Source organism: Prionailurus bengalensis, chromosome A2, assembly GCF_016509475.1.
Source record: "Prionailurus bengalensis isolate Pbe53 chromosome A2, Fcat_Pben_1.1_paternal_pri, whole genome shotgun sequence".
Taxonomy (NCBI): domain Eukaryota; kingdom Metazoa; phylum Chordata; class Mammalia; order Carnivora; family Felidae; genus Prionailurus; species Prionailurus bengalensis.
Window position 1 is genome coordinate 129,020,564 of NC_057348.1, and position 1,042,505 is coordinate 130,063,068.

The window sequence follows — 1,042,505 nt, forward strand, 5'->3', positions numbered from 1 at the left end:
GGTACATTTATCATGATCATAAATACAGAAGGAGCAAATTTAGACTGGCTGAGGATGGAGGAAATTATTATAAATTTAGTTTTAAACATGTTGATATTGGGTTATGTATAGGACATAGCAAAATGTTAAATAGTAAGGTGCAAAAATCTAGTTTGGGGAAGTGGGCTGGACTAGAAATGAAGCTGTCAGAGTCATCACTACATAGGTGATGATAGAATTCCTGGCAAGGAATGAGACAACTGAGGAAGGAGAAGGGCAGAGAGAAGCCAAGGAGAAAACTCGGGATGAACAATGGTTAAAGTGTGAGTATTTTAATCAATCAATGATCATTTCCATGAGCAAACAGCATGTTAACATAATACTAGCCATAATAAGGGTGGAGGAAAAATAATAAAGTAATAAAAGATATAGCTGTGGTCATGAACTGTCTTGGTATATACTTTTATGTTAGATACTGTGTCCTATAAGAAAAGAAGTGTTATCATGGAAGCCAAGAGAGCAATGATATTAAGAAGGACTGTGAGCAATGTCAAAGAGAGATGACAAGAGAAAAGCCTCATTGGAATACACCTTAGGTATTTGTGGGGAAAACTTAGTTCTAATTACTTTTAGAAGGTGCAGGGAATGTTCAGTAAGTGATTAAAGCCACTGTGTTGTAAGGTAGTTCTATTTTTAAGTTTTAAATTTTTGAGAACTTCCACACTGTTTTCCAGAGTGATTGTACCAGTTTGCATTCCCACCAACAGTGTAAGAGGGTTCCCCTTTCTCCACATCCTCACCACGATGTGTTGTTTCCTGTGTTATTTTTAGCCATTCTGACAGGGGTGTGAGGTGGCTGCTCATCATGGTTTTGATTTGTATTTCCCTGATGATGAGTTATGTTGACCATGTTTTCACACGTCTGTTAGCCATCTGGATGTTTTCTTTGGAAAAATGTCTATTCATGTCTTCTGCCCATTTCTTAACAGGATTATTTGTTTTTCAGGTATTGAGTTTGATGAGTTTTTTATAGATTTCGGATACTATTCCTTTATCAGTTATGTAATTTGCAAATATCTTCCCCCATTCTGAAGATTGCCTTTTAGTTTTGTTGGTTGTTTACTTCACTGTGCAGAACTTTTTTATCTTGATGAAGTCCTAATAGTTTATTTTTGCTTTTGTTTTCCTTGCCTCTGGAGATGTGTCTAGTAAGAATTTAGTACAATTGATGTCAAAGAAGTTGCTGCCTGTGTTCTCCTCTAGGATTTTGAGGATTGTAGGTCTCACATTTAGGTTTTTCATACATTTCGAATTTATTTTTGTGGATGGTGTAAGAAAGTGGTTCGGTTTTATTTAGCTATCCAGTTTTCCCAACACCATTTTTTGAAGACAATTTTTCCATTGATATCCTTTCCTGTGTTGTCAAAAAAGAGTTGACCATATACTTGTGGGTTCATTTCTGGGTTTTCTAGTGAGTTCCACTATGTGTCTGTTTTTGTGCCAGTAACATACTGTCTTGATCACTCCAGCTTTGTAATAAAACTTGAACGCTGCAATCGTGGAATTCCTGGAAGCTGGAATCCAGCTTTGCTTTTCTTTTTCAAGATTGCTTTGGGTATTCGGGGTCTTTTGTAGTTTCATATAAATTTTAGGATTGTTTGTTCTAGCTCTGTGAAAAATGCTGGTGATATTTTGATAAACGTGTAGATTGCTTTGGGGCTCATGGGTGGCTCAGTTGGTTAAGTATCTGACTCCTGATTTCGGCTTAGGTTATGCTCTCATGATTTTTAAGTTTGATCCCCGCATGGGCTCTGTACTGATAGTGTGAAGCCTGGTTGGGATTCTCTCTCCCTCTCTCTCTGCCCCTCCCTGGCTTGCTCACTCTCTTGCACGTGTGTTCTCACTCTCCCTCTCTCTCTCAAAATAAATAAACTTTAAAAAACCCATGTAGATTGTTTTGGGTATTATAGACATTTTAACAATGTTTGTTCTTCCAATTCATGATCATAGGATATTTTTCCATTTCTTTGTGTCATCTTCAATTCCTTTCATCAGTATTTTATAGTGTTCAGAGTATAGGTCTTTCACCTTTTTGATTAAGATTACTCCTAGATATCTTCTGAGTTTTGGTGCAGTTGAAAATGGGATCGATTCTTGATTTCTCTTTCTGCTACTTCATTATTGGTATATAGAAATGCAGCAGATTTCTGTACACTGATTTTGTATCCTGCAACTTTACTGAATTCATGTATCAGTTCTCACAATTTGGGGTCGGAGTCTTCAGGTTTTCTACATAGAGTATCATGTCATCTTCAATTAGTTAAAGTTTGACTCCCTCCTTGCTGATTTGGGTGACTTTTATTTCTTTTTGTTGCCTGATTGTTGAACTAGGACTTCTAGCACTATGTTAAATAACAATGATGAGAGTGGGCATCCTTGTCTTGTTTCTGACCAGAGAGGGAAAGCTCTCAGTTGTTCCCCATTGAGGTTGATATTAGATGTGGGTGTTTTTTTATATGGCCTTTATGATGTTGAAGTATGTTCCCTCTATCCCTACTTCATTGAGGGTTTTTATCAAAAATCGATGCTGTACTTTCTCAAATGCTTTTTCTGCATCTATTGAGAGGATCATATGGTTCCTATCCTTTCTTTTATTAATGTGGTATATTAAATTGATTGATTTGAAAATATTGAACCACCCTTACTGCCCAGGAATAAATCCCACTTGACTGTGGTGGACAATTCTTTTAATATACCATTGGATTCCATTTGCCAGTATTTCATAGAGAATTTTTGCATCCATATTCATCAGTGATATCAGACTATAACTCTCTTTTTTAGTGTAGTCTATGTCTGGTTTTGGAATCAAGGTAATCCTGGCCTCATAGAATGAGTGTGTAAGTTTTCCTTCCATTTTTATTTTTTGGAATAGCTTGAAAAGAATAGGCATTAACTCTCCTTTAAATATTTGGTAGAATTCCCTGGGAATCCATCTGGCCCTGGACTTTTGTTACTTAAGAGTTTTTTTTTTTTAAGTTTATTTATTTATCTTTTGAGAGAAAGAGAGAGAAAGAGTTCAGTGGAGGGCCAGAGAGAGAGAATTCCAAGCAGGCTTCACACTAGCAGTGCAGAGCCCAATGCAGGGCTCAAACCCATGAACCATGAGATCATGACCTGAGACAAAATCAACAATCAAACACTTAACTGACTAAGTCATCCGCTCGCCCCTTGTTTGGAGATTTTTCATTACTGATTCAATTTCTTTGCTGGTTATTGCTCTGTTCAAATTTTTATTTCTACCTGTTTCAGTTTTGGTAGATTATGTTTCTAGGAATTTATCCATTTCCTTCAGATTTCCCAGTTTGTTGGCATATAATTTTTCATAATATTCTGTTATAATTATTTGAATTTCTCTGGTGTTGGTGGTGATCTCTCTCATTTGTAATTTTATTTCTTTGTATCCTTTCTCTTTTCAATACATCTGGCTATTGCTTAGGGGTTTATCATTTTATTAATTCTTTCAAAGAACCAGCTCCTGGTTTCATTGATCTGTTCTACTATTTGTTTGTTTGTTTCTGTATCATTTATTTTTGCTCTAATCTTTATTATTTCCATTCTTCTGCTGGCTTTAGGCTTAATTTGTTGTTCTTTTTCTATTTCCTTCATGTGTAATGTTAGGTTGCATATTTGAGGGTTTTTGTTTTTTTTTTTTTTTTGCTACTTGAGTAGGCCTGTATTGCTATGTATTTCCCTCTTATGACCTCTTGTTGTGTGAGAATGGAAAATCTTGAGGCTCTTATATGATGTAGTACCATAAGACATCTCCCTCATTAAGGCATCCTGTCCTGATTATTCACTGTTTAAACAAACCTGACTCTTCCCTTTGGGGAGTTTAAATGGAAAACATCAAGATAGAAAGTCATTTGTTGTTTTTTTTTTTTTAATTTGGATGTTTGGGTTTTTTTGTTTGTTTTGTTTTTGCCTATAGAATCTAAAGAAAGGCAAAAGGAACCTTTCTGAAAACATTTCTATCAAAGTAAAGAGGCACAGAAACAGACCTAAGAGAGAAGAAAGAAGGCTTTCCATTTGATATGGCAAACCTGTCAGTAAGATATGTGATTTATCCTATGGGAGGGGCACTATGGAAAGTATTAAGAAGATTGAAAGAAGAGTCCTTAAGCCTGGAATAATCACATCAGTGCTAGGGACCTGAGAAAGGAGGAGAACCTAGGGAAAAACAAATGTGGTGTCTTGCTAAAATGTCATTTGAAGAAATGAGGTTTTGAAACTAAAAAAATGGAAAATGTCTATGTATTGTATAGATCATGCTTTGAAAAAAATAGAGATCAAATGTCTAGAAAGTACATGATAAGTTTTTAGTCTGGCCTATATAAATAACAGTAAGGCTATTGAGATGAACAAACTATGACATACTAAGCTTAGGTAACTATCACCAAACTAGGCCAAACTCTCTTCACCAAATTTGATGTCTTTGTAAACTACATGGCTAGAGACCAACTTTATTTAAGTTTTAGCTCTATAATTTAAACATAATGTTTTGTATCTCACCTACAGTGACCGTATATGAGAGATATGGGTTCTCAGAGTATAGTCCTCACAGAATTTGAATGCTACTCTTTAAAAAATACCACAAAAATTATTAATTTAAGAGACTCATGACAATAATGATTTTTCTTTGAATATCTTCAAACAGAAGCTGCTTAAAATAATGCTATAGAGGTTATTAATCAAACATTAGTTAGAAGTTAGATTAATTGACCTCTTAGATTCTTCCTGCTCTTTAACTCTACATTTCTTTGAAACAAGTAGGGTAAAAACAGAAAAGAAGGCAAATTATTTTACTGTCTATCCTACACTAAAACTGTGGCATACTAAACATGAGTAGATCAAGACCCAGTCTTTTTCTGATACTTTATTTACAATGAGTAGAGAAAATAATAAGTAAATAGTTGGTTCTATTTTATTTCTGAAAATTAGTTAATTTCACTCTTTTGGAAACATTTCTAAGGTGATTCCATTAAAAGGATTTTTATCAAATAGTTTTGAGACACTGAAAAGCACTGGTGTTTTGGAAATCAACCATTATTTAAAGATCATTTGCTGAATTAAATGTGCTATAAAAATTGCAAAAAAATATTGATAAAACTTATTTTTTGTATTTAATGTTTGCATTTTAATGTTTTACAGGAATACTTGCATCAGATATTTAGTTTCTTAAGAGAAAGCATAATACCCATTCTATTATTAAGGTGTACTTTAGAAAGTCTTTGAATCTATCTGTCTGATGTCTTTCATCTCTGTATTCTTGTGAGTGAAAAAAATCATTGGGAAACATTAAAATATTCAAAAAGCATACATGCTGGAAAACATTAAGCTAAAAATTGTTGGTGAAATACAAAAACACAAAGACTGATATGATGATGTATTCAAATTTGGAGCAAAATGACTAGTGCACTTATGGGTCATGTTTAGAGATAGTTAATATTTTGTTTGATGGGGCAAAGAAAGAGATTGATAGTGAAATTAGAAAGATATTAATCTTGGCCATTAAGGAATTAAAACCATGCATAAGTATAATGAGTGCTATTGAACATTATATGGGTTAGACTTAAATAATAGATTGAACACAGATTTTAGAAGTTGCTTCCTTCTTCGTGTCACTCTCTTTTCTCTCATTCTGTTACATATATGCCTATAACACACACCAGAAACACACAGAGACAAAACTACATACTTTGAGCATACACCCACACCCACAAATGAAAAACAGAAGTGTGTGTGTGTGTGTGTGTGTGTGTGTAAGAGAGAGATAGTTAGCTGTACACTTTGTACACTCCCCTAACTTTGGCAGAAGAGATTGAAGAAAGCTTAGAATAAATAGAAAACTTAGGATAAGAAGAAAGTATAAAAGTGCATTAGTAGCCCAGGTAACAGAAATACTAGATTGCCTAGGGGCTGATAGACAAACTCACTTGTAAGGAGGAGTTGTTGTCTGATGTGAAATAGACAAGAAAAATGGAGGAGAAGCTGATCATTGAATTGGGCTTCTAGCAGGTTATATGCACATCTTGTGTCCTGTCACTCTAGAACAACTGAAATAATGTCTTATCCACTATTTCACCAGAGTAGCTAAGTTTCCTTCCTTGAGGGAAAGCCTCCTGTGTACTTATAAGGATGCAAAATTATCCTACCAGCAATAAATGCTACAAATTTAATATATATCTGTGACAAACTCAAAACTGAGGTGGAAATAACCTTATATGGATTCGTTTTAAATACCTAAAACAACTACCAAACAGCCCAACTCATGTTTTGTTACTGTGGAACTGAATCTATTAACTGGATCAAATTTGTGAGGCAAAATAGCTGGAACAAGTTCCATCTACCTTAGAGGGAGGAATAGAATTATAAATGGAAAGAGATTATGAAATTTGTCTACCTGGAAATCTTTTAGGAAATCACATCCACTGCCAATCCTTTTAGGGGAAATCTACCTGTAAGGCAGAGGGAGAGAAAAACAAATCAGGGATTAATGTTTATCTTTATAAAGCCCATGGCTAACAGGAATCACTCACTTTCTTTCCCCTCCCAACCCCTAACTTCACTGAGATATAACTGACAAATAAAAATGAAAAATGTATATGTTTAAGGTATACAATATGATATTTGAATATACATACACATTGTGAAATAACAACCACAGTCAAGCTAACTAGCATATCTATCACCTAACATAGGTACCATTTCTTCTCTTCTTTCCTCCCATCCTTCCTTTCTTTTTTAGTGGTAAAAACACTTAAGACCTACCTTTCAGCAAATTTTGAGGATACAATCCTGTGTTGTTAACTGTTGTCACATTGCTGACATTATATCTCCAGAACTGTTTTATGTAACTGAAACTGTCAAAAGGCCAGAATGTAGAATACCTAAAGGAAGTAGGATTTCAGGCTGAGTTTAGTGAGACATGAGGTAATATAGTGTCGCTTGCACAGTGTTCTCCCAAGCCACATGGACATTGGCATGAGGTAGTCTAATTTGTGAGGATTAGATCAGGAGATGCATGTTTAGCTCTTAAGTGCAGAGTATGTTGGCCACATAGTAAATGTTTGGTATGAACTGGAGGTGCCAGTAGTGAGAGAGATAATGGTGATGGTGTCATGCATAAAGGGAGGTACTGCCAGCCAAGGGACTAAGGTGCTAAAGAACTGCTTGATCCAGGGCAGGATTCCCCTGTGGACTAAACCCTTGTATAACTTGTGTATGGCCTAAGTGATTGTTGCTCACCTTCCTGCAAGTGACGTATTAGCAAATGCCCTGGAAGTGCAAAATAAAATGTATTTAGGAGAAACAGGATGAGGTTTTTGTTGGCTAATAATCCTCCTAAGTTTGTTGGCTTTCTTCATTTCAAGCATTATACTCCATTACAACATTTAATACCTCATTTTAGTATGGTCCTTAATTATTTTTTTTTTGGTATGGTCCTTTAAACACCTGTTCAAATCCACTTTTCTGATTTTTAAGTCACTTTATTCACTCAGAAGGATTCACAAGAATTGCTGGACAACCCACTTGATCAAATAGTAATTCAAATACTTGTAGTCATTCATAAGGTGACCCCTTGACATCTATTCAGGATAATGACTTGTTTACTTCTAATGTTTCTGTATAGATTTTATTTTATAAAAAAATCTTTGATCAATTTTTCTGGTTCTTCCATTGATCTCTAAATAGTTTCCTCAAAAATGGTCTTCCCACTGTAAGATACCTTTTATCTATAGCATCCAACACAATGCCATGCACATAGCAGATCTTCCATAAATAATAGTTGAAAGAAGGCAGAAAAGAATAAAGAAAGAAGGAAGAAAGGTGACAGCAGGGTGTAGGTGTTTGCTTGTGTTGTGTAGTTTAAAGGATTTTGAGACAGACCTCTTAAAATACTTCTCTAAGGAGAGAATAAGTGAATTAGAAGATAAAATTATTGAAAAAGAGGAAGCTGAGAAAAAGATTAAAAAATCCAAGAGTATGAGGGGAGAATTGGAGAACTAGGTGATGCAACCAAATGTAATAATATCCATATCATAGGAATTCCAGAAGAAGAAGAGAGAGAGAAAGGGCCTGAAGGTGGACTTGAACAAATCATAGCTGAGAACTTCCCTGATCTGGGGAAGAAAAGGCATTGAAATCCAAGAGGCACAGAGAACTCATTTCAGACATAACGAATCCAACTTCTGCATGATATATCATTGTGAAACTGGCAAAATACAAGGATAAAGAGAGAATTGTGAAAGCAGCTAGGGATAAACAGGCCATGACTACAAAGGTAGACACATAAGGGTAGTAGCAGACCTATGTGCTGAAACTTGGCAGGCCAGAAAGGAATGGCAGGAAATCTTCAATGTGATGAACAGGAAAAATATGCAGCCAAGAATCCTTTACCCAGCAAGTCTGTCATTCAAAATAGAAGGAGAAATAAAGGTTTTCCCAAACAAAAACTGAAGGATTCATCATCACTAAATGAGCCCTACAAGAGATCCTAAGTGGGACTCTATGAATGAAATGTTGCAAGGACCACAAAGTACCAGAGACATCACTACAAACATGAAACCTACAGACATCACAATGACTCTAAACCCATATCTTTCAATAATAACAGTGAAGGTAAATGGACTAAATACGCCAACCAAAAGACATAGGGTAACAGAATGGATAAAAAAAACAAGACCCATCTATTTGCTGTCCACAAGAGACTCATTTTAGACTCGGGGACACCTACAGATTGAAAGTAAGGAGATGGAGAACTGTCTGTCATGCTACTGGAAGTCAAAAGAAAGCTGGAGTAGCCATTCTTATATCAGACAAACTAGACTTTAAAGGTTGTAACAAGAGATGAAAAAAGGCATTATGTAATAATTACAGGGTCTATCCATCAGGAAGACCTAACAGTTACAAATGTCTATGCACCGAATACGGGAGACCCCAAATACATGAAACAATCACAAACATAAGCAACCTTATTGATAAGAATGTGGTAATTGCAGGGGATTTAACACCCCACTTACAACAATGGATAGATCATCTAGACACAGGATCAATAAGGAAACAAGGGCCCAGAATGATACATTGGATTCAGATGGACTTGACAGATATATTTAGAACTCTGCATCCCAAAGCAACAGATTATACTTTCTTGAGTGCACATGGAACATTCTCCAAGATAGATCACATACTGGGTCACAAAACAGCCCTTCATAGGTATAAACGAATGCAGATCATACCATGCACACTTTCAGACCATAATGCTATGAAACTTGAAAACAACCACAGGAAAAAGACTGGAAAACCTCCAAAAGCATGGAGGTTAAAGAATACCCTACTAAAGAATGAATGGGTCAACCAGGCAGTTAGAGAAGAAATTAAAAGATATATGGAAACAAATGAAAACAAAAATACAAAAATACAAATGCTTTGGGATGCAGCAAGGGCAGTCCTGAGAGGAACATACATTGCAATGCAGGCCTATCTCAAGAAACAAGAAAAATCCCAAATACAATATCTAACAGCACACTGAAAGGAATGAGAAGAAGAACAGCAAAGATACCCCAAACCCAGCAGAAGAAGAGAAATAATAAAGAACAGAGCAGAAATAAACAATATAGAATCTTAAAAAAACTGTAGAGCAGATCAATGAAACCAAGAGTTGGTTTTTTGAGGAACAAACTGGACAAACCTCGAGCCAGGCTTCTCAAAAAGAAAAGGGAATGACCCAAATAGATAAAATCATGGATGAAAATGGAATGATTACAACCAATCCCTCAGAAATACAAGCAATTATCAGGGAATACTATGAAAAAATATATGCCAACAAACCGGACAACCCGGAAGAAATGGACAAATTCCTTAGCACGTACCCACTTCCAAAACTCAAACAGGAAGAAATAGAAAATTTGAACAGACACATAAGCAGCGAAGAAATTGAATCAGTTATCAAAAATATCCCAACAAAGAAGAGTCCAGGACCAGATGGCTTCCCTGGGGAATTCTACCAGACATTTAAAGCAGAGATAATACCTATCCTCAAGCTGTTTCAAACAATAGGAAGGGTAGGAAAACTTCCAGACTCATTCTATGAAGCCCGCATTACTTTGATTCCTAAACCAGAGACCCAGCAAAAAAAGAGAACTATAGGCCAATATCCCTAATGAATATGGATGCAAAAATTCTCAACAGATACTAGCAAATCGAATTCAACAGCATATAAAAAGAATTATTCACCAAGATCAAGTGGGATTCATTCCTGGGCTGCAGGGCTGGTTCAACATTCGCAAATCAATTTATGTGATACATCACAGTAATAAAAGAAAAGATAAGAACCATATGATCCTGTCAATTGATGCAGAAAAAGCATTTGACAAAATTCAGCTTCCTTTCTGAACAAAAACCCTCAAGAGTGTTGGGATAGAAGGAACATACTTAAACATAATAAAAGCCATTTATGAAAAGCCCACAGCTAACATCATCCTCAACGGGGAAAAACTGAACTCTTCCCCCCCTGAGATCAGGAACACGACAGATGTCCACTCTCACTGCTGTTGTTTAACATAGTGTTGGAAGTTCTAGCATCAGCAATCAGACAACAAAAGGAAATCAAAGGCATCAAAATTGGCCAAGATGAAGTCAAGCTTTCACTTTTTGCAGATAACAGGATACCGTACACGGAAAACCCGATAGACTCCACCAAAAGTCTGCTAGAACTGGTAGATGAATTCAGCAAAGCCACAGGATACAAAATTAATGTCCAGAAATCAGTTGCATTCTTATCCACTAATAATGAAGCAACAGAAAGACAAATAAACTGATCCCATTCACAATTGCACCCAGAATCATAAAATACCTAGGAATAAACCTAATCAAAGATGTAAAACATCCGTATGCTGAAAAGTATAGAAGGCTTATGAAGGCAATTGAAAAAGATACAAAGAAATGGGAAAACATTCCATGCTCATGGATTCAAAGCATAAATATTGTTAAAATGTCAATACTACCCAAAGCTATCTACACATTCAATGCAATACCAATCAAAATTGCACCAGCATTCTTCTCGAAACTAGAACAAGCAATCCTAAAATTTGTAGGGAACCACAAAAGACCCCGAATAGCCAAAGTAATATTGAAGAAGAAGACCAAAGCGGGAGGCATCACAACCCCAGACTTTAGCCTCTACTACAAAGCTGTAATCATCAAGACAGCATGGTATTGGCACAAAAACAGACACATAGACCAAAGGAATAGAATAGAGACTCCAGAATTGGACCCACAAAAGTATGGCCAACTAATCCTTGACAAAGCAGAAAAGAATATCCAATGGAAAAAAGACAGTCTCTTTAACAAATGGTGTTGGGAAAACTGGACAGCAACATGCAGAAGAATGAAGCTAGACCACTTTCTTATTCACAAAAATAAACTCAAAATGGATGACGGACCTGAATGTGAGACAGTAAACCATCAAAACCCTAGAGGAGAAAGCAGGAAAAACCTCTCTGACCTCAGCCGCAGCAATTTCTTACTTGACACATCTCCAAAGGCAAGAGAATTAAAAGCAAACATGAACTATTGGGACCTCATCAAGATAAAAAGTTTCTGCACTGCAAAGGAAACAATCAGCAAAACTAAAAGGCAACCAACGGAATGGGAAAAGATATTTGCAAATGGCATATTGGACAAAGGCTAGTATCCAAAATCTATAAAGAGCTCACCAAACTCCACACCCGAAAAGCAAATAATCCAGTGAAGAAATGGGCAGAAGACATGAATAGACACTTCTCTAAAGAAGACATCCAGATGGCCAACAGACACATGAAAAGATGCTCAACGTCGCTCCTCATCAGGGAAATACAAATCAAAACCACACCCAGATACCACCTCACACCAGTCAGAGTGGCTAAAATGAAATCAGGAGACTATAGATGCTGGAGAGGATGTGGAGAAATGGGAACTGTCTTGCACTGTTGGTGGGAATGCAAAGTGGTGCAGCCACTCTGGAAAACAGTGTGGACGTTCCTCAAAAAATTAAAAATAGATCTACCTTATGACCCAGCAATAGCACTGCTAGGAATTTACCCAAGGGATACAGGAGTGCTGATGCATAGGGGCACTTGTACCCCAATGTTTATAGCAGCACTCTCAACAATAGCCAAATTATGGAGAGAGCCTACATGTCCATCAACTGATGAATGGGTAAAGAAGTTGTGGTTTATATACACAATGGAATACTACTTGGCAATGAGAACGAATGAAATATGGCCTTTTGTAGCAATGTGGAGGGAACTGGAGAGTGTTATGCTAAGTGAAATAAGTCATACAGAGAAAGACAGATACCGTATGTTTTCACTCTTATGTGGATCCTGAGAAACTTAACAGAAGACCATGGCGGAGGAGAAGGGGAAAAAAAGTTAGGGAGGGAGGCAAACCATAAGAGACTCTTAAAATACTGAGAATAAACTGAGGGTTGATGGTAGGGTGGAGGGCGGGGAAAGTGGTGATGGGCATTGAGGAGGGCACCTGTTGGGATGAACACTGGGTGTTGTATGGAATCCAATTTGACAATAAATTTCATATTAAAAAAATAAAATACTCCTCTAAATATCTGAAATTCCAACAGTGAAATTTATTTCTGAATATTATACATTTCCATTCTCAAATACACCTCTAATGAGTCCTTAACACTTTAGTGAGAATTAGTTCATGGACACATTGTCTTTCCTCTTATAGAAAAGTTTATAATAGTGTCAGAATATCTGTTCTATAACAGCTATGATCTTGATGTCTTTTATAAATATCGGAATGATGTCAACATAAAAGTGAAGTCATCCTGATTGATATGTGACTAATTCTAGGCAGAGTAGCAATAATTAGAAACTTCTGCAGGAAAAGAAAAATCCATTAGTTTGAATGCTGCACAGATTAGAGTCCTTTTGGGTATATTTTAAGACAATGGAGAATGAGCGCTTACACTTTGTGATGCATATCCAGAAAGCCAAACCCCTACTTTACCCAGCTTTTCATTTCTGGTAGTTCATTCATCCTCTTGTGTTCCATCCGCAGTGTCTCTGCACCTGTAAGCCAGCATTCCTACTATATTGTTTTTTGTAAATGTTTAATGTCTTCAGAGCAGCCTGTAGTCATGCTGAGTGCCTGTGTAGCTGTCCAAATTATCTCCGGAGGTATCAGTTATGGTTTGGGTTAGTGCCTCTGCTTCCCAAGTAGCCTAGAATGTGAGTGGTCTTCTCAATTCTGTTTTTCCCACCAACCCTGACCCTGTTACTTGAGTATGATTTTGAAGAACTTGCATCTTGGGGGAATACATAAATTGGGTTATGGTAGAAATTTTCTTAAACATTACCAGGGTGTTAGTAGAGGAGTCTGAGATGCTGTTTCGAGTAGGGTAGACATAAAGCAGAGCTTCTCAAAATTTCAGTGTGTTGGAATCAGCCCAAGATCTTGTTAAAATGCAGATTCTGAATAGTAACTCTGGATGGGATCCAAGATCTTGCCTCTCTAACAAGCTCCAGGTGATGCTTGCTGCTGGTCCAGGGATGACACTTTAAGAAGCAAGGAACTGGAGAGTGTTATGCTAAGCGAAATTAGTCAGTCAGAGAAAGACAAATATCATATGACTTCACTCATATGAGGACTTTAAGAGACAAAACAGATGAACATAAGGGAAGGGAAACAAAAATAATATAAAAAGGGGGCGGGCAAAACATAAGAGACTCTTAAATGTGGAGAACAAACAGAGGGATACTGGCGGGGTTGTGGGAGGGGGGGATGGGCTAAATGGGTAAGGAGCACTAAGAAATCTACTCCTGAAATCATTGTTGCATTATATGCTAACTGACTTGGATGTAAATAAATAAATAAATAAATAAATAAATAAATAAATAAGTAAATAAATAAGTAAGTAAGTAAGTAAGTAAGTACCTGAAGGACAGGTAGCAATTTGAAGAGGCATCATCTTGGACTGAGCCAAGATGGAACATATTTTAAGGGACTATGATATGTTTTTCTGATTCACAAACCAGGATCATTACTGAAAGCTTCAGTTTAAAACTAATCAAGAAAATTTTGGCCAATGTCCATATTCCCTTCATTTTTCTCACACATACACTTAGAAAGCCATGTTTATCAACTGGTTGTTAAAATATTAATACTCAGAGATCTGTTCTTTTATCTTGTATTAGAAACAACTTAAGTTATAACCTCCAAATGTCTCCTGGGCAAATAAAAGAGGCAGGGAAGATAACCAGGTCCAATCACTTTTATTGACTAAACAAAGTGAGTTCTCTGACTTACTTTTAGTACTTGACATTTCACTTTTACTTGTCTGGTTTCACAATAACTATGATGTGTTTTCGGTGACCTTCAACACTATGAAAGGATGCCAAGATACATTGTAAGTTTGGGCTAGTGTTTTAAAAACAAAGTAGGGGCTATAGAAGCATAAAAATAAATTCCTTCTGTGAATTAGAAATTTTGAAGCCATTTGACATACATATAGATAGATGTTGCATGGATATATGATTGCACTAAATGAGATCCACTCTTGATGACAGGCATAATGAAAATATTTTTTAAATGGCTTTTAGTTATTTGTTGTGTTGTTTTGCCTATGTTATCTTATTCAGCTTTCATGAAAACTGAGATAGTATTAGCCTCATTTCACAGAAGAAGGAACCACGGTTTGGAGAAGGGAACTAACTCAATGTCACACAGCTAGTGAGTGACACACCAAGATTCAAATCTAGATTTGTTTGAGCCCAAAATCTATGATCTTTATCACTAAGCTTTCAATCCATTTGGAGCCACTAAAATTTAGGTGGAAATTATGTCTGATTTATATGTTATGACAAACAAAAAGAGCATGAAATTCCCTTTGGCATGTGGCCCTTTCTCTCTGGCAGTTACCTAAAGTCGTTTTTGGAAGTAAGTGGTGTGTAAATTTCAAATAAATAAAATTTTAAGATGCCTTCTGCTCAATTCAAAGACATCTTTAGTACATTCTCTCTCTCTCTCTCTCTCTCTTTTTTTTTTTTTTTTTTTTTTTTTGGAGGAGTGAGTGAGTGAGTGCCATTAGCCCATAATGCCCGGCTCAAGAATCAATGTGTCCTTGAGGGTCTCTGTCCTGTGACTATAGAAAAGCACCTGAAGAAATAAGATCCCCAGGGTCTGAGATTCACAATAACTATAGTCTGTTCTACTACAATCTATTTCTTTGATTTGAATCGCCTCATGTACTACTGGTAAATTAGGTTAATGGCATGACTATAATGTGGAGTTATGTCGGTTCACGCACAATTATACCCAGCCTGTTAGTGTTTTGAAGCAATCAGGGGCAAGCCTCTCAAAATTAAAAAGACCACCTTTGCAATACATGAATACATTCATTTAGAGGAAGAACTGCTTATTTACTTGCTTCAAGAACTGCTAGGCTTTCCACAGTGTTCAACTGTCGGGGGGGAGTGCAGATGAAGCAGATGTGGAGACATTTCACCCTTAATTAAAATAATGTGGCAAAGGAGAATTCTGATGAAAAGTCTCTATCAAAAGTGAATGCCTTCCATAATCTGAATCTGGAAGCAGGAAGCACAGATATAACATTGTAAAGGAATTTTTGGCAATGATGCTAGTAGCGATTTTTTTACTAGGCTCTTTCATTAGGGTTATTGTTTTCGTTAGAGCTCTGGTCACAAAGTTCTACGATAGCCCCAATGCTGTTTTTCCATAGGTCCTATTACTTTTAGTGCTCAATTTTGCAGAATATGAGATTGTTCATGATGATCCTGTATTATCTCTAGCTTGGTTGAAATAAAGAATGAACAATTCTCAGAACTACATCATTTTTCTTTCTTTAGAAGGTACCTGAAAAATTCATTGTGTATATGACCTATAGCTGCTTTTCTATGCAGCCATCAATGCCTTATCCATTTCTTTGGACATGTTGTAGGCTAAGACTAGGAAAAATACTTTGAAGCATGATTTCATAATAGGGGACATATGGAATTAATAAACCTGTGATTTTTAACAAAGAACATTCCTGACACAATTACTTTGACATAAAATTAAAATAGGTATTTATATTGGATTACTCCAGAAGGCATTACTAAGACCGGATACGTAGAAGTAATAAAAAGGCAGATCCATGTAAGAAGGGATCTGCACAAGAAAAAAAAAAAATACTGTAAAAATTAGGACTGTCCATGAATGGATTGAGCCACCTTGGAAGCTTAGTTTCTTGTCAATGGAAATATTCTAATAGAGATTAGATATATCTCAGTCAGAAAGATCATAGCAGTGACAGCTACACTGTTTGAGATGTTGGATGAGACAACAACAAAAATTTACTCCCTAAAATAATAGTAGCTATAATTTCTTGAATGTTAAACAGGTATCAGGTCCTGCACTAAATTTGTACACACATTTTCTACATAAGGAGTTGATATTATCCTCAGTATACAGATGAGGAAAAGTTTCACTGGTTAGCCTAGAGTGATAAGTATCAGCCAGGATTGGAATTAGTATCAGGAAGACTTCAACTATACTGTCATGCTTCTCAAGTAAAAGGATATATGCCCTATGCCCTAGTAATTAAGATGATCCTGGAATGCAATATCTCATCATAAACAACCACTCCAGATTCCAAAATGGGATATGAATGTTCTATATTTGTTCGTCCGTTATAAGAAATGTATTTAGCACACATAGTATGGCTGGTACTTTCTTTATTTTAAAAGATGTGAAGAATAAGTAAAAATACAAATTAATGAACAAATTAATGATATGAAAGAAAGTAGGCAATGGCTTTAAAATTCCTCATAGCTCAAATAAGAATAAATATTCTGTTGAGTGAATGAATGAATTTGATATTTTGTGCTAGCTCTTTAAAAATATACTCAAATCATTCTTAGGATTTCATATTCTAAATAAAGTTGTACTGATCTACAATTTTTGCTCAGATCCCCATTCCTTTGAATGTCATCATCTTATCCTTTACTTTGGTTTCTGGCCATGACACAGATTCTAAAGGATCTTAGATTCCCACATTCGCATACATAATAATGGATCTTCTTTCATTGTTAAACTTGGCTCTTGCCCCTGTGTGTTATTTAAAGTTTACCTGCTCATCCGTGGTACTGTGTTGCGGCCAATGTGTGACACGTAAGGGCTCTGTTAGCTTCAGGAAAAAAAATACTGAGCCATAAGAGTAGCTTTGAATAAAAATGATCATTGATGTCGAGTTTATTGCCTGAGGACTTTAATTGATTTTACTACAGTTTGTTCAAAGAATGTGAAGTGTATAAACGATCCAGGAACTTCTTGGGGTATGTAAATATTGTGTCACATATACATCAATTTTGATCCTGAACATCAATATTTATGATGAAAAAGGAGCTAAGTGGAACTGGAATTTTTCCTAGAACATCTGAAACGAGCACATAGATTAATCAAATTTACTGCATCATTTGGTATGAAGCAGTTACATTACCTATTCATATTAACAAAAATGGAAAAGATAAATTTATAATTGATATGGAAAAATGAATAGCCTTCACATTCAGGACTCTGAAAGTTTTCACTCATAATCATTTAAAAAATCAATCTAAGATATTGAAGCTGTGTAGAGGCAGTGATGCTCATCAAATAGACCACGTGTTCACCTATATTCTCCAGCTTCCTTGCAGTTAGAGGGAGCCAAGTATATCTCATTCTAATCGATGGGTTTGGAAGGGAAGTGATTTTGCCACTTCTGGGCTGAGGCAATGAAATACCCATGTTAGGTTTTGCATCTCCCGTCCCCTGGCATAGGGACCAAGGCATGTCTTCTAGTCTGCTGTTCTCAAATTTTAATGTGTATATAGATTATCTGGGATTCTCGTTAAAATGTGAATTCTGACTTGTGTCTGTGACTGCATTTCTAACAAAGCTCCTATGGATACTAAGGATGCTAATCTATAGACCACACTTTGAGCAGCAAGTTTCTAAATGAAGCACCTTCAAGATAATGGAACTTCCCTGCCAGGGTCCTTGAATGACTGTGTGGAGTACACTGGGCACCTATGTGAGTGTGAAATAAATGTTGTATTGGACAAATTTCTCTAGAAATAGACTTTATGAGTACGTTAGAAGCCAATTACAGATATACAAGTGGAAATTAAATGATTCTAGTTCATGGGTTCATAAATTCTAACAAACATACAACACTAATGTAAGATGTCCGTAACAGAGGACACTGTATGTGGCAATGAGGGGTATATGGGAAATCTACTTTCCTTGATTTTCCTATGAACCTAAAAAAGTCTATTTTTAAAAATGTAAACAAATTCATAACACCTTTTCCATCTTTTTTCCACTCCAAAGAATAAATAAGTAAATAAGTGAAAGTCAAGTGCTAATTTGATAATGGAAGTGAAGAAAAAGAGACAAATTCTAATATTGTGGTTTTCTTAGTAAGGCAGTAAATTCAATTTAAAGAGTTAAGTTCAAATTCTGTAGATTAGATTCATTATTTCTCTTAGCTCAATTATGTACTTCATATATGAAATAAGAGATTTGTAGAATGATCCTTTTATAAGGGTATCTTCCCTCAAAACATTACAAAAATTAATCATGAAAGATAAAATTTCAGTTAGAGTTGAAGGGAGGTCAATTTTTTTTGTGTAAGAATATTAAGAAAATATGACTATGGGAACAATTTGGAAATACTTTCAGAATTCTAAAAATACATTTTTCAAAAGTTAAGAGCTTTATACTATAGCAGTAGTATACATTCAGGGTATTATGAAATATGGAAAAAAACCTTTCTTTTCTGAAAGGTATTATAAAAGTAATAGATATAGTTAGAAAAAAATTATGAAAATGTAGAAAAATATACATTGGAAAGTAAAAGCCTCCTCTACACTCACACTAACTCCTGTTCCCAATTTCACTCTGCAGTTTTGAAGATTATATTTCTAACACTTACAGAAAATAATACACTTATATCTGCATTGATTATCAAAATTCGGGATGAGGAATTTATTAGATTTATATTACCTCTCTCTTCCCTTTATCCTCATTTTGTCATTTATATTATTATTTTATTTCTGATTGAATATTAGGAATTTCATCTAGTTCGTTCTGTTCATGAAGGTTCAGGTCTCATTTATGTATAAACAGATAAATTTGTATATGTTACTTTTTTAAGCTTCAAATTGAGTATGGACTATAAACCATCTAAGTTATAGTCTAAACTTTGACAATGTATCTTGGTCCCCTCTATGTAAAATTAGGAGATTTGTGTCCCTCATATGCTTCAGCTCTCTTCTCTGATTTTCTTAGCCATGACATTATTTTAACATGGTCCAGATGGATGGCATTACCAGTCTAATTCTATGACTATAACTAAATCTATGATATAACTTAAGATAGTCTATAGTTCAAGTCTAGAACTTAAAGTAATAATTTTTTTAAGAAAAATAAGTGCTACGTTCACTCTACAATGTTGTTATTCCTGTAAAATACTTTACAGCATGTTTTAAATATCCAGGTATAGGTGTAGTAATTATCTCAGCATTGAAATGTAGAATCTGAGATTCAGAAACATTAAGGAACTTTCGATGTTACACAGTTCCATACCTGGTGGAGCAGGATAAACACCAAAGTCTGTCTACCTCTGAACTGAATGCTCTTAACTACACTATGCTCTTAACCATTTACTTCAAGAATATGCCTTCTGATACTTTGGTTTGCTTCACTTCTCAACCAGTACTGTTAGTAAAGTGTTCATAATCTCTGAATCCTCTTTTAGCTCCAACTGTGTGGTTTTCACCCATTACTTATTGTGGTTAAGAAATAGTTATTCTAGGAGGCATCTGGGTGGCTCAGTTGGTTGAGCGTCCAACTTTGGCTCAGGTCATGATCTCAAGGTTAGTGAGTTCGAGACCTGTGTCAGGCTCTGTGCTGACAGCTCAGAGCCTGGAGCCTGCTTTCGATTCTGTGTCTCCCTCTCTCTGCCCCTCCCCCAACTTTTGCTCTGTCTCTGTCTCTCAAAAATAAACAAACATTAAAAAAAGTTAAAAAAAAAAAAAAGAAATAGTTATTGCTTTAAACTGTTGTAGACCAGTCTTGATGCCATGGGACTGAATAGCTCCTTGAAAAATATATCACCACTGTAGGATTTCTTTTTCCTGATGAAAAACATACATAAAGTGTATCATACTTTTTATAGGTTATATTTATAGCACTAATATAGCTACAAAGTAATTTTTCTTGTATCTACTTAACTGCCAGTTATAAAATTATTAATAGTTTCTCCCAAATGAAGGGTCAGCAATAGATTATATATTAAACTTTATAAAAGGGACACATTAAATGAATGGTCGAGTTTTGGGCATATGGAAGAGTGGAACTTTTTGATATTTTCCTATTAAAAAAAATCACTCCTTGATACTTTTCCCATATCATTGAAACTTCAGTGTGTGTTTCCATTTCAAGATGGAATATTGATGAAATGGCAGTAATAATATATGACATAAAGTTCTGGCAATAGAAGTTGGGGGCATAACACTAGTGAGTTGGGGACTTTGATTCCTATAAAAATGACAGCAAATAAAACCCCACCAAATTGTTTTTCAACTTAAAAATATATGTGGGTTTTGTTTTCTACTTGGTAATATAGCTTTGCTGTTTTTAATATAAATACACATTAAAAATTTTTTTAACGCTCATTTATTTTTGAGAGAGACAGAGCACAAGGCAGGAAGGGGCAGAGAGGGAAATACAGAATCAGAAGCAGGTTCCAGGTGCTGAGCTGTCAGCACAGAGCCCAACATGGGGCTCAAACCCAGGAACCATGAGGTCATGACCTGAGCTGAAGTTGGACTCTTAACCAACTGAGCCACCCAGGTGCCCCTAGATAAATATACATTTTAACTACTTACCATCAGATAAAACCGATACTCCAAAAGTTTCTCATCCCAGCATACCATAGGTGTGTTCCAGTTTGAGAAATAGAGAACTAAGGTCACTAAGGTCAAGAGCAGTTATTTCTCATATACAATGAATGTTTAATACAGGTTTGCTAAATACTTTTTTAAATAGTCCATCTCTCTGCTTGCTCCTCAGGACTACATAGCCTGGCTTTCCTTTCCCTTTCACACTCTTGAAGAATTCTTTGGCAATAGCCTGCTCTTTCTCCATGTACTTTGTCTATTGCTTTTATAATTTACTTGCCTGATATCCCATGTTCAAGGATCTGTTTCCTCTACTGTTATGCCCAGAATTCGTGATCCCCAAACATCACCAGGGAGCCAAGTCCAATGCAAAAGCAAAAGAGCCTTTATTCGAGCTAGCTCGAGCTCAGTCCCCTACCTGCACCAACGCAGCGGTGAGATACCGGGGAGAGAGAGCGAATTTCAAAAGCACAAAGGTTTTATAGGGGTCTAGGGGCTGCTGATTGGCTGGGGAAGGGTCGTGGCCTCGGCCGATTGGCTGGGGAAGGGTCAGAGTCCTGTTACGCAGGTCGCTGGGAGTGTTTTGATCAGGAAGTTTGAACGGGTGAGCGGGAGGTTACTCAAGGGGAGGAGGCGCGGTCTGAGGTTTCTGCGATTTTCCCAGAAAAGGGGTCATGTCGGGGACATAGTCACTCAAGGTGGAGAACACAGAACAAGATGGAGTCGGCCGGCGTAGGCCCGCCCTTTCACTACTATATGGGGGTGGGGGGTGTTGTCCTACACCTGCTCCGTCTTTGGTCTCTGCTGGAGCTAGTTTCTCCATTCTTGTCTAGTTCCTATTGGTAACTATGAGCTCCCCTGGTTTGTTGCTCATCAGTCGCTGGAACTCTGGGCTAGCTGTCTATCCTCCAGTAGCATCATGATGCCCTTGGTGGATGCTTTTTCCTTCACTGCAGTATCCCCACACTTAACTAACACAGAGAAATAAAGAGTATAATGGAGTATGATGATGGTAGGGAAATTCCTGGAAGAGATTACAATGTAGTAAAAAGAACACTCTGTAAACTGGAAACTAAATACAACCTTTCATCTGGTCTGAAGGGAATAAATGAAATCCATCAAAGGGTTTCCTCATTGGAGCATTTGTGTTTCTCTCTGGTTCTACGTAGGACCCTACCTACCTAGTTGTCTGTGCCAAAGCAAGAAAAAAAAGTTGTGAGAAGAGTGACAGTATTGTACATTTTTTCCCTATCTGCTCTTTTGTCTGGCTTAATAGAAGACAGCTAGATTCTCATATTTACTTCTACTTTCAACCTATTGCAATACCCTACATCATGTGGTCTCTGGACAACTCAGCTTATTGTAAGACAATAAGGAGTGAAAATGTCAAATAATGTATTACTATTATCATGGAAATAGATTGGAACTTGGGGATCCATCAAGGCTCCCTTGATCACATTTTGAGGACTACTGATACAGAGTATTTAAAGCTACCTAACACAGAGTGAATCTAATTGAAATGATTAGCTATTATTAACTTATTTCTAAAGCTAATAGGAATATCTTAGCTAATACCCATTCACATTTTCAGTATCCCCTACCTATATCAATTCTCATATCTCCTTTACCTTCCTGGTTTCTCTGTCTTAACTTCTTTCTCTAGCTCTCCTTTTTAGTCTATCTTTTCAAAATGACAGATTTTCTTTTGAGCTATTCTTGGTTGGACTTTTGTTTTCCTTTGAACACACTCTTAACAGATTATGTGTAGAAGCCCCTGGACTTTCTACTCCATTATCCTACCCTGGGTATCCAAATAAACCTACCTTTTACCTTCCAGCTAGGGAAGGAAACCCTGACCATGAAATGGGTCTGAACAGGCCACCAAAATGAAAGGATCAAAGCACAGATTAGGAGCTACAGTAAACCCATGTTGATACATCTATGACTGGGACCCATATGAAGACAAGTACTTTGACCAAGGCTGATACACTGACTCTGTGGTCTGATGCAAAGGCTGAGATAGGACCAGGTGATTATGAAATGAAGGCAGGGAATGATGAAAAAGAAAGTAGGTAAGAAATGGAAATGCTAAATATATGGTAATTTATATTATAAATTACATTATATATAAATTACATCATATGTGATGTAATATATATTACATTAATTATTTGTGACCTAGAATTAAGCAAAGATTTTTTAGACATAACACCAAATGCATGACCCATAAAATTTTAAAAAATACATTAGACTTAAAACAACCAAAACACCATTGCTCTGCAAAAGATCTTGTTAAGAAGGTGAAAAGGCAAAGAGGATACAAAGTTTCAAAGCACTATGAGGAAATATTTGTAAGTCACATATCAGGCAAATTGCTTGCATACAGAAAGTATAATGAGCCCTATAAACTGAATAGTAAGAAACCAAAGAACCCAATTAAAAAATGGGTAAAATAATTAAACAGACACTTGACCAAAGATGAAATATGGATGGCAAATAAACATATGGAAAGATAGTTTTACATTGCTTGCCTTTAGGGAAATGAAAATGAAAATCACTATATGATATTACTCCACACCTCAAAGAATGGACAAAATAAAAAAAAATATTGATAGTAGCAAATGCTGATAAGAATGCAGAAAAACTCTCTCTCATACATTGCTAGTTTAAGTATAAACTACTACAGCCACTATGGAAAAGAGTAAGTTCGTTTCTTAAAAACGTTTAATGTGTACTTACCACATGACCTGGCACGTTACTCCTTTTCTCTTTCCCTCCCTCCCTCATTCCTTTCCCCAACCTCCCTTTCTTTCTTTCATTCTTCTCCCCTCTTTTCCCTTCTTTCCTAAGCAAGATTTATCCATCGGTTTTTGTTAATCTGGCTTAGGAAGATAGTTATCAACTCGAATACATACTTAAGTTATTTTACATAAGCGTCTGTTCACCATGCATTAGAAAGATACTGGCTTCAAGTAACAGAATTGCTTACTCACATAAATATGTCTAAACAGCAGACAAAGTTTAGGATCAGCAGAAATTGGAGAAATGCAGAAATTTAGCTCCATTTCTTTGTGGTCCTTTGGTTGTACACTATGTTTCCCTATGGCTTTACAACCATACACCACAGTAGTGAGAGGAAGAGAGAGAGTTGCCTAAATAAACTCTCACAACAGTGAGAAAATATTCTTTCTAGTAGAACCCAGGAAACCTCTTCTTGGGTCTCAATGTTTTGGAATGAGTCACAACTGATTTCTCAAGCAATGCCTGTGTAGAGGAAAATTCCAAGTCTGTGCATCCTTAAACCAAATACTCTAGCAAGACCCATGAGATTTTCTTGGCTACCTTAGGTTTATCAGAGCTTACCTCTGGAGGTGGGGGGGGAGGTCAGTCCCCCGAGCTGCATATTACAAAGAGTGGGCAAACTTGAAGTAGATGTAGGGATGTAAATCACAAGGTCAACTGCACAATATGTAAATCTTTTCTTGGGCACGTTTTTGCAGGAGAAAAAGCATTTTATACCAATCATGTAAGCTATATTTTAGAAGATGACAAAAACACTTAAGCTTGCCCTGCAAGCTGATACAACATTAGTTCTATTAAAATACTACATTTGCTTATATCAAGCCAAAAAAAGTCATATTAGAGAACAAATGTGAAACATTCACCTATTTGAGAATTCTGTAGGATCTATGCTATCCACCTAGATAGCACTTAATGTTTTTGACAATGAGATGTCACCTTTATGATAATACATATAATATAATTTTCTGCAGTGAGAGCAATATTTTGGCTGAGATATCTATCTACAGTCATTATTAAATGATGAGAAAAAAAAGATTGCTTTGTAATAATAAGACTCATTGCCAATTCATTGGTTTCTCTTTTCCTCAAGTCATAATAAATGTGCTTAGAGACATTTATACATGGGGCCAAATTTTGCCTAGAGTTCAGTTCTGGCATAAAGTTTGACTAAAGGCTTTTTCTGTTTCATTGACTAACCTTATTTAGTGACCCAGGCCTTCCTTGCTTTGTGATTCAATGTCAAGGCATAGATTTCCCACTGGGTAAGATAACAAATCAAACAAAAGTAGACTTAAGACAGAGAGCTGGGTGAACAAACCTGTCTTCTCTTGCAGTACCTTCCAGAAGATTAACTACCTGCCTTATCTTTTCAGTCTGTCTACTCTCCCTGGATTTTGGCCAGTTTGAGTCTTTTAATATTCTGTTTGTCATGGTGCCTTGGAACTAGTGACAAAAGCCCAGTTCTCTAAAGATCCTTGCAGTGATTTTGCACACACACATACCTACACAGTAAATTTAGAGTGAGACTTTCTATAGGGATACATTTAAAAGCCGAAGTCTTGGTGATCTTGGAGTTCTCCAAGGGAATCATGGAAATGAAATGAGATCTTTCTCCTTGTGACTATCAACATTTTCAGCATGGTCGCCTCACCTCCCTGTTACCATCTATGCCTCACCTCATTTCCTGATTGTTTCATTTTCCCCTTTGTCATTATTTCTTCAATCTCTCAAATCTGAAAAAAAAAAGACCATAAATCTAAGTGAATAACATTATTTACAAATTCTAGTATTACCTTCCATATTAGTGACTCATCCTATCAATATTTACGGGTACTTCAGTATGCAAGGCTCTGGTATGGTGTTCTAAAAGATACAGAAATGAGACATAAAACTCTGCAAAGCTTTGCTAGGGAAGGCTTACTTCAGGCTTAAAGAAAAATGCCATGTGAAAGAGTAGATAAAGCACTATGGCCACTCAGAGGAGTGAGAGTGAATGTATAAATGGGGAGATAATGGTATCAGAATTGATCCTAGGTGTTTTGGGGTCAGTGTGGGGAGACAGCTTCTTGCCTCCAAATACTTTTTCCATCTACTGTGTGATACTTAACGTCTGTTGTGCCACACAATGATCACTCTTTCATTATAGGTTTACTGAAATATTCATTAATGCTTATCATTTCTATCTCCAGGCAAACAACTGGGTAAGTATTATTTTAGCCCACCTGTTTTATTCCTTCCCTCTGGCTATCACCAAATAAAGAAAGCCTTGACACTGCACTGCTCTCATGTTACCCTCTCTGCTTTATAGAAATATCTTCAGTGGCATAGCTGCTTCGTCCTTTATGCTCTCCATGGCGTTCTACATGTTCCTCTATCATAGATTCTAGGGCATTTTACTGTAATTACCTACTTCTGCATTTATCTTCCTCATTATGTGGTGAGTCCTTAAGGACAGGGACTGGGTCCTAAGTATGTCTATTTTCTCAGCATTTTTACACTGCCTGAAAAATCATAGGTACTCAGTAAATGTTGGTTAAATGAATGGATAAATAAACAAACTAATAAATGAGCCTAGACCGTGGTTTATACTTCCTGGAACCCATGACCTGGAACTTCATGATACGGAGATCAAATGAATAATGCTTTTCAACCACTCCTTACCAGTTGTATGGAGCTGGCTGGTGGGAGGGGCTTCCTACCGCTGTCACTCTGAGGGGAGCTGTAAGAAAAAAAGGAGCATCATGATCCTATCTCCGCAGAACTCCTTCAAGTTTGAGAGCACACACTGTTTTCATCTTCTTTGCAAAGACAGTGTGCCGCCCACTCAACACTCCCCACTTATGTTAATTTATTGACGCTTCAGAACCTTTTTGTCCTGAGACCTGCCTACACATAAATTTATTATGACAGAATCTCAAACAGGCACAAAAGTGAAGAGAATATTACACTGAGTCTCCATAAACCTATCACCTAGATTTGATAATTAGCGAGATTTTGCCCCCCTAAAAGGCATATATGATTGTCTTTCTGAAACCTCACACCCCAAAAGTAGACAAGTATAAGAGAGACTTCACATCATTCCAACTTCACATTTAGCATAATTTTCCTGTGTTTTGGTGACAGTTTCATGACCTTAATCTATTCAGAATTTTTTTAAATGGTGTCTGGATACCTATAATTTGTACAGAATCACCTCAAAATCTTGAGATCCTCAGTCTAACTTGGATTGAAATAGGCTCAGAACTATTTGGAAGTTTAGGCTTTCCCCAGGGCAGAAATGGTTCCTGAGCTCTAAAGTGCTGGGAAATCATGTAGTGACTCTAAACTTTGAATGCTGGAGGTTGATTCAGGAGAGATTTGTATACTCAGAATTTCAGTTTAAGACAAATTTGGGCAGAATCCCTAGCCTTTTATTCCAGGGTATGGTCCTTTGGTTGTAGGATGTACCACAGAAAATGTCTTCATAATTGTATAGACCAAGCGTGTATTACCTAATAGTAATACCCTTGAGACCTCTGTAAAATAAGCTAGTACCCCTAAAGTGGTTTCACCCAAGGACACCAGGGAAAGGGGTCACCGTGGCCTGAGTGTATCTACACTGTGTAGATACAAAGTGTATTAGCTCTTCTCTGCAGCTCTCTGGGCTTGGCATCTTGTTTTTATCTCACCGATATGTTATAAAGCTGGGCTTCTTTTCTCCTTATTATTCTCAGTTCCAAGTCAACCTCTTATTAGATGAAGTAAAAGTACTAAAAGGATTTAAAAATAATAAAATAATCTCTGCTGGAACTAAAAAGCACAGTAGTGAGAAAGAAAAGAAGAATGGTCAATAGCATACATGCTTATTTACCTAATGTGAGAATTCTGTTTACAAGTGAGTGAAAAGGAAAAAAATGTCATACTTGGTGCAGAATAGGAAACAGAAAACAAAACCAGTCATGGAAATACAATATGTTATATCTAGTTGACTAAAACTTAATTTATAATCAGTAATAAATGATTTTGGAGCTCAATTTTAAAAGAATTAAATGAACTAGAAGGTGAAATCCTTCTATCAGATGCCATAAAACCTTAGTCCACTGCAGTTCATGAAATGGTGATCCCTGATAAAAATTTGATATATATTCTTCCATACCCATTCTTTTTATGTGTGTGCACACACACACATGCACACACACATGCATATACATGTTTTGATCTGAACTTTGTACGTATTTGAGGAAAAAAATACAAAGAAAAAGAATATAAAATTATGGGCACAAAATTAAGTACTTACGATAAAAAATTTTAGAATGAGAAAAATAAATACAACAAATGAAAAAAATAGATCTAACAAATAACACAAAAATTATAAAATCTCCGAAAAAAATGTTTTTATTAACTACCTGACACATCTCTGTAATACTTATTCCTACATTTTTTTGGGAAATAAACAGGCGACTTTATTATGAAGGAGGTACAAATGTGTGTGATCTCATGGACCTGATACATTAGAATACTAGAGCTTTTGTTAAAAAAAAAAATAGGTATTTATTCCTGGCCTTTGAAATTTATATCAAAAAGCCAATCAGTAAACTACATAGGTGCCTTTCCCTAGCTTGTCTTTTTATTTTTTCTTAATTGCAGTATAGTTGACACACAATGTTACGTTAGTTTCAGGTGTACAACATAGTGATTTGGCAACTTTATATGTTATGCTGTGCTCACAAGTGTAGCTACCATCTGTCATCTTACACTGCTATCATAATACCATTGACTCCATTCTCTGTGCTGTGTCTTTTATTCCCATGATTTATTCATTCCATAATTGGAAGCCTATATGTCCCATTTCGCTTCACCTATTTTGCCCATCTCCCACCCCACACCCCTCTGGAAGCCATCAGTTTTGCTCTCTGTATTTTTGGGTATGTTTCTGCTTTTCATTTTTTTGTTTGCTTTGTTTTTTAGATTCCAGGTATAAATGAAACCATACAGTATTTTTCTTTCTCTGTCTGACTTACTTCACTTAGCATAATACCCTCTCAGTCTACCCATGCCGTCACAAATGGCAAGATCTCATTCTTTTTAATGGCTAAATAATAGTCTATCTTCTTTATCCATTCATCTATCTGTGGACACTTGAGTTGCTTCCATATCTTGGCTATTGTAAATAATACTGCAATAAACATAGGGGTACATATATATGTTTTTAAATTAGTGCTTTCATTTTCTTTGGGTAAATAGTAGTGGAATTACTGAATCATATGGTATTTCTGTTTTTAATTTTTTGAGGCACCTCCATAGTATACCTAGGGCTATACCAATTTACATTCACACTATGGCTATACCACAATAGATATAAGAATTTACATTCCCACTAACAGGGCATGAGGGTTCGTTTCCTCCATGTTTTTGCCAACACTTGTTAGTTCTTGTCCTTTTTATTCTAGCCATTCTGACATACATATGTGATATCACACTGTGATTTTTATTTGCATTTCCCTGATGAGTAGATGTTGAGCATCTTTTCATGTGTCTGTTAGCCATCTGTATGTCTTCTTTAGAAAAAATATCTATTCAGGTCCTCTGCCCATTTTTAAAATCTGATTATTTAGGTTTTTTGCTGTTGAGTTGTATAAGTTGTCTATATATTTTTAGATATTAATCCCTTATTGGATATATAACTTGCAAATATCTCCTCCAATTCAGTAGACTGCTTTTTCATTTTGTTGTTGGCTTCCTTCTCTGTGCAAAAGCTTTTTATTTTGATATAGTCTCAACAGTTTATTTTGGCTTTTGTTTCCCTTGCCTTAGGAGACATATCTAGAAAAATGTTGCTACAGTCAATGTCAAAGAATTTACTGCCTATGTTTGCTTCTCTGAGTTTCATGGTTTCAGGTTGCACATTTGGGTCTTTAATCCATTTTGAGTTTATTTTTGTGTATCATATAAGAAAGTGGTCCAGTTTTCCTTGTCCCATTTATTGAGGACACTTTTTTCCCTATTATATATTTCTGCTTCCTTTATCATAGACTGATTGATCATATAAGCGTGGGTTTATTTTGGGGCCACATATTCTGTTCCTTTGATATGTGTCTGTTTGTGCCAGTACCATACTGTTTTGATTACTGTCACTTTGTAGTGTATATTGAAATCTGGGATTGTGATACCTCCAGCTTTATTGTTCTCTCTCAAGATTGCTTTGGCTATCCTGGGCCTTCGTGGTTCCATACCAAATTTAGAATTATTTGTTGTATTTCTGTCAAAATGCTATTGCTATTCTGATAGAGATTGCATCGAATCTGCAGATTGCTTTGTGAAGTATGGACATTTTAATGATGTTTATCCTTTTAATCCATGAGCATGTGATATTTTTCCATTTGTTTGTGTCATCCTTGTATCTCCATTTTATAAAACCCTGACGAGTTCTTCATATGGTAACAGTTATTAAAATTATTTTCTGTGGAGACAAAGATAATTCAGTCATCAGTAGGTTTAATTGAAAAAACAATGTAATTCTAATTAATAGCTTTAAAAAGTTTATTTCAGCTTTATAAGATTTGTCATAATGTGAAAATTTAGCACTTTAGTCAAATTAGATTAAAAAAATCTATCATGTTTTTCTTTTTTTTTTTAATGTGCTGTAAAATTTGAACAAATTTTCTACAAACTAGATTCTGGCTCCATAAATTGCAAATTTTGTTTCTCCATCATTATTACCATACTTCCAGAACAGGTGCCATAGAACAACTCCTATCACAGGATGACTTCTGTCCCTGTACCATTGTGTTTCAACCCTGAAGGCTTTTCCTACACAGACTACTATCAGTAATTAGGTTACGCATGGAAGCGGTCATACAGCACATAAATATATTTCACCAAACCCAAATCAAATGCATTTCCAACTTGACCTTCAAATAGCTAAGTTCCCAAAACACCTTTATCAATTCTAGGTATCATGGAGGGGAAGTAGGTCTGAGTAGAAAAAGAAAACAGTAAAATGATGACAGAATATCTTCCTTTAAAAAAAATCTTAGGAGTGTCACCTTCTAGGCCCTTGAGTTTCATACAAGTGTGTGGCTACGAAGCTTATGCCTCATTAACTCTATAGTAATTCTCTGCATACAAATCATCAAAATGGGATGGTTAGGGAAGATAGGTAGGCAGATAGGTGTTAATATAGGAATCGTGATGTAGATAGATAAGGATATATAGTAATCTTTGGCTGCAAGTCAAACTAACCAAATCAACAGAGAAATATTAGAAAAAGATGGTCATTTACAATCATGATGAGCTAGATACTAAAAAATACTATGTACACTATATAATATAGTAATTACTCATAAAATCAGAAAAACATTTCATTCTTTATAATATATATTGCATATATGTGATTATAACATTAATGGATTTTTATGCCAAAACATGTTGCAAATATAGAAAGAAAAAGGAAGTAAATAAAAATCACCAATAATTATATAGCACAGGTAATTATAGTTTACATAATGATATATCTATATTTAAATTTGTATATGTACTTGCTTGCACACACTCCTGTGGTCATGCTGTATATATACTGTAGTAGTCTTATTTGTTTTGCTTGAAGCTTCATTGTGATCCTTTTCCAAAGCCACTCTTTTTAAAAGAAAAAAGAATTCTAATGAGTGCATAGTGTCCAACCTCATAGATGTGCCATGATCTGTTTAGACATTTAAATGGTTTCCAATTTTTCAAAATATTCAAAATCATGTTGATCATTTATTCAGTTAAAATGTGCTAGAACTACTGTGAGCTAGGTACTCTTCTAGATACTGAAATTTGTGTGCATAGAATTTTGCCCACATTTTGAATATTTTTATAGATAAATTAGTAGAAATAAAATTATGGGCCAAAGATCATGCGGAAATCTTAGGGGCTTGATACCCCTCCAGAAATGTAATAGCTGATGCTTTCATGGTGCTGCATAAGCAACTCCCTTTCTTTGACAATTTTGTAAAGTAAAAATACCATTTATATTGATACTCATTTGTTGTGCGGGAGATAGTAATAAAGATAAGGATTAGAAAAGAATAGAATGAAAGTTGGAAAAATGGGATTTTGTGGAGGATTTTACTTCAGGCCAGTCTTTTTGTTTCTTTAAATATTTATTTACTTTGAAAGAGAGAGAGAGACAGAGGATGAGTGGGGGAGGGGTAGAGAGAGAGGGACCACAGAATCTGAATCAGGCTCCAGGCTCTGAGCTGTCAGCACAGAGCCTGTCCTGGGCCTTGAAAATATGAACTGTGAGATCATGGCCTGAGCCGAAGTCAGATGCTTAACTGACTAAGCCACCCAGGTGCCCCTGGGTGGGCACAGTTTTATTTGCTTAACCAAAAGTATCAGTGCTTTTCTTGAGTTACTTTTGTTTCTTTAATTTTCTTAGATTTTTTATCACTGTTTTGTTTAACTGCAGTATAGTTGATGCGAAATGTTACATTAGTTTTAGGTGGAAGACAGTGATTCAACAAGTCTGTATGCTATGCAATGCTCAACACAAGTATAGCTACCATTTGTCACCATGCAAGACACTATTACAATGTCATTGACTATATTCCGTATGCTGTACCTTTTATCCCTGTGACTTAATCATTCCATAACTGAAAGCCTATATCTCCCACTCCTCTTCACCCCTTTTTCCTATTCCCCTACCCCTGTAGTTATATCCCCTTCTCATTACATTTCTCCCAGCATGAAGTGTGCCGTTAATAATCGTGTATAATCCTAATATTATTTGGAAGGAATTTTTGAGTTCAGAAAGTTTCTCCTTTATCTACTTCTCCAAGGTGTTTCTAGGTTCTACCCCAGAGTATAGTTCAATAGTTAAAAATAGAAACACTTCCAAATGAGATAAAAGATGAAAGTAACTTGGTGCTTAAAAACACAAAGGCACGTTTGTCATTAAATCAAATTGGATTCGAAGACTACACCTTTTTTCCTCATTTTTTTTTTCCTCTCAGTATTGGGAGAGGAACTTGGGAAGCAACACATAGGGAATAAAGGTTATATGAAAGCCTCTTCTTTAGGGAAGGCTTGAAAGAAACTTTCCTTGACATTTTTCTCTCCCTCTTCCAGTATTTTGAGTTACTCCAAGGGCTCTAAACTGGGATCAAGGCCTAGGGATTCATTCGTGGCTATGATCATGTTTGTCAGATGTCTCTGTCTTATGTCACTCACTTCAAAGAACTAGGGCATGAATTTGTTTATTCACAGTATTGCTTTAAAATAATTTTTTTGTACATTTATTTAAGCTGCCAACCTCTCAAAAGACCACTAGAGAAACCTGATTAAACAAAGCCACACCTGTAGATGTACTGTGGTAAGGGAGAATACAACTTTCCCAAAATTTTACTATTGAGATCTCAAAATTGGAAATTACGAAAGGGTATTTAAGGGATTTGGGACCTGGGATGAATCACTTTAAGATGGATCTGACAAGAAGGAGAACTAGTCTTGATACTAGACAACATGACATATGACATAATAGCTTTGGATTAGTGGACAAAGCAAAGTGAGAGTGTTGAAGTCAGTCTTGATGAGTAAGCTGTGTCTGGTCAGTTCACAGTCTTCATTTCCAGAACAGTTACTGCAGCTAGGTTAATTTTTGCTCAGTTTCAATATTGTTTAACACAGGTATGGGGAATTAGGCTGGTTTAAGTTCACATTGGTCAATGTTTAAAATGTCCCACCAACTTTCTTTCCATTACTGTCATCTCTTTTCCCTACCAACTTCTAATTTTACTTCACTCTCAAGATTTTTTCAACTCCTCTTTATCTTCACAACCATTTATATCCTTTTCCCTCAGAAACACAGAAACAATTTAGGACAGAAAGAACTCTTATGACTGAGGGGACTATATTTCATCTCAGGAAGACTTAATAGGCTTACAAATTGTAAAAATCATTAACTTTCCCTCTGACTATACTTGTTACTCTTTTAGTCTTTTCCCACATCCTTTTCCCCTCCTTCCCTGCCTGTGATATTCTTTACATGTGAATTCCACTGCACTCAACTCCACCTGCTCCAAACCACCCACAAAACAAATGAATGGAAATCAGGCAAGAAGGGAGAGTAGAACATAGATTGAAAATAGAGCCATGAATAGTAAGCACTCCTGGAAGCTTTTTTAAAGAATGTGTTTTTTCTTGATGGATTCCCGTTTCCCAGTTTTCTATCTTGGTTTTTCTTGCATATGATATATGAAAGTAATTAGGAAGGCTTTCTTGTTATATAAGGAGAAGAAAGAGCCAAAATACAAACTAATCCCTAAAAGAGCAGCACAGAGATTATACTGAAACAGATTGCAGTATCATTGTCATGGTGTTATTTATACATTTTCCAGGAAGGTGTGGATGGGGAGCAGGAAACAGAAAGCTATTGCTTTATCCTTGTTTCTTATATCCTCCTCCTCACTTTCATTTTTAAAAATTTGGAAACTCTCAAGTCTATTGAAAAATTGAAAGAATGAGGTGATGGGCACCTATATGGCCCTCACTTATATTCAACAATGTAAATATTTTTGTAGTATACCTAACCCCAGTAGTATTTAACTCCAAATACTTCCACATATATTTCCCAAGAATAATCACATCTTCCTATAGAGCCACAATACCTCTGTCACCATTGTCAATAGATTGATGATTGTTGGCATTGGTATAGAATTAGACTCATTTCTCTATTGCACATGCAAGATATCCCACTAAAAAAGGGTTTGGCTCTTTACACTTAATTTTAAAATATAATGGGAATGTCAAATTTCTTCAAAGAATATTTTGTAATGATCTAATCTCTGGAAATAAGGTTTGATAATATTTTCCAGGTGATTTTAATATACCTGTCTAGTTTTGAAAAGTAAAAGCCATATTTTCCTCTCCAGTCTTTTGTTTTCCAGCTTTATTGAGGTATGATTGACAAATAAAATATATCTACTTAAGGCATACAACATGAGGATTCACTATACATATACACTGTGAAATAATTACCACAATCAAGCTAAAAACATGGGATGATATCAAACTGAAAAAAAAATTTTGTATAGCAAAGGAAACAACACAATGCAAAAGCAGCCAATGAAATGGAAGAAAATGTTTGCAATGAATTATTTTTCTATTGTAATTTTTAAGTGGCTCCAGGGCTCAAAGCATCCTGGGCAAAGCTCAGGGATCACCAGTGGGATGACTGCACATAGAAAAGAAGTTGAAAGATCCCTAGAGGATGCTAATAGTAAGAAGTTGAGAAGATGGAAGTAACCTACCAAGGCTACTGAATAGGAAATGTTAGAGAAGTATAGGGACACCAAGAAATAATCACTTCACAGGAGGCAATAAAGGGAGGCAATAATAAAATTATAAGGGAGTGAGTGAAAAGCAGTATCAAATTGTTGAGAAGTCAAATAAAATGAGGGGTGAGAATTGACTTTGGTATATTGGAGTTTTTAGTGACCTTGATATGCAAGATTGTATGTGAATGGTGGGAGTCAAAGCTAGAATGGCTTTAGTTTCAAAGGAAATAACAGGGAAGGAACTAGAGACCAAATATGTGGGTAACTCTTGAGATGTTTTGTAAAGGGAGAATAGATCTAAAACAATGACTAGATTACAAGGGGGCATGTGTCAAGGGAAAGAGCTGTTAGGTGGGAGAAACTATAGCATATTTACATGCTAATGGGTATGATTAGGAGAAAAGGAAAATTGAGGATATAAGGGAGATGAGTTAGTTACTGTAGAATTTCCTTGACTACATTAGAAGACTTGGATCTCGTACACATTGGACATAAGATAATTCTTATGTCTACTTTTTTTTTTCTAAGTAATTGGTACTGTAGTCTGGGTGTATTTTCAAATTTACCTTCCTAGTCATGAATTTAATTTTCTGAGATGGAAAAGTGCATTTTAATTAGTTTATCCATAAAAACAGGAAAGAAGCAGAGTATATGGATTCCTCTTACTTCTTATATATTCTCATTATATTGAAAGCAAAGTCAGTGGTAGAGGGTGAGCATTAGGAGAGGGTATAAAAGATTTGTGAGAGGAAAAGATACAAACTCCTCTTTTAAGAAGGTGAATAGATGAATTGGATAAATAAAGCAGGAGAGGAATGGACACGTGCTATGGTTTGGGGCTGGACGGCATTTTTATCTATGACCTGTCTCCACAAAAGAGTAATGCTCTGTATTATGAATGCAGAAACTGTGGCAATATGAGAAAATGGACGAGAAGAATTTTGTTCTTGCAGAGAGGAGTGGGGTTGGGATGATCTAAGGGGAAATAGGCATGCTTAACATTCCCATTCTCCTCTGTGATCTTGGAGAAATAATGTTTCACCAGAAATACAGGATATAAGTTTTGTGAGATATTGAAAAGAGAAGAACTAGAGATATGTGTTGGAGAATGTCAGTTGGACCTTAGTTATTATCAGCCCTTGGATGTTGTGTTTGGAGATGAACTCTCTTGTTATGGTCCTTAGGTTTTCTGTGTGTACTTCCAGCTCTCTGTGGTTGAATCTAGAATCTTTGCAGCTGGGGATTGGATCTTCCCCTCCTTTAAAGGTCTTAATAGGACTTAAAGACTTGCTAATTTTGTGATTAAAGGTGTATAATGCAATAATAAGATTTCTATAACTTCAACATAAATGTGAGATCAAATTAATATTAAAAAAACAACAGTAGAAGCTCTGTGATCATGTAAACTATTCAGCATATATGATATTTCTCCTGAGTTTCATATATTTTCCCAGATGAGTTTGCTACTCTTCCCATTTTGTCCTGCTAACTGAAAGTTCCCATCCTATAATCTGTCCAACTGCCTGTATATCAACATGGTTCAGAATGGTATCTTGCATATTTGAAAATCAAAAATTGAGTAATGAGCTGATTTTGAGATTGAAATGTGTGTAAGGTTAACAAATTTGGCCAATAGTGACCTTAACCTCCTAGAAATGGATATGACAGTTTTGGCCCAAAGCAGAGCTGACTCAAAGATAGTTCTTTTAAAAATTATACTAAGAATTCTTTTCTACAGAAACCTCTATTAATTAACCTACATTATTAGGGTAGATTTCGTTGTGCTAATAGACTTTGCCATTTCAGTGACTTTACACAATAGAAAGTGGTCTCTTGCTTACTCTCTGGTCCTGTGAGGAAGTTCAAGTGGGTTTTTTCTATGTCAGATGATCATTCAAGGACCCATATATTTTTCCATAGTGTGTTTCTGTTACTGTTAGGGCCTTATAATCATGAATATCTCACTGCAAGAAATGGGAAGAGCCCAGAGGAGCCCTTCAGAGGCTCTATGTGCCAGGCACATTACAGTCACTTTTAATCATAATCTGAGTTGGCAAGAACTTAGGAACATGGTCATAACATGGAAAACAACTCACTAGTATTTAGGAAAAAGAAGATTATGATTTTTGTGAACTGTTTAAAGTCTCTGAAATAACAATGAATGAGATAGTGACTATGTGAAAAGGACATTAGTGAGGATTTTGTTTTTGAGAGACTTTCTCAAGAGATTTAACTTTTAAGATATAAATTTTGGGGGTGCCTGGTGGCTCAGTTGGTTAAGTGTCTGACTTCAGCTCAGGTCATGATCTCACAGGTGGTGGGTTCAAGTCCTGCATTGGTCTCTGTGCTGACAGCTCAGATCCTGGAGTCTGCTTTGGATTCTGTGTCTCCCTCTCTGCCCCTCCCCACTCACACTCTGTCTGTCTCTCTCAAATATAGATAAACATTAAAAAAAATAAAAGTAAAAATTACATTTTTAACAAAGGTTTATTATGGCTTTAAGGAGGAAAATGTGGGGTGTGTGAGGGTGGCTTTTGCTGAAAAATTTGTGGTTTGGCTCACTTATATAACTTGGATTTAATGGAAGAGGAGAGAATTTATAGGACTTCAAAAATGAAGACCCAAACTGGTGACAGAGAGGTCTCCAAGTTCTTTTTTTTAATTGAGGTATAGTTGGCAATTAACAATATTAGTTTCAGATAGACAATATAACTCAGTATTTATATAGGTTGTGAAATGGTGACTACAATAAATCTAGTTAATGTCCATAATCACACAGTTAAAAACTTTCCTCCCCCCCCATAAGAACTTTTAAGATCTATTCTGTGAAGCAACATACCATACAGAATTATTTTTCTTTTTGCCCCTTTTCACCATTACTTTTTTAAATTTTTTTCATTTATTTTTATTATGAAATTTATTGTCAAATTGGTTTCCATACAACACCCTGTGCTCATCCCAACAGGTGCCCTCCTCAATGCCCATCACCCACTTTCCCCTCCTTCCCACCCCCATCAACCCTCAGTTTATTCTCAGTATTTTAAGAGTCTCTTATGGTTTGCCTCCCTCCCTCTCTTTTTTTTTTTCCTTCCCCTCACCCGTGGTCTTCTGTTAAGTTTCTCAGGATCCACATAGGAGTGAAAACATATGGTATCTGTCTTTTTCTCTATGACTTATTTCACTTAGCATAACACTCTCCAGTTCTCTCCACGTTGCTACAAAAGGCCATATTTCATTCTTTCTCATTGCCAAGTAGTATTCCATTGCATATATAAACCACAACTTCTTTATCCATTCATCAGTTGATGGACAGGTATGCTCTCTCCATAATTTAGCTATTGTTGAAAGTGCTACTATAAACATTGAGGTACAAGTGCCCCTATGCATCAGCACTCCTGTATCCCTTGGGTAAATTCCTAGCTGTGCTATTGCTGGGTCATAGGGTAGGTCTATTTTTAATTTTTTGACAAACCTGCACACTGTTTTCCAGAGCGGCTGCACCAGTTTGCATTCCCACCAATAGTGCAAGAGGGTTCCCGTTTCTCCACATCCTCGCCAGCGTCTATAGTCTCCTGATTTGTTCATTTTAGCCACTCTGACTGGGGTGAGGTGGTATCTGAGTGTGGTTTTGATTTGTATTTCCCTGATGAGGAGCGACATTGAGATCTTTTCATGTGTCTGTTGGCCATCTGGATGTCTTCTTTAGAGAAGTGTCTATTCATCTTTTCTGCCCATTTCTTCACTGGATTATTTGCTTTTCAGGTGCGGGGTTGGGCGAGCTCTTTATAGATTTTGGATACTAGCTCTTTGTCTGATATGTCATTTGCAAATATCTTTTCCCAATCCATTGGTTGCCTTTTAGTTTTGTTGATTGTTTCCTTTGCAGTGCAGAAGCTTTTTATCTTGATGAGGTCCCAATAGTTCATGTTTGCTTTTAATTCTCTTGCCTTTGGAGATGTGTCAAGTAAGAAATTGCTGCGGCTGAGGTCAGAGAGGTTTTTCCTGCTTTCCCCTCTAGAGTTTTTTTTTTTTTTTTTAAAGAGCATCTAACTTTTATTTTTTTTTCAACGTTTATTTATTTTTGGGACAGAGAGAGACAGAGCATGAACGGGGGAGGGGCAGAGAGAGAGGGAGACACAGAATCAGAAACAGGCTCCAGGCTCTGAGCCATCAGCCCAGAGCCTGACGCGGGGCTCGAACTCCCGGACCGCGAGATCGTGACGTGGCTGAAGTCGGACGCTTAACCGACTGCGCCACCCAGGCGCCCCTCCCCTCTAGAGTTTTGATGGTTTCCTGTCTCAAATTCAGGTCCGTCATCCATTTTGAGTTTATTTTTGTGAATGGTGTAAGAAAGTGATCTATTTTCATTCTTCTGCATGTTGCTGTCCAGTTTTCCCAACACCATTTGTTAAAGAGACTTTTTTCCATTGGATATTCTTTCCTTCTTTGTCAAGGATTAGTTGGCCACACTTTTGTGGGTCCAATTCTGGAGTCTCTATTCTATTCCTTTGGTCTGTGTGTCTGTTTTTGTGCCAATACCATGCTGTCTTGATGATTACAGCTTTGTAGTAGAGGCTAAAGTCTGGGGTTGTGATGCCTCCCGCTTTGGTCTTCTTCTTCAATATTACTTTGGCTATTCGGGGTCTTTTGTGGTTCCCTACAAATTTTAGGATTGCTTGTTCTAGTTTTGAGAAGAATGCTGGTGCAATTTTGATTGGTATTGCATTGAATGTGTAGATAGCTTTGGGTAGTATTGACATTTTAACAATATTTATGCTTTGAATCCATGAGCATGGAATGTTTTCCCATTTCTTTGTATCTTTTTCAATTGCCTTCATAAGCCTTCTATACTTTTTGGCATACAGATGTTTTATATCTTTGATTAGGTTTATTCCTAGGTATTTTATGATTCTGGGTGCAATTGTGAATGGGATCAGTTTATTTGTCTTTCTGTTGCTTCATTATTAGTGGATAAGAATGCAACTGATTTCTGGACATTAATTTTGTATCCTGTGTCTTTGCTGAATTCATCTACCAGTTCTAGCAGACTTTTGGTGGAGTCTATCGGGTTTTCCATGTACGGTATCCTGTTATCTGCAAAAAGTGAAAGCTTGACTTCATCTTGGCCAATTTTGATGCCTTTGATTTCCTTTTGTTGTCTGATTGCTGATGCTAGAACTTCCAACACTATGTTAAACAACAGCAGTGAGAGTGGACATCTGTCATGTTCCTGATCTCAGGGGGGGAAGAGTTCAGTTTTTCCCCGTTGAGGATGATGTTAGCTGTGGGCTTTTCATAAATGGCTTTTATTATGTTTAAGTATGTTCCTTCTATCCCAACACTCTTGAGGGTTTTTGTTCAGAAAGGAAGCTGAATTTTGTCAAATGCTTTTTCTGCATCAATTGACAGGATCATATGGTTCTTATCTTTTCTTTTATTACTGTGATGTATCACATCAAATGATTTGCGAATGTTGAACCAGCCCTGCAGCCCAGGAATGAATCCCACTTGATCTTGGTGAATAATTCTTTTTATATGCTGTTGAATTCAATTTGCTAGTATCTTGTTGAGAATTTTTGCATCCATATTCATCAGGGATATTGGCCTGTAGTTCTCTTTTTTTTGCTGGGTCTCTGTCTGCTTTAGGAATCAAAGTAATGCGGACTTCATAGAATGAGTCTGGAAGTTTTCCTATCCTTCCTATTGTTTGGAACAGCTTGAGAAGGATAGGTATTATCTCTGCTTTAAATGTCTGGTAGAATTCCCCAGGGAAGCCATCTGGTCCTGGACTCTTCTTTGTTGGGATATTTTTGATAACTGATTCAATTTCTTCGCTGCTTATGTGTCTGTTCAAATTTTCTATTTCTTCCTGTTTGAGTTTTGGAAGTGGGTACGTGCTAAGGAATTTGTCCATTTCTTCCGGGTTGTCCGGTTTGTTGGCATATATTTTTTCATAGTATTCCCTGATAATTGCTTGTATTTCTGAGGGATTGGTTGTAATCATTCCATTTTCATCCATGATTTTATCTATTTGGGTCATTCCCTTTTCTTTTTGAGAAGCCTGGCTAGAGGTTTGTCAAGTTTGTTTTTCAAAAAACCAACTCTGGTTTCATTGATCTGCTCTACAGTTTTTTTTAAGATTCTATATTGTTTATTTCTGTTCTGATATTTATCATTTCTCTTCTTCTGCTGGGTTTGGGGTATCTTTGCTGTTCTTCTTCTAGGTCCTTTCAGTGTGCTGTTAGATTTTGTATTTGGGATTTTTCTTGTTTCTTGAGATAGGCCTGCATTGCAATGTATGTTCCTCTCAGGACTGCCCTTGCTGCATCCCAAAGCATTTGTATTTTTGTATTTTCATTTTCATTTGTTTCCATATATCTTTTAATTTCTTCTCTAACTGCCTGGTTGACCCATTCATTCTTTAGTAGGGTGTTCTTTAACCTCCATGCTTTTGGAGGTTTTCCAGACTTTTTCCTGTGGTTGATTTCAAGTTTCACAGCATTGTGGTCTGAAAGTATGCATGGTATGATTTCAATTCTTATATACTTATGAAGGGCTGTTTTGTGACCCAGTGTATGATCTATCTTCGAGAATGTTCCATGCACACTCAAGAAGAAAGTATAATCTGTTGCTTTGGGATGCAGAGTTCTAAATATATTTGTCAAGTCCATCTGATCCAATGTATCATTCAGGGCCCTTGTTTCCTTATTGATCCTGTGTCTAGATGATCTATCCATTGTTGTAAGTGGGGTGTAAAAGTCCCCTGCAATTACCACATTCTTATCAATAAGGTTGCTTATGTTTGTGATTGTTTCATGTATTTGGGGTCTCCCGTATTCGGTGCATAGACATTTTTAATTGTTAGCTCTTCCTGATGGATAGAACCTGTAATTATACAATGCCCTTCTTCATCTCTTGTTACAGTGTTTAATTTAAAGTCTAGTTGTCTGATATAAGAATGGCTACTCCAGCTTTCTTTTGACTTCCAGTTGCATGACAGACAGTTTCCATCCCCTCACTTTCAATCTGAAGGTGTCCTCAGGTCTAAGATGAGTCTCTTGTAGACAGCAAATGGGTGGGTCTTGTTTTTTTATCCATTCTGCTACCCTGTGTCTTTTGGTTGGAGCATTTAGTCCATTTACATTCAGTGTTATTATTGAAAGATATGGGTTTAGAGTCATTGTGATGTCTGTAGGTTTCATGCTTGTAGTGATGTCTCTGGTACTTTGTGGTCCTTGCAACATTTCACTCACAGAATCCCCCTTAGGATCTCTGTAGGGCTCATTTAGTGGTGATGAATCCCTTCAGTTTTTGTTTGTTTGGGAAAACCTTAATCTCTCCTTCTATTCTGAATGACACATTTGCTGGATAAGGGATTCTTGGCTTCATATTTTTCCTGTTCTTCACATTGAAGATTTCCTGCCATTCCTTTCTGGCCTGCCAAGTTTCAGTAGATAGGTCTACTACTACCCTTATGTGTCTACTTTGTAGTTATGGCCTGTTTATCCCTAGCTGCTTTCCGAATTCCCTCTTTATCCTTTATTTTTCCAGTTTCACAATGATATGTTATGCAGAAGATTGATTCAAGTTATGTCTGAAGTGAGTTCTCTGTGCCTCTTGGGTTTCAATGCCTTTTTCCTTCCCCAGTCAGGAAATTCTCAGCTATGATTTGTTCAAGTACACCTTCAGCTGCTTCCTCTCTCTCTTCTTCTTCTGGAACTCCCATGATACGGGTATTGTTCTGTGTGATTGCATCACTTAGTTTTCTATTTCTTCCCTCATACTCCTGGATGTTTTTATCTTTTTCTCAGCTTCCTCTTTTTCCATAATTTTATCTTCTAAATCATGTATTCTCTTCTCTGCCTCTTCAATCTGTGCTATGGCCGCCTCCATTTTATTTTGCACCTCATTTATAGCATTTTTTAGCTCCTCATGACTATTTCTTCATCCCTTGATCTCTGTAGCAGTAGATTCTCTGCTGTCCTCTATGGTTTTTTTCAAGCCCAGCGATTAATTTTATGACTATTATTCTAAATTCTTGTTTTGTTATATTGCTTAAATCGTTTTTGATCAATTCGTTAGCCGTTGCTACTTCCTGGAGTTTCTTTTGAAGAGAATTCTTTCCTTTCGTCATTTTTGGTAGTCCTTGCGGTGGCTCCAAACTGCAGGACACTTCCCTTGTGCTGTCCCGAGTAACTTGTGATGGTGGGCGGGGCTCCAGTCAAACCCAATGTCTGCCCCCCAGCCCACCGGTGGGGCCACAGTCAGACTGGTGTGTACCTTATTTTCCCCTCTCCCAGGGGCAGGATTCACTGTGGAGTGGTGTGACCCCTGTCTGCGCTGCTTGCACTGTCAGGCTTGTGGTGTTGCTTCAATAGGATCTGGCATATTAGCCCTGGGGGGATCCACAAGGTGCTTAGGGGCGGGAGGGGCAGGCTGAGCTCCCTTTGCCATGGGTGGTCCCCTGCAGGAGGGGCCTTGCAGCACTGGGAGGGAGGCAGACCCATCCACTGGGAGGGAGGAATGGATCCACAATAGCACAGCATTGGGCGTTTGTGTGGTGCAAGCAAGTTCTGTGACAGGAACTGGTTCCCTTTGTAATTTTGACTGGGGGGTGGGAGAGGGAAATGGTGTTGGCCAGTGCCTTTGTTCCCCCACGGAGCTGAACTCTGTCTTCTGGGCTCAACCATTGTCCCTCCCAATGTCCTCTCGCCCTAGTCACAAGAGCAGAGCTGTTGAGTTTTAACTTTCCAGATGTTAAGGCCTGTTGGCTGTCAGAACTCACAGAGTACGGCCCCTCCGTTTTTGCAAACCAGACTTTGGGGGCTCTGCCTTGCTGGGCGGGCTGCCCCTCCACCTCCCTGGCTCCCTCCTGCCAGTTTGTGTAGCACGCACTGCCTCTTTACCCTTCTTACCTTCTTCCGTGGGCCTCTTGTCTAAGCTTGGCTCTGGAGAGTCCATTCTGCTAGTCTTGCAGCAGTTTTCTGGGTTATTTAGGAAGATGTGGGTGGAATCTAAGTGATCAGCAGGACAAAGTGAGTTCAGCATCCTCCTATGCTGCCATCTTCCCAGGTCTCCGGTGTTATTAAATATAGTCACCATGCTATGCATTACGTCCCTATGACTTATTAACTGGAAGTTTGTACTTTTGACCCCCCTTTATCCATTTTGCCCACCCCCATGCCATACCAACCCACCAATCTGTTCTCTGTATCTATGAGCTAATTTTGTTTTTTAGATTCCACATGTAAGTGAGATGATGAAGTATTTGTTATTCTCTGATGTATTTCACTTAGCATAATGTGGTCAAGGTCCATCCATGTTGTCAAAGACAGCGAAATTTCCTTCTTTTTATGACTGAATAATATTCCATTGGATATATACAACATTTTCTTTATTCATTCATCTATCAATGAATATTTAGTCTGTATGCATGTCTTGGCAGTTATAAACAGTGCTGTAATGAACATGGAGGTGCTTACATCTTTTCAAATCAATGCTTTTTCTTCCAATAAATTCCCAAAACTGGAATTGCTAAATCATGTGGTAGTTCTATTTTTAATTTTTTGAAAAACCTCCATACTGTTTTCATAGTTGCTGCACCAATCTACAATCCTGCCATTAGTGCAGTGTTTCCTTTCTCCACATCCTCATCAACATTCGTTTTCTCTTGTCTTTTTGATTCTACCCGTCCTAACAGCTGTGAGGTGATATCTCATTCTACTTTCAATTTGCACTTCCCTAATAATTAGTGATGTTGAACATCTTACCATGTGTCTGTCATCTGTATGTTCATTTTGGAAAAATGTCTGCTAAGATCCTCTGCCCATTTTGCGGGGGGAGGGTAGATTTTGCTTTCTTGTGCTATTAAGGTATATGAGTTCTTTATATATTTTGGGTATTAATCCCTTATCATATATATGGTTTGCAAATGTATTCTCTCATTCAGTAGTTTGCCTTTTAATTTTGTTGACTTTTCTTTGCTGTGAAGTATGTTTACATTAATGGGTTCCTCCCCCCCCCCCACCCCGCCCCGCTTTTGCTGCCTTTGCTGCCTTTGCTTTTGGTGCCAATTCCAAAATACATCACCAACACTGAATCATAGAGCTTATTGCCTATGTTTTCCTCTAGTTTTACAATTTCAGGTCAATTCTTTAATTTATTTTGAGTTAATTTTTGTGTATGGTATAAGATAGTGGTCCAGTTTACTTCTCTTGCATGTGGCTATCTGGTTTTTCCAACACCATTTTTTGAAGAGTCTGTCCTTTCCTTGTTTTATGTTCTTGATTCCTCTGTCATAAAGTAATTGTATAGGTGTATGTCTATTTCTGGGCTCTCTGTTCTGTTCCAGAAATCTATGTGTCTCTTTTTATGCCAGTACTATACTAGTTATGAAATACAAGTTGGGGAATAGAAATAGAATTGATCAGGACAATGAAGATACAACAAAAGATTTTAAGCAGATCTACTTTTAAAAACATTAATTTGGGGGCTTATGGGTTCAGTCGGTTAAACCTCTGACTCTTGATTTCTGCTGGGCTCATGATCTCATAGTGGGAGAGAGCAAGCCCCTTGTTGGGCTCTGTCTGCACTGACAGTGTGGAGCCTGCTTGGGATGCTCTTTCTCCCTCTCTCTCTATCCTTCTCCTTCTTGCATGTTCTCTCTCTCCCTCAAAAAAAAAAAAAGTTTTTACCAACCTTGGTACATAAGTACTCATTGATGTTTGCTGAATGAGCTATTAAAATGCTAATGAAGTATTATTAGTAACATACACTGTTACTATGTGTATGGTTTTCTGCTGTTTCTCTTTGCATTCCAAACCAAGGAAGTTTGCATCTACATTTGCAAGAGTAAATATAGACTTGTATATAGGAATTTACTTCCTTATCTATGCAATTTATAGCATCTATTATGCTAATATTACTCCATGCTGCAATTGGTGATTTCAGTATCATAAAGTCTGAAAATCACTGGGGGACTAATAAAACTTGGTTGACCTGGAGTAACCACTTTCAATTTCACTCAGAAAATTTTACCAAATAGTGACTAAATACTGCTAAACAGGTTTATTCATCAATGTGAAGGGGCATGAGATCACTCAGCAGTTTTGGATTTAAAAGGGCCAATAAGAGAGGTTTACTTGTATTGACAGAATTAGTTCTCCATTACTTTAATTCCTTGCTTCCAAGAAAAAGATAATACATTCCTCATTAATGGAGGTATAGGTTAAATGATAAATACCCAAAACAGTACCTGAGCAAATCAGTATTTTATTTTTACATTACAGTTTACTGTTCTTCCTAACTGGTGGTCAGTGTATTGTAAATACTGTCAATCATGATATAATTCCCATCAGTACATGTTTCATCTTAAGAGTAAATGACATTACTCAATTACTTTCATCCAATATTAATTTTCATATTCTTTCACCAGCAAGCACCAAAATTAAAACTCAGCAATCGATGGGATAAGTATACATAACAAAGATTCTCAAATTTATCCCCAAATTAAGACATGGGAATGAGATTTTCATATTCCCAAAGGTCTGCATTTTTTTGGCATTAAACAATAGGGTATTACAATTAAACACAAAATCAGTTGCTATTTAATACTGTTTAAAACTCTTTAATAATATGGATCATCTCATTTGAAACAAGCTTTGCCCTTTTGAAGGCTCATCCATTACTTTTCCTGTGATTGGTGGTGTTGGCCTCCCAATGTCAGCAGCTGAGGGAGACCCATGCCATCATTCTGCTTCGCTCTGAACTAGTAAACGCTCTGGAGGAAGAACAGATTCCAGTTTCTGCCAGCGCTCTGGAGGCCACAAGATATGTGTAGCATGGGCATGCAGAAGTCCTAGGGAAACCTGAACCCATGAGAGACACAAAGAACATAAGAAAAAAATTACTTAGATGATTAAAAATAGTAAACATTTAGATGGTACTTTTCTAGGTGTAATGTACGGAAGTATTGATAGAATGCCTTTAATCCTCACGAATCATTTTAGGTAGGTATTACCCCCATTTTGCACATGAGAAAACAAAATTAAGGTTGGTTAAAGAGCTTACCAAAAGTGCTATAGCTACCACGGGGTGGAGGCTGGCTTCTTGGCTGAGCCATCCAACTCCAGAGTCTGCATGCAACCTTAAACACACTCCTCCCTAACCACCTTGCATACACCCAGGAAACATAAATCTGGTTTGCATTCTCAGAATCTCCTATATAATTGCCACTATTTCAGAGGGACTGGACTTTGTGGAAAAGTCAGAGACATGAAAAAATATTTTCCCACCTACTGGCTGAGCAGCAGAAATTAGATCTTGGAAACTACAGGGATCAAGATGGAACTAGTGCTCCCAGAGGGAGGTGGAAAACCAAGGGAAAGCCAGCAATGGAGGATAGGAAGCAGGAAAAAGAACCAAGTATAAAGATCATGACAGAGGGCAAAGAACCCCCATCAGCAGAGATGTGCCAGGATTAAAGTGGAGGTAACTAGAGGGAAGTCGTCTTGGAGGACTGAAGGCTGAGCCCTTAAAGACAGCTTAGGTTTCCATAGGGACATGAGCTTCAGTGAGCGGAAGAGTGGGGCAAACCTGTCTAAAATGCAGATCCAGGTTCTATTTTCACAGATCACCCTTCAACAAAGCAGAAGCAGGGTCTAGAAATCTGTATCTTTTGTTGTGGATGCTATTTTTGTTATTAGATTTTTTTTTTTAATTTTAACGTTTTTTATTTATTTTTGGGACATAGAGAGACAGAGCATGAACGGGGGAGGGGCAGAGAGAGAGGGAGACACAGAATCGGAAACAGGCTCCAGGCTCTGAGCCATCAGCCCAGAGCCCGACGCGGGGCTCGAACTCATGGACCGTGAGATCGTGACCTGGCTGAAGTCGGACGCTTAACCGACTGCAACACCCAGGCGCCCCGAGATAATATTTAATAGCATTTAAAAGTTTACAAAATACTTACATTCAGCACATTATCTATTTAGTGCTAGCTGCAAACCAAATACTATGGGCCCACTTTTTATTTTCAAATGTTTTCCTATAAATTGAAGCTCCATAGAGATTAGCATACAAGACTGCTTTCATTGAAGTTCTATTTCCTAGCATCTGCATTCAGGAAAACATGTTGCACAGAGACTCAAAGAACTGGATGTCAAGTGAGAGATTCTAAAAAGGTAACTAGAAATACATTTTTTGTTAAAAAGAAGAAAAAAAAACCCTTCACAACAACTTGGAATACAAACAAAATAAGCCCAAAGTCTATCAAGAAGCCCTGAGAGCCCAATAAAGGAATATTACTCTGAAAATCAAACCTGCAGAAAATTTAAAAATGTGGTAGAAAAAAAAAATTCACCCAAATTCACCATTTACATTTTGTTGCATTTGTTCCCTTCTCTTTGTATGTGTACCTGTGTACATATTTTTTGAACCATTTGAAAGTTGCTGACATTCTGAATTTATTCCTAATTTTCCACATGTATCTCCTCAGAACTAAGACTCTTTACTACATAAACATAATACATTCTATGTACTATATTAATGATCAATATTGCTTACAACAATCAAAATTTTCCAACTGTTCCAATAATGTCTTTTATAGCTATTTTTTAAGTTCTTAATCAAGGGTCCAGAATTACATCATAATTGTCATGATTTTTGTTTGGGGCTGTTGCCTTGTAAAATATCCTACATTTAGAATTGCTCAACTTTTCCCTTCCTGAATAGATTCAAGTTAAATGTTCTTGGCAAGAACACAATGTACTTGATAGTGTATTCTTCCCATTCTGTCATGTCAGAAGGCACAAAATATCTGTTTGTCCTATTGTTGTGACATGAATGAAGTTGGATAATTTGATTAATGTGATATTGACCAGCTTTCTCCACTATAAACAAACTGTTTTCCTTTTGTCATGAATAACTAAGCTGTGGATGATATTTTGAAATATTTCACTATCTTGCATCAAAATTTTATCCAATTATTTCACTGTCTCTGAAAGAAGCTGGTTTTTCAATCATCTGATAGTTTTAACATCCATGGATGATCCTCCCTGAATCAGTTATTACATTGATGATTACACTAGTGAGTTTCCTAATTTATTATTCCTTTTATATTTAATAGCTTTCATTTTTCTCTTAAGTGCTTCTCCTTCTAATCCTAAATTCTTTTAATATCAAATATTTTTAATTTCAAAATATGAGATTTTGGTTTAATGCTCCAATGTCCTCAGAGCAGTGGGGAGGTTCTTGATCAATGATGGACATATCTCCATCAGTCTCTGAGCACTTCCTTTTTGGTACCACTGAATGCTGTAGGCTTACTCGTACTTGATAGTGGTTCAGCCTGATATTTGACATCTCATTAAAGAGGCTTGGTTTTACCAACGAATACTATTTAGAAACCAAAACCTGCTACTATAGGTACTTATTGCTCTGAGGGTGTCAACATTCAAAGCCATTTCATAGGATAAACATTAAAAAAATACAAAACCCTAGGGCTTTCCCTCAACTTTCCCCATTCTATATTTCTATCTCCTTTCTTCCAGAGTGAGCACTCAGATTTCCAACAACTACCAGTTTAGTAAAATCAAGGTTTCTTTGAAATGGTTTTAATCCTTGGGGCGCCTGGGTGGCGCAGTCGGTTAAGCGTCCGACTTCAGCCAGGTCACGATCTCGCGGTCCGTGAGTTCGAGCCCCGCGTCGGGCTCTGGGCTGATGGCTCAGAGCCTGGAGCCTGTTTCCGATTCTGTGTCTCCCTCACTCTCTGCCCCTCCCCCGTTCATGCTCTGTCTCTCTCTGTCCCAAAAATAAATAAACGTTGAAATGATTTTAATCCTTAAAATACATCTCATGTTAAGGGTGTATTTATTGGAATTTGTCCTTTTTTTCCTCCACAGTGTAGATTTGCTTCTATTTGTATTCAATTTTAGTGTGATTTTGATATCCTTTTGGACTCAGTATTTTTTTTTGAATATTTAAACGTTTGCATGGTTCAGAAGTCAAAAGGCGAGGTAGGCAGAATGCCCCCCAACACACAGTTACTCTGTAAGGATTACCATATCCTAATGGACTTAAAGTTGCTGATCAGTTGACCTTAAGATAACAAGACTATTCTATAACATGATTATATTTGGGTTCTTGGGATAAGAATCCTTAAATGTAGGTAAGCTAGGCAGAAGGGTCGGATTTAGACAGAGATGTTGTACTGCTTGATTTTGAAGATGGAGAAAAGGGCCATGAGCCAAGGAATGCAGGTGGCCTCTAGAAACTAGCAAGGAAACAGATTATCCCCTATAGCTGTCACAATAAATGTAGCCATGCTGATACCTTGATTTTAGCCCAGTGAGATCCATATTGGACTCATGACCTCCAGAACTGTGAAATAGATTTGTTTTAAGCTACTGTTTTTGTGGTAATCTATTGTATTAGCAATGGGAAACTGATACAAAAAACAATATACACAAATTAAATTCTCATCCACCACTGCACCTCTATAGATTATTTTCATCAGTTTTTGTTGTTGTTTCTTTTTTGGAAAAAAGAAACATTCTCTTATTTCCCCCTTTTTTTCTCATACCAAAGGTAGGACACTACACATTCCCTTTTGTAACATCCTAGAAACCATTTCCTAACATTTCATAGAAAGGGAGCATATGGTTTTTACAACCCTACCCCATCCTCTTAGTGATTCTGATTAACCTCATTGGGAACCTAGGATCTGCATTTTCCACTTAGCATCACACCCAGAAAAAGTGAACTTGACCAATTTTAAAGAATCCCTTGAATATATTCTGAAACATGCTAAGTAACCATTCCAAACATGTTAACTGCCAGGAACCTCTATCTAAATGGTCTGTCATAGTAAAGTTTTTATCTATTTTTGTTCATGTCTGGGCTCAGTGGAGCTATAGGACAGCTGGTCTCCATCCTCTGCACAATAACCCTTTTTAGATTTGATAGCTGCTACTCAGTTGTTCCTCAAGCCTTTATTTGCGGTTCCAAGTTGTTTTAACTTTTTTTTTCCTATGGTTGAGTTGCCAGTCTTTTAACTTTGCAGAACCCTTGCCAATATATTTGCTTGCTTTCTTGGTGACTGGATTTTTTTAAATCAACATTCATTTTACTAAAACCTAGAATTCTTTTATTCTAAACATTTATTAGGTATACTACTCACTTTCTGAAAAAAATTTCATCTTTAGAATTATGAATGTGAAAATTCTCATAGATGTAGAATATTAGTATGGTTTAAAAGTATTGGATGGAATGCAATATTTAAGTGTTTAAGAAAGACTAAGGTACAGAGAATGCCAATATACTCTCTTAGCAGTCTTATCACAGATCTTTATTTTTTTATTGATATGCATACAGACATGCAAAGGGTACAGTGAATGAAGGACAGAAAAAATCCAGAAATAAAGGAACTATTTAAAAATTAAAAGCTATACTTGAAATAAACCAGCTTTCGTTTCCATACATACCATACTACGCAGGGTCCTCCAGAGAAACAGAACTAATAGGATTTGTGTGTATATAGAGAAATGTTTATTTTAAGGATTTAACTCATGTAATTGTGGAGGCTTGGTGCTTTGAAAATCTAATGTGGAAAGGCCAGAAGGCAGAAGATTTAGGAAAGAGCTGCAGTTTAAGCTCAAAGGCAGTAGTCTCCAGGCAAATCCCTTATTGCTTGGGGGTAGTCAGGCTTTTGTTCTAAGCAGGCCTTCAGCTGATTGAACAAAGCCCACCCATCTATTGGAGAACAATCAGCTTTACTCAAAGTCCTCTAATCTAAATGTAAAACTCATCCCAAAAAACACTCTTACAGAAACAACTAAAGAGCTGGGCACCTTGGCCCAGCTAAAGTGACACACAAAGTTAACCATCACACCTAACAAATATAATCCTCCTCCCTGTCGCTTACTCACTGTTACCCTCAGTTCTTACTACACACAGGTCAGTGTTCTGAATGACTCAGTCATTCTGATGCATTTAATCCTCACAATAACTGTGTGATGCAGGTTCTATGATGGTCTCCATAGTAGAGAAAACCTAGGCACAGCAATAGGTTCTTTTGAACCAAGACTGAAGTGCATGCCCCCTGGCTCTTGAACCTATCAAGATCTACCATGTAATTTATTTTCCAAATGAGACACTTTGACTGTCAAAGGGAGCCCTTTTAAATTAAGTCAGGATAATAGTAAAATGGGGCTGTCCTGGACAAATCAAGATTGGGTCAACTTAATTATACTGCTTTTGAGTTTTGTTAGGTCCCACATACTTTCCCAAAACACCTAGATTGATCATAATGGAAATGTTTGTTACAAACTGAATTATTTTTCTCAAAACTCAGGTTGAAACCCTAATCCCCAGCACCTCAGAATATGAGTATTTGGCAGTAGTTACCTCTTTAAAGGTTCTAAGTTAAAATGAGGCCATTAAGGTGACCTTAATCCAATTGGGCTGGAATGGTTGTTAGATGAGGACATTAAGACACACAATCAATAGGGTTGCATGTGGGGACACAGCAAAAAGTTGGCCATTTGCAAGACAATGAGAGAAGCCTCCCAACACCAAAACTTTCTGACACTTGCCCTTGGACTTCTTGTCTCCAGAACTGTGAGAAATTTTCTGTTGTTCAAGCCATGGAGTCTATGATATTTGATTATGGCAGCCCAACACTAATATAGACATGAATAAACAGGAATACTGTGCTCGAAGCTAGTTCCATAACATGTGCCAATAATCACTCAAAATAGGGAAACAGGTTGAAGACAGAAAAAAAGTTTTTTTTTTCTGTTATTAAAAAGAGAGATGCTTAAGCATGCAAAGGCATACCTAGTTTTATTAAGCTTTGCAGCAACCCTGTGGTGAGCAAGTCTATCAGTGCCATTTTCCAACAGGATTTGCTCATTTGTGTCCATGTCATATTTTGATAATGCGTACATTATTTCATAATTTTTTTATATTTGTTATGGTGATCTGTGATATTTAATGTTACTACTCTAATTGCTTTGGGGCTCCACAAGTTGCGCCTTTTTAAGACAGCAAACAATTGATAAATGTGTGTTGTGACTGCTTCACTGGCTGGCTGTTCCCCCATCACTTTACCTCTCCTCAAACCTCTCTGTTCCCTGAGGCACAACACTATCAAAATTAGGCCAATTAATAACCCCAAATGGCTTCTAAGTGTACAAGTAAAATGAAGAGTCACAGGTCTCTTATTTGGAATCAAAACTATAAATAATTACACTTAGTGAGGAAGCATGTCAAAAGCCAAAATAGGCCAAAGCTAAGCCTCTTGTGCCAAACAGCCAAGTTGTGAATGAAAAAAGAAAGTTCTCCAAAGAAATTAAAAAGCTACTCCAGTGAACACACAAATGATAAATAAGTGGTAGCCTTACTGCTGATGTGGAGGAAGTTTTAGTGGTCTGGATAAAAGATCAAACCAGCCACAACATTCTGTTAAACAAACACCTAATCCAGAGTAAGGCCCTAACTCTTCTCAATTCTATGAAGGCAGAGAGGAAAGAAAGCTGCCGAAGATAAGTTTGATCTAGCAGAAATTGGTTTATGAGGTTTAAGGATAGAAGCCATGTCCATAACAAAAAAGAACAAGGTAAACCAGCAAGTTATCCAGAATATCTAAGATAATTAATGAAGGTGCCTATATTAGTGAACAGATTTTTAACGTAGATTCAATAGCCTTTTATTGGAAGGAGATGCTAACTAGGGTTTTCATAGCTAGAGAGGAGAAGTCAATGTCTGGCCCCAAAGAAAAGGCTCTCTCTCTTGTCAGGGGATAATGCAGCTAGTGACTTTAAGTTGAAGCCAATGTTCATTTACTATTCCAAAAATGCTAGAACCTTTCAAGATTATGCTAAATTTATTCTGGCTGTGCTCTATAAATGGAACAACAAAGCCAGGATGACAGCACATCTGTTTACAATGTGGTTTGCTGAATATTATAAGCCCTCTATTGAGACCTACTGCTTAAAGAAGAAAGTCCTTTTCAAAATATTGCTGACAATGCACCTGGTCATCAAAGAGCTCTGATGGAAACGTACAATGAGATTAATGTTTTCATGCCTGCTAACACAACAACTATTCTGCAGCCCATGCATCAAGGACACGTTTGGACTGTCAAGGCTTATTCTTTAATAAGTCTTATTCTTGAAGACAATAGCTGCCACAAACACTGGTATCACTGATGTATATGAGCAAAGTCAACTGAAAACCTTCTGGAAAGTATTCACCATCCTAGATGTCATTAGGAACACTTAGGATTCATGGAAAGGGGCCAAAATATCAACATTCACAGGAATTTGGAAGAAGTTGATTCTAACCCTCATGGATGACTTTGAGGGGCTGAAGACTTCAGTGGAGAAAGTAGCTACAGATGTAGAGGAAATAGCAAGAAAACTTGAATTTGAAGTGGAACATGAAAAAGTGACTGCATTGTTGCTATCTCATGATAAAACCTTAATGGATGAGGAGGTGCTCATCATTTTATGAATGAGAACGAAACATGATTTCTTGAAATAGACTGCACTCCTGGTGGAGATTCTGTGAAAACTGTTGAAATGACAACAAAGGACTTAGAATATTACAGAAGCTTAGTTGATAAAGCAGCAGCAGGGTTGGAGAGGATTGACTCCAGTTTTGAAAATGCATCAAATAGTATCACATGCTACAGAGAAATTGTTCATGAAAAGCAAATTTATGCAACAACTTTCACTGTTGTCTTATTTTAAGAAATTGTCACAGCCATCCCCTCCTCCAGCAACTATCAACACTGAGGCAAGACTGTCTACCCCCCCCCACACACACACAAAGACTTTTTGAAAGTTCAGTGGATTAGTCTTCTTTAGAATATATTTTTTAATTAAGGCATGTAAACTTTTTAGGCAACATTGTTACAAATTTAATGGACTACAGTATAGTATAAATATAACCTTTATATGCACTGAAAAACTAAAAAATTCATTTACCATGCCTTGGTGTAGTATTCATTTTATTGTAATGATCTAGAACAGACCCTATAATACTCCAAGGTATGACTAAAATTTTTTCAATAGGTTTTGTTACTTTGACCAACCAACCTAATATTTTACTGGGACTTAACTCTACCCTATGCTCTTTTGTGTCCCATGTATAGCTATGTCTCCTTTTCAATGGATTCACAACATTTTTAGGCATAAGAAATCCACTTTTACAGTAAATTTTTGAACACAACAGCAACTTATTAAATTATTAGAAACCCTAAGCAGATAATTGTTTTTTTACTGTCTGCTTAATAAGAAATTTGCCCATCCACATATATTAATAGGCCTCTTACAATAACTGTTGCCCATAGATTTAGAATCAATGATCTAGAATGATCTATTTTAATTGTGCATCCTACCAGTAAAAAATATTGGAGAACTGACCTCCATATTTACATTTAAAAATTATATATAATAAAAATTATTACAATTAGTACTAACAGTCCATAAAACCAAATGTTAGTAAAGCTCCAACTCTTGTTTTTTAGTTCAGGAGTACTAATTTTTTGTTTTTGTATCCAGGGGATCATTATACACACCCCTTGTTTATTCTTGCTCCCCTCTTTAGAGATCTCTGCTCTAGGAAACACCAAAAATACTAGCTGAAAATTGATCAGCACTATCAGTCAACTAGTTTGTTTTGTCCACACAATGCCAAAGAAGCACATGGACTGAATTGCCTGCCTTTGATTGAATTGGCTCCACAGAGAAGTTATGTTGGCATGTCATAGACACAACCTTCACGAGCCCAGCCTTTTCTTCAGGTGCCAAAGGCACAGGTGTGCATTATTTTGGTTCTCTCCACCCCCTATTCATAGACCATCAGTCTACAGAGCACTCTTCCAATTCCTGGCTTCAGGATACCCTCTTCTCTTGAAGGAAGAGCTTGAAAGGTTAAGATAAGGACAAGCAAAAGCCTAAGAGTCCACAGGTAAGATAGAAAGGGAAACATAGGAGTGGAAGAAGATGATGACTGTTAATGGAAGCAAAGACTTTTTAAAAAAGCCATTCAGAACTAGAGCCAGGGTCAGAAATGGACCAGGATGAAAAATGAGATGAAGCACAAAATTTCATTTGATTAAAATATTTTCTTAAGAAAAAAAAAACACATTTTATATAATCACTACTAGCAAATAGTCTTTGATGAATTTAGCAGTATAAGAGAGAAAAATCACATAAACAAGTCAGCTGATATTCATTCTGCATTATTAAATTACCTACAATTCTGAAGGTCAAATCAAACTGAAACAACACTGGAACTTGGAAGAACACTGTTTAAATGAATTGTCGATTTCCCAGAGCTTAAAGAAGTCAGTCAGCTTTCCACTCTGTCGTCCAACATCCTTTATACCCACATCTTTCCAAACTTACCTACAAGATTTCTCAGTATGCAAGTTCTACTCTAAGGGCCTCCATGGTATACCCAACTCCACATATCATGCCCACCTTCCTGCTTCTGATGGCTTCTGTACTCAGTTTTTAATCCTCTTCCTCATATCCCTGGGACCTTCCTATAAAACCCAGTGTAGCCTAACTTTTCCATGGAGCCCTTCCAGCCACCGCAATTCTCAACCATTTGTTCCTTTTTAAGGAACTGAGGCCTGGTGATGGTCTACCCAATATCAGGTTCTTAAAAAGAAGGTTCTTAGGGGCGCCTGGGTGGCGCAGTCGGTTAAGCATCCGACTTCAGCCAGGTCACGATCTCGTGGTCCGTGAGTTCGAGCCCCGCGTCAGGCTCTGGGCTGATGGCTCGGAGCCTGGAGCCTGTTTCCGATTCTGTGTCTCCCTCTCTCTCTGCCCCTCCCCCGTTCATGCTCTGTCTCTCTCTGTCCCAAATAAATAAATAAACGTTGAAAAAAAATTTAAAAAAAAAAAAAAAAAAAAAAAAAAAAAAAAAAAAAAAAAAAGAAGGTTCTTAAAAAAGAAAAGAAAGGGACTTTGGGGGAAAATGGCAGAGTAGAAGGAGCCTAAGATCACCTCCTCCTACCGATGCAACTAGATAACACCCGTATCAGTGTAAATTACCCAGGCAAAGACCTGAGGCTGGCAGAAAAGACTCTCCACAGCAAAATGTGGAGAAGAGGCCATATCAAAGAGGGTAGGAAGAGCAGGGATATGGTTGGGATCTAAATGGACTTGCAGGGACTGTTACCAGGAGGGAGGGACACCTCAGACATGGAGGGAGGAAAGAAAGAGACCCTCACAACAGGCATGGGAAACCTCACCCAGAAGATGAATTCCCGTAACATTTGGCTTTGAAAACCAGAAGGGTCAAATTTCATGTGTTCTTACATAAGTGAGGCTTAACACCCAGAACTTTCAAACTCAGCAGGCTGTGCTCTGGGAGAGCAGGGAAGGCTAGAGGAAACTGAGTCCATGCCTTTAAAGAGCACAACAAAGTGCTCTGCAGAGATACAGCATAGAAAGAGCAGTTTGAAAAATGGCTGGGGTATAAAAGAGGGAAATTTGTTTACTTATCTTAGGGCATGTGCTGGAAGGGGAGGATCCTTGGGAGATTTCTCAGTAAAGAAAAGTGCGGGCAGAAGCCATTTCATTCCCCCACCCCCAGCTTAGACATGCAGCCTATAGAAACCAGGGCCAACACTTACTACCTAGCTTGCTAACAGTGTACCCACACACCTCCATCCTCATGCTTCAACTACTCCACCCCTCCAACCCTTCCTGCCTTGGTTTGGGGCAGCTGTAGGTTCCCTCTTGCAGAATGCAAACTGTAAGAGAAGAGAGCAAGAGAAGAAAGGAACAGAGAACTACCGCAACAACCGTAAACCAAGTAACAAAATGGGAGTAAGTACATACCTGTCAATAATTAGTTTGAATGTAAGTGGACTAAACACTCAATTCAAAAGACACAGGTTGATGGAATAGAAAAACAAAACAAAAAACAAGATCCATCTATACACAGGAAACTCATTTCAGACCTGAAGAAGCATGCAAATTCAGGGGCACCTGTGCGGCTCAGTCAGTTGAGCAGCCAACTTTGGCTCAAGTCATGATCTCACACTTCAACAGTTCATGAGTTGAAGCCCTGGCATCGGGGTCTCTGCTGGCACCACAAGCCCGCTTCAGATCCTCTCTCTGCCCCTCCCCACTTGTGCGCATGCTCTGTCTCAAAAATAAACATTTAAAACAAAAAAGAAACACACAAACTCAAAGTGAAGGAATGGAAAAGCATTTATCATGCAAATGGAAGTGAAATAAAATGGGAGTAGCAATACTTACATCATACAAAATAGACTTTAAAAGACTGTAATGAGACTAAGGACACTATATAATCATAAAAGGAGCAATCCAGTAAGAAGTTATAACAATTGTAAATATTTATGCACCCAACATGAAAGAAACAAAATATATAAAGTAGCTAACAACAAACATAAAGCACCTAATAATAGTAATACAATAATAGGGGACTTTAACACCCCACTTACATCAATGGATAGATCATCCAAAAGGAAAACTAACAAGGGAACAGTGGCTTTGAATGGCATACTCAACCAGATGGATCTAACAGATATATTCAGAATATTCCATCCTGAAAGAGAATAAACATTTTTTTTCTGGAGACCGTTCCCTGTGCACTTGAATAGATCACATATTAGGCCACAAAACAAGTCTCAACAAATTTAAAAAGAGTAACGTCATACCATGAGTCTTTTCTGACCAAAATGCTATGAAATTAGACATCAAACAAAAGAAAAAATCTATTTAGACTATAGATACAAGAAGGTTAAATAATATGCTACTAAACAATGAATAGGTCAACCAAGAAATCAAAGAGGAAATAAAAAAGTACATGGAGATAGGTGAAAATGAAAACAAGATTCTAAAATCTTTGGATTGTAGCAAAAGCTGTTCTCACAGGGAAGTTTATACCAATTCAGACCTACCTCAAGAAGTAAGAAAAATCTCAGAAAACAACCTTACACCTGAAGGAGCTAGAAAAGAAAAAACTAATCCCAAACCAGCAGAAGAAAATAATAAAGATGAGAGCATATATTAAAAGAAAATAGAGAAAGGACTCAAACAAAATCACAAATTAAAGAGGAGAAATAACAACCAAAATATGAAAGATTATAAAAGATTATTAAAAATTATATGCCAACAAATTGGACAATCTAAAAGAAATGGATATATTCTTCAAAACATAAACTCCAAAAACTGGAGCAGGAAGAAATAAAAAATTTGAACAGACTGACTACCAGTAATGAAATTAAATCAGTAATCAAAAAACTGCCAGGAAACAAATCCAGGACAAGAGAGCTTCACAGGTGAATTCTACCAAACATTTAAAGAAGAGTTAATACCTATTCTTCTTAAACTATTCCAAATAATAGAAGAGAAAGGAAACCTTCCACATTCATTCTAGGAGGCCAGCTTTCTCCCTGATACCAAAACTAGATAATGATACTACAAGAAAGGACAACGATAGGCCATTATCTATGATGAACATAGATGCAAAAATCCTCAACAAAATACTGACAAACTGAATCCAACATACATTTCAAAAGTCATTCACCACAATCAACTGGGATTTATATCTGGGATACAAGGGTGGTTCAGTATTTGCAAATCAGTCAACATGATACATGTGTCAACAAGAGAAAGGATAAAAAAATATGATTGTTTTCATAGGTAAAGAATTTGACAAAGTACATTGATTCATTATTAAAACCCTCAACAAAGTAGGTATACAGGGAATATATATCTCAATATAATAAGGGACATATATGAAAAACCCACAGTGAACACCATACTCAGTGGTAAAAAAAAACTTAGAACTTTTCCCCTAAGATCAGGAATAAGACAAGGTCAACTCCCACCATTTTTATTTATTTAATACAACACTAGAAGTAGTAGCCACAATAATCAGACAAGAAAAAGAAATAGAAGGCATCCAAATGGCCAAAAAAGAAGTAAAACTGTCACTGTTTGCAGATGATATGAAACTAGATACAGGAAACCCAAAAGAATCCACCCAAAAACTACTAGAACTGATAAATGAATTCAGTAAAGAATTCAAAATCAATATACAGAAGTCAGTTACATTCCTTCCTATACAGTAATAATGAAGCAGCAGAAAGATAAAACAATCTCCTCTACAATTGTACCAAAAATAATAAAATACCTAGGAATAAGCATAACCAAGGAGATGAAAGACCTGTACTCTGAAAACTATAAAACACAGAGGAAAGAAAGTGAAAACAAAACAAAAAAATGGAAAGATATTCCATGCTCATGGAATGAAAGAATACTGTTAAAATGTCAGTAATACCCAAAACAATCTACAGATTTAATACAATTCCTATCAAAATACCAAAACAATTTTTTCAGAACTAGAACTAAAGACCTTGAATAGCCAAAGCAATCTTTAAAGACACAACCAAAACTGGAGGTATTACAATCCCAGATTTCAAGATACACTACAAGGGTCTAATAAGCAAAACAGTATGATACTGGCACAAAAATAGACACACAGATCAACAGAAGAGGAAAGAGAGCCTAGAAATTAACCCATGATTATATGGTCAATTAATCTTTGACAAAGGAGGCAAGAACATGCAATAGGAAAAAGTCCCTTCAACAAATGGTGCTGGGAAAAGTGGACAGCTAAGTGCAAATGATTGAAACTTGATCACTTTCTTACACCATAGACAAAAACAGAATCAAAATGGATTAAGGACCTGAATGTGAGACCTGAGACCATAAAAATCCTGAAGAGAGCACAGGCTCTAATTTCTTTGGCATTGGCTGTAGTAACATTTTTCTAGATATATCTCCTGAGTCAAGGGAAACAAAAAACAAACTATTGGGGTTACATTAAAATTAAAAGCTTTTGGGGCACCTAGGTGGCTCAGTCAGTTGGGTATCTGACTTCAGCTCAGGTTATGATCTCACGGTTTGTGGGTTCAAGCCCCGCTTGGGCTCTGTGCCAACAGCTCAGAGCCTGGAGCCTACTTTGGATTCTGTGTTTCCTTCTGTCTGCCCTTTCCCCACTTGTGCTCTCTCAAAAACAAACACTTAAAAAAATTTTGTTTAAATAAAAGCTTCTGCACAGCAAAGAAAACAATCAACAAAACCAAGACAATCTACTGAATGGGAGAAGATACTTATTAATGGCATAGACCATAAAGGTTAGTATCCAGAGTATATAAAAAACTTATACAAGTCAACACCCCCAAAACAAATAGTCCAATTAAAAAATGGGCAGAAGAAATATCCATTTGTCCAGAGAACATAACAGATTGCTAACAGACACATAAACATCACTAATCATCAGGTACATACAAATTAAAACCACAGTAAGCTATCACCTCACACCTGTCAGAATCAAATCAAAACCACCAGAAACAAGTGTTGGTGAGGATGTGAAGAAAAAATGAATTCTTGTGCATTGTCCATGGAAATGAAAACTAGTGCAGCCACTGTGGAAAACAGCATGGATATTTCTTAAAAGATCAAAAGTAGATCTACCCTATGGTCCATGAATTTCATTACTGGGTATTACCCAAAGAGTATAAAAACACTATTTCAAAAAGATATATGCACCCCTATGTTTATTGCAGCCTTATTTACAATAGCCAAATTATGGAGGCAGCCCAAGTGTCCATTGATAGATGAATTGATAAAGACATTTATATGTATGTGTGTATATATATATATATATATATATATATATATATATATATGGAATATTACTCAGCCATAAAAAAGAATGATATCTTGCCATTTGCAACCACATGGATGAATCTGGAAAGTATAATGCTAAGTGAAATAAGTCAGAGAAAGACAAATATATCATTTCACTCATATATGGAATTTAAGAAACAAAACAAAAAAAGAGGGAAACAAAAAAAACACTCAAATTGAGAATAAACTGATGGTTAACAGAGGGGGGGTTGGGGGGATGGGTGAAATATGTGAAAGGGATTAAGAGTACACTTATAGTGATGAACACTGAGTAATGTATACAACTGTTGAATCACTATATTGTACACCTGAAACTAATGTAATGCTGTCAAGTATATTTGAATTGAAATTCTAAAAAATCTCTAGGCATAGTGTTGGCCATGTAATATATTATACGCCTTGGGAAACTTTAGAGTGAAGAAGGCTATTAATAATTATGGTTGGTCAAGAGGCATACATATGTCTCCAGGACACATGGTCATCCCCGTCTTTTGAGACAGGGAACACTTAATGACTATAGTTATATCCGAAATGTTTCAGATAGACATTCTCTTATTCCTTATATTAAACTTGTGGAATAGACGTTATTTTCATTTGCAGAAAAAAATACTTGGGCTTAGAAATAGTAAGCCTTATGCTGAAAGTTATGAGTCTAGTATATGATAGAACCAGGATTTGAAAAAGGTGTGGTTAAAAATTCATGCTGCTCCTCCCTGTAATGTCCTGCTTCTCTTATGATATTATTTAATAATTATGTTTCCATGTCTATACCAATAGTTGGCCAACTTTTTCTATAATAGCCAGAGGTAACTTATTTAGGCTTACAGACTATACAGTATTTGTTCCAAGTATTCAACTGTCATTGGTTTGTAGCACAGAGCAGCTACAGGCAATATATAAGTGACTATAAGATTTGTTATAACAAAATTTTATTTACAAAAATAAAAAACAAAAAAGCACCAAGCTGAATTTCATCCAAAGGCCATAGTTTGCCAGTTCCTGGTCTATAATCTAGATTCTATAATATTTATGACAGCAGAGCCTATATCTTACCTTTTCTATATTAGAAATTAGCATAATATATTGGACAAGATCATGAAATACTTGTCAGCAGTAAATATCTGTTGAATGAGTGAATGTTGAGTAAAGAAAGCTTAAATCTGGAAATGCTATATTTTATTATCTGGACATCAAGGAAATTCCCTAACCTACCTAAAGAGAGACATCCAAAGTTTTTCAGAAAATAGTAGTAAGTGACAGGAAAGCTTCATAGATGATGTGCCACAACAGACTGACCATAAACTAGTGCTACCAAAAAACTGGGGTATGGTTCTTTCAGTCTCAAAAAATTATTTTCAAGATACAGTATGTAATTTAAAACACATATATGTAATTCCTAGACTTAAATTTTACAACCTATTTACTGCATTGTAAGAATTTTTTGAATATATTATACAGGCAAAGAAAATTGGTTTGGATTGCCTCTGGTGACCACCATTTACTTCCAAACCAAGTTAATGATATTAGGGAGGAGAGAAACTTATAAATGATTCCCAAACCCCTGGGATGAGTCCCACAGGTTATTTGGGTAATAGACCACCATTCTTGCTATTTGTCCTCCTCCACACATAAAAATTTTCTTGAATACAACATCACCATCAATCTTCTCACGGTGGTATCCAGGTGACACTTCTTCGTGCTGCACTGACAGAGGTGGTCAACTCTTTCTGGATTTGGGTAACACAAAGAAAGATGTTGTCTTACTATGGAGACAACTTACTGTCTTGCTATGGAGACCAGGGATGTGAGTGGCACATAAAGAGCAGGTGACTGCAGAGAAACACGGGACTTCACTCACAGCCTCTGCTTTGGTACTGTGCACTCAACACGATGCTGCAAATGGAGAGTGTAGACCAGAGTACCATGCCCTAGTTATCAATCCCAAAGGAATAGGGCACCATGAACCAGTTAATTAATCCCATGGAGGGACTCCAATTGCATGATAGCTTAAATTATCACAATACTAATCACTAGGAGTATAAGTCCATCACTTCACCGACTGTTTCTTGGTATCAGAGTCACCAAAGAAAACTCACTGCAGTCAGGTACTGGATGTAACAATCCTTTACTCAGAGAAGAAACAGAGTGAGATCAATAGTGGGTGTCCATAGTACTCTGCTCCATAGAAAGGGATGTCCTGACATTGCAGAGATTTGCCTTTTTGACCCCACTCTCTGTAGTCACCATTTTTGTGAATGTCAACACTGGACATCAACAGCAACATTACTAAAGGCATGTCTTTAAAACAACCTAAAAGACAAAGGTGGGGGTGGAGAAGGGCATGGTGTGAAAAGAGCAGAATATAATTCCTTTACCAGGTAGCATAGAAGTGACCTTTCTTGTAAATACACACAAAAGCAAGTATCATATTCAAAGATAAGCCATTGCAGTTTAAAAAAATGTTATGAAATGGCTATTTTTAAAGACTGAAAGATAGAAATGACACTACCTACTCTATTTTTAAACACATATTAACAAATACGGATTTGTCAAGGGTCATAAAGAGAATAGTACTGGCCCGTCATCCACATACATTTCTAAGATTCTTATCCGTGCCATATTGAATAGGTAAACATAAGCCCTCTAAACAAAACATGTGTATAGACTGCTCCCTTTCTAAAGTAATCACTGACTTGGATCTACTCAAAGACAAATAACAGCAAAGCTTTGGTTGTTTAAGTGAATAAAGAACATGCGGGTCTGCCCAAGAATTGTGCAGAACACAAAAGGAGGCTCTAGAAAAGAGAAGAAATAGGTTAAAGCTGAGGAGAAACAGCAAAGGCACAGAGGCAGTGGTGGCACACTTGCTTCACCCCTTCTTGTAGGGACTCTGGTAGCAATGCCAGTTATGAGAACATGTAACCATTCAGAAAAACCCAGCACTATTCTCTCCCTCCTCCCTGAACTGACAAGAGTAAGGGTTCTTGTACCCAGGAATACTTCCCTGAGATGAGAAGGCCTTCCTTCCTGAAGATGTAACACTGGACTACAATATCTTACCGCAATTCCAAAAGTCAAAGAGCTCCCCCTAAAATCATGTTTTATTTATCTATTTATTTTTGTAACTCTCTGGTAGCAAAACCTGACCTGACCTAACAGTTATAAAATTCTAGTCTTTATTTCATGCTGTGTGCCTATTCATAATTTTTAAGTGGCCATTTTAATTGAAAAAAAAATTGTTTCAATATAGTTAACACACAGCCTTACACTAGTTTCAGGTATACAACACAGTGATTCAAGTTCTCTCTATATTATGCTATGCTCACAAGTGTAGCTACCATCTGTTACCATACAATGCTACTACAGTATCATTGACTATATTCCCTATGCTGTACCTGTTATTCCCATGACTTATTCATTCCATAACTGGAAACTTGTATCTCCCACTCCCTTTCACCCATTTTGCCTACCCCTCACTTGCCTCCCCTCTGGCAACCATCAGTTTGTTCTCTGTCTTTATAGGGATGCTTCTGTTATTTGTTTGTATTCAATTATTTTGTTTTACAGAGTCCACATATGAGTGAATTCCTATGGTATTTGTCTTTCTCAGTGTGACATATTTCACTTAGCTTAATACCCTATAGGTCTATCCAGTTTTTACAGATGTCAAGATCTCACTCATCCTTTTTATGGCTGCATAAACTTCTGTATGTATGTATGTGTGTACACACACACACACACACACACACACACACTACATCCTCTTTACCAATGGACACTTGGGTTGCTTTCTTGTTTTGGCTATTTTAAATAATTCTGCAGTCCAGAAATAAACCCACACTCATATCATCAATTAATCTATGATAAAGCAGTAAAGAATATACAATGGGGATAAAACAAGTCTCTTCAACAAATGATGGGAAAATGGTACAGTTACATGCAAAAGAGTAAAACTGGACCACTTTCTAGCACCATACACAAAAATAAAGTCAAAAAGGATTAAAGACGTAAATGTGAGACCTGAAACCATAAAAATGCTAGAAGAGAACACAGTAGTAATTTCTTTTTGTTCATGGCCTGTAGCAACATTTTTCTAGGTATGTCTCCTAAGACAAGGGAAAACAAGCAAAAATAAACTGTTGGGACTACATCAGAATAAAAGGCTTTTGTACAGTGAAGGAAACCATCAACAAAACTAAAAAGCAACCTATTGATTGGGAGTTGATATTTACACAGGATATATCTGATAAGGGCTTAATATCCAAAGTATATAAAGAACTTGTACAACTCAACACACACACAAACAATTTGATTTAAAAATGGGCAGACGACCTGAATACATATTTTTCCAAAAAACATACAGACAGCAAACAGACCCATGAAAAGATGTTCAACATCACGCATCATCAGGGAAAGGCAAATCAAAACCACAATGAGATATTGCCTTATACCTATCAGAATGACTAAAATCAAAAAGAGAAGAAACAAATGTTGTTGAGAATGTGGAGAAAAAGGAACTCTCATACACTGTTGGTGGCAATGTAAATTGGTATAGTCACTGTGGAAAACAGTATGGAGGTGCCTTAAAAAATTCAAAATAGAGGGGCGCCTGGGTGGCTCAGTCAGTTAAGCATCCGACTTCAGCTCAGGTCATGATCTCACAGTCTGTGAATTCGAGCCCCGCGTCGGGCTCTGTGCTGACAGTTCAGAGCCTGGAGCCTGCTTCAGATTCTGTGTCTCCCTCTCTCTTTGACCCTCCCCCATTCATGCTCTGTCTCAAAAATAAATAAACATTAAAAAAATAAAAAAAAATTAAAAATAGAAACACTGTATGATCCCACAATTCCACTCTTGGTATGTACCCAAAGAAAATTAAAACACGAATTCAGAAAGATATATGCACCCTATGCCTATTACAACTTTACAATAGCCTCTTCGTTTTTGCTGCACAATTAATGTGTTTGATTATAGAAACTTCCCAGACTATGCTGCAAGTATTGTTACATATGGCATAGACATTGTTTATAGACACTGTTTATAGACACTGATACCACCTTTCCAACATCTGAAAAGTCTGAATTCTGAAATACATCTGCCTTTCAAGATTTGAGATACAATACTAATATCTTTAAATATCTCCAAAGGTGAATATTTGCCAAGGAGAATAAAGGTAATCAGAGTTATGGGCTTAGTTCTTAGCAGGACAGGCACCCTGATAGATGTTGGAAATACACACAATAAAGATGATTTCTGTCCCCTAGGATCTCATGACCTGGTGGGAAGGATGGATGTTTCAATAAACCATACCTGACATGGTAGACATACAAAGGAGCCAACTACCCCAAGCAGAGTACTCTGGCCAACCCTTAGGAAAGCTCCACTGAGTGGGTGCATTTGGACTGATTCTAAAAGATACTAAACTTCCCTCTCCTGAGGGAAGATTTTCACTTAAGACAATCCTTTGTCATATTTTTATCTAGAACATTCTCCAAGTCCTCCTTGCCCTCCACTGAACTTCAAATTGAGACAACCCAATATTTTTCAATGAAAAAGTAAAAGCCATATGCCTTACAAAAGATTCAAAACGAGATTCTCTCATTTAAACTCCTCATTCTAGGACAAGTGTTTTCCCTCATTACCAACAATTTTAACTTTAATCATTTCAAAGCAATTTTCCTGTTCAAGCCTTAGCTTTAATCAGAATGCATTTTCAGGTCACTTCATGGCCTCTTCATGATTCTCTCTAGATAACTACAGAATCATGCATAATCATTCTAGTTCCCCCAAGACCCCTTCAGTAAGTAGTTAGTTCAACATTTTATGCAAAAATAGATACAAAACAGGCCTCTAGGGATATGTTCAGCTAATTTTCATGAATTAATTTCCCAAGATTAATGTTTATGCACTACTCTCTTTACCACATAATCAAATCACTGGAGTTGAAGTGGTCTAACTCCTTATTTTGCAGCTTGATTAAGCAGGTGATGAAATACTTGAATATCATTTGGATAGTTAGCAACTCATAGTATCCACAATAATCCACAGGAGATGGATGGCATTACTGATATTTCATTGTTTACTTGTGCACTCTCTAGTAGCTGATGTCCCACCCACATGCTAGTTTTATGTAGGAGATAAAACAGTTCATATAAATACATGAGGGAAGAGGTGTGGAAGTCTTTATTGTTGTTGACATTGTCTTAAACCATATTTGTATCAAGTGGGAAGGCAGCCAAAGGGATAGACTAGTTTGCCATGGGTAAGAGGATTTGGAACAACAAGGTAAACAGATACCCATTCCCAGGCCTGCTCCTATGGTGGATGCAGCCACTTTACCACCATGGTTATCTCTGTTCACTGGTGGCTAGTATCCATCTCTCCCCATTTCCTACCTCTCTTTTATTCTCTCTTTCAAAGAGAATGTGAGGAGCTTTACAAAATAAACCAGGAACAAAAGAAGATAAATAAAAGTGACTGCTATTAGGGGGAAGGCAGTTGCTGTGGAAAGCCCCACACTTGGTTCTTGGCTATCTGAGAGTCAATGTGAAGAGGAGAACAAGCTAACTCACACAGCTCTTGTAGGACAAGAGGAAAGTTTTTCTCTGATTAAATTTCTGCAAACTTTTCTCACATCAGGTCTGTGACAGGACACTCTAAGTATCATAATGGACAGTGTCACTGCAGTAGCTTCCCCCAGGGACCTTACAGGATTCACCTTACAGGAAACTGGGTGAATGTTATTCTGCAAGGGACTAAGGCAATGCAATCTTGTATGTCATCTCAGGATCTAATTTATTCCAATGATAGGAACTTCTATTATCTAGAAGCCTCGATACATAGCATGCCTTTTAAATAATCTTTTCTAAATATTATGTCCTCAATTGTGTTTTTTTTCTACAGGATCTATTCTGGGCTCAGCCAATTGGATGCCCTCATGTGGAACTCTGAAGTGATGGAGGGAGTGATGCAGAGACACAGAAACATCAGAGTTACTGGCAGAGGGATGAATGCCAGGAAGTATCCAGTGACAGCAACTGCCAAACTCATCACCCTGCTCCTGTGTAAACATAGGGACAGCTTATGTTGAAAACTAGTTTTCATCCCATACATTCAGTGGACTATTCAATATCCTTCCAATAACATCTTTTTTGCTTAAATGAGGATGAAAAGAAGGAAGTCAGGATGGCTTTGTGATTTTTGTATTTAAGATAACTGGTAAGCTACCATGATAATACTGGTGAAGGAATGTTGATAAGGATATTTGGAATTAAAGTCTAATTACTAATTCCACAGGTGAGGAAATAAAGGCTCAGAAATATTGCCTACAGGTACCCAGTTAGTTAGGGTGGGATGCAAATCCTAGCCCTGACTCCTAGTTCCAAGCCCTTTTCAACACACCTGTCAGTGAAATGAGGTGTAGAGTCCTGGAAATTGTAAAGGTTGGCAAGGGGCCCTGCATCAGTGCTTCCTAAAACTGCTTTTACCCCAGGGAAAAGTGAGACCTTTCATTTTCTGCAGAGAAAAGCAAACATTGCCCATTAAGGTTTGTACACATCCATGCCACTCTGGGAACTGTTGCTGATATGTAGCAGCAGGACATGTTAGGAGCCACTGGGCTGTAAGGAACACTTGTTGACAGTGACAAGAAAGCTGGTGCTTATTACAGCAATGCAGTTATGTCATTGTGCATAAAAGAGCTTGAAAAATGAAGAAATGTGGCAAGATTCTAAAGTATATTCCTATTACTCAATACAACAGATATATAAAAGCCTACTGTGTACAAAGCATAGGACATGGAATTTAAATCTACCAAGATGGGTGAGCCACAGACTCTGGCCTTGAGGAGTTTATAACTTAAGAGGAAAAGGCAGTTGTCACAAGCTTGATCCATGGGATGTGTCTGGCAGAAGTGGAGGTTGCAGAAGATGAGTGTAATCTGGAAATATAGGCCAGTGAAGGATTAGGAAAGAGACTGTTCAAAAATCGAACAGGGGTGCCACCTCTGACTGCAATCTAACAAAAGAAAAGGCAAGAGTAGAGAGCAAGAGAACAGTCAGGAGATTTTTTACAAGAGGGCTGACAAGAGATATGATCGTGTCAAGAGGAAGAGGAAAGAAAGGCTACTTTGAGAATGAAATTGCAATTTCATGGCACAGTAGACACAGCCCTTCATAAATGTACCTCTGCTTTATCTCTTGGCACTTAATGTGTACCTGGATCTTTCTTAACACCTCTTTAAAAAGGCCTTCCTCTCTCACATCTCTGTACCTTTGCACATACTACTTTTTCCTACTTTCTGAAAGGCTTTCTTCTGCTCTTTACCTACATCAATCTCCTTCATCTAACTTTCATGTCACTTTCTCCAGGATGTGGAAGGCTTCCACTTTTTCCTCCCAGCCTTGGCAACCGGTACTTGGCAACTAATAATTATCATACTGTCCATTGATAATCTATTTTGTTATGTTTCTTTTACTAGGTATGAGCTTTTTGAAGTGGCACTGTCTCGTGTTCTAAATCCATGGCATGAAAACAGAAATAAGCTTAATATATACAGATTATAGAAGTGAAACGAGACACAATGTGGATTCAGATCGGATATGATTTGGCAACTGATTGGACATGGGGGCTGAGAAAAGAAGGGATCGTGGAGCTGACTGCTTTCTCCCCTGCCTGGAAAGATAGTAATTCCTTTAATAGCAGAGGGATCATGGCAGAAGGAGCAGATTTGAGAAACAATGAGTTCACTTTTGTATTATTCAATCTGAGATTGCTATTGAATGTCACAGGGACACATCCTGCGTGCAATTGACAAGTCTCTGTGAGAGTTCAGCCAAGTGTGTGAAGCACAACATAGAGATCTAGGAATCATCATCAGGCTGTACTTGTGGGAATTAAAGTGCTCTCTTAGAGAAGAATTAGAAAGTAAAAGTGCTCAGGACAGACACCTGAGGGAATGCAGCAATTCAAAGATAATGCTAGAAGGCTATCAGCTGATATGTAAAAATAAACTTCCTTGAGCAGTAACACATGTACCCCTAGACCAGAGCTTGTGAGATTTCGGTGCAGTTAGAGTCCTATGCTCAGCTGTAAAAAGGTGAGCATTGCTATTAGGCATGAGAGAACAGAGCAAAGCTTAGGAGAGGAAATAGTTGTAAATCACCTTTAAAACTGCAGCTCTTAGTTCTCCTTCCTGAGCCTAGAGAACCTATAGAGATACAGACAAAACCTATTACAATTTCTATATTCCAAATTGATATTTGCTCAATTAAGTAATTCTAAATTGTATCTTTCTTCTTTACATTTATGCATCTATGCCTGGGAAAAGGTTGATAAGTTCAACAGCCTAAGGAAAATTTAACAGAGACAAATTAATTTTTTCCAAGGCAAAGTTACAAATTATCTAGAGATTATCCACTGCTATGGATTATACATGACTTGACTCCACTGACTCAGATAATTGAACGCTGATGCTAATTAGCAAAATTTTTTTATAAAACAATTTTGATAGTGCAGTAAGCTGATATTTACTACTAAAACTCCTGATGCTTTATAAATCCATGGATAATATTAAATTGTCAGGACTTCAACCTGAAGAGTGAGGAGGGCTTAGGCCTTATGGTCACACTGCTGGGTAGAACACTTATTGCCCTATGGAGAGGAAGAGAGGCTTGGCTAATGATGAATGTTCAACAGATTTGGCACTCTTGTCCTCATGCATGCCATGTGCCACCCTCCCACTGTTAGGAAACTGTCATCAGTCATTTCCTCTAACAAACTGGAGAGGAATAAGGTATGCACAAAGCACCAGAAGTAGATACTGCCCTTGGATGAAATCTCTTCATGAAAATTCCTGGCCATATTTAGCCCACTGCATCTAGTACTAACTGACATTGGAAACTATGGTTCCAATTAGCTTTCCGTTTCCTTTAAGTGTTTTTCTTTTCCTGTTGGCTTTTCTGTGTCTTCTGTAACCTGAAAAGACAACTGCTTCATTACTTCAAAGAAATTTTAACTCAAGGGGGTGGGGGACTGATCAACCCAAACTTATTCTTTAGTCTGAGACTCACAAGAGATGGTCTCTAATCATCAATAACACTGATAATTCAGCATCACACTGCCCCTGTTCCTGGAATATCATGATGTACATATGGTCCAAGGAAGAAGAGTGGGGAGCCATCAGTAAGCAGCGTGTAGAGAGCGAAGCTTTGGGGTCAGAAAACCATATAGGGATTTAGACTCAGAAAAATTAATAGCTATATCATCTCTGGTAAGTTGACTTCTTTCAGTCTTTTCTCATTGTCGAAATGGGAACAAGAGTATCAGCTCTGCAAGGTTGCCATGAGAATTAAGGGGTGTAAAGTCTGCACTAATATAGCACAGAGCCCTGCTGCACATTAACTGCTATGATAGCCCCATAGTAAGTCAGGTACAGATGATGCCTGAGGTGTAATACATTAATAACAGGAGTTAAGAAAATGAGGTATTGAAAATAGCTACGATACATTATATCCCATTGTTAACTGTTAATGGTGTCCAATTAGGAGTAATGCCTTTGAGAAAAAAATCTGTTCAGTTAGCTTGTGATACTGATTTATAAGCATAGAAATGATTGTAAGAAGTCTTGTCCTAATAAATTTTCTGCCTAGGAATTCTATCTCCAACAGCAATAAAACATGGCTGTTGTTACGTTTCATTTTTGATGCAGAGCTGAACTTTGAAGGAGTTTTTCTATGTACCAAGATGAGCTCAATAAAAACGAAATCCTTTGGATTAAGGTAACATCCCTAAGAGACCTCTGCCTCTGGTAAAGGCATTTGCAGTAATGAACAACAACAACAAAAAGAATGGAGGACTCTGTGTTGTTTTAAATTACATATCTGACAGATCACAAAGAAATTGCTTTTAGGTAAATGAGCATTATTTTCTTGACTTTCTCCCAGCTCCACAATACCAGTTAAAAGGTCCATTGGAAGTATGAATTTTCTTAGCAAACTAAAGCATTATAAATGGTTCCAGTTCCTGACCACTAACTCATTCCTTAAACCCTGATGGCATCTGTTTTCACTGTTCAACAGAATTGTGTTTTTAAAGATCACTAAAATTTCCAGGGAAGGTCTTCAGTCTCCGTCTTCCCCTGCAATATTCAACCCTGCTGACCACCCTCTGCTAGAAAGGCACCCTAATGACCACCTTACTTCTCTTCTTAGTGCTCCGAAGAAAGTGTAAAGTTCTGCTCACTCATCATCGCCCATCTGTTTCCTGAATGTAGGTATTCCCTCAGATTTTTTAATCCTCTCTTTGTATGCTTTCCCTTGGTGAACTCATCCACTGCCATTTCTTCAACTCACACTCTGCCCCAAATCCCTCAAATCTCTATTTATAGCTTGACCATTTACCTCCAGATCTGATTCTCAGTGGTCTGCTACACATCCTCAGGCAGGTATCCTCCTTATCACACAAAGATGAAGTAGGCAACATCCAGCTTTTCATCTATTCTCCCAAATGAGGATCTTACCCTGGCTTCTCAATTGGGGGGTCTCCCTCGTGCCCAGCTTTAACTGCAACCTTCAGCCCATAGTTGGAGTTCTGTCCGTGCTTCACCATCTTCTTATCAAATTTGTTGCCAGGTTCTTCTTTGTTTGAATACCTATGTTGATTTCCATTCACACTGCCATCATCAAGGGACAGGTTAAGATTTCTTCTTCCCTGGATGAACTCAGTAACCTTTATGCCAAATTCCCTAATTCCAACCTTGTTTTGCCTCAACTGCTATACTCACTGGTACCAGATTAATTTTCTAAAGCTTGGCTTCAATCAAGTCATTCTCTTAAATAACACATTTTAATAGTTCTCACTTCCTACTAAAATAAAAGATATGCAGCCTGGTATTCAAGATCCATCACAATATTATGCCCACTACCGATCTTTCTATTCTTTTTGCTCATGATTCTTTTACCATGTACACTATACAAGTTCCATACAAGTTCTCCAAGTGATTTGAATGCCCACCAAAGCCTGAGCACTACTGCTCTAAGCTACAATCAAACTGAAATGACCATAATTATTGTTTGGTTACTCTGTATTTATGTCTCTACTCCTGCTGTTCCTTTAAGTATTCATCATCATCTCTGTATCCCCATCCCTTGACATCCAGTGACATTTTCCATAAGCCTTAATAAAATTACTCCCTTACATTCCCAAATCTACATGTTTCTCATTACTTTATTTATAATTATATATTATGCCCCATCTGCTCCAGATTACTATAAAGTCCTCCAAGGCAGAATCATGTCTAATTTATCTTTTATTCTTTAAAGAACTCAATGTAACATTTTATCCAAATAGTAGAATGTCAAAAAATGGCATTCCCTTAGGTAAGACTAGGTTAAGAAGGAGCTACCAGGTGTGTATGGCTGACAAAGGAACCTGTTATTAATTTTTGGCATATATTTCATAATATTATTTAAAATTTAGGTTTTTTTTTTAACTTTTTTTTTCAACATTTATTTATTTTTGGGACAGAGCGAGACAGAGCATGAACAGGGGAGGGGCAGAGAGAGAGGGAGACACAGAATCAGAAACAGGCTCCAGGCTCTGAGCCATCAGCCCAGAGCCTGACGCGGGGCTCGAACTCCCAGACCGCGAGATCGTGACCCGGCTGAAGTCGGACGCTTAACCGACTGCGCCACCCAGGCGCCCCAAAATTTAGGTATTTTTAAGATTTTGCACTTTTTGATGTATTTAATGCATATATACATAAATAGTTCTACTTATTTATTTATATAAACAACCAACTTGTGGCACACTGTATTTTTCAAAGATGACCACAAAAATACCTCCCAATTCAAATGCTCTTCTGCAATGTAATCTTTCCACCCCTCTGCTCCTTCAAGAAGTAGAGTCTATTTCTTCATCTGCTTCAATCTGGTTGGGGTGGGTACCTGTGAATGCTTTAATTAATTCTGGGCATAGGACTCAAGTGGCCTGGAAGCTTTTTTTTCTCGCCTCTTGGAAACCAACCATCATGTCACAAGTGTAACTCTGTGAGATCACCATGCCGTGAGAAGCCCAAGCCACACTGAGACACCTGGATCATGAAATGCCATTTGGAAAGAGAAAGAAAGGCCAAAGGACACTGTAGCTCTGTTGGAATTGGATCATCCAGCACTGGCTGTTCCACTGGATACCAAATGAGTCAGATACAAACCATCCAGCTGAGTCCTTCCCAATTTCCTAATACATACAATTGTGAGCAAAATAAAATGGCTGTTTTATATTACTAAATTTTAGTGTGTCATGTTAAACAGCAATTTATAATAGAAACTACTCATTGCCACTTACGAAATGTACAGCTGTGGTCACAGAAGAACAAAATGAAAATGGTATGCTTACAAAGAAGACAGTTATTTTACAAAGAAAACTGGTATGTTTGCCATCTAAGTGCTGCAGAATAAAACCTAATATTGACCAATTTACTAACTTTAATTCTGTCCTTAGCAAAAAGTCAATCAATAAAAAAATATTAAAGATATTTAGTCATATTTTTCAAAGTCAAGCCTCCATTACAGAAGTTACAGTAAAGGGTAAATTATACAGTAACCCAAAGACTATTTGAGACACACAGGTTATAAGTAAATGATAGGGAAAGTTTGCAAAAATATATTCTGGTATGTCTGTTATTAGTTTATATAAATTATGATGTATCCTAATATTGAAATTCTACATAGCCATTAAAAATAATGATATAGCTACAATCATAATAAAAATGTACACAATACATTAAATGAAAGGAGCCAATTATAAAACTGGATGAACAGTATAATCTCATTTTGGGTTATTAAAGACAAGATAGTTATTGGTCCTCTCCTCTCACCCTCCACCCCTACACCGCACCCCCCCCCCCCACACCACAGTGTTTTTTCCTACAGGACACAAAGTCTGAAAGGATGCACATCAATATGTCATTATCCTTAGTGGTGGCATTATAGGTCATCTCTAAGTGCTTTTAAGGCAGTGGTTCTCAAAGTATGCTCCCCAACTAACAGAATCAGCAACACTTGGGAACTTGTTAGAAATGCAAATTTATAGGCTGGACCTTGGGCTTCCTAATCAGAAACTATGGTGTAGGGTTCAGCATTCTGTCTCCACAGCGCTACCAGACAACTGGGATACAAGCTAAAGCTTGAGAACTACAGTCTTACTGTATTTTTTGATTTTTAAATAAGTGAGTATGTTTCCTGCATGGCCTAATTTTTTTTTTTCAACTTTTATTTATTTTTGGGACAGAGAGAGACAGAGCATGAACGGGGGAGGGGCAGAGAGAGAGGGAGACACAGAATCAGAAACAGGCTCCAGGCTCTGAGCCATGAGCCCAGAGCCTGACGCGGGGCTCGAACCCACGGACCGCGAGATCGTGACCTGGCTGAAGTCGGACACTTAACCGACTGCGCCACCCAGGCGCCCCATGCATGGCCTAATTTTTAAAAAGTGAGCTTTCTGGACTTCAGTGGAAGATGGCAGAATGGGAGAATCCCAAGCTCACCACATCCCTCTGATACACACAGATAACACCTACATCAGTGTAGATAATCCAGAAAACAACCCAGAGACTGGCAGAACAGACTTCCCACAGCTAAATTCAGAGAAGCCACATCGCAGAGGGTAGGTAGGGCTGAGATGCAGCTGGGGGCCAAATGGACCCATGAAACTATACAAAGGAGGGAAGGATACCACAAGCATGGAGAAGGGAGAGGAACAGATCCCACAGAGGAACCCCAGATATAGAGGACCTGTAATGGGAAGAAGAATCCCCATAACATCTGACTTTGAAGCCCAGAGGGACTTAAACTTTTGAGTTCTTACAATTAGCGGGGCTTATGACCTAGAACTTTAAAAATCAGTGGCTTGACTCTGGGGGAGCAGGAGGTCAATAGGAAAATGAATCCCTGACCTTAAAGAGACAGCATAACAAACAGCCACTATGAGATACACCATAGAAATATCAGTTTGAAAAATGCGTGGAGTATACAGGAGGGAGATTTGTTTACTATTCTCAGAGCATGTGATAGAGGTACAGGGATCTTTGGGAGATTTCTCCAAGAACAAAAGAGTTCATGGGCACCATTTCCCTCTCCTGAGCCCCAGCCTAGAAACACTAACACCTGTAGGAACCACCACAGCACAAGCAATTTCCAGATGGCATGCTAACAGCGTGCCCTGTGACTGCAGTCTCTTGTAGGACTACCCCTTCCAACATGCCTTGGGCGAGTGTCCATCCAAAGCAGCACAAGCCTGGTGGCAGTGTGCAAGCAGCATGGACAGTGGTCCCCACCATCTCAAAGACACTCCTACCCCAGGGAGAGGGGAAAAAAAACCACATACACCAGTTCAACTCTGGCATCAGCAGTGGATTGGGGGCAGACATCTGGTCTGATTGCAGGCCCCAAACATCAACAAAAGCTTCTCAGGGACAACACAGGGAGAGTAGTTTGGAGGTAATGCAACTCTGGGAAACTGCTGGTTTGATTCAATTCAAGCCCAAGGAAGCCCCAGAATGGCCCACTAACAACAAGAGACCCACAACAAGCAAATAGAGCTATTGCAGATAACTGGACTGAAGGCAAATGGAGAGCAGCCACATAAGTAGGATGTACACAACACAACAGGAGACCTCCCTGAAGAGCCAGATTCTGCTTAACAGCGGATACTGCATGCAGGGCACTACAGGACATCTTCATAATGCCCTTACTTTCAAGAGAAGTACTTTCCTAATACACAGAAACAGACACAGGGAGTTAGACAAAATGAGGATACAGAGGAATACATACCAAATGAAAGAACAGGACAAAATTTCAGTAAAAGAGCTAAATGAAATAGAGATAAGATTCGATATCAAGCATATTACTTTAGTAATGGTCATAAAGATACTCACTGGACTTGAGGAAAGAGTGTAGGACCTCAATGAAACCCTTAATAAAGACGTAGAAAACAGAATAAAGAGAGTAAAGAATGAGCTCAAACTTAATTGACCATCAACATAATATACACTGTATGCAAAAAATGTTACATATAATGCCTAAGGTAACCAAAAGTAAAAAAACAAAACAAAACAAAACAGTAATAGACATACAAAAAACAAGCAGAAAGGAATCTAATTATATCACTCAAAAAAGCTAGCAAACCATGAAAGAGAACAAGGGAAGAAAGGATAAGAACTGTAAAAACAGCCACAAAACCAGTAACAAAATGACAGTAAGTACACATCAGTAATTACTTTGAATGTAAATAGACTAAACACTCCAATCAAAAGACACAGGGTAATGGAATGGATTCAAAAAACAAGACATCTATATGCTGTGTACAAGAAACCAATTTCATACCTAAAGACACATACAGACTAAAAGTGAGGGGATGGAGAAACATTTATCATGTAAATGGATGTGAAAAGAAAGAGCAGAAATACTCAAATCACATAAAATAGGCTATAAAACAAAGACTGTAACAATAGATATAGAAGGACACTATATAATAATAATAGGGACAATCCCACAAGAAGTTATTAGAATCATAAATATTCACACAATCAGTATGGGAGTATCCTAATGTATAAAACAGTTAATAACATATATAAAGGAAATAATTGGCCTTGATGCAATAAAGTAGGGGACACTAACACCCCACTTACATCAATGGAGATATCACCTGAACAGAAAATCAACAAGGAAACAGTGACTTTGATGACACACTGGACCAGATGGATTTAACAGATATATTTACAACATTCCATCCTAAAACAACAGATTACACATCATTTTCAACTGCACCTGGAACATTCTCCAGAATAGACCACATATTAGGACACAAAACAAGTCTCAACAAATTTAAAAAGATCGAAGTCATACCATGTATCTTTTTGGATTACAACACTATGAAACTAGACATCAACCACAAGAAAAAATCTGGAAAAAGCACAAATACATGGAGGTTAAATAACATGCTAGTAAACAGTAAGTGGGTCAACCAAGAAGTCAAAGAAGAAATAAAAAATTACATGGAAAAAAATGAAAATGAAACACAATTGTACAAAATCTCTGGGATGCAGCAAAGAGATAAAATTATAGCAATACAGGTTTACCTCAAGAATGAAGAAAAATCTCACAACCTAACCTGACACCTAATGGAGCTAGAAAAAGAAGAGCAAACAAAACTCCAAACCAGCATGATAAAGGAAATAATAAAGATTAGACTAGGAATACATTATATAGAAAAACAATAGAACAGATCAAAGAAACCAGGAACAATTTCTTTGAAAAGATCAAAAGAATTGAGAAACATTTAGCTAGACTCATTAAAAAAAGAAAAAAAAAGGAGAGCAAGGACTCAAAATCACAAATGAAAGAAATAACAACTGACACCACAGAAATACAAACGATTGTAATATGAAAAATTTTATGCCAAAAAAACTGGGCAATGAAAAGAAATGGATAAATTGCTAGAAACATATAACCTTCCTGCTTCCAAAAGTGAAGCAGGAATAGAAAACTTGAATAGACCAACTATCAGCAGTGCAATTTAATCAGTAATCAAAAAACTCCCAGCAAACAAAATCCAGGACCAGCTGGCTTCACAGGTGAATTCTACCAAACATTTAAATAGTTAAAATTTATTCTTCTAGGGGCGCCTGGGTGGCGCAGTCGGTTAAGCGTCCGATCAGCCAGGTCACCATCTCGCGGTCTGTGAGTTCGAGCCCCGCGTCAGGCTCTGGGCTGATGGCTCAGAGCCTGGAGCCTGTTTCCGATTCTGTGTCTCCCTCTCTCTCTGCCCCTCCCCCGTTCATGCTCTGTCTCTCTCTGTCCCAAAAATAAATAAACGTTGAAAAAAAATTTAAAAAAATTTATTCTTCTAAAATTTTTCCAGAAAATAAAAGAGGAAGGAAGACTTCTAGTTTCATTTTATGAGGCCAGAATTACTGTTATACCAAACCAGATAAATAAAGATTCCACAAAAAAAAGAGAACTAAAGACTAGTATTTCTGATGGACATAGATGCATAAATCCTCAACAAAATATTGGCAAACCAAATCCAACAAACAATACATTAAAAAAATTATTCATCATGATCAAGTGGGATTAATTCCTGGGATGTACAGGACTCTTGATGCACAGGAGCCTGCTTGAGATAATCTGTCTCCCTCTCTCTCTCTCTCAAAAATAAATAAACAGAGAAAAAAGAAACTCAGAGAAAAAAGCTAACATCATACTCAGTGGGGAAAAAAATGAGAGCTTTTCCCATAAGATCAGGAACAACACACTATACCCACTGTCATCACTTTTATTCAACACAGTACTGGAAATCATAGCCATAGTCCTGGAAGTCACACAACAAAAATAAATAAAAGACATTCAAATTGGTAAGGAAAAAGTAAAACTGTCACTATTTGCAAATGATATGATATTAGATACAGAAAATCCTAAAGATGCCACCAAAAAACTATTAGAACTGATCAATGAATTCAGTAAAGCCACAGGATACAAAATCAATCTACAGGAATCTGTAGCACTTTTACACACTAATAATGAAGGAGCAAAAAGAGAAATTAAGAAAACAATCCCATTTACAACTAACCAAAAAGAATAAAATACCTTGGAATTAACTTAACCAAAGAGGTTAAAGACATGTACTTTGTAAACTATAAAACACTGATGAAAGAAATGGAGGATAACAAAGAAATGGAAAAGTATTCCACGCCCATGGATTGGAAGAACAAATATTGTTAAAGTGTTTATATTACCCAAAGCAATATACACATTTAATGCAATCCCTATCAAAATACCACCAACACTTTTTAGAGAGATAGAACAAACAATCCTAAAATTTGCCAAAGAAACCTTGAAAAAGAAAAGCAAAGTTGGAAGCATCACAATTCTGGACTTCAAGTTATATTACAAAGCTGTAGTGATCAAAACAGTATGGTTTAGGCACAAAGAGAGACACATTGGAGAGATCGATGGAACAGAATAGGAAACCCAGAAATGAACCCACAACTATATGGTCCATTAATGTTCGAAAAAGCAGGAAGAATATCACATGAGAAAAGACAGTTACTTCAACCAATGCTGTTGGGAAAACTGGAGAGCAACATGTAAAAGAATGAAACCAGACCACTTTCTTACACCATATGCAAAAATAAACTCAAAGTAGATTAAGGATTTAAATGTGAGATCTGAAACCATAACAATCCTAGAAGAGAGCACAGGCAGTAATTTTTCTGACATTGGCCATAGCAACATCTGTCTGGGTTTGTCATCTAGGGCAAGCGGTAAAAATACAAAATTAAATTATCAGGACTACATCAAAATAAAAAGCTTCTGGTACAGCAAAATAAACCACCAACAAAACTAAATGACAACCTAATGGGAGAAAATATTTCCAAATGACATAGCTGATAAATGGTTAGTATCCAAAATACATAAAGAGTTTATACAACTCAATACCAAAACAACAAATAATCCAATTAAAAAATAATGGGCAGAAGACATGTACAGACATTTTTCCAAAGAAGACATACGTATGCCCAACAGACACATGAAAAGATACATAACAGAGAAATGCAAATCAAAACCACAGTGAGATATTTCATACCTGTCAGGATGGTTCAAATAAAAAAACACAAGAAACAATAAGTACAACGATGTGGAGAAGGCAAAGATGTGGAGAAAAAGGAACCCCCTTGCACTGTTGGCGAGAAAGAAAACTGGTGCAGCTACTGTGGAAAACAGTATGAAGCTTCCTCAAAAAATTAAAAATAGAATTCCTATATGATCTAATAATTTCACTACTGAATATTTACCCAAATAATACAAAAAACTACTTTGAAAAGATAGATCTACCCCTATGTTTATTGCAGTAGCCAAATTGTGGAAACAACTCAAGGGTTCATCAGTAGATGAATGGATAAAGAGGATATATCTATCTATCTATCTATCTATATATAGATATGTATAGGTATGTATATCTATGTGTATATCTATACATATCTATATATATGGTGTCTATATATATGTATACCATAAATATATGTGTATATATAACATGAATATATATTTATATATACATATAAGTACATATACATACACACACACACACATACACACGCATACAAAAGAATATTACTCAGCCATAAAAAGAATGCAATCTTGTCATTTAGAACAACATGGGTGAATCTAAAGAGTATAATGCTAAGTGAAATAAATCACGAGGACAAGTAACATGATTTTACTCATATTGAGTTTTCGAAAGTAAACAAGTAAAGAAAGAAGACACAATAAAAAACCCAGATTCTTATATATAGAGCACTTATGGTTACCAGAGGGGAGGTGGGTAGGGAGATGGGTGAAATAGGTGAAGGGGATTAAGAGTACACTAACCATGATGAACATTGAGTAATGTATAGAATTATTCAATCATTATATTATGTATCTGAAACTAATATAGCTCTGTATGTTAATTATACTGTAATTAAATTTTTAAGTGAATGTTTCTGTTATAAAAAGTTTAAATAGCTACTTAAAACAAAATCAAAGTAAAAGAAGATTAAGGTGGTTTGCACCTTTTGTTTTTCCTTTCTTTTCTTCTATCATTCACACATTTTAGCTTTGTTATGTTGTAATCTTTCTTCTCTCTGTACTTAGTCCCAGGTCACTTATTTTTTTTCTTTTACCTCTAATTTGCCTGTTTAACCTGTCCATTAAGTTCTATCACAAACTGCTTTATCACTTCTTAAAGATTTTGTTTTTTTTCAAATCTATCTATTTTTTTCCACAGTGGCCTCCTTTTCCCTTTGGGTGTATCCCTTTTCTTCATTCCTTTCATCATTGTAAGTACACATTATGTTAGTCTCTTTGAAATCAATCTTGTATTTTAAGGGCTTTTTTTTTGTATGCTAATTGTCATGTTTGTTTTACCTGCTAACCCCTCCTTCATGGTGGATGTTTTCTTTCTTTTTTTTTTTTTTTTTACTTATGTATTTACTTATTTTGAGAGAGAGTGAGAGCACATCTGCACAAGCGGGAGTGGGGGTGGGGGCAGAGTGACAGAGAGAGAATCCCAAGCAGGCTCCACAAGGTCAGCGTAGGAGCCCAATGTAGGGCTGGAACCCACAAACTGTGAGATCATGACCTGAATAGAAATCAAGAGTCAGATGCTAAACCAACTGAGCCACCCAGAAGCCCTGGATGTTTTCATTTTATGATTTGTAATTTTATATCTGAACTGATATTTATTTTTTTATTTTTAGAGTGAGCAAGCGAGTGCATGCCCCGCAAGCAGGGGTGGGAGTGGGGGCAGAGAGAGAGGAGCAGAAAGAGAGAGAGAATCTTAAGCAGGCTCTATGCCCATGCTCCATGATTCCAGAACCCTGGGATCATGACCTGAGCTGAAATCAAGAGTCAGATGCTTAACCAACTGAGCCATCCAGGCACCCATAAACTGATTTTTAGATTACAGGGTAAGAGCCTAGGGTCTGTTTCTCATGGGAGCCCTTTTTATTATCATTGTTCAGAGTCTCAAGTCAAAACAGTTAGTTAGTTGTTTCCTTACACCTTGGGTAATTTTTCTGGTTGGCCTTTGATTGAGGGGTCAGACCTTTCAGAGTCCAGGTCTGATGGGGGTCTTTGTCTCAGGTCTCACTTACCCTTTCACACCATGCCACATCTCCCACCCTATGATGCTAGGACCTGATCATCTTTCAAACTGTGACAGCTTCACATCTTGAGTTTCCCTCTCATGGTTTTGTGTCTTCTCTTTCTTTTCTCTACAAAATTTCCCCCTCAAAGTCAAAATTAGCATTTTTAAAATGCTCAGGGCAGGGGGAAATTTCTTATTAGTTTAGTCTGCCATATTGATGGACCTTCCACATTTTCTTTAATGTTATATTGCTCTTGCAATTTATTTTTTAAAATTCAGTTATTAAAAATGGGCTTAGTATAGTATCTCAATTTCAAATCTATGGATTGTTAATTAGAATAGTTGCATTTGATTTTAGGAGCTGAAGTCTTATTAAAGTAAATAATAAGATGATTATTTAAGATTTTGTTTTATTTTTGGTAGACTATTGCTAAGGGTATAAATAGCTCTTTATAGGAAGAGTTACAACTCAGAGCAATTTGAACCAGTGTGAAAACAGAAGCAGAAAATTAATTATCACTTATTCAGATGAAAGGCAAGAGATTGCATCAGATATGTTCAATACAACTTATGTGATCTCTTTGTTAGTTGCTAGCAATATTAGAATTCATTAGTTTAGCAATATGGCAGAGAGTAACTAGCACTCTTTTTAAGAAGTAGGACAGAGTAGGCTTCAACACTAGATCTGCCTGTTATTAGCTGTGTGAACTTAGATAAAACTTAACCTAATATTAAAATATCTTCTTTTAGAGTTGTGACAATTAGAAGACAGATATTGCTTAGTAACCATTAGTTACTTTTATTGATTTTGTTATTAATAGCAGATTGGGACTTAGAATAGGGCTAAGAGCAGCATTTCTCAAAATGCAGTCCCTTCACATCAGCATAAGAATCTCCCAGGGTGCTTATTTCAATCTCCATTTTAAACAACCTACTGATGATGCTTCTTCACTTTTGAGCTTGAGATTAAGTGGTTAAGTGTGTAAAAATAAAAAATTTTATGAGAAAATATAGGTCACATCAAAAAGAATTGAAGTTCATTTGAGACAAAGAGGAATGAAAAACAGAGACACCCTATATAAACTATAGGATATATACCAAATTGTCTACTTCTCAAAAGGACAGTTTTGTGGGCTTTAATGTTGAATGATATCCCAGCTCTAAAAAGACACAACAGAAGAAAATCACATCTTTCCAACCACTCTAGTTTGAGACACTATCATCTTTTACCAGCGCTATTGCATTAGCCCCAATTGGTTTCAAATGTCACCTTCTTAGAAAAGCCTTCTATGGCCTCCATATTTAAAATAGCATCATATGGTTTCTCACTCTCTGTTTTGCTAAACCTGTGCTGCTTTTCTCCATAGTACTTATCAATTATCACATATATTCATATGTAAATATTATATATTATAAAATTAATTTCTTCTATATCTATATCCACATGCCAGGCTGTAAAATCATAAAACATGGACTTTGCTTTGTTAACTGTTGTATCCCTAGTGCCTAGAAGACTGCCTAGAACACATGGAGACCTGACAAGTATTAACTGAATAAATAAATGAAAGGGCTTAAAGAAGGCCTTTATTCCTTCCTGGTTTATTAGAGCAGATAGAGGATTCCTGGAGAGAAAAGGAAAATAATCCTGAGAGTGACCAGAGAAGAAGATGCCTCGTGCCTGTCACACAAATCAAACCAATGTCATGAATTTGATGTGGGAAAGAATATCACAGCAAAGGAGAAAAAAAAGGAAGAATTTCTGAGCCTCTGGAACTCTTTGGGAGAAATCAGTTTCTTTTCATAAAAGGTCTAGTCCTTCTGGAATAATAGTAGCAGAGACACAGGAGAAGCTATAGAGACCCTAGCAAGTAGGAGGTCATGTGCTGGTGATGGATGCTTCTCTTCTGGGTGGACCATTATCTCAATCAGGTGCTAGGTTTCCTACCTGGGGTAAGTGTCCCTAATAGAGGAGAATACTGATGCCACAATTTCTTTTGACTGACCCTGGAAGAAAGACACATTGGTAAAAATATAAAACTATTTCCCTACAGACCTGTGAAACTCAGGAATACACAAGGGTTTCTTCCTTTTTTCCAGTTAAAGTTCTTGCCTTTGAAAAAAGAAAAGATCACATACCAATGAATAGCTAGCTAAAAAAAAAAGAGGAATAGACTAGAATTTGTTTTTCTGGATGATGACTAATTTTAAAATAATTGGCTCCTGGCAGGGACAGAGCACCATCTCAAGGAGACCAGGAAGAAAGTATTAGGTAGCCTCACCCACTGGATGAAGATGTTGTAAAAGCAGATAAAATGAAATATAGGAGAACAACAGATGTGATGCAGAAGAAAGAACCATAGTGGAAGATAGAGTTCAGCAAGTCCCCAGGAAAATTAAGGGAAAGGGAAATTAAGTCTACTATTTAGATCCTCAGCTGTCTGTGAATCAGAGCATACGTTCTGACACAAAAGAGTAAATATGATCTCTTGGATATTATTAAGGCTTTGCAAGAAGGTACTCAGGATTGAAAACAGACTGATTGGTGGTTCCTCAAAAAGCCAAAGATAGGATTACCTTGTGATCCAGCTATCATACTCCTAGGTATTTATCCTAAAGAATTGAAAATAGGTATGCATTTGAACAAAGACTTGTTCAGGGATGCTCATTAGAAGCACTATTTGCAATAGCCAAAAATGGAAGCAACCTCAAATCCATCAACGGATGAACAAATAACCAAAATGTGATATATGCATATAATTGAATATTATTCAGATACAAAAAAGGAATGAAGTACTGATACATGAATATGGATGAACCTTAAAAGAGAAGCCAAAAAGCACTGTTCTAAGTGAAAAAAAGTCAGACACAAAAAAGTTATATATTGTTTGGTTTCATTTCTATGAAATATCCAGAATACGTAAATCTAGAAAGACAGAAAGCAGATTCGTCAGTGCCAGGCGCTAGAGGGAGGGAAAAATGGGGAGCAAGTGCTTAAATGAGTATAGGGTTTCCTTCTGGGGTGATGAGAAGGTTTTGGAACTAGATAGAGGCACAGCACTATAAATGTACAAAATGCCACAGAATTGTTCACTTTAAAGGCATGTGAATTTCCTCTCAATAAATAAAAGAATACATACAGTCTCAAAGGTTAAAAAAATTCTTAAAATTTTTAAAGGACAGGGAGGGGAAGGGTGGAGAGAGCAGCAATATGTGATAGAAAAAGATATGCTTACAGGAAAGGCTAAACCTCAGAGTAGCAGCATGATGTAGGGTACTTCACAAGGCCAACCATGTGGAGACACATTGAAGGAACAGAATTATGAAAGGAAGACACAGACAACCTAGTCAGACAGACCATTAAGATCAATGCTTCCCAATAAAGGAAGCAAAACATAAACAAGATGTATGATGTCTTGCAAAAAGGACACATACTGTGGACACTTCAAAGGTTAATAAGGGGAGGTCATTGTCTCCAAAAGCTAACACTAATATGGCTGTGACTTTCTGAAGGCCTTGTGCCACGATGAAGGTGAATATAGGTGTCAGGATCATTTGGAGAAAGAAGAACTTGTTTTTCAAAATTGGGAAGAGCAATAAACATCATCAACATTTGCATTGTCCTTTATTGAATGATCAAAGATGAGGGTGGGGGAAAGATGGGTGAACAAGCACGTGGAAACAAGAGAGGCTCTATAAGTAACAAGACTGGCAAGGAAAGCTGTGTCCCAACTAGTGCCTGAGTGTCAGGCTAAGCAGTTTGGATCTTATTCATTAGTTAATGAGGAGCCATGCAGATTGCTAAGTAGCGAATGACATAAACTGTGCTTTGGGAAAATTAATCTGGCAGGCATGTGTAGGGTTGATAAGAGGGTACAGGAGCAGTAAGAAATTGACTCTAGTTGTCAGGTAAGAGAATATTACACCTGCATTGAGATAATGGCCATGGGATGAGAGAAAAGGGACAGATAAAACATCTATTAGAAAGGTGATTGAAGTAGAGGACAAAGGGGCTACTCCAAGAATTTGATATTGGAAGACTGGGAGGGTGACTGGGTCATTAGCTAAAAGAGGTAGTAGCATAGGTAGACAGAAAGTGGAAATGGCACTGACATGAGTTCCATTTTACATGTATTACATTTGAAATACTGGAGAAACATGCAAGGGAAGATGCCTAATAGCAATAGAGCTTGAGGGAGATCAGAAGACCAGTAGACATCGAAAAAGGTTTACGGGTTGAAATTTGATTGAAGTTTGTTATGCAGATAGTCAGTGAGCTCTTGGGGAAATGAAATCAGCCAGAAGCAAGTACAAGTTTGCTGCCAGCTAGTTATGCCAAATCAACTTCAATTTCTTTGTGACAAGGTTTCTAGATTATAAATCAGACAAGTGTTCTAGACATAGTATATCTTGATTTTAGCTAAATATTTCACAAGTATTTTGTGATTATGGCCAAAATGGAAACATGTCAGGGGCAACAACAAATAGAGATGGAATCATAATGGACTGAGTAATAATACCTGAAGTACACTGATTATGGCATCAGTACCAACTTAATCAGGGAGCCTAAAAAATATTAACTTTATACTAAAATGCTATTACTTTAGAGAAACAGTATATTTATCTCATTGGATGCTTGAAAGGAAACTCCAAGAGAATTTTAACAAAATGTTTTGTTGGTTTAAAGTACAAAATTATCTCACAAGAATAAGATGGACTTCTTTGTAGTATTTGGAAGGAAACTGCTAAACAAAGCAGGTTATCTTTGTACAGTGTTTTCACATAAATTTTCTATTTAATACACCATGGCTATTTGTACATGTCACTATATGTTAACCTCTGTTAAAATACTCATTATAAAAAGTGCCTTTCAATATTTTAAGTCATTAGCTATTTCCATTTGAAGAATTTGTTGTTCAGATTCCATGAGAAGGCAGTAGGACCTGGCAATTAAACACAAGGGAAGATGCAGAAATGAAGTTCCTATCTGAACTCTCCAAAGTAGAGTCACTGGCTCTATGTACTGGCAGGAAAAGTCAATTTATAATTGCAAAATACACTGCAAATAAGGTGTTAGGAAAGTGCCTAACAAAGACAACATGTTCTCTGCAAAGGAAATCCATCATCTCTAACTGCTGCCCAATAAAATAAATAGGTTTAATCATTATGTAGTCTTGAGATATTAATATTATGTCCCCATATAAAACATAAGCTAATATGGTCTCTTACTAATAGTGCTTACAAAGTAGTTACCCTTAAATAGATAAATTGTATTATTTCATTGTAACTCAAACCTTTAAAATACAGAATTGTAAGAGGATGGAGGGAAGGAGGGAGGGAGGGATAATCCTTTCTCCAGTTTAGACACCACTACAAGATCATAGTTTGTAGTATGTGGGAGAGACTGCTACTTGCTCAACCAACATTTTTTAATCTCCTTGTTACAATAACCCTGATTTTCTTCCAATGGCCATATACCAGTAAAGATTGCATTTCTCAGCCTCCCTTGTTACCAAGGTTGACCAGTGATATGAAAATGGAAGTTAATGGGTGGAACTTCCACAAAGGATCTTTAAGAGAGGACTGAGAAGGATACCCCTTCCCCTTCCTCCTGCTGCCTTCCCCTTTCATCCTTTCTAGAATTCAGAAGTGGTGACTAGCATCAGAAGCTTAGCAGCCACAGAAACTGACATAGAAACTTCAGTTGCCTTTAAAAGCTGTGGTCTAAGAAGGCAGGGATGAAAGATAGAAGGTATTCTGGATTTTTTAAGAGTGGGAGAAAGCCAAATGGATCTTCTGTTATATATAGTTAAATTTAACCACAACTAATTCACACCGTATCCAGTATTCAGTTCTTAACTTTCCACTACACCATTCTAGCCTTAAGACACTGGCTAATTCAAACTATAATGTTTGCAATTCATTCAAAGGTTTTCACAAACCTCAAAGCAGAGAAAGATGCCATCACGTGCCTGGATAGTCTGTGGCCTTGTGTCCATCTGAGCTACTTTGAGAAATATTCTGAAATTTTTTAAAGTAAATTTTAATGACATGTTAACTGTTTTTATGGATGTCCAGTTAAGGCTGAGATGGTGTGACAGCTGTAAGCAAAGTGTCCAAAGGTGAGAAGATTTAAAAGCCCTTATTCATGGTGGCCTTAATTTGGCCTGATACTAAGCTGCTAAAAATTGGTATCCACCAAAGAAATCATGTTTACACATCCCCACAACCCGTCCACCCCCTATTGTTTTCCCTGCCCTCAGCTTTCCCAAGCTTCTTTCAGTTATATTCAGAGATAACACCAGTTGCAGAATGATTCTGCCCTAGACTATGTGCCTGCCCCAACTGAGTCTTGAAGTACCTATCATTTCAAAATATGCCATTTAATGGGGCCTAAACTATTAAGTTACATATTAAGACCTAGTGCCTCTTACTCCTGGGAACATCATTGGGCTCACTCTTTGTGGTAGAAGAGATTCTGAGATGACCTCTATAATCCCCACTCAGGGAGTATGACCTGCCTCCCCTTGAGTGCAGGTGGAGCCTGTGACTTGATTCTAATCTAGGAAATGTAGCAACAGTGATGGGATGTCATTTCTATGATAAGACTCTGTCTTGCTGGAGTGTGGGGAATTTTCCTGTTGGTTTCAAAGTAGCAAACAGCCATACTGTGCACTGTGAACAGAGAGGGGCACATGGTGGGGAACTGAAAGCAACCTCTATGACATAATGAGGGCCAACAGTTGATACCCAGTAAGAAGCCAGAAGCCTCAGTTTTACAACCACAAAGAAATGAATTCTGTCAACAACCTGAACTAGCTTGGAAACGGATTCTTCCCCAGTCAAACCTCCAGATTATACCACAGCCCAGAGAACACTTTGATTACAGCCTTGAGAGGCCTTGAACAGAGGATCTAAGTCAGTCATGATTCCTGACCCACAGAACTGTGAGATAATAAATTTGCCTTGTTTTAAGTCACTAAGCTTGTGGCAATTTGTTAAACATCATAGAAAACTAATGCACTCCCAAGTCTCTTTTGCTTCCAGCTTGACCTGGGACCAAGCACCTCAGGATTTCTAGAAATCAATCAATCAGGATTGATTTTCTACTGTTCTCCTAATTGAAGCCCTTTCAATCCAAGAGTTCTAGTCCACAGCATTAAAGCTTCAGCTTTGGTCACTTTTCTAAGAACCATTCTTCTCTCCATCCCTACACACACACACACACACACACACACACACACACACACACACCTCCACATACTTGTTAACCTATAGACTTGTTGAGCCTTGTAGACTCTACCTTAATTTAGTTAATCCCATATTTCTAAATATACAGGTTTTAAGTACTGCAATTCTCATACCTGTCACCAAGATTGGCACAAAGATCATGCAGTATTCAGACATTACCCATGGATGGGTCTCCTGGTAAATAGCCATCTGTGAACCCGGATTTCTAAAAGTATTTTGTCCCATCCTCCCATCTTCAATTCCTTGTATCACTACTTCTTAGCTTATGTTTTCCCTTATTGTCGACTCTCAGTGTTGATGGGTTTACTTTAACTTGAGATTACAATATTTATTGGATACTAGACTTTCTTACTTGATCATTTATTTCAACCTCTACTTCCTTCTACATCTAAAACAAAACAAAACAAACCACCAAAGCAAAAATAAACAAAGGCCCACTCATCAATTCTAAGAATAAAGCAAATTCAGTATTAAACATTTAGTATGGCCAGCATATTAGTACTTCCATACACTGGTAGAGGTGTATAATTTAATTTTATGTATGTTCAATCTTGGGGAAACAAGAAGAGTTGTAACGCCAAAGGAATATTTGCAAAATGTTTGCATCCATTTTATAGGCCTTGAAACATAGTTTGTTTTTTTTTAAAGCAAATCTGTTATTTTTAACAGATCTAAATTATTATGAGGTATTATAATTAATAAATCTGTTTTATGATGTATATAGCTTTTATGATAAACTTGAGACCATCTTGAGGCTATCTTGAATAGCCTCAAAGAAATAGCATCAAAGAAATGATGATTTATTACCAAATTCATGTGAGAAAGTTACTATGCACTTTAACCTATCATATTATAGTTTTTATAAATTTCAGTGAACATTGGGTATTTTCTGTATATAATGTAGTATATAGTATTTACTGACTGTAATAGATTATTACCATTATCAATAATAAAAGCTACCAATTATTTAGTGCTTACTAAAAGTAAGGTATTATTTACAATGCTCTATGTACATTATCTCATTAAATCTGGGCAAAACATGATGTCAGAGGAGTGATTAATCCCATTTTATAGGTGAGAAACTAAAAGATTAAAGACACCAAATAAATTTCAAAAGATAAGAGAAATGTAAATCAGGATTTAAATCCAGGTTTTTCTGACATGTTCTATTGTGGTGTGCTGGTCTAATTCTGTTCCTTTATCTACACAGTAAAATAAACTGTGTTGCTGTTAGATTCCTAAGTTTTAAAGTTTCATTGAAAGATATCAATTGTGAGGGCTGCTTGGGTGGCTCAGTTGGTTAAATGTCTGACTTCAGCTCAGGTCATGATCACACGGTTCATGGGTTGGAGCCCCGCATCAGTCTCTGTGCTGACAACTCGAAGCCTAGAGCCTGCTTTGGATTCTTTATCTCCCTCTCTCTCTGCCCCTACCCCATTTGCTCTCTGTGTCTCTCTGTCTAAAAAATAAAAATTAAAAAAAAGATAGTAATTGTGATGAGCTTAAAACACAAATTTGGATTATTTTTGGCTCACATTTTATTTGGATTTAATACCCACAACCATATATATACACGTGTGTACTAACAGAAATTTTTGATTCAGCAATGACTTATAAATAAAAAGTGCCAAATATATAATAGATAACACTTTCAAGAAAACAGACAAAGCTAATATTAAATATTAAAACCAGAGTGGCTGGGATTTCATTGAGTTTGTAAATTAAATTATGGATAACTGACATCTTAACAAAAGTGACTTTCCAAGAACATCATATATTTTTCTATTTATGAAGGTATTCTTTAATTTATTTCACTGGTGGTTTGTAGTTTCCAGAGTGTAAGTGTTATACATATTTTACTAAATTTATTGCTAAGTATCTGCTGGTTTAGATGGTTTAGAAATTTTTAATTTCTAATTGTTTATTCTTGCATACAGAAACACAGCTGCTTTTTAAATATTTTATTTTTTTTTTAAGAGAGAGAGGGCACAAGTGAGTGAGGGGCAGAGAGAGAGGGAAAAACAGAGAAGTGGGGCTCACCCAAAGTGGGGCTGTGCTCACCCAAAGTGGGGGTCAAGCTCACGAACTGTGAGATCATGACCTGTGCGGAAGTCAGGTGCTTAACAGACTGATTGCAAAGCTGATTTTTTAAAAATATTGACCTTATATTCTTCAACCATATTAAACTTGCATATTAGTTCTAGTAGTGTTTTTGTAAATACCTTAATATTTTACATGTATACAATCATGTTATTTTAATAACTTTTACTTTTTTACTAATCTGTGTGCCTTTTATTTTTTTATAGTGTTATATGATCTAGGATCTCCATTACAGCACTGAAAAAGGGGTGAGATCAGATATCCACGCTTTGTTTCTCATCTCAAAAAAGAAGCATTTTGATGCTTTATGATTATAAAATTCTTCATGATTTAGGAAAACATTGGGGTTAAATATGTTGTTACTGTAGGTTTTTATAGATACCTTTTATCAGAATAATGAAGTCCACTTAAATTCCTACTTTTCTCAGAATTTTTATTATGGATGTTGAATTTTGTAAAATGCCTTTTCTGCATCACTTAAGATAATCGGTTTTGCTCCTTCATTATGTTAGTATGATAATTTACATTGACTTTTGAAAGTTAATCACTACTTTTCTGAAATAATCCCCACTTGGTTATGATGTATTATCCTTTTAAAAATACACTGTTGGATTCAATCTGCTAACATTTTGGTGAAGAATTTGTTTGTAGGAATATTGGTCTGTAGTTTTCTTTCCTTTTAAGGTCTTTGTCTAGTTTTGATCTCAAGTCACTACTGCCTTCTGAAATGAGTTAGGAAGTGTTTCCCCTCCTCCTCTTTTTTATATATTGTTATATTTAGAAATAAATGTCCAGAATTCAGTAGAGTTTTACCAGCATAATTTCCACTTCACTTCCTCACACATCCATCCCCCAGAGATAATTCCTTTTACTCAGGTGTTTCAAAACCTCAGTGTGTACCTCATTCATATTTTAAAACAGATCGATATAAAATCAGTTGGGCTTGTAGAAATAATTTTGTAGAAGCATGAGTTATGAGAAGCAATGAGGTGCAAACAAATTCAACATATTGTCAGAATACCGTATTCAGAAAATAACTGATGTTTTCAAATAAGTCTTTCTGTGATGAAGACTACTGATCATATAATGACTGGGTTTCAAAATAAAACATGTAATATAGTCAAAATCTTATTGAATTTTAATTATATAGGATAGTTTTCTAATTGCTCTCAAAAGTTGTTAAGGTTTTAAGAGTCACCTCCTCAAATTCCTAATATTCTCAATTGTTGTATTATTTCTAAGGAAAGAGTCAAAGTAACTGTTAAATGTGTGTAGTGGGGAAATCACCAATTTAATGTGTTAATAACAACCTTCAGATTACTGAAAAAGAAAAACCAAGACTAAGTTACTTCAGGTTGATTAGTTTCCCTTAGGAATATCACTCCTTTCTAACATTTCTGTTTCTCTTACAGTATTATCACACCTATTAAATAGTGCACGTTTTCAATGCAATGTGTAATTGTAAATTATTCTCAGAAACATAGCTCTCTTGTCTTAATTGCTGACAGACTTTACCCTCACCATTTGTTATGCGGTGAATTCAGCGTCATGGAGAACCACTACTGTGGCAATGCTCCCTCACACTGTCCCTACAGGAACTCAGGTGACAACATGGCACATTAGACCACACGGTTAGCCATTTATTAAGCTATTAACTTTGTCTGACCCTGTTTGTCTAGTTTTTTGTGTTTTAAATGTCAATTTCTATTCACTTGATTTCTTTCCACTTGGCTTTGCTAGACTAAGAATAAATTGCCTTCTTCAAGGAAAAGCAAAGGAAGTAAAACTATCAGGAAAAGTCAACTCAGAGGACTCTTGGGGAAAAAATTAAGTACTGGTGAGAATCATCTTTAAGTTAATTAACCAGTTTGGGAGGTAATTGAGATTCTCGCTTCATCTTCTTTGCCTGACACTGTCCCTCTGCCCCGCATTTTACACTTGGGTACTTATCACTGTTTACCCTGATTCCACAGCACATGCCAAATCCAAGAAAACTTCCAGTAAAGCATTTGCTTAGACCAGAGCCAATTTCTTCTACTTGAAAAAAAGTCAACTTACTTTGTAATCTAGCGATAAAAAGTCATTAGTCATTTCTTATATATAATCAGTTCATTATTATTATTTCTATCAGAAATAATAGAGAACTGAAAGGAGATTAAACTAGACACACACTTCCTGCTCTTTATTAGCATTAATCATGAGGGATTTAGTGATCAAGGAATTTATAGCTACTGGCTAACTAGACAGTTTAAAATGATCTGTGAATGTCTTTCATCCATGTTGATCCATTACCAAGGATCATCAAAAGTTGGCTAAAAAACCTCCAACCTCAAATACATTATTTTCAATGGTTGGTTGGGTTAGAGGAAAGAGACTGTTAAATGGTTTCCAGTAATGTTTCAGGTGAACAGAAAGTAAACATCTGATTGTATCTTGGAGAGGAGGAAAAAAAGCACACATTTAAACTTACTTCATGGTACTTTTATTATTTACTAAGAAACACTTATCTGCTTATTGTGAGCCGATTTGTCCAAGCCCTAAAGATATTCTCCTGATAAAAGGTTACAAAATGTCTTGAAACAAATGTAAAGGACTGAAAAGGATAAAAATAATTTATTTCATAAGTTTTCAATGTTATGCTAATGCAGTAATTGTTTAAAATCCCAGTGTTTCTGGTGTTAATATTATCAAGGGAAGGAATGATCAATTCTGGAAAAAGAAACTGGTTGTTAGAAGTGTTAAGGATATGGGTGCCTGGGTGGTTCAGTTGGTTGAGTGTCCAACTCTAGATTTCAGATCAGTCATGATTCCAGAGTTGTGGGATTGAGCCCCACATCAGGCTTGGTGCTGAGCATGGAGCCTGCTTGGGATTTTCTCTCTCCCTCTCTTTCTCAAAAAAAGAAAAATAAATGTTAAGGATAAAAGTATGTAATATGTAGAATTTTTTGACTGATGAGATGTGATTTAAAATGAAAGGGAGTGGGTCAAGACCCAATGATAACTCCCAAGTTTCTAGGATAAAATGGGGATTCCAGTCATTGAAAATGGAAACTCTGGATAAGTAGTAAGCATTTAGAAATATGGAATTAAAGCTGATGATAGATGTCTGGAATGAAGAAATATTTCAGAGTGAGACAATGAGAAATACAAGTCGCTGAAGATTTGAGAAAATATTTTAGGAGACCACTTGGAATGTAAAAGAAGACAGAAGACAGAATCCTAATGGCCAGCAACATTGAAGTGTTTATTTTAAAGGGGAGGACACATCTAAATAGACTATAGGGGGCTCAGCTGGTTAAGCATCCAACACTTGATTTTGGCTCAGGTCATGATCTCACAGTTCATGGGATCGAGTTCCATGTTGGACTCTGTGATGATAGCATGGAGCCTGCTTGGGATTCTCTCTCTCCTTCTCTCTCTGCCCCTCCTCTACTCTGTCTCTCAAAAATAAATAAATAAACATTAAAAAAAACTTAAAAAAATAAATAGACCATAGAAAGGCACAGTCTAAAATATAAAAAATGCATAGGTACACTCTCAAAGGGCAGGCACTGTATCTATATTGCTTGTCATTTTACTTCACAAACATCCAGGAGAGTGAGGTCATGCCCAAGTAAATGCATAGAGCATGTCAAGGAGGAAATAATCTACAGTAGTGATTACTGGATTTGGCAATTAGAAAGTCATTAAAGATCTTATCAAGAACAACTTCTGCAGAGGGGCACTTGGCTGGCTCAGTGGTAAGGCATGTGACTCTTGATCTCAGGGTTGTGAGTTTGAGCACCACACTGGGTGTAGAGATTACTTAAAAATAAAATCTTAAAGTAAAAAAAAAAAGAACAACTTCTGTGGAGTTTTGGTAGTAAAACCCAAATTGGAATGCACTGAGGGGCAAATGCATAATGAAGCAGTGCAGATGTTGCAGACTGATTTTTTTTTCCAAAAAGAATGGCAGAGAAGAGCAGGAATTCATAATAAATAGAGATAAAGAAATATTATTGATTACTTTTTTCATAAACTGGGAGACATCTGAGCAGGTTTATGTGGTGGGGAAAAAAGCCAAAAGGAAGAAGAAAATGAAAAGGCAAAAAAAACCCAAAAATGGGTGGGGTGGGGCAGGTGCATAGTTGATAAAGTGGGACAAGTGGATGAGTTCTAAATTAGAGATGGGGAAATCAGTCTAAGACCAGAGGAAAGTCCTCTCTATCTATAGAGGGAGGAAACGTGAGGAACAAGTGTAAAAAAAAAGAGTCAAAAGTAACACCAAGATGTCTGATATAAGGTGGTACCTTGTATCTGTACCTTTTACCTCTATATCCACATAAATAGGTGAGGAGAAGGGCAAATGCAGGCATGCACATTAGTATAGTAACAGAAGTCTGAGGACTCTTACACTTCACATTTCTCAGTGAAATAGCAATGATGCCATCTTTTTAGAAGGGTTAGGGGTAAAGTAGGGATTGTGAAAAGAATGGTAGCTATGTGGGGCAAAATCTGGCACCAGATTAAGGAATTTAAATAGGGATACATGGAAATGGCTGCCACTGTCCAAGTGAAGAGGAGATGATAGGTTTTGATTAATTGTACCAATCTGCTTCAGAGGTTTAGCTTTCTCCAATGGCACTCAGCAGTCCTGGTATAGGAACCAAGAGGTGGATGGCAGGTTTAACCCAAGGCTAGAAGTTGGCAGAGAAGTATGATAGAATGGATAAGGACCAGGGAAGTGACCATGCTAAAATCAATGCAGTTGGAAGTTAGACTGTGTGCAGAGGGAAGAGGGTGGTAATATTTTAAGGTTACAAGGAAGGGGTGGCAGTGATTGAAATGTCTCAAGAGTGTGAGGGGGCAATAGAGGAGTAAGGAAATGTGGGAGCCTCACAGCTAGGAGATTAGGGTCCTGAATCCCTCCATCAGGGTGGGAGAGAAAGGACCCAAGACACAAGGGCAGTGAAAAATCCAGAAGCAATAGGAGCACGAGGTCAGGTAATAAGCACCCTAGGGCAGTAGGGCACATGTTAAAAAAGCTCATATTTGTGTGGCACACTGGAATAAAGAAATGAGGCTTCCTAAAGGTGTAAGGATCAAAGGATCACCTTCTGCCTGACACACATCCCAGACACACTTATCACTGATTCCACCCCATTCATTGCCTGTACACCAGAACATGCTGATTTAGGAAAACTTTACCTTAGAAAACATTGAAGGAACAACAACAACAAAAAATCAAATGACTTATGACCTAGGTCAGAAAGTTAAGGATGACAGGCCCAAAAGAAAGATAGTAGGATCTGAATCCAGGCAAACACTGAACTGGATATGAGAGGAAAAAAAGCAAGGATAGGTCAACAGAGAAGTGGGTGAACATGAAGGTGACATTTGGAGTTCATAACTTCAGGAATGGGTATTTCAAGGTGATAAGAAGTAAGGCTTACTTCCACTATTTTTAATTACTCATATAACATAAAACCAAGTATCATGGGCAATTAATCAGGAAATTAAAAAAAATAGGTAACTGATAACTGTAGAGTTTTTACAAATGACATAGTAGTGTTCTGGGGGGGAAAAATCCAGCCCACTGTTTAAATACAAAATTTTACTTCTAAAAGTATATCCTAATATTTTTCTGTTTGGCAACTACACAAACTAACAGGAAATTCTTTTAAGTCTGGGATGCTTATAAGTATAACCTTTTCTGTGTGTCAGTGGGGTACAAGATGCTTTACTGTGCTTGAACATCTTTGAAGCAATGATCAAACAAGCAGAATGTCATTTGCATTGTCAAATGACCTTCGTCTGTGATCTTATAGAAAACAAACAGCTTTAAATGAGAAGAAGCTGTTAATTTGGCCATGTTACAATAACAAGAGTTCATCACATGCTCTATCCTATAGTTCTGAATTATGGCACTCTTTTATGTAGTTACACTGTAAATCACTATTTATGGCATTTCTGCACTTCTAGCCAAAATATCCAGTAAATCAAATTGGAGATGAAATATTTTCGGCTTAAACCGATTCAGTATGTTCTCACTTCTGACAGCGGTAAAACTCAAGAGTTATTTTACATCTCAGTGTTTGAAGTCAAAACATCACAATTTTGTATGACCAGATGCACTCCAACTAAAATCCTGGAAATCTCATGATGTCTGGGAAATTAGCTGAGAGGGGCATGAGCAGATCATCGATGCTGGAGGAAACTCATAGGGGAATCATAATAAGGGACCATTAACTAAGAACTTACAAGCAAGAGATGATAAAAGACAAAATTTTAAGAGATACCTAAATTGGAATTAAGGTGTGCCTGTTAACGGGATGATAAAACAGACCTATATTCCGTTTTAATCTAGAAAGTCAGCTAACAGTAGTCAGAACCCCAGTTGAGTCTGGTCGTTATTCTAACAAAACATTTATGTAGATGGTAGTCGCTCTTCTTCAAAGCTGTTGTAACAATTAGTAAAAGAAATAAAAGAGGATTGAAGGGATAAGTTAAAGCAAGAATATAAACAATAAGGGAACAGTTCACCACCAAAGGGGAATATAGTCATCATTGTCTGAGGTTTTCCAAGTCAAAATCACTATGTCAGTATTATTATTTTAAAACAATTTAGTAAAGTCACAGAATCATTTATGCACATGTGCTAGAACAATTTAAGTCTTGAAAAATAAGATGTAATCTAGTCTCTGCTCTACTATTAATGGTTGAGATTATGACACTGGGTGTAACCACAAGTGTGGACCTGAGCCTGTGGTCTTTCTGTGCTTATGTGAACTATCTTATATTCATTGGAATAGGACTCTTGGAAATGCAGTATTCATACTGAATATTTTTGAAATCTTTTAAATGCATTTCGCTTAGTGGCTATGACCACTACTTTAAAATAGCAAACAAATATTTTTGGATTCTTGACACTCTGTTTTTCCAAGAGAGGTAGAATTCAAAATGATTTTTCATTCACAGATATGTAAACACAGATTCCTTTCCCTTTGTGATTGTAGACTGGTAACAACTATAGAACCAAGTAATGCTTTGGGAGGGTTTAGCCCTAGCTCTCTCAGCTGCTGCTGACCCCTAGTCATCATCATAGTTAATACACAACATGTAGTAATAGTGTTTGTTATACCAAATCAGCTTCAGAGGACTTCTTTCGCTTCTCTTCCAAAGGAATCACCACCCTACACCCATTCTATCCCTAGTGTCATCGCTGAGTGGCAGCATAGTTAGTATATGAGTCAAATACATGGATTTGAGAATCAGACAGACTCTGACCCATACAAGCTGAAAAGGACAGACAGGATCTCTTTCTATGTGTTTGACATTGGGGAGACTTAATCTCCCTGGGTCTCAGATTTTTTAGAGTGGGTACAATGACTAAATAAAATTACACATTGTGAAGTGCTCGGGTAGTATTTGACAGATATTAAGTATTCAGGTAAAGCCAGCCATTTTCAATATTATTGTTACTAGCATTATTACTGTTTATTGCAATTTTTCCTTGCAGATAGTTTATCCAATGAAAAAAAATCCACAATAGTAACCATAAAAAATAATAGGAATTGAAGAATCTAATTTTTTTTGCTTCCTAATAATTAATACAAAGTACTCTACTTGCTTTGAAGATTTAATTTATGAAGAATTATATATAGGATCATAGGTTATGTTATTTTGAGGGGGACTAATTATCAGGAAACGAGTTTTTCTTGTTAATCAAAAAACCTGGTTAAAAAATGAGCTGTCATTTGTTATGGAATGGACTGTGTTCCCTCAAAATTCACATGTTGAAGTGTTAACACCGAGTGCCTCAGAATGTGGCCGTATTTGGATACTGGGGCTTTAAAGAGATGATTAACTCAAAATAAGGGTCTTAGGATGGGCCCTCAATCCACCTGACTGGGGTCCGTGTAAGAGGAGGAGAGTAGGACAGACAGATGCCAGGGGTACAAGTGCATGCATGGATAACCACGTGACGGAGCAAGACTGCAGCCATCTGCAAGCCAAGGAGAGAAGCTTCAGAGGAAACCACCCTGCTGTCACCTTTTTCTTGGACTTCTAGCCTCCCAAAGTAGGAGAAGTTACGTTTCGGTTTAAGCCACCCAGACTGGGTATTTTGTTAAGGCAGTCCTAGCAAACTAATATACTATCTACGGGTGACCAACTAGCAAAAGAACAGAATATGACAAAACAATTCTAAAACATGTTGAATGTGCTTTATTCAGAGAACATTTCAGTCTCTTAATTGCCTCAGTGTTATCTATATGACCATCAGTTTTCATTTTACTAGCAAAGAAATGCTATTAGAGAACTCTGTATAACAGTTTAATTGAACAAATATTGATTGAATTGTGACCATGTGGAGAAGCCTTGTGCTCACTGGTGAAGACTGTATGCTGTGGGAGAAGATAAAGATAAGCAAGAAAGTATTTCAAATACCTTACAATACAAGGGGAGGGAGACAGAGTCGTAAACAGTCATAAGATAAGAATGAATTAATGTGTTATAATAAAGATGAAAACCAAGGGATTTGAGAGCAGAGCTGTGTGAAGGACTGACTTTAACTCGGTAGACTGATAAAGATTTAGTGTGAAAACAGATTTGGGCCGGCATTTTCAAGATAAATAGGATTTTAATAGGTGATGAGGAGAAAATTCTAGGATAAACGTGAATACATAAATATTTTGGAATATTTGGGGAAAGATAGGTAAAAGGCCGATAGTCAAGTAAGGGGGATGGGGTGAGAATAGAGCAGCAGAAAGCCTGAAGGGCTCTGAGTAGTGGAGCAGACTAAAAACAAGTATTAATAGAATAGCAGTAGGAGCGACATCAGGAATTACATTAGCAATAGTAGGACTCATTAAATAGGTAGTGCTTATTTACTACCCACTAAGTGCTCACAAGCACTTCATGTTCATGAACTCATTTAATTCTCCAAAACTAAAGACGTGTACACCACCTGTTTTGAAAAGTGAGAAACCAAACGCAAGGAAGGGAAGGAATCTGCCGAAAGTCAGACAGGTAATAAGTGGTAAATTACTTAACTCACATGAATATTTTCTCTATAAAATGACAGCTAAGAAATAAAGAAATCATGTAATCCATCCTCTCCCCATGGTTGGATCCATTTCTGTTTGTTTGGGAAATAGATTCCATACTTTGTAATCAATGTGAAAATATATTCCGACTTTTGTTTCTATGGAAAATGTGAAGAGTTTAAAAGGCAAACTGAAAACACGTATCATTCTTTCTGGCAGAAAATCAAAGCCTGTCTTCTAGGCCTTTCCTGTAATGACAACGGAAGATATCCTAACTCAGCTAGCTTTTCCTATGAATTACCAGCTGGGATGGTTTTGAAGATAAATGTCAAAATTCTCTCCTGTTCTGTGTCCTAATCACCAAGTCTTCATTAAAAGAAAGATTCCATTAAAAGAAAAGGATATTAACTAACTATAAGCTAAAAAGAAATAGTCTTGTAAAGTAATAAAAATAATAAAATGACCAATACATGATAGTCTGAAACCTTGGTCATTGGACCACAAATGGGGATGTCAAGCCGCATTAAGGTATGGACTCTTATTCACCAATAAGGACAGAAACTATGCATGTGTGTAAACATTCTTCTCCAAGCAAAGAAGATGGTTAGAAGTCACTGTCATACCAGCTAATGGAATAAACTACCACCAGTCTGATACAAAGCCCAGACCCAAGCTTTTGATCCTACAGTTACCTGCCACAGGGCAATCCTACTCGCAGGCAAACTTAAATCCATGTGTGTATGTGTGTCTGGTTTATAATTTGAGATCAGTATCATTTTCATTGGCCAAAAAGAATAAAAGGCAATTTTTTGGCAATTCACTAGAGTGTTACTTTTTTTTTTTTTTTTTTAAGTTTTTTAATGAATCTTTGCTGAGTAGCAATCGAAACAGTTCTAAAAAGCAACTGGTGGAGAAAGACACAGTCCATATGTCTGGTGATATGTTTTAATAAAATGCTTTTTGTGAAAAAAATTAAAACACCCACAGTATTGAGGGATACTTACTGGAACCTTTATTTTATAGCCTCTGGTTATAGTCCTGGAGACAAATGAGTTAGAAAGCAGAAGTAATTATAGAGATATCCCAAGTAACTCTCAGCTAGCTACGATCTCAAATATTCCGACACCTGAGAACAGATATTTTGGATTATAACAACAAGGAACTTAGGAGGGAAACACTACTTAGAAAAATTTAGCAGACACATTTGCAAATGCTGAAAATAAACGGTTTATAAATAGTTTATATGAATAATACTCAAGTGTTTATGCTATACTTTGACTAATATTTTTTCTAGTTATTTTCTGTTCTTTACCTAATTCTTATCAACAAATCCTTAAAATAATGTAGAACACTGAGGATACTGAAACCAATTTATGACTGTGTCAAAATATCACTTCCTATTTTAAACATGAATACTGTTGTGAGATTAGTAACTGTAAACCAGACATCAAAGGATCACCATTTACTTGGTTTAACATTTTAGTTGGTGTGGTTTGCAAAGTGAAATAGAACTATGCTTCAGTAGAGTTAAGGGGAACTGTTCGGGAGACCCTGCCCCATATCCAACTCTTGCAAACTAAGCTCAGATGGGGAAAATACTACTGTCAGAGTTAATGCTTTAATTTCTAAACTGGATCCCTTCCATGACATCTTTTATAAACTCTTCCCATCGAGAAATGTTACTGTGCTTTATTCAGGAATCATCTGGAACCCAAGTGTCTATTTGTTATAGTGTAGGAAAGCAATAGTCAGATACACTGGGATTACCGTTTTGAGAGTGATGCCGCATGTTCCTGGTGAGTGTTGGGTGGGCAATTGCTAAATATTGGGGGACAAGTCCTTAGCCTCTTTTTGTGTCAGATAAGAGGTATTTTAAAAATTAGATTCAGAGAAGAAAAAATAAAGATATTTAATCATTCCGATAGTTTTGTAAATATGTTTCATAAATATGGTCTTTAGCCTTCAGGGTCTTTGTTTGCTTGTTTTTAAATAACTATCAAAATTCACCAGAACTAAGCTAAGCCTCCTCCCATCAAGAATCACCTGACTCCTCCTCTTCACCCAAGAATCATTAACCATAAAGGCACCATATACCTGTGAGCGGCTTATCAAGACTTGGCTGTGAGATGTTAAAACCTTCACGACCTTCACTAAAGTGAAAGCATTTCCAAGTACAATTCATTTAACTACACCATTATGCTGGATGACAGGTCTGAGACTGAGGGAGTATGAGAATAGTAAAGCTCCCATTCCCCTGGGGTAGACAGATAAAATGAGGCAGAACCTGTCTAAACAACACATTTGTTATAACTAGTTGTGGTGTTTTTAAAGTCCTTGCTCTAGAAACTACAGTCATTGTGCCAGAGTTCACCTTATCACTATTGCCACAAAAGCATTTCAGACACAGATCAGACCTGTTCATCTCTATCAAACCGGAAAAGACAATATATATAAACCACTGAATCCAGATTCACATTTTTCATTAATATGTACTCAAGTTACTAAAGAAATTCTTATTCTAAATATTTTGCTGTCCTACTTCTTTTAAGAAGCCAGTATTGTGCTAAATTTTGGCTTTTGTTACTATAAATACAAAACAATGTTTTCTTGACCTAATATCAATTGCAACTATATGGCAGATTTAATTAATAATTACAAAAACAGTTTTAGTTTACACGGTATTTACCTTCTACACACTCATTCTTAAAAGAATATTCTTATTTTATAATATTCTTTAAATATTATAAATTAATTTAGATCTTAAAAGTTAGATTTAACCATTCAACAAAAATGGTGGGGGTGGGGCAGAAACTAATATTGCTGACCAGGTCTATGTTTAAGTACCATACCCAGCAAGAAATACAATGACCTTGAAATGATCACTGGCTAGTGGTGAAGGTGATATAATAAAACTGACCTTGTTACCCTGTGACAGGGTGGTAGTAAAGCAAAGAAAGTGTTGTAAGACAACAGATTAAAAGTAGGCTTATTCTGATTGGGACAATCAGTATCATTTCCAGTGCTAAAAGACTTCATAAAGTAGGTGATATTAAACTGAACATTAGGAGATAAATAGTAGTAGTAATAATAATGATAATTACCACTCCTGCTGCTGCTCACATAGCACTTGCTATATGGCATGCATTGTTCTATGAGCCATACATATGTTAATTCATTTAATTCTCACAATAACTCTGTAAGGCAAGTACTATTATCCCTATTCTACACATGAGAAAACTGAGGTTCATAATGATTAAATGACTTTCCCAAGAACACACAATCAAGAGGTGGTGGAGCTGAGATTTGATCCAGAGGGTCTAGCCCCAGAGTCTGCACTCGACTACTATAACAGGCTATCCCTCATATAGAAATTCATCAAGAAGGAAGGCTAACAGACCAACCCAAACAGAGGGTAGAAGAACATAGCATGAATTTAGGAGGTAAATGATTATGCTGTCTTGGTTCACTGGGCTCCTTGAACATCTTCCTCATGATCCGAGTAGATATGTTAAATACACAGAACTCCCTTATGCCTCTCACCATATGCTTCCCTTTCAGTTGTTCTGATAGAAAAGACAAAAAGGAAGAAAGTGAATGAAGAAAGCATAGAAAGCATGGAAATCCATTTTATCTAGAAGTTATTATATACATAATAGAATATTAAAATGGAAGTCCTGGCTGAAGCACCAAGACAATAATTAACACATTCCAAAGGAGGTGTTAGACCATATGCTGAATTTCCAAAGGAGGATTCTGAGAACCAGTTACACAATTCTTAAATGCCACATCCACACCAATGTTCTGAAATTGGAAATGAGGGAGAAGGATTTATGTGGACTGATAAGCTGTGGATTAAACTCTGAGGTGTAAGAGATGTCTGCCTGGGGAGAAGGATTTCATCAGGACCTTTTTGAGACCTTAATATGTGTCCCCTGCAATCTGATGGGCATGTGGACTAGTGTCTAACTTATGCATGAGAAACCTAAATGCCAAACGATTGGTTAGTTCCACTTCATGGTGGAACAAAGGGGAGGTTGCCATATTGGGAATCACCCAATTCCTAGTGTACACTGGGGTTCGTAGGTGTGTGTTTTTTTGTGGATCAGAGGGCATTTTGTATGAGGGAATCAGAATAAGGTCACCTACCATCATATCTAAGGAGGCTACCTGGATGGGGTCAACAGATCTCAAAAACTAGAGGAACCATTTGCTTTCTTAGCCAGAATAGGGATTCTTTGCCCCATTAAAATAACTGCAGAGGGACAAGTCTACAAATAACCAAAGAAACCATTTAAAAGAAAGTCAGCTTTTATACAGTCAATTCATCTCTGACAAAGAAGACACGAATACGTAATGGGGGAAAAGACAGTTACTTCAATAAGTGGTGCTTTGCAAACAGGATAACTACGTGCCAAAGAATGAAACTGGACCACTTTATACACAAAAATGAACTCAAAATGGATTAAAGACCTAAATGTGAGACTTGAAACCATAAAAAACCTAGGAGAACAAAGGTGGGTAATTTCTCTGACATTGGATGTAGCAATATTTTTCTAGGTAGAGCTCCTAAGGCAAGGGAAAACAAAGCAAAAATAAACTATTGGAACTACATCATAATAAAAATCTTTTGCACATCAAAGGAAACCACCAACAACCTACTGGATAGGAGAAGATATTTGAAAATGACATATCTGATGAGAGGTTAATATCCAAAATATATAACTTTATATATAACTCAACACCAAAAAAAACCCTCAAAACAATCTGATTGAAAAATAGGCAGAGGAACTAAAGAGACATGTTTTCCAAAGATGGCTGACAGACACATGAAAATATGCTTAACACTAATCATCAGGAAAATGAGAATCAAAACCATAATGAAAGATCTTCTTACACCTGTCAGAATGGCTAAAACAAAAAGACAAGAAACAAGTGTTGGTGAGGATGTGGAGAAAAAAAACCTTATTCACTTATGCACTGTTGATGAGAATGTAAATTGGTACAGCCACTGTGGAGAAAACGATATGGAGGTTCCTCAAAAAATTAAAAATAGAAATACCCTATGATCCAATAATTCCACCACTGGGTATTTAATCAAAGAAACTGAAAACACTGGGGCAGCCGGGTGGCTCAGTTTGTCAAGCATCTGACTTCAGCTCAGGTCATGATCATGGTTTGTGAATTCAAGTTCCACATCAGGCTCTGTGCTGACAGCTCAGGGCCTGGAGCCTGCTTCAGATTCTGTGTGTGTGTCTCTCTCTGCCCCTCCCCAGCTCACACTCTGTCTCTGTCTCTATCTCTCTCTGTAAAATAAACATTAATTTTTTTTTTAAAAATGAAAACACTAATTTGAAAAGATACATATACTCCTATGTTCATTACACTATTGCTCACAATAGCCAAGATATGGAAGCAACCTAAGTGTCCATCAATAGATGAATGGATAAGGAAGATGTGTTATGTATGTGTAGATCTATCTACCCACAAAGAGAGACAGACAGACAGACAGACACACACACACACACACACACACACACACACACTGAACTAACCAGTCATAAAAGAAAGCATAGGTGTGCCTGAGTGGCTCAGTTGGTTAGGCATCCAACTTGAGCTCAGGTCATGATCTTGTGGTTGGTGAGTTTGAGCCCTGCATTGGGCTCCATGCCAACAGCTCGGAGCCTGGAACCTGCTTCAGATTCTGTGTTTCCCTCTCTCTCTGCCCTTCCCCTACTCATGTTCTCTCTCTCCCTCAAAAGTAAACATTAAAAAAAATTTTTTTAAAGCATGAGATAGTGCCATTTGTGACAACATGGATGGATGTAGAGGGTACTGTGCTAAGTGAAATAAGATTGAGAAAGACAAATACCATATGATTTTTTCCTATGTGGAATAAAAACACCCAAATGAATAAACCAACAAAAAGCAGAATCAGACCTATAAAAACAGACAACTGATGGTGCCAGAGGAGAGGGAGGGTGGGAGGAAGAGCGAAATAGGTGAAAGGGAGTGGGAGATAAAGGCTTCTAGTTATATAATGAATAAGTTATGGGAATAACAGGCACAGCATAAGGAATACAGTCAATGATACTCAATAGGATTGTATGGTGACAGATGGTAGCTACACTTGTGGTGAGCAGAGTACAATGTGCAAACTTATCAAATCACTATGTTGTACACCTGAAACTAATGTAACATTGTGTATCATACTCAAAATTTTTTTTTTTTTTAAATTTTTTTTTTTTCAACGTTTATTTATTTTTGGGACAGAGAGAGACAGAGCACGAACGGGGGAGGGGCAGAAAGAGAGGGAGACACAGAATCGGAAACAGGCTCCAGGCTCTGAGCCATCAGCCCAGAGCCCGACGCGGGGCTCGAACTCCCGGACCGTGAGATCGTGACCTGGCTGAAGTCGGACGCTCAACCGACTGCGCCACCCAGGCGCCCCTCAAAATTTTTTTAAAGTCAACTTATGTACATATTTTTGCAGCAGATAAATATGATCAATAAAAAAAATTCAAGCATTAAAGTAAAAAGAAAATAACAAAAACCTTTAACACCCCAAATCCAGAAAGTAGCAATGTTAAAACCAATACTCTAGTATATAAGAGAGACAGTTTTTATCTCTTCTCCTTCCCTTTCCATCCATCAAACCCAGAGGAGTCAGGAGCTGTGTCAGCAAACAGGATGGAGAAGCTGAAGGCCAGGTAGGGAAAGACCAGAGAGCAATTACCCTTTCTCCATGGCAGGCTTCCGGCCTCCAGGAGGTCTCCGCTTGGAGGTCAAGGGGAGAAACTTTCTTTTTAATGTTTACTTATTTATTTTGGGGAGGGGAGGGGAGGGGAGGGAGAGGGAGAGGGAGAGGGAGAGGGAGAGGGAGAGGGAGAGGGAGAGGGAGAGGGAGAGGGAGAGAACAAGTGAGGGAGGGGCAGAGAGAGAGGCAGACACAGAATCCAAAGCAGGCTCCAGTCTGTCAGCACGGAGCCCAACACGGGGCTGAAAGTCACAAACTATGAGATCATGACCTGAGCCAAAGTTGGATGCTCAATTGACTGAGCCACCCAGGCACCCCAAGGGGAGAAGCTTTATATGAAGTTAAGAATATTAAATATTACACAGCCTGAATCTTTAAATGATTAAATTGGATCTGTGTTTTTGCCCAGTAAGTGCTATAGGACATTTTATTATCCAAGAGTGTCCAGAAAAGTCATGGGTCTGCCTGAATTTCTATCAAAGGGCAAGGAAAGAACCTGCTTCACAGAGTGGATTGAAAGGGATTTAAAGTAAATTTAATCTATAATTATATTCAACAAACTGCACTCAGTCAACGTAACAGCTATGTATATGACAATCTCTACATGGAGCACCTGCACATGTATAAATCTGCCCACTTCCCTTCAAAGTGTAAAGGCAGCAAAGGAGCTTCAGAGGCTGAGATCTTGAGCCAGCATGCCTGAGTGTGTCTCAGCATCTTCATCTGTGAAACAGGAGTAATGACCCCATGTACTTCACAGTGTTGTCCAAAGGATTAAATGAAACAATATGCGAAAGCTTTTAATACAGTGCTACATCCACAGTACACACTCTGTAAGTTATATTTGCCATGCTAGTGGTTGTTATTATTGGTAACATTAAAAGGTTCTTTCTCATCCACCTTGACTACAAAGAACAACTGGAGCAGGAAGCTCACCACTATTACATCTCATGTAATCACATTTTTGCTACTTTCAAATCAAAAGATCCAAATAATGCCACCAGAGCTCCTCCCACCCAACAGACAGTAAGTCCAGCTTCAAAAACAAAACCAAAAACAAAACAAACAACCCCCCTCCCCCCCACACACACAATAACAAAAGTAACAACTGATGTTTATTGTGATCCTGCTTTGGCCATGCACTGAGCTCTGAGCCCATGATCTCACTCATTCCTCACCACCCTCCAGAAAGTACCTATTCTTGTAACCCCCACCTTATTGATGAGAAGCTAGGACTTGGAAATGTTAAGGGCTTTGCCCATGCTAACACAACTAGTACGTGAGAGAGCTAGGATAAACAGTTACTGTCAACATTTTGCAAACTGAGGATAATCATTTGGTTAATCAAAATTGGTCTCATGTTGGTATCAAATATTTCATATGCTACATGTCACAGACCACTAATAACTCAAAGCAATGCATCTTTTAGGAAGAAGCAATCTTTCTTTAGTCATGTTTTTGAAATGTTTTAGAATTCAGTCAACATTGCAAAGTTAAATCAAATTAATTGTCTTTTAATTCCAAGTTAAAGAATTTCATGTCGGAACACATATAAAACCGAGTAATAAACATATTGCAACTGATGGGTTCACTATTTAATGGGTTTGAATAGAAAGAGGTGGCAATTTAAATGAACTTAAAGCACACTATCCAATCAGGTGAACTCTTCCAAATAGTCATATTTTATCTCATGTCTTCTCTGACTTTCTGTTAGCCTGTTTCCTGATATCTAAAATGAGGATTTGTTTTCAGAATCAAAGGAAATTATACAGACACATGTAAAAATGATCTTTTTTACTGGAAAAGGCTATAAAATGTTATTACCATATTTGTTATGAGATATAACAAATATGCAAAAATGTCATCAAAAATCTAAATATTTAGCTGCCCAAATGCATATGGTACTTGACATATGGAGGGTGCACAATAAATGTTAAATAAATGTACATGTTCTGAGTTCCTTAATAACAGCAAGAATGTATCTAGCATTCAGAAATAAGGTGAACTGCCATAACAAATTCTACCTGCAGCCTCTGTAATTTGGGGAAGACATGATGGGGAGCTTGCAAACACACACAGTACATGTGAGGGTCCTGACCTGGAATTTAAGATCATGCCAGAGTTCTCGGAGATTCCCCCCCTTAAGTGCATAGGCAAACACACAAATATAACCATAAAAAGTGACATTAAAAATAATACCTTCTAATAATTAAGTGAAGAATTCTTGACATGCTCAAATTTTATGGTGTTTATGTCATGAGTAGGAGATCAATAAATCTGTTTTCTTCACTGATATCAGAATGAGACAGGTAAAATAGCCACAACTAATTATATATCACGTAGTCCTCATTCCATCTTTATTAAGCACCTGCTTTGTGCCAGGTACTCATTAGGTGTTGGGTAAAAAACAGTGGCCTTTTTGAGGAGTTCTGAGACTAGTTAGGGACACATACAATTAACTAGCACTTTGGAAAGAACAGGAGATTTTCTAGGAATGGTGAAGTGCTGGAGGCTATGAGAACCCACAAGACAGACATTTTACAGCGGAGTTCCCTGTGCATAGTGATACCAAAGCTGAAACTTAAGGGGGAGGGGATGGTGGTGCATGGGTGATTGTACTAGATGAACAGGTATAATGGTGATGCTCAGAGGACTGAGAGCACAAAGAATTCAGTGGCTCAGGGAATGGGGTCAGGAGACAGAGGGCTCAAGAGGTCACCAGGGACAGATCATAAAAAGTCTTATGAGCTAGGACTCTTCAGGAGAAATGTTAAGAGTAATAACAATGCATAAAAATATTTCCTTGTCTTGCAAGCATATTCATTTCTTTCTATTATTATTAATAGCTAGTTACGTATGAAGAAGCTTCAAATTTTAATAAAAAAGAAAGTGCAAAGATCTAAGAAAAAGCTACTCTAAATCTTTTTTAAATTAACAATAAAGAGATCTTTGGAATGGCCTCTCCCTCCTCTGGCAGTGTGCATTATGAGAGCTTGCAAAAGGGTAATGATTCACCTTCTCCGAGAAAGAACGGACACAGAATACAGGAAGGGGATTTTTTCCTTTGGCCTTATACCAGTTTGCTTTCATAACGGTTTTATACTTTGTCCATTAACACCAGAAACTCATGGGAAAATTAGGGTCCCCTAAGCTAAATAACTAACTTTTAAATACATGTCAACATGTTCAATTTGCTAATAGACAGTGATTACTCCTTGCCTACTAAATGACCAAGGCATCTGATCTAAGAGTTGCTAAATGCAAAGGATGAACAGTCAAGTACAGTGGACTCCAACTTTGATACCTTCTCAGTTAAGACTGGACTTGGCTGCAAGAAATAGAGGTCCCCCAAAGAGTGGCTGAAACAAGACACTTGTAGTTATGCTGTCTGATGCCAGTTTTAGCTACTCTACAGGGTTATTACAGACTAGTCCACTTGTATCTCAACTTTCTACCATAGTAGCTGCTATTTCCCAGATGACTTCAGAGTCCAAGCTAGCTGCTGAAGTGCCAGTCATCACGTTAGGGGTGTAAGAAGTAAGATGGAGGAAAAAGGTGAAGAACACTTTTCACCTTGTAATGTGTAAGAAAATGCTTTCTCCTTTGCAAGGCATCCTCTAAGAAGTGTACACAGTTCTGTTTAAATCTTACTGGCCAAATTTTAGTCATGAGGCTCTGGCAAACTACAGAGAGCGAGGCCAAGGAATATAATTTTCAAGATAGGTGGTAAAGTGCACAGCTGAAAAAGTGTGGTTTTTGAAGGGAGAAGGAAGAAACCACGATAGGATGGATGGATTTTGAAAGGCAATTCTCAATCTCTGCCATAAATATACACTTACAGATGAAGATGTGAACTCATAACCATAATATATGTTGATTTATAAATTTTATAATATGCTATTGCACTATTATTTTATGTAAATTATAAAATATGGACAAATAATTTAAAGAATAAGATAAAAATAAATATAAATAAAATTTTCTGTATTAATCTTTCAAACCTCAGTGAAATAAAGATCCATTTTGAAAATCACTGCTCTAGGAGACAATTATGTAAGATGCTACTTCTATGGATTGGCAAGAAAGCAGTCACAGAATCTACAGTGTATATTGATATGAAGTATTCCTTAGTTTGTTAAAGAAAAAAAAACTATTTCACCTAGGCAAGTTACTAACTCAGACAGCTGGACTAATTCTGAGTATTTCCAAGACTAGAAGCTTTAATATAGCCTCAAGAATTATTACTTCAACATATTCAAATGCCAGTACTTTATTACAGAGCAAAAATGTAAAAAATAGTAATAATACAAATTAATAGGTGTTAGTATATGAAGACTTTGGGGTTTTTTTTGTGGTATATTTCTTCTAAACTGGGACTTTTTTTTCTAAAACTGTAATTAGACTAATGTTTTTGGAAAGTACAATGGCAATATGTATACAAAAGCATTAAAAATGTATTTCGTGAGTAAACTTGTAAGGACTAATCTTAGGGAGATGATCTGAGATGTGGTGATACATTTACAGGTTTATAAATAAAGGTGTTCACTGCAAAATAATTTGTATTAAAATATAATTAGAAACAGCTTATATATCTAAACATGATTAAGTGAATTATGACATAGCCATATGATGAAGCACTACATAACTACTAAAAATTATATTTTCAAAAACTGTTTTATGACATAGAAAAAATTTCCGTAACAGTGAGAAAAGCAACATAAGAAATTAATTCACACACACACACCTTTCTCCCCCTTGTACACACATGTTCCTATATAGATTACATAGATGAGAGCCTGAAAGGAAGAACATTCAAATTTTAATGTTGTCTGGGGAGTTGTATCAGTGATGATTGTTACTATTTTTTATAGTTTTCCTTAGTTTCCTAATTTCCTAGCACAAACACATTATATTTATATAATCAGAACTCAATGTTACTGAAAATCAATCTTTTTGAAAGTTATCTTGATAGAAAATGTAAGTATGTAGATTCTCAAAATTAATAAATATTAAAACAAGTGCTACAGGTGTATGTGCTACGCAAGAGAGAGACACAGAGTCCTCAGATCTCAGAAAGGGTACTCTGAAGGACATTCAGGTAGTCAATTTTATTTCATGTGACAGGAAACATCTAAATTATAATTAAGACAGCAATTATTCATATTATAGTGATAACACATTATCAAATGATTCATGTGGATTTGGATATGCAGAATTCATATCTGTATTCATTAGAAATAACTTTCAGAGTGTTAAAAGTTAATCAAAATAAAGTACGCTATTTATTTAAACCGTTATATTAAACAACTGTCATTACCTTAAACTTCAGATCAATGTAAACCTTTGCAGCTAACATTCAGCTCACAGAAAGTCGTGGTTTTACTGGAAAACCTTCCAGGACCAAACTTTAATAGCAAAAATAAGTCTTTAATATTAAAAATTTCCAATAAACACTACAAGGATTACCTGGTTTAAGTTTCCAAGTACAAATTCAACCTGAAATGATATTGCCAAAAATCTCTGTGGTGTAAAAGGATTTTTTTTTAAACATCTACAAAAAGAGTGTATGGTTAGAGCATCTCCTCACTGATCTGGGCCTTCAGAAACACATCAATACATGCAGTACATAAGAAACAGCTGTAAGAGATTTTTCTGTCAATACAAAGCAAGGTCACTGCATTATAGGAAGACTCAGCACTGTTTATTTCACTTCTAAAAAGGGATTGTTCAAGGGCAAATTCTAAGAGAATGATTCTGAGGAGCACTGAAACCCCTAGAAAGACATACAAATTTGGGAAAACTCTGAATATCTTTTGGAGTATTTTGGGTACGTTGCCAACAGAAACAAAGAAATAATATACATTATATTGCATTTATCTTTATGTATTTTCACTATATGTCATTAGTCCTTATTTTACAGCAATAAAAAGGAACATAAATACTGAGAAAATAATAAATTGACGGCAACTATGGTAATTCATTAAAATTTACAATAACAAGAAAAACTTGCAACAACTAAATGCTGACCAAAATTTTAATCGAATTTAAAGAGGGTCTGCCCATGCTAGACAACATGCTGTTTGCTGACATCTACTGTTAATGCCTCCTAATACTGTACTTTCTTACCACATAGCATATTAATAATAGGGAATAGGGCCAGTCTAATGTGAGACCACTTACACATTTACTTCAGGCATCACATTTAAGGAGGCACCAAAAACCCTCTTTCATCAAGATAAACAACACTTTAATGAAATGTTTTAAAAAATAAAATTAATGCAAAAAGAACCACGATCAAAGTAGCAAAATTTTAACCTAGATAAGATCTGTCAGAAAGCATGTATCAGGGGTACCTGGGTGTCCCAGGTAAGCACCCGACCCTTAATTTTGGCTTAGGTCATGATCTCATGGTTCATGAGTTTGAACCCCATGAGTCAGGCTCCATACTAATAGCATGCTAATAGCATGGAGCCTGCTTGGGATTCTCTCTCCATCTCTGCCCCTCCCTGGCTCATTTTAGTGTATAAGCATACACGCACACTTTCTCTCTCAAAATAAATACATAAACCTAAAAAAAACAATGTATAAAATACTACTTTGAGTGGAAATAATTTAAAAATTCCATATTAAAAATGTTTTTAGGTACAAACTTCCAGTTATCAAATAAATAATTCATAGGGATATAATGTACAGCATGGTGACTATAGCCAATAAAACCATATCGAATATTGGAAAGTTGATGACAACAGATCTTAAAGGTTCTGATTACAAGAAAAACAAAGTCGTGACTACGTATGGTGACAGATGTTAACTAGACTTATAGTGGTGCTTACTTTGCAATATATACAAATATCAAGTCAGTATATTGTATACCTGAAGCTAACATAATGTTCTATGTCTTTATAACTCAATTTATAAAAAGAGAATTTAACAGTGTAGGGAAAAGTGTTTTAGAATGAAAATAAAAAATGTTTTTTTGTAGAATAAGTTTTTTTATTTATTTATTTGAGACAGAGACAGAGACAGAGTGAGAGAGAGAGAAAGAGAGAGAGAGACAGAGGGAAAGAAAGTGCAAGTTGAGGAGGGGCAGAGAGAAGGGGGAAGAGAGAGAATCCCAAGCAGGCTCTGCCCTGACAGCACAGAGCCTGACATGGAGCTCGAACCCACAAACCATGAGATCATGACCTGAGCTAAAGTCAGACGTTTAACTGACTGAGCCACCCAGGTGTTGGAACATCTTTATTTTTAATACTTTAGGGTCTCTACACAGTTTCCTCTTGAGAACATCATCACAAAACACCAGCCAAAATACTTCCACTTTGTCCCTCACTAAGTCACAAAAAAAAAAAAAAAAAAAAAAAAAAAAAAAAAAATTGTGTGAGACACAGATCTTCAGAAGAAAGCCATTATGGAAAAATAATGCATTGGTATTTAAAAAGCAAATCTCATTATATGTGATGGATGGTTACAACAGAAAAAAATTTTAAGTCATATGATACTCCTTTAGTATTTAATATTTGGCTAACCTCTTTTTTCATTGTCTAGACATTTCAATTTATTTCCCCAAGCCTTTTACAAACAATCTTTTCAAAAGCCAACATTCAAACAACTCTAAGAGGCCTTGAGGAAATAAGATGAAACATTCACAAAAACAAAAGCAAGAACACTGCAGAGAAAAAAGAGTAGCCGTGATCACCAGTCAGGGCTCCAGGAAAATTTTCTTTAGAACATTGAAACACGATTTAGCTGTAAAATAACAAATGGCAATAAGATAAAGAAGGTAACCTCCTAACTGTGGCACAGAAACTTGATAACCAGGAAACTCTGATATTTAATGAACTAAAGACTAGTTTATTTAATCCTGTGCTCTATGAATAAAAACAGTTAATATCAAATTAATAATTCAGTGATTACGTGTAACATTAAAATATTTTATATTCATTTATATTATCATATACCTATTATGTTAATTATGTTATATGATCATTTTATTTATGCCTGAAGAATTTAAAAAGTAAATTAGTACTATTTTATTAGTACTATTTTAAAATAAAAGACTATATGGGTACGACTTCAGAAAATTTAGAAAATTTGGTTAACTTCTGAGTGGCTTTGTTCCAACTCTAGATTCTCATCTCATAAATCCTCATTTTCTTGGTGGGGGAAGATTATTGAAATTTGTGATTCCTAAGTCCCACATTAGGTTTTCTAAATCACTATCTTTAGGCTTAGGATCCCAGAAATTGCATTTTTAATAAGTGTCTTTGGTAATGCTTTTATGTCCAAGTTGAGAACCAATGATGAGTGTAGAGGTTTAATTTGGGATTTCAAAAAACAGCTCATGGGATAGATTTTGAGGTTCAGTATCACAGAAATGATCAGCTACAAAATATAAGATATAAGATCTCTTCTTCTCATTTAGTTGAACTGTGGTTTACTCATGATAATTGCCACAGCTTGTTTGAGGTTCATGATTGGCCATTACCACGGGAGGAAAAACAAAATAAAACAAAAACAGAAAGCAACAAAAAAGCATGCTTCAATGCCTGTCTTAGAATGTCTAAAAATTAGTGTTTTTCTGACTTTTTGTAATGTGGCAGTGTCCCATATTATAAAAGCCTATATTTTAAAAGTAACCAATATATGGTTATTATATCTTATTGCATATAAGTGAACTGTATTTTAAAATCTTGGTTTCAATTCCATTGAACAACAAAATGACTGGGACACTCGCTATTGTTAATAATGCTACTGTTTTCAAGTCCAGCAACCCAGCATTTTTGGATTCTCCACCCTCCACTGTCATGGCAGCATGGTTGTTCTGGCATCATGAAGATCCTTCTGGTACATATTTCTCTACCACTTCAGGGAGGGAGCAGACCTACCTTCAACCACTCAAGGAGGAAACCTCCACACCATGAAGGGATGTGGGGAAGAGAAGGAACAGCTTGCCTAAAGAACTTGAGAATAGATTTTAATCCATCAGCGGGGAACAAGAACTGAATCTGTAGTAAACCAAGTATCATAGATTACAGAAGGTTAAAGCTAGAACAATTTTAATGGAAAAAAAAAGAGCTTTGATTTTATCAGTGAGGAAGTAAAAAGCACAGAGAAGTTACAACTTATTATAACAGTTATAACTTACTATAACAGTTATACTACTATGGTTTCCATGAAGTCTCTTTAACCCCTACTGGAATAAATAAGCTTTTTATCCATAGTAGTTAGGCTCTAAAGAAATGCTTGACTGTGGGGAAGTTGAAGGTAAAGAAAATGGAAGAAAAGACTGCAAATATTCCTTAAAACCACACTTTATTGTAAATCAATGGTTACTTTTTAAATTCTCTCCAATCTTTCTCTCTCAAATTATCTAGTTACAGAGTCTATAGCTTTCAAACCACCTACTCAAATAGAAGACTCTACTCAAAAAGATCCTAGATATTAGAAAAGGGAATAGAGGAAAGTAGGAATGCCCCATGGTGGTTTCCTATGATTACAACACTTCTTTTTATTTGCTAATTCATAACCCAGAGGTTGACATCCATTTTATTTTTATTACTGACTCCTGTAAATGGGCAACTACCTTCTGATACTTAACTCTTATGACAAAATCCCATGCAATGTTATAATGGAATTATATATAAAGAATTGCCTGTTCCAGTGAAATGTTGAACCATAACCAACAGAGTAATGACAAGATACCTCCATTTTCTAATCACCCATACAAATTGCAACTTCTTCGTGACTCTTAATGGATGGCTCTTAAATGGACATTCATACTGGTATATATGAATGACATGTGATAGCACATTATGTCTGATTTTCCAAAGAAAAATAACCAAAGGGATGTGGCAAAAGAGGTAAGAAACTTTTATTTGAAAGTTTGTGTACTTGTGGGTTTGTATGTCCGTGCGTGTGTGTAGCTATTGATAGAGGAAGAGAATATAGACAGTGGGACGAAACTGCATCTAAACATCACTGTAATAAACATCCCATTCAAATCTTGAGTTACTTTACAAAGGATGTGGATGTACAGATGGAGGCCCAGCTCTCCTTACTTCCTGTCGCAAATGTTTTGGGGTACCACACAAGCTTCCCAGTAGACTGGTCTTGAATTTCTTTCTACAAAATCTGGTGTATAGTATAAAACCACCATCATACGTGTTTCAATATGAGGGAAATTCTTCTGGCTGACATTTTTCCAATCCTCTCTCTCCAGGCTTACACATCCCCATCAAATTATGTATCTCTTTTTGAAGCCTGTCCTTAAAAATGGGGTCAAAGGGTGGAAGATATCAACATTCAATTCACAGTCCTAAAAGAAAATATAATGGTTTTCCAGTCCTTTTTCTGTATTTTACTTCTATTTAAAAAATAATCCTATTCTAGTTAATATAATCAGTAGATGCTGATATTACTCCAAGATGAATAATAATCTTACTTCAGAGATGATGAGGGTTAGCTGAATTGTCTTTCTTCAGAAAGTCCAGATTTAATAGCCTGTAGATGTACAGTTTTTCTATCTATGAACTGTACTTTTTGTAGAAATCTGTCAGCTTTACTCAGCAGCTATCTCTACCCAAAGGCTTATCTATTCTAGATTAAATGTCAGTCCTCTCTCCTCTTCTTCCTGCTTTTCTATGGGCACAGAAATAGTTTCTAGAAAGTGAAAAGTTATTTTGGGGTCTAGTGATATTAACTTGGATTTTGATTTTGGAAACTCAATTTAGGATGTTTTAAGTGTACACATCTGCTTACTGCTTAGTATAAAGCTAATAATCAAGCTCATTAAATAATATGTAATAAAAACTAATATACAAAAGGAAATTTTCATGTTACTGTAACATATTTGCAATAAGAGCCTTTTGCTGGTAATTGGAAGATTCGGCTTCACTTCTCTGTTTAATCACCCACAAAACTGTTTATTGCCCTATATATTCCTCCAACAAGAACATTATCCTTTTAATGTGCCCCACAGAAAACCAGGGAACACTGCACAGTTACAGCACATGGTACTCTTTTCAAACATTATAGCCAAATTTTAATCTGACCATCAGGCTGTGATAATGCATTCTAATATTAGTATATATTTTAACAGAATGCAGTTATTATTTGATGCCAAATGACATAAGAATGGGGTTAAGACATATATAACAATAACTTCAACATTAGCTGTGTGTATAAAATATTAACTTTCAATTAGATATGGTTGACCCTCAGTTTAGACCATATGACTATAATTAAAAAAAAACTCCTGAAATAGTTTATTCACAAGTGTGATTAAGTATCAAGTACTTGCGTGTATCCAGAGAAATATATTTCATTATCTTTCTAAAGCTTTTATATAAATTTAACAATTATAAAATACTAATTTTTTATCAATAAAGCAATTTTTCATAATCATTAGAAAAAAATAAAACTAATTTCCTTTAATGCTTTGTAGACAAAAATCATTGGTTAACAGATTATTTAGAATATTGTTTAAAAGACTTTAAAGTTAAATATTTAAAAGTATGCTTGTATAGTTCTAGCCTGCGGTTTAAGTTGATGCACAAATATGAACATTATCATTACGTAGCATCTCTTCATCTCATATTTATTGAGCACCTACAAGGTACCAGGCACAGGGATACAAGGATAAAAAAATGTCTCTTTTCCAAAGGAGTTTAGAGTCTGGTAAAGAGCAAGGTATCTCCAGACCATTACAATGTGCTATGCACGGCTACAATGGAGTTGTTACAAGTTGCAGCAGCAATAGAGGGGAGGGAGGTGAGTCTTCTAGGGCAGCAGAGGTTTGTTGAGTTGATAAGGGCGGGGAAAGCGTTCTCCACAGGATGAACACCATTAAGTGGAATGGAAAAGACTTGGTTGAATAAGTACAGTTGCTTGGTAAAGTAGCATAAATTGAAAAGACTTTAAGAGAATACCTTGGAGGATTTTATTTGCCTTCTGAAGGAGCTCAGTGTTCATGCTGTGAGGAGGAGCTACTGAATGAACTTTACCAGCCAGAGACATGGTAAGATTTTCATGTGAGAAGGCCACTTTAGCAGCACTGTGAATGTCAGAATTAACAACATGTTAAAGGCAAGAAGACCACTTAAGAAATCACTGTCAAAATGGATTAGGACCAGACATGCGAAGGTGAGAAGGAAGACAAAGATAGGAGAGATATTTAAGAGGTGAAGAGCAATGAGCTGTGGGATCCATTTGATAGTGCATGAGGAAGAGAGAGAAGCCACTAATGAGTCCCAGATTTCTGACATGGCTCATGGGGGATAAAGATGCTGTCCTCAGATACAAAGCAGGGAGAGCAGGCTGGTGGCTAAAGTGGGACAAAGGATATGCAATTTCATGCATTCTGAACGAGTTTGAGGTCCCTATGAGATCTACAGGTAATGATATGTGGTAGGCACGTAGACTGTAGCACATACACTTTGAAGTTCGTGTGGAAGATACAGGGTGGAGACAGTGTTAGTGCCCCATTTGCTTAAAGTGCTAATTTGATCCCATGGCTATAGGGGAGTTTGTGGCAGACAATGCAAAGGGGCACCTGGCTGACTAGAGTATGTGGCTCCCCGTCTTCAGGTTCTGAGTTCAAGCCCCACACTGGGTGTAGAGATTACTTAAACATAAAATCTTAAAAAAAAAAAAAAAAAAAAACACGAAAAACGGTGCATAGTGAGAACAGAAGTAGGCCAGGTACTGAACTCTGACAAACACTGCTTGTGGAGTGAGTGGGAAAACCACAATGAATATTAGCTAAATTCATATCAGGGAAATAATCCTTAGAAAACTTAAAAATTATGTTCATGCACACATTTTTATTCTAAACATCAAACATTAATTTGTTAGAGGCCTTGTTTTGATTGCTACCTTTTTATAGGAAATTGTTAAGACAGATAACCTTAAATACTGACAGTTTAAAAAATTACCCTTTCCAAAGGGAGACACAGGCCTGCACTTAGCTTTGAGTTATGGTTAGTGAAGAGAAAGAGCAGGGCTACTTACCAATATGACTCATTAGATGATCCCTTTTTGTGGTCTTTCTTACTTTTTCAGGAGAATGGCTTATTCATGTAAATTACACATTGCATTTACTATGTATCAGGGAGTGTTCCAGGCATTATACGCACAATGTAACAAATAAACTAAATAAGCTCTACAGCATTAAGATCAAGACAGGTGTATTGGAGAAACATAAAGTAGGGAAGAGGAGTAGGAAATTCTGTGCCGGGGACAAGGACAGACACCAAAGCTGGTCTCATGGATATGCAGCCTCTACTGTCACATAGGGCCTCACACTCATAAGGGCTCCATATTGGCTCTGATGCTCCACTGTCATCATCTCGAACTTCCTAGTAATTTTTTTTAACAAGTGGCCCCTTAAATGATGTAGCTGGACCTGGTTGCAATTTTACATATGGTGGGTGAAAAAGCCCTTTTTGTGTGACATCTTTCATTTGGCTCACCAGATATACTCTCCACCTTTCTCTCAACTCTTCTGTTCCAAGAGACTGATCATATAGATTGTATCAGTGAACTCCTTTGCCCTCTGGCTTCAGATTTGGTTCGAATAATAAGGAACTTAAACAGAAGTTCAAAAGGTTGCTGCTTCTCTCAAGGGGCCTTGTCTACCCACCTCTGTTCTAGGTTCTACAACTGTCCCCACTCCTTGTCCATCTAAGGCCCATCTAAGTCTCTGCATTAGCAGGCCTGGCATATACTTATACCTCCTGGCCTCCCTACTCCCTGCCCCTATGATTGATTGTTAAACTTTTCTTCAACTTTTCTCATTTGAGTATGCTATCTGTGTTCTACCAGTATTCTGAGTGAAAAAAAAAAACCTCATTAAGAAGGTGACATTTGAGTAGATTCCAGTAAGAGATGAAGGGGAAGCCAGGCAGCTATCTGGAGGAAGAGGATTCCAAGCATTTGAAATCGCTAGGGTTCTGAGGTAGGGGTTTACTTCATGAATCAGAAAGGCTATTTAAACCACAGTGATGGGGCGCCTGGGTGGCTCAGTCGGTTAAGCGGCCCACTTTGGCTCAGGTCATGATCTCGCAGTCTGTGAGTTCGAGTTCCGCGTTGGGCTCTGTGCTGACAGCTCAGAGCCTGGAACCTGTTTCAGATTCTGTGTCTCCCTCTCTCTGACCCTCCCCTGTTCATGCTTTGTCTCTCTCTGTCTCAAAAATAAATAAAAGTTAAAAAAAAATTAAAAAAATAAACCACAGTGACAGAAATCCCACCTGTTGTCTTTTATTGTAAATAAAGTTTAATTGGACATGGCCACATCTATTCATGGGATTATCTATGGCACTTTTTATATGATACAACTTCAGAGTTCAGTAGTCATATGCACACAAAGCCTCAATTATTTACCATCTTTCCCTTTAGAGAAAAGATTTGCCGACCTTTGAAATAGAGGAATAGTAAGGAGACGAGAGAGTCTATGGCTTCATGGATTAGAGGGAGAATAAGAGAAGACAATGTTACAGGGGTAACAGGAGGGTGGATGAATTAGAGCCTTATGAGCCACTGTAAAGGGAAAGTGGAAAGTTTTGAGGAGAAGACTTCTATTTAACCAGAACAACTAAGACTGTTGCTTTAAGAATAGTCTGAAGCAAGAATACAATCAGAGGGACAATAAGGGACTACTGTGAACAGCTAGGAGAACGAAATGATGATATAGCTTAGACCAGGGTGGCCGCAGTGGAGCTGGTGAGAAGTGGTCAGAGTCTAGATGGATTGTGAGGGTAAAGTTTGCCAATGGACTGAATGTGAAGTGTGAAAGAAAGAGAGACTGAGTACAAGTTGTCCTGCACAACCAAGTATGGAGTTGCCATTACCTGAGTTGGGGAAGCTGGTGGGAGGGAATGGAGATGTAGGGGTAGGAGTGGCATAACTCATGAGCTCAGTTTCAGGCATTATAAGCTTTAATTTTGATTAGAAATTCAAATAGTTATGACATGGGTGGAAAGCATGTTATCCTGGGAGTTAAAGAAGACAATGTTTCAAGGAGGCAGGAAGGAGGGATCTACTGTGTCAATGCAGCTGGAGGTCAATTAAGATGAGATTGGAAAAAGACCACTGAAGTCAACCACTTGGAGTACACGAGTAACCTTTTTAACAGCAGTTGCTGTGGCGTGGTGGGGGTGAATGCCTGACTAGAGGGGGGCCTTAGGAGAGAATAAGAGGAGAGGAAATACACACTGTGTGTGTGTAGACAACTCTTTGAAAGAGTTTCACAGTGTAAAGGAGAGAAGTAGGAAGTTGCTACCTGTAGAAGCTGAGTAGAGAAAAAAAATTAACACTGGACTAAAGAACAGCATGTTAGTATGCTGTTAGGAAAGACCTTATAGACAGAAAAATATTGATGATGCAGAAGAGAGGTTAAGAATTACCAGAGTGATGTCCTTGTAGGAGAAAAGGAATAGGTTCTGGTAAGTAAGTACCAGTCTTAAATACAAGCAGAGAGAGTTCTCAGGGCATGTGACACTGAGCTATTTAGTAAATAATCAATCAATCAATATCGACTTTCAGTCTTCCCACAACAAAACCACCTAATACTTTGTGAACAGTTAGGACATTAGTGCATAATTAAGATCTTAAAGTTCAATTTATTATTTTGTCACTTGTGAGTTCCAAGACCCCCAAACAACCTTTCTATGACTTAGTTTGCCTTTGATTATGAAATATCTACTGGTCATTGCGGTACCTGGAAAAATTAACCGGATTAGGTAAACCTTCCCAGGCTTCAACTCTCTCTGATGTTTTCTGCTATAGAACTTCATATAGAGAGAAAAATGAAAGGTACATATAGACTCAGATGTCTACCTAGCAAAAGTCATGTGGAGGTCTTTTCACAGTGCATTGTTCCCATTTGGTGATCTTTTTAAATTTCCTCCAAATGAAAAATATTTACTATGACTTAAAACTCTAAAATTAAGTTTTTATTTCTAAATATAGAGAACAAACTGAGGGTTGCTGGAGGGGTTGTGGGTGGGAAGAATGGGCTAAATGGGTAAGGGGCATTAAGGAAGACACTTGCTCAGATGAGCACTGGGTGTTATACATAGGAGATGAAACACTGGATTCTACTCCTGAAATCATTATTGCACTATATGTTAACTTGGATGTAAATTAAAAAATAAATTAAAAATAAATAAATAAAATTAATTTTCATTCCTGAGAAGACTTATCTTTTATATAAACAGCATACGTCTTATCTAGGTGCCATTATTTCTACAAAAATCTTGCCTATTAATCTTAACTAGAGATTCTAAACACACCCTTTGAATTCTTAGGCAGCTCAAATGTCACTGCCACTGAGGGATATTCCTGGGTCCCCCTGGGGAGAATGTATCTTACTATGTCCCCATTTTGTTCTGATCATACCTGTGTTGCAATACAGATCAGACTGCCTTGGACTGATCTGTTGACATTTCTGTCTCCTCCTCCAGACTGTGAGCCCCTTATCTTATTCTCCCTGGAGTGACTTCCATAGAATAGATATAGAATAAATATTTGCTGAATGAATTCCAGTGTATAAATTTCAGAATGGAGGCTGATCATATAAAATGGTATGATATGGAAGTCAAGAAATGGAGTAAGTGGGTACTAAGAAGGTGTATGTAAGTATTCATGAAAGATATTCATAGTATATACATACCTATTATGAGTATTTTATAAAACAAAAAAGCTCTAGTTTTCAAAGATTGGTTTGGTGAACAGAGTCAGGGAACACTTTCTTGACTAGGATTTTCAATATTAAGAATGTATTTCTGAGTTGTTCTGTTTCCTCTCTTTGTGAACATATGTTATACACACACACACACACACACACACACACACACACACACACACTGAGGGGGTTACATGTTTCCTGAAGACAGTACACAAACGCCTTTATCCAACTTTTATTTTAGGGAAATATTGACAGCAACGAACTATTGAAGCCATAGCTCTAATATTCTGAAATAACAGAGCGTATAAATGGATTGAGTTTACATTATGTCAATCTTTAGAACTGAACTTCCTGGCAGAAGAACTAAAGTTGCTTATTGCTATTAGATTCACTCTTTCCCAACCTAGTGACCTCTTTCCCCTACTGTGAAGGTCTCTGTTTTTGAATTCTCTATTAAGTTTTTTAATAGACAATCTGCTTTAGCAGTTTGAGAAAAAAAGCTTAGCTTCCTTCCCCCACCCCTACCCTACAATGGCAGTTAAGCCTTCAACTTAATATGAAATCTAGTGGACACATCTGTGCTTTTTCAGAATAAGAGAAAAGAAAAGAGAAAAAAAGAGAAAAGAAAAAAAGTTTTATTTTTCTAATTATTATCTACTTATCAGTTTTGGGTTAAGAATTCACTGGCCTTTGACATCAATGACTTTACTCATAAGAGGACTCTAAGACACACAACAGATGAACATAAGAGAAGTGAAGCAAAAATAATGTAAAAACAGGGAGGGAGACAAAACATAAGAGACTCTTAAATATGGAGAGCAAACACAGGGTTACTGGAGGGGTTGTGGGAGGGGGGATGGGCTAAGAGGGTAAGGGGCATTAAGGAATCTATTCCTGAAATCATTATTGCACTATCTGCTAACCAATTTAAAAAATAAAAAAAAATAATAAAATAAAAATAAATTAAAAAATAATAATTCACTAGCCTTTGTGTCACCGTGAAAATTCAGTCTTAATTTTCCACATCCAGGCCTAAGATACAATCATTCCTTTTCAGTTAGCATTTATCTGCATCCACCTCAGATAAGTTGTTTACATCCAGTGTTGGACCACCCTTCACATTAAGTTTAAATAGGAAACATTTTTTTCTAATAAAGTAATCTGTATCCCATTTGTCTTCAGGAAACTGTAATAATTCAGCAATAGATGAAAATGTTTCAGAGCTGTGAAGGGCTTTGAAGCTGATGTTTTCCATTATCAGTTGCTTGTACTGGTAAATACATTAAAGGTCAGAAATGAAATGCCCACATCAACCACTAAGAAGTTGAAGGCTCTTGTCTATTATGAACGAACTGCTTTCAGCTTCTTTAAAAAAAAAAGAAAATAGAGTTTTTGTTGTCCCCAACTCTCAGGAGGGCAACTATTGCGATGGATGAAGTGCCTAGAAGATACCAGATTATATGAAAGGGAGGAAAGAAAGTGTTGGTTTTGTTTTCCTCCAAATACACCACAGAAATGAATTTTTTGTGTGTGCTCTATTTTTGTTCTCTGTGTTTATTTGAAAGTCTCTCGTAGCCCTCAATACTTAGAAAATCTCAAAGGCTTGTCATCTATTATAACATTTACGATTGAACACTCATTTCTTACTACATGTGTAGAACATCACATATGGTCACTGCCACTGTCACCTCACAAGCATTTTGAAGACCCCAGAGAATATCAGGGCCCAACTAACTACAGAAGCCAGACCCTAAGTCAAACCAGATTTCTGATTTGCAAAAATGGGCCTACTGAGGTGGAGGAAAAGAGAGAGCAAATGCTGCAATGCACCAATGGCAAGGAAAATTAGTGAATTAAGAGCAGTCTGCTGCCAAATACAGGACTTGCTGTGAGTCAGGGAGAACAGGAGCTGTTGGTTGAATCAGAGTAGCTGTCTCCCTGGACAGCTGAAATTCCAAGACAGTCCAACATTCAGCCAATCACCTGTTAAATATCTGGACTCTGCGAACCTAACATGGTGGAATCCCAGACGGGACTGCTAGTGATTTCTCAGGCTTTGGAATACCTAGCACTCCACCAGGACAACAATGGACTATATTAAAGAAATCAGGACATCTTTAGGATGGAGGTGGTAAGAAAGAGAAAAGTATAGTAATTCCTTTTTATTCTCCTTACATCAAGCCCTGCTGATTAGAGAATAAAACTTTCTAATGATCAATGATGTCATTTCCATGACAGAAACATCTTGAACTCTTCACCTAAATTGAGATACACTATTAAGGCAGACTTAGACTCACCTACACTGGTTATAAGAAATCAAGAACAATATACTCGAGCCCTTCCTCATGATCTCCAAAACTCAACATAATGAAGAACCATAATGCCACAGAATTGAAGCATATATGCATCTATCAGGTAGATTTTAAATTTCTACAGGAATATTATACTTACCAGATGCTTACTCTATGCTCAGAATTATGTATAAATGGCCAACCGAATTTACACACATCATCTAATTTAATCACTACAGCTATCTTATGAGGTAAATAAAATTATGAATCCAATTTCACAGATGAAAAACTTGAGGCTTAAAGAGTTTAAACAAACACACCTACCTGTTAATTGGAAGCCTGAGCTCTTAACCTCTATGCCATGCTAAGCACAAGTCACAACCTGTTAATTTCTCTAGCTTTTGACCCCTGGTGTCATAATGACAATTGCCAGGACTATGTGGCATACCTCAAGTGTCCAGTTTGTTCCAAACCTAAATACTGCCAGTAGTCCATCTGGCCACTATTGGGTCCACACACCAGCAGCCCCCACATTTATGGAGCTTCTGCTTCTGTCTAGACCAATGTCCTCTAAGCAGAGAATGCCTTGAATTCTTTCTGCAACAAAGCCATCACCCTTCACCCTCCAAAGAATCATGGAGTTTGAAAATATCTTAACAGCTATATGAAAGTAATCCATAAAATTTAATTATGACTCGTTTCATTTGCCTCAATGTATTTCTAAACTTTATTTCCCCTAAAAGTTGTAAAAAATAATCAGTTTCTATCAGGAAAAAAAAAGCTTTGGTAAACACACCACTTTTATTTTCATCATTAATATAATTCAAAGTGGTATAAAATATTTGAGCTATAGTACGATGGAAAAATTCTAATTTGCTAAAATTGTGAGTGGGCCCACAAGAACTATAAGGGCTGACCTCTTGATCCATGGAAGAAAAACCGGTTACAACTCACACGGTAGGATCATTACTGGCTGTAAAGTGGCAGGTTCTGTACATGATACAGACCTTCATTTGGAGACTTTATCACAATGCCTCAACATGCCCTCTGGATTTGTTTTAGTGTCAGGGTAACCTTCATTCTCTAAGTCACCTTTGCTTCAAGATCTTGTATTTATCCTTCATTCTTTTTTTTTTGTCCATCTTAACCTTCATACAAGCACCAAATCTTATTATTTTTCTTTAAGTAGTTTTGTCTGGCAGGGCACAGGTCAGAGGCAGGTTGGTTGAAATGGACTAGTGAAGTCTTCTGGAGGTCTCTAAGGAAATCTTATCTGCTGAATTGAGTTAATGTCCACTTGTATTTTGGACATTTTCCCAGAAGCGAGTGGACAGCAGGGACTTTTAGAAGCAATACAATTCCCAAAAACATAAAGCAAAAAATAGAAGGCAATGTTTGGAGAACAAGGGCAACCATAAAAATGTATTGTGCTCTACCTAATACTTTGGAAAATATTTTCCCCATGTCTATTATTAATCAGCATTTTTTAAGGTTTAATTTTGATCATTCTTTTTTGCTGTAACACTGTATGCAATGAAACCATCCTTTGAGCTGGGGAATAGCTCCATGGTAACAGATTCTCAAACATCAGTACAGGATGAAGCTTTCAGTGTGTGATCACAGTTCAGAAGATGAGGAGGAGAAAATGAAATTCCATATTGGGTCTCTTTCCTTCCTTGGGATAACATCCTGAGAAAGAAGTCCACAATCTTATGAGGTAATTGGGAGTGGGGGAAAGGGAAATGATATCAAGTGACAGACCAAGCTTAAACTGTTAGTAAGCTCGTTATGGAATTTCAAGGTATGAAATAAATCGTTTATTTTAGTTCCCTAAAGAGATGAAGAATTCATTTCCTATTCAACAGAGCAGAAAAGAATTCTCTACCTTGATGCCACACTTTCTAGCACATACTGAAGTAGATCCATTCATGCATTCATTCAAAATTCACTGGGTTCTTGCTATTCATAAGCAGGGCTCTGTGGTAGGCAGTGTGCTAGGGTCCATGGCCATGGGCATTCGCATGGTCAATTTCTATGAAAAACTAATGTATAGCATATCCAGACAATTGATTATTTGGATTGTTATTCAATGCTAAAAATAAATGAGCCATCAAGCCATGAAAAGACATGGAAAAGCTTTACTCAAATGAATATTGCTGAGTGTAAGAAGCCAATCTGAAAATGCTACACACCATATGATTCCAACTCCATGACATTCTGGAAAAGGCAAAACTATGGAGACAATAAAAATATCAAGGTTTCTGGGTGAGGGGGAAGATATGAATACATAGATCCGGAAGTATTTTCAGGGCAGTAAAAATACTCTGTATGATATTATAATGAGAAATATAGGCCATTATACATTTGTCCAAACCCACAGAATGCACAACACCAAGGGTGAGCCGTAAGGTAAACTATGGACTGTGGGTATTGACGATATGACAATGTAGGTGCATCCTTAGTAAAAATGTACCATTTTGGTGAGTAATGTTGATAACGGGGAGGCTAGACTAATGTGGGGACAGGGAGTAAATGGAAAATCTCTCTGTCAATTTTGCCGTAAACCTAAAAACTGCTCTGAAAAAAATTAAGTTCTTCAAAAAAATCAAAACATTTAAAAATGAGTATTAAAACATATTAAAAATGAGACACAGAATGAATTAAACATTCCCATTTAAAATAGCTGGCTGCTCTAGAAGCTGGACACCAAAGCTGTACCTGAACACTACTGATCAGGAAGGACATTCTCACTTCTCTGGTCATTGTTATGTAAACCTGACAAGCAACCCAGTCTTTATAAAACTTCATAATTTGCCTGCCGAGCTCAGCTAAGCAGGCAATGGATTTGGAGTAAATGGATTTGGAGTCAATGGATTTAAAGCAGGGGAATAGCAAAGTAAGGAAGTATCTTAAACAAGGGCCATTTTAAACTCTCATCATTGCTGCTGGACAGAAATCCTGCTTTTAAAAAAGCTAGGAATATTTTGTATTTTGAGTTTAGATAGTTTTTAGGTATATGGGTGCTTCCAAAGTGCTTCAGGGTGTTTAAAACCATTTGTTCTTCCAATCTTGTTTGCACTATTAATTTGGTTAATGGGTTAGTAATCCTTTCTTTATGGAAAGCAGGAAAGTAAACTTCAGCCCAGCACTTTTCTAAATTATTACATCCTCTCAACAAATGGGGTACAGATTAATGAGGTTTTACTCAAAGCTTTGAATTCACAGGAGCCTTAAATGAAGCGACACATCCTTGTTTCCATTTAATGAAAACAACAATTGAGAAATGTAAATCTGACCTGAATGCAGGGTAAAAGAACTCGATAACCATCTGCCAAGATTGAAATCACCTTCCAAGTGTATCTCCTGGCAAAATGAGAGGACTCTGACCACTCACTGACAACGCCAAATAGAAAATCATTTAGAGACAGGAAAAAAGTCACATACCCTCGCTTCCTGGTGCAACGAGGCTCATGATATCACATAAAAATGCATAACCTTTTTGCATATGAACAATAATCAGAGTCTGATTTTGAGGTTTTTAGTTCATTTAATCATAAAACAACTCAAGGGCCTCTCCTCCTTCAAAATGCCAAATATTCCTATTTATTTCATCAAAAAGAAAATGAGTAGATGAGACGAAAAGTTGCACAAAATATTTCTATCATATCAGCGGAACATGTTCAAGCTTTTACATAACTCATTGGTATTGGGAATTTTCCAGATAAGCCATAATTAATTTCAACAAAACTTGTGTAAAAATAATTGTGAACTTGCCAAATCAACAAACGTGTATTTTGAAATGATTGTTCATAAAGTAGCACTTAATTACAATAATAAAAAATTCAAACGTAGGAGAAATGAGTATGTCAGTGAAAGAGAGTTATGACCCCAAAGAGGGAAAATAAGCATCTAGCTTTTGTGTGTGTATATTGCTAAATTACTTGAGAAGAAAATGTTAGTATTTAAATAGAGCATCACTACCCTTGAACACAGTACTCGTAAATCTATCAAACTGAAAATAAATGCTACTATTCTTTTACTTCTAATCTTCTAGGCAACCAAGCTGTTATTAAAAATATTATAGGGGTGCCTGGGTGGATCAGTCAGTTAGGTATCAGATCATGATCTCACAGTCTGTGTGTTTGGGCTCCGCGTTGGGCTCTGTGCCGACAGCTCAGAGCCTGGAGCCTGCTTCAGGCTCTGTGTCTCCCACTGTCTCTGCCCCTCCCCTGCTCATGCTCTGTCTCTGTCTCTCTGAAAAATAAATAAACATTAAAAAATTAAATGTGTTACAAACTGGTTAATTACTTTGTAGTTTCTTATGTTGATCCAAGGTGACAAAGGGAGGTGCTACTGAAATCCTTACCACTCTAGAAAAAGGCTCAAACTGCAATTTTTTCATCTGTCAAGTGAAGAAATATTGCTAACCTAGATATTATTTATATTGGTTTATTCTTAGCAACTGGAAAGAAAAAAAGTTTAGCGTTTGTATTACAACACGATGTCAAGGTACAAGATAGTTCCTATACTTGACGGTCCATAATTACAATGCAAAACTATGTAAAATAAGAGGAATGGTTTTCTTTTCCCTTCATAAAGTGTTATATGCCCATAGTAAATCAGATTGCTAAGGTTAATGATGAATAGAAGTTTCTAACCATAAACATTATCATAGGAAATTAAGTATCTATAGATGAGAATGATAGGCATATTTATAACCCTGAAGAGAAGGCAAGATTACTAATGAGAACCCAGGTTTGCAAAAATTGTGGGTAGGCTGCAGCAGTTATTATGACTCTAAGTATATGCCCATTAAAAATGAGGTGGGGGGGGTCAGTATGGATGGAGAAGAATGTTCAATATTTTTCAAATGATTTCCTCAACATGACATTACCATAATCACTTTATATTTAAGATTTTAAATTCAGCACATACTACTTTGCCTATAATCAGGGTATGTTGCCACTGGATGGAAGTAATGGTTAGGTCATAACAACTAGGGATAAAATTCATTCAAGAAATCTTTAAAGTACCAACTAACATTATATACATTATACTTGTATATATAAATGTCCTTACACTATTGAAAGTTTAGTTGTTGTTTTTTTTAATGTTTTATTTATTTTTGACACAGAGAGAGACAGAGCATGAGCGGGGGAGGGGAAGAGAGAGAGAGAGAGAGACACACACACAGAATCCAACGCAGGCTCCAGGCTCTGAGCTGTCAGCACAGAGCCAGAAGTGGGGCTTGAACCCATGAACCATGAGATCATGACTTGAGCCGAAGTTGGCTGCTTAACCAATTGAGCCACCCAGGGGCCCCTGGAATGTTCAGTTTTTAAATAAATCCTACATGACAGCTAAACTTTATTAAGATAACAAATTACATAGAACTAGAGAACATTTTTTTTTAATCCAAATACTGAGATTTGCCCGTATTGTTACTGAATTAATCAATCTCTCCTAATTTTTATGCATTAATCCGATCTCTAAACATTTTTATACATTAATGAGAACATCTGGGACTCCAGGGTATTTTGGGGTCAGAGCTATTTTTGTCAATAATATTCTATTTATTTGAACTATTTTCCATTTTACATACAGGATACTTGTGTTGCCAAAATTGCTACCATTAATTGCTAGCATTAAGCCCCTTAAAAGGGGGGGCTTTAGTTTATAGTTTAAGTCTGTTTAGGAAATTTAAATGTTTATTTTTAAAATTTTGTGATATTTGTGGCACCTGGGTGGCTCAGTCAGTGAGCATCAGACTTCAGCTCAGGTCATGATCTCATGGTTTGTGGATTCAAGTCCTGCATCAGGCTCTGTGCTGACAGCTTCAGATTCTGTGTCTCCCTCTCTCTCTGCCCCTTTCCGGCTCACTCTCTCTCAAAAATAAACATTAAAAGAATTTTAAAAAAATTTGTGATATTTGATAGATCACGTAATTGTATATTTAATACGGAGAGCAATAAAAAGATACCCAAGGCCTCATCATTCTATATCAGAATTAGGTAATGGCAAATATCATTTAGGCTTCATCCTGATTCCATTCTCTGTGGTACTTCCAGGAGATAACCCCATCTCCAGCCTTTTGTGTTTATAATTTTCTTGATTTATTTTTAAAAATCTATTTTATTTTAATATTATTTGAGAGAAAGAGTGTGAGCAAGCAGGGGAGAGGCGCACAGAGAGAGAGAGAGAGAAAGTGAGAGACAGAGAGAGAATTTCAAGCTGGCTCCACAATAAGTGAGCTGCCCAACAACTCTGGCTCCATTCCATGACCCTGGGATCATGATCTGAACCAAAATCAAGAGTTGGGTTCTCAACCAACCAAGCCACCCAAGTGCCCATAATTTATTTTAATTGCTGATAGATTCAGATTCCTTTCCAGTATCTTTGCGTGTATGTGCCTGTGGGCAGACAACAGGGATATGGATGCACTTTAAATCTATTCCACCTTTTCTTTTTCTCCTTCACTTTAAATTTCACTTTTTGCTTGACTAGTTTGACAGTTCCCATTCTATATATTATCCTTTAGTGACTTTCCTAGAAATTTCAATGATTTTATTAATATCTTCCTTCCCAATTATTTTTTATTGTTTAGTCTAATACTTCTACTACTATGTGATCCGAAGTGATGGCAACAGATATCCTGATCTTCTTTCTGATTGTAAAAGGAAAGTTTTCTAACTTTTTACCTTAAAATGGGATTTGCGGTTGGCTTTTAGTAGATACATTTTATTAGGACAGCTGAGTCCCCTTCTATTCTTAGTTTGCTTGGGGATTTTTACAATAATAAATGAAGGTCAAATATTATCAAACATTTTCTTCATCTAGTGAGATGATCATATCCTTTTCTCCCTTAATCTGTTAATAAGAGTGAACTAGATTTTATGTTTTCTAATATTCAACCCTGCACATATGTAAAATAAACCCTCTTGGTCATATAGATTATTTTTTATATGTTGTTGGACTAGGTTTACTCATATTTATAGAATCTCCCAATATGTTTATGAATTTTTTAACTGCTGGAAATTTTTCATTTTCTTCTAAGTCTAGAAGGCATTAAAAATAACTTTTGGTGCACTTTTTCTGTATCTAGTTATACTGCTATAGATGCCTTTTAGAACTTAAAGGGTTTCCTATATTTCTAGAAGCAAAACTCAGGGAGGTCCCTCCCCTTCCTTTTATTTCCCTTCCCTCTCCTCCCCTCCCCTCCCGTTCAGGGAGGGTGTGGTTTAACTTCTGGCTTTTCAGCTCTTCCTAGAAAATTTATACAGCAATTATAGTCATAAGATTGTAAAGTAAAACTCCATCATTATTATTTGGTAAAAAGAAATACTCCATTCAGTGTAGCATCCTTTCAGAAGTGTAGACAAAAATGTCAATGGTCATTTCCCCAAGTTCTTTTCTTTATTTTTGGGGAGGGGTGTTGGAGAAGTGATTATGTTATAACAACGTCAAAACAGCTAAATTTACTACAAAAGGCAAAGTTAATTAAATCTAGACCTTTCTTCCTCCTAATTACTCTAATTCACTGTGAAGGAAGGCCACAAGGGGACCCATCATTTTGGGGCAGAACTAGGACTTATCTGGATGTCTTTAAAAGACCTAACCTGTTCCTTTGAGAAGAGCCTTTGGTGCAAAGTTGACTAGGATGACATCTGGCTGAAAAGGTGGAACTTTTCCAAGAAAAGGCCTTATTTAAGGTAAGTTTAGAAGTAATACAGACAGTTTATAGAGGGCTGAATGTCACAAAGAATCTTTATTTAACCTTAACAACGTACTTTAGGGAGCACTTTCCGTGTGTCCGTTACTTTGGAAAGCTCTCCTCCCGTATTATCTTCTGTAATCTTCACAACAACATAGGAGGCAGCTGATGTTATCAGACCCATTTTTAAGGACAAGCAACAGAGGGTTGGAAGTCATGCAACTTGCCCCCAACAACCGAGATTGAAGGTAGAAGACCCTAGACTTGAAATCAAGCATTTTGTGTCTAAAGGTCATGTTCATTCCTCTTAAGTCAGCACTTGTGAACTGGGAATCATTGTGATTTTCTAATATTTTCCCCAGCAAGAAATAGCAGCTAAACACGTGTGAATACAGGGCTGTGCACCATGTCTAATCATCTCACTCAATCTTTCCTGCATCAGGTGGTCTATCCTACCTGTCATGAGACGAGCTTAACATGCAGTTCTCCCATACACTTGTTCACTTCATCTTGGTCTTGTTTTTATAACAGCCTCAAACCTTCCTTTTGCATCTTCCATCAAGCTACTTTCAGTTTTCCTTCAACACTAAATCCTGTATTTACTCTAACATTCACCTACCTATCAAATAGGAATTTAAACATGTCTTTTCAAAGAAGCTAGTATTTTTATTAGTTTTTTTTCACAATTGTTTTTGCAAGTGCTCTGGTTGCAAAGTTGTGTGAGTTTTCATTGGTCTTCCTCAAGCCTATTCCCCCCCCCCCCCAAAACTTGGGTACTTTCAGAGTATAGTTTTGCAGATTGTGAGTATTTTCAGGACCACATGTATCAGGTTAAAGCAGAAATTCTATGTTATTGCACTATAGTTTATCTGCCATATTATTCTTGGTTCTTATGACTTTATTAAATACTAGAATTTGTTGTGACTATATTTCCAATTGAGTTATCCACAAATAGAATAAATTAGACATTTCCAAATAACATAGAGATTACATAAATGGATTAGTTAAACACAAGCTAAATATAGGCTATTTCCAATTATTTTCTGGCTCTTAATAAACTTATATTTGACTCAAACTCTTAAGGGCTTTTAACTTGTCAAGTATTAGTGAAACAATATAAATGTATGTGACCTAGAAAAATAGTTTTTCATTTCCTATTAGAGAATAAGAGATTTTCATGGTGGGGATGAGGATAGGGAATGAAATCACATTAACTTATCATTTTTTAATCCCTTTTGAACTATGTTTCCCTTATGAAAAGTGATAATTTACATTTGTCCAAACTTTTTATTTCTTCAAGAGAACATGCTTAATTCTTGGCTTTTGAGTCTTCTATAAAGAAGACAGAATCATAACTAATTAGAAATTCTGATGAATTCAGAGAAATTATAATCAGAAACTTCAGGCAATAAGTATTCAGAGGGTAGGACCTGGTGTTTGAGTTCCCGGTGCTTCTGATGAAGCTTCTAGCAGTTTTCATGCTTAATTGGGCCATTGGATCCTGTCTATGTGAGGGGAGGAAAACAAGGTCCTGCTTGTTTGGCATTTAAAATTACTTGATTAATGATTACCTGGAAGCATTAACTTAGCGTCATTATAATGCTATCAGTATTTCCTGTTTGTGTGTGTGTGCTAATATTTATTTTCCAAGATGCAAAACTGACCTTTAAGTCTGTCATATAATTTATTTATCCTATTAAGCCATATTGTTGTTGCTTCTCAGTCAGGCAGAATTACCCTCAATATAACCTTACCTACTACAGAACTAGTTTACCTGTTTTATTTAGCAAAGCCAAAAATATAAACCAGAGACACAAGTAGACAGAAACAGAAAGAGGCTTCACACAAGGGAGGAATTACATCCTCATACCCAAATTTTCTAATTACTTTATCTTCAGTATGGGTTTAAACATTTAAAAAAACAACAACTTGATTTTAAATTCCTATGTGTAACTCAGGATTTCAGCCCTAACCCTTCCTGGTCTCATTTTTTCAACCTTCTCCCCCAGGAGTATTTCACCCAGGTTCACGGCTTCATTTACCATCCATCTGCTGAGGATTATCATTTCCAGATCTTCTATGCATACTTCTCCCTTTACTCAGATACACAAGAAAAACACCTGGATATCACCTTGACTTCCTTTTCTCCTTCGTATGTGTATACCATTTATCATCAAGTTCAGTGTATTCTGTTTCTATCTCACTCTTTCCAATGTCATTCCCTGCTCCAGGTCAACATTTGGGGTGGGGATAGAGACAGCATCACCTCAACAGTTTCCTAACTAGTCTTTCTGCTTCCACCAAGCCCCAAACTCATGCTTTATGATACTGCAAGGATGATTTTCCTTAAGCACAAACTTCTGATAATATCCCTACTGTGCTTAAAACTCAGCGCTTTCTGTGCAAAGCCTAAGCATCCTATTTAAGATATTTTATGGAGGTGATCACTTTTTCTTTTTTTAGCATGTGCCTAGAACTGTTTGAGATACTGAGAATACATCAATAATTGGTGTACAGGGTCCCTGCCCACCAGGCCTTACCATTAGGGGAGAGAGGTAGAAAACAAACAGATGAGCACATATTTACCAATTTCAGGACTGATAGGTGCTATGAATAAGAAGAAATGATACAGAGCGACTTGAAATGCTCCTTTAATTAACAGTGGTTGGAGAAGTCCTCAAGGAAGGGATGGCATGTGAGTGGAACCTTGACTAATAAGCAGAAATGTGTAAAAACCAGAGGAAACCTGAATCTAAACACTCTGGGCCTTGAAGGAGCTTAATATGTTTAAGGCACAGGACGAAGAAGAATAAAAGACCAGAGCAAAGAAGATGAGGCCAGTGTTGAAAGGGGACCAGTTACAAAGGGCTCTGCAGGCCATTAAACAGAATTTCAGCTATGTTCTGCTCACAGTGGGAAGACACTACAGGTATTTAAGTAGAAAGAGGAGTAACATGACTTACAACATTAAAGGCTCTCCTCATCTACACACCAACTTATAAGACATTGGTGAAAGACATTGAAGAAAACACAAATAAATGGAAAGATACCTTGTGTTCATGGATTAGAAGTTAACATTGTTACAGTATACATACTACTCAAAGGCATACATAGATTCAATGAAATATTTATCAATATGCTAAGGGCTTTTTTCACAGAAATAGAAAGAACAATCCTAAAATTTGTCTCGAATCATAAAAGACTCCGAACAGCCAAAGCAATCTTGGAAAGAACAAAGCTGGAGGTAACACTGTCTTTCATCTGCCTCTTACAGTTTTCAGTGTATAGATCTTTCACCTGCTTGATTTATTTATTCCTAGATGTTTTATTCTTTCTGATGCACCTGTAAATTGGATTTTTTCTTAATTTCTCTGACAGCCTCTTCAATAAATGGTAATGAGAAAACTGGTCAGTTACAAGAAAAAGACTAAAACTAGATCACTATCTTATACCATACACAAAAACTAACTCAAACAGATTAAAGACATGATTGCAAGAACTCAAACTGTAAAATTCCTAGAAGAAAACATAGATGGTAGGGTCCCTGGCATCAGTCTTAGGGTTGTTTTTGTGTCAAAGTCCAAAGGGGAGGAAGGGGGAAACAAAACAAGTGGGACTCCATCAAACTTAAAAGTTTTGACACAAAAAAAGAAATCATCATCAAGACAAAAAGGCACTGTATTGAATGGGAAACGGTATTTGCAAACCATATATCTGATAAGGGGTTAATATCCAAAACATATAAAGAATTTATGGAACTCAACAACAACAAAAAACAACCTGATTAAAATTGGCAGAGGATCTGAATATACACTTTTCCAAAGACATGCAGATGACCAACAGGCACATGAGAAGATAGTCAACATCAATAGTCATTAGGGAAATGCAAATCAAAATCACCACGTGTTATCATGTAACACCTATTAGGCTATTATCAAATACACAAGAAATAACAAGTATAGGAGAGGATGTGTTGAAAAAGTAACACTCATACATTGTTGGTGAGAATGCAAATTGTAGCAGCTATTATGGAAAACAGCATGGAGATTCCTCAAAAAATTAGGAATGGAACTACCATATGATCCAGCAATTCCACTACTGGGTATTTATGCAAAAAAACCAAAAATACTAATTTGAAAAGATGAACGCACCCCTATGTTCACTGATGCATTATTTACAACAACCAAGATATGGAAACAAACTAAATGTGTACAAAAGAATGAATAAAGATGTGGTGTGTACACACACACACACACACACACACAGAATACTACTCAACCATTAAAAAGAATGAAATCTTGCTATTTGCAAAACACAGATGGACCTTGAGGGTATTATCCTAAGTGAAGTAAGTCAGAAGGAGAAAGACAAAGACCATGGGATTGCAAGCATATATAGAATCTTTAAAAAAAAAATGAACAAAGTGAAATAAAACCACACCTTCAGACACAGAAAACAGATCCCAGAGGGGAAAAAGGAGGCGGAGTGAGCAAAAGGGGCAAAGGAAGTAAATTGGAGGATAAGGGAAGATAACTACACTTCTGGGGGGCAATCACTTTGTATTATATATAGATGTTGAATTATAATGTTGTACACTTGAATCTTACATATATGAAAAAAAAACCTGGGGAAAATCAATATCTTGATTTCAATTTATATTACAAAGCTATAGTAATCAAAACAGTATATTGGTTTAAAAACAGACATACAGACCAATGGAACAGAATTGAGAGCCCAGAAATAAACCCATGCATACATGGTCAGCATGATAGGGGAGCCAAGAATACTCAATAGGGAAAGAATTTTCTTTTCAATAAGTAGTGTTGGGAAAATTGGATGTCCACATGCAAAAGAATGAAACTGGACCCCCGTCTTACACAACGCACAAAAATAGATCAAAGTGGATTAAAGACTTAAATATAAGACCTGAAACTATGAAAGTCCTAGACGAAAACATAGGGGAAAAGCTCCTTGCATTGGCACGATGTTTTGGATATGACATCCAAGGCACAAGCAACAGAAACAAATATCAGTAAGTGGGAGTACATCCAACTAAAAAGTTTCTGCATAAAGAAGCAGTCAAGAACACTGAAAAGGCAATCAATGGGAGAAAATATTTGCAAACCATAAATATGATAAAGGATTACTATACAAAATATATAAGGAACTCAGACAATTTAATAGCAAAAAAAAAATCTGATTATAAAATGAGCAGAGGACTTGACCAGACATTTTCCAAAGAAGACAAACAAATGGCCAACAGGTACATGTTAAGACACTCAACATCAGTAACCATCAGGGAAATGCAAATCACAACCACAGCTGAGATATCATCTCACATCTGATAGAATGACTATTATTTAGGGAAAAAAAACAAAACCAAACCAAAAAACACTAAGATTTGTGCAGGCAAAGATGTAGAGAAAATAAAACACTGCACAGTTGATAGGAATGTAGAGTGGTAAAGTCACAATGGAAAACAGTTTGGAGGTTCCTAGAAAAATTAAAAGTAGAATGATCCAGCAATCCTACTTCTGGATGTATACCTGAAAAACATGAAATCACTATCTCAAAGACGTATCTACACTCCCATGTTCACTGCAGCATTATTCTTAATAGCCAAAACATGGATACAACCTAAGTGTTCATCGATGGATGAACGGATAAAGAAAATGTGGTATTTATACCCAATGGAATAAAAAAAGTCATAAAAAGGAGGAAACCTATCACTTGTAATTACATGGATGGACTTTGAGGGCATTATGTTAAGTGAACTATGTCAGAGAAAGAAAAATGCTGTATGCTATTACTCGTGGCATCTAAAAAGATTGAACTTACAAAAATGATATTGTGAATGTTAAGAGGCAGGAGAATTGGGGAAATGTTGGTAAAAGGATACAAACTTTCCATTATAAAGTTCTGAGAATCTAATGCACATAGTTAACCATACTGTCTCATATGCATTAAAGTTTCTATGAGAGTAGATCTTAAGTATTTTCCACAGCAACAACAAAATGGTAGCTTTGTGAGGTAAAGGCTATATTATACAACCTCATTGTAGTAAATATTTCACAATATATACATGTACCAAATCATCACATTATATACTTTACTCTTACACAATGTCCAGCATATCTCGATAAACTTGGAAAAATAGGGATGCCTGGGTGGCTTAGTTGGTTAAGCATTCTGCTGAGGTTCAGGTCATGATCTCATGGGTTCATGAGTTTGAGTCCTGCATTGGGCTCTGTGCTGACAGATCAGAGCCTGAAGCCTGTTTCTGATTCTGTCTATCCCAATCTCTGTGCCCCTCCCCTACTCACACTGTCTAAAATTTAAAAAAAAACAAAAACTTGGAAAAATATAGATTAAAAAAACCTCCCTTGTGTCCTCTTCACTTTCTTCTCTCTCACGCTATGCTATAGCCATACTGAACTACTACCTTTGGCCCCTGAGAGATGCATACTGTCTCTCTGGGCTTGTGCACATGTTTTTTCTTCTGCCTGGAATATTTTCAGTGACATATCCTTCCCTCCCTTCTAGCTTCCACTTACCCTTTGGATCTCTCAATCAGGTAATATTGTCTGGAGGAAGGCTTTTCTCCCTTCCAAACTAAGATAGGTATCCCTCCTTCGGTTTTCCAGCTGTAGCACCCTACCAGTTACTGCAACATTATGAGTTGTCTATGTCCCTCACCAGATCATCAGCTTTTTGAAAACATGCATGGCTGAGTTGATTCCTGTTCATCTGGTGTGAGCATAGAGCCCCAATGTAGAGCAGACATTTGAAATACATTTTCTGAATAAAGTAAGTATTCAGTAATCCCTAAAAAAATTCCCTAACAGTAGAGATAGATGGCTTTATGGAAACAAACAGAGAAGTAAGTATGATGAAAGTTTTTCAAAGAAAATAAACAGAGTATGTTCCTAAAATCCATATAAATGTCTTAGTACCTCTTTGTCTGATATCAGAAGTTCCTAAGTACTTTGATCCCTCTGGTCCAATCTTTTGAACGCATTTTCTTTTTCTCAGCAAGCACTTCTAAAGAACAACTGAATTCTTCTACTCTTTTCTGCTATTTTTCTAATTATTTTTTCATTGCAGGTGCTCTTTGTTATTTTCTTTACCTTCTTAGACTACTACCCACTCTTCCCTGGTTGCATTTCATATTTCATGCCCAGACTCTTTGGCTCATCAATTTCCACATTCACTTCTGGGCCATTTTGTATTCATCTAGCATAACAGAAATTACTTCTTGCACAGAAAAGACACACACTGCTCTATACCACCACCTATTTGCATATAGGCTTGTAAGTTAGGAGTTGGATAATTCCTAATTATTCTGGGATTAATTTCCCAATTGATAGATTACCTAGGTCTCCCCCTTCATTCTCCTACTCTCCTTCTCTTGGCCACAGTGTTATTTTCACTGGATTATATGCAGAGATGAAGGGCAGCAATGAAATGCAAATTAATCAATTATGGTCATTGTGAGCAGCTCTCATAAAAAGAGTTGATGGAAGACAAGGTTGAAATTATTGGCTCAATTGAGAATTATAAACTGTCCATGAATGTCACTTATCCATGCTATTTCTAGTTACCATTTAGTATGGATAATTGGAAAGAAAATAGAATGAGAGAAAAAACAAAAGATAGTGATAAATGAAAAGTAGGAAAAAACAGAATTAAGAGATAGAAGTTATCCTACAATATGGCTTATCCAAACACTGAGTGCAGGCTACCCTGGATTTGAAGCAGTTTCCACTGACTGTGTCTCCTGGTGGGGAAACACTTTCAATCTGCAGATAAACATGCATATGATTGACTATTAAGAACACCATAGACTAAAAAACCAAGTGGTTGACTATCTGAACTGTTCTGCTTTACAATGGTCTTCTTGATTCAAGTAGGTATGAGTCACTGCAGAGTTCCCAGCCCCCATACACTCACACATACAGACCCACAGACATACACACACGACTCGATGGCATAAAGTTAGTTCTTTCCTAATCTCATAGGGACCTAGAGGGTCAAATTTTTAAGAAAACAAGCTCAATAAAAAACTACTAGTGCTCTGAAATCTAAGGCACTTAAGTAAACCAATTACTAACCTTTTTCTGTGAAGAACTCAGGGGAGGGAGGTTCTCATCCTTAATTCCCTGATAGTGACTGTGAAGCCATCTGCATTTATGCAGGGTCATTCCTGCAAAAATGCAGTCCTCTGTGGGCAATGTGCCCCTCAATATAATGGCACTCATTAGTGAATGTACAAACATTTCCGTGAATATATTAAAAGGTTTAAGAGAAATTAGCCTTTGTTTATAATTAGAAAACATCAGTGAAAATGTATTTTATTTCATCAACTTTCCTGAATACATTAAAACTAACAATGAAATAACCTCTATCCCACCTCCCAAACTTCTTCATAGAGATACAAATCCTTGCATTGTCATGCACTGTCTTGTTCCTGTCAATATCCTTTTGATATCTGGTGGTGGTAGATTTTTTTTTGTTTTTTTTATATATACAATATGTCAAATGTTCCTTTGGAGCTGTTCTGCACCTTCATAGGAAAATATTAAAGGTTGTACTATTGTTCATATTTGTGTAATTATTACATTAGCGATAAACAGAAAAAAGACAACTGTTTGGTGAAAGAGGTTACCGGAATGTTGTGTTATCAGGTAGTTGTAGCATTATTGGAATATCTGATTGTCTATAAGACATTCTAGGAAGATCGGGGACTCCTGTGCAGTACATAGCACTTTATGGTAAAAAGAGTATCCCTCTGGCCAATTCACCATGTAATTAATATGTCTCCCACAGAACCAATTTGTTCCGGTGGCACTTAAATGGCACTCGCTCCATGGGCCTGTGCTGTACTCATAGGGTTCATACCCAGAATTGGATTAACCATCAAGGCCTGAGCAGGAGACTGAATGTGGATGTTAAGAAGGAAAAGAAAACATGTGACAATGGACAGTGAAATTTAATCTTTGAAGGATCCTAATAGTAAATACCTGGAATTCTGCAAAGAAGGAATAGTGGTTTTTTAATTTTTGTGGCAAAATTACCTCAAGTTAGGAGGTGAGACTAGGTCAAGAAAGCCACTTGGGATTGAGATACTGTAGGAAAATCTCACTAAGTAAGATCTGGCAAAGCATTAGTTTAATGTTAGGAAGGAGGATGAAGAAGTTGCCCAGGGCCTTCTTGCTATACCTTTGAGAAGTACTGAGAAAAAAACAAGGTATCTTAACGGGAGAAGACCAGGCTACTGTAAATGGAAAGGCCTTGGAAAGGAAGAATTAGTACAGCAGAATGGTGAAAAGCAGGGCCACCAGACTGCCTGACACCAGCTCAGCCACTTATTAGCTATGTGGCCTTCAGACAAATTATTTAACCTAATAGGGTTTCAGTTTCCTTGTGGTTGATGATCAGGCTTTAATCATCAGTGTTAAGGGGGAAGACAGTGGTTCTGGTTCACTGAGGTGATACAAAATGAAACAAATCCTGCCTAGTGCTCCTGAGATGTTCTGCCTTGAGACTTGGCTCAGCCTACCAACTGAGAATGGTGACTCCTACATGCTGCAGGAATTTGCGTAGTATTTATAGGGCACATGGATTCATGTCTGAGAGTGATGCCAGAGTACTGCCTTCTCTCTTATAATCCTACCCACTCTGGCATTTGGTCATATGATTTGGCTCCTGCCTTCTGGATCCCTGAGGACAGTTTCATTCAAACACAGACAGCCACCCACTTCTCTTGACCCACAGCTGCTGCACAGCTCATAGTTCCATAATCTTACCTCCACGGTGGCCACGGACAGCTTGGATGGGGGCTGGGAGCCCCTCAATGAATGTGATGCTGCAAAATCTGCAGATTCTCTCTCAAAGGGAATGATGCTGTTCTATCACTTGTGAGTGTCACTGGAGGGGGTATTTTTTCCCCAGAATTCTTGACTTTGGACAAAGGTCACCAAGGCCCATTTCTATTCAACAGCCAGGGCCTCCTGACTGCTGCAAGATGGGACCAAGTTAGTGTTGACTCCCTTTCAAGTCATGTGGAAGCACATGCAAACCCTGGAGTACAGAACATCAGGAAGGAAAAACTTGGACTTCCGGTCTGCACACTGTTACTAGAAGAAGGCCTCAAGCACTGCATTCCATGGACTACCTGCAGTAACTTACTTGTACTCTGAATTGTGTAGAGCAAAACCTCAGTCAAAACAGGAAGCACTCTCTGCCATCCTCATTTCTTTTTCCCTTTGTCCTTTCAAATGTGTGCCACTCTTTGAAAATATTTTTTTAATGTTTATTTTTGAGAGAGAGAGAGACAGAGTGACAGAGACAGAGAGAGGCAGAGAGAGGGAGAGAGAGAATGAATGAATGGGGAAAGGGCAGAGAGAAAGAGGGAGAGAGGATGTGAAGCAAGCTCCACATTGTCACCAGAGAGCCCAAAGCAGGGCTTGAACTCAAACCATGAGATCATTACCTGAGCTGAAGCTGGATGCTTAACTGAGCCAACCAGGCACCCCAAAATATGTGCAACTCTTAAAGTAACTACAAACATGGAATTTAAGAAAGTAATTAATGTAACATTTATGTATGTGCATACATACATATACACACATAGAGGTATACACATATATGTACACACATATACATGTACATATGAACAGGTATGCATGTGTATACATATTCCCAAGGTGATATAGAAATTCCAAATAACAATACCTAAAAAGGTTCCTGGTCATCTTGGAGCAAGGTCTTATAAGAGTCTATCAAAGCAGAAAAATTGGTATTATTAGTTTAGTCAGTATATGCTAGAAAACCAAGGATTTTCAACTGTATAAACAAATGAAATACTGAACTTTTCAATATTGCAGGGTCTCTATACTGACAAAATGTTCACAACCTGCCTAGGGCTATAATCTTGCAACTGCTTTAAGCAAAGAGCACTAAATCTACCTCATAATTGGCTGAAACACAGAGCAAATTCAGGTGTTTCAGGAAACAGTAAAAATGATTCATTAGATCACTCTTATCTGAAGACATTGTGAACCAGCATCTCAACCTAATATTATGAAACACTTTACATTAGGGGTCCTGTCTATGAGGTTAGAAAATCACTCATTAAGTGTCAGATGTAGAAATACATTTGGAAATTTGTCCAAATGCTGCTTTATAACATATATCTGTAAGAACAATTTTTGTTAGACTGTATTTCCCGAAGAGCTACAAATATAAAAACAATAACCACAACAAAACAGCTATGCTAATGTTATTATACCAGCTGACCAGATTGTTCAGAAGCATTTCTATCTAGCAAGTTGGCCATCTGAACTAGAAATCATAGGTTAGACTGAACGGCATAACCAAATCACTCATTTCACTTGGGGGATTAGATGGTCCTGGAGGGCAATCAAACTCAAAGGCAATTGAACAGCCTGCTTTCAAATGTATAGATATTTTTTTAAAGTTTCTGCCCTAGTATCCTTTAAGCTCTTTTGCACTAGTTCCAAACCGTAACATTGGGGGAAAGAATTTGAAAAAATAATTATGGAATTAGCCATTTCAAAAGGATAGTATTGAAAATGGACCCATTTACTTTTCTATAGAAATGAAATTACTTCCTTCTTGTCTTTGCTGTTACTGTTTGAAATGCTAATATTCAGCAATGCGTTGGGAAGGGAGCAGGATGAAAAACTGTATGTGTGCCATATGAAGATATGATCTAGTGTTTTTGTAGGTTCATCAAATTTGCAAACAACTAGTCCACATAATTGTGGAAAACATTTTACAAAGGGAAAGAAAATAAACTCAGCGATTTATCAATCTCAGTTACACAAAGTTTGATCATGCTTCATGGTTGGATGGTAGTTGAAATTGTTCTGCAGAACTACTACCCTCACCAAACAAGGATGGGAAGGGCAAAATTCACACCTGAACATGTCACTAAGTGAATATCACCACCTACTGCACTCAGCCTTAGTGCAAATGGTCATCAATAAAAATATTACTTTATCTCTAAAGATAATTACTTTTATCTAGATAACAAACCAAAATCCATTTACTATATCAAAATAATTTAAATCTTATTTTAAAACTATTATATTCAACTTAAATATATGCATATATGCATATACATACATATTTCAAAAATACATTTTATCCTTTTTAAAAAAAAAAATTACTTATTTTGAGAGAGGGCACAAGTGGAGGAGGGGCAAAGAGAGACAGGGAGAGAGAATCCCCAACAGGCAGGGTTCAATCCTACAAACCATGGTGATAATGACCTGAGCTAAAATCAAGAGTCAGATGCTTTACTGGCAGCCATCCAGGTACCCCAGAAAGCACATTTAACATTTTTTTAATGTTATTTTTGAGAGAAAGAGAGAGACAGACAGACAAAGTGTGATCAGGTGATGGGGCAGAGAGAGGGAAACAGAATCTGAAGCAGGCTCTAGGCTCAGAGCTGTCAGCACAGAGCCCAATGAGGGGCCCAAACCCACGAACCCCAAGATCAAGACCTGAGCAGAAGTTGGACGCTTAACTGACTGAGCCACCCAGGTGCCCCTACATTTTAAATTATAAACCAAAACCTCTAAGTGTCAAAAAGAATAGCAAAATGGTTAAACAAATCAACATAAAGTCATAGGATAGAATATTATGCAGCCAAAAAAATCATACCTTTAATGATTATTTAGTGATATAGGAAGATGTTCACAGCAGGTGAAATGGAAGATATCAAACTTCATATACTGTACTGAAATTTTAATATTTATTTATTCATTTATTTTTGAGAGAGAGAGAGAGAGAGAGCACAATGGGGGAGGGACAGCGAGAAAGTGGGAGACACAGAATCTGAAACAAGCTCCAGGCTTTGACCTGTTAGTTCAGAGCCTGACATCGGGCTTGAACCCACAAACCATGAGATCATGACCTGAGCCAAAACTGTACACTTAACTCACTGAGTCACCCAGTCTGTCCTATACCTTATTGTAATTTTTAAGTAACAAAATGTGTATACAGCAATACTAGCAGGCAACATTAACATCAAGCATTAATCATCTCTGTAGTGAGAGATCTCTTGTAATTTTCTTACAAGAAAATGTGTGTGTGTGTGTGTGTGTGTGTGTGTGTGTGTATGTGTGGTTCTCATCTAACATTAGCTGATATTTGTAGCTAACAGTGCAATCAGTTTCAAAAATAGAACTGACTGTAGGTTGAATTCATTGCTAAAAGTAATGTCACCTGAAATTCAAACATTCTATTTAAATTCCAAGTAAACACTTCATAGCAGTTGGAAACCTAAAGAAGAGGGCAATGGCATGAAGTCTGTTCTAGACCTAAACTGGTAGAGAAAATCATTACTGAAAAAAAGGCCATGTGGATTTCATTCTGATATTCCAAGATATAAAAATGTATGTTGAATGTTTTAAAGTTTCAAACAAACGCACTTATCTTTAGTTCAAAGCCATTTGTAAAGAAATTCTCAACTACTTTCATCTTGTTCAAGTACTATTCTTTTGTAATGGAAAGCTATGGATGAAGAAAAATATATTTTGTTTTTGTTGCATCTAATGTTATTCTTCTTTACTTGGAAAACAAAATACTAAATGTGAAGTAAATGTAGACTAAAAGTAAAGCAGCCACCAGAGACAAAAGGATCTCAGTTTCTCCTACAGAAACACAACAAAAACCCCATGGGATTTTCCCAAACAGAAAAGCTCCTTCTCCTTGTTAACATATCCTGCCCACACATAACCCTAGTTCTGTGCAAGCCCAGAGGTAACAAAGTCAACTTGCCGTTATGAAAACAAAACCCAAAACACACATAACACGCAAAATCTGTGAAAAAAATAACTTCTTGAGAAAATAACTTACAAACCTCAAAACAGAGTTAAAACAGCATACTCTGACCAATAATAAATTGTAATGTATAAAAATATTTCATAATAAACTATCTGAGTATACATAAATTACCTTTAATCTACACCTTGTGTAGGTTTAATGAACAATTAAGTAGTCTAATCAGGAATTCACACTTCAGGGTTTAGCATCTGAAAATCATTATCGACAGTCCACACCGTAGAGATGACTATGCCATACACTTACTTAAAGTATCACCAGTGTATGTGTACCATAGGGTAAGTTAAGCGGCTTAATAGTTAAAATAAATATTCTTTAGTAAAGTAAGTGGTATTTATGAGAGGTGGTTTCTTAGAAAGATTGCACAGGCATCTTTGTCCTTCCATATGCAAAATATGAAAACCCAATAGGTCCAATAGCCCAACAGCACTCAATGCCTAGAATTTCTTTCAGCTGTGTGCTCCTTTAATGGAGGACACCATCATCTGAAAAAACTAGAGGGCTTTCTGATCCCCGCACATATCCTTGCATCTTCTTTGGAAGGAAGCTTTCATTAAATACCTCTTGGGAGTTTCTAAATGGTCAAAGAGTAGACGGTATTTGTGCTTTCATGCTCATAAAAGTATGGCAGGATTCAGACTAAGACTTGCTTTCTTTTAATAAGCAGTGAGGGGACTCTCCATCTCCCACTTACCCTCAATTCCTGGTAGTTACTGGTATTTAACAAATAAGCCTGACAGCTATACTGTAACCCAAATCAAGGGTCACCTTCTTTGGCAAGCTTTTTATTTTCTCCTTCATGCTTTCCATTGTATATGGTAGCGTGTTTGTTCTACCATATTGACAAGTACTGACTTTTTTTTTTTAATTTTTGTCTTCCCCACTGATTATGTGTTTCTTTACACTTCAAAATTTAGAGAAGGAACTATTTTACCTTCATCCCTCTGACTTCCTAGGATGGTGTTTATTAGTGTCTATAGCTCTAAATTTGACAGAGGCACCATGTTAAACTTGGATTAAAAACAAGTAGTGAGAAAAGTCCTGGGAATGTCTCAGATTCTCTTCCATGGGACTTCTTTTCATCAGCCATCAGCACACTATTCTAGACTGTGGTCTTCTTGAATAGGATTCTGGCTCCCTGTGCATCTGTCACAGGAGCTGATCTCAGTAGTTGTGCCTGACAATCACTGGGGCAGGCCACATTTAGGAAACACAGGCAATAAATAAATATATGAATGTAATTCTTCTGAGCTATGACAGCCCCAGATGCCCTTGTTTCCTATGAGGGAAAAATGGGTGTGTAACAATATTAATAAGCAAGATGCAATTATTTGGGACAATTTGGGAGCAATCAAATCTGCCACTCATACACATTTCTCATGCTACATTTTTCCCAAGAAAAAAAAATAGTTTTAAACTTGCTTCTCCAAAAGACCCCATGAATTCAAGTTTCTTAAGCCCATTAATTTAATATGAACATTTTATACCAAAAATAATATTGAGGAATACTGCTGAGAAAGCTGCCGAGATAGAGAACGAACACTGCTTCTAGAATAGGATGTCTTACGTTATATAAGCTTCATCCTATAAATACGCCTGGCAGAAGTGTCATTCTGCATTATTTTTGCTACAATATGTGTTATTCTGAGGATCTGTTATAGTGGTGGCTTGCAGATCTACTATACTAAAACTTCCATATTGACAGTTACAAGAGAGAAAATAATCCTAATACCAAATAAACTGTCAAAAAAGATATAGCTTGGTGGTTAGAGATGTAAAATCATTTTAAAACTAAGTGAAATTATTTTAATTTTAAGATCCTGAAAATAAGTCTTTCCTGTTCTAAGAATCTGACTTGTTTTTCATTTATTGTTCTGGCAGTCTAAAAAGGGAAACCTAACATTTTCTAGCTGATGGACAGCAGTGAATTTTTTTTTTTTTAACTGAAACACCCACACTTAAAACTTCTTGGCAGTTTTTAAGGCAGCCCTGGGTTAGGAAGAAGAAGAAAAGAATATGTCACCTTTACTAAGATGAACATCTGGCTTCTAGAGACACCAAATGAAGGCAAAAATGTAGGATTTGAAAATATTTTGTCATATAAAAGTTTTCCAGTGAGAAATTTAATGGACACAGGGTCTGGAAGCTTTTGCAAATAAAAAAGAAAAATAGAATTGAAATTTGGTAGGTGTTTTCACATGTGTGAGTAAATATGGATCTTAAAGGAAATAGTGTTTTAAACAAAATATAGCAAATAGAGAATATCTAATTCAGAATGTTGTGTTTAATTCCAGAAACATTTATTTAGCATATGCCAAAAATTGGAAGAAGAAAATATCTTAGGATATAGATATTCATCGCTATTTACTTCTGTTTAAGTTAGTGAATGATTTTATTCTTACTGCTTTCGCACTAGTGTTATCTGAGTTAGCCTTCTTTTTCAATGTAAAAATGAACTAAATAGAGCAAAGCAAAACTATTATGATTTCTACCATAATTTAGAAAGCTCTATGACAGTCCTCAAATTTTAGTGTATAAAATAATTTACTTGGACAAAAAAAACTGAAACATTCAGGGGTAGAACCAAAGAAACTACAGTCTTAAATAAGCCCTTGAGGGGACTGGAACATAGGGGCTTGTAAGAACTGTCATTTGAGATATGGGGCCCTAAGAACTGTAATAGCACCTGTATATTCTTTTCCAAAACTCAGCTATAAGAAGTGGTGGGTTGGAAAATGTGCAACAACTTACTTTCGGGGGGGGGGGGGGCTGAGGTTAATTTGTAGTGCCTATTTCCATGGTATAAATATTCCCAGTGTGGCCATGTTCAGGCTACCAACATGAAATCACTAAACATGCAAGTGGGAAGACATGCTCAGTGGCACACCATTATGTCCACCATATGTAACAGTAAAATGTGGTCAAATAGTTAGAAAATGAGGTTTTGAGGACTTATTACCCTTATTTTTTTTGGTTCGGTTGATTTCTAAGTTTATAAAATGTAACTTTTAAAGATGGTTGTTTTAAGAACCATTAACAAAATTCCAAAAAAAATTAATAATTGGCTCCCATAAACCAGTTGAAGTCAGCTCCAGCACATATTAGCTGTAAGAGTCCTTATTTTATCTGCTTAACATTAGTTTGATACATAAGTAATAAATGAAGAGTAAGATTCCACTAATCTTTAGCTATTAGTTATAGTTGTCACTATAGGCCAATACAATTGAATACAACATATATATGTGACTATACCAAATTTTCTTTGTATTCAAAATTCTTCCACATCTAAAAGATACAGTGTTACCACAAATACATCATGGTGAAGGCAAAGCAAATCTGGGTTACCAGGAAATATCTTAGAACTTGAACATAGGAGGTTTGGTTACTGAGAAGGGCACGACTTACAGTGAGGTATGGCAGGGGTAATATGGTACTAACTCATGGACATTTTTGGTCAAATGGTGAAGTATACAGCTGGTTTTTAAACTCTCAACAGTTTATGCAGTAAAATAGTCTATAATTTCACACAGTGCCATTTCTAGGAATAGCCTATTGGCTTATCTAAGACTTCCCAACTTCTACTTGTAAGGAAACACTGCTTAACAGGTATATTATCACCTCTCAAGGCCACAGAACACCTTAAAATGTTATTGAATAAATGTTACTCAAGTTATCTACAAGAGTTGAAGTTTCCTCTTTTCCTAGAAAGATGCTATTCATTAGTTGTCCATGCTCTGTGGTAACAGCAGTAATTACTATTATTCTTTCTACAGTAAGAGAAACAGAAAAATAAAGTTCCTAGGTAACTTTCTACCCAGGACATTAATAGCAGACAGAGATTTAGAAGTTCATTTTTTCCCCCTTTAAATCACAGGGTGGCTATAAAACAAATACATGAAATGACCATTTTACACATGCTTTTTGCCTTGAGTACTATCAAGAACATATCCTCTAATGCTAATTAAATAAAATCAGTAGGTCATGTTTTTGTACTTTTTGTACTGTCCTCAAAGTCATCTTTATCATGTGAGCTATTTATCTGGCTGGCTTAGGTAAGAATTTCCTGACCAAGTGCTAAGATCCCCTTGTTCCTTTTTCTGCTTTATTGCAATAGAGTGTTTTATACCAAAGCTCAAGAAACAAGGCTGCTCCAAATCAGTATTCAGAAAATTAAGTGTACTGTTCAATTCCTGTAACTGAATTAGAAGCTGACTCTCTGGATTATTTTCCTGTACATTAGGTGGAAAAAAAAAGGGTATCATGTTTTTTTGTTTTTTTTTTTAAGTCAAATATTATGGTTTACAGTGGTGTTGAAAAGAGAATTGAAGGGGTGCCTGGGTGGCTCAGTGGGTTAAGCATCTGACTCTTGACTTCACCTCAGGTCATGGTCTCATGGTTTATGGGTTCGAGCCCCATGTTGGGCTGTGCATTGGCAGCAAGGAGCCTGTTTGGGATTCTGTCCCCCTCTCTCTGTGCCTTTTCCCTGCTTGCTCTCTTTCCAAAAAAAAAAAAAAAAAACTTAAAACTTTTTTTTTAAAAAAGGAGAGAACTGAGAATTAACCGTTGGCAAAATTAAGAGAAATACTACTTACGAAAATCATTTTCCAATGTCTCTATATTTCTGCAAATGCTGTAGAACTAACTACCATGTAGACATCAGGAGTATATTCATGGGTGAACTTTCAGACTCCCGTTGATTCAGACTTGTACCACAACTCTTCAAGCTCACAACCCTGCCTACCCAGATGGTGTCTTCCCATTGCCACCACCCCTTCCTTGCTGCCAATTCTACTCAATGTCCATTCTCAATGAGGTGTTTTTCTTAACCTGTTATTAATTAATTCTTGAGAAAGGTGTCAGCTGATTTTAAAAACTCTAGAAGTCTTATCTTAAAATTTCTCTGCAGTTGAATCAGTGACTCTTACTTACTTAAATTCAAAAGTCTATGGTTTTAACCCACAACTATATGATCAACTATTGCACAATAAAGCAGGAAGGTATATCCAATGGAAAAAAGAATGTCTCTTCAACAAATGGTGTTGGCAAAACCAGATAGCAGCAAAAGAATGAAACGAGACCACTTTCTGACATCATACACAAAAGTAAGTTACAAATGGATGAAAGACCTAAGTATGAGACAGGAAACCATGAAAAGCCTAGAATACAAAATAGGCAGCAACCTCTTTGACACTGGCTGTAAGAACTTCTTACTAGACATGTCTCTGGAGCCAAGCAAAACAAAAGCAAAAATGAACTACTGGGATCTCCTCAAGATAAAAATCTTTTGCACAGTAAAGGCAACAATCAACAAAACTAAAAGGTATCTGATGGAACGGGAGAAGATATTTGCAAATGACATATCAAATAAAGGTTTAGTATCAAATATCTATAATGAACTTATCAAAATTGACACCCCAAAAAACAAATGATCCGGTTAAGAAATGGGCAGAAGATATAAATAGACATTTTTCCACAGAGGACAGACAGATAGCCAACAGACACATGAAAAGATGCTCAACATCACTCATCATTAGGGAAATAAAAATCAAAATCACAATAAGATGCCACCTCACACACTTTTCAGGATGCTAAAATTAACAACACAGTAAATAATAGATGTTGGTGAGGATGTAGAGAAAGGAGAATCCACTTACACTGTCGGTAGCAATGCAAACCAGTGCAGCCACTCTGGAAAAAGTACGGAGGTTCCTCAGAAATTTAAAAATGGAATTCCTCTATAACCCAGCAATTGCACTACTAGCTATTTACCAAAGGAAATAAAAATTACTGATTCGAAGGGGCACACACACCCTGATGTTATTAGTAGCATTATCAACTATAGTCAAATTATGGAAAGAGCCCAAATGTCTATCAACTGATAGATGGATAAAGAAGATGTGGTATATATACACAAAGTAATGTTACTCAGCCATCGAAAAGAATGAAATCTTGCCATTTGCACTGAAGTGGATGGGGCTAGAGTGTATTATACTAAGTGAAATAAGTCAGTCAGATAAAGATAAATGTCACATAATTTCGCTAATATGTGAAATTTAAACAGGGGCGCCTGGATGGCTCAGTTAAGTGTGGGACTGACTCTTGATTTCAGCTCTAGCCGTGAGTCAGGCTCTGCACTGGCAGCATGGAGCCTGCTTGGGATTCTCTCTCTCTCCTCTCTCTCTTTCAGTTCTTCCCGAACGTGTGCACATTCTCCCTCCCTCTTTCTAAATACATACATACATACATACATACATACATAAATGTAATAAAAAAAAGAAACCAAACATGAACATGGGGAAGGGGGGAAAAGATAGGAGGCAAACCATAAGAGACTCTTAATGACAGAAAACAAACTGAGGGCTGCTGGAGGTGAAGTGGGCGGAGGATGGGCCACATGGGTGACAGGGATTAAGTAGGACACTTATGATGAGCACTGGGTGTTGTATGTAAGTGATGAACACTAAATTCTACTCCCAAAACAAATGTTAACCAACTAGAATTTAAATAAAAAACTTGTGGGGCACCTGAGTGGCTCAGTTGGTTTAGTGTCCAACTTCGGCTCAGGTCATGATCTTGCAGTTAGTGAGTTAGAGCCCTGTGTGGGGTTCTGTGCCGACACCTTAGAGTCTGGAGCCTGCTTCACATTCTGTGTCTCCCTCTCTCTCTCTGCCCCTCCCCTGCTCATGCTCTGTCTCAAAAATAAATAAACATTAAAAAAATTAAATAAAAACTTAAAAATAAAATAAGTTGTTAATGGTTTTTTTAAAAAGTGTCAAGCATTTCAATTAGGGAAGAGTGTGCTTTCATCAAAACCCTAGGTCCTCACAGTACAGAGTGCCAGCCTTATTCCTCTGAGTCTCTGCCTCTCTTGTTATTTCATTCACTGTCTCTGGAGTTTAGAAGCTGCCTAAGACAGTAGTTATACCAGTGTGGGCTTATTATCTGCTAATGTTGGCTTTTCATTAGGAGAATAAGAAGTTTAAAATTAAGGTTTTATATATATGGACCACTTGTTAACCTTGCAAAATATAAGGACACTTATTGATTATAATTCTATGAGGACTCACGGATCACTGAAGAGGCTTTAAGTTATATATACCATGTTTGACATTAATAGGGGGCGAAAGAAAAGTACGTACATTTTCCTAGTAATGTATTTGATCTCATGCTATAGAAAATCATCCATTTATGAAATAAATAGTTGACAAACTATGCCCCATTCTCTTTTCCAATAATGTAGAACATCTATAGTCACTATACTAAGTAAAAATTATCAGCATAATACATGTCTTATTCTATATATTATAAATATACATATTGATTTTTAAAAATAATTTTTAAATGAGTTAAATGCATTACTTTGCCCTTAAGTATATTAAAATGTATTTTCCAACTTCAAAATGTCACAAAAAATAAATGTCAAAATGTCACTGATTTTTAATTTGCCACTATGGTATTATTAGTTATCAATAGTACCAAATACCTACTCAATTCAATATATTATTTCTAAGATAAAGATAATTTATAATTTATTCCAAGAAAACCAGGCATAGAGTATGTTCCTAAAATGAACTAATAATATTCATTTTCCACATTCAAATATAATTTAGGCAAGATATAAATGGAACTTATCTGACAACATGTTATGAATTGTCAAAAATCTTCATCCCAAATAAAACAGACCCATATAAAATATTAACAATAGCCTATGCCTGAAATAAAACTTTAAAGAGATAATTATAAGGGAAGTCAGCCTATCTAATTATACTTATTTTAATAACAAAAAGTACACATAAAGTTTCACTGTAATTATATACTAAGGTGATACGCTATATAGCCCTTAAACTTCTTAGAAAAATAGGCAATAGAAATCAAATTCTCTCTTCCAATACAGGAAAATAATCACTTTATTCAATTAATTTAAAGCCTTCTCCTTGAATATAAGGTAGACAAGATTAGCTTGTTATTCCAGTTTCTTCCTAACCTGGTTGCACATAAACGAAATGAGACTTGAAGATTAACTTAGCCACTGGCTGAGTCAGCCCTATTAGCACTGGAATGGGGTAGGATCCGGTCCAGGGCAGTAAAGTTTCAGCTCCCATTAGACTTGCTTCAATGGGATTCCTTGGCCATCTTCAGCTTTTAAATCCAGACGTACATGACAAAGGGATTCGGAGACATTCACTGACTTACAATTTATGACTGCAAACATATTTTAAGCTTAAAGTGGACAAGGTATAATTTCAATCCTCAGGAAGATTATATTTTCAAAGAAGACAATACACATGACTACCTTAAATTAGAATTAACAGTAGGGGGGGAAAAATCAAACAGGGTAGGAGTCTAACCTGCCATGTGATTCTGACAGTTTTAGGAGGTTTTACATTAGCATTTCCAACTTGACAGCTTCCTTTTCTGACAATATGTTGTTTGCTTAAATGTGTTAATGCAACCTAGCTGGGAAGGGAGAACAGATGGAAAGGCACCTGTATGAACCATGTAAGCCCTTTTCAAAACTTTATTTTTTTGTACTGTGTTGATTGTCTTTAAGGAAATTGGACACAGTATTCTCTTTAAAGCATGTTTATTTGCACATATTCAGTCCCTTCAATTAAAAAGAATCTATGTAAGAAAATTGTGTTTATATCCACAAAACCACAAAACTTAAACTAGGTAATTACTATGTGCTAGGCACTGGGCTAGAAATCAGCATATGACTTTGTTTTAGAGCAGTGAATCTTCTAGAAATGCCTGGTTTAGACTTGCACTAAATCTTCAGGTTATGCACAAAACTATCACCTGCCCTGGATAAAGAACATGGCTAGGTGGTATTTTCAGGAGTGTGAGAAGTTATTGCTTCCTTGGACTAACAGAAGAGATTCAAAGAACAGGGATATAGAAAAAATAGGAAAGACTCTAAAAACAAAGCGTGAGAAAGGAACAGGAGCCCTAGTGAAGATAAATAAATCTTAGTGTGTAGTTTCTAGTTATGAGTCATAAATAGGGATAATGGTAACTTTTCCTGGGAGGATATGGGAACTCTTGAGTACACTGGGACCAGAGCAGGAACAGGGAATATGACAGGGATATATGGGGCCAAGTTCCCTTGTTCTCTCTCTCAGGTCTCTTACCTTAAACCCAGCTACTAGGGAACATGCAAAACAGAGATCTAGAACATGCTATAACTCTGGAACAAATAAATATTTTCCTCCCAAAGATCTCAATGAGTACTGAGTGCAACAATCAAGGAATGACTCTCCAACGTGCCTCTCCCTTGGATGACTTATCTTCTAGGTAACAAGAGTAAAACAAGTAATATTCCTCTCCAGTGATACAATTCTTAAATGCCATCAGAGTTGCAGTTAATGAATTAAGTACTTCATTAGCAAAACCTCTGGATGTCTTCAGCAAAGGAAAGCTCTTTTTCCACCTTTTAAAGTTTCTGAATGCACTGGCTTAAAACTCATGACACGCAAAAACTGGTGTTTAAAAATCACATAACTTTTCCATCTTCTTGCAGTGTCCACCGTCACATTGAACAGCACTTCCCCATCCTGCTCCACATTCAATCTGTAATTATGACCTTTCATTTTTTAAATGATTCTTGATTCCACCTCCATCTACCAGGAAGCCATCGTTTCTGACATGGGCTATTGCCAAAGCTACCTAAAGGATGCATTAGCATTTCCAAGTGCTTTATATCCCTCTAATCTGTCCTCTCTGATTTCACCAGAGTAAGCTTTTAAAAATGTAAATCTGCGTATGCCATATCCCTGTTTAAGACTCTTTCAAGGTTTGTCATTGTTTCTAAAATAAAAGCACAACCCGGGGTACCTGGGTGGCTCAGTTAGACTCTTGGTTTCAGCTCAAGTCATGATCACACGGTTTCATGAGTTCAAGCCCAGCATCAGGCTCTGCGTGGACAGGGCAGACCCTGCTTGGGATTCTGTGTCTCCCTCTCTCTCTGCCCCTCCCCCACTCATGAGGTCTCTGTTTCTCTCAAAATAAATAAATAAACTTAAAAAAAAGAAAAAAAAGAAAAACCCCTCAACAAGGTCCTTAATCCACACATTGGTCTTCATATTGGGCTGCACATTGAAATCACTTGCTAAGTAAAAAAAAAAAAAAAAAAAAAGCTGACACCTGGGCTCCACTCTCAGAGATTATGATGTAATTGGTGTGGGGTAGGGCTGGGGAGCTGCATTTTTTTATTTTATTTTTTTTTACTTTTATTTTTGAGAGACAGAGCTTGAGCATGGGAGGGGCAGAGAAAGGGAGATATAGAATATGAAGCAGGCTCCAGGGTCTGAGCTGTCAGCACAGAGCCTGACGTGGGGCTCAAACCCACAAACCATGAGATCATGACTTGAGCCGAAGTTGGACACTCAACCAACTGAGCCACCCAGTCCCTTAACATTCAACCCAGAGAAAACCTGTGCCACCAGGGGCTGAGAACTGGTGTTTCCAAGCTGCATCATCCAATATGAAAGCCATTTAGCACATGTGGCTATTATGCACTTGAAGTGTGGCTAGTCTGAACACAGACATGCTGCTACTGTAAAACGCACACTAGATTTTAAAGACTTAGTATGAAGAAGAGCAAAATATCTCAGTATCTTTTAACACATCACAATGACAATATTTTGGAAATATGTGTTAATTAAAACAATATGAAAATTAATTTTGCTTAACTTTCTTTTTAAATGTTTTATTTTTGAGAGAGACAGACTGCAAGAGGGGGAAGGGAGGGGAGAGAGAGAGAGAGAGAGAGAGAGAGAGAGAGAGGAGAGAGAGAGAGAGAGAGAGGAGAGAGAGAGAGAGAGAGAGAGAGAGAGAGAGAGAGAGAGAGAGAGAGAGAATCTGAAGCAGGCTCCAGGTTCTGAGCTGATAGCACAGAGCCTGACACAGGGCTCGAAATCATGAACCGTGAGATCATGACCTGAGCCGAAGTCGATGCTTAACCGACTGAACCACCCAGGTGCCCCAATTTTGCTTAACTTCTTAATGTGGCTAATGGAAACTTTTAAGGTTCATATTTGGCTCTCATGACATTTCCATCAGACAGCATTACTGTAGAGCTTTATCCAGCATCACATTCCTGCTTCTCCCTCTGCTTTGCCCTGGACTTCTCTTAATTTCTGATACTCATTTTGTTTCTTTCACCACAAGGTCTTCATTTGTGCTCTGCCCGGACTGCATTTTTTCCCTTCTTTTTTTCTCATTAACTCCAAGTTATCCTTTAGATCTCATGTCAAGAAGTAATAGGCCACATCTGTCTCCAATGGCCAAACACACACACACACACACACACACACACACAATTTATGAGACCACATAATGTCCATTTCTCCTATAGTAAGCCCTGTGAAAACTGAGGTTAATACCTGCTTTTGCATGATGGCTTGATTTATATATCTGCTAAAAATGACCAGGGGCCCTGGGGTGGCTCAGTCGGTTGAGCATCCAACTTTGGCTCAGGTCATGATCTCACAGTTCGTGGGTTCAAGCCCCACGTCAGGCTCTGTGCTGACAGCTCAGGGCCTGGAACCTACTTCAGATTGTATGTCTCCCTCTCTCTGCCCCTCCCCTGCTCATGCTCTGTCTCTCAAAAATAAATGTTAAAAAAATATTTTTAAATGACCTAACACCAGAATCAAAAATATAGAAAGAGTCATATTAGAAATACTAAATCTATAAAACATTTGTCCACACACCAGAAAGTCCTTTTCTAATATGTACAAACTTCAGATGACTTTCTGATCTGGGAAACACACAGACACACACACATGCATATATGTGTGTATATATTCTCTACCTCCTCCTACAGTGATACTCTGAGAGTGTAAGCTAATTTTATATTTACATACATATTTATATATATATACATATATACTTATATGTAGGTTTGTGTTCTTAATGCTATTTTGCCTATTTTAATATTTTATTGCTAAAATCTAACCATGGGGATAAAAATAAGCTTTTAGTGTGGCAAAAGGAACCATATTATTTATAAAGGTGCTAAAGAAAAACATTACTTTCTATATGAAGAGAAGGAAATATCTCAAAGAATGCTACTTGATTCTTCAGAACATCTGTAACCATTTTTAAGTGGGAAGCACATAGTTCTTCAACATTTTAGTAAATAATTCCTTTTTCTTTGAGTTAACTATGCTCAGGAATAATCTCAGTCTACATTCTTTTTTTAATATAGCCATTATTTGGCCTATATATATGTATATATATTATATATGATGGTCATAAATAATGGATGTGAATGTTAACAGTTACAACACAAATATAAAGCAAAATAAATAAAATCACTATCCTTGTACTTTTATGAGATATGCTACATCATGGAAGAGTTACTGTGGTTAATACTTTTCATGGTTAATTCAAATCACCTTGATACAATCTATCTTTTAGAAAAAGAGAAAGGGTCTTTTAGAAAGAGTCTCATTTTATTATAAAGACATAATGATGAAATTTAATGGGGAAAAAAAGCCTTTAACAAAAGTTAACATGACCCTCATCCACCAGCCTTATTCTATAAACCAAGCTGAGCCCCAGTCAACTCATTATTGAATCCTTACCATTGCAAAGTGGTCTCCATGAGGGAGGCCAATGAGGTGTGAGGTTTCCTACTGATTTGTCCATTTGGTAAGATCCAACTTTTCCTATTTTAAAATACATAACTCCCAAGAGAGTGATCAAGGCAATTATTAAACTAAAGCACATGGTTCATTGACCTAGTTGGAGACACACTTTGTCCCATGTAATCTCAAATAACTGATTTAAAATTTTCATTAATTTCATTAATTTTCATTAACAATTCTCATTAAACATGATTCAACTCAATATGATGACTTAGATCAGAGGTCAGACAACTTTTTCTGTCACTATGGCATGAAAACAACCATAGGCAATGCATAAATGAATGAGCATGTCTGTGTTTTCAATATAACTTTACTTCAAAATAGGTGTTGGGCCAGATTTGGTCTGTCAGCTGTTGATGACTCACCTGTTAGATGAAGAAAAGTAAATAGCTCTAAAAAGTTGACCATAGACTTACCGAAAGAAAACTACAAAAATAATTCCCCAGCTGAAATTTTATTGTAATACTTTTTTTCTTAGGAGTCGCTATTTTTTCTTTCTGTAATTGAGTGTTGCTTTGCAGTTTACATCATTGCCTACGACCTGATGACTTCTTACAAGAACCATGCAAAGTAGCTCTTACTGCTTCCTACTTAATAAATGAGGACATTGAGGTCAGCCATATGAAATTATTCTCCTAAGATCATACAGGTATAAAAAGCAGAGGTCACACAGTTCTTCATTCAAGCTAGTGCGTGCATGTGTGTGTGTGTGTGTGTGTGTGTGTGTGTGTATGTGCGCACATGCATGCATGTGTATTTCCCTACTGGAAATCACTGATAGGTTTTAAAACTGTAATTACATTTCCCTGTTAGATAAAATCGTAATACTTTTTCAATAGGATACTAGTAATATATTTTCTGAACCATGACATCAGAAGTTATATTGAGGTAGAAATAAATCAATCATAATTTGCAATCTATCTCATAATACATTCCTGTCAGAGGAACAGATCCAGATATAAATAGTCATGTTAAGTAGGTTATAAGTTAGCAAGGTTATAAGTAAAAACATTTAATAATGAAAAATAGTGCAACAAAACTACTTGACTCTGACCTATAACACTTATTGTTTGTTCCACATAATTTGTCAGCTGTACATTAATACCTCTTTTTTCCTATGTTTATATCTAGTTTTTCAAAACACTTTAGGTTCCGTGAGAGAGAACAGAGGCTATCTTAAGTTTCTTTCACATTTTCCACAAGGCAGCCCCGAACTTGGCATGTAATAGATGTATCTTAAGTCCATCCATAAACATAAATAAGAAATTCAGAAAAATAATACTTATGAGATTGCCATATTTTTGTATACTAAGTACAAATACATCCTTGTAAACTAATGTAAGTTTCTATATTTGCTCAAATATTCTATGATGGAACTAGGCACATTAAGGGAAAGTAATTATTTCAGTATAATGTTCCTAGAATTGTTAGAATTTATTCTAATAAACCATATCAAATATAATACATGGTTACTTGAATCTAAATATATCTCTTGTTGTAGAAAACACATCAGATAGAATTTTCAGATATTTAAATGCTAGGCAACATTATAATTTACGGAGTATTATGCCTCTGGAGACACAGGAGAGTTCAAATAAGATGTGTTCTATCTTTTTACAGAGTAAAGATGCTAAAAATAGCATGGGTTTAAGACTGGGCCAGTTTTGTGAAATTGCTATCACTTCACTGGAAAATGTTGGAAATGAAACCAGTCTGTTCTGGGGGGCCTCCTGTAGATGATGGATTGGCACTCACACACCAGCCCTTTAGTGCCGTTACAACAAAGGCCTTTTACTGTTCATGGTTAAACTTAACACTAAGTATAATCTAAATATATGACACCTCATTGTACTTGTAGTACAGTATGCAAATATAAATAAAGTTACCACAAATTGGTGAACAATTAATGAGATTCATTGCAGGGATATTTCATCACTGAATGCTGTTTTCCTGCCAACTGAGACATAATGTATTTAATTCTAAATGACACCACCTGCTCCCACCTCTAAGTGAAATGAAAAAGCTGCCAAAGGGCATGTTGGGAATTAACTTGCAGGCTTCCTTTTAATCAGGCATATCTCCATAATACTGAAAGCCAAAAACATAACATAATGAAAACTAACACAGCTTTGTAAGTCGATAGTTGAATTTGGAGTGCTTGTTCAATAAAAGAAAGAGGATATACAGCATGATATTCCACGACAATAGTATTCTTCTCTTGCTGTGAAATTACTTTCTTACTCTAACACAGAAAAAGGAAAAAGATGTGTAATAAAATACAATATTATCTGACACGACATCAATAAGAGGTGACTTGTGTAAGAGAGAAAAGTGAAGTGAATGTTTTCATTTGTCATAGTTACCATGACAATGACAACTGTGAACTTACAGCGAGTCTTTTATCTGAGGATTTGAAAGTGCTTCCCTAGCATTAATTGATAGTATTTCAATATATACGCCCAGGGAAGAATCAATGGGTTATCACACTCATTTTCCTAACATGTAAGAGGAGTTAGAATATGGACAGGTACTTTTTCAAGGAGTTTCCTTATGACTTTTCTCTTGATTTTTAGTCCTTTCTGCTGAGCAACAGCACTCTGTTCAGTGTGAACACTGGAGGATGGCAGAAGAGCACATACACTGGTTATACCAATTTCTTACCTAGGAAGACTGAGAAATGAGAATTTGATTTCAGAACTCAAGTTGCGAAGGATGAACTTAGTACTGGGCAGTATAAATTCTGCCAAATTATTTTCCCATGAAGACCTGTTTTCATCCTCAGAAGTCTCAAAGCGATGCTCTAATGAAAAATGATGTCAAAATCACATTTGAACTGCTTATGTTTGTAAAATAAATTTGAAAGTTGCTAAGCCCAAACAATATGATTCATATAGAAATATGCACGTGCTAGGGGCACGTGGTGGCTCAGTTTAGTGTCCTACTCATGGCTTTGGCTCCAGTCATGATCTCACAGTTTCTAAGTTCAAGCCCCACATCAGGCTCTGCACTCCTTGGGATTCTCTCTCTGCCCCTCCCTTGCTTACTCTCTTTCTCTGTCTCACAATAAACTTTTTAAAAAAGTTTAAAAATTTTTTAAAGAAAGAAATACGCACTCTCCCACTCATTCAGCAGTCATTTACTCGAAACGTATTCCTAAATTTCATCTATATGCCAGAATCTAGGCGCTAGGAATAGGGCAATGAACAAGATGGGCAAAATCCTTGCCCTCATGGAGGTTACAAGCTGATGAGAATGGGATAGGAGCTTTTACAGAGTAGTTACAGTGTGTTTCTCTGAAGAGAGAACAATTGAACAGGAATCTGGATAAGGTGAAGAAAGGAACCAAGCAAATACTGATTACGTTGCATGCCTTCCCCTCTTTCCTGCTCACTGTGCTCCTGCAGGTGTCCCATCTCCATCATTATTTATTCCATGTGCTATTTTTCCTCACCAGTATATAAATATGTTCTAACATACTCCATCCTAAAAATAATAAGATGCATAATATTTACTTTATATTTAACCCCATACCTTCCCCAAAAATCATCTCCTTCCATTCATCTTTTTCCCATTATATACAAAGTCCTCAAGATAGTTGTCTGTGGAGTGCCTGGGTGGCTCAGTGAGTTAAATGTCTGATTTCGGCTCAGGTCATGATCTCACAGCTTGTGAGTTCGAGCCCTGCGTTGGGCTCGGTGCTGACAGCTCAGAGCCTGGAGCTTGCTTCGAATTCTGTGTCTCCCTGTTTCTCAGCCTCTCCCATGCTCATGCTCTGTCTCTCAAAAAAAAACATTAAAAATTAAAAAAAATTGTTGTCTGTACTCAAAGTTTTTTTTCCCCTTCCATTTGTTCTTGAACCCACACCAAATTGCCAAAGTCAATTCTCAGCCTAGATCTTCCAGCAGCACTGGACACACTGGATTCTTCTTGTATCCTTTATTCTCTTGGTTTTGAGCACACCACACTCTTAGCAGCACTGGCTACCTGTCTCAGTCTTCTTCTCTGGTTCCTTCTCATCTTACTGAGAACATTGAAGTGCTCCAGGCCTCGGTCTTTGTACCTTCCCTTCACTATCTACACTCACTCTGGCTCATCTAGGCCATCTTTTCAACATATAGAGGACTCCCAAATGTATCTGCAGCACAGAACCTTTCCAGATTCAGATATCAAACTGTTTACTTGACATCTCCACTTAGTTGTCTAATAGCTATCACTAATAAAATGCCTCAATCCAATTCTTAATTTTTTATTCCCACACATGCTTGATACTCCGCCAGTCTTCCTCATTGTGGCAAACATGGCTGCCACAATATCATCACCCTGTGTGCTCTTCTTGCAGTATGACTTTGACATGCTTTCCATTGAGTGGTAATGTGTCTCCCTTTAATCTGGGTGTGCCTTTGTGATTGCTTTGTCTAACAAAGTATGGGGAAATTGATATTATGTGATTTTTAAGACTAGATTATGTGGGGTGCCTGGGTGGCTCAGCTGGTTAAGAGGCTGACTCTTGATTCCAGCTTGGGTCATGATCTCATGGTTTGTGAGTTCAAGCCCTGCATCAGGCCCTGTGCTCACTGTGCAGAGCCTGCTTAAGATCTTTTGTTTTCCTCTTTTGGCTCTCTCCGGCTCACATGCATGCATGTGTGCTCTCTCTCTCTCAAAAATAAAGTAGACTTAAAAAAAAAAAGGTTAGGTCATGAAAATTTCATGAACTTCCATTCAGTTCTCTTGGGTTACTCACTCTCAGAATCTACCTTCTGTGCTATACAGAAGCCTTAACCGGCCCACACGGAAAGATTATCTGGAGAGGTCGTGTGTAGGTATTCTAGCTAACAACAAAACTGAGGTCCTAACCAAAAGACAGTATCAATTTCTAGACAAGCCAATGAAGACCCTTCCAGATAATTCCAGTTTTCCACTACTGAGTCAAACCTAGGCTTTAAATCTTTCCAACCGAGGCTCCAGATATTGTAGAAGACAGACAAGGGCTATCTTGGACCCTGTTTGAAACTAACCCATTGAACTTTAAGCAAAGAATTATGGCAATTTTTGTGCCACTAGGTTTATTACAACAATAGCAACTGGAATGTATTTACCAGTTGCTCAGGACAAAATTTTGGGAATCACCTTTAATTTTCTCCTTTCTCTCATGCCCACAGTCAATCTATCAGGAAACCCTATGAAATCTAGCTCTTCCTTCGTAATACATCCAGGACCTACAACTTCACACCATTCTCTGTCTTATTTGGACTATTATAGTAGCTTCCTAACTAGTCTTGCTTCTACCTTCCCTCTCATACTATCCATTCTTAACACAACATGAAGAGTACTTTTCTAATGTCACTTCAACACTCAAAAGTCTCCAATGGCTTTCTCTGTGATACAGCTTAAAAGCTGAAATCCTTAATGGCCTATAAGACACTTCATGATCTGGGCCTCTAACAACTTGCTGACCTTATTCTTCTCCAGTCTCCCTGCCTTGCTTGTTTCATTCTAGATACAATGGCCAATGGCCTCCCTGTTCTTGCTTAAAATACTTGGCACAGTCCTGCTTCAGGGTCTTTATACTTGCTGTACCTTCTGCCTGGAGTATGCTTCTCCCAGATGGCCATGTGGCCACTTGTTCATTTCCCCCAGGTCTGTAGTCAAAAGTAGCTTGTCAAAGAGGACTTCTCCAAACAACTTACACAAGGTAGCACACCTTATACCCATCATTCTCTATTCTTATGCTGATTTGTCATCATGTGCATTACTATACATTTTATTTTTTGCTTATGGTCTCTCTCCTATAGGATGAAAGCTTCATGCAGAAAAAAAAATTTGTCTTATTGCAAGTTCTAGTCCCCAGAGCTACAGTGATAACAGAACTTAATAAATTTTGCTTCTTGTTAAACACCATCCTAAGCAAAGGGGGGTTCAAGTACAAAGGCCTTGAAATAGGAACCAGCTTGACCTACTTGAGAAACCAAGAGTGACCAAGAGAGATTATACATGGAGGAAAGCAAATCTGGTGAAGCAGCAGCAGAAGTCAAAGACCAGAACACACAGGTCCTTAAATTCAATGGCAAAAACCAAGGGGTGAAAACTGAAGGACAGTTATGTGATCTGATTGGTGTTTTAAAATTTTAACTCTGGATGTCTGTAGAAGATAGCCCATACAAAGATGAAGAAAATAACTATTAGGGACACCAGTTCAGAAGGTTTTACAGTAATTCAGACAAGCAAGAGATGATGGTGGCTTGGACTGTGATAGTAATGACAAAGGGCTCGAAGGTGGTCAGATACAGGATGTATTTTGAAAGCAGAGCTGAAAAGATCTGATAGTTTTGATAGAAGATGATGAAAGCAAGCAGGGATGACTCCTAAAATTCTGGTCATAGCAAATGGCTAAACCATGGTATGGTTTTAGCAGAGATTTTGCTTTAAACAAGAGTCTTATTTTTATATGATAAATTCAGAGTTGGCAAGTCTCAAAGCAATGTTCAATTGTGAGATGGCTTAGATAAAAAAAAAGTCCTCAGAACCAATGGGTAAATACTTTGATTCTCAGAAAGCCTTGGACATAATACCTAAACTTGAATAAAAACACACCAAAAGATTAACAATGACAGCTTCATATAATGAGACCCATATATGCCACTGTCTTGAAGAAGAACACCCAACACCTACATGCATAGATGGCCTAAAACAACCTAAAGACTGACAGATTTTGTATATGTCAGGCAAGCCATCAAGAAAATTCCACAGACCTCTGCCTGAGGAGACATAACTCTTCAGAACATTTACAGATGCATCAGGGAAAAAAAATACACTAAAACCCGAGTATGAAACTACTCATATAAAGAATTAAGTACTTACATGTCTTTCTCCCAACATGCACATAAAAGAAAACAAATTTGTAAGACAGCTGCTGACCAAGGCTAAAAAGGAATGTAAAATATTGAACCATATATAAGAACTACAGCTCTGTAGGGAGCAGCCATTAAAATGGGCTTCAGTGACTTGGTGCTATCAAGCAGAAAAAGTAAGCTTGCCTGAACATCTCTTCTATTTGTCAACTATTAAGTCTTAATGTATTTGTCATTCAGTTTCCTGAACATATTTTGGCAGTCACTTTTCTTCCTCTCTTCTCCAGAAGGAGAAGTGAAAACTATTACTGTACTATCTTCAGCGATAATTATTCTGAAAAATACACAAATATGTATACACAAATATATATCTTTAAATAAAAATATCTTTATATGATATATATCTTTAAAATTGACCATGTGGATTTTCTTTGTCCTGCCTATTCTTACGTTTTTTCAGTGGCCAAAAAAAAAAAAAAATGATTTTCTTCTCGTAGTCTGGAACTCACCGAGAGACAGACAAGTAAGAGAATCAAATGTGAGCTTTATTACTGGTAAAGCTGACCAAAGAATGTGGCTTACAGGTGCAACCACAGTGAACCCTCTAACACCTTCTAATACTCCTGAATTGGACACCTGCCAGACACTCAGGTGAGACCCTGTCCTGGAAGCAGAGAGGAGCAGAGAATGTGTGTCTCAGAGAGAGAAGCCAAAAAGAGCGATCTGGGCACAATCATTTTCTTCTGCCAAACTCAACAATGAAAAGAAGCCACTCCTTCTGCCCTGGAAGGAGCAAATGATGAGGTAGAGAAACAGACCTCTTCCTCCCATGCTTTTCTCTCCTGGAGAATAGAGTAGAAATTACCTTCCCTCCATGAAAACATAAAGAGTTAAGAATAAATGTTCCTCCATCTGACTCTCCTAAATTGGACAAGGGAACTAAATTTCATCTTTAATTGTAGAGTTGGATTTAAAAAAAAATCTACATATATCTTCCCTTTTCATTATTCCTGACATACGTTAATGAGGTAGTTGTGGCTACTAGGCATAGATGCAGAGGAAGAAGTTTGAAACCTCCATCTCTAGCTTATGGGATTAAGCAAAAACCTTTTCTGTGTGCATGTTTTACCTGAAAAGTGACTATACTATCTCCTAGGGTTCTGTTAGAATTAAATAAAAAGAAATTTGAAGGGCTTGGCATGAGCGCTGATTTAATGCCATCTCTTTTTTGATTCAAGACTAGTATAAGAATTAAAATTTATATTGAATAAAACACAACTTTGCCACTTGGTTGATCTTAATAGTCACTGGGACTAATATATATATAGCTATCATATGACATGAATCTTCAAAACGCATACACACACAACGAAACAAACCACCATCATGAAACAAATATCCTCAGCATCCTGACCACAGTGCATGAACGCTGCTAATGTCACTATGGGACAAAGTCCTTTCCAGATTTATTTAGTAGGGCATGTAGAAAGCTTAATATGTTTTGATAATGAGATGAAGATCCTTTAAAATCACATCTATTAAGAGCTAAAAATAATTCTACTATTCTTCCAACCCCTTTATTCAAAAAATGTATCAAAACCAAGATAAATAAAGGTTAAATGACTTGAAGTTACACAATTTGTTGTTATTTATTGTGTTCTGACTCCTGGCTCTCTGCTCCTTCCTCTTCTTCAGCCATATGGAAGGAAACACAGAGGAAGAGATGTAGTGGGGCTGCAGGGTGACTACAGACAACAAGTACTTTGAGTACAGAGAGAATGAGATAAAGGATGAACATGGAAAGCAGCCAGAACATTCTGAACACAAATATTGCTAATTTTGTGATAAGTCCCAAACAAAATACGTATTATGATTACATTATGCTCTTGAGTTCAGTGTTTGCACCTTAGCCCTGCTTCTTGTCATGATCACAGAAGCAAGATTTTATAGTTTTCCTGGCCATTGGCTCACCATTTATCACATTGATTCCATATTTCTACTTAGTGATGATTAAAAATCTAAAGCAAGCACTCTATTTGTAAAAATCAGTATCCTATATATGGTTTAAATATGAAATACTGAGCAAATGGGCCAGAAATGAGCACAGGACTTTCCTGTAGCAGTAATATTGAATATTGTCATACAATTCTCTCGAGGGCAAAAGAGTGTGCTGACAATACTTTTTGCTTAAGAACCCTGACAACCAACTCAAGCATGAGCAGGGTAGCCATAGAGAAATATCTGCTGAACCAAAAATATGGGGACACATCAAATCTGTGACCCAAAGAAAAGATAGCACTGGCAATGTGACCACTCTGGGATTCAAGTCTATATCCTGCATTTTAGCCCTAGATCTGATGCCATGTACATTGAACCAAGGAATCACTCTAGCAATGATCATTTACGTGGGAGATCAATAGTGATCAACCAATATTCAAGAAGCAGCTACTAAATCCCAGGCTCTAGGATACAGTGGATAAAGCACCTTCTTACCCCCCAAGAAGAGGGTACAAAGAATTTGACAAAGCAATGCTTAGCTTTTCAAGGAGACAGACATACAGAGATAGATGTGTTCAGAATTCATCCAGTGCTTCCCCTAGAAGCCACGGCACAGAAAGGTAATGAGTTCAAGGTAGTGGCAGAAATAGGACTCCAGTCTCCTACCTGCTGGCTCAGGGCTGTTTCCCATACACCAGCCAAAAGTGAAAATATTCTCCTTTGACTCCATTTTTTTTCTCTCTTTAGTGTTTAAAATCTTTGTTTCTAACTTTTAGAAGGAGGTTTTCTAGACAAAACTTTCTAATTAAATATCATTGAACCATGTTCCCATCTGATGATAGCTTAAAACACAATCTCAAATTTAGAGATCTGCCTCCCCCACCCCATACAGGAAGTATACACTATATTACAGCCCAGAATATATTTATTTTTAAAAGTAATCTCTACACCCAACATGGGGCTCAAACTCATGACCCCAAGATCACAAGGTCACATGCTCGACCATCTGAGTCAGCCAGGCACCCCAGCATGGAATATATTTAAAAGGAAGAGGAAACCATTTAAGCTACAGAAGGAAGAACCTCAGCAGATTTTGCATACCAACAAGCATTATGGTGTCACAACCCACAGCTCCAGTTACCTCATAAGCCTTATAAAGGTAACAGGTGAAAAGATGGGCTTTCTTCCTTGAATTTTTGATTGACTAAAGACTGACTACTTACAGGGTGTTACCTGAGACCTCCAAAAAATTTTTCATTTAAAATGCACACATGCTATAGCTAAATGCCTTCACCCCCATCAGCTACTCTCTTATGGAGAATTAGAAGCTTACCAAATAATGAGTGGATTCTCTGTAAGCTCCTCCCAAAATAGTTCCTTGACAGGGTCTCATTTTCCTTCCGACCTTTAAGTAAACAACTCCTTTTGGAACTATTAAAAGACAGACATCTAGGGAGCTTCAACTCTCAATGTAAAAGGCAGAGAGCGAGGTGATCTTTCAACATCCTTTTGCTCAGGGAGTAAGTTGTTTCTGTATCAGCATATACAAAAACAAACAAACCCTGCTATGAAACTTAAATTATTACCTTAGTTCAACAAATGGAAAAATCTGAGTGAAGAAAAAACCTTCAATTAAATGGAACATCTCACCTAATTTGAAGCCTCACCAAAATCACATAATATGCCTTATGCAAAATACCAGAGGCAGCTTGAGGGGAGAAATAATGTTGAATTTTAAAAAACTGCCTTTATGTAAGGATAAAAAAAGAAGACAGTTTGAATTTTTAGAATGAATTAAAACATACTCTTCCTGCCTTTCTCGTCCTTGCTGTAATTAACTATTTCAGACAGGTAAAATTTATCTTATTTTGAAATATTCAAATATATTAAGCCTGAAAATTAAGAGGCAACCGTTTACACAACAGATTTCTCTTGAGCCAGAGAAATCTCAGGCTTTTAAGTGTGAACACACTAGGTACAATGTACCTGCCATTGCACACACCTACATTGTTCGTTGGGCCGTAATTTACTCACCTGTTGTTTCTCGGCTATCTACTAGGGGGAAGACACTCTCCTAGGCCAATGGGAGATTCAAGTTATGAAATAATCATTGACCTCCTGGAAGTTAAAATCTAATAGAAGTAAAATATATACATCAACAATTACAGTAAGAGTCATGTCTGCATCAAGAAATGCCAGATAACCTAACACAGCCTATTTGCTTTTAAATAAATTCCTGCATTTTCCTGTGAAAAATTAAATAACAAGGAAGACAAATTTAAAGAATAACTGCCATACCTAAGAATAACAGAAGAACAAAACAGGGGCTATTGAAGATACAAGAAATATCAAAATACAGAATCAGGTACACTTAGCAATTAATCACAAAGTCTTAAGAACACTCTGGAGGTCATAGAGTTTATGGCTAATTTTTACTCAACAAAATATAAAATATTGTTCTTTGTGTAACTAATTACACCAGGACACAATTACAGGGTGAAAATGCAGATATTTTAAAGTTTAAGTGCTGTAATTAATTCAGACAGGTGAAATTTATCTTATTTGAAAACACTCAAACAAATGAAGCCTGAAAAATAATTAAAAGAGGCCATCAGTTAGATAACACCTTTCTGTTGAACATTTACTCTGTGCTTGGCACTATGCAAGGTGCAAAGAACAAGCAGATATTTTCTTGAAACTATATTCTAAGAGCAATTTTTCTTACAGAAAGTTATATATAAAGAATTTATATATGAGGAGCTCTGGGTAACTTAATGTGCAAGGATGTCAACAGTCTCTTGGCAGAAGATGTAGAAAAAGCTCTTCCTGGAGTCCTTTGTTTTAACTGACTTGATAAAATCCAAAAGAATGGGAATAAATTGTGACTCAAATAAGGGATTTTTCTTGTTGCTTTCTGATGACTTTAACATAAATGAAGTTTGGAAAAATGTACAGGAGTGAGTGTTGTACAGGAGTGGTGGTGAATACCACCAATCTCAAGTGCCAGTTGTCTCCCTTTGATGCTATTGGCAGGAGCTGTACAGTCCTCTGTTCAAGGCTAAGGTGTTTGCAGAGAATGCTCAAAGTATAGCCACCTGTGTTTCTTAATTGGATGTTTCCCACATCCATCTGTAAAGCTTAGAATTAGTAAATAAAAGTCCAAATTTGAGGATGTTAAAACCAGTTTTAAAAAGGGGGACTCTCACTAAAACTAAGTCAAAAGGAAACTTGAAGAAAATTCAACAGAGATTAAATAGACAACTTGCTTTGATTTCTGAAAGGTCAGAACATATTTTAAGACTAATTTATTGAGACTATTATAAGACCAATTTCAATTTTAATGTTTTTATTCCTTTTAAGGTTAAAAATAATCTCTTTTTATATCTTTGAACTTGTTTTCAGAAGCAGTTCATGTAAAGTATAGATTATTACCCATTTTGAATTATCTACACAGTTTTTCAAATACTTTAGTAGAGGAACATACTAGAGTCACAGTTACTAAAGAAACTAGAGTATGTAATTTCTAGGAGATCAAAGATTATTATTTACCATTTTTCTTAACCAACAATTTTATTTCTCCAAACTAAACAAAGAAAATGTTCAGCATCAGCATCCACAAGTTAAGTCAAGTCACAATAGGCCAACGAGTTGGGTGACTCCTTGGCAATATGAATAGTTTTACCAGAATTACCAATTTCACTGGTTGAAAATGTGTTCTAGTTCACTCAAGAGTCTCTAACAAGCAGCTTAGGAGTGCTGAACACCAGTCCAAATCCATTATAAATTATCCCATGACAATAGGCTGGATTTTGAAATTCATTTCCATAAAAGTTCCCTGAAGTTGTTCCATAAATTATTTTAACACAAAATTGACCTTAAAGGTCTGCTAAAATATTAAGTGCATATTTAAAATATTAATCATTTCTTTATTGTAAAGTCCTATCTGTTCAAGCAGAATTCAGGCACTTGAAAGAAAAATCTGATCGCTATTCTTCTAATCCCAGTTTTCTTATCACTTTCAAGTTTCTCATTTGTTGTGGTTGTATACTCCACAAAGCACTTAACTAAAAGAAATCAGCAGGAAACTCGAGAAAGTATCAAGCAAGAAGTCTGAGGAATGAAATAGAACTGAGTATTAGAAGCAGTTTGAAAATAAGTAAGACATTACAAAAAGCAAATAACCAAGTTCCCTCCCACCCATGGCCGAATAGCATGGACATCTGATCTAATGATGGGCCTCTTCTGTGTAAGCTAAGGCTTAATGTTTTACCAAGCAATTTTTGAATGATCAAGAAGGGAGATGGAGAACAAAACCAGAAAACATGCAAACACGTATTAAGCAAAATATCAAATCAACGAAAATTCACAAAGTCTCTCCTGTATGTGTGTGCCTGCCAACTCCGTGAGAGGTCATGAAAAGAATGAACAAAAAGATGGGTTATTCCCACAGAGCTCATACTCTTGTTTGAATGATAATGTATAAATCATTGTTTTTTATCTTTTTTTAAAATATAATTTATTGTCAAGTTAGCTAACATACAGTGTATACAGTGTGCTCTTGGTTTCAGGAGTAGATGCCCATGATTCATTGCTTACATACAATAACCAGGGTTTATTCCAACAAGTGCCCTCCTCAATGCCCATCACCCATATTCCCCTCTCTTCTGCCCCTCCCCCCATCAACCTTCAGTTTTTTTCTCTGTATTTAAGAGTCTCTTACAGTTTGCCTCCATCTCTATTTGAAACTATTTTTTCCCCTTTCTCTTCCCCCATGGTCTTCTATTAAGTCTCTCAAATTCCACATATGAGTAAATCATTTTTTCTCGTAGCAAGTTTTCCTGAATACAATAATATAAAAATATGTTATACTATTTTTACTCATTGTTACAGAAGGCATCTGCAAATTTGCTAAGAAACAGTAACAGGTCAGAATCATTTGGCCCTAAGCACATTACCATTTCAAGACTCCTGTACGTGGATTATTAGATGATGGTCAATCATAACTTTTTAACACGGTGCAGTTGGCAAGGGCAGAATGCCAATGATGTACAGTGAAGAAGTGTCTCTAAAGATGAACATGCTCTATTTATTGCCTTAGCCAAATAGCTAACTATCTCAGAAATGGGAGCCACTAGTCAGAAGAGGTACCTTAACAGGGAATGTGGATCAAGTATTTAAAAAACCCTAATCAAATAAAATCAAAGCACATGGCTTACAGGCTGTGATTTAGTAGATTCATTTTTTATATATGGATGATAGCATGCTATTACCTGTGATTCCCTTCAGCTCATTGATTCTGCTCTACATAGTTGAAAATGATGCCAGCCCAAGGTTTTCTGCAGCTTTTTAGGCTGGCTAGAAAATCAAAACCATGCATAGCCTCTGACACAAAGCTCACACATGTTATCTGCCACTTACAGCTGATGTACTTGCCCCTCTAGGAGTGTATTCCTGTTTGAATATACTATTTTGCTTAAAGCCTTCTAATGTATTGTGTGAACTTTATTTGAACTACCCAAATAGAAATGTATGTGTGTTCTGTAGACATTGGTCTCACAAGTGGACTTTCCAACTGTGTTTTTATTTTCTATTTTCTTAGAGACAGAAAGACAGGCACAGAGAGAAAGCACGAGCAGGGGAGAGAGAAACCCAAGTAGGCCCCACATCCAGGACACAGCCTGACATGGGGCTCGATCCCATGACCTGAGCTGAAATCAAGAGTCAGATGCTCAAACAACTGAGCCACCCAGCCCCTCCCAACCATGCTCTTGACTTATACTTTTGTTGTTCTTTTCATGAAGACTAAGTTGGTGGAGATTAGGACTAAGGATTGCCCATAAAACAAACAAGACCATAAAGAGTAATGTCCTTTTTTTAAATTTTTTTTTACATTTATTTATTTTTGAGAAACAGAGTGACACAAAGTGTGAGCGGGGGAGGGGCAGAGAGAGAAGGAGACACAGAATCCAAAGCAGGCTCCAGGCTCTGAGCAAACAGCACAGAGCCTGATGCAGGGCTCAAACCCACAAACTGTGAGATCATGACCTAAGCCGAAGTCGGACACTCAACCAACTGAGCCACCTAGGCGGCCCAAGAGCTACAGGATGGTTAAAAGAATTGACATTCCTATTTATTTATGCCACTTAAAATTTTAAGTAGAGGTAGACATTGAATAGGATGGCAGAATGTAAAGAGAACTTTACTCTTCAATAATTCTAGTTGGAACCATCTCAAACTAATAAAGGAGGCTAGTCATGTCCAAACAAAGTCCCATTTTGTATATAAATGAAAAATACCTAGGCCCTGTACACATGCATTGGTAAAGTACAACTTCCCTGTTGGCACAGCAGGATTGTCAAGGCCTGGGACATTGGATAACAGATACTGGGCTGAGTGACATGGTTTCTTGACCAGCAGAATTACTGCTTTTTATGGGTCTGTCTGGTGCTAACAGGTTAGGTGGGTTTAGAAAGCAGCAAGTCCATAGGTTTAGGATCCTCTGACTTGGCAAAGACATATCATTCTATGTGGCAGCCAAGATCACCAAACTTCAGGTGTGTCTCTGTTAAACACATGAAGCCCTGGACATACACCTTGGAATATATATTTGCTGTGTTAGGAATCGACCAGAGGAAAAGCAAACTTGAACTAACTCCAAGTCAATGATCTTGCCCATCTTTGAATCTAGGTAAGACACCTGGGTCTAGCTTAGCATAAAGTATAATTTAGAATTGAAGTTAAAAGCCAGTTACACAAAATTATCTTCTGAACTTTCATGAAATTGGAAGACTTGAGGTTAACTCAGTGGTAAAATTACATTTAGAAGGAATTTTTATTTTAAAGATAATTTGTGTGTGTGTGTGTGTGTGTGTGTATGTGTGTGTGTGTGTGTGTGGCTTGGTAGGTATAACACTAATTCTTTTATTACATTTTTTCCCCACATTGTTAGGTAGAGTGCTGTAGTTTACTTCAAATTAATATCGTATAGCATTATTTTGTAATTTTATTTATATATGGACTGTAAAATATTTAGATTACGAGGAGCTCATTATCTTGGGACACTATACACATTCAAATACCAAGAAATGTGTAATAAAATTGTAAGACATGGTCTTCTATTCAGGATATATATTATTAGCATGTTCTTTGTTATGGGCCATAAAAACCACTAACTATACAAGGTTCCTTTATTCACTAAGTATTTATGGAACATCTGCTTTCTTCAGAGTACAGCATTCAGAACCATGAGAACATAAAGCTAGGAAACAAAGCCGGTCCCTGAGGAACTTGTAAAGAGAATGAAGTGTGAAGATAGATACGGAAGGCCAGTAGAGAAATTATAAAGCACATGGGCTCATTACTCAGCCCCATCCAACACGGTGCTACCTATTTCTGGGCCAGTTGATCTGTTCAAGGGTAACTAAAGGTACTGCCCTCAGGGAGTTTGGTCTAAAAGGACAGATACAAACATTAAAAATTTTCATTTCTCAATACTACATGAATTCTAGAAATAAGCACAAGTATAGGTTGTAAACATAATTACTACTGGAAGGTTAAGATCAGCTCCACAGTGGTTTCATAGGAAAGACTTCTTGAACTAAGTAAGTCTGGATCTGAGCATTAAAGGCCATGTAGGATTAGGACAGGAAAATGGACAGCATTGTAAAAGCATTTTGAGTGGTAGGAACAAAATGAACCAAATGCATGAGACAGGAATGCACAGAAGATACTGTGGAGAGCTGCTTAAGGGTCAGACAGACAGGAGATGGGGGATAAGAAAGCAGCAGTGAGGTGTGCACTGCAGAGTTCAGGGATGGCCAGTCGAAGTCAACCGTGAATATCAAACTGCAGAGCTTAGACTCAATTTGATGGCCACAGAGACACACTATGAGCTGAACCATTACTGTTGAAGAGTGACCCCTCTAGAAAGGCAGACTTTGAAACAAAGTCTAGTCTTCAGGGTATTTATTAGAGAGGGCCCTTGGGATCAACACCTGAGAAGGAAGGGGGAGAAAGTAGAATAAAGCCCAGGGAGAAGTCTGCTGACTCCATAGGGGGTTCTGCGGTGGAAACAGCCAGGAAGCCAGGCTGAGAATCTGGTGTTGGGTCTTTATACTTCTGTTGCAGGCAGTCATTTCATGTGGGCCATTCTGGGAACAGGTGTGATCTTGGACCAGGTAGCTGTCTGCCACCAAGGCAGTCCCTAAAGGGGCTGACAGGCTGTCCACAGGTAGTGCTTCCAGAAGCTGGGATAAATCATTCCCTGAAAGAGGATCTGGGGAATTACAGTTGCCAGTTTAATTTAACAGTGCAATGCAGTGGTTCTCAAAGTGTGGACCTGTTACCAGCAACATTGCATCAATTGAGGCCTTGTTAGATATGCAAAATTTCTGACATCACACAAGACTTAGTGAAACAAACTCTGGGAACAGGACCATCCAGCAATTTGCTCACCTATATTTCCCTGTGATTAGGATAGAGGATGAAATTTAAGAACTGGTAAAATGAGTATTTGAAAGACGAGTAAGTAAATCAGTGAGTAAATGAGGGTATGGTCTCACTTTCCAAAACTCTATATCTAACTTGTACTACTCTGAATCTACATGTAAACCCTCTTAACAACAAATGAATTATATGGGGTGCCTGGGTGGCTCAGTCGGTTGGGCGTCTGACCAACTTTGGCTTAGGTCATGATCTCACGGTTCATGAGTTTGAGCCCCGCATCAGGCTCTGTGCTGACAGCTCGGAGCCTGGAGCCTGCTTCAGATTCTGCATATCCCTCTCTCTCTGCCCCTCCCCCACTCACATTCTGTCTCTATCAAAAAATGAATAAACGTTAAAAAAAAATAAAAAAAAAACAAATGAATTACAGGATGCCCTATTATGCCCTATTAAGCATGTACTAATAAACTTAAATATCTAAGATCGGTAAACATTCACACCATGATCAGGCTATTAAATATTTAATATTTATTTAAATACTATCCTCCATTCATTCCAATTACTATTTTTAGATTAAAAAACATTCTACATAGTACTCCTAAAAGAACCTTCTGAACACTGAATATGTTCATAGTGAAAGTTCCTATCACCATGAACTATTAATATGAACTATTTGGTTGTAGGGTGTGCTCAGTTTCTGGAGCAAAACCTAACTTCACGGAGTCTGATGTCTAGAAGAGTAATGGTTCACTTATCACCAAACCCTATGAGAAGCCAGGGTACTTTGGAACTCTGGTTTCTAATGTACACTGAGTCATGTGGCACACTAATCCTCCAAATGCATTCTCCTATTTTTTCTGGGCACAAGCTGACTCAAGTAAACACTACATTTCCTAGCTTTCTTTGCAGCATGTGATGCTCACACACATCTGGGTCAGCAGAATGGGAGAAAAATAAAGCACACAATTTCCGGTTATCTTCAACTTAAACGTGATCAGCTTTCACTGCACTTCTTTCCCAACCCACTTCCACCAGGGGTTGGAATGCAGATACATCAAGAATCTAGCTTGGACGAGGCCATTGAGGATAATTTAGAACATGTAAATACAGCATTTAAGAAATTTGTGTGAATATTCAGAGCAACCCTGCCAGTCTAGGGCAGAGAAATAAACCCTCTCTCATTTTTGTTCAAATGCTTAACCCTGACTTGTACATTTATAGCCACTGTGTCACAAGACATCATCTGTAATAAGGAAATGAGGTCACTGATTACATTCATATTCCTGAACAGCTTGAAAAATAAATGTTTCATTTGTAAATATTATCATAGATGGCATACTGATGTGTTTCCTATTCTTGAACTGTAAATAAGTCTCACCAGTTTTAAAAGATAGGAGAGTAATTCAGAAGTCCCACAAAATAAATAACAATGACATCCAGGAAGTGCTTCATCTAACACTAACATAATGTATATTAAAGTTTAACAGAAATCTTAAAATTTTTTAAGACCAAGCCTTACCGGAATGGTATCTGGTAAATTTTGCTCAATTATACAAATCACTACTAGAAGGTAAGCTTCATGAGGGTAATGAATAGTGTGTTAGCAAAATCCACAGAACCCAGAAAAAAATTTCTGGCACAGGATAGGTACAGTGTAAGACCACAGAGTCAATCAATAATTCATTTTATGGTCAAATATCTGAATGATCAGAATAGACAAATACAGAGCTAATGTTAAAAGATTTTTCAAGTGTCCGGACATACATTAAACCTTCTCAAAAATAAAATCCAATTGAATTTTTTTCAATTGCATCAGGAAAAATCCCAAGATCCTATAATTAACAAAACTTTTACCGTTGAACTTACTAATTCAAGATTTATGAACAAACAGTCATGTCAAGGGAATAATGTAGACTAGAAATATTAACAAAAATACAGTAGAATATGAAATTGTATTTGATCACAACCACATAAACACTGTGAGTTCCCTTGTAACAATGGAATACACTGGCCTTACCATCAGGTGTTAGGTTTTAGAGCTAGTATTTTGAAACCTTAGTTCAATCTTTAAATTAATGAAGTTGCATAATGCTAAACTCAGAGCACATACTTTATGCCAAGTAAAAAGGTCAAAAAGACCTTATATTTGGCATTATCTAGTCTATTTTCAAGGTTTCAGTAAACTACTCCAGTTTGATAAGCTGCTAAAGTAGGCAAACCATTAATCCCATAAATCAATTAGTAGACCAGTTATCTTTGTTCCATTTTAAGAAAAAAGACTGCACCCTTTACTAGGAAAGCTTGCTATTGATCACAGAGGGAGTAATAAGATAGATAGGTTAATCCATAAATTCATGTACTAGGAAAACAGTGCAAAACTTTTATATACATTCAAGACAAGGAGATCAAATGTCAGTGTTCAAAAGAGTTGGTTCATGTTCTGGCTCTGAAGTTCATTATTCTGGGTGATTTACTTTAGACTTCACTATACCATAATGTTTCATTATGTCTGATGCACCTGCTGTTTCCCATCCATTTACCTCATGTAAACATTAATAGACTAACATGATAAAATGTGATAAAATATAGACTATGGAAAGAAGATGTGTTATGGATCTAACATAGCATTAAACCTCTTTTACTACTAGCAAGATTTATCCGTAGTTTCAAAAGTATTCCATGTCTCAGCCCTTATTATCTGTGTGCTTTAGAAGATAATTCTCTTCATTCTATGTTAAGCATGAGGAATTTTTAATCTTGGGGGAAAAAAAAGAGAAACGGTTGGCCTCAAAAAACATATCCAATTAAAGGGATACTACACACTAAAATAGCAATTAAGATAATAAGATATTTCTGTGCTCAGATCTATGCCTGCCAAATTTCTGGTTAACTTCCCAATATAGAAATATGATCCAATTCAAATGCTTTTTAAAAAAAAAACCCTCAAATTTTCTGGCATCTTCAGAGAAGGGTGATGTGAAAGATGAGAAAATCTTGCCAGAATTTACAAGGGAATCTGAGAAAGTAAAAAGCAGTAAAAAAGAGTTAAATATTTTCTTAGGATGAATTGCTACCATAATCAAGTAGACAGTATCTATCTCTGTATCACTTGTTGGTCATTACTGATAGGCTTATTATGGCTCTTGGTTTTAACATTTTTCTATGTTCACATTAAAGCCAAAAACATATTCTAATTTTATACATCCTTGACTCATTTACCCTGTTTTTCCCTCGTCAGAGCAGCTTTATTTGGAGCAGATTCTTCTAGTCTTCATGGAGTTCTGTTCCATTTTAAAGCTGATAGAGTTAGCTCCATTTTTTCTAATTCAGTATCCTCTTCCTTATTCTTAACCCAGAAAGACATTTCTCTGTTTGGCCATGGAAAAAAACAACTTAAAGGTGCATCTCAAGTTTGCAACATGTATTATAAAAAACTTTTTTACTCAATTTCCATCTCGAACAAAGCAAAAAGAGGGAACACCCCCTACCTCTTCTTAATGACTTTCCTTTGTTAGTGGCACCTTCCTTCTCATAGTTACTCAGACACCAAGTCTAATGTCTGCCAAGGAAGTACTTGATACTTTGAAATAAATTACTTAGGACTCACATGAAAGTAACTAGTACTCCCAAAACAGTAATCTGAGAAAATCATTTAAATATACATACACACATATATTTTAAAGATGATTAAAATTTAACATTTAGGAATCTTTAAATTCATCCCTTTAATGCTACCTCATTAATTTTATAGTCATTTAAACTGTCAGCCTACCTAGTAAACAACAAATTTTCAATTCCATATGCAAGTCCTGTCATTCTCACAAAACTGACCCCCATCTAGCCAACTGACTTATTCTGGACCTTCCTTCAAACCAGATATAATTCAGAAGAAACCAGTGTAACTTCTGCAATGCAATGATGATATGCATTGGCTTAACATCCATGTGTTATGATTATAATGTTTTCTAAAGTTACACATGGCCTAGAGGTTCTTGCTTAAGAAATAGTTACAAGTGAGTTGGCTGAAATATTTTCAAAGGGTTTTAATTTTACCTTAAAAAATATTGCTAAGGTAAGCACAGGAAGTTGTAAAATAATGATTTTCTTACAATAATTACATTTCACTACATGTTCTTCACTCAGTGTCTGCTTAAAATATGTATTTGGATAGACACATATGCTATCTGTCTTAAGATAAGGACTGTAAGATTCCATTTAAATACATTCTGTTGAGAATAACTTCATTTTTATTTTGTGCCAATATCCTACCATACACCTAGCAATGTGGCATGGCAGCAGTAGGCTATAGAAATCAGAGCATGTGCCACAGTCTGAGGATAGCAGTTAATTCCCTATTATCTAACATTTCAAATCTTTAGTCTGCAATTACAATAGGGGCAGGGAATCAAGAGTTTCTTTATTTTAGGCAGCCCTTTATTAATGAATGCAGTCACTAAAAGGCTAATTGTATCTTCTGAGCTATTAATTGACTTCGCTCCAAGACTACTGTAGAAAACATATGGTGCAAGATCCAAGCAACTGGCCAGGGCTGTGCACAGGGGGCATTTGGCTTCTTTTTGAAAAGAAGAACCAAAGGTAATCCCTTTGCAGCTGCAGTGCAGATGGTTTTCTTTACACCATTTCACTGAATACTAAACAGGAACTGGGAAAAGTTTGAAAACATAATAAACAAACAGCTGAGTGTTAGCTTAAATGCTCTTTGCATCTATCAGGGAGAAGCATTCAGAATCTCTGGATGTTTACCAGATAGCTTAAAAGAAAAACAGAGATGTGAAAACTGAATGAAATTATTTTGAATTGGTACCTAAATATGGTTCTGTGTGGTTTTCTTCAAAGTAACAATATAATTAAATCTCTCTGAAACTTCATTTATGGATGTCATGATTCATAATCTTCGACATCATCAAAAGTTTACATTTCCCTGAAAATATGCTGAGATGAGTAAAGCTGAAATCACCTTTCCCTAAAGGAGTTACATGAAAATCATGGAGACAGCTGTTAACCTTCATTTTTTTTCTCCTTGGTGTGGTAACTAACACACTGCCTTTCCTTTAAGTAAAAAAGTGCCGTTTCAACTTCGCACTCACTTATTCTACTTTGGCAGACAGAAAATATTAAATGGAAGACTGGCTAGTAGGCACGAAAAGAGCAAAGTCCTATCAATGAATCGGTCTGGCCTCTTAATGGCCTCACAGGTAGTAATAGTATATCAAGTCCAATGAAGAACTAAGATATTAATCGTGAACACACATCTGGTTACACAAATATGCATTTGACACTCTTCTAGACATTGGGGTTGTAGCAATAACAGAATACTGTTATGCATATAAACATACACACCTACTATTTCATATAGAATCAGAATAAAGAAGACCAAAATATCACTATTTTTACTTTCTGACTATAGATAAAACTAAGAATAGGATTATGGCCACTATTTATGGATAATTTTTCTTAACTTGTTTTTGGTCAGATGCTACCTGGATTTTCTAAAATCAGGAGCTATTCAAAAGAGTATGGTATATACGTTATTAATAGCAAGCAGTTTCCAACCAAAATATGGTATCACTTTATGCAAATTAAGTAACGCATTAGGTAAATACAATAATTTCTTTCTGTGTTCTCAACCCTCCTAGAAAATCAAGTATTAAAATAAAGACCTTCAAAAACTGAAATAAACCATTCCTGCATATCTCTAACAGGGTAGTCTGGTGCTTCATCACTTAGACAGTTCTTGAGTTGTAAACAGCAAAAACAATTCAGTCAAAATATGTTCTTAAGCCCTACTTACTACCCAATGGCATCACACCCAGAATAACCTCAAAGAAAAGAAAAACTCTACCTCTTCTCCACTGCTCTCCTCTTCCCCATACTTGAGTTCCATAAGCTTTTCACACACTTTGCAAAACAGCAATAGCCTCGCATTATGAAAAAAGCAAAGACAAACCATGCCAACGCCAGCTCTAAGTGGTTGGTCGCTGGTGTGACGTTTTTTCTCCTAAATGCCTGCCATCTGGAGCAGGCGTCCTCACCGCTCTGCCTTGCCAGCATCCCTCTCATTCCTGACTCCCAGCTCAAAGTGTTTTTGCTTATCCCTTGTTTAGGCCTCTTAATTTCTTTCTTCTCACTTGCTTGCCTTTCACTTAACTTGGTAAAACACTACAACGGCTGCATTTAATTCACTTATCAATGTTCAGCTAAAAAGGACTATACAGAATTCACATATGGCTGCAGCTATCATTTCCAGCCCAACGAGTAACAAGACTCCCTTTGAATCCTTCAGGCAGAAAAACTGTGCCGTAACACACTGAGGAAGTAATTGGTTAAAATTTGATAGAGTGTGTTTCCAGAGAAGCTAATTGTTCCCCTCTCCAAAAAATCGTATTTTACTGGGAAGCATATGACCCCTTTCTGGATCTCTTAATTACTAAGCCGCCTATAAAGATATGCTGAATTGTTTTCATGGGAATGACGGTTTAAATCTAAGATACACAGGTGCTTGTCACAACTTGGGCCACGATGAGGGCTTTGATGGGCCTCAAATATCCTTAGGATGCTTCTGCTTCTTAGCAGCAGTGCATGGAGCTGAAGGAGAAAGAGCCTATAGCCTAATTCAGCTGGAGAGCGGATTAGTCATGATGAAAGATACTTGAATTTGTTACATACTACTGGGAAATTATTTGGGTCTCAACTATGTGGTTTTCCTCAAAGTAATAATACAATTAATCTCTCTCATTCAATAATGGGTGCCATGACTCATTATTAGAAGCTTCCGTTTCTCTGATAATGTTCTGAGATGGGTAAAGCCGAAACCACTTTCACTTCTGTTAGGCCTGCAACACAGAATGCCATGTACATTCCCTAGGATGACAAAAGAGGCTGAGGTGGTGACAGGGGACAGAGGCTGGGGTGAATGACGGACTCCCGGACTCACGTCTGAGGATGAGGGTTTCTTCCATATGCTTGGATGTTTTTGACTTGTCAGTTAATAAGACCAGTAAAATTTATTAGTTTTTTTTATTGGATTGCTAGTCCTTTTTCTTAAGGAACATTATTACTTCTAAGCAATTTTCTCTATTCCTACAATATTGCAAAATGCTTTAATTTCCGCATGGAATCCAAAAGCACCATAAGATTTAATGAAAAAACTTTTACTTTGCAATTCTAGAATAACCATAGTGACTACACAAGAACAAGTCACAGAAAATCCTAAAATTCACATCTGCAAGACCTTAATGTCAAGCATTAGTCTAGTGAGAAATGTGATAAAGGGTAATATATTCACAAACAAATAAGAGTGGCAATTTATTAGAAATACTATACAGGGTTTATTCATCAAAGTGTCTGTACAGGTAAAGGGTGTACACCTTTTCTGTACTGTTTTTATCTTTATGATTTCTGGTATAAATATTCAGCCTCTATGACAATTTAAATACAAGATATTCTGTGTATTTTGTGTTTTATCTTTTAGGATTCACCATATGCAACCTTGATTATTAAAGTAGTACACCTATATTGTAAACAGATCAGGAAATCTGGAACAGTACTATTATGGACTGCTTCTGTATTCACTGTCCAGCATCCAGTATCCCTTCATTTGGGAAAAGCCACCCTTCCCCAGCTATTAATACATGTGGTTTGGGTGGACCTGATGCAAGCTCCTGGCTTTAGGGTGAGCCCACCTCCTCACAGTAAGCTACCCATCTGATCACAGAGATTGGCTCAGAGATGCTCCAGGAACCCAAGCCATTTGGCAGGAGTCATCTTAGAACTTTGCTGCTACGTCAACCTATTTCTATTATCTACAGATAATCACTGATACCAATTTGGTATGTTTCCTTCCAGACTTATTTTTCGGTCACATATAAGCCGACATATACATATATGCACATATGTATACGTACATTTATGTCTACAGATATTTATGTAAATATCTGCATGTATAAAGTTTCTCAATACAGTGATAGACTCTATGAAACTAATTTACTTCTTTAATTCACATTTATATTATTCAAATCTTTCCATTTCAGGGCAACAGAAGTACCTTTATTTGCTTAATTACTGCATAATAATGTACCATATAGAGAAAAACAATTTATCAAATAACCAATAGGATATTTTATCCTATAGTGATATATTAAAAGAGAGAATGACTGGCTAGAAGCAATAGGCTTCTTTCTGGAACATACCCTGCATCATTATTTGCCACGGCAGGAGTGCCATAGACTTAGAAGGAGCCATTGCTAAAGACAGCGAGTCCTGTGGAAGAAGGTGGGTTTGAGGAAAATGAAAATAGAAACTCAGGACAACTCAGGGAAAAAAAAAAGAATGTAATCTGAACCAGATCACTGCTATCTTCCTCAAATTCTCGTCTAGGAGGGTACAATCTAGCATCAGGAGATTTTATTAGCAGGGGGACAACAATCATACATTGGTTCTAGTAAAATCAAGCTCAGGTTAGCCTTGGACCTGAGCTATGACTCCTGGGTTTGCAATGGTGATTTCAGGGGGTTCAGAGGAGATGGAGGCTGGGGGTGAATGAAGGCAGCATCCAGGGAAATTTGAAGTAAGTGAAGACTAAGACGCAGGGACCACTGGCTGTTCACGGGCTCATATTTGACCTCATGAAAGCCCAAAAGTACATAGGTTCATCTAACTGTTCAGTACACAGAAAATGTCCATATATGAATCATAGCAACCAGTCATTTTTAAAGTATCAATTCCTTAGGTCTGGAACCATATTTACTCAATACTCCACACACACAAGTTTCTATAAATACTCAGTGTATTGTATGCAGGGTCATTACTGAAAATTGATATACCTTACACTCCCTAGTTTTGAAAATTTAATTAACTGTAATGATTTGCTTAAAGACCTTTCTTTATTAGAGTTTAAGTTCCTTAGGGACAGGGACCACATCTGTTTTATTCTGTAGCGTATGCCTGGCCCATGTGGCATGTACAATAGCCAATACACTTGTTCAATGTATCTATGAGCAGTGAAGAGTAGGGAAAAGGAGAAAAGAGGGAGAGAGGGAAGGAAGCGATGGAAGAGAAAGAAAGAGCCTAAGAAGAACAAAGCTCATTTCAAAATTACATACCTTCAGCGGTAACAGTATTCCATGAAGAGCTATCTTCTTTGCAAAGTAAAATTAGGACACAGTTTGAAAGGAATGAGATTACAATGGCTCCATTTGGTTTTTTGTTCATTCTTACCTAAAATTATCTATATAGATTCCACTTTCTTACACATTTCTCTCTTCTTAAAAAGGCAATTCAGGCAAATGCCAAGTCTATTTTTATCATATCAAGATATATGTATACTCACATAACTGGCATTTTCAAACGGCATTTTCAAACGGCATTATATCAAGATATATGTATACTCACATAACGGCATTTTCAAACGGCATTGTTTCAAACATGCCAGCTAGTTTGCTTAATAAATCCCTTTAGAAGACTGAAAGCGGCCTAAAATGGAGTAAGAGTTACGAGAAATCACTCTCCAGTTCAAGTGTTTCCCCCTTTATGTTAGGGCTATGCTTTCTTATCAGGATTAAATACATTGTGAAAGCATTGTCATAAAACCAAAGGATATTGAGTGCAAAGAGGTACCTGAAGAGTTTTCCTAAGTTTCTAAATCATCTCCTTTTGCACCTTATTCAATAACTAATTCCGATTCCTAATGAAACTTTCTCATTTGAGCAAAAAATTAGGTCAAACAATTTTTCTTTTTTGATTGGGTCCTTTTAGCAGGAAAAAGTTTTGCAGAATCACTTTGGGTTTGTACCAAATAGGATAATTCCTAATTGTACATTTTGGATTATTTAAAAACATCAAGGTAAAACATGTTTTAATCAAAGTGGAGTTACCAGGGGGAATGGGAGGATGTTTTACTGTAGTTAATTGTAGATCTGACATAAGGAAACCAAGGTTTTAATTCCATATAGAAAGATCAAAAATTCTACGTAAATACTCAAGATTTCTTCATTTCCATATACATACAGCCCTTGGCTAATTTAATATTTATTAAGTCTCTACTAAAATACATTTTTAGTACTTTATCTGAGTTTAAGATAAAAAAAAAGAGAACACTTCAAAATTACACCCAAAGGAAAGTCATTTTACTGTGCTGTTTCTGCAGATAAAATTATTTTCACCTAAGCTAACTTCCTAGACCGAAAAACATTTTCTATACTTAATTTAGAATATAATCTATAGTCAAAAGCATAAAAAAATAGTTTAACTAAAGATCTTAATTCCCAGTGAAGAAAAGAGCACTCTTGCTTTGATTGACAGGACAGGGCTTTCTCTGTTTTGGAAATGAGCCATTAAATTGCTCCATTTCAATTCCACTTTTTTCTTTTCAGGACCAGCTCTAGAGAAAGAGTGAAGCACCATTCCAAAGGCCATTCCTGTTTTTCCTCTCTGGGGAATTTTTCCTCGGTCACAGAAATGGTGTATAATGTTTTTATCTGCAATTGCCATTTTTGGTATCATGAAGTAAGACCCACTTGAATTTTATATTTCAATCACAGTTTTGCATATTTTGGCTTAGAAGTCTATTTTATTATGACTAAACAAAGATTGAACAACAAAATCTGCTCTCAACTTGGTCTCCTCTAAGATTAAAACATCCAGGACCTTGAGCAAACAAAGTAAAACAGTTTTATATAGAAAACAGCAACAACAACCCATCATCAGAGTATATGAATAAAAGATGAATTAAAACAGATAGTGCTTATGTCTAAAAATACCATCACAAACATACAAACTGTTTTGGTTGTTAATATGTTCTACATTTACAAAGACAGTCTGATTTTTTTTTTCAACAAAACTGTCACGTATAGAGCTATATATAAGTAAAATTTATTTTCATGTAAACCGCTAATAATTGATAGCTCAGAAAAAGTAATCCCACTATAAACAAGTAGTGTAAACATAAAATGGACTTTTAAAAGCACAATGCAGTCACAGTACTTAACTTGCTAACAGGCATTTATTATGATGTTTAACCTATTTTCTCCTCACTGAGCTGGGTACCATGTAGGTTACAGAAATGAAGCACATGGTCCTTTTCCTATAGAAGCTTAAAATATAATTGAGACAATAGCAAGCCTCATAAAACCACACTGAACAATAATTGCTCCACTGTGAGGTGCCAAGATTTGGAGAAGGCCATAAAGTGTTCATCAAAGAACGGAGACTGTGTGGGACTCTGATGGAGAAAAAGGGTAGAGAGGCGCCAGAGAAGAGAAGCAGCTTTGTTTGTGTTTGGAGAGGCTATGAGGACTGGGGGAAAGGAGGCCATGACATGGCTGAGAAAGATCTTCAAGCCAAAGCAGTTAGTTTGTGGTGGACATAACTCTACATGAAAATGTGATGCCAATGTTCTGACCAATACGGACAAGTGGGCCCACTAAAAAACAGATGAGGAATGCTCTGAAGGTCAAGTAAGAGCAGAGGCGCCAGAAGTATGTTGGTGAAGGGTTTACTTCAGCCAGTATTTTATCCACTTGGGCAACCCAAGGTGCCAAGATCACAGAACAACAAAAGCAGTGACCACAATACCATGATGGTTGCTAGATATTCACTACTATTGTTTTCAAGTTTTAATTTAAATTCTAGTTAGTTAACACAGTGTTATATTAGTTTCAGGTGTAGAATTTAGTGATTTGTTGCTTACATACAACACCCAGCGCTCATCACAAGTGCCTTCCTTAAAGCCCATCACCCATTTACCCCATCCTCCCACCCACCTCCCCTTGAGTAACCCTCAGTTTGTTCTCTATAGTTGAAAGTCTGTTTTCTGGTTTGCCTTTTTTTTCCATTAAGTCCATCTGTTTGGTTTTGTAAACTCCACATGAGTGAAATCATATGGTATTTGTCTTCTCTGACTTATTTTGTTTAGCATAATACTCTCTAGCTCCATCCACATCATTGCAATTGCACTACTAAAAGGATACAAAAGTACTGATTCAAAGGGACATATGCACCCCAATGTTTATAGTAGCACTATCAAAAATTTCCAAGTTATGGAAAGAGCCCAAATGTCCACCGACTGATGAATGGATAAAGAAGATGTGGTATGTATAGACAGATAGATATAGATATAGATATAGAGAGATATATAGATAGATAAATGTACAATAGAATATTACTCATCCATAAACAAGAATTAAATTTTGCCATTCACTACAAATTACTTAAAACTGCACAGTATGAGCTTTTAGTAAGCTAGGCCCTAATGAGTTTTACTAAATAAAATGTCCCACTGAAAAAAAGTGAATTTTAGAGCTTACGGAACTCAGATTGGAAAAAACAAAATGAGTAATACAAATTAAAAGGAAACAGAGGACAAAACTCCAATTATAAAGCACTTCTAAGCAGACCTAGAACTATTCATTTTCATAGGGTGCTTAAATTGAGGCTGTATAAACGTGTGTTTAGATCAATTCCATGTTTTCTCTTAATTCCTCTATACCATTTAACTAATACTTTTTATTTTCTTTAATTTGCCATTTTTACCTTAGTTTCTCATATTTAATGTCTGACTGTTTGGCTATTGTCAGGTAACACTTGCAAAGGTTTTATTTGGCAGCATTTATTATGGGCAGATGATAAAAGTCTGCACTCATTTTTATCACTTCTACCTAAGTCCTAAAGTCGACTACACAAATTCAATAAGAATCCAAATCTATTTATCTTCAGGGTACAATACAAAAACCATCTATTTATTCAAGTCTTTGATTAACAGCATCTATATTTATGAAATGCTCTGGGCTCTGCAGGTGAAAATATTTTATATGAAACTCAAGTATTATTAAATAATATTCTTTGATGCTATCAGTGTTTTGCGTGCATATGTGCAAGTTCAATAACTTTAGCCTCAAGTCTAATATTTTAAGTTTTAAACTTACAAAACAAGAAAATATCTCTTAAAATAAGAGTTTAACTTACTTAATAAATCAGAAAAATGTATAAAATCAAAGTTACATCATGAAAATGTCTCACGGATCTTGGTATTTTGTTTCCCATTGAATGTTGGGCAGGCTGCAACTATTTTTGAGTAACTATTAAATATTTTTTATATATATGTATTGTTTCTGAATATTATCAGATAGCCACACATACATATCCCCATTACAATCCATGCTCAACATGAAGTAATATCATAAACAAGGAACGTCTGACCATAGGCAAATTTACTAACAAAGCATAACATTTCCAATTCATGAGACATACAAATTATCAACCTCAATTGTATTTTCTTTTAACCTGTTCATGAAGGCACAAGGTCCTACTTTAACAGTAAGTGTATGGAGCTGTAAAGTACTTGAACCTCAATCCTGTGTTTTGCTGAGTGTACATGCTTGAATATACATTAACTATCCTGGGCTTCCTTTTCCTCATTTATACAACTGATAGGATTATCTCCAACATCCTCCCCACTGCACTAAAGTTCTGCTGGTTGATGAGAATGATTATGATGCCACCAATGTCTCTGATAATAGTAAAAACATCTCTTACACAAGGATGCCTTAATTATGAGTTGGCCAGTGTCCTATATACTTTAAATACACTGATTTCATTTTCACAACAACCTATGTGGTAGACGCTGTGATTGTTTTCATTTTAGAAAAGAGGTTAAGTAACTTGCCCAAAGATCAAGATGTAAATGGCTGGTATCCAAATTCAGGCAGTTTGACTCAGAGCTCATATTCCTAACTATCATGCTACTTTATGATAGATGATGAGGTTTTATAATTTAACTATAAAGTGAGCTTTTAATTAATGAGTCTACTAACAGTTCCATTTCTGCTGATATGAATCTAAATCTTGAATTGCTATTTTTGTCATTCTCTGGTTGTGTGTGCAATATTTTAAAGGGATTTGAGTTATCAAAAAATGTGATCCCTAAAACAACCCTATGAAGAATATGGGATAGCTTTTTATTGAATTGCATTTATGAGAAAATTTAGAGCTAAGGCCCTGAGATTGGTGAGACTTCCCAATTACAAAGTTAAGTTACTTTTAAGCTCTCACAGAACAAGGGAGAACATACTAGTCACAAAGCCGATGGACAACACAGCCACGTTAAAAACTTGGGATGCCTAACTTCTACCCTTGTCTGAATGTTTAGGACTCTCAAACCTTCAACCTAGGTTTCTCTCTTGTCTAAGGTCTTGACAAATCAGATTTAATAAAATGAAATAAAGTTTATCATTTTCTCCCAAACCTACTTCTCCTAAATTGCTTCTTCTGACTAATGATACCAACAATTTACTACCCTAAATGAAAAATATGTAACTCTTCTCTCCCACAGTCTCACGTTGTCACTCAATTCCATAAAGTCTACCTTCAAAATACTGCTCAAATCTATGTCATTCCTATTGCAGCAAATTATTTGCAGGATATAAAATGTCCTCTGTGATTAAGGACCATTAAATTTCCATGGTCATTTCAACCCTTCTGTACCTTAGGCTACAACCTCCCCAACAATCCACAGTCCTTACACTTTACCCTAAGTTCCATGCCTCCGTGCAGGCAAAGCCCTCTGGCTGGAATTCTTCCCTCTGTTATGAACACTTCCTTATCCTACCTACTTTCTTCTCTAAGAAATTTCTCCTTACCTGTCCCCATCTTCAAATTAATCTCTTTCTTTCTTGTCTATGCCCATATTATATGACCTTTCATATTGGATTTTAAGGGTAATAAATACATTCCATTTGTCAGATTTAGTTCTAGGCTTTGTTCTTTGAATAGATTTTGTTTAACCCATAAAAAACCCAAGTAATGAAAATATCTCCATTTTATAGATGAAATCCTTGAAGCAAGGATAGAACTTGGAGCCTGCTTTAGATTCTGTCTCTCTCTCTCTCTCCGCCCCTCAACTGTTCACACTCTCTCTCCCTCTCTTTCAAAAGTAAACATTAAAAAAAAATAGGACTATAATTCAAAAGTGGTGAAGCTCATGTTTTATATTTGTTGATTTCTAAAACCCCATACTTTTTTTTTCCCTCCCATAATTTCTTACATGTTTATACGTCTCTCTGCTCCACTGGACATTGAACTTTATTTTTTTTTATTTTTTTTTATTTTTTTTTTCAACGTTTATTCATTTTTGGGACAGAGAGAGACAGAGCATGAACGGGGGAGGGGCAGAGAGAGAGGGAGACACAGAATCGGAAACAGGCTCCAGGCTCTGAGCCATCAGCCCAGAGCCCGACGCGGGGCTCGAACTCACGGACCGCGAGATCGTGACCTGGCTGAAGTCGGACGCTTAACCGACTGCGCCACCCAGGCGCCCCAACATTGAACTTTTAAAATGCAAGAAATTTATCTTATTCAAAACTTAGGCCTTAGGACCTGGCACATGGTCTGGCATGTTACAGATGTCCAGTGAGTAAATGAATGAGCCCATGTATTGTTTGGCTCACTAAAATCCTATTGTTGTTAACTACCATTTAAATAGAAATGCTAGTTTCATGAATATGACTAATAGGGAAAAAAGAGTTAAACAATGTTTATGAGTTTTTAATGTAATTTTTATTGAGTTTTTGTATCATATTTCATTAATATAAGAAATAAAGAATAATACTGGTGTGCTTAATCTCCTAACATTATTCAAATTGGCTTTTTTCTTTCAATAAGATGCTTGGGATAAATTATTAATTTCTGTTCTTCCAGAAAGGTGCATCCATTTCAGGTCCAAACCTCAGTCCCAAATATTCTCTAAGATATATTTGCATACAGTCTGTATACGTTTTTGCAACTATATTTTGACCCTTGAAAAAGCAGGGCTGGCAATTCACTAAGTGATTTTTTAAAAAATACAATAAAATCTGGCATGCTATTTACAAAGGCAAACATTTCTTTTTTCCTTTTTTTTTTTTTTTGGCTAAACATATCTAAAAGATAAGCTTATCCTAAGAACAGAGGCATCCAACTAAATAAATTCTACTGTATGGAATAAGCAATATGAAGCATGTATACTAAATGGCCATCGATTATAAAGAACAGAGAGCTTCCTGACATGGCACAGCGTCAAGTTAAATGCATGTTAGTCTATTTGTCCCAGCAGCCCCTCCAAACTTTGAGTACAAAATTGAAGGGAAAAATGAATGCTATAAAAATTAATGGATGGAAAATAAATTATGAAGATTTGTAAGGTGGCTCAGAGAACCATTTGGTGGAAGACATTTGATATACAACTTTCATTCTCTAAATACTATGGCCATTCTTTCAAAAATATGAAGATCCAGAGAGTATCAGAATTCAACCCGATAAGTCAGTTACATATACTTAGAGGCAGAATTCTTACCTATGACATTTCTGTCAAGCTATCATTTAGCCATTTCTTGGAGAACATTCTACTGGTGGCACCACACAAATACCTGAGGCAGTCATTCACTTGTACAGCCAACACTTACTGAGCATTTACTATAAGCCAAGAGATTAGACATTATCTCAAGTAGTTTTCATTATAAGTATTATCACCTCAATTCTTTAAAGAAGAAAGTGCATATGATCAAGAATACTAAAACAATACGTAAGGGTGTGAAGTGCAAAGTGAATGCCCCCTACTACCTCTTCCTCAATCTTTTTTTAAAAATTTTTAACTTTTATTATTGAGAGACAAAGAGACACAGAGTGTGAGCAGGGAAGGGGCAGAGAGAGGGGAAGCCACAGAATCCGAAGCAGGCTCCAGGCTCTGAGCTGTCAGCAGAGAGACCGACGTGGGGCTCGAACCCACAAACCGCGAGACCATGAGCTGAGCCGAAGTCGGTTGCCCAACCAACTGATCCACCCAGGCGCCCCTCTTCTTCAATCTTTAATCACTGTTTCCCCAATATAACTCTGGTTCCTAGTTTCTGGGCATTTAGCTCTATAAACAGAAAAATGCAAATTATATGTACAATGTAATCTTGCTAAAAATTTTCTGGATCTTTAAAAAATACTTTCATATTTTAGAATCTTGAAAATATTTTCATAGTTCCACATAAATACCTATTTTTAATGCCTGCAAAATATAAGCTACTTCACTTTAGAGATGTACTTATTTAACCTGCCTCTACTGTTTTGTACTTTTAGAGCCATTTTTTTGTTTGGCTATTACAAACAACAGTGTATTATATTGTTGACTCAATGACCACGTGAATTTAAGTTTTGACAGATATTGCCAAATTAATTCCAAAGAGTTAGTACAAATTTATACTCTTACCCGAAATTTAAGAGAATGCTTGTGATCCCCGTCCCCATCTCTGTCTGGCCACTCCCCCACTCATGCTTTCTCTCACAAAAATGAATAAGCCTTTTTTTTTAAGTGAAAAATTAAGTATTTGCCCAAAATGAAAATGAAAACCTGTTTTTATAACTATAATCTGAATTCTCAACTCAGGTTCATAAATTAAGTAACCTAGTCAAAGCAAACAAAAAAATTAGTGCGAACAGCTTTGCTTTACATTTTTTTGTCAGCCTTCATAGAACACATCTGGATTTCCCTATCTGCTCTAGCATTCAGTCTGTTGCAGTATGTTGTTTTGCTTGAAGTACTGGAGAAAAGTGGCCTCACATAGCAAGTATGTAGTTGCAAGGGGTGGGAGTGGGGGGGAAACTCTGCACATGCTCTTCTTTGATACCACACCAAAACGTGACAGCAGTATCTTCTAAAGGATTCTATGCCATGTAAAATCTGAAACCCTATCAAAACCCTTAATATAATGACTCTTACCTTAACTCTATTGGTTGAGGTACATCCATATTGTACTTTCAATGGATCTTGACTCGTGCGGATTTTCTAACATCATGCACTGCTCATTTGGAAAATACCAGTTCCTTAAGTTAGGTAAATCTTCCAAGTATTGTCTTATTATACAATATTCGAAAATCCCATTTACATCACTGCCAATCTCTTAAGAACAGTCTAAATACTGAGAAGCCTCTCAAGCTCATGGTGGAAAATACAAATTTTCCAAAATTCAAAGTATTGCCAAACAGCTTAATTCTCTCATTGGCTACAAGTATTATTAGTTGTTTTCCTTGAAGTAATAAGTTCACTTCATTAACTTTTGAGAAGATAACTGCCAAATACCAAAGCCTGGATTCTTCCAAATGACTCTTCCAAGTAAAAGTGGTATTACATGTAAAACAGAGGCTAGTTCAGCTGGCAACTCAATAGTACAAGACTTTTCAAGACAGCAACTGTACTTCAAAATGTGGCAAAACTGATTTATACATACTTCCCATTTCATCACACAAAATATTTAAAAGGACACTGTACACAAAGGTTGAAACTTCACTACTAATTTTACTCCATCAAGGTCATTCTTAAATGAAATGTCATTTTTTTCTGTAAGTATATGATGAAAAAGAAAGTAATTACTACTATTTTAACTTGCTTTCTTTATTTGTGCTAAGGTACCAGTAGTTTTCCTACAATGGCTTTTGTACTGCCAATGAAGTTCAGTGAAAAAGGCAAACAAGGTCTTACAAAAATAGTTTGGACTTCACAGACTTCTTAAAAGGATCTTGGGAATCCTCAGGATTCTACAGACCATACCTAGAAAACTATTTGTTGCTTCTATCACCACCACTTCAAAGGAGAGAAAACTGAGGTGTAAACCTTAGGGAATCTACCCAAAGACAAACAGTAAACAGCACAGCTAAAATTCAAACCTGGGCATTCTAATCTCAAGTTCTGGTCTCTGAGGACATCTTAGCAGCTTAGGACATCTTTCTATCAGTTTCCAGTACTGTTGCAAAGTTCTTTGTAATAAAATGTCACTCTGGTCTTCACTTTGCCCTCTCAGGTTTTAATATTCATTCATCAAGCATTTTGATCGACTGTGAGCCAGAGACTGAGCCCCATGATGGGCATGCCAAAATGAGTAAGGTATTGTCTTCACTTCCAAGGACTTCACAATCAACTAGGGAGACAAATGGGCTAACTACCTGTAATTCAGTGTGATAAATGTCATAATAGTACTCTGTACAAAGTATTTTGGAGGCACAGAAGAGAGTGATTAATTCTGTCCAAAGAAGGAAGGAGGGGAATCAGGGGTTTACCAGCAAAAGTGCATTTTAGTTGAACTTGAAGGACAAATACATCAAATCCCTTTATTTACAGGATGGTCCTTCACTTACCTGAATACAGCTATCATGTTTCCAGCCTAAGTTGCCACTACTTTGAATTAAATATCTCCATTGTTTTCAAGAATATTATGAGGAGAGGAAACAAATCCCCATATAATGGGAAATGCCTTCTGAACATATGTACCGACTCTTCTTTTGCAAGTATATACTCACATTTGTTAACATTAATCTGTAGTTGTGAGAAAGCTAGACAATTTTGTCTAATAGCCAAATAGCATATTATAAATTACAATTAGAAACAAATGTGTAAACTCAAGAAACTGTTCACAAAGTACCCCAACCAGACTTTTTAGTCATCTTTCTTTTAAGACAGAGATCAGCAAACTTTCATACTGAACCAGATACTCAATATCGTATACTTTACGGGCCAGATGGTTTCTGACCCAACTATTCAGCTCTGCCCTTGTAGTATGAAAACAGCCATAGACAATATGTAAATGAATGGGCAAGGCAGTGTTCCAATAAAACATTACAACATAGGCAGTGGGTCACATATAACCCAATTGTTTGCTGCTTGCTGCTGTAAGCCAGGTTTCTTTTATGTATCCTCCTTGCTGCATACTGGAAGAACATTAGACCCAGAATTGGGAAAACTGGCTTTTAATTATACCTTGCTAAAAACCAGCTATGTGATCTCAAGCAGACTGCTTTACCATTCTGTTACTTATTTCTTGATCAAATCAACTATCTTTAGATTTTATGATCAGTAATAACCCTTACTGAAATCCAAAGAATCACTACAAAGTAACTGTTTACCCAGGTTTTCCTAATTCATTCCATCATGAAATAAAAAGAGTGACACTGATAAAAAATGAAGGTGACCTTAGAGGATACTAGTAGAAAGGTTTACTCAAATGAAGAGGGTGCAGGGCTGCTCCACTCTTCAAAAGTAAATTTCAATTCTGAGTAAAACGCTAAGACTGTCCAGGGGAAAGCAACCCAGGACAATAAATAAATAAATAAACAAATAAATAAATAAAACTGACAATTTTAGCAAAACATATGTTTGAAATAATTGGGCAAAAAGTGCAAAGTAGTGATTCACTGTGCATATTATTACTTTTTAAATGCTTGAAAATAAAGATTAGAACATAATTATAATATTCTGGGTTGGAATCATATTTGATTTCTGGATTCTGATTATAAATTCTGTGCCTTCTGTATCATCAGTCTACAAAGTTATTGCTAATAACAATGTTGAAGTAATATTGTCACTAATCTCTCTTATTTGCATCACTATATACAGTTTATATCCTTGAGTATTATATCATTTGAGTTTCTTGCCCCCATGAGACTGGCAAAGATAAATATTATTGCCCTTTTACAAATAAGAAAGGAGAATTCAAAAGCTTATTCTCTACCTAGAAGATTCTTGACTTCATATCATTAAATGGGAAGGGGTTAGAGCTAAGCTCCCAAATCAGCTTAGAAAATGTAGACTGAACACTAAAAACAGACACCACCAAATATTTTGTACAACACCATCTACTTATATTCTGGTGGGAAGGAGAGCTTGGGGGAGTGGGATTTAACAGCTTAACAGCTTCAAAGCACTTTAAATTTGGAAATAGTTGCCTAGCATTTTGCTTGAGCTGTTCGTGTTCAATTTACCTAGTTTTTCTGTTAAGTGCTTCAACCAAATGTAAACGCTTTATAAATACACCTCATAAAATGTATGAAGGAAGAGGGGGGTGTTCTAACTAAAACAAATTCAACTGGTAAGGACTCTAAAAGCAAAGGAGATTCCTTTCAATTTGATTGGCCACAGAGATAAAAAGCCATATTCTTATAAAAATAAAACATAAGCAGCTGTGAATAATTCAAATCACTAAGTGGCATGAATGGATTAATATTTCACTGTTATACTTGCCTTTTATCCAGACACAACTTTGAACATAATAAATTTGGTCTGAGAACTGAAATCCTCAAAATTTTGAATTTGGTTTCTTCTTTTAATATGTATAATTAAATTCACCTTTGAAGGCTCCAGAAGGTTGTGGAGGGCAGAAGAAATGTATTTTTATTAAAATGAGCCAATCTGTGGGAGGCCTACATAGAAAACTACAAAGAGATTTGAGAAAGCAGCAACACAGAAGCTAGATTATGCAAACACAAAGTCTATAATGGATGAGGAAATTCATCTTTATCAGTTTGTTGTTCCCTGGTGAAGAGGGCACTAGAGGGGAAACTACATGGAAGAAATAAAATCACAGGTGTGTTTGCTGTTCCATCCCCTCCCTCATCCTCTAATTTGAACCTAGATTGAATCAGATTACTTACCACTAACACCTCAGATTACTCTGTGTGAGAAAAAGGTAAAGTAACAACCAGTGGTGTGCCTGGAAAGGAGAAACGTATGGTATACTTTTGTATGGAGAAAGCTGAGAGAATTCATGTGCTGACCGTGTACATGAATCTTGGGTCTTTCTAGCAACAGAGGGCATGGCTGCTTCACTCTCCTTTGGACTGCCTCCTTCTAGAACCTCAAATTCTCCAAAGGCTGTGACTGGGGGAGGCAGCATGTGGGACAACAGTGTATCTTACAGGGGAGTTTGTTTCTACAATCAGCCTGTAAGGCAAAATTAATCTAAACTCAAAAGATTCTCGAAGATCCCTTCTTTTTTCCTTAAAGTAAGCAGGTACAGTTTTCCAAATACAAACCTGTACATAATACACATAAATAGAATGCACTAAATGCAGTTTACAATAAAGAAGGCCATCCTGTATCAACAACAATAAAAGCCAATGAAATATTTAAGTATTAGAATCACACGCAGTCCTGTGAAAAACTAATACCATGAAGCATGTAAATATCTACTTGGGGTTAGTCTCCTTAAAAAGAATGGAGACTAACCTGCTTTCACTGTTCTTAATGTTAAACCTCTCCCCTTTCCTTTGTTTTCACTCTTTCTCTCTTTCCTCCCTTAACAGATCTCTCTTCCTTACCAGTTACAGTCGAAATCAAGTAACTCTGGACACTGGGGTACCCCAAGGCATTTTGTCTTACATGTATGAGTTTTTTACTGCTACCATAACAAGTTACCACAAACTTAAAACAACTCTGATCAAATACAGGCTTGAAACAATGCAGATTTCTACCTTACAGTTCTGTAGATCACAAGGTGGAAGTGACTGCCCCCGCTAGTCTGCTCTGGGTTTTCCAAGGCTGAAGTCAAAGTGTCAGAAGTTCTTAAGGAAATCCGCTTGAAAGCTCATTCACGTTGTTGGCTGAAATCAGTTCCACATAGCTGGATGACTTGGTCTTATATTTCCTTGCTGGCTGAGTGCAAGGGGACCTTCTCAGCATCTAGAGGCTCCTAAGCCCCTCTTTCCCATTTTTTAAAGCCAGCGACATTGAGTTGAGTCATTCTCTCTCTGCCTCCCTCATCAACCACACCTCCCTGTACCCCCCCCCCCTCTGATTTTAAAGACTCGTGTGATTATATTGGACCCACCTGGAAAAACTCAGGCTACTTGCCCTGTTTTCTTTTTTAAGTTCATTTACTTATTCTGAGAGAGAGAGGAAGTGCATGCACGCGTGAGAGGGATAAGGGCAGAGAGACAGAGACTCCCAAGCAGGCTGTCAGCACAAACCCAAGCTTGATCCCAGGAACTGTGAGATCATGACCTGAGCAAAAACCAAGAGTCATATACGTAACTGATGAGCCACCCACATGCCTCTCCCTGTTTTAAAGTCAGGTGATTACTAACCTTCATTTGATATGCAAAGTGCTTCCATAGCAATTGCTGAGCCTTTGATTAAATAACAGGAGAATGGGAATCTTGGAAAGACACCGTTAGTATTTCTCTTCTCACACTGTGAGAATAAATTCTTGGTCTCTCAAACATACTTCCTTATAGTCCCTAAAATATAGCACACATCTAGCCACAAGTCGCAGGCAGCCAAGATGGTAAATAAAATTTTGTTTGCAAAATGAAGAACCTAATGAAAACATAGCAAAGAAAACATTATGAGACACTACAAAGATTTCAATAAAACCATAAAGAGTTGTGACATCAAGTATAAAAATAAGCACACACTAAAGATACAACAAAGAGCCTGCAGAAACTTCATTTGTTCTCTGGACATTTGGGGTCACTGATTTATTGAGAGGAGCCCAGGTGTTACTTCTTCCAGGTGAGGTCTAAAGTGCTTTGAGCTTTGAAATAAACAGCACCCTGAGTCTTATTGAAGGCCTCGGTGAAAGACCCTAATTGAATCTAAAGATCCCAGCTGGATTCTGAGAACCTTGCTTCCAAACTGACTTGATTTCAAAACCACTCTGCCGTGCTTGTTGCAGCCAGTATTTGCACAGTGCTATCTCTACCCTGGCATATTCATGTATTTTGCTAAGTAATATCTGAGCAGAGTAAGCCATCTAAGAATTCAAGGATTCCCAGTAGTTAACACAGTCCTTGTCCTGTTGCCAGTGGTCAGAGGTTTGACCACTCTCTTCAGCAGACAAGCCAGCCTTCTTGAATTGTTTCATTGTCCAAAAGGGGACTACTGGTGACGTTTCGTGGCTTGGTCTTTTTGCCACTGGTCGACTCAGAACCTTGTGAAACCCAAGCCCTGTGCCATGCAACCTCCTTCCCGGTCACCTGGGGCTGAGTCTCTCTCATGTGGCCTGCCAGTGAACCCTGGACGGGGATTTCACAGAAATTTGACACTGAGAATAGTGAAAAGTTTGTTTCTTCATAAGCACCACAACTTAGAATTCTACATAGGGAGTCTGGAAAACAGAAATTATGCAACAGTAAGAGAATGTGGGAAAGGGAGGGAGACTCAAATGACATAACCATACGTAACATGGAGATGACCTTTTTTTTTAATCTGAGACGCTAACTTTAGGTAACCATGACAGTAGGAGAAAGGATTAGAAGAGGCTTTTCTGTTCCTTCCAGTACATTTCCTGATCTATTTTCCCCTAGGAACTTTATAGGTGATGTACAGTGCCCAGCTCCTCCTCAACATTCCCAACCTCAAACACAAGATGTAATCAAAACACCTTGAATGACACTTATTTAACTCAAGGGCTGTAGAAAGTTTTTTGCATTAGTGACTCCCAGGAATGGGAGATATTTACTCCAGCACAAGGAAAACAGGAGCTCTTAGAAGTACTCTAATCACGAAATCCAAGTATTATTAATTAAGTGTGTCCTGCCACCTAGGGGCATTCTTAGGCCACTTTGGGGCATATGCAATTTCTAGAGACTTCATAGTAAATTCACTAAGGAAAATGGTAATATTAAATCCTCAGCTTTTTCAGAAGTTCAACTTTAGAAAGACCCTTTAAAGCAATGGCCATTTCTGTGCTTTTTAAATAAAATAACTTAGGCATTATCCATTGTGTTTTATGTTAGAGAATGTCAAACAGATCCATATGATACATTTCTTCTAGATTTCAACTGTGGCTAGAGTTGCCACTTCATGTCTATCCCTGTCACTGCCTCTGGTTTTATTCGGCCAGCAATGATTTTGTTACAATTTGAATTCCTTTGGATGGGACAAAAAGAAGCTGTACAATTCTCTTTGGTTCACACCCAGACTCTTCTCTCATTCATCCACCAGCTTGGGCCCTGAGGGCCCTTAAATAAATATGAAAGCTCTCTTTAGTTAAACACTGAGGTCAAGATAAAGTAAAATATTTTCTTTTTTGCTTTGGCTGCCAATAACTTCAGAATTCAGCTCAGTGCTCATCTACATTAATAAATCCATTTGAAGTTGCTTCTAACTCCTTTCTCCTTATAATTTCATTGTTCTGAATTTCTTTCAAATTTTCTAGTTTTTTTTACTGCAATTTATTTTTAAAGGTTTCTCAAATCTTCTTTATAAATAATAAATAAATCTTACTTGTAATTTTAAAATAGGGCTTATACAGAAATATACTAGATGTATGTTTCCTGCTTTAGTATAGGTCTCTCCCATTTTAGCACAGCTCTCTACAATTTAAGAAATGGCTGCTTGATATAAATCAGAACTCATCTATCATATTAATACAAAAAGTTAAGTGGGATTTAATCCTACATACACATTACGTACTGAAGGAGATCAGAACATGTCACCCAAAAGACACTGCTTTGGCATATTGATTATTTTGAGCTGAGGGCACTGCAAAGACCACAGATGCAGGAAGGGCTCTCTGACCTCCCTCTTTGTACCCAAAACCAGGTTAAAATTATCTCTTGAGATAAGTGCACTCTGTACCACGCAGAGAACATTCTTATCACTGGAGATTGGGGATCTTTGCCAAAATGGATCTATACAAACAAACCTATTAAAATAGACCTTTTCTTTTTTAGTTTTCCCCATACATTTCCTAGTAATGTTCCCACAATTTACTGTTCGTAACCCAAATCCATGTCTTGTCACTTCTCTACAAATTTATCATCCTTTGATTAAAAAACAAAACAGTGTATAAGCTCTCAGTTCTAACTGCTTCTTTGAATCTTTGTTTTTCTTATTAGGACTCCCCCATGCCTATCAAAGTATTCAATGAAATTTGAAGCTTTTCTCTTGTTGATCTGCCTTATGTTAGTTTAATTCTCAGGCCCAGTGACAGAACCTAAGAGGATGGAAGGAGTATTTTCCTCCTCTATAATACGCATATAAATTAACCCAAATTAGTCCTGCAAGGAAGTGTCTAATCACTGTTCTTGCAACCAATCATAAGAGAGACCGATAACAGAATAGAAGACAACTGTGGAAGGGAAGAAAGCTTTATCTTGCTTCTGTGTCACCAGTATAACATTTGGGAACAAAGAATTACAACATCTGTAGTTTGATGTTTATTATATAGTTGAAAACTTGTGAGTTCCAGCCAGGTTGAGGAAGAGAAAATTGTAGAATGTGACAGCACAGGGCATGAAAGTAGACTATGGTTGTGGTTTCCTCCTGCTACAAAACAAAAACAAAAACAAAAACAAAAAACTGTAGAACTTAATAAAAACTTTACAGAAAGCACTAGAAGAATAAATTAGAGTCAACGATGGTGATTTCAGAGACCCTAATGTTATGGAGCAAAGCAGAACCTGGTTCCATGACATAGGTGCCTTTTGCTACCTGGTAGTAGGCCACACACTTACGAGGTAACCAGTCAGCCTCAAGGAACAGACTAGAGACAATTAGTGAGAGGCATCTGTAGGGATGGGCTTCAGGTGGAAGCACTCACTTGGAAATTTCTTCCTGGATATGGACATGTTATCTGGGCTCATAATGCCACCATCAGAGTACCTTGGGAAGGAATAAGTATTTAAAACAGGCAATGAATCACCTCTAGCACACAGTATTTCCTTCACAAAAGAGAAACGAAACAAATTCTTGTTGCAAGAGGATCAAAAAAAGCTATGGCCCAGGACCCAGTTTAGGGAACATAATGTAAGAATGTGCCTGCACAGTAGTAGTATGACTATCTATCATTGACTGCTGAAGAATAAGGGTGTTTATTTCTGAGACCAAAGGTCTGATCACTACTTAATATGGGGTATGGCAGAGCTTTCTATAGACTGTGAAAATTTTTGTCCTAAGAAGTCTCAGATTATCAAATAAAGACTTTTAGAAAAATGCCAAGGAGTTAAGTACCTCTGGCTCATCAGCCTGTTCTCCCCAAATATGTAGAGAACCCTGGGGCCAAGGACAACCAGAAACCAAAGAAAATGACCAGAGGTAGCAAAGCCAGAAAAATTAAGCTATTCGACTACAAATTTCAAATTATTTCTCCAATGACATTCTTGCCTTTGTTCCTAAAGATAATTTTGTGCTAAACTTAGTAGCTGTTTTTCTTTTCCTAAATCATTTTTCCTTTCTTTGTGAATTCAACTGGGTAAGAATGAGATCTATTATTTTTGCATATATGAAACCATATTGAATAAATGCTAAATAATAGAAGATTAGAAGTCTTTTCATAACCCTACTTGTTATTCTCATGGTCTATTTTCTCTTGTTCTTTTCATGTAACAAATCTTTCTTTAAATGCTTCACATTGGGGGGTTACTATCTACCCTGGTGGGTCATTGACTTTGTAGAGCATGGCATATGCTGAATTGAACACTGTAATTACATTTAGACCTGGGGCAACACCCAATTGTTATTCTCATGTGTATCTGGAAGCACCTACAAATGACATATATTAATGAATTACAGATCCTGTGGTGAGTTAATAGGATAACAAGTCTCAGTCAGTATTGCATAAAGTGGGGTGGGGAGAAGCTGAGCTCTTTGTAAATATATGACCTGGTGGGATGGAAGTCCTCTAGAAGCAGTTAAGAAATGATAAGGTTGAGTTAATATTGGTCCCTGTATTCTCATTGTTCTGTCAACCTACTCAATTCATACGTTCCAGCTGGTTGTTTCTCTGAATTTCTCTCAGGGTAAGGCCTGAATTTACAAGTATTATTATAATTTGGGGAGAGGAGGTACATGCATAAACACACATGGCAAATTCTCTCATGCATCGTAAATTATTGAAAATCCCCTTAAAAACCTCTATGATGCTAGGCCTTCTGTTTATTGTCCTTGTATTTCAGGTTGCTGATATGGTATAATGAAACATAAAGCATTAATGAAATTCTATTTTGTTTTATCCATCAAATTGGAAAAAATGGAAGAGATGGATAACATCCACTACACGTAAAGATACCTAGGGATGCAGGGAAACTCTCATTTAATGCTAATGGCCATGTTCACCATTACAACCTTTCTGGAAAGCAATATGGTAATATACACTACAATTTAAAGGTACATACCTTTTGAATCAGCAATCCCATGTTGGGGGATACTTTTGTACATTTTTAAAGGAGCATACATTAAGGATCCGTGTATAAAATTATTTGCTTCAGTACTGTTAGTAGTGGCACAAAACCAGAAACAACCTGAATGTTCATTGTAGAGGAATGATTAAATAGGATACATCCACATGGAATATTATACAGCTATTAAAAAGAAGGAGGTAGATCTATAGGTATGGGCATCTAGAGAAAGTCTACGATACACTACATTTAAAAAGACAAGTTATAGAATATATTTTATAGTATCATTCCAGTTTAGGAAGTAGAGGGAGAAAGGGTGGAGAGTGAGATGGGGGCAAAGGAAAGAGGTGAGTGCAGGGAAAACACAAAAATCTATTTATATGTGTGTCTAGCTTTATATCAGCACAGAGAAGGAATGCTATGCTGCAGGGAACCACCTAACACTCGTCATTTACAGGAACAACACAGGAGGGGGGATGGTGAAGTTGTAAATGTTTAATACAGCTCTGTAGGGTTTTATTTGGTTACAGAGAACGTGAATAACCTTTGTTGTCTTTGTCTAAAAATAGCAATAACATAATCTGAAAAAGGGTGATTCAGACCACGTAGGGACCCCCAACCACTTGGTAAGATGGAATAAATTTTTAGTTCAATGAAGCTTTAAGATGACTGGGGTGGACTTGAGGGTAGAGACCAAAAGGTGCTTTCCTTTCCAGCAGGCAGTCCAGCATTGTCTAGACATGAAAAGACCTGGAAGGCCTGGCCAATAGAGTCTTCAATTTGTACCTGTGAATTCCAACTTATAGGTTAGGGAAGACTTCTGTTGACAGGCTGCTTCTGGGCCTAGACTAAGGGCACTCAGATTGTTTCTGCATAATAAATCTCTGAAATAATTAAATGCCACTGTTCTTCCAGGACAAGCCTTGGCTTAGGATATATGCTTATTGTCTTAGGTAGAAATGGTGCTTAGAATTTTTAATACACTAGTTCTTAGCCCGTTAAATAATCAGGTTCAGTCAGTAGCTAAGGGGGCCTTTAATCATACACTCCTAGAGAATCCTTGAACATGCATTCCAAATAAATATAAATTTATTTATAAACAATATATATGTTCTCCTGTCAATCAATAATTTAAGTAGGCTCTACACCCAATGTAGGGCTTGACCTCGCAACCCTGAGATCAAGAGTCACCTGTTCCACTGGCTGAGCCAGCCATGCACCCCTGTCAATCAAGAATTTGACTTAATATTTAATGAAGAGAAATAGTATTTTATTGTTTTTTCTTAATGCATCTCCAATGGATTGTTGTTTGTATTTTTGTGAAATGTTTATTCCTCTTTAATATCTATGGTTTTACAGGTCCTAATAATTTATTTATTGACTCCACTTACACGTTCCATTAGAAACATTGAACAGTTAGTTTGAGTCAGAAAAATACATCACAGGGATAAATCTCTGACTGCCATTCAATTGTGGATCTTAAAGTAGCCTTAAATGTTTTGAGAACTAACTACTGATTTTATTTCCCATGAATACTCCACATTTAGATCTATTAAGATGTCCTGATATAACAACACAATCACTATCACTGCATTCTTCAGAGATCAGGTCTACTGTGGTTCAACATTTCTGTCAGTGTTGTTGTTTGGCCTTGAAATCCCTTGATTTAAACCATCTTAATATATGAAAATCCAGACTTAAAAAATAAATTAGGAGATGATGATTCACATTAAAGAGATTTTTTTTCTTCAGTGAAGAAAAGATCTCGGATTTTTCTAAATAACTAACTCCATTAGTTATTTGAAAATTATGCTATTTATATATATTAGTTATGGACAGATATCAGTAGAAACATCATTCATTAGGGCTTAGAAATAAGCTTAGCTAATCAAAACAAAAACAAAAAATCTGTTAGACTAATCCAGCTTATCCTGAAAGATTAATTTATTTTCAATATAGGTGAATACAAATGTCATTCTCTGTTGACCTGGGTACTGATTTATCAGAAATCACATTTATGACAACAAAGATCAGTTCCTACAAGAGTATGTTGGGCATGTCTCCCTGGCGTTCTACCTCTTCCGATGGCTATCTTCTTACTCAAGTACTCAAATATATATATGCCCAAATTAATGGTTTGAGAAAGTACAATAAAATTTATTTAAGCACTTAATGTCCCTGTCCTATCAACCAGAATTAGGCAAATATATTTTAGTTAAGTTGAAACATTGAAAGACTTCACCATTAAATCAACATCCGCTAAGCTAGATATTTTGTTTGCATACATATCTCCCTCCCTTATATCCACATCTTCTCCGCCTTTCTTCATCTTGCCCTGTGCTTGCAGCTGCAGACTTTGATGGATTGTATTGACTGACTTCCTTGTCCCTGGCTTTTGTTTGGGCTTAACCAATAGCCAGCCAATGAAAAGCAGTGGGAAGGTGAGTAGAGGCGAGTAAGTCTCCTCTAAAGGCCACAGCTCTTGCCAGCAGTTCTCTCCTCTAGATACCACCTGAGCTACAACTCTTTCAGATCTCTCCCCACTTTTGCCCCTCAGACCAACGCGTGGTAATATCTCCCTGCTATTGCTGCCCCAGTAATGCTTCACTGTCCTGTTGTTCCCCTTACCTTGCCTCACTGCTTTGTAAATAACCCCCTTATTAAACACTCCACAATTACACCCATTAAGCATGCCATCTATTTCCTTATGGATCCTGACCATACACATATATATATGCAAAAAAAATCGACTAAGGGCTCCATAACCCATAAAAATAAATTAGAAATTGATTCACTCTCAAACAGTTCATAATCTGGTGTAGGAGATAACCGTGGTTCATCTGATATCATTGGCTAAGTTCTGTTTAGATATATTTGATTGAGAAGGTGATAGTACTGTCACATTAATGTAGGTTATAAAAAAGACTGGTAGAACATTCCATGGGATGACTTGTTATCTATAGGCTGCATTGGAATAATTTAAGTTTACATATGACAGGATGAAAGTGTATGTAGAAACACTTTAACCAGACTTCAAAATGTCTTCAGAATGCAATGTGGTTTTGAAAGGGTAATTAAAAGCTATATGCCTTGCCCCAAATAATTTCATACTTATTTTATGAAAAAATTCTTGCTTATTTTCTATACGCAATATTTGTTTTCTTTTAGACTGTTGCATACACACCCACATAAAAGATGCTGCCATAGAATTTTTAAAATCATCTGGAATTTAAAAAATTATACATTTTAGCAGTTTGGTAGGAATGCACTCAATTTTGATACTAATTTAGTTGTAGCAAAGCACTGGCTGTGTTCTAGTAGTAAAAGACAGTAAGCTTTCAAACAAAGAGGACACTACTTAATGGTGTTCATTTAACCCAAGGGTCCATTCCATACACAGGAAAAAGTAGCACATTTACATTTACAGTAAGTGTTAGATTTTAAAGCTGTAGTGGTAAATTAGATGGGTTAACAAGTATATAATACACAACTCTCAAAAGAACATAAAATTTAAAAATTTTAATTGACATTAATATGTTATCAATATATAAACAATAGATGAGATGATTAAAAAAACAGATAGCTCTTATCCTTAACATTTATAAAGGAAAATCCATACATGAAAATTAATGATAGATTACAACAAAGTAGAATAATTTCTGTATAGGTATTTATTTTTAGACTACAAGCAAAGTTAATGTGGAATCATTTAGTTTAATTGGAGTTTAGACAACTACGCCTACATGAAAATGTTCACGCTTGCTTTACAGCTTCCTGCTTGTCTTGTATAGCTTTGTCATTCATGCTGCATTTCAAATCAAATTTTACATGATGTCAATAGATATACTAAGGAATTAACAATATTGAAATACTATCACTTGAACTCTTCTTTTAAAAACTAGGGGTTAGGAGAAAATTAATGTTTAGTTGAGAGCTACTAAGCAAGAGCTGGATTATATCTGGAGCTGGCAAACAAAAGGTGCTTAAGTACTTGCAGAAGTAACTGTAAAAAAAAAAATTAGCATGTTACCAAATTGCCTAAGAACAGATGTAAGATTTTAAAACTTGCCTCTGTCCCAATGGCCTGGTTTTCAAAAGGGCACAAACATAGATATGTCCTAGTTAAAATAAACACTGGGTCAATAAATCTCAAATTCATAAAATACACTCAAAGCTTTGAACTGTTTAGCCTCAAGTGATACATTAGCAGTATAGACATACATTAAAGCACTTAGCATGAAAACCATCCACTATAAAATAGGGCAGAAACACATTAAATATTCTTATCAATCTCAACTCCAAAAGGATTACAATTTAGAACATATGCAGGATCCGTTATGCAAAATGGATTCAACAGCTTCCCCAATAATTTTCTCACTATTTGGGGATTTTTCCCCCTACACTTCTGAATCGGCTGAACAGAAAGAATAGAAAGGAAATATTTCAATAATTTATTTTTGTTTATTTGGCTAGAATAGCAAATCATGAAACACTCACTGAACATAATTAGCTCCTCTACACTGTGATTCCAAATCTCTTTGAATACAGGGCCAGCTGACCAGATGGTGTGCTGTAACATAATGCCTTTGAAAGAGAGGCTTGAGTTCAGGTTCGCAGGCCACAGGACAACAGAGGCAGATTGCGACGTGCAAGTGATATATTCAACTAGGAAGAATTGGGCTTGCCAAGTGCTGCCGTACCCTGCTGCCAAAGGGCAAATCAAATGCCATTTTCCTCATGCCCCTGCTCTATCTTGGTATGTGGCTGCTTACTGTGTTTTTAACCTTTTGGGGGTGTGGGGATGGGGCAACTGTGAGAGGTCAGAGAGACAATGAGGTGAGGAATCAAAGTTTCAAAAAACTGGTTTCCAAACTACTCATATCCTGCTCTGCTGAGAAAAGAATATGTGGACATTTGCACACTGATAGGCCATTCCTCTAAAGTACCTTGTATACAAAGGGATTTTCTTAGAAATCTTATATTGCTCTTAATTAATGAGACTGATTGGTTAGCAGTCTGCCTTATGACTAACTCTGACAGAGCTTAATGGAAGAGAAGCTTAATTGCAGAAAAGCAATGGAAGAAATTCATTAGAGAAGTCTTGAAACCTGAAAATTATGGGCAAAGCAGGCTACGCAAATGGAAATTGAGCAATTTAAGATGTCTTAATTAGATTTAAAACCAGAGCTTAGAAAAACTAAATTAGCTCTATCGAATCAGATAAAAAAAAATCTAAGATAAAATGCATGGTTATTATTGGATTACTCAAGATAGTCTGCATAGCATTGTACTAGTGATTGTACAAGTTAGCCTTTATGAAGACTAATAACAACAACAACAAGACAAAGAAGATAGAAAGCAAGAACTGTAATCAGTATTGCATTTATTCGTAATCTCACAGTATAGATTTTAAGATGTTTTAATAACTGCCTGTGCCAAAGTATCATTAAAAAAAATAGCAAAGAAAAGCTTAACTTCAACTCTGTTGGGCAAAAAAAAAGAAAAAAAAGATAGAAGAAACAAAACAAATATCCCAATTTATTATTCATTTGAGAGTTAAAATCTACACAAAACCATTGTGATTCAAAAGTGGTAACAGTATGGGTATTGAGAGAGCCAGTCAAACAGTCAACAGAACATTACTTTACTAGATAAGTATGGGAGATCAGGATTAAAAATAAAGGGAGAGGAGAAGAAGAGAAAAATATCTACAGTACATACAATCCTAAAGCTTGTCACTCAGTCATTCATATTCTCTGGACAAGAAAGTCTCAGACACCATGCTGAGAATACATTTTACAACAAAATACTGAAGGTCCCTGCTATAATGGAAAATAAAGGCTAGTAAAGAAGATAGGCATTAAACAAAAATAACATAGATAAATACAAATTACACATGGAAATGAGCACCATAAAATGTGTTAAGTCACCAGTTTAAGGTGATACTAAGGAAATGTGATTTGAATGAGGGCCTGGATGTGGAAGTGATGTTCAAGCCAAGACCTGAAGTTGAGGGAGGGAACAACTGATCATTCCCAAGGGAAGAATACCCTTTACAGGGGGCAGCCCTGGTGGAGGCCCCACCTACTTGAGGCAGGAAGGGTGGTCAGTGTGGCTGAGGCATGCTACGTGAGGTGCATGAGGGGAGGGTGAGGAGAGATGAGCCCAAAGAAGAACAAAGGGGCTGTAGGCCAATAAAGATTGTGGATTTCATGCCAAGGTTTAGGGTCTATGGGAAGCATGGAGCCTTTGGATGGGTTTAAGCAGAAAGTTGACATGATTTGATGTACATTTTTAAAAGTTTGCTGTCACTGCTGCTGAGACAACAGTATCACAAGGTAGAGGTCTCTGGATTCCCAGAGCACACTGGTTAGTGGATTCATTTACATTCATTTGAGAAACATTTTTCAACATCAGTTGTTTGCCAGTTCCACTGAAGAAGAGAGAAATGCAAAGATCAATAAGGCTTAAGATTTTGCTTTCAGGAAATGTAACAAATAATTAAATAAATATGATTAGATGTAAACACATATTTAAAGGTATATACAAAAGGCAAAGGGAGACCAGGGAAAAACTTCACAGAAGTGATAAACTTTGAGCTGGGTCTTGTAAGGCCATAAGAGAGGAAAAATACTCCAGGAAATGGCAAAATGATGGAGCCATAAAAGAATATGGAATGGAATAGAAACAAAAAGTTTAGCAATGCTGGATCTAGAGAAAAGTAAAGAAAAAGAGGCTGGGAAACAACTGGATGGGGGTATTTTAGATGCTAAGGGATTTGAACATTATCCCATGGCCAATGAGGAAACTATTCAATGAATTCAAGCCAGATGAGATAATGCGTTTTAGAAAGATAATTCTAGATCCATGTGTAAGCCTGATGGAAGAGGAAGGCATTAGTGGCAAAAGGGATAATTGAGAAATTTTTGCAGAGGTCCAGAGAAGAGATGCTGCTACAGACTGTTTGTGTGCCTCCAAAATTCATGCGAAATCTAATTCCCAATTATGACAAGATGGGTAATAGAAGGTGGGTTCTTTGGGAAGTGATTAGGTCATGAGGGGGGAGCCCTCATGAATGAGGTTAGTGCCCTTATAAGAAGAGGTGGGAGAGACTAGTTCTTTTTCCAGCACATAAGGACACATCAAGAAGTTGGCAGTGTAAAGCCTGAAGTTGGTTCTCACCAGACCCCAAGCATAGCATCACCCTTGGTCTCAGATTTTCAGCCTCCAGAACTGTCAGAAATACAATTGTCTTATTTTTAAGTCACCCAGTCTACATTATCTTGTTATAGCAGCCTAAGCTGACTGAGACAGTGAAGGCATTACCTAAGGGAGAGTATGGAGAAGGCAAGGGTGGACAGAATTGCTCTTCTAATTCCTTCACATTTCTAACTTTCCTTCTCCTACGATGAACCTGTAGCTAGAAATTTTGCAGGAGAGCCACGAGGTTCTGTGACCTGCACACCAAGGGCAACGTAAGAGCGCCTGGAGATGATATGTAATAAGGAGGAGTGGAAGAGGGGTCCCAGAAAAGGAGACGAGGGACCCTGAAGCACGAATTTCCTGCCTTCCTCATTTTGTCTACAAAATTGGATGGCTTCAGCATCTTTTTTTTTTTTTTTTCTGAAATTTATTGACAAATTGGTTTCCATACAACACCCAGTGCTCATCCCAAAAGGTGCCCTCCTCAATACCCATCACCCACCCTCTCCTCCCTCCCACCCCCCATCAACCCTCAGTTTGTTCTCAGTTTTTAACAGTCTCTTATGCTTTGGCTCTCTCCCATTCTAACCTCTTTTTTTTTTTTTTCCTTCCCCTCCCCCATGGGTTCCTGTTAAGTTTCTCAGGATCCACATAAGAGTGAGACCATATGGTATCTGTCTTTCTCTGTATGGCTTATTTCACTTAGCATCACACTCTCCAGTTCCATCCACGTTGCTACAAAAGGCCATATTTCATTTTTTCTCATTGCCATGTAATATTCCATTGTGTATATAAACCACAATTTCTTTATCCATTCATCAGTTGATGGACATTTAGGCTCTTTCCATAATTTGGCTATTGTTGAGAGTGCTGCTATGAACATTGGGGTACAAGTGGCCCTATGCATCAGTGCTCCTGTATCCCTTGGGTAAATTCCTAGCAGTGCTATTGCTGGGTCATAGGGTAGGTCTATTTTTAATTTTCTGAGGAACCTCCACACTGCTTTCCAGAGCGGCTGCACCAATTTGCATTCCCACCAACAGTGCAAGAGGGTTCCCGTTTCTCCACATCCTCTCCAGCATCTATAGTCTCCTGATTTGTTCATTTTGGCCACTCTGACTGGCGTGAGGTGATACCTGAGTGTGGTTTTGATTTGTATTTCCCTGATAAGGAGCGACGCTGAACATCTTTTCATGTGTCTGTTGGCCATCCGGATGTCTTCTTTAGAGAAGTGTCTATTCATGTTTTCTGCCCATTTCTTCACTGGGTTATTTGTTTTTCGGGTGTGGAGTTTGGTGAGCTCTTTATAGATTTTGGATACTAGCCCTTTGTCCGATATGTCATTTGCAAATATCTTTTCCCATTCCATTGGTTGCCTTTTAGTTTTGTTGGTTGTTTCCTTTGCTGTGCAGAAGCTTTTTATCTTCATAAGGTCCCAGTAATTCACTTTTGCTTTTAATTCCCTTGCCTTTGGGGATGTGTCGAGTAAGAGATTGCTACGGCTGAGGTCAGAGAGGTCTTTTCCTGCTTTCTCCTCTAAGGTTTTGATGGTTTCCTGTCTCACATTTAGGTCCTTTATCCATTTTGAGTTTATTTTTGTGAATGGTGTAAGAAAGTGGTCTAGTTTCAACCTTCTGCATGTTGCTGTCCAGTTCTCCCAGCACCATTTGTTAAAGAGACTGTCTTTTTTCCATTGGATGTTCTTTCCTGCTTTGTCAAAGATGAGTTGGCCATACGTTTGTGGGTCTAGTTCTGGGGTTTCTATTCTATTCCATTGGTCTATGTGTCTGTTTTGGTGCCAATACCATGCTGTCTTGATGATGACAGCTTTGTAGTAGAGGCTAAAGTCTGGGATTGTGATGCCTCCTGCTTTGGTCTTCTTCTTCAAAATTCCTTTGGCTATTCGGGGCCTTTTGTGGTTCCATATGAATTTTAGGATTGCTTGTTCTAGTTTCGAGAAGAATGCTGGTGCAATTTTGATTGGGATTGCATTGAATGTGTAGATAGCTTTGGGTAGTATTGACATTTTGACAATATTTATTTTTCCAATCCATGAGCAGGGAATGTCTTTCCATTTCTTTAAATCTTCTTCAATTTCCTTCAGAAGCTTTCTATAGTTTTCAGCATACAGATCCTTTACATCTTTGGTTAGATTTATTCCTAGGTATTTTATGCTTCTTGGTGCAATTGTGAATGGGATCAGTTTCTTTATTTGTCTTTCTGTTGCTTCATTGTTAGTGTATAAGAATGCAACTGATTTCTGTACATTGATTTTGTATCCTGCAACTTTGCTGAATTCCTGTATCAGTTCTAGCAGACTTTTGGTGGAGTCTATCGGATTTTCCATGTATAATATCATGTCATCTGCAAAAAGCGAAAGCTTGACTTCATCTTTGCCAATTTTGATGCCTTTGATTTCCTTTTGTTGTCTGATTGCTGATGCTAGAACTTCCAGCACTATGTTAAACAGCAGCGGTGAGAGTGGGCATCCTTGTCGTGTTCCTGATCTCAGGGAAAAAGCTTTCAGTTTTTCCCCGTTGAGGATGATGTTAGCTGTGGGCTTTTCATAAATGGCTTTTATGATCTGTAAGTATGTTCCTTCTATCCCGACTTTCTCAAGGGTTTTTATTAAGAAAGGGTGCTGGATTTTGTCGAAGGCCTTTTCTGCATCGATTGACAGGATCATATGGTTCTTCTCTCTTTTTTTGTTAATGTGATGTATCACGTTGATTGATTTGCGAATGTTGAACCAGCCCTGCATCCCAGGAATGAATCCCACTTGATCATGGTGAATAATTCTTTTTATATGCCGTTGAATTCGATTTGCTAGTATCTTATCGAGAATTTTTGCATCCATATTCATCAGGGATATTGGCCTGTAGTTCTCTTTTTTTACTGGGTCTCTGTCTGGTTTAGGAATCAAAGTAATACTGGCTTCATAGAATGAGTCTGGAAGTTTTCCTTCCCTTTCTATTTCTTGGAATAGCTTGAGAAGGATAGGTATTATCTCTGCTTTAAACGTCTGGTAGAACTCCCCTGGGAAGCCATCTGGTCCTGGACTCTTATTTGTTGGGAGATTTTTGATAACCGATTCAATTTCTTCGCTGGTTATGGGTCTGTTCAAGCTTTCTATTTCCTCCTGATTGAGTTTTGGAAGCGTGTGGGTGTTCAGGAATTCGTCCATTTCTTCCAGGTTGTCCAATTTGTTGGCATATAAGTTTTCATAGTATTCCCTGATAATTGTTTGTATCTCTGAGGGATTGGTTGTAATCATTCCATTTTCATTCATGATTTTATCTATTTGGGTCATCTCCCTTTTCTTTTTGAGAAGCCTGGCTAGAGGTTTGTCAATTTTGTTTATTTTTTCAAAAAACCAACTCTTGGTTTCGTTGATCTGCTCTACAGTTTTTTTAGTTTCTATATTGTTTATTTCTGCTCTGATCTTTATTATTTCTCTTCTTCTGCTGGGCTTAGGCTGCCTTTGCTGTTCTGCTTCTAGTTCCTTTAGGTGTGCTGTTAGATTTTGTATTTGGGATTTTTCTTGTTTCTTGAGATAGGCCTGGATTGCAATGTATTTTCCTCTCAGGACTGCCTTTGCTGCATCCCAAAGCGTTTGGATTGTTGTATTTTCATTTTCGTTTGTTTCCATATATTTTGTAATTTCTTCTCTAATTGTCTGGTTGACCCACTCATTCGTTAGTAGGGTGTTCTTTAACCTCCATGCTTTTGGAGGTTTTCCAGACTTTTTCCTGTGGTTGATTTCAAGCTTCATGGCATTGTGGTCTGAAAGTAAGCATGGTATAATTTCAATTCTTGTAAACTTATGAAGGGCTGTTTTGTGACCCAGTATATGATCTATCTTGGAGAATGTTCCATGTGCACTCGAGAAGAAAGTATATTCTGTTGCTTTGGGATGCAGAGTTCTAAATATATCTGTCAAGTCCATCTCATCCAATGTCTCATTCAGGGCCCTTGTTTCTTTATTGACCGTGTGTCTAGTTGATCTATCCATTTCTGTAAGTGGTGTATTAAAGTCCCCTGCAATTACCACATTCTTATCAATAAGGTTGCTTATGTTTATGAGTAATTGTTTTATATATTTGGGGGCTCCAGTATTCGGTGCATAGACATTGATAATTGTTAGCTCTTCCTGATGGATAGACCCTGTAACTATTATATAATGTCCTTCTTCATCTCTTGTTACAGCCTTTAATTTAAAGTCTAGTTTGTCTGATATAAGTATGGCTACTCCAGCTTTCTTTTGGCTTCCAGTCGCATGATAAATAGTTCTCCATCCCCTCACTCTCAATCTAAAGGTGTCCTCAGGTCTAAAATGAGTCTCTTGTAGACAGCAAATAGATGGGTCTTGTTTTTTTATCCATTCTGATACCCTATGTCTTTTGGTTGGCGCATTTAATCCATTTACATTCAGTGTTATTATAGAAAGATACGGGTTTAGAGTCATTGTGATGTCTGTATGTTTTATGCTTATAGTGATGTCTCTGGGACTTTGTCTCACAGGGTCCCCCTTAGGATCTCTTGTAGGGCTGGTTTAGTGGTGACAAATTCCTTCAGTTTTTGTTTGTTTGGGAAGACCTTTATCTCTCCTTCTATTCTAAATGACAGACTTGCTGGATAAAGGATTCTTGGCTGCATATTTTTTCTGTCTAGCACCCTGAAAATCTCTTGCCAATTCTTTCTGGCCTGCCAAGTTTCAAAAGAGAGATCAGTCACGAGTCTTATAGGTCTCCCTTTATATGTGAGGGCACGTTTACCCCTTGCTGCTTTCAGAATTTTCTCCTTATCCTTGTATTTTGCCAGTTTCACTATGATATGTCGTGCAGAAGATCGATTCAAGTTACGTCTGAAGGGAGTTCTCTGTGCCTCTTGGATTTCAATGCCTTTTTCCTTCCCCAGTTCAGGGAAGTTCTCAGCTATGATTTCTTCAAGTACCCCTTCAGCACCTTTCCCTCTCTCTTCCTCCTCTGGGATACCAATTATGCGTATATTATTTCTTTTTAGTGTATCACTTAATTCTCTAATTTTCCCCTCATACTCCTGGATTTTTTTATCTCTCTTTTTCTCAGCTTCCTCTTTTTCCATAACTTTATCTTCTAGTTCACCTATTCTCTCCTCTGCCTCTTCAAGCCGAGCTGTGGTGGTTTCCATTTTGTTATGCATTTCGTTTAAAGCGTTTTTCAGCTCCTCGTGACTGTTCCTTAGTCCCTTGATCTCTGTAGCAAGAGATTCTCTGCTGTCCTGTATACTGTTTTCAAGCCCAGCGATTAATTTTATGACTATTATTCTAAATTCACTTTCTGTTATATTATTTAAATCCTTTTTGATCAGCTCATTAGCTGTTGTTATTTCCTGGAGATTCTTCTGAGGGGAGTTCTTCCGCTTGGTCATTTTGGATAGTCCCTGGCGTGGTGAGGACCTGCAGGGCACTTCCCCTGTGCTGTGGTGTATACCTGGAGTTGGTGGGCGGGGCCGCAGTCAGACCTGATGTCTGCCCCCAGCCCACCGCTGGGGCCACAGTCAGACTGGTGTGTGCCTTCTCTTCCCCTCTCCTAGGGGCGGGATTCACTGTGGGGTAGTGTGGCTCGTCTGGGCTACTTGCACCCTGCCAGGCTTGTGATGCTGGGGATCTGGCGTATTAGCTGGGGTGGGTAGGCAAGGTGCTCGGGGGCAGGAGGGGCAGGCTTAGATCGCTTCTCCTTAGGTGATCCACTTCAGGAGGGGCCCTGTGGCAGCGGGAGGGAGTCAGATCCGCTGCCGGAGGTTTGGCTCCGCCAAAGCGCAGAGTTGGGTGTTTGCGTGGAGCGAGCAAGTTCCCTGGCAGGAACCGGTTCCCTTTGGGATTTCAGCTGGGGGATGGGCGGGGGAAATGGTGCTGGCGAGCGCCTTTGTTCCCCACCAAACTGAGCTCTGTTGTCAGGGGGCTCAGCAGCTCTCCCTCCCTTTGTCCTCCAGCCTTCCCGCTTTCCGAGCAGAGCTGTTAATTTCTGACCTCCCAGACGCTAAGTCGCGCTTGCTGTCGGAACACAGTCCGCCCGGCCCCTCCGCTTTTGCAAGCCCGACTCGGGGGCTCTGCTTGGCCGGCGAGCCGCCCCTCCGCCCCGGCTCCCTCCCGCCAGTCCGTGGAGCGCGCACCGCCTCGCCGCCCTTCCTACCCTCTTCCGTGGGCCTCTCGTCTGCGTTTGGCTCCGGCGACTCTGTTCTGCTAATCCTCTGGCGGTTTTCTGGGTTATTTAGGCAGGTGCAGATGGAATCTAAGTGATCAGCAGGACGTGCGGTGAGCCCAGCGTCCTCCTAAGCCGCCATCTTGCCGCAACTCGGATGGCTTCAGCTTCTATCTGCAAACTCTCATCAGCAGAGATTTGAAAGTGGCATGTGTCATAACTTTCTTATTTCAACCTGAAATCCAAGAGAGCAGCTGCTTTTGTGCCACAGTGTGCTCAGACCTCTCTCTCTTTCACCTTCCTTTCCCCTCCCTCCTTCATTCATTTATTATCTACTTGCAGATCTGTCTTCTTCACACCTAGCACAGTACTTAGCAGGTAGTAGACAGTGAATTAATACTGGTTTATGTTTATTTATGAAGATAGTAGTTGATGAATGAATGAATGGAAATACATGTTAGTTGTTCATTTTTCTTTCAGTCCAAGAACTTCTGAAAATTCTGCTCCCCAATCCCCAGATTCTTATTCAATTATCTAGGGTGGGGCCTGGTCATCAGTATTTTTGGAATACTCTCGGGTCATTTTCCTCTGCAGTCAGGTTAAGAACGCCTGTCCTATAAGCTGACTGTTATATCACATTGTCAAGTATTGCGTTTTTATATCTCTCACAACACAGGCACACATATGTTTGGCATACGCACTAAGGAAATGCTGGATGAATGGTACTGATGTTGTTTAAAAATCAAACCATACACATTCTAGTAAATTAAAATTATAGGATTTTTCCAGTAAGGTTTAGAAAAAACTTAGGCTATCATACATTAGAAATATTTGTTGAAAAGCTTTTAAAAATGTACAGCATGGATGTGGGGACATGTAATTTAATATACGGAAAGCAATTGATTTTCTGTTTCTATTTTTGCACTAGCATTTTATATTTTATTTTAAATATATTTCTTTTAGTCTGATTATAATAAATGTAATACATGCTCATTTGAAAAAAGAATTCAGATAATACAGAAAGTATAAAGAGTAAAGTAAAACTCATTCTTTTATTTAATCACTTCGAAATACTTTGCCATATATGTTTTACGATTATGTCCCTTTGTAATAGGGCAATGAATGAGTCTTGGCCCAGAATTAATGAGCAGGGCTGAAATTAATGAAAGAGATGCTAAGCTCCCAAAGGCAGGTCTACCCTGTAGCCAAGGAAAAAGCAAAAATCACAGAAAGGGCTGAAAGAACTATAAGACTCAAAGACTAGAATGGAGGAAACTAAAATGTGTATTACCAAGGGAAAGAAGCCCATTTGAAAAGCTGCAAACTGACTGATGCTAGCTGCATGTGACAAGATGTTCATCCTGACAAAAAAATCAAACAGAAACTAGGAAAACAAAAAAGATTTATTTTTCATTTGCCTATTAGATTGGCAGTAATTGGGATACTAATTAAGTCTAGAGTATGAGATTAAGTTTTCTTTCTGATTCCTTGGTAAAGTATAAATGTCTATACATTTTTTTAGAGGGAAAAGAAGTAATATTTGTCAATTGACAATAGCATTTAAATACATATATGTGTGTGTGTATATATATATGTGTATATACACACATATATACATATATATATACACATATATATGTGTGTATATTTATATATATATATATTCAATGATCTTGAGACTGCAATTGTAGAACTTACTTTAAGTATATAATTTGGGAGGTACATATAAATTTAAGTAGATAGACAATCTTTCCACCAAAATTCATGACAGTAAAAAAATAAAGGTTCAACAACTTCTTATAAAGCCACTTTAGATTTACTAAGTTTAATGCAGAGGAGGAATCACCCAGGTCATGCAAGATGCGTGGAGCAATGAATGTCCAATGAGGACACTTTGACCAATGGGAGATGAGAGTCAACAGATGTATTATCCTTCTTTCCTCCCTTCCTTCCTTCCTTCCTTCTTTCCTTCCTTCCTTCCTTCCTTCCTTCCTTCCTTCCTTCCTTCCTTCTTCCTTCTCCTGAGACAATGTTTTTGTTGTCTCTCAGAATACAGTTCTGCAAGACTGAGCAATCAATTGTGCTGGATACCGAGCAGTGGTCAGCTCAACGAATCATCTTCAATCTGTTCTTCTTGGCATCCTGTCTCACTCCCTTTTTCTCTCTCTCACTTACCCCCTAGTACTGGACTAACTCATAAAGTTATGGAACAAAAGCCTTTGCCTTAAACATTGGTATATAGGAATTTCCAGGATACAAGAACAGTGGAAATTCTAAATGCCCATCATTAGGCATTGAAACTATGTAGAAGTTAAAAAGGATGAGATACTTTCATTTATATTCATATGTGTGGCAGGCTGAATTTTCCAAAAATGGCCTTGCAATATTTCATTTTCACATTCTCTTCCAGAATCTTGCCACTATCCTATTAAGAGTTAGAGTCTACTTCCTCTACCCTTGAACCTAAGCAGGCCTTTGTGAGTGACCGACTGACAAAATCCAGAGAGGCTGACACAGTGTGGCTTCTGAGGCTATTACATTAATGGTCATACAACTTCCACGTGGTTCTGTCTCTCAAGACACTTGCCTTTTGAACACAGCCACCATTTTGTGAAGAAACAATTATGTCAGAAACCATGAAGGGTCTGAGATTTTACCTATTTGCAAGTAAATGATTTAGACTGTCACTGTATGTATGTATGTATGGATGGATGGATGGATGGATGGATATGGAGATATACATATGCACATATATATAATATTATGAATATTATCTGATACACACACACATAGGGACATACAGAAAGCATGAGGCATCTGGATTAAAGGGAAAAACTGTGACTCACAGCAAAAGCCGCAATCAGAGCAACATCTTGCATGAGTTTCTCAAGCCCCAGTCCCACTTGGCAGGGTGACACAATAATGGCCAGATGGTACCTGCATATGCAGTGGGGTGTATTATAGGATAGAAACCCTCAAATTCAGAAACTCTGATCTTATATAGAGCTGCTGGTGATGTGCCAATCCTCCCTCCAGGAGAGATATTGGCCTTCTCTCTATCCTGGAACATAAGCCAATCTTCTGGAGAGAGAAGGACAAGTTTTTATATTTACTACACTGACTATCTCCAGAGAGGGAGATGTCTCCAAGCTTCACCACCTCCTGGAATATCTCTTTATAAAAACAGTTCTAAATTGGCTGTTATTATCTATGTTCAGAGGACCAGGGTCATGTAGAGACATGAGATATTCATGGATAATTGTCTCTCAGGCCATGTGGAGGGCCCAGGTGGAGACATTCCATGGACAGGCAGAGCCAAGAGCCAGTATCAATTGCAAGATACATGAATGAAGAAATTTTTCACTTGTCAGCCTCTAGACTTTGAGCCATTCCAGCTGATATGGGGTGAAGCAGAAATGGGCTGTCCCTGGTGAGGCTTACCCAAGACTAAGGATGCTACTGTTGTTTTAAAGCCACTACATCTTGAGGTGGTTTGTTATGCAGCAAGAGATTACTGGAACAAGGGAGAATGTCCATGACAAATTCAACTACATGACCAGTTGCAGAACGGAATGTATAACTTTGTTTCATTGAAGACATATATCTATGTACAGACACAGAAACGGAAAGAAGACAAAAACAAACACAAAAATATTATGATGATATACCAAAATGGTCATTCTGGTGGGACTTGAGATTTCTATTTTGTACATATATGTGTTAATTAATTTAAAAAAAAAAAGACACGTATTAAGTTTTATCAGAAAAAAAAGATTTTGGCTTTTATAAAACTATATATATATATATATATATATATATATATATATATATACCTTCATCTCTGGATTGTGTGCTCATAAGTTTTTAGTCTTCCTTATATTTTCTTCCCCCCACCCCCAAGTTTCTATAAAGAGTAGGCATTGAGTACATATATAGTGATGTGAGGTAATTAGGATAGCAGTGGGAATGCTTTCAGACAGTAAAAGCTGGTTTCTTTTAAAGTAGAAACGTCAGGCCATTTTTCTAGAGTCTTGGTTACCATGTGAGATGATAGGACCTTTAGAGGACTTTTAAAGAAGAAAGTGCTCTCCCATATATGAAGATAGATAGCACCCGTTCTATTATTATTTTAAAGCTGGATCTTGACTATCATGTTCCTATTTTTCTCTCTAGAAGTACCTGTTGAGAACAGATTTAAGAAATTTTAAAAGTTGAAATTATAATTGTTAAAGATAAAGTGCTAGATACAATAACTTCATATAGCAATTTTTCATAAAATAAAAATTTAATTAAAGAGAATTTAAAGCAAAATAGTCAATAATGACTATTTATGTAGGTTATCCAGCAAACCTGTAGTTTATTAGATAATGTACTTTATTTTTAATGTTTATTTATTTTTGAGAGAGAGACACAGAGAGACAGAGAGAGAGAGAGAGTGTGTGTGCATGTGTGCGCGCACACGAGCAGGAGAGGGACAGAGAGAATCCCAAACAGACTCGCGGTGTCAGCACAGAGAGGGACAGGGGCTCAGTCTCACAAACTGTGAGGTCATGACCTTATCCGAAATCAAGGGTTGGACATTTAACTGACAGTGTCACCTAGGCACCCTGGACAATGTAATTTATTTTGAAACAGCCAAAGAAATGATAACTTCTATAGTAAATAATAACAAAGTCTATCGATTTTACTGTTTAATGGTGTGACTCACTGGGACACCTGGCTGTCTCAGTCAGTAGAACATGTAACTCTTGATCTCTGGGTCATGAGTTTAAGCCACACATGGGCTTAAACGTGTGGCTTAAAAAAAAAATAATAAAATGTATGTAAAAAAGTGTAATATTATTTACTAAGAATATTAGCAAATCAAAATAAAAACAAAATAATATATTTCTTATGATAAGTAGTCCCAAACTCTTTTTTTATTATTTAAAAAAATTTTTTTTTAAATGTTTTTTTATTTATTTTTGAGACAGGGAGAGACAGAGCATGAATAGGGGAGGGTCAGAGAGAGGGATATGCAGAATCCAAAACAGGCTCCAGGCCCTGAGCTGTCAGCACAGAGCCCGACGCAGGGCTCGAACTCACGGACCGTGAGATCATGACCTGAGCTGAAGTTGGCCGCTTAACCAACTGAGCCACCCAGGCGCCCCAAGTAGTCCCAAATTCTTAAAACTAACTAGTGTTACTTATTAATACATGCATATGTATTTTAAACATATGCATTCTAATATTTTACAAGTATATAATACTACCATAAATTTATAAAGAAATAATTAACTACCTACTTTTCTACTTAGCACACTTACATTTTTTTTTAATTTGACAATTGTTATGTGTCAGCAAGAAACAAAGAATAAATTTTTTTTTTCAAAGTTTATTTTATTTTTTGGGACAGAGAGAGACAGAGCATGAATGGGGGAGGGGCAGAGAGAGAGGGAGACACAGAATCGGAAACAGGCTCCAGGCTCCGAGCCATCAGCCCAGAGCCTGACGCGGGGCTCGAACTCACAGACCGCGAGATCGTGACCTGGCTGAAGTCGGACGCTTAACCGACTGCGCCACCCAGGCGCCCCGAAACAAAGAATAAATTTAATATTACACTCACTATGCTTTATTAAATCCCTCTGGAATGAACCCTGGGGAACAGTAACAGTGAACACATATTTACTCTGGATAATTTTAGAAAATCCACAGGAAAGAACTATGTAGTCTTTGTTACTATTAATGTAAAATACTAGTCTTTAAAATTGTTATACATTAAGGTTCATTTTGTCAAAATAATACAAACATGCTGTTTGCTCCTCCATCCTAAATATGTTATAACTTGAAAAGTGCAGAAACTTAAAACATTACTGAATATGACACAAAAGTAGACCTTGAATTCCATGACAAATCATTAGTCTGTTCAAATTAAATAAAAGATGACGCTAAGATTCCAAGATTATCATTACTTTAAAAAATATATCTAAGCCACAGACACTCTACAGACCAATACATAAGGATCGGCTAAAGGGGCTTTTATCAAAAGATCAGACCTCAAACTGCATGCCACATTCTTGAAATAAAGTGGTTTGTCTGAGTCTCTAGAACTGTTAGCTTACTCAGACTGTTCCTATCAGGCTGCAGTGTTCTGGAATCAGTGACTATCCACATACAGCTTTGTATTCCCAGTGTTTAGACCATGCCTGATACATAGCAAGTCTAAAACAAATATCAGCTCTTGAATACAGACCAAAAAATGTAAGGTTTTTGGAGTTGTTGGCTTTTTCCTCTTAAAAAAAAATGTCATATTCCAAAACTCATGTTAATAATGAATCCCATGAAAGGATGGTTACATTTTTTTAAGGCCAGTTCCATCACAATTTAAGAAAACACACCAAGATAAGAAGTCCAAAAATACTCAGCTAATTTAAGAATACACACTAAGAAGGTAACAGGTGAAATACACCACTGTAATAGAGAATCAATCTTATCTTAAAAGATTACTGAAGTTTCTGCCCAAGAAGAAATTGGAACAAAAAAGATTAAATGGGTAATGAAAGTTACACAACCTAAAGCCTTGCATGCTGGACACTTCTATCATCTCTGCAAGACTACAATGCCTAGGGTAATAGAGATCCAATGACTAGGGGATGATTTGGTTGTGCAATGCAGCATAATACCCTGTCTATCAGAAACTGGGCACTCCTGCTCCATCTCCACTGCTGCTGATTGTCTGGCCCGTAGGAAATAAACTCACTGGTCAGACTTTCATTTCATAAGGTGCAACGTGCAGAATAACTTAGTCAATCTTCCAAATGCTTCTGATTCTACACTAAGAACCAATCTGAGCAGAAGCAGACCCTGAAAAAGAAGGAAGGTCATTCCTCATGGTCCTAAAGAGAACACTTACTATCCCTTGTACCCTTAGCCATCTGTCAATTTATTCAACTTGGATGATATTTCTATTTTCCAGTCCAAGTTTATCTCTCCTCTTTCTTTCAAAATCTGTCAAAACTCATCTTCTCGAAGATTCCTTGCCAAACATCTCACCTTTATTTGATCACTATAATCAGTCCCACAATTGTTCAATTAGCTATGCCACTCCTTAAAGTTAAAATTAAACAGGCACTTGTCAATCTGTGTCTTAATTTATATAGGGGCACCTCTCTGGGTAATCTCTTCACAAATTATACTTAATATACGAGCATTAACTAATCAATCAACTCACTGCTCAAAAAATAATGTGATAGGCACAACAATGGAAAACTATGTGCTTATAGTAAAATATGTTTTAGGAAAGGTTTTGAAAATATCTGAAGTCTCAAATTGCCTTTTCCACATACTTCTTATGAGATTTGAGGTGCTCATCCACTACAACAACCATTTTTCTGACTTAACATGTTTTCTTTAAAAATTAACCACATTTATAAAACTTTCAGTAAAAACAAAACTGCATCAAAACTACCACTTGAAAACACTCATAATCAAGTCTTAAAGTAAATTAAAATTGTGGGGGGAAAGGCAGTGTAAGGGACTTTATCTTTTTAAGGCAAGAGTCCTTTTTGTGTCAAAAAAGAATTTTTTTTAAGTCCTCAACTGAAAAGCATGTACAGATTCTGGAAGTTTTATAAGTATACTTAGTTAATTAAGGGCAGAGTGATGTCATTTACCAAGATGGGTATAAAACCCATGTTAATATCTAGAAGAGAAACCAATCACCTAGAGCATGAAGCAAGGCACCTAGAAATTAAGGCAAGACAAAAGCAGCATCCATAAGCCTAGTGATGTGTACTGGAAGTGACATTATTTTATCTAATACAAATTCATGAAAAGGGACAATCAAGCTATTTTCTCATTAGAGATCAAAAATTATAGAAGTGTCTTCTTGAGCAGCTAGCAAGACCTGGCATGTCAACTCAATCTTCCACTTAAGAGAAATTGATTTGAAAAAGGGAATATGTCCATCTCATCATTCTTTCTGGTACAAAAAAAAATAGTGGTGTTTAATGAACATTTATATCTAGATATGCTTTAGAATGTTACCAGTTAGGGGCACCTGGGTGGCTCAGTTGGTTAAGTGTCTGACTTCGGCTCAGGTCATGATCTCGCAGTTTGTGAATTTGAGCCCTACGTTGGGTTCTGTGCTGACAGCTCAGAGCCTGGAGTCTGTTTCAGATTCTGTGACTCCCCCTCTCTCTGCCCCTCCCCCACTCACGCTCTGTCTCTGTCTCTCAAAAAATACATAAATGTTTAAAAAAAAAAAAAAGAATGTTACCAGTTAACCATCAGAGGCTGGGACCAGGGGCCTTTAATTAATAAGAAATAAAACTCAGTATTTTAGGTCTCCTAAATGCTGATGTAATGGCTTGGTGTTCATTAAACAGGAGTGGTCTTAAGAGACAAAGAGCTCTGGGATCCACCAGCTGTTTGGAAGAATGAATTATCATTAACCTTGATGAAACAAAAACCACTGCCTCTGGCAGACGTTTCTTAACATTCATCTGATCGATATTAAATAGCACTGTAAAAGAGGTCAATGTGTTCAGTTGTCTAGGGAACATTTTGCAGTTCACTCATTCCAGCAGACATACCTGGAGACCTGCGCAGGATCATTAAGGCTTTCTGGACAACTATGATGTGACACAGGTAACACTGTCTCCAAAGATTTCCAAACAAAAACTATCTCTGACTGATTCTAACTTGACATTTGAACTAATCAGTGACCTAAGTGCTGGAGCAAACTCAAATTTTTACTTGAAGAAAATCTGGCCTTGACCCGAAGACATCTATGGGTGGCTGGCCTCTTGTCTAGACTAGGGTATGGGCCTGGCTCTATAATTTTTATAGTAGAATAAAAGTCCTATCATCTGCATGATCCATTGTAGACCTGCCCTTACTCAGCACTATACAATATCTGCCATCTAGGCTGTCTTTAGATCCTGTAACACTGAATTATTTATCGAATTCCTATAAAAATTGTTGACTAGCACAAAATAAATTTGAAAAGGAATGTCCAAGAATGTCCAAGTGTTTTTCAAATGCTAGTTGGACTAGTTGAATTACAGTATCACAGAACTGTTAAAAATACAGATAGCTGAATCTTATCTTAAACTGACTAAATCAGATGTTCCAGGAAAAGAGCCCAGGAATCTGTATTTCACACAAGGATTTTATTAGATTTTCATGAACACTCAAAATGAAGACCTAGTCTAAGGAATTTAGAATTCTGTCAGTCCTCAAGGTACCTGAGGCTCTTTTGCCTTTGAGTTGCACTAAACTTCTGCAGAGATTAACAACTACACCAAATGAAAAATTACAACACATAGTGTCTCAATGTTAGAAGATCATCTTTTTTGTTTTGTTCACTATCACAAACAACTATGTGTTTTCTGCTTCTGTCTTTGCCATAAAAATGTTAAGAAGGGCACTGCTAGTATAAGACTTAGTGTTAACTCCCTTTCTAAGAAATAGTTTGAATTCACTTTCCTCATTATAAAAAAAGAAAACAAAACAAAATAAAAAAAATCCTATGTTATTCATAACATCTCCCTTTTCCCCTTCCAGGAAGGCCAGAACCAAACCAATGCCTAACTACAGCAGTCACATTAAACCCTGCAGTAAGCATGTTTGTTTCTTCCCTTCTCTTTGATCTCTTTTCCCTTTCAATGATATTTGTATTAATCTTTTTTTCTGTAAGTTAAAAAAAGAACACACTAAAATTTCTCTTGGAAAGAAGCAGGGTATGGAAAAAATTTTAAATTATAATGATTTTTAAATTTGTAACCTCTTTGATTTACAATATTCATTGGTATCGATTTGAGGATGGGCTTGTTCTATTTTTCTCCATACACTCACCTGGACAGAAATGTGGTAGGTCTAGATTAGTCATAAGGTATCCTTGGCCCCTAAGAAACAGTTCTAGAACAATGTTACTGTTTCCACACTAAAGTTTTCATATCATACTAAAATAAGTTCAATTCCTTGAAATAGCAGAGGGGGTGGAGTAGACTTATGGGAAGCTTGCACCACTTTGAAAGAACTTTTAAATCACTCCTTTCTGCTTTCTGATCAAATCTTTCTGAGATCATTAAATCAACAATTTTGGTATAATAGCCCAAAACAGATAAACTACTGGTTGATGTTCTTTTTATTTATTGTTATTTTCTGTGTCACTGGAAATGACTAATTGATTAGCTCCTTTGATTTGTATAAAAGGTGATTTTAGAGTTCTACAGGCTGAAATGACAATTTCATGACAAAGCTGAGAACACTCATCATAAGTCTGAGGATTCCAAGGTCTCTTTAAAGGCTTTTGGTTGAGGAAACTGTATTAGAGAATTTAGAGCTTTGAAGTCTTTTTTTTTTCAAGTCTTTTTTTTTCAGTCTTTAATGATAGCAGTCTGATATCTGTCACACAGAAAAAACTAAATGCAAAAAATGTGATAAATTCAGATACAGTTCTTAGGAATATTGCAGGGTAAAGTATGAAATTAAAATGTTTAGCCCACAAACTGATTTTGCCAATAGAAATTTGATATTTTAATTCATGGTGCTCAGACAACTGGACATTCACATACAAAAAGGTAATTTAGACAGAGACCTTAGACCCTTTACAAAAACTAACTAAAAATGGATCACAAACTGAATGTAAAACACAAAACTATCAGACTCCTAGAAGATAATACAGGAAAACATCTAGCTGGCATCAGGTACAGTGAGGACATATAGATATAACACTAAAGTCATGATACATGAAACAAATAATTAATAAGCTGGATTTTGTAACTTAAAACTTCTCTGTGAGAGACACTGTCAAAAGAATGAGAAGACAAGTCACAGATTGGGAGAAAATATTTGCAAAATGCCTCTCTTATAAAGAACTGATATTCAAAATATATAAAGAACCCTTAAAACTCAACAATAAGAAAATAATCTGAAAAAAAATAGGCAATAGACTTTAACAGATACTTCTCAGCAAAGATATATAGATGGCAAATAAGCATCTGAATATACGTTCCACATCATAGTCATTAGGAAATTATAAATCAAAACAATGAGATACTACTACATCTATCAGAACAGCCCAGATCTAGAACATTGACCACACCAAATGTTGGAGAGGATGTGGAACAAAAAGAGCTCTCATCTTTTTGCTGGTAGAAATGAAAAATAGTGCAGCTGCTTTGGAAGACAATTTGGCAGTTTTTATAAAATTAAACATACTTTTACCATAGGATCCAGCAATCACACTCCTTGTTTTTTTTTCAATATATGAAATTTATTGTCAAATTGGTTTCCATACAACATCCAGTGCTCATCCCAAAAGGTGCCCTCCTCAATACCTACCACCCACCTTCGCCTCCCTCCCACCCCCCAACAACCCTCAGTTTGTTCTCAGTTTTTAAGAGTCTCTTATGCTTTGGCTCTCTCCCACTCTAACCTCTTTTTTTTTTTTCCTTCCCCTCCCCCATGGGATTCTGTTAAGTTTTTCAGGATCCACATAAGAGTGAACACATATGGTATCTGTCTTTCTCTGTATGGCTTATTTCACTTAGCATCACACTCTCCAGTTCCATCCACGTTGCTACAAAGGGCCATATTTCATTCTTTCTCATTGCCACGTAGTACTCCATTGTGTATATAAACCACAATTTCTTTATCCATTCGTCAGTTGATGGACATTTAGGCTTTTCCCATAATTGTTGAGAGTGCTGCTATAAACATTGGGGTACAAGTGCCCCTGTGCATCAGCACTCCTGTATCCCTTGGGTAAATTCCTAGCAGTGCTACTGCTGGGTCATAGGGTAGTCTATTTTTAATTTTTTTGAGGAACCTCCACACTGTTTTCCAGAGTGGCTGCACCAATTTGCATTCCCACCAACAACACACTCCTTGGTATTTACTCAAATGATATGAAAAGTAGTGCCCCGCACAAAAACCTGCACATGGATGTTTATAACAGCTTTATTCAAAATTACCAAAACTCGAAATCAACCAGGATGCCCTTTATTAAGTAAATGGATAAATAAACCATGACACATCTAGAAAATGGAGTATTCCTCAGCACTGAAAAGAAATGACCTATCAAACCATGAAAAGACATGAAGGAACTTAAAGGCATATTACTAAGAGAAAGAAGCCAATCTGAAAAGGCTGCATAGTATATGATTTAACTATGTGACATTCTGGAAAAGGCAAAACTATGGAGAGAGTAAAAAAAAAATTGTGGTTGCCAAGGATTAGTGGGGAGTGAGAGATGAATAGGTACAGCATAAAAGCTTTTTAGGGCAGTGAAACTATTCTGTATAATACTGTAATGGTGAATATAGTTATTATACATTTGTCAAAACCCATACAATGAATGTACAATACCAAGAGTGAACCTTAACGTAAAGTGTGGCCTTTAGATGATAATGATGTATTTGTACAAGTTCATTGATTATAATAAATGTAACATTCTGGTGTGGGATGTTAATAGTAGGGGAGGCTCTGAGTATGTAGGAACAGAGGTTATAAAGGAAATTTTTATAACTAATGCTCTGTTTTGCTGTGAACCTAAAACTACTCTAAAAAACAAAGTCTATTAAAATATGTCATTTAGGAATAAAATGTCATACAAATACAACCTTAAAAACTATCTTCTTTGTCAGTGGTATAGTTTTTCAGTTTTAAGCTTAGAAGATGAAAAGTATCTAAACTATTAGAGACCATCCTTCATAATCATACTTATATAGAATTCTGAATTAGAAATTTATAACTTGATCTTATCTACAATGGATGTAAATGGCTGTCACATCTTTGGCTTAAAATATTAATATGAGGAATCCATGAACTAATATGCAACCCGCATCATTGTTTATTTTTGCCATTGTTATAAACAACATTAGGTCTATTCTGAATTGAGTAAGCAGAGGTCAGTGTCAATGTTCAGTATGGTCAGAACAAACAAATCAACTGCTGGGCAACATTATGTTCCATTTAGCAGAGTGGGCAAAGTGAACAAAGTGGATTGGGGAAAAAAGGAAACTATTAAAGGATTAAACCACCTAGTTTTTAAATAACACATCTTCCACTTTACCTCATATTTTTAAAATATTTCATTCATTGGAATATGCTACAAATAGAGGGATAAGTTGATAGAAAATATTATCTCCTATAGAGAAGTGTTTGCATATATAGTGTGTTCTTGGATTCCCTAAGAATAGTTAAAAAGCAATGTCGAGGGTAGTATTTTTTACTGGTCAATTTAATGTTGACAGACACATTTACTGAATGGAAAAATGTACTTTGGCTTCCAAGCCAAAGAAAAAGTATCTTCTGCTCTGAAAGCATGTCTGTCACTACTGTGGAGTTAGTACAATAAAAGTATTATCAGAAGCTTAGCTTTAAGATTCATGCAGCTGGATTAGTGCTAGCATCATTTTCTATACAAATGGGAAAAAAAAATGTATCCCTTCATTGATGCTACAACCCTACTGATGGTTTGCTAATATAGAGATTAAACTTATAATAGCAGCCTTTACCTCCATCATCAATACCTCCAAAATCACAATGTGCTCTCTTCCAAACACACTTTGTGAGTGAACTCACCTACTTTCTTTGCATTTCTGAAAGCCATTATGGGAAAAACAACAACAATAACAACACAAACAAAAAACTAGGAAGACTAAAACAGAAGTTAACTAACTTTCTTTGTTCATTTTTAAAGAAATCAAAACCATTTTGAAAGCTCAAATAGCTTACATGGAATTTGTAAGTGTATTTGAAAGCTCAATTCCATAAGTGTATGGAATTGAAAGTGTAAGTGTATTTGAAAGCTCAAATACACTTACATGGAATTAGTCATATTAATAATATTAAGCAATAAAAGTGTATATAAAGGATCCAAGCAACTATACTGAAATACTGACATCAATCCTTCCTGATTACAAAAAATTTACAAACTATTTAAAGATATTTGTTTTATCTCAAAGCCAAAAGCAAAAAGAATGATGGTCATGTTTTGGGCTGTCCCACTGATGGATTTATTGTGTATGAGGAAAGGATCTACTGTTAGAGAAAGAGAAGACAAATGAGCTAAAATCAGTTTGGCTAATTTCGTTTCCATCAAGAGGAGATAATCATCTGTATTTCTTAAATTTTTTTTTTCAACGTTTATTTATTTTTGGGACAGAGAGAGACAGAGCATGAACGGGGGAGGGGCAGAGAGAGAGGGAGACACAGAATCAGAAACAGGCTCCAGGCTCCGAGCCATCAGCCCAGAGCCTGGCGCGGGGCTCGAACTCACGGACCGCGAGATCGTGACCTGGCTGAAGTCGGACGCTTAACCGACTGCGCCACCCAGGCGCCCCAATCATCTGTATTTCTACCAGTGAAATGCTTTTTGGTGGTTTTCACTAAGGAGAAAAATCATTTCTAAAAAAATAGGAATGGCTTTACATACCAAAACTTTGGCAAACCTTTAGAGAGGTGATTTTCTCACTCTAAACAGCTTGAATATTGATAATCTGAAAATACAATTCAAAAGTCCTCAAAGGCCTGTGATTTAACCATAGGCCAGAAAGAAAAAAAGCCCCAGAAATATGTTTCTTATTTCTCAACTAATTCTGAAGAGTTTGACCAATTGTAAGCAGGTTTCTAATAAAAAAATTTAATATTATGATCAGAGTTAATGTCATGTAAACCTTTAAGTATTTATTGTAATACCCAAATGCCTAGATCAGATTCAGAGAACATGGGAAACAAAGTTATTAATTCAAATTAACATTATCATACTACAAAAATTTTAAGTTATGTCCACATGACCAGTATGATTTACTTCTAAAATATGTATATTTTATGTGATATATATATATTAACTTAATATTTTAGGGGTGCCTGGGTGGCTCAGTCAGTTAAGCGTCAGACTTTTGATTTTGGCTCAGGTAATGATCTCACAGTTTGTGAGACTAAGCTCCATACTGGGCTCTGTGCTAGCCTACTTGGGATTCTCTCCTCCCTCTCTCTCTGCCCCTTTACTGCTTGCACATGTAGTCTCTCTGTCTCAAATTCATAAGCTTAAAAAAAACTTATATTTTAGAAATTTTTTACATCTCTAGTGTATCGTGTGTTATCTGAAATTGTGTGTATGTGTATAAACAACATATATTACACATACATACATACATATATGCAGATTTTTATACAGCCACAGTCTCTCAGGAAGGACAGGAATTTCTTTAGAGAAATAGATTTTTTAAATGAAATTCAAAAGAAAAACTTTAATTTGGATTCTCAAAATTATTAAATTTCATCCATTATTCCAATGTGTATAAAGACCACTGTATTTTCTGAACATATGAATTTATTTGAAATGTTTTTTTCAGTAAGGATCAACAATTATGTTTTCAAATGTACCTAATTATAATGCAAAATAATGACAAATACTAAATTTTGTCATGAGAATGTGACAATTTTGAACATATTCTTCTTAATTGACTAATATCATAGTTTGTTCTGCATCACTGCTGAAAAAAAATATATAGAGGATAGTAGTAAAAAATCCTGTTTGCTCTCTGTCTTTTGAAACTGTAAAAGGAAAGAAAACAGTCTTTCTTAATGCCTCTCCTTATAAGGATGGCAAAACTACCATTTATCTACTCACTTCAGTGTGTATACACATTTAATCTATTCTTATTCATCTGTATCATAGTTCCTACCTTCCCAGTAGAATGGAAGTTCCTTCAGGGCTGGAATAGTTCTCAGCACTCAACACGATATTTGTTGACCCAACTATTCAAGAGAATATGACTGTCAACCTTCTGGTTTACCAGTTCAAATTATTCTGCAACTTAAACATGGTAGAAAAAATTTCCCTGCTATTCACTGCATAGAAATTGTGATGATGTTTGTTTAAATTGGTGATTTTCTGGAATACAGATGTGTGTGGAAAAAGGCCATTTATCTATGGCGTATTTGCGTATCCAAACCTCTTTACCTGTGGATAATAATTTTTAAAAAATAGAATCTGATTACCTTCCCCATAGAGACTGCTTCACTTCTTTCTTTTATAAGTTCTCTTGGCATGATACGGGTTTTCTTTTGTAGCATTTGTTATAGCTATTATTTTATACACTATTTATTAATGTCTCTTGCTTTCTGTTGGCTATACAATCTATGGAGGCAGATGACATTTCTGTCTTGCCTCCCTCCAAGCTTAACATTATATATATATATATATATATATATACATATGAAATTATATATATATATTTATATTTATTATATATTTTATATTATATATAAATTATTTTTATATTATATATAAATTATATTTACATTTATATATAATATATTGTATTATACACACACACACACACACACACACACAGATCTATTTATAGATCTTGAGATTGCTAAAGGGCTGTGCTAAATACCTATTCCTTAATTTCTTTTGTTACGAATCCTAAATCGGCAGTAGCACTGTTCCAAGTGGTTCCTAAACTATAAGCAACCTTCAAAAACCCAAATTTGCTTAACAAAGTACACAAGCGTTCTGAAAATGTAGGTCCCAGAAACCATGGGTGCAGATACAACTAGAATGGAAAGCAATGGTTTAAAGAGGCCAACTTGTGTTTAATTAGAAACATACAAGAAAAGACACACAATCTACCTGCTATCCTCTTTTGTGATAGAGTTACTTGACAGCTAGGTTGAGTGGGAGGGCCAAAATCCCATCACAGTATCCTAAGGCAAAATGGAAATGTGAGGGATGGGTGACAATCCAGTTGGGTGGAGTCTGATGAATGAGTAGATCTAAACCACAAAAGGAATTTTTCCTTGGCTCATTTTTTTGCTGATGTTTTCATCAGAAAGACTTGGTAGTGTATTCATCCAATTTAAAATAATACATAAGGGGAAGGAGTAGCTTGAAGGACACATGCTTCGGGGTCCAAAACACCCAAGTCTGAATCTTGGCTCCTCAGATTAGCAATAGTATCACCTTGGACAAACTAACCTCTTTGGCATTTAGTTTTCTTACATACAGAACAGAAATAATAATAATTATTCAGTTACAGACCGAAGTTATACATGTTTTAGTTCCTAGTACAATACAGTGCACATATATAATAAGCACTCAATAAATCAGTTATTTGTATGATAACTCAAACAGTGAAGAGTCCTTGATAGATGTGAAATGGTAAAAGATAAACTTCCAGTACAGTGTATTGATGACTTTTGCTACGTTATACCTTACTAAAAACTGCTGGGGGACCATTCCCCATAGGTCTCCTGCAGTATGGTGCATCTACGGACTGTCTTTGTTCCAGGCTATCTTTTAGGGACAATTGTACAGTAAACACCCTTGGAAGATGAAGATACCTCCCCCTCCAGCAAAGGACAGGTTTGTTTATAGCCTTACAAGTCAGAGATGTCTCCTTGAGAAGCCTTGGACTGGCATACCTCCCTCTCTTCATAGAAGATTTAGACTCCCTACACTCAGGATTCCTCACCTGTAACACAACACACTGTACGTGCGTTTGTCACCTGGCCCTCTTTACCTCGCCCTATGGAAACTGGGGCTCAGGAATCAGCACAAATTTTGATCTTCAAGCTACTGGGATTGCTGTGAGTAGTAAACTACCTTCTGATTCTGGGCCAGGAGTCTGTAATCCTCTGCTAACATCCATGATCCTATTGCAGACTAACTTACTGGCTTGCAAGTAGGGTAAAATTTTAGACCTTCCATAGTTCTTGACAAAAATCTCCAACTCTTGAGAGCTTATCATAACATAGGTTTACTTTTCACTTTCCTTACATTTTACTCACTTTATGTATCGGCCAGGGGTCACTACAGGTCATCTTAGCTCTGCTCCCCATATCTTCTTCCGAGGCTAAAAGAACAGCCCCAGTCTGGGACATGTCTACTCTCAGGGCACAGAGAAAAGATCAATGGAGAAGCCACATTATGGCTTTTAAATGTTTACTTAGTCATGGCATCTACCACTTTCTCTTATACTCTGTTGGCCAAAGCAAGTCACTTTACAAGCCTTACATCATTGGGGTGGGCTAGTACACTGTTCCCACAGGAAGGACTAAAGTATTCTCATCCCCTACAGAAAAAAAGCAGTAATGCATAATCCTCTTACAAGGAAAGAAGGTGAACAGTGGAGGCAATAATACATTCTTCCACATGTAACACAGATTCAGAAACTGATAACTACATTAGGACTAGTTATATTAGGATATGGCATAACATAATGAGTTTTATTAGGACACAATGAACAATTTAAAAGATCGTCTCAATGCTTCAAAACTGTTTCTAATTGTTCTGTATTATACTTATGATAGTAAAGACTATACCAAAATTCAATGATTATTTTTCTAAAACTTGACAGGTTAGAAATGGGCTCAATAAGATGGCATATATACACGTGTTCAAATATGCACAAGGACTCACAAACGTAAAATATATATTAAGAGGGATGAAGAGAAATAAGTTTACCATTAACAGAATATATGCATACTGCAAAGTTTTGACGAAACCATCATTTAATAATTGTAGCCAAAGCTCCTAGCAGAATTCTTTAACCACTGTCCTAAGCCTCTCTCATGTTCCCTTTTGAAACTTTCTGTTGTTTGTCTCAAAGCACAAGCAAGGAGCATAAGGTGCATATTATTTATCACTTTTCCTGTGAATCATTTTAGACATAATCATCCTTTGAGCTATCTTTTCATCAAATAATATCTTTGAACTCGTTACCTATGTGAGTAATTATACACACATATTATACTCCTTGATATGAAATAAACATGCTTTACTTTGAAGCCAATAATCCAATTAAATATTATCTACCTACTCTATATGCCTAATTGCAAATCATAATTTTGGGATTCTAAGAACTGTCCATCAACTCCATTCTACCATTTTAACTTTACAGTCTTTTTATGATTAACTATTTTTTTTCTTCAATTTAACGAATCTGTGTACCTTGATGTACTGATTACATTTATTTTTTTAAGTGGCTATGTTTCATTCAAGGGATAGTTTCTAAATTATCTAATTTTTAAAAAAATTTTTTTTCAACGTTTATTTATTTTTGGGACAGAGAGAGACAGAACGAGACAGAGCATGAACGGGGGAGGGGCAGAGAGAGAGGGAGACACAGAATCGGAAACAGGCTCCAGGCTCTGAGCCATCAGCCCAGAGCCTGACTCGGGGCTCGAACTCAACGAACCGCGAGATCGTGACCTGGCTGAAGTTGGACGCTTAACCGACTGCGCCACCCAGGCGCCCCCTAAGTTATCTAAAATTTTAAATATCTAAATATCTATTATCATGGTATTTATCTAACATTATCAATTATTTAACTATTTCATTCACATTTATCATATGTGTTTTTACTTCAGTATTTGAAATCTACACATTAAAAATAAAATTGAGCTATTTCTGTATTACTTATATGAGGTTTTTGAGCGTCAGGAAGTGCATATATCTCTGTGCACACACACACACACACACACACACACACACACACACACACTTCTTCACTCATTGTTGGGACCAATAAGTATTAATTGAAATGAATGAAAAGACAAATTCAAACAAACACTAAATTTTAACCATCCTTTTAAAGAACTAAGACTGAGATTTTTCTGGGGCGCCTGGGAGGCTTAGTCGGTTAAGTGTCCAACTTTGGCTCAGGCATGATCTTACAGCTTGTGAGATGGAACCCTGTGTAGGGCTCTGTTCTGACAGCTCAGAGCCTGGAGCCTGCTTGGATTCCGTGTGTGTGTCTCTCTCTGCCCCTCCCCCGCTCATCCTCTGTCTCTGTCTCTCTGTCTCTCTCTCAAAAATAAACATTAAACACAATTAAAAAAAAAAGACTGAGATTTTCCAGAAATTTTTCTAAAAAGAAATGTAAACACAATTCCTGTCCTTCACATCCTGTCTCAGCTCTTCAGTGCTATCCTTCATTTCATTCTTATCAACTACATTCAATCAACGTTTACTCTGAGTTCTATTTCTTAATTAGGAACAATTGTTTGAAGCTGTAGCTATAGCTGGTGTATTTTTACCTTACAAATGCTATTCTCTCGAACTTCCTGCTGCAAGAATGTTAGTAACAGATGGTGGAGCTTCTTGAGATATAAAATGAGACTTTGCATATCAATGCAAATCTGACAAGTGACTTAATCACAAAAGACACTCTCCTTCAAAAAACAATCAGCCAGGCAGCATTGATGAACCCAAAGAAAAGAGTCGTCTTAGATATAGACTTTTCTGTATTTTTCTCTTTTCATTAATTGAGCAGGTTAAGAGTTGAGACAGCTTTCCATTTATAGTGTTTAACCAGATTTCAGCTCCATTTTTAACAAGGGATGTTAAGAATCCTGCATTTATTTCTCAAATTAATTTTTTTTCAAAGAGTATGTAGGCATCAGTGCACATAAGTATAGATTAAATTAAACAAAGCAGGGGAGCCTGGGTGGTTCAGTTGGTTGAGCCTCTGTTGATTTCAGCTCAGGTTGTAATCCCAGGTTTATGGGATTGAGCCCCATGTTGGGCTGCACCCTGAACTTGCAACCTGCTTAAGATTTTCTCTCTCTCCATCTGTCCCTCTTGCCTGCTGGCACTCTCTTCCTCAAAAAATGTTTTAAAAATAAAAATAGTTTTAAAATTAATAAAAAGCAGAATTACTTCAAAAATCATCTAAGTATGTAAAGATACAGCTAAACATTGAGAGCTGTGGAAGTAAAGGGATAGAGAGAAGGCAAAATATCTCTGAGAAAAATTAATTCAAGGATTTTGTCTAGCAAAGAGATTTCTATGATTTCTAACCTCTGGATAATATTTTAAGAACATAATTGACATGTTTAAAAATTGCTTTTTTTTTTCAAAAGCAAAACCTGATCACAAATCCTTACCATGAGTATCTATTACATTCGTTGTTTGGTTTGAACTTGAAGCTCTTGCTGTTACTCTTTTTTTGGGTAAGTTCACATTGGGGTAAAGAGAAGATGGAAACCATTAATTTCACCAAGAAACCGAAGTCACAGAAATGGAAATGGGGATTGGGGATAAGCACAAGGCAAGGGTCCCATAAGTACCTGGTACTTGGTTGTAAGAGATGGGATCAAGGATTAAAAAAAACACAGAGGTAGCGGTTTGAGAATACTCAGATTACAGGGTGATGGCAGAGAAAAAGGAGATGGAGCCACAGAGCAGAGAGCACAGAGTACATCCTGCTCCTGGCATATTCCAGGTGCTGAGTGCCTGTCAGTTCTCCCTTTGCCACCTAAGCTCTCCCATGAGGTGTCTTCCCCCCATTCCCCATCTTTGAGGCATGTTGGGTCCCCCACTGTGCACCCTCCCTATTCCAATCTCCTATCCCTCAGTGTCTTAACTCTTCTTTCTAAAATAACAATTTGCCAGGGCACCTGCGTGGCTCAGGTCATGATCCCATCATTCCTGGGTTTAAGGTCTACATCTGCCTCTCTATTATCAGTATAGAGTCTGCTTTGGATCTTCTCTTCCCCTTCTCTCTCTGTCCCTCTCCCACATGGCGGGTGTGCATGCACGTGTGCTCTCTCTCTCTCTCTCTCTCTCTCTTTCTCTCTCTCAAATTAATTAATTAATTAATTAATTAATTAACAATTTGCCAATCTGAAAGATTACTCCATGCTGAGAAAAATAATAGCAAAGTTTTAATTTATTATTCTTTGAGGGATATTTACATTTTACCAAGCATTTCCTAGAGACACAAAGCCTGAGACCTAAAGGAATGAATCTCAAATCTTGGGCATTTCACATCTATTGAGCAGTTCTTAGGAGGTTTCAGGGTTCTCTAAATCAAACCATATACATGCAGCTGCCTCTTCTGCCTTGCTCCAGCCGTGGCAGTATTTCACAAGATGTTCAAAGAATCCAAAATGAACAAATAGAACCTCACACTAGTTACCAACTACTAAACCAATGATACATTTTCATACACACACACACACACACACACACACACACACACACAAATTACACTTCTGTGTACCCTACTGAGTAAAAGAAATTTTATTTAGGTAGATCTTTTTATTCACACCTTCCTCAACCAGTAACCTATTCATATGGTAACTAATTGTTACTATGTGAGTGTATTAGTCTACTCAGGATGGCTTCACAAAACAACATAGACTGGGAGGCTTCAACAAAAGAAATTTGTTTTCTCAGTGCTCTGGAGGCTGGAAGTTCGAGACCAGGGTGCCATGGTGGTCAGTCTCTGATGAGAGCTCTCTTCCTGGCTTGCGGATGGCTCCCTTCTTGCTGGGTCCTCACAGGGCAGAGAGAGCTCTAGAGTCTTTTCCTCTTCTTGAAACGGCACTAGTCCTTTCATAAGGGCCCTACTCTCATGATCTCATTTAAACCTACGTACCTACTAAAGGCCCTAACTCCAAAAATAACCACATTGGAGGCTTAGGCTTCATCATATGAATTATGGAAAGACATAATTCAGTCCACAGAGCACTCCCTAAAACAGGTTTACAAATAAAATATATGAGTAATAAAACAATGTATGCGTATGTGGAGGAGATGAGAGAAATGAGAACATAATTTTTACCAGAAAAAAAAACTGACCATTTTTTTCAAAAGAGGTTTCTGGGAGTTTAACTGTCCCTGAGTTTCTTTTCTTTGCCCTCATCTCTAGATTTCACTTTGGATCAAGTTGAATGGTGATGCTATTTATTCCCTTGCATGTGAAAGCAACCACCAATCCAGATTCCTCCAGGCTGTTGATCTAATGCTCTTTATTTTAGTAGGTGAGCCTCAAGCTCTCATATTTCAAAAATAAGCACGAGCACATTTGAGTGCCATTCTCTGAAGCTGGTTGGCTTCTGAAATGCCTGAACTCATTATCCTCCTGTTGAGGTTTGTGAGGCTGACATTTCCCAGCCCCTTGCAAGCACTGCTCCTTTAAGGCACCCTCAAGTCACCCTAGGAATGCCCCACCAGTTGTTAGGGCTCCAGATGCAAATAATCCACACCCAAAACAACAAAAGAGAGCAATTAGTGAAAGGCAGCTGACCCTCAAAGAGACACAAACTGAAAAGTTTCCATCTGAAGTTCTTTTTATTTTGAATACAAAGTTCTTGGGAGTTAAAAAAAAATGTGTAACCAGCTTTAAAATTCAGTGATAGAGACAAGCATGAGGTATTGGATGAGCAAGACTAACTAAATCAAGCCGAGGAAAAGAACACCTGGTGTATATTATTTTGGCTAAAGATTTGTTTGTTTTTCTTATTCCCCCAGCCCTTTTTTTTTTCCTGTTTGAAACAAGAGGCATGAAATTTGTAGATTCAGTAATTACAGCAAAACAGCAGCTACGCTGCATCAAGACAAGTCTCCGAGCCAGTTTGGCCTCAAGAACCAAAATCAATCACCCGAAGTCTATCAGCAGCCTAGAAGGTTATCTAGTTATAATTTTGATCATCAAATGTGGGCCCAGGGGCTAGGGGGTTTCAAATCACAGCACCCAACTATTGCATGCTGAATTCCTACCTGCTCTGGTCAAATCTAGACATTCATTAAACCTCTGAGTGTTAGGCTTTGGTGTGGGCAAAGAGGGCAGACACGAAGATTACTAGGACATTTCTGTCTTCAGAAAATCTCTAAAAGTAGAATAAATGAAGTGGCTCAGGGCAGGCACTGCTCTGTTTACACAGTCAGCCACCATCTTTAAATGAGTGATTGGAACGCACAGAATATCTCACTAAACACTGTATTTGGTGCTTTTTACACATATAATTTTCCTGGAATCAACCAGCCTATCCCCATTACTCTTTCTACAATCTAATCAATGTCTTATTCTGGAAAATAGCCAAGTTGTAACAGTTCTTGAACTGAATGCAAAGAGAAACTCCTGAAAAAGGAACAACACTTCTGGGAGGGGGGAAAAAGATCATGGAAGACTACAATTATTTTAACACTGTCTAGGAAAAGTAAGCTCTGAGTTTTTCTAAGGCAAGAATGTTTCTTTCTAGGGAATTCTATCATTTTTACCAGTTTTACAGTACAGTTTCTTTCTGCAGTTTTTACTTGGTCATACATGGACTGCGTAAACAAATACCAAATAGTAGAAATTCTGCTCCTAGAATTCAGGAAAATTATGTTTAGTAGAAGTAATTATACGCGAGGCCATTAAAATTTCTAATAAGAGAAAATACATATTTAATTAAAATACCCTCCCATTTGTCCCTTCTAATTTCCTAATTTAAAGTCTGATTCTACAAATTCAAATAATTTATAAATGATCTGAAACTAATTACATTTTACAAAACTCAACCAAAAAAAAAGAGAAAAGGCAGAGTCCACTTACATGTAATAACAATGAGAACGTCTAATCTTTAGAATGAGATGTGTCTGTTGTTCCACCATATACCTACATAAGCAACAATTACACACACACACACACACACACACACGCACGCACGCGCGCGCGCGCGCGAGCCTTCCCAATAGTCCTGAACTCTGTTTAAATGCTATGTGAGAACAGATAACACAATGGGCTTCTATAAGCCAGTGTTTATCAAGGCATGGCCTGAACTTGCATTAGAATGGCATGAGTTTGACTTGGAAAATACTTGATAAAATGCAGCTTCCCAAAACCCACACAAGTCCTACTAAACCAGGATCTTAAGGAAGCCAGAAAATCTGTTAAAGCAAGCACTCCCAGGTGTTTTCGATGCACCCTAAACTTTGGAAAATGGCACTATAAGATTTTAGTGTGGATCACAGGATTCTGTTGAGAGCTTCAGAATGCAATCAGGAGCTTTGGCTCTGTCCTCTTTACCTTCCTAGGAGATTTTGCTAACTCCCAGATTTCAAGTCACCCTGTGCCTTCTTAGCCACTCAGTGATACACTGGTAGCACCAATATCTTATAGTCCTACTACTGATTCTCTAGACGGGGAAGTTAGTGGGAGGTAGTGATTCCTACCACACCCATTTCTACTCTGCCCTTCTTCCAGGTTTCAGTCAACCTTGTTCTACTGACCTATTACAAAAGCCCTGTGTGCCACTTGAAAGAAATCCTTTCCTTGCCCTGTTTTTCCTTGTCCTGTCTGCTTGTGATTGAATCGTTACTATCTGTTTTGTTTTTCCTCTGATCAGCTCTTCTATTGTTAATTTAGAGCATGAGTGTTCTTGACAAATACTTAATTTAGCTTTATTTTTTTCTCCACTCTCTTTTCTTTTTTTTTTCCAATTTTTCAAGCTTTATTGAGTTACAATTGACAAATACAATTGTCAGACAATTAAAGTATACATTGTGATGATTTCATATACATATGCACTATGAAAGTAGTCCTCCCATCTAGTTAGTTAACACATCCATCACCTTACATATTATTTTTATATATAAATTTTATGTATAAATTTATATATTTTATATATAAATTCAAGTATAGTCACCTTGTTTTACACTAGATCCTCAGGACTTAATCATCTTGTAGGTTATAGTTTGTGCCCTTTACCTTTTTTTTTTTAATTTTTATTTATTTTGAGGGAGAGAGAGAGAGTTGGGGAGGGACAAAGAGAGAGGGAGAAAGAGAATCCTAAGCAGGCTCTGTGCTGTCAGCACAGAGTCCCATGCAGGGCTCAATCTCACAAACTTTGAGGTCATGAGCCGAGCTGTAATCAACAGTTGGATGCTTAATGGACCCAGCCACCCAGCTGCCCCTGTACCCTTTATCTTTTACCAACATCTCCCTATTTCCCGAAACCCCATTTCCTGGCAACCACTTTTCTACTCTCTGTTTCTGTGAAGTTTGACTTTTTAGATTTAACATATAAGTGATATCATGCAGTATTTGTCTTTCTCTGTATGGCTTGTTTCACTTAGCATAATGCCCTCAACTTCCATCCGTATTGTCCTAAATAGCAGTATTACCTTCTTTTTCATGGCTGAATTATATTCCACTATGTGTACACATACACATACACGCACATGCATACACACATTAGAGCTAAGCTCATTTATAGAACAAAAATTCACTTATCCATCTAAAAAATATGTATAAAGTGACTATTATAGACCAGGCACTGTTCTATAGTAATGAGCCCAAAAGACAATGTCTTTGATCTCATGAAGTTGAATTTCGACTGGAGGAGCTAAAATTAAAAAAAAAAAAAGTAAATAAATAAAATGTAAGATAGTGATAAGAATTATGAAGAAAATAACACAGTAGTGATAGTGATGGCAGAGGGTTGTGTGTATATGTGTGTTCCATTTTAGACTGGGTACACAGACAAATCTTCTCTGAAATAGGGAAAGTAAGGGGCCAGCTATACAAAAAACCTAAGGGAAGAGAATTCAAGAAATAGGAGTTATTTAGTGCAAAAGACCTTGGCATGCCCAAGGAACCAAAAAAAGACCAGAGTGGTTCAAGAATAGAGAGATATGCAGGGGCCACATAGTGTGAGGCCCCTGAAGGCCACGGTCAAATGAGTCAGAGAAAACTTTGTAGGGAGGTTTTTCATTCCAATAGCAACAGAAAGCCACGGAAGTGTTTCATGTAGGAGAGGGACCTGTTTGAGGGTCCGATGACCCCAACTACAATCTAGACATTGGAGTTGAGAAAATTAAGAAGGAAAGTGTTGTAGGCTGTTGGGGAAGCTATTACAGAGAGATATGCCATATGACTTGAATTAGAGAAGCAGAAATGCAGATGAGTTGGAATTATCTGATGGTGGAAGAGCTAATAGGCCTTGATGGTGGGCTGAAGTTGGGAGTGCTGCAAAGTAAGACATCAAAGATGCCTCCCAACTGCCTGGCTTGTATAACTGGGTCGATGGTGATGCCAATCTACTTAAGTGGGGCAAGTCTGAGGAAATAAGATGACAGCGGGAAGAAAGGGAACAGGGCGTTTCATTTTAGACATGTTAATGAGATGCTTTAAAAAATTTTGTTTTAGGGGCGCCTGGGTGGCGCAGTCGGTTAAACGTCCGACTTCAGCCAGGTCACGATCTCGCGGTCTGTGAGTTCGAGCCCCGTGTCAGGCTCTAGACTGATGGCTCAGAGCCTGGAGCCTGTTTCCGATTCTGTGTCTCCCTCTCTCTCTGCCCCTCCCCCGTTCATGCTCTGTCTCTCTCTGTCCCAAAAATAAACAAAAACTTTGAAAAAAATTTTTGTTTTAATGTTTATTTTTGACAGAGAGAGAGAGAGAGAGAGAGAGAGAGAGAGCATGAGCGGGGGAGGGGCAGAGAGAGAGGGAAACACAATCCGAAGCAGGCTCCAGGCTCTGAGCTGTCAGCACAAAGCCTGATGCGAGGCTTGAACTCACAGACCGTGAGATCATGACCTGAGCCGAAGTCGGTCGCTCAACTGACTGAGCCACCCAGGCGCCCCTTAATGAGATGCTTTTGAACATCCCAGTGTGATAGGACCTAAAGATATAAATCTGAGCAACCATGCATAAAAACATCATTTAAAATGACATGGGATAGGAAAGCCTGGGTGATTCAGTCAGTTAAGCATCTGACTACAGCTCAGGTCATGATCTCACAGTCGGTGAGTTCAAGCCCCACATCAGGCTCTGTGCTGACAGCTCAGAGTCTTGAGCCTGCTTTGGATTCTTTGTCTCCTTCTCTCTCTGTCCCTCCCCGGCTCACACTCTGTCTCTCTCTCAAAAATAAATAAACATTTAAAAAAGTTAAAGACATGGAATCAATTTTCTTAGCCAGAGAGCTTTAAATAGAGATGGAATTTCAGGACAGAGCTCAGAGGCATGCCAAATTTAGAGGCCTGGCAGAGAAGGATAGAAATGCAAAAAAGGCCTAGAAACAATGGCTGGTTTTACAGGTTCAAGGAAGCTAAGGACAGAAAAATTCTCAAAATGGCTTAAAAAGGAAGTGGTCAACCATATCGGATACTGCTGAAAGCCTGAATAAGATGAGTATGTGGAAACCATCACTGGTTTTGGCAACATGAAGGTAACCCTGACAAACCCTGAGCCAAGTGGAAGAATTATCTTTTCAAAGACTGGCATCTAGCTGAGTTGCAAAAGAAAATTATGGAAGAAAGGTAGAATGGTGAAAAGGAAAAAGGAGAGCATATGAAAAACATCTTACCACAGCTTCAGAACTTTAGTAGCTTTTAATCTTAGATAAATTACGGTGAGCCATACATTGCACACAAGAATGACTTACGATAGAATTAAGAAAAAAATACTGTCTGGAACACACACAAAATCAATCTAAATTTGGATCTCAGAATTTATCAGCACAGGATAACCATATTATTGCTCCTAATTCAGGAGACATAAGGAGATTTTTTAAAAAGACCTATAATTATTTAATAAAAAATAGCCAAACAAAATCTACTAATTCATCTCTCCTCTGCAAGTACTCCTGGGAGTACTAACCACTCCTCCCTCTCTCCAGAGGGGAAACTGCCAAAAACCAGATGATTAATACCAATCTCCCATGTGTTAAACAGCCCAAATCACCCTTTGTCATTTAAATTGCACTGAATTTGAATTTGCATAGGTTGCAAGTAGAGAACAGAATCTTGAAGCCACATAAAATAATCACACTTAGTCTTAAAACAGAATACATTAATCTTTTCTGGCACTGCTCCCCCACTGTAACCACAGAACTCAATGCTATTCTTCGGGTGAGTCATACTGTAAAATTTCTAGTTGACTTACCCACAGAGATAGCACCACATGAAACAGAGCCCACGTAAACTTTAGAGAAAAGTGAGACTTCATTCCTTCAACATTCTGCTTGGCTCTGACTTCAGATATATCATACCAAGACCAAAGCTGACTTCCAGAACTCAGAAAGCTCAGCAAGTTGCAAGGGTGAACCAGGGCTCTTTGAGACACAAATAATCATTAAATGGATTCTCCAAATTACTTCTCAAGATCAGCATTTCTCAGAGTGGTTCTTTTGCCACACCTACCTGATCACTGGTGCTAAGAAAGAAAGAAACGATGAAAGAAAGAAAGAAAGAAAGAAAGAAAGAAAGAAAGAAAGAAAGAAAGAAAGAAAGAAAGAAAGAAAGAAAAGAAACCCCCAAAGTCCCATTTCACCAAAATCATCAAGTGGCAGGCCTAGCCATCTGCATTTTTAATAAGTTACCCAAGTTGTTTTCTAAGTACACCGAAGTTTGATCTGTTTACTGTGGAATATACTGCAGGATTCTATAGGTTGAGGATTTTTTACCTTGTGTTTCTTCATTCTCCAACTCATTCTACACAACACTGTCAGATGTTGCTCCTAACTTGCTGCTCTAATCATTCCTCTACCATGCTCAAATGCCTTCTGGGTGCTTCATGGCCCAAAGGATAATGTCCAGACTTCTTTGGGTGACAATGAAGGCCCTTAGTCATGGCTTCAGACTTTGCCCTTTCCACAGCTTAAATTACCCACTACAAATGGTAAGATTGCTTAAATACCCACTACATGTCCTAATGTTGCAGGATTCTTTACCTCAATGTCCACGGTTCATTGTATTGCTGCTTTGAAGAGTGAAGAGGTGGACAACACAGAATAAAATGAGAAGCAGGCAAAAGTTTCTTAGAGTATAAGATCAGAAAATAAGAATAGTATGGAAGCTCTCTTTACAGAAAGGGGGCCTTTGGAAGTGAATGCCCTCAACTAGAGGCAAGGAATTTTGTTCGAGAGCGTTTGGGTCTGCCCCTTTCCTTCCCTCTTGTTCCTTCTCAGGTTCTACCCTTATTGGCTAGGTAACTCTAAATGCTTAGTCATTCCTTTTTGATTGGCTCATTTCCATAGTATTCATTGTTCCATGCAGGTCTTATGTTTTATGGTCCACTTATTTTTACTCAGGTCTTTTGTCTGTCAAATTCCTGAGGGAAACCTGAGGGGGAGTAGGTGGTGTCTGTTATATTCTTCAGAGGAACTATACGCCTGAGGGAGTTTGTTCGGGATCAGAGGTTCCCAGAAGATATGTTTTAAAATACAGTATGTGTTTCTCCCCACCCAGGAACCTTCAAGCCCTAGCCTCTCCCTTTCTGCCTATTGAATCCAGTCTTTCTCTATCATACTAAGCACACCACCTCCCTGCTTCTGCTAATTTGCTTTCTACCTCTGGAAAGTGACTTTCTACTTGTCCACAGGCCCAAATCCTATCTTTTCTTCAAAGTTGAACTCATGGAAGCCTTTCCAATTATTTCCTGCTGGAAATAACCACTTCTGTGAACTTCAGAGTATTTTATGTCTGTCTCTGTTACGACATTTATGCTTTCTAGTTTCTATTATATGATAGTGTGGTCTATTCTTTGGTCTGCCCAGCGCCATGCAGAAGCTGGGAACAATAATTCCTCTATTTCAGTAAGAGCAAAATAGGTTTTCAGGGAACTGCCATATTTTTATATACCCATAACCCCTAGCCACACTAGTTGGTCTAGAGGTAGATATCTGATTCAAATTAGTTACCTTAGTGCTCCTGGCCTTGACAATAATTGTTCTAAGATGCACACCTAACTCAAGCTAGGCCAATCACAGTCTTTTTTCATCTAGATCTTGGTCAACTGGTCACAGTTAATTGGTTCCGGATTGGCATGTAACCCATAATGGCCCTACAGATTGAGAGCCAGAGATCAGATTATCCCCTCTCCTCTGGTTCAAACTGGGAAGCTGTCCAGAGCCATGGCCATGGGATTAGGCTTTTCCACAGCTTCAGAAGGCCTTTAGGTGGTAGAGAGAAGCATTTGGTCAGGGTGAGGCTTTAGCGCTCATGGATCAAAACACTCTTAAAGCCCTATTCACCATTGCCTTCAGAGACAAGCGAGGGGACTTTGTGGTACTTTGAGGGAGTGTCACTGCATAAATAATTCCTTGTGCCCACTAGCTATCTTCTGTTTTATTTATTTATTTTTATTTTTATTTTTTGATTTTATGGTGATGCTTAGTGGAGGAGAAAGGTTCATGCTACATTTGTAAAAAGTAAAAAGTAACTTGCTCTGTGAAGGTATTAGATTTCTTCGAGGGAAGGAAAGAGGAACAGAATTTTCACAGCAGAAGAGATCAGCCTCCTAGGGTAGAAGGAGGCCCTATATTATATTGTGGAGTAAGAGAAATCAAGGGCTGGGAACATGGAATGTATGATGAGCTATGAAGACATAATTTACTCTACGCCCAGTTTACTTACAATTAAGCACGAAGAAAAAAATACAGAGCATATTTTTCATGTATTTGAAAATGATTCTGCTTTGCATGATTCATGATGCTTTTGGCTGATTTATTTTTAAACTGGACTGAGGTTATAGAAAAGCACATTTGAACAGACACATTCATCAAAGGATCATGGTAATAGTCCCTATGGCCATATTGGACACTTTTAGGGATTAAAAACAAAGAGTATAGAAAATAATTTTATAAAGAGGGCTATATTACTAAATCTAAATGATAATAATATATCAATTCAGGGTAATGTCCTCATACACAGGCCTATCCCCTATTTAAACCCCTTCCATAAAAGGATATCTTATTCACAATCTTTCTTAAAACTAAATACCAAATTTCCTTTGGTGCAATTAAAAAAACAAAACAAAACAAAAGACCACAGATAATAAACTCCAAAAGAATGAGGAGTGAGACAGGGTTAATGATAGAGTGTAGAGGCCAATAATAAAATTTCACATTAACATAATATTGTTATATGAAATATATAAGGCTATCGAGAAAATTTCCTGCAATCAAATAGTAGGTTCATCTAAGGGGAAAAATATTGCAGCTAAAGCATGGGGATTTTTTTTTCAAATTCAAATACAGAGAAGTATTATGTGAGTATAAAAAATCAAACAAGAACTTGCTCTTGAAAATTTATTTAAAGCTCTTATAAAGTATACTTGTGTGACTCAACAGTGTCATACTATCTGAAAAGATATTGCAGTTTAACCAGCAATGTCCATCTGGGCAAAAAAGGTTATTTAAATACCATGCACTTTGATGAATGACCTTTTAAATGGTCTTGCCCATTTTGTACTATTAGTTTGCAGTCAGTTCAGCGTAATATATTAAATATGGAAGTAGCAGCCCAGTGAAACCAGGCCTTTAGAAGCAAAGAATTAATTCATTTAATGGCATTACCATTCCCAAATCAGTACTTAATTTTTCTTTGTTTGGAAGACTGAGCAAATACCTGTTTTTTATTTTGGGGGTGTTTTTGGTTTGTTTTCAATGTCAGAAGAAGCACACAATTAAGTCTGTTTTAAAAGCCTCTGAATAAACCATTTTAAGATTAGAATTTTTCCTTGACAAGAATCTACATAATTCCATAATGATCTGAAGAAATGACATAATATATAATCTCATTAGTATTTTTGTAAATGTAATAATTTCTATGAACAACCTAAATAGAATCATGGCTCATTTAAGACTTAGGGATCTTTCATTTGCCTGTAGCTTCCCAGTAGATGGAGTTTAAAGACTCTGTAGGGAATAGGCAAATACAGTTCACAATAAGAGATATTTAAGTAGCTCTGAAAATGGTTTGGTTACAACTCTTTAATTATAAGTAAAGTCATGGAAGTCTATGTGTCAAACTTTGGCCTAATGTGGTTGTTAGTCTAAAGTAGATTCTAATTAATAATTATTATTCTTATGGAAATAAGGTTTAGTATAAACAAACTAAGCACAAGATTCCACAATTCAATGAGGACTTATAATTTCCCCTTTCACAATACCAACATATTTATTTTAAAACTGCTATTTAATTAGTTAATTAATTAATTTATTTATTTATTTAATGTAAATTGAAATTTGTGTGAACGTTCTACATCATTCCATCAGCAAAATTAATGATTTCTCTTTTTAAAAATACTTCCAAATTTTTTAATTAATTTTTTTAATATTTATATTTGAGAGAGAGAGAAAGAGAAAATGAACGAGTGGGGGAGGGGCAGAGAGCGAAGGAGACACAGAATCTGAAGCAGATTCCAGGTTCTGAGCTCTCAGCACAGAGCCCGATGCAGGTCTCAAACTCATGAACCTTGAGATCATGGCCTGAACCGAAGTCAGAATAACAATAATGGACAGGATTTTTTTTTTTAATATTTATTTATTTTTGAGAGAGAGAGAGAGAGGGGGGCAGAGACAGGGAGATACAGAATCCAAACCAAGCTTCAGGCTCCAAGCTGTCAACACAGAGCCCCACCTGGGGCTTGAACTCACAAACCAGGAAATCAGGACCTGAGCCAAAGTCGAACGCTTGACTGACTGAGCCACCCAGGTGCCCCTGGACAGGAAATTTGTTAAAGATATCTTCTTTTTTTTAATGTTTACTTTTTATTTATTTATTTTGAGAGAGCGAGCACAGGCCCTAGGGCCTTTATTTTGAATGAGCAGGGGAGGTGCAAAGAGAAAGGGAGAGACAGCATCCCAAGCAGATTCAAGACTGAGCTCAGAGCCTGAGATGGGGCTTGGTCCCACAAACTATGAGATCATGACCTGAGCCAAAACCAAGAATCAGATGCTTAACCAAAGGAGCCACCCAGGTGCCCTGAAAAGGAATTTTTTTTTTAAACCTACTTCTCTGTTGGCCAGCTCAACAATCAATAGTTGAGCTATTACAAAATACATTTCCTTCTCACTAGCCTCTACATTCTAGGAATCGCTTTCACCTGTTGAAATACGTGAACACTTGAGAAAAAGAGCAGAAAGCCCTGTGAAATGGGTAGGTAGTGCATTGGCTGGCATGGATGCTCAGTGTAAGGGGACAGAATTTTGATGGAATAATACTTGCCTGCATGTTTAAATGAATCATGAGCATGACTCGATTATCCTTCCCACGATTGGGACAGCAAGTGTAATCATCATAAGGCACTACAATTCTCATTAGGTAGCCAAGACTGCTCAATGAAGTATCTCTCCAAGTACTTTGCAAACTAAAGGAGCTTGGAGACATCACATTGTCACTTCCATCTTTTGGTCTTCCACGTAAAAGTAACCACAGATGTATATTTGTTATGTTGTTATTTTTTAATTTATTAAAATTATATATTGTTATAATTTAATATAACTTAATTTTGAGGTTTGATCCCTCAAAATTTGATCATAGGTGAACATGAAGGCAGTTCAGTATTTCAGCTGGTAAACTTCTCTAACAGATATGGTGCATTATTAATTCCCGGCTCTAGAATCTAACACACGTCCAATCAGTTCTTGGTTCCTAAGGACTCTCAAATTAATCCACTTCTTCATATTTTTATTACTGCCACCATGGTCTAGGAATTAATCATCTCCCACTTTAACGGATACTATCATCAAGTAATTGTATTCTCTACCAAGAGCCTGTTTGCAATCTAAGCTTCCATTCATAATTTTCCCAAATCAGTCTTGCTAACATGCCTTTTCTTATTTATTAACCTCCTGTCCAAAAATTTAAATGGATTTAGGTGCCTCTTAAATTGTATGTATGTAGTTAAGGATATAACATGCATAAAGTGTAATACTGACTTTTACATGGACAACTATATAGAAATTAAACCCTCATCCTGTAAGTAGATTTATTTTTATAACAAAATATAATAAAAATTTAATTGATTTTTTAAATATTAAAAATTTCAGTTTTATTCAAATCACTTTGATATTTTTATGTTTGTTAGTAGTCATTTTATCTTGCCTTTTGATTTTAAAATGGAGTTTTGATATTTTTCAAAAAAAAGTTTTTGGAAAAATTCAAAAAAAGTTACTTTTTAATTGTTCATATTTACTTTCACTTACATTTTGATAAACATATATTCATACTTTTGTCACTATAAATGTGATTAAATATTATTTTACTCTTTTTTGTAACTATTAATAATACAATGCAAATTATGTGAAAATCTGTATTATAACAGCATAATGATCTTACTAAAATGGAGAACAGAAAAATTGTATGGAAAACATAATAATTTTTGAAATATATGTATTTTTATCATGTCACTATTCCAAACATCACAGGTCTTTCAGCAGAATATTCAGACTAGTAATAATAATTAAATTCAACCATCCTTGTTATATTTTCTGGGTTTAGCCATATGAAGGTATATTTATCAAGTTAAGACAAAGTAATATATTTCATTTAGCAGTTTGTTAGTTTGATTTATAGCTGTCAAGTATTTAGACACATTGTACGTGAACTTCGGTGACTTAGACCCTGCAGATGTTAGGGGGAAACTGCCATGTGACATGTGGCCACTGACACCAACTTTTAATATTTTTCTTTATGTAGTTATTAAAAATATACTATCATATTTCAGACATAAAAGGCATAAAGTATAATATCACAAACCCCTATATACTCACCCCCTGCTAAAGATATAAGACAGTACCAGTAATTTGGTATCCCTGTTCAACCTTCCCCAATCACATTCACTCCCTCCTCTCCAGAAGAAACCACTATTCTGAATTCTTTTTTCAGTGTTTTTAATGTTTATTGATTTTTGAGAGAGAAATAGGGTATGTGTCCATGTGCACACAGCAGGGGAGGTGCAGAGAGAGGAGGGACAGCAAATCCCAAGCTGAGTCAGCACTATCAGCGCAGAACTTCACATGGGGCTTGAACTCACAGACTGAGATCATGACCTGAGCCAAAATTAAGAGTCACAGACTTAACCACCTGAGCCTCCCAGGAGCTATTGTCCTGACTTCTTTATCACTATTTTAAATGGCAAATTCTTTAAGGGTGTGTTTCTTATTTGTTAATTAAGTCTACACATGGTTGATGATTGTACATGACAGCTCTTATGCTAGTAAACTTACAAGACTGTCTTAATAAGTCTGCAGATTCTTCTTGAGTTTTCTAAGTAGATAATAACATACATTACTTAAGGGGGGGAGAGAGTTAAGAATCTTCCTTTCCAATCTCAATATCTTTTTTTTATTATTTAAAATTTTTTTAATGTTTATTTTTTCTTGAGAGAGAGAGAGAGAGAGAGAGAGAGCAGGGAGGGGCAGAGAGAGAGGGAGACAGAATCCCAAGCAGGCTCCGTGCCATCAGCACAGAGCCTGATGTGGGGCTTGAACCCATGAACCATGAGATCATGACCTGAGCTGAAACCAAGAGTTGGATGCTTAACCAACTGAGCCACCCAGGCGCCCCTCCAATCTCAACATCTTTTATTTCTTTTTCTTACCTTAACCTGTACTGGCAGTGACCTTTAGCACAACATTCAATACAAGTGGTGAGAGTGGACCTTCTTGCTTTGTTTCTGATTTAACAGGGAAGGCTTCTAACATTTCTTCATTAATTACGCTAGATGCTATAGGCTGATTATACTGCTTTAAGAAGTGGCATGATGTGATCAGAGTTTTCAGAAAAATTCTTAGTGACAGGATGGGTTGGAGCAGAAATATCGGGGAGTCACTGGATCAGGAATCACTTACTGATAGTGCAAAAGCCATGGGGCCTCCAAGGCCCCATCAATAGAACATGCCTCATGGCTACGATTCCTACCACTGTATCAAAGAACTGCATTTTTTTTTAATTCACCAAAGTTAGATAAATTTTAATATACCACAAACCATATGGGTCTTCCTATGAATAGTATCTAAAACTGTGGTTACCGTGATTGATTATAGGCTCCATACATGGTTCTATTACACCGGGGGAAAAAAAAACCACTCAAGTCACTGACAATCAAACTGATCTTTTAATTCTCTTTCAAGTCATTTCGATAAATATAACCGATAAGATGCTGACACAAGCAAAGTCATTTTTAAGATTATCTTACAAGCTTTAGGGAAATGTAAAATTTCCAAAGAAAGTTATCTCCCAGAAGCTCAGTCAAAAGACAAAGTCATTTACATAGTTTGTTGTTTGCATATTTAGAGAAGTGGAGAACAAAAAATTACCCAATAAATATTTTATAAGTAGATATCCATTTAAATGAGGAAATTCAATCTCAAGCCTTGAATCACAGTATATTTAATAGCAGATTTTTTTCTCCTTTTGTTATCTAGACTAGGCAATAGCAGATTTTTCTTCTCTTCTGGACCCCTCCTATTTCCCATTTTACTTTCTGGGTAGATGCCAGTTATGTAGACAGACACCAATTATGTCTTATAAACAATAAAACAAAGGTTTCAATTCCACTTAAAAAAATTCTAAGTGCTTATAAAATTGCTAAATTAATAACACTGCATGTATTTTGCCAAATCTTGGCTCCTGACCCCACTGTCAGTAAATATACATTTCTAATAAAATGAACATGCTTAATTCTGTAACTAAACAGCCCAAAGGAATGGTATCTGCCATAGCAATGAAGTCTAACGACAATTCTGCTGACATTTCTCATATCTGAAAATGAAGTCATGTGGAAAATGATTTCTACACTAGCAGAATAATTAAGACAGAAAGCGAAATTTGATTTGGTAGAAATGGAAGCTCAGATTGTCTCTGTTTTCAGTGGGGTGTGTGGGGAGATGATATTATTTACGTCCCAAAGATCTTTAGTTGACATCATCCTTCCATACTCTCTTTTAAAAATCATTTTTTTTCTGATGTCTTAACTGTACAGTAACAAATCTAACTAAAAGCAATGTTAATCCCAAGGGACTTTTGTTTCCTTTTTTTTGCATAGGTATTTCTCGGTTTCTAATATTGTTCCAGAGAATGGGCTCTTTCCTTACTGTTAGCTATCTTTCATTATACAGATATTTTAATTACACTGGCATTTCTTTTCCTTGGTTTTGGACTTTTTATGAAATGCATGTCTTTGTCTACATCAGCCAAATGAAAATTACACCTAAGTAAAACGTGAAGTTATTCGGTTCCAGCACTGTTTAAGGGAACTGGGAGAAACACCAAGGTACAGTTTTATGATTTTAAGAACCATAGGACTGTTGCTACCATTATTTTCCTATAAAATATAGATTATTTTAGTTCCTAACAAAATTTTTTAATGAAAAAAAGCATGCACTACAAGAAAACAAGAAAATATCACCAATTACAGTCTGAGCAACATGTTTTAAAGAAAGTGTGAATAGAACACTTTATTTGGATCCTGTCAGCACAGTCTAATGACCTTCTTCTTTATTTGAAAATGGCTGGTTTTAAATAAAAGTTACTCTAGCTGTTCAAGAGAACTCATACAAGGAAAATGCTATACTTCAACAATAAATAAAATGAAATGTCAATTCATTCTCATCATAAGTCCACAAGATTATTCTGTATTGTATTAGCAGAGTGTTTTCAATGCAGCTGAAACCAATTAAGCACTCAAGGCATAAACCACTTCATTCACAAAACATGCAGCATCTAAAGTGTTTTATGCAATACAAGATTTTACCAAATAGTTATTATTTTCACAGATTTCAGAACACTCTGTTCTACCAAATTCTCCTAGGAAGTTTTCCAGTTTCTTTCTTATGGGTTTTTAGTATATAAAAGTCTGCTCCTCTAAGAGACCCTGTCACACCCCCACGGAGAGTACCTCTTAGGCTGTGTTGTGAATGCCTGATTATCTGCCTCCCGTCTAGGTTGTCCTTCCTTGAAATAGGGATTGTAATTCAGTCATTGTGGTATCTCTTGACCCTCATCCCTGCTCCTCCCAAGCATCAGTGCATCTCTGATGACAGAGACAAAGGTTTGGGAAGACCCACAAATTCAATGCACTCTTCATTATCTAGGACTTGAATCTCTGTCCCTAAAATCTCTGAATGTTTTAAGTATCTCCCAAATCTCCATTTCAATTCCTCCCTTTGTCCTTGGTCTCAAAAATGTAAAGACTGCCCGACCCATTAGCTTTCTTTCAGTCTTCTTGCATTTCCAACAATCTTGTTTTATTGCCTAATCACATGCTGTATTTCTTTTACCAAAAATGTGTAATATAGGGGAAAATTTCAAAACAGGCATGACTAGTAGTAAACCTATTAAAATGTTCATTTCCCACATGTATTAGCTAATCTAGCAACATCTCTGTAGTTAATACAATCCTCATCTCTCCTGACCCATTCCACCTGTCAGAGTCCAGGTCAGAATCAATCTAGACAAATAGTAGATGCTCAAAATGTGCCCTGAAGACATAAACAAAAGGCTTGTATGATATAAAACATAAACTTTGCTCCTTTCCTTTATTTTTCATTAGTTTTTTTATTTTTAAAAATTAACATTTATTCATTTTTGAGAAAGAGAGACAGAGAGACAAAGAGAGAATGAGTGGAGGAGGGGCAGAGGGAGAGGGACACCAAGAATCTGAAGCAGGCTGCAGGCTCTGAACTGTCAGCACAGAGCCCCACGTGCGGCTCAAACTCAAGGACCATGAGATCATGACCTGAGCTGACGTCGGAAGCTCAAGCAACTGAGCCACCCAGAGGCCCCCTCACAGTTTTTTAAAAAGCAAAAAACTTTTTGAACTTCACAAGGTTCTCTTTTGAATTCTATGGCATTTTAATCTTCAACTTCAGTGCTTGCTTATATATCATCACTTATAGACAATTAGCTCATTTAATTAATAAGTAATATTTCTACTACTCATTTATTCTACAACTGTGATTTCCTTCAAGGTATATTTCCTTCAAGAAAACATTCTAGGGGCCTAATATTTTATTTAATTAGGCACCCATGAAATAAGTGATTAGGTTAGCTATTTTCCAAATGACTTGGAACTAAAAAGAATTCATACTTAGTATACCTTGCAGTTTCTACTCTCAGATAAAGGCAGTATATCATGCATAGTTTCTATATTCAAATTGTTCAGTTCTGCTTCATGCTTCCTGCACACAAATTGTTCACAAGGTGACACTATGATCACATACCTAAAAATCAAAACACTTTTATACATTCTTGGAAAGGTTATCTTTGCCCTGAAATGTTTAAGTCAAAAGTTCTTTTTCTAATATTCTTTGATCAATGAAGTAAAAATGAATTACTTGATTTAGACACTAAGTGCCTAGAATTATAACATATATTCTTTACAACAAATCACTACACAGCAAACAGTGAGAGGATTTCAGTGGCTCATGACTTAGTGCTAGATAGAATAAAAGAAAAACTTCAAAGAGAGAAAATATATGAGCTAAATGGAAGCCATGGAAAGATCCTTATTTGTGTTTTTACCACAAAGAATGAATAGCTATGAGAATATCTCAAATTTAAGTACTGAAATGAATATGATAAATGAAAGAATGAAATGCTATATACATTTTTAACTGATGAAAAGTCTGCTAATCTGAAATAACTAAAATTTATTATTTGAAAATGGATGCATACATACAAATACAAAACTTGCTTTTTAATGCACTTTAATTTTGAGGCAAGCAGAAAATTCATCAGTATTGATTATAATCAGTTACTTTTGAGTGCTAGCAAAGAACACCATGGCTACAGGAGAAAATGTCTCAATGTCATTTACATGGAAGTAGGGATGGTAAAGGGAAAGACTAATTTCAGAGAACAAAAGAATTGGTAAGATAAGAGGTTATCAATGTTCTCAGCAATCATCATATATCTTTAATATATAATCTAGTAAGATAAAGTAGTAACATACACTGAAAAACACTTCTAGATAATTATCATAATTTTTTAAAAAATTACAAAAGCTATTACACTAGAAACCTAAGTATAGTCATACATTGGTGAATCCATATTATGAGAAGATAGGACATTTTCTTTTTTCTTTCTTTTTTTTTTTAAATGTTTATTTACTTATTTTGAGTGGGTGAGAGAGAGAGAATGTGTGTGAGTAAGCAGCGGATGGGCAGATGAGAGGGAGAGAGAGAATCTCAAGCAGGCTCTGTTCTGTCAGCACAGAGCCAGACCAGGTACTTGATCTCAGGAACCATGAGGCCTTGACCTGAACCAGTATCAAGAGTTGGACACCTAATCAACTCAGCCACCCAGGTTCCCCAGGACATTTTCTATCATTGTGTTATAATGATATATTTAAGATGTTTACCATGAAAATATTCCACAGAGATATTTTTCATAATTGAAACATTTCCTACCAATGACATCTGTGACATTTTTCTCTCTGGCCACAGAACCATAAAACATATTTATAGAACTTACAGTCAAAATGAAACTCAGAAGTCATTTAAACACCTTTATCCTACTTTTTAAAGAATTAGCTTTGTTTCTAATTATAAAGATAATAAAAATTGTTGCAAATTTTTTAAAATAAAAAGAAATACAAAGGTATGAAAAAGAATCAACTATAACCATAGCAATTAGAGATAACATGATATTGTATATTCCAGTCTTTATTTTTTTACTTAAAACAGTATCATGAACATAATGCCATGTTATGTCACAAATATAATTTTTAATGACTGCATAATATTTAAACCTCTGAATGAATCATACTTTATTTAATTATACTCCTATTTTAGGTTGCTGAGGATGTTCATTAAAATTTTGATGATATATATTTTGATTATATATATCATAGGAGTACAATTACATAGATTTTATCACTCATTGATAAAATATGTACTCATTTTATTATTTATTTATTTAAGATAGATTCAGAGAAGAAAAAATTCTTCCCTTTATACATGATGAAATGTAGACCAGTACAAGTTAACTGATTGATGAGGTCCATAACCAAAATTATCTAATTTTCTGTTTTATAACATACCATCTACGTTCATAAGAGAGTTTACTAGTTTCTTTCCATAAATCATTCTCTATAATTTAAAAGTACAGTTGTTGGATCTTGTTCTGCTGTATGTATTCTATTGCTATATCAATATTGCTATCTTTAAATTCCTAATCTATTATTCATCTTTTACTCATAACTATTTCATTCCCTCTTGAGCCTACATAGAGTGGCAATAAAACAAATCAGTAAAGCAAATTAAAATAGCAAGAAGAAATAAGAAAACAAACTAGGAAAACACCAGAATGAGACATTCTTTCTTATTCTTCTTTAGATTTCAATCAAAAGTCTACTTGAATATAGAAAAAGTCAGCTCCATTATGATCACTAATAGGCCATATTTTAAAATAAGCAAGGGAGAGTCTATTATAAAGTGTCATTACTATTCAAAGAGTTAAAGTATGTAAAACGATTTGGATACATTTCTGAAATTATTTGGAAGGCAAATGAAGGGTAAAAGCTTCAATCAGTTTCACCAAGACAAGATAAGCATCTTAGAAACAATCCTGACTGCCTAAAGATAGATTGTTAACATTAAGAAAAAGTACAATCCCTAGTTCCAAGAAGAGAAATGAATCAACCATCCATAAAACCTGGAGCTTACTGACCTTACACATACAACCTCCAAGTATGCTGATTGATAAGCCAAAAAATGGAACTTAGAATTATTGGAAAAATATAGTAATTTTCAAGTGTATATGAATTTTAAAATTCAAGATTATTTCAGTTTTTTAGAATTACAAAACCTTACTTTTTATTTTTTAGAATTATAAAAACTTTAAAATAATTACCAAAATATTCCAATAAGCATTCATTAATCAAAAATGCAGTAAGAAAATTCTATACTCCAATATCACAGTTTAGCCTTAAATAAGAATTGCAGGGTTTTATTTTACATTTTTCCCCTATTGTCCTTTTAAAATGTGCTTGGGGGAATCAATATTAATAATTCATCCTAATTATAAATGCTATTGGAACACAAAACAGGAGAGTTTATTGTCAAAGTAAAAAAAAAATGTTTACTATAACTCATCAAATACAATTAGCTTTATAAGTGATGTGACAAATGTTTTCCTTCTATAAAGGTTCTTCACCTAATTTTGACAAATAAAAACAAAACTAATTAAGTGAATGGACATTAATAGCTTAGCCTACCCCATGGACTAAGGGCCTCTCTGCTTGTTTGTTAATAACAATTAAGAAGGGAAGAAAACAACCACTAAATTTCAAAATGGTTTGGGGCCTCTGATTCTTATTACTCATAAAAAAACACCGAGGGTTACATGCAATTCTCTGTATTCTAGCTATCAACTCTATATTTTCCTTCCAAAATAAGAATGCATGTAGAATAAACTGATTGAGGATTATATTAATTATATAAGCAATATTGCACTGGCTTTATTTATTTATAAAGGAAAAACAAACCAATCTCACATATTAGTACTTTATTATTCACCACACCCCCACATCTGATAACAAAACACAATAATTTTAACACTTGATTTCAGAGTCACTATCCCAGTGAGTTAAAACCCAAACTAAAGTTAACCAAAATTTTAATGTGGATTTGGCCAACAACATGATGCACTAAATAGATTTAAACTGATTGATGAGAGAGAAATAAAACTGCTTTTAGATTATTTCTTTTTGCCTTCAAGTTGCTACTAAATTTCTTCATAACAGTCACTTCTATGACACTATTAAGTGACCTGTAGGTCACATTTCCAATCTGTTCATTCCATCTTTGATATACCCTAAGAAGATTAAATTGCATTTTTGTAATAATTACTCTTCAAAAGCAAAAAAGACCTTAGAAGGTTTTATTATCATCACTGAAACCCCTCCTCTCAAAAAAGACATAGGAGTGGTCTCATATAAGGTTTTCTTTCACTTCTTACTGTACTTTTGGCCAAAGGTAAGTCAAAGTAGCTGTTCCTCCAGTGACAATAATAGTAATCTCTCATAATATGTCATGGAAATTATTTTATAGAGATGTCCAACACTTAGTTTTACACAAAAGAATGTGGATAATGTTCTTTGCAAACATATCTGAAGGTGCTCAAAATTAATTTATACATACATAACAAGTATAGATATGCCAGTGGTAAGAGAATCTAATTGGCTAAAGATCCAAGTTTTTAAGTAGACGTAGGTACTAGAAATCAGGTCTAGTTTCTATTAACTAAAATATTCTTCACTTTAGTGGTTTCAGGAGTTCAGAGAATTTCTATATGCATTCAAAATGAAAAAAATTACAAAATATCAGTTTAGACGTATATTTCATAGACTATAAACATGGCATAAGGAATGTCTGCATTTCTTCTACAAAATAAATGTGGGCAAAAAAAATGGTACTAACCGATATGATTTCCATTATACTTGCATTTTTAACAAACAATTTAGAAAATTGATGCTTATAGGTCTTTTACACATTTTATCTGTTAAGCACTAACTGAAAACATAAGACAAAGAGCATTTCTGTGGAGAAAAAAACAGACCTTTCTACTGGGATCAGTCAGCCAACTGAAACTATCTTTGGTACTTTACTGAAGGGTCTAATTTCTTTACTATGAAACGCGCGCGTGTGCACACACACACACACACACACACACACACACCTTGACGGCTTATATTATCTATATAATATTTAAAAGGAATTGTCCAAATATAAACTGCTCCACTGTGAAATTCATGATCAGTCGTGCTTGGATTACCTGAGCAATCTACCTGACATAATTTTGTTCTTACATGTGACATCCAATTATATCATGTGACAAATGACTTACCGGCCCAAAAGAATTACTGTCAAAACTGTGTCCATGATGATCACCTTCAACCCAGATGTGACCCCGGGGAACTTTGACATACCGGTTTTTGTGTCCCATAGTTCTAGAAATAAAGAGCATATATAACCATTGAGATGAGAATAGAAAGATCAAATAGTTGAGCATACAAAGAAACAGAGGGCAAAATGCTGTTATAAAGATGCAACAGATAATTACAGGTGAACCATGAAGCTACTCTATATCTTCATTTTTAAGTAACATATGGTTAGGACCTTGTAAACCAATGCACAGTAAAATTTTTTTCACTTTTCGGTAGGAAAGAATTTTGTGCTTAAATAAAATGCACTAGCACCAAATACAAAGTTTTACTACTATATTTAATTCTCAATATCCTAGATATATTTTTATGAAATAAGCTCTAACAAAATATAGATCTATTTATTTTCTGACATTTGCTTTTATGTCAATGTTCAACTTGATCAGCTGTAATCTTTATTTCTTTAGTCAAATAAACTTCTCAAACCAACAGACAGCATTTTTCATAATGTCTTAATACTCTAAAAATAAGCATATATAAGAGACAACAACAAAAACCTGGATGATATCTTGTCAGATTGAAACTGTCAGTATCAGCTAAAATTGTTTTGATCAGTATTATTTTATTTCATAAATTATTCTTTAAAATGAGAAAGTTTTTAACAATTTTGAAGACTGTTTAAAGATTGATGATCAATGATACACATTTAGTGGAACATTCTATATTTTTAAGGCTGACAAGGAAATGGAATAAGGAAAGGCTCTCTCATACACTATTGGTGACAATATAAAATGATACAACATTTTCTCCTATTTTACAATTTGGGACTTATTTTCAGCAAATTTGTTAATAGGCTAAAATGTATATGCCTTTGACTTAAGTTATTATGCTGGCAGAAATCCATTCCAAAGAAATAATCAGAATGTGAATGAATACTTATCAGGAGTATTCAACTCAAGTTTTTTGTTTGTTTGTTTTGTTTTTTAAAAGAAAGGTAGACTGCCACATGCAGTGCCTCATTTGGATGTGTCTGGAATCTTAGAAGCTTGACAAACTTCTGTTCTACAAATGGACCTGGCGAGCTTGTTTGGAGGTTTTAGCAGGGGAGTGCAGCTACTCCCAAACACTCGACGGAAGAACTCTATCTGGGAAGGTCATCCAGTTTGACAGAGGGAGCAGCTTTAGGAGGGACACACAGGGAGCGATGAGGGAAGAAAGGGACATCCACCTAGCCAGATGGGTGGAATCAACCTTGGTGAATAATGGAGTGAGAAATATCACAGCAAAATCACCCTCACATTCTCAACACATGGTTAAAGAAATTATGATACAACCAATTTAATAAAAGGAATGAGATTAGAATAAAATATTACCCAATTCTATAATAATAAATTCTTTTGGGGGAAGAGTCTGTCCTTTTTTTTCTTCTTTTACTCCACAAACATTTTGGGAAATGCCTAACCTAAAGAAGCTTCTCAATAAATGTTGGTTGAATGAATGAATGAGTAACCGTCATCCCCAAGTCTATAGAGTTAAGCACAAAAACTGAGCTTTGTGAGCTATTCTTTAAGGTAGAGTCCCTTTCAGACCATTTCTGTTAGTTAGCAAGTTGTATATGTGCAGAAGAATACATATAAAAGGAAGACTACACATAAATTGGTGCTATAGAAATCGAAACTATTCATTATCTAGAATGGTTTTTAATTTTCAAGATAACTTCAGTGTTGAATTACTTTGCTTGAGCTCAGTAAATCATTCATGCAAGGAAGCATTGTTGTAGCCATTAGAAGCCCACAGTAAGTTAATGACTGTCGTTTATTTTTAATTACTACTAGGAAGAAGAGTTTCAGCTTTTTAAAAGAAAAGCAAAAACAAGTTGAAAACATCTCACCATCATATACTCTGTAATATAAGTGTTCTTCAATTAAAATCTGTCCGTTAGTTCTTGACATCAATACTGCTTTTATCATGAGAATGACTCTAAGAACTAATATCCCACATCAAGTGTTAATGATGGGAGAAGACCCTTTTACTTAATTGTTGGCAAGGCAGACTCTCCTAATAAGTCCAAACATTTGTTCACCTTATTAAGCTGGCTATTTAGAATAGTTAGAAAGAAAACAATTGCCCATTTTGTCTCTTCAAGCAGAATTATGAAATAAAACCAGCATAAAATCATTTCTGCAATGAAATGGTAGATGTTAACAAGCTGAGTCTTCTGGAAACCAGAAGAATGATATAAAAAAAAGTCAGATTGAATTTCAGTATCCTATGAACTGAGGAGTCAAGACACTTGTGATAGAAAGTGACAGTATCATAAAATTACCAGTGACAGTCACAATTTCTTTGCATTTACCATCTTATCTAAAATATGTAAATACATCCATCTTCCATCATTTTCTAGCCTCTTACAATGCAGCTACTAACACTTGACATTCACTTGCTGGTTTCTTTGTTTATTGGCTATCTCCCCCCACCTAGAATGTAAACTTCGGCACGTTGCATTGTTCACTTTCTTTGTATTGCTAGAGCCCAGAAGAAAGCATTGTACAAAACACTCAACAATTATTTGTTGAATAAATTATCAAATGAATAACTGAAGAATGAAGAATACTGCAACAAAAGCAGAATAACAGAATGGAAAGTTCAGAGTCTGGAACCAGACTAAACCAGTTTTAATCTCGCTACCATAACTCATAAGCAATCTTGTGCAAGTTACTAAATTTCTACCTCCATCTGCCTATCTTTAAAACAGGAGGAATAAGACATACTCTAACTGGGTTGAGAGGAAGGTCAGTAGTTAAATGAGACTATAATGGAGAGGTTACTGTAGAGCATAGTTTCTGCAATCAGCCTATTTTGGCTTTTATATCTGGCTTAACTCTTTCAACTTCATGTGACCTTGGGCAAGTTGATACAACTTGTCAGTTTTCTCATTTGGAGAATGGACCAAATAACGGTACCTAACTCAAAAAGTTGTTCTATGAATAAAGTGGAATGTATTAAACACTTGATAAATGGACTCTTATATTTGAGACTTTTTTAAGCACTCAGTATACTTCTGATATACAGTGGGAACCCAATAAGTGGTAGTTATTATTTCTATTGTCTTCCTTTGTCCACTATTTTCTTTCTTTTCAAAATTCAGAATGTGTTCAGCCTCCACTATCTATTAGCATCAGTCTCTTAAAATTACCTGAGCTACACTTCAATAATTTCTTTTCCCCACAGTTTCACTGTGACTATAGACTATTATTTATGGTACGATAAATCTTTTTTTTTTCCTTTTTATTCGTATGCCCTTCTGGGATACTCTAAAATTTATATGTGAAAACATAATCTATCTGTTTGTGCATATTTAAATATGCAGAGAGTAGTAGGTGAAAAAACACTCTATTTGTGTTTTTTCACCAACTAATCACTTGCATTTTTGAATGTCACAGTGCTAATATGAGTGGTTTACCTCAATACCAGACAGGTGTGAAAGAACACTTTGAACTGTAGCACTCTGATAAAATTCACTCCATTTACATAGTGCATATTTCTCAGGTTTCAATCTAACTTTTTAAAAAATAACCCAAAGTATCTTTAAAAAATATGATGTTAAAATATCGAGCTGGTTCCTTTTAGGACTGCCAAAGAAATATAATACTCCTAATAGAATTCCTCTGGAGAAGGAATTTTAAATAGCTTTGTGCTTCTGAATTCACATAAAAGAAAGACAAGATAATCTTTTAGGTGATTTAACAGTTAAGTGAGGTGTCAGCATACAAGGTTGTATGTATCTATGGGTTGCAAATAATTTTGGTTTGACAGTCAAAAATGAGTTCTGTATGGTATTTTAACTACCTGTCTACAAAGAGGCATTTTTAGTACTAGCTTTACCAAGACAAGTTACCTAGGTCTTATAAATGGAATGAAGAATGATTGCCTCCAATTTGATTTGACCTTGAAAACATTTTTTTAAAAAATCTCAGTCTTTTGAGTGTCATCAGTTGAATACAAAATTATCAACATAATCCTTAATACAAGTAGGAAACAAATTCATATTTAAAATATTTCCCAAATACACACATGCACGAAGACACATTCTTAACTTAGGTAATTAATAGTAATAATTCATGATTTATTAAAGTATTTTTATTTCTTTTTTTAAAATTTTTTTTAATGCTTCATTTATTCTTAGAGAGACAGAGCACTAGCGGGGGAGGGGCAGAGCATGAGAGGGACACAGAATCAGAAGCAGGCTCCAAGCTCTGAGCTGTCAGCACAGAGCCCAATGTGGGGCTCAAACTCACAAGCCATGAGATCATGACCAGAGCCGAAGTCAGATGCTTTACCAACTGAGCCACCCAGGCGCCCCAAAGTATTTTTATTTCTATATTTTTCAAATGATTATACTGATTATCCTCATTGTCCAAAGCAGTGCTGCCCAGAGTGTGTATACTACTCTCTGGATCCTAGACACCTGGATTTTTATTGTCCTGAAGGGAGTAGGTGTCACCGGCTCAGGAATCAGCCAGATCAGGAATTGGAACCAGATCCCTTCTATCATCATCATCACTGATAGACTGGACTAGGGGAAAAAAAAAAGGTCTTGATGGTAATTAGGAAAGGAAAACAAGGACAATTGTCTATCTAGGGTTGGCATCTAGAAGAGACAATAATTCTCCCTTGAGAATCCTTGTCCTGCTCTCAGATAAGATAGGAGTTCAAATTCATACTGCTTGTATGGTCTAACAAAGTTAAGAATTAACTTTGAATTATTAGGAATCTGGCAGAAGAAAATTTAAGATTATTCAAGAATAATCCTTCATTTCAGAGTTTGCTATAGATAAGTCCCAGCCAGTAAGAGCTCATAATTCAAAACAACACAACTCACCAGGAAAAAGCCAGTATTAATGAGTCAAGACAAACAACAAACAGCAGAATTAGACCACCAGGGACTTAAAATACTGGATTTATCAAACATAAAATATAAATTATACATATTTAAATATTTTTAAAAATTAAAAAGGGAATTTTAAAAAATGAGCAAGAAACACTACCCTATTTTGAAGGACCTTTGAAAAAGAATCAAATAGCACTTCTATTTATTTAAATATTTTTTGACATTTATTTATTTTTGGGAGAGAGACAAAGTGTGAGTGGGGGAGTGGCAGAGAGAGAGGGAGACACAGGCTCCAGTCTCTGAGCTGTCTGCACAGAGCCTGACGTGGAGCTTGAACTCATGAACCATGAGATCATGACCTGAGCTGAAGTCAGTTGATTAACTGACTGAGCCACCCAGGCTCCCCTAACACTTCTAAATTTTAAAATGCAGTGGCCCTTTTTGGCCACTCTGACTAGGAATTTATCCAAGGGATACAGGAGTACTGATGCTTAGGGGCACTTGTACCCCAATGTTTATAGCAGCACTCTCAACAATAGCCAAATTATGGAAAGAGCCTAAATGTCCATCAACTGATGAATGGATAAAGAAGATATGGTTTATATATACAGTGGAATACTATGTGGCAATGAGAAAGAATGAAATATGGCCTTTTGCAGCAATGTGGATGGAACTGGAGAGTGTGATGCTAAGTGAAATAAGCCATACAGAGAAAGACAGATACCATATGGTTTCACTCTTATGTGGATCCTAAGAAACTTAACAAGAAACCACATGGGGGAAGGGAAGGAAAAAAAAAAGAGGTTAGAGTGGGAGAGAGCCAAAACATAAGAGACTGTTAAAAACTGAGAACAAACTGAGGGTTGATGGGGAGTGGGAGGGAGGGGAGGGTGGGTGATGGGTATTGAGGAGGGCACCTTTTGGGATGAGCACTGGGTGTTGTATGGAAACCAATTTGACAATAAATTTCATATATTTAATAAATAAATAAATAAATAAATAAATAAATAAATAAATAAAACAAAAACAAAACAAAATAAAATAAAAGTTAAAAAAAATAAAATGCAGTGGTCCTTGAACAATGTGGAGGTTGGGCACTGACCCCCAGTGCAGTAGAAAATCCTCATAAAACTTTTGACTCCCCCAAAACTTAACTATTAATAGCCTACTGTTGTCCAGAAACCTTACTGGTAACATAAGCAGTCAACTCACAAAATACATGTATTTTGTATGTTATATGTATTCTTTTTTTTTTAACGTTTATTTATTTTTGAGACAGAGAGAGACAGAGCATGAACGGGGGAGGGGCAGAGAGAGAGGGAGACACAGAACTGGAAGCAGGCTCCAGGCTCTGAGCCATCAGCCCAGAGCCCGACGCGGGGCTCGAACTCACGGACCGCGAGATTGTGACCTGGCTGAAGTCGGACGCCTAACCGACTGCGCCACCCAGGCGCCTGTTATATGTATTCTATACTGAATTTCTACAAGAGTAAGTAGAGAAAAGAAAATGTTATTAAGAAAATCATAATGAAGAGAAAATACATTTATAGTAGTATTATATGTTTATCAAAACAAATCTACATATAAGAGGACCCACCCAGGTCAAATCCATGTTGTTCAAAGGTCAACTGTAGATGATTAAATATGTGGACAGAAAAGCAGATTACTGAAAGCTAAAGAAAGAAGTAATGAACTGGAATATATATCTAAAAAAGTTACTTAGAATTTAGAAATGAGAGGTAAAGAAATATAAGAAAATGTAAGAGATGTTAAGAGACATGGAGGACATTACTAGAATATGTAACGTAAGTGTAATCAAAGTTCCAAAGGAAGAGAATAAAAGAAAACAAGGAAAAACAATATTTGAAGAGACAGTAGTAGAGAACTTTTCATAATTGATGAAAGCATAAATTCACAGATTCTGCCAACAGCAGAACAACAGCAGGACAAGTACAAAGAAACCACACCTCGCTATAACATAATGAATTGGTAGAACCCTAAAGACCCTCTTCCCCCCAACGACAAATTTCTGAGAAGCTTCCAGGGGAAAAAAAGATTATCTTCAAAGGACTAACCATTAAACAGCAGAGTTCCCATATTAGGGTATAATTTACATGAAATATAACACAAACATTTCAAGTATGCAATTCAATGAGTTTTAGCAATCTATATAGTCCTATAATCACTAGATCAAGATCTAAAACACTTGAATTATCCAATAAAGTTTCCTCGGGCCCCTCGGCAGGCAAATCTGCCTGACTCCCATTCTTGGCTCCAGGTACTTGGACTGAGGACTGAGATGCTTTCTATTACTACAGTTTTGCCTTCCTAGACTTTTCTACATATGAAATTATTCAACATGTATTCTTTTATTTCTGGTTTGCTTAAATTAATCTAATGTATTTTAGATTAATTCATGATCTAAATAAACTCTTGGTTTATCAAGCAATAGTTTATGGACACTTGGGTTGTTTCCAATTTGGGACTCTTATCAATGAAGCAACTATGAACATTTCAGTATATGTATTTGTGTGGATGTATGTTTTCATTTCGCTTGGGTACATATCTGTTAGTGAAATGGTTGCATCATATGGTAACTGAAGTCGTGGGTAAGTTCAGGTATTCCACACCTCACCAACACTGGATAATTATCACTCTTTCAACTTTAGCCATTTTAGGGCCATACAATAGTTTTAATATGCTTTTCCCTAATTACTAATGTTTCTGAGTATGTATTTGTCATTTACTTTCTTCGGTGAATGATTTACAGTTTTAAAAATGAAATTCAGTGGTTTGTCTTTTTATTATTGAGTTGTATAACTTTTTTATATATTCTGGATATAACTCTTATCAGATATATGTTTTTGCAAATAATTTCTCCTGACCTGTGGCATGTTTCCTTTTTTAAAAATTTTCTTAACAGTTTTCTTCAAAGAACAGACATTTTTAATTTTAATGAGTCTGTTTAGCAATTTTTTTCTTTTATAATGCATGCTTTTTATGCCATAAGAAATCTTTGCCTAATCAAAGCCACAAATCTTTTCTTCTATTTTTTTCCACTTTTCTAGTTTTAGGACTTTTTTTCTTTTTTAATATAATACAAAAGGAAGCTCAAGTTCTCTTTCTTTCTTTCTTTCTTTCTTTCTTTCTTTCTTTCTTTGGGATATCCAAATTTTCTTGCACCATTTAAAAAAAAAAAGACTATTCTTTTCTTACTTGAATCACCTTGTGCTGTGGATAAGTTATGTACACTCAGAATTCTTATGCTGGAGCCCTATCTCCCAGATGGAGCTGGGACCTTTGGGTGATAATCAGGTTTAGATGAGGGCAAAAGGGTAGGGCCCTCATGAAAGATTAGTGCCCTTATAAGAAGAGAGCAGAGAGAGCTTGTCTGATCTCTCTCTCCTTCCTCCACTCCCCATTCCTACTCTCTCACTCTGTCTACCATGTCACAACTTATACAAATAACATGCAGAAAAGGAAGAAATTGATTTAAAATAAAATTTTCTAAGGATTTTAAATTTTTCTAGTGAAGAATTTATCATCTTTGGACTTTGTTCAGCATGCATTTAAATCATTTTAGGAATTGTAATGGAAATATAGTCTATAACTCCCGAATAAGTAGACAGAAAATAGAATTAAAACACCTCCATTAATGCAAAAGAATTCAATAAATTAAAAAGCAAGTAGAAAAAGCAGGATCAATGGAAAGCACAAATAAGACGGTATTTAAGTACACTGGTAATCATAATTAAAGCAGATGAATTAATAAAGCTAATTAGAAAAAAAACGATTGTCCAATTGTGTAAAAATTCTAGCTACATGCTGCTCATAAGAGACACACATAAAACCAAAGGATAAAGATAATTTGATAAATAATAAAATGATAAATCAGATAAATAATAGCTATATTAGTACCCAAATGAGATCAGGTCTCTGAAATGAGAATGAAGTGTCTACAGGACCTGATCATGAAACCACTGATGTTTATTTTATCCTATGGAAGTATTTGAAGCAGGGTAGTAAGCCTAAAACTCTTTAATAAATAAAGTTAAATTTTGTTTATTAAAATCTATGGTCAGGGTCAATATTCTAAAAAGTCCAAAGATCTCTGCTATAACAACATGATAAACTTTTCTACTGTTCAATATAACCATTCTCTTTTCTAACTTTAAATGCTACCAATTGTTACATTTGCTTTGTATAAAAATGCTGAGGTATGGAGACTCAATACTCGTTTCCTTGGAGTTTGTATTGAATTAGAATTGTATGTAATTTAAGAAAAAAAGAGAAATGTATGCAATTAATAGAGGGTGAATTTAAGCAAATTAGGTGATAATATTTCTAGGAAGTTGAATCACCTAGAGCTACCTGTAAGTGAGGACATTTCTTAAGATCACAGTTGGAAAGACACCAGCAGTGATCTAATAAAACTCCTTTTTGGAGACATAAAATAGAGACAAAAAGCATTTAGGTGAAGTCACCTAGTTAGTTAATGGCAGGGCAAAGACTGTATAACCAGATTCTATAATTTCCTTTCCATTGCACCATGGATCATAACTACTTGAGATTCAAAGAATAGGTCTTAACATCTTTTCACTGGAGAAAAATGAAATGTCATTCTCTAAATAGATTGTAGATTGTTGCTAGGTGATCAGAGCAAATCTATTTAGTTCATTTAAACCAGAACTTAGGTTGATACATTCTCACAATAAAGTTGCAGAATTAATTTTATAAATTTAATATGAATGCTCTTAGTATACCTAAGAATTTTTTTAATGAAATTCCTGATGTACTTTTAAGAAAAATAAATTTGGATTATAAGAGCGTAGATGTGACAATTTCCTTAATATATAGAATGCTTTCTCCTGTTAAACATAATTATTTACAATATCTATGGCTGCCCATAAAAATCAGTGTAATTGTTAGTGAAAATTTGAGAAAGATATCAACATTTATCAAGCACTAGATTCCACCCCTACTAGATCAGGCCATGTATATAATACATATTTAGGCTGTGCGGATCAATCTGGCAATGAGGTGGCAGTTTATCCTGTGTTACCTTGTGAGTAATGGTTAGTTTATGAGGATAAGTTTATGAACCCTATGAGAAACATGACTCTGCTTTTTCATTCCTGTTATAAACACATGTCGAATGACTACTATGTGAAACAGTATAAATAGGGTGGGTGAGGGCACAGAAAAGAATAAGATCTTGTCTCTACTACCAAGTTTATAACTTATACTGTGATTCATAAGCAGATAAAGTCTGTGAAATACATATGACAATCTACCAAAGAGTAAATTTAACACGTTGGAAGCATCTGCAAGAATATAACTGATGAAAGAGGAATTAATAAATGAACAAAGGTCAAATGTTGCTAACTGCATAGGCGTTCAAAGGATGGTATTATTTTAGTCTGGAATAGCCAGGAAAGCCATATTTGAATCAAGATATAAAGAAGGAATAGGTAAAAGGTAACAGGTAAAGACGGCAGTATGGAACTCAAATCCCATTCTCTTATAGAGCATTATTTCCTCAATATATAGCATCATAAATGCTATGATAAAGATTTTATAATGAAGAGTTTTTGTATTATAATAATAGTATACAAAAAATAAACATATTTAAGTCATTTCATTTTAAAGATATCATTAATTTTTCTCTTACTTTCCTTAATTCTTCTTATTTTTCTCATATTCTAAATGCTATTATAATATATCCAATATTAATTTATACTAGATCATATTAAGAGAAGAGTATTTAATTAGGTAAATATATTATTGAGTTATATCATAATTATAAACGTATAAGCTATCTGAATATACAAAAGATAACTCCAAGTAGTAAAGAAGGTATCTAACTTGTATAAAGTTGGTTTTCCTAACATGATAAAAACATGAAATGTCAAAGGTTTAAACACCATAGTCAATTTACCTATGGTTAAACTGGATTTTTTTTAATGCTTATTTATTTATTTTGAGAGAGAGAGAGTGCACACAAGCAGGGGAGGGGCAGAGACAGAGGAAAAGAGAAAATCCCAAGCAGGCTCCGCACTATCAGTGCAGAGTCTCATGGGGCTTGATCTCACATGAGATCACGACCTGAGCCAAATCAAGAGTCAAAGGCTTAACCGACTTAAGCACAATTTACATAAAACGGTGGGCTTATAATGCATAATTTTGTTTTCCAAAACAAATCAGTGTTTATTATAAATGGTATTGTTGCACTTATTCACAAAGTCCTCTCTCAAAGTAATTTCCTGGGTATCTGTATTATTCGTCATTTACTTCAGTAGGTTTTTCCCACATGCTGGTTGTACAGGGGGGAAGAAACACATTTCAGTGCTTTTTAATGTAAGGTCCAATTATGCTTAAATATTGGAGGAAATATGAACAATTTCCCTTCCATTCACTCTAAATATTCTTTTTAACATTAAAAAGAATATATACTATTTTCTTTATTTCCTACAAACAAAATTAATGAGCCTTTGGATTAATTACTAGTAATCAATTTTTAAATTACTAGCAATTAATTTTTAAATCTCTAGTAATTTATTACTAGTAATTAATTTTTAAATCACTATTTTTTAAGTTTTAATTACCCACCAATAACATTTCCAAATATAACTACATCACAAGAAGCAATTGGAATTTGGTTAAATTTGAATTGAGATCTTTCTTTTTACATGACCAATATTGCAAAATAGTAGAGCTACCTAATTAATGTCAGCAGGGATTCATTTAATCATCAATCATTTCTCCCAACTGAATATTCCTTAATACATCTTTATTTAACAGTTTCATTCAAACAAATAGTATTATAGACAGAGAATCTAATGATTTCTTTAAAGTCACCATACTAGATTACACATTTGACAGCTACAGATTACTCTTCATAAAATATAAATATGAATAAAATAGGTTTTAGAAAGTACCAAAAAGGAGGACTTGGTAATTCAAGCCCTACTTGTTTCAGCCTACATGAATCTGTATTATAAACCCATAATATCTAGAATACCAGAGTACCATGTAAACATGTGAGTGAATTGCTTGAAAGTCAGACATGTTTTTCTTTCTCCATACATTGGACTATGATGTGGTGGCACAGTCCTGACCAACGAATACTAGGGGCTACAAAGCATGAGAGGCTATGGGTCAGAATGCCTGCACGCCAAGTTGTTTTGTTGTGAATATAAAGTTTATCTAAAGCTTCTCGGGTATTTTGTTTCATACTTACTTTTCAATATCTGCTATCAACGACCTAAGCCTCAAAGAGCAAAGAGCAATCCTCTCAACTTCCAAGAAAAATGTTCTTGACTGTAAGCCTGTTTTTTCCATTATGGAAAACAGTATTCAGAGAATGTGCGATTCAGATCAGAAGAACAGGAAATCACTTTTAATGAGGTTTATTAAACTTCTAACGTAACCCAGAATAATATTAAACAGCATAAAATAGCTCTCTATATCCACTGAGTTTGGATGGTGAATGTCTGGCTTTTAAGAAAATGGATTCAGGTGGATAAAGTGAATCTTGAAAAGATACGATTTCTCTTTTGTTGCATCATATAAATTGAAGAGTCAGTCCTCCATAGTCACATCTTCTTGATATTCTGCTGTGCAGATAAATTGCTGCCCTTTTAAAGTAAATTTTTAAATAATATAAATCACTGTATGAAACTTAAAACCAGAGGGAAAATTCATAGCTAAAAAGAAAAAAAAATAGGGTTCACTTTTCTTTATACTTGAAGTCCAACAACAACTTCCTTCTTCCTTAACTACCATATTGGTCCAAGCCACTAGCCTCTCCTTCCGGGACTCCTGCAGTCACCTTCTCACTGGTTTTTATGTCTTTATTTTCTACTATTTTTAATCATTCTCCACACAAGTCCAATCCGGTCATACTCCTGCCCTGTTGAAAAAGTTTCCAATGGCTTCCCATCACACAGAATAAAATCCCAATTGTTCATTGTGACCTCCAAGCCATTACATCCAAGAATTCCCAGTTGTGGCACTCTAGATGGGTTAAGTCAGAAAATTCTTAGTCATGAGTAGCTGTCCTCTGTAATTTAGGATGTTTAGTAGCATCCTGGGCTCCCACTCACTAGATGGCAATAGCATCCCCTTCACAGTTTTGACAGCCAAAAATGTCACCAAGCATTGCTAAATATCTCCAGGGTGGGGCTGGGAGGACAAAACCTCCCTGCCTCCAGGAATCACTGTTTTACAGGATCTGTTTGCTCACTACACCTTCAGGCTCAACCCCTCTTGCTCATTCTACCTCATCCACACTAGCCTCTTCAATGTTCCTCCAACACACCAAGAGTCCTCTGGACTTTGGACCTTTTCTGCACTTGCTATTCTCTGCACAGAATGGAATGATCTTTGCATTCTGTGTCCCCGTTTAAATATTCTGTCCAAAATAGCTCTTCTTGTCACCCTTTACTCTTTAGCACACTTTTCTTCATAGCACTATCTGTTCCTGGCTTTATAATCGGTCTTATGGCTTACTTGATTTTTGTCTATCTTCTGGACTTGACTGTAAATTCCATGAAGGCAGAGACTTTAAATGTCTTGTTCAACCCTGGCTTCCTAATTCCTAAAATGGTACCTGTCTGTATTCTCAATAGGTGCTCAATAAATATATATCGACTAAATAGGTGAGTGTGAATTCTGATAATAGTCCTCTTTATAACACTATAAAAAAATCAAGGTTACTCTTTTTCACATTTTTAACAATAGCATCATATAGTATCTTAAATTGAAAAGGATTTGATACCTTCACACAACACAGTTATTTTACAGATAAGAAATTGGAGACCTGGAGAGGTTAGTTTGTCAACAGTGATTGACTTAGTTTGTGTTCATTGACCTTTAAAAATCAAAATGGTAAATACCAAATTTCAAGGCTTCTCTTTATAGTCTTCCTTATGGGCATTTTACCCACATCGATGGAAACTTCATTTACAAATCAAATGTCTACAGAATTTGAATCAAACATAAGTATAGGTATTGAGTATAAGATACTTTAAGAAGGCTATCAGTTGCCATCTTGATAAATGAGGATCATTTTGTCTTAGATTTTTAGATAGGAAATTCCCTCAGGATCATACCAGATAGTAACAAGAGTAAATAGTTTATAGAAATGGTTTAAAGAATAGTTTAAAGAATAGTTTATAGAAATGAAATTAATGTATGGTCATAAACAAAAATAACTCAAAATATATATAATATAGAATTAGATCACTGGCACCAGCACTATCTGAATGGATTCATTTTGTGGACTTTATAGACTAATTTGATCGAAGTGTGCCTAGGTAGATTAAAAAGTTAAGTATGGCAAAGCCTCTGACCTCAAGAACCTTATAATATAGTGCAAAAGATGATGTACATAGAAATTACAACGCAAAGCAGAACATGATAAATGCTGGATGCGAGATATAATGATGACGATAATAAAGAACTATCTACTGAGTACTTATTATGGACCAAGTAGTATAGTAAATGACAGTAATTTAGGCTTTGTCAAACAAAGAAAATAATAAAGGATTTGAACCCAGATACACAAAAGCCTGCGCACTTAATGACTATTCCATCCTCCTTTAAGAAAAAGATTAATTCCAGCTGACCTGAACTTGATCTGGGAAATTAGAAAAATACAAGTATGGGCATGAGCACTACAAAATGCGACAAAAAGTACATAGATGATAAAGTGTATCAAGCATCCATGTTATAAAATCCCTGTATTCTTTGGTTTGGCTAGAATGCAGTTTAGAAGAAGCTAGCAAATGTATGTTACATTTGGGGATGGACTGATGGTAGAGAAACTTAAATATCAATCTAAGAAGTATACACTCTATTTCTGTAGGCAATGGGAGACAGTTGAAAGTTGTTAATAAAAAGTGACAAGTTCACACACAATTATCTTAACAGGACTTGCCCAGGGCAAAATGGACACAGCTGAATGTTCAGCTGCCAGTGAGAACCATTCTTCCAGATACATTCAATTCTACTAATCTCATCCATAATGGAGCCCTTACTTTCTACACATACCAAGATCCTACTGATTACAGGGACAATATTTCAGTGTACATGGTGTGTAACCACTTCATTTTGGGGTGACCATTCTTTTTGAGACCTAAGAGCATTCACCTCACCCCCTTGTTTTAGGGGCTTGCTAGACAGACATATCACCAGGAAAGCCCAACATTGAAGCACTTCAGGTTTACAACTCTAGCACATCTTAGGTTAAATGGCTATTTACCAGTGAAAGTGAGTCCAAGAGAAGCGTATGTTCCCTCATAAGTACCAGAACCACATAATTAACACAATCTTTATACCTTCTGATTAGATTTCTACCCCATTCTAATAAAAGCAATCCTTTTTCACCCTTATCAAAAATCATCCCACTTAGATAATAAATGCTTATAATTATATCCTCTTCATGATTACAAAATATCACTTTGATTAGATGAAATAGGCTTACCATGGAAACCACTACATCTACCTAAACCCCATTTTGCTGTTTACTGCTAGTTAGGTATCATATTTCATAACCTGCTTTACAGTTGTGTATCTATTACTAACAGCTTTCCCTTTTACAAATATTCAGACTGACCACAATACTTAAAAATACTTTAAAAAGTTTTTGGAGCTGTTTATTCTCAAGTCAAAATTTTGCATGATTTCTTTGTCATATGGGTTCTATCCTCAGCACCATAATATCATTGATCATTAAGTCATGATCAAGTCTGTGATTGCCCTGTAGATTTATCTTGGATAGGATACTAGGATTAGACAAGTTTATTACTTATCCTTATATTTATATATCTTAATATTTTTATAAAACTATCCTGTCATGTCTTCCCCATAAGAGAAAAAAAAGTAAAAAGGCTGAATACATTCATTTCCTCCATATTTTTAATTACAATATATGTTTTTTCTGGGTAGTTGTTTTTTTTTTTTTTGAGGTGGGGGGGGGGGTAGTTGTTTCTAACAGACATTTAGAGGAATACACAGCCAGTCTTGAAAGGTCTGGAAAGAAACTGCAGATTAGGTGATGTCTAAAACTAACAGATGAATCAATTTGCAAAAAGAAGGGTAGGAAAAGGCATATCAGACAAAAGAGAAGCACTTTCAAATGCAGAAAATGAGAGGTCATAAAGGGCCACATATGTAAATACTGGAAGAACACTGAATTCTGTGGTTTGGCTAGTGGGTGGGTGTGATGGTAAGTATGGTATCACATTTCAGAGACATTAGAAATCCTCTCATCCAACACAATCCATATTGATATTTGTCAGATAAATATTTTTTAAGTAGGCAAGACATGAAATTATACCAAAAAATTATACATTCTTTTCTAAATCACATCATTGTATTATGAAACATAGAATGCTCAATTAATTCAATCTCTTGAGAGAAGAAGTCATTCTTTTTGGGTAGAAGTCCACAAGCTGAAGCTCCAACAAGGCTTTCTAAACCATACTCTTACTACACTGTATAGAATTCCCAGTTTTATTTTCTTTACCTCAGAGTGAAAACTTTAAGACAATTTGTGACAAAATCTGAATAAAGAATCCTTTGAGACTTTTACAAATTTTTCCCCAGGCTTTCCCAGTTGTCTCACCACACGGGACAGCTATTTAAAAAAGAAAATTCATTGTAAGTTAGTCTTTCAAGACATTCGACTGTTTTTATTTTCTTATTCGTGTTTCATCAAGTCACATAATAATTAAAGTAAATGTATACAGTAACAGGTACAACTGGCAGAAACATGTTTGGAAATAACCACCACTGATTTTTTTAGGCTGTACATTTTAGCTAGTGGGAACAAGAGTACCTAGCATTACTAGAGCGTAACCTTTTAGCTGCGAGTATGCTGGGTCATAACCTCAGACAGATGTTTGACAGAAGGAATGAAGAGCTTGAGTGAATCAAGGTGGTCCAAGAGAAGGATTCATTTGTGAACAGCATCTATTTAGTTCAGCGTGACAGAAAAGAAGACAGGAGAACACAACAGCAAGGAAAACTGCAGTTGGAAAGAAAAACCAGATAGGTGCTGTGATCTAGGCTCTTAAATCAGGGAGCCTATCAGGAAGGCAATACGAGCAGGGTTTCAGAACACAGACTCTGGAGCTAGCCTACCTAGGTGTGAATGCTGTCTCTCCACTTATTAGCCATGCCACCTTGGGCAAGTTACTTAAACCTTATGTAGTGATACAGTTTCCACAATTAAAAAAAAAAGTTGTTATTCATCAGGTGTTGTTAGGATTAGATGAGTTAATATTGTAAAACACGTGCTTAGAATGGTGCCTGCTTAAAACAGGCGCTCAATCAACATCAACTTTATTATTGTACCAAAAGTGATGGCTGGTAACCGTTTCTAGATTTGCTGTCCCAGGCACGGCCACGACAATATATGTAAAGTACTTTGGGCAGTGCTGGCATGTAATCAAGTTTTTATATTAATTTGTGGTTGTTGTTGTTGGCCATTTAAAAGTTTCCAAAGAAAGAGCGATCAGATTTGTATTTCAGAAGGAACCATGCCGACAGTGAGAGGGAGGAACTGAGCGGTAGGTGGGGGCCAAACCCCAAAAAGGGAGAATGTTTAGTAGGTTACTGGTGCTGAACACGGACACTCCCAGGCTGGAATGGTAGAAGACAAGTTAAGAGTCCAGACACTCAGGTGGCAGAACTGACAATAATTGCTACTTGACCAGATGTGGCTCATGACAGAGAGGAGGTAAAGACATCTGCTGTGGAAGCTGTTTTCTATGCAGCTGCATTCACTACCTTTTGGTTTATGGGTAAATTCAGGAAAGTAGTAAGAAAGTCAAAGCAGATATTTCTAAGAAATTCACAAAATCAGATACAAAAGGAGAAAAGGCCTTATCTTTATAAACAGAAACTCTGCATGCAACAACCTCAGTGTTCAGAGTGAACTGACCTCTACCTTATTAAGCCATCAAACTTCTCTCTCCCCTTCAAAATTATTTATAGTTTAGTCTCACTAAACCATGCAGGCGTTCTTTGAAGATCCAGGCATGAGAAGTCTTGTGGAACAATTCTTTGAACATCTTTTCTTTAATATGAACTTGCTGGATAACTGATTTAGTGTTCACTCTACTGAGAAAACTCTGTACAACAAAGTTGGGTAGTAAAAGCCTTATGCTCCTTCTACTGAAACGTAAAAGACTTTGAGGATGTTTCAGATATCTCTGTGTATAGCCTTCTCTGGAATCAGGCAAATACTGATACTTAAAATGCATTTAAGGTTTCCAAAACCAGATTGAGGAACGTACCATATCCTTAAGAAACTGTCAACATGCCCTCTTTTTTGTATGAAAGACAAAAAAAAATATATTGGCTCGATAGATAACTATGAAACTATTGAAGCCTTATTTTCAACTATTTATGCTTAGAAGGCTTTTCATATGCTTTTAGAATCTTCTGTGCTTTAGAGGGTTTAGATAAGGGGGATAACAATGTTATAGAAATATGTGTCTATGGAGTAGTAAAATAACTGGACTCACAAGGGAAATTTAAATTCTCACTATGCTTCATTTAATAAACATTTCTTGAGTACCTTCTAGGTACCATGCCCTGGGAAACAAAATTAAGCAAAAATTAGAGACAGTCCATCTTTTCGAGGAACTTCAAATCTAGTGGGAAAGAGGGACATTAATCAAGTAATCACTCAACAACGTGCTAAGGTCTTAGCTGGGGTAAGAACTATAAAAAAAAGTAACCTGAAGCCACAAATACTTCTAACAGGGAAATCTGACTTAGTCTGGGAGAGTGAAGAGGATATAGAGAAGGAGCATTTCAGGAAGATTGAGAACATATGCAAAAGTGCTGTGTCTGGAGGAAATCTAGGGCAGTTGAGTAACTCAAAGAAAGTCAGAGTGGCAGGAGGGCAAGGAGAGTGGGAGAGTAGTAGAAAATGAGGGAGAAGTCATGAGCAATGTCCAAACTGTGGTGCACTTTGCTGGGAGAATTAAAGATATTAGTGCACCGATTTTGTTTATCCAGTTGGTTAGGTGCCTGAATAAATAGTTTAGTCAAGGTAGATGAGATAATTGCATACTCAGTCACAAGAGAAATGAGTTCATTTAATATAGAAATTCACTTATTGACGGCTCAAAAAGAAGTACCTTATGAGGCATGATAGGGTGTAATGAGGTTATATGACTTTCACCTAAAGGTTCTTGAGAAAACTTCCAATGCATTAACAGCCAGAGTATAACACCATGAAATTACTCTACTTCTGCTACCCAGGAAACAGGCTATATTAAGGCAAAATTTTGAAGAAGGAAACATTCACCTCAAGAGCCTCTGACTTTGGTGAACTTCTTTCTCTTTCAGTGGCTACTCTCTGCATCTAACGTGCCCTCTAGGCACTCTTGAGCTCCCTCTGCCCTGAGACAGACCTACAACAGCAACCTCCCCTCTATCCACCCATCTCCATCTTCTACCTGCAAACACCGAGGGATTGTAAATTCCACCTACCATTCCCACTGTTCAGTAAACTGTATCTGTCTTCACCAGGGAAACAGAAGAGTAGAAAGATTCTTGCTCTCATGAGTTAGGGGAAGAAGCCTAATACTCAAGAAAAGTAGCGGTGTTAAGGAAGCGTGATACATCCTTAGGAGTGCCAAAGAAGGAGATACACATGGCCCATAGCTGACTAAGAGAACTTCGAAGTATGGGAACTTCAGTTAAGCCTCGGGCTGAAGAGGAAAATGGATGGGTTAGGTCATTCTAGAATGAGCAACACTGGCATCTGGCATGAAAACAGAGACCTGGGATGAAGCATGAAATATTAGGACCAATTGAACAACAACAAAAAAAACCCAGAACATTCAGAGGAGAGTAGTGACAAAAATAAAATAAGGATAGCAAGTTCTTAATGGCTCTAAACACTACAGTGAAGAGTTAGGTCCTTCCTCTGTTGCTACCTGAGATCTGCTGGGAATCATGCAGCAGAGTAACTTAACGAGAGTTGTAGTTTAATAAACTGTTGCAATGAATCTTGTGTTATCCACTCTTTCAACATATATTTACTCAATTCCTATAGTACGCCAAACACAGTGTTAGGTACTAGGGAGGGTAGACAATAAGCCAGTGTGTGTGTGTGTGGGGGGGGGGGGATATTCATTATTACAAATGTTGAGAAGTTTGATGCAGATGACAACATTGTGAAAAGAAAGGAAGTATCTCAAAGACTTTGACATTTTTTTCATAGATTAATCACTGAGCTAAAAAAAGGGCATCAGAGCTGACTCCGTAGTTTGGAGCCAATAAGATGAGAAGACTGTTATATCAAGTAGAAGACTGGGTCACATTTGGGGGAAAGATGATGAATCTCATCTATGAATTTTGCTTCAGGTGATGAGTGCCTTCATCAAGGGGAGAGATCCCACTGACAAATGGAGCTCATGATAATCCTCTCTTCTCACTCATTATTTCTGGTTGACAATACATAATTCTAGTAGTTGGGACTCATAATATTATACCTAGTTATTGAAGAAGATATTTTTGATTCAAGAGAAGCTTTGATTTCAACATTCTGCCTTCAGGCTCATGTTAATGAGATTTAATATAGATGGCATCAAATGGGAGGATGGCAGGATGTGTGAAAATCAAAGATATTTAGGAAAAACCACCATAATTTACTTTTAAATGTATGTGAAGTATGTTTATGTATTTATGAATATACATAATCACTTATATTTATATACATAAATAAATGTGTCTGTATATATATACATACACACACACACACACACACACACACACTGATACACATTTATATATATAAATGTGTATCTGTGTGTGTGTTTATCAAGCATTTCTTCAAGATGTCATCCAAATAAATCATCAGTAATTCCACATATATCTTCAAAAGGCATTTTTGAATACTTTTTACTATTTAAGACAAGGCATAAATATGAGCAATTAGAAATTAAAATTCAAATATACACACAGCCATAGAAAAGGAAATTACTCAACCAAGAATTGCACGTTTGCTTGTCACAATTTACCTGAGCTATCTTCTATGGTAAGAAGTTTAAATCTAAAAGACAGAAGTTATAAAAATGCATGAATTCAAATTCAGCTTTAAAAGTAAAATTAAAAATACATTACAAAATGTAAATCAAAAGGCATTAATTTATGCTAAAATTGCCTTTCCCTCCAAGGGTTTTTAAGCACTCGGCAAACTTGATTTTAGCAGTCACGCTCTCATTTCAATTATGTGGAAGTTATTCTATCTTCACGGACACAAAAACAGAAGAATGAAGAATAAATGACTTGTCCTTGTTTAAACAGTACATCAGAAACTGCACAAATAGAGAAATTTTTACGTGTAAATGCTAAGTACCCCTAATACACCAAGTTGGCTAAAAGAAGCTGAAAGAGTTTTGAAAAATCCTCTGGGGCTCAGGAGTTAAATGTATGGCACCGCACAGAACTGTATATGTTTTTATTTCTCCATCTTGATAACAACATCCCTGTTCTCTGTACTGTGAACACATGCAAAAATGTGTGTGTTGCATTTATCAAAGAAGGAAGAGACAATCATTACTGCTATCTACTTTAACCTGTCTAAACCTTCCATTTCTATTCAAAATTTTCTAGAAAATTCATGTATTTATTTCAGGGACTTGATGGGACAGTAAATATGTATCAAAATAATTTCCTCTACTGAAATCACAGTAAATGCATTGAGAAATTTCTCCTCTTGGTTGGTAGAAGGAGTTTCTAGAAGGCTTTCTATGGTATAAGCAATGTTAAAAATAGTGGCTAGGCATCCATACTACAAAACATAGGTCTGGCCTTTACAAATACACTCTCTTCCAGTATCCAGTTAAAATGCAAGAAACAAATATACAGACAAACCAAAGACAAAAACTCTCAAGTATACTGTACATGAAAGAAGGCAAAATAATTTAGCACTCCCCTTCTTTAAAAAAAAAATATGCAATTTGGCTGGACCTGTCGGATTTGAAAAAGTGTGAATATCTGGGCCCAGCAAATTTGAGACTCTATATAGCAAAAGCAACTGCAAAGCTTATATGAACATGAGAGCTGCAACATTGTTTTTAGTAGCCAAAACATAATGAACAATATGTGATCAACAATAAATAAATGGCTGAAAAAATACAAGTATTTAAACTGTGGAATGCTGGGCATCAATGGCAAGTCATGAGTTAGATTTGTAATGATATAATGTTCATGACAGATCTCAGACTGGAAATATCAAGTTAAAAAAATCCAATTTTTGGATTTCAAAAAAAAAATCAGAAACATTCAGATACGTATATATATGCTTTTATGAGCATTAAAAATTATTTAAATGTTAAGATTGCTCACCTCATGAGAGTAGGATACATTTTTTAAGAAGAGGAACTCTTATCTTTATTTTATACAGTTCAGTTTTTGGGTTGTTTTGTTTTGTTTTGTTTTGTTTTAATGTCATGTGAAAACAAGAAGGCAAGCAAAAGGTTGACTAAATGCCAGAGAGTTTCTGGGAAGTAGATGCTATTTGCTCCTGTGTTGATAATCAAGGTTTACAACCGCTCTAAAATTGAGGTAGCCACCTCTTCTCTGCCCTACTGTCCCAACTTATGCCATGAGATCCTGCTAATTTGCACCCACCCAGTGGCTACATATCCTAGTGTCAGCAATGGCAGGGAAGACAGACATGGCTAGAGAGGGAATAGATGATGGCAGATGGCACTTGGGAAGGTTGAGATTATCTCATGATGAAGATATGTAAGTGAAGAACCGTCAGGAAGAACCCTGGGAGCAGTAACGTTGGGCAGCTGTAGTTTTCCATGTGCTGTTGTCAAAGAAAATCTGAAGTCTGGCTTAGCACTGCTAGGACATGTGCAGTCTTCCTTACAGACTGATAAGGAGAAAGTGGGGGGGGGGGGGCAGATGTGTCACTTTGTCCTGGTAGATTAATAACCACTGGGTATTGGACAGTAGGTGAGACCTATGCTTGTATCCTGCCCTCCAGCTCAAGATCTGACAATGAGATTTAAAGAACACTCAAGAATAAACTATTTATCTTGCTGGACAAACCAAACAGGACTAAGTTTCACCATCCTCAAAAATCCACAAAATAAATTTGCATCAGTGAAAATATCCTGTTATGTAAGAGAGGAAAGCATATCTCTGAGTAGGATTTAGAAGAGCTTTAAGAAAAGTTTAATAATATAATGTAAGTTATTTACTAATGAGAAGTCATACCATCTCTTAAAGCATTCCTAACACATAGGCTGAGTAGTGAATTAAAAAGACTGGTAAGGTATTTCTTAGCCAGTGAGAGGTTAATTGTTTAACATGGCCAATACATTTTAAATTCTGCCAACCAAAAAAAAATGTTTATTAAATTTTTGTTAATGTTTTTATTTATTTTTGAGACAGAGAGAGACAGAGCATGAGCAGGGGAGGGGCAGAGAGAGAGGGAGACACAGAATCTGAAGCAGGCTCCAGGCTCTGAGCTGTCAGCACAGAGCCTGATGCGGGGCTCGAACTCACAGATTGTGAGATCATGACATGTGCTGAAGTAGGACGCTTAACCAACTGAGCCACCCAGGCACCCCCCCAAAAAAATGTTTACTAAGAGGCTAACATCACAGACAGCATCTCTAGCACTCAATTACTTTTGTGGATGTGTGGAGTTGCTATGAGTTAATCAACTACAAAAGAGATCAGAATTAGAAATCAGTGTATTGGCCATATGATTTGGTCATACACAGATTATAGGACGTGGCAGTGACTATGATGATACTGGTAGATGAAATGAAGATGTTACAGCATAAGTCACCTCTGTTTGGATGCTTGTACAGCAATCAAGAGTTTTCTCTCTCAGAGATGGTGGGTTTTTTTGTTTGTTTGTTTGTTTTTTCTGAAATTTATTGACAAATTGGTTTCCATACAACACCCAGTGCTCATCCCAAAAGGTGCCCTCCTCAATACCCATCACCCACACTCCCCACCCTCCCACCACCCATCAACCCTCAGTTTGTTCTCAGTTTTTAACAGTCTCTTATGCTTTGGCTCTCTCCCATTCTAACCTCTTTTTTTTTTTTCCTTCCCCTCCCCCATGGGTTCCTGTTAAGTTTCTCAGGATCCACATAAGAGTGAAACCATATGGTATCTGTCTTTCTCTGTATGGCTTATTTCACTTAGCATCACACTCTCCAGTTCCATCCACGTTGCTACAAAAGGCCATATTTCATTTTTTCTCATTGCCACGTAATATTCCATTGTGTATATAAACCACAATTTCTTTATCCATTCATCAGTTGATGGACATTTAGGCTCTTTCCATAATTTGGCTATTGTTGAGAGTGCTGCTATGAACATTGGGGTACAAGTGGCCCTATGCATCAGTGCTCCTGTATCCCTTGGATAAATTCCTAGCAGTGCTATTGCTGGGTCATAGGGTAGGTCTATTTTTAATTTTCTGAGGAACCTCCACACTGCTTTCCAGAGCGGCTGCAGAGATGGTTCTTTGAAGCAGAGTCATGTATGTATCTTAAACAAGAATTTTAATATTCTCTCTACTCTTTTTGTTCTGAAAGATATAGAAAAAATACAACTGGTGCTTCTCTATCCTCCATATCTTCTGCTCCAGGACAGAATGAAAAGGGATTCTATTATTATATAAAGTAGGTGGATCCCCAATGTTACAGGAAATTTACAACAGAGAGTAAAAGTGAATCCTTGAAGATGTGACAAGCCAATTCCAGTTTCTGTTCTCAAGTGGGATTAAAACTCCCATCAGTGTTTTCTTTTTTTTAACTTCTTGACTATTTCGTGCTCTCTTTCCCACACAAACACACGTACAGAACCAAAGGGTGGCAGGAAAACCAAACAGCTGTGTTAGGAAAAAATAATGTATTTTCTTAGCTTGTGCCTATTCTGTTACCATCTATTTGATAATTTTTATATTTCGTAGGCTGCCAGTAAACTTATATTATGTGTGATATTAAAATAAAATGCCAGTGAATGCTTCCTTATTTGCAGTATTACAGTTTGCAGTACATTAATGGTTCTCAAGAGCATATTTTGTATTAAGTTAATCATCGTGAAATAAGTTACCAAAAGATATTTGTAGTGGGTTGATTGGTGTCCCCTGAAAAGATAAGTCCACATTGCAATCCCCATTATCTGTGAATGGGGCCTTATTTGGAAAAAGGAGTCTTTGCAGATGTAATTAAATTAAGGATCTCGATGAGATTATCCTCCATTACCTGGGCTGGTCCTAAATCCAATGACAAGCCCTTATAAGAGACCCACAGAGGAACAACACAGAGAGAAGAGAGTAGACCATGTGAGGAGGGGGGCAGAGATTAAATCAATACAGACAGCCTGGAGCCTAGGAACATGGACAACCACCAGAAGTGGAAGAAACAAAGCACAGAATGTCTCCTAGAGCCTCTGGAAAGAGCACCATCCTGTAAACAGACTTGTGGACTCAGGAAATGGGAGAGAAGACAGTGCTGTTGTGTTAAGCCACCAAGTATGTGATAATTTGTTCTGGCAGCCCTTGGAAAGGAATACATTTTTTTCTTTTCACGCCCCTCCATTCATTCAAAGGTCATGAATAATAATAATCACACTCACTGAGTACCATCTGCATGTCAGAAATAGTGATAAGTTTTTTACATTCTTTTTCTCATTTAACCTTCCTAAGTCTCATGAAGATGACATTATTAACTCCTATTAGGGATGAAGAAACTGAGAGGCCAAGTCAGTCTGATCCTGGGCCTTGTTCCTCCATTAAAAATACTAAGAAGGAAGAGTATAAAGCAAATGAATACTTCCTTGCTTGCATTTGCATAGAGAAAGCCTCCAGAAGGAGGAGAAGGAAGAGGGAGTTGAAGGACAAGGTGAGAGAGTATGTGGCATTCTACCACATTTTTAAAAATATCTGAAGCATGTTAAAGTACTATATATTTAAAAACCAACAGCAAAAGTGCAGTCATCTAACAAAAGAAAAAAATTTTATCTCCAAATGTATAACAATAAATCAGTAAAAATAAAAACTTATAAGCAAAATGAACAGTTCTACGAATATAACTGAAACCATATCCAACTTAGAAATCATGGAAACATGTCAAGAAAGCATTTGGTGACTACTGGAATGCTGCTGTACCTTTTGTTGTTATTACAAAATTTTTTTAATATGAAATTTATTGTCAAAGTGGTTTCCATACAACACCCAGTGCTCATCCCAAAAGGTGCCCTCCTCAATACCCATCATCCACTTTCCCCTCCCTCCCACCCCCATCAACCCTCAGTTTATTCTCAGTTTTTAAGATCTCTTATGGTTTGCCTCCCTCCCTCTCTAACTTTTTTTTTCCCTTCCCCTCCCCCATGGTCTTCTGTTAAGTTTCTCAGGATCCACTTAAGAGTGAAAACATATGGTATCTGTCTTTCTCAGTATGACTTATTTCACTTAGCATAACACTCTCCAGTTCCACCCATGTTGCTACAAAAGGCCATATTTCATTCTTTCTCATTGCCATGTAGCATTCCTTTGTGTATATAAACCACAATTTCTGTATCCATTCATCAGCTGATGGACATTTAGGCTCTTTCCATAATTTGGCTATTGTTGAAAGTGGGTTTTTTTTTAACATTTATTTATTTTCAAGAGACAGAGGGAGACACAGTGAGAGGGGAGAGGAACAGAGAGAGAGGGAGACACAGGCTCCAGTTTCGGAACTGTCAGCGCAGAGCCCCATGCAGGGTTCGAACCCACCCACAGCGAGATCATGACCTGAGCTGAAGTCAGAAGCCTAACCAACTGAGCCACCCAGGGGTCCCCCTTTTGTCGTTATTTAAATGAAAGTCAAGCCTCTTTACCTGTGTCCTACCTCTTCACCTTCTGCCCCACTCTGAAGATTCCACCACATCGCTGCCAAAAGGCCAAGAGGAACAACAGAAAGTGAGTATCCCAGTGTTAAATCTTCAGGTCTCTTCCTCAGGTATTTCTCTTTTCTATCTCCTGTAGTTCTTAAAAGTTTGATAATGTAGCCTAAGAGTCAGGAGAAATTTGGTGTCTCAAAACACAAATTGTGAAATTATTATCAAGGGAGTTAGAAATCTGTATTCTCCGGATGTTATTTAAGAAAATGGAGACTTTCTGTCCTAAGTGATTTGCATTTAGATTTAGAATTCCAAGAAGGAAATATTTATGACCTCTGATAGTTATTCTTGAACCAATGGCTCTAAAATTTTAGTGCCTTTCACCATAATCCTCTAATCTAAGATGTGTGAGCTGCAAAAATACCAAAGAAATAAGATTCTTATTGTTATATCCCTCTTCCTGGGATTCTTTCTTACTAAGCCACTCCTCTTTTCATTAAAAAAGAATTCCCCTAATAATTTTCAAAAGAACAAGAAAATAAGTATTTATCAAAACAGTGACTCAGCTTTTCATTATTATCAATTAGCATTTTATCAAATCTTTACAACTACTCAATATGCCAATCGAAGTCAGTGCTTCATTTTTCCCAGAGACACATGCAAACCCCCAAAGATAATTGAGTAGATTAGAGTGAACACCAATAAAATCTAGGTCAAACTTAATAACCTTCAAACAGCAGGCAGCCACACTGCATACTAAATGCACCAACCATGAACAAGATGCTTCAATGAAGCCAAAGCCAATTCAGGGCCATCCAAGGATGATCCATTTCCATATGCTGACTTTTGCATGACTTTCTCTTTTCAGTATATTTACTTTCAAATGTTATTTTCCCCCCCCCCGGACTTTCAACAGAGTGTTTAAAATGACAAACTGAAAACTGGCAATTAATTTTTGATTGACTTGCCCTATTACGATCCACTGAAATGAGCTGTAAGAGACAGAAACTGGCTGGGATAGAAATTGTGAGATACATTACACTAACCTAAACCTTCGAGTACCCACAATTTCAGTATTAGAAATCACAAATGAACTTTAAAAGAACAAGTCAGCAAATATATTGAGCCTAGGCTACCCAAGGCTTCTGTCATAGAGATGCCACTTGTTTTCAGGATCATTTATATTTAATTCTATAGAGCAGGGAGGGCATATTTTCAAGCACCCTCAAGATGACAAAGGCTTCAGAGAAGTGTTTATCTCATGGTTTGCTCCTCAGTTGAACTCTGGGGAGGACACATGAACCAAAGGTGCACTTACAGAAAAGGTTTTACAATGTACATGTTCTCCCCACCTGCTGACCCTCCACCAATCAAAATCACTGATTCCTTGAAAAAAAAATTCTACAAGTACCTACTGTGAACTAAGACATAAGGGAAGATAAACAATAAGTAGTTATGCGCCTTGAGGGGTAGGCACCCTAGTTAGGGGCACAGCGAGATGCATTAAGTGCTGTGTGGTGGTATGTGAAGCACCAAGGAGAGGTGATGTGGGAAGCACGCAGAGGGTAGAGCTCATTTATTCTAGAGGGTTCAGACACATTTCACAGATATCTTTGAGAGAGAAAAGCCACAGAAGAGCTATTCTTTGAAAGGTTTTGGAAGTAATTTGGCTTTTTGCTTCTTTCAGATCGGGTATCTCGTCATCTACCCTGCATTACTGAGGCGCTTGCCAGGTGTCGGGTAAATGGGAAAGTCTGAATGCTGGAAATTGATCGGATGTGATCCTATAGTTTTGAAATTGCATTTTCATAGTTGATGAAATATGCTTTCCTAAGCTTCTAGCTCTCATTATATCTGTAGGTTTTAAAAGAGAAGTTACCATTATGAGGTATATCCTACTAACGATCTTTAGTTCTAACTCACACCATCCCTCTCCCCCAGGAACTGGTCTGAGGTTTTTCTCAAAAAAAAAATATATATATATATATATTTTCAGACAGTTACAGACTTGCAGAGAGTTACAAAAATAGTAGGGAGAGTGTCCATATACCTTTAATCCAGAGTTCCCTAATGCTAACTTCTTATATAGCCATCAGTGTAATTATAAAAATTAAGAAATTAACTTGGCTTAATACTATTTACTAAATTACAAATCTTATTTAGATGTCAACAGGTCTACTGATGTCTTTTACCTCCTCTGACATCTTGGCTTTTTTTTAAAACTCTTTTTAATATAAATAACTTAGTGAATGACCAGTTATGTGAGCAAGAAAAAAGAAATAGGAATTAGAATTGCCAGCTTCTTAAATGAAACATTAATACTTAAGAACAGTTTTTGTTTTGTGCTTCAAAACATAAGCTTTGTTCAAAGAGATGAGCTTTGTTCAATGTCATTTTATACCCACCCATTGTATAACCTTTGCTGAACTGTGACACATCATAGATGTGGGCTTCTGACACAGAAACACATTTTCACAATTCCATCCTCTACTGACCAGAGGTGGTTCTTTACATGGGGGATGGAAGGCTCGGTCCCATCTGGTGAAGTTTCACAAGAAAGTAGTATTTGTAAGTGCCACGTTCTAGCAGGAAAGTGGCAGGTGCAGACACCCGCATTGAGATTCATCTGCTGGAAGCAAGAGCTCCTTCACTGCTTAACACCAAAGCAAGAGATGATTCATCACCAGAACCTCTGCACATCCCCAATTTTTCCTCTGCATCATTTCTTACCGATTAGCCTAAAGAAACCAAGGTGCTTAACTTCATATTATTCCCCCTTTCAAGGGTTTCATTGTAAACTGCACATGATAATAATGAGAGGAAACCAGGCCAGAGTGAGAAAATGGCCTAGACAACACCCCTCATACTTACTTCTTCTTCCGTTCTCCTTTTCATACTGGTAGCATTTGCTGGGATCACATTATATTTTCATTTGTTCGGTAATGTGAAAGCTTGGATCTTGGAATAACAAATGTGCTTAAGTTCCCATGGCACACCACAAGGAACATTATTTTGACATATATGTGAAAACTGGGAGTAAAAATTGCCCCAGCACAAGGAGGATACTCCATCTCTCCAGAAGTTAACAGTAGACGACTTCGATATAACTGGTCAGGGAGTTGCTTTTTTATTATTCTCCAGAGTCCCTGGCATTACTCAGAAATTGTCTCTTCTTGCAGTGTCATTTCTAGCCTTATAGATTTGTAGCCTTGTAGCTAGAACTTGTAAAACTTGTAGCCTTATAGATTTGGTCCATTAGCTAGAAAAACACGTTAATAGCAACAGTACTTCCTTTGGTTAAATAAGAATAAACTGCAGGCCATTAGTGTTTTCCACCACTCCCATATAGCATTCACAGCACCCAGATGCTATGAAAATAATAATCCCACTCTTCCTTGAAAAGAAAAGCATTTATAAAATTATGGAAATAATTGTTGCTTATTTAAGAACTTTTTGGGAGGCCTAGGGCTTAGGAGAGAATGTATGTGCTAATGTCTGTAAACTGTAAAGAAGTGTGTAAACTTCAGGATTTTTTTTACTGTTTACTTATTTTTGAGAGAGACAGAGACAGAGACAGAGACAGAACGCAGGCAGGGGAGGGGGAGAGAGAAAGAGGGGACACAGAATCCTCTGTGCTGACAGCTCAGAGCCTGACACCGGGCTTGAACTCATAAACCGTGAGATCATGACCTGAGCTGAATTCGGACACTTAACCAGCTGAGCCACCCAGCGCTTAACCAGCTGAGCCACCCAGCGCTTAACCAGCTGAGCCACCCAGGCGCCGCAAACTTCAGTCTGTAATGCAAATATTGTCTTTGTATCTTTCACAGATCCTTGCATATGCAAGTACTGAGATGTTTGTCAATTGTCTGCTATCTTTGATCCAAAGGAGCTTGATAGTGAAAAGAGATGCCAAAGTCATTAATTGTATTTAAGTAGACAGGATAGAAATATATACTGTATACAAGATATAAAACTCCAAACATATGAAGCTTGCAACAGCAAGTTTTGTTGTTGTGGTTGTTTGTTGTTGATGTTGCTTATAAATTTATTTGAACCATTGAAATGATTTGACACATTCATATGGCTAGGAGAGGACTTCAAAAATTAAATGAAGCTTTAAAATGTTATATATATTTTTTCTCTTCTCCACTTACACTGTTGGTTGGTTTTGGCTGAGGGGATCACAGAAATTACATCCTGGGACTATGTCCTGTTTTCTATATCTCAAGCAAGGACTTAGATTTATTTAAAAATTTTCTGCCACGAATATGAGACTGACCTGTTGCTCCAGACGTCTAGCATGAGCAAGCCATTTGCTTTCTTGCTAAATTCTGGCTGTAATGTTTTTCTCATAGATTTATTGTCAGGACTTTCATTTTATGTATAACAAGATAGAAGTTGGAAACCGGTGGAATCTGATTGATTTTCTGATTTGCTCCACTGTATGGTGTAGTCAACAATTACATTAGTTGTTTCAAAGAGTTGCACCATTTCAAATCTCCACCTGGGAAGAAGCAAGCTTGGGGCAGGTGCTGTGGTGACGATGCCCACGCCAGACCCACAGGCACAAACACACTTGCCCCACCAATAACCAGCTCTTGGGAATTTTAGTCCTCGGACTGCAGCAGGGAAAAAGAATAGGGAAACAGTGACTCATTTACTCATCGTAAATCAGTCTTCATTGATGAAGAATCAATGAATATGGTTTTTTCCCTTCAAGAATAAGTAATTCCTTATAATACTGTATTGTAACTATACTGGAATTTAAAATTTAAAAAAAAAAAAGTAATTCTTGTACTATTAGAGAAACTTCTATCTCTTGGCCATAAATACAAGGGAAAAAAGATAATTTCCTGTTAAAAAGCACTGTTTTGAGAATTAATTAAAATAAAGTATTTGATAGGGTAATTAACCCAGCAAATTTCCTTTCCATATAGAGACAGCATGTATGCATTCGGTGTCATGAATATCACAAGAAGATTCTATACAAGATTCTATCACAAGAGATTCTACCCTTATATAACAAAGGCTTTAAAAATAATTCACTAAGACTACTATATTTAAGCATGACTTTTTCATAAAGTCTATCAAATTAACTTTAAACATAAATATTTTGGCCACAGTTAATTATTGCTTAATAATTGAAATATATTGTCAACAAATTGTTAATTTCATCTAACTTGTGACTCAAAAGATCTCATTTTTTAATTAAAACATTGTTTCTTATCACTACCACGTTATAGTCTTTCTGTAAGCACTCCTCTTTTGCAATAGACAGAAACTGATTTCCAAGAACTCAAGTTAATAAGAATGCTATATCTCAAAGTCCTATAGGTTATTTCACATTGTCGCCTTAATCCTACTGATTGACAACAGAAGCCCAGATTTGCACTTGCCCAGGAACAGACCCAGATGACTATATGGGTGGGTTAACAGCCTACTCCTTATAGGCTTTAAGGTGGCATTCAGCTCACCTTGTCATTCAGTGGCGAGTTTCATCTGATTGAGTCTAATGTGTGACAAAGTAAAAGTTCAGAGGATGATTTAAAATTCTGTGTTTTGTCTAAAACTTTTTGTCTCACCCCCTTTGTAATTTTATATGGAATACTGCTTTTTTTTTGAACAGCCAGCTTTTGTCACCATGAAGCCAGGTTTTGACCAATAAGGACATGGATGAACTGTTTCCTTTTCTCCCCAGAGTTTCTTCGATCCACTTTATTAAAGGAAAACTATGAAAAGGCTTCTGGTGAAAACATTTGTAGTTCTGTAGGCACATAAAATGGTGTGGACAGGGATCAGGATTTATTTATTTTTATATCTCCCTCAATATCTTAGAGTCAATATTCATCCTCAGGGAAAGGATCTCCAGATATTAGACGGCTTCCAAAGGTTCCAACCCAGTAGTACCTTGGCCAAAGGAGTCCTGCCAAAGCCTTCCAGGGGCCCCATCTTTCCTGTCAGTCATGGGCCCTCTGGACTGCAAGGCACCAGATTTATCAGATGTTTCTGTCACTGTGGGGACCGTACAGGCAGGTTTTATTTTAAATATTGGATATTCTAATAATATAAATAAAATAACCCGTGGGTAATAAGGTTCTCACTCGGAGAACAGGAATCTCAAGTTAGAGGAAAAGATGTAGAAAGCTGTTGGATGTTTCACTTTTTATCACATCTTTGTGTTGTAATTATTGGTCCGAAGAAGAATTGGTATACAGATGGTTACCGAACTTAGAGGAATGCTCTTGTTTATGCCTCTGCCCTTACATTGCCTTAGAGCCTCCCGTACCTATCATTCTTATCTCTAAGAGAAAGAAAACAAAAGGAACAAGTGAAAACTTTCACTACATCTAACCACTCATGGCTATTCATATAACAAAGGAAGAATAGGTAGCAGTAGGCAGCAGAAAGGTTGTCTCTTAAAATTTGTTTTGCCGAGGTAAACAACTCATGGCACAAGAGGTGGGGAAAAAAAGACAGTAAGAAACACACTAGAGATAAAAAGTAGGAGCAAAGGAAGACCAGCTTTTATTTTCCACACAGAAATTCAAATGTGAACTATGTTATTTTTTAGTAGGTTGAGTGAACTGAAAATAAACAGCTGTGCATACTTCTGGATATCTGGTCTTGAGCTAACCCTAATCTCACACAAGGATATCAGTCTTTCTAGGCATACAGAGTATATGAAGAGCCATCTTTAAAAATGAAAACAAGCCCTCTGAGGGTCCCTTCCCTAAATACTGCCACAGCTCCACTTTGCCATACACTTTTACAGGAGATGCTGCATTCAATTTCCATGGAGATCCACTTACTGTCATTATGTCTGAGGTAAAATGATATGAGACTACTTGACAGGCATTCGGAAGATCTTTGTAATTTCCTGTTTTATTGGGTAGCAGTAGGAAAAAAAAACCAGAGCAATAATCAAGTATGGATACTTAAATGAAAGAACATTAAAAGCTGGTAAACTTAGCTTTCTCTTAAGTATGCCATGTAATTAGCTTTTATTCATTCATTTCCCAGTCTGCATCCTGCATTACCTAATTACAAAGAAAAGAGTAGACTGCTTGCGTGCAAACTAATTGCTAAATGTGTAAGTGACTGAATGATCCTGATCTCAATCCAAAATATATTAATGAAGACAAAATAAAAAAGGCAAAAATAGGAGGACATAATCAGCAAAAGTTTATACTGCCATCTTAGTAAAACATGACTTAAGAACAGATAGCATGAGGATGAATTTTGTTAACTCCTGCACTTGATCTTACTCATTTTATTCATACCCCAAATTAAAGCACAAATATGTCACGTAAGGTTTAAACATCTGCAAGGAAACACTGATGATGAAAATCAATTACTATAATCATTTTATGCACAAGGATGGGAGCTCAAGAGTAACAAATGCATATTTGCTGAAAGGCTGTTACAATGAAACTTGAAAACAACCATTTTTTAAGTTGATATGTTTGTTGTTTTTTTTTTTTAATTTTTTTTTCAACGTTTATTTATTTTTGGGACAGAGAGAGACAGAGCATGAACGGGGGAAGGGCAGAGAGAGAGGGAGACACAGAATCGGAAACAGGCTCCAGGCTCTGAGCCATCAGCCCAGAGCCCGACGTGGGGCTCGAACTCACGGACCGCAAGATCGTGACCTGGTTGAAGTCGGACGCTTAACCGACTGCGCCACCCAGGCGCCCCTAAGTTGATATGTTTTAATACTCCATATATTAAAAAACTGTCTGTGTTTATTTCTGCCTGAAATTCATGACTACACGAGGAAGAGTACAGTTTATTCACTTCATCTAAGAACTAAATGCCAAACTTGTTTAAAAACCAAAAGACCAGCCCTGAAGTAGCCGCGAAGATTATCTTTGCTTCTGGTTCTTGTCAAGGAATATAATCCTGACCTCTGGGATGCCTCCATCTTTTAAAATGTTTTATCTTAAAATATATTCATGAAATATTGGTTGAAGTCCATTAATTTCTCTTCTATAGCCTTGAAATTTCTGCCTGGATTCTCTTAGTCCATTGGAGACCTGTATACTTTGGATAAAGGCTTTTAGTAACTTGTAGAATGTGTTTTTTTTTTTCCTGAAATGTACTTTGATGCTAGCACCTAGAAATACCATAATAAACATCTCTATGAATTTTATTATTGCATTTGGGGGGGGGTACAAATACTGATAAGGCCATCATCTTTTATATCACACCACTGTCCTTTTATGAAACATATGAAAAAAAGTTATTTATTTGTTATCCCCAAGAAAAAGATGTTTAGAGGACATTGTAAAATTTTTAGGTGACTATGGTGGTTTTGAAACATGTCTGTAAATCCTTTGACACTCTTGAATCTAATTCCCCTCCACCGAATATGCCTTGCTATTATGACTTGGTTCTAGTGAATAAAAAGTGATAGAAGTGATGTTGCCTGATTTAGGAGGCTAGGGTATAAAAGGCAACAAAGCTTTCACCCATTCCCTGCCCATTACCAATGCTTTGGAGACCTTACCCAACATATGTAAGAAATTTAGCTTCCTGAGCCACTATGCTAGAGAGACCAAATGGAACAACCATACAGACACAGACAGACATCAAGGAATGCCAACTGCCCCAGTGTCAGCTTTTTGAGTCTTCCCATCATCAACTGCCAAATATTTGAGAAAAACTTCAAATGATTCCAGCCTCAGGGTTCCAGCCAAGCTGGCTGATGCCAGGTGGTAGAGAAATAAGCTGTCTCCATTAAGCTCTGCCCAAATCACAGATTCATGAGCAGAATAAATGTTGTTACTCTTCTGTGATAGGCATAATAATGGCTCCCCAAAGATGCCCATATCCTGCTCCCTGAAGTCTATGAATATGTTAGGCTACATGGCAAGGAAATTAAGATTTGCAGATGGAATTAAATTTGTTAATTAGTTAGTCTCAAGGTAGGGAGTTTATTCTGGATTATTCAAGTGGGCCAAAGTTATCAAAAGGGCTCCTAAAAAGGGAGGAGGGAGACAGAAGAAAGTCAGAAGGAGATATGAGTGCAGCAGCAGGGTCAGAGAGGCAACATCACTGGCTTGAAGATGGAGGGAAGGGACAATGAGCCAAGTAACGTGGGTATGTTACAAGATCACTCAGTTTTTGTACCAGATGCACCAAAGAATTGGGAGATCCAAGACCAGAATAGGGAGGTAGAGTTTATGTGTGGCCAGCACCTGCTTTATCCCTCCTCGCTCATATCTAACTAACCCCCTAACAGGTAACCATTAGAAACTGGAAAAGGCAAGGAACCAGATTCTCTCCTAGAATCTCCAGAAATAAATTCAACTTGATTTCAATTTAAGATCTATGTGGGACTTCTGACATCCACGGTTTTAAGATAATAAATGTTATTTAAATTACTAATCTTGTGATACTTTATCACAGTAGCAAGAGAAAACTCTATACTCTGGTTTAAGTTTCTAAGTTTGGGGGGCTTTCTTACCTGCCATTCTATAGCTGGGACAGTGACCTGGCCTAATTTTCATATATGGCCTATAGAAAGCTCAACCAAATCAATGAACTACCTTTGGCAACTTTGCGGGACCTCCTATCTCCACCCTAATTTAGCCTTTCTCTTGACCCATTTCCTCTCTTTTGTTAGGCCTATTTTTTTTATACTATCTTGAATCCTTTTAAAACAGGACCACTAATAAATAAATAAGATTGATTAAAATGATATATTTACCATGACTTACCATAAATAATGAAGTAGATAGAATGAAAAGTATCTTTTCTTTGTCTCTGTTAAGAACAAGACTGAAACTCTAAAGCAGATCAATAGCTATGGACCACATCAACTGAAGACAAAAGCAAGCCTGTAATTTGGCTGAATATTTTCTAAAACTAGGGAAATGAAGTGTCTAACAGTTTTATTTATCAATTTAAGAACAAGAAATAAAAAGTTGTGGAAAATGTAATAAAAATACATATGTACATATGTGTATGTATATCTATATGCACATTTTATACACATAATATGTATAATATTATAAGCATATACTTTTATATATGTAAATATATAATGAATATTAGTATTATATGTATGTTTCAGTTTTGTTTTCTGCCTGCCTAAAGAAGAATAAAGGAAGAGATAAATGAAAACCAGGAATTAACAGAGAAAGACACAGAAACAGAAGGAAAAGGAGATGATATTAAAAAGTTTGGAATACAGGAGCACCAGGGTGGCTTAGTCGGCTAAGTGTCCGACTTCAGCTCAGGTCACAATCTCACAGTTTGTGAGTTGGAGCCCCGCACCGGGCTCTGTACTGACAGCTCAGAGCCTGAAGCCTGCTTCAGATTCTGTGTCTCCATCTCTCTCTCTCTCTGCCCCACCCCTGCTCACCTTCTGTCTCTTGTCTCAAAAATAAAATAAATAAAATAATAAAATAAAATAAAATAAAATAAAATAAAATAAAATAAAACGTTAAAAAGTTTGGAATACAGAGAAGGAAAGAGAGATAGAGAGAATCTGGGTGTTCCGAGAGACACACAGGAGATAAAGAATCCAACAGTAAGGTAGACAAAATTCATACAAAAAGAGGTAGTCTCAGAAAAAAAGAGAAAAGCTTTCCGGGCAGAAGTAACACTTCTAGCATGTACCTTTTGGAGATAGTCTCACTGAGAATTTCTGATATTACACTGGATTTTAACATTCTAAAACAATAATAGGGATGTTATCTATCTTTTAGCAATTGTTCTACAAACTTGGTGAACCTGACCCTCCCCAGGTCTTCCCAGCTGCAGAAACCAAGTGCCCTGAAGGTAGCTTAACCTCTTCGGTAGCTGGGGCAGAGGTAACCAGGACAAAGAGGGCAGAGCAGAAGCATCGCCTGACACCTGGAATCCTTCCCGTTACTTTAGGTGACTCTTCTGCACTTGCCTGTTCCCTTACCTGCCACCTGCCTGCAATCATCCCGTTATGGACCACATCCAGGTCACTAGGCTTCTGCCTCAGTTCCCTTAGCTGCTCTTACCCCCAGCAGATTGTGGGCTATACAACCTATTAAATGTGCACCTGTCACTCCTATGTGCTTTATACTGCTGGGTGGGGTCTTGCTCTAAAACATACGTACCAAACAAAGCCATAATACGTAGTACCTAGTCATAGATTCCTATTGCTGTTTTCCACCTGGTCACAGTTTTCTACTCCCTTTCAACATTATAATTTGTATGTTTGGACACCTTACTGAGGTCACTAGCCCAGCTCTATCTGTACAGTTTTGCTTATAGAAGAAATGGCAGAAAGGTTCCCTACACTGGGGCAAAAGCAAAGTTACTCTGCATGTCAGTTACAAGCCAGAAGAAAGAAAGAAAAAAAAAAAACAAAACAATGCTGAAGTGTATATATATTCCCATCTCTGCAGAGTCCCTTGACTTAGCAAAATGATTTGTCTATTGGGAGTCAATGTGGAAGGAGAACAAAATCTTGGGAATCTTCTACTTTCTTGTATCTCTACAATGACAGGCATTTAATGCCCACAGGATTTAATGACTATTGAAATTGCTCTCAACATCATAGTCAATACAATAAATAAACCTGTAAAGTAGCATACGTGAATAAAAATACTAAGGTATCTCCCCCTATTTGAGAAAGGTTCCCTTTAATCTTGGGCACCAATATGAACTCCTCATTATCCTTGAGAAAGGGCCACCCATATGCACATAAATGTTGTCTATGAATTCCACTTTATATCAGTAGAGTGTGTCACAGTTTATAAAGCACTTGTGCATTAATCATATAGAAGGTAGTCTCTTTCTGTTCAGGCTGTTTCTATACAAGTACAGAGTATTATTTTCAGATAATGTGCTTCACTGAGCCTGCACTGAATTGTTCAAGCAACAGCTGTAAATCAAGATTGACTTTCTGAACCTAACTTTGCATAATTCAACAAGCTACTGAACATCTTCTGCCTAAGCAGTCTAATGACTTATAAGAACGTGCAAAGCTCAATAACTACCCAATGCTGCCTCAAAATGATTAAATAACAAAAAGGTTTTGCATTAACAAATCAGGAATGAGTCACTTACTGTCTGATTTTTCACTGATCAAGAAGTGACAGAGAAGGTGCCATTTACAAAAAGAAATGTCATAAAATGATTGAATTGTGAATTTCTTCTAGTCCCCAATAACAAGAAAATGACCATAAAAGGAGGTGGTGGATGGGGGAAGATAAGTGCTATTAAATACTAGTCTGTCAAGAGACAAATTTATCAGTCTTGATGGTAAATTTAGTCTTAGCTCAGAAGAAGTAATCAGTTCTACAGCAGATGAGTATACAGCTCTTAATAATTGTATTATATTTAGGACTGAGCAGTAAAAATCAGAAAACCATTAAGTCAATACATAGTTAACAGGTGCTTCAAGATGGAACAATAAAACTTCATCATTGGGCTAAAAGGTTTACTTCCTTTTCTTCTGCAGTATAATTATTTGGAAAGATCGTGACCAGCTCTTCCACCAGCCAGATTCCTTCAGTATCTCTTGTTTCTTTTACCGTCTTTCATCAAAGTCACCTTCCTTCTCTTTTGGCATGGTCCTGGTCAACATTAGAGCTGTTGTTACCGTCTTTTTCCCCAGCACCGCCTGCCCCAGGAATTGACTTATCTTCAGGCAGACTATACCTGGAAACTCCCATTGTTTATACCACTCATGCCAGCAACTGATAATGATGATAGAAAGGAGGAAGACAGCTGAGTTAGTTTTTACCATGTGTCAGACAATTTCTTCATGTATTTGTCACAAACACCACATAGGTAGGTAATACCTATTATTCCCATTCTACTAAGGAGGACAGTGAGATTTGTAAGACTTAAGAAATTTGCCCAGAGTCACAGGAAGTGGCACAGTAAGGGCTTAAACTCTGCTATAAAGCCCAATGCACTTAATCATCACATTAATGCTTGGCATTGCCAAGTAAAGTTTTTAAGTTATAGGAGGAGATCAAAATTACCATGGTATCACTATAACCATACTCAAGTAAGGAAGCAATCCCACGGGGCTGGATGATAAACTCAGCGCTATGGTTTCCACAAGGCTTATTGTCTAGTATTATTATTTCATATGAATGTGTTTTATATCTTCAATTATGCTCTAAGCTCATAAAGAGCAACAGCTATGTTCATATAAGTTAAATTTTCTTTTTAGTGCCAAACACAGTGCTATCCATAAAAATGATCAATATATAAAGATTCAATGAATTATAAATTATGTGATCTCAAAATACCCTCTTAGGGCCTCAAAGGATAAAGTTACCTAAATCTAAAGAACGAAAATGCAATTTTTCTAGGGGCGGGGGAGAAACAAAAAGAAGAGTTATAATGGTCCAGGGAAGGATGGGGTAGGGGATAAGTGGTAGAGTGCTATGCTCAGGGAGAGCTCAGAAAGGCAAGTAGACAATGGAAAGTAGAGGATCAGGACTAGAATTAGAGCCCTGGGTTGGAGGTGCATAAGAGATACACTCTACTTCCTTTTATATGTTTTACAGGAATGTTCCAAATGTTTCCCTGGGGACAAAGAAGAGAGAACATCAAGAATTTCCCTGGGCAAAAACATATCAAAATGCAGGGATGTCACTAACCCTTAAAAAGGGATATCAGCAGCAGCAGCAAAAGTAACCCTTCTTAACTGAGTACAGCATTCAGGTAATGTATCCCTCATTCCCATTGCCCCATATTCCCATTATAAAAATTCCCATGATCAAAAACTGATATTTTTGCCTTAGCAAAGAAAGGAGGACTTGTCACCTACATTTCCCTTATACACATACTTTTAATACTGTGGTTCCCCCTAAGGGAATCTAGCCTCAGAATCTAACCGGTCTAACCTGTTCCCGGCTCCATCGTGTCTACCCCTTCTCAGTGAACATTCCTACCATGGACCTAATTGTTGAGACCAAAACCCAAGCAAGGGGCCACTTTCCTTTGTTCTCTTTCCCTCAGCCCCTATACCTAATGCTGAGCAAGTCTTTTGATTCCATCTTTAAAACACATCCTGTCCCCATCTACTCCAGTTTCTTTCCATTTCCACGTTATCACCCTGGTCAAAATCACCATCATCTCTTGTCTGGATTATTATAACCCGACTCCTGCTACCTAGCTTCCGGCTTCTATTCTTGTCTCCTCCTGTTATAGACTTACACATACCAGCCTCATGATGATTTAAGTGTATTAATCAGATCACATCCTTCTCTTGCTTCAAACACTCTTGAGGCTTCTTATCTCACTGAAATAGTCTAAGCTCTACCACGGCTCACTAGCTTTACATGGCCTAACCGTACCTGTTTCTCCGGCCTCATCTTCTGCTACTGTTCTCTTAGTCTACTCAAGGACCTTTCTTTCCCTTTCTCACATATGCCAAGTTCATTAACACCATAAGGTCTTGCCTTTCCCTCTACCTTGAATTAACTCTTGTGTCTTAACAGGAGTACTCCAGTTACACAGGTCTGGGCCATCTTCTCTGACTACCTAAACCCTCAAACACTGTTACTCCACTGAATCCAGTCAATGGATGTCACCACATCTTTTATTTTCTTCATAGCACTTAACATTGCCATTTATCTATTTACTTATGCATCATCTTTAAGTCCTGTTTCTGGCCCCTACTTCCTTAAACCACAGTTCATAAAGACCCATGAGAGTAGGAAATCTTACTAATTTATCCACATTACCTAGAACAACATTAATTACATAGTAAGGCTCAACAGTGATTCCCAGAATGAATGAATACATGAATGAATTGCATAGTCTTATGTGCTTAAGCTCCTCTTGAAATTGCTGTATAAGAATTTACTTTTGGAGTGTGTGGAATATGCTTTTACATTCTCACATTATTAGAGAAAATATTTGATATTTTTGCTTTAGCAAAGAAAGGAGGATATGTCACCTACATTTCCCTTATACACATACTTTTAATACTGTGGTTCCCCCTATGGGAATCTAACCTCAGAATTATAATGTGAGGATAAAAGAGATAATTGAAAGAACAGTGAAAAAAAAACATGTTGCCTTTCTGGAGAATGCAATAGAATTTTCTAGTATGATATATTACTATACATGCCCTCAGTAATAAGGGGAACCTGTGAAAATGTTATTTCAGAATATTACATCAGGGAAGAGCTCTACTCTCTTCGCTTTGCCACAGGGTTTTTAAGATTGCTGTTACTGTGCATACTTTGAAACATAATCACAAATAAGTGTGTGGAAACGACAGCTATATTAACTTTATCATGTACGGTTAAATATTCGGCACACTTGCAAGCAATGCTCCTTCGTTTTCATAGCATGCGATGTAGAGAAAGAGACTTGGAAGAAGGTCCTGGTGATGACATAGCCGCACTCCACTTAAGCAGTATAGCCAGATGGCCAAAGAGTGGAGGGGAGTAATGGGGCACTCATCAAACACTGGGGCCTCTGGCTCACACCATGTGGAACACAGATGAAATATCTAGAAGTTCTCAAGGCAGATAACCCAAGAGACCATGAAGTTTGTCTTCATATAATTTCCACCTCCTTTAAAGAAATTCTCCACCTACTTCTCTCTATACTCCCAGATACTTTTCTGGAACACAGCAGGTACATAATAGAGAATTAATTAATTAAATTAATTAATTCAGCCTTCTTGTGATATTAGAAGAGAGAAATTATATGATGCTTTTGCAGAAAATATGTGTTTTTAAAAAACAGGACTCATGAAGATTTACAAAGTCTTCGGCGTTTCTCTACACTTTTCAGGTCTGATGCTAATGTTCTAGGCTATGTGACTTTTGGTTCAGGAGATATTTTCAGTCTTTTTTCAAATCCCACTTCAAGGATAAGGCCTTTGGGCTTTAACTACTTATAGGGCTCTCCCTGGGCTCTGGCTCATTTTCAATAAAGAGAAAGTACACATTCTCCCTCTTCTGATTTCTGTTCCTAATTAACGATGAAAATAAGCATGAAAAGCAAAAACAGCAAGAAATGGCATTTTTTATAAAGGTCCCTTCTCAGGCTGTGAGTGTTGTTATTAAGAGGAACAGACCACTGGGTTCATGTGTACCCAATGTGCAGTGTGGGGGTGAAGAGACTCACCCAGTTGAAAGAGCTTACACATCTGAGCACAGGTTCAGAGCACTCTGAATTCTAGGAGTGACTTACGGCTCTGAAACTTAATGGCAAGAGTTTCTGTGGAATGATTCTAGTCAGTCTAACCCAGAGGTCACACGTCTGCTCATATTAGACACAAGCAGTTGACAAGATGTCAGTATCATTTGGTTCAACCTCCTCTCCTACAACTGGGGGCAGAGAATGGGAAGGAGTTCACTTTGCAAAGCCAGTTCAGCTAGGCCCATGCCACCAATTTCTCATTTGTGGAAACAGAAAACCCATTTAGTAGTTTATCCCATGGTCTGGCAGAAGAGAGAAGGGATTTTCTTATGCTCTCATGGAAACCTCGGTCTCTGGATCCTCCTTTGGTGAATCTTGTCGAAGTATCACCTGTGCCAACAAAAATGAGCGAAAAGCCCCTGCTGGTTTCTACAAGAAATCCACAGACACCAAGAATTTGAATTTTAAAACGCTTATTGGAAAAGCTGGGAGTCTACAGAGTGGCCTCTTGTCATGTGAGTAGCCCCCTTTTAACATCTCCAATTCCTGCCCCTCACACCCTCTCCCATACCTCACTCCCAGGTCTGTCTCCTTCACTTGTGCATATCAGTACAGTGCTTTCTGGCTGCTGATTCCCAATTTCCATGTTTTTTTTGTATATTAATTTCTTTTTGTTTTTCTAATGTTTATTTATTTTTGAGAGAGAGAGAGAGAGAGCATGAGTGGGGAAGGGGAAGGGGAAGAAGGAGCTGGAGACACAGAATCTGAAGCAGGCTCCAGGGTCTGAGTTGTCAGCACAGAGCTTGACATGGGGCTCGAACTCATAAGTTGTGAGATCATGACCTAAGCCCAGGTCAAGAATCCCACGCTTAACTGACCAAGCCACCCAGGTACCCCGCCTCCACCCAAATTCCATGTTACCATCCATTAGGCATATGACAAAACAATTTAGTAGGATCTCTTCTGTTTACAGTGCAGTTCAGGTTGTCAATACATGATTCAACACACATTTATGGCCTACCTACCAATTTACTGATCTGTGGTCAGCATCATGCTAGGTGCTAGTAGAGAGGGAGGGGTATAAAACAATGGCTCCAAAATGCCTCTTGGCTGAGGAATTCAGTCTAGCTGGGTGGGCAGACATTTCATAACAAAAACAGTACTGTTTAAGAGATAGAGGATACATGCTATGCAACAGCATTTTCTGAGCCAAACTGACTTGGAAATAAGACAGGAAACATATATTTTACTTAAAAAAATGCTCCTAATAAACACCTTTCTGTAAATGAAACCACAAGAAATTCAAACAGTCCGTCTAAAACTAATTCATATACATACGCCAATTACAGCTTACACATTTGGATGAGGCAAACATTGATGAAGTTTTGATTAAAAAGAAAATTGGTTTTTTTTCTAATGGTCACTTAAGAGGAAGAATATCCTTATAATATTTAGTTCCTACCAGAAGATGAGATAGCAGAAGGTGAGATAAAATGGAGGCTTGAATGTTAGGTCATTTTATATGCAAATCACTTTCCTTGAACCTATCAGGAAGTCTAAATATACCACTCAATTTAAGCTTCCAATAGTACAGATTCTGCAACTGACAGAACGGAGGTCACCAGACCACTTCACTCATAAACATACAAATGACAGGCAGAGTTTCTTTTATTTGCTCCTGAAGACCAAAGCTTACATAATCAGATCCTCTGAAGGACAAGTGCTGAATCCTAGAGGTGGAAGAAAGTTTAGAGAAGTGGTTTTCAACCTTGGTGGTTGAGAGTTACTAGGGAAGTTTCTTAAATGCTGGATTCTGGGGCATCACCTCCATCAGTTCAGATTCAACTAGCCTGGCAAGGGACCCAACCATTGTGGTCTTAAGTGTCCCAGCCAAGCTTTTAAGAGCCTGGGTGGCTCAGTCAGTTGAGCATCCAACTCTTGATTTCAGTTCAGGTCATGATCACAGGGTCCTGGAATCAAGCCCTTTGTCAGGTTCTGCACTGGGTGTGGAGTCTGCTTGAGAAACTCCCTCTCCTTTCTCTCTCTCTCTCTCTCCCTCCCCTCCCCGCCCCCATCTCTCTCCCCTGCTTGCCCATGCATGCACACGCATGCTCTCTCTCTCTCTCTCTAAAATAAAAATAAAAATAAATTAAATAATTTTTTTCAACGTTTATTTATTTATTTTTTTGGGGACAGAGAGAGACAGAGCATGAACGGGGGAGGGGCAGAGAGAGAGGGAGACACAGAATTGGAAAGAGGCTCCAGGCTCTGAGCCATCAGCCCAGAGCCCGACGCGGGGCTGGAACTCACAGACCGCGAGATCCTGACCTGGCTGAAGTCGGACGCTTAACCGACTGCGCCACCCAGGCGCCCCTAAAAATAAAAATAAATTAAATAAATGAAAAGAATTACAGATTCCTGGGCTCCATTCTGAGTTGTTTCCAAGTCAGTGGATTTGAAGTGACTTCTAGAAATCTGTGTTTTTAAAACTGTCCCAAGAACTTCCCTTTCGGCCATGTTTACAAAACCACTGATCTAAAGCAAAATTGCAGAAAGCAGTGTCAGTTGGTTCCAAAATCACAAAGTCAGTGCGTAAGGGTCAGAAAATAATGTATGTCCTGAGACTCCTTGTGCTGTGGGACAGAGGCTATTCTCAGGCTCCAAAGACCTCACAATTTCTGGGTTACCTGGAAAGTAATGTTGACAACACTATAAAGCAGTGATCAAGCCTCCCCTTCTTGAATGCTTACCCTTAAAAGGTAGACCAAATAGTTTCTATGCTGCCCGCATTTAAGGGAAGGCAAATATATCTACCCCTAGAAAAGCATACCCCTATTAAGTAGCCATATAATCAGGCATTAGGGTAGAGCTCAGTATTTAACTTTAAATAAAATGCAGACATCTCACTGTACTCATTATATCAACAATAGAAGGATCTAGTAGGCTATTAGAAAAAGTTGCCATGTGACACCAAATCACAACACAGCAAAAGAGAGCTTACAAAGAAAAGACCATTGAGAGTTTCAACACAGCAACACAATGGGGAAACACTTTGCTGAATTTTGTTGAAAGGAGAAACAGATCCTGACATTATAAACTCATGTGGACAAAACAGTAGTGCTACATTATAAGTCCACCATTAGCCCAAAGTTCCTGCTTCTGGAAATAAAGGAGATCTAATTTCAGAAATATCATAGTCAGGTAACCATTAAGAAAGTTAAAATCAACAAATATATATGTAATAATATAGACAAGTAGAAATAAAATTTCAAATATGCATAGCTGGTGGTTATTCATTAGAAATCATAAAATTGTAGAATCTCAGAGACAAAAGGTCCAATCACTCATCCACCCAATGAAACAAAAGACAGCTGCAATGAAATTTATAGATTTCCAAAGAGTACCATCTGATCAAGCTAGACTAAGGGTTAAAGGAGCTGAGTTTTAGTTCCTTAGCTAGCCAGGTAAACTTGGGCGAGTCACATAACTTTTCAGGGCTCAGTTTCCTTATCTGTGACCCAAGTGAACTGAACTCGAAGTTTGGATCTAGTCACGCAAATGTAATCACTCTATTTTTGTAAATTAGTAATTACATGAAGACAACAAACATCTTTAGATGAGATGCTACACTCAGCAGGCTTCTTGCAGATGACTAACATTCTGGAACAACTTACCAGACTATCAGGAAATGCCTTAAGTGTCATGAGAAACAAAACCACGAGATTATATTTAGATTACTAGATCGCTCGAGGGAAAAAAAATGAAAGAATTCAGTAAGTCTTTATGACTAATACACTTAAAAGTGGTGTTTTAATCATTACCATATCACATGCTGACAGTGTGCTGCATGAAGGAAGCCGGCCTGATAAAATACTTCGGGGACCAATCATCACTGTTGACACTCATCCAGCAATGACAGAAGAAATAGCTACTATGAAGAGTCACATTCAGCATAATCAGTGACAATACTGTCTTTAAAATGGAAATGAGCACCTAGAGTAACACCAGCCTTTTAGGTTGAATGCATCTCTCAGAGGAGTGGTTTGTGCATTTCTCATCTCCAGCATAAGTAAAACATTTCATTTTACCCAGCATCCTACTGGGAGAAACATCCCATCTTCAGGGATATTCTGTTGATGGCACTATTAAGGGCTACCCAGTATATCAATCGAAGCACGACAAGACAACACGCCGTACTATTTACGTTGCTTAGCATAATTTGTTTGTAAATACTCATTCATTTGCAGCTATGGTGACTGTCTAGAGAAACTACTGATGGTCTTGAATACCCTTCTTTTTCTTCCGTGGTCTTTTGAATAAACAGTGCCTGTAAACCTTTTGCTTAACACAAGCAAAAGATCTTTTCAGTTAGGAAGAAGGAATGGTTTGGAATTTTTATAATTACATTGACGTATTTAAGAATATAGTCAATGCTTAACGTACGGTTTACACTCCTAGTTAGACAATAAAGCAGAGCACACCCCTGCCTGGGAAACAACAGGTTTAAACTTGTGCATAATTTAAATAAATCACAATTTGGTTTATTCGCTGCATTCATACCCAGCAGCCTTAATCTAAACACCTTTATGCTTTTAAAGTTTGTCCTGTATGCCTTCCCTATTGAGAAGGTGAAATCTAAATCTTAAATGTGTTCCTTCACGGATTCCATGCATAATAAAACACAAAGGAAAATCATGAACTCAATTCAATAACTGAATGCACCTGCAAGTTTCTTAGGGTCTGACAGTGTGGTAACAAATTCTAATTCATTAGGATTTTTTGTTCCTTCTCCTTCACAGAATTATGGGTGTACTGTTGAGCTCAATTTTGTTAAAATGGCATACATAGCTCTCTTTTCGTATTTTTTTTAAAAGAACTGTAACTTAGTTAAAAGACTTAAGGATAAGTTCAAAGACACCACAACTGAATACTAAATTTGTTTTATCAGTCTTGTTTTGTGATATACAGAATCTATTGGTAATTAAGCAAGTTTTAAACACCAGTGGGTTGCTCTGGATTATTTTTGTGGCTTACATAACAAATGCTATTTCCAAAGTACAAATTCACCATTTACTTTCATCGATGAATTCCATTTCATTCAAGAGTTAAGTTTCTTACAATAAACATTAACACGATGTGGGAAGATCTTATAATTTTCCAACTGACTAGGAATCTTTGACATCCAAACGCTGAACTTAAATTGTAGAATAACTCATTAGGAAACATGCAATGGCAGTGTCAAGATTTACAACAAATACCCTGGAAGCATTTTAAAAATTAATATTAAGCTGCTATGCTTGGCTTAATTAACTTTCTTCTTCATTTACAAAGCATATCTGTCTGGTTTTATGAACTTGGTCTCTAGTCCCCTTTCCTACAAACCTGTTTAATTAAAGTTTAACAGCTGTGTATGCTTTAGAAACAGCAGAATGGTTTTTCTCCCTTGAAATACTTAATCCTTTCTTAAAGTATGATCCTTCTGAATATATATTTAAAAGGCAATGGACAAGGAATAATCTACCAACAGGAAAACACTAGCAGCTTAGGGCATCAGCACTATGTATTCAGGGTATAGACAAAACAGTAATTTCTAAGCTAGGAAATCCAAGGCCACATGGGGAATAAGCAGGTTTTTATTCTCAAAACAACAAAAAAAGCTACATAACACAATAAATAAGTAAATGAAACATAAGCAGAATGCTTTAAAATACAAGATACTGTAGGTTTTGGATCCACTATACACATCCAATATCCAAGGAGTATGACTAATGAGGTAACACCAGATATTTTGATCACGGTTACCACTTTATCATCAACAGGTAAATATTTATTAAATAAACATATGTAAGTATATATGTTTGTGTATGTATGCATATATCCACATACATACATATACACACAACATGACATTTCTGAAATAATGAAAATAATTAAAGGGCAAATGGATGTGATGAATCCTCAAACAGTATACCTTTATATATGAAATTAAAAAAATAGTAACAAGGGGTTCCTGGGTGGCTCAGTCGGTTGAGCATCTGACTTCAGCTCAGGTTATTATCTCCCGGTTGGTGAGTTTGAGACCCGCATTGGGCTCTGTGCTGACATCGTGGAGCCTGCTTCGGATCTTCTGTCTCCCTCTCTCTCTCTCTCTCTCTGCCCCTCCCCAGCCTGCACGCTTTCTCTCAAAAATGAATTAACATTAAAAAAAATTGTAACAGTATAAAATTATTTCAGAAATCAGTAGTTCATGGGGCGCCTGGGTGGCTCAGTCAGTTAAGCATCCGACTTTGGCTCAGGTCATGATCTCACAGTTTGTGGGTTCAAGCCCCACCTCGGGCTCTGTGGTGACAGCTCAGAGCCTGGAGCCTGCTTCAGATTCTGTGTCTCCCCCTTTAACTGCCCCTCCCCTGCTTGTGCTCTGTCTCTCTCTCTCTCATAAATGAATAAACATTAAAAAAAAGAAATCAGTATTTCATGCGTACGATTTCATGCTATGCCAACTTCAGCTGTCTCTCCTCCAGGTTCTCTCTCCACCAGTACCTACCTGACCACTGTGCAGGGAGGTTAATTTTACACCCTTCTGATACACCCGTTTTCTTGAAAAGAGTCTCTGACTTCACCTCACTGCCCTTCCCAACCATCGTTCTCTGCTTGTGGTACACACTCAATTAATGTATGTGAAATAAGCACAATGATGCAAGAACAAAACCAATTTATTTTTCAAGAGAACTCTAAAGAAGCTTCAGTAGACTCTACTATTGTCCAGCATGTGTGCTTCCCATCCCTGAGGGGAGAGTTGTACCTACCCACCCTATTGATAGCAGGTTTAGCCATACGACTGGTTTGGGCCAATGACACACGAATAGAAACGATATGTCCCTCTTCCAAACAGAAGCCTCAAGATCCATCTTATGGTTCTACCATGCTTCCTTTTCCATGTCCCCTGCGACCATTAATGCCCTGTCATCCTGAATCCCCGAGGGAAGAAAACATGGAGCAGCGACTCATACAAGCTGTGGTAAACATGTAACAGCGTGAGGAACAAGCCTCTACTGCAAAGAACCGTTGAGATTTGGGGGTCATTTGTTACCACGGAATAAGTTAGCCTAAACTGACTGACGCAGGGCCCATTTATGCCTTCTCAACAATAAACGAGTGTATTCTCATCCCCCTTGCTATTCAGGGACAATCCCTGCAGCATGTATGCTGCTGGAGAGAGCAAAGAAAAACAGATGGCTGAGACTCATATTCTTTACCACTTGCTTTCCTTAACCTTCAGCAACATGAAAACGTTCAGCAAATTAGAGAGTTTACATTTTTAAAGATAAGGAGTTGGGACTGATACTAATTGGACTAAGTTGAAATATTTCCAGCATAAACAGAATCACTTCAGAGAGTGATATTCAGGAGTGATGTTTTATAAATATTGCACAGAGCTTCCTGCAGTCATTTAATTTGACAAATACTTATTGAGCACACCTTCAATATGCTCAATTTCGCAAGACAGAACTGCGCTAGATGCCGGGATCCAGAAGGGAGCCACTGCCCTTGATTCAAATTGCACACTGGCAGAAGGATGCATGTACGACTGACTCTAATACAATTAGATGCATTTTATACCAGTAGGATCAATACAGTACTGTGGAAACAGAGAAGAGGACAATCATTTCTGTCAGGGTGAGGATACAGGATTTTGTTAGATGGGGGGAGGGAAAGGTGTCTGCCACACACAGGATAAAACATGAACACAGATAGAGAAGTACGGAAGCACTTTTAAAACTGGAACAATATAGCTCTAGCACTGTGTGTGTGTGTGTGTGTGTGTGTTCATGCGTGCGTGTGCACGCACACCCACACAGTCACATGGGTGTAAGAAGAGTGGGTAGAGGAGGAAGATGAAAGGAAAGGCCGCCCACAGTGAGTGGTCAATGTTATGCAAGAGGAAGCTAGTATTCAACAGGAGTCCAAAGGGATGTAGTCCCAATCACAGAGGGTTTTAAAAAGGGCTGCCAGAACAGAATCTCTGTCCTACACACATATATACACATGTGTGTACATACGTATGTGTATATCTATATCCATAATATGTGTGTGTGTGAGAAAGAGAGAGAGAGAGAAAGAGAGAGAGAGATGTTCAAGGTAAAATCCAGTAATTCTAAAGGCTACACAGTAAAATTCCCCTCACACTCCTGCCCTTCCAGCCCTCTAGTTCCCTTCTCTAATGGTGGAAGTTCCACATTTGCTAGTACCTACTGACTAGTTTATACTACAAAGAAAGTTGAGTGTGAAGTCCTAGAAAAATGACTGGTGTGTAAGTGGTATTCAGGATGCAATATCTGATAGTTTACTGGTGTGTGTGTGTGTGTGTGCACATATAGATCTTTTCTTAACTATTCCTCAGTCTCTCTCTTATGAATGCGTTACAATGTCCTTAACTGTGTAGATGCACATCTAGAAGGTTTCAATCTTTTGCTATTATAAACGACCCTGCAAGTAACTCCCTTGTACACACTCCTTTGCCCTCGTGTGTAGGTCTAGCTACCAGATAAATTCCTAGAAATGGAATTGCTGAGAGAGAGTTAGTCAGGCAAAAACAAAACAAAGGAACAGGACAAAAGTAAGGGGGCTTCAGGTAAAGACAAAGGTATTTGAAAAGATGCATAACTGCCAAGAAACTACAAACTATCAGTGTGGCTAGAATGTAGTGGGGAGAATACAGCTGGAGAGACACAGGGCCAGATCATAAGAGATCTTTATTACCAGGCTCATGAATGTGGAAGGCATAAACAAACATTCTTGTGGGAGTGTGGAGGATGGATTGGCAAGGATATGAGAGGAAAATCAGTTAGGAGACAGACACAGTAATCCAAGGAAGAAGTCATAAAGGCCTGGTAACCTGTCTTCTTGGCCAATGTTAGATAAAGTCCTCCCTTGCTTGCCTCTTGAATTTCTCCTTTGGGGAGACTTTCAAGACCAATGTCTAAGATGCCTCATGGAAAAGCAGCAGCCCTAGGGAGTGAACCCGTGACCAGATCCACCCTTCTACCCCAGCATGAGAAAGTATTTTTCCTGGTGCTAATCTTTCTATAAAAATTTGTGGACTGCCTCCCTCTTTTCTACAGAATAAATAACATAGAATTTAAGAGCTGAAAAACATATTCCAAATCATTTAGTCCAAGGGTCTTCAAATCTACTATGAGATGCTTTCGTTTTTCCTAAAAGCATGAGATCACAGGGAGGGCAGAGATTATGAAGACAGTGAGAGTGATCTCTTAAAGGATAAAAAAGATTGGGTGGCAGTCAGGATCTGACAGTTCATTAAAGTTGCAAAGGGAACCGAGAAACACAACACAACTGTGCTTTTTCCTACCCATAATTCTGAACCCAAATCCCAGCAATGCAAGTTTACGTTGAGGCAGGGTGGCAATGGAGCCGATTTGAAGATAGCATCATTTTATGCCTAAGTCGACCAGGATCTGAACAGGCTAAGTAGACCAGGATCTGAACTTGACCAGGATCAAGTTAAAACAGATCGTTAGTGAGACACCTAATACTAGAACGTTTTCTCAAATTTCACCATGCATCAGAGTCGCCTGCTAGACTTACTGAAACATAGAATGCTGGCTCCAGCCTCCGGGTTTCTGATTCAGCATGGGGAAGTGGGAATCAAGAATCTGTGTCTCTAACAAGTTCCTCGGTGATGAAGATGCTACAGTCTGGAGATCAACTTTGAGAAACAAGCTACTAGGACAATGCTGCCCTCCATACGGTAGCTACGTGGCTTGCAGAACATATTTAGATATCTATGTGGTCTTCTACACTAAAGTTTTACTATATTTTTATAACTTTAAAATATTGAGAAAAATATGCTACAACCTTTGGTGGAGTCTCCTTTCTCTTTATTTGTAAAACTCATAGATTAACATTAACACACTAATAGCGTTAACTCACAGCAGACAAATGTATAAACGTTATATCAAAGAATTCAATTTCTAAAGTTCTACCTCACGGACTTTTAACCATCAAAAATAAATGGCTTAAAAAATTTATTTCCTAAAGTAATCTATGAGATGAATACAACTAAAAGGCAATTCACAAACTAGAACTACATCTGATCTAAATATGGACAGAAGGTTAACGCACATAATATATTCAAACTCACAAGAAAACATTTAACATCATTTGAAAATGGGCAATTCTGAAATAGTTCTTAGAGAAGGAAGTAAAAGATTAATAAGTGTATAACATATTCATTCTTATTAGCAATGAAAATAATATAAACGAAAACAATGAGAAACACGTTTTCACCTTTTGGATTAGCAAAGACGAAAACGATGTTAACACTCATTGCTTGCTCGATACTCAGTCCCGTATTCAGACATTGCCAGACATGTGAAAAGTGGAACTTTGATATAAGTTTCCTATGCATATCCTCTTTGATTTCCTTCACTTTATTGGTAAGGATGTTGCAAGTTTTAATTTTAACAAATCATTATTTTTTAAAAGTCATGTGAGAATACGAGAGCTCAGACACATACAGTTAGAAGTCACTTCAATTTCCATCATGCCGTAAACATTCTCTTGATTTTAATGATAGCCATATTAGACTTAGAATTCAGGTTTGATTTACATAATCCCCCAAAGACAGCCCCAGAAATCCATTAAGGGTCACCTTACTTTCCCATACACATAGGAAATTCTAATCTGTTCATTCATTTCCTTTTCTATTATCAGACTCCTTGCTTTTTATAAAGCTTACTGCTTATTATACTTTCATCTCAAATAGAAAATCTTTCAGTTTGGCTTTCCATCCTACTAAACTCCATTCCAGTATGTATTACTTGCTCCTCTTCATGTTATAGTCAGAGATTAAATAGTCATTTACTTTTTGATGTATGTAAAACTGGAATCCAAACTGCAGAAATGTTCCTGGGAAGCATCGATACACCTTGAGGTGTAGCTGCTCCGGGCTGCATATTAAAACTAGGTATCGCATAATGGTCAGGGAGTAGAATTTATTTTTGTAATAAGCAAAGGAGAAAATCTCCTTGGTTCCCAGGTGGCCAGTTGCAGAAGCCCAAAGTTAATGACTTGTTATTTATCATACCCCAAATATACAACTTTCATCATGCAATTGACTCTTCTGAAAGAAAATATCAACGACTGTCAACTCCCCTAATAATGAACAAAAATTTAATTATTTTCACTCAAATTCTCATTTGAGTTGCAACTACCAAGATGATCAATTTCAAAATCTTATTAGTTCTGCTGCTGTGAACCACTCAGATTAATGGTTTCAATGTTACAAACAATGGTTCCAATGTTACAAATGTTCCAATGTCACAAAACTACAAACATAGGCTTTAGTTTCAAAATCAACATTTAAAAAATGGGAATGATTACTGCTTTCGCCAAACTAAGATGCTCTTATTTGTATATAGGTATCCCTCATAATAAATTAGGTAACATTTGAACATTTTCCATAACACACTGAGTAAATGGGGGAACTAAAACAAATTACTTTTAAAGAAAGGATCCCCTAGATTATTAGCTCCTTCCTCTCTTCACTATCAGTTAAGTCCAGCACAGGCAGATTGAGCTAAAATAACAGCCAGAAGATAATTGGAGTTCTAATGCTGGGCTTATAAGAGGAGCTTAAATAGCCTGTAGTAGTACTCTGATACAGAATTTTCCCCTCTGCAGGGCTATTCCTTTTGTATTAGGAAGAAACTATTTGGGCAATGAAATTTATTCTACACTTTTATGAGCACTGTGGCTGCTCGCCAGTGAAGATACTCTCTGCAGTGTTCTTACAGTATAATAGCTCTTCCCCATCCAGCTCGAGACAAATATCTTTACTGTCCAGGTGCACCCATGTGGCTTCTAGCAGTGTAGCAAAAACCTCACTTAGAGTAGCAAAGCTCAGGATTTTCTTTCCTACTGTCCTCTGCCTCAACCAACCTAGAGCCAAAGAACCCATAGTTTTTAGGCTAATTCTTCCCTACTATTTAAACTACTGGCCAGGGGTGGGGTGCCTGGGTGTCTCAGTCAGTTGAGCATCTGACTTTGTCTCAGGTCATGATTTTCCTGTTTGTGAGTTCGAGCCCTGAATCAGAGTTTGTGCTGACAGCTCAGAGCCTGGAGCCTGCTTCAGATTCTGTCTCCCTCTCTCTCTCTCTGCCCCTCCCCTGCTTGCAGTCTGTCTCTCTCTCTCAAAAATAAATAAACATTAAAAAACATAAATAAATAAATAAATAAATAAATAAATAAATAAATAAACAAACAAACAAACTACTGTCCAGGACTAGAAATGTTTAGTATTTTCTACTTATTTCTAAGGTTAAAGGAATAAAAGTAGATAATATAGACCAGGATTAGCAAACTATGGCCCAGGGACCAAATCTAGTCCCATATCTGTCTCTGTAATTAACGTTTTATTGGAACATTCATTTTATGTATCCTTTATAGTTGCTTTCACCCTGCAGTATCAGAATGGAGTAGTTTTGTCAGAGACAGTATAGCCTGCAAAACGAAAAATATTTACGATCTGGATGTTTACAGAAAAAGCATATTGCCCCCTGCTACAGACTGTGCATGAGGAACCAGTTCAAGATCCCAAAGATATAGTAGCCAGCATTTGAGTTCTTGCATGGGAAGTTGTAAACGTGGTTTTCTTCCAACTTCAGAATTTATAAAATATGGAGCCATATCTTGACCTACCAGTACAATAAAAATTTTTTCAACAGTGGCAAAAAAAAAAAAAAAGTCGATCATCTAAAATGGGCAAATGGACAAGGCATTCTTTTCAGCTCTGGGGAAGCCAAACAGAAAATAAGTTCATAATACATTAAATTTTAGTAGTGTGTTAAAGTTTACAAAGTATTGGGAGGTATTTGTTCTTCAAAATAACTCTGAAAATAGATAACAAAAAAAAATCAGAGAGGTCAAAAACTTTTCCAAGGTCACACAGCTTGTAAGGAACAGAGCTGGAATTGAATTTATCATCTTACTTCAACTGTAAAATTCCTTCTACTCTATCATGCTACCCTTCATTGCTCTAAGACATCTAAAAAAAGGTTTTATACAAACAAAAAAGTTACAAAAACTTAATAGCATCCATAACTAATTAAGTTAATACCTAAAACACATCTGCTCTCTGCATGAAATTCTTTCTCCAAACATCTTAAAAGAGAAACAGGGGTCAATGTTAAGTTTAAACAAGGTTAACTGAAACTGCACACAAATAGAAGACCTATCTGTTCCTTAATTATTAAGTAATTATTCAGGATGAAATGTTCTTAAGCCTTTCTGGCATGCATCTTAAGCTTAGTTAAAAAGGTATTTTAAGACAATCTTTTTAGCTTCCTAGTAAGATAATTGTACTTATATGCCTTTTCAAAATATTTGACAGACTTACATTACTGTGAGCAGAGAAAAAAATAAAAATCAATATTTAGTTGCAAGGAATGTACAAAAGTTAGCATTTTTCTATATTTTTACTTGGCGTTCACAACTTCAGAAAGGTCTACTACTAAGAATTGTAATTAAGCCAGAAGTGAAGAGGCTGATAAAACTAATACACCAGCCGGCCCCCCGTGTGACGTGCTTCCTTCTAGGAAACACCAGACTCCACAAAAACACTTGACATAATCTGTCTGTACTGGGGGACGTGAAGGAGGATCATGGCAGAACTGCAGTCCCCAAAGCCAGCCCGAAAAGAGAGAAAAGGAGCTTAGTGAAAAGCTTCAAAGTTAGAAACGGGCTACTATATTTTGGAGAGCAACAAGGAGATGTTGACAAGGATGGAGCCAGATCAGAGCATCCTGCTAGGCTCCTAGTTGCAGAAAACTTTTCTTAAGTTCAGCCAATGGGTTTTCTACCTGAAGCACCACAGTTATTTCAGCCCATGGACAGCCCAGAGAGAACACGACGTTCCTAATACTTCCTTTCAGATATAGTGAGTTTAATATGACGAATATTAAATAATGAGGATATCATTGAATATTAATTTTTATGTTCTTTGTTTAAGTGTATTTATTTTGAGAGGGGAGGGATGATGCAGAGAGAGAGGAAGAGAGAGAGAATCCTTTGCAGGCCCCATGCTGTCAGCATGGAGTTTGACGTGGGGCCCAATCTCACAACCGTGAGATCACGACCTGAGCCAAAACCAAGGGTCTGATGCTGAACCAACCGAGCCACCCAAGCGCCCTTCATTTTCCTGTTCTTACCAGTAATTTTCTATAAATGGTTTTGTCTACTACCCTATGACCCAGCAATAGCACTGCTAGGAATTTACCCAAGGGATACAGGAGTACTGATGCATAGGGGCACTTGTACCCCAATGTTTATAGCAGCACTCTCAACAATAGCCAAATTATGGAAAGAGTCTAAATGTCCATCAACTGATGAATGCATAAAGAAATTGTGGTTTATATACACAATGGAGTACTACAGGGCAATGAGAAAGAACGAAATATGGCCCTTTGTAGCAACATGGATAGAACTGGAGAGTGTTATGCAAAGTGAAATAAGCCATACAGAGAAAGACAGATACCATATGTTTTCACTCTTATGTGGATCCTGAGAAACTTAACAGAAACCCATGGGGGAGGGGAAGAAAAAAAAAAGAGGTTAGAGTGGGAGAGAGCCAAAGCATAAGAGACTCTTAAAAACTGAGAACAAACTGAGGGCTGATGGGGGGTGGGAGGGAGGTGAGGGTGGGTGATGGGTATTGAGGAGGGCACCTTTTGGGATGAGCACTGGGTGTTGTATGGAAACCAATTTGACAATAAACTTCACATATTGAAAAAAAAATAAAATAATACAATAAAATAAAATAAAAATAAATGGTTTTGTCTAGGTCACCAATTATTGTTACCCAATAATATGCTCATAGTACTTTTGTGTGGGCTACTCCTAGGGCTGTTGTTTATAATTTAGGGCTTAATAGATAAGCAGTTCTGGAGTTGCCACGTTTCCAAATACCTACCTAGTAGAGACATAGGAGTATTTATTACCATAATAATATAGGAGAATATTATTACCATAACATCAGTATATCTGTGTAATATACATATTGGTAAATGTAAATTCTTATAGATATATCTGAAGTATATATTTTTTCTTTATGGAATATTCAAGGCAAAATGCTATGACATAAATATTTTTTCTAATCTTTTCAATCTGCTACTAGGATATACACAACACCATACATACCTCTGGAAGCGTGATTAGGAGTACTAGAAAAAAAGGACTTTTTCTTTTTACCCCATATGTTCCAGTATTGTTTCAATTTTCTAGATTATACTAAGCCTGTATTACTTTTGCAGTTAAGGAGGAGACTGTAAGTCTCCTTTTCATCTCAAACTTTAACCAGAAAGGTGAACACAACACAGCTCAGCTCCCAAGGTAAACCAGATACTTTCCCTCCAGGGAGGCTCCGGCAAGCCTTAGGACATTTTCTTGGTGGCAATTCTCTTGTTACATTGTATTTCTGTATTTTGTTGTCTTTCTACCAGAGCATAAGCTTCGGGAAGGCAACAACTATCTACAGTGTTTAATACTTCTAACCTCAGAATCCCAGACAATGATTATCACCTAGTAAATACCCAAGGCACTCAATAAATAATGAGTAAATCAGGACTACTACTAAGAATATCTGATAATTACTGAATGCATCCTTATGTGCCACGCACCGTGCTAACCAAATTACATCCATTACGTTATGTAATCCTGAAGAAAACTCTATGGAGTATGTACTATTATAATTTCCACTTTACAGGTAAGGAAAGTTAAGTTTAGAAAATTAAATAATTTGGCAAAGTAACATAAGAAGCAGCAAAGCTGGGATACAAATCAAGGAAGTCTGAATTGATAGTTTGTGCTCTCCACCTTTACACCACCATGAATGATACATGACTATGCATGAAAGAATAAACAGTGAGAATGTTCATATCGAAGGAAGAATCCTGTTCAAGAGACGGGTAGCCTAAGGTAGAAAATGAAACCAGAGAAACCACTTATGGGGGCAGGGAGAGAATCACACACTATACTAGCTGTCACGATTATGAGAAAAAGTAATTCAATCTAAATAGTCTAGTGACTTCCGGCAACTGTTGCATCCTCCTACATGAAAGTGTGTACACTATGTTTGGGGAAATGCCTCTGGAAACCTCCCTACACTGCTCAATTGATTACAGAAATAATTTTGACTTTAAAAATCAAGACCAACATTTTTACATATAAAATTAAAGTGGCTATTTTTTGATGGTGAGGAAGAAATACCTATTGCTAATGCATATAGTTTTATTAGCCATTCCATTTTTATTCACTGATACAGCAGCAGCATGATAAATAATTACCTGTAACTACATAAAAGAGAGAAAGATTTCCACAGTGTCATGGGTTACCTACAAATCTATAATTCTGCAGTAAAGAAGAATTATCATTCTTTCAAGAAGAAGGAAGGAATGTCCAGAAGATATTAATAATTTCTCAGGTTGACATGAGAGTGAAACTGATGGTTTTTCACAAATGCTTCTAATTTAGCGGTAACTAACCCTTATTGGACAGACCCTGGGACATTTAATTTCATGCCCAAGGCCTTATCTATTAAGTAATAGTGTTGTTCGGACCCTAAGTACTAAATACAAATGTGCCATGCCATTTTGATTTGGGAAAATTCAGAATTCAAACTAAACCAGGCTTATGAGCCTCAGAAATTTGTGAAAGCCTCCTGTTCAGGTTGCTAACAGCTAAGGCCCAGTGTATAAATATCCTCCTGTGTTCAAAAGCCACCACCAACCTGGGTGGTGGGAACTATAAAATAAAACCACTGGCTTCCATGCTCTAAAACATTCTATTTAGCAATATTTATCAGGATCCTGGACATAAGTTTCTTTCCAAATTTCTTTTTCATTCTGTCCTTGCTTTTAGGACAGAATGCAGTCCTAATTCCTAATCTGCCCAAAGTGTCATAAATCAATGCAAGGTCTTCAAAGACTGCTACAGAGACATATTAGGCTTCTATTATTCAGAGCTACTGCACCAAAAAAAAAAAAAAAAAAAAAAAAAAAAAAAGAAAGAAAGAAAAAGAAAAGAAAAAAGTTATTAAACAAGCATCATTTTTAGTTTTACTGGAGAAAACTCAATTTAGTTCTGTTTTTCTTCCTATAAAGCTTCATCATTTCCTGGAACATAATATGATTCAACCATCTGTGATAGGCTAGTATTGATTTCCATATCTTCAACAGCACATTTAAAATCAACAAGCTTTAAAATGTTTAATTTCTAGTGATTCAATTGAATTTTTTTCCTAATACCAGAAAGTTATTTTTAATAAATTAGGGTGTTTTGACACTTTACAATAGAGTATCTAGACTTGAAGAGGAATTATCACTTAAATATTTTTGCAGTGAGAGAAGTCTCATGCCTCTCTACCTCAGAATATTTTGCAATATCAATAATTATTACAGAAAGTCTTGCACTGTACTTTCTAGCATGGAAATGTCTGTGTTGTGAGCAGGATGTGCTTTTCCACAACACCATTGATCCTGCCTGACCTAAGGCCTCCCTGGACAGGAAGTGAAGTGACTCTGTTTTCTATGAACACTTCTTGGACTCCTCCTGAACAAGGAGAGCCACAGACTAAAGGAAATCAAATTATGTAAAGTGAATGAATGATAAAGTAGCTTCTATTTCATTGGCAGGGTGACCATTTGTTCCAGTCAGTCTTGGCCACCACATTATGCTGATTGATCCAACACAGTAACCATCCCCTTTCACTCCCAAATGTGTCCTTCTTCAGGTGATAAATTATACGGTTACCCTCTTCACTGGTGACTCACTTCACTGAGGTTGCTAACTACACAGAATCCCAGATTCCAAGTGTCGTAAAGTGTATTTCAGTAGGTAAGAAGAGAAATGATAATAGACTTCGTTTCTGACAGGGCTGAGAAAATCTGTGAAACAGAAATACAAGTGCCCAACAAAAAATGTTGATGCCTTACAAATTTCAATTGTGGTTGATTCACATTGACTTCCTGCAGTTTGGTGCTTTCTATTCATTTTATCTTTTTCTAAAACAGTCCTTCTATGTGAGTCATAACAAATTAATAAGAAAAAGCAAATAACTATGAAAATATTTTGGTGGAACTAATGGCCTTGTCTAAATATTACTTTCATCAGCTTTTTACTGTTTGTGTTATAGATAAGTAGGCGCATTTGGGTTAACATGAAAATGACTACATTCCTAGCTAAGTTATCCACACAATCGAGAAACTGCTTTGTGATGTTAATTAATGTGGACATCCTGACAGAAAGTTCAGACTTGCCAAGTCACCTCTTTTATGGTCTTAGAGGTATTTGGCTGAATTCGCTGAACAAATACTTCAACTGTACTTTTGCCTTGTCAATATAATCATAATGACTGTGATTACAAATAATGTGACTACTTAAATGAGTCACTCTGAAAATATCAAAGTAGTCACCATTCATGTCATAAACAAGGATACTTAACTACTTTTAGAGGAAGCTACATATTATTTCCTCAAGAGAGAAATACTTGGACCCGTTACTTGGGTCAGACTGTCTCCCTTTAGTCTTCCCTCCATACAGCAGACAAAATGATCCTTTAAAAATGCCAATCATATCCTATCAGTCATGGTTCATAACATTCCACAGGCCTGCCATCTTACTACAATAAAATCCAACATCCTTCCTATGAGCCACAAAGCTCTGCAAACCTCTTACTCCTAGTCTCCTACCTCAGTTTACCTCATTCAGTAGGGTCTGATATGCTGACTTCTTGCAATTCCTTAAACTCACTTTATGCATATACATTTCAGGATTACTTTTGTTATTTCTTTGGTCTGAACTTCCTTTGTCCTAGATACTAACATGGCTCTCTTCCTTTTTCCCTTAATTTAGAAGTTTGCTCAAATATCTTCTCATTAGAGAGGTTGACTATGAACATCCTACCTAAAGTAGCAGTTCCAGACCCCTGCTCTATACTTTTTTTCCTACTTTATTTTTCTTTAGTACTTTGAGCTCATGGCATTGCATTATGTGTTATGTATTTGATGATTATCTGCTTCTAACCACTAGAATGTAACCTCCATGAGGGCAGGGACTTTGTCTCTTCTATTCAATTGTGTCTCTCTAGTGGCTAGACCAGGGCTCATTAAATGAATGTTTCTAAGGTCTATAGGTCAGGGAACTGATTAAAACAAACGTAACCCAATCATCTAAACTAATTTCACAATTTGTGTGGAAATGTTTTGACTTCTGAATCTGAAGTCCACAATTTCCCCATTGCATATGATCTTTAAATCAATTTTTTCTGAAAATCATATTTCATGTATTGTTGGTAAAAGTATAAACATATTGGTAAGAGTGTAAAACTCTTAGGAGGGAAATTTAGCTGTATATTAGAACTAAAAATAACAACAACAACAGCAACAGATGTTGACCCAGTATTTCTACTTCTAGCTCTCTGCTCTACAACAATAAACACACACATGTCCAAAAAAGTATGTGTGCAAGGATGTTCATTATAGCATTTTGAATTTTTCAAATTTGTGTTATTTCTGTAATTTAAATAAGTAAGTAAATAAGTGAGTAGGTAAATCTTCCCCAGAGAGTAATGTCAAAATAACTACCAAGGAGAAGAGATTATAGTTTTCTTGAACATGAGGTTTCAAAGGGTAATTTTGAGCAAAGTGAATGCTAATCACAGTGCTCCAATTTGAGAGGCCTCACACTATATGCCATACCTGCGAGCCCCTTCCAAGAGGTCCCTTATAGCCACAGGGTCTGTACTAGGCAACTGGCCAACACAGCCACACTGGCCAGACCAAGGAAGGGTGCCTACCCCAAAGGCAGCTGGTTTATTGGCCAAACAGTGGCCTGTTAGGTGGGCATATCCTAGATCTACACCTCAAAGGGACACACTCATATTCTCTCAGGTAGTTTAAACAAGAGGCAAACCCAAGGAAGTCAGCAGTTAGCAATGGGGCAGAAGCCAACTGGAACCCAAACAAGATGGGCAAAAGTAACACGCCAGCAGACGGAGGGTACAAATGAACAGAAACCAGTAGTCCTGCTGAACTCCCGTTCTGATTCTTCAGTGAGGCTAGGCTGATCCCTGGCTTCTAACACCCTTCCTTCCCCAGGTAGAAACAGAACATAATTCAATCATCTGCTGAATTACCTTAAAAAAAAAAGTGCTCTTTAAACTATACTTTACTACATATGTTGTTGTTGTTTTTTTTTTAATTTTTTTTTTCAACGTTTTTTATTTATTTTTGGGACAGAGAGAGACAGAGCATGAACGGGCTAGGGGCAGAGAGAGAGGGAGACACAGAATCGGAAACAGGCTCCAGGCTCTGAGCCATCAGCCCAGAGCCCGACGCGGGGCCCGAACTCACGGACCACGAGATCGTGACCTGGCTGAAGTCGGACGCTTAACCGACTGCGCCACCCAGGCGCCCCCATATCTGTTTTTTTTATAACTAACAGAACATTAAATTGAGGATTAAATTAAGACTTTGAAGTGCTTAGCTCTGAAAAGATAATCGTTTCCTCTCTACCCTCTAATTACGTGTAATTCACAATAAAAATACTACAAAACCCACAATAAGGGTAACTTGAGTTGTAATCAGTCAAAACTTTTTTCTTTGATCATTTTATGATATATCAAGTTTTTTCCAAAAAAAAAAAATAGAAAGAATTTGGTGATGTGCATTTATGTTTACCTTGCCTACTAAGAAATCAAGCATTATCCAAGTTAAAAGTGGGAATGGAAAGTCCACATTACAGATCAAAGCACCCTGTCTTCTACATGAAGGACACCAACAGACAAATGATTTCTAGTGGTAGACAGAAAGCAAATTTAAAAAATTTTTTGTATATGTTTTGGCATTGAAAAAATGTGTCATAGAGAAAAAAAGGTAAGCCTAATAGTAAATAATACTTTATTATACTTAAATACCTGTTAATATTTATAAATGCTATTAGAAATATATTATAGGAATTATTCCATTATTTTTTAATGATTTTTAAGTTTATTTATTTATTTTCAGAGAGAGAGAGAGTACAGGGGAGGGGTGGAGAGACAGAAGGAGACACAGAATCCCAAGCAGGCTCTGCACTGTCTGCGCAGAGCCTGATGTGGGGCTCAAACTCACCAACGGTGAGACCATGACCTGAGCTGAAGTCAGACGCTCAATCGACTAAGCCACCCTGGCGCCCCAGGAATATTTTCAACTATTAATTTAAAACCCAGGAAGACTATAATTCTTACGTACCAATATTTCAGAGGAATAAAATTTTAAATTTTCTTTTAAAACACCAAATACAAAAATTATTTTCTCTAATCAATTATCAAATAGTTTTTAGAGGCTACATACTAGGAAAGTCTTGAGCCTTGACACTTCCATTCTGTATGCCATTCATGGGTTCATGGTAGAGGTGTAGTGAAGGGGGACAGAAAGGGACATATGTCCAAAGAGTTAATTTTCAGAATTAGAACAAAGAAGCCAGACTTTGCACATGGGTTGCATCAGTGGAGGGAAAAGGTATAAATCTCTTACATCCCCACCTCCCTTTTCTTCATCTCCCAACCCTGTGCCGATAATCCTCCCTCCAGCTCTGCCTCCCCTCTGTGAACCTAATACAGTATTTACATTTACTGAGGAAAGAACAAGCCAGGTTTTTTTCTCAGGGAGGTCTGTTGTAGGATTTCTAATTGTACAGAGATTTTTATGTCTGACCAAGTTTTATAATCTTGCGTTGACTCTTCAGCTCTAATCAATATTGATACATCTGAATTAAAACTGTCTTCTCTTTGTATTATACTATAAAATGAATCTGTTGGCATTCCTAATCTTGTTAGATTATTTGACATAGATAAAATTTTTGCTTCCTGTGTTGACCAATTCTTTTATTTAAATAACTTCACTGAGATGTAGTTCATATAACACATAATTTGCTCATTTAAAATGTACATTCACCGTTTTTAATATATTCACAGAGCTGTGAGACTATCACAATTTATCTTGGAATGTTTTCATGTCCCCTACCAACCAACCAACCAACCAACCAACAAACAAACAAAAACAAAACACAAAACACAAAAACCTACTACACCCATATCTTTCATTCTCCTTCTTTTTTCTGTCTCTATAAATTTGCCTATTCTGGACATTTCATACACCATAAATAGAATTAAATTGTATATGGTCTCTTGTGATCAGCTTCTTTCATTTAACATAATGTTTTCAAGCTTTGCTAACTCATTCTTTAAATGGGATTTGCATCATATCCACACTGTTTTCCAAATATTAAAAGAATATTTTGTATATTTATGCATGTATGTCAAGTGGTTTTCCAAATTATTGCCCTTCCCAGTTCCCAGAAATCAGAAGGCTAGATAGCCTCTTCAAAATAAAAAAAACACAGTCCTCAGATTCTGCAAATTGAAAATGCAAATCCTCCAGGTAACAAAAACTAAACTCTTTGATATTAACACACTTACACCTAACTAAAATCGCATTATTATACATGCACATTCATCCTCCCCCCAAAATGCCCAATCTATTTAAGGTCTCAAAATCAAAGGACTTCTTATAATTCAAAATATTAAATAACCAGTACAAAACAAGCAAATGCGTTGAACAGACGCTTCACTCAAGAAGATATATAAATGGCACATAAGCACATGGAAACATGCTCAACATCAGTAGCCTTCAGGGAAATGCAAATCAAAACCACAACAAGATTCTATTTTATATCCACGAGGATGGTTATAATAAAAAAATATTCATAGTACCAAGTGTTAACAAGAGTACAAAGAACCTCAACCCCTTTTACACTGACTGTAGAACATAAAATACAATAGCCACTTTCAAAAACAGTTTGGTAGCTACCAAAGTTAAACATATATTTCACCAAAATAGCCAGTATCCCTAGGTATATAGGTGTTTTAACAATGATATATGTGAATACTTCTCGGTAGAAATAAAAACATATTTCTACCCAAAGACACAAATGTCCATAGCAGTGACACAAATGTCCATATCTTTACTCATAATATCCCCAAACTGGAAAAATCCTAATCTTCATTAACTTGTAAGTACACAAACAAAATGTGGGATGTCCATACATAGAATATACTTAATAATAAAAAAGCACAAACTACAGATATTCACACATTGGAGGAGACAGAAAAAAAAAACATTCTGGTATGTGGTGGAAAAAAACACAGATATAAAAGACAACATATTGTATAATACTGTCTAAATAAAATTTCTAGAAAAGGCCAAACTATGGAGACATAAAGCAGATCCATGGTTGTCTGGGATTGGCCACTGGCACTGGAGTAGCTTCAGTTAAGTGCAAATGGGAGGAGGGAACTTTTGAAGGTAATGGAAGCTCTCAAAAACTAGATGTGGTGAGGGTTGCACTATATTTATATATAATATATATATAATAACATATATTATATATTATATACAATAATGTTTATAATAAAGCATTAAACTATATTTAAAATGGGTGATTTATACAGTATATAAATTACACATCAATAAAGATTTTGAAAAAAACACAAATATTCATAAATGTAAAGCATTCAAACAATACCTCAATATCTACATTAATACTGTGCAGACTACCAATGAACAGGAATTCATGACATGTAAGTTTTGCCCATTCATTTCTACATCAACAAGTTCTCAAATTGTTTGGTCCTTTATACTCTAAAAATAATTTGTACTCTTAAAAATAATTGAGGATCTCAAAGAACTGTTGTTTATGTGGATACCATTTGTCAATATTTACCATATTAGCAAATATACTCTGTCAATATTTACCATATGGGGAATTAAAATGGCAAATTAAAAACAATGTTATAGCATCACTTCCAACAATAGCCAAATTATGGAAAGAGCATAAATGTCCATCAACTGATGAATGGACAAAGAAATTGTGGTTTATATACACAATGGAATACTACTTGGCAATGAGAAAGAATGAAATATGGCCATTTGTAGCAACGTGGATGGAACTGGAGAATGTTACGCTAAGTAAAATAAGTCATACAGAGAAAGACAGATACCATATGTTTCCACTCTTATGTGGATCCGGAAAAACTTAACAGAAGACCATGGGGGAAGGGAAGGGAAAAAAAAAGTTAGAGAGGGAGGGAGGCAAACCATAAGAGACTCCTAAAAATTGAAAATAAACTGAGGGTTGATGGGGGGTGGGAGGGAGGGGAAAGTGGGTGATGGTCATTGAGGAAGGCACCTGTTGGGATGAGCACTGGGTATTGTAAGGAAACCAATTTGATAATAAATTTCATATTAAAAAAAGATAAACTAAATAAACATTAAAAAAATTTAAAAAATTAAAAATAAATAAAAACAATGTTATAGATTCAATCTAAAATAATAACAAACCTATATGTTAACACATAAAAACAAATATGTTCAATGAAAAGTATAATTATTTTCCAAAACAAAATAAACAGAGTTGAAATCAGTGGCATTTTTTATGTTTTTGCCAATCCGTTTCGTGTTTGGCTTAATAGAAGACAACCATATTCCCATATCTGCTCTTGCATGCAATCTGAAGCAATGTCTCACATCACACAGCCTCTGGAAAACCCCACTGTATACTCAAGAGAGAATAAGAATGAAAAAGGCGAACAGCATCTTAGTATTATTAGGAAAGTAGTTCTGATCTCACTGACCCCCACAAAGGGTCTGGGGAATGCTTAATACAGTTACTTTAGGATTAAGATTATTGGAAAACAGGATCAGGAAACTTTCTGAAAATAATTTTCAGAGCATTTTGACCCCTACATTGTATAGACCTGACTACAGCTTACTTGAAAGTAAGCAATCAAAATGAGACACGTCATGCCACATCAATACTTACTTGTTGAATCTCAAATGCTGTTCTAGATTCATCAGCAAGTAAAATAAATAAGACAATACTACAGATTGTTAAAATACCTGATTGTAAAAAACTGAGAACAAACTGAGGGTTGATGGGGGGTGGGAGGGAGGAGAGGGTGGGTGATGGGTATTGAGGAGGGCACCTTTTGGGATGAGCACTGGGTGTTGTATGGAAACCAATTTGTCAATAAATTTCATAAAAAAATACCTGATTGTTAGATTGTTATTTTCTTTTTTTTTAAGATTATTTATTCATTTCATGAGAGAGAGAAAGGGAGGGGCAGAGAAAGAGAGGGAGAAAGAGAAACCCAAGCAGGGTCTATGCCATCAATACAGAGTCGGACTCGGGGCTCAATCCCACCAACTGCGAGATCTTGACGTGAGCAGAAATCAAGAGTTGGACTCTCAACCAACTAAGCTATGCAGATAAGTTGCCCCTACATTGTTATTTCCTAAAGCTACTATTTTAGTCATAGATTCAGAAGCTTTTGTTTTATATCCTTTCTCGTTTTCCACCATTGCTATGAGTGCGAAAGCTCTGACCTACTTTCTGTATATGCTTGTAAAATAATAAAACATTTTTGAATTTTTCTAAAATAAACCTTGATACCATAATCTAAAATAATCATGCTAATTTTAATATTTGAAAAATAATTATTTAGTTGTCATTTTAGAAAACATGACTAAATTAAATTGAATTAGTATTTATTTCTCCTGTGCCTCACATTTAAAGAATAATATAATTGGGGCACTTGGGTGGCTCAGTTAGTTAAGCTTCTGACTCTTGGTTTAGGCTTAAGTCATGATCTCACAGTTCATGGGTTCCAGTCCTGCATTAGGCTCTGCAGTGATAGAGCGGAGCCTGCTTGGGATTTTCTCTCTCTCTCTCTCTCTCTCTCTCTCTCTCTCTCTCTCTCTTTATGCCCCCTCCTTTCTTTCTCTCTCAAAGAAACAAACAAACAAACAAACAAACATTAAAAAAAAAAAGGATGATAATGTAATCAAAACTTTCCGTGTGCCTTCTATCCTGAAATAGTTGGAGATGCTCGCTAAAGATGTACCAGTTCATTTGGGATGTCTCCAAAGCTCTGGTCCTCTTTGAACTGAGTTGTACTTCCCAAGGAACATGATTTAAAATTTGACAAAATTCCAGAATTTATAACTTGAACTCAGTGTAAGTACTTACTTGACAATATCTCCTTCAAGAGCAATCACTCTTTTAATGATCTTCTGTTCTGGGTTTTTAGGGGACCTAGAATAAAATAAGATTATACAATCAGTTATGTCTCTATTGTTTTAAGGAAATGAAAAGAAATTCTGCAACAAAATAAGCTATATTAAAATCATTACAGAATCCTTTGCACCCATGACGTGGCCTCAGTCCTACTTAGGTCCCCAAAGTAATATAAAGCTACTATTGAAGTAATTCTCACTTTAAACCTTTGGAGGAGAAGCCATGATGACAGTTTATTAAAATAAAAAGTAGAGAGGGATAAGAATTTTACTATTAAAGCTAAGTACTTGCAAGAGAGAGGATTCATATATAAAGAAAATTAGATGTTTCTTTAAAATCACACACTTAAAGTTTCTTTATTTCATTTAAAATAAACAATGGAATTTTAGTTAAATCCACAAGAAAACAAAGAAGATGAGAGGTGTTTAAAAAGATCAGAAGAGTCTTTTAAACTGCATTCAGGTTTAGCCATTTGAAAACTCTGTAATTCGGAGTGCTAAAACGAGGGTATTGACATCCCACTCTATCCCTAGAATCTCACTCTGCAGAAAGCCATGTCTGCCCTGAGTAGCCCTATGGAGAGACTCATGTGTTGAGGAAATGTCTGCCGACCATGTGAGTGAGCGTAGCAGTAGAACCTTCAAGCCTAGTCAAGTGCTCAGAGACTACAGCTCTGGCCAACAGTGGCACTACCATCTCCTGAGAGACCGCGAGCCAGGCCACCCACCTAAGCTGCCTTTGCCTTCGTGATACTCAGAAAATGTGTGAGATAATAAACATTTGTTCTTTTAAGCTTCTAGATGTTGGGGAAATTTGTTACACAGCAAGGGCCAACTCAGTCTTACTAAGGCCAATTTCCTGCCAATAATGTTTTAAGTCTTTTAACAGACACATTTCAAGGAACATCTCATATATCACATAAATGATCATTTAATATGATTTTGGAAATCAAAGATAAAAATATTTTCAATTCAAGTCACATTTTGAATCGAGTTGCTTTTGAAAAAGGAAGGTAAATGCACAAAACTGAAAAGATTAAATATATTCAAAATGTAACACTTCATCAAAGTAAATATGCAGTTTCAATAAGATTTATATTTCACATTATATGTTGCCGAGAAAATGAAATCATCTAAATCATTTGCATCTACTTGTGAAAATTAGTCTCACATTTTTCACTAAATTATAAGTATTCTTTATTTGAAAGGGAAATTTGGTCAGAGTTTTTCACTGAACTGTCCCTTTCACTGAACTAACTGTTACATCTCTATAATTTTACTGTCATCTGTGTGCAGCTAGAGTGAGGGTTCTTGGAACAGTGAAACTGAATAAATTGTGCAGGACCACTTACAGACATTTAGGAAATTCCCCTCCTTTGTCTCTTTGTTTTAGATAACCAGAAATGTATAAAATGATATTCAGCCTCTGTGATCACCAAAGAATTGCATATTAGAACAATGGAATGCCATTTTCCTATTACACTGACAAATAATAATGATAACAACAACAACAATTGTAATGCTAGTAATACAGTTTGTTGTTGAGGGTCTAGGGACATGGGTACTCTATGTATAAAGCATATGGTAATGTAATCATGCATTTCCATAAAACAGTGACAAGATTTTATATTCTTTTCAACATGACAATTGTAGTTTTAGGAATTAATCCTAATGAAACAATTATGAATATATGCAAAATTTTAGCAGTATGGATGTTATCTATTTCTAAAAAGAGAAAAAAAATTCTGTTAAGAGTAGATTAAGTAAATAGTCCATCCACATAATAAAATATTTACCAGTCATTAAAATATTATAAAAGAATTTTTAATGATGTGAAAATATCAACATAATGCATAGATTGAAATGGAAGCTAGAAAATAGTATGCATACTGTGACCTCACATCTGTAATTAGAGAGAGAAAATGTACATGCAATTGTACAGGGAAAAATCAGGAAGGACATAAAACCAAAGTTGGGGTGTAGGGAGTTCTGTAGCTGATAAAAAAAAAACGTGCCTAGAGTTTTTGGTTCAGATTTGTGGGAAGTCTATTAGCAGAGACAACTGTTGGTATCATACGACATTACCTACGAAGAAATGCCCCAAGAAAGGCGTGAGACCTGAACTAATCGCCAAGTTCCCCCACCTCACACTGATGCGGTATTAATGCCAATGAAATAATATGAAAAGCAATCCTTATCACTGTAAAACAATATTTTATGCCAACAACTTTTAAGCTCTTGAGGTGCTTGAAAAGAATTTTATGTTTTAAAATAATCTATATTTTAAGATCATGAGGCAAAATAGAATATGCAAAGTGAGCTATCTATATAATTAAAGTCTTATGAATTACTATTTCAAATATATCTATAAATTTTAATGTAATATTAAACTCATGAATCTAATCAAAAGATTCAAAATCAAAAAAAGCTATTACTAACATTAATCCCATTACTGCTCAAAATCTATATCTATATTTTAATCATTATGCTGTTGAATATACTACTTTCATGTAAGTAGAAGTGGTATGAGAGTTATTATAGATTTACATTGTGAAAGTCATTGAACTTCCCTTTGTCTAAATTTCCTTGGCCATTTGCCCATCTCCTGGGAAGTGTGAAGAATAACAAGGGAAGGATTATATGCCCTCCTTTAGGGATACGATGTATGGTGTCCAACAAATACTAAAATTTGCATTTAAATTTGTAATTTCAGCATTTTCATAATAAGCATTGTTTTACAATATTTATCTCTGGATCCTGACTTTTAAGCATTCTGTCATATGCTGATGATTTAATTAGGCACGTTTCCTCCAGAGGCTTGGACAGGACGCCTAGAATTATCCGCACAGGGCTCCGCACATGAGTTTGGTGTGGCAGAATGGGTGGGTGTCTAAATGCAAAGGCTGTCGGGAGGAGAACAGGATGCAGCACGGTCAGTGCATTTCTATGACACTTAATGTTCTTGAATTTCACTTCCCATCTTGATAAAAATGCTGTTTTCACCCTGTTACAGGACGGACAGAGCCATGTCTTAGGTCTCATAATCTCTGGAAATGATTTCATGCTCTTGTATGTTCTTTCTGTACACTGTAATTTTGATCCTGTCTGGAGCACTAGGAAGGTACTTTGGAATACTCAGGAGATGCCCTCTTGAGTTTTGTGGGGATGGAAAGATTAGCAAGTGTGCCACGCTCTCTGTTCCTGCTTCCATCACACACATACCTTAATCCTGTGCCTAGGTTCTCACTCTTCTCCCATTTATAGTGAAATCCTAAAACCTCCCTCCAGATTGTAAATATTTTTATGTTTACGTGACTCAGGATTGCCCCAGATTATCACAGAATTAATCTCATTATCAGAAGTCATTTTAACGACAGTCTAATGTAAGCATTGATACCGCAAAAATACCACACTAATTACATATATACAGTGAAGTCTAAATTTTAACTCTTCCTTCATAAGGTAGAAGAACTAATATTCTAGGCATGCCTTGTATTAGACAGGCTGTTTTTTACTGTCCTAAAGAATGGCCATGCATTAAAACACATAACTGCACCATCACAATAAAAATAATGGGAACATTGCTGTTTGAATCATCAAAATAAGATGTAGAATAAAAAGTCCACTCAACACATTTATAAAAAGTCATATAAAAAGAAAGTCATATCAAGTGATAACTTCCCTCTTCCTTTTGCTTTGAGATATAATTAACGTATAACATTTTATTAGTCTCAGGTGTACAATATAATGATTTGATATTTGCATATAATGCAAAATGCTCACCACAATAAGTCTAGTTAACATCCATCACCACACACATTTTTTTTTTAATTTTGGAAAATGTTGCCTGGGTCTGACATGGTTTTCATAGAAGGTTGGAGCTAGAAAGGCCTATGAGTGTATCTAGCCTTTTCCCTGTTGCTTGTGATCTCAACCATGGCCTAAGTGTCACTACTGGGTCGCCTTGTGCCTTGCAAATGCATGAACTGGGGTACAATTTCCATGGGGCACAACCCTGTTACAATGGAGATGGCTGTTGCTCTCTTGCTATAAGTGAGCCACTGACTGCAATCATCCTACAGAACCAATATGGGTCTCATTTTCAGGGACATAAGGCCAGATCAGAGGTCCTGCACAAGAAGTCAATCAAATTTAGCCTGTGGAAAGGTTTTGTTTGGTTCATGCATAACTTTGTTTCAGTCTTGAACTAGCCAATAAAACAGGAGACTTCACACAAAAATTCTAATTTCTCGTTCCTCTTGAAAAAATAGGAAGATCTGGCAGTCCTAGGCCCACATTCTTGCAAGAAAAAATGTCTGTAGGAGCTGAGAAGCAGAGACTACGGGAGTGCCAGAGTTCCAAGGGCTTGTTGAAAAAATCTCTAGTGGCTGAGGACATGTGAGGTTGGGAATCTCTAGAAATCCTGGCGATTTCCTTCACTTCTATCATCACATAACTACTGAGACAACATGTATAAAATCTCTGGCAGGCAGGCCTAGTACCTCGTAAGTAGGTAAGTTTTAGAGCTATCTATCTCGTCTTAAAATAAATTCATAAAGGAGATCAATTAGCTGGGCCCAAGCAAACTGTTACAATCCTTCTTTTAGATTCACAGAATATTTATTTCAAAACCCCTCTTATAATGAAGGGATTTTCACAGACTGTTGAATTAGAAGGCAAGAAAGGCATCTTAACGGTTTGGCCAAACTTTATTATACAATTAACTAAAGAAACATTAAAACTAAATATAATACTATTCACAGTGAAAAGCACAGATTAGTCTTAACTTAAATGGGTATTATCTATAAAATCAAGATAAAAATGAGCAAGTTTCAATGTTGAATTCTGTAGATTTTCTTCACTCTCAGTAATATGAACTTTCACATATAACTGCACTTTTAATGATTTTTTTTTATTCAGTGCAGTTGTGTTAATTAGTACTATCAAAACATTTTACTTTGGTCATCATTTCAGCTACATTGTTGCCCTTACAGACTTTGCTTTGTATCACGTGAATCTTTTAAATCTAAAGAAAACACACTATCTGGACTTTCGTTGCCCTTTGGGTCCGTTCTTGAAATAAACTCACAAATGCAGAGCTTGTAACTTCAGATATACTTTCGGAATTTGAATATTCTATATTTTAATATAATAGTTATATATTCAATATAATATTAATATATTGGCCAATATTTGTATTTATTATTTTGTATTTCAATCCCAAACAATCACATTTGCCCTGAATTCTCAGAAAGTGCTCCAACCCAACAGGCTCCTTATTATTAAGGGGATTGACAGATGAGGTGGCCAAAGCCAGGTTAATGTTTCAAATGAGCTTTCAATAATAACTGAGTTTTTATGAGGACCAGATCTTGTGGAGAGATCGTGGGAAAGGTACCATCAGGCAGGGGCAGAGAGGGTTAGGTGCATAGAAAATCTTGAGATAAAAGGAGTTTTAGAGCACTGGGGCCAATTTTCTTTAGCATGCTCATATGTAGGATAGGGCCAGAACAGGGAAGGGATGATTTATCCACTTTGGCTATCTTCTCACAGCATAGCCTACCTGAATCAGGCTACTGAGCAGCAGCAAGAGAGTTTTTCAGAGAACCTGAGAGACTTCAGCCAGGGTTTCTAAGCAATCAAAGAATGTGGCAGCAGGAGCGACAAGCTTGTGTTTCAGATTTATCTTCTACAGTTCTTTACACAAATGTATTTTAATAGCACTGATGAAATAACAAAAGCATGGGCTTTAAAGAATTAAGCTGTTGTTTACTGATAAAAAATTTTCTTGGTTAAGTCAAAGACTTGTTTCACTGTCACTAATTAGGATTGTAAGAAATTTAATAAGCAAATAGTGACAACTGGCCTGCTCAGTAAATCAGCCTTGATTATGTAAAATCAATTAAGTGTGTATTAAGACTTCAACTTCTCTACTTGAAAAGAGATGAGGTCCATTTCTATGTCACCTAGGAAGGACGTTGGGTTTGCAGTTGGTGTTGAGGAGAATAACTACCATGACTTCCAGTGCTTTGAAAAAACCTTAGATGCTTGGCCTCCTGGCCAAGTCTCTGTGATTTCATATTGTTGGAGCAGTCACTGTATCCCTGGGGGCTGCGGCCCTCTGTAAGTCTGCTGTGGCCAAAGAAAAAAGGCATATGCGGATTTCTACAGAAACTATGATTCCATGAAAGATCTTGAGGAGCTGAAGAAGGCTGGTATCGTTTAGAGTGCAAAGTGATTTTGGAGCGTAAAGAATTTCTTTGGGTTGAGTTCCATGGAAGTTTGTCACTGACTCGTGTTCTTAAACTATGAAACATGAATATTGGGTTATGAAATAGTTTCCCTTGATAAATAAACAATTAACAAATAAAAATAAAAGAGTAGTAATAGTTTTATAATCATGTATTTGATTCTGAAATAAATGTTCTTAACTATGAAAAACTTAAGGCATTCAGTATAATCATAACAATGAGTTCATTTCCATCAGTTTATTAAATTCAAGCATGTCAAAACACAGAACTTTGCAATCTTCAGGTATTGAACATAATTACAGTTATACCTCACAGTCTAGAACAGGTTGCATGTAAATGAATATATTTATATAGCACATATATAAAATACATGGCATATATGTAAAAAATATATATGTATGTGTATGTATGTGTATTCTATCATGCAATATGGCATCTTGCTATTTAAAGAAATTCCTCTGATCTGTAAAGAAACTCCTGGACTGAAAAATACATTCACTGATTTTATTTTGTAAATCTGGGTTTTCACACATTGAATATGCTTAAAGTTGGCATATCTGTGGAACTGGAGGAGATGAATACTTAACATAAATATGTATACTGACTATACTTTTAATTAGACTACCAAAGTATAAACCTTCATATAAAAGTACTACCACTCTGTGCCCAAAGTACAACATGCACTCAGGAGTACCTGAGCTGTTTCTCCTGTAGTCAATTAGATTTTGCCCCTCTACCCACATTCAATGAGTATGTCTTTGTAATAGGGTACCAGTTAAGGCCATGGAAGAAAAATTAACCAGTCTTCAAAGGACTCAAACCTTCAAACTAACTTTATAATCCTAATATTGCAATTAAGCTAATTGGCTTTATATTTTTAGCTTCAACCAGGTTAGCAAATAGTGCCACATTCTTTTAGTAGACTTGAAGAACATACAAACCGTGAAACAGCCTGAAAGTACAAGGTATTGACATTTTCTATATCAAGCCATATCTGTATCCATCAACACATCATGGAAAAGGCAGACCAACTGAGATGCAAAACACACACTAGTACCTAAGAGCTGAAGACAAAACACTTATATCGATGTCCAGGCAAGATATTTGCAATAGGTGCACTCACCTAGAGAATGCTATTGGAAGGATCGCCCAGGGGCCAGGCTGTCTCTAACATCTCACTTGCAGTTTGCCTCAATGTTGTCATATTATGGGGTGTGAGATAACAAGCTTAGGGCATGAGGGATCTTGCTAAAAGCGAAGAGGGAGAACAAAGGCAGTCTTGATCATTTAACCTGGAGCCAGCACTTAAGCCCCACCCATAATTAATTTCTTGTTGGACAAATATCCAAAGGGAAAAAAAAAAAAGAAACAAAATTATTTTCCTTATAAACATGAAATGATTGTCTTATCTATGGTGAATTAAGTTTCTGAAGTCGGCCTGATTGTGTTCCACAGGTGTTTGTGATGAACAGAAGCTGTTAAATTCCATATGCATCCATTAGAGGTGTGCACGCCAAACAACACGGATAGAAGTTCTTCAGTGTGACCTTTTGTGGTCAAATAAAATTGTGAGGTATACACTGATGTGCCAACCTGCTGCCTTTCTGGCTCATGATGATAGTCACCATATGACACTTTGCAAAGTCAGGCAATAGAAAATAAGGAGTTAGACGGGAATGGGGGCATTTCAGTAGCTGCCAACGTGGGGGTGAGGGGTTGGATTTTTACAACCAGACAGGCCAATATACCGTTCAGTGGACAAGAGCATGGACAGCTGTCAACTGAGGTTCAGGTGTCCTTCCCCTGCTGCTGTCACACTCTAAACTCCCCAGAGCCTAATGCTACTCTGACAAGATGAAGAACAAAAGCCAGACTTCATTTGACTTGAATTATCTTTGAACATTCTTGAGTTTACCCTAATTTGAAAAGAATAAGGTTTTGTTTTCAATAAGAAACCTAAATTCCAGTAATGGCAAAATAAAGTTATATATTTTGGCATACATTTTTGTTATGACATGAGAACGTGCACCCATTCTATTTTCTTTATTCCATCACATGTATCAGTAGACTAATATGCTCTCTAGTGACTGTAGTGACATGCACTATTAATGTTGCAAGTATGCTGCTGGATTCAAAATTTCCAGTAAAATTGAGTTAGGTATACGTGTCAGGAGAAGTGAAATTCCACATAATCACTGAGAGTATCGTAATTTCTCTAAAATGCTCAATCTCCTAGAGAATGTTGATAGTATAGAGGTCAAAATATAAGTAGAATATGAAGCATCCTGGCTTGCTTCTGTTCTAACCCTGCTGAAATTATTAATTTTAAAAATACTATATGGTACTATTGCTCTATGGAAGAATTTTAAGTTAGGCTCCAATAACCATACATAATTTGCTCCCTTGAAAATGTCAACTTTATGCCCCCAATAACAAACTGAATAGCATTAGTAAATTGTCTTCAGGGGGAAAAAAAAGGCCATGATATTTTGGGACTTTATAGAATCCACTGCAACTGGTCATCTCTGCAAACAGCAATATCATTTACTTGCTCATCTGGACAGCCACTTACACTGCTCCAGTTTGTAAGCTATCAGAAACTTTTTCTGCATATATATTTTTTCTACTATTTATACTGCAATAACTTATAACTATGACAGTTTATCAATGCTTTAAACTAAAAAAAAATACTAATTTTAAGTTAAATGTCTCTTATTCTTAATGGTTTGCATTTAGTTCTAAGTCTCCTAGCATGTATGACCTTATTCCTTTCTGCTGGATGGAGTATATGGAGCTAGAGGAGAGGGGAAGAATATAATGTCTGAGAAGCTAGAAGGCTTTCAATTTAGAAAGAGTTTTTAGTGGCTGAGAATAAATGTCTGTTAGTGAGAAGAGGAAAGTTGAGCATGACAAATGATTTAATGAAGAATTAAAAGAATTCCAGTTGTTATATATTCTTGGTGGATAGACCCCTTAATTATGATATAATGCCCTTCTTCATCTCTTGATATGGTCTTTATTTTTAAAGTCTAGATTGTCTGATATAAGTATGGCTACTCCGGCTTTCTTTTGTTGACCAGTGGCATGATAGATGGTTCTCCACCCCCTTACTTTCAATCTGAAGGTGTCTTTAGGTCTAAAGTGGGTCTCTTGTAAACAGCATATAGATGGATCTTGTTTTCTTATCCATTCTGTTACCCTATGCCTTCTGATTGGAGTATTGAGTCCATTGACGTTTAGAGTGAGTACTGAAAGATATGAATTTATTGTCATTATGTTGTTTATAGAGTTGGAGTTGAACATTGGTGGTGTTCTCTGGTCCTTTCTAATCTTTGTTGCTTTTGGTATTTATTTAAGAGTATTTAAGAGTCCCCCTTAAAATTTTTTGCTGGGCTGGTTTAGCGGTCACTAACTCTTCGCAGATAACATGATGCTCTATATGGAAAACCCAAAATATTCCACCAAAAACCTGTTAGAACTGATTCGTGAATTCAGCAAAGTTTCAGGATACAAAATTGATGCACAGAAATCGGTTGCATTCCTATTCACAAACAATGAAGCAACAGAAAGAGAAATCAAGGAATCGAACCCATTTACAATTGCACCCAAAACCATAAAATACCTAGGAATAAATCTAACCAAAGAGGTGAAAAATCTATACACTGAAAACTATAGAAAGCTTATGGAAGAAATTGAAGAAGACACAAAAAAATGGAAAAATATTCCATGGTCCTGGATAGGAAGAAGAAATATTGTTAAAATGTGGGTACTACCCAAAGCAATCTACATATTCAATGCAATCCCTATCAAAGCAACACCAGTATTCTTCACAGAGCTAGAACAAATAATCCTAAAATTTGTATGGAACCAGAAAAGACGCCGAATAGCCAAAGCAATCTTGAAAAAGAAAACCAAAGCAGGAGGCATCACAATCCCAGACTTCAAGCTATACTACAAAGCTGTAATCATTAAGACAGTATGGTAACAGCACAAGAACAGACACTCAGATCAATGGAACATAATAGAGAACCCAGAAATGGACCGACAAACATATGGCCAACTAATCTTTGACAAAGCATGAAAGAATATCCAATGGAATAAAGACAGTCTCTTCAGCAAGTGGTGCTGGGAAAACTAGACAGCAACATGCAGAATGAACCTGGACCACTTTCTTACACCATACACAAAAATAAACTCAAAATGGATGAAAGACCTCAATGTAAGACAGGAAGCCATCAAAATCCTCTAGGAGAAAGCAGGCAAAAACCTCTTTGATCTTGGCCGCAGCAACTTCTTACTCAACGTATCTCTGGAGGCAAGGGAAACAAAAGCAAAAATGTACTGGGACCTCATCAAAATAAAAAGCTTCTGCACAGCAAAGGAAACAATCAGCAAAACTAAAAGGCAACCAACAGAATGGGAGAAGATATTTGCCAACAATATATCAGATAAAGGGTTAGTATCCAAAATCTATAAAGAACTGATCGAACTCAACACCCAAAAAACAGATAATCCAATGAAAAAATGGGAAAAGACATGAATACACACTTCTCCAAAGAAGACATCCAGATGGCCAACCGACAATTGAAAAAATGCTCAACATCACTCATCATCAGGAAAATACAAGTCAAAACCACAATGAGATACCACCTTACAACCTGTCAGAATGGCTAACATTAACAAAGGCAACAACAGATGTTGGCGAGGATGCAGAGAAAGAGGATCTTTTTTGCATTGTTGGTGGGAATGCAAGCTGGTGCAGCCACTCTGGAAAACAGTATGGAGGTTCCTCAAAATATTAAAAATAGAACTACCCTATGACCCAGCAACTGAACTACTAGGTATTTATCCAAGGGATACAGGTACGCTGTTTCGAAGGGACACATGTACCCCAATGTTTATAGCAGTACTATCAACAATAGCCAAAGTATGGAAAGAGCCCAAATGTCCATCGGTGGATGAATGGATAAAGAAGAACTGGAGTATTACTTGGCAATCAAAAAGAATGAAATTTTGCCATTTGCAACTACATGGATGGAACTGGAGGATATTATGCTAAGTGAAATTAGTCAGCGAAAGACAAATATCATATGACTTCACTCATATGAGGACTTTAAGAGACAAAACAGATGAATATAAGGGAAGGGAAACAAAAATAATATAAAAACAGGGAGGGGGACAAAACAGAAGAGACTCAAAAATATGGAGAACAAACAAAGGGTTACAGGGGATGTGGGAGGGGGGATGGGCTAAATGGGTAAGGGGCATTAAGGAATCTACTCCTGAAATCATTGTTACACTATATGCTAACTAATTTGGATGTAAATTTAAAAAATAATAATAAAATTAAAAATTCTGAACAGAAAAAAAAGAATTCCAAGTGGTCGTAAGGGAACTTTGGAGACAAGGGAAGAAAAATGGGGAGATTACCAAGAACTAACAGAAGTTACCTTAGTAGGGTAAACCTACAGCATAGGTACAGAGCAGTCACTAGAGAGGAACACAGTCAGGTGAAGTAGAGGGATGTGCCGACAGATTCATCAAAGGGGGCACAGAAGCACTGACATCTCAGTTTGGAGACGGAAGACCCTTGAAGTTGCTAAATTTGCTTTCTAGTAATTTAACAGAGCCTCAGAATCAGAGAAAGTTGGTTACATTGTTATTGCACTCCCATGATCGTCCTTTCCGTTGCTGGGTTATCCTGGAAAGGTTTTATTCTTTGTAAGGACATTCAGCGACCAAAATATTCCTGGTGCCCAGTGTCCTAGATATAGAACATCAAAGGAATCCCTTTCCCAAAGTCGCAACCATATCCTAACTTGTGATGCATCCTTTCTTAAGGCTAAAGCTTGTCCTGCTAGTTTTGGTGGACACAATGAGTAAGAACTAACAAATATGTTCAGGTATGCCTTTGTGTATATATATATATATATATATATATATATATATATATATATATATAAACTGAGTTATGCTGAGGCTACAGTTTGCCAGATTATTTACCCCTTCCTATCATTCTTTAGTATACACATACTGTAATCACTTCTTTTTCTAGTCCATAGAAATTCATTTCGAACAATCGGTACCCACTTAAAATGGAACATATGATGTCTACCCACATGTGTTGTTCCTTACGGAAAGTCACTTTGAGTCTCGGTTGAAAGACAGTGATTAATGTGAGAAGGCTTGCCTGCTTTCTGAGCATCGGTCCCCTAATTCTGTACACACACAAAATGGACTCTAATCTCTACAGCTGTCATGTTGAAGCTCTTCGTGAGCTGTACATTTCACAGGCTCTAAAATCACTCTGCAGCTCAAACATGATCAACAGCTTTCCTCAAACCAGAGCAGCAGTGAGAGACTATTAAATCAAAACGGGAGCAAACCCTCATCTTCACGTGCGCAGGAAATTCATAGGGGGCCTGATTTCCATATGGTTCCCACAGCTGAAGCTTAATGAGTTATCTTCCAGATACAGGTACAACCGTCATAATCCTCAAATACCTCTACAATGGAGTAAAACAAGCCCAAATAGAATTAAGGAAAATAATCTCCAACTGGCCTTACATGCCTGTGGGTTAAATGTATGAAGGAGGCTTTGATTTAAATAAAGGCAAATTCTCAGAAACATATGCTCACCACCCACCATTCTTCATCTGAATGGTAGGAACTAAGGAGTTTCATTTCACTGTAGCACTGGAGCTTTGCCAAGAGGCAGAAGCACAAACATCAGTGATTAAGAAAGATCTCCAGTATAAAATGTGTTTTCAGAGGTCCAATCTACTTTAGAATGGGTTTATAGGCAGTGGCATTATGTTTCGGATTGACCACATGGAGAGATGTTCTGATGTATATAACATTATTAAGGTCTACTTTGGACTTTTAAATAATGTAAGCGTACTCCCTAAAATAAAACATCTTCCTTGAAAAGATACAACAAAATCATATAACCAGTTCCCTCAAAAATCTTCTGACTCAGCTTCATTGAAAAAGGTACAGCCCCAAAGCCTTGCTCATGCATATACCCTGTCTCTCCCACCTTTTCTCAGTTCTTTCTTGCCACTGCCATCTGTTTGCTTTGCTTTTTTCCAGCACGTTGCCCATCCCTCCAGGCTGTTCACTGGCACCTGGATGCCTCCCTCTAATTCTTTATAGCACAGTCCAAGAAATGTCCCGGGTCTTTTCCAATTCTTCTTCCCAAAGATTTTCCTTAACACCACCCCCACGCATATTTTGGATACTTCTCCTCAGATATCATTTTTCAATTAGATAATATGCAAGTTTGCTTTGGGTCCCCTCTTTTAAACACAATTATTTCCTGTTATGTTCCTTTGTGTTATACCTAGGAGGAAAACTTTCTGGCTATCTCATCTTTTACAATTACAATTCAACAAAATCCTTATAATTCCAGGCTTTAAAGACTTAAACACTACATTCAGAGGAGTTGTGTGGTGAAGAAGTAGCTAATACAAATGCTTCTGGAAAAGTCATGCTTCCTTTTCATTTACTTTTAATACATAAACGTCTGTCTACTTTGTGTGATTAGGTACACTGACCTAATCACACAATCAATATCCAACAACAGAATTCTTACAGATTTAAAATATGTAACATGATTTAATAAATGAAAGGCAAGGAAATGGAACTCAAAGGTAGGAACTCTACAGAACCAATGAAAAACAATAAGGTAAATGACCATATTTATCTCTTTTGTAGTATCTTTCATACTATATCACTACCCTTTTAAATTAAAATCTCATTTTATTTAGTTCCCAACAATCCAATCTAATCACTTTCAAGTCAAAGACTCAGCTGTTTAGAATGCAGACTGTATCACTTCTGTGGTTATGTGTACTTGACCTCCTGCCTGTTAACAAAGAGACTCAATTAATTATTTGCTGTTTTGAATGGCTATTTCATTTCACCTCCACCTTTCTTTAAGTGTTAAAAGGCTCAATTGCTTTATCACCTTAACCTTAGCTTTGGAGAATGCACGTAGAATTTCTTAACTGCCAACTAATAAACCAATTTGATCCAGAAAGCTAATTTTCAGGACCACAGCTCTTACATGTCTTATGCTAGAGTCAGCTAAAGCAACGTATTGACCTGGTGGCACATCATCTTCCAAGAGAGCCTCTTCATTTTCAATGGAAGCTTTGGTGCTAAACTATTCCCTTGATACAGGTAAAGACACACACTAGCACTGCAATGGACTGTAGCGTCACAGTAACAGGGAAACACTGGTTTCATTACAAGTGTTACCATACAAAAATGGAATGCTTTCACCATAAACTGAAGGTATGTACATTGATAGTGAATTGTTTTTTCCAATGTACTTTTAACTTCTCCTATAAACTTTTAGTTACAGTAAACTCAGTAGTATAATCTCATACTGAAATCTTGAAACACCAAACCAGAACAAGAAAACAGCTTCAAAGGAAATATGAAAATGTCCTTTGCAGTGTATATGTAAAGTCTTACTGATACCCGTGAAAGTATATATGTGAAAAACTAGCCTCAAAGCCAAAAGAAACCAAAGAATCTTCCTGCTTCTCATGAATTCCATTAATACTGATACCACGTAATATTTCAGAAGTTCCCATTTGATACATATTTATTTATAGATTATTCCTGTCTTCACCTATATACCATAAGATGTGAAAGTAGTGAGTGTCTTAACCTTCTCATTGTATCCAGTCCCAAGTCAGTAACTAGCATTCAAAAGCATAACAAAACAGGGGCACCTGGGTGGCTCAGTCAGTTAAGTGTCTGACTCACGGTTTCGGTTTAGGTCATGATCTCACGGTTGATGTGTTTGAGACCCGTGTAGGGTTCTGGGCTGACAGTGCAGAGCCTGCTTGGGATTCTCTGTCTCCTATTCTCTCTGCCCCTCCCCTGTGCGTGCTCTCTCTCTTGGAAAAAATAAATAAACTTTAAAAAAGAAAACAAAACAAATAATAAGTATTTGATGATAATGATTAGGTCATAATAAGTACACCACAATATTGCCAAAAGGTATCTTTGTGTAAGTAGAATCAGACAATAACTGTCAGTTTGTGCCAGGCTTATCTACTGAGCATAATGTGTTCAAGCTTCATCCACACTGTAGGATGTATCAGAATTTCATTCCTCGCCATTTTTATGACTGATGCTGATTATTGTTTCAAGAATATCCAAAATGATTTATTAACCTAGTAACAATATCTTAGTATCTTTCTTATAATCTAATTTTTTAATGGCACCTAAAGTTTTGAAAAAAAAAAACAAAACTCATAACTACTCAGTTCTTTCCAAAGAGAATTTATGCTGACATGAAAATAAATGATTCTGTCATCTGCATATCTTGGCAGATGGGGATAAGTGGTTCTGAAACTTTAAAATCTAGGATGGAGCCCTGAAAATCTAGAATCCACATTTCAAAAAGCACCTAGGTAAAATATAAATAAGTAAATAATAATAAAAATAAATAAAAAGCACCTAGGTGATTCTGATCCAGATGGTCCTAGGTCCCTTTGATGAATACAGCTGGGAACCCTCACATGAAAATCCTATGAAATTCAGCATACCCTTCCCCCACCAAATGCACACATTCAATAAAAATACTGGTCATGATACTTTCACAATAAACATAACACATAATATAAATATAATAGTAAAGCATGCACATAATTCTAAATCAGTGAGAAAACAACAATTTCCTACTAGGGAAAAAGCACCCTAATAATTCCACATTTCACTTCAGCCTTGAACTGGATCTACAACTACTATGAAACAATGTAACACAAGTAAGAAAGAGCAAGACAGGGGTTCCTAGAATATAAATTTCCAGGGTTTCTTAGAATATGAAAACCCTGCTCAGATCCAACACAATGAAGAGAAACGATAATTAACAGAAAGGCTATATGGTATTAGCTACAGAAGAATTTATTTCTTCGTCATTGGTTCATTCAACAAGTATTTGCAAAATGCCAAACAGGTATCAGGCACTCTGTACGCACTAGTTTACTAAACAGCCTTTATTCCTTTATGGCCCTCATGGCATTTTTAGAATTCAGGCCCAAATGCTACCTGTATCATCTTGAGCAAGTCATTTATTTCTCTTACCATTTATTTTTTCATGAGTAAAAAGAGGTGCTGACAACTGGTACCACTGACTCCCTCCCCCAAATGTTGCTGCAGGGTTCAAACAAGCTCATCAAACACAAGCTTCTAAGCATCTGATTTTTATCGGAGTCTCAGAATGAGATAATAAATTATATTGGTGAGCTCCAATGGTCCAATTCCTAGTTGAAGTAGGAGAGAAGTTATATTCTCTGAAACTGAGATCACGGAATGAATTTCTCACTACCAAGATCACCACGTAACTTTCTGTGATGTGTGTGTGTGTGTTGTAATTTATCATGCCCAGATAGCAAGTGTGCACCAGATAGAAAGTTTGACTCTACTTCCAAAGAAATGTCAATAGTTTCTCTCTCCCACTGTTCTTTCTTTCTTTCTTTCTTTCTTTCTTTCTTTCTTTCTTTCTTTCTTTCTACTCTTCCTCCTTCCCTTTTTCCTTTTGTCTTTCTGCCTTCCTTCCTTCTTAGAAACTTCTTCATAAAATCTTGTTAATAATTGAGATGGTTACATAGATTAAACCATTCTTAGGCCCAGTAATTTGTTGATTTTTTTCATTAGTTTGTGAGCTGTTAAATTTGTAGCTAAATGCATTCTTAGTGGGCAATTTAATTGTTCCAGTGAAATGCAAAAGTTCAATCAACCAATTTTGTGTGGAAAGTGAAGGGAATCCAATTATTCTATCTGTTGTGTATTTTAATTAATTGTTCCTCACTCAAAAATGAGGTAAAAAAATGAAGACAATGATATTGTATTAAAAATGCTTAGGACTGCTCCAGATTCTGTGTCTCCTTCTCTCTCTGCCCCTCCCCAGCTCACACTCTGTCTCTCTCTTTCTCAAAAACAAGTAAAAACATTTTTAAAGATTTTTAACAACGCTCAGGAAATAACAGAAAACAGTTCACAGAACATCCTTAAAAACAAGCACAATTGGAGAAATCCAAGGCCTAAGAGACATTCACCATAAGCCACTAGCAAGTCGACAAATGCTAGACATTTGTCCACTTTTCAGTCCCATATTCACTGTTTCAATGTTTTCTTTCTAGGATAATGGACTATAATATTTATTGGTATATTTCCTAGGCTGTTATTCTGAGTATTTTTAAATGTTCTGACTTAATTATGGTAACATTTTAAAAGAGTGAAATAATGGATACCTATATTTTATAATAAGAAAGGTATGCCATAGACAAATGAGTATTTTCCAAAAAGCACAAATCAGATTCAGACTGAAGCCGGGATTATGGGTATAAGACTCACCCTGTATTACTCAGAACACTATATTATAATTTCTCACAGTGGCTATTATTATTCACAATGAGCTTTCAGTGAAAAAAAAATCAAAATATACATAAAGAAATGTGTAACAACATCACCAAAGAGAAATCAGTGATGGCAACCTAAAATTATTCTCATTCTTCCTAAAAAGTTGTGTATCCAATAGCTAAAAGTGACAAATCCTATTTAAAATAAGATTATCATCTAAGTATTTCATATTTTCATGTGAGAAAAAATAAAAGCATTGAATCCAAGTTTAAATTAGATTATTGATTGATACAAAGTCCCTCTAGAACCCTCCAGTTAATTTTCTGACTCTGTGATCTCTGCAATTCTTTGATAAATCTCTCTTACGTGTACAACAAAACCACAAAGCCCTCTTATACAAAAGGAAAAATCTATAATTTTGCTAAATCCAAAACATTTTGTTTTAAAATTTGTGAGTTCAAAAAAATAATTAGAAATATATAAAGAAAATTTAGATGATAATTCTTACTAGAAATTTAAATTAATTAATGAAAAGATCGATAGAGGAAATTAAGGAGGTTTGGTGTTCTTGATATTTTAAGGCCAACACTTGGCCAAGGTAACATTTGGTATTACACTTACAGAGGATCATGTGTTGCATTAGCTGTTGGTCCGATAAGGTGTTCTTCAAGAGCTTCATAGGATTAAAATACAACTTTCCCATAGTGTATGTACAACATGAATACCCACATAAACCCACATAGATTATGCTAATTTTCTCTGGGGCAGAATGTACTGTGTTGTCTGGCTGTCAAATTGCTCAAAACTTTCCTGCTACTTTTCATTTCTTAATACTTACTTTTTTTTCCTTTTCTTTTCTTTCCTTTTTTTTTTTTCAAAATGACCCTTGTGCCCATCATTCAGAAAGAATTGCTAGTAGAATTTGGTATTTATCATTTCTCTTCTTTTCTGACTCAAGATATACTTTTTTTTCCTCCTGAGGAAGGTTTTTGGTTTTTATTTTTATCGAAGTAGAGCTGACATAGAATGCTACATTAGCTTCAGGTGTACAACATAGTGATTCAACAAGTCTATACAGTTATGCTATGCTCACCACAAGCGTGGCTACTGTCTGCTCATCCGACTGCCATATATACCTATATTTTAAAAAGGGAATCACATATGATGTTTGGCAATCTTCTTTTTTCATAGTTTACTGGTTTAGGGCAAGTTCTTCTTAACTTCTTAACTCCCAGCAGAATGAGAAGTTTCAACTAGGACTAACACAAATTAAAAGTGAAAGATTCGTGATTATCTGATTGATTCTATCAATACTGATGGTCGATAAGATACTAACCCAAATTAGGGCTTTGAGGTAATTGAATCATTGGGTTTGGCAGCAGTCACACTGTTAAAATTATGTGGGTGATTAACAGTTCCTGCCTACAGTTAGGACTGTATTTGGCAATTCAGGCCAATTGGTCATGCTTCCTACAGCATTTAGGAAAACCTTGCTCGACTCACAATTAAGACTGGGACTAACAAAATAAATGATTATAACTACTCTCCTGGGGCACGACAAAATATTTACAATAAATGTGAGAGCTGTCTTACGAAGTCACTCACTTTTCTTTCCCTGCATCTGGTCCTCTCCACTTCTGCTGCCTTCCTTATTTGTGCTCCATGGAGACATGCACCGCACAAAAGCAACACCTGCCACTTTCTCAGTGAGGAGAGTTGAAACAACAGTAGTCAATGTCTGGAATAATAAGTACCTTCTCTTAACCTTTGTTCTCTCATTTCCTGGGAAAAGGAATGGGAGTCTAAATATAGAGGGATTAATTAAAAAACGAATAGTAGGACATGTAGGGTGAAACATACATTGCAAGGCCTTTTTCAAAGACTTTTAAAAACGTTAACTGTGAGGGCTGGCCATGTATTAACTGCAGATATTTATTAATACGTGCATCTAATTTCAGGTTCTATGAGAAAACCCGAGACAACATAGTGATTTTCCCTGGGTAATTCTCATGTTTTCAAAAATAATACAGACACATTTCAGGCACTGTCCTCCAAAAGCTAGTCATTGAGGTCCTGCTGCGTCATTGAGGCAAAGTTACAAAACTGAATCAGGTCACATATCCAAGGACACGCCTCCATGAAGAAGCCATTGATTTGGCACTCCCATTTAGGGCAACATTTTGACCCTGGTTAGATCACTAGTTACTCAAAGTCAAGTAGTTTTAGTTGAGTTCTTACTGCATAAGTGCTCATATTATGGGGGAAAAGGTACACAGAACATCAAAATTTGCACCTCTGTTGGCAGTCTCAGTAGAGAATCCTGGGGCTGAATAGACATGAAGACCTAGCAATTCTCTGATCCCTGGAGGTGGTCCTACTAGGTCAGAAATGAAGCAAATTGGTGGGTATCATGAAGGAGCTAACACAACAGAGTCCATGAACTACCTAAAAAGACTCACTGTGACTGCACAAGCATACTTTGTAAGAACTAATATATATCTGAAATGACATGAACAGTATATACCAACCACATTTATCTTTTCATATAAGTTAAGGGTTTCTTAATTATCATAAATTAAACAATCTAGTTTCAAACCATCAAGTAGCTAAAGGTATATTTTAGATAGGATTTTTGCCAAGTCAAGTCTCTTGCAGAAATGGAACTTTGTGAATTTTAAGTCACATAATTTTTCTCATCTAATTTGAAAACTCATGTGATAGAACCATTAACTATGCTCTCTTAATCCCCCAAACAAAAATCTATATGTTAAAGATCATTAACTATAACCTCTTAACACACACCCCACCTTGATTTAGGAACATATCATTAAAATAATGCTTATAGGGGCGCCTGGGTGGCTCAGTCGGTTAAGTGTCCGACTTCAACTCAGGTCATGATCTCGCGGTCCTTGAGTTTGAGCCCCGCGTAGGGCTCTGGGCTGATGGCTCAGAGCCTGGAGCCTGCTTCCGATTCTGTGTCTCCCTCTCTCTCTGCCCCTCCCCCGTTCATGCTCTGTCTCTCTCTGTCTCAAAATAAAATAAACATTAAAAAAATTTTTTTAAAAGGTTTTTAAAAAAAATAATGCTTATAATCATTAACATCAAACATACATAATTTTTATTCTGTTTATACCCACATGACTATCAACCAATAAATCCTCCTTGAAGTGAAAACATCTGATTAATTCTACATAAGTATTTTTTAATAAAGAAATATAGATAAACTGGCCAGCCTGCCATCAAGTAGAAGTTATTGGAAATTATTCAACATGAAACAAAAAACAACTAAGTATGGAGACAAAGTAAAGTAACCAAGTTATTTGGCAACAGACTTCTAGGAAGCCTAATAGCTTGATTGTTCAAGGGTAATGCATACATGAATATAACAAAAGATATATATGCCATCCTTTCTAAAAATAACAGTTGATACAGTCTTAATGCTATTAATTTGTCAGATTGATAATACATATTGCTTCTTATAATGCCTTCTGAACAACAGGATCTTATCAGTGTTCACTTCGGAAATCACTGCCTCCACATACTGCTTCTCTTCCCATCAGCATTTAGAAATTTAATTACCAGAATTGAGGAGTTGCAACACTATCAACAAGAGTCACATAAGAAATGCTTTTATAATATGTACCACCATTACAATCTCTCTTCGTTCCTACACACAACTTAAATATTGGGCACTACCTGTTGTGCTGAAATTGTACAAAGGACCAAAGACAAAATTCAAAGTACTTATGAAATGTTATGATAAAGCAAAGACCAAGTAGAAGGAAGATAGGCTATATAAGCACATACTGGTGTACAAGTGCATACTGGCTGAGCATCAAGCACTTTGAAGTACCTTCTGTCTACACATACCCAGGCAGTATCAAGGGCAGAAAATGGGGAAGAGAGCTACTCCTCCCTTATAATTTATTTAGCTACTAATATTGTAGTATTTAAACTCTGTATGTTTGGGGCACCTAGCTGGCTCAGTTGGAAGAGCATGAAGCTCTTGATCTTGGGGTTATGAGTTCAAGCCCCGTGCTAAGTATAGTAACCACTTAAATATTAAACGGACTTAAAAAAAATAAACTCTGTATGTTTTCATCTTCCCTGTTCATGACCACTTAACCACCCCCCCCCCCACACACACACACAAAAGTGAAAAATGTATGGGCTCCAGGTGGCACATTTATGCTCTATAATCTTATTCCAGCCAGTCATTCAGGGCTTAATAAAAGACAAGAACCTGACACAGAGTAGTATAAGTAGATTCTCTTCCCCAGGAATTCAGAAATGACTCAATCTCTTAGACTGTTTAACAGAGGACATATAAATGCAGCTCTGTGAACCGCTCATGGATGGTGGCATATACTCTGACACAATGAAACCTAGTTTGTGAGGAAATAGAGAAAGGGGTATTTCAGATCTCAGATTTATTTCAAATATTCACTTTTTGCTTAAGCTGGTTTAAAGGTTTGGTGTTTTATCACATACACACAAAACCTGATTCTTCAAGAAGGAGATCAGTAAAAGCAAACTCCTATCTATCTTTAGATCAAATTCAAGAAAAAAAACCAGGATTATCAAACTAAATCAATGAATGTTTTTAAATGCAATGTTTTAGACTCAATCTCAAAATACTATAATTGAGACTATATCCCAGAAGAGTTAATGGTTTGCACTGTACAAGAGTCAAGACAATCACTTAAGCCTGGTTAAAACCATAGTTGTAATAGTGACTAAACTTGAAAAGATGAGTAATAATTTCACTTAAGCGTTCATGTTTCTTTACGTCATCTTTTAGCGGCATTTTATCCTTTCCAAAAACAATAGTCAAGGTTTATGCTTGGCTATTTTAATAAAAATATTTTTGTTCATAAACAAAAACCACTACTGTTTTCCTCAATTATGATTACTAATTATTAGGGGCTTAGATCCAGTGTATTAAGAAACAAAAATTTATAGTATCTTCAGGGCTGATCTTGCATTTCAAACTTTTGTTTAAAGCCAGTATGGTAGGCAGAAAAATGGCCCCTCCACGATGCTCACATCCAAATCCCCAGAACTTGTGAATATGTCAGTTTATGAGGCAAAAGGAAATTAAGACTGTACATCAGCTGACCTTAATGCCCATATTTTAAAATAGATCATTCTGGATTATTCAGGTGGGCCCAATGCAATCAGTAGGGTAGGTAAAAATGGGGAGGAGGCAGAAAAAAAATCAAAGAAAGAGGTGTGATGACAAAAGGAGGGTCAGAGATCCTATGTTGCTGGCTTTGAAGACAGAGGGAAACCCAGAGCCACTCATACAAGCAGCTTCCCTCCAACTGTTTTCTGAGGTTCACTTGTTAAAAATGCAGATGCTTTGGCCCTCCACCAGGACTCTAGGGCGGTAGAATTTATATTACAACACACTGGATTATTGCTGTGAAATTTAACAACCACTGTTTGAAATGACTAGTAAACCTTAACATTAAAAGTGAAAGGATACTTAATTGGCATCACCCATCAAGTACAAAGACATGTAGATTTTCGCTATCAGCCTCTGTGTTTAATATAGTCAAGGTTGATGATACAACTCTGACATAAATAAATGAATAAATAAATAAATAAATAAATAAATAAATAAATAAATAAAATGTAAGGGACTCGGGGCGCCTGGGTGGCGCAGTTGGTTAAGCGTCCGACTTCAGCCAGGTCGTGATCTCGCCGTCCGTGAGTTCGAGCCCCGCGTCAGGCTCTGGGCTGATGGCTCAGAGCCTGGAGCCTGTTTCCGATTCTGTGTCTCACTCTCTCTCTGCCCCTCCCCCGTTCATGCTCTGTCTCTCTCTGTCCCCCCAAAAATAAATAAACGTTGAAAAAAAAATTTAAAAAGAAAATGTGAGTATGCTTTAATTTTTTTGGAATGTAAACTTACTTGTTAAGCAATGAAATTTTAAAAATATCATGAAATACCATGGTTCTTAAAAGTTTTTTTTTCCTCTCAAGTGAGTTAGAACATCAGAATCAAATTGATGAATGCAGTTCCCCCTAAAGTCAGCAAAATCTATATTTTATTTGATATCCATAGACAGAGATGCTTTTTATTAATGACAAGCATTAATTAAATAATTAATTAATGCTTATCATTAATTAAAAATGAAAACTATACATCCTTAAAAGGATAAAGGTTATTAGAATGCAATGTTTATAAGTGAAAACCTAAACAGCTAGTCACATTTAGTAACTTAATGGTGGTTTAATGATAACACAACTTGTAGGGGCACCTGGATGGCTCAATCAGTCAAGTGTCCAACTCTTGATTTTGGCTCAGGTCTCATGGGTCGTAAGTTTGAGCCTTGCCTCAGGTTCTGCATGGTGTGGAGCTTGCCTAGAATTCTCTCTCCCTCTCTTTCCCTCCCCCATGTGTTCTCTCTCTCTCTCTCTCAAAATAAATAAATAAACTTAAAAATTTTAAAAACTAAATAACACAGCTTGCGAACTTGAACGAGCACATGAAGCTCACTGGAAATGTTTCCTTTGAAAACAAAACCAAAATGGGGCGCCTGGGTGGCTCAGTCGGTTAAGCGTCCGACTTCAGCTCAGGTCACGATCTCGCGGTCCGTGAGTTTGAGCCCTGCATAGGGCTCTGGGCTGATGGCTCAGAGCCTGCAGCCCGCTTTCAATTCTGTGTCTCCCTCTCTCTATGCCCCTCCCCTGTTCATGCTCTGTCTCTCTCTGTCTCAAAAATAAACATTAAAAAAAATTTAAAAAAAAAAAAGAAAAGAAAACCAAAGTACCACAGGTATAACCAGCTATCACACCAAGTGGAAGCCAGAACTTTTAAAAATTAAAACACTTACCAAAAAAAATGTTATTTGTTAATGCTTTGAGGGAAATTAAGCTTTCAGCATAGACTGAGCACTGGCAAACCCATGTTGCCATCTGGCTCCAATTTCTGCCTTGCGGTATCAGTGATTCCATCTATCCAGTCAGAATTTGTTAACTATCCATTTCATTTAAAATACACTGAGTGAAGAAAAGAAAGATACTGAGAGAAAAACAACAATTTATACAGGGGCAGTTATGCTTATAAGGTAGACAAAATTTTAGAACCCTGTTACCTACCTACCTTGACCCCCCCCCCACCCGCACACCAGCCCCCACTCTGAGGTGTAGTGTCCCCTCTCCCCAGGCTGTTGCTGTCAGCCATGTGGTTAGAAAGCAATTTGATCAACTGATCTCGGAGACAAAATTTGAGCCCAGCATGACTTTAGGAGAGATTCTTCCAGGCATAGTTACACTTTACCAAAGAGGCCTTTAAAGACTACAAAGCCCTTAAAGATATGGAAAAGTCTGTCTCTACCATGTCACATAGGACAGGTTGTGGAAGAAGTAATCTAGATTTCAGGGCTTTCCCAGGTCTCTTGCAAATCCTGCCACAGAGACTTTAATCTTACTCTCCCTAGGGTGAAGCCTGTCCCAGCTAAAAGAATTTTTAAAAGATAAATGAGAAACGATATGCTATAGAGGAGAGAACACACATTTCAGATTCAAGAAACTTAGTTTTGACTCCTGGTCAAATCTCATAGCCTCCCAGGTCTCAAAGGGCTTATTTGTAGAATGTGATCTCCACACCCCCCTCAGGTGCTGTGGCGCTATGCCCAGGGCACGTTAGAGCACATCTTCACAGTTGATTAAAAAAAAAAAAATCAAATAATAATATTATCTCCCTCAAGAAAACATCCTAGGACTTGCTATAATGCTCCACATGTTTTGTTTTCTAAATATTTTTCCTCTTGGATTACCTATTTTTTTTAATGAGGAGATAAAGTGCTATATAATGTGATAGTTCAGACCTCCAGTTCACTCCCGCTCAAACAGTCAAAAATTCTTAACCCAAACGACAACAGCAAAATAAGGAAATATACATCAAACTAGTACAGAGAGAGGATAAAAACTTTAAAATATCAAAAATGTTCCTTTCCAAGATTACTCCATCACTTTTATATTCACCAGTAGTGTATAGGCAGGCAACAAGTTAAAATTCGAGAAAGAGACAGGTTAAACAACTCACTTAACTGAATTAAATAATCTATAATATTTATAAAGATGTCAAGGTAGAAAATAAGAGTTGAATTCTCACAAAAACAAGTGTTCTTGTTATTTTTAAACTCTTGACAGAGGAAAGGATAATCAGAGTTGACAGCTATTCACAATGCACTGTATTCCACTCAATAAACCTGGTTTTTGAAAAAACAATTGACAACGCTATTGGAACCAGAATAGTTACCTCTTCAAAACTACATGCAAAACTTTAAATGGTCTTTCCATTTGTTTTTTTTGTTTGTTTGTTTGTTTTTTTGTTCATCATTTCAAAGCTTTCTTTAACTCTAATATCCTGGGATAGCACTTCCCAAATTGTGTGTCACGGAACACTAGCTTCAGGGAAGGCTAGTTTCCCATGATGTTAACGGTAGAGCCTCAAGGCAAGGGATCTACAGGAATTTAAGCTTTGGAAACACTAGGTTAGAGAAGGGAGAGGGGCTTCTTCACTGCAACAGCTCTTAGAGGCTTTCATTTGCTAATATGAACTATACTCTGCTACCAGATGGATAGAGTATGCAGGTGTCCAAAATGTCTTTAAGAATAGAATCTCTTTTTTTGCCTCAAACGTGTTAACATCTCACAGATGGTATGGACGGCACTGCACTACGATTTCGTTGAGAAGCGTTACATTCATTTAAAGACAATAAATAAAAACTATAGTTATCCTGTTAACGAAGGTCCTTAATCTCCCAGAATATTCTACTAAACTAAAAATACCCTTAAGAAAGATGGCCTATTATCCCATTATCAATCTCTAATAGCCTGGTTCTAGATCAGTTTAACACATTAATGCCACAAATTTAAACAGGAGAGAGGAAAAAGAGATATTTAAGTAGCATGAGAGACTGACTGTGGAGGGCGAAGTAGAGACCCACCTCTCAATCTTTGGAGGCTCAAGGAAGGAGATTTAGGTCTACAGCATTGAGGGCAGACCAACTGCTCTGCCAAAGTGATCCCAAAACGCATCAAGGCTCAAACCTAACCAAAATTCACTTGTGGCTCAAACAGCCTGAAGTACACCGTAGACCATATACAGCTCCACACGGCCATGCAGGAGCTATACTGCCACGGCTCTTCCATCTTCAACACACAGCTACCAAGATCATCCTAGGGGTTGCCCCCATTCCAGTCAGTGGGGATCAAATAGAGAATAGAGCTGCAAACATGGGAGATATTTTGGGGCCAGACCCACAGTTGGTGAACATCACTCCTATTCACATTTCTTTGCCTAGAATACAGTCATGTAACTGCAATATCTGCAGAGGAAGTAGTGCAATGTGGTCCAGCTGATGCACAGCAAGAAGAGACAGAGATTTTTGTGGACAGATAGCCTATACTACATATTTATAGAGAAAATGAGGTAAAAATGAGGTTGTACCAATAAGGAAAAGTCACAAAGCACAACAAGGACAACAACAGATGTGGTCTATACAATTGTCTAGTGTTAGAATTGTTTGTATCATCAAAAAACAAACAAACAAACAAACTTATTTTTGAAAAGAAAGATTAAAATTAATCCAAACATAGGGGTGCCTGGGTGGCTCAGTCGTTGAGTGTCTGACTTCAGCTCAGGTCATGATCTCACAGTCAGTAAGTTTGAGCCCCGCATCGGACTCTGTGCTGACAGCTCAGAGCTGGAGCCTGCTTCGGATTCTGAGTCTCCTTCTCCCTCTGACCCTCCCCCACTCGCACTCTGTCTCTCTTGCTTTCAAAAATAAATAAACATTAAAAATTTTTTTTAAATTAATCCAAACATCAAAAATAAGAGAGCAATTAAATGTGTTAGTGTTAATAGTGTTAGCAGTGTTCCTAAAATAGAGTAGAATGTACTCAATAAACATGATGTTGTAGAATAATATCTGAAGATCTGGAAGGATTTTCACAATATATTAAGATACACAAATAGGATATGTTCAATCTGATCTAATTTTTATGAAAAATATACATGGCTATGAGTATATGAAAGAAAATATCTGGACAGATTAAGATATCATTTTGGGGCAGCTTTATTTGGGTCCTGGGATTATATTTGTTTAATTTTTAAATTTTTACCTGTAATTTCTCATGTTTAAAAATATGTAGCATATTTATAACAAATGATATTTCTAAATAAAGTCATAAATATGTAACTAAAATTACCGATGACAAAATTCTGAAGATGTCTTATAGTTAAGTGTACAAACAAAACAAAAAATTACATGTTTTATCTCTTTCCCTACTACACCTCTGATGGACAAATCCTTTAAGACATGAAAAAAGAATTGATAAAGTGATTGTTAGTAGTGAAAAAGTTAATAACATTTATTGGATTCTATTTTTTTTATTTTATTAATTCAATAAGCAGCAAAAAATACTTCTGAGCATTCATTCGCTATGGACCTACATACCTACATAGACAAATGTCACAGCTATTTTGTGCCACCAGTTATCTGTGCTGACTGATGTCCTGCCAATTACTTTCTATCAAGAGTCTTGTACAATAGAAACCCATATATTATTTTCTGTTTATTGATCCTAATAAGAAGCATAGAGGAATATGTAACAAATAATGGTTTATAAAACAATGATCCAAATATATCCGTATCAAATATATCAAATCTATATATCAAGTAATATATAGTCATACACATATTTAAGGAATAAGGAACTTTCATAATATTTATTATGACAATATCCTTATTGCTTTGCAACTATAAATTAATTTATAGCTCTCTCCTATAATCATGAAAACACCAAGTAACATTTAAGTCACCATTTTTGTGAACTTCTTTAAAAATACCTTAAAAGGTATAAAAGGCCATTGCCTCCACAAATAATCCTAGCAAAATAATTCAAATTTAAATATTTTGATGCAGTGGACTAATAAGTAAGTAATCTGAATAGGCCATATTTAAGACCACAGAACATATATATCTTTATACCTACATCTGTCACCAAGGTTGTCCTGAAAGCTAGTACCATTCCTCTACATATTTAATCCCAATTATTTTATTAACATTTTTTTATGTTTTATTTACTTTTTAGAGAGAGAGAGCATGAGCAGGGAAGGACAGAGAGAGAGGGGGACAGAAGATCTGAAGTGGGCTCCATGCACTGAGAGCACCAAGCCCGATATGGGGTTTAAACTCATGAAACAAGAGATCATGACCTGAGCTGAAGTCAGATGCTTAACCGGCTAAGCTACCCAGCTACCCCATAATTTCAATTATTTTAGTTATATCCTAACTAGATGTTATATATCAAGAGGGCAGGGCTCTTATACTTATTTTTCATGAGCAAACTAGAAAAACAGAAATACCAGTCATTGGAGGCAGACTGACTGTTTTCGACTTTTGCTTTGGAAAGCTTCCTTTTCACAGTCACATTACAAATCCAAGCATTTATTAGCTTGGAGCAGCATTACTGCATAACCCTTCTAACCAAACTCCCTAGCTCCAGTGCAGGTCTGCTTTTAGCCACCCTACAATCAAGACTGGCTTGTAAGCACATAAGCCAAAGGACACCGTTTCCTGCTTACAAACCTTTGTCGGTTCTCCAGTTAAATGATACACAGGAAGTTAGGACTTTTAGACCTGACCCTATTGTACTGAGCTCTACACTCTGTACATGCTCTTAAAGGCAAATTCTGAAGTGTCACTGAACAAGAATAAACTCATATTCATATGTGGCACCTTTTTATTAATAGCAGATGTTAATGTACTTTCTTTATCCTCTCTCAGAAATTTTTCTAATTCTCATGCAATAAGATGAAAATGTGTGTTTCATAATTAAAAGTAAATTTCACGAGTTACACTGGATTAGCACAAATCCTATCAACTGTTTACACAGTACTGGTATTTCAAACCACATCATTTAGGATGATCAATGCAAAGTCTACAGAAGATTAATAAATGATCATGCTCTGTACATAAAAGAAAATGTTATGGTCCTGACAAAGCCTCTCAGAGGTCAAGGCAGGCCCAGGCCACTTCCACTTTTTGAGCCTCTAAACATATTAAAAAGTGGAGAAGAGCCAAAACATGGCTATATATAGTGTAGCTTGTTCTAAATGTTTATATTTAACAGATGAACATGTTCAACATTTAAAAATGCAATGCAATAAAAACTGTGCTACTCACAAAAAAATTAAGATTCATTATCATCCCAATGGCTTCTTCACAGTATGCTAAAGGTGGTGGGGTCCAGTAATAGGAGCAAAGCTTAAAAGTTTTATGGTGACCATCTTTTTTCAATCTTGTCAGTGCATCTTCAGCACTACATGATACTATCCAAACCCCTCATCTTAGGCCTTTTCTCAATGAGAAAGCAGGTCCACAGGACCATTCTGCCCCCCATCCCCATGGTTCAAGTTCTAGTCTTCAGACACAGACCAGTGACTAATCTTATAATTTTTGGAAGACATAACTATTACTAGACTCTGCTAATTGCGCAGAAAACATACGGCTCTAACAACAATAACGAACATGACCACAACGGCTTCCTATTATCTGTGAAACTAAATGTCTCTGTATACCTTCTTCTAGCTAACACGCTGTCCACAATAACTCCCTCTCCATCACTCCTCAGGCTTACTTCCTGCATCTGGTCTACCCATTCAACTCCAAATTTACATCATGCTCTTTCTCTTCGTTTTGGCTGAGGCTGTTCACTTTGCCTGGGAAATCCTTCCTATTTCTGCCACCAAAATCCAACCACTGGACAAACCTTTCTCTAAATGTCTTCTCTTTTATGCAGTTGTCAGTGATCCTGACTTTTTTAAAGCCTTGATTATATTTCATACATTTTCATTACATAAATTGTAACATATGATACAATTATATGTGCATTTCTTTTATTTCCCCAAGATATTAGAACTCTACTGGGGACAAGGAAAATCTTGTATACAGCTTCACATTACCTGTGCTCCCTAGCAAAATGTATTACACATGGTAAACATCCAATAAATATATATTAATTAGAAACTACAGTAGCCACAGATTTTGGCAACAGGCTTACTGAAGTAAATATTTTTTGTGATTTCGGTGAGTTAAATAATCAACCATGTATTTAACAGGAGAGTTATTAAATAACACATAAAATTTAGATTTGCTGCCCATTTCAAGCACACCAGGCATAAAATATATAGTTCATAAATATTAAGTAAGGAAAAAAGTATAATAATAATGCATCAATAATGCTATCAGCCCTCAAACGTAAGATAAATCATAATCATGATCTAGTTTAATTTCCAAACAAAATCAAAGCCATATTTGAAATTCAAATCAAGATATATTACTTTTTTTAAATTTTTTTCAACTTAACCGAGTTCTTAAATGTCTTGGCAAGAGCTTTATAATATACAACAGATTCATTAAGAGGTTTAATCAGATCGCTCAGGCATTCGTTCACATGGAAAGTTCATCCAAATGTATCAAAACTCTCAGCCAATATCAATATAACTATAATTAAGAATATACTCAGAAATAATGCCATAATTAATGCTTATTCAAATTGCCAGTTTCTGGGCAAATAAATTAATGTTGTCCTTGTAGGCCACTTGTATTCGGTCCCCAGAGTTAAAATAACTTGGCTGGACTCCAACTGCAAATGACTTAGGAGGAAAAAAAGATCCTTTCGTTAGTGAGAACTCACTGCATCAAAGGGGATACATAATGCACGAAATAATAGCCTACTTACATGTATGTACTGAGTTTTCAATATAACCCTGTTATGCAAAAATGAAAGGTGTATATTTATTTTAAAATCACAAGGAGAGTAATGCAACTAATTGAGAAAAAAGTAGTGTTACAGTGTTAAAGAAAAAAAAGGTTAAGATTCCCTAAGAATTTTCTGCCTTTCAACCTTTCAATCTGTGCCAGCTCCTTACAGCTCAAAATAATAGATATATGCCATTTTACTATTTTTAATTATTATTTTTTATTACTTTTTGAGAGAGAGACAGACAGAGCATGAGTGGGGATGGGGTAAGAGAGAGGGAGACACAGAATCCGAAGCAGGCTCCAGGTTCTGAGCTGTCAGCACAGAGCCCGACACGGGCTCAAACTCATGAACCGGGAGATCGTGACCTGAGCTCAAGTCGGACGCTAAACTGACTGAGCCACCCAGGAGCTCCAGATATATGCCATTTTAAATGGCAGAAATAAGAAGGAAAGGGAAAGACACAGCAGCCTGCTTCCCCTTCTGTTTGCTGTCACTCTGCACATTAGTTAACTGTGAAGTTGTGACTCATACCCCTATCACTCTCCTAAAACTGGTCTGTTAAACGTTATGATAATTTTTCAATGAGTGAATCTTTTGGGCTGATTTCCTTCCCCTTGTTTTCTCTAGAAATTCTACCCTGGCAACTGCTCCTATTCAAGAACATTAATGAAGATTCTTGGTTTTTTTGTTGTTAGTTTGTTTATTTCCTTTTCTAGCTCTTCTTGCTATCCCCTGATGAACAAGTCTTCCCCAAACCTGACCTTTTCCTCTCTTTGCCTGGGAATCCTCATGTCTTTAACTATTAGCCCCATAAAAATGACACGAAGATCTAAAATCTCCTTCTCTTGAAGTTCTAAATTTCTTCTTATTTCCCATCCAACAGTCTGACTTTCTTGTGAACATAACCACCTGCATGCTTCACTGATACCTCAAACTCAAATGGTCGATAATCAAATACACATCGTTCTTTTCTCCTATACTGCCACAAGCCACAAAAATCAAACACAGTAAGACAAAACAAAAAACACTCCTTCTGATATTACTATTTCTCTTACTGAAGACTTTCCTCCTACAGGAACATGCTTGACACTTCAGTGTCAGTTTTGACTTCTTCTAGCCCCTCTCTGCCCATTTGAGGATGTCTGCCTCTCCAGTGTCTCTCCTGTCTTCACCCTTTTCAAAATCCACACTCCAGAGCTAGCTTTCATTGACTTTTACTTAGAAGAAAAAGAAAAAGGCCTCTATTTACCCCCTATCCATTCCATCCCTAATGCCAGTCTCATGTGAATGTGCTAGGAAATAGCTCTGACTATTCACTCATGCCTTAAACATTCACTATTCTCCTTCTGTCATTTTTTATACAGAAACCACACACCTGACTTTCCACTGATCAGCCCCAGTTAACCTTTGCTCGGGTCCACATCAGTTTCCTATGTTCTCTCTTCATATTCCACAAGTCATAGGAACCTTGCCTACTGTTAACTATGTTCTTGGGATTCTTTCCCCCCCCCCACCCCAAGTCTAAAACCACAGGAACTAAGTTGATCCTGAATGACGACTATCACTTTATTGTGTTTAACAATAGAAAATATATTAGTCCATACCTAAATTTAGATACCATACCTAAAGCTTCCAGATTGTGCCTTTAAGAGAAAGGAGTATGCTCTCCACTTCTTTCCCAGTTGCCATCTTTGACAATGAAGATGCCAGAAACACCCTAGGAGCTAGGGAAAAACAAGGATTTTGGTTCCTAAATAACCTCCTGGAGCAGAGCCAAGCTCTCCTATCCCCCTTTTCCAGACCACCTATAGTTTGGATGTTTGTATGTGTGAGAAATAAACTTCTGCCTTGTTTAGTACTTTGTTATTTTGGTTTCTGTTAAGTTAGCCATATGATGGACTATCTGATAGACACAATCTCTTCAACATCCTTCCTACTAGTGAAGAGCGATGACATGTGTGGCTCATGAGATACTGTATAGCCAGAAGGAGTTAAGCAGGAACACTCCTGAGCTTCTAATGCCAGGAGAAAGGTTTAATTAGTATTACACAGGGAGAAACATGGCCCAAGAAATGGAGAAATATATTTTCAGTTTGGGCCATAATAAGAAAATAAATCTTCCCTGAAAAAGGCCCACAGCTACAATGCATTCAAAGTAGATAGACAATTAGAGAGCTCCAGCAACCACACTATTTCTATTGGAAAGAAAAGGAGACATTTTGAAGAGCACAATAGAGGTAAAACTAACATGAACATCATTCACTGGCTCACATGACTTAGAACTTGGAAATAAGGAGCAGGAAGAACAGAGGCTACAATCCTGAAGCTGACCGGAGAGGGTACTCACATTCTGGGGCCCAGTGAGAAAGAGATGTGGAATTGGAAGAGCACAGGAAGAGGAGCTAAGAAGAGATCAGAACAAATATAGAGCCTCAAGTAAACATGATAACAATAAGGAAACATTGTGAGCTGATACCTGGAACCCAGTGAAACATATTTATGGTTATCTGGTTGTTTATGTTAAAGAATATTTGTGAGAAAATGGTTTTCCCCAGATGCTGATGAGCGAGAGGCCAACAAAGTGATCAGAGACACAGTGAAACCACTTTGTTTCTTCCCTGAGACGAGGAGGTGCATTGTTTTTACTGAGTTTGGCTTAGTGACAAAGGGATTCCAACATTCAGAGACAGTCCTGGAAATAGACATGTTTGGTATAGAAATTCTGCATTTCAATTCTTTCTGGTTCAATGTTTCAAGAAGCAGGTAGTTTCTCAGACCTGGAAAGACCCTAAATATTCTTGCAGCATCACAAGCAACTGTGAGCCCCATTAAGCGTCCTGGGTAAAGGAAAAGCAGGTGAACATATGCTACAACTCCCTCCTAGTTCCTGATAGTCTTGGTATCCTTAGCCAAATGAATCACAAGCTGTGTAGTGTTTCCTACGTATCTATAATCAACCAGAAAAGCTACAGGAGGAAAAAGTATAATTCTACAGGTTAGGTCATTTTCAACAAATCCTTTTGTGGCATTTATAAAATCCTGAAATAAGAAATCCCTCCAGATGTAATATATATAAGATGCCTTAGAACTCAGTGGTAAAAGCATGGGCTTTTGCATCAAATAATCTCAGCTTTACCAGTGTAGTAGGTAACTTTCGGAACTTTATATAAAAAACATCCCTACGGTTTGGTGTGTTATACTGCAAAATTAGGATTAAATAACAACACAGACAAACATACAATTGCATCTGTGGTAAGTGTTATGATAAATCAAAAAACTGTAGGAATCTGTTACAGGGCACCTGACATAGTTTGTAAAATCAGAAAGGCTTCTCTGAAAAAGTAATATTACAGCTAAGATCTGAAGGGATGAAAAGAGCACAGGTCAGTAAAGCATTCTAGGTGAAGAGAGCAGCAAGGAGAATGGCACGTGACGGGAGAAAGTGTGGCACATTTTCAGAAATGGAGGAGGGCAACTGTAGCTGGAGCGCAGGGTGTGGAGGGAGCTCAGCCTATGATGAAGTCAGATGTGTATGCAAATCTCAGACAATAGAGTACATTATAAGCCATTGCTCAATGAGGGGTCTGGGATAGCAGGATGACACGCACATGGTAAGAACTTAGTAAATATTAGCGTTATCATCACTGGTGGGAAATGGCACCTGAGCTGGGGAGACATGGACTTAAGGTCATTGATTCTAGGACCAGAAGATGGAGCCAGTAAGCATTCTCTCCTTAATAAAATGTTATCTTTAAAAGCTTCTCTCTGAGTGGGCTACAAAAACACACAGGTCTTTTCCTTATTTTTCTCCATTTTTAAATTTTGAGATAATTACAGATTCACATGCAGGTGTAAGAAATAATACAGATGCTGTAGAGCCTTCAATCAGTTTCCCCAATGGTATCCTTTTCTATAACTATGGTATAATATCTCAGCCAGAATCCATTGACCTTATTCAGATTTCACCATGTTTACATGCACTTGTGTGTGTTCTATGCAACTTTACCACATATATAGATTCACGTTACTATTGCCATCATCAAGATACAGAATGGTTCCGTGACAAGGGGCCCTCACGTTACCCTTTAATAGCCACAGCCACCTTCTTCCCTCCCACCAATCTCAAACTCAGGCAACCGTTCATCTGTTCTCTGATCTTTGTATTTTTGTAATTTCAAGAAGGTGATATAAATGGAATCATACCACATTTACCTTTTTTGGATTTTTTTTTAACTCAGCATAATCCTTAGAGATCCAACCAGTTTTTGCATGTAGCAATAGTTCATTTCTCTTTACTGCTGAGTAGTACTCCATGGTGTAGATGTACAGAGTTGTGTTTAAGCTTTTGCCTACTGAGGGCTATATGGAATTTTTCCACTTCTGGCTGTTTCTAGTGAAGTTGCCATGGACATTCACGTTAAGGGTTTTGTGTGAACACGTGTTTTCATTTCTCTGGGATACGTGCCTTAGTGTACCATTGCTGCGTCACAGCACAGCCACAGGCTGAGTTTCACAAGAAACTGTCAAACTAGTTTCTAGAGCTGCAGGGTCATTTAAATTCCATTTCATACATTACATCCCAATAATGTATGGATGATCCAGGGTGACGTTTGGTGCTGTCACTATTTTAGACATTCTAATAGTTGTGTGGTCACATCTCATTGTGGTTTTGTGTCTCCCTAATGACTAATGATGTTTAATATCTTTTCATGGGCTTAATGGCCATCTGTATATCCTCTTTGTTTTTTGTTTTTTTTTTACCTGTAGTTTCTGTCCATTTTCTAACTGGATTGTTAGGCTTTTTGACTGTTGAATTTTGAGAGTTCCTTATATACTTTGAGCATATGGTTTACACTGCTGCCACTACTCCCCCCCACTTCCACATCTGCCGACTGTTTATGTGGGCTCTTTCCTCCCAAATATATCATTATGCTTAGGAGAAATCAATACCAACAAGAGCATATCTCCTTGCCCCAAACTGATGTTTCTCAGGATATCTGGCTAGATGGGTCCCAGATCACAAAGTTTTTGTCCTCCTCTCAGTATGTCCTGAAAGCAATCTTTCCTTCTACTTAAGAACTCAAAAATTGCCAATTATTCTAAGTTTAAAAAGTATGAATTTGTCAACCTAGTATTTAAGAGTTACCACAGTGTGACCAAAAGTGCCTCCTTCTTCCTACCTCCTCTGCCTTAAAATTTCTACGATTGTTATTATAACCAAGAAACTGACTCCAAGAGACTTGGCAAAAGTCTCCAATACTGAGGGCTATATTTGGTCTCCTACGTTGGGGCTGTCACGAGAATGAAGGGCACGTAGAGTTCTATGACACAAGGCACACGATCCTCTTACTATGAAATTGAATGTCATCTCCACATCTACTTTCTCCAGCCATTATCAGCTAAGCATTGCAAAATAGTAAATATTTTATCTAAGTAATCAAAGTGTGCTTACTTGGCAATATATACTCTGCTCTTTCAAACTCCATATATTCAAATGGTTTCTCATGAAAATTTTGTTAACTCACATCCCCTTGGCAGGGATGACTTGAAAGTTGGGCTCAGCTGGGAGTGTCCACTAGAAGGCCTAAATGGGGCCAATTCAAGAAGGCCATTGCAGAGTAATTGGACTCCTAACATGGTGACTCAGGGATCCCATGAAGAGTTTTCCAAATGATAAGAAGTAAATGTTGGTATTTCTTAAGGCCTGGACTAGGGCAACTGATACCGTGTCACTTCTACTGTGTTTGATTAGTTGAAGCCATCATAAAAACCCACTCACGTTCAAGGGGGAGAGGATACAGGATTACATGTCTCAATTCAAAGAATGTTAAAGAGTTTATAGCAATCTTTAACCCACCACAGGATTTGGTGGTAGATTATGAGAGAAATGTTCTGAGTTCTTAATTATCTGAAAATGTCTTGGGTCTGCCATTACAGAAGAAAAGACAGACACCATCATAGGTTGAAAAAGAGACTTTCCCTCATAATTTTAAAAACATTCTTCTGGTATCCTGTGTTGTGCCTGAGAAGTCAGATGTAAATCTGACCCATGTTCTTTTTTAAGACATTTTTTTTTCTTCTCATTAAGTTTTTTATGACCTCATACTTATCCTTAGCATTTCAAGAATTGAATATCTTGGTGTGGATTATTGTATGGAGCAACCAAAGGGCAAAACTCCTCTTCAGGTCTGGGTTATTGTCTTCTACTCTTTTCTTGTTAATTCTTTATTTTTTTATCTTCCGTATTTTTTTCTGAGATTTCTATATATTATACCTCCTTTATCAGTAGCTAGGCCTTACAGCTTTATTTTTCATACTTTTTATCCATTTATCCTCTTCCTCCATTTTCTGCATGATTTCCCCAAAGTTGTTTTCTAACTTTACTGATATAATTTTGACAGTAATATTTTTTATTCTTTAAGAGTCTGCTCTAGTTCTCTACTGGATCCTTTATCGTATATCCTTAATTCTTAGTTTAAGAATACAAATGCTCTCAAATATTTCTGAATGTCAGATGAATAACAAAAATAACATACATATATCCCCTGAATTGTTGTGTTTCATCTGGATAAGTTTTTCTTCTTCTTTTCTTATTTGATCTTTTTTTTTTCTTTTACTTCCATGTTGTTGTGTAGGAAGACCGAGTTGCTAGTAGAGGTTTCATCTGCAGTTGTTTAAGGATTTTTTTTCCTTGTTGAGTCTTTTCCATGAGTGGGAATTCTGGCTGGGATATTTGTTTGGGATAGGGAAGCATGGGAGGAAGGAATCAAAGGCAAAGGGTTAAATCTGTCAGCTTGCAAATGAAGGTAAAAGAGTAGGAAGCCACCTGAGAGATTTAATCAATGCACCCCTCTCCCCGCCAACCTTTCAACTGAGGAACAAGAGAAGCTTTACTCCCTTTGCTCTGGAACGTCAATATCCATAAGGAAGCCTTAGCTTTCCCAAGTCAGTCCTTCAATCTCTTTATTGAAGAAATCTGTTGTGTTGTTGTTTTACGTGAACACCTGCCATATGAGTCTAAGAACAGAAACTGAGGAGAGGGATGGAAGGACTCTCCATTAATCCCTGCTTATAGCTTCTCTTCTTGTCAAAACCCCTATGGACTTGCTAACTCTCAACGAAGAATTCCTCTCCTCTTAAAGGTTTCATCCCTTTTAAAATATTTCATGAGAAATAGAAGGCAAGCACATGTTCCTCACCTATTGCCTCTAAGTAAAAATTCCTTAAATTTTTTTTAAATGTTTATTTATTTTAGGGAGAGAGAGAGAGAGAGAGAGAGCAAGTGGGAAGAGGCAGACAGAGAGGGAAGCACAGACTCTGAAGCAGGCTTCAGGCTCTGAGCTGTCAGCATAGAGTGTGATGCAAGTCTCAAACTCAGGAACCGCAAGATCATGACCTGAGCTGAAGTCAGAAGCTCAGCTGCCTGAGCCACCCAGGTGCCCCTAAATAAAAATTCTTAATAATCTTGTATATATAGTCTCAACTTAGCGGTGGTAACAACTCTTGCCTTTACAAATTTCAAGGGATCACCAGAAGATAGTGTGATAGAACACAAAGGGAAGTTGGGTGATTATACATTTGGATGAAGGGCGGGGGGTACTTCATTTTGTAAATGCCTTTTATTATACACCATTTATAATGTATTAACAAGGGCTCATTAATAAACAGAGGGTGATTCCCCTGTGATAGGCTCAAAATATGAAATTCTTATCAATACTTTGACATAGTCTTGTTTGTTTTGCAAATGTTCAAAAGAGATAATAAAAGAGCTAGAAAGGCCAAAGTTAGTGGCAAGAGCATGAACAGGGACTGCTTATAAATGTTCTATGTAGGCAATGATATTGAACAGCCAATTCATCAATGTGTCAAAAGTTGGTGGTAATGCACAGACATAGCATTATTGTTGAATCACAAGTAAACCACTGCATGGAGAATTACAGTGTATGGACTCCACTGCCACAGAGGATAAACTGAAACATCATTTTTAAATCTCAAACACAGGTGCCAAAATCGTTGTCAGTTGCTATTATAACAAAACATTATTTTGCTGCTATAAAATAAAATAATGTAGTATTTAATTATTTCGAACATCTTTTTAAGCAATCTTCCATGAGGGTCCCAATATAATTAAAATCCAGTGAGGCATAACTTCAACTTACATATTTTTATTACCTTATATTATTATATTCAATCATGTACAAAAATATGATAAAAATATAAAACTATTAAAGAAATATAGTAGGTCCTTTAAGAACACTTGACAGATTCATTTTAAAGATTAAAAAAAAAAACTTGCAAGGGCAGGATAAAATCAGCTGCTTTTATGTCAAAAAGGAGATCTTGCTTCATTGTAAATAAGCATTTGAATAACTACTATTATGGAATTTGTGGAAGGTGATTATACCTTACATGACTCAATTAAAGAAACATTTATTAGAATCTCACAATTAATAATCTGTCAAAAGCCTTCATTGCTAAAACATGATGAAAATTATATTTAAGTGTCAGACCAATTTCAAATATGAATCATTAACAGCATTACTGGTACACTAAGGTCACTTTGTAATGGACTCAGACTCTTTCCTCATCAAAAGATTTCAGCCTGACATCACCCCCGAAACCAGCCACTAAGAAAAACAGACATATAATCCACTTCAATGTTTGTAAGACAGAAGAAAACAATTAGGATGGAGACTTGCTATGGCTGTGGGAGACAAAATTGACCACACCCAAATTATTCCAACCCAACACACCAGTGCAAGCTAGATGGGGGCTCAGGTAGTTATAAGGGAACTGAGCAAACTAAACTTGAACTTCAGGGCCCACTGACACATCAAATATCAATAATATTCTAATAGCTATAGCTTTTTCTCCTTTGCTTGAGAAAACTAACAGAACTTCCAGATACCATGACAGTGAGGTGCAGCAGGTATAAATGAAGAGATCCTGTGGGGTGTTAGTGGAATTTTGAAGAGAAGTTTAATAACGCCATCACAGACGGAAAGAAGCGAGATAAAGGCAAAGGTATACTAAAGAATTCTCAGGTCCGGAAAGGGAGGAACAGGTCCAGCTATTATCCAGTCAAATGCATAGACATTAAAGAAGAACAGGTTAACAGATGAGGTTGGTCAGAAAAAAAGAGCAAGGAATGAAGTCAGGGAGCGACCCGATGAGCCAAAGTTTTATTCAGCAAGGTCTTCAAGAAAAGAGATGATGGATTTGGGAGAGTTGGGCCACCTGACCCTTTCACTAAAGATGTATATCTGTTGTAAGGCAAAGATGCTTCTTCAGAACTCTCTATGGCCCAGATGAGTGGTTTCAAATCCTCTAAGCCTTGAGTTTTTGCAGCCCCTTCAGATGCTGCAGCAGGAAACGGGAGAGGATACAGGGTATAGAGGGTCTGAGAACAGTTCTGTTTTCATTGGCTATACACTTTATCTATGGCTCTAAAAACATGGAAAAACTACTGGCTTAGTTGAAATCGTTCCTGCTAGTCTGATTGCAGATTCACCACATGGTATTCCAGACAGCACTTTAATCTCCATGCATCCTGACTCTGGAAATTGTCATGGGCAGAGGTCATTAGAAAGAAAGATTCTTTTTGGAAATAACACACTTGCACTGTTTGTTTTGCCTTGGTGTAAGTGGCTCTTGCCTTACGAGTTTGGTGAGGGTGAGCCAGTGCACAGTAGGCCAAGAATCTTGGGTAACATGGTCAAAACCCGGTATCCCAAGCTACACAGCCCAAGACTGTGGTCATCATACCATGCATGTGATGCCTGCCTATATATTCTCCTCTGAGAAATCAGAACATTCTCTTGCTTACACACATTGCCACTGGAACCTTGAAACCATAAGTGCCCTTTGAGAGAATTTTTATACTATTCTGTAATTGTTACTATTATTATTCTTAATTTATGTTAGCATTTCATCATACACTGAATCAGAACAATCTGGGTTTGGCTTGGTTTTAAAATTTTTATTATTGATAATTTCTTTGGCCTAATTTTTATTTACTGTAAGTGGAGACAACATTAATCCATATCCTCTGTTCTCCGTCTGAAAGGCTTGTGTGACCAAATATTATATCCTTTCTGAAATAGTATGTGAGCTATTAAACTACTTATTTCTTACATAGTCACTCACTCCTTTATTCAATCAAAATATCACCAAAATATCCCTTAGATAAAGTCAGGTCACAAAAAATCTTTTAGTTTTGTAAACTATAAAGTACTAGGCAAATAAAAAATTGTTACGTCCATTTTAATGTCAGTATTCTTAGTTGTATAAATCTCAGATCATAGCTGAGCAAGTACAAAATATCGCAATAAACATTAAATTTCATAAGAAAAAAAATATTTGAGTGATTCAGCGTCATGAACTTCAAATCAAGTATTCATTCCCCACTCCTCAGAGTGCATCTCTCATTTTAGCATTGGAAATTTCACTTAGAGAAAATTTTCAGAAAAAAATTATTTAACAAACCAAAAGATACCACTTGGTATATTCTCAACAAGTACATATTAATACATTTTAGAAAAAAGCCCTGAGTCATTGCCAAACATCACAGATTCTCTGAAAAGGAAAGAGATGGTGAGAATACTGCACCCCGCCCCCACCACCTGCCGCAGCTCAGAGAAATCTGAGGTCCAGGCAGACCAACTCAGCTGAGACACTTGGTTTCACCACATATTATCTTAGGGCCCTTATGCAAATGGTCTAAGCTTCTATTAAAAAAAGAAATTACATACCAAGTTCACAGAGTTGCCATGACGTTTAAATAATTCTCACAAAGCACTTAGTCTCACAATTGTCACTGAGTAAACATCTGATAAATATTAGTTAATATGACTGATTAGTTAACATGACTGCCATTACTGTGTCAAGTTTCCACTCCTACTTCCTCGCAAAAATGGTGTTCTAAGGTCTTCTGAGAAACAAATCATTATCCCCAGAATGAAAGAAATACCAAGGTACATAACATTTGAGCAGAGCTGAATAAAATGAAAAGTGTTCTCAACCACCCATCCCTTTCAAAGAAGGCAAAGCTTTACAGATTCTGCATGAAGCCTGTATTTTTCGATATGTACCCAGTGACACCTATAACTGGGCATGGTTATTTCTTCAACACGTGCTGTATAGGTGGTTCTTTTCCTTACCCTCCAAAAATAAATTCATTAATAAAACAACTAGGCATTTGGGAGTATATAAAAGTCAGATTTTGAAATCTCAGGGTGGATGTGCAAAGGAAAACAAAAATATTGTCACTTATCACATCCAAGTTCTTAAATAAATGTAGTCAAATCTATTTCAAACTGCCCCAGGTTGTAATAGATCCAATATACATCACAGCCACTAAATAATGAGCAAGTCAAGAGCCCACCCTAAGGGCAGCTACTTCCATCACCAGAAGGGTTGGGATACGTGAATTTAATATTTCCAGATTCAAAGGACTTGTGCCTATAGTCCTACCTATGTGACCACCGCTTCAGTATTTCATTCTGTTGCTTTCCACATTAGTGGTTGCACGTAAAATCTCACCTGCTTTATTGTAGGTCTGCAAATTGGTCTACCCAGAATGGCTGGCATACATCCAGTCAAGATTGTTCCATCGTTATGCTATCTCTCCTACAGGCTAAAAAAGAAGGAAATCATATCCAGTGTTTCTTATTAGCAACAACACTTCTGTTTTATAAACTGGGGAGTCCTGCTGGGTAGGACCTTAGAGGCCATTGGTGGATGTGGGCAGAGGACTGTACTGATCTGGTGTGGCAAAAGATACACCCTGGGGTTATGTTTAGAATGGACAGCAGGGAGGGGCATGAAAAAAATAGGAAAAAAAAAAGGGTTAGGAGACTCTTGCAGTGGTCCAGAAAAGAGATGATTATAGTGTGGACTGATGGTAGTAGAAATGGTGAAAAGTAGTTGGATTTTGGATATACACTGAAGGGAAAGTGAAGTTATCTCCTTCCATCCATCCACTTGGGCTCTACTCAAAATGGCAATGGCTGTCCTGCCATGTTTTGAGCAGGGTAAGACTGGTACTTCTGCAGGGACTTTGCAACTGATAGTCTCTCTGTTTAGATCAATCTTGCCCCAGACATCTACAGGGCTCCCTCCTTCCAAGTAGCTCATGGAAATCACTGAGCAGTTTTGACCTATATGTAAAGCTAAGACCTAAATCTTTTCTCACAGAGAAAAGAAACAGATGCTTACCTTGCTACAATACAGTTTTGGGAAACCATTTAAATCTAGTATATATATCACCAATCTACACAAAAACTACTCTAGCACCTGTTGATCACATACAATCAGAGCCCTGAATTTGCAGTTGCCTAGTTAAGCAGATAATTGGTCTATACAGTTCATCACTTACTGATGTCCCTGTAAAAAAAGAGTCACAGTTGTGAATGGCCAGACTGTTTTCTGTAATTAAACAGTTCCTAAAGAACTCAATTCTCTTTTTCAGGGGGGGTTGGTTTTGAATCCAGTTATTCAGGGGAGGGTAGAGAATGCAAGTGTGTTCTTTGAAAAGGTCTTCCTTTCTAGTCACGAAATGCTTACGACTGCACCACAGGATAATTCTTTCCAGATTTAATTAGTAGCTGGAACATGGCTTAGTGAACAACATAATATGAAGTAGATTATAGACACTAGTTTCAACTAGGCCAGTGGTTTTTCCAATTTTTTCAACCTATAGACTACTCAGTAAGCGTCCCTAATGAAAGCTTAGCTGTTCTAGTTCCTCCACACACCCTGTCCCCTCTACCCTGTCCCCTCTACCGACTCTCAAGGGGATCATCCAGGTGGGGACCTAGAAGGCACTCTCATGTTTCAGGGTGCTACACCTCATTTGTGATTTAAGAAAGACTTAACTGCTGCTGTAGTCTTATAAATATATATTAGTGATGATATACAAATTTGATCTTGAAGGCCAAAATCAATCAAAAATTGATAGCTGATCAACTTAAAAAATATTCTAAGGACAACTAAAGACTCACTGAGAAAAAAAGGAGAATACACTGATAAACAATGACTGATAAGAATATAACAAAGGAAAATTGACGGCATTTGTATCATATTATTTGGTCTCCACATTGTATAATGTGCTTTTTTTTTTATATAGGCTCATAGACTTTTAACACAAAAAGTGATTTTAAAAAAACAACCAGTTCAATCCCCTCAAGCAAAAGCACATTTTCCCACAACAGCCATTTGTTTTAATATCCATTCATTCATGAGACATTTATTAAGCACAAATCGTTGACAGATGCTACACTGGGGGAAGCACATTTCCCTGCTTTTTTATTTCTTTCATGAGCAACAGTTTTATTCAGTGTCCCAGATTCTAAAGTCCTCACTCACTGTCATCAGGTGACTGTCAGCAGTTCCTTCCAGGATCTCAAAATCTGATTGTTTCAGCTGTTTCTTTATTTGAACCACTGACACCAGGCTCTGGCCTTTTGAGTCTATGTACTTTTTTTTCTCCTCCTGACCCCCATTGTATTCATGGAAGCTCCCTGAGAGCCATCTCTTTCCACTTAGCTCTAGGAATTCTCCCCTCTATCACTTGATTCACCAATTTCTTTCTCTCTGCTGTATTATTCCTATTAACACACTCATATGCTCCCTTGACCTCACATCTCTGCCATATTTCAGACTTGCCTACTTTCTTCCCTGTTTCTCTTGAGCCTATGTCACTTGGACTTCGGCCCCTACTTCCATCAAAACAGCTCTTGCCAGGGCCTCTCCATGTGACAGCTGATAACTCTCTCCTGGAAACGTGTACTTCGTTGGGTTTCTGAAATATAATCCTTTCTTAGTTCTCCTTCTACCTTATCAGCTGTACCTTTTCAGTCTACCTTGTCAGTTTTCCTTTTCTGCCTGACCTCTAAATGCTAAAATTCTGCAGGGTTGACCTCATGCTTCCCTTTGGCTATACTCACTCACTAGTTAACCTCATCCAGACTCATGTGGTTAAATATCTTTGATATGCTCATGTATATATATATATATATATATATATATATATATACACAAAAATGTGTAAGTGCATGCATACATACATATGTGTCTGCATATGTATACATATGCATGTATGTACATGCAGTCATTCCAGACTTCTTCCTCTGGATTTCAATTCCAAAGATCCAACTGCCTGGGTGTTACCCCACTTGCATGTATCATATGCACCTAAAACTTAACATGTCCCTAACAAAAAGCCTGATTCTTCACTTTCCACCCTGTTTCTCAGTCTTCCTAACTGCAGTTAATAGCAGCTCCATTTTTCCAGGCTAAAAATATTACGGTATTATTGACCCTTCTCTTTCTGTCTCACCTATATCCAATTTATCAGGAAGTCTTGTTCACTTTCTCTTCAAAACATATCCAGAATCCAACTACTTTTCACTACTTCTGCTACCATCTGTCCAAGATACAATCATCTCTTTTCTGGACCAATGCAAGAGGCTCCTAACCCTTTTTTTCCCTATTTTTTTTCTTGCCCCTCCCCACTGTCCATTCTAAACATAACACCAGTGTGAGTCTTTTGACACACCAGATCAGTACAGTCCTCTGCCCACATCCACCAGTGGCCTCTAAGGACTTACACAGCAGGACTCTCCAGTTTTCCTCTGAAGTTATCTCCTTTCATCCACCCTCTTTGGCCCTACTCAAAATGGCAATGGCTGTCCTGCCATGCTTTGAGCAGGGCAAGACTGGTACCTCCAAAGGGACTTTGCAGTTGATAATCTCTCTGCCTAGATCACTCTTGCCACAGATATCTGCAGGGCTCCTTCCCTCACTTCCTTCAAGTCCCTGGCCAAGTGTCATCTTATTAGGAAAAGTCTTCCCTGACGATTATATAAAAGACATCCTCTCCAGGCTTCTAGGCACTTCTTATCCATTGTAGACCTTACTTTTAACTCTAACACTTAAATTTATTGGTACACATACACACAAGGTTACTGTTGTTGTTTACTTTTGTCTCCTCTCTCATCCCTACATGCACACAGAACAGTGTAAGTTACATGTTGACCAGGAATTTGGTCAGTTGAGTTTACCACTATATCCTCAGGGACTAGAATAATGCCTGACATATAGTCAGCACTCAAAACTATTTGTGTATGAGTACTGAGGAGCAAGATACAACAGAAACATATAATATTGGCCTTTCTTGAGTTATAAAGAATGAGTTGGAGATTCCCAGAAATGAAATAGGCTACTCTAAGCAAAAGCAGAAATATGCAGCGGTCTTATGCCATATTTAGTAATCTTGGTGGTCAGTTATTCATAAAGGACCTCTCCCCCCAAAATACACTAATTTCAGTGTACAATGATTGTTTTCATATCTAAATATGTTTGGCAAATGTGATCTCTGACACATAATCTAGCATTTACTTCAATATTATTTTTTTCTGGCTCTTCTTTTAATATAATCAGTAAGTATTTATTGTTTATCTACTATGTGCTTGTTATAACAATCTGCCAGGGTATCTTCTTTCTAAAAACAATAAGAACCTTGGTTATCTGGCCTTATCAGAATGTTCTAGATAACAAAAATTTCCCACATAAGTACCTTTAGTGTTACAAACCATTTTTTTAGTTTAGACAAAATGGGTGTCCTAATTATTTGGTAAAAAGCTAAAATTAAAATGATATTAATAACACTATATTAGCAAGTTAAATAAATCGCAAATGTAATGCAGAAGGTTTATATATTTCTCAGCCTACTTTTTCTTTTTATTTTTTTACTGTGTTATTTTATTTTTGAGAAAAAGAAAGACAAAGAGATAGAGCATGAGCTGGGGAGGGGCAGAGAGAGGGAGACACAGAATCCAAAGCAGGCTCCAGGCTCTGAGCTGTCAGCACAGAGCCCAATGCAGGGCTCAAATTCAAGAACTGTCAAATCATGACCTAAGCCGAAGTCACACTCTTAACTGACTGAGTCACCCAGCGCCCCTCTCTGTTTTTTTTTTAAATTAAAAAAATATTTGTTTATTTATTTATTTATTTATTTGCGGGGTGAGGAGGCGCTGAGAGAGGGAGACACAGATTCTGAAGCAGGCTCTGGGCTCTGAGCTGTCAGCACAGAGCCCCATGTGGGTCCTGAACTCATGAACCTTGAGATCATGACCTGAGCCTAAGTCAGACACTTAACTGACTGAGCCATCCTGGTGTCCCTCAGCCTATATTTTCATATTAATTTTGATTTTAACAATTTTCTTAAGACTGTAAGTTCCACCAGGGCAGAGACTGTGTAGCTAAGGGCACCTAGCAGAATACGCCACATGTAAGAGGCTCTAAAACCATGCCAATAATGATGAACCATGGCATAGAGTACACATATGTAAGGGTATCTTGTAGATGAAACACTTCCAATTTGAATTGCTAATCTGTGAAAACTTTAAATTCTGACACACTGAAAATGTTATATACAGTTTTAAACACATTTACTTTTTGTTTTTGTTTTCAGTCTGTCTCCAAAGTGAATAAAAGGAGAAAGAGCTTTGGCAACCATCAGCACAGTGCAGAGGCTCACAAAGCCACTCCCCCATTCATATTCATATCCTACCATGGAGAAAGGATTTAGGGTTCTTGGAGCATCCTGAGTGGGAGCTGAAAAACAAATGCTATGGTTTTGAGAGTACTGCAAAAAGCACTGAAGAGAAATTAAACAAAGGCTCTGAACCTTATTTGTGTTCTGTAACACTGCTTCAAGGCAACATTTTTACTTTTAAATGTATGCCCTCATTTACTCAGGAAATTAAGAAATGAACTCCCCGTGTCAGTGTCCCTGCTACCAAAATAACGTAGCCAACGGCTGATTTACAACTGAGTACTAATTGAACAGTTATGGTTTTAACTATATCACCATATCTGCAGGTTCCTTAGATAAATATTCGAAGCATTTCCTATAGATTTTATATGCAAAGAAAGAGAGTCCTAGAGCAGACAGGATTTTGCGGAATCTTTAGCACATCATTCTGCTTATTTTTCTTAGTTCTATCTCATTTTTGACACATATTCTCAAAGACCTGCTATTTCAAATATAAATGTTTTCATTAACAACAAATAGGAAGTTTTAGAGAAATCACAGTCTTATGTCTTTAGTAATGTAACAGATATTTTAGTTTAACAATTATTTATATGGAGACAACTTTAACTTCCTTCCTATTACCCTGGTTCCTTTTCCTTCTAGTGCCAATAATCATGTTTAATCATTTTAATGAGTTCTTCCATTTACATGGCTATATATTCACGTAGATGCCTTCAGACCAGGAAAAAAAAAATGAATAATCAAGTAGCACATCCTCGCATGTGAAAGGGAGCAAAAAGGATACTTCACATTGGAACTATAGAGAATTTATAATTCAACTCAGCATGCTTACCTCAAAGACTCTTATTACTGATCATAATTTATAAAATTTTACAGCCGAAAGGGAACATATAGCTCTGGGCCAGACAACGATTTTGCACAGAAGGAAACCGTGGTTTGTGGGCATCTAACGGAGTTTTCAAGGTCATGCAGCCAGCTGGGTCATTCACCCAGATACACTGAGACAAATCAGATAACTGAAGCTTGTGTTAGTGCACAGCGTAGGTTGAGCAAACATAAAGGAAGGAGACTGGCAAGCATAGGCCATATTTTGTCCTGAGAAAGAGCACTGTAGGCTCAAGGCTACAAAGATAGCCCAATTTCAACTGAAGACAAGTTTGAGGGATGCCTTCAAAGATGACAATTTAATGAGGCTATCAGAACTTAAGAATAAAAAAGGCAAGATGTAGACCCAGGTGTTGAAAGTGTTCCCCAGGATGAGATGTGGCAGGTGCCCCATCACTGCAGGTGGCAAGAGAGTGCTGCACATATGGACAGATGAGGGTGACAATTAGGAAAGGGCTGTAGAAGTGAGAAGCACAGAAGGACAGAGGGACAGGCAGTGACTGCAGACAGTAAGAACAAAAAATCAGAGACTATTTTCAAATACATGGGCCCAGGCATCATGGGAAAGAGAGATAATGGTGTGCTGGTTTAATCATGTTGTGTTACTGAGACTAAATTTTAAAGGGACTTCCATTTGCTGAAAGCAATATTCATTAACATCTAATTCAGTAGCACTTACAGCTAGTGTTGCTAGATTGTTTGCCTAGAGATATCCTGCTCTTGCCCTTTTCCTGAAGCCATGTGTACCCCAAATGGACAAGTACATGTACTATCACTGAAGAATAAAATACACATCAAAAACACATGCTCAAGGGACATTTTCCTGCAGGGATGCAGCACATTTGAAAAACAGTTTGCTGAAGAGAAGAGGCCCCTTACTCTGTTGTCCCTCTGAAATGAAACCTGTGGGGAGGGAGGTAATAAATGGAGAACCTGTGGGATATTAAAGCCTCCTTCTGTGGACCGTGATCATTCACTATAGCTGAGTAATTGTCCTCCTAGCCAAGATGTCTCTTTGGCGTGATCTGATAGTTTGTAACTCTGCACCAGGCAAGGAATGAATTCTGGCACAGTGTTGAACTGAGGACTTAGAGGAGAGGGAGAGCGTCAAGTGGTGAGTTTCTCTGTAAAGAATGAAAGAGAGAATAAACAAATGAACAAAAGGAGAAACTATTTATCTGCTTGTGCGATTTTGGTAGGTTACGGATCCATTCACCAAGAAGAAACAGTGCCTTACTGTTGAGAAGGACAGGGCGTCAGTTCGGACATGGTACCTCCCCAGCAGGAGACCAGAGCAAAATGCTCTCGTGTGTCAACCCCCCCACCCCCCACCTCCCTCGCCTTAGTGCCACATTTCCCTCTGGGGCTTTTCAGTCTGGGAAGCTCAGAACTGGAGCTTGCTTTTCCTGAGCCATTCTGCTCACATGTGAGAGAGCACCAGAGGCAAGTATGTTCAATTCTTAGCCCCGCCTGTGTTGGGCAACACAGGTTTTTGGTGAGATAGAGTGTGGGAAGAGGTACAAGAAGGAGAATTCCACTTGCAGAGAAGCTGAAATGTGAGGTAGACCAGAAGTACACGAATAAAATACATTTCTATGCTTTTTCAGTTAATATTTGATCTAGCTAATTTTTATATGCACCATTTCTAATGAGATGTCCAAGCATGAGTTTTCAGAGTAAGCAATGCAATTATTTCCATTATTATTTTGGAAACTATATTGTGTTATTTCTCCAAAGGGCTTTAGTAACTTCATACAATACAGCAACTGTCCTCGGAAATATCCTCACTAGAATGGTACTAGTATTTCATAATAATGCAGCTAATAAAATAAAAACACATGATATTTTACAGAGGCAAATAACACGAATGCATTCATTTTCTCTATTTTTATAGCTTGTCATTTCACATTGAAGGTATTTACATACAGTTATGTTTATGATACTAACATGGTGGCAAATCAAACACAAGTTGAAAAAGACACACACTTGACATTAAAAACATTTAAATAAACCTTAAGAGAGATTAAGCTTTAAAGGGCAAATGAATGTAGGTTTAGAACTAACATTGATATATTTATAGAAATTATTATGTAATATCATGTTATATATAAACACATAACATATTACATATACATATATTTATACACATACATACATATATGTATGTAAAGAGAGAGTTTTAGGTGAAACGAGAGTGGCTTCATGTATATAGGATCATGGAACTGCATTTCAGAAATGACCTAGTCTAACCCCTTTAGATTACTCATTTATCTGCAGAGGCTTTAGCTTTTATTTTACAATGAGGAAATGGAAGGTTAAGAGAATTCACTGTGTCTTATTTCTTCAGAACTTGTTCAAGTCTCCTTGGAAAGCAGATAATAATGAATGTACTAAGTTATTGTAAGAAAATTGGCAATTAACAAGAGGACAGGGGCTCCATATAGCTTGCACACACTGCAGCTTTCATTCATTCAACACACTTTTACTGCATGACTCCTGCATTGTGCATTGTGCTAGGCAGACACTCAGGCTACAGCAGTGGGCCAGACAGACAGGATTCTTGACCTCATGAACATCACAGTCCAGTGAGGGATACACAAAGGTAGAGAGGTGGTCGGAAGACCCCAAAGTAAAGGCTCAGAGAGGGGTATATAAATGATGGCAGACTGAGGTTGTTGGGGTAAGCAAGTGTCTGACTGCAGAAGGCCTTGTGAGCCTTGCTAAGTTTAACATTAGTCTTAAGAACAAGGGAGAATCATGTAAGAATTTTAAGGAAGTAATAGATGTGAACAACTTGTATTTTAGAAAGATGACTTCTGATTTAAAAGGGGAGAGTCAAGGCAGCCAGACCAAAGAGAAGGCTGCCACAGTATCTGAGGCAGAACACAACATCTTGCACAAGGAAAGCAAGAGTCTCAACAGAGAGAAGTGGCCTTATATTTTGGAGGTAAAACTGAAAGAATTTTGTGACTGACTAGGTGTGAAATGTGAGGGAGGTGAAGACTCAGAGAGGGTGCCCAGCTTCCTGTTTTAGTAAGTAAGGTAAACAGGAAGCCATCCACACATTAAAAAAATAAAAACCATAAAACAAACAAAAAACACAGGAGAAGAAAGAAGTATTGAGCATAGGATATGCATGAATCCAAACTAACCCCTCCCACATACAAACTCATACATACGCCCCTGCTGGAAAGTGGGGAAAAGAGTGTATTTTACAGCAAAGTAGCATAAGTCCCTGTAACTTGGGCATTATTATAGAGTTAAGTCTTAGTTATACAGATCTCACATTCAAGTTCAGTTTATCTGTGGCATATCTCAACAGATTAAACATAAGATAGTGTGCTTTCATTCATCTTTTCTTTAAAAAAAATCCTGTTTAAGTCCTTTTGTAGTCCACATCCTACCAAGAAAATTCTTTGAAAGACAGGTATGTAAAAAGTTCCTTCAGGGAGCTCTTGACTTGGGGTTCAAGCCAGGAAAAAGCAAACATACTTCCAGTTTTTGTTGACTCATACAGTCATAGCAAAGCTTCATCCCTTTGGTGGCAATTACTTTTTAGAACTATAGGTACACACATAATCAGACCTAAATACAAACTGCATTTTAAATGTAAATATTAATGACTCCTGGATTAATTTTTGAGTTACTGACCTCTGTTAGTTCTTATAGTCAGAAGTTGACCATGCATATGCATTTGTAAAAGGCTTTCAGAATGATTTCTTGAATGTGTGACAAAAAGCACAGGCAACAAAAGCAAAAATAGACAAATGGGAATACATCAAACTTAAAAACTTATGCACTGAATGGCACAAACAAGAGAATGAACAGGCAACCTACAGAATGGGAGAAAATGTTTGCCCATCATATACCCGACAAGCGGCTATAGCTAGAATTTAAAAAGAATTCTTACAACTCAACAACAACAAAAACAATCCAAATGAAAAATGGGCGGAGGACTTGATTAAACATTTTTCCAAAGATTATACACAAGTGACCAACAAGTATGTAACAATAACAACAAAAAACTTCACTACTCACAGAGAAATACAAATCAAAAGAACAATGACGTATCATTTCACACCCAGTAGGATGGCTACAATAAAAACAAACGAACATATGGAGAATAAATGTTGGCAAGGCTATGGAGAAACCGGACCTTTGTGTACTACTGGTACAACTGTAAAATGATGGCATTGCTAAAACAGGATGGAGGTTGCTCAAAAAATTAAAAATAGAACTACCATATGATCCAGCAATCCCAGTTCTGGGTATACATCCAAAAGAACTGAAAACAGAATCTCGAACAGATATTTGTACATCCACGTTCATGGCAGCACTATTCACAACAGCCAAGAGGTGAAAGCCACCCAAATGTCCGCTGACAGCTGAGTGGATAAATACACTATGTGCACGTAGTGGAACATCACTCAGCCCTAAAAAGGAAATCCCGTCACGTGCCACAACATGGATGAACCTTGAGGACATTATGCTAAGTGAAATAAGCCAGTCACAAAAAGGGCAAAAACTGTATGATCCCGCTTCCATGAGGCAGCTAATGTAGTCAAATTAATAGAAACAGCAAGTAGAAACAGAAGATTAGTGGTTAGTAGGGGCTGGGAAGAAGTGGGAAGTAGGGATGTGCTTTATCATGGGCATAGAGTTTCAGATTTGCAAGATGAAAAATTTTTGGAGATGTGTTTCACAATGATGTGCATATACTGCTGAACTATACACGTAAAAATGATTCGGATTTTTTAACTGGTCAATTTTAAGTTTCCTGATTTTTATCACATTAAAAGAAAAAAAGACCACATGTATGATTCCATCATACGAATGTCAGGAACAGGCAAATCTATAGGGACAGAAAGCAGACTAATAGCTGCCAGGGCTGGGGAGATTAGAGGAAATGAGGAGTGACTGTTAATGGATACAGTGTTTCTTTGGGGGGTGATGAAAATGTTCTGGAATTAATATTGGTGATGGTTGCACAACTCCGTGAATGTATTAAAAACCATTGAATTGTACAACTAAAAGGCTTTTTGCTGTCTAGTGACTGACACACTTGTGTTTCCTTCTATACAGACTCTCTTAACTGCCAAAGACTGTGAAGCAATTCCACACCATTCAGCACCCCCTTCAAACACTAATATATAAAGTACTTCTTTCGGGTATCTTAAGAATTATTCTCTTTGAACCACTGCATTCAGCTCCCTAGGAATCCTAAGGCAACAAGCTAGAATGCAGCATTAATAATGTTATGCTAAAAACGATGGCATGATGCCAGATGATTTCAAGAATAAAAATATGAAATTCCCTTGCTTGAGAGTTTAGTGTGCATTGCAGAAACAACTATATGGATCACTCAGGTTGAATAAGATGTTTTGACATCTTATCTCAACATCTAAAATTAAAACTACATCTTCAATTTGCACTAAAAGCTTTGTGTTTCATCTAGGTTAAACTCAGATAAGAATTCAGTATGAAGAAGATTAGGTGTAAGAATCTTGCTTGTCTTCTTTTTCCCCCTCAAATTTGAAAAAAAAAAGTTCAGTAATTTGTAAATATCTTGCAATAATACGATAACTATTTTGAAGATATATTATGCTGACACTTTAATAACATTTTGAGCAGAAAAACAAAGTAGAGATTTTATGAAGATGACAGCAATCACTTCATCTCAACAGATAATTCATAATGATTATAATCAATAGAACTTCAAATTGTATTTTCTACATATATTTGCTTATTTTAAGCTCTGTTACTGTTCCTTATTTTCTGGTTATCTCAGAAGTCCAGGATAATATAATACCTCTTACATTTAATAGAAATGATTATGTGGGTCAGTCAGAAGGGGGGTCATGTGTGTGCCAATCTTGTGCCGGTAAACTCAAAGACCACAGATCAGTGAACATGAAACAGTAGACTTACACATCCCAGTCCTGGTTACAGAAATTGTCTTCAAGCCTCTTCCTTTTATTAACCTTTCTTTTTACTCCCCACTCAGTTTACTTTCAACTTGCCTTTATGTGTGATACAATCTCCTCTTTACCAGCCATAGGGATAGGTGGACCCTCTCTGGTTTTAACCTTCAGTGCTGTGTTCATGTCCTCTCCCCGAGAATATCCAACAGAGGACCCACCATGCATCCTCCACCCAGGACTCAATAAGCCCCCTAGAAAGTACAGATATAGCAAGAACCACCAGGAGAACAGACCCAACAGAAACAACATCAGAGAAAACACCCATTGGGTAGAAAGAAAGGCTCCTGACTTAACAAAAAAGATGTGATTCTGAATGACACAAAGGCTTATTTTTTCCAAAGCAACAAATCCACTTAACACTATCTTTTGAACAAACTGTTAGTCATCTTAGCAAATAAAAGAGATGGGTATCTTTAGACTCAAATATGGAGCATCAATCACCTGTAAGTCACAGCTATTCTTAAAGGGCTTTAGTTTGCTTTTCTGTTTTTCAAATCTTAGGCAGCATTATTCTATTACTTGAACTCAAACTATTCCTCAGAAGTAGGAAAAATCTAGTAATTTCCTGCAGGTTTATTATTATAAAAGGTAGAAAGACAATTTTCATTGCTGCAGAGCCAGCCTGGATGTTCATTAAAAGAACCAGGTAGCACGGTGGGACCTAGAATTAATGGGACACAGTGTTAGCAGCCCTGGGGAACAAGTGTTGATACTGATTGCAAATCGTCCATGATGATATACACGGGAATCTCAAGATCCTTCGCTGAAGTAGTATGAAATGATGTATGAAAGGTAGGGCACTGAAATACAGGACAGTGTCTGGGAAAAGAAACATTTTTCTCATGTTCAAACAAGGAATTTAAATCCAGGCTGTTCCATCGTTAAGACCTAAAAAGTAAAAACACTTCTAACAGTGACTAAGACTTAGGTAGCACTCTGCATGCACCAGCCACTGTTCTCAGTACTATGCATGTACTCATTTAAACCTCAAGCGCCCCAGCTACTCCAAAAGATAGCATTAGTGTTCCCATTTCACATAAAGCACCCGAGGTGCAGGGAGGTTAAATGACTTGCTTGATACAACACAGCTAGTTAACAGAGAAACCAAAATTTAATCACATAGCATGGCTCTCAAGTCTATGTTTTTAACCAATAAAACATGTATTTTTTTAACAAGTATCAGTTTTTTTTATGATATCCATTTTACAGTGACAGTGATTTTTTTTTAATTACGTGGCTATACCTACATATATGTGGTTCAATCTTTCCGATAAACACGGTTGGTTAATTAAGAGAAACTGTCAACGTTGTTAGTGAACACATTTAGACTAGCTGGGGGTATAGACCAGTCAGATGGTAGAGTCCACTGTGATGACTAGTTATTCTGGGCCACATTTCTACACGGATCATTCTGCTCTTTGAAATCAGGGGCTGCCATCTTTGTATTCTGAGCATCGAGCCTAGTGTAAACATTCAATAAGTGTGTCGAATGAGGATAGAAGGTAAATAAATCAACACCACATAAAGGAGATGTCATGTGGCACAAGAGACAAGCACACTGAAGAGGGAGGAGGAAGGGAAAAGAGTGGTGGCCGCCAGCTCCTCCTCCCGGCTTTTGTCCCACGGCTTCCTTACTCTTCGCAGAACTCCGTGGCCCAGGCTCCACCACATCTTTCTGTGCTTGAAGAGAGTTCAGGCAGCAGGGCAAGGGGCCGGAAGAGCCAAGAGTGAAGTCAGAAATCAGAGGGTCCCTGGCAGGGAGGCTGCAGTGGCTGAGTCACACCTCCATCCAGGATGGCTGGCAGGAGGGAGACATCGCATAAGGTGGTGAGTGGGAGGCAGGCAGCAAGGGGCCCTCACCTTGTTCTCAAACAAAGAACCAAGAAGTCAAACTGAAAGAGAAAAGGATTTTTCCTCCTCTCACTCAGGGTCTTCTGTCTTCCTTTGAAGATGGTGTTAGAAAAGAAAAGGCAGTGTTGAAAGGGAACACAGAGGAAAAGTCAGATTCATGCCTAGAGTTAAAACAAGTTTTAAGAGCCAGTGTAAATCAGCAGTTAATGCCTTTGAAAGGGACATGCTACCAGGTTCTGGAGCCCAGCCTGCTGACACTGTTAATTATTCCCAGAAAAAAAATATTGGAAGTAAGGGCATAAATTGAAATGAAACTCAATGACCTTGCTTCTCCTGGCCTTCCTGAATCACACCTTTGCCTTTTCCTGGAATGCTGCCAAAATGCCATCTTTCTGGTGAGGCCTTTCCTGATCACAGGAATGACACTTTATCCAGAGAGCTCTTAGCTGTCACTTGTGTAACCTCTTCACTTATTCAACACACAGATATTGCATGCCTGTGATGTGCCAGGAGATCCAATGGCACGTGGAGACACAGTGAACAGAAGGGACACAAATTCTGGCATCAAGGGAGCTTAGATTCTACTACCGTATATGGTGTATTAAATTATGGTTGTTATACTACATATTACATATTGTTATAAGTCTCTTTATTGAACAATAAACTTGTGATAGGCAGCCTTCATGTTGCTTACATTTTGAAGTCTCATCTTGCCTAGCAGATTGTCTTGCACAGAGCCCACAATGCATTAAAACAAAACAAAACAAAACAAAACAAAACAAAACAAAACAAAACAGAAACCAACCTGAGTTCCACCCTTTGAAACCAGTAGGAAATCTAGACTTCATATAGTACTGGAACATGCTACCTTTGATTAACTTCCAGGAGAAAACCTTACCTTTGTATTTGGAATAAATTCTCATATATTAGCACATACTCTAGACATGAAAAAGTGGACACATATATACACTTGGTCAGAGGAAAGGAAACATTCCATTTCTATTTCCAATGTACTAAAATGATATAACAACAACAACAAAAATTTAAAAACAATCTTGTGAAGTACTCTCCAAAGGGGTATTTACTAAAACAAGTTAAGGGAGAGGGGTAGAAGAAGCAGTTTTAAAACCAGTGACTGACCTAATTGAAATTATTCTCAAAGGAATCTAAATAAGTACGTAATGAAGTGTTTCTTAAATTTCTGCTCATTTTGAGAAAGTATGACAATTGTAATAACTAGAATAGATTAAGTACTTCCTCATCTGACTTTAATCTCCAAAACAGTCAAGTGCATTGATGGAAACCTCAACGTAATTAATAAATCACCTAGTAGTGACCACACTATTGAGAAAGATACTGCTCAGCATAGACAGAGAGTCTATAATACACTATTATTTACACCAGGAAACAACAAAAAAACACTTAAGTTATAGGTTAGTGACTTCCTCAGGGGAGATAAAGCTCTTCCTATAATTCAATGCATCTTACTTCTCTTCTCCCTCTTCTCATTTCTTTTTCTCATGTATTTAGCAAATATTTATTTTTCACATAAGCCTCAGAAAATTCTATCTGAAAGCAAGCAGGGTATAAATAATAAATACTCTTCACAATTCGATCCCTCACTTAGCCTAATCAATCAGCAGTATTTCTTAAGTAGACTGACCTGTGCGGAGCATTATGCTGCCCTCCTTCCAAGTGAACTAAACCTGGCCTTGTCCTGCCCATAAACCTTCATCTGAAGATAGAACCATTTTCTAAATCTCTTGTTTTCTACCCAAGTATAGGTGAGACATGGCTTAGCTTTAAAAATTCCTAAGGAGACAAGGGTGATAAGTGATAGAAGAAATTCATCCCTCTGGCATCATCATTTCAGAATTTCAGTGACATCCATGGAACGAAGTCCCCATCAAGCCAACTAAGGAAACACCAAAGCTTAACGCTTGATCTACATTGACAGGATTTTCCAACAGACGTTATGTCATGAGTCAATCTGTACAAGTATCTTTCAACTGGGGGTGGAGAGATGAAGAGGCTTCCCCAGAGGTGTTAGGAGAAGGTGGGACTTTTTAAACTCTACTCCTCCTCAGACATCCTGAGACTTCCTGCTCCCTTAAAACTCTTAGGGATTAGCTGCTGTTGATGGGGGCATGTCATGGCCCTTGAGAATGTTGCGGGGGGGGGGGGGGGATGAGAGAAACACTGATCTGCACTCACTAAAAGCCTTGGCTCTCCTCAAGGATGATCTATACCCTACAGCTCCAGTTCTAAAAATAGAAACAGAAGGGTCACCAATTCATATCATGACATTCAACTGTTGGGTCACCAAATTGACTGATCCCTCCCCCAACCTCCTGTTTAACAGACCTCAGATGACCTTAAAACACATCCTGGAACTCTGATCAAAAATAAATTTCATTCATTTTTAATGCTGACCTTTCTTTTTATTCTTTCATTTCTTTTTTTTAATAATGGGAAAATGTTGCAACACTGAATGAGAAAGACAGGAAATACACAAAGCAGATGCAACTCATTTCTGACCGGACACAACACAAAATCACCCTTGCAGCTGTGTACCAAATGCTCACGCCCTCAATAAAAGAGCCATACATGATGTAGCCGTGAAACCATTGACAGGGCCATATGGTCACAGAAGACCCTACAAACCTGCTGCTGTGGACATGAGGACATGATGTGTGAAGCTGGACCTGATGGGATTCCGCACCTGCTTTAATGGTGCCCTGAAGGCAAGTGTTAGTGTTTGCTTAGCATCTGCAATAATGTGAGGACTTATTCAAAGTAAACTTTGATTTCATACATTTTTTTTTTGGTATCAGCTAAACACATGTACACACAAAATGACATCAATTCCTGTGAAATTCATACTTAAATACCCAAGGGCTCATAGTCTTGGTAAAAAATACATAAACAAATCATCCAGATTATTACAGCACAAAATGTCCCTTTTCAAACACATATACATTTATAACTTCATTCAAATCACAGGTTCTTAGGCTTCATAAGTATTGGAGGTGGGTGGTTAATGCATGGGCTTTCAGAGGGTTATGAAACCACTTAGAATCACATATGTATTTCTATGGGCCAAGAGTCCATGATTCTCTTCAAATGTTCAAGAAGGTAAATGACTCCAGAAAGTTTAAGAATCAGTAGTTTAGACAGGTGAGTGAGAAGTCAAGGGTATATTCAATTGCAATCCCATGCCACAAGTAAGAGAAAACAGAAAATGTCAGTTATGTATACATGACCACCTTAGACACATATCTGAATAGATCCAAAATACTGGGCCATGGTGAGTTCCACTATTAAATTATGACTCAGGAATTTATTATCTGGGGGAGTTGAAAAAGAGAGTACACATGCTACTAAAGACAAAAAATTTCTGGGTTACAATTTCAGTAAGATAGTCCCTATACTTAAAAATAGCTAGCTATAAATGGCATACAATAAACAGTACATATGTAAATTATACAATTAGATAAGTTTTGACAAGAATACACCTGTGAAACTATCACTATGATCAAGACAGTGAACATGTCCATCATCTCCAAAAGTTTCTCCACAATTCCTTAGTAATTCCACACTTGAGCCCTGTCCCCAAAATGTTATTGCATTTCCCAGAGTTTTATATAAATGGTTGAATGGTGACCCCCAAAATGATATGTCTATGTCCTAGGGTGCCTGGGTGGCTCAGTTATTTAAGCATCCGGCTTTGGCTCAGGTCACGATCTCACAGTTCATGAGTTTGAGCCCTGCGTTGGGCTCCGTGCTGACAACTCAGAGCCTGGAGCCTGCTTCAAGTTCCATGTCTTCCTATCTCTGCTCCTCCCTTGCTCACTCTCGCTCTCTCAAAACTAAACATTAAAAATTTTTTTAATAAAAATAAAAATAATAAAACAAATGATATGTCTGTGTCCTAATCTCTGGAACCTGTGAACGTTGCCACATTTGGGAAAAGAGTTTTTGCAGATATAACTGAGTTAAGCATTTTGAGATGAGAGATATGGATAATCGTGGATTATCCAGATGGGTCCTAATTCTAATGATAAGTGTGATACCACACTGAGAAGAAAAAAAAAGAGAAAGGACAATGTCAACATAGAGGTAGAAAAGAGGCAGAAGCTACCAGTTCCAAGCCAGAAGACACGGAATGCCAAAAGCCGCCAAAAGCTGAAGGATGCAAAGAAAAAGATTCTCCCCTGGAAACTCTGTGGACAGTGCACCCCTGCCAACACCCTGATTGTTTTACTTCTAGCCTTAAGAACTATTAGGAAATTTAAAGCCACCAAGTTTGTGGTGACTAGTTATGGCAGCCACAAGAAATTAATTCATATTCTTTTTTGCCTGGTTTCTTCCATTCAGTGTAATTACTGAGATTCATTCATGTTGCAGTATATATTAATTTCTCACTCTTTTTTTATTGCTGAATATTATTTTATCATGTGGATATACTAATTTGTTTATGTATTCAACTGCTGATGAACATTGGAGTTGTTTTTAGTTTGGGACTATGACAAATACTAAAATATATATATATATATATATATATATATATATATATATATATTCTTTGATTTACATTTGAATTTTTGGTGCTACCATCCTTTTGACTTGATTTCCTGAACTGTTAAAAGTGTAACTAAATTAGTGTTTCATCTATTAGGAATAGGGCCAGGAAGATAATGAAAGGATACCTGTAGGCAGCAAAAATAAATTTAGTAAAGAAGATGCATTTTATTCATAGGAGATATTTCATTTTCTAGAGGAGCTCTTATTTAAAAAATAGTTACAATTATTTTAATAACCTTAATGTTCCTGTGTCCATACCCATGGGAGATTAAAAGAGATTATTAAAAGGGGTGAGAGAAGAGAAAGGTTCTGCTATGGCAGCAAACACAATGACCAGCAAGAATACAACAGCTAATAGCCCAATAGTTAGAAAAGAAATACAAATCCAAATCAAGAAGAATAATTTGGCCACCTAGGCTATTTAGGTATTGAGTTACAGGTCATCTTGATATCTAAAAAAATGATTCTGAAAACATAAATATTATACCAAATACTTTCTAAAGGGGTCATATATTAGAAAGATTTCCATCTAAAACAGTTATGCTTAAATAGTTAACTCTTGGACTGCCTGGGTGGCTCAGTCTGTTAAGCATCCGACTTTGGCTCAGGTCATGATCTCACAGCTCATGGGTTTGAGTCCCATGTTGAGCTCTGTGTTGGACAGCTGAGATAGAGCCTGGAGCCTACTTTGGAGTCTGTGTCTCCCTCTCTTTCTGCCCCTTCCCCACTTGTCTTTGTCTCTCTCTCTCAAAAATAAATAAACATTAAAAAAATAGTTAACTCTTAACCATCTATATGGAGAAGAAAAATATTCAGAACCATGTAGTTCCTGAAAAATGGAAAATAGCTAAATTTTTAATGTAGTTTTCATTCAACTATGTACTTTGGCTTACAGACCTAATTATAAGATAGTACTCCCCATGGATGCAATGTGAGTTTCCTGGTTACTACAGTACTCCCAGCATCCAGCCCAGTGCTCAAGCCCAGCTGGGCATGGTATTTATCAAAGGAATAGATGAATGCAGTTACCTCAATGGATGGCAAGATGGCTGCATGAATAACAAATCTCTATTTTAACTAATTTAGTATTAAATCTTCTTTTTAACATTGCTCGCTCACTCTGGAATGGGATTTGGGATTCTGGTATCTTCTCATATCCCTTAAAGTTTAAACATTTCATGATTTATAATAGGCATGTCACAAGTTTCCTGGTTATTTAGCATAGTTAAATGTCTGTGTCTAACCTGATAGGTGTGTGTGTGTGTGTGTGTGTGTGTGTGTGTGTATACATTGCTATATATATATATATATATATATATATATATATATATATATATATATAGCTAAGATTTTCCTCAAAAAACCCAAATTAGGAAAAATGCAAAAACCAGAAAAATTACTTTGGTATCATTGTCACCGAAGTCCCAGGTAGCACATATTTTTTTAAAAGCATACAATAAAATTCAATAAAACAATCACAGCCAGAGCGATGGTGCAAGCTTACTTTCATTCTACTACCTGAAGCCAATAATTTAAATTCCTATTCCAAGGAGTTAGAAGTTAACGATATCTTTTTGCTCCCTATAAGACCTGGCAGCTCTGTCTAAAATGGTGTGTCACAGAAAAATTTCACCATTTAATCCTTAAAACAAAGTTTCCCTAGTCTTTGCCTTATTGCAAAAGAGAGTGATGTTGACAGAAGGATCAAACTGTTTGCCCTCAAATGCCATGATGAATGCATAACAGAGAAGAAAAAATGTGCATCTTAGATTAGATTACTGGGCTTCTAGCAAGCTTTCCCCTGCCAATTACAGAAGACTTTCCATTTACATATAAATAGCTCAGAAATTCCAACACAAATGTACTTGAAAACAGTGAATCAAGTAGTTCAGAAAAACATGGATTAGGTGCATTTCAATTTAATTTTAAGGTGTTTACAACAAGCATGTGTTCAAGTAAATAAAAGAAATGGAGTCAATTCTTATTACAGAAAGCAACATCTTTTTAAATTATTGAAATTATTCCCACACAGCTCTTAAACCCTTCAGTCAAGGTTTCTGTTAGCATGCTGTCAGGTTTTCTGCTTAAAAAAAAAAAAAAAAAATAAAAATAAAACAAAAAAAAAACAAAAAGGAAATAAGTAGTTGGTTGTATAGCATTGTAGCCTGATGTGATGTCTGGAATAGATAATACAGGTTTTTTTGTTTTCTCTCAGGTTTTGTCTGGTCTATATTAGAGATGGGTCTTGAACTAGGTAGTGCCTTATAAAGGACATAAATGGATCAAGGTGCTTTTTGCTAACAGAACGTGCTTTTATCTTTCAGTCCTACTGGTTTAAATTTCTAGTCCTTGTCTCTCACACTGGAAGACATTCTGTAATGAGTATAACCTCATTAGGAGAGTCTAACCACTAACTCGCCACAGATTAACTACTCCATTTATTGATCTATTGCTTCTAAAGAACCACATCAACTTCCACTTCAGTTTCACAACTGGATTTGATAGATGGCATAGACAAACAAGTCTGTATGTGACCAGTATGGGCAGAGTTCAGATTTCTCAATTCATTTATGGGTCTAGATAGACACCCAGAGAAAAGGATGCTGCTTTTGCTAACTGTTCATGCATTGAAAATAATATTGGTGTTTCTTTATATTTTACAAAATATATCATAATTATTTGTTCTAGGTAAAGAACTGAAAATAGTTCACTGAATTCTGCAGATAAAATGGCTAAAATTTTTCCTACTAATAATGGTGTGTGTGTGTGTGTGTGTGTGTGTGTGAAAGAGAGTAAGTAACAGAGACATACAGAGACAGAGAAACTGCAGACCATTCTATAAAGGGGATAACTAAGGACATTTAGTGGCAAGCACTTAGTCTAGGGGGAGATTCTGGACAGTGAACATGGCAGAAACACAACTGATCTACGTATATAGCTAAAGTGCTTACAAAAATGACTATGTAAATTTCATCAGCAGTTGATAAAGCACATACATCACTGAGTACCTATCATATGCAGGAAGTCTAATACTGTTTGTCTACGAATTACAAAGTGTTCAGACACAAACCTTGATATATTTATGGGAAAAAAGTGCTAACTTGCTATTTCATGGGGCAGAATGGTGTCAGAATAGAAAGAAATCTAAATTCACAGACTGTAGCAGTATTGTTATTATTTTTAATCACAAAAGTTTCACAGCTTTGACCAGGAGAAATAATTTCTTAAATGGCAAAAGTAAAACAAAACATATATTTAGCTAACAGATTTGAATATAGGGCAAAAATAAGTCTTGTGTATTATAGAGAATTAATTTCTTAAAGTTTATATTTTAAAGGATATTAATATGATTAAAAGTTTTAGAAGCTCAAAAACAAACGGCAGATTAAATCTAAAAAAAAAGAGTGCAGCTGTCAATCAACTTCTGCTGTGTCTTTTTATAGACATCTGAACAACCCTGGGGGTAAAACTATTCCTTATTAGTGTTTGCAAATAAGTCGCCAAAACAGCAATGAACATGAGATTTGTTATAACCTAAGCCAAAGCTTGGTAAAATGAATTTGCATTGTTAAAACAAGTAATCAAAATCTCTGCAGCTCTGCCATTAGCTTCCACATCAAACAAGCTTATGATGAACACATGGGTCAGTGATACACTGCAAGTGTATGGCTCGGCATGTGACTTTTTCCTTGCACTCTACCATGTTCTCTCCCTTCCGTTCTTGCTCTACAAATTAGACAAATTAGATTTTGCAATCAGCATTAGAAAAATCAGCACAAGGAAATCTCTATGCCTGCCATTATTGTTGAATATATTCAATAATCATCTTCTTTCTAAACAAAGATAACAGCAAAAGACTATGATGAATTTTTTATGCAGTGGAAAAACTGTAACTTATTAGTAATGAATATAGTACCGTTTGTGCATCTGCTTATTAAATATGCCAACAAAAAGGAGTTTTCTGGAAAAAAAATGAATAGACCTCATTATCTGAGACCTTGTTTCTCTAGCAAGTATTATCTGCTGCTAACATACTAAGCTTTTAGTAGTATTCTGAGGTCAGTCTCTTTTATTTTCTCTTACTATCACATATGTTGCTAAAGAAAAGCCTATGTATTTAAAAAGAAAAAAAATGACCTATATTTGCAATCTAAAATGATTGGGTTTGGAAGAGGGAAAAAACTGTATGAATAATACTGCAAAAACTAAGTTATAAAATAAGATTTTCCTCAAATGTCACTAGAATCTGAACCTTCCTCTTAAAAAATCTGAGGTATACTCTAATGGATTAGGACACATAGTGCATCAATTAAAATTAAATAATCTTTACATAATCGCATATCTTTACATAATCTTTACTCCTCTTTAGTATCCAAGCAGATATTTAAAGAAAGTGTTGAGTTGTTTCCACCTGTGGTGTACAAAGCACGAGGTAGAGAGTAGCTGGAACAGTATGCTGTACACCTGAAACTAATATGCATCAACTGTACTCAAAATTAAAAAAAAATATTTCATAGAATAAGTTCTAGCAAACAGCTTTTAGTAAGGCATCTTCTGAAAAATCACCATTAAAAAGATATTGAAGAAACCAGAGTTAATTTAAAGGAAGCAAACAGGATTCTTCTAAGTAGTTACAGTTGATCAGATGCCACTATAGAACAGTTACCACATGAGCTTTCAACTGATTTAAAACTCATGAACATTGATCCGATTTCCATAAACCAGTGGCATCACCTAGGTGCAATAATGGAGAATTTAACAACTTCTATGGGGCATAGTTCAGGAAGGGGAAGCAGAGAATTACATAAGGGAAAGAGGTGGCTTCAGCTCACTGCATCCCAGGGCCAGCTGAGATGACAATAGACAATGTCTCCACACTTTCCAGAGTGCTCTTCTGAGAAGTGGGGTCCTCTGGGGAGGCACTTTCTCCATTTTAGAGGTGAACAATTGAAATATAAAGAGGTCAAGTGACATATTCAGGGCAAACCACAGATAAGCAGTCAAAGACATAGAGCTCCCTGTCTCTCTGGATCAGGTGTCTCTGGACAAGCAGGAATAAGCTCCTCTCAAAGACTTGTTTCATCTCAAGAACCAAAGGTTGTAATGAAAGTCACCCAGCCTCAGCAGAGAACTAAATACTCCAAATTACCCTATCAATACCTACAGTCCACAGGTAATGGTCATACACCTTTATGGCTCTTTTGCCATGAGTCTAAAAACAGTATATAAATGTAAGCCTACCATGTTAGAGGAAGATGAAATGACTGTTATACTTAAAAAATAAGGTATTTGAGTATTTCAATTTATAGTTCATCACTTTCCACACCAGCTATAATTTCAGCCGCTTCAACCCAGCAACACATTTTTGAAAGGACTGAAAGAGTGAACCAGATACTCCTGATTTTTAAGAAAATCATTGTTAGTCAAAGAGAAGAGCAGCTTTACAAAAAATATTGACAGCATAAGAGAGGTTCTGGCAAGATTCCAGATCATGTCTCACAGGCAGTGTGAAAAGAGAACAAAAGGCAGTCACTATAATGTAACAGTGACAGAATCATAGGGACAGAATGCTAAAATCCAGTCTGCCAGAATCGCTGCTTCTCCCACATTCCCAATTCCTTGCAGGAAGCCGTTATCCAGCTCAATCCAGCTCCTTACTACAAAGGAAGACTGGGTCCAGCCAGACTGGTGAGATTCTCCCTCCAGAACCAAATGACAGTGGGAGGGAGGTACAGACTTTGGGGTTGAAACCACTTCAACTAATCACTAAAAGGAAATTAGAGAGTTGAATTAGATACTTTAAAAAAACCGGCAACTTTCGTGGCCCCTGGGTGGCTCAGTCCATTGAGTGACCAACTCTTGGTTTGGGCTCAGGTCATGATCTCATGTTTTGTGAGTTCAAGTCCCGCATCGACTCCCCTGCTGACAGCACAGAGCCTGTTTGGGATTCCCTCTCTCCCTCTTTCTCTGCCCCTCCCTCACTTGCTCTCTGAATCTCTCTCTCAAAATGAATAAACTTAAATTAATATTTTTTAATTTTAAAAATCAGCCATGGTTTCTTTTAATTATGAAAACATATCATCATATAATAAGTGTCAATAGATGGTGTGGTTCGTTGTGTTATCATGAAATATTTTGGCTTCTTTTCCTCTTCTTAAATGGGCATTGGTATAGCTAGAAGCTTCTACAGAACAAATAGGGAAGTCAGAGAAGATGCCAATTTTGAGTCCGATGAAAGATTTAGCTTTGCAGCTCCTAAAGAAATCTCATTGAGTGCTGTCACTAACACTCAAGCCCAGAAACTTCCTGGCCGTGTGGGGTGGGATAGGGTGGGGGTGAGGGGAGCATTAGGCAACTGAAATTATCAAGTATGTGTGGCTGAAAAGAGTAATAGTAACATTGTTTACATTAGTAAAACATGACTTACATAGGTACCCATTGTATTTACTTTACTATCCAGCAGAAATGTATTTGGTGAGAAAAGTTGAAAGCTAATGAGAGTCATCAGTGATACTATTTTGATTTTATAAAATGACTCTCATGCTGAATTAATGACTTGATAAAATGAAACATAAAAATATTGATATTATTGGTGACAATTAACCACTCGTACAGGTTTATAGAACTTCCCAGTTGAAAAAGCACTTCTTGCACATTATTTGTACCGCATAAATTGCCACTTTCCATTTGCATGTTTTGAATGGTTGACCCTGTACTAAACCTGATAAGTTAAGGGCAAAAATTTACAAAAGGCTAAAGAACTTTAGAGAGAAAAATGTGTCAACATGAAGATAACCACCACCACAACAAAAAACTGTATGCATCCCCACACACACTGAACAGTTAAATAAATGGGTAACTAATGGTGGGAGACAGATTCCTCACTGCTGGAGTGGGAGATCAGAGGAAAGCAAGGGAATGGTTACTCGATTATTTTTCTAATAGATAATAGAATAGATAGTTCTAATTCTACTAGAATAATAGATTAGGGGACACCAGTATGAACTCATGTTTAGCTTAATATACATACAAATAATTACATGTAAAAGTGTGTATATACACAGATAAGCAACAGATAAATGTATTTCTTTGCTTTATAAGGTGAGAGGGCCTAGAAGCAACCAACCCCCAACCCCATGGTAGCAAAAATACCTCCCTACCTTGGTTTCTATTTTCCTGGAGAACTCTAAATAATTTGAGCACACACAGAAAGGAGAGGGGGTGGGGAGGAAGGGAAGAAGAAAATAAACACTGAGGTATAATAAATCTAGCAACACACACACAAGATCTATATGAGGAAAACTGCAAAACTCAGAGGAAAGAAATCAAAGAAGATCTAAATGAATGGAGAGCTATTCCATGTACATGGATAGAAAGGCTGAATACTGTCAAGATATCAGTTTTTCCCAACTTGACATACAAAGTCAATGAAATCCCAATTGAAACCACAGCAGGTTATTTCAGGGATATCAACAAACTGACTCTAAAGCTTATATTGAAAGGCAAAAGACCTAAAATAGCCAACACAATGTTGAAGAAGAACAAGGTCGGAAGATTGACACCACATGACCTCAAAACTCACCATAAAGCTACTGGAATCAAGACAGTGTGGTATTGGCAAAGGAACACACAAATAGATCAATGGAACAGAAGAGAGAGCTCCACACAGATCCAGTCAACTGATCTGTGACAAGTGAGCAAAGGTAATTCAATGGAGGAAGGATAGTCTTTTCAACAAATTGTCCTCAAATAACTGGTCATCCACTTGCAACAAAGAAAAAAAAATTAGAGGTAGACTTTTCACCTTTTATAAAAATTAACTCAAAATAGATCGGAGATCTCAATGTAAATCACCAAATTTAAAAGCCCCAGATGATAATTTAGGAGAAAAGCTAGGTGACCTTCGGTTGGTAAGGACATTTTATGAGACTGATATGCTGCCAACTGCATTAAGTAAGGAGGCAGGTAGGGGGTACTTTTTAGATATAACACCACAAGCACAATCTATGAAAGAAAAAAAAAACAGGTAACTTGGATTTTATTAAAACTGTAAACATCATTTTATAAAGTGAAGACAATCCACAGACTGTGAGAAAATATTTGCAAAAGATGTTATCTGATAAATGACTTATGCCCAGAATATAAAAAGAACTATTAAAAGTTATCAATAATGAGAACAAGAAGAATTAGATTAAAAATGGGCAAGAGATGTGGCCAGACATCTCACCAAAAGAAATATACAGATTACAAATGAGCATATGAAAAGATGCTCAACATATGTCATTAGGAAACAGCAAGTTAGAACAATAATACACCACTATACACCTATCAGAATGGCTAAAATCCCAAAGACTGAATACCAAATGATAACAAGGATGTGGGACAACAAGAACACTCATCCATTGATGGTGGAAAAGAAAATAGTATAGCTACTATGGAAGACAGCTTGGCGGTTTCCTACAAAACTACACATACACTTACAATGAAATTCAGCAATCACACTCCTTGGTATTTACCCAAAAGAGTAGAAAACATGTCCACACAAAAGCCTGCACATGAATGTTTGTAGCAGTTTTGCTTGTACAGCAGTTTGTTTGCCAAAACTTGGAAGAAACCAAGAGGTACTTCAGTAGATAAATAGATCAATAAACTGTGGTATACCCAGACAATGGAATATTATTAAATGCTAAAAAGAAATGAGCTATCAACTAATCAAGCTACATACTGTATTAGTCCAAATATATGATATTCTGAAAAAAGCAAGCCATGGACAGAGTAAAAATATCAATGGTTTCAAGGGGTTGGGATCACGAGAGAAAAAGAGAGGGATGAACAGGCAGAGCAGGGGGCATTTTTAGGGCAGTGAAACTATTCTGTATAATAATTTGTGGATACACGTCATTATACATCTGGTAAAGTTTATAGCTCTGAAGAAAATTTAGAGGAGGCAGATGTAATTTCCAGTGAGGTTGATTAGGAAGAACTCCAAGGAGCAGAAATTTGAGCTGGTCCCTGGTACATGGGTAGGATTTGGACAGGAAAAGAACACACTAATTATTAAGTATTAACATGCAAGCTTCCTGAAACAAAATGAAATTACATTTCTCTTTATATAGCTCAAATGTGCTTTGAAGTCATCTGTAAGATGTTATTTTGATACATGCAAATCATGTTATGTTGCCTATACTACAACTATTATTTTTATAAATGGAAAGTTGTTTAATCTTGATACAGCAGTTTATATTATATTACAAAAGTGATTAAGATAGTAATATGTTTTCATAAGACTATGCAAAAAAGTATGTCTATAGTCATAGGACTTAACTGCATTTTCCTCCATTGCAAAAAGTAACCATGTAGTCTACATAATAGAACTACATCGTTTTACATATGAATTCCTATAACATAGCTAATCCATTCCATTAGACTTCCCATGAATTATCTAGTTAGCACATATAAAAAGTAAGAAATAAATGTTGCAGTCAACATCAAGGTTTAACTTCCCCAGAAGAATATAGGGGAAAATTAACAGAATGTTCACCAGGAGAGTGTAAGCTTCCATAAAGCTTAACAGAGTTCTCAATAAATAATGCTGTTGTTTTCTTTTTTAATTACACACACAAAATAAAAGATTGAATTAAGATATCTAAATTTGGCCCTAGCTAGGATCTCTAGTGCAGTATTGAACAGCAGTTCAACAAAAGTTGAACAGAATGATATTGAACACAAGAGAGTGAACACCTTTTTCCTAATCTTAGAAGTATTTGATCTTTTGCCACTAAGGATAACTTTACTTGTAGATCTCTTTCATAGGTTCTCTTTGAACGCCAGGTTGCAAAATTTCCCTTCCATTCATAGTTATCTGGTAGTTTTTGTTCTTGTCGTTTTTTTATCATGAACGGGTGTTGAATTTTGTCAAATGATTTGCATCTTTTGAGATGATCAGTTTTCCCCTTTCTTTGTCTATTAATTTGAAAATTATGTTATATTGTTTTCATGTTAAACCAACCTTTAATTCCTGAAATAAATGTTACTTGGTCATAATATATTATCTTTTTTATGTATTGATAGATTTGATGTGCTAAAATTTTGTTAAGCATTTTTCCACCCATGTTTATGAACAGCATCAGTCTTAATTGTTTTCTTATAACTTTGTTTTCATCACCAGGCATTCACTTCTAGAAGAAGAGTTTAAAGAAATTCTTCTAGCAGAAGGAAAGATGATACTATACGGAAATGTGGATTAATACAAAGAATAAAAAATGACAGTAGTAAAAATCCTAGTAGATTTTAATCCAAGCTGATTTTAACAGATGTGCAAAAGCCTGCAACAGACCAAATATTTTTGAAAAAGACAAAGTTGACCAACTTGCACTACCTGATTTTATGACTCACTATAAAGCTATTTTAATAAAGACATCATGCTAGTGGAATAAAGATACACAAAAGGGTTAATGGGACAAAATCGTCTAAAAATAGACCCACATTTACACGGTCCATTTATTATTATTATTTACAGAGCTGTCCAGGTAAATTAACTCAAAATGGATTATTTATCTAAATATAAAACCTAAAATTCTAAAAATTTAAGGAGAAAATGTAAGAGATATTCTTCATCACATTATATTATGCAAATATTTCTTAGATAGAACAGCACATGTATGAATCATAAAAGAAACAATTAGTTAATTGAACTACAAAATTTAAATTTTGAGAGACGCTTTGGGAGACTCTTAAAATTAAAAGTTTAGACTGGTGGGAGATATTTATGAGACATATATCTGGTAAAGACTTGAATGCAATAAATATAAAGAGCTCTTGCATTTCAATGACAAAAAACTGAATTTTAAAGATGGGCAAAATATTTGAACATACACCTTAGAAATGAAGCTATACAAACTATGACCAAAAACTTCATCAAAAGATGGTTAAGTCATTGGCCATTAACAAATGCAATGTCAAACCACCGTGGGATACCACCACACATATTAGCTAACTGCCAAGCCTGACCAATATGAAGAGTTGGCAATGATGTCGAACAAGCTGAGTTCTCCTGCAGTGCTGGTAGGAATGCAAAAATGGTTCAGACATTTTGCACAACATTTAATAATTCCTTCTAAGTTGAAACATACACTTACCATAAGATTCACCAACTGCACCCCTAGATGTTTACCCATGAGACATGAAAACATATGTGAATACAAAAATGTGTATGTTGATATCCACAGTGGTGTTATTTATAATAGCCCAAAACTGGAAATAACCAAATGCCTACAGACAGGTTAATGGATAAACAAATTGTGATATTATCCATATAATGGAATACTACTCAACAACGAAATGAAACAAATTACTCACACATGCAACAACATGGGTAAATCTCAAAGTATTATGTTAAGTCAGAGAAGCTAGATGTATGAGATTCATACGCAATGCTAGAAAAGGCAAAACTGTAGTGAAATAAAGTACATCAGAGGTTGTACAAAAGGGGAACAGGGTGATTTAGGGGATTGAAATGTTCTCTATCTTGATTTTGTTATAACTTCATTGAACTATACACTTAAAATTGGTGCATGCTATTGTAGGTAAATCATATTTCAATAAAAATGGCTAAAAACAAAGTATTTACCCAACTAGGGGAGAGGAATGAATGCTCACTTACACACTCAGTTCTTGCTCAGCACGGGGTGGTATGTGAGAGATGAAATGCAAAGACCCATTAAGGAACAGTTCTTGTTTTGCAAAGAATTCATAGTCTAGTGGAGAAGATAGATATACATAGAGCCAACTACAATATACTGATGGTAAGTCAATAATAGATGTATAAATGGAATTTTTTAGGCATAGGGGAGAAAGATGAATTCTGCAAGAGAAATCATGACAAAAACATAGCAACTATGTGGGGACTTAAGAGGTGATTAGGGTTTTATTTATTTTTTAATATTTATTTATTTTTGAGGGACAAAGCATGAGAAGGGAAGGGGCAGAGGGAAAGGGACATGCAGAATCTGAAGCAGGTTCCAAGCTCTGAGCTGTCAGCACAGAGCTGATGCGGGGCTCAAACTCACGAACCTCAAGATCATGTCCTGAGCAGAAGTCGGATGCTTACCTGACTGAGCCACCCAGGTGCCCCAAGGAGGATTAGGATTTTAATAGGTGATCACAACTACATAATTGTGAACTGTTCCTATATATTTAGGTGTGTCTATCCCTCCATCCACCTACCTATTCTTTCATCTTTCAAATACCACTGTATTTAGATAAATATATTAATATCCATCCTTTAGCTAAATATATTTTGTCCATTAACCACTTCATCTGAGAAACTGAGAAACTGAGAAAATTAAATCTTCAAATTTAGATACAATTAAGGGTGAGCAACCATCCAGTTGCTTAGGTTTTCCATGCTAAAACTAGGAAAATTCCAGGCAGACAGGGAAGAGATGGTCACCCCAGATATATCAAAAAAGCTGTTATCATGATAGATACAAATTATATTGGTACATCAACCTCTATATAACTGGTTATCAAGCTCTCATTTGTTTTGATATTAGATTATAAAACATTATTCTCAGTTTTAAATACACTTTGCAGCAGATTTTTAGAGTTTACTCAACATGTTGTCAAGGCATCACCAAATGTCTGAAATAAAAGTCTGTTTTTCACTAGCTAGAACTAATAGAAAATAGGTTTAATTTATAGACATAATTTTACTTTTTTTTTTCTATTGATTCTATAAAGGAAGAAAAGACGGGAGGTGAGAAGGAGGTAAGAAAAGAGCTGTAGACAAAATTGTGTATTGTAGAATAGCAACACTCCAGACTTCGTACCACAGAATTTATTGTCTTGTGTTTTATGTTTAATAATTTCTGAAGAACAGCTAAGAGTAAATTTGGACTGTATGACACTGCATATTTGCTACATATCCTAGCTGCAAAAACTTAAATCTGATCCTATGAGAAACTTATCTACCTCAGTGTGTAACCTAGAGTAACAACAGGTGTCATCATAATAGCAGACACACACTCCAGCACCTGTAACAGTACCTAACGCTTAGTGGGAAGTAAATATTGTTGAATGAAAACAAAACACAGATTGTTAATTAAAGTTTATCGAACTACACACAGAAAAACTCCACATATTACGAAACTGTATTTCCATTACAGATCCTGTACAGTTATACTATTTTTTAAATCATTTTATTAGTCAGTTCAATAACGAGACGTTAAATGAAACCAGAGAACATTATGGATTCAATAAACCTTTGAGAGGATCAAATAAAGTCCTACATCAAAAAGGCATCAGCTTCCCCAAGCCTCCAAAAATGTGTACTTTTACTTAAACTACCACTAGTACCTCATTCTGTATTTCCTGCACCGCTTAGACAAATAATACTGGTAGAGGCCTAAAATGTAAAGACAAAGAAGGTATAATCAGTTAACCCTGTTCACATCTTCCCACATAAACAACTGTACCCCCTAAAGTAAAAAAGCTCAACGGGCTTTTTTGGTCTTTTATCTCAGGGTAAATAGCAGTTGCCTCCCCTGCCCTGACCGTGGAATGTGATACACATTTCTTCTGAATGGGTTGCAAAGCAAAGTGTCAATTTTGCTTCCACACTTGGAGATCATTGACCATTCTGTTGATGAAAATCCTAGAGCATGCAAGAAATAGAAGACAACACAACTCTAAACAAAAATATGGAACAACATGAATCAGTAGTTATAAACACTTTCAGATAGAGCAAGTGTTAGAATAAGACCTTGGCCAAAGAACACAGGGATAAACAGTGACTGCCTCTCTCTCTATGACAGATTAGAAGTGAAATGGGCCAAACATATATGTACTCACACATACACACCAACATTTCTTGCCTCAGTCATATACATGCTGACATATTTAAATGCTAGCAATGATATCTTTGAGAATTATGGGCACAGGCTATGTATGGTTGGGCACTTTTTGAAATTACTGATTATCCCCCCTATTAGTTTGTGGGAAGCTACAGAAATATCAGACACAATCATGTTACATAGCAATAAGGGAATACTAAATCGTTCTTTTTTTTTCCAAATAAATTTCTTATTGAGGAAGTCCTTCTTAACTATCTCTAGTCAACAGAGTACTTCTCCTCCTAAAGAAAGTCACCTAATATTGACTATTGACTAGGCTGGTCACTATACACACACACACACACACACACACACACACACACACACCCCCTCTTATAACATTTCATGTTTGATATTTCTTATATTCCATGTTTAATACTGGATGAGCTACATCTCTGGGCCTCATTTTCTACATCTGTAAAGTGGGAATGAAAACAGCACCTACTTCATAAGCTTACTGTGAATGTTAAGTGCTTAAAACAGAGCCTCACAGATAGGAAGTTCTATAACTTCTAAGACATTATTGTTATTACTGCTTCTCATTATTGTTTGCTTTTAATTATTCCCTCTTTCATACCAATCTAAATCAACAAACAGGGCATTTTAGAACTAGAAACACCTTAGAGCTGACACAAGAAACCCAAATCTCTAGGTCAAATTCACTGATGTTTATAATTCTATTTCCTATAAACTCAAGATGTGCATTTTCCCAGAAGCCTTCTTTTGCATAAACAAGGCCCCTTAATGATAGTGAGAAAACACTGTTAATTCAGTTATGGTCCCAGCTCTACCAAGGACAGCTGGTGAGCCCCAGGTAAGTCACCTTCCTTTTGGTGGCCTCAGCTTACTCATTTCTAAAATAAAGTGTTTGTACTTGAAGATTGCTAAGGTCCCTCTTAGTTCTAATATTCTGATTCAATAAATCCCTTAGTGTTCTTTAATGTATTTATATGACGTTATAAATTTGGCTTTTTGACACTTTAGAATTTATCTCTAGACACTTAACTAGATTATAAGCATCAGGATCCTCTAGGGCAGGCAGGATCTTTATTCTCCTTTCCTTTCTCTCCTTAGCACTTTGCTCATTCAGAAATTAGATGATTAGCCAAAAAATGTCTAGTGAGTGAAAAATAAAGGATTAATAAAGCTATCAGTACTTACAGAAGCAATCTGGAATTTTATCAATGTTGCACTTATATTTTATTAATACTACTACTTAATTAAAAAGCTGCTTCATTTTATCATGTAAAAGGGTATTTTTAAGGGTACCTTGTACCCATGTACAAGTGTATTTTACAAACCAAATACCTTTATCCTTTTTGTGGTTTTGGATAGATGAATATAGGCCTTAACATGTTCAAAATCGGTGCCACTTATTTTCCTAATGCATCCATTAAGATTATAAACTTCTCCCTAATGCCATAAGAGATCATTGTGTAGTAGTTTTGTGATTAAAAGGAAACATTTTTGTTTATTACTATTGTCAAGTGATATAGTGTTTTACCACAGAATAAATATGCATAGGTACTAAATGTCAAGGACCAATAAGAAGCAGTCAGAAGTGCTGAGTAGACCCCTCACTTTTAGCTAGCAACACTGTTGTATAAGCTCACTCAGACTGAAAATGAAATTTTTTACAAGGCAAAATTTAATTAACATTTTGTCATCACCATACTGTTCTGTTGTAAGCTGATATTCTTCATCAAGCTGTTAGGCGCTTATATACTTAAGAGGCTAAGATGACCTTAGACTAACACATCTACTACGGAACATTAGTCTTAAGAATTACGTGTTCAAATTTGTAAAGGTCTAAAGGTTTTCAAGGCAGCTGTAAACACATACTCTTCCTGAAGTGGAGGTTTCGCAAACATCTGGAATGCAACCACTAAGATATATTACAAAGTCAGAGGAGAAACAGGAAAAGTAAGAAAGTACAGGAGAATCACCAGATGTAATTGAAGTAAAAAGCAGAAGTCATTAATTTCTCAAGAGTGCCTTAGACGGTTTTAAAGCCCATTGTGGATGCATTAGCAGGATATCATTTTCTATTGCATGAGGAGTAATATCAAACCGAGGCTAGCTTTGTAGTAAATGAATGCCACAGCCATCTTTTGTGAAAAGGGGTCATTTTAATTTCAGAGTCTTCATTACATGGGAAGGTAACTGACTAAACTGAGAAGTAACATTTACAGTATAAATAAACTCAGTTCTCTTCAAAACACGTGATTATTATTCACATATTTACTTTCTGGGTTATCTCATATATTGAGATTTATATGATAGAATCTCAGCCTTTTCAACATCAGACAGGAAGAAAACTTTGCTAAAACAACTTAAGGTTAGTAATTATGCATAATTTTAAATAATGTAAGGGAGGGTAATAAAAAGGGACTAATTACTTGAAGAAAATACAGAAAATTAGATACAGAGGTGTTCAAATTTATATATCTATCTCCAGATGACAGTTAAAACGCAATGTATTTTATCAAGAAGTAAAAAAGTTGTATTGATGTACCCTACCTAATATCTGTGCCTAAAAAATTTATCCATCATAGAAAACTCTCCCAAAGGTCAGTATGATATTGCTAAAATGCTGGTAAAGTATCAACCACCCCATAGTTAGTAAAGGTTGCAATGAAGAACCCTAATTTGGAGTTGAAACATTTTCTCATATTCAGTGGTAGGTATAGCACTGTATTCTAAGTCAAGAGCTTGCGTCCATTCAAGAGAAGTTACAGAATTTACAAGACAAAGAAAGGGAATGAGGGTCTAAAGATTCTTATTTTTATAAAACCTAAATGTAATTATTTGGAATTCCTGGGTGGCAAACATGAAAATATCAACAACAGATTAACAGATTAAGGGAAAGTAAACTGAAGAAGCAATAGAAAAAGAGATAATGCACAGCACTGCCTGGTTTACTTATTGTTGAGGATTCTATCCTCATCAATCACTACCAGTAGAGGTGGGGTGGGGTGAGGGAGTGAAAGTCATCCTCTTTTCCAACCTAAAACCCACTCCTGGTTGAAGCGAAAGGGTATGTTCAAATACCCTAACCTAGGTTAGCAAGTCCACCAAATTCTACTACAATCCTGGATAGTGTGCACCGAGCAATCACAATGACCCACAGGCACCAGCATCTAAGTAAAATGGAAAGAGGTGAAGAGGAGTTCTGGCTTGTTCAGTAACATGAGCCTTGGGCACACAATTGCTTTTAGTTGTAGAAATATAATGGAAATATAATAAACAGTAAAAAAGTATACTGATTTTTAAGTTGAGTATGTATGGAGAAGGGTATCATTTTCTATACTTTTCTAGAGCCAATTTTGTATCTGAAATTAGTTGAAATCAAACACAGTTTAAAATCAAAGGAGGCCATCCTCATAGATCAGGCTATTAAAAGAGAACATATCAACAAATATTGGGAACCTTCTCAGAGCATAAGTAATAGCTAAGGTCAAACTTGGGAATGATAACTCATTAACTAAAATTAAGGTTTCCACTTTGATCTAATATAAAAAAAGAAGGTAATAGAAAAACATTTTAAGCCTCAGAAGTCAGGGAATTTTTTTTTCTTTTTCATCTCTGACAAAATATTGGGGAAACAGGCATCATTTCCTTTTGAACCAGTTCCTATTCCAAACTCTGATAACCACAAAGTACAGAATAGGTTGGGCAGCATTAGTAACATGAAGAAAACCTTGATCTCATGTCTTTCGTCATTATTTTTTTATATCTGTTCCAACCATTAATTCAGAACACGTACTTCATTTTAATTTCAGAAAACATAAAAGCTCAAATTTGAAAGCTGAAGTTTCAGAATTTACTTATTAAGAGTAAGTTATTCAGTTATTCAGGCGCCTGGGTGGTTCAGTCGGTTGAGCGTCCAACATTGGCTCAGGTCATGATCTCATGGTTTGTGAGTTCCAGCCCACATGAGGCTCTCTGCTATCAGCACAGAACCCACTTCAAATCCTCTGCCCCCCCTTTCTCTCTGTACTTCTCCAGCTCACAATCCCTCTCAAAAATAAATAAATATTTAAAAATAAAAAGAGTAAGTTATTCAGATTACCACTGGAATGAAAACATGTAATGGAGCGTTCCACTAAAGGAATCATAAAAAAAATTTCAAAACAGCTAGTTTGTTTTTAATAAAAACAGAATATAATTCTATAAACATATGCAATCTATTAACCTTTATGATTAACATAAATATTATACTTATGGCACTTCAAGGAAGACATGTTCATATGCTATGTTTGGTAATGCTCATTAGTAGGTAAATGTTACCCACACAGCACAGCATTATATTTAGCATCAAGTGTAGATAGCCTAATTCAAATAAATTCATGTAAATTTAGATAAGTGAGCTCTCCTCTTTGTATTCCTTATTTATTTGTTGGACCGTATAATAAAATATTAACACAGTTACTGGTAAAAGTATGGCAACACAAAAATTAATATTGGCTACATTAATCAAAAGTTCACAAAAATAGGGAAGTCAGGAAGTAATTCCCACATTTCCATTCCTCCCTTAATCATGTGAAAATTTTACCTAATGGATATTTTTCCATTTCTCCAAGTATGTTTTCAGCTACATGAGACATACCAGCAGCACATTAGCCAACTTCTATAAGTTTAGGCTCATTTTACAGAAGGATATGTCCACCACACTCGATGTTATTTCCATTAATGAGAATCTTTAACTAAATTTCCTAAAATGATTTATTTGTAAAGAATTTGATATTTCCATTAAATAACTAAATTCCTCACATAGTTTTGGGAGTTACCAAAGTGACGAACATTTTGTAGGTTGGGAAATGTCAGGATATAGAGAGTGTTAACAACAGTGGCATTGAAAACAAATCAAACGACCTGAATTTTCACTCTTACTGAAACAACCAACCAGTTTAGGGGATTTTCTTCCTTGAATTTAATGAAATACTGAAGGTAACAATTACATAAAGAGTTTACCAAATCTATCTAATATCTTATATATCCTGAAATACCATTTTAATCTAAAACTTTCTATTCTTTATTTTAAGAATTTGTGATGGCTCCCAGATTTTAGAACATATTCTTTAATAATGACACATAACAGGGGTGTCTGGGTGGCTCAGTCAATGAAGCATCTAACTTCAGCTCAGGTCATGATCTCACGGTTTGTGAGTTTGAGCCCCGCATCAGGCTCTGTGCTGACAGCTCGGAGCCTGGAGTCTGCTTCGGATTCTCTGTCTCTCTATCTCTCCCCAACTGGTGCTCTGTTTCTCCGTCTCTCAAAAATAAATAAACGTTAAAAAAAAAAGAAAAAAAAGAATGACATATAACAAAGATGTGTAAGACTTTAACTATGGCAATAAAGCACTGTATGATAAATCAAGTTTTAGTTACATCAGAAAATACCATAAATTAATATTGTTGCCATTACTTGGCTCAAATATTGCACTGAAGGGACATATTCAAATTGCTCACTTTAGCATGCATTCAATTATAAATGTATAATGTCATCACATAATTATGGCTGTTTTGAATTATGATTCACAGCTGGTATTTCTGGTATGATAAATCTTCCAGAAGATAATCCTGCTTACGGATTAGTGGCTAATTCTGATGGCCATGTACCACCTAAGGAAATTTAAATTAATGTATTCCTGGGGCTTATAAATTTTTGATATTCTTTTATTGAAGAAACATGTAAGTGCCTACAAGGTAAAATATATGAAACTAAGCCAAGTTGTGGTCAAAAGAATAAGTTTAAAGAAAAAAATAATAAAGCTTGATCTACTGAATGTTTCCAAAATGAGTAATAAATGTGTTTTTTAAAAAAGTTTAAGTTTGCACTTGCCTCCAAATGTGTCTTTGTGGGAGCTCATTCTATCCTTCTTCACTCCAAACATACAAATGTACCAAAGGGCAGCAATGACCTCTTCACTGCCAGATACAGTGGCTTTATCCAGTCTGCATTCTTTTAACTTGTCAGGGGCACATGTCAGGGGCACATGGCAAAGTTAAACTTTTTGGAACTATGTCTTCCTTTGGTTTCCAAGATACCACTTTCCTGAATCTCTTCACTCTGCCTATATTTCTGATTGCTCTTTTCAAGAGTCAAACGTTGATAGATCCCAGGATCCTGAACTTGAGAAGCTACTTTCCTCATTCCATTTGCACTCCCTGATGGGGTTTTACGTACTCTCACAGCTCCAACCACCACCTATACTCACATGACTTCTGATCTGTTTTTGGCCAATGCCTTTCCTTGGAATTTCTACTGGGGCGCTGACACCTGGACATCGCACATATTATCAGAGAGATCTGAAGCAATCTAAAATAGTTAATGTTAAGAGCATAGATTCTGGAACCAGAATGCCTGGGTGTGAGTCCCAAGTCCAATAGCTGTGTGAATGTGAGCAAGTCATTTAAACTCCCTGTGCCTCAGTTTCTTTATCAATAAAATAGAGTCCATCATCGTCGTCGTCATCATCATCATCATCATCATCTACCTAATAAGGCTGCTAGAGGGTGAAATGAGCTTAGAATGGAGCCTGGCACATAATAAGTGTTGAATAAAGTATTTGTTAAATAAATAAGTAACAAAATAATTTAAGACCTTTAAAATACCCCTTATAATCAATCCTCTTATGTACACTTGTATTGGTAAAGCCACATGTCTTGAATACTAATATGGCCATCATATATAACATTTATCTCCCAGAAAAGGTGATATCACACTGGTGATATCTCAGCTTAAGGCACTTGAGGGAAACAATGAGCTCATACAGAAAGCTAGATGCTGGCAAGGGTCATTGGTCCTTGGTAAGCAAGAAGAAACAAGGAGGTAGGGAAGGCTAGGTAAGAGTTGATCTGTTTAAGACTCTGCCTAGGATCTGAGTGGTGACCATCAACATCCTGAACAGCACGCCCTGCCCAGCTCCAACAGATAGCTGACATCTAAACTGGGACTTCAGTATTTTTAAAGAAGTTTATAAATCTCAACTTTTCTCTGTTGCCTCTAATCCATGGTAACTTTGCCTCTTCCCACATTCTGGTATCCCAAGGCTAGGAAAAACAATAAGGAAGTGAAAGACAGCTACACACTTTAAACGGGTAGAGATGGGAGTCTTGTTCACTATACTCTAGCACCTAGCAGAGTGCCTGGCACATGACTGGAGCTCAAGAAATAGTTTTTGACTAAAAAGATAAATATCAAAAGTGAAGCAGGAAGAAGTCCAATTCCTATTTCTACAGCTCATTCTGTTGACTCTATTTGCCTAAGAAACAACCATATCCCACACGGCACCCACCTCACCCCATCCACACACATTCCAGTAATGCTTAACAATAGTAGCTGATTTCCCAATCTGTGGTGGGTTCCAAGGGCATCTATTATATCTTCCACTAATTTTCAATATTTGAAAAGAAAAACTGATATTGGCTCCTTTTTTTAAAGATCTCTTTTGAATTAAACATACCCAACAGGTTGGTTTTTAAAAAGTAACAAGAAAGTGACAAAGAGTTTTAATAGAGTACAGTAATGCAGAATTATAATGAACTCAGCCAAGAAGCCTAGGTTTTCATGGCTACTTAGTGTCCCCCCTTCTTACCCCTCCTGCTCCCAACATTAACATGTTAACAGTTTATTCATACAGTACCCAAAAAATGCCTGTAGGAAAATACATAAACATTAAAGGAGATGCAAATTTGACATCTGCCACTTCAGTCTTGCAGAATTTTATATTCTCCATCTTAGCTGAATTTGTGATTTTTCTTTAGGTATGAACTGATTCCTTCTAAATAAATACAATGGTTTAAAAATTAGCTATAAAAATGAGAACAAACAGAACAGTAAAAAGCAGTGTTTCAATACTGAAAAATGCCAGTATTATTGCATGACCCTTGATATAATAATTTTTAAGTCTAAAACAGAAGTATTATATCAGTGGCCTTCTTCATGTGACCTCTGCAGAGGCCACATGAAGAAGTTCTAGTTAATGTGTTCCAGCAAAAAAGTCGCAAAGAAGACAGTATTTTAATTACTAAATATGAGATGAAAACAGGTGTGGACAAGAATATTAAATAGAGATCACTCAGGCTTCAATTATTAGAGAATGGTGAATAATTTGTCAGCTCTTTTGTTAGTGAAGGGATTTGATAGACATGTGTAAGAGAGTGCATTTGATAAAGATGTGTAAGAAAGGTACTGATCCTTTAACAAAAATAATAAAACACTGAGGCACTCACCAAACTAATTCTTGTCGTTCAGTATCAAGCAAAAGATATTGTGTCAAGCAAGTGGGTTCTCTGAACCAGTTTCAGTGGAGTAAAACTAGTGTTCTTTAGGTGCCTTTTGAACTATCTGAAACATCATCGTCATTTGCTCAACATGGTCATTAAAAGCGACATTACCATCTCATCTTCCAAGAGCAAGGAATGAAAAGGATGGAAAACAATAAGCCAATGATGCTTTTGACCTCCAGAAACTTAGACTTTAATATTGCACACACTCTGCAATTTTGGAAACCTTTATGAGCAAACCAGATCAGCCATTCATCACCTACTAATGTCTTCTTTCAAACAAAGACATTCAAAAACCAGTTCAAAATTGGTTAATGAGTGACAGAACAACAACAAACTCAGACAAGACTGATGGAAAACCAAAAGGATCAACAAACAAAAACTAACAACTGATTAAATTTGAAACTGTTTTATACCATCAAGTGTGTGTATGTTAAGTGAAATAAATGATGATCATTTTGAAGTGTGGACAACACATAAATGACAACGCAGGATGCTATCTGATTATAATTGTTTTATCATTTATTTATACTCTACCTTGATTTAAAGCAGCTTACAGAGATGTGAATAATATAATGAGAAAAAATAATTTAAAAGTGAGAAAAATAAGGTAGAGAGAATATAAACATAGAAAAGTATGAAGGAGACAGCAAGTGAGATTAATATATAAATTGTTGTAATGAAATCCTGCTAGAAGGAAGTGCTAAAAACAACTCACAAGCTGTACCCTCAGCTTTCAGACACAAAGATCACCGCAGTTGTAAGGTCAAGCAAAACCTGCTTCTCTGCAGAAGCACAGCTATTTGGCTTATTAGTTAGCCTACTTGGCCGAAAAAGTAAGAGTCATTCTTGATTTTTCCTTTTCCCTCACATTCCACGTTTTCCATTAGTAAACTCCATAGGTTTTACTGCCAAAATATATCCTCAAAATATGCCCACTCTTCTCCATTTCCAGTGTTGCCACCTTAATCCACTACACTACCCTCTCTCATTTAGATTATTCAGAGGGCCTCCTGTGTGGTCTCCCTACAATTTATTCTCTACATAGCAGACAAAAGAGTCATTTAACACCAATCTAATCTTGTCACTCATCCATATAAAACATTCCATGGCTTCCTATTGTACTTTTAATCAATTGCCAGCCCCTCACCATGAGTTTTTGTCATCTGGACGTGGACTACCTCTTTGAACTCTTCTATGACTCTCCCTCTGGCCCAGCATTCCCCAGCATATTTGTTCTCTTCTTCAATAGATGACAAGTTCATTCATGCTTCGAGGCCGTTGCTCTTGCCTGGAACACTCAGTCCTTAACCTTTAGCATGACTAACACTTTTTTGTCAGGGCTCACTTCAAATACCGAGAACTTCACTAAAAACCCAAAGTAAATGTGTGCACACACACACACAGACACGCACACAAGTAGTCAAATAACCCAGTTTTATTTTCTTCACACAGTTCTAAATATAATTATCTTATTTATTTCCTTGGCCATTTGTTTGTTGTCTGTCTCCCTGCTGTCAACTAAAATGTACACTTGCTGTGAGGACAGAATTTGTCAGCCCCATAACATGAAGTCAGAGCTCAACACAATGAAAATTCCAGACACTAAGATCAAGAGAAACTTCTCCACAATAAATGACAGGCTTTTTTTCTCTTAAAATATAGGCCATCATTGACATGACCATTTATATTTCAGTAAAAGCAACCGTATAGGAGGGGTGAATGCCAGTGAATGTATTACCAGCATTCAGCTCCCTGTGGTCTGACATAATCAATGCGTAGATCTTAAGAGTGTATAAAAGGATCGCTGAACTTCATATTCTTCACAAACTCCTGCTTCTCTCAGCCAGGATTTTTAAAGGAGGAGCAATGAATTTGAAAATCTGCTTACCATGAAAAGTAGCTACTCTAGGCAGCCAAGGTATGGCAAATATGGTGCATTAATTAGTCCATCCTAATGGAAAAGTAGGAAATAACCTACCTTCACTCCATTCCTACCTGAACCAAGGCCCCAACAAATAGATTTTATAAGAAGGCAATTTTGGAAAGATTTTCAGCCAAGATCACACTGTGATTTCATGCTTTGAGGTCATGCCTCTGTGACAAACACAAAGCAACACAAGATAAATATGAGAAGAGCAAATTAAAAAGAAATTCCTGTGTTAAAAAAAATCAACATCTCAACATAAGTCAACCATCCTAACCCTTCCACTTATACAAAGCATCTCTACTCTAAAAATAATAAACTGCACAGCTTACATATAAGTGGTGCCCCTTTTGAGTTGTCTGGAACAGCCTCCAAGAACAGAAACACCAAGGAGTCAAGGAGCCTGAGGCTCCGGACTGCTGGCCTCCAGATCCAGAAGTACATAAAGGCAGCTGGGAGTTACAAACTGCGTGACCCAGAAAGCAGGCTGGAAGCAGATGTTGAAGGAAATAGAACGTTACAGCACTTAAACTAGTGATCAAGAATGAGTCAAGTAAAGGATGAATACCAGGCAGAGATGGATTTAGCATAAAGTAATGAAATGTAAGCATCAGTTTCCTCATGTGCACAGGCACCTACCCTACGATGCTGGGAGTTGTTGGAACTTGCAGAGTGTTCCAGACAGACAGGGCAATACATGTTCATGAGACAATTCTAGAAAACTGCCTGCAGAGATTTCAGAAGGAAAGAACCTGAATTTCCAAGGCTTGAGTGATTATTTGGTCTTCTTTTCTTATTCTAAAAACAAAACAAAACAAAACAAACAAAACAAACAAAAAACACTGTTCCATTCCTAATTCTGTATTTTATTAAAATAAGGGCCCAAAGTGATTACCTGTAGGCTCCACAAAACCAGAGCTGCCCTTGACTTCAGCAAAAAGAAAAGTGAACCCAGAGAAAGTAAAAGTAGTAATCATAAACACAGAAATCAGTAAAGTGTTTTCAAAGGCTTAACTGATAATAGGGAATTAAAAATAAGTAAATTTTGTATTTAAACAAGAGGGGTCAAACTATTCTAACTGATATTAACATGGGTGGTTTAGAGGTACTATGTGCCCTTGTAAAGAAGACGACAGTGTAAGTGTGGAGAATCACTGGCCTCAAAAGCATAAGCTTATAATTTATATAACCAAAAAAAAAATCTAGGACAGTTTTTGGATGTGGTAGCTATTAACTGAACCTTTTTATAATCTGGGAGTAGCGAAGAATTGCTCCCTTTACAAATGAGATTGTTGGCTCTGCATCCAATCAAACTGGGTCACACTCTTAGGGCTGGCAATGGGGAATGGGTTAGCGAGGCTCAGCTTCTGCCATCAGGAGAAATCCTTAAAGCCCTCAGAGGGTAAGACATTTTCCCTTAGTGCTTAGTCTGCTCAGAATGATACTAGCTGTTCAGTAATATGAAGCATCACCAGGACCCACTCAGAGAAAGCCTGAAAGCCCTTCACATATTACGTGGAGGACGTGTTTCATAGAACAGAGTCATATGGTAACTACTTTTCAAAGTTAATGTCATTCAATAAAAAAGACACTGGACTGGTAAATAGGGGAAACTTAGCTTTTCCTCACACTCTTTTACATCTGCTACAATCTTTTTTAATGTAGATTGTTATTCCTGCCTAGAAAAGGAAATGAAGGCACCTACCTCAGAGGAAATAGTATAAAATAAACTAAATCAGAATCATAAACTAAAGTGAGCCTAGCTCTTCAGAGAATATACTCTATTCGCCATTTAAGAGGTATATAGAAAATGTGTGTGAAATGACGTACTAACAGATAACAATACGTTACCAGTGTTGAGATTACATTTAAGGCTCTCTCCTCTGTGGGCTGCTGATCAGTTTAAGAGGAAAAGGGATATAGTAGGGTTATGTTTCTCTCTGCCTGAGGACAGTGAAGAAACCTACAGAATCCAATTTCAAAAAGAAAGAACAAGAGAGCAAGCAAGTGTTCACTGCCTAGTGAGCCACTTTTCCTAGTGGTCATATTAAAAAAAAAAGATAGATATTAAGCATTCTGTATTCACCACTGTCTTAGCATTTCATCATCATGAACTGGAACATCCCGTGAGTGCCCTGAGACCAGGGGCTATGTTTAGTCATCAGTTGTATCCCCAGTACCTACCATGGATACATGATACATAGAAAGTGCTAATAATACTGGTAGAATTAATGAACAAAGGGAACCACATGTGTATAAAGTTAGAAAATCCATGGTAAGGAAGGGTAACTGCTGACTACAATACATACAACTAAAGATGATTCTTGAGCTAATTCAAAGGGGTATCTAAAAAACCCTGGCAACATCTATAGTCACCGGTCAGTGCTACTTTATGAGATGCCAAGGGGTTCAGTAAGAGAGACTGTTACAGTGACTAGGAAGCAGGGAAGTTCACAGTCAGGGAACCAGATCCCACCACTTGTCAAAAGTCTTCACGAGAAGGTATTAGTGAACCAAAAGATACTCATTTTCTATACCTTCCTTATAAACATAATAGATAGATAACACACATTAATAATTAATTACATGTTGAGTTAGAATGCTTAGTAAATTAAATCATAAATCCCACTATTTAGAAACCACTCAATAACTGACTAAAGAACTAATAAATAATTAAGTCACCAGTTTCATGAAAGCCTCCATTTTTTAAGAACAATATCAGCTTTTTTTAAAAATTTTTTTTCAACGTTTATTTATTTTTGGGACAGAGAGAGACAGAGCATGAACGGGGGAGGGGCAGAGAGAGAGGGAGACACAGAATCGGAAACAGGCTCCAGGCTCTGAGCCATCAGCCCAGAGCCCGACGCGGGGCTCCAACTCCCGGACCGCGAGATCGTGACCTGGCTGAGGTCGGACGCCTAACCGACTGCGCCACCCAGGCGCCCCCAATATCAGCTTTTGAGTTTCTCTGAAGGCGTGGTTGGTAATCCTGGCTGCACACCAACCTGAGCCCCAAACTTTCCACTTGGATTGATACGAGCAGAAGTATTCTTCAAAGCCCCTAAATGATTGTAATGCAGTGATCCCAAAAACTATCTGCACCATAGAATTAGCTGGGAAGCCTTTTGAAAATTCCAAACCCGGGCCACACTCCTGGATAATTAAATCACCCTCTGGAAGTGGGGCCCAGGCATCAGCATTTCATGAAGCTTCCTGGGGAATTCCAATGTAGAGGCAAGTTTGGAAACCACTTACCTAAAGGGCCTGAGTCTTGGTGAAACTTTTTAACCATGTAACCACTAGACTGTAATTGATCAGAGATCCACTATGCCCATAAGTAGGAATGCTAAAGACAAGGTCCCAGAGCAACTGATGGAGGTAAGAAACCTACTACCTCTCAAGTGTCACAGAGAAATATTTTTATGAGGTTTCAGTGAAAGAGATGGAAAAGAACCTTCATATACAGAATTACTCTAAATGTTCCTGAGACTTATTTAAGTACAGACAAAATAGGCATGCTCAGCATTTTATTGAAACATAAAGCAACTGTTCTTCATTCAAGTCTGAAAAGTCAGGACATACGTCTGAGGAATATTTTGCTAGTTCCCATATGGTATTTCTTTAGCGATTTGCAAATGGGACTCAAATGTTAATGTCCATCCAAGGAAAAAGAGAGGAGACAGAGAGGATAGCCAGTATCAGAGAAGACAACAAAAGCAACAGGAAAATGAAATGCAGGTGTATTTTACTTTGCAAATTATCTGGTTATTTCACTTCGGACAACAATGAATTAGCACTGACAATGATCTTGAGGTAGGAGCTAAGTGACTAGTCCCTTTGTTAAAAGATCCTCAGTGACTCTTTTCCTTATTTAAGGAAACCATGAGGCACAAAATGAGTTGGGATAACACTGGCCAGAACTCCCTTCCCAGCTTTTGAGAATGGTTTTGCAGATTAGCTCACGATACCCAACCCCTAAACTCTGCAATATAGGATTGTTCCAACTTCCATTTAAACTGACAACTGCCCCACAGCATAGAACCCAAGTAACTGCACCTTCTTGGGCTCACTCAGATTTGAGACTTTCATCCTTTATATTCCATGTGTGAAAAGAGAACATAGCTTTTTATTTTTTTTAAGTGACTATGGTAATCTCGAAAATTACCATTGGGGGGGCGCCTGGGTGGCGCAGTCGGTTAAGCATCCGACTTCAGCCAGGTCACGATCTCGCGCTCTGTGAGTTCGAGCCCCGCGCCAGGCTCTGGGCTGATGGCTCAGAGCCTGGAGCCTGTTTCCGATTCTGTGTCTCCCTCTCTCTCTGCCCCTCCCCCGTTCATGTTCTGTCTCTCTCTATCCCAAAAATAAATAAACGTTGAAAAAAAAATTAAAAAAAAAAAAAGAAAATTACCATTGGGTAATTACCACTGTGAAAATACCATTGGGTAGAGCTATGTACTGAAGTCAGTTTTTTATTAAAATATACTTCTCTAGATCATTTATTTGATCAGTTATAAGTATTAGTAGCTAAAAATGCTGCTGCAGTCAGCACATGATACAACAAACTGATTCAAGGCCCGTTCTTCTACAGTGACTCTATGAGCTGTGCCCCCTGAGACGAGCGGTAATGCCACGGAAGGGTATCAGAACATATCCAAATACCAGATACATCGGTTAGAAATCTAAGAAAAATCATCTACTAAGTGGACTCAGAGTTGTTACACTGGCATTTTCCCAATCACTAGCAGAGACCAACTTAAATATATACCATTACATCTGATACCCAAATACCTCCAGGGCCTCTTTTAAAATCACAATATTAAAGAAGCTGCTCTGTTTAAAATTTAGGGCATTGATTTTTATGATACTTCTAAAAAGTGTTATGGGATATTATGACTTCTGTCCATAATTAAGTGGCTTTATATTCCCTTTAAAATTCTGATAACTGATTACTCTCAGTAAGAAGTCAAGTCATTTCCTTAGAACATCATTTCCCTTTGATTCACCTAAATTCTACATTACTTACTGAATTTTCTTTCTTTGTAAAATAGTGTGTAAAAGAGGATATTAAATTTGGTCTCTTTGTCCCAATTTACCTGAAGCCCCAAAAGGTTGAGAACAAAAGTTTTCCAAGTAAAGTACTTCTAAAACAAATGCCGAAACACAGGCAAAATGCTGGCTCGCTTGTACAGGACTTGCAAAGGGCGAGGTAAAAAAAAAGTTTTCTGGTCTAGCTTCCACTTCAAGGATATGAAGGTTTCATCTCTTTGGAAAAACAGCTCCTTGGGGAAGTTTATTAAAGGGCTGGGAATCAAAGCAGCCATTGGAACATGCCATTTGGGATCACAGTGGACCCAGTGGCCAGATCTCCACCTAGAAATCTGAGGAATAGAACTCATCTCCTAGACAAAGGTTTGAGTTTTGAGTTCCCCCTGGACCAGATGTGAGGAAGATGGATAAGAAGGGCCAGGGTACATTCTCAAATTTGAGATTTATTTCTTTCTAATTATGGCATTAAGGTAAATGATTTTGCTCCAAAACAGTTTCATTTTTAGGAATGAAGTATGTAATAAGCATTCAATAAGTTCTTGGACAATTCTGGATCCACGCAAAAAAAACCTGCCTCTAATTTACCCCAAAGCTTTCACTGTACAGAATTTGATGTTGCTGGAGGCAGTACAGCAAAGAACCTGACATATTGTGAAGCTAAATTCACCATATTTTAAATTGTTGCTCTGTCATTTCTGCTTTCCAAAACTTTGGTATAAATTCAATTAACCTCTATGTGCTCAGCTCTCCCATCTATAAAATAGGGATGATAAAACCTATTATTAATAATAAAAACAGGGGCACCTAAGTGGCTCAGTCAGTTAAGTGTCTGACTCTTGATTTGGGCTCAGGTCATGGTTTCATGATCATAAGATCGAGCCCCATGTTGGAGCTCTGGGCTGGACATGGAGCCTGTTTAATATTCTATCTCTCCCTCTGCCCCTCCCCAATTCACACCTACGCTCGCTCTCTCTCTCTCTCTCTCTCTCTCTCTCTCTCTCCCCTCCCCCTCTCTCTCTCCCTCTCTCTAAGGAAAAAAAAAAGAAAAAAGAGAAAGAAAAGGAAAAAAAAGAAACAAAAGAAAAAAAACAAAAGAAAACAATAAACCCTGTATAAAGTTTCTGCATCATAGCACAAGGTACCGAAAATTGTAGTCCACCCTCTGTGCCTTCCTTCCTATTGATGTAGTCTTTCTTTCTTTAGGTATGTTAATGTTACACAGTCTGGTTTAAAGTGAAAAACCTTTTTCTGCTTTTTGCCTGGCAGATTGCCAGCCTCCTTAGAGTAATGTTGCCAGATTTGTGAATTATCTACTATGTGTGGATTTGAGTAGTTGAAGTCTCAGTTTTATAGATGACTCAATGTTGGGCCTAATTACTGCCTAACTAGGGATGCAAGCCTAAAAAATACATCCTTTTGGGTTCAACCACATTTGTGCTTAATGTGTACAATATCCTTTCAAAAGTATTTTTTTAGCCCCTAAAACATGCCTTGTGGCATTCATGGGATAGCTCTAAAGTATATCGGGAGGCACCTGGGTGGCTCCGTAGGTTAAGCATCTGACTTCAGCTCAGGTCATGATCTCATGGCTGTGAGTCCGAGCCCCACATTGGGCTCTGTGCTGACAGCTCAGAGCCTGGAATCTGCTTTGGATTTTGTGTCTCTGTCTTTCTCTGCCCCTCCCCTGCTCACTCTCTGTCTCTCTGTCTCTGTCTCTGTCTCTGTCTCTCTCTCCCTCTCTCAAAAACAAATGAACATTAAAAAAATAAAATAAAAAATGGGTTAATTGAAACACACCGGATACATTCAAGTTGTTTTAGTGATCAGGCCTCTTGTCTGGAAAACTTCAGTGAAAGCAAATGAGTTGATTACAGGAAAAGAAATTAACAAATGAGAAAGCTGACTTAAGAGTTATTGGAAACAATGGATGAAAGAAACATATTCAGCATCCTACGAAGGCAGAATGTGGGATAGTTTCTGGGTTTTTTTTTCTAATGATCTAAGTATTTTTATACAACTCCTCCACTTGAAACACAAAGGCAAAGAGAGGCTAGCACATGACTGTTCATTTCTATTTTGTCAGCATTTTTACTAAAATCATGCTTTGTTTTTCTCTTATGTCACTAAGTTATTTTGTTTCTGAGACCACAGTATATTTCCCCTGGGGAGCCTGAGAAAGGCTCCAGGGAACATTCCTGAGTAAATGCATCTAGTGAATGGAACACAGGACAAAGAAACCTGGGATCAGTCTTGGTTCTGTGTATTCTGAAGAGTCATGTCTATTCTTACTATCATCAGGAAACATTTCTAAAGTGTTTTGAAATCCTTAAATAAAAAATACCCTATAAGTATAAGGCTGCTTATTTCTGTATAAAAATTCTCAGAGATGTATTAAAGCTCACACTCCCATACTTACAAAATCTCTTGGGGAAAAAAAAAGACATTTGAGAAGTGTCTACCTTTTGAGACAAAGGTTGGATGTTACATGAAAAGTAAATTTACTTTGTGACTAATCAGAGTAGTGTAAAAAAAAATCTTCGAAGTAGTCATATATTGAAATGCCTTTATTTTGAAACCTTAGATTGTACCAGTTTAAGAAGAATCATGATTAATTATAAGTGCTGCTTTTTTAGAACAGGTAATAAAGAATATTGGTGTTACTAGCTCACAGAGAAAGGAGAGATTTTATAGTCTTGTTCCCCCTTCTGAACAGGTGTTTGATAACCAGTTTAAGTTTGGGTTTGGTCATCACCCCTGTTCTTTCTTTCCCTCTCCTCCTAATGGCATCTTTCCCCCCATACCACAATTCAGCATCACATAAGCTGAACTCTGTAGCAGAGAGCAGACAATAACCTATAGTCAAAAGAGAATGTTAAGAGATACATCTGGATAGGAGACTCTACTCTGTGTAAAATGTAGCAAATGATCTTCTGATAAATAGGTGTATCTCTGTTGAATCAATTCTACAAGACTTAGCAGGAGGGAACTGTATCAGATTATAGAATATTAAAACCCCTAATTGCTAAACAAATTAATCATGTTGTATTTGGTATTTCAATTGAAATTAATCAAGGTCTTTATGGTAGTAAGATAAGGTAATCCAGGAAAAAAACAAATCATTTCCAAAAAGAAATTAGATTTATATGAATCATTAGTAAGAGAAGAATCAATGAAGTGGTAATTTGCAATAAAAGGAAAGAAAAAATGACTCACTAGGGAAAGAAGCAAATCAGTGCACTAAAGTCTTTAAAACCACCATCTTCTTTATGAAAACATATTTTTAAGACTACACTTAAAAAGAAATCTATTTGATACATTTCAACATATAGGCACTTAAAATTCATCAACATACAGATATATCAAATGTTTTTTTAATCTATGCCTGAGAGACAGAAGATTTTTTAATCGTTTGTTTTGACTTTTTAAATGTCCTTTTCTCTCTTTCTGCTAGTTTTTAACAATGACAAAACTTCACTGTCTTGAAGACATTCAGAAATACTTCATTTTGAAGAAACTATCCAAAGGCTATCAACTGGCACATATGCTTGGCATCAGGGCACACCAAATGGCTCAATTAAACCGTTTGTAGTCTTTGCAACACGCGATTTAAATGTACCCAAGAAATGTCAGATGGCTCCTCATGCAGAATTATCTTTACCAATGAGCTGTGCCTCAGGAACTGAGCACATAAATCCCTGCAGAGGTTTGTCTCAGACATACACTGGAGGATGTTAGTCACTACAGAAGAGAGGAGGCTTTTCAAGCTGAACACAATGATGGTAAATGCCTTCTTCTGGCGAGGTGCTGCATCCAGAGGAAAATGAAACCACCAGCACCCCTTTCTGTTGGAAAGAATATTCCCCACATCAGGCCCTTAAAAACAACAGCAAGAGGAAAACCTCTATAATTTTTCCTTTCTCTAGGAGACAATAATTCTTCAATAGTGCAGAAAAAGTCTTCTCAAGGTGATAAATTTGAAGGATAAAATAGCAAAGGCAAAAGAGAATTATTAGTAAAGTGACAGGCTCAGTGTAGAGCTTCTTCACTTGAAAAACAAAAAAATAGCAATAAATTAACAGGAACTGAAACAAATGGAGCTAGGTCACAAGGGGCCACCAAGAGAAGTACTGACCCTACCCTCACTCCTTCCTCCATGCACTGAGGTGGTCTATGCTGGCATGTGGTTCTAGGCCTGGAAGCTCCCGCTTCAGAAGGCAAAGGCTCTAACAGCATCCCTGCCCTTACTTCCTCTTGGGAAGTTCCTCTCTGGTACTAAGATACCACTTGGATTCCAAACACTGACTTGTTCATAAGACCTTGCCTGGGCCTCTGCTCTCCTCTACACTGTCTGCCTTTCTGTTGGGTGCTGGTTCCAATTCTGTTCTGACCCCTGCCTGCCTTAGGGAACCACTCAACTGCTTTCTTGAATTGGATGCTTGGAAGGCAGCTCTCTGCCCCTCTGCACTAGCGCCATTATTGTCCATGGTAGAATGTATAGCAATGACTAAATGAAAACCATCCACTAGGCTTCAAAGGATAGAGTGAGCCGAGGAAGGAGGGAATTCAGGGGAGAGAGGGGAATGAGTTGCAAGCCTATACACACTGGCCTAACCAGAAGACACATATATTTATTTAAATGTGCCTTATTATTATTTGAGGATATGATGGGAGAATTCTGGCAGCTACAACATGCTAATGCCAGAAATTTAATAGATTGATGTATATGTGGCAATCACATACTGAAGCTAGTGCATTCGAATTGGTACATTTAATAAAAACTTGTGACATTTAACTGTTTTTTGCTATTCTGTATGATTTAGGTTTTATCAATTAAAGTCTAAATTATCAATAAATTATTTTATTTAAAATTCATCTCTGGGGCTCCTGAGTGGCTTAGTCAGTTAAGCATCTGACTTTGGCTCAGGTCATGATCTCATGGTTCGTGGGTTTGAGCCCCGCATCGTGATGGCTCTGTGCTGACAGCTCAGAGCCCAGAGCCTGCTTTGGATTCTATGTCTCCCTCTCTCACTGATCCTCCCCTGGCTTGTGCTCTGTCTGTTTCTCTCTCTCAAAAATAAGCATTAAAAAATAAATAAACTAAACTAAACTAAAATAAAATAAAATAAAACAAAATTCAATCTCTAATTTTATATTTATAGATGTACTTCAGGGTAAGCTATTTATTTATTTTAAAAAAATGTCTCTGAGAATAGTCTTGACTATTTAGCATAGCATAGCATTTAACAGAATTAATATTATTAATGAAAATCTTCTAGTAAAAATAAAGTGGATAACACTAATGTAGGTTTTATCATCTATAGCATATTCAATTATGCAAAACACTACACTAATGGAATTCTGTCAGCCATATAAGCCTGGGCAATAGCATTGATGATTTTGCTCAATGCTATCTTCTTCCTGCCTCTTTAGCCTGGAGCCAAGATGAAGCCGGAGATATGAAAGGAGAAGAGAGGGAAACTCTTATACTTGCATACTATATTTATTGGAAAGATACTCATAGGGGTAAATACCTCTAAGGATGTTGATAAATCAACACTGTTCAAAATAGCCTTAAATTCTAGATACTTAAAATGTCTGATACAAAGCCCTTTCATGATAATTATACCAGAACCCCAAATCTACATAATAGAGTTTATCACATTCAGCTGGATTTCACTTCTAGATGTAATTACCTTGAATTCTTTCATTTTTGTTCTGAGACATCATGTTTCCAAATTGTAAATAACGTTCTTTTTTGAGTTCATAAAGGACATGACATTTTGGCTTCCGGTGATAGTAACTAATTTAAGAATGCTCCCTCATGCGTCACACTTCCCCTTCGCTGCATTTCTCAGAGGCTGCTTCCCACATTTGATTCACTGGCATAGGGCTTTCACCTCTTGCAGGCTGATGTCTTCCATGACATAGGCATTAGCCATCTGCCTCCTCCACTTCTCCGGAAGACTGGAGACACTTAAACTGCTTTGAGCTAATCATCCTCAGAGAATAAAAGGTGATACCTACTTGGTCTCAAAGTAATAGTCATTTTCAACTGTAATTCTTATTTGTCATAGTCTAATGCCAAAACAAGTCTCACCAAAAAGAAATGCAAGGATCTGTATGACAAATAAAAGTGATCCCCTGGTTAATATCCAATGGATATTTATTTTAAAGAGGGTTTAACAGCATTTATCATTCATAAGAGTCTACAAACATATGATGATGATCATGATGATGATGATGATGATTGGAGAGAGATCATGAGCAGGAGAGGGATGGTGGGATAGGGAGAGAAAGAATTTTTTTTATGTGTATTTATTTAATTTGAGAGAGAGAGAGACAGAGACAGAGAGACAGAGAGGCAGAGGGGGAGAGGGAGAGAGGGAGGTACAGAATTAAAAGCAGAGCCCAACGCAGAGCTTGAACTCCCAAACAGCAAGATCAAGACTTGACTTGAGATCAAGAGTCAGATGCTTAACTGACTGAGCCACTCACGTGCCCCGGGAGGGAGAGAATCTTAAGCAGGCTCCAAGCCCAGCACAGAGCCTGACACTGGGCTCAATCTCATGACCATGAGACAGTGACGTGAGCTTAAACCAAGAGTCGGATGCTCAACTCACTGAGCCACTGAGGCGCCCCAGCCTGCATACATATTAAATGGAAATGAATAAATGACCACCTGTAAGACAAGATTTTCAGTGAAATAACACCTGCCAGTGGCACTAATATCCTTAAATCTAATCAATGAATCTTCTGGGATCATGAATGTTAGGTTTAACTCTTTGGTCAAACTCTCATCAGTCAGATGCTCATTAAACATTATTGGTTGCTTTCAAGTCAAATGAAATGTCACATTTGATTATTCAGCAATTAAAAACAGAATCAAATAATCATTATAAAAACTTCCTTTCTTAATATAAAACATGTGATCATTGTAAAACATTTTTATCCATAAAAATTTCCTCAGTTGTGTGTATATATATGTATGTATTTGTGTATGTGTGTGTGTGTATGTGTATATATATATATATGATTTATTTATATATAATTGTATATACATGCATAGGTATACACCATTATATGTGTGTGCATATTATACGTGTTCTAAATGAAAGATTATTCAAATTTTGTTCTATACACTCTTCAGCAGATCTCTCACCATTACAACATATAGGCCAAAGGTAACTAACATTTCCATTTCTAAAAAAGGCATTTGGTCAACTAGAAATTATAATGTCTTGAATTGCTATAAACTCATAAAGTTATCTACTTTCTTCTACAAAGCCATATAAAAGTAGATGCAGGGATCTGAGAGGGAGAATAAAGCCAAATCCTTTCTAACTTAGGTTATCACTAAAGTCAAAGCTTATTTCCAGTTATGAGTCCAAAAAAAAGACAATTAATAAAAATATACCTATAAAAATTGACACCAGGACCATACAACATTATAATGTGTATTTCAGACTGATTTCTGATATGCGCTGGCAAGCCTATCTGAAATAATTCAAACTTCATGCATAAAAGAACAAATAGTTCTTGTAAAGGACAAGCTTAAACTAAGAAGAGTTCTTGGTGTTTGTAGGACACAGTATGTTTCCATTAAATATGAACTCAGAACTGAATTGCATATAATCTTACAATTCAAGAGAACATGATTCTTTTTTTTTTTTAACATTTATTTATTTTTGAGACAGAGAGAGACAGAGCATGAACGGGGGAGGGGCAGAGAGAGAGGGAGACACAGAATCGGAAACAGGCTCCAGGCTCTGAGCAGTCAGCACAGAGCCTGACGCGGGGCTCGAACTCACATACCGCGAGATCGTGACCTGAGCCGAAGCCGGACGCTTAACCGACTGAGCCACCCAGGCGCCCCAGAACATGATTCTTTATGTTATACATTTTAAAACAATTAAGTTCTTAGCATCTATGAAAATGAGACAACTAAGAGCAAAGAATAAATCTAGAGTTCAGTTGGCTATACTACATCTAACACATCTGTCTTAAATATAATGCTTTAAAAACCTCCAAAATACAACAGCATATTGAAACCCAAGAATAGTTATCCAAAATATTCCCTGACCACCAGAGAAGTTAACAAAAGTCAAAGGGATACACTCACCTTCAACAAATGACCCAACATACATTCACTTAAACCTTAGTACCAAATTTCTGCTTTAAAAAAAAAAAAATAAGCCTCTGAAAATCAAATGGAATAATGGAAATAATTTGATTTTTCTTAAAGAAAAATGCACTGTATTTTCTCACCTTGCTGCTTTCTCACCATGTTTCTTCCTCCTTTACACCCTTCTCATATTTTATCAGTGGTAGTTAAGTAGGCAATACCTTAGCCATAGAAAGCAGGGCCATAAACTGAAATGAAATTAAGCATGTTGCTTAAAGTTATTTGAACTTATATGCTTATATATGGATTATGAAAAACTTAAGCCTTCTCAAATTGTTCCAGGGCAAATTAAGCATTTTCTCCTCTACAGGAGGAGAAAATTTTGCACTATCCACTATGATAGTCCATAGTACCCAGCTTTAGTTGCCTAAAATATTTATTGACAGACCTATCTCCTCTGCTGGATGACATACTTCATGACAGAAGACTACCTTATCATCATCCCTGTTCTCCCAGTGTATAGAAAAGTGGCTAGAACATACAAGGAACTCACTAAATGTTCAAGGAATTTATTTCATATATTTTGACACAGATATTTGTCACTTACATATTCTGCTGACCAAGTGGGACAGGCATTAAGCTAATGCTCAAAATTTTAGCGGGTGACCACAGAGTGAATTTTCCCCAAAGGTAACCTTAATATCCTCACCTTTTCATGCTAGTGACTTTAAGGGTCAAAATTATAGCCATCTGTTGCCATAAGAAGGTAGAAACTTTTCATTCCGGGCATGTACATATAAATATACTTCTGACTCTACAGCATATGGTAATAACTTTAAAATTAAATACCTAATTGTGAAAAAAGAGCTGTTCTTGCCAGAATCCAAGTCCTGTGAAAGTAGCCAATGCTGTCTCATTAGTTAGTAAGCTAATAGAAACTTTGCCAGCATTTCTTTCAGTGTCTAGAAAGCACAGTCTGCAATGTGCCAAGTATTCACTGATTTATTTTTGTAAATAGTGGTGTAATAAACCCAAGGAAGCCAAAAAAGCAAATTTTTTAAAAATAAATACTCATTTGCTATCAAGATGGATATGACCTTTTTACCTAAGCCTATTACTGACAATTCAGAAAGACTATGTAGGATAGACATTCATTTATCTTAACTACATTTGTAGGTACTACTACAAGTCAAGTTTTAAAATGTTCTCAATTTTGCATTCCTGTGGCTTTTATATAAGGAATCACATTATTTTACCCATGTACCTTATTATTTTCTGACCTTTCAGAAAAATCTGATAATATAAATCTGCAAAGTGAAATAATGCTCAAGAATTCCACTTTTCTCCCTCAGCATGCTGGCATATAACCTTCAACTTTACATTAATTGTATTACATGGAGATTCTAGGAAAAGGCACCATAGTAGGGTTCAGGACTAGACATGCTTAGGAGTTCAAGCTGCCCTTAGGAATCCTTAGGAGTTCCTGGAGCACTTCCTGGCTGTAAGACTTTGGCGCAAGTTACGTCAATTTTCGAAGCCTCAGTCTTAAATCTACAAAATGGAGATCTTTTAGTATCCATCTCACTGTTTTCTTCAAATGACTAAATGAATTAATTCATGTAAAGTGTTAGGTCAATGCCTGTGACACATTAAGAACTCAATAAAAGTGGGGCGCCTGGGTGGCGCAGTCAGTTAAGCGTCCGACTTCAGCCAGGTCACGATCTCGCACTCCGTGAGTTCGAGCCCTGCGTCAGGCTCTGGGCTGATGGCTCAGAGCCTGGAGCCTGTTTCCGATTCTGTGTCTCCCTCTCTCTCTGCCCCTTCCCCATTCATGCTCTGTCTCTCTCTGTCCCAAAAATAAATAAACGTTGAAAAAAAAAAAGAACTCAATAAAAGTTAATTATTATTATGCATCAATATGGATCACTGATTTAAAATTAAGCTGTTCGGGAAAATGGATACTGTGTATATTTTCAGAGCTTGCTTTCCCTCTGTTTTGATGAAAATGGATACTGTGTATATTTTCAGAGCTTGCTTTCCCTCTGTTTTGATTCAGATACTGTCTTTTTTTTTCAAGTTTATTTATTTATATTGAGAGAGAGAGAGAGTGAGCAATGGGGCAGTGAGAGGGACAGAGAGAATCCCACGCAGGCTCCGTATTGTCAGTGTGAGCCTGATGTGGGGCTTGATCCCACGAACCACGAGGCCATGACCTGAGCTGAAACCAAGAGTCAGACACTCAACCAATGAGCCACCCAGGCACCTGAGATACTCTTAGAAGTTTCAGTGTTTCACTTAGATGAATTTTACTCCCACAAACCATAAGAAACCATAGCATTAGGTTTCCAGGATTCAGACCGAGTTAGGATCCAATGCTCTTTTTTAAAATTTCTGAAATTCTATAATCTCTTATGCTTAATAAAAGATAAAGTAAACTTGGAATAAAATGGTGCTTGTTTTCATGCATCTGGTTGCATTCTTAACATGCATGTCTATTAGTGTTTATACACACATTTTTAGTCTAGCTCTTTATCCACAGTAGGAGTGGGGATGGGGGAAGAGATTCATACAGAAGATCACCTATCAGTTAGTTTTCAAAAATAAGTAAGATTTCAGTGGTAAACATGGCAGAGAGTCTGGGCTAAGTCAGGTGTATAGACTCAAGAAAAGTGGGCACACTGTTGAGAGCATAGCAACTAACTAGACTGGCTACTGAACCTATATACTAGTGAAGAGGTGGTCAATGAAGTAGGAAAGGCCAGGACCAAATGTCCAAAGGCTTTGACAGACTGGTTGAGTCTGGAATTCATTTTCCAGGCAAGGAGGATTGTTGGTCTCATACAGCTGGAATGCTAACTAGGATTGCCTGCAGGCACTGGAAATGATGAAGCTGTGTGTCTGCGGACAGTCTCCTCTAGCTCAGAGACTGGCTCCCATGGCTCAAAGTGGGTGGGGTAGGTAAGGTGGCTGAGAGTCATGCTCCATTCTTACTTCTCCTTCGCATTCCTCATCTGCAAGTCCTATCAAATCTACCTCAAATCTACCTCAAGTCCCCAGGCTCTTCACCATACTTCCATCATCCAAGCCACGCTCATCTCTTTGGCTGCTCTAATAGACTTCAAAGAAGTCTTCCGGGTTCCGGTTTGGCTTGTTTCAACCCAGTTTCCCAAACCCACTGATTCTCCACAGCTCAGCTAACATAATTTTTAGAAGTGTAAATTGATTTCATTTATTTGCATAAAGGCCCGTTAATGATTGTCCTGTGGCACTTCCATTAAAATCAGTGTTCTTTATCATAGTCCTCCACTTACAATATATTCTAGCTGCATATATATTCTTCTACTTACTCGTCACACCAAGCTCTTTCCTGCCTCTAGAAATAGTATTCCTTCTTCACAGGGTGTTCTCCACCACGAACTGATTGTTTCAGAGGTGCCTCCTTTCCAACCTTTATCTCCTTCATTTCAGTGGAGTTCCATTGTTATTCTCTGCCTCTATATCTTTTCTTTTAAGTACTTTCTGCAATTTAGAGCTATTCTATTTTTATTAATGTGTTTATTTATTAATATTATTAATTAATATTTGATATTTTATTAATGTGTTCTTAATTAACTAATTGATTAATGTGTAATTGTTTTATTTCATTATATTTTATTATCTATTTTATTATGTTTAATATTTTATTAATGTTATTAATTAATGTGTAATTTATTAATGTTATTAATATTTTATTAATGTGTTATTTATTAATAACCAATTTATTAATTGGTTTTTGTTTGTCTCTCACACTAGGCTGTAAATTCTACAGGGGCAGGAACAGCTTCTGTACTGGGATAAAGTAGGCACTCAATAAATACTTAGTGAAAAATCAATGAACAAAGAATAGACAAATGAAAGAGATTTCAAAATATGAGAATCATTAAAAAACTAAAGTCATAGAAACAAATGCTATTTTTGAATTAAAAGAGAAGGACCAAAGAAACTGCTGGAAGAAACATTTTAAATACACAGGGACCATGTTCCAGGTACGACAGGAGGTACTTTACATTGGTTATTTCCTTTATTTACTCTTTCAAGTAACACTTACAGGCAATGGGCCTAATCATTAACTTTTGCTCCTTCACATGCACTCATCATTCTTTCCCAGTGTGGTAAATAATCTAATCTTGGCAAAATGAAGTCTGGCCTTTGCCCTTGGCCTCTGGAAAGTAATTGCTATTCCCCTGAAATGTTAGAAGTGTCTCTGATTGCTGGGGAGCCTTGGGTCATGCTGGATAGTCTATCTATATGATTTAGAGCAGGGGTTAGCCATGCCAGAAAAAGTAACAATGTGATTTAGAGGGGGGCTTTGGGTCACATGGTCTCAGTCCACCTCCAGACTGAGATCAACCACAGAGGCAATCAATCAATCAATCAATCAATCCTGCCTATTTAATAGAGCCCAATATGAACTCTGAATGACAAGGTTTGGGTAAGCTTCCCTGGTTGGCAATAATACATGCATATTATCAGGCACTGATGCCAGGAAAATAACGTGTCCTGACTCCATAAGAATAGTATAACAGAAGCTTTGCATATGGTACTTTCCCCAAACCCTGCCCTATGTGCTTCTTTCATTGGCTGATATCAGTCTTCACCCTTTCCCTATAATAAACCCTAACTGTGAGTGCAACAGCTTTCATTAGGTTATGTGAGTCTTTCTGGAAAAGTATCAAACCTGAAGGTTGGTTTTGAGAGTCTCCTCCCAAAATGCAAGTGGCTTTAGAAGTGAGGGTAGTCTTAGGGCCTGTTCCCTCTAATTTTGTAATTGGCTTAAAATCTTGCACACACCGTGATCTCTGACATGGGAAGCTGACCTGTATGGATTATATAAATGGGCTCAATCTTTGTGTTAAGGTTGAATACAGGCACTGGGAAGCCCAGACAAAGGATACAGAGAAAGTAGAGAGAGAAGCTAGAATTTATTCCTGCCTTCCTCTCCCAGGAGGACTGTCTCAGAGCAGCTGTGTCCCTCTTTGATAGAAGGTCAACACTCTTCTTAAGGCAGAACGCTCTACATGCTTCTTTCACACTTTTTCTTTCTAGAATCTGGGTAACTCTCCCCTTACCTTCTCCCTTTGGATGGAAAAGGAAGATGTGGGAGTGAAGGAGGGTGATAGCAGTTCTGATGATGTTGGCTTTGGATTCCTGCACTACCTTCCTTGATTATTTCCCTACAGCCCACCCAAACTTTTGTAATCGGTCCTTCTGTAAATAAATTCTTCTGATCTTTTTCTAAACTGAGTGGGCCTTTTTTTTTTTCCTGTCGGGAGCTTTACTGATATAGGAAAGCACTATATCATTTTACTTGAGAAAAAAAGGCTCAAAGAAGTAAACATAACTTGTTTAAATTCCCATAAGTAAGGGTAAAATTGAGATTTGAACCCAGGTTTGTCTAAAGGCAGAACATATGCTCTTTGCATTTACAAGAAGCAGAAAGAAATTTGACAAAGGAAATAAGGAAAGAAAAGCAAGAGAAATAGGCAGGAAAGCAGGAAAATGAATGTTTACAGTCTCTAATAGAAATATTTCAGCAAGAGATTGAGGATGTGAGGAGCAGTCAAAGATATAAAATCCTTCAAAGAATGACTGAGTGCTTAGTAATCTGTAAGTTAAACCAATGTGACACCAGGACATTTGTAGAGTGAAGCAATAACTATATAAAATAAAAATAAATAAATAAATAAATAAATAAATAAATAAATAAATAAATTCATGTAAACATTATGTAGGTCAATTAATTATGGTGAAGAACAGAGTGTATGTGTGTACTCTGCATTTATATATACTTACCTACATTCACATACACTCACATATATAAAGAGACACAGACAATATAGAATAAGAGAAGGAAAGTATGTAAGAAGACAGATTGCTAAATTTATTTCATGTATCACTATTAATTTTGCAAAAATTTTTGTGACTGATGGGCAGCATTTTTCATTGTAGAAAAGGAACATTTCACAATAAACTTTGGCAGAGAAAAATGTATCCTATATGAAATAATTTCACACATTTCCAAGCTGGCATAAATTAATATGCAAAAATCACCAAGGAAAAATGTGATTGATCTTCATATTTTCATGAAATCAACATGTGGCTTAAATTTGCCATTTTACGCATATTTAGTAAAACAGTACTGCTTTCCAGTTCCAGGGGATAAATGACAGAAAGCACTAAGCGTTGTCTGTAAAATTTAGCCAAGATTTTTAGGTCAAACAAAAAAATGTTTTTGAGAGAGAACATCAACCAATAAATTATGATCTCTCCAAGCTATTGTTGTTTTTATCTTTAAAATAGCATGTGTGTCAACTTCAGGCATTACAAAGAAAAGCCTCCTAGTGCTATCAAAAGCAATTAAAATATTCCTTTAATATCTTACTAAAATTTAACATAGAAAATAGTAATGTTGAAAGACACCCTGATTGTCTGTTTTCCGAACTTTAAACTTCCGAGAACAAATCATAAGGTCATTCTAACTTTAGAAAAGACATCTCTGAAATCTAACTCAAATCCCTTTGTTCTTTTGTTCACTGGATTAATGGGCTAATCAGAGGGTGAAGCTGGCTACTCTCTGCCAAAAGCAATAAAAAAGGAATTCCTTCAGAGAGTTGCTTTTTACTCGGACCTCAGCCTGGTACTCAGCTATGAGGGAAGGCTGGGTGTGTGGATATGCTCTGGCAAAGTAGAGTTGATGTTATACGAAGAGTCAAGAGGTCTGCTCAGCAAATGATTCTTTTTGCAATCTAAGCATACAACTTCACTATTGTTTTTCTTTAATCTCCTCATCTTTAAATTGAAGGGACTGGACTAGATGTGGTAAGGCAAATAGATTCCTTTCCTTCTACCAACTCCTTTTTACTGGTAATGACTGCTGGGCATGCAAAGAGTCAGGAGGAAGAAGCTTTGAGCTCAATAGGAAAAAACACTTTGATCAATTAGAAATGTCGGCCATGAGCAAGCTGCAGTGGAAATGCTGTTTATTTGTTAGGTGATTGTTAGGTATACTCTGAGCTCAAACATTTGGTATGACGGGGAATAATAATGAACTAATCTATAACAATAGAGCATAAAGAGCACTGGACTTGAGTTGTTTTTTTTTTATCTATAAAACTGGAAAGTTATAGTGGATAAATATCTGGGGTCTCTTAAAACTAGAACACTCTATGTTTCTAGGTAGGAAAGATTTTAAATGTGTCTTAATTGCTATTTGGAGATTAACAATCATAATGAACACTCTGATTATATTGACCAATGTAAAGTAGTATTTGATTCCCAACATATAGATATACAAAGCAATGATTCTCCTGGCACCCTTGGCTTTGCTTCTCACTAATCCCCACCAAATTATCATTTAGGGCTCAGAGGCCCCTGGGAGATGGGCCGTCTGGAACTGGTCTCCTTCTTGGAGAGACAGCTAAGGTGGAAAGGAAGCTGCACCAATTTCAAAGAATTGATGCCCAAGCTCTGTTCAGATCTGCCCAGAATGTGATATTGAGCCACTTTCCAGGGACAAAGACAGGGCAATGTCCCCCCAGATTTCTTTCAGCATTTGCAAATATATCATGAAACATCACATCTCAGCCTCCAGTATAGCCATCCCTTAAGTTTCATATTCACGATATCGGCAACCCTTGCCCTTCTCAAAGGCAGTCCATATATAACAGAACAGAGGTAATAAATACTATACAGAAACTCACAACATCATAGATTTATAGGTTGAAAGGAAAATAGTTTTAGCAAAAGTAGTTCACATTTTTTTTTTGTCAGAAATATAGGACCAGATGTAAAACCATGGTGAGAAGAACACCTGCCAATGTGTAATGTCCAAAGAAGCTTTGAATACTGAAAAGAAAGCTATAAATTCCATTGGGAAAAAAAAGTGAGTGCCACAAAACTTTAAAGGGTTGCAGTCTCCACCTAAAAAGGAGTGCCTGGGTGGCTTAGTCGGTTAAGCATCTGACTTTGGCTCAGGTCATGATCTCACAGTTTGTGAGTTCAAGCTCCACGTCAGGCTCCGTGCTGACAGCTCAGAGCCTGGAGCCTGCTTCAGATTCTGAGTCTCCCCCTCTCTCTCTCTGCCCTTCCACTGCTCATGCTCTCTCTCTCTCTCTCTCCCTTTCAAAAATAAATAAACATTAAAAAAAAGTGAAATCTTTGCATTTGAAAATGTCAGCAATCCAACACCACTGCAGAACATTCCACCAAAATGTTAAGTAGTATACTCCATAGCTACACTGCTGATACCTGTCATGGTAAAGAGTGGTTAGTAGTCAGTTGATGAATAATAGTGTAGGGAAGTAATTATATGTAGAGATAATGGTTAGTGAAAGCTTGTTACTTTTTCTTAATTTTTTTTTTGGTTAAATAAAAATTTTATTTGTCTATAAAGGAACTAGTGATTGGAGAAATTTTTATTAAGAAAATTAAAAAGTTGGTAAAAAATGTAACCAGCTAAGTTGTTTTGCAAACTAGATTTTCCAAGTCTCCCAGAAATGAGCCTCCACAGGGAAATGCTGAGTGTAAAATGATTTGCCCTGGTAAGTTTGAACTACTGGTTCACCAGAGAACCCCACAAGTCTCTACTGCACCACTAAAAGTGACTTGGACAGCAGATATATAATATTTTAACTGAACCCTAGATACTTAAAGATACAATAAGCATACATTTCTTAATTGTTTATATAAACATATATTCAAATTTCAGTTAACTAATTAAAAAGGATTATCTATTTGATATTGTTTCAACACTATTATGAATTCAAGTCTCAACTTGTATTTCAGATCAGAAAAAAATATGACTTTAAAAATATTTGCAATTTTTTTACCTATATGATAAGCATTGCTAAAAGTTTATAACATATAAAGAACACTTACAACTCAACAACAAAAGAACCTAATAACCCACTTCAAAAATGGGCAGAGGACTTAAACAGACATTTTCCAAAGAATATATACAAATGACCAGTAAGCACATAAAAAGATGCTTAACATAGGAATTAAAGAAACATAAATCAAAACTACAAGATATCACTTTGTACCCACTAGAATAATGGCAATTAAAAAAAAAACAAAAATAACAAGTGTTGGCAAGGATACAGAGAAATTATAAACCTCACATACAGCTGGTGGGAATGTAAACTGCTATAGCCACTGTGCAAAACAATTCAGGGGTTCCTCCAGCAATTCCATTCCTAGGTATATACCCCCTGAAACTGAAAATAGGTACTCAAACAAATACTTAAACAGGAAGGTTCACAGCAGTACTGTTTACAATAGCCAAATGGTAGAAACAGCCCAAATGTCCACAAGTGGGTGACTATATAAACAAAATGTGGTATATCCATACAGTGGAATATCATTCAGCCATAAAAAGGAATGAAGTATTGATACATGCTCCAATGTGGATAAACCTATAAACATTATGCTAAATGAAAGAACCCAGACATAAAGGTCACATATTGTATGATTCCATTTATATGAAATATCCAGAAGAAGTCAATCCACAGAGTCAAAAAGCAGACTGGTGGTTTCCAAGAGCTAAAGAGAAGGGAGAACAACTAAGAGAGACTACTATTTACTGAGGATAGAATTTTTGGGGAAGTGGTAAAAATGTTTTGGAATTTGATAGAAGTGGTGGTTGCACAACACCATGAGTATACTAAATGCCACTGAATTGGACACTGTGCACTTTAAAATAGTTAATTTTATCTTATGCGATTTCATTTCTTTTTTTTAAGTTCATAGTAGGCTTCCCAAGAGTCTGCTGCTGATAAGTGTCGATAAAAAATGATGGGGTCATGACAAATGAGTGAAAGAGAATTTTTAAAAGGAAATATTGCCCACTGCCAAATCTGGGACAATGTAAGAATCACAATGAACACTGATGGTAATAGCTTATAACTCATTGTGGGGAAAAAGAATCCATTAGCCCTTACTGGTACTAAACAAAAAGGGAGAACAGAAAGCTGTACTTTACAAAAGGATGCCAACTAATAAATATAAAAGAAATGATAGAATTAGAAACAACCATTTGCAACATCATAATAGTACTTGATTCAGGTAAGAATCATCCCTAGATGCTAAAACTATTGCGTAATTGTTGATAAGAAATAGAATATATACATAAAAGTTGTTACTTAACACACACACACACACACACACACACACACACACACACACAAGTTAATGTTATAGCGCAGAAACCTGGCAGATGCTACCTTTGCTAAGGGATAAAGCGTAACATCACTAAAACTGGGGCAAACTGACATCATGGACCTCCTGGTATGATATACCTAAATTGTAATCTTGCTTTTTTGTTAACATTTTTATTTATTTTTCAGAGAGAGAGAGAGAGAGAGAGAGAGCGCACGCGCATGAGCGGGGGAGGGGCAGAGAGAGGGAAACGGGATCTGAAGCAGGCTCTGCACTGTGAGCACAGAGCCCACTGTGGGACTCGAACTTATGAACCTCAAGATCATGACCAGAGCCAAAATCAAGAGTGGCTGCTTAACCAACTGAGCCATCCAGGTGTCCCAAAATTGTAATACTTTCAAAAGGCAAAACCTTAATCCAATCATGAGGAACTATTAGGAAAACCCAAAGTAAGGAATATTTTATGAAATGCAAAAAATGTCAATGTCATGAAAAACAAAGTTTAAAGAGACATGAGAATTAAAGGCAATATGTAATTCTCAAGTGGATTCTTATGACAAGAGTGGCTATAAAGAATATTATCAGAACAATTAGCCAAATGGAAACATAGATGATATATTAGATCATAACACTGCACTGACAGTAAAAATCCTGAATTTGATAAAAGTACTGTGATTATATAAGAGAAAAACTTCTTAGAAAGGATTTAGTGCTAAAGGGTCATCATATCTGCATTTTATCTTCAAGTAGGGCAGCAATAGTGATAGCAATAAAAATGACAATATGTGCATATGCTTATATAGGCCTATATGCATACACGTATATATGTATAGACACACACACACACACACACACACACACACACACACACACACACAGTGGGAGGGAAAGAAAGGGAAACAACAAACAAGCAAATGTGCCAAGATACTATCAATTGTTGAGGGTATTTGGAAATTCATTGTACTCTCTGCCATTTTTCTGCAAGTTTGCAAATTTTTTTCAAAATTAAAAACTATTTTTTTAACTGTGTTTCTGAGACAAGCCTATTTTTATTCAAGCCTGTAAGCTTGTTCAAAATCAGAGACTGTGTTCTCAGCCATATTCTCTCCTAATTGCTATTTTCCTTTTAGAAACATGGCAAACAGAAAGAGAAATTTCATTTGCTTATCAAGTCTATCTGCTTGCCAGTGCAAGATTATTTCCCATGGCACCATTTTTACTGCTATTTTGGGCCCATTTTCAGGAATCTCAAATGTCTGGGATTCCACCACTTCCCTTGTGAGGTATCTTCTGTTAAGTGTTATTTGTTGAAATCCAGGTCTCCCTACAATGTTTCCTTAGTCATGTTACCCAATTACATAGCAGAACTTGTCACTCAGAAAGACAATACTTATTTCTAATGGTCTGTACATCAACTTCCTTTAATTATTAACCTTTGGCTTTTTTGTAGGAAAATTTAGGAAATAGTCTATCTGGGATAAAATTATTATAAGTGAGAACTTATGTGTTTACTGACTTGGCCAGAACTTTCTTCCTCTCTATCCCTTGGCCTTTCCTTAGGATATAGAACATTTTGATATCCAATAATTCAGATGAAATCACTAACATACAAAAAACATTTCCTGGATCCTACATAGTGATTTTGACTATTGAACTATAGTCTCATAAAACATCAGAGCTGAAATGGACCTCAGAGACAACCAGGTTTAATTCCCTCATTTTATAGATAAAGAAACAAGGTCCAGAAAGGTTAAATGACCTGCACAAACTAATACATTAAATTGAGGTCAGAGCTAGAATAAGAAACCTGTTCTATTCATTTCCTGACCTGTAATCTTTCCACTTACCATGATACCTCATCAAATGGCTCAGGGTCTTTCTTTGAGCTAATTACCACTTTAAATGTCCACAAGAATTTATAGAATAAAAAATCTGTTTTTCATAAACACTACACTTGCAATCATCTTTGAAAGCAAAGTTTATTTCTAACAAAGCTGAAGGAGCTTTATTTCTTAAGGTTTAGGGCAAAACCTGGTTAATCTTGGTCCCATGCAAAATACATGGGCGCATGAAGCGTATCTTTAGCCCTCTTATTTTTGGACATAGTTCTGCCTAAATGCTTGTTCCTCTGCCAAATACCTAGAAATCTCTGAACAATATTTAGCTTACTTGGAAAAGGGAAGTTGGCTCATCCATACAGACACTCCTGAGAATCAACATTCTAATGTTCTTGCTAATGGGACTTGATTACAGTAGAAAAGGGTGAGAGAGTCCCAATTTTTCTTAAAATACAATTTTTTTTTACTTCCAAAAACATTTCAATGCCCATTTTTCCTTCCATTTCTAGTTCTAGCCAAGATTGGAATCACATGTCAGATTTTAGCAATAAGGGCAGTTTTGGAGTACTTTTTGCTATCATCAAAAAAGAAAAATGCTAAAAATCTTGAGAAAATCTATTTGCATAGAATCTGTAAGAAGAAAGAAATCTGGGGGAAGTCACTAACATGGAGGTGACTGCTAGGAACCACTCGATGGAATGACAAGAGATCAAAGGCCAAGCAGAGTGGAATGAAGACACGATGGGAAGCCAGGGCGTAGAGGCAATGGCTGTAAAGCAACATTCTCATCAAGTCTGATTGTAATGGAAGCAGAAAAATCTAGCAGTTATTTTTTGCTTGCTTTCAAACTTTTAAAAAGTTTTATTAGTGTATGTCATAAATCTGTATCAGTAGTTGCCAAATCTGATGTCAATATTCTGTTTTCATAATACTCACTATCACAGGAGCATTTAAAACACCTCCTCCTTTCTTCTCTGGGCTTCTGTCACACTGAGCTCTTCTGGCTTCCTTCTGGCCGGCTGCTCCTTTTCTTCCTCTTCTGGCAGCTTTTACACTTTGGGTTCAAATTAAATGATAGAGTGCTTCAGGTCAGATCTCCAGACTTCTTTGTCGTGTCTGAGTATGCTATTTCCCCAGTGGGGTGGGGGTTCATATAAAGACATGCTGATGACTTCTATATTTATATCTGCAACTCTGATCTCTCCTTTGGGCACCAGGCTCCTACTTCCAAAATGTTACGTGGCCATTATTTGGCTAAAAAAGCAACCCAAGATTAAGTCACTATTCTGAAATGCATAGAGGAAAAAAAAAAGTAATGCTTCACTTTTATTGTAGCCAATCTTTCTCAGCCTTCTACTTGCTAGCTGTAAGAAAATCAAAAGAACGAAAGATATCCTATCTATTTTAAACTTGGTGTAGTCTGATAGTTTGAGAAATCCTTCAAATAATTAATTTTTTTCTGCAGGGGAAAAAATAACAATGCTTGGTTCTTCAAATAGTCTCCCTCATGACATCGGTGGGATTTTGTGATGCTCCTGTTAATTTACAAGTTCCTCGCTACTCAAAATGTGGTCTGTGGACCAAAAAGATGGATATCATCTGTGCTTGTTCAAGATGCACAATCCCAGGCTACACTCTAGCCCTACTGAGCCAGAATCTGCATCCTAACAAGATCTTTAGGCGATTCACAAGAATGAGAAGCACTGCAAAGCTGACATCCAGGCCTCTTGCTTGGCTGATGTTTAGAGCTGTGATTTATGGTTGTTAACAATTTTTGTGATATTTTTATTGGTTGGTTTGCTTTGCTTTGCTCAGAGCCTGGTAGTTCTGTGTAGTTCAATCAGCGTCAAGTCAGCTTCCTCTGGTGGCAAATCCCTGACTGCCTGACTTGTCTTCCATTCAGTGTGTAGCTCAGGGACCAGCCCAGTTTCTGCTATAGGGACTCTTCGGTCACTGACTCACTATCTCTCAGCTCAGTTTCTGTGGCTCTGGAAAGGTTAATCTTGAGGAATCCTTTTGCTGACTCTATGGTGTGGTCAAATTGCTATGGCCTGGAGTAAGAGTGACAGGGGAGCGTAGAGGTGGTATTTTAGGGACCAGAGCACTGACATTACTAGGTAATACTAAGGTAATACTAAGGTATCTACCATCTGCAAGCCAAAGGCACAGGGCTGTTTGGCAGACACTGCTCCAACCACCTTCCTGTCATCTCTCTCCCTCTTTTCTTCCTACAGGTCCTCCGTCAGACTAGAGCAAAGTAAAGGCTTTCTCCTTTCCTTTCACTACATCTTATTTTTCTTCTTTCTGATTCCAGAGAGGCCTTAATAGTGTATAAAGTCTCTTCCCAACTAGGGGAAAATTACATAAACTGAGTCACTTTAGCTCAGGTAGAATCTGGAAAATCTTATCTACAGATGAAAGCCTAGTTTGCCATATCTGGTCTAGAAATGCATAGCTTGTGGTCCATGTACAATTGTTTCTTTTGCTCATTGCATAATTACATTTTTTAGAAACAGAGCTAAACGGTATACTGACTTTTTTTTAGACAGTTTATATTTATTTTAGTAGTTTAAGGTTATAATTAAGATACAATTCCCAAAGAACGAAATATAATTTTTCACAAAGTACAATCTTTAGTCTATAGAACAGTATATCTATATACTTCCTACACTAAGCATACTTAGGAAAGGTCTATATTTGGAGGTATAATACGATCTTATGGAAAACTAAAAACTCATATTGAGTATTGGACATTGAATTGCTTCTGTTACAAATTTTAATCTCCCTTCTGGGAAATGAATGACTACAACTGAAGAGAGCAAAGTTGGTTTGTTGTTTGTTTGGTGGGTTTTGTTTGTTTGTTTGTTTTGGTTTTAGCTTTCCACAGTGGAGCAAAATATCAAAGCATTTTAAGCATTTTAAAATATCACCGCTCCACTATACAAGGCAAAACAGAAATCTGTGTGGGGATGGGGACAATTTGCTCTTCTCTCAGAATCCCACATCTCATTTAATAGCAAAACCAATCACCCACCCAGGTGGTTACAATGTAGCAGTCTTGCTTCAATCATCTTTTCCTATATCCTCCACATATTACCCACTGGCTGTCATTTTAGGCCTAAATTTAAGATACCTCTGGAATCCTATAATCTCTCACCATCTATTCAGCTACCATGGAAGTCCAGCCATTACTATGTGTTTCTCTTCTTAACTCCTAACTCCTACCTTCCTCCACCCAATTCTGAATACAGCAGCCTAGTAATTTTTGAAATGGCGAACAAAAAATGATAAATCCAGTAATATCTCCTCCTACTTAAAACCATTTAATGGCTGCCCATACAATTAAAATCTGATGCCCTCTCGTGGTTTGCAAGACCATAGATGAACTCAGCCCTAGTCCCCATTTGAGCCTTTAATACTGTATGTTAATCATCCCTCTTTGTTATACCCCACGCTATTAGATTGCTCTAATTTTTTTAAACAATGTATACCAATTTCTGGAATCATCTCATTATATATTTGCAAGTTTATCATTGCCTATTCTCTATATGTCCCCAACAACAACAAAGCATTTTTGAGATCAGTGAGTTTATCTTCTACTTTCATATTCCCAGCACCTAGAATAATACCTTGGTGTTCAATTACATTTCTTAAGTAAATGAATGAATGAATGCTAGCAAAGGCATGGTAAGAAGGAGATGCATAAATAGTTGTGTGAATTTGGTATGAGGTTTCAGGAAAGCTAGCAGTAATGGATGTCAGACGTCTCAAAGGACCAAATCCTTCAGTCTAGAAAGTCATTATGGCAATCTTATCAAACGACATTTATCATTGTGTTATCTACAATATGAAACATTGAAAAAACTGTAAAGAATAAATGTCCAGTATTTGGGGGATCAATCATCCATTTGGTATTAATAGATGCGCTAAATGTAATTAAGTTTTTTCATGATATAATTTTTAAAATCTGGAATATATTATATCATTTAAGCACGAAAAAAAAAGTACCAAAACAAAGTATACTGAAGTGTATGCCATGTCTCTTTTGGTGGATAAACACTTTTTCCTCCCTTGTTCCTTTCTAACTTGTCCAAACTTTCTACAATAAACCTGAGCTATTTTGTTAATAAACATTTTTAAACTCACATTTATTTAAAGAAATGTAAAAGAAATAATAAATACAAGTTTCATTGAGTCAAATATGAGAATTTTTTTTAAAACTCAGTTTTTCTAAATTTAAAAGTGCATGAATGAGTCTTTACTTATATTTAAATTCACTATATTTTGATCATCCTTATAATTTTATCTGTCCTGGGAAGATAAGTTTTGACTTGGGCCTTAATATAATGTCCTAAATAGGGGCGCCTGGCTGGCGCAGTCGGTTAAGCGTCCGACTTCAGCCAGGTCACGATCTCGCGGTCCGGGAGTTCGAGCCCCGCGTCGGGCTCTGGGCTGATGGCTCAGAGCCTGGAGCCTGTTTCCGATTCTGTGTCTCCCTCTCTCTCTGTCCCTCCCCCGTTCATGCTCTGTCTCTCTCTGTCCCAAAAATAAATAAACGTTGAAAAAAAATTAAAAAAAAATATAATGTCCTAAATTATATACGAGGTACATGCTTTATAATAAAACATAGGAATGCTAGAATATGCATATTAAAGACAATAACTTTCCAAAACAAATTACTAAATAAGCTTCTAACTTTACCAAATCAGAGCTATATACTAGTAATTTAGCTTGTAACTGTAAATTCTCCATTCTTGTTCAGATTATAATCTCTTTGGCCTACTAAAAAATTTAAGCCTTTGAATAGGACTTCCCCAAATAAGATGATGCTAGATGTGAATCAAAAGTACAATTGTTACAACAGCGTGAAGAAATTATTGCTATAGGCAGAAACAAAATTATACTGGATATCTGTTGATTTGTGGCACCTGGAGACATTTTGAGAGTTCTCCCATTAAGAGAATAAAATACAAATACAACCACATAGGCTTGAAACAGAGCAAATGCTGTTCGACAGAGTTGACTCAATCCTTTCAGTGCAATGATATCTCACACACACACACACACATACACACACACACGTGTGTGTATGTGTGTGTGTATATATGTGTGTATATATGTGTGTATATATATATATATATATATATATATATATATATTATGACACATATAATGGCTCTTGTTTTTCTCCTATCGCACAATGCACTTCAATCTGCCCTACAGATGCTCACTGTTCTCCAGGCATGGTGCTGAGTACCGAAGATACGAAGACTCATGCACCCGGATCTCTGGCAAACCATGACAAGATAACCTATAAGGGACCGAATGTATAGTCATCTTGAAAACAGGAACTTTCTGGGGCGCCTGGGTGGCTCAGTCGGCTAATTGTCCGGCTTCAGCTCAGGTCATGATCTCGCAGTTCGTGGGTTCGCACCCCGTCTTGGGCTCTGTACTGACAGCTCGGAGCCTGGAGTCTGCTTAGGACTCTGTGTCTCCCTCTCTCTCTCTACCCCTTCCCCCGCTCATTCTCTCTCTCTCTCTCATAAATAAACATTAAAAATTAAAAAAAAAAAAAACTTCGCAATAAGTCTCAGTATTAGAATTCTCCTGTCAGCAGCCACGATAGCTAAAGTGCTAAACACACACTCTAAGTAAATACTCCGTAGGCACATCAGATCAGAAACAGCTGGCAGCTTCAGGCTGTTCATTTCAAAATGAATTGAAGGCTCATAATCAGAACTAGTGAGGGTATTATCGACAGGATAAGTACTTGTGTACTTTCACAAGAATAAACTTTCTTTCAAATCTAGGGCCTTTTAAGTGGTGTTGGGATGCAACTAAATTCTAGAAAACAACTTAGTTTATTGGTATTTCTTAAACTTGGTCAGGCAGGGAATCTGAGAAGGGCAATACTGAAGTGACACGTTTATGAAAAATGCACAACCATCAGGGCACCTGGGTGGCTCAGTCGGTTGAGCATCTGACTTCAGCTCAGGTCATGATCTTGCAGTTTGTAAGGCTGAACCCTGTGTTGGGCTCTGTGCTGACAGCTCAGAGCCTGGAGCCTGCATCAGAATCTGTGTCTCCCTCTCTCTCTGCAACCCCTCCCCCCCCAGTTCAAGCTCTCTCTCTCTCTCTCAAAAATAAAAATAACATTAAAAAAAAGTTGTAATGCACAACCATCAATATATTTAAGGGTATAATAGAAGAAAGAAATAGATTTAAAAAAACATACACAAGGTTTTCTGACAATGCTGATGGCTTTGTACATTTTAATTTTACATTACTGACCTTTAAGAATTTATGAAGGAAATAAACTTGTACTTGCTTATCATGTTTGTTTCTAGGTTTTAGACTGTGTAACACTGGTGCCCCAGGACAGACCTGAGCACCTCCTTCACATAGGGACTGTCCAGAGTGCAGACCCCAAGCGCTGGGTTACAAGTCCAAAGATCTCATTCAGTCACTGACTCTCCTGTGGACGAGTCATCTAACTGCTACAGAGTGTTAGCAAAATAGCAAAATGGCAAGGAATCTATAAATATGTGTTAATTTCTGCATTTATGGATTACTTGATGTATTGATACATCTCTTATTTGCCGAAAGGATTAAAGTAGCTCAAAATGAAAATAATAATGCCTCCCCCTTCCCTGCAATGGAAGCTCCTGAGTTTCTTTATGGGTTTATAGTGGCAACCCCTAACTGGGGTGTCTGCACAGCACTTTACGTGCATTTAACAAAATGTCAATTGCCTACATCACAGAATGGGGAGGGTGGTGATAAAGATTATATTGTAATCAAAGTCCCATAAACCCTACTTTTCAGGGTGAGGAAGAAATAAAGATCATCTGATTTTCGGCAGGAGCTACATTCTTTTCTGTGGACTGGCGAGAGTAGAGAATGGAACAGGAGCCTTCTTTCTAGAAGCATTGTTTGCTCACTCCTTATCTGAATTGGATGCTCATTAAAGAACACCAAGAACCAGTTTACAGTAGCCATTCTGAATTTAATAGTGACAATTTGGAGGCTGCAAATTCCAAGGTCTGACTCTGAACATGTGTTTGTTTACTGGCACAGAGATAGCACTATACCATTTAGTTACAAGGCACAATGGAATAAATCTAGATTAATATGAGAATCCATATTTTGTCCTTCCTGTGCTATATGTCACACTTCTGAGTGAGACCCTAACAAGAGCAGGAATTAAGAATAGGTCAGAAGAACATCTGCTTTGCTTATTTTGATTACGTGGGCAGGCAAAGGAATTTGCTTTTTTAACACCAAAATAACTTGGAATGCAGCAAAAATAAATGCACCTTCTGTCTCATGGAATGTTATTACAGTAAGATGCTTTGTGAATGCTTGGTGGCATTTTCAAGCATTTTTTTTGTTCCCCTCATTTCTTTCTAGGCTCCATAATGCGATCCTCATGGTTTGAGCACTAGACTTCAAATGAGACATCTATTCAGAGCATGTTCAGACAAAACGAGTGGTTTCCTTAGTAATGGGAACTATGTGAAAGCACAGCCCCTCCAGCCAGCCAGGCTTCTCCCCGCCTTGCAGTTCACACATAGGCTCTCAGTGAGCATTATACAGCTGGGGAGTATCTCCAAAGTCTGAAATGGCTAAAACACTGAATATTCATTGAATTTCTAATAAAACGTACCCTTTATGAAAGGTTAAGGATGCAAGAAGTACTCTTAATGGTGAGGGTTAATTTACTCATTTTCTGCATCATGTCATGGAATGGAAAGAAAGATAAGAGATTTCACAAAAGAGATACATGTTTTCCTCTGAGCATATTTTAAGGTATTTCCTTTCCTTAAAAACCTAACCTTGTCTTATTATTTTTTCTGTCTATGCCTAAAGACTGCTTCCTGTGATTTTCTAGTTTTCTGCATAGCAATCATCTTTGATAAAGCTCTGAAATTCTGTTGTAAGGAAAGGGTATGTGTTTTGCCTTTTTATAGTCTCAAATATAGTTAACAAAATAGCAGTTTTATATATAGCATTGTTGAAGTTTTATGTATATGTATATATATTTATCCATTCTCTTATTTATTTTCCGGACAACAAAACACTAAAAAAAAATAGCTGGCTTCTTTAACAGAGTGATAACAATTGTCATTCGTCTTAAATATTTAAAAGGCAGCCAGATATAGGCTACCCTGGGAAAAAAAAACAACATGAACATTAAAAAAATATATATCAGAGTTGATATAAGGCCTGTCTTTGAGGACAATAGTTTGTAGATATCTCCATATTATGCTGAAATCATCCAGAAAGACAGAAATATAGTCAAAGATTCTGAAGTGAGCAAAGTGAGGTACAGCTAAATTATTGTCAGCATTCTCCCACTAATCTGGTCACAAATAATCAAACACAAAGCAAAAGTTATGCTAAAGAACAGGCACAGAATAGAATGAGGCCCTAAAAAGGTATTTGGAGAGAAATAAATACCATTTTTAGAGAGTTGGCTTTGGAGTTCGACCTGTATTCCAGCCCTAGCTTCTCACTATCTCTGTGATTGCCAACATAAACAAACCTATCTAAAACTCAGTTTCCTCTTCTGGGAAAAGGAGAAAGTTCCTGAATGTCTCACAGTTTTATAAGGATAAAACCATATGTACACAGTGCTGTACACACTTCAGAGTCTGACACATGGGCAATACTCAGCAAATGCTACTTATTATACCAGGTACTCATGAGTTCAGCACACATAATTTCTGCACTTGCAGAGAAGAATACACTTCAAATTCTGATCTATTCCATGGTGTTTTGTGGCTAGCTCAAGGAAAATCATTTGTATTTCCCTCAGCTACAGCAATAATAAATGTAACCACAACATAACAACAATATGAAATTTGCTATCAGAGAGAATATTGCACCCTCATCGTTGATAGTAGTGAGCTCTTTTTCTCAAGAAATCATGATGGATTCCTTCTCATGGATCCTATTTGCACATTGGTTCTCTATGTAGTCAAGAACAAATATCTCTGACCCAGTTAGCCATGGATTATGGCTAATTGTCTCACACAAGGACCAAAGCATAGCCTTGCTCTTATTGGTACAAGTCTACAGGTCCACTCTTACAGACTTAAAGACTCAATGCTGCAATGCTTAAATACTTTGCAATTTTACTTTCTTATCCATTAAACCTCTACACAAAATTCACTCATCCATTGATTCAATAATACATTCTGATTAATTATTCTATTTTATGAGCCCAGAGGCAGAGCACCACACCCAGCCTCTTTGAGCAGGAGACAGATTTCCCACAAGAGGGGCTATTTAAATGGAGGATTAAAGGTGAAAGCTGGGAGGCAGCCTTGCTAAAGAGAGCAGTGTGCCTGACTGTGTGTTATGGGGGGGGGGGGCAGTACTCCAAGTGCCCTACGTGGAATCGGCAAAGACACAGAGCAGAGAATAAAACAGTATGTACTTGAGGAACAACACTTTACACGGCAGGAGTGAAAGGTGACCCATGATGAGTACTGGGATCCAAGAGCCAGGTAAGGGGAGGAACTGAGTGCTAAGGAGTGTGGAATATTTTTCCATTTGTGATGAGAAACAAAATAAGTGTTTTTTTGTTTGTTGGTTTGTTTTGGGTTTTTTTTGTTTTTTTGTTTTTTTGTGTGTTTTTTTTTTGCAGAAGACAGACTGGAGAGGACGAAACTGGAAGCAGGAAGTCAGGAGCTGCTGCAGTAAACAAGCCATGGGATGATGAAGGCCTAGCTGATAGAGGACAAGATTCAAGAAAATTTGGGAGTAAAACCAGCAGGAGTTAGACCAGTTGAATGTAGGATATAAGACAGAAGGAGGGTCAAAGATCCTGAACTCCCCTGAGTAAATGGGTAGTGCTACTGTAACTGAAATGAGTAGAAAAATACAGGAAGGAAAGCCAGTATTCAGGCAAGCTTAAGAGGTCAGTTTTAGACGTGGAGGGCATGAGGTACCCATCTCATGAAAGTAGGGACATCTCTCGGACAGTTTGAGGACTATGCATAATAGATATGGAGGAAGAATATTATTTGCAGGAGTAGTGATATACATTTGAGAGTAATGATTACATAAGCAGATTAGATTATCTAAGAGAGCACAGGAAGAGCAGTAGGAAAAAGAAGAAGTTTAGAATAAATATTTAAGAGGCAGACAAGCCCACAAGGGCAGCAAGAAGAGTATGTAGGCAAGTACAAGCAGGACCGGGAGGTTTCAATGCACAACAGCCAAATCAGGAGGGCAATGATGAGATTCAAAGGGGAGTTTTCGTGGCATGGGTGGAGTGGAAGCCAGACAAAAGTGAACTGGAAAAGTAAGTAGAAAGTGATGAATGCAACAGTGGCAAATGTTGACAGGTCTCTTAAGAAATTTATACGAGGAAGATAGAGATTGAATGACAATAGTTGGGTTAAAGGTTAAAAGGAGGATTGTCATTAATATTTTAGTATGAGTAAGAATTCAGCATGCCTCATCTTGTGTAAATAAGTCAACTGCACACTGGCATGGGGGAATAGGCTTCTAGAGACAAATTCCTAAGAACACAGAAATGGATGAATTTGAAAAAAGAAGGGAGGGACACAGAGATTAGTAATAAGTAAAAGCCTCATCCTTTAAAACTGCAAATGACAGATAATGATGAGTGTGCATAAAGAGACACTAATAAGTTAGGAGGGTGTGAAATAAAGGGAGTTCACACCTGAAGGCATGAGTTTAATGAAGTTAAAAGCAATGACAGTTTCCTACGAATATTCAGATCAGAGAAGGGATGTTGGAATCATCAACAAGAGAAAGTTTGGAATCATCCCTGTAGACAATTGGATGAAGAGCAGACTTAGGATGAATACAAGAGGGGAAGGGCACTGCTGACGAGTCGGCTGGAACACGATACTCTACGTTTACATGGGCGTGCTGTGTGCACCACCACATGATTTCCTGCAGGAACACTACACCTCCTGGAGACAGCAGCCGAGAACCATCATGGCGTTGTTCAGGGGGTTCTATTGGTGGTGGAGGACCGGAGCAAGAGAATCAAGGTGACTGACTGGTTTACACAACCAACCTTGGTAGGTAGGAAAGGGAGAGAAAGAAAGATGACCAGGAGAGAACTGGCCTCAGAGGTCTTTGTGGTGACCTTGAGGTCTTTGTGGTGTCAAAAAGCAGACATAGGAGGAACGTGGCTTTAAAATAGGCAGCTAGATAGAGAGTTATGGCAGAAAGCAGGGTAATTCAGTTCAAGATTTCCAACACAGAACAATTCTAATTACCAATAAGATCAACAGAGCATCTCTAGGAATGGGTTTCTGAAATGAGGTAAAAGTGACATTTATTTTTAAGGAAACTTAGTAATTTGAACTGGTTTTATACATAAAAGTTGAATCTCCCAAGATTTTATCAGTACTTGGGTGGAATAGAATATTTTTCACCAGATATCAAGTGTGGATATCTACTGACAAGTAGATAAGTAGGAACAAAGTGGGAAGGCAAGGAGTGGTACAGGCCTTATAGAAAAACATACTAATAAATGGCTTGAAATTGGGATTGGGAAGCCAGAGGACACACAAGCACACGATCCCCCCCAAACACGCACACATCTGCAGGTGCCTGCACCCACCCACCCAGCCCTGAGATATGGGAAGATGATGAGGGCCCCCAAGCACAGAGAAGTCATAAAAATAATCAGGCCCTGAAAGGAGACTGGATTTCAGCTAAAGGAGGAAATAGAAGGGGAAGTTTGGGAACTAGCTGAAAGGAAGGCAAATGTGCTTACAAGTGGGTAATAGGAAACGTGAAAAGAATAGAGAGGGTTCACATAGATGAAGTATAGGGCAGCAGCTACACCATGGTATGCGAGAGGATGCCAGAGGCCTTATCATCCGAGACAGAGAAAACCACGCAACATGAGAAGCATGGTGAAGAGGCCTGCCTCAAACGTCCAAAAGGATCCACAAAGACCAAAAGGGCCAAGTCTCAGAGAGTGATTAGACTGAGAATCAGACAGATGGTGAGGGTTACAGGGCTTTGAACTCAGCTAAAGTTTACTCACCATGGTAAGGACAGCAGAGAGGACATGGTTCAGTGCCCACCCTGTCTGACTCACCATCCTTCAGGGCAGGACACAGGGTGGTCAGCAGCCCCAGACCCCTGGCACTGAGGCTACTGACGCTGGGAACCACAGGCCTGACCGGCCACACAACACTGCTGTGCTGTGTGCTCAGTGGCTCCAGGGGAAGCTTGATATCCAGGTCTCACTTGATTACAACACTGCACTTAGCACAGTGCTTAGTGAGTGGTTCAGAGCTCAAGCCTGGGAGCCAGACAGATGTGGCTTCCAAGCCAGGCTAAGCCACTTACGAGCCATGTTACCACAGGAGGTAAAGTAACCTGCTTCCTCTATCTGCAAATGGAGAAAACGGCATCTTCTTAGAGGCTAACTATAAGAAACTCTAAGAAAGACGTGCTGCCAGTAAAGTGTTCATGTAGCTCAGTGCTCGGTATACAGCTGTCAATAAATGGTACCTAGTATTACCGGGTCCTTACTGCTCAATGTGTTGGACAATTTCCTTTTTGGGGGGACCTATCCTCTACGCTCTAATTTGGGGGAAGGGGAGTAGAGATGACAGAAGAGTATTTTATCCAGGACTAAGCATATGGCCCAGGTAGGCTAGTGGAAGGTCTTCCCCTCCCTCCCCCCCCCCAAAAAAAAAGCTTTCAAATTTGAGCTAAGAGAAAGGGACAGTCTCTGGCGGCAAAATTGTGAGGTGAAGGACTTGAGAGCTGGCGGTGGCCAGGCTGCGGTACATGGAATGAAAGCTGGTCTGCAGTAAGAGAGAATAAAGCCAGCGCTCAGAAAAGCAGGCAGGGGAGAACAGAGACACAATCTCCCGGCAGCATCTGAGTCCATGGCTAATTTGTCTCTGAGGCCCAGCTTTCCCTCTGCTCATGTTACAGCATGTGAGACATTACCCTTGCTACAGCCTCACCTTTTTAACTTGAGCCAGTTTAAATCCAAGCTAGTTTCAATAGGGTTTGTCTCCCTGGCAGCTGAAAGTAAGTATCCATAGTGTGGAATAGCTACTAATAAATTTAAAATAGCGTGACTGGCAGGGACCACAGCTGTTAATCTCTTCGCATGATTTCTTGAAGAATATTCTACACACACCCAGAGATCAATAAATGCCATTGACAGCCAAACCCTGAATTCTACCAGTAAAGTCTGCAAATTTATCCATATGCATTTGACCTGATTTGAGCATTCCTTATACTACCCAAACTCTTCCAGCTCCCTGAATCAGAAACCAGCTGATGAATAGGCACTGAATCCAAAGACAGTGAGACCCAAATAACATACACAGAGTGGTAATAAACGAAGCAGGAGCTCTCAAAACGAAATGTGCATTGAGTGCCAACGATGTGCCCAGAACTAGACTTGATCATCTAATCAACTTATTTTTAAAGTCAGTCTAAAGACCAAAGATTGGAGCAACCCCTCCTCTGTTACCAAACAGTCCGACAAGAATACAGTAGAGATTATAAAATAGAATTTCGACCTGAACATTCAGTGGTGGCCCCAGTGTAGGTAACAACTACAAGAATCATCCATCTAGTCTACCACTCTTGAGAGTTGTAGTCAGTGCCTTTCATTCTTGAAAGCACCTTCCCTAGACTAAAAGGAATAACTTGAACAATCGCAAGAAGATTAGACAGAAAGCTTTAGCTCTGAGCCTCCTGCATTCCCCATCAATGAAGGAAGACAATCCGATGAGAACGCTAACAGTCACCTTTGTTCTCCTGCCTAGCAGAAGTTGAGAAACAGAAGTGACATAAAATATTCATGAAAATTCAAATGACCCTTTAACTTCTAGATGGTGCAATATAACTAGATGCCTAAATATTGTACTGACAAAAAATGTTTCTCTTGCAAAGAAACCACTGCTTTGATCTCTTGCTTAGATAATAAAGGGATCATTTTCATTAGCTCACCTCTACAAAAGAACCCATGTTAAAATCAGGAAAATCCGAACTGACATTACATGCAAATATTGCACCAGGGGCAAACGGTTATCTTACGCCATCTTGGTTATTGGAGTTTTATTTTTGCCTAGAACTTGCATGTATCTTAGTAGTTATACGAACGCAACTGCATTTACTGTGTCCTAATTAAAGAAGATGAAAAGAGAAAGTGGCCAGCAAAGAAAGAAGCTAAGTCAAGAGACACACTCTATTCTCCCATAAATCATAGCTGTCTTATGAAAAATCTCATGTGTAACTGAAGTCACTGATCTGACAAAATCTCTCCCCTTGGGGGGCAGGTGTTTCATTACCTAAACAATTCTCCGATTTTAGTCAAATGTTTGGAACAAAACCAGCACAAAGAAGAGAACAGTCAATTACTCTTTCAGTCACTCAGTGAGGTTTCATTAATATGAAACCTTTTAATATGTAAAATGTGCTACTGAATATACAAAGTAAATAGGACATTACTTCTGCCTTCAAGTTGCTTACTCTCTAGGCACAAATAAAGTGTATGATATAGAATATATGGTAATGCATGTTGGAACAACATAAATAAAAAGTAAATTTAAGATGTGATAAAATAGGGAAAATACCCACTCTCACTGAGATGGGGAACTTCTTAAAGGATGAGATCTTTGAGCAGAAGCATTACAGAACTGGCACACTCACAGAAGAAACAAAGAGCTAAAAATGCAATGTGCAGAGTATATTCAGGAAATGATGAGGCATGTGACGTGCTGAGGAAGGGGATGACTGGAGTTAGGAATAGGGAGAAAGGCTGGCCAGTAATAGGGGGAACATATCAGAGTTGACATCGCATAGTGGCTCCAAGCGTCAGCCTTGGAGTCAGAAACACTTTGGTTTGATTGTTGACTCCACCAATAAGCAACTCCATGAGTTTTTGCACACCCAGCTCTCAGTTTTCTGATTTGCAAAATGAAACTAACAGCTAGTACTCTAACAGAGAGGAATGAATGAGACAATTCACAAAAACCTCCTAACAGACTACCTGGCACAAAATAAGCACACAGTTAATATCTACTATTATTGTTGCTGCTGTCTTAATTATTATGTTGTGGAAGAATTGAATACTAAGTTAAGTAGGTCAGATATTTTATTAAACAAGACAGCTCCAGTTGTAGAAATCAAGTTCTACCTCAGAAGAAATTCATATCTTATTTTTTAAGTAATAGCTATTATATGCAATTATAAAAATACCATGTATTTACTGTAGAACATTTGAGAAGTGTAAAAAAATAAAAACCACCTATTATCTTATCGAAGATAACTACTACCAGTGGTTTGGTATATTTCTTTTTTTGATGTGTTTCTTTTCAATTATTTCTGTGCAACTTACAAACTATCTGCCTATCTGGCTATTTCTCTGTCTACCTGCTATATATATATTTTTTAAAGGATTTTCACTGTTTTATTTCACTAACTGTTTACATGGCTAGAGAATAAGAATAGTCAAAAGAAAAAAATAAAGAGATGCACAGAGAGAAGCCAAGATGAGAGACAGTTTGGATCTACAGAAAAAGGTAAGACGGAAAGGGGGTTAAAGGAGTCTGGGGAAGATAGACAGAGACAGTGATTTATCTCCTTGATTTCTGACATCTTTCTCATTCCTGATGGTGAATTTCCTTGAGTGATAAAATTACTTTTGTTCTTCAGGTGGAGTTCTATCCCTCATTAAAAATAAGACCTATATGCTGTGCTACAGCAAAATATGAATCTTAACTCCATCATCACCCTGAACATGGAGAGATGCCATCCTGGGAGAAGCAGAAAGGGGACTGGAGTCCTTACAAGAGCAGCAAATTTATACTACTGGCTCACTTGTCTTACCCACCCCCACCCCCATCAATCTTTCTGTTTCTTTTTATGTTTGCTAAATTCTGATAGTTGAATCTGTGTATTTCAGCATGTAAAGATCTCTTTCCTCTCCAGTTCAAACATTTGGTGGATCTCTGATTTTAAGTGTTCACAAAAAGCCATAATGAAGTTGCACAACCATGTGAATGTACTTTTGCCACAGAGCTGCAAGCTTAAAAACTGTTAAGCTTTTTTAAAAATTTTTTTAAATTAATTTTTTATAAATTTAATATTATATATTTTACCATAATAAGAAAGTCATAATAAAAATAAGACCTATCGTTAAATGAGAATCTTATTTTTGTTTCCAATTCTACTTTCTAAAATCCTTTTGAAAAAAGAAAATGAGAACTCTCTGATCCAACGTGCTTTTGTTCAACATTTTAACAAACAGCCAATGCCACTCCCCTTACATCATGCTTCTAACTTAATTAAGAGCTAATCTGCTATCAGAATTAGACTACAAAGGACCATGTCACTGAAGATCTTTCCAGTACAATGTCAGCCCCTCCTCATCAGTGGCCCATGCAGAGTTATTTAGCTTGCTGAGCATATCAACTCACTTTCCAACTAGACACTGCATTTCTTCAGAGCTCTATTTCTCAAATAGGGCCAGCAAATTCTTTCATTAACATTGAACAACCATAACTATATAAAAGATCCACTGCTTAGTGAAAAAATTCATTCCTTTTTAAAAATAGTATTTTATTTTTAGCATCCCTTGTTGCTGACTATAATGAATTGGTTGGCTCAGTCATCAGTCAAGCATTCATTTATTTTACAAATGAATATTGAGTGCCTTGTGCAGTAAAAGAGTCTTGGCTCTATAGGCAGATAGAACTGAGTTCAAATTTTTGTCCATTATTTCATCATTTTGGTACATTGGACAAGAAATCTAACTTCTCTGAGCCAATGTTTCTACACTGTCAAATGGCAATAAACATCTATTTTATGTTGTAGAGATTCAACAATTTTTATAACATACAGTTAGTACTCAACAAACATTGTTTTTTTCCATGTTTGTATATGCTATCGAGCTTAAAGATGAATAAAATATAGACCCCCCCCTTCCAGGAGACTCCATGAGCTATAAAGGGACATGGTTCAAATTATAGAAATAATTGTAATACATTTTAAAAAGTGATAAATGATGGGGGGGTGGTAAACATTGAGAGATCATATCTTGTTAGAGGGTCAGAAAAGATTTCACACAGGAAGTAGCATTTTGACTGAGCTCACTTATTTAGGACCAGGTAGGTAGAGGCAGGAACCCGGAGTGGAAGGTAGAAAGGACATTCTAAACAAGGCAGAAAACTGGAACACAGGATGATGATAGTTATGATAATAAGAGTGACAATGGCAATGATGGCAATAATGGCCGTGTCAAACATTCATTCAAGCTTACTATATCCCAAGTGCTTTTCTAAGCTTTTACACATATAAACTACTCTAATCCTCATAACAGTCTGGGAGGAAACTGAGACACAGAGATGTTAAGTTCTTGTTCAGGGTCACAAAGCTAGGAAGTGACAAGGTAAGCATTCAAACTCAGGCAATCTGTTCGCAGAAACTGCACTCTGACCCACAACCCAGACCACTTCTAACAAAGGTGCAAGAGTAAGCACTGCCCAGGATTGCACGAAATAGTGAGAAACCTTCCCAAATTAATAAGAACTTCAACCATTAAATCAATGAATAAATACTTATTACACCCCTATCATTCATTTGGTGATGAAGACAGGACTTTTTCAACATAAGTTAAGGGCAGCAATTATTCCTTTATGTTTTAAAATAATTTCAATACATTTTAATTAGAACCGAATACTCATTCAGGAAACCCTGCAGCTATTTACTACAAGGTAGCTGACATGCACACCCATATAATATAGCATATTTGGAATGTGCAACTTCTCTGAAGTTTTAGTGGGTTCGACGTAAAATCTCCAGAAAGGGGAAGAAAAGGAAAAAATGGAGAGGAAAAAAAGAAGTGGAGATCTACCAGTTATGCAGTAGATGAGAGGGTGATACGATAGGGAAAAAAAAAAAAAAACCTTGGAAGATGGAAGGATCTATTCTTGCTCTCCCTGACTAGCTGTGTGCATTTAGACATGTCTCTTGACCTTTTAGGATTCAGGGCATTAGTGTCTTAAGGTTCTATGGTTCTCATCCGATGACTATTCACAATTGTACTAATTCAAAATCACGGAAATCCTATTCAATCACAGTTTAATGTGTTTACCTGGCACTTCATTATATGGTTGTGATAGCTAAATAAGTTTTTAACGTGTCTTTTTGAAGACCTACCTTTCGTATTTCCAGTAAATGGCTGATAATGGACAATCACCTGACCACATACCGATTCTACTAAGCTGCTGATGCTCTTGTAGGAAGAAGGAAACCACGGCCAGAGTACAAACTCTTCATCCTTTACACCCAAAGCCAGAGTTATTTTTCTCTTTCACATTACAATTTCACTTCTAATGTGCCATGCTATGAAATTTATAAAAATGAGTTTGGAACCTTTTGAATTTGTCATGTGCCTACAGCAAAAGGACAACTCTGCAAGAAAAGCAATCTTATACCCATATGCCAGAGAAAAGGTGAACAGTGAGTGAAAACAATCTCTTATGAATAGCATAAGCTAGAGTTTCAGAGTATTCAATTTTCACTAAATTAAAAATTAGATTTTTCTTTCATTTCTTAAAGAGAGTGATTTAAAATATTAAGTATGATTGCTGGTTTCATTTATAAACCAAGAAAGTGGTTTAATCATGTATCTGATTATCACCACTTACTTTCATTATGGAAGTGCATTATAATTGGTTTGATTACTGGATTCGTCAATTATACAGTCAATACCAATCAACCAGAATGAAGTGCTTAAGGAGCCAACAGCATAAAACTAAAATTCCTTTTTCAAATAATTATCTCAATTTTATTATAATTCTTCCAATATGTGGAAATATAATCCTGCAGATGTTGAAATGATATGGAATACACAAGGAATTAAAGCTAGGAAGAGTAAAACTGAGGGTGGAATAATGAGGGTGATCATTACTATTATTACAAATACATTAAATTCTATGTAGACACCCTCCATCTCAACATCGCCAACTTGACATAATCCCTACCATTCACAGAGCAACATTATAAACACTACAGTGCCTAGTAAAGAATAAAGCCTTACGATAAACTTTCTGAAATCAGTGTTAGTAGGTTAACCAAGAAACTACTTTTGTGTTGAACTCATTTTTATTCAAAAGATTTGAAGCCATTTGAATTAATTTGTGGAGAATACAAAAATAAAGCATTTGAAAACTTAAAAAAATCTTACAAAGTGAAAGTATTCTGTGGTTAGAAACAAAGTTATTGTTCTTATAAATTTCCTAGTATTATGATTATAAGAACCAAAAACTACTGGTCTATGTCATTTCAATAAACACTTAAGGAGCAATTAGATACGAAGTTTCCTCCTCCCCCTCCAAACTAAATCTAGTAACATGAAAATGTCATTTTACTTTACTCCACTAGAGGGTAGTCTCTCAAAACAAGGGCTTGCAGCCATGAATCTAGCCTGTTTTTGACCTGTTGATAAAGTAATCCTCATGTTCCATTCTTCTCAACAAGATGTTCCTCTAGGATACTAATTAAGGCTGTAAAACATGCACTTTTAAAATTGCTATCTATTTATTCATAGGTGTTCATTAAGAAATATACACTGCTATACTTTTCTGTTTCTTTTCTAAATTTCTGATAATTCAATAAGTGTTTTACATATGTGGTATATATATCATATTTTCCTGGTAAATATACATTCAGAATTAGTAAATCTAAGAATGAAGGAAAATCATTGTCTTGAGGATTTAATTTATTATACTTGAAATACCCCCCCAAGAGTAGTAAAACATACCACCTTAAATACACATACACAGAAATACCCACACAAAAACCTTGACACATGTACACATTCATATGTAGCTGTCAGACTAATTGTATCAGATATAAAGAAATGAATGTAATTGGAAATGCTTACTTTTTAAAAATACCCCTTCATATACCAATGTTGTGAATTATAGAGAAGCAAATATATGCTTTATTTTTAAAATGTGGTCAAACCAGATAAGAAATGTCATTGCTTTAAAAAAAAAAAAGTATTATTGAACAGTAAGCACATGCACTAAATTAAGGAGAACCTACAGAAAACCAAATGCCACTCAAAACAGTTTCAAGCTACTCTTCGTAAATAATACAGTCCCTGGTGAACTTTACAGAGAGGATTTGTATCTCTCCAGGTGTTTTTAATATTTGGGAAATCCTTATTTGTAGCATGCCCTGCTATTTTCAGAGAGAAAACACAGTTTCTCTAGACGAATGATCACCTAAAAATGGGAAAGCGTGTCAAAAATTTCTTCCTCTTAAAAACAAGAGGAAGAAAGAAAGGATGGAGGAAGGATGGGAGGAAGGAAGGGGGAGGAAAAGAGGAAGGAAGGAAGCAAGCAAGGAAGGAAGGTAGCAGGAGAGACGGGAGGGAAGGAAGGAAGGAAGCAAGGAAGGAAGGAAAGGGGAAAGGGAGAAAGGGAGGAAGGAAGGAAGGAAGGAAGGAAGGATGAAAGGAAGGCAGGAAGGCAGGAAGGCAGGAAACGATACCTAGGAAAATATGCAAGCCTGTTTCATTTATTTGTATCCTAAGCAGCAGTGTCATAGAACAGACAGGTTGTTTCAGCCAACCAGACGGGAGCAGCTGCGAATGCTACATCTTGGCAGTCTGAAGCGATTGGCTCCTCTCTGGGGAGTGGAGGGCGTTCAGTTATTAATGACCGCTGAGCAGGCAGCACCATGTCAGTGTGACAACTGATCGGGTGAACGATGCACCACTAACCACCATGGAAACAAGGAGAAATAAAGCCAGCTCCCAGGATCTCTCTTCACTGGATTGAGAATGTCAGCCTGCCTGCCGACCGAGAGGAAGAGTTCCGGAGAAAGGAAGGAACCCTAGCTGCAGCCTCCTGCCTCCCTTTATATTTTAGAATACAGAGATAAGATCGCTTGCATGTGTGCCCACCTATAGTACATGTTTGTGTATACTTTATTGCACACACACATGCACCTATTTACACTCGGGCAAGAACACAACCATGTGATTATCGCAACTAAAGAACTGAGGAACCCAGCACACAGGGACACGAAAGGTGGTGTATCACAGAAACTGCTTTTGCAAGGTAAGTTTAAAATATCCATTTCTATTTAAATATGCTCTATTTCTTGTAGGGTGGATGCTTGTTTTAGTCAAACCTAAATTCTCCATTGATGTTTTCTTCTTATCTGAATCCTAAAGCATTCTTCTTCCCATTTTACTTTTGAGGGGAAATTCAAATGCAAAAGCCCTCTGGCTTTGGGTATGCTTAGCTGTGTTTGTGGGATTCTCCAACATGCATTTTACTAGCTTGAACGCCCATCAGAGGATGTGAGTGGGAGAGAAAAAGCGGTGCCGGGGAGAGGAGAGAGAGGAGGGTGAGAGGGGAGAAGGGGACAGTGGGAGTGGAGAGGAGAGGAAAGGAGAAGAGGGGAATTTTCTTTTTTCTTCACATTACTTGTAATAAAAATCAGATCACACATCATTCCGTATTTTGAAAGCAACCCCCCCCCCCAAGTAGGGCATTTTTCTCCCTTTCAGTGGATGGAGATTAAGGCAAATGCTGCTGTATGTCAAGAGCTAAAACCATTAAGCAGAGTGGCAGAATGAGCATATCACAAACAGTTATTGAATTTCTGCCAGGCTACATCTTACGGATTGGGGTAAATGACTTCCCTTTAATAACATCCTCCCGCTGGTCTGAAGGGACAGTGCAAATGTCTGATTGCTAATGCAGCTGCAAGTGACACACACGAGGTAAAAGGATCCCATGAACCAGAAGAGTTCTAATCTTCTTTGGTAATTAACAGAATCACAGCAGGGTGGCCTTAAAGTGCATTTCCTATTTAAGATTTTTGTTCAAACCGACCACTATGTTCCCTTTGCTGTTACTGAGCTATGTGGCTCAATTTGCCTCTAATTTATTTATTTTTAACAATATGTCCTTGTTTCCATGCCTCTAATTTTAGTGAGAACAGGCTATGAATATGAGTAGAAGCTTCCTAATTCAGTGAAAAGGAGATAATGCGAAAAATAAAAAGAGAAGAAGTAAGGATTCAAAATATCTACCTAGGGAATAGTGTGCCCTGGTACTATAAATATTACTCATATCCTACATTTCTCTTTAGTTTCAGAAGCAATGCCTTTGAGACAGAATTACTCTCAGTAAACTATGAGCATCCATGTACTGATGATTCATGGAATACAGTGTGGGTTAATTTATACTTTCAGTCTTATAAAAGGAAGCCAGCTACTTGGAACATGCTTACAAACAGACAACGTCAATTGAGGATGTTCGTGGAAACATGTACTACCTCCTTTAACGGGTCCTGTAAAGACATGAAAACAAATCTAGAATTTGCATTTCATCTTCTGGAGCTCTCTCCTCCCTTCCTTTAGTTTAACCAACCAAATAGTTAATGGAATCTGATTCTTTCCAACTGCATGGTATTTTTTTCCCCTACAACTGTGATTTCAGAGTTATTATTGGTTTCCTAGTTTATAATATGAGGCAAAACCAAAAGACAATAACCAGCCACTTAGATCCTGCCACTTTCCCCTAAATGTGTCGAAATATGAGTCACTTTGCAATTCGTAAGAAGTCAGTTAATTCCAGCGACCTTTGTAAATGATGACCAGAAAGCAGCTCTGACAATATGCCACTGGCTTCGATTTTCCGTCTGTAAAATGAACAAGTTTAAGAAGAGGTTTCCTGCTCAGAGTGAAAAATGAAAGGTGCTGAAGCATTAGCTCCACTATTGGCAGGCTTGCTCACTCTGCCTCAAACGCCACATGCAATCTATAGAAAAAACAAAATGATTTATTACGAAGAGGAGAAGGTGTTTCATTTGCTTTTCTGCTATTCATTAGAAGTGCTGTTTGCCACAGAACAGATCTGATATTTTAAGATACCTCCTAAGTTCCTAACCAGGAGGGAAAGCTGGAAGTAGATGCTCAGCCTCCCCATTGCAAACTCCTGTATAATGTAGCATTGCAGTATTGATTTCAGTTTTTCTTAGACCTGTTCCAGGGAAACTTTCCATACCAAACACACACATACTCAAATCCTTACAGAGCCTATTTTTAAATGGCAATCAATGACACCTAAGAACAGCGGGTTCACTTGTTAACCTTGGTAAAGCTCACATATATATTTTGTGGATTACACAGATCAACATTGTGCCCACTTGAGTCTGAGAAATACCATCATTCCAGGCGCTTGGTGGTGTCACTCTGTGTATGCCAGTGAGTTTGGTGATCTGATCAGCATCTACCAATGCCAGAGGATGGACACAGGAGCATGCCTGGAAAACTTAACCATAGTCTCCCCAGTCATGTAGTTATACCAGAAATAGGTTTCTGGCAAGACAAGCTTCAAAGGACCATCTTTTCAGAGTGTCACTTGTCACAGGCAACACACTGAGTTTGAATGCTGATGAGAAGGTGGAATTTCTGTCTTTCGTTGTTGTTGTTGCTGTTAATGGCTTAATAAACAGTGTTATCTGCTTTCTAGGCCAGAAATTTAGGGACCTATGAAAAAGGTGGTCAACCTAGGATCGTTAATTGTATTTTATTATTTCTTTGTTCTTTTTTACAACTACTGCTTCCCCCCCCCCCTTTTTTCTCTTTTGCTACAAAATAGGCTTGATGTTTTACCTTTTTCCTCCCACTCTGAATTTTTTCTAGTGCAAAATTCTGGTGTGATGTGGCACGGTGATATTTATTGCAAACTAATTGAGTTGATCAGAAAGGTTTGTAACCTGAGTTAAAACAAAATAAAACACTTACATAAGTTAAATGTTATTGCTTAGTACTTAGCAGGCACTGAAGATGGTCATAGATGAGGTATCTGTTGGAGATATTGAAGGAGATCTTTAAAAGGAAGCTACTAGCATACTAAAAAATGAGTCCATCCTTCTAGCCTCAGTAAGGATGCCACCAAAAGAATCATTTAAAATAACGTAGCTCTAGCCTATGTGAAGAAACAATGGACACATTTGCAGCCCACTAAGCTGTTTCAGGTAGACCTGATTCTAAGGATTCAATCACTTATGTATCACTCATTAGTCCCATGAAACTAAATAAAGCAGGTAAACACCGGGCACTACATCAGTGCGTCCTATCTGTACTGTCAAGGATAAAGCTCTCTGATACTGGCTATGCAGTGAGTACTTAGGAAAGCTTCACTGTGTTGCCATTGAACACAGGTCCCGCCCAGAGCTCGGTGAATTCCTCCCTGCCTGTCTTCTGATAAAGTGATGCCTGGTTCGACACCTAGGAAGTAGAACATGGTAACAGTTATTCCTCTGACCACGATGTAAAAGGAAATCAAAAAGTAAGTGGTGTCAGAGGATAGAAAAAGTAATGGAGAAATAAAAATGTTTTCTTTAATGTGACGGGAGGGGTGGAAGAAGATCTCAGTAGATGCTATTTAGAGGTCATTAAATACAGGGTTGGAGGCGGGGAGACAAAATGCTCATCTCAAATCTATATGAAGAAGTACAGTACCCAACCAGCCATCTACTATATTTGCATAACTGTTAAGTTTGTATAAAACTGCTTACTATTATTATGTTCATTTATCTTTAGGTCATGATAAGGGAGGGCTTTTTTTAAGGTGTCATTAGTAAAAGCAACTTACACAACTTCAGCATGAGAGAATAAAAAAGGGAAACATAATTGCATACAATAAAAGAATTTTAGGATTGAAAACGACCCTTAGAAGATGGTATAATATGCTTATTTCACAGACTAGGAAACTGAGGCACAAAGGGTTTAACATCTTTAGACCAAACCACACAAGACCAAATCTTTATCAAGGCCTAGAGTAGATCCCCTTAGTGTGCTCCCTCCAGTACTCCATTAAAAGTCTGCCTAGTCAGTCTTTCAATTATTTTTTAAAAAGAAAAAAAAAATAAGGAAATGTTCATACAGATAATCAAGTACTTTAAAAGCAAAAGTAAGCATCCAACAATAGAAGCAATAACAATTTGTAAGTATATAACACCCAAGTATTTCAAACTGATAATCTTTGGATATACTCTTCTATGTTTTGTAAAGAGTCATAAATATTAGAACTTTGCCCTGTTTGGTTTTTTTTTTTTTAATTTTTTTTAATGTTGACTTATTTTTTGAGACAATGCAAGAGACAGAGTGCAAGCAGCGGAGGGGCAGACAGAGGGAGACATGGAATCCGAAGGGGGCTTCAGGCTCCGAGCTGTCAGCCCAGAACCCGACGCAGGGCTCAAACTCATGAACCGTGAGATCATGACCTGAGCTGAATTGAAGTTGTACGCTTAACCAGCTGAGCCACTCAGGCGCCCCATGATCTTTGCCCAGTTTTTAAAACATCTTAATAATATTATTGCTATCCTTCAGCTTTAGAGATTCAACTATTGGTCATCCATTAAAAGTTTTTTCCAGAAATTTTGACGAGAATCTTTGTTTCCTTTTTTATTGGGTTTCACTGTAACATTTTAAGGCACTTACATGTGCCCTCATTAAATAGAGTCCCTTCTCAGGGTCCATGCTTGGCTTATCCACTTTGCTGAAAACAGTGAGGACATTCTCAGGATGGTAATCCCTACTTCTCTCTCTTCATCTCCTCATCCTGTCTTACCTTTTCATTTCCAAAGTTTGAGTGAGACTCTTTGTAGGCAATGACACCTGCCTTTCATTCTACAACCCTATTTTTTTCTTCCTAGCAAATTTTTCTTGCTTTCTAAAGGTACTCTCCAAATTTTGCTTAGGATAATAGTAATGAATTGACCCAAAAACTTTGGAGAAGTAAAAAAGGACATAAAAAATAATAATTGTATTTGCGTAGCGCTATACTGTTTACAAAGCACTTTTTCAACAATGACATTTGTTTCTCACAACAACTTAGTAAGGAAGGTATGATGCTGATAATCTCCTTTTTAAGATTAGACAATGAGGTTCCATGAGGTTAGAAATTTGCCACAGTCAGGGAGCTAACATGTGGAGGAGTTAGGGTCTTCTAACTACAAAGATGGATGCAAGACTGATAATAGTACCTGACACTTTGTGAGTCCGTTAGAAAATACACACTCCTGTTTTCCAGAACTCCCATTATACACTTACCCTTCCAAGTTGTATGTCCTCCAAACCATACCATACTCAATGTGGACAGATTTTTGCAGATAAACTTCTGTACTTCTTCATTTAAATCAGAGCTAATTATGTGACCAACTTAAACATGAAAAACACAACCAATATCTATTCTTAGAGAAAAAGACTGCATGTTGTTCTACCTCCTCATCCATACTTTGTCTGACAGCATTAATACTTTGAAAAACAGTTGGTAAAGGTCTCAAAAATTGGATAAAATGGGATGAGTAAATATTCAGGCAAGTTCCATGTTGCTGGAAAATTATGAACAAAATCCTCAAAGTCACTTGACGTACCACCAACAGATGAAGTGTCAATATAAAAGCAACATCATTGGCATCTACCTCCTGGTTAGTCTCTATTGGGCAGATAATGAATGACACACAAAGACCTCAACATGCCAGGGAATGTGTTCACATTATTCTGAAAGCCCCTTGGGAGAAATTTTTTCTTTCAAAAGTAATACTGTCCTTGGAATAGGTAAATCCCTAGAACAACATGTATTGAAGGTTGTCATACAAAGTTTTATTTCCAGAAAGTGAAGCCTTCCACGAATAATCAGCTATTCTGTGTAGGAAGGAATGTAAACATTTTTTCCACAATTTTTACCATGTCTGTATTGAAAAGGCCCATGGAATCCCCAAAGACTCACTGGATCAATTAAAGGCTTAGCATCAACAGGAAGGAAACACTTTCTATTTCCAGAGGCCTGAAACCCCTGGGATTTAATTCCCTGAAGAGTAAGAGAGGAGGCAGTGTTTTCTGACTTGTTCAAAGCTGGGATTCCAGGAATGGGAGAATGCATTCCCTGAGGACCAAGCCTGCTAACAGACCATGGCCTTCAGGAAGGCTCAGGACATCCAACAATTACAATGATTTAAATAATGCTATGTATTTTGACTACAGAAAATACTTAAAGAGACATATTTTCCTTGTGGTGAAGACTGATTTGTGCTTATTACAAATTTTCTCTAAAATTACAAAACTGAATTAATAAAATGACTGTAAAGAAACAAAGGCAAATATTTTGGGAGATTCATTCCACAGGAGTAAAATTTATCCACATAATATCTTACAGTCTCATAAGGTCAAGGCATTTAAATTATGCTGTCAGCTAATTTACACTTTACTTTTGTTAAGAAAAAAACACAAATCAAAAAATTTTAAAAACTGACATGTATCTTCAAAGGTACAATTCATATCGGCCTTTATATCTCTTTAGAATATTTTTCTCATCATTATATTGAAAAGCCTAAGACACAGTCAGTGGTCTTATCATTGTTTGCTAACAGTGTCTCTGGGCTCTACATTTAATTTTATTTTCATCAAAAACAAGTCACTCAGAATCACAAATTACTGAATATATTCTGCAAAGAGTATATGGAACCACAATGGCCCTTAGTGAAATCTCAATAGTTGCAGGGAGTAATTTGAAAATACATCTAGACAGATCATATTTTGATTTCTACAAAGGCCAAGGGGTTAATGGCCTTCCACTGCATGTGCCTAAGGACTGAGAACAAAACGATGAAGTAGGCAAAATGGGGCTGAGTCTAGGTTACAATGCTGTATCATTTAAGAGAAAGCACAATAGGATGGAAAGAGAAAAACAATGCTACCACCATATGTGAAAAAGAAATACATTCTAAGTACATATAAACCTTGGAAGCTCTATTCCTAGTAATTTTTGAAGGAAAAACATATGCCATCATAAGATATGAGCTTAGACTGTATTCATCCAACAAGTCAATTTCTTGTGTGAATAGCTGAACTGATTCACTTACCAAACACATAATTTATATTTGTTCCTCTTCCTGTAGTTTATCACCCACGCATTTTTTTACACAAATACGACAGCTGCTTGGGGAGTGTCATAAGGTGATGTTCGGCTAACTTTTTAAAATCAGTGAAGCATTTGCCAAACTACCATTTCCTTAATCAGTTACTTTATTTTTAATGAGCAAGCAAATTCCATGTAAATATCCAAGGCTCACCTTTCATTTACACTATAAATTGTATCCCAGTGTGCGGCTACTGGACAAGGAAGTGAAGAATTAAACGTTTTATGACAAAATGTTTTCAGTACAGACTTTAAGAGTTCAGATCACATTATCTCTTAGACAATCCTTTACTGGCTAAGGGAATGATCATAACATTAGCCGATCCCACTTATTACATACAGACATTTCCTGTGCCAAACACTGTGCGAAGTATCTCACATGTGTTTTCTCATTTTATTCTCATAACGACCATATGGAGCAAGTACTATTGCTAACCCCATTTTACAAATGCAGAAATTAAGACTTAAAGAAGAAAAGCAACTTGCCTCAACTAATGAAAGGGAGAAGAGGAAAAGGAACCTAGGTCAGTTGGGCTCAAAAGACACGGCTCTATGCATGAGGCAACACTGCCTCTTGTTGGTACTGCCGGAACACAGCTCATCTATACTGCTGTCTAGGAGCTGGATTCTCTACCAAAATACAATCATTCCATTTATCATTTCATACCATGCCATTCTTCTCACACGAGCGTATTATCTCTGCAAGATTCATTCGTAGTTTATTTTTGTTGTTGTTTCTGACAGAAAAATGATGATTTACTTATTTATAGATGGGTATCACTATCTATTTGATTAACTAAAATGCTTTGTGTAGTTCAGTTTGTAGCCAGACTTGTGAGCTGGCAGAGCTTGTAGTCCTCCTCCACCATTTTTTCATCAAGCACAATTCAACATGGTTCACCAGGTCATGCACCCCAATAACTGGCACAAAGGAAAAAAGCAATGCTTAGCTTGTAAGTCTTAATTGTCATGATTTAATGTCCATCCACAGCCCCAATTCCTATCTGTGGATAGTTCCTTACTCATGTATTCTCTTAAACCAGAAGCATGAAAACGGTGAATACTGTTTCCCTGCTAGTATGATCATCAGTTTTCAATGAAATTCCTCAATCCTTGTCAGTATTAATAAGCTTCTCGCTCTGCAAAGTTAATAGACGAAAGCTCTAATCTGTTTTTCAAACTGAGCATGCTGAGCCAAACCTAAATCTTCAGCAGAAGTGTTCTACGCCAGCTGCTTGCAAAACTTCAGCATTTCTCACTGAGTGACCTCCTCAAAGAGCTATCTGGGGAGTCCTTCAATTTGACTGTCCTACATAGAAAAAGCTGAATGTGAAATTAAGGAAAAATGTTACTAAGGATTCTTCCCATAGTTAGGAATGGGGCTTAGATAGCTCATGTTCATGTATATTTTCTTTTCAGAATGAAGATTTTTAAAAAATTAAGTCATTAGACAAACGAAAAGTGAAAATCAAGCTTGAGGTGATAGATGGCTAAAATATACATGCATCATGAAAAACCTAACTTATCACATGTAAGAAGTAAAGGACATGCATAATTTTAGATTATAGGTTTGGGTTATTTTTTTTTCTTACTACATCTTATGTTCATATACAATAGTGAGGAGAAGAGGAGAAAGAAGGGATGTTGGCCAACAGCTATTCAACATTACCACAGCCTAGACCCTGGTTAAGTTCTTTCACACCTCATGCCACCAGAGCACACAACCCCACAAGGGAACAGAGGCTCAGAACGGGGAAGCATTCATACTATGCCCAGGGGCCCAAGTTGAACCCTGAATGTCTAACTCCAAATCCTATTCTATTAAAACCATGTTACTGTGCCTCTCCTATCACACCTTAGAATAAGCACAATATATTTCTCTTTTGGGAAGCATTTTACCTTTTATGCAGAAGCATCCAACAATGGGTTCTTTCTATAGTCTTAAGCTTCTCAGCAAAGCTCAGAAAGCTTACACAATTAATCAAACTTGATATTTTTACCACCTGGTGCAACATGATAGTATTTCAAGAATAACATAATGAACATTTAATACAACTCAACTAATCTAAAATAAAAGTATTACTTGTAGTTTTTTTACTTAAACATTCTCATTAATCCATGTAACTTCAAAAGTGTAGTGTGTTAAGAAAAAATCATGGCTGAATTCCAAGGACTTAAAAAGATCTTTATCATTTCTTAGGGAATGTAAATCAGCAACAAAATAAGACAATTTTTCTTTACCATGAATATCTTGCAGATTGGACACACAGAACAAGATTTCAATCCCACATCACTTACCAGATTTGGGAAATATTTGAAAACTTCTTTATACTTTTAAGTATTTTGTACACTTAGGAAAGGTGATGAACTCTTACAAGTTTAAACCTGTCCCATAAAGAATTTTTCCTATCTGAAACTAGTAACTCCTTGACTGTCACATCCTGCCTCTACTCCTTTCCACACCACGCTGAAGGTAATGGTATATTGAGTTCTTAACCTCACTTAAGCCAGAGGCTTCCTATTTGACATAATCATGTTAAATTATAAATCAATGTGCTACTCTGCACTTTACTTGATTGAGATGTCTATGAAAGGAGAGATATTCTAAGATAATATACCACTTAGTCATTCATTTAGACATGTCATCATGGTCATTTACTCAATGACCATGGATAATAGTCAATAAATAGAATCTCGAGAATTGATAAGGAATGATGTATGTATGGCACAGCCAATAGAACCAAATCTATCTACCTATCTATCTATCTATCTAAGTAAATTTTCCCATCTATCAAGATTTTTGAAGGTACCATATTCCAGAAATATTGCTAAATACATTCATTGTCTAGATGTTGTATATATGGTTGTATATTTTGTTTCATTTTTAACACACAAGCAAAATCAATTAGGCTGTCTCTATCTTCAAATTCAATTAGATGCTTATTTTTAACACAGAACATTAGAATCTCTGCAAGAATATAAGAATCCCTAGTGACTTTTTTTTCCCCACAAAGTTTCAGAACTGACGGTTAAAGATTGAAGATTCATGTCCTTTTCTTTTGTCCATTGTCTGCCAGTTTTATTTCAGGTTTGTAAAGACTACTTATTTGAGACAAACAATTGCTTAAATTGATACAAAATATTTATAGAATAGGTACATTATGTTAAATTTTTCCTCAGAGAAGATTGGGAATAGGATATGGCCAAGTGAGTTAGGAATTTGATAAGGGATCTGACAGATGTTCAAGTGGATGCTCCTAGCAATATGCTTGTAAGTCTATGGTAACCATGGTCCTTATCTCTACTGCCATTCACAGTCCTTTCTTGGCTCTTGGATAATGCTTGTAGTGTGGTAGGGTACATATCCTTAGAGAGAGTATCTACCAGAAGGGGACAATACCCTTTATTCCCACATGTTCGTGAATTCCTTTATTTTCATCTACTATACTACATCTTTTTTTTTCTTTAAAAATTTTTTTAAATGTTTATTTATTTTTGAGAGAGAGAGAGAGAGAGAGAGAGAGCACGAGAGAGGGAGGGGCAGGGAGAGAGGGAAACACAGAGTCTGAAACAGGCTCCAGGCTCTGAGCTGTCAGCACAGAGCCCAACACAGGGCTCAAACCCACGAACTGTGAGATCATGACCTGAGCCAAAGTCGGACATTTAACCTACTGAGGCAGTCAGGTGCCCCCCACCGCCTTTTTTGTTTAATTATATTACATTTCACATGCAACTCAACTGAGGGTCACCCAGAAACTGCCCAGTGGTATCATTAATGAATGAATTCTATACTGCCTATTGATTTGCTTTCAAATGTCATTAACTAATATAAGGAGAACTGGTGTAACTAAATTGTCAAACTGAGAGAGATTTTTACAGATATTAAGTCACTTGCTCAAAGTGATTCATTACTTAAATACATACCTGGAACCAAAAACCAGGTGATTCTATCCTTGCCTCGTGGTTATTTCACAGCACATTGACTGTGATGGTAGGGTTTCGACAAGATTGGGCTGTGTGCTCCTATGAAATCATTCATTTTCTTAAGCATTCTTATGACCAAAAGTTCCCAAAGTCAACCCGTAGGGAGATTCAGGAGTGCCTTCTCCATGAAGGGTCCATGTATGTACAACCTATTAGCTGTAGGGAGCCTCGTAGAAGCCCAATTCACTCTCCAGGCACTTTTCAAGATGCCTCTGTAGAGGGGCATTTTATCAACAGTAATATGTTGCTGCTGTTCTGCATTAAGCATGTTAAGTATTTGGGAACTGGGGTTTTGAATATGTGCCCTAAAGCAATTTTAGCTGAAGAGTTGTCTTGTTTCATTTTTAAATCAGGCAAAAAAAAAAAAAAAGGGAGAGAGAGAGAAGGGAGAGAGAGATTGAGAGAGAGAGGGAAATTCTTAAAAGGAAAAACACAAAAAAACAGAGACTATACAAAAAGTTTCATATTTAAACAAAATAGAAATAGAACAATCCAGTTCTTTGTGGCACTCCATTGGAAATTCCTTCTCTTCTTGGACATTCCACCCCAAATTTAAAAGCCTCTGGGATCCACCCTAATCCTCTTTGCTGGGTCCCTAAGAAACTTTATAACACACATAAAATAACTGCAGTCTTCGAAATTATAAATGTCATTGCCAGGTTATTTTGTGAACTTTTGTTAAGACCCTGTTGTAAGTTTCATTCCCAAAGAAGGCAGCGTCTAGAATAATGGCACTCAAGGCCCAGAGTTGCTGCACTGAAATTTTTAAGTTGTTGACGATAACATGATCTTCTTTTTTTTTTTTTAACGTTTATTTATTTTTGAGACAGAGAGAGACAGAGCATGAACGGGGGAGGAGCAGAGAGAGAGGGAGACACAGAATCGGAAGCAGGCTCCAGGCTCTGAACTGTCAGCACGGAGCCCAACTTGGGGCTTGAACCCATGAGCAGTGAGATCATGACCTGAACTGAAGTCGATTGCTTAACTGACTGAGCCACCCAGGTGCCCCAGCACTGAAATTGTTGATGCAGTAGAGAAGTTAAACACAGTGATCGTCTTCCAAGAAATAGAACATGCACATTTCATCCAGACACAATATTTTCTGAATTTATATATAATTTGATTTTTAAATTCTTTTTTAAATGTTTTATTTTTAAGAGAGAGATCACAAGTGTAGGAGAGGAGCAAGGAGAGAGAGAGAGGGATAGGAAGAGAGAGAGAAAGAGAGAGAAAGAGAGAGAAAATCTTAATTAGTCTCCATTCTCAGCACAGAGCCCAACATGGGGCTTGATCCCATGACCCCAAGATCATGACCTGAGCTGAAACCAAGAGCAGGATGTTTAATGACTGAGCCATCTATAATTTGATTTTTGAAGTTGATTTGTTGCCCACTGCCAGTCCTTCAGTATCTTACTTTTGTGTTTGTGAAGTCTAAATTTTGATTCATTCCGCAATCAGCTGAAGAATGTCTTTTTTTTTAAGTTTATTTGTTTATTTTTAAAAATTTTTTTAACGTTTATTTATTTTTGAGACAGAGAGAGACACAGCATGAACAGGGGAGGAGCAGAGAGAGAGGGAGACACAGAATCGGAAGCAGGCTCCAGGCTCTGGGCCGTCAGCCCAGAGCCCGACGCGGGGCTCGAACTCACGGACTGTGAGATCGTGACCTGAGCTGAAGTCCGACGCTTAACTGACTGAGCCACCCAGGAGCCCCAACATGATCTTCTTTAATATCATGGTGTCCACTTATTCTAGTGATTTCATAGAAATAGTTCGTATTTTTCTTTCATGTGAAAAATCCTTGTTGTGAGTACTAATGAATAAGGTTTAAATTTTAACACTCTATGTAAAACTTTATATGGCCCCAAATGTAACCACATCTTAAGAAATAACAACGCCCTATTCCATCATCTCAGAAAAGCAGTATTAGCTTTTTTTTTTTTTTCCTTTGGAGATTTAGTTAACAACTGTATTTTCTCTATCCCTGTCTATTCCAATGCCGTCTTAAAATAAGCATGCATGCACACACACAAATACTGGACTTAAAAAATTACTGCCGGGGCACCTGGGTGGCTCAGTCAGTTAAGCGTCTGACTTCGGCTCAGGTCATGATCTCACAGTCTGCGAGTTCAAACCCCACGTCAGACTCTGTGCTGACAGCTCAGAGCCTGGAGCCTGCTTCGGATTCTGTGTCTTCCTCTCTCTCTGACCCTCCCCCATTCATGTTCTGTCTCTCTCTGTCTCAAAAATAAATAAATGTTAAAAAAATTAAAAAAAAAAAACTGCCAACTGTTACTAGTTTCTGACCACTTTACAAACATTTCGATTAAGTCTAGCCACACTTGTACCTAGTCTCCAATAATTTTTCTTCTACTAAGACATCCCATATAACTGATATGACAAATATTATAACATTTTAAGTTATTTTCATAGAAATAACTAGAAAAAATACACTGGCAAATAAAATTCTGCAATCCTTAATGGAAATTAGAGTCAAATACCATTCAAGAAGCTCTGTTTTGCTCTGCCATTTCTCCTGTTCTCACATCTCTACCTCCAAAATTAGTCTGTTACAATAAATTCTACTAAGCTATAACCATTGTAATGACCATTATTAATTTGATAGTGGTTAACATTTAGTGATTACTTTCTATGTTACTGGTGCAGAAATAAGAACTTTTTTATACTAAGAACTTCTAATGCATTATTCGATTTAATTTTTATGCTATTCCTCTGTGTTGATACTGCTATCACCCACCTTTTAATAGATAAGGAGCCAATGACAAAGGAAAAGAAAGAACTAGAGTCCATGTCTGATCCCTTAATTACGAGGCCTCCTCTACCGACCACAATTTTAAGAGTTCTGGAGAGCAGGAGACTCAGATAAAGAATTTGCATTGGCTAGTTAAGAAATCTTAAGGTTAAGTCTGGGGCAAAGTGGGAACAATGAAAAGCGATATTCCTGCGATACCGCTTTGGAGGAAAGACTCTATTTTCATTTTCAATTTTCAAGCATAACACCACTCATATCTCTGGGTTTGGGCCTAAACTCAGGCAACATTTTTGAAAGTCAACCTGGCTAGAGAAATGACTCCTACTGTTGAAAAATTCCTTGTATCCTTCCTCCAAGTATGCCTTCATTTTTCACAGCTCAAGCTGGTTTTACAGAGCTGGGAAGGCTGGAACCCCAGGTAGAGAGGAAAGAAGTCATACAGTTCTCTTTCTCCCACTCCCTCTGTGTCCTGGTGTCCTATAAATGTAGAGTTCTGTAAGCCACAGTTTTAGAGAATTAAACAGTGTCCTTTGTCATCTGCTTAAGATTTACCACATACAACCTTCTGTTTTAGAAATGTTATCACATCTGCTGCTCATGCTCCCAGTTTATAGATTTTGAGTACCATTATGCTGTCAGTCAAGTAACTACCACCATTGCTTCAATTGCTGCTGTTATCAGTTTAACAAGGGAGGAGGGGATGTTATACATGAAAGTATTAAATATGATTGCCAGAAATAGTTTAAAATGGTGCTGAGTAAGAGAGAAGCCTTGTCATTAATGCCTCTACCTAGTCTTTTTGGGTTTTGGCTTTTTGGAACACCTGCTAAGGCAGATTTTTAGATATTGGGAAGAGGAGGGTTGTTAGTAGAGATGTAAGATGTGGAGAACTTGCCAAGGGGAAGCGGGGGAAGAGGTATTAATGTATTCTGGTAAGCTGTAAGCTGCACTATTTATCAATTAAAAAATATGCACACAAATACCCTGGCTCTTATCCCATTGGAAGCAGAAGCAAAATCTGGAACAAGATAGTCATGACTTCTGGAATAATGGGGAATAAAGGAAAAGCAAGCTGAGGGAAGGGGCTAGTCTTATACACATGAGAAGGTAAACTAAGAGGAAGGAAGGGAAGAGGAGTTGCAGGTACAACAGCAGTTAGAAGTGAGTTGGGTCCAACGTATGGATCTGCTTGCCAAAACACAGAGACAAAAGCATGACCATAGACTTCCATGAGCTCCCAGTGCAGAAAGATTTCTGTTGCTACATTAAAGGAATCACGAAAACAGAAGTGTACTCATTTCTGTAGCCTGGGAATTTACAAATAAATTTGTAAATAAATTTGTATTTCCAAATAAAATAATCACAAAATGTTTTACAGTGCCCTTTAAAAGTTAATTTGATTCTCCTCCCTGAGATAAACCAAAGAATCCAAGTGTCAATATGCTGAAAAATGACAAAACAGATGTCAAATAACCTTCCTTTTGCAACAACTTTCTATGAATCTGACATCTAGTTATTCCACTCAACATCACATATGAAACTCAGAAATTATGCAGCCAAAGAATGGAATACTAATTCATGATAGCAGGTGGAAAGGAGCAGATGAGAACAAAACACCACAAAAGTGTATAAATTGACCAAATGAGACTGTGTATGTTACTATCCTCTATGACAACAGACAGTTATTGACTAACAATTTACATCTGGTTTGCTCCCTTATTCTGCAAGTCACAAAAATGGGTTGCTGTGGCAACTGTCATGTGCTATTTAGCTTGCTGGATGGAAAAACAAAACAAAACAAAAACCTCAAACTACCTTCTAAGACACAAATACAGCATGTATTTTTATTGTTCCTCCTGCCCCAAGAGAACAAGTCCCCCGATAGTAGATCTACTTTTTCAGAGTTTTAAAAATGGGTTTGCTTTCTGTCATTTGCATTTTTTATCATGTATGCCACCAATTTATGCAAGTAGGAAAGAAAAAAATCCATAGAAATATAAAGGATATGGATACAGATTGCCTGAGTCACATGAATGTGATAGGGCCGTTTCATATATAGCATCCCCACTTTTATCATCGGCAGCTCTTTTAGCCAGTTTAACTCTATGGATGCATGTATCAAATTCATGCATCATACTCACAGGAATACACTAAGAGCTCAATTCTTAAAGCACCGACAGGGCAAGCTTATTTTTCTGAACAAAAACCAAGAGCAAGGTGCAAAGAGAAGGTCATTAATTTTCATGGAAGCATATACTTAATCTCACAGTATCACATAACATAGTCTGTTCACAAAATGCTGTGCGGGACCTCAGAACACATCATGTTACTAACATCTATGCACAATGAAGCAAGCAAATTAACACGTCCATGCTGAACAAAATGGGAAGAAGAATACCTATCCCTTATCTACTCACTTCTACTTACTTCCCTACTTACTTCTCCACTGGGACCTAAGAGAGTGAAGGCAAATACGTTTAAGGCCCTGAAAATGGAACAATAAAAGCTCCAGTAATTGTTTTTCTTATTGAATGGCAAGTTTGATAACTTTCCAGACTCGCCAGATATTAGTCTGATGTGGGAAGGTCAGCTTCTTAAAAGAGCTCCATTATCAACTCTTGAAACAATAGAAGTCTCTTTTCTCTGGAAGTTCAGGGAGTTTGAGCAAGCTAAGAAAAATGATCCATTTAAAAAACAAACAGATAGGCCCTTCACCACCACGACGAATGCCACATGAAAACCCTTTCAGGAGCTTCTCACCACCCTAGGCTTGATTACGGGACTCACTATTTTGGCGCAGGAACACAAACAGGGCAAAGATTGGTGAGGTATGGCCACTAGGAGATTCTAGGGATTTAAATTGAAATAAAAATAAGGTAACGTGAGTGGAAGTGTCAGTGTGTGAAAATACTCTATATGCAGAATACAGATGAAAAGACCCTTCACAGATGTTGGAGAGGAAAGTACCTGACTGTATGTTGTATTAGTCTTCTGCTGCTCCATTTAATCATACTGAAGAAATGGAATGAACACACAAATAGATTTTTTTTTCACTCTTCCTTGGGCAACAATAGAGAACAATCAATTTAAAAATAATTGGAGAAATTTGTGTTTTCTTCAGAAGAGGAAAGGAAAACATTCATTCAACAGTACCACATAGAATCATTTGCTTAATAGCATTTCTAATATGTTATGCATTTATTCAATCTACTTCTTACTATATTAAAATGCAAAAACAATTACTCTGAATGTAAATCCTAGAAAACAATCAAAGTTTCTATTAAATCAGGGAAGAGACAGTTAAGCTCCAATGTGATTTGCAGATGCTCATGAATAGACAATACTTAGAGTTTCTCTCACTCGAAAGTGAAAGAGGCTGGTAGAGATTCAGAGATTCCCTCCCGCCCCCTCTCCCTCCTGTTTTTCTTCCTCCTTTCTCTGTCCTTTCCTATCCTCCCTCCACCTCTTCCTGTATTCTTGTTGGACTCAGAATAAATACAGTTTTTATTTAAAGTCTAATAATTCAAAATATGTAGGCATGTAAAATCACCTTATGTTGCAATACCAGCCGGTATTGCAGGGAGAAACTTCCTGACAACATTCTGTTATAAATAGTTTACACTCAACTGATCAGTCACAGGGGGATATGGGCAGTTTCAGCCCTCTGGTTCCTTTGTCACACACAAAAAGTCTTGGTTTGTTGTTTGTACATTGACATCAAAGCCATTTCTATTCATTAAAAACTCAAAATAAGCATGTTCAAGAAGAGGCCACTGAGCATGAGGCAATGAATAAAAAGATTCTGCACATGCACAACGAGCATTTTGTACTTTACTGTGTCTGAAGTTTTTAAGTCCACATGCTTTATTTAATTATGGTGCTACTGAAGTTATAACCTCAAAAGGAGATTCAACCAATGTTTTTTCATGCTCAGATTATATGTCAAGGCCACTGATTTGTTATTGCAGATATAGTGGGCATTTTGTTGGACAATAGTGAACCCCTGAAGATTTATTTGTCACACTCAACTGTCCATTTCAAAGCTCTGAATCATACTTACACTTCCGACTCTGCTGATAATATTATAGAATCTGGTATACAGAGCTTAAATTTTCAAGCAAATTCGACTCATTTTATATGTGCTTCATGAATTCTGGGGGCTTCTGCTGAAACTTGGTACCAACAATATTTGCCCAGTTTTGACTAATAGTGGCTCTTGTTTTGGTTTGCATTAACTTTTTTCGTTAAGAGTGTATATGAATGTTATTATGACAAGGGTGTTTTTTCTGCCCTAAAGTATTTAGGGGAACACAGTGTCTTCTATAAATATCATTTTCTAGCACAGATTCTTTATTCCAACTAAGCTTCATTAAAGACACAAACTTGAGGCTGTTGAGATAATGACTACTTTGCATTTGATCACTATCAGCAAGCAACAAACAAGGTCTGGCCTCCACCCACACCAAACCGGAAAGTCTGTCAGTGTTGAGAAAAGTCCTCTAGAAAATTGGTTTGGTGTGGGGGAAGGCAGGCAATAAACCAAAAGTAAATAAATCATTGCTGGTAGTCTTGGATGCCATTCAAGGAAAACAAAACAGGGACAATGACTCAAAGGGGTACTTTTTGGTAAGGTAGTACAGAACAAGACATCACCGGTAAAGAGGGCATAGCAACACAGGCCAACAGAATTATTGTAGGTATCAAAGAAGGACATAAAGGAAAATCAAACTACATTTTTGCAATGTAGCACATTGTGAGTCCTATTTCGTTGTTTTTGCTGTTTGTGGATATGGTTATATGATAGAAATAGGAAATTAATGGAAATGAAAAGGACCTTAAAGAATTTTTAGGATCAGAACTGTAGTAAACTATGCAAGGATAAGTAAATCAGCAAAGACCCTACATGTCCATGGATACTGGAATTAAATCTACATTAGAGAAAAATACATGCTTTTTCTAGTCTGTTTCTTTAGCCAGTTAATGGGAACTAGTCATTAAAAAAAATCTCAAACTAAAAATTTTCAGCTCCATGTTTTTCATTATCCTGATACAGTTTAATTCTACTCATATACTGAAGATAGTTTTCATTCACTGAAACAAAACTATAACTTCCAAGAAAATCGACTTGATACCAGGAATAATCACACAGATACATTGTAATGTTACTAACCAGCAACATGAATTCCAATTAATAGAAATCAGGAAAAAAAATTTCAATCTATGTGCAACTTATATCTCGAACTCCAACCCACAGTGGTTTAATCTAAACTTTATTACATAGCTGTACTTGAAGAAAATATGTAAAATATGAATATAATATTAAAAAAGTAAGTACAAAATACAAACAACTCAAGCTTCAGAGAAAGTTTCTCATAATATAAATCAATGTTGACTAATTCTTGATTGAGCAATGAGAAATATTCCTGTAAGAGAAAATAATGGTAAATTAACTTTATTTCACAAAGTAATTTTGGCTGGACACATGGGAATAGTAAATTTAGATGAATGTCCCAGATCAAATTTAAAGGATTCTAGATTTTGAATCATATAATTGTGTGAAAGGAAAATTTCTTCTCATAACTGAAATCCAGTAATCAAAAATAAAAATGTATTGAATCCTACCCTGTGAAGCTACTATAACACAGTGTAAAACCATTTGTTTTTCTTGGCCTAAAATGATAGTTTGAGACATATTCTTAAATTATCTATAGGGAGATTATCACTAAGAAATTCTTCCAAAGGTGATTTTTCACCCAGTTTTCACCTACTCCATATAAGAGATGAATTCCAGGATTTTAAGTACAAAGTGCATGTAAATTTACAGCATTATTTTGAAAGCACCCTTTCTCCCCAGTAAGACTTAGAACTCTTTTTCCATGACTGGTCCTCTAGCCATGTGCAACACCCCCCCCCAAAAGATGCTTAATTTGGCATATTGCCCAAGCTCTTCAGGAGGCAGCTATTGTAAAAGAAGTAATGTTAGCAAAAACCTATAATGTCCATTAACACAAAATTAAAATTTGGTAGGCAACCACAAAGTGTACTACTTTTCATTTTAAAGAAATGGCCATTTCGCCTCTTTTACTTCCTCATTTAGCTTTAGTCCTTTCTATCCACTACCCAAAGGCATTACCTATTTCTTTTTTTTTTAATGTCACTGTTTTTAGGGATCTCATATTCCCTCAAATGTTCATTACCCAGATGTAGCCTAATCCTTAAATAGTAGAGTGGTCAAATATCACTAGGAACTTATTAAGGTGGAATTCATCATAAAGCCCATTATGATTAGGTATAATGTGAATTAAATTGTATCCCCTGTGTCAGTAATAGTTTCTAATGAATTCAAGAGGGTTTTAGGCAACCAAATCTCACAAGGTTGTCTACATGAGGCAGTCCTACATAATTAACCCCAAGTAAAGAGCTGTAGTGATGTTTCCATAAAGTTAAGTGGCTTTAAGTTAAGTGACAGGAAGAAGGAAACTCAAAGGTGTAACCTGCATATAGTACCTTTTATTTCCACACATGAAACATACAATAAAGCTTCCCTGACCTATTGCACATCAAGAATTAACTTTGTCTGCCCCTTCAGACTCCTTCAAAGGACCACCAGGTCTTCTCAAATTAATCATTGGTCAATGTAAGTGTGAGGGAAAGAGTCCAGGACTGGTCCAGTAATGAATTTATTCTCATCAAAAGATGCACAAACACACACAAAGACATGTAAACTGCCTCTATACCTTGTTTACACAATTACTTTTGAAACTCAAAACCATAACTCAAGAATATTTTTTCAAGGTTTCAATGGAGTGTTTCTTGTTCTGTTTTAAAATCTTACAGCCATAGACACAAATATGACTCTGTTGTTTTAAGTAGCTTGTCAGGAGTATAAGGGGAAAATCATAGAGCATGAAGGAAATCTGGCACACTTTTCAAATAAAAATAGACAATTCCATGCTCATTATAAGGAACTAATGATACAGACTGTATCAGCATTATCAGCTCTAAGTTACAGTAACAGAAAAGCATCATCTATCACTGAATGCATGGCAGGCATGTGCTGACCCATGACACATTTGAAATGTGGTGCCATGATTTATTCTCTTGTTCATTGCATTTGAAGAAATGTTTTGACCACAGGATCTCATTTTATTTCAATTCTTTTCAAAACTTATTTTCATGATCCTTAGTAAAAATATAAAACACACTGATCTCCATGCTGTTTTGTTTAATACCAAAGAAAAAACAATATTTTATCATATACAGAACAGAAACTGAACTGCCCAGAGACCCTCTACTCTGAGTTCTTGTCAGAGGAACATTCTTCCCTGGAATGTAATTTTGAGTTTTCTATAATAATATTTCAACTAAAATATTCTTCATTCTCTATCTATAGTGCATCAAAGGATTTCTGTCCAGAGGTTTTCTTATCTTCTTTACAAACCATTGACTTTCTGTTCTGCCAAATTGAGCTAATCAAGAAGTACAGATGTGATCAAGATCTTTTTTCTACCATCCTCTTGTGACATATCTTTGCTTGAAAAACCATTCTTCCTAAGATTGGTATAAAGGCATTGCCTTGTGGCAAAAATATAGAATGCACGTTTTTCTTGTTGTTGTTTTGTTGTTGTTGTTGTTGTTGTTGTTGTTGTTGTTGTTGTTGAGGGAGGAGGGGCACATATATGCTCATCATGTCCTCTCAATTATAAGACTAAGGGAGAGTAATGCTTATAAGATCAGAAACACAAGGCGGTATGCATGGTCCATAGAACCAACTCAAGCTGGAATCATTGTTTATTTCCTTTCTTTTAACTATGGACAGTCTTCAGGTGAATCAAAGATAGAGACTTCAAAGATTTGGGTTAGGGTATTTGGCTATCTTCCAATGAAGAAGAAAATGATTTAAAAATTGCTTAAATTATCTGCATAATTACCCCAAATGCTTTCATCTGAGATGTAGGATAACTGATAGCAGGTCTGCGTGAGACCTGCATTTCAAAACTATTGTACTATAAGGCAATACTGTAAGTAGTTCTTGTCATTCAATCAGTGGATTATTAGGGAAACTATCTCCAAATGTAGCTGGAAATGCCTGTGAAGATAAAAGCATGGCATCATTTACAAATCACCTCAATGTATGAGCTTCCCAAATAAACTGGAACTAAACAATGAGACTGAGGTTTTTGAAATTAAAAGTATGAAGGGAAATAGGAAAGCATATTTAGGAAGTTTTCCTCTTCACCCATGTAAAATTTTGTTTGTTTGCTTTTTTAATTCCTTATATATAGCTCTATATATCTATTTTATTTTATTTAAAGTTTTTATTATTTTTGAGAGAGAACACACGGAAGTGGGGGAGGGGCAGAGAGAGGTGGGAACAGAGGATCTGAAGCGGGCTCTGCGCACACAGCAGAGAGCCCGATGTGGGGCTCAAATTCAAGAACTGAACCTGAGCCAAAGTCAGAGGCTCAACCGACTGAGCCACTCAGGTTCTCCTCTGTCTATTTATTTTAAAGAGAAAGAGCACATGCACAAGGCAGAGAGAGGGGAAGAAGGAGAAAGAGAGAGAGAAAGAGAATTTTAAACAGGCTCCATGCATCACAGCCTGATGCAAGGCCCATTCCCACAACCCTGGGATCATGACCTGAACCAAAATCAAGAATCAGAGGCTCAACCAACTGAGCCACCCAGGGCCTCTGCCCATGTAAATTTTAAATACAAATTCATCCAAACTAAATCAATTACCCTTAACATCTACTATAGGAATAAGAACTGGAACAAAAGAGGAAACTTTACTACAAAAGGTTAGTCAATTCAAACTGAAGATTTTCTGAACATAACTGAAGTGATCTTCATATAGACATGTACGTGCACACATGCATTTTGTCAAGAGAATAATTATTTTCCCATAAAAATACATATATACTTCTGAGATAGAAGTAAACAAAATCTCAAAGTTCTCTATGAATTTGTAAATATACTAAGAATCCTTTCATAAACTACTTCTGATCTTAGTAAAATTAGCACCCTTGTAATATGCCACAGTTTGACAGACATTTAAAATGTAAACAAACATGACGAAAACCTGAAAATATGAAATCTCTATGTAAATTTATCTGTCAGTAATATTATGTTTGCACGAGGCAATATAGTGAAATAGCTTTGAGCTTAACACAAATTATGTACTGATAGCATGTAAGGGATATCTTACTTTAGAAATGAAGTCTATAGGTCATGGGGTCTTCTCTCAATTCTTGATCTACATGCTTTCAAAACGCTGCTGCTAAATTACTGTCATATTTTTTTTAATGGGGTGCCTGGGTGGCTCAGTCTGTTAAGCATCTGACTCTTGATTTTGGCTCAGGTCATGGTCTTGTGGATCATGAGTTCGAGCCCCACATTGGGCTCTAAGCTGACAGTGCAGATCCTGCTTGAGATTTTCTTTTTCTCCCTCTCTGCCTGCCTTTCCCTGCCTGCTTTTCTCTCTCTCTCTCTCTCTCTCTCTCTCTCTCTCTCTCTCTCTTTCTGTATCAAAGTATATAAACTTAAAAAAATTACAAATTAAAATTAAGTACTTTCAGTCACCTAAATAGAGATCTATAGTTCAATCATAACCTGAAGCAAGATTTCCATTAGTCTGTTTCCAAAATTGGAAAATAAGATGATTATATACTACAGTCTAAGATAAGTGAATGTTAAGGTTAATGCATAGCTGAGTGCTTTTCTCGCAAAGACATTTACACTTGAAACATGCTAAATAACAAGGGAATAATAAAAAAAGGAGTTAAGGGGTGCCTGGGTGGCTCAGTTGGATTGAGTGACTGACTCTTGATTTCAGCTCAGGTCATGATCTCATGGTTCTTGAGACTGAGCCTGCTTTGGGCTCCATGCTGCCTGACATTCTCTCTTTCTCTCTGCTTCTCCCTCGCTCACATGCGCGCTCTCTCTCTCTCTCTCTCTCTCAAAATAAATAAATAAAATTTTTAAAAAAGAGTTAAAAAAGCAAAGCAGGCAACCAAATCCATTGGCTCTCACGGGATATTGAATGAAGTACTGTTTTGTAGAGTTCCTCAATACATGAAGTGATTCTCATAGAATACAAACATAAAGAGACAAGTTCTGGCTTAGAAATATCATTTGTTTTGCTAATCATGTACAGAAATCAACTTCACATATAATGCTATTAATGAAGCGCTCGGTTGAGCAAAAACTATAATTAAAAATAAATACAAATCAGAATTCTTTTCATAATGAGAAATGACAGTATCACTACAAGCTGGTAATTTGTGAGTATACAGAAATCGCTACACCAATATGAAACACTTCTGAGACTCAGATTTCATTCCCTACTTTCTAAAAGAAAATTATAATGGGGGATTTTCTGCACTAAAAATTATCCTTCTTGATTTTAGCTATGCTATAACTAGCTCCCACAAATCTCATGTTTTGGGGTGCCACATTAGGAATTATTTTTAAGTTTTTTTTATTTTTTATTTTTTGTAATATTTATTTATTTGAGAGTGAGGGAGAGAGAGAATCCCAAGCAGGCTCTACTCTGTCAGCACAGAGCCTGATTCAGGGCTCAATCCCAGGAACCATGAGATCATGACCTGAGCCAAAATCAAGAGTCAGACACTCAACAGACTGAGCCACCCAGGAGCCCCTGGAATTATTTTTTAAAGAAAACTATCTTGTCCCTGTTTTACTTTATTCCTGTGGATCTCCTCATGCAGCACAAGCCTCAACTCTGAAAACAGTAGAAGGAAAAACATAAAAAGTCCAAGACTCCCTCAAAATCTGCCTAACAGCATATTTTAAGATTTGGGAGAAAAAAAGAATCATGCTATTTAAGTTACTCTTGGTTTCTCTAAAAGAAATTCATTGCAAGCTTAATTTCATAAGGGATGGAAATAGTACATGACTTAAGATCTGCATGAATGTTCTCTATGTTCAAATATAAGGTCTTAAACATGACACGGATACAAAATCATATCCAATATATCCTCTTCTTTTTTCCTTTGTATACCTATACAAGGTTCCTTGTATACCTTTGAATACCTATAGCTATTCCTGCCAAAGCAACAGAAAAGAATCTAAGCTAGTTTGAGAACCTCAAAATACCTGATCTGAGAATCTGAAAATGCCAGAATCTAAGGAAATCAGCCACAGTGATAGCAGCCATTAACTGTATGGGTATACATTACATTTCAGTACATAAATTCTGTACAATAACAAAAACAATTTTGCTCCTATTAACAACTTCTGTATAATGGCAACTGTTTAAGAAACCTCTATGGGATTTCAAAGAACATTAATAATCAATTTGGAAACAATAGTGAGAATTTTGTTCGTACCTCACATTTTGCAAGGAACTAAGACTCAGAGAACAATATGGTTTATCTGAAGGGCACAGCAAAACTAGACCCAGAAAACAGGTTTTCTTATTCTAGCTTCACTTCTGCAACACTCAGCAGCCTTAGAAATTTCCTTTGCATAAAACTCTTTATTTTTAAAATCAGAGAAGGAGAAACAAATTAACAAAAACCAGTGTACCTATCCAGTTGGAGGAAATACCTTTCTGAAAAAGATAATAAGATAACGGGTCCTATGTTAAAACACTTGAAAGAAAGTAGAGCTTAGGAGTATTAAAAGATAAACTGACGAATATTAAAATTTTAAGAGTTTATTTGAGCCTACATCAATTCCAATAGGGCAGCACCTCACCGGAGCCTCCACGGACAGGCACTTGGAGACAGACTTTTATAGAGAAAGTGTGGCAACAAAGGAAGAGAATTATTGATCGGCTATAGTTTAAAGCCTACTTGGCTGTTCCTGGTTGGTTTCAATTTCACAACCTTGAGGCATTTACAGCTTCAATTTTGGTTTGCTTACGCAGACCCCTGGCCTTAGGGCCACCTCAGTCTAGGGCCTCCTTATTTAATTAATTTCAACAGATTAAAGGTAAAGTATGGGCTTGAGAGGCAAAATGAAGGGATGTGAATGTACATCTGAGGGAGTGTAAACTGGCAAGTCATTTAACCTCTTTGGACTTGTATATAAATAACGATAACAATGGTGTCTACAAAAAGAGCTGACATGAGGATCACCTGTGGGAATTCATGTCCGGTATGAGACCCGTGGCACATGGGACATGTTTGCCATTGCTGTATTATTATTAAATGCCACTACTCTACCCATCTTCTTCCTGAGCATTTCCTTCTTCCCTGCCCCATCCATTATGTAGCTAATATTTATCATGAAGGTTGAGTGCTATCATACTACACTTGGAGCTTCTTCCCACCTTACAAGAGAGAGGCTAATTTGGATTTGGTCAGGGCCAACGGAAATAGACCTAACTGTGGCAGGCCTATAACCTGGGATGATGGCGGAGGAATCTGCACTAGAAACAACAGCTAAAGTCTTCCCAAATTTTCAACAGTCCTCCAGAATACACCACCTTTACATGAGTCACCTCACCTCTGAGGGTCTCCATTTCTTTATTTCTAAGAGAGGATGGATGGTTGAGAAAGTGAGATTTTTGGAGCCCTTTCAGGATCAGATGCTATGAACAGGAAGCCAAGCTGAGTACGATCTATATCCTTCCAGATATCTGCCTTACCACACTCTCCTACACCACCCTGTGCTAACTGGAATAGATATTTCCTATGGTTTACTTAATGTAAAAATAGGTAATACTGTATGTGAACAAAGAGTTTCATAGTCGAAATGAGGCTGAGTACCAAATGGATCTCTATACCCATTTCCACTGAAAAATGTGCGACACCAAAAATATGCTGATTTTATATGATACCCAATATATCCAGGTGACTGATACTTCAATAGTAACAAAAATCCCTACCTTGAAATCATAATGGTTATATATAGAAACATTTCAGTCATAATGGTTACATTGTTTATATATCAATATATATCCAGGCAATTTATTTACCCAGTAGTTAGCATGCCTGAATTTGATGACTAAAGTAACTCTCTTTTTTCATTTGCTACTATGTAGATAAAAATATGAAATTAAATAGGAATAACTCCAGGTAATTAATCTGATAGCATTTAAAAACCTCATGACTAAAATTCACTGACCCTGATGTGTTAAGGACATAGGACTAGAGTACTGAATGTAAACCTATGATCAATTAAATACAGAGGTTAAAATTGAATAAGTCACTTTACCCACAACCATTTTTTTAGATATCTTTTTAAAACCCTTTCATGTTTACAGAGTAATAAATACATTTACAATGGGAAGGAACCTTAACTGTCATATAGCTGATTTCTAAATTTTAATGATCCATGACTTGAGGCACAGGAAAATAAGGTATCCTGTCCACAATTACAAAATCATCTAGTAAACCTGACCCATGTTTCATATCACAAAGCAAACTTGCTTCTCTATATCAATTTTTTGTCAACAGATGAATACTATAAGATAACATTCATTAAACTGTTCTAAATAGTTACCATTATCTACTTCCTGAGAGTTGACCCACAATTCAAACAATTAGTTTTGAAAAACTGAAAAATAAATATTTCTCAAGGCAAAATGAATACCCTTTTATAGGAATGCATTTAGTATAATTCAGCAATACCTTTGGGATATGGAACCTTCAATTAGAACTGAAGAAAGACTGAGCCTTATAACAAAGGCATAAAACCAGATAATGGGAAAATAGAATTTAAGTTCTTTATACAAATGAACTTAGCTAGCAATTTGCTATAGAAGAAAAGGAAAAACTGGGCTTTAATGTAGCCATGGCAACTTCCTATCTTCACAAATCTCTGAACTTAAATATCCAAATGTTTCTCTTCTTCAGACTCTGTAGTCTTTAAAATATACATAATGAGTTACAGGAAACAAGCGCACTTTGTTCTTAAGCTTTAGCATTGTAAAAATTCATCTGAAAGATAGTGGATTTTAAATCTTCTTCCCCGTGTTTCCTCGGTATACTTAAGCTGACTTTTTAGATAAGCAACATAAAAGAACACAGAACATTCAGATTGCTTCTGTTGGATGGATAGAATGGAGCATCCCCTCCTATATATATCAGAGAACAGTGCATATACTTTTATTGTGTCAACTCTATTGTGCACCATCCCTAACCATTTACACCTTGGATAACTGAGAATTTGGTAAGGAGATACTGCATCTGATTTATTGCTGACTCTCCAGTGTCTACAACAGTGCCTGCCAAAAAGCAGTTGTTCAATAATGTTTCTTAAGAGATGAAAAACAGATGAAGCTAAGGAATAACGAACTTTTTTACCAAGAAAAAAGTAGCTTTTTCCCTAAAAGTCTCCATATAAAAGTATGTCTAGAAACAATTTCTATTTTTAGATTAAAGAAATGTCAAGTTATAATGAGTATCCACAGGTATTAAAAATATTCTAATATTTGGGAAGCCCTAAAACTTCTTTCTCTTAATTAATATCCTGGACTGTAAAGTTTCATGCTGCCAGCCAGAGTAGAATTATACATATATTGTATGTATAATTTGAAACATAAAATGTTTTAGGACTTTGACTCTCCCTCAGGCAAAATCTACATGGGGAGCCAATAAGAAAAATGAAATAGACTGTGAAGAAAAATTGAAAAAGCACAAAGGACATATGTTGAATGAAAATTCCACATCTTGGGGCACCTGTGTGTCTCAGTTGGTTAAGTGTCTGACTCTTGATTTCAGTTCAGGTCATGATCTCACAGTTGGTGAGATTGAGCCACGCTGTCAGTGCAGAGCCTGCCTCAGATTCTCTCTCTCTCTCTCTCTCTCTCTCTCTCTCTCTCTCTCTTTCAAAATAAATAAACTTAAGAAAATAATTTTAATAAAATTCCCCATCTTAAAATGTTTTAATTTTTTTAAAAAGGTCTTCTGAACCAACTCCACCTACACACACAAAAAAGCCTTAACTGTCAAATTACACTCTGTCAATGAAAAATAATTTTTTATGTTTCAATTTTTACAAATCTTATGAAATGAGATTACAAATGAAAGCATATGACCAATGCAGCAGGCCCTCAGCAAATATTTATGGAAAGACGGAATGGAAGCATAAATGAAAGAGTAGATAAATGATAATCTCTAATGAGGGCTGACATTGAACTTGTAGGACTCATTCATTCAAATCATTTAAAAGAGCCTTTATATAATACATTTCCTTGAGATGTCAGTTTTCATTCCTGGTGACATTTCATTAACATTATCTGCTGAACTTTTATAATATTCAATTATAATTTATTTTGCTTTAATATATAAAAGATTCAGTTGCCTTTAAAACTCAAACAAGATACAAAAATGACCTTCTAAAATAGTTTTACCTTTAAAAAACAACTGGAAATAAAATAGTGAATTATAAGTTAGTCCTTACCTCTTAAGAATATGACCATATATACAAATGTTCACCATAAAAAATGGGAATCATTTAATGACAATGCATATACTGTTCATAACAATAGTTTGTATATGGCTTATTTACTCTATTTTAAGGAAGAAAAGTAAGATAGTTTACCTACATGTTATCTTTTTTTTTTTTTAATTTTTTAAAGTTTATTTATTTTTGAGACAGAGAGAGACAGAGCATGAATGGGGGAGGGTCAGAGAGAGGGAGACACAGAATCTGAAACAGGCTCCAGGCTCTGAGCTGTCAGCACAGAGCCTGACGCGGGACTTGAACTCATGGACCACGAGATCATGACCTGAGCTGAAGTCGGCCGCTTAACCGACTGAGCCACCCAGGCGCCCCTACATGTTATCTGTTTACAACCGCCCACCCACATTATAAATATTTATTGAAGACTTATGTTCCAGTGCCTATGCTAGGTTCCAGAGCAAGCAACAGCCCTAAAACCATTAAAACTCAAGTTGAAATATTGATTTCTTGAAGTACAATTTTCCTGCTCTTATTTTAGAAGAAAACATTCCCAGTATCTTGATATGGGAAATTATGTAAGTACACCAATAATTATGTAACGCAATTTTTCTAAGCTTGAAAATAATTTTTCAGAGTTTATTATTTTTTCAATGTATTCAAAAAGGAAACAGAGGAGAGGGAAAGACAGGGAAGAGAGAAAATAAAAGTAAGAGGGTTTATGGCATTAAAATTCTCAAAGAATGAACATGGCATTAAGTTGGTCAATTTTTTAGTGATATAATTAGCTTAATATGTTTAAAAATTTTTATACAGGTGCATATAAAAAAACAAAAGTCTCTACTTAAATCAATACTGCCATTATAATTATTCAGCCAAAATCCCGACATGGCCAACAGCAGTAACCATTGTCTCAGTGGTAAAGCTAAAATGTGGCTTCAAAGAACAGCTATGTTTTTAAATTGTTGCCTACAAAGTGAACCATTTTCTGTTTTGCCAGTGGATACTTTGTTGTACAATTGTGATATGTCTCCTTTTTAACCATCAGACAATAAGAAAAAAATTCTGTAAAACTCTGGGGGCGTAACTGTTTCTCTTTATTTTGTTCTGTGTTACTTATTGGCAGTTACTTAGGAAGAAAAAAAGTCATTTTCATCACTATTCCATATGCTATCATCCAATACAAATTATAGAAAGACACATTTGTGAGTCATTATTTTGCACGCATTTGTTTAATTACTCCTACACTGGAGGTACAAGGCTAGGTACTACTCAACCAAACAAATGCACTAATAATATGACCACAAAAGTAAGTGGAACCCAGACCCTAATAATATAATCTCATAATCTAGTAAGGAAATAATAATCCAGTCATCTCCATCTAATAAGAGGGTAATCTAATAATCTAATGTCTAACACTTTTATGTTCAGTAAGGGGAAAAAAAGAAATGCAAACAAATGATTAAAACACAGAGAAGGGACCAAGAAAGAATCCAGGAAAAGTTTCGCAGCACAGAGGTTTTGGGGCTGAGATCATTCCAAGGGCCATGAGACTCAAGAGGTCTGGTTCCTGTGATAATACAATCTTTACTAAAGCAGTAACATCAGATTATCATTTACAATGGCTATGGTAATTAAGAACTCTAACCTGACTTATCTGCCTCTTATTCTACATTCACAAATTGCAGATACATAATTTGTATTTCCAAGTATATTTTTTTCATAAAGTAACAGCATTGGCCAGCAGCTTCAGACATCTGTATTCTCCTGACAGTCACATTTCTCATTGTAATGTACCGGCATTTTGTTTCATCCTTTGCAAGTATGGTTAGTGTGAATCTCACACTAGTTACTATTAGTAGATTGATGAAATTAATTTTCTAACTGAAAAGCTGAAGACCAAAGTAGTGACAGCCCTGCTGAGAAACAAAATCACTACAGTACCCTTTTGTTAAAATTATTTCATCTCATCTCTACACATGAATGCAGTGTGGATTACTAGACAGAACTGTTGAACCTTAAGACAAAACCTGGGTTCTAATGTCACCCCATCATTTATTAACTGTGTGATCTCTGGCTGATGGGTCTCACATACCCTTACATAAAAAAATGGAAAATGGGATTTACTTCCCAGCCAAACTCACAAGGTCATTATTTTGTTTTTAATGTTTATTCTTAAGCGAGAGACAGAGACAGAGCATGAGTGGGGAAGGGGAGGAGAGAGAGAGAGGGAGACACAGAATCTGAAGGTGGCTCCAGGCTCCAAGCTATCAGCACAGAGCCTGATGCGGGGCTTGAACTCATGAACCGCGGGATCATAACCTCAGCTGAAGTCAGATGCTTAACCAACTGAGCCACACAGGCGGCCCTCTCACAAGGTCATTATTAACAAAATAAACAATGAATAAGAAAAGGCTTTGAAAACCATGAAGCACTAAGATATAAGATATTATTACTACCTTATTATCCTGCAAACAATCTATGCCAAACAGTCCATTAGTGAAAGTATCATAATCATTTCCAAAGACATAAGAAAAAAAATCAATATTACAATGAAGAAAGGAAAAATTTCTACATCTTCTATTGTGCTTCTCATACTGACAATTTCTTCCTACAGATCGGGAGAAATAAAATTTGAACTTGTTCACTACTATAAGAACTCTCCTTTCCAAAACTTCCAGAACAAATCTAGTTCAAATGTGGTTGTTTCTGGCATATGGCTACGTATATAATGAAATGAGGTCAGAAAAGAGTTTCTAATTAAACAAAGATATAAATTTAAGAAAACAGAGGGTAATTTCAAAATAAAAAGTGGCATTATTAGGTTAACATCCCTCAAAAGAAGAGTTCATCTTAAGTATTTTTAACCCTCTAGTTAACATAAGGCTATAGGCCTCTCTGCTGGAGAAAGTCCATTTAAGTGATTAATTGGCAGAAGTGATGCTTTCTTAGTTCTCAACTGAATGATTTATGGGAACATGCAGAAATGTATTTGTACTTTGTACCTAGGTTTTTTTTCTTCATTTGGGGAAGAAAGAGGCAGTAGATTTCAATTTTAGTTGTATTAGGAACCCTTCCATGTGCTCCCATATCAGCTCTACAATGAATTATAACCATCTGTCTACTTGTGCTTCCCCTTCCAGACTAGAACCTTCAGAAGGGAAGAAAACATGTCCAGGTCATTTTTTCACCCTCTAGCTATTACCCCAATAACTGGAACACAGAAGGTGCTCATTAATTTACTGAATAAATTAAGGAAAATACTATAGATATATTAGATTGACTTTTTTTTAAAGTCTAATGTTCCTTTGGATTATACTCAAATTTAATCTTTGAAATTTAGTAATATAGTCAACATGTATTCTGTATAATAGATTTATGCATGTTAAAGCAGCTGAATATTGAAACTGGTAAATTAAACAGATGGAAATGCTTAAATTATATGTAGAGAAGATGAATATATACATTTATTAATATAATTCATTTATACATTCATTCAAAACATTTCTGGAAAATCTACTACATTCTAATCACCATGCTCAGGAACTGGGGATAGAAAGTCAGGCAGGCCTTAAGCTCTCAAGGAGATGACTACCTGGTGAGGCCAAGAATCAAGTAAATATTCTGATAGAGGTGTGTGCTGGGAGCATGGAATGACTGTGGAGGGCAGTCAGGTACAAGTGGAGGCGAGGGGTTATATGGAAGGTTTCACAGAGAGGTGATGCTTGAACTGAGGATTGACCAAACAGCAAGAGTAACTAAAACAAAGAAACAGGCATTCCAGGCAGAGAGAAGATGAGGTACCCACAGCTCTATTGACAGAGGGAAGGCTGCATGCAGAATGGCATAAGATGATGAGAAACACAGAGAAAGAGAAGAGAAATCCCAGATTGTGGAGGGTCCTATGGGTCAATTATTTATCAGGAATCTTCAGTGAAGAAGGAGGTATATTAGATTCTCTCTTCAAGGGACTCAGAGTCTACTTGAAATAGATTAGGAATAATAGCCAAAAGGTCCAGTTTAAAGCAAAACAACAACAAAAAAGGACTCAGCCACACACACAAAAAAATAATCTTGCCATTTGCAAACAATATGAATGGACCTAGAAGGTATTAAGCTAAGTGAAGTAAGCCACATAAAGACAAATAATTATATGATTTCACTTGTATGTGGAATCTGAAAAACAAAATAAATGAATAACAACAACAACAACAAACAAACAGACTCATAGATAAAGACAATAAACCAGTGGTTGCCAAAGGGGAGGGGAGTGGGGCAATGGGTGAAATAAGAGAAAGGGATTAAGAGGTAAAAACTTCCAGTTATAAAATATATAAGTTGCAGAGATGAATAGTACAGAGTAAGGAATATAGTCAATAATATTGCAATAACTACTATGGCAACAGATGATAACTACACTTATTGTGGTGAACATTTTGTTATGTACATAACTCTTGAATCACCTGTTGTACATGTTGTACACCTGAAATGAATATAACATATGTTAACTATACATCAACTAAAAATAAAAAAAAAACTTTTCCTTAAAAAGTGGAATTTTAGATTAGCTAACAGATGAAGTAATGAAAAAAGAAAAACAAAGACATTTTTAATTCAAGGCAACTTAGTACTTATCCGCACTTCGCGATTCAGTTTTTAGATAAAATCACATCTCGGGGCCCTTGGCTGGCTCAGTCAATAGAGCATGCAACTCTTGAGCTTAGTGTTATGAGTTTGAGACCAATGGTGGGGGTAGAGATTAAACTCTTAAAATAAAAGTCACATGTCTTAAAGGATAACAGGAAAATTAGGTATGACTGTTAACTGTAAATTGTTTATAATTTTAAAAAACAATTTTTTTAACTTAAAAACATGTTTCTCTCTCTCTGTAGAGACTGCATTTCCAAATATATTTATCTCTCTCATAGAAACACCCATCTTAGAGCAAGTCAACATGCCAATATGAATGTCAATACTGGGCAGAGATGAAAGAAATAACAGTATTTACAAAATCATCATTCAGAAGACCACTATTGCTGGGAGGCAAAAAGCCCCAGAATGAGGAGTGCAGGCATGCTCTAGTTGCAGGAAGAGTTCACCCACAGTCCAACTGATGGAGTATACATCTAAAAGCAGTGTGGTATTTTAAAACACAGCACATATCAAAACTACAACCTAATTTTGGATTGCTTATTTTTATGTGATAAAGACATGAGTATCCACTTAAAAGATGGAATATCTAAGTGCCTGTTTTCCTCATGTAATGAAGTTACTTTTTCATTTTTAGTGACTAATGGGATGTAAGTTATTTTCAGGGAAAAAGAAAACAGTCAAACGTTAATCTGAATGTCAGTAAAGAATGACAATCTACAGGTACATCCATGGCAAATTAGACTTAATCGCTTCCAAATACTGAAAAATTCAAGTCACTTTATACAAAGGAGACTATGGAGAGAAACATGAATGTCAATGGGAAATCTGGCTAAATCCCACTACTTCTAGTTCATTTCATAATTTGTTTCTAAATTTTGTCTCTTGGGAACCCGAGGAACCACAGGCTAACTCATTTAATTGTAATTGAACAGTATTATTTATTTGTAACCATTTAATTTTTCTCCTCTAAGAGAAAAAAGCAAGCCATCATCTTTGAAAGGCTCTTCTTTTTCCCTATAACTAATTATGAAAGAGAATGACAAATATAATAAACAAAATTCCCAGGTATAAACAAGTAAAGATGGGAAGTAACAGAAAAATTCTAGAAGCATATTCACTGTGTTTAATATAACTTCAGCCTTCTAAAGACTTGATTTCTCAGCCTGTCCAATGTCTGGGCCAAGGATAGGCATAACAAGGACAAAGTCATCAAAACATATTGAGTTAATTGTAAACTAAAAAAAAAATTATATGTAAGATAATAATAATTAGTTAATCAATCATGGTATTTTATGGGTATTAATTATGGTATCGTTTTTTCCTTTGGACTAATTGTTCTTCTCTTTTTTCTTTTATGTTCTATTTTATTATAGTCAGCATCATGCTGCTATTCCCGCAAGTACTGAACAAGCATGGGATGTGAATATCACACTCCTAAATAAATGAATTGCTCAATTTCCTGTGACCATCTATACATCCTCCATCTTCAGAAAGTGTATCAGTATTCTATCATAGAGGAGATAGTGGTCTGTTTTCCAATATGCATGACATCTCTGGACAAGACAATTGTGACACCAGCACTTATTTCCATGAAGAAAAACTTTGTGGTTTTATGGCATTCATCATTTGACAAATGCACCTATTTTCCTTATCAATCAGCTCTTACTGAACTTACTCGCAGTGACTGTGGAATCCTTAAGGGCCCATTAAATTTCTGAAGAAGAAAGCTAAGATGAAGGACATGCCACTCCGAATTCATGTGCTACTTGGCCTCGCTATCACTACACTAGTACAAGCTGTAGATAAAAAAGCGGATTGCCCACAATTATGTACATGTGAAATCAGGCCTTGGTTTACACCCAGATCCATTTATATGGAAGCATCTACAGTGGATTGTAATGATTTAGGTCTTTCGAGTTTCCCAGCAAGATTGCCTGCTGACACACAGATTCTGCTCCTACAGACTAACAATATTGCAAAAATTGAATATTCCATAGACTTTCCAGTAAACCTTACTGGCCTGGACTTATCTCAAAACAATTTATCCTCAGTCACCAATATTAATGTAAAAAAGATGCCTCAGCTTCTTTCTGTGTATTTAGAGGAAAACAAACTAACTGAGCTGCCTGAAAAATGTCTGTCTGGACTGAGCAACTTACAAGAACTCTATATTAATCACAACTTGCTTTCTACAATTTCACCCGGAGCCTTTATTGGCCTACATAATCTTCTTCGACTTCATCTCAACTCAAATAGATTGCAGATGATCAACAGTAAGTGGTTTGATGCTCTTCCCAATCTGGAGATTCTGATGATTGGGGAAAATCCAATCATCAGAATCAAAGACATGAACTTTAAGCCGCTTATCAATCTTCGCAGCCTGGTTATAGCTGGTATAAACCTCACGGAAATACCAGATAATGCCTTGGTTGGACTTGAAAACTTAGAAAGCATCTCTTTTTACGACAACAGGCTTATTAAAGTGCCCCATGTTGCTCTCCAAAAAGCTATAAACCTCAAATTCCTGGATCTAAATAAAAATCCCATTAATAGAATACGGAGGGGTGATTTCAGCAATATGCTACACTTAAAAGAGTTGGGAATAAATAATATGCCTGAGCTGATTTCCATCGACAGTCTTGCGGTGGATAACCTGCCAGATTTAAGAAAAATAGAAGCTACAAACAACCCCAGGTTGTCTTACATTCACCCAAATGCATTTTTCAGACTACCCAAGCTGGAATCACTCATGCTTAACAGCAATGCCCTTAGTGCCCTGTACCATGGTACAATTGAGTCTCTGCCAAACCTCAAGGAGATCAGCATACACAGCAATCCTATCAGGTGTGATTGTGTCATCCGCTGGATTAATATGAACAAAACCAACATTCGATTTATGGAGCCAGACTCACTGTTTTGTGTGGACCCACCTGAATTCCAAGGACAAAATGTTCGGCAGGTGCATTTCAGAGAAATGATGGAAATATGTCTCCCTCTTATAGCTCCTGAGAGCTTTCCTTCTAATCTGGATTTAGACACTGGGAGCTATGTTTCCTTGCATTGTAGAGCTACTGCAGAGCCACAGCCTGAAATCTACTGGATAACACCTTCTGGTCAAAAACTCTTACCTAATACTCTGAAGGACAAGTTCTATGTCCATTCTGAAGGCACACTAGATATAAATGACATAACCCCAACAGAAGGGGGTTTATATACTTGTATAGCAACTAACCTTGTTGGTGCTGACTTGAAGTCTGTTATGATCAAAGTGGATGGTTCTTTTCCCCAGGATAACAATGAATCCTTAAATATTAAAATAAAAGATGTTCAGGCCAATTCAGTTCTGGTGTCTTGGAAAGCAAGTTCTAAAATTCTCAAATCCAGTGTTAAGTGGACAGCCTTTGTCAAGACTGAAAATGCTCATGCTGCCCAAAGTGCTCGAATACCATCTGATGTCAAGGTATATAATCTTACTCATCTGAACCCATCAACTGAGTATAAAATTTGTATTGATATCCCCACCATCTATCAAAAAACCAGAAAACAATGTGTAAATGTCACCACAAAAGGTTTGGACCCTGATCAAAAAGAATATGAAAAGAGTAACACCACCACATTTATGGCCTGCCTTGGAGGCTTTCTGGGGATTATTGGTGTCATATATCTTTTCAGTTGCCTCTCCCAAGACATGAACTGTGATGGTGGACATAGCTATGTGAGGAATTACTTACAGAAACCAACCTTTGCATTCAGTGAGCTTTATCCTCCTCTAATCAACCTCTGGGAAGCAGGCAAAGAAAAAAGTACAGCACTGGAAGTGAAAGCAACTGTTATAGGTGTGCCAACAAATATGTCCTAAAAACAACTAAGTAAACCTACTTCAAAGAAAATCTTAAGACTGCACCTATGCTTGAAAAAAGACAAAAGCAGAGAAATATTACTTTCTAGAAAGAAGTTTAAGCTTCACCAATGCTGCTCCTGACCAAGGGAAATATGTACAAGTTCAGCATTTTAATTACCTGGCTTCAAAGGGTACTGTGGCAACCAAATAAAATAATTCCATTTTCTAGAACTTTCATGTAACTTTTATGTCTGGACTACAGTTAAAGTGGACAAAAACATTTCTGTATTTTTTTTAAGTATATAAGAGTAGTTGAACTGAGCAATACCTCCTCCTGTGTTGTATTACACATATTAGCCACGAGTTTTTGCAGTGACTAGATAACTTGAATTGACACGTGGTGTAATAAAATGGACAAATTCTGTAGAGTAGACACAGTGAGTATGTGGGTCTCTTTTATAAGAAAAAAAATACATTTTGGATTAAAATCAATTGCTTTTGTCTTGTTTTTGTTTCTAAATAAAGAATAATTTCTGGGAAATGTCATCTGATCAAGTGTCATTTAAATGACAGCATTTTTTAAAACCGTTTTTCTATAATGAAATTTGGAATGCTAAGACACTTTTATTGGGTTCTGTAATTACATATTTGTAATGTACAAGAATGAATTTAGGACATTTTATCTGTATTGAAAGGCAATAACAACAACAACAACAACAACAACAACAACAACAACAACACTCTATTTAACCCTTTATTGACAGAAACAAATCCTCAGGGATATCATGCAATCACTTAAATACTTTCTTAACAAGCAACTTTTGGAGTGGATTTAATTGTTAAGTTCACATAATGTAAATCCAATATCTGAGGAACTGAAAATTTTATTTTAATAATTAGTAGTACCTCAACTGTAAGCTGCTTGCTTTGCAGAAAATATTGCCAAATTTTGGCAGGACTTAGGATTTAGGTCTAATTTTCAAATCTCTGATTCTGAATATTTAGTGTGCTTCACTGCAGTAAGAAGAAAATGATATAACAATTTGCTGTGTTTCAAATCTAACAACCAAACACATTGTACAAGAACCCAAAAGAGGGAGGTTTATATACTTGCATAGCAACTTACCTGGTTGGTGCTGACTTGAAATCTGCTATGATCAGAGTGAAGGGTCCCCAGGATGACCATAAGTTTTAGAATTTTAGAAGACTAGGATATTCCAAGAGTAGGATTTTAAAATTTTACTTTAAACATATTAGATATTTGGTAGAGTATGCTTATCAGGTTCAATTTTATAAAATTCTCCCTTTTATTTTGTTCACCACCATACAAAAATGACATAAATCAGATGATTCCAGAGTGTAACAAAATTTAAGAGGATAGTTTTGATAATAAACAGAAAAAGCTTCAAAGACTAATTTAGAGTAAAGGTAAAAGATTTAGTTCTCTATGACTATATTTAAGACACCTAAAAAACACAGCTTAAAAAAATCACTGAAGTGCCAAAAACATTACTAATCACTTAAAGATCTAAAATAGGAAATATAAAGACTTCACTTGGAGAAAATAACCAAAGTCTTTCAGGGTTTTAAGTCATATTTCCAAACAAAGACCCACAGTCCTAAAAAATAAATGCATTTGTGTACAAAAAGAATATCCTGAAACAATAAAAACCTTCTAAGATAATAAGCCATACTTTTTATAGGCAAATCGCTTACCTCTACAAAGCAATAAGGCTTCCATGTTAATTGCTGCTTTGCCTGTTCATAATGAAGTGTTTAACTTTTCTTACAATAGCTTGCTGCATGTTATCAACATGTCACTGGTCTGTGAACATTTCCAGCCCGTAGCCATATCAATTTATTTGTTAATGCAGACATTTGCTTTTATGATAGCCTTGACAGTTTCTAATTAAATCCTGCTGTTTTTGACAAAGTGGAAGGTAATTGTTATGAACTCTTTAAAACAAAAGGACAAACTGTTAATTTTAACACATCGAAAATATAAAACTTGCTAATTCAATGTGTTTCCCAAACACAAATTTTACAATCTGATGAATCACTATCAGACAGAGGCTGACATTAGAATTTATCAGGAAGGCATGCTCATACATCATGAGATGTTTCAGCACCATGGACAGAGCTTTTTAGAGCCAGGCTATTTGTCAAAAATATAGGAGCTGAAATATGACCTATTAGGAGGCAGGTATTGCATAGGTCAGCAAGAACTTTCTCAGGTATCTTGTATGTTTCTTTTAAACCTATCTGCCCAAAGAACTATAACAAACATAGCAGAAAGCTTAAAATGCATTTCAAGCTACATTTTTCTTAGAAAAATTGTAGCAAATAAGCACTCTGAATAGTTACCTAAGAGTGGACAATGAAATGAAGTATTTTTGTTACAGCCAAATAAATACAGATGCTCAAAGAAAATCATGATCCTATTTACTTCCTTAAAATTTAATCTAAATTGCCAATGAGAGTAAAAAGACATTTGCTTCAATAACAAGAACAGCATTTCCTTCTAAACCTCACATAAAATTAAGCACTAGTCAGAATACTCAAAGCATGTAACTTACACTTTGGTGATACTATATGGATGCAATGGCAAACTTTACCTATAACAAATAAAACTCTAAAGTTTATATCTCTGTGAATGTCAACGGATCTTCTCACCTTGCATGGAGAAAAACACTTTTTCACAAAAATATTTAAAAATTTTTAAAATTTGATTTGAGAGACAGCACATGTGCACAAGCAGGGTAGGGGCAAAAGAAGAGAGAGAGAGAGAGAGAGAATCTCAAGCAGGCTTCAGGCCCAGCACAGAGCCCAATGCGGGGCTCAATCCCATGACCCTGGGATCTTGACCTGAGCCGAAAGTGTAAGCCGGATGCTCAGTTGACTGAGCCACCCAGGCAACCCTTTACAAGAATGATTTTAAAATAATTATATGCTTTATAACTTATACTATGTAATAAAATTCAAATCTTCTGAAGATAAGCATGCCCCGTTGAATACAAGTGACGTATGAAAACAATGCAGAGCAAAATGTGTCTTTGTTAGCAAAGGTGATCAACAATATGCAGCCAGTCATGTGCTGACAATTTTGCCCAGAAAGAAATGAAATCCATTTATGGTGTCTCTATCTATCTTTTGATACTTGTTTTAATTCTTAAAATTTTATTTTAATTAGATAAAAGGTTTTTAAGCAAAATTACATATCAGCAAGCATAAGTTTAAAATTATAATTCCTTAGTCTATTTGTTAAACTGTAATTTTTTTGGTTATCCTCTATAAATATTTACTGTATGGCTATTCGTCACTGGAAAAACAGAAGTGAACAGGACATATTTCCCACCACTTAAGAGACTTATATTCTACTGGATTACATACTGGTTATATATCACTGCTTTCAGAAGTATGTGTTAATTAGGTTACCTAGTAAGAGTCCCAGTTTCAATCTATACTTTCACAGAATAACAATACTCAAAATATCATGTTTTATTCTTGCTCTAAAAGGTTTTACTTATTATACTTTGGTATGAGAATTTAATTCAAATTTATTATAGGCTTTAATGCACACACACACACACACACCAGCCTGAATCTATACCTAAATTGGTTAAATCAAGAGTCATGTCTACCAACTATGAGCAAAAAATTTAAAATTTTATAGATTATTCTTTCACATGAAAAAATCAGAAGAGATATGTCATTAACTAATAAAGCTAACAATAAAAACAATGAAAGGTTTAAAACTATGTGTTTGCTAAAGCAAGGGAAAATTCCAATGAAATACCTCACAGCTGCCACAAGTGTCAGGAAAAAAAATCTCTTTGTATATATCACTATTAAACAAAATCTTCAGCTTCATCCCAATGTTGGCAGTTTAGGAGATATGTAATAATGAACAGTGATTAAATTGCGGTTGCATTTTCTTTGATCCAATCTCCCTGCTCTCTCTCTCTCTCTCTCTCTCTCCCTTTCTCTAATACTCTCCTTCCCACACAAAAAAGTATAATAAATAAGTATACTTCCCAACAAAGTATAATAAATTAGTAAAGGTTTTTTTAAGTGTATAGTTGCCAGATACGTTTACTATATCAAGCATCCCAAATGGTCATAAACTACAATGATCTCTTCCACCACATTCTCAGATGGTAATATTCTCACCCTTAGTTCTACAGTCCCTATTCTATATCATTTTACCCTGACTAATACATTGTTAACTAGGTCATTGCTTGGGATCATGGCAGTATGTTAGTGGAATGAAAGAACCATGCCTAGAATCAAAATGCACTAATCAGCACCGTGGAGCTCTGGAAAAAAAAACTGATTCCAGTTTCAACACAATAGTGGCTGCTTCTGTGTGTTCATTTGTAAAATGAGGGCTCTATCTATTATTAAGGGTGACTACCACTTTGATTTATCTTATTCCTCTGAAGCAAGGGAAAAATAAAAACACCATTTGTACACAGGAATAAAATGACAAAATCAGAGTTAATTCTGAAAGTCATAATCCATATATCCAGTCCTAAGAAAAATCATTAATAGATAAATGTTTAAAAAAGAATATTGCAGTGAAATATAGATTATTTCCAAAATCTATCCTAAACATTTTATTAATTATATAACAAAGGTGCCCTTGAATTGAGTAGTAAGCATTCAGTAGGCTTAGGTAAGAAGATCATATGAACCAGAACACAATTCATTTTTATTCCTACTGAAAATAGACAGGCCCACAGAGATTTGAATTTACTATTCTGATTCACTTTATATACACATCAGAGGGCTCCTAAAGCTATCTTTGAAATTAGCCATACAGTCAATACCAACTAAGGGGTTAGATACATCACAGATATATCAATACAACTTTCTCTTAAGAGCAAACTGAGGTATTCAAATAAGTAATAAATTCAGAGAAAATACTATATATGATTTCAAAATAATTGCAGAGTGGCCCAAAGTAACAAAGCATAGCACAGAGAGTTATGGTTGACCTTGGCAAGTCTTTCAGAAGAATGAACTATAACGGAATTTGAAGACCTCATGGCATTTTGTGTGTTTATATTTATCTTTTCCGACTCTAATATATCATTAAAAAAACTAATAGTACTATGTGTCCAATGTAAGGAAAATCCAGCTTCTCATTAAAACATATGGTTCAGTGTCTGAAGTTATTGATTCAAAATCCAATTGCAATATCCATTTATAATGTTTATTAGCCACTGGAACAAATAGTGGAGTAAGCTTAGGACATAAATTGACCATCTTAATCCTAGCATTGAGAGCATGAGAGTATAATAATAATAATAATAATAATAATAATAATAATAATAAATCTCTCTGTCATTTGTGGTACCAGATTCAGGGCTGGTAAAGACAAATAGTTCTTAAACCATGAGAGTTACCACTATTAAAGCAATATGGTCAAACACACCAAAGGAGTTCTGCAAAAGAATACTTTATAAAGATGAAATTTATTATTAGAATTCAGATCAAAGTTGGATACCTCTGGCAAACATCCTTTTAAAATTTTTTTTTCAACGTTTATTTATTTTTGGGACAGAGAGAGACAGAGCATGAACGGGGGAGGGGCAGAGAGAGAGGGAGACACAGAATCGGAAACAGGCTCCAGGCTCTGAGCCATCAGCCCAGAGCCTGACGCGGGGCTCGAACTCACGGACCGCGAGATCATGACCTGGCTGAAGTCGGACGCTTAACCGACTGCGCCACCCAGGCACCCCCATCCTTTTAATAATAGTTTCAGAGACCAGTCACATATTCAATAAAGAACAAGAGAACATGTCTCCAAGAGAAGTTTAAGTCATCTAGGGTCCCTTTTCCTGTTTACTAGTCAATTAATCAATAAACCAACATTCCGTTATATAATTTTCATATTAAATTATTTATTTTACCAGAGATTAAAATACATTTACAAACAGAATGCATGAATTTATATAACTATGAAATTTTAACTATCCAATTCAAACCTTTGAGCTTAAAACTCCTTCAAACAAGGGTTATGATATAGAAAAGGAATAAAAATAGAAGAAAACATTCATTTCTTTCTATGAACAAAATCTTTATCTATAAAAATATATAACAACAGATTGCACTGAAAAGAGGAACTACATCAAAAACAACTGTGTGAGGATGAGGGCATTTAGGGTTTCTGTCCAATGGATTGTGTCTCAGTACAGGCTCAGTCCGAAAGTGATAATATAATGCTTGAGATATTTTTCTGGCACATAAAATGCTTAGCAATTAATATATTATTAACATATTATTATAGTTGAATAAATATGCATTAATATATACTTGAATAGCAAGATGAAAATTAGGAAGGAATAAGAGAAATATTTACTGAATGCTGAGCATGTGCCCAACTAACAATTTGCTAGGGTCCTAAGAAATCTACTCCGATTCTTAAGGAGAAAGGATATGGAAAAAAATGAACATTTACCATCTTAGTATGTCAGGTATACTAATGAATATGCTTACTCCCTCTCTTGTCTGTGTGTGTGTCTGTGTGTCTGTGTGTGTATATATATTTATATACAATATATATAAATTCAATTTTTATGAAATTTCCAGTAGTACAGTATTCACACTCTCATTTTATAGAACGGCCTCAGAGAAGTTGAGTAATTTTCCTTCCTAAGAGAACAATATAATAACAGAGCAGAAAAACCAAATATACAACATCATGGCAAATAATAACATTCAGGTACTCTTTAAGCATGCACAACCCACAAAAATAACTATCAGATAATATTTTGGGGGAGGAACAACCCATCAATAATATGCCAGATTCATTAATTATGCCTATTATCTTCTATCTATCTCCATCAACATGTTTCTTTATAACATTTTAACTCAGTTTTGCACGAGGAATTAAATATAAAGGGACCCTATCTGTCAACTTCCAGTTAGTATTTACCCAAGACAGAAAAATGAGCACTCGTTTATCAACAATAACAGCGACAAAAACCTGCACATATTCTTACAAATAAAAGTTTTAAAGTAAGTATATTCACGAAGTACTCACTGGATGCAAAGCACTTTTAGGGACTTTTAAAAGACTTTCTTGTGATTGTTCCCATGCATCCATTTCACAGTCCCAACGTATAAAGCTCTTGCTTTTCAATCCCATCACAGAAAAGTACAAGATGGTCAATTACCTGTTTAACCCTCTTTCTGACTCCCAGATGATAATATCATATACAGTAACTCTGACCTTGGAAGGAGAATCCTGCTTTAAAAGTAAGGATTGAGGGAGAAACATTTTTCTTTCGCTGCTTTGCCATCATCCCCATCCTTGCCAGTACTGGAGCACTACCGCCATCATCTTAAGAGACTCAGCAGTCAGTGTGCTCTGACAGAGTTAATCTTTGTTGGATCGCATGTCTTGTGTCATAAACCTTGGCTTCTGAGGAGTAAATTTATGAAATGGAATTTGTGTATTGGTTCTGAGGAATTCTAATAAATTAATTTCGCTCTAGGAGAACGGAATTATTTAAGAGAGGTTAGATGACACAGTTTGTTGAAAAATGGGACAACAAAAAAAAGTTTGACACTGTCAAACTTATCAATGTAATAAAGATGTACAGATGCCTATTTGGAAGTTCATCAGACATACTTTCCAGGAGAAGAAGCAAGGTAGTTTGGTAAAACAAACAAACAAAACGAACACATCCACAGGTTAATAAGTTTCTATGTAATTAAACTGGCATGAAGAAATAATTTTAAGTGTAAAGAACGTTCTCAGTATTCAGTGAATACTAAATTTTACTTGCAAATATTTGAAAGTCACTATGGTAAACCATGTTCTAATGCCAAATGATATGCCCACCTTGATTATTTTTTAATGAATCATTGGTATGGTAGAATTCCTTCTGAGAAATAAGATTTGGAAAATAATACAGCAAAGTTACTGAACAGAAAAGCAAGAAGTGGCCCATGTTTTCATTCATCCATTTTATCTATGCACTCTTCATTTACTGAGGATCTACTAAGTGCTAGACACATTATTAACTACTAGAGATTCGATATTGACTGTGATAGACAAATTCCCTGACCTGACAACATTTATCATCTATAGGTAGGTGACAACAAGTAAATCTAGCAAATGCAGTGCAGGTTAATAAAAACAGTATAGGCATGAGGATAGCTTACATGTATTTGGGGGATATAGGTTATTATAAAGGGCCTCAGAAAGGATTCTGACAACTAAGACTATCTTTACACGATCTTCCAATTAAAGAGCAGAGGAATGCTGAGATAAGCTAGGGATAGTGTAGAGATGACAATAAGCTAAAGGATTTGAATAGCATCAGACTGCTGTGTAACTAGGAGAAAGTCTTCAGGAAGGAAAAAAGCTAGAGTTGGCCTCAGAAAGAAAACTGGAAAGATGGGTAGAAATCAAACCTTATTTGTTTCTAACAAATATTTTGGCAGACACCACTATCCAAGAGAAAATGACAAGGTCAAATTTAAAACACCAGGACTAATTTATAAGGCTACAAATACTAGTTCTCCATCTTTCAAACTTGTCTCCCTCTGTAGCCAAACCCTAATCTCCCATCGTATCCCTAGTCATCCATAGCTGAACATATGAGAAGTGGAAAATAAAAAAGGAAAGGGAATTAAGCACACTATGTACCCCACCCTCTCAGTCAGGTCTTCCCTAGTCTGAAACACCATGCGCGCGCGCGCACACACACACACACACACACACACACTCAAGACCCTCAAAAGCATACACTCAGACACACAACCTTCATGCTCAGTTTTAGGAGAGTTCATAATTTGCACATTATTTTCATTTCAGATATTTTGAAAAATACATCTCCCATGAAATCACAGAGGGTGAAAATATTACTGCAGCTCTCCACTCTCTCCCCAAAAGGCAAATAAATGAAAGAGACTGTAGGTATTCTGAGAAGTTTGTACATAAAAACCCAAACGTAATATAAAATTAAGGTCTATGTCTTTGAATTTAAGACTAATCTACTTCAATTTTCATTGCCAATTGCATTTCTCTTTCAGAAATTTCACGAATATTTTACATAGACTTTAATAAGTATATAAGTACAAAAATAGATACAGGAAAACCAGGGGAAAAAAATAATGTGTCTCATTTACATGGACTATGCTTTCTACAATACCAGACACAGTTCTAATGAGATCTCACAGGTATCACTTTCTTCAGATAATAGAAAAAAAGAAATTGTCCTGTATCATTTATATCTAAGTGAGACCTTGAACTCAAATTAAAATAGGAAAGAGTATTTGTAGAAATACTGATTCACACAAATAGGATACTCATTCTAGGTGTTCTCTACTTTCTCACCACTACACTCTCTCAAGAAGAAAGGTTTCACTAAGATTGTTAAAATGAGGGAGTGCCTGGGTGGCTCAGTGGGTTAAGCACCTGACTTCGGCTCAGGTCATGATTTCCCGGTTTACTGGCTGGAGCCCCGTGTCGGGCTTTGTGCTGACAGCTCAGAGCCTGGAGCCTGCTTTAGATTCTGTGCCTCCCTCTCTCTCTGTCCCTCTCCCGCTCATGTTCGCGCTCTCTCTCTCTCTCTCTTTCTCTCTCTCTCACAACCCCTCTCTCTCTCAAAAATAAATAAAATAAAAACATTATTTTAAAAAAAGATTGTTTAATATGAGTATAATATAGGTTTGCAGAGTAAAGAAGTACATTGTAGCAAATAATTTAAGGGTCAGTTTTGAGGATGTACTTAAAAATTAATAAAGGAGATAAGCATTAAGAGACATAATAAACATAATAGAACATAATAAACAATAAAAGATAAACATTAGCATAAAAATTTGTAGACACTTCTATCAAGTTTTCTCAATAATGTTTTGAGAGAACTGTGATATAATGACCATTAAATTAGTCATTTCTCAATTCTTCAATATCTTGTTGAATACACTGTTGTATATTTTCACCTGAAACCAAGAGGGCAATTCCAAACAGAAAATAAACTGGGTAAAAGCACATCTACTTTCTGAAGATACTTAAAATGGCAGTATCTGAGTATGCTCAGAAAGACTTCTACAATGTCATGATGCTAGCTGCTAATTTTTGAAGAGAATGTCAACTAACGATGGCGGATGCATTTGTTTCATTTCACCCTGGTATAGACAATGGAGAAGGGTCAGAGAGCTTTTACACAAAATGATTACATTTTGAAATAAGCGTAACAAGAGAGTGGCCTTTATTTTATTGATAAGAGTAACTCTGCCCCAGTACTTGGCTGCAGGATTCAGGTCTACTGTTGTTCAGTGTGAATACTTAAAACACCAGGTAAGAATATGTAGATCATATTAAGGCTGTCATTTCATTCTTGAAAAAATAAGTTAGGTTTGAACTTCACAGAAGCCAGAATATATAAAGTATTAGAAAGTCTGATATCAGGAGCCCAACACTTGGAACTGAAATTAAAACCTTCAGCTTATGAGGATGCTATAAAATTTTACTGATTACACATCTGTAAAGTATGTCTTAAGATATGACATTTTCATACCCATTATATCTGGCATTTGAATATATTATCCATAACTACTCTGTGATGTCAGGAAAACTGTGCTAACCTACCTTGATGAATTAATTATTGGTCACGAGGAAGGAAATATCAAATAAAATTACCATCAGACAAAGTTTCAAACCTGTTCAATCTTCCCATTGCTCCAAAGTGAGCACTGTCAAATATCTGTGGATGCCTTTCCCAGGGGCAAGAGACTTATCGATAAAGATTTTTGCTGTATTGGGAAAAGATAACCCTGTGATCTTTAAATAATCTGGCTACAGAAGAGTTTTAATGTTAAACCTCTCCTCAGGGCGCCTGGGTGTCTGAGTCGGTTAAGCGTCCGACTTCGGGTCAGGTCATGATCTCACGGTTCGTGGGGTTTAGCCCCACATCAGGCTCTGTGATGACAGCTCAGAGCCTGGAGCCTGCTTCGAATCCCATGTCTCTCTCTCTCTGTTCCCTTCCCCCACTCATGCTGTCTCTCTGTCTCTCAAAAATAAATATACTTAAAAAAAATTAAAAAAAACCCACAAACCTCTCCTAAAGTCTCCTTGACTTAAAATCCCCAGATTATCATCAAGATGTCACATTACTCTTTTAAAACACAATGTTTTAAAATATAATTGTATATTATTTTATCTTAATACATTTTATTGAACATCATTATACAATATCAAGAAAATACAGAAAAGAGAGCTTCACGTTCTCTATGGTCCCCATATACACTCTTTTAAAGCCTACGATTTTGCCTTCCACAAATTCTGTATTATCCTGGACTTTACTACCTTCACTCTTAGTCCAGGCTAGAGCTTTCCAGACTTTAAAAGTGGCAGATGTCCAATTTCAGAATGAAAGAAGACTTCAGTGCTCACCCGACCATCTCACCAAGCCCCTGTATCTCCCAACAACATGGTTAACTGATGTTACCATCCTCTACTGGATCAGTCCCTTATATGTCAATCTATTACATTTTTGAAAACTCTACAAGTAAACAGATTGTTCCATTCATGTTAAACTGAGCATTTCCTTCTTTCCAACCTACACCAGTTTTATTTCAGGGAACAAAAAGAAAAACAAATAAATGTATAATATATATACCATAGAGCACCTCTACAAGACCACTATGCCATCATGTCCCTATGTCTTTGCTCCAAACTGAAGGAATTCATGTCCTTAAAGCAATTCAGGTCACTCTTCTCTGGAAGTGATTCAAGCCATTTGAGTCTCAAAATATAGGACTGAAAACAGAATGTAACCCTCTAGGTGTGCTAAAATCTAATCTCTTTATTTGGTTGGAGAGCAATTTAATCAAATTCTTGCACTATTTTCAAATGAAAACAGCCAATTCTAGGCAGATGAGGGTCATTATATTTGATGCCAAATCTTGTGGTTAGCAGCATCACCAATACCATCATCACCAGCAGTTAATAAATACTAAGTCCTATAATACATATACATTTGTTTAACCCCTATGAGGAAGATTCTTTCCATAGCATATTTATATTACAGGTGAGAAAAGTTCATTTTAGAAAGTTTAAGCAACTTACCAAGACTTCACTAGTTAGTTTTTATGTGTAGTGATGAAATGGACTTGGACTTTATGTAAAACTAAACTGACTGGTTTTGTTAGCTTACTAACACTTATAGTAAACCTTGGAATTTATCACATGAACTAATATGACCTCTTAGGTAAATGTCACTCAGCAGATAGTAGGAGTGGATCTTATGGCAACTTAATTAGCACCAGCAGTTATCATGAGAGCAGCTACTCAAAAAGAAAACTAATACAAACTCTTTCCATTTGTCCTGGTTATTTTATTGCTTAACTTAATAACAGTAGTCAATCCCCATCATGAGTTAACAGGATGCAGAGGAGGAGAGTATAGATTAGAATAACTAAAGTTTGTTTTCATTTAGCGATTTGGCTTCTAAATTTATTTTAAACTGTACTCCACATTAAAATAAATTTGATACATTGCAACACACACACACACACACACAATTTAAGTTTCATGAAAACTCTGGGCAATGTAAACTCATATTATCTATTCTATTTTTTTAATGCTGGATGATCTATTAATTGATTTCATTAACTACTAATAAGTCATGATCTGCAATTTGAAAAACATTGAGCACCTACTAGTACAATCATGGTCAGAAATGAAGCAAGACTCAAGAAATGGCTGTGCAAGTGCCATTTAGCATCTCTTCTTTTGTCTGAATCAGTTCAAAGCTTAATACTGTTTCTCTTTACTCCAGGAGAAAAAGGGAAAGTAAAAGAGAGGAATAGATGACAAGAGCAGGTAGTAAAGTGGTACCACATGAAGGAATAGAAGAGGGTGAGCTTGATACGTATATACTGAGGCTTAGGAGAGCTGAATAACTTGCCCAAAAGAAATTATTGGATTTCATACCCTAATCTGTAGGACTCCAAAATTCCTAATTTTTTAATAGCTTAGAGAATGGACTACAGGAATACAATCAACATCTCTAGAATGCATCCATCTAAAGGTACCATACTAAAAACTTCTCAAAGGATAGAAGAAATCTTATAATAATTAAATCAGTAGATTTTCTTGTTATATATTTCTAAGCAAGAACCTCCATTGGTAGATTCCATGGCTTTCAACTAGGAATGTTTTCCTGAGTTTCATTTAAAGAAAGGAGCAGTGAATAAGCTTCTTCCCTATGTCTCTGTGCCTCTATGCCCAAATCTCCTTCTGCTCTCTCTTGTAAAGGCACCAGTCATCGGACTAATTCCAGTAGGACCTCATCTTAATCTATTAAATCTACAAAGACCCTACTTCAAAATAAGGTCATATTCACAGGTAATGGGGTTAGGACTTGACTATGTCTTTTCAACCCACTACAAGCAGAAAGAAATGCATAAATCTAGGATGTCAAACATAGAGATCCAGTCGAATTGGAATATTGTGAAGATGGCTCAGTTCAAGTGCTAATAGCAGCAGAGTATGGATGGAATGGTGTCAAACTCTCTCCATCTCAGTTCTTTGAAAATATTTACAATGGTATAACAAAGATGCGAGCACATATAAAGTAAAATTAATTTTCAAGAAGAATTTGTTCTTTGTTCAATTTATAATAATTATCATTCTGGAAGAGCCATTTAGATGTCTTCAAAAAAACATTTTTTTCGGGGCGCCTGGGTGGCTCAGTCGGTTAAGCGGCCGACTTCGGCTCAGGTCATGATCTCGGGGTCCGTGAGTTCGAGCCCCGCCTCGGGCTCTGTGCTGACACCTCAGAGCCTGGAGCCTGTTTCAGATTCTGTGTCTCCCTCTCTCTCTCTGACCCTCCCCCGTTCATGCTCTGTCTCAAAAATAAATAAACGTTAAAAAAATTTAAAAAAAATTTCTGTTTGAAGTAAAGAATTTCTTAATAAGTGTTTATTTAGTTGCTTTCAACTCATTTCACCATTTCCTAATCATAGCAAAAAAAAAAAAAGATGTCAAGCCAGAATTACAATTTTCCATTATGCAAAATAAAACTTACACAGAACACTGGCATATTGCTTTATACACTTAGGAAGATCAGTTTTTTTCTACTTCCCACCTTCAGACATATTGCTCAAAGTAAGAAAAGGCGAATGTAATCAAGCTTGGTACGCCAAGAAGCCAAGCAAATGATAGGGAAAAAAAAAAATCTGATTTGAGCGATAAATACATTAAATCACCACTTCAGTGTTATGAATGATAAAAAGCACAGAGTCAAAAGCAGTTCAGTTTTTATTTTAAGTTTTTTATTTTGAGCAAGTGAGCAGGGGAGGGGCTGAGCGACAGGGAGAGAAAGAATCCCAAGCAGACTTCATGCTGCCAACGCAGAGCACTATATGAGGCTCAATCCCATGAACTGTGAAATCATGAACTGAGCCACAATCAAGAGTCAGACACTTAACCGACTGAGCCACCCAAGCGTCCCCAGTTCAGTTTTCTTAAAACAAGGAGTAATTCAACAGGTTTACCACAAAATAGAAAACAGTGTTGAATTTTTGTGAGACCTTTAGTACGAATGAGTTAAGAAGTTATACTTAAAATCTCACTTTGAAATACAATTGGAGAACAGATTCACTACACTTTTGTATAAAGTAACCTTAAAACAGAAAAAGTTAGCTCATTCATTCTTCTCAGTATATTTGGAGGATATGGATAATGTCACATTGCCTAGAGTAATCTTGATGCCTTTGTTCTACTGCAGGAAACAAGATCCCTCCAGCTAAAGTTTTTCCTCTGCTTTTGTCTGTTCGGCACTAACACAACTAGGGTGACGGTCTCATAAAATAACTGAAGGCACTCAGTCTGTCCAATGACTTGGCATCCCTCCAGCACTGGCACTTTGTGCCTTACATTAACTCCTGGGGCCACAGCACCAAAGTAAGAAGGAAACAGTGTGCCTCCCTGTTTAGTTGTGGTAGCTATTTTTTATGACACAGGCAATATAATTCATTGTTTCTTATTTAACTGCTTAACCCATCTTAAATTTTAATTGCCACCCACAAACAAACAAATGGCGTAACTGGTTCCAAGTTATGTGTAATTTATAGAAACAACCCTGCAAAATGACTTACAAAAAATGAAAACGGTCCTGTGAAAAAAGTAGAACACAGCTAAAAAAGATTAGATATCAGGTTCTCCCAACATGTACTCCTCTTATTTTAATTCATCTCATATTCCATTCTTACAAACCGAAAAGTATAGTGAGTTGCTTTGCCAATGAAGAATGCCAGAAATTTTGTGGTCACTTGCCTGAAATAGCTTAGCATTTGTTCATCTTCAAATAATATAGCTTCCTTGTAAAACCCTTTGAGGCAAAAGAGACCTGCTTGTATATATATCCTAGGAAGAAAAATTATTGAACGTTATGATACATTCAAATACCACAAATACAACAGGAAAAAACACTGCTAAATATTTTTCAGTTAGCATCATTTTTAAAAATTTCTCTACTTAACCCTTTATTTAAGTCTTTTTAGCTATTGTGAGGCTAAATGACCAAACCAATGAATAATATGTCCATTTGGTGTCAAGTATGTCAGCAACAGATAAACCAAGGACAAAATGAAATTTTCATCTTTGCCCTATTTACATTGTACAGTGAAGAAACGCTATTGGATATGAGCTAACAAAAAACTAAATGAAGACAGAGTTTTACTCCTCCATGAATCTCAGTGGCACCCTTCCCCAAATGCAAAAACTCTCAATGGTTTTCTGAATAGGTAATAAACTAATAAAACAATGGCCAGAGACTGGAATAGGTTGATATTTCTTTGTCCAATAGTATTTACTAAGAAATTAAAATGTTAAGGGCTTCAGGACATACAAAGATGGACCAGATATGCACCTTTCCTGCAAGGGTGGAGACAAGTATGCATGGTAGGGAAAACTATGCAGGAGGAAAGAGAGATAAGAAGTGTTGTAGCAGTTAAGTACCTTCCAGATATATTTTGTGAAAATTCAAGATAATAGTCATTAACCTGATTCTAATATGCAGCTTAATTATATCCCCTATCTAGAAAGTTCTTTTTACAATAGAAGACATATAAGTCTCTTTAAAATAAAAATAGCAAAAAATAATAATAAATAAATAAATAAATAAATAAATAAATAAATAAATAAAATAAAAATAGCAATAAATCTCCATTTTATAAAATAGAAAAAAAAATTTTTCTCTGAATTAAAAACCTATTTTGAGCTAGGGAAGGAAACACCTATTAAGATATATTCACCGGCTGAAAATGTGGTTCACCTCACAATTGCCTAGGGGAGGAGGAACTAGGGTAATTCTTTCCCTGATAAGATCACCTTGTGCTGTTGACATAACTACTTTTTCAAACACTGAAACTCTAATTTTATTTCCACAGTGTCTCATCTATGAAATCCATCACAATTTTATTTCCATTTCCTAACTATGTTGTTTTCTTGGAGTACAATGAACAGGAGTGGGGAAAAAAGGGAAGTGGACTAGAAAAGAAAGAGGAGAGACACAAACAGAGCCAATAAATCCCTAACATTTGAGACACGAGACTAAAGAGTGAGGTAAGAAAAAAGGTACAAACAGAATTGAAGCAAGAGATGGTGGCGGTGGGGGAGGGGGGGGGCGGGGAGACAGACTGAGATGCAGGGGCATTGAAGAGAACAAAGCTCTCTGTGTCCACTGGAACGAAGTGTTAGTTCATTTGTCGTCATTAAATGTTAGGTTGTGTCTATTATCCCTTGCTCTCTACTGCCCTTTAAAAACTCGGTTGGCAAAGGCAGATATGACATGAAGTGGCAATGACCTGGCTAACACCAACCTTTTGGACAGGATCATATATTCCTGAGACCAGGTGAGTCAATACTACATATTTTCTACCTGCACATTCAACCTTCAGGGTTCTGAAAAGTGATGAAATTCAGCGTGACAGCTATGTACCTTTCAAAAATACTATACTTCACTTAATTTGTGTTCTGTTGAACAAACTTAATAAAAATTTGCAACACAAATAATGAAAAAGCTAAGAAATATAGTTGGGCAGGGGTTAAATAAGTTAAGAAGGCCAAGGCATTTTGGCCAGACGGCTTTTTGCAATTTTGGAAATGTCTGAACTTCTCACAAATGTCACGGGGTATAAGAATTGAAAACATTTCCATCTGCCTTAACTAAAAGAACTATTGCTTCTCATTTATGCTAATGGCCGTCCACACCATTCTCCAAGTTATTAAGCCTATTCGGCTGCTTGAGAAGAAAAATGGTCTCTTTTTCACCTAAAAGGGTAAATTCTAAAGCTACTTGGGTAAATGGCTGAATGACAAAGCAAAGCAAAACTTAATACCATTGAAAGATGTGCTAGAAATAGTCTCTTCTTGTCCACCATGCTTACAATAGAAGAAAATATCTGGCATATAGTATAGAACTTGAATAATAAAGTGGTGAAGAATCATGGAATATTATACCTTTTTTCATTATACCTATTTTCATGAAAAATATATGCTTAGTTGGTGGCAGAGCAGGACCAGTACCAGATCTTCTGACTGTTAATTCAATGGTCTTTACACATCACAATATCTATAAATTCTGGCATGGTTAGAACTGGAAGGAAGCAAGGACACACAGCTAACATTAACCAAGCTATTATTTCTGGTGTTCCCACCACATTCCATACCTATACTACTACTACTATTTAATGCTCAAGTCTTAGATGTAATTTGCTAACTAGAAATACTGCTATGAAGAATGAGAACTCCATTCTCTCATACCTCTCCACCTTTTCCCATTTTCTCATACCTTTCCATACTTTCCTGAAAATATAATTTTATCCACTTTAAAATAGTTTTTTGAGTAGACATACAGTGTTAGTTTCAGATGTACAACATAGTGATTCAACTTTTCTATACATTGTGTTATGCTCACAAGTGTAGCTACCATTTGTCACTATACAATGCTATTACAGTATCATTTCTTGTGTTGTGTCTTTTATTCCTGCAACTTATTCATTCCCTAACCATATCTCCTATATCTCCTACTCCCCTTAACCCATTTGTCCACCCTTCACCCCGCTTCCCTCTGGCAACCATCAGTTTGTTCTCTGTATTGATAGGTCTTATTCTGCTTTTTGTTTGCTTATTCATTTCTTATGTTAATTACAGTAAAATGATAACCCAACAGCCATGTCAAATGATGGGAAAGAAAAAAGGCTATAATATTAGCTTGCCCTGAGCTCCATGTTTTGCTAAAACTCTGTTCTCTAAATTATCTTCCTCATCGACTTTAAAAAACTAAAAATTAACTCAATCTGTTCATTAATTATGCAGATTTAGGAATGCATTTATTACAATTTTCTAGGACTTTACTGTGGACATTGTGGATTTGGAATTAAATCCAAATTCCATAGCCATCTGTGTCAAAGAGGGAAAAACAATATGAGAATATTTAATCCACTATAAATTAAGGAGAACATAAAATAGGACAGAGCCCTCTAAACTTAATTATCAGTTATCCTTCATCTGTCTTTCTCATTCCAGCTCTACTAATTGTTATTTGAACAGCAAATAGCTTATTATTTGAAATAAGAAACTCATGTATTATCTCTAGTATCAGAAGCCTGATGAAGTTGCCTGCACAATTCCTATACATGGAATCATTTTAGATATATGTTGAAGAAATCAGAAAAAGCACAGCAAGCTGGATTCCTTTTGATATTTTTCTTTCCTGAACAGGACTAACACATGACTCCAGTGAATATCTATTATGAATTCCCAGGAATTTGGTTAGAAAATAATTCACATTAAACAGAGATTCTCAGCATTATTAACAGAGACTGAGAAAGTGGGCCAGTATGCATGAGAGCATAAATCATAAAGGTCGTGTGTGTTAATGAGAAAAAGAACATTTATTAGCTTGCAATTTCAAATATAAAGCCCCTTTCCTCAATGGCTTAAAATGGAACAATATTCTGTACCTGAGGACAGGAGAAGGCAATGCCCTCAATTAGATGAACAACTCTCCTGGCCTCAAAACTTTCATTGTTGTCATTGAAATTCATCATTCTGATTTATTTTTAGATTGTGACATCTTTGTTGTTATGGACCAAAAGCAGAATGTAACCTGCCCTACACTACTACCTACACTACAGAGTTGTGTGCTTCTTTTTTTTTTAAGTTTAAGAGATATACGTATTTCCCAAGTTTACAGTTACTCAGTAGCTGAAGTACCATAATTCTTAACTTTTCTGTGAGGTCCAATATAAATTTTATGTGTACATGTTTGAGGTCAAAAAAGCCAAAACAATGTTTACAAACACACACACACACACACACACACACACACACACACACACAACGTCATAAAAGAATCCATCATTAGAAACTGCTATTATACAAATGAGGAATAAGAAAAAGCATGGATATTAAAGAGGTAAAACATTCATTATATAATCATGTATATAACTATTAGGAAGTAACTTACTGTCCTGATACATGTTTGAGGATTCCCATTTCCCTAGCTCTTTCCCAGGCTAAATAAGTAAATACCCATGACTATAGACCACACAGCACTGACTCATTCAAAACCTCCAGAAATAGGGTGGCTGGGTAGCTCAGTCAGTTAAGCCTGGACTCTGGATTTCTGCTCAGATAATGATCTCACAGTTCGTGAGATCAAGCCTCGCATCAGACTCCATGCTGACAGTGTGGAGCCTGCTTGGGATTGTCTCTTCCTCCCTCTCTGGCCCACCTCCAATAAACAAACAAACAAACAAACAACTTAAAAAAAAAAAAACTTCCAGAAATAAATTCATAATACCATGGCTACCCTAAAAGTACTGACAAGATACTCCCAGTAAAATTGTTGCATTATATTTTTTAAAAGAACTATAGAAATGTTCTATCCCATCCACATTTTTTTATTTTTAATTTTTTTTAATGTTTATTTATTTTTGAGACAGAGAGAGACAGAGTATGAATGGGGGAGGGTCAGAGAGAGAGGGAGACACAGAATCTGAAAGAGGCTCCAGGCTCTGAGGTGTCAGCACAGAGCCCGAGGCGGGGCTCGAACTCACGGACCGTGAGATCATGACCTGAGCCAAAGTCGGATGCTTAAGCGACTAAGCCACCCAGGTGCCCCTATCCCATCCACATTTTAAAAACTCACTTGGTGGGCAGGGGGCACCTGCATGGCTCAGTTGGTTAAGCATCCAACTTTGGCTCAGGTCATGATCTCATGGTTTGTGAGTTCAAGCCCCACTTTGGGATCTGTGACAGTGTAGAGCCTGCCTAGGATTCTCTTTCCCGGCCACATTCCTTGCCCCCTTCCCACTCATTCTCTCTCTCCTGTCTCTCAAAATAAATAAATAAACTTTAAAATAAATAAAAAGTCACCTCAGATCATTTTACAAATATTTTTTTAGAAATTTATATTCCTTTACCTCCAAATATTCTCTCTCACTAAAGTCAAATGAAGTCAAGAGAAGGAATAATACCTTTAATGAAAATGGTTCTCACAACTGGAGGACACAAAAGTAAATTGAAAACACACTCAATAACTGACCCTTTCATCAGGGCCATTATGAGACTCTGGATATCTATGGAGCTACCTACTGGCGGAAAATGTATTCTCATTTTAAATGGTAATAATAGTAATCACTTTGTGCCTTAGAGAGAAACCAGCTCACATACTATATATTTAAAGCTACTCTTAGGCACAAACTACTGATCTAACCAAAGCTTTAAAATAGTTTTTATTCTTTCTTTATCCTGTTCCACTTTGGAAAAGGTTTTTTTTTTCTTCTTTAAATTATTATTTCAACTTTAGTGTCATAGTTTATACACTGCAACCTTGTCAACTGACAAGATTTACGTGCTGGACTAACAAAACCTCTGTATTATAAGGCAATTTTACTTTCAAGGCAAACCCACCCTGTTATGACGAAATCTACTACATTTACGAGACAAAAGCAGAGCCAAAACTATAAGCGCAAATAACACTTCTTTATGCATCACCATGTGCTAGATTCTCCCTGAATAACTATTCCTTTTCCTACAATACTTCTAAATCAAACAATGCAGCCACATGCAATTTAAATTTCAAGCTAGCAAATATTTATTTAGTGCCTCTTTGCCAGGCATGATAGTAAGTAGTGGGAATACAGCAGTGAGCAAGATGGATCACTATTTCTGCCCTTGTGGATCTGAGTTGAAAAGCCATACAAGCTGGCAGTGGATATATTTGGAGAGTTTGTTAAGAGAAAAATCCCATCTTCCATAGAGAAGCTGATGATAATACTGACTGGCAGACTAACTCAAATACAACCTGTGTAACCCAAGAATCACCCTTTCCCTTGTGTTCACATAGCTTTTACTTTTTTTCCCCCCTTTCTTACCATCCAGAATATCACTGTTTATTTGAGGGTTGCCAAGGTAAAATATCTGAAACCCACAGAGGATGGGAGTTCTGGAAGACATGCTGTGTACAAAAACAGCAGATAGAAATAAACAATTAACTGGGTACCTTTAAGAGAGGTGATTCCCAAAGGTGAGCTATAGCCCTCTCAGATATTTATTGACCATTCATGTGCTAATAATGAACAACAATGTTCAACAAAACACAAATCCTAACGGTATATACAGTCTTGTAAATGAGAAAGAAATTAACTGATCACTAAATATAAAAACTCATGATGATAAATGCTCTGAAGGCTAAATAAATGTGAGATCTTGTTTCAGAGGGACCTGATCTGGACTGTAGTTTCGATGAGGATTCTCCTGGGTAAGTAGTGTTTAACTTGGAATATTAAAGATGGGTACGTAGAATTGCTAAATGAAGAGAATGAAGAAGAATCTTCCGGGCAGAAATGTGGATAGCATGTGCAAAGAGTTTAGAAAAAGCAAGGCGGGGCCAACAACTAAAAGCAGGGCCAAAAACTAAAAGCAGGGATGACAGTGCATTGTGGGTGGAGGAAAGGAACTAAAAGTGTTAAGCACTTACATAGGCAGGCAAGTATGTCAAGTAAGGCTTTGGGTCTTATCCAATAAGAAGGTGCTTTGCTAATAATGCACATAATAGATCTGCAAGAAATACATGGAGTGCTTCTGAGGACAGAAACTAAGAGGCTCTGGATGGCAGGAGGAGAAAGGAGACTTACTGTTCACTGCACTGTCTGTTCCACCACGTGGATTTTATATCTGCACTTTTTTTTATTATCTATTTAAAAGAAAACAATGCTAAATATATTTCAGTCACTGGCTCTACTAGGAATAATTGATTGGAGAGAGAGTGAATGCTAAGGGAATAAACAGGAGGCTATTGCTGTGGTTTGGGGAGGCCTAGGGAACAATGGAGATAGTAAAAAACCAGAATGATGACAGTTTTAGAAGATAAAATCAACAGTTCGTGCTAATGGATCACATAATGGAAGTCAGAAAGAGAATCTGTCAAAAAGGAATCCTAGACCTCTGACTGGTACCTGTATGGATGGTGGTATCATTCGCTACAAGAAAACGCTAAAAGACAGTCAGGTATGGGCTGAAACTCTGCTGTCCACAAGCATGCATCTGAGGTACCTTTAATGTATCCAAATAGAGATGTCACGTATAGATAGTGGGAGCTCAAAGGAAAGAGCTGGGCTAAAGCCGGATCTTTGAGAGCTATTAGCATATAAATTGTAATTAAGTCATGAGTATAAATGATACCACCTAAGGCGATCCCTATTGCAATTTGTTTTAATGTATTAGCATTAAATTAAGAATATCTATCTCTTCTCTCAAATAATTAAATTTTAATAATATATACTGATCTTGGTGAAGTCGCATCAAAAGTAGAGGAAAGAAAGAACAGATCTAGGATACCTTTTGAGCAACAGAAAATGGCACACTGAGTTGAGTCAGCAGGGTACTGACATTTTGGATGGCTCAATCTAATTATAAACAAGTTACAGATGGCAAATATCCATTGTAAGTGGTAACAATAAAGAAATCCCCTAGAATAGATATATGAATAAGCTGGACCACCAAAATAGGAATTGCCAAATAAGATGATGTTACAGGAATGGTATGTCTCCTAAAAGAGTCATTAGATGAACTTTTCCACTCACTCTCAGGGTGTCACCTGAGTGTCAGGTTGATTGCAGAGTTTGATAACCACAGACATGAAAACTAAATGAAGGGATTGTTAAAATCATGCACCACTTATTAAGAAGCCTGATTCTGTGGAGCAAAATTTGGGGGAGTGGTAGAAATGATGTGTAAAACTCATGGTCAATTAAAAATAAATTAATAAAAAAACAGGTTTACAAAGGATGGCTTTGGAAAGTGTGCTATTAAAACCAATGCTAACATGTAGCTGCTCTCTCAACAGGTTGGCTCTATTCTTCATTCAAAGTCAATTCAGTTGTAGTTATTGGAAAATATGGAAGCCAGAACATAGACATTCTGTCTTGCTAAGACAGATTAAAGGAATACCAACCCAAAATTTTTTTTTCTAATTTTTTTTTAAAAATCAAAGGAAAAAAAAACTTATTGAAGAGAGGGTTCAATGTGATACACCCACAGATGAACGTATTAGCTAAAAATGTCTTTAAAACATTAACGAAAAACATAACAACTTGAAATTCAAAGTTAGCGGATCTGTACCATACTTGTTACCAGTTACTGTAACATACCATTTTATGAAAAGTAAGGCAGCAGGAGAACTAGTACATCATGTCAACATGCATGGGGAAAATCAGAGAACATGTTGGCAATACCTGTCACTCCACATAAAAAGGGATTCTCCCCTGTGGGTCACTTCTGCACATGCTTCCCCTGGGCAGCAGCTGTTCCCTCTCTTTTGTAGTGTGAAGGTTGAGAGACACCAGTCTTAGTCCTGCACTCAGACCTGAAATCACTCCAGAAGCCTGAGCCCTCCCTAGGCCAACAGTTCAGTTTTCGTAGAGAAGAGAAACACTGGGAATGGCGAAGTAGGCCCACATGCTGACTGAAAGTCTCCAAACCTTGGAGCAACCAACACACAAAGAATTGTCAGTATGAACTCTTTCAGAGTTCAGAGTTTCTAATTCTAGAAATTAACCAAAGACGCACAACAATCTGAGAAGCATTTACTGAATAATAAATGGGTGAATCTTGCTAAGATCAGAGAGGTTCAGCCTAGAAAATAATCCAGCATTTCCTGAAAAGTATAATACAGAGTTATCATATGATCCAGTAATTTCCTGAGACCTGAAAACATAATGCCCACATGAAAACCTCCATGGTTTTAAATGGTTCACAGCACCATTATTCACAATAGGCAAAAAATAGAAAAAGTCCAAGTCTCTATCAACTGAAGAAAAGATAAATAAATTTTAGTGTGCCTATGCAATGGAATTTTATTTAGCTATAAAAAGGAATAAAGTTCTGACACATGCCACAACATCAGGAACCTTAAAAAGATGCTGAGTGAAAAAAGCCAGTCACAAAAGACTAAACACTGTTATGATTCCACTTATATGAAGTGGCCAGAAAGGGCAAATCTATATAACCACAATACAAGTAGATTAGTGCTTGCTAAGGCTGGGGGGAGAACCGAATAGGAAACAAATGTACACCTCAAGGTGTCCCCTTGGGGTGCCTGAGTGGCTCAGTTGGTTAAGTGTCCGATTTCGGCTCAGGTCATGATCTCATGGCTCATGAGTTCAAGCCCCGTGTCAGGCTCTGTGCTGACAGCTCAGAGCTGGGAGCCTGCTTCGGATTGTGCCTCCCTCTCTCTCTGCCCCTCCCCAACGTGAGCCCTGTCTCTATCTCAAAAAATAAAATAAACATTAAAAAAAACTTTCTTTTAAAGACTACGGGTGTCCCCTTGGGGTGATTAAAACACTCTGATATTACACAGTGGTGGTAATTACAAATGTGTGAGTATGCAAGAACTGAATCATATATTTTAAAAGTGTGAAATATATAGTTTATGAATTGTATCTCAATAAAGTTATTTTTAAAACATTTCAGTAGATGATAATTTTTACCTGGAGCAAAATTATCACTTAAAGAAGCCACATTAATGTAAAAAAAAAAACTTAAAAAAAATTTCTGTATTTTGAGCTTAACAGAGACTACCTGACAGGCTACGTCCATCTTTAATCATTCTAGAAATTACTTCTGGGAATATGATCTCATAAATGCAAATAGTGGAGGAGTGTGTGTGTGTGTGTGTGTGTGTGTGTGTGTAGAGTAGTGTTATTACCAAATGCTTATATTAGTTTATTTATTATCAAATGCTTATTCTCAGGGAGTTCTAAGTATTTCATGTGGAAAAACTCATTGAATTCTCAAAGCCACTCTGGAGGCTGGTACTATCATTAACTGCAAAGAAAAACTAAATAGATTAATGAGGCCAAGGTCACAGATGTATGTGATGGAGCTGAAATTCAAACCTAGGCTGACTGGCTCCAGAGTCTTGTGCTTTGAACCACATGCCATGCTGCCTCTGGAATAAAAACCTTTGAATAGCACACTAACAGCAACACAATAAGTAGTTATGTTAAGGACATCACAAATATATACCAGAGAGAGAATTGGGAAAAAAAAAAACAGAAACAATTTCTTAATGTTTTGTAAATAGGTTCTTAGAGCTTGGGATATCATTTCCAGTTAGAACATCATGTTGGAACTCAGAAAAATAAGATGATGCACTCTGAAACACTATTAAATGACTCAGCGTGGCTTTAGAAATGAAAACACTGATGTTGAAGATGAACATAAAAAAGTGAAACTTTATTTATGAAATATAATAGGAGGAAAAAGAACTACTTAACAAATTATATATATTTTAAATAACTAATATTACAAAATTAATAAAATGTTAAATAGATATTTGAGTCATCTGCCATCGTGTATATGAAAAACCAGGGGATGACTTTATGCTCAAAATTACTTTTCTTTGGGCGACCAGGTGGCGCTAACAACTGGTTACTTTTCTATTTAAAGCATCCAAACAACAACTTCTAGCTATTCTCATTGTCTAGGAAATAACTTTTGTCAGTTCACCAATAAATTTGGGTTATGTGAGAAAGCCAAACCTTAACAGAATTTTAGTTTACTTTTTAATTTTTATTTTATTTTCAGCACTACTTTGTTTTACTTGACTTTGTCACACCTGCCCTTACCATGTGGGAACTTTGAAGAAAACTTAAAATCTCATTCATGATGTGAAAGCCAAACAGAATACAATGATTTCTTTTCAGGGTTAAATACTGCATTAAGGTTTGATAAAGGCATTGATAATACTCCACCACAGATACACAGATTTTGAATTTTCAAATACGACCTCCCATCTTCTCTTCAAACAAAACCTTAATCTTCCCATCATCCCTAAGGCACACAGTGTGCTCTCATCTTTAGGCAGTCAGTCCAGTCGGGGTCCCTCATTCTGAGACACTGACAAACCTCCCCCTCCACAGCTGTACCATTTCCACAACAGTCAAATGAACCCCCTGGCACTAAAGAGTGCATTACCTGCTGCTACCTTTAAGATCATGTAACAAACCACTCATCTGGACATTACAAATTTGGACCACCCCTCCAACTGAGTCCTTGGGATTGAATCTGACGGATTTTTGCTTTAAATGGCTCTGCCACAGAGCTGGCTTTTCATTTCAAACGTGAAACAAAGCCAACCAAGGAGAAACAAGGTTTGGATATTTTATGCACTTTGTTTTTCCACTAAGCACTCAAGATATTCATTGCTTTGTAATTTTGCACCCTTGAAGTGAAAGCACTACCTATATAAATATGTATGTGTGTCTACAGACATACGTATGTATATATTCATTTTATGGCAGAAACACAGGCCTTATTGCTACTTCTTTCTCAGGGAAATTTATCAGATTTGTTTAAATCTCTCTACTCATCTTGCTTTAGCTCAGTTTTCACCCTGGCCTCCTAGCAGATTTCTTGGGGTTACCTGCTCTTCTGCATGGCTTCCATATGACCAACGGTGTCATTTCATTAGCCACAGTCCATTACTGATGTCTTGAGAGGTTATAAGCAACGATGGCTTTGACTGCATAGGAAAAGCTGTTTCCCACTAGAGAACTGCTCTGTCTGCCTGTGTTAGGGTCAGGATCTTATAGAGAAAATTGTCCCAGGGAATCCTGAGCAAGCTAGCCAGTTTTGCTCCTGTATCGTGGGGATCTATCGTAAGTATTATAAGAACTTGAAAAGAGAACTGGAATTTTTATTGATTTCTGTAATCCCTAGGCCACCTGTCAGCATACCTCGGCCTAGAGAAGGTTCAATCAGCATTTGTTAGTCTTAAATAATTGAGAGAGGGACAGCCTCACTTCTACTGATTCCCAGCAAGGATAATCCACTTTTTTTTTCCAGATCTTTAAAATAGCTAGGAAGTTCTAACTGCCCACTTACGTAAACTATAGGGCACAGAGAAATAGGTTCACTGACCATATAGGGACTTAATCAGCAAAATATAACTTGAGAAACTTCCTACGTGGCAACTAACTTGGTTTCCTCAAAAAATAAATTGTAATAAGAGAAAGAAAAAGAGAATGAGACTGACTAACCTATGGATTTTAAAATATATCTAAAGGACATAATCAAAATACAAATGTGGAACTTGTTTGGGATCCTGATTTGAACCAACTGTAAAAAACAAAATAATCACTTATGCGGTAATCATGGAAATTTGAACGCTGAACATTTGATATTAAGGAACTGTCATCAAAGTTTTAGGAGTGACAATTGTATGAAGGCTATGTTTTAGAGAACTTTTACAGATAGAGATAGAAATATTTACAGACAACGTAATGTCACGTCCCTGGATTTGCTTTCAAAAATCTCAGAAGGGAAGAATCAAGTGGAATTATTGAAGCTGGGGACTTAAGTACTCTTGAGTACTTAATACAACCACCATGTTGGCTTTGTTTACACTACCTTACCTCTTATATGTAACTTCTGAATCTCCTCTTCAATTCAGCACAAGTATGGGGCTCATTCTTCCCAATGCATCCTGCTCACACCTCTATTACTGCACACATCACATGTTAGTGCTGTTTGTTTCTCACACTGGCAATTTCTTCAGTAGAAAATATTTCAGATAAGTAAATCCTAATATACTTGGCCTGGTATAGTAAAAAAATAAAATAAATAACAGCTACACATACACAAAAACATTCCTTCATCACCCTCCCTGATGAAGAGACTTACTTAGCTTCAGCTCTGACCATAAAACTTTCTATCAGACAGAATACAGCAGATGCTAGCAGGATGTCTGTGTCCTTTATCCACAATTCAATTCCTCCTAATAGACAGAAAGTCCATTATTTCATTTTCTTCACGGTTTTACTACAAAAATCATCTATCTCTATTATACTTTCTTCTAATCTAATCCCACCTCTTCAATTTCTCTTTTTAAATTACTATCCGTCTCTACTGGAATGTGAGCTAACACTTTAGGAACCAATTGTTATCAGCATCCTGTGGATTAGCACGGTGCCAGGTAAATAGTGAATTAAAAACATAAACAAACAAACAAAAAGCCCATTTTTAAAAATTTGGATGGATGGATATCAAGCTCCAAAGTAATATTTTGTGTGTATTTCTGAATTAAATATAATTGCAAAACCTTCCAGTTTTACTGTAAAGAATTCAAAATGCATTTAAGAAAATATATTACAAGGAGAGGAAAATAATCGTAACTCCTTAAGAGAATATTTTACATGTTTGGGAGTACTGCCTCGTGGCAAACGACTACTTACTCCACTTTTAAAAGAAAGCTCTCATCGGGGCGTCTGGGTGGCACAGTCGGTTAAGCGTCCGACTTCAGCCAGGTCACGATCTCGCGGTCTGTGAGTTCGAGCCCCGCGTCAGGCTCTGGGCTGATGGCTGGGAGCCTGGAGCCTGTTTCCGATTCTGTGTCTCCCTCTCTCTCTGCCCCTCCCCCGTTCATGCTCTGTCTCTCTCTGTCCCAAAAATAAATAAAAAACGTTGAAAAAAAAAGTATTAAAAAAAAATAAAAGAAAGCTCTCATCAAAGCAATATCTATAAGCTATCACAACGTTGCAAAGTTTAAAGCAGATTAATACATAGGTACTCAAACTTCTCTCATTATAATTTCAACACAAGGCATTATACATACACTAAAGGTGAATTCTTTGTTTTACAGATCATGACATGCTCTAAAAATAAACACTATGCTACTATGCAGAACTAGTGCTGTATTTTGATTTACAACATACTAATTAGTCTAACTTTCTGATGAGTAATCTTGACGTTATGACCTTTTGTAACCTGCTAAACGATGTCTTGATTTAAAACTAAACCTCTCTTGCTAAGGATGAAAATTAGTTGGTTTAAGCATAAAGCCACTCCTAAGAAATCAGTGAACTCTGAAGCCATGTTATTTACCTGCACTGTTCTTGAATGTAGAGCATGTAAAATTGCAAATGAAAAATGGTTAAACTTTTAACAAATATATGTGAAGTACAGAAAAAAAAATGTGTTCACCTTTTAATGAGAACTATATATTTTCTTTATGGTACTTATACAATAAGCACACAAATCTCCAAAAGTTACCAAGTCTAGGACACTATAAAAATCAATTTTTCACTGAATGACTGCTCATATCCATTTAGCATGAATTATTGCCTTATTAAGTACCAGGGAATTTTTCCCCCTAACTGCACACCCCATTGTACCAAATCTAGTTAGATGAAGCAGAAACAAATTCATATTTCCTAACACTTATTCAAATTCTTTGGACTAAAAACTGCACTGCAGATAGACTTCACATTTCATCAAATTATTCTCCCAGTCAGATTCATACTAACAAGGCTCTCATGTATCACTGCTTTTTGCTTTTCATGAAAAAGAAAAGGAGCCCCACTAATTTCATAGTACAATAATTCATTCATTACTTAATCTTGTTTCTTAGTCTATTAAAATTAAAGATGCACATGCCCTGTTGTGCCACATTATTATATTCAATAGTTGGCTTTAAAATGTTAAAAATGAAATTAAAACTACTCTGAAACACCTTTAATGGAAATTTCTAACCACTGCCATATCTTTTCTGAGTTATCATGTACTGACTGGCTAGCTATTTCTCACTTCGATTTTTAAAGTTCTTCTAGGGGCGCCTGGGTGGCGCAGTCGGTTAAGCGTCCGACTTAGGCCAGGTCACGATCTTGCGGTCTGTGAGTTCGAGCCCCGCATCAGGCTCTGGGCTGATGGCTCGGAGCCTGGAGCCTGTTTCCGATTCTGTGTCTCCCTCTCTCTCTGCCCCTCCCCCGTTCATGCTCTGTCTCTCTCTGTCCCAAAAATAAAATAAAACGTTGAAAAAAAAATTTTAAAGTTCTTCTAGAAACATAAATAACAGTAGAGAGATGGGCATTAGCATTATTATCCACTATGTATATATTGCTTAGGATTTGCCTAATGAGAATTGTAAGCATCACATCAGCAACTAGAATTTTATTTTTAAAGTACAATGAGAAAAATAACACCAAGAAAGCCATACTTCAACATGAAAAAAAATCCCCTTATATCACTAAAGTTGTTAAATCTGACTTTCAAATTAATTTCAGCAAAGAGAAAAATGGTAATGATGGACCCATACAAGCAATACCATCCACAGAAAGGAATTTTAATTGGAGTATAGAGCCTCGGTGTTCTGAATCTTAATTGCTGCGAACAGGGGATAATCAATAAACTCCTTAGCAGCAGTTCCAGTTTACATTTCACAAAGGAGACTGTGTAATATAAAAATCACTATAAATTAGTTATTATTAAAACTATGTGGGGGGAAGAGATATATTCAGAGATGTATGTATAATAAATCTGCCTTCTTCCCCAGGATTAGGATGAACGCAGCCCTCCTGTCTGTGAGTTTCTTTTAAGAAATAAAAGAGTCAAAAGTTTGGAACATTTTCCCATGCAGAACCACAGAGAACGTGTCCTTTCTTTTGGGGTGGTGACACATGTCCTGGCCTGGCAGGATGATGGCAAAGCTGGCTCATAACATTCAACTGTGGTTGGCTGTGCCTGTGGGGAGAATGTGACTGGCAACTGCTTGTCCACTAGGAAACCAGGGGGCTTCTTAAGAAATGCCCTCTCTAAAAGAAACAGTATTTAGACCAGTTCTAGGTAGGCAATAGCCTTGTGTGAAGTTGTGTAATTTTGGCCAAATGAATCAAGACTTCATAGTGACTAAAACTATGGTCTCTTCTGACTGTTCCCTAAACCACCTGAAATTCCCAAGTGTCAATAAGAATTGTTTCAGTAGGGGGTGCCTCAGTGGCTCATTTGGCTAAGAGTCAGACCACTGGTTCCAGCTCAGGTCATGATCTCAGGTCATGGTCCATGGGATCCAGCCACAAGTCAGGCTCCATGCTGGCAGCATGGAGCCTGCTTTGGTCTGTCTCTATCTCTCTCTCTCTTTCTCTCTCTCTCTCTCTCTCTCTCTCTCTCTCTCTCTCTCTCTCCCCCCTTTCCCTGCTTGCTCTCCTTCTCTCAAAATAAACAAATACATTTAAAAGAAAAAGACTAAAAAATACAAAAGAATTATAAATGTTAAAAAAAAAAGAAAAAAAAAAAGAAACCCTCTCTCTGACCCTCCCCCGTTCATGCTCTGTCTCTCTCTGTCTCAAAAATAAATAAACATTAAAAATACAAAAGAAGTGTTTCACTAAAAAAGCCTTTCACTTGGGGCACCTGCGTGACTTAGTCAGTTAAGCATCCCACTCAACTTCGACTCAGGTCATGATCCCATGGCACATGAGTTCAAGCCCCACATGGAGCTCTGTGCTGACAGTGTGAAAGCCTCCTTGGATTCTGTCTCCCTCTCTCTCTTCCCTTCCCCCACTTGTTCTCTATCTCCCTCTCAAAATAAATAAGAATAAACTTTAAAAAAAAGAAAAAAAGCCTTTCACTTACATTCAGTCTATATGTACATAATTGTACACAATTTTCCATCACAATGCATGTTTTCAGCTTAAGTAAACTAATACGTATTTGCTTTTAAAAACACTTCACTGTTGCATAACATAAATACTGTAAAATGCACAATTTTAAGCATATCTTGGACGCATTTTCCTTACATGAACACATTTGTGTATACCATTGCAGGAAGCCTCCCTCATGTCACATCTCAGTCATTATCCCTCTTCTAAGGCAACAGAACTCTGTACTTCTAAAACCTATTATTAACCTTGCCTGTCTTTAGCTCATATAAACACCACTACATGAGATGGATTCTTTCGTGTCTGATGTCGTTTGTTCCAGATCACACCTGTGAAATTTATACATGCTCTTTGTGTTGTAATATTTTATTACTTTTCACTGATCTATAAAATTTAAATTATATCCCCATCTTACATATCAATTCTACATGCATATAACTATATAGTACGTTTATATTGCATTTATTTCTAAGTGGAAAGAAGTTAGAAAGAGCATAACTTTCAGAAAGAAAGTGGTGATTGATTTTTGAAGAATTATGAGAGTGTTCATAAACAACATTATTTTAAATAGCTCCAAACTGAAAACAACCGAAATATCTGCCTAGAATAGAATTGATAAGTAAGATGGGGATATAATTTAAATTTTATAGATCACTGAAAAGTAATAAAATATTACAACACAAAGAGCATGTATAAATTTCACAGCTGTGATCTGGAATAAAAGACATCAGACACAAAAGAGTACAGATATATATGTATCTAGTTATATATACATATATATCTAGTTATATATATATTTGTTTCCATAAAATAAATTTCTAAAAGTCAATATTAATCTTAATGATACTGCTAAACTGCTGTCTAGAAAGATTTCACCAATTTAGTCTCCTCAGCTGGAGAACATTTCATGTTACAAAGAGAAGCAGCTTTGGAATCAAACGTTATGATTTTAAGTTTATAAGAGACAAAATCACAGTATTAAATATTTTGCACAGACAGGACATTCTGATCACAAAAATGTTTTCTTATTCTTGAAAGAATTTGAACTCACAGGTCCCAGATATATTAGGGAACAAAATATTAAGCTCATTTTATTATACTAATTCAGCACCTTAGCACTAAAAATATAAAAAGACTCACATGTACAACTACTTTATTATTTTATAATTGCTTATATAACAACACACCCTAAAAGGATGTAAGACTACTTATTTTTCATTATAAATAACGAAACAGACATTTCCTTCTCCTCAAGCATCACTAAATAGCATACACATGATAAGACCTTTATCGTCTGACAGATTTACCCCTCTATATTCAAAATAATACTGTAGTATGCTATAATGTCGATGGAATTTTGAAGGCCAAAAATTTTTATTGATAAGAACTACGAAAATGCTATCCTTAGAAATAATTAGGAATGGTCAGAACACAACCTGCTTTGCACGTGAATTCTCTGCTCAGGCTGGAGAAGCAGCCTTTGGTTGAATGCTGTGATTCTGAACAATTACTCAGGAAGCATCTGTATTACTGAAATCTGTCCACATAATCTATCATTTTCTGCAACTATCTCGTGGTAAAAATTGTTTTAACTTCTCTCTGTTATAAATTATGTTAAATATCCATTAATAAAAATTGATTTTTCCTGCATGGGAGAACACACCTTGCAAAGAAAGGAAAGGTAAAAGTTTATTGTGTGATAGAACTTTATTCTCCATTGTTAAAGTAGCATTATACTGGAGTGCCTGGGTGGCTCAGTTGGTTAGGCATCCGACTTCAGCTCAGGTCATGATCTCATGGTTCGTGGGTTTGAGCCCCACATCAGGCTCTGTGCTGACAGCTCAGAGCCTACAGCCTGCTTCAAATTCTGTCTCTCTCTCTCTCTCTCTCTGCCTTCCCCCACTCATGCTCTCTCTCTCTCTCTCTCTCTCTCTTTCAAAAATAAACATTAAAAATTTTTTTTTAATACTTTAAAGTAGCATTGCACTATACAATTGTAAGGTCAAATAAAAGAAGAAAAAACATAACCTAATAGTGAACACATCTTCAGGAGACTATTATTGGTTATTAAGCACTTACATTAACTTATTCAGCTACATGGTAGCACAAGCAGGGAAAAATCTAGTCTCAGTGATGGCAACATTCAGAGGCATTACTGTCAGCACTGCTTGTCAGAGTTTTTATTCATTTTCTACATGTGAGTACTTTCTGGACCCACATACTATTTACAAAATGAACATTTTATTTTAGCTTTTTACTGTTCAAGAAGAAAACACGTGTTTTGGCACAGAATTATAAAATTATAAAATAATATTATTACATCTTTTTATGTCAAAGAAAACTTATTCCAGTATTTCCAACTCTTCAAAATAGTCTGATAATCAATAGATAGGTAGATATAGGTAGACACACACACACACGCACACACACACACACAAACACGCAGGCACGGATAATCTCCAAACAATGTTCAATACAAAATAAACCCAACACCAATGACGGTGTTGACAGTCAACACACAATTCATAAGGGTGAGATTTTTTAATTGTGTAATATAATCCCTTATAGCACTTAAGACTAAACACTTTTCACTTCACACAGAAAGTAGTGGTAATTAAGCTTTGAGGTAATTATGTGCTTTTACAATTGCTAAGTGTAATTTTAGAATGAAAAACTGTTATGAAATGCAAATTTAACTTCTATCCAAAATGCCAATTTTTCAAATCACACTGTTTTCAGTTATTTTAGAACACTGCCATATTCATGGATGCTATGTAACACTGATATTGTTTCTAAACAGGTAAGAAGCTATACTGTGTACACATTTTCTCAAAGATCCACAAATATGGATTCTGCTGGATAATGTAGATAATAAATAGGATTCTTTACTCCAGTTTTCTATTTAATTATCAAACTTAAAAACAAAGAAGCTGTTCTGTTAAGTAGAACCTAAGCCTCCATTATTCAAACTATTCAGCCCAGGGATAATGTAATTTGCAATCAGAAGTAGGTCTAACCTTTCTCCAACAGATACTTGGTGGATTCACCTAAATTTATACCATCAATGAAACAAGCATGACCAAAATTAAATTCAGATTCATCTTCTTTATAAGCATATGATTAATACCTAGATACTTATTTCACTCAGTGTCATAAAGTACCTTTAGAAATTCTGAACCTGGTCAATTAAAATTATAACTGTAGGGGCTCCTGGATGGCTCAGTGGGCTAAGCATCTGACTTCAGCCCAGGTCATGATCTTGTAGATTGTGGGTTTGAGCCCTGCATCGGGCCCTGTGCTGACAGCTCACAGCCAGGAGCCTGCTTAAGATCCTGTGTCTCCCTCTCTCTCTCTGCCTCTCTCTCTCTCCCTCCCCAAAATAAATACACATTAGAAATAAATTAAAATAAAATTATAACTGTTTTTATTTTTGTTGTTGTTCAATCTATGAAATTTATTGTCAAATTGGTTTCCATGCAACACCCAGTGCTCATCCCAAAAGGTGCCCTCCTCAATACCCATCACCCATCCTCCCCTCCCTCCCACCCCCCATCAACCCTCAGTTTGTTCTCAGTTTTTAAGAGTCTCTTATGCTTTGGCTCTCTCCCACTCTAACCTCTTTTTTTTTCCTTCCCCTACCCATGGGTTTCTGTTAAGTTTCTCAGGATCCACATAAGAGTGAAAACATATGGTATCTGTCTTTCTCTGTATGGCTTATTTCACTTAGCATAACACTCTTCAGTTCCATCCTACAAACGGCCATATTTCATTCTTTCTCATTGCCACATAGTACTCCATTGTGTATATAAACCACAATTTCTTTATCCATTCATCAGTTGATGGACATTTAGGCTCTTTCCATAATTTGGCTATTGTTGAGAGTGCTGCTATTAACATTGGGGTACAAGTGCCCCGATGCATCAGTACTCCTGTATCCCTTGGGTAAATTCCTAGCAGTGCTATTGCCGGGTCATAGGGTAGGTCTATTTTTAATTTTTTGAGGAACCTCCACACTGTTTTCCAGAGTGGCTGCACCAATTTGCATTCCCACCAACAGTGCAAGAGGTTTACCGTTTCTCCACATCCTCTCCAGCATCTATAGTCTCCTGATTTGTTCATTTTGGCCACTCTGACTGGCGTGAGGTGATATCTGAGTGTGGTTTTGATTCGTATTTCCCTGATGAGGAGCGACGTTGAGCATCTTTTCATGTGCCTGTTGGCCATCCAGATGTCTTCTTTAGAGAAGTGTCTATTCATGTTTTCTGCCCATTTCTTCACTGGATTATTTGTTTTTCAGGTGTGGAGTTTGGTGAACTCTTTATAGATTTTGGATACTAGCCCTTTGTCCGATATGTCATTTGCAAATATCTTTTCCCATTCCATCAGTTTCCTTTTAGTTTTGTTGTTTCCTTTGCTGTGCAGAAGCTTTTTATCTTCATGAGGTCCCAGTAGTTCATTTTTGCTTTTAATTCCCTTGCCTTTGGGGATGTCTCAAGTAAGAAACTGCTACGACTGAGGTCAGAGAGGTCTTTTCCTGCTTTCTCCTCTAGGGTTTTGATGGTTTCCTGTCTCGCATTCAGGTCCTTTATCCATTTGGAGTTTATTTTTGTGAATGGTGTGAAAAAGTGGTCTAGTTTCAACCTTCTGCATGTTGCTGTCCAGTTCTCCCACCACCATTTGTGAAAGAGACTGTCTTTTTTCCATTGGATGTTCTTTCCTACTTTGTCAAAGATTAGTTGGCCATACTTTTCTGGGTCTAGTTCTGGGGTTTCTATTTTATTCCATTGGTCTATGTGTCTGTTTTTGTGCCAATACCATTCTGTCTTGATGATTACAGCTTTGTAGTAGAGGCTAAAGTCTGGGATTGTGATACCTCCTGCTTTGGTCTTCTTCTTCAAAATTACTTTGGCTATTTGGGGTTTTTGTGGTTCCATATGAATTTTAGGATTGCTTGTTCTAGCTTCGAGAAGAATGCTGGTGGAATTTTGATTGAGATTGCATTGAATGTGTAGATAGCTTTGGGTGGTATTGACATTTTGACAATATTTATTTTTCCAATCCATGAGCAGGGAATATCTTTCCATTTTTTTATATCTTCTTCAAATTCCTTCATAAGCTTTCTATAGTTTTCAGCATGCAGATCTTTTACATCTTTGGTTAGATTTATTCCTAGGTATTTTATGCTTCTTGGTGCAATTGTGAATGACATCAGTTTCTTTATTTGTCTTTCTGTTGCTTCATTATTAGTGTATAAGAATGCAACTGATTTCTGTACATTCATTTTGTTAAGTGCAACTTTGCTAAATTCATGTATCAGTTCTAGCAGACTTTTGGTGGAGTCTATTGGATTTTCCATGTATAATATCATGTCATCTGCAAAAAGTGAAAGATTCACTTCATCTTTGCCAATTTTGATGCCTTTGATGTCCTATTGTTGTCTGCTTGGTGATGCTAGAACTTCCAACACTACATTAAACAGCAGCGGTGAGAGTGGACATCCCTGTTGTGTTCCTGATCTCAGGGAAAAAGCTCTCAGTTTTTCCCCACTGAGGATAATGTTAGCTGTGGGTTTTTCATAAATGGCTTTTATGATGTTTAAGTATGTTCCTTCTATCCCGACTTTCTCGAGAGTTTTTATTAAGAAAGGTTGCTGAATTTTGTCAAATGCTTTTTCTGCATCGATTGACAGGATCATATGGTTCTTATCTTTTCTTTAATTAATGTGATGTATCACGTTGATTGATTTGCGAATGTTGAACCAGCCCTACAGCCCAGGAATGAATTCCACCTGATAATGGGGAATAATTCTTTTTATGTGCTGTTGAATTCGATTTGCTAGTATCTTATTGAGAATTTTTGTATCCATATTCATCAGGGATATTGGCCTGTAGTTCTCTTTTTTTACTGGGTCTCTGTCTGGTTTAGGAATCAAAGTAATACTGGCTTCACAGAATGAGTCTGGAAGTTTTTGTTCCCTTTCTATTTTTTGGAACAGCTTGAGAAGGATAGGTATTATCTCTGCTTTAAACGTCTGGTAGAACTCCCCTGGGAAGCCATCTGGTCCTGGACTCTTATTTGTTGGGAGATTTTTGATAACCGATTCAATTTCTTCGCTGGTTATGGGTCTGTTCAAGCTTTCTATTTCCTCCTGATTGAGTTTTGGAAGAGTGTGGGTGTTTAGGAATTTGTCCATTTCTTCCAGGTTGTCCAGTTTGTTGGCATATAATTTTTCATAGTATTCCCTGATAATTGCTTGTATCTCTGAGGGATTGGTTGTAATAATTCCATTTTCATTCACTATTTTATCTATTTGGGTTATCTCCCTTTTCTTTTTGAAAAGCCTGGCTAGAGGTTTATCAATTTTGTTTATTTTTTCAAAAAACCAACTCTTGGTTTCATTGATCTGTTCTACAGTTTTTTTAGATTCTATATTATTTATTTCTCCTCTGATTTTTATTATTTCTCTTCTTCTTTTGGGTTTAGGCTGCCTTTGCTGTTCTGCTTCTAGCTCCTTTAGGTGTGCTGTTAGATTTTGTATTTCAGATTTTTCTTGTTTCTTGAGATAGGCCTGCATTGCAATGTATTTTCCTCTCAGGACTGCCTTCGCTGCATCCCAAAGCGTTTGGATTGTTGTATTTTCATTTTCGTTTGTTTCCATATATTTTTAAATTTCTTCTCTAATTGCCTGGTTGACCCATCCATCCTTTATTAGGGTGTTATTTAACCTCCATGCTTTTGGAGGTTTTCCAGACTTTTTCCTGTGGTTGATTTCAAGTTTCATAGCATTGTGGTCTGAAAGCATGCATGGTATGATCTCAATTCTTGTATACTTATGAAGGGATGTTTTGTGACCCAGGATGTGATCTATCTTGGAGAATGTTCCATGTGCACTCGAGAAGAAAGTATATTCTGTTGCTTTGGGATGCAGCGTTCTAAATATATCTGTCAAGTCCATCTGATCCAATGTCTCATTCAGGGCCCTTGTTTCTTTATTGACCGTGTGTCTAGATGATCTATCCATTTCTGTAAGTGGGGTGTTAAAGTCCCCTGCAATTACCACATTCTTATCAATAAGGTTGCTTATGTTTGTGAGTACTTGTCTTATATATTTGGGGGCTCCGGTATTCGGCGCATAGACATTTATAATTGTTAGCTCTTCCTGATGGATAGACCCTGTGATTATTATATAATGCCCTTCTTCATCTCTTGTTACAGCCTTTAATTTAAAGTCTAGTTTGTCTGATATAAGTATGGCTACTCCAGCTTTCTTTTGACTTCCAGTAGCATGATAAATAGTTCTCCATCCCCTCACTCTCAGTCTGAAGGTGTCCTCAGGTCTAAAATGAGTCTCTTGTAGACAGCAAATAGATGGGTCTTGGTTTTTTTATCCATTCTGATACTCTATGTTTTTTGGTTGGCACATTTAGTCCATTTATGTTCAGTGTTATTATAGAAAGATATGGGTTTAGAGTCATTGTGATGTCTGTAGGTTTCATGCTTGTAGTGGTGTCTTTGGTACTTTGTTTCATAGGATCCCCCTTAGGATATCTTGTAGGGCTGGTTTAGTGGTGACAAATTCCTTCAGTTTTTGTTTGTTTGGGAAGACCTTTATCTCTCCTTCTATTCCAAATGACAGACTTGCTGGATAAAGGATTCTCGGCTGCATATTTTTTTCTGTTCATCACATTGAAGATTTCCTGCCATTCCTTTCTGGACTGCCAAGTTTCAGGAGAGAGATTTGTCACGAGTCTTATTGGTCTCCCTCTATATGTTAGAGCACGTTTATCCCTAGCTGCTTTCAGAATTTTCTCTTTATCCTTGTATTTTGCCAGTGTCACTATGATATGTCATGCAGAAGACCGATTCAAGTTATGTCTGAAGGTAGTTCTCTGTGCCTCTTGGATTTCAATGCCTTTTTCCTTCCCCAGATCAGGGAAGTTCTCAGCTATTATTTCTTCAAGTACACCTTCAGCACCTTTCCCTCTCTCTTCCTCCTCTGGAATACCAATTATGTGTAGATTATTTCTCTTTAGTGCATCACTTAGTTCTCTAATTTTCCCCTCATACTCCTGGATTTTTTATCTCTCTTTTTCTCAGCTTCCTCTTTTTCCATAATTTTATCTTCTAGTTCACCTATTCTCTTCTCTGCCTCTTCAATCTGAGCTGTGGTTGTCTCCATTTTATTCTGCAGTTCATTTATAGCATATTTTAGTTCCTCCTGACTGTTCCTTAATCCCTTGATCTCTGTAGCAAATAGATTCTCTGCTGTCCTCTATACTGTTTTCAAGCCCAGCGATTAATTTTATGACTATTATTCTAAATTCACTTTCTGTTATATTGTTTAAATCTTTTTTGATCAGTTCATTAGCTGTTGTTATTTCCTGGAGGTTTTTTTGAGGGGAATTCTTCCGTTTTGTCATTTTGGATAGTCCCTGGAGTGGTGCGGAACTGCAGGGCACTTCCCCTGTGCTGTCTTGAAAAACTTGCGTTGGTGGGCGGGGCCGCAGTCAGATCTGATGTCTGCCCCCAGCCCACCGCTGGGGCCACAGTCAGACTGGTGTGTGCCTTCTCTTCCCCTCTCCTAGGGGCTCGATTCACTGTGGGGTAGCGTGGCCTGTCTGGGATACTTGCACACTGCCAGGCTTGTGGTGCTGGGGATCTGGTGTATTAGCTGGGGTGGATCGGCAAGGTGCACCGGGGCGGGAGGGGCAGGCTCAGCTAGCTTTTCCTTCGGAGATCTGCTTCGGGAGGGGCCCTGCGCACCAGGAGGGAGTCAGACCCGCCTGAGGGATGGATCCACAGAAGCAGAGCGTTGGGTGTTTGCGCGGTGCAAGCAAGTTCTGGCAGGAACTGGTTCCCTTTGGGATTTTGGCTGGGGGATGTGCGAGGGAGATGGCGCTGGCCAGCACCTTTGTTCCCCGCCAAGCTTAGCTCTGTCCTCCGGGGCTCAACAACTCTCCCTCCCGTTGTCCTCCAGCCCTCCGTTCTCCAAGCAGAGCTGTTAGCTTATAACCTTCCAGATGTCAAGTCCCGCCTGCTGTGGGAACACACTCCGTCAGGCCCCTCCGCTTTTGCAAGCCACACTCCGGGGCTCTGCTTGGCCTGCGGGCTGCCCCTCTGCCCAAGCTCCCTCCCGCCAGTCCGTGGAGCACACACCACTTCTCCGCCCTTCCTACCCTCTTCCGTGGGCCTCTTGTCTGTGCTTGGCTCCGGAGAATACGTTCTGCTAGTCTTCTGGTGGTTTTGGGGGTTATTTAGGCAGGTATAGTTGGAATCTGAGTGATCTGCAGGACGAAGTGAGTCCAGCGTCCTACGCCGCCATCTTCCGACCCTCTATAACTATTTTTAAATTTAAAATGTTTCTGGAAGCATTCTACTAACAGAGTATTTTCTGTTCAGAATGTTGCTCATAATGTTTATAACACTTTATCTGGTCTATGTGTTTTACTTAAGGAAACAATAGCCTTTCCTGTTATATCTTGTAACTTCTCCAGATTAGGAAAACACCCAGCTGGCAAAAATAAACTCATTAAACAAAAGGGAAGAGAAGAAAATAAATATTATTTTTTGAAATGGCAAAGTGCCTTAGGTAGGGAATCAACAGGCCTGGGTCTTGTTTCCAAGTTTCTCACCAATGTGCCAAGAAAGGTTAAATTAAAAAATATACTCTTGGACCAGCACTGTCCTATAGATATATAAGGTAAATCATACATACATGTAGCTCTAAGTTTTCTAATAGCCACACTAAAAAAGTAAAAATAAAAGCAGTTGAAATTAAATCTGACAGTATGTTAATCCAATATAACCAAAATACTATAATCCCAACATGTAATCAATATAAAAATTATTGAGATGTTTTGTATTCTTTTGTTTCCACTAATTTTTCAAAATCCAACATGTATTTTATGCTTGAGAACACATCTCAGCTCAGATTGGCTGTATTTCAAGTGCTCCACAGGTAGGAGTACCATATTGCACAGTGCAGCTTTAGGTTGTTGGTTCTTCACTTACTGAATGATATGATTTGTAAAGAATATTTCAACACTCAGTTTGTAAAATTCTAATTCTGTTTAAATTGACCAATGATTGGGGCACCTGATTGGCGCTCAGTAGGTTGAGCATCCAACTCAATTCCAGTTCAGGTCATGATCACAGGGTCGTGGGATAAAGCCCTGCATTGGGCTCTGCGCTAAGTGTGGACTCTGCTGAAGATTTTCTCTCTCTCTCTCTCTCTCTCTCTCTCTCTCTCTCTCTCTCTCTTTCTCTCTCTCCCTCTTTCTCTCTCAAAAAAAAAAATTTTTGACCAATGGTGATATGATGTGAGGTTCCTCCTCATCTCATAAACATGCACAAACAAAATAATTGTTAAATATCTCAAAAACAATAAGATGGCAAGTTAATTGGAGGCAGATTTCACTTATATTGATAAAACTATGTCATTATTAGGTTTATATTATTATAAAGTTATTCAAAAAAATTTTTAAGTTAGAAAATGCTCAATAGACTTGCCATACATAGGAAAAAATGATAAATCCCACTAACAAATCTTTAATCAAAGTTTTTGCTTGGATTTACCAGAGCAGTGCACTGAAATCTCCATACTTTTCCTGCTGGAAAAGTTTTTGCTAGTATTCAAATTTAAATCATATACATTTTAAGGTTAACATGGTTAGCAAGTCACTTTGCTTATAAAAAAGCCAGTAAACTGATGAACATCTATCCATAAACCAATGGCTCTTTACTCATTATCACATATACAAAGAGAATTCTGTTAAGAGTTCAAATATGTTGGGGCTCCTGGGTGACTCAGTCAGTTAAACATCTGACTTTAGCCCAGGTCATGATCTCAGTTATTGAGCTTGAGCCCCATGTAGCTCCAGGCTGACAGCTCACAGCCTGGAGTCTCCTTTGGATCCTGTGTTTCCCTTGCTCTCTTCCCCCTCCATGCTCATGTTCACTCTCTGACTCTCAAAAATAAATACACACACAAAAAGTTTTTTTAAGTTCACATATGTTTAATATTTTATTAAGACAGAAAAAAGGCTATAAATTCATGAGCTAAATATGGCACTTAGGAAATTAGATAATGAAAAATAAAAATTAAATTAGTTGAAGAATGTTCATAATTAAGATAAGAACAAAAGTTAAATAGAAAATAAAGAATAGGAAATCACTAAGATCAAAATTAATTCTTTTAAAAATAGTAATTCATAGGGGCGCCTGGGTGGCGCAGTCGGTTAAGCGTCCGACTTCAACCAGGTCACGATCTCGCGGTCCGTGAGTTCGAGCCCCGCGTCAGGCTCTGGGCTGATGGCTCAGAGCCTGGAGCCTGTTTCCGATTCTGTGTCTGCCTCTCTCTCTGCCCCTCCCCCATTCATGCTCTGTCTCTCTCTGTCCCAAAAATAAATAAACGTTGAAAAAAAAAATTTAAAAAAAAAATAGTAATTCATATAAACTTCTGATGAGTTTGAAAAATTAGAAAGGCCAAATAAATACTGAGAATGAAAACAGAACATAATCTGAGACATAACAATTTAAAAATATTACGATAATTCCATGAAAAATTGTATTCCAGCAATTTAGGAAAATTTCATCAAGCGGATATATCTTTATAAAAATATAATCAATCTTGGGGTACCTGGGCAGCTCAGTCAGTTAAGTGTTTGAGCTCAGGTCAAGATCTCATGGTTTGTGAGTTTGAGCCCTGCATCAGGCTCCACACTGACAGTGCAGAGCCTGCTTGGGATTCTCTCTCTCTCCCCCTCTCTGCCCCTTTCTCACTTACTCATGCTCTTGCTCCCTCTCTCAAATAAATGAATAAACTTCTTAAAAAAATATCTCAAGGAGAAATAAAAATCCAAATATATCTACAACTTTTAAATAAATGGAATTGCTAGCTTAAAAAAATCTTTCCACAAGCAAGTATACCAGAATCAGAGATTTTTAGATGCAAGTTTTATCAGACTTTCAGTAAGCAAAGCATTTCAAACATAAAGTTTTCCAGAGAGTGGAAAGAAGGGGGGGGGGGGGGAGGAGGGAGAGAAAGAATAGAGTGATTTATTTTCAAGCCTATGAAGCCAATATTATCTTGACAATAAACCAGAAAATGACCAGATAGCAGAAAGTTATATGCCCATGTCATTTGTCTATATAGATATAACTATACTGAACAAAATATGCTTTAAAAAAATCCAGTGACACATAAAAACACTTTTGTTTAACTAAGATCAACTTTAGGAATGCAAAGGGGATTATCACTGAAAGATTTATAAATGTCATTCATGACATTAACAGGTTAAAAGAGAAGATTATTATCCTCTCAACAGATACAGAAAAAGCCTTTGATGAAATCTAACACTTAGTCATAGTAAAAAACTGTTAGAAAACCAGAAAAAGAAAAAGGCATTTACCAAAAAACCTTCAGGAGTATTTAATGATGAATTGTTAAATATCCTATCATAGCATAATCAAATTTTACAAACACTTCGGCACATATTCTTTAAGAATTCAAGAATGTGAGGTGCCTAGGTAGCGAAGTCAGTTAAGCATCAAACTTGATTTTCAGCTCAGGTCACAATCTCAAGGTCATGGGATACAGCCTGGCCTGGGGCTCTGTGCTGACAGTACAGGAGCGTGTCCCTGATCCTCTCTCCTTCTCTCCCTGCCCCTCCCCATTCACTCTCACTCTCTGTCTCTGTCTTTGTCTCAAAGGAAATAAATATAAATAAAAAAGAATCTGAATAATTAGTATTCTAAACAAGTTAACCTCCCCTCCCCTCCCCCCCCCACACACTAAGAGACATGAACTAACACTAACATCATTTCTAACACTCAAGGTCACACCCCTAGGAAAACCCCAGCCCCCTTAAAGTGCCAATCTGCAAAAGCTCAACAATGACAAAATAATTTAGCATTTTTAAATTAAAAAATAACTATTTATAAAAAGAATGTTTTATTCTTTATAAATTCATTTAGGTATATTTAAAGAATATTGGATATTTAAATCTTTCTGGTGAAAACCTGATAACTAACTTTCTACTGGATATGTTTTCTGCAAAAAAAAATGGATTTAATTTTGAGTGTTAAAATTATTTATAAGTACAGATTCACAAAAACTATTTGTACATGATCTAATTATCTGTGATTGATTTTTACTTGTAAGCTTTCTTAATTTTTTTTTTAATTTTCTTTCTTTTTTTAATCTGAACCTTTGGTTTTATTTCAGCATTCTAAACCTATTTAGCTGGAAAAGCAAATTCCCTGTGGTCCCATTAAGTATGTTGCTAAGCAAACCACCTAGCAGCATCTATAAACAGGAGATTTGGATGTGAGCCAGTCTTACAGGTTGAGAGTAGGTCAGTGCATTTTAAACCAGCACATCATTAAAGAAGAAAGGAGTCTTGCTGCTTAGCCAGCTTACATTTCTTTCTGGGCAAATGTATATACACTTATTGACCTACGCTAAATTTACTTTGCTTTTTTACCCCTGCATCTTCCAAACTGCTATGTAGATTTGACTTAACAAGGACTTCCTTCATTTGAAAAAGAGATCTAAAGATAATCTTAAAGACCTACTTGTAGACCTTTCAAGCAAGGTTGTAAATGATAGTCTGGCCTTTCCCTGCATTCATTCTATAGGAAATAACTTGTCATGAAGAAATAGTCTAGACCCTACAACTGACACTAAAAGTGAAATTGCTACAGCTTCTTAAATGGATATTAGATCATGGGTTATTGAATTCAATCTGTGTTAGTCTACGAGAGCCACCGTAACAAAGTACTACAAAGTGGGTGGCAAATTAAACAGATATTTTCAGTCTCAGTTTGGATACTCATAGTCCAAAATCAGGGTAGCTTCAGGTCTACTTTCTTCTGAGGGCTGTGAGCAAGAATCTGTTCCATGCCTCTTTCCTAGTTTCCAGTGATTTGCTGGCAATGGCACTCATTGGCTTTCCTTAGCTTGTGGCAGCATAATTATAGTCTTCAGATGGCATTCTCCCTGTGTCTTGATCTCTGAATGCAAACTTTTGCTTTTTATAGGGACACAGTCATATTGGGGATTAGGGCCCTCCCTAATGACCTCATCTTAACTTAAATCTTCTGTAAAGACTATTTTCCCAAACAAGGTTATACTCACAGGTACTGAGGATTAGTATTTCAACATTTTTTTGGAGGACACAATTCAACCCATAACAAAATTAATTCATGAAGAAGTGGCATAGACTTCTCAGGCACACTAGTATTTCCCATATTTCTATGAGATCCAGTGGTTCTGATCTTTTGTTAGGTCTTCATTTATTGGTGTTATTAATTTAACTTTCTGTATGAGATTTTAAAAGCATTGTAATTAATTCAGGTTCAGAAAATAGATGTATACAGATTTTTTAACTTGTAATAACACATATATACTCCTGATGAAATATATTCATACCTGACTTTTTCTTTATATATACCTACATTCAGGATTTGTTTTAAAAATCCTGAAATTTAAAAATCTGGAGTTTAACAAGCAAAACTACTAAAATGAAGGAATTATATTTTGGCATATATTATGATTATCACTGAAAAGAAAAAAAAGAAATTAATTCTAAGAATCCTTTCCTAAAAAAGTTCTCATTCTTTCTTAACTTATGTTAGTTTCTCTTCCACCAGAACACCCAATACTAAGGTGAGAAATCAAGGCAACTTCCAAACCAGGGATTTTGGATGGGCAACCAACAAATGGATTGGCAAGGATATAAATGCCAATTTAAGAACGGACACATCTAATGGAATCTTCAGTTACCCCAGATGATCATGACAGGAGCAAAAGTCCAGAACAACTGGCAGAAATCTAGAGGCCAGAAATGCAGTTGTTTGAAAGAAGGCTGAGGCCAGAAGAGAGGCCCACAATACAAAACTTAAGGCAAACACCTTTAAGAAATAAAGCTTCGGGCAGTTATTTCCAGAAGAAATGAATAGATTTGAAGTAAACATGGAGAGGTAGACAATGTGACCTAATAGGCAGACCAGCTCTAGCAATGACAGTCCTACAAACCTACCCATTTACTGGCATGTCTAAATATCAAGGTCTGAGGTTTCTTGTCATAAACTTCCTAGATCCTGGTTCACCAATGGTACCACTTTGCCTACAATTATTTTCTTGTACTTGGAAAGATTCTTAAAACAGAAACATGAAGCTTGAGATATACAATCATAGTATTAAAAAGACAGTGATTTTATCTTGTAATCATACTATTCTAGATGGTTCCAACTGCTCAGAAAGCAAGAAAAAAACATCTGAGTGTGTAATTGATTGGATTTCACTGGTCCATTTTTGCCTCTAGTAATTAGTCTAAGAATCTAAAATTTTTCTAAGTGTAAAGCAATGAATGCAATCAACTTCTTTCACAGGCACTTTGACAACACTTTTCTGAGAAGAAAAATATGCACACAAGACATATACAGAGAGAGAGAGAGAGAGAGAGAGAGAACCAGATGGTACACATTTATATTTAAAATTACCATGTATTAAATTTTCCCTTAAGGCTTTTTCAATATTATACCACCTTGAAATTATCAGAAACTCACTAGGGTAGCATAAAACTAATGTTGGGAATCATTGATCTCAAGGGAAATGATAGTTGAGTCTCTTTATTTTATAAATATCACACAACAAAAATTTAAATGTTTTCTTTAAAGCCCAGAAAGGCCAATGGAACCATTAAGGGACAACCTGTAGAGCATAAATCATGTAAGGCTTTCCTGCCTCCACTCTCAAGGCTCAAGATTTTACTGCCTCAAAGAGCACATGGTCAATCCAAGAAGCAACATGAACAATTTTTCTTCTCATTTACAATGCTGCTGTTTCAGTTAAAATAATATAGGTAGCTTGCACCAAAAGCAGATAGAAATGTAACTAAAAAATATTAAATCAAGAATTCAAAATATAAGGGCCAAGTAATAAAGTAAAGTTAGGGGTGGGAAATGGATCAAGGCATCAGTAACTTGAAGAAAAGAATGAGTGGAACATGGTTTTGGTGAAAAATGGACACAGGCATTTGGTAATACTTTCTCTGAGTTAACAGAAAGCAATACGAATCTCAACAAAGAAAGTAATATATGCCCCCAAGAATTTCTTTGATATTGTGAACATGAGTATTGTTGAGAATATATTGTGAAAATAAAGAAATCATATATGTCACTTGCTAAATCTGTTTGCTAAACAGTATAAAATGTAAGAGACTTTTTCTTTCCTTTTTTTTTTTATTTTAGAGAAAGAGACAGAGAGAGTGGGGGAGAGGAGAAGGGGGGGGAGAGAGAGAGAGAGAGAGAGAGAGAGAGAGAGAGAGAGAGAGAGAGAGAATGAATCTCAAGCAGGCTCATGCTCAGAGCAGAGCAGAGGCTCAGTCCCACAACTCTGGGATCATGGCCTGAGCTGACATCAAGAGTCAGATGTTCAACTGACTGAGCCACCCAGAAGCTCCTGTAAGAGATTTTTATAATGCAAATATTCAACATAGTGTTGGATCCTAAGCAGAATCCGTTCAACTTCAAGTTCTTTGGAGAATATAGAAAAGAAACTCAGCAGCTTTATTTATTATTGATATTGGATTCAATATTGAATTTAATCTACAAATTGAAACACTCTATGATGCAATTTCTTATCTCTGTCAACACTTGCCCAATCTGAAGTTGTATATGCTATGTAATAAAAACATTTTTAAAAGGCAACATACCATCAAATTAATTAAAACCAACTTGAAATTAACAAATGGTAGAAAATGCATGGTAAAGTGTTGGAAATACCACCGTGCTGACAATCTATGTAATGTATGACTACTATTGTTTTCTCTATGGTAAAGAAGGAAATGTAACCTGCTGAGGGGCTGTTATTGCACCATATGCTATAGACAAATGAACAAATACATGAAGTCAATAAGAATTCCAGCAAAGAATACTGAGAGTTTAGGTCATAAAAGCCCCAGGAGATTCTAATCTCCTAAAAGTAGAGCTTTCTCTCAAAGCATTAACATCACTACCAAAGTGCTCCAGTCAGAGAAGGATTTTTAATAACTTTAACTTTCTTTTTCAGAATTTAACACACTAGACAATGGCATCTAAAAGCATTATTCTCTCTTTAGATAAAATACAAGCCTATTTGTCAAATATCGCACTTTCCAATAAATTGATTTTTTACAAATTGATTTTGAAAGACATTTCTAAAACAACTTTCTACATGAATAAAAACCTAAGAATTAACAACACATAAAATTATTTGCTGATGCAAAGGGAGAAACAGGGGTGCCTGGGTGACTTAGTAGGTTAAGCATCAAACTCTCAATTTTGGCTCAGGTCATGATCTCACAGTTTGCCATATGAGTCCCGCTTCAGGGTCTCTGCTGACAGCATGGAGCCTGCTTGGGATTCTCTCTCTCTCTCTCTCTCTCTCTCCCTCCCTCCCTCCCTCCTCCCTCTCCCTCTCCCTCTCCCTCTCCCTCTCCCTCTCCCTCTCTCTCTCCCTCTCCCTCCACCCCCTCTCAAAATAAATAAACTTGAAAAAAAAAGGAGAAACAAAAAAAATGATTCAATATCTAATTAAGAAGCATTAAGTTTGGGGGTACCTGGGTGGCTCAGTTGGCTAAGCATCCAGCTTTGGCTCAGGTCATGATCTCACAGTTCATGAGTTCAAGCCCTGCATCAGGCTCTGTGCTGATAGCTTAGAGACTGGGGCCTGCTTTGGATTCTGTGTCTCCTTCTCTCTCTCGGCCCCTTCCTCATTCACACTCTGTCTCTCTCTCTCTCTCCTCTCTCTCTCTCTCTCTCAAAAATAAATAAAGATTAAAAAGAAAAGAATCATTAAGTTTGCATCAAGTAGGAATTTGTTCATTTAATTTTTGTTTTATTATATTTGTGTTATATGTAACTCATAATTAAGAACTCATTGTACAATGTAATATGAACACAATAATCCCTTCATTTTATAGACCAAGAGTCTTACATACTCACATAAGAAATCAATTTTTCAAAGGCCAAAATGCTCACCACAAGGCTATAAGTAGCTTGTCAACATTGACATTGTCTTAATCTCCACTGTGTGTCCTAGGTTCATAATAGTGCCTGGCATCTAATAGAATCAATGCTCAATTCAGCCAAAATGTCTTACTCTTCAGGTTCATTCAAAATGACATTCAAAATGTCTTACTCTTAATTACAGAAAGAATGGTAGGGTTACCATTATCACCCACCACAAGCAATATTCCAAAAGTAATGTAAACTGAAAAACAAACAAACAACAACAACCACTAATGTATATGATTACTTCTCTCTCGCACACAATCAGATACTACTGACTGCAAATGCTCATAAGCATTAACCGGTATGCCCCATGGTAGACTTTCCTCAATGGAAACATGAAGAGTACCTCATGTATTTTCCAAGCAAAATAGCATTTGACATAACCAACAATTTGATTAAATGACTAGAGAGCAGCATAGCATAGTAGTTAAGAGCTTGGATGGTGGAGAGTTTAACATGTGGCTTTACTACGACCTATGTGGAAAGCCATACAACTTCTCTTTGCCTTAGTTTCCTCATCCATAAAATGAAGGCAAATACATCACATAGTTATTATGAGATTAAAGGAGCTAATATTTGTACAATACACGAGACATGGCTGCCATTTAGGTACTGTGGATGTATTTGTTAATCAAGTGCTACACATACATGCTATCAGGGGCACAATGGCAGGGCTATTATTAACCATTTCTATAGAACAGTTTAAATAATCTCTCGCAACAATTTACAAAGGACTGAGTACAAGTGTTCACAAGAGAGTAAACACTGCTGATGCAAGAAGTAAGTTGAGTTAACCTAAATCACTGAGTTACTTGTCCGCACTTAAGCTCCTCACACCCCTTCTGTTACAGATTGCTTATGAGCTACTTCATAAACTTTCTAAAGATACTGCAAATGTTAAGTCTGTGTCTGCACAATGGAAGAAACATGCTGCAAAGAAAGTCTGTGATTTTCATATGTCATTTGAACCACTTGCGACCACTGCAATGGTTTGGGGACCTATGCATTCATTTTCATCCTCATGGTTGGTGCATAATAAACTATAAGCTGTCTGTCCCCTATCAGAGAGCAAGAGTAAATGCACTTCTGGAGTAACGATGTCATTTCTAATTCCCAGCAGGAGAGCAGATGGAGTGTGCATCCTGGGATGTTTATCTTATTTTCAGAAGAACAAGCCAGGAGTGAAATGTAATCCATATATTAAGTGAAAATAAGAAGAGTTAGAGGTATATCAATTATAGAACATATCTATTAAGAAAATGTAGTTCAAATATGAAGAAAAGAGCCTATAAGTTTATTATGACAAGCAATAATCAGTCTTCTCTGTTGTATCATTTCATGATCTTATCATCTCCAAAAAGAGAAACAAATCTAAAATTTCCAACTATTTTAAAAATATCTACCTTATAGTGAGGCTAAATATATTAATATAACAATGCTTACTTATCACTTTAAACATCTCTTAAAATAAATTCTAAATATAGACACTTCTCATAAATAGGAACCTCCCATGGGCGTCCATCTGTAGGGAATACCATCCTTCAATTTCACTACATGCCTAATATAATAAAAATACACACACACACACACATACACACACACACATACACTCAAGTCCAAAAGTTTTTTTTTTTTTTTTTTTAATCTTGGGACCTCAGGTTCAGTCTCATTAAAATGATTAATCAGTGGTGAATTGGCTATACACACAGACTTATAACAATATTTTACAATTTAACAACTATGATTTTCAGGCCTTTCATATGGTTAATCTCATCACATACTTACAAATGAAATAGGCAATCCAAGTATTATTACAAAGTAGAAAACTGAGGCAGACAGGGGTTTTAATGACTTCCTACAGCTGTTAAGTGACAAAACCTAGTCTTCTAACTCCTGATTCAACACATATTGCCATGTATATACACAGGTACCTTTATACACATACCACTTATAGACATCATCTATATTTTTATTGTATGTTTTATTTTTGAAGCTACTACCTCCCCGAATGCAAAAACATATTGCTGGCTTCAAAGTTCACAGTACTTACAGAAAATATACTGCCTAAATCTTCTGGTCCTTGTTTGCTTATTTTTAAATTTCACAATTACATTTTCCCTGCTTCAGAAAATTCTATTACCATATGAAAAACTATTAACCAGCCTCCTATTGACTCTAGTAAAACAATTATTGAAAAAAAGAACATAGCCCCATAAAGCATGTGCATGGCAACAAATATAATCCCTTCTTGGCAAAGATGCACAAATTAAAACTGCCAAGAAAGGAATCTGAAAGATTTTCAAATCAATACATGCGCAGTAAACGGTCACAGAGAAATACGAAAGGCAAGGGAGGTGTGCATATATAAAGCTTAGCATTTAAAGAATTTCTCTAAGTGGGCTGGACCTTCCAATAAAGAATAAAAAGCCAACAAATCAAAGACAGATAAGACCCCTGGCGGAGTACCAGGCATACAACAGACACTGAATAGATTCTTACTGCCTTTAAGAGCCTTTACATTTTATGAAAGCAACTATTAAGCTCTATTAAATTGAAAACTATTTTAAATGTATGTATATGTGTGTATGTATACATATATATACATATATATACATATATATACATATATATACATATACATATATGTACTGTATATGTATATGTATATATATATATACACATGTATATATATATACATATATACATATATACATACATATACATATACAGTATATGTATATGTATATATGTATCAAAAATTAAGTGAAATTCAAAAAAGTTAATGCCTTCATTTCAGAGTCTTCATGACACTATGTATCCCAACTGTATGAAGGCAGGCTAGAATGAACTACACAGCCCCTTACAACCTTTGGCCTCTCAACTCACTCAGTATGAGAGCCAGCAGAAGGTCAAGGAAAACGTTTTACTAAAAGAGGCAACACTTCCAGCACTTCCCCAATCCTGGCTTAGCCACATTCAAGGAAAAAAAACCTGAAGTACCATCTCACACTCTCCCATCATAGCTGTGAACTTTCCTCACCCACTCAAAGATAGGAGGAGAAGAGCTCAAGTAATTTCTGAGATGTCGGTTCATGGGGAGCTGAGTTAACAGTGATAGGTTTGACTTCTGGAACAAAAACTGTGTTTGAAGCCACTACCCATATTTAAGTGACTGAAAATTTTTACCTTAACAAGCAAAAGGAAGGACTAAAAGCTTTCTTACTTCTGAATTTTAAAAGTTAAACTTAAAATCCAATTTTCGTCTATAAGAGATAAAGACAAAACCAAGTCTCAATCAGAAAGATGCTGCCTTTCCCCCTGGTATCAAGGTAAGCATGCCAGTTGTTCCATGTTTTGATTTCTTCTTTTTTTTTTTTTCCAACGTTTTTTATTTATTTTTGGGACAGAGAGAGACAGAGCACGAATGGGGGAGGGGCAGAGAGAGAGAGGGAGACACAGAATCGAAACAGGCTCCAGGCTCTGAGCCATCAGCCCAGAGCCTGACGCGGGACTCGAACTCACGGACCGCGAGATCGTGACCTGGCTGAAGTCGGACGCTTAACCGACTGCGCCACCCAGGAGCCCCTGTTTCCTTCTTCTTTAAACTGAAGATTATCTACCTAAAGGGGTTGATATGAACACTGTGATACTGTGATATAAAAAGACATATATATACTGTCTTTGTCCCCTGGTCCTGGCCAGAGCTCCTAAAGGCCTTCGTAATTACCTATATGATAAAGTGCTAGGAGCACCTTTTATTCTAACATTTGGTCTATGATCCCAGTCCCTGACACAGAATTCCTAAACTGTTTGGAGTTTTCTAGGTGATAGGAGTATCTTTGTTCAAAGAAGTGACTCTTAGTGGGCTCTGGGATAGCTTCAAGATGGAGTCTGGTCACCAGAAAAACCAAGCCATGGTTACTTCTTTATTAAGGCACAGTTTACCTAAAGAGGAACTTACCCTGAAACAGGGGAAATTACTTCTGACCCTACAAAACTAAAGAAGATTATAAAGGAAAACTATGAACAATATGTATGGCACCTTATTAGATAACTTAGATAAAATGGACAATTTCCTAGCAAGACATGAACTATTGAAATTGTCTCAAAAAATAAATAATATGAAAAGACCCTTAACAAATAAAGAGATTAAAGTAGCAATAAAAAAAATATATCCACAAAGAAAAGCCCAGATCCAGATGGCTTCTCCATTAAATTGCACCAAACATATTAAGAATTAATATCATATTTTCACTCGCTCTCCCAAAATAGAAGAGGGAACACATTCTACCACATTCTATGAGGCCATTATTTCCCTGATACCATAACCAAATGAAAACAACACAAGAAAACACAAACATCTCTTATGAATATAGATGCAAAAAGATCAATAAAATACTAGCAAACTAAATGCAGCTATATATAAAAAGATTAATTACAGCATAATCAAATGGGATTTATTCCAGGGATACAAGGTTGGTTCAACATCTGAAAAATCAATTAATATAGTACTTCAAACAAAAATAATAGAAAACAAAAATCATATGATCATCTCAATAGATGCAGAAAAGCCTTTGACAAAACTCAACACACTTTCATGGGGTAAAAATAAAGCCAATAAAACCAAAAAAACATTCAACAGACTAGGAAAAGAAGTGAAATTCCTCCTTGAAAGAACATCTATGAAAAACTCACAACCAACGTCATACTTAGTGGTGAAAAACTGGATGCTTCCCAGATGATCACGAGCAAGCCATGGATATGTGCTCTTGCCAATTCTAGTTAACATTGTACTAGAGGTACTAGCCAGAACAACAAGGCAAGAAAAAGAAATAAAAGACACCCAAAAAGAAAGGAAGAAATAAAACCAATTATACTGATAGACAACATAACCATGTATATTGAAAATCTTCAAGAATCCACTCAAAAGCTACTAGAGCTAATAAGTTCCACAAGGTTGCAGGATGCAAGATCAATATACAAAAATCAATTGTATTGCTACAATTTTGGGGCAGTAGGAATGTGAAAAAGGAGGGTGAAAGCTAACAGGTAATGGATTTCTTCCTGAGAAATGTTCATCTTCCAATGAAAATGTTCTAGTACAGACTGCAGTGATGGTTGCATGTTACCTATGAATACACTAAAAACCATTGAATTGTACACATTACATGGGTGAATTGCATAATTTGTGAATCTTAATAAATCTGTTTAAAAATCACTAACAGCTTAAAAATGGAAATTTTTGCCTTAAAAATCATGGGCCATAAAAAGCTTTCTTGAAGTCAGAAAAAAAAATGTAACAGTGTATATGATAAATAAACAACAAAAAAAGTATGGTTTGATACAAAGGGGGACATAAGGTAAAATGAAAATATTTTCTGGTAAATCTTCACTCATATCAATGCATTATTCTTCCCAGATCAATGCATTTGAGTTTTAATTTTTTGAGGTATGAACTATATTACCTAAGAGTTAATATCATTTATTAATATCATCAAAATCATTTCCAAGGGGTTTCTTTCCCTGATGCAGATTGCAAACTCACTGCAGTTTAACTACATTATTTATTCCTTTATCACTAAGCCATATATACATATATATATGTACATATATATGTATATGTATAATATATATATTAATGTTTATTTATTTTTGTGGGGGGGGAGAGACATGTGAATAGGAGAGGGGCAGAGAGAGAGGGAGAGGGAGGGAGGGAGGGAGAGAGAGAGGGAGGGAGAGAGAGAGAGAGAGAGAGAGAGAGAGAGAGAGAGAGAGAGAGAGAGACACCCAAGCAGTGCAGAGCCTGATGTGGGGTCTGATCCCATGAACTGTGAGATCATGACCTGAACCAAAATCAAAAGTCTGACACTCAACCAACTGAGCCACCAGGAGCCCCTACAATATATACATTTTTAAGCAATAATCATCCTAGGTTGCTGTCAAAAAGAAAATATAATTTGTATATTAAAAACTATGTGTGGCATTGGAAATTATATAGTTCACAATATCATAAATTATCTGAAGAAAAGCAAAATATATCTGCACATGGAACTTTAAAAATAAAAGTACACAGAATAAGAGAGAAAATTAAGTTTAAGAAATACATTTATTCTTTTATGAAAAGCAGAATAAGTGACTTTATATTGGGAAATATATTTCTAAACATGTCAATAGGAAAAATCTATTTTTCTCACTGCAATCTACAGATATCCTGCATTTTTAAAATATCATATATGTATCAAATACAAAATGAAGTGTCAGATTTAGTTTTGGCATACGAATGTCATTTGTTATGTCTACAGCATATTGTAAATCTACTCACTTACACAGAATGGCAAAAAGGCATCAAACTTCCACCTTTTGCTAACTCATGAAAATCACAAATATGCTACCTAAAAATAATGTAACAATTTAAACTCATTTAAAATTTTTTGGATGTTTGTTTATTTTTTTGTTTGTTTTGAGAGAGACAGACAGAGAACAAGTAGGGGAGGGGCAGAGCGAGAGGGAGACACAGAATCTGAAGCAGGCTGGAGGCTCCGACCTGTCAGCATAGAGCCGGATGTGGGGCTTTAACCCACAGACTGGGAGATCATGACCAGAGCCAAAGTCGGACATTTAACCTACTGAGCCACCCAGGTGCCCCTAAACTCATTTAAACCATGGGAAACATGAAAGGTCCGTGGTGTGGACTCCTCTATTAATACTGGCTTTTCAATGATTCTCTTCCAGTTATAGAACACTGTTTACTTAATCTCATTTATTCTGTAAACATAATAAAAATTAGAAAAAAAGGACAATCTGTGTCACCTTAATGTCTTTTCCATTACTTATTTTCTTCCCAAATATGCACTTCATTTGATGACTAGCAATCCTTAATTTCATTGGTGAATATGGATAAAAAATAAAAATGTTGAATCTTGAAAGTACTGCACAAAAAATTCATTAAGAAATGTTCAGGGAAAGTTTTTCACTGAAACAAAATCTGACTTAATTGCTGAGTATCAAACTGCCCCACTCTTTGAAAATTTGTCCTCTTTTCTTTGTCCTTCTCTCCACTAACTTTATTTTACCTTTTACATCCAAATTTAATGGTGTAGGTTGTCTCATTGAGTAATGGAATATAAAACTAAAGACCAATGTTGTTATGTACTAATTGTAGAACCATTAGTTCATGACATAATTAAAACTATTGTTATAATGCCCTTTGTATATGACCCACAAATTTAATTTAACTAAATTAGGCTTTCCCTAAAATGTTCCCTAAAAGTTATGTACCTGTGAGATTACTTTTATTTACATATACAAATATCAAATATGACAGGAGGATGGGTTCATGTTGGAGAGTCAGAAAGCAGGAAAATGAATCCTAGCTTTCACATTCCCTGGGTGTATTTGCTTGGATGTTCACTTTCTTTTACTGTAAAAATGGGGTCCTACTGACAATCAACAAAATAAGAAAACACTTAATACCCTAAATGAGACATAGTATTGGCTTGATTATTCTAATTCCTTTTCACATTACTATTTCCAACTAGCTAGGAGACATCTACATTCTCTCAAGAACCAGCAACTATCTTTCCCATGAAACACAGAATCAAAAACTAAAATTGTGCTGAAATGAATGTACTAATTATTTTTGATTCAATTATGCATACATATTGACAAAGCCTCCAATATTTTTTTTCATTTGGCTGTTCTATATGGGATATGTGCTTTATTGCATAAATTAAGAAAAAATTTGACATACTGTTTATTAGTTTCCTATGATGTTTCCAGGATAGAAAAATGTTATTCTTTGAAGCTAAATCCTGCATACTAAAGTAACATATATTATGGTGCTTAGTTGATGCTATTGAAAAAAGAAAAGGGATATTCAGTTTTTACAACCACCAAATATTATACCATTATTTCTCTACCGTCTTATTACTATATCACTATGACTAACTCATCTTACCATTATTATCACTATATGTAGACCTATTTAAATATAATTAGGACTCTTTATTACCTGATATCCTTAATACCATGACTAGACAATTTGTACATACATTTAAGATTCACATTAAAAAAAAAAAACTGCCTTATGATCACTGAGCCCAATTTCCTCTTTGTGGTTGGCTGGAGAATAAATAAAGCAATATCTTCATGTGCTTTTCCAAAGCAGGAATAGATAATATTTCCCCCAACCAGGTACTAAGAAACCTGTTTCAGATAAGTAGCCCTATACTTTTGTCACTCTGATCACTCTTCTGCTATTGTCTTATTTATATTTATAGAATGTTAATAGAGTATAAGCTCTCAATAGGATTCCTGACTGTCTTGTTCCTCATTATATATTCCACCCTCTAAATGTCACCTAACACATCATAAATATGCAAAAAAAAAATAGATTTGGTAAATGAGTGAACTGTGTATTTGAGCACTGAAATGCTGAAGTGGGTAATGGTTTGGAAAGGAAATGTGGAGTAGCTACTATGTACATTCTCATGGGTACCCCAGCTTCATTCATAGGCTATGGCCCCACATACACAGCTACTATTTGTCAGCACAAATCCAGATGATCAATGAGAGGCAAAAAGGAAGATTCTGATGTCCCAAAATACACAGTTGAAATTTCCAATTTTGAAAGTGAATACTGGAATAAATGCAAAGGTTTTATACAATCCTAAACAAATGACCAACATTATTTAATCTAGTTGTATGCCACAAACCACAACAAAAAAATGACTCATAACTCTTTTCAATAACATGATAAAAGCTAACATAAGAATAAAGTACACTAAGGGCTTCTTATCATTGCTTCCACATTTCTGATTACTTCTTATAGTAAAAACCAATAGCTATAAATTTTTTAGCCAGCTAATCTGTCACTTTAGATATGCTCAAACCTTGCTTACATATAGAATGAGTACTGAATAAAATTCCTGCATTCAAAAATATTAAAAATAAACATTTCAATACACACAGCCACTTCTCACTCCAATAAGAGAAAGAGCATAAAAATAAATAAAAAGCATTTAAAAAAGATTTTTGTGTGTGTGGACATATTGTTTTATTTCACGTTAGTAAATAACTAGAAATGGATCATATGGTTGGGTCATATGGTTGTTTTAGGGGTTTCTTTTGTTTTATTTTAGTTTTTAAATTCCAGTATAATTAACATAAAGAGTTATATTAATTTCAGGTGTACAATGATTCAACAATTCTACACTTTTTCAGTGCTCATCATGGTAAGTACTCTTAACCTCCTTGACCTATTTCACTCATCCCCCACCCACCTCCCCTCTGATAACCAACAGTTTGTTCTTTATAGTTAAGAGTCTGGTGTTTTGTTTGCCTCTTTTTAAAAAAGAGATTTTTAAACTTCTTTCCCCTAAGTGGCAAAAGAAATGAGTGTGCAACTGAAATATAAAATATGGAATCTTTGTTTTTTTTTTTTTTTTCCCCAAGTCCCATCCTCAGTAAAGTTAATTCTTTAAGTGCCCATCATGGTCCTGTTTTCAGGACTCCATTACTTAGCATGCTCAATGGAACTATGGGGCAGAATTCCCGTCTACCAAGCCAAGAGCACAAATGGAACTAAATCCATTGTATATTTTCTAGTCTCTTCTACCACCAGGTATTTACTACTCCTTTGATCCTACTAGATGTAAGGAAGTTAGAGGCTATCCTAAAGTTGCAACATAACTGAGGGTGCAACTGAGCCCAGTGCCCTCAAACCTCTATGATGCACTCCATTAAAAGGACTCCTCAGAGTATTTCAAAAACTCATCTTGGATTCAAGATAGAGTTTGTCAGTTTATTTATCAACCAAAAAGGGGAAAAAGGAAGACAATAAATTTGAAAAATGAGAACTCGAAAATAGAGCACAGAGTACCCCAGGGATGAAAAAGTTAAGAAAATAAAGGGTTAAGAAAATAAAGACAATCAATCGTGTTCCTCAAAGAAAAAAGCTCTGGGGTTGAGGGTGAAGGTGGAAAGTGTGGTATGAATCTAGGGCTCTCATGCTTTCAATAATGGAGTTAGTTGCAAATAAGAAAAACAAAATCATCTTGGTGATATATCCATCCAGTGGACCTAGAAGCAGAGACATGCACAAGAAAATAAGAGAACTCAGGCCAGTTTCTCAATAGTTGGGATCCTGTCAAGTACTTATGTAAATTGAAATTTGGAAGTCAGCAATTCACTAATCAAATCAACCTTAATTTGTACTATGATTTGAACGCTAAATCTTACAGACATACATTAGCAGTTCTCTTTTAAATTGCTTCCTCGGAAGATTACATGAACTTTTATACTAACAATTATTTTATACCAAAAATTTAAAGTATCACTTATATTAAATGCTAAGACACATTAAGTATTTATAAATGCATCTTAAATATTTGTTTTGTGGCTGCATCTAAACCAAAAAATGAAGAAAAGCCGTTATGCTCTGCTTAACCCCATGCTGCCTACAGATGGATGGTGTGGTATTTCAGATAAGTAATAAGGCATAAACACTGTGTTTTTATGAAATGCATGTTAAAATTATGCCAGTAAAATATGTCTATCCTGGAAGGGAAGTAAACCATTTTGATGCATGTTAACGTAAGCCTTTATACGGGATATTCGTCACATACTCAAATTTAGTTCTGATTACAAAACAAAAATATGCTGGAAATTCCATAAAGATCAAACTAATTAAAGTACTTAATTGCCTCTAATTATGGAAATTGGCAAGCTCAGTAAGGAAACAAGTTTTCAAAAAAGAGTTTATATTTTAGGCCATAGCTTCCTTGGCTTCATTTTCCTGGGAGCCACTTCTATCATCTCACATCTGATATTGCAAACTCTGTCCACAGAGAGTTATAAAGAGAAATGCCTGCATATGCATTCACAGCTTAACTGGGACAAGCAGGGGCTATATTCTCAGACTTCCAGCCAGAAGTTGTGTTGGCACTTTCCTAGACAGTTATATTGTACATTAGTGTGACCTCTCATTTATAAGATTTTGTTGCTGTTAAAAGAGCAATTCCTTCCAGAGGACTTATTTGTAGATCCCAAGCCCTTTTAATTCTAAAGGGCAAAATGCCCAAATCAAGGAATTACAAATCCCTAGGAAAGATGTGCCATGAAACAAGAGACAGAATTTAGGCACAGAGAAAAGAGTATGGACTCTGGAGTTCAACTGGTAATATTTTTTTTAAACGTTTTTATTTTATTTTTTGAGAGACAGAGACAGAGCACTAGTTGGGGAGGGGCAGAGAGAGAGGGACACAGAATCAGAAGCAGGCTCCAGGCTCTGAGCTGTCAGCACAGAGCCCAGCGTGGGGCTTGAACCCATGAACTGTGAGATCATGACCTGAGCTGTGAAGTCAGACACTTAACTGACTGAGCCACCCAGGCACCCCTATAGTTTTTTAAACCCACCCTGCCACTTAAAGGAACTTGAGGAAGTTACTTATTTTCTCTTTGTCTCATTTTTGGCATTTATAAAATAGAAATGATAGCGCCTAGCTTGCACTGTTGCCACAATAATAAAGAAAATATAAGATGTGTAACCCATTTATGAAAACAGAAAGTGTCCATAAATGATAGTTATTATATTTTATCTTCAATGAAAGGCATTTTTTTTCATATTATGGTTCACTACTTATTATAGGTATATGAGCAGCCATCAAGAATCAAAGAATACTCTGGGGCCTTCCTGAGAGAAATTAAGATTCTGCCTTAGGAGTCAAAGAGAAATAGGGGGACACAGAAGTGAAAATTCAGTCAATAAGTAAATGTTCTTCCATGTTTTTAATCTTTATTTAAAATTATTTGCAGTGCCAATTTTCATATTAAATGGCAGCCTCATTCTTTATAAAAATTATATTGCACAGAATAAACTATGTTGAGTATTCTAATTCATATATACTGATAATTTGAAGTCTGTGGCATAACTACAAATATTCAATTTCTCTGTATTCTATTAAACAAGGGCATACTCCATTCAGTCTCTCAAACACTGAAAAAATCCTCTTGTCTTCTCCTTCTCTAAAGCTTCTGGTCTCACTACTGCCATAGAGACCATTAGGAGCACAGTAGCAAGCAGCATCAGAAAGGCCTTCCACCCTGCCTCAAGGTTGGTATAAAAACCCCATGGTAAGTAAGGTTGTTGTGCTAATGGTAGACCTCAAACACCAGTGTGACTTCGGGTGTTACCTCCAGCAGGCCCCAAACACTGCCACTTAATGGGTATGCCAATATTCAGAATTATACATAGATGTGAAAATGTGTGTGCTTGTGAGTGTGTGTGTGTGTGTGAGAGAGAGAGGAAGACATAACATATGAATTTTGGAGTATTCAGTTAAGGTACAAAAAAATCACTTTATCTATTATCCCCCACCCTCACCCCAAAACTACCCCACAGTAGTATTGAATGAAATTCATACAAGTCATAAAGGTACAAACATTTTGAATCCAATAAAGTCACTGTTAATAAAGATATAAGGATGCTCTCTTGCAGGCCTTATCAATAAATATATATTAAAACGGGAAGTCTCTAAACAGTTGCTGCTGTGTTTTGTTTTTAAGTAGTTCATTGCCGATCTGTACATGAATGTCATCACTGAATGGAAGCGGTCCAAGGATTCATATCACTCCCACTAGAAGGAGAAGCTTCGATAAATCTCTAAAGCTATGGCGGTGGTCCAGTCCCTGTGCCATATGGCACTCCACCTGCCCCAAGAAGTTTTGTTAATGTCCTTTAAAGCTCCAAATAAAAATACTGAGACATAAACAATCAAGTCTGCTTTGCAGTGGGTTTTTGAGCTCTGTGTGGTAGCTGCAAAAATTCCCCATGCTGTGTGTGTTAATGAGACCCTCCATAGGCACTACTAATACATAAAAGCAATCACCCATAACTCACAGGCCTTTTTCTTCTGACTATGTCTGACTGTGTTCATTGCATTTAGCAACTGGAAATAAAATACACTGGGAAAAATAAGTCTGGATGTCAGGAGGCATAAGGACTGAAGATCTAAAAATGACAACAAAATAAGAAAATCTATAGGTTCTAGGCATATCACCTCCAAGGATTTATTTCTAAACAAACTAAACAATTAAACATAAAAATATATTTAGCTCAATATATGTAAGTAAACAGAAATTACCAAAGCTGAAGCTCAAACTTTGGGTGTATTCTTGTAGGTCAGAACAATAATAGGAAATTATAATGTCTATAACTTAATGAAAAGAATAACAAGAACATTAGAGCAAACTGTATGCCACATCCCTTTGCATTATTATCCAACAATTTTGCTCATTCAAATGCTTATTTCAATGATCCTAAGCATTTTCCATTAAGTAAGAGAAGTACAGAAACAAGTTATTAGCTTGCTTAATTTTTTGAAAGGTAGGGAAATACATTATACTCTAAATCCTATAATGAGGGAAATTTTATACGTATATGTGTGTGTATATATATATATGTGTGTGTGTGTGTATATACATATATATATATACACATATATATGTGTATATACATATATATACATATGCATATATATACATATATATATCATAAGAGAAAAATATAATCCTAAATTATCTCTTATTACGTTATCAAATCTTCAATGCTTAAATCAAAAAAATTATATGGTTCTTTGATGTTATAGAGAAATCAAGGCACTATTATGGAAAATGAAAAGGTCCCAGAAGTTTGAACACAATCTTACTATAAAATCATATACCTTTGAATTAAAAACAGAGAGGGTAAATTTCCATCATCACAGAGCATGTCAACAATACAGAATTTTCCAGTATTTTCCTTGTATCTATCCCAATACTCCCACTCTGGACACACTGCCTTCAGTGTTGCTTCAATACAGTTCTTAATCTGGGGTTCATGGAGCCACAGGCCCACACAAAGAATTCAGAAATACCTGTAAGCCTGGGAGAAAAAAATATATCTTTATTTATGCCAACCTCTATCTGAGCATCCCTTTCTATTGTAAAGAAAAGAAAAAAAATTATACTAGCAGTTCCTGTGACTTGGTCACCCATGTATCTTAAAATACTTTTAAAATTTGAACACTGCTTTGAAATTATGGTTGTTTTCAGACCCAATGTTAAATCACATCAGTATATTTGAATACAACATGAAAATAGCACAAATATAGGATAACATAAATTTTAAAATATTTTGATAAATGTATTCAATATAACTGGTTTCTCTTATAATTCTACATATTTTATTTTATGCATTTAAAAACTTATTCCAAGGAGGGGTCTATAGGCTACAGAAGATTCCCACAGAAGGACTGCATAATGCAAAAACAGGGTGCCAATTATCTTTTTAAAAGGAAACACCACACAGACAGTAATGCCAATGTGTATGCTCTGGCACATGACTATGACAACACTTGGCATTACAGCCATGGGACTACTCATTCCCTCATGCCTACTTAGGCCTTCTTCATTCTTCTCTTCTGTTTAGTACATATCTTAATATCATTCTGCTTCATAGTTTTAAGCATCCAGGACCATATCTCAAATTTTATCAGACAGATTGATGAGGAAATCAATTGCAATATATAACCTAAGGATGGTTCTTACTGCCCCGTTCTTCAAGAACCTCTGGTATTTGTGTATTAAGGACAGGGTCAGACTGTGGCAACACTGGAAGAGGCCACATTTGTTTTTTGAAAATCTCCCCCTACAATTTTCTATAACTTTCCCCCAGAAAGTTACAGAAAAATTTTTCAGTTTTAATACCTTCCCATCTCCCAATACAGAATAAATTAGTACACTTAGTTCTGGGAGTAGAATTCTTCCACCAGATGAACATACTTGACACAGACAAAAAAGACTCAACAAGTCTGGGTAAAATATAAGTAAACATTAATGTTGTCCAGGACCACGGAACACATGTGGTGTGTGCATAGGATGATGTAGAAAGGAGTAAGGTGGGATTGCTCCACTAGTCAGTGCACCCCCAGGAAATTAGGTCCTTCTGTTTCTGATCAAAGGGGTCTTATCCCTTCCAGCAGTGAATCTCAGAAGCAGAGTAACTGCATGACCCTGTGGGAGGTTCTGCTGCCTGAGGCTATAGGACGACCAAGAGCTCCTTTTCAGAATTAACCAAATCTAATCATGCCACTTATTAAGAGTACCCAGACTTCCAGGGCAACACTACCCAAGCTCAAGTTATGCATCTAATATTTTTAAGAGTGTGAATAAAATCCATGTACACTCTTAGCTTTCCAACAAAGTATTAGGGAAGGCATTAAGACTGCTATATTGTAATAATTCTAGTTTTGGCTTTACTCATTGTATGGAGCCTATTGAGAACGAGACAATATTGAATACTATGCTGAGCACATAGCATGCTCTTAACAAATATTTGGTGAGTGACTGACTGAACAAATAGGACAAGTAAGAAGAGAGTGCTTTTATACATCAGTCAGGATTATATTTTAAATAATTATCATCTCATAGCAAACACTTAAAAAAAATTTTTTTTTAACATTTATTTATTTTTGAGACAGAGAGAGACAGAGCATGAACGGGGGAGGGTCAGAGAGAGAGGGAGACACAGAATCTGAAACAGGCTCTAGGCTCTGAGCTGTCAGCACAGAGCCCAACGCGGGGCTCGAACTCACGGACCGTGAGATCATGACCTGAGCCGAAGTCGGACGCTTAACCGACTGAGCCACCCAGGCGCCCCTCATAGCAAACACTTAAAAAGAGCTTATCATATGATAGGTATCGTTTTGGCACTTTAAAAATAGTAACTCACCTAACTCTCTTCTTGAGGCCTACAAAGGTTATTTACACAAGAAACAACTGAGGCAAAAAGATCTGCAATCCTCTGCCCAAAACCACTATCTCAGGAACTACAGATCTAGGAATCAAATCTAGGCAGTCTGGCTCCAGAGTCTGACACATTAGCCACTTCACCATTATGCCAAAATGGCATAGGTGAATTAGGGTAAGGTTTACATCTAGACTGATGATACTACTTTGAAAAGAAAAAAAAAAATGGGGTTGGAAATGGAGACCAGGTTTAGACCTGTCAGAGAAGGAAAGGCTTTAGTTGGAAAGGCTGCCAGGCAGGGGATGGAGAACACAAAGTCAGGGCTTGTCCTCCTTTGCCAGCTTCTACCACTCTTGCTTCCTTTATCGTTTGTCAGCCTCAGTTGCAATGTGACTTAAATTCTCTGTTGCTCTTTTAAATAAGGACTTCATCAAGATTGTACTCCACATGTTTCAGGTCAATTCATAGCACACAGTAGAGGGCTTGGACCATGGTACCTGGATCTTTTAGTTAAAGGGAAGAACTGTATTGTCCTGGGGACTCAGGGGTCAACCTCCCAGTGAAACAGAGTCAGGCACGTGTGCATGATGGGAAGGGACCAAGGGCACAGCCACTTGACAAACTTGGCATTACTGATAACCCAAAAAGAAGATTTATGTCATTGCACACGCTCGTTTGTTATTTAGTTATTAATCCTCAAGAAAAACCACCCCTTGTTCAATAGAAAGATTTCCTACCTAATAAAATATTTTGTGAGCCAAGGACCTTATTCCAACTGGCTAATTTCATGTCAGTTCAGACCTACAAAAATTACCTATTAAAAAAAGGTTCTCTTGTTCAAGCACCATTTCAGCTTGATGTTTATATAGAACCATGCTACTGACAAAGCACTTTGAAATACAGATTTGGGGCAGGATGGGCAGATTTGCACAAGATGGAAAAGAGAGATGAACAGCTGCACTGATGGAAATCCAGCAGAAACTGGTTACAAGTCCTTTACCAGGAAACTTAAGGGATAAGTACCTCCTACTAACATCAGCCAGCTATGCTAATCACACCAACTAGGAGAACAATGGAGAGAAAATTGCCCTCAAGTAGCAAATAGAAGAGAACTCTAGAAAGTGGTCTATATGTGCCAGGAGCTACTTAGAAAGTGTGCTAAGTGTGCTACTTAGAAAAACATGAGAAAATTGACATTTTACCGTGGCCATTCTCTAATCAAGGCTCTATAGGATTCCATTCCTACAACTCAGAGGTTTCAATCAAAATAATGAAAACAATTAGAGACAGATGAAAAAAGCAGAGAAAGGAGTCTCAAAGCAGAAGCTTTGCCTCTGCGATCCCAGAGTCCTGAGCGTCCTCTGTAATAATTATAACCATTCAAAGACATCACTGTTCTCAGGGAACCCATCTTTTTTTTAATAAAAAAAAATGAAGTATTAGTGGGGCCTGTCAGAAAGGAAATTAACTCAACATTAATGACTGCACTAATACTTAATAAATATGGCAGAGTTATCTTCTCAAGAGTTTCCTTTAATTTTTTTTTTTTACTCTACTCATTGATTTTCCTTTAACTTTCTTGTCAGTGATAACCCAAGTACAGAAAGTAATAGAAAGAAGAAAGATGCACTGGTCCACATTCTCCTAAACTCCACAAATACCGAAGAAGCTATGGCATCTTTTAGCAAAGAACTAGGACAAAGATGAAAGTAAGAGAATAAGGATGCTATTTTTAATACAGTGAAGTTTCAGAGAACTACAATTCTTCATAGCTTTTATGATCTTGAACTGACTTGGCTTGAGGTTATCTCTCCACCTCCAAACCACCCAGCGCTGGAGAGTCCAGGGCTCTGTCAGGGGAGGGCAGGAAGACTTAACCACACTTTTCAAGGTGAAAGGATGTCTTTCCTCTACTAGGTGCTTATTCAATAAAATTGCTATCATAGATTAGCCTTAATATATCAGTTCCAGTATAATAAAATTGTGCTTACAGGACAATCCTGTGTGTGTGTGGTGAGGGTGGGGAGTTGTATAGGTGTATGTTCGTGAGATAATTTCAAGTTGTATCACCAGTGCAAATTAAAGTGTCCGGTTGTCAGCATATCAAAATAAATAATCGTGAAAAAACTGTCTGCAGATATACATTATAAGGCATCATCTCACACCATTTTTTACACTAAATTAAATGTCTAGCCAATAGCTAAAATCACTGATCATGGAGCTGGTAGGTGTATGCTTTATCATTTCCTTTTATTTCCAGGGCAGCATGATGGTTATTATTTTTTATTCCTCTGAGCTTCCTAGCTACTTGCTCTATTTTTCATGTTCAAGGTAAACAATGACATCCAAGCAAAAAACAAGGCTTTCTCTGATTCTACTAGTCCTTCAGGCTTCGGTTTAAAATTAAATCTAACATTACCATATCACCGAATTCAAATTATAGAGCTTCTTCATTCATCACGAAATATAGTTTTAGACTCAACATAAGTAAAAATTGTTTTGCATAAAACGTGTGATACATATAACACAAAATACAGGATTGCAGAAAATATTTCACTCTTTTATGCACTAATGAAACACACAGAAAAGCATGGTTGAGACGAAGGGCTGAAAGCAGTTCAAAGGATGGCCACTGGAGTCAGTCACACTCAGGAGCAAATCCTTTTATAGATATGTCCAATAATATGTGACCTTGGGCAGGTGGCAATCTCTGGAGCCTTGGTTTCCTCAATAATCTGGCTTCGAAAGCCACATTCTTCACCACTATGGGCACACTGCTTCTCTATATAAAACAGGATTATTCTTCTCTGCAGGTAGGTAGGTACATAGGTATTCACGTACATTGTTATGTAATGTGAATCAAACTCATAACAATCATGACTAGGCAGTTTGACTAACTGGGGTTTGAAATCAGGGAAAAAGAGCTGGCATCACAAGTTGACAGTCATCTTAGTGACCCAAATGAGAATACATGTATAACATCTAATATAAAGTCTGACATGGCAAACATCAATCATGCTACTTTCTTGCCCTGAGAGAAAGCTTTGAAGAATATAGAAAGGCACTGACCACTGCAAATCCGAAATAACAGGTAACAGAATACCACGAGGATGGCAAGAGTGGAGAAGCAAGGAAAGCATGCTGCCTTGCTTGCCACTTCTTCCAAGGTTAGCGTGGCTTACAAGTTTTCAGTTTAACAAAGTTAAATGACTTAATGCAGCTCATAGTACCTTACTTTGCATTTTGCATTTTTTTTTTAATATTCTTGGCAGTATACTCCCCCAAGCTTCAGGTAAGAAAACTAAGGCAAAAAGAGATTAACTATTTAACTTAGCCTCACAGATCAATTTAAATTCCATTACTGCATATAAAATGCATTCGTTACATCACAGTTACATTGGCTAACAGAACACTTCCAGAAATAGTTAAAATCTGCAGCTAGATAAAATGTTGCTGTTTAAATACACACACGCCACCTGCATGCTTTTATTTCTGAACAAACTGCCTTGATTGAAACTGACTTCTCGTGTACTCTTAAAAGCAATCCCTGTGAAGGCAAATAACTTTATATTCCTTCCTCCTGACTTGGAAGTATTTTAGGTTAGTAGCACAATCCAGTTCCTAAGGTAAGATGATTCTATCCTCTCTTACTCTTAAACATGTCTCAGGACGAGTGAGTGCTTTTAGAAAATGAAGTCAGGCCAAACAAAAATTGAACTTCTATGAGCTAAGCAAAAATCTTTTTTAAAAAAGCACTTCACATTTTACATCCTTTGTATTCATATCCCTCCACCCTACCACCTTGCTCTAATTCTCCATTGCTATATAAGGATGAAAGCATTCACTCCCCCAAAGCAGGCTATTTGGTTCTATTTCTACAGCCAAGTACAAGGTGGCAGAAACAGTTGAAGGGGGCTTGTTCACAGAGGCAGGGGGGGAGGTGGTCACATGGAAATCTGTGTTTATCAAGATCTGGCAGAAGGTAACCCAAGCAAATAGAAGTTGCATTTACACAGAGCAACCTCCCGTAGGGTATTACCTAGAGTTTGGCTGATCAACTAGGTATCCAAGTGGAAGAAGTAATTTTCTCCCAGACTTACCCAGAAACCAACAAAATCAGAATACAATGAATTTTTATAACCCTCATCAACCACAATCAGATTACCTTATGCCATGAAAGTATTATGAGGTCCCATTCCCCCATATATTAAAGTCAAAGGCAAATATTTTTAAAATAAAAATACTACACTATGACATAAATATAAGGAACTGCAACAAAGTTGTTTCCTGTGATAACTTTTAAAAATATCCTATGCAAATTTCTTTCAAAAAATTGTGGTTTTGTTTCCTCTTTCCCTAAGTTTGTATTTAGTCTGCAAACTGAAGAATCAAAAACTGCCACCAACCTTTATTTTCTTCTTACTTCTTCCAACCGAATATTAAACATTAACTATTTTAATATGTAAAATATTTATTCTAAATAAAAGTGCATGAGTTGTTTGTTTTGAAAGAAAGAACTCTTGATTCTACTTGACACCAGATATAAATCAGTAAAGGGTTGGGAACATACCAAGTTTGGAGTGCCTGGTCCATCCAGATGGAGCTGCGAGTCTAGAGCTCAGGAGAAATTTGGACGGGAGCTCTGGATTTGGGAGTCATATGCACAGTTTAATCAAGGAAAGTGGATGACTGCCCAAGAGGGTGCGAAGAGTAAAAAGAGAAGATCAAATACAGAACTCAAGTGAATAGCCACTTTTTTTGAGCAGGATAAAGACAGAAGAAATCGCTAAGACCAAAAACAAGTCACAGAAAGAAGAGGAAGTCACCGCTGATGAGGCAAGGGAGGGGTTTGGAGAGGGGATGGCTGACCATGTAGACTGGGCAGCAATTGAGCACCGGAGGAGAGGCTGAGTTTGGCAATGTGAAGTCCATGGCAACCTCAGTGAGCTGTGAGCTGTGCTTCAGTAGAATGGATGGTTTGGGCAGAAGCCAGGCTTCAGTGGATGGACTATTAATAGGAATACATAAATAGACATATTGAGTAAAAACAACCATTTAAAGATGGAAGAGAAAAAAAATAGAGTAATTTGAGGGGAAATTGGTGTGAGGGAGTTCCTTGTCCCCCCCCCCCCTTTATTATTTCTTTTTGTAACAATTTTGCATATTTGAGGGCTCTAAGGGAAAAAGAATTATAATACAGAAGAAAGTTGATAGGAAGCAGACAGCAACAAAAGAGCACAGGTGGAAGCTTTGCCCTTTGAAGTGAATTCAAATGCCTTTCTCCCACTCCAGGAGTTAAGAATGAATCAGTGGATAAGCAAATCCAAAGGTACAGTAAAAATAAAACTGGGAGAATTTATGTCCAGGGGTGAAAAGGAAGTGGTAAAGATTTGTGATGAAAAACCTAGATATGCTCTTAAAAACCGTAAAACATTGAACACCCATTCCCTAGCCTCTTTAAAAGAAAAGATAGCTCTTACTTCACCCAGGTTTTATAATTCTCAAGAGTGATTGCCTGAGATTAAGAAGAAACGGGGTACACAGGAAGTCCTCAATACCCAGGGATCTTGAGAGTTGGGGCTAGGTTGGGAAAAGCCTCCTCATTTTAGTGAGCAATGACTTGGAGATGAATAAGGAATCTCCTAGTAAATAGACTGATTAGGAAACCTAGTTAAGAGATTCTAGATGGGTTGGCCAGTAGCATTTTTAGACCGTGTAATTTAGATCTCTTTTGACGTAGCTTGTTTGTATCTATTATTTTACAACACTTCCTCTGACCACACTACAGGTCTGCATGCCTTTATTTACACTGGATCCTACGCATTCATTGTCTTTAACTCTTCAAAGCTATGTCATATGTGTTTTTAAACTATTATTGATTTCTTAAAATTTCTCTCTTCTTTCATGCCAGTCCATTTTTAACTCAGGAAGCTAACTTACTTATAAATTCACAACTGTCTCTTTGGGATTTAACAGTTACACCATGGCCTGGATAGGGTGAAGTTCCCACGACACCTTTACTTGACCTCTGCCTTGGGCACAGCTCTCCCGTGCCCACACAGGCAGGACTGTGAGCACCTCCAAAGTAGGCACCAGACCTTTTCAGCTGTCTACCCCTCAGGGGATAACACAGGGACTTGCTCCTTGTAGCTGTTCAGTAAACATTGAATGAGATGAGTATCGTTGCCCTTCTACATTTAGTATTCTTTTAATATTGGAATAAACATTTACCTAATTCCAGTCTACCTGTGATAACCATCACTGTTCTGTTCTGTTAACACTCCTATTTCCCCTGCTCCAAGCACAGCCTCTGGGAAGGATCCCGGAGATCCCCAGCATAATCAATCTCTCCTTTGTACTCCTATCTCTGTTTACAGCATTTGTTACTATTAACATAATTATTTGTTTTTAATGCTCTCTCTTTTAAAACCTATGAGCTCCATCAGTGTCTGAAGCCCATCTTCTTTATCACTATACCCACTGCCTGGCACAATGTCTAGTACAAGTCTCAATAAATGTTTGCAAATGAATAGTACTTATATCTACTCTATTCAATAAATCCACATGTAAATAATAAACGTTAATCAGTATTCGTTTCTAAAGGAAAAGTAATACCTGAAACATATAGTATTTCCTATATAAAATTTCTTTTATAAATTATTCTCACCAACTCTTTGAGGTAGGCACATTTTGCCACTGTTTCCAACCTTAAATCACAAATGACAAAACCACTTACACAGAACATATCTGCCTACCCCCAGTCAGTATCAGCTTCTATAATTACATTTAGCATGCAGACACCAAATAGTTCATTTTGCTTTACGTTTAGGTTATCCAAAAAATTGCAATAAAACATTTTTTACTTACTACTTTTTCAGAAGTGATAATCCCTCTGCAGAAATATATTATTTATATCTTTGATAGATATAACAATCTTTGAATAATGCATTTGAGTGAATTATTAAAAAATGATAAATTATTTTAAAGTAGCACAAACATGCCAATGTTTGGTGTATTATTTAATATATTAGTTTCTAACAGTATAATAGATACTACTTAAAACTTACATTGTAAAGTATAGGAAAGATGCACCCAAGTAATAGATTTTTGGCTTCCATTTACACTACATAGAATTATAAAGATTTTATTAAGTATTTGGATTAGGACCACTTACTCAAACTTAAAGTAATAAGGACAGTGGAAACCTAAATCCCACTAGTATATTTGGAAGATGGGATGAGAGGCTAGAAACAATTTTTTTTTAACTCATCAGCTCTGCTCTAAGTGATACCAGTTTCTATGATCTCATTAACAAATGGACAGACAGTATCAAGGTGCTTCTGAAGACTAGTTTCACAAAAGCATACAGTTGCAAGGAATAGAAATGAGACAGGCAGGGAGAATATAAGAGACAATACTAGTGCCTCCTATATCCAAAACAAACCATCAATAAATTCAAAGTCGAATCAAAATTCAGTGTAAAATTGCAATTGCAACAGTCTACCAATGAACTACACTACTTTTTTTATTGTATGCCAATTTTATTATGAAGGTATTTTTTATTCTTTTTTTTAACTTTATTTATTTATTTTAAGAGAGAGAGGAGAGCACATGCACCAGCAGGGGAGGTGCAGTGAGGAAGAGAGAGAATCCCAAGCAGGCTCCGCACTTGTCAGCTGAGAGCCTGACATAGGGCTTGAATTCACGAACTGCGAGATCATGACCTGAACTGAAATCAAGAGTTGGATGCTTAACGGACTGAGCCACCCAGGAGTCCTGAAGGTATTTTTATTCTTAAAAACAGACACAATATTTTTCTGAAGATCTATTATATCACTGAGTCTTTGGGATATTTGACCAAATATGTTATCTCCTTTATTTTCATTTAATTACCCAGTAAGTACTTTTTCACAAGTATACATACTTTCAAAATTCATATTCCTTCTAGCACATTATATTATGGATTCAATGTTTAGAAATTCTCAGAAAAATGTAAAATAAATTAAAAGCCACATACTCAGAACAGTTTATCTGAGGTCTCTCCAAATCAATAATTTACTTTGGCAATATGAATAAAATGCTGCAATGTGTAGTCAAAATTTTTTTAACCATGTTTAATTGTGGCAGCACAAAAACTGAATAATCAAGGTAATTAATCTTTTAGAATGAAGTACATGTTTACATTGTTCACTCAAAAGAACAAGATGCTTTGTGGTAGTAACCTTTTATACGGCACCACACAAGCAGAGGCACTGCCCTGCTTTCATTTTCAGAATCAAATCAAAAAATCAAACTATAGAAAAAAGTTCAATACAATGATCCATTCAGCACTAGAAGTTTTCAACTAAAACAATGTGGCATTTTCCCTACAGCTTTCTTATGATCATTGTAAATCCTAGAAGATACTGAATTTTCAATGCAAAAAAGGTTATGGAGGACATCAAAAGAATACTCTCCTAGTTCTTGTTTTCTAAGTAAATGGGTATTTCTTCTTAAATGTTTCTTTATTTGAGAGAGACAGTGGGAGAGACAGGCAGAGAGAGAAACAAGAGAGAATCTCAAGTAGGATCCACACCATCAGAACAGCCAGACACGGGGCTCAATCCCACGAACCATGAATTCATGACCTGAGCTGAAATCAAGATTAGGTGGCTTAACTGAAACAGCCACCCAGGCACCCCTGTAAAGGGGTACTTTTCTTTAAAAAGCTTTTCAGTTTAATTTAAAAAAATTTTTTTTAATGTTTATTATTTATCTTGAGAGAGAGATTGAGTAGGGGAAGGGCCAAGAGAGAATGAGAGAGAATCCAAGCAGGCTCCACACTGACAGCATGGTTCCTGATGCTGGGCTCGAACTCACAAGCCATGAAATTATGACCTGAGCTGAAATCAAGAGTCAGTTGCTTAACTGACTGAGCCACCCAGGTGCCCCAACAGCTTTTCAGTTTTAAAGGTAATACATGCTCATCAAAAAAAAAAAAAAGGGGGGGGGGCAGAAAGAAAGAAAAAAGAAGACAAATTAAAGCAGTGTACAGAAATACAAAATGAATATATGAAAATGAAAATTCTCATTTTTCCTAGTTTCTTTCCCCAGAAGTAACTACAGTTGATGGTTCTTTGTAAAGTTTCAAAAATGTTCTCTGTGTATATGTTTGTTACTCGCGTATCTATATAGCTTTGTCTATACATAGATGCACTCATTTTATCTGCATTTAAAAAAATTTTTATATTTATTTATTTTTGAGAGACAGAGAGAGACAGAGCACAAGTGGCGGAAGGGCAGACACAAAATGAGACACAGAATCTGGAGCAGGCTCCAGACTCTGAACTGTCAGCACAGAGCCCGACACGGGGCTTGAACTCAGAAACCGTGAGATCATGACCTGAGCTGAAGTCAGACGCTTAACCGACTGAGCCCCCCAGGTGCCGCTTTTTCTGTCTGCATTTTAGATTTGACTTTTGATTTAAACATGTATCTTAGATATCTCTCGCAGTACAAACAAAACTCGTTTATTGGTTTCCATAGCTGTGTAGTTTTTCACTGAACAGGTATTTCACAATTTATTTTATTCCTGAGGTTACTTCCAGGTTTTCATTATTATAAAGCTTCCCTAAGCTTCCTTGACTTTCTAGGTTTCACAAAGACTTCTTAAAATAATGATATATTATTTTACAAGCACTGAGGCCTAAAAATGCTGAAAATGTTGAGGCAATAAAATCAGTAATTGTCATGAAGAGCCAATAAGCCAATAAGTTACTTTATAAATAAACCAAGTATTTATAAGAAAGTATTTCTCAGAGCAATATAGCCAATTACCTGCTGAAGAAATCTTCATAATCTTTAAAAAGGGAAACAAATATAAACATAATTACAGAACTGGGCTTCAACAAACCAAAGTGGAATATGCCATTAGCTAAAAGTGAAATATGAACACCAATTCCAACAAACCTTAAAGGAGATATCAGATGGGAAGGATGGAGAAAATAACCATGTTTAAAAACCCACCAGAACTAATGGTTTACTCAGTACTGTCAAATGATAAACTAGCCCAATTGTAATGTTGAAACTGCAGTTTCAAAAGTCTAAAATGATATTCTTGCCTGAAAATTTCTTGGACACAAAGATATTGCTTTCAAAAAAAAAGTTTCTTCATACTTTGGAATTATCACACATTAGTAGGGATTTAGAGGCAAGTATCTGCCTTACAGTAACAAAGGCAAACATCAAGCAGGAAAAAACCCTGACTGAATATAGTCTCAAAATCAGTAGACAGATGACAATGCACAGAGTAATGGAGATTCCATGGATAAACCACGTTTGGGGATATTTAGGTTGTAATTATCATTTTTCTCCAAGAATTCCAATGTATTTTGAGATAAAGTATTTTTTCCTTGTCCTCCAGAACACAAGAATGCAACTACTAACTTGAGAATAAACACAGCCTTTTTTTTACTGAGGAGGAAGAGGAAAAGGAAGAGGAGGAGGAGGAGAAGGAGACAATGCTCTTCACAAACTGGCTGAAGCTTTGGCCTGACAGGATGATTCCTCCAAATACAGTGCCAGATACACCTATAGAATCATATAATAAAGTGAGTGAGAACATGGGTCAGAAAGGTCTGGGTTCAGTGTGCCTGGGTGGCTCCATCTGTTGAGTGACCGACTCTTGATTTTGGACCAGGTCATGATCTCGCAGTTCGTGAGTCTGAGCCCTGCATTAGGCTCTGTAGGCTCTGTGCTGGCAGTGCAGAGCTTGCTTGGGATTCTCTCCCTTGCACCCTCTCTCTCTCTCTCCCACTCCCCCTCTTCCCCTCCCCCCACCTGTTGCATCCTCTCAAAATAAATAAATAAACTTAAAAAAAAAAAAAGGTCTGGGTTTATATCCCTGGCTCAACCACTCAATAGCAGAGTAACTTCAGGCAACTTCTCTGAGTCTTGTTTCCCTAACCTACTAGTAGTTATTATCTCATAAGGTTCTGTGAGGCTCAATGGAGATAACAAACAAACTCAAAGTGACAGTGCTGGGTCACTCTAGTTAACCGTAGCTCATTATGAAGCAGTGATGCTTCCACTTCAGCATGTAGCTCCCACAGGAACCCGACTGGAATTGACAAGTATTCCCTAAATATGCTATGTAGATTTCTGCCTTTGTTCTTACTACTTCCTCTATAATCAACGTCTTTTTCCTCCATCATTAACTACTGGAATTTTATCTTTCTCTTGACACTTTTGCAAATGCTACATCATAAAAGCCTCTCCTACCCTGTCCTTGGTTGTTATTGAAAGCTATTCACTGCAGGACCTTATGTTACTTACATAATACTTACATCTGGCTTTATACTTGTGTGTCCTTGTCATATTTTTCTCTTTAGACTGTAAGATCCTTGAAAGTATACTCTTACTTATCTTTGTAACCTCTTCAATATTTGCCATAGTAGGCCAAAAACACCTACTGAAGTGAAAGTTTGAGAAGAGAGTATGTGCTTTTTCAGAGGTATGTACAAACTGGCAGAGATCCAGAAAAGTATACTTGAGCTCTTAGTGTCCTCCCTCAGTGTGGTCCAAATTCCACCGAATTTGACATATATGTTAGTTACTGTGTCTTAAAATTTTAATTGTTCCCTAGTTATTTATATAATTTCTTCCCATTTCCCCCATTATTTTGCATTTATTTATATGTGGGTTGTGTTTCCAGAAATGAATTAGGATAAACACATTTTTGTTCTTCCAGCATTTCCAGAAACCTTGCCTTATTTTCTAAATAAATCCACATGGCAAATGTATATTAATTCAAATACTTCAATTCTCTCATTTAAACATCCAAGAATCTCTATCTAAAGCTATTTGATTCTAAAACTAAGAGTAAATTAACAGCCTACCTGTCATTTCACCCTATTTCCTTTTGTACTTTAAAACCACTAACACCAGTACAACCACAATCAATTAAAATAATATGGAAATAGGGGTGCGTGGGTGGCTCAATTGGTTAAGCATCCAACTCTTGATATCGGCTCAAATCATGATCTTATGGTTGATGAATTCAAGCCCCCTGTCAGGGGTCCACTGTGATCGTGGAGCCTACATGGGGTTCACTCTCTCCCTCTCTCTCTGCCCCTCCCCACTCGTGCTCACTCACCTGCACAGGTGCTCTCTCTCTCTCTCTCTCTCTCTCTTTCTCAAAATAAATATAAAAACTTTAAATAATAATAATAACAATATGGAAATAGGCGTATGGAGTATGTAAAACAGAATCAACTAGGGAATACATACAGAATATTTAAAAACACTGAAAGCAGTTAAAGACTAAAAGGAAATGCTTCTCCTTCAACACACTAAAAATATTACTGTATCCAAAAAGTGAAAAAAAGGCTAATGGTAATCACTAGAAAGTTATTATCCTGCAACAATGTTAATCTTATAATTTGAGTTCAGTAAGAAGTTTCCAGAATGATAGAATGATGTAGCACACCAATTAGTAGAAACATAAGCTTTATCTTTCATGATTGTTCTGTTTCTTGAAGGAACTTAAAGAAGTAAGTAATTTACTATTGTTATTAACCTGATCAAGGTACATTATCATCAGAAGCTGCAAACTCTGCTAAAAGAGAAATTCTAATCTTATAACATGAATGGATGTCCATTAGGGATCATGTTAAAACCACCAACTTCATTTCAGTAGATGTCTTATCTCACATAAAGAATGTTGCTAGATATAAAGTGTCACTGGTTTACCTCTAAATGATCCAGTCCCTTCAGGAAACGGGGTGTAGTTTTAATAAAATGGGACTCATAAGTTTTTATTACATTTATAATGAATGCTTTTCAGTTTTATAGGCTCTTTGAAGGAGCAATTTAGTTTCTCTATTAAAACATGACTTTATATCTTTCACGACTCTCAGGTTTCAATTTTATGTTGCTACCACTCTAAATATAAATGAAGATATTGAAGTTTTAATAAAGGTATAGAGTTATTTTTACTGGCATATATGGGATGCAAGTTTACAAAATCACAGGGAAAAGTACAGAAGATTAAAATCTCTTTTTAATCTGACTCTCCTTCTCTCTTCTTTCCATCATACAAAACCTCTCAAAACCAATCAATGGTTATATCAAGGTATATAACATATTTAGGTATTAATAAAACAGGATTCGTGATATTGCCTTTTCAGAATAAAGCATAATACAATCCTTTTACATTGACTTATTGGTGCAATAGAGAGTATACCACTGTTTAATTTAACTTGGTGGATCTTTAATCAGTCTTTTTATTATACCTAGCACATCCATATGAAATTGACAGACATACTGGCTTTATTTACATCATCTAGGTCGAATCCAAGCCCAACAGCAGGGATTATTACAAATGAACTAAGGGCAGATACAGGCAATTATGTTTGTTTACTTTCCCAACTAAAGAACCCATTATAAACCCAGTCCTATTTAAGAAGTTGATACTAAAGAAATAAGTAAGGCATTCTTTCTGCCCATTAAAAACTCACTATCTGCTGGAGAAAAGGGAGAAACAGATACACAAGCATTCATAATCCATTGTGATATGGCTATAACAGATATCTGTATCCAGAATAAATAATGCAGACCAGTAATGGGACCAGTGGGGAAGAGCAGGCAACTCTGGCTGGCAGAGAGAAGACTTCATGGAAGTGCTGCTTCATCTGGAACTTCAAGGATGACTAGGAGTTCACTAGTCATATTAAAGACATAAAGGCTTTGTAAACAATAGGAAGAACCCACACACGATGGCTAATCAAATTTAATGCCACTGCACAAATTAGTATTTTAATTCTTCCTCACTTTATTCAACAACGATCTCAACAAAAATACAGTGTTATGGTTAAGAAACAAGGACACTTTTCCCAATCTATTTTTAGATTAAGTCTTCCATAAAGACAACTCAGACCTACTCATACAATTCTGATTCCCATCTTAGCTTGTCTGGGTATTTGGGGACAATTCTTACCAATTTTTCTAAGGAAGTCATATGAAAAATCTAGCATCACACATGTTTGGAGGGCACAAAGACATCTTTTAAACACAAACTCTGCCTTAAACGGATATGCAGAGCATGCCTACATCCTACAGCTATATAATTAAAATCAATGTGTTGTCCCCAACTGACATTTATCATATTGAGTCAATTGCCTCAACTTCTAGAATGCAATCTTTATGCAATTTTTGGAGAATTATACTCTACCCAACCCATGTGACAAACTAGATATTAATCTCAAAGCACATCTTTCAAGAAGTAGCTTCTTTACTTGACTAAACATATTTCAAATGCTGTAATAAAGGTATCATTTCTAAGATAAAGAAGAATTGAGAAACAATCAGAAGTCCAATGAAGGATTTCTTCTTTTCCTTTAATATCAGGTTATTAACTTCCAAGATGACCACTCTTGGCAGAAAACATCAGTGCAATTAAAATCCACTAATGGAACTAAAATTTATCTAGAAAAGCAAACTATTCACTGGAGTGCTGGCCCCTATGTCTACCTTACTAACAATTCTCTGATGACAAGTTTCAAGAATCAAAAGTAACTGCACTTGTCATGCACTCATAGCTTCCTATCACGTAAAATTCATTGTTGGAGAAGTGTCTTCCTTTCTCCCATGGAAGCCTATCATTTAAACTGATTCTACTCCAAATATACCCAAAGGGGCAAAGATGAGTGTCCTCACAGTTAGTTTCACTCATGAACCGAGACAGCGATTCAAGTGCCTCTACTTTGTTCTAGGTTGCTGTGCTCTAATGATCGACAGTAAAGAGGATATGTAGAATTGACTCTTCACAGAGACTGGTTGAAACAGTGCTAAAAAATAGCATCAAAGGAAAACATTACATGAGCAGAAAGAGAGTTAGGGGAAATGGACTACTTCTCTTCAGGAATGGGATAAAGGGATAATAAGCAATTTTACTCAATGAACTCTAGTTGACCCAATACTGATTGATTAGTAGAGTAGAAACAGAGATGGGTGTGCATGGGACATTGGGGATTTGTAGATAGCTGGCAACCTGAAACTCTTGAAAAATGGTGGATAGAAACAAGCAAGCAAGTAAGAAACAAAGAAATAAATCCATAGGCACCCACCATATTGGGAAACCAAGTAGAGATGACTTGAGAAGTAGTCTCTTGCCCCAAACTACAAACATGGATAATTGTGGGAAAGTAACCTAGACCCTTGCAAAAAGCCCATTTGTTATCTTAAAAAGCAGAAGTAAAAATTAAAATCTCCCAAACTAGAAATATATATTCAGATGCAGATATCAGGAAAATGAAATGGCTAATATTTAAAGGGGTATTTCATTTAAAATCAATTGATTCATGAAAACAAATGCTTCTATAAAAAGAACTCAATCATCTTAATAAGCAAGGCATAGGTTTTGTGTTGTCTTGACTGCATTTTTTCAAAAAAATCTTAATGAAGGTATCCTATATTTCAGGTACTATTCTTGGATCTGGGATACAGCAGTAAACAAAACAGATATACATTAGCACTTTCGCATTGATTTTATTCTAACAGAGAAGACAGACAATAAGTAAACAAGAAAAATATACAGTCAGTCAAATGACAGTAGTGTTATAAAGCAAAGTAAAGAAATCCAGTGAGATAGGGAATATTGGGGAAGATGTTACTTTATTTTTTTAATTATTTTATTTATTTTTAGAGACAGAGAAAACAAGCAGGAGAGAGGTACAGAGGGAAAGAGAGAGAAGATCTTAAGCAGGCTCCATACTCAGTGCAGAGCCTGATGAGGGGCTCGATCCCACAACCCTGGGACGTGAGCCGAATCAAGAGTTGGATGTTCAACATATGTTTTTAAAGAAAATAAGTACTAATGTTACATTACATTTTCAAAACTCAGTGTTTTGTGTTTTATTTTTTTATTAAAACTGGAAGAGCAAAGAAACCAAGAAATCAGATTCCAGTGCTACTTGCTCTGCCTCCATCTGATATGTAAAATAACGTATCTCTGGCTTCCTCTTTTCCATTTTCTGGAAGTAGGGGCATGGATCTGATAAAAAGAACCATAAAAACTAAAAGGATCTTGAGGATATCATGCAGTACAATCAGTAGCAGAGCAATGTAATCCCCCCAAAATAGCTCCCAATTGGTTGAAAAATCACTGAAATTTAAAACCTCTTGGAAACAATTTCCTTTCCTTGGGACCACATTACAGTGGTTACCCTTGCAAGAGCTTTGTTAGGAATAAATTTAAAATAGTTACTTTAATAATACAAAGAATCTATACACTATGGAACTGCTGAATAGCCCAGACTCACTGATCAGTCATGCTCCTAAAGTCTATCCATCCTAATCTAACCTCAGAAAAGAAATAAATCTCACTTTAGAATAGTCATCTATCACCTTTTACAAGATCTGCATTTTAAAATATTATTCTAAAATAATATCATTTCTCTAGTGGATGAGAAATTATTATGTCCTGTCCAAGAATTCTTCAATGACTGAGATAAATCCTGCTGCGAGTAGCTTTGAAAATACTTTCCAGAGTCCACAGTGTGCACTGATGCAAATGTCTCACGAGAGGCATCTACCTTTAAAATGCAATTTACAATCCCCTTCTGTTTAAATAAATTACAATAGGAACTGCAAGTCATAAAACAAAAATCTCATTTTAGTTTGTAATAAACTCCAGTGCATATAGTCACCTCTGTATTAAAACACACATGAAAAAAAAACTGATTAAAATAAAATATTCTGTTCAATTCTCCATGTATAGATATTCAATAATGCTGACTGATGTTTATTATGCTTATTATTATGTATATTAGCACATAAACATAAAGTAGCTATGTCTGATAATACTTCAATGATCTCAAAGTTCTCTTTTCCCATGAAAATTGCATACTTTGCTATTTGGATTAACAAAGAAGAGGTTATAAAAAAATAAAAATTAAAAAAAAAACCACTATTTCTTGACCACCACCTACATATGGGTATCACACTGAATACTTTCATATAATAAGTCACCTACTCTTTACAACAGCCTAAGGGGTATATTTTGCCATTCCATTTTAAAGTTAAAGGAGGCTAAAAGAAGTTAACTAACCCACCGAAGATCACAGGGTAAGAGGCTAAGATTCAAACTCCAGTCTTTCACAGTCACCTGCCAGAATCTCTCCAAGAAAAAAAGAAAAATTCATTAGATCAGAATGACATAAACTGATGCTATTTTCTCAAAGAAATGAAATTATGAGATTACAATCCTTACCAAAGGCTTAATGCTAAAAGAACCTGAAGAAATAAAGCAAGCAGCATGTTTAATTAACTATTTTATGGACTATAAATCACATAGTTCTGAGATATCTACAATTCTTAAGAGTTCTGAGACATCTAAAAGTAATAATAATGTCTATATTATGTGTTCTTTACTGTAATAAAAATTAAATTTAAAAATGGGTAGAAAGAAGATATAATAATCTAGATTTAGGTCTCATTTCCAAGTTCCTGCCTCACTACTACTACCTCCTAAAAGTTTTGCTTATTTTTATAGAAAAAAAAATTTGAAGGAAAAGGTAAAGCAAACAAACAGGAAAAACAAAAAACCCTCAAGACCAGAATTTAGGTTTCTTGCAGGGAGACTCTGAGAGTCAGACATTTAGTAAATAGAAGTACTCTGTGCCCCTCTATGCAACACACACAATGCAAGGTAGGAAAAGCAAAAAACAAACAAACAACAAAAAAGATGAGTTCATAACTTTAAAGAAGTCCTGTTTGACAGGAAAAAAGAGACTAAAAACAATCAAAATAGAAAATATTAAGTACTATCTGTGTAACAAGATTACGTGAGGACAGAAGGTTTTGAAGGTTTTGGAGGAGATTCTGAGTCAAACAGTATCCCTGATGGTTTTTTCAGACAATGGCTTTCGTTTTTAAAAGAGTTTATTGTGCTGTTCTCATTTTCTCAAAGCAAATTTCCCTGGGTAAATAGAACGGGTCCTCCAGTGTCTGCGCTGCCACCAACAGCCACTCTTTGGTGACATGCGAAAGCTTCACGCATGAACCAATCCTCAATCACATCGAATTTTACTTGCTTTGATTTCTCTCATTACAGGATTTCTTCACAGTGTCAAAAAGAAAAAAAATACCCACTTTCAAAAGCTTTGACGTGAATAATGACAAATACCAAAGGTACAAAATTGACATAATCAAGTCTTTTTCATCTACCTAAAAATGTTCTTACTGGTACAGTCATTACTTGAACATTGCTGCTTAGAAGGTCTGTTTGTATTTTTTTTTTCTTGAGGGTATATTGGGATGTAAGGTGTGACTATAAAGTACTAAGACTGAATTCTTTCTCACAAATACATCAAATATAATACATACATATAATACAGCAAGTACCATGCATCAAATGAGTGCAGCCCTTCAAAGTATTTTTGCTGGAGAGGCTATATATCTATTTCAAAGGCAACGTCATTGCACTTTTAGAACTTCTCTGTGGTGACTGTCACAGAGCCAACTGACCAGCTCTTCAGGGAAATAGGTCCCACTGAAAGTCACCGGACATCATAGGTCAAAGATGTCTCTTCTGTTAGCCAAACACATACTGTTCTCTCCTTCTTCCATCTTTACATCTTTGATTTCATAAATGAAATTTACAAACTAACCACTTCAATATACAATGAATGACATTAAATTACAATAAATGACAACAACAACAACAACTAAATACCAGGAGCTTTACACACTAAAAAAAAAGGTCAAGTCAGAAACTGTGGCCCATGCTATTTTTGCTCCCACTCTGCTCTCTCTTAGCTGCCACTGCTGTGGAGCTGAATCTAATCCTATATAGAGTTCCACAGAGAAGCCCATGGGAACAAGCTGAGGTTGTTGATGAGGGGGCCTTATTTGATTCACATCAGGAATCAGACTAGCTGGGGTGAGTTCATTTGTGCCCTGCTTGCATTAAGTGCCATTACATAATAAGACAGGTAAAAGTGGCTGGCAGTCTTTCTGCATCATCTAGAAGTGCAATCAGTCTAAGTGGAGAACTGCCTGTACACCTCCAAGCCCAAGTGCATACAACAATTAAAACATGCTATGATACACAGTGTTAAATCTACAAAGATAGCCCAATGACAGGAAGTCTGTTTTCCTAATGATACACTAGACTGCTTTCAAACTAACTCATATTCTGTCTTATTCTTGCACAGTTGTGATTTTAAAAAATATATAAAGTTCTGCACATCTCACTACTAGTCAAGTCCAGAGGTTATTCATTGCAACTGTCTTAGCACACTAGATCCTGCTTGCTTTAATTTAAGCCTATTTCTTCTCTATCCATCCAGAGGAAACAAACAAACAAACAAAACCATGATTCTTTTTATACCCCTTCAGGCAAGTAAGTCCCCCTTAGCTTTCCAGCTCTCAGTTACATGTGCCCAGACTTGCTAGGCAATTTTCCAGTAAAGGTACTTCATCCAATAAAGGTAGGGTCTATGTTTATGCTCTTTTTGGACTAAAGTAACCCAACCAGTGACTCTGATCTTCTGATTTTTGAAATTGGAGCATTGCCTTAGAAGCTTATTCTCATATCGTTTAAGCAAAAGAACAATAAAAAAGAACAGAACCAACAAACAATAAGCCTCATCAGGAGAGACCTAAATTTTCCTGAGGGTTTACTCTTAGGCTCCTGATGGGCACACCAAGTAAAAAACTTCCAGTAGACAGATAAAAGAAGACCAGAAATTGCCATTTACTATTCTTCCAATGTTTCTGAATAAAAGTACCTTTTACAAAAAAATATTTTAAAGATATTTGAGGAAATCTACTCTATGATTTAAACTTGAGGATATCTCTTCCTGCTTTGGAATCTATAACATGAAACTTTTTCTCAACAGATTTCATCTAGTAACAGCCTTTTGAAAACTATCACTAGGGTACAGCTTTGGTCAAAATGTACATAAAGCATCACTATAGATAAAATTTACCTTGGAGGGGATATAGAATGGTAGCCAAGTACTTGGAGTCTGAAATTGGGTTGCCTGGTTTAAACACTTCAATTCAGCCACTAACAAAGCAATCTTTGTGCCTCAGTTTCCTCATGGGAGACTGACCTATTACACAGGGTTGTAAGAACTGAGATGATAAACATAAAACACTTACTGTGGCCCCTAGAATGAAGATTTCAATTACTGTTGCTCATAATTAAGCTGAGTTGTATGTCACTGCTCACCCTAGTCATTCCCAGACTTCAAAGAGACTCCTTAAAATATAAAATAAACTATTTTTCTAACAATAGAAAGATCCTTTCTGTTTCAAAAGATTAATCTGACTCCATCAGCCTTTTGGTTTGTTCTCAAATTCAGCTTTTCACTCTTTGCTGTTCTAAGAGCCACCATTACTTGTTACCTATCCTCACTATCCCTCATCCCAACAGTAGTCAAGACTTCACATATCTGTCCTCCTTCTACTGCTCTCAGCTCAAAGGGTCTCCTACCAAATTATTATCAGCCTCCAACATTCAATTTGTGCTCTTTTTTTCAGACTTCAGTCAGGGAGTAATGGCCTCAAACAGAGTCCGTTACAAAGTTTTATATATTCTTTGCATCACTCAGCTCCGGTCTTAAAGGCTCATAGCAAAACATTCATTTTGACCATATCCAATTTTGTTGCTATTTTAACAATATCCCCTCAGGTGATTAATCATTCAGGAAAAGAACAATAAAGTAAAATTTTCATTGACATGGTTTTATTTAATAATTTTAACAGTCCAAGTAATGGGAATGGTGAAAGCAAGAAAGCTTTGGTTCATAACATAGCTCATTATTGATTAGAATTCCAAAATCAAAGCAAGTCCCTAATTAATAACCCCTTTAAATTATTTGATTCTGTGGCTGAATCACCACATTGATACTTATTCATTTAATTATGCCCTGGCCCAGAGAACTGACATTTTTACTGGCAGGTTATGAAATGTTTGTTAAAGCTATGAAGTCTAATTACAAAAGCCTTCTTTCAGAGACTCACAAAGGGTAGAGAAGAGTGAGAAAATTATCTCCCTGCTGCCAAAGGAAGTTAAAAAATAAATGAAAACCTATAGGAGTGAATCAGATGAAAGGCACTTGTGTAGGTGGTTTAGAGCACATCCCGTATGTGAGGCTGGGCAAAGAACACAGAGCAGAAAATGCGAAGACTGCTCTGGTGCCATCCTCGGGGTCTTTGTAGAAAATGTTAAAGTATTTATTTTTCTTTTCTTCAATGGGGTTGGCTGTAACTGAAGCTTCATGGCTGTTAATATGTTATCATTACTCAAATAATTAGACTCGGGAGCAGTAGATTTTTTTAATTAGCTATCTCAAAGCAAGTACCATTATAATCATCTAATTATCCTTTGAGGCAGCTTATGCACAAATGGTTTTAAAGATTCACTATGTTACTACTATGGGTGCTGTTTCCATATGTATCATTTAAAACTAATAGCGTTTATGAAAATACAGTGATGAGAACCTAAAGGGCATGATATTTTTTTCAAAAAATATTAATTTTCACAAAGTAAGAAATCACTAATTACATTTAAACTCAAAAATTAATATGTAGTTTCATCCAACAAAAGTAAAACTAATGTTCATCTTCAATTTATTCACATACCAATCAAGCCTAAAGGTATTTCTTAGCCTAAATACCAAACATTTAGCTATATTCAATCAACAAGATTGCTTAGCTAGATAAATAATTACCATTTTTATCAGGAAAAGTTGCCTTGCTATAATAACACAAAGTATGGTTCAATCAGCCTTTAAGAGCAAATGACTTTTTAGAAGATCTAATTGTATTAGACAAGTCTCTAAACAATATATTACCTGACTATTCTAGCAACAATACAGAAGGGTATTCAAACTATAAAATAACTTCCCTTCATTTATCTTTATAGAATGCACAAATATGACATCACAAACCTGCCCAGAAATAAGGGGGTAGGACAGTTATAGGCAGACCTAAGAGTTTGAGTCACGTAAAGAACCAACTCAGGTGTTGGTCTCTAGGCTCCATGCTACCTGCTTTTCCAATCTGCAAATGGAGGCCAAGTGTTCCTTCTGTCCTGTCAGATTTCAAGCAAGGTGTTTTCTGCCAGGAGTGAGGGATCAATGCCTTCTTCTTTTTCTCTCTTCTAAGTAACTCCTTTTGGCTGAGACTTTGTTTATTATGTTCTTGACTCCCTGCCTCATCTTTACTAAAGTTACCTCGGCCTTGGCATTTCCATAACAAGAAACCCCTGATATAAGGATTACTAGAAATTTAGTTAGGACATTTGTCTTAACAACTACAAAGTTCTTTTTTAAAGAAAGAACACTCTTCCAACATGATGTGACTATCTCTATTCATCAGTTTGAAGTTTCCAAGCCGGGTTTGTTTCAGTGTCTAAACTGAAAACTATAAAATCTTACAAAATTCATCTAATTTGCTCTGATGTCTCTAGGTAGAAGCCTCTTCAACCAGGCAGATAGGTGTCCATTAAGATGTCTTCTCACTGCCATAGGAGGGAGTATTTCTCTTTTTCTGTGTCTAAATATATTTATATAACACATTTTTAAGTATGTTCATTTCTCTAGTTTCACCAACCGGTCAAAATATAAGAAATACTGCATGTACCTATACTTGTATTTTTAATCATAGTACTGCCCTTTAAGGGAAGATCTCAAGGAAAACAAAAATTGCCCTTGTACCATGATAGTAGCATGAATATCGAAGTGAGAATCCCCATAAATAAATCTTCAAATTAACAAAGAGCAATCTTCTTCTCAGAGAACTGAAGCATTAGTCAAATAGGAAATAATACTGGAACTTGAGAATCCTGTGATATGTCCCCCAACAATATATATAGGGACAAAGCCTCCAGCCTTACCTAGATGAAAAGGGAAAGGGAAGGAGAGTAAGAATTTTAAGGTAGGCAGAAGTTAGCTGCTTCCTTGCAAATAATAATGATAATAATAATAATAATAAATTATATATATAATAAATTCATTCTATATATGACTTTGTGCCATCAGAGAAGGAGATGAGGAAATAAAAGAAAATTATAAGTACTTCAAGACAATAACAGACAGGTGCTATAGGAGTTCAGAGGAAAGAAACCATATATGATTGTCCTGATGGATATGAGAGCATTTCAGATAGTCCCTAAACCATGAGTTGGATTTTAACCAAAGGAGATAAGATAGAAAATATCCCAGGGAAGGCTTCAGTGTGCAACTACAGGAGCAAAAGTGTGGACAGAACAAAGCAATGGCTTATTCAGGAAAAGAAATGAAAGAAGGTAGGAAAGAAGGAAGACACTTTGAGTTCAAAGCATGGAATGATTCAGTGGGAATAATAGAAATACAGTCGGAATCATAGGTTGGGCGAGATCACAAAGCTATGAATATTAGGCTCAGTCTATTTTATTCCAAAGTAATGGGGACCCTGAGAAGTTTTTTAATCAAGGGGATATGATCCGAGCCAGAGAAATGTCATATAGTTTTAAAGCATAATATGAAACAAGGAGAAAAAATTATTATTGAAACACAAATCCTAAACGAATTAGAACACAAAGGAAGAAATAAATTTGGAAAACACAGTGGTTTCATTCTTGGACTGGATAATGGGTTCGTGGATTTTCATTTTGTTACTATGCTGCATATGTACACACATACACAAACACGATTTACATGGTAGGCTGTACATATTATTTCCTGTGTCCAAAATATTAACATGTATTGTCATATTTTAAATTTAAATTATTTTGGGATACATTTTCAGAAATGACCTAACTGGGAAAATAAATGACTATAAAGGAAAGAGAAGAATGATGATTCCAAGTCTAGGAGGTCATACATATCCTGTGTCTAGGAGGTCATACACAGTAACTGAAATAAAGCAGATGAGGTCTGGTGAGATATCGATGAAAAGAAAGCTAATCAACAGCTAAAAATAAGAAAATATTACATAAAGAAAGCTAAAAATAAGGAAGAACTCAAAAGAAATATTAACGATGGAAAAATACAGATTTAGCAATATTTAGCAGACTATTAATATAGAATCAAAAAATTTTAAAAGGGAAATAAGATCAAAAGAGAGAAAGCAGAGACAAAAAAAAAAAAAAAAACTTGGAAGAGAACCTAGAAATTCAAATGTATAAAAAGTCAAAAAGGAATCCAAGGAAAAATATGAGCAACAGGCAATGAGGGAGAGGAAGGAGATGGACCTAGGGAACCTGAAGCTACAGAAAAAGGGTTTAAGAAGAAAAAGCTGGTCAATAATGCAAGAGAGTTCATGGAAGAAAAACAGGAAGAAAAAGCCACTGAACTCAACAATGTGTGGCCCTGAGAAAGCAGCCATTTCGGGGTGTCGGGGGAGGGGGGGGTGCGTGGCGAGCACAGCAGGACACAAGGCAGGAAGAGGCGAATGGGCATGTGTAACAGGGAACAACTTCCACAGCGACTTTCCTCCCCTTTGCAAAATCTGATAGTGAATGGCAAGGTTGAGACGTGGGGACCTGAGGAGGGATTATGAAAGAGGGGGGAACTCTGCATAATGACTTAGTCAGAGGAAAGGAAATAGTGGAAGATACAGGAGTGAGGGGAAAATCACTTCTCAAGCAAGATCATAGAAGAAGGTAAAAGGAATAGGCTAAAAGCCTAGGGCAATGTTAGAGGCAAAACAAGAATGGCGAAGGATTTTATATAAAAATACTTGGTTGTTTTTAGACAATTAAAAAGATGGTGTGCTAAGAAAGAGTAGATAGAAGGTTGCAACTTAGAGGAAGTGCATGGCATGGAAGCAGGCTTTGAGAGATACTGAGAATGATTTATCAAAAGGACACATTCCAAATTGCAGGCATTAACCACATCATAACATCCTTAGACTAATTTTTCTTTGGTCCAGTTTTTCTCTAAAGGCGCTATAACTGTCGATTCAATTGTTCCCTGGGATTTTATAAATGTTCACCAAGAGAAAAAGACTGTCTTCTTTCTAGGCAACCGAGGTAAGACTATGTACATTTGAAGATACTGGTTACCGTGTGCCCATATGAAAGTTACCTCCCATAGGAGAAAACAAACACAGAGAAGCACAGTTGGAAAGTATGGGACAAAGAGGAAGAAGAGGGAAATGTGACAATAGCATCTGAGCACATGGAGTTTCTCTGAGATCAGTTTCACCCCTGGAGTTCCCAACTTGATGAGTCGATAAACCACCCTCCAAATTTCCGAATCCATCTCTTGAAATGTTAAGCTAATTTGATTTAGATTTCTGCTTCTGGATATACAACTGAGTTATGATGCCCAATGCAGTCTGTGCAGTGCAAATGCCATCCCAGCTACTAAGCACAGTAGTTGTACAGGTTGGGGACCGTTGCAAGAGGGAGTTGAGGAGAGGCGAGGGGGAAGCCTGAAATTAGCTTCCCAGGAGGAGAGAAAAAAAATCTGGTATCTGCTCTGATACCATTGTCTCTGCTTCATGGCACACTCACTATTCCAAATTCACTTAAAATTTATATGTAATTAGAGACAGTCTGTGCCTCACCTTTAATACTCACCTCACCTTTAATACTTAACTATATAAACTAAGACTGACCTGTGCTTCTGTCTAGGCAAACACATTCCACATAGCACATTTCTCAAGGGTCAACTGGAGGTCACATATTGAAATGAAAATGATTTCTTCAACTTGCTCTCATCTTCCTTCTTAACCTAGTCATTTAGTCAATTATTATAATACAGCCTGTTATTCCTGAAAAACACAATTAACTAGACAAGCTAAACCATGATTTGAAAGGTGTTCTCATTAATAGAAGTGATATTAGAGAGGAAAGACATCAAAAGCTTGACTGAGGAAAAATAAGCACAGATCTTACCTTTACTCTAAGGAGCTTGAAAATTCAGTTGAGAAAAAGTAGCCATCCTTACACTGAGATTTCTCTAACGAAATTCTTAAAGTCCAGAAGAAAACTATTCAAAATTAGATTAAAATGGTTCTATGTTTATTGCCTTAATACTCAAGCCCAAAATGGAGCAGAGAATGCCTTGATTGTCCAAATCACTACATCTTTACTCAAGTGTATTGTTGGTGATGAGTCTCTCCTTTTCTTTTTGTTTAGAAACACTTACTATGTGCCAGACAGTGTCCTATGGGTCATGTATTCATGTATCCTTTCATTCGACCTAGTAATCAACCCTACAAGATAGGCACTGATTATTTTCTTTTTCCAGAGGACAGCACTAAGGTAAAGAGATATTATATGACACCTCTCAGGCCAGAGCATAAGAGGTGGAGACAGAACTGTTGGGCCTCAAGCAGTTTGATACCAGGTCCAGGGCTCTTAATCAGTGTGCTCCGTTTCCTTTTGTACCTGAGACTGTATGTGTGGAAAAAAAAAAAAAAAAAAAAAAAAAAAAAAAAAAAACAAGCACATAATAGCAGAATGGAAAAATATGACTCTAAATGACAGCTGGAAAAAATACATTGTTGGGAGTGGGGAAAGAAGAAATCCAGAAGATGAGAACGGAAGAAACAAGGATGCTGAGAAGAACACAACAGCAAGCAGCATAATGTGGTGCCCTCGTAAATTCCTGACAGGTGAGTAGTGAACCAAAGAATTGGACAGAAAACCAGGATCTTCTTTTGGAAAGTCTTGCAATAATAGGCTTGATTAATTTATATCTAATTATGTATGAAGTAGAGGTTTCATGATAATTTTTGAGCACAGTGATAGGATTTTCTTCCTTCACTTTATGAAAAAAGTATCTGGAATTCTGGATAGGGAGAACCAGAGTTAGAAAAGTCACTTAGGGACTAAACCTATAATCCAAGTGAGATAACAAGGACTCAACACTGTATCAGCTGACACAGAAAAAGGCAAGACTTAAAGGCCATAAACACATAGGATATGGTGGAGGGAAGGAGAACTGAGAGAGCGTGAGAATGGCAGGGGCAAAAAAAAATTGAGATGTAACTTATCCCAAGATGGGAACCACGGCTTAAAAAAAAAAAAAAAAGAAAAAAAGGAGGGGGGGGGGTGCAGCAAAGCTTCTTGGAGGAAAAGAAATCTTGAGTGAGACTTGCTGAATGATTAAGAGCTGGCAGAAGGAATGGAAGAAGGAGGAAGCAGAGATGTGAGGGAGAAGGGGAAAACTGCAGTAATTTGAGAAGGAGGACTAGTATGCGCAAAGACCTAGTGCCAAAAGAACACCCTGTGATGAAAGAACCACAAAAAGGGCCTTGGGAAAAGCTGAAGCATGGATCAGGAGTTGAAAGGGAGCTTACAGGCCTCAGCCTTGGGTGTTGATGGATCTGCATTCTGGGGCTCTGCCATTAATATGATTCAGCTGTTCTTCGTGTGCCTTCTCAGAGTAGAAATTTTATTTTGCCTTGGCTTCTTCCTGAACACTTCCGCCCCTCACACTGCATGTTTTCATCTCTGTCTCATAATATCTTCTTCCTCATCTATCCATAGTTTCTGTTTCACGGCCATCTGCTACTTTGTGGCATTCTGTCAGCTTTGTTTCAACTGTTAACTCTTTTCTCTTGATCTGTCTAAACTCCTCCTATGTTTTAGTCAGGCTGTGTCACAGGGCCAGTGACCTAGAGCTTGAGTATCTTTGAAATAGGTGCCCATTCCCAAATCAATCATCTGTGGGGTAATTTGATTCAAACCATGGCTGCTTCCTCCATTTCTAGAGTTTTCTCTAAAACCAAAAAGTAATCAAATGGCCAAAATTAAATTATTCTTAATTTGCAATTCTATGGCCACAGAACACCAGGGACAGTATAAAAAATGACTTGAATCACACAAATAATGAAGAGTTATAAGTCTCCATGTTTTTCCAACATAAAACAGATCAATAGGGGCGCCTGGGTGGCTCAGTCAGTTAACCGTCTGACTTCGGTTCAGGCCATGATCTCGTGGGTTCGTGAGTTCAAGCCCCACGTAGGGCTCTGTGCTGACAGCTCAGAGCCTGGAGCCTGCTTCAGATTCTGTGTCTCCCTCTCTCTCTGCCCCTCCCCCGCTCGTGCTCTGTCTCTCTCTGTCTCAAAAATAAACACTAGAAAGAAAGAAAGAAAGAAAGAAAGAAAGAAAGAAAGAAAGAACAGATCAATAGGTTGTGACCCTTAGAACAGAGACATATTTTTTCAAATACATAAGTCAATTAAAAATAGATAGTGATAGTATTTTGAAGAGACTTTTTTTTTATAAAAACTCTTCATCTTTCACCCTTTGGTGTCCACAGTACTTTCCAAAAATATCTTTTCTTGCTTATTTAGAAAATTCTGTAAGAAACACTGAAAACAAAGTTTGTGGTAATAAGTCAATAAAAATAAAGAAATCAAATCAATAATCCCCTCCTTTACAATCCTTCCCGTGCTTCAATAGCATGTTTATATTCAACCCAATAAAGTAATTTTTTTTTCAAATTTAAGCAAAAGTTTAAAGCTTACCTAAACGAAATATAGGACATTAGGAATTTCTTGGAATATTGCTCAACATTTAAAAAAGAATCTAGTGCAATGCTATTTAGCTTATCAGGATCTCAACACACACCTAAGAAAAAGAGTTTAAAGTATAAGACCCAAAATGCAGCCGCAGGCCACATCTGGCTCAGGGACTTGTTTTGCTCAGCCCACAACAGTGTGGGCAAAATTGTTTTTTGATGAACTGCATCTCTCTCTCTCTCTCGCTCTCGCTCTTGCTCTCTCTGTGTATGTGTGTGTGTATGTATATATGTATGTATATTCTCTTTATGTGTGTGTGTATGTATGTGTATATATATATATGTATATATATATGTATACACACACACATATATATATATTTGAACAGACTTTTATGTATATATATGAAACTATATATATATTAGAAACTTCACTAAGAAATCCAAATTTCAGTCTTCTCCTAAAAAACAAATTAAAACAAAACAAAAAAACTAAAAGTTCTTGCAAATGAGGCCTGCAATCCCCCATGTCAATAACCACTTTGAGCTGAGTAAAAAACTATACTTTCTGGTCCTGGCATACAGACACAGATTTGTCGCAGTCTCCAACACTCTTCACTGTTTACCACTGGTCCAAAGTGGCTATGGTTGCCTCCACACAGACATTATAAGTGTATCAGAAAAAAAAAAATGAAGACAAAAACAAATAAAGAAAACAAAAGTACTATTTCCTCGGCATTGTAGGTACTTTCCAGATCACCTACACGAGCCACTCCATTCCCAGGAGAGCCTCCCATGCATACATCTGACCATATCCTCCCTAAGGTAATTAAGTGTCTTGCTCAAGTCAAAAAGCTGCTAAATAAAAGACCCAGACTTGAATCTGAATCCTCAGATCCCAAATCCAGTGCTTTGCCAGCGTTGGTACAGCTAATACTGCCAGCCAAGTTGTTTCTCCCAAACAGGAATTATGAAGATATTCCAGTTTATGAATACAGACATTTTTACATCACAGGACCAAATTTACTCTATACAACAGGCAAAATAAGTAAAGCATCCATTTAGTCTACCTCCTAAAACAATATATATCTCTCCTCTCTGAGTTCCCCTCTTATTTCCCTCAACAATAAAAGAAAAATTAGATACAGAAAACATTAAAGCACCCACCAATAGGCACCTATGAAAGAAAAGAATGTCAGTCTTGAAGGAAACCTCCCAAGAAAACTTTGGCAAAACATTACTGTTCTCCTTTCTTCAGAAACTTCTCTACTGAAATTCCATTCTCATTCTTTCTAATACAAACCTAACATTGGCTCTTACACAAAATGGTTGAAGTCATCCTTTTGTTCTTTCTACATTTCTCATCTGTAAATGTGCTCATCAACTTGTCAACCAGACTGTTAGAATTTATACTTAATCTTCACATTCCCTCTCAGCTGAAATTTTCTCCTATCCCTTAATAATTTCCTATCTTGATTACTATAATTTCTTTTATATTGTCCTCTTGAAATTCATACTCTTTTATGTCACCTAGGGCCAGAATATGTGGCTAAAATAACATTTCCCCCCAACCGTCCCTCTTTTTCACAAATGCATTTTCGCTTTCTCTTATAAAATTCCAATTCCCCTCTAAATTACTCTGGATACCTCGCTGTAATTATCTTTTCAGTCATTAGAGCATGGAGTCACACATCGCCAATTTTTTTCATCTCACATTCCTTTCATGAGGTCCCAAGCAGATATTCTTTGAGGTATTCTCTTTTCACGTGCATTGTTTTAAATGGTGCCTATCAAGGCAGAAGAATGGGAAATCACATGAAGGACTAACCAAATCTCCTTTTCTGTCTTCCCTCAGAAAAGAGGGAGTGGTTCAAAGTGTATTCCACATTTTAGAATTGCTTTGAAATTTAATTTGGGGGATATTCTAATAAATTGGAATTTGCAAGTAAATAGTTTCTCAGATTCAAATATCTTTTGGGCAAAAGATAAGAAGTCCAATTCTACTCTATGAGGCACTAAAAAAGGCAAATATTAGAAAACTATATCATCAAAAGAACATCATGTGAGGCAATAAGACTTTCAACTTCAGAAGGCTTGGCTTTATGATTTTATATCCAGTCAACCACATAAGCATTTCAAAATTTTTCAGTGAGAAAAACAACATCTTTGAGAGGAAGGGGAACAGGAGAAAACACATTTTATTAAATGCATGCAGATGATTTAGTTCATACAGATATTTAAAGTAAAAACCCAAAAGGCACATTTTAATTTTCCCTTTGTGAATTTCCAAAGGGAAAAAAAATGCAGACATACGTTCTTATTATCCACGATGTTCCCCCATTGACCGATTATCTTTTGGTCTCTCTCATTCTCTCTGTCTTACACACACACACACACACACACACACACACACACATTAGTTACAATGTTCCTGGTTGGGAATGTTTTTCTCCGCTCTATGATCTACAGTGAATCTTTGTCCTAAAGCTAGTCTTCCTTCTGGTATTAGAATGCAGCCAGGAGCCCAGCAGAAGAGAAAGAGAACCAGTTCTGGAAGCTTTCTCTTTGTAAGCATAAAGAAGACCCCTCCAAAAAACAACAAAAGCAACATTATTCCTAACATCGGTGGGCTTTACCCATCATCTGACCCTCTTCATGTGAAACTGTTAGAGGTACAAGAGATGGGTATTCACCTGAGACACATCAAACCTGGTGCTGAAGCTGGGACTGGGCTCAGCTCCTTGGGAAGCATTAGGCCTACAGAAGAGCTGAGTGCTTCATCAAGAAAACAGGGTGCTGTAAGGAAAGAAGCAAAGGGAAATGGATGCTGGGTAGACAACTAACCAACGGCCATTGATCAAAATGAAAGTTGTAATGAAATTTTTTACACTTTCCTTTTTCTCTTTGTAAACAACAACAAAGCTAGCTATATTCTGATTAGCAGCAAATTACAGTAATTGCAGGAAAACTTTCACCACAAAATCATAAAGCTGCAAACTACTCATTACAAGTAAAATTCAAATGCAAGGCAGAAAAACTATTAGACAGGAAATAACTATTAACCATCCCTACATACTCTAGAAATCATATATTTTAATATAAAACTAAATTTGATGATTTTGGGGTGTGTAGATCTCTACTATTAATTGAAGGCCTTCAATATCTCTTTTGGGGTGGTTGGGAGGAATGTGGTGCTTAGAATGCTCAGAAGCAACAGTATTTCTGATTTTGTTTTCACTTTTCTTTCCAAAATAGTAAGCTAAAGAAAATGCTATCTCCTGGTTGTATTTTCATAACCAGTAGAACTCAAAGGACTCTAAGGGAGACAGAAAATTTGACATAATAACAATAATAAAAAATTTCTCCCTTTACCAACCTTTCCCCATGTGAAGCTGGTTTAGCCATACCTCTATGGTTTTATAAATAAATATCCAAACATAAACAAATATTCCAAGCTGGGAACAAAGTCTCTGCTCCTGTCCTAGAGTTTTCTTGTACAAGGCATCAACCAGACCCGGTAAACCAAAGTTTTACAAGTCCTACCAATTTCTCTGCACACCCTTTTAAGCTGTTCAATCCCTTATGAATGTCACATTTCTTACGAAAATAAATGTCTTCCTCCTGAAAGAGCTGCAAATCAAGAACACATGTATCTGTGCTATTATATGCTATATTTGCTACATTTAATGAGACCAAGGGACGAGCTTTCAGCATAATTTCAGAAGTTTTATCAGTTTTTTTCCACTTCAGTGTCAGAGGAAACATAAATAAAATGTCACCTATCCAGTCTTAAAAGAAACAACAGAAATTGTCCAAGGCTTATATCTTCAGCTAGATCTAAAATATTTTCATTAACCCAACAGGAGTGAAAGTCTCTACTGTTGAAAGATATCCAATTAACCTAGTTTATAAACTGTAAGGTTGGAATTCAGTCAGTTACTAAAATAGTTGTTGTTTCTAATTAATTATTTCAGGGTGACCAGTTGTAGGCCAGAGCTATGTGTGTCAAAGTCACTCACTTAGTTAGCAATGACACCAACGGAAATTACTTTCCTATGAGAAGTTCTGAAATCTAGGCCTCTGGCTAAAGCCAGTTATTGCAAAAGAGTAATAAACCTTGAATTCAGTGGCCTGTCCCTTCTAATACAAAATAATGAATATTAAAAAACAAACCCAAGGATGTGCTTAAAAGTTGATATAACAAATATTTCTGTAACTTAGAATATTCTACACAAGTTAAAAAGTCATCTGTGTTGACCCACTAAAACTAAAGAAGGGGCTAATGAGGTTATGAAAATAATTAAGGATATATGGGGATTAGGCTAGAGCAGAAAAGACTACATTGCTGACTTACTAAATCAAATAGTGATGTAGGTTCTAATGGTTCATTTTAGCTTTTTAGCTGTTTACTATCCCAAATTATTTTTATATTGAAATTTCTAAGTTATAGTACTTTATCTTCTTTAATTTTTTTTAATGTTTACTCATTTTGGGGAGACAGAGACAGGGTGTGAGTAGAGGGAGGAGCAGAGAGAGAGGGAGACACAGAATCTGAAGCAGGCTCCAGGCTCTGAGCTGTCAGCACAGAGCCTGATGTGGGGCTTGAACTCATGAACTGTGAGATCATGACTTGAGCCAAACTTGGATGCTTAGCTGACTGAGCCACCCAGGTGCCCATAAGTTATTGTACTTTAAATACCAGACTATTGAAAGAATTTTAAAAGCCTCTTTATAGAGTCTGGAATACTGGCCCAATAACAATAAATCACAACTATTTGTTGTTGTTGTTGGTGGTGGTGGTGGTGGTGGTGGTGGTGTTATTGTTGTTAGAGGCACGGTTTCTCAAATACACTGATTTTCAGGCCTTTCCCAGGACCTAGTGAACCAAAATATCTGGAGTTGGAACCTAGAACCCTAAACCTTAAACAAAAGTTCTAAATTTAGTTTGCACTGGTTTGAGCTGTTGTTTTTGCCACGGCATAAGTTTTACTTTTTTTTTTTTTTTAATTTTTTTTTCAACGTTTATTTATTTTTGGGACAGAGAGAGATAGAGCATGAACGGGGGAGGGGCAGAGAGAGAGGGAGACACAGAATCGGAAACAGGCTCCAGGCTCCAAGCCATCAGCCCAGAGCCTGACGCGGGGCTCGAACTCACGGACCGCGAGATCGTGACCTGGCTGAAGTCGGATGCTTAACCGACTGCGCCACCCAGGCGCCCCGAGCCACGGCATAAGTTTTAAATAAAGAGTTAGTTTAACACAAAAAATTGCCCTCCTGATGACTTGGCATTAAGTTACATGTCATTCAAATTGAATCTTCATTCTTTTTTTTTTTTAAGTTTATTTATTTTGAGAGGGAAAGAGAGAAAGAGAGAGAGAAAGAACAAATAGGGAAGGGGTAGAGGAGAATCCCAAGCAGGCTCCATACAGTGGAGCCTGATGCAGGGTTCAGTCTCACAATCAGTGAGATCATGACATAAGCCAAAGTCAAGAGTCAGATGCTTAACTGAGCCACCCAGCCGCCCTAAGTCTTTATTCTTGCTTCCATATTTTTATTAAGCTCTTATAGATGTCTTACCTTATGAGACACCGAAATCACATCTAATTAAATGTTCGTCTTTTTGCCTTAGCTGCCAATTTTCTGTGATATGAAATCAATGTTCAACTGCAGTAAGTAAACAACACTACATGTTCTATTCTATATAACAGAACTTTAATTGTATTTTTAACCCTTTTTGTCCTGTTTTTATCATGTTTAATTTTTTAAAAAGCTTCCTCCAATCCTTAATGGAAGTAAATGAGGTATAAATCTGAAACAGGTAAGTGACCTTAGAGTAGTTTTAGATTGATTCAGGCAATGGGCATATCATTTTAACTTTCTCACAGGACAATATATGGCTAATAGGGAAAGAATTTTATGAATTCACGCTCACAGTATTTCTTCAGGTTCTACTAAAGAATGGTATCACTTAATGTAGAAAGAACAAAGGAATGATGAAGCTAGAAAATCACATTTTTGCAACTACAATACTAAAAAGTGATTCAGGCAATCATCATCAACAGACGCTAAATCTAAGGGGGGAAGGTTTGATTTTAAACAGGGTATTAATAACATATCAAGGTATTCCCTTAAAAATACCTATTAGTTTAGAAAGGAATACAAGTAAATACAGTAGAGAAACTGAATGACTCTTTAACCAAATAATCAAAATAATGTCAACAATAAGGAACAGTTCTTTGAGAAGGACATGTTCATTTCATGACTAATGTTCATTTCAGCCAAAAAATGCATAATCTGAATCTAATCATGAGAAAGTACAGGATACACAAATTAAGAAACACTTAATAAAATAATTTCCTTGATTCTTTAGAAATTTCAATGTCATAAAAGATAAAGAAAGGCTGAAGAATTTTCCAGGTTAAAAAAAAAAAAGTCAAAAGAGACATGACAGCTAAATATAACACATCAGCCTACTCTGGGGGGAAAAAAATGTCCCCAGTCCTATGAAAGACACAGTGAAGTATCAGAAAGGGAAGAGGCATGATCCATGCAACCTACCTTCAAATGGTTCTTGTTGGGAAAATATAGTTTACACACACATACACATAGACACATAATTGCAGACAAATGTTATAATTTTAACAAAATGCTACATTTTAAAAAAATATGGGTAAATGCTATACTATTGTTACAAGTTTTCTTTAACTTAAAAAAGGCTTCAAGATCAAAAGTGAAAGCACAGTTTTTCAAAGTAAAAAAAAAAAATTGTCAGTGATGACTGCAGTTGAACAAGCATATACCCCAGACATGTACCTATAGTTGTATGCATTAAAGGTATACTTACAGGTATATACCTTCCATGCACACAAAGAAGTAAACATAAGAATGTCTGTTATGACATTTCTTCCAAGTATTGCTATAAGAAATGATCTAAATTGCCATTAGTAGTAGAATGTATACATGAAATATGGCATAGTCAATGAACACTATGCATTGGATACCTAGATCAGAGCTACACATGTTGATATGGGAAAACTCAAAAGCAACACCGAGGGGGAAAAAACTGCTGCAAAATGACACCAAACTTCATAAAGTATTAAAACATGAAAAAGTACTATACATCTATCATTTTATGTGCCAAACAGAAAAACAAGCATTATGAAAACTGAACAATGAATTCAGACTAATAATTAATTCTGGCAGAGTGACCAGTACAGCCTCAGGAGAGGCACACGGGGAGCTTCAATTGTCTCAAAATATTTGATTTAAGAAAAACTGCACATATAGCAAGATGTTAAAATACGATAACACTGGATGGTGGCTACATGGATGGTTATTCTTACCATTTGCAGTGTTTCAAAAATGCTATCTAACAATTTTGTTTTAATTCTAATTAAGCAAAGTAAACTCTAGGAAGCTCAATTCAACCCTCCTGGCCAAAAAGGAATACCACAAAGAAATATAATAAACTAATGTTTAATTAATTTTTACAATATGCAAACACTCCTTGCTATTGTAAACTCCTCGGAACCTTTTTAATTCTCACCATGTACTTCAGCCTTTTGTATTATTAATCCCAGCATATGATTATAGATTAGTCAGTCAACTTTACTTTGTAACATGCTTAATTACCCAGCATATCCCCATTCTCTGTATTGTTTTGCCTCATATTGACTGTAGGGTTTATTTAAATTGTTTCCTGCAGTTCTCCTTGCAGCTGAAAATTTTGTACCTGGGCTGGCTGATATTTATTAAGGTTAAAAAGGTATTAACCTTCATGTTTATAGCAGAATTGTGAGCCCACAGCTCCTATGGGTTGTTGCTATTCCTTCAGTTGTATGGTACTTTTATCTAAGTCAGCAGCCTATGCAGGCATCATGTGATAGGAAATAAGTATGTGTGTGTAAGAGAATAAGAGAAATGTGCTGCCTAGACTAGGGAAAACAGTATGAAATGCCTTTTTAAATTGTTACAAGAAAAGCAATAGTGCTCTACAGTGGAGGACGCTAGAGATAGAAAACAGAGCATCTCAGTTCCGATCTATCACTCACTCCTTGTGGCCTTAGGCAACCCACATCCCCTCTCACAACCTGGGATTACTCATGTGGAGAAAATGACAATGTCCTGCCAACCTCACAGGAATGGTGTGAGCTGGGGAGAGATGATGCATGTGGAAGTGCTTCGTGAATGATAAACCATTCAAAAACCACAAAGGGTGATTGCCATTATTCTGATCCTCTAGGAACTAAAAAATGTGCTGGCAAAATAAATACAACAAAATTCTCAGAAACAAAGAGATAAGAGTAGTTAAGGTGGTAACCTCAACAAGTTGTGGCTTGTACATGAGTAAGTATATCTGTCAAAGGAAAATTTCCCTGAGAATATAAACAACTGTTAATGATATTTTAGGAAGGAGCTCTGTTCAAAGTAGGATTAATCAAGGAAGTTGAAGAAAGGTGTCTGAAGTATTTTATTCCAAAATTGCTCTGGGACTAAATTGGATTGTAATTGAAATGTGTGTGCAAAAATTACAGTAGACACTAGCTGAAGGAGATTACATGATGAAGAATGCCAAGAGCTGTTGCTTTCCTTAAACAGTGGTTCTTCAAGTGAGCTCACGGACTTCTAGGGTCCCTGAGAACCTTACAGGAACCTGTGAGGGCAAAATTATTTTCATAATAACACTTAGATGTTAATTGCCCTTTTTTCTGTACAGATATTTGCACAGATGGTATGAAAGCACTGATGGGAGAATTGCTATTACTTTAGAATAAATCAGGGCCACAGCACCAAACTGTATTAGTCATCATTGTACTCTTCACTGCCATGCACATGCATTAAAACAAAACAAAAAACAGCCAGTTTAACTCAAGAATGTCATTGATGGTGCGCCTGAGTGGCTCAGTCAGTTGAGCATCTGGCTTCGGCTCAGGTCATGATCTCACAGTTTGTGGGTTCAAGCCCTGTATCGGGCTCTGTGCTGACAGCTTAGAGCCTGGAGCCTGCTTCTGACTCTGTGTCTCCCTCTCTCTGCTCCTCCCCCACTCATGCGCTCTCTCTCTCTCTCTCTCTCTCTCCTTCAAAAATAAATAAAAATATTAAAAAAATTTTTTAAATGAATGTCATTGATGAAGGAGTATAAAAAAATCTTTATTCTGTTTTATTTCAACTCTTGAGTTCAATTCATTGTTATATTCTTCCTGGTGGAATAGCAAATACACAGAGAGCACTTGCCCCATACTAAACTACAAGGGTTGTTTTTTTTAAGAAGCAGCACCTGTGTGGTTGTTATAGTTGCAGGCTGAACTAGCCACATTTTTCATGTAACAGAATTTTTACTTCAAGGGACGATTGACAGACAAACTGCAATTATTCAAACTTGGGTTGGGGCGCCTGGGTGGCGCAGTTGGTTAAGCGTCTGACATCAGCCAGGTCACGATCTCGCGGTCCGTGAGTTCGAGCCCCACGTCAGGCTCTGGGCTGATGGCTCAGAGCCTGGAGCCTGTTTCCGATTCTGTGTCTCCCTCTCTCTCTGCCCCTCCCCCGTTCATGCTCTGTCTCTCTCTGTCCCAAAAATAAATAAAAAATGTTGAAAAAAAATTAAAAAAAAAAACTTGGGTTTTTGGCAGACATTTTTGCTAAAATGAAGTGGATCTGCATTCACTGACAATATTCATTCCAAATGATCACATTAAAGCTTTCAAGCAAAAATTGGAGGTTCTAAAAATTTAAAGACCTAAACTTAAGACAGGAAGCCATCAAAATCCTCGAGGAGAAAGCAGGCAAAAACCTCTTTGATCTTAGCCACAGAAACTTCTTACTCAACACGTCTCCAGAGGCAAGGAAACAAAAGCAAAAATGAACTACTGGGACCTCGTCAAAATAAAAAGCTTCTGCACAGCGAAGGAAACAATCAGCAAAACTAAAAGGCAACCAACAGAATAGGAGAAGACATTTGCAAATGACATATCAAATAAAGGGTTAGTATCCAAAATCTATAAAGAACTTGTCAAACTCAACACCCAAAAAACAACTAATCCAGTGAAGAAATGGCCAAAGACATGAATAGTCATTTCTCCAAAGAAGACATACAGATGGCCAACCAACACACGAAGAAATGCTCAACACCACTCATCATCAGGGAAATACAAATCAAAACCACAATCAGATACCACCTTACACCTGTCAGAATGGCTAACATGAACAACTCAGGCAACAACAGATGTTAGCGAGGATGCAGAAAAAGAGGATCTTTTCTGCATTGTTGGTGGGAATGCAAGCTGGTGCAGCCACTCTGAAAACAGTATGGAGGTTCCTCAAAAAACTAGAAATAGAACTACCCTACGACTCAGCAATTGCACTACTAGGCATTTACCCACAGGATACAGGTATGCTGTTTCAAAGAGACACATGCACCCCCATGTTTATAGCAGCACTATCAACAATAGCCAAAGTATGGAAAGAGCCCAAATGCCCCTCGATGGGTGAATGGATAAAGAAGATGGGTGAATGGGTAAAGAAGATATATGTGTGTGTGTGTGTGTGTGTGTGTGTGTGTGTACACACACACACACACACACACACACACTGGAGTATTACTTGTCAATCAAAAAGAATGAAATCTTGCCATTTGCAACTACTTGGATGGAACTGGAGGGTATTATGCTAAGCAAAATTAGTCAGTCATAGAAAGACAAATATCATATGACTTCACTCATATGAGGACTTTAAGAGACAAAACAGATGAACATAAGGGAAGGGAAATAAAAATAATATAAAAACATGGAGGGTGACAAAACAAAAGAGACTCAGAAATATGGAGAACAAACTGAGGGTTGCTGGAGGGGTTGTGGGAGGCGGGATGGGATAAATGGGTAAGGGGCATTAAGGAATCTACTCCTGAAATCATTGCTTCACTAGATACTAATTTGGATGTAAATTAAAAAAAAATAAAATTTTAAAAAAGCTGGTTATTGTTAGAAAAAAAATTAAAAATAAAAATAAATAAATAAACTTCAAAAAGAAACAAAAAACAAATCACTTACTGATAATTTGTATTTACATGCCATCATTTTTCTGAGAAGCTAAAAAGATTTAATTTCTTTCTACTTCACTTTTTTGTATATTTAAAGAAAAAGAATTATAATGTCAACCATTGTTGACATGTTATAATAAAATCTGTTCAAATATTTTGAAAAAAAGAAAGAAAGAAAGAAAGAAAGAAAGAAAGAAAGAAAGAAAGCAAGCAAGCAAGCAAGCAAGCTTAAAAAATTTATAATGGTCGATGTGAGCAAAACACTTTCCCATTATAATTTTCTCTAACGAGATCAGTGGTGATATCAACAAATGGGATTTATATATGCTGTATAATGAAATGCATCAACATTTGGAGTATCTACAAAACTCAGTAAATCAATATTTTTCAAATGACCAATGCACGATGTTACAATATTACACATGGGTAATATATTCATCCAAAGTGCAAGATAGATCAATGGATTTTAAAGCAACAAAATTTAAAAAATAAATCAACATGGTTTCAGATTCCACACTGTAACTAATCTTTAAGAAAACACCATTTGACAGGGTGCCTGGGTGGCTCAGTTGGTTGAGCATCCAACTTCGGCTCAGGTCATGATCTCGTGGTTCACGAATTTGAGCCCCACATTGGGCATCTGACAGCTCAGAGCCTGGAGCCTGCTTCTGATTCTGTGTCTCCCTCTCTCTCTTCCCCTCCCCTGCTTATGCTCAGTCTCTCACTCTCTCTCTCTCTCAAAAATAAATAAAAACATTAAAAAAATTTTTTAAAGAAAACACCATTTGATGATTTTTAGTGTAATACCAAAAAGAATGTCCACAACTACCAATAGCACTATTAAAATATTCCTCCCTTCTCTAATTAGTGAAGTTGGCTGTAACCATAAAATAAATAAATAAATAAATAAATAAATAAATAAATAAATAAATAAAACAAAAAAAAACACAAATTAAAAAAAATTTTAGGAATGGAATGGAGAATAGTGGAGTAAGTGGTGGGCTGGAAATGAAAGGAAATTGCCCAATTCCATCACACAATTCTTCAACCAGATCTGTGCATGTTACAATACATATTGCCTTACACACTTCAGTGTGATTTTGCTTCCAGAAAATTACACCTACAAGGGTTCTTCCCTCACCTCCTTTTTCCTCCAATCCTGTGGCCCTTAGTTAACGGTTGACAAGTATATATGTATGATATCCAGCTCATTTAACATGGGTTGGAACAGAGACATGATTCATACTAAAGGGCTCTCATGAAAGTTTAAACTGGAGCTACCCTTGGCAAGATTTTGCCTAAGATCACACACCTCTTCTTCCCTTTCCTTGACCTGTCCTTCCTGTCTGTCACCCTTAACTGATTTCTCATTTTCTTAATAAATTCTTTTTAAATAAATCCTTATGTTAGTATCTGCTTCTAAGGAATCCAACATCAGATAGCCAGTAAAGAGTCATTCAATGGTTTGATTAATGCTTTCTTTGAATTTCTGTTAAGCAGTGATCCATTTGATTCTCACAAAATGGGAAGGTTCATGTACAATGTCATGTACAATGCCTGTCATTACAGGCAAATGTGAAGTGAATGAAATCAAAGAAGGAATGTCAACTCTGCTAAAAAAAAAACAAATTTTGGTTATGATATTTGGTTCACTTTTCAAAAAGGACATTATCAACTATAACATTTTTGAGTCTACAATGTTGTAATATTCTAAAAACTGGCTGTAAAGAAATGGAAATAATGTAGCAACACTGCAATGGGATAGAAGAGACAGAACTACATAGAAACATATGAGCAAGTTTATAGGTCAAATTACTCATGCGTGGAAAAGACTGGGAATGCCATTAGAAAGGAAAGATGACTGGGGGATTGAAATCTTTGATGAAATGGGGGGGAATGCGATAAAGAAAGAGGTAATGGATGAAGGGGAGAATGAACACAGAAAGTGGTGAGGTAGGAAAAAGGGAGGATGGGAGGAGAAGAGATCAAGTAAACAGGCAACGTTTGCCAGTTCCTTACATCTTTCTCTGGCATCTGCAGCACAGAAAGCAGCACTTGCTACATGCTGCCACCTGGCTTTACCTTGCAAACAGCCACACTGCCATTTCCTACTCACCAGCACTCTATTTGGACCAATATGCATTTCCCAGACTATTCTACCTTATTCCATTACCGTTGCTTCTTCAATCCCTGCCTTTTTTTTTTTCATATTTCAGTTGTTTTCCAATTCATTACTTTAAGAGACCACAAACTTCTGCCTCCAGTCAACACTCATTCCCAGAAATCAATAAGCAAAGGAAGAAGCAGGATATGTTACAGAACTTCTACCTGTTTTCTTTCAGGCTTCGACTGTAAGAGTCAGTTATTTTTATAGCACCCAAGAGGGAACACTAGTCATAGAAACCTGTTCTGTACAAAACTATATCTCCCTAAAACTTCTTTTGCCAGTCTCACAGGACAACAGTAAAAAGGAATCCCAAGGCATATATGTGTCTACAAAAAGCCAGTGCCTATAAAGACAAAAACTGAGTAAAAACACTCAATAAAGCTGCTCTCATAATTCCACAGAAGCTAGGAATAAGCCACTTCTAGAACTGCAAGCATACAACAGACATCTGATGTCCAGTGTATATAATTGTCAATATACATCTTTTCCCATTCAAAATGTTATCATAAAGCATTCTTATAAACAAGCATCTAGAAGAAAGAAAGATCTCACACAGTTGTTCATTTTAATGTTAATCTAGATTAGTACTTCTAACATTCCAAGGGAATCAATACTTTGGGATATTTGAAAAAAATTTATATTATTAATCTGTTTTCTCATTAGTTGTATCTGTTAGAGTCTAACATGACAAGTTTTGGTTTCAACAGCATTTGCAACAGAATGTTCAATAGCTCTCACCAGTTTGTGTTGAAGGTACAAGAAGACCAACAAACAAGTTGAAGTTCACACTTGTACACATCCCAAGAAACTGACCATACATTGGGCAACATTGGTGAATTTTTTATGAGCTTTCCTAAATTGAGCAAGGGCAATATTTCTGTCTCTGAAAAAATGTACAAAATGCAAAAATTCTATAGTTATTTACACAAGGAATATCATAATCAAATACAGCCCCTGATCTTACAGATACCCATTTAAAAAAAAAATTTTTTTTAAGTTTATTTATTATTGAGAGACAGAGAGAGACAGAGCATGAGCATGGGAGGGGCAGAGAGAGAGGGAAACACAAAATCCGAAGCAGGCTGCAGGCTCTGAGCTGTCAGCACAGAGCCCGACTTGGGGCTCGAACCCACAAACCATGAGATCATGACCTGAGCCAAAGTCGGAAGCTCCACCGACTGAACCACCCAGGCACAGATACCCATCTTTAAGAAGAGATTTAACCAAAGACCTCAGCCATTTAAGGTAAAAGGCATTTTATTATGTTGTAAGAATATTAATGGATATATGTTAAAACAAAGGTAAAGCAATTTATACCTTTCAAAATGACCAAGCTACATCAGTAAGCTAGTAAAGTACAAGAAAGAAAGAAATCAACAAGCACTAGCAATGCTCCTCTCTCTTAACATCATACTAAGCCTGATGTCATGTATCCAAAAAACTAACAATTTATCAACATGCTAGCAGTTTACAAACTTTGAGGTCTTATACTTAGTCACCTTTATTACAAAGTAATTTCTCTCCACGATGACAGATATACTCCAATGGCAACACTAATTAATTCTCAATAATTACATTTTGTAATTATTTTTTTAAATGATTGCTTTAAATAATTAATTTCTGTTTGAAAAAAATACTAAGATTATTAAAAGCACCTACACTATGGCTTAGGATGGTGATACATATCTACCAGTTATGATTTTATCATCTCTGGACATGAAAATTACAATCAAGCAATCAAGGAAACTGCTTTTTCATAGGGTCAAAATCACACTTGGTTTCTGATAGGAAGGGTACTGATCTATTCATTACAGTTGTTCCAAATGTTCACATGCACCTTACCCCATACTTCTTGCCCACCATCTTCTTCCACCTTTCTAGGTTAACATGTGTCATTTAAGCATTTTAAAAAAATTTTAATGTTTATTTATCATTGAGAGACAGAGAGAGACACAGCATGAGCAGGGATGGGGCCGAGAGACAGGTAGACACAGAGCGTGAAGCAGGCTCCAGGCTCCGAGCTGTCAGCACAGAGCCTGACGTGGGGCTCAAACTCACAAACTGTGAGGTCATGACCTGAGCTGAAGTCAGACGCTCAACTGACTGAGCCACCCAGGTGCCCCAGCATTTAATTTATCATTGAGTAAAAGGCGAAAAATTTATACGATCTGAAGAGAAAACAGAGTATTTACCATTGAGAGTGAACTCAATCATGAATAAAATTGGATTTAGTGAAGAATTTGTAGGGTATCTGACTGAAAGACAAAAGGAATCATTGTATATATTAAACGTTCCATAACATTAGCGTATGGTAGGTTTTTCCATTTCAAAGGCAAATGTTTGATAAGGTTCAATTAGAAGCATTTTTTTTTAAATCACTATGTCTAAATATGTGGGAAATGTCACATTTCAGAAATGCTCAGAAAAAGCCCAAGTGTAAAGAACTGAAAATTATGTAAGCTTTGGTAAAAATCTCTGTTACATTTTCTCAGCTCTTAGATATACTTCCAAAAAGGACTCTGGACAGTGTGGGATAGGCTAGCATATGGTTTATTTTGAGCTTTCTGGAACAACAGGGCTTTGCAAGTTTCCATAAATTTCTAACCATAACCACAGAACATCTCTTTGGACTTCACCATATAGAAAAGAAACAATAATGAGTTGTGGGATGACACAGTGTTCATTGGCTATGATGGCGAGAAAAGAGAAATGTATACCTAAGGCCTTTGTTTTCATCACAAAAATGGGTTATCTAGTACTCAGTTATCTTCATTGCTTGATCTTTCTACAACCAATTTAGTAAACGTGAAGGACAGCCTCGTGTGTTGTAAATAATTCATTTCTTTACTTCACAAGTACCTCCTGAGGTCTGGTATCAACTCAAACTTAGCAAGGTCCTTAATACTCTAAATCACACGGGAATATGAGAAATAAAGAGATTTAAAAGGGAAAAAAACAGAGAAGGAAGATCAGCAAGGTAGAATACTTATTTTGATGACAGTGTATCTACAGATTCAGAAAAAATACATAATTTTAAAAACTTTACACCATTAAACTTCAGTTTATCTTGAAAGAAACTAAATGTGGGACAACAATGGTCATTGTGTTTTACAGGAGATTTGAAGCTGAGGTAGTATTACAGGTACATATTCATACACTCACTTTTTTTTTCCACCAAATATTCATCACCCACCACTCTGGTGTCAGCGTCTGTGCCCATCCCCTAAAAAATATTATAATGCTACAGCAACTCCTAGTTTAGTGAGTGGGTATGAGAGAAAACACCAGTAATCAAACACTTATACTACCAGGTGTGCAATTACAAAATGAAACACCATCTAAAGAAAGGAAACACAGAACTAGTAAGATTTATAACACAGAAAACTGTCTTAGACTTGGGGTCACTGGAGGAAGAAGGGTAAAGAAAGCCTTCCATTAAAAAAGAAATGCTTGTGGTGAGAGATAAATAAGGAGTGAAGGTTAAGAGGGATGAGGTGAGATCTGGAAAAAAAAATGAAATACACAGAACTGCTATGAAGGGAGGAGGTTGGTAGAAGGAAAAAAAGCAAGAGATCATCAAGACACAAAAATAAGTAGTCAATGAAGCTGGAATATAGACAGTGAAGTGAGCAGACGAATCTGAAGAAGGCTTTCCCTCGGGCTATATAGCAGACCAAGATTCTTGGGGAGACCTTCAATGCTCTATAAGCAGGTCCAGTCATAGCAAAGTTTCAGGTGCAGTGTTGGCAAGTTACTCTGTTTGAGTAAGTGAAACCAGTCTCTCTCTCTCTCTCTCTGTCTCTGTCTCCATGTCTCTCTCTGATAATACAATTTTTCTATTTTTTTTTTTTAGAGCAAAGATTTGTAAAAACACAACCTTCAGGATAATGGCTCTGTCTCGTCAAGCAGATGGAAGAGTAAGACAGTGAGGAAGCACATAAATATGGAGATGTAGTGATTCCTAAGATGGGGCGTAGATTCATGGCCGTTCAGTTTTTTACTGTTCTTTACAGCTTACAGGTTTCTTTGCATGTATTATTTTATTTCAAACATTACATGAAAATGCAGAGAGAGGGGCAGGGTATGACCCTGGAGAGGTAGGCAGGGAACAGACTTTGTAAGGGCATTTAGATCACACTAATAGTTTTGGTCTTCACCTTGAGATCGATGAAGACAAGGTAGGCTTCTCATGTGATGATAAATTTAAATTTTCAGAAGATCCCTTTGAATGCAGTGAGGCAAAAGGTTATGTGAGACTGAGTGGATGGGATGAGGAGAGACAGGGAAATCGATGACAGCAGTAGTCCTGGATAAAGATGCTGTCACTAGACATGGATAGTCGTGGATGAAAATCAGATGAAAGAACTTTGTGGTAGAAGAAATATGAGAATGGGGTAGCAAGAGGTTTCTAGGATAAATTTGAGACATGGTGCTTCTTCCATTGGATGTGTTGTGATATCTTTCACTGGGACAGAAAACAATGGAAGAGAATCTGGTTCATTCAGGAGCATGTTGGATTTGAGGTGGCTGTGACATATCCAAGTGAAAAGGTCAGGTAGATAATCAGAGGTATAACTGGAGCTCAGAAGAGAAACCTGGCATAGCAGTCAGAGTATAGCAGGATAGCAGAAGTACCATTTTTAAAGAGAATATCTCTAACCTAAAATGGTGCCTGAGATATGTAAACTGAGAAAAAGCTATGAAATGTTTATTTTGGGCCTAAGCTCAACTCCTAATATTTTCGTGGATTATTTATTCCTTTGGTTTAAAACAATGAAATAATTAAGGTGCAAACGTTAGCATGACCGAGAAACATATCCTTTAAAGAAAAAAATTAATGTGTATTTATTTTTGAGAGAGAGAGAGAGAGAGAGAGAGAGAGAGAGAGAGAGAGAGAGACAGAGCATGAGCGGGGAGGGGCAGAAAGAGAAAGGGAGACACAGAATCCAAAGCGGGCTCCAGGCTCTGAGCTGTCAGCAAAGAGTCTGATGTGGAGCTCGAACTCATGAACTGTGAGATCATGACCTGAGCCAAAGTTGGATGCCCAATGTATCTGGTCTTTTATACTGTCAGTAATATTTAACTTCTTTCATTATCATCAGTGTTACTTTGAGACAAATGGAGAAAACTTGAGAAACCACTAAAACATTCAAGCAACAAAGAATTTCAAGTTGTCTTGAGGAACAAAACATTCTCAAGAAAATACTTAGGACCACGCTGCTGAGTTTCAGAGGAATTAGCTTCGCAAAGGAATCCATCCAAAATCCGCTACAATAATAATAAATATAATAATAAAGTAACAGCTTTGGAAAATGAAATACAAAAGGAATCGCTTGTCACAAATGACAAATATGCTCACTTCTAGTCGTTCATTTAAGCTAAAATATTCAGTTCTCATCATTAGTTCAAGGATCACACCATCCCCACTGCTCCCTAAAGCAACCAGACTTATGTACACACACATCAACCCATACATAAATGTGTGTTTTGTTTCACTTTGGCAAATTAAGACTATGATCTTGAAAACAACTATGGGTTTTCATTTGCAAGACAACTCAACAAATGAAAAGTGGAAAGTGACTCCATCCTGTTTTTTAAGAGTATATAGCATATAAATACAAAATTTAATAGAAACTACTTTTGTTTTAATAGTGTCTCTCAAAACACTTTAATAAATAAGAGAAGATTTCTTTAAAGAACAATGGCTAAAGAAGTGAATGGTGTGTGTGTGTGTGTGTGTGTGTGTGTGTATGCACATATGAAAGAAGAAAACATTCGTAACACTGAGACCAAGAATTGTTCAGATGTGCTATCAGCACTGTCCTCCTCTGCAAGTATTTAAAAACTGACCACAAGTGTAACACTAATGTCTCCATCTTCAAACGGTTAAAGTAAAACATTCCGATATTTATGCCATCATATATTTGCGGCTACTGAAATCAGTGCATTAATGTTTGGGCAACACACTTCGTATGTGGAAATGGAAATCGCCAAATTGCAAACGCCATCCGGCACAACTTTAGGCTTCACTCTTAAGGGCTACACATGTCTTCTTTGATTCTTCAGAAAAGTCTAGCTCTTTCCCTCCTCAATTTACTTACACAGGTGTACTCCCAAGTCTCTACCAAGCCACACAACTCCTCTCCCATTAGACATCCAGCTGAAGGTGTTTACCCAGTGAGGTCTGCCCTTCGTATTCATTCTAACATGAATTGCTGCCTCCTTCCTAATACACTGTTCTTTTCCTTACACCAGCTGTCAACTTATTTATTGTTTAGATGTTTGTTTGTTTAATCTGTCTTCCCCAACAGAGAAGGCAGTGCAAACCCCATGAGAAAAAATACTCATGTCTAGTTTATCTACAAAGACCAACACATATGTTAGAGGCTTGGTAAATATTTATTAACTGAAAATGAATGATGACTGAGTAAATCAGTAAGATAAAGACAGAAAACTATGAATGAATATGTATTATAATGTTCATTAAAAAGTTCTATAAGTGAAGACACGTTGAAAATAACTGAAAAACTCCTCTGAGAAATTCTCAAAGAATATCATATGATCCCACTGTCAAGTATAATATTTTTTTTCTATGAGGAATACTGCTCAATTTCAGAGTGCTATCCAGGAAGACAATTTGAATCCTAAGACCATTCAAAATGGAAATTGGGAAAAGGAAAAAAAAACTCACAGATAAAAACTCCTACTAAACAAAATCACTTTCACAAACAGAGATATTCAATATCATACATGATACAAAAGAAACGTCCAACAAATGTGGAATGAATAAAAGTCTACTTCTACAACTATTTTTGTCACATTTGTAAGTATAGAGAGGTAATGTGAATTTACGTGTGGACACTTCAACATTATTAATTATCCTTCCTATGAACTTTAGAGAAAGATGAGCATACAGAATTGCTGCCAGTATATTTATATCTATAATCCTAGGAACAGTTTAAATTAAGGGAGTATCGTCATTTAAAGGTTCACAAACATCAATAGTAGCTAACAAATCCCACAGAAGTGCATACATTTTCATAAATAATTCACCATATTAACTCATGGTGGGGAGGGGTATGAAGGGATTTTATTTTTTGAAAGAAAAAAAATCACTTAGTTTTATGTGAACTCCAGAGCCATCCTCTGGAGAGAACTTAGCTGGGTGTGAAAGCAACAAAACAGAGATGGACTTTGGAAAGGCAGGTCTTATCTCTGCTAAATCTGTCTCTGATAAGTTCAATTTCCCAAACCAGTACACTTCTTTCTTCCTTCTTCCTTCCGTGATTTGTTGACTTTTATATATATACATACACACACTGTCCTGGCCCCATCCCAAGTGAGTTCCTGCCCCTGGGCCTTTGCACTGCCCTCTCCACAGCTTTCCCCTCTGCTCCTGCTCTTCAGACCTCAAGCCGAGTGAGGCCTCAGGGAGGCCTCTGCTCAGCATCCTGTCTGTAATAGATTTGTGCATGCATAGGGGCCACTGCATGTTCATGGCCCCACTGCCATCCAGTAACCTATGGACTGTCCCTGCCACCCTTCCCAAGGACCGAGGGAAGCTTGTCACTGACCTGGTCTTTGTCTGGTCCCCAGGGCCCAGAACTTGCCTGGTATAGAAGAGGGGCTCATGCATGTTTGTGATAGACAGTCTCAAGGGCCCCGAGCAGCCTGGTTCCAGGAGAGTTTGGCACATCATAGGCCATCCCTGCCCCAACTGAGCCCCAGCACAGGGACACCATGGGGCAGCAATGAAAGGGCTGAGGCCTCATACTGATTGAAAGAGATGTCAATGTGGTTTTTTTTTTGAAGTAAAATGATAAAACTCATTTAAAAAATAATGTATTTTTACTTTATACATAGCAAATATTCAATAAATGTTCATATTACAAAACCCAGGAAGACTGGAAAGGCGTAAAAACATTTTACACTTGTAGACACAGAAGAGGAGAGACATAAATTCCAGGGTCCGTCTAAGAATTCCAACAGCTGCCTCTCTTTTAAGCCCTCACCCCACATGATCTAGAAGAAGCATTCTGAAGTAATAAGACTTCTTCAAAGGTAAAATACCCATGTGCAAAAATAGTTTTGACATAAGGTGAACTGAGCACTGACTCAATATAGACACATTACATAGAGAAGTTATTCTACTTTGGCGGAGAGGGTGGTAATTTGTGTTATTGTACAGTGAATGGAAAAGTCAATGTTTTGCAATCAGAAAGATCTAGTTTGAGTACATATTCACTTATTAGCTGAGTAATTTTGATTACATTCCTTAAATTCTCTGAATCTTAATATTCCCATCTGTAACAATAAACATAGTAACAACTACCTTCCAGAATTGTTCTTAAAAGTAAATGGGAATAAGGGCACCTGGGTGGCTCAGTCAGTTAAGTGTCTGACTTTGGCTCAGGTCATGATCTCACCATTCATGAGTTCGAGCCCCACGTCGGGCCCTGTGCTGACAGCTCAGAGCCTGCAGCCTGCTTTGGATTCTGTGTCTCCCATCTCTCTCTGTCCCTCTCCCACTTGCTCGCTCTCTCTCTCTCTCTCTCTCTCTCTCTCTCTCTTTCTCTCAAAAATAAATAAACCTTAAAAAATAAAATAAAAACTCAGTGGGAATACATGTAGCACGCTCTCAAAGTTGCAATAATTGTAGCTTTTGTGACTGGAGTGGAGGAGGAGCAGAGAAGATCAGTGTCCCCAATCCAGCTGAAGAACATGAATTAGACTCGTGGTCACTGTGCCCAAAGAGGAGCATTCCACTTCAGAACATCTTTCTCAAATGCAAATTGGATTCATTCCAGGTCCCTATCAATTGGAACTTCAATGACTGGTTCAAATCCACACTAAATTCAACATTATCCTACAGCCAATTTGCTACCCAAGCTACCGGTATGAGTAAATACTACCTAGTTTCCCTGAAATCACCTCCCTCATTTATTTCCCTTACACAAATGGGCTTTATTAGGTATAGCATTCAGTATGATCAGACCTCAAAGCCAGCATTCAACCTCCTAGGCGTTAATTGCAAAGAGACCTATTTTGTGCCAATTAAACATTGTACCACTTTTCACTGTGAATTTCCCCACACTTTTAATACAATTTAAATATAATGTTGTCATACTTAATGACAAAACAATGACAAATTGTACAAGAGTTATAAACACCTCCTTGGTTGAATCCACCAAATGTATGAAAATGTGGGAAACAAAAATAACGTTCTCTCTTAAAGAAGGATTCTTAAATTAGGTCTGGTTGATTATGACTGAAAAGACAAATTCATGATGCAGCATGTCAACCTGATAAAACTTTTTGTAATCTCTTTATCTCTGATGATCATCTATGTAATCCAGAAAACTTAATCTCCTACATTTTCAACTGCTTATTTTTTACTGCCAAGTCCCATCAATTTGGCAAGCAGCTGAGAGCAGTAATCACTGGAGAAAATATAGGAGGAAAAAAATGAGCCAAATCAACTGATTTTGTTTCGATAGACTATCTGCACAATGAGTAAGCCTAAGTGTTCTTACTAAATGTAATTAAGTGTTATTTCATAATTTTTCTTGGAAAAAAAAAAAAGAGGTCTTGTCTAAAATAAAACATTTTGTGTCCTTAAGGAAGAATGGTAGAAATAGTTGCTAAGATAATAGTTTGGGATTAGCATTTTATTTTCACAATAATACGTTTTGACTTTGATCGTGAATAGATTTCCTCATTAGCACAGTCAAAATTCAATCTGAATAAAGTTTTGGTAGTGGTTCTTAAGGCAACCAACAACATCAATACTATAGAATGTTTCCTTAAGGATACATAGTTACTGCTATGTTTCCATTTCTTCCCGTCAAAAATCAATGTCGCACCAGGCTGTAATGAATGGCTGCTTGCCAGCTCCAGTTAAACTGACTGAAAACTCATTATTTCTTTAAAATCTATTCTTTTCTAGAAAGTGTAATTTAATAACTTCGCTTATCTAAGTTTGTGATTTCATTCAGACATATAATCTAACAATGGTTTGGAAAGCATTTTACACATAAGAGAAAAAAAGGCTGTCTTTATTATTGTTACAGATGTTCACAACCTAGTTAATTTTTAAAGCAAGGACAGAAGCTGCACTCAATTATTAGGTACAGATTCACACCTGTTGTATGTCATGTTTTAAACCCCTAAGCATGAGATTTAGTCAAAGCAAATGAAAATGAAGAAGGACTAGCCGCAAAAATGATTTTGTTCTCAAACGATAATTAAAAGAAAAACTATAAAATGTGGCATTATCTATGACAATCCCATTATTTCATAGCAGGGACAGTTCCACTTTCTCTTAACAGATTTGTGTTGCTGTCAAATGTGTTATAAAGGCTAGTGCTCATAGGTCTGGGCTACGGACCTATTTATATTGGTACTCAGTTCGATCACCTTTGCTAAATTTCTCTGTGAGCATCCAAGTTCCATGTCAGAAAAATTAAACATTGTCTTTTTCTTTCCAACACCTACTCACTCTAAGTCTCTGCTAGAGTGAAGTGTTCATCAACATCACATTAGACACCAGGCCGACTCACACCCCGTATCTTAGAGACACTGAAGTGCTATGAACACTCAATGTTTTTAAAATGCAAACGTGAAGCACCTGAAATACACCTACACAGGGTACAATAAGACTGAGCACATCCAGCACAGGCAAACGCTAGTATTGTGAACACATTCTTCCTTGAAACATCTTAAGGCAAAGTATCCTATTTTTTATGCTTGAGTTAGGCAAAAATTTGTGTTTCCATCTTCTCTCCTAAGCACTTAATTGGATATCCTTTTGAATACTACCAAAAAGAGTGCATCCATATAAAACATCTGTTCATACGATCCAAGTCACTCGGGGTATACCTCATTTGAGACAAACAGACAGTAATTCAGAGTTACAAAGAGACCTTTAGGGAAAAAAGTTACTTGAAAAACACATCCATGGCTGTTTTCTATCATGTATCAAATCAAAAAATATGATTTGCTTTGTAAGAACTTCATTCGTATGCAAGACAATGAGTAAGTAGCCAAAGATGAAGTCTAGAAGCTTTAGAGCTAGACAGACTTATGTGCAAATTTGGTTTTAAGTTGCTAGCTGTGTGATTTGAGGGTAACTCAGTTAACACTTGTAAGTGTTAGATTTCTCCTCTGTAAAAATGGAGATAATATTTACCTCAAGTTAAATAACATGTGTAAAGTGTCTAGCAAACAAAAAAAAAAGTTTAAAAAATTAATGCCAGCCTAGCCTATTTGCACGAACTGAGTCTAACAAACCTGGTACAACTGACCGCAGCAACACTTACGAGTCAAGGAAGCAAACTGCAACTTGCTGTAGCATCTATCACTAAGTGCCAGTGGTGCAGCCAAATGTACAACAGACTTTAAGTTTTATCTTTACACATGCATAGAGGGCACATGCTTTATATATACATATGTTCCACTGAGGAAGAAAACTATCGGATTTTCTGTCTCCAGATGATTTATGGAACCGAATAACTTGAAACAAAATGAAGTAAATATACTTTAATGGGGACAAAAAATAACATTTTTACAGTGAACAGAAAGAGGCATTTGCAGGTATTGTTAAGGTAGTTGAAGCCTCTAGCAAAACCATGTTGTTAAATTTTAAAATGTCCTAACATTATATGTGAAAAATGTGATTCACCTGACCCAACCATGGAAAATGCCCTTAATCGACCTATGAAATAGGTTTTCTTTCCAGATCATGAAGAATTATTCACCGAAAGAGTTGTGCATCATAGAACTGTTTTTTTTTTAAATGGAGGCTAAAATGAAAAGAATAATTCAGAAAATAGAATACTTGTTTGCCTTACCATAAACTTTTGCTGAATGTGCTTTAGGGAAATAGAGATGCAGAGATGGCTGCATTAAAGCAGGGTGAGGACAAGTGTGTGATGCTCAGTGGGCACTCAGCTCACCAATAAATCAGTCCCTGTGAGACACTGATTTTAACATACAGTTGAAGTGTATTAGCTAGGAGAGAATCCAATCTCTTCCACGATTATTTATGACAAAGCACTCCTAACTGAAGTCCAATTTGTTTGTGGAATTGCAGTCGTTCTGATTCAACTAAACAATAAATGAATGTGCCTTTTGTAGCTCCAGCTCCAGAGCAGAAAAGAAAACAAAAGGGAGCTATCACAGCCATACTTCACAATCCAGGGGACCAGTTAAAGGAACAGTGGGAAAAGCGGTTACTGGGGTGCCGAAAAATCGAACAGGCTACAATTCATTAACCTGAACCGCTCAGGTACCTTTTGCATCGGCTGTATTTCACCTGGTGAGCCATTCACATCTCACAGAAAAGCTTACTGGGGGCGTTTTCACCATCCCTCTTAGTTCTAAAGGCTGCGTGCCTCACCGAATTGCCAGACATATTAGATGACCACTCTAAATGTTCCTCCAACTCAACCAAACACTACAGCGTGACTAGACCATGACTGCGGCATGAAGGACAGCAAATGTGGGAGGCTAAAAACAGGAACATGTTCGAATTTTTCCAAAAAGGAAAGAAAAGTACATTTATAAAAATTCCTCAACTAATTAAGTTTGGCCTCTGGCATACCACTCTCTTTCTGTGATGACTCCATCACTTAGAAACTCTTGATTTTCTAGATTTACTATGCTATATTTTAGTAGGGAAGAAAAGAGAGACCTCAAGATATTGTTTTCTGTCATGAAACAAGTCCCTTTTTGTGCATTTTTCTTGGGACACAAACATCTGACGGTGAAAAATACTGTTACCAAAAGAACTGCTTCTTCATTTTACCCCATGTAAGTAGCAGTTGTATTCAGAAGAAACAACATCTATTTAAAAAAAAAATACAAAAAAAAAAAACTAGCAGAAAAATGTGGCATGATACTGCATCATTCACTGGTCATTCAACCATTCCAGAAATATTTAATATACTAAAGATTATAAATAGTTACTTATTAATATGGTGAATTATAAAACACTATGCTTACAGTATTCACTACCACTGGTAATTCTCCATCTAAATCTCTCACAGAGTTATAAGGTACCATATAAGTGAAGCACACTAACAGAAATGTAAACTACACGAGTAAACTCCCAAAGTTGTTCGAGTTGGTATTCTTGCATGGAGTAGTAACTCCCACAATAACAGATCTGAGAGCCCTTCATGTATTGGGCTGCAATCCTATATGACAAGAAAGTTACATGCTTTATTTAGAGAAGTAAAATTTCCAACTTTAGAGAAGTAAAAGACAAACCCATACACCCTACTAAGGATATAAAACCATCCATTTGGGGGGTACTTTTTCTATTGAACTTCCATTTTTACATCTAAAAATGTAATGTCCCTGTCACCTCTTTCTTCATGAGTTTTACTCCCTAACATGAGAACCTCTCTGAAGGCCTATCTAGTACATTGTCTTCTAACAAAAGATTCTCCTATCTGTGAAAACTTACATGAACAGAAAAGAGGAACAGCATTTACTTTAGCCAAGAGAAGAGAGCATTTCTCAAAATCTCACCAATCAATCATCACTTCTTACAGCGATGTGGTATTCCTCTCTATTCTAAGGTGAAGAATGATGTTCCTCTCCATTCAAAGCCCACATATGAGATTCTTTCTCTTAGGAATGAGTTTGATCAAATGAAGCAACAATTTATTCAGCTGATGGTACATACAAAAGGTAGGTACCATCAACCCACAAGGACAATAAAATCAGTGTGTGTGTGTGTGTGTGTGTGTGTGTGTGTGTGTGTAAATGTTTATAAATATTTGTGTATGGGGCTTTTAGAATTATGCCCATGGAATTACTTCTCAACTGTGCACTATAAACTCAGATCTGGCCAATTGATTCCAGAGATACAAAGTATTATAGCAGATGAACAAGCACTATAAATATTGTCATAAGAGTATTTTAAGTAGCTGTCATATGATTAGAAAAGAGTAAGATAGTGGACATCACGGGGTGCCTGGGTGGCTCAGTCGGTTGAGCATCCGACTTCAGGTCAGGTCACGATCTTGCAGTTCATGAATTCAAGTGCACATCAGGCTCTGTGCTGACAGCTCAGAGCCTGGAGCCTACTTTGGATTCTGTGTCTCCCTCTCTCTCTGCCCCTCCCCCCTCACTCTCTATCTCTCTCTCTCTCTCAAAAATACATTAAAAAAATTTTTTTTAATTAGTGGACATCACCAATGGAAAAGGGAAAGGGGACAGGGAATAATGGGGGATGGAAGGTAGGAAAGGAAAAGAACACCAGCTACCTATGAATAACATGTGGCTCCAATGTTGCATTAGGATTGAAGCTAACACTAAACTGCTTTTTGAGTATTTAAATTAAAATTCTATTTTTGAGAACCTGTGAAGAATCTATTTAAGATTAGTAACATTGGCACAATATGCAGACAATTATTCAGAGATATCTTTTGATATTGTTTCAGATGCATGAATTGGTTTTTTAGCCCCAAGCATTAGAAAATGGTGCTTCCTATTGCATTTCATGCTAAAACAGAGAGTCTTGCTGGAAAACTACACTTTAAAATTTACTAAGTCCCAAGATCGACAATGTCATTATTAATTTATTTTTTGTCTATATAAAATGTTTCCTTTAAAAGTAGAAATGATATGATAAGAATTACAAAACTTTCACAGATTTTATTAATACTTTCTAGGCTTTCTCTAATTTCTAAAAATATTTCCAATTTTATCTTAAGTAGAAAATATAGTTAAAAAAAATAGCCCCTTCCCCGCTTGTGTTATCTCTCTCTCAAAAATAAATAAACAACAAAATAAAATTTTTTTAAGTAGAAAGAGAATGTCAAAGATAAGAAACTCATTGTAATCCAATAAAATTTTATGTGATAAAGGTGCTTAGAATATCTATTGGGAGGCTGGGGGGTGGTGGAGGGAAATCTGTCACTCCTCCACAAAAATTAAACATTTCTCAAAATGTAAACTACCTAAATTTCAATGCTATGAGAGAATTATATCAGGCAAATGACACCCAAAAAAAACTTAAGAACCATTTATTAAATGAATACTCACAGGTGCAGCAAGTGCAGAAAAGATGACCCTGCCCAATCTCAAGGAGCTCTCAGCCAGCAGGTAGGCATGCTGCTTGAGGCAGAGTGGGCAAAGAGGGCTGGCTGCCTGGGGGAAGAGGAAGAGCTGGAAGCCAGATGAACAGGGTGGGGCACACTCCACACAACAGAACATATAAGGTTCACAGGTAAGAGGAAGTTAGAGGTGATTCCATTTGCCTGTCGGCCAATGCCAGATAATAATGCCCTTGAGAGAAAGTCAAGGTCAAGGGCATGAAAAGCAACATCAGAGACCTGAAGAGAGAATCCCTTAAACCTCAAAGTGCTTTAATCAGGGCAATCTCAAGTTTGTGTTTCAGAAAGATCGCACAAAAAACTACTTGTGGTCAAAGTTTGTTACCAAAGAATCACAAAACATGGATCGATGTGTACTAAGGCTCTCAACAATTGCTACATACAACTTTTAAGTCAGACAAGCATTTAGGCCAAGGCTGATAAAGTCAAATGTTTAGAGAAGTTGGGCAAGTAAAGTAAGTGAACAGTCCCAGTGGGGTCTTTGGTGAACCAAGGAGGAGAATGTTAACCCAGCCCCATAAACCCACTACCAGGCAGAGCTGTGGGTAAAGAATGGCCTGATCTAACACTTAAGGAAAACCAGAAATCAAGATTCTTAGGTAAAATATATTGATTTTTAAATAACAGCAACTACATCAATGCTGTGCAAAACACTGAAGTACTAAACAAAATATCTTCAGAAATTATCTAACTGCACAGATTTCAAGGCCATTTAGAACCATTTCACTAAAACACAGAAGACATGCATCAAATTACCTCTGATTTCAGCTAAGCATTTTTTCCCCAAAATAGCCTCATTGGAAGAGATTTCTGAGTGATAATGGGTTTGAAAAGTTTGCTTTGATGCCTATGAATGGTAGAGAAAAACAAGTTAACTAGTTTTCATTTGAGCAGAAATCTGTTTGCCTTTGTTTTGTTTGGTTTTGTTCACCTCAAAGTCAAGTGGATGGTCCTAAGCATTCTAAAATAATCCCCAAAGTTTCTGAATATATGCAAATCTGCAAAAGGGAAAGCTTACAAATATGGACCATAACAAATACGGAATACTTTTGTTTTCACCTATGAATATCTGATCTGGTAAACAGAAATGAACACAAAAATGCTATTTCATGGACCAAAAACACCCCTGAAACAGGACATTTTGTTATCTAATATCATACACAACGTGCTACTTTAATCCTCAGGTTTACTGTTAGTTTACTCAACACTACTTTAGAAGATAAATGATGAGCCCAATGTATTAATATAGGCAAAAAGAAAAACTCAAGCTACATACAAAGGTTTATCTAGCTTATATATTTTGTTTCTGGAAAAAAATCTTCAGCTCTTTATCAATGTTAATTTTGCACAGGAAACTCTCAGATGTAACTCAACATGAAGTGGAAAATTTTTAATTACCCATGATCTCCTACGCAGATATAGGCATTGTACATTTTTAATCTATTATTCCAAACTAATAGATCAGTAGTTCTGGACTGATCAAATTGCCAATTGTATGCAATTCCATCTCCTCTCAACAACCCCGACTTTTATAACCACTACCACCAATCCATTTGTATTCCATTTCTACAGATTTTTATGGATAGATAGATAGATAGATAGATAGAGTTCTATATATTGGATAGAGTAATATATATCTACTAATGAAAACAATGGCATTCTTTATTGGGGATTAATATTTTTGCTAAATTGGGATTCAAAGTTTGTTTTAATTGATTGCAAATACCAAATTCCTGAGTATTTACCTCAAAGAATCAAAACTTAAATCCACACAAAATTCTGCACATGAACACTTATAATAGCTTCATTCATAATTGCCAAAACATACAAACAACCTTCAGTAGGTAAATGGGTAAATAAAATAGATGTGGTACATCTGGACAATGGAATGTTACTGAGCGCTAGATAGAAATGAGATACCACACCATGAAAAGACATGGAGGAAATTTAAATGCATATTACCAATACAGTTTTAAGCTTTTCTTCCCACAGTGATCAAAACAGGGGCCAATACTGAGAGACTAATTTCTCTTCCAAAAAATATTGGAAATATCAGTAATTAATGAATACAAATAGGGGTGCCTGGGTGGCGCCTGAGTGTCTGACTCTTGATTTCAGCTCAAGTCATAATCCCAAGGTCATGGGATGGAGCCCCAACTTGGGTTCTGCACTGGGTGTCAAGCCTGCTTACGATTCTCTTCTGCCTTTCCCCCATTTGTTCTCTCCCTCTCTCTCTCCAAAGGGAAAAAAAAAAAAAAAACAAGAAGCCACAACTACAAATTGAATACTGTCTTTTCCATGGGGCTAACATGCATTCTCAAATATGTCACAAGTACAATATTGATAGACACACTTTTTTTTTTTAATTTTTTTTCAACGTTTATTTATTTTTGGGACAGAGAGAGACAGAGCATGAACAGGGGAGGGGCAGAGAGAGAGGGAGACACAGAATCGGAAACAGGCTCCAGGCTCTGAGCCATCAGCCCAGAGCCTGACGCGGGGCTCAAACTCATGGACCGCGAGATAGTGACCTGGCTGAAGTCGGACGCCTAACCGACTGCGCCACCCAGGCGCCCCGATAGACACACTTTTAAACACAGTGTTTAAAAAGTTCAGAGTACACAATTAGTGCAACAAAGAATCGGTAGAAGGGAGAGAAAGAAATGTAAAAATCATTTACTTTACAAAGAAATTCTCCATTTAAAATGATTCAACATAGAGGATTCCTTTACAAAGAAACTTTTAGGCGTCATATGTAATTGTGGGGCATAAGCTTAGAAATTCCCTGGGCTTACAGCAATGGGTTAAATAGGCATAAAGAATTACAAAGCCATAGGACACTTACACCAAATTTGGGTAAACAAGGTTAGGTAAATAAGTATAGAGAAGGTGGGGCAGAAGTGCCAGTATAGAGAGAGGGGAGCAAAGACCCCAATATATGACATAGGTATATGAAATAAACAAGATTAGGTATTCAGGGCAGGAGTGCCCAGGAGGGAAGGACCAAGTTAGGTAAACAGGTAAATAGGGCTATAGACCCAAGCTGGGGGTGAAGCTGCCCAGAGCAGACATGATTAACAAAAGAAAGGTGCCTGAGGTCACGTGTCCTATCTGTCTCATCCCCCTAGACTAGCTAAGATAAACAGAGGTGGTGCCTCCTGTCTGCTGTAAACAACCTTCCACCAGGCTGCCCAGCACCAGGATTTTGTTTTGTATTAACCCAAACCCCTAACCCTGAGTATCTTCATGACCCCCTGCCCCTCACGTCCAAGAGTTAATGTTCATAGTTTCATTGTCTCTTTGTGCACGTCCATCACCATGTTTGTAACCCTTCTGATCCTAATAAAAACAGGGCAAGGACCCTTATCTGGGGCTCTTGTCTTTTCCCGGACATTAGCCATCTCTCACTTTTAATCCTGCGTCCCGCTTTCTTGCTAGACAAGGAAGAACTTTAGAGTCTATGACATATAATAATGATATTGTAGTGTATAATTAACAAAACATTTACATATAAGTCATTTTACCCTAATAAAAACTTGGAAGTTATGAATTATAAACACAAGTTTACAAGTGAGGAAAATGAGGCTCAGGAAATATAAGCAAAAGGTCTAGTATCTAAAAAATAAAAGAGCCAGGGATACAGGAGCCAGGATTTGAACTAAAGCCTACTAATTCTAAATCGCATGCTCTGGTTAATATGAGCATTTGTAGAACACTTAGAGTGCAGAAAGCGTCCTCTAATAATTACTACCCAAACAAAAAGCTTTAACAAAATATTAGAATTCTTTTCAAGGAAAGGTTATCTATCTATATACTGTTTCTAACCAGAAAATAACTCCCACAGACTAGCTCTCCCTGTATTCTATTGTTCAAAGCCACAATTACCAAGGAATGTTTCTTGAAACAATAAATGCTTGTTATTTTTTTTCTATTTTTCAGAGATATTCAATAGCTGTAACATTCTAAAGTCTCATCATTTTAAAGAATAAACCTTGAAAAATTATCTTTCCAAAAGGAAACTAAAGCATAGAGATTTATATGGTACAAAGCATGTTGTTTCTTGGGAAAAGTAAGATTGTTTTTATTTGAAATAAAAGAATTAGTCACTTGAATTAGATAATATTCTAGCAAGTTCTTACAAGAATCTACTCCTTTTTCTTCTTTTCAACTATTATGCTGTTTTTTTTATACAAAAGCATTTATTTCCAAAGTTAGTTACAAAATAGCATATGCAAATTAAGAACTTTGTTTTGCCTTTTACACTAAACAGATCTAAGGTTCCACATCTGCATCTTATAACATATGAACTACAATGCTTTTTGAATTTGAATGTAATATTCAATATTTTCTAAAAATACCACTTTTTTCAACTGTTTATTTAAATTCTAGTTAGTTAACATAAAGTATAATATTGGTTTCAGGACAGAATTGAGTGATTCATCACTTACATACAACACCCAGTGCTCATCATCACAAGTGCCCTCCTGAATATCCATCACTCATGTAGCCCATCCCCCACCTGCCTCCTTCCATCAACCTTCAATTTGTTTTCTATCCTTAAGAGTATCTTATGGTTTGTTTCCATTCTGCCATCAACTTTTTCTGCCTTCCCATATGTTCATCTGTCTTGTTTCTTAACTTCCACATAGGAGTGAAATAATATGGTATTTGTATTTCCCTGACGGACTTCTTTCGCTTAGCATAATACACTCTAGTTCCATCTATGTCATTGCAAATGGCAAGATTTCATTCTTTTCAATGGGTGAGAAATACTCCATTGTGTGTGTATGTGTGTGTGTGTGTATACACACCACATCTTCTTTATCCATTCATCAGTTGGTGGACATTTGGGGTCTGTCCATAGTCTGTCTATTGTTGATAATGCAGTTATAAATGTCAGGGTGAATGTATAATGTACCCCTTTGAGTCTGTATTTTTGTATCCTTTAGGTAAATACCTACCAGTGCAATTGCTGGGTCATAGGGTAGTTCTATTTTTCAACGTTTTTTTTTTTTAATGTTTATTTTCTCTTTGAGAAAGAGCATGAGTGAGGGAGGGGCGGGGGCTGGGGGTGGGGGGGACACAGGATCTAAAGCAGGATCCAGGTGATGAGCTGTCAGCACAGAGCCTCATGTGGGGCTCAAACTTAGGAACCACGAGCTCATGACCTGAACCAAAGTCAGCGCTTAACCGACTAAGCCACCCACATGCCACTATTTTTTAACTTTTTGAGGAAACTCCACACTGTTTTCCAGAGTGCCACAGCAGTTTGCATTCATTCCAACAGTGTAAGAGGGTTCCCCTTTTTTCCACTTCATCACCAACACCTATTATTTCTTATGTTGTTAACTTTAATCATTCTGACAGGTGTTAAGTGATACCCCATTGTGGTTTTGATTTCCCTAATGATGAGTGATGTTAAGCATCTTTAAAAAAAATTCCAATTTTATAACTGCACAGAGTTCAGATGTGAGAAAGAAATACAATAATGTCCCTACACTAAATGCTTATAACTGCACAGAGTTCAGATGTGAGAAAGAAATACAATAATGTCCCTACACTAAATGCTTATAAATGTGACTCCAGAGACACGTTTATGTTCACCACATTAAGATGGTACATGTTTCTTTCTTTTTATTTAGTTTGGAAACCAACTCCAAATGAATAAGATCTATCAAGGAACATCCTATTGAAGGAGGATGAAAACAATAAACTGTATTCCACATTTACAAAGAAGTTTAAAAGATACTTTCAGATTCTCATTCTCACCACAGATGTTCACTACATGTCCATTGTTCATAGAGGACCATGCCCTCTAGAGTGAAAAGTTTTTTGTTTTCTTTTTAAATATTGAATGTAAGTGTGAAGTGTGTTTCAATATCACAGGATAACCATAGATTGAGTATCCCTAAAGTGATACAAGGTGACTCTTCAATAATTCAACTCCCTGCCCTGAATTGCTACATTTCATTATCATAAACTGTGACCTCACACCCTCTGAGAAAGAAGTTTCCCATACACCCAAACTGTGAGGATGGTGCACTGACTCTAAAAGATGGAAAACAATGGCAAAAATCAGTTTCAAGAATATTTGGGTCCAGAGACCTTTCTAAATATGAGATCAGTCCTTCTTGTTTTTATTTAATCATCTAAAACCACCTACAATTTATAACAGCAGACCAGACCTACACAATTATATTCCAGACAAATACCAAAATAAGATTTCCTTCAAGGTGTCTATTAGATTATGATCTTAATGGAATCAAACCAGAAAGAAACACAAAGTATCCTCAGAGTCTCTAAGGGGGAAAAAAAATAAATAAAACTTAACAAAGACCTAATTTGGTTGGCCATGTTTCACACAGAAACCATAATAACCCCACTGAAAGCTGCCATTTCTCTAAGAACAGAATAATATGAAATAGTCTACATTATATATTAATAGGAGTTGTTATTCAGTTATTTTGTTTTAACTGAAAATTAATCCAAAGCCTATCATTCTGTAGGACAGAGTGATTCAGGTCACCCGTTACTAAATTAAACATTTTCTGCTCTCACTGCATCTCATTAAACAAGCCACTGCAAGTTTAAATAACTCCACGCTTCCATCTGCACAGTCACCCATTTTGTTATTGTTTACAGCAACCTAATTTGGCACATAATAATTCAGGCAGCATTGGTTTCATATTACACTGAAGTATTAATTTTTAATGTAATTGCATTCTTTCGTCCAACAAAAGCTAGATCAGTGGGGATTTTACTCAAGTGATTCTTCAATTATTATACAAGGCAAATTCTTTTAAGACTCTGCACCTCTCTTTGCCCTGATTCATTTCTCTATAAATTAAAAACTCATTATGAGCTTATTTAAACTAGCTTATTTACTTAAACAACACAGTGAATGATTATCTTAGTATAAAATATATGGCCTATACATCTTTAAAACACCTTTTTTTCCAAAGGATATTTGATTCAGTAATGAAGCAAGGCATAGTTTTCTAGCATAGTAATGTATTATTACTGAACCCCACAACTTTTTCATTGTATATAATGATTGCTAAGGGTTGTTCCTATATGTTTCCTTCTATCACACATTTGAATAAAGAAGATATTTGGAGGAATAAATTAAAGATCAGCTAACATGTCACCCCTCAAATGTGGGATAATCACAAAGATGTACAATGTACATACTTCAGAAGAAAAAAGGTAGATTGATTGAAAATAACAAGGCCAAGAGCAAAATATAAAATACGTTTACAAAAGAGCAGGATGGACTTCAATTAATCACTAAGAACCTTCCATTTTGTTCATTCATGTTTGTACATTTTCTGTATTGTAGCTCATATTTATAATAGTCCCCTTTAAAATACTGACTTTCTGAAAAAGAGTATATTCTTTTTTTCAAAAAGTTTATTTTTATTTTTATTTAGTTTTGAGAGAGAGAATGTGAGTGGGGGAGGGGCAGAGAGAGAGGGAGACACAGAATCCAAAGCAGGCTCCAGGCTCTGAGATGCCAGCACAGAGCCTGATGCGGGGCTTGAACTCACAAACCGTGAGATCATGTCCTGAGACGAAGCTGGGTACTTAACTGACTGAGCCACCCAGGTGCCCGTGAAAAAGAGTATATTCTTAAAATTAACATGTGTCCCTTCAAATCAGCATTTTTGTATCCGTTGGATAAATACCTAGTAGTGCAACTGCTGGGTCATATGATAGTTCTATTTTTAGATTTTTGAGGAACCTCCACACAGTTTTCCAGAATGACTGTACCAGTTTGCATTTCCACCAACAGCACCCCAATGTTTATAGCAGCACTATCAACAATAACCAAATGGAAAGAGCCCAAATGTCCACCAACTGATGAATGGATAAAGAAGATGTGGTGTATATGTATATATGTGCATATATATATATTGGAATACCACTCAGCAATCAAAAAGAATGAAATCTACGGGGCGCCTGGGTGGTGCAGTGGGTTAAGCATCCGACTTCAGCCAGGTCACGATCTCCTGGTCCGTGAGTTCGAGCCCCGCGTCAGGCTCTGGGCTGATGGCTCGGAGCCTGGAGCCTGTTTCCGATTCTGTTGTCTCCCTCTCTCTCTGCCCCTCCCCTGTTCATGCTCCGTCTCTCTCTGTCCCAAAAATAAAATAAAAAAACGTTGAAAAAAATTAAAAAAAAAGAGTCTGTTTAAAAAAAAAAAGAATGAAATCTTGCCATTTGCAACAATGTGAATGGAAGAAGAGTGTATTATGCTAAGCAAAATAAGTCAGAGAAAGACATACATCATATGATTTCATTAATATGTAGAATATAAGAAATAAAACACATGAATATAAGGGAAGGGAAGTAAAAGTAAGATAAAAACAGAAGGCAAACCATAAGAGACTATTAAACACAGAGAATAAACTAAGGGCTTCGGAGGGGAGATGGGTGAGGGCATGGGCTAAATGGGTGATGTGCATTAAGGAGGGTACTTGTTGGGATGAGAACTGGGAGTTATATATATGGAAGTGATGAATCACTGGGTGCTACCCGTGAAACCAATACGACATCATTTGTTAACTACCTTGACTTTAAATAAATAAGCTAAAACATAAATAACAAAACTAACATGTTAAAATTCAATTTTCAAATGCTTATATTTATGGTAACTAGCAGATAATTGAGGAAACAAAGTAATTATCTAAAATGTAATCTGAATTCTATAATTCTGAGATTTAGCTATATCGGCCCCTTGGCCAGTTCACTACAGAGCAGAATTTAGTATAAGGCAGGTCATTTTGGACTTAAACTAAAGTGACTATGTTAATTTTAAAAAGCGAATAAAAAAAAAAGATAATATTTTGGGATAACACCTATAAGGCAATGTGGAGGTCTAAATCTATAAAGGATCTTCTCCTATCAATTCTCTTCTACACCTTGTAAATCCATTTCCCAAAACATTTGAAACATAATGGATTGCATTGCTTAAAAAATGTATATGAATTAGTTATTCTTATATGCAATATATGAACAGGACAGTGTTTTCTCAAAAAAGACAATGCAATCCTTGAAAAAGATATTATAAATTATAGAAACATAACTTATATTTTAAAATACCTGAAAATATAGAAGTTTTCAATTTACTCCATCAGGTTTCCTATGTGTGTAAGTTTAATAAAACAGACCAGCCTAAATTAATAAATCAGTAGGTAAATGACATACACAATTATTTTTATTAATCTTGATTTCAGTGTAAATATCCATGGGGATAACAAACTGTGGTGTTGTAAATTATAAATTTGGACATTTAGAATCAAAAATAAAAATTCTAGCAAGTCAAGAGTTGTGAAGCTCAGCAGAAAACATGCTCTTCTCTAGTTAACACTTGACTCACAGGATAATATAACAAATCATGGGTCAAAAAATTTCCATTAACTCTTTAAGTTGACCTATTTAACAACAGGACAAGGATTTCATTATGGCTAATTTCTCCAGAGCTTTTAAGTATGGAATAAAGATGAACAATGCTCCTCCTCAAAGTCCCCTTCTCACATTTTAGCACTATGAAGGCAATTCTCTACATAATATTCTCTGACCATTCACCAACACCACCGATGTCTTCGTTGCCTCCCAGACTTGATCCTAGCAGGGATACCTACTTCGTTGCCATTCTCTGTGTATCCTCTTAGGAGAACTGGTCAAGGAGACAATCTTCTGTGTCTGGTGTAACCAAGTCAGAACTATTTGAAAGCTACAACCTATCTAAAGGTCCTGTATTCTTTAGTTTAAGTTTACTAAATGTCTTGGAGATACAAAATAAATAGAACTCAAGAAGCTTGAAGTGTAGGAAATAATACATATACATTCAAGGACAATTAGTACATGGGGTGTAAATGCTCTAGCAGAGGCAGGCGCTGGTTGCTATGGGAGAAGAACACTTAATCCAAACAAAAGGGAATAAGGTAAAACATTACAAGAAAGAGCTTTAGGCTAAATCATTAAGGAGCTAGTGAGTCAGATGACTCAAATAGATCGTTCCAGGCACAAAAATTCAGGAACAAAATAAAAGGAAAAGGCACATAAGTATGAGTGAGAGACAGAAACTCCAAAGAGGTTGGAGAGGTAAAGAGGGCCTTGAGTGTCATGCTAAGAAATATGGAGTTTACCCTGAAGGCTATGGGAGCCACTGAAGAATTTTAAGCAGGAGAGAGATATGACCACAAAGCAGATTTGAGTTTGAGAGACATCATCGTGGAAATAATTTACCAGGAAGAAAGGAGTATGGGGGAAGAAAAAGGAGGTAACAACTACCTAAACGCCTATCACCTGGACTTGTGGATAATTAAACTAATGGTTTTTACCCAGGGGAAAGAAACAATCTCTGAAATGCCTGTAGCAAGATGTCTCTATATTAAGGATTACCTAAATAAATAGAACCTAACATTTATGATGTGTGTCTCCCTATATGGTATTAGATATGCATCATATCTCTATCATACACAAGTATAACACTCTAGAGTACAAAATGGAGAGGTTTCATAATTTAAATATTCCTTCTGTCTGAGGTAATCTCATGAATCTCATTCAGATAGCTCATCTGTTCTAAGTCAGATAATCGTATCCAACATAGGAAGGACCTTGGGAGGTACCAATGATATCATGGACCACTCTCTACTTTGTATAATCTTTTGGACCGCCTGTATCCTTGACATCATTTAATAGAGTAATACAGGTTAAAAGTGCTGATTCATGCTGGTCTCACTTGACAGTCTGGTCCCTTATGTTTGCTCAGGGAGGGAAAACAAGGAGGCTAGTGAGGCTGCCACACTGTGACTGAAAGGAGAGTCACAGAAAGAGGAGTTCAGAGTGGTAAATAAAGGACTGGATATTATAGTGCTTTACTAGAGATTGTAATGCCTTTGACTCTTACCCTGAGAGAGATAGGAAACCACTGAAGGGTTTGGAGTAGAAAACTGACATGGTAATTGTGACTCGTGTTTTGAGAAAAGGCTATAGGGTGCCATGAACAGAAAAAGGGAGGCCACTTAGGAGGTCCTTATACGGGGTGCCTGGGTGGCTCAGTTGGTTAAGTGTCTGACTTCAGCTCAGGTCATGATCTCACAGTTCGTGGATTCGAGTCCCATGTTGGGCTCTGTGCTGATACCTCAGAGCCTGGAGCCTGCTTTGGATTCTGTGTCTCCCCTCTCTCTGCGCCTCCCCAGCTCACTCACTCTCTCTCTCTCAGAAATAAATATTAAAAAAAAAAAGGAGGTCCTTACAAAAAATAAAAGATGATGGTGACTTGGAGAGGTAGAGGTAATGAGAAGTAACCTATATTCTGCATATATTTTGAAGACAGAGCCAACAACATTTACAGACAGATTAAATGTGAAGTATGAGAAAAGGGAGGAGTCAAGCATAACCCCAAGTTGTTTTGGCCTGAGAATCTGGAAGGATGAAATAGCCAATTACTGAGATGAGGAGGACTATGAGAGGAGCAGGTTTCATAGGAATGACCAGGATTTCAGCTTCATATATTAGACTCAAAAGCTAATTAGACATATAAATAGAAATGAGAAGGGGGCCAGTGCCTAAATGAGTCTTCAGTTCAGGAGAGAAATCTGGGCTAAACAGACAAATTTGGGAAATATCTTCACATGGATGATGTTCAAAACTACGAGCCTGGATGAAATCATCAAGAGATGATTTGTATTGTCAAAGAAAAGGCCCAAGGAATGAGCGCTGAGGGATTCCAGTTATTAGAGATTAGAAACAGGAAGAACAAACAAAGAAAACCAACCAAGTGAAGAAACTTATCCAAGATAAAGGGAATGACCATCTATGTCATCTTAATTGATAGGCACGAAAAATGAGGGTTAAGACTTTTTCACTGAATTTAGCAAAAGGGAGGCCTCAGATAACCTTAATAAGAACAGAAATTTAAAAGGTAGAACACATGGGTTTTAGATATTTTAAGATGATTTCTACTGTTCTGGCTAGGGTGACTGAGTGATAGTATATTCACAGACAGATATAGGGAGTACAGTCCTAATTTTCCATGCTTAGCTTCAGAGTGTAAGAAAAATCCCCAAATCCATTTCTAACTAATAAAGTGTTAACACCTAAAATGAAATACCAACATATTAATACTTTAAAAAAAAGTCTCAAAGCATAACCAACAATTGCATAACAAAGCATCACTAACTGTCTTTACCTGTTTCTTCTTTTTTTTTTAATTTTTAAGTGTTTTTATTTTATTTCTGAGACAGAGAGAGACACAGCATGAGCAGGGGAGAGAGGGGCAGAGAGAGAGGGAGACACAGAATCTGAAGCAGGCTCCAGGCTCTGAGCTGTCAGCACAGAGCCCGACGTGAGGCTCGAACTCACAGACTGTGAGATCATGACCTGAGCTGAAGTCTAACGCTTAACCGCCTGAGTCACCCAGGCGCCCCTTTACCTGTTTCTTCTTAAAGTGAGATCATGGCTATTACCTGAATAACAGTACTGAGCCCATCTATCATCAGAATTATGTAGGATTAAAAGACTTCACCCCTCTAAGAGAAGAGATCCAGATTTGAGTCTAGGAGCTTGCCCAACAGAGTCTAATCCTTTGGGTAGGAAAGATGCTTCCAAATCATTTCTGCTAGAAACAGCAGATGGAGATTTTGTTTATTTTGCTTTGTTTTATATGTACCCTCTTGGCAAATTCACTTCTAGAAAGCTTACCCAGAAGAAACTAATCCTCTGAGCAGGAATTTTTTTAGGTTGCTGCCCAAAAGGAATCCAACCTATGGATGGGAAAACTTAGGGCCGAATCCCTGCACTAGTCACAAATTGATTATAAGCCAGAAACTGAAAGAGACAAGAGGTTGACTGAGTAGTTAAGACAGTAAAGATTAGATGGTAAGGTCAGCATCCAGGGAAAATTCATGTGGCCTACTGAAAGGCTGCCCCTCCACCCCAATGCCAGGGACACTGCTTATAGAAGCAGCTGTCCATTCCCACACTGTCCACTACTTTAAAAGTAGCTTCTCCATCTTGGTCAGTGTGGATTTGGGTGGAGAAAAAGCTATATCTTCCAGAGGCAAGTATTTGGTAACATAACTATGCAGCATGGTACTCAGGGAAGGAACTAATGGGCAAAGACATTGCTATCCTGAACTGACCCTATCAACTTCTAATTCTTTGTTACTGGAGTCTTTTATGCTAATAAGCAATTGGGTTAATTGCTTAAAGTAAGCTTGTTTACAGATCACTGGAAACAATTATTAATTTGATGAGCTTCAGAAAGCTGTGGGATAATTCAGTACTAACCTAAAGAGATAGACAACATTTCTAAATGTTGCTTATTTTAGCAGAAAACAGTTTAAGGCAGATTCATTTCCACACAGCTCAGCTGACAGCCAGCTTCCCACGTAAATTCACGTGAGTACATTCTCTTTCCAACTGTCCCTGAGCATAGAATACACTATATTACTGAAAGCCTCTTCCTGTTTGAAATATACACTATTAAATACTTTTTCTCCTATGCCTTGGCTACATTTTCATGAGCAATATACAGAACCCACATTGAAATCTCAACTTTCTGTTGAGATACCTGATTGTCAGTGGAATCTGACAAGTATCATTCATTTTGACTCAAGAAACCCTTATGGCGCAGTGACAGTGTGCCAGGAACCATGCTATTGAAAGATGAGTAGAAGATCAATTTTATCCTCAAATTGCTAACTGGATTTTCTCATGGTGTTTGAGACATGGGGGGTGGTGGAACAGGAAAGGGTCAGAAAAAAACTTTGTGGAAAGGGAAATAATTTGAGATCAACTGTGAAGATAGCCAGAGCTTCAACTGGTAAAAGGGCATTCCTAAAAAAGGAAAGAGTGAGGCAAGATGGAGAGGGGGACCAGCGGCCTGCCTACCTAAGCAGGAGGGGATGCAGGATGGACAGAGGAAATGTGGCCACATGGAAAGACTTGAATGTCCTGGTCAAGAGGCTGTGTGGAATGAGGAGTCACTGAAGCTTTCAGAGGTGGGAAGCAATAGGATTCAGGTCTGATTTCTTGAAAACTAGGTTGGAGGAAGGATAATGGATGCCTCACAATAAGACAGAGAGAACAGAGAGAGAAAAAGAGACAACCTGTGGTCAGGAAGAGACACAGTGGCAGGTTTCTATTTCAATTTCCATTTCAAGGAAGTGGAAAAAGAAATATAGATATTGTAGACACTGTAAGAGTAGAACCTCCATGACCAGGAAAATGAGTGATTACTCACTGAGGTCTCTTTCCTGACCACTCTATTGAAAATTACCACAGCCTACTCACACACACAACCCCATGTCTCTTTTCCACTTCACCTTTTCTCATAGCACTTACCCCCAACAGATATACATTAAACATATTTAGACATACTTTAAACCACATCTTACTTACCTATTTTGTCTGTCTTCCTTGACTATAATGTAAGCGTCATCAGGGCAGGAACTTGGATCCGTTTTGTTCACTGTTGTACTTCTACCAATGCAAGAACTTAGTAAATATTTGCTAAATGAATGAAGGCAAAAATGACTGAAATATGATGGTGTCATTAATAGAAACCACAGGGTCAAGGTTCTCTTTTCTGAGTCCTGAGGCTATAGATAATCATACAAGAGCATAATAACAAATTAGGCTGTGTTAAAATCATGGCTTTGAATATATCTCAATGATTTTCTGTCTCCAAAGGACTTTAAGTTATATTTATAACCCATTCAAACTCGGGGTGAGGAGACCTCAGTTCTGTCTGCAGTTCTAATACAAAAGATGCCAGTTTAGAAAAGTCATTTTTCTTCCATAAACTGTATTTCCCTCATCTGTAAAATTAGGGATTAAGTGAACTTACATACACCCACTGTAGGATTAGGCAAATCCCAATTTAATTAGCCAAGGATGTAGAATCTTCCAGCCAGATCTGTGAAATGACCAAATGCTTGCCACACCACTGGCCTTTTTTATACATGTGGTTAAAATCACTTACCCAGAAAGAACTTATGCTGCCACAGGCATGCTTCCACTTAAAGGAATGTTTACAAACAGCAGATCTTCTAGTTGTTAAATCAAACTCAGCATGAGCAAGGTCACAGCCCCCATCCATATGGAGAAAGCAGAGTCAGGGCCTGGGCGTCCTTGGTCAATTTCTCTCCCCTAGCTTTCCAGTGTTCCAGAAAGCTTGTTTCTCCAGAGGCTATTATTAACTGATTTAAAACCTGTTATCTGTGCAGTTTTGATAATGAGTTTGGTCTGAAGATCCCAGTTACAAATTCATTTCCTCCCAACTTCCAAGATTCCTTTTAGTGCTAATATGCTATATTTCTATAAACTTTCATAGGACCTCACCCAGTTGTAAGGCTGATAACCTTTCTTCCTTCCAAATACAAATTCACCATCAGAGTATATATGGTCCTACCAGATAGCTATTTCTTTAAGCACTAAAAAGAAGCATAGTGATTTTGAATTACAGGAATTTTAAGTAGTTTGAATGGGTTATAAATATAACTCAAAGTCCTTTGGAAACAGAAAGTTATTGAGATATATTCAAAGCCATGATTTCAACACAGCCTAATTTGTTATTATTTAACATTCGCATCCCACTTGGGTAGCATTATGGCTCATGAACTGTAGGGTGATGGAGGAAGCATGCCATCTGCTTCATTGCTAGGAGCTGTGGTCTCCTGAGGTCACTAACGGTGATTATTAACATAGCCTCAAAGGAAACAGTGACTCTGTGCCCAAGGAGGCCAGAAGCTCAAATGTTCTCACTCCAATTCTCTTACTGATTAACTAGGCAACTTCTTAGCAGGAGACCCTTAACCTTGAGCTATCTCTTTAACCCGATCTTTAACAGATTTGATAAGAGCAGTATTTTGCCCCCTTTCATGCTTTTAGATTAGATTACTTTTTTTTTCTATATATTGTACTCCAGGGATAATATCACTTATCACACACAAAGGTGTTGGCTGGGTTAATTAAAATATGATTCCAAGATAGACCACAAATTGAAATGCTAAACAATGATTGTTCCCTCGTGTCTGTGAGTTCATGAGCCATTGTATAAAAATAGTCTCAGTTCATTCTTTATATCATTACAGAGTGTCTTCTTCACAGAAGAGTAAGGAAAAGTTGGCCCATTCATGCCAGCATATTATCATATTTCAGTATGATAATTCAAGGGATTTTTAATTGGCACTCATTATTAATAATAACCCCAATTTTTCAAATAGAGCAGAGGAAGCAGTCATTTACACATTTGTTTTAGAATTAGAAGGTTTTTGCCCCCTATTTTCTCAATTACCATTACCCCTAACCCTAAAACTTCAAATTCTGCTGTTAGAGATGTTACTCCCCCCAACTCCCCTCCCCCCAAAACAGTTGCTCCAAATGTTTATATCCCTGGAAGATGTAGGATATTAAGATGCAATCAATCACTAACACTGTGTGAAGCCCCACAGGCAGAAGGAACTCAGGAGTATTAGGTGTTTGGGGTGGCGGGGGGGGGGGGGGCGGGAAGCAGGGCTAGAAAAAGAAGTAGCGGATGTCTAAGACAAACTTTACCTATTTCACGGTTTTGCCCAAGGCAGCCTTCCAGTAATAGGCTTTAGCTCTGTGGTGGTAGCAATGGGAAAACACAATGGCAAAAAGGTAAACTTGCTGGTTTCAAAAATTCACCTCGACAAAAAAATAGAAGATGAAAAGCGTACCCCTAGGGTAGAGATATGAATAAAACCTCACAATTCTATACAAACTACTATCTTTGCTGGTCCTTGGTAACTTGGAGGCATCTGCAAATCTTGCCCATTCTTCGCTACTTCTAAATTAAGCAGAGCCAAGCCCAGTGACCACATAGGAAACAAAAGCCAAGCCCACCCAGGGAGAGAGGACCCCAGGCTCAGAACACTGGCATCAGGACCGCACTAGGCCTGTCAGCAAAGCTGGCAGCATCTGAGATTGCATCCCCAGGCATGACTGATCAGGCAGAGCAGTGTTTGGGGAGATGAGATGCTTCCATGAAAATTTGTGTCAAAAGCAGCATCTTCCCATTTAACAAACACCTTTATTTAACTCATTTCCTTCGCAGCAAATACCATTTTTTTTTCATTTTTGCAATACTACATTCTCTCATCATGCTCAAAAAACATGTAAGTAAGCATTAAGAACTGCAATATGTATAAGTAAAAAATCATTCATGGGGAAGAATAAACAAATGACAAGATTTTTAAGCCAAATCAGAACCATATTATCTTAAAAAACATATTAAGTGTGCAAATAATTGTATAAGTAAGTAGCAAACACAAAAACTATGTGTTTGCTATATACTATGGCCTATCTCTTCAGAGACAGTGTAATTTTTTCATTTAATACTTTACGAATAAAAAGACAGACTTATAATCATTGTAAGTATTTTAAGTATTACACAATGAATAAAGTATTTTCTTCTCTGTGTATATGATGTTAATACAAATTCTAATTGCTGGTAGTAGTGTATTACAGTTTAAAACAATAATCAGTGTTCACATCATGCAAGAAAAGGGAGCAAATTGTAGAATTATCAAAATATGGAATCATGTGTTTAAGTCCAACTATGCCCCACTAAGTCATATGAAAGAAAACTGAGAACATACAAAGACACCACATGGAAATGCTTTCCTAAGCATTTCCAAGCATTTCCTAATCAAAGTCCTCTTAGAAACTTACTTAGAGCTACACCATTCTTGGCCACTTGCACCTTCTCTCAGAGGAAACACATCCATCTTTTCTATCACCAAACCACCACCTTGGTGCTGGATTCCATTCATTCTTCTTCCCTCAGGGACTGCCATCCATCAGTGTTGCCTTCCCTCTTCTGCATCTTTAATCAATCTCTCTCTCTCTCTCTCTCTCTCTCTCTCTCTCTCTCTCTCTCTCTCTCTCCTGCAATTTTACCTAAGCAAACAAATAAGCTCAAGCCTCCTGCAATTTAAAACCACTCCTCTCACACATCACCAAGTCCTACCACCCTATGTGCCTTTTCCCTTTCTCACTCAACACGCTGAAGAAACAACTATATATCCCAACTCTAATTCTACAGTGTATAATTAGTCTTCAGCTTTCAACAATCTCACATCTGCCTACCCTCAATAACTGTCAAAAACGCTCTATTCACAGTGACCAGGGACACTCCTTTTAGTGAAACCCAATAGAGAATTTTTAGTCCTTATTCAGTTTGTCTCTAACATGCTACACTGTTGGCCGTTAGTTCCTATTTGAAACCCATCCCTTCACTACTGAGGCATGCACATATCTAGAAACCAGGTTCTTTTTACCCTTCTGTCTGTCTATCAATGCTTCTCTGTCACTTTTCCAGGGTCTTTTTTTCCCCAATTATACAACATTTATAAGCATCAAACTATGTTTATCAAGCACATTTTGATGCTTATAAATGTTGTAGCAATGACCAAAAGATAGTCAGACTTCTCATTTGAAGGCAAAACCTGGGAGCCATCCATGCTTGTCCCTTCTGATATACTAACAAAATACTGGGCAGTGATCTTTCTAAAATGAAAATCTGAGTACATGACTTCTCTATTTAAAATCCTTTTATATAGCAACCCAAAGTCTTCAAGATAAAGGTCAGCCTTGTTAGCTTGCACAGGAAGGTGTTTGCAATCAGGTATCTACCTATTTCTCCAGCATCACCGCTGCGTCTCCTTCTTAAGGACCCAATGTTCTGGCCATACTATCTTGGATGACCTATACTTCATACAATGTGCCATGGTCTTTAACATCTCTGTCCATCTGCCATTTCCACATACTGTGTTGTGATTCTAGAATACTTCTCTCCACTCTGACTAACTATTCTTTGTAGTTCAAGATTCAATTTAGGCATCACCCATTGGTATCTGCATGTTATTCACCTTTGCAACTCCTACCCATTACACCATCAGGTATGCATGCATGTGTTTGTGTGTGTATCTTCCCCACTGATCTGAAAACCATCAATTTGCTTTTTCTAGTGCCTACCAGGTAGCTGCCCATTAAATGGAGCAAGAGGAAGCTCTACCTTAACTTAAAAAAAAAACACTACTATATTCAGAGAAAATGTGTCAAGTGAATATACTATAGCATAGATTCTATTACCTGAAAGTTATCATTACCTGCCTCCCATTATGATAAATAAACTTCAGTGTTACCTTAAAGAAACCTCTTCTACTGGTCTGTTTTTCATTTTTTCAAAATGTTCGGTATTATTCTTGAGCACAGTGACAGAATGCAATCTCCAGACTGAAAGTCTAAATGCATTCCATTTATCATGAGTATTGTATTTAGCAACTTGAATTCTTTTTATGCAGATATAATCCATCAATTATCTCATATTTATCAGAGTTCATTATAAAGGATTTTTTTTCTCTTTTAAAAAATATGAAGCACAAGAGAAGAAACCTTATGCTATTATGTGAGCAAATTAGCTGTCAAAAGCAACTTTTAAAAGGCTTACCAAATAGCATCCTACCCTTTAGAAAGCAGCTTCCAAGGTAAAGAGTTTAATCAAAGTAACTTCTACATGATACCTATGTTTCAATAATTTACAGACTGCAACTATGACCTGAAAAGACCCCATCTAATGAAAATGCAAGTATTTATCTGCTTATTTTCTTACTCATGGCATTTTTTGTTCAGTCCTCTGGAAAGAAACAATTGGATTTTGTTGATGTTATGCATACAAAAGAGGCATCTCTAAAAGGAGCACTTATCCCTCTTGAAAATGCCCTACCCAAATTTTCTGTGCAAAACCTACCTCCAAAAAAAAAAAAATGGACCTACCATATAGCAAGTTGCTCAAAGTTTACAAGTCACCCTTAACCTCTCTCTCTCTCTCTCTCTCTCTCTCTCTCTCTCTCTCTCTCTGGCCACATCTAATCAATTGGCCAAAACTGTGTATTCTATTCCTGTATATCTTTCCCATCTATCCACTGACTTATTCCCCACTTTTACCCTGGTGTAGCCAGTATCATCTCATGCTTGGATCACAACAATAGCCTCTCAACCAGATACTCCTTTTCTACTTTTGCCCCTGCTTCTGTCTATTTTCCACAGGGCAGACAGAGCAATCATTCTAAAACAAACATGATTAGGTTAAAACTCTCCAATTACTTCTACATTGTTTAGAACAAAATCTAAAAGCCTTAATGCAGTTTCCAAAAACCTCCAAAACAAAAAAACAAAAAACAAAAAACAAAAAACCCAAAAAACAGCCTCTACTCTCTCTCTCTTCAGACTCATGTAGTGTAAACTCTCCCCCAACCATGGCTGGCCCTCTGCCACACTTCTCTATCCTACCTTAGGATTTCTGTTTATGCTGACTACCCTATACAATCCCCACTTTACTTTTTCTAGCAAAGTTCTCATTCTTTGGATCTCAGCTTAAATGTCATGTCTACCATAAACTTGCCCTGACTCCCGAGAATAAATTAAATTGAAACTCTACTCTCCCAAATCACTGCACACTGCCCCTTTAGTGTGGTTAATCACATTTGAAATTATTTGTTCATTGTACATCTACCTCACTAGTTAAGAACCATAAGGAACCATTGCTTCTTGTTCACCACTATAATCTTGAAGCCTCGTACAGTGCTTAACATGTAGTAAGAGTCCCAAAGAAACCACTGCCTGGCTGATACATATGCAATTGCAAAAATGTTGATATGTTAATAGAAATGGGAAGTGAACAAAAGTAGAAAGGAGCCAGCCAAGCTCACTGTAATGTTGGGCCTGGGCTTGAACCCATTGAGGAGCTCTGATCTTCTCGACAGTGCTCACTTAGCCCTCCTCTTTGTGCCCACATACCCCAGAATCCAGAACCAATCCTGGCCACTAGCAGAAAAAAAGATAAAGATCTGCTACTCAGTTTCCGATTTGCTCGGCAATCCTTTTGCACATTCTAAATAATCTAGCCCAGCTTTGCAGTAGTCAAGCTTCCATACAGTTATCCTGTAACCACTTCTCTTCCTCTCCAGCTATCCTCCAAGATTTCAGCCTGTGTTTCAGCCCAATTCCCCAGTAAGTGCTTTTCTGCCTCAAAATCCAGGATAACTTGGAATCCCAACTAAATAAAGATGAAATCCAGGCTAGCCCTTTAAGACTGTTCCCAACTACAGCCACCAACCTGAATCTTGAAAGGTAGCCTTCTCTCCACAAAAGCATCTACCTGCCCCAAAGGGACATTTTGCAGAATCAATGCAGGCTTTCCACAAGAGTTACACTGCTAGCCCTTATCCCCACAGACTCATCTCTTAAATTCAAAGTTACCAAAGGAATATTTGTTATAACTCATATCTTGATTTTTCTCCAAGATTTGTATTTGTATTTGGCTTTTCTTCTTATGGCCTGTGGGATATTCTTAATCTCTGCTCTTCCATCCATTCATTCAGACACTTATGGGGAATCTATTGGGTGCCAAATACAATGCTAGACTTTAAGGAAACAATCATAAATAATAAAGAACTTTTCCTGGTGAACAGATCACTAAGATTATAGTACATCTAAGAATATAATACACCATAATACACTAAGAATATAATACAAGTAGGTATTTAGATGCTCTGAGGGTCTAGAGAGCAGCTAACTGATCTAGAGGTCTTCCCAGAGGAGGTGATAATGGAACCTTGATGGATGATCAGAAATTATGTATTGAATAAAAACATTACAAACAGAAGGAATACCTTGAGCAAAGTCCAGAATCATAACATATCAGAAAACTCATAGTGAAATAAAATTAGCTCAGCACTACTAGCATATAAGCTATGAAGCCCCAAGTTAGTGGGAATGTGGGCTACAAGGAAAAAAAAACAGGAGTAAGATCACAGATAGCCTTTTTTAATTTGTCACACTAAGGAGAGTGCACTTTGTTCTCATGGCAAATGACACCTATGGAGAAGACTAGTCTAGTCAGATATAAACTTTAATAGATACTTCTAGAGGATAGTGTGGAGAAGAGATTCAAGGGCACAAGACTGGGGACAGGCACAGAGGGGGTCATAGTAGTCATCTAAGAGATAACAAGGCTTCCACCAGCACAAAGACAGTAGGAATGGAGGAGAAGAAATGCATGTGAGAAATTGGAACTCACAGCCTAACAAGGAAGATCTGGAAAACTAAATGTAATAAAAAGTGATATACTCTAAGTTAAAGGAAATGCTAGGAGACCAGAGAACAATTATTTTATCATGGGAAGTGGGATCATGATGAACAGGGCAGATAAGCTTCTGTTTTGAGGTTACATAGAGTTCACGTACACTTTTGCAGGACGTCAGAGGTTCGGGGCATTTATTCCACCCAATTAGGGAGAACTTCCTGAGGAAGCTGGATCTGAAGGGCTCTTAAGCTCTGGATGTACCTCCAAGACTGGGAGAATATCATGCCCCAAACTTCGAAAGTGGATGGAACATTCTGAGAACTAATAATTAAGCCTGGATGGAGCACAGGAGGCATAATGGGACAGAGTGAAAAGGGACCAAAAGTAGGTGTGATCTAACGCTAGAAGGGTGAGTATACCTGAGTCATCAGCTTGACGTGCAACAGGCTCTACTTGGCTTTGAGGACCACATATATATTGTTTCTTGACATTTTTGAAAAATAATAACCTAACATTTCCTCAGCCAACACATAATTTTGAATGTCTTTCCATGGGAGGAAAATGTGCTTGTCTAACTTTTATTTACTCTGGCAATACCACCCCAAATCATTACTTGCACCTGACTTTTTTTTTTAATTTTTTTTAACGTTTATTCATTTTTGAGACAGAGAGAGAGAGACAGAGCATGAATGGGGGAAGGTCAGAGAGAGAGAGGAAGACACAGAATCTGAAACAGGCTCCAGGCTCTGAGCTGTCAGCACAGAGCCTGACGCGGGGCTCAAACTCACAGACGGCGACATAATGACCTGAGCCGAAGTCAGACGCCCAACCGACTGAGCCACCCAGGTGCCCCTGCACCTGACTTTTAACTACACCTGTTTTTTTTCCTCAGAAAACAAGACAAAAAAAACTAGCCAAAGTCAAAAACACAATATAGCAGGGAGCTCTAAGCAGTCAAGTTAGTGAGAACAGCTCAGCAATTCCTACAAGAAAAATTTACAAATCTCTGATCTGGTACGGTAGCCTTTTAAAAAGCAAAAAGTCATCATTACATAATATAAAACATTAAAAATTCCATTAAAAGGAAGGTGAAAATGAGTCTAAGTAAGATGCACTCATACAAAGAATTTTTAACAGTAACTGAAGAGAACCTTAATTATTTTACTTACTTTACTTGAACCTCTCTAAAAACTTTATTGCCAGTAATTTGGGCTGATGAATGTAGTCAATAAAGAAGAGCCTTGATTTTAACACTCCTCCCTCAAAGCTTGTCCCTCTTGTGGTTTTCCAATGGGCTATTGTTAGATTCATTTACAGTAAAATAATTACCAGCTCCCTAAGCAAGACACATAGCAGGTTATCTATTGTCCCTTAGAGGACTGTTGGACTATTCTTAACAAGCATTCTAAATTACAATAGCAGCTTTATTGCAATTAACAAACAGACGCGAATCACCAATCCAGTTATATCTCAAAAGAGAGAAGGGTTTTCTGAAGTAGACTGCTGTGGTTGTTTTCTGAACAACTGTTTTGCAACCTTAAATTCAAAAACCAGTCTTGAAGCAAATAGGCACATGTCCCAGGAGCACGGAATACAGAGAGAAAAGCTTTTCTTGCCATTCCCAACAGAAAGAGTAACAGTTTATGGTTTAAACTGTTTGAGAGAAATTGAGAGAGTGCTGACATGAAAAGACACCTGCATTCCCCATCGGTACTTACAACACTCACACACTAGCATTGACAGCCCTGTCTGCGGGACATCCCGCAGTCCTGGGTCCCAAAGCAGTAGCCACAAGGCATGACTCTGACCTTCCATTTACACGAACATTCTAATGTTGAGATGTGTCAAAAATTAAACTTGGCAAGTTTCCAGCTTATTTGAATTTCTTCAGGTTTTTGAAAAATGCAATTGCATTCTGCATATTCACTGGAATCCCAGAGAACATGTGTTCACAAGGACTCGGGCTTCAGGTCGTGACCTGTAAGTCAATAAGCTCTAAGTGCCCACTAACGTGGGGGGAGACCTCGAATCAGATATGGATGTGGCCCAAATGACACTTTCTATGCAAATAACACTCATATAAACAGTAACACTAACAGTAAAACACTCTTACATAAATATAGTTGGAAAGACAAACTCAAGTATTTCTGAAGGAAACCAGTTTGTTACAAAGGTAGTTTATGTTCTAGATTGAATTCCTAACGGCTTTGGACCAAGATTATCATTCCCCACTAGGATAGCTCCACTTCAGCCATATCCTGTAACTGCCCCTCACTCCAGAAACAGTTATGGGAGAGTTGGCAGGAAAAGCAAGTAATTGTATTAAAGTTTTAATAATAAAAATTCCACACTTTTAACACATCAGATAGAGCTTACTTGGACGTGTGTGTGTGTGTGTGTGTGTGTGTGTGTGTGTGTGTGTATTGTTCCCATGAGTTACTTACAATGCACACTAAGGTTTAGCATATGTATGTATTTTGCAATTCTTCCCAACCTTTTCTTCCCTAGGGCATATAGACTAAATTGTGGCCTTTGAACATGAGTAAATATGCAAACAGGAGTAAATATGAAACAGGAGTAGATATGGAAACCTGCTTGTGCAGCTGGAAGTAACTGACCTGAAGGTCCAACCCCTCTTTAAGCCTTCATTTCTCCCACCACAACCACTGTCTTTATAAAATGACACTTTTATATTGTTAAAAATTCCATCAGAACTGATGATTTTAAAAATCAAATTAACACCTGAAATCCCACAGCTCAAAGATAACCATGGTGAATGCTTCAGTAAACATTATTCCATTTATGTCTTTAGACACAGACATAGACATATGAGTTACACACATCAAGCATGAAACTCTGTAATAATGTATAATTTATACATATTTGTATGAAATTGCCAACTGAATACTTTTTAATTTTTAAGCTAGGAATTTGAAGATGAGGAAGGAAAACCTAATGAAGCATAGTCATTTATTTATAACATATTTTATGATTTTCTAGTTCATATTCATTGTACTATTCTGCCTTTCTCACATACACCAATGATCTAGTTTTTGATGACCAAAACCACTTCCCTAGAATCTAGGTCTAACTTGTATCCAGCAATGAGACTCAAGACTCTAGCTCCAGTCCAAATTTCAGATCCAAAATAATCATTTTTTTTTCAACGTTTATTTATTTTTGGGACAGAGAGAGACAGAGCATGAACAGGAGAGGGGCAGAGAGAGAGGGAGACACAGAATCGGAAGCAGGTCCAGGCTCTGAGCCATCAGCCCAGAGCCTGACGCGGGGCTCGAACTCACGGACCGCGAGATCGTGACCTGGCTGAAGTCGGACGCTTAACCGACTGCGCCACCCAGGCGCCCCCAAAATAATCATTTTTGACAGTTTCTGGGGCACTGAAAAAAATTTTGATGAGAATGAAATGTTTTTCCTAATCATTACACGATGAAACATGGAGGAGGGTGCCTGGCTGGCTCAGTTGGTAGACAGTATACATGTAACTCTTCATCTCGGGGACATGAGTTCAAGCCCTACATTGGGCATGGAGCCCACTCTTTAAAACTTAATTAACTTTTAAAAAAGAAAGAAATGAAACATGGAGAAGGAAACTTGAACTATATCTGAATAATCAACAAAAGGCAAGGCACAGAAGTTGTCTATATGGAGCAAGTCTCCTATGCTATTTTTATAATCATAGGCATTCAAAAATATTTTTTATTTGACTTTATTGGTGGAAGAGAACAAATCTTTTAGAATAAGAGCTATTTTAGGGGGGCCTGGGTGTCTCAGTCAAAGTATCCAACTTTGGCTCAGGTCATGATCTCGCGGTTGGTGAGTCTGAGCCCTGCATGGGGCTCTGATGACAGCTCAGCTTCAGATTCTGTGCCTCCCTCTCTCTCTGCCCCTTCCTCTCTCTCTCTCTCTCTCTCTCTCTCTCTCTCTCTCTCTCAAATGGAATAAATGTTAAAAAAATTTTTTAAAGAATTAAGAGTTATTTTATGCAAGTGGTAAGACTGGAACCAGACTTTGAAAATTGGCTACTATTTACAAAATATCAGAATAGGATCAAAACTGGTCCTAAGCGTGGTCTTGGCAAATGTAGTGATCTGAATGGTGACCTCTGCAAACAATAAAATCATATGCCCATGTCCCAATACTAAGAAACTGTAAATGTGACCTTATTTGGAAGAGAAATCTTTGTAATTAAGAAGCTTGAGGGGCGCCTGGGTGGTGCAGTCGGTTAAGCGTCTGACTTCAGCCAGGTCACGATCTCGCGGTCCGTGAGTTCGAGCCCCGCGTCAGGTCAGGCTCTGGGCTGATGGCTCAGAGCCTGGAGCCTGTTTCCGATTCTGTGTCTCCCTCTCTCTCTGCCCCTCCCCCGTTCATGCTCTGTCTCTCTCTGTCCCAAAAATAAATAAACGTTGAAAAAAAAAATATTTAAAGAAGCTTGAAGGGGCGCCTGGGTGGCTCAGTCGGTTAAGCGTCCGACTTCACTCAGGTCACGATCTCGCAGTCCGTGAGTTCGAGCTCCACGTCGGGCTCTGGGCTGATGACTCAGAGCCTGGAGCCTGCTTCCGATTCTGTGTCTCCCTCTCTCTCTCCCCCTTCCCCGTTCATGCTCTGTCTCTCTCTGTCTCAAAAATAAATAAAAAGTTAAAAAAAAAAAAGAAGCTTGAGAGTATCTGGAATTAAAACAGACCCTAAATTCAAAGACAGGTCATTTGAAGAAAAGGGGAAGCAATCAGGAACACAAGAAGGTGGCCATGTGAGGAAGGAGGTAGTCACTGGAGTGCTTCTTCTATAAGCCAAAGAATGCCAGAGACCCAAATTCTCCCTCAGGGCCTCTGGGCAGAACCAATCCTGCTGATACCTTAATTTCAGGCTTCCAGCCTCCAGCATTGTGAGAGAATAAATGTCTATTGTTTTAAGTCATTCTGTTTGTCACAGTTTGTCAAAACAGCCCTAAGAAATGAATACACTAATCATATATTGGGCACTTACTATGGCCAAGTGTTTTCCAAACACTTTAGATGGATTAATTCATTGAATCCTAAAAACAATGCTATGAGTTAGAAATATTATTGTCTCCATTTTATAAATGAGGAAACTGTAGTACAAAGAGTGTATGAGGTGAGATCACACAGAAAGGGACAAAGTCAACACCAGAACCCTGAAAGTCTGACACCACAGCATGTGCTTTTAACTACTATATTATACTTTCTTTTACCAGAAGAACAAAGTGTACCTTGGGTATAAAGGGAGATAAGCAGACATATAAAAAGGTCAGTTTACAGGGACCTTGAAAAGAAGACAAAAGATTTTCTCCATGACACAGCAACAAATGGGTTAGGCTTTTAATGTATTGCCAAGTGCATTGGTTCAACCTTCAACATATATCTTGAATCTGCCTGCTTTAATCCACCTTTAAATAACACTGTTCCCGAATAAGCTACCAACATCACTAACCTAGAACAAATATCAACCTCCTATGTAGTAGCAAAGTTTTACTCTTGCCCTTTTGAACCATTCTCCACACAAGCCTCATTTCCTTTTTAAAAAAAAGTCATCTCACTTATCTTAAAATCACCAATGACTTCCCAGTGGTCATAGAATAAAATCCAAAGCAAGGTCCTCCATGATCTGGCTTCCTCTTCAACATCATCTCATATCATCACTCTCATCCTTCATTATGCTCCATCAATAATGGGCTCCTTTCTGTTTTACAAACACATCAAGCCCTTATCTGTCTCTGGGCCTTGGTAATTATTGTTTCCTCTGCAAGAAGTCCTTTCTTTCCCATTCCTGTGTGGCTAGCCCATCCTCACCCTCCAGATTCCAGCTCACATGGCATCTCCCAAGAGAGGTCTTCACTCAGCACCTACCTCAGGTGCTGTCCTGATGTCACTCCATCATGTGTTTATTATTGTCATAGCACTTACCACAATGTAAGAATCTCATTTATTTACTTATATACTATCTACTGTAACAAAGAGAAGAATGTCCAAGAGGGCAGGGAATTTGTATAGCTTTTGTGCCATTAAAACACAGCACCCAAAACAGTGACTGGCACATAACAAACACCAGCAAACATTTGTCATAAGCATTGAGGAAATTGCATGATGGACTAGGATTCTAAGAAACTTGGTCTGTGTAGCAGAGTACAGGATGGCTTCCAAAAAGGCACAAACTAGAGAAATACACAGATTAGGAGGCTATTAGTGCAAACTAGTGGTGAATGTTTGAGGGCCCGGATAAGAACCGCATAGGCAAAAACAGCAAAGAAAGACTGAAATACAGAGACCTCTAGGATATAAAGACAAAAAAATTTGGTGACCCATTAAATACACAGGATACAGGAATAGTAATGTTGAAAGTCAAGAATTTTCCCAAGCCTTAGAGCTCAGGTTCATGGAATACTTCCATAACATTTAATCTACACTTCATAATTTCATTTTTGGTCTATCCAACAGTAACCAAACATAAACTAAGAACCAGCAGAGATACTCAGGAGGCTTACTAAACTTCACAGAAGTTTCACCCAGTGCAACTAATGTGAGAAGCATCATTGTTACCAAAACCAAACAACAATGAAAAACCTATTATATCCATGTTTACCAGAAAGAATGCTAGACTGAACAGCCGTAAAAGTACATTATACGTAAGAATCAAATACATCAGGGTACTCTGCTGCAAATCACAGATAGAAATTGATGTCAAATGGCACTAAAACCAAACAAAAACCAAACAAACTTGATTTCAAAAGGTTATAAGGCAGGTAAGTCATGGCAGGTAAATCAATGATCCTCTGAACATGACAGGGCACTGGTTTTTCTCCTGAAAGGAGACCACAGGAATGGTGGACAGCTGCGGTTGTTTTTACAGGCACCATAATGCTATTTAACTATAACAATCAATGCATCATAATTATTGTAAGTTATTTGATGTTATTTTGATCATTTTAATGACTTCCAGTGCTCCACCAAAATTTTCAGTATCCAAAACGATCTCTAAAATAAAAAATATTTAGGGGCGCCTGGGTGGCGCAGTCGGTTAAGCGTCCGACTTCAGCCAGGTCACGATCTCGCGGTCCGTGAGTTCGAGCCCCGCGTCAGGCTCTGGGCTGATGGCTCAGAGCCTGGAGCCTGTTTCTGATTCTGTGTCTCCCTCTCTCTCTGCCCCTCCCCCGTTCATGCTCTGTCTCTCTCTGTCCCCAAAATAAATAAACGTTGAAAAAAAAAATTTAAAATAAAAAATATTTAACATTAAAAAAATTTTTTAAAGAAAAAGGGGGGCACCACGGTGGCTCAGTCGGTTGAGGGATCAACTTCGGCTCAGGTCAGTATCACACAGCTCATGATCTCAAGCCCCGCGATGGGCTCTGTGCTGACAGCTTGGAGCCTGGAGCCTGCTTTGGATTCTGTGTCTCCCTCTCTCTCTGCCCCTAACCCACTTGCATTATGTCTCTGTCATTCTCAAAAATAAATAAACATTAAAAAAAATTTTTAAAGAAAAAATATTTGAGAATCACTGATCTGCAATATTTTAAGCATCATACTAAGTACTCTGCAAATACAAATGATTAGGTTGCAGTCTCATAAGGCTTATAAAACTCATAAGACCTCTTAAGGAAAAGAAACACATACACAAACAATTTATAGAAAGAGACATATGGATCAACTTCTGGTATGATAGCATGAGGAGCTCCACTAATCGGTTTAAAACTAGGAAAAAAAACTGGCAGAATTATTAAAAATTGGTGAAATTATCTTTAAAAATGTAAAGCTTCTTCAAATGGTCCTAATGGCAAATAGCAAATGAAAAAAAAAAAAACATCTATTCAAGAAAATCTATGGAAATCGTGCAAGAAAGGCAAAACGGTAACATTTGTACCAACACTGCTCCCTCTCTTTCTGCTCCTAGTTCAGAGATAAACAGTGAAATTTTACAATGATAAAAGGGTCAATTCATCAGGAAGATATAACAATTATAAGCAAATATGCAGGAAGTAACAATTCACTGAAATATATGAAGCACAAACTTACAGAATTAAAAGGAGAAAGATAATTCTGCAATAATATTTTAATACTCTACTTTCAATAATGGAGAGGAAAATCTAGACAGAAGACCAAGGAAATAGAAGACTTGAATGACACTATAAACCAACTAACCCAAGAGACATCTAAAGAACACCCCACCAAATAAATGAATATATATTATTTTTAAGCACAAAATGGAACATTCTCCAGAACAGACTATATGGTAGGGATAGAAAAGACAGAAATAATACAATCTATTTTCTGCAACAAAAATGGAATGGGATTAAAAATTAATAACAGGTACATTTTGGGAAACTTATGAATGTGTTTAATTCTTCTTTTAATGCTCCATCAAAATTTTCAGTATTCAAAACGGTCTCTAAAATAAAAAAAACCAGCAGAGATACTCAGGAGGCTTACTGAACGTCACAGAAGTTTCACCCTGTACGACTAATGCAAGAAGCATCAAACCAAACTACAACATAAAACCTATTATATCCATGTATACCAGAAAGAATGCTGGACTGAACAGCTATAAAAATGCATTATATGTAAGAATCAAATACATCAGGGTACTCTTCTGCAAATCACAGATACATACTCCTTGCTATGGACTGAATGCTTGTGTTCCCCAAGCAAAATTCATACTTTGAACTCCTAACTCCCAAAGTGATGGTATTAGGAGGTGGGATTTTGGGCAGGTAATTAAGTCATGAAGGTGGAGACTTCATGAATGGGATTAGTTCCCTTTTAAGAACATAAGCTGCTCCCTCTCTTTGTTCTTGAAAATATGAAAATACGAGAAGATGGACATTAGCACATCCGGAAGAGAACTCTCACCAGAACCCAATCATGCTGGCACCCTGACCTTGGACTTCCAGACTCCAGAACCATGAGAACTAACTTTGTGTTGTTGATAAGCCACCAAGTTTATGGTATTTTCTTATAGCAGCCCAAACTGACTAAGACACTCCTAAATAGCCAATGGGTCAAAGAAAAAAATCAAAAGGAAAATCAGAAAAAAAAAATCTGCTAAATGACAGAAAGGAAGCCAACAAGGAAATAAAAGATCATATAGAGAGTAAAAACTAATTCTATTTAGGAAAATCAAGAAAGTTCTGCAGTGGAAGCAACATCTGAGGTAGGTCTTAAAAGATGAGTATGAATTTACCTGAAGACAGGGAGAAAGAGAATAAAGCAAAAATTTAAAATAATAATAATAATATAATAATAATAATAATAATAATAATAATAATAATAAAAGTAGCTTACCAAAGCAGGCAGGTATTGAAGTAGATGATACATTCTGCAATAATAAGCACATCAAAGTGACTGGAGTGTAGGGCATGTTTCAGGGGCATGCAATGGAGGAAGATGATGCTGGAAAGGGTGGTTAGGACCCAGAGGTTAATGAGCAAGCACACTATTCCATGGAACATGGACTCTATTTTGGGCAACAGGACATTATTAACCTTTGTAAAAAGGTTGTGTTTTATATCACATTCTATCTCACAGCATTCGTGTGTATTACCATTTTTTTCTCCAATGTATAATACAAGTTTTTCCAGTCAGATAAAATATCCTGTACTTCCTCTGGCTCCATCACAGTTAGTAGTGCAATGCTGAAGACACTGAAGCAATTTAATAAAACAATTACTTTTTTACTGCACCAACAGTACAAAATTCCTAGAGATGTTTTGACCATAAACCAACAAGCATTTCTTTTATTTTTTAATTCATTTAGTCTTGTTGGCTATCCAATATAACTGAACAAATTATACCTGAATTGTGCTTCCTTACTCTTTAATGCCACTAGGAAAGAAATCTTAATGTCCTCTTTTCATTCTTCTAAGTAGCAGTTTTTAAAGTGACAATGCTTAACAGGAAATGAGACCAATTAAGCACCAGATCTTTGTTACTGTGGTTTATATCCACAAGAAGGTAAAAGCCATCTGCATCTAAAGACCATAATAAAATCTGCAGCACAGCAATGTGACAAATATATTTTTATTGTAACTGTTCTAAAGAAAAATTGTAATGAAATAAAAGCACCATGATTTAGAAACCTACCAGCAAATTTAATCTGAAAGCATAGATCCTTACCACCATTCACTATGAAAAGAGTATCTCCCACTTCTAAGAAATTAAAAAGACGCACATGGGATTGGGTACTACAGTAAACATGTAAAAGGACAGTGGAGTAGAAGAGAACATCTGGCTAAGGTGATAAAGCCAAAAACATTATCTGACTCAATCATCTTTGTTTCATAATTTCCACAAGCAAGCTTAATAGCTTGAAAACAAAAGCAGAGAAAGCAGGTGGGCAGAGGCAGTCTAGGGTTGAGAGGAATACAGGAAAAGTCAAAGAGAACCTTCAAAGATGCTATTAAAGGCACTGTTATGATGGCTTATGGTTGTGGTGGAATTCAAGGTTTGGGTGGAGACAACCAGAGTAAGAAATTGAGAAGAAAGGCTGTAGTCCACTGAAAGGAAACTTGAAAGGAAATTCCAGATTCTTGGAAGAAGGAGCTTGGAGAGGGGCGAACTGGAATGACAATGACATTACCCTAGGGTACCATGAGTAAAGAGAAAATAAAGATAATACCACCAAGAATGCCTGTGACCTGTGGCATTAAGAATGCCACAGACAAGGAAGGTAGCAGGCCTTGAGAGGAAGAAGAAACCTGAATGAGGAGCTGCCATCCAGGACAGAGGGAAAATGCCCAGAAGGACAGCAAACACTGGGCACATGGCTGGGACAATGGGAATTAGGAAACAAATGCCTATGGAGACCTGTTATCTTAAGAGAAATTGTTAAATAATTTTGTAGAACAATGCTCTGGAAATCATATGAGTAGGAAAAAAAGTATGACAGACTCCTCCTCTATTTTTATAAGAATAAGTGGGAGTAAGAGAATTATCCATGATAGAGTCTGGAGAGAAGTAGTCAAGGGCAAATGTCAGAAGTGTACGTCAATTATTAAAGAAGTTGAGTAGATTCCTCCTTTATGTATTTAGAGACTGTAGCCATCTTTACTAAATTGGCAATGCTCTAGCTAAGACTACTAAAGAGGTACCTGAGGGGTGGGGGGACATTTATTCTACAACTAGTATTCAAGTTAAGCTAGCTTCAACAAGATGGTGTAATCTAGATCAATGCTTTTCGTATTTTAATGTTCATAGAAACCACCAGGGGATCTTGTTAAAATTTAAATTCTGCCTCAAGAGATCAGGGCTTAGACCTGAAAGTGTGTATTTCTAACAAGCTCCCAGGTGATACTTATGTAATGGTATGCAAACCACTAACAGTAACAAGGACCTAGATTTCAGGACCTTCAAAATATGTGATGGGTGTGTGCCTTTAAGGAAAGTTTCTCAAACTCTAGAGTCCATGTAAATCACTTTGGAATTTTGTTAAAATGCAGATATGGTTCAGCAGATCTCAGGTGGGGCCAAATATTCCACATTTCTCAACATCCCAGGTGTAAAGATACTGCTGGTTCATAGACTATATGTTGATCAGTAGGGAATTATAGAGCATAAATACAATTAAACCCTAGTTTTATGATTCATGCTGTCAGGATATACTTTCTATTATCCAAAATCAATTGGATAAAGCAATACAGACAGAGGTTTCTCCTGACATTTTTCAAAAAATCAAAATGTTTGCAATAAAATAATAATAATAATAATAATAATAATAATAATAATAATAATATAACCACAAAATAAAATTGTCTAATTATATATTGCCAGGGGGAGATATCATCCTAAAATAATCTCAGCCATAGGGCAACCAGACATTGCCTACCTTTGTAAAAATATCAAGAGAGCACTAAGTGTCCCACTATCAGTGAGGATTAGAGCCAGGAACGATTTGCAGAAACCAAGTGTAGGAATTATTTTAAGAATTTGCAAACAATCCCTGCTTTCTAGCTAACTGTCTAATTCCCACAACTATACAAGAATTTCTTCTGATTTGCAAAATAAGTGAAGGCAAAAGACAGAACCAGAATATTAAATAAATTTGCATCTAGTTTTATGATGAGTATATAAGAAAAATTCAAAAAATAACTAGTAATACATTTTCCTATTCATAAATGTGATACACAACCATAGCTACCTAAGCACACATAACCTCAGGAGGGAAAGACCTGACTTCCATAAGGAAACATGATATCTGACCAACCTATTTGAATTTCCGAAAGGGGTGCCCATAGACAGAGAAACATCTGGTCAAGTTTAACTCTAACAAGATGTTTTAAATCAAGTTAATATGGGATAGGAAGTCTTTAGAACATCCAACTAAGTGAGGGCTTTGCCTAACATTATTCAGGGTAGCCAGGATATAGTTCCAAACACCCAAAATAAGTATGACAAAACAAAATAGGTTCCAAATTGTTTTTTTTTTTAATTAGAAACTTGAAATTTTCTGCAAAAAAAATTATTTAATGGCAGTTGCCTAATTTTATGTTAATCATAAATAATTAATTTAGGGAGAAGAAAAAAGACAATAATGAACAGGAACTTCTCTGATCAAAGTAGTTTACACAAGTGCTGCTCAGAAAGCCTTTCTAACACAGTGTTTATTTAATATGTTTATAAAGAAGTGTGGAGTGAAATCTCCAGCTCAAGCATGACAAAGGCTCTGTGAGACAATGAAAGTTCAAGAAGTCTGCAATATAATGCAAGATTGTGTATCTTTATGGTTAGACAGAAAACTGCAAATAGAGAAACACACTCCCCCTACCATGCATTGAAGAAAGTTGAATAAAACACACCCATGGTCTTCTGGGAGCTTAAATCTTACAGAGAGGAAGAAATGAAAATTATTGTTTGCTATCAAAGAAAGGACTAATGGAGCTGTGTGCTTACAGTTATGAGGTGCAGGGATAGAGTGACTGGGTTGGGGTTCATGAAAGACTTCACAGCATGACAGCATCATAGAGGATGGGAAGGAATTTGCATAGAGAGCATTATGCAACAAGGTCTTCCAGGGAGAGACAACAGCTGACCCTTGGACATAAAACTGTGGCTTAGATCAAGAAGAAGAAGAGAGAGAGAAAGACGCTGAATGTGTACTTGAACAAATCATAGCTGAGAACTTCCGTGATCTAGGGAAGGAAACAGGCATTGAAATCCAAGAAGCACAGAGAACTCCCTTCAGACTTAACTTGAATCGATCTTCTGCATGACATATCATAGTGAAACTGGCAAAATACAAGGATAAAGAGAGACTTCTGAAAGCAGCTAGGGATAAACAGGCCCTAACATACAAAGGTAGACACATAAGGGTAGTAGCAGACCTATCTACTGAAACTTGGCAGGCCAGAAAGGAATGGCAGGAAATCTTCCATATAATGAACAGAAAAAATATGCAGCTGAGAATCTTTTATCCACCAAGTCTGTCATTAAGAATAGAAGGAGAGATTGAGGTTTTCCAAAACAAACAAAAACTGAAGGAATTCATAACCACTAAACCAGCCCTACAAGAGATCCAAAGACAGACTCTGTAAGTGAAATTTTGCAAGGACCACAAAGTACCAGAGACATCACTACAAGCATGAAACCTACAGACATCACAATGACTCTAAACCCATATCTTTCAATAAAAACACTGAATGTAAATGGACTAAATGCTCCAACCAAAAGACATAGGGTAGCAGAATGGATAAACAAACAAGACCCATCTATTTTCAGTCTACAAGAGACTCATTTTAAAACTGAGGAAACCTTCAGATTAAAAGTGAGGGGATGGAAACTACCTATCATGCTACTGAAGGTCAAAAGAAAGCTGGAGTGGCCATTCTTATATCAGACAACTAGACTTTAAATTAAAGGCTGTAACAAGAGATGAAGAAGGGCACTGTATAATATTTATAGGGTCTATCCATCAAGAAGAGCTAACAATTATAAATGTCTATGCACCGAATTCAGAAAACCCCCAAATATATAAAACAATTTATCACAAACATAAGCAAACTTATGGATAAGAATGTGGTAATTGCAGGAGACTTTAGTACTCCACTTACAACAATGGGTAGATCATCTAGAGACAGGATCAATAAAGAAACAAGGGCCTTGAATGATACATTGGGTCAAATGGACTTGACAGATATATTTAGAACTCTGCATCCAAAAGCAACAGAATATATTTTCTTCTTGAATGCACATGCAACAATCTCCAAGATAGATCATATACCAGGTCACAAAACAGCCCTTCATAAGTATACAAGAATTGAGATCATACCATGCATACTTTCAGACCACTATTAAACTTGAAATCAACCACAGAAAAAAGTCTGGAAAACCTCCAAAAGCATGGAGGTTAAAGAACACCCTACTAATGAATGAATGGGTCAACCAGGCAATTAGAGAAGGAATTAAAAGATATATGAAACAAATGAAAATGAAAATACGACATTCCAAATGCTTTGGGATGCAGCGAAGGCAGTCCTGAGAGGAAAATACATTGCAATCCATGCCTATCTCAAGAAACAAGAAAAATACCAAATACAAAATCTAACAGCACACCTACAGGAACTAAAAGCAGAACAGCAAAGACACCCCAAACCCAGCAGAAGAAGAGAAATAATAAAGATCAGAGCAGAAATAAACAATATAGAATGTAAAAAACAGTAGAACACATCAATGAAACCAAGAGTTGGGTTTTTGAAAAAATAAACAAAATTGATAAACCTCTAGCCAGGCTTCTCAAAAAGAAAAGGGAGAGGACCCAAATAGATAAAATCCTAAGCGAAAATGGAATTATTACAACCAAACTCTCATAAATACAAGCAATTATCAGGGAATACTATGTAAAAGTATATGCCAACAAACTGTACAACCTGGAAGAAATGGACAAATTCCTAAGCACCCGCACACTTCCAAAACTCAAACAGGAAGAAATAGAAAACTTGAACAGACCCATAACCAGCAAAGAAATGGAATCAGTTATCAAAAATCTCCCAACAAATAAGAGTCCAGGACCAGAGAGCTTCCCTGGGGAATTCTACCAGACATTTAAAGCAGAGATAATACCTATGCTTCTCAAGCTGTTCCAAACAAAACAGAAAGGGAAGAAAAACTTCCAGACTCATTCTATGAAGCCAGCATTACTTTGATTCTTAAACCAGATAGAAAGAACATACTTAAACATCATAAAAGCCATTTATGAAAAGCCCACAGCTAATATCATCTTCAATGGGGAAAAACTGAGAGCTTTCCCCCTGAGATCGGGAAAACAACAGGGATGTCCACTCTCGCCGCTGTTGTTTAACATAGTGTCGGAAGTTCTAGCATCAGCAATCAGACAACATAATGAAATCAAAGGTATCAAAATTGGCAAAGATGAAGTGAAGCTTTCACTTTTTGCAGATGGCATGATACTATACATGGAAAACCTGACAGATTCCACCAAAAGTCTGCTAGAACTGATACAAGAATTCAGCAAAGTCGCAGGATACAAAATCACTGTAAAGAAATCAGTTGCATTCTTATACACCAATAAAGAAGCAACAGAAATACAAATAAAGAAACTGATCCCATTCACAATTGCATCAAGAATCATAAAATACTGAAGAATAAACCTAACCAAAGATGCAAAAGATCTGTATGCTGAAAACTATACAAAGCTTATGAAGGAAATCAAAGAAGATACAAAGAAATGGAAAAACATTCCATGCTCATGGATTGGAAGAATAAATATTGTTAAAATATCAATACTACCCAAAGATATTCACCTTCAATGCACTCCAAATCAAAACTGCACCAGCATTCTTCTCAAAGCTAGAGCAAGCAATCCTAAAGTTTGTATGGAATCACAAAAGACCTCGAATAGCCAAAGTAATATTGAAGAAGAAAACCAAAGCAGGAGGCATCACAATCCCAGACTTTAGCCTCTACTACAAGGCTGTAATCATCAAGACAGTATGGTATTGGCACAAAAACAGACACATAGACCAATGGAATAGAATAGAGACTCCACAACTGGACCCACAAATGTATGACCAACTAATCTTTGACAAAGCAGGAAAGAATATCCAATGGAAAGAAGACAGTCTCTTTAACAAAAGGTGCTGGGAGAACTGGACAGCAACATGTAGAAGAATGAAACTAGACCACTTTCTCACACCATTCACAAAAATAAACTCAAAATGGATGAAGGACCTGAATGTGAGACAGGAAGCCATCAAAACCCTAGAGGAGAATGCAGGAAAAAGCCTCTCTGACCTCAGTCGTTGCAATTTGTTACTTGAGACATCCCCAAAGGCAAGGGAATTAAAAGCAAAAATGAACTACTGGGACCTCATGAAGATAAAAAGCTTCTGCACAGCAAAGGAAATGATCAACAAAACTAAAAGGCAACTGACGGAATGGGAAAAGGTATTTGCAAATGACATATTGGACAAAGGGCTAGCATCTAAAATCTATAAAGAACTCATTAAACTCCACACGTGAAAAAAAATAATCCAGTGAAGAAATGGGCAGAAGACATGAATAGACACTTTTCTAGAGAAGACATCCAGATGGCCAACAGGCACATGAAAAGATACTCAATGTCACTCCTCATCAGGGAAATACAAATCAAAACCACACTGAGGTACCACCTCATGCCGGTCAGAGTGGCTAAAATGAACAAAGCAGGAGACTATAGATGCTGGAGAGGATGTGGAGAAATGGGAACCCTCTTGCACTGTTGGATGGAATGCAAACTGGTGCAGCCACTCTGGAAAACATTGTGGAAGTTTCTCAAAAAATTAAAAATAGATCTACCCTATCACCCAGCAATAGCACTGCTAGAATTTACCCAAGGGATACAGGAGGGCTGATGCATCGGGGCACTTGTACCCCAATGTTTATAGAAGTACTTTCAACAATAGCCAAATTATGTAAAGAGCCTAAATGTCCATCAACTGATGAATGGATAAAGAAGATGTGGTTTATATATACAATGGAATACTACTTGGCAATGAGAAAAAATGAAATCATGCCATTTGCAGCAACATGGATGGAACTGGAAGGTATTATGCTAAGTGAAATAAGTCAGGCAGAGAAAGACAGATACCATATGTTTTCACTCCTATGTGAAACCTGAGAAACTTAACAGAAGACCAGGGGGGAGGCGAAAGAGGGGGGGAAAAGTTACAAAGAGGAAAGGAGGCAAACCATAAGAGACTATTAAATACTGAGAACAAACTGAGGGTTGATGGGGGAGGTGGGGGAGAGGAGAAGGTGGGTGATGGGCATTGAGGAGGACACCTGTTGGGATGAGCACTGGGTGGTGTTGTATGGAAATCGATTTGACAATAAATTATATATGTGTGTATATATGTGTGTATATGTGTGTATATAAGCGTAACTGTGGCTTGGGAGAAAGAGGTAAAGGGACACAAGGCTGGAAAGGTCATCAGGATGGAGACCACAAATGGCCTTTAATACAATGCCAGAGCCCAAAGAACAACTTCAAAGGCATCTTGTTAAGTAAGACAAATTGTGCAGAAAGTAAAAACAAAAATTATTAAAAAAAAAACTAAAAAATCATTATTTACAAAACCATAGCTTAAATAAGGTTTCCTTGGAAATATCTAATAGGACGTGAGAAGATCCAGATAAAAGCTTTTACATATTCAGAAAATGAAGGGAAGAGGTTTATATACCATGACAAACTGCAAAGATTAAGGTTCTAAAGTTTGGACCAGAGAAGACTGAAGTCTATGAAATCATGGCATCAATAAGGTCTTTTTGTCTAAATTTCAGAACACTAACTTAAAGGAAAATCCTTGAAGCTTGAGGGGAAAAAAGTGATTCTGGAGCATACAAGAATTGTATAAATGTTCCACCCAATTCAACTTTCAATGCTAAGCCAGTCTTCCCCTGGTAAAGTCCTACTCGTTGTTCCAGACCCACCTTATGTCACCACTACACCTCCACCGATCAGAATTCCTTTTTCCCTCCCAAAGACTTCCACAGCATATGTCAGCTCTTAACACAGCCTTTCTCCTGTCTCTCCAAACTGTAACTAAATTTCCTAAGGCTAGGCAACATAGTTTATTGGTATTTGTATACCCAACAGTACTTTGATTCAATAAATGCATATTGATTTAATGCAAAAATATTCATGGAGAGCCTATTAAATGCAAAGCACTGTATTTAATACTTGTACACAAAAAAAGAAATGAAAGACACAATCTTTACCCTGACAGACCTCACATCTGATAGGGAGGTTAGGTAAAGAAATGTTACTTTAATACAAAATCAAGGAAGAAGATACAAAGGATTCATTTGTATATTTTTTTTCATTCATCCCCTACCTCATTCTGAAAGATTTTTAACCACTTCTGCAAATACGGCATCATACTAAAAAGGCTAGCTATTGAAGTAAAATAAAAGTAATAATAAAAGAAACAAGATGAACTCCAGGAAGTTCACCATAGTCTAACAGAAGTTTATTTAGAGATAGATAGCAAAATCATGAGTTAGTGGATTCTCAGCAACAGTTGCTCTGAGGTTCATCTTTCCATGACAATAAAACCTTTAAGCACTTTCTTCTATGGATGTTCATAAAGCAAACACTGTGTTGCATGAACCAACTCCACTGTGATGAATACAATAATCACTTCCCTGAGGCTGTTTATGTATAATGACCCTTCATCTGGCCAAGACCTAATGCGACAGTACAACTAAGTAAAAACAACTCTCAGGGGGAGTAAAACATAGCTCTATGATGGTCTAGCTTGAATTAGGTAAAAAAAAAAATTGAATCTCTAACAGAATGGATGTATTACATATTCCTCTGGAATCTTCCACAAATATTACTTACCATGACTGAGTTTCATTAAGGATAAAGTAGCACAGAGTTAGAAACTGTGGTCTCTGAGAAGAAATAAGACCCAACTAAGGGCATAACGAACTTTGCCAATCAACTGACCAACAGCCAGGATTGCATCATCTCAGGAAGACCTAACAGCTGCATGTGGATATTATCCCATTCTTTCAGAGGGAGACTAGGATTTCTTTCAGAAAAGGTCATGGGTCCTTTTTAAAACTCATCACTGGGTGCCTTAGATCCTAGAGACTTGGGACCTAGTCACAACAATTTTAGGATACACAATTTTTAAGGTCAGCATTCCCAATCACCATATTATAAAAGAAAACACTTGATAAGACATCTTCAGAATAATTAACATTAGGTAATGTTTCAAGATACCTTTCAAGATAAACTGGCTCCAAAACATACTCTCCCTAGGTAAGTGAGATAATTTACTCTATGTGGCTGTTAGCTACAAACTAATAAAATGCTAAAGGATGTCTGCAATTGATTTTAGAGAATGTTCTATGAAACCATTCTTAATGACAATAATTAGAAATAAGAAACAATTTCTTTAAACACAACCTCTAGTTTGTGGCAATAAATTCCAAATACCAGCATAATAAAGAACTTTTTTTCTCTTCTTTCAGTGGAAAGAAATGTGAGTGACATATTCCCTGCTCACTTAGTAGTGAATCAAGCTATTAAGACATAAAATGGAATTCCAAACATATTCCTGCTTTACTTGACCAAAAGTATTTACTGAGGTGTCAGGAAAACATTTATAGATTCTGATTTTGACCATGACTGTTACATTAAGGCACCATAATTGCATGGAAGAGAGAGGAGAGCACCTATATCATAAAATAGACATAAATTAATCTTCTGTTCCACGAAATCAAGACTCCCCCACCAAAATAATACTAATAGTAGCAATAGTAGTTAGTAGTAGTGAGGATGATGATAATGACAATAATAATGCTAAGGCTTCATTATTCAAACAAAAAGATATTTCCTTCATGGTATTGAATATGAAAAACAGCAAAAGCTGCTTGCTAGTTTTGTTCAGTTTCCATGAGCTTAAAAGCTGCCAGATATTCTGATTTGAGTCTAGTGTTGGGGGAAAGATGATGATTCTTTTAAAAAGGTGGGGAGGGGGGATTTCTGTGTCCTATCACAAGAACCAGAAATGTAGAGCCAACATGGGTGAAGGGTAGAAGCCAGGACTTTGAAATGGTACTCAGTTTCAAAGATGGACAATTCACTGGGCTGGTTCTTACACAAGTATAGTTACAAGAAAGCAAGAGAAGGAAGTGTTGAAGTCTATAAAGTCTGCAATATTTTATTTTCATCCATAAGGCTGAGAAATGTAAACTATATAAAAGTCAACCTAACAGAATCTAAGTTTCCATAAGTATAATAATCAAATTCACTCCACAAGTAAACATCAGATTCGCCCACCATATACTTCCTAAGAGTCACATGAAGACTGTCTTGCAATTTAATTTGGGTTTATGTATGTATGTATGTATGTATGTATGTATGTATGTATGTATTTAGCTTGTTGTTTTTGTTGTTACTGCTGTTTCTGAGGCACTGACATATGTATATTAAACAAAGTGCTTACGTGAGTTCCAAAAAAAAGGAGACATCACATCCAATTGTGGGTAAGTGTAGGAATAAAGATTGTCATTGTAGGGTTGGCCAAACTTCGTCAAAAGGAATTAAGTATTCTACAAGAGGCTATTTCTCTTTGCCTTGGGGAAAAAAAAATATTTTTTTAAATTAAGACTTAGGGAATTTATTTAAGAAGTAAAGAAAAGCCTGGAAAGACAAGTTGGTGGCAAATTCTGAATGGACTTCAATACTGAGGCAAGGTTTAAGCAATGGTAAGTTGAACTGAACTGGATGTGAAATTACAACACTGGGCAAGTATCCCAGGTTATTCTTTCAGTGACTCCAAAGGGATATACAAATCACAGGACCAATTCTGGGACTTTTAGGGAAGAGATCCAAACTATTTGGGAGTTCCAGAGAGTAACCTAAAGCATCCTCCACTGCTTTTAAAAAAATCATTAATATAATTACCTTCCTTATCCTTGACTGTTTTGACTTTGCATTAAGTGTTCTGTACCCACAGAAGCATTTTGACCTTGTCACAGCCCCAGATCTTACATTTTAAAGGCCATCTGAATTGGAATTTTATTAGCGAACATAGTAAGTATTAGTACAGTTAAATCTCCCTTAATATCCATCACCTCAAAGGGAGGTCCCTGAATTGAGTCATACCCTATTCAAACACACCTACTAACTTATACTAGGTTAGACATTACTGTAAATCAGTAACCTACGCCCTATCTCTTAATGTCTTCCCTACCCCAACTTGCTACTACAAAGAAAATGACAATGTAATTCAATCACTTCCCATACTTACAGCAGTAATTCCACATCTTTCTTAATTTGTTTTAAAAAGGCTTTCTTCAAATATAAAGGTTATGCTACTGACCCACTATCGCTGGATCATGTGCATTAAGTAGGCTGCCGGGGAATGAGGATGTTGAGTCCTTTCACACTCCACTGCCAAGTGCCCTTTGCAGAAAATCACTCACACATGCAACACATAACATGAGACAAAATATAAAGTGAGGAGGAATATTCCTGTAAATACACTGAAGGCAGTAAATAGACTGTTTTATGTACTTACTAAATTCTGGCCCTATTTGTACCATTTCTGGGATGTCTTCAATGCCTTCAGAGGTAATTTTAAAATACAATTAGTGTTTATTAAAACCTGATGGATGGGCTTCTTTTTAAAAAATGAAGTTAAGTATTTAAATCTTGCAGGCTCCCTTTATATCAGAAGTCAGCACCCCTATAAGAAATGATGTGCCAAGTTGCTGATTCCAGTTTCTGGCAAGCAAGGGGAAAAGAGCAGCAGAAGCTCAGAATGGGCACCTCAAAAATATCTCTGATGCCTAGATACATGAGGCCTTTCTGACAAATATATTTCAAATTGACCTTTGTTTGATCTTGTATAATTCCTTTTATATGCTTCATTTTTCCCCAAATGACACTTATCACTATTTAATATACTATGTTGTTTTTATGTTTATTTATTTATTTATTTGTTTGTTTATTTATTTAAGAGAGGGAGAGAGAGGGACAGAGACAGAGAGACAGAGAGAGAGACAGAGAGAGACAGAGAGAGAGAGAGAGACAGAGAGAGAGAGAGAGAGAGAGAAAGAAAATCCCAAGCAGGCTCCACGCTGTTAGAGCAGTTCAGTGGGGCTCACTCTCAAAAATCACAAGATCATCACCTGAGCTGAAATCAAGAGTTGCACGCTTAACCGAATGAGCCACCCAGGCACCCCCAAGTATGTTTTTTTTATTATTATTCACTTCTCCATGGCAGAGAATTTTGCCTGTTTTATATCCCCAGTGCCTAGAACCTAGCAGGATTTCAGTAGCTATTTGTGGGAGAAAAGAAGAAAGGAAGGAAGGAAAGGAAGAAGGTAGTTAATCCAAGTAAAGATCCTATAGGAGGTATCTGTCTGCATCCCATACTCTACTATGTAACTTTAATTAGAAACGCTTCCTCAGGGCCCAAGTGGCTCAGTCAGTTAAACGTCTTTTCTTTCGGCTCAGGTCATGATCTCATGGTTCGTGAGGTCAGGCTTTGCACAGTGTGGAGTCTGCTTGGGATTTTCTCTCTCTCTCTCTTTTAAATAAACTTTAAAAAAAAGAAAAAAGAAAGAAAAAGAAACCAACCCTCCCTTAAAATTAGATGAGACCAACTACTAAGGAAATGAATGTTTTTCTAGATGCAAAGAAGCAATGAAGAGTCACAAATAATAGTATGCAATCTGGGGAGATTCAGTCCGAAGAGAGTTTTTAAGGAGGAGTAACCAAAAATGTTAAGAAAGAAAACAGAACTTGCCAGATGACCAGTGGTCACAGCAGCTCACATCATCTGAATTGCCTTTCTCAAAACCCAGGACCTTCCTGGGCGTTGGCCCACAAGTACCTCAGAAAGTGCCTAAGTGGTTCCAACCAAACTGAACCAGGCTTAAAATTATAACATGAAAATGCCTATCATCCAGCCTTATTTCTGACAGGTGCTCTCATACTTTTATAGAGCTTAGAGAGAAGAATCTCCACCAGCTGAAAAGTTCTCCTTAAATCACTCCTGTGGTGATTTAAGCTCTTTCTTGCTTGTCCCCCTGCAGCGAAGAAAGAACAGCTGCTCATCATCACTCATATAATATCCTTTCACACGCAGTGAAAACCAAGAAAACAACCATATTTGAGAATGCCTGTCAAAAGACAATTCTCCTGAGAAACACTCATGGCCTCTGTGTCTATGATTTCACTGAACCTGAAGACTGTAATTAAGTCCCTATTCAGACTTCACTTCTCTAGGCTAAATAAACCCAGTCCTTCAGACTTTCATCACAGAGTAAATTTCTCAAACCTTTTAATATTTTCTGTTGGATTCCTCTGGATTCTCTCCAAATTCTCCATAATTAAGTCATGACCACGGCTGCAGGAGAAATAGAGAATTGCCTAGTACCTCTTAATGTTATACTCTTGCATTTGTACACTTAGTTTTTTCTCCTTTTGTGAATTACCCTGCGTATATCTCTATTGAGCTCTGCTCTGTTTACATTTACTAGTTCTTCCAATTTGCCAGGATTATCTTTGAGTTGTAATCCTGCTTTTCTTTTGCAGAGTACTAGAACCCTAGCCTGGTTTGGTGATACTGACAAATCATATGAAAACACCAGCATAAGAAATATGATCTCCAGAGTATTATTCAGAATGCACTTTCACAAACTTCCCAGGATAAGCCTAAAATAAAGTCAGACACTCTTGGCCTTAAATTTCAACTCTGCCATCTACCAGTTTCAGGACTGTTTAGCAAATATTGAACTTTTCTGAGGTTAGTAAACCTAATTCACAAGGCAATCATAAGACATGAACTCAGTTAATAATGGAAAGAATATGACAGAGTGATATGAACTCTACCATAATCCTGATATGTACTTAACTGCTTTACCTTCTTTATGGAACAACCATCCTTGCCATTTTGAACTACTTTCGCAGCACAATGGCAAAGGTCAAGAAGGTTCATTCCTCTTCAGAATGAAACTCAATATGGAGGACGCAAGGCTGGACATGCCAGTAAGTCAAAGGACTTCATGTTCAACATACACCGCTCAATGCCCTGTGTCTCAGGAAGGACAGACAGCAGCAATGACACGTAGAATGGGACATAAGCAATGGCGCACTGGTAAGAAAAGAAGGGAAACTCAGAAGACCTGATAGAGGCAAAATAAACTCAGAAACCAAACATCTGAATGTGACCACTTGCCCGAGTTATTACTGAGTATTATAATAAAAGACTATTCAAATATAAATTTAACTTTTCATTTTAGAAAAGATAATACCTTACCGTTTCAACAAAAAAGAAAATATTAATGCTTTTCACTTTCTGTGAAAATAATTTTGGATTCCAATGTCTCAAAAAGGCATGCATGTTTCAATGTCAAGAGGCTATATACTATTTTAAATAAAAAAACAAGATTACAATTTGTCTATCTTTTAAAAGATTTAAATTAATCCCAACTAGAACAGGGCAGGAAATTCCAAACTACTGTCTTTTCCCTGTGGACTTCCCTGACATTTGACCTCTTGGTGGGGATCTTAACTCAGCTGGAAAACCAGAGTTCCTTGCTTCACAGGAGTACACAAAACATAACTACTGTTTGGCTAAGCACCTATAGATAGACTTCAAAATTGCTGGTCTACAGGAATATAATTTTATCTGTGATTTTATCCAGATTTTATCTGTGATTATCCAGATTTATGAATAATGTGGTAAAACTTTTAATCAGTCATATGCTATACCATATAATCTTTGCAGAGGAAAATACTGTTTATAGCATAAATAGAGAATAACGGACATGCCATGAGGTCTTCCACACACGAGGCACCACATGAAGTGCTTTATATGGCTTATCTCATTTAACCCCCACAACATCTTTAACACAAGTGGATAAGGAAATTGAAACTAACAGAAAGTAAGTCACTGTTCAGAGTGTCACAGATAAGACAGATACTCAAGAATATCTGAATCAAGATATGAATCTCAACCCAGTTCTGGTCATGAAATCAATTTAACAGGTGATGACTAGAGTTTCTTTTAATAGGATGTAATAGGATAGAAAAGAATAGGACCATAAATAGTAAAATATAAAATAATAAACTTTTTTTGGAAAGCAACTTCACTACACCACTGTTATACCAGAAGTGACTAAGCATCTGGAAATAAAACTTTAAAGCTTTCCAGAATATTCAGAGATCATTTAGTCCTACCATTCTATTTCACTTTATACATGAAGACACTCAAAAGAGGTTGAGATGACTTTCTACACCCATAGTCATATGGCTAGTTGGTGGCAGGGTCAGCAAGAGCCCAGAGATGTTGAAAGTAGACTGATTTAAGAAATATGTACATTATAAGGTATATTGCACTTTGGGAGTGAAAGGGGATACTATCAAGAACTACACCAGGAACATAGGCATAAACCTGAACTGTCGTGGGCAACCGAAAGGCATGGTATATGGCTTTAGAAATAAACAAAACTTGTCTATCAAGAAAACATGGTTGTAAAAAATGTGTTTAATAGAAGTCTCCCTCTCTCTCTCTCTAAACAAGACAGAGCAGTTTGAACTTAAATCTGTAGGCAAGTATCAGCCCTAATTCTATGCTGTGAATTTTTTTCTTCTTCTTTTGATATTTCTATAATTTAGACACTAAGCTACCAAACAGAAGGGAAAAAAATTTACACTTTATGCGAACATGGTAAAGAAACTATCAAGACCTTGCCAGAGATGAACCAAGATTTCTCAGTATATTCCAGTTTTGATACCAAAACTGTCAAGGACAGACTCAAACTACATTGCTGATACTGTAAAATAATGTTCACCCAATGCAAGCCACATTTAATGCAAAAAACAGCTTCCCTGGCTATAACTAATAACTAATATTAATATTGAAAGAACTTAGCAAAGAAAACTACAAAAAAGGAGTATTTTATTTTCATACACAATTTTGTCAGAACTTCAGGGTAAAGATTAGTACAGGTATTTCTTACCCCAGCTAAGTGTTATGTAACAATGAATGGACTTTTCAGTGAGAAGATAACTAATATTTTAGCCTATAAAATCATTATGTAAATTTGACTAGTTTATACTGCTGCCCTTAAGACTTTAAACATCTGTTCAATACAAGTTTTTCTTATACTACATGAAGTTTCAAATTGCATATTACAGCCGTTTGTGGCATATTTATAACATGATGGTTTTGTCCTTTACTAGATAAGAGACTTTTAAGGTGTGACCTGTATTGAGGTACCAAAGTTATTGCTCACATCACCATCTGCTCATATATATTTTCACCTAAAATTATATGGCATTCATAACTATATTAGAATATTATCTTCACACAATTTGGCGCTTAATTATATGTATTAATATCTTACTTACCTGGGGTCACCAATTCAACATCATGGAAAATAAGGACCAAAGATGAGAACCAAAAAGGAGACCAAAGAATGGTCAAGTTGGCAAAATACATATCATAATGCCTACATACTGAACCAATGGTGCAGCCCTAAGGCCTTCACACTCATCCTCATTCATCCTCTGTACTCATAATTTAGACACAGTTCAAAGTAAGAGTACTGATTTTCCCATCCACAAAATATTATAATAACTACAATGGGAAAGAGCCACAAGACTGTCACAGAAAAGCATGCTGAGATCAACATAATATGAAATCAGAGTTTGTGAGCAAGTGAATAGAAGGAAACCTTAGTAAATAATTATTTATAAGAAGTCAAAATAAAGTAAACAGGAACTTTTCTGCCATGCTAGCAGGAATATAAATGTGCATAACTATTGTGGATAACAGTTTGCATATACTGTGTGAGATACTTTTCTACATAGCCCCATGGAGCCATGTGTGATAATGTGTCGACACTGTTATTTATGCTAGTAAACCTAGTAACTATTTAATTCACTAGGGAATTAGATTAAAATGTGGCACATGAACAAAAATTAATTCCAAATGGATCTTTAGACCTTAGACCTAAATATAAAACCTACAACTATAAAATTTCTAGGAGAAAATGTTCATGGCTTCTAAGTAGACAAAGATTTGTTAGAAGGATGGAAAAGAACACTAATAATAGGGGCTCCTGGATGGCTCAATCAGTTGAGCATCTGACTCTTGATTTTGGCTCAGGTCATGATCCCAGAGCCCTGGGACGGAGCCCCATGTTGGGTTCCCCACTAGGCATGGAGCCTACTTAAGATTCTCTCTCTCTCTCTCTCTCTCTCTCCCTCTCCCTCTCCCTCTAACCCTCTCTCCCCACTTGTGCATGCTCTCTCTCTCTCTCTCTAAAACTAAAAAAAAAAAAAAATTAAAAGCACTAACAATAAAAGAAAAAATAGACAAATTTAAATTCATCAAAATTAGAAACTACTCCTCTAAAGAAATTATGTAAAAAATGAAAAAGGCCAGCCATACAACAGAGGAAAACATTTACAAAACATGTATCTGACAAGGCACTGGTATCCAGGAGAAATCACTTTTATAACTCTCATAACTCTCTAAGACAAATAAAAATGTGCAAAAAAATTCTGGACAGACACTTCACAAATACATAAGAATGACCAATAGAGACTTGAAAAGATGCTCACATCTGAATTTATCAGGGATAAAAAAAACCATGAAAACCACAGTGCGATACCAATACACTCCAGTAGAATGGATAAGATTCAAAATTGGCAATAGAACACATGAACAGACATTTCTCCAGAGAGGATATACAGATGGCAAATAAGCATATGCAAAGATGTTCAACACCATTAGCCATTAAGGAAGTGCAAATTAAAACCAAAATGTGATATTATTACACAACTATTAGAGTGGCTAAAATAAAAAATAATGGCAATGCCAAATGCTGGCAAGGATGCAGAGAAACTGGATAAATCATACATTGCTGGTGGAAATTCAAAAAGACACAACCATTCGGGAAAATAGTTTGGCAGTTTCTTTAAAAAGAAAAAAAGAAAAGTTAACATACACTACTGGGCGTTTATCCCAGAGAAAGTAAAATCTTTGTCTGCAAAAAAGCATACACACTCCAGTTCACAGAAGCCATGTCTGTAACTGAAAAATGGAAACAATCCTAATGTCTTTCAATGGGTAAACAGTTAAACAAATGGTGCTACATCCATGTCACCCAGTAATTTAAAGGAAAGAACTAATGACACACATAAGACAATACCTTGGATAGATATTAAGGGCATTATGCTGAATAAAGAAAAGCCAACCTCAAGAGATTATATACTGTATGATTCCATTTATATAACATTCTTCAAATGAAAAATTACAGAGATGGTGAAGAGACTGTTTTCCAAGGGCTTCACAAAGGAAGCAGCAAGAGGTGAGGGAAGGGAGCCAAGAGGGATGTGTGAATGTAATAGGCTAACATGAGGAATCTTTGTGGTGATGGGACAGTTCTAGATCTTGATTATGGTGGTGGTTACATGAATCTCAACATGATAAAATTCCATAGAACTACATATACACGTACATAGAAATCAGTGTGTGTAAAACTAGTGAAATCTAAATAAGCTCTGTGAATTACATTCATGTCACTGGCTTGGGTTTGACACTGTACTAAGGTTACACAAGATATTACCATAGTGGGTAAACTAGGTTAAGAGTATATAGGAAATTCCTGTATTATTTTTGCAGCTATCATTCTATAATTATTCCAAAAGAAAAAGCTATTTTAAAAAAGACAAACAATCCCAAGAGTTGCCAAGAATGTGAAGGTACTCAAACTCTTACTCATTACTAGTGAAAGTGTAAAATGACACAAGAACATTGTAAAACGTTTTGTAAGTTTTTTTATCAGTTAAACATACATTTATCATAAGACCCAGAAAGTCCATTCCTAGGCATTTTCCCCCCAAAAAAGAAAACATATAAAGTCTTGTGTACAAATATTCTTTCCAGCTTTATTCACCATAGCCAAAAACTAGAAACAACCCAAATGTCCATCAACAGATGAATGGATAAACAAATTGTGGTACATCCATTCAATGGAAAATTGCACAGTAATAAAGACAAATGAACTACTAACTCAAGCAATAGCATAAATGTATCTCAAAAACAAGCTGAGCAAAAGAAGCCAGCTTAAAGAGCACATACTATTTGATTCCACTTATGCAAAATCTAGTAAAAAAACCAAAAACAAACAAACAAACAAAAAACTCCCTAACCCATTGTGACAAAAAGATCAATGGTTTCTTGGGCCTGGGGTAGGACTGAGGTGGCACGGGACTCCAACGTGTATCTCAAGGGGAAGGAAATGTTCTATATATTGATTGTGTTGTTAGTTACAGGTATGTATACCTTCGCCAAAACCCAGGAAATTATATATTTAACACAAGTTTATTTTATTGTGTGTATATTATACCTCAGTAAAGTTGATGTTTGTAAAATGTGGTATCACAACAGAGTATCAGGTAGCAATTAGAGGTCATGAACTTGATGTACACGTGGCAACATGAACAAAAGGGAAAGAACCAAATAGGATTTATAGCACAATACTTGGTATTCATGGAGAGGCAGCTAATCATAGTTAAAGGTGTAGACTCTAGAGCTAAAGGGTCCACGTTGAAATCCGGGCTCCACACCTATGAGTTATGCACCATTAAGTAAATTATTCAACCTTTTTGTGCCAACAGGGATAACAGTACGTACCTCACAGGGTTGCTGTGAGGATTAAATGAATTAATGTTGACCAAAGCTTAAAACCGTATCTGGGATGCGAAAAATGCTATATGAGGTTAAACAATAGAAAAAATAAAACCGAATAATCCTTTTTGAAGGATACACATATATCTCAATAAGCTGATGGAGAGCAAATTGTAGGGATATCCATTAAATCAATACTTAATGAAGAGAGAGGAATGGAAACAGGAGGAAAATAAGCAATAAACTAAACTAAAAGAGGGGCTATAAACTGATCAATGATGAGAGTCAGCCATGAGCAAACAAATTCTGTTCACTACAGGTCATAAAGGAGGAAAAATAGAGTCCAAAGGCAAAACTATTTGGACCATAATTGATTCAAGAAACAACTTACAGACTTCACTCTTTGTCCTGAACTATCAGAACTATAAATGACAGGTGTATAATGATAAGACTGAGTCATGAGAAAGAAGAGAGACAAAGAGGGCAAAGGTTAGCATACCGTTACACACACATACACATGCAAACACACATACAAACACGAGGATTCAGCAAATTTTAGAGTTTTCATAATGTCCAATAATTGAGATATTATGATAACAAATCTCAAATCATTCTTAATATTTATATAACTCAACACAAAACTGAAAGCTACATGAAGACAGGATTGTCCTCAGTGCTGGTACATAGCAGTGATATCCAAACAACTGTTAATCCTATTCATTAACAATCACTGAATGCCTACTAGGTAGTAGATGTTCTGCGGAGCTCTATATCGAATACATAATCTTCCAAATGCAACACTAATTAAGCAGGTACTAGAAAATTAAACAAGAATTGGACATTTTCAGGAGCAAATACAATCTCTTTACCAGTGGGGTTTTGCCAGAATATTCTTTAAAAGTAGCTGAGTCAGAGGAAAAACAAATGTATGCTTCTCTACTTTAAAAAGACGAAAGCAAGCAGGTATCCTGGAAAATAAAGTATTAAACTTATTTATAAGGTAATAATTTATGTAGTCTCTAATCATAAGCAGCATGTACTCTAAAGAGGAATCTCATATGTGAATTAAATATTAGTTGTTGTTGTGTTTTTTTTTTTTTGAAGACTCCTGCAGCTACCATGCAAGAAAATTCGCATATGTCCTGTTTACACGTAGGATTTTATTGCCCAGCCAGGGACCATATTAAAGAGAAAGAGAAACAAAAGGATGAACAGCAATCTGCAAATGTGAATAAGCAGTGCCTCCATCCTTATCAAAGAAATTACAGTAACTAGAACATAATGAAAGTAATTATTTCAATAGGACTTTGGGGAAAAAAAACATTAAGGTAAAACTTAATTTCAAGGGGAAAATATCACGATATTCATAGATATATAGATACCTCAAGCATTCTCTGCTGCGTGGCCTCAGTTGAGGAAGTGACACTGGTCCTCTGGGATCACATCACAGTCTTGCAAAGTCAAAAGTCTGGAACAAGTATCACAACCTAAAGAAAGCATGGGTAACATCTGGCACTGAAGCCCAGAGGGATTTGTTTGCAGCTTTACGGAGCTTCTCCACTCTGTCTGCACAGCAGAATCACCTGAAGGTCTTTATAAAAGTACACGACAGACCCCCACTGCTGACCAGTTAAATCAGAATAACTAGGGCTGGAGGCTATACATTCTCTCCTGATCACTCAAAATAATGTGTTCTTTTCTTTACTTACACTTGCTATTTTCAGAGAATTGTAGCTTCATACGCAGTTTTAAGAAATAATACAGACATAAGCCATGTACCCTTGCAAAACTATAGTACAAAATCACAACTAGGATGTTGACACTGAAGCAGTCATGGTGCAGAACGATTCCATTGCCACAAGGATCCCTCCTTGTCATCCTTTTTGTGGACACGATTACTTCCTTCCTCCCCCCATCTCCAACCCCTGACAACCACTCATGTTCCCCATTTCATAATTTTCTCATTTCAAGAATGGTACATACATGGAATCATTCAGTATGTTACCTTTGGGGACTGGTTTCTTTCACTCAGAAGATTCAGCCAACTTGTTTCATGTATCATCTCTTTCTATTGTGGAGTAGGATTACATGGTACATTCGTGTCACCATTTATTTAACCATCCACCTTTGAAGAACATCTGGGATGTTTCCAGTTTGGGCTAATTACCAATAAAGCTGCTGTGAACATTCCTGCACAGGTTTTTGTATGAATGTAAGTTGTCATATCCCTGGAATAAATGCTTAAGAATGCACTTGCTGGATGTCATGGTAACTGCATGTTTAGAGCTTTTAAGAAACTACCACACTGTTTTCCAGAGTGACTGTATCATTTTACATTCCCATCAGCAAAGTGTGAGCGGTCCCATTTCTTCATATCCTCACCAGCATCTGGTGTTGTTACTTTCTTATTTTCGTCATTCTAATAGGCGTGTAGTAATAACTTAGTATGGTTTTAACTTGCTTTCCTCCTATGGCTAAAGATGTTGAACATCTTCTCATGTGATTATTTGTCATCTGTATTCCCTCTTCAGTGGAATGCTTCTTCATGCTTTTTGCCTATTTTCTAACTGGATTGTTTGGTTTTCTGCAGTTAGGTTTCAATAGTTATTTACATATTTTAGACACTAGTTTTTGGTCAGATATGCAGTTTTCAAATATTTTCTCCCCATGTGTAGCTTATGTTTTCATTCTCTTAACAAAGGTCTCTTACAAAACAAATGAGGTGAAATTTACCAATCTTTCCTTTCCTTCTGTGCATCCTGCTTTTGGTGTCTAGTCAGACTCTTTCCCTAGCCCTCGATTCTAAAGATCTTATCCTGTTGTTTTTTGTTCCTGAAATTTGTATACTTTTATGTTTCACATTTAAGTCCATGCTCCATTTTGAGTTAATTTTTGTATAAGGTGTGAGGCTTAGGTCAAGGTTCATGATCTCACCTGTGAATGTCCAATTGCTCCCAGAGCCCTTTTGTTGAAATGCCTTCCCTTTCTCCATTAAATTGCTTTTGTACCTTTGGGCATATCTATGCAAGTCTACTCTGGGTTCCATATTCATTGCAACTGATCTATGTGTCTCTCTCTCCTCCAATACCATATTGTTTTGATTACAGCAGACCTTAATCATAAGAAATTTTACAGTGTGAATTAGGTCACATCAATCTTCCACTTAAAAATCTTCCAAGAACTCTCTGCCACACTTAAAATGGTATCCTAACTCCTTATGCAGGTTCACAGAGCCCTACAAATCCAGATCCTATCCACCTTCTCAGAGAGTATCTCACAGGGTTCATGCCCAGCCTACTACCTACCCATCATCAGTCTTTGTTCTCTGAGCACATCTTAGAAACTCTTCACTGGAATGTTCTTGCACCAGAAATTCACAGGATTGTTTCTTTGTCATCAGCTCTCAATTTAAATGTCACTTCCCTTAAAAAGCCTTCCTGGACTACTCAATCTATCGCATCATTCCTCTTGAATCCTCTATGTAGCAGTGAGTATTACATGACATTTTTATCACTTACATACTTGTCAAATTGTCTATCTTGACTTCCCAAACTAAAATATAAGAACAGGGTTCCATGAGAACAGGGTCCTAAACTGCCTTGTTCATTATGGTATACCCAGTACTTAGAGTAGTGCTTGGCACACAGTGGAGCCTAATTAATATTTGTGGAATAAATTTAAAGTGTTTATGAAGTCTAGAATGGAAAATAGTAACTATGGTATAATGAGAACAACTAATACCTATACATAGCACCCTTTTAAGATCTCTCTGTACACAGACACACATGAATACACACGCATATGCAAATATGTTCACTGAGTCCTAACAATTTTCCTAAGACTTGTTATTACTGTCCTCATTTTATAAATGAGGAAATTGAGGCACAAACAGATTAGGTACATAACCAAGGTTACCTGTTGTACTAAGCAGCAGAGCAAGAATTCAGGCCCAGGCTGTTTGTGTACTCCGTCATCACACTCAAAAAGCACTGAAATAAAAAATGTTTTCTTCTCTTCTCTTTGGTTTCTCTAATAGAAATTATGACAACTGCCACCATCTATTACTTAGCACCTTTTATTTGATTACTTCTAGTTCCACTCACCTACAAATATATTGCTATATCAGGAAAGGGTATGACATTGAATAGATTTTAAGGAGCATTTTCTCAACATGACTCATCTGTGAGATAATTACTAGGGCTACAACATCCGTATCTTTACACTCTACTTCAGTGACTTAAACCCCAAATACAGTATTCACTACATTTCTTCTCAAACTTAATTATATCCTCCTAGCCTGAAAATAGCTCATGATACTGCCTCATTTGCCCCCCCACCCTTGAAACTTTAGAAAGTCAAAGATGTATTTATATAAATGTCATTTTAAATTTTGAAATTTCATAAATACCCAAGATACAAACTTTTAAAAACCCTAATGCATTGTTTTGACTAAAAAATTTCTACCTTTAATTGCCTTGTTCAGCTCTACTGAGAGTTCAAGTTCCTTTTTTTCCCCTCTTTCAAAGGGGACTATAGGAATCTTAAAAAGTAAAACATTTATTATTTATAAATTATTTCATTACTATATCAACTAGTAAGTATTAGCAACTCCTTAAGTATGAATATATTCTCAGTTCTTCCTTCAAGACAAAAATCACATTAAAAAAAAAACACAGTAATGCATCTTTGGCTGAATAAATGAAAAAGCTCAGCCTCATAAGGCAATTCTTGTTTTAGGTACTTACATACAGTTGCTGTTTGGAAGCAGCCAATCTTGATTATTTACTCCTGCTCTGCTTTTCCTTATCTCTAGAAAGTGCTTTGAGATTTTAATTCTGTAATCATGACTATGCAAAGTCAGAATATCCTATATATTATTCTGTGAGACTCTCTTCTAATTTTGAGGAGAAATAACTTAAGGTTAATTCTTTTGTTCTTTGTAACTCTACCTGATCTATTTGTCAGAAATAATAATGGCATAACAAGGCAATTTTTTAGACAGGGTAGACAATTTTTTTAATATTAAGCTTCCAAAGGATATGGGCTTCTCATATTTCTTTGAGTATTTTTTTTAAAAAGAAACACAAAAATCAATCTCAGTACCTTTACCAGGGTTCTTCAGGGATTTCATAAATGCTTTTTGGAGAGACCTCATCATTTCCCGTGCAATAAAAGAAAAAGGTGTGATGGAAGGAACAGAATTGAAGGAACACCTATTAAAACCACAAACTCCCCAAAAGAGCTTTAGTCTGAATACTACAAAATACTCTATTGGATACTCTAACAGTCAGCTCTACAGGAAAAGAAAAACATAAAAGTTAATCTCATACATTAATGGAAAGTTTATAGCATCAGAAGAAAATGAATTCCCATATACTATTACCTTCATACACTAAAATGAATTGAAAAAACTAATTATTCAAAAACGAAGAATGGCCTTTGGGAAACTCTGCTGCCTAAAAGGATTTAATGGTCAAAGCTTGTCTGGATTATTATCATGAATTAAACTAATGAGGGGATGAAGATATTGTTAACAGAAGAGAAGCTCCCCTAAAATGCTAACCTTGCCATTTCTGTCACATGATGAGAAATCAATGTCCGAGTAAAACGTGCAGCTAAAGCCTTTTACAGCAAATAAATGCCACAGTATTTATGGAGACAGCTTTTTTCCAAAGCAAAAATATACTAGCGACTGTAGGGTAGAGAAGGAGGACAACAGCAAACATTGCATCCCAAATGGAAATGAAGTTAATATCCTGAGAATGAATTGAGAAGGGTCAAAATGTAACATTCAGCCATTTGTAGAAATATCACGAGCTCAAATATATGTACATTTATATATGTATATACACACCCATATGTGTGCATACATCTATTTACATATTAAATATTACATATTAAATATTTTTTCTGAGAAAAAAACTTGAAAATAGATTAAACTACCTGTACATCAATATCCAAAATCAAGACGTTACTTTAAGAAGCATGATAGAAGGTAAATGTCAATAAGAAAACTTAAATACCATCCTTGCCATTCTCCTTAAAAGAAAAACAATGTGCCCAAAGAAGAATGATCTACATGACATCTATAAAGGGATGATTTAGAATAAGAATTTCAAAGTGCGACTGTCTAAGAGAGGGAAGGTCTGATATTGGGGGAAGTGGCCTCAGATTTCAGATTTTAGTTGTGACAGGAAGTAGAATTAAGAGAACTCCTTGACAAGTCTAAGAATATAGGGGGGAAACTGTTTTGTTTTGGGAGATTGTTTTGTTTTGCTATGAAGCGGAGTCTCTAGAGAGTTGCAAGGGTTGGGAAGACTGGGAAACTGGGAAGGGAAAAGGAGTCAAGAGTATGTCATGAGCAAAAGAGAGGGAGGGAAGATTATTGGAAAAGGATTGGCATTTTGGCAGGAGCTCAGACGGGCAACAGCGTGAAACTCAGTGAGATCAGCTGGCTTTGGGGCTTCCAAAAGAAATCCATTTCCTTAGGGCGAAACTTGAACGACGATTAATCAATTAGCACACTGATTTACGGATCAGTAATATCATATGTGTTCATGAATTTGCTTCAGGTCTATCCCAGAAAGACTGATAAACTTTTAGATACTGAAGAGTCCATTTTCAGGACCTGCAACGCTGAGAACAAACTCCTAGAACCTGGTCCTTGAAACGGCAGCCTCCCTGTGAGCCTGTCACCACTCTGGGTGAGGTCTCAATTCCAGCGGTCTCTATGTGCATTGTTTTTCACAAGAAGTAGTTGAGAATTAGCTGAAGGTACTTCTGGGGAAAAGTGGCAAAGGGAAGGAAAGAGTATGTTACATGCTTTCTGGAAAGTACCACAAATTTCGGGTATATAGTACAGATCCCCAAATATCATGAAATGTAAAACATAATACCCCAAATTTGCAGGGATTATTTTGATATCTTTATTTAAATAAAACTGACTTAGATCAAAATATGTGTAATGACTCTCTTTTCATTGTCTTCTTCGTTCTATTTTGTATTTCTAAGTTTTCCAAAGAATACATGTATAATTTCATTAATAAGAAAAAAAAATACGAAAGAAGTCTGGCACAGATCTGACTTTATCTCATATCAACATGAACATATTTTCAGAAATATTTAAAGGCTTTTAATTTTTGTATAGGAAATCACATTGATGATCAATGGGATGGATATACATATTTTTTTTTGTAATTCAGAAAGGAAATTAAGGATCGAGATGCTATCATGACAGCCTCTCTCAATAAAACAATGTGGCCTAACCAATCTTTAGGGTGTAACTCAATGACTGAGATCTCATCCATAAAGAGGCCTAGGCTCTAATCGTTAGCCTAACTGATTAATTGCAAAAATCTAGATGTGTTTATTATTGTTGATTCCTTTGATACTCTTAGAACGAATGTGTTTTCAGAATTGATATACCTTTTACTTTTTTATATATTTTTAAATGTTTTATTTATTTTTGAGACAGAGAGAGACAAAGCGTGAGTGGGATAGGAGCAGAGAGAGAGGGAGACATAGAATCCAAGGCAGGCTCCACGCTCTGAGCTGTCAGCACAGAGCCTGACGCGGGGCTCGAACTTGCAAACCGTGAGATCATGACCTGAGCCGAAGTCAGATATCCAACCAACTGAGCCACCCAGGAACCTCAAGAATTGATATATCTTTTAAATAGTTTTTGCTTTACTCTGTGTTTTAAAACTAACATGAACAGGGGCGCCTGGGTGGCTCAGTCGGTTAAGCGGCCGACTCCGGCTCAGGTCACGATCTCGCGGTCCGTGAGTTCGAGCCCCGCGTCAGGCTCTGGGCTGATGGCTCAGAGCCTGGAGCCTGCTTCCGATTCTGTGTCTCCCTCTCTCTCTGCCCCTCCTCCGTTCATGCTCTGTCTCTCTCTGTCTCAAAAGTAAATAAAAAACATTAAAAAAAAATTTTTTTTTAAATAAAACTAACATGAACAATAAAAATTTTTTTTGTCCCTCTCAGTCAAAACTACAGTGATTACTATTCTTTCTATGAAATATACCTCAATTTAATGACCTTCTCAGCATAAGGACTGTTTCTGAAATACAGGTGCACTTTCAATGTTATAAAAATCTAAATACAGGAAGTCAGATTTGGGTCTTACCAAATTTGAATATTTTTCTCATAAAGAATAGGATTACAGTCTTTATCCTTCATGAGGAAAAATATTCCTAAATATTTTTCACTTCTTTTTAAAAAGGATGCATTGTAGTTTATGTAATTTAACTCACTGGAGTTGATTGTCAAAAAAAAAAAGGGGGGAGCATTAAAAATAACCAATGAGAGAAAGAAATTTACAAAAACAAAACGTTAATCACCTGGAGTTTTCCCATAACACTTTGTTGTAACATTATTACAACAATTAGCACTTTGAATTGCAGTTTGTTTTGAATTACATATATATCCCTCAATTTAGTAGTGAGTTTGGAGAAGGCAAGAATTCACCTTATTCATCCTCATAGCCATACCAGCACAGGGACTAGCACGCAGTTATGACAATTTATCTAGAATTTTCAGTGGCAGTTTCAGTCTCTAGTATCTGACTTTTTTTAGAATATTCATAGAATATATCTTCACAGAATACATCAGATAATGATTGGTATTACTCTTCTACTTAAAATTTTTTAATGTTTCTTCCCACTGTTCATACGATAGCATACAGGGCCCCTTTCCTTCTCTTCTACATATAGAACTGCTACCTAACCTTCAAAACCCAGGGCTGCACCCTCTACAAAGTACTTGTATGCATAGGTGTGTGTGTGCTCCCCACTGTCTGTTATTCCTTGAGGGCAACATCCCAGGGTTATTCACCTTTCTATTGCTACCAGAATGTCTAGCACATAATAGCTACCAACAAATGTTTATTGAATGAAATGACAGATGAAATCTAGCATTTCTGCTTTTTGTTGAGCTTGATAAAAATAGAGCCAATTACTCTCAGCTTTGTAGAGGGATTTTGATGTGAAGTTTCAGGAACTGGACTAAGCACAATCAACTGCCAAACTCTACTACTCAGTTCAAGGTGGCTCCGTAAGATCGGGATCTATAATCTGATGACAGCATCTGGAAAGAAAACGCCAAATAGGATATAGCCCATCACCCTGTTCCTACATGTCTTTCACCATTAAGTGGGGTATAAAAACAGCTGACTATTTATGTGAACTATGTTCTAAACAACAGGCACATCTGGATGTCAAGTGCTACCTGTTTTTTTGTTTGTTTGTTTTTTAATTTCAGGGTACAGTAATCAAGCTCTTGACCAAATTATTCTATCAACTTGGAGATGCCTCCTAACTTTTGTCCCTTGGGGTGAATCAGTGAAAATGATTAAGTTAATAGGGTTAAGAGCCTGCTACCCTCAGCAAAATGAAGGGGAAAACTATAGTAAATATGAATATATATTAGCATTATACTTTTAAAATTTATGCTTATGGAATTGATCACTCATTATTTAAAAAGCCTCTCTGATGTTCAAAGAAATAATTGTAAGAAGCTTTTCTTAAACTTCTGTTTTCTTATTTATTTTCAGGAAGTGAGAGAGTGAGCAGGGGAGGGGTAGAGAGAGAATTCCCCACTACACTCCTCACTGTCAGTACAGAGCCTGACGCGGGGCTCAAACTCACAAACCATGAGATCACGACCTGAGCCAAAGTCCGATGATTAACCAACTGAGCCACCTAGGTGCCCCAGAAGCATTTTTAAACTATTTTTTATTCATTTCTTAGTTTACCATTTCAGTTCATTTCTCACATATAAATAAAATGGAAAACTCAAAGTCAAAACAAAAAGCATATATCCAAGATCCTCAATTATGTTACAAAAATTTAATACCTCATTTTAATTTTTAATCCAATTTTAGAAGTTTTTTATTGATATATCTCACAACTGGAAGATTTTTTTTTAATTTTTTTTTAATGTTTACTTATTTTTGAGAGAGCAGAGACGAATGTGAGTGGGTTAGGGGCAGAGAGAGAGGGAGACACAGAGTCTGAAGCAGGCTCCAGGCCCGGAACTGTCAGCACAGAGCCTGATGCAGGGCTTGAACTCACAAGCTGTGAGATCATGACCTGAGCCCAAGTCTGACGTTCAACAAACCGAGCCACCCAGGTGCCCCTCACAACTGGAAGATTTTAATTTATTTAAACATTTGCCTATTTGGCTGACAGCTGTATCATAAATGTTACCATTTAATTGTTATTTTTATTTCAATAGCCTCTACTTTTCAGTCACTGACTTGATTTTGGTTCCATTTTTCCTAATTTTACTAAAGAATTCTAGTCATGTACTTTGTACAAAGCATGTTCACATATGCTCTATTCTATTATGAAATTCAACTAGGAAAAGCTATGATTATCAGCTTCACAGCAGGTCAAAATATAAAAAGGTCTCAGGGTAATACTTTCCAAAATAATATATGCTATATATATTTTATACACTTTGCTTAAAAACTTAATATAATGCTATAAAATATAATTACACATACAATATTGTTTAATTCAGCAAAATAACTTTCAAGTTTCTAAGTTTCCCTTAAGTTTTAACCATATTCACCATTTACACAGTTTATCTTTATTCTTTGACAAGCTCTTTTTCCCTTACTTATAAGTGTTTCCTATATGTCCTCACTGCATTTCTAATTCCTTAGAAAACTCAGAGCACTACAACTTTTATTATTATTAATAGGTCCTGGGACAGTGCTTCCAGTTGTTAGATCTAAGTCTAGTATTAAGACAACATAATTGTTCTACCTAATAAAAATTACCAACTAAAACCAGTCCTAATATTTATGATACTCAGAATCCAGAATAAAGATATAGAATAGAACTGATCATTTTACACAACGTTCCACATTTTAGGAAACAGAGATGCAGATTGAAGTGTTTTACAAAGTACAACAATTACACTGGTGTACTTAACCTCAGTGTTTAAAGTAACAACTATGTTCCTGCATCTGTATTGCTTATCTTTTCAATGTCAGTTGTGTCCATTTTCTAGCGGATCATATGCTCAGCAGATAGATAGGAATACAGTTCCATATGTGAAGCAGTTGTAAGATCTAGACACAGCACAGTGTCTCAAGTCACAGAGGTATGGTAACAAAATGATACGATCTGAAAATACTGCAGTACGTTTCATTAAAATATAGAGGTCAAATAAGTGTATAAGGGCAAACAAAACAATGGAACCTTTAGAGAGAGTTTTATTTGGTACATTAGGCATAAATCCAGAAGGAAAGGAAACTGCAGCTTATTGGTGCATAGGAGTGTGGGTCAAGGAGACAGGCAGAGAGGGTGACTCAGGAGTGGAAAAAAAATAGTTATGAAAAATTATTTAAACTTTCCATCTCAATAGTCATCATTTACATCTGCATATAAAAAGCCAATCATTTCTAGGAAGAAAATTATTATAAAATTGATAACTGAAAGCATGAAATACTTACTACAATTTCAAAAGATCTGACTTTTCAGGGATAATCTTACTTTAATGGTATCTTCATACAAAAGAAAGAAAATTACACAGAACAAATGAAAAGAAGGTACCATTGCCATAAACTTTGAAACATAACATTATAATGAAAAAAAAAAAAACTAAAAAAACTTTGGGGAATAAAAGATACACTCTTCAATAATAATTTATCTTGGCCTGAATTCATAAGAATATCCTTTAGTTTTGCAAATTGCCTCCAATTTGCTGAGAGCCATTCTTTTATGCCAGCTTAAAATAAGCAAAGATTACACAAGTACCATGTGCCATCCTAAATAAGGAAAGAGGAAAAAAAACAAGCACAATATGGTATTTAAACAGCTGTGTGAAGATACTGGTTAAAGCAAGAATCATTTTTTCAGCTGAGCTTGTTATGCTTCATTTTGCTAAATATAAACTAGCGCATCATTAAATTAACCACTGATTTGTAGACGAAATCACAGAGCCCCACCTGCAAATAATCCAATAAACATAATAATTTTTCAAATGCTGGTGAAATTGTCATAATTCAGGGTTGACATTGTGGAGCAGGAAGAAAAAAATGCAGAAATTGTTTTGTAGCTGAAATGGGTAAAATGCAATTGTTTTCATTATTGGCTCTTTGAGTGAGCTGACAAATACACAACAAATAATGCATTTGTAAATACTCTAGTAAGAATCTTACACCAGGCAATTAGTGAAGGCTATTGCAGAAACTCAATCGTTTGGAAAAAAACAAAAAAAAAATAAATGTTATTGTAGCCAGTCTAATTGAGCATTGCAAGTAAACAAGCTTGAACCAGTTGACAAAACGGAAAAAAAAAAGTGTATTGTCACAATTTTACCATGAAAGGTCCATGAGGCACTATTTAGTGTACAAGAGGAGCTAATTTAATATGTGGTATCTCATTCACCAAAGAATTAATACTTATTCACATAGAGTCACTTAGCGTCCTCTTTCCATTATTTCAGAGGATTTTGTTTCCCCATAAAGTATATACAGCATTGTGGTAAAGTATGTAATTAAGCAAATATATTCAAAAGACAGTACATACTCAGGGCCATTTTGTTATACAAATCTATTTAGAGCAGAGGTTCTCTAACTGAGATTCATGTACCCCTCACCTACCAAAGAATTCAACAGAGAGAATTCAGAGATGAGAGGGCCAATGGTTCCTGTATTTGGATGGAAAAAACAGCATGTGTTTATTTTCTCTAATATCTAACTAAATATTTAAATTTCCTTCCATTAAGAATGCAGACAATAGGAGCACCTGGGTGGCTGAGTCGGTTAAGCGTCGGACTGGGTTTCGGCTAAGGTCTTGGATCTCACGGTTGGTGAGTTCAAGTCCCATATCAGCAGATGTCAGAGCAGAGCCTGCTTGAGATTCCTTCTTTTCTCCTTCTCTCTCTGCCCCTCTCCCCCTCATGCTTGCTCTCTCTCTCTCTCTCTCTCAAAATAAATAAATAAAACTTAAAACAACAACAAAAAAGTCCCTCAAAAAAAAAAAAAAAAGAATGTAGGCAATAAATGACAGTAGTATTTAGCAGTGCCTGTGACCAACAATAATCACAGATATCTTAAAGTATTGTTGGACTTATCACTACCTCTAAAATTATAGTCCTTATTAGAAATAATGCGGCCACACTCTGGTCAAGAGTGTCGGTCCCGATCGGTCGGCCTTGCTTCTCATTGCAATAAACTTTGTTGTGACTGTCACTGGTGCCCGTAGCATTCTGTTTCAGGAGTCCTGTGGATGCAACACTCTCTCTGCCTTCCTTCACTCACTCCTGCTGTCTCTCACACAAAATAAATAAACTTAAAAAAAATGCTATTTTTTATTATTACCATACATATGTTACGGGTTGGAGATTTTAAAATATTTTGATGCCTATATTTCAATTTAATTGATTTCCAAACTTCCACCATTGCCTTCCTTTGGTCGCACATAGCAGAAAACTTACTGGCAATGGTGTCAGGCAGGCACAGTTCTCAGGTGTTTGGTTTCTGGCATAGAGCAGAAATGGGCAGGTATGGGGCTGAGAAATGATAGCACTGACTAGCACCAAACAAACCACTGAAGGTAAACTATGGCCATTTTTATCATTTCTTAGCCATTTATAAAGTAACTTCAATGGGATAATGATAATTGTAACCAAAACCAAATATCACAGAAGCACTCAAAATGCCGTGTTCAATCTAATCTCAGTTTTCTTCACATTTGACAAGCCTTTACTTTGTCTACGAAACTTCAGATTGTGTCAATGCTGGAATTGCTTATGTGAAGTCATCTACGGGAATTTGTACTCTAGTTGGAAAATAGATTCAGAGGAAATAAAATACAGTATAATAATTAAGAATCTGGCTACATGTAGCAGATATAGAGGAGAGAGAAACATGACTGACAGTAAGAGTCTCTTCAGCAAAGAAGTGACTCGGAAGAAAATTAGAGCTTGGCCAGAATACAGAGAAGAAAGGGTATTCCAGGTCAGAAAACAGCATGTGCAGCAGCATATAGCCATGATGAAGTATTGGCTGCCCTGGAAAGGGCAGAATTGTATATGGTTGGAATGGCAAGTAAGGAGATAAGTGGGGACTGGACAAGTTAAGATGAGGAAAGTATGATCCTCTCTCTCTTTCTGCAACTGATCAGATGGTGGTTCCAGGCTTCATACATTAGTGTGGTAAGAGCAGATTAGCTTTCTAGAAAGGTAAATGCCAGAAGAGTGGAGGATTGATTCGGATAGAGAAGACTAGGGAAATGGAAGATCAGTCAGAAAGCTGTTCTAATAAGAGTAGAATGAAAGGTTCAGTAAAGTGAACATATCCCCATGTGCCCTATATTCATAGTCTAAGAAAAGGCTGGCTCTCATCCTCCTTCCTTGGGTAAGTTCCCTAGCTTCTGATCAATCTGTGGCAGTTAAGCCTAGTTTGAAAACTATTAATACCTTTTCACTGTCCATTTTAATATCTCTATTTCTCTACTGAGATTAAGTAAATAAAATTATCCTACAGGTTTTTCTTAAAAGAAAAAAAGATTGAGACCTAAGGAATGTAACTGAAAAGAGTAGCTAGTACAAAGTAATATAAATTAAGCCACGAAATATATTCTACTTTTTATTTGCCTATTTCCCTATGATTGTTTTATAGCAAATCTACCTCGTAATAATATTCTGTTTGGGTTATCATTTAAATTCTGTCATATTCCCTCATGCATATTAACCAGAAGAACTACAGTTGCCCAAAGGAAACCAAGAAGGAAGTATTTTTAAAGCATAGTGAAAAATACCACCCACTGATAAATTAAGAATTGATTCTTAGTACATTTAAGGTCGCCCTCCCCCAAAAGAGCATGGACTTCTTTTATATCACAAAATAGGCAATCATTATCACAGTCCATTTTATACAGCTGCCCAGGAAAGAGGTCCTATTCAATTACAATCAATAGTTTTGCACAAAATGTCTTTTATCAAATTCCTGCTATGGAAAATGTGGGCAGTTGAGCAGAGTGAGATCCAAAGAATAGAGCAAAAAATAGGGAACCAGCCCTGACAGGTGAGAGGACAATGGAGAACACTGGTGTTTCCTTACCATCTTGCTATATTTTTATTGCAGCACTAGGATACTTTGCTGAAAATTTAGCTGACTCCTCCAGTAGCATATGATACTCCTGACAACAGGAACAATTATTATTCACTCTTGTCTTCACTGCACACAGTACAGAATGGTCACACAATAAACACTAAATAGATGCTTAAAGAAGTGGGGGACAAAGAGATGGTGAAAAGAAGGGACACATACTGAAAGGTGAAGTAGGATAAAGGTAAAAGACAAAATATGAGCTTCCATTTTGCCCAGAAAATCCAATCTGTGACCGTTCTTTTTTTTTTAATAAACTAACGGTTTCACAGTTATCATCACTCTTAAATAAATATTTTTCCTTTTAAATATCAAAAATGAATTTTTTGAGGAATCATCACACTGTTTTCCAGAGGGGCTGTACCAGTTTACGCTCCCACCAACAGTGCAAGACTTGGGTTTCCGTTTCTCCACATCCTTGCCAGCATCTACAGTCTCCTGATTTATTCATTTTAGCCACTCTGACCGGCATGAGGTGGTATCTCAGTGTGGTTCTGATTTGTATTTCCCTGATGAGGAGTGACGTTGAGCATCTTTTCATGTGTCTCTTGGCCATCTAGATGTCTTCTTTAGAAAAGTGTTTATTCATGTCTTCTGTCCATTTCTTCACTGGACTATTTATCTTTCAGGTGTGGAGTTTAGTGAGGTCTTTATAGATTTTGGATATTGCCCTTTATCTGATATGTCATTTGCAAATTCTTTTCCCATCCGTTGGTTGCCTTTTAGTTTTGTTGATTGTTTCCTTTGCAGTGCAGAAGCTTTTTACCTTGATGAGGTCCCAATAGTTCATTTTTGCTTTTAATTCCCTTGCCTTTGGAGATGTGTTGAGCACTGCTAGGAATTTACCCAAGGAATACAGGAGGGCTGATGCATAGGGGCACATGTACCCCAATGTTTATAGCAACTTCAACAATAGCTAAATTATGGAAAGAGCCTAAATGTCCATCAACTGACGAATGGATAAAGAAGATGTGGTTTATATATACAATGGAATACTACTTGGCAATGAGAAAGAATGAAATCTGGACATTTGCAGCAACATGGATGGAACTGGAGAGTATTATGCTAAGTGAAATAAGTCAGGCAGGGAAAGACAGATACCATATGTTTTCACTCATATGTGGATCCTGAGAAACTGAACAGAAGACCACGGGGGAGGGGAAGGGGGGAAAAAAGTTACAGAAAGGGAAGGAGGCAAACCATAAGAAACTCTTAAATACTGAGAACAAATTGAGGGTTGATGCGGGGTGGGGGAGAGAGGAAAGTGCGTGATGGACATTGAGGAGGGCACCTGTTGGGATGAGCAGTGGGTGTTGTATGGAAACCAATTTGACAATAAATTATATTAAAGTAAATAAATAAATATCAAAAATGAATTTTGAAAAATTTTCAGTGGGATTCTAAAAATATTGTATTTCTTTTAAAACAAGGACTTACATTTTTAACTATTTCTAAGTCTTTTGGGTTTCTTAAACATTTGCATGGTTATTTTCGGGGTAGGAGTGCTGAGGGAAATGATGTATATTATGCATTTTGATCCCCCAAATTCATTCCACCCCATTTTCAGAGATATGCACTGTTTAATCCAAACCAATCACGGTAATACCTTCCTTCACCACCTACCACAGCTTCAGTGAGTAATGACTGAGGACAATTTAGGTAAATGAAACACCAGAAAAGGTTTTGTAGAATCTTTAAGAAAAAAAAGAGTTTCTTTACTACTCAACTACGAAAAACACGAATGCTAGAGTTCATCATTACATAGAAAAGTAAGAAACAGAATAATCACTCTGGCTACAGTAGTCTAGAAAGACTTCACGTTGGAAATAGACTTAAACTATGCCTACAAACAAGGAAAGAATCCCAAGAGTGGGAAGGAATTACAAACAGGTAGATGGCTTAATAAGCAGAGGCATAGGAGACAAAGAAGTAATGGTGGACGTATTCAAAGCACATGCCAGCAACTCTAAGTGAAAGATTCATAGACAAAGAGAATATATGGCAAAAAAAATAAGAAGTAGCAAGGGCTTGAAAACCATATGTATCTCACTGAGTTAAGAGCCAAGAGAGTGGGTTGCCTGGGTGGCTCAGTCAGTTAAATATCTGACTCTTGATATCAGCTCAGGTCATGATCTCACAGTTCGTGAGATCAAACCCCAGGCTGGCTTGGGATTCTCTCTCTTCCACTCTGTCCCTCTCATGCACATGCATTCTCTCCCTCTCTCAAAATAAATAAACATTTTTAATTTTTTTTAAAAAAAAGAGCCAAGAGAATAAAATTATTTAATGTGATTTAAATGTATCATTCAGGGATGAACATATAGATAGGGAAGAAAGAAAATCTTTTCATACTCTTTAGCAATACAGAAAATTATACCACTATAGTAGTTCTTCTAAATCTTTAGCACTCCATTCTGAAGGACTTCAACTTAGAAGACTCAAGCTACCAGGTGACTTCAACTTCCCACACAAATACTTTTAAAAAAGAATAAAGAAAATAAGCAAAAATTTTTAAAAAGTAGACAGAAAAAAAGAGGAAAATCTAAAAATGAATTAGTGTAGGGGTACCTGGGTAGCTCAGTTGCTTAAGCATCTGACTTTGGCTCAGGTCATGATCTCACCATTTGTGGGTTCAAGCCCCACATCAGGCTCTCTGCTGTCAGCACACAGCCTGCTTCAGATTCTCTGTATGCTCCACTCTCTGACCCTCCCCACTCACGCTCACTCTCAAAAATAAATAAACATTTATAAAAAAGGAATGAATGCATCTCATTGTCAGTATGTATTGTCTCATATATTTATATGCCCAGGTAAGAAAAAATATATTCTCGCACTTATAAGCAACTATAAAGGAGCATTTGTAAAGGACCTCACAATATATTATCTCTTTCAATTCTCACAAAACTCCTGTGAAAGAGGTTTTGCTAATTCTTTTATGTAGGCATGAAAATGGCTCAGAGAGGTTAGTGGATATGGAAGAGCCAGATTCTCATCCAGATCTCTAACCCTAAATCTTGTTCCCCCTCCAGTCTACCTCATTTCATCTAAGAAATACCTATAATACAAAGTTCAGCAACTTCTGCAGACATTGTGATCTAGATAAATGAAGACTTTAACTGTCAACGTATCACTACTCAAACACAATGTTCAAATGAAGATTTAGCCAAGTTGAATGTGATTTGGCAAATGCAAGTTTATGTGTTAACATCCAGTATTATAAAAGCAAAGAAGTATGATATGACTCCGCAGAAAGTGAGGTTTATCACTTAAAGACTCCTATATGATCAATATTTTGAAGACAAAATAGTAACAAAATCAGAGACAGAGATAAACTTGAAACAAAGTATTTAAAGGTCTAAACTAGGCAACATTTCTTAGCACAGGGAATATGGGATTTTAAAAAAATTAAAAAACCAACAATTCATCTTCATTCTCTCAAGTCTAATTATCATGGCCCAAAAGAGACCATTATAAGGCTATTGGGGACAGCCTGTCAGTCACTGATTTCATTAGGTTAGTAGAGGATGTTTATTTTGTTGTTGAATTGCTTTAGGGAAATATCAAGCTCTTAAAGCAAGTTCTTTAAACCTATTAATGATAATTTTTTTTAAGTCTGTGACTTTAATATTTCATTAGTTCCTTAAATCTGTCAGTTTGTTAAATCAAAGTTTCAAAATGTCAAGAAAGATTGCATAAAATTTGTTAGAAGTTCTATGCATTCTTATTTTCTTTTACTTTTAAGAAACATATTAAATAGGCAGTTATATTTTCAAAATCTACATTTTTCCAAACTGCCCTTTAATGAACACCAAGTATGTTAAATAGATAGTAATAGAATATAAACATTGACTGATTATGTAACCCTCCTAATGCTATACTTATTCAAGCTATGGAGGATTAGAGAAGTAAAAGTATGTTGGCTTATGATCTTACAGCTATGTTTTCCAATACAGGTCAGAATCTAACAAGTCTAAGTGTGAAGGAGGGCCACAGGTGCCAGGCGAGGTCCTTTAAGAGGACTTAACATCAGTGTAATTAAAATACAGATAGATTCTGTCTACTAAGCAGATGGTAGCCTTTCCCCAGGAAAGGCTGTTAATACAGATGTGAAAGCTAACAGGGTACTAGCATGGGGTTTACATACACAGACAATTCAAGGTTGAATACAAGGGTGGGGGGGGGGGTGAAGTCTGGTGGTAACAAACTGCATGTACTTAAGATGTCTGAAGAAACCAGGAAAAGGGAGATCTGGGAACCCACTCCCCCTGAAAAGATTTCACCCCAGAAGTTATCACAATCATTCATGAGCCTCAGATCAGATGCCGCCTACAGCAGGCCTCAACGTGACTCAATCTAGACCAAAGTAATTCACTGTAAAACACTGATACAGCTCAGATCAAACCAGAAATGGGTTTTCTAGCTCTGATACATGGCAAACTTGGGAGGCGGCAATTTTTTTTTTTAAAGACAAGACCTTACCAAGCCACGCCGGTACTAAATAACTAAATAACATAATTAGCACTATAACATAATTAACAAAGATTGCTGTTAGTTAATAGAGTCTTTACAAAATATTTTAGTTACTAAATCAAGACTGTTAAATAACTGGTGTTATTTACATTCCAAGAGTGGAAATAAGAGTTCATTCAAACCAATTAATGAGCAAATATATTGTCTCTTCACAAGATTCAGTGTTAGCCAGACTTCACTGAATAACTCTTAGATTAGCATGCTAATTAGCCAGAGGCTAGCCATCTATATCAACTCTATCTTTGCTACCATTACCTTCAATTTTGTCCACACATTGTAATAACAAAAGGAAGAAAATAGGCTTCTCATACCATCATGGTAATCGGTAATCGGAAAATCACCATGTGGCTTAATGTTAGACTACTTTAGACTTTGATAGTCTGAGTAGAAGCTACCAAATATGGTGTCAGTAGAAGGGCAAGGCTGAGGGCATGCTTACTCTTACAGAATGTTGTGAAGGATCATTTGTAATCATGTCACACTCCACAAAGTGCTGAGAGCATCCTTTTTTCACCCTCACAGCATCCAGAGAACTGTTCAGCAATATCAAGTCATAATTCTGATGTTTCATGGCTTAAAGGCCATAAAGTCCTCATAAGCACTAAAAGCCATTTCTGCACAAGAAGTAGGCTATCCTCCTACACTAATATGCTACATACTACATATGTAGTATATAGACTTCTTCAATATCTTCCAAGTATGATAAAATATTATTTCTAGAACACTAAAAGACTCATAGCATAGCATATCAAAGTAGAACTCATTTTGGTTGGTGAGGAGGTAGGAATGGACTAGTATAGGAGGCACAGGAAGCAGAGTCCAAAGAGAATGTTATCAGTGAACTAACAAAATTCTCATAATACATCTATTTTATATATTTGACTGTTCCAAAGACCAGCTCTTTTTTTTATTTTTTTTAATGTTTTAATTTATTTTTGAAGGAGAGAGAGAGACAGAGCATGAGCAGGGGAGGAGCAGAGAGAGAGAGGGAGACACAGAACCAGAAGCAGGCTCCAGGCTCTAAGCTCTCAGCACAGAGCCTGGTGCGGGGCTTGAACTCACAAACTGTGAGATCATGACCTGAGTGGAAGCCAGCCACTCACTCAACCAACTGAGCCACCCAGGCACCCCAAAGACCAGCTCTTAAGAACAATTCCATACTCTATTTCAATAGGGACGAATACATTCTATAGGGACAAATACAGGGATAGGTACTTTTTTAGGAAAGAGATGGATTTTGAATTATTAACATTGTAACTGAAACTAAGTTTCCTGAAATGCTAAAATAGCATTTATTACAAAAAAGGAAACAAACAGATTAAACAAAGACAAGAACATTAGTTGAAAATACACTTTCAGAGTGCACTTCAAGGCAAACTTAAGGTCTATTAGGGAATAACTAATGGTTAATATTTCAGGTGCAACATTCTATAGGATGTGATAACAATGACTTTATGTGAAACTTGTTCTTATTTTTCTCTTTTACCTATATATTTAACTTTAGTACTATCAAATAGATTCCTTTCCTCCCGTCTTGGCTAGTCATTATGGTATATTCCTAGGCTTACTGGCTTCTTTTAAAAAATACCCTCATGGGGCACCTGGGTGACTCAGTTGATTAAGCAACTGTCTTTGGCTCAGGTCATGATTTCATGGATCATGAGTTCCAGCCCCACATCGGGCTCTGTGCTGACAGCTCAGATCCTCGAGCTTCCTTTGGATTCTAGGTCTCCCTCTCTCCCTCTCTGCCCCTCCCCCACTCACACTCTGTCTCTCTCTCAAAGTAAATAAACATTAAAAAAAATTTTTTTTAATACCCTTATCACCATATTATCCTCCATCTACTCAAAAAAACATCTACTCGGGGTGCCTGGGTGGCGCAGTCGGTTGAGCGTCCGACTTCAGCCAGGTCACGATCTCACGGTCCGTGAGTTCGAGCCCCGCGTCGGGCTCTGGGCTGATGGCTCAGAGCCTGGAGCCTGTTTCCGATTCTGTGTCTCCCTCTCTCTCTGCCCCTCCCCCGTTCATGCTCTGTCTCTCTCTGTCCCAAAAAAAAATAAACGTTGGAAAAAAAAAAAAAAAAGAATTTAAAAAAAAAAAAAAAAACATCTACTCAAAAAAAGAGGACAAATCATTCATCCTGAACTTTAAGTCATGTGAGGCTTCAACAGCAGCAGATCACAACTGGATACTGCATAATGCTGGAAAATCACACCTGGTCAGATTGTCATTCTGGGCCAGAAGCTGATTCTATGGTACACATCTGAAAAAGACCAGAGCCCCAAAATGCACTGTCATTTTTCTCTATCCACTTAGTCAATGGCATCACAATCCACACACTTTCTCGTCCAAATCAAAACCTTAAGGTCATGCCTACTTTTTCCTTTTTATCCCACAACCAGTCCCAATTCCTGTTAGCTCTTGAATCCTTTCACATCTCCCCAAGTAAATGCCTTGGCATTTGCTTAAGCATTTCTAATCCAGGTTATTTAACCAACTTTCCTAACTGGTTTCCCTACCTCTGGTTCTATGATCCACAAAATCATGCTCCAAAACACAGCCAGAGTAATCTTCCTAAAACCTTTAAATGGCTCCTCAATGCCCTTGCACCAAGTTCTAGCTCCACAGTATAACTTAAAAGACCCTTTCTGATTGGATTCTGCTTATTCTTCAAGCTCAGTCTCTTACCACTGCTACATTTAATAGCCAACAACACCGAAGTACTAGGAGTAATTCCATTGGCCATACTCTCTTAATACCACATTCCACAATTCCTCATTCCTCAGAGTGTAATTCAGTTGTTATCCTCCAGGAAACATTCTTAGACCTCTTCTATTTGGCCAGGTGATCCACTCACATGGTCCAAAACACCCTGTGCTTAAAGTCATCAAACTATGTTGTCCTGTTTACTTTTTTTCCTCTCCTCCCTTCATCCCTAACTACAACATCCTTAAAAGTAGAAGCAACTTAATCATACTCGTATCGTGGTGCCTAGTACTGTATTAGGAACACAGGAAATTCTCAATAAATATTTGCTGACTAAAAGAATACATAAATAAATGTGCACATTGGATACTAAGTAAATCTGTGTTTCCTTTACGAAAATAATAGCCACCAATATATATATAAGCTATGCTAAGCTACCCTCCAGGTCTGCCCAAAAAAATAAAACATAAAAAAATAATAGCTAAGAGTCTGTAGGAATTTCTAGGACATTCCTGGTGAATCCAAGAAAGTTTGCTGATCAAGAACTTATAGAGTCATGCTGACCTTCAGATCCAACTAGACCCTGAATATCTTCCCACCATAATAAGCATCTGTCCATACTGTGAGTTTAAGTCAGCACCAATTGGCTCAGTGTCAGCAGATTAAAACCTCTATTGAAAGAAACGGATTTTAATCAAAATCCTGCTTCCTTACATGATTTAATCATTGCACGCTGATTAAATAAATGGCAGTAATTATAAAGAATGTTTCCATCCATTGCAAGTGCTCCTTAGAAGCTCACGACTGCTCAGATCTCTGATTTGAGAAAACGTATGTAATGTCCTAAATTAAATGCAAATATTCTCAACTGGGGAAAAAAAAAACTTCAAATATCTTTTTTTCCCTCCTAAATTATTTCTCTTTAAGGTTAAGCTATTCAGGTGTTAGCAATACATCCTGGGAGGGATAAAAAGAAGTTCTTATAAAAAGCTGCAAATCAAAACTGCAGTCCTGAATCTAAAGTTTGGAATTACTAGGTAACTATGCCTCAAATGTCTAAATTCAAAAATCCTTGGAAATGCACACTTGAATATGATTTCAATTTAAGTATCCTCTTAACAGACTCTCTTCCAAGTCCAAGAATGAAGGAAACAACATGAATAGCAGTGATTTAATTAAAAGGCATAGCATATACAGTGATGAGTGTAGAAAACTTTGCCCTGCCTTTTCAAGATTGTGCAAAATATTTTAAGACTTTACTTTCATCTTTGCCTTGGTGGCTAAGTAATTTACCTTAAAATACCTTGAGTTAAGATGATATAAATCCTTAAGCCTAAAATGCCTTATGTTAAAACCCAATCCATTTTAAAACCTAAAGCATAATAACCAGTTACCTCATTCACAGTAACAGACTTGCCTTCATGTTTGAATCTTTGTAATTTCTGCAAAAGAAAACAATGCCAAGAGATATCCCTATAGGAATGTAAGACGATCGCTTCCACTTTGTAGTACTGTCTGCATAATTAGTCCTAAACGTGGACACTATGACTTTACGACTTGATATCTATTGCACAATTACTAGTAAATAAGAGGCTGTCTTATGTCTTTATGCCTGACCTACAGGAATAGTACATAACAGATAATAGATTCCCAATAAATATTTATTGAGGTCAAAATAACCCCAGGACTAGTCATAAGGAATTGAGTTCACATCATAAAGACACCCTGAATCTGAAGAAAACATAGGCATAATTTCAGCATGATATTAAAATGAACAGTGCAGACAGAATCATCTGTCACTTTCTGCTCCAAATGAGCGAAACACTGAGGTAGAAGGGAATAACAAAAGAATTTTGGGTTACACAGCCCAATTTGAAAGTAAGGGAGAGAAATATCCAGGTGCTAAAATGAAGAAGCAACTTAAATCTGATTGGTAGAGGGATCTGGATCCAAAAAAATTAGAAATACACTAATATTAGTAAATTAATATTAATGCTATAGTATAGTATATTAATATCACTATGTAAATACAAAGTAGTGTTGTATCATCACAATGCAAAAACCAAAACAAGAAAATAAACAACCCACAATCTATTAACCAATAATGTAAAAGTGAAAAAGAACTTTTCACCTGGAAATTAAAAAGCAAGCTATTAAACAACTTATATTTGTATATCATGGTAAAAGCACTTTCTTGAAGAGAATCCATAGTGTTATTATTTACATAAACATATGTATTTAAAAGAAAGGAAGCAATTTAAACATTCACCTCAAAAAGCTAGAAAAAAATCAACAGAGGTGCATGGGTGGCTCAGTTTGTTACGCAACTGATTCTTGATTTGGGCTCAGGCCATCATCTCATTGGTGAGATCGAACCCTGTGTCGGGCTCCACACTGACAGCATGGAGCCTGCTTGGGATCCTCTCTGCCCCTCCCCTCTCAAGATAATAAATAAAACATTTTTTTAAAAAAGAACAAAATAAACCAAGTAAAACAAAAGCAGAAGGAGTAAATTAATAAAAATAAAACCAGAAAAGCAATAGAATAATAAAAAATCTGGTTCTTTTTAGCAGACACATGGATCAAAGGAACAGAGAGCCCAAAAATAAACCCATGCATATATGGTCGATTCAATTATTACAAAGCAGACAAGGATATACAATGGGGAACGGACAGTCTCTTCAACAAATGGTGCTAAGAAAAATGGACAGTCACATGCCTAAGAAAGTAGACTACTATACTTAAATCATACACAAAAATCAACTCAAAATGAATTTAAGGCCCAAATACAAGACCCGAAACCACAAAATTCCTGAAAGAAAACATAGGCAGTAAGCTTCTTGACATTGGTCTTGGCAATGAGTTTTTGAATCTGAGTCCAAAAGCAAAAGCAACAAAAGCAAAAATAAACAAGTGGGACTACATCAAACTAAAAAGTTTTCGCACAGCAAAGGAAATTCTCAACAAAATGAAGAGCAACCTACTGAATAGGAGAAAATATTTGCAAACCATGTATCAAATAAGGGGTTAAAAATCAAAATATATAAAGAACTCATGCAACTCAATAGCAAGGAAACAAACAATTCAACTAAAAAATAGAGGATCTGAGTAGACATTTTTCAAAAGGTGATACATATTTGGATGGCCAATGGGCACATGAAAAGATGTTCAATATCACTAATCATCAGGGAAATACAAATGAAATCCACAATAAGATATCACCTCCCACTTGTTAGAATAGCTATTATCAAAGGGACAAGAATGGGGCACTTTGGTGGCTCAGTAGGTTAAGCGTCTGCCTTGGGCTCAGGTCATGATCTCACAGTTCATGGGTTCAAGCCCCACATCAGGCTCTGTGCTGATAGCTCACAACCTGGAGCCTGTTTCAGATTCTGTGTCTCCTTCTCTCTCTGCCCCTCTCCCACTCATTCTCATTCTCTCTCTCTCTCTCTCTCTCTCTCTCTCTCTCTCTCTCTCCCCCCCCTCAAAAATAAACAAACACTAAAAAATTAAAAAAAACAAAAAAGGAATAAGAATGAACAAGTGTTGGCCAGGATGGGGAGGAATGGGAACCCTTGTACACTGCTGGTGGGAATGCAAACTGGTGATGCCACTGTGGAAAACAGTATGGAGGTTCCTTAAAAAATTAAAAATAGAATATGACCCAGCAATTCCACTTCTGGATATTTATTCAAAGAAAATGAAATCACTAATTTGAAAAGATATATACACCCTCATGTACACTGCAGGATTATTTATAATAGCCAAGATATGGAAATAACCTGTGTCCACTGATAAATGTACACATAAAGATGTGCATATCTATACATGCATACACATACATACATTATTGTATAGCCATGAAAAAGAAAGAATCTTGCCTTTTGTGACAAACACTGAAGAACCTTGAAGGCATTATGCTAAATGAAGTAAGTCAGACAGAGAAAGACAAATACCATATGGTCTCACTTTTATGTTGAATCTAGGAAAAACAAAAACAAAGAAGCCAAGAAACAAAATGAACCAGAATAAAACAAACTTTATAGATACAGAGAACAGATCAGTGGTTGCCAAGGAGGAGAGGGGATGCAAAATGGGTGAAGAGGGTCAAACTTGCAGCTATAAAATAAATAAGTCATGGGGATACAATGTAAAGCATGGTTACCATAATTAACATATTGCACATTTGAAAGTTGCTTAGAGAGTAGATTTTAAATGTCCTTATCAGGAGAAAAAAATTTTTGTAACTAGCCTTACTGTGATGATCATTTCACAGTGTATACTAATATCAAATAATTACATTGTACACCTGAAACTAATATAATGTTATAGGTCAATTGTACCTCAATAAAATACAAAAATTAAAACTGGTTCTTTGAAAAACTCAACACAACAGACAAACTACTAGCCAACCTAATAAGAAAAGGGGATGGGAGCGGGGGGAGGCAGAGGCAGAGTGAGTAGAAAGCCCAAAAACAAAGTGATAAGAAATGACAAGGAAGAAATAATCAACAAAAGAGATAAAGCAAAAAGAGAAAGGGAGAGAAGAAGAATAAGATGAAAGAAAAGTCTACTGTGTATTCAAATAAATGTGAAAATAATAATGAATTTGGCAAAACTGAGCTGAACAGAGAGAGAAAGCCACTGAGAAAATGCATAGAAAAGAGGTAAGGGGTGCCTGGGTGACTCAGTCGGTTGAATGTCTGACTTAGGCGTAGGTCATGATCTCACAGTTCATGAGTTCAAGTCCCATCTTGGGCTCTACACTGACAGAGCAGAGCCTGCTTAGGATTCTCTCTCTCTCAAAATACATAAATAAACTTAAAAAAAAAAAAAGTAAAACCAATTCATCATCTACAGACCATAATTCCTAAGAGGTTCTTTAAATTAAGCTGAAGGATGTCACCTCAAAAGAAAGCCATGAATATTTTTAACAACAGTAGCAGAATTAAAATAATAAAATCAACTTAAAGCATTGTGTAAGATCATTTTTAACTTAAAAATAATTTCTTTAAATGATAAATTCCAATACAAAAGGGAAGAAATAATCTTCAATAGTTAAAAATAGTCACTATCGGGGCGCCTGGGTGGCTCTGCCGGTTGAGCATCCAACTTCGGCTCAGGTCATGATCTCGTGGTTTGTGAGTTTGAGCCCCACATCGGGCTCTGTGCTGACAGCTCAGAGCCCGGAGCCTGCTTCAGATTCTGTGTCTCCCTCTCTCTCTGCCCCGCCCCCGTTCATGCTCTGTCTCTCTCTGTCTCAAAAAATAAAATAAAAAATTAAAAAAAAATTTTTTTAAATAGTCACTATCAACAAGTATCTATTATTGACAAAATTCATTTTCACTTTAACAAAAAAAAAAAAAAAGCAATAAAAGGTACACAAAGCAAAAGTCAAAGTGCCAAACAACAGCACATCAAAGATTGTTTTAGAACTCCGTGAATCTACTGGAACAACTGCTCAACATTTGGTTGCTTCATAATCTGTTATTTTTTTTCAAATATGACTAGGATAAGTCTGTCACATCCATAAAAACATTAACTGAAATTAATATGTAAATTATGGTGCCTGTGTGAGATGCCATTTCATTAATTTCAATTCGCTGACATAATTGTGTTCTCTAAATTTATGAGTTTTGCAAATGTCACCCCACAGAGAATGCACTATTTGGTGAATATTATTTTACTAGCATAAAATCCAACAATAGTTTAGTCCACAGAAAAGAGGTAATCTGATATTTAAGTCACAAAATAATTTATATACATTTCTAAAGATGCATATTCCTTGAACTAATTGTGACAGTTTTTAAAACAATTATTTCTTTACTTTTAAACTAACATCTCTTAATGGTAAATGTCTGGAATATTAAAAAATATATTTTAGAGGCTCCTGGGTGGCTCAGTCAGCTAAGCATCCTACTTCGGCTCAGGTCATGATCTCACAGTTTGTGAGTTCTAGCCCAGCGTCAGAATCTGTGCTGACAGCTCAGAGCCTGGAGCCAGCTTTGGATTCTGTGTCTCCCTCTCTCTTCCCCTCTCCCACTTACGCTCTGTCTCTCTATCTCTCAAAAAATGAATAAATGTTAAAAAAAAATTTTTAATATAGGAAAAGAAACCTTTAAAAAAAATCTGTTATCTTTATAAGTAATAAGTGTTAATATTTGGTATATTTTGTTTCAATATTCTTTCATGTAGACCCATGTTTTTTAAAAAAGTACAAAGGTAAAAGCAAGCACAATAAATACAATTTCATATTCCATTCTTTTTGTTTACTATTAATTTTATAGACATTTTACCATATCAGTAAAAAATCCCATAATGCAACTTTAAATGAATACATATTGTGATATCCATATGGGCCTACAAAAATATTTTTAATTATTTTTTACTTTTTCAGTTTTAAAAAATGTTTTTGTTTTTATAATTCCTTCATTAGTAAATATTTCAGGTATTTATTACCATTGGTTATTTAACAAAAACTCCTTGACATGTAATTACTGAATCAATGCAAATCTTAATACATATCATCTAATTACTATCCAAACACGTTGAATTTTACATGCCCACCATGAGGATATAACTTCTCCTATTACCTGGAAACCCTGCTCACACTTGATATTACTGTTTAGCATTATCTAGGTGGTAGATCAAAATAGCATCTCACCATTGATTCCTCTGCATTTATTTATTAAAGAGGTTGAACCTCTTGTGAAATTTTACTGCAGTAATAGTCTGCTGCAATTTTAAGTTAAACTATATTATGGTTTTGCCTATAACTGAATTATGAGCCACAGCATGATTTATAATTTATTATTGCTTGAAGTCCCATAGACTAAAATATCCTGTGTGTAAATTATGTACAGAACTTTTTTTAAAAGTTCTATTTCATAAAATTTCTGAGGCCAAGCCAGAGTAAGCATCTTCTCTCCTTACTTCCTGTTACTTTAAGATGTATAACGATATGAAGAATATTATACTTAATAGAGTTTTATATTTTAGGTATTTTGAAACCAATTAGTTCTTCATCATTCTTCAATTAAGAATATCAATTATCCATATATAAGAATGAGACTGCAGAAAAAAAAAAACTAAAAAAAGTTTAGAAACAGTTGATAAATTTAATGAAAGTGTTTTTAATTTTCTTGAAACCACAGAAAAAATTTTTAATGAAGACAAAAGATCAGAATTAAAATCTCTTTTCATTGTATTCATCAAAGTTGCAGTAATTCCAAAATTGTCAACATGTAATCTCCCCCATGATTGTGCAAGTTTCAAAACAGCTCAATTTTCAGTTATCTCCTACATAGCCTGATTCAGAAATCCTCTTAGCAGTATTCATTCCACGTTAAGAATCCTGCCTCTTGATTCTGGAAGAGCACAAGTCTAAGGGTAAAGTGCAGAGGGGGAGGAGAGCAAAAGGTGAAAAGGGGAGAAAAAGAAAGGAGCTAGACATCATTGTTTCCTCCACTGTTAATACCACTTGAATCAAGAATGGAGGCAAAAGAAGTGCTTCCACACTATTTGCCACTCTGCTTTTGTGGGAAGTGCTCCCAACCTATTTTTTTTTTTAACAGAGAGAGGCTATTCCCTGGGAGAGAACCACTGCTTTTTATCACAGTCACAGCTACCAAACAGAAAGCACTAGATTTTATTTAAGAAGATGTTTGAGAGGGGCACCTAGCTCAGTCAGTTAAGCATCTGGCTCTTGGTTTCAGCTCAGGTCATGATCTCGCTGTTGTGGGATGAAGCCCCACGTCGGGCTCTGTGCTGACAGTGCAAGGCCGACTTGGGATTCTCGTTCTCCCTCTCTTTCTCTCTGCCCCTACCCTACTTGCAAGCTCTGTCACTCTCAAAATAAATAAATAAACTTAAAAAATATATGTATGAGACATAGACATAGCAACCCTATTTATTAACTTCGGTTTTAGTACCAGAAAAACATTATATAAAAGATACTTGGGGGATAATTGTGAGCCAGATATTAGAAAATATTACAGAATTAACTTTCTTAGGTGTGAAGAGGTAGTCACAGTTCTACAGAGGAGAATATTTTTCTATTTTTTTGAGTATGACATTTCAAGTATTCATCTTCAAATGTCTGATTCCAAATTGCTCTCTGGAAAACTGAAATTAGGTATGGTAACAACATTCACAGTGTTGAAAATGAGGAAAATTACCACTCTCTTGTATATATGGAAAAAGAACTAGTATAAATATTTAAATCAGTTAATATTAACATTAAATGCAACAGCCTAAATAATAACAAATACACATAGACAACAACAGATTATTGTCTTATTAAGTAAAGTGATTCAGAAAAGTTCTAAAGGGTGCTCCCTTGCACCTAAATTGTTAAATTTGCAATTCTTTAATCCTTCTAAATTGGCAGGGTAATGGTAAACATTATGGGTTCGCAGTGATGTTAGATTTTAAACATTATCTTTTTGCAATGTATTTCTTCTCCTATTTAAAGAGCCCTTCACATTTACTAGAGACGTGGTTTAAAATGATCTATTTAAATCTCAATATTCTTTGCTATTCTGGTCACAGGTGTAGTTGTTCTTCACATAGTAAGGAAAACTTGAGATGGATCACTATTTCAAACTCTTAAGTAGCCCTAAGAAAGACTCCAAAAAGAGGCATACAATATGTGACTATAGCAGGTATCATCTTCTTTCTATTAATTTATCTTGTGCTATGGAGCATTTTCTTCCTCTTTGCTTTAAGATATCTTTTTTCTCTCTATGCAGTTGCTATTTGGAAAACACAATAAAAATAGGAATTATAATATTCAACTATCCATGCACCAAACTTATTCATGATTTTTAGATGTATATTTTACTTTCTATAATTCAAGTTTCATTTTACTACCTCAAAATTCAAAACTAATTATTTTAGATGATATAGATGTAAGAACCAACAAAGACTTTTCTAACTATAGAGAAACAATATAATCAATTCAGCTACCAAAGTCAATGTAACTAAGTGATGGAAAATAAAAGAAATATTTTGAGCATTCAGAAAATGCATATAGATATGTAATGTATGACATATACAGAAACACAGAACATGAAAAAGCATCTATCAAAAATTATCTCACATTGTAGATTGACGAATTAGAAAATTCCAACACTAGGTTTTGAAAGAGAATTGCTTATAAACCTTTTCTTCTTCAATAACCCAAAGTTATATACAAACATAGTGTATGATTTCATTGCTTAGATGAAATTAGATATGTACTACCCAAACCCTTAAATTTCAATAATTATATAAATGACAGTCTTTTATAGCTAATTTATAAGGCAAATGGGCTTTGTACAATAAGATATAGAATAAACATTGTATATCTTGGGGCACCTGGGTGGCTAGGTCAGTATAGAGTCTGACTTTGGCTCAGGTCATGATCTCGCAGTTTGTGAGTTCGAGGCCCACGTCAGACTCACTATTGTCAGCTTGGGGCCTGGAGCCCACTTCAGATTCTGTGTCTCTCTCTATCCCTTCCCTTCTGGTTTTCTCTCTCTCTCTCTCTCTCTCTCTCTCTCTCTCTCTCTCTCTCCTCTCTCTCTCTCTCAAAAACAAACATTAAAAAAAATTAAATAAATAAAACATTGTATATCTTGGTTTTGAAGAAGTAAACATCCCTTAAACTCAAGTCAGAAAACATAACGAATATAGAGAAAAGTTTAATTAAAGATACTAATTCTTAAAATCTATGTAAGAGAATATATTATCTGAATAGAATGACTCATTTAACCTGCTTTATCTGAGTTTCCACTCAACTTATAGTAAATCATAATGTAGTTTGCATAAATGTGTCATCGTAAACAAATAATTTCTATGACTGTGTTAGCATATTCTCCACTCCCAGTGCTATACGTATCTATCACAACTGTTCCTGCCAGATATAGTAGTTATTCATGTATCCATCTACCTCATTAGATACCCGAAGACTGAACCAAATCTTTCATGTCATCTGGCACAGAACAAATACACAATAAAAGAATTAACAACAGCTAAATAAAAGTGGGAAAATTCAGCTCACCAGTACATTGATTCTGAATAGAAAAGTATTTTTTACTATTTTCAGAGGCATATTAGAAGCTACAAAGTAATCTTCTAGTATCTCGATGACATAAATGCTACCATCTGATCCTCTGGTTTATCCAAGATAAATGCAGAGGTAGAAATAAGAGAGCCACAAATGGCTTGTGGTCAGAAATGGAAACAGAAAAACATGTAGCATATAAGATGAAAAATTCTGAACTCTCCAGATATCTACATATGAAAAAGCTCCTATCTTCAGTATGGAAATGGGAGTTAAACTACATACATGATCACCTATCTGGGGAGAGGAGGTATATAGTAATATATAACACACAGAAATAAGTATGGGGATAGAGCCTTATGAAGCACAAGATCTGCTCATTTTTCCATCTTTTCATTGCTAGGCTGGAGAATATAAAAGCTAACTGCAGTAGCCCACTTCATGACCTCTCAGTCATAACAGAACTAATGAAAGTACAATGATCCAATCTTACTCAGGGAACTTGTATGATTTTTAAAAACAGCACGAATGGAACAGCTCTCTCGGAGTACTCTCCTATAAGCTCTTCAAAGTTAGTTTGAAAACTGTCAATACAGCTGGAGTTCTTTTCAACACTGCTGCAAGTTAGGAAGAAATATTAAAGAAGCTCCAAGAATTGATACAATTCAGGAAAAATAATTTAAACAATATTACCACAATTATGACATGTTACAATGAAATCTATCGCAGCTAGAAATGAATAGGACCCCAGAGAATGTTAACGAGGAATGAATTTACAGATGACTCAGTTTACTCCAGCAGGAAAGTTACAGTCCCTTCTCGCTCCTTAGTGGTACAAAAACGATTTCAGGGGCCACAGGTTCTAAAAACATTACAAAGTTTGAAGAATATAAAAAATCAGTTATAAGGAAAAATAAGGTTTTAGATTTTATAAGCCCCAGGAAGCAAGGCTTACATTTAGTTACATAAATTAGAGGTGTGTTACATCTCAGAGTAGGTAACAGCTGGATACTGTGCAGAATAAATGTGCATGCCAATGGGTGGGATGTTCGTAATGCTGAAGGGCAAGAGAGAGATGTATAGCTTGGGAAGTGATGTGGATAATTACTTGTCATTAAACAGCAGAGTAATTGCTTCAGCAAATTCCCATGTAACTATTCCACATGAAACTTCAACGTGCCCTTGGACTACTAAACATCCATAGTTGTCTCAAACAATCTTAGCAAAAAGACAGCAGTCAATGATGCATCACACTTAAAAAGAAGATCATTGTTTTATAATTTAGTCTCACAAAACACATTAGGGACTCTAAACATTAATAACAGAAAGACAAAAACCCATTGATTTTTACATTAGTAAGACCTTGGTAAGACCTCAGAATCCACTTTTTTTTCTAACATGCTCAGTCTATGTGTTTGATAAAGTCTATGGTGTATAAGTTTAGTTAAAATATCTTCTTCCTGTTTGGAAGGTTTTCATGTATATTCAATATCTGAGTTTCATAATAAGCAAAACTAAGAAACACTTAAGTTGCTACAGGATATTGGGTGGTATCAATGGATAGAGAAGATACTGAGTAGCCAAAGCAGAGGCAATGGTTTAAATCTCAAAGTCCCAACATATTCTGGTGAGGAGGAGGATGAGGAGGAAGAGGAGAAGAAGGAAAAGAAGAAGAGAAGGAAGAGGAGAAGGAGGAAGAGAAGGAGGAAGAGGAAGAGGAAGAAGAAGAAGAAGAAGAAGAGGAGGAGGAAGAACAAGTAAAACTACACAAACTCATGACTCCAACATAACTAGAAGATAAGAACCTCTCAACCTCAAATCACTCTTAAGTACAAAACTAAACATTAAATCCCAGCAAGCTCTCAGTGGTGCCCCAGCCATCAAGCTCATGGGGACCAAGAGCAGTTCAGGAGAAATTACACTGAAAGAAAAAAGAGGAGAGCTAATGGCAGGCCTAAATGTGTCTTAAAATCACTGCTAGAAAGTTGGTCCTCTGCACAAAAATACTGCAAAGTCAGCAGTTAGATAAGAGCCTGCCAAGAACAAGGACATGACAAGGCAATGTCGGAAAAGTCTCATGTTGGAGCAAGAGAGTTAAAACAGAAGGAAAGGTTTCCTTGGAAACTGTACATAGAAAGATAAAGAAGCATGGTGGGAGGGGGGAGGCGGGTATTTAGAATCCCAGAAGACAAAAGCAAATTTAAAACTTAAGAGACGTATCACTCAGGAAACGAATAATATTTTGCCTACAGTGACAAAAGAGGGTGGCTCTTGAACTAGTAATGTCAGAACCATCCCAACTCACTGAAAAGAACCCAACAGAAAAGCAACTATCAAAAGAAAATTCAAATTGAGACCCCAACAATTCAACTGATGAGAATTTCACCCCTCTCCACAAGTTGGCAAGACAGACTGAAACTTTAACATAACATTCAGAGCGTAAATAAATACCACAGGCCAAGCTTTAGGTAGATGAAACAGAAATTGAAAACGAGGGAAAAAAATGCATGACAAGAAAAAAGGAGGAGATAAAACAAGGGTTAACTGAATCCACAAAAAAAATGGAAGAAGAATACAAAATCATACCACAAGTGGAAACTAAATTGCAAAATGCTAAAAGGAAAATAGATTTGAATGAAAATACAAAAGAGGTATCGGAAAAACAAGAGAAAAGTAAATAAAATGAAATAGAGAAAAAAGTAAGATGGATCAGAGAGAAAGGGACTGAAATGTAAAACAGGCAAAAGAAAACCCAAAGAATGTATAAATGGAGTTCCCAAAGGATATTTTTGTACAATGGGATAGCATTAATAGTTGATACTGCAATTCAAGGTTTTCAAAAATGAAAGACCTGAATCTACACACTGAAAGGGCCCACTGGACACCACCGGGAAAGGACCTGCAAATGATCAATTCAGAAATATATCCGAGTAAAAATTAGTGGACATTAAAGATAAAGGAAAAATTCTCAGGGTCTCCAGGAAAAAAATTCAAATAATGTACAAAAGAAAAAGAATTAGACTGGTAACAGATTATCAAAAACAAGATATGAAATAACATACCACTGGGGCAGCATTTTCCTAAATCTCCAGGAAACAAGGGAAACCCTAGGATGGATATCCAGCCAAGCTGCCTTTGAGTATTAACGCTATTAAAAACAGTTTCGAACATGTAAGAACTCAAAAAATTCTCTGTCCACAGGTCCTTGAAGAATATATTAGAAGACGAACTTAATCCAACAATTAGTGATTAGGAAAGTTAAGCAAAAAACTAAGTGTACATATATATCTTCATTTGTAGATGTAAGATATAAAGAGAATTAAGCATGGGGATACAATATGTTTTATGTTCTATGTGATATATTATGATCTGAATGTTCTCACAAAGTATAAGTAATGATGGTAAAACAATGGGGTAAGGAGGAAAACCATCAGATAGAAAGTACACTGTTAACAATTACCAAACCAGATATCAAATGGATAAGGTTTAAAATTGGGAATAAAGGCATTAATAAGGCATAAGTTCAATGTGACTACTAAAACAAAAATAAAACCTTCTAAGAAAATTCAAAGAAATTAGAAAAAAAAGGGGGCGCCTGGGTGGCTCAGTCGGTTAAGCGTCCGACTTCGGCTCAGGTCATGATCTCGCAGTCCGTGAGTTCGAGCCCCGCGTCGGGCTCTGGGCTGACAGCTCAGAGCCTGGAGCCTGTTTCAGATTCTATGTCTCCCTCTCTCTCTGACCCTCCCCCGTTCATGCTCTGTCTCTCCCTGTCTCAAAAATAAATAAACGTTAAAAAAAATTAAAAAGAAAAAGAAAAAAATAAAAAACTCTTATAGAAAAAAGAAACCCAGCAAATAAACCTTAACATGTATAATAATTATCATATGAAATAACATGATGGAATTAAGACCAAATACAGCAGTCTTTTTACTAACTCTGAGTGCACTTAAACTATTTAAAGGAAAAGACTTTTTAGTGTGGCTCATAAAATGGAACCTAACTATGCACTATAAACAAGGTAGATACTTAAAAGAAAATTAGTCAACAAACCCAAATATAAAGGGATAAGCAAAAACATATCAGGAAAATTGAAACAATAGGTGAGCAGGGATAGTAACACAGATATCAAACAAAACAGAATGCAAAACAGAAACCATTAAATGTAAAAAAAGAGGGACAGTTTTGAATCTTTAAAGCCAAAACTACAATGAAGATATAATAAATATAAATATCCATGTAGCAAATAGCACAGCATTCGTCTTTGTAAAGCAAAATTTCAGAGATATCAGGACACACAGAAAAAGCAAACTATTAATAGGAGTCAGTACAAGACAGATCAAGTGAACAAAAAAAAAAAAAAAGCAAAAAAAAAAATTTAAGCCTAAACATGGAATTAATAAGGTAGATTTTAGGGATGTGTATTAAACTTTATATGCTGAAAATAGAATATAAACCTTCTTCTCAAATGCATATGGAGCATCACAAAAATTAATCCCATTTTAGTTCACAAGGAAAATATCAGTACGTTCTACAAAACAAAAATATTAGAAAGCAATACTTTCTGATCTCAATGAAATAAAACTAGAAATTATTTAATCATTTTTGTAAAAGCCCTTTCTACTTGGATTAAAAAATATATTTGTTTTAAGCAACTCTTGGATGAAAACGTGAATATAAACTAAAAGAAAAAAATACCTTTAAAAATATTAAAATTAAAACACATGAGATATTTTGAAAGCACTGATCAGAGAAAAATTCAGAGCTTTAAACATTTCTATCAATAAAGTTCAAAGAACAAATATATAAAGGGGTGCCTGGGTGGCTCAGTCGGTTAAGCATCCAACTTTTCAGCTCAGGTCATGATCTCTCAGGTTATGAGTTCGACTGCCACGTAGAGCTCTGTGCAGACAGCTTGGTGCCTGGAGCCTGCTTCAGATTCTAGGTCTCCCCCTCTCTCTCTGCCCCTCCCCCACTCACAGTCTGTCCCTCTCTGTCTCTCAAAAATAAAAAAAAAATTTTTTAAATATATATATGAATCACTGTCAAAGCCAAGCAAGGACAGCTCCAGACCTTCTCACACTTCCCATCTCTTTCTTCTTCTATCCCAGCTCTGATTCAGTCAGAAAAGGCACCCCATTTTTCAGGACTCATGTGCACCCAGACAGTCCAGGCTAATCTTCCCACCCCCATGTTGATAACCTAAATCATGTCTGCCAAATCCCTTTTGGTCTACAAAATAATATATTCAAAGGTTCTGTGGATTAGGGCATGGACATCTGTGAGAGGGGTGGGGAGCATTATTTTGCCAACCTGAGTAACATATACATTTTCTTTTATCCAGCAATTGCACACACATACACAACTTGCACACCATTAAAAGCAAGGTAACAGAGAAAACAAATTCATACATATATACATACATATATTTGTACATATATAAAAATTAACCTCCCAGCTCAGAAAGGTATTCAAAATAGAAACTAACTTGAAAAACATGGTGTTTCATACACACATGACTACAGAAAGACAGTACCCAGGTATGCCGCAAGTTCTCACTGCTTCTTTTCTACTTGGTCCTGACACTGCACAAGAGCTCCTGGAAATGGAGCTCCCTGCAAATACACGGAACCAACTGCCCCAGTGACCGAGATACCAGACTACGAAATGCAACTTCTTTTTTAATTTTTCACTTTTACTTTCTTCGTGCCATTTCTCTTGACTTTTATTTATTCCATTTCCTATCATGTCTCACTACACAGAAAGACAGAAAGAGAAAGGTAGCTCAGTTTTAGGTCAGATCGGTCTGGTAACAAGAGAAATCAAAAGTTCGAAACACCACCTATTCCTTCTTCAGTCCCATCACCTTGCATAATTAATCAAAGCCCTGACAAGCAGCTTTCATGGACTTTTGACCCTGAGACAAGAGCAAGTTACAGGCCAAGTGCCATGAGCTCAGCAGAGATTCACACTTCCTGATGCTCTTCTGAAATCTAAACTTTAACACGGGCACAGCAGTAGGGGACACAGAAATGGCATTCTTACAGAAGAGATAGAAACTAAAGCTTTATTTAAGCTTCCTTCACTCTTCTTAATGGATAACTTAGATATTTAAAACTATATTTGATGAAACGATGCCCACCTTTATGTAAGGTTAATTTTGAGGATGAATACCAAATTTTAAGCCTTAAGAGTTCTAAAAACTCAACTGTACAACACTAAAGGTAAAATGTCTACAGAGTGGAAATATAACAAAGCTGAATGGTGAATGGATGAGAAGAAAACATTTATACCACATGCAACAGAGGAAAGGTTAGTTATAGTATATAACTATTACATAGTATATAGTATTATAAAAAACAACTCCGAGGAAAGATAGGCAAAACATTCAATTAACAGAAGAAATAAAAATAAGCCTAAGAACTTGAAAAGATGTCAAACATCACTAATAAATTAAGAGATGCAAATAAAAATCAGGATATTCTTCCCATGAAATTACAAATTTAATAGCTTTATAACATCCGGTTATGTGAGAATATGGGGAAATTGCCATTCTCATACAATATTGGTGGGAACATAAAAAGGTGCAATTTTATTGGAGAACAACATTGTCAGTACCTATCAAAATCTAAAATTTACATGCCATACTATTTCCATCTCCAGTCTTCTATTCTTGAGACACAATTACAAAGAGACACAATTTTAACTGTGAATTCTTTTAAAAAGGTGTGTAATGATATGAAAAATTTACACAAAAATAAAGGCCTGGAAGGATACCCACCACATGGATGATGGTATCGACAGGGTGGGAACTGTGAATGACTAAAATGAGTAAAGAGGTACTTGCACATTTCAACTCAGTATGTCCTTACCTAATTTTGAATTTTTACATAAGAACGTTTTCAAGTATACTTGTATAATCTCATCTTAATAAGTTATTTTTAATGTGACAAGGAGATAAAAAATTGAAGACAGCATGTGCCTAAGATGTTTTAGATACTTTTTGTCATGATGGCCCTTCTCAACCTACCCTTTAGTCTCAGCAATATTTTTATGCTTTTCAATTCTTATCTATTTTTTATTTTGGTGGAATCCATAGATTCCTCGATCATATCTTCCAGCTCAAAAATTCTAACAGTGTATTTTCTGGATTTTATCCTGTCTGTAGTTATGCTTTACTGTCAGTGACAACATTTTTCAATTCTACAGTTTCAGATTAGTTCCTTTTTGTATCCATACATTCATATATGCTTCTACCTGTTTTGTGGTTACATCATCTCTTGCTCTAATTCAATGAAAGTAATTTTTTCACTTATCTCCATGAAAATGAAAATCAAATACACGTGTTTTAAAGCTTTTATCAAACCCTTCCATTAAACTAATTTTTTATAAAAAGCCAATTTGTGTTCACATTATTAATCAAGTTTTCTTTCTCAACAGCAGATTTCTTCATGTTTTTTTATACCGTTTACAGTGGGTAAGATAAAGTGGCCCAACAAAAACTAGCACAATGAGGTAGACAAAATAAATGAGAATAGTACCAAAAACAGGTTAGCACACATCATACATATTTAATAGCACACATCATACATAATATTTAAGTTGTTCAAATCTTGTTTCAACTCCATCTTTAAATTTTAGTCAAGTTACTTAAAAGCAAGCCTACATTGCTATTATTTAAATTTGAATATTTGGTCTTCATGAATATTGCAGTACTCTCTTGGTTCAATAACATTTTTATATTAGGATTAAAATTCTAACTGATGCCACAAGGATCAGCCTTTATCAGTTAAATGAAAATGCCATATTTTTTAAAGCAAGCAATCATAAAAAGTAATACATTATATTAAAAAATTTACTTTAACTTAGAAACATAAATAAATCCTGATTTGCCAGTCTTTTGAAGTTATTTGAAGATATGAAACAATTATTTAGGAATGGCAATAACAGTAATTAGTGTAATCATCCCTTACCAATTGATTTTTTTTCCATTTCCCATGGCTCCTAGCACATGCTTTGTAATAAAAGTATTAAATAAATTATTTGGATGGATGGGCAGAACAACAAGTATATAAATGGGAATGAATCAACCATTTAGCTCAAAGAACCAAGTCTGACTTCAAATTAGTCAAACCTAGAGTGCCTTAGTTACCCAAAGTACCATACATCTAGGGTCAGTGTTTCATTTTTTTTTTAAACAATATCAGCAGGAGTATGAACAACAACACCAACAAACATCCACTACAAATCTGCTGTGCGAAGGACTCTGTAAGTTTCATCAGAAACACACAAAAAAATAAGCAAGACTGCCTCTACACATAATCCAGGTATAGACTTAAGACACACATAAAAGGACATATTACAATTCGAGGCATCCATGCTAAGTAGCAAGGAGGTGAGAAAGAGAACAAGGTGAGACAAAGAAACAAGACAAGAAGCACAGTACAAGCACTTCAAGGAGGCAAGAAGCGAAGGGAAGGGAAGGGAAGGGAAGGGAAGGGAAGGGAAGGGAAGGGAAGGGAAGGGAAGGGAAGGGAAGGGAAGGGAAGGGGGGGAGGGGAAGGAAGGTTCTGCAGTCCAGGACACCATGGCAGAAATGTTGATCTGTGGGCAACGATGAAGTCCGTGTACAAGAGGGGGCTTGGGGGAAAGGTGGGTGGAAGTTGTGCATGGTCAAAGAAAAGACACGGACTGTAGAAGGAAACAAACGCTTTTCTTTCTTCTTAGCATAACCTTGTTGTGCTGTAACTGTAAATATTTTAGATGAAAATCTAGGACTAAAGGTCAACCATTCACCCCATCCTCATCATTCTACCCACAGCAAACTGTTATCAGCCATAAACAGAGACTAGGTGTTCTGAGCAATCAACTACTTTGGTAAAACAAGACTTAACAGATATAACAGTAATCTAACAATCAGAATAAAATAACTACACTTAATGGTAAAAGTTGACTAACATAACTTAAACTATCTTCGATAACTTAGAAGCCATTTAAGACCTTACAGCATCCATGAAGGGGAAAAAAAATCGCTATTATTTACCGAGCACCACTGTATGCCAAGTACTGCAGTGTAAGCTTCTCGTTATCACCTCACTTAGTATTTACTATGTACTCTTATGAAGTATTACTTTTGTTTTATGGATAAAATAAAATCCAGGTGTCTAATATTCCTTACTCACTCATGACAGAAATAGCACTAGGTCTGATTCCACAGTCTTGTCCCTTCACCGTAATATTGTATGTGTATGTGTTTTAAAAAGAGTTATAGTTGGCAACAAGCTTTCCTAAAAATCAATCAATGAGACTATTTACCTTGAGTCTCAAAAATATTGTCCCAGAAGTCACTGACTACCTCTTTTTTTTCTTTTTCTTTTTTCTTTTTCCTTTCTTTTTTTTTTTTTAATCATAGTACACTACGGGTGAGTTCCTCTGGATTTTATTTGTATAAACGATTCTTCCTTCAAACTAAATTACTTTAAAAACACTTACCACAAAGGAAATTGCTAACACAATCATTATCTACCTCAGTACAAACTAATGTTATTATCTCCAGGAAACAGAAGCAACTGAATTACATAATAGAAATATTAGTTTAAAAGGTCACTGGATGTCAGAATGTATCATTTTACAGAAGTCTCAGGAGACACCATTCATCAGAAATTATAATGCCTAGAACACCAAGTTCAATGCCATGATTTAGCAGATCTTGCTCTTCTTTGGTTCATTTAGCACCAGTTATGAAACTCTGGCAAGTGGAGTATAGTTATTCTCTCTCTGAAATATTTCCTTCCACATGCAAGGCAAAAGAAAGAAAACCAGGGAGGTCTATTTGAACAATGCTTTATTAAAAACACATCTAATATCCCACATTAATATACAGAACATACACACAAAAATTAGCTCTAAAAGAGATGAGCTTAGTCCCACTCCCGCACTTAAAAGATAAAGAAACAAAGACTTAATAAAGTCAAAAATTTACCCAAAGTTATAGAAATAATGATTGAAAGAACCAGAAGTCAAGAGTGGTAATCAAATTACACCATCACTCTCAACTAGATTAAAGAAAAACTGAACATGAAATAAAGAAAGATATGAAGTGATGCTTTCTTTCCCAAACTCACTCACAAACTTCAACTCAACTTTTGCATCTGGACCTACATTGGATTAGTAAAGGAATTTGATGAAAACTGAGTAATTAGCCCCTGCAATACATTAAAATACTTTCCAAACACTGTGTAAATACTTAAGGTAGTAACTGAGGCTGAAAGAGCATTCTCAAACCATATTACACAAGATGCCTATGTTTTAAAACACATGGTGAGAAACACATTTAGCCTCTAAATGCTAATTTGGGATTAGAACCCAATTAAAATTGCCACAGAGATATCAATCCTATGTTCACCACTAATACTACTCTTCTGTATACAAAATTCTTTAGATACAATTCATTGCCTGCAATATGTTACACATAATCAAGAAATAATAGTACAGAAGAAAGAAAAAAATTTTGGATGTCAAATGAACTAAAACTCTGCAAGTTTTTCAAGATTTCAAGTCTATGAGTCACTTTTCATAGTATACAAAGAACAAGAAAACCCATCACTATTGGAAACGCTGGGACTAAAAGAAAACTAAAAAATACATTATTCTAGTTGTTTTTAAAAATAAATTAATTATAGTGCTCACTTCGGCAGCACATAGACTAAAATTGGAACAATGCAGAGAAGATTAGCATGGTCCCTGCGCAAGGATGACACACAAATTTGTGAAGTGTTCCATATTTGTTTTAATGCTTTTTAAAATGTTTATTTAACTTTGAGAGAGACAGACATAGACAGAGCACGACCTGGAGAGGGCAGAGAGAAAGGCAGACACAGAATTTGAAGCAGGCTCCAGGCTCTGAGCTGTCAGCACAGCTGACAAACAAATTAATTAATTAATTATATACATTTAGATTTCTCAAAATTTAAAACCGGGCATGTTTTCAGCCATATGATCCCTATTTCATCAAAATACATCCTTCATGTTCACCACATTATAAAATATGAATATAATACAAACACTTTAGAAAAATCTTTAGATTCATCTCTCCTAGATCTGAATATATATATCCTCTATCTCCCTGCAAATCCATTCCTAGGTTGATATCTAAGAGATATTCATACATGTACAGAAAAATTTAAAGAATATTTGTAGCAGAAAAAAAATAATAACCTAACAACCTAAATGTCTGTTGACAGCAGAATGAAATCTAAATTGTGGAATCATCTGACTCCAGAGCAATAAAACTGAACTCAGCTACACACACACAGGATGAACTTCATCTAAAGAATACTGAGTGAAAGGGGTGCCTGGATGGTTCAATCGGTTAAGCATCTGACTTCAGCTCAGGTTGTGATCTCCCGGCTTGTGAGTTCAAGCCCCATGTCAGGCTCCATGCTGACAGAGAGAGAAGTCTTCCTCTCTCTCTGCCCCTCACCCGCTCACATTCTCTCTCTCTCAAAAATAAATGAACATTAAAAAAAAAAAGGGTATGTTTAAAAAAAAAGAATATTGGGGCACCTGGGTGTCTCAGTTGGTTAAGCATCCAACTTCTGCTCAGGTCATGATTTCACGGTTCGTGAGCTGGAGCCCCATATTGGGCTCTGTGCTAACAGCTCAGAGCCTGGAGCTTGCTTCAGATTCTGTCTCCCCCTCTCTTTCTGCCCCTCCCCACTCACTCACACTCACACACTCTCTCTCTCTCTCTCTCTCAAAAATAAACATTAAAAAATTAAAAAAAAAAAATAATGTTGACTGAAAGAAGTCACACAGCAAGAGTATATACTATATAACTCAACTTACATACACTTCTGAAAAGGCAGAACTAATCTATGGAAATAAAAATCATCCAGGTGAGGCAGTGACACAAAGGGAATATGAGGGACATAGGGTCCTTAAGTATGTATTACATTTGTTCTGAGATTACATCCTGGGTTTCCCAGCAGGAGTAACCAGAATTATCAGAATATAGAAATGACTTTTCCACTAACTAGCCATATGATCTTTAATATAATTTAGCCTTCCAGTGGCAAGATTAATAGCCAATAAATCTCACATAGGTCATCCGAAGATTTTTGAGAAAGATTTTAAATCATTTTTATTCATTTAACAAATATTCATTGTGAGCCTACTATGTATAAAACACCATTTCGGGCACCTGTCACATTCTACTGGAGACAAATAGAAAATATGCAGCAAACACAATGAATATATGAATTATAATGTAAACTGCAATCAGCGTTTAGGAAAAATATATACAAGTACACACCAAATGAGACCTTCAATCCTGTCTGAACATTTCTGAGCACACATAAACACAGAAGGGAACTAGCTTTAAGTAACTATTTTATTTTATTACACTCTGAAGTAAATCCTTTCCCAGGGTTAATACTCCAGCATAAATCTTCATGAATAAGTCTTGATAACGTATGAAATATTTAAACATATCCTTGAAACCACAAAGGATAGAGCTGGAACCAAAAGGCAGATTTTTCAAAGAAAGAGATTAGTTCAGTGTTTCAGAAAGAACTTCAAATAATCAAAACACTTAAAAAGACAGTGTTAAAGAGAAACTTGATACTGGATTATAGAGAAATAAATTTATTCTGGAAGGAGGTTTGATTTGACCTATAAGACACTTCTGGGGTTTTATTTTAAGAATAAATTAGCAATTAAGAGTTTTGAAAATATGTTAAAGTATTATTTGCTTTTAAAATATTTACTGCACATATACATTAATAAAATGAATGAATGTCATATACAACTTACATTCATAATAAATTGATATTTAAACTACTCAGTATTATCTTGTATACCTTAAAAATACTGTCATTATTACATGTAAGTGTAATTATAACAGCAATAAAATTTTATATCCCTCTTACTTTTTCCTCTTGAGCATAATGTCTAAAAGCATTTTAAATATGTTAACTTTTCCTGTAATTCTAGGTACACTAATAGGAATATTTGTGTTAGTCACCACACCCTTTTTAATAGAAAAAGATATACAAATCTCTAAAAATTTACAGGATTTTTAAAAGTTAATTTTAATATCATTCTAGCATAAAAGATGTGCAAAAAATGAGCCAAATTTAAAAAAATGCATATCCTAAATCACATTTGTTTAAAAATTCAGATAACAGAATAAAACAACACTGAGGCCTGTTTATGCCACACTGTAATGGTTTTAAATCATAGTTTGAACCCAAACTGAAAATCTTTGTAACTGCCTGTTACATATACAAGACATTTGTAGAATAATATCAAGTATTTATTAAGTGGTTGTACCCCCTTCGAACCCATTTTCCACACTATAGTTACCATGGTCTTTCTAAAATGTTATTTTATCGGGATGCCTGGGAGGCTCAGTTGGTTGTGCACCTGAATTCCACTCAGGTCACGATCTCATGGTTCATGAGTTCGAGCCCCATGTCCAGCTCTGTGCTGACAGCTCAGAGCCTGGAGCCTGCTTTGGATTCTGTCTCCGACTCTCTCTGCCCCTCCCCTGCTCACTCTCTGTCTCTGTCTCTCTGTCTCTCTGTCTCTCTGTCTCTCTCAAAAATAAATAAACATTTTTTTAAAAAATTCAATAATAATTTTATCATGTCATGTTCTTTCTTTTTCTTTTAATTGTTTTTTAATATTTATTTATTTTTGAGAGAGAGAGAGAGAGAGAGCGAGAGAGAGCGAGAGAGAGAGAGAGATCATGAGCAGGAGAGTGGCAGAGAGAGATGGAGACACAAAATCCAAAGCATGCTGCAGGCTGTGTGCTGTCAGCACAGAGCCCAATGTGGGGCTCAAACTCTTGAGCTGTGAGATCATGACCTGAGAGGAAGCTGGACGCTCAATCAACTGAGCCACTCAGGTTCCCCAATGTTCTTCATGTTCCTTCTTAAAATTATAAATAGCTTTCTTTCTACCACAGGATCACACCCAAGTCCTTAAAATAACTTTGAGGTAGCATGCCCTGCTTACCTATACAGATTTACCTCTCCCCACTCCACCTGAACTTAATTTTTCAACCACATGTCATCAAGTCATGTTCTCTGAGCTTTGTGGATTCCCTGCTCGAAATATGAGCTGTCACTTCTGACAGAAATAGAATACTATTTCCTCTTCTTTCTTCCTGTCTTCTCAGCTTTCGACATTCAGCTGAGACAAGACATGTCCTTCAGTGAGAAGATTTTCCTGCCTTCCTTCATACCCAGTGCTTCTTTCCTAAAGCAGTCTCATACCGAGCTATATAGTTTAATGGTCTACCTTCCCCACTATCAGCAAAACAGGGACCATTTCTCTGTATCACTTTTCTGTACCCCGTGATATTTAAAGAATTCATTATCTCTTGGATAAATGAGTGAATGATATGAATGCCAGCCTTCAATGTAAGTGATGTAAGTGCTGGGACATAACACAAAATAAGAATATATTTTATTATATATATATAAATTTTATATATATATATATAAATTACATGCAAGTAATTTCATAGTCTAGGAATTTATTTCCCACACAAATAATTTCATAGTACAGGTGTCTGCTTAAAACGAAAACAGAATAGAGAAAGAGGTGACACGACCTTGGGGAAATTACTTAACCTCTTCAAGCTTTATCTTCTTCTTCTGTTAGGTGGGGGAACGTCACCATCTTTACATAGTGCAACCATCCACTTATTTATCAAACCAGAAAACCAGTCACCATTCGGGTTTCCTCTCTCCCCCTCTGTTGTTACATCCAATCCAACCAAAATGTCTATGAATCTACCTCCTAAGAAGTATTTCAATCCATCCACTTCTCTCCACTTTTTTTCTATCCCCACAGTAATTCAGTTTCTCTCCTAGACTTCTAAATATATTATTTCCATTCTTACCTCATCTAATTTATTTATCATAGAGTAGTCAAAGAATCTTTATCAAACTATAAGTTGAATGCCACTTTACTTAAGATCTCTCTCAAAGACTTTATCTGCCCTATTAAATGATATGGCCTCTAACAACACCTCCAAACTCATCTTGTCCAACTTTGCCCAAACAAATCTCCAGCCACACTGGTCTCCTTCCAGATCTTGCAACATGCCAAACTTTTTGCTGCCCCAGGGTCTTGACATATACTGTTAACTCTGTGTAGTACACTCTTCTCTTCATTTTTTATAAGGTTGATTCCTTTACTTCCTTCAGTTTCAGTGTGTCAGTTAAGAGAGACTTTCCCTCCTGTCCACCATAACTAAACTGTTGCCTCAGCCCACATTCCTGTTTTTCTCTATCACCACACACAGATCTTTCCTTCTTTCCCCTGCCTTCAGCATATTCTCAATGTGTAGAACTGTGACAGGGTATAGAGCAAGCAGATTAAAAATGTCTCCAGAAGACAGAAGAAAAGAAGGGTAACTGTACATGGTCTGAACATGTGCAGACTATTTTGATGTGAACAGAGGTTTCCTATTTTCTCTAATTTTTACCTTTGACAGTCCAACATCCACCAGTAGAACTGGATAAATGCTTTCTGTTTAAAAGTCTACTATTAATACATACATTATCTAAAATAAGGCATGGGAGGGCACCTGGATGGCTCAGTCAGTTAGGCGTCTGACTCCGACTCAGGTCATGACCTCACGGTTTGTGGGTTCGAGCCTCACGTCGGGATCTGTGCTGACAGCTCAGAGCCTGGATCCTGCTTCAGATTCTGTGTCTCCCTCTGTCTCTCTGTCCCTCCCCAACTTGTGTGCTTGCTCTCTCTCAAAAGTAAATAAATAAACATTTTTAAAAATTTTTTAAATAAGTCATGGGATGATACAACTGAATTAATATAAGTAGATAGCTGTTACTTTAGGAAGAATGAGTAGGATCATGGAGAAATAAATAAATAAGACACTTTAGAGATTAATTCAACGTCCTAAAAATGAAGTGCTACCTGAGGGTGGTAGCATCAGGAAGAAGCCACACAATAATGTTTTGGATGAGAAAATGAGGCAAAATAAAATTTGAGTACCACAAACCCAGGACTACGAATACGAGTAAAACTGATGAGTGCAGAAGCAGTAGTAAAGATAAACCCTGAGTATTCTACATTTATTGTTTTCTCCTATAATTTTCCTTGCACATACTTAGTATGAAAATTAGAAATTTCATGTAAGATCACATAGAATGTAATCCAGATTTTATGAGTCAATCAATCCTTTATAAGCCCTAGACAAGTCTAATATTGCTAAATGTGTAATATTAGTAATTTGAGGTCAGGTAAAACTGTCAAGTAGATGTAATCTTATTGCATACTGTTTTAGTTTTGCTTCATGAGAGCTCATTGCACTTAGATTCATTTTATGTTAGTCACCTGAGGCACAGTTTGCTACCCACCACTCTGCAATGAGCAGCTGTTTGCAATAATCCCCATGTTGCCGACAACATTAGACTGTCTCCTGGGGTTTAGAGGATGTTGATTCCTAAAGGCCAGATTTAACACTTTGGGGAAATATAAAAGACATCAAACAGCTACAGAAGGAGAAATAAGGTATGGATTTTGATTATTTGAGGACTGCAACTTATTACAGGCATTGGTTACCACAGAAATTATGATCTGTAAATGGCCTACGTGGAATAGGCTGGGAAATAATACGTTGTACAAAAATGGAGTTGACTCATAGCACATCAGAGATGGGTGGCACCATGGAGATTAACTGGCAGCAGTTCTGGCTAATGATTAACAGGTGGGAATCTCTCTAGTGAAAGCACTAGTGTACCACTTGACAACTGGGGCCTCCACTGGAATGACTGCAATACAGGGCAGGTCGTTTTAAGGCAGTTCTGTTATAGAATTCTTTATATTGACTGAAAAATCTACCTCGGCTCTTTAATTTATTCCCACTAGGTTATGGTCCCTAGAACCAATAGAATAAATCAAGTTAATCTTCCATATCCCCACAGATATTTGGAAACAACTACTACATACCCTCACACCTCATTTTCTTTGTCTTCAGATTATACCACTGTCCATTATTCAATTCTAATGTTAATAAACATTGTAATAATGAAACACAGTGTTTTAATCAATGGGTCTCTTCTAAATTCCTTGCAATCGCCATATTTCAATAATCAAAGCCAAATGAACTAACCTACCAATAAGAACTAGCAAATGTAGTAAGAGATTTGCAGGTCTCCTGAACTAAATCCTAATAAGGTTGGAATGAATTATAATCATCAGATAATGGAGATACTGAGGATTACAGAAATCAGAAAGGTCAGGAACTGAACTCATGGCTGACTTCGAACCCTAACCCCTGTCCTGGACTACTTCAAGGGAGACCTGACCAGAGCAGAAGAGGAAACAGGCTAAGAGAAAATTCTGAACATCTGTTAACTCCTGAGTCTGTTATTTAATATACAAACTGACCCACATATTCCAGCCAGCTATGTGATCAATGTAGCAACTACATTTTTCTCCAGGCAACTGAAAAAAGGGCTAAACACGGCAAGGAAGAGGACAGAACTTTCCACATGCTACAGGAAGAGGTCTGAACTTACCTTAGATTTATGAGGCCATTGAGCATTTTAAGTGTTAGAATTATACATTTACTAAAGTCATTTTAAAAGATTGCTCTGAAAGTAGATATGGATAGGTAAAATGAAAGCCACAGGAGAAGCTGAGAGCAGTAAAATAGTTCTCACAATAGTCCAGTGAACTGTGGACAAGAGTCTGAACTATATTGGTGATGTGGGAATGGAACAAAGTACATGGACTCAACAGATTTAAAAGCGGAAGTGACAGTACTTGGTGATGGTTTAGATGATAAACTGTGGTACACTGCTGTTTCAGACTGTGGGCTCCAGTCTGACGCCGGGATTTGAAGTCCCACTTCGATTTGTGGGACTGACGCTGCACTTGAGTATTGACCACGATAAAATAGGCACAAGAGTACCTCACTCGTGGAGATGCTGGTAACTTTCACTGTGACACTAAATGTTAGTGATGACAGTGAAGAAGGAAGAAGGGGAAGGGAGGCAATGAAGGGAGTGTAGGGTGACTCCAGGTCTCCACTCAGGTGACTCGGTGAACTCCGAGAGGGAACGCAGGCAGGAGGGTAGGCTCGGGAAAGTAGATCATGAGTTCAGTTTTGAAGATGATGGGCCTCAGATATCTGAGGTTATCCAGGCAGCAATGGGTTGAAGAATATGGAAGTAAATGCCAGCATGAGACTAGCCTTGTAAAGCAACTAAGCTCTGAAGGCAATTAGAAAGGATCAAAGAGCCAGGGGAAGAAAGTGGCTTCTTTTGATGGATGACACAAGCCTTTAGGGTTTGAAAGAAAAGCACCTGGAGGTAGAGATTGAAGGTATCAATGATTAAAGAGCTAAATGGGTGGCACTGGTTTCAGAGCCTTTGGAGAGAAATGGGCCCAGAGCACAAGGACAAGCCTCAAAGAGGAACAAAAGATCCTCCTTCTCCTAGAGAGGAAGGAAAGAGGCCAAAGCATGGGTAGGTTTAGGGTAGGAAATTGGAGTTTCTCTACCATCTTTCTATTTCCTAATAGTCTGAGACCCAAGGCAGTTGAGGGAGGCTGAGGAGCAAGGAGGTACACTGGAAGATGGGGGCAAAGTTTTGGATTCTAAAACGGGGGTGAGCACGACAAAGTAAAGGCATCCCTGCTTTTTGGGGTCACCTGGGGCGTTTCCCCTAACTCTCCTCTCATAAATTCAACTTTTATCTTTCCCACAACATTTGCTTATAAATTCTATTAAAGCATTTATTATGATAAAATGTCTGTATGTACCTTCCCCACTAGGTCACGTTCAGTTCAATGCTAAATTTCTGTAAAACACAGGTGGCACTCGAGCTTTCTCAGAAGCAGCAAGCCAGTGAGCAAGTCATCAAACTGGACTCTAATTCCACCTGCTTCCTTATTTTACTGTGTTAGAAGCCAAACAATGCCATTTTAAATCTAAGTAAAATAGAGAAATTTTGCAAAATTTCTTCTAGTAGCAAATAGTGATTAGGAATCTGCCCTATGAATAAGGTAAATTGTGTCCATAGTATTTTTTCTCAAGATGCCCAAATGGCATTATTCGTCTCATTAACAGAACCAAAATTAAGAAATGGCCTTCAGAAACTGTTAAGAGAGCCTTAAACTATGCTCCAATGGACCTAGATGTTCTTGGGGAAAAAATGAACCTCTGCCATCACTTACAAACTGACTCTGCCATCCGAAAGCTCTGATATCTGAAACAAGGAATATTTCTTCTTCTGCCCTTATGTGTACATATCATAAACTCCTAATGATCTTCCTTGAATAAATTTAAACTAGCAAAGAAATCTTTTCTTCATCAAAAATCCTTTCAAGTATTCATTTTCTTCCCAAGGAGACTGAGTTCTGTGTATACTAGTTAATACTTTATAAGCTTGGGCTTGCATGCAGAACACAGAGGCCCTTTTATTTCCAGATAGTTTTCCTGCAATTTTAGTAGTGTGCCATAAGGAAAAGAATGTTTTTTAAGCTACAATCACATTATCAAAACAGAGGAGCCTCCCAGAGTCCTAATTACTAGAGTCAGAACATGGAATTATCATCTCAATTCCATTTTTCTCTGAAATTTGAGGGGAAAAATTAAAGATTAATTGGTAATACTAATAGCAACAAATTATTTGACAAATATGTATGAGCACCTGTGTTGGGCGGCTGCTATGTTAGGTATAGGAATGGTAATGAAACTGCAAGAAACATTATTCCTTCTCTTCAGGAATTATATAGGCAAGTGAGACAGAACATACGTTAAAGAACAAAACACTTTAAAGAATTTTGAGCCAAAATCCAACAAATGCAGCCACTTAATTTACAACAGGTGTCTTTTAATTTCAAATGTTAAAAATCAGTTTTTCTCACTAAGCTTTAGGAAAGCAAATAATGCCTTGGCTTTCATACAGCCCTAAGAGCCTTAACTGTGTAGGTGTTAAAACACTACAGATAAACTGTTATATAGGCTTTAACTAAGAATGTGTGCAGAAGCACGGCTGTGTGGTACAAGGGGGAGAAGTAGAGTGGGATCCCTAGATAAAGGGGAAGAAGAACTCGAATAGCCGCTGAGGGCGACAGAAGGAGTGCCAGGACAGGGAAAGACAGGGTCAGACACTCCACTCTCCCAACCCAGCATTCTGGCCACATCCCACAGAGGCCCTCTCCCTGTCCATATCAAAATGAATACCCCTTATCTCTGATCCAGAAGAGTCCCTACACTATCCCCCCCTCCAATATGATGCCTCTCATCTACTCCATGTGAACTCATTCTTTATTCAAAGATGTTCCCTATGTAAGAGGAATCCTGATGCCAATTATTAAAATAAAATATACCCCAAATCATTAAATTTTCATATAGTTACACTGGTGGACTTATCACCATTTTGTAATTATTAATGCAATATATTATTAAAAATTATTAGGTAATGGGGAGCCTGGGTGGCTCAGTCGACTGAGCGTGTGACCTTAGCTCAGGTCATGGTCTCAGGGTTCATGAGTTTGAGCCCAACATTGGCTTGCTTGCTGCTGTCAGGGTGGAGCCCACTTTGGATCCTCTGTCACCCTCTCTCCCCCCTCCCTCTCTCTCTCTTAAAAAAAAACATTAAAAAAATAATAATAAATTATTAGGTAATGAACTCCTTGAGGGCAGGGTCTTCTTAGTATCCCCAGAGCTTAGAGCAGTACACACTATGTGCTCAATACATTACATGGGGACAATATTCCTCCTACCAACAGGAGGATCTAGGTGTTTACTAATTACCTGAATCTTACACGATTATTCTGTGTAAGTAATCACACTCGCAATGACAGATTTTGTCTAAAGTGGCTAAGCGATTAGGAGATTTCAGCTGTATGTCACCATAGAACAACTCTGACATTTCCTTTCTACAGAATATTTAAGAGTAAATGAAAAGAGAATTTAACACCTTTCCAAAAATCATCCAAAACGTGTATTAGTTTGTTCACAGGCACCATGAGGATCTTCACCTCTTACACCTTTGATCTATTTTTTAATTTTATTAATTTCCTCAGTTTCTGTTTATTGAGAACAGAATAATGAACACTGTAATTGTTGGGGATGAAGGGTCAGGTGAAAACCTGACTATGCATTTTCAGCCATTATACTTAATATTGCTAGGTTAGACGGCCAACTGTTATATTGGAAGAGATGAAAGTACCACACAAAATGATGAGGAAATCATGATGTTAAAATTTGCAATAACAGTCTGGTATTGATTTTGATGTAAAACTAAAAAGCTTACTTAATACATTTTTTGCTCAATTCACTACTGAATGTACACAGGGGAAAAAGATGGTATGTTGCATTCGACACCAACCCATTAAATCAAAATGAATAGGGGTGGCATCTTTTTTTTCTTATACTGCACTATAGATAACTCCCAATTCAAGATAACCAGCAATAGGAGCAATTTATCACCAAGATCATTTTGTCATCAAGTTCTGCTCCCATTCCTGGCAAAAAAATAAAATAAAATAAATTAATAATAACAAACGTATTCCTTCTGACCTATGCAAATTTCAAATGGGTACCACAGATAAAAATTGCTAAATGAGTGGCTATAGTACAGTGAGCTTGCAAAAAGAAAATCTTCTACTCACTGTTCTTTCTCATTACCAACTTATTTCATTGTTGTGTTAAATTTCAAACCATACTTTTGAAATGAATAAATGCAATCCATCTCAATTTCATCCATGTTGTACTGTATATCCAATAAATATCACTTTCAATTTTTTTGGCCTGTGTATTTCAAGACAGCTACTACATTGCCTCAATATACTTTATTTGATCTATTAGTATAAAAACAAATCTGATTAGGCTTCAATTCTTCAGAGAAATGATGTTCACCTACTGAAATATGTCACCTTCTTGAGAATATTTCTTTTTTCTGTGTCTTTTTTTATTTTTTTGATTTAAAAAAAATTTTTTAATGTTTATTTTTGAGAGAGACAGAGACAGAATGCGAGTGGGTTGGGGCAGAGAGAGAGGGAGGCACAGAATCTGAAGCAGGCTTCAAGCTCTGAGCTGTCAGCACAGAGCCCAACGTGGAGCCCGAACTCACGAGCTGTGAGATCATGACCTGAGCCTAAGTCGGACGCTCAACAGACTGAGCCACCCAGGCGCCCCTGTGTCTTTTTTTAAAGTATCATTTTCTATCAGTCTGTTTCTCACTAAGGCAATAAATGTATTCATAATATGAAGACTTATGAGTAATAAGTATAAATGCAGTCACTCAGCTAGAGGTTTGGAATCAAGCACACACACCTGAGGCATAAAAGAGCCTACTTGAAGGGTGATGCTTGACAGGCTATGGGAGAAGTGAAAACAACCAACCATATACATAGTACAGAGGTGACAAAAATCTGGACATGCCAGTCAGCGGAGAAGATGCATAGTAAAGAATTAAAAATATATGCTATATATATATATATATATATATATATATATATATATATATATGCTTCAAGTAGAGCCTACTTGAAGGGTGATGCTTGACAGGCTATGGGAGAAGTGAAAACAACCAACCATATACATAGTACAGAGGTGACAAAAATCTGGACATGCCAGTCAGCGGAGAAGATGCATAGTAAAGAATTAAAAATATATGCTATATATATATATATATATATATATATATATATATATGGAAACAGAATACTTTTGTGAATCTCTATGATTCTGAATACTTTTCTGTTTTGAGAATCACTGGCTCAAAAAGTGCTAGGCAAACACAGATTCATGAAACTGTGTCTATATATCTTTATCTATAAATTTCTTCATTTTCTCAAAGGAAAAAAATTAATAGTCTCAACTTTTTTCTAACTTTTGAATGGGTTTCAAAAGACAGAGTAAGTAGAAAAGAAAACTATGAGCTATTTCCACATAAAGGTCCCTGATGATATCTGAAACAAAAATATCTAACATTTGTCTATCCAACAAGTGCCAAGCACTTAGTAGGAACAGCATATTAGAGTGATCAGTGTGTATATGTGTGTGTATATGTGTGTATATATTCCTCACAATTTCTTGAAAATTAAACATTATTGTCCCATTTTATAAACAAGGAAAGTAAGATTCAGAAAACTTGAAAAAAAATACACAATGCTATTTAGATACTAGTCAGATTTCAATCTCCACACTCTTTACTTTCCAACCTCCAATCCAGTGGCTGGCTCAAATGAGTCTGAGCCAATAGTTCTCAAACTTGGCTATAGGACCCCCTAACATTTCTAAAATGCAGTAAAGATCCCAAAACCTCTTCTTTATGTGAATTGTATATATGAATTTATGCCACATTAAAAACTAAAATTCATAATAACTTAAAATTTGTTAATTAATTTTAAAATAATAATAACACAACCATTACATGTTAACAAAAATAAATTTTTGTTTAAAATAATTCTATTTTCCCCAAAATACTTAAAAGTGGCATTGTTCTACTTTTTTTGCAAATCTCCTTCATGTCTGGCATAGAAACAACTGGATTTTCAATTCTGCTTTCGAATTCATCTGTCATTAAGTCACATGTCCTGTTGTCTCTTTACAAGTACACTGTACACTCAGGAAAAAATGAGAGTAAAGAAGGCAAATAAATTCTTAGGATTATTGTACAGAGTGTTGTCCTCACAGACCCACTAAAAGGGCTTCAAGGATCCATTAGCATCCCCCCAACCACATTTCAATAACCCCTTGGTCCTAAAGTATATTGTTTATATTGCATATGTATTATTTCATAAAATAAAAATTCAGAAATTTAACATAAAATTTCCGTTTTCTACTATAGAGTTTATCATGTATCTCTCAAGCTCCTGCTCTGCCTAATATCAGAAAACCTAATCTAGGCATTTCTAGATAAACTTGGTCACATCTGGGTTTCTCAGTAATCCTGTTTAACTTCAATTCACAATTTCACGACTCAACTTCTTTCTTCTCCCTGAGGTAAGGGTTACATGTTGAGAGGCAGTTCACACAACTGTCACATGGTACCAGTAGGAGGCATCAAACCTGCAGTGCCCTGCTCTAGCACCTTCCATGTCTCAGCATTTGGACAATCTGGTTTTTGGTGAAGTAATTATCTATGGTTGGCCTCTAATCATGCACTCCATGGTGCCATTTGGACTGTGTCCCCTCATCATAACTGAGAGCTATTTTCAAGCAATGGTCTGTCAACCAACTTTTCTGTTCTTCATCTCCAGACACCTCCCATAAACATCTCTACCTTACTGAACTCATGTCACTCTGGTGTAGGATACATCCAGGAGATTGTTGCTTCTCAAAGTTCCAGAAGAGGCAGGAGGTTCCAATGCTGCTACTACCACACCATAGTCATATAGGACCATGCACACTTTTATAGAAGTCTTGCCATCTGCCTGGCTTTCACCTAGACAGTGAAGCACCAATCTCCCCTGTTCAAACCTTCACCTAAAGGGAATTCCTATCATCATCCCAGGTCTCAACTGAAGAGGAAAGGAGGGTAGGGTATAGGACTGCCAAGTGTATGGATTCTTGTTTCTAATGCAACTCTTCCTTCTGGCCAAGAAACAGTTAGTTAACATGTAGATGAGATCATCTCACTTTTTAGCTAATTGAATTCTAATCTATTGCTTAAATTTTTTTAAAAAAATTAAAAAATTATGTACTGGTATCTTCAGAGCTGTACTTTAAAAACTCAAGACCCTTTCTATCTTACACAGCGCCAGCTTCTTCAACTCAGACATTTGGGATTTCAAGACTTTTGCATCAACTGTAAATTTCAGCAGCCTACTTAGAACTCAAAAAATAAGTATTTGAGTCTTCTTTGTAGCTTTGCTCTATTCTCAGACATAAGACTGTAAATGTCATAAACGTCAATCTAATTTAAAGGGGAAAAGGGATTTGAGTATTAAAATCATATGCATACATGTACAAGTACATATATGTTAACAGAAAAGGATTTACTAAAAAAATTATACAACTTAATATATCACAAGTCTATTCACGTTTTTATAATAACAGATCCCATATACACAAATGTAGCCAGTTATATATATTACATTAATTATGAAAAGGAAACACTGGTTTTATTGACAAATTTTAATAGTCCTTTGCCTCCTCCTCCTTCCCCCCTCTTCGTCTGAAAAATACTGGAAATATCAAATAATGCTGCCTACATAGGGTTCTCTGGTAGGATCCTAGGTGGTAAGATACTACGGATAGACATGAATTGGAGTGTTGAGAACAGTACTATTTAGGAAGCACGTAAAATTAAGAATAGGGCATAGAGCTTTATATTTATAAGCAATGGAGGTATGAGCCCAGAATATCTCTCATTCCAAAAATGTATAAATACATCCAAAAACCCTATAGATTCTCATTTATAAATATCCAAATAAAATCTGGACAAATCCAGTCGCATAGTACAAATATCCCCTCATGACCAAACAGGGTTATTCACAATAATACAAGACACATGAATTGAAAGACATCTATTTGAGTAATATATTTACCATATTAACAGAAAAATACAAAACACACCTATTGCTATCTTGAATGATGCCTATGCCTAGTGCAAAGGCTCAAGTATTCAAAATTTAAACACCACTTTAAGGTAAACATTTAACAAGAAAAACCAGAAAAGCCTTTTAACCAAATGAGAATAAAGAAGACTTATTTAATTCCATATGAGGAGCCAAAGGAAATGTTATTTTTAATGGTAAATAGTAAAGAGTTCTCACGAAGGTCAACAGGGAGCAGAATGGAGGTTTTAGTCAAAGAAGAAGAAAAGAAAAAAAGAAGTATGAGGTGTCGTCTGTGCCTGCCTATAAAGACAGACACAATCAACTGAAAAGGTATTAGAATGAGTAAGAACATTCAGAAATGTGGTCAGAATCAGGATCAACATCAATGATTTTCCATCCACAGAAGCAACCAATTGCAAATTTTACTGGGAAAAAGATCTCTTGAAACACAGCCATAAAAATCTATGGAATAAGTAGGAATAAATCTAATGTGCAAGAAATGTGCAAGTATGAATAAAGAACACTATAAAATTTTACCCAAGGACACAAAAGAAGTTCTGAAAAATGAAGACATACCATTCATATGACCAAAAATTAAATCCCTACTGTGTATCAAACCCCAAAACAAATTCCAGATGTATTAAAGATCTCAACAGAATCAATAAAACTGTATAGGTACTCTAACAAACTATGAGAGAATAAAGAGGAAATGAGAGGCCGAGAAAGAGACCACTTGGGAAACACAATAATAACTTCTGTTTTCCCCAAGTGAATCTTCAGCACCATCATCAATAGAAAACATATTATGAATGTTTCATGAATATATTCTATTATAATAAACATGATACTTTGTATTAAATATAAGTAACACTGGTTGCCTTTAAAAGGTGAAATTAAGTATTGTCATGTTAACAATTCTCCTATTTTCTACAATAAACGTGGAATTTTTAAAAAATAAAAATGAAACATATTAAAAATTTAAACATACATAATGCAGGTGACAATACTAATACATAAAATATGTTTGGTGAAATGGTTTCTTTTCATAAATTAACTATGAAAATAAGTAATGTAAAGTGTAAGTATATACGGAGTCTTTTGCCAGAGGTACCGTACATAGGCAAAGTGCTATTTCTTTTCAAAACCCAACGTAAACTGTACAATTGAGCAGCATTACTTACTTTATAGAACCCCTGTACATCAGAATTAGTAACTCAATATTTTTCCAAATTTTCTTGCTTTCTTCAGTAACCTGCATAAATTTCCCCCAGTGTACTTAAAACTATTTTTTGAAACTTCAACTCAAAAAAGAAAAGCAGTTTAAAAATAAGAAAGCAAAAAAATCTTAAACACTTCAACTCACTTCATAAGATATACAGAAATGTTACTGATAGTAAGGCTTCAATTTTTGACCTATATGACAAATTTAATCTGTATTTAGTAATACAAATCATTCTCCTTTGGAGGAATGACTGAAACATACCCAAAGCAATTATCTAATCAAAAAGAACATACATACAGTGTAATTCATTTTAATTTTGCCTCATATTTCTAAAATCCACATTTAAGCTTTAATAGTATTGTTTATTTTTATATCAATAGGTCTTCAATTATATTTATCTGAAAATATCTAATTCTGTTAGAAAATCTTCCATTTCTTAAAATATTTGCTTTCAGGGGCGCCTGGGTGGCGCAGTCGGTTAAGCGTCCGACTTCAACTCAGGTCACGATCTCGCGGTCCATGAGTTTGAGCCCCGCGTCGGGCTCTGGGCTGATGGCTCAGAGCCTGGCGCCTGCTTCAGATTCTGTGTGTCTCCCTCTCTCTCTGCCCCTCCCCCGTTCATGCTCTGTCTCTCTCTGTCTCAAAAATAAATAAACGTTAAAAAAAAAAAATTTGCTTTCATGAGTATGTAATGATTATTTGAAAAACAAACTCCCAAGGACAACAATTAAGCCACATGGGACACCACACAGACAAAATTTACAGATTTAGATACACACATCATATGTATTCACATGTGCACACACACACACACACACACACACACACACACACTTAAAGGTAAGTATTAAATAAAAATATAATCAGCTATAAATTAAATAGACCCAAATTCCTCTTTAGACTAATAAATTTGACTCATTCCATTCATTTACAAAATGACTTATTTGATATAAAATCCAGAATGTTCACTTTTTTATGTTTATTTACTTATTTTGAGAGAGAGAGAGAGAGAGAGGGAAAGCGTACCAGCACACACAAGTCAGGGAGGGGCAGAGAGAGGGGGATAGAGAGAATCCCAAGCAGGCTCCTTGCTCAGGACAGAGCCCAGCACAGGCCTGATCTCACAACCATGAGATCATGACCCGAGCCAGAATCAAGAGTCAGACACTTAACCAGCTGAGCCTCCCAGGTGCCCCTAAATGTTCACTTTGTAACACAGAACTGAAAGTTTGTAGGAGAATTCTCATATACACAGTACTATTTATGAGAAAATTAGTTAACTTTCTAGATCAGCTGGGATAAAAATCCTTATTTAAAAAACACAATAGAGAAATGTGACATTTTTGCAGATACATTTTGCAGGATTTTAGATATATGTATGTACAAGCCAGAAGATTACTATCCACTGGCATACTACTGCAAAAACTGCAAGCTCATCTTGGCCATGGAACTAATTACTAACCACTTCAAGAAGATGTGGACACAGACTGGCCCAACGTGGTATTTAAAGTTTTTCTTGTTTTGTTAAATACACACATCTGTGTCTTTCTACTCAAAAAGTGACAAGATCGAAAACACATTTAAAATCTTTTTTTTTAAATACCATGCAGCAATGATCCCTTAGAGGCAGCAACTTTAGATGGTGCTTAAACAATGAATTTTTTCCAACAATAACAATTTTCTTTAAATTCATTTACAAAACCTCACCACACAGCATGAGGCATAATTTCCTGGTAAGCAACTATAAAGCAGAATTAACTATCCTCAAATGACTATGAAATTAAGTCAGCCATATCAGATTAAGATGACCATAAATGCAGTTAAAAACATGCTAATTTACATAGCCCCCTAACCATGTTTAATTGCCACATTAAAAATCCTAAATGCATTCCCTTCAAAAGCTGGTCTGTACTTTTACAAAGCAGAATAGTGTCAACTAAATTAACTTGTTTTGCCTGAATGTTGCACTTGTTTTTAATTCATAATACTGGTAACTGGTAATTCACCAGCTCTAGCTATTATGTCTAAATATTTTTATTAAGCGGTTAATAAAATGAATCCATCAAACTGATTTTCACAAGGTGAAAAATGTGTTAAGAAAAAAAAAACCCTCTTAGCCTTTGGCAACTTGAGCCATCATAAAGAATGTAGAAAATATATATATTCTGTTGTCCATTTCTATCTGGTATCTTTAATCATCTGCGACATTTCCATCCCCCATAAACAAGGAAAGCAAAGGAAGGAGCCAGCACTGAAATGACTGCTGTACCACCCACCCCCTCCCCAATACTCAATGATCTCTACAATGCACGAATACCTTGGTTTTCCACCCTAGGTCTACCCACCCTAGTTCAGCTTTGGAAGCCCATTCTTTACGGGGCTGTCAACAACTCATCTTTTAGATTCAGAGTATGAAGCCATTTGGCTTGTTTTTGCTACACCCTCTGGGTGCCTAACTGTCTAAAATAAATCATTTGAATTGTAGACTCCAGTATGTTTGGATATGTCTTCCTTCCTAAACTACTCTTTCATGTTTCATCACCTGCACCATGACTTCTGATGCATTACCTTACTATCCTCTATGTCCTGTCTCTGAAACACTGGGATACCACCCACCCAGTGAGGGTGGTGTTTAGATACCTTACCCTAAGTTGAGGATAAAACTTAGACCACCAACTACTTAGTCATCTTCAAAGCATTAATCAAACTATCTTTTCCCATTATGTACCATATAGAATCTTCAACAAGCAGCAGTGCAGAAGAGACAAAAGTGATTGGTTCTGACATGCCCAAGGGAAAATCACCAAGTATAAAATTATCTTAGTTTCCTCCACAGCATAACACCCTCTGGTTACCATAATGCCCAAGCTTAGTAGTAAGCAACCCCAAAGCATCACACCAGGCAGCGAAGTGGTAAAGGTCTAGACTGCCATATTTTAACATACATATAGTTTCACTAAAAGGCTCACTTAGCCAATTCACAAGACGACCCCATCCCCATGAGAACTATGCAAGGGTGAGATTTCTATAGCCTTCACACTACAAGCCCAGTCTAGAAATGACTGGTTCTAACTTTTGGCCTTGCGCTCTTACAGCAACCAGATACTTGCAATGGGGGGAAAGGTGAAATCTCTTTCAAAATAATGAAAATTGACATAGGTGAGGACAGAAATGAAGACAGTAAAGGAAAGAGACGGTGCCGTAGGTTTAATTACACAGAGATAATCGCTATCACCATTTTAATACATTTCGTTTCAGTCATTTGTTCTGTGTGCAGATTGGTTGCCTCAACTCGACTTCAGTTGTGTTCTTGAATACACAGTTCTTTAATCTGTGTTAATACACAGTTCTTTAAGCTGTCAGTTAGAGAGCTAGATACCTAAGCTAGAAAGTTGAAGTTCACTTCCTGAACTCCCTGACAGCTAGACTGGGGTGCACGATACAGCTCTTGCCACACAGACACAATGGCATGACTTTGAATCAGAATTAACACAGTGAGGCAGAGGCCAGGCTGGCTGCTGTGGCTGCCTCTGCTGTTTTTACCTACAGAATGAGTCCAAGAGAAATTTGATTTCTCTGCAGCATAGAGCCCAATGTCTAATCCCTATTTTCATGAGTGTCAACAGCCAAAGCCAGGCATCCGTTTTACTAACATGAATCATGGCACAGATGATGTGGTCCATGAGCAGCAGTTATGAGGCTTCTTCCTACTTCTCCATATTCCTGAACACGGCAGAAACTGCAATTTCCTTGTCTGGCCAGCTTCGCAATGCACAGTCCCTCCCCCAACAGAAACACAGTAATTGGATGCAGCAAGAAAGAAAGTTTCATTGTGTTTGAATGAGTGTACATTTCCATCTCTTACAGAAGTTACAGAAGTTGGTGCTTACTGATAAAGAGCCCAATAAATATTTATTGAATCAGTTACAGGAGGATGAAAGTGAAAGAGAAATAAGAGAGGGAAGAGGGAAGCTGGAAAGAACTGAAAAAGATGGACAGATCTAGATTATTTTAAAGGATTTATTGGAAAAAAAAATTCCTGTAGTTTAGAAATCTTTGGTATCATTACAACTACTTTTTTTAAATTAATTATAAAATACTTGAACTTCATTTCTATTGATTTTTCTGAAAGAGAAAATTTTGTTCACAATTTCTATCCTCTTGAAACTTATATTCTAAAATACCATGTAATTTTACTTAAGTGTTTTCAGGTTAACATTATAATTTTGTCATAAACCTCATTACACATCCAAGAGTTAAGGAATAAGTCTTCCATATTACATGAAGCTAAAATCAAAGGCAGACAACATCAAAACAAACTGCAAAAACTGTACTCCCATTTCACTAGGTGCATGTGAATTATGATGTAACACTTGTGACATTATTTTAAAGTAGCAGTTCTCACAGTATGGGTCCCAAGACCTCTGACAGTCACCAGGAAACTTTCAGGGGTCCCAGAAGCTCTCACCCTTTTCCGAGTACATATTGGTGTGAGGACACATTTTCTGCATGTACTTCAACCGAGAAAACATACCATGGCAGGTTGAATGCAGAAACAGATATGGGAATCCAGCTGTTTCAATTAAGTCAGACATTAAAAGAGATTGATAAAAATGTAAAACAGTGCTACTCTTATCACTAAACATTTTTGCTTCAGAAAAACATATTTTTCCCAAGAATACCTTGTTTGCATTAACAGAACTACAGCTGTATTGTTTTTCAGTGAATTAAATATATATTTTTTTAATTTTCTCAGTTTTAATTTATAAATGTTAAATATTGATTTTAAATGCTACATATTGATAAAAATAACCCATGAAAGTTCTTTGGGGTCCTCAATTTTTAAGAGTTTTTAAAAAGTATAAACATGGGGTGCCTGGGTGGTTCAAACGATTAAGTGTCCGACTTCGGCTCAAGTCATGATCTCACAGTTCCTGAGTTCGAGCCCCACATCATGCTCACTGCTGTCATCCTGTCAGCACAGAATCCAGAATCCAGTTTAGATCTTCTGTCCCCCTCTCACTGCCCCTCCCCAACTCGCGCGCGCATGCTCAAAAAATGAATAAACATTTTTAAAAAATTTTAAGTATAAACAAATTAGCAAAATCCTATAATAATGCCAGAATTCCTTTTAGTAAATAATAAAGTCTATTTAAATTTGAACAGCTTTCTGAATAATATAAAATACTAGGCAGGCTTTCTAACTGCCATAGTAGAAAGAACATGGTATTAAATACATAGATTTAAATACCAGTTCCCCAACTTATTAGCTATGTTGGCATCTGGTCCCTATTATTCTCACTTATACAATATGACAAACTCAACAGTAAGCATATCAAAACTAAAATTACTGCATTTCTCAAGCGTTCTTGAACATTTAATTACCCAGGATTATATAGAGTAATTTTTATGTAATTATATACATTAGCTAATTCAATTATCTGGGAGTATATTTCCCAGCTACTCACTATGCAGAGTTACAGATTCTATAGTAGCAGTTACAGCATAGTTGAGTATGACTGAGACCATCACAAAATTTTTCCTCACCCAAATCACATCTGCCTTGCTCTATGGAGTCTCAGCGAAATACGCATTTGTTCAAATGCCTGAATGGATCCAAAGACTTCTTTCTTTGGACAATCTTGGTGGTATCTATGGGTAAAATCTAGGGATACTCCTATTATTCAGGGAAGAGTCTCTGTAAGAGAACTGTCTAGAACACTTACCTCTGACAGCAGAAGATTCACTTTATTTTAATTTGTCAGGCATCCAAATTCTAGGAATATCCTTTCCATTACTAACAATATAATAAGCTCTCAAAGACCATGATCTCTTTTTGTCATCTAAACTTACAGAAAGTCTTCTTGAGGAAAGTAAGGTTTTGGGTTTTTGTTTTTGTTTTTTTTTTTTAAGTCATTTATTTTGAGAGAGAGGGAGAGAGCGCGCGCATGCGCGAACACAAGCAGGGGCGGGGCAGAGAGACTGGGAGAAGAAGAACCCCAAACAGTCTCTGGGCTGTCAGCTTGGAGCCCCACACAGGGCTCGACGTCAGGAATTGCAAGACCATGACCTGAGCCAAAATCAAGAGTCGACGCTTAAAGTACTGAGCCACTCAGGAGCCCCACAGAAAAGTAAGGTTCTGAGAAAGAGAAAGATGCTCTAAAGCAATGGCATTCTTTTTATTTTTCTCCCATACTCCACAAAGAATTTTCGAAAAGTCTGCAATACACTTTTTCAGTTGACATCTAAAGTTTTTCATCACAAGTTTAAATGGTTACAAAGGATGTAATTTCCTGTGTGTTGTAAATACTCCCATTTTAAAATGAAATGGTTACATCATTCTTTTAGGGGTACCAAAGGAATCTAATATCCACAGCAATTTTTACACACCATTATCCACTTTTAAAATACACTTTTTATGAAATTTTACATTGTTCACTTCTTTGTTTGAATTCATTTGTACTCATTTCCTCCCAGCATTTTACCCTAATGTGGGTTTTCTATCTCTACTGTCTATTAAACTGTCTCTTCCTAGAATACTTTTGCCCACTTACTGTCTGGCTCATTTTTAACTGTCCTTCAGGGCCCAATTTAAGCATCTTCTTTTCCGTGAAGCTTTCCTGGATGCCACCACCCGTACACACACACACACACACACACACACACACACACACACAGGGGAAAGTTTATTTTCTTTGTACTCCCACAACACTTATTTTATATCCAAATCATTTCTCTAAATGTCTGTCTCCCCAAGTAAACAGTAACCTCCATGGACTGATAAAATAAATGGCATAAAGCAGGTAATGAATATTGAGTCACATTGAATAAAATAAAATTAAATTCTTAATCACAAGAACTATACTAGCTATTGTAATTAGCGTATTTGCTTCATCCCTGCTCTTATGCTTTTGGTGTTTTCATGTTATCTGATCATTTTTATGTTTTGGTTTTATTTTGCTGTTGTTGTTTTGTGGGTTTAAAACAAAAACTTATACCCCAGTTCTTCTGGCAATTACACAGGGTTATAAATACACATATAGAGCATGGCTATGCGACTTGGATGAAATTACATATTCTGCCTCAGTCACAGTTTCTTTATATTAATTAAATAGTAATTATTAGATCATATTAGGTAGGTAGGTAGTATCAAATTAGGGACGCATGTGAAAAATTTCACATCACCATAAACATTATATATAAATTAATTGTTATTAAAATCATATCCAATATGCAAAAATTCTAGATTAGAACTTTAAGCTAACAGAGAATGCCGTAAGAAATAAGATAGACTTTAAATGATAAGGTCATAACCTTTTTGCTGCTGAACTTTAAAATTTTAATTCAGTATAATATTAATATCCTGGAGTGGACTTTTCACGATTCTGTATTTCATTTCCTGTACTTCAAAAAAGATGTAGAAAAATAAATGATTTTTTTTGAAATTGGTCAGCTGCTGAAACACAATCTGCTGTCATGAATATTTCATTTATTGAAAATATTTTCAAGCTTATCCTTCTCAACAATCTCACATCATAATGCTTTATTTCACCTGCCTGTGACAGATATCATTACTAATCTCACACAGCTGCTCATCTCCTACCACACGAGAGCAGTTACTGGATGTCCTACAACATGGCAACCAATCCTGACATGCATGAGGAATACATTCACAAATACATAAATGACTATAAATAAGGCAAAGTATTAAAACATCACAGGTTATGAAGGATGCATCTTAAGTCAGAGAAACCCAATAAATAACCAGTTTGCTTGAGGGTGAAAAGAAGAAACAATCACCAACTGGTTCAAAACCACAATTTAATCAACTTACAGAGCCAGTAAATCTAGCATCTAGATCTTGGTGTTTAATGCCATTCCTCACTATAAAGAACCAGGACTTCTTTGAGAAAAAAAAAAGAAGAAGAAAAAGGTTGATTCCAGGGTGAAGCAGAGAAGGTACACAGTGACCCTGGAGCACCTCATTATGCCAGAAAGTACAGAAATGATAAGAAATGCCACAAGGACTCAGAATTGTAAACCACTGGGGCCTGGAGGAATAGGAAAATAATAAATATAGTAAGAAATGGTGAGCAAAGGGAAGGTTCAGAGAGTAGAACAGAGCTGACCAGTAAAGGTGGAGAAGCCTCCAGCATCAAAATATCACTATTCTGCAACCACTGCAGTGAAAAATAGATCAGGCAAGAATTATCAACAGATGCTAAACCGGGAGGAGAAATTTCCCTTAAGAGCAGAATATGTACCTGTTTTCAAAACATCTCAGATCACTCACTAGTAACAAGGGAAAAATTAGTAACTATAAAATGGAGAAATTGGACAACACCTTGACCAGGTGGACAGTGAGTGCTTCTGGATGTGCTATCTGGAAAGGAAACATCACTGATACAATATTCTGTCCAGGAATGGATAATCTGAATGCAAATCATGAGGAAATATCAGATTTGCCTCAAATGGCAAATGGCAAATGGCAAAAAAAAAAAAAAAGAAAAGAAAGAAAGAGAATTCGGTCTTCTTCAAACATACCGATGTTACAAAAGACAGACAGGTCCAAGGATTATTACAGAATAAAGAGACCAAGGAGACAGAATGACCCAATGCAATACTTAGTCCTACTCTGGATCCTGTGCTGGGGAGAAAAAATAAACACTTGTAAAGTACATTACTGACGGCACTGACAAAATTTGAATATGGATATTACGTTAGATAATAGGTTACATCCATGCTAGATTTAACTAAAGTTGAAAACTATACTGTGGTTATACAAGAGAATACCTTATTTTTATGAAATTGCACTGAAATATTTAATGGTAAAAGAGAGCAATGATAGTAAATCACTCTCAAAAGAATGAATATATATTCTGTGTGTGTGTATGCTTATGCGTAAGTGTATACAAAAGTATAAACATATGTATAAATGTATGGGTGTCCTTTGTACTATCCTTACAACTTTAAAATTATTTCCAAATAAAAGGTGTAAGAAAAAAAGCAAAGGAATGGTAAACACAAAATTCAGCACATGAGACGGAGGCGGAGGGATCAGACAGGCAAGTGCACGGATGGGCGTGAGGTGTCCACGGTCCTGGTGACAGGGGCATGATTTGCTCTTCTTAACTAGAAATATGTGACAGATATTCTTATTTGTGTAAAATAGCATATTAGAAAGAGAATAAAGGAATAAAAGAAAAATAATGCTCTGTGAATTGTTTAATAATTCCTTTCCAAACTACTTTAAGAATATGAAAAGTCCTCACAATGCAAGCACAACAGGACATTGACTAATTAGTATTTCTAACGTAATAATCATCAATTTGTTTTTATTACACCAGGTTCAAAGTGTAATAATGGTTTCAGGCCCAGTTCTTTAGTTTTCTTTTTTATTCCTCAATTTAATAGTACTTTTCCCCCTCAAAAGAAGGTTTTTGTTGTCTTTAAACATAACACATAATACAATTTAAAAGGTTAATACAAATAGTTATTATAGTTAACATACTGCTAAGTACCAGGAACCATGCTAATAAGCATTTGATATATGCCTTTTACTCTTCACAAATCACTCTTAGTGACAAATCGTGCTATTTTCCTTCTTTTCAGGTGGAGAAAAACCAGGCACAGAAAGGTTAGGTAATTTGCCCAAGGTCATGCAGCTAGTAAGGGTCAGACTTAGAATGTGAATGCAGAGAATCTCACTCCAGATCCCATACTGGGAAACACCATGCTCCACTGTGTCTTTATTACCTTCCTGAATTTAAGATTGTGACCTCAAATCATTCTTGCATTGAAAACATAGGTAAAATGCCCACACAGTACTTTAAATCCAGTCCTTTGAGCCGGTAAGTAAAAAACAAATTCTAGCTGTTATTTCTATTCAGTGTGGGCAGAAAACGCTGTATTTAAATTTTAGAAACTGACACTATCTTAGATTTGTATTTTCCCTTTTCTTCTCTGACCACTTGTGGAGTAAAAAAGAGTGTTGTTGAGTAACTGAAATGGTACCAGAGACAAAGCAATGATTAGAAAAACATTTAAAATATTTTCAATCTATATACACTAGATAAACCATATTTTAAAAATATTTAGTATGTTACTCAGAAAAGGCTGATTTTGCTAGATATAAAAAAAGAGCTTTCCAGCATGGTATAATCACTGATAAACAGTGGCTATAAGCCATTTTGTTGCTGCCCAGCATCCATCGTCCTTCCTGACATCATTTCAACTCCCTTTTGGGGAATCTTCTACTCTACCATGTAGTCCTTGTGGGAGCAAACGTCCAAATATATGCTCTCCAACTATGGAACTTAAGGTGACCCTTGGAGGCTGCTTCCAGAGAATTTCTGCTCACTCGCTGGTACAGGTTGGTGGGCGCGTAACTCAAGGTTAGCCAATCAGACACAATCTCGTGGGACTTTGGTATATTAAGCAGAATCCATGCACATACTAAGGTTGTGGTTACAGTTGATTCATGTCAGCAACTGAACCTGGGTATTTTTGTTGAGTACTCCCACTACGAAGGCTTTCAGATAGATATCCCCATCTCCCCTCTGTTCCAAGACTAACTATACAGACTCCCTTCAATCTGAAGAGTTTCTCCCAATCCAGATACTTTTTGGCTTTTAAGTCAGAATCTGTTTCCTGTGCTGACAATGACATTAACAAAGGTGATAGAGATATAAAATAAAATATAAAGTCATAAGGGGATAAAATTACCTAATTTTGTTTAGCATTTCTTTGAATGACTTCAGTTCTTATCCATTGGTTTGATATATTGGAAGATATGTTGGCCAAAGAATTTGAGGACCTAGAATCTAGTATAGGCTTTCCATCAAGTGGCTTTAACATCTAAAGTTGAATTCACTCTTGTGTTTGATATTTTTTTCTCATCTACGCATTAAGATGGTTTGAAATGCAAGTGTTCTTGCATTCACAAAATATTATGCTTTGTAGAAAAGATCACATTCTTAATAATAATACCAATAGCAGAGATCTTCTTGAAAGAAGATTAGCACATGGATGATGCTGAATTTAGTATTTCCCACTCTTTTTAAGTAATATTATTTCTCATACAAATAAAATATCACAGTAGTTTCTAATGTAACAAACAGAAATCAAATAGTTTCAGGCTGTTTCCCTAAGGGAATAACATCCCATGCCTCAGAAGATTTAGCTGCAAGAAATACACAGGTTTGAAATACCACTGCTCAGTAAATACCACTATAAGATCCACAGGCAAAGCAATGCATCTTCTATATATTTTTATCTTTTCTAATATCACAATATTCTCCTGAAATGTGCTTTCCTTCTTGTTTTCCAATGTATAATACTATCCTTACACAAAAGTCTCAAGTTCAAGAGAATAAATAATTCCTTTTAAAATTTATTGACGGTTTGATAGACATGTTTTGCTAGCTGTATATAAAAACTGTTTGGTGCACTTACAAGGAATATATCCTTAACAATACCAGGGGTTTAATTTTTCTCAAAGATCTAAAATTACTGTGTCAAAGTCAGCCAAAATTTTTAGAACTGGCATTAACCATGGATTGCTGAGGATCTAAAATACCAGGGGGTAAGGCATATCATACAGTTAACAGTTTTGGTACCGAAATCGAGACATCCATAAAGAGCACCGTTATGAATCTTTAAAATTTAAAAAGCAGAGCCATCCCCAAAAAGCCATTCAAACCAAGAAGACTGACAATCATTAAGTGTACAAAATAATGATTATTTAATATTAGCATCAAGCATTAACTGTATTTGAAAACCTATGAGATTTTGTTTCTGACATGAAATGTTACTTCCCTAAACCCAAGCTTGAGTTTACTATTTGTTCCTAACTCTCAACACAATTCAAAGCACAAGGCACTCCATCTATCATGTAGGTCACTACACTGAATTCCAGGGTAGCTAATAAGAATTGGTCCCTGACCTTAAGGCACAGACGGCCATGAAAACTGACTATAATATGGTAAATGCTAGAAGAGAGATGGTATCTACTGCAACCTGTCAAGGAAGCAATTAATTCTCTTTTGGGGCAGAGAAAAAAATACAGAAAAAAAGTTATATATTAAACCTTTATTTAAAAAATTAAAAATACGAATACTAAATATCTTATCTAGATAATAAACTTCAGAGTCTATCATATCAGAGTTTAATCCTCATCTCTTTCCATTTCTGGCCATGTGAAACTGAGCAGATTTTCTGGAAATCTACAATGTAACCCCCATTCTGGTACTCACTAGTTCTGATCTTGGGCAGTTCACTTCACTCTAGACCTCAAAATTCCTCATCTGTGAAGGAAGTCATGGAGTCATGCTTTAAGATCAGATCTTCAGTTTCCCTTCTAATTCTAACATGAATCTGTATTTTAAATAAAATTATGAAAAATTCCTATCTCTTTTGGAGGTCTCCATTAAGCAAATATTTACAGAGTACCTACTATGTGTCAGGCACTCTTCCAGGCATCCGGTATGTATCAGTGAACAAAATAGGATAAAATTTTATGGAAATTACACAGAAAATACCTTTTGAGACACTTTTCAAATTCTTTGCTGTCTCCTTGTTCATAAATCATTTCCCTGTGAGGTTTACATATATATATATATATTTAAGATATTTAACACTGGGAAATTTGAAATAATAATGGACATTAACATACAAAGAGAAATTCATAGATGGAGGTGAATATAGTTGGCATCACCACCATCAAGATAGGTTTCTCTAATTCTACACAGAATCAGTGCCTCTTAACAACCTGATATAAAAGGCAGTAGGTTAGTGAGCTCTCTTAAGCCAGGTTAGTATAGAGACCTCTTTTCTTCCTCACTTAAGCTATTAGCTAGTTTCTTGAGTGCTTACCATGTATGTAAAATTGCCACATGGTAAGAAAAAAATAAACACAAAAACCTACGATCTCATTTCTTTTTCAGAGATTCCACTTCCCTACTTGGTATTTTTCAGCCTTGTTCTAGACCATCTATTTTATTATACAAGGTCTTTATTTGAGAGTCATCTATTATCACTTTTCAAAAACTGATTTATTATTCAAAAAGCAATTGTGAGACATCAGCAATTTCGGGCAGCTGAAGAAAAGAAACCTCACTCTGAGTCTGTCAGGGAACTCAGGGTGTGAAAGGATACAAGATGAGGTGAGGAAGAACAGACTCTCCCTGTTCTCAGAATCACGGTGGCTGGAGGAGGCACTCAGTCTTCCATGTTTGGACTCCTCCTCTCCGTGTGCTCTGTCCTTTACCCAGCTACTTCTTTCTCTGTGTGCCCTTTCCCATTCTCTTGTGGTAATGCCTTCTTCGTGGCTTCCACAGCCTCCTGGATTCTGCTGCCCTGCCTTCTCTCAGAAATACTGCACACTTCTGCATCATTTTATGCACTGCATCCCTCTCCTTAGGAGTGAAGGTCTTAACGAGGGTTCTGATCAGTCTCCTGTAATGCAGCAACTCTGTGGAACAGACTTCTCATGTCCAGTCCTTCCATGACTATGTATCTTTGCTTGCCTTTCTACAGTTAACGGTAAAAATAATGGGGTGACATGACTTATAAAGTTAAAAAAAAAACAACACCTGACAGTATACGCATAAGGTACGCTTTGAAAAAGGACTATGGCATAATAGGTGACACATGGTTTCTAAGACACACTGTAACTGTTAGGCACCTTCCATGGGCTGTTCAGCAATAAAGATACTGTCTCACCAGAGAGGCTGTATATATAGAAACTTAATTCACAAGTCATGCCACGAAGTTAGGTCATTTCTTTCAAGACACAGGAGGCAAGTATATATGGCATATACTAGAAATTTAAAATTCAAAATGTTGTGAAGAGGCGGGTATGTGTATATGTGTTTTAGAATAAACAAGCTCAGCTTGAGAAACTACTCTTTAAAGCTAAGCAAAACAAACATCCATCCAAACAAAACACACTGTGAAATATATCTACTTTGAAAGTTGAGCCAGTCGGCATCAAATATGCACTGCAAAGGGGCATGTCTTAGACTACAGCTAGTCAACCATAAGGGATCATCTCCATGCTGTGAAACTCAGACTACATTAACAAATGACCACTATTCTGGATGAGAAAGCAATCACCCTGGCAACTACTTTCCAAAGCTTCAGCCTCCCAATCTTGCCAGGGAGGAGCAGGAGCACAGCACAACTCCTAGCCTGACGGTTCTGCTCTGGCCTCACATGTAAAAGTTGCAGGCAACTACAAAACAAAACACGGCATAGAAAACTTTGGGATAAACTTGTCTTAGGGTGAATACTTCTGTAAGAGACTGGAGACACATAAAAGAAAGGACAGCCATCTCTTTCTCTCCTTCTTTATGTGGATGAGTGGGCAGAAGGCATATCTGTGATAAGACAGGAGTCACCTTAGAATGAAGCAGATGACAAGGAGAGCAGAGAAGTGATACACAAGTGGGACACAGGTGACACAGTCAAAGCACTAATCAAGCCTCATCTACTCCTGACCAGCTTCTACCTGCACGAAGGAGCCTTGAGGCTTTCATACTCTGAATAAGATATCACTTCATCTGACTCCTGGGACCCCATCAGCATAAACTCTAGGGAGAAGGCAGGAGCTCCAGGTAGGACCACCCCTCCCAGCTTATGCAGCCAGGGACAGGAGTGAAAACTGACAGCCCTTCCCTGCCTCTCAGCAGGGCTCACAACCTTACCATGTTTATAGTCCTGGGGATCATCACAGTTCATCTTATTATTCCCTTTATTTCCCTTTTTCATCAGTTTTCAGGGAAGCTCCAAGGCCAGGTCATATCTAATTCCCACACGGCTCTGTGGGCAGCGAGACAACCCCACAGTAACCAGGGACTCTCCCTCCCTCTTATCTGCTTTATGCTTCCCATGACCACTTATAAATATCTCGTACACAGATATATACATATCTGGTATGAAATCTATTTCTTGGTTTCTCCCATTAAAATGTAAGCCCTCTGAGGGCAGAGATTTTTGTCTCTTTTGTTAATTACTGTATACTCCACACACTGAGAATACTTTCACATTGTTTGTGAAGACTATCCAAAAGATTTTTTTTTAATGCTAGTTTTTGTAGGGAGCCTGGGTGGCTCGGTCAGTTGAGCATCCGACTTCAGCTCAGGTCAAGATCTCACGGTCGGTGGGTTCAAGCCCCACGTCAGGCTCTGTGCTGACAGCTCAGAGCCTGGAGCCTGCTTCGATTCTACGTCTCCCTCTCTCTGACCCTCCCCCGTTCATGCTCTGCCTCTCTCTGTCTCAAAAATAAATAAACATTAATATATATTTTTTTAATGCTGGTTTTTGTTTGTTTATTTTTCCTAGACTTTATAGATTTTAGTCTTTTGGGAGTGAAGAAGGGCTTGACTCACAATATACAGAATTAACATATTCAAAACACATAAATGCTACCAAAAACTATGAATATCAATCTGGAACAGTGCTCTGAAATGAGCTATTTTGGCTTCTTTTACTTCCATAATGACACTTCATATAAAATATACATTCTCAATTTGAAAAATTCAAAATTAACTGCTTTTCTGATTATTTCTATAAGGTTTCCATTGTTCACAATGTATTTTTCAGAACCAAACACATAATAATCATTTTAATGACCATGTTTTCTATCTTTTATATGGAATATTTTAAGGCTCTAAAATATTCATAAGCATTCTAATTTCCTAAGTGTTAAAAAGGTATAAACAATCATATTTGCCTAAAACATATGTTCAAAACATATGTCCACACAAAAACCTGCATAAAAATGTTTATACCAGTTTTATTCCTAATTGCAAAAACTTGGATCAACCAGATATTCTTCAATAAGGGAGTGGATAAACAAACTGTGGCATATCCATACAATGGAATATTATTCAGTAATAAACATAAATGAGCTCTCAAGCTATAAAAAGACATAGAGGAATCTTAAATGCCTATTACTAACTGAAAGAAGCCAGTCTGAAAGGGTTATATACTGTATGAAATCAACAAAGTGACATTCTAGAGAAGGCACAACAACAAAAGGCAGTGAAAAGATTGGTGGTTACAGGGGTTCACGAGGTGGGGGAGTGGGGTAGGAAGGAGTGAGGGATGAATAGGTAGAGTACTGGGAATTTTTAGGGCAGGAAGGTATGATACTATAATGCAGATACATAACACTATGCTCTTACTAAAATCCATAAAACTGTACAACACAAAAAAATGAACCCTAATGTAAACTATAGACTTCAGTTGATAATAATGTATCAATATTTGCTCACCAATTATAACACATGTTCCATATTAATGTGAGTTGTTAATAAAATAAACTCTGTGTGTGGTTGGGGAGGTATATGAGAAATATCTAAGGAAATTTAAGCTCTAATAGCCATCCCCTTCCTTCCCAGTCTACCTAAGAGGTCATGAACTCTATGTATGGGCATGGATATTAAGAGACACTATTGTTTTACACTAGTAAAACAAAACATAGAAAAACCTGAGCAGTCAGAATTTGTGATCAGTTTCATTTTCCTGTCACAAATACCCATAAATCTATATACATAAAGTAAATGACTAGTCAGGATAAAAATGAAAATCAAGTGTTGATTTCTTCTGTCTTGTTATTTGTTGGGGGAAGTGGCCTAATAAAATTGTCTAGTTTTCTCATTACAGAGAAGGAAATGATTTACCCCAAAACACTTAAAAGTGACATAAATGATGGTGGGGGGGACCCACCACATATAGGAAAAGAGTGATCGCATGCCTTTTGCATCGTGATTGTTAAATATTTATTAAACTTCTCTGCAACTATATGCCAGGGAAAGGGGAAAAAAACACATTTTCCATGAAAAGGAAAAAATATTAGAGATGGTCAGAAAAGTTATTATAATAGAGGTCAAGGAGTATGACATGCTGGAATAAAGGCTGATACCATCAGCCAGGCAGCACTGTTTTGAAAACTGGATGAGAAGATGTTTGTAAATGTACTTGGCAAATACCAGGTAGTAAAAACATAAAATTGAGGAAAACACTGGGTAAAGGAGAGAAAACTATCTTTCAATGCTGCAAAGTAGGGCTAAGTAGAAAAGAGGCAATACAGTCAGGATCCCCTTTCCTGGTTCCTTGATGCTCCATGTTCTGCCACTTGCAAAACTGCTCAGGGGTAGATTTTAATTCATTATTTTTCTTGACAACTTCAGTTATTACTTTTGCTAATGCTTTTAAGTCCCTCCAAGAGGCAAATAGGTTAGTGAAGATTATGAACTAAAGGAAAATGCCTTCAAGGATGGGATGAGGATAGAATGAATTCTTACACCAAAAAAAAAAAAAAAGCAAGATTTGATTCTACATATTTTACAAATTAATTTCTCCTCTGCTGAGTACAGTGGTTCATAAATCAACTGACTCCTAAGAACGAACGAAGAACACAGGGAAATACATCAGTGATTTAAATGAACCTATTTTTAAGTTAAGGACAAGAATGGCTTATGTTTTAGAAAACACTGTTTTGAACCAAATCAAAGCTTCAAAATGCTTTCCTGTTCCTGCTTTGTTTATCATGGAGGAAAAATTGCTTAGTACTCTTTCTGATTCTAGGTTCGCTCTGACCCTTTCCACTTTAGTCTTCAGTGAAGACCCCATTTAGTTCCTGAAAAAAACCAAACCCTCATTTTTAGTCACTTCAAATTATTTAATGGGAGCTGCTTTGAACTATCCAAGCACAAGCCAGTCCTTAAAAATTGCTCACATGCTAGAGTTTGACAGTGTCATAAGTGCCTATAAATATTGAATAATGCAAATTGGTAACCTGTTGACAATGCATTTGCATAAATCAAGAGAATACTTCTGTAATAAATTCACATCTGACCTTTTTAACCTTTCCTACTATTGATCACTCTGCAGCTGCTAAGGTCCTAGACTAGGCTTATGTCAGTTTAAAAAAAAAAACAGGAAGGAAAGAATGGCTTTATAGGAGAATGCCTGAGAAAAAGCTATAGAATGTGGTGGTAAGTTAGTTCTGGGGAGGAAAAAAAAATCCAACACTGACAAGGCTTAGCAATTCTACAAAATTCACTTTTCCAAGTCCATGCTATCTCCACATTATTATTGTCCTTTTATCTAACAATCACAACTCATCTGATGTACAAGGCATCATAAGGCTCCCTGCATTTTTCACAGTATTAAGGCAAGAAAGCAATCCATATAGTTCTCATCAACTTAAAACCAAAGGACAGTCAAATCCTGAGAGTCAGACTAGTAAAGACATAAGTAAAATGGCTTGGGTCGTAAATCAAAGGCTAATAGAGCCTGAACACATGAGTCTGACCCGTTAATAGTATTGTCTCCTAGCTTGGTAACCCAAGTGAGAAAACAAAGTGTAGGGGTTATCACCGGTGCAAAGACACTGGACGCTACATCTGATATGAGCTGTAACTATCCCATTGTCCAGAAAACTTCTTACATGAAATCAGGTAAAACTGTTAGCACTAGGACTACACTTCTGTCTTCAGGAAAAAGAAAATATGAAACTTGCACTTTGGGTACATTTACGAATGATACTATGATCAAATAGACTTGAATATTTTGGGTTAATGCTTAAAATTCCTACCAGGGTTTTGCCTCTTTCACAGCAGAGGTCGTGCATAGCAGTGCTGTCTCCCACCTACTCGGGAGGTGCTGAGCAAGAGATTCTTAACTGAATGATTAACTCAGCAGAACTCCCAGGATGGAAACTACAGACTAAAAGTCCTCTCTATCAGCACACGAGAGGCACGTTTGCCAAGTATCAAAGAGAATAGGCTTGTTGAGTGTTGCTGTAGAGGAGAGGCAGATGGAATGATAAAAGCTACCAGCAAACATGAAAAAGCATCAAACAAAATAACGGTCTTGTGAAATGGTGGCACTCCTGCCACCAAAGAAGTGGTTCTCACTCCACACTCTTAAAATTTTGTTTCCTAGGCCCAGTACACAACTGGCTTATTTATGAAGTCGGAGGTGAAGCCTGCCAATATGCAATTCCAACAAACAACTGAGTTGATTCTGATGTAGGTGTAAAACAACATGCGATCCTGGCTAAACAACCAGGCCTTAATAAACCTGTGGACCGATCACCCACATCAGGTAGAAGTGACACTTGATGAACTATGAGATCCCTTTGAAATTTAAGCGTCTTTATTTCTCTAAGATCGTGAAGGCAGGTAAAGCAAACTAGCAACAACAATACAATAAACCTAAGAACATATATGACCTACTACGTTATTACAGTGTCATGTCTAAGAGACCAAGCCATGGGTTTAATATGGCCTGGGTTCAAATCCTATACCACTTACTAGCTCTGTGATCTTAAGCAAATTACTTATCTTCTCTAAGCTCCTTTTTTTCTTTTTTAATGGCATAATACTCAGCTCACAGAGAAATTATGAGTAACTAACTTTGTGTTACACACTCACCCAAAATTATAAAGAATAAAAAGTAATGAAAAGGAAAAAATGAAAAAAAATTGACATGGTTTTTAGTTCAAAAAATTATAAAAGTGAAAAAAAATCCTAACTACATATATGTGTGTGTATAGCCATATGTGTGTATACATATGTGTGTGTATACATATGCCATGTGTGTGTATACATATGCATGTGTGTGTGTGTGTATAGCCAAGTCAGTGCATATGAAAATATTCAACATCAATAGCCATCAAATAAATGCAAATCAAAATCACAATGAGATACCACTTTACACCCACTACTAGGATGGCTATAATCAAAAAGACATTTGACACATTAACAAAGATGTGAAGAAAGAGAAACCTCCCTACACTGTTGGTGAGATTATAGAATGGTGCAGCCACTTTAGAAAAACAGTTTGGCAGTTCTTCAAATGTTTAAACATAGAGTTACTATGTGATCCAGCAATTCCACCCCTAACTATATACCCCAGAGAACTGAAAACAGGTAGTCAAACAAAAATTTGTAGTGGAAGGTTCATAGCGGCATTATTCATAATAGGCAAAAGGGGGTAACAATCCAAATGTCCATTCACTGATGAGTTGATAAATAAAATGTGGTATATTCCTATAATGGAATAATATTATTCAGCCATAAAAAGGAATAAAGTACTGACATATGCTACAACATCATGAACCTTGAAAATACTGTGCTAAGTGAAAGAAGTCAATAACAAAGAACCACATGTTGTATAATTCTATTTGTATGTAATGTTCAGAATGCAGAAATCTATGGAGACGGATGGCAGATTCGTGGCTGTTAGGGGCTGAGAGTGGAGAGATGGCTTGGAGGTGATGGCTAAGGGATATGGAGTTCCTTTTTGGGGTTATGAAAGTATTATAAAATTGATTGGACTGGTCAATGTACAACTTTGTGACTAATACTATGCCACTGAATTCTACACTATTATACTATAGATGGAAAACATCCTTCTGTAGTAGAAATCTCTGATGCTCTTCATACCCTGTACCCTTTGGATGGTGAACTGCCATCCAAACCCTACCCTCCCTCCCCATTTTATGTCATTCTAATAGGGCTATCAGGGAAGTCTTCAAACCCCACTTCTGCCATGGAAACTACTCACAAATTACTGCCACTTAACTCTGAGCTATTTCTATTTCTATGCTTCCTGAGGCCTACTCATTCAACTCAATTTTCTTTTTTTTTTAATTTTTTTTGATTTTTTTTTAATGTTTATTTTTGAGAGAAAGAAAGAGAAAGTGTGAGTGGAGGAGGGACAAAAAGAGAGGGAGACACAGTAACCAAGCAGGCTCCAGGCTCCCAGCTGTCAGCAGAGAGCACGATGCAGGGCTCAAACTCAAGACCTGCAAGATCATGACCTGAGCTGAAGTCACATGCTCAATCAACTGAGCCACCCAGGCACCCCAGAAAGGAGCTTTAAAGATAGAAAGACCTAATTTTAATCTTAGATTTGCCATTTACTATCATAGTGCTCTTGGGTGATTATAATAACAATACCTGCCTTCAAGGATCGTTTTTTTGGGAAAATAATTGAGATAATAAGATTTACTATCAACCCAGAGTCTGCTTTGGATTCTGTGCCTCCCTTTCTCTCTTCCCCTCCCCCACTCACACTCTGTCTCTCTCTCTCTCAAAAATATGTAAACATTCAAAAAAAAAATTTTTTAGGGGTGTGGCTGGCTCAGTTGGTTAAGCGTCTGACTTTACCTCAGGTCATGATCTCATGGTTCATGGTTCGAGTGCCACGTCGGGCTCTATGCTGACAGCTCAGAGCCTGAAGCCCACTTCAGATTCTGTGTCTCCCTCTCTCTCTGCCCGTCCCCTGCTCGCACTCTGTCTCTCTCTCTCAAAAATACATAAACATTAAAAACATTTTTTAAATAAATAAAAAAAAGTCTTTAGAGCTCCTTTCTTAACAATTACTTCTGGAATGTAAAAAGATTTTAATGAGAGGCTGAAGAACTGAAGCAAAAGCATTTTTATAATATTCATTTGCATTAAAACACCTATATTTACAAAGCAACAAATCAATTTTCAGAATCAGCACAGTTATATAAACCTGAGGTCTTTACTTCTTGGCACTGGAGAACTTAACACTATCAATTTCATTAGCACTCTGATAAAGGTGAAATCAAATTAATTCAAGCCACCTACTTGATAAACTTGTGATCTTTATAAACACAAAAAACAGATTAGTATAGACTTCTAATGGTGTAATTATTCTGCAACAGAAATAGGTACACAATTCCATAATAATGCAAAATAATATAAAATACACTGTAATTACTACTGAATTGTTACACAGTAGATCTTTCCATATTTATGCATATTTAATTAAAATGATATTTATCAAAAGGCTAATGAGACCATTTTGAATCCCATTTACTGAAAGGCTAATGAGACAGTAGAATATGAGCTGTTTATTAACTGAAGAACAAGATATGTGGCATCTAAACACAGTAAGAGAAGACCAGAATTAAAAAATAAAATATCACTGAAAGCTTCTCATAAACCTTACAGTAGAAAAAGTCATGTTGGAGATAAGAAAGACCATGTACAACGTCAGCTTCCCACTTAAACTGATAGGTAAATGAAAATGTATACTCTAGTCAAAGGACTTATCTAATGAGAGTATACAAATTATTATTCCATTTTCCAGGATTGCAGTTGTTATAGGCATTTAAATACAAGTCATTTTACAGTTAAACGATAGGCCATGATGCTTCCAAGGCAAAATAAAATTTTGTAACACTGCATCTAAAACAATCTCACATTAGATCGCTACACCTCAGAAAAGCACTGTTGATATTTCACTGAGCCAAAAAAGAAAGTTCCCTTATCACGTGAATAGAGTGGAAAGTAACCATGCTGAAAGGCAAGTGGAAATGCCAAGTCATTTTCTCAAAGAATAATAATTAACAATAACTATGTATGTGAAGGCTTTCAGCTTCAAAAACAGAAAATTCCAGAGATATTGAAATGACACATATTATCAAAACCTAAATAACAAAACTGTTTAGTATGTAAATACAAACTATTTGTTCATCAAATAAACAGGAACTCATTTTAAGAGAAAGTAAAAAAAAAGTAGGTCAGTTCAAGTTTGGATTTTTTGGATGAAATAGCAACTTTCTAAGCCAAGACCTTCGTTAAATATTTCCCAATATTCATAAAAAGATTCATACAGAAAGTTTAGGTGAAAAATACTATATATACATATGCTGCATTTGGCAACTCTACAGGTAATTTAGTATTAGGAATTATCTGAACAAAAATATTAAGTAAATTACTAGAAGAGGGAAAAAATAGCTCCATCGAAAACCAAAGTATAATACTCAACATAAATTAACAGGAAAGAATTACATCATTACAAATTTAATTGTTAGGAAAAAGTGATGCTTTATTATTTCACCTAAATAATTTGAAGGCACTTCAGAGTAAAACATCTTCTTGTTAACACTTATTCGATAGTATATTTATTAGTTGTCATATTAAGGCCCTGCCAATAGAGGTTTTAAATATTTATTAAGAAACACCTCCAAACATTCAAAATGAGATTATACTTAATATCTTCAAAGAATCTGAAATAGCATATTATATATTTATTGACTCCTAGAACATGCTCCAGCCAGATAATGATCTTTGGTCAAAGTAAGAGCAGTCCTGTCATGTGGGCCTCCCCACATAGACTGGAAATGGCACTCAGCACTCAGAATGTAATAAAAGCAAAACCATTCACCTAAGGAGAAGCGAAAGGACTAGTTCTGTTTAGATTTTTATTTTTCTTTAAAATTTTAGTCTCTTGAAATCCAACTTCTTGAGTTAATACACAGCTATTAAAAAGCAGCAGACTTGTAATCAATACCTTCACTAACAGCTATTCCCCAGGCTCTCTTAAATATAAGCACCAGAGTTTTGCAAGATGGAAAATACCCAATTAGGTTTTCCCGAACCAATTTAGCTTGTCCGGCTATTGAGTATTTTGACAAAAAATATATTCACACTCTTGAGTTTGTGAGAGAAAAATTAGCCCTTTAATTAGCAGTAAAGCTAGTCTAGAAATGAGCCATCTGGCTTATCTCTGATATACTCTGAGATTGTATCATGTCATCAGAAAATTTTTTAAATACCAGGCACAATTTGCTAACCTCAGAGTACAAACTTAACTTCGGCTCCCTTCATAGAAACTAACAGACCTGTTTCTCTCAAGTATTTGAGTGGATTCTAAGTGAAAACCATCAAGTTGTTCTCACTGCTATCCATTTTCCATGTTGCCAGAAGAAGAGAATATTCAGCTCCTTATCTGATATCCTTATTCAGATATAAGTAGAACTGGGAATAGGAAAACCTTGTTATCACCCAGGAGCTTGTATTTCAGTCAGCGAGGGCTGAGACAACACTGCACAAACTGTTGTAGCTAATTAACACTGATGGTTAAAGTGATGCCTTTGAACCCATGTGAACAGCTCTTCCGGACTTGAGTTAGTCAGTAAATATGTACTGAGCACACACATTGCACCAGGCATTGGACTTGTCACAAAAAAAGAAATAATATAAGGATTTTTAAAAAAGAGAAGGATATATAGAGTCTGGGTAGGAGATATATGCGCGCACACACACACACACACACACATACACAAAATAATAAAATCTGGTAAATGCTGTAGTAGACTCATGTGTAAGACTGCTGCCAGTATAGACCTGTGTTTTTCAAAATAGGTATTCTGACTTATTTTGTGAGCCTTAGAATCAATATAATCAGTTACAATCAGTTTTTTTTTAACATAATGGATTAAACACTATAATGTACCTCATGAAATAAAACACTGTTTTGAACTTCTGTTCCAGCTTTTCATAGATATAAATTTAGGTATAGACACAGAGATTTAAGTATAGCTGTAGACAAAAATATAGGAAGACACACACATATACACATATCTTGGCCATAGTGTAAAGTATCCTTCTTACTTGGTATGGGCAAAAAACCTTGAAAGCCACAAGTATATGAAATTTGCCTAATAACTCAAGGCAGGATTCATAAAGGAAACAGCATTCGGGTTGATGCCATATGAAAAAGTTTGTACAGTAGAAAGATAGAAGGCTTCCAGAAAAAGAGAACAGGGTATATATAGGTTGAGTACATTGAAATGTGATTAGGGCTACATGTTGAAATAACATTTTGGATATACTGGATCAAATAAAATGTATTATTAAAATCAATTTTCACCTCTTTTAGCTTTTTAAAATGTGGCTAATAGAATATGTAAAATTACATATATGGCTTGCATAACAAAGTTCAATTGAATAGTAATGGTGCAGATGATGAACTAGAGAAGGAAATTACACTAGCAGTGATGAGGCCAAAGTTAGGCTACTGAAATAGCCAAGACGAGAGAAGATGACAGTCTGGTCCAGAACAGTAAGAATGGAGAGGAATAGGAGAGAAAAGTTCAAGAGAAGAAAACAAGTAGAGAAACAAAACTTGGTGGTTGGCTGGATATAAGGGATGAGGGAGAAGAAGCCATGTATCCATTCATTCATCTAAACATCACATTGCATGCCTAGGATATGGTAGGTACATGTACCGTGCTGGTTGTGCTATAGTGAGCCAAACGGAAGTCTGAAATGCTTATCAACATTCTGAGCTGGGAATGGAGTCAAGGTTGTTATCACAAACTGAAATAGCACATAAAAGAAGAGGAAGAGTTCTGTTATCATCACATGTATCTATCATCTCATTCTTGGACATTCCTTTATTTATCTTCTTCTATGGTCTAGGATATTTAATAGAATATCTGAGAAGCAATGGGTGTCAGGAAAAAGGTCCAAGCTGAAGCTAGAAAGTTTGGAGTTATTATATATAATTGCCAGATGATCCCTAGGAGGGGTTCCGAGCATTCACGGGGAGGCTGTAGAAATGATAAGGGCCATGAGTCCAAGCAAGAACACTAAGGATACTAAGAAGGAGAGAAAGGATAGAGAGCAAGTCCCCTAACAGAGAGAAGCAAATATGAAGGAGAAAAATCCATGAAGGGTAGAGTCCCAGAAACCAAAAGAGAACATTCATTAGAATCAAGTAAGAAGAGTAGTTTCAAAGAGGCACTGGAAGAACATTTAACATTTACAAGTCAAAGATGGATGAACTTCATGAAGGTGATCCCAGCAGAGTGGTGTAGAACACAGGGGAGGCAAGGAAGTAGAGAGGTCAGGTAAAGACATCTGTTTCTAGAACCCTACTTCTGAGCAAAAGAATGATAAAGTAGTGAGCACAGAATCAAGGGAGGGGTCTGGGTGCTTTCATCTTCTTGTTTTGACTCGAGGGATACTTGAACATGTTCAAAAGCTCGGAAAAGCAATCAGGACAGAGGGGTAGTTTAAAAGGGAAGCAATGAAATAATTAATGGAACAAAAGCCTAAGGAGCTCGGGAAGGAGAAGACCTAGGACACAGGTGCACAGGCAACTTTGACTAGGAGAAAACATCTCTTCCCCAAAGATGGAAGTGAAGGTGGCTAAAGAGATGGCAATCAATTGAGATGCAGGTAAAAACTCTTTCAGTATTAAGGGGCGCCTGGGTGACTCCGTCGGTTAGACGTCCAACTTCGGCTCAGGTCATGATTTCGTGGTTCATGGGTTCAAGCCCCACGTTGGGTTCTGTGCTGGCAGCTCAGAGCCTGGAGCCTCCTTCAGATTCTGGGTCTCCCTCTCTCTCTCTCTGCCCCTCCCCCACTTGTACTCTGTCTCTCTCTCAAAAATAAACAAAACATTTTAAAAAAAGAAACTCAGTATTACAATACTACTCAGGTTATAAAGTAATCACTGGGCTCCTTTGGTTAATGGTAACCACAAATGTGGGTCCAAGGTGGTTCCATGGATCTGATTAATACCTATGTAGCGTAAATGCACTAAAGCCAAAGGTACAGACTTTACACTAAGAGCAAGTCAACTTCCATCTACTGCATGGCCCATGATTTACTTTGCTCTAAAAACAAAACAAAACAAAAACCCTGTAAGAAGTGATTATCATTAGTCTTAAAGAGGAAAGAAGGGAGAAAATGGAGGCTAATGTGTATCATATGCAGGAAACCCTCAGGTCCCTCTAGGATTTCCACCTGCGTACATCTGGAGTGGAAGGTGTGGGACAGAGCTTTCCTCCTCTCCACATAGACCCTCAAAAGCTCCTTCCCAAGGGAAGAGTCCCAGCTATCACACTGAGCCACAGTTTAAGCCATCTGGTAGAATGACTGTGCTTAAAGATGAGAACCCAGAATTCCCTCTACCTCTACTCTTAATATTTCTGGTTTGGACTAGTGAGCATGAATGCCTAGGCAGGGTCTATACTCCTAGCAGCACAGTCATAATCATTTTGTGTGATTAAAAAAAAAATCAGACCTGGAGCTCCTCACCCCATCTCTGCCTGAGTCTCTCCACTTACAATTGAAGAGGTAAGGGGGTTGTACCTCATTGGAGCAAGAAACACAGGTAGCCTCCAAACCCAAGCCTCACTGTCCAACAACCTTCCCTGGAAAAGCCAGAGATTAAAGGTTACCAAATATTCTTTCAGCTATGAAGCAGCACTTTATTTCCCTGATGGCTTCTATGCTTTTTTATAAATCCATTCTTCAGTCCAGAACTGCAGAAAGCAGAAAAGGTAAAAGTAGGTAATTAAAACATCAAAATCTTAACTTAAAACTCCCTTACTCAAAAGCCCTTAGTAACAGACAAACAAAAATTTACACAAAGTTTTTCTGCCTCATTATTTTTCATTTTTCTTTTCCTTAGTCTGACTCTCCTGAAATCCTCTCTCCTTCTTTCAATATGTTCAAGTCCATGAATATCTATTTCATACGTCACCTTCTTGATCTAGGAAGCCATCTCTGAACCATTCAGTTAAAGTATCACTGCCTCATCTATGCTCTCATAGGCCTTGCTTATGTATCTATTAAATCCTTACTTACTCAATTGTATCTTCCCTAGTAAATCAGATGAAGGTTGAAACATTCACCTGTGCATCCTCGACCAGAGCACTTTGTCCAGGCTGGTCCCTGCTCTAAGCCACAATTCATCTCTTCGTCCCCTGAAATCTTACAGCACTTCGTGGGGCAGCAACTGGGCCCAGCAGTCCTCTACCAGCAGGACTTTTTCGGAAGAAAGAAGAAAGCAAATAAAGAAAAGAAAAGTAGAAGAAAAAGAGACCTAGAAGGATTTTGTATCATGGATAACCAATCTGAAGTAATCTTACTGCCCAGACTGGAAGAACTCAAGGAGCAATCTTTTGACTCCTCAGCCAATCACTGTTCTGTTTGGCCTGGAGCTATGGGAAATTTTAAATCACAAGGCTAGAAGGAAGATCCACAGGCAGTGAAAATGAGTCATGAAGCAGTCAGTGGGACTGAGGCCCCAAAGACAGCCAGCAGTTGGGGTTGTACCCCAGATTTTCAGAAAGTGTATTTTATACACATATTTTTTAACTGGTTAAAGAATGTTAGGAAGCATACAGATTATATTTAATAAATATGAATTTTCTAACTTGATTAATAATGGCAAAAATGAATTTCTAACTTAATTATTAATAATGGCAAAGCACCTTATAAAGTACATGACAGCACACAAAGTACTTCTAAACCCCTCCATTTTACACTTGAGGAAATGAAGTCTCAGATAATTTGGAGGAGTTCTGTTAAGGCTTCATTCAACAACAAATATTAAGTAAGTACCTTCTATATGCAATGCGCTGGGGTTGAAGCAGTCCTGCTTTCATGGAGCTTTTTCTTATGGGAAAGACAGATAATAAAATAAATAAAATATATAGTATGTCAAATGGTGCTACTGGGAAAATAAAGCAAGGTGTGTAGGAAATAGGGGTTTTAAATAAGACGGCCAAAGAAGGACTTAATGGCAAAATGACATTTGAGCAGACACCCTAATGGAGAGGAAGAGAACCAAGTGGTTGGTGTTCTAATCTGAACTGTAACCCAAATCTTGGATTGCTACTGCTTATGTTATTTCAAATACCACAATTTGCCTTGAAAGAAGACATTGGGGCCCGCAGGAGCTGCAGCACCAATATGAATGGAGAGGAGAGCCCAGCCAGCAATCCATGCTGGTGCAAAACGTCAGACTCTGGATGTCCCTGCACCATTGGTCTATAGTCGACAGCAAAGATAAGGAACCTGAAGTCGTCTTCATTGGGGACTCCCTGGTCCAGCTAATGCACCAGTGCAAGATCTGGCAGAAGCTCTTTTCTCCCCTTCACACACTTAACTTTGGCATTGGCAGTGGCAGCATACAACATGTGCTTCAGTGGCTGGAGAATGTGGAGCTGGAACGAATCAGCCCAAGATTGTGGTGGTCTGGGTGGGTACCAACAACCAAGGCCCATAGCAGAGCAAGTGACTGATGACTGGTGAACCAAGGGCAGCCCAGGCCCAAGTCATGATGCTGGGCCTGCTTCCCAGGAGCCAGCACCCTAATATACTTCATGAGAAAAACCAGTGGGTGAATGAGCTGGTCCAGACGGCACTGGCTGGCCACCCACAGGCCCAATTTCTGGATGCCGACCCTAGTTTTCTGCACTCAGACAGTACCATAAGTCACCATGAAATGTACAAAAATGGGAATCTGAGCCGCCTGGGCTATACCCCTGTCTGTTGGGCCCTGCACTCCCTGCTTCCACATTTGCTGGCCCAAGGGCAGAACCAGGGTGTCTCCCTGCCAGAGACCATAACCTAAGCATCCTCCTTCCCTAACATTAAATTCTCATTCCTCAAAAAAAGAAGAAGAAAGAGGAGGAGCAGGAGGAGAAGGAAGAGAAGGAAGAGAGGGAGGAGGAGGAGGAGGAGGAGGAGGAGAGGGAGAAGGAAGAGGGAGAGGAAGAGGAGAAGGAGAAGGAAGAGGAAGAGGAGAAGGAGAAGGAGGAGGAGGGAGAGGAGGAGGAGGGGGAGGGAGAAGAAGAAGAAGAAGAAGAAGAAGAAGAAGAAGAACAACAACAACAACAACAACAACAACAACAAGTAGTCGTAGTAGTAGTAGTAGCAGCAGTAGTTGGGACACAGGCTGCCGAGCCACAGGAATGGCCAGGTCCTCCAAGAAACCTTGATTTGAAGAGGGCCTGCCTTCACATTGGGTCTTTAACATCTGTAGACATGGGAGGCCAGCAGAAAGGACACTGTGTCTCATGGGATAAAGCATGTGAAAGTGCCTTTCAACCGCTGTACAGCTTCATGGTCAGTATGATAGTGCAATGTGTTAGTGCTAATCACATGTGGTTTTGGGGGCCTTATTAAGATTGCTCTCCTGATTTGCTACTGGTACCTGGTAGAGACTGAACACCTGCCCATGGGATATCAAGTGACTATGTGAATAATCAAACTACCCATAAAAAACTGGTGTTATCCGACTCGCCAAACCACAGAACTAGATGGGCCCAATAGCAGTCCACTCCCTACAAGACTGGGAACATGGCCACAACTAAGCTGAATGAGCAGATGACTCAGACTACTATAGTATCTGGCCCTATTCCTTGAGCACTTCTCCCGCAGTCGTATAAATTGGCATAAGAAGTTCCCTCTGACCAGTTAATGGAAGAGAAAAAATGATGGGTCTCATTCACTCACAAAAGGATCTACACTGAGTTGGTAAAAGCTAGGTGTGAGTGGCCACTATACAACACCACCACTCATTAGTGTCCCCGAAACACAATGGTAAAGAGAAAACCTTCCACTGGGAAGAACATTAGGAGACATGGAATGAAGTAAGGGTATACACTGATTAATCGTTAGTGGCTTAGGAGTTGCCAGGCTGGACAAGAACTTAGAACAAACTGGAAAACTGGTTCAGTTTATGGCACCAACTGGTCCCATAAAATTTTCAGTAAGCTGCAAATTTGGGGTGCTGCCCTATAAAATTAAGTATATGCTTAAAACTAGTAATCATTTTATGGTGCCATCTTTCCCAGAACGTATACAAGGTGGAAGTGAGAGTGGCCCCTCTATTTTCTTTATGTGTAATTAATAAAAATACTGGAAGCATGTTTTCTAAATTTGGTGAAAAGCATAAAATTACAGATCCATAAAGTTCAGTGAACCACACTAGGCAAATTAACATGAAAATCACACCTGTACATGTTACAGTCAAACATAAAACTAAGGCAAAGGAAAACATCTTAAAAGCATCTAGAAAAAGTATTCATTACAAACAAGAGGGCAATGATATCAATCTTTTTAAAAATAAGTGTTTTAATGGAAGTATAACTCACATACAGAAAGGTGCACAAATATATTTGGCACGACTCGTTGCAAAGTGAAGATAACTATGTAACCACCACCCATATCAAGTACAACACTAATATGTCCTTATTACTAGCCTTTATCCTAGCTAGTCATTACTCTTCTTCCTTCTCAAAGGTAAGGATACTAAAGCCACAAATTGCCAGTGGTTAACCTTTAGATAAATTTAATACATGATGTATTCTTTTTGCCTCCTTTAACATCTGTGTTGTTACCTGGACAGTTTTCCATTTGTTTTCGTTGCTATCCAATGAACAAATAGGCCACATTTCATGACTATACCTGAGTTTATCCACTCCACCATTGACAGACATCAGAGGTGCTTCCATTTGGGGCTATTAGGAAGAGCACTGCCATGGACATTCTCATGTACGTCTTTTGGTGTACACACGTATGCATTTTTGTTGGGCTCTCTATGATACCTAATAGCCCACTTTTAGAATTTTTTGGTCCTTAAAATGTTGAGCTTAATGGTTGGGAGGTGTTAGTACTGAATGGAGGAAAATGGTTTCAATGAATTAGATGTGGACACTGCTCACGGGCAAGTTTGGGCTTTCTCTCTGAGAGAGAGAGAGAAGGGGATTGCTCTACGGACATGGTGAGGGATGCCTTTTAACAGGGGGAAATTGGATTGCTGCTATATGATGGAATAAATTTGACTATACGTGGGGGGAAAAAAGGAGGAAGGTCTTGTCATTTAGAAAAGTAGTAGGGGAAGCAATGCCCTGCTCTCAGCATTTCAGGCACATTAGGAAGTAGTTCAGAAAATCATGAGCAGGGCTCACAGCACTATCCTGTGCCCAAGTGGGTCCCCGACTACACATTTAGACACTCCAGAAGATGCCAAATGGTAATTTTCACTGACAGGACTAGCAGTACCACTCCAAACTGTACAATGTTAAAGTGCTAACCAGAGAATGTTTGATCTTTTTATTGTTGTTTTTAAAGGCAAATGTCCTGAGTGGTTTGTTATGGTTTCTGTCATACAAAAGTCATTTCACTCTACTCTGAGTCACTTGGCTGTCACAAGACACAAAATGAGCTGCAATAAGAAGAGCTTATCAAGAGGAGGGAAAAGTACACATATCTGGTCCCATACCCAGGTGACTGTCTTCATCTAAGGCATGATTTACCCTTCCCAGTGAAGTATCTGTGCAGTTCAATTAATTACCCTCTGTCAGTCAGAAGTAAATTTTGGTTCAGAGAGGTGGGGCAAAGCATCAGACTCGACCTAACAACTGTTCCATACAAATACTAGATCATCTGGAGTAGCCGTCTCTACAACAAACAAATCTTCATAGCAGAAACAATGTCTCCATGAGACTCCATTTGCTCCAGTCATTAACTTGTCATTTTGGACTCATAGAGTCATTCACTTAACAAATATGAACTGCATACCTACCGTAAGCCAAGTACTTTCGGTGGTCAACTATTTGGAAATGGTATGCACGTGTGGGTGTGCACATACATATACACAAACACACAATTAGAGACGTTGGCCTGTGTGGCCTCCAGTTGCAAATATTCCTAAGCATGCCAACCATTTAAATTCAAATGTGAATGTATGCGTATTTGTTTGTGGGTGAGTTTGTGTATGTATATGTGTATATGTGTGTGAGAGAGGGAGGCAGAGAAAAGGGGATGAGGAACAGGGTAAGAAGCAACTCAAGTAACATTAGACAAGGACAGCAGAAACCATGAAAGACTCGAGAGAAAGTGTGGACAGATTCAAAGCGCAAAAATGAAGTAGACTTCACTCACTTCTCTCCACGTACAGTCACATCCGCTGCTCATCAACCGCTTTGCCCATATCCTGTGTGCTCCTTACAGGTTATATATAATCAAGATCTACCTTTAAAGCTATTTGCAAAAGTGTCTATGTCATAAACTTTTGGCTGACAAGTAATTATACTTTATCTTCCAAAAGAAAACCAAGCATAAAACAACGCCACAAGATGAGAACAACTGATAATGCTGCTTGACAAAGAGGCAAAAGAAAGAGATTTAACCAACACCTTAAGTTTGCCTCACCATTCATTAATTTTCAATTTGATTTTGCTTTTTTATACCACAAAGCACTTATTCAAAAATAGAGGAACTCCTATATCCATATGTTGTCCTGCAAAAAAGAGAAGAAAATACTATTATTTGTATTTCTTGTTCAAACACTCTAAGAATAAAAGAACTGTTTTCAGAAATGATGAGGTTCCTGCAGATAACATTTACCCACGGGATTTGAGGCTTTTTTGTGACATAAAGTGCAGAGTACTTTGAGGATGGTTACAGATTCAATGGCACAGAAAAGGCTTTTAACTTTGGCTCATTTCCTCTGACCACCATGCCTCCATTCTAAATTATAACCTCTCAAAGCTACAGATCCTTTAAAGCCAGCTTTTAAACTGCCTTTCCTTGGTATCATCACAAAATAAGAACACTTTGTTACTTGAAAATAAAAGCACAAAATTATCGAACTCAATAACTGTTCTCATTATTGCAACCAATAAACAAGGCTCAACAAAAATTGTTTTCGCTAATAGCCATCACTTATTGAACTGCCAAGAAATAGATCCAAGAGAATCTAAAGAAAGATCTGCCTTAACAATATAAATGGTTTCTTATTCAGAAACTATATTTAATATCAGAAATGGCTAGCACATGTCTCAGTGCTATTATTATTGTCCATAACAGAATCTTAAACTAAGCAATAAAATCCTGTCATTCACATCTTAGAATAGTAATAATTTTGAAAAAACAAACAAAAAAATAAACCACTAAACTACTAGATAATCCCATTTTTAATTTAGGAATGTCTTTTATGATATACCCATAGCAAATACTACCTACTCAGCTGAATCTTTTTCAGAGTCACTCTAGTACTTTATATCCACAAAAAATAATAATAGGACTAGGAAACATGAGAAGCATCTGGGACCCTTCCCCTTGGTTGAGACTGAGCAAGTAGTTGGCATGGCCAGCAAAGCCAAAACCAAATATTCAACCAGCTGGTTGGAGATAGTAGGGCCAAGTGAGTGACCCACATAGCTGAGAGACTGGTTATATACAAGGGGAAACAAGCAAACAAGTAAATATTTAAGGTTAATGGGAGCCAGGTTTTTCAATGCTGGAGAAAGAAACTATAAGTATAAAAAGAAGGTATCAGTATGAACATATTTAGAAAGATCAATCTACAGGAACATACATGCATATAGATAGAGATGTATGTGCATATAGTGTGTGTTTATAAAAGCTGTATTTTCAGGGCACCTGGGTGGCTCAGTCAGTTAAGCATCCAACTTTGGCTCAGGTCATGGTCTCATGGTTTATAAGTTCAAGCCCCACATCTGTGTTATCAGCGCAGAGCCTGCTTGGGATCCTCTGTCTCCCTCTCTCTCTGCCCCTCCCCCTCTCTAAAATAAATAAACATTAAAAAAAAAAAAACTGTACTTTCTAATTTCATTCCCTGGTTAGACCTAGCAGGAATGATACTCCAGTAGCAGTGAGCATCTTTAGAACCTAAATCTTGGGGCGTATGGGTGGCTCAGTCGGTTAAGCGTCCGACTTCAGCCCGGGTCATGATCTCATGGTTTGTGAGTTCGAGCCCCATGTCGGGCTCTGTGCTGCCAGCTCGGAGCCTGGAGCCTGCTTCTGATTCTGTGTCTCCCTCTCTCTCTGACCCTCCCCCACTCATGCTCTGTCTCTCTCTGCCTCAGAAATAAACATTAAAAAAAATTAAAAACAAAAGAACCTAAATCTTGCTTTCCCCATGTCTAAATGTCCTTCTCCATTAAAAGGAACCCGAATTCCTTCATAATTCCAAGGCTGGAACAAGAAAAGTATAAGATAAGCTTGATTGACTTTCAACATGATGAACTAAGAACACAACATCATTCTTCTATGGTAATCCTACCCAAAATACATCGTCTGAATCCATTCATAAGGAAACATCAGATAAAAAGAAAAGCATGATTTGGCTGAACTCTTCCAAAATATCAAGATCATGAAATATAAGGAAAGACTAAGGAATAGTTCCAGACTGAATGACACCAGAAAGCCAGTTAACTCAACACAAAGTATGATCCTGGATTCTGGACTCATAAAGAACATCACTGGGACAAATGGTGAGTTGTGAATGAGATCTATGGATTAAACAGTAATATCCTATTAATATTTATTTCCTATTTTGATTATATTGGGGTTATGTGGAACAACATCCTTATTTTTAGGAAATGCTCTCTTAAGTACCAAAGAAATACTAGGGTATCATGTCTGCAATTTTTACTCTCAAGCCAAAAAGAAAGAAACCACTTCAAAATAATAATGTATCAGAGTAAAGGCTGAGAGAGAAATCAAGTGAGACAATAAAGAGAATATGATGGGACAACTGTAGTAAAATGCCAATACTAGGGGAATGTGAGGGAAGAACATATTAGTTCTTTGTCCTTTTCTTGAAATGTTTTTCTAAATTTGAAATGATTATAAAATAAAATGTTTTTTAAAAAGAAATGTCTGTTTGTAACTGTTCTTATACTATTAAGAAAAGTCTCAACTTTCTATGAAGGGCTTCAATCTGCTATGAATTTAAAAAACAAAAAGGATATGCTGTGGCTAGAGGCAAAATACAATCTACATAACTCAAAAAGCACTTAAACCAAATAAGGACGTTAAAAGGGCTTTTATCATCAATATGTCTAAAAAAATGTGAACACTTGCCTGATTAAAGGTGATGTATACTGGGAATTATAAATACCATAAGGATAAAACTGCAGGAAATCTCTGATATTCATGCAAGGAAGAGATCCACGTAGACAGATGTGACTCCCAGATCAGCCTTCAAGGACGCCCTGGCTCCCTGCTGTCTGGGGGAGTATGGTCAGTGGACAGCCTCTAGGTGCAGAGAATTCAATCTACTGCAGCTGCAGAGGGCAGTCCCACCTTGAGGCATCTCACATCCTGCAACAAAGTTGGGGCAGGGGAGGTCGGTGGCAACAGGAGGCAACCCTGAGGGCAATACTTCCCCCAGAGCAACCATGGTGTAGCCTGAGCATCATCAGGTCTGCAGGGCAGCTCGAGCTTCTTTTTCTGCCCAATCCTGCAGCTCCTGCTTCCAGCCAAAGCACATGACCCCTGACACACATCTTGCACCCCAAACTCCATCTCTGTGTTTACTCTTGGAGAACCCAGCCCACAATAAGGACTTCCTTTGTTTTTCGATTAAACATAGCTTGGTATGGACAGCTTTTACAGTTCTGTCTTGTGACTGGGTAATGTTATTTCTAACTCGCGATATAGTTGTGAATTTTCTTAAGGTGAATTCTGCCTCTGACTCTCATCCATTCACCTTCTCATGCTGTGTGACAAAAGAATTGTACTTTCCCCTTTTCATGTTAGCCAAATATAAAAGATAATCATTATTTAAACAACAAATTTCCCTCTTATGGTCCATTAGCTCCTGCTGCTTGTTCCTGTAGTGAAATTGAAATATAACAAAACAATTTCCATGGCAATAGATAATAATCTAGTAAATGTGAATTTCTGGCTTAGCAACAGAACAAAATAGGAGGAGATTATGGGACTGCAGTGGGACTAAATTTCAATTTCTGTGTGTGTATTTTTAGTATCACATTTTAAAACAAAGCAAATTCAGACAAATTCATACATACAGAAATATGAAGAGTAAAACTCTAATTATAGGATAAGTTTAAAAGATCTCAATGATCAATTTGTAATATTACTCCCTACCATTTACCACCAAATTCATTCAACTATCATAAAAAAATTTACTTATAAATTCAAGAATTCTTACAAGTTTTATTTGAAAGTCTATTATCTACTAGAATACTAGCTCCAACTACTAATATATTGCATTATGTTCATTTTTAGTAATAATTACAAACATGGATTATGATTAATATATAAATGAAAGATTTTCAAAAGGCCTCAGGATCTCTACAAAGCCTAAGAACAGAGGAGCTGGAGGGTCTGTGAGCATCACAAAAACAGGAGCAGATCTCATGTGATACCCAGTAGGCCAAAGCTCTCTGTTCACCCCCGTGAAACGCACACACTGATGTCCCAGGGTGCACACTCTGTTGGCCAGTCTACCACACGCGTGCTCTTCCCCCCATACCTCGAGTTGTACGTTCACCGAGAGTCACTGTTTTCTTCCCACACTTATCACCAATTGTTTTTGCTATAATGGCATAATTAATTTGTTCACAATCTGATGAAATACAGTGCAAAAAGGGAGAAATTATTGTAGCTAATAAAAATAACTACAATGTTTTGCAAAATCTGATAAAAATGAATCACAAAAAAATATGAACAAATTGACTTTGAACAAAGCTAGACTTTGGACAATTAAGGAAACAATTATTCATATCTAAAAGTATTCTACACTCAGATTGCTTTGTGTCTTAAATTTTTGCTCTTAATAACCCAAACTGCAAATGGTAGATAATGCACTGTGCCTCTGCTTTATTCAGTAATGACTATGCAAAACTCCAAGCTGTTAAAAGAAAAAGCTTCAGCCTTAAAACAAAAAAATGCCAAATAGACAAAGAATAAGTGAGACAAATGTATGAATGCAAGGAAGCCTAGATAGAATTCCTTAATATATGGTAATACAAACACACCTCTCTTTGATTTGTCTCCACTCTCCAGGCAGGATTCCAGCCTTCTTAGGGCTGGCACTGAGCACAGCCCCCTTGTCCTTGAACTGCAATATATACAGCTTCAATCACAGGCTAATTCTTCCTGGCTGGTAGTGAAATCTTAGAAAGCATTCTTTCCCTGCTTTCTTCACTCTTCTCTCCTGGCTCTGCACATATGGATTCTTCATTACCCACTTGATTTCACATCCAGCAGATCACATCTTCAAACCGTACTTTCTCTTTGGTCATCTGCTACCTAAGGTGGGCCTCGGAGAAGAAGGCATTCCTAGCCCCAGAGTCACATGGGCAATTAATTAATTGAACACGTTTCCAATCCTTTAAGCACCCTGCCAAGGAATATATTGGCTAACCAGGAAAATGTTTACCTAGACAACTCAAACCCTTTTTTTTCTTTCCTATTCAAGCCACATTTTAATGGTTGATGTTCCCTGCCCATTAAAAACATACAAGAGCAGCCACAAAAATAATGTTCTGCCATGGTCCAGCATTTAGCGATTTAGATCCTAAAGTACCTAAGCTGACTACTTTTTACCCTATTCTATCAATTTAACTTCCTTTGCTTCCACTGAACTCACATCCCATCAACCTATTTATTATATCCTTACTTCTCCCCTCCAATTTTATGGCCTTTAACTCCATATTTCTCCAAATTATGGTTGAGCTGCTTTTACTCATATCACTTCTTGACACCAAGGAATTCTGACTACAACTGAGGTTCCTACAATTCATTTCAATTCTGATACTAACTCCCCAGATTTAGCATCAGATGCACAGGTTCAAGGGCTCAGTACCCCCAAGACTGGCAACTTCAGATGCCAGTCATGACACTCTGAAACTCTGAAAAACCCCTTCATAACTATTACTAGTTAATTACAAAGAATATGAAAGAACAGTCAGCTGAAGGCAGTACCTGGGGCAAGGTCTGGAAGGGTCTCAAGCACACGGGTCTGTCCCCTCAGAGTTGGGGTGTACCACCCTCCTAGCACATGGGTGTGTTCACCTACTCTCAAGCTCTTTGAAAACTGTCATTTAGGGATTTTTACAGAAGTTTCATTACATTGGCATGGCTGATTAAATCATTGGCTGTTGGTGATTTACTCAATCTCTAGTCCCTCTCCTTTATCCAGAAATTGTGTGATGGTTGGAAATTTCAAGCATTTGGTCAAGGCTTGCTATTCTGGTGACCAGTCCCCATCTGAAGCTATCTAGGGGTCTAGCAAGAGGTGCCTCATTAGAACAAAAGATGCTCATATTACTCTTATCACTCAGAAAATACCAAGGGCTGGGGCACCTGGATGGCTCAATTAAGCATCTGACTCTTCACTTCAGTTCAGGTCATGATCTCACACTTCATAAGATTGAACCCCATATCAAGCTCTGTGCTAACAGTGCAGAGCCTGCTTGGGATATTTCTCTCTCTCTCTCTCTCTCTCTCTCTCTCTCTCTCTCTCTCTCTCTCAAAATAAACTTAAATAAATAAATAAATAAATAAATAAATAAATAAATAAATAAATATTCCAAGGGCTCTTGGAGCTCTGTCTAGGAACTGGGTACAAAGACCAAATATCTCTATACAATAAAACAAGGCATTAACTCTTTTTCCTTTTTTTCCTCAGACCACCTTACAAGTAATAGCTCCCTGCAACTATTATTAGTATGCAATACTATATTGGATATTGTAGTACCTAGCCTCTGCAGCTAGTCCCCTTGTATTGCCTTTTGGGGAAAAAAACTTTCCATTTCTTCTTCCCTTCCCTCTTCCCTCCTCAAGTTTGTAGCAGGTAATAGGCAGGATTTAAATCATAATGTATTTTCAACTAGACTTATACTTTGTTGTCTACTGTGCTAAAGGAATATCTACAGTCTATAAACTTGGCGTATTAGTAACGGTTATTTAATTTTGCTCCCAAAGTCATATGTATAAGAATGGCTACAGTTCAGTGTCTCTAGAAATAACAACTTATTTTTTTTCTCAATAACCATATATTGTTTTACTTTTAAAATCCTTCCCATCACTGTTCCTCACTATGGAATTGTCTTATAGTCTATTTTCCAATGAGATTCTTAGTTTTTTTTTTATTTGGTAGCTAAAGGATCTGATGTTTAAATTCTTTTGACATGAAAATATCACAACCTGTTGGGCATAAATACTATGAGCTGTACTGGCTCCTGGCATCACTGCCAGGAGTACAACTTTACAATCTAATGTCGAAAACCGGCAGAAATTAAAGCTTAGCTTCTCCTTACAGAAAAAGCTATCCCTCCCTGAAGGTTGACAGACTCCTCAGAATCCTATTTTTTTATTCTCTGGCCACATAAATGGGTGCTGCATCCTTTTCCCAAAAAGGTCAGGCCTAGAGATAGTGAAGCAACGCAGGGAAAACACCCAACTTCATTCTGAATTGAAGCACGCGCTGTTTTTTATTGCCATGTTCACACATTTGCAAAATTTTCTCCTTTCAGTGATAATAACCTTTCTAAAACACAACATTCAATATAAGAACCAGCTGCTGATCAGTCTGCTAGTCAAGTCTCCCATCTACCAACCAATGCATTTCATTTATTACAATTCTTTAACTATTTTGTCATTTCTGGAATTATGATATATGGCACAGTCAATGATACTATAGTTTAAATAACAGTAGTTTTTCTTCCTTAGTGGCACATAAAATAAAGATACACCTTCCTCTCCCAACAGGCTCTAGTTGACCACTAGAGATAATCCATGTGAAGCAGTGAGTGTTGGATATAGCATACAGTAAGTACTCAATAAATTTTATTTGCTATCATTATCATGTTTCTAAACGAATAACAGAAATTTCAAGCTCACCATATTTAAGCCCAGCAGATTGGGATATTTTCATATCCAAGGAATTTAAAAATCAGATCCTTTAGCTACCAAATCAAAAAACTAGCAATCTCATTGGAAAATAGACCACAAGACAATTCCATAGTGAGGCATCTTTGAAAACATTTCTACTCAATCATTGTCCCCCAACTATAGTACCAAGACCTATGTTTAAATGATGTAAGCTACTTTTCTTTCACACTGCTCTTTTACTCTCTGCCATTTTTTTTTCTATTTACATGAACAGTAACATGCAAGGTATTTTCAATTAGAAAGCCAGCAACTGATTTGAAAAATTGTAGCTCAATTTTATTTAGCTACACATTACTACTTATACTGTTTCACTTTATACTGTATCATACCGTCATTTTGCAATTATTTTACCCATGAATGTGGAAGTATAAGAAATATCCAGAGTTTAATGAAAAATATAATACAGCTACAAGATTTCTAAAAGTCAGAAAATACTACCATCAGTAAAGTTTTTTTGGTATTTTTATATAAGAAATTGGTTGTTTTTATTCTGCTGTTCATGGTTTTCACCTTTTTCATATTTAAAATAACTTAACTGAAAGCATAGTATAATTTCACCTCTAGTCTACTAAAATTATACAGCTAACTGTAGTAACATCATTCTGTAACATTCTGAAGTGAAAACTATTAGATATTGAATCAATTTATACCCTCACCTGAACAGTGTTACACAACAAACTTAAAGTGTATTTACTGAATTTCGATATATCATATTGCCCTAAGAATAGAGACATAGAGTTGGCAAATTATTTGTATAAATACAGTATGATTATAATTTAATATAGATTGCTGGTACACAATTTTTAATTTTTCCTCACTAAAATGTATGGTGCAATAGAAAACATGAGAAGTATTTTTAATTCTTAGAAAAATGACATGTGAGACACATATTCACAACACACAGTCTATGTTCCTCCAGTCTTTTGCCTACACATACATACTTTACTTGTTAAATATTGAAATGATAGCACACACCATTTTGTTACTTTTTTTAATTTGATTATATAATAGCATTTTCAATATCCTTACATAGTCTTCAAAAACACAATTTTTGAATGGTTACAAAGGGGCCATCCAGCATTTGGATATATTATCACTTATTTAGCAGATGACCACTGTTGGACATCTAGGACATTTACTGCCATAATAATGCAATAATCAACAAACCCTTATCTTTGCCCTGGTCTCTGAATTGTTTCTCAGGAAAAATTCCTAGAAGTGCAAAATGTTAAGTAAAGCCATGTAAATATTTTGTAGGTTTTTTATGCCTACCACCAAACTGTCACGACCTTTGTCCATGTTCCCTCAAATTCAATGCTTTCTCTCCTTTGTTTTCTTTTTAATTTTCTTTCTTTCTTCTTTTTTTTTTTTTTTTGGCTGTTCTTCATACATGAGCAATAGGTTAGATTATTACAGATACTTTTGAAGGTTCTCATTTGCTTTTAAACATCATTTCAAGTTTTTTGACAAATAAAAGATTTTCAGTTTATATATTCAAATCTATCAAACTTTCCTTCATTATAACTTCCTTTGGCTTTATATCAAAGAAAGCTTTCCTAATCCTACTACCAAATGATTCACCAATACTTTCTTCTAAGTATTTTACAGTTTCCATTTTGGATTTGTATTTTTTAACCCATCTAAATGTATTTTCCATATAGAACCAGTAGAGAGCTAATCACATTCTTTTCAGACAAAACTGTTCTAACACACCAAGTTTAAACCATCAACACTTTTTAGATTAAATGTATTATTAATGGTCTTTTTACACTTTACAAAACCTGTTTTTGTGTGTGTATGTGTGTTTTTTTAATCTAGGGTATAAATATGAAGTAGCATATCCAATTTTTTAGCTTCTTTCCAGGGCACAGAATGAAGATTCTTCTTCATTCCTACTCTCAGGCTACCAACATTATGAAATAAAATAATCAACAGAACATCCTGCATTATAAAGTTTTATGTTTTGGCTCAACATAGAGACATGCCAAATACATATATAATGTACTACTTTAATTTTTTTTAAGTTTATTTTGAGAGAGAGAGAGAGAGAGATCAGGTGAGGGGCAAACAGAGAGAGAGGCAGAGAATATACACTGCTTTAAAAAGTAGACTCGGTTGGGGCACCTGGGTGGCTCAGTCAGTTAAGCGTCCGACTGCGGCTCAGGTCATGATCTCGCAGTTTGTGAGTTTGAGCCCCAAGTCGGGTCGGGCTCTGTGCTGACAGCTTGGAGCCTGGAGCCTGCTTCGGATTCTGTGTCTCATCCTCTCTCTGCCTCTCCCCTGCTCGTGCTCTGTCTCTCTCTGTCTCTCAATAATAAATAAATGTTTAAAAAAATTTTTTAATAAATAAATAAATAAAATAAATAAAAAGTAGACTCGGGGCGGGGGGGGGGGGCACTTGGGTAGCTCAGTCGGTTAAGTGTCTGACTTAAGCTCAGGTCATGAACTCGGGGTTCATGAGTTTGAGCCCCGGATTGGCTCAGAGCCTGGAGCTTCCTTCAGATTCTGTGTCTCCCTCTTTCTCTTTTCCTCCCCCACTTGTACTCTGTCTCTCTCTCAAAAAAAAATAAAGATTAAAAACACAAAGATAATAAATTAAAATAAAAATAAAAAGTGGACTCGGGCCCCTGGGTGGCTCCATCGGTTAAGTGTCCATCTCAAGCCCAGATTTGGGCTCCAAGCTGACAGCTCAGTCTGTTTGGGATTCTCTCTTTCCCTCTCCCTCTGCCCCTCCCCCACTCAATCACACACGTATGCATGTGCACTCTCTCTCTCTCTCTCAAAAAAAAAAAAACATTTAAAAAATGAAAATAAAAATTAAAAAGTGGACTCTATTCCTCTAGCTAATGAACAAGATTCAAAATTAAAACCAGAAGATGACGCTATGTAAGCTCCATGAAAACTACCATGGAGATGCCTGCACTATCTGGAGGATACCAACACAGTAGAGAATAGGCTTTGATGAAATGCCAACTTGCCCTGGAAGCATTTCCTGGCCCCAGCCCCACAATCCAGCTGGATGAGGTATCTCTCCTGGGGCTTTCCAAGCCACCTGAACATATCTACTCCTAACACTTATAACCTCATATTCAATTTTCTGACTTACCAGCAAGTTTCCCCACTAAACATTAGAGCCTCAGAAGTAAAAATTTCGTCTCAAAAACATTTTATCCCTAATACTGAGCTAATAGTAAGCAGTTTGTAAAGACTTAAGTAAATGAATGGGTGCAGGATTTCAAGACTCCTAGGCTCTTTCAGGTCTGTAAATTATTAATGATTAAAATACTAAACAAGTCATTTAACCTTTATAACCCATGGTGTCAAATTCAGAAATGGGTTATTTCTTAATAAGATGATCTATTCAGTGTATTCAAGATCAAAATTCTGTAATGACATGACCTTTATTTCCAGAACCCAATCTTAGACTCCCTGCTGCTTTATCTCCCCTTGATGGTGTCCCCCTAGGGCCCTTCTAAACTGTCTTGACCTTCTCAACCCTACCCCACTGTCCATTTCAAATGTTCCTACCCTGTTCTCCTTAGGGTTCTTCTATGTGATCAACAACCTACATCTATAATCTCAATGACAATACCTTTAATGTACCTTCTTTGTGCTAAATTCATGTGCAGGTGAAGGAGGTATTAGTGATGTGAGGTGTTCAGGTACTAAATCTGTGTAGCAGTTCTCAGCCTATCCTGCCTACATCTCTGGAAAAGCATACAGCATGAGGCATGACCACATTTCTACTCTGAAATAAAGTATCTCTGTAGTAAAGGTTATTTTATAATGTTACTACTAATTTCCATAACAATTACCAACAGAAAGGACATTTACGATTTTTTAGAATCACACAAAAGAAAGAAAGAAAGAAAGAAAGAAAGAAAGAAAGAAAGAAAGAAAGAAAGAAAGAAAGAAAGGGACTAGACTGATGAGCCCTTCTCAAATATATTCTGATAAAGGTTTTGTCTTATGTTTGTGTTTTCCATATTTTTTGCTCTTGTCTCTATTTTTTAAATACTTCCATAAATTTTCAGAGTAATTTCTCTTTGGACTAAACAGACACGATTTTTTTTTTAAGTATTTGATGACATGTGAGACTGTGTTTATCTTTTTGAGATGCCTTGAAATTTTAGCCTAAGAGAGGGGGAAACAGGTGGTGGGCATTGAGGAGGGCACTTGTTGGGAGAAGCACTGGTGTCATATGTAAGTGGTGAATCACAGAATCTACCCCAAAACCAAGAGCACACGGTATACAGTGTATGTTAGCCAATTTGACAATAAATAACATTTTCAAAAAAAAAGATATTTTAGCCTGTTGTTCTAAATGCAATCCAACTTATAACATGAGTTAAAATAAAGTCTGTAAAAATATAATTCCAATTTGCTTGTGAATATTTACATACAAATATTAAGAATAGCATTTTAAATCAACAAATTTTTTTTTTAATGTTTATTTATTTTTGAGACAGAGAGAGACAGAGCATGAACAGGGGAGGGTCAGAGAGAGCAAGACACAGACTCTGAAACAGGCTCCAGGCTCTAATCTGTCAGCACTGAGCCCAACACGGGGCTCAAACTCACAGACCACGAGATGACCTGAGCCAAAGTCAAACGCTTAACCGACTGAGCCACCCAGGTGCCCCATCAACAAATATTTTCTATTGTCAGCCTGTGCTAAGTGTTATATGGAAACTAGGCTCAACTGACAATAATACAGGTAGAATAAAATTGACTCAAAAAAAAATAAACATATTTTGTGGGGCACCTGTTGGCCCCTGGTGCCTGTTGGCTCAGTTGGTTAAGCATCTGATTTCAGCTCAGGTGATGATCTCGCGGATTGTGGATTCAAGCCCTGCATTGGGCTCTGTGCTGACAGCTCAGAGCCTGGAGCCTGCTTTGGATTCTGTGTCTCCCTCTCTCTGCCCCTCCCCAGCTCGCTTGCTCTCTCTCTCTCTCTCAAAAATAAATAAACATTTAAAAAATTTCTAAACAAATAAATAAACACACTCTGTAGTGGCAAAAAAAAAAAAAAAAGAGTTTTAGCATTAAGAGAATATACAGGTAAGTAAAGAGGATTAAAACTGTAGCTCCAACACCCTTCAGAATTTCAAAGTACTTCTTCAAGCAATAAGTAAGAAGGAAATTACCCAAACATGTGCTTTCCAAAGATACGCTGCAGATTATACTTCTGTAAAAAATAGGCTGTGACTAGGAGTGGACCACCACTTGCTGTTCAGGAGATCCCTCTGCAATCCATGATGAGTAAATAAGAAAAATGTTAGGCAAGGCATAGTCATACACAATAATTCAACTGGTAAACCATGGACTACATGACGACACACAAGGCCAGGTGAAAGGAATAACTTGAGGTGCTATTAAGCCAAAGAATTAGCAACTCTACAAGTTCATAATTAAACTAATATTTATTTACAGTTTCAAATATTCCAAACATAGTATGAAATGCTAGGTTAGTAAATAAAATGAGGGAAAAATGACCTCTCGGAGACTGTCTCCCATGTTATACATTCACGGTTTAAACAATAATAATAATGAAATCAGAGGCCAATCCTTCATTCATTCACCCTATAAATATCTTATATATTCAAAACAAAGAAAAGCAAAAGCCATCTGTCCTGAAACTACTTTTTACAAAACACCTCACTTGGTATTCCTGGTCTGTGGAATCAAGTTCTCTTATTCATATGTATACATTATCCACATAATTAAATGGAGTCTCTCTTTTCCTTTGTATACTACTGTTATGACTATTTGCTGACTATTGACACAAAACCAACTGAAACTCCTCAAGGTAGCATTCAAGACCCTCCATCTCTAATCTCCACCTGTTTCCTTTTTACCTTCCCCACAAGAATTTCTCTTCTAGCCACATACCCTCCCTAGTTCCACAAACACATGATGTTTACTTGTGTCTATTCACACTTATTCTCTCTATGGACATCCTCACACAGCAGATCCTCTACCTCTTACCCAATCCTATTCCACCTCAAGTCCAGGACCATTTTCTCCAAAAGTCTTCTCAGATCCTTCAAATCCCAAACTACTTTCTTTCTTATTAAATATAATGTTCATCCTGGAAATGCTGTTTTGTTACTATCAGCTGTTTTCACAGCAATTACTGTATATGTTAAAATTCTTCTTTTTTTAATTTTTAAAATGATATTTATTGTCAAATTGGTTTCCATACAACACCTAGTGTTCATCCCAACAGGTGCGCTCTTCAATGCCCATCACGCACTTTCCCCTCCGTCCCACCCCCCATCAACCCTCATTTATTCTTAGTTATTAGGAGTCTCTTATGGTTCACCTCCTTCCTTCTCTAACTTTTTTCTTCCATTTCCCCTCCCCAATTGTTGTCTGTTAAGTTTCTCAGGATCCACATAAGAGTGAAAACATATGTTATCAGCCTTTCTCTGTATGACTTACTTCATTTAGCATAACATTCTCCAGTTCCATCCACATTGCTACAAAAGGCCATATTACATTCTTTCTCATTGCCAACTAGTATTCCATTGCATATATAAACCACAACTTTATCAATTCATCAGCTGATGGACATTTAGGTTCTTTCCATAATTTGGCTATTGTGCTGCTATCAACAATGGGGTACAAGTGCCCCTGTACATCAGCACTCCTGTATCCCTTGGGTAAATTCCTAGCAGTGCTATTGCTGGGTCATAGGGTAGATCTATTTTTAATTTTTTGAGAAACTCCACACCATTTTCCAGAACAGCTGCACCAGTTTGCATCCCCTCCAACAGTCCAAGAGAGTTCCCGTTTTTCAACATCCTCTGCAGCATCTAGAGTCTCCTGATTTGTTTATTTTAGCCATTCTGACTGGCAAGACGTGGTATCTCAGTGTGGTTTTGATTTCTATTTCCCTGATGAGCAGCGACATTGAGCATCTTTTCACGTGCCTGTTGCCCATCTGGATGTCTTCTTTAGAGGAGTGTCTACTCATGTCTTCTGCCAATTTCTTCACTGGATTATTTGTTTTTCAGGTGTGGAGTTTGGTGAGTTCTTTAGAGATTTCAGATACTAGCCTTTTGTCTGATAGGTCATTTGCAAATATCTTTTCCCATTCCATCGGTTGCCTTTTAGTTTTTTTGATTGTTTCCTTTGCAGTGCAGAAGCTTTTTATCTTGACGAGGTCCCAATAGTTCATTTTGTTTTTAATTCCCTTCCTTTGCAGATGTGGCAAGTAAGAAATTGCTGTGGCTGAGGCCAGAGAGGTGTTTTCCTGCTTTCTCCTCTAGGATTTTGATGGTTTCCTGTCTCACATTCAGGTCCTTCATACATTTTGAGTTTATTTTTGTGAATGGTATAAGAAAGTGGTCTAATTTCATTCTTCTGCATGTTGCTTTCCAGTTCTCCCAGCACCATTTGTTAAAGAGACTGTCTTCTTTCCACTGTATATTCTTTCCTGCTTTGTCAAAGATTAGTTGGCCATACATCTGTGGGTCCATTTCTGGAGTCTCTATTCTATTCCATTGGTCTATGTGTCTGTTTTTGTGCCAATACCATGCTGTCTTGAGGATTACAGCTTTGTAGTAGAGGCTAAAGGCTGGGATTGTGATGCCTCCTACTTTGGTTTTTTTCTTCAATATTATTTGGCTATTCGAGGTCTTTTGTGATTCCATACAAACTTTAGGATTGCTTGTTCTAGCTTCGAGAAGAACGCTGGTGCAATTTTGATTGGGATTGCATTGAATGTGTAGATTGTTTTGGGTAGTATTGACATGTTAACAATATTTATTCTTCCAATCCATGAGCATGGAATGTTTTTCCATTTCTTTGTATCTTCCTTGATTTCCTTCATAATCTTTCTATAGTTTTTAGCATATAGATCCTTGGCATCTTTGGTTAGGTTTATTCCCAGGTATTTTATGATTCTTGGTGCAATTGTGAATGGGATCACTTTCTTTTTTTGTCTTTCTGTTGCTTCATTATTGGTGTATAAATGCAATTGATTTCTCTACATTAATTTTGTATTCTGCGACTTCGCTGAATTCGTGTATCAGTTCTAGAAGACTTTTGATGGAGTCTATCAGGTTTTCCATGTATAGTATCATGTCATCTGCAAAAAGTGAAAGCTTCACTTCATCTTTGCCAATTCTGATGCCTTTGAATTCCTTTTCTTGTCTGATTGCTGATGCTGGAACTTCCAACACTATGTTAAACAACAGCGGTGAGAGTGCACATCCCTGTTGTTTTTCCAATCTCAGGGGAAAAGCTCTCAGTTTTTCCCCATTGAGGATATTAGCTGTGGGCTTTTCATAAATGGCTTTTATGATGTTTAAGTATGTTCCTTCTATCCCGACTCTCTTGAGGTTTTTATTAAGAAAGGATGCTGAATTTTGTCAAATGCTTTTTCTGCATCGATTGACAGGATCATATGGTTCTTATCTTTTCTTTTAGTAATGTGATGTATCACATTGATTGATTTGCAAATATTGAACCAGCCCTGCATCCCAGGAATGAATCCCACCTGATCATGGGGAATAATTGTTTTTATATGCTGTTGAATTCAATTTGCTAGTATCTTGTTGAGAATTTTTGCGTCCATATTCATCAGAGATATTGGCCTGTAGTTCTCTTTTTTTGCTGGGTCTCTGTCTGGTTTGGGAATCAAAGTAATGCTGGCTTCATAGAATGAGTCTGGAAGCTTTCCTTCCCTTTATATTGTTTGTAACAGCCTGAGAAGGATAGGTATTATCTCTGCTTTAAATGTCTGGTAGAATTTCCCAGGGAAGCCCTCTGGTCCTGGACTCTTATTTGTTGGGAGATTTTTGATAACTGATTCAATTTCTTTGCTGGTTATGGGTCTGTTCAAGTTTTCTATTTCTTCCTGTTTGAGTTTTGGAAGAGTGTGGGTGTTTAGGAACTTGTCCGTTTCTTCCAGGTTGTCCAGTTTGTTGGCATATAATTCTTCATAGTATTCCCTGATAATTGCTTGTATTTCTGAGGGATTGGTTGTAATAATTCCATTTTCATTCACGATTTTATCTATTTGGGTCATTTCCCTTTTCTTTTTGCGAAGCCTGGCTAGAGGTTTATCAATTTTGTTTATTTTTTCAAAAACCCAACTCTTGCTTTCATTGATCTGCTCTATAGTTTTTTTAGATTCTATATTGTTTATTTCTGCTTTGACCTTTATTATTTCTCTTCTTCTGCTGGGTTTGGGGTGTCTTGCTATTCTGCTTCTATTTCCTTTAGGTGTGCTGTTAGATCTTGTATTTGGGATATTCTTGTTTCTTGAGATAGGCCTGGATTGCAATGCATGTTCTTCTCAGGACTGCCTTTGTTGCATCCCAAAGCGTTTGGATTGTTGTATTTTCATTTTCGTTTGTTTCCATATATTTTTTAATTTCTTCTCTAATTGCCTGGTTGACCCATTCATTCTTTATTAGGGTGTTCTTTAACCTCCCTGCTTTTGCAGGTTTTCCAGAGTTTTTCCTGTGGTTGATTTCAAGTTTCATAGCATTGTGATCTGAAAGTGTGCATGGTATGATCTTAATTCTTTTATACTTATGAAGGGCTGTTTTGTGACCCAGTATGTGATCTATCTTGGAGAATGTTCCATGTGCACTCAAGAAGAAAGTATATTCTGTTGCTTTGGGATGCAGAGTTCTAAATATATCTGTCAATCCATTTGACCCAATGTATCATTCAAGGCCCTTGTTTCCTTATTGATCCTGTGTCTAGATGATCTATCCATTGTTGTAAGTGGAGTATTAAAGTCTACTGCAATTACCACATTATTATCAATAAGGTTGCTTATATTTGTGATTGTTTTATATATTTGGGGGCTCCCGTATCAGTGCATAGACATTTATAATTGTTAGCACTTCCTGATGGATAGACCCTAAAATTATTATATAATGCCCTTCTTCATCTCTTGGTACAGGCTTTAATTTAAAGTCTAGTTTGTCTGATATAAGTATGGCTACTCCAGCTTTCTTTTGACTTCCAGTAGCATGATAATTAGTTCTCCATCCCCTCACTTTCAATCTGAAAGTGTCCTCAGGTCTGAAATGAGTCTCTTGTAGACAGCAAATAGATGGGTCTTGCTTTTTTTAATCCATTCTCATACCTTATGTCTTTTGATTAGAGCATTTAGTCCATTTACATTCAGTGTTATTATAGAAAGATATGGGTTTAGAGTCACTGTGATGTCTGTAGGTTTCATGCTTGTAGTGATGTCTCTGGTACTGTGTGTTCCTTGCAACATTTCACTCACAGAGTCCGTCTTAGGACTCTTGTAGGGCTGGTTTAGTGGTGACGAATTCCTTCAGTTTTTGTTTGTTTGGGAAAACCTTTATTTCTCCTTCTATTCTGAATGACAGACTTGCTGGGTAAAGGATTCTCAGCTGCATATTTTTTCTGTTCATCACACTGAAGATTTTCTGCCATTCCTTTGTGGCCTGCCAAGTTTCAGTAGATAGGTCTGCTACTACCCTTATGTGTCTACCATTGTATGTCAGGGCCTGTTTATCCCCAGCTTCTTTCAGAATTCTCTCTTTATCCTTATATTTTTCCAGTTTCACTATGTTATGTCATGCAGAAGATCGATTCAAGTTACATCTGAAGGGAGTTTTGTGTGCCTCTTGGATTTCAATGCCTGTTTCCTTCCCCAGATCAGGGAAATTCCCAGCTACGATTTGTTCAAATACACCTTTAGCCCCTTTATCTCTCTCTTCTTCTTCTGGAATTCCTATGATACAGATATTGTTCTGTTTGATTGCATCACTTAGTTCTCTAATTCTCCCCTCATACTCCTGGATTTTTTAATCTCCTTTTCTCAGCTTCCTCTTTTTCCATAGTTTTATCTTCTAATTCATCTATTCTCTCCTCTGCCTCTTCAATCCATAATATGGCCGCCTCAATTTTATTTTGCACCTCATTTATAGCATTTTTAATTCCTCATGACTATTTTTCAGTCCCTTGATCTCTGTAGCAATAGATTCTCTGATGTCTTCTATGCTTTTTTCAAGCCTAGCGATTAATTTTATGACTATTACTCTAAATTCTTGTTCTAATGCTTAAATCGGTTTTGATCAATTTGCTAGCTGTCACTATTTCCTGGAGTTTCTTTTGAGGAGAATTCTTCCATTTTGTCATTTTGGTTAGTCCCTGTGGTAGCTCCAAACTGCAGGAGAAACTTGTGTTGGTGGGCGGAGCCACAGTCAGACCCGATGTCTGCCCCCAGCCCACCCCTGGGGCCACAGTCAGACTGGTGTTTACCTTATCTTCCCCTCTCCCAGGGGCAGGACTCACTGTGGAGTGCTGTGGCCCCTGTCTGAGCTGCTTGCACACTGCCAGGCTTGTGGTGCTGCTTTGATGGGATCTGGCCATGTATGTATTAGATGGGGTAGATCCGCAAGGTGCACAGGGGCAGGAGGGCCAGGCTTAGCTTGCTTTGCTGTTGGTGGTCCCCTGCAGCAGGGGCCCTGCAGCACCGGGAGGGAGGCAGGCAGGTCAGAGGTATGGATCCACAGAAACACAGCTTTGGGCATTTGCGTGGGGCAAGCAATTTGGTGCCAGGAACTTGTTCCCTTTGGAATTTCGGCTGGGGGATGGGAGAGGGAAATGGCGCTTGCCAGCACCTTCATTCCCCTGCTGAGTTCTGCTCTTCTGTGGCTAAACAATTCTTCCTCCCAGAGTCCTCTCACCCTCCTGGCTCTCAGAGAGCAGAGCTGTTGACTTTTAACATTCTAGATGCTAAGTCCCGCTGGCTGTCAGATCTTACGCAGTCTGGCCCCTCCGCTTTTGCAAGCCAGACTCAGGGGACTCTGCCTTGCCGGCGGGCTGCCCCTCCACCACCCTGGCTCCCTCCCACCAATCTGTGTAACGCGCATGGCCTCTCCACCCTTCCTACCCTCTTCCGTGGGCCTCTTGTCTACGTTTGGCTTCAGAGAGCCTGTTCTGCTCGTCTTCCAGTGGTTTTCTGGGTTATTTAGGCTGATGTGGGTGGAATCTAAGTGATCAGCAGAAAGAGGTGAACCCAGCATCCTCCTATGCCGCCATCTTTGCCAATATCCCAAAATTCTTAAAGTCAGATGGATTACTTTTTATTTTGCATTTCCTAGGCTATTTTTAATATATCACATGGTGAATAATAATTATTTAAAATATATGTGCTGTTTAAAACTGTTCAATAAAATAGTCTAGCAGCTTTTTTTTAACATAGGAAGAAACAGAAGACAAAAGTAACTATTCCAAAATCATATACAATTTGAGAGCCAAATCTAAAACCCAAAATTCTGTTTTCTTCAGATGGTTAAGAATCCTACAGAGGATACTGAAATGGGAATCAAGGACCTCTTCCCATATAATACTGCAAAAGTTAGGACCCTTTGATTTAAAAAGCAGTTTGAATTCTTAATGTGGAATTACCATCATGGCTAAATGTAAGGTAATATTTGGGCTACGTTATCCATGCCATTTTGAAGATTTTGGGATGGTTTATGATTATTTTTTTAACTGACATATTATTGTAAAAGCCATATCTAGAACAACCCCAAACACATACAGTAATTAACTAATAGCAAATGACAGTATAACATACAAGGAGTTTTATTATGAAGGCATGACCTATTCATCATATTTAGCACTGACCTAGCTCACAGTACTTTATCTGCTTGACTACAAAATAAATGGCCACATAAATTCATACTAGTCAATCTATTTTCTAAAGCATTTCGGACTACAAAGGACACAAATTCATCTGAGAAGATAACTTGTACACCAAGGAATCCGGGTCAACATAATACAATTAAAACTGGTTACCACAAACAGCTGAAATAAAAGGACTGTTATGAATTACCTGGAGCCTTTTAGCAAAAAGACGGTTTGCACAACTGCTATTGTAATGACAATGAAAAATGTTCTTTCTTGATGATCTCATCTAGAACACATTATATTTGACAGAATACAAAAGCATTCAAATATAATAGGCACATAAGGGACACCAATTATGACCACCCTCTTCCACAAATAAAAAATAATAATTTTTGAGCCAAAATATAAAGTGTTTCCAATGCCTCCTGGAACTCTCTTTTTCCATATAAGAATAAATGACTACATACAACAGTCTGTGGAACACTCGAGCACTTAACTATCTTAGTGAAAAAGAGGTAGAAACAAAGTCTATGAACTCCACATCTGGTCCATTTGGGAAAAAATTAAATTTGGAACAGGCATCACTTCATTCTTAAAGTCCCTATGCACTAAAAATAAAATTCATTTTAAACTTTCATATTTGACAAAGACAATAATATCAAACAGCAACCCACAATTCCCTAAAGGAGTGATGTCAATTGGTATTTCTTAAATTAATTCAGTGACCTACGAAAATGGGAGTTCTTTATACATAACGTCTGTCAGTAGACAACACAAAAATTTCAGAATCACTTCTGGTGTCTAAGCACCAAAAAGCTACCAGGAAAAAAAAAAAAAAGTATCTTAAGTAGTTCCTTATTTCCTATTTCACCTGGAATTCGTTGCTTATAACAATGTCAGAAAAATAATAATTACACCAGGTATAGTTTGCTATAAATACAATTCTACAAATTAAAAACAAGTTTAACCAAGATTTATGATAATGTCCAACAATCATCTTTCTGAGCTTAGATCCCAGAAGTCTAGGAAACACCTTCTACCTACTATGGGTTAGTGAATTCACATGTGCTTACACAATTCATTTTTTTAGGTACTTCATTGAAAGTGTACAACTACATTATTCAACTAAGTTTTCAAACGTCTCAAGAAATGGAAGTGCTCATATTTAAAATTTATTTGTTATTCCTGAACTCACTGCCTCCACTTTTGACTGTTCCTAAGAATGTAGGTGCCCCCAACACAGAGACCAGGTGAAAATTCAGGAATAGAATGTTTTAACTACATGAGCTTAAATAACCTTACACATTAGATAATACCCCCCCCCAAAAAAATGTATTTGGAACAATGCACTAAAATTTTGTATTGAAACTCACACACAAAATGTCTAAAGAGTTCTGAGCATTTTACATGATATTTATCCATAAATTCTAGAAAACGGTTAATGAAAAGTAACATCAGAGAAACACTATGTCTAAGACCAAAGGAGGTCAGAATATTACATATTTAGGTGTATATATAATTTTTTTGTCCAATTAAAAATACAAGTGAAAAGAGGATAAACATAAATCGTAACCTAAACACATGTTCTGAGTTTCTCTCTGATATCAGCGGCTCTTCCTCCTCATTTCCTGGGCTCTGAGTTAGACTCCTGGGGCCCACCACGTGTTCAGGCCTAAGAGCTCTTCTTTCTGTATTCACTGTCTAGCTCAGAGGTCAGCAAACTACTTCGTGCAGGCCAACTCCAGCCTACCACCTATGTTTATAAATAAAGATTTATTAGAACGCAATCACACATATTTATTTAATTATTGTCACTATATTTCACAATACAAGAGCAGAGTTGAAAAGTTGCAACAAAGACCGCATAGTGTACCTGACCCTTTACAGAAAAGGTTTGCCAACCCTTGTCTAGGGGGTCTCAGATCCACAGCTGTAAATCTATGTCCTGACAACTCACAAAATTTTATCTTCAGTCCTGACCCAGACTTGCATTTCAACTTTTCAGGTCACATCTACTCTTGTATTTTTAAAGACATGTGAATTTTACATATCCAAAAGTGGGGGTGGAGGGTGGTGGACTGGTGCACCTGGGTGGTTCGGATGGTTGAGCACCTGACTTGATTTCAGCTCAGGTCATGATCTCACAGTTGTGAGATGGAGCCCCACATCAGGCTCCCACTGGATGTGGAACCTGCTTAAGATTCTCTCTCTCCTTCTCCCTCTGCCCCTCCCCTGTTCATGCTCTCTCTCTTAAAAAATAATAATTAATTAATTAAACTTGAAATTTGATTTCCACCCACCCCCACCTTCTCCTACACCTTTCCTTTCTCAGTACACACATTTCCACTCACTGAACTGCCTCAGCCAAAGACTTTAAAATCATCATTTATTTCTCTTTTTCTCTCACATTCCATATCCCAACTATTAAAAAATTATATCCTCAAAATATATTCAGCATCTTGCCACTTCTTACCTACTCCGATTCTACCACTGACTCAAACTGTAACCATTTCTCACCTGGACTGTTGTAGTAGCCTCCCTATTTCTACTCTCAGGCCCTTACATTCTATTTTCACAGAGCATCCAGAATGATCACGGAATGCCCACTGCCAAATATACTTCAAAGGCCATGCAGAGTATGGCCATCAAAGTTCTGTATGATCTGGCCACTAGTTACATCCACTTATGCTCCATCTTCAATTTTTCCACATAAGCTTCTTGCTGTCAAGCTTGGTCCTGCCCAGGATCTTTGTACCCACGCCTCTGTCAGGAAAATTCTTCCCCTAGATACCTGCTTGGCTTACTTCCTCACTTTATTCGGGTCTTTGCTCAAATATTAATTGAAACTAGAGGTCATCTCTAAATTAGTGAGTATTGTCAACTCTGTTTCTGCTGTAATAGGATTCCCTGGGAAACAGACTCCAAGACTGAGATTTGCATGCATTTGGGGGGGTGGTCTCAGGAACAGATCTGGAAAGAAATGAAGGAAGCAGGACAGGCAGAAGGAAAAGCTGGACTGCAATGCAGTTGTTACAGAGCCTTTAGCCAATGACACAAAAGCCTCAAGTTGGGAATGGCCTTTCAGAATTCTTCCAATTGAGGCAAGGGGCTGGGACTTTCATCTCCCATACTGATACATTATGAGATGCAGGGTACCCCCAGAAAGGGGGCATAACCATGGTAAGAAACAGAAAAATGTGCTTTAGGGAAGTTAGGGAAATGCTGACTAAACCCACAACAACGTACTACTTCATGAACACTACAATAGCTATAATCAAAAACACAGAAAATATCAAACATTGGCGAGGAAAGAGAGAAACTAAAGCCATCACACATTGCGGATGAGAACATGAAATGTTACACACAGCTGCTTTAGAAAACAGTTTGGTAGTTTCTTTGCAAATTAACATAAATTTAACACACAATCTAGCAATTCCACATCTAGGAATCTACTCAAGAGAAACAAAAATATAGGACTACAGAAAGACTTATAAAGAATATTTGTAGCAGCATTATTCATAATATCTAAAAACTGCAAACAAGCCTATGGGCCATCAAATGGCAAACAGATTCACGGGGCATCTGGGTAGCTCAGTCGATTACATGTGAGTTCAAGCCCTGCATGACAGTTCAAGCTGATAGCACGGAGCCTGCTTGGAATTCTATCTCTTTCTCCCTTTCTCTCTGCCCCTCCCCTGATCACTCTCTCTGTCTCTTTCAAAATAAATAAATAAGCTTTTAAAAAATGGCAAGTAGATTGTTAAAAATGGTGTACGTAGACACAACAAATATTATTCAGGTATAAAAAGGAACAAAATACTGAGACCTGCTACAACAAGGATGAACCTCTGAAACATGCTCAGTGAAAGGAGCCAGACACAAGAGGCCACTCATTGTGTGATCTCATTTAAATGGAATGCCCAGGAAGGGCGAACCTATAGCAACAGAAAATAAATGATCAGTGGCCTCGGGGTAGGCAAGAGGAGTGACTATGAATAGGCACAAAGAATACTTTTGGAATGGTCGGAAGTGTTCTAAAATTGGATTGTGTTAATGGCTACACAACTCTGTAAATTCACTATGTACCATTGATTTCTACACTTAGCACGGGTGACTTCTATGGGATATAAATTATACATTAATCAATATGTACAATGGAAAAGAACAAAAAATATTGTTGGTAGATTCTTGAAGTATCTAAAGTGATAATAATGATAATAGCAAATACTCACTGTGTTTGCTAGGAATCCAGAATTGTTCTAAAACCTTTTCATGCATTAACTCATTTTTCACCATAATCCCATGAAACAGGATCTATTTCATCCCCATCTCAGAGATGAGATAACTAAGGCACAGGAAAATAAGTGATACCACCACGATCAGAGAAGTAATATACTAAGAATGTATTTATACTCGTAAAAATAACTAATTCTACTTTGAAATGGTAACAGCATTTACCTAGATGTAACCATACCAAGTCATCTTATTTGTATAATCATGATAATTTTAGCATAAATAGCATATTTAAGATGGTCTAATAAGTGACCAGTTTGCAATACTCCCCATTATCTCTACTAACCAATGAAACCAGTCATAAATATTATGCTCATTACCAGACAGTCTGGTCAGTAACTGGAACATATTTATTGAGGGACTTAATTACTGTAAGCAAATACAAAGAATATCCATGATCTAATCTATTGCATCTGTGTTCATTAAGCTACAAAAACATCATGGTATACATAAATACAACTTGATTCTGCAAGGGTCATGTATAAGCATACACACAAACACACATTGAGTCACATACACTGTAAAATAAAGGTTTTTCTAGTTCAACATGCCACCAAACTGAAGGCATATCATTGCTCTTATAACTAACTGAAAAGTACAATGGGACAAGATGAGATGACAGTGTGTTTTATCTTCTTCATACGAAAGTTTAGTTATAAATTTCACGTGGCAGTAAACCAATATAAATGGAAAAGCTGGTGACAATAACTTCTCATGTATCTTTCAATAACATACTTCCAAATTTGGAAATAGCTCTAGATGAGAGAGCTGATAAATGAACCACCTTGTACGTAGTTAATTTTTTTTTTAACTAAGGCACTTCATATAAATGATCAGCAGGCCTATATATTTGACAACAAAGTCTTTTGAACAGTCTAATAAACCCAATACCCAGAGTATGTAGTAAAGAAGATATTTAACTAAAACCACATTCACCTTCAATACATTTGCAGGGTAAGACTGGAAAAACCCACATCAGCACTTTCTGTCTAAATGATATATTGATGGAAAGCTAGAATAAAAATGGTGCTGAAAAACGCACCATTTATAACTGAGAATAAATGTTTCTAAGTGCTGACAAGCTTCTGTCAGTTAAATTGCTTTAATGTAGAAATATTTTTCCCTAAATGTTTCTTCAGTATTTTTATTAGGAAACTTTATAATTAATTTATGTTCCAAACTAATAATTAAACAACTTTCTGGTGTGTGAGTTCTAGGAGTTAGTAATGTGTATGTTTAATGCATTCATTTAAAGTTGGAGAAAACATTCCGTAACAGAAAATTAATTCCTATCCTGAATTCTCTTAGAGAATAACATGCCTGCTCGGAAAGGAATACATCAATAATAAATTTATGATTCACTATAGTTATCAGAACATAGCTAAAAATCTGCAGATCTATACAACCAAGTATAGTAAATAGTCCCCCCGGGTAACATATAGCCATGAGTAATTCTCATAATTCGACGTACGTTATGGTAAGAACCATTACAAAAGCATGTGTTCATTTTGAGTCCCAATCCATTTTTAAAGAACCTGTAGGTGTTTCAAATATAATGAATGAAATCACTTGCTTGCATCAGGAACAAAATAAAACAAAAAACAAATAAACAAACAACAACAAATTATCCAAAAGGTATCTTAACCTCTATGAAAAAAATCTGGTTTTTTAAAGATGTTGGTATAACTTTGATACTTGACGAAATAATCTTTTAATATCTACATAAAACAATTCTTTGAAATCCTGAAAATAAAAATGCATAGCAACATAATGCTTGCTTCTAATAGTAAACAGATTTGATATTCAGGTTTAAACAAACTACATTCACTACAATACATTTAAGAGGAAAAAAACAACTATGCTGGACTGCTACAGGACTGCTCTCCCAATCATTGATGTAACTATAAAAGTAAGCAAATTATATAAAGTTATTTCAGATATAGGAAAAAAGGTAAGACACGCCTGTTATTACAAAAAGAAGAGAAACAAATCAGGTGTGCTCTAAAACTGCCCATATTTCTTACTGGAGGCAAAGTCCAGATTGTGGTATAGGAATGGGGAACCCAAAAAGAGCCTCATAGAAGGAATAAAGAGAGATACTGAAATTACTGTTTCAGGAGGTGGAGATGGCCAGAATTTGTTGGACCCAGTGCTGGTGAAGAAGGAGCTGTGCAGAGAAAAAAGCTTTAGTAACTAACATAAGAATCTCCTTAAGGCTTTAAATACCAGTGTGTGCTTCCTAGGGTGAAGCTTCAAGAGGTCAACTGAAGAACAACTACAAGAGAAAATTCAATTTCTGGGAAGCTGTCAAATGAACAATTCCTAAATATAGAGACCTTGTTGAATAAGCAGGGCATTCTGTACACTCCAGAACATTCATGCCTTAGTAGTGAGAGTAAACTAGCTCTATAGTAAACACTACCCTAGATCATCCTAAAAAATCATGAAGATGAGCCTCAAAATGGTCAGACTGATCTGCAAATAACTGAATGCAAAAAAAAAAAAAAAAGTCAAATACTTTCTAAAAAAAACCATAACATTCAGTTTAATGATATAAATCCTAATATCCAGGGGCGCCTGGGTGGCTCAGTCGGTGAAGCAGCCGACTTCGGCTCAGATCATGATCTCGCAGTCTGTGAGTTCAAGCCCCGCATCGGGCTCTGTGCTGACAGCTCAGAGCCTGGAGCCTGTTTCAGATTCTGTGTCTCCCTCTCTCTGACCCTCCCCTGTTCATGCTCTGTCTCTCTCTGTCTCAAAAATAAATAAACGTTAAAAAAATTTTTAAAAAAATCCTAATATCCATTACCCAATTAAAAAAAGAAAGAAAAAAAATAGAAGCAGATAAAAAGGCAGAAAATAGTATCCATAATGGGAGGGTGGGGGGGAATCAGTAAATAAAAACAGACTCAGAACTAACAAAGATACAGTTAACAGAAAAAAAAAAAAAAAAAACTTTAAAACAGCTATTAAAATGGGCTTGATAAGATTAAAGACTTAAAAGAAAACATGAATATAATAAGAAAGGAAAAATATTAAGGAGAACCAAATTAAAGGTCTAAAAATAAAATATATAATATTACATAAAAATTTCACTGGATGGGATTATCAGCATATTAGACACCATAGAAAGAATTTATCAGTAAAACTGAAGATATACTCCTATAAATTATCTTAACCAAAGTACAGAGGAATAAAAAGTGAAAACATGAATATAGTCTCAATAACATATGGAACAAAAGCAAATAATTTAACATTTGTATAATTAAGAGTGCTAAATGAGAAAGTATAGAGGAAAATAATATATATGTGTGTGTGTGTGTATATATATATATATATATTTTTTTTTTTTTAAAGAAACCATGCCCCCAAATTTTCTAAATTTAATACAAACTATATGAATCCAAGAAGCTCAAGAATGCTTAGGCAGATTAATCATAAAGAAAAACCACAACAAGACATGTTATAAACAAGCTGCTAAAAATCAGTAACAAAATCTTAGAAGCATACTGGATAAAGAAAAGGCACATAGTACACAGGAACAAAGTTACAAATAACACAAATGTCTCATCAGGAACTATGCTTGCCAAAATTAAAGTAGAACAATGTTGTTGTTGTTTGTTTTTAATTGCTAAAAGGAAAAATTGTGAAAGTAAAATTCTATATCCAGCGCAAATTGCTTTCAAAAATGAATACAAAAGTAGAGAGGGCTTGGGAAGATGGTGGTGTAGGAGGAACCCTGAGCTCACCCTGTCCCACATTTACAACTTGATATCATCCACATCCAAGTCAATAAACCAGAGAGGGATCTGAAGACTGGCAGGAAAAACTCCACAACTAAATATAGAGAGGAAACTGTATCTGAAAGTTTAGGAGGTCAGAAAGTTGGAGGGAGGCTGCCCAAGAAGGGAGGGAGCTGCGCATACAGGCCCTCACACCAGGGAGCTCACCCAGGAAAGACTAACCCCCCTACGTTGGGTTTTAGAAACCAGAGGGGCTGAATTCCATGAGTTTTTAAAACCTGGGGGACTTGGAGCTTGAGCTTGAAAAGTCAGTTGACATAGCACTGGATGAGCTGGAAGGAGGAGTGATACCTGGGTTGCCGCCCTTCAAGAGACAGCAGCCTTCAAGAGACAACATAAAAACAGCAGTTTACACAATGCCGGGGGCAAAATGGAGACAGATCTGTTCATACTGATTTTGAAGCATGTTGGAGGTCTTTGAAAATGAGGGAGCTGGCCCGTGCAATTTTACTCCCCTGCCCACCAGCATAAACATGAAACGACCTGCAGGAGGCGGCGCTACACAGACCCTTGCTGCCTAAGCTGCAGCAGTGTGCCATGCCCACAAGTTCTCCTGAGGACTCACCGGCTCCAAACCTGCTAGCCTAGGCCCTGGCCTCAAGTCAAATTTTGTTAAAACTGCAATCATGCCCCTCCCCCAGCCTCCAAGTTCACTGCTGCTGTCACGCACCACATTCAGCCGCCCCACAACACCCAGCCACCACCCTGTGCCATGCCCATCCTCAAGCCCCCCCAGCCAGCCCAGGGCACAGCCCCCAGATATCACAGTGCTTGGGGGATATGACATAGGACTAGCAGCCCAGTGCAAATTTCCTGCCCTGCTCTCAATTTCCCTGGCAGGCACCCCCCCTCAGAGCTGACCTTCTTGGGTCCTATTAACACCACAGAGAGTAAGCACAGCCCACAACAGGCAGAGAGTCAATGCAGTCATCTGTACTGAAAGGAAAAGTGACTCAGAAACAACAGCAGGACATAAGCAACACACATAGGCTACTCTCCTGAAGTGGCAGATTCAGATGAACAGGGGACACTGCAGTGCAGGGCACTACAGAACCTCTTCTGCATGAAGTCACTACTTTCAAGAGGGGAATACATAGCTAACTTTCTTAATAGAGACTCAGACACAGAGAGGCAGACAAAATGAGGAGACAGAAAAATTTATCCCAAATGAAAGAACAGGACAAGGCCATGGCCAGACATGTAAGTGAAACAGATGTAACATGCCTGATAGTGAATTTAAAGTAATGATCAAAAGGATACTCACTAGAGTTGAGAAAACAGTAGAAGACATGAGTGAAACCCTTAACATAGAGATAAGGAATACGATAGCAGAGATAAAGGGCTTAAAAACAAAATGAGAAACACACTTGATGGAATGAACAGGATGGAAGAAGCAAATGAATGAAATTGTGATCTATGAGCTACAGTAATGCAAGTAATCAGCTCAACAAAAGATAGAAAAGAATCATGCAAAACGAGAACAGACACAATTCCAAACTTCAGGTTATATTACAAAGCTGTAGTACTCAAAACAGTATGGTGCTGGCATAAAAATAGAAACTTAACTCAATGGAACAGAATAGAAAACCCAGAAACAAACCCAGAACTATATAGTCAATTAATCTTCAAAAAATCAGGAAATAATTTCCAATAGGAAAAAGGACAGCCTCTTCAACAAATGGTGTTGGGAAAACTGGACAGCAACATGCAAAAAAGACTGAAACAGGACCACTTTCTTACATCATACACAAAAATAAATTCAAAATTAACTAAAGACCTAAATGTGACACCTGAAACCATAAAAATCCTAGAAGAGAACACAGGCAGTAACTTCTTTGACATCAGCCATAGCAATTTTTTTCCTAGATCTATCTCTTGAGGCAAGAAAACAAAAGCAAAAATAAACTATTGGGACTATATCAAAATAAAAAGCTTCTGCACAGCAAAGGAAACAATCAACAAAACTAAAAGGCAACCTACTGAATGGGAGAAGATATTTGCAAAGGACATATGTGATAAAGGGTTAGCATCTAAAGTACATAAAGATCTTATACAACTCAATATCAAAAAAAACCACAATCCAGGTTAAAAATAGGCAGAAGAGGGGCGCCTGCGTGGCTCAGTCGGTTAAGCGGCCGACTTCGGCTCAGGTCATGATCTCACAGTCCGTGAGTTTGAGCCCCACATCGGGCTCTGTGCTGACAGCTCAGAGCCTGGAGCCTGTTTCGGATTCTGTGTCTCCCTCTCTCTGACCCTTCCCCATTCATGCTCTGTCTCTCTCTGTCTCAAAAATAAATAAACGTTAAAAAAAAATTTTTTTTTAAAACAGGCAGAAGATATGAACAGACATTTCCTCACAAAAGACATACAGAAGGCTAATAAACACATTAAAAAATTCTCAACATCACTCATCATTAGGGAATGTAAATCAAAACCACAATGAGCTATCACCTCACACCTGTCAAAATGGCTAAACTCAACACAAATGGTGTTGGCAAGGATGTGGTGAAAAGGGAATCCTCTTGCACTGTTGGTGGGAATGCAAACTGGCCAAACCAGTGTAAAAAACAGAATGGAGTTTCCTCAAAAAGTTAAAAATACAACTACCTTGTAATCCAGCAATCACACTATTGTGTATTTACCCAAAGAATACAAAAACACTAATTCAAAAGAATACATCCATCTTGATGTTTACTGCAGCATTATTTACAATAGCCAATATAAAGAACAGCCCAAGTGTCCATTGACTGATGAATGGATAAAAAAGATTTGGTATAAATACAATGGAACATTATTCAGCCATAAAAAAGAATGAAATTGTGTCATTTGCAGCAATGTGAATGGAGCTAGAGTATACAATGCTAAGTGAAATAAGTCAAAGACAAATACCATATGATTTCACTCATATGTGGAATTTAAGAAACAAAACAAAGGAGCAAAGGGGAAAGGAGAGAAACCAAGAAACAGACTCTTAATTATAGAAAACAAATTAATGGTTACCAGAAGGGAGGGAAGTGGGGGATGGGTTAAATAGGTGATGGAGATTAAAGAGTGCACTCATGATGAGCACTATACCATACATTTGAAACTAATTTAACACTGTATGTTAACTGGAGTTAAAATAAAAACTTTAAAAAAATGAACATGAAATAAAGGCAGAGGCGTTGTTGCTGGCTCACCTGCATTATAAGAAATGTTGACAGAGGTTCTTCAAGTAACAAGAAAATACCAAGGAAAATAATATCAATAATACCTTGCATCTATATAAAAGGCACAAATATATATATATATATATATATATATATATATATATATGTAATGAACAATGTTTTTCCCCAAAGTTTTCATCCCTTTAAAAGAAAACTGTGTACAACAAAAATTATGTACTATAACACTTATGAACATGTAGAAGCAAAATATATGGCCACAATAGCACAAACGATGGGAGGGGCAACTTAAAGTATACTATTATAAGATATTTTGATGCCATTTCACTAACAGTTGTTTTAAAGTGCAGGGTGATGAGCTGCTAATGCCTACTGTAAATTCTAGAGTAACTACTAAAAACTAAAAGAAAAAGGTATAGCCAATGTGGAGATAAAATGACATAAAAAATACACACAATTTACCCAAAAGCAGGCAGGAAAAGAAAATATTAGAAACAAAAAAGAAGGACAAAGAAACAAGATGGTAGATTTAAACCCTGCCATATAAATAATTACATTTGTAAATAATCTAAACCAGTATCTTTCCCAGGGCTCCCTGAAAGAATTAAGTCCTAATGCCCTAAGGCATTTATTGTGTGAAACAAATTAACTCGTCTTCTATGCACCTACATTGGTATTTGATATGTCCCACCCATTGGGAAACTGGGAAAATAATCATTCAAATCATTTTCTATAGGGCTTAACCTTCCTGCAGGAACCTAACTGAGCAAGGTTAATACATATCCAATTTAAAGGCATAGATCATCAGATTGTAAATAAAGCTAATGTATGGTATCTAAAGTGAGCCCAAATTAAATATAAGAACAGAGATGTTAAAAGTAAAATGATTTTAAAAGATACTTAAATCATAGTAACACTAAACATAAGAAAGCTTGAGTAGCTCTATCAATATCAAAGTAGATATGAGAACAAAGAATATCACGAAGGATAAAGATGGGCATTTTATTATGATAAAGGAACCGATTCCCATCAAGAATACCAATCAGGGGCGCCTGGGTGGCGCAGTCGGTTAAGCGTCCGACTTCAGCCAGGTCACGATCTCGCGCTCCGGGAGTTCGAGCCCCGCGTCAGGCTCTGGGCTGATGGCTCAGAGCCTGGAGCCTGTTTCCGATTCTGTGTCTCCCTCTCTCTCTGCCCCTCCCCCGTTCATGCTCTGTCTCTCTCTGTCCCAAAAATAAATAAACGTTGAAAAAAAAAAAATTTTTTTTAAAAAAAAGAATACCAATCAATCCTAAATATATATGAACCTAATAACAGAGTTTCAGAACATGTGAAGCAAAAATTATCACAACTGAAAGGCAAAATAAAACAACATACAATAACGGCTGTAGATTTCAACACTCTTCTTTCAGTAATTGATGGAACAAAGAGAAAACATCAGTAGATAAATAGCATCCTTGAATGACACCACCAACAAACTTGATCTAATTCAGATTTACAGAACACTGCACCACCCACCAACCACAGAATACACATTTTTCCAGTGCACATGAAAAATTAACCAAAAGAAATTATGTGGAGGAGAAAAAAACTCAGTAAGTTTAAAAGGATTGGAATCATTGAGAATATTTTCTTCAATCACAACAGAATTAAACTACAAATCAATAAAACTAAAGCGAAAATGATCTCAAATATTGGAAATCAAACAATATATTTCTAAATAACCAAAGGAGAAAAAGAAATCACATGGAAAATTTTAAAGTCAATGAAAATGAAATGAAAACACAAAATAACAAAATGGGTGTGGAAAAAAAGCTAAAGTAGTGCTCAAGCAGTGCTTCAAAAAATGTGCTATGCATGAGAATCACCTAGCCAGTTTTTAAATATCCCATTGTACCCATTATCCATTTAAACAATTAAACCAAATAGTCTGGGGTTGGAAAGCCCACATCAGTATCTTTTTAAAGACTCCCACATGATTTCAATTTGTAAAAAAAAAATTGAAAGCCAATGGTTGAGAGGACAATTTTTATCTTTAAGAAACATGAAATTTCTATCTCAAGAAAGCAGAAAAAACAGGGGCCCCTGGGTGGTTCTGTCAGTTAAGCCTCCAACTTCGGCTCAGGTCATGATCTTGCAGTTTGTGGTTTTGAGCCCAGCATCAGGCTCTGTGCTGTCAGCTTGGAGCCTGGAGCCTGCTTAGAATTCTGTGTCTCTCTGTCTCTGCCCCTTCCCTGCTCATTCTCTCTCTCTCTCTCTCTCTCTCTCTCTCTCTCTCTCTCTCTCTCTCTCTCTCTCAAAACAATAAATAAACATTTAAAAAAGTAGAAAAAAAGCCAAATAAAATGAAAGTACACAGAAAAGAGGAAATAAAGAATAAACATCAAAGAAATCAATAAACAAACCAAAAGCTGTTTTGAAAATGTGAATTTTTTTTTCCCTAGTGGTAAACTCTACTTAGAATGACTAAGGGAATAAAATATCAAAGACGCAAATTATAAATACCAGAAATAAAAGATTACATTCTACAGATGCTTCAAACATTGAAATAAGGGAATATTATAAACAATTTTATACCAATATCCTTGATAACTTAGATGCTTATAAGATATAAAATTATAAACCAACTGAATACTAAACCAATCATCAATCTCAAAAACTTAATTTATAACAAAAAGTCTTCTTATGAAGAAAATTTTAGGACCAGAGACTTCACTGGTAAATTCTATAAAATATTTAAGGAAGAGACAAATCCTAAACAATCTTGTACAGAAAGAGAAGAGGGAACACTTCCCAACTTATTTTTTTATAAAGCCACCAAACCACCAAAACCAGATGGACATTACAGAAAAAGGAACAAGACAGACCAATACACCTCATGAATAGAGACATAAAGATCTTTAACAAAGTAACACCAAATCAAATCTAGCAATATATAAAGGATAGCATATCATGACCAAATGTAGCTTACACAGGAATTAAAGATTAGTTTACCATTCAAAACAAATCAAAGTAATTTACCATAGTAACAGATTAAACAAAACCATAGGACCATCTTGATAGTTGCAGAAAGAATGTTACTATGTTTGTTATGGATTTAAAAAACAAACAAACAGGGGCGCCTGGGTGGCGCAGTCAGTTAAGCGTCCGACTTCAGCCAGGTCACGATCTCGCGGTCCGTGAGTTCGAGCCCCGCGTCAGGCTCTGGGCTGATGGCTCAGAGCCTGGAGCCTGTTTCCGATTCTGTGTCTCCCTCTCTCTCTGCCCCTCCCCCGTTCATGCTCTGTCTCTCTCTGTCCCAAAAATAAATAAACATTGAAAAAAAAAATTAAAAACAAACAAACAAACAAACAAACAAACAAACAAAACCCTCCAGCCAAGTAAAGTGTGGAGTTACAATTTCTTGCCTGTGGGCTTCAAATCTACCCTTCATTGCCCCACTTTGTTGTACTGCAGCAGGACTCTGTGCCTGTTCTTTGCCAGCTGTGATGACGTTGTTTTGTCAGTAGAAGGTACTAGAAAAACACTGCAGGAAGAAAACATTTCTGTTTCTGGTTCCAATGTGATTTATTCCCTTCCTGCTCCTGTGGCAGTCAGTAGCATAGGGGTATCTGGTGGCAGTCACACCGCAACCCCCCCTCACCCGCCACCACCATTCCCTCAGCAGGTTTCAGCAGCACCCTCCTGAGCAACTTCTCAGGAAGTTTCCCCAGCAAGTCCCACGTGCCCCAACCAGCAATTTCCCAATCAGTTTCAGTACACCCCCATGATCATCTTTCCAGTGAATCCTGCCCAATCCTCAGGGGTTGGCTCATCTCCACCATGCACCACAGAAGTAAGAAAATGGAGCACAACCCAGAACCACAAAGAGAAGCCCCCATCCTCCTGCCCTGGCAGGAGGCTTCCAAATGAGTTTCAGGGACTTCTCTGTAGGAAGCCTCCCAAAGAGTCTCAATGGGACCCAGAAAGTGGCTTACTAGGTAAACAACTATCATACATCTATACAATTGAGTATTCTTCAACAATTTAAAAAATGAGCTGGCAAGCCCTAGAAAGACATGGAGTAACTTCAAATGCATATCAGTAAGTGAAATAAGCCAGTCTGAAAAAGGCTACTTCCTGTATGATCCCAACTATATGACATTCTGGAAAAGTAGTGGTTGTGAGAGGTACAGAAAGAGGGAGGGAAGGGTGAATATGTGCATCACAGGGGATTTTAGGAAGTTAAACTCTTCTGTTTGATACTATAATGGTAGATATATGATATTATGCATGTGTCAAAACCGATAGAACTAAACAACATAAGAAGTGAACCCTAATGTTACCTAAGGACTTGAGTTAATAATATTGCATCAATAGTGGTACATCAATTTTAACGAATGTACCACACTAATATAAGAATAATAAGGGAAACTGTATGTAGAGAGAGAAGTATATGGAAATCCTACTTTCTACTCAACTTTTAAGTTTAAAACTGCTCTAAAAAATATAGTCTATTGATTTTTAAAACACATTTTTGTTTAATTTCACATAATTGCTATAAGGTAGGCAGAATTCTAAGATAGCCTCTTGCTATACACACTCTGTAATCTCTTCCCCTTGAGTGTGGGCAGAACTGTAAATATGAGAAGGTTCACTCTCTGTATCAGGTTACATTATATGACAAAGGTGAAGGGATTTCACAGATGTAATTAAGGTCCCAGAGCAATTGGCTTTGAGTTAATCAAAGGGAGATTATTCTGAACTAATCAGGTTAGCCCTTAAAAGGGACTTAAAGCCTGACACTTAAAAGGGAAAAGCCTCAAAGCCTAGAGAGGTTCTCCTATTGGCCTTCAAGAAAACGATCATGAAGCAAGGCCCTAAGACAGGCTCTAGGGACTGACAGCACTCTCCAAACAACAGTTAACAAGAAAATGGGGACCTCAATCACACAACCCCAAGAAAATGAATTAGGCCAACAACCACACAGCATGGAATAGGACTTTATAAGACCACAGCCCCACCAAGACCTTGATTTTTACCCTGTGAGATCCTGAGCACAGGGTCCAGCTATGCCAACACCACCACACTCTTGACCCACGAAAACTATGAGATAATTTATGTTCTCTCCTGCCACTAAGTTGGTGGTAAGTGTTACGTAGTCATTGAAAACTAATACCCTCCAGCTGACAAACCACCAAAGTCAACAAATTAGGCTAAAAGAAATCATTTGGGGTTTTTGTTTATTCTGAAATAAGAACTGAATTTCATTGTTATAAAAATGTAAATTATGGGGGCGCCTGGGTGGCGCAGTCGGTTAAGCGTCCGACTTCAGCCAGGTCACGATCTCGCGGTCCATGAGTTCGAGCCCGGCGTCAGGCTCTGGGCTGATGGCTCAGAGCCTGGAGCCTGTTTCCAATTCTGCGTCTCCCTCTCTCTGCCCCTCCCCCGTTCATGCTCTGTCTCTCTCTGTCCCAAAAATAAATAAACGTTGAAAAAAAAAATTTTTTTTTAAATGTAAATTATGTTGCATGTAGCTGGCATTTGACATTTTCTAGCATATATGACATAACCAAGGTATACTTTTAAAAATACGCACAATCAAGAATAAAATACAAGAACAAATCTTTTGGGAAGCAACTTTTTTAAATGCCACTTAGAATTTTGCAAATTGTTGCCAAGTAATTATATATATATATATATATATATATATATATATATGTGTGTGTGTGTGTGTGTGTGTGTATATATGCATATATATACACACACACACACACACACACACACACACACACATATATATATATATATATATATATATATATATATATATATAGGTGTCAAAAGACCATCCCAAAAAAGTACAAAGAGAAATCAGAAGTTTAAAAATCTGCAAATAAAATGCGTTATGAGTCTTGGATTTCTGAACAGAGATTTTTTATATAACATTACATAATTTTCAAAAGCAGAGTCAGTATTGATGCTTTTCTCTGTGCCAATCTCTGGAATAGACAAAAGTAAGGCCCAGCCTAGTGAAACGAGGCATTACAAGCAAACAAACAAAAAAAACCCTTTACACCGTGATGTAACACATCTTATATTACAGAATTTAAAATTCTGGTGGGACTCACCATTCTTAAAGCATGTATATTCCCTGATACTGAGAATATGGAAAATTTGAGATCTAAATATTTATATGACTGTTCTTCTTATAACAGGTATATAAAGACTATTTATTTGTTTTCTTCCCTATCAAATTATAGTGAAAAAATGATGCCAGTCTCAGAAATATCAAGTTTTCTTTTCCTTCCAGCCTTATATTCTATGATTCATCACTAAATTTAGACCAATTGTGTTAGACTAGCTTATTAACATTAAAAAAAAAAGATACTTTAAAGGGAAGGTCATATGGCCAACCAAGGTTTAGAACTATTTAAGAAAAATTACTAAAAAACATAGTTTCAATTGTATTTGAAAGTTATTATAATGAAAAAAAAAGTTATTCTAATGGATGGATGAAGTGATAAACAAAATGTGGTATATCCAAACAACAAATTACTCTTCAGCCTTAAAAAAGAATGAAGTACTAATACATTCTGTAGTGTGGATGAGCCTTGAAAACATTATACTAAGTGAAGAAGCCAGTGACAAAAGGTCACATGTCTCATTTTTTATATAAAATATTCAGGCAGGTAAATCCACTCTGGGTATGGGAGATTCCTTTGGGGATGACGGATTTTTGCAACTAAACAGAGGTGACAGAGCATTGTGAATGTCGATGAATTATACACTTTAGAGTAATTTTACATTATGTGAATTTTACCTCAATTTAAAAAGTTAATCTAGTCAGTCTAAATACTAAACTATTACATATAAGTGATAGAAATTTAGAATAGATGTTCTGTAGAACACTCAATGGTGCGAATAAAAATCACTAGCACATGAACAGAAAATCATTAACTATCCTATTTAAGTACACATTGAGACTTTATACATGATGCTTGAAAGGGCATCTGGTTCACTGCGTGAACAATAATAAAAATGTTCTACGCTGTGCTAGACATATAATGAATAATATTTGCAATGTTTTTCAAAAAATTGTATAAAATGTTATGTCACAGAAGCAGTTCACATAAACTGTACTAAATTGTATTCATGCTTTCTCATTTTTCTGCCAGTTAAATATTAATGAATTATTGCCAAATGCCATGTCATAAGCAAGATAAGATTGAATCCAAATTTTGGAATCTGGTTTGAACTACTAGGATTAGCAAACTAAGCAATCAAATAAAATATTAAGCATGTCAACCCAAATAATCCACTCTCATCTTTGGAAACGCTTTAATAAATTTCCAAAGAGAAAAAATACAGTAATCCATACAAAAGATCTTAACACTGCTTTGAAAACACACATTTTAACCCATAGTTTATGATTTTTCAATGATTGTTTCAAGATTATTTTCTAGCAAGACAATCAAAATATTCCAATCAGAAGAAACACTTTAAAGGTATTTTTTTAGTTTAATTTAGATAGATTTACAAGCACAAATCTTGTCCATAATTATAAGAATTGCCTACTTTACTCAGTAGGCAATAAAAGTATCATATGTGTTACAGAATATAGGTTACAATTGAGAGTTTATACCTAAATGACATCATAAATTAAGCAAAACATGATATATACCATCTTTAATAGAATTAAATGGGTACTAATATTATATGAAAATGGTAATAAAGTAGGTGCTAGGCCTGCACTGTCCAATACAGTAGTCATTAACCACTTATATCTATTTAAATTTAAAATAATTAGAATTGCATATTAAAGATTCCTTTTTCAGTTACACAAATCACATTTCAAGTCTTCAATAGCCACAAAGGTCTAGCAGTTACCATATTGAACAGCAGATTTCCATCATTACCCAAACAGTACTTGTTGGGCTTGTTTACCATAAAATTGCCTCATGATGCTTAAGCTTAGGACTCCTCATTTGAAAAAGCCCTTTCGGGGACCTGGGACTGGCCTTAGCAATGTGTTCTCATGATGATGCCTTTTCATACATTTTGCAAAATTAAGAATTTTTAACCATAATAAAAGTATTTCTCTTTCCACTCCACTTCACACTTCACCACACTTTCCCTTGTGTCAAAGAGTATGAGTGGGCAACGTGGGGCTCCAGCAAAGAGAAAGGTTAATTAGAGATATTATGTTCGGTTTGAGTTTAGTGGGATATATGTATGTAGTTTTCAGTCATTTCCATATGCAATAAATTATTGCCATATGTTCCACCCCAGGAACAGCTTCTGGGAATATACATTTTTCCTAATGCTTCAACTCACCTGTTATCATGACATGAAGGGCAAAGCCAGAGGTCAGAGGTGACATGAATGTGTCTCATGGCAACTAGAACCACAGGTATTATAAATAGAGGAGAAACAGTCTGAAATGTGTGCAGCTAGAAACAAGTCTGTGGAAAATTTTTCCAATCATGAGATATGAAATAGTATAAGTAGATAATTCAGTTTTCAATTGATGCCTGGTCAAATCAGAAATTTTCTTAGTGGGACCATAGTTGATAACATATTTAATTATAAATGCATCATACTTTTTTCTTTTTGATGGGACTCATGAAATAGAACTTCTCTGAAACCCTGTACAGCATAAACTTGTAACAGTTTTATAAGTACTAGGTGCATTTGTGAGTGAAACTGCATATTTTATACACTTCAACTATCAATAAAAACAAAATTTTATTAACCAGGCTACAGCAAAGACTTATCTCTGTTCTCTTTATAGGAAATCATATCATAAAAGCAGTATGATAGAGAGAGGCAATCAAACACTAAGCATCCTATAGTTGTAGAAAAAAATTAGTTTAAAAGTACAATCAACAATTTTAAAATGTCATTTTTCTGAATAATGTGATCATTATGTCATTGGCCACCTTTTTTTGCAATCTGTAATCTGTTATTTTTGTTCTAAATAAATGTTGACTTTTGCACATAACCTTGTATTTGTAATTTTGTATTTCTCTTTTAAAGAGGACTCCCTCCCACAAAAGGTCTACTTTTTAGGTCCCCCCCCCAAAAAACCTTGATCTGCTCCTGGTACTAGGAAATCATGTCTTGATTAAAATAAATATTTACCAATTAGCAATCTCTACATTTTTGTCTCTTCATTCCAAATGTGTTACAACAGTTAATAACCCAGCCGCATTACTAACACTGAATGCCAGAATTTGAAAGGGTTCATTTGAAATACATCTTGTCTACTCTCTCTGAACCTTATCTGATATCTCTTCAACCTTCAGCACAAAAAAAGCTCACACCTCACTAGCACTGATACAAATGTCAGCCTTGGTAATTAAGTTACATTACCCACCCCTTTGAGCTTTGTACTATGAATGGCAGTTAAGTTCTTGATACAATTGCAGCTATAGTTATTCAAATGACCACTTTTTTTTTTTTCTGAGTAAACAATATACTGAACCAAAGGCTAGCCTGACAATACCAATTCATTTCAGTAAATAAAAGACAAACAAAAATTTCAGTCATCATACTTAGAAAATGTTCTAAATGATACCAACATTGTAAAACCACCTTTATGTATTACGAAAATGTACTTACAATGTAAGTATAAAAATGCCTAATAGCTAAATGCCATTCATGCAAATATTCCCTAAGTTAACATTTTATTTTTCATTTCATACCTTTTACACTTCATTAAACCATACTTCAGATAACCTAATTTCTCATTATTGTATTGCAAAGATATATTCAGCCTGAAATTACATCAAATAAATTGTAAATCAAATTTCTGAAAGACATAGCCATAGGTGGAAATCAAATGAAATGCCTAATTTCACATAAATGCTAAAGCTCTAAATGGATTGCATTTATTTAATTGCCTAGGCACACTGATTTGGCAGTGTTTTTGTTGCTGTCTCCTATAGATAGATGTAGAATAATGTCATACTAATATATAAGCAATATATTGGCAGTCAAGACAAAAAGATTTTTACTCTGGATAAAAAAATTAGAGGCTATGTTAAAAAATCAATTGAAATTAGACTTGGAATACACATATTCTAATATATTCCTTTTCTCTGATTAACCCTGCTTGATGCATTTACTAAAGATAAAAAAAAAAAAAAAAGAACGGAAATAAGAGGATGGGAAGTAAACAGGTAAGTTACCACCCTTACTCAAAAAAATGGTTCTATTCACAGGGAGAGAAGGTAGAATGATGGTTGCCAGGGATAGGGAAGGAGAAATAAGAAGTTACTGAGTTATGTTTAATAGCTACATACTTTCAGTTTGGGAAGATGAATGGTGATGGATATACAATGAGAATATACTTAATAGCACAGAACTGCACACTTAGAAATGGTTGAAGTGGTAGGTTTTATGTTATATACATTTTATCATTTAAAAATTTTAATTATTCTGAAGAAAATATACTTACATTTTTAGAGTTTTTGTTTTCTTTTCTTGGATTTAGCCTGAATTGAAGGTACTTTACTTTAAATAATGGAAACTAAGTTCTTCAGTTAATCATTAAAAGTCATAGCAAATAGAATGGAGAAAACTAATTCAGTTTACAGAATTGAGAGATCACCTGAGAAATTCCAAACTTCTCTAATAGTTACTGGAAAACAAATAAAAAGCTACCTATAGGATAGAGGTTCAGTTGAAACCTTTTCCAAAAAACAAAAAGATAGCTAACTGTAGCTCTGGCCACACTGAGCAGGGACAGTTAGTTCATGGGGCGGGAAGGTGTCAACAGCAAAGCAAGTCTAGTTGTTTCCACTGTGGAGAGAAAGGAATTAAGTCAACAGTGTGAACACACAATCAACTTCAAAGAATCCATCCTATCAGAGATACCAACATGTCCTGTCTTCTAGAAAACCCATTTACAAATTCTAGGATGCATGATATTTTGTTAAAAATGAGTCCCGATTCATTAGAAGTTTATCTTTATTAAGTTGAGGAGCAGCTGTGGAGCGTGATTTACAGTAAGGTAAATCACAGTAAATCCACCATCTAGCAGAGTGTTACATAGGAAGTAGGCAATAAATACCTGTTTAATTAGCAGGAAAGAAAGGAGAGAGGGAAGGAGGAAATGGATGGGGGAAAAAGGAGGGGAAGTTGGGCAAATGGGTTGTATACACGCTAACAACCCATCAGCTAGTACTCAGCATCTGGCTTTGCTGTGCAGAAGAGAGGCTGCGAGTAGTCGATGGACAGTTGGGGCCAGTGCCCAGAGTAAGCTGTGCTATTTTGTAGATTTTATTGATGAGTTCTTTCTTTATTGACTAAAGTTCAGAATTCAAATGTTAGTGATATATACAAAGTACCTGAATAACACCTGGAATTCATTACGTCTGTATAACCATCCATGATGTACACCTGCACCATTAAAACTTTGTTTCAAATACAGACAGCCTTAACACATAGCAATTTTATATATCCCAAAGCCGGTTTCTTCCTGGTACAATAATTAAAACTCTATATTTTCATCAACATTTTGTAATAGATCATTCTGCAGCCAAATATTAAACAATTTTATCACAACAGCAAAACATTTGAAGCAATCACCATATTTCAACTTTATAATCTTTATAAAATAGGAGCTTGTTTTGGTCACACAATTGTGTCACTTTTTGCTGACCACCAGGAAAAAAACCCTGTCAAGTGACTTTCAGGTTTACACAGTGTGTGCCATTATAAGCAATTATGGGCTTAATGGAATGCTAGCTGTGTGCACTTCTGGTATGCTCCTCAATCCATGTCATTAGTCATTTCATGAATCATTTCAGCTTTCCTTCATCAACTACCCTCTCAGGTTTTTCAGTCATCACTCTTAAGATCAATTCACAAAGCAATTTTTCAACTTCCTGTAATTTTTTTCACTCACTTACATATTTTGATTCCTTAAATATGTCATTTTTTGGCAAAACTAACTGGTGGGGGGGACAATTATCAGAAAAAAAATGGTTGCCAGTGGAGTGTGAGGGCAGAGTTTGACTGGTAATGGACACAGGGAACTTTCTGAGCTGATAGTAACATTCTGTATCTTGATAAAGGTTTGGGTTGCGCAGGTATACACACATATCAAAACAGCAAAGGTTCCCTTAAGATTTATACATGTCTATTGTGTTTAAATTTCACCTCAGGAGGAAAAAGAACTTCATTATTATTGAACCCTCGTTAGTGTTATGCATTCTGAAGTATTTAGGGATAAGTGCCAGCAATTTACTTTGAAATGCATCATAAATAAGATGGATTGATGGATGAATAGAGAGATGAATAGATGGATAGAGATATAAGGGGGAAATGTTTGGTAAAATGTGAGCAGTAGGTATTCTGGTGCTCGCTGTAAAGTTCTTCATTTGAAAATTTCATAATAAAATATCTTTTTTTTTTTTAATTTTTTTTTTCAACGTTTATTTATTTTTGGGACAGAGAGAGACAGAGCATGAACGGGCGAGGGGCAGAGAGAGAGGGAGACACAGAATCGGAAACAGGCTCCAGGCTCTGAGCCATCAGCCCAGAGCCCGATGCGGGGCTCGAACTCACGGACCGCGAGATCGTGACCTGGCTGAAGTCGGACGCTTAACCGACTGCGCCACCCAGGCGCCCCTCATAATAAAATATCTTAAAGTTTGTAAAGTAATTGGTTCATAATCCTTTTCACTTCATCATTCACCCAGTAAAGAAAAAGGAATCAGCAAGTATTCCCAAAGATTTTGAACCATGATCTTAGTTACCCCCTTGCTTGATCATTTTAGGTACCTATGAAAATTGATCCCAATAGTTAGCACTGGATAATAGTATTGTTAAATTAATTAAATATATAATTTAGTCATTCATTCTTTTGTTCATTCCACAAATATTTGTCAATCACCTTCTATGTACCAGATGGCTGTAATGCTAAAGGAAGAAAGCCAACTTAATTGTAATACAAGGTGACATATATCAAGTGTTATAGGAATATGGCTGGCAAGGCATTTTCTGGACCATGGAGAATGAGTATGATTTTTCCAGATAGAGTACAAAGAGGGGAAAGTTAATTCTAGACTGTGGAAAACTGAATAAGTAAGCATGTAATACAGAAACTTTATTTCATAGCTAAAAATAAGTTTATGGTAGTTGCTTCTTAAATTTATCAAAATATCTAAAACAAATTTACATACATTAGACACTCCCCCCTGCCTTTTACTATCTTATATACTGCTTTTGGAAGATTCGACAGCCTTTTCAGTCACCAGCATAAATCCAGGTGTATCTTTTTTATCATTGAACACAAGCTGCATGTATTTCATATTAAATATTTAAAAGTATGTCCACATTTGATTTTATTACTATTTGGGGTTTTTTGTTTGTTTGTTTGTTTGTTTTTCCTAAAAAGCTTTTAGGACTCACTTTGGGAAGTATTGCTCTAATGTCTTGAAATCCCAAGAGTGAATACTCAGGTATTAAAAAGTTTCTGAGACCAGGCAGCAAATAAAAATGCAAATTTCTCACATAGCAATTCAGCTCAATATAATATGCACAAAGGACAAGTATCAAAGTACTGTCCAGATTGCAAACAATCTATTTAGATATTTTTAATATTTTATATCTTCCCTCTTAAGGCATGTAGATGGTCCCATTTCCTTTAATGACTAGTTTGCCACTCCAAATAACAAAATTCTAATACCTGTGGCTTTACTTCAATAGATTTTCTCTGTAAAATGTGTGTATGACTATAGATCTCACATGCTTAATGTGAATATTAGATGAGATTTTTAAAAAATGAAAAGCAGTTAGTACTTACTGATCAATATAGTAACTAATACTAAAAAATAGTTTTCCATATACCTATTCATGCAATTGAACAGACATGCTTTTTGATCTGGGCCACGAGTTAAAGCGAGCCAGAATTCATCTTATCTTTTCAGTTTCGTTACCAAGTCCTAACTCTTAGTCTCATTGCATTACTGACCACTTCAATGTCATGATAGCTTTTCATTTGCTCCCTTTCGGATCCAAACTCCTTACTTCACTGCTCACCCAAGACTGGCACTCTTTACAGAGTTCACTAGCAAAGACCTTAGAATTCTTTTATCATTTATCCGTGAGTGGCTCAGAATAGAAATATCACTGGACCTTGACCTCAAATAATCCTCTAAAAAAATTCCCAGTGACTGAGTTGGGCTAGAGGTTCAGACTCAAGATGCTTTGTAATTTGTTTCAAACCATTTTCTACAGTACCTTCAAATGATCCCCAGGCTGAATGAGATGTTTTGTTCTGAGGAGCTTTGAAAAAGTCAGTTAGGAAAGGTAATATTAGGGGAGTTCTTAGGCCTGAACGCTGCATTATAAAAAGAATATTCAGAGACTCTAGGGAAAAGATATTTCTAGGATGAAAAAAAATTTCAGTAGAAAACCTGATTTCATTTGTTAGTACATATAATGACTGTCACTATTTAATAGAACAGTACCTTATCACTTTGAGATAAAAAGAAGTGAGGATTTGAGGTCATACTTTGAGACACAATTAAGTGACTAAGTCAATATATCTTCAATAGTGGGGGACATTTCCTTATAGAGGTCTATAAATTTAGGAACAACCTTGCAAAATGATCTGTACTATTGATCAGTTTATTAATCTCCATGTTATGTTTCTATTAAGTGAAAATAAATTATTCTAGATGTTTACTGTTAAGTTATAAATCTAGTCCAACATACCATTAAGATTTAAAAATAGTTAAATCTTTAATAATGCCATAAGAGCAAGTAAATAGAGAGGCTAACACTCAGTTCTATTAGGCACGTCCACAGCACTGATATTTTCTTCTCTTAAAATATGTTGAATTTAAGATACAGGTATGAATCTTATTTTGCTGCAATGCTAATTATATTCATTTAAAAACCTGAAAGCTATTAGTCCTGATTTTCACTTTTTCAGATAAATGATATGATACAAGTGTGCTGTGAGCACCTGTGCTCATGCTGCCATCCTCAGCCGAGTCCTGCCAGCAGATTGTATGCATTTCAATCTTCACGTTGCAATCTCTTACTTGCAATATGCTAAGAGAGTGATTTTCTTTATTGTTCCCTGGTCTTGTATTTCAGTCTTAAAGAAAACAATAGGGCAACTGGGGCCTTATTTAGCAAATCAGTCACTCTGCTTTTCTTGTCAAATGAATGAATGAATGAATGAATGAACGAACAAATATAAATAAATAGATGCTTGGTTTCTCAACTAAATGAGGAAGACATAAAGTAGCAGAAAAATGAATACTAAAAAGGTCAGAAGAAATAGAGGTTTCAACAGTAATTGTTTAAGGAGTAAGGACCAGGAGGGCATAATTTGATACAAAAAAATTGAATGCTTAAAAATACTTAGATGAATCCACACAATTCTAAAAAGCCTTTACAAGATGATTCCTATGTGAGATAAATAAGTCCGTCATTTCAAAAAGAAAAGAGAAAGTTTTTGGTAAAAGGAATAAAATCTGGTTTTATTTAAAACTTGGTAAAAAGTACTTTGATAGAGTACCTTTTTAAAGAAATGGCCAGGTGCCTAACAATTTTTTTACCCAAAAAAATCCTATCCTGCTGTACTGACAATATGCTTTATTTTAAAACTAGAGTAATACAAAAAGTTCAAAGGAAGACTTTCCAAAGTACAAAAAAAGTCTACGATACACCAAGCCACAGCTGAAATGACTAGCAATACCGCCTTCTCAAATCCCTCAAAGCTTAAAAGTATATGATACAACACAACTATTTATATATTTCCTACTTGAACAGCTTCACAGTTGCCATGAATTATTCTTTCATTTTCCACAAGTACTTAGAAAGCAGTATAGTTCTTCACTTTAAAAGGAAAGAAAAAATAGGTAGAAAAATAAGATACATTGTTTTCACAAACAGAAAGTATATGATAAAAGATGGGTAGATGCACAGGTGGATTATGGGTGGATAGACAGGTGGATTATGGGTGGATACACAGGTGGATGGATGGTACATGGATATACAGGTAGATGGATCAACAGATGCTCAGAAGGACATGTGAATGGATAAATAAGCTGCTTTCTATCAAAGCAAAAAAACAAACGCAATCTTTCTTTTCTCCTTTCATTAATATCTATAGAAGTACTTAATCTAAGGGATGTCAAGGACAGGAGGGGGTTAATGAATCCCCATGAACTATAAAGGAGGAAGATGCCTGTTGATATGGGTAGACACATGAATGTGTGTGTGAAAGAGAAAAAGGGTAGGTGTGAGTTTCTGTGTGGGTAGACATTCTCTTGTGCATTTATTAGAATTCAGAGTTTTTAAAGGTATCATGACCTAGAAGAAGGTTAAGACCACTACTGTAAAGTGTTTCACATGATGAATCAAATGATAGGGCAATACTAGGTAGTCTTCTCAAAGCTAGGAAGCCATGCTGATAATTTCAAGAAAACCTAAGGACACTCAAACACTGGATCCTCAGTTAACCACAGAATCCTTAGCTACCCTAAAGAGGGTGGAAATTGTATCATTTAAGACTTTTTTTGACAAAAGGAAAAGCCTAAATGGGCACTGACAGCTCTCAAAATTTACTTTTACTAACAGTGAAGTTAGGACACAAAAGTTCTCAATTATCAGCATTCGGTACTCTGTGCAAGGAAAATTCTTAGCACCACCTGAGTTCCCACAATGTGCCTTAAGATAACATGCAGATCCACAGAATCATATCTCTCTTTATTAGAATACATTAACAAAAGGGACCCCTTCTTCCGATTTCCCGAAACAATTAACCTACTCTCTTTTAAAAGTGTACTTTGCCAGAGTCTTTTCGCCTCACATCCAAAGAAGCAAGGCCTGAGTAAAAAGAAGCTGGCAAGACAGCTTGAACAAGCACTTTCCATACATCCAAGGAAGCTTTGGCACTCACAGATGGTGCGAGGCATGGATCCTGAAAAGAGAGCAGCGGGATAATATCCACCCAGTAACAAAGGCACTGAAAGTCAGCAAAAAAAAAATTAATTCAACATAGCATCCCTGATTTCAGATTTATTAAACACCACCCTTTCATAATAGCCTGGGGGAATTAAGTAAAGGATTTAAAGATTCACATCTAATTGAACTCCAACCCAGACAAAACACTGTTTCTTAACTTGAGGTAACAACAGCCAAATTTTGCCTTTCAAAGGCAACAGAACTTTAGAAAAATGATACCTTCCCAGAGATCCCTTGTGAGCTGTTCACAAACATTTGTCACGGTGGCAAATAATTTCATAAGTTTCTTTATTGGACGTAACAGCTCACACTTGGAGAAATGCAGACCCAAGAATCAAATTCACAGCAGGAAAAGGGCAACACAGTATTACGGAAAGTATGCTGGACCAGAATCAAATCAGAAGACCTAGGGTCTTAGTTCTAACATCAGGTGGATGAATGTGAGCTCCTAGGGAAGAATGAACATAATGTAGTTGCCTTTCAGTTGCTGCTGCCACACGTATACAAAGCAAACAGAGAGGAACACATTATAGCCTGAGGCACTCTATTTTTTGTCCGGCTTTATCTCAGGAACAACAAAGTCCTTTTGAGATCCTGATTAGAACATTATAATTTTTAAAAGATTGGAGAATATATAAGGATATTGGAAATTATTAACAAAGTAGGGAAAACGTATTTGATATTTTCATAATTTCTACAATATGCATCCTAATTAAGCTAAAGGACATATGCCTAAAAACTGCTGCCATTTTGTCTAAAAGCAACACATAATAAAACATTATTTTTTCTTTCTTTCCTGTTATAAAAAAAATTTTTTAAAGGGAAATAAAGATAAATTTTTAGGGAGAGCTACAGATATCAAGTATGCATTTAACCTAGTCCAATATGTCTTTTGTATAAATCTGAGTTTTTAACAGATCTAAAGCTCTCAGAATATCTGTTGATGCTACTCTGTGGGAGAGATAAATACAGATAAAGAGTTTATACTTTATACCAAAACTTCCTTAATTTATCAGATATTCTAATCTCCAGCCAAAAGCTTTACTTAAGCAAGCCAGGTAAAAATTATCACTTAGAAAAATAATGGGATCACTATTTTAAACTATTTATTAAAAAAGAAAAAGCCTTAAGAGATCTAAGTAGGGTGAACAAGTATCTTCCTGGATGCTGTGTGTATCAGGTTCGTAAATATTTTTCTTATTTTCTCTTACTACCAGAAATAGACAATAGACACTATTAAATTTAAATATGCTATGTCCTTTTTTTATCTTGAGGACAAATGGGCTCAATCTCAGTAATAGTTATTATACATGCAGCACTTTCATGGGATATGGCCAGGATTTATAGGGCTTTTGTTAGATAACAAAACCCAGATAAACCAGAAAGGAAATACAACCCATAGCGGGATAATATTCATCACTAGGGCACTTGGACTTTAAGATTTTACTGCTCAATGGCAAAGAAAATTGTGCACTCATGAGCAAGTCATTTTGCTCACTGGGTGTTAGTCTTCTCGTATGTAATAAAATATTTACTATAAGTTTTATTCATCTATAAACCCTTTGTTGGAAGAGATCATGGTACCCTAGCATCTACCCATAATAGGTAGCCAAATTATAATGTGCAGAACACGAATTTACAAATTTTCTTTCCAGTCTACTTATTCTTCATTTCTATAATTTCTTACGTATGATCTTTGGGTGGGTATGTCCATAAAATATGGCAGAACATATAAAAAGGTGGGAGGTCCACAAAAATGTGGTAGAAATGAATAATTTGGCTAGAAGATAAAGAAACGATTGGGCACAGTTGAAGATTAGCTAAATAACCGTATCTGTTTTTAGCTTTTATCTTACTTGACCAAAGTTTTCAGAGGATGTCAGAGACAGAAATTAAAATATAAGAAGATAAATTATACCTTAAAATTGTTTTTTGAAAAACATAATTCCAAGTTTTGATGATCCAATTTATTAGTTGTCTGCATCAGACTTTGCCAAAACTCTAGCTTTAAACTTTATAAAAAGTCATAGAATTATAGTTTCCCTTTCAGATTCCTTTTTGCTTGTTTTTTTCTAGTTAAAACCTTCATAGAATGTCTAACCATAATTTGAAATTACCGTAAAAACAAAACTTCCCTAATTTCTATTTTAAAATGTTTATGCTTTTTGGACAACAAAGGAATTAGTACTTATAAATTCACATGTTGACAATCTAACTTAATATAATATTCTAATATACAGAAAAAAGCTGTAAGCCACAAAATATCTAATACAACATTATTTAAAACAGCAGAACTCTAGCATTAACTAAAAATTTTTAAAATAGAATGATAATAGAAATTGTGGAATACCCACTTCATCTTCCATTTTGAAGTCATTCAAAATGATGCACATAAAACCTAAGTACCAACTTGGAAATGCTTTGTTTAAAAAAAAAAAAAAGGCAATGGGCTGAAAGGAACTACACTATCCTCAAAAAAAAGGAAGAGTTTTAACCAAATGTCATAATACCACAACAACAAAATCCCTCCTCATGGTATTTCTTAGAGAAATGAGAAGAGTTAAATTAAATAAACATACATTTTTAACTAAGATAGTTAGTTCTGAGTTATCTTCCAGATCTTGTCTCCTTATGCTTAGGTATACAAAATCACTGAATACTTAAAAAATGTTTCTATTCTGTAAAAATCCAAATAAAGTCACTCAATTTTTTAAAAAATTGTTGTCTTATTATTCTTGGAGTCCTGCCACTGAGTTAAACTCAAAGAATATAACATTAAATCATTATACAAAACTGCATTTACTCATTTATGAAAATCAGCCAAAATAGATCTTTAAAAAATATCTCACTGCTGTAACAGTTTGAAAAAACCCAGAGAACAAAGAACTGTGTCAGACTCCATATCCTTAGTGTTAAAAGTGTGAAAATGACAGTCTCAAAATACGTATAGAGAACAAATTTAATTGTGCCACTTAGCAAAGATTTTACTTTTAAATTACCTTTCTTTTCATTTTATTATTTCTTTCTGACCACCTAAACTAGCCATCAAGCCACTACCACATCACAGTTTTAATTATTTGCTTAGCACTTATTTTTAAATGATATATATCTTTTATTTATTTATTATCTATCTGGCCCTGTAGAAAATAGACTCCTAGAGTAAAGGAGTGTTTTCTACCTCATTAATAATCCCAGGAGTTGCCACATATAGACATGTAGGTTTTACATATGAAAGGGCAGACCTACGCCGGCCGACTCCATCTTGTTCTGTGTCCTTCACCTTGAGTGACTATGTCCCCAACATGGCCCCTTTCCAGGAAAATCACAGAAACCTCAGACCACGCCTCCTCCCCTTGAGTAACCTCCCGCTCACCCTTTCAACCTTCCCGATCAAAACACGCCGGGCGACCTGCGACCTGCGTAGCAGGACTCTGACCCTTTCCCAGCCAATCGGCTGAGGCCATAGCCATTACCTCACCAACTGCCCCTAGACCCCAATAAAACCTTTGTGCTTTTGAAACTCGCTCTCTCTCCCCGGCATCTCACAGCTGCATCAGTGCAGGTAGGGGATTGAGCTCGAGCAAGCTTGAATAAAGGCTCTTTGCTTTTGCATCGGACTCGGCTCCCTGGTGGTCTTTGGGGATCACGAATTCTGGGCATAACACATACATGAACAGTACCTCATTACAGTTAGGCAATGTACAACCTATAAAACTGAATATGCTAAGCCTGCCTATGAATAATTATCATACATATCATATAAGGCCAGTGATCTTAACAGCACCATGTCTTTAATGGTGATGGCAATCTCACTTGCAACATGCATGTCAGAAAAAGTTTTTCCTCTAAGTTTTCAATTCCTGACTTTTCTTTAACATTATTTCACATAAGCATGTATGAATTTGCTCCTTGTTATTCTATGAAATTTATAAATTTGTTCTCTATACATATTGGTTTCCTGAAGCAGAAACCGATCCAACAGAGTTACTTATGAAAAGCCAATCAGACTGAGTTATTATCACAGTAAATTTTTGGAAGTATTTTTCAACCCCAAATTACTTGTTTACTACTAGGTACAGATCATTTATTTTTAAAATAACTTTCTAATGGTTTCAAAGAAAACTATTACATATATACTGTAATCTAATCCATTATAATTTTAAACATAGAAAGCAATCCTAAACATTAAAAAAAATACGAACTACTTGGCACGCCTGGGTGGCTCAGTCAGTTAAGCGTCTAACTTCCACTTAGGTCATGATCTCATGACTCATGAGTTCTAGCCCCCCTCCGGCTCCGTGCTGACAGCTCAGAGCCTGGAGCCTGCTTTACATTCTGTCTCCCTCTCTCTACCCTGCTCTCTACCCTGCTCATGTTCTGTCTCTCCTTCAAAAATAAGTAAACATTTAAAAAAAATTTTTTTAATATATAGAACTTCTTTTTTATAGAATGCCATTTCTGTTTCATAATTGGGGGTTCAGAGCTTAAATTATTATATTTAGTTGTCCTGTTTCCAAACATACTTCATTTTGTAATAATGCCTGACAGTCCTACAGGAAACAAAAACTCCACTTTTAATCAAAGTGAAGGCTAGATCTATTTCCTGGGAAATCTAATTCAAAGTAAGCAATCCCTCCTTTACTTGATATTGTCCTATTCACACAAAACTGTGTGGCTAGAAGAAATGATAATGGCATATAAAATCTTTCTCTTCTAGCTTATTGCTTACAATCTGGATGAAGCTGACAGCCAGAAAAAAAGCATACAAAGGTCAATGTGAGAACAATGCGTAGGATGGGCCATTCTTCTTCCTACCAGACAAATGATGACCAGCATGACTATCAGCTCTAATATTTACCTTGTAATAACCAATAATAACCTTCTTGTTCCCTCATCCAGACCTCACACACCCACACACTCCCTATTCCCCACCTGGCAAATATGAATTAAATTAAACAAATTTTTATTTGTCTACTACATGCTAAGCACCAATAGAATAAAATAAGACTAGGAAAACACTACTTGCCCCCAGAGAAGCTTCACACTCGTAAGAGGACATTATTTGGCAATGCAGTAGCAAAGACATGATATCAAATCAGCAGTTAAAACTGACACTTCTATGCCTAGAACAAGGATAGACTAATCTCAAACCAGGCTGTTCTGCACCCCAGTATCTGATTCTCTTCTGGAACTGCTTCCTTTGGAGATAAGTGTCCTTAATTAGCTATTCTAGCCAGTTATTCCATAGCTAAAGTGCTAATCTCTGCTTTTCAAAACTGGTGCTTCCCAATGGCCCCTTCCAATCCCTGCTCTAGAACTCCAGAGTCCCCATTTCAGGCACTCTCTCTACCTCAAGTGTTTTCACACTTCCTCAGAACTGCACTTCCATACTTGATGTCCGGGGGAGGGAAAATCTGTACCCGCAAGAGAAAGACAAATACACAACTAACCAGAAAATGAGGCAGTGTGAAAACACATGAGAGTTCTGCAAGTAATGTGGTCTGAGCTATTTATCATAAAAATGTACAAAGACATACAGTTAGATGTTTACTGCGGAGTAGGGATGCCTTTTGGGGAGCCACCATCTATGTTCCACAAATTGGCCCATTTGTGAAACATATGTACTAAGGTATAGCCTTAGTGCATTTATCTACAGGAACTTACAGTCAAAACTATTTCAGGCTTTTGCCTTCTCAAAACAAGCTTCAATCACTGGAAGTAGCTTTGGAGACATATATTTGAGAACTTCATCATTTGCAGTTGACTGATTTTCTAGACCTTCTCAATACTGAATTTTACACTTTTAATGACCCTCTGCTCCCAATATAAACTTTCATCAATGCCAGGATATTGGGTGAAATAACCCCGAAACCAGTCTTCAGATTAAGGATGGCAACAAAGTACATCTCTAACCTTCAGTAATGGCCTGTGCTAATGAGGAGGCCCAGGTGTTCACTGCAATATGTATGTGTAACTATCTCAAACGATTGCCAAGTACTAACAAAAAAGTCTGGCACAAATAAACTAGGACTCGATGCAGCTAATAAAGCACACAACACTACAATGCTGAATATAAACACTAATGGAATTTTCTAAGATTATATGCCAGGAGGTCCTCTGCAAATCATAGGAGCATAAGTGTTTTTAACATTAAATTCCCCCATAAAGTTAACTGCTGTGCCCAAGCAAAATCCTGTGAATTGAAAAGTCAAATGGAGCTGGCTTGGATCTAGTTGTAATTACCATTTAAATACAACAGAACAAAAGTCTCTATGTTGACAGAAACAATATCAAAGTGGAACACAGGCCTCATACTATCATCTAGAATGTCTCAATTTCACATTCTCTTTGGAAATACAGAGGATTTTTCACTTCACTTTTCCTTTCCAGAACATCCAACAAAACATTTAAATCAGTTAGTAAAAATATACACATATAAGAGCATTGATTTTTTTTTTTGAGATGGAGGCTTAAAGATTATCTCTCATTCAATCCCCTTCACTTTTTTATTTTTACTTTTTAATTTTTTTTAATGTTTATTTTTAAGAGAGGAAGAGAGAACGTGCAAGCCTGTGCACACATGTGGGAGAGGGAAGGGCAGAGAGAGGGAGACAGAAGATCTGAAGCGGTCTCAACACTGAATGACGCAGAGAGCCCTATGCTGGGCTTGAACTCATGGAACTGGGAGATCATGACCTCAGCTGAAGTCAATGCTTAACCCACTGAGTCACTCAGGTGCCCCAATCCCCTTCATTTTAAAGATGAGAAAATAAAACCAAGAAAGGGTGATTCACCCAAGACCACACAATATATTAAACAAGAATTCCTCTATTATTTGTACCTATGCCCCACAAAATAGCCCATTTTTCTAAAATGATAGAATAAATTATTTTGCAGATCTACTGAAGTACCATGCTACCTTCAAGACAATCAGAGCATTATGACTACTATCAACAAAGGAAACCTGATTTGGCTGGTCAAGGATGCAACTGAGGCCTTTGATTTGAAATGAACTCCCAATAAACATGGTAAACTTGAAGTGACATGGTAAGGCTAAACATATAGCGCTCATACATTTATCAGTCCTCTCTGTATACTTCTGAATATGACGATTTATTAGTGCACTGTTTTACACTCCCTCTCAGCCCAGGCTGCCACAGATCAAAACTCTCTTCAAAATATCTAAGAGGGACTTCAGAATCCCTTTTTCCAAATGTTTTGACATAACACTGAAAAGGCTGAAATTATTAAAATCTCAAAAAAATCAAAATCTCAAAATGTTTAAATATGTGCAGCTGCTACCCATTTCCTTCCTTATTTTAAATGTGGGGATCATTGTAAATATTCTAAAACTTAGTACATGGTCTCTTCTTTCTATACAGCCAAAATGGAAAAAAAGTGGTGAATTAAAAGGGGAATAATTGTTTTTCTATCCCTTATAAAGGGAGGAAAATTATAAATGGCATTATAGATGTTAAAACTGAACTGTAAAAAAATATAGAGTGTGCATCTTCACAGCATCAAATTTCAAAAGGTAAAAAATGTTTAAATAGGCTTCTAAGTTACTTCTCTGAAAATATCACACATTAAAACGTACAGCCTTAATTTCTATAAGAATAATTGTTAAATACAGCCTTTTTATAAAAATCAGTTTCTTTATCACTTGGGAGAATAAAGTTTGTCACTATTTTTCTATATTCCTCTATTATCAAACCCTTGAATTTGTTTTTTTTTTCCATTAATTATAATGCCCTTTCTCATGTTTTAAAACAATCTGCATATTCATTTATCTATTGATACATCCCACATTTGTATTCTAGCTCAGGTAATGCACTGGCAAATATGTACCTGTATACACACATAATATGTACACATATCATACATATATATATGTATATATATGTGTATATATATATATATATATATATATATGTATATACATACACACAACAGGAAGGTGGTACAGTGATTAAGTAAGACTCCAGAGCAAGACTACCTGATTCTAGGATATTGGACGAATTCTGGCCTCACCATTCACAAGCTTAGACAAGGAACTTAACCTCTCCGCACCATAGTTTCCCTATCTATAAAATGAGAATAATAATAGTACCTGCTTCTTAGGGTCTAAATACAATGAAATAAAAATAGATTATTTGTAAAGTGATTAGAATAGTGTGTAGTACTTTTAAGTATCTGAATAGTGTTCAAATTTTGAAAATTACTTTTAACTTCCTTTTCCTTCCTTCTCCGTCTCTTCCTCTTCTGTTCTTCATCATCATTTCCATAGCAACATCTTTATCAAGCACTTAATATAAAACCCAAAATTATAGATAATATTTATGCCCGTCTGACCCTCAGAAAACAACAGGCCACACTTGACCCTGATGATCATGTACATTCCTAGCACAAATAAATAAGAGACAGGGACAGAAACTACAGAGTAGAATGCAGAGTACAATGCAGTCGTCTTCTAACTGGGATACATCAACGACACGAAGATCTTTCTAAGGGTCAGGTAGACACACAGTATTTTTAAGGGAATACATTTCCAGACCCTCAGCTTCCATATAAACCCTTTCTTAAAACTGATCCAAGTGAGAAAGCTCCTCCCACATAGGATCCTTGTCGCATTTCCCTTCTCACAACTACATTTCTCTTCTGCTTTATAGGAAAAAAGTTCTGCTCTCACAGATCCCTAAGCATACTACAGTATTTTGTTCTGAGACGGAAAAGCCTTGGAGTGTCAAAAACAACAGCACAACTCCACGTGTATTTTGCCACTATCTGCTGAAGAGAAGAGTAATATCAAGTGAGTAAACATCCTACTCTCTTTCCTCCTTCTTAACAAATTGACCCACCTCTTCCCTGGAAGAAAGTTGAAAAAAAAAAAAAAAAAGATACAGGCATGCATACATATATTAAGCTGCTTTAGCCTTCAAAGGAGCAAAATCATACAAGGCCAAGGTAAGTAACAAAGAAACACAAATGTGAAAACTGAGAATAATGAAACTTGAAAGTACAAATAGAGAATGGGAGTTCACGCACCTTCTCCAAGACATTATGAGCATTTTCAGATATGTTTCAGAGCTCAAATTACAGCATCCTTTTTGTGGAGTGCTGAAGGGGTAGAGGTTGGGAAATAGGATTAACTGAGGCAAAGGAAGGAAGAAGAGAGCAAAGTAGGAAATAAAGGCGAAAGGAGGCAAGGCAAACTGATTCAGTCTTAAAGCAAGAATTCCTATCAAACAGACCAATTGCAAAAGGCCAAAAATTAATAGAGCATAATCAGTGATTGAAATTTCATGGGATCAAAACAAAATGCCTAAATACTACTTTGTCAATAAAGAAATCCTACATTTTCTCTGGACCTATCACTAGTAGCATAAGAAAGAAATCAATACTTTCTTAAAAGGAAGGCTTAAGCAGAAAATAAGAGAAAATATATAGATTACAGAGAATATAAAACTAATGGTGTCTTTACATAGAGACTTAAAACAATTCTGGGCACTAATGGGTAGTAGGGCTGAGGGAAGGAGATACCTCTAGGAGATATTAACATTACTCAGTGATACGTGGAATAGTTCAGACTTATCTTTTCCTAGTAACATTTATATATTAATCAAGATGCACGTTTATTGTTTAATTCTGAGCCTTACTGTAAGGTTCTTTTCAGCAACAGGTTTGCATAATCTACCATGACTATATGTATGCATCAAGTTGAGTGAAGCTGTAACAGGGAGAAACTTAGCATGTCTGACTCCATGTTGTTTCAATTTCCCTTGCTCCTGTGACCTATATCTTAGAAACTTCTGCCTGTTTAGCCCTGCGCACAGACATGTTATGGCTAAGATTTACAAAAACTGCTTTTTACCTACTCATCTGAGAGGAAAACACAAACATAAATGACTATGCTATGTTTAACATTTACAGGAATAACATGACCAGATTCCTGTATGTAAAGATCAACTGACCAAGGGCAAAAAAGTTATACAACTTTCTCAGTTGTCTACAGATGCCAGTTACCTTCTGACTCCAACCCCATCGTGTTTCCCACTGTTTCTAACATAAAAGGAGCTCAAATCTCATGCTTGACTAATAGGCGTATTGTGTGGCAAGCAGAAGGAGCTTGGACTCAGTTACAAGGCAATTTATGATTTATTGTGCATATCTGAAATTAAAAGCCAGAAGCAAACAATTATTTTAACAAGCTGTCAAGATATGCAGAGTTTTGCCAAAGAAACATTGTTTATACTGGTCTTTTGAACAAGAACTAAAACTTAGAATTCCCTAATCAAACCTGTTACACAAAATTGTCATAAAATTCCTATAAAGCATATGACTCACAAATGCTATCAAAATCTTTCTTAAATGTGACTGATTTCCAATAGATTACCACAGTTTTAAAACTCTGATAATTTCCTGCCCATTTTTCTTTAAGATTTTATTTTCTATTGCTTGAAAAGAGAGGACAAAAGAGCATCACAGGATTATCTACTATTATTATTGAATTTTATTACAATCTTGAAAAAATACCCAACTGTTGACTTCCTGTTCCTCTGCCACTAATCTCCCTGTGGCAGGCGCAACTCCAATTCTCCGGAGTTGTAGGGGAAGGGAAAGAAATCTAAATAACAGGCTGCTACCATTCTCTAATTCAAAGCCAACTTACTACTCTTTTTATTTACTGCTATCATCTCCTCCTCCAATAGTCCTGGGTCCCCTTGACACCAATCTTTTCTGTAGCACTTATCTCCTAATACACCACATAATTCACATTTTAAATATATATGTATTTAATTATATATATAATATATATTTAACTGTATCTATTTAAATAAATTAAATAAATTATATTATGGTATATAATTATATATTATATAAATATATTAAATATATATTATCTAAATAAATATTATATAATAAATTAAAATTAAATAAGTTATAATATATAATTAATTATATAATAACATATATACATATATTCATATATAATATATACATGCTTTCTTCTTACTAGAAAGTAATTTTCACATGGGCAGGGATCTACGTCATTTTGCTCACTGCCCTATCCCAACTACCTAGAACAGTGCCTGACATACAGTAGACACTCAAAAATATATTGAATCAATGAATTCTTACTTTGCCTAGGGCTCTATCAGTACTAAAGTCCCCATCTGAGGCACCACAAACTAAACCACATGTTGCTCTAATTCTATTTACTTAATTTGCATGTGATTTTTCTCACCCTAAAGTTATTAGCATGGGTAAGAGTTTGTTACCACAAAGTAATATCTGCATAGTTTAGCTTTTATTAAAACCCTACCAAATAATTCTGTTCTTGACTCATTTCATTTTATAGCAACAAGAAACCAAAACATTTAATAGTTTACTTGTTTCCTTTCCCTCCTTCGACAGGGTCTTCAAAGTATCCTGCCCTGTATACATCTCCTACAAATTTACAACCTCCATTCATTCCTATGTACATTATCCATTATGCCCTCTCCTCCCTATCCTTATGGTAGACTTACTCTTCTTTCACCTTACCAACACCATTATGCTTTCTCCCTGCCCTTACAGTAGACTTACTCCTTTGACTTTCCCCTGACCAACACCATAATGCCTTCTCCCCACCCTTACAGAGACTTCCTCCTCTGACTTTCCCCTGACCAACACCAAAGTCCCTCAAAAACCTCCATAAAAGCCCATTCACAGAAAAAGAGGTAATTAAGATTAGACAAGGTCATTAGGATGGGCCCTAATCCAAAATGACTGCTGTGCTTTTAAAAAGAGAAAATTTGGAAGGAGTCATGTGCATAGAGAAGAGATCACATGGAGACACAAAGAGAAGTCTGTCATCTACAAGGCAAGGCAAGAAAACTCAAAAGAAACCAATCATGCCAACACGTTGATCTCAGATGTTTAAGACCAAAAAAAGTCCATTAGTAATAGATTCATATGCACATTTGTGAATCTATTTAACATATATAAGTAGATGCTGTAACATGCATTGTTGTAAAAGTATTGATAGTAAATTGTAGCTTTACTTTAAAATGATACATGTAGAGGTAAATGCTACCTATAGGACAGGGTAAAATGAAAAGCTCACTTTATTGTTAATATGGGATAACTCCAGAGCTTGACTATCTGCCCTTGAATCAGTGAAGGAAAGAAAAACAGATAGGGGCAGTGGGGGGTAGGGGGCTGCCAGCTGGGTGATTTTGAGCAGTGCAGGTATTAAGTGATTGGCTACCTCCTACCAACCAAGGTCTCAGGCTAACCCCAAAATGACTATTTCATACAGCAAAAACCAATCATTCCTGTTCTTTTAGTTGTCAAAAGGAACAGCTCCCTAAAATAACATGTATTCACAAGTGATTAGTATGTAGTAAGCACTCAATAAATATTTGCTAAATAAATGAATCAATCAATGAGTACTGTCTATGGTTTGGGAAGTTCAGTCTAAATTAAACTGCAGAATTTTAAATGTAAAGGTTAGGTCTCAAAAATGTGTATTACCAACTGAGAAATATAGTAACAGCTAAATAAATATATCTGGATGATCAATAAGAATCTTATGCATTCATACATTCAACACATCATCAAACCATTTTGAGACAATTTTACAATAAATTGAAACACTTTTGATTTGAATCAAATAATTCTCAAGTGACAATTTATGCTCAGTCACACAGCTACCAGAAAATGAGAGTAAATACTTGTTTCCAAAATTAATGAGTCAAAACACTAAGAAAGTTAATTTTAATTTATTCTCAATTTTGAAGAAATGTGTATTTTGTTATAATAATTTTGATTCTGTTCTACAAATACATTTAATTTTCCATTTTTTCATATTTAAGGTTAATCACATAAAGTAATGAAAAACATTTCATTGTCAACTCACTAAAGTATAAAAGGTATTACACACAAAGACTCTTCTTCAAATACGGCTAACTTGATTAGGAATGTCTGTTGTTGTTCATAGCATTTCAAAAGAATATTGCTAAAAAATATTGCTAGGATTCTTTTTTAATTTGTATAGTTTTATTACTAATAATCCATTCTTGAGACAAATATAATTATTTTAATTACCTGGGCTTTTACAAGGTATGTGATCAATAAGTATTAGTAGATACCTGATTTTTTTTTTTTAATGTTTGTTTATTTTTGAGAGAGAGAAAGACAGAGCAAGAGGGGGACACAGAATCCGAAGCAGGATCCGGGCTCTGAGCTGTCAGCACAGAGCCCAATGCAGGGCTGGAACTCACAAACCATGAGATCATTACCTGAGCCAAAGTTGGACACTTAAAACCGACTAAGCCACCCAGGCACCCCAGAAGATGCCTGATTTTTTTTTAATTTGTTAATTTTTTTCTCTACTCAAAACTAAAATCTGAGCTAAATGCAGTCTAGTGATACAAAGATATAAATGAAAAATTCCAAATTAATAACACCTTAATACAGGTAGATAAAAGTAATGAATGGTGAAGGAAATGAATGGTGAATGGAAAGGTCATTAGACAAGATAACATAATGGTCTTTCTAGCATGGGCTGAATGTAATCCTCCCTATGAAGTTCAAGTTCAGTAAAAGTCCTGATGGGAAACCTTCTAATCTCTAAAATTTGTCAGGAAATAATGTGAAAGACATTGAAAAATGCTAAATACACACACAGACACACACAGACACACACAGACACACACACACACACACACACACACATACACATACATTCATATACACATATATAACATGTCATAATATTAATATATAATATAAATATATATTTGTTAAAAATGTTACATATTATATTTATGTATGTTAGTAGGTATCTTGACTACCATACCTTTCTAGGTTATCTGTTTCTATAAGGGGTTAAGTCTTTTATTCTCTTTCAGCTACCTTATAACTTCTATAAGGTATAAAACACATAATAATACAAATGATTATTTTATCTATAAATGTGAATGAATTCTCTCCAGTGGAGAAAAAAATCATTGGTGATGATGACCCACAGAATCATTGCCCAAACATACTGACCAATTTTGTATCTGTTGTACATTCACTTCAATATCCCTAATCGCCTGTATCTGTGTGTGCTTTTTTTTTTTTTTTTTTTTTTTTTTTAGAGAGTGAGTGAGTGACAGAGAGAGAGAGAGCAAGCACTGCGGGGGAGGGGCAGAGGGAGAGAGAGAGAAAGAGAGAGAGAGAGAAAGAGAGAGAGAGAGAGAGAAAGAGAGAATCCCAAGCAGGCTCAATGCCCAGCGTAGAGCCCCTCTTGGGGTTTGATCCCACGACCATGAGATCATGACCTGAGCCAAAATCAAGAGTTAGATGCTCAATCAACTGAGCCACCCAGGCACCCCATGTGCTCTTTTAATTCTCCTGTGAACAAGTTTTTCAACATACTGGTTCCCTCAATTAAAGAGGTAAATAAAATTTTTGCCATGTGTCCATTTTATATTTGAATAAGAGTCATGATTTTTCTAAGTAACCTTTAACAGTGTCTATAACTAAGAGTATGACTCTTGAAATGACATTCACTTTCCATGAACACACCTTAAAATTTCCTCTAGATCACAAGTCATTCCATGTAAATGAGTCCAGCTAAAATAATACAGTATGCCTCAGTGAATCCAAAACACCATCATTATAGGATGTTCCTTTGCTGTTTCTATACCAGTAAGAAATGAAAGAAGCTGCCAACTAAACCATGATACAATGCTTTCCTCGCATTTAAGTTGCTTATATTTCTCCTCTCTATCATATATTCCACTGCTCTGCTTCCATGCCTCTGTGTCCATATAATTTATCTTTCCAAAACCAGTCGTAGGATTTAGGAATTATGGTAGTACCTAAAATACACTTAACTCAATCACAGCACTGACACTATGACTATATTCATACACCCACCGACAATGACAACTACATCAAAACCACCATGAGGCCAACAGAGATCTTAAGAAGCCATAGATTTAAAGATGCATCCTAATTTCAGGTATGGTGAAATATGAACAAAAATGTCCATGATAGGAACCACAAAATACCATTGTGCTAAATGTATAAATCTGTAACACTATATAAGGTAAATGGCTTACAACCAAAAACCCTATCACTAGACGATCATCATTTGCTTCAATACTGGAGCTAGAAATGTATACATCTTAAAAGTATGACCCAAAATCTCAGGGAAGACAAACAGTCCTCTAGAGGTAAAAATAAAATATCCTCAAACGTACCAAGGTTATTCGATCTCTTACTACTAGAAGAATAGTAATGGGGGTTTGGTCTCTAGCAGAAAAGCAAGAAAGATACAACATAAAAGGCTTACTTTAAAATGAAACAATAAAAAAATCAATCACCACCATTCTTCTTAAGTAAATCATCTTTGTCCTCCTTTTTGATGCCCTGATAACATATCTTTCCTATTTTAAATCTAGTATAAATTAACAGGTAGCAAAATTGTCATTTTAACAACCATCTCAATTAATGTAACATAAGGCCTTTTGCCTGAAGGACTGTAGCTCCAAGTAGTTGTAATCTCCTTGAGGATGAAGGAGACAAAATTCTTCTTGAAGATTCAGGTACTTTTTCTAACTTAAAAACCTAATATTCCAAATACTTATAATGACGTCAATCAGACTTCCTGATAAAGTTGATTTCTTTATTTGTAGCATTTCATAATTTGCTGTAGAAAGTTTTAATTGTCTCTTTGTTGCTGGAGTTAGCAATATCTCCTAAAATGTCATAGTTGTCATAGCCTTTAGAAAATTTGACCTTGACTCCTCACAATAACCTGGATTCTCACCACCAATCTGTGAAGTAAGTGTGGCAACAATCATTATTCCCCTTCAATACATGAAAAGAAAGTTAAGTTGAGAGAGTTTAGAACTTCTCCCAAAGTCACACGGTTAATAAGTAGGGTTATCAAAACCGAATCCCAGGCCCTCTGACTCTGGGTCCAGAGGATCTCTGACAATCACAGACTTAACACCCCATGGCTAGAAGCTTTCCTTCCTCTCTTTTCCCTCACACAACAAATATTTCTCCTGAGATCTGGCTTGCTCAGTTACAGAAACCCCATCAACTGGGAGTTAATCATTATTAATGTGCTAATTCTCTACCTGGTTACACTTGCATTTAACACAGATACCGTAATATTAGGTACAGCAGAGACTAATGGAAATACACAATAATGACGGCCAGGTGGTCAGGTTCCTGTGAGACTTGAACACTTAACTTTCCTATGCCTCAAATTCTTCCTTTGCAAAAGCACGGTGAAATACAGATGATCTGTAAGGTCTTTTCCTAATTCAAAACCTAATATTCTAAATCCTTATCAATGATAACAATCAGATCTGCTAAATTTTCTACTTCTTGATATTTAGTCTTCCATAATGTCTTGAAAGAAAAGGAAACTACAGAAACTTGGCTGTTAAACTTTACAGTGGGAGAAGAACATAGAATACATAAACATAAATTTTAATATATTCCAATCATATTGCTCGACTGAGGACAGTGACTGTACTCACTTCAAACAAGGAAGGTTTTGAGGATAAAAGAGATCTATACAGACACAATTGACACAGCACCCCTTCTAGGTGTACAGGATGCTGTTACATTTTACCAGGTTAAAAGATCTGTTTCTTGTACATGGCAAAACTATACTTTTCTCATTACAAATGCCCTAGTTCTTCCTACAAAGTTATTGTAAAGTCTCCAAATGTCACTAATTTGTCCCTTAAAGCAAACATATAAAATACTCTGACAAATGAAAAATGTTCACCATGTCCTTTAGTTGCTTCAAGATATAGCATATAAATCACTGAACTTCTAAGTAGAACCACACTACCTAGATATTTTTGCCTAAAAGATTTAAAAGAAATTTTCCACCAATTTTCTCCCACAAGTGGCAGTTTTCAGGCCACTTAAGCTACTTCAATCTCCAAGATATAAATTATTTTTTCAATCAGTGAATAAATAAAATTGTTTTTTAAAGGGTTAGCATAAAAAGGGTTGTGAGCAAATTTTACTTGTATGTATACATATTTATGTAAGCGTAAATGTCTATTAAAATGTAAATTATTTCTATCAATAGAGCCTCTTACAAAAAGTAGTTTTTAAATGGTTGAAATACTTTGACCAACTTGTATAGAATGGTGTTGTTATTACCATCTAATTTCTGTGATAATACTTTGTGTTAACAAATGCACTACCACTGTACTGCCCCAAGTTACCAAAAAAAAAAAAAAAAAAACTGCTGTAAATTACCGGTAAATTGATTCCTCTAATCTTTTTCTCCTTTGCCTCTCTTTGCCCTATTTACCTTCAAAATATTCCCTCCAAAAAAATTTCCCAAAACAACAAATTTTTTTCTCCTATTTCTCCAATCTTTTCATCACTTTCTTTGGGATCCTTTCCTCCTTGCTCCCCTATTCACCTTCCTCTTACTTCACCCCTTCATAGCTCATTTGCTTCAACAAGTTCAACAAACAGTCCACATCAGTTCAACATCAGTCCACACTGATGAATCCCCAAGACACTTTATCCCTCATCTCTGACCAATCTCTGATCCTGTGTTTCCAGCTGCCTTCAAGACAGGTCTACTGTAATGACCTGATATCCTATTAGAATTCAAAACTTCCAGTTTCTCTCAATCTCACTATTCATAATCTCATCTTTAGGGACATCTAATTCTCCCAAATAATCCTAACCATTTCAAATCCTCACCATATTGCCAACCACAAACCCAGAATGAATCAGGTTACCTGCTTTATTTCATCCCAGGACACTAAACTGTCACTGAAAATAGCCACACACAAAAAAGTGTAACAAGTGTTTTCAGTAACAAGTGATGAGTTCATTGTATAAATGTACTATGGTTTCCTCTTTCCCCACTGGACATTTGATTGTAATTTTTCACTATTACAAATAAAGTTATAATATTCATTATTATACTTCTTTTCATGTTCAAAAATATCCCCTTAGTCCAGCAATCCAAAAGTGGAGTTATTGGACGATAAGGTATAAGGATTAAGATTCTTGATTAACACTAAGAAGCTGATTTCCAAAATAGTGATATCACAATATATAATAATATTACAACCATAAGGGGCAAACAGTACATGCTTAATAAATGTTAGCTAAATATGTGAATCAATCAGTCAATAAGACCTATGAAAATGCTCACATGTACTAAGTAAATAATCCTTTAAATTCCTGATATATTTTCCATTCCCATTTAAGACTGGCCATGTCAACCTTGCTTTGACCAACAAAACAGGAGCAACAGAGACATGAGATGCTTCCAGGCAAAGGTTTTATGAGCCATTTTCCATGTTCTTTTTCCCTGTCACAGCAACTAAGATGATAGCAAACGTTTCTGTTCAAGTAATTATTATTTGTCATCATTATTTTCACAGAGTAAAATACCTAGGGTTTTTTTTCCCTTGAAATGCACCCTTTTTACTAAGCAGAAAGTCACAGGTAGTACCCTTAAAAAGAGCTCTACAGGGAGGTCCTGTGAGAGGAGAATTACAAGTGTGCTGTCCCATTCCTAAGAAAGAATATGGAACAGTAACAGAAACTGATAAAGTCTAGAAGGCATCCTTGGCTTTATGCTTTGAAATCAAGCAGACTTTGAAAATAAGAGAATACTTTAATTCAGGGAATTCCAACAAAGTTTTGTTAGATGCTTCTTTGTATAGCTCAAAGAGTTTTATTGAAGCTCTAGAAGGCCCCCAAAAGTGCTGAGAAACCAGGCAACAGGCTTCATTTTAAAATTCCCATATATGGGATGAAATGCACCCTAGCATAAGGATAGAGAAGATGAAGAAGAGAGGGTGGCCAGAGCCTCAGATATAAAATATAATTCGACTTGATATATTTTAACTGCAATAAACCAAACGGAACAAACATATAAAGATCTAGGCATATAATTTGAGTTTCTAAAGGAATTTTAATTGTTATGATCCAAATCCCATGAGATAAAGAATATTTCTTCTACAGCTAAACACATTGGTGTTTAAGAGTTTTAGTGCAAATTCCAAGACCAAAAAGAATTTAGAGGAAGTCCAAATGGAAATGAGAAGCAAGTTTAATGCTAATCAATTAATATTTCAGAAAGGTAGAAAGAAGAGCAGGGTATTTTCTTATTGTTTGTATTTTGAAAGTGAAGGTGTTTGTGGGAGATTTTTAAATAAGTGTTTGCTTTTTAATTTAAGTAGTAAAGGAAGAAAAGTTAACCAGGAAAAGGAAGGAACGAGAGCAGTCATTTGGAAATTATGCAATCCAGAGAAATCCTAAGAATATCCTTCTTTGATGTTATTTGTTCTCATACTTAGTTCCCACAATTACTATAAACGATTACAGTTAAATAGTATGATTATCTAAAACAAAATATGGTGTGTGATGCTTTTGTCACAATTCAAGTTCATTTTTTTTTTCCAATCATAAAATTAATTCATGGTCAGTATAGAAGATACGGAATACATTGAACAGCAAGCAAAAGGGAGGAAAAAATCACTTGCAAAGTTGTGATCTAAGTAAATCATTATTTCATATTTTGGTATATTCCCCTCTCATATTTTTCTCAGCCAAGTGTTTGCTTGCTCATTTGTTTCGATATACTTTAATTCTCCTTTTTTATTATTACACAGCACAACATAGGCTTTTACTCATGTTACCTCAATCTCTTCACAGGCTTCACTTTAATACAACATTCCATCAAATGCGCATTTCACAATTTATATTTTGCCTTAGTGCAGGACAGTTGCTTTCAATTTCTTTTACCATCATAAATAATTCTGTAAAGAACATATTGGGCATAAAGTTTCTCCAGTATTTCAAATTCTTTTCCTAGATTATATTACTCAAAAGTGAACTCCTACATATCAAAAACGATAATCAAAATTAGAAGGCAATATGATGTCCAGGTTTGTAACAAACTAATACAGGATAGGGAAGTGGATGGGAATTACAAATGAAACAAGATTGTGTCTGTTAAAAATGTTCCAGAAAAATATGTTCAAACAAAAACAAAAAGCAGACCACATTCCTAGAATATGTCATTTTTTTTTCATTCTAGCAAAGATAAAAGTTTAAGGCTCTTGATGCACATTGCCAGACTGCTTCCCTAAGGGCTGTAATCATTTTTAAGCGCAACATAACCTTAAGGTTTATTGAGGAGGCTGTTTTAAATCCTTTCCTCTTTCAAGTCTTTGTTTATACAGTGACTTTGGCACGTCTCTCTAACCTACTACACATTTTTTCCACTGAGATAGGTTTCTGGGTTTTCACTTGATTCTAGAAACTGGTAATTGTTTTTGTATGCTCTGTGGTTCATCATAGAAACATGATTCCACTCAGAACAACTGATAACACAATGATTTACCTTCGGGGGTATTTATCATATTGTTGTTTAAAAGGCAAAACTGTATCCTGGTGTTTTCAGCAAAAGTTGGAAGCAATTATTACGGTACCACTTTCAGGGGCTGCACAGTATTTCAAATTGTAGGCTACAAAAATGTCTGTGTGATATAATTCTGTTTTGCATTTATTATATACACACTCATATGTACACACACACACACACACACACACACACACGGGAAAAAAAACCTAGAAGTCCATATACTAATGAAAATGGCATCTTCTCAGGGAGTCGATACAACTAGTGATTTTTATTAACATCTTTATATGCTTTAATTTTAACAATACTCTAGAAGTGTAATTTTTTAAGATGTTTATTTATTTAGAGAGAGTAAGAGAGACAGCATGAGTGGGAGGAGGGACAGAGAGAGAGGGAGAGAAAGAATCCCAGGCAGGCTCCACGCTATCAGCGAGGAGTCCAATGTGGGGCTCAATCCCACGAACCTCAAGATCATGGCCTGAGCTGAAATCAAGACCTGGATGCTTAACCAAATGAGTCACCCATGTGCACCAAAGTATAATTTTTTTTAATGATCAACTAAAGTAACCCTCAACATAAAACCAATCATTAACCAAGTCAATCTAGCCTCGATCATTGTATGTGAACCCTACCTGCCCAATCAAATGCATGCTAGGAATATATAAAGAAATAACCAAAGTGTTTAACTTACTATCTAAACTACCTATCACTCAAAAGGTAAATAAGACCTATCACTCCTGCGCTCTGGCTCTCTGACCCCTATTTAGCAGTACATCTTAAATCCTCAGGAGTTTTATATCCTTACAATTCATTTTGATGACTGCACTGTCAGACAAGATTTTGATATTCATCAATCCCTCCAGCTAGGCTACTCCTGGCTACATGTAAGACACCACACTTCCACCCACAACCCCAAGCTCTATTTAGGCTCCCTGCTTTGGGCATAGAAACGGGAGTGTTTGGTGATTTTCATCCCAAAATGTGCATGCTTTTGTTTAATTGTAGGGGAAAGAGATGGTGTTTGAGCCCAGGTGTCATTCAGAAAGGACATGAGAAAAACATCACATTAGTAACTTTCTAGGAATGGGTAAGGGACTGTGGAGAGAACCTGTGAAAAGAAACTCTCATGGATATGTGGAAACTGTAAGCCTTCTTTTTAATTTAAAAATAAACAAAAACCTTAATAAAAAATTCTTACTTGGCTTAGCAGACTCATCTGCAACAACTATAACAAAAAATGATAATTGTGACTGTATAAAACACTTGAGATACATCTTTTTAAGTTTATTTGTTTTGAGAGAGAGAGAGTGGGGGGGGAAGGGGCAGAGAGAGAAGAAGAAAGAGAATGAGAGAGAGAGAGAGAGAGAGAGAGAGAGAGAGAGAGAATCCCAAGCAGGCTCCGCATTGTCAACGCAAGGGGCTCAATTTCCTGAACTGCGAGACCATGACCTGAGCCAAAATTAAGAGTCAGAGGCTTAACTGACTGAGCCACCCAAGTGCCCGAGGTACATTTAAATGTATTATATGTATGTGTTTTAATAAAGAGTGGCATCTGTAGAGATCATTATTATAAAATAAGACTGACAGGCCGAATGACTAATTGGCAGGAGAGCCAAATGACTAAGAGCACAGCTGTGCAGTAGCAAGTTTCTGTTCGGAATCCTCCCTCCAGCGTTCGTTGGGTGACCCTGGGCAAGTTAATTCATCTCTATGTGTACAGTGTCCTCATTGTGTGGTGACAATCCTTACCTCACGCAGTTACTGAGGCAATTAAATGAATAATGTGTATAAATCATTTAGAACTATTCCCACTGCATAGTATGTCCTCAGAAACTTTTAGTTCTAAAATTTCCAACTGTCTATATAGTCCAGAACTAAATACAATTCTATAAAAGATGGAATTTGTCATTAAAAGAGTATTTTGCTGCCGCTACAGTTTTTGGCTTGTTTCCTCCTACTTGTATGTGTCACACTGCTTACGCTTGCTTAAACACACATACTACAGGTGATTTTAGAGGATAAATTTTCATTGATGACTGATGCTTACATTGACAACAATATACTAGATTCTGAGTTCATGACTGGACTTGCTTGGAATTACAAAGATGAGAAGGTTAATTACCATCTTAAACATGATGATTGGCTAGTGCCTTGTTTTCCTTTTGAGAAAAGGGCAACATATTCTTACTAAATGCAAAAATATTCCTGTTGACAATTTATTCATTGCTGTTTATGACCTCTAGTTTTCTTTCAAATCAAGCAATTAGATTTTAAACAAACACTCATGAAATAGAAGCAAAAACTACCTCCTCAGCATATTTATTACTTCTTAAAGGTCTCCCACAAGTAACCCCCTCCAATTAATATTTATTCTCTTCCTTGCTGCATCGATGACTAGGCTTCCTACGGGAAGCCAACTGCCAGCTAAGGCATAGTAGGATAAGTGGATTTATCTGGGTGAAAAAATATGTTGCATTATAAAGAATGAATATCTCATTCAACTGAAATATGCTAGGAGAATAAAAAAGCCAAGAGACAACCAGCTGTAAAAATATTAAGAAATAGGTAACAATTAAAGTCATTCTTTCTCACCCCAACTAGATCTACTAACTGCCAGCGTTACTTTCTACTTACGTTACTATTACCTCAGGGAATCTATTGTTTTCCTATAAAAGCCAGCCAAGCTGCACAGCTTAACTAAGGTATTTCTTTATATTAGTTTTCAAGTATAGAAAGCTTATCTGTAAACAAAACATACATCATTCATTGTTACCAGAATGTTATTAACTCTTGCTGTTCAGGAACTAAAACTGCACAAGGGTTCTTTTACAGAGAAACAAAAGAAACCTACTTGTTCATCTAGCTCACTTAAGTATCACATAAGTAAACCATGTATTTAACCATTTGTTTTGGGTATAGGAGTGCAGTCAGGCCATACTACCCACATTTGACTAGTTCTTCTACTAACCATCAGAAGACCTAGGGGTGCCTGGGTGGCTTAGTCAATTAGGCATCCAACTTTGGCTGAGGTCATGGTCTCTTGGTTCCTGGGTTCGAGCCCCGCATTGGGTTCTATGCTGACAGCTTGGAACCTGGAGCCTGCTTTGGATCCTGTGTTTGCATCTCTCTCTGCCTCTCCCCTGCTCACTCATGTGCATGCTCTCTCTCTCAAAAATAAATATTAAAAAAAAATTTTTTTTAAAGAAGTCTAAAATTTCATCACTAAAATAATTTTAGGTCTTAAAGGATTTCAGAGGAAAAGGAAATAGAGAAGAGAATGTCCAGATTTAGAGATAGAAGAGTCATCTAGGGCTCAAACACCACTTAAGAGAACAAATGGAATAAACACAAGTCTTAAACAGACTAATTATCCCAACTGTGTTGAAAAGAACCCTGGAAGGAATATGGAAAATGTATTCAAGAAAAAAGAGTCAAAGAAAGAGAGACCACATGGGATCTTAGTGAGGGGACCTGAACAGAAACATTGCAAAAAGAGAAAAGAGAAATATTCAATACATATTTCACACATAGCCCCAAAGAGACTCTGTATCTAACTCTATATAGATGGTAAGAAAATGGAAATAAAGATGATGGTTAAGTCTCTAACTGTGACTTGTGACTAAATACAATAATGTCAAAAACCAAAATTATACCTAGAGGAAGAGAACACATTTGGTATGGGAGACAAGGCTACATTGTGTTTGGAAAACTCACAGAATATCATCATATAGATATATTAAGTAGACAGCTAAAAATAAAGACATGATGCTTGGGAAAGGAGTCAGGTAGGCAAGAAGTCAAGGGCTGTGGGCAAAGAGCAAATAAAAAAATAAAAAATAAAAAACTGAGAAAGTAGCCAGCAAAACAGAGAGCTCAAAGGAGAACCAAGAAAAAAAAATAACTGTAGGGACAAAAAAATTTCAAGGAGGAAGTATTTACAGAGTCTAATTTTGCTGAGGTATCAGGAAGCATTCATATTGTGGCCCTTGCATTTAAGTACTGAAACGGTATGGGAATTTTTCCCAGGGAGTTTCTGTTGAGTATTTAAGATTTAGGTCTGATTTCAGTGGACTGAGGAAATAAGTGAATTAAAGAAGAGAATTCACAGACTACTCTTTCTAGAAATTTGAAAACAAAGAAAATGTGCCAATTTGGCTCTAAATCTTGACAAACTCCAGGTAGTACAAGTATCTGTTACTATTGGACAGAAAAAGGGAGAAAACAGAAGGAATTACAGGTAATTCTAAAGTCCCCAAATGTGACTCATGGGTGTGATATGAGGATCCAGTGACCTCAGCTACACTGTCCAATATAATAGCCAGAAGTGCCAATTAGGCTACTGAACACTTGAAATATGGCTCATCCAATTTGAAATATACTCTGTGAAACCCACACCAGATTTTCAAGACTTAGTATTTCAATATTTAGTATTTCATTAATATTTAATATTAATTATATGTGAAAATAATATTTTGGATAAATTGAGTTAAGTAAAATTACTAAAATTAATTTCTCCAGTTTCTTTTTACTTTGTTAACGTGCCAACCAGACACTTTATAAGTACATATACTACAACCCATCAATTGCACTACTAGGCATTTATCCAAAGGATACAGGAATGCTGTTTCAAAGGGGCACATGCACCCCAATGTTTATAGCTGCACTATCAACAATAGCCAAAGTATGGAAAGAGCCCAAAAGTCCATCAACTGATGAACAGATAAAGAAGATTCAGTAAATACACACACACACACACACACACACACACAGAAGAATATTACTTGGTGATGACAAAGAATGAAGTCTTGCCATTTGCAACAAAGTGGATGGAACTAGAGTGTATTATGCTAAGCGAAATAAATCAGTCAGAGAAAGACAAATATTATATGACCTCACTCATGTGTGAAACTTAAGATACAAAGCAGATGAACATAAGGGAAGGGAAGCAAAAATAATATAAAAACAGGGAGATAAACCATAAAAGACTCTTAAATACTGAGGACAAATGGAGGGTTGCTGGAGGGGTTTTGGGTGGGGGGAAGGGCTAAATGGGTGATGAGCATTAAGGAGGACACTTGTTGGGATGAGCACTGGGTGTTATGTGTAAGCGATGAAACACTAAATTCTACTCCTGAAATCATTATTACACTACATGTTAACTAACTTGGATTTAAATTTAAAATAATAATAATAATAATACATACATACATACATACATACACAGCCCACATAGACAGTCTTGATCCAGGGAATGAATTCTGGATTGGAAGAAGACCAAAATTCAGAAAGGCTCTGTCAGAATCGGCCCTTACAATGTATCTATCACATTAAGGTGAAGTTTATAAAGCAGTCACAAAGGACAACTTCATGACTGTGTAGTTTAAGAAGTTAAGGTCGTAACTAATTAGATGGCTTACTCAGGTCACCCATTTCATTCAAAGGAAAACCCAGGGAACTCACCCACAGGTTTGCTGCTAGTATTTCACTTCTTGAGACATCAGTGAAAATTTAACAATTTGAATTTTAAAAAATAATAGTAGCTAAACTGTTATGGACATCTCATTCTGTGCCACATCCAGTAAAATGACTACTTACAATAAAAAACATAATCTCCAAACACATTAAAATCATGACCTCAATAAACATAGTTTCCTATGTTCACCAGCCAACCTATAACAATTTAAGGTATCTCAACCCAGGATTTGTTTTACTTTTGTTTTACTTTGGGCATATATACACTCCAAAATTATTTTGACCTAATTCCACACTAATTTAAAAGACAGTATCACCCATTCAAGCATATACCTCTTAAAAAACAATAGTAAGAAAATGTAGTTGAACAAGTTCAAAGAATTTACTTCTCACTCCTGTGGCATTCCCCACCATTCACAAGTGGTAACTCACTAAGACAACATGGTGCTCCTAATATACAATATTTATGGAAAGTTAAAAATTAAAAAGTCCAAAGTGTTGCTATAGTATATGATCATATACCATGTTTCAAATTCCAGCAACATTTCAAGTTCTATTCTGCCCAATGAAACCTTCAAAGATCATTCAACCACTCACTATGTTAAAGGTCAACCTCAATTTCAGAAGCACCAACCAGAAATAAATAACCAAAATCTCTGGCTGTAATTTCCTGAATACTCCAAGTTACTATGAATCTACTTATACTTCCTGTGTAAGAAGGGGGAAAAAGTAAGAATGACATTTATTACATTTTCTTTTAATGTTAATTTTCCATGTGAAAACTGAAAAACAAACTCCTCACTTTAAACTGTACATAGCACTTAATTTAGTGAGATAGCTGAATAAGCTAATAACTGCTGAAATCATGATAGTTATTTTCTTCATAGTTATTGCTCCAAAACACAGAGCTAAAAAATGAAAACTAGATTATTTGATTAGACAGCATGTTTATTTCATTCTGTACACCCGCCCTGTATTTATTTTAACAAATAAAACCACTATTGGTATTCTAAAATGTTATTGAGAGCAATAAAGAATTCCAGCTCCCATTTCCTGAATATCTGCTGCTATCTCAATGTATCACACAGATAAAAGACTGATGCAAACCTAGCATGGAGTTAGGCATGCACAGGGTGACTGTGAATTTCAAAGCAAGTTTTCTGTTTTGATCTACAGGTTTTCAATTCTTTGCCTCGTTGTTTGTGACCCTTTTTCAAATGACGGGAGTTAGTATACTCATCCATTTCAAAGGTATTCCAAGCTGGACTCCCATATGGCAGCCTGCCCACTGGCTGCTGTTATTTCCTGAAAGTACAGATCCAGGTGTCATTTAAAGCTGAGCTGCAGCACATCCTGAGAAGAGTTTTCCAGTTTTCCTTCCTTGTATTTGCCATTTAGCTTACTACATAGTAAGTACTAAGTGTTTCACCAGTATCCATTTTTAGTAAAGCATAAGCCAGCATGGTGTTCTGGAGGATTACCGTTCTGCAGTGCTGGAAGGCTGCCTCCCAGTGTTGGTGTTTATGTCAACCTACTTTATATTAAGAGTAAATGACTTAACAGTTGATGGTGAAGACATGTTATAAGTATCTGTGGTAGACTAAATATCAGGATTCTACACGTAATATTTTCTAGGCCTTCAATTTGACATCAAGCCTATAATTTGGTAGAAAGGATTTTTTATTCCCTTAACTCTCAAGGCATCACTGAAAGATAAGGTTGCTAAATTCAAAGATAGTCTTCCATTCTTTACTGCTGGTGGAAAACCCAGCCGTGTTGAGGGCTTCACTGGCACAGGCTAATATGCGATCTCCACATTGTAATGCTCATATGAGAACACCTTGTTCTATATCAACAAACCTGTTCGTCACTTCCTCAATACACCTGTTCACACTTGCCTCAAAATTTTTATACATGCCATCTCTAAAACTCTCTTGCTGCTTCTCTGGTCCCGTAGGCACCACCCCATCTTCAAAATCTAGTTTCAAATTCACACCTATTTTTCTTTCAACTCCTCTTCCTTCAGTGATTCATTAGTGTGAGTATCTTATCAATGGTTTTTCACATGGCTCTATCAACCCATCACACAGCACATGTCTTTGCCTCATCTCTGTGTTGATCAGTGATACACAAGGGTAGAAACTATGTGTCCCTTTCTGTTGTGCCACATGACAACATTTACCACCAATGGCATGCTCTTAAACCAGATTACTTAATTAAAAAAAAAAAAACACTTCTAAAGCCCTGGTCTGTAGTGGTCACCAATTTTCATGACACAAACACTCATACCAGAGCTGATTTCAAGTCACTAAATCCAGTGTTGGGAAGAAATGCACACAACTGACTTGGGAGCCAGTTCAAGCCACTGTATGATCTGGGCACAACTGGTGATTTAAAGAATACCAAGCTTCCCTTCTAATATGCCCACCTGCTACAATTTTGACAAGCTTCAAAAATATCTATTTTGTATTCCATCTTATTCAATGAATGTCTTATACATCCATACATCCATTCATCCATTCCCATGAAAGGAGGTACTTTGCCTTCTGATCTCTTTATTGTTCTAGCACAGTGGCTAGTTCTATGCCCAGAGTAATCACTTAGAAAATATGTGCCAAATGAGTAAGTTGTCAACATTTTTAAATATAATAAAATACCATGTAAATATCCAGCAAGTGCTATGATACATCTCATATCATAAAATAAATTTAATCTACATATGTGGAAAATAAAATAATCACAGAAAAAAGCAACTATCAAGTTAAGGGCTACCTTAGAAATTATTGAGTGCAACCCCTTCATTTTATTTAAAAAGCAGAAACAAAAAAACAGTCCACAGAAGTTAATTGACACACAATCCCTTAGTGCCAGAGAGAGCCTAGAACCCAGGTCTCTTGATATCTGGTCCAAATCTTTTCTGAGTAGACAATCATGATTGCCCCTTGGGTTGTTGCCTATTTGAGCTAATAGCCTGTTGAGAAGCTGCCAGTATTTTTAAAAGCAGACTTTTTCTTTGGTTGTCCACATAAATATACAATGCAGAACTATATATGATATAATATCTAATGAAAGAAAAGTCAAGCTAATTATAAGATTATCAGTCACCAAAAAAAAGGCTATAATTATAAAAGATATTTCTGTATATTTCAGATGACCTTTTTCTCAACATAGCATCATAGAAGCAGAGATTAACCCAAATTCTATATCCATACCATCTTTAAATTTGGAATCATCTATGAACTTAATTATCTTCATTACTATTCTATCTGATGATAGTAAAGGTCATGTAAAATTAGACCTTATATTGATTCCAGAAATGATAACCAAGATCTTCCAACAATTCAGAGGCCCAAGATACAAACTACAAAAATGGCCAATATTTTATCAACATCTTTATAAAATTTTAATAATTTACATATAGATAATTGGGTTAATCTGAGAAAAGAAAAATCTGCCTTTAGACAATATTTGGGATTTTTACCCATTTATGTTTTTAATAAAACCTGAACTGAGAAACCCTTATAGGAATTATAATTTCCTGTTCTGAATTTCTATGAATGGTTCAATTAGGCTGACAGCCTCTAAACGTGTTTCTGTTGTCAAACAGTTGAGTACAGTAGAATCCAAATTTAAAGAATTGATCAATAGCAAAAAAAGATTATAGCTAAAATTACAGTATTTTAATGAATTACAGAGGCTATCCCTCCCATGAGAAATTAGTTTTCTCCATTTCATTATTTGTTATCATTTAAAAATCTACATACAATAAATGTGCTCAAAAAAATCATACCACTCTGAAGATAACTAAAAACATCACTCCCTCCATTTCCAGAGTAAAAATGAGTATTCAAAGATAATTGCAGGAGGTTAAGTTCATTAGCCAATATTCCCCTAACACCTAAGGCAGTTTTCTGGTTTCTTTTTTCCAGTATGATCTTATTACTGCCTAATTATCCATATTGCTTTTCTTCTTTTTTTGTTAAACTGAAATTCACTGAAGCAGTTTAACCTTGCATTTAGAATCATTAAATATACCCCCTCCTTCACTGATAATTGGCCTCTTTCTTTATTAACTGATTTCCCCTCTTGATTTATTACACATATTTTTTATTTTTCTTTTTTCTTTTTTTTTTTTTTTTTTAGCAAATTTGGATCCATTCTGTTAATACATTTTTTTTACCTTCCTTCAACTCAATTAACACACTGTCACGGTAACCAAAACTTCCCTATTATTTCTTCAAGTTCTTATTGCACTTTAAAGAACCTCTACTAGAATAATGAATTTTTAATAAACCTAAAACATTTTAATGATTCTTCTTTAATTCTATAATGAAATTTACAGGAGATGTACTACTCACACTGAAATGTTTCCTACTGTTTAGTTGTAGTACTCTACAGTAACTTTTCAGCAGTCCAAATACACAAATCTTTGCAATATAACTTATGACCTCTAAAAGCACAAAATGCCGTATTATAATTATCATATCCATAGCCATATCAAACTGAGCCAGCTTCTCTGTCAGCAATTTCAACATCCATACAATTTTTAATAAAGTGAAACTTATATTTGTGGTGCCTTCAGTAAATATTAACCTGACCTCTGAATGTGAGTAAACCTGTCACTAGATTATGCAAGGAGTAATCTTTCATAATATGAGTCATTGAGGCTTCTCATTGGTGGAAATAAACAGTTTCCAAAAAAAAAAAAAAAAGAAAAAGAAAAAGAAAAGATTCCTGTTCCCTTCTTGGAAAGCAACGTTTTCCTGAGCTCCAAAGCACAGATAAAGTTTGGTGGCTGTTGCTTTAAGCTCTTTCCCTTTCTTATCAGCCACAGCCACATTTCCCAGCAACCTCCAACTTCACTCACCAAAAACAGTGCCTTTTTTTTAATAAAAGGTAAAGAAAAATGAGACGGTAACTACCGACCTTGGATCGAATAAGGTTATGTTTAAGTTTTGATACTTCTTTCGCATTTCCCGGATCTAACCTATGAAAAAGAATATTGGACTCTCACGTTTTTTATAAGAACAAGTGGACAGAGTGTTAACTGGTAGGAAGCACATCTTAAAGTAACAAAACAGAAATAACCAGAACAAGATTAAGTATTAGAGTCCTAGTAACACAGCTCCCAGCATAAATTATAAGAAGTAAAGAAATGTAAGATTTCTACAGGTTTCTTATTTTGAACGATTTTAAGCAAACAGGAAAGGATTTTGCTCTCACCCCCTGTAAAACACTCACATGCCAACTTTTAATTTCTCCAATTTCAATAATTTCCACTGAAGACATAACCTTAATAAACACAAATTCATTTGATGCCTTTGACCAAAAGAGCCTTGGTGTTCAAAGTCTCCTTATCCATTGTAAAACTTCTGTTTAATGTGCCAACATGGCTTCTTTCAAAAATTTCAAATCGGTTTTGACTCCAGCTTCAAAAGTATGCAAAAGTATGCATTTTTCTGACATTCTGAGTCATTGATTCTTATACCCTGCTCCCTAAAACTATTGGCATACAATCTTAAATGGAAGAGAACCTTAGAGACCAACCAGTCTATACCTCTTATTATGTAGATGTTAAAACTGACCCAAAGAGTAATTAAGATAACTGGTTGAGGTCACTCAGTCAGTTAACAGGTAATACAGCTGAAAGGAGAGGCAAGATCTCCTGAAGCTTTGTCCTATATTTTGTACCAAGAAACTGGCAGATAGAGGCTGACAGTTATTTTATGTAAAAGAAAATAACTTTTAATCAGTCAAGTACCTAAATAAAATCAGTGTTTGCAAATGCTTAATAATCTTTTGTAAAAGTTCATTTCCTTATACATTTTAGGGTAGTAATAGAACTGTTTGTAACTTTTAATTGTTTACTACAATTTTCTAGCACTATAACACTATAACAATTTTAAGCAAACTGAGGGGTTTAAAACAGCACCCATTCATTAACTCCCCATTCTCTAGGACAGAAGTCTGGCAGGTTTGGCTGGGTACTCTGCTTAGGGTCTCAGAAGACCAAAATCAAGGTGTTAGCTGCTCTGGGCCCTTATCTGGAGAATGGGAGAGAATCTATTTCCAGGCTTAAAAGGTTGGTGGAAAAATTCAATTATGTATGGTTATAGGACTGAGGTCCTGATTCCTTTGCTGGCCTCTGGCCAGAGGTTATTCTTAGCTCTTGCAGGCAGCAAGCTTTCCCCTGCTCACGGCCTCTAAATCTTCAAAGCCAGCAACACTGCTTCAGAGCCTTCTCGTGTTTGGCTCTGACTTCTTCTACTACATCTCCCTCACTTCAGCCTCTGCTTTTAAAAACTCACGTGAGGGGCACCTGAGTGGCTCAGTTGGTTAAGCATCTGACTTTGGCTCAGGTCGTGAACTCATAGTTTCTGAGTTCGAGCCCCCACGTAGGGCTCTGTGCTGACAGTTCAGAGCCCGGAGCCTACTCTGGATTCTGTGTCTCCCTCTCTCTCTATTCCTCCTCCACTCGCACTCTTTCTCTCTCTCTCAAAAATAAAGATTAAAAAAAAAAAACTCATGTGATTAAACTGGGCCCACCTGGATGACCTAGGACAACCTCATTATTTTAAGGTCAACTGAAGGTCAACATTAATTACATCTACAAAGTCCCTTTTGGCAATGCAAGGTCACATACTCATGGGCATATCTCATCATATTCACTGTACTGGGGATTAGGGTATAGAATCTTCTCAGAGACCACTGAGATTCACTGCCTATTATACTTAGCACCTATTTTATTAATGCAAACTTGAGGAAATGTGACTGGTTTTTTAACAGATCCATATTGTTCAAACTTTAACAAGAATGTAACTTTTTACCCCGAACATTACTGTTTACAGTAATGGCTCAGATCAGCCCTGCTTATGTCTAATGTGGACCCCTGTGCGAATCACTGGGCCAGCTTCATAAGGATATGACCAGCACAGTCACACATGAGTGAGCTCAGACCAAATACTGGGCACTTAATGCTCTGCAGCTGCCATCTTAAAAGTTTTATTACCTTGAATTTGTTTTAGAAGTGAAGTCCAGTGGTGCCTGGGTGTTTTAGTTGGCTAAGCATCTGACTTTGGTCTAGGTCATGATCTCACAGTTCCTGAGTTCAAACCCCACATCGGGCTCTGTGCTGATAGCTCAGAGCCTGTACCCTCCTTCAGATTCTGTGTCTCCCTCTTTCTCTGCCTTTCCCCCACTCAGGGTCTGTCTCTCTCTCTCTCTCTCTCTCTCTCTCTCTCTCTCTCTTTTTCTCTCTCTCTCTCTCTCTTTCTCTCTCTCTCTTTCTCAAAAATAAACATTAAAAAAAATTTTTTTTAAAGAAGTGAAGTCTGATAGGACAATGAAGCATGTGCTAGGGGGTTATTGTCTGAAAAGGAGTTTATTTCTCTGTCATTTTTAAAAAATAATTCCAATAGGTACAAAATTCTAGGCTGGAACTTTTTTTTCCTTTAGAACTATAGATATCATTCAGTTATCTCCTATCTCCCATTGGTTAAGAAGCTAGCTATATTTTCCATTCTTTGAATATGTCTTCCCCCCACCCCTTTTCAAGATTTTTTTTCCTTTGGATTTCAGTGGTTTGGCCACCATGTGCCCTAAATGTGGTTTTTTAAGGTCAACTGAAGGTCTGAACTTCATTGATTCTGTACCTTCATATCTTTCATAAGTTCTGGAGAATACTTTGTCTTTATTCACATAGTGCTTCCCCCACCCCATTCTATCTCCTCCTCTTCTGCTACTCCAATCAGATGGAAGTCAGCCTTTTGCACTATGTGCTATACATACTTCTTGTACAATTCACTGTATGTCACAATCTTTTATTCCTCTGTACTCAAGTCTAGATACTTTCTAAGTGACCTTTCACCCTGGTCACAAATCCTCTCCATAGTTATATCTAATTTGCTGTCAAACTCATCAATTGAGCTCTTGTCTTCAATTATATTAGTTTGCATTTCTAGAATTCCTTTTTAATTTTTTTATAGATTTTGATTCTCTGATGGAATTTTTCATCTTTTCATCAATTTTTAATATATTGATTATAATTATTTTCTGGCCCATATCGGATCAATCCAACAGCCAGATCAGTACAAGATTGTTTCTACTGTTTATTGTTTCATTTTGTTTTTATCTTCTTTTATCTTCTGATATCCATGGTGATTTTTTTATGGAATGCCAACTGTTGGGTACAAAAACTTGTAGAGACTCTGCATGATGTCTCTTGCTTCTGGCAAAGACAGTTAAAGTAAAGGCAGGTCACATTAAAATCAGGATTGAGTTTCAGAGGCTACATCTCAATTTTTGTAAGTTATGGTTATTTCTAGTTCTCCCTCCCAGGATGTACCCTTCAAAGGTTCCAGGTAAAAGTATGGAATATTTTACTGGGGTCCTGACTCCTCCTCCTCGAACTCTGGTTTGACTCCTTAGCAATGTAAAACCGTCAAAGATTCTGCGCATCTCACCATCTTGGCTGCCACTCTTAGGCTTCTCAGTCTCATGGCCCGTGGTGCTTACAAAATGACACATAACCCAAGGTAAAAGTGGCACTGAATACAGGGTGCACCTCCATGTGTTTCTCTTCACTGGATCTTTGCCCTTTGATAGAGCTATAAAGCATGTCGATTTTTTTTTTTAATACAGCTTTCTGATGCTTCTCAGTAAGGGCCTTAGTTTGAAATGAACTAATCTATCACAGATGAAAATGGAAATCAGATATTGATTGATCTTAATGGCCTGTCTTTATACGTGTATCTGTATCTTATTGGTTCCAGAAGTATTTAAAACAGGTTAACCCTACCTATGTAACAGTTTATTTTTCTGAGTTACATGCACTGCTTGAAACCTAAATTGTCTGCTTCTCCAAAATTCTAATTATTTTTCTGCTAGAATTATTATTTAAACTTATATTCAAAATGCTTCTCCTTAACAGTTCAATCTAACTCCTTACATATAACATGTAATGTGTATTTGGGAGCTCCTTCTTTATAAATGCTGTCCTGAACTTTTTTTTTTTTAATAAAAGTCATAGTGTTCTCAGATACTAGATTTTTTCACAGTAAAAATAAAGACAGTTACAAACATAAATGCCTACTATTTCATAGAATGTTGCTTGCATAACTTTATTCTTTGACAATTTCTAGTCATCTCTCAAAGGATACAAGATTTATGAAATGGGCTGAGCAGATGCTATGGATATATCCTATAGTTACATTACCATAAAATCTCAATAACTCAAAACTGAAATTTATGATCACTGAAACATTTCTAAGCTATAATTTGTCTCAGAACTAAAGAAAATGTTTTATTGCACAATTAAATGTACAACAATTGTGTAGGCAGTTTATCCTACTCAAGAAAGCAAAGTGATACTAAGGACTACCTTGAAGGTATCAACTTTTTGTTTGCCTATGAGTAGCAGTTACAAAATCAGTTTAGTCTATATCAAATAATAGCAATAATACTTACACTGTCTCATTTTTTAAAGTATCATCTGCAAATATACTTAGTAATGAATGCAAACTACTATGGGTAATTGAAAGTGCAAAAACTAAATTTCTCATCAAAATAAATTACAACCTGGATTTCATTCTCCACCATTTTTACAGTCAATTAATTAGAAAAAAGAAGAAGAAGGAGAAAGAAGGAGGAGGAAGAGGAGAAGAAGGAGGAGGAGGAGGAGGAAAGGGAGAAGAAGAAGAAGAAGAAGAAGAAGAAGAAGAAGAAGAAGCAGCAGCAGCAGCAGCAGCAGCAGGAGGAGGAGGAGGAGGAGAAAAGAAATTCAATCCTCCTTATAGAACCTTTCCTTAAAAGTCATGGTCTTGGGGCACCTGGGTGGCTCAGTTGGTTGAGCATCTGACTTTGACTCAGGTCATAATCTCACAGTTCACAAGTTCAAGCCCCACATAGGGCTCTGTGCTTACAACTCAGAGCCTGAAGCCTGCTTTGGATTCTGTGTCTCCCTCTCTCTCTGCCCCACCCCCCACCTCGCTTGTCTCTGTCTCTTTCTCTCAAAAATAAATACACATTAAAAAAATTTTAATAAATAAATAAAAATAAAGTTGTGGTCTTTTTAAATTTGTGTTCCCGAAACACACAATATTACGTACAAACTCAGAAAAATATTTGGCTATAAACAAAAATTAAAAATGAGCACAGATTTAATAGATAAGCATCCACAATTATATTCTTCCAGCTCAACAGATAACTGGCTTTTAATACAATTATGGGTCATTATACAGTATTATCATTGCTCTAAGCATTTGTTCAAAACCTGAATTTGGTTTTTTAGCAGATTCCAATTAATTTACCTTCATGGATCAAGGGATCTTTAAAGATTTACAAGTACTCATGACACAAAGGAACTAGCACCTTTCATTTTTTTTTCAAAGGTTCTATTCTATTTCATCTATTTCCCTGGCTGAAATCTTCATAACTCTTTGCTAACATTCACTGCTAGAGCCGTCACCATCATAGTGGCCATCTGTCAGAGAGTGGCAATTAGTTTAGCATGTCACAAAACAGCTGTGGAAACTGTATGTACACTATATGTTTATAATAATGTCTTATTTCTATTAATGAAGAGACCACCTTTCATGAATAACTATATCATAAATTTCATTACAGAAATGGGGACAAATGATAGATGTAGAGATATTAGGGCCTGATTGGCTTCTTTGCTGAGAATAAGTAGTGTCCTCAACCAAACCACAACCGCGATATATAGAGGCTTTATAGTTTGAAGGTTAAGAACATAGGATTTGATAAAAGGCACTTTAAAACTTTGCTCTTCCAATGATTGTTTGTCCTTAAGCAAATTACTTAACCTCTCTATACCTCACTGTTCTCATATATAAAATAGGAATAACAGCAGTACCTACTTGTAGAGGGTGGTTAAAATAAGAACTCAATAAAATTGAATACAGAACTCTTGGCCCAGTGACTGGAAAACAATAAAGTCAATACATATTAAAAACTGTAGTGGGGGTGCCTAGCTGGCTGAGACAGTTGAGTATGTGGCTCTTGATCTTAGGGTTGTGACTTCGAGCCCCACACTAGGATTAGAACCTACTTAAAAAAAAAAACAAAGACAAAAAACCTGTTGTGGATACAGGACACAGGTTTTCTCTCTCTCGTAGATCTGTACGTCTTTTTTTCTTTGTCTTTGGACCTGATCACCCCAATACTCTCACCAAAACAAAGTGTTTAGCTATATTTGGGAGTCTGCCTTTGCTTCATAGCAACTAACTTAGTATTTTTCCACCCCAGACTTTAGGATCTCACATTAGCTCACCTTAGACACACTCCAGGAAAGTAGCATGGTTGATGGAAAAGGTTTAGACACAGTGTTGTCTGTCCAACAGAAACAGAGTGTGTGTGTCACATGTATAATTTTGAATTTTCTACTTGTCATGTTAAAAAAAAGAAAAAGAAACAGGTTAAGTTAATTTGAATAATGTATTTTATTTAGCTGAAGATATCTAAAATATTACTATTTTAACAAGTGGCAGCAACCACTTTGGCTGCTCAATAGCCACATTTGCCTGCTGTATGGGAGAGGACAGGTTCAGAGTCAAGGAGACCTAGATTTGCATTCTGGCTCTGCTATTTACTTGCTAAACCTCATTTTCATTGTATTAAAAATAACCATCTCCAGATATTGTTAGGAAAATTAAGTAAAAATGGCATACACAAAGTACTTGGCACAATGCCTGATATATAGAGGTACTCATGAAATGAGAATTTCCCCACCCTAACCTTCTACTCTAGAACTGAACATGGGTTCAATGTAATACCATCCATGATCTAGCCTTAGTTCCTTCTCTTCTATCTCTACTATAAATTTTAGGCTCTCCCCACCTTCATGACTCTTCCTCCTGGCTTCCTAGCAGCAGTAAATGTGACTGTGTGGACTTTCAGAAGCCATAGAGTCTCTTAGTCATGACCCAAGTATGTGGTCCTAAGGAACCAAATTGACTTATATGCCTGAAAGTTTCCTTCTCTGACCTGTCTAATCCACCTCTCCAGCTCTTACCACTGCCAGAGCTTCCCCAGCAACTGCCATCAACAGCAGTGCTTCTCCAGTGGAACATATATTGACCCCAACATTTCTAATGGTAAGGATTTTCCAATAAAATAACTGGCAAGGACCTTCAAATGTGTCAAACTGAAAGAAAGAAGGAAGGAAAGAAGGAAGGAAGGAAGGAAGGAAGGAAGGAAGGAAGGAAGGAAGGAAGGAAGGAAAGAAAGAAAGAAAGAAAGAAAGAAAGAAAGAAAGGACTATCACAGATCGAGGAGACTAGAGAGACATAAAAAATAAAAATGAAATATGGGATCCTGCACAGGATCTTGGTGTAGAAAAAGGACATTAGTGGGAAAACTGGTGAAACTCACATAAGGTCTGCAATTAGTTAATAGTACTATGTCAAGGTCAACTCCTCATCTCAATAATTGTACCATGGTAGTGTACAATGTCAATTTAAGGGAGGATAAGATGAATAGTCTGAGGATCTAATGGATAACACGGTGACATACTACACATACTGTATAACTATATAACTGAACATACTGTATAACTGAAATTTGCTTAGAAAATAGAACTTCAAGATTCACACACACACACACACACACACACACACATGCACACACAGTAAATATGTAAGGTAATGGATATGTTAATTAATTCAGTGGGGGGGAATCCTATCACAATGTATACATATATCAAATCATCCCATTGTACACTTAAATACCACAATTTTATTTGTCAATTACACCATCAATAAAGCTGAAAAAAAACAATAAAGTTATATGGGAACTCCCTATACTACTTTTACAATCTTTCTTGAAGTCTAATATCATTTCAAAATAAAAAAGTTAAAAGACTTTTAAATTTGGTTATTTGAAACTTTATCATGAAGGAACTTCTGTCCTGATGCATTTGTTAATTGATATATCACTGTAAATACGCTACTTATGTTAAGCCTATTGAGTAAGGCCATCACACAGGTTAATGAAAAGTCAATTCCAAGGTATAGAAAATCCACCTTAATCACCACTGTTAGTTTGCAAATCCACTACGAGAGTATGATGTCACCTATATACACTCAGTAATACTCAGGACTTGATGACAGAAAATAATGTTTTATGTGAGGAGTAATGTTATTAAATAAATATACCTTTTGATTTAACATTACTGAGTAACATGCTTAAACATTAGCTCCACTGAGACCTACTTTTCACATAAAGAAAGTGACAGGAAAAGTTAAGAGATGCAGAGAAGCATATTCTAATATGTACCCCTCAGATCTTCCATGCTTTAGGGAACAGCCTTGGTCAGTGAGCTCTGAACAAAACCCCCGGCAATAGAAAAGTCTGTTCTGCTACAGTATGTGTTTCTCTAACATGAATTAGCTCATAGGCAATATGAAGAATGGGTTTCAGTATAAAGCAGAAGCTGCACTGGTTTATCATTAGTGCATTGCCTCGCTAATAGAAACTGAAGGCTAAGTATACTAACAGCAGTAAGCCAGGAATTACACATTCAGTTCTTCTCGTAGAAGTGCTTATTGCAAGGTTAACCCTAATCGTTGTTCAAAAAAAATAGAAAGAAAGAAAGAAAGAAAGAAAGAAAGAAAAGAAAGAAAGAAAGAAAGAAAGAAAGAAAGAAAGGAAGTCGACTAGTCAGTCAGTAAGTAGGTAAGTAAGTAAAATAACAATGAACAATGAGCAGAGGATACATCTCTGGTATCAGTACACTTTGTACAAAGTTTGCAATCTTTTCTCTAGTTGTAACTTCTGATGAAAATGTCCCTCTGCCCTTGAGTACGTAGACAAGCTCAACCCTTTCTTACACAGCCTTCCATCAAGGCATCTTCAGCCATTTGGTTTTAAATAAATCCTACATCTACTGCAATGTTTACTTATTAAAAATGTCATGTATTTTATTTTTTTTTTAATTTTTTTTTCAACGTTTATTTATTTTTGGGACAGAGAGAGACAGAGCATGAACGGGGGAGGGGCAGAGAGAGAGGGAGACACAGAATCGGAAACAGGCTCCAGGCTCTGAGCCATCAGCCCAGAACCTGACGCGGGGCTCGAACTCACGCACCGCGAGATCGTGACCTGGCTGAAGTCGGACACTTAACCGACTGCGCCACCCAGGCGCCCCAAAAATGTCATGTATTTTAAACGACACTAGCACTTTTACTGAATTGTTATTGTTTTCATTAGTGCTCTAGTTACAAAGCTGCCTAAGCCCTACTACTTTATGAAATTGCAGGGGCGCCTGGGTGGCGCAGTCGGTTAAGCGTCTGACTTCAGCCAGGTCACGATCTCGCTGTCCCGGAGTTCGAGCCCCGCATCGGGCTCTGGGCTGATGGCTCAGAGCCTGGAGCCTGTTTCCGATTCTGTGTCTCCCTCTCTCTCTGCCCCTCCCCCGTTCATGCTCTGTCTCTCTCTGTCCCAAAAATAAATAAACGTTCAAAAAAAAAAAATTAAAAAAAAAAAAAGAAATTGCATACTGCAGTTTTCCAGAAATGCATATATAATATTATAATTAAAATGCCATATTTCCGCACCCACTGAATGTATAAAATGCTGTCCTGGGATTTTTTTAAATATAAATTATCATACTACCTTGTTTCCAAAGATTATTTGTATATCATTGAAATTTGTTATATCAATCTGTAAACAAAATGACAAACTACATTTTAAATTTAGCCCTAATTCAAATTTAGTCACCCATTTCTTATGAGTCACATATTTTTCAAATAGATAGAGTGTTCTGATACAGTAATGATAATTAACATCTAAGTTAAAATCAGACTGGTACATTTTGTAAGAAAAGCAAATATCCAGTGTTGACATGAATTAAATATATATTAATGAACATAAATCAAACCAACATCAATCTTTGCAAATGAAGCAGTCTATAAAATGCATACAAATATAAGGACATTTAGAAAGCATTTTTGCTCATAAAACTAAAAGCAGATTTTAAATAATGTCTTTTATATAGTATCACATCATGCTAAAAAAGAATTTAGCAAAAGACTTTTTGTTTCTTTCTCATGAAAAAATAACAATCATTGCTTAATGATTATTTGTTGTTAAATAATTAATACCAATCACTAAGCATTCTTTTATGTAAATGGCTCCTGCTAGCAATAAGCATTATGAAAGAAAATTTGCGTTATTTGTACATAATAGAGATATAGCACATAATTAACTCATTAAAAATATAGTTCAGCCAAAGTAGTTATAATTTATTATGTCAACCCCAATTCGAATGTACTATTTTCAAATTAATTTATACAATAAATATCAATTAGTTTAATATTTATATAAGAGAATACTGCTCTCTTTTTCACATAGTCCACAATATGCTAGTGTACTTTTATGGACCCATGCAACCCTGAATTTCAAGGAGCCCTTTTTTTTTCCAATTACCTATTCAAATTTACTTGCTTAGGGATAGTCAGCATGTTTCTCACGGAAAAAAAAAAAAACAAAACCTGCACAACTGTCTGCTTATAGTGTGACCTCTTTCACTTGGGTGGGTATCCTCTCCATCACCGACTAAGTGAGAATGTAACCTTGTCAAACCAAAGGCAAAAGAATAATGAGCACACAACAGGCTAACCCAGCATGGAAAAGGTTGTTAAGGAGGTTGCAAAAAAAGTACTCTGAATGACAAAATAAAAAGCGTAGGTTAATATTAAAGAAAGCTCTCAAGAACATGAGAAGCATTTAATCCCCATCCTTGGATGTATGCCATACAAAACTCTGCTTGAATGTATTTATTTTATTAATTACTAACCAGATTTAGTTAATATGTTTTAAAATGAATCCTGATGAAACAGGCTCGAAGGAGACACATTTATGAAACATTTATTTCCACAAACCATTAGCCAAAGGTGAAGTATGAACAAGTAGATCATGTTTTGCTTTTACCACACAATTATAAATTCTCATCCAACAAAAAACAATCTTTCCAATTCAAGAACTAGAAATATAAATTGGAAGTCTTCTCCAAATGCCAGGATATTACTATCATTAAAACAAATGATAGTAACTGCTACATTAATTGCTACCCCAATGCACTAACTACCATAACAGGGAGTCATATTAAAACATTTTTATAAGTAGCTGAAACCAGAAGACATCAGGCAAGTTCTGTTACAGTCTTCTCAGTATGAATTTACTTCTAAAACAAACAAACAAATCTCAAATCTAAACCATCCAAGCATGTACTGGGACTATGTATTATATCACTGCGTCAGTTATACACACTTTGACATTCTTTTTCTACATTAAGATTGGAATGAAATTTTTGTTCCTGACCAGTCATAGTACTTTAGCAGAGAAACAGTGCCACCTTTTGGTCCCAGACAAAAGCCTCCAAACTGCCTTATTTCCATTCAATTACTAACACATAAAAATGTCACTGAATTTCATGTCACAATTATCATCTTCTAGAAATATTGTGTACCTACACAAACTAATAAAAATGAAAGTAATAAAAGAGTTGCTTCCAAGATGCGAAATATCGAAATAATCCAAACCAACACCAAATACAAGTACTCTGGACCATCAATATAATTTCTGATCCACATTGCATTAAAAACATTTTACCAAATTCACATATCTCAATCAACTGATATATTTTAGATATAAAAGAAAAATCATTGTTTACAGCATTGTTACATTTCAAAAATCATTTTTAAAAATATATACTTAAAATGTACCTATTAATTTAATAATTGGCAAAGACAGTCACAGCAAATTACCGGTTAAATTAGACAATTATAAATAATTTTATATAAAAATAAAGAATGTTTCTGATTTACTTACACCAATGACACAATGTCACCACGTTGTACTTCAAAATTCCTCACTTTCCAGTGGTTCAAAAGCACTACATCAGATGATTGGCTCCCCCCAGGATTCAAAGAAGGCTAAAAAATAAGGAGAAAGAGACACATCTATCATTTGTATTTTTCAATCTTCATGGTTCCTTGCACTTCATAGCTCTAGTGCAGTGCAATAAAACATTTCTAATATAGTAGCTTTCAATAAATTGCTGTTCTAAAGTAACTGCCAATGATGAGTTTTCAAAAAGACTCATCGGTATTCTTCACAGGTGAACCTGGGGTGGGGGGAGGGGGAGGAAATACATTACCAATACTTATTTGAAAGGAAAATGTGCTAGATATTCAAATCTTTACTAAGCTCCAGCAAAGAGGTTTGAAAAGCTTTAAGAAGGATTAAAAAAAAATGACGAAGAAGTGAATCAAACCTCCCAATGGAATATTCAGATGGGATCTAATTCCACAGTAGTGCACATCACTGTTCCATTTGCGGAAAAGCAGAAATTATCTCCAATCAACCAGGAAAACACCCACATGAAGAAAAGAAGGGAGCAGAAGAAACAGGGGATGGAACAATCATGGTACATATGGGAATTTCCCACTCTGACCTCTCTTTTCTAGAGAGAAGAGGGAGTAAGGGTTGTGGTCCCAGTTTAAACCTGATAAACGACCTTCATTCTAGGATTCAGATGATTCTAGATGTGCCTCAGGATCGATAGGGAAAAAAATTGAGACACATTTTGTGAGGAATTCATCTCAAGGTCAGGAACTGTCTAGGCATAAAAATTTGATTGAGGAACCATGAAGCCAGCAGGCCTGTCACTTGGACAGGGGTGCTGAAACAGCCAGTGGATAACAAGTCTGAAACCTGAGGTGGGAAGAGTGAAAATGAGAAAGGAAAAAGAAAAACTAGGAGAGCTTTCTCGCCATGGACTCTCCAGGGTCTCTGAGAACGCCATGAGGGGAAACTGCAGTTTCTGCGGTTGTGGGAAAGGGCCAAACAAACCACAGCCGAGCCTCTCCATCTTCACTGACAGTGGCAGCAAGAGGAGACACAGCCACAGCAGCCACGGCAGGAGCCAGGAAGGCCGTGGATGCCAGACCACAGCCAGCCGCCGGAGCAGTAGTGATGTACTCTTTTTCAGAGATCCCTGAAATTACTTGAAGATTTCTACAAAGCAGATGTGGGCAAAGCTATAGAAGTTTTGTGTGGGGACAATTATCATGATCTTATTTTGGACTACCCAGGGTTTTTTTTGTGGCCAAAATATATTGGTTATTTTTAAAGATCTCAAACACTCCCACAGCTTCTACCAACTCCTTTATGTGATAATGCCTAAATATCTCTATCTTTAGTTTTGAATTCCGGCTACTCATTTCATTTAACGATCTTACGTAAAATTCAACATGATTAAATGGACTTTGTCATGATTTCTTACCAAAAAAGGTTTTCTTCCTTATTTTCTTACATCTTATTTACCTTTTCCCAGTCAACCAGCTTAAAATCTTAGTTATCTTTTTACTTCATATTTAACCAGTCACCAAGCTAAGGAGGTTTTTTTTTTTATTTTCCTTCACAATATCTTTCATTTATGGCCCATCTTTTCTCTTCCCTCTCCCTTCATGATACTTCAGGCACCAATTATCATATAACTCACCATGTATCTACACTAATCAGTCTTTCACTTTCAACTCAGTCATTCACTTCACTTCAATCATTCCTTAATGATTCCATTTCTTTTGAGCTAAATGATCTTGAGCAACTTACTTAACTTTATTATGCTTCGATTTCCTTAGTGGTAAAAGGGATGATAGTTAGTAACTTACCTAATCAATAATAGTACACAAGAATAGCCAGTAGTCACCGAGTGCTTACCATGTGCACTATTAATAAGAGCCAGACATACTGAGTGCAAAGCACTGTTCTAAGAGCTTTACAAGTTTTAACTGACTTGGTGAAATCATTCACTTAAAGTTTATAGAACAGTTCTTAACCCATAGTCAAGCTCTCAGTAATCCCTATTATTGGTAATACTACATCACAATTTTAATGAAAGGTAGTTTTGAATCCTTTCCCAGGTTCCTCCTCTGGTTCCACCCATAATAAGGAACAGAGCTGATGTAGTAGGATGAATCCTGGGGGCTTTTGGGGTCACGTGCTAGGGAATGCTTTTGCCATCACACAGTAGGGTTAGATTAAAAATTCGCCTTTCTGGGGTGCCTGGGTGGCTCAGTAAGTTGACCTCCCGGCTCAGGTCATGATCTCATGGTTTGTGAGACCAAGTCCTGCTATCAGCACAGAGACTGGGATTCTCTCTCTCTCTTTCTCTTTCTCTCTCTCTCTCTCTCTCTCTCTCTTTCTCTCTCTCTCTTCTCCCCACCGCCAGCTCATGCGTGCACACTCACTCTCTCTCAAGACAAATAAGTAAACTTAAAAAAATTCATCTTCCATAAGGGCTCAATCTCTCTCATTCATATTCTCTGTCTTTGAGTTCAGTACCTTGCAAGTCCCTTTCCCTTATTTCTTTGTATTTTTCCTCCTATACCACATGGTGTAATAAATATGGCCTAGGGGGACACCATCTGAACCACAAAGAGAAAATCTCCTTCCCATTGCATTTTCATTGAGTTTGTTTCTTTTTTTCACCATCAGATTAGTGAAGAACAAAAGTGATTTAGTAATTTCTGACTACTCTACCTCATTCCCTTTTGTTGGTGTTTTTCAAAAGTTTGTGACCACCGTTCATAATGAGAAACATTTTACACACATGAACAAATACATAATTCTGAACAAAATTTCACAAAACAATAATTACCTTTACTACATACACCCTGATATTTTTTATTCTCTCCTAATCTGTTTTTAAAATCCTATCTATAACCAACCATATTAAGTTCACATCCACTATGTTGATTTTATAACCTACTAATAAATTGCAATCCACACCACAAAACTCATAGCTTTAGACAATTCTTCTTCAACCATTATGCCATGAAGTTTGCATTTTTCCAGAATTCTACCTTTAGCCCATTCATTCCTGCTTTTAATTTTTTTCTCTGAAAAATCTAATCAATATTCTCAGTTGCGAATACCATCCATATACCAATGACTCCTACATGCATAGTCCTAAATCACTTCCTCCTCTATACTCAATTCATAGCACTTCACACTACAACACTTACATATTGTAATGTAATTTTTGTTTACCTGACTCTACAACTAAGCAGGAAGTACATTTTATCACTATTGTAACCCCCAGTTAGATTTATACTACAACACCAACTACTTTTCTGAGGTTCTAGCACATAGCTCTATGTGGTTGCTGGGCATCTCATCTGATCAAGTCATTCTCCTACTTTAAATCCTTCAGTAACTTCCCAACACTACCAACATGACTGGCTTCAAGATCAAAATCAAGAAACACATGATCTGCAGGACCCATTCAATCCCCACCTGCAGAGTTCCTACAGGTTAAATTAAACCACAAGGCACTTATATGCCACTTTCAAGGCATCATATAAGAAAATATTTCTGCCTGCAATGTTGTCCCCTTTTCCCACCTTGTGCCATCTGGTTAACTCATACAACAAAACAATATTTGAGTCTAATGAGGCAAGGTCACAGCAATTATTTCCTAATAACCCTCATCTCTCCTTCTCCCCATTTCCATCTTCAGTCTCCATTAGGTGAGCAAAACTCTCAAGTTTTTCATCACAACCTGTGATCATTTCTATCACAGCATATTTAAATGTGCATTGTAATTATTGTCTTGTCTGTCTTCCCAAGAGTCTATAAGCCTTTTGAGAATATGTTGTTTCTTATGTCTGTGTTCTTAACACTCAGGCACATAAGGTGATTAATAATTTTCAGAAGAAAGAATTTTAAAAAATCAATTAATTAGGGGCGCCTGGGTGGCGCAGTCGGTTAAGCGTCCGACTTCAGCCAGGTCACGATCTCGCGCTCCGGGAGTTCGAGCCCCGCGTCAGGCTCTGGGCTGATGGCTCAGAGCCTGGAGCCTGTTTCCGATTCTGTGTCTCCCTCTCTCTCTGCCCCTCCCCCGTTCATGCTCTGTCTCTCTCTGTCCCAAAAATAAATAAACGTTGAAAAAAAAAATTTAAAAAAAAAATCAATTAATTAAATTCCTAAAAATTTCCCAAATTAACATGCCCAGAAGAGAGATGATTTCGACTCCAGCTCCCAATTATACTTCTGCATCCCCCTCCTTAGTTAACAGTATCACCATTCACCTTGCTCCCCAGATTAAAATATTCTTGAGTCAACCTCAATTTCGTACTCTCCCTTTGGGTCTCCCAACATCTGACTGTCCCTCTGCCCAGAAAACCTTTTCCCTACTTGGAAAATTCTACTTATCTCTCAAAGGACTGCTTGGATGGTGACTTTTCTCTGTGAAGTCTTAAAAAAAAAAAAAACAAAAAACAAAAACAAAAACAAAAAACTGAAGTTTCCTTGTAGAAAATAGGATATTTACATCCTGGTGCTCCAAGGCCAAGGACAGAAGAATCCCCATAGACGCAAATCTTGACACCAGGAATCATCTTTCCCTTACAGAATCAGTCATCAACCAGCTTTTCTAACTCCAGTTGTTAGAACCAAAAGGTAATGAGTTGTAAACAAAAAATCTATGTAGGGGAAAAAATCCCAGAAGGAAGCATGTCTAATTTCAAACCGTAAAATATTAGAATCATCAGTCGACACCTAGAAGACCTTGCCTGATTTTATAAAGGAAACAACAGAATTTTCTTTTATCTTTCCTCTCCTCTACAAGGTTAAATTTATTCATCCCCCATCTGTGCTCTCTTAACTATTTAGGTTAACTTCAATGATAGTTCTTAAAACCTGGTTATAGGTATCTGCCTACACATATGACTCTTTCACTCAACTGTAAGCTTTCCAATTGCAGAAATCGTGTCTCACCCATGTTTGTACGCCCAGAAAAAGGGCTGGAAAATAGTATTTCTATACCTTGAAGTTTAAAAGATTGAAAAATTTTTGAAGCGTATTTAAGTAAGATGGCTCCTAAGCAATGTAGATTATCTAAACAATGTATATATTTCTTTCAATGAAAACATATTCTAGATAAGTATGGTAAGAAATCTTCGGTGTCTCATCAAGTTAGGCAATTTAAGCATTAAGAATAAAGTTGAACAGGGCTTTATTATTATCCATAGTGAAATAATGCTAACATAATATTCATTATGTGAAACAGAATAAGACAGAATAAAATTTTCACAATAGAATAAATTTTTTTCTTTACTGTTCATTTATGAATATGAATAACCACTTACCATAAAGAAAAAATTTCTTAAATTGAGAAACTATTCTACAGTACAGTACTATAACAACCATAGCTCTTTGTACTTCAATTTAAAAATTTATTAAAAAGAAAAAAAAAAACACTTTAGTTCCTGAGTTTTCTAAAACAACTTTTGAGAAGAAAAATAATGCACTAACTTCAAAATGAAAAACTTATATGAAAATGAAGAAAATCTCATCTGGATAATGCTGTTTCAGAAAAATTAGTAAGTCATGTTATTACTTAGAAATTGTATATCTCACATTCCCTTGTGGGAATGGCAGTTTATGCTTCAGACAGAGCAAGTAATCTTTTCAAATCAAAGAAGTTATACACATGAAATCTAAATTAAAAGTCATAAACTTTCAGAAACTGATGTAAGCAGAGTCTATATTTTCTTGTCGTGCTGCTAATACCTTAAATCCTAGATTCCTTGAGACTACATCAAAATTACAACCAACTTAAAATAATAAAGTTTTTGAAGTAAGAAACCTCAGAGAATATTTAACTTAGGAGTTTCCACCTCAATTTCAAAACGTGTAACTGTGTTAGATGTTCCTGCTAGGAGTCAAAGAGATTTCCAGTAGTAAGGGGAAAAACACTGATAATCACTGGGATCACCCACAAAGTACAAAACAAACCCCACAGTTGCTCTGCCCATCTTTTCTTCAGTGACTTGCATCTTCAAACTCCACCGATTTGTGGGCTTCTACCAAGGTGCATTAAGGCTAAACATCAACAACTTAGAGAGGTCTTTTGGATAGCCCTTGCTCTCAAGATAGAAAACTGTGGTCACATGTTGGCACCATTTCCTCACTAGCCAGATTACCTTAAACAAATCATTTAACCTTTCCATGCCTCATTTCCGCATCTATAAAATGGGGATTGCACTACCACCTACATCATAGGGTTGTTACAAGAAATAAATGAGAGTGTCACAAAATGTTAACACAATGCACGATACAGAGTAAAGAGTCAACAAATTAACATGATGAAGATGGGGGTGGGGCCATGCCTGGGTGGCTCAGTCGGTTCAGTGTCCGACTTCAGCTCCAATCATGATCTCACAGTTGGTGAGTTCGAGCTGTGCTGACAGCTCAAAGCCTGGAGCCTGCTTCAGATTCTGTGTCTCCCTCTCTCTCTGCCCCTCCCTTGCTCGTGGTCTGTCTCTCTCTGCCTCTCAAAAATAAATAAAAGTGTTAAAAATTAAAAAAAAAAAAAAAAGATGATAAAGATGGTGCTAGCAACAACAAAACAACAACAACAAAATCAATTACAGTATTATTTCTGTAAAACTCAAGATAAGATTAAACCTTTACATGTTGTCCTGAATGTTTTTCCTTTTAAATACTAAACTGGAAGTCTTCAGGCTGAAAATTCAACCCTTTATTTCTAAATTCTTGATGGATTATTTCTTCATTTCCTTTAAGCAAGTAAAGTCAACACTTTGATTTTGGATCTCAATTGTCCGGCTTTTAGGAATTAATCCCCCCAAAATTCAAGGTGCACAACTATTTAGTTGAAAATATTTTCGGGGCTCCTGGGTGGCGCAGTTGGTTAAGCGTCTGACTTCAGCCAGGTCACGATCTCGCGGTCCGTGAGTTCGAGCCCCGCGTCAGGCTCTGGGCTGATGGCTCAGAGCCTGGAGCCTGTTTCCGATTCTGTGTCTCCCTCTCTCTCTGCCCCTCCCCCGTTCATGCTCTGTCTCCCTCTGTCCCAAAAATAAATAAACGTTGAAAAAAAAATTTTAAAAAAAAACTATTTTCTATAAAAACATGATGTTTTAACTTATTTTTAAACATACACACGTATACATACATACATAAAAATATATCCATTAAAAATCTAAGTCATTAGCTCTGACTGATGAGATTATGGTTTCCTTTTCTGTCTTTTTTTTCTTGGGTGGGGATTTTTGTAACATTAAAGAAGTTTATGGTATGCTTTGTTCTGACCTAGGTATTATATCTTTCATTCTAAGAAAGATAACATAAGTCAGCAGATTTCAACAGATGTTAATAAATTATGCTAAAACTAGAAATAGCAGATTTCAAACCTGCTTTTGGAACAAGTACAACACAGCATTTGTGCTTTAATGCTATCTCTGATCAAAGACTATGCTGAAGGATTTTTATTCCTCCTACAAACAAATATTATTGTCAAGGCATCCTAAATTCTCAGCTTGTGTCCAAGTTCAAACCATATGACAGTTTTGGGGGAATTTATGTCTTGGTTTAGAAAAATAAAACTCCCCTAGAGAACTGAACAGAGACATGATGGATTTCTTACCTTGTAAGATTTAGCCACAGCCATCAATCAGTAAATGATATTATTCGATTTTGATTTTTTCTATGAATTTCTTATTCATGTTTTTGCACATTTTTTAATTAAAATAAAAAACAAATTCACAGCCTATAATTCACTACCTATTGTCTACCAACAAAGCTGGCTTTTAACCTCATTTCTCTAGCTCTTTCAACCCCATCAGGCCTATAAAGAGCACCATCTACCCTGGCTATATACAATCTAAAATGTTTGAATATTAAATATTATGCTTTCAGTGAGATGGTCCCCAGTTGCAGCCATGAGGAACCAATAGTAGCCCTCAGATTTCTTTAGAAGAGAAATGATGATTTCTCTTTTAAACTGCAGTGCTGGCCAAGAAGCATGAAGTACAGTTAAAATAAATATGTATTCTGATTATAGATTTATTATTACTATGAGAAGCCACACTTTTGAAAGAATGTGGATAAAATGGTCTAAAATGTCATCTCCCTTCCCTTGCTATTGAGCCTTATAGAGCTCCTGGATTTGTCTCACTAGGTGTACAAAATAAAATGGACTATAACTGTACCCAAATCTGCATGAAGATTTAAGTTAGAAATGGACCATTCCTTTCAGTTAAAGGAAACCTATTATCCCTACTCCTTAATACTTGACCCCCTTCAATGACCAACCATCTAATTCAAAAATTATTCAAACTTCTGTCCTTAGGGCCCTTAACCTGACAAGGCTATTAAAACCTAGAGTCACACATACATTACACTTGAGTGCTAAAAGGAGGAAATTCAAATCATCAAGCATCTCAGGAAATTTATACTTATTAAACCCTAGTTACATCTGACACTTTATTAATAAGTACAGAATGATGGGTTCTTCATGCCTGCTGCAGTTTCCAGAGGTTCCCCCACAGGAGCATCTGGCAATATCATGAAATTCCCATTAGAAATCCCTTCTTACAGTTGGGGCGCCTGGGTGGCACAGTCGGTTGAGCGTCCGACTTCAGCCAGGTTACGATCTCGCGGTCCGTGAGTTAGAGCCCCGCGTCGGGCTCTGGGCTGATGGCTCAGAGCCTGGAGCCTGTTTCCGATTCTGTGTCTCCCTCTCTCTCTGCCCCTCCCCCGTTCATGCTCTGTCTTTCTCTGTCCCAAAAATAAACAAACGTTGAAAAAAAAAAATTTAGAAATCCCTTCTTACAGAGTCACTTTAGAGCTCTGGCCTAGACCAGTCACCCCACCTTGGCCAAACAGTCCTGGCAGCCTCTTTCTGCTCATGTGTAGACTCTGGACAGGTGCCACATGAGCTGGGAAAGAGAGAGATTCCCCACATGTCCCACTTAAAGAACAGGGGGGTGAAAAGGGGGTGCCTTTGTGAAGGATGTGAAGCTATAAAAATTGTGCTCTCTTTCACGTGTTCAACTCTTCATCCCTGAAAAACTACTGACTTCCAACTCTGCCAGGTACTGTGCTAGACAATGCAATTCTTCACCCTTGCGAATCCAGATATGGACCTAGTTACATCTTATTCAGGGATCTGAGAGCCTTTTTAAAAAATAACTTTGTTTTAATCACATCCTCTTTCTTACAGACATACAGTTCTTCAGCATTCCCCACTTAAAATTGGAGTGAATATATTCTTCCTCTTTTTGTTTTTACTGCATGAAATTTCATTCACATAAAAATGACCTGTATTTCTGTAGATACTACACTTATTTTTTCTTTAAAAAGCAGGCCCTTAGAGCTCTATTAATACAACTTTTAAATGAACATATACCATATTAATTTAACTTGGAAGTATAGTGAGTCGCTAATTTTTCATTCTCCTAGCCTCTGGATGTATTACCTATGTACTAGAGAGTGACACATCACAATTTAACAGGCACTCTCTTATATTGCTTGTACAATAAAAAAATCTTTACAAACTATCTAAAAGATAATTTGCCAAAATGTATCTAAAGTCTTTAAACTGGTCTTATCCTTAGACCAGAAAATGCCACTCTTAGAAAATTATCCTAAGGAAATGGTAAAAAAAAAAAATTATATATATATTCACACACACACACAAACATATTCATCATATATTATTTATAATAGCTATTGAGCTAATCTTAGTACCAAGGGAAAACATTAAATGGTTAAATGATATGGTATGGGGATACTAAAAGACATTAAAAAATCATACTGCAAATGTATGGCCAACTAATCTTTGACACAGCAGGAAAGAATATCCAATGGAAAAAAGAGTCTCTACCAAATGGTGCTGGGAGAACTGGACAGCAACATGCATAAGAATGAAACTGGACTACTTTCTGACACCATATACAAGAATACACTCAAGATGGATGAAAGACCTAAATGTGAGACAGAAAACCATCAAAATCCTAGAGGAGAAAACAGGCAACAACCTCTCTGACTTTGGCCACAGCCAACTTCTTATTTGACATGTCTCTGAAAGCAAGAGAAATAAAAGCAAAAATGAACTATTGGGACCTCATCAAGATAAAAAGCTTCTGCAAAGCAAACAGTCAACAAAACTAAAAGGCATCTGATGGAATGGGAGAAGATATTTGCAAATGACATATCAGATACAGGGTTAGTATCCAAAATCTATAAAGAACTTATCAAACTCAACACCCGAAAAATGAATAATCCAGTGAAAAAATGGGCAGATGAATAAACATTTTTCCAAAGAAGACATCCAGATGGCCAAGAGACACATGAAAAAATGCTCAATATCACTCATCATCAGGGAAATATAAATCAAAACCACATTGAGATACCACCTCACATCGGTCAGAGTGGTAAAATTAACAACTCAGGAAATAACAGGTGTTGGAGACGATATAGAGAAATAGGAACCCTCTTGCAGTGTTGGTGGGAATGCAAACTGATGCAGCCACTCTGGAAAACAGTGTAGAGGTTCCTCAAAAAATTAAAAATAGAGTTACCCTATGACCCAGCAATAGCACTACTAGGAATTTATCCAAAGGATACAGGAGTGCTGATTCATAGGGGCACATGTACCCCAATGTTTATAGCAGCACTATCAACAATAGCCAAATTATGGAAAAAGCCCAAATGTCTATCCACTGATGAGTGGATAAAGAAGATGTGATATATATACACAATGGAATATGACTCAGCAATAAAAAATAATGGAATCTTGCCATTTGCAAAAATGTGGATGGAACTGGAGGGTATTATGCTGAATGAAATAAGTCAGTCAGAGAAAGGCAGATACCATGTTTTCACTCATATGTGGAATCTGAGAAACTTAACAGAAGACCATAGGGGAAGGGAAGGAATAAAATAGTTATAAACAGAGTGGAAGGCAAGCCCTAAGAGAGTCTTAAATACAGAGAACAAATTGAGGGTTGATGGGGGTGGGGAGGGCAGGGGACAGGGAAAATGGATGATGGGCATTGAGGAGGGCACTTGTTGGGCTGAGCACTGGGTGTTGTATGTAAGTGATGAATCACAGGAATCTACTCCCAAAATCAAAAGTACACTGTATACACTATATGTTAAGTAACTTAACGATAAATTATATTTTAAAAAATCATACTGCCAAAAATTTTTAAAGATATTTGGATATGTTTGGTGAAATAAATTAGGTGAAAATGTAATACATTTAAAAAACAACTAATTAGTGTGATCCACTATAGAGAAAGAAGGGAGAGAGAGAGAGGGAGGGAGAAAGGGAGGGAAATTGTACAGAAAAGGATGATAAGAATTTATAATGGTTCAGAAATGCAAACTGAAGTTAAAAGCCTGGGCTTAAATCTGTAATTTTCTTTGAGTCTCTTAAGGTTTTTTCTCTCTCTATCTCTTTTTCCCCCTCCCATATATTCATCTGCTTTGTTTCTTAAATTGTACATATGAGTAAAATCATATGGCATTTGTCTTTCTCTGACTTATTTCACTAAGCATAATACACTCTAGCTCCATCCACATCATTGTAAATGGCAAGATTTCATTCTTTTTGATGGCTAATATTCCATCGTATATCTATACCATGTCGTCTTTACCCATTCATCAGTTATTGGACATTTGGGCTCTCAATAGTTTGGTTATTGTTGGTAATGCTGCTATAAACATCAGGGTACATGTACTCCTTCAAATCTGTAGTTTTGTATCCTTTGGGTAAATTCCTAGTCATGCTATTGCTGGATCATAGGGTAGTTCTACTTATAACTTTTCGAGGAACCTCCATTCTGTTCTCCAGAATGGTTGCAGCAGTTTGTATTCCCACCAGCAGTGCAAGAGAGTTCCCCTTTCTCCACATCCTCACCAATACCTGTTGTTTCTTGAGTTGTTAATTTTAGCCATTCTGACAGGTGTCACATGGTATCTCATCATGGTTTTGATTTGTATTTCCCTGATAATCAGTGATGTTGAGCATGTTTTCATGTGTCTCTTAGCTATCTAGATGTCTTCTTTGGAAAATGTCTACTCATGTCTTCTGACCATTTCTTCACTGGATTATTTGTTTTTTAGGTGTTTAGTTTGATAAGTTCTTTATAGGTTTTGGATACAAATGCTTTATCTGATATGTCATTTGCAAATATCTTCTCCTATTCCGTAGGCTACCTTTTAGTTTTGTTGATAGTTTCCTTTGCTGTGCAGAAGTTTTTATCTTGATGAAGTCCCAACAGTTCATTTTTGCTTTTGTTTCCCTTGCCTCAGGCAACATGTCTAGTAAGAAGTTGCTGAGGCCAAGGTCAAAGAGGTTGCTGCTTGTGTTCTCCTCTAGGATTTTAATGGTTTCCTGTCTCACATTTAGGTCTTTCATCCATTTTGAATTTATTTTTGTGTATGGTGTCAGAAAGTAGTCCAGTTTTATTCTTATGCATTTTGCTGTCCAGTTTTCCCAACAACATTTGTTCTTGTTGTTGTTGTTTTAATGTTTGAGAAAGAGAGAAAGCATGAGCAGGGGAGGGGCAGAGACAGAGGGGGACTGAGGATCCAAAGTGGGCTCCATGCTGATAGCAGCAAGCCTGATGGGAAGCTTGAACTCATGAACTGTGAGATCATGGCCTGAGCCGAAGTCAGACGCTGAACCCACTGTGCCATCCAGGCACCCCTCAACTCCATCTGTTGAAGAGAGGTCTTATTTCCATTGGATATTCTTTCCTGCTTTGTCAAAGATTAGTTGACCATATAGTTGTCGGTTTTGTGGGTTTTCTACTCTGTTCCGTTGATGTATCTATGTGTCTGTTTTTGCACCAGTACCATAGCATCTTCATGACTACAGCTTTATAATATAGCTTAGAGAACAAACTGAGGGTTGATGGAGGGAGGTGAGCAGAGGATGGGCTAGTTGGGTGATGGGTATGAAGGAGGGTACTTGTTAAGATGAGCACTGGGTATTGTATGTAAGTGACGAATCACTGAATTCTACTCCTGAAGTCAATATTGCACTGTATGTTAACTAACTAGAATTTAAATAAAAATTTGAAAAGAAAAAATAAGGTAATTTTTAAGAAATCAATATCTCTTCTCCTGTTTTGTCATCTGTAAAATGTTTAGTAATAGTACCTTCATTACAGGGTTGTGGGGGATACTAAATAAATTATTATATTTAAAGTGAATACTATATCTAATGCCCAAAATACAGTGATCATTCAATATTTCCCAACTATTATTATTATAGAATATCATCTTAAAATTAACTAATTCTGGAAGGTGATGTAAATTATTTTTATTTTGAGTATTTTTCTATTTTTTTCCAAGTTTTTTTCAATTATTATGCAATGCCTTAGAGTAAGAACAAACTAATTTTTTAAAGATAAAAACCATCTGATTTTTACATCCTTTTATTACAAATATTTATGAAGTGTGGTTTCTTCTTTAACAAATTCTTCAGTGTTTGAGCATCCCCTTAATTCAGATCACTATAACTAGACTGCAAACTTTCTGGTTCAGTGCAATACTGAAATAACTATAAAACACTACCATTAAATATGTGTATGGTGTTTCCATAAAACAGATATTGAGTTAGCTTTTTAAATTAATAGCTCTAATTAATCATGACAAGATATAGATCATGTATAATTAATAAGATATAAAATTTATATAAATTAAAATTTCTACATATTATCACAAAGACAGATTGTTATATGTAATATAAGCCAACTACATGGATACATCTATAGATTGGCACCAAGATATATCTATACACTGACAAATCCATAACTTCCTCATAAAATTGAATAAAGCTTTCTTAGTCACTAGTAGGTCCTTCTCCATTGCCCAAAAGAATCTCTCTAATTTATCCCCTAGCCTAAAAAAAAGTTCCTAGTAAGGTACATAGCAACTGAAAAAAAGTGATTCAACAAATAAAATGTTTTTAAGAGGCTGCTTGAATTTCCCTAGGTGTACTTAACTGCAAAGAAGCCAAATTTCCCAACAGATAGAACATACCAATCCATATACTTCACTTGTACAACATTTGTGAACAAATCTGTGAAGATGAGAACATGGATTTGAGATCTTTAGCTCCTCACTGTTGAACTCATGTGGAATCCTTTGGGTGAAGAGAAAAAAAAAAAACATCCTCCCTTTCTAGCAATACAAAAGTGTATCAGAAATTTTGATCCACAGGACTCCTGAATTACATGAATCAAAGTGATCAGAACTAAAGGGTTCAACTGTGTAGGAAACAAATAACATATCAAAAGGACAGATAAAAGACAAAAGTATGTAGTCCTTATACTACTTATTTATACAATTATTGATACAAAATAAACATTCTAAAACCTAATGCAAAATCATTTATTTGCTCTTGATTTTGCAGTTTCAGGTATGCTTAGCTAGGTTGTAGTCAACCAGTCTGACTGGAGATCACTCAGGCAGCTACAACCATAGAGATAGTACTGGTCCCAAAGGACAAACTCTACAAGCTCTTGTTATAAGCAAGCATCTAACAAGCCTCTGTTTGCATGTTGTTTCCTGTAATTCCATTGGCCAGAGGGACTAATTAATATGGCCAAATCAAGAGTCAGGGTAGGGGACTACACAAGAGCTTGGTTATCAAGAGGCATGACTCATGAGAGTTGGTGGTGGATGAGAGGACATTAATGTAACAATCTCTCAAAGTCCATTTGCAAAAGGATCAAAGTCCATGGATGAGGATCCTACGGTAGACTTCAAATGCAGTTCATCTTGAATCACAGGCTTATGAAGCAAAAAGACAAGTTATCTGTCCCCCAAACACCCAATATGCAATGGAAAGACAGGCACAGGATAACCACAATAGATTTTTCAAAAACAATCAGAGAATTACAGAAGTCATTTGTCCATATCAAGTCTTAAATTCAGCTGCAGATGTCAGGGACTCCTACCCTTGGGACAGGAATGTTCTTTCATTAGGACTCATTTTATTATCTGCAATGGTGTCCTAATCTATTGCTGTCCATGGGTCTTTGCTGTCCCCTCTGGGCTTCTGACTCCAAAATGCATTCTTTTAAAAAAGAAATGCTTCTGTTCATTATAATCTTGGGCCCAGAGGTCTCTTTTGAAACTGGCCACCTCTTTTATTTTTCTTTCTCATTATTTTTAAAAATTTTAATTCCATTACAGTTAACATACAGAGTTATATTTATTTCAGGTGTACAAAACAGTGATTCAACAGCTCTATATTTTACTCAGTGCTCATCATAATAAGTGTACTTTTAATCCCCTTCACCTATTTCACCCATCCCCCGACCCACCTCCCCTCTGGTAACCATCAATTTCTTCTCTATAGTTAAGAGTCTGTTGGGGTGCCTGCATGGCTTAGTCGGTTGAGCATCCAACTCTTGATTTCAGTTCAGGCCATGATCTCATGATTTATGAGCTCGAGCCCCATGTCACGCTCTGCACTGAGAGCTCGGAGCTCGATTGGTATTTTCTCTCTCTGCCCCTTCCTCACTTGCGCACGCTCTCTCTCTCAAAATTAATAAATAAATTTAAAAACAAAGAGTCTTTTTCTGGGTTTCCTCTTTTTTCCCTTTGTTTTGTTTCTTAAATTCCACATCAGTGAAATCAGATGGTATTTGCTTTCTCTGACTGACTTATTTTGCTTAGCATAGTACTCTAGCTTCATCCATGTCATTGCAAATGGCAAGATTTAATTCTTTTTTATGGCTGGATAATTATATTATATTATATATATATATATACACACATATATATGCATGCCATATATATACATACATGTGTGTACATATGCCACTTCTTCATTCATTTATTGATGGACACTTGGGCTGCTTCCATAATTTGGCTATTATAATAATGCTGCAATAAACATTAAGGTGCCTATAACTTTTTGAATTAGTGTTTTCATATTCTTTGGGTAAATATCCAATAGTGCAATTGCTGGATTGTAGGATAATTCTATTTTTAAATTTTTGAGGAACCGCCACACTGTCTTCCACATTGGCTGCACCAGTTTGCATTCCCACCACAGTGCAGATGGGTTCCTTTTTCTCCACATCCTCACCAACACTTGTTGTCTCTTGTGTTTTTGATTTAGGGCATTCTCACAGGTGTAACATGAGATCTCATTGTGGTTTTGATTTGCATTTCCCTGATGATGACTGATGTTGAGTATTTCTCAGGTGTCTATTGGCCATTTGTATGTCTTCTTTGGAGAAATGTCTGTTCATGTCTCCTGCCCATTTTTTAATTAGATTGTGAGGTTTTTTGGTGAGAAGTTGTATAAGTTCTTTATATACTTGAATACTGACCCTTTATTGGATATGTTCTTTGCAAATATCTTCTCCCATTCAGTAGTTTGCTTTTAGCTTTGATTGTTTCTTGTGCAGAAACTTATTTTGATGTAGTCCCAATAGTTTATTTTTGCTTTTGTTTCCTTGCCTCATGAGATATATCTAGAAAAATGTTGCTAGAGCTAATGTCAGAGAAATTACTGCCTGTGCTCTCTTCTAACATTTTTACGGTTTTAGGTCTCACATTTAGGTCTTTAATCCATTTTGACTTTATCTCTGTGTATGCAGTAAGAAAGTCGTCCAATTTCATTCTTTTGCATGTTGTTGCTCAGTTTTCCCAACACCATTTGTTGAAGAGACTGTCTTTTTCTTATTGCATATTCTTGCCTCCCTTCCTAAAAATTAATTGATGATATAGCCATGGGCTTGTTTCTGGGCTCTCTATTCTGTTCCATTGATCTATGTGTCTATTTTAGTGCCAGTACCATACTGTTTTGATTACTATAGTATAGCTTTGTAGTATAACTTGAAATATAGACTTGTGATAACTTCAGCTTTGTTTTTCTTTTTCAAGACTGCTTTGGCTATTCAGGGTCTTTTGTGGTTCCATACAAATTTTGACCATTCCTTTTAGTATATACCAATTCAAGTCCCTTAAAATTCTGTAGACTTCCTATTCATCTCATTGACATTCATTCCGTTCCCCCATAAAAATATAGTCATAACTCTTTTATAACTAGACCTTTCTCTACTTTGTGTCAGGGTGCTATGGCACAAAGCCCTTAAGATTCTTACACATTTATTATCTTTTGTCTAGCTAAACGGATTTCTACATCATATCTTAAATCTTTTTGAGGTCTTACCAAAGACTCTTCCAGTCAAGATTTGATATTTACCCCAGGCCACTTTTAATTTAAGAATTTTTTGCCTGCCAGAAACTCCTAAAGAAATAGTCTTATTTTCCAAAACATAAATTCCTGGACACCTTGTATTTCCTCTAAGTTCTGTTTTAAGTTCTTTCTCTCCTCCTATACCATATATATAAAAGCTCTAAGAAGCCAACTTACAATGTCAATATTATGCCTGGAAATCTCCTTAGCCAGATCCATGAATTTGGTAAGTACACCTTCTATATTCCAAGTTCCTGCAGGTGACAGTTTCTCAAACAGTTTCAGTGCCATAAACATGGCCACCACAACTGCAGTCTCCAATAAGTTTACTCACCACCTTTCCAGCTTTCAGTAACAGTTGTCTGTCATCAAAACCAATGCCATCTATTTTAGAATTTATTTTGGCAGCACTTCCTCACTAATAATGCCATATTTTTATTTGGGTTACCTACTGCTTCATAAAAAACCACTCCAAAACTACGTGTCTTGAAAGAACGACCATTTATTTACTCATAATCCTGAAACATGGGCTTCACTCAGAAGGGCAGATCCTCTTCCAGTTTCTCTTCCAGCCAACATGTGGTAGTAATCACCTGTGACTCAAAAAGAGCTAGAAAGGCCAAGCTGGCTCTACTCATACATCAGGCATTTAACTGGGGCTTCTTGGACAGGATGCTTCACTTGTTCTCCAAGGTCCCCTCTAGCAGGACAGCCTGAGTTTCCTGCATGTTCCCAGTTCACAAGCACCTACCAAGTTTCCACTTGAGTAACATCTGTTAATGCTCAATTGGTTAAAGCAAGTCACATGGCCTGAGACAATGTGGGAAGAAATTCTACAAATCAATGAGGGGGGGGGGGTGATTCATGGAGGAGCCATTACTGTAAAAATCTACACATTTCCCATGTTAACTGAATGGGTCATTCTCTCAGTTGACACTCTGTGCTTCCTGTTGGTCATTTAAAAAAATTACAGAAATGAAAGATGGTTTATATTGTTAAGAAAGAAGGAAAGAAAGAGAAAGAAAGGTTAGCTAGCAAAAAAAAAAAACTAAAAAAAACTAAAATAAAGACACTTTTTGAAGTTTATTTACTTAAAAGAGAGCAGAGGAGAGGCAGAGAGAGAGAGAGAGAGAGAGAGAGAGAGAATCACAAGCAGGCCTCATACTGCCAGTGCAGTACGCAGGGCTCGAACTCAAAAACTGTGAGATCATGACCTGAGATGAAATCCAGAGTCAGCCACTTCATGGAATGAGCCACTCAGGTGCCCCAAAAGATAAATACTTTCAAGCTACAAAGTACACAACACACATTGAAAAATTAAAAATAAAGTAGCAAGGAGGCACCTGGATGGCTCAGTCAGTTGAGCATCCGACTTCGGCTTAGATCATGATCTTGCGGTTTGTGACTTCGAGCTCTGCATCCGGCTCTGTGCTGACAGTTCAGAGCCTGGAGCCTGCTTCAGATTCTGTGTTTCTTCCTCTCTCTGACCCTCCCATGCTCATGCTCTTTCTCTCTCAATAATAAATAAACATTAAAAATTTTTTTTAATATAAAATAAAATAAAGTAGCAAGATAATATAAAACTAAAACTAGAAAGAATAAAAACAAAATTTACAAACTAGTAAGAAAAATCAAAAATTAAAAATATTATAAATTTATATAACCATTGATACAAGGCATTAGAAGCAATAAAATCAGCTAAAACTGAGCATAAATGTATGAGGAGAAATTTCTTTGTTATTTTAAAGTAATTTAGAAATTTATTACCTTTGATTGGTGATGGATTTTTTTTTTAATGTTTGTTTTTGAGAAAGAGAGAGAGAGCATGAGCATGAGAGGGGGAGGGGCAGAGAGACACGGAGACACAGAATCTGAAGCATGCTCCAGGGAGGCTTGAACTCATGAACCATGAGATCATAACCTGAGCCCAAGTTGGACACTTAACCAAATGAGCCACCCAGGCGCCTGGTGATGGATTCTTTTTAAGAAAGTTTTGAAGTTCTCAGAGGAAATGGCTTTCAAACAGTAAACTTTCTCACCAGTTTTTTTTTTTTTTCAAGTTTTTATTTAAAATCTAGTTAGCTGAGGTACTTGGGTGGCTCAATTGGTTAAGCCTCCAACTCTTGATTTCAGCTCAGGTCATGGTCTCAGTTGTGAAACTGAGCCCTGCATCGGGCTCTAGATAGTCCAGAGCCTGCTTGGGATTCTCTCTCCTGCACTCTCTGCCCCTCCCCTCTCCTGTCAAAAATAAATAAACTTTAAAAAATAATAACAAATAAATAAATAATAGTTAACTTATATGGTAAGATTGGTTTCAGGTGTAGAATTTTGTGACTAGTCATATATATAGAATATCCAGTGCTCATCACAAGTGCCCTCCTTAGTACCCATTACCCATTTAGCCCATTCCCCACTCTCCTCCCCTCCAGTAACCCTCAGTTTGTTTTCTATAGTTAAGAGTCTCTTATGGTTTCCTTCCCTCTCTCCTTTTTTTCCCCTCCCCCTATGTTGATCTGCTCTGTTTTTTAAATTCCATATATGAGTGAAATCATATGGTATTTGCCTTTTTCTGACTGACTTTTTTCACTTAGCATAATATACTCTAGCTCTATGCATGTTGTTGCAAATGTCAAGATTTCATTCTTTTTGATGGCTGAGTTATATATATATATATATGTATATATATATACATACACACACACACACACACACACACACACAACTTTTTTTAGTCATTCATCAGTCATTAGACATTTGGACTCTCTCCTTAATTTGGCTAGTGTCAATAGTGCTGCTAATAACATCGGGGCACATGTACTCCTTTGAATCAGCATTTTTGTACCCTTTGGGTAAATACATAGACTTACAACTGCTGGGCCATAGGGTAGTTCTATTATCAACTTTTTGAGGAACCTCCATGCCATTCTCTAGAGTGGCTGCATCAGTTTGCATTCCCACCAACAGTGTAAGAGGGTTCCCCTTTTTCCTCATCCTTGCCAACATTTGTTATTTCCTGTGTTGTTAATTTAAGCCATCAGCCAGGTGTGCAATGGTATCTCATCGTTGTTTTGATTTGTATTTCCCTGATGATGAGTGATGTTGAGCATATGATGAATAACTTAATAGGCAAATGGGTGGAGAATGAACAATATATTTTTTAAAAATATTAAAAGTTAGAATTCAAAAGCTTGGCAAACCAAGACAATCAGGATTTTTGAAGCAAAAGCAGTTCCCATGTCTGGCAAACACCCCAACAATTTGCCCTACTCAAGAGTTGGGCAACTATTCTAAGAATAGAGAGCAACTTATTCTCTCTAAGAATAAGTTTCACAAATGTATTTTTTATTAAGGCATAATCGAGATGTCATATTATATTAGTTTCAGACATAAAGCATGGTGATTCAACACTTGTGTACATTGCAAAATGAACATAGTAAGCCTAGTTACCATCCATCACCAATACATAGTCCTGATTTTTTTTTTCAAACTTGTGTATTTACAGAGCTTGTCACAATGCAGATTCAAAGGTCCTAGTAATGATTCCATTTTCATGGGTATCTGGGAAGGAGCTCAGGAATCTTTACGAATCAGCCCAAGGATGGTATTAATAAAGGCCCAAGGATGACACTAACTGTCAAAGGGCTTTCTCAGACCATGGACCTCCTTCTCCGTTGCATTGCACTTATTGCTTAAAGCCCTTAAGATAAGCCCACATTTAAAATTTCAGGCTCAAAAGCTAACACCCTCCATTCCCTTAGCTATAGCTCAATTTTAGCAGCTTCACCCTTTCAAGCCTCCCTCCAGCAATAAAGCAGCATTTTCAAGTTACAGGTCATGACCAATGAGTGAGTCATAGAATCAATTTAATGGGATGCGACCAGAATAGAAAATATCAGAGGGCACTGCACATAATGATGGTAATTACAGTTTTAGTATTGTTACATGAAACTTTTATTTCAGTTGTGTGTATGTGTGTACAATGAAACACTATATCACTTAATGAGTCATAAGCAAAAAGGTTTGAAAACCTCTGTCATAAAGAATATAATGGATTCATCAAGAAGCTAAAAAGTTTTCAGGTGAAGAGTGCAGAAACACCCTCAAAGTCAAATAAAAAAAAATTCTAATGATGATAATTTCATTTCATCATATTTCTGTAGGGTTTAATTATTCAGGGACTTCAATGCTTCAAAGAATGAATTTAATATGCATTTATTCAGCATCCCTCTGAATGGGTAGGTAAGAGGAATATGGTCGTTTTCTTTTAGAAGCTTACAAAGTACAGTTAGTATTAACCCATGAAGTAACTAGAAGACCAGAGGACAATACAAAACATGTATAATCATGAGTTAAATTTACAGTGCTGTAGGATTTCAAATAAGTGAATGATGGAATTAGGGAAAGTTGTGTGAAGAAGGTAGGACTTCTGTTTGACCTTGAACATAAGAAAAAGCAGAGAGGAAAAGGTATAGTAATAAGCCTTGCTATATAGCCAAATGAAGCTAACTGCCTATAAAAAAAAAAGCTCAAACATTCAGTATATAACACAGTAGTGAGTAGATTTACCACACCCAGTCATTCAGAAACCCTGGTTCTTTCTATCTAATAGATCCACCATCTCCTGTGGTCTCAGAGTCTTCAACTGGTTCCTCTGCATCCAGCAGCAGACAGAAGAGAGAGCAAGGATTACAAAGAAGACTTTTACAGACCAAGCCTGGAAATGGCAACTCACTTTTCATTCTCTTCCCATTAGCCAGAATTCAGTCCCACTTGACTACTAGGAAGGCAAACCATATAGCCTAGGACCAAAATGGAGTACTTCTATTCATTACTAGTCCTTTCTCTTACAACTAAAATATTCCAAACATAATACAATGCACAAATATAAGAAGACTCTGAAAGGTGGATAGAAGACAGATCGGAGGCTAGGGACATTAAGACTTGAGGAACAACATGGTGGCAAGTTCCCAGGTTTTCTTTTTGCCTCTCATATATCCTAGATGAGGCACTGGAGAAGCCTGCAACCAGGAACCACCAAGAAACAGAACCAAAAACCTTAAAGAAAAGCCTACTTCCTAGCCAAAGGGCCAGGAAAAGGATGGCCAAGGGGAACAGAAAACACTTTTTATAATACCCGTCCTAATCCAGCCAAATACCAAAGGAAACACTTCCCCGACCCCAGAGTGTTAGTGGGCTGAACAGGGAAATGGGGTTCCAGCCACACCCAGTGTCAGTGAGACCCGGTACATTCACTTCACTTTCCTCTTCTACAAAGAGGTAGAATAAGAACGCAGGGCATGTTAGCACACCATCACCCACCCCAGGATTAGTTTGGCAGGTTTTTTTTAATTAAACTGAGGGGTACCTGGGTGGCTCAGTTGGTTGAGCATCTGACTTTGGCTCAGGTCATGAGCTCACAGTTCGTGGGTTCATGCCCCACATCAGACACTGCTGTCAGTCTGTCAGCACAGAGCCCACTTCAGATCCTCTGTCCCCCTCTCTCTGCCCCTTCCACACTTGCACTCACCCCAAAATAAATAAACATTAAAAAAAATTAAGCTGAAATGTACCATACAACTTAGCAATTCCATTCCTAGGTACCTAGGAAATGTCCAGAAAAGGCATAAGTAAAAGTAAGAATTAACTTCAAATAGACATGGGGGATCACTGTAGGGAAACGAAAATGTTCTAAAAGGTGATGATGATACAACTACATGAATTTATTAAAAATTGCTAAATCACTCACCACGGATAAATTCAATGTTATATAAAGTATACCTCAATAAAACTGTGTTTTCTTTTTTTTTTTTTTTTTTTAAGTAGAGAGGGGCGCCCGAATGGCTCATTCAGTTGAACGTCCGACTTCAGCTCTGTTCATGATCTCACGGTTAATGAGTTCAAGCCCTGCATAGGGCTCTCTGCTGTCAGCATGGAGCCCACTTTGGAGCCTCTGTTCCCTTCTCTCTCTGCCTCTCCCCAGCTTGTTCTCTCCCTCTCTCTCTCCCTTTCTCTCTCCCTCTCTCTAATAAATAAATGAAAACTTAAAAAAAAAAAAAAGTAAACAGAATAGTATAATGAACTACCTACCATGTTACCCATTATCTAGGGTCTACTATTACAAACTCACAGCCATTCTTGTTTCATCTATAACACCACTCCACTCTTCCTCTAACCATACTACTATAAGTAAATCTCAGCTATTACACATTTCACTGAAAATTTTATGTGATGCATACTATAGATTTTTTAACCTTAAAAATATATTAATTAAAGCACAAGTGATTAAAAAAAAACTTTGGCCATTTTAAATAATCTTATGGTGTTTTCTCATATTTTCAGTTTTGTCTTTTATTTGTTTAAACATACCACATTTAGCAGCTGATAGTTCTATTACCTAGTCTTTAAGATCTGATTCTGCTAAAAGTTGTTACAGACTCTCACTTGTGATAGTGCTCATTTCCTTGTGTAATATTTTTACTGTGAGATCATGTTCATCAAACTTTGTATGTGCCCAGAAGGATTGGGGATGGCTTTCACCAGCTGCCTGAGGATGCACTAAACCCAAGTACAAAGTGAATTAAAATCTCAATTGAGAGTATTTCATTTGCAGTGAAGGTGAATTCAAACCTCAGTTCCAATTAAGCTTTTCTCTGCTGCTCAGAGACTACAACATTTTTCTTGCAGAACGGATTTGGGTTTTAGTGTATCTATTCCCTAAAAATGTGTCTCCTCCATGATCCTGAATTTATTCAGAATTTCTGTTCCACCTCCCTACCCTGTAAGAGCTCAGGGCCTTGTCTTCTGATCCCCATGCGGCTATTAAAACAAAAAAAACTCTGAGTTACCAGGATATGACAAATGTCCATAGGACATCTGCTATCTTCAATGCATACTTAGTACTCTGGAAATGTATTCCCCCTTATTTGTGGTCTCAGATCATTTCTCTTACCTCCCTTCAAGGTCACTATACATTTTTTAAAAGATTTTTAATGTTTTATTTATAATTTTTATGAGTTTTGTATCGGGAATATTTTCTAGATATCTACTTCGCTGTATTTCCAAAAAGTGAAATGTAATTCCTTCTTTTAAGAAGTTTAATTACAAAGTTTATGATCTTCAGTTTAGAATCAGGCATTTTCCATCAACCTGAGTTTTAAAGTTTGAAATCTTTCAGCTCCTACCAAAACATAAGATTAATTTCTATCTTTGTTTAAATTCCAAATGTACTACAAAACCATCCCAAAATTAAATAACTTACCAGTTACACCACTGCATAAACCAAAGTAAAATGGAAGAAAATATCTCTGTGAGCAGGATTAGAGGGAGGCTATACACCATAGTAATAAAGCACAACTTTTATTAGTTATTATTTAGTAAAATGGCCAGAGTTAATTGAAACCAGTTCTGAAACTTGATGGCTGTGTGCTTAGGTAAATTATCTCAAATGGTTGCTCTCAGTTTTTTAATGTACAGTTTAGAACCTAAGTCAATATCCCATAATGTATCAAAAGTTCTACCCGTAGGAATCTGAATAAAGTATTAAATTTAAAATTACATAAAAGAAAAGCATTAATATTCCAATTAGCAATGATCATAACTCAAAAGAATATACAAAAGTCTCATTAAATGGGTCAATAACAATGATTTTATGTATGTATACATATGCATACACATGTGTGTGTTCACATAAAAACATAAATACATATGTTTTAGAGAGAGAAAGATAGGGAAAGAAGGAAAGGGAGAGAGAGAAGGAGAGGGTGGGAAAAAGGAAGAGAATAAAATAAATGTAGCAAAATATAGAAAACTGATGAATCTGAGCACAGAACCCATGGGAGTTCTCTGTACTACTCTTAAAACTTTTCTTTAAGTCTAAAATTACTTCAACATTTAAAAAAAAGTGTTATGAAGTCAGTGTTTAAATAACAGATATATAACCCTGGCTACATAAAACAGAAGCATCCTGTTCTTCTATCATGGGAAGTGAAGAAAATCCATGAAGGGACGTTATAAAGTTATCACTCACCAACTGTTTCAGTATCACATATGTTTGTTGCTATAAATACAAACTGATCTATTTGAATTCTCTACTAATGACAGGTTGCAGAACTACATAAAAATGTATAACATCCTAAGGGGTAAACACTTCAGGTGAGATTTCTTAAGCCAAAGGTAATTTGGGAAGAAAGCTCACAGGTAAGCTGAGAAAGCATTCCAGCATAAACTCCTGACTTCCTCCAAAGTCAGCCTCAGACGACCAAGGGGAGTAAGAATGCAGAGCATTCAGCATTGCAGGAAATGTGTGCCGGATGGTTCCCAGCATCTTCAAAGTGCAAATTCAGCAGGTAACATAAAACTCCCTAACTCTACATTAAATTCTGGCGCATACATCACAATATATCTCTTTCCTTAAGAGTCTGTGTTTGTATCTAGCTTCCAGAATGTCAAAATAATAGTTACAACCAATGATAATTGTTGAATATTAATTGTACCATAGGTTTAAAAAAATTTTTAATAAAATAAATAAATGTGGCAAAGACAGAAAGAGTGTGAGCCTCTTTGCTTGCTTTTTTGACAGAACTTTTAATTTTAAACTCAGCAGGAAACAAGATAATAACTGCAAAAGCCAAGAACGAGTCCAAGAAGTTTATTACAAACCAGTTTCTTCAGGATCATTTGCAGGTAGCTGAAAGTCAAGACAATTTTGAACCAAAGAATGTATGTTATCGATTAATAAATAGCTCAATGCTGATTAAACTCTACTTTCTATCCCATTCTTTGATTTTCTAATACATTCTGCATAAATCTTTCTCTGAAATCTGAGCTCAAGACATAGAATTGTGGAGTAATGTTTTCAAGTATTTTCCCCTCTGGCTATGCCACCTGGAAAGAAGATGGTTCACTAGAGAAACATTCTGTAGCAATTCCAACAAAAACAGGACAATGATACCTACAATTCTTTCTTTTGCTTACTTCTTAAAGTCGTAAATCTTAATTTTAAATGTAGAAGGCATACACCTTTTATAAGAACCAGTGACCCTGCTGCAGGCATTCTCACGCAAATAAAATCTAAAACTTTGGTGTGAGGTCATTAAACTATTCCTAGGGCACCTTTTTGACTCTAAAAGCCTCAGTAAGGGATTGAACTTCTAATTTGAATAATTGCATTCCACCAACATAAATTCCCTCTGTAGTTGCAACTGTATGCAGTATCAGTCCTCATTTCCTGCGTTAAATTAATGTTGAGTAATGTGGTGCTTCTTAAAAAAAAAAAAAAAAGTGCATCCACTTTCATAGTAACCTTTCAGCCACCAGGAGAAGTGATTCATGTGCACTAGAGGCAAATAGGTCAGTATGAATAATTTCTGCCAGCATTCCCTGTGTGCAGAGCATTGCAAAAGGTATATCTCAGCCAATAAAATGGATATACTTATACAACTTTATTTAAAAAATCAAATGCTTCATAAACTGTATCCTATTTTCCACTGAGTTATGTCATTATATCATTAAAAACTTTATTTTCATTTATGACTTACCTTCAGCTAAGCTGTGAGTCTTCACGTTTGATCACCTCTATCCTTCTAGTCAGACACCTAATAAATTGTAAATTAATATTGGAAAACCTAACCTACTCAGTAGTGTTTAAAAAGTAAAGATTCTTGTAAGAGGAAATCCTATTGAATCTCAAGCCTCTCTTATTAAATCCCAAGTGAACAGAATTCTTAAAATCCATTTAAAAAACAGCTTTTATGCAAAATTTGTTACTCAAGGTGAATTTCCAGTGTTGCTATAACAGTGTTTATTTAATAAGACTAGTATTATATATCTCTTTAATGATATTTGATCTTGCAATCCTTGGATTTTCTTAAATAACATGTCTACAAGTTGCAGAGTGACCTTTAACAAAAGCCACTCTAAAGTGATGATCCAATCAGCCCCAGGTGATTTTCAACCTAAAGATATCAAAAATGGATCAATCCATTCCCAGAATTCAGTGACTCAAAATTTCAATATATTCTAATTTTGTCAGTCTTGGATTTCAAAAAGACTAAGATCATTCTAGGCAGACCCCTAGGTAAAAAAGCAACTTTTTAGGTTATGTCTGAAGTCAACCAGGTATCCCTAGAGTCATAGGGGGGTATGGTAGATACACTTACTTCTTCACTATTTTTCCTTCCCTCATCACTTTGCCATGACTCCCCAATTTCACTGACTTTCGGTTTTGACATGTGACTTACTTTGACCAAAGGAATGTAAACAGAAGAACAGAAGTTCTGATCTGAGGCTTTAAGAGGTTCTGAGTATTTCCACTCACCCTCTGATATCTTGCTATCTATCGCCCATGAGAAGAACATATCTCAAGTAGCCATGGCTCCTTCAGTGTAGGTCCCACAATGAAAGCTACATGAAGCAGACTGAACCAAACCCATAGTCTAGACTGACTACAGTCAACCTACTGGCCCATGAGCAAGAAATAAATACCTGAATGTAAGCAACTGAACACTTAAGGTAGTTTATTGTCATAGTAATAGTACAGTGGCCAACAATAAAGGGATTCAAGGTGTCATTTGCTGGTACCACTCTGTTCTGAATTAAAATCTCCAAGGTCCATTTTCCAAAATAGTACACTAAACCAAACGAGTTTTCATTTCTGGATGTACTAGATACTGTCCAAATATGTCTTACAGCTTGCTATCTTCTTGTCTGAAAATGTATCCATTATTCAGGATTCATAACCCTGAACCTCTTCTACTAAAGTAAAAGTACACCGAAGACAGAATCTGTACTGATTCGCCACCCCACTATAGCACCTAAAATAGTGTTTCTCACACTTCCTAGCCATTTGATAAATGACTCCCTATTCCAACTCAAAGTGACCACTGCTTTTCATTACTGTCCATATCTCAAAATGACCTCCTGAGTCACAAAATGATTCATATATTTGAAATAACAGAAATGACTAGATACGATCTTTCCACCTGAAAGCACAGATATTCTAAAGCACAACACAATGAATGGTGCTCAAGACTGATAACTGACACCAACACAAATTCCTTCAAAATGGCAACGGTTCCTTCAGTGAATACTGAAATACAGAATGGATGGCTAAATGACATATGTCATGGTGCTACACACAAACATGCCACAGAAATGTGTCAGGATTCAACGGCACAATTCCAAGGCAGGTCTCACAAAGGGGCCTATCAACCCTTCCGGGGAATACATTTCTGTCTTGAGTCTCCTTATTACTGGTCATCTATGCCACTCTGTTCATTGTCTCCTGTTCATTGTGCCAGCTGTCTCATTTTCTCCATTGTCATCTGTTAACCAACCGATCTAGGTTATTTTCTTTCCTCTTCTTCTCTACAGTTCTTTTCTTTCTTGCCTCTTGCTTTTACTACCTTCCTCTCATACTTCTCAGGCTGGTATAAGAAGACATCACCACACATCCAGAGAATTCCCTTCCTTCACAAAAAATCAGCCAACTGCCAAACACCAGATATAATTTTCAGGACTCAGAGTCAATAAAAGCAGGTGTATTCCCTGTGGGATGCTCAGGGACTTCCAGAGATGCCCACAGACCCTGCCAGCTATTTTAGTACTTGTGTCATTAGAGAAAAGTGAAGACAAGAATTTTTTCAAATTTTTTGTCAAAAATTCTGCTGAGTCCCATGCTCTAAACATGTTCAGTTCATCAAAGCTCTACAGTGGCAAAGATGTCTTCAAAAATTCTTAATTAATTAATCACTATATCCCATTACTGGAATTTCTGCTCCTAAATAATTTTAAGTATGAGTTAGTACTATCTAATAAGATGATAAATAAATTATTTATTATACTTAGAAGTAGTCTAAAATTACTAAAATACAGACCCAACTGTAATAAACATACATCTTTATTCTCTTCCAAAATTATCCTTTCCTCTTTTATTGTAAAAATAGTACACCCTCTCTTCTGAGTAATGTCACCACTACCTTACCCTGAAAGCTGAAAGCCTGTGGAATAATGTGCTTCAAATACATACTGTCATTTTCTTACTCAGCTTAGCCACAGGTTAGGGGGTGTAGCTGTCTGAAGCAGAGCCAATCATGGCACCTTAACCCACTGGACAAAGGTGATCTATATTTGTGTAGATAAGGGCATGTGACCAAAACCGAATAAATTACAGTCCTTTCCCAAGAGTTTTCAAAGTGACATTAAGGCAGGAGGAGAAATCACTCTCAGGTGGTGATGAAATCAGACATCTTAAGGCATGAGAGCTGCCAGCAGCCATGTGCCGTGCATTGTGAAGAAAGCTGGTCTGAGAGAACAAAGCCAAGATGTAGACAGAAGCAGACGGTAGAAACAGAGAAGGCGGAGCACCCTGCCGCATTCATCCCTGGTTCCAGTTGTCCCTGACAATTGCCACACTTCTGCCTTCCTCCTGGGTACATAATAAGCCTTCCAATAAATTCTCCTGGATATCCAACTCAATTCAAGCTGTTTTCCTGTCATCAACAGCCAAGGAAATTCTACATAACACACCAAACAAACTACAAGGTAACAAATCTGACTTCTTGGGAATAGGGTAGGGAGCACTATAAGAAATGTATCTGCAGCAAACTTAGTATCAGTCAAAAGACTGGCATTTAAGAATGACACTATTTAACACTTCCTTCACTGCCTTCATAACTGATAAACCTTGTCTTTTCATAATACAGTCAATTTCTTGTATTTTTTTTTATTGAATGTCCTCAGCACAAGCCATGAGCATAGATGTGCAGTGGATATATTCTGGGCTAAAACACGAAGAAGAGGATACTATGGTTGCCATATGATCCTCTGGAATATAATTAGATCCAAGGTAAGAAGGCTTTGTGTTCTGGAAAAATCTATTTCAAGATAGTAATGGTTGTATGACAAAACAGCAATGACTACCAGAACTCAGGACAAGATCTGATTTTCAATACAATAATTACATTTAAATTTTTTTTTTCAACGTTTATTTATTTTTGGGACAGAGAGAGACAGAGCATGAACGGGGTAGGGGCAGAGAGAGAGGGAGACACAGAATCGGAAACAGGCTGCAGGCTCTGAGCCATCAGCCCAGAGCCCGACGCGGGGCTCGAACTCACGGACCGCGAGATCGTGACCTGGCTGAAGTCGGATGCTTAACCGACTGCGCCACCCAGGCGCCCCTACAATAATTACATTTAAAAAAGCAAACTCTAACTCCTCAAAGCTGATACCTATGCCCTTAACTAGTTTTCACTAAAACAAAAAGAAAAAAATAAAATAAGTATAATGTTAAGCTCTTAGAAGCTAATATATTCATTTTACTTGTTTTACATAGCTATTTAGCACAATGCATGAACTTGATAGATGCTCATAACAGAAGAAAACAAATCATATTACAAAATGCAAATTCTTCTTAATTACATAAACTTGCTTACACAATTAGGTTCTAAACATCAACTTTAGAACAACAAAGTCTTCTCTAAGTTATTCCAGAAGACTATTTGCCTATAACTTTTGGAAATCTCCACTGAAAAATTCTTTCCATGTAAACTGCATTTAATCTTTTTAATCAGGAACATGCTTAAAAAACACACCCAGAATATCTGGGACCAGTACTCTAGATTTTTCTATCTACTAAAGTGTAAGTGTGTGTGTGTGTGTATAGATACCTATATACACACACACGTATATATGCATACACATATTTATTTATATATGCACACTTGTGTATGTGTATATATATAATGTGTACATATTTTATATTTATATACATATTTAGGGGGTGTGTGTATACATATATACACACAACATGCACACTAACGTTGAGATATATAATAATTGTATATATACTACACACATACACACACACACACACACACAGAGTAACTGAATTTGATTCAAACTCCATCCTGCAACTACACTAACAATCTGGTCTTAAAAGGATATTTAAGTGTGAATTCAAATATGGATAATAAAAATATCTTAAATCCTAGGCCATATCCATAGGAAATGGTGTCATTTAATAAAACTTCTTTAGAATCTCTACTTACAATTTGTAAAATAAATAAAATAAAAACTTAAAAAAACTATAGATACAGAAAACTAGTTGATAATTATTTTTATTCACCTCTCCTCTATTTATAAACCTTATAAGAGACCTTATAAAAAAATTAGTAAAGTTAAACTTCAGGTCAAGGCATTTTTAAAACTTTTTAGGTACAAGCATAGAAATAATATACAGAATTCCTGCTGCTGTACATGAGAAACCATGAAGCATGGGCTGTAAAGAACGAAGCCACATTCGTTTTTACCTGCATTGACGCTCCCTCCACTCTGGCCACACAGGCCACCCGATCCAGGAAAGTCACGGCCACGGGCACTGCTACAAAAAAGCCTTTACAGAAAGCCTTGAAGTATCTTCTCACCCAGCCTTTTGACTGTGCCATACCTAAAAATGCAAAGAAAACAAGCATGAAATTAGCCTCAAAAATGGTAAAAAAAAAAAAAAAAAAAAAAAGAAGAAAGAAAGAAAGAAAGAAAGAAAGAAAAAAAGAAAGAAAGAAAAGAAACAAAACCAGCATAAGAAAAATAAGAGTTAAGGAAAAGCAACCTCATCTCTTAATATATTTCATACCCATCCCTATTAGCTATGGAATAAATTTGACTTAAATCCCAAAGGCAAATACACTAACTCAGGTTAACTCTTTTTCTGTACTTGAAATCCACTTGATGACTTCAGTGGAAATTTTCTCTTCACAAAGCAGTAAGTTAGAAAACAAATAAACATTCTAAAAAAGTAAATCCTTTCAGGTTGTTGACTATTATGGTGGAGATGCTCCTTATACTCCTGACATCTGTTCTCTTCAACAGTCACAGAAGTTTTAATGGGACAAATGGATGCCCAGACTCCCTTGCAGCTAAGAGTGACCATGTGACTAGATCTGATGAATGGCATATGAGAAAAACTGATAAACTTCCACACTGTGCCCTGAAAAGGAATATGCCCTCCCCTTCCTGTTTCTCTTTTTACAATACCATGATAACAAGGTGGTAGTAGGAGTAGGGATAGCCATCTCAAGTTAAAGAGAGCAAAGCAACAAAATAGAAAGGTCCTAGGTCCCCAGCACCATGAAGACACTGTAAGTATGCTGCACTGCTTACATCTGAACTATTAAAAACCACTGCTATGAGTCTGTGTTATAGCAGCCAAACTGATCCTAACTAATATGATGATGAAATCTATGATAGATCAAGGAAAAGATTTAGGTACCATCATAGAAATAATATACAGAATTCCTGCTGCTGTACATGAGAAACCATGAAGCATGGGCTGTAAAGAACAAAGCCACATTCGTTTTTACCTGCATTGACGCTCCCTCCACTCTGGCCACACAGACCACCCAATCCGGGCAAGTCATGGCCACAGGCACTGCTACAAAAAAAAAGCCTTTACAGAAAGTCTTAAAGTATCTTCTCACCCAGCCTTGTGAATTCACCCAGCATGTGAATTCAATACAGATAATTACCAACACTCACCCTGTATCCATTTGACTAATTTTCAGATTTTCCAGGGATAAGCAATCCCTTAACTGTCTCATGCAATAAAAAACAAAATAGTGAGAGATCAAGGTATGCTACCCTACCAGACCAAATGGAGCCAAACATAGACCAACAGATGAGGAACCTTCATGGTTGGGAAAGATAAATGATGACTTTGTCCATGGTTCTTACTTAGACAAGCTACAAGGGCTACCCAATATTAAAGGAGGAGGAGAAAGGAGTGGTGAGTTAGATTTCTCAGGACCCCTCCTTCTTTGCATTGTACGGCTGGATCAGAATAACTTTAAAGTTCCCTAACACAATCACAAGGCTTTGGTTAGCCCACAGCTCAGTTTGCTTCCAAGATGACCTAAGATTTCTTTCTGTCCTTCTGAGAGCAAGTTCAAAAGGATCCAGAAATGCAATTCAGACCAAGCATATACCAAAAAGGCATACACCAGGACAGTGTTAAATTCGGTCCAGGTACTCATATCTGAAGATTTTACCCAATAACCTATAGAACTTACACTTGAAATGAGGAACACATGAAGAAAGGGTGTCACTGCCTATATGACACCCAAATTGTTGTAGTTATGGGATCATTTCCAAATAGCTTCATCGAAAAGACTTCACCTCCAACTTTATTTCAAAGGAATTTTGCCTTTGAAGACACAAAAGAGGGTCACATGGTAATGAGGAATACATAGTCTTATGATCATGACAGAGCAAAAGAATTCTCCAGAATTATCAGTATAGGAAAATGACTTTCAAACTGTTTTGAAAGAACATACAGTCTATACAGCAACTCGGTACCTGCGTACTCACTCACTCATACACACACACACAACTTACACATATACCCTCAAAATGCAGCAAATAAGAACTGAAAAGTTCCACAAAACAATACTTATTCTTACTACGTAATAGGCTATCATTTTAGTCTGTTCTATTTCATTGAATGGAACAAGATAGATGCAGGGAGGCCAAATTATGCTAGTGGTCCTGGGTAAGAGATGATGGTAGGCTGGGCCACAGTGGTCACGACAGACACGGAATTAGAGGCACATTGTGGGCTCAGTCAGTGGAGCATGTGACTTGATCTCGGGGTTGTGAGTTCCAGCCTCACACTGGGCATAGAGCTTACTTAAAATAATAATAATAATCATCCTCAGACTTAAGATACAGATTTTGGAGGTTAAAATGACAGGAGTGGAAATGGATGGGCAATGAGAGGGGAGGGGAGGGAAGAGAAGGAAGTGTCAAGAGGCAGTAGTGACCTATGAAAGCACTGTTATTTTGTTATCCCTGTGAACTGCATTCCAAAGTAGTAAAAACATGCTCATAATTTGATTTCTCAAACGTTTATTCGGTCCTACTAAGCACAAGGCCATAACTTAGGTGCTAAGGATACAGAGGCGGAAAAGCAGACATGATTCTTGCTCTCAAGGAGTCACAGTGTACCAGGGAAGATGCCCCTAAACAAATATTTTAAATGGAAATAAGCACTGAAAAAGGCCATGCCCTGGAGCATGGAAACATGGAGCAAGGAAGTCCCTCCATCAGCAAATGATCAGCAAAAGTCTCGCAAAGGAAACAGCATTTGAGGTGAGACCTGGGCATTTCAAGCACATGTGGTAGCATGTGTGAAGGTGTAGGAGCAAAGTAAAATACAGCTGTTTAAGAAACTAAATGAAGTTCATTTTGGATAAAGTATGTGTACAATTTATTTCCTTTTTTTAATTTTGACTTTAGTAAACATTTAGTTATTGTCTGCTAAACCCCAATGCTAAGTGTAGAGAATATAAAGATGGCTGGGCATACAATATAATATCATTTAAAAACTCTCACAAACAATACTTTATATTTTCTATGTAAATTTGTATCTGCATATAAAAGTATTTAAACTAGAATATTATTTGCATCATTGTGTTCATTGTTTAATAACCACCCATATGTCACATGTATAATTAGTAAACTATAGAGAGAAACGGAAAAAGGAGGTTTATCAAAATGCTAAGTGGTTCATTCTAGATGCTGGAAATGTAGATGATAACTATTTTCTTCTTTGAACTTTCACTGGTTTCTAACATTTAAAAAATAAAGATGGTGCTATGAAGTCACTTTAGTATATAGATAGTATGGGATGATGCCAGTCCTCATCTATTTCCCATCCTGATAAATAACCCACCCTTTCTCAGTCCACTCTCTATGCTGCCCTGAGGAGAATAAAAAACACCAAGTAAGATTCTTCCTATTTATGCAGCAATAAACATATTTAACTGACTGCAGCTCTTTTATGTAGCCAAAACAGGCTATACTGAAATATTGCATGCTTGGGAAAACTTCTTGAGAGTTTGAAAAGCCTTAGACAGTCTTACCTTCCTACTCACCCAGAGTAAGCACTAGGTTCAAACAAGAAAAAAAAAAAAAAATGCTGACAATCCATATTACAAACAACTTGACTACTTGACTATTTTAAGTAATTAACAAACTGGCCTTAAACACATAAGCTTATGCTTGCTTAAATATAAAGCAAAAATATACTTTAACTATCAGGTTAAATAGGCTTGAGGATTTAGACTCAAAAAAAAAAAAAAGAAAAAGAAAAGGATAGGACAAATGTAGATAGAAAAGCACACTCCTATACCTCTGTGGCTCTTAGAATTAAAAAAGCAAACATATGACAGAATGAAAATATAAGTGTTCTCTTTATGGTTCCTTGTGTCCTGCATGCATGGAACTTCACTATATGACCAGGGACATGTGCAGAATAGAGACTGGGAAAACTTTCAAATCCGATGATGTCACAGTTACCCCAGTGATAGGGTAACCTGCATGCTTATAATGTAAATTAAGGGGGGGGGGGAGAAAACATCAATTGTGTCAGAATTGGAGCCCCAGAATTTTGAGCCTCCCCTTCTTTTCCAATATCACTCTCCCATAAACTGCTACTCTGTCTGGTCACTGTGGCAGCCAGGAAGGAATATGGTAATTAGGGTCTGGGGCCTTGAGGTGACCTATCACCAGCTGTATGCCTCACCAACTCACTTTCAGGCCTCAGTTTCCTCATCTGTAAAAAGAAAGAGCCTAGATTCAATTTCTAAGGTCCTTTCTATGCCCAACACTCATGTTTCTATAAGTTGTTCAATTGTTTCTCTGGGATTTCAGCAAATACAAAATAAAATTGTAAAAAGTCACTCAGGTTATTGCTCTAAACATGTGAGACTCTAAACGTTAAAAAGAAAAAAAGACTTTGCTTTTATTAAACAACTGGTTACAAAAGGAAACAAAGAAGCTGGAACAAGTGCCAATCACGTCAAAGAACATTTCATTATAGGTAAAGAACCAGAAGCCACTGCTCTTCCACTTCTTGTGTCCACAACTCCACTGCCGACCATCTCCTGCACCACAAAGTCAAGCCCAGAAGTTTTCTACGGAGAGACTCTCAAGGAGCATGTGGGAGGAGTGCCAATCTGAAGATGTGCAGATTCTGCTCAAGCCCAGGAGGGGAACAAAGCTACCTTGTAAAGAAGTTGTCCCTGTTTTCAGAGGCTCAAAAGAAAAGTCTCAGTACAGTCCTATCCTACCTCAACTGGAAGGGCACCTGTACCACATAAAAATCAAACACTTTTAAAAGCTTCTATCACAGGGGTGTCTGGGTGGCTCAGTCAGTTAAGCATCCAACTTCAGCTCAGGTCATGATCTCACAGTTCATCAGTTGGAGCCCCACGTCAGGCTCTGTGCTGACACCTCAGAGCCTGGAGCCAGCTTCAGATTCTCTGTCTCCCTTTCTCCCCCTCCCTGTTCACGCTCTGTCTCCCTGTCTCTCAAAAATGAATAAACATTAAACAAATTTTTTAAGCTTTCATCACAAAAATACTAAAGAAACCATGCATAAGTGAAACAAACATTACATTTCCTTAGCAAGCTGTACAAATAAATAGCTTAAAGTTCTATCACATTCACATTTCTTGTTGTTGTTGTTGTTGTTTTAATTTTTTTTTTCAACGTTTATTTATTTTTGGGACAGAGAGAGACAGAGCATGGACGGGGGAGGGGCAGAGAGAGAGGGAGACACAGAATCAGAAACAGGCTCCAGACTCCGAGCCATCAGCCCAGAGCCTGACGCGGGGCTCGAACTCACGGACCGCAAGATCATGACCTGGCTGAAGTCAGACGCTTAACCGACTGCACCACCCAGGCGCCCCTCACATTTCTTGTTAAAGTTTATGTATTTCTTTTTCTATAGAAATTGCCAAAGAATCGTTGGAGTGACCTGGTCTTTTGTTCACACCTTCTATGTTTAAAACCTCCATACTGGGGCACCTGGGTGGCTCAGTCGGTTGAGCGTCCGACTTCAGCTCAGGTCACCATCTCCCGGACCGTGAGTTCGAGCCCCGTGTCGGGCTCTGGGCTGACAGCTTGGAGCCTGGAGCCTGCTTCCAGTTCTGTGTCTCCCTCTCTCTCTGCCCCTCCCCTGTTCATGCTCTGTCTCTCTCTGTCTCAAAAATAAATAAACGTTAAAAATAAATAAAAAATAAAGCCTCCATACTAATAATCACCCAGCATCTGTTTCCTCTGAGAACATTTCCTTTCAGCAATGACAATATGCTACTAAAATCATCCCCAGCAAAAAGGGAATAATTTTTATCAGTAACCTCATTCTTCTAGGGACCACGCAAGTCATTTAGGTTCAAAACATTGCTCCTGAGAAAATTAATGCTTAAGTAGTAGGCACACCTGGTTCATTGCTGAACTGAGAATATTTTTAAATAAGCTTTCAGATTCAGTTGAAATCATATTTGCCACCTGCTATACAGTACCTACAAGGTAAAGTTTCTTGGTGATGCTGACCTCAACCACATAATGACCTACAGCATAAATGCCTCTCTTCCCTCTCATGACTTATAATGGCTTCATCATGCATGAATTCATCTACAATGATTCTTAAACTTGCTTATATTTTAGCCTCTACAAAGTCACCAGTCACTCATCCATAGCAACCAGGTGGATAAATACACCTCAAGTCATCCTAATTACAAAAACTATTTAAAAATTGTGTGGGAGGCTTGAAAGTAACGGGAAAATAATAAATTACAAATCAGTATCTTATAGAAAATGTAATCTTTCAGTCATAGTAATAAGCCTGCACATTTGGATAACCAAATCAAGATTTCATGTATAAACTCAAACTTTTATATAAAAGTTTTATAGTTGTATATAAACTATGAACCATCAGAGAATGTAAGAGCAGGAATCCAAGAAAATCTGACACCCAACCTTGACTCACTTAAAATATATTTATTTACTGCTCACCTACTCCACTTCTGGAACTGTGATAAGGGATGAATACACAATGCAGAACAAGGTAGGTGTGGTCCTTGGCCACATGGAGCTTACATTTTCATTCTTGCTACGTTAATTGTCTCCTTTGCTAGACACGATGCTAAGATACCAGAGGTAAAAAGACACACCTTTCAGTTCCTTCCCAGGGCGATTTGTTACAAGACGACAAGAAATGAGTAGATGACCATCCTTGATCAGGCCACCCTTCTCCATGGATCTCTCTAGGAGCTCCTGTTCCCAATAACCTCACTCTGTAAACAACCTAAGCATGTACAAAACCAGAAGGAATTTGGATACATTTAGATTGACATTATAATGAAAGAGAAAAATAGTAACTGATGAATTAGAACACTTTTGCTTGTACTAGAAGAAGATCTGGGAAAAGTAATCTATGGAAACCAATTTAAAAAAATTCAGGGCCACCTTGCTCCTTTCACTTTACAAATAAACAAGAGATTATAAATAGACAATTGGTAATCTTTATAATGTGAACTCCAGCGTCAATTCCCTTACCTTTTAACCTGTGTGACTTAGCAGTTCTCGCTCAAAAATTCTCAGAAAGGACAAAATGGCAAGAAAAAATAAAGAATAAAGAAAAAACTAACCAAAAATAATAAAGGGGATAAATGTAATGGAATTAGACATAAAGTGAACCATGTCTGGCAAAGATACCCACCCCCAAAAAAGTCACTACTAGTAGCCTAATGAAGATAGTAATGGTCCTCTGTCTTGACCTAAAACTGCCTCTTGATGGAGATAACTATAAGTCACTATTGGTAAACTGATAAGCATCTAGATACTAAGAGAAGAGAGATTAAAACTGACACACTTAATTTGAAGTCAGGAATGTTTAAACGCAAATGAATTCCATGGGTATGTTCTACTACAACTGGTGTAGAGAGAAAATACCCCCAGAAAACAACTATGAGGTGCAACTTACAGGTTTTTGGTAAGGACTTCAATTTGCAAATGTCCTGCATTTATGCTCACTCTTCCTTCTGCCACAGAAGAGGAGCCCTTCCTCTGGCCAGCAGTGCTCCGCGCAGAGGCAGCATCAGCAAAGAGGAAAGGCAGTATAAAGTTGGTGGCCTGTGAATCTAACTGACCTCAGTTCAAATCATGATTCGATCACGTGACTTTGGACAAATTACTTCATCTTTGCTGAGCCACAATTTTTTCACCTGAGAAAACTTGCAGGGTGTTTTGGAGGTGCAAAATGTTTGCATGTGTTGTTCTGTTGAAGTAAGCATTTGTATGAAGAAAAAAAATAAAGCCCCATAAAAGTAGTACCTGAGTACATTATATGTTTATTAGAGAACAATGGCTGGATCATCAAATAAAAGGTATTTATTTCTTCAGGTAAAAGCATTAGCCATGCCAAAAGAAAGGGACTAGTAATAACAAATCAAAAGAGGACAGTAGACTTAAGGATGTCCATTGCATGCAATAAAATCAGGAAAGCCTATCTTCTAGGTCATGGGATACCTGTTAAACAGTGATACTTTTCTACTGCTTTGAACTTAATCATGTTCTAGGATTTCACTGGTTAGGGACTACCATATTTACTGATACTGGCTAATTGACAAGAATTATGGAGTGGCAACACTGAAGCACTGTCTTAGGTGATTTAAGTTTTAAAAAGCAGAATAGGGGCGCCTGGGTGGCGCAGTCGGTTAAGCGTCCGACTTCAACCAGGTCACGATCTCGCAGTCCGTGAGTTCAAGCCCCGCATCAGGCTCTGGGCTGGTGGCTCAGAGCCTGGAGCCTGCTTCCGATTCTGTGTCTCCCTCTCTCTCTGGCCCTCCCCGTTCATGCTCTGTCTCTCTCTGTCCCAAAAATAAACGTTGAAAAAAAAATAATAATAAAATAAAAAATAAAAAGCAGAATAAAGGAAATATATAACTTAATGCCAGAATTGGACTACAGGAGTAAGTTATATAACAGTCATTGAAAACAAAAAAAAAAAGAAGAGCTGAAATTGCAAGAAAAAAAATCATGAGAAAAAAGGGAAGAAAAAATGAATTTAAATGTAGAAGGTAGGTTTAAGAATGTTCACTAAAAAATTCTTATAACTTTTCTATACATTTAAAAATTATCATTAAATATTGGAAATAAAAGAAAAATAAATTATATTAGGTAAATTTCTCAGACAATAGGAAAATATAATTCTGAGAGTAAAGGTACCTAGGACCTGATATAGTAAGAATGCTGGCCAGACCACAAACAGGATATATGTTAAGAGAAGTGAGGAATGATACTCACTTTAATACTTATTTTGTTATTTTGCTCTGTTTTGTCCCTTAGCAATTTGGATATCTTCATGACTCCAATAATTTTGAAACTCATATAAAAGAAAATCCATAATACCACACTAGACCTAAGAGCTGACTCAGTCAACCCTAATCCTATAAATTATCCCTATCCTTTAACTCCATATAGACACTATTTGACTGCACTTAACAACTAAGGCCCAATCTCAAATTTCAGTTATTAAAATGCCATAAATTCGGCAAAAATAGTTTATCATAAAACTTAGGCAAATGGATAGCTTTCCATAGAGTGAGAAAAATTCTACTAAATGATAACCATTAGCAAGGAGAAGCTTCATAAGCTTTAACTCTAATATTCACAAAATTTGGGTCTCAACACAGCACTCTTTGTTTTTTAATTTTTTAATGTTCATTCATTTTTTGAGAGAGGGAGACAGAGAGCACGCGAGAGGGGTAGGGGTAGAGTGAGAGGGAGACAGGATCCAAAGCGGACTCTGTGCTGACAGCCTAATGTAGGGCTCAAACTCACAAAGCATGACATTGTGACCTGAGCTGAAGGTGGGAGCTTAAGGGACTGAGCCACCCAGGTGCCCCAGCACTCTATTTTTTTTTTTAATGTTAATTTATTTTTGAGAGAGAGAGAGAGAGAGAGAGAGAGTGAGTGAGTGGGGGAGGTGCAGAGAGGTGGACAGAGGGTCTGAAGCAGGCTCCGCCCTGACAGTAGAGAGCCCCATGCCAGACTCAAACCCACATACCACAAGATCACCATCTGAGTCGAAGTCTGACATTCAACCAACTGAGTTACCCCAGCGCCCCTATTTTTTTTTTAGTTTAATAGAAAAGCATAACTGTTATCATTAAGTAAAAGCTAAAGGCAATATGGATTTTAAGCTAACAATGTGGCCACTTAAATATATGTGTAAATGAAACAGACCAGGTACTCATCTGCAACCCAAAAAAGGAATTAGACAATATTGGACTATTCACCATAACCCTATTTATTCTTCAAACAATAACATTTTGAATTGGCAAAAGAACACATCTCTAGTATCAGAACACTTACTGCATAGCTTTTTTAAAATACCACATTATTTAGCATTCTGCTGTGTGCAAAATTGGCTTTTAAAAAATTAAGATAGCAGGGTGCCTAGGTGGCTCAGTCAATTAAGAATATGACTTCAGCTCAGGTCATGATCTCACAGTTCGTGAGTTCGAGCCCCATATCACAGGCTCTGTGCTGACAGCTCAGAGCCTGGAGCCTGCTTCAGATTCTGTGTCTCCCTCTCTCTCTGCCCCTCCCCTGCTCATGCTCTCTCTGTCTCAAAAATAAATAAACATTAAAAAATTTTTTAATAAACAATTAAGATAGCCTATTAAAGGAAAAAACATCCTTCTCAAAAAAAAATCTCAAAACTCTTCAAAAAATCAAAACTAAGAAATAAGAGTGAGACAGGGGAAATAAAGAGAATATAACATTGAGAACCTAAAAAAAAGAAGGGCACAAAATAAATAAGAATATTGGAAAGTTAAAACGTCCCTGAAAACATCATGTGACACACAATTCCTGTAGCACAATTAACTGAGGTATCAGCTTTGCTGTTCCTTACCTACCTTGCTTTCTCAGATTCTGGCCCACTCTCTAATACTTCATATTCATTTCTCTTAGTTAGTGTTGACACTAACCCTATTTCTGCCCTATTTTTATGTGATACAGGGTCTCTAATGGGTTTGACAGTTCGTGGAATAAGCAACATTTTTGTTTGTTTTTTTGAGAGAGAAGGCATGTGTGAGTGGGGGAGGGGGGAAGAGAGAGGAATAGAGAGAATCCCAAGCAGGCTCCTGCTGTCAGCACAGAACCCAATGTGGGGCTCAAACTCACGAACTGTGAGATACGAACTGTGAGATCATGACCTGAGCCAAAATCAACTAACTGAGCCACCAAGACGCCCCGGAATGAGCAACTTTTTAAAAGAACATGATTTCAGGGATCATGAAAATCCTATCTTGATCCCTATTCTTTATGCCTCAAATACACTGCTTTCTTCACCAGACTACAAATGCCTGTAAGTGAATATAAACATCACCTCAAATTCACATTAAGAGATAAGGAGAAAAAACATGGCTTTTCCTTTAATCAGGGTTGCAAATAGGAAGTAAAAAGGCTTCTCAAAATAATCAAAGCCAACAGACCCTAAAGGGGTCTTTTCCCAAAGATGGGAAAGCAAGGTCACAAGAAAAGTGGGACTGGAAAATACAGTGTAACCAGGAAACTTATGGCCAGCCCAGGCAATGTTATTACTCTTTACAGAATGGTAAAGATAAAAATTAGAAACACAGGCTCCCCCAGCAAGGAAGCACATTAAAGCTCTGATTAGTCTGTCAAAAATAAAACCTGTCCAAAGGATGGTGGGGAGTTTTGGAAGGCTGCCCACAGCCCATCTATGGCAGCTGCATGTCTGCAGGGAGCTCCAACAAGAGCAGTGCGGGCTCGGTGCTGGACAAAGATGCAAGCCAGATGAGAAGATGTACGCAATTTAAGGTAAAAGCAACAATAACTGATGTCTTTGGAATAAGGAGCTATGGTTCTTTAAATTTACAAGTGCAAGTGTAGGGGGCGGGGGCGCACACTTGTTGTAATGGCAATGACGGCCTCGCTGGCAGCGTTAAGTTAAAAAAAAAAATAGCAGTCAAGAGGTCAGAGTACAAAGAGGCTCATCCTGTGCAGCCTGGAGACTAAGGCAGATGGAGCACAGCACTTTCTGGACTCAAGTGTCTGCTTCACAGAAAGTCCAGGGATCACAATGAGTCCCTGGTGAGTATACAGCATATGGAACTAGGATGTTACTTAGATTGCACCCCACACATAAATCCCTTATTTTGAGTTTACCTACTTGCCAGTATATTAGAAGATTGTGTTTAAAATACCTGTGACATTGCATCAAGATGCAATGCCCTGAAGCTATGACATATCTGCCAATCAAAGCATTTAAAATTACTCACAGCAGTATGAAATAACGTAAAAACAGTTTTTCAAAAATGCTGTAAGCAGGTACCTTCAATGAAATATGATGATCCCTACTACATAATTCTAAAAAAGAATGAGAAGTTGGGAAGATAAGGCAACTTAAAATGTCACCAGATTATTATAAATATTATTTTGTATATATATTTTTAGACGCTTGACCAGTAAGAGTCAATGGTCTGTCAAATAATGTAGGCATAGCATTATGTGACATTCAATCAGTTTGACAGAAGACTCTTAAAATGGTATGATATTAGTGCAGAAAGAGTTAAATATATAAATGGAACAAAAAGGAGACATGGTGGTTTAAAAATGCTTCTGCAAATTCCTTGACAGTCCTTTCAAAATGATGAGCCTAATTCCCATCTTCCTAAGGGTGGGCGGGATTTAGTGACCAGCTTCTAGCAAAGAGAAGGTGGTATAAATGATGCTATGTGATATGTGAGTCATGAAAAGGATAACTCCCTTGTAGCTCTCTCTCCTAATCACTACTTGTAGGCAAGCCAACACCATGTCATAAGAACAGCCAGCCACATTGTGGCGTCTGGGTGGCTGGCTCAGTTGGTTGAGTGTCCGACTTCGGCTCAGGTCATGATCTCACAGTTCATGAGTTCAAGCCCTGCGTCAGGCTCTGTGCTGACAGCCTGGAGCCTGCTTCTGATTCTGTGATTCTGTGTCTCCCTCTCTCTCTGTCTCTCCCCCACTCATGCTTTGTCCGTCTCTATCTCTTAAAAAATAAAATAAAATGTTAAAAAATTAAAAAAAAAAAAAGCCAGCCACAGTAGAGGCCCACTTGGAAAGGAATTGAGGCTTCCTTCTCCCCAGTAGCCAGGATTACCATGGCCAGCCCTGTGAGTAAGCCAACTGCAAGGCTGATTCTCCTGTGTCAGGTAAGCCCTCAGATGACTGTGGCTTGGGTTGAAATCTTAACTTCAACCGGAAGACAGATCCTGAATCAGAAGTGCAGAGCTGAGCTGCTCCTAAATTACAGACCCATAGAAACTGTAAGAGATAATACATGTTTTAAGCTGCTAAGTTTTGGGGTAATTTGTTTTGCAGAAATACCTAATAAAATAGTAGACCCAGAAATAGATCCAAAGACACAAACTTATATGATAAAGATATTAACATTGAGAAGAAGGGACTTGAATTAACAAAGGTTGCTGAAATAACTACAATTTGTACAATTTGTAAGGGGGGAAAAATCAAAGGTGGATATTTACTTAACTCATTATAGAAAAATAAATCTCACACAATTCAAAAATTAAATATAAAAAATAAAAATATAAACACAAAACTGGGGTGCCCAGGTGGCTCAGTTGGTTGAGTGTCCAACTCTTGATTTCAACTCAGGTCATGATCCCAGGGTCATGGGATAGAGCCCCACGTCAGGCTCCATGCTGAGCATGGAAACTGCTTGGGATTCTCTCTCTCTCTCTCTCTCTCTCTCTCTCTCTCTCTCTCTCCCCCTCCCTCCCTCCCCCTCTGCCCCTCTCCCCTGCTTGCACACTCTCTCTCTCTAAAATAAAAATAAAAATATATATATGTTTTTTCTTCTATTACATATATATAATAAAAATATAAATGTTATGTATATAAAATAAAATAAAATAAAGGCAAACAGTCTTTTAGGGGTAGGAAGAGGCATTTCAAACATTTAATAAAGCCCAGAAAACATAAAAGAAAATTACTGATGGGTCTGCCTACATAAAAATCAACACATGTCACAAATAAGGTTAAAAGATAATCAGCATGATATAAAAAGCTGCAATATATATTAATGCTCAAAGCTTCATATCTTGAAAATTATGTAATTCTTATAAATTATAGGGGAAAAAACAAATGTTCTGAGTGAAAAGTGGGCAAAATACGTGAAAGGCATTTCACTGAAAGCAAATATGGATAGTTTACAGAGATATAAAAAGGTGTTTAACCACACTAACAACAAAAGACAAATAAAAATCACCTTTTTAACCTATCAAACTGGCAAAGATTTAGAAAACAAAAAGCACCCAGGGTGGAAAAATACCACATCTCATGCTCTCCTGGTGCTATAAATGGGTGAAACCTTTCTTGAAGGTAACATGGCAAAATGTGCCAATATGTTACATGAACACACCTTCTGTGCAGAGGCACCAATTCTAAGGTGTGAAGACAGGATCAAGGATTTTCTAATCCTTTCTCTAATAACCTGAAAACAATCTATAAAAGGGTCTATGGATACATAAACAACAGACTGACATGCATCAAGTAGAATCATTTGTAATGATTAAAAATGATATTGTGTACCTATACTGCTTGACATATGGAGTTGGAAAACTCTAAGTATAATGGGAACTCATTTGAAATTTTATACACACATAGACTATTATTATCATCATCATAATTATCGAAAGAGGTCAGGTGAGGAAGAATATGAGCCAAAATGATGACAGCAGTGTTTATAGGCAGTCAAGGAATTTTTGCTTTCTTCTGTGTAATTTTCCATATTCTCTGAATTTTCAATAGTGGGTACATATTTCCTTTGCAAACTAAAGCAAATTAAGAGTAGTCTTTCCCGCTACCACAGAGATTTCTTTAATGCGAATTAGTTCATGTGCAGGAAAATGACATCAGTTGTGTTGGCTCCAGCAGGAGAGAGTTTCCTCACACTTAATGGGAAAGTTCCATTCGGCGGCTTCAAGGCTTCCACTTGTCTACGTCTATGTTAAGCTACTTGAGGAAGCTGAGGGTGCCGATGAAGAAAGGCACAATATTTTCCACTGTGTTCAGAATAAAGTAAAACTCGTAAGTCAACACCCTTTTTAACCTTGACGAAATTAGTCTCTGGGAGAAGTGGGATTATGAAGACACAACTGTCAGGAGGAAAACCAAGGTTTAAGACTGCCTAAGATGAACTGTGACACTGGGTATAAAGGCCAGTTGAGATTTGGCCATTTTGTGTGTGTGTTATTCTGTGTACGACATTCCACTGGTCTCAAATGATCTGTTCTCATCTGTTCCTAACACTCTATTCCATGTAAGCCCTATCACTCATAGCACATGACTTTGCAGAATTAAAGATTTTTCAGGAATGCAAACATGGCATTAATAGAGAAATGCCTATGCTATTCTGAGTAAAATGCAAAGAGGTAGAGAAACATTCCATAAGTAAAAACAGAAAGAGAAAGAAAAGTTTAAACTTTATATTGCTTCAGCCATGGTTTCTAATGAAAGATGTGAAACACAAGGCAAAACCATTTCAGTATTCGTGATTTACTCCATACATTTTTATTGCATGTTACATATCTAACGAAAAAGAAACGGTCTTTGCTCCACTATCCACTTAAAAAATCTAAACAAGACAGAGAATTAAACAGGCATCAACTGTGGAAAAGGCAGTGATCCAATCAACATTTTTTTTTTTTTTTAGTTTGTATAAACAGGAAAGAGATTTCTTTCTTTCTCATATAAAAGAATTCCAGAGGTGGACAGTTCATACTGACTCTGCATTGCCCATCATGGCAATTCACCCATCATCTTTCCTTTTTTAAGGAAATACTACTTTATTGCAGTATAATCGACATACAAAAAGTTGTACATATATAATGGATACACTTTGATAACTTTGGAAATAAGTATATACCAGTGAAACCATCACAACATATTCCATAAACATATGGGACACCTCCAAAAGTTTCCTCCCACTCTCTTTTGATCCCATTAATTTTTTTTAATGTTTATTTATTTTTGAGAGAGAGATAAAGAGTGAGCATGGGGGAGGGGCAGAGAGAGAGAAGGAAAGAGAGAATCCCAAGCAGGCTCCACACTGTCTGCGCAGAGCCCAAGACAGGGATCTATCCTACAAACAGTGCCATCATGACCTGAGCTGAAACCAAGAGTCGGGTGCTTAACTGACTGAGCCACCCAGGTGTCCCTAATCCCATTAACTTCTGAACAGAGTATTCAATTATATACCCTCAGTTGGGATGGAGGGAAGAAGAAATGCAAAAAATGAGGGAAGCAGCTCTGAAACTATATTAGATACATTGCAGCCTTGACCAAAAGAATAAAAGTATTAGTTGGAAACCATGGTGCTCTGTGGAAAAGGGGAGACACAGGGGAAAGTGAAGAAAAAACCCTCTAGAGACCTAAAAGCAAAGATACCCCAGTATCTTGTTACCCCAGTAGTAACAAGAACTTCTAGTATCTGGATCTTAGGTTCTAATACTATTCTTCACTAAAAGCTCTTCAGAGAAAAAATTGATTCCAGGGCTGGACCTGGGAAGGTATAAGATGAACCTGGAACATTTTGTTATACCTCTAAGTAAAGAGATGCTCAGAAAAATGATAGAAGAACATAAAAGGTCGCAGGGGCCTGCTTGAAGGTGTTCCTGCACTAAATATGGGAAAATCTGGTCACTAAATAATTAAGGTCAGTAATAATTATAAACTACGAAAAAGTACCTTGAGATTTGCTTATTTTATGAAATTGGGTATTGGGGCACCTGGGTGGCTCAGTTAGTCAAGTGTCTGACTTCAGCTCAGGTCATGATCTCGTGGTCCATGAGTTCAAGCCCCACATCTGTGCTGACAGCTCAGAGCCTGGAGCCTGCTTTGGATTTTGTGTCACCCTCTCTCTGCCCTTCCCTTGCTGGGGCTCTCTCTCTCTCTCTCTCTCTCTCTCTCTCTCAATCTCTCAAAAATAATTAAACATTAAAAAATTTTAAAACAAACAAAAAAAAAGAACTGAGTATTTAGCCTCAAAAGGTAAGTTAAGTAATGCAAATTTAATTTTAGTATAAGTAATCTCATGAAAGTATTTTATAAACTGTTAAGTTTAATAAAATACATTTTTTTAAGTTTACAAAGTATTATTTTAAAATAAGTTTCCTTTGGGATCATTCTCAGATATATGTTAGAAATTAAGTTAGCTCCATTGAAGGTTCAAACATTTTTCTTCAGTTCATAAATTATCCATCTATATAATTTTCAAAGTATAATAACTGAGTGAAGTAAATAAAGCTTTCCACTATTTTTCGATTTTATATCTGCATATCCAGCTGTTCTGTGAGTTTGAGATCCAGTGGTAAAATACAAAGTTGTGAATTTGAACTATTTTAAATGCACACTTTATTATCATTAGTTCTAGTATAAAATGGTCAGACCCCTGGGGTTTGCCAAGAAACAGCTGATGTTGAAATTATCTAAGCCTAAAACGCACTGAGCACAGAAATGATCACAAAAAAAAAAAGAGAGAGAGAGAGAGAATTGAGCTAGCATTTCTTCCTTTAGTATTTACTCCTTTTATGTCAGTAAACATTGGAGTACCTGCTACGTGCAGGGCATCATACAGTTTCTATACTGAAAGAATGAAGATATACCTGTGCATCTATATACATATTGAACATTAAACATTGTTCTTTTGAATTAATCTGGCCTCGTGATAAGGTGACAAGGGCCATAAAAGTAAAATGAAGAAAGATAGGTTTTATAGAAAAGATAGGCAACTGGGGATATAATAGAAAGACAAACTATACAGTATTCGATAATTTCTGGTCCTTCTACTCTCAGAGAATGACTGCCCCAAGGTCAGCGTGGTAGTTAGCCAAGTGCCATGTGCTAAAAAAAAAATACAAACCACAACTTCCACCTGCTTGAAATCCTTCAATAACTCTCCATTTCCTGTAGCACAATATCAAGCTCCTTAGATTTAGCATACAACTTATCTTTCATTAGCACATCATGCCCTTGCCAAACCCAGCTACATGCAAGTTCTAGAATGCATCATGCTTTTACTTGTTGCTGGGCCTTTATGTATATTCCCCTCTGTCTTCATTACTCTTCCCACCTTTCTTTTTCTTGGAAACTCTTTTTTTTTTTTTTTTTTTTTAAGTAAGCTCTACGCCCAATGTGGGGCTTGAACTCACAATCCTGAGATCAAGAGTTGCATGCTCTACCAACTAAGCCAACCAGGTACCCCTGTCTCAGCCAACTCTTATTCATCCTTCAGTATGCTGAGATATCACCCCACCAGGAAGTCCCCCCTGGCTCTCTAGGTCTGAATTAACTGCTCCTCTACACATTCCCACAAAATCCTATGCTTCCTCTGCTATAGCATTTATCACACTTGACTTTCTCATCCTTACTTCCAATTGGCTGTGAGTTCTTTGAAGGCAGGGACTCTTGTTCCCTGCCAAACTTCAGTGTTTGATTGCCAATACAGTTTTATGGAAGAAATTAATAAATTACTTCCAATAATGTATTATCAATAACAATTTTTAAGTAATTATTTGGTAAGCTAACCTCATAATTTCCCATCCATGTAGACTATCTGCTTTGTATTCAGAATATGATGGATGTTGTGGAGGTATGGATGAAGGGAAAGCCATTACCTAACCACTTGTAACAAATTAGGTGTGTGTGTGCGTTGTGTCTGTGTGCATGGGGAAATATGTTCATGTGTCTGACTACCCTCTCTCTCATCTGATAGCTTTACTTGGCAGTTGGAAGATATTTATTGAGGAAGTATTTCTTTTTAAATTATGTATATTTATGTATGTGTATGTTTATGTACACTGAACTTCAAGAGGTGGATTTTTTTGGTATTTTTTTCTTCCAGAAATCACAGCACAACACTCATGGCTAAAGGCAGTAAAGGTGGGTAAGAAGGATCAAGTAATTTTTCACAACCAAATTCAACTGTAGGACATCAACATTATTTTTCCAGTTAAAAGCTTACTTTGAGGAAGTTTTTAGCTTGTTTTTCCTTAAAAGCAATGTTTTTATCCCAAACTCCATGGTGTCCTTAAGGATTCCCTAGAGGCATGAGGGCCAAAGGGAGCAAACACAAAGTGACCAAAACTCTGAGCTCCAATTCCCTTCTTTAGTCATAGTTACTCTGCTTCTATCTGTTTGGTTTTTTAATAATAGAATTCCAAAAAAGATTTTCTTTGAAGGGTTCACTACATTAAAAAAATAAGAAGAAAAAAAAGGTTAAAAACCACCAACTTAAAGGATTAGAGGTGGACTAAGGCTCAAACTATATAATTAGAGCACTAACATTTTTCATATTTCTTGTTTAAATTCATCTCTGTCGGGTTTATAGGCCCTTACTTGTGATAAAATGAGAAATATCATTGGAATGCAGATATCCAGGTAGAGTAAAAACAACATGGGTTTGGGGAAGTGTATTTATTCTCTGATGCAGCAATAAGATTATTTATCTTATAATGTTTAATGGCATTATTTGTGTGCCAATCTTCAAGTTAATGATTCATAACAAAGAACACAAAAATAATATAACTGAACAACAGAAAAGCCCACTGGAAATGCCAGCTGCAGCTATGTTTTATATATATTACATAAATACCCCACCTCACTTTAATAATCTCTTAGTAAAAAGATCACTTTAAATGAGAAAATTCACCAAACTCACACATAAGTGGCAATTTTAACTATTTGGCCAATAAAGAAAAAATTGAGAACAGGGTAACTGCAACCAAGGGGCTCCATATCGCAACATTCAGAAGACCATTGGGAACACCCCAGTAGGGAGAATTCGACCTGCTGGTGAACTCAGCAGTGATAAGCAGAAATGGGAGTCTCAAAACAGAAACCTTCAGCCGTCCTCTGCACAACTGTTGGAATTGTGGAATGGTATTCCACTGCAAGTCAGGTAAACATCTGAAAACAACTTCTAGCTCCGTAACTTCCTAAGTTAGGTGAATCCGAAATCTTTACAATTGAACACATATAATTATTCCTAAGATCTACTGAGTTGAGAAGGAACCAACCTAATTTTCATCTCTTCTGGGAAACCTTACATGAGAACTCTAAGCCCCGGCACTGTCTTCCACTCCCAAACTCCTCTGACATGTACTAGCCACACCCTCATTTGGCACCCAGTATTATTAGTTATCTTTGTATAGATATGTCCATTCTCCCCATCTATGCTCAAAGCCCCTAAAGAGTAAGTACTGTGGCTTACTCCTCTCTCCTAAAAGTCTTAGAATTTTGTGAAGCATTTGCAAGCACTAAGCAAGTGTGTCTTGACTGTCTGCTTAATTTTATTTATATTTTTTATTTTTTTAACGTTTATGTATTTTTTTAATTTTTTTTAATGTTTATTTATTTTTGAGAGAGAGAAAGAGAGTGAGTGCCAGCGGGTAAGGGGCAGAGAGACAGGGGGACACAGAATCCAAAGCAGGCTCCAGGCTCTGAGCTGTCAGCATAGAGCCTGACACGGGGCTTGAACTCATGGACTGCGAGATCATGACCTGAGCTGAAATCGGACACTTAACAAACTGAGCCACCCAGGCGCCCCTAACGTTTATTTATTTTTGAGGCAGAGACAGAGTGTGAGTGAGGAAGGGACAGAGACAGAGGGAGACACAGAATCCGAAGCAGGCTTCAGGCTCTGAGCTATCAGCACAGAGGACAACACGGGGCTCGAACTCACAAACTGGGAGATCATGACCTGAGCCAAAGTTGGACGCTTAACCAACTGAGCCACAACACACCCACCCAGGCACCCCTTTAATTTTTTTTTTTAATATTTACTTTTTTAAAAAAGACAGGGTGTGAGTGGGGGAGGGGCAGAGACAGACAGTGACAGAATCTGAAGCAGGCTCCAGGCTCTGAGCTGCCAGCACAGAGCCCCACGTAGGGCTCAGACTGACGACCGGTGAGATCATGACCCGAGTGGAAGTAGGATGCTCAACCAACGCTTAACCCCTACTTAACTTTAGATGTGGTTTATATTACCACCTACTTATAATGTTGATGGAGAGACAGTTTGGTATGACTGTGTCAGGCACTCCATTCCTTTAAATACCAGTCAGGAGCATAAGAAAGAAACCGGATGGCCTGAGCAGGCTGTTTGGAGAGCCACCCAATCTATCTGATATAGCACCTCCCTGCACCTGTCATTCCCAAAGAACCAAAGGACCCATCTAATTCTAGAGCTAAATCTTTACTTCCCTTCCCATGCTCAGCACCAAAGGAGAAATCAAAAAACTTGGATTCAAGTCCTAGCTATGCCAATGACCCAGCAATTCATTTCATCTGTTTGAGTGGACTACCTGTAAGGTTCTTTGCTTCAACTATCTGTGATTCTGAGTCTAACTTCAGGCGTTTACCTTCTATATCAGAAATCCATAGAATAGCCCCTTCTCCCCACTCCTAAAATTACCTGTCTTTCAATATACATCCCATCATCATCATCACTGCACCTGTGCTCAAAGACCACTTCTGGCTTCTGCTGTAAGGTTACCATGCTCATGAAATCATGTTCACTTGCCTGGTCTTTATACATGTGCTCATTTAACAAACATACATCACATAGCTGGTTGGGTAGTACAAGATAACACACACACTTGGGGAAACTTCTAATATATTCCTGCTGTCAGCAGCAAAGATAAATATAACCCTATTTACAAATAAGTGCCAGTAACAATAAATAAAATTATTTTCATATGGGTCACCAAATAGGTTGTTGTCAACTTAATCAATAGCTTGGTGGCCCTGAGAACAATTCCCTGATCTTTCCAATTTTGTAAAGAACTTATTTTTATTGTTTCATCAACAGCAAATGATATTAGGGAGCATCACAATGGTTGTTACGGTAAATGGCTCAGAAAGAAAATTTAGTAACAATTTTGATGGATTTTATTTTGATGGAGTATATGAGCTAGATAAAAATATATGAGCCATACAGAAATTCAAAGCAATTTAAATTAATATCTATCAGTTTTGAATAATGAAGAAGTTTTTCAGAACCTAATATATCTTTGCTCTGAAAAAAGGCTAGACATATCACCTAAAGACCTTCCCCTTTCCCTAGCCAAGTAATTTGTTATCCAATTAATTACAAAGAAAGGTGGCAATCTCACCTCTTCATGAGTCTAGCCAAATGAATCATTTGTGTCTAGCCATAATAAAATCACAGATGAAAGGTCAGTTTTAGTAGTGAGACAGACATAACAGAATCCCCTAGGCAATATTTAAGATGTTATTTTTCCTTGGCCAAAATTATACCAACATTTTGCTATATTAGGTGTTAACTTCAGTACAAACATTAGATAGTCACATAAAAATTTTTGACTAACAGTACAGTGAGGTTTTCTTCCATTTTTAATAAGGATAGAGTGATGGGCAGACACTCTCAAAATCAGATATACTCTTTCACAAATTATTATCAAATCTGTAAACTCTGAAAGAAGCATTAATTGGAAACAGAAAGAAAAACTGTAAAACAATTTTACTGTGAAACCAATGAAATAAAAATTTTATTCTAGGAAAGAATATTCACTTGCATTATCTAAAATATTGTATCGCTATATCAATGATACTAATATAAAAATTTTCGTTATTCTGTTTTGTTACCTCGATTAATCTCTTATATTCACCTACTCTTATCCCACATTGAAAGATATCAACTAATGTTCACAGTATTTGAGTAACCTTCCTAAGGTCACACAGACAGTAAGTAGCAGAGCTGAATCCAGATTATGTGCCCCCATGGCCTGTGCATTTAAGCACTGTGTTCCCCACCTCCCACTTAGTCACCACTCCCAGTAAATATTCATCACTCCCAATAAACATAACATGAGTTATTGATTTCATAGCTGCTACCACAGGATTCAGATGCAACTTTTATGAGGAGTGTTCTGAATACACAATTAGTTCAATCCACTATGTAAAAGGTAAATGCTCAAGTCTCGTTAATTTCTAATAAGTTTTCAAATGCAGAAGGGGTATAAAAGGAAGAAAAGTACAAATCTATATATACAACATCAATTAAGAGAAAAATATCACTGGAGTTGTCTTTGGACTTAAGCACTGAAAACATTTATTATCCTGCTATCCTTTCAGCCCCTCTGTATTGGCTCTTAGAACTTCATATTTCACTGTTGAAACATAGGAAAGCTGGAAGATACGTGCATTTCAAAACATCGTGCCCTTTTGCAATTTCCCTTCTACATTTATTACCCGGATCTTTAAACACTCAACTAGGAGCTAAACCAATTCAACTGTATGTGTAAAATGTAAAACTGGAAATGCCAGAAAATCAACATGACCTTTAAAATGCAACATTTTCCACAATCATTTAGTTAATAGTAGAAAGACATTTTATAGTATTTAAAGCATAATCTTCATGTGTAATACTTTCAGCAAACATAAAAGCAAATACAGAACAAAGTACTTAAAAATCAACCACATTTTTTAAACAAAAACTGCAATTAATTTTAAGCTACCACTTTTTTGCAGTAGTTACTTTACCTGTTAAACATTCATAACCATATTGGTGTGCTCCATTTGTCAAATACAAAGCTGATGCAACCATCACCACCCAAGCCCAGTCACCTCCTACGACTGGTAGGGCCTACCACTATGACTAATTCTCCCCCAATTTAGCCATATTAGTTAGCTTGAGAACTAAAATATGTGTCAGACAAAGGCCAAGATGAGCCCTCTCTATAAGTCAACAGGACCACCTTGATTAATTCCAAGGCACTGATCGCAACATGTTTTCTAACCAACCAGACTCCTCAAAGATACTTAAAGAAAGAAAATAATTAGGTAGTCGATATTACCATAAAATTAAATTTTATATAAGAGCAAATGTAGTCTTCTATCTTCAGATCCAATCATGTATTTGTTAAAAGTAAAAGATATGCAAATAAATGCTAATAGGATGGCAAATTTTCCCCAAGAGAAAATCACACTTCAGATAAATCACCACTCTTACAATTTTAATTCCATAATCAAGTAGCAATCCTTGAGAATGTAACTTTCCCCTTTGACTACTTTGATTAAGTATTTTCAGTAGAAGCTGATCAGAAAATAGTTTTTCTTAGATTTTTTTTTCCACTGCACGGTTCCTAGCAGATTAAAATTAGCAAAACAGATGAAGTCAGAATCCACATCATCTCCATTTATTGCCTTTAACAGCTGAAAATTAGGAAGAAAAAGAGATCGAAGAAACAAACAGAACAATCTAATGCCTGCCTAAAGGACAAATTCTACCTTTAAAATTGCGCACGGTTCCTATCAACTCTATGAATTCAGTTCTTCAATGAAAAGAGTGAAAGAGCAAGGTTATATAGCTTGCAGAGACAAAATAGTGACACATCAGCCAAGCAACTAAATTAGGTATCTCACCTGTCACGGAGAAAATCAATAAGGCCCAGTGAATTTATATTGTACACTGCTTTATTTAGGGAAAAACTTTGAAATACAACATCTTCAGCTCTTTGTGTACTAAACATATTCTGCTCCATTGGCTGGAAGAAATCTAAGAAAAGATGGCCTCTGTGGCACAGGGCAAACAGGACTCTGCCTTAGTGCAACACAGAAGCAGAACAAGATGAAAGAAAAGGAGCTGGGAAGGGGAGTTTTCCATTCAACATACGTAAAAATAATGGCTTTTTACAGGGAAAGGAATGTAAGTGGCTACCCTAAGAGGAAAATAGGTAGAATCGGCTTGGGTAGAAACAAAACACCAGCAGGATTGAGGAAGCCCTCAAAGTAGTTTACACCCCAAACAAATCAAGAGTGACACAAACTTAGGCAGGAAAAATGTGGCTCAATATTCAAAGACATGCAGAGTCTGACCTGATTCTTTTCCAGCATCATCTTCTTCTCTTTTATGATGGTACCCTTCACATTCCCTCCCTATGCCTTTACTTGTTCTACTCTTTCAGCCTAGGTTTCTTTCCACCCTCTCCACACACTTAATGCTGCAGTCTCCTGATACAAGCTCAAAACTCACTCGTATTTTATGAAGTCACAGGCAATCTCCAATCTGTTAGCTATGCCCCATCCTATAGCACCCAAAGCTTTGTTTACACCTCATTTTGGACACTTAGATTATATTCTGTATCAGTCATTTATTTACATATTCATCTTCCCCACCACTATACCTAAGGGTGATTTTTTGGGGAGAGGGGGTATGTTATATTTTTTTAACTGTGGCAAAATACACATGACATAAAATTTACCACATTAACCATTTTTAAATGCACAGTTCAATAGTGATAAGTATACTCACATTGTTGTGCAACCAATCTCCAGAACTCTTTTGCAAAACTGAAACTCTGTATCCATTAAACAACTCCTTATTCCTCCCTACCCCCTACCCCTGGTAACCAGTATCCTGCTTTCTTTATGAATTTGACTACTCTAGGGACCTCACGTAAATGGAATTTGTCTTGTGACTGGCTTATTTCACTTAGCAAATGACCTCAAGGATCATCCATGTTGCCGCATGTATCAGAATTTCGTTCCTTTTTAAGGCTGAATAATGTCCTACTACATGTGTATTCTACATTTTGTTTACCAATTCATCCAGCTGTGGACACATGGGTTGCTTCCACCTTTGAGTATTGTGATTAATGCTGCTATGAACATGGGTCTTAGAAACTTTTCAATTATTTTTTTTAAGCTTTCTTTATTCTTGAGACAGCACACAGGAGTTGGGGATGGGCAAAGAGGGGGACAGAGGATTCAAAATTGGCTCTGCACTGACAGCAGCGTGATTGACATGGGGCTCGAACTCAAAAAGCGTGAGATCATGACTTGGGCCGAAGCTGGACGCTTAACGACTGAGCCCCCCAAGTGCCCACCATTTTACATTAAGAGTGCATAAGCATTATAAGTTCCCCACATCCTCACCAATACTTGTTACTATTTTTTTTAATAGTAGCTACCCTAATGAGTATGAGTTAATAGTATCTCATCATGGTTTTCATTTGCATTTTCCTAATGATTAGTAATACTGAGCACCTTTCCGTGTTCTTATCAGTCATTTGTGTATCTTTGTTGGAGAAATGACTATTCATGTCCTTTGTTCATCTTTTAATTGAGTTATTTGTTTTTTGTTGTTGAATTATAGGATTTGTTATAGACTCTGGATATTAACCCCTTATCAGATATATGAACCAGAGGGATTTTTTAAATTCACTTTTCTATTCCCTAACTTTCCATAATGGATTATATGTAATACAGAAATATACTTTGAGTTGAATGTGTTTCTTCCATTAAAAAAAAAATTTTTTCGTATAATACAAAATTCAAAATATCCAAAAAGTAGTATAAAATAGAAAATAAGACACCCTCTCATCCCTGCTCTCCAGCCACTCCCCAGAGGCATTTTATATTTTTTAATTATTCCCTCCAGAGATATTCTGTACATATACAAGAAACTATATATCTTAATTTAGTCTCCTCCAAAATATTAACCTACTAATGCCCACTGTTCTGCATCTTTTTTTGACTTAATAATTATTCCATTTCAGTATATATCAACTGCCTTATTCATTTTAACTACTACACATTCTACTATACGTACCATAATCTATTTATCCAGTTCCCTAAGAATGGGCACTTAAGTTGTTTCTAATTCCTGCCAACAATACCCTTAAATATATTTCATCCAAGTACAAGATCTGCAGAATAAATCCTAATAAGGAATCAAATGATATGTGTGTTTTAAGTTTTGTTAACTATTTCTAAATTGGTCTCAATGAAAACTGCAAAAATCCATACTCCCATTAGCAATGATGAATCTGCCTATTTCCCTATACCCTCAATAACACATTGTGTTTTCAAACTTTGTTTCTTTGCCAATCTGACAGACTACTAAATCTAATATTTAGGTCATTCACAATCTAACCTCAATCTACGTGTTCCATGGCCTTTTACTGTAGGCAAATAATTTCTCATTGGTTCTAAATTAAAGAACAAAGGTACTTCCCAAATGTCTTTGTTCAAACCCTATCGGTTATTTTGAATGGTTAAGATGATCTCTCTGCTCTCCCTGCAAATACAAAAGACCACATTGATTCAACAACTCTTTAGTAAGAGTCTACTATGTTGTATAAAAGTAACTGAATTTTGTGCAATGGAAGATCATAGCAGGGAAGGTCAACCTAGAATGGACAGCGGCCTCTATAACTTTAAGCTACACAGGCATACCTCGTTTTATTGCACTACTCTTTATTGTGCTTCGCAGATAATGCTTTGTGTGTTTGTTTTTTTACAGATTGAAGTTTGTAGCAACCTTGTATCAAGCAAGTGTCTTAGTGCCAATTTTTCAATAGCATTTGCTCACTTCACGTCTCAATGTCACATTTTGGTAACTCTCACAATATTTCAAACTTTTTCATTATTATACTCGCTACAGTGATCTGTGATCAGTGATCTTTGATGTTACTATTGTTAATTGTTTTGGAGCACGACAAACCATGCCCATAAAAGATGGTGAACTTAATCAGTAAGTGTGTGTGTTCTGACTGCACATGTGGTGGAAATAGAACTATGTCATGTCTTTGGCCATAGAATACATTTTGAAGACAAAAAAAGAACTTTAAATTAGTACAGATACAAAAAGATGAGATTGCAAGATAATAAAGATGTTAATAAAGGACGTGACTATTAGAGTTTTATCTTGAACTAAACAACGTCAAGCATTCTCAAACTCGGAAGTGTAGAGTTTTCTGTAACTATAATGCATTAGTATGTCGCTGACCATTCCTCTAAGTATTTTAAACTAGATGGACACTTTGAAACTAGAATTATATTTAATGTATCACTTGCCTCAACATTTCAGCTTCACAAGACTATTTGCATTCTCTTCCCCCCAAAAATCTTTCTACCTAACTATGCCTTGCCCTACTGGCTTCAATCATCTACCATCTTCAATGGTGTTTTCCTACCATAAACATCTAATAATGTGTCTCTGACTATATACAGAAGGTGGCAATATAATTCGTGCTGTTGAAGGGAGAACTAACATCTCAAGCTAACAACTAGGAAATAAATGTGATCAGGAGCACACAAGCTGAATATCCCAAAGTGTATACCTTTCACAATAAGATACAAGCAGCCTTAATAAACAAGACATATTCAGAAGAAAAAAAATGCATTTTTTCTCTGACACAGCTAAATAATACATCTTTTCAGTAGTATTACCTTCTTAACCCCTAATTATTACTGCCCTTTATTACTTGTCTGCAAAACCAAAAAAAAAAAAAAAAAAATCTAAAAAGTTGAATGTGATAACCCAGTATGACTCATTAACCAAATAATTCCTCACATTTCTTAAAAAATTTTTTAAGTTTATTTATTTTGAGAGAGACAAAGACAGTGTGAGTGGGGGAGGGGCAGAGAGAGAGAGGGAGACTGAGAGTCCCAAACAGGCTCTGAGCTGTCAGTGCAGAGCCAATGTGGGGCTTGAACTCATGAAACCACTAGATCATGACCTGAGCCTAAACCAAGAGCCAGATGCTTAACCAACTGAGCCACCCAGACTCACATTTCTTTATGAATTAAAATTTACATAGGATTCTAACAAACAGCTTGGATAGTACTCAGAAATAACCATGTGAGCTCCATTTTTCCAAAAAAAACGAAATGAAGTTCAGAGACGAAAAGTTCATGTTCGCATAGTTGATAGTAGAGCTAGCACTTGAATAAATCCTCATAAACTGGTTCCATCTTTTCACCATACATCACCACTTTAAAGTCTAGAAATTTATATTTACTGCCTATTTTTTTAAGTTTTTTTTTTTTTTTAATTTTTTTTTCAACGTTTATTTAATTTTGGGACAGAGAGAGAGACAGAGCATGAACGGGGGAGGGGCAGAGAGAGAGGGAGACACAGAATCGGAAACAGGCTCCAGGCTCTGAGCCATCAGCCCAGAACCTGACGCGGGGCTCGAACTCCCGGACCGCGAGATCGTGACCTGGCTGAAGTCGGACGCTTAACCGAATGCGCCACCCAGGCGCCCCTATTTTTTTAAGTTTTAAAATAAAGGTTTTAATGAAATGTTTAGAATATTAACACCATGCACACGTCTCACACAATCTTCATCTAAAACTTAAACTATTACTGTCATAACTCATGTGTTCAGACTACAGTACTTCTCTTACACATGAGAAAGAGATTCATAAAAAAGCTAATTAGTTTATGAAGTGCCTCAAACTCCTTCATAATGATACTAAATAGTTATTATTTAACAGAACTAAATAATAATTACTTAGTGTTTAAATGTGACACGAATAAAACTCTCATTAAATAAGCTCTTGGAAAAATACCAAAATGCTTTGTAAATTATCTGCTACACCAGGCAAACTAAAATTTAAGGAAATAAGCTACATACTGTATGATTCCAACTATATGACATTCTGGAAAAGGCAAAACTATGGAGACAGTAAAAAGATCTACGATTGTCAGGGGCTGAGAGGAGAGAAGGATGAATAGGTAGAATACAGTGGACTTTGAGGGCAGTGAAACTACTGTATGATACTATAATGGTAGACACGTTATCATGGATTTGTTCAAATGCACAATAGAATGTACAATACAAAGAGTGAACCCTAATGCAAACTATGGACTTTAGGTGATAATGCTACATCAGTGCAGGTTCATCAGTTGTAATAAATGTATCATTCTGGTAAGTAATGTTGATAATGGGAGAAGCTACGCATGTGTGGGGGTGGGGGTATATGGGAAATATCCGTACCTTCCTCTGAATTTTGCTGTGAACCTAAAACTGCTCTAAAAAAATAAAATCTATTTTAAAAAATTAACACAAATTATCTGTGACAACTCTAATCTTTTCCTACCAAGTGTTGCTCTACAGGTCCACTATTACCTACTTAGCAAAGAACACCTTTGATTACCATCAACCCTAACGTTCAGTTGAACTCTTCTTTACAGACTCGGTGCCCCTCACAATGCCCACTCTGCCCTTTGTAGCCCACTCATCCTCAAACATGGCATCAGTAGACTAAGCCCAAAGACAGGCAGAAAATTTGGTACAGACAACAGACAGAGAAGGCAGGTAATGGAGAAGGAAGTGAAGAATACCTAAAGAGAGAAATCATCAGGAAAATCCACAAGACAGAGCAGAAAGCAGAAAAGAATCCTGAGATGCTTTGAATTTATTGGTCTACATAATGTGAAAAATGCATAAAATTAAATTTTCCTAAAATGTAAAATATGCTATTACAAACATTCCCCTTCTTTAAAAAAAAAAAAAAAAAAAAAAGTCTTTGCTGTACATGATTCTAAAACCAGAACACCTAAACTTGATAATGTGTTTACAATGTGTCCTCCAGCTACAAGCAAGATGATTTTTCAAAGGCTGACCATAAATGCTACAAACATTTTTCAAAAGAAAGATATATACAAGTGCATGTGTCAAAGTGTCATGACAAAGACCTACCTCTCGGAATAAATTTTTGGATAACATTGCAAAGATAAAATTTTTATGATTTATCACATGGAAGAAAGACATTATCTTCTGGGCATTCTTAATCTAAGTCAAAAATATGCTATGAGTTACCAAACTAAGCAGGAGTTCAATGAGATTCTGAAACAGTCATACATGAATGACTGTGTGTATCTTGGGGGGTGAGGGGGGGGTGCTTGCTTGCTTTGGTCAGCATTGAGAACAGGCTAAGCACCTGGCAGACCCGAACATCTGAGGCATTTAGGAGAGGCTAAGGGCTAGAGTGGCAAATCAAAGACCCATCAGACAGGATTAAAGATGGCTCTGGCAGGAGCCACCACCATCATCAATACCACCTGAGCAAATAATGACCCTCGGCATCTGAAATTTCAGGAGAGGCGTAAAGACTGGAGTTGTGCCAGTGATCCCATTCAGTTCAGTTAATAGCAATTAAACGCCACTGAAGTACCAGGCATTAAGTCAACGGTGCCAGAAGACAATAAAGAATAAGATGTAGCCCCTACTTTAAAAGTTTCCAGTCCAACATAGGGTAAGACAAGTCCACAAATGACTGTAATCCAGGCAAAATAGAGCAAATTCCAAAAGACAGATATAAAAATGAGCATCAGACATTCAGAGATTTCATCAAGGAGGTAGACTATCTAGGAGACAACCTACCTAGGTGACTGACAGGTTCTTGCTATGGTTACTTTTCTTGCTCACGATTTTCTCCCATCAGATGTACTACTTTTACACTAGAAGATGTGAAAAAGTTGGAAAATGTACCTATTGCTTTAATGGTTTACAAAGGATTTTCCATAAAGTCTTCAAACTCAAGTCTTTGAAACTCAAAGCTATGCTGTGCTGGGTAGAGGTGGTTATCTTGTCAGACAGCCAACCCCCCAAGATGGTCCCCAATGATGCATGCCTCATACACTGTGTACTCTCGCTCTGAATCAGGGCTGGCCCATGAGAACAATCAGACATCAAAATGATGGTGTGTGACTTCCAAGGATAGGTTATAAAAGGCTCTACAGATTGCACATTGGTCTCCTGTATGTCACTCTGGGGAAGCCAGCTCCTATGGTGTGAGGGCAGCTGAATGGTCAGGTCCTTATGGAGAGGAATCAAATTGCCAACACCAACTTGCCAGCCATGTGAGTAGGCATTTTGGAAGTGAACCTTTTAGCCTCAGGCATGCCCTCTAATAACTGCACCTCCAGCTGGTATCTGACAGCAACCTCATGAGACCCTGAGCCAGAACCACCCAAATTGCTGACCCACAGAAACCACAATTTAATAAATGATTATTGTTGTTTTCAGCCACTGAGCTTTTGATATGTTACAAAGCAACCAGAGAGCTAATGCATCCCAATTTTACATGTGATGCTCAGAGAAACTAACCTAGCTACTACCAGTTAGGAGTGGGCAGGGAAACTTGATCTAGAACCCAATCTGAGGCTTTAGGTTCAGTTTCCTTTCCATTAAATAATACTACTTCTCAAGTAAAATATGTTAGAATACCATAGGATGATCATTCTTATGTGATTATAGGACCAACACTAATATACCAGGCATCCCACAGTAAAAAAAAAAAAAAAAAAAAGACACAGTTACATGTCCCTCTGTACATAACAGACATGATGGGACCTATAATATAATGGACTACATGGTGCTCCATGGTACTTTGTGGAGTTTTTACTGTCTTCTGGAAGATTTCTATATTTTAATGTATAGATTTTAAAAATGAAAACCTATTTAGAGCATTTTAATACTCAATAATCACATTACTAACATTGAGAATTTTTATACACTTTACAATCTTTGTCACAATAAACATTTGTATAATTTTAAATAGAATTAATGTGTCAGATGAGAAATGCTCAACTGCTGACTGTTTCTTTAAGGATTTACATTTTTGCTTTAGGTCTTCAACATTTTAGCATTATGCAAATACAGTAAAAAATAGCATCAAAATGCTCATGATGGTGAAATCTTACATTCCAATCTGTAAAATGTTACTACCTTGCAGGGCAAGGTGGCAAGCTCTTAGCCAGTCTTATCCTAGAGAAAGTCAACAGAATATTTCATTGTCAAAACCACATCTACACGTAATGTCCCTTTATACAATCACCTCTTTTGACCCACACAATCTTACAAGGTAGGACTGGTTTACTGCCATCCCCATTTTCCAAAGGATAATGGGCTTAGAGAAGTCTAAATGACCTAACTAAGGACACATGCTATTAAAAAGAATCACAGGGGCACCAGGGTGGCTGAGTTGGCTGGGGGTCCAACTCGTGGGTTTGGCTCAGGTCACCATCTCACAGTTTATGGGTTTGAGCCCCACATTGGGCTCTGTGCTGACCGTGTAGAGTCTGCTTGGGATTCTCTCTCTCTCTCTCTCTCTCTCTCTCTCTCTCTCTCCCTCTCTCTGCACCTCCCCTGCTTGCTTGCTCGCTCTCTCTCTCTCTCTCAAAATAAATAAACATTAAAAAACAAATAAAAGAATCACGAAAATCCAAACTATTACTTTTTAGCTCCAACTCCAAGACTTTTCTGCTACACCATATCTTAGCTCAGTCATTCTCTACCCTGGCTGCATTAGAACATCTGGGGGCATTTTGAAAAATATCAATACCTGGACATCATTCCAAGATATTCTGATTTAATTGCTCTGGTCTGTTTTAGTCATCTAGAATATAATAAACCAGTTGTAGTAAATTCATAGAAAGTTTGTACTAGAAAAGAAAAAACTGTGGATATCTCTATATGTCAGCTGAAACATCTTTATCCTCCCAAGTTCCCTGAAAGACACAGACATCTTGCGGGAAACCAAATAGAACAAGGAGGAAGAAGAGATGAAAAACTGAAACCCATTCTGCCACTATCATGGGACCAACAAGGAGTATTTTATTTCCCTTGATCCCACTCCTCGAACCTCAGCATCCTATAACTTCACTCCACTGCAAGTTCTAGCTCACGAGTCACCTTGAGATTTCACCTGTGCGAAGTCTTGTGGCTAACACAAAAGAAAGAAGACCATTGTTTTACATCCATCTTACCTTGGACCTCTATATCAGCACATATTGCATAAGGCATTTATTTACACATTCATTTCTCTCACTGACCTGAGAAGTCCTTAAGGGCAGGATCCCTATCTCATTCATCCTTCCCATCCTATGTAGACTTCCATATGATACAGCCTTGAAGACAGCAGATATTAATAAATGTTTGCTAAATCAAATGATTTTTTTTATGTTTGGCACGGTTAATTCCCCCTTAGCTTCCTAGTACACACTCTGTTGACATTTTTCAGTTTTTAATAAAAAGGGGACTTTTTCCCCCCCACAGTTGGATTAGGTCAGAGAATAATGTAAGTGAAAAAAGGCCAGATGCAGTGAAAGCAAGTTATCAGTGGAACTTTGGACAAGGAAAAAAAAAGGGTAAATAGGATATTCAAGAGTGGGGGTCAGGTATGCATTTTGTGTTTGTTTGTTTGTTTGTTTTAAAGGGAAGATTAGGCAAAGACAGCGACAACCTGATTTTCATTCACTAGAAAGCATAACAAAGAACCGTGATTACAGGCAATTATATTTTCAACACTTCCCTGTCTGTGGGGCCCCTTCCTCTCAATATACATACATGCTGTCTCTCCCCTCAAAAAAAGAAGCCTGCCACACTGAGTTTCATCTTTGGACACATATTAGAGCTTTGAAAATTCTGGACTGCAGACCAGTGAAGTCAGAATCTCTGAGAAAGGGCCCAGGCATACTTACTCTCTCTTCACTTCCTCCTCTCCTATTCACTCCTTTTGCCCATGCAGTGTACTTTCTGCCCCCACCAAACCAACGGAGCCATTGATTCTACTTTACAATCCTCATCATGCTTGATGATTCATAGCATTACAGTTTTAATTGGGTTCTACTTCTTGAAACTCTGCAAGTTGGCCTGAGAAGTTTTGCTTTCTCTTTTCCCCCAGCTTCTCTGGCCACTCCCCTTCAGTCTTGGTGTGTCCCAAAAAATTCAGTATTCTCCAAAACTTACCTTGAGCCCTTTTCTCTTTCTATGCAGTTCCTCTAAGCACTTTTGTCCTTACCCATGCCTTCAACTACTCTCCACATAGTAAGCACTCAGAAATCTGCCTCTGCAGCCTCCACATCTCTTGTGACACTCCAGGACCGTATATCCAATGGCCTACTAGACAGTCCCAACTCGCCAAAGACATGTCCAGCAAGCTCCTTAATCACTTGTCCCAGCCTGAACTCAACAGCTGCCCCCAGCCCAGAGCTGCTTCCTCTTCTCCCTACCCTCTCACCAGTCAGAAATCTAGCAGCTGCTCCAGCACCCTCACCCTCCCCTTTCTGTTACATTCAGTCATGAAGATGAACCAATTTCCCCTCCTTCTAAATATTTTTCCTAAACTTCTAAGTTTACTTCTAAGTTTCCCCACTACTTCCAGCCTTGTCCCAGCTCTCGAGTTGCCATTATCCACACTAATACACTGTCTGCTCAGGTCTCCAGTCTTGCCACATCCCCACATCCCCACCCAGCACCTCACTCCACCCCCAATCTACCCGGCACTTCGCTTTCAAGGTGAGCTTTCATGTCGCTCACAATGCCGCACGTGGCATAGAAAGTATGCCCTGACCTAGCTATCCAGTTTCATCTCCTTTCACTCCTGACTTTGCCCTAATGTAACTGACCTATATATAGTTCCATGAACACAACATGCCCTCGTAATGCCATACAACTATTCAGGCTATGAGCCCCATGTGGAAATGCTCTCTCCTGCTTGTCAACCTGCCCACTTCTACTCCGCTTTCAAGGTTCAGTTCAAAACACAACCACTGCTAAAATCTTCCTGTGACATTTCCATCAGGGATCAAGAGCTCCTGCTAGCCTTCCTTTGCACTTATACCTCTGTTATGGCAAATAGTACACAATATTTGAACTGTTGGCCAAGATGTCTACTGTCCTACTAAACTATAAGATCCTTGATCAAGGACAGTGACTTCATCTTTATAGCCTCAGTACTAGTTCAATGAACATGGCATATAGTTTAAAAAAAAAAAAATGGTTAATGACAGGACAAGAAGATCAACTGGATTTCAAGTATAGAAAAAGTCCAGATCGGGGGCTCCTGGGTGGCTCAGTTGGTTAAGCATCTGACTTCAGCTCAGAGCCAGAGCCAGCCTGTTTCTCTGCCCCTCCCCTGCTCACACTTTGTCTCTCTTTCAAAAATAAATAAACATTAAAAGAAAATAAAAAGAAAATTTTTAAATTTTTAAACCAAAGAAAAAGGCCAGATCTTTAGGAAGTACAGACATCTATTATTAAGTCTCACCCATTAAAAAAAAAAAAAAGAAATACATGATTATTCAGGTAATAGCAAGGTAATGAAAGAAAGAAAGAAAGAAAGAAAGAAAGAAAGAAAGAAAGAAAGAAACTATAATTGGACTAAGCATCAATAAGGAGGTAAGAATCTCCAATGGAGCAGCTGACAAAAGATCAACAGAAAGGCCAGAGATAAAGGTGGTTCTTTCTACAAGTCAAGTAATTCATCAACCTAAGTCCATGGACTGAGCAAAAACTGGCAGCTTCCTCTGTGAGTTCACCACTCCTCCCTTTTGTCATTATTCTCCATAGCCTTTTCTCAGCCCCCACTACTAAATTCCAGATTCCAGGGGTAATGTCTCTCTGCTGGAGCCACAAATCCTGCCAGTGGATTATTCTGAGATCGAAGGTGGGGGTTAGGGGGTTGGTAACCTTTGTTCTTGTGGCCAGGACCAAGAGGGAAGAAATGAAACTACTATTTACTGATGGCTAATTTTGAACCAGATATTGTGCTACTTTACAAATGCTCACTAAATCTCACAATAATCATGAGCAATTATTCCATTTTACAGATAAAGAATGTGTATCCAAGATCACAGCTAAGCAATCACAGAGCCTACTTGAAAACCCAGAAGTTACAGCATCTAGAGTATTTCTATATTCCTGACTGCCTCAAAATGAGGGATGTGGTTCCGCTATTCTAGGCTGGAACTCAAAATATATTATTCTCCAAAACCCTATTATAAATGTTGGCTAGAGTCTATAGTACTACTGATACATAATGGGCATACAATGAGTTAAAATAGCTTTTTGGGGTCCTGATCTGGAAATCTAAAGTCTATTTGTTATTTGATTTCTGTAAGTACACCGTTCAACACTGCAAACAAAAATGGACTTGGAAATGAATTTCTGGAATACAAGAATATGTTTTTCCACAAAAAAATCACCAAGGATAGAAACTATTTTACCTCGTTAACTTGTAAGAGCAACGACACCAGAAGACACCTGTGGGAAGTGTGCTTTTCTGACCAGGTGCCCATTTAGCGTGTGCTGTCATTTGAATAAAACATCACACTAAACCCTACAGCAGAGCTGATGATACAGTGTCACCAACTAGAGCTGATAGGCCTCTAATCTACTGACAAAATGTACTCCTTAGCGAAGTGAAGCCAGATGTCTGGTGTAAAATCTGATGTCTGTGGACTTGTCTTTCTTGGCTTCCAGAGCTGTATTAGATACACTAAATACACAGCTTAGCTGTATATTAAACCCACAACTTGGCAAAATCATGACAGTTTGGACATGTAGCATCAGTATTTTTATTGTAATTCTTATAAACCAAAGACATTTCTGAAATAGAAATCCTAAATTTAAGCACTCAGCTAAATGCGGTGGTAGTATCTTTCCCACGTTAGGAACAGTGTCAGAGCTTTATAAACACATTTATAGAAACCCTTTCCCTTCATTTTTCAAGCTGACACTCTATAGGCATAGCTGTGGAATGATTTCATAGGGGGGAATTCAAGCCAAGTCAGGGGTCAGTCCTTGTCCCAGAAATTCTAGGATCAGATATAACAAGTGGTGACTGTGAAAATGCAAACATCCACCTTCAGGAAAGTGAATACGAGATACCTTACTTCAACAGCAAAGAAGATCATGAAGAATGTGATGGGTGACCAGATAAAAAAGGAGCGAAGTTAACAGTATCTATATGCCAGACGCTGTTTTTCACACATTTTTAAATATACTCATTGTTCTGTTTTGACAGGTGAGATGTTAGGGAGCAAAGTTTTAACTGGTCCAAAGTCGCAGAGCTTATGAGATAAGAGCCAGGACACAAGCCAATGTCTAAAAGAATCTAAAAGCCATGCCACTTCTATAGGAGGATTGACCTGGTACACAGACAAGAACATAGAGGTAGAAGGCCAAATAGTAACATATAATCATGAAACAAATAGTTGAAGAAATAGACACAAATTGTTGAGAAGGTTCATCTAAGAGTAGGCTCTTAAGAGACTTGCTTTCCATCTTTCATATCCCTGCAAGATTCATTTTTAACCTTATGTAACCAGAAAAAGTCATCTTCAATAAAAAATGAGGTTAAATGTACCAGAAACTCATACAGGTGACCAGCCTAGTACTTACTTTAAGTGAATCCCCCATAACACTCTCCATATTTTCTCATCTTACATTATCTTTATGCAACAATTCAAACCATTATCCTCATGTAATTTTTATACTGGTACAATACACTTATTACACTGGAAAATGACTATAACACTGTAACAGCACTCCAACCAGTCTTAAGGGTTAACTTGCCTCAAGCTTATGCCCTTTGTGCTTGCTGACCTAAGTCCCTTGGTCTGTAGCCAAAGTAACCTACTTTCCTGGAGATTTGCAAACCGCTGGCCTTGAGGAGTGAAGAACCAAACCTTCCCAGAAGATAACACCTAATCACATTAGAAAACAGCTGCCACCGATGCCAACGAGCCTCTTCAGGGTCATGTCGACGCACAACTAACCGCCTGGGCGCCAGCTTCTCCTGAATGTGGCAATCAGAATGCCCCCTCTCCCCATTCTTCACGCCTTCCCCTTAAAAACTCTGCAGCTGCACCTGGACTGGGAAGATGGTCTTTGAGACATTACTCCACCATCCTCCCAGGTTGCCGGCTTCCTCAATAAAGCAATCTTTCCTTTGCCACCATCACCTGTCTCTCAAGTATTGATTTTTCAAGCAGTCAGCAGCCTAACCTGAGTTCAGAACTGATTCTCTGTCCAGCAACAACACTATTCTAAAAAAGGACACAAATCACCACGTCAGTAATCCTTGAAAGTTTACCACTGAATGTGCTAGAAGGCAGAAAAATAGCACTGTCCACCCGCAACACTGTATAGACTAAGCTCAATAGTATAGGGAAGGTCTTTACAATAACTCTTAACTATTCTGAAAATCCACAGAAAACTGAAAGGCCTGCCCCAAATGGCCATCTCCAACACAGGCTCATCATTCTTACCATCCAATTTATCCATCAGTGCTCGGTCGTTTGGTAGGAAAAGATAATAAATAAATATCCACTGCACTAATGAATGAACCCATCATCCATAAACAACTATTTTCTAGTTTTTCATACATTATGGATATGGCCATCTGAGCCATATACACAGACAAGTAAGAAAGCAGGTTAAGGGTACAGGCAGGCAGGGCCAAGTTGCCACAGAAGGCAATTCTGGCTCTCCTGTGTAAGTATCCCAGAATGGTTTGCTACATTCTTGCTTGGGGCTAACCTGAATTTTAACGAACTGAAAACACTTGTTTACATGGGACACATAGGATGCATAAGGCATCCCCAATGTTCTGAGAGGAGCTGTGTTTCATTCCAGTAAGAAGGTAGAAGCATGGCAAGTGATGGAAGATTTGCACAAAAGAACCAGTGTAAGACACCACACTGAAAATCACAGCAAACCTCCGAGGGTTTCAGTGTGCTGTTTGGCCACTTTTCAGAAGGGAAGAAGAGTATTTGTGAAGGGGTATCAAAGTCAAGGAAAAATGGCCCTGCCTGGTAATTTCACCCCCACGCCAAAAATCGAAAATCAAAAACAAAAACAAAAACAAAACCTTCCTCTGTGAGCTTGAGAGAAGATCCCAAAAGAATTTCAACAGTTATGATATTGTTATTTTTACCCTTTGGCGTTCTAAAGAATTTTTACAGAAGTCTCTTAAAAAAAAAAAAAAAAAATCTGTGGGTGGGTCCCTGTCAGTAATCAAGCAGGGCCATGATTGTTTAATGACTACAGTCTGGGGGATTAATCAAAGCTAGCTTAGAGAGCGCCATGGTGGGGAGGCAGACAACTGCCAGACCAACGGTCCAAAGACGGGAAGGGTAACGACAGAAAGCTGTCGGGTCAAGTAGCTAAAAGGGATCTATGCCAAGCTGTCAAGTTCCCAGCCAGCTCTACAGGCTCTAGGCCTGAGAAAACTTTCGGGTTTGGAGTCTGTGAGCCTTGAAGGTGGGCCTCTGTTTCCTGATGATAAAGGTAGAATTTGGCCCCCACATCCCCCAGGGGCAGTTCTGGCTCTCGATTTTTGTCTCCCTTGCTCTTTCTTATATAGTCCTAGCTCCTTCCACCCCTGATCATTCCTTACTTACCCTTTCTCCCGTTCTTCCTCGGTGAGAAGGGGTAAGTGGTTATTTTGTGCCCTCGCCCAATTTGGCCAAAACCCTAAAAGTAAAAATGACAGAGACAGGTGCTTTAAAATCCTGATGTTGAAGCCTCAGGAACTCCCACCACCTGCCCAACACTTCAAGGCGCAGGGCAGCGCGTATCCACAGCGCTCCCTCAAGGCCAGGGCTTGGAGCCGGAGTTGTCCCCTCTGGGGGTGGGGGGGGTGACAAGGAGCGGGCGCGATCTAGGGGTGCCCACTTGGCGGGGAGGAGCTATCCGCCTCCCGGCTACGTGTCGCCGTCGTTAGGCGCCGAGGAGCCACCATAGTTAGCCGAAAGGGTAGGCGACTGTGCCTGCCGCCGCGCGGGGCCTTAGATAAACACGCGCACGTACACATGCTCGCGACCCCACAGGACTCGCGGCCGAGCAGCTCTCAGCCTCCCAGCAATTCCCTCCCCGCCTGCAGCCGACTCCTCCGGAAAGGACCCAAGCCCGGGGGACCACCAGGGGTCGGCGGCTGCGCGCCCGCCCACCCCCGCCAGCCTCACAGAGCCCCCCGAACCGCCACCGCGCTCCCGCCCTCCGCACCCGCTGCGCAGCTCAGCCCAGGGGAAGTCCCCGCGCTGGCCCCGCCCCCCACCGGCGGCAAGCTCCGCCCCCATCCCCCAGCGCGCGGGAGCTGCGCGAAGCTCCGCCCCCCGCGGAAACCCGGTGCCGCCTCCTCCCCCTCCCACCGCCCCCCGGCAGCGCCAGCCTGGGTTAGGCCCAAATCCCGGTATGGATTTGCAACGGATTAAAAAATAACACTCATTCAGCAAGCAATAACTGAGCACTTACTCGAAGTTCTGCACCGTACTAATGGCAGAGAGGACGACAGAGAGCTGAAACTCTATGAAACTGTGTCTTCAGCACCCCCCCCTTTCAAATAGGTCAGGAAACGGAGACCCCAGCAGCGGCTTGGAGTGCACAGCTACAGTGGCAAAGAGCTTTTTGAGTGCTCCCCCTCTGGACTCCCGTTATTGCGTTTTTTCTACTAAAGTGCACACAGGATAACTATTTCTAGGCAAGCCAAAAGGAATAATCCAAAACAGGTGGTTTACTTTGGGAAAGCTGGAATTTCATTCCTAAGCGTTTGTCTTCAACTTACAGGGTTATGACAACCCACAAAGAAAGTGGAACCTAGATCTACCAAACAGATATAAAACACTTATTCTCTCTTTTATCCCCCCCCCAATTATATGCCTTATTATTGTTGTATTTTTCATTCTTCCGAATGCTGACAAACTACTCTGTGCATTTTCAAATCATTTAATATAAATGTTAGTACCAGATGCTCTGGGTACTCTAGCTTAAAATTAATTCTAAAGGTTTAACAACCTACTCAGAGACTCAAACCACCTGATAACTAAAACTCCTAGAGTCTCCTGAGAATAACATTGCTTTCCTGCAAAGAGGGTATGTGCCAACTCTGTAGTTTTTCTCATTCATCACTGAAATAATTACTGTAGGGCAAGCTTTTCTCTGCCAATGCTTAAGGATTTAATTCCATGAGCACTTAACTGCATGGGAGTCCCACCTTTATCAAATAGCACTGAGAACCTATTTATAAATTGGACTAGGTCCTTTTGGCATTGTGAAAATCAATAAAGGGAAACCTCACTAAAGTGGAGTTGGGAGGCTGCAGCTGTACCACCCACACCACGTCAGTTACAGACCCCAACAGAGCAATCCTCCACAGGAAAGAATCATCAACGACAGTCCTTAACAGAGAAAGTTGTACATTGCATTTCCTACCACAAATAGGCTACCTTTGCAACCCAGCCAATAAGAAACCATTATCATCCTGAACTCTTGCTTTTCTCCAGTGGACTTACATTCAAAACAACCCTTCTGACTCCTCCTTCATCATAAAATAACAATCCTCTCCTTTGTTTGTTGCATTTGCCTGTGTTTTTTGCTATAGCTTGCATATCCCAAATTGCAATTCTCTGCTATTCCTGAATAAACCATTTTTCTGACAATGTAACTGTTTTATTTTTTAGGTTAGCAGCACTAATAATTAAAAATCAATTTGGATGATTAATCAAATTAAATAGAGGGAGTTCTTGGCCATTAAGAGCTGACAGTCTGAATTGGAATGTAAATGAATAAACAATGGAGACAGGGATGTGTGATTTTTATTATAATGCAAATTAATTAACATACAAAAAGTGTTGCTAAGTATGACCAGACTTTGTCACTAAGATTCATCAAATGTGCTTAAGAACCTGAGGTCATCTGGAAAGGCTGTGTAGTATAGCATATGATGCCAACTATAGGCCACTATGGAAAAGGTAAAACTATGGAGACAATAAAAAGATCTGTGGTTGCCAAGGGTTGAGGGGCAAGAGGGCAGGGGAGGAATAGGCAGAGCACATAGGATTTTTAGGTCAGTGAAAATACTCTCTATGATACTATCTGGGTGACACATGGAAACCATCACTCCAGGTAACAATAATGTGTCAATGTAGGTTCATCAGTTGTAACAAATGTATCACTTTATTGCTGGAATATTGATAGTTGAGAAAGCTGTGTAAATGTGGGGTCAGGGGAGATATTAGAACTCTTTATACCTCCTGCTTAATTTTTCTGTGAAACTACACAAAAAGTAGTCTATTAAAAATGAACACCCCATTTTCTTTAAATCCATCAATTAAATTCTAAACTGAATATTTGGCTTTATGTGTGTGGTTGAAATATAATGATTTGTCTTCTTATATTAGAACAAGCCTCCATGTGGCATTAGTGTCATCAGAGAGAAAATAAACCATACATGCATTCCTAACTAAGGTACAAAATTAAGTTATGGTTAGACATGTCTAATATTCAAGGAAGTATCTAAGTAAGGTCAACCCAAAATAATTAAATTTACAAATTCTATGAATATATTTATATTCCAATCAATTTATATTCATACAGACTTACAATTAGTAAGCAAATAGTGTGAGATATCAAAGAGGTTTTCAAACTTTCTGGTCTCAAGATCTCTTTACATTCTTAACAAGAACTTTAAAGAGCTTTTGTTTGTATGGGATATATATGTCTATATATACTGTATTAAAAATTAAGACAGAAAATTTTTAAATATTTGCTTAATTCATTTTTTAAATAATAAACTCACCACAGCATTTTTAAAATAATGACTCCATTTTTTAAAACTTAGAAAAAATGGATTTTACATTTTTTGCAAATCTCTTTACCATCAGTGTTAAGAGAAACAAGTGAATTTCCATATCTGCTTCTGCAGTCAGTCTGTTGTGATACGTTGTTACAGCTAAGATAGTATGAAGAAAAGCAGCACTTGCTCAAATTCATAGCTGAAAAAGGGAAGACCTTGCAAGCCTCTAAAAAGGGTCTCAGTAATCCCAAGTGTCCTCTGATCTCACTTTGAGTTGATGCCAAATAGCATTATTGCATTTATTTATTTCAGTATCATGCATTTCCCACACCAGACTCTGTTAACACTTGAAATTATAGCCCTTCACTTATTCCAAGCTAAAACTCAAATTTGACAGCTCATATCAAACCATCACATTTCTAAAAGTGTTTTCAAAGCTTTTACTATACCAACTCTGATGAAATTGATATTCTTATTTGAATACATATGAAAACATTTGAGATTCCATTTATATCTGTCATTTCAAACTTTCTGGGAAATTTTGAATATAAATTATGCCACCTGGAAAAGTGAAACATTGTTGTACAGTTACTAATTCAATTTTAGGTATACTTATAATGAAAAGTGTGCATTTCCTTTTATATAAACAATTTTAAAGTGAGATTAAAATAAAAATAAAACAAGCAATTACAGTTTTACTTATTACCTAAATAAATACCACGTTCTAAAACTACTGCCTTAAAATAAAATTTTAGATAGATAAGCTTTCATTTTTAGTACAAATAAAATAATGTAATTCACTCATTTGGGGTTTTTAGATATAATTTCCAACTAAAAGAAACTAAAGAGAAAGAAACCACCTCCCCAGAGGAATGTCTAATTTCAGATCTGGGGCAGGATATCTAGATGATCAGTGTGGAATATCTTGTGCCACGAAGACAATGAATTCATTTACAACAAATAAGGGTGTCAAAAGGTCACAGACACCAAAACTACAGAATCCCTTTGGCCAAAAATGGACAATTTGAGCACCAACAAAAATAATGAATGTAATTGTTTTAAACATATTGCATATATAAAAATCGATAAGCACTTAATGATACTCCAAAGATGACAAGCCAAACACAAGAACAACAACAACAACAACAACAACAACAACAAAAACAGAACTGATTGCACACTTTTGCAAGCAACTAGGGCACTATCTCCTTATTCTACAGAAAAGAAAAGAAAGGAAAAGTATTATTACTCACCTTGCCTTTCCTGCTGAGCTGTATTTCAGAAAATCAAATAGCTGTTCAGGGGAAGGGTTTTGTGGTTTTTTTTTTTTTTTGATAATAAATGTGAAAGAAAAAATAGAATTGGAAAGTCGAAATTTAGCAATCCTTTGTGAAATAAATGATTCAGTCAGTAACCATCAATGGCTGAAACCATTCATGAAAGATCAATGGCATACTTTAAAACGGAGATCAGGGTGTCACTACCTCCATCTAATAATCTAAGTATTGCTACAAATGGGACGCCAGGCATTGTGTGCCTTCTGGTCTGATGTCATCTGAAGCACACAGCACCCCCATGAAGTGTTCTTGCAAACACAAAACAAAGTCAAAAACAGAATCTAATCAAGCCTTAAAACCGACTTCCTACTCACAGACTTGCAGGAAGCATGAATGTTAGGGGAACAAGTTAAATGATACCACAAAGAAAAAAAACAGATAAATCTAGAGTATAAGACAGTCTGTAAAACAACTGACGTCATCTTCACAGCAAATTAGTAAAAGCACAAAAAGGAGAGGGAAAGGATGGAGAGAAGCTCTAGATTAAAGACGTGTAGCAATCAAATGTAAAGTATGAACCTTGTTTGGGTCCTGATTGAAACATCACAGCAGTAGAAAGACTTATAAGTTAATCATTGGCATTTGACCGTGGACTATTGTCAGACAACTTCAAAGAAATACTATTATTTTATTAGGTGTATTAATGGCATTGTGTTTCTGTAAGAAAATGCCCATCATCTTTTCAGAGACATTCTAGAATATGTTGAAGTTAAATGACACACTGGCTGGTATATGCTTTAAAATACATTTAAGAAGGAAGGAAGGAAGGAAGGAAGGAAGGAAGGAAGGAAGGAAGGAAGGAGGAAGGAAGGAGAAAAGAGAGGGTGAGAGGGGGAGGATGGAAGGAAAGATGACGTAAATGTGACAAAAATTATTGTATCTGGTGATAACTGTATAGTTCATTGGACTTTTTCCTCAGCTTTCATATATGTTTGAAATTTTTCATAATATAAATTTAAAATTAAATATAAGTGACTGCTTTAGCCCAGATCTCCTAGAAAACAGTCCCTGAGAGACAGTGTATGTGCTAAAATATTTTGGATGCCAGAAAAACAAGAGTGAGGGGATAGGATGAGTGAGGCAGGGACAGAAGGAAGGAAAATATAGGTGTCGTGTTACAAGCTGGTTATAGCTTCATAGTACAGGTGACTCTTGACAACCAAGGGGTTAGGGAGCATCAACCCTGCTGGGTCAAAAATCTGTGTATAACTTTTGACTTCCCTGAAAACTTAACTATTAATAGCCTATTAGTGACCGAAAGCCTTACCAATAACATAAGCTGTTGATAAACACAAATTTTGTATATGTAATATGTATTATATTCTTACAATAAAGTAAGCTAGAGAAAAGAAAATGTTATTAAGAAAATAATAGGGGGGGCGCCTGAGTGGCTGAGTCAGTTAAGCATCCAGACTTGGCTCAGGTCATAATCTTGTGGTTCGTGAGTTGGAGCCACGTCAGGCTCTGTGCTGACAGCTCAGAGCCTGGAGCCTGCCTCAGGTTCTGTGTCTCCCTCGCTCTCCTCCCCCCTCCCCCACTCTCACTTTGTGTCTCTGTCTCTCAAAAACAAATATTTTTTAAAATTTTTTAAAGAAAAGAATAAGGAAGGGAAAATATATTTACAGTACTGTACTGTATGAGGGAAAAATCCACTTATAAATAGAACCATGAAATTCATATCCATGTTCCTCAAGGAGCAACTCTGTGTACAGTTGATTGCTTGGTCACACAGGGCATCTCAAGAAGGCTGTATGAAACCACCAGGCACTGTAACAGAACCATCCATCAGGAGGAGAAAAAACAAGCAGTTTTTCTCTGTTGGATTCTTCCTGCTTTCTGTCATTTATTCATCAATATTTGCTCCACAAAGTAGGGCAAGCATGTGGAGAAAAAGGTTGGGTGTGGGGAGCAAGAGAGTGGAAATAGAGAAGTGAATAACTGGGTCTCATAAAGTGACTGAGATGATTTATTATAACAATTTAGAATTTAAGCCAATCAGTGACTTTCAGGTTTCGTGAAGACTTGGCTGTTAATTTAGCTTCTTTTTTACTGGAATTCTGCTTGATCTTTTACCTCAGAAATTTTATTCAGGCCAAAGTCATTATTTTTGATTAACGAAATAACAATCACACAAATGGCTGTGGAAACTACATGTAGAGGAATGGCTCTACCATGGTGCCCAGGCAACCTTGCACACCTCCACACAGACCAGTGAGCAGGGCCTGACCACAGCTGGTCTCAGTCTTGGTGGAACACCCTTTGATCCTCCCATAGCACAAAATCATGGGAGGCTTGTAAGGAGCTGCCACCAGCCACACAGTTCTCATTTGCCTCCCTGTCTGTCAGGAAGGCTGTCCTGGGACAGTGTCTCATTGCCTCCCGGGTCCTGATGAGGAATGAAACTTTCTACCTTGCCCTCTTAGAGCATAGCTGCAGGCTATAAAACTGCTTATCTGATGCAGAGCATTGGCTCTCAAATGAAGAGGGTCCTATCATTCATGTTAGTCAGTCATCTGGGCCCTTTCTTCAGTGTCACCCCATGTAAATGACCAGGGGAAAGATAACTGTGGCTCCACTTGCTTTGGCTATCTAACTAAGTAATAAACTGTTTGAATCTGAAAACTGCCTTGTTGCTTCCTTCCTGTCTGAATCTGTCAGCCTTGCCTTGTTTTGCCTTGCCAGATTCTAAGCAGGATATTTCTACTTTGTTTAACCCCAAAGAGAGTCTTTACTCTTTGCTCTTTGCTCAGCCTGCGTTGTGGATAGTCAGCACCCAGTGCACAAACTGATCAGAAGATATGAATGATCTAGATTCACATTTTCGGAAGCAGTATTTTTTCTCTAAGTGTTGTAGGATAATTTTTGATCAATGGTCACAGAAGACTTCCTTCTCTCTGCCTTTCCTCCAAATTAATTAAAGGGATATTTGCACAAATTGGGTAAAGATTCAGACCTCCTACAACATAAAAATCAATCAGACACTTTTTCAACCCTCTATTTTCTGCTCATAGCTTGGCATTATCCACGTTGTATTTAAAGGTCTGGTGACCACTAGAATAAGAGAGAAGCATCAAAAATTAAGCTCCATGGATGTGTCCTAGCTGCTGTTTCACATGTAGGTGACCTACCTCCTTTTTTTATATACAAGATGATTAATAATGATGCCATCCAGCTAACACTTGGCCATTCTCATTTGGTACACCAAGAGACAGGGTTCTTCTGTTCTATTATAGACACATAACAAAACAGCAAACAGGAAAACAACAGGTGACAGCATAAAACATAAAGGCTAAAGAATAGCTCATTTCTTTTCTTCTTTTTTCATTCCTTTCTCTTGTCATCACTTATGTAAATTATCTCTTGGGAATAGAACTGTCTAAGTTCTAAGGAACTGTCCTTCCTAAATGATTCTATCTTATCAACAGTTGATCAAATCCTTACATCCATGAAGGAAGGAACAGTGACATGGAGGTCCCTGGCCTGCCTCACATTTTGTCCACGGGTTGCCTGGCATTCTAAAGTGGTAACATTTCCAATTAATTTCATTGGCTTTCGATTGACAGTCCTGACATAGCTGTAGGAATAGCTTACATTCTCTCATGAATTAGCCAGATAATGATTACAAACCAGCAATCCATAATAACTACTTGCGTAGAAACAATTCAAAATAATACTACACAGAGTAAAAATTTGTTGAAATGAAGAAAAAAACAAGTGTTACCCTTTTTGCTAGCTCCGAAAACTGAACACACTGTGTTAATGGATTTAGTAGAAATAATCAATACAAAATAATTTAGCAACAACTTAAACTGCTCATGAATAAAGTATATAATTAACACATTCTCTATATTCCTTCATCTGAAAATGTCTTTATTTCTCCCTCATTCCTGAAGGATATTTTCACCAGATAGAGAATTGCCAATCCTTGTTTTTCAACACTTAAAAAATGTTGGAAAGGAAATGACCACTTCCTTCCGGACTCCATTGTTGTGAGATGAGAAATCTGCTCTCATTCAAATTGCTGTACCTCTGTAAGTACTACAGTACTTCTCTCTGGCTGCTTTCAGGATTTCTTTACTTGTCTTTAGTTTGCTGAAGTATTGGGATGTCTTGCCATGGATCTTTTTGTTTTGTTTATTTGTTTTTGATATTGTTTCTATTTAGGGTTTGCTCAACCTCTTAAATCTGCAGGATTATGTTTTTCACCAGGTTTGGGAAGTTATCAGCTATTATTTCTTCAAATACTTTACGTCTCACAATTTTCTCCTGTTCTGGAACTTCAAGGATACAAATGTTTGTTCTTTTGTTATCATCCACAGATTCCTGAGACTCCGTTCATTTTTTTTTTTTCTTCCCGTCTATTTTGTCTCTGTTATTCAGACTGGGTAAATTCTATTGCTCTGTCCTCAAGTTCACCAATTCATTTCCACTCTACAGATGAACGCATCTAGCAAGGTCTTTATTTTGTTATTGTGTTTTAATTCTGTAATTCCCATGTGGTTCTTTTTTTTTTTTTAATAATTTTTATTTCTTTGCGAGATTTTCTATTTTTTCTTTTGTGTCAAGAGAATTCACAATTGTTAGCTGAACCATTTTCATGGTGGTGGCTTTGAAGTCTATGTCAGATCATTCCAACATCTCATTCATTTTGATTTCGACCTCTGCTGATTTTCTGTTCTCATTCAAGTTGTGATGTTCCTCGTTCTTGTGTCATGGGTAATGTTCCATTGTATCCTGGATGTTGTGGCTATTATAAGTCTCTGGATTTCATTTAGTCTTTTTCAAACAAGCTGTCCCCCTGTTGAGGTGTAGCAGAGGATTTTGTATGTTCTGCCTCCTCTGAGCCCCACCGACACCACCCAGGCAGAAGTGGAGCACTCACACGTGCTGTGTCAGTGTTGACAGGTGAGGTTGATGCCATCCCAAAGGAAGTAAGACACTTACAGCTGTAGCTGCCTCTGAGTGGGGGTGCCACCAGGAAGAGGGAAACCAGATGGCCGATTCACAACCTTTTGTTATTGCAGGACTGGGGTGGAATCTCAACTCTCAATTCTGCACTGGGCCTTGATGACACCTCCAGAGGGAGGTAAAGTAAGCAGAGTAACAACTAGCCCTGCCTCAAGGAGTGGAGGCTCAGCAACCCACTGGGCCCTCTAACAGTGGGTGCGGGGGCTAAGGGGGAAAATGGAACGCTGACTAGACTTGATTCCCACCAGCTTGTTCAGTGTTGTTGGTGCTACATGGGGATGGAGGCTTAGCTCCATCCCAGGCCCTGCTGACCTGGGGGTGGGGAGGGGGAGGGGTGGGGACCAATTGAATGCTTGTGACAAACCTACACACTATAGCCTCACCTCATTCAGTCTGGTTGCTGCCAAGTGTGGATGTAAACTCAGCTCAATGCTAAATCCTGGTGGGGAAATGGCAAAGACCTGCCTCTGCCAGATCAGGGTTAGAAGTCAGTTCCCATTCAACCAGTCAACACCACCCTGTGTGGGAATCAGAGTGTGGCTGCCTGCTTTCAGTGAGTGGGGCAGAAAGTCAGTTTCCTCTTTGGCCTTGATAAAACCTCACGAAAGGGAAGGATGCAGTTTTTCCTTTGGTGTTTGACTGGAATAGGGCAGGTATTACCAAAAAGTTGTGGCTAAACAGGCTTTTCTTGGGAACTCTTTTTTTTTTATGTGTCTGTTGGTACTTCAAGTTAGAAGTTTCTGCAGGGCCCTGTCCAGGAAATATGGAAAGGAAACCCAGGAGACCCATTGCCGTGTCAACCCTCAAGTCCTAAGGTGCACAAATAGTCCACCACCTCCTTTTGAACCTATAGAGTCTTCCTATGCTTGTTTGTTGAACTATGCCTCCAGTTCCTAGTTGTGAAAAGTAGGACCTGGGAAGATTGAGGCTACTTCAATTTGGACAGAACCAGAAGTCTTTTCTATATACTTTAATAGAAGAAATGCAAAGAAGATATGAATTGTTGTGGAACATTACAACATGAAATTAGAAACTAATCTAAAATCTGAATTATCAAAAGCAGTATCTATTTCCAAAATCAAGACAAGCAGACAAAATAAGTGAATGTATACAAAGTTATGTGTGCTATAATACTCAATACCAAGATGGTTTTGGACACATTTTTAACAATTCAACAAATGTTAACACAAAATGAAAGAAAATGTTCTACATCTTGATTATTTGTTACAAAACAGGGATCAAGATTACCAGATAAGGGTGATTTTATTTTAGAAATGACAAATTTAAAAATATTTGTTTCTTTTAAATATTTTTGTTAATATTTTGTCACTTTTTTCATCAATTCTATTTGGTATTTATTTAGTGTTAATTTTCCCTTTTAATTTTTTTCTATTAAAAGATAAAGATCATTTTTTTACAATGTTGAAATATATACTTTCGTAACATGCATTTATTGTTTTGTCCTTATCATAACAGAAAACCTCTGAAACTTTTAGTACAACCCTACCATTGAAAAATGGTATACTGCTTATTATTACAGTTACCTATCATTATTAAAAACACTTAAATGCAATAAAAAATACATAATAACTTATGATTTGAGATTTCCTGGGAACTCCTATTTTTTTCCTGAATCATGAAGATATCTATTAGGAATTTGGAAGCACTATACAAATGTGAATGTCTTAACTGATTGCCTTATTAACAAAGACTTTTTTTTTTCTTATTCAATGATAAAGACTTAATCAAAATTTTTTCTCTCTCCAACTCATATGTCCAAACCTACTTGGTCATTCTAGACACTCTGATGCAGGGAAACGATGATATATGTTTAAACAGCCTAAAACGCTCAGCCTATAGCCAAAAAGGCTTAGATGAGAATTTCGTAGCTATCTTCATATATTTCAAGGGCCGTCCTGAACAAGAGAGATTGCATTTATTCTCTGTGACCCAAGAGGATAGAATTAGGATAAATGAGATGGGAAGAAAATTTTTATTTCATATATATATCCATTTTCTAGCAACTAGAGAACTCTAAAAAGAGAACAGATTGCCTCAAGAAATAGTGATTTCCTGTCAAGGAAAAAGACCGGACAACCATTTATTGGGAATATTATCAAAGGGACTCTTAAGAGTTTATGATTCTATCTGTCTCTATTATCTCATTTTATTCTTCTAGTGAGATACATAGGACAAGTATTAAAATTGTCATTTATGGATGAGAATAACGAAATTCAGAGAGTGTATTGGTTAAGATCCTTGGTAAATTATAAAAGCAACTTGAGCTAGCATAAGCAAAAATGAAAGACGGTAGAAGATTGAGTGCTATTTCTGAGAACCCAAGGCTAGTGTAATGCAGCTGAGCTCCAGAATGGGACGAAAGGCATCTGAACTCTCTCTATGTCTTGACTCTGCTTCTCTATATAAATTGCTGCATCCTCTATCTCTACAGATGTATTTTCTGTGCTTCCCAGCCACATGATGGGTGGAAGATATTTACTCCAAGCTCCCTAGTTTACATCTCTATTATTTAAGAAACAAGCCCAGAATGACCAGCAGTCTCAATTATTTGGATCTTTGTGGTGCCAATTCATCACATCATTCTCCCTACTGATTCCTAAGCCAGTTAATAGATAGCCACAGTAAAACTGGATTGTAGATTGCGACTTGGACCTGGGGTAGAAATAGAGTTTTCTACAACTTTCCTTGAGTTGAACACACTCGGTTATGGGCAGATTACCAAGCATCAGCATTTCTTCCATCCCAGAAGCAGACCTGACCTGGTGAGCTTATCTCATGGGGGAGGCATCCAGGAAGTGAGCACATGCCACTCACACAGATACAAGAAGAAAAAAAAGAGCCTGGTCAGAACGTGGGCAATGACCCTTTTCCCAAACTCACTAATTAAGTGAAACATTCCACCAACTTCCACAGGGATAAGACACTGAAAGATGGAAAGAAGGGAAGAAATTTTCTCCACAATATATTCAAGATATTAAGAATTTCATATGATGGAGTAAGGCACAGAGATGGGAAGAGAATAGCCTTCCCACAACTACCAATTTCTATCTCTGGAAATAAGAAGACCAACTGGCCCACTTCAAACCAGGTATTCATCTAGGCCAATTACGGCTCTAGCACAGTCACTCAAGGAAAACAGATGACTGGCAGTGGGTCACCATTATGGATATGACAGGCCATTCCTGGAAAAAAAGGGGCTAGACAGATATTCCAATGGCTACACTCAGGTCATTGCATGGGCAAGGCGTCCAGGAGGTGAGCACTCTCTACTTGCACACATGTAAGAAGTACAAACACTTCTATCTCTACATTACAAAGCTATTCCTGGCATTAAGGTGCAATTACCCCATGTTCAAGTACAAATGCACACACAACCACTCACATATGCTTCACAGTGGAAGACTACTCAAAGTAACAAATAGATAATCCATCACACACCAAAATGATGTCTGAGGGCCATTGGTCTTCTTCTATATGATTTCCACGTCATGTCCATTTACTCTTCTAAGCCAGTTTTACTTCTGTTCTCATCTTACAATGAGTGGATTGAATTACAAATTTAACCACCCCCAATACAGCTAACATATGAAACTGGAGGGAAATACCAATGTAGAGAAGGAGAGAAGGAGAAAACACATAGTGGTTATTTACCCGGAACATGTGGTTTCTTCTGCTAGTCAGTGGCAGTATGAAAAACAAATGAATCAGTGACTTACATGGGCATAATTTTGACTTAAATCCTTTGGCAAATTTCTCGGTGATCCAATGGTGAACTTCCAATTGGTGTTATTATATTTGGATTGCATTGGAAGATGTCCTAAGAGTTGAGTCTCCATTTTCTTCTGGTTTGAGTCAACTATGGGCCCCTTTTACCACATTTAGTTCTTTCACTGGCACTGCAACTCCTATTATAAAGTCTTGTTGGCTGGCTGTCACGTTCATTTTGGACTCTACTTGCTAAAATCCAACGCCACAAATCTTACTAGTTCATGCACTGAAAGTGTTCCACCCTCTGAACTGAATAACCAGGACTTGGTCATTCCATTCAGGCCTCTGTTTTGTTTGCTTATTTGTTTTTGAAGCAACTCTGAAGATTCTATCATCCCTGAAACTGGCCTGAGGTGTGGCGGTCAGAGGGCCAGAATTTCTTCTTTCTATTCAGCTATGGTGTATGTCCCTGTTCTCCTATTTTATATAGGGAGAGGTACTTTGGAAGGATGAGAGTGAGGAGGTAGGGATAAGATCAGTGTTTCCCAACTTCTCTGATTCCTCCAGAATATCCTCATTTTTCTTTCCAGAATCCCAATTAGGACATTTTTCTTCTCCACAAAAAAGAGTCAAATCAAGACTTGATTACTGAAGTTCACATCTCTTTGATTTATTTCTTCATCTGAACCTCAGCAATCTGTTTGGAAGCTCAGATTTTTCTCTCTATTCTTCTAGTCATGCAAATTCAACTTGATGTTTTTTCTTGTGCTGCATCTTTTACAGACAGATAAAAAAAATCATGTATATAAATGTTTTCTACCAATGTCCTTGGTAGTTTGGTGGATAATGGTCTGAGTTCTGTGACACAATAAATAAGTGTAACCAGTACCTTAATGCTGCATAAGATTGATAAATTTTTACATCAAGGCTGGGGTTGGAAGCTCCTCCCTGCATCCCTGCTCCTCCTACCCCATACCCTGCCTTGACTTTACTAATTCCATTTTTCCTGATTAAGAATGTCTTGTTCAGGGGCACCTGGGTGGTTCAGTCAGTTAAGCATCCAACTTCAGCTCGGGTCATGATCTCATGGTTTTTGAGTTCGGGCCCTGGATCAGGGCCTGTGCTGACAGCTCAGAGCCTGGAGTCTGCTTCAGATTCTGTGTCTCTTTCTCTCTCCCCTACTTGTTCTCTGTATCTCAAAAAATAAATAAATGTAAGAAAAAAAAAAGTCCTATTCCAGGGTGGTTGGGCGGCTCAGTGGGTTAAACATCTGACTTCAGCTCAGGTCATGATCTTGAGGTTCTTGAGTTCAAGCCTTACACCTGCTTCGGATTCTGTGTCTCCCTCTCCCTCTCCCCCTACCCAGCTTGTGTGCGCGCGCTCTCTCTCTCTCTTTCTCAAAAATAAATAAATAATCTTAAAAAAAAAAAAAGGATGTCTTATTCAAAACTCTGCCCCTGGTACCAATTTTGATTTAAATAGTAGTCTCTGTTGTCCCTAACCATATGTCACAGGAACTATCTTGAGCCTACCTAAGCAGGAAAATAATTTAACAATAAAGAAAAGCAGTCAAGCTTAAGGAAGGAGCTGAAAATTTACGAGGTTTTTCTTCATCTCTTGCATCTTCTTCTGCATGCTTGCTTTGTTCTTCTGTCCCTGGAGATAGGCTTTCTGTTTTCTCATATGCCAGGTACATAGTGGCCACTCAACAGCTTCCAAGTTTATATCTCTCTTATTTGACAGACAAAGGATACTATGCTAAAATCAGCAGTTTCCATTCAGCAATGTCCAAGGAGAAAATCTGATTGGCCCAGTTTATCATTGATCAGTAGTATGTGTTCAACACCCTAACATCTTTCTAATTATAGAGAATCTCAAGTTAAGTGGGCAGAAATTCTAGCTCCAAGCATCTTGGTTCCTAGAACGAAGACATACTTAAGCTCAGCCAATGTGATGCTCTTCCCTGGAATGTTGAATCTCAACCAAGTTCTACATACAGTTTTGTTTTTTTTTTTCTGTACCTGTGGTACCAATGGCCTTGGCATTAGTTCTCAAGGCAGTAATGCCAGTAGCAGCTTCCGGTTTCTGGTGATACAGTGATAACTGCTCAGCAATGACAGCAGTCACATCCTAGCCTGGTTCTCCCTGAAGCAAGACTCTGGCTGCGTTGGGTTATGGACTCCCTTAGTTACTGTTCATTGTGTTCCAAACCCAGTTTTTCAGGTCTTCTCATGGATTCCATGAGCATTCCTAAATTTTGCAATAATTATTTTTTCTTTTTAAAAATGCCAGTTGTTTTCTGTTGTTTACCGCTAAGAACTTGCCTGTCTTACAATCAGCTATTATAGTTGGTCAGGTTCTTGTAGAGGAAACTTGATTCCCAGAGATCTACCCCTGTGAATAGGAAGAGGAATTGCCAGGGAAAAGAGGATGGGCAAATACTCCAAAATAAGTGTCTCTTTGCATAGATATTCAGTGAGTTGCACCAGACCATACAGGAAATTAACATCAGGATTGTGAAAAGAACCTATATGTCTTAGCAATCAACATTGGGTTTGTATTTTTGTCCTTAGGATTAATTAATTTTGACTTGTGAATTAATAATTAATGGGGAAAAAGTAAGGCTATGAAAAAAGACCAATACAAGCATTTTAGAATATCTATAATTTCCTATTCCACCAAACTTAGAATAACAATTTAGAAGAAAAGTCTAAATTCACTTCAAAAACTTGGTTCTTTCAAAATAACTGATTACTTAATTAAACTTTACTATTTCTCTATACCTTATAAGCAGATCCTAAATACTATTGTGCTACATGGGTCAGAGGAATGAATTACCGATAAAATTCATAGTTACTTGAAAATTCTGTTAAAAATATTTTAGTACTTCCCACCATGTAATATAAAATAAAACTATGTGATTTGATTTTGTCTTCTTGTATTGATCTGCTTAATTTCTATAGAGGAGATAATTTCTGAAATTAAACAAAAGAAAAAAGAAAGAGAAATAATGATTGGGATAATCAGTTCCAAATAAATAAAAGTTGCTATTCGTATTTTAGTTGTACACAACTAAGATTAGATTAAAAAATTTTAAGTAAACCCAATATGATGCACAGAGATTATGCTTCAGCTTGAGTAACTAAAATTAATTAGAACTTTAAATAAACTAAATAAATGTCCCAGACTCCTGAAGACATGAGTGAGACTATTAGAAGTCCATAAAGTTTCCTTCTGCTCTTCCATTAGCAATGGCAGAACATATCATAAGGGATTAATGCTACAATGCTTAAGGGTATATGTTTCAATATTTTTTGAAACACCAAGAAGTTCTTTTTTATGTTAATTGTCAAGTTATTGTGTATTTACAATACAGATTTTCCTTTTTTGTAGTAATAAGCCAGACAATCTCTATTCTTCTGAGAGATAAACTGTGAGAGGTTTGTAAAAGAAATGGGAAAAAGGATTAGTAATCAAGTATGGATTCCTGAGACAGCAATTCTATTGTAAATGGAAACTTAGATTAGGTGTCATTGATGAGAATAGATGCATTTGACTCTTCACTCCCTGGGTGGGAAGTGTTTGTAATTCAGCTTCCAAATAACAGAAACAAACAGGTACAACATACGCCCATGGAATTCTAGAATATTAGAACTGAAAGGGATCTTGGCCTATTGGTCAGCCATTGCTGTATAACCATCTCAAAACTCAGTGGCTTAAAACAACAAATACTTATTTTTGCTCATGTCTATCGATTAGCTAGAGGTTAGCTGATTTAGTCTGGGCTCAGCTGAGCTGATTCGACTCCCTGTGTTTCTCATTCTCCTTGGACCACAAAAAAAAAATAATATTACTAATATTTTTTAAACTTGCCACTTGTCAAAGGCTTACTATATGTCAAGACTCTTTGCTAAAAGCACTGAAAATATTATCTCCTTTACTCCTCGTGGAAACACTATGAAGTAAGTACTGTTATTATTGTAATTTTACACATTAGGAAGCCAAGGAGAAGCTTTTTCAAGGTCATGAAGTTAATATATGATGGACGTGGAACACAAAGACACGGATCTGCCTGACATCAGACTTTATGTTCTTAATCACTCCACTGTTTTCTGCTTCGTAAAATGTACTGCTCCATTTTCAGAGAGAGAGCTCTAACTACCAAAAAGTTGCTCTTTGATATTCAGTGAAATTATCTTTCCTATAACTTTCAGTTGCAAATCTTAGTTTGGCCCTGGAACACACATAGAAGAAACATATTTTGTAAATTAGATGATCCTATAAGAGTACCCAAAAACCAGTATGTGTTTAATGAAAATTTATCTAAATCCATCCCCACAATGGACATAACAGTCATTGGTATAATTTCAATAAGGCAGGGCCAGCACAGATTGCGTCTCATCTGGTTTGCACTTCTCCATTTATTTTTTTTTTTTTAACATTTATTTATTTTTGAGAGACAGAGAGAGACAGAGCATGAGCAGGGGAGGAGCAGAGAAAGAGGGAGCACAGAATCTGAAGCAGGCTCCAGGCTCTGCGCTGTCAGGACTGAGCCCGAGGTGGGGCTTGAACTCACATCACAAACCGTGAGATCATGACCTGAGCCAAAGTCAGACACTTACCGAATGAGCCACCCAGGCATTCCTGCACTTCTCCATTTTATAGGGAAAATTATCAGAGGAAGATAAATACAATGTTTAAGTCTGCATATACAGATAAACCATTTCTTTAATCTACAACTTGGGCTTCCTTGTCAAAAAAGGAAATGATTCCTAGATTGGTAAGCAACAATTAGAATTTGGGAGGATATAGGAGGAGATGTCAAAATAATTAAATAATGTTACTTAAATATTTTTTAAATTAATAAGCACATATTTTATTAATAGGTGAGAAAAACCTTGTAGATGTTGACTTTCTTTATAAATGGCAAATAATTGAATTCATTCAAAGGTAAAGTGTTGCTTATACTGAAGTTTCAATTAAAGCAACAAAAAAAACTAAGTAAATAATCATTATTGAGAATAATAAGGTTGTTAAAAGATGATTTTCAAAATGGTAAAATGCAAATATTATATGAACATATGTTAAAGGTTTTATTTAGCTCATTTATTAATGAGGGAACCAGTGACATATTACAACCTATTCAAAAAAAAGACTTATAACAGATATGTAATGCAATCAGGAATCTTAAAGTAAATTTGCTAATACATGCAAAAAGTAGCTATAAGCACCAAATTAGAATACTATTTATAACGTTTGTACTAATTATAATGTTTGGTATCTTTTCTATAGAGAGGAAATCAATTTTATCTCTACAACAAAATTCATTTACATGTTTATGGGCAAGAATAATTTGCATTTTACTATTAGTTAGTTTTCTACGATTCTCTGAGCTCAGTATATAAGCTCAGTCAAGGATAGGTCAAAGAACAAGCCCCAAGAGAATCAGATAACCCAAAGATTAAGCCAGACAGTGTCAGACATTACATTGAAAGGACACCCAGTAATTGTACCCATTTCCAAATCTTTCCCAATTCTTCCCGATGTGTTTCCTGACAAGACACCAAGGAGAAAACCTGGGAGAATCTTGTTTGTTAAATGAAAATTATAATGTTTGAAATATCTTATGATTAAAAAAAATTATATGAGAATCTGTAAAAAATGAAAAATGAAATTATTTTTTAGGTTCTTCTTTGTCATATTCTTCGAGTAAACCTGGTTACTCGCTATATACAAAATCAGATGGGAACTAGAAAAAAGAGAGATAAGGAAAATAAATTCTGTTCATATACCTTTTTGTTCACCTGTCAAAAATTATATTTAAAAGTAGTGTTATATAATTTATGACATCTTATATGTACAAGTGATCGCTGACAAGCTGAAAAATCAGTGATGCGGGGCTGCCTGGGTGGCTCAGTTGGTTAGGCGTCTGACTTTGGCTCAGTTTGAGCCCCATGTCGAGCTCTGGGCTGACAGCTAAAAGCCTGGACTGTACTTGGGATTCTGTGTCTCCCTCTCTCTCTGCCCCTCCCCTGCTCATGCTCTCTCTCTTTCTCTCTCTCTTTCTCTCTCAAAAATAAATAAACATTAAGCAATTTTTTTTAATCACTGATTAGAATTCAAAGATGGACAAAGAAAATGTTAAAATGGCCAAGAAGCATGAAAAGATGTTCAACATTCCTAGTTATTAGGGAAATGCAGTTCAAAATCATGATGAGATACATTTCACTCCTGTGAGGCTGGCTATTATCAAAAAACAAAATAACAAGTATTGGTGACGATTTAGAGAAAGTGCACCCCCCCCCCCCGTGCATTGTTGAGAATGGCGAACCACTGTAGAAAACAGAATATTGATTCCTTATAAAGTTACACATGTGACCTAGCTATTCTACTCCTAGGTATATGAAAGAATGGAAATCAAGAATTCAAATAGATACTTGTACACCAGTGTTCATAGTAATATTATTCACAATAGCCAAAAGGTAGAAACAACTCAAGTATCCATCAATAGATGAATGGATAAACAGAATTTGGTATTATAGGAGACAGAGAACTTCCTTCCTTCTGTGGTTCAGCCTAAGAATTAAATAACGTAAGGCAGATCAACAGTAGAAAAACATACACATTTTATTTATTTATTTATTTATTTTTGCATACACAGGAATCTTCAAAAAGAAAATAAAGACCCAAAGAAACTTTTGTCCCTGAAAGCTTAGGTACCCTTTTTTTTATTGTTTATTTTTGAGAGAGAGAGAGAGACAGAGAGAGAGAGAGGGAGACACAGAATCTGAAGCAGGTTCCAGGCTCTGAGCTGTCAGCACAGAGCTTGATGCGGGGCTTGAACTCCTGAGCTATGAGATCATGACCTGGGCTGAAGTTGGACGCTTAACCGACTGAGCCACCAGGCACCCCAAGGTACTCTTTTTATCAAAGAATGATAAATATGTAGATGTGACAAGTCAAAAGGCTTTGAGTTAGAGGAAATAAATGGTAAGACAGTGACTAGAACACCTATGGGGGACACTAATGAGCCAATATTATTGTAATAGGTTGGTTTTATTCTGATAAGTTTGCACTAAAATAACTAAAGGGTTATTTTAGCAGGTTTGTTTGCACAGATCCATCTCAGGGTAGGCTCTCAGGCTCCAGTGATAAGAATGTTCTTCTCTTCCTGATACAGAGAAGGAACCTCTCTCATGAGAAATTTTATGATCTGCTTTTAAGTAGAAAGAAGGGGGTCAGGGATCATTTTCAGCATCTGTTGTTTCTCAAGTGCCTTTAGCTCCAAATAATCAACACATCAAAGTGGCGTATTTGGGGGTGACATGTTCTGAACCCCTTCAATGTGCAGACACAATAGAATATTATTCAGCCTTAAAAAGGAATGAAATTCTGACACATGCTACAATGTGGGTGAACCTTGAAAACATTATGCTAAGTGAGTAAGTCAGACACAGCAGGACAAATATTGTATGATTCCACTTGTATGAGGTACCTAGAATTGGCAAATGCATAGAGACAGAAAGAATAGAGGCTTTACAAATTGTGGAAAGAGCCTAAATGTCCATCAACTGATGAATGCATAAAGAAATTGTGATTTATATACACAATGGAGTACTACAGGGCAATGAGAAAGAACGAAATATGGCCCTTTGTAGCAACATGGATAGAACTGGAGAGTGTTATGCTAAGTGAAATAAGCCATACAGAGAAAGACAGATACCATATGTTTTCACTCTTATGTGGATCCTGAGAAACTTAACAGAAACCCATGGGGGAGGGGAAGAAAAAAGAAAGAGGTTAGAATGGGAGAGAGCCAAAGCCTAAGAGACTCTTAAAAACTGAGAACAAACTGAGGGTTGATGGGGGGTGGGAGGGAGGGGAGGGTGGGTGATGGGTATTGAGGAGGGCACCTTTTGGGATGAGCACTGGGTGTTGTATGGAAACCAATTTGACAATAAATTTCATATATTGAAAAAAAAAAAGAATAGAGGCTTTAGCAACTGAGGGAGTGGAGAATGGGGTTATCATTTAATAGTGATGGGATTCAGGAGACACTACTCCAAAATATGTCACATTGGCGTATTGAATATTTCAAACTGAAGGAATTTGAGAAATGGCACATGCAGGAAGTACTTCCTGACTTTCCTCTGAAGCAGGACATAAAACCCTCATGTGGAGGCACCCTCCCTACACCTGGAGAAAAGGAGCATCCTTATCCCTGTGAAAGAAGGACACCAAGAAGAATCTGATGAACAGGCCTTGATAGGTTTCTCCCAGTTTACTACACTTGGCTCATCTTTGTCCTGTCATATCTTTCCATGACTGTCCTCTTCATCAAACCTAGCATAAAAAAAACTCTCGGGCTTAACCATTCCTTTGGCTCTTCATTTCCTTATGAAGGCTCCCATGTCATGTAAAACTTACATTAAATAAACTTATATGTTCCTCTGTTAATATGTCTGTAGTTCAGACAGGTATCCTAAGGAGGTCAAGGAAAACTGTTTTCCTTCCCTCACAATAGATACAGAGTTTCTGTTTGTGATGATAAAAAAGGTTCTGGAGATAGAGAGTGGTGGTGGTTGCACTACGATGAATGTTCTTAATGCTACTAACATTGTACACTTAAAAAAGGTTACAATGGTAAAACATGTGTTATGTGTGGTTACCAAACACACACACACACACACACACACACACACACAGATTATTACTTGGAAGTCAAGTAGGGTTCAAAATTCTGTCAAAGCTGCAAACACTCCCAATTGTCTTTCATTATATTCTCTCATTCAGTTAATTAAATAATAAGCATTTGAGAGTTTTCATCCTAAACACTGTGCAAGGCACAGTAGAAAATTCAAAATAAGGCTCGTTTCCTTCCCTGAAATTCACGGTTTAGTGCTTCTGAAACTGAGATTAAGAGAAAGCTGTTTAAGTTTTTATATGGTTTATATGGTTTCTTTTGTTGGGAAAGGGTTGTTAACAGGTGTGCTGAGGAAACAATTCTTCCTCTTTATAAAGAAATTATTAAACAAATTTAAGTGGATTTTTTTAACTGTGGGACTTCTTTAATATGCTAATGTATATTTTGAATCTCCAAGACAGAATTTAGGAAACAGCATTCCTAAATTCATTGGATCAAGAATTCTTTTTTCTCTTGGGGCCCAATTAGTTGATATCTCCCCATTTACTGTGACTGCGGAACTTGAGCTATATGTCTATAGCTTGTGGGAGATTCTCTTTATTATATTTTTTTAAATTAAAAACATTTTTTTAATCTTTTATTTATTTTGAGAGAGAGAGGGACAGAGTGCAAGCAAGCAGGGGAGGAACAGAGACAGAGGAGACACAGCATCAGAAGCAGGCTCCACGGTCTGAGCTGTCAGCACAAAGCCCAATGCTGGGCTCGAACCCACCAGTCATGAGATCATGACGTGAGCCGCATTCAAACACTGAACCAACTGATCCACCCAGGCGCCCCTTTGCAGCTGATTCTTAATCCACAATTTAAAATAGGTCTCCATTTCTCCCATTTCTAGACCTGGATCTCAATTCACAAGCTTCAACAATATAGTCCTGTATTTTCTACATATTCTCCAATTTCATACCATTTCTTCACAATTAAACATAGTGGGCCAACTTAAGTACAACTAAATTGTACTTAATAGTATTTGATTAGAGCTAAAGATACAGCAAATTTAAGCCTACTTCACGATTATAATGTTGGTCTCAATTATATTTTCATTAACAGTATCACTTTCATGTTTATAAAATATTGAGTAAAATGCATCAGGGTACTTAAATAATTGCACAAGCGTTACAAAGGGTTGGAGATAATGAAGTTGCTAAGATCAAACATTTGGCAGTCAGAAGAACCTTGTGATGATGGGAAATGTTTATCTGCAAAGGATGAAAGTCTACTTTCTTACTGAGCACAGGAAAAAGAGGTTAGATGTGTACATATATACTGGATGGAGATGCAAGTTATCTGAAAGTCAAGCATTCTAAAGCCTAAGACCACCTGAAATAAAATGGAGGGGCCAAAGGCAGCTGCTCCAAGATGGACCTCTTTACCATGAAGATTATTCTGAGCTAAAGACAACCAAGACTGTACAGGCTCAAGAGAAACTTCCCCCCTTCCTTTAACTACATAAAAGAATCTAGTTGGGGGTCTTTCCAGGAATAAGGGTTATTAGCAGAGATAAATTTTATCTGAGTGACCCATTTTTATGGCAGAGCAAACATCTAATTACCGAACATCTGTTCTTAGTCCTATTACCCTGTAAATTTCATTCCTTCCCTCTGAAGCCCTATACCCCTACCTCTTTCACCTTAGTTCAGGATGACATGTATACCTCATGTTGCCTGACTAGACATGGAATTTCCATGTCTGTGTGGATTCCCTATATGTATGCTATCACATTTGATTTACTCCTATTAATCGGTCTCATGTCAATTTGATTCTTAGTCCAGCCAGAAGAACCCTTGACGGGGACAGGAATTATTGCTCCCCAACAAAAAGAAGAAACAACATGTTATGTGAGTTCAAGGATGAATTCCCATCAAATAACTAAGGAGAGCTTCATGAAAGAGGACATATTTGGACTGGATTCTGAGGGATAAATAAGATTCCCACAAATTATGCCCAACTGAGGAGAGAGGCTGAGATGTGAAAATACATAGTGTGTCTAGAAAAGTAATTTGGTATGCAAACTGTAGAGGGCATGAAGGATATAGATGTATACCAGGCTAGAAAACAATAGATTGAGACCAGCTCATTAGTGCTAACAAGTTTAGTTATTCTGTTAGTAATTAGGGGGCTGAGAAAAGTTTTTGAGCAAAGGGCTTGATCTGTGTTCCAGAACAATTACTCTTGGGCCCATAGGGAATAGATGAGTCTGAAATGAGGCAGTGAGGCCAGGAGGCTAATTAAGATATTTATAATTGTCAGGGGCGCCTGGGTGGCGCAGTCGGTTAAGCGTCCGACTTCAGCCAGGTCACGATCTCGCGGTCCGTGAGTTCGAGCCCCGCATCAGGCTCTGGACTGATGGCTCGGAGCCTGGAGCCTGTTTCCAATTCTGTGTCTCCCTCTCTCTCTGCCCCTCCCCCGTTCATGCTCTGTCTCTCTCTGTCCCAAAAATAAAAAAATAAAAAACGTTGAAAAAAAAATTAAAAAAAAAGATATTTATAATTGTCTAGTGAGAAATGAGGAAGACTTGACTGAATGGAAGGGAAGTGTCATGGAGGGGAAAATATCCTCCTATCCCTCTCAGTCATTTTGGCTGGCCTAATAATTAAATTGACACAAGAGAGATTAATAGGCGAGAAAAAAATTAATTTCATACAAATGGAGGTATCATAGATATAGGACCTAAAAAGTGACCAAAGTAGGCTTCTTATATACCTTTTAGACAAAACAAAACAAAATAAAAACAACAAATTTGTGAACAACTGAAAAGACAAAGAAACTTAGTCTTCAGTACTAATTTACAAAGAAACTAAGCAGACTTGGTTTATACAGCCTTCTCTCTCTTCTCTCCTCTCTCTTCTGACTTATTCATCTCCTTGATAAGAATGTCTTTCTACTTCCTGGTACACACAGGAGATTTATTTCCTGCTTTCAGGGGGACAGAAAGGAGGGTCACAGTATCTTTCTTGCAACAGCTGTTTCTCAAGTAATTTTAATTCAAAATAATCAATATGCCACTTTGGCATATTTTGGGGTGACCTGCCCTGAGCCCCATGAGAAGCAATAAATAAGAGAGACTTTTCAAAAAGAAAATGAACTGAACTTGGTGAGTAAATAAGTTAGAAATGGGGCGCCTGGCTGACTCAATTGGTTGAGTGGCTGGCTCTTGATTTCCAGTCAGGTCATGATCCAAGGGGCATGGGATTGAGCCCCCTGTCAGGCTCCATGCTGAGTGAGGAACCTGCTTAAGATTTTCCCTCTTTCTCTTTCTGGCCCTTTCTTTCTCTCTCTCTCTCTCTCTCTCTCTCTCTCTCTCTCTCTCTCTCTCCCCCTCTCAAATTTAAAAAAAAAAGTGCATTTGGATACAAGAAACAGAATTTCTGCTAAACAAGGCGTAAGACGTAGGGGCTTATTTTACTTAAGTAGATGCAGATAGGTGAGTGCTTGGTGCAGAAGCTTGACAATATTAGGGACACTTATCAGTTCTCTTGTTTTTGTGTCATGCTGTTGAACAACCCTCTCCTTCACAGGTGACTTGAGTATCATTAGCCAGAGCAGTGGAGGCTGGGAAAGTGGGGAACAGGAGTGTCTTGATTGCCTGAGACTGACCACTGTCCATAATGAGGGGCTGATCACATTGTCTTTTTGAAAAATATTATTAGCATGGAATAAATAGGCAGTGGATATTAGGTAGACAGTTGATAGTTTGCCACAGTGATTAATTGGATATATGGAGTATAGTGGGTTGAATAGCGTCCACCTCAAGTATCTGTCCACCCAGAACCTCAGAATAGGACTTCTTTTAGAAATAGGATCTTTGCAGATGTAAATGAGGTAAGGGTCATGATGAAATCACCCCGGGTTAGGATGGGTCCTACATCCAAAGACAGTGTCCACATAAGTGTCAAAAACAAGGCCAGACATTAGTTAAAATGGTAAGATGGGGGGGTTGTTTTGTTTTTTGTTTTTTTGTTTTTAATTTTATTTAAATCCAAGTCAGTTAACATATAGTGTAATAATGATTTCAGGAGTAGAATTTAGTGATTCATTACATATATATAACTCTCAGTGCTCATCCCAACAAGTGCCCTCCTTTATTCCCATCACCCATTTAGCCCATCTCCCCACCCAACACCCCTCTAGCAACCCTCAGTTTGTTCTCTGTATTTAAGAGTCTCTTATGGTTTGCCTCCCTCTCTTTTATCTTATTTTTGCTTCCCTTCCCCTATGTTCATCTGTTTTGTTTCCTAAATTCCACATATGAGTGAGTACAGGTTTTAATCAACAATAAACTACCACAATAGGGAAGAGGATCCATCATGAACCGAATTCAACCCCAATTTGTGTCGAGGTGACTGAGCATTTTAAAGGAAGAATGAAGCAGTAGGCAGGGAGAAAGGTGGGGGTTTGAGCATTCAGGGAAGTGAACATTTACAACAAGTGGGAAGAGGAGGGAGGCTGGTCGATGTGAAACCCATCTGGATTTGTTAACTAGCACTTCTCAAAATCAGGCTCCTAGTCTCACAGAGACCAGGAGATGAGGACCTGGTCTTCAGCTGTGGGCTGGAAAAACAATAAATCCTTTTGGCAGTCTTGAGCTCTCCCAGGCAGAAACTTAAGAGGGCTAAACTTATTTTCATTCTAGGGATTTGGTCTTGAAGTATTAGAAACGATTCAAATCTTTTAATGTGTTTACGGAGGGGGTGGGGAAGAGGAGAGAATGGATAAAATCATTTGTTCTGAGAGTCTGCAGTTTTTATAGGCTAAGTTAGAGGCCTAGTAGAGAAGAAGCTTAGAGGAGCCTGACCAGGGTTTGGTTAAGGAGAGAATCCTTGTACACAAAGTGAAATGATCATGCGAAGTTAGAGGCAGAGTTGGAGTTATGCAGCCAAAACCCAAGGAGCACCAGGACCCATGAGAAGCTGGAGGAGGCAAGGTAGGATCCTCCCCTAAAAATTTTGGAAGGACTACTGTTCTGCTCATGTGTGATTTCAAATTTCTGGCCTCCTGAACTGTGAGCAAATTAATTTCCACTGTTTTAAGCCACTTGGTTAATAGTAATTTGCCCCAGCAGCCCTAGGAAACTAATACACAGGGTGCAGGAGCATAGGAGCCTGGGAAGGTACCATTGCCATGGGGTAAACTTGTTTACCATGAGACATTTGAGAAATGTTCACATGGAGATGTTAGGCAGGAATTGGAGTCATGGATTTGGGCTTGAAGAGTGAAGTAAAGCATGAAGAGATTGTTGGAGACAGAAAAGTAAACTTCACTGGACAATAGTTTACAACTTGGAATATAATTGTAATGCCCACTTGAACACAACGGTTTCCTGCCCATTCCCAAACTCTGTCTTCTTGTGGTAGGGGAAGAAGAGAAAACTAGCTAGCATCACTGAGAGTTAATTAATTTGGTTTGCAAGAAGCAATGAATCTGCACAAACTAAGTCTGGAAAAAGTACTTTGCTGTGCTTTGATTTCTCATTTGCCTTCATAGCAAATTTAGCAGCACTTTTTGAACTTCATCATGGATTGCTGTCTCTATTATTTTTTTAAATAATAAAACAATAAACTGTATTCTCAACGCTCCTAATGCACTTTGTTCATATTTTCAGTATCGCATTTATGCCATTATTTTAATTATCATTCTGTCTACCCCTCTAGATTGTGAGTTTCTTGAGGGCACTGCACCATTTTTATTTGCATTTGTATCTCAATTATCTAGCACAATATTCAGCATTTTAAGTAATTTATGCAATAATTGTTGGATAAATTGCAAAAACAATTGTAGCTAATGGCACAGTCTCTGGAGCTAGAGTATCTGGGATAAATCCTGGCTGTACTGCATACTAGCTTTATGTCCTTGGACAAATTACAAAAATCACTCTATGCTTCAGTTTCCTCATTATAATATGGAATAATAATAAGATGCTACTTATGAAACTGTTGTGATTATTAAATAAATTAATACATTTAAATTACTTAGTACTGAGCATATAGTAAATGTTCAGTACATGATCAATAACCACAAATACGCTATCAATTCATTAAGTAGAGTAAAACCTCCTGACATTCTGTACTGCCATCCGTAGGCCTTCCTTATGCTTTTATTTTACCTCTTCCTGTTTATTTCCTTCATGACAGTATCATAATCTGTAAATTAATTTACTTTTGTACTAACAAATAAGTCCCTTTGGGCAAGGACCTTCTTTGTTTAGTTTTCCACCCATTCTATGCTTAACATCTCCTCTTCATCCAGTAGAGATTGACAGTTTGTCCAAGGAATAAATTGTTGAATGATCTATTTCATTCAATGACCATTGGATAATTGTTGAATAATCTGTAAAGTTGAATTGAAATCTTTCTCATATAGCTAACATTAAAATTCCTAATTCAAAGTTGAAAGAAATGTAAGGTGCAGTAAAAATCGACTTTCAGGCAGATCTGGGAAAGAAAGACTGGCTATTATTTCTAGGACAAGCTGTAAGCAGAAAGAGTTACGGGTTCCCAGAAAAAGAAAGAGAAGTCATTTTAGTCCCCCAGCTATTTTCCGTGATCCTGGCCTCACTGGTTATACTTGCCCTAACACACCTTCTACAGAGCTTCCTAGAAAGTGTCAGAATCACAAAGAAATGCAAACCCTTCAGTCGTTAAGAATTTTAAAGGAACAAAGGGAACACAAAAAAACCCCAACAGTCTCTAGCCTAACCGTATCAGATACAGTCAGTCAGTGGTAAACAATCCCAGTGCTGGTACAAAAGTAAGCAAGGCCCTGCATTCCTTACCTAGGTGAGCCCAAGACTTCATCCACTGTGCACCCACTCTGGGAGCACATCCATAGCCCCATCCCCTTGCCCCACAGTTACCTCTGCTTCAGTATAATGTTGAACTCTCTGCCCTAGGAGAAGCATAAACTTCATTAGCATAACATAGAATTCACACATAGGCACGTTTTCAACCTTATGCCCCTCTTTACCTGTGATGACAAAGCATCCCTTTCTGAATAGTCATCCTAATTCTAAATAAAAGGAACCCACTCACCCCTGCTCTGGAAGTAAATGCTTTGGAAGTTATTTCCAGAAATCTCCTTATTTGCTGCAAATAAATTTTCCTTTATGTGGCAACTCTGCCTGGTGTAGTCTCACTGAAGAGCAAACTCACGTTAGTTCAGTTACATAACTACCTGAAAATAAGGTAACACTTTGTATTACTACATTAACATACTCCTTTTTATCCCTTCTTTCTGCTCTTCAGGACGGCTTTGACACTGGAATAATATAACAATATTATCGTGCCCTCAGAAAAAGACAGATCTACTCACTGGTGACAGGGTTCAGGACAGTCTACCCTAAAGTATGACAACTTGACATATTAAATATTTTAAGCTGAAGGAATTTGAGAAAAGGCATGTACCGGAGGCACTTTCTGAACTTGCCCTGAAGCAGGCCATACAATCCTCCTGGGAGAGGGGCCCTCCCTATCAAGCAGGCAGTCTGGCTGTGTGGACTTAGAGGTGGTCCCACAGGACCAGCCAAGAGGGTCCTTGGCTATGCATAAGATAGAAAGAAAACACAAGTGAGCGCCCAGTAAGTGAAAGCAGAGTTTAGAAGATGAAGTCACTTATTCCTTGGAGCAACAGGGTCCTGGTGCCGAGGCGTCTAGCATCAGTGGGCTGGAATAAGCACGTGACAGCTTCATCTGGTCATTCTTACCTGGTACCTCCTTAGATATTATCTATTGTGCTGGAAAACTCTAAAGAAATCATTAACTCCTTGCCCTTTACAAGAGGATATACATTATGAGGCAAGTGTAAGGTGGGGGCGCAGGTCCTAGCAAGAATAGAAGCAGGGAAAGGAGCAAAAAGCAGATTTTTACGGAGTCCCTTCAGCTTCCCTCTCTCACCTATACCTGGAGGAAAGGAGCATCCTTATCTCCGAAGATGAAGGGACACAGAAAGAAATCAGAACAAATAGGCCTTGCTAGGTACCCCTCTTCCCCAATTTACTACACTTAGCTCATACTCTTTGTCCTGTTATATCTTTCCATGAATTCCCACTCTTCATTAAGCATAGCATAAAAACACTCAGATTTAACCATTTCTTTGAGTCTTCATTTTTTTAAGTTTATTTATTTATTTATTTTGAGAGAGAGAGAGCAGAGGAAGGGGTAAAGAGAGAGGGAGAGAAAATCCCAAGCAGGCTCCATACTGTCAGCACAGAGCGTGATGCAGGGCTTGAACTCACAAACCATGAGATCATGACCTGAGACTAAACCAAGAGTCTTACCCTCAACCAACTGAGCTACCCAGATGCCCCAAAGTCTTCATTTCTTTATGAAGGCTTCGTGTCACATAAAACTTGTATTAAATAAATTCGTATGCTTTTCTTTTCCTAATATGTCTTTTTTGTTACAGGGGTCCCAACAGAGACCTTAGGAAGGGAGAAGAAAAATATTTTTTCCTCCCCTACACTACAATAAAGTTAAAGTTTATTTCATGTAAATTTTCACTTTCTAATATGACCCATATAGACAGTATCAATGTTGAAAAATCAGCTGTTTCTCAAATTGATCCCTCTATCAGGATACTAAAAGGATTTGGGAAATGAAAACAGGAGAATCTTTGTGGTATTAAAAATTCCCAAACCAAAATACAAAACAGCCTTATTTAACACAAAGCCTTTCACACTGCTTTGTTCCGGCACCCTTCTGGGCATACACCGGCTCAGAGAGGACAGCAACAGAGGAAGAATATGTAAACATTTAAATCATTTCTCACTTGCCATCTGTGACAATTCACAGTGCCGAAATCAGAAAGGATGGGATCGTTTTTCCATTTCTTTAAGGTCACCAAGGACAGACAAGCTCAGGACATACTGTATTTGTCAGAAGCAGAAGAGATGGCTGGTGAGGTGGCAGTGACAAATCTGTTCTGGGCTTAGCTCATTTTACTGAAGAATGTGTGTCCCCTTCTGACATTTATCAAAAGAAATTCAATTTTATAAAAAGAAGGATGTCAAATAATGGTACATAGCCAACACTCATTCTGCAGCTGTCAGAAGGCCAGATGGGGGCAAAAAGGAAAAGGTTAGATAGAAGAGCAGGTCATGCCAGTAAGAAACAAAAAACCAAACAGGGTGGAAGGTCAGGGCTAATGCACTTAGAGGCTTGAATCACATTTCTAATTAAATCACCTATTTTTGAGATCTACATTAGTGCCCAGTTCATAGTTTGGAATACGTTTTTCATGGTCTCCAAATATAAGGAATGACACAAAGTGGGTTGTGATCGGGGTTTTGTTTGCTTGCTGTATTTGGTTGTATTTTTTGTTGTTCTTGTTTTGTTTTTTATTTTTTGTTTTTTGTTTTTTGTTTTTTTTTCTGCTGCATCACAGAAGACAGTTAATGAAACCTGGTAAAATCCCACAGCAGCAGGTACAGTGAAATGCACCCTGTGGGCAAGCAATCAATATTTCTCACGGTGATGATGGTGATTTGTCTCTGGCAGAAAAGGATATTCTGGGTCAAAAAATAACACCAGAAGTTGTGACAGAGGTGGCAGAAAAATAAAAGTCAGATTAAGATCAAAGGAAGGGATTCTATTAGGAACTAATGATGAAGCTGACAAAATACTGTAACAAGTAATAGTGTTTTACCATACTGCATAAAAATATTGGATTAAGGTACAAATTAAATCTCTTTCTCAGTAAGGGGTTTCTGCAGGACATAAGCAATTAGACTGCTGTCTAGAGAAGGCAGAAAACTTGATTAACAGATCCAAAAAGACAGCGTAGGGAAGATGGATTTAACACCAGGAGGTGAAACACCAACTGTTATGCAAATTGACTTTTCCCAAAATGTTGGATAATTTCAATCAAGGACTGAAATATACTTTTTTTTTCAAACATCACTGTTTTCTGGGCTTCAACTACTCAAAGGCGGTTCTTATTAAGTAAATGCTACTGATGCATGTGTCCCAGTTAGTCTCCTGAGATGAGAACCTGGGACATTGCAGAAGCTTTAACCATAAAACAGCTTTGCGTTTCTCTTCTTGAAATTTCCAAATATTCAAAGTGTTGTAGTGGCTAAGGATGGCTGAGCAGGCAGACTGTGGGGCCGGGGAAGTGTGCTGCAGACATTAGTCTGTAAAGTGTATGACCTCTTCCAGTCATGTACCCTCTATAAGGTGCCTACTTGTGACAATCCAAGGCAGTCTTATCTAGAATACAAACTTTAAGAAGATGCTAAGTGGCATCAGTCCATCAAGCGTCCGACTTCGGCTCAGGTCATGATCTCACCGTTGGTGGGTTTGAGCCCCACATCCGGCTCTGCGCTGACAGCTCAGAACCCGAGCCTGCTTCAGATTCTGTGTCTCCTTCTCTCTCTGCCCCTTCCCTGCTCGTGCTCTCTCTCTCTCTCAAAAATAAATAAACATTAAAAAAAAGAAGAAGAAGATGCTAAAATTAGTCAATGATAAAATACTTCTGTACATTTCTCCCACAAATAGAGTATTATATGCTAAGCCCAGAGATATTAAACCAGGAATCCAAGAAAAATCATAACTATTAATACCCAATCCCCAAACTTGTACTTACTGTCATTGAGATTTTCAAATCCAAGGTTCTAAAAATTTTGCAGAAGATTTAAAAATTTATCTGATATCAAGTATCTCTCCTTGAACAAAAATAAATCAAGCTCAGTAGCATATAAACCAGATTTTCCTGTTCCTTCTTAGAAGATTTTGGAAGAATTAATGTCATATAGGTGATCTTCTGCATGGCATTAACATTGTCATTTTGAGAAGTTTTATTACTAGCCCAGCTTTCAAGGTTTGAAATTTTGCACTGGGCTGGCCACAAGCATTTGCATAAATCCTTTCGAATATAAGGAATAAATAATAAATGATCAAATAAACAAAATAAACTAACCTCCAAATTTTAACTCTTTATATTAGAGGTTGGCAAACTTTGCACCCTATACAGCCTCTCGAAACCACTCAAGTCTGCTGTGTGACACAAAAGCAGCCCTAGACAATGCTGAAACATGGGCGTGGCTGTGTTCCAATAGTGTTATTTACAACAACAGGCAGTGGACTTCGACCTGCAAGCCACGGTTTGCTGACCCCTTCTTTATTTCATTATTTTCCCCTTCAGTTCTCTTCATTCATCCTTTATCACAAAGTCACAGCTTCACACTCAAAATGCAGCAAAGCTGTGGCTTCAAGCCAAACATTGTAAACAAAGATTGTAGGGGGGAACCTGAGAGTCCGTTAAAATTCTGTGCTAAATCATTAATGAAATATACACTGGGAAACATTAGAGTTAACAGTCCATCTCCCACCCCACTGCTTGAGTGATTTTTTACAAATGTAAATTCGATCATGGAAATCCGTAGCTTAAAATGCTTCACCTGCAGCAGACAGCCCTGGTTCTTTGGCTCCTCCACAGCTGACCCTGTTTCCTCCCCTACCTCATCCGTTTCCATTCCTTCCCTCTCACATTTTATGCTCCAGCTACACAGGAGGAATCGTAATTTCCAAAATGAAATCTGCTCTCTTGCTTTCCAACCCATGCAAGGCGTTGTTACTCACTCTCCCTGAAACATTCTTCTATAAACATCCCTGACCTTGCTACCTCCTTGAGGATTGAGCTTAAGTGTCTTAGGTGACTTTGACTCCCATACTGTGCTCCTAAGACATCCTTTGCATACCTGTATTATAATATTCTCACCACTCTCTATAGATGATTATTTCCTTGTGTACAGCCACAGCTATATGTAAAATGATTTTTTCCAAATTTTTATTTAAATCCTAGTTAGTTAACATATAGTGTAATATTGGGAAAATTATTGAATGCTGAAGCCACATTCTAACACATGGAGAACACTCCATGAGTGATTATTGAATCAATCAATCCATTAATTAAATGATCTTTGGGCCTCTTGACTTCAGCCTGTAACTTCAATTGTTCCCAACTATGAGCAGTTTATTTTCTTTTGCGTATAATCTATAATGATGCCCAAACAACTAATAGAGAAATTTTTAAAAAATGAGTTAAACTGGTTACTCAATATCATATGAAGGAGAAAAGGTATTAATAAAACCACTTTGCATTTACCGCATAAGTAGGAATCTTTTCTCAACTGCTATTCATATGAGAGCCAGGTTTTTTCTGAAGAGCAATTAAACATTTATGGGGTCTACAGGAGACATGAACAGATGCTATATAAAGACGTCCAGAAGAACAGACTGTAGAAAAAATAAATGTGTGTTTCAGCGGAAAACTATGCGTTATCTACGTATAGCATATCCTTCTGCATTATTAGAGTCTAGCCTTTCAAAATCTTTGAACTACTTTACGACTCTTTGTAAAAGTTGACAGACATGCACATTCTGTCTCGTCTGGTAGAGTTGCAACTGACTTCCCACCCTCCTGTGTAAAAGACAGTTTTGCTTCCATTTGCAATTCCATTTCTTTATCCCATAGAAATTTGTGCCTTTTGACTTTATCTATAAACCAATTACAACATCTATCTGGATCTTTCATTGAATGAGTAACATAAAAATCTTTAACACATACTCATTTTTATATCCATATGAGAGTCATGATTTTACCTTTCCAGAAAATTATCTTTTAACAGTTTTAGAGGTTCCACTGAGGTGCTCAATGGATTCGCCTATCAGAGCCAGGAAAACTTCTTAAGCAGAGAAGCACGCTCCATGGGCAGTGTATGCCCAAGCTGATTTGTTTCTTGCCTTCTTGTGAATCCAAAATGACAATACAACTCTGCTCACTGCTTTTCTAATTTTAAGTTTCCTCTCTACTTATTTTACATTTTGTGTTTTGGTTTTGGATTATTTGTGGTGTAAAAAATAACATCATAGGCTCGAAATGCCATCATTTAGGTTAAGGCCACAGGTTAGTAAACCTAGACCTAATACCTGATTCGACTGCAGTTTCAACACTCCACCCCCCGAAATGTAACCTCTAACCAGGTAATTTCCTGATCAGCAGTAGGAAATTTACCAATAACCCGTTCTGTTCACCTTAGTGAAACTAATGGAGTTTAATCACTCATGGGGTGTTCTCCAAGCCTAAAACAATGGCTTCTTTGCTAATAATTTCCTTTTTTCTACTCCCTCTCTACCTTTGAAAACCTCTCCTCTCCTGTAGCCCTTTGGAGCTTGCTTCTACTTGCTATGCAGGATGCTGATTCATGGATTGATTAATAAAGCTAATTAGATCTTTAAAATTTACTGGGTTGAATTTTTGATATTTAGCAGTGGCCAAAACATTATTTCCCAGCAATTACTGGGAATTTGGTTTTATAATCTGATTATTTGATGATCTCTGTAAATGGATTCATAGTTTATAGAGCTGTCTACTAGATGAGAGATGGCAGAGAATCTGGTATGTTAATCTTTTCTGGTTGTCTATTTTGAGATCAAATTAAGAGTTTTGTGTTCACTGGGAAGGTGGTATCTGGACTGATGAGTTTTATATTTCTGTGTTTGCTCTTGCCCTATGGCTAAAAGTTTAGGATGGAGATGTTAAGCTTTCTCTGTCTCTCTGTGTGTATGTATGTGACTACAATTCAGAAATGCCTTTGTCTCTCATTGTGTAAGTATGTAATATTTTCTTACTTTCAACAGTGCTAATAAATTAGATCATAGAATCTCTTAAATTAGAGAAATTTTATTTTGATTGGCTTACAGAGTTAAATAAACACATATAATTAAAATATTCCCCCAAAACTCTCAAAAAATAAGGAAATTGAATTACTCATATTTTCAATGCATCAGATTTTAAAAAAAGTATTCAGCCCAGAAATGTTTTAAGACTTCAATTTCACATAATTTAGTAAATGAGACAAATTTAAGATTACTGGTTTTATTTATTTATTAAAAAAAATTTTTTTATTACCTTTCTTTATTTTGGAGAGGCGGGGGGGGGGGGGCAGAGAGAGAGGGAGACACAGAATCGGAAGCAGGCTCCAGGCTCCAAGCTGTCAGCAGGACCCAAACTCAGGAACTGAACTGTGAGATCATGACCTGAGCCAAAGTCTGACGCTCAACCGACTCAGCCACCCAGGTACCCCTTTTTTTTTAAATAGTTTTGTTAAGAGTGCCTGGGTGGCTCAGTCAGTTAAATGTTCGACTTTTGCCTCTCCCCTGCTTGCACTCTGTCTCCCTCTCCCAAAAATAAACATTAAAAAAAAAATAGCTTTGTTAGTGCTAGGTATACATACATACATAAAATGTGTAAATTATATATATGTATATATATATATATATAAAAGAGCAGATTTCTATTTTACTTGGATATATTCTTTCTAATCTTAAACAGAATTACTGGTTGAAGTTATATTACTTCTTTTTAATGTTTAAGATTATGAAATATGTAAATTGTATTTATCCAAACTAAATCATTATTCTGATAAACTCCATTTCAACTGTAATTACATTTTGTCACATGTCAGTTTGAAGACAATTTACAAGATCTATAGGTAACTTAAAACCTTAGGCTAATACTAACTTGAGTTAATTAAGGGACATTCATTTAATAGTATGATAGTAAATATCTTAAGATAGTATGATAGAATACTGAAAGACTGATTAGTAATTATAATTTTAAGTTTATATCCACTTGGTTCTCATTTTTATGGGGTTATCTCTTGGGTCCGTAATGAGTGTGCTCATTTCTGTCACTTTGAGAAGTGTATTTAAATGATGGCATGTGGCTGTAGAGAGCTACGTTATGCGTATTCATGAGCTCTTCTAGTGTGCTGCAAAATGCTGGTGTGTGATAGCAAACAGTTATCCACTCCTCAGTTTTCTCTGTGAATTAAATAGAAGTCCACTACTTTCATTAAAAGTTATAATAACTGTGGTTCAGATCATACTTGGGAGCCATAGTTTCAGAGAAATCCAGCTGTGTATGTCTTCCATTTTCTAAGGAAAAGAAGTTTTGTCCTAAAGGAGTGGGTTATCTTGGGTCTCCAAACTCCTTTGTTTTCTTCAAGCCTATTGAAGACGCCAAAGAACTAAAACTACCTTTGAGATTTCCAGAGGGAGGGATCCTTTAAAATCACAAAGATTTATTCTTTCACACCATAGAAAGAGAGGTACTAGAAAAAAAGTAGGCTTTTTTGATTGCTATTATTGCTCAGTTGTCAAGTCAGAAGAGGTGCTCAGCCTACCCTAGGTGAAACTTAATATGAACAAAATGTTGTTAATGCAAACATTTCAGAAATTGAAGTCAGAATGTGAAGATCCTAGAGATTTATTAATGCCCTCACCATCCATAATGTGTTTCCATTTATCACAGTCTTGGTGCTGTTTTGCCTGATAGCAGACCACGGTATAATATTTTCAGTTTTTCAATTATTAGTTTTTACATAATAACTTTATTGAGATATAATTCACAAACTGTAAAGTTCAACCATTTCAGTGTACAACTCAATGGTTCTTGGTGTATTATTCAACCATCACCACAATCCATTTTAGAACATTTTTACCACCTTAAAAAGAAATTCTGTACCCATTAGTGGTCATTCCCCATTGTTCCAAAAACTGACCAACTTGGATTTGCCCATTCAGGACATTTCATAATATGTTGTTTTTTTATGATTAGCTTCTTCCCATAGTATAACATTTGAAGATTCATCCATGTTGTAGTATTACTCGTACTTTATCTCTTACTATTGTCATATATTATTCCAATATAACACATTTATTTATCCACTCCTCAGTTGATGGGCACTTGGGGTTGTTTTCCACTTTTTGGCATGCTTCTATACCCATTCATGTACAAATGTTTGTATGGACATATGTTTTCATTTCTTCTTGGTATATACCTAGAAATAGATTTGCTGGACCATATGGTAACTCTATGTTAACTGTTTTTATGGTACCTCTATGTTTAGCTGCCAGACTGTTTTCCAAATGGTTGCACCATTTTACATTCCTACTAGTAGTATATGAGGGTTCCAATTTCTCCACATCTTTGCCAACACTTGTTATTATCTGTCTTTTTGATTATTGCCATCCTAAAGTGTAAAGTGGTATCACTTTGTGATTTTGATTTACATTTCTCTGATGGGTAATGATGTTGAGCATCTTTTCATATGTTTACTGGGTATTTGTATATCTTTTTGGAGAAATATTGACTTAAATCTTTGCCCATTTTTAAATTTGTCTTTTTGTTATCGAATTGTAAGACTTCTTTATATATTCTAGCTATAAGAATACATCTAGCTTATAAGAATACATCTAGCTTATAAAGAATACATCTTTATAAGATACATGATTTGCAAATATTTTCTCATACTCTGAGTGTAGTCTTTTCATTTTCTTGATGGTGTCCTTTGAAGTACAATTATGATGAGGTCCAATCAAATTTTTCTTTTGCCATTTGTGTTTTTGGTGTCATATCTAAGATGGCTCTGCTTAACACAAGGTCACAAAGATTTACCTCCTAAGAGTTTTGTTGTTTCACCTCTTACATTTAGGTCCATAATCTATTTTGAGTTAATTTTATGTATAATACAAAGAAAGGGTCCACCTTTATTGTTTTGTATATGGATGTCCAGCCATTATGTTTGAGAATGATGTTCATTTAATCAAATATGACCATATGCTTTTAAGAAAGTAAGGTTTTAGACTTTATGAATAAATGCTTAAAAGCTCTGTTAAGTACACTAGCCTGGTACCTGGCTCACAGGGTTCCCAGGCTTCCATATTCCCAGGCTGAGTATGGAAGGTCACTTCCTGGTAGGTCCAAGAAACTTAGGATATTTTGGGGAACCAGAAAAGAGAGGAATTTGCCCAGATTTACAGGTAGTGGAGGTGAAATCTGGTGGTGAGTTTTATCTTGGTCTCCTAACCTCAGAATAGCAAATAACAAAAGGCTTTTAAAAGCCCATTCTGAGAGGGATGCCTGGGTGGCTCCATCTGTTAAGCGTCCCACTCTTGATTTCGGCTCATCGACCCCTGCATCCAGCCCCATGTCCAGCCCCGCATGGGGGATCCACACTGACAGCACAGAGCCCACTTGGGATTCTCTCTCCCTCTGCCCCCACCCCTCTGTCTCAAAATAAATAAATAAACAAACAACAGTCCATTCTGAGATTCCTTATCAAAGCTTCCAACAAAGCAAACTTAAGAACGACCTTATGGCGAAGTCGTATTTTTGCTGCACTTATATAAATAACCAGGCCAAATTCATTAACACCAATCTTATTTTGTAGTGAAGAATACTCTTTGAGATTATCTTTTGATCAATAGGGGAGAGACTATAGAAAAATTATGTGTCAATGGAAAACTATTATCTATATATAGCCTATCCTTCTGTGTTACCAGACACTAGCCTTTCTTGGTCTTTGAACTATTTTACAACTCTTTAAAAATTTATAGACAGCCACGTTCTGTCTTGCCTGGTAGAGTTTCAACTGACTTCGGTCCTCCCTTAGGAAAAGACCACTGTGTCCTCCATTTACAATTCTATTGCTTTAGTCCATATAGATATGCACCTTTTGACTTTTCCTTTGAACTGGTGTAACATCTGCCTGCTTGCCTCAACAAATAAGTAAGTAAAATCTTTAGAACATACTCATTTTTACATCGGCACAAGAGTCATGATTTTACCTTTTTTTTTTTTGAAAATTAACTTTTCACAAGACATTTCAAAATGGGGTGGAGATGAAAAATCAGGTAGGTGAGAACGGGACAATTGAAAAAGACTGATTTTGGATGTCTCTCATTTGGACAAAGCATCAGAGAGGGTGACTTGCGCAAAGTGATAGAACCAGAAAAGAGAGGCGAGATGAAGGTGAAGGGTAAACAGTAATTAATGGAAAAATAAATGAAAATGACCAAAAGCATGTGAATAAATGGTCAATCCCGTAATGGTCTTAAATCCCCAAATAAAAACCAAGAGCTATCTTTTCTTATCTGAGAGAGTGGCAAAGAATACGAAAGAGTGATAATACCCAGTACAGGCAAGCGGGTGGCAAGAATAGGCACATTCCTGCTTTATGAGTGAGTGTAAGTCATAAACTCTTTAGGAGACGGTCAGCATTTACTAAGATTTAAATGCAGGTACTCTTTAACCAGCAACTTTACTTTTAGATATTTAATCAGTGAAAGACTTGCACTAGTAAGTGATAATATATGTCAAGGATGATAATTTCCAGTTTTGTTATAAAAGCTTGGGAACACCCTAAATTCCCATCAATAAGGAATTGCTTCAGAACAGAGTATATAGAATAATAATGCATTTTTTGTTTAAATATATATATATATATATATATATATGTAAGTGGTTATCTTAGAGGGATGGAACTATGGAAGTCCTTTACTATACTTTTTTTGCTTTATATGTTTGCATTACTTTTGTAACATGCAAAATAATATAGTGAAGATATAATTATAAAAGAATCAAAATTTGATGCAGTATCTTTTCCACTATTCCTTGATGGGCCATATCATACAAATTAACTCATTTTTTTTTCAATGCATCAGTGGAAGCTTATCAGTGGGAATGTGGAGGATTATAGAACAGCATTCTGAATTTGACTTCCATAGAGTAGAGAGAGGTCATTACTCTCTGAGAAGATTTCTATGGATAGGCACAATATCCAGACAAGGATTTAATAAAGATCCACACATCCTGCTCAAACTAATCATAGCTTTTACATAACCAACTGACAAATGTCTTTGGGCAAATAACTGGGAGAATTTTATCTAAATGATTTTGAACAACTTACAGATTGTGGAATGTGTGTGTGTGTGTGTGTGTGTGTGTGTGTATACACTTACATATTTTTTAATTGGAAATGACTAGATGCCTTTTGACTATAGTGCCCATTGAAGAATCAAGTTGCTAGATGATGAATTAATGCTAAATGATCTGAATGAACATCATGTAAATAATCACTTATGAATGAATATAATTCAAATGGAACTAACATAAAGCATATTAATTTGTAGAGTTAATTGATTTCAAACTGCTTATACTTCCAGTTTCAAAATAGGCTAATTTCAAAGAGAGCCTTTAGTAGGTAGGTGCATAACATATTGCCATTTTTAAAATTTATATCATAAATTACAATAAAATGGTATGGGCAATAGATTTGAGCAGGCAACCAAACCAATGTCATGGTTCACTCTCCATAAATACCATGGAAAATAATAATAATTAACCTTTACCACAGGCTTAGTGCATTGAAATTATTTCCATCAGTTGTACCTCCAAGCGATCCAGTGAGGTAGGTTATGACTGTCCTGGTTTGACAGGGGTAACTTGGGGCACAGAGTAAGAAAAGGATTGACTCCAGATAAGCCAGGGAGTCAAAGCCAGTGTGCAGACCAATATCCGGGAGGCCAGCTTCATCATATTATTAGCATTTTCAAAGCCATATTTTGGGGTATTTTACTTATTGAAAACAATTTTAAAGAAATAAATCACACACATGCACATCCAAGTCCCTTAACAAGGCTGTGTGTACAGACGAGATAACATAATAGTCCTGGATAGCTTCCATCCTAAATTTATGTGTTGTTCGATATACATAGTTTCCAACTGCTTTCTATTTAAGCTACAGCAGAGGAGGAGGAAATAGACATGTTGTGGAACAAGAATCACACAGCGAGACTGTTCAAACTTCTTGGCAGCAGTGTTTAGCTTTGTCATCCCTGGTCTAATTCTTCTTATATTAGCCCAGGATCGGGCTCTGAACATAGTAAACAACCAGTGGGGGCTGCTGATGGACTGAGAAGATTAGAATAGGTCACAAAACGGATATTGGAGACTGTATTTCCCACGAGGTCCTCCCCAAATATTTATCTGTCTAGAGTGAATAATTGGTGCGGAGGCCATTGAGGCTAGACTACTAATAGATGGCACTTTCAGGATGATAATTCTTGAGAAAACATTTTTTTTCTCCCTTCATGCTCGGTTATCTAAATAGTTAAATATAGCCTCTTCTGATATGGTACTTGTCTGCCACCCTCCCCTTTAGAGAGGCTGATTTCTGAATAATTTCTCTTGTACATGCATTTTAAAGGTGTGTAATTAACTGGTAACAGGTTGTTAGGTAGCTGATGAGGTGTGAACCAGCCACTAATTTGTTTTCTTTATTTACAACTTTCCTTGCACTTGAAGATGACAGCGTGGTGTTTTTCATTCCCTGCTTACTTCACCAGATTAAAAAGTGATTTGTGAAGCCATTTTTAATTCCTCAAATTCCATTAAAAAGGAATATCCAGGGGAGTCTTAATCAAGACATAATAGGCACTAAAATGTGATCACACAACAGCACTTCTAATGTGGCCCTATTTCAGCTGTTAATGTTAAAGAATTGCCTCCAGTTAACTGAACTCAGCCCTAACACTGACCTACAACTTCTGAAATAACCTCCACGCAGTTGGCAGTGGATTCATGGCAAATGGGTGCAGCTAACATACTTACCGCTTTAGATTTTATCATATAACCCATAGGGATAATTTATTACAAAATTATTATTATTGTATTATCACCAAAATAGTTTGCTTTCCCCTTCAAATTGCCTTGCCTCCTATTTAATAATACATTAAAAAAAAAGAGGTTTGAGAAGAAATTAAAATAGACACATTATGAAATGAGAATTGCTAAAAGCACAGGACTAGAATACTGAAAACACAGCCGAAACAGAAATGGATAAGGATAGAATCAGTATGTAATCAAAGGGGGTCACTTGGAACCTGGGAGAATATTGAGGTATTGGATGAGTTTGAAAAGACAAATAAGAATAAAAATTCTGTCCTTGACTTTTTAAAAAAGTAACTAAAAGTTAAGCTATAGAATATGTGAAAACCTATGTCCATAACTGCCCATAAGGCTTGTATAGATGGGAAAACTAACATGCCACAAAGCACAGATGTTAGGCAGACAGCAACATTTTCCTTTCTACCTGTCAAAGCCTATATCAGTACTTCCATCCACAGCACGGTGGCCTTCATGATGCTATTTTTAAATGCAGATATGTCTCGGAGCATCAACTCCAGAAGCTGCTATGGTGATCAGTTTGGTATGATATTAATAGCCAATGTTTACTGAGTTCTTGATTTGGAGGAGGCATTGTTGGTTTTTTTTTAAGATTTTATTTTTAAGTAATCTCTACCCCCAATGTGGGCCTTAAACTCACGACCCTGAGATCAAGAGTTGCATAAAAAAAAATTAATTAATTAATTAAAAAAAAAAAAAAGAGTTGCATGTCCACTGACTACTCAGCCAGCCAGGTACTCTAAGGAAGCATTATTTTTTGTGTTTGGTTTTTTGGTTTTTAAGGTTTTTTTTTAATATTCTAATAACATTTTATTTAACTAAGTATGTCTGAAATATTAACATATTAACAGTTTAACATATGATTAATATAAACATCATTGAGATATTTTAAATTCTTTGTTTTCCCATACTAAATCTCCAAAATCCAGTGTGTGCATTTCACTTCAAAATCCAGTGTGAGTGTTATATCACATCTCAATTCGGACTGGCCACATTACAAGTACACAGCTAGGGACTCCTGCCCAGGGACTGTCCCCTACCTAACTACTTGAAGTGGCCCAGCCACTCACCTTCTACCACATTACCATTTTTATCTTCTTTGTAGCCCCTACCAGTACCTCAAATCATCTCACTTGCTTGCATGCTTTTTTGTCCCTCAAGGCAAGGACTCCCTTTGAAGAGGGGCTGGCACAGAGTTGGTACTCAATGTACACTGTCCCTGCCTGAATTCAAGTCCAGGGGTAGATGACAGACCCGTGGGCCTCCTTTCATCCATGCCTGGAGCCACTCCCCTGCCACCCCTCTGCCTCCCTTCCCAGGGCCCATTCCTGGGATGTTGGTTGGAAATGGTGGATGTGAGTGGGAGGACTCTGCCTCAACTCCACTTTTCTTGGGAGACCCCACTTTGCATCTCTTCCTCACCAAGACGCTGCTCCAGGACCTGTGCCTCAACTGGAGATCTAGGTTGCTAAGCTGTAGGGGATGGGGAGGGATGGGGGGTGGGGGTCAGGGTAGGACATGCTGCAGAAGGCAGGCGAATGCTTCCCAGCAGGGTCTGTTTCAAGTTCTTTTTAGTATTGTAGGAGCCAAGGGCAGGCTGCCCCAAGATGGGCCACTTTGGCATGAACATTATTTCGAGTTAAATGTAATCACAACTCAGCAGATTTAGGAAAAGTCTTTACCTCCCCCTCAACTGCCCACTTGACCAGGAAGAGAGGTATTAACCTCTCTTTAAAGATCCCTCTTTGCCTAAAAAATGGATCTATATAACAGGGCAACTGTTGTTGGCCAAACATCTCCTTTCACCTTCCTGTTGATGGTCTTTCCCTCCTTTTATACTTGACCCCTATGCCTCTCCTTAGCTCATATAAGTATCAAATTGCCTCATTATCTGGAATTTCCACATCTGTGTGTATTTCCCATACCCACACTATTAAATTTGATATTCCCCTGTTAATCTGTCTCATGTCAGTTTAATTCTTAGTCCAGCTTGAAGGACCTTGAAGGGCAGAGAAAGTTATACCTTCCCAACAGTATTCATATTCAATCTCCACAATGACCCTATGGATAGTACTATTAGGGTTTTTATTTAATAAAAAGGGAAATGAGGCACTGTTTTAGAGTTAAAAGTAACTTGCATAAGGTTACAGTGTTGGGAAAATATAATGAAAAACAAAACCTGCCAACCCAGAAAAATCTCTTCACAATGGTTAGAAGAGAAAGAAAACAGCATCAAACCAGAATGTGATGTGCATCATAGGCAATCCACTAAAAGATTGTGGAGACAAAAGAAATCTCGTGTTTTGTGTAGCCAAGAAGATACAACCCATGATATACTATTCTTTACATAAACAATAACTTAGCCCTCAAGTAAGGACTAGACAGCACCTTTAATCATACATAAGTCATCCTAACTTTGCCTGCCAATTAGGGTGATCATCTGTGTTAGCTAATTGGTTTTATTCTGAGGAAACACAAACTTCACATTTATTTATGACAAGAGAGAGTTTTGCAAATGGGAGCAAGGCGCCCACCCAAGTGAGGCTCCTACCCTTCCATGGAAATTCAGAGACGGGGACTCTCTCTCCATTAATGTTTACACTTCAAAGAGATGGCTCTCCCACCTTTCAGAAAGGCATTCTTGGGTCATAAAGCTGACAAAAAGCTTATCTAGTTTTCAAAAGGATTTATAGGCATTTCAAAGAGAGGAGAAATTACGTGCTTTAAGGGAAAGGAGGGGAGTCATTCTCTACTCCTATTTTTAACTGGGAAAATTAAGCTTCTTATCTTTTATTTGTATTTGTCCTGACTGAAGCGAATAAATGGTGGAGTTAGGATTTTAACCCAGAGAATCTGACATTAAAGCCCTCTTAAAAAATCAATGTTATACTGCCTCTGTAAGCTTCCTACTAGGAAGCCAATGGAGGAAGTAGGTGCTCTGCGGGAATACATACATTCCCTCATTGGATACTTACCGAGCATCCACTATATACCAGGAGTATACACCAGTTTTGCTAGGAGTAAAGACACAATTATGAATAAAACAGACAAGAGTTTTGCCCTTGGGAAGCTTAGGGTCCAGGTGGAGAGACCTATATTATATGAGTAGTTTTTCAAATTGAACAAAATAATAGAAATTGAGTAAAAAGTACAGGTATTTTGAGAGCATATTTTAGAAAGAATTTGAGTGAGTCTAGGTGATCTGAAAGTTTGTATTTGTAGTTGAAAATAGAGTTTGTTGGAAAGGAAAGAAGATAATAAAGAGATTATTTGAAGTTTAAGGTATTAAATCATTTGAATAGAACGAAGATGGAAGAATAAGATGAAAAAGTAAGTGTGCCACAACCTTTGAATGCTTATTCAGCCAGAGTGAAATGGTAACTTTTGATAAAATATTGTATCTTTGTCCTTCATTGATCAGACTATTTACAACCTATAGAGCTATAGAGAAAGCAGTTAGTTTGTAGAAAACAGATAACAATGCAAGTATTTCTTATTTATGGTAATGCAGATGATTTTTTTAAGTTTATCTAGTTTGAGAGACAGAGAGAGAGAGTGCCCACACATGAACAAGTTGGGGAGGGATAGAGAGAGGGAGACAGAGAGAATCCCAAGCTGCCTCCTTATAGTCAGCAAGAGCCTGACAGGGGTCACGATCTCATAAACCTTGAGATCAAGACCTGAGCTGAAATCATGAGTTGGCCCCTTAACCGCCTGAGCCACCCAGACACCTCCAGATGATTCTTTTTTATAAAAAAAATAAATCCAAAGAAATTTTATAAAAATCCAAACAATTTTTTTCTGCCAGTCATAACTGATTTCCACATTTTAGAAAATATGATCACCAAATATTTCATTTTACTCCTTTACAAGAGTATTAGCCAATTTGTATCTATTAACAAGTTCATTAAGTCACTATGGTAGCCTATATAGATGTCTGTTCTTCATATTTTTTAAAGTAGTTTTAATACCTTAACAGTTCCTTTATCATAGATATGTTTAAAAAATATTTGACATCTGTTCATTTTATATTTGTGTAAGAGTCATAATTACACCTTTTTGAAAATTGTAATTTAGCAAATGTGGTGTAACGTCTGGTATCATATATTCAGGCAAGGGCTCTTCTTGGTTTGATAATAAAAACAAACTTGTGGCTGTATTTCCACATATAGAAGTGTAGGTGTCACATGAAATACTCATCAATCCTTTAAAATTTTCATAAGTTCTACTCCAAGAACTTTTATTAGGTTTGTTTTAATCCTTAAGAAACTCTAAAGTTAACATGATTCCAGGGGAGGCAAACATACACACACACACACACACAAGAAAGAAAGAAAGAAAAAGAAAAGAAAGAAAAGTACAAAAAACATGAAGCAACCATAGAGAACTTTAGAAGTCCATAATTCCCAGTCAAATTTTAGTCAGCTCTGAGAAAAATTACTATTTGGCTATTTATTTCCTCTTACTATCCAGACAGCCTCTCTTTCATTTCATTTTATTTTTTTTTAATGTTTATTTATTTTTGTGAGAGACAGAGCACGCGTGCGTGCAAGCAGGTGAGGGGCAGAGAGAGATAAGGGGACAGAGCATCCCAAGCAGGCTCTGCGGTGATGGCAGTGAGTAAGCTGGATGTGGGACTTGAACTCACAAACTGTGACGCTGGAATGAGCCACCCAAGTGCCCCCAGGCAGCCTCTCTTTCAAAATTTTAACACGAACCGGGGTGTGCTTGCCCTCCCCAGCTCCTTTCACCTAATTCTTCTGCTCTTACCTCAGACCCTCTGGTTTTCTCCAGTCCTACTGAATTCCTGAGTTGGCTCCCATCAGCATTTTTTTTTATTATTATTTTTTTTTAAGTTTTTTTAAATTTATTTTTGGGACAGAGACAGAGCATGAATGGGGGAGGGGCAGAGAGAGAAGGAGACACAGAATCGGAAACAGGCTCCAGGCTCTGAGCCATCAGCCCAGAGCCCGACGCGGCTTCCATCAGCATTTAAACAACAAAACAAAACAAAACAAAACAAAACAAAACAAAACAAAATGAAACAGAGCTCTGAAGTTCCAGCCCCATCTCTGCCAGTTTGAATTCACTGCTCACTGGAAGAGAAGCTTCGTCTGTTGGTTCGTACTGCTCAGTCAGTAGTGCTCATTTCCTGAATAGCATTTGTATTTAAGATACAAATAAAGACATACAAATATTTTGAAAATTTGAAATCACACTGAAGTTCTCCAATAGTGTAGACAAAGAGTAAGAAAAGACATATCACTGGGAACTACTTGTGTAAACAAGAAATGAAACAAAATATTCAAGAATAAAATAGAGAAAAATAACTTAAGATTTTAATCAGCCATGCCCAAATATAACAGGATTTTAACCTTGGGAGTTACTACTGGAATGTTAAATATCTTACTTTAAAGTGATTTTTCTCTCAAATTTGAATTTGACAAAAAAACAAATAATTCAGTGAAGAAATGAGCAGAAGACATGAATAGACATTTTTCCAAAGAAGACATTCAGATCGCTGACGGGCACATGAAAAGATGCTCAACATCACTGATCATCAGGGAAATACAAATCAAAACCACAATGAGATACCACCTCACAGCTGTCACAATGGCTAAAATTAACAACACAGGAAACAACAGATGTTGGTGAGGATGCAGAGAAAGTCGAACCCTCTTACATTGTTGGTGGGATTGCAAAACAGGGCAGCCACTCTGGACAACAGCACGGAGGTTCCTAAAAGAAGTTAAAAATAGAACCACCCTATGATTAGCAACTGCACTACCAGGTATTTACCCAAAGGATACAAAAATGCTGATTCAAAGGGGCACATGCACCCCAATGTTGTTACAGCAGCATTATCAACAATAGCAAAATTATTGAAAGAGCCCAAATGTCTTTGGATTTTAAGAAATAAAACAGATGAACATATGGGGGAGGGGAAAGAGAGAGAAACAAACCATAAGAGACTCCTAAGGGTAGAAAACAAACAGGGTTGATGGAGGGAGGTGGGTGAGGGTTGGACTAGATGGGTGATGGGTATTAATCAAGGAGAGCACTTGTTACAATGAGCACTGGGTGTTGTAAGGGATGAATCATTGAATTCTACTCCTGAAACCAATACTGCACTGCATGTTAACTAACTGGAATTTAAATTAAAAAAATGAAAATAAAATATAATAAAATAAAATTTGAATTTGATACCATCTCCATAGTTCAAAATCCTTCAAAAATAGCTTCCCACATATTTTAGATGAATTGTAAATGTTTTAATGCAGTCACCCTATTTTTATAGTTTCATTTTGTGCCCATGATCCTTGTTCGGGATTTGAAGAGTGGAAGGTGGGGTAGGAGAACAGGACAAAGTTGCCTCCGTAGCAAATGGCATCACTTCATTATCCCATCCCATCTAAAACAGGTAAATATCAACGTATCGGCCAGAATTCTCCAACTTCCACTTCTAGTCCCTTCTAAGAAGGGAGATTCTCAGCCATATAATCTGGATCTTATTGTTGCATAGTTTGTGGCAGCAGGTTTTTTGTTGTTTTATTTTCATCTGGTTAGGGAAGCCTCATCCACTCGGTGAGTCCATATTCAATGGCAAACTCCACACACCTAGGTTTACATGAGGGAGGACTCATTTGCCTCTTATGAAGTGGAAAACGTGCCTCAAAAGGTTGCCCTGCCAATCTATTCGAATTCCCAGTGTTGAAATTAATTGTTTTTAAAGGGTTACACTGTTTTAAATAAAATGGGTTTCACTTTGGACATAGTTTAGTATAAATTCATTGATTAATTAATAAGCCCCTGTTAATTTCATAATACCATAATAAGGCTATGTTTCTGCCTCCATACCATTCCCACACAGGAGGCAATTGTCTTAACTATTATTCGACTCATGAATTTTCAGTGAGAACCAGGAACCAAAGCGAAGGATACCTTCCCCCCACCTTCCTCATGATGGTGTTGTATACTTATGTGTGTGTGCGTGCGTGGGTGCGTGTGTGTGTGTGTGTGTGTGTGTGTGCGTGTGATGGATGATTCAAAAACCTATGGCCTCTGATATGCTTTGCTAGAAAATGAATCCCACTCTTAAGAATTTCTAATCTATGAGAATAAAACCTGAGAGAGGGGCACATTGAATTGGGAGTGCGTGAGGAAAGAAGGAAAGGGTTTAAAGATGGATGAAATGTTGCTAAGAGACAGGACAGCAACACAAGGTGACTCCATGGACACTGGAACCTGGGACGGGAGGCAGTTAGAGAGGGGGGTGCATGCAGGAGAGGTTCCCCAAGCAAACTTAGCCCACTTCCCACATCCAACCAGAGCCAGTGAGAGCCTCTCTCAGGATTCTCAGCCTGAGGAAAGCAGTTCTGTGTACTTAGATGGAAGAGAAAGCTGTATCGGACCAGTGGCTCAAAAAATAGTTTTAAGAACCCGAGTCTTAGCCATTTTCTCATTACTGTGTTCTTCCAATGCCATTTAAAAAAAATTTTTCAACCTCCTGTCTAAAAACTTTTCCAATTTACTCTTTTGAGAAAACTTTATATCCTGTGGATCTCTGATACTGTCCTCAGATGCGCTTCTCAGAAAATCTGTCCTGGTTTGCGAGGACTTTGGAACAACGAGAAACAATGAACTACCTGGAGAAAAATACCCACAGGCTCAGGTAGGTGTAAGGACAAAAGCTTGACTTCAGTTTGGAGCACTGTGGTGGACTTGTTGAGAGTATTTATGGTGCATTTAAAATCTGCAATATTTTACCAGCACACCTACCAGCTTTTTGCTCAGTAGCCAAAGAAGAAAGGGAAAGAACAGACGAGGCACGATAAACATGACGACGTGTGGTCCTGCTGCGCTTGTCTGAGGCCGCTCAACACTGAAAGTCAGTTCATCTCCTCCCAGGAAGGCGTGTTTGTAAATTGTATCAAAATGATTCTGGACTCTCAGGCAGGCTGGTTGGCCTGGACTCCTGGAAGCAGTTAGAGAAGCACTCATTTGTAATGTCATGTTGGTTTCTTATTATTTAATATGTCAGCCAAGGGAGAAAATGCCCAGATATTTGTGCTCACAGCAGTGCATGATCTCTTCTTGTGTGAAGGATTGTAAGAGGGAGATGATTACCTTGAAGTGCTTGATTAGAAGAAAGAGTGCATATTTGTTATCTGTGGCTCATAACTATGTTTTTGGTTAACTTTCTGCTGCTGTTTTTAAGCATTCTACTCCACATTATTCCAGCTGTGTAGCTTCAGATTTTAATGGAAGCAGCACAGTTCAAAACACATTTGAAATGTATTAGTGATTAGAGAGCAACTTTAAATTCTGTTTACCTATGCATTTTGGAAATGTCTGAAAAAAATATCATTTATTCTCTGCAATACTGTTTCACACTCTGTCAAGAATGTGCAAAAGGAAAGAGTATAGTATAGTTTCTTTCCATTTGTTTCTAAATGATCAAATAATGACCATTTATTTTTTGTTGTTTAATATATATGTATACTAAGATAAAAAATGTCAACACTTTTAGGTCTACCTACCATTTTTCACATTTCCATAAACGTTGTCATATTTGGTTAACAATAAGGTATAAATCTCACTTGAGACTAGAACAAATTTCCATTATTCAGGTTCTTTAGTTTGCTGCTATCCTCGTTTTAGTGATTGGCAGGTTACTAAATTTTGAAGAATGTTTGAGAATTTAAGACACCTATAGATGAGAGGCAATTCAATGTCTCCTCTGTAGTATTATATTAACTCTTTCAGACTAAGAGAATCCTATTTTCTAGATTATTTTTTCTAATAGACTTCCCAGCACCCCAGGACCAAGGTTAGTGACATTTCAGGGAGTGAATGGAAACCATGAAGAGCATTGTTAAAAGTCTAAAAATCAATCAAGAAATCACTTATGAGGTGTCAGGTTCAAAAGACATTTGAGTTCAGCCCAAGTTTGCTGGTAAGAAGCCAATAGATAGCTCTCTTTTGAAAAAGGTATGATTTTTTTCCAGGACAATTTAATAGAGTGTATGAAATTACCTTATTAAGAAAAGTAGAACTCCTCACCTAAAGTTCCTTTGGGTAACATTTTAAAAGTGAAAGAATGCTTTGTATCAGGTAGTCTTAGTAAAAAGAATATATAAATATCATATCCCAAAGTTTTAACATTATTGGGATGGGGTGAAGGGTAAGCCCAGGATGTGCAGATAGTGGCCATTTACACTAATCAGGCTGGGCTTGGTGAATTAGCTGAAGAATTGTTTTATATATGTTTTGGGGCCAGAAATTAAAAGAGGAGAAGACCTGGAAATATAGTGGGCCCGCCCAGGCACTTCGTTCAATACACAGACTAATTAGAGTGCTGAAATGTAGCTAACCTCTTCAATTCATGTACTCTTTGAAAATCATTAAGGACCTTCACCCACCTCCCATGAAAACAGTTTGTTATCTGTTTTCTGCTTTCTCTTCCCTTAGTGAGAATCTCTTAAATGAAGAACATAAAGTTTTTTTCTTTGAGTCCTTTCCAGAGAAGAGGACTTTAGTGGGTTTTATTTTCTATCATCTACATTTTTAAAAAATGGAGTTTTTGTTTGTCTTTAAATATAAAATTATAACATTAAATATAAAACTTTTTTTTCAAAATCCCACCACCACATAAAACAAAAGACAACCATTTCTCTACCAACTGATTTAGAGCCTGAAATTTCCACATTAGTTTAATCTTTGGATTTAGGCAACATGGGGATCCTGTTAATGTAATTCTGTCTACGGGTACTTTCCTAGATATACTTTAACAGATTGGTTCAAATCTTTGGTAGGGCTAACTTTTTTTTTAATGTTTATTTTTGAGAGAGAGAGAGAGAGAGAGAGAGAGAGAGTCAGAGGGTGGGTGGGGGAGGGGCAGAGAGAGAGGAAGACCCAGAATCTGAAGCAGGCTCCAGGCTCTGATCTGTCAGCACACAGCCAGACGCGGGCTCAAACTCCCCAATCATGAGATCATGACCTGAGCCGAAGTCGGACGCTTAACCAACTAAGCCACCCAGGCACCCTTAAATCCTTAGTAGAGTTAACTTTTGATGAGGAAGCCAAGATATGTCCCTGGTAGGACTGATTGTTGAGGGCAGCTTCAGATAAAACTACCATTGAATGGGATACCCCGCATGGAAAGACCCCTGAAAAGTGGAGCCCCCTGACAAAGCAGTGGCTGTGCCTTTTTCCTTTACAGCAATAACATTTGTGAAGTGCTTGAAGGATTAAACCAGTTATATGTGGCAGACTTCTGTGCTTGTCCCTGGGGCTTCAAAAGATGTCATAGAGATGGAGTAAGTGGAGCTAGTTGATCGAGATTTACAACAAGCTACAAATCTACTGGTTCTTTTTTTGTGCTGTTGACTGTGTTTCACTGTCAGTTTTCTGATGGATATGTAGCATGAGAGGCTGACTTCGATGTTTGCAAAGATATTTACTATCTTTCTTTTGACCATAGGACTTATACACATCCTCTAGGCCAGTACAGGGGAAAATTTTTTTTCCTGCACCTTTCTAGATTCTTTTGGCTGCTCTATTAATTAAATGGACATAAGATAGATTAGCAGAAGAAAAACAAATTTAATTACATATGTTCAGGAGCCCAATAAAAATTATGAGACCCAAGGGTAAGTCAAGCAGTTGAGGCTTCTATGGCATCCTGAGCTAAGGAACGGGTTAGCAACCTAGGGCTCCAAAGGGAAGGAAGGCGATTCACAAGATGATAAAAAGAGCAGATATTTGATAATTAGATGTTTGTCATGGCATGCAGAGACAATTGAACACTGAGAGGAATCTGAACAAACCTGTACTGCCACGGTCCTCTCCCACCTCACCACCTCCAGCTCATACTCTTTATAGTATCGTTGGTCATAGCTCTTTTCCTAGACCAGGTTCTCCACCTAAATTCTTTTATCAGTTAAGGAGGGTGTAAAAAACTCTTCCCGAGTCTTTTGGGCCTTGATTGTCTTCAGCTCAAAATAATCCATATGCCCAAGTGGCACATTTTGGAGAGCCTCATTCTGAACATCTTCACCAAAGAAAAGGCAAATATAGCATGAATAAAAACGTATAGAATTAACTGCAGGCCTCCCCATATTTTTGTGGATCTTACCTTATAATGATACACATTTTGCAAAGCTGGAAGAAAACCACACTCTGGTAAATCATATAATATTCTGCCACAGACTTTTTCTTCAACTTTTTGTTTTTTAAACTATATATTTCCACACGAGATAAATCTTAACTTTGAAACATCATGAAAATTCATACATGTAAAGGAAAAATAAAACCTTATAATAAAATAATAGCATCAAATAGTTAAATATGATTTTATATATAACTGCTGCACCAAATTAAAAAGTGCCTAATGTCAGTGAAGAAAAGGAAAGAACGAACACTAAACAATTTTTAAAGGTTTTCGAAGAACAATTTTTCTCTGTGTACAATTTCTTATCTCAGTTTATTTAAATACTTGGTTTCCTTTCAGGAATCTTTAAACTAAAAGTAGTAATGGCCAACAACAACAGCAAAAACACCAAACTAAACCAAGTAACAGATAGCTTCCACTCCTCCAGTAGCATTTGCTCTACACAAAGCACTGTGCTAAGTGGTCTACATGGGTTATCTAATTTTATCCTCACAAGAGCTTACTGTCGTCATTACTGGTGAAAGTGTCCTAAACATATAGAGGTATAAATTTGAAGTATCAACTAGTTCCTCTGAAGTATTTCTCAAAGCATATTGTTCAGACCACCTGTGCCAGAGTCACCTGAGATCCTTATTAAATTCACCTTCTTAGGCCCTTAATACATAGAAATTCTAATACAGAGGTTTGAGAGAGGAATCTGGAATTTGCTTTTTAAAAGCACTTTAGGGGCGCCTGAGTGGCTCAGTCGGTTGAGCGCCTGACTTCCGCTCAGGTCATGATCTCGCGGTTCGTGAGTTTGAGCCCCGCATCGGGCTCTGGGCTGACAGCTCGGAGCCTGGAGCCTGCTTCGGATTCTGTGTCTCCCTCTCTCTCTGCCCCCTTCCCACTCTCTCTCTCTCTCTCTCTCTCTCTCAAAAATAAATAAACATTGGGAGTTGCGGCAAGATGGCGGCTTAGGAGGACGCTGGGCTCACCGCACGTCCTGCTGATCACTTAGATTCCATCTACACCTGCCTAAATAACCCAGAAAACCGCCAGAGGATTAGCAGAACGGAGTCGCCAGAGCCAAACGCAGACGAGAGGCCCACGGAAGAGGGTAGGAAGGGCAGCGAGGCGGTGCGCGCTCCACGGACTGGCGGGAGGGAGCCGGGGCGGAGGGGCGGCTCGCTGGCCAAGCAGAGCCCCCGAGTCTGGCTGGCAAAAGCGGAGGGGCCGGGCGGACTGTGTTCCGACAGCAAGCGCAACTTAGCGTCTGGGAGGTCATAAATTAACAGCTCTGCTCGGAAAGCGGGAAGGCTGGAGGACAAAGGGAGGGAGAGCTGCTGAGCCCCCTGACAACAGAGCTCAGTTTGGTGGGGAACAAAGGCGCTCGCCAGCGCCATCTCCCCCGCCCATCCCCCAGCCGAAATCCCAAAGGGAACCGGTTCCTGCCAGGGAACTTGCTCGCTCCGCGCAAACACCCAACTCTGCGCTTCTGCGGAGCCAAACCTCCGGCAGCGGATCTGACTCCCTCCCGCTGCCACAGGGCCCCTCCTGAAGTGGATCACCTAAGGAGAAGCGATCTAAGCCTGCCCCTCCTGCCCCCGAGCACCTTGCCTACCCACCCCAGCTAATATGCCAGATCCCCAGCATCACAAGCCTGGCAGGGTGCAAGTAGCCCAGACGAGCCACACCACCCCACAGTGAATCCCGCCCCTAGGAGAGGGGAAGAGAAGGCACACACCAGTCTGACTGTGGCACCAGCGGTGTGCTGGGGGCAGACATCAGGTTTGACTGCGGCCCCGCCCACCAACTCCAGTTATACACCACAGCACAGGGGAAGTGCCCTGCAGGTCCTCACCACGCCAGGGACTATCCAAAATGACCAAGCGGAAGGATTCCCCTCAGAAGAATCTCCAGGAAATAACAACAGCTAATGAGCTGATCAAAAAGGACTTAAATAACAACAGAAAGTGAATTTAGAATAATAGTCATAAAATTAATCGCTGGGCTTGAAAACAGTATACAGGACAGCAGAGAATCTCTTGCTACAGAGATCAAGGGACTAAGGAACAGTCACGAGGAGCTGAAAAACGCTTTAAACGAAATGCATAACAAAATGGAAACCACCACAGCTCGGCTTGAAGAGGCAGAGGAGAGAATAGGTGAACTAGAAGATAAAGTTATGGAAAAAGAGGAAGCTGAGAAAAAGAGAGATAAAAAAATCCAGGAGTATGAGGGGAAAATTAGAGAATTAAGTGATACACTAAAAAGAAATAATATACGCATAATTGGTATCCCAGAGGAGGAAGAGAGAGGGAAAGGTGCTGAAGGGGTACTTGAAGAAATCATAGCTGAGAACTTCCCTGAACTGGGGAAGGAAAAAGGCATTGAAATCCAAGAGGCACAGAGAACTCCCTTCAGACGTAACTTGAATCGATCTTCTGCACGACATATCATAGTGAAACTGGCAAAATACAAGGATAAAGAGAAAATTCTGAAAGCAGCAAGGGGTAAACGTGCCCTCACATATAAAGGGAGACCTATAAGACTCGTGACTGATCTCTTTTGAAACTTGGCAGGCCAGAAAGAATTGGCACGAGATTTTCAGGGTGCTAGACAGAAAAAATATGCAGCCGAGAATCCTTTATCCAGCAAGTCTGTCATTTAGAATAGAAGGAGAGATAAAGGACTTCCCAAACAAACAAAAACTGAAGGAATTTGTCACCACTAAACCAGCCCTACAAGAGATCCTAAGGGGGACCCTGTGAGACAAAGTCCCAGAGACATCACTATAAGCATAAAACATACAGACATCACAATGACTCTAAACCCGTATCTTTCTATAATAACACTGAATGTAAATGGATTAAATGCGCCAACCAAAAGACATAGGGTATCAGAATGGATAAAAAAACAAGACCCATCTATTTGCTGTCTACAAGAGACTCATTTTAGACCTGAGGACACCTTTAGATTGAGAGTGAGGGGATGGAGAACTATTTATCATGCGACTGGAAGCCAAAAGAAAGCTGGAGTAGCCATACTTATATCAGACAAACTAGACTTTAAATTAAAGGCTGTAACAAGAGATGAAGAAAGACATTATATAATAGTTACAGGGTCTATCCATCAGGAAGAGCTAACAATTATAAATGTCTATGCACCGAATACCGGAGCCCCCAAATATATAAAACAATTACTCATAAACATAAGCAACCTCATTGATAAGAATGTGGTAATTGCAGGGGACTTTAATACACCACTTACAGAAATGGATAGATCATCTAGACACACGGTCAATAAAGAAACAAGGGCCCTGAATGAGACATTAGATCAGATGGACTTGACAGATATATTTAGAACTCTGCATCCCAAAGCAACAGAATATACTTTCTTCTCGAGTACACATGGAACATTCTCCAAGATAGATCATATACTGGGTCACAAAACAGCCCTTCATAAGTTTACAAGAATTGAAATTATACCATGCTTACTTTCAGACCACAATGCTATGAAGCTTGAAATCAACCACAGAAAAAAGTCTGGAAAACCTCCAAAAGCATGGAGGTTAAAGAACACCCTACTAACGAATGAGTGGGTCAACCAGACAATTAGAGAAGAAATTAAAAAATATATGGAAACAAACGAAAATGAAAATACAACAATCCAAACGCTTTGGGACGCAGCAAAGGCAGTCCTGAGAGGAAAATACATTGCAATCCAGGCCTATCTCAAGAAACAAGAAAAATCCCAAATACAAAATCTAACAGCACACCTAAAGGAACTAGAAGCAGAACAGCAAAGGCAGCCTAAGCCCAGCAGAAGAAGAGAAATAATAAAGATCAGAGCAGAAATAAACAATATAGAAACTAAAAAAACTGTAGAGCAGATCAACGAAACCAAGAGTTGGTTTTTTGAAAAAATAAACAAAATTGACAAACCTCTAGCCAGGCTTCTCAAAAAGAAAAGGGAGATGACCCAAATAGATAAAATCATGAATGAAAATGGAATTATTACAACCAATCCCTCAGAGATACAAACAATTATCAGGGAATACTATGAAAAATTATATGCCAACAAATTGGACAACCTGGAAGAAATGGACAAATTCCTGAACACCCACACTCTTCCAAAACTCAATCAGGAGGAAATAGAAAGCTTGAACAGACCCATAACCAGCGAAGAAATTGAATCGGTTATCAAAAATCTCCCAACAAATAAGAGTCCAGGACCAGATGGCTTCCCAGGGGAGTTCTACCAGACGTTTAAAGCAGAGATAATACCTATCCTTCTCAAGCTATTCCAAGAAATAGAAAGGGAAGGAAAACTTCCAGACTCATTCTATGAAGCCAGTATTACTTTGATTCCTAAACCAGACAGAGACCCAGTAAAAAAAGAGAACTACAGGCCAATATCCCTGATGAATATGGATGCAAAAATTCTCAATAAGGTACTAGCAAATCGAATTCAACGGCATATAAAAAGAATTATTCACCATGATCAAGTGGGATTCATTCCTGGGATGCAGGGCTGGTTCAACATTCGCAAATCAATCAACGTGATACATCACATTAACAAAAAAAAAGAGAAGAACCATATGATCCTGTCAATCGATGCAGAAAAGGCCTTCGACAAAATCCAGCACCCTTTCTTAATAAAAACCCTTGAGAAAGTCGGGATAGAAGGAACATCCTTAAAGATCATAAAAGCCATTTATGAAAAGCCCACAGCTAACATCATCCTCAACGGGGAAAAACTGAAAGCTTTTTCCCTGAGATCAGGAACACGACAAGGATGCCCACTCTCACCGCTGCTGTTTAACATAGTGCTGGAAGTTCTAGCATCAGCAATCAGACAACAAAAGGAAATCAAAGGCATCAAAATTGGCAAAGATGAAGTCAAGCTTTCGCTCTTTGCAGATGACATGATATTATACATGGAAAATCCGATAGACTCCACCAAAAGTCTGCTAGAACTGATACATGAATTCAGCAAAGTTGCAGGCTACAAAATCAATGTACAGAAATCAGTTGCATTCTTATACACTAACAATGAAGCAACAGAAAGACAAATAAAGAAACTGATCCCATTCACAATTGCACCAAGAAGCATAAAATACCTAGGAATAAATCTAACCAAAGATGTAAAGGATCTGTATGCTGAAAACTATAGAAAGCTTATGAAGGAAATTGAAGAAGATTTAAAGAAATGGAAAGACATTCCCTGCTCATGGATTGGAAAAATAAATATTGTCAAAATGTCAATACTACCCAAAGCTATCTACACATTCAATGCAATCCCAATCAAAATTGCACCAGCATTCTTCTCGAAACTAGAACAAGCAATCCTAAAATTCATATGGAACCACAAAAGGCCCCGAATAGCCAAAGGAATTTTGAAGAAGAAGACCAAAGCAGGAGGCATCACAATCCCAGACTTTAGCCTCTACTACAAAGCTGTCATCATCAAGACAGCATGGTATTGGCACAAAAACAGACACATAGACCAATGGAATAGAACAGAAACCCCAGAACTAGACCCACAAACGTATGGCCAACTCATCTTTGACAAAGCAGGAAAGAACATCCAATGGAAAAAAGACAGCCTCTTTAACAAATGGTGGTGGGAGAACTGGACAGCAACATGCAGAAGGTTGAAACTAGACCACTTTCTCACACCATTCACAAAAATAAACTCAAAATGGATAAAGGACCTAAATGTGAGACAGGAAACCATCAAAACCTTAGAGGAGAAAGCAGGAAAAGACCTCTCTGACCTCAACCGTAGCAATCTCTTACTCGACACATCCCCAAAGGCAAGGGAATTAAAAGCAAAAGTGAATTACTGGGACCTTATGAAGATAAAAAGCTTCTGCACAGCAAAGGAAACAACCAACAAAACTAAAAGGCAACCAACGGAATGGGAAAAGATATTCGCAAATGACACATCGGACAAAGGGCTAGTATCCAAAATCTATAAAGAGCTCACCAAACTCCACACCCGAAAAACAAATAACCCAGTGAAGAAATGGGCAGAAAACATGAATAGACACTTCTCTAAAGAAGACATCCGGATGGCCAACAGGCACATGAAAAGATGTTCAGCGTCGCTCCTTATCAGGGAAATACAAATCAAAACCACACTCAGGTATCACCTCACGCCAGTCAGAGTGGCCAAAATGAACAAATCAGGAGACTATAGATGCTGGAGAGGATGTGGAGAAACGGGAACCCTCTTGCACTGTTGGTGGGAATGCAAATTGGTGCAGCCGCTCTGGAAAACAGTGTGGAGGTTCCTCAGAAAATTAAAAATAGACCTACCCTATGACCCAGCAATAGCACTGCTAGGAATTTATCCAAGGGATACAGGAGCACTGATGCATAGGGCCACTTGTACCCCAATGTTCATAGCAGCACTCTCAACAATAGTCAAATTATGGAAAGAGCCTAAATGTCCATCAACTGATGAATGGATAAAGAAATTGTGGTTTATATACACAATGGAATATTACGTGGCAATGAGAAAAAATGAAATATGGCCTTTTGTAGCAACGTGGATGGAACTGGAGAGTGTGATGCTAAGTGAAATAAGCCATACAGAGAAAGACAGATACCATATGGTTTCACTCTTATGTGGATCCTGAGAAACTTAACAGGAACCCATGGGGGAGGGGAAGGAAAAAAAAAAAAGAGGTCAGAATGGGAGAGAGCCAAAGCATAAGAGACTGTTAAAAACTGAGAACAAACTGAGGGTTGATGGGGGGTGGGAGGGAGGAGAGGGTGGGTGATGGGTATTGAGGAGGGCACCTTTTGGGATGAGCACTGGGTGTTGTATGGAAACCAATTTGTCAATAAATTTCATAAAAAATTAAAAAAAAATAAATAAACATTAAAAAAAGATTTAAAAAAAAATAAAAAGCACTTTAAGTAATTCTGGTGTGCAATAAAGTTTCAGAAGCACTTGTGAATATTCATTCTTAATATAAATTATATATATACTTTTAATACAAGAAAGTATAAGAAAGTAAAAATGTCCCATAGTTCTACTCTTTTCATAAACATAAAAATGTGTGTTAAAGAACTCAGGTAAAACAGAAAGTTAGAGGTAAAGCCTCCCTTGCCATCACCTCATCAACACACAGACACACACACACACATACACACAAACACACTCCCTTTTCCCTAAATAACCACTGTAAGTTTCTTGTTATCCCCCAGAAAAATGTTAGCATGTATATGCATATGCTTTGTATGATGCATAGAAAGTGAATCACATACTATGTTTACTGTTCTTCATCTTTTTAACTTAATATAACCCAATATCTCTATAGAGCATATAGAACTCTACCTCATTCTTTGAAACTGCTGCAGAGTATTTCATTAAATATATACGCTGAAGTTTAACTCATTTTTCTCTATCCCTTTGTTTATTATTACAAACAATATTGTCATGACTGTTACATATATACATTTGACTGTGCTGTCTCTGTAAATCTGGCATAAAATTACCCAGGTAGAGACTTCTATGTTTTCTAGAAGCTTGAGACCCTCTTTTAAACTTAAATCTGCTAAAATAGAAGGAAAGATTTTTAGCAAGTGTGGTTCATATTAAAGCAGGTAATTAGTGTTTTATATGAGGTAAACTAAGCTGTAGAAACAAAACTCAGTCATTTATTAACTTAATAAGACCACAAGTGCAAAAGGAAAAAGTACCATCAATGGGAAGATGGCAAAATGGAAGGAAATAGAGCAAACTTAGTGAAACTGTTAAGAAGAGCAGGATTAGAAAAGACCCAGAAAGTAAGATCTAACTGGGTAGTAGGGTTACTCGAATAAAGATTATTCAGATAGCACTGATTACTTCAAACATACAAAATAAGATATTCCAGTGAAAGTAAAATGTATGCATTTATTCATTTATTCATTTATTCCATAAACATTTATTGTTAGGCACTGTGCTAAGTCTGAGGCTATAGTGCAAAGATACTGCTGCTGTTAATGAGCTTACTGTCTATGGATGTACAGATGCAAAGAGGTCTATTACCTTCAATCAACAAAGACGAAAAAAACACAATGTTCCTTAGGAAGTCGGGGATGTTTTTAGAGAAGAGTTTTCCAGGTGGCATCCAAAAGAGAGGAAGTAACATGTGCAAAGTCCTTGAGGGCTGTAAGCTCAAGGTGGGCTGGAAATGAAAATGTAGTTTATGTTGCTGGAATGGAAAATGTAAGGTGAGAACTGTAGCAGTGAGAGGAAATGAGACTCGATAGGAGAGGATGCTAGATATGGATGTGGGGCCAGATCATGAAAGGCCTTCTTTATCATGCTCAGAGGCTATTTATTCTGTGTGCATTGGGAATAGCTAACATTTTTGAATGAGAATATAACATAATCAGATTTACATGTCTAAAAAAATCCTCAGAAAACTGGGTAAAGTGAAAATCATCTAGTTCACGTATAATAAGACTCTGATGAGCCATAGCAGTTGTGGTTGTAGGCCTGGAGATGACAGGACTCCTCGGAGGTGGAATCAACAAGTCTTAGCAATGATTGGATTGGGAGAGGAGGTGGAAGGAGGAATTTATGATGTTGCTAAAATTTCTGGCTTGGGCAAATGAGTCATTGGTAGTATAGTTCTTTGAAAGAGAAACTAATGAAAGGGGAACAGATCTTTCCATAAGCTCTTTCAGATATTCTCAACCTTATCAAATATGACACATTCTTTTTACGTAAAAAATTTGTAAAGTCTCTTGACTACACTGAAAACTTATGAATAATTTGACCTACATATATACATACTTTTAAAACTTTCAGACAATGACCCAACAGTAAAATAGTGTATAAATAAAAGAAAAATGATTGAGGACAAAATATCTATATCAATATGTAAATCTTCAGACATGACTTAAAAAAAGCATAATCAAGTAGTCAGCTGTTTGTACACATATGTGAAGTCACTGTCAGTGATTCAGCCACACATGTAGACCAATGTACCAACATACCACACACTGCCATGTCCCAAAATGTTGGAAGAGTTCATCTTGGTTGCAGTATTGTGAAAGCTTCACAATACTGGTGATATTTCAGTTTGGCTTTTAAAAGATGAATAGGATTTTGAAAAGTAGAGCTAGAGGAAGAAGACAAGGGCATTCCCATTAGAGGAAAGTACAGGTAGGGTGTAAAAAAAAAAAAGGAAAATACAGGATGATGTTTGGCTTTGGCTATGGCAGAAGCTACATGGAATTGGGGTATGAAGCTGGAGCACTATGTTCTGACTAGTTTAGAGAGGGTCTTGAAAGCCTACCAATGAGTATAGACTTTAATAATCTCAGTTGAACTTTTAGCTTGCTTTGGTAAGTTATTTGCATTAATCATCAGCATGAATAATTTTATTTTCCCATAAATATTGAACAGATCATCTTTAAGCTAGCCTTGCCCAAATTATCTCCAATTCCAAAGTGATGGAGTACAAATTAATGAGATTTTATTGTCCAAATTGTTAAAACTACATTAAAGAGAGTTTGAGTGTAATGAGTAGATATAAAAATAGAATTTTTGTCTTTTCACATAATGTCTGGCTTGAAAGGATCAAATGAAGTATTTTGTGCTTTTTCTTCTGGATAATAATCTAAGAAGAGGACATTTATGGTCTCTGCTGGAAGTGATGGCAGGAGAAGAATGAAATGCATGTAGATGATAAGTGCCAGCCTAAGAGAAGAGAAAAACAACTTCCTAAGAGAGAGCCCATGTTAGCACCCTATCATTTAAATCACAGAAGTTTTCTATTCAGAATATAAAGGCATATTATGTAATAACATTTAACAGGTCTAAGAGGTTTGTTAATTATTCTTGCTAAAAGACAATAAGAGATATTTCATTCAAGCAATACTCTTCTGAGAAAAATTATTTTATTTTATTTTATTTTATTTTATTTTATTTTATTTTATTTTATTTTATTTATTTATTTTTTGACTGAAATGTCCCATTAGGCTTTCAAAGCCCCATTTACCTTCACTTAGATGGTCCATTTGGCTAAGGACTCAGCCCGTAAGAATCAGGAATAGGATAGTTTAAACTACTTCTGCACATTTTAAGTCTCATAAATAATTGAGATATGATTGATGGTTGCTAGGGTGCAGTTAAATTTCAATTCATCCGATCCCCATTATAATGTAATTTGATTTCTTTTGTTGTTTTTTTTGTTTGTTTTGGTTTTGGTTTTGGTTTTGGTTTTGATTTTGGTTTTTTTTTTTTGTTTTGTTTTTGTTTGTTTGTTTCTTTTTAATCCACGGGAGAGGGGAGAAAGCTTTTGGTGAGTGAAGTGCTATATATAATAGTACCTATTCTAAGGCAATGACTGAGGTATTTCATGTCATTTTTTACTTGCATGTTTGAAAAAAGAATGTATAGAATTTCCATTTTAGCCCCACCACTGATAAAGTTAAAGAGGATGAACGTGGGTAAGGCCTTAAACTTGCTTTCCTGGGCCCCAAAGTGACTTTTCCCATCAAGATACCCAGAGCAGAGGGTCCCAAACTAAGTTAAATCAGTTCCTTGGGTGGAAATCAATATGTTCATAGAGTCAACACTGAAGAATTGTAGCATCTTGTATTTCAGCCCAAGAACATTGGGTAGGTTCCATCTTCAGATGGCAGCTTTGGTTGGTGATAGATATTTAGAGCAAGTATCTGCAAACTATCACTGTCAAACTATAGATTATAGTCCATGGGCTAAATCCAGCCGGCCACCTATTTTTGTAAATAACATTTTGTTGGAACACAGCCATGCTCCTTCATTCCGCATTATCTGTGACTGTTTTCACCCTATAATGGCAGAGTTGAGTAGTTGCAACAAAGACTGTATGGTCCACAAAACCTAAACTATTGGGGCATCTGGGTGGCTCTGTTGGTTGAGCATCCAACTTTGGCTCAGGTCATGATTTCATGGCTCATGGGTTCGAGCCCCTTGTTGGGCTCTGTGCTGACAGCTTGGAGCCTGGAACCTGTTTCAGATTCTGTGTCTCCCTCTCTCTCTCTCTCTGGCCGTCCCCCTCTCACACTCTGTCTCTGTCTCTGTCTCTGTCTCTCTCTCAAAAATAAACATCAAAAAAATAAAAACAAAAACAAAAACAAACCTAAACTATTTATTGCTTGGTCTTTTACAGAAAATGTTTGATGATCCCTGGTCTAAGGTATTATATTGGGAAGACCCCTGAGCTAGTCTCAGGAAGAAAGAATGCTATGGTTGATTTTTTTAAATGTCTGCTGTATTCATGGAGGAGGAATGCCATACGTTTATCAGCCATGTTCTATCCTCTTCTCAGAAGTAAGAACAGCATGATGAGAAATATGAGATACAAATGGGTAAGTTCAGCATCAAACCCAAAGCCTAATTATCTCCACCAAGAACGGGAGGACACTGATTAGTATACCAAAAGAGTTGGTGGTAAGAATGTGGGAAGTGATGCCAGGGAAAAGAGACGACTTGTCACTGGGAATGATAGAAAACATACAAAACCCAATCCATCATTCAGAATGTAAGTGCATTAAGTTTAGTTTTCTATTCTATGGATTGAATTGCCCTCGTTGGCAATACAAAAAAATTAGAGGAAAATTCTCTACAAGTTTATTTTAGGGAAGGAAACAAGGCATAGTAGTAGGAAAGAATTCACTTTTCCTTGAAAAAGCCTGGCTCCTTCTTTCCTCGGCATCGTCCTTCACACACACACACAAACACTTGCAACCAAGTCCTCCTTATCTCACAAAGTCAGCTAATTTCCAACAAATAATAACACCTGTTTACTGCAGTCAGAACTGGAATTTAAAGACAACCTTATCTAGTGGCTAGTAGTTATGTGTTAGATGTGAGCTTAAATATGGCGCTTGTGAATGGACAAAGAGAATATTTTTACTACTTCCTGGACCCTAAAAAGCATATCCCTCTGCCTTATAGAGTCAGAATAAAATCTAAGGAAAGACAATCTGAAGTGTCTGAAGGTTTCTAGATGGTGGTATTAGGGATGCTTGTTAGTTGAGATGCAAAGCCCTCAACCTGAACAAGATACAAAGACTCCATGGACTGGCAAATCTGCAAAATGAGAGTGGTCAGGTAGCCACCAATATATCTGTAGGAAGGAGCCAGGAAGTTTAATGTCTTTCTTTGACACACTGACAAAGGAGAGGCAATAGATAATATATATCCAGACTTTAGTCAGGCTGTTGATCCCATTTCACATGACATTTTTTTTTTCAACAAGCTGTTAACACACAGCTTGGATCACAGCGCTGTCAAGTGGCTGAAGAGTTGCAATCAAAGAGTAGCTATCAGTGACTTCTTGTCATTCCGAGGACATTTGTCAAGTGGTGTCCATCCATAAGGGCTAGCTGTGGGCCAGAGTTATCCACAGGGTGATGGAAGTGAGCGGAAGTTCAGTAAATTTGCTGATAACACTAATCTGGAGCAGCCTCTTACACTAGCAAGGTAGGAACAGCGTTCAGTGACCTTGATTAAGTCGGGCTGGTGGAGTGGGACAATCTCAAAGCCAGGATGCCAGGCCAAGCCACTGTGGGTAGATTTTCTATGCACCAGAGCTCATGGCATGTTGCAACAAAATTTGACAATGTTTTATTTCCAAAATTTTCTGAGGCACTATAATTAATTAACAACTCTCCACGATGCCAAGCGGCTTAGGGTTACTTTTATTATACTAGTTTCCTAATTTGCAAAATGGCGACTCCGAGGTATATTTTGTGATAATTTTTTAAAACTTAAATAACCCCTGGAAAGTCTCTGACAGATAGGGGATGCTAAATGTTAGTTTTCTTCTTCCTCCCTCTTTTCTCACTCTTGTTGTAGTGGGACCAGCACAGCACTGGAAAGAAAACACCCTGAATTCAATACAGAAATTCCAAAGGAAAAAGGAGTCTTTCAAGAAACAAAAATATTGTCATTGAACCTTAAAGCTCCCTCTGTCACATCAAAATATTATGCCATAATAATATTTTTATCTAATCATCAAGTAGAATGTTTTTGCAAGGATGTCTCAAAATTAATTAACTAATGCAAGGTAATGAAAATTTTTAAGACATTGGCCTTCAACAATCGTGAGAGTCAGAAGATTCCTGCTTCTTTTAGTTCATGAATCTTACAAAAGATCAGTCCCATGCTGATCCATCACACACTGTTTGTGGGAATGTAAATTGGTACAACCACTGTATGTTGGTAAACAGTATAGAAGGTTCCTCAGAATATTCAAAATAGAAATGCCATATGATCCAGTAATTCCACTACTGGGAAGAAAACAAAAACACTAATTCACAAAGATATGTGCATCCCCATACTTATTTCAACATGATTTACATTAGCCAAGATATGGAAACAATCCAAGTGCCCATTGATAGATGAGTGGATAAAGACATATATGTATATATATACATGCACAATGGAATATTACTCAGTCATAAAAGAGAATGAGTTCTTGCCATTTTGACAGTGTAGATGGACCTAGAGGGTATTATGCTAATCAAAATAAGTCAGACTGAGAAAGACAAATACCATATGATTTCACTTAAGTATTGAATCTAAAAAGCAAAAAAAAACAAAAACAAAAACAAAAACAAACGGACTCAAATATTGAGAACAAACTGGTGCTTGCCAGAGGGCAGGGAGTGGGAGGAATGGATGATATAGGTGAAAGGGATTAAGATATCCAAAGATGCAGTTGTAAAGTAAAGAAGTCACAGAGATGAAAAGTACAGGATAGGGAATATAGTCAAAAATACTGTAATAACATTGTATGGTGACAGATGGTGACTATACTTATTGTGGTGAGCACTGAATAATGTATAGAATTTCTGAATCACTATGATGTACACCTGAAGCTATTTAACACTGTATGTCACCTATAATTTTTAAAAAAAGGATATGTCCCATGCATGTGGTGTGTACTTAGTAGCTACTTGTATTTGCCTTGTAAGTTGTCACAACGAATGGATTTTTTTTATTGTAGTGTAATTGATATACAATATTCCCTTATTTTCATTTGTTCAACATAGTGATTCGACATTTGTATACATTGTGAACTGATCACTACAGTAAGCCCGGTTACCATCTACCACCACACAAAATGAATATAATATTATTGACTGTGTTTCCCCTTCTGTATATTATATCCCCATGCCTTTTATTTTATAACTGAAAGTTTGTATCTCTTGATCCCCATCACCCGTTTCTGTCACCCTCATTTCCAGGAGTGAGTTTTTAAAAATCAGTGTTTAATAATAATTCTAAGCAGGTGGGGATTAGATACTCTTCTGAGAACAAGAAACAAGTAACAAGAGCCAGTGCAATACCTAAAACACAGTTTCATTCATAAGTTCTTATCTAAACCTACACAGAAGTCTAGATAAGTCTTAAGTTACATTGTCATTAGTAATGTAGCTGAGCAGACCCTGGTACCTGGAGCAGTGGAGTGGCAGGTTAAGCAATGAGAGAGCTGGCAGGTGTTCTCGGTCAATCTCTGTCAAAAAATAAATTCAAAGATGTCCTCAATTGTAAATATCTTCTGCTTGCAGAGGATAAGATAGAAAGTCTCCCACTTACAATTCCTTAAACTCAACTGAGGAAAATAGAGAACCACTGTCAGAAAAGAAAGTTTCTGGCATTTAACATCTCTTCTCCTATCTTCACTTGTGGCTTTTATTTCATTGAAATAAATTGGCCAAAGGAGAGTTTCTCCACATTCCCATTACTAAATCTAACAAGCCTATTTGCATCTATACTCCAAACTTTGCCCTTTTTCCTATCTAATTCAACTCTGTGCCCTGATTCTGTTCCCTCAAACCCTGCCTTACCAGTGGACACCCCTCCGCCCCCTTCTTGGATCATTCCCATTAGGTTACAGGCATGTCAGTGAATTTATAACCTGATAAAAATTAAAAACCCCAAAACATTTTTATTTTATTTTTATTTTTATTTATTTTTTTAATGTTTATTTATTTTGGAGAGAGACAGAATGTGAGCAGGGGATGGGCAGAGAGAGAGAGGGAGACAGAGAACCCGAAGCAGGCTCCAGGCTCCGCGCTGTCAGCACAGAGCCTGTCGCCGGGCTCCAACTCACAAGCTGTGAGATAATGTACTGAGCTGAAGTCGGACGCTCGACTGACTGAGCCACCCAGGTGCCCCCCCCCCCCCCAAAAAAAAACATTTTTAAAACCCCTCCTGTATCCCTTTCTAGCTAACATCGCTAGAACTTCATTCTTTGCTCCCTTTTACCTCAAAACTGTGAAAAGAGTTGCCAGTATTTTTGTCTGCTCTTTCATTCCTCTAAGTCATTCTCGAATAGGTTCTAATTAGGCTTTAATTTCCTCTATTGTGCTCAAATTCCTATTAGCAAGATTATAATCAATCTTTACACGGGTAGATCCAATGATTAATTCCCAGTCCTCATTTTACTTGACCTGTTTCAATCACTCCCCCTTATCTGAAGCACTTCCTTCAAGACTCCACTTTGGGTTTTTCTTCTGCCTCCCCGGCTAGTCCTCCTCAGTCTCCTTGACTCCAAGCAATTCCTTTTCCGACCTCTAACCACCAGAGTGTCCCAAGACTGTGTCCACAGACTTCTCTTCAGTTTCTGTTGGGGTGTACACAGTCAAGTCATGGGAATTACTCTGACCTCATCTCCTACCACTCTCCCTCACTCACTCCTCTTTAGATATACTGCCCTCCTGTTTTTCTCTAGTGCCCTGAACTCGTTTCTGCCCCACAGCCTTTGCCCTGGCTGTTCTTGGTGCCTAGAACCCTTCCTACTCATAAATCTCCATGATTCTCTCTTTCATTACATCTAGGTCTTTGCTGAAATGTCACTTACTCCAAACACCCTATATGAAATCACACAAACACAATTATCTCCTCACTTTCCACCCTCAAGCAGAGTGACTGGTTTAGTTTCTTTATCCTCATCACCGTCTGACTAATATAAATTCATTTGTCATCTATCCCCTTCCACTAGGATACAAACTCCATGAGAACGGGGATTTTTGTCTCTTTTTTTAAAAAAATATATTTTTTAATGTTTATTTATTTTTGAGACAGAGAGAGACAGAGCATGAAGGGGAAGGGGCAGAGAGAGAGGGAGACACAGAATCTGAAGCAGGCTCCAGGCTCCAAGCTGTCAGCACAGAGCCTGATGTGGGGCTTGAACTCACGGACCATGAGATCATGACCTGAGCCAAAGTTAGATGCTTAACCGACTGAGCCACCCAGGCGCCCCAGGATTTTTGTCTCTTTAATTCACTTCTTTGTCCTCAGCACTTAAAGTGAACAGTGTTTTGCATAAAATAGGCACTTCCCAAATATTGGTTGCATGAGTACTGCCTAGTGCAATTGCTTAGAGCTGCAACCTTTGCTTGAGGAGATTGAGCTGAAACTAGAATTACCTGGAGTGCTTTAAAAATTAATCTACAACAATCTACAATGTGCATTTTTCTCTAGAATAATCCTGCAAGATAAGTGTGAATACTTGACTGAAACCTGTTGTTATGGGTGTTACTTCTACTAAATTATAAAAATGACTTTGGTAGTATATTAGTGTTCTCCAAAGAAACAGAACCAACAGGATATATAGATCATATATCTATATCTATAGATCTGTATCTATATCTATATCTATTTATCTGTCAAGAGAGAAACAGAGAGGAAGAGAGAGAGAGACAGAGAGACAAAGACAGACAGATAACTTATTTTGAGGAATTGGCTCATGTGGTTGTAAAAGTTTGACAAGTCCAAAATTTGATGGGTAAAGTCAGTAGGCAGAAGACTCAGGGAAGAGTTGTAGTTTGAGTCCAAAGGCAGCTGGCAGAATTCCTTCTTGCTCGGGGAGGTCAGTCTTTGTTCTATTAATGTTTTTATCTGATTCATCTGAGGTGGGCTCTTCCACACTATGAAGGGTAATGTGCTTTACTCAAAGTCTATCAGTTTGAATGTTAATCTCACCCAAAAGACACCTTCATGGAAACATCTGGGATAATGTTTGACCAAAATCTAGGCACTGTGGCCTAGCCAAATTGACACATAAAATTAAACATCACTAGTAAGTTAGTCCAAATATATATATATTTGGAACTTGCTTGCTTTGTCTCTTTACATATCTGTAACTCCTCTGGGCATACTGATTTTCAGAAAAGTAGGTGATAAGTATGAGGGACTTTCATATAATGAAACCAAGGGAACATGATGAATGAGAATCAAAAATTTATTCTCACCATTGAAGATCTCCCTTATGTTGGAGAAACTCTCTTGTTAAATTGCTCAGTCAGTTGTCTTTCTAAACAAGGACATATTCGATTTTTACACCTTTTACACAAGCTAAGAGGTAAGTATGGAAAGTCTTCCAAACATCAACACTTCCACCAGAGGTGGTCCAACAGAATCTGGGTTCTTTGATAGACACTGACCTAGAAAAAACGGCTTTTCTAGGCTCAGAGAAACGTGTGAAGTCATAAGCCCTGGGCGAAAGTCTTAAGCTCCACAAAAACTGTCAAAGAGGCTACGATCATTATAAATTGTAAAAGTTAAGCAACTGTTGTAATCAATGCAAACTCCATGGGGTTAGAGATCACTGTAAAAACCTGTAGACTCCCAAAATAAGAGGGTGCGTGTGTGTGTCTGTGCATGTGTAGGGTGGGCACGTGCCTTTCTATTTTCTTGAAAACAGTGATCTTGAATAGTGAACACTGATGTCATCCAGTATTTCATAGTTAACCCCTAAATAGTGAGCTATCACAGGATAAGACAATGGTTTGTAGTCATTGCATGTGCTAGCATAGATTTGGAAGTCAATAAATGCTTGACAGTTAATAACTAACTAACCAAAAAAGACGTTTTAAAGTATTCACATGATTAAATACAATGCCATGAACTGCATTTGCCCAGCAGTTGATACACTGTTTTAGCAATGGCTGTCTTTTATCAAAGAAAAAAATTTGACTAACCTTTTAATAGGCTTGAAATTCTAACTCTGTTTTTAGTATAGATTCAGCAAGAACTATTGAAATAAGGGGTCTAGAAAATACTAGCAGTCAAAATATTTATTGTCCTAACAGATTGACACCAGTGGGTCCAATTTCAAATTTCTATTTTTCACTTGGATCCCTGACAAATTATAATTCAGATATCAGCTGAGGTAATCTTGCCCTTTCTGATTTAAATAAAGTGGGTTTAAATTCTTTGTTCTCTGTCCTATGAGAAGTCTAATGCTCTCCCTGATATTTTCACCAAGGTTTTGGAGCTCATGTTTCTATGGATAGATCTGCTTGGAATTCCCACTTCTGCTGACCTGTTAGTGTCATTTTGTCTGACCTCCCTACCCCCACTCCTCTTTCTCTGATGTATCCCCCATTTCTCTTTCCCAATGTGGACTATAGCCCCACTTTCTTCTTAAGAAAATCACACAGATGAGGCATTTGGGTGTGGCAAGCTTTACCAAAGATATTGGGAGACAGAGTGGTTCAATCACAGCAAGGCAAACAACTGAAATTTTGTATTCTGTAGCCACCCATTGTGGATTTTCCTCATGTGTCTCCCACCCACACCTTTGCTCCCTCCATTCTCTTGTTTTCTCTCACCACCAAATTGCTGTTCTTTTTTATTCAGAGCAGTTAATATAGATCATACCTTCAGGGCCTCATTTTCTCTCTGAACATGATCTTTCAGAGTATAGTCTTAAACCAAAAACAGCAATACTGCCTAAAGAGTCTGATGCCAGCTGTTAAAAGTTTTTTCATCCATATCTGGAAAGGTAACACGGGAAGTTCCAATTCAAAATCTCTCTGTCCCTGTCTCTCTCAACTTGAGTCTGCATGTACCAAAATTCTGAGGGACTTCTTGTAGTTTTTTGCATTTCATCCTTTTCCTGATTCCATGATAAGCATCGCCTTTAAAAAGTTGAATGTCCTCTTAGAAATTCTACATTTATATTCTTAGAGTACTAAGCTGAGAAGCAGTTAGTGAGTCTGAGCTGATTTATAGACAGACTTTTATTTCCTAAATATTACCTATTCTACTCTAACAGTTCTCTGCTTACATGATTTAAATTGTTCTATATCCAGAAAACTAGAAAGCAGAGTCTCAGTGTCATACTGGAAAATTCCAGAAACATCAAATTATAGAGTAAAGATACTTGAACTTGGACATCCCTAGGATGTGAGGACTGTTTGGGTGGGTACCTTCGGCAACATCATTAACAATTAGCTATTGGTAAATCCAAGGACCTTAGTTTAATACTTGCTGAAAATAATGTTTTTTCACTGGAGCCAAAAGTACTTTTTAAGAAATGATGTGGTGGAACATTTGGATCCAGATGGAGCTTTCGGTTCCTCAGAAAATTCATTTCCTTTATTTTGACAAAAATACACTTAAGTGTTCACTATGTGCCAAACACTGTGTTAAGTTAAGCTGTACATGAATTAAATAATTTCGTTGTCACCACTATCACAGGAGGTAGCTATTTTAATCTCCATTTTGCATATGAGAATACTGAGGTTAGAGAAGGTTAGGTAACTTGTCCAAGATCACGAGATGCTGACACATCCAGGTGTGTCAGACAGGGTGCCAGCAAGAGATGGTCGGCACACATAAACAAGATAATTGAGGAGAGTTTAATGAAGCAAGTGTTTGGCAAGTTATGGGCAGGAATAAGCAGTATCAGCAAGGACTGGTGAAGCGTGCATGGGCCAGCAACAACGGGGGTCATCACAACCTCTAGCCTCCAGGACCAAGGAGAAGGAACACTTCCTGAAACCCGGAGTGATCCATAGCCATGTGAGAGGACATAGCCAATAGAGGCATCTGGATGGCTTGCCGTCAGTTGGGCATCTGACTCCTGATTTCAGCTCAGGTCGTGATCTCACAGTTCATGGGATGGATCCCTGCCTTAGACCCTACACTGCCCCTCTGCCCCTCCCCCACTTACATTCTCTGTCTGTCTCAAAATAAATAAACTTAAAAAAAATCTGTAATCTTAGATAGAGGAAAGCAGGTACAGCCAAACTGGGGCCCAAAGGGATGGGGACTGACAGAACACGTTCCCTGAGTTCTTATCATACCCTCTGATCTGCTAGTGCAGACCATTGACCAAAGCCAACCTTCTGGCAGAGGGCAAAGGCATCCATGTGACATAGTTCATGAAGATGAGTGTCTTTCAAGAGTAGAAACTTCATAAATGCAAACCCCTCTTCCTTTCGGATCACATCATGAACGTCCCAACACATGATCGGAAATTTCCCAGGTTGTAACGAGAGAAGGGCCACAACCTTGTCATCAAAACAACAGGGCTGTGCATGATTTAAAATCTCTGAATAGTAACAGCTGATGAGAGTCGACTTCAGTAACCTCATAAACACTGAATTATCTCTGTTTGGTAAAATGGGAGCACTAAGAGATCATATTATGGTGATATGGACTGGATGTTTATGTCCCTTCAAATTCATACATTGAAATCCTAACTCCTAGTGTGTTCATATTTAAAAGTGGGGCCTTTTGGGGAGGCACCTGGGTGGCTCAGTCGAATGAGCACAGGACTCTTAGTTTCTGCTCAGGTCTTGATCTCAGCGACTTGGGATCAAACCCCCTCCCGTGTCAGGCTCTGCGCTGAGCACAGAGCTTGCTTGAGATTCTCTCTCTTTCTCCTTCTGTCCTTCTCCCCCACTTGCACACTCTCTATATATATATAATAAAAATAAAAATAAAAATAAAACATAAAGTGCGCCCAGGTGGCTCAGTTGGGTAAGCGTCCGACTTCAGCTCAGGTCTTGATCTCACAGTCCGTGAGTTCGAGCCCTGCACTGGGCTCTGTGCTGACAGATCGGAGCCTGGAGCCTGCTTCGGATACCGTGTCTCCCTCTCTCTCTGCACCTCCCCCATTCATGCTCTGTCTCTCTCTCAAAAATAAAGAAGCTTTAAAAAAATTTTTAAAAACATAAAAAAATAGAGGTGGGGCCTTTGGGAGGTAATTAGGTCATGAGAGTGGGGGCCTTTTTGAATGGGCTTGGTGCCCTTATAAAAAGACACGAGAGCACTTGCCTCCTCTCATTCTGCTCTCTATCATGTGAGGATACAATACAAAATTGATAGTCTGAAAAAAGAAAAGAAAGGGAAAGAAAAGAAAAAGAAAGAAATTGACAGTCTGCAACTTGGAAGAGGGGCTTGACTAGAACCTGATCAGGCTGCCAACATTCCTCTCAGACTTATAGCTTCCAGAACCGTGAGAAATAGATTTCTGCTATTTATAAGCCATGCAGTCTATGGTACTTTGTTACAGCATACAAAGTGTAACTGACTAAGACATACAGTGTAAGCCAGAAGCCTGGCATATTTCTGTACAGAGGCCTGTGGTGGCAAAATAACAGCCCCTAAAGATGCCCATATTCCAATCCCTGCAATGTGTGAATGTATCTTGCATGGCAAGAGGGACTTTGCAGATATGATTAAAGTTAAGGACTTTTGGATGGGGAGATTAGTCTGGGTTATCTAGGTGAATCCAATCTACTCACAGGAGTGCTTGAAAGCAGAAAAGCACCCTCACCTGCAGAAAACCAGAGACATTTCAGCATTAAAGGGACTTGAATTCCTCTCGCCGGTTTTCAAGATGGAGGAAGGGCTTGAGGGACACGGGCAGCCTCTAGAAAAGGGAAAAGGTAAGGAAACAGATTCAACCCTGGAGTCTTCAAAAAGAAATGCAGCCCTGCCAACATCTTGACTCTAGCCCAGGAACTGTATCGTATTTCTGACCTTTAGAACCATAAGATAATATGTTTGGATTGTTTTAACTTGCTGAAGTTTTTTGATAAATCAGAAATAAAAAACTAAGGGGTGCCTGGGTGGCTCAGTGGGTTAAGTGTTTGACTTCAGCGCAGGTCATCATCTCACAGTTTGTGAGTTTGAGCCCCACGTTGGGTTTTGTGCTGACAGCTCAGAGCCTGGAGCCTGCTTCAGATTCTGTGTCTCCCTCTCTCTGCACCTCCCTTGCCTGCTCTCTCTCTCTCAAAAAATAAATAAACATTTAAAAAAGAAAGAAATAGAAAAGTAGGAGAAGGCCATGATTTTTTTGGTTCAGGGTAGCAAGAGTGCCTTTCAGTGTATGCGTTTTTGGATGTTTGATGTCTGACATGGAGTGTTGAACAGGCTGCAAACATCAGTCTGTAAGCATGGCATCTATTCAAGTTCTGGGGTTCAAGCTGTTTTCAGTTGCATGCTAGTGTTATTTGAGAATACACTGATGCTTCACACTGTTGTTTTAAAAAGTCTCTCTGCCTCATCATTAGAAAAGGTTTTTTGTTCTTTGTTTTTGATGTTTATTATTTTGGGGAGCAGGAGAGAGACAGAATGCGAGCAAGGGAGAGCCAGAGAGAGAGGAAGACACAGAATCCTAAGCAGGCTCCAGGCTCTGAGCTGTCAGCACAGAGCCCGACATAGGGCTTGAACTCAAGGACTGTGAGATCATGACCTGAGCCAAAGTTGGACACTTGGTTAAACGTCTGACTCTTGATTTCAGCTCAGGTCATGATCTCACGGTTTGTGAGTTCAAGCCCCACGTTAGGCTCTGGGCTGACAGTGTGGAGCCTGCTTGGGATTCTATTTCTCTTTGCCCCTCCCCTGCTCATGTTATTTCTCTCTCTTTCTCTCAAATAAACACAAGAGAAAGAAAAGAAAAACTTTTGGATAGTAGTGAAACAGGGGAGAGTAGACTTTGAAAAATGGTCCTAGAGCTAGTAGCCTAATGCTTGGCCATGTGTGAATGGAAGAATCAAAACTTCTTAAAACCCCTCCAGGTCAGTCACAAGTCCTTCAGTATATCGTGCGCCATTTCTGTATCAAAGCCATTGCTTTTGTCAAACACACAATTGTTTGTGAGCTTCCTGATTTGTATTCACCATGGAAGTAATCAAATGCTCGTGTTTCTTGAGTATCAGATGACTCTAATGGCTTTATGTAGCCTCACATGAAGTGTAAACTGAATCGTGCAAGCCCAGGCCATCTGTGCCCTATGGGTAACAAGAATAAGGCTAAGAGGGATTTGGGGAAGACCTGAGCTGTCCAAGTATTCACCTTCATTGAAATATGACTGTAGCCCCCACGTAGGCCCTCAAGTGCACTGAGAGGTAAGAGCCACAGGAAAGGCGTTCTGGTGCTTTGGCAACTGCAGAACCTTCAAAGCACAACTCACTCCACAAAACAAAGCTGATTTCCAGATCCTTCCACTGTTTTGTAAGTGGCACCACCCAAGGAGCTGGAGAATCTGCCTTTATGTGAAGCTCCCTTTGTTATTTTTGCTTCAGACGTGATTTCTGAGATTGAAGTCCCACGATTTCAGATGAAAAGAATTTTAGAGTTAGTTAAGGGAGGTCACTATGTGAGAATGCCTGTTTACAATCTCACAGAGTGCCCACATGCAGAGTGGCTGATTAGACAAAGGCCATGGAAAGAAAACAAGAAAATGAGCTGCATCAGGATGGGGGATTTGAGTTTCACCGCAGTTGATACCTACTTATTTTTTATTTGTGATGAGTTTCCTGAGAGAGGGAGGGAGGAAGGGAGGGTGGGAGAGAAGAGAAGAGATGTTCCTCCCCCTGCCCACCCCCCCATCACGGCAGCACACCCAGCAGGGCAAAGTGCAGGACTAGCCTGCAGAGGAGAACAGGGGAACCCTATTGACAACTGCTGGTTTTCTCTGCAAAGGAGGCTATGTTTGTATTGCTTTTCTTCATTCTTTCAAAACCTTCTGGCTGTAAGTATCCTTTCTGCAACTTTGGCAGGTAAACTGGAGACCAGCTAATGCTTATGCCAAGTATGTCTGTTATATCTCCAAAGAATGGATTTTGTTAACATCTCTCAGAAAGTTTATTTACACAGGTTCACACCTGTGGATGATTTTCTCACACTTTTTGGTAGACAGCAGAAATGTGCTTGTGCTTGTGCATGTTTGAGTAGATAGAGGAGAAATCGGATATGCCCTGTCTCTGGTCTTAAAAATAATCATTGCATTTCTGGAAAGATCAAGTGTACTTAAACAAAACAAAACAAAACAAAGCAAAACAAAAAAAAAAAAAAAACAAAACAACCGCTTACTTTGAAATAGTTACAGAAGACTCACAGGAAGTTATAAAATTGATAGAATCTTGTATATCCATTCCCCAGTGATGACTTCTTATATAGCTGTAGTGTAAAACCCAAACCAGGAAACTGACACTGGTGGAATACCATTAACTAAACTATAGATCTGACTCCTTTTCATTCTGTGAACCAAGAAAAACATGTATTGGTCCCTGTCCCCAGTTCCTGACCCAGAGCTCCCAAGACTCTTGACATTTCTTGATAGCAGTAAAGTAAAAGAGGCACTAGAATCATCCTTTATTCTAATATTTGGTCTTTAATCCTAGTCCTGACACACAGCTCCTAAATCCTTGGAAAATTCTGGGTAATAGGAGCATCTTTGGTTCTAATGAGGTGATTCCCAGTGGGCTCCTGGATGAGAGCTGGCCAAAAGAAAGACCAAGCCATGATCTGAGGCTTGGAACTTTCAGCCCCACTTCCCACCCTCTGGGGAGGGAGGGGAGCCAAAGATTGAGTTAATAATCAGGACAACATCAGGAAGCCTCCATAAATGAGAGTAGGAGAGTTTCTGGTTGGGCTAATAGATTCACAAGCTGGGAGGATAGCACAACCCAACTCCGTGGGCACAGAAGCTTCTGAACTCAAGACCCTTGTTTTACTCTATGAACTTCATCTGGCTATTCATCTGTGTCTTTCATATCTTTTGTAATAAAGGAGTGAATGTAAGCAAATGTTTCCTGGAGTTCTGTGAGTCATTAAAGCAAATTATTAAACCTGAGGAGGGACTCATGGGAACCACCAATTTGTAACCAAGTTAGACAGAAGTATAGGCCAACTTGGGACTACTTGTCATTGGTACCTGAAGTGGGAGGCAGTCTTGGGAAACTGAACCTTTAACCTGTGCATTCTGTGCTAACTCCAGGTAGTGTCAGAATTGAATGGTAGGATACCTAGTTGGTAACCAGGGAGTTGGAATTGGTTAGGGGGAGGTGGGAAACCCCCATACATTTTGTTCCAGAAGTGTTGGTAAGAGTAGAGAAAAGGAGAAGAATTTCCCTTGACATTCTTTTAACCTGCATTCATGTGTGTATGTACAGGTATACTTCCATACTGTTTGATTCCATGTATCGCTTTACACAATTAAGACAGAGAAATTTTCATCATCACAAAAAGAACTCCCTCTTGCTATCTCTGCAAATTTGCACTCATCCCAACCCATTCCTGTCCCTGTCCCCCATCCCCTGACAAGCACTAATCTATTCTCCATCTATATGGTTTTCTTATTTCTAGAATGTTATATAAATGGAATCACACAGAATATAAGCTTTTAAGATTGGCTTTTTTTTTCCCACTCACCATAATGACCTTGAGGTCCATCCAGGTTTTGCATGTATCAATAACTCTTTCCTTTTTATTACTGATTAGTACTTCATTGTATGGATGTACCATAGTTTGGCCGTTGAAGGCCATCTGAGTTGTTGCCAGTTTGGGGCCATTGAGAATATAGCTGTTATGAACAGTTAGGTACAGGTTTTTAATGAACATAAGTTTTCATTACTTTGGGATGAATCCCAAGAGTGCTATTGAGGTGAGGTGTACTTTTTTTTTTTAATTGTTTTTAAATGTTTATTTATTTTTGAGTGAGACAGACAGAGCATGAGTGGGGGAGGGGTAGAGAGGGAGACACAGAATCTGAAGCAGGCTCCAGGCTCTGAGCTGTCAGCACAGAGCCTGACATGGGGCTTGAACTCATGGACTGCGGGATCATAACCTGAACCAAAGTTGGATGCTTAACCGACCGAGGCACCCAGGTGCCCCGTGGTGAAATGTACTTTTTGATGCAATTCTATGTCTAATATCACAGAACCACAAAACTCTTAAAAACTTCAGTTTCTGCAAAAGGTTTAATTACGATTTACTTATTTTTGCTAAGAAAGAAAACATTTTTTCCAGGTTTATTGAGATATACTTAAATAAAATTGTAAGGTATTTCAAGTGTACAATGTGACGATTTGATACAGTATACATTGCGAAGGGATTCTTCCCATCAAGTTAATTAACAAATCTATCACAACAATTAATTACTTTTGTGTGGGGGAGTGGTAGATAATATTTAAGTTCTATTCTCTTAGCATGTGTCAATTATGCAATATCATGTTCTCAACTATAGTCACCATTATATCCTCAGACCTTATTCATTTTATAACTGAAATTTTGTGCCCTTTTACAAACCTCTCCTATTTCTCCCATTCACCAGCCCCTATTCTGTGTTTTTAGGAGTTTGATCTTTTGTTTTGTTTTGTTTTTTTTTTTTGTTTTGTTTTGTTTTGTTTTCTGAAAGAGTGAGACTGAGTGTGTGCAGGAGTGGGTGAGGGAAGAGGGCGAGGGAGAGAGAGAATTTTAGGCAGGCTCCACACAAGTCTCGCTCTCACAACTGTGAGATGATCACCTGACTCAAAATCAAGAGTCAGAGGCTTAAGCCACTGAGATACCAGGTGCCCCAACTTTTTTTGTTTTTGATTCCACAAATAAGTGATACCATTTGATGTTTGTCTTTTCCTGTCTGGCTTATTTTATTTAGCATAATGCCTATCAGTTTCATCTGTGTTGTTGGAAATGGGAGAATTTCCTTCTTTTTACAGCTGAATAATAATCTATTATACGTGTGTGTGTTTGTGTATATACATACATATACATATATATGTATATATACGTATATATGTATGTATATGTATATACATATATGTGTATATGTATTTATACATATGTATATTATATATACATATATATGTATATATACACATATACATATATACATACATATATGTGTATTTATACATATGTATATTATATATACATATATATGTATATATACACACATATACATATATATATATGCCACATTTTCTTTTGCCATCTGTCAATGAACACTTAAGTTGTTTTCATACCTTGGCTGTAGATAACGCTGCTCTGAACATGGGAATGCAGATAGCATTCCAAGATAATGATTTCATTTCCTTTGGATGTATAATCAGCAGTGGAATTGCTGGATCATATGGTAGTTCTATATATAAGTTATTGAGGAAACTCCATACTGGTCTCCATAGTGGTGGTACCAGTTTCCATTCCCACCCACAACAAAAAGGGTTCCTTTTCTCCACATACTTGCCTTGTTATTTCTTCCCTTTTGATTATAGACATCCTAACAGGTGTGAGCTGATACCTCGTGGTTTTAATCTGCATTTCCCTGATGGTAAGTGATGTTAAACGCCTTCTCATGTACCTATTGGCCATTTGTATTTCTTTTTTGGAAAATTTCTATTCAGATTCTCTGCCCATTTTTTATATTGAGTTGGTTTTTATTTTGTTACTGAGTTGTATATATTTTGAATGTGAATCCCTTATCACATACATGGTTTGCAAATATTTTCTCCCATTCCTTGGTTGCCTTTTAATTTTGTAGATGGTTTCCTTTGCTGTACAGAAGCTTGGTTAGTCCCACTTGGTTATTTTGCTTTTGTCTCCTTTGCTTTTATTGTCAAACCTCCCAAAAAATCATTGCCAACGCCAATGTCAAGGAGTTTACCCCTTGTTTTCTTCTAGGAGTTTTAGGGTTTCAAGGCTTATGTTCAAGTCTTTAATACATTTTGAGTTGTTTTTTTTGTATTGTCCATTTTTATTCTTTGGTATGTGGCTGTCAAGTTTTCCCAACTCAATTTATATATATAATATATTTTTGACTCCTTTGTTGTAAATTAATTGACCATAGATGTGGGGGTTTATTGCTGGGCTTTCTATTCTGTTCTATTGGTTTATGTGTCTGTTTTTATGTCAGTACTGTACTGTTTTGATTACTATAGCTTTCCAATGTAGTTTGAAATCAGGAAGTGTGATTCCTCAGATTTATTTTTCTTTCTCAAGATTTCTTTCACTCTTCAGGGTCTTTTGTGGTGCCATAAAAATTTTAGGATCATTTTGTTTATTTCTGTGACAAATGCCATTGGAATTTTGATAGGGGTTATATTGACTCTGTAGATGGCTTTGAGTAGTGTGGACATTTTAGCAATATAAGTTCTTATAATCCATCAACACAAACTATCTTTTCATTTATTTGTGTCTTCAATTCCTTTAATCAATATTTTATAGTTTTCAGTGTGCAGATAATTCACCTCATGGGTTAAATTTATTCTTATGTATTTTATTGCTTTTGATGCTGTTGTAAATGGGATTGTTTTCCTAATTTCTCTTTCTGTTAGTTGTTGGCATATAGAAATGCAAATGATTTTTTATATAAATTTTATATACTGCAACTTTACTGAATTCATTAGTTCTAGCAGCTTTTGGTTGTTGTCTTCAGGGTTTTCTATACTAAATATCATGTCATCTGCATATAGAAACAATTTTACTTCTTCCTTTATGATTTGAGTACCTTTTGTTTCCTTGCCTAATTGCTCTGGGTAGGATGTCCAGTAAGTATTATGTTGAATAAAAGTGGTGATGGGGATCCTGGGTAGCTCAGTCAGTAGAGAATCTGACTTTGGATTTTGAGTTAGGTTATGATCTAATGGTTCATGGAATCAAGTCCTGTATTGGGCTCTGTGCTGACAGTGTGGAGCCTATTTGGGATTCTCTCTCTCTCTCTCTCTCTCTCTCTCTCTCTCTCTCTCTCTCTCCCCCCTCCCTCCCTCTCTCCCTCCCTCTCTCCCTCCCTCCCTCCCTCCTTCCCTCTCTGCCCCTCTCCCTCTCGCACTCTCTCAAAATAAATAAATAAAAATTTTAAAAAGTGGTGAGAGTGAGCACCCTTGTCTTGTTACTGATCTTAGAGGAAAAGCTTTCAGTGTTTGACAGTTGAATATGATGCTAGCTGTGGGTTTGTCATATACTGCCTTTACTGTCTTGTGGTACATTCCCTCCATTCCCAATTTGTTGAAAGCTTTTATCATAAACATGAATGGATGTTGAATTTTGTTAAACATTTTCTGCATCTATTGAGAGAATCATAACACTTTTATACTTAATTTTGTTAATGAGGTGCATCTGATTTATTAATTTATGGGTGTTAAATCATTCTTGCATCGCTGGAATAAATACCTCCTGATTACGGTGTATGAGGTTCTTAATGTAATGTATTGTTGGATTTGGTTTTCCAACATTCTGTTGAAGACTTTTGCATTTGTGTTCATCATTGAACTGAATACATGTTTACCTTGAGAAAACCTATTTTGAGGCTTTAAAAAACAGGTCCAGTGTGAGTACTAAAAACAAGGTGAAATTATGGATAATAACTCAAATGGTTAAATACAACACTATTAAGGGCTTCTCCTGGAAATCTAAATTAAGGATAGTTGTGCATGATTTATTTGATGAGCATTTAAATCTAAAGTATTAATTACTTCATATAAAAAAATAAGCATGATGCTTTTCACTTTTGCCCTGAGATAAGGTTGGCAGTAAGATTGATTTTAAAAACATGTTCACCTCCAAAAAAAGGTGATGGTGGAATAATTTTCAGTTAACCTAATACATCCCCTTCACAACTTTTGCTATATATGTGCACCACCTGTGTTATTACCTCCTTAAATCAGCTCACATTTTCTTAAATAAATGTGATTTATAAAGAAGCTCTAAATCACTACCCCAAACTGGAAAACATTATTGCTTGTCATGAATAAAAGATAACACATAAATACAAATGAAAACAGTTCTTAAATTCTAGCTGGTTACCATGTTCTCCTAGATTCTTTGTTAAAAAGAAACATTATCAGTACCAGAAAGATGTTAAAAACTTCTTAACACTGAACTGAGACTATTACCTTGGTATAATTAGAAAGTAGAATTTAAGAATAATTTAAAATATTTTTTTAAACTTTAAAAAAATAGAAAAGAATCATTTTCTTGACTGTGATTCCACATACATACCTAATTAAGTTTCTGTGGCACTACATAAAACCATCAGAGAGTATCAAACACTGCTGGAAACACAACTTCTCTCTTGTTCCCACATAATTAATATTGCAGATCTTTCTCCATTAAGATCCTTGTAGAAAATCCATCTTCCCAAAGATTTAACGGAGGATAATGTCTGACTTAACTAAATGTCGAACTCTGTAACATCTTTGGTATCATCCCAGCTGATCTGTTTTGCAATGTTTCTGCAAACTATGTAGTACTAATTCCTTGATACATTGGCCTATATATTTGCACAGTAACTGCCATATGTTCTTCAAAGCCAAGTTCATTCCCCTTTGTAATACTTTGGCTCAATAAGGGCTCCAGGCACCCAAGCCTAGAATTATCATCACAGGACTAGCCAGTAAGGCCTGAGATAGACACTGGGCAATATACAAAGATAACACCCCCACAGACACCCACTGACCTTGTTTTTTGTTTTTGTTTTTGTTTTTTTACCAGCAAAAAATTGGTTTATTTGGGAATAGAAGAGAATTGAAATTCAGTATACCAAACAAAACCATAGGCAAGTTCAGAGATCAAAGGAGAGGAATGCTCTTTTGCAGAGGAAAGGGCTCAGAAGGGTAGTTGGGACGGGCTTTTATAAAGAAAAAGTCCATTGGAATAAATCGGGAGTTCAAAGGGCAGTGGCTTTTCATTGGCTGAATTATGATAGTCTGTCATTGGGTGGGCTTTTTCCAGGCAAGGAGAAAACCTTTCTTCCTCCTCTTGGGGTAAAAGTAGTATCGATTTACAAGGTACCACTCCTCCTTCTGGTTTTGCAGTTGACTAAAATGATAGGGCATGAGAGCTTCCCCATGTGGCCTTGGGACTACAGTAGTAAGTTGCGCTTTGTTAATTTTCACAACCTCACAGGTGAGAACAGATTTAGCACTGGCTAATTTAGCAGTCCCTTTCTATTGCTGGACGATGTTTCAAGCCAGCAAGTAGGTACTTAAAATAGGAGAAAATTGGAAATCCTAAAAGGCAATATGACAAGTGCAAAAAACTTCCAAATTCTTTGCAAAGACATTCCTTAGAATTGGAGGTCACAGCCTGCAGGAAAGGCTTAGCTGCTTCACCTGACTCCTGAAAGCTCTGCAGCTGTTCCTCAAGGGGTATGAACCAGGGATGCTGGTAGCAATAACCCAGGGGCATTTCAAATGCCCACATGCTGCCTCTTCCCCAGAGACTGTGTTTTAATTGGTGTGAAGTAGCTTCAGAAGTATTTTTAAATAGCTCCCTACATGGTGATGAGGTGCAGTCAGGGTTGAGAACCACGGAGGCATCACACGAGGCAGTGCCTACCACTGCAGTGGCTGTGGAAGAGCTAAGGTTGGACAGGCACATTTAGAAGGTGGGGTGAGATCCATGTGCATCTAGAGGTGGACACCTCTCCCCTAGTCTCTGTGATAATTTCTCATTTTCCACTGGATAGCTACATAAAGTTGAAAGCTGTGCTGCTACAGTGATATTTATGAATAGAACAGGGTATATGGAACACTGAACTTAAGCTGATTTCAAAACATTAAAAAAAAAATCAGATCAGTTATCCAGAAGGATGGATAAAAATAAGTACCTTCACATACTGCATGAGTGCAGTGACTTGATAGGAAAAATCACCCTATCTTCCTCTGCTAGAGCAAGCAGAGCATCGTGGTGTCACTTGTAATTCTGGCAGAATCAGCACATCCTCCTCCCCCAGGTTAGAGCTCCGTGTGCTGATTCTGAGTGACAGGAACAAATGTCATTCCAACCACTGTCGCAGCACAAGGAGGACTCCTGGGTATGATCTGGTCTTTTCCCTTGCTGGGGTATTGCAAAGCTTAATTAATGTTTGCAAAACACTCAGAGGACCTTAGACAGAAATCGCTCTATGACGGCAAAAAGATGACTGAGAGGGGGAAACGTTAGTAAAATTGACTGGAAGAGGAGGAGGACTTAGGAGGTAAACCTTATGCTTTACTTTGAAAATTATATCCATCAGACAGAAGTGGATGGACTTGGTAAATACACAAGAATAAAGGGAGCTATCTTAAGAATAGTGATCTATAAATTAAAGGTATTATTAAGTTTCATGTCTCAATTTAATTTTGTTTAAATTCATAATAATGATGTAAACTTAACCACTTAGTTAAAACCATTTGTTACAGAGATCAAAAATGTGCCGTTGACATGATAGCTGTCTCCTAAAGAAAAGAAAGCCCTAGTGCATAAGCATTCTGAATTTCCTATGAAGTCCAACCAGAAAACATACCCCAGCCACCAAGATGGAAATTGGGTTTCCCTAGTGGTCTTTGCATCTTTCCAAAGCTTTTGGATGCCTGTCGGAGCTGTATATTATTATATCGGTTGGATTACATCTTGTGAAACTTGAGTAACATCAGTAAGGGCTTGCATTTTATTCGTTTTTGTTTTTACTTCCCTGAAGCAGAGTATCTGAGCTGGACTTAGTTACCTGATGACACAATTTTATAACCATGTAACTGGTGTTCCTGCCTCCTAACCCCTGCTCCCCCGGTCCATCTTATGGTACAATGTTAATCTTACCCATGATGCTCACTTAAGGGCTAACAGATTAAGTAGAATCCTTATTCTGGCTGATTCATAGGTGCCAAGGTTTGCAAAGCCCAGTTACTGTGTGGCTCAGGGCTTGAATGGCTGGGAGTTGAGCAGTCCAACTCAGGACTGAACTTGCTCTCTTGTCCAAAGCAGCAGCTGCCTACATTGGCAAGCCATAGGAAATGGAGTCTAGATCACCAAGGCCAGCCCTTGGCCAGGCTGTGGGACCACACCCTGACTGTAGGGAAAATAGCTGAGTTGTTGGAGCAATCCAGGATTTGGCAATACTTTTCTTTACCCAGGAAGGGCTACTTATCCAGGACATTCCCAGGATGGTTTAGGAACTATGGGCTGGTGTGAGATCAAAGGAGTCAGTTGGAGGGGAGGAAAGAGATAAGGTTCTCCAGGAAAATGGATTAAAACACGATGTAAGTCTTATGAGGAATTGTGGTCTTGGGTATGTGCAAGCCTCAGGGCAAGAAGTAAGAGCTAGAGACCCCTGGTCCCCAAACTAAGACATGATGCTTAGACAGGGATCCAAGGAGCCTGCGGGTGGTGTCAAAGGCAAAAGTAAGGAAGAGAACAGGGGCATATGAGAGGCCAGAGGCACGTGGAAGGGGAAATGAAATGGTGTTACTTATGTCAAGGAGTTTGAAAATGGAGCTGGGAGCCATTAAAGAGATGGGCCTTAGACATGAATGACCTCACTGGCTGAACCATGAGATTTTGAACAGGACCAAACTGCAAGTATTCCAAGGACTCAGTCCGAAAATCTGCAACTTGCTAAATACAGTGAGAGACTTTACATAGCCTTAAAAAACGATTATATTCAGTCTAGATTAGCCAACACCAATCATTAGCCAGCTTAGATTAGCCAACACCAATCAAAAATTCTTTGTAAATAACCCATATATATAAGCATTCCCTTTTTGCTTTAAAAACCCCTGGCTTTCGCCCCTAGTGAGGCACTGTTTGGATCGTTACCAAACCCATGTACTCTCTGTCCTCTGAATTGCAGTTCTTTGATTCCAGATAAACGTTGTTGCTTGATTACTGCCTCCGGACAATTTTAGGTCAAAAGGCAAGTTCTTCCAAGGGAGGCAAGTGGTGGTTGCTGGGTGAATGTCCTGTTGCTCTGATCAGGTTTCACTCCTGCTTCCAAACCTTGAGTGCTGTGATTACTCTCTTTGGCACGACAGGACAAAGTCTGACAACATTGAACTTGATCTGGGTCTTATTATATAGGTGTCGGCAGTGGTGGAGAAACTACGCCCTACCCTCTGATTTTTCTGTGTTCTGAGAAAATGCATACTTGGAAGGATCAGCTTGCCCTTGAATGTTCCCAGATAAAACCCACTGATACCTTTTCTCGGTGACTTGATGGTTGTATAAAATCTTCAATTTTTTCCTTCTTGGAGACTGTCCTCACTGGGGAATGGTCTCCCTTTTATAACAGCCTGAATAAAATCACCCCCTAATGGTTTGGTGCATTTTGTTTTTCACAAATCCAGACTCATTAGCATATCCCAGAAGGCCCTTCATGGTCTAACTCCTTCATGGCCTAAGTCCACACTCCCCTCTTGCAACTCAAACCAATGCTGTCCTCCAGCCTCACGGGCCACTTGAATTTTGCCATTAGCACCACCTTCTGGATCTCCCTGCCTTTGCACGAGCTACCCCGTCAGGACAGAACTTCTTCCCCACCTCTTTTTCCCAGCTAGTCCTGACTCATCCTTCAAAATGAAACTGTGCTTTCCCTTCTCTTTAGAACCTTTTTACAACCCCCTCCGCAACTCATGGTATTTCATTTACCTGTGTCAGAGCTAGTTTAGGCCTACTGTATTATAACTGTCCTGTTTACTTGCCTTAAAACGGTAAAAGCCTATTAAACTCTGAGCTGCACACTGCCTGGTGAGAAGTTATTTAACAAATGGTGGAAAAAATTTGCTTGACGAATGCTCATAGGTTTAGAGTGAACTGTCTCTGGTGATCACCACCTCTGTGCTGTTAGGGTGCAACCAAACATCACTGCTCTTCTGATCTGATTGATAGCACTTGTCCTTACAGATTCAAAGCCCTAATGAAATGTCAAAAGGGACTAAATTGCCAAGCATGTATTGTTTCTTAATTAAAGAGAGAGAGCAATTGAATTAACGGATCTGGTCACTTTTTAAAGTGACCATGCTGAATCCTTAGAATTATCCTCCCTTTCTGTCTTGTCTAAGTTACAGATGAGAGCAGAGAGGCAGGCATTACACTGTCAAAACCAGAGCCTACAGAAGAAAACTCTGGGCTACCTAAATGAGAGGATCCTTCTCTACATCCTTGGCTCTCATTACTATTTTCTTTCCTTTTTTCTCTTTTACACTTCAGTTTACTCTTTCCAACTTAGAGTCATCACTATAGAAGATATTTTTTATCATTCCCACCACATCGATGTCCCATTCATATTTTTATGTGGTTCCTGTTTTATTAAGGCACACTACAGGCAAAGTTGATAGGACTACCTTAACCAGTAACCAGGATAATTTGTCATGAGCCAAAGGTCACCTTAAAAATACATACCAAGAAATACATGCCAGAAAATACAAAAATACATGCCAGAAAATCGGGTCCACGTTGAAGGAGCAGAAGAACTCCAAAAGAGCCCTTCTCTTGGATCCTAAAGATATTCTTTCCCCTTCATTATCTGCTTTGTATGATGGGCTTTGTATGAGCTGAAAAGTTATACTTGAAATTGCAATTCATGTTGTATCTAAAGCCGGGCAGGTAAGAAGTTGCTGGTGGTGAACCCCACGCGCCACCACAGACACCTGTACTGAACCTCTGGTGACATTGCGTGAGTCTCCAGTCTCAAGAGATGAAACTCTTGAGACTCTCAGTCTCTTCTGGGTTGAGTAGGAATGCCTGATTTTCCCCCCCTTGTGTGCCCCAAACACTTCTGATTATTTTAACATCCTCACTGTTTTACTTTCCAACCATGTTAACCACCTCAGATGCATTGTTCTAGGGTCCTCCTTATGTCCCTTTAAAATTAATGCAGCTGGGGGCGCCTGGGTGGCGCAGTCAGTTAAGCGTCCGACTTCAGCCAGGTCACGATCTCGCGGTCCGTGAGTTCAAGCCCCGCATCAGGCTCTGGGCTGATGGCTCAGAGCCTGGAGCCTGTTTCCGATTCTGTGTCTCCCTCTCTCTCTGCCCTTCCCCCGTTCATGCTCTGTCTCTCTCTGTCCCAAAAATAAATAAATGTTGAAAAAAAATTTTTAAAAATTAATGCAGCTAGAATTGGGAACTGATGTTTAGCAAGCACCTGTTTTAAGGTAATTTATATGGCCTCACTCTATTAATCTTCATAACAACCTTGAGAGATAGGTATCATGATCTCTATTTGGCAGATGTGAAAACTTTGCTAAACATTACAGAGCTAGAGACTTAAATGACCTGTTTGTTCACCCCTACCCCATGCTGTCTCCATGAATGTGCTGGAGTTTTTGTTCTCAGTCACATCGTTGCTGAGTATTATGGCAGCATTGCCTCGAGATTCTACTGCTATATTCCTAGTGATAAAATAGAATCCGTGTCCATGACTTATTTTCAGTTTGGAATCACTATGACCATATCATCCAGAGATGGCAGATAGACTTCATCTGAATGTCAATACCAAACAAGGCAGAAGCTGTCTGAAGCTCTGAATTGGAGGACTGTTCCAGGGCTGTGCAGGAAAGGATGATTAATTAGAAATGTCTCCTGTGGGCTCTGGAGCAAGGAGTGGCATAATGGTACTGTGCATTTGCCATGCTTGATGTAATCTTTTCTGGAAGTACTTATGTGCTCGGTCATTTCCCAATGAGCATTTATATGCTCTATATTTTAAACATAGCAGCACCTTTTATTGATAACATAGCAGCACTGGGTATCATATTACTTCTTTGCTTACCCAAGTTTTAAAATTTAAATCCAAAATTTAAATCTGGGGAACTTTATTTCTCTTCTTTACATGACCCAATCTTATCTACCTACCTAAGGTGGTAACAGATACACCAATACAGATAATTCACAGAAACAGTACTAGGACTATAGCCTCCATAAAATTTTACAAGGTGTTAAAAAAATAAAATTCACAAAGTACACAGTAAGGTTTTGCTAATTTTTGTGCTTGTGATTCCTAAATCCAAAATTGTTTGCCTCTGTTTCAACAAGGGTGATGTTAAATGGATCATAAAATCTATCTGCAGTTTTGGAGATAAAATTTTTCTGAGTTTGAAGATCAGCTTAAGGGTTCAAAACCAACTTTGTTTGTCTTAAGAATTTCATTGTTTAAGGGGCACCTGGGTAGCTCAGTTAATTGAGTGTCTGACTCTTGATGTTGGCTCAGGTTGTGATCCCAGGGTCATGAGATCGAGCCCCACATTGGGCTCTGTGCTGAGAATGGAGCCTGCTTAAGATTCTTTCTCTCTTCCTCTGCCCCTTTCCCCTGCTCATGTACACGCTCTCTTGGACAGAAAAGAAAAGAAAAGAAAAAAGAAAAGAAAAGAAAAAAGAAATTTCACTATTTAATTTGTTGGCTAGAATTCAATAAAAGTGATTTCTAGGGGCACTTGGGTGGTTCAGTTGGTTAAATGTCCCACTCTTAATCTTGGCTCAGGTCATAATCTCATGATTCATGGGTTTGAGGCCACATCAGGCTCTGGGATGACAGTGTGGAGCCTGCTTGGGATTCTCTCTCTCTTTGCCCCTCCTGCCATTCTCTTTCTCTCAAAATAAATAGATAAACTTAAAAAAAAATTAAAATTTGGGAATGCAAACTGGTACAGCCACTCTGGAAAACAGAATGGAGTTTCCCCAAAAAACTAAAAATAGAACTACCTTACGACCCAGCAACTGCACTACTAGGCATTTATACAAGGGATACGGGTGTGCTGTTTAGAAGGGACACATGTACCCCCATGTTTATAGCAGCACTATCGACAATAGCCAAAGTATGGAAAGAGCCCAAATGTCCACCGATGGATGAATGGATAAAGAAGATGTGGTATATATATACAATGGAGTATTACTTGGCAATCAAAAAGAATGAATCTTGCCATTTGCAACTACGTGGATGGAACTGGAGGGTATTATGCTAAGCGAAATTAGTCAGAGAAAGACAAATATCATATGACTTCACTCATATGAGGACGTTAAGAGACAAAACAGATGAACATAAGGGAAAGGAAACAAAATGATATAAAAACGGAGGGGGACAAAACAGAAGAGACTCATAAATATGGAGAACAGACTGAGGGTTACTGGAGGGTTGTGGGAGGGGTGATGGGCTAAATGAGTCAGGGGCACTAAGGAATCTATTCCTGATATCATTGTTGCACCATATGCTAACTAATTTGGATGCAAATTAAACAAAAATAAAAAAACAAGTTAATAAAAAAAATGAAAACTGATTGCTAAAATTTACCTTTGTTTTTATGGCACCATATAAACATTTTTCTTCCTTCTCAAACTTAAGTAGGCTCCAAATGCCAGTTTGCAGTTCTACCAGTGCAGTATGGACTTCTAACCAATATCTTAAAAGGTCATATTTTCTAATATTCATAAAAAGAAAATAAAATTTTCTGCCCTGAATTTTTTTTTTATCTAAGTATAGAATTTGTTTGCCAAGAAGGAAGTGAAAACATATGTATAATGTTCCACTTGAAATTCTTGTGTTTCTAGAGTAAGAAAAGTGCAATAATTTCCTTCCTACAAAACTTACACTTAATTTAAGAGGATGAAGCCCTAATTCATTTTCAGTAGTCATTCATAATTACAATATGCTATGCTTAGTATTTGCATGCTGATTCTTTGTTAAAAAAAAAAGACATTATCTACTCCAAATTATAGTATTTTCTTTGAAAGTTTTGTGTTAAGTACCCAAACGAAAGGCTAATGAAATGAGAACACAAGTCCTGTGGCAGCCTCAAGAGAAAATTCATTTTAATTGCATTGATCTTACTTCATAAGGTTAAATACAATTGTTCCCCAAGTTATATATCATTTTTATTGAGGTTAATGTTGAGTCAAGATCTAATTTCAGCAGCTTCTTAAAGTTATTTGAGCTGTTTCTGCCAGCTACATGATGATACTTATTGTTCATTTGAAATTTCAATTCATAATGTCTTATTCTACTCATAAGTAGTTCAATGTACTTTTAATAAATTATGGCTCAAAATAGGAGTATGTGCTAGTTATGTAAAGAAACTTGAAAAGACTTCTGTTTCTGAACTTTGCAAATTTGATAGCATTAAAAAAAAAATGAAAACAAAGACTTGTTCTGTAAGTTTTGTAAACATGGCCTCACATTCTTTAAGCCATTGAGAGGTGAAGTCAGTATCCCTCTCATTGAATTTGGGCAGGTTTTGAAGGCTGCAACGATAGCTCAGCAGAAGTGACATGGAATGTTCTATGATGGAACACAAAAGACCATGAAGCTTATTTGGAGAAAAACTCAATCTAGGAGCCCTAAGCCACACATGAGAAATTTAGCAACCTGACAATATTGTGCTGGAGAGGCCTCATGTAAGTTTTCTAGATGATAGGTCTCATTGAGTCCAGCCTTTCTGCCATCTTCACACAGGTGCCAGACATGAGTGAAGAGGCCTCCAGATGATTTTGGACCTTAGTCCTTAAGGTATTCAAACCTTTTCAGCTGAGGTCCCAGACATCATGGAACAGACAATCCATCCTCCCCACATCCTGTCTGACTTCCTCACCAACAGAATCCATGAACACAAGAAAATTGTGGCTGTTTTATGCCTCTGACTTTTGGAGTGGTTATTCAGCAATAGACAGGTGGAGTATAATTTGGTACCTGAAAAAGCGATGTGATCATAATAAAACCTAAAGCATGGGGCGCCTGGGTGACTCAGTCAGTTAAGCGTCTGACTCTTGGTTTCAGCTCAGGTCATGATTTTGTGGTTTGTGAGTTCTGGCCCCACATCAGGCTCTGTGCTGGCAATGCAGAGCCTGTTTGGGATCCTCTCTCTCCCTATCTCTGCCCCTCCCCCTGCTTGTGTGCTCTCTTTCTCAAAATAAACTTAAAAAAAAAAAAACAAAAAACCTAAGGCCTGGCATTTTGGGGCCAGACAGCTGATGGAAGCCTAATGGACTCTGAGAGACATGAGGTCAAATAATGAGGGAAATTGAGATACTTGATGAGAAGTTGGAGGAAAAGACCATCTTAGTAGAAAGTTTGGTAAAACTATTACCTATGATAAAATGGAAAATAGGAAATACACTTAATGAATTGAATAATCTAGCTGAAGGGGTTTCTGTGCAGAATACCTAAGGTTTCTCCTGGCTTCATTTCTGCCTATAATGAAATGTGAGAGAAGAGCATTGCAGTAAAGAGTTTGGAAGAAATGAAAAGGGCAGAAGCAAGTTTTCCCAGCTAGTAAAGTGTTCTCAAACTAAGAGAAAACCTCAGGAAAAGGATCAAATTCTAGCTAGTGTCAGGAAAATGTGGTCTCAGGGAAAAGATGAAGTTCAGGATATGACTTTTAAACCTGTGTTTAGGCCTCACAGACCCTTTTCAAACCAACAAAATCTTCTAGGGATCTTAAATGTGTCTGGCAGACACTATCCATTAAATAGAGACTTTGTGAGAGAGACAAATGAACATAACTTGATGTAACAGAGAAACCTGAGAACCTCAAGGTCATTGTTTCTTTGCAGTCTCAGAAGGGGCCCAAGGTAGAGAAAGACTTCCCAGGAGAAATTTCTTTCTTTTTCTTGCTTTCTTGCTTTCTATCTTGCTTTCTGTAATTATTATACTTCTTAAGTTTATTTATTTTTAGTAATCTCTACACCCAGCATGAGGCTCAAACTCATGACCTGGAGATCAAGAGTCTCACACACTACCAACTGAGTCAGCCAGGCTCCCAGGAGAGATTTCTATGTATGTCCAGTGAAATATATTGTGAATGGATCAACAAGAAACATAATTTTTAAAGAATTATATCAACTTGAAAGGGGAGGAAATAGTATAACATGAAATGAGATCTTTGGACCCCTGAACTTTTATGGGCAAGAAGCAAACTGAGAATACTTATCAGATGCAGAAATGAGGTATTTCTTTTAGGAAAGGAAGGATGATGACATCTGGTGTAAACCCAAGAACCTAATATGTGGGGCCTAGAGTCATTGTGAGCCATTTCCAGGAGGGTCCTGATCCAGAACTTGCAACATGGGGCTGACTCATTTCAGAATTGCTGAGGACCAGTGACTGCCATGTGCCTTCTGGTTACCCCCTTTTTCATCTGGAGTATCTATTACAGTGGTTCTATGCCTGTCTTGGTCCTGAATGTTGATATATAGGGGTAGAGACTTGTCTATTTAGACAAGTCTTCACTGGTCTTTCAAACAAGAGAAATCGTGTCTGAGCAACTGTACCCCAGGGTTCTCATCCACGTCTGGACCTGATTTAGTTACAAAGAATCCAGTCCTCAAACCTGAACTTGATATTGTAGAAGGATGGGACTTCTGTGGTTTTTTGACAGAGTGAATGTATTTTTTTATGTGGGAGGAATATAAATATTTTGGGCCAGTGAACTAGTTGTGGCAGTTTTAACACTTGGCCATAAACTCTTTGATGCTTTCCTCATCAAGAGGTGAGGTTCTATAGATTTGTAGTCCATGAACATTTGTATTTGTGTCATCTTAATTTCTTTTACCTATGTCTTATAGTTTCCAGTACACAGATCTTTCATTTTATTGATTAAATTTATTCCTAAGTATTTTATTGTTTTTGATGCTATTATAAGTGGGATTGTTATCTTTTTTCTTTTTTTATTGTGTTAATGTTTAACAACTAACTGATTTTTGTATGTTGATTTTGTATCATGTAACTTTACTGAATTTGTTTATTCTAACAGGTTTTGTTTGGTGGTCTTTAGGATTTTCTGTATTTAAGATGGTCACATACAGATACAGACAATTTCAGTTTGCCTTTCTGATTTGGATGCCTTTTATTTGCCTTTTTTTTTTAAATTTTTTGCTTGATTGGTTTAACTAGGACTTCCAGTACTATGTTGAGTAGAAGTGGTAGAAGTGAGCATCTGTGTCTTTTTATGATCTTAGAGGAAAAGCTTTTCACCTTTCACCACTGAGTATGATGTTAGCTGTGGGCTTGTCACATATATCCTTTATAATGTTGAGATTTGTTCCTTGTATATCCAGTTTGTTGAGAATTTTTATCATAAGATGTTGAATATTGTCAAATTATTTTTCTGTATCTACTGAGATGATTGTGTGATTTTTATCCTTAATTCTATTAATGTGATGTATCACATTTATTGATTTGTGCACATCAAACCATCCTTGTATTTCAAGGATGAATCACACTTGATCATAAAAGCTGTATGAACCTTTTAATGTGCTGTTAAATTTCATTTGCTAGTCTTCTGTTGAGAATTTTTACAGTTATACTTACCAGATAGTGACTTTAATATTTTTCCTTGTAGTGTCCTTACCTGGCTTTGGTATCAAGGAAATGTAGGCTTCATAGGAGTGTTCCCTTTCTGTGATTTTTTTAAGGAAGAGTTTGAGAAGTATTGGAGTTAATTTTTCTATAAATGTTTGGTAGAATTCACCAGTGAAACAATCTGCCCCTGGGTGTCCTATGATTGGCTTATTTCACCTAGTGTAATGTCCTCAGGATCACCTATGTTATAATATATGGCAGGATTTCCTTATTTTTTATAGTGGAATAATATTCCATTGTATGTGTATCCCACATGATTCCACTTTTATCAGTTTTCTAAAATAGTCAAATTCAGAGAATCAGAAAGTAGAATGATGGTTGCCAGGGGGCAGGGGAGAGGAAGAAATGGGGATTTGCTGTTCAATGGGTATAGAGTTGGAGTTGTACAAGATTAAAAGTTCTAGAGGTCTGCTGTACATCCCTGGGCTTATATTTTGTACTGTACACTTACACATTTGTTAAGGAGGTAGATTTCCTATTACATGTATTTTACCACAATAAAAATAAACATTTAAATAAAATCACTACATAAAAAAAAGAATGGTTAAGGCACTCTAAGATGCATATATGTTTGGAATTGAGATCATTGTAAATAATAGTATCTCCTTTAAAATGTGCTCAACTGTAGATGATACTCTGATCCTTTCAGAGCACACCTTGCTTAGGTTCTGAGCACACTGCAGAGGAGAATGCTATAGTTTGCCTCAGGGTAGTAAGGGATCCTGAAGGCATGGCCCACAGAAGGTTTGGAGGAATGGATAGTCTGGTACAGAGAAGATTAAGCTGTATTCAAACACATGAAACATTGTTCTTGAGCAGAGAGAGACTTGTTTCCCAAAGAGTGAAACTTCAGAGGGCTAATGTTGCCTTTGTCTCTGCCAAAGTGCCCCACAACTCCTCTCAGCAAGACAATACAATGTCTCATGAGAGGTGAGGCAAGTCAGGTGGCTTCTGGGTGGCCATCTGCTAGAGGAAGTCATAGGAAAGTCCCTCCCAGCTCTCAAATTCATTGATTCAATGACAATACTTACCAATTAAATTAACAAATTATTCTGTTAAGTACTGAAGTTTCAACAAGGACTTGCTCTTCTCATTCTCTGCTATGTGATAAATATTAGCTGCAAATCACAACTTGGGGAAAATGTTTTAAACCTTCTTCAGAGACCTCTGTGTGAACATTGACATGGTATGCTGACACTCTGGCTTTCTGGCCTCCGCAGTTGGGGACATGTAACCTCCTGCTTGGAGAACCAGGCTCTTGTGTCTGTGAATCATAGAAATCCACCTCAAACCAGCATAAGAAAACTTTGCAATTTATCTTAAGTTTCAACAGAGCTATTTCATAATGTCCAAGGGCAGGAAGTGTAGTCAAGTCTGAAGGAATTCATCCTAGGAAAGCCATCAAGCAGCCACTCTGTTTCTCTCTATGTCTTTGTCTCTCTCAATCTTGGTGGCCACATGGTCTTTTTATACTGAGTCCATTAGCGTCATACTTCTCTGTAGGTGAGCTTTCTCAGCTTTTCCACATGCAGTGCTGTCCTACAGGTCTACATTAAGGCTTAGAGACTTTTGATAATTGCTGGCAGAGTCTTGATTGTTTGGTTTGGATCAACTGTCCACCCCCGCTCTGAATAGTCATTGGTCAGTCACAGGTGGTAGAAATGAGAGGTTTTTCTCTACAGATAGAAGGTAAATCTCAGAGAAAAGGAGCACTTAATGAACAGAGAAGATACCTCTAGTCATTATTAAGATGACCAAGTTTTAGAAAGTTTTATCACAGTACTTGGAAAAGAGGAATTGATAAGCAAGTATTAGATATACATTAATTACAAATACAGAAAGCAAAAAAGTTGACCTGAGATAGGAATTTTGCATGGGAGTGAACTGTAGGTTCATATACTAGCTGGGAGACTTGAAGCTCACAGAATCCAAATTTGTGTCTTTACAAAGTTGGAATTCGTAATATCATAAACTTCCAAGATCACAATTAATAAGTCAAAGTAGTGATTTCTAAATGCAGTAATGTCAGACATCTATCATCATCATTTCATTTCCCTTTGAAACACCCCACTACTAAAAATTACAAAGAAAAATAAAAAGGCCAAGAGTTCAATATTTTAATTCTCAAGATATAACATTGATTGTGGTCAAATAAGACAGCTAGGCTGCTTGAACATTTCAAATTTGCTCCCACATAAAGACCAGAATAATAATTTATAAGCAGCATGGGTGCCTAGGTGGTTCAGGCAGTTGAGCATCTGACTCTTGATTTCTGCTCAAGTCATGATCCCGGTGTTGTAGGATTGAACCCGATGTAAGGCTCTGCACTGAGCATGGAGCCTGCTTAAGATTCTCATTCTCATTCTCTGTCTCTGTCTCTCTCTCTCTCCTCCTCTCCCTCTGCCCCTCCCCTCTGCTCGTTCTCTCTAAAAATAAATAAAAATAAAAAATAAACAACAAAATAAAAATAAAAGCAGCAGGAAGATTGTTGAATATGTTTCATCTTTGAAGTCCTTTTTGGAAAGTGTTAGGTAAACCTTGATATTTTACTTAAAATCATCCATCACTTCTAGTGAAACTTTCATTGGGAATATCAAAACTATCCCGATGGGGTTAAAATATACCCAGAGGCTGAGAAAATTGCTTTACGAGAAAATATAATCTATGGAGCTGTAAGCTCTAAGTTGGTGTGATTTTATAGGACAAAGCCAATTATAGGCATATCCACTCTCTACTTACTGAGAGCTAATTTAAGCTAACATTATTTCATATAATATTCCTTGGGGACTAAATCCTTTGCTTCTTAGGTACGTAAAACTCTTTCTGACTTCAAAGGGAGTTTTGCCTACCTTGGAAACTGGATCATGTTTCTAGCCACATTATCCTTAATGAGGTCCCTTTTCTCTTCTTTTCAGTTTCTTGATGCCTGGACGTTTTGGTGGACTACATATCCATTGATAGGTGAAGCTCCCTTGCTAGTTTGCTTTAATGTCTCTCCCATTTGCCTCAACTGCCTAAGTAGTGTTTAAGAACAATTCTGTTGGCATACTCCTGAGAAACTGCACATTTTAATAGAATGTTTAAAACACATCAGGATGTATTTAAAACACTAAAGGATGTGCTACATAAGAAAATAAATAGCCCACAGTATTGGCAGGATGAACAGATACATGTGTTCTGGTTTTGCTCTATTGCACTAGTAAAGTGCTTTGAAATGCACGTATGGGTCATGGAAGAGGGTAGAGAAGCTATAGCAAAGGATTGGATTTCACCAATTATTTGATACTTTAAAAAAGTAATGAAATACAGTCCATTGTCTCCTGCAATTCTTTTCAAATGAAAATGCATCATCAGTCTTCTTGACCTCTGTGAAGTAAAGGAAAAGAGAACTGGCTTTGGCAAGTCAAGACTAATTTCATTCAACAGATATATGTAAATTGATATTTTAGATGAAGATGTCTCAACTGAAGGTCAAGAGAATGCCCTAAACTAAATTTGGTTTCAAAGGCCAATGAGGAACCCCAGACTCATTTGTTTTTATCAATATTTTGCTGCACTCACCATGCACATGTCATAATCAGATTCATTCCAAGGGGGGAGGCCGACTAGCTCCCTGATTTGTAATGGTACCTGGCTTTAGAGTGAAGACAGATTCATGTGACAAACATGGTCTGTTTCCCTCCTTGCTGTCAGTCATCATTTTATTCCAGTTTGGGAAAGCAATGCCAAGCTCAGTTATTTGAGTTGTTTTCTTAATTAATTGAGATTATGTGATCATAACTAAGATTTTGGCAGCAGGGGCTAGGACAGACTTATTAATGATGATCAATTATGACCAGGTGGACTTTTTGACAGCTGATTTTTACCTGACAATATGTGTAAAGCCTTTAATTAGATAAATACAGCTAACAAGCTGACCTCACCATCTGTTGTCGTTTCTCTTCTTTGGTGGAACATTTAACTCATCACACATGAAATATTAACCCTGTGTGGTACAGGCCCTTCCAGTCCACCCCACACAGAACTTCCAGTCCATCCATCAGTATCGCTAGTGATTGAGTATCTCTCAAACTACTTACAGCTTGATGACCAGAAAACAATTTTCCAAAGCCGGTTGGTGGGGATGGAAACAATGCCATTCTTCTTCCAAACCAAAGGGGGTAATTAGGCCCCTTTCTCTTTTGTGCAGTTAATAAATAGCTTCACATCAAAGAAGTCTCACGCTTGAAGTACTTGCTTGGCTGTGATGGCTGGTGACAGCTGTGGTGACATGGTGTCATAATGAAAGCGGTACAAATGAACATAGAGCAGGGGAGCTGCCATGCCTGACTCTGGTCCTGTTCAGGACTGAGGTGTTCATTTCTCCAGCAGCAGGGGTGGGGTATGGGTAAGAGTGGCTCACAGGTGTGCTCTTCACCCTGCTGCCCAGGAATTGCTTCACTTTCCATTACAAGAGCTCCCTCAGAGTTCCCTATGGGGTCAGCCGAGGCTCTTTGGCAGGGCATCTTAGTTTCACTTCTCCCTCTACCTCGCCTTGCTCCCCTCCCTCATCACAGTGTTATTCCTGTGTTCCCCGATACAAACCCTGCACCCAAATCTCTTTGCCAGAGTCTGCTCCCAGACACCAGAGTTACAACGAACAGTTATATCACAAGAGCTTGCTTGCAAACAAATATCGGACTTGGTCCAAGCTGAATTTTTGCCTTAAAACTTCACATTTCTCTGGGTCTTCCCTTGGGGTAAGAGAGATGGTGGCTTTATCATGCACTTTATTTTGGGATATGGCATACTGATGGCTACACCTTATCTGGGTTGTTTACCTATGCTCTCTCAATGCATATGGTCCTATCAGATAGAACCCAACACTCATGCATTCAGTCAAGGATTTTAAGAGCAGAGATTGACGTTAGAATGCCTTCTGTCCACATCTTGTTTATTGTTATGGAATTGTTATATCCCCCTGTTTTCCCTCCCCTGTGATCAGCTACTCTAACTCCTAGAAATTCCCCTAAATTATAGTTTTGCTCCTAGTATAGTTTGTATACATACATACATACATATAGTTTGTACAAATAGTGTGCTTTAAGACTTTGGTTTTGGACAACCTAAACCTGAGATATTTAATAAATATTCAACCAGAGATAACAAGTAGTGTATTTGATAGAGCAATCTTGAACTCAGAGAAGAAATGTGGGGGTTAGTATAAAACTGCTTCATAAAACCACGGGAATGGAGTGAGGTTATTTAGGTAGAGTGGGAAGAAAGAGAGGAGGGCTTGGGATGAGCTTGGAAACTCATTCTAAAGGCCTGGCAAGGGATGTGGGATCTGCAAAGAAGACTGAGAAAGAGCAGCCAGAGTGAGAGCAAACAGGGAGAATGTTGTATTCTGGGTGCCAGAGTGCTTCAAGAGTGGTCACCTGTGGCTTTAAAAAAATAGCTTGAGTGAGATATAATTCATATATCATAAAGTTTGTCCTTTTAAAGTATACAATTCAGAGACATGAACACCCATTACTACTATGTAATTCCAGAATATTTTTATCCTTCCAAAATGGAAACCCCATGTCCACTATCAGTCACTCCTTATTTTCTCTTCTCCCAGCCTCTGGAAACTACTGATCTACACTTTATCTCTATGAATTTACATATTCTTGATATTCCATATAAATGGAACTCTATCATATGTGGTCCTTTGTGACTGGCTTCTTTGATTTATGTTTTCAACTTTCATCTTGTATTATCATTAGTATTATCATGTTTTCAAGGTTTATCTTGTATTATCATAAAGTATTATCATTACTTTATTCCTATTTATTGCTAAATAATATTTGATCACATAGATATACCATGTTTTGTTTCTGTTACTAATTAGTTGATGAACATTTGGGTTGCTTTGTTTTTGGAAATTCTGAATAATGCTGCTATAAACATTGATGTGTGAGTCTTGTGTGGATGTATGTTTTCAGTTCTCTTGGATATGTACTTGGGAGTGGAATTGATGGGTCATAATGTAACAGTATTCAACTGTTTGATTAGCTGTCAGACTGTTTTCAAGGTGGCTTCACTATTTTATATTCCCACTAGAAGCAATGAGCAAGGGTTTCATTTTCCCCACATGTTCTCCAACATTGGGTATTATCCATCTTTTTTGATTATGGTTATTCTAGTTGGTGTCAAGTGGTATCCCATTGTGGTTTTGATTTGCATTTCTCTGAAAACTAATGATGTTGGTATCTTTTCATGTGCTTATTGGCCATTTTTATATTTTCTTTGGAGAACTGTCTATTGAAATCCTTTGCCATTTTTTTAATTGGGCCACTGGTCTTTTATTATTGAGTTGTAGGAGTTTTTTATTTGTCCTAAGTCTCTTACCAGATAGATGATTTAAAAAAAATTTTTTTTAACATTTATTTATTATTGAGAGACAGAGTGTGAACAGGGGAGGGGCAGAGAGAGAGGGAGACACAGAATCTGAAGCAGGCTCCAGGCTCTGAGTTGTCAGCACAGAGCTCGACGCGGGGCTCAAACTCACAAACCACAAGATCATGACCTGAGCCGAAGTCGGATGCTCAACTGACTGAGCCACCCAGGCGCCCCATCACATAGATGATTTATAAGTATTTTCTCTCATTCTGTGTCTTTCCACCCTCCCAGTGGTGCCCTTAGAAGCACTGAAGTGTTCAATTTTGGTGAAGGCCAACTTACCCGTTTTTAATTCTGTTGCTTGTTCTTTTGCTGTCATGGTCAATTGTGTTTTGAGTGCTGGAGGAGATTGAGTAAAGTGAAGACAGAGAAATATCCACAGGTTTGGCAAGAAGGAAGTCATCTGAGACCTTGGAGGAAGGTTTATAAAATGTTGAGGTTGGACTCTTACTGGAGTAAATTGTGAGGGACTAAGGAGAACACCTAAGCCAACTCCAGGTGCATGGAGTATAAGACAGAAAACATTATCCAGTTGAGAGGGCTGCAGCTTGCAGGGGAGGGGTCCTCAGAGGTATCAGAGTTTAGTTAAGACAATGGAGTCAAAAAGGGGTTAAAGCCCTAGAACAGTTGTTGATCAGTATTTGGAAATTAGAGAAGGCACAGTGAATGGTTAGGGGGGGCTGGTGTATGATTGGTAGATTGCACCACTTTGGGGGGAGTTCTGGAATAAATTGCAATTGATCCTTTGTCTTCTCATCACTAGAACAAGACTCGTGATCTTGAGGTGAGGGATACAGCTAAAGACCTCTGGCTGCCATGGAGCACACAGAAAGACTCCAGTGCTCTTGTCTTCTACAGTGGGAGACTGAGTACTGCCTCCCACCAATACTGCCCACAGTGGAGGTTTCCCCTCACTGAGCATAGGGATTAGATTCTGGGTTATTATTCCTCTCAAAAGACAAAACTCTGCTGCATAGACTATTTGTTAAATTTTTGTGTCTTCTTTAAAAGAATGTTTTAGATAAAATCCTCTGGGCTAGGTGACAGAGATTCAATATCAAGTCAAATTCACATATAAATATCTGATTTGCTGTCACATTTAACTGTATGTTTGGTCTAGATGGTTTGAGGTATGAATTATATCAGCCTAGATTTTTTTTGGGAAGTATAATCTTCAGAACTATTTTTAAGGCATCATATATTCCTAGAGTTAAAGTATTCTCAACACACGCACACACACACACACACACACACACACACACAGAAGACTCATTGAAAATAATCTTTCCTGTATATGTAAAAATATGCAAAGTGTCTGCTTTGATTTATTCCATTCCACTTATGGCCGCTTACTGCAGTACAAATATCCAACAAGAAGCCCCTGGCAAACATGGTTGAATTTTACTTGCATCAGTCTCTAATTTAAATTCCACAGGTGCTGGTTAGTTTAAGTTGCTTAAGTACCATGGATGAAATTTGATAGAAGTTTTACTTTTCTTCCCACATTATAATCTACCTGTTCTAGGATGGGTAAATGGCTTTGATCCATGACTAGTAATCTTTGTTCTAAATGTGTGGATTCCATTTCTAGACCCAAGGCCCCTGTTACAGTGCTTCCTATTTGCAACTGGCAGTAAAGGGGAAAGGCTGTGGTCCAGGGCAAGCAACTTGTCTTTAGGTTAGAGTTGCCCCAGAATTTGCATCCATCCCTTAGGATCCCATCCCATTGGCCTGACTTTAGTCGTATGGTCACTCCTAGCTAAAAGGGAGGCTGGGAAATGTCTTTGCTATGAGCACAACTAAAATAAATGAGTTCTAGTACTAAAGGAATGAGAAAATGGATACTAGGGGTGAAGCAATGTCCACCAAAACGGGACTGCTGATGTGTGAACATCTATCAGTTTTCCCATAATGACCTCAGTCTTGGCTGCAATGCAATTCAAAGAAGGATGTCCTATTTAACAGGGAATCTCTTCCTGTTTGCTCCTTACAGAGAAAAAAAGGCAGTTACACCACACATGAGAAGGAAGAGTGTGGGGACTCTGAGTTGGTAACTCAGGCTTTGCTATGTACTGGCTCTATGACTTTGAGTAAGTGACTTAACTTTTCCATGCTTTTGTTTCTCCATAAAGATGAGAAGGATGAAAAGTGTCTGTGTTACAGCAAGCACTCAATTATGTTAGTTCATATTCTAGCAGCCACCAAGGGTAATTAACTGCTTTTTGGCTAATGTTTTTAATAGCGAAAATACCCTGAAATTGTTTGTGTTGTTCTAGCATGGGCTTGTACATTTTTCCCCCCAAAGAGCAACCATGGCCCTGCTTGATTGGTCATCTTTTGTAATGGTTCCAACTTCATCTCTTATTTCTCCCCGAAGTTCTCCTCCATTCCCAACACTTTGCTGTATCCTGTTTTGGCTCATTCTGCTTCCTCCTTCCAAAGCCCTGCCACAGAATTCATGCTCAGTATTTCCTTAAACATTTATCCCCAATCCCACCCTTCACCCTGTCTCCCACAGGCAACTCTTGTCCACTCCTACCACTCTGGTGCTTCAAGCCTCCTGTACTTTATATGCTCGTTCTATCATCCTCTGTCACACAGTTGATACGGCACTCTAGACTCTCTAGCAGACATTTCAATGCCTCTCGACCAACCATTGCCCTTCTTTGCTTGCTGTTAGAAATCCAGTTTTATTCAAGGCAGCAATGTGTTCAACCCCAGGTAAAAATGTTTACCTTCTAGCTAGGGGGAGCTATGCGATTCAGCTCTGGCCAGTGAGATGTACTGGTGTCTGTAGTACATCCTGAAGTATCAGGAAAGCTTTTTCTTGTAATAAAAGATGAGAAATGTTAGTGCCCCTTATACCTTTTGTTGTTGTTGTTGTTGTTTTTACAATCTGTGTTTGTGATGTCTGAAACTACAGCAGTCATCTTGTGTTCATGAGGCAACACTCAGGAAGAAGAAACCAAATGTACTAAGGATGGGCTAATAGAAATCTAGAAAGAACCCAAGTCCCTATTAGTATCATCAGGCAGCTGACCATTGTCCCCAACTACCCTACTCCACATTTCTCCTTTTTGCCTTCTCCACCTACCTGTTGATAAAGACACCAATACAACATATTTCCCATGCCCCGCCTCCCATCTTAGGTAAAACTTATGTCTTCTTCAGTTGTATAGTTAATAATATTGGAAGTAGAAAATAGTTATTAAAATTTCCACCTGCTCCACCTCTCACCTCCAGATATCAGACTTTACTAATTAACCTGACCTGGTATGAGGTTGCTCAACACTCTGCATGAGGCTCTGGAATTGTGTCCTCAACATTCCAGCTCATTTTTTATCTGAGATGTGGTATCCCAGGGATGGCTATGGACTTCTGTATTGCTCTCTGATACAGATCACTTCTCCTCCTACCTATTCTATTGTATTAAAGGACTCCTGGGTCTTTGTTTAAGCCTAAGTCCTCCATGTAAATGTCAGTTGACAGAATTAAGCTTCTCTCTGCTCCCTACCCTGACTCGTGGGTGGGATCCTGCTGCCTTGGACCTTAGTCTAGAGGTTGGCATTCGGCTCTCCTTGAGATTTCATAGACACCAATGCAATTGCCTGCGAGGTGCTTGAGCATCCAATGCCCCCTGGTCTCCCCTTAAGAGTTCCCATGCTCTCCTGTGGGGATCCCTTGTCTGTTCACCCTGAGCTTGTTGCATGGATGTCTCATGCCTAAGCCATGACTGGGGATGCCTATAAGATTTGGGCCATGTGATTTTCTTTATCCAGATTGTGCTCAGATGTTAGCCTCCACTGTTGACCAGCAGCCCCAGCAGCAGGTCTGACCTGGTAGGTGGTAGGTGGGCCTAGCACCATGCCAGCCCCACTTGCCTGACCTCCTTACCAGAAAGCTGTCACATCTCAGCCGTAAACCCTTTGGTAACTTTATAACAATTCCAGTTACTTGGGGTTTAAGATTTGTCCTTTGTACAACACCAATGAAGCCCTGAGGGTTAGTGAGTTCTCCTTCTAAAATTTAAAAAAGGAACTCTGAAAGGGTATTTATGAACATATAATAGGCGCATAATAATGGTTGGATGAATGGATAATGAGTCCCTGAGGCCAGGGAAACCCATAGGTCAGAATAACAATAGTGCTTCTTTTTCATAGTCTGTCTTCTGAACAGCTTCAGGGAGATTGGCCTGGTTGTAATTGATAAGGAAAATAGGAGCCTTTAATTCTTTCCAGTGCTGTCTTGTCTAATTAACACTACAATTTATAGCCAGTGGTTACATGAAAAAAAAAAATGTTATCTTGGCGTTTATGCTAGTAATTCCAAATGTGACACAAATGACCTGGACACTGCTCATGGTAGAAACTATGAAAAGGGCTTAATGTAAAATCCAACCTTTCAGCGCTTTGGTGACCACCTCTGCTACTCAGGATCCATTCACACCTGACCAGCACCATAACCTGCTTTTAATCCATATGTCTGTTTCACCAGCTGTTCCTTGGATCATTACATTTGATGGGGTTCCCAAGGCCATGGAACTAAGCCTCTTTGGACTCTTTTTTTTTTTTAAGGCAACAAACATTTTCATCTTCTCATTGCTGTTTTTAATGGGATGCCAACATTTTGTGTGTGGGGGGGTCATATTTGAGGTGATGACTGGTCAGTGAAACAGTGCTGGAGCATGAAGACAAGCATGAGAAAAGGTACAAAATAATGACAAATTGCCATCTTTACAGTGTGGGTCAGTGAGTGAGCCATAATAATTACATATATGTTAGTCTACAGATAATGTAACAGCTAAAATAATAAAGTGTGTGTGTGTGTGTGTGTGTGTGTGTGTGTGTGTGTGTTGCAAAGAAGATTGTATCAAGGGCCAATGAAGTTAACTATATTACAGCGGACATATGGTTATATACAGTCCTGTGTTTTGATTTATGACTTTCACGTCCCCTTGACATGAACCACCCCCCACTTCCCCTGTACCCTCTAAACTGCTCAATCTGATAATCATCAGTACCAAATTCTTGGCCCACCTTCCTCTCCTTCCAGCTCTCACTTTCTCCACATCTCCTCTTTGGCTTTGTCCATACCTCCAGTCACCTTCCAAGTCTATCAGAAACCCACAAGTTTTGACTTCCCTCCCTGCCTGACCTAGCCCAAAGGCCTATTACTTTACATGTGTCTTTGCCACCTGGTCCTTCATGCCCTGCTAGCCCTCAAGTTTAATGAACCAGGATGAGGGCAACTTTCACCTACCGTCCTGGCTGCTCTTGGAGAAAATCATAAAACTGCACCAACTGATGTCATCACAAATTTGTGATCTCCAATCACATCATAACTGGCCCTCCACACTGCCCACTTAATACTTAAATATGTTTAGACATCACCAACTCTAACAAATTTGGCCCAAACTTCACAGCTTTCCTCAGGCCTAATTTACCAGCTCACTGTCCTTATTCTCAGCAAATAATTCTCCCACTACAGGGATGAAACATGGCCACTAGGAGTGAACTCTTTAAAGTCCCACCATATCCCTCAAAATGCTGGTTTGTATTCAGCACCAGGAGCCGGGAGCCTTCCTCCTATTCAAGAAAAATCCCTTTTATGTCCTCTGGATACCATTCCCATTCTCCGGAACATCTTCTCCCACTCCATAGGCCAACTACTTCTCTCCCAGATGCATTCTATTATTTCCACTGCAAATAGATGTCTTATATTTGTCTTTCCTGTTTCTCTACATGTCTGCCTTTAGTCAGATTGTACTTAGAGCAAACCCATAGGAGCCTCTAGCTGTTTCTTATAGTCTGTCCCCCTTACAAAACACTGTGAGCAATTTTACAGCAATCATTCTAAAATGTAAGTTTGAGCTAGACTTCCCCCTATTTAAAAATCCTTTAGAGGCTTCTTAGTACCACTAGTAAAAGTCTGAACTCCCTGGCATGGCAAACTGTGCCCTTCATTACCTGCCCACCTCTTTACCAACATGTCTCTGTCTGCCCCCTAATGCTCCTGCAGTCAGAGCCAACTTACCAGCCCCTAAACACTACTGACTCCTGGGTCTCTGTTTGTACAGGTCTCTCTGCCTGGAATGTCTTTTCCCTGTCATTCATTCTTGGTTGTTCTCAAGTCTTTGATCAAGGGTTACCACCTCTCTGATGCCTTTTCTACCCATTTCACCCCATTACCCCCCAGCCTACGTTAAATGCCTTAGCACTACCATCATATTCTCTTCATGATTCTGTAATAGTCCTTATCATGCCTTATTAGTTATCCATCTGTTTGGCTAGTTATTTATTTATTTACAGAAATAAAGAAATCATAGAAAAATTAAAAATACATATAAGCAAAAAGAGAAAAAAAAAACAACCTAAATGTATAATCCCTTGGATCTAATAAAAACTAAACTTTTGGCATATATTCTAGAATATCTTTAAGTATATATATATATATATATACACACACACATATATATGTATATATGTATATATATGGGCATATAATTATTTGATAATGAGTTTATACTATACATGCTATTTTATATCATAAAAAAATTTTAGTTAGCAGTGTTGTAAATATCTTTCCATGTCAATAAATAGACCTATACATCAAACCTTTTAAAACCTATTGAGAGTTACAATGTATGGAAATTTTATTCTATTCCCTACTGTTAGCCAGTCAGAACATCTAAAATTTTTCATTATTATAATCAGTATTGAAATGATTATGCATAAATAATTGTGCATATTTCTGTTAGGGATATTTTTTTGGAATAGGTTTTTAGAAGTGCAATTTTTGGGTCAAGAGGAGTGTTGGTAGATAGTTTGCCCAATAGCAGAATCACCCTGTATTTAAATGCTGGTCTATTTCTCTTCCTTTCCATTAGTCCAGAACCTCCTCCAAGGTGGAAACATTGTCTTGTTAGTTTCTATGTCCCAAGACCACACTTGGAGTATTACCCCCTTATGTCATAGTCAAGTGTGTCATAGGTTCATGACATTTACCTAAGTGTCCTTTTCTAAAAATAAGGAACCCCAAAACAGGGCTTCAGGATCATCAGCCTCAGACAAACTTAGTTGCAGTGTTTTCAAGAAAATCAGCCTAACAGCAAGAGAAGCATGGTGTTTGAACCTATTTGTTGAATGGGATATATAGTATATGAAGTCTGCATTTATGGGCTGTGCCACTAATTTGGTGAGTAATCACTTATTCATGTCTATAATGACATTTCTTATGATGCTATTCACTAGTCAAAATACATATCTTCATTGTTCTCAGTTAACAATAAATTCCTAGGGGCGCCTGGGTGGCGCAGTCGGTTAAGCGTCTGACTTCAGCCAGGTCACGATCTCGCGGTCCGTGAGTTCGAGCCCCGCGTCGGGCTCTGGGCTGATGGCTCAGAGCCTGGAGCCTGTTTCCGATTCTGTGTCTCCCTCTCTCTCTGCCCCTCCCCCGTTCATGCTCTGTCTCTCTCTGTCCCAAAAATGAATAAACGTTGAACAATAAATTCCTAGCAAAGGGAGACGATTGTATTTCTTTGTAGGCCTATACATTTGTAGTAGGTCCTAAATAAACATTTTTTTAGGGGCACTGGGGTGGCTCAGTCGGTTAAGTGTCTGACTTTGGCTCAGGTCATGATCTTGCAGTTTGTGAGTTCAAGCCCCATGTTGGGCTGTGTGCTGACAACTCAGAGCTGAATAACATATAGCCTTCTACCAGCTTAAAGAATGTAGGAATATTCTTTAAAAGCCAGTAATAGGAATATGGGAGAAAAGAAAAAGAGTTTCTGGAGTCATTACCTACTCATCAGCTTGCTCTAATATATCTGACTTAAATTCTACAGTAATCAAACACTCAAGGCTCATGGTTCAAAATGAACCTCAGGCCTTTAGACTAAAACTTTTGTAAAATCACAGCTAAGAGGAAAGAGTACAACAGGTTGAAACTAAACTATAAAATATTACTACTAAGAAACAACATCCTACTAAATATTGAGGCCAAGCTGATAACTAATCCACTCATTCCTGTGAAATGATTTGACTAGTACATGGAAGAGTATTAGAAGTAGTTTCTGTAATTGTCCCGTCTTACTTCCTCAAGAGTACTGGATGGCCCTGGGCCCTAGTCCCCCACCCGCACCAAGCATCATCCAGAGCAAGGAGATTGGGGATAACTTTCTCACCTACTATCATTAACTGCACAAAAACCGAGAACACTGCAACACCCTGTAAGAAGACAGAATAAAGTTCTCCCCAAGTCTGGACAGTTGTAAATCTAAGCCAACATAGATAACAATATCCTATTGTTCTTGTTTCTCTTTTCATGAAAAATGTGTGAAATCTTTATAATGGAGCAACATTGGCATTCGGGAAATTACCTTAGTCTACGCCTGCACGTTTTCTATTCTTCCCAAGGACACACTTCAAAGCACTGTCTTTCTGTTTTTAGTCTGTTGTTCTGGATCTCCTGCTCCTCTCCCCAAGCACTTGGCCTCCCCTGCTTACACTCAGCCTTTTTTTCTCCAGTTCTTCCTCCTGCCATCCTTTTACTTTGATGTTGTGGACCTGTGATTCCATTGTGGGCCAACCCCTTATTCTTACCTCTTAGCTCTGTTTTTCCCCACTCCATTACATTACATCCCCACAGGTCCTAGCTG

At 37.0% G+C, this 1,042,505-nt stretch overlaps 2 protein-coding genes, 1 long non-coding RNA gene, 1 other non-coding gene and 1 pseudogene across 6 annotated transcripts; 4 read left to right on the forward strand and 1 right to left on the reverse strand.

The window, feature by feature from the left end:
- Positions 1-46,334: 46,334 nt before the first annotated feature.
- Positions 46,335-932,360, reverse strand: IMMP2L (inner mitochondrial membrane peptidase subunit 2). Of its 3 annotated transcripts, none has more exons than XM_043589280.1 (7): positions 932,315-932,360; positions 931,711-931,783; positions 892,142-892,278; positions 860,621-860,724; positions 333,866-333,931; positions 264,798-264,900; positions 46,335-46,950 (listed from the first exon to the last, which is right to left on the reverse strand). In XM_043589280.1, exons 3-7 carry the CDS (start codon positions 892,274-892,276, stop codon positions 46,831-46,833), a joined length of 528 nt encoding a protein of 175 aa, XP_043445215.1. In that variant the 5' UTR covers positions 892,277-892,278; positions 931,711-931,783; positions 932,315-932,360; the 3' UTR covers positions 46,335-46,830. The 3 variants fall into 3 exon arrangements, with proteins under 3 accessions (XP_043445215.1, XP_043445216.1, XP_043445217.1); XM_043589281.1 differs by lacking the exon at positions 932,315-932,360 and adding an exon at positions 932,120-932,256; XM_043589282.1 differs by lacking the exons at positions 931,711-931,783; positions 932,315-932,360 and adding an exon at positions 929,882-930,255.
- Positions 464,969-503,656, forward strand: LRRN3 (leucine rich repeat neuronal 3). The gene is made up of 2 exons (XM_043589279.1): positions 464,969-465,607; positions 500,648-503,656. The coding sequence occupies exon 2, from the start codon at positions 501,007-501,009 to the stop codon at positions 503,131-503,133; it is 2,127 nt and encodes a 708-aa protein (XP_043445214.1). The 5' UTR covers positions 464,969-465,607; positions 500,648-501,006; the 3' UTR covers positions 503,134-503,656.
- Positions 720,604-720,710, forward strand: LOC122488774. The gene has a single exon (XR_006298697.1). It is a non-coding gene; the product is annotated as a U6 spliceosomal RNA (small nuclear RNA).
- Positions 763,193-765,974, forward strand: LOC122488112 (annotated as a pseudogene).
- A 48,958-nt stretch (positions 932,361-981,318) lies between the features above and the next one.
- LOC122486460 lies at positions 981,319-982,525 on the forward strand. The gene is made up of 2 exons (XR_006298166.1): positions 981,319-981,816; positions 981,915-982,525. It is a non-coding gene; the product is annotated as an uncharacterized LOC122486460 (long non-coding RNA).
- Positions 982,526-1,042,505: the final 59,980 nt, after the last annotated feature.

Bases quoted from the DNA above. Each gene is read 5' to 3' on its own strand.
- IMMP2L (XM_043589280.1), bottom strand. From the start codon at position 892,276: ATGGCACAGTCAAAAGGCTGGGTGAGAAGATACTTCAAGGCTTTCTGT. The intron at 333,932-860,620 runs GTAAGTAAATCA...ATTTTATTCTAG, and splicing joins GGTGACATTGTGTCATTGGT to GTCCCCTAAAAACCCAGAAC. The intron at 264,901-333,865 runs GTAAGTACTTAC...CTTTATTTCTAG, and splicing joins CTTGAAGGAGATATTGTCAA to AACTATGGGACACAAAAACC.
- LRRN3 (XM_043589279.1), top strand. From the start codon at position 501,007: ATGAAGGACATGCCACTCCGAATTCATGTGCTACTTGGCCTCGCTATC.